This window comes from Vidua macroura, chromosome 5 (assembly GCF_024509145.1).
Source record: "Vidua macroura isolate BioBank_ID:100142 chromosome 5, ASM2450914v1, whole genome shotgun sequence".
Classification (NCBI taxonomy): Eukaryota; Metazoa; Chordata; class Aves; order Passeriformes; family Viduidae; genus Vidua; species Vidua macroura.
This window is the reverse complement of record NC_071575.1, coordinates 61,564,099-62,717,531: the sequence shown is the minus strand read 5'-3', so window position 1 is coordinate 62,717,531 and position 1,153,433 is coordinate 61,564,099. Positions and strand designations below refer to the sequence as shown.

The 1,153,433-nt window shown below is 37.7% G+C and overlaps 5 protein-coding genes across 6 annotated transcripts; 2 read left to right on the top strand and 3 right to left on the bottom strand.

Moving 5' to 3' along the window:
* The first annotated feature begins 221,230 nt into the window (after positions 1-221,230).
* MAGI2 (membrane associated guanylate kinase, WW and PDZ domain containing 2) lies at positions 221,231-923,040 on the top strand. Its single transcript, XM_053977427.1, has 23 exons — positions 221,231-221,541; positions 429,699-429,815; positions 632,878-632,997; positions 681,210-681,425; positions 688,370-688,583; positions 700,136-700,215; positions 764,515-764,572; positions 771,500-771,621; positions 773,051-773,233; positions 801,417-802,052; positions 830,930-830,961; positions 835,230-835,419; positions 846,519-846,560; positions 851,859-851,950; positions 857,859-858,051; positions 859,014-859,100; positions 861,074-861,322; positions 873,585-873,770; positions 877,504-877,678; positions 880,308-880,548; positions 881,772-881,915; positions 899,272-899,410; positions 919,874-923,040. Exons 1-23 carry the CDS (start codon positions 221,241-221,243, stop codon positions 920,665-920,667), a joined length of 4,611 nt encoding a protein of 1,536 aa, XP_053833402.1. The 5' UTR covers positions 221,231-221,240; the 3' UTR covers positions 920,668-923,040.
* A 23,409-nt stretch (positions 923,041-946,449) lies between these two features.
* Positions 946,450-1,009,607, bottom strand: PHTF2 (putative homeodomain transcription factor 2). Its single transcript, XM_053978384.1, has 18 exons — positions 1,009,553-1,009,607; positions 994,776-994,852; positions 983,114-983,170; positions 979,626-979,695; positions 977,019-977,177; positions 972,488-972,653; positions 971,645-971,809; positions 966,521-966,722; positions 965,295-965,453; positions 962,305-962,523; positions 960,254-960,382; positions 958,789-959,061; positions 957,484-957,615; positions 956,444-956,530; positions 955,240-955,395; positions 951,932-952,027; positions 949,575-949,700; positions 946,450-948,836 (listed from the first exon to the last, which is right to left on the bottom strand). The coding sequence occupies exons 2-18, from the start codon at positions 994,818-994,820 to the stop codon at positions 948,816-948,818; spliced, it is 2,262 nt and encodes a 753-aa protein (XP_053834359.1). The 5' UTR covers positions 994,821-994,852; positions 1,009,553-1,009,607; the 3' UTR covers positions 946,450-948,815.
* Positions 1,009,608-1,010,103: 496 nt separating this feature from the next.
* Positions 1,010,104-1,021,157, top strand: TMEM60 (transmembrane protein 60). 2 transcript variants are annotated; one of them, XM_053977819.1, is made up of 3 exons: positions 1,010,117-1,010,204; positions 1,010,575-1,010,624; positions 1,013,405-1,021,157. In XM_053977819.1, exon 3 carries the CDS (start codon positions 1,013,447-1,013,449, stop codon positions 1,013,849-1,013,851), a length of 405 nt encoding a protein of 134 aa, XP_053833794.1. In that variant the 5' UTR covers positions 1,010,117-1,010,204; positions 1,010,575-1,010,624; positions 1,013,405-1,013,446; the 3' UTR covers positions 1,013,852-1,021,157. The 2 variants fall into 2 exon arrangements, with proteins under 2 accessions (XP_053833795.1, XP_053833794.1); XM_053977820.1 differs by lacking the exon at positions 1,010,575-1,010,624 and having other exon boundaries at positions 1,010,104-1,010,204.
* Positions 1,021,158-1,027,003: 5,846 nt separating this feature from the next.
* RSBN1L (round spermatid basic protein 1 like) lies at positions 1,027,004-1,072,294 on the bottom strand. Its single transcript, XM_053977384.1, has 8 exons — positions 1,071,700-1,072,294; positions 1,060,570-1,060,683; positions 1,050,991-1,051,634; positions 1,038,233-1,038,370; positions 1,037,899-1,038,041; positions 1,037,342-1,037,509; positions 1,032,543-1,032,651; positions 1,027,004-1,032,461 (listed from the first exon to the last, which is right to left on the bottom strand). The coding sequence occupies exons 1-8, from the start codon at positions 1,072,292-1,072,294 to the stop codon at positions 1,031,808-1,031,810; spliced, it is 2,565 nt and encodes an 854-aa protein (XP_053833359.1). The 3' UTR covers positions 1,027,004-1,031,807.
* Positions 1,072,295-1,084,010: 11,716 nt separating this feature from the next.
* On the bottom strand, positions 1,084,011-1,153,162 carry PTPN12 (protein tyrosine phosphatase non-receptor type 12). The gene is made up of 18 exons (XM_053978238.1): positions 1,152,964-1,153,162; positions 1,121,629-1,121,737; positions 1,118,454-1,118,530; positions 1,117,332-1,117,427; positions 1,116,255-1,116,293; positions 1,115,465-1,115,536; positions 1,113,968-1,114,027; positions 1,111,347-1,111,489; positions 1,109,859-1,109,925; positions 1,109,198-1,109,275; positions 1,109,009-1,109,107; positions 1,099,722-1,099,807; positions 1,091,338-1,092,302; positions 1,088,328-1,088,405; positions 1,087,485-1,087,573; positions 1,086,526-1,086,556; positions 1,085,908-1,086,024; positions 1,084,011-1,085,314 (listed from the first exon to the last, which is right to left on the bottom strand). Exons 1-18 carry the CDS (start codon positions 1,153,060-1,153,062, stop codon positions 1,085,253-1,085,255), a joined length of 2,367 nt encoding a protein of 788 aa, XP_053834213.1. The 5' UTR covers positions 1,153,063-1,153,162; the 3' UTR covers positions 1,084,011-1,085,252.
* Positions 1,153,163-1,153,433: the final 271 nt, after the last annotated feature.

Below are 1,153,433 nucleotides of genomic sequence, written 5' to 3'. Positions count from 1 at the left end.
GAAGTGTCTTTTATAATTTGGTTTAGCTAGTTTCAGTTTTAATTGGTGAAGTTCACAGATGTGATTTTTCCAAGACTACTACTCTCCTCTGAGTTCAGTGGCCATACTTGCTTGTCTATTTATTTCACCCTCATTCCTTTATTGCTTCCCCCAAAAATATTGGTAGTCAATTCCAGACTGACCATCATCTCCTTCACTCCAATACCTCTCTTCCCCTCTTCTGTGGAGTTGGAGATGCTAGTGCTGATGAGAAATTGTAATTGGAGAGTGCAGGAAAAAGACTCTGATTTTAGTAGTTTGGGATAAAGAGAAGGAAACTAGTATCAATTGAAGATTATAGCTTGTCAGATAAACTCCAGTGATCAAAAAATAAATGCTTATTTTAATAACTAGTTTTCAATAGCAATGACTTCCACCCAACCCCAAATTTTCATATCATATGTTTCAATGATGTTGTTTAACACAGCCTTTGTAGACTCTCAGTGTCACTCTGATTTTTCACCAGTGTTTATATAAGCACAAGGCATTAGTTTGAAGTCCACAAAATAGCTCTTCTCTCTTGCAGGTGATTTTTATGGATTCTTCATGCAAAGCTGACAGCCATCATTACTTTTTGTCTGCATCAGTCCCTTCTGAAACACATAACTGCCTATGGTAAACTGTAGTCCATTAATTCCATTCACTTAAGGCTGGGAACATTGAAAAGAAAAAGTTGGCTTAAAATCTTTTATTACTCAAACTAATTTCTTGCATACATGACAATTCCAACAAGTTAATTTTTTGTTTATTTTAATTGGAGTTTTAAGTTATATAGGCACCTGTGATTAATCTGTCACCCTGGACAATTAAATTATACAAACCTAAAATTTAGAGCACTCACTTTAAATATAATTTCATCAAACTTCTTTAAAATTGTCCCCAGCAAAAAAGCACAGCATATATTTCATAGCTATTTCTAATGTGCACTCTCATTAATAGGGAGCAATACAAAAATAAATTGAGGGCATGCTGAACTATAAGACAACATTTAGATGACAGAGAATTGATTTTCTATAAAGCTGAAGGATTTTATAAAAAAGTAAACAAAATATTCAGGGAACACTTTGCAAATGAAATATGTGAAATTGGATGTCTCTAAGTCACACATCAGTTTGATCTTTATAAACACATTTGCTTGTTGATATTGTAAGTGATCATTGCTCAGTCTTCTTGCAAACATCAAATAGGGCATGATAATTATAGCAACAACATCATAAGGGCTGGACCTCCTGGAAAGCTGGAGCTGAAAAAGTCTGTATTTTCTGTTGGAGTTCACCTTACACATCCATAAAATTGGTTGCAAACTATTCTCTCCAATGGACACAGATAGAGGGCTGATCTGGGACCTTGTGCTGCTGAACTGTGGAGGATGGAAGTGGGACAACCACCTACTGTCACTTCATCACACTCTCCTGGCAGGAGAGCAAGACCCAGGTTAAGGCATAAGCTGTACAAGGGGTACCCCAAGAGGACTTCTGGGTGGGAATAATTCCTTCCCTGCTCCCTCTTTCTCCATAATTAGGAGTAAACTGTAGGAAGAAGAAGAAAATATTTTGACATGGCCATTATAACTAATATGGAAATGTAATAGGATAGAATAAATTTTTTCAAAGTTCAGTGTGAGCTAAAGGCAAACTATGAATTTTGTTGTAATGGGTTGTTGAGATGCAGAAAGAGCTCTCAACCCAGTTTCTTGAAACAGATCCATTAAACAATTAAAATTAGTTTCAACCTTATTTTGCAATCAATCTGTATGTATTATTTTAAGCAGTATCCCTGCCTTGAAGAATATGAAGCAGGAGATAGATTCATATGGACAGACATGGATATTTATTTCTTTAGTAACAAAGTAATTTGCAGCACTCTAGTTGCTGCTAGCAGAGAATATGTAAGTCATAAAGTGCAGTTAGGTGATAAATTTATTTATAAAGTACCTTAGCCACTTCCTTCTTCTCTGCTCACTAATCATTCTCCCCCAGGAGTCAGTCTAATTTTAATCCACCAAGCAGATAGGTAAGTGGTATGCAAGGCAGATAAGAATAAATCCTTGTCTCCTGCAAACATAAGATCTTCTGCCCAAATTTATTTGAAACTAAAGCACCTCATGAATGTGGACCATCCTAATCTGACATTTGAGATAGCCATGGAGATTTTGTTTTGTTGCCCTGAAAGCCTGCAAGTAGGACCTATATCTATTCAGAACATGTTTTTTCAGTTTCTCACTTTGAGTCCCAGAAAGCCTTGATAAAACATCTATTAAAGCTCTGATACCTTAAAGCTTCTTTGGGTTCTTGTTAGCTGGCTTTGACTTTTTTATGCTGTTGAGTTCCTGGTGAAGGAGGCATATAGCTTTGTAAGAGAAGAGTTAGAAATTACCTGTTTCAAACAGCTCTTTCAGAATCCCCAAAACATTACTAGAGTATTTGTTCTAAATTTCTGGTGCACCTCATGATAAACAACACCTACTACCATAATACCTTCCCCTAGATGAGTGTATTGTATGAAAACTAACAGGGCATGATACAATTGCTTTTGTTCTGTAAACAGGAAGCCAAAAAAAAAACCAAACCAAAACAAAACAAAACAAAACAAAAAAAAAGCAAAACAAAAAAAAAACCAAACCAAACCAAACCAAACAAAAAAATAGGCAAGTTCTAGACAGAAATCATTCTGTCTTACAATGTTCAAAAAAGTGCCATTACATCCATTCAGAGAGCTTAACCTTCATACCTTTCCCTTTCAACTGCTGAACTGAACTGTTGTATCTCAAGGGACATTCTTGTTTATAGGATTTGTAATATGTTAGAGTTTATGTTTAAAATAAAAGCAAATGTTTAAAATGAAAAAATTAGAAAATAACTCTAAGAACACTAGGCTATTGTTTCTCAAATTGGTTCAGAACATTGTCAGAAGATGGTATTCTCCCTGTACATCCTGTTCTCTATAGAAAGAAGTTACTCATTGCTTCTTCCATCTGCAAACAAATCCAAGAGCTGAGCAGAGCAGAGGGCTCACCTTGTAGTCAATCTCAATTTTGCATCAGTCATCCATAAATGTTGTTAATTGCTACTTAGCTGCTTGATCCAGATTGTCAGGATCTTGGAGTGAAAAATTGAACAATTAATCAATTTGTGATAGTTATTGGACAGCAGCTCTACACTGGCTTCTGGGAAAAAAAGCAACTCCAAAACCCTGCAAAGGGAGCCCTTTCATAAATATCTCCAAAACACAGGAGCAATTCTCTTTTCCTGAAAACACTTTTTCCCTACTTCTTTTTTTCTCACTGAAACCTGTGTCTCTAATATATAGTTAATAAAAGAAGTAGACATAGCTTAGGCTGTATGTAAGGCAAAGTTTTACAGAAGTCAGGCTGAGGGACTTTCATTTCCATAGCTCTAGCACTTAATCACTACCCACCCCTGATCATTTTATGGCATACATTCATGCTGTTTAGTTAAGGGTAATGCCAAGCAGGTGAAAATCTTCAAAAAAAAAAAATAGAATTAACTCCAACTTGTGCCTTACTGATGAGGGAAGTAAGGACAGAGTGCTGCTTTTTAATGTGGTAGCTTTGGTCATCACATGATAACAGCCATTCTCCAATGAAAATAAAGAGAGGGCCTTAGTCGCTGCTTGAGCAGCTTCACAGCTGTCTGCAGCACCATGAGAAGCATGGCCATGAGATTTGTTTCCTTACACATGTGTAATGTGTGTTGCCATGATGCCTCCTGACATCAGAGAACAGAGAACAGCTGGGTGTTGCAAATCAGTTTCTCACAGGAGGAGGAATCCATTGTAGGACAGCTTTCACTGTAAATAGTTTATTGCTATTATATACTCCACCTGAACAAAAATAGCCATTAAAGACACCTAAGCAGTCTTTTATTCCAGGAATCCTGAAATTAACCTGGCTATCCAATGCCAAGGAATGGTTTCCTGCATCAAGAACTGGCTGAAGATCATGAAGATATAGAATTTTCCTGTGTCCAGGTTTCCCCAGGAAGAGGGCTAGGATTGTCTGGTTTTTCTTACATATGATACCCCTGTGCCAAAAAACCTCTTCCTCAGGTGTTGTTGGCACCAGCTGTGCTAGCAGCTGAATAGGGTCAGGGACCAGGCTCTGGAAATGCCCTTGGGACCAGAGGGTGGCCTTGCTGTTCTAGTAATTTATTGACACAAAGATAGAGTATCTGGCCAGTGCTTTCAAATTGCTGTCACTGTACTCCTGGGACAGCACAGGTACAACAAGGTGGATCCTCAGTAACTCATCTGGCCAGACAGAGAAGAGACTTAGAGGTGACAAGAGGAAGGGGTATCTAAGGTCAGATGGAAAAAAGATGCAGGAAGGGAGAATTTGGAGGTTAATAAGAAGGAGAGAGAAGATGAGAAAACAGGATCAGTATCAGTAATAGTCCTTCTCCTCTTTCCATCCTCTTCTGTTCCCTAAAGACAATCCTATAGCCACCCATCTTCCTCCACCTTCCCACCTTGTACCAAAGGAAGATCGATCAATTTGTCTTGTGATTGCAATCAAAATGTATTTTGCACTGCTATCTGTGCACTGTTTCTTTACTGGCACGGAGATTTCTTTACTGAGAGCCCAGAGCAGAGCCCTCAGCACTCTTCTGGCAGGGCACAGGCTGGTGGTCCCCACCTTGGGGGTACAGGGGGGGCCATTCTGCTGCAAGAGGATGCACTGCAGCTGAATTTCAACAGACAGCTGAATGGTTTTGTTGCTTTTTTTTCCTCAACTTCTTCATCTTTATTCATGTGGAAATTTATTATTTTTGTGAATACAGAAGAAAAAAGCTCATTTGAAAGCTTTTGATTTTTCACTGCAGAGAAGTACAACACAGCGGAGAAAGAGATGAATTTCCATGGCTGAGCATAATGTGTATGTTTGCTGTAGAGCAGCCTCAACCAGCACAGGAACAATGTTTGCTCTTCAGGCAAATAGTATTTAGGTATGAAAAATAAAGATGTCACATCCATACTGCTACTGCATATCGCTTTTCTGATTATACTGTCATCTGGAGGAAAAAATATAACTTTGTATCATTAATCAGCTCATAAGTTAAAAATTGTAAACTAAATATTCATTAAACTTTGTTCTCATTCTGCAGCTGGATAGCCTTTGTGTTTCTGTAGCCCAGTCTTTCTTGTAGTTTCTAATAATTCCTTCAGAGATAAATTTCTTAATGAGACATATGCTGAGATGTAAATCTACAGCTTTGCTTTGATCAGAAGTTTCAACTGTGGATGGTCAGAAACTTCTTGAAAAAAATGATCCATCTTTATATTCCATACTAGGTGCACAGTAGTGGAAAATCAAATCACTAACAACGGTTTTATTAATTTTAATGTGATAAAGTCAAATTTATTACTCTAATTTGAAATCATTACAGCGATTGCCTTTGAATTCCCTCTGAATCGTCTTCTTTATAAGACTTACTAGCAAACGTGCCAAGGCCTTTCATTAGCACAAATTAGAGCAAATGCAAGGATTTGTACTTCAATAAATTTTCACGGATGCATGAAATTGCATGGCCAATAATTGTAGCCAGCTCAGTTATTTCAGTGATTATACTGTGTGCAGAGGAAATTAAACCAAGCCAGTGCAAACTCCAATCTGGACAGTTATCCACCTACAAAGAAAAATTCTGCTTTACCCAAATAAGGGCCCTCAAGAGAAAAACCTCATTAATTTTATTTTTGTTATCTGTGACTTTGCACCTCATACACCATGCTGTGACACAAGCTCAGTTCTGGCACAGGTTTCCAAGAGGCACTACCACTCTGTAAAATCATGACTCATTGAAGGACCTTTAGAGTTTCTATAACAGTTTTCAGAAAGCTGAGATTTCTATAGCCTCAAGTAGCAGTTTTCATTCTGTTCTCCAGGATTTTTAGCAGAGCGCTGTTCTTTGCCCTGCATTGTTGCAGTTTGCATACTGCTGATACCAACTGTTAAACAGCTGCTGTGTTCCACTAGAGAGCTTCTCTTCTACTGCAATTATGTGACTGATACACAAATCCTCACCACTAACAAACAAATCTGAATAACAAGGAACCAACAGATGAAAACACACAAATTAGCCAGACAAACAAGTCCAAGCAGGGACCGCAAATCTGATGTGCAAGAGCAACTGAACCTGCTGGCTCAGCACACGCCAGACTCAGGTCCAGAGCAGGGAAGTTTCTATGTGGAAAATGGGAAAGAGTTCAAGGCTAGATTGGATGGGCCTTTGACCAAGCAGATCTAGTGGGAGGTGGTGTTACAACCCTCCCCTAAAGGCAAGGGTAACACCATTTCTTGGTAATAGATCCCTTGGGGTGGGGGGGGATTAGAGTGAAACAACACTGAACAATCAGTGCTTATAAATATAGATATGTAGGGTTTACTTCAGAGCAATTTGGTTGCAATGGAAAGCAGGCATGTAGTCATTTTGGTTATTATCTACTGTAATATAGCAATATGAAAGCATGAAAATATCAGTTAAGCAATTCTAGAAGGGAAAAGAAAGAAAGAAGGAATAAATAAAGGGTAAAAGTAAAAACATATCACCACCCATAGATCTCACAATGAGACTTGATTGTTGCAATTTAGGTGTCCATTTGTCAAAGTGTTGGTTGTTGAAGTGATGGTCACCATCTTGATGCATCAGATTGAGGAAAAAGCCTGCAAAGCACAAGGTCAGATGAAACCTCAGTAACTGAGGTTCAGGTGGGAACACCCAGGTACTTCCCCTGAGCAGGGAGAGCTTTCAGTCCTCTGGTGGAAGGTCTCAGAAATGAGTCTGGGGGTACTTTGGGGGTCTGTGATGCTTTATGACACCTTCTAAAAAAGGACAGCTGGCTCTCACATCAGTGCAGTTGAGCCAGTTATGCCCCATCAGAAGGGATGAACATCCTCAGGACCTTCACAGGGAGAGAGGGAGTTCTACAACTGGGGGAGGGCCATTGGCATGATAAAAACACCATCCCACCTTGCAGGATCTGCCTTTTATTACCCTTAAAGACCTTGTAACCTCTGGTGGTAATTGTTCACCTCCTCTGTCTTATGCAGACCAGAGCCTTGCCATTACACCAAAACCTCACCTCCTCCCCCTTGGGAGTTGAAAACCTGGCTCAGCATAGCACCCTGCCCCTTCACAAATGGGCAATTGTTTTCAGTCATTGACCATTAACATTTCAGTCTTTTACAGGTGTCCCTGCCCATGGCAGGAGGTTTGGAAATAGATGATATTTAAGTTCCCTTCCAACCCAAACCATTCTATGATTCTATGAATATACTGGTTCACTGGCAGAGCCCAACTTTACCAGACATATTTCTGCAGCAGCCACCACTCTGCCTGGTGCCACAAACCAACCAGGTCCCTCACCATTAGCCTGCATGCCAACCTCTCAGCCAGGCAGAGCGGTTTGGGTGGGCTGTGAGTGATACTCACATTCATCCTGGTGTCTCTGGGCTGCTATAAGTGTTCCCCATAGCTATACACACAGATCTAAATGCACTCCAGAGCAGTCTCAAGTACTCTTTAATTCCTCTTGCCTGCAGCTCATGCCAGGGACATGGTGTGTAGGCACATGAATCAATATCCAAATCTCTGGTGCAAACCAGCTCTGACAGTTAGAGGGAAAAGCAGTACCGGAGAGAAGAATAAAGCAACCCAAAATTAAAAAAAAGATACTAACAAATATAGGGTGCAAAGTATCAGGGAAGAATCTCTTCAGCCCAAAATACTTGCTGAAAGGAAGGAACTTGGAGTGACTTTGCCATGGGCTTCAGTCCAGCTAATTACCTTACCCTTAATTGCCTGCTAGGATGGCAAACTTCAGAGGATGCATGTCCTCAGTGACCTCAGTCATCTTCAGATGTCCAGAGAGAAAGAATAAAATCAGAGGCCATGGAGCCAAGGAGCATCTGTAGCTGACTCTGGCATGGGGACAGAGTCTGAAGGAAGGATTGCTATGGACATGCCTGGTGAGGCCAGCAATAAGGAGCAGGCACCTGGAGGGGTGAAAAAGCCAAAAATGGTGGTAGGTGATTTAAGAAGAGTAGAAGCATGCTGGTCCACAGTGTATACCAAGTGGGCTTGACAACTCCATTTGCCAAATATCCAGCCTTTCCTTTTCTGGGACTGTAACTGGACACACCATTAGGGATAGGGAAAATGTAGTTATTTGCTGTCAGTGCTGTTTACTTAGAGATCCATTAATTTAAAATTTTCTTGAGCATGGGGCAAGCACCACTCCCTGCTTATTCTAACTCTATTCTGTCTAGGCTATCATGCTTGCATTGTTGTAGGTTGCCTTCTGTATCTGGTATTGTGTTCCTGGAGGAAATGACTTTTTTTTTAAGAAGAATGATATTTTTTTCAAAAATCATGAGCAGGTGTAAATGAAAATATTTAAAACATAGTATCTTGAAAAAGAAACATTTTTGCAAATGTACTTTCACAAGTGTCCAGAAATCCACTTTTCATTGCAATAACTCAGATGTGGCTTCTTTTCAGCATCTCTACAAAGATAAATGAACCTTTCTACTGTCTGTAAGTGATTTATTGTCTCCACACTAATGCTATATTTTATTATGGATGAAATTAGGATTTAAAGAAGGTTATGTATAATTGCCAGCAGTGCTTGGCATAAGTACCAGTTTGTCCCACCTCTGTACATCAATCCCAGTACTTTAATATGCAATTAATACCTGTCCCATTATTAACTGCTAATACTAATATCAAAGGAAACAAATGCAGAGTTAAGATGAAAATATATTCTGCAATGGTTCATTAACATTTGTTTTTCTTGTCTACTGACTAAAACATAAAGGATTTTCTCAAAGATGACTTTACCAAAATGGAGAAAAAACATCTCAGTATTTGACTTTATGACTTTGACCTTCATAATTACAGGTAATTAGGGATGTAATTGAGATTTATCTTTCAGAAAGGAACACTAATACTTGCTGGGAGTTCTGTTCTCTAGCAACCTGTTCTCCAAATTTATTGTGAGATTGAAATTCACATTGAGTGCTGATATCTACTGGTTTAAACATATTATGATAGAAATCAAGTAGCATAATCAAGTCTTGTCCAAAATGCTGAAACCTGCAGAGGTCGTTCCATTGACTTCCTTGTAGTTTTTCTCTGCTTTGGGTTTCTTCATCTCCTTCATCTTCTTCATTTCCTCAAATGTTTCCTGCTGCATCTCAGTGTTGGAAACTTGAGTGGAAGAAGGAGACACACTATGGTTGATAGTAGACTCCTGCTCTTCAGACTATTTCTGTAATGATAAATATATTCAGGGTCTGGCCCTGAATGAATCTGGGAACTATCAAACAAATATGCTTTCAAAAAACTCCAGTAAAAAGTGCTCTGTCACCTTCTCTTCTTCTGATAGTGAATTTTCTTTCATGTTGATTAAGGATCCTGTTGTTTTAACTTCTTAAAATTACATATTTGAGCTTATCTTCTTTTACATACTGCATATTTTTTCCCACATGTTTTCAGGAGATTGGTACATAGAATGAATGATAAATGCAAAAAAAAAAAAAAAAAGGAGGCACACAACATGGATTAGGGAAGATAATTTTCATTTTGGATGATTTCTAACAGAGCGTGTGGTAATTGTAAGCCTTTTAGATAAGTTTATAAAAGTTTGAATTTCTGAGTGGTACATATCAATCTGTTGGTGATAAATGACAAAGAATGCAGCAACCCTGGCCTCTGACATGACAAAATTCAATTTGGGCCCTTTTGGTGGCAGCTGAAAGTCTTCAACAATCTTAAGAATAGAAAAGATACATAAATAAGGGCTAACACCACCAAAAAACCCTTTTTTTTTTCAATATATAAAGCCTGTAGATCTCATAGACAGAAGATAATATAACAGGTGGGATTGATTTGTCCTAACACAAGCAGTTAGGGATTGGATTCAGTTTATGTTCATATGAAATGGTCTACATAAAAGAGTACCATTCAGTTGTTTAAACTTTGGATCTTCTGCTGTTTGAGGTGCCTGAGGTTATTCCACATCATTTCTTACTGCCCCTCCTGAAGCACATATGTTTCCCATAAATCCCATGTCTTCCTGTAGAACATCTCAGAAAACATCATGTTCCCATTTTAGGTGTCTTATCAAGACATGTCTCTGTTGGGGTGAACTGAACCAAACTGACCTGCCTTGTTGCTCCACTGGGTGCACTCAACTCACTTCTGAGGAGTAGCAGTGGACCTGAAACAGCTTGTTCACATGTGAACGCCTGTGTTACAGAAACCTTAATTTAGAAGTCTTGTCCGGACTCAAGTCTGACCTATATTCAGTGTTGAGCACAAAAGGGTCCATTCAGTTACACTTGTCAGGTGAATTGCCCTCTACAAGGTCATGTCCTGGAACCCATGGAGACATCTTCAGACTGAGTTTTTGACATCTAAGGTAAGGTCGAGTCAATCTGTTTGCCTTTATGATTTGGAAAGTTAAGGTGCTACAAGAAGATAACACAGAACAAAATTTGGAAAAATGCCCTAGGAGAACCAAACTGTTTTTCTTTCTGTTGTAGAGTTGTTGGGGATGGCAACGTGGATGGAGATTATCTCTGAGGGAGAAATCCACAGCTGTAGTGGCTCTATCTCTGGTAAGCACTAAAGGCCTTGTTAACTGAGGGCAAAATCAGATTTATGGTCTATTTACATCTGTAGAACCACGTTCATTTATGGTCCAGCAATAAACATATTGTATTCATCTCCCAAGATTTACCACCATCTGCTGGCTGTTTGCAGTCAGTTTTTCCAGGTTTATTCTTACTGATTTTAAACCATTTCTGCTTGTGAGCATGTGCCATACAAAGTGATTTACAGCAGCCTTTACCCAGATAATAGTACATTGCCATAGATCTTTTGCCAAGGCTTCTTGACCTTTTTTATTTACAGTGTCCAGGGTTGAAGGATTACTTACATGTACATTTTGGTTATTGCAGATAAGGACCCTGACAATTTTGTTCACACAGTGCTAACTTTATTGAGTTGTTCTCTGTGTCATGGAGTACAGCTTATGCTATTAGAAGGACATGCATTTTTGATGGAGGAGAGTAGTTATTCTGTTTTCTCTGACTAAAACTTGCATGCTTCCAGATTTCTACAGAAAACTCACAAAAAAATTTGCTATTCTATTCTAGCCTTTGAGCGTGTTCCCAGCTAAAAGGGACAGAACTTCACTGGGCTTAAGTCTGCATGCTTCTACTGCAGAAACCTCAGGTGTAAGTGTTCATGTTCAGAGATGATCTGATTTAGGCTTTGTAATCTTTGGCACCATAATTCTGCCCTTCTCTCAGCCCTACCACCATATGGAACTCCTGAAGAATAAAACAGGGGTTTTGCTTCCCTAAAACCCAATAAGAATAAATCTGGAGCAAGGTAGATGAAATACCTCCATAAGAACCTTTATGAGCAATACATTCAGACTTCATTAAAAAGCATCTGTCATTGCCCCTGGCTCTGAGACACAGCCTGGGTTCACCTTTAAGAAGCATCCATGCTTTCATTTCCTCTTCTCACTTTGACTGAGTATGTACTTTTCACATCTCTATTGCTTTTAATTCAGCGACAAAGCTGGGGGATGAGGTTTATGTCTTGCTGCATAGTGCAGGCACAAAAGCATACAAAGCAATGTGCAATGAAGCACAGTCTCAATCAAAGCCAGCACAAAACTGCCCAGGCCAGAAACAAATGGGGTTAGAGCTCCTTTCCTTTGAAGCAAAGGAAAAGGATTTATGTCAGGACTTGAAATGGTGCAACTTATTTCTCCCATTCTTCCCTGAAATTAGCCCTGCGCATTGCAGGGGCTGGTGCTAAGCTGTGTAAAGACCCATTTCATTGCCTGCCATCCATCACACACTGCCTGCCCCTAAATGATTCCCAAAGGGAGGCACAGCCAGATAATAGGTACTCAAAATCTTGCCTATATTGATTTGGTGAAAAGGTATTAGATGTCAGTATTAGATATCACTTTTTATAGACACCAAAATCAACAAATTCCAACTGAAGTTTTATTCATGGTAATACCTAACATTTTTTATTTTTGAGCTACTTAAGCATTTATTTATTGAACTAAATATATACCCTTTTACCTATAACCAATCCCTGTTACTTCCCATTTAAAACTATAAGTAAATGCAAAAAGAAAATAATACTCATCTGTAAAAGTGTATAGACTTGTATCATATTTTGGACAGGAGCCAAAACATAGCCTAGCAGAATAATAACCTACCACAGTAATGTTGGCTGGAAGTGAGAGAAGACTGCACAAGGATGCTGAGCTGTACTAATAAGACTTCAGCTGTTCACCTGTGAGCACAGAAGCACATGTAAGTATATAGTATAATCATCTTAACTGTATCTGTCATGCTATGCTTTGGAAGGGCAGGGTATAAAGAATGTGTTCAGCTGGTTTGGAAAAAAAAACATAAAAGTCAATTCTTTATAGTCAGCAAAATTCTTTACAAAACTTCCCAAGGAGAAAGCAGATGCTGAGTAGCACAAAATTAATCTTGAAACATACTAGCTATAAAGTACAGTAACACAAATCAATACTGCAGCCCTAAACTATCAGCTGCTGAGCATAGGAATAGTCAGCTGAATTGTGTAGGACATACGCTCAGCTGTGTGGTTTTTCACAATGGGTTTCTTTTTTAGGTCCTGAGTTAGAGCCCATTGGAAACAGAGACAGAAATATGGCTTTGGATCAAGCCCTGAGCTATAGATTTGTACTGACCGGTACCCAAGGAATACTGCAGCTGAGTCAGTGCTGCAGTGAATTGCTGCTGGTTATGTTATCCCACACCAGAACCAAATTGCTCTGTGTTAGAAGAAAGCCAATTGATTTTGAACTGTATGATTTTAACACAGCAAAATCTGACCTTCTAAGTGTAAAATTGCATATAGCAATTATTTGCTTCTGCAGGAAACAAACTCACTGTGTATTTAACGCTTCTGTCAAACAGCAATTAGGTTACTTTTATAGCTGAGTGTGTAGCTCCTAATGCAGCAAGCCCCACTGCCTGTGGCAGCCATAACTTACCAGCTCAGCTGCAGAAACACAGGCTCTTTCTGGAGACACAGGAATTAGCCCTTTTTCAGTGGGCTGCAAAGGAAGACATGTTCTGTGGCAGGTCAGCTCACCAAAGCTCAGGGAACAGGAATTCGCTATGTGAATTTTCCTACCCTGAACCCTGCTCCTCATTTTGGGTCACAGTCCCCATATTTGGCAGGTGAAGGCATGAAACGGGCATTCAGCACTGCAAATGAAGCAGTTTCATGACTGGGAATCCAACATCTCCTCCTTGAACTGTTCATCTTTGAAGGCTGATATTTGCCATTGGAAAACATGGTGGATAAATGCAACTGAAAAATCTACCTATGGGCTAACAGCATTCATTCAACAAACTCTCTTTGGCCCTGCCCAAAAAGCCTCCTACCTTCCAAAGCTTCTCCCATTCTACCTTCTGAATTTATCCATCATTCTCTGCATTCTCTGATGGTGTGAGGGTCTGCTGCATCCTTCAGCTCCTAACATGCTGTGGGATGACCAAGCAAAGACTTGTATAAAGTTGAAGCAGCTAAATGAAGTTTAGTTTCTCGGCTGATGAAACCTTGGAACAGGTTGCCTAGAGGAGTTGTGGTTACCCCTGGAAGTGTTCAAGTCCAGCTGGATAGGGCTTTGAGAAAACTGCAGGGGGGTTGCAACAAGATGATCTTTAAGGTCCTTTCCAATCCAAGCTGTTCTATTATGCCATGAAAAAATTGCTTCCAGTGAGCCTGGTGACTGATTTTGGCTATAGTAAAAGTGTTATTCATAACAGAGTAGGTCAAATTAAATAACTTTTTAAAATACTCCTCTTTTATTATTTTCTAGGAAACAATGATAGGATGTAAAGGTTTTTCAAAGTATATGTTTCCACTGGTGTCCACAGTTCCTTCTGCCACCATTTCCCTTGTCATACCTTTCTCATATGAACCCTTTTCTAATAAACCAGCAAAGCTAAACCTTCAATGAAAAAATATATATAGCTTATATAACAATTCTCCTTAATCAGCATCTGTTGATGAGTTTTATACTTTATGACACTTTCCCAGTTTATATTTACTTACCATATCTATAAAAATAGTAATAAATCTCATAAATGTTGAGCACAGAGAAGGGAGTTGCTGTGAATTCCAAGATGCAGCTCCTGATTATACAGCATACAGAATGAAGAAGAATGCATAAGGAACTCACTTCAAAATGAGAGCCATACTTGAACACATATTTTTTGTTCTTTGTATCAGTGCTATGCAAAGGCAATTAACTTTATTGGTGCTTTATCAAGCACTCTGGCAGGAAGATGCACAGGCTTTGGAGAAGACATACTTCATTTGTCTGCTAGTACCTGACTTTCAAGATGCTTCAGACACAGAGAGAACTTAAAAATTATTCTCTTTATTTTTCCCTGCACCCTGTTATGGTACTAATTCTCTGAAAGAAAAACAGATTTGGTAGTATAGTTACTCATTTTGAGGAGAAAGTTTAGCTTGATATCATTTTTTTACACAACTTCATAGAATTCTGAGGTCATAAAAGTCTAAATCTAAATCTGGTATCCTAAAAAAGATCACATCTATTTTCAAAAGAAAACAAAGTTTTCAGAGTAAAAAAAAAAAAAAAGAAGAAGAAGAAAATAAGAAGAAAATATTCAAACTCTGAACTTCAGTATTTACTCAACTTGGGTTTAAATCAGCCTTGGACTTCCTTGGACTTCTTGAGTCCCTGCCAATTCAGCCAAGTGTACCTGTGCATGACAATGTTTTAGTGTGTAGGACATCAGCATTGCAGACAGAGGATGCCAGGATATGCTCTTTTTTTTTGTTTGTTTGGTTTTTTTTTTTTGGGTTTTTTTTTTTGGGTTTTTTTTTTTTTTTTTTTTTTTTTTTGGTGGTCTTTCTGATGGCTACTGTCCCTTCCATCTGTCCCTCACTGCGACGACTTCACTCTGCTTCCAGAGGAGCTTTAGCAGCAGTGACCAACATCATAAGCAGGGCTCAGATGCTCTTGTCTCTTCTGTGTTTCTGCCTACAGCCCTGAGCTTCAATGGAAGCTGGGAAGATAACCCAGAATTATAGTCATGTTCTAACGTATAATTCTTACTGTGTTTTGCAATAGCAGTTCCTTGTAGACACACTGTTAGAGGCATACAGGTGCATAACTGTAGTTTTGTTTAGCTTTCAGAATGTATTATTTGATTAACTTTTTATTGGTTTTTCTTAATTTATTCCACACAATTCTTTATGACTTGCATGGATTTAATGTAAATGTAACGTGCCTGAAGACCACTAAGGAACAAAATTGTGAGAAAAGAGCTACTACTGCTTGATTGGTATCTGTCAGATTCATTTGGTTACTGACTTTTTAATTGGAATGAAGTTTTTGCTATTATCCATGACCATTCATGCAGAATTTCATCTCTACATCCCTTATTTAACTGAATAGAGAAAGTAAGAAGATTTGCATTTTAAAAGTTTAAATGATGAGCTGTTAATTGACATACCACAGCTAGGCTCACATAATTAATTTATGTATCAATCAGCCACCTAGTCATTGTTACTCAAATTACCATTGGGAGTTTTGCCTTTATTCTGAGTTGCTTAAATATGTAAGTGCAAACATATTTCTAATTTTTTGTCACTGACAGAGACAAGCATCACACCATGGGGAACACTGCTCTTATTATTTTAGGAATTGACATAGCCTGTGCAAATACAGGAAAAATGTCTAACTGGCAAATTCAAATAGTCTCATATAAAAGAAATATATAGGCCAATTATGGATAGTAGCCAAGGATTTTAAAATATATAAGGTCTATTACCAAAAGATATCAGTTAATTGCTATGTAGAAATTCAGTGAATGTATCATATTGTCCTGAGCTCAGTTTTTATTAATATAACCATTCTCAATTTGCATTGGATGCTGGAAATGGCAGGTCAATAAAGACAAAACCTGTTGGATGCTTTTGCAAATATTACAGAAACAAATATGCTGATTAACATTCCATCACAGAAGCCTGTCATCAAACCTGCTTGTAAGCATAAGCTGAGTGTGCTGCCACCATCCAAAACACTTCTGCTTACCCAGCCTTGTCTGCACTTCATCATTTCTACATTAGCACTGAACTGCTGCAGCCACTGAGCAGGACCCTGAGGTAGCAGATGCAGCAAATGCAGATAACAGGAGCTGGTTTTGAGAGTTTGTGATTGACTCCTCCATCTTCTGCCAATGAATGCCCTGCTTTGGCAATGCAAGAGGTGCAGCCCCCCTCCTTCCCAGATCTCTTTGGACAGATCTCAAGGACTTGACTTTTCCCATTTGTCACGTCTGGTTTTCCAATACTCACAGCAGTGTACCCTTGATGACACACAGGCCTTGAGAAAGCAGACCTGTGAGAGCCCCCTTGCCCCTGGAACTTTCTGTGAGTGTGAAATGGGGAGGATGGAGAGCTGGAGGCCAAGAAGGGCTCCAGGACCCTTCTAAGGGTGTTCAATATCTCAGTGTCTGGGATAATGCTTATCTCCAAGGCAGGGTTGTGTGGTTCACAGCTCTGCATCTCTAGCCCCAGTCCAAGCCAGCTTCCTTTCAATAGCTGGCTTCATCAGTCTTAGGGTTTTTTAGTGTGGGTTTTCCATTTTTGTTTTCTGGTTTGTTTATTTTAACTGTGGTCTCCGAACCCAGGATATCTATGAATGATTACTGGGGGGTTTACAAAGAGTAGTTATGAAAACCAGAGCTACCGTCCATATTCATTGTTCTGGGTCCTCAGCTCAGCTGGAAAAGTGGCAAGGTCCTGCTGGCCAGAGGAGCTCCTGTCTTAAGGGCTGATAGTGCCCCTGTCTCCAATGCTGCTCCCACTCTTCTCTCATGGCTCTCCCTGCGCACAAAGACTGATAAAACACCTTGAACCTGCCCTGTGCCTTATCCAGATGTGCCTTTAGCAATCATGGCTGTACTTCTTAGATGACATATAATTAATAAACCAGACCACTAGCTTTTTGTTAATTGCCTTGCAGAACAGATTTAGATCCCAGTGAGTGAAAATGGCCTGTACATTACAGCCTATCTAGAGATGCAGAAGGTTATGGGGTATCCAAGATCAATACCAGTTCACAGAGGATGCTACCCAGGACCTGATGTTAGAAGTTTCATTTCTGGCTTTAATGAAAACTGCATTCTACATTTGGTCAACAAGATTTCTTGCAGCAATAAACTGCACTTTTTACACCATGTCCCTGCTGTGGGAGTAATAATGTACAAAGCTCCATACCTTGCTCCTTCCCAGGTTATTAAAAGAACTCTACCTACTAGCTGTACAAATATCTTTTCAAAGGTTATTTAATAACTGTTAAATATAATTAATGTAAATATTGATATAAATATTCAATAAACTAAATGCTAATCTTATTAAATATTAAGCAATTTCAAGAGTGTCCTGGGAGCTTAATTAGTCTCCATAAAAAATTGATTCTTTTCCTCTGTAACACAGGGCATGAACAAATGCTCAGCTGTTTTGTATTAGAGAACTCAGCTGGTTTCAATGAACTTTAACAGTCCAGACTGCTGTCTCACACTTTACACTCACATCTTATTGCTGATGCTGAGTAAAATTGCTGATTAAAAGTGTAAAATTTATTATGGATTTTGTGTTATTAGGAAAGTCTGAGTCCTGCAGCAGGTTGGCAGAGAACTTGATGTATTATGTTGAATGTCTTCATTACTTTGTCCTTTCTGTTGGTGTTTAGTAGTGCAAATTCTCATGCAGTGACTTGACACACAGTAACAGAAATGCTTTCAGATGCATACAGAGACAAAAAGTTAAAAAGAAGTGTTGGCAGTAATGTGTAATATTAATTGCCTTATTAAATCACAGAGATGTTGAGTATTTGATGCACAAAACAGTAATTAGGAGTAATGGGATATAAAGAGGAAAGATGATGTGTTGGACAGTTATCAGAATGTGTGTCAAAGCCTAATTCATTAGGCTGTGAGCAGCAGTAATGCTGAATATGATGGAACATTAGCATTTTTCAAATTAAAGATATACTAGGCAAAGCACAAAAAAGTAGTCTCAGGAAAAATCAGGCTGGAAAATCAGTCTGTTCTGACCATATTTTTGGTTGTTTTTTTTTAACTGAAGCTTATAAACTATCATTCAGGAGAGCAATAAAGTTACACAGGAAATAATGGGTTTGATACCACCAGCTGGTTCAACAGCAAGAAAAAGTTATGACTGGTGACAGATCTTCTATCTTACAGTTAGATTTAAGTAAAAGTGCTTATAGAGTTGGGCTTAAAACATTGGTTCTCTGACAGGTTATCAGCCACTCTGCTGCTCCCATGTGAATTGTCTATGCTGGACTCAGCTACAGCCCAGTCAATGGCACCTAAGGATGGTGCTCCCCAGAAATGTCTGGAAGCAGGATACAGTCACAGCTCTGAGAGGCAGGACAAGCTCAGGCGCCTGCTCTCTGCCACCCAGCCATAACCCAGGTGAACTTGGCCACCTCAAGCAACCTCAGATCCATGAAAGCTAAGTAGAAGAACAACCCCACTGTGATCTCCTTCTCTCCTCTGCCTGTGTAAGCTTTTTGCCAGCAATGAATCAGAGTAGATTACAATATATTTTCTCCACCAAATAATGCATTCAGCTGAAATACTATTTTGAATACTTCATAGATAGGGTCTGTTTAAATAACAGAAAATTAAAAATGTTAAAATGAATTTTCATGTAAGAAACATTTTTTTGCGTTTATGAAATGATTGACATTTTTAAACTTAATTTTTCAAATTTAAATTAGCATCAATTAGAAAAAAAAAAGTTCTATATTAAAGGCTTTACAGCCCATGAAGCATTGCCTCCTTTATTCTGAGGTCAAGCAACACATTCTGGTTTATCCCACAATGAATCCTCTATTATTTATGCAGGTTTAATTCTGAATCATTGCCTCCAGCTAGGATGTGCAGAGTTTTGCTAACAGAACTTCTCCTGGCACACAGACAAGAGCTGATTTTCTGTCTAGTAGATCAATCCCTTAAGTAGCTTTACCCTTTATCACCTTGGAAAGGGATCAGTGCCAAGCATAGGCCAAGCATTTATTTTCCATAAGTAATAAGCTCATGATTATGGTGGTTGTACAAAATAGGCTTTGTCTTTTTAGAGTTATCAAGGGAAAGGCAGCACTGATTTATATTTTGTTAAACAATGCTGCTGACTTTTTTCTAAACAGAGAAGTTCAGATGATCTGAGCACGCCTGGGAACACATTCATCACTGGACTTGTAGTATTTTACATTTTCCAGATCTATTTTAAGTTATGAGCATATGCAGAATCTGGAAGATGGTTTCAGTGGGAAAGTAAGCACAGTAGATTAATGAGAGGCTTGCAATTTTCTAGTCACTTCTTTAGCATTCAGTTGAGTCTAAATTGGCCTCCTCAGGCTCCTGACTGAAAATGTTATACAGAAATGAGTTGCAGAGAACATTTACAACAAATTTGTGGTACTTGACATTTTGTCTCAAACAATTCTTTTTGCTCAAATTGAGTATTGTTTGCTTTAAGAAGCCTAACATAGAAAGCCAGGTACTATCTTACAGGCATTCAGAATTAGAATATCTAAGGGTTTCCCAAAATACTCTAACTGATCTGTAAGGGATTGTATACTTATATACTAAAATAACTGAATAATATAAGCCGAGTATAACATTAGAGAAGTTTTCTTGATGAAATTGCACTTTGATTGAATTTCCATGCTGAATTGTTTCAGTATTCGTGTAAAGCACAAAACAAGCCAGCCAAACTGGCATCTGATAATAAAGATCTATGACTTAGAGTAAATAATAAAAGGCAATCTGCCTTCTCACTGCAAATTAAACACAGAGCAGAAACCTTAGGATGAGGTATATAGGAATAAAATTCATCAGCGAGCAATCCACATCTAACATCTTGAATTAAATCAGTATTTTAAATGGACAAAATGATACACAGTGGCCAGTTCAACACTATTGCAGGAATTTCCTTTTGTTTCTGCAATGAAGCATTAAAAAAACATTCTAAATCAGAGCAGCCATAAGCCTGAATAACCTGTGGATTTGACCTCCTCTGTTCTCAGTCCTTGATGATAATGCAGGGAGTTAAAACAACAATGGAGTTAGAATGCCTCAGCCTGCACACACTGTCTCTCTGTCAACATCACAGAGAAATGCCAGCATGTCCTTACTCTATCAGAGAGCGTGCAGGCATGTATGTGTGTTAGCAAATAATCTAGTAACAACAGATGTACTGTAATTATGACTGAGCTGATTAAAGTTCCAGGAAGAAATGACTACTTTTTCTGTGATGGCTATTTCCATCACAATTCAAAACTCAGTACTGGATTCAGCATGAATCCTGGAAATGAATAGCAGCAGGATTGTATCCTTAAGCAAACATCCACTGCAGTGTATAGGGTGCCTGAGCTGCTGTGGTGTGAAGGCAGCCCGTGCTCCTGGCACCAGAGGGTCAGGCTCTCCCTCTGCTCTTCAGAAGAGGCCGCGTGCTTTCATGGCTGATAGCAGTCCTACACATGCCAGAGTATTCCTGCTGCAGAACTCAAAGGTGTGGTTTGACACCTCCAAATAGAGATCTCTTGTCTCTCTTTGCTTCTGTGAAACTGCCCTATGAAAGTGAAATTTTCTCAGCATCAGTTCCCACCCATGCACATTCACAAAGAGGAGGGAGCAGGCTGTGCCCTTCTCAGGCCATGCCACAACATGTTGCATTTCAAAGGACAAAGCAGAATAGCATAAAATCATAACATGGAAGTCAAGCAAGGACTGGCCTCTTCCTGAACCTCTTTAGAACATTCTCCTGTGGTACAGCAAATGAGGCAGAAATCATCCTCAGGATTTTATTTAAAAATGAGCACAGTAGAGGAGGCTTTGTATTTATAGAGGGTCTTTCTCTACTGTGGATCTCAAAGCACAGGAGAAGCCTCACTGCCCAGCAAAGGAATATTTCTACAGAATAAACTCACAATGAAGTGTTCTCAATTTGCCAGCCTTTTCCCATGATATAACCAGTAGACAAAATTTACAGTCTTCTTTATAGCCCATGCATTTTTAAAACATAACCATGGCATGTATCCACAGAGTTGTTACTGTATTCTACTATGAATTTTCTCCAAAACCAGAAGAAAAACTTCCTTTGCTGGTCATCTTGAAATAGGTTACATAAATTGGATCGCTGAGCTGCAGGAATAAAAGGAAAAGGAATTGCAATACTTTTATTCTGCTAAATTAATGGCAGAGATCAATCCTAGGCTGATGTTTGTGCAGATTTTTAGATTCTTCCTTTGGATTTTGTTTTGAGTGCTAGAGGGAGTTAGGAGCGACGTGCAGAACGATCTTGTGCTTACAAATATTGCTTTTCAAAAAAACAGAGCATATGAACAGTATTTCTGAAATATATTACATACTTTGAAGGTTTATGGTTCCCCAATGTGCTTTATTTTAAGATTAGTAGGATTCTTTCAGGCAGGAACAATAAGAATTGTGAAGCAAGTGCACTTTCTTTTGAGAGAATAGAACTCCTTTTTTTTCTATTGCCTATAGTGACTAACTAGCAGGAGAAAAAATTGAGAAGCCTAGACGTTATTTTAATCAGGATTTATAAAATTACTTTTATTTCAGAAGGCTTACATTAGGTAGAAAAAGAAAGATGGGAGACATAATCATAATTTTCCACTTAAATATCCACTTTTTCCTCTGAAGGAATTCTACAGCACTTTACAAGCCATCAGGCTTGGGACCACCTGGAATGCTGCCTCCTCTGAGGTAGAGCCAAGCAGACATTTTCCTACACTTAGTAGCAACATATAAAAATTTATCACAAGAACTGAGTGTAAGGACTTAAAAAATGCAGCTTTCTCAAAGCAGTGTCAAGGCCACAAAGGTAACATGCCAACTTAGGTAGAAATAACTTAAGCCACCACAAACCACAACTCAGTTGCTTGAGATAAGCATGGAAGGGAGGAATTTGCAACAGGAAAGTGCGAATTTCAGCCCTGTTGGTAAGATCTGGTTAGCACATCCTGGCTAATCAAAGAATCACAGAATATTCTGAGTTGGAAGGGAACCAAAATTATCATCAAGTCTAGCTCTTAAATGAACGGTCCATATGGGGATCAAATCACAGCCTCGGCATTGTTAGCACCATGCTCTGACCAACTGAGCTAAGGCATCCAGGCAAAAATTCCTGTGTGACAAACTGTGGGAAAGGAAGCAGCTGCTCACACACATATCACCCCAAGTTATGGGAATGACATCTGTGCCCTGTGGATACCTGGAACCTGGACTGTATAAAGGTTGTACCTGCAGAAGAACGACTCCAGCCCCCTCCCTGCACAGAGAAGCCCAGGATGAAGAAAGACCAACAGAACACTGCTGGATTCTCAAGGGGTCACTATATTCTGTCTGATCTCTCTCTCTCTCTCTCTCTCTCTCCCTCTCTTTCTTCCACCCTCCCTGTCCTTCTTTTCTATTTCCATCTAGCTCTGTACCTCTCACTTACTGTTAAATAAAATCTGTGTTACTGACTTTGGCATGTGGTCTTGTTTGCACCTTAATTCAGGCAGCAGTATCTTTCAATAATGGGATAATAACACTGAGAAATATCTTCTCTGCCTAAAACTGGTCAAGAGAAGCTGTAGTGCAGCATTCCTGATGGCTCATCCGTCTCTACACACAGAGAATGACTTGCAGTTACAGTGTCTTTGAGCCCAAGGACAGCACTCTTGCCCAGTGTGCACCTACCTTCTGCACTGAGGGTTGTTCCTGTGCCACAGTGCTTGGGGACACAGGGCTGTCTGTTCCCTTCAGCTTCTTCTGAGGTGAGTCATGACAGCTCTTATTACTGAAAGAAACCTCAGATATAACCTCTATCTCCCTGTGTTTCAAACTCCCATCCCAGAAGTTCTTCCTCCTGGCTACCTTTTTTCTGTTCTATGTGGCTTACAAAACATAAGGGACAATTTTAAGCCTAATGTGGTACCTCAGCACAGCGCTGAATGTCCTTCAAAAACTCACTATCATTTAACAGTTTTGATTATGCTTCTAAAATGCTTCCCATGCCGATGGCTACAGGGATAATTTCTCACTTGTAGTTTATATATGAACCTCACCTCCCTTCAGCCTTCTCAGTCCGGACAGTTGCCAAAGAAGGTGCTGTACCCTTTTGTTACTCTGTATTAAACCTTCTGGTTGCAGATCCATGGTGAGTGATAAGAACATGCACTGGGACACTGGTATATTGCACAACCCTGACCTCAGCAAGGCAACTCAATTCTCTTCCCCCTCTAGCTGGGAAGCTGTGCCCTCTGCGAGGGAATGGACTCCCACCAGTGGGTGGACAGACAGCAAACTGCTTTCTCTGCCTGGTAAGATCATTGTTAACAAGTTTTCTTCCAGTGAAAGAGTCTGACATTTTCATACTTCTCCTAAAACTCACTAGACTACATCAATTTCTAAATTTTTGAGGAAGAACTTGAAAACTTAATTTTAGAGAATTCTACAATTCATCAGAATGTTTTATTTTGTTGGTGTCAAGATGGTTCATGTTGTTACTGTAAATTTAGCATGCAGTGATACAGTTAAATATCAATCTTTAAAAAATTTAAATAAAACAATTTCAATTTAAATAATTGAAATTTCAGTGAAATTAAAATATAATGATTAAAAGACAACTAAAAATAGGTACTAGCATCAAACTTGTAGGATTGGGATGGTGTGAGATTTCTCTTCTCTGGAAGCTTTATTTTAAAGCCAACTGCACTTAAAAAAATGTTTTTACTTAGAGGGTGATGAAACACCTGAACAGTTTTTCTAGAGAATTGGTGGATGGCCCACCTCTGGAAGTGTTTAAGGCCAGGTTGGATGGGGCTTTGAGCAACGTGGTCCAGGTGGGACATGTCCCTGCCCATGGGAGGAGCATTAGAGGGAGAGGAGCTTTAAGGTCCCTTCCAACCCAAACCATTCTATGGTTCTATTGAAACACAAATAAAAAAAAATGTAATACTATTTAAAATTCTGTTAGAAATGTCATTGAAATTAAATGCTTTATCTAAAGCATCCCAATGTTTCTGAAACAGAATTTTTCAGTGAAAAAAACCTTTTTAATCAGGTTTTTATCACCATAGCTCCTCTTAGTTAAAACTCCATATAGTAGGTATTTTCTGCGACATCCCAGTATGAGTGAGAGACTTTGAATATCTTCCAAAAAGGTCTTGTTTTGAGCAATTTTCTTCGTGATCACATCCAAGACACCTTGGGAATTATCATAAATAGGGTGAAATTCATAACTGATCACAAGTGAAATAAGAGAAAAAGAGAATTATTTTTGCTTTTGAGAAGCAGAACATTCTTATTGCCTCTACCTCAAAGTCCTGTATGCTGTTGATGCACATCTGTGAGGATTTTGATTGCCAAAATGACCATTTTATGGAGAATGAGCACCATTGCTTGTTAAATTTCTCAGCTTTTTTATGTAGCCAAACAGTAAAAATAACACCATTGAGCAGCACAGTGTAAAGAATTGAGGACAGATCTGTGTGTCTGCACCTCAGGACACTGGAAATGCACTACCAACACATTGCATGCAGGGTTTAATATCCTTAGGTGGCACCCCTACTGCTAAATGTATCCCACCCTAGGAGTTAACCATAGCTCTAAGCTAACTGGTAAGGAGTGGAAAACACTTTTGCTGATCACTTTCAGGACTAAGGCTAGTCCCTCACAAATTGGCATAGGGGTATTGTTGTCTAGGGAGTAACCATATTGCCTTGAGACACAGTGATTTAATTTTTTAATTTTTATTTTCTGAGAGTTGTTGTGGCGGTTTTTTTGATGAAATTCAGTTTGAACATAGATTGAGTTGTGTTGCAGGGCACTTAACTGAATTTTTATTGCATTGGAACATTTTGCAAGTCCTGGAGTCTGTAGGACTTTCTATCTCTAAAGACCACTGGGGGTAAAGGTGCAGCCCTGTAGGTGTCCCTGACATAGACTGTGTGTAAGATTTGAATCATGTGCTCTGATTGGTTACTGCCAAAGAAATCCCAAATGTAAACTAACATCTGCACAATGCAGACAGAAAGGATCCAGTGCCCACCATGAACTCAGGAACTAAATTAACTGGTAATGTAGGTAGACCCTAAAAAAGAAATAAATCACAGTTAAGGGTGCTTTCCTGTTACATGATCACCAGAAGCAAAAGGCATTGTGATTATGAGCTGCTAACAAAGCTGCCACAGAGTACACTTAGTTATCATTCATGTGGTTTTTCTAATTTCCATAATGAAGTTCTTGTTCTTTCACATATAGACTCAGTGCCTATAAGTAGGGAAATGATGCTCATTGAGGGTTCCTCAGAGACATAATTTCTGATTTCAAAAACTCAGGTGGCTGTGCTTCTTAGGTTCATGGAAAATGTTTGCTATTTGACAGCAGCCCTGTGGCTGCTGTCATCTTATAGCAGGAGGCTTCCTGCTCTTAAACCAGACACAGGTTTTTCCATCACACTAGTAACAGAGATGATGCTCATTTATATTTACATATGTGAGATTTAAGTGCAAGTTCCCATAAAAGTTCTGCACACCTTGCTGGAGTCAGCCTCTGTCTGTTGGCTGTGGAGGAAGACTGGAGCACTCATTTAGGCTTCATGCCTAAAGTTTATAAAGTGAAATGAGTCATGATTTGATAGGATAGCTCATGCTCCTGGGAAGTGTAACATAAACTTCTGGAAGTGTTTCTTTAAGTAAAACATTTATATGTCAATGTATAGCCATGGGCACTCAAAGAGAAAATGTAACTGACTATGAAAAGCATGGCATTTTCCAGTGTATAAACTAGTTTGACACAGTAGATTAACTAAGTTCCTCTTATAAATGTAATAAAGAAGCTTCAAAGTGTCATTTTAATAATGATTTTCCCTAATGTATTTAGGATATTTTGGGAATGGAGATATGGCAAAATCATATATTTCCCCATGGTGTCACCAAGGACATATCTACACAGCAAACAGCAAAACAGCTGGAATGATAAAGGAGAGTATCTGTGGGAGTTTAGATATCTTCTTGCATGTTTCCAAAGAATGATTAAAAAAAAAAAATCTATTCTATTCCCTACTTTACTGCTTATCTTAAACTTGGGAATGTATTTTGCTGCCTTTGTACATAACTTTATATTGTGGAACCCAAGCATTGCAAGCAGTAAATAAGAACAATATATTTCCATGTACAATGATAATTTAAAGACATTAGTCCTTCTTTTCTAAAGTGATTGGAGAGGTTCCAGCTGGATTTTTTGATGGAGTGAGAAAATACCAAGGACAACAGAAACATCACCATTGCTTTCAATAGGGGCAGATGATATTTTTGTATTTGCGTGTTTAAATGAAATTCATTAAGAAATAATAAAAACTGCCTTAGCACATTTTTAGTTTAGCTAAGAGAGATGATTTTTCTGCTAGCATGCTTGTAGCTAGTTTTATAACCCATGAGAATTTGACTCCCAATCAAATGCAGTATTACCACTGCATTTATTTTTTTACTGTATTATGTTCTACAGATAATGGGGTACACTTCAATCCCAGCTTGAGACCCCTCTGTGTTGCCGATGGTGTTATATATGTAATAATGTGAAGATTGGTTCCACTGAGCTATTTCTAGCCTTCACAGTATTACCTTGGACTGGTATTGGCCCCAAACTAGACAAAGGCCATGACCAAATTCAAGTACCTTGATTTATTTACATGGGAGGCAAGGAATGTGACTTTCCAATTAAAGCTATTCCCTACAGAGCTGCAGGATCTCATTTACTTGGAATGCAAAGCCTTTTTCTTGTGAGCTAAACTCCTCCAGATTTAGGGAATGCATTTAGCAGCCTGTAATGCTGTAGCTCTGGTTTTATCACATATCTATGCTTCCTCCTGAAGAGTTAGATAACATATGTGGATTTTTATTAAGGTATAAGTCTATATGGTCTGATCCAAAACTGCTCAGTAAAATGCTTCGAAGCTAAAGGGACTGATTCTAATCTCACTTAAACTTTTGGCATCATGAAGATAGTCTTAACATGTACTCATATCTGTGATTACTCCCTCTCAGTTATCTGCTCCCAAGACTGCAGACTCATGCAAAAGTCTTCAATGCATCTTTGCAAGAACCTTCACTCACTCACTCACTCACTCACTCACTCATTAAATTTCCTCAAGGTGAAGTTTTGCATAAAAGAGACTTTTTTCCCTCACATATTTTCTAATTCACTATAATCACACCCATGACAGTCTGGAGTAACTAAAAGCTATTTTTCCTTTCTGGAGATAATTTTTTGTGATGGCATTAAAAAGAGACTCAAGTCTCTTTGACTTGCTTTTATGTTTTCAACTAAGCCAGTGTCATGGTTGTAAGATTAAAATTTGGCTTATAACCTCCATATTTCAATTAGTTCTTTTTCCCTCCTCACTCGACCATTCACCTCCTTCTGACCCTTTTTAAAGCATGTTAGAATATATGTGGGAGACAAAACCAAAGCATTTTTGTTATGTTTGGGGTTTTTTGTTTGTTTTGTTTTGTTTTGTTTTTTTTTTTCTTTTGGCAGCTGAAATGAAAACCATCAGTTGGCAAGGATATTGCCTCTAAGTGAGAGGAGGGGCTGGAGATAAGTCACTGTCTGTGGGTTCAGAAAACATGCCAGGTGTATATCTTAAAATATCAGAGAGAAGTACAGAATACTGTAAAAGCACTTAGGATCAGCTGTATAAAGATCATTTAAGCACGTCACAATTATTGAAGTATTAGCAAATGCTTACAGAGTGCTGGTTTGAAATGTTTCTGCAATAAATGGGGGTGACACTGCTTTGCTAGGTTGTAAGACTGTGTTTGTATTACAAATTTACTGATGCTCAGAGATTGTTCAGACACTTTGGTACAGAGCTGGGGGTCCAAAGGCTTGGATAAGGTCTGTTTTAAAAAACAGAAGTAATATTTTTAAAGCGTTGGTTGTCTCTGTGCTGGAGGTTAAGCAGTCTCAGCACACAGTCAGCCCTGAAGTTCCAGTTTATTTTTTGCACTGGGTTTGGACAATCCTCTCACAGAGTCAGCCAGTGTCTCAGGGAGGAAAGTCCACAGAAGGGGGTCAGCAGTGACAGAGACAGCAGAGCACATCTCACACCAGAGAGAAGGGGGCGGGGTGCCACTGCCTCGACTCTGCCTTCAAATAAATTCAGCCCTCAATCTAATCACATGCCTGGTCCTATTCAGAATGGAACATCAAAAAAAAAAATGGAACAGAATGGAACATTAAAAGCAGAAACCAGAGCAAGACTTTTTTCTCTCCATGCCCCTTTCCCAAGAAATAAACACTGGGTGGAAGTGGGTTTTTTTGGCAATATTGAAGAATCAGAGGGTTTAAGGTCCTAGAAAAGGAAAAGAAGGAATAGCTACCATCCCAGATATTTCTCCCAGCAGTCAGAGAAGGCTTTATGATTTCAGGCAGTTATAATCTTCACCTGACAGGGAAAGAGGTTCAAAGAGCAACTACTGTTTGTTTTTGTTTGTTTGTTTTTCCTAGGTATTTTGTTATGGGTTTTTTTATTGTTGGTTTTTTTTTTTTTCTTTTTTTTTTTTCTGGTGCTTAATACAGAAGGAGTGTTCTCCTGTGTAGCTCTGAGTAGTCTTACAATCAGGTTAGGAAAGCACTTTTAGCAGACTAGAGCACAGCTGTAACCTCCTCCAGTATTAACTGGACGACAACAGATGGAGCAGATGGAATAGTGTCAGAGGCTGCAGGAGCAATCAGCATGTTGAAGTTGAAGAGTCCCTGAGGCAAGAAAATTCTGCCTAAGTATACTTTACGTCTTGGGATTTCATTCAAGCTTAGTTGAACTTTTAAGACATGTGGTCCATTCTGAACTCTTATAAAAAAATATCAATAGTTTGCAACAGCTACTGTGCTGCTTCAGTGTGCTGCCAAATCATTCCTACACCTCTGGTGACAGACAATCCAGGCAGATGATTTATTTGCTTATTGCGATTTTTCATTGCAGATTTTAGCAACTCATTAAAAAAAAAAAAAAAAAAAAAAAAAAAGCACATTCCTCATAATGTGGAATGTATTGAAATTTGCCATCTGCTCCACTTGAAGCATCTAGAGGGTTTGGTTGACAATTGCAGCCCATCACTTCTGGCACTGGCTAACCCACAGCCCAGTGCTTTTTACTCCCCTTTTTCTGAATTTGGCATTCTTCTCTACAGGTTTGAAACTCCTTACAATTGCTTTTAACCTGTAGGGCATCACTTGTGAGAAAAATTTGCTTCTGGAGTGTGAAATTAGAATATTAACAAAAATGTGTATCTTTTCTTCACACCACACAAAAGAGCAGGAATGCTGGCAGATGAATTGTGTACTCCAAAAATGCTGGCAATTGAGGCAAAATATCATGAAGTGGGTAAAAAAAAAAAAAAAAAATATATATATATATATATGCTGGCATGTAAGCGTCTGTTGCACCCAGCCCAACTGGCACACAGTGCACTCTGTGCACCAGCTGGCAGGAGATCAGCATCCATCATAGAAACATTTAAGATGCCTATTAAACTTTTGGCATAGGCCATGGGGACTGTTATCACCTCTCTCCTGATCTATGGGATCTCTTTGCAGTTTCATCTCAGTTCCTTGGAGAAAAATGTCCACGTGACAAAACTGTGGGTGCAGTAGGATCCTGAGGAAGTATCTGGATAGACTCCAAGAACTAAATGGCATCTCTAACTGCTGCCACCACTTTCACTCCATTTTGGTAAGCATTCTGCTGGCTTCCAGACCTCCAGCAGCCTGCCTGCCATGCTGCCTTCCAGAGATCCCAGCCTTAGGACCCAGTCCATGGCTCTGAATCGCACTCTAGGGCCAGTTTCTGTCACTGCCCAGGGGCTGGGGAGCTGATTTGTGCTTGCTCAGTGAGTTCCTCAGAGCATCAGGTTCCTTCTCTGGTCCAGTGCTGGAAGACAGAAAATAGCGACAGAAACCAAGCACTTTTTGATTTTTAATGTTGCCTTCCTTGCTCATTTGACATACAATGGGACTGCAATGCAGGAAGGAATATACTCTGTGAATTATTGTTGTCAATCAAAGGCAAACCACGCAGTAAATTCAACAGTGACAAAAATTACAAATAATTTTATAGGAAAAGAGAACTAGGACTTTGCTGCCTACTCAGTACTTTTCCAGGAGACAGACAAAGGACTTCATATTCTTGTGCTGTCAGTCTTGCACATTTTATAAGCAGCGACTTTGCTAAATTTTAAAACACCAGAGAATGCTGATAAATATAGTAGCTATTTTATCTCCATTGGATTGCATATTCCCTGTAGCCTGTGTAATGATATTTTATCTATATTAATAGTTTCTTCCAGGCAGCAACATATATTTTTTTGTCTCTCTAGCTTTCTTTTCCTTTCTCTTACTCTGAAGGCCTAAAATGTTTATTGAGGGAGAATGTGGTACAAAGAGAACTACTTGATTGTCACATGATATCACCTTATTTTAAGCAACTCTTGATCCTATGACTCATTAAAATTTCCTGAAACTCTAACATTTCTGAAAGAAAAACAATATCAGAGACCTTTGCAGCTGGATATTAAAAGTTGTGTTGCACAAACATTTTTTTTTGCTAAAAATTTCCCCTATAGATCTTTTAAAAAATAATTTAAAATACTTTACATCTAAACAATAGAAACATATTTTTCATGGTCTCAATGGAATGTCATAATCAGTTTAATCAGAAACAATAGGTGAATAATGTATAAATTTTCATCATTTCAAGTTTATTTTATTGATACAATGATATAACCTTTCAAGTTGCTCACATTTGCCGATCACATTGTATCACTCAGTTGATCCAATTACGTTTCAAGTATCAGCTATTCCAAAACTAATTTACTATCTCTGTCCTAGTCTCCTACTCTCTGATCAGTAATTAACATCTTCCACATAAAATAGGTAAGTTTCCTATTCTAACAAAACCAGGTCTTTCAGCTGTTCAGTTTTAAGATACCAACAATTGCATTTCACAGAACAGTGCAGAACTCCCTTTTAAAATTTCTTCTATGGTCCCAATCAATGTGAACAAACCTTTAAATCAGACCTAATGCATTTTATGCAACTATGAAAACCCTTTTGTGTAGAAATAGCTTATAAAAATAGAGGTCTTTATTCTGGATGTTTTCCAAATAATTATTGTTTTAAAGTGATTATTACTAAACCCAGGATGGTCCTTACCTAATAACCTTCATCTGTTTTCCTTGTGAAAACCACTAGCCACTCATAATGGACACAAACACACCAGTGTGGGGATCTACCCATGGCAAGCTCTGAAGGAAGGCCAGGGAGTCAAGGGCTAGAGAGAGTGTGTGTTTCATGCAGGCATCTTCCTGCTGGGTTTGAGGTGCCCCACAATCATTAGTGTGGGTAATTACATTGCTTCAGGCCATTCCATGAGTTCCAGAACTTTTTTTCAAGGGAATGAATTTTAATTAAATTAATTACAGCAAGAGGAAATGGAAATTCATCTACAATTCTGTGACAATGCACATGGCTATGCAGAGAAATCTATGAGGGCTTCATTGCCATGGAACACATTCCATGTACAGAAAAGATCACATTGATATAAAATTGTTTGCAATAGGAAATTGTGTTAAAAGTTATTATTTGTGTAAGGAGAAATCCTGTTACACCAGAATTCAAGGGTTTATGCAGGCATGTGTCTTCCAGTCTGTGATGTGAAATAAGGTAAACCAGTGTAAGACCCAAGACATTTCCTACCAGGCCTGTGGCAGTAAAAATAACATGACTAATCCATCATACATGAACTCACATATTTTAAGAGCTTTCACCCTTAATACCAGGCTTGAAATGCTGCTTGTTTCTGACAGTCTTTGTATCAGCAATCAAGAGGAGGTCTTCATTAATTTTCAAAAGATGCTGCTGAGGACTCTATGTTAAACATATGCATGCATTGAAGAAAAATAATGGTAGGAATTTTATTGCAGAGTGTTTTGGCATAACTTTTTAGAATGTCATGTTGCAGTCACTGCTTTCCACTATGTCACACCTGCTTACACCATTTATGACATGTTACACTCCACAGCTGTAATGCAAAGTGACTTATCTGGTGTAACACAAAGTGAGGCATTAGCAAATGTATAAATAGTTTTGGGAGGGAACCAGATTTAGCAAGGAAAGTTTGATTGCATCAGACAGTGCAGATTTTGATAGACTTTTAGTCAGTTTGCAACAGAAGTCTATATGTTTGCATTATTCAGTGCAATTTAATATGAATTACAAGATGAAGAATGTAAAGAGACATCCTGGTAAAACTGTGCCATAGTATGTTAAAGAATCATGAGAGCTATATTTATGGACATTACATATGAAATTTAAGGAAAAACAAACCCCAAGTATTTAAGGACTCATGTCATTTACCAGAACCATGACCCAGTCCTGAAAATACTTAAGCCTATGAATAATTTAACATATGAGGAGTTAAGCTAATATACATCAGTTATTCTGTTTGTACTGAAGAGACTAAGCAGGCATGTGCCTTCAAGCATGTGTGGACAGTGCACATTTTGTCCCCCAGGCCTTTTATTGTCAACCATTTTTCCCCTTTACTTTAAGGAAAAGTACTTCTAGTAATAGGAAAATAAAATTTTAATATATGGAAATATATGAAAATATGTTATATTATGCAACAAAAATTTTACAGGAATATACTTTGGCTCAACCAAAGGAGTACTTATTTTGGTTACTTATATGGTTACTTTATTTCAATTTTTTTATTTGTAACAAGTAATAATCAGAAAATTAAAGAAAATTACTCCAACAAATAATTGGGAAAAAAAAAATCACTGAAAGCTTTGCTTAATATGCTTTCTTCAATAAGTCAACTTTATTGACAAAAAGAGTAAAACTTTCCATGAAAAAATATTTTAGAAAAATAGCTAAATTTAATAATCACAAAGCCTTGATGAAGAATTTCCATTACCATAACATAAATATAGAAATTATATGTTTTATTACTTCCATGACATAATTGGAAACTATTTGGAAAACATGTATATAAGGATACAATTTTAATTTATGCAACCTTTACACTGGTGCCCTATGATTTAAGACTTTTTTTGTTGTGCTTTTCTATGAAGAGTATTTCCTCTTCATAGTTTTGGATGGAGAATACCTAATATTTTAGAGCTCTTCCTTGATTACTCCAATATGCTTTACAGGAAAACCTTAATTCTATCAGTAAATGTATAGGAAGCCAGCATGTTCTACTCAGATCTGAATTCTGAAATATTTTTAATTTATGTAACATGGCAGTGTTATTTCCATCTACTGAAAATTACACATATATTTCTGCAGTGAACCACTCAAAAGTGACTCACAACAGTTAAGAAGTGGTAGAACATGTGCACTTAGCACGATTCTGCCATTGTAATTTTTAAAACACATTATATTTTGAATGGGGAACATTTCTGCACTCATTAGCAGAGCTTGTTTTTTGCATCAGGGTTGCAGACATGGAAATTCCAACATATTCTGGAACACAGATTAAGTCTGGAGCACCGATTTGCAGTCATTGGATAAGAAAAGACAATAGGTTTAAATATTATTTGTACCTAGAAATGTTTCAGGTTTTGCAATATGATTGTGGTTTGGAAAATAGAACTTCCCAACTTAAAAACTTAAACTCCAACAACCCTCTTGGAAACAGGAGCTTAACTTTGCCAAATCTTAGCATTTTATCAGCAGTTCATACACAAGTGATACAATAGAGAATGAGCCTGCATAAAAGTAAGGCACAGCATTTTTTAATAAAAATATAATGATAAATTAATTTTAATATCCTCTAATGCTTTTCTTGGGTTTTTAGGTTCACAGGATTAGCTGACTCTTTCTGGCATAGATAATGTAGTTGAGATCTATGAGACAATCACTCATTTCCAAAGAGTAAGGATAACTGAGTTAATTAGCAGACATGAGTGTGAAATAGCTTTCCCATTAAAGAAAAAAATCAAGATATTAGAAAATAATTACTGCATAAAGGTATGAAAATTAAAAATTGCATACAAAGGTATTAGCCAAACCCTCAAGGGCAATTGGCTACAGAAGAGTTAAAACACTAGTTTGTTTTCTAGATATTTATATTTTGATAATTTAGAATTTTTTACACAAAATAGAAAATAAATCTATTTTTCAAATCTTAAAATGTGAATTTTTGTCATTTTTGAAGTACTGCTGAAATAATTAATTCTGTAGAATTTTGAGAGTGAAATGCACTATCACATAAACTTGCCATAAATTAAATATGTAAAGGTTTCAGTTTTGACAAATAAACACCACCAAAACCACTCCCCCTCAAAAAAAAAAAAAAATCACTTAACGAACCCTCATAAAACTTCTGATAAATTCTGTTAATCCCTTCCTTTCTGGTGGAGAATTCTTTTTCATACTCAGCTTCCTCCCACGTTCCTCTGCACTGCAGACTCTTTCTAAGCAAAGCCATTCTTTGATGCAATGGGGAAAACAAGTTTTCTAAGGAAGCTCCTTAAAAGTGTTTTTCCAGTTGTCCAGGCTGCTGAATCATTCTCATAGGAAAAAATTTGTTGTACTTTCAGGTTTTTGAGGGCAGAACTAAAGAGTTTCTGCTTGCTACAGTGCAAATGTAAGCAGTAGAAAACTCATCCTGTAGCAGTTAGATCCCATTTTATGTATAGGATATGAGATACCTTCTACAGTTATTTCATACTGTAAATTTTTAAAGACAGATCCCATGCACTTCAAACAAGGACTTTTAATTCTCAGTAAATGGCTCCAGGTGATCCTGTTTCAGCAAGATAAACACTGATGATTAACCTGAAACTCCATTATTTCCCAAATCCATACCCTGCAGAGCTGTATCAGAAATTAAATTTAAATGCATAACTCAGTTTTGCTTAGAAAGAACAATTTCTATTTATTTTCTTGAAATTTGAAATTACATAGGGGGAAAAAAAGAGTGATGGACCTCCAGAATCCCTGAAATAAGTAAGCAACATAAGATTCCTAATTGCAGGCTGTGTCTTGGATTCAGCTGATACCAACCTGGAGTCATTCTTCTTTATTTCAAGTAATGACCTACACTAGGAAAGAAATTGTCCAATTCTCTGTTTCTTGTGAGAGTAAAAGACATTTCTTGAGGCTGTTCAGATTTCAAGTGTACTTTGAAGGGCACAGATGTCAACGTGACCAGTATGTTCCCAGTTTGTCAGGAAGAACAAAACTTGCTTCCTATGATAAGGTGTTGAGGTCCTCTTTCAGGATGGTGACAACTGCAAACAATTTTAACTTGGAAGATGGGGCTGCTAGGAAGAGCAAAATGTTAGGGGATGATTCACTGAAAATCACCAGAACTGTGAACAAAATGAAAGGGCACAATTTACACAGGAATGTAAAATTATTGTTCTGCTGAAACAGAAGCAGATTTAGACAGACATCAGATTTAGTTAAATCTGATTGAGGGGGGTAATTAAGTGTCCACATGGTTAGTAGAGAGAAGGAACTGGTTAGATCATGGCTGTGTGTTTCTGCTAGAGACAGAGGCCAAAAGCCAGTGGAAAAACTATAAAACCAAAACAAAACAAATCTGAAAAGCTATGGCACTGCTGTATAGGCACTTTTGGCATAAACAGAGTGAAACACCACATGGAAGGGAGAAGCTTCTTGATTTTGTTCCTGCAGAGTTTTGTCTGGAATTTCTGTAAATTGACAGGGCTCCATTCAAAAGCAGCTACTTTTGATCAGAATTATTTCATCCTCATGGAAATATTCCCTGAGCCCCTGAATTCTGTTAGAATTATAGGATCAAAGCAGGTAAAGTATCTTCCTAGTCATGTGTGTATAATTACACAGACTTTCACATACTTTATATTTATTGAAATGGCTACATTTTAACTGTAATGTATTTTATTCTATCACTTAAGAAATACAACAAATAATGGGATTACTGAATCATTTCCTCTGTAAAAATTACTGTTACTTTTTAAAGCACAGTGAGGTCCAGGGCACTGTAGTGTAACCTTTAGATTTCTTTAACACATTCAGATGGGAATTGGAAATGCTTTAATAGCTATGCATCCTATTAAACACTGACCTAATATTACAGCTGAGTATACAAGTAGCAAGAGTAGAGAGAATAAATTTTCATGTGCTTTTTTCACAAGCACATGAGAGTAAGAAATAATTTGTTGTTTAGGCACAGGCTTCATATTTTCAAAGTAGATTTGCTCAGATATTTATTTAAATCTCTTAAGAATAAAATGCAATGATGGATTATTCCCAGTTTACTATTTCTACAATTACACTATTTTACTTAGTCTTTTTTTAAAGTACTCTAAAGTAAGCAGATTCACAAACAGACACATATGCAGCAACATCTGGTTAGTTATTGCCCTTTTTTAATCTGGTACTGGTTAAAGGGTAAGATGAATGTTTTTTAAGCAGTCTAGTACAATTACACAGGCAAAAGCATAAAATTCTATATTAAGAGCATGTCTCAGGAAAGTTTCTGCTAAATTCAACCAAGGTAGTTTAGCCATCATACAAATTTGATGTAAAACTCTATATTTAAAGCTAAAAGCACATTAGTTTCTAGTTTTGAGAGCTATTGGAATAGTAGGACTTTTTATTTTTTTCTTTCTACATACTCCTTTGAAATTATAAAATCACTGGTGTCCAAACCACTGGACACCCATACCTTTGTTTGCTCAGAGGCTGAAAAAGTAGTGCAGGTCACAAAATAACTTCTTCATTTTCTATTCCATTAAATCTTGACCATTTGAAGAAAACACAACCTCATCCTTCCCCAAATCTGCCAAAAGAGCACTTCAGATTTAAAATACTTCAAGATGCTGGATAGTAGGCACAGATAAAGCTTGGTTTGACTATCGCCATCCTGCTTTTCCACCTTCTGGAAATTTCCAAGCCAATACCTGCTGTTTGATGCCACCTGAAGCTGCCAAGTGAGAAGCCTGCCATGGGCAACTGCCACGTGCCACAGCAGACAAATGCTACTCATCTGTGGCTTGGCTCCACACTGGTGGTGATATACATAAAGCATGATTAATATTACTTACTGCAAATCCAGGGATTTAGTCCAGATAAGGCTGGATGGAAAGTACAAATCTCTGTATCACTTCACTGGTATGGTTAACCAAAAGCAATCCCTGGCAGAATGTACCCTCCCCTCATGCTGGAAGCATTGTGGTGGTGCTGTTGCACTTTGCTGGAAAAGCTCTTGTTTCTACCTAAATTAGAATGCCTTACAAGGCATTTGTCATTCATGGTAACAGTAGGAGAGAAATCAATAGTACATTCACAGCTGATCCCCAGCAGCTCTTGTTCTTCCTATTCTTTAAAAAAAAGCGCTGAGTTCCTCAGTCTGGATAACTTCATTATCTAATGCAAGCCCCAATTAGAGAAGATTTAAAAGGTAAACAAAGCCCAGTCTCCCAAGGCACAGAAATTCTGTAACCCAGTTTATGTCAGGGATGGTGAGTACCTCACATCATTGCATTTTTAAGCTACATCTACCTTGAGGAAGTTGAATTCTCTTATCTTAGTACCTGTTAGTTATGCAGCTGGTCAAGGGATGTGAGGGTGTGGGAAACCTGCCCCAGTGTTCAGCTGGTGGGTGGCTGTGTGAAGGGACACCACAAATTGTGTCTATACTAGAATGTGAACTAGCTAATATGTTGTCTTGGTAAGGGCAGGACTTACTGCCCATCCTATTTCACAATTTTTCTTGTTTTGCCACTATGGCAATTCTCTCTTGCAGCCCATCTTCATCTTTGGGTATTCTGAAGCACATTAACACACACCTCACCAACACTTCTGGGCATCAAGGCAAGAAAAATGTTACCACCTTCCCATTTTCTAAAGAAATTGAGTTCTGCTAACTAATTACCAGTGTGTCCTCATCAGTGTGGGGTTTATTTTTCTTTTTGAACAAAGGAAATCCAGATGACTTTGCTCACCTTAGACAATGATTCTTAGTTTTCTGTGCTTTCAGAGCATAGATAGATGTGAACTGTTACAGCACAGAGATTAGGCTATAATTGTTCTTTTATACAATTGGATCCCAAAGTACTGTGTACTGCTATTCTTTATTGCAGCACCTAGAAATCCCAATTGATTATGAACTTTTTTCCTAGAGGATGTTTTATTCCTTGTCTTCTGAAGCTGATAATCTTCATGTTCAATGGAAAGCTTTGTCCTCAATTTATAAAGTAAAGATTAAGATATAAAGCACCTAAATGACTTCTTACTATCACCCTCAAGGACTGTGACAGCAGAAGCACTAAGCTTGGTTTCTTAACTGAGAAACATCTTTGACTTTTTAAGAAAATTCATTTAAAGACATATTGGTTTAATCATGTATTTATTCACATTTGTCTGTATAAACATATGTAAAAAGTGTACAAATATGCATTATTATTTATCCAAAGATACACCTTATAGATATATACACTTGTATATGTGTATCCTAGCATACATGTATGAGGAAAGTCCATTAGCAGGACTCTGCTGTGCTGCTGGGGATGCCTCAGGACTGCCCTTCACGGGCAACACAGACCCACCAAACTGAAAGCCCAGGACAATGCCAACAGCAGAGGAATCTGTGGGATGTCAATAAGGAAATAAACTTCACATTATTCCTGTCATATTGATGCCTCAGGCAGCGTTTTCCTTTATCTGTGTACCTGATTCATAAAATTATACTGAGGTGCCACAGTCCTGTAAAGTAGAATTCTCTTATTGATCTGGAAGATATTGTTGGTCTCAATTTTTTTTTTCCAGCCTGCCAGGGTGCAAGAGATGTAATAGGGACACACATCCTAACATGAATCACATTTTAAGTATTTATTTATTTTATCTTTGTGCCAGCTTTAGTACCTGGAGCTGGATGCCACACCAGGGCTGTTATGGGGAACATCAACCCTAACCAAAACAAAGGCCTACATAGGTCACCCTGTAGTGAGTGAAACTGTGTTTGAACACACTTTTATTAGCAGATTTTTATGATCATTCTAGTGACTCTGGAGCAGCTTTCCAAATTATTTAATGAGTCTGATGATAATATATTGGAATAATTTCTTTCTTCATATTGTGAAATATAATTCTTCCAGGTCTCACTAACAGAATGTGACACTGAAGGTACAAACCTCGTGTAGTTGTCTAAAGTTGAATTTCAATGTTTAGCATTGTATGAGACCGGCTCTGTCATGGAATCATGGAGAAAATAAGTTTCCTCTTACTAATATAAAGTCTTAAAAAATGCCTGTCCTATTCTTGCTCACCTCAGTTTTCCTTGGCTTTCCTAAAAATAGATTTCTGAAACTGAATTCCATATTGCCTATCTGGCATTGAATGCTCCACTGCTAATGTCAGGAGAGAGTCAATCACTGCTCCATTATAAAGGTGGCATTTGAACCTGGATCAAAATCCATATCTGATATCAAATTACATCTCTATTATTGCCAATAAATTTCTGATTGGCCAGAGGTGTAGCCCTTCATAATACATAACAGAGGAGTTGGTAAAAATGTATTATAACTCAGTGTTTCTTCCTCTTCTTTTCAAACATTCTTCCTCAGTTTTTCTTGGATAAGAAGGGATAGTGTAAGGTTAGTAATGTACAATGAGAAGGCACAGCACAGAATAAAGCTCATGAGAATCCAATAAAACAGATATTTATGAAGACAGGATAGGATAGAATTTATAAACAAAATGATTGCACAGAACGAAATTAATTTCAATATGAATTTGCAATTCTCCAGGAGAAAAACTGAAAGCTTTTCATAGTACACCACTGTATTTTGAGGGGCAACATCACAGGCCTGTTGATTTAAGAAAACTTATAAACCACTAGAAGTAGCTGTCATTTTTTTGTCAGCAGATAGTAAGTATTAGGAAATAGAAGCCTGGGACTCTTCTAGGGCTGTGGAAAGCAGTTGGAAACATTTTCATATTGATATAAGTGGAGAGAGAATGTGAACACACAGATGCAAAATACCAGCAGAAGAAGGACTGTAAAAATTACATGTGTTGGTGAGGCCTCCAGTAGCAGGTCATCAACATCCCAGCACACACTGTGACATTTCTGAACAAACAAGTATGAAGCAGAGACTGACTAAATGCTAATGAATCACAGCAGTGGGACACAGTAGAAAGATTAATCACTGCCATCTTCCAAGGGGTACAATGAGCCACATCCAAAACCAGCATTCTCCTAAGAACCCAGTGGTTGCTAGGAAGGTTCAAAAATGGATGCCTGTGGTCCTCCCCAGCACAGAAGGGGGTGTCAGCAGAAGCAGGACATGCTGTGGGGCAGAAAAGGATGGGCTGGGGAGAATCTCTGACCTCTGATGACACATTTTTCATCATGTTTGTGACCATCACTACCCCATCTGGCATTTCTCCCACTCCAGAGGTGTGAGGGCTTCTCCAGCAGCCTTTGAAGCTGAGGGGCCTACAGTAGCCTTTTGATTTTGTCTAATTACTTTCTATTCACATTAAAATTTAACCATTCACTTGCTCTTATTAAAGCTGTTTTTTTTACTCACCTACACGTTTAAGGATATGTATTTAGTTTAAATATGTTCAAATATAGGTGTTATACATAAATATGTAAACATGTTTTATATGCAGCTGTGTACATGCAAATAAAATATTTATTTACATATATTGGTACAATTTTGCATATAACTTTATATGTAATGCATTATACAAATAAAAATATCTGCTTATCTATGGTAGATAAGCATCTATCTATGGTAGAGTGGTAGATACATATTGTATATTTTTACATAGGATCATTTCCTGGACAAAAGGAAACAAGGAGCCAATCAATTGGTTTAAAAAAATGGCAACTGGACAGTCACATTAATGAGGAAATACGTTGGGTGTGAGGCAGCTGTGCACAGCAGCCACAGCGAGTGCTGGGGACGGGGCTCCCACAGTGCCACACGTACCTGGCACCACCGGTGGCACCCTGGGCTGTGCCCCTGCGGCTCCATCCCAAGCTGCACCGTGTCCAGCTCTGCCTCTTGGCTCTTCCCAGTCTGTGCTCCAGTAGCAGCCCTTGGCAGCTTTGCAGTGCCAAATAAACACTCCCGTTATTCAGTCATCTCAAGAAATTTTCCTAAAGCTTTAACTTGCTCATTTTTACTTTGCAGATCTTGCCCCTACCTGTCTCTATTAATTGTTCCAGCAACAGACTAATTGCTGAAATTACTGCTGTCAACTGCATTGCTTTATTCTTCAGCCACAGTGTCTTGTGGGCTAAACCAGGATGCCCCACCTCAGTTAATGGAAGCCTTTATTAGTGCTCTGAGGTTGCTCTATGTCATTTGCTTTCGAACTCTTGCCCAGGACAGGAATATTAAGAAACATGTCCTAGTCCCCAGCTTGCATCCTTCATTGGACATACCTGAACTGCAGAGCCTGCTTTAGCTGAATATTGTTGTGTTTTGTACAGACTACAACTCTGCCAAGAAGAAATATTATTTTTGTAGTCCAATGGTAATGAAACTTTCCAGTTACATGAAACAAGTGTGTTCAGATCAAACAGAAGATTATATAAAATTATATGGTTGATGCATCTGTCCAGAGCAGGCATGCAGCATTTTTCTTTTTTTTTGTAGTAGAGAAAGAATTCACATTGGATTTGCTGCTTAAGACCTATAAAGTAGGCACAGCTGAAAATCCCCAAAAGGGGTAGATACTCATTTTCACCCAGTCCAGCTTTAGCAGCCAGTGTTATTCCTAAGTGCAGTAATCCTATTGCTGCTGCATTACACTGCTCCCTTTTTCTTCATGCAATGGATATGTATTTTTTTTTCAACTAGGATGTTGTTGGCTACTAAATATTTTCACATGCTCAGAAAACCATTAGAAAAAAGTAAAGAAATCCACTGAGAACTATGAAATGCAAAGGCACATGGAGATCCCTGAGGTACAAATTACTAGTGGCTGGGGGTTATTTGCCCTGTTCTTATGCACTTTAGGACTGCTGCTGTCCAGAGTCAGAGAAAAGGCTAGGCAATAAGGTAATGCAGTATTTATCATATCTCCATGACATTTATTTGCTTTGCAGTGCTGCATTCAGACACAACAATGCTGTTTCACTGCAACACTTTATTTTTCATTGCCATTGCAATCCGGTGAAGATGAGCTATAACTCTTGATTTGCTGTGATTTATTGTCTTGAGCCATACTTTGTTTCTACAAGATCATGATGAAAAACTTGCTGAAGTGCAGAGGGCACAAAGGATGTGCCAGGTACCAGGTAACCATGGGGTCTCACTGACTACTTGGAATGTAGAACAATACTAACAGTCCCTGCAACAAATACAAGAGAGAGGTATGCTGACATATAACTCATGTGAAACTAATCAAATTCCAGTGAATTCCAGGTATTGAGAAGAAGGGATTGTTGGAGCTTGAAATTCAAAGCAGAATTTGACAGGATGAACATATAAGCAGAAAATGAGATGAATAATTACATGAACTATTCTGTGCCTGAGCATAAGATTCTTCAATTTAGGGGTTTGTGTCCACGCTTAACTAAAGATGTGCATTTGCCTCATGTTTTACAGGTAAGAATCTCAAGCACATTCTCCTCTGTTTGACTGCACAGCCATCATTTCTTTTAGCGTGCAGGAAATTTTGAGTAGGTTTGCTCTGCTATATTGATTTGGGCTTGACTTACCCACGCAATATACTTCAGACTCAGTGTATGGCTTATGTTCTTTAATAAAAACAAATCTTTCATATATGACCAAAACCCTAGCATTATGGCCTCACTAGAAGTTTCATTTTTCTTAAATAATTTGTATTGCTTCATCTATCTACCATATCTATGATCCTAGTTCATTCTCAAGCTTCCCTAGCAGCAATCCTTAACCATGACACTCTCGTGTTGTGGCACCACCATGTGTGTATGTGTGTTGAACATCTCCATTTATAAGGGTGAAATGAGATTCAAATAAATGCAAGTTTCAGTAACGCTAAAGAAAAGGGGAAGCATGTTGTGATTACAGAGCTTTAAGCTCTCAGTGTATTCAGATATTTTATTCTTTTAAATCTTTTTATTGCTTCTTTGCTGCCTAGGTTGCAAGTGAAGGCTCTTTATGATTCTGAAATGGAAAATCCTGAAAGCTTTCCAAACCAAAACTTTTTTTACGAGTTCATGCTCACAGAAAGTCTGTATGCAAGGGTTGTAATATGAATGGGCATTTTCAATGCTGTTCCAATTTGCAAGGATACAGGGAAGTCTCTAAGGCATGAACGGAAAGAGTAGAATCTTCAGAAAAATAGACTCTGTTTTCCATATTTATTAAGTAATATAAATACTCGCTGTAAAAGTATAAAATATTAAAGAAATGGAATATTTCCAACAACACAGGGAGAGGCCATTAAAGAAAATATCAAGGCAAATTGCTTCTGTGATAGCTCTATCAGGAGAATCAGTATCATACATGTGCTGTCTCCTGCTGGGAAGATTAATAAAAAAGTGATTTTAAAATGATTTTATTTCTTTTTTGGTCTCCATACCTTAAAGTTGCAGAACAGTTTGCATTTTTCAGCGTCTCCAAACAATTACACTGACCATGTGTATTCCCAAGTATCTCAGAGTCTTTGAAATCCTAGTTTATTTCCATGGGAGCTATTTACACTCATATTATTCTAGTTCCTCCTTAAGAGAGATGTTTTCTGTTGTATTCATTTAAAACCTACCAAACTGTCCTTTTCTTTCTCTGCAAGCTGGTTCTTTCTGGATGACAACAATTAATTGCAGCTCTGAATTTGTCAGCTTGTAGGACTTTATGGGTAAGTATGATATTCATTTTTATCTCTTCTAGTACATTGCAGGCAATCAGTCTTAAGGAGCGCAGCTATAGTGTGAACATAGGGCAAGTGTAAATCCCCAGTGAACAGTAGAGGATTTAAAATATGGGTCTGCCATTTTACATAAAATTAATATCCATTTATAGATATTTTCTAGCAGTGATATTTTCTCTAAATGTATAAGTAAAAAAGAAAGATTTCAAGTATCATTCTGATTTATCATATTCTGAAAACACTAACCAACCTATAGAGAAGCAAATACCCACATTACCTGCTATTCTTTCCCACATCAATATTTATCTATCCAGAACAGGGACATAATACAGCCTGAATCATCTGGGAATTCAGGTCATAGGATCAACACAGCATAGCACATATGCACTTCTGGTTTGGTAAAATTAATAAAACTCTGTGTGTATGAGTTAAAAAAAATCAAATCTGTTGCTTGAAAACCTGTAAGAAAATGGACTTGCTGAGCAGCTGTACACAAATCATTCCTCTGCAGGCAATACACAAAATTACTTTCAAAAATCATCTGACATTTCATTTACAATTTATTTAAGCTAGCTCTGATTAATGATATTTCAGAAATATGTCTTCCTTTAGCAGGCAGTGGAGGCTGGTGCTCCTCTCTTCAGGAATTCTACTAGTTTGGTTCCTATATTTCATTTGTATTTATGTTTTGCCATTTGTAAGTTTACAAAAGTTAATAGCCCCCAAGTGGATCTGCTGGCTGGCATTTAGAAAGTTCATCAGAAGCACTTAACTTTTGTATCTCACATGGGATGGTGCAACATTCCCACGGATTTACAAGAGTCATTTATCAAAGATGACACCGGCTGCAACACAAATATCAGCCAAGGTCAGTTTTTGGTCTAATACACTGCCATGTCCATTGATTTTTTAATTCCTACTACCTTTCCAGAGAATCCTATAAAAACAGATTTTTTCAATTTCCTTTTTAATGTTCATAACCACACCTAATGCACATTTCAAGAAGCATAACAGAGAAGAGGAACATTCACTTTCCACCTGCTTTACAAATGAGCAGGAAAGTATCTCATCAATGCCTGGAGAAGAAATACTTAATAAATTCCATTAGTATTAATAGAAGTTGCCAGCATGAATCCCTGTGCATTTTATTTAAAGCAGACTTCAAACTGGACTCTAAATGTTTTCATTTATTTTTAATTGTGTATGTAAACCAATCTAAAAATCCAGTGGAGGATTTGCTTCCTTTCTAAACTGTTTCTGGATGAAATGTTAGCACTTTTATAAGGGAATAAATATTGAGTCGATATTGTTGTTGAGAAGCCAGGTACTTTCCAGTAATAAGAACTATGAAAGCACACTTCAATTAAAAATAAAAGAAAAAAGAAAAAAGAAAAAAGAAAAAAGAAAAAAAGAAAAAAGAAAAAAGAAAAAAAGAAAAAAGAAAAAAGAAAAAAAGAAAAAAGAAAAAAGAAAAAAGAAAAAAGAAAAAAGAAAAAAGAAAAAAGAAAAAATAAAGGGAAAATGCTGTTATGAGTATATATATTTTAAACTAGGAGATTAATTATTAAGGATGAGTGGTCCATCCTTAATTTGCACCATTTCACACTTCAAGTACAATGTGACCTACAGTAAAGGATATGTTTTTCTAGCAAATACAAAAGATTCTTGTCAAAAAACATATTGCTACCCTGATGACTAAAGTGTATCACCTCAGTTAGGCCATCCAAACTATATCTCCCTAATGTCACTGTCACACTCCCCAGTTGCTTTGATTCATTCAGTGTCCCATGTTGTACATCAGAAAAGGGCTGCCAATACTGTGAAATGGCTGGGGGGATACTGACAGCTTGTCAGGGATTGTCATTCTGCAGACACAAGAATCAAGGAGATTCATTGAATGGTGTTGTCATGGGTAGTGGAAAAAAAACTGATTAGGGGAGGGGCTTTACATACCCATTTACGCAAGGACTTCTGGAAATACCAAGTTAATTGGCAGAATAGGAAACTACCTGAATAATTTGGGACCTGCCTCTGAATGTCCACAGTATTTTCTGCATTTGAAAAATTATTAGGAGAAGCAGCAACATATATGATGCCGTAGATGCATATCAGCAAATTGCGTGCCATTAGCATCCAAGATTTAGACATTGACATGATATAAAAAACAATTTAAATCATTTACTCTCCCTTTTGGTTAGTAACATCAGCCCTCCCCACTGATTAGAGAGAAGTGTGGCTGTTTTCTGCTGTGCTTTTTAAGAGGCAACCAGGTGTGATGTTTGTGCTGGCAGATTGGTTGTTAAAGTCTTTGCAAGGGGCTCAGAATGAAAAAGCAAGCTAAAAATTTAATTCAAATAAGAACAAGAATCCCCATTATGGTCAACCCAAAAATGCATGAAATTAAGATGGGTTTGGCACAATGCTTTATAATTAAAGAGCTGTGGGCTTTCAATCAGAAAAAAAACGTCATCTCACTCCCTTGTTAGGTGCCAGAGTAACTTAGCTTCATTTCATGGTTCTTGCACATAAATTGCCCTTAGATTGATCAGTGTGGAGCAGTTCCCCGGTGTTGTACATAGCAATTTATGTCATGGCAATTCCTTTGGGTTCTAAGGAGAAATAGAGCCATCCTAGCAGAAATGTAATCATTAGATTTACCATGGCTATGCTGTACTAGTCACCTTCATTTTCAGGTCCTGTATAGTCAAGAAGGGCCAGGGAACAGAGGCAGGGGAATTGTTCACAAAGTTTCTTCCCTTCTCATGGTTCAGTGGGAAGCTCTGTCCTACATTCACTGTCCCTATTGAGCTCTGGGAGGAGACACAAAATGCTACTTAGTGTTGTTGTGGGAAGAGGGAGACAAACAGATGAGTTTTGCTGGTTTGATGTGAAGCTCATTAGATCTGGTAGAATTTTTCAAACTGAAGGAAGGCATCTCTGCAGCCAAAGATAGTGGGCCAAAAACAGCTTTCATCAGGGTTGTCAGAGATACACACACCTAGATAAAAATTGGGATCTCACACAAAAAAATCTCTTAAAGGAGATTCCAGGGTTGTTGTATCCATTCCGTTGAAAGCAAAGTCATTTATTCTGCAGTTCCTATATAAGCATTGAAGAACTTAAATTGAACAATCAAGACAAAGAATTATGTACAAAATCTCCAGTTTTCTCAAATCCTTTTGACCTTTCTTGAACATCTCCAGTGCCTCATTCTGCAGTCACTGGTTATTACAAGGTAGGATGCCAACAAAGGTCTTTCTGTAACCACATGCTATAACCTAGAAAATAAACCTAAAGTATAATGAAAAGCTGTCATTCTAAAAGCATGCAGAATAGCTAGGAGAAAATATGACTTAGTCATGGCTACAGGTAACTTCTTGTGTAGATTGATGCTACTTAGGGAGGGAAGTTGTTGCCAGTTCAGACCCCTACTTCAGGTGAAATCAAGAGCAGATAAAGTTGGAATACAAACTTTCTGTAGAGTCAATATTAAAAAAAATTATCTACCAAAAGACAACTGAGTCTACCCAAATCTGATTCTTAAAGCTAAGCTGTGTCAACAGCTGTGTATGATCTTTCAGCTATGAACAGGTTTCATGAGAGGTCTCAGTCCAAGACATAGATGGCATTTTAGCTTTAACCCTCCCAAAATATCCCAAATCAAGAAGAATAAGAGTATCCCAAATCAACACTGACTCCTATGTAAGACTTCCCTAATAATTCTGAAGACATGCTTGTGACATCTAACAAATCAGTGGCATATTCTTTGTTAAAGTAGGTTCTGGAATAATACCCAATTTAAACCTGTATTCCTTTAGTTAATATTCCAATCAGAGATTTTTTGGTTCATTATAAATCATTAATTTTATCCATATAGATTTTTAATGGCCAATATATTCCCCTAGTTGCTTAAACTCTAATTTTTTTCTTTCATGTGTTGATCTTGGGATTGAGCTACTTCTTCAAAGAGCCAAAGTACTGATTAAACAATGATTTATAATAAGATTATCATTTATTGATCCACATTGTCCAAAAATTACACAAATTGAGTTCAAAGCCTGACACATTTTTTACAGTGAGATCTCTAAACTTACTTCCATGTCTTTTGAAGTAGTTACTTACCAGATTAAGTATCACTATTACAGCAAAGGTATCGCAATACAACTAATCATTTCCTGATTGCTTTTTGTAGAATGAATACTTGATGTTATCTTTTGTGAACAATGCAATTCTATCCCATAGTTTCCACTTAGATTTTTAAAAAACTCTCTTCAAATTATTTTGTGGAATTCTCTGCTTTGACAAAGTCCGTTAAAGGATTTCAAATTATTTAGCCACTGAAAAAAAAAAAAAAAAAAAATTAAAAAAAAGGTGTATTCCCTTCAGAAAGTAAAATGGGAGAAACAAGAGCATTCCAGTATTAAAATAAAGTCTAATCACAGGAGTTCACATTAATCATTTTTGCAGAGGAATCCGAACATGTAAACTGCTGAATTGTGGGCAGGTATTCCTGCCTCTCTCATGTAGGGATAATCCTCCAACACCTGCCACATTGCCAGCATGCCTAAAAAAAAAAAGCTTGGGAAATCTTTACTCCATGCTCAGCTTGATCCCAGTTAGAGATCCAGCTGCCAGTCTGGCTCAGAACAGCAGCAGAACAATTATCTTGCCAGAGAAGATCTAGAGTGAAGTGATGGTTGGGTGAAGTCCTGATTCCTGGGTGGGACTAAGAACGCACGACAGCCCCTTTCCCCTGGGCTGGTTCTTTAAAGAAGAGAACAAGATTTGGGCTATTTGTACAGAATTTATTGATCTGCTTTTGCACTGTGAATTCGACATATCCAGAGCACATCTGGCTCACTCTCACACAGAAGGCAGCTGTGCAACATGTGTGTGTGTGTGTGTGTATTTCAGTCCAGGAAATCCCAAGCAGAAACATGACAAACAGTTCCTGGCTTCTTTCATCAATTTACAAACATTATGGAGAAATTCACAGACTAACACGTTTCCAAATCAGTGGTTTAAGAAGATGTCTTCCAGCTCTATATGCTATTTCAAAATGTGAAGTGGGGTGATTTCTGTCTAGTTTTGAAACACCTTGGTGTCACACATTGTGATGGACCATGGATCTGTATCCATATCTCCTCTTCAGAATTTTCTTGAAGTATCTGGAGGATGAGCCACTGAACTCAGTAGTTACAAATTAGTGTGCTATGATTCGGAGCAGATGTGTCAGTGCAGAACTCCTATCCCAATATTCCCACATCTTTTCAAAACTTGCACTTGTAGTTTTCCTAGAGCTGCACATGCTGTTTTTTATTTGCCCTTTATCCTAACTAGGGCCCTCTGGAGAAAATGTGAGAGACGTGTACGGCAGATCATTTTCATAAACAAGTTGTTCAATTTTGTCAATTACATTGGTTTCCAGAGCCTTCAGAAACAGAATTTCAACATAGCCACCCCTCACTCCAAGTTTCCCTTGCATTTTTTTCCCTGCAAAACTTCTCATAAAAAGTCTCTTCAAGAAGAGCTAAAAGAAATTACATTCCCAAGATGTATCAGATTATACTTAAAATAAGGAAATAAATATGAATCTGGTGCAGCATTTAAGTTTTTAAAACAAAAACTACTAAAATCATATATCTGCTACAAGAAATAGCACAAATACTTGTGGATACCTCCAGTGATAGTGGAGAAGGAATCAAGTGTGAACTGCAAAGCTATGCATATGGATAACTTCAACACAATTTTTAGATGGGTATTTGAGTTGCAAAGAACAGTGTTTAATGGCAGATGGTAGCTGTGACAATATATTCAAAGGATGATACATGTTACAGGTTGGTAGATAACTGATCTGTTTGTTCTCTACCCAGTTCCAGAGAATGCAGACTTGGGCATACAAATAAAGACATGTGAATGTTTACCAACTGCCTTGAGACTTCACCAGAAAAAATATGACCTTATCTTGTGTTATAGATTATAACTATCAGTGATTACATCTTCAGTTTGCATTCAGTAAATTTATGGTGATCTGAGGTAATACTTCATGCCTAAAGGGAAGCATGGTCCAAAGTAGCAAACACCAGTTTAGGATCCAGGCTCTGTGATTTGGAAATGGTGTTTGAACAATCAGATGTTATTTAAGCCAGTTTCCAACAGATTCAAACAATATAATTGCACAGCCACTGCAAACATGTTCCAGAGTTTTAAAAACAAATCACAAGAGAGAAGATGAAGCGATTTCATTAGGTTCAAGGTAACACTGAAAAATGCATGTACATAGAGTCATAGAGACAACAAATATTGGTAGAGGTAGTTATGAAATACTTGGAGATACAGAACTCACTGAAAAATTATTTTTTCTCCTTTGTCTTCTGTGTGCTTGCTTCCTTCCCAGCAAACAAATATTTTAATAATGGTGATCTGTTTGAAGTGTCATTTGTTATGACTTGCAAGAGTCTTCCAAAAGTCTCCAGGCAGGACAGCAATAAAACTTACATATCATTAAAATGGGAAGAAGTATCTGGAAAGAGTAGAAGATATAAAAATATTTTACAGGTATCTGAATTTGCAATCAGTTCTGTCTTGTTTCTTTTCAGAAAATTGTAAAGAGAAAACAGTTTCCACAATAGCAACCTTTAAAACAATGTTCCTGTTTAAATGAAATTAAATTTAAAATAGCCTTTTAGTGACTTCCACAGTAAACTGGTAAAGAACAACAGTATTGTTCAGGCCATACATGCTCTGGGCAAATACATCTACAACAGTATTTCACCTATTAAATTTGAGCAATTCAATCAGCCTGCTCAATTGGATTGATGGCAACATCTGGTCTGCTTAAGACTGAGTAGTTTTGCTCTCAGTTCTACATGCATCTGCCTTTTGTCTGTGTGGTGGGATGCATTTTTCTGTTTTAATTAGACAGCTCTGGTAAGTTCTCAATTCCCTGATTAATATATTAATCACCTTGGCACAACTAAGTCCCTTTTTAAAACAGTGTCAGGTAGGGAATGTTAAGCTTGTATCAAACTGTATCATGTAATTACACATTTCAGTTTCAGCCTTCATGAAGCCAGAAGCTGTACAATGGCCTCAGTACAATTTGTCTAGCCTGAGAAAGGATGTGCGACCCAGACTACACCAGGCAGCGTATAGCCAGCATCTGAGAATTAAACTGAGTGCTTGAAGAATTTCTCCTATGCTCTCTCCAGATCTCAGGGGAGCAAGTGGTTCAAAGATGAGATTTCTAAGATTTCCAAGGGAAAATGAAATTCAATTGTAAAGAGATTTTCTTCTGTCTTCATTTTTTCCTCTCTCTTGTGATATAAATACCTGAATTTTGCCAAGGGGTTGCCTTACATCAACAAATGACAAGGAGTAGAGTCAGCTGCTGCCCATAGTGAAATCTCATATAGTGGAGAAAATTCCTGTGATTTGGCTATTCAAATGTGAGATATACAATAGATTTCCAGCCCAACAGACATCTAGGGCAAGTCTGTTGTTTGGAAAGAGTGGCTTGAGATTAGAAGTGGAAAGGTACGTGTAACCCTATAAATTAAGTCAGAATTAGGACATTTCCAACTAGAATCAAAGTTCATCCAAAAATCACACCCTTTACATTGCTACACTATTTAACTGCTTTCTGCAGCAACTTAGATGAATTAGTCATGATGATGTAGAGTTCAACTATCTGTAAAACCAGCACTTGCTCTTTTTGCTTTGTAGGGTACAACCTGTCCAGTGGTAATATAATGAGATCCAAGCTGTATATTGAAGTCTTACATATCTTCAATGGACCACAGTGTGCTAATCATTAATTATAAGCAAAGGGACAAGTAAAGCCAAACTGGATGAAGAGTCCCACCAGATTGCAGGCAAAAGATATCACTGATACCTTTTTCATGGCAGGATTACTGATGATTACTGAGTATCACAGATGGAAATCAAATCTTCTGGTTGTTATTGAAGTGTATCATAAACCAGAAGCTGGATTCTATGAATAGAAAACAATCAATGAGAGGAGACCTACTTCTCATTTCATATTGTATATTTTATGTTTCATATTTCCCATTTCATATTTCTTTTCTCTTTCTCAATCTCATGTACAGAGATGACCTTGAGAATCCCTAGAGTAACTCCACTGGCTTTGTGAAGATGCACAAAGCATAAAATGGCTCAGAACTCTGAGATGACAGAACTGAAAATGCACTACTGCAAAAGGGAGAGTTCTATTTCCCAATCAATTGGGTTGAAGATGGGTGGGGTGTAAGTTCTACCTGTCATTCATTCATGGCCTGGTGTGAGTAAACCCTGTGAGGACAGATATATGCTTCCACCTCAGCTTCTGCCTACCAGTAAAGTTCTGACATCACCTTTCCATTGAATCTCTGTCATAAAGCAACTCAATTTGTTACATGATGAGATTAAAACCAGAGCTGGACTAGATGAAGTTCAGCAGCTGAACGTCATTTAGCTCCTGGAAATGACTGTCATAAGCACATCCAACACCATCCGGTAAGAACAAGTTATTCAGTTATTCCAGTAATTTCCCCAAGAATTAGTGCTAGGTCCGATCTCTCGGAAGCAGCAGGCGTCCGAAGACAGGGCATGGCCTGACATTACAATGACAGCAGATTTTGGGTGTCCTGGGATGTACCAGTCTGCTCAGACAGCCAATGTGTCAGTGCCTGCATGGTGCAGACTGGCAGTGATTTCTGTTGGTGGCACACATGGAGCTACAGCTCTAAGCCAGGCAGCAAATATCTTGAATTCTACTACTTTTTGTCTTATGTTATGCCTATGCTTCATTGTCTAGCACAGGCAATATATTTTGGTTTGCAATTAATTCATATTTTGCTTTAATATCTAGCTTCACACAGCAAAAAAAAATTGGCATTGATTAATTTATTTACAAGGCAAAAGAATTGTCAATAACCATTAAGCAAAAATCTTATTCCACAAAAAGTCTAGTAGATTGAGCTTTACTTTCATGGTTAGATAATGTATTTATTCAGTGTCGTTGGAGCACATGGTCAAGGCTAACAATATTTTTACTAACATCTTATATACAGAGAAGTTTTAGAACATTTAGTTTATTCTTTTTGGATTTTTATGCATCTGTGCATTCCAAATTCATTTCATTTCCCATAAAATTTTAATGACTTTTCAGTCTCTCTAGGTAGATTGTTAAATGTATTAAATTATAAGAAACATTTGGATTTTTAATTTATTTATGGTTACTAAGCACTACAAAGACAAGGTAGAACTAAAACCAAATATTTAGGCATAGGTTGAAAAAAACAGTCACCTTGGAAAAAGAAAAATTTTATATGTAAAAGTTCTTTCCATTCTGTGATGACTGAATTTGATTTTTCACTCTTTCTGAATATTCTGTAACACATTTTAAGAAATATTTATCCCTTTTTTGTAAAAAAATATGTAAAGTAAAATTTTAAGGATACCGTTGTTAGTTTTATTTAGAAAGGAGCTGAGAAAAAAATTGACTCAGAATTCTTATTAAGTTGGCTGCTTTTCCATTAACTATTAATTTTTAAAAAAGCATATGATTTCTCTTCAATTTTCATTTATCTGTCAGAAATATTTAGCATAAGTAGCAGAAGGCAAACCATCCAATTGCTGTTAATTCATTTTAGAGCTAAGCAAATATTTGGGTTTTCTATCTGAACAATCACACAGAATATTTTCATTCCAAGTACTTTCCCACTTTTACCACCTTCATAAATTCAAATAGTTAGATTTTATAAAACAGAATAATTCCATTTCATGAAATATAGTCAGTAAGTTAACTAAAAGTAGGAGAAAGGGATGTTTTAATTGTTTGACAACGGAAGATCGCGTAGATCGCTTGATGGGGCAGATGGTGGGCACGGTACTTTCCAAGGCTGAGTGGTGGATGAAGTTACAGAAGAGTTCCAAAGCCAGGGACTCCTGAGGATTGAGACAGCTCCAGGGAATGCTGAGCACAATGTGGAAAAGACCAAGATTCTCTACACTTTCTCACCTCTGAGTTTCCAGCACTGTTGGGCCCCAGGTTCTGGGAACAAAAATCCAGGCTGATGTGAACATAGTCAGTGAAGGAAGGATTGGTCTGAACTATTACAGAAGCCTGACCCCTACAAATCAAGGGGCCCTGGCAATATCTGCTGAGAGTGTTAAAAGAGCTGACACCATGGCAAGGCCACTTTCCATAATCTCTGAGAAGTCATGGAGACTGGGTGATGTCCCAGAAGTCTGGGAGAAAGCTGGTGTTGAATCCACCTACAAGACGGGCTTAAAAGAGGATCCAGGAAATTATAGGCACATCAGTCTTGTTCAGTCACTGGGATAGTTATGGAATAAAGCCTTCTGAGAGATATCAGAAGTCAAATGAAGCATGGGATTGGGAAAATCCAGTACGGATTCGCCAAGGACAAGTCGTGCTTAAAAAACCTGATAACCTTCTATGACGAAGTAGAAGTTTGCTCAGTTGATGGGGGACCAGCAGAGGCATTGTCCACATAGATTTCTCCAAGGCTTTTGATGGTTTCCCAAGGTCTCCTCCTATGTTATGGTCTAGACAAGTGGTCTGTGCAGTAGATGGGGAATTGGCTGATGAGCTGCACCCAGAGCCTTGTGGTAAATAGCTTCCTTCAAGTTTGTCACATATGAGTCCCCAGGGATCAATATTGAGTCCCCTTCTAATACTGAGGCCCCTTCTAATCTGATAGTCTATGATTCTACGACAGTGACATGGGTAAGTAGTGGAGCTCAAGGACAGCACATTAATATTAACTCGACAGTGCAGCAGAGGATAAGTTAATTAAAGAATAAAGAAGCAAGATTCAATCTTCCCAACTCAGAGCTGCTGTCAGCCTTTGTAAGCTGAGCAGAGGCACGCCTGTAAGGATGTCAGATCTCCAATGAAAAACCCTCTGCTTCTGGAAGTGATGTTAGCATTTTAGTCCTTAATGTCACTATATGGGGACCTGGCAGATAAGGTCAGTTCTGTAGAGCAATATAAGCATAAGACACATTCACCTGAAAATTCACATTACATTTACACCTACAGGAAGAAGAATTTCATTTTAAAAGACAGTGAATCAGAAAAACATTTTGATCATCAAAATGACATAAGTTCTCAGTGTGATGTGGTAGCTAATATAGTCTTTGGATGCATGGACATGTAGGGCTGTCTACCCATTAAGGCATGCTCGAGTTATCATTCAGAGCTGGAAGCACCAAGTCCGTCTCAGGGCAGTGCTACACGCAAGGCTAATCAGTCCTGCTGAGAGGTGACACAGCCCTGAACTGTGCCAGGAAAAACCCACAGGAAAACAAGTCTTGGGAAAAAACAAAACAAAAAAACAATTCACTGCTCTTGTACACAACACTAGAGAAATCTGATGAAATATCATACATGTTCTGTGACTTCTTCTCAACTTAGTGAAGATTAAGATGAATGATTCAGTCATGGTACACCAGCACAAACTCCCAGCCAGCATCACTCACTACTGCTGGGCAGCTGTCAGACCCAATAAGATTGCTGTGCTGTTTTGACTGTAGCTGACACACTCATGGGAAGCAAATATAAACCAACGGTGATAACTGACTCCATGTAATTTTTTAAGTGTCTACAGTGCAGGTGTTTACAGACCAGTCAGATTTTTTGACCCTCAGCACAGCTCATGAACATGAGGTCAGTGAAGTCAATGAGTAAGAACTCAGTGCCTGAATAGACGCAGTGGATGCCATTTGAGATGCCCTGGAGGATGTCATACATCTGTATAGGGTTGGGCTATATGACCCCATTCCAGAGGAAAACCAGTGTTCTGCTGCAGCAGGAGGATGCACAGGTTAGCCCACAGCATCTAACTGGCATGAGGCAATGATGAATATTATATAGCAATGAATATTGCTACGAATTTTTCTTTTCTGAGAAGAGGCATCTATATTGGGAGTCCAAAAATCTCTCTGAATTCACTGTTTATTAAATTTCTATTGTCTATAATTGCCTAAACCAATCACACATAGGTGTTATACAACTCTGTAACACCTAAATTTGGTGTCTGAATCAGGAGGCTCATTTACGTCAATCAAGACACAGAATTATGTACTGGATGTTCCAGCCTATGCATAGCTGAAGCACAGTGCTACTACTGTTTTCCAAAGAGCTACCTCACTTCCAGAAATTAATTTTTGGAACACGAACATCGATTTTCTCAGACTTTCCCAAATACTGATTTTCAAGGGATGATCCCAGGGATGAAAAATTTGTAAAATAAAGAATTTCCAGGTGTGTGAATGCAGGGTACAAAAATGGCAAGCTTTGCTGCAGTCTCCCTTTGAAACTCCGGTTTTGTGGACATTTGCACTTTGACTCACACCTGCAAAATTAATCTGTCTAATCCCAGTTCCAGAGGCAAATGACCTGAGACATGTCAAATGAAATTTATCAACCACAATCACTACGGCCAAATTTCATGCAAAGGAGCAGTGTGCAGAGATTTAAGGTAACATAGGCCCAAGTAGTAACCAGAGTAGTGTGTAAAGCCAGCATGAATCTGGAATTAATTGTTTATTTATGTGTAGCCACTGGCAGAGTTTATCTAAGGCAAAGCCAAGGAGTTCTGAGCAAGGTTTGCTGCACAGATTAAAGCCTTCTCTGCACTATTCAACACCTCTGAATCCAGAGCTCATGTCCCTGTCCCTGTCCCTCTTTGGATTGAGCCAGAAACAGAACTGAAGAAGCCCAAGCTGAAACCTCCTCATCCCTTTTCCATGGAGAGCTGCAACCTCCCATTACAATATGAGACAGATAACAGGAAAATCTGATCACCTGTATACAGAAAGATGAAAATGTCGCTGTCATAAAATAGCCACTGTAACAGGAAATGGATTATCAGGTATTTTGAGTTCCCTCTGGCAATGTGCTGATAAAAAAAAGGCAAAGAAATCCAATTTGGCTCAAATAACTAGACTCTTCCCCCTATGTATTTAAGTTTATTTCATCAGATAAGCAAGAAAAATATAATTTTAAATTTATAAAATGCTGAGCTCATGATTAAAAGGAATAAGTATAAGATCTTTTCAGGGGTTCTTTTTTTCAATTCAGTTTAATGGTGTTTTTGCATCTGTTGGAAGTTAGGAAAAGGAAATACACTTATTTTATTCAATAAGAACTGTAAAATAAAGTGCAAATAAACCCTTTTTATTAACAGATACTTCAAACAGGCAAACTTGAAAAAAAAATAGTAGAAACATTTAGAGGAATCCAAATGACACCTTCTAACAAAAATGGAGATTTGGTGTCAAGTGAAAAGACACAGTAACCAATCCAAGTTATCAAATATTAATACAGTCAATGTAGAACACACTTATATTCATAGTTCTCTTAGACTAATGACAGGTAATTTTGCATATTTCCTCTATTTAATTCCCTTTTACTCTTGCTCTTGTCACCTGGAACATCACTGACAACCTACACCATTTGGTTAAAATATTGTCCTTTCATTTTTTACAGGAAAAAAACCCTCTGCAGCAGATGCCTCAAGCAAGTCTTGATAGGTTACAAGGCTGCACCAGACATTATATGGGTACCTAGTGAGCTTAGAGAAATCTGCCATGCACTGGGTCCGTTTTAGGCTAATAGCCAGGAGGTGTCTTGGCTCAGGCACCAGGCAGAGATAACACGGAAGCTTCACACAGCAAGCCCTCAGAAATGGCACACAGGGGCTTACATGCCTTGGCAGGCTTTGCAGTGGAATGTGAAGGGAGGAGATAACTTTTATATTTGGATACTCTGAGACATAGTGATAAAAAATTATAATCAGATCATTATCACATTGCCAGAATATCCAATTCAATTATAAATCTTGGATGTATAATAAATACATCTGTGTAGCCTTGGGCCCATATTCTTTTCCCTGCACTAAAATTTCTTTTGGCTACAGTACAAGTTTCAGTCAAGCAGTAAATTTCAGGGCCAGAAGAACATCATGGCTACAAGATGAAACTGTGCCTGAGTGAATTTTGGCTTAACAGAGCAGAGGAGGAGGAGGAGCATTGGGGCACTAGGCAAGTCTCCAACATAGGCTCCAGCCTCACACAGCAAAAGGTACCTGCTTGCTTCTGCCTCATGACTGTCCCTGGTACTAAGTGGCAACAGGGTGCTGGTGAACATGGTGAGGAGCTCGTCCTTCTTGGCCTCAGGCAAGTCTCACACAAGCTCTTGCCTCTGAACCTCCCCCTCTGCAACTACATTTAGCTTCACTGACACAGTTTGTGATAACTCTGGCCTCAAGCTTCACATAACTCTTTACACCCTGCTGATCCAACAACCTGTTCTGAAACCCATGATTAGACTCTGAAAGCAGTAAAGTTGTACTCCAGATAAGGAAATTTGTGGTTTGTCTACTGCTAAAGGCATTTTCACCTAAAAGTTTCCTTGGTCAATTATCACACTTCAGCTGTCACACTGCTTGGCCAAGTCTCCAGTGCGCAGCAGTTACAGACACAGAATCCTTAACTACTTTTGGGTTCATTTCAAAGGTCTCAGCACTGTGTTGGTGCTGCCAAAGTTGCCATACAGTTTTGTAGTATAAACTAAGGTTACATGTTGGGCACTAGAGAGACTGGCATGATATGAGTAATGGTTTCAGTGAGCAAGTCCTGTTGGAGTGGATACCTTTGTAGGGCAGGAATCAACCATCACTGGCATCAATGTCTGAAAAGAACAACAGGAGGTGCAATGAAAACCCTATTAATTGATTCATTTTAACAAGCTTGCTAAGGTGTGTGTGCACAACTTGTACCAGTGAGAACAGAACCCTCATATGCAAACACAGGCACATATACAAACCAAAGATCTGTTATTACTGCTGAAACAGAGCTTGCTTTGAAACCTCTTGCTTTCAGTCATTGCAAGTACATTTATTAACTCCATAGGGATTGTGAGTGTCCTTTCCTCCAGCAGAGAGGCTGCTGAAAAAGCCTGTATTTCTGTAATGGAATGGACTTTTTTGACCAGTGTGATTAGCAAGACAGAGCAATTTATTTGCAAGCAGAGAATCCATGATAATGCCATTTTTCATAGCATCCACAGAGATCAACTATATTTCCTCCAGAGTCCTCAGCATGTTAACACTGAAATACATCACAGGATCAAATTCTTAGTTTATCTACCACTGCTTTCCAAGCTGAGCATTTTGTTTTGAAAGAAGCTGCTCTGATCCATGATTTTGGACATTTTCCCCTCTTTGTTGTCATTTGGGCCTTGTGCTAACTCCCACATGGATCTAATCCAAGCAGCTCTGCCACCATAATTGTGGAGATATGGAAAAAAATTTTACTTTTTCCTTATATCTCACTAACAGAAATATTTATCATTCCAAGGACTGTTTTCATGAGAGGAAATCTTCTTCAGCAGTGCATGAATTCCCTAAGGATTATTAGCTATATCACAGCAATGTTCTAATTTATAGATGCAAATTTTAAGGTGACTTATAAAGAGAAAAAGAACAAGTAGACTCTTCTTTGCACTTATGTGAGGAATAAAGAAAGTCAAGAAAGTTTCTGCTAAGAATTATTTCCTTTATTGTGACTATTAAGTGTACTTTGATGTTTTGTGTGAATCTTCCAGGATCAATCAAAGTATAGATATATGAGAAAACTCTAATTCAAATATCACTGTCTAAGGTGGGAAAGGTGTTTAGTCAGACTTTTGTTTCATTAAAAATTACATAAATCAAAGTTTAGCAGCAATATTGATAGAATTTGTCAAATAGAATTAAATTCTCATGCTTCTTCCATGAGATAACATGAAATAAAGTAAGGGTCTATGTTCCTGAAAGCATCTCTCTTTCTGTGTCTTGACAATGTATCAGTCAGTTCCTGAGAATTTTTGAACCAGTTGACCAATTTTGAACAAATGCAACTTTGGTGCCTGTGGCCCAAGAGTACTACATTCATGTAAACGTCATGGGAAATTCTGGTTCTACAGTGGAGAAAAATCCAAATCAGCAACCTTCTGGTGGAAAATCTGGATTATTTGGTAGCATTGTAGACCTCTATGGCAGCCCTTTCATCAAGACACCTGTAGGTTCAAGTGTGAACTGGCAAACAGAGATCTGAGGGTGGTTTATGGGACACGTTGGAAAACAGGGGTGTTATAAGGGTTATAGGGAACATAGAGCCCACCAAAAGCTGCAGAAGGGATCTTTTTTTCCTTGGCAAATTATCCTCAAAAGAAAAGGATTTGGGGCAGTTACTTCTGGGTATAAACTACCACAAACTTAATTATAGTTGTTGATTATCTGGCCACACCTGCAGTGCTTATGAAAAGGAAGAGTTAGGTCATGAAGGAGATTCTAGCCACAGAGAATGGCTTATCTTATTTGCCCCTTCCACTTCTGTCAGAAGGTCAAAGAAAAGTTGAATGTTAAGGCCACACTGGATATTGTCAGAGTTGTGGTCCAATATTAATTAATGACTTGTCACAGTACCCCTGTGAATGTTGCATATGTTCCAATAAAGCATGATAATGATATGGTGTGGCTGAAACACTGAGACTGCTTTTCTTGCTCCAGAACATGCAGTGAATCAGGAGGACAGGAATTCAGAGTAGCTGTGCAGTGTCCCTAGGAGAGAACTTCAGCACTGCTGGAGACACAAACACTGAGAGTCCCCCAACCCTTTTCCCAAGGTGAAGAAATGAGGCAGAGAACAATGTCAGTCGCCAGTTACACTGGCAGAGGTCTTGGTTATTATTGTCCATTTACTCTGAAATTCCCTTTCTGCAGGAGGAGGGGCTGTTCAAGTCACACTCACACTAAACGCACTAGGTTGCTGAGTATGTGATTTGCTGGAGATTGTTCAGCAATCTTTAATGAGAGCATCTCTAACAGCTTTTACTTCATCAATCAAAACAGCAGCATCTGCAATCTTTCTTCCCTATCAATTTTGCCATATTTTTGTTTCTTCATTCTGGGCTCTTCATCAGCTGCATCTCCTGCCAGCCTCCCCCTCATCACCCATCAGTTGCCACTGCAGAAAAAGATGCTGATTTCCATACTCTGACAGCATCTCAAGAAACAAAACACAAATGGTTAACTCTAAATTATTTGGACAACAGCCATGACCTCCCTAGCAGCTACCTGCTGTTCTGCTCTTAATTTTTCTTTGTGCGACAGAATTGCCAATGCAAGCCACAAACTGCAGGGACCACAGCAGCTTACAGAGCTGGCAACTGGCCAGCATGTGCCATGCTGGGGGAGGGTTGGGGGGAAAGATCCTGTACAGGTGGGATAGATGCATACATACGGAACCCCTAAACCAGACAGGTGTAGAAATAGATCAAAAGCATCAAACCTTCAAGATAAGAAAGTCTATCTCAAAGATGTTGCAGGAAACAGAAGGCTGGAGATATTTTTGGTTTTGGCTTTGATTTTTTTTTTTTTTTTTTTTTTTTTTTTTTTTTTTTTTTTTTTTTTTTTTTTTTTTTTTTTTTCTTGTTCTCTTGTGTGCTTAGCTCAGGCCAAGGGAAAAAAGATGAATTCTATGATCTGGCAGTAAAATTGCATAGCAATACTTTGCTTCTCAGTAATAACTTTCAGGGAGTTTCTCATTAAAACTGCAGTACTGCATTGCACACATGCACAGAGCTCAGCTTAACTGCATAGCCAACAACAGAACATTTCACTGCAACTCCCTTATACCCAGCTTCAATGTGAGGTGTAAATCATGCTTTATTTTTATTAACACCCTGATTCCAGAAGACAAAAGTTATGTGTTTAAACCCATCCCTGTGAGCACTGCTGATATGAACAATGACTTTCCAATATCAGGCAACTACAACTCACTATAGGAACTGTCTGGATGGAATTTAAATGGCAAGAACAGGTTCCAAAGGGCTGGACACATACACTAGCAAAGGCAGGCCTGGCATTTCTTGGGAGATAGCTCTGGGAAATGTGTCTTCTGGTAGAGAAAGCTGAAAGGATTTACTGATGCTCTCAGACACAGTCCCAGACCATTTTCAATATTTGTCCTGGCAAACAGGAGAAGAAGAAGGATGAATAGTGGCAACAGGGAAATGGGATGCAGAAGGAAACAGAAAGTAGAGCAAGAAGTAGAATAAGTGTAACACTAATTAAAAATAAGGAGGAAAATATAAATCTTGGCTATTGGGATCAGTAGCAGCCTTGTGAAGAAAGGTAGGTTAATGTGTGACTTACTCATCTGCCCCTTGGCTCAAACTACAGTTATATACTCTATAAAAGCTACTTTACTGAAATTATCCCTTTCAGGCAGAGATAAATAAGGCACTTTCTATGCAAGCTGCAGATAAAGGAGGATACTGAGACATCATCTTTCATATTGTCCTGAGCAATCTATTATCAGTATCGAATGATACGGAGAGATTGGAAAAATACAGTCTTAGGTAAATTTTTTCAGGTTTTTTAGCCTGGTTTTAAGGCATTGGGTGAATGTAGCCATGTCATTTAGTTGCAGAAGCTTCTTCAGCAACAAAAGTAGTATTTAATTACAAATTCTGAACTCAAATAGCCCTTAGTTACATAGGCTTCAGTCTGGACTACTCCAAGGTCACTCAGACAGCTAGCACAGAGATTGAAAGGGTCTGATCAGACTTTTCTCAGTATTTCACTATGTCTGAAATGAAATCACAAATCAAGTCACATATAAAATTTCTTTCTACTCCCTGAATGTGTCTCTCATGTTGTGAGACATCACAGAAAATGATGACCAAGAAAATGAGTTTCTACTTTAAATGATGCCCACCCACTTAAATCAGCATGATGCCATTAGAACATCACATTACAGACTCACATTGAGTTAACCTTTTACTATTGCATATTCACTGCTTAATCAGATGAATAAAAGCCTTGCTAGCTCTTGAAAATGTTTTACCATGAACATTGGCTAATTATCATATATTTACATATATTCAGGAATCTTCTGGCATACTGCATATCTGTTAGTATGGTAACTGTCTTTTTCTTTCATAATTAAAAAGTCTTACAATTTCTCAGTTTACCAAAAATCTTCTAGCTGGTACACTCTAAAATATCCTCTGCTCTCTATAATAAGCCACAGGTTTCAAATGTTAACAAAGGAAACTCGATGAAATAGGTGATATATCCTGGCTGATATCTGTGTGACAGATATTCTGGATGCGAGCAGTCTATATTTACAATTCATTCAGGGACAATACAATCAAGTTTTACTACCTCTTTTGCCTTCTTTGAGGCTTGAACTAGAACTAGTACAAGGCAGTTACTGAGTGATGCAAGTTGTTTGTCCCTTGAAAGCAGACTGCTGGCATTATGGACCATGAAAGCAAGCTCCTAAGATGTGGGGCACTCATTCCTTTTCTGAAAGGTTCTCTTCTTTTTATGGCATGACATTCATAAATTGTCTCACTCAGAAGAGACATCTTAATCTCATAGAGTAAAAGTATCTCTTAGCCATATCAGCAATAATTAGCAGCACAAGCTAGGAACTAATCTACCTTACGAGAAAACTTTCTGAGAGAACAGAGATGATTTTTTTAAAGTTGCCAAAAATGTGCTTATGAATGGATGCTGCTGCTGACAGTGCAATTCCTCTAATTTGATTATCCCCAAATTCACTACTGCCTCAGATGAAACACAGCTCTAATATCACTCACTATAGATTACTACCCTAGATAACTACCTAGATGTCAACAGGTTTGTATTCTGAATAGACACACTAGTTTAATACATCACTGATATTATTAACAAGAAAGATCCCAGATGTACACAAAGGAAAACAAAACCCCTGTATTTTTCACCAGGTGCTCTTTTTTATGTAAAAAAACTTAAAAATCTCTGCTCTTGTTCACAGCCCTGACTACATCAATGTACATGTTTCCAAAGGCTCATTAGGATATATTTTGGGTTATACTTGTACATTTATGTGTAAATTTAATAGGCACATTAGGAATGTTTTGTGTCACACCAGTACATTTATGTGTAAATTGAGGAGCAAAGGTCATAATTGAACTCTCTAGTATTTCAATAGGAAGCTATATTTTCCCATTAAGAATATAGATACTTTAGTCAAATCATGTTTGCATTGCATCAACAGAACATCAAAAATAATTGCCTTTTTGTACAGCAGAGCACAGAGGTCTCGAGGTCTGGTATTATAATGAAATTTTAGAGCAAAATGACAGTTACAAAGTTCTGTTATAGACTTGCATATGGCAAAGACAGAGAAGATTGCTATTATCTGTAGGCCCCCATAAAACAAAAAACTTAATTTTCCTGATTAACTTCTGCTTACAGCAGAAACCAGGAGTAGCCAGCGATTTTTAAATTCCTCCAGTGATGGAAAAGTTATCTACTATCTACTCTTGTTAAACTGTACTAATGATTAATGGCCTTTGCTGTTAATAGTATGTGCTCTACTTATTGACTAGCCTTCTCTAGGTTTAATTTCAAGCATTTGTAGCTTCTTGCACATGTCTCTGTGGAACTGAGGTGCATCTGGCTTTATCAGATTTTTGTTCCACATGTAGGTATTTAAAAGGGCAATTGGATCACTGCTTGTAACTTCCTTTTTGATAAATTCCTATTCACACAACCAAGATTTTATTAGTCCCTTGGTCAAATAATTATATTGGAGCCAAGGTTCAGCTGATTATCACAATTGTCTCAGTATGCCTATTTTAAAGCCATTTCTGATGTGGATAGATCTCTCCATGCTGTAATCAGGTTCTGTATTCTTCCTTCCTAAAGGTGTAATTTTACAGTCAATTTTATTGAAGGTCAAATTAATTGCTTGCAGCCTGATTTGTCAAGTAATTATTGTGATTGGTTTCTTTCTGTAACATATCCTCACCATTACTTATCATTCTCATTACTTGTGTTTTCCGTGAACTTTGTCAGCAGCAATTTTCGATTTTCTTCCAGATCAGCAGTACAGTGTAGAATACATGAAGTCAAGGACCAACCTCTAAAAAGCCCTGATAAAAATCCAACTTACAGTGGCATGTTGAGACATAGCAGTTGCCTTGCTCTTAGAGTAGTCTAGGTAGATTGCAGATTCTTTGTGAAAATTGTTATAAATCCTGATGTAAATGCATTACAGAATTCTAAGTTTGCAAATTTGTGTTAGCTCTAACTTAAAAAGAAGCAGCAAATTAAATTTTAAAATAAATTGTACATCATCCACTTTTAAGTAGTTTATTAATTTTTTTAACAGTTATGACATTATTTGTTTAAAAATTATAGTTGATGTCATGCCTCTAACCCCCGTTTACATTGCTGCAGCATTTGCCTCCTTACAGTGCTCCAGACCCTTCGTGCTCCAAGACTTGAGACTCAGGATGGAGGAGCCGGAGAGTCCTTAACTATCTCTCTTAAAGTTACTGGATGCAAATCTTCTAAAGCCAGTAAATGGATAATAAATTTCTGCAGGTAATTCTTAGCATCATTCTGACTGTCTGTCAAACAGAGAGGTTGTCAAGTACTCTGAATGTCTCCTGGTGTCTCAGATCTGAACTATTTATGGCACATGCTTTGTATTACAAATCACAATCACTGTCCCTGGGTCATTACAGTAATCAGTGCAAAATTATACTCAGGAGAAAACCCCCTGCTAATCCCTGCTTTGTTAATCTAGTCACATTTTCTCTGTTTTTCCAATCCTGTGTACCTGTTGAAGAACAGTGGCTGTAATGTACTGAACCTGTGTCTGTTTCCATTCTCAACTCAGCTGGAAGGAGTTGAAAAAAATGGTTCTTTCAGTCTTTAAGGGTAAGCCTACTTATTTTTTGTCTCTTTGTTTACACCAAGGGGATTGTGTTCACTGTTGGGCAATGACATTTCTAAAGCCCTATTAAAAAACCTGAAGTATCCACTACTACTGTCTTTCAGCTTTATAATCAGAAGTATGCCTGTCTGTCTAGTGGTATTTTTACTGCAGGAAAGGTCCACATCATTGTTTTGACATCCCTCAGCAGCTGTCACTTACACTTTTATTTGTGTCATTTATGCTTTTATTTGGGTGGTCATACATGTGCTCTGCATGATGGGTGACCTGAATTTCTTTTGTTCGTTTTGTAACCTGGAACCCTTAACAAAAGTAACTTGTAAAATTGTCCATCTGATCTAAATATGGCACAAACAGCATGACAAAAGGAAGGCTTTCATTAGGGTTTGTCTACACAGAATTGCAACAAGCTCTTAAAGTGTCCATTAATTCATTTTTTCTTTTATTTTAAATTTATTTTTGAAAACTTAATTATCTTTTAAAAAATATTTGGCATTGAAGAAGAAAAAATTGTTACCATTACCTCATTATTGTAAACATATAAGTACAAAAATTAAATTTCAAGAAAACAATATCTTTTACAGAAATGCTATTTGAATTGATCTTCATGTGAATACAGAGGCTTTTTTCCCCCTTGAACTTACTTGCTTATCCATGTTGTACTGAGTTTTTCTTGTTTTACTAAAAATAATAGAAAAATTCCTGATGAGATGAATAACCCATCTTAGGTCTTAACTAAGTCATTGAAAGACATCTGCCTGATCTCATGGCAGTAACCATTTTTAGGTTTCTGTGTAGGGGAACAAATTCTTCCAGTTTGCAATGTGTTCAAGAAATCCAAGCTGCTTATGGCTGATGAACACTTCTGAGGGCACAAGACTTGTGGTATGCTTGACAACTCCTATTTTATGAGTCAGATGACTTTGTTAAAGTGATTTTGAAACCCTGGGTGACAAGCCTCTCATTTCCTTAACCCTTCACTATCAGTGACGCATTTTCTGTGTCACAGCCCAAGATACACAGAAGCCTTGTGGTTAATATTCTATATCAAGCCAGAGCTCATGAGGCTTCTGTATCTTCCTCAGTACAGCAGGAAAACACCTGCTTGAAGAACACTGTCTGTTACAGTCATAAATTTTTCATTCTGCTTGAAGCAGAGGCAGAGGATGTCAGAGATCTTGTCACATCTTGTCACTTAAAGCATGTTAGGGTGGTGTTGACAAGAGGTAGCTAACACAGGGTCAGTCAGATGGGTCAGATGGCAGTATTGTATGAATAATAATCAGCATGCTGGCAAAATGGAAAACATATCAAATTACATTCCTCATGGTTCTGGTTTGGGTAGAATACTATTCCATATTTTCATTAATTGCTTGGATGATGGAACGAAGTGAGTCTATTAGATTTTTAAACATTATCCAGTTTAGAGGGACTGAAAGTATGTTTTGAGACAGTCCAAATGACTTTGAAAAATAGAAGAAATATTTTGGAAAACAAGGATGCAATTTAATAACCAAGTTTTGTACTTTGAGAAGAATAACAACAAGCAGGAACACAGGATGTGAAATTATTAATCAAGTACTGCAGTCTCAGGTTGAGATATAGTAGTGACTCTCAAACTGGAGAGAAATTTAACAGCTTTGAGGCTACAAAAGAAGTCCAACATTGTACTTGAGTCCAAAAGAGCACTGTCACATGAAGTGATTTTCTTACTTTGCTTATCTGGAGCCCTGAATTTCATTTTTGGCATACAGTTCAAGCATAGCCTGCTTGGATAAAGGCTGGAGGAGAACAAGGTGAATATTTATAGCTCTCAGATATATAACTCACTGACAAGCAACAGAATCACAGAAACATTTGGGTTGGAAAACACCTCTAAGATTATGGAATACAATGCAGCACTGCCAAGCCCATCACTAAGCCGTGTCCCTAAGTGCCACATCTACACATCTTTTAAATTCCTTCAGGGACAGTGACTCCACTGCTTCTCCAGACAGTTTGTTCCAATGCTTAACAATACTTTTGGTGAAAACATTTTCCTAATATCCAATCAAAACCTCCCCTGGTGCATCTTGAGGCCATTTGCTCTTGTCCCATTACTTTTTACTTGTGAGAGAAGACCAACCCCTACCTATTTATACCCTCTTTTCAGGTAGTTGTAGACAGCAATAAAGTGTCCCCTGAGCTGCCTTTACTGCAGGCTGAACATCCCCACTTCCCTTAGCTGTTCCCCATAAGACTCCTCATAAACAGTGGCTGAACCAGCCACACTTGATTTTTTTCTCAAGTTCCTGCTGAGAAACACAATTCAGTTTTATAGGGGAGGCCATGAACATACCATCCAAATAAAAGGATGTTGTAGGTGCTGGAACTACCCTGAATATTCATGCACACAGACTGTGCACACCTGCAGCATGTGTTAATCCTGACTGGGGCACAGTACAGTTACTTTGATTAGCAGATTTCCTTTCTATGCTGCAGGTCCTGGTTCAAAACTCGGAACCTTGTAGGTGGAAAAGTCATTTGGATTAGCTGTATCTTTGAATCATATAATGGTTTGTGTTGGAAGGAACTTTATAGTTTACCTAATTCCAATGACCTGCCATAGACAGGGACACCTTCCACTATCCCAGGCTGTTCCAAGCCTCATCCAACCTGGCCTTGAACACTTCCAAGGAATGGGCCATTCATAGCCTTTATGGGCAACCTGGTCCAGTGTCTCACCACCCTCTCAGTAAGCAATTTCATCCTGATATCTAATCTAAACCTACTTTCTGTCAGTTTAAAGCCATTGCTCCTTGTCCTATCACTACAAGCCTGCATACAGACATATATCAAGAGGCACTGTCTCTATTAGGGAGAATGCTCAACACAAGCAGTACATGTTTTATGTTTTCAAAGCTCTCTATAGCAGTGCAGTGTCTTTGTTCTCAGTATAAGAGGCCTCAAAGGATATGGTTTGCTTTGGTGGTTTACGAGTTTAAATACACTATGATTCTCTTTAAGGATCTACCTGGTTTTCTCTAGAAAAGTTTACAAAAAATATTTAAAAATACATAGCCCATGAATATTCTATTTTTTCATGGATTCAGCACTTTGGATTTGTTTTATTTTTCCTTTTATAATAAAAACTATCTTCATTTTTTTTAATGCACTTTGAAACCAGCATTGCTCTGACTTTTTGACTCAAATAACATCATCTTACTATTATTTGAATTCTTGGCATTTTTTTCTTAATGATAAGGATGTTCCTTTTCAAATCAACACATTTCTGACCAGATTAGAACAAAGGAAGTGCTGGCTCCAATGACACTTTAATGTATCATAGAATAAGTATAATGCTTGAAAAAAGAATTTTTTCCTTGTATAGTAATTAGTCTTGTGATTGAAGCAAGATTATTTTATTTTTATGCTTCATTACAAGATAATTTAAAATGTTACATTTATTTAATGAGTAAAGCAATAAAGTATTTTGGCAGGACAATATTTTTACTGTACCAAAATCTATTTTTTTTATTTCAAGCAGTAAGTCCCAGCATCAGAAATATTTTGTTGTTGCTCACAATATAGTAAATATTTAATCTTTCATTGTCACTGCTATGCACAACTTTTCCTTTAGCTCCTTCTTTACAGTGTGACATGACTAACTACTCTTGCCATTATGTTCTCATTTACTAATGTCATCGTGAAGCAGTAGCTTGTTGTCTTCATAATGAGATCAGTGCCTGGAAAAAACAAAGCAGAGTAATCATGCATCATATTTACTATAACTGACATGTTATATAAGGGGAGACCTTGTTGCAGCCTTCCAGTACTTTAAGGAGCCTATAAGAAAGATGAGGACAGAATTTTTAGCAGGGTCTATTGCTATAGGATGAGGGATAATGGCTCTAAACATTAAGAGGGTTGAGTCAGACTAGATATAAGGAAGATTTTTTTTTTTTTTTTTATGAGTGTGATGATGCATTGGAACAGGTTTCCCACAGGGGTGATTAATGCCCCATCCCTGGAAATATGTACAGTCAGTATTCTGAGCAACCTGATCTAGTGGAAGCTGTCCCTGCTCATTGTAGGTGTGTAGGACTGGATGACCTTTAAAGATCATTTCCAAACAAACACTTCTATGATTCTATGCCATGCTTAGTAAAGGATAAAATATAATGGCTCAGGAGTATTCAATAATGAACAAGAGAACTGCAGAAGCAAAGAAAAACAAGGTAACAATCTCATAACATGAGACAGAGGTTTTGCACCAGGTCGGTAAGTGCTGGCCTGGTACACCTCTGCAGAGGATGTAAATTAGAGTAGCTGGCCTGAGATGAATAGAGTTTATCTAGATGTACAATTTAGCTCATAAAACAGAAAATGAGCAATGAGGAGAAGGAAATGTGAAACAGAGCAAAAGGTTGACAGAACCATTGGGAAGTGTTTTCTTATGATGCCCTCTCAATACGACGGCACAGACGTAGGGCCACTCGCTGCTCTCTTCCATGGAACCTCAACAATGTGGTGAATGGGGCTGTTTAAAGAAAAGTAGCAAGCAAAACAAAGGTTAATTACCAACACTATATGACCTGTAAACTAAAAAAAAAAAAGGAACTAGGACTATTATCAATCCTTGATTGAAATTCATCAGAAATTCCTACCCCTCTGTACCTGGCAGCATTGTGTAGAATGTGAAGCTGGCATGTTATATACACTATCTGCCATTTTCTGCTTCCTCATAGGACATGCCATTTGCTCAGTGCATGGCTGCTAGTATTTACACTGCTTTCAAAAGTTACTTAAACAGTTATCTTGTTCTTTGAGAATTTTAATAATGTCAGGAATTTTAGAGGGGGGTAATGCTGTTTTTAAATTTTATACTGTCCAATCTAGCATGTGAGGGGCAAAAAAATTATCTTAAATGTTAATTCCAAAAATTCTGTATCCAAATAGCTGCTAGGGTTTCTTCATGCTGGTCACATGGTGTTTTCTCTGCTTGAATCTTCTCCAAAAATGCTGTAAAACATTTTTTTCTGAATATGCCAGTGTCATTTGTATTAATTCATAAAATATGCTTGATCACTTGACTCAAAAAAGAACTTTCTATTCCCTTTTACCTTAACATTTTCTCAATCTAAAGAAAAGGAGATCAGCAATGCAAATGTCTACATCTGTTTTAGCTTGGGTAATAGAGTGCCTTGTAAAGAAGGAAAGAGAATTCATGATTTTGTTTGTGACATAACAATGAAACCACATGGGAGGACGTTGCTGAAACTTCCATGCAATGCATCAGCTGCCCTGCATGTTTTTCGTGAAAAAGAACTGAAAATGGAGAACTTGTCCTTCACACTTAGCAGGAAATAGTCAAAATATCCAGTTTTTCTATAAAGATATCACGATGCTGTTGTGGAGTTAAATATTACAAAAACAAGCTCAAAGATGAAGGCTCAAAGTGAATTCTTGAGTTCACTCTCTGTGAGTTGTTTTTTTTATGAGCAGGAATGTACTCAAAAGAAAAGTTTCACCAATCTAGTTTTTTTTCATTTCCTCAGTGTCCCTATTCAAACTCTGTTCTGTTCTCCACATGACACTAAGTACATGAGGAAAAAAATCTACACAGCAGCTGCATTAGCAGTGCAGGTGCATAAACTTTATTCTCTATTTCCTTCAAGTAATACCTTCTCCTAGTCCTGATATCAGTTCAGGTTTATTGTGAGCTGAAGAAATCTCTTCCTGGCTGAAATCTGTATGTTGAGAATACAACAGTACCAACACTTTATATATACCCAGCTGCCCAGTGGGATCTCTGAGATGAAACAGAAGAGCAGACCTCACCCCCAGGTCTGACAGTACAGGGAAAATAAGTTCTTCTCTTTTCTAGTAGGTAATGGCAATTTTCATCATAACAGTGACATGGGAGAGGGATGGGGCTTACAATCCCACTGTAAAATTATATATAGCTTATTAAAAGGATCAAATAACCTCCACATGCACTGTATGAGGAAACAATGAGCTTTTGCCTCACCCTTCTATATGGTGCAAGCAGCCAGGTAATCATTCTTTGCAGGTATAGAAGTAGGGAAAAAATATTGTTATAGCAACAGTTTGGATTTTTTTTCTCGTCTGAAGAATGCCTCCAAATCTCTGATGTTCCAGGCAGCTGGGAATTTTACAAGCTCTTCTGACATATAAATTGTTATTATGCACAAATATTTGCACAGCGTTGTGCATACCTTGATGATGCATGAATTAATTACTGGTATCATTAAATAAAAATTACAGTATTGTTAATAACAGCAGCAGTAACAATACTTAAAAGTAAGAATCTTGGTTTCCTGTCCAGGAAAGAAACAGCATCAGGAGGATATCTGTTTGCACAAAATGTAGTGATAGAAATGAACGTGAAATCAAAGCTCAGCAGAGAAATAAACCATAAGGGCAGACTGGGTGAGATGCCTGGCCAGCTGGACAACATTTACATTCCAAGCAGCATTCCCATGATTTACTCTGAACACATGGTGAGGTCATGACTAGCAAATAACTCCAGAGCAGATTCACATCTTTATGCCTGAAAAGAAGACTGAAGGACAAAAGGACTAAAAACTGATCATTTAAATACATGTTTTAATATTTCACAGACGTACATAACTACTTCCATCCACAAGGATTTTCAAAATCTTTCTATAGAGAAATCATTTTCTCCTTCATTGACTTCACAAAGATATTTGATATGGTGGGATGAAACTGAAGATGAATTTCCCATAACATCTAGATTAATTTTCATGTAAGCTTTATTGCAATAAAAATATTTGTCAAAGCTCAAGGCAGAATACTGGAGTGCTTTGTCATAATAAAAGACATAAAACAAGGACATATATTATGGTGCTTGATTTTTATCTATTTTTTATTCCTTTTCTCACATTTTTTAACAGATAGGAAAGAAACTACAGCAAGTTAAATAAGGAATGTTAGCAAATTCCAACATTTATAAACTCATATTTATCAATTAATATGCAGATTGTACACTCTTGACTGAATAGTGGATTCATCTCCACAGCTGCTTGTTATCAACTTAATCCTAAATCTCAAATTCCATTCAGTCTTCTGTGCTTTTTCCATGTTCTATTAAGTGTCCCCATTTTTTCCCTCAAATATGCTTAAATTAATGACTCGTTCAGTGTCCTTCATATCTGACTACATATACAAGATATGTTGTCTGCCTTCTTTTAATTGATTCAGTACTTGCACTCACAGCAAAATAAAGTTGGTGCCTATATTATTTCCCCCAGAATTCTGATTATTCCCCTCAGAATTCTGATTATGAGCTGACTTTTCTACTTTTCCAGATCCATTTGGTATATTTCTTTTGTCTGATGTCCTTCAAACAATCTGCGAATATGAAATAATATAAATCATTATTTCTCATCTTACACGCAAGATATTATTTTTGTCTCATATTCAGACTCCTCCTATTACTCCAGAATCATCAGGGGTTTTTGCAATTTCTTTTGGTTGCTGTTCTTATCTGAGGTATACTAACATGAGATCTTCCTTTGATGTATCTTATTTTTTTTGTTTATATATAGCCTTTCAACATATTCCTCAGGTGATAAAACAGACAAAATCATATATTCGGTAAACCTCAGACTTCTGAACTTGCTTCCTACCTTAAGGCACTGCTTAAGTCTCCCAGGATTTTTTGCTTATTAATTTTGTTAAAATAAAAAAATGTGATCATTGTCCATATAGAAAAACAAGTTAGATTCAGACAGTAGCTAGGAAAATAACTCAGGGGAAGACAGCTGAAAATTTATTGAGAAAGAAGAAAAGATTCAAAGAGCAATAAAACACCCCCTATTACTTGTTGAAATGAACAGAGACAGAAAGAGCAAAGTCTAGCAGGTGGATATAAGCTGAAATACAAATCCAGTGGCTGAGCTTTAACAGTTTTACAACCCACAAAGTAGCTTTGCCTCTTTCGTAATCATAAAGCCAACGTCTACAGTTTGTGACAAATCTAAAAGGTGACAACTACCATGATACACCATATAAGAGTTTATTATCAGTGCCAAGAAAAAGGCAAAAATGCTGTTCTCACAATCACTAAAATGGTACCCTGCAGTGTCATGTCCTGTCTGTGGACACCACAAACACACAATACATAGGAAGTGCTGAAAGAGTAGAGCTAAATAAATTGTGCTGCAGTTTTAAAAAGTAACAAATAAAGCTATATTTTATATAGATATATGAAGTGTTAGAACTTAAATGTTGAAGCAAGCTAGATGCTTGCTTCATAGTAAAAAAATCATAGTAATACCTTTATGATTTCCATAGTTCCATTTTTTATCCCTAGTATCTGGAGACTTGCTGCCTAAGAGGCAATGCTATTAAAGTGGACAATTAAGTCTCATTCAATTGCTGTAGTCATTAAAGATTTGGAGTACCACTCCACCTATTAAGATTCCAGTTTCATTAATCCAAATTTTTGTAATGGATGAAGTGAGGTGTTATTATGATTATTGCAAATTACCTTATGTTTATTATTATTTATTATTATTATGGCAAATGACCATTCCTTATGTTTTCCAAATGCATATAAAATATTATAGACAGATGGAAAGTTTTTACTTTGTGCACACTGGCAAAGACAGACATCAACACTGAAGTTCAACTATCTTCAGGCTGTTCTACTTATAACCACCCACACTACTCCTAATCTCATACTTAACCTGGAGGTCCAATCTCTAGTCCAGCCCAGGGGTTGATGAGAATCACCACATATAACATTCAGATAATATAAATTTGCATTGCTTCAGTCTTGGATTCCTGGGGGCAAAAGGCAGGGGAATCTGCTCCAGTGGGGTCAGAGTCCCCTGATGACTTTCCTAGGAGGTGGCTGAGCAGCCCCTGCCCCAGAGGTGCTGTTGAAAGCCTGGCCCTCACCTGTGCAAGATCTCAGTGACCTACTGTCACCTCCTGCCATCCCCAGTCACGTGACAAAGTCCTTAAGGCTCATTTTTTAGGGCAAAGGCAGAAAAAACTTCCAGCCACCATCAGCCTGACCTGGTCAGAATTTCTTCCTGTCTCTGTGGCTGTTGATGAGCACATTCTGGGCTCATGCAGTCAATTGTTTGTGGTGGAATAAGTCAAAGGAGAGCGCATCAGCTGTCCTGGCTGCTTGCCAAGGATAACAAGCCAAGGATAGCTCCCAGGATAACAGAAACTAAATTTAGACCCTTCCTAGTATCTGCAACACAGTAGCTGCAATGCAAAAACCTACCCCAAAGGTGTGGAGTGTCCTGATGGGGATAACTGGGAAATATTTTTATTCTCATTCCTAGGCTGAGTCTAACCAAACTTCCAGTTATAAACCCAGTGTAGCATTCAACAAACACCTTTTTTTTTTTTTTATAATGACATTCAACAAACACCTTTTTTTTACACTCTTCTGATTTAAGTAGTCTTCCATTTGCTAATTATAATTAATGAGGTGCTTCTGAAACAACTGTGATGGAACATGAACACATTAGGATTAGTTTGCTACTGCAATTGCAGCATCTTTAATTTTTCTATTTTATCGTCTTTACCTTTCACACATAATGAAATACCAAAAGTCCTTCCTCAAGTAAACACCAGAATATTAAGTTTCTCTAATATTCTGCAATACACAAGTGTGCTGCATTGAAAAATAGCTGCATTAATTCTAAATGTTTATATTGTATTTTCTATATTGAATTATTAAAATGACACATTAATTATTTATGTGCAGCATTGATGTACTTCCTAGTAAGACAATGTATGAAATAGAGCTGTCAAATATAAAAGAACGGAAAAATGTTCATATTTGCAACAGAGGACTCCCTCCTCATTCCAGACTGAAAATTTTTTTGTTACATTGCCAAAAATTGTTTGCCACTGAGATATGTAGTTATAGGGACATCCAGATGATTACTGCTTTTTCACATTCACAGTATTAGGGATCAAAGAAATGCATCCACTCTAGATTCAAAAGAACTAATTGATAATTTTGGTTCTGATGGGCAAGTGGCAGAATATTTTAAGGTTTATGGATTAATTTAGATGTAAAAGGTCCTGAAGAAAAGGAGGGGAGGAAAGCAGAACCACCATTCCTTGTAAAAAGGTTCATTTGACTGGGTTTTATACTGGCTTCCTACAGAACAGAGCTATAATGTTCTGAACATGAGGTTGTTGTCTGATCTCTGGACCATGTCAAATATTTCAATATTTTAGGGGCTTTTTTTTGTTAAATTAGAGCAAGTTAAATTATAAGAAGAATGATGTGTCTGAAATATTTTGTCTAAAACATCAGTAAAAAATTCTATCTCCTTTGAACCATAGCATGTCCTAATGTGTAAGATTGAAGGACATAATGATTTCTTTATACAACCAAAGAGAAAGAAACTTATTTATGAAATTTATATTTTGCTTTTCTGCATCATGTGACATAAGAGTGATTTAAAAATAACTAAAAGCACATTCTAAGCTCCACTAATGGAATATATTTGCTGTTTGTCTATAAGTTTTAGACATAACAGTTCTACCTTTCCTATAACCACTTAAGGCAAAAAACTATCCACAACAGACCACATTGTTAAATTAATCTCCACAGCTATAGAAGGCAATGGAATAATGGATTCCACTTTATATTGACTATTGGTAACACTGGGTTTTATCAACAATAAGAATTATATATCCAAATAGTGCAAATTGAGTAAAGTTACAGGAAAAAATAAAGTGCTCATTATGCCTATAAAGTGTTTAAAAACTGATCAACTCCCCTGAAGTCTCCAAAACTGCAATTATTTCCAGAAATTGGAGATATTAAGACCAGTCAATACATCCAAGCTGAGACCAACTAAGAGCAGCAACTCTTTTAGCTCAGAGGTCAGCCCTAAAGAGAATTCTATATTTATTAGAAAGTGATGTGCAATATATGTATATGAATAAGAACTATTTGTTGTTCCCTGAATATTATTAAGACATCAATTATTTAAAACATGTTAATTTTTCTCTTTCATCTGGATGAAGATCTGTGCTCTGCTTCATGAATATTTTTAATAAAAGATTGCAGCATTTTTCCAGTTTAATTTCTAATTTAAACAGTTTTCCCATGCACTGTGTGTCTGATTAGGTGCTCCATCTACTATTTGAGGTTGCTATAGCTTTAATATGATTCTTAGGTAGGTCCTTCACCTACCTAATCTACTGTGAAGTAATCTATTATTATGAAAATTCATTAGAATTGGACTACATTGCGCTCTTATTCATGAGCAAAGTGTGGTAAAATAGAAAAAAAATGCATTCTTTGAATTTGATACAACTTATAACAGAATCACCAGTCCATGAACATCAATTGTAGAGCATGAAGCATCTTCTAAGACATTGGTTTCATCCAGATAGGGCAGAGGAAATTAAAGGAATGTTATTAGCAACCCATTCCCTTACCCTCTATTCTACTAAATCCTAAACATTTTGGAGGGAAGAATTAGAGCTTGAATATTTCATAAGTAGCACAGGGTAATATATTTTAAGAAGAAATTTAACCTGTGAATATAACTCTCAAAATGTCTTGTGCTGTTACAGCTGAAGAATGCTATAACACAACTGATTAGATGGAAGTTTCACTGAAGATTAATATTCCTTTGGGCTACTCGAACACATTCAAAGGTGCATTCTCTATCAAAACAAAACTGTTCTGTTTTATGCACATAAAATGATAGGAACAAAATATCCTTGCAAGTCAAATTCATAAAACATTTCTGCAGTCTCAGATTTATGCAGTAATGAACAGGAGATTTCTGAGCCTAGAAAGAAATGTTTAAATTTGGTACATCATTACCGAACATTTTAGCAAGGCAACTAGACTCCTTTTTTAGAATGGGAAAAGTCAGCTCCCTGTGGAATTGTCCATTTTGTCATTTCAGTTACAATAACTTTGCTTTCAAATTGAGCAATATTCTCTAAATCTTCAGGCCATAAATGCATCTCGGACTGTTAGAAAGTGCAGACAAAGCAGATAATATTGGGAATCTGCTGAGGCACAGTGGCTTCTGGATTCTTTGGATTTTTTTCTACAGTACTAGTTCTTATATTCCTACAGACTTACCATTTCATCCTGCCTCATCTTTTCTAATTTTCCTATTAGCAGTTGTTAAATGGATATTAATTGTAAGCACATATAAATCACTTAAAATTCCAAGGTATCCATAAACATTTTTGGGACTAAGTCTCTGCAAACAGGGTCTTAGGAACAAGAGAGAGCTGCTAGAACAAGCCAGCAGTCTGCATGGTCTGTGAAAGGAGTTGGAGGTCACGAGGACAGAAATCTGAAATATGCAATACAAGATTTGCTTATTATTCCTGAAGAGCAAACTGAGAATGGAAAATTTCCTTCTTGTTTCTGTGCTACTCTAGTCAATTTGTTAGTTATGGAAACAACAATAGTAATGTAGCTGAGCAAACCAGGCAAGTTTATAGATTTCCATTTTTTTAAAGACAAACTTTTATTAAAAAGAATTATAATAGGAAAGAATATAGAGGAGAATTTCTAAAAATCTGCATTTCATTTAAGGGTTGAAATCCCATTAAAAGGAAAATCCAGTAAGTCAATCTGATTCTGATTCTGATTCTGATTCTTTCCCCACTCCCCATCAACAAAACATAATTGATCATCTATTTATTCCTGAGAATTTTCATATTTTGTTCTGTGGCTCTGTGACATGTTCAGTAAATGAATGCTTGAAATTATCGCCTTGGAGTTTTCCCTATGGTGAAATAGGCCATTAAGTTTCAAATCAATGTGGGTGATTGCAATGTGAAACTAACAATTTTCTTGAAATTAATACTGGAAGTGAAAAGCTATGGCAAAGAAGTAAAATAAAAATTCATTTTTAGACACACTCCCACTATTTCCACAGAACTTAGATAATTTACCTATATAAGCATCTAACCACATTTTTGATTTTTCACTCAATGCCCATTTTCTAAAACCCACTAAACTCAATGAAAAGATTTTTGGAACTCTCATCCTAATTCAAGTATTTTTCCATAGGATTACTTCACTCAGATTTATAATAGCCAAAAGTCCTAAGAAATCACTTGGAAAGAGGATGGTTTTTGATGAAGAATCCGTGTTATATAAGCTCTGACCAAGACTACCTGTGAGAATCCCCCAGCAGCATAAGCAATTCCCACAGAAACTGCTGAAATCTCATTTTAATTTCTATAGCTAGAGCCTATTTCAGTCTAGGACAAGAAGAAATAGGGGTTCAGTCATGTCAGAGGGCATATGGCTTCTCCAAATGGAACACATGCAGGTTCTGTAAGACAACTCATTAAAACAGACAGTTAGAAACTGTGTTTGTCATGAAGAGTCTGCAATCTAAGCAGCAAATACTGTAAATGGGTAGATAAATACAGGTACAGAGCAGTCAAATGGCTTTATCAAGGTTAGTGACAGAGCTGAAATTAGAAATCAAAGTACCTTTAATTCCAACCAAAGGACTTCAGATGTACTAAAGGATGTGCATGGCATGTGACTTTAATGAAGTTTTAAAATGTATCACAAAGGAGATACTTGTTCATTAAAAATATTTCAAGTTGTAGCCAGGCTGCAAACAAATGCAGCTTTTTCATGGAAAGACTACTATTTTTCCTGCCTCTTGAAAAAGAAATGAAGAGGCAGAAATCAAATTGAATTTTGACGAACAACTGGAATATCTTGTCTGCTGTTCCAGCATATTTTGCTGGTGTAGAACAAAGAAAAATAATAATAAAAAGAAATGCAGCAAATTAAATATATATAGATTAACTAATTTGGATTTATTGAACCTTACTCCTTTATTGAAACATAAAAAGACTGGTTTAATAGAGGGGAATGTGAGGGACAGAAATTCACAGAGACTAATAGAATACTTTGATACAACTTTTCTTCAGTGATGTGTCTGGACACATACTTACTTTCTCTGACACAGCTCTCCTCATTTGTTCTTAACCTTTACTGTCCCAAAGACCAGATTAGATCAGAATATACCACATATCTGCAACACATAAAACAAACTATTGAATTTTCAGAATTACACTTTCCAAACCTTATTATTTCTTATTAATTTCTTTAAAAATTACTTTCTGGGGGAGGGGGGAAGGTTTGTGTCAATTATTTTTGCAGATGCAACACAGAGCTCAGGAAACGAAGCAATAACACATTATAAGCACCCTGATCATGAAGAAATCACAGCTTCCTGCAGCAGGAGGCTATGAGACAAAAAGATCTGAGCTGTTTCAAACTGCTGTTATTGAGAACAGCAATAAGGCAGAGGGAGCCACGTCCCTGAGGTGCTGCCTCAGCAATTGCAGCACAAGGGGCAGCTGATGCTGGTGCCAGCAGTTCCTCACACACATGCTATGAATGGGAGCAGCAGTATGTGCACATGTATGAGAAAAGATCAGAAAGACTGAAAAAATCCAGTGTAGGAAGACATATTTGAATGACACAAAATGTCTTTTTCTACTATTAACAGTACAACACACAAAGAAGCGCAAATTATTCCTCTGAACCTGTCGTATAGTGTGATACAGTTCTAACAACACATGGTAACACTTGAACACCTTTCAAGTCCTTTGGTTTTTGTTCTTGTTTTTTTTTTTAACTCATATCATGAGGTTTCTTATATTCTTTGGACAATAAGAAAAAATTTACTAACAAAATTCACTCACTGAATTTCACAACAATAGGAAAGAAGAAAACTGCTGTATTTCTGATGTTAGCAGCTACACTATTCTATGAGGATCCGAAAGTTTTCACCTTTTGAGAACACACAGGAAAGGTGCACAGTGAGCGCTCTGCAGTCCTAAGTAAGCCAAGATGAACTATTTGATGTTATGTGCAAAGCACAAGCAAAACTCTTGAGGCATAAACAATTAGTTGTGAGGGCAATTTTTTTGTTTTGCAGTTTACACAGTGACAGTGAAGTTCCATTTGCTTGAACAATTACCTTTTAATATTATACATCCAACAAGGATATCTTGAAAAGATATAGGAGCAGAAAGGTGTTCATGGTAACTTGGGATCTCTGCAATATTTAAATCTGAACTAGTCAGCCCCATCTCTCTAGTCAATGGAGAGAAATAGGCACTTTGAATGTTTATTTTGGACAACTATCTTAGGAAGGCATGAATCATGCCTTAGAAACATTCATTTTTCCTTGAGCCTTCTTAAACTGTAAATCTCTTGAGATAAGGATCTTTTATATGAGTTTGTGACTCCAAATGACATAAGACATTGACATATAATGCCTGGTTTCAGTCCCAAGAAAGAACAGCCTATGAACAAGTTTAAAGAAGAGGTAAAGGACAATCATTTAGAGTAATTCCGAGCACCATCAGAAGACTCAAAATGGGTGATCGATGCAAATGGCATAAAGATAGGATGAGAGCTTTGTGGATCATTGACTTTTGTGACCTTGGTCCAGAAACCTATGTACTAAGAACTGATAGAATAAATCAGCGTGGCTAAGTACAGTGTCTTTGTCACTGGATGAAATATTCCCTCACAAATCTTCATAGCCTTCTGCAAACTTTAAAGTTTATATCTCTGAGGTAAATTATTAGCTCCACTGTCAGTGTTTCCCAGCTAATGCAATGGAAATGAGGAACAGCTTTACCAACATTGAATAACAACCCTACATTAGAAATAAGAAATAGCATGGGAGTCTTCTTAGCAGGTTTGATTCCAGTTCCATTATGATTACAACAGTAATTTTCCAGTTAATTAATCTAATACACTGCAATCCTGAAATTCAAATTGCTCATGCTTTCACAAAACACTTTCCTTTGATGCATTGACCCACTGCATTAAAGTAATAAGCAAACTGTTTAAGAACATCAAGTGAAAATAATTTGAAACATTTTCTTTCTTATTCTTTCAAAAGGATCATATACACCATGTAATAGCCTGCTCCAACCTCCCATGAATTTCATAGAAAGACAAATTCATTTGAATGAGGGCTGACATAGTCCTGTAATTCTACTAATTTAAACCAACTATAAATGAGTCCCCTGGTTTTTAAAATACATGGCACAATATTGCCAGGAATAAGCATGTGTTCCACAGTATTTTATTTTTCTTTTATTACTGACTTGGCATCTTTTCTTATCCCCACCAAATAGCTGGAGGAGGTGAAGAATAAAAAGTATTACCAAAGAAAATATAAAATCCTATATTCAGTCTTGACCATGTTCCCAAACCTAGGAGGTGGTTGTTTGCCAAACTAAACTCTCCTCCAGAGTTACAGTGTTCTGCAGAGGGTGATGGTTACTGCTCCCAGCTGAGGCAGTAGGAGCAGCACCAAAGGAGCCACCAGTTCTGTCACAGGTCAGCCTTTCCTGGAGGTGAGAGCAAACTGATGATGCTGCTGCTGTGTGTGTGCAGTGGGAGAGGTAAGAGCAGGAGCATGGCTGATATCACTTGCTGAAAGGGAGAGTGATGCAGAAAACCACTTTTTAGCTATACCCTCAGCTGATATAAACCAGCCTAGCTCCACTGAAGTCAGCTGATGTCCCACCAGTGGATATGAGCTGCAGATCTGGCCCACTGTCCCTGCACATGGGATGGCCTCACCTTCAGACCATGCCTGCTGCTAGAGTCACACAACCACAAGTGGCTTCAAGGCTCCACTTTGCCCTTGGGCCGCAGCTGACATCACTGCAAGAATGCAACATAATGCTTGTTTGTTCACAGCCTCACTGCTGCTACCCTGTACTTATTCACCTGGAAACTGAAAGATATTCTGGCTTATATACATCCATTCAGATGTAAACTTACATGGACATTCTTCTGGGAAGCAACAATCCATATTTATCAGCAGTGAAGGAATGAAAAGAGATAAATTGTGCAGCATTTGAACACTTCAGCTGCTCTTAGTCCTTCAATAGTTTATTTGACAAAGAACTGTCAAGAAAGTACTCCAGAGCTGGTGAAGGGCACAATTGCTACCTTGCCTTGTGTGCACTGCAGACATTGTGCAGCATTTTGTAGGGCTTTGCTCTCTCTCATCCCCAGGAAAGATAGACACAGTGGAGGTCCTGCCAGCAATGGGTTGTCTCAGGCTCACATTTATTTAATAGAGTGGAAAATCTGCAGAATTTGGAAGAGTTAGATCAATATTTAGGGCAATTTTTTATTTCACCTCTTCATTTTCTTTCTTGATGTCTATCTTGGATCAGCTGCTGAGCTCTATTTGCTTCTGAGAATTCTCACCTTCTTCCTCAGTTTCTGGATTTCAAAAAATGATGTAATGCACAATATTGAAAACAAGCAACAGAGAGACACAGAAACCATTGCTAGTAGCTCCTTTTCAGATTTTTTTTAAAAAGCAGTTTATATTCCAAGACAGGATTTCAGGGTTGATTAACTGCCTTTGCTGTTGTTGCAACCATTATTTTGGTAGGCAGCTCTCCAACATCAGTGTGTCTATTTTGAAGCTGAGTCAAATGATACAGAAGCATTTATTTGGGTCCATCTCTTCTGTATCTAGTAAAGTTAAGGGAAAGCCTTAGAGTACTGTCAAAGGCCTTGGGTGTGGGCTTATTGAGCCAGTCAGAGAGCCATTAGGCATGTCTTACCTGACAGGTCACCCTGCAACCTTTTCAGGGAGAATATTTTGAGTGTTTATAAATAAATTCTGTTGTTTGAGATACAAATACAATGGCAAATATGACAACTGCTGAAAAACATCACATCTTATGGCTAAAGCAATTTAATTGCCAGATTTTTTGGTCAATGCTCAGTAAATGTATTGCAAATAGTTAGTACTTCTTGCTATTAACTTCCCCATGTTTTCTTAATAACATTGTTTTATTTTAACAGACAGTTCCCATAAGGCTGCTCATGTGACTGTGATTCATTATAGACATAAAAGCATTTGTTTTTATCTGAAGAGCGCAGAAATCAAAACACTGCATGCAAATACCAGATAAAAGTGGAGAAGCACAGGAGAAATAAAAGAGTTACTGATCTTGTGTTAGGAAGAACCGAGGACCATGGGGGGGGAGGTCACACATCACTCAGTGCCTCATCATCACACTGAGGTCTGAAGCACAAGCCAACAGAGTTAAAAACTTCTTTGGTCATCACTGCCCAGTCCTGTTCCTCCAGGTGAGCTGCACAGCAAGCAGAGGGCACAGACTCCCTGTGGCAGAGAGCTGTATGAGCATTTATCATCACCTGTGCAATCTGCCCCAGTCTGCCTCTGCAGAAAAACCTTGTGGCTTTTTTCTATTCTATGCAAAGCCTTTCAGAATCAAGGTCATGGCCCTTACATGTATTTACACATATCCTAGAGGCAAGCTAGAATGAGAACATTGCAGCACAGACCCTTGGGCACTCTGACTTGCCTCTACATGCAGTTCTCACTTCTACTTATGCCTGCACGTTTGTATTTTGGACTTTCATTCTTTAGACCTCAAAGTAGCTGTGTAAAACACAAAATCACGTGTGCAAGTATAAATTACATTTACATGTAATGACAACATTTAATGCTAAAACAAGTTAAACATTCTGATTGAGGAGCTTGTGGAAACTCCATTGCTGATTATTTCTGAGGGCAGAGAAGGTTAATGTGACACAGATGATCCTGATGAGTCCAAACATCCAACAGACAAGCTGCCTGTTTCTCCCTACCATTTGTAAGGAAATCTAGGTGAGCAGTGTCTACAAACATTGATGTTGCAGGTGCACACAGGAAAGATGTATCTCTTTGAGGGTGACCAATAATTTACTTAGCTTTTGTCTAAGTAGAAATACATTTGCTTGTATCTTTTGTATAATTAGAATAAGGATTTCTGAGACAATGGAGGCATTTACTCAACTGCCCATTCAAACAAAGGGCAAGCTTGGAATTAAATGCTGACTGAAGTTTAAAATATATATCTGCATGAAGTTTACATAGCAGTTTCCATAACTGCTGCAGCAAAGCAATTCAACAGCTCCTTTTTCAACAAATTCTTTGCATCACTGTGAAATATTATACCGTGTGACTAACTTTTTTTGGAATGGCAACTTCACAAATCTCAATCCTGGACTGCCTAAATGTTTGTTGCAGCAACAATAGAGTCAGGTCACACCTGAAAAGTTTGCAACAGTCTTCCTGGCAGTATCCTGGGATGCTACAGACCTCTGCATGTTAAAAAGCAAAATATAAGGACTCTAAAGAGTATCCTAGCTTTTCAGGACTTTAAAAGCCATGTATTCTGAATTTTAATCTGGAAAATAGGCTGGAAATCATATTTTTCCTGGTGATTTGGTTGTTCTAATTTAAAATCTTGTCATAACATCAGCTGCAGCCTCTGGCTACTTTATTCATTGGAAGAATGGTGCTTGATAAAACAACAAAATTTTAGCTGAAATGTGACTTCAGATCCATGACTTAGGAAAACATCTTCATCACTGCTTGCTGCTTCTGACAAAGCTACACTGGAAATTCATATCAACTAACATGATAATGAGCCTGCTGTTACAAAAATAATCCTCTTGGTTATTAATAATTAATAAAGTTGGGCACAGATTAATTCATACCATAATATTAAAAGCATTTTATGAATTAGAGTCAGAAAAATGGGATTGTTTATGAATAATGAGTTCTTTTGAACCATTTCCAAAATCAATAGACAAAGCTTTAAACTTCCTTTGTCTAATGCAGAGCACAATGCTCTGGCCAACAGCATCTACTGCTGTTTTAACTGGGGAGCTCTGCCCAGGGTCCCAGGTTGGTCTGGCTGGAAAGTTCATGTCCTGCAGACAAATGTGCTCTGAACTCTGCCCTTCCCTATTGCTCAAGGAAGCTGAGGCAGTGCCACAAAAGGAACAGCAGAACATGTTGCAGGACCAGAAAGAAAAAGATCAAGGGGAATTAATTTGATTTTAACCTGTCCACTTGACCTTCACATTCATTCCAGTTTTCTTTTAAATATTGTTCATTGCTCATTATAGTTGTAAGTTCAAAACTTGCTATCTCAGCTTCTGGTTCAACTTCCTCCAAAGAAACAAAAATCTCATTAACTTCTATAGGAAAAGGATCATGACCCAAGTGATCACTTAGCCGTGTTTTCTGTTTCTATTTCCTTTGTGGATAGCCACAAGGCCTAAAAAAAAAAAAAAATTCTCTAAACAAAGAGTAAAAGAATTCATAGAACTCCCCTTGAGGCTTAATGAAGGAAGGCTCTTGGGAAGCTTTAATGAATTTTTGCCTACAGAATCCCAAACAAATCCTCAGAAGTGGACCTGTGCCCCCTCCAGCAGCAGTGAGTCCAGCCAGCTCCCAAAGCCACATCTCCAGTGGTAGAAAAGTCAAGCAATGTATTGCAATTTTTACCATATTACCATGAAAAACCTTGCCCTAACACCCAACATAGATGTTATTCTTATTCATCTGGGACATGGAGGACAGCTTCTCTCTTTGTAGCAGCTTTTCATCTATTTAAAGATTGTTACCAGAATCTCAATTTTTTTTACTACATTTCCAATGTATCTCCATAATGCTAAACAGTTCTACTTAATTCAGCACCTTTTTGCAGGCTCTGTGTCTTGGATCTATGATTTCTTACATTTTTACCTATTTCTCTCACACTTTTACTACACTCTGTAGCAGAGGTGAAGAGCTAAGTACATTCAGTATGTCCTAGACCATCATGAGTTCATATTATACTTTAAAGAAGCTGATAAAATATATGGAGCCCACAAAAAGCTTTTTTTTTTTTTTGTGAGAAACAAATTAATAACAAGTAATGAAATGCTGAGAAAAACAGATTCAATATTATTTAATATAATGAGAAAAAATAGATTAAAAGGCAAAGAACTTTTCATGGATAAAGATCTGGATGGGAAGCAAAACAAAAAAAAAATCTTAGCAAAGTTCATCATGACTGTGCATTGAGCCCACTATTTTACTCACCAGTGAACTAGAAGGACACAAAAAGTATTTGAAAAATACTGTGTTAACAAGGGTTATCTGAAATAACTGCATGTCTTATCAGGCATTTCTTACACAACAAGAAAAATAGCAGCATGCACAACAGTAATTTCTTCAAGTTTTCTTAGGTCAGCTTTTTATGATCCCTGGTTATGTTTGTTTTTACAGCTTCCCTAACTATTCATTATTTTTCATAGTCACTGATAGGCAAACCCTCCACGAATTAACTGGTCCCATTTGATCTCCACAGTGTATTATGTCAATATGTTCCACAGTTCAGTGATGTACTCCCTGAAAAAGGCTTTCCTTTTATTGTTTTAAGCCTATTAAACATTATTTTCTTGGCTGCCCTGCTGTTGTTGAATTGTGAAATACAGTGAATAATCAATGCCTATTCACTTTCTTCAGGAATTTATAGGCTTTTTGCAAACTGCCTAAATCATCTATTTTCCAATCTATTTGTTCTGCTCTGTTAATCGCCTTATTTTATAGAAGCTGTTCAAACTTTTGATCAGCTTTGTTCTATTAAATCCCCTCTGAGATGAAGTGACCAGGAGTCCACAAAGCATTCATGACTGGACATGATGGATTGAGTGCTACTTGCCTTGCTATTTTTACAGAAAATACATAGATTTTTATGTGATTCTGTATTTTTCCAGATGCTGAAGTAAAAGTTATTGTTAGACAATACTTTGGTTTTCCTTTCCTTCTGTTTGAAACACAAAAACAAAGAACTGGTGTGAAACTTTATGGAGTGCTATGCTTCCCATTTCAATTGCATGAACTCTCACATTGCATTCAATTGCATCTAACTCTCACAGTTCAAACAATTTCAAATGTCTACTAAATATAAGTATTCTTTACTTATTTATATATTTTGTGATACATCTTGGCTTACATTTTTACTGCCCTAATTGCCTTAGCTGTCTGACCACAGCTGACTGTATTTTCTGAAGACTATTGTTAAAAACTTGTCTACTCTGTAGCTGACCAGCTCTTCCCTGGCTTTTTCCTTTCCTTCTGAAAGCACTTACAGAATGTTTTCTTGTTCATCTTAATGACCCTTGCAAGCTGTACCTCATTTTATACTTATTTTGTGCTTTCTGCTATTGTCCATGAATACTTATCTCTACTTATCTGTCCCTGGCTTCATTTGCCCATCTCCAGACTTCCTTCCTGTATTCCCACCTGTGATCCAGCCAAAAATCTCTTCCTGCATTTCATCCTCAGCATCTGCAGAGTTTGTAGTTGTGCCATTACTGTACCTTTCTTAAGAGCGCTCCCTATTAGCTCATTTTCTTCTTTATACAGATTTGATTTGAATAGCATTGCTCTGAATTTGATGATGCCTTGACAGCAAGGGGACGGAACAGTCTCAGTCTCAAGGATTTCCTTCCTTAACAGACCTTGAATTTTTTCAACCCTAACTCCATTATAAGTTCTATTGTGACTGATTTTGCTGCCTACTCACAGGAAACTGCATCTACCTCATTTTCACAGAAAATTTGTCTGTAGAGGATTCCTGCTATGGCAATTGCCTTTGTTACTGTTTAAAGAATTCCTATAAGTGCATCTATGTGTTCAGCACTTAAATAGAAATATTTCAGATATACAGAAATGTTTTTTTACTTCTGCAAATGGTGCATATTTTTATGCTAATATTCTGACCATGTAAATAACCTGTTGTAAGACATTAGAAAGGAAATAATGTGATCAATGGAAAGATTTTGTTTAAAAAAGCGAGTATGGACATATATATGGAATATTTGTAACACAGTACAACATAAAAGTAAGCATTCAACATAAAAAAAAAAAGGACAATTAAACTTTGCAGCTCATACACAGGGATTCCAACTCCCAGACTTTGACAACAAAAACATCAATTTTGTGTGTGTAGAAGGTACCATAGAAGAGTTTCTCATTGGTTTCACTAAGATGCTAAGATGTGATGTGGTTTCACATAGGGCTACCAAAAGGCTGCTCACAGATGTTACAGAATATAAAATTCATTGGCCACTTCTAAGCCAGCACCTTGGAAAAAACTTCTGCAACTCAGTGTTTAGTAAGGTGAAGTTCCATGGTCTTTACATTTCTACATGGACCATTTTCTTGAGCCCTACAGCAGAACTCAGCTCTTCAAGTCAAACACCTCATTAATTTTATTTTACATTATAAATATTACTTTTCCTATATCTGCCAATCAAATCTGGGATAATCCTGCAAGAAGCTGAATTCAACTAATATCAGCAAAACCATATAGTCAACTTTAGGCCATCTTGCCACAATTCATATTACATTTAAGAGTCACTGCTCTATTCAATAATTGTCTTGGCTTGGTTGGAAATGTGTCATCATTGCCATTATTCAAGTTCATTCCCTATTCTCTGTGAAATTTCTATAGCCTTTTTTGAAAATCCCCTCATTTTTACAAGTATGGTTCGACTGTTCTGCTTCATTGTCTATACTATGTCACAGGTAACAATGTTTGGACTTTTTTTTTTGATGAACTGTCTGTTAAAGTCAGAGGTTTCCTTCCAATTTTTTATGTACAGAAACTCCTTGATTATTCAAAATAGACCTGGAAAAGAAACCCCAAACCTCAAAAACTTCATTAAAATATAACCAAATTTAAAACATAAATAATATTAGATGAAAAGGTGATCAGCAATTAAAGGTCATGTCTTACGAAACAAAAAGTGAATGCTATTTTATTCCTTGATTAGCTAAGATGTATTTCTGGATGAAATGGTCTGTATCAGCCATTCAGAAAAATTTTATAAAAGAGTGAGCCCAAAGTATATTATAAATACTTTTATCTTCTAATGTTACGGTCTTAACAATAAACTTTCTTTTTGAAAGGAAAAGTTTGGTATCTGCTACTGTATGAGTCCAATTTCTAATAAGCCCTTCAGTATTAATGGAGAAGGGACTCATATTCCATATTAATGGATCCCAGAAGTGCTATTTCATGACAAATGTACAACTAGTTTTATCTTTTGGGCATGGTAGCTGAATTTATTTGACTTGGCATGGAAAGCACCAAGATCTGCCGGTAGCCTGAATATATTAAATATCAGTACTAAAGGCAGTAGTCTGGAAGCATCCAGAGAACAAAATCCAGAGTCACCAACAGAGGATGAAGAGGATAAGATTTTTTTATCCACACCCTATAGCTGGACATGGCTTCCTTATTATTATAAACATTTTTGATGACTTATACACCCCTACTGAAAGACAGTAAACAGTAGACTCTGAGCAATGCATGCTCCTAAGAGTGCATTTAAATAAACAAGTAAAGGTGTCTCAGCCACACACCATTGGGCAGCTCTGACCTGCACACAGAGTTTTCTTGCCATGGGATTCAGGCAAACCTTTCCATACACAAATATAATGCAGGAAAAAAACTGTGACTGGGTAAACTAATCACAAAAAAGGATCCCAAATCTCCTTTCCTCACACAAACCTGGATGCAGATTCATTGAATTTGCTAAAGATAAATTTGGTGTATTCATTGTTAGCAGGTGTTTTCATTCATTTGTTCTACAATTTTTAAGAGAGAGACGTATTTAAGGTAACATTTTATTTTATTTATCAATTTTATTTTCTACATGCTACTTTGGATCAAAGGACCAATTGTTGCATTTATTCATCTAAAAAGTGGTCTAAATTGTATTTATATTACATTGTCTGAGGTGGTTTGTGTTTTAATTTTTCTCCCCAGACTGATATGTTCTAGTTTATACAGGTAAATCTATTTTAGACAGTTTTCTCTTTCTGATCTGCTGTTTTGTCTTTAAGTGCCACTGCAAGTGCTATGGCTCCTGAGGTTTTATGCTCAGCCATATACCTGCAGTTACAGATTCTCATTTTAAGATGAAAGCATTAATACAGATTGTCAAAACTGTGTTCCGCAGTTCTTCATAGACCCATCTGTGCATTTAATGCAGATAGTCCCCCAGTTTACATCATTTAACTTTGGAAACTCCCACTTTATATTTTTAGCATGTCAGCTAATATATTTTTCTTTTTGGTAACACTTCATTTAACAAACAGAATTAATCTCTGGAACTGGTCTGTGCATTGCCCAGGAATACTGGAGCGATTAGGGGATGTCTCTTTCCTGTAGCACTGTGGTTTCAAAGGCAGCAAGTGGGATTATGGCTGAGTCCCTCTTCACCCTGGGAGGCAAGAAGGCAACCAAAAATCAGGCAAGGCTGTGAAGCACGAAAAATTCAGTTCAGATGGCAGAATGTTTTTACCCAAGGTTCAGAAGGAAGCAGCCTTTCCACATCTGCACTGATGAGAGAGAAGGAAGAGACTGAATCAGGCACTGATGGTGCCATCACAGTGTTTGTGTCCACTGTGAAGAGCAGCACAAAGCAGCTCTGCTCCAGAAGCCATCAGGACACACAGCTGGACACTTGTGGAGCCCCAGGCCAGCAGATCAGAGCAGTGCTGTGCTCAGGCTCTGAGCACAGGGAATGCCCATGGAGCACTACCCATCAGCCACGACACGCCAGGAATCTGGGACCAACCCACAACATGGGCTGTGCTTCTCTGCTGCTTTATTAGTTATAGATCCACACTGACAGCATTGCTCATGGTCACCTATAAAAGTCCCCAGCATCCTGACTATGGGGAGCACAAAAAAAGTTTCTGCTCGCTTATCTTTCTTTCAAAGCTTATCACTCACAAATCCTATTTCTAAAGTCAGGTTGCAACTGTTCAACTTAAGGACTTTCTGAAAGCAAGACTGTGCCTTTTTTCATGAGTAAGACAAGCCTACTGTGTGTTTGTCATTTCCCCAGCAAGGGTGAGTAGCTGCTTAGGCCCTGAAAACCTAATTTTCTGTCCCAATACTTTTTTTATTTTTTGTTTAATAGGGGAGGGAAGTGTAGGAAATTAGAAGGGTGGAATTGTTGGAAGCAGGAGTGTATTCAAGAACCTGAATTGCTGAGCTCACCAGCAAGCAAGCAAATTGAGATGAGATTTTGCTGTGTTTTGGTATTCATTTTATTCTGCTTCTATCAATATCTCAGGTTTGGACATATGTTTTTAAATTTTTTTTCAGCAGTGTGTTCATTAACAAACAGAAGAAAATTCAGGTTCATACTATTTTCAGTTCTTTGATTTGTGAAAGGTTAGACAGCTAATTTACAGCATGAAGTACCTGAGTAATGGATAGGAACATGGTTCTCCTCATTCATTTTATAACATACAACTTTACGTTTTTATTTCTTGAGATATATTTGGAGTCATGCTGCAAATAACACAGTCTTGGAGAGGCAAAACAGTATTCATATATATATAGTGAGCTGGCCCCATTTAAGTTAATATAAAATCACTGTTCCTTGAGATTACATAGGAAAGAAGTTTTACTGCAAATGTGGAGGCATGAAGGCCCTATTTTTGGGGCACAAAGCAGTCTAATAGTTATTTCTGGAAATCAAATAGCAATCCTAATATATAATCTCATTAAAATATCAAAGCAAATTCATTGAGGCTCCTGAGAAGCAATATCATAATGCCATCAAAATGTGAGGTCACTGAATAGCAGGACATGACTTTGCCAATGATGATTATTTCCACGCATGATAGTGGGGACCTGCCATACCAAATGGTGTTCCCTGTAGTTTCTAGCCCTTCCTGGATTTTAGCTGTACAAAAACAGGTGTCTGCTACCAGATCCTGCATCTATATGTAGAGTTAAGTTGCATCTCCCATTTTTAATTGTATGCAATACCATTTTTGACTATCTAAAAAAGGCTTTGTGCTGTGTATGCTCTTTAGTTTCACCATGCCTGAATGTTTTATTGGAACATTAACTCAGGTAACTTGAGGATTACTGGGTAGTAAATGCACTAGTTAGGGAACTTAGATGTGGGATTTTATATTATTTTTCAAATAATAGGCTAAGGTGCTATTTTTTTGTCTAATTATTCCTCTTTGTAGGCTATTAGTCATCCTTTGATACAGATTAACCTTGCAGGTTTGAAGCACTTATGAAAGTAAACCTGTGATTTCAGAAGGGAAGCGCACAACTTTTTTATGCATGTATTGCATAGGAGAAATTATTTTCATACATTCCCTGTATAGTTTTAGTTCTGATTATTGATTTGAATGGATTTTCACTTAAAGTTGACCTCTCAGTCATGAGTCATATTTGACATTTGGTCTTGAGCTATAAAGATCTTAATATTTTAGCTATACCTAGGTCATCAGCGTCTGCAACCATCCATTGGCCAGAACTTTTCTGCTTTCACAGTAGCTCTGATCATTTGAAATGTGTTTCCTTGAGGAGAATTCCAGTCTCAAAATTCCCTAGCTAAAACTCATGACTCAGTGCTTTTACAGTGTTCAGATCTTTAGGGATACTGCTGATTCAGTAGCATATGAATTCTGTAGTGTTCAAATTACTGTCTACAGATGTACAAACAAGTACTTGGTCCAAAAGATTGATTCATTGAATCTGCCTTAAATACTCAGATTCCCTGTCTATAACAGGGAGATACCTCTCAGAATTAAATTCTCAGTGTCTTTAAGATGACACCTGTCTCTCTAACCTTTATAAAGCAAATATTTCCTAACAGGGCTATTCAGATTCCCACAGCCAGTGAGGAGCTGCCCAGAACCAGTGGTATAGGGAGCTCAAGGGAATAGTCTGAACCATACCCAGACAACTGCCCTGCATGGGGCAGCCCAAAATCCAGACTTGCTATACCACACTGTTAATTTAAACTGGTTTTCTGCAGTCATGTGAGACAGAGGTAACAATGATTACCTGTAAAAGACAATCTGATTTTCAGTGCATTTTCCACTGATGAGGGCTAGGAGCAAGCAGACTGGTGTTTACAGATGTTGACAAGTTCCCCCTTATTTCCATGGAATGAATTACCTACAGACTTTCTAATCTCCCTTTACATGATGTGGAAAAAAAAAAAAAAGTCTGATTGCCAATCTCAGTTATTTAAACATTTTGGAAATCACTGCCATATGTCGACATGTATGTACAAGTCCTGATCTTGAACACATAATTTTCATTCATCCTTAATGCAGCTAAATGCTTTTGTTTTCCCAATCTCTGAGCAGACTAGGAGCTGTTTGCTACAAAATCCAATTCTTTATTGCATGAGACTGCAGCTAATTCAGAGACCATCTGTGTGTACTTACAACTTAAATCATTCCTTTCAATGTGCTTTATATTGTGCTTGTCAAAGTTCAGCTTCATCCTCACTGGTGTTGCCTGTTTACCTAATTCTGCCCTTTCCCAGTGGAGCTCATCACTTTTCTTCTGAGCTTGCACATAAATAATCTTGAGACAGCGCCATATTTTACAAGTTTCTTGTTGTGGGTTGGTTTTAGTTAGATAGTTGTTTTATTAATGTTAGTTAGGTTTGTTCCTTGTACTCCTCTATTTTTCCCCTCACAGTGGTTTGTTCCAAGTTGTTTACCCTGAGAGTTCCTGCCACTCGGATCCCCAGTTACCTGTCAATCTCCTCACCTCTCCCTGTTTTCTCCTTATTTGGTCCCATCAGTCAGGGTTTGTCACTCCCTGTTAGGTGTCAATCTTGTAACCACCCCCAGCTTCTTCATGAAAGTTCTGTATCAATCACCCCACCTTAGCCTTTCTATTTGTCCCAGGACTTTACGCCCACTTCTGTTATGTTACCATTGGTTGTTATAATTGATGTTATTTCTCTCTCAGTTGTCCCCATTGGGCAGGCCAGGTTTCCATCCCTGTCCACCCACCCCCTATTTAACCTGCTGCCATCCTTTGTTTCATCGGCATTCGTCACTGCACCCACCCCAAGAGCACCTTTGTTCCTGCCCCGCCTGGGGCAATAAAGACTCTTTAGGCTCGCAAACAATTTTCTTTCTCTTATCTTTTCATCTCCTCTCAGCGTGTGAAGCTACCAAAGCTGCATTACCCATGCCACAGCACTCAGCACTACCAGGGTGGCAGGCGCCGTTCCCCTGGGGTGCCCACACACGTGGTGGCCACTCGGCCTCACACGGGCAGTGCTCGCCGGCGCTTCTCGACTGCTTGAGGTCGTGGCAGGTAGCCGCCACAGTTTCTCTCGTTTTGGTGAGCCATGCAAAAAGGGCACTTTCTGCACAGCTAAATTGCAAAGGATTTTGTGCTAGAATTGCTGCCCATCCTCAAGTGCTTGCTCTCAGTTATACAGCACTGCCCCATGAAGCACCCAACAGCAAAGTGTAATTGTGACCCTAAATACAGGCAGGGCAGGGCAGGGCTGTCCCACCCCAGTCTCCCTGATATCCATGTGTCCTTGTTCAGATCAGTGAGGAGGAGCAGGTGTCTGGTAGAACAATGGCTGGCACCTTGAAGAGTCCACTGAAGATTCATGTGACACACAAAGCACCTCCTGATGGATGACTTCTTTCAGAGAGCATGGCAATAGCACAGAGAGAGATAATTAGCTCTAAGGTAGCTGTCTGAGGAACCATGAGCAATGATGCCTGAGGCTTCACTGCAGCTATAGAACCATTTGCCAAAGACTGTGTTGCTGTGAGTATTCTGTATATCTAAGCCAGATAGACTTAAGGAACTGCAGGCAGATCAGCTGCAATCCTTATGCACAGGCAAGTGCTCTTCAACTTGCTTTCTGTACATTTGCTGTCTTTGCAGAGATGTCAATATCTCTTTTTAGGCCCAACCACTTATAGGAGGTATAAAGGGTCTGTGTTTCTGATGAGGGATTAATCTCCCTGAACTCCAGTTCTCAAGTATATGCAGCTGGAGCTGCAGTACTGGCTGACATTTCTTTAGCACCCTGCTCTGTGTCATCAGCTCATAAGATCTTATCATGCAGCTTTTTATTCTTTGGGGATTTTTCTGAAAGTTCTAGTTATCCTTTGACTTTAAATTCTTCATAATGTGACTTTTTTTGTTGTGGAAAATGTTTAATCTACAGCCACAAGCACTGGAAAGAAAATAAAAGACTAACATCTATAATTGCTAAAGCCATATGTTTTTTAAAAGCCTCAATTAAAATTACTAAAAGCTGATCACTGCTAAATGTAGCCCCCAATCAGAACTGGAGACAACTTTGGCAAGCAGTGCATGCTGTCCTTACTGTCAGCTGCCCAACTGCAGGATTGTCCGAGTCTTCTCATCCTGAATCCTGGTCTCCTCTGAGGAAAGCAGCTGAAGGACTCACCAGCATTACAGGGATCTGCAGGTAGATAAAGGGGGAAACAAAAAGTAGTCAAAATTAGAAACAAAACCACTTCATGTCAGGTGTGTAAGGTACAAAAGAGGAGGAAAGGTAAAAATGACAAATCTACTGGTGCTCTGAGAAATGGAAGACTGTAAGCAATGAGGGAAGGGGGTTGCAAGGAGAGGAAACAGTGAGGGAGGAGCACAGAAGGGAAATGTGGGTAAGTCCCTTTTAGGCAGAGCCATCAGCATGCCAGTTCCCATTTGAGTGTCCATCCTCTCCTGTGGAGTCTTGCTGAACAGGAATCTGCCCGGTGGTGACAGAAAGCAACATACCCTTAAACAGCTGTCCAGGGACATTTTGCACTTGGAGAAAAGGGACAGTCAGGAGAAATTTTTTGGGAGAAGGATGGAAACGTTGACAATGGATTACAGGGAGTATTGCTTCTCTCATCTATTTATGCTGCTCACACATTGCAACAGAATCTGTGTCTGTATCTGCACAATGTCGAGCACATTTCAAGAGCTGCACTCAAATAAAAGGGAAATACAGTGCAAAAAGACAACCGTACTACATGATAATTTATCAACATTTAAGAGTTTCATTCCCACAATATGTTTGTGGTGTGTCTTCAGCTATCTTAAAACTTGAAAGGTGATTTTATGGAACACAGTTTCACAGTTTTTTAGTTTAGATTGCTTTAGTCTCTTTGGGATTTTTTTTTTTTTTGGTTGGTTGGTTTTCTGTGTTTTTTTCTTTTTTTTTAGACATGTATTACAGAGTTATCCAAATGTGTGATGAATGTCCCACCAGAACTCCATTCATTCAAAACTCACTGATTTTCTGTTGTGGAGATTTCCTTCACAGTTTTCTGTGAAGAACCATACAGATACAAGCTGTGAGTCAGAGGAAAGGTGCAGGAAACAAATACTCTTTAAAAGGACAGAAAAGGCAATAGAAAATTATATACAGAAAAGAGAGAAAAACTAAGTAAAATGCAAAGAAATAGAAATTAAGACCAAGACCAGAAAGAACTACCTATCTTCATAAAGTTAATTATACCTTAAGAAACTTTAAGTTTTTAAACAAATCCGACAATATCTCTGTACATAAAAATATAACCTGCTATTGCACAATTCTGCCAGATGGCTATATAAACCTTCAAATGCTCATTCTCTTCTAAAAAAATCTTCTCTTATATATTTTTTATCTTGTTTTTCCAACGAGTGCAACAAATCAGCAAATTGTGAGGTGTTTTACTTCATGCATCTTCCTTTAGTATTTGAAAACTGTATGGTACAATTTTATGTGTACTGCCAGGACCTTGATCCTGCACTTTGTCATTTAAAAAGAAACTCAGGAACATCAATAGCATTTTCTGACATGTGGTAAAATACATTTTTTGACATTAATATTGCTCCTAAGAGTCCAGAGTCAGCACATAAATGGGCTGGTTTTAGTAATTCTGATTGTCAAACATGGCCCCCTTGCCAAACAGAGTTTTTCTCTCAGCAATCACAGAAAACTACAAAACTTGCAAGGCTTCCCAGGCTTCCTAAAAAAATTTAAGCATCGTAAGATCTTCCCAAATAAGTGTATGTTTATTAAAGAAAAGGTACATAAAACCAGAGGTTATTGCAGTGTCTTGACTAGAGTTATGCAGTCCTCACTAGAGGGACTTTTCTCTTAACTCCAATTTCATGCATTTTTCAGCAATGGAGAACGATGAGGGAAGTGTATTTACTAGCTGTAAGTTGTTAAGAGGAGCTTACAATATTCAATGTAAATGTCTAACACAGATCTTATTACGAGGTAAATGCTAATAACCTAAAATGCACTCACAATGCCACTGCGCACTCTGCTTATGTGAGATAATTATAGCAAATGGGAGAGTTTTCCAGAAGAAAGAGTTGTTTGGCTCATCTCCTCTTAGTACACAGCTGTAATTTTAAACTCTATGTACCATAGATTTATTTCACTAGATAACTTAGTAATAAATAAATAAATGCATCCCTTATTTGGGTTGTAACCTTAGGAAGTCTCTCCTGCCTTTACTTTTCTTCTCTTTTTTATATGCCTTACCAATCTCATTAGATTTCCAAGTCAGGGATTGTCTCATGACATATTTTGCTCTCAGCTATGGCTCAGTAAAAAAGACTTTAATCTCATTTGGAGTCTGCTTACTACTGTAATATAAAGTAATGTTAATAAAGAGTTCAAAATAGTAATACTTCTGTTGCTGTCTTTGAAGACTATTCTGTAGACCAACAGTCAAAGGAAGTAGACTTCAATGGAAGGAAGTTTTCTTTTTTCATGTATTATCACAGTATTTTCTTTCTCTGCACAACTCTTATCTGCTCTCAGCTGTCCTGCTCAGTGCTGTCCTGAGCACTCCTTATCTACCTCAAAAGTCCACTCATCAAATATTTATAAATTAGATGAATGTTTCATCACCTCTTAAGTTAAATACACAGATTTCCCTTTCTAAACCCTTCTTCTAATCCCCCTCAGCCCCTGGATTTAATTTTGTGGTTTGCCTTTGGCCATCCAGTATTTCGTGCAAATGTACCCTTTTTCCTACAGACAGAACAAACAAAATATCACCAAGAAAATTTATGGCCCTAAAAAATTGCTTCACAAGACCTGAAATAGCAAAGAATTCTTATTAATCCTGAATGTGCCATACTACCGGAAAGTAACATGGATCCCCAGTGACAGACCATAAACCATGCTTCTACCAGTTTTAGTACCTTTCTCAGAAGAAACAGCTTCAATGTTTAAATTTTAAAATAAATTTAAAGCAAAAGGATTCCTTTTGCTCTTCAGATGCTTAGCCAGTCGTAAGGCACAACAGGAACTCCTTTGCCAGCACCGACATCCGGCTCATGTGCTGCTGGTGCCACAACTGATTACACTTTACAGAAAATGAGAACTGCAAACAGCAGGTCCAGGAAGGCTCAGCCTTCCCCCTTCCCCCACCTTTTAAAGGCTTTGATTCAAAAGGTGACTCACAGCTCCTATATGATTTTTTTCCTGTGTAGATATAAATTTGAAACAGTATGACAAGTAAAAAAATGTTTGCTTTTCTTTTGGGGGGTATGAATACAGCACATATTTTTCAAATAAAATAACTGAGAACACTATATACTAAGTGATGGACTTTTTTTTCACACAGAGCTATTTTTTCAAGGTCTAAATCTGTTCCCAGTGAAATCCAGAGGAGATTCACAACTGATTGCAGTGGCACTGGGATATCGCATTAAAGTCCAGGTTCTTTCCTCAGAATTTAGCTTTCATATATGCAACAAAGTCAGTGGTGTGTATATGACATTGTATTATGAAAACTTTCTCATGGTTCACAGTATTATTTTTGTAACTCCAAGTTAGAGATGGAAAAACAGGAGGCAAACTGTAGCAGAATCCATCTGCCTGGAATGTTTTGTGAACAATCACAACTTATCTAAAAAGCAAAATGAGAAGTAAAGCAGCTTTTTTTTTTTCTTGTAGGGTCATTTGAGTAATTTTCATTCACTTTTTTTCCATTTTGTTTTCCTTCATTCTCACATGGTGTCCTCCAGTGTCTCTCTTCCCTCCTCCCATTTCTGCCGTCTTAACCCTTACTTAAGAATATAAACACCCTTCTGCTCTTAGGGTAGATAGGCATCTTTTTTTTTTTTTTTCAGAGAACATTTCTGCTGAATAGAATGTCATGTTCTAATATAATTCGGTAGTGGCTTTTCATGGATATTATCTCAGACTTTTAGAGTCCAGCTCCAGACAGCTTCACCTGAACAATGTTGATGTTCATGTTAGCTCTAGTGATGGGGAAAGTTATAAAACTAACCCAGTGACTGTCCGAGGTGTTCAGTTGCCCAAGCATAAGCTTCTAGAGATGAGATACCCTGGGGCATCTGAGACATCCCCACAGTGGTAGCAGACACAATAGAGGGGTCCTGCAACTTCCTGCCTCTATTTGGTCAACTGAATTAAGCCACTTTTCTTTGAAGATAAACTGCTGAAGGAACTCTGTTCCCAGAATTAAGTATGTCTCTGATGGCCGTACACATTCTGTAAGGGAGCTTAGATGTCATAATGCCATATAAACACCTACATATATATGTTTAGATCATACACCTTGGTTTATAGCCAAGTTTAATTCACATTATTTCAACTGGCAGCAGGAGAATTATGATCATTGTCACACATTGCCAAAATACTTATTACTTGGTGACAATTTTGATGCCAAAGCAACATGGGCTTCTCAGAAGATGAAAAAAACCCAACCCGAAAGAACCAAATGCCAACAATCTGTTACTTAACAATCACTTCTAAAAGAAAGGGATGTCTACAGTAAGTTTCTTGAGGCACAACCAAAATCATACCAGACCAGATAAAGTATAGGAATCGCCTAATACCTTCCATCTGCCGTGCTGAAATCTATGCAAAGGATGATCCTTATTCAGAGCAGGAATAAAGTCTCTCACTTTGACACAGCATGAACTGTAATTCCAAAGACTTTTAAGTATTAGCAGATAATCTGGTGCTAAAATAAAGTAATTACTATTAATCTTCTAGTTGATGTATAGAGGCTGCAATGTGTAAGAAATTAATGCCTTTCTGAGCTTGAGGCTGTAGTGTAAATAGCTTTCTTAAAACATAAACTTCCACTATTGCAGTTTAGGAACAAGTGACTGGCTTTAGTGGACTCTAATTCAAAGATTTTGGCTCCATATACCAAGTAAAGCCTGTTTATAAACATAGTGTTTTATCAATACAAAAGTGCTAGATTAAAATCGATACTGTAACTGAAGTTATTTTTCGAGAGGCATGTATTTTATCTATTACATAATGCAGATTAACTAGCTACAGACTTTTAACAGCAATGAGACCAGAAATCCTTGACCAGCAGCAACACCAAATCATGATTCAATCTCATGCAGCTATGGCAGATTCAAATAACTGCAGATGACAGAAGGCTCTTGAGACAGTAAAACCTTCCATGGAGTTTTACATGGTGGCCGTTTCTCATTCTCCATGTCAGAGTCAGCTTTGATGATGCTTTGTCTTCTTGATCCTGCAATGTGCTGAGAAATCTGAAATAATGCCTAATCAAAGGCAGCTATAAGTGTTTACAGTTTCATCTGCTTCTGATTTACCTGCACAAAGTGTTGGGAAGAAGTGCATAATAAAAAATGCTGGCCAGGTTGATGCATGAACAATGTCTTCTTCAGTAAAGTAGAAACCCGGTAGTTATACACAGCAGACAAAGAGCCCTTCTGATGAGAAAAAAAAAAAACCTATTCTCATGTTTTACTAAAACAGCTACTATTCTTCGACCCACTAAATTCCCCAACTCTGAGATTATAAAACAGTATTCAGACTGGGGCACAGCAAGACAACTTAAATGTTTAGAATTTAGGGTTTGTAAAATAACAATGAGTTTCTACTGTCCCTTGTGTTAGTGATTTTCAGTATAATTTATAACTTTACTTACACATTTTAGCACCACATCAATAGATAAAATTGATATGCTCATTACTTGGGGCACAATCAGGGACTGCACACTTAGAAGAAAATACTTACACTGTACACTTGGAAGAAAATACTTCTGAGATTATGTGATCTTGATTGTGTTTTAAGTGTCTGAAGTGGAGCATTTCAAGGAGGTACCAAAAGGAAATGTATAATGAATGATGTCCTGAAAATTTCATGAAATTTGTTTTCTGGTGGAGAAAACCAGTTAACTTATGACTCTGTCTGGTCTGACACTACATGTCTAAAGCCATTTTAATGCAATCAGTGAAGATTTAAACTGTGGAAACTAACGCAGTCTTAAAATTGGACCCATTTTGATTAAATAATCTTTAAAATCAGCTTTAACTTACTATTATTATTGTATCTAAATATTGTATAATTTACTATATATTATTGTATATTAATACAGTACTATTACTGTATTTATCTCTATAGTGTTTTCTGAGTCTTAATTTTATCAATAAATTAATACTGATCACAAGTCTATTCTGATTAAAAATAAAAACATATTCAGATGCCAAGACAATGTGAAATGACACCAGGTACAGATGCTATTAATGGAAGCCAGTGCTGCTGAATACTCAACTAAGACAACAATTAAAGTATAATGTGTTCTTTCAGGCTTTCATGCAATGGAGGCTATTACAAGCACTCTCACTTTTATCAGATAATTTATAGGGGAAAAATTGGTTATTAGGAAACAGTTAATAATATGGAAAATGAGAAAATGAATAGAAAGCAGTAAAGTTTTTTGAAAACCAGAGTTTCTGTAAAATCTCTTGATCTCAACAGGCTTGTAAATACAGTAAGGTTTAATCATCTCACCAGAAAAGGAGTGCAGGCAGGGTAACTCAGCTGCTCCTTTACTTGTAATGGCTATGGGGGCCATGCAGCAGGCTTAGGTGCAGCGTCTGCACTCACTAAAATTTTAGTTCCATCTCATTTTATTAAAGTGGGTAAGGCCTTAGCCAATGTTTGTGCAAGAAATGGGCAAGAATTAGAGAACAGGCTGAAACTCATTTGAGTATATTGGGAGAAGCAGAGATGCAATCCTAGCCTCTGACTTAAAGCTTGTGGCTCTTAAACACAGAAGGATGAGAAGCACAGGGGTGGCCTTAGCGCATGATGGTGCTCGGTCTGGACACAGAGTCCATTTTGCTATTTTGCCACAGGTATCACTAAAGTACTCATTCTAGATGTGACTTGCCTTATCTATTTCATCCTTGACCACCTTCAAATTAGACTACCAAAACATGTGGCTACATGGTGCAGGAAAAAGCAGCACCAATGCCTCCCTTCACCTGCAAAGCCAGTGTTCTTCTACCTCATGGTCTCCAAACGGTTCCCAAGGTATGGAGCTGAGCCATGCCTTGGATAGCACAGAACCTGTCTGAAGAACGCTTTATTTGCTTTGGGTGTAGTTACAGGGGTGAAATGAGCTGAGGGACTGATTGCCTCTTGTTCTGAAGGAAAGGGCATCGCCAGAAGGCATTTCCCATGAAGCGTAGAACTGATTTCACAGAGCTTCTACAAGATCTTCTCATGCATGCAGACGTTATTGATCTGGCAGCTCTGGGGGAAATCTTACAGATTTGGTCATAAGGAGAGGCAAAGTAGAGTTTTTTCTGTTGATTTTCCTTATTGGTTGGATGTCTGAAACATTTACTTATGCCTAGGGGCTTTTTTGTTTGTTTGAGTCTGTGTAAACAATTGTAATTACAAATCTATTAAAGTCCATAGAGGTTTTGTATTGACATTTTTATTGCTGTTTAAATCAAAAAAAATGCAGGTCTGTGTCATTTTTTCAACTGCACAGATGAGTGTAAAATCCAGATATATTCCAATAATTATAATTATTTTCTGTAATGAAGAAGGATTACTGAGGTGAGACTTCAAGGAGGAACATTACAGACCACAACACTGAAGATATGTTTTTTGCTTTCAGGAAAATTAAAGTTTAATTAAAACCTTTAAAAAGGGACTTGATCAGTCTGAGATTTCAATACATGCATAATAAACAAGAACATGAAAGTCTATTTGCACAAAGTCAGAGATGGGCACAATGATGCTTTTGATGACAGAAAAGCACATCAGATTGTTTACCAAATGCAGTCTCAGCCTTCCTGTCTCCTCAGCTCTCCAGCTAATTATCACAAATTTCAGGGAAAAAAAAATGGATTTACTTGTCCTGATGTACATTCATAAAGTTATCATTAAGTCTACAATGCCTAGTAGATCTAGGATTGCAGTGCAATTTTGTAGCATCCAAAATATTTTCATGCTAAATTAACATGTGTTACATGTTAATTGCATGAGTATCTAGTCTTTCACCACAACATTGATCAGATGGTTTCTCTTGCTCAAATTTTCCTGTCTCTGTGTTTCACAATTTTTTCTGTTGTGACAGATGAGCTTTGAGTTTCAAATGGAAGGTGATAATGTGCTAGTCACATCATCCCATTTGATTAGTTATTTCATAAAACTATTTTGATGACTAATCACTTTTACCATGTCAAAATGAATCCTACTCAGTTTGAAAGGTACTGTACAGACACAGTAGTAATGGATTAAAATTACATGTGGATAATGACTTAAAAATTTTTAAAATGCAGAAACATTAGTTCTCTACACAGTTTGTAAACCACACATATGCCTATGCATAGCAATAAGGGAACAAAACTGGTTCCTGAAGTGTAGCTGTTTGATGACACATATTGTATTATTCTTTGCAGAAACCAATATGGCTCTCTGTCTTAGAGTCAATTAGGTTTTATACTCTTACACTTCTAATTGGAAGTCTGCTTCCAATTTTTGTTTCTCTCATGGTTAAAAATCTACTCATATCCAGCCTAATTGCAGTTTATATGCATTTGTTCTTGTGTCAGCACTGTCCTTTACCATAAATAGTTTTTCTCCTTCCTGATGCTTACCCATCAAGGATCTTTATAGAGCAATCATATCCTCTCTCTGAGACTTCATCTGATGGACTTAACAAGCAAAGCTTTTTTAGTAACTTTTTATGAAAAGCCTCTCCATTCTACTGATCCTCCCAGTAGCTGTTACATTTCCAATCCAGATTTTGATTTAACTTCTTAAAAAATAATATTTTAGATGAGTTTTTCTCCAGCATCTTGAACAATCCCTAATGATTATATGATCCACCTGTTACATCTCAATATTGCATTTGACTTTTTCTTTTTCATTGTTATTTATGGTGTTTCAAGCATTGATTGGTGCATGCCAGTCATTGCTGTTCCCAAGATTTTCTCTACCTACTGGTTTGTGCGTTTTCTAAAATCACAAGCACTTCTGTTGTGATTAATCACAAAAATAAATGCAGAATATCTGTTATTCTAGGGAGTATCTCTCTCTGCACTTGATTTATGGGTAATTCAGCTTTAGGTCAATCTGAATAGTGAGAATTCAGAGAAATATTATTTCATGGTTTTGTTCAAGAGATTACAGGCTTAAAGGTCCCGAACTTTTCTGAGATTACTTCAAAGTTCGTTAGTAATGTTTAACCAAGATCCAAGTTATTAAAACAAGTCTTAAAGACCTTACAGCTATCAGTACAGACTTTAAAGATATAATTACAGACCCTGTAGATGAATTCTCAGAATCTTAGATGAGTCCCATAGAGTAGGAATGCAAAGTTCAAACTGAAAAATCTAGCTGGTATTTTGGGTAGAGCAGATCAACATTGACAAATGACAGAATGAGACAACAATACCTCTGTCTTGGAGAAAGTAAATTAAAAATTTGTTGTATAAAGGAAAAACAATGCAGAAATACTCTCAGGCATCAAACTTTCATTAAACTCTATAACATGTGAATCTGGCCACTTTAGACACATGTAAAAATGCAAATCTCAAAACTTAGGCAGATGGACTGAGTATAAAGAATAAATCAGAGAGATAAAATCATTCACCCTTTTGTTTTCTTCTCCTTTTTTCCTTTTTATTTCCCCTTACATTTTATGAGAACACTGCAACTGGAAAAATAATTTTGCTAGAGAACCTTTCCGCTGAAAACCTGGGATAGATCTGACATAGCTTTACAGTCTAAAATATAATGTGTCCTTGATTTAAGAAATCTGACTCTGAACAGAACAAAATTATGAGCCGGGGAAATTCTTACAATTAAAAGTGATTGCTTTTGCAGTGAACCTCTTCACTGCAGGCAGTTACTTCAAGAGCTTTGTCAGTTTGAATGAGTTTGCCAGCAGCTGTCAAACATCTTTAGCCAGTTTTTCCTTGTCACACACTAAAGAACCAGAATGACTCTCCTTAGCTGTTATGAAAACCACTTGGATACCTTGGAATACTTTTAAGTGAAATTCCTGCGGCATTTCTTGAACTTATTCAGGATGGCAGCCTGGCTTTCTGGGACAGTTTGCTGATAGTCAGGACAAGTGCAGTGCAGATGCATTTTCCTGCAGAGTCTTGCAAAGGAGTGTAGCCGTGTTTGATCAAAGTCTGAGAACCTCTAGGAGGAAGGATGGCCTTGGAGAATTCTTATGCCCTACACTCTCTGTGTGATTATGGTCAAAGCAGTCTGTCACACCCTCCATGTGACCATGGTTAAACCAGTCACACCCTCTGTGTGACCATGGTCAAACCAGTCTGTCAAGCAGAGCTGAGGAGGTGATGATACTTCATCATTTTGTGTGGAAACACTTTAGTGAATGATGATGGGATGTTTGGATGGGGCTCATAGAGGGAAACTTCACTCATGGCTAGATGCCAATCATCATTAACCATGGTAAAAGGGGAAGGTACCTTGGGATACTGACATACTAATGTAGATCTTTGGCTTCAGGAATTAGAACTGCTCTCGCTCTTGCAATTCGGAACACGAGTAGAGAAGGTTATAACTGTCCAAGCCTATCAGACAGAAAATCAAACACCTAAGACATGCTCATAGATATTTCTGTCTTCACTTCCATTGTGAGTCTGATTAATAGTTTGTGGGGGTTTTGAACTCTTTTGATATATTTAAAATGCTAAAACTGGCTATTAGCATAGAGTTATACCAAACCAAAAGTAGAGCCTTTTCTCATTTTATGAAATGCTACTACTAAAAAACACCTCATGGTGGTGTAAGAGTATCTACACTAACTAACTAAGCATGTACATTCCTTTAATCTTCAGACAGAATCTAACACCTGTTTGCTTGTGAGACCTGTAAAAATCTCAGTCCTAATCATATCTGCTTATCCATTGCACTTTTTGGGTTATATGTCAGATACTCCACATGGCTGTACTGTGGTCAATGAGTTATGAGCTAAAAGAAGTTTGAGGTGAAGGTCATGCTAAACCCCATTTTTTTTCTGTGGCTTTCCCCAGTGAACTCCAAACATGCCAGCTTCTGCTGAGGAAAAGGGTGCTCAGTCAGATAAGTGCTGAGCTCTGTGCACAAGTTAATCATGAATCTGAGCCCATCCCAAGACCACCATGACTGTGCACTCCAAGGCTGACTGAGTCCAGTGTTCCTGAAGATGCTCTGTGGATAGATAAGCCACAGGCAGCCATATCCATGAGAAGCCACCTGAAACTGGTAATTGATAAACACAGTATAGATCTTTTTGTTCATAAGCTTCCATAACCTTCTGCTTTTGCCAGTCTCATAAGTGGAACAGGGATATATGTCACACGTATCAAAACAAGAAATTAGCAGAATAAATCCAAGGGGTTATTATTCACACATATCAAAACAAGAAATTAGCAGAATAAATAAGTCCCTCATAAAAGTATTAGGTCACAGAGTGCAATTTAAGTGGCGGTCTATCTTTTTCTGCCTAGAGGGGCAGATGGGTAATGGGATCTGAAACTGAACACTCATTTGCTCAGATCCACTCTACCTCACTCCACCTCATTGCTGACCTAATCATAAATTCATGACTGTTGTAAAAAACTCAGGCTGTGAGCTTTATTGACCCAAGCATGACATCCAGCAATTCAAGAGAGACCAATCTAAACATCTCGTTTCATTTTCTTTCATGAAGCCAAGAGCCCATATCACTTTCAAGCTCATTTCAGCTTTCTTGTGTGCTTCAGCAGAAAACAACCCCCCTATGTACACTTTTGGCCCACTAAAATTATATTAAATTTATCTGTGCTAAATTTCACAGAGTTTCTAAGGGCAACATTTTATATAGTTAGCCATACAGAGAAATGCATCATGCTGAGGAAAAAGAGCAAAATTTATATATAAAAGTGTGTAATGTCTGGGTTATTGCATACTTTAAATAGGATATTCCTTGAAAAGAGTAAAGAATTACACAGAGCTTCTCAGAGGCAAGGATTCAGCAAGTACCCTGTCTGCTTGTGGAACACCATAGGGAGTGAAGCAAATTAAAAATCTTAAGATATTCAAAATCAGGTTAACACAGAATGAATCAAAGGACAAGGCTGGGAACAGGAGTTTCTAAATACACACACACACACACACACACACACACACATATATATATATATATATATATATATATATATATATATATGTGATTTGGAATTTCCTTTCTTTTATTTGGAAAATCCCGTAGATATTCTTTCACTCCAGCTTTCAGTTAGTAAATCAATTTTACTGGAAATATATTCAGTTTCCCAAAAGAAAATAACTGTACATTTCTTCTATGACTGAAGCACCAAAAAATTGAGTAAGAAGGACTTTTCCCTCTGTATACAGTAAAATAAGCCTTTGTTTTGTTTGTTTGAGACAAGGATACTCTATAAGTTAATACAAGCTTAGGTTGAACATTTGTTAGTTAAAAAGCACTAAACCTGAGTGAGTAGTTTAATTCACTTTCAAACTGAAAATGGTGAAAGAAAATTGCAAACACTTGAATTCTGAATAAAGATGCTCAGTCATAGATTCATAGCTTTCATTTTCTTTAAAATCATGTTTTTGATTTGAAATAATGGCCCTGAGAGTCCTCACACAAAGAAATCCTGAGTCTCTTTGACTCATTCTAAATTGGGTTTTTTCCAAAGTGTGAAGCTGTGGTTAAATGGACAGACATTTTTTTAAAAGGTGCTATATAAAGCCTCCAAGGAATTTCTTATATGCATACAGATGTAGATAATAAAAAAGTAATAGTAGCTGAACACATCAGGATCTTTTTTGTGCCAAAGAATCATGAGATCAAATCAATAAATTTTAATGCATTTGTTAGGAGAATCTCTTTCAGATGTGAAGCAGGGAAAACTCAGGGAGAGCTTGATCAGGCAACAGAGGAAGGATAGATTTGAGGAGCATGGTTAATTTTCAATCAGCTATTTAGGTGAGATATCACTGTATTTATTTCCCACTTGTTTTCCTCCCACCCCAGAGATGTTTTTGTTCAGAACAAGCTTCTTATTTCAAGTCATGTAAGAACCTGAGAAACTTCCTTTGCACTGCTATGCAGACCAGGATTTCCACAGAACATGGGCAGCAGATACTGGCCCGAAATATCAGCCATGTTTTCTGTCAGTGCCAGAGTGCACACACGGGCCCTACTGCTCCTGCCCAGAGCCTAGGACCCCATTCCAGCCCTGGGACCATCAGTCCCAGCCCCAGCAAGGCCACAGGACACATCTCCAGCCCCACCAGCCTGAGTCCCACCCCCAGCCCACGTCCCATCTCCAGGGCTGGAGCTGCCCAGGAGCCCCCAGCCAGCTCTGCTCCTGCCCCTCGTCCCTGGCACAGCGGTTGCAGAGGGGATGGGAATGATCCAGGCATCCGTGAGTAAATCAGAGCTGGCAGCAGAGGAGTAGCTCACAGCCCCGCAGGAGATTCAATAACCTGTCAAGTAAAAGGGTAGCAGGGATTCTCTTGGATTGCTAACAGGACAAAGCAGTTACCAGCTCTTCTTTATTTGGAGAGCAGCAGCTGAAGCTGACTCATACAAAATGTTAAATCTTACACTGACCTGCTCTACCCTCCATTACAATTACTTGGAGACTTATGTTCTCCATACAATATGTTCAGCTCATCAAAGTGATGTATGCACACAAGCCTCCATATCCATGCTGGCTCTCAGGAATACATACAGATATATATATAGAAATGGATCCTTGAAATTATATAGATATAAATATACACATAGATAGGGAAAAAATCTCCATGGAATATCTGTATGTGAAGTCAGATTTTCTTTTAAGCACGCAGTTCAGTCTTGGTAATTGCTCACACCAATGCTGCCTGGAATCTGGTAAGAGCTTTAGCAAAGATGTAGATGTCCAGAAAATTCAGATCTATGCATGTATGTTTTATATTTGTACTATGCAGTGAATAGTATATTTGTACTATGCAGTGCATAGTACAAATGCACAAATTGTGAAGATTTAAAATAATCCATTGGAAAGGTCATAAATCAATATTTAGGCAAGGAAGCCAAAAGTGAAAAGTTATTTTTACTTAATGTCAACCTCTGTCTCTGAAAAAGAACATTTAAAATAATGTAATTAAAAATAATATCAAAATATCAGTAACATTTTTCAGATGCGGCATTTCAGATGTGTTTATTTTAGGTAAAATTCTTGATGTTTTCAGAGCCATAAACAGTCCTAGAAAAAAAAAACCACTTTGGTTATATGTACATTAATTTTCAATTAATGTATGAAATATTTCTAAGTCCCAAAAAAAACCCCATTCATAACAGGGATTTCTTTCCTAGCAGGGATTTTAATAACTGTTGCCCAACCAGACCTGCAGCAGAGCACTACCATGGTGTTTCACAGACCTCTCCATGCTCCCCAGCTGAACATTTGCAAACCTGCCCTCAGTGACCTCAGTAAGCAAGTGATTGGTATTTTTTTTCTTTCTTTGACCACCTTACACATCACGCTTTGCCAGTCAGAGCCTGAACTGAAAAGAACTCATCATCACATTGACAGATTGTCACATTTCTGACTTCATTCTGCATTAAATTCATCTGTCTCTGCAAAAGGATTGAGACTATTGTTTTATAGACAAATGTGTCCAATTGATCAATAACATACTCTCATCAGCCCATGGAGAGCATTTACTTGCTCTCAGTGAATGCCAAAATTCCCTGTCTAATTCAATATGCTAGCAAATGAGGACACATTAAATTGCTTTCCTGTATGTATATGTTTATTGACCAGAGATTTCATGCTAATCTCCTTTATACCACAGAACTATTTTAATGGTTGAATGCTTCAGCCTTTGTCTCCACTGGGTAGTAGTGGTAATCAGGCTTTCTCTTCCATCATTTCTCTTCCCTGCCTACAGATGTACACAGAACATTTTCTCCATAAGCTTAGTGGAAAAACTTTACATTTTAGAAGAAAATGCATGTACTAATAATAAGCAGAAAGCTCTGCAAAGTAGAATTCTTCATTTCATCCAGGACCATCACACAATTTCTATGATGACAGAACACAGTTTTAATACCTTGCCTGTTTGTCAGACCTAATCTAAGGTATGTTTTCTTAGTTCAAGACCTTGTTAGAGATTCCATTAGTTTTATTTACATGACACAGGTTAGAGACATTATTCTGACAATGTTATCCAGGCCATTGTCAACAGTTGTATGTATATCACATCAGGCATTGAGAACCTCCCAGGAGCCTGAAGTTAATCTTTCTGCCATGCATCAGGCCCTCACAGCAGGCAGGGTAAAGTTGAGTCATGCTATAGTTCACAACCACCTCAGCCCAAACAGAAGCAAATTATCCAAGGCTTACATGATTTCACTGGCACAGAAGTGTGTTCCAGTGTGTCCTCCAGCACACCAGTTCCAGGACAACACCTTCATTACAGATTTGGCCAACATTTCACCAGGCTGATGTGTAAGTCAAATCAGACATGATTATCTCTGAAGGACATACCTATAATATTATCAATATTATATATGGCATGGATTTTACAAACATACCATATAATTAGTTTTTTCGGATTCAAGGATGCCTAAGTTTATTAAAAGAAAAAAAAAAAAGACACAAAAAAACTGTAACACATTCACACAAATAAAATAACAACAAACAACTCATTGAAATAGTCATAGGGCAGAGCCAACCATAGGTTCATAGATATCAAAATACCACCCTGGCATCTAATTCATTATCCTGTTCTACAGAAAATAGAACAATAATTCTTTGCCACCCACACACAATATTTGCTGCAGTATCTTACCAGGGTCAGATGAAATATTTTTGGTGCTTTTGACTGTTAGCTAAAAATTTGATTTATATTTGCTTTCTCATGTAAAGAATAATAATGGAACTTTATGATCAGAAATACTAGAAATTTTATGTTAGCAGGTAGTGGATATTCTTTTAAAAGAAAAAAAAGCAATACCTTATGGCTTTTGAAAGACAGCCCTGCAACTTGTGAAGTAATGTAATTCAGGCAGTATCTCTTTGTGTTGCTATGACTCTGAACAGGTTCCTATCTGCATCATATGTGCTGATAAGATAGTCAAATACCACAGGTCTGTGATTTGTAAACATCTGAATCAAGGGCACTGCTACATTCCCTGATCATTCATGCAGTGAGGTGCAACAAAATGGAACAGAAAAGCTCTTTGGAGCTCTAACTGCAATGCCCAGAGTTCAGTAAAAGAGCTGAGTCTGGGGAAAGGTTAAAAGAAACAAGCTGGTTTGATTCAAGTTATAATTATTTTTCTTGTATCAATTTTGGCATTCTCGAAGCTTGTTTATGCCCTAGAAAGACATGTACTTCTGCCAGCTCCATGCAAATTATTACTCTATGACCTTGTCAGGCAGCCACATTGAGCATTTCATTGTCTATGGGAAAACTCTGCTTTAATTCAGCCAAATAATTATCACAAAAGTGGTGCAGTGAAAAAACAAAATCCCTGGGTCTAATGCTGCAATACTCCAATTTTTTAGTGATTTGCAAAATATACAAAATGGAAATAAGGTAGTCAAGTGAAAATAGTAGTAATTTATGTTCATGTAACTGATAAAACAAATGCTCAAGGCAACAGGGTCCATGTACATTTTTATTTCAATCATGAGACATCTCATGTCATGAGGTGTCATGAGTCAGGAGTCATGAGACATACTGCATCTCAAAAAGGACAACTGAATTGACATTAAACATGTGGCTGCAGTTCTTGCTACCACATTACGCTCACGTGGAATTTGCCACTGTCTTCCCAGTTCTGAAAATTTGTCTGAAAGATACAGATTTGTGTGTTTCAGTAAGAGCTTTCTCTTCATTTGGCAATTGTCCCTTCTATTGTGATGTGAAGCAGTACCAGAGGACCCCCAGCTTCTCTCATGTTTTTGGCATAAACATTGCAATGATGCCCTGCTTGGATTCATTACCCCCAAAGATGTAAAATCGCTTCAGATTCAGCTTCTTTTCTTGAGTTCACTTTAGAATACCAGGTCAAGTTTAATGTCAAAAGAAGGGATTTTTTCAACAAGTGGAAAAGCTCATCTCTTCATTATAAATTGAAAATTTTGAAGGAAGCATTAGTGCCTGGGGATCAATTCACTGCCTGAACATTGGTACCAGGAACTGCTTTGGCATGTGGTTTTCTAGTTATTTTTTTGTTTTTTTTTCCTTTAATAAAAGGAGCCATAAATGATACATTAATCCAAGATATATGAGATGTGGATCAAATCTGCTCTTTTTTTGTGCACATAAGCACCCTTAACTTTCAGAATCTCTGTTTTGTGCACATCCAAACTGTGTTTCATATAGTGAGATCAGGTGAGCAATGTAGCTTTGGAATAGGCTCAGGGCATGTGCCAAGTGGTGCTGCTGTGTCATTACTGACCACCTTAGCTCTCTCTGCTTTGGAGCTACACTGCCTTTAACAGCAGAGCTGACTAAAGCTAATTCCTGGAGGTCTACCTGACCTGCTGTGGCACTTTGAAGTGCAGGGTGAATGCACTGGTAGAACACAAAGCCCCCATGAGAAGAGGTTCCAGTGGGACCCAATGCATTGCACTCCTCAGCATCATAGTATCCAGTACTTTAAGGTGTACAAAAAGATCTCTGAAGTCCCTTTATCTTGGGTCTTAACCCTGAAAAAACACCACTTTCCCCTCCAGAACCATAGCTTTCATATAATTTAAAAGTAGCACAGAAGAAGCAACTTCTCCCCCTGAAATAAGAGTCCTAAGAACATTAGGTTTACCAGAATGAATTAAGTGGGGCAAAAAACCCACTGTAATCAATGTTCATTTTGGGCTCATTTAATTTTAATTTTTATTTCTGGGTTTCAAAATTGGATGAATAATCTTCTTTATGAACATTTATATTGCACTGTAAATTTGATAGTGTATATCTTTACAGAAGTGCTAAATATTACAATATTTAATTTGATTCTGCTGATTTAGGATAAAATTTATATTCATTACACACAGATTGTCTAGCTTAGTTTTTACAAGGATATATATTTTTCATCTGGCCCTAGGAAAAATAAAAAGAGTGTAATTTCAGATTTTCCTTGTATTGTTAATATAAAGATCAACATTTTCTTTGACAATAAACTTTAAAATTCCATTTCTTGCTTTCAGGTGTTAAGACCTCATAAGAAATGTAAGGATGAACTTATTATTTAAATATTCTTCATGAAAACTAATGTTTGTTTCTTTGAGATCCTGGGACATTTACTGGTTGAAAAGTCTTCCAAAGCCAGATATTTCAAGGAAGAAAACATTCAGATTATATCTTTTAAGTCTTGCAGCCATGTATCCCCAGTGTTTTCATATGCTAAAATCTGGTTTTTGTGTAAACCAACAAGGCCATCCTTTGTTTGGTTAAGTAAATATAAATAAAATTAACAATTGTATAATACCTGCCTCTACTCACATGAGAGATTTTGTGGCTTTTTAAACCATAAAATTAAGCCTCAAACAGTGTTGTTACTGGTTAGAATTTCAAGTCAGAAGTGCTTTGCATTACCACGTGCCTGATCTCTTTCTATCATGCAATAATCTCAGTTTAAATGAACCTCTTCCAAGGGCTGCATGTAGACATTGCTGGTGGCATTACACAGGAAACACCAGGAAGGGTCATTGCTCTCAGTCATGGAGAAAACAAGAAAAATATGGCCTTTAACCACCTTCCCACCCCTACAAAATAATATTAGAAAAAAAAAAAGAGACATCACAGTATCATTTTGGAGGACATGCAGCAGAGCAGTAAGACTTCTGTACCATCTCACTGCTTACTAGGCAGCACAGAAAACCTCTGATACTGAAGCTCATTCCCAGGCCCAAAAGAAACCTTACATTTATTAGTAAGGACACAGAAGCAAATAATAAGTGAAAAATAGATGCTCGAAATGCTTGTGGAGAGATCCAAGAATTATGTTTGTGAGTACGACGCATTCTTATAAACTAAGTCACAGAGTGAGAGGAAAATTGCAGTGCACATCTCAGCAGTCCTGTGCTCTTTTCTTTTTCTGACATCTCCCAGAATGCCAGATCTAAACTACTGTTTATTTGAACAGAAAAACCTCTTTCAGAAGACAGGTTTTTTCCTCTCAGGCTTTCAATGCAACTGTTCTCCAAAAAGCTCTCATCTGATTTTTGATCCAAATTACATCACATTATTCATGAAATTGTAATATAATCATTTAATCAATTCAACAGCCAGCGAAAACCAGTTAAAAAAACCCACTCTGATCAAGTTTCCGGACTTAAAGAATTGAAGAATTTGTGTTTTTCCACTTGAATTTATGCCTTTGAGAACCTGGGTTAAAACTACTAAGTCATCTCTTGTCAGTGCAGATTGCACTTCTAAAGTAAAAATAAGCTGAAAAGTGTATTTACTACAATTGTTAGACCAGGTATTGAATTTTGAAAAAAATATTCCTGCAAAGGAAAGATCTGAGTTTTTAAGCAGTAGGGAAATGCAGAAATCACAGAGAATTAGTAAAATGTCCAGAAGCATGATGACATCAGAGTAAAGAATGCAAGGGAATTGCTTCTTTCTGTAATTTGACTTCTTCAGCATGGTTTTGATGATGATCACCAGGATAATTGTGATACTGAGCTGTATGAGGTTGGATCATGCTTTCATTTCGTTGTCTATTTGCTGCTCTGCAGTGGATATTTCCTGTACTTTACTGTCTTCCTGACTTCTTGATACTGTGGAAACAACATGTGTCACAGTTTTCAGGACAAAGTCTTTGGTCATCTAAATGTGCCATGGTTTTGAGGAAATGTTGGTATGCACCAGGCTGTAGGGGTGACCCTAGGGCTGTTTCCCTGGAGGTTGCATATTCTGGGTGACCTAGCATGAGGTCCTACACCTGCGTGAAGACCTGAGGTCCACTACCGTGCATCCCACAGCCATGTGCTCCCATTCCAAGCCCTGCACACCCCAGCAAGGATCTCTGAGAGTGCAAGTGGGCTCTGTGTGTGTTTCTGCTCCAGCCTTCTCACATGACAAGATAATTGAGACCAAAGCACAGAGGAAGGGTGAAGGTATGAGTGAATCTTAACAATGTCTACAAAACCAGAGAATTCAGCTTTCTCATTCACCAGTCTGCTCACAGTGTAGCTTCACATAAAAGTGACAGGTAGGAAGAATCAATGGCTAAAGAAGGACTACAGACAGGTTCTTCCAAAGACAGAGCCCTCATCTCCATCTCAGCTCTGAAGACAGATTTAGAGAGGTGGCCTGACACATGGCAGCTCCTCTGCACTCCTTGTCTCTTTCCAGAAGCAGGAGGGCAGGGAATTCCTGCCGTTGCCACACAAGCAGAGCTGCACAAGCTGTTTGGCACTGCTGACCAGCCAACACAGCTCCAGCAGACACCTGGCCAGTGCATTTGGAAGTCCTTGATGGTGCCAATGCAAGCAGTATCAGAGGATCTCTGAGTGATAAGGGATGCACTGCTTTTGGCTTGGATATAGTTAATTTCCATCATAGTAGCCTGCATGGGGCTGTCATGAAAACAGTACAGATGACACAGTAATTTTTGCTGAGCAGAGCTTACACAGAGCCAAGGCCTTTTCAGCTGCTCAGCCCACCTCACCAGTGAGGAGGCTGGGGGTGCACAAGGAGTTGGGAGGGACAGAGCCAGGACAGCTGACCCCAGCTGACCACACCATACAAGGACAAAGCAGGGGGCATTCAAAATTACAGTGCTTGTGTTCCCAACTAACCATCAAGCAAGATGGAGCCCTGTTTTCCTGGAGATGGCTGAACACCTGCCTGTCCTTGAGACATTGTGGATTACTTTGCTTGTACAGACTGCTTTTACTTTACCTATCAGACCCACAAGTTTTCTAACTTTTGCCCTTTGATTCTCTCCCTCATCCTGTTGTGGGGGGAGTGACCAATGAGCTGCCTGTTGTCTTTAAACCACAACAAGGGATTAATCATGTAATAATCTTGTATTTAATCCCATTGCTCAGCCTGAATGTATAAAGTAATGTCACACTGAAAAGGAACACAATGGTTTTATGGATCACATCCTTTAACACTGGATTTCAGGACACATTTTCACCTCCTAGCTTACTTAGAGCTTGTGAAGGACCCAAAGTTCAGAACCATTTGAATTTCATGGTATTTGTGCAGCTGTCCAGATCAAGAGAATATCAATCAGATTTCAGTCTTTTTATTTTTTTTTTTTAATATAGATGTAAAGATGCACAGTTTTACTTAGTGGATGTTAGAATGTAACTCAGAACATTTGGTTATTCAGCTTCTGCCTGGGCGTGTTTCATCACAGCCCAACCATTTCTGAAACTCCACAGGGATCAAAGAATATAAGAGATAAAGGGCCTGTTAAAACACCACAGTCCTTATAAATTCTTGTCATGTCAATTTTTTAGTGGGAAAGGATGACAGAAGCATGAAAAAGCATCCTAACAGAGTACAGAGTCCATCAGTGCCCTTAAAAGAGACATGAGCCTAGCAGTCTTCCAGTATTGTTGTCTTTGCAGGGTGGATAAGAAAGAGCCAGAGGTTGCAATGTGCAATGAAGATTAAAAGCACTTTTCCTGTAGAGAGGAGGTCATCTGACATCTATTTAAGGATAATGATAGCAGTCTATTAAAGGCAGGTGAAACAAAGGGACAAAAGAAAATGTGTCTAAATAAAAAATAATGGTCATGTAGCTTAAAGGACTCAAAAATAAACACACATCACTCATGACATTGCAGACATAATGGGGTCACCTCTCAAGACAGTGAAGGATAAATTTGAAGATCCTTCTTAGGGTTTTTTTCAATTTATATAAATCAAAATTAATTGAAGGAAGATAGGCTGTTCAGGACTTGGTTTGTATGCTGGGGATGAATGACAGCTCCATCCAGCTGAATTGATATGTCTTAAATGGTCTATAAAAACCTATAAAACTCATCAGTGTTTCCAACCAATCTGGCCACCAAGAAGTATAAGACTCGTTTCACAAGTTTTTTAATTTTCCTCATTCAAGCTGAGCTAAGATATGAAGATACAAATACAGATTTCTGCCAGACTGCAGTTCACAGAACAGATTTGCAGCTTTTATACATGGCTGCATCTTGTTAAACTCCACAGAGACACGCAGATTCAGAGACGAGTATCTTGTCCGTCAAGCAAGTAATACTGTTGTGTGTGTGGAAAGGAACAGTTTATTTTAGGACTAGAAAAGGAAACTATTTTATGCAAGACTGCATTAGCCTTGCAGAGTCTGGTTTGCAACAAAATTTTTACAGAGAAAGTGGATTGACTTCACCTACTTGAAACTTGTAAATAAGGTATTGCTTCACAGATGTGACCAAATTTCCTCAACAACTCAGAGTAGAACTTTTCTGTCTCAAATATCTTCCAGAGCCTTTAAACCTGCTGGCATAGATGCCACTTGTATATGTTAGATAGATGCTTCATAACAGGAGAATTTCTAATGCCAACCTTTTTCTTTTTATGCCAGAGGAAAATGACTATTTACTTGATCTTTGATACAAATGGGTTTTGATGCCACCCATCCACATGTGCAAGTATGTGTGTATCCACATACACCTATACATGCCACCAATCCATTGCAGTGCTTTGGAATAACGTATTGCATATGAACTTTCTAAAATTCCACATCCTACTTTAGATGTAGCCCACTTGGAAAATTCAAATGCAAAGAAGAAAGATGAATATTTGACTTGCTGTTCTAACAGACTTGGATGACTGAAACACCCACTGCCAGTAAAACTGTTCAAGATCTCTCATGAAAAATTAATATACAATTTCAGTATATTTCAGTATATTTCACTGGTCTGGTAATGCCTCTAGAAAGCTAGTCATAATCATCATCTTAATTAAAAGATGTCCAAATTTAGAATGACAAGAACCATCAGCCTAAGTCTGTCTTCTGTCAGATTTGCTGTAATATGTTCTGAAGATATTCTATATCCCACATACTGCCTTGCTGGTGACTTTGTGGCTCTTAAGAGAAAAAAAAATTTTTTTTGTATTAGGAAGTATCAGAGAAGAATTTTCCTACATAGTAAATGCTACTTACGGATAGATATTTTTCATTCCTCAGTGTTTTAAAAAATCACAACTAATTTCTTCACAGGTAACACGTGTAAACCAGTTGATGGAACAAGTCACAGTAATGTTTGCTTTGGTGCCAATTCCATTACTTCGATCAGTGCTACTTCAAGGTGGAAAATGTCTTGGGAAGAACAGTTTAAAATGTTTTATACAGACAAACAAATACTTAGAGAATTTGTGACTTTTGCTGCACAAAAATCACAGATGTGTTTGATTGAATTTCTGAAACCAATTCAGAATTAAGAATGCATTAGAAATGGCCAATGACCACTTTTTAAAATTTTCCTTCTTTAAAAACAGAAGAAAAATCCACTGAAGCTGCAAATAACTCACTACTAAAAAAACCCCACCAATAAGATTCAGTTCAAGGTTCCCTGGGTGTTACCTCTTTGTCTGACTTCAGATTGTGATGATTTAATGTTGTTCCTATCTCCACTGAATTCACATTAAGAGGACATAGGACAAATAATTATGCTTGTATTTAGATAACTATTGCTTCTTTCTCCATGTGCCCAGGACAGCCCAGAGGAATTCTAGCCAAAGCCACTGTTATGAGCATCTCTTCTGAAAAAAAAAAAAAAAAAAAAAAAAAATTACTGACAACTTTCACATTTGTTTAGAGCACATAACAATATCTAAAACTTCATTGCACAGGTGATCCTGAGCACAAAATATCCTCTTTCCCATGTCAGTCTAGATATATATGGAATGCACATTGCTTGGTGACTCAAGGATATGGTCTCTGAGATAATGTCTTCAGTTCAGTAGTTCTTAAAAGTGCAGGGGAAAGGTTTGACTGGGAAGAAAGAAGAGGATTTGGCAGAAGGAGCATGCATTTTTTTGCATGGTCCCAGCAATCTGCTGCCATTATCTCTCCTTCTCTTCTCCTTCCCTCACAGAATGAGTGCAGACTCTGACATGGGAAAGCATAGGAAGAGAAAAGGGACCACAGGAAAAGACTTTGAAAATCAGTGTACCTTGTGTCATGCTGTTCAGGGACTAGGCCTGGCACTCTAAGCCTCCTGGACTCTAAGTCCAATGTTTTTTCCTACTTGCAGACCAATTGTGCCACAGCCACTCTTTTGTTGAGGGTTCCATGGTATTCTTTGCAAGACAAATCAATTCTGTGACTGTCTAAAATATTGTTAACAAAAGTAGGTGAATGATAGAACAAATATCAATACTCTGTAAAACATTTATTACTGTTTATTCCCAAGTTCCTAATGCACTCATCCATGCTCCATAAGGATGACTTTGCATCTTTTCAGTCAGTTCTCTTTCTGGGTATACAGGGGATTCAGGTTCCATGAAGACTGTGGTACTTTTGAAAAAGTTTCCCATTATAAGCTGAATCAGACTTTTTCCTGAACTTTATGAGGTCCTCTGAAATGGCAGAACATTGAACTGCCTTTGATATGATCATTTTCTCTCTGAGTAGTAATTATAATTAGCTCTTTTTTAATATCCTCTTTTGGCTTTAGTACAGTTAAGTCTATAAAACAGGCCTGAAACTTTCCAGGCACTGTTGAGAACTCTTTTGTATTTTAAGTCAATACCTAAATATAATAAGTTTTCTTAATGTGTATGGAAATTCTATATGAAGTCAAAGGACTTTTATGATGTTCTACAAAGATACTAGACCTCTCTTCCCTTGAAGTAACCTTGACTAGATGGCTAGAAACTCATGAGGGGTGTTCTAGAATGTGTCCTGATTGTGTTCCTTCTTCCCTCATTTCATCATTTTACCCTTCTTACTCCTTTTCTTCTACATAGAATCTTCCTTTCCAAGTGACCTGAGCCTCTTAAACATTCTTGACTCTCTAAAAACTTACCTTACTTCCTTTTCATTTCCAAGTACTTCACACACATCGTTTACAGCTATGGTGTTTCTTTCTGCAGTAAGAAATCATCTTCAAAGACACCTGTCCATGGCTTTCTAATAAACAAGCTCACGTCAAATTGTTTCATAACGGCTTTCTAAAAAGCAAGTCTTCAATCTCAGCCCCTCCTTGTTGAGGATTGTCTTACCTGTTCATATTTTTGAAGTGTTTCTTGCCATCAACTTTCAGAATGTGGCCTTGTGATGGGCATTCAGGTGGTTGCATGTGTCCCAGAGGGTTCAGTCATCATCTCGCTCTTTCCCTGCCACACTGTCACTGAGCAACAGCATTCAGAGCACCTTTATTCTGAGGATTTGCCACTCTACTTTTGTGGGCAGCTCTCACCTCTGATAGAGATTTAAACCTCCTCCTGTGTTTCTGCCATACTCTTATCAAAGGATCATATGAAATTTTGGATGGGAGGACAACAGGCATTTTCTAGTCCAATCTACTGCTCAAATCAGGGTCAGCTCTGAGGTCAGATCAGACTTCTCAGGGCTTTATGCAGCTGCTTAGTGGCTTAAAAACCTTCATGGAAAGACAATGTACAACCTCTCTGAAAGCCTCATTTTGTGCTGGGCTGTTCTTGTGGATCTCAGTCTCAACATTCTCAAGAGTGCTCTAATGGAGTGTAGCTTTTCTCTAATGCTCACCTACTACAGAAAATCCATATATGTTCATGTCATCAGATTACATCACCTGGCTTCTGGTGTTGCACAAACTCTCAGAGACAGAAGACTTTGTGCAGAAATTAATTATTTGGATTGTGGCATAGGATCAGGGCACAATTGGACTGTCTCATGGACCACCTAAGAGTCCCAGTTTCAAGGGTTCTCACAGCAGCATGTTCAGCTGGATTGAGTGAGACTCCCTGAGATGCTCTTCTGCTCATTTCATACAATCTACCTGCCTGTGGGTGTACGTGACCGCTTCAGTTCATGTGTGATAAAATGTTATTGATTGTCTCCACTAGATCCAAAACAGCTTCAAAACACCTAACCAAAGAGCTGTCCTACGTGACCATTTCCTCATCTGTAGGAATATTTTCTATTGGCTGTTTACACCTTTTGCCCACGTACAATTTGACTGATCCTGCAGCAAGAATCTCTGTGACACTCCACCCACAACATTAATCAATAGGTGTAAGCAAATAAATTGGACTTACACAGCAGGAGCAGCCCAGTGGAATCTCTAGGGCTGTCTAAAAATCCCACTTGGAGAGGTCTTGCAACAATCAATAACATATTTAATTTTCAAGGTGGCTGGTGTTTCAGACAATCACCTAGTTTTTTAATTCTCTGTTGGAAAGTGATAATGACAGCAAGCTCAACTCCTAACTTTCATGAGATGGGGGAGTAATAAAGTCCTGGGAGTCTTTTGCTGTCACTGGTATGTATCTCAGTCATTTCAAAAACCCGTGTAATCCTCTAGGCACTAAGTGGGAGTTTCCAGCTGGGATTGAAATTAGTAAATTAGTTTACCGTAGCAACAGCAAATTGACAAAAGCATAGAAATGCATTTTTGTTTGATTTTTTTTGGTTTCTAACTATGTATAAAGAAGAAGGACATTGTATTCATGCATATAGTATGGACAGGTCTGGTTTTTTCTCAACTTGTATATTTGTTATGAATGTATTTATGTTTCTTGTTCCTGATGTATTTCTTATATATTATTAAACTCCACTAAGAGCTGGTGTCTGGTATTCTTGTTGTAATTTGGAAAAAAAAAATCCACAAACAAACAAAACCATAAAAATTACAAAATCTTCGCCTTTTGTTTCTTACTTTAGATCTTACTTCATTCTTGGAATGAAGGACTGAATTAAAATATTTTGCTGTCACTTCATTAATGATAACTCAGGGCTGACACTTGCTTGTCTAAGTCCTTCAGTTACCTGTATGACACAGCAAAGCTATTCATTTGATCAAGCTCAGAATGTGCTTAAACTCCAGAATTTATGAATTTAAGATTGCGAAGAGAAGGGGGGCATATGGCCCAAATAATTCATTAGAAAGTTTTACACAAAATAAAACTTTAAATCCATTTGAACCCGGATATCTGAGATGAAATTGCAATGACTAAAAGAAATTACAATGAACATAATTTTCTTTTGTTAACTCTAATCTTTTCTGTGAAAACCGCTTAAAAGTCTTGATCCTGGTACTTCCTTGAAAGCTGCAGAGGAAGAAGTTCATAAAATTAAGTTTCCAAGTAATTAATTCATTATTTAGTCAAACTGCTCATAAAAAATCTTCATAATTCAAAAAATCATAATTTTTCTATTGTGCATGTGCATGATTTTTAATGAAGACAGCTCTTAAGCATTGGAAAACTGAAATATTCATAAATACATTTGACCTGACTGAAAGCTTTACTTTTCCTTCACTCTGAAGATCACAGTCAAATCTGAGCATGAATTACAAATGTACACAGATGTTCCAACTCATGAAATATTTGGATTAATCGTATTTTTGCAACACAAAGCAACTTCAAAAAGCCTGTTGTTACCAAACCATCTTGGTAAAAACATAATTGCAAGTGGCTATGTCCTACACAATGACATATGTGGTTTAAGATAAGAACAAAAGTTCACCCAGCCTGGCATTCTGTGACTGACAATAGCCAAAACAAATATCCCGGGCATATGGGAGAGGGATAAGCGCATCATGATTTTTCCAGAATATTTTCCCACCTTCCTGCTATTTGAAATTCGTAAGTATCCTGGAAGAAATGTGATACTTTTATATTTAAGAGAATGAAGGAGATAAATCAGTACCTGTGCCAGCCCTCCACTGCCTCCATGTCCTGCTTAAAATGAAAAAGAAAAAGAAAAAGAAAAAGAAAAAGAAAAAGAAAAAGAAAAAGAAAAAGAAAAAGAAAAAGAAAAAGAGAAAATCAACAGAAGAGCAGTATTGTAGGTGCAAAATATCCTTTTGTATTTTTTCCTCCTGGTAATTGATGTGATATTGCAAGCACAAATCTCACCTACATGGCCCTGTTGATTCTAGCAAAAGACTGGGGAAAGAACAAATTTGGAGTTCGGGGATTAAGTTCTTTGTGCTTGGCAGTACAGCATTTGGATGTGTTTCGTGCTTCTGTGTCAACATTCACACGTGTTTGGCAGGGGACATGTGAAGATGTTCAAGGCACCAAAGGTTCACAGCCTTTTCCCAGCTGAACACAGGCTGCCAGGGGCAGTGACTCTGCTTTGACAAACTTACTTGGACTAGAAGGGCCATGCATATTGCTTTCAAAATACCTTTAAATCTCCTGGAATGCAACAAATAATCATCAATCATTTCAAGATTTCCTGAGGTAGAGACAGTGCTGATAGTCCTTGGGGTCTGATCCCAACCTGCCTTGCATTCATAACAGTGCTTCTATCACCCATGAGTCTTAAGGAAATTTTCATCCTCCTTACTATTATTTTAACTATATTTTTAACCAATATAATTAAGAAAATCTGATCTGTTAAATCAGTTTAATTAAATGAGTGTGAGCTCTTTGGATTAAATGAATTTAGTTTAAATATTCTGAATCAATATATGCCAAACAAAAATAAACACATTATTGGACTGAAATAGTTGCTCACATACAATTCTCAGTGTTCTACATTTAACTCTACAGCTTAAGTTAAAATAGTGTAATTTTAGAATTTGAACTATCCAAGATGCCATTCCACAGTCCGTCAGATATTTAAGACAAGGTTTTCTGGGGTTGCATTCAGTTCCTCATGTAGTTCTCCTTAAAAAAAATAAGCACTGAGCAGAAGCATTCGCTAAAATAAAAAAGCCAGAAAACAATTTTCACGACTATCAACAGCAGATAGACACTTGGAGTGTAAAAATGTCAAGCTGTTGAAATCAGTTGGAAAATGCTTATCAACATTACAATTTTGTATCCTGTCCAGAAGCCCAAATATTTACAACTGATAGCAAATTTATGGTAGTTAATGATTTCCGACCAAAAGTTTTTCTCATATTTAAAAATAGCAAAAAAAAGCAGTTTCTTTACGCTATTTTACAAAGCTAAGCATTACAAGGGTCTGTTAGAGCCAGATTAAAGCTGCTAAAATTTAAAATTTTAGAAGCAATTTATAGGAGTTTTTGCAAGTCACTGTCTTGTAATCTGTTTAGGACAGCAAAGAAGCTTTTGTGCACTCTGACTGCAAAAGGAAACTTTTTATCCCTCACAAACATTGTGTGTTTAAGTTCAGTGAAATTCTCGTTAGATGAAATTATTGGCACAGTATTTTCTTTTTAACGCCCATGGGAATTTACTTATCTTTAATTAAGATATGTGTCAAAATATTGTCTACCCATACACTGCTTTATGAGGGACTCTTAGAAATTTTTTTGAGATACAAACACAGAGCTGGTGACTGCAGAAGATATCTGTACACAAATGCCAGGGGCATGCAAGTCCTTGGAATGTAAAAGTCATGCCTGAAGCCTTTGAGGGGAAATGAGATGTGCACTTTTGTCATTGGTTTAAAAGGAGCAGGGCTGAGTCCTGAGGAAGCAAGAGCAGGATGGCAGCAGAATGATTTTCCTAATGCACTCAGTGATGGAAACAGAGCAAAGAACTGCATGGTCCGCACCAGGAGGACCACTGGCAGGGAAACAAGGCACATTGTTGCTGCATTGCTCTCCACAGCTTCTTGAGAGGTGGAGTGGGAGGTGCTGAGCTCTTCTTCCAGGTATTCAGTGAAAGGACTTGTGGGAGTGGTTCCAGGCTGCCCCTGGAAAGGTTCAGACTGGACATTAGGAAGCATTTCTTAACAGAGAGGGTGGTCAAAAACTGGGTCAGGCTTCCCAGAGAGATGGTCAATGCCCCGAGCTTGTCAGTGTTTAAGGGGCATTTGGACAATGCCTTTAATATTATGCTTGTACTTTTGGTCATCCCCGAAGTAGCTGGGCAGTTGGATTAGATGGTCATTTTAAGTCCTTTCCATCTGAAATACTCTATTCTATTCTATTCTATTCTATTCTATTCTGTTCTATTCTATTCTATTATCACAGACTCTTCAGTTTTAAATGTCTTTTTCCTTCCTTACAATCACAGCATGCTGAATGAACCAGGAGGAGAAAGAGAGGAGATTCCTCTTTACCAAGCTGTTTGCCTCTCCCCAAAATATCAATTTTCATCTATTTTTTCAGTGTGTAATGTATTCCTGTTTACACTGTGATTCCCTAGAATTTGTGAAAGCAATTCAGTTGTTAGAAACAACGCAAATCTCCATCTATAAGATCCTGGAAAGTTGGTAGAAATAGTATCTTGGTTTCTGTCAGTAATTCAGCAAATTTACTTCTTAACATAAAATAAAAACTTAATTCTCATACTATTTTCTTTTTTTTTTTTTAGACTTATTCCTTGAGGTCTGTCAGGAATAGGGGTAACAATAGTTCAGCAGATGGAAATAAATTATTCTCTGATTCTATCATCAGTTTTTAGCCAGATAAGTCCTTTGACTTTCCTGGCAGATATGATCTGAAGCCTCTTTACAAAGCTTTTCTAGTTTTCCTCTTGTGTACATTAGAACCAGCTCCAAAGGGAACAGCAGAATAGAGAGAATATTGCATGAATTCAAATATCTCATGTTCTTGTCCCAAAAAAATTCACTCATCAGGCAAGCCCATGAGAGCTCATTAACACAAAGCCTGATTCTTGGCTTAATCCATCAGGTTGATGCCACTGAACCCATGGAGTTACTCAAGAGCAAGATTGTTTTAACAAAGTCCCCTCTCATCATCCACAACTTGACAAAAGGTACACATTTCTTCTCTCTTCCTGTAAGAAATTTGTATTTGCTGGGAGTGAGAATTGGGGTTTATAAAATGACTGCAATATTTTTCTTCCCTCTTTTTGTTTTTTCCCTAACAGAAGTGAAGCTGAAATTGAATATTGAACAATTATGTTTCAACTGCAGAAGTCACATTTTTTATCTTTTAAGCTTAGCTGGGAAGGGGTGCCAGAATCACGACTGTCTCCAAACATTAGTGGAGACAATCCAGAGCCATTTTTGCAAACTGTGGTTGTGTTATCCTTTTTTGGCCATTCAGCCCACTTTATGTCAAAACCTGTAATTGGTCTGCTCCCACTAGGCTGTGGTCAAATCATGTAAAATGAGTTTAAGCAGAATCCAGTTTTGTTCCTGGCGCAGACAAGTTCTGGAAGCAGGATGCTTTTCTTCTCAGGGGGATCTGAGAAGTCTTCCTCTCATTCCCCACTAGAGTCAGCTTGGTTGTATTTATGTAAAGATACCAAAGTAATCTCAGAAAAAAGGTAGGCTATGCCTTTTCTTAGCTATGTGGAGTATCTCCTGCAAGAAATTGTAAAACGTGAAGATCCCTTGGTTTTATTTATTGTCAATGTTTATGTTATCTCAATTGTTGTACATTTGCAACACCTGAAACCCCAACACAGAGATATTCCTGGAATAATTATCTCCTGCTTCAGTCTAATCACAACAGAGAATGTGACTGGGTCAAGGCTCTGGAGTTTTTTAAGTTGAGATGCATGTGATGATAAATAATGTATGTGTCTAATGTGTTGCAACAAAATGTAACAGAAAATTAATTCCAGAGGCAGTTTTTATTATTCTTGAGTCTGTAACCTGTCATCTTTGCTGTGAGTCAAATGCCAAATTACAGATAAAATCCTGTTCTGCAAATGAAATCCTTTAGTCATGCTAATTTTAATTTTAAATTTGATTGTTCACATTTTATAACTCTTACTATTAACCTGCAAGCCAGTTATACCTCCTAAATTCTAAGGCAGGCAAAAAGCTCTTTTCCTATTCTAGCACTGCAGATGTAGATCATGATGCCATAGTCTTACCCCAAGTGCATTTCAGGAAGGCTGTGGGTAATGAACTGAGGAGGAAACTGGGCCTACTGAGAAGGCCTGGAGGAAGCAGAAGAATTAAGGCAGGAAGGATCTAGAGAACTTTAGTGTAGATCTAAAATGTAGGCTACAAAGCCATAGAAAACTGAGTTTCATCACTTTTACTGGAACAGTTTGCTTCTACAGGAAGGTATACCCATGTAAGCAATACATTTATACAGTTCCTCAGGTTCAGCAAGCCATTAGTAGTGTCTGGTACCCCTGTAGACTCGAGCTGTGTCTCAGACCTGGGCACAGCCACTTCCTGCCACCTTTAACAATGTCTAGATCAAATGCTCCTCTTATAACTCAAGATTTGGATCTGGCCCTGACCTCCTAACGTTAAAGCTTCAAAATTACTTCAAGGTGCCATCAGCCAAAAACACTAAAATATTTACTTTCCCTTTAAAAAAATTACTCTGGAATGAAATACCACTTTTTTTTTTTTTTTTTTTTTTTTTTTTTTTCCACAGGATGAGTCAATTTTAAACATTATTTTATTACAGGAAATGAAACATACCAGGTGGAGCTGCAACATGCTTTTTAAATTGGCAAAATTAATCAAACTCCAAATTTGACAGGTCAATAGACTTAATTTAACAAGAATTCTAGAATTTCAGAAAGTGCCCACTAGTGAATACTGCTCAAGACTGCTACTTTCCAAATGGGAAAGAGAACTCAAGCCATTTAGACATCATCTCCTACATGCTGTATCCCCTTGCTCCCAAAAAGGTTACAGTAGTGCATTCCATAACAAGTGACTGGCCATGTACAAACAGCATAGGTTAATCTTTTGCTCTAAAAATTCACTAGCTCCAGGCAAACCTCTGTCTGGAGCAACTGGGAAAGTGGGTTTAGATGACCTTGATGCGCATAACATCAGGCACAGAGCTAATCATCTGAGAATATATATCTAAATCTAAACTATCACAGCTAAATGCTAGAGCTCGATGTTCAGCTGAAATTTATTGAACATATTTGCACACCAGCTTGGCTAATATCTAAATTTAACAGCAGAAGTTCTGCTAATTGGTTCACTATTCAGCAGCTCAGGCTTCGAAACATTTTTCCCATTGAATTAGCCATAAGATGCATATCTTATGAGAAACCAAGTTATCTGGAGAGGGAAAAAAAGCTGGTATCACAGCACACAGCTCAACTATTGATCTGGCAGCTGGTAGTTTTAAATCTCTAATAGGACATTTCTAATAGCCTAAATCAGCAAGAGCTGAAAATACTTCTAAGAGAAATAAAAATGGAGGAAGAGAAGACAAGGACAATATTCACTGTGCCATTCAGAACATGAAATAAATGAAAAGTTAAGAGTGAACATAAAGTTAAATGAGAGAGTTGACAGGAAGATTTGAGGTGAATGTAAGATTGGTGGTTTTTTCAGTACAGGATTTTTTGAGATAATCCTCTACTTTTTATCTGACATTAAGTTGTCCTGGGATTCAGTTTCTAAAGTGACAATAGGAGCAGAAAGTTATTTCTTTAAAAAATCACTCCCTCAGTGAGGGACACTGCTATCACAGAACCAGCAAAGATGACTGTACTATTTGCTCATGCAGGCCAGTCTTATAACATATATGCATTTTCACACTGTGTATATAAAAGATCATGTAAGATTTTAAGTTCTTCGATGAGACAAATTAATCAAAGCTGGTCAAGATGCAAATGAATAAATCAAACATTCTCATTGAAGGAAATCATTGGTACTTACCACCCATTATAGGAATGCTAAAGTCAACATGTACATGGACATCTTACTCTGAAGATTCCCAGACACCCAATTTCTGCTTTTATGCATATCCAGGGTAACATCAGTGCCAAAAGCTGTACACCAACCTTCCACACATCTGGGAGCAGGACTGGAAGCCCAAGGGCCCTGCAAACACTTTATTTCCTGAAAATTTTAACTCCAGCTGCATCCCTTCAAAATAGACCTTCAGGAGGCATTTGCCTCTAGACTGCTGTTTTCAAAGTGGGGTACCAGGGTCTTCAATTAGGGGGTGGGAATATTCCCCACTCTTTCTGACAATGCTGTTCAACAGATAATTTGGCTATAGTGAGGGAACATAACTCGGTACCACAGCAGTTGCTATGATCCCATGGGATAACAGAAATTACAAAATAGTTAGCTAGTTACTAAGCAGACTTTTCCTGGTTCCAAGTGGATTTAGAGGCTCACATTTTCAGCCACAGACCTCCCTTATTCTTGGTAAATGTTAGGACATTTCTGAATAAATATCACCAGGGACTGAGGTGCTTGGAGGTCAGATATTTCATCAAGGATGACCGTGTATCTGGAAATCCACACACATCCAGGGCTCGTGTGTAGCATTACTAACAAAAGATGATTTTTGGAAAACATCTAGCTCACTAATCCTCTGCTACAAGTCACAATGTACAAGGGACCTGACATACTGTGCAATGACTCTGCAGTCACTGCACGGTAGCCTCAAGGGCTTACTACTAAAATGTTTATTTCTCTAAATAAATAAATGTATGTATGTGTTTAGATGGGTGTCTTCTTTTCAACATAGAAGGAGTGAATACTCCTCTGTGCCTCCAACTTTACACACAGAAAAGCTTCATAAAGCTACAGCTTTTTTTGAGGTTTTGGGTAAAATAATATGGGGGATTGAGATATTAGTTGATGTAATCACAAAATAATAATAAATTATTATAGCCTAAGTATCAAAACTTACATGTGGGTGATATGCATGTATACATTTCTCTTACAGATTGGAATTACCTATATTTGTACTGCAGGAATTTCCAGAATTGAACCTAAGATCTTAAAAAACAATGTCAAAAGAAAAAAACAAACAAACAGACCCCAGAAAACCTGTGTCTTTCTGCTCTCCATATAATATAAATCCACATAAATTCTGTGAAAATAAATTGCAACAAAACCTCCTGCTATCTTCATTGCAGCTTGTATGTGCATAAACTATATACAAATAATAAAATAGTTCTTGATTCAATGGTCTAATGTTTTGGAATTTAGATGGGAACATTTTCTGTGAGTGATATTGCAGTACAATGCTGCATTAAAATATGAACCACTTTTATGAGGCAACACTACATATCATTTGGATCATACCTCTCCTGGCAAATGCTTCTTATCACATTGATTTTTGAAGAATACTTCAGATTCTCATGTTTTCATTATGGCTTATTAGCATACAGTAATACAAAAAATACATCTATTTTTGGACATTTTTTCTATCAGTATTAATTAACTCTTGACTATGATAGAATGATCGAGACTGATTACAGTTTTATTTTGCCTTTTGCTGGATATCTTGCTCACAAATTTTGGAATATATATGCATATTTTCATGAAGAGAAAAAAAATCTAATATTGAAATTCTCCTAAGTTATCAGTCTCAAAACATCAGAACAAAAATGAAAGTGTGGAACTCATATATTTGAAAGCAGAGGTGGGAGAGAAAGGATGGTAGAAAAATAATTTCTGTATGTAAATACTGTCATTCTTACATGGATCAAAAAGAGGAGTACAAATAAGCAAGGTGAAAGGAAGATTGTGAAATAGCAGATTTTACTGATGGCTTGTGAACAGCGAGCTCTGTGCCCTTAAATAGTGTTCTCCACAACACAGTGTAGTACTCACTTCTCATTAAAAATCTGCTGTCAGCAACAGCCTGAGGCTTTTGGCCTTCAAGTTGTTGAAATAGAAAGTAAAATAGAAATAATACAACCAGTTCCCTCATGTTTGACAGCTGGGAGCATACTGGGTGCATACAAATTTTAATAGCCAACACAGATAAAAGGAAATTTCTTAAACAATTCACTGTTGTACAGTGTGCTCACCAATCACAGCTGTTACACTCAAGATGAAGAAAATAATCTTCTAAGGAATAATGTTGGACTGAAGGTTTAGACCAAAAATGTAAAAGGAGCCCCTAGAGATGATTTCATCCAGTACCTTGTGGTGCTCATGAATGAGTCCTTTTTTGATATAAGATCCTATAAATAGATTTTGAGCTTTCTTCTCTTAAATAGATCTTATCTAGCTCAAAGAGATAATTTTCACAGCGATTAGAAAGTGTTTCCTAATATTCCATTTAAATTATTCAATGCCAAAAGTTAATTCACTTTCGTATTTACTTTAGCCATGTAAAAAAATAGCTTATTCTCTTCTAGTATAACCTTTGACAAGTCACAATACCATTACTATGATTTTCCCTTTGTATCTTTCTTAGACCAAACAGAACTAATTCCTTTATGAGTTTGGTTTGATAGTTTAATTACTGTTCTGGATAATAATGGCTATCCTTAGCAAATGCATTCATTAGTAATGGTGAGACTAATTTTTGTCTCACATTCCCTTTGATAATGCTTGGAAAATGAAAGTTTATATGATGTCAAAATATGGAAAGAAGTGGAGTGTTTCCAGATGGTCAGAATAAAACTGTTCAATTACAAAAAATAACATCATGTCATGTGTTTGTAAGATTTCTCTTGACATGGCCATTGCTGGCCTTATCATCTGAAAATGTTTTGGTGTACAGGTGACCTGCAAAACAGGTGACATATTAGAGTGCCATGCATAGAAAAGATTTTGTTTCTCTTCTGGCATGGAAGATAAAGGATCTGTCTATCAGTATCCTCTTCACCAATAATGCAAATTTCTCATCATTTTTGTAACTCTTTGTAGTATTGTGACATGTAATATTGTAATAATTCCAGCTTTTGTAATATTTGTTAAAGGTCCTTAAAACTGGACATATCTGACATCAAGACATTTTTTATTTTAGTGACAAGGTCAAGCCCTTCCAGAACGCACACATAGCTTGAACTACCTCATCCTTTATTAACACATGGCATCACACAGATAAAACCTGGAAAAGCCTCTTGCACACTATGTTCTACAAGATGATAAGAAAAAATAAAAAAGAAAAAGACCGAAACCAAATGAAAAGCTTTGCCTGTAACTGCTTACATTGTCTTAACAAGCATGTCAACCTACCCTCCACAGCAGGGGCCAGCCCTGACCATTTCTTACAAATATGGTACCTGCATCCTGCCAGCATGAACTTGCGTTTGTGCATGATTGTCTATTGCTCCTAATCTCATTAATGCCCTAAAAGAAATAGGAGAGATTTAAATTCAGAGTGGGTTAGAAAAGTCAGCCTGTTGGTGAGCAGTAATATTGCTCAAGTCTACTGACCTCTCAAATTAAAGACAGAGATTTGATGGAGGAAAATTCACAAAATTGCTGTGGATAATATCACTCATGAGCTGAAAGTTTTGGCAAACAGCTGATTTGTAGATCACTGCTCCTTTGGAATTTTCACTGTGAATGGAAACTTCTAAATCATTCTGAAGAGAGAAGCACTTTGAATATACAGAGTTGGATCCTAAAAATAATATGATTTATTAATAATGAAATTAAGGGGAAGAGGATGGGATTATTTGCATTATTAGACTGAATTAGTTCTGTCCAGAATAAGCTCCTGAGACTTCCTTGTGTCAAAGGAAGACTTTCCCTCACTTTCCAACAGAGAGGCCAATGGAGAGATAATGTATAAAAATTTACTGTTATTATACGTGGGATCCTCTGTTTCTTAAAAAAATATGAGAGATTCAAGTTAAGAGTAGAGCAGAAACACTGTTCTGTCACCAGTGCATTAAAATATTATAGTCAATTCAGCATTAAAGAGCTTCTGAGGTGGACATAAACTGAATGCAAAGCACTCTCAGGTCAGACATTTTCTTCCACAAAAGCAACATTTACAAGGCAGCCAGAGTTCAGGGAAGAAAAAAGATGCTGCAGCAAGTACATTAATCAGTGTTGGGGCTTGGACTTGTGCTCGAGTATGCAAGTGGAGAAACCTACCTTCCACCCAGACACAGAAAGCCAGTTCTATTGCCCAGAGAAAAGTCAGTCTATCCCGCCCATACAGGATATTATTCTATTTAATAATTTTAAGTGGATTTTTTTATAGTATTCTAAATTTAAAACAGGAGAAAAAAAGTAAATAAGATGCATTTTTAAAATTAGATTTGTGAATATCTGTTGTATTTTTGTATTTAATAGATATCATAGAAATGAAATCCATTAGATTCTAAAGAAAGACTTTTCCTTCAGGGTTTATACCACTATTTGCTGTATATGGACTGTTTTGAGCTAGCACCATCTATCACTTTAATCAGGCAATGTAATTCCCTATTTTCATTCTGCACGATGGCATTCAAAATCCCAACAAACTTTAAGGACAAAACAATATACAGCCTCCAGGGAAAACTTTGTATGCCTTTAATATATGCTTTTATATGCCAGCATCTTCACCATGACTGAGCCTGAAGAAATGCTACCTGTCATCTCATATGTTGGGAGGGTAGAAGGATGATCTTTTCAAAGGCTGAGATGTATATTGGGGTCAAATTGCCTTTAAACACTTTGTCCCCTGAAGAAAATCTATTGTACTGATCAAACCAATTGTTTGACAGATGGATGAATAGTGCCTTTCAAGCACAAGCTGCTGGGCCTCTGGTAAAAATTCCTACAAGGAATTTCATGCCTCATGTGTTATGGAAGAAACCATGCTACATGGTCACTATAATGTAATCTGTACGTACAATTTACATATCTGTGAGTGTAGCCTGGAAACATGCTAAGAGAAATTAAAATAAGCATGTGGACTAAAGAAAGGCAAAAATTCATATAGTGACTATCTTTTAGGTTTGGGTTTTTTTTTCTGGAAAACATTACTTCCTTCTTTCTCCAGAAACAATTATTTGTGTTTGGCTTAAAATAAATAACCCTCCTAACCTTCGTTGGTTAAACACCAAGATTTTCAGCATTTGCTGAAAAAAGTTAAAAAATTGAAAATATATGATGGAGGAAGAGTCAAAAGGAACCTTGGAACGAAATGGCAGTTTTTACTGACATTTCTACTGGATATTTTTACTGACAAAAATAATTATAAAAATGACAATATCATAAAAGATAAATGGGCCAAGAAGCACTGATGTTTTCACTTCAGCTTGAAAAACACCAACAAAACTATTCAAATGCTGAGAAAAATTTGAATAAAATATTCTGGAAATGTATAAATAGTAGAATTCAGTAGACAAATCTGGTAAGTTTGAAACCATGAAGTGTTTAACTGTCAGCCTGTGAATACATCTGAGTTCAAAAAGACAGAATTAATGACAGAAGAGAGAGAAATCAATAACTTTTAAGATCATAATTTTTTATGAGTGTCATAAGAGAAATGCAGAGGGATCCATTCTAAATATGCATGAAAAAATACTTCCAATTAGGTATCATGTAAAATTGTAATATAGTGTTACAGCAAGCTAATTCAGAACTGGTCATATGGCCAACCTTGAGTAACCGTGCAAATCCTGCTGTAGTGATACAAGAGAATAGTTAATTGATACTAAATTTTTACATCACCTCGATTAAGTGAAAATGTGCTGCACTGTAAAAAGAAATGGAAAAAGTGCAGGGGGAAAAAAATTGCATTTGCCTTAAGAATCAAAACAACCTTCTGTGGAGTGCAGGTGTTTACTGAAGCACAGCTATAAAGCTTATTGCATCTGGTAGAACGGCTGCAAATAGAAATTCCTTGTAATAAATGACGGGATTTGATTCAGGGAAGTGCTTTAGAAAAAGTTCTTCTTAAAAAACTGGGTGAAACCCAGATCTCAGATTCACAAAAGAAGTGCAAAAATCCAGACTTTAGTGCAATAGGACATTAGTTCAATGCCTAAACTTGGCTTGGCTTGGCTTGAGACCACCTGAGGTCTTGATAGTTCTGCTACCATGGTGTGCTTTAATGTCACACTAAATTTCCCTCTAAGAAAACTGCTACACAAATGAGCCTATAGCTGAAAGGCACTCACTCAAAATGCATCAGGCAAGGCAAAAGGAAGGAGCCTAGAAATAGTTGACCATGGTCTTCAAAAATTTGAATGGTAAAAGAAATTATATTTTCCATTCATCATGACATTTTCTAGAAATCATGTTAGATACATTAAAAATGCAAGAAATAATCACAGCAAATATTTTTTGCAAATATAGGTTTGCATACATAAGAATAATCAATTTCTATCAACAAGTGTGTAAGGCAATGAATGATATATATGCTTTGCTTCTATTGCTGTGTGCTCCTGTCTTTAAACTGACAGGTGTTCACCCTTTCTCTGGGGTTACCCAGAAGTGACTTTTCTCTCTATTAGAATTAATGGATTCTGTGATGGTGTGCAAAAGACTCTGCAGTGGAACACAGAAGCATAAGCAATTGTAGTTCCATTAAAAAAAAAAAGGGTTTAAATTTAAAAAAAAAAATACCAAACCAAACCAAAAAGTTAGAGACAAGGTGTTCTAATCATTCAGCCTGGAATGCCTGAAGTCAATCATGCAAAGATTATCTAAGTGAATTCTGCAGGAAAGAATTCCACATCTAATAGAACCTACAAAAATAGAAAAAAAATTTTATTGAAACAAATATTGACAGAGTAGTTATCAAAGGTTCATTGCAAAAATTAAAGGATTTATTGCATAAGGTTGTGAAAAAGTATGATGTGGATGGAAACTAATTGATATTTTCAAGAATGATTTGAATTATGGAATTCAGCACATTTCTCACATTCGCTAATGACATCATCCTGGATGAAACTGCAAGTATATTTACCTGGAATTCAAACAATCTTGATAATTCATGAGAGCATCTGAAGAAGCATAAGGCTGTTTGTGAAACAGGAACCAGATCAAGATACTGATTATAGGGCTGAAGAAAGCAGCTGCAGAACATAGGAAGGGGACAACAGATTAGGGAGTAGTTCTGCAGTGGTATATCCCTTAGAGAGGTTTACAAAGTGAACCTGAATCAATCAAACTTTCCTGATGCAAAAAAAAAAAAAAAAAAAAAAAAAAACCAAAAAAAAAAAAAACCACCCAGGTACCATCCAAGTCATCCATGCAGTTCATTTTCCAAAGTACTTGAATCAACATATCAACATCCTGGAAGACTCAGGTGATGGACATTCTTGGGCTCAAGTATGGTAAGAACCAGTTGGACAGAGTTTGGAGAAGAGTAATGAGACAAATCTTAGTCAGGCACACAAGTTCACCGTGAGGAAAAAAGTGGGACTGGCTGGTCAAAGGAAGAGGCAGCTGAGTGGCAGCTCCATAATTACTCAAAATTGCAGAGGTTGTGGCAGAGGGAAAGGAAACAATATGTTATTCATGTTATTGGTGAAAAAGACAAGCAGTAATCAGCTTAAATTCAAGTAAGAAACATTAAAATTAAACAGCAGGAATTGTTTTGATAGAAATGATTGTGAAATACTGAACTTTAGTAGGTAGGATAAGCTGTGTACCTGGACATGTCTAAGAGCAGGTTATGACAACCATGTTGCAGTGGTTCTGTTCAGGACAGGAAAATGAGCTACATGACCTCTCAGGTGTCTTTAAGCCTTCTGATTCTATGTTTAAGGTATTAGAAATAAAGTGATACTGCAATGAAGTGAGACTTGCCAAAGGAAATGCTGAGAGAAATCCTGGAAAGGATTCCGGGAAATAACAAATAAAAAATCCCAAATGGTTTTTATCCATATAAAGACACAGAAGAAAAGAGAAATAAGGTGCAATATAAGAAAAAGAAAGAGTTTTTAAAAATAATATTGAACTAGGACAGATGTGTCAAATAAATGCTGAAAAAGTAATTGAAAATCCAAGTAAGTAGAGGATGGTGAATTTATCATCTGAGGTAAAGCAATATTTTTATTTAGAGTTTTAGGAGGACAGGGCACTTTCTACTGCACAGTAAATAAATAAATAATAGGGCAACATCTATGATAAAGTATAAAATATTTTTGAAAAAATATAAATACTACAGAGACATCTTTTAAAGTATTGAAAATAAAAACATATAGAAAAAGAGACATCAATAACTACAAAACCACTTTTGTCAAAATTATGTAAGACTTGAGGACAAATGTTTGGAATAAAAAGCAATATTGAAGACACACAGATAAATCATAAATGGGATGATCGCCATTATCCAAACAACAGATTGTCAAAGGCTTGCCTGATTTCTCAATTAAAAACTATTTTTAGAGGAAAATTTAAATATAGTAGGTATTTTGTATCTGAGTTTCAAATATAGTGCTTTATGGAAAACAGTTGGTAAAGCCTGAGTGGGAATTAGTAAGTGAATTCTGATGGGAAAAGGAAATGACTTATGGAAAATGACACCTGGCTATGCTGGAGGGAAAAATACCAATCTGGATAGAGTTTGCCATTCTCTCCCATTGATCTTTTAAAATGTTTTTGACAGCCTAAGCACTAAGGGTAGTGTTATGCTGCTAAATAGGGCACAGTCAGCACAAAGAGGGACTGGGATAGCACCAGGAAAGAGCGAGACAGCCATGGCTTGTGCACAGTAGAAAAAGGATGAAATACAACATACAGCACAATATACATGGAGACACTCAAGAGAAATTTGCAGTGTAGAATCATAGAGAAAGGGACAAAGAGCACCAGCCTTGTGGGTGACAAAAACTGGGTCTCCCCACTCCCCTATTTCTCAGGGTAACCAGTTAGTGACAGGGAGGTGAGTAAAGCCCCCACAATCCAGGAGGAAATAGTTAATGGCATGCTATGCTAATTAGACATCCACAAGTCCATGGGCCCAGGCAAGATGCACCTGACAGTAACAAGGCAGCTGATGAAAGAGCACGTCAAGCCATTTTTAATAATTTACCAGTATTCCTGGTTAACCAAAGACAGCCCAGGTAAATGGAAATTAACAAACATAGGGTTGTTTAGAGTGGAGAAAAGGAGACTCAGAGACTCAGAGGTGACCTTATCACTCTCTACAACTTCCTGAAGGGTGGTTGTAGTCAGGTGGGGTTGGTCTCTTTCTCCAGGCAGCACTGACAGAACCAGAGGGCACAGTCTCAAGCTGTGTCAAGGGAAATACAGGTTGGATATTAGGAAAAAGTTTTTAATGGAAAGAGTGATAGAGTACTAGAATGGGAGTACTAGGTGGAGTCACCATCCCTGGATGTGTTTAAAAAAAGACCTGGATGTGGCACTTGGTGCCATGGTGTAGTTGAGGTGTTAGGGCATGGGTTGGACTTGATGATATTGAAGGTCTCTTCTTGTGATTCTGTGACTTCTGTAATGCCACCTACAAGAACAGCCAGAAGGAGGACAGAGGGAACCTGTCATACTGACCTCAGTGCCAGGGAAGGGCATGGAGCAGATCATCTTGTACACCAATTCCCACAGCAATCTCCTGGAGAAACTGGCTGATCATGGGTGGCTGTACTCTTTACTGGGTGAAAAACTGGCCAGATGGCCATGTCCAGAGGTTGGGGAATGGAGTTACATCCAGCTGGCAGCCAGTCACTAATGGGGTACTGGTTCCTGCTAAATGCAAGAGACTTGATATGGCACAGTATTACACAGCAGCAACTTGGCTACAGAGCTCTCCCATGCCCTTGCCACCAGCCAAGGTTTCTGACGTGTATCTGTTCTGATTATTACACATGTCATTTTGATAAGCTCCAGCCTAAGCATCCCAGTTTAATCTCTGGTAAGATTGCTCCTAGTTCCTCTTGGCACTTACTCCAGTATGCTAATTTTATCACTGTTAGTACAGCTTCCTTTTGTAGAACAACACAAACATCTGTGCCACCTCCCCTCTCCACCTTTAATATTAACACTTTTGTGAGTGCTGGGTTCTGTATAATTAGGCCCATTTCTGAAGTGAAGAAGGTCTGGCCAGTCCAACCAGTCCTGGGAACACCGTTTTTCAGCTACTAGAGTGGTCCCATGGGACATATATACTGTCTTGGGGAAAAGTAATAAACCCCGATGGTGTAAGGCATCAAGTGAAATTTTATATTCCTGTTGGCCCTATTCAAGAAAGACCAGGTCCAGGGTTGATTATTAAGATGATTTGTTCATACAATGCCAGTGTGCCTGCATTAGCATTTAGTTCAGGTCAGGAGTGTCCTTTTCTAACTAATCTCATCACCCTCCTTTACCACATTTAGGGCACACAAATAAGAATATTTTCAAACAAAGTGAGCAATACCCAACTGATGTGTGTTCCACTCACAGGACCAGAGCAGAGGAGCAGGCAGGTGCTCTCACAGGGGTGTCAAGCAGTGGAAATGCCCCACTCTGCTCCTGCTGTTTGGCCTCTAGAGGGTTGTGTTGGGGCTGGCACTGGTGAAAAGCCACCCTGCAGCCCAGCACACCTTGCACAGGGCAAACACTTGGAGTCAGGCCCCTGCCCCAGGGTGTGCAGCCCATGTTCGGGTTGCTATGGGAGACTTGCCTGGGCTTTGTGGCACAGAGATAAAAGGGGGGCATCTCCACTGAGAGCAGGGCAGTGATAAGGTTGCAGGTGGGTGACTGGGAGGCTGCTTAGGCCAAGATAACTGAACAGGGGGTGAGAAGTGGCTGGACGAGACACGAGAGAAATATTTGGTTTAACAAATAACAAGGTGAGAAGCTGAGAAAAGTAACAGCATCATGAGGAATAGCTAGATTTTTTTAAAGGTATGTAAGAAACAGGCAGAATTCTCAGATAATTGGTAAAAGAATAAAGGGGCCCTTTAGGAAGACCAGACTTATAAGACCACCAGTGCTTAAGAAAAATAATAATGCTTTGTAATTTTGCTGCCTTGTTACCTGAGTAAGTATCAGAAATACTAAATATGGGTACAGATACAGAAACAGTGGCAGCACTGAAGAAAAAGTAAGTAGGGGAAAGTAAAAAAGGTAATTAAATATACCAAAAATTCTGATAGAAAATAAAAATAAAATTTAATTTTTCTTCTCCTGACAAAACAGAAGATTTTTTGTCTGTTTTCTGACAGAAGAGGCAAAAATTTTGAATTCACAAAATATTGATGTTATCCTTCCACAAGCTCAGGTGAAATCTATCTGTGTAGTCCTGGTGCAATAGCCTGATATAAACATTAGAAAAGGGAAAGGCTGACCCCATGAGAATAAGTGACAGAAGGAACTGTAGAAATGAGAGTAAATAAAAGAAAATTACTTTCACTTCCCAAAGGATTCCAACAGCCCTGAAGCTATGCAAATCAGTGTCTTCCTAACCTCAAGTAATCTAAAGCAATCCTGCACCTGCCCTTGCTCAAATTGTAAAACCAATACAACTTTGCAGGGAACCACTGCATGCTATAATAAGCAAAATCATTCAACTGCAGCCCAATAACTGAAGTAATTAAAGACTTAGTTATTAAAAAAGAGCTCTGTGGCAACTTAATCAAATTTGGGATGAGAGTATGAGCCCTACCTTTATGGACAACTTCTGTCTCAGACATGGGAGCAGCTAAGGCATTTTTGCTAAACATGACAAGATCTATCACTCTCTAGTAGTGGCTAAGCAGAAAGAACAACGGTTACTGATGCATCTCCTTACTTCAAAGAACCAGATAAGGACAGAACTTGAATCAGAACTTGGATTCTCATCCACATGGATCCATTCTTCAGCAATCATTTTCACAAATCTAACAGCACAAATGGACAATAAAGTAAGATACTTATTTGCATTCTGATATCAATAACATTGATGGAATCATGTTTCAGTGTAAGAGGTCTCCAAATTATCAAAATATCAGAAATTATATTTGAATTTTATATGCTTAAATTGTGGCCACTGAACTATTCCCAGTTATTCTGGATCTATCTGTTCAATCTCTAACTGAGTTCAACAGATTAGCAGAAGAAACAATTGAGGTAGGGGAAAAATCAAGCTTTTCTTTCTTATTTCAGCATTTAAGCATTTCCAGATTAAGGAATTCATTAATTATGATGGTGAAGGTAGAATATAGGAGAAAAGGGCAGAGTAGAATAGAGCAGAAAGAACACATGCCCTTGTCAAAATATTCTGGTTGCACAAATGAAGCCAATTAGGAACTCAGCTGACAAGATCTCTTTTCCCATGCAAGGGAAATCTTTTCTAGACATATATCTTTATGTTTTCAACAGCTAAAGAAAACAAATAGACATTTCTAAAGAAAATAACAATAATAATTCTAGCTAAGCATTAAAGGTCTCTTGTTTAGTGAATCATCCATATTTTTAAGTGCTCACAATTATAAGTTGACAAATTCCATTTTCTGGAATTGTACCCCAATTTGTTCTCAAAAAGAGAAGTAGTTTTAGACCCTTAAGGGAAAATGTTTGAGCTTACTATAAACATTTTGAATATGTAGGAACAGCTTGCTGATGTAATTGACTAGAATTTTCTCCAGAGCAAGAACAAAAAAAACATAAACTTTAATTATTGGCTTCTGTAGCTTTTAGAGAGATATATATGGGGAAGGATAGCAACAGCTTCAAATGTTATGAACTTTTAAGCACATGAATGATGGACTTATTTTGCCCTTTTAAACCTAGAAGAGGATATATACACATTAGGGGGTTGCCATGGCTTGTGAAGACAACAACATTAGTAGTAACGCCCAGTTACCATATATGAAGCACACAGATTTTTTGAGCAACATATATATATGATTTATTTTAAATTAATTGTGGCATTTGAAGCAGCACAGATACAGCTGCAATGTATAAAATGAGAGACCTGAGTCAGTTCTGTTAAAAAATTCAAAAAATAATCTAGGAGTGATTTTCTGTATTTACTGAAATCAATTATAAATCTTGCATTCAATTTAGTGGCACTGACCTATGCACTTATTTTTACCTGAAGTTCTCTCCTCAGTCTGCCTCGTGTGAAGTCATGCAGGTTTGTAAGGAAATTGTGATTCACTGATATTCTGCAAAAAGGGAGAAGTGATACACCTGCTGCAGAAACATATCTTAGGGGCATTTATTTCGAAGTAGGTGAATACAAGAGGAGGAAGAATGACAGTAAATTGATTTTCCATTGCTCACCAGAAAGCTGGAAATTCTTGTGAATGTGAGAACTCCATCTGGATATTGGGAATTGCCATGCAACCAGTGTTATGCAGCAAGCAACCCAAATAATGGTGTTCCAGATACCTTCATATAAAACCCTCTGTGCTTAACCGTGATGACAAAAGATGCAGCCTCGCTGGAGGCAGCACTCTATCCTTTAGCAGAGAGGGGCTGACAGACCACCTAACCCCACACAGCCCAGGAATGAGCTGTGCAAGTGCACCAATGTATGTCTTCATCCTCTGTAGCCAGCAAATCTCTTGTGACAGCTTTTATAAGTAGATCTTTTTTCTTTCATAGTATTCAACATAGAGCAAAAAACTCTAATAGAAAAGCCATCTTAAACTAACAAGACCATAAAATTAAAGAACAAGGAGCTCTCTCTCATACAGTAGCCATGCCACAGAGGAAGGGTCCTGTTCAACTTTTAGGGAAATGGGATTGGGTAGAAGAGATAGTTAATTATAGTAAAAATTGAAAGATATGGGAGAAAGAGAACTAGGAAGTAAGCCTGCATCAAAAATCAAGAGCTGTAATTTTTAGTAGCTGCTGGACACTTTCAGTTCCTTTGAATTTAGTAGTTTGATGGCTTTACTGATAGCTAGGTCAGAGCTTTGAGTAATTTGCACCAGACTCCTGAACTAAGTATGAAGTCCCTGTCAATGACTCTGTGGCCTCTATTTCTAACATAGCATGAGAGCAGCAAGAAGTGAATATGCTTTGGTTGGCAAGGAGAACCTCGACGAGATGAGTTCAGTGGTGGATGAGCAGAGGGGGTGTCGGGAAACAGCATTCATGGACAATGCCATGGTGTTCTAACAGGACAACCACAGACTCGGGCAGGAAATAGGTTTAAACATATAGCTGACAACACAGGAATAAAATTTTCAGAAGTCCTATCCCAGCAAAGAGATAGGTCTGGCTCAGATAAGGACACCAGGGTGCAGCTGCCTTCCCAGTGGCTGTTAATGCTGCTCAGAGACTCCAGATTAATATAGTGACCTCCATCCACTCATTGGTCACCAAAGTTGTTCCATGAGTCTAAATGCCAAAACAGTCTCAACCAGAGTCCCGAAACATAGGCAGTATCAGACAAAACAGTTCCTCAGTTTATCAGACAAAACAGAACCTCACCAGTTGTGAGTTCCCTGCAGGAAACTGAAGGTCTCCAGTCTGTGCAGCATAAAGGATATGGATGACAAGTTTCTGGTTGCTGTACATTAAGAACTCCTCTCAAGATATTGTGTCTCAATATACATCCTAATTAAAATTTAAGTGGTCAAATTACAAGGTCTTTTAAACATGAGGCCCTCATTTTTCTACCACTGAAATTATTTTTTCTCATAGGTAGCTTAGTGGATTTCAGCTTTGTTTTCATTTAACAGTAGGTCTTCAATAGGTAGAAAAAATATAAAAACTCACTGCAGTACTGCTTTCCCCTGCAGAATTACAGACTCAAAGATGCATCCCTGACAGAGAAAAAAATAGTCTGCAATGAACATAGATTCACGAATGTGAAGGCAAAAGATTATTATGAACATTTATTCATTCCTGCGTAGCTCAGGTTACAGAATTTCCCACAAGTGATTCCAGTGTCAAATCCAGTAATTTACAGTTGAATTAGAGTACATACCCTGAGAATGACTGGAATTCTTCCATAACGATGATGCAGTATGCTCTATAATGTTCTACATCAGCTTCCTTACTAGAAAGGCAATGGAGAAATATAACTTCACACTTTAAAAACTTTGTTTTAAAACATTTTTCAGCATTCTTCCATATCTTATTTTTAATTAATTAGACCAAACTTGGTCATGAGCTTTGCTACATGACATATTCACTAACAATTTGTGCAAATATCAACTCTGAAAAACACAAGACCCAAAACATAATTGGCACCATGGATGCACTTCTGCACTGAAGTTTTATATTAATTAACAGTGTACATGACCAACCTCTTTTTGCATCCTGCTCTGTATTACCCTTTTATCAGATGTAGTTACTCTGAATTTGTGGTCACTGTGCATCTGGGTACAGGAATGCTGGAACATGCAAGGTGGATCTAAGGTGGTGTCCTGTGGGTGTTCAGTAAATCTGCCTTTAGCTGTGTCAACTTCGTGTGGCACCATTTGTTTGGTGTAAGGAGCCTGCAATCATTCAGCTAAAACTCATTAACAGATCTGCCCAAATGGAGATTGCAAAAGCAAGTTTCATCTTAACATTCTTTCAAGCAACAAGACTCATTTCTCAGCTGGTGCAGAAATCATTTAATTTACTGAAGTCAAGAAAACTTTAAGAAAATCAATTGCCACCAATGGCAACAATGTAATCAAAAACTCCCGAAATGGAAGAATCCAAAATATTCCAAAAATACCTGGAAAGAACTTTTAATCAGCCTCCATGACAAGACCATTTCTCATCTGAACTGCAGCAAGCTGACTCTGTACAATCAGTGCACCCATCAGGCCACTGCATGCAGTCACCCTGGAAAACATGCAGAAGAAAGGAACCAGTGAATTCCGTAGTGTCTCTTCTGCCCTAGAATAACCATGCAGCTATTAGAAATCTACTCCTAGTTCAGTGCATAATTATTGTTATATTTCTTTTGGAAATGACTGACTTTTATCAGCCTTGATTGCTCCTCCCCTGGAAAAGGTCAGTGTCTCCCCAAGGAGGTCCTGCTTGCAGCCTGAGAGAGATTGCCTGGGAGTCCTACTCTTTTGTCAGCTGACCTTTAAATACAATAATGTCAGTTTGTTAACAAGAAAGTTTCATTTGTTAAAGTCCTTAGTGTTAGTCTGACATGCCATTTAGAACATTTATCTGGTTTTTTTTCTAGCTTGTGATCCCATGATAATGTTACAGTGTTAATCTTTGAGGTCACATACTAGGCAGGTTCCCTCTCCAGCCCTTACTCGCAAGCTGAATATAAAAACTTTCCTCTGTCATTAAATTAGTTTTAAGGAAGTTCAGACATAAGTTCAAAGAAATATCATACAATTTCCAAAAGCTTTTACTCCAGAAGCTAGAAGCACTCCTGTTTCTCTATGTGATTGGAAATCTCAAGAAATTTGGGGAGAAGTTTTTGACTGATTTCATGGGTCTGCAAAAAACAAATACTGTATTCATTCTCTGTGTACTAAAGGGGCAAATACTGAGCATTTAATTAAAGACAGTGATAGTGCAAAACTGTTTTTCAGTCAAAAGTTTAACTAGAATATTTTTGGGTGAATATGAATCGTCCAACACTGCAGCATAAATCCTGAACTCCAAGGCTTCTTTTGTGCTGCCTGTATTTACAATTACAGGTATGATATTAGGCCTTTTGGTGAGCACATACATTACTAGCAAAAAGTAAAGAATTTTTCCTTTCGGGGAAATAATTTTTCTGTAATACTCTTACAGAAACAGAAGGTCGGGCTCTTAGGGATCCTCTCCTAGGAGTCACTCAAGTAGTTTACACACTATGGGCAGCAAGCTAAATGTAAATATTCCCTAGAAACTGTTGCACCACCCTTCTTCCCAGCTTGCTTTTATAGGCAATCTATCAAGATGCACAGGATGCCTTTCTGATTCCCAATGGATTTGCTTCCAGAGAAAACTGAGGAAAGTATGAGTGCTGGTAACCACCACATGGGTGGCTATGGGACATGATGTAGAGCACATCTGCCTCCCGCATGGATATATTAATAAAAAACAAAAGAAGCAATGAGGCCACCTAGGTCTGTAAGGTCTCAGTCTCTCAGTCTTGTCAGTGTGAACAAGGGGAGGAGAAAAGAGCAACGTACCATAAGTCTGAGAGCTGGTTAGAGTCAAGACACTGAGAAGGATAAATACAGCTTATCTCATATATCCCTTATCTCATACTGCAAAAGCCAAATTAAAAAAAAAAAAAATCCAAGCTACCATCCAAACTAACCTGTCCAAGCTAAGGAAAAATATTCTTTCAAAATCTGATAAACGCCTTGATCATGAATGTGTGATTGCTTTACAGTTGCAGCACATCTGAGGACATGGATTCCCTGCAAATCACTAGATCACTGACATAGTGTGCTGATGATCCGTCTCCAGCTGTGTCCCATAAGCAATGCTCCAGGCAAAGACGCACACACACAAACTTCGGATTATTTTCCTACCTCTGCTTGGTGTAACTTCCCCTTAATGTAATTCTGAAGTTCACATTATCCCTTTTAGTCACAGCACTGCAGGCATCTCATGTTAAGGTAATTATCTGTGATGACCCTGAAGTCCTTCTTGGAGTCTAATGTACCTATCATGCTCATTACCATAATATCTGAGTCTCCATAGTACCAAGGCATCTGAGTCAGTCATGTCACTGCAGAGCACAGCCTGGAGAACAGCAAAGAAGGAAAATAGATGAAGATAAAGATTCAAGAGCAAAAGTATAGGCTTTTTTAATTATTAGAAGATATTTAGGAGATCAAAAGGGTAATGTAAATTTTCTGTAATGAAATGAAGTCTGAGTGACAATGTTCCATTGGAAATAATAATGTTGAAATCATTTTGCAAAGCACAGTACAAAACTGCACTGTAGGAACTGACAGGAAATCTTTTTTTTTACTAAGAACAAATAGATTGAACAGAAGCAAATTACTATAGGAGATTAATGACACTGCCATGTACACTGACTAAACCAGGAGTAACTTCATTGCAAACCAGGCAGCTACACATGTGAAAGAGTGCTGTGAGAGTAGAATAAAGCTCAAAGTAAGGGAAATTCAGCTCTACTAGTAATGATCTGTAACAGTGGACAGTCATGTAAAAATAATGCACATTACTCAGCATGGTTTCTGTCAAATGATATATTCACTCTGCTCTTACAGCTCTGTCCTTGACACTTGTTTCTTCCTGGTTAGTCATTGAGTGACCTCCTTTAACAAATGACACATTTCACATTTATAGCTTTGCACCACTAATAGAAAGAGTAGCAATCACACATTTTCTCTGTTGAACTGTGCATCTCATGTTTGTGACTGAATTAAGGGAAGAGCCATGCTGGCACAATAGTGCCTCAGGGTGGGAATCATGTCACCTGGCTTTCCATGTCTACTTAAAGCAGTCAGACTCAACTCTTCCTTCAGCTAATTACAGGCTTTTCTGTATTAGGGCATAAATGGCATCTACTTTCAGTATAGATGAGTTATGATCTAAAAGTGCCTGTTTCTCTTTATTGACTGCAAAGGGAGCCGGGAGTGACTAGATCAAATAGAGCCTACACAGAGTCAGCTGAGTCACCCCCACAGTTTATAATTTTGATAAATCACACACATTTTAAATCAAATTTGTTCAGTGAAACATTCTTTTAGCAGAGCCTTTGGCAACTAGCATGCATTTAGAAAACAGGTCTTTCTGTGTAAACCTCCCTGCCAACACACGTGCAGGGAAGTCTGTGTCACTGTGTCAGAGAATATCTTAGACAAACACTTTGCCAGTTACCAAAGGACAGCAGACCAAAACTATATAGCTGCCTCCTGATTGCTTATTAGTCCTCTGTGGCCTGGCCTATAGTAAAGCATTTTAATGAAGAGAGGGAAAGTAAAACAGTGTTCATGAATAGTTTGAAAATCAGACACTTCTTGCTACAGATGCCAGGTTATTCCAGAAAGCCCGCAATGGATGCCTCTGTGGGATCCGTTGTCATGCATTGCCTAATTCCCATGTGTTTAAGTGATGTGCTCAGCTCACCTTTTGCTCTTCTCTTCCACTTCCCTTCCAGTGGCAATTGCCACTGCACGTACCAAACCATACATGATGAGCTAAAGGCACAGTAGTGCAGATGCCTAGAGTTTCATACCTCCTTGAGGCCTGTCTGGTACGAGGGAGTTCTGGTCTGCCGCCATGTAATCAATGTAGGACCAAAGGGTAACGACCAAGATCCCTTCTCTGTTTCATGTTCATTCCCATCATAACTGTGACACAGAATAATAAAATCATTGAGTGGTTTGGGTTTGAAGAGACCTTAAAGACCATCTAGTTCTAACCCACTTCCCTTGGGCAGGGACACCTTCCACTAGGCCAGGTTGCTCAGAGCACCATCCAATCTGGCCTTGAAGACTCCTAGGAATGGAGTATCCACATCCTCAGAGTAAAGATTTTTTTTCTAATATCTAATCTAAACCTACTGTCTTCCAGTTTGAAGTCATTCTCCCTTGTCCTATCACTACATGCTCTTGTAAAAAGTCCCTCTTTATTTTTCATGTAGGCTGCCTTTAGGCACTGGAAGGCCAAAAATAGATTGTCCTGAAGCCTTTGATTTCCAGGCTTAACAAATCAAATTTTTTTAGCCTTTTCTCATAAAGGAGGTACTCAAGATAACTTGGTGCCCTCTTCTAGACTCATTGCTGCAGGTCCATGTCCTTCCTATGCTGAGGACTCCAGAGCTGGGTGCAGTACTCCAGATGAGATCTCATAAGAGCAGGGCAGAGGCAAAGAATCACCTCTCCTGATCTGCTGCCCACACTGCTTTTTTTGCAGCCCAGGATACACGCTAACATCTCAAGGATTATATTTTTTCACAAACGAAATTTGTTTTACAAAACAAATAAAAAATTAATCTCAGATGATCAAAAAAAAAAAAAAAAAAAAAAAAAACCCTCTAGGTAGAAAACTCCAGGTAGAATCTTCAGGTAGAACAGGTGGTTGTGGAGATAAAAAATATCTGGACAAGGTCCTGGTTAGCTGGGTCTAGGCTGCCCTAGTGAGCAGGGGTTTGGACCCTTCCAACCTCAGCCAGTCTGTGACTGTGAAAACTCCCACGAAGCAGCTGCTAGGGATGTTGGTCAGGAGAAAACTGAACTGATGCATTTGTCCCTGTCCCTGTAAGACCAGTGTGTGGAACAACCTTTAAATATGCAGTGAGGAAGGATATCACTGCTGCTGCTATTTGAGATAATTGTTCAGGTATCCAGGTAAAAGCAGAGTTGTAGATTTAATCTCTGGTTTTGATATTTGGCCTTATTTCAGATTGGTTTAGACTTCAATATCAAGTTCTGTCAGATTAAAACCAAGATCTGAATGCAAGAAACAAATCTTGCTGAACAACTGTTGTTTTGAAATTTCAGTTATTTTGTAAACAGAAGCACTGAGTCTCATTTGTGATTCTCTGTCTCACATGAGATACTGAGTTTTCAGACAGAAAACAAGAGTTCTGGGGTTTAGTGCTTGCCTTAGGACAAACCTACAGTCTATAGGAGCCTCTAGTCCTAGAACCCTGCTGTAGAACTGTTTATACCACCTTACACAGATTATTTGGGTTTGTACCTTCTAGAGGCACTGCAGTTCCAGTATTAAACAACACTATCTTGTACATTTAGTAGTATTTTTTTTTTAATATCCCCATGGACTGCCTTATGAATAGCAGTCTGATGATGCAGTTTTCAGGATAGTCTGATCTTCCTTTGGTATTCTGTTAGTTGTTACAAGATGAAAGAACCACTGAAGGAATTTGTGTTAAATGTCAGTCTCAGAGAATGACAAAACAGCCTCATTCTATTTTCTGCACAGAGATTGACTAGAATTTTTTATAATCTTTCTTTTTGGGGAATACATATGGAAAGCTCTTATGTGATCCTGAATTTGCTTGGAATTTTAAGAACTTATATGAGATGAGAAGTTGCCCTTTTAATTTTTTTTCCAGAAGTTGACTTTGAGGACGTATTTAAAAATTCAGCTAAAAGCAAGATTATTTTTTTTTCCACCCCTAGAGGGGTTTATAGGATTCTGTGAATAAATATAAGTACATAAACCTAAAGAAATTATTTTCCCTCTTACTGCTTTATAAACATGTATCGACTCATATATTTACTACAGCATTTACTGTTGCAGTGTTTGTTCATGCTTTGTGGCTTTCATATTAAGGAAGTACAATGGGAGGTGACGTGAGTTAAGTCATGTGGACATACAGAACTGCTTTGGAAGTCACCTTTGCATTAGGTGGAGAAGAAATGAAGGGGAAACTCAGCCAAAAGGGAAACAGCTTCTCAGTTTACCCTCTGACATGCCAAATGCTGAGTACTTGTTCTATGGGGAAAAGTCACACAGCAATTGTATCAGCAACATGAAATCTTCAGAGAGAGAATTCAAGCCCATGAGACTTGGAAGGCTGAATAACAGGAACTGAGAGAGACAGAGAATTAATCAGCAGCACTTTCATGGACATGTTGGAGCCATCTAATCTTGAAAGGGGCATAAGTCCTACCTAATAAGATGGACCTGTTCATTAAAAAATTCAGAAATATCACAGAAGATAGAAAGGTAAAATAAATTACAAGTGACACGTTTTCCCCATTAGATAATATCAGTGTAGCATCCAGCACTAAGGATGCTCCTCTGAAATTAGGAATTCAAACTGGAAGAGGGGAGAATGTTGGTAAGGTATATATCAGACAAAAAGATAAACGTTTGCTTCTTCGAGGATGATTATATAAAGACTTTTGCTCATCACAAATGTGAAAGACATCATAAGGAATTACAACCCCAACAGACAGAGAAAAGGGGAGGAAAATGCTTGTTGAGACATTTTGTTTGCATGCCTAAAGAAGGGCAATGAAGCTGCTGAAGGGTCTGGAGCCCAGGTCTGATGAGGAGCAGCTGAGAGAGCTGGGGGAGTTCAGCCTGGAGAAAAGAAGGCTCAGGGGGGGACCTTATTGCTCTCCAATCCTACTACAGGTTGTAGCCAGGTGGAGGTTGTGCTCTTCTCTCAAGTATCAGTGGCAGGATGAGAGGAAATGGCCTCAAGTTGCACAAGGGAAGGTTTAGGTTGGATATTAGGGAAAATTTTCTTCACTGAAAGAGTGGTCTGACATTAGAATAGGCTGCCCTGGGGGGTGGTAAAATCACCATCTCTAGAAGTGTTCAAAAGGTGTGTGGATTTGCACTGAGGGACATGGTTTAGTGAAGACTTGGCAGGGCTGGGTTAATGTTCAACTCAATGGTCTTGGAGGTTTTTTCCAACTTGGACAATTTTATGATTCTGTAATGGAAAAAAAAATACTCCATGTTCATTGCGAATAAAGTTGATTTGAACAGGAGACATGAACCCTAAGGGAAAAAAAGGTTAGCTGGCATTTATAATCAAGAGGGCTGGAGGATTTTTTTAAAACAAATTGTAGAGGAGTGCCAGCATTTGCAGTGATATTTTAAAAAGGAAACCTGAAGAGCCCAAAGTGTTAAGGAGAGCTCAGGAAAGACAAGTCCACTGAAGAAGGCAGATTAATTCTTCAAAAAACACCTTAACTTCAGTAAAAAATTGGGGCATTGTTACATGAAAATCTTTTCTTGGGAGCAAGGAGAAAAGGGTCAACGGTGTCCACAGAGAATCTGTTTGAAACCAAAATAACTGTGGAAAAGACTGTGGTGTAACTACACAGAAAAGATATATTAGTGGACCTGTGGATAAATACTGTTAGATTAAAAATTCAACATTTCTTCATTAAGGGCAAGTTCTGCCTTAGAAGTGTCTTAGAGGGTCCTAAAAGAGTAAAAAATTATGAGAATAATAATTGACTGGTTTAATCTAACCTGATTTCCAATTCTTTTAAAGGAAACTGAGCAATGACTTAAGAAAGAAGGCCCTGTCATGTAAAAAAATATTTGATGAAATATAGAAAACCTAGAAAAGGAGCAAATAAAAATTCTTACATATCAAGGATGTCAGCACTTGTTTCTGTAAGGATCTGTTCTGAGACCTCTGCTGGTTAATATATTCATAAATGACCTAGAAAAGACAGTAATCGATGATAAGATTTGCTGATGGTTCCAAGTTATTAAAGATAGTAAGATGAGAGCCAACTGTGAAGTGTTGCAGAAGAACTGACAAGATTGATTGGGCAATAAAATGTCAAATGAAATTTAGTGTAGACAAATGTAAAGTGATGCCCCTGCGAGACATGCACAAAAAGAGTTGTAATCCAAATGCCTGTTTGCTTCCCGTGACTGTAAAAGAAGCCTAGATAATTATCTCAGATACAGAAAGCTGCACTCCAGTCACCTCAAATTTAAGTGAAATATCAGAGAGATCCATATGTTGAACAGGAGAACTATTTTTCTTACCCAAACATATCAATAATTTTGCAAGACTGTCCCATACTCAACTGACTCCACAGATGAAGGCCACTGCCTACTGCAGGATCACCTTTTATTCTTCTAATCCCCAAAATACATGTTCCATTGCTATCGCTTCCCATTGCTATTATCTGAATCTCTTTAGTTGTGCTTTTCCTACCTATAGTTCTATCCCCTATGACTGTCCACCCTCCCACAGAGAAGTGACTCTCTTCCCCTCCCTTCACTACAACTGATCTCCTCCCTTGCTCTCTGTGTCTAGATTAGGGGCTGCTCCTGTACTTTCATGTGCCATCATTCAACTTACATCTTCTTTAAAGCAAGATCCCACGCTTCCTTACCAGTGCTTTCTGTGAGATAAGGCAGGCTAAATGATGTAAGATGAACATCACACATTTTCTTTGATCATTGGCATTCTGGCAAAATTCCTAAACTGTTTTCAGCTGGTTGGGCAAGTCCAATGAAGTTGCTATTTAAGGAATGTAGTAGCTATTGAAGATAATAAGTTTTAAATTATACCATAGAAGCATAAATACCCAGGGTTTATTTACACACGTGTGCACAGCACGTGCCTGTTGTTTTGTACCAGATCAGTAAAGATCATGTCACTAAAGACTCACTTTAGAAGATGTCTATTTTCCAGTGTAAATTTAATATTTTTACTTTTAAAAGAAAATTCAATTTATATTCTGACTCTTTAATAGACCCTTAACATCTTATATATATATATAATTAAGGCGGAGCAGGTTTTCCATCACAGTTGAGAAACAATCAGAGCATGAAGAGCTAGGATTTATCAGTTAAAAAACTAAAACTGTGTTCTGTTGATCTAATTTTTTACTACAGTTGTGTTTCGTGCAAATGCACAACAATATGTTTCATTTCAGTTTAGCTTCACTACTTTAATTTAATGCTGAGCTGAAGCAAAGCTGTGAGAACCAGAGCATATTGAAAAAGAAGGAAAGCTCATTTTCCAGTTTCAGTTTGTAAATCAATGATGAGGTGTGAAAAGGTGAGATTTACCTTTACCCAGTTTAAAAATTTGAAGAACATGGCAAGAAAAAAAACCCCATTGACTAGTGATAAATATTTTCATTTAATACCTTAAGTTTCATTAAAGCTTATTTTGAGGAGCTTTTTAATGCATTTTTTGTAGGTTTAAGTCCCAAATTAACAATATCAAAATACTATTAATCTTTAATTGGGCATCATCTAAACTGAATTTCCATTCAAATGCAACCTCATACAAATAATAATTAAAAAGACAAATTGTCCAGTAATTAATGAATTCACCATTCATTGATTTCCAGTGTAATAAAACTGTAAGTACTAAGTAGCACAATAAAAGCATGTAGTTTTATTACAAGTCAGACAAATATGTAGCAGACATGCATTTTTCACTGAGCAAATAAGTTCATTAAATTTATCTAAATATTTCAGCTAATTAGGACATATTATTTTGCCGAATATCTTTGAGAAAAGGATAAACATTATTTAAATTAATCCTTGTTGATTTAAAAGGTGCTTAAAGTCACTATGATATAAATCACTCATCTTGGTGCATGTTCTGCATATACACTCTGGTTTTATATGCAAGCAGTGACATCTCGTTTGGAAAAGGCTGAAATCTATTCCTGTTCCATTGTTAGCTGTTGAATATTTACATTTGCAAGTCTGATATTATTCCATCGTCTGTGTTTTTCAGATGTCTATTCTAAATTAATTTAAACTGGAAGCATTTCCTGCTTAGTCTGCTGGTATAAGATTTTGTTAAGAAATCTAGTCGAAATAGAACTTTTACAGCTGTTGTAGATGTAGGTAAGGCATTTAGGTAGGAGAGACACATGGGTGTGAGAACATCTGCAATTTTGAACATTTGAAAGTGACAGTGCAAATTATTAGTGGCATTATTATTTGCAAATAATGTGAAAATAGGAGTTTCATAGTACAGCCACAGGATGTAAAATAGTGGGAAATTATGGACTACTGAACTGCACTCAGCTGGAGAAACTGAAAGCTTTACATGAGGCACAGGCGGTGCCTCCAAACTCTCCAAGATTGTCACCTAGGATAAAACAACATCAAGGATGCTGAAAGGCAAGATTAATTTCTAAAAGGCATTATGCACAGAAATGCCCTTGAAAATTCACAAAATAAAAATGGAAAGCTCATTATATAGATCCCAGGGGAAAAAATGGAGTTGGCATTGGTATAAAATAATTGTATTTAGGAAACCTCTTTTGAGCTAATTCACCTCAGCATCAGTAATCTTGTGGACCTGGCTACAACAGTGAAATTCAAATTTGTAGGCAGTTCATGCTGCATCAGAGGATGTAAGAGTGAGGGAGACTACTGAAGCACTAAAAAATGCTGCATTACCTGCCAAGCAAATACAAAGGAGATATGGCACTGACAAAGAAGCAAACACAAGTCAAATAATTTCTCCCTGACTCTTTGCAACAGATTTGCAACAGGGAAAATGCATGTTTATTAAATACTTGCTAAATTCAAATAAATGCAAATACCTGCATAATACCAGTCAGGTAACATAACTGTAGAACAAACTGCCTAATTTGAGGATATAAAAAATCATATATAGAGTTCAGTATTCAGAGGGCATTATTTGTTATAACTACTGAAACCTGAAAAGCCACAGGAGAGAATAACAGTTGCTTTTAAGGCTAGATTGTGAAGGAGATATATATAGATATAGATATAGATATAGATGATATAGATATAGATATAGATGATATATATATAGATATATAGATATATAGATATATAGATATAGATATATAGATATATAGACATATAGATATATAGATATACATACACACACACATGTAGATATGGCAAATTACATACAAAATAACACATCACATTGGAATTACACATTAAATTGGAAGAATGCAGGTGACTGAAACAGGAGTAACACTTTAATGCTTGCTCTTCTCTGGCCCTTACAAAAATTTTTTTAAAAGTAAATTTTTAATGAACATAACTACAATATTTTTTTCAAGGAAATAGACTACAAGCCAGACTAAGGAAAACAGCTTACAGAATAATTAGCTAGCATAGATGTATTCAGTTAGGCATGGCCAGATGTAATTCCTCCTTGGATGATTAAGGATATAGACAAAATAAGCTCTGATCACTATCTTTTAAAAGCTGTGAGAGACAGATAATACCTTGAGGACTGGAAAAGGACTACCAAATTCTCTATCTCCAGTTTAATGTGGAAAAAGGAGGACTCAGTGAAATACAGATCTAATTGTCCTAGTTCTAAATCTTGAAATACACTGGGAAGCATATTAAATGTTCATTTTGTGAAAGTCCAAAAGATAATTAAATGATAAAAAATAACCAACATGATTTTGACAAGAAAATGAATATAAAGCCACTCTAATGTCATTAAATAGCTTATTAGATAAGAACAAAAAAATATATATTACATAGCTTTATTTTAATAAGGCTTCTGACATTATGTAACATGACATACCTTAATGTAATTAAATAAGTACTAAGTTCAAGATGAACGAATAATCAGTTCAAAATTGGATATCAAATTGTCTTTTACCTATGGTCTACTCTTAAAATGTTATGCATAGTCCTAAACATGTCTGATCTGTTTTTCATTCTTCTCAGAAATACGAATTTAAAGAGGAGGTTGGGCACGTATTAAGTTTCCTAGCTGACCTAGAAACTTCAAACATTCTGTAGAAATCCTAACAGATGAGATGCACTATATTTCTCTTTCTAGAAAATTAGGCACATCTTAGATGAAATATGGCAAATTAGTTTGGACTGATCTGATTTCATAAACCGATATTGCATTTAATCCCATTTTCCATTTATCTCTATGTCTTAATTATTCTTCTCTTCCAAATTTGTTCAAAAGGCTTTCATTATACTTAGGTCAAACTGACATATATCTAGTTTTCAAGATTGCATTTTTTTTTTCTTCTCTCAAATATCATTAACATAATGCTGTTCTCACTGCTTTACCATTTCTAGTGTGACAGATTCAATACAATGCCTTGCTGCCAACTTTAAAACTTAATGTACTGGTTCTTTCCAGTATTATGCCATGTACATTATTCTTTCCCTTCCAACTGAGCTTAGGAACTTTCCTTCCACCTAAAATGGACAGGCACATTCATCACTCATTGTCTTAAAACTACAGGGGAGATGACAGATGCTGGTGTCAACCCTCCCTTCAAGGCCATGCTTCTCCTACCTGCCTGTTCTCTAACTCTTCCAGACATGAACTCAGTCCACACTGAGCAATAATCAGGTTTCCTTTTATTCAAGAAAAGCCACTTTGTCAAGGCCCATGTCGTTGGCTTCTTGCAGGCTGATCAACCAGTGACATGTGGCCCTCCAGAAGGTGGAGGCCTCTATCCTACATGATACTCACCTGTCAAGGATAACACGACCTGGGGGCTTTTTCACCCACTTATCCTTGTTCTTTCTTTGCTCTGCATCATCTATATACATAATTTTTAATATACATTACTGCAGTCATCTCTTTGAACACTTCCAAAATATTTTGACTTTCCTCACTTAAAATATACCTTACTGAAGATTTCCTGCCAAAACACAGTTCATGTATAATACTGGAGTATTCTCCACTCTAAAACCTCTGCTCGCACGTTGAAAGAATTTTTCTTCAATAAAAAGAATTTTGATTATGCAGTGCTTACTGTTGCTTGAGCCCTACAATCCTAGTATTAACTTCTTCTATAATTCCCAGTTTCTGGGTTAATCATGCACAATTTTTTTTCTACTAAAGCAAGTTGAAATTTTCCCAGCCACTGCTGTGCCTGATTTATGACTACTTCCCTCTCTATGCCTACATGATCATGGATTGTACTAATTCTAATACCTAATTGTAATACAGCATGTCACTAGTAATTTTTTGCATGTAATTCTACAGCACTAATAGCATATATTTTTCATTTTTGCCAGAGCTAGACCAATATTTAATCTCCTTGTATATTTTTTTAACAGGAAGTCATTTAAATTTCAAAATAATATTGATTTATCCATACAGATACAGTAATGAATTTATTGTTTGCTTTTAAAACAACAGTCACAGAAAATAATAGATCCTGGGTTTAGTGATGATATATTCTTTCAGACATTGGGACCAAAATCCTATTTGACTCATACAAAAGATCCAGTAACTTTCTGTGAGCCTTTAACAGCCAAGTTTTTGGCCCCACAAAGGATGCAGGGGCTGAAAATATACTTAGAGATGATTTAAGAGCACAGTTTCCAATTTATGATTAGAGAATTCTGCACTTAAAGGCTTAAAGGATTCCTAACTCTGCAATTGCCAAAGCTCCATAATACTTCAGGTTTTAATTTGTTAAGTTCCCAAGCACATGAAGCTGTGCCACAGCTCATTTCCAGGATGATATCTTTCTTGACTAATTTGACCTCTTTGCTGCCCAATTTATGCCAATATACCAGATGGAGCAAAAGATTGGTCACACTTACTGGTCTCTGCTTGTGACCTCCATACTAACAGGGAGAAGATGACTTTCTCTAAGAGCATACAGGCAAAAAGACCAGGTTATCACAGCACACTGCATCTCAATTAATGGGTGCAGGCTCTTGAAATATATAGCAGATGGCCATTCCTATATCAGAACTTGCAAAACTGTGTATAGAAAAATCCTATGTTGGACTTTCTTTGGGCAGAGAGGAGGAATTGAACTTCAAGTTTAAAAAACTGTTGAAATGGTGCATGGTTCTGTCATATTTTGCATAAACACTGAAATCTGATCAAGTTACCCAGGTTAATATAAGCATTAACAATTTATTCTAGTAGATGAAATAAAATTTTAACAAGTTTTAAGGCTCTATTTGCCTTACCAGGCTGCTTACACTGAGTCAGGATATACTCTGTTCTGTCAAGACCAGGCTTGTTTGGGTCCTGATTGTTGTACAATCAGGAATAAATTTAAAGTAAGCGGATTGGTGGCTGGGACTCCCGCTTGGAAAATTGAAAACACTCCTCAGGCCTTGTCTAATTCTTATTCCAATGAATGTACCATGTCAAGTATATGAACAGTTCAATGACTAGAGCCTTGATCAGGCCTGGAATAACTTGTGTTGGAAACTCAGAATGATTACACGAAATAATATGCAATAGAACATGAATAGCCAAATAAAGAAGAAAAACTGGTTTCAAAATTAAGAATTCAAGCATTCCATTGTCTCTTCAGACATATATGACTGTCACTTTTATTTCAAACCCAGGGCCAGTGGAAAGCACCAGAATGAAACAGCCCATGTCTTATCCCTGTGGCTGGAGCAGTCTATTCCCAGCAGCTGTGAAGTCACACACCACAGCATTAAAAACTGACTTGTCCCCAAAGCAGAAGGGCATACTAATCCAGTCTGCCAGCATTTCAACACAGCAGCTTTAGGTGTAGAAAATGGAAATGCTAATGGATTTCAGATAATTACAAAATATATTATTCCCAGTCTGCATTTGAGTGTTGATGTCTGTTTATTCCACATTGGACTGGAAGAGTAGAAGGGAACACAAGCACATAATATTTCTCCATGTGAGACATTTGAGAAGAGTATGAGAGGATAAGGATTTATGTTCATCTCTGGTTTTTCTAAAAGTTGAAAGAAGTGTAAAAATGAAGTCTAGAGGTAGTCATGCCCAGAATATACTAGTCAGGCTGCAGTCTGCAGTGTGTAAAGGAATAGAAGAGAAGGTACAGGGAAGTTATACACTCTCCATGTGGGTTTATGAAGTGCCTCATAAATAAGTTTTACTCAACTGCCTTGATTTATTTCTTTATTCTCTCATATATTTTTTTTCTGTTTTCTCTCCCTTTTTTCTGTTTTTCAAGAGGTCATACTTTGAAAGGAAGCTTTGGAGATAATAGGACTTTTGTAGTGCAGGGTGACTCTTCAAGAATTATCCAGTTTGGACCTGGTTCATGGATGAGATAGTGTGCTCACAGAGAAGTTAAAGAGAAAGTTGCATGGGCAGAAAATGTTGCAAATTCCTGGCCCTACAAGTAATAGCAAGTTAGATAGGAGCAATCACTGTTACCCAACTACCTGATCTTCTTCAAGGGTGCATTGAGTGAACAGATTCATATGGTTCTGTCACACATAAGAAGAAAATACCAAATTTTTGTAGAGACATTATATCAGAGGTTTAGGAGCAGTTAACCACTGACACAAGAATATTATATTGCTGCCACAGAGATTGAAGAAGAGCTAAGGAATGGAGAGGATTCAGGATGATTGACTGACTGAAAAACATTGTCTGCAACAAAATTTTCAAAGGCCTGAATCCATTATGTTTTAAAAAAAACGGTGATTTGATTATGGGCTGTTGGTTCTAATTTGGGTAACAATCTGATTGTAGATGGCTCATCAACCTCATAAATAAAGATAAAAGAAGATTCAGGGACTGCAAATTGAAGCAAGGAAAATTCAGACTGAGAAATAAAACAAGGTAAGAACTTTTAGAAGAGGTATAAGCAACCACCAAGATAACCTAACAATATTAGTGTTAGGTATATTTTTAGCTTGTTGATTTTGGGTTTTTTTTTTTCTTTTTTAAAATGAAAAAATATTTAATTCAAGCAAATTTATTCAGGAAAGCCTTATGGCATGTATTATTCAAGAGTGCAGAATAGATGATGGTGATGGTGATGATGATGATGATAATAATACAGAGCTGACATCTATTCTGCGTGGAAACCCAAGCTTATTTAATCCACAAGTGTTTTGCCACTGGCTTGATTTCATTGTTGCATTTGATTATATTAAAAACTCTTTCATCACACCAAATTTACTGATAAAATACCAGCTGAAGGTAACCAGGGGATCTGGTCAAAGACAACACTCCAGGAATAAAAAAGTTTCTTGGGTTTTTACAGCCAAGTATCCATGCACCTGTGTACAGCACACCACTGCAAATAGTTAAACTGGCACAACAGAAAACACAGCTGATTTTGTCGAGACAGCATGATAAATAGTCAAACCCGGCTTTGGCAGAGGGGAGCAGGAACTTTCAAAGCCAGCTTTGCCACCAAAGACTGTATCTCATGTGTCTCCTAAAGCAGGATACTTGACAGAACAGGACAGTGCTGGTACATTGACCCCTCATTGCCAAGGTTCTAAGACAATAGATCTTTTTAATGCAGTTGATTTGAAATACGTGTTTGTTTATGAAGAGTAAGAGCTGAAGGCCTTTTACCACAGAACAATTTTCATGTAAACCACACACCCACGTTTCATTTGCTAATAGCTCTACTTTGTATTTCCAGTCTCTAAAAGAAATCTAGACAGTCTAACGTCATTCTTCTTTTTGAAATGTAGCCTCTCCCATAGGCTGTACATTACACCCAGCAGTCATCACAGACAGAGAGCAGGAGTGGATTTTTCTTAGTGTTGAAGACTCAGTGAGCTGCTGACTCAGAATCACCTTTCTTGGAGACATGCCTTCCTCACATGTTAGTCCTTTGCTTAGACCACTAGAGCCATTTAAAGAATATTTGATTCACCACATGGCAGCATGAATTTTGAGTAATATTCCCCTAGCACTTACAGTGTGGTTCAAAATAGCATCCATAGACAGTTATATCTTAAGATGATAATTTATTTTTAGAATACAGCCCAGAGCATTTTTTAATGCCCACATTTCATATTGCATTTGTCTTTGATTTGTCCTATGGAGAATCCCTCGTAAATGAAAAGTGCATCGAACAGATATTTTTTCAGCATTTTTGAACTGACATGCTATTTTTAGAGAAGATTAGATATTCCCTCATCTAGATACTATATTTTGATCTGTTGCTCAAGCCAACTTTAATATGTCATGTCCTGAAAAAAAGCAGGAGAGAAACAGTACAAGGGAGACATAGCTGAGTATCTATAGCTACACAACACATACAGCATAAAAAGGCTCAGCTGAAAATGCCCATAAGCTTCCAGGTAGATAGTGTGGTAGCCAAAAAGCCATCCTCAGTACCTTCTTGTAAGGCTTTGGGAGGAATGCCACAGCATTTTGAGAATCTTCGAGAGCAAGCATTCCTATCATTACCCTGACCCTGGTGAATTACTCAAACTATCTCACCTGTGATCACCAAGACTTTTGTAACTGAGGCAAAAGCAAGGCCAGGGTCTAGATTCATTTAAGTCCCTCACCTTGATGGGATCAGCTGGATAAGGGCCAGGTACTGTCACAAGAGAGAGTGGCAACGTGAATCTCAGACACAGGGAGTTTTGAAAGAAGTTCTTCAGTCTGATCAGCCAATAGATTCAGTCTTTATACAAGTGTGTTAAATACTTTTCTGGTAAGAAATTAGAACATATTCAGCCTGTATGAGCTGATGCAAAATCACCAGCACATATATTATTACAGACCATCTATTAGGTTTTATAACATAGCCTTAGATTTAAAACCAAACTGTCATGGCAATCTTCTCTTGCACAGAGCTGACTTCAACAGTCCCTAACCCAGGCACTTGCCCATTCATTGTCTCCCCAGCACTGTAACCCCATAGCTCTGCAGCACCACACTGCCACTGCTAAATGAGGCCATAAGGACTGAGGCTTGCCAGGGTGCTCTGCCCCCGCTTTTGTTGACTTGCCTGCAACTCTATGGCTAATTTGTTCTACTTTTGCTTATCTTTACGTGGTACTACTGTGGTTTTATACAGATAGCTCTAACAAGCCCTCATTCTGTGGAGAATGAGACGCCTCTAACACAATGATATAAGGTAGAGAAACACAATACCAAAAAACTTTGGGAAGTGGAGAGGCAGGATGCAGCAGAGCAAAGTGCCTGTCCGGAATGTTAAGAGGTGGGCCCAGGCTGGCATTGAGGTGCACAGAGATAAAAACCACCCAGCAGTAGGCAAAGGATTGCAGACTAGGAGCTGGGTTTGATGGCAACAAAGAGAACAAAACAGCAGTATCTTCCACAAAGCGAGAGTTAGAGTAAGTGTGGATGCAACATGGATTTGTAAAATCATTAACAAAAGCAAAGGTGTATGGTAGAAAAAAGTGTATGGTAGAAAATGTATAAAAATGGGCAAAGGGGAAGAGACCAGCAAGAACAAGATTGAATCCTTCCCACTGAAGGATCAGGGACTGATGGCTTATGGTCTTACCCTTTCCAGCAGCACAAATCTGCTGACTGTTAGTTCAGAGAAGAAATAAAAGGGTAAGCATTCTTCAAGAAAAGCATAGAAAACCAAGAACGGAGTGCTAATATTTCAATTGTATCACTATTATTGAGACCTTTTCTGTAGAGGAGCACTCTAATTGCATAATTACTTACTTTTTAGGTCAGAAATACGTCCATAGTAATAATGATACTTGAATTAGGCTGCTGAGATTTCCATCACACTAACAGTAAATCACTGGATTCATGTATATGTAGTGTGCTTCCCACTTGCCCATAAACAACACTTTGAAACATCACCCTCCCCTCAGCTCCACTTGTTTAATACTTTGGGAACAGCAACTGCTGTTTGAAAAGGCCCTTCTGATGGAGTGGACCCATGGTCAAAATAACTCTGAAAGAAAATCCAGCAATCCTCCTAACAAAACCACTCTTTTTGTTACTGGTTATCAGCTCCTGATCTTGTCCACCACACGCTCCACAAAAGCTGTGCTGCCATAACAAAGGACAGTGCAGACACAGAACAAGCAGAGGTCAAAATAGCTTAAATCAACACTGTTACCAAAGGAACAACAGACAAAGGGGTTGCTCTTGCTTCAGAAAAGAGGTGACAAGATTCACAGTCTCCAAGTGCTCCAGCAAAAGGTTGAAGATTATATGTGTGAAATTTAATTTTGTTATTTGTGAAATAATATTTTTGTATCTCTTTTCTTTTTAAATGAGAGTCTAACCATAATGTAAATCAAAATATTCTATTAGATTTTGCATATGTAACACAGCAACAAGAGAAAAAGATCAAACCTGGAGCCACAAATATTGGAGACATCTAAAAACATCTTTTAAATCAGCACATATAGGTTAAGCAAATAAACAGCAAAAAATGGCTAATTTAAAATCTCTATCCAGATTTTTTCTGTATTAAAGACAGCTCTCAATTTGACTGTGTTACCTTTGAAACAAACATCAAAAAGGCTATGTATACCTGTGGTCTGTAGGAAGGAGAGATAGCTGTGCCATGAAATAATGTTGTATAGCTGATAAAAGGATATGAAGTAAAAATATACAGGTCATTAATAGTTTTACACATCTGAAAGGAGGAAGATGCTTAAATTGCTTTAATATGGAATAACCTCCCTTTATAAGAGAAGCATTTTCCACAGGAAAATATCAACAGAAAAGAATAGGCTTTTTTATGAGCTTTAAATTTACATCTTTTTGCAAAATAAAGATTAATTAAATTAAAGAATTTTTCCTTATTTTTAATTCAATCAGAATTTTTCAATTATTTAGAGAAATTTGTTTTGTATTTTTTCAATATAAAATTTTTTTTTGAAATTGTGTATTGGATATTTCTATTATTTTTCCACATTAAATATTATTGATTTTTTCAATATCTTCTCTTTAGTAAAAATGCCAGAATCAGCTTTTTCAGGAGCAAAAATCAGAGCTTTGTGAACTGCATAAGCTCACTGAACAGCTTGATTAAGTCTATTGTGCCTGAGATAAGTGAATCATTATTTTACAAATTGCTGTTTATTAGTTCTGAAATACCCATTAATTTTTCCCAATTAAAAATTAATAAATGTCTTTGTCAAGTTCATATAATTCCTTCCCAACTGTAATTTAGACCATTGTTTCTTTGGATTTCAGGACTTTACATGGGTTTCTACATCTGTTGTTCAAGATCTTCCTTGAATAGAAGAAAATACTTCTTAGTTTCTCTTAAATTCTTCAGTATGCTATTGATTGCAGCATATTCTTGACTGCAGCTCAACTAGGTAATTAAAAAGTTCTCAGGTTAGGCATGTGAAATGTTTCATTAAACAAAATTCTTCAGTGTTGATCAGTACTTAAAAGCTTGGGTGAATCTGGCCTTGGAGAATGCTTCTTCTCTCAGAGCAGATTAAACAATACTTCTGTCTTAGTAAATTATGTCCTTGTCACTGATTACTCTACTTCTGGTCCTCTTCAAAGAGAAGAGTGCTATCTTTTAATTTAGAACTAGATCTCAGTACTTGGACTACAAAACCTGCAAATTTAAAGAATTAATGTCTGTGTCAAGAGACAGGATATTTATTATCAGGTTTAAGTTGTTTCATTAGAGGTAAAGCTTGTTCCAAGGGAAAAAAAAAAATCAAATAGACACTGTAACACTGAGCACTCTAATGTCCTAATGTTTATGTTCTTTGGCTCCTTGTCCTCAAAGGAATTCAAAGTGGTGCCAACAATAAGAATTGTGCCAGCAAAGAGACACCTAAGCATAATAGGACCCACAGGAGACAAGGGTATGTCCTAAATCCCAAATGACCCCAGAGCACCCTGAAGTCCCTACTTGGACAGTTAACTCAGCTCCAACCAGAGCTACTCTCTGTGTGGTACCAACAGACATGTGTCAGCAGTCCCTTATCAACATGACTTGGTGAAATACCTGAATGAAAAACGGATGGACTTGAGTGAACATACCCTGTCCTGGCTCTGATGCACATCCAGGAAATTAAGAATTGTCCACTGCTGCAAATACTGTACTGGGCCATGTGGCACTTGGATCTGCACTTGGATACATCCAATTCTACCACCTCTCACTTCTCCTAAATCATCCAGGGTAGAAGCAACTGTCTTGCTTTCCCTTCTGAACAGGGCAGTTGCACTCTTCTCCCCCACCACACCTACATGTTCCTCCTGCAGCCTTGGCCCTGGGAAAACATTCATGTGTGCACTGAGTCCTGAAACTAGTGTGAACCAGAGAAAATAAAGATTGGCATTTGGTTATGGAGTTTTTTGACCGGAGTAGAACCACTTACAAATCCACCCACATGCTGAGAGAAGCCAAAACTACAAGCTCTGTCTCTTACGAGAAGAATAATTCAAGACTACAAATAGTCTGACGTGGGGAATAAATCCTGCTCTACCTGTTGAAATTCTAACAGATCATATTCTTTAATTGGTGAGATTTACCAACTCTAATGTGACTTTTTCAGACACAAGGAAAAGGAAGGTTTCTCCTAAGATCAAATCTATCACATCAACAAATTCTGTTCTTCATGAGCAGATTAATGAGGCTCGATGGGGACCCACAGGTCAGCCCAAGCATCACCTCTGCAGTACCCTTCTCTGCAGCTCCCACATCTCTTCAACCCCATCTTTACTATTTAGGGTAATCCTTTTTTCGTGTCAGACTAGAATAACTCTTAAATCTCTGCATATATAATCTAGCTATGCATTTGCCCTAGACATAATTTCTGTCTGTTTTCTAGAAGGAGTGGACATTAGTGGTTGGACTGAAAAGCAAATTTTTTCTCTACACATATCTATTTATCTACCTGAAACAGCAGCCTAGTGATACCTTTATTCCTTTCCTTAGCTCTTGACCCATCCTATCCTCAGATGTTGTGACACTTGGTAGCATCCTTGTCATGTAACATGGCCTGTAACCATTTCTACATTTTAAATGATCATTTTTGCACTCTTAAGTCCAGCAAACACAAAGAGAAACATGAATTTTAAAAATTCAAAATTGCTTTCTATCATATTTTTTTTTTAATTTGGGGAAATAATGTTATAATATATTTAAGGTTTCACAACCTCACAGCTGACACATGAATTAAAATGTGACAGCATAAGTATGCAGTTATTGATTTGACATCCCCGGATCACAGTAAAGCAATACAGGATCTAACCTGAGACATCATATTTAAAATCTGCATTAAGTCAGATGGCATTGAGGTCTGGAAGTAGCAGGTATTAAAATTATAAATATATGCACATGATGTGTAAGGTCTCAGTACAACACAGATAGGAATAATAATTTTCTTTTTGTGCTGAAGACTAATAAACTTAATCATTCTAAGAAAGTTCTTAAACATTTTCAATGATCACATGTGATCACTGTCTTTCAGAAAAAGGATAATCTTACTTTTAAAAGTTTTAAGACAATTCTGAGCCACAAGTAGATATCTATGAAATAACTTTGGAAGATCTACCTCTTTTAATCTGCTCAAGGTTATGAAAATATTTCTACTGAAAACAGTTTCAGCAAGTTTCAAGCCAGGCTCTGATAAAGTTCCTTTTATATCACTACTGAAATATGGATTTAATATGGTACACCTGCAGTCAAGTATTTGCATCACTCCTGTAATTGCTATAGATGGTCACTAATACTTAAGGCTCTTGCTAAACCCACTAATTTTAATGATCCAGCTTATAGGCTATAAATCAGGCTCTTCCTCAAGTGTCTAATCAAATCACGACCTAAAAGAGTAGCTGGATCTGCATTTCTTGAATTCCTTTAATATTATGATAGTAATTTGAAAGTTATAATATCAAATATTATTTTGCCATTCTGTAACTCCTTGTATATAAACCCTGAAGTGAGACAGAGGGGAAAAAAGTTAAACTTGAAAATGATCCATTATTGTCCATCATTATTCATTATTATTTTAGAAAAATATGCCATATAGGTGATAAGATCATATGTGTCTATCTAAAATCAGATACATTAAGTATTATTTTCATATATGATTTCTAGCTCCCTGTGAAGCTGAGGTTCCTGAAGAACCTTAGCTAAAATTACACTTTTTTTCAATTCCTCTGAAAAATCAAGGCGAAAAATGTAAACATTTTCACTCAAGTGACATCCCAAAGATCGCCAGGGTGTGTAATGGTGTTGATAGTACAATCCAGAAGTTCCCAATTCAGTTTTTGCCATCAGTTCTCATGAACTTTGACAGGTACTGTATTCAGTTGTTCAATGTTACTTTTTTCAGAATATATTTTAATATTTATCAAAACATTTCTGAGCTGAGTAATAAAAGTTGCTAGTTTGTATGAATTTGGTTTTGTTTCTAATTTTAAAATAGATATTCAGATCTTGAGACTACATCTTTCCCTAACAAATTGCAAACTTTAGTGTGTGAAGAAAGCCAATCTAATTACTTTGTAACTGCCCTTGCAACACAGAAAATGTTGCAATGGGTATTAACATTGAATACTCACTGTGCTGCACTAGTTTTAAAAACTCTGAGAGCCTTATTGGCAACCTCGTGTTCTATAATTAGCATCAATTACTGTTCAATTGACCACAGAAAATAAAGGTCTTGATATGCCCTCATGCAGAAGATGAATAAAAGCCTTTCTTAACATATTACTCGTAAGTGTAGTGTCTATTTCTATTAGGATTCCTGGCATGTGATGCAATCACAGGAAAAGAATGGACCATTGACTGCAAGAGCAACCTTTCCTGTATCATGATGATCTTCAGATTTGTCAGCAAGGGCAAATACTCTCAACTGAGACAGGTTCCTTTACAGCTGGAACAGGTCAACTGTGCCTTCATTTTTGAGCTGCTCATAAGCAATGGCATAAAAGTCACATTTGCTGGTTTTAAGTAGCTCCTAGTTATATGCATGAATTGTTGTTATTTTTTCACCTCATCCTTTGTACAGTGCAGAATAAAAATAAAAAGCTCTTGGGAAAATTTTTTTTCTATAATTTCCCATTATCACTAGTGAACATTAACAAATCTCTTGTCTGGGTTATTAAAAGAAAGTCGGGAGCTACATAACCATGGAAACACAACTTCCAGCCCCCTCAAGCACATGACTACTCCAAGCCATGACAGGCAAAGCCCTGGCAGCAGGAGCATATGATCCATTGGATCTGCTGACATTCTAGGCATTAAATTTTGCTTGAAGTTATGTACAGTGGAATTTTTTTATTATTAGATTTGGCTTTTTAAAGGAAAATACAAAACCATAAAATGATAAAGAGGTTTTTCCATTAACTCAAATGAGCTTTCTGTGTGTTTACCATGACCATTAATTTATGGGCTATGCTGGCACCTGAGGACCTGACCACAGATCTATTTTGTTTTGGGTATTTGAGCAAACACACAATGAGACACAGTTCTGGTCCTAAGGAACTTCTTCTGACCACATCTTTAAATACACACTATAATGTCATCATTGGAAAACCGAGTTGCTTTACTGACTCTATGCCTAAGGATCCTAAGGATGCACAGAAAGTCTGCCCTGGTTTTAAACGCTGAGTCTCTGTTTCCCATGTACCACTGTTGCCTCAGCAACAAAGCTGCACAGTTTTCCTCAACGAGAGACGCGTCTCCTGCTCTGCTGATCAGGTGCTTTTTGCAAGAACATATTTCACTACAAATTTAAAAATTGTCACTATCATACTCTTTTCACTCCTCCATAGGGAAGACTACAACCAAAGATATTCACCAAAATATCTTGGGAACAGCTGCTATCTTCCCCAGCCAGGTACTCAGAGTGGTGACAGAGAGGTGTTGAAGCACAGTGTTATTGCAACACTTCTACTGTAGTTAAACCTGCCATTTCAGCATTTTCGTTCCCAGAAAGTTCAGCTTCCACTAGGAAGTTCCTGACAGACGACCCTGTGAAAGGCTGTTTACAGAATAAGGGTATCTTCCATATCTAAAATTGGAGAGAAGATCTTGTTTGGGAATAGCTTCAAAGTTTTCTGCCCCTGTTGAAGCAATTCTTAATGTACTCAACACAGCAAAATCATCTTTGCATTCTAAGAGCTCCCTAGTCCTAGCACATCCCAGATCTTGAGAGGGACTGTATCATACTGCTGGGAACACTGGATGCCACTCCCATGCTCACTGGGAAGGCAGGACGTCCAGAGGCAGGCTCAGACCCAGCACAACCATTCATTGGCACTGCCAGGAACCCCACTCTTTTTTCCTTCTGAACACACCTTCAGCATTTTTAACAAGCACAGATTTCACAGTATGCATATTATTTATCAAATAATCTTCAAAGACATGTGAAAAGTTTCTCCTTGGGGAAAGAAAAGAACTGCTCATGATGCTGGATGATCATGTTGCTTACAGCAGTTTCACAAGGGTTTATTAGTGCAGTGGTGTGAGCATACAAAAACCAGAGCAGAATATTGACACTGTTTTAAACAGAAACATCCCAGCAGTACCCAAGGCCTCCTGCAGGCTTTAGAGGAGGAGGGGATTATGAGGATTGGAGATTTCCTGAGCTCCATCTGCTTTCTGTGCTGTGAGGAGTGAAATGCCAAGATCCAAATTGGTGACTGTAGGTTTGCTTCATCATCAGGGTCCTGTAATGGGATGTCCTCTGTGAAATTTGACTAAAGCTTTGCTTCCTGGGCTGTACATACACATAGATATATTCATACATGCTTGCTGGTCACATCCCTTCCAAGCAGAACCCCACTTGCTCACAGAAGTTCCTAACATAAGATTGTCTCACCAAAAAGGTAAATATTTGGCTCTAGGGGCAGCCCATGATGCCTAAAATATCTGCTTGAGATTTCTGTGCTCTCACAGTGCTGCTGAAAACCTGCAGAGGGGAAGTCACTTGGCCTACACTCAAGTGTCCATGCAGGGTAGAAGAAATCACTAGGAAATATCAAGGTTGTTCATTCACTTGTCATCTAAATTACTCAGCCTTCTTCTGAGGATGAGAACAAAATGGGCCAGGGCTGCTGTGCTGTGTATTTTATATTTTCATTCAGAAATTAAAGCAGAGACTCAAGAAGTGAAAATCCTGAAAACACAACACTGAATAATATTCCAGGCAGTCTCGTGCATCAGCATGCTTTGTTTTCCTCTTGTTAAAGGCAAACCACTCTAAGTTAAGAAAGCAGGATCTAAATGTCTAGAAGGAGACCAGGCAACTGGGTACCTGCTCTTCCTGTTTGAATGCATTTTCTGAAGCTAAAAAGTCTGTTTATATAACTAAATCTGGATTGAGCCCACTAAGTATGAAAGTCTTGTATCATAAATGACAAGTCTAGCAGATCTAATGCAGTGTGAGCTGCTCAGTTCCCAGGTAACTGTGATCTTCCACTGCTGCAGGCAGACCTGCTCTGCTGTCAGTGCTAGTTCCCATGTCAGCCAGCTGGAGAAACTCCTTGGACATATCACACTACCAGCTGGAGTGCAGGAACACTTTCCTCTTGTAAAGTTAGAATGTCAGACTTAAACAAACATAGTTGTAGCATTGTCAGGAATCCTGTCCAAAATGAGCAGATGTAATTACATCCACCTGCAAGAGCTCCGTGCCAGCCCAGTTCAGAGAGGCTTCTGCTCAGGACCATTACTGAGCCAGGTGAGTGTTAGGAGAGGGAGAAGAGCAGCACAGGTGTCCTTCATCAGGCACTGAAACACTGCTTCAGATGTGCAAGGGCAATTTCCCAAGTTACATGTGGTAACTATAAGTAGGTGGGATTTTTTAACCCCATCAGCTGCCTGATGCCATTTTAGTCATCACTCATTATTCTACCTCATCTTAAAATGTCTGCTGCGTCCTCGCAGACTACAGCTGTTAAACTATTTACAGGCTGATGAAGGAAATTTGCCCTCCCTATTCTCCAAAGCAGCTACCTTTCTTTTCTTTATCATGCTGCATAAGCATTTTACTTGACTATTAAAAAAAAGGCAGGTAAATACCCGTTCTTTAATTAAGTTCATCCCAGCAGTCACAGAAAGCTGTCGGAGTTATTACAAGAATACTGTCTTTTTGCACAACAGAAAAGCAAAATAAATTACCCAGTATTGTAAGTTCAAAGTTCCACGAAGCATAGTCACGAAACCCAAGTTTTTTGGACAACTCTTCATCATTAAATTGTTTAGCACAAATTGAAAAGATAACAGGAGAGCACCACTACTGCCCATTTTAATGTTGGCAGTTTCTCCAGGAATTGTGCCATACATGGGTGCCCTTATGGTAACAAAGCACCCTTAGGGAAGATGTGGGAGTTCATATCACTCCTATTATTCCATGCAACTGAACAACTATAGTTAGGCATCCAGAGAGATTTGGGCTGAACATGAAGGGCATGCTATGATTATAAGCACTTATGGGACAATACTCTTGGAGAATAGGTAGGCTAGATTGGTTTTGAGTTCTTGAGATTCTTAATCTATATTTAGGCAAGATTTGAGTGATCAAATGTCTTTAAAACTGAGGCTTAATGGAAAAAAACCACATTATAAAGACTATTTGCTTTATACTCTAAGCCTTCTTGTCTGGATGGAAATCCAAAAAAAATTAAAAAACAGAGAATTTAAAACAAAGAACTGAAGTAAAACTTGTCTCTTGGTCATGCTCCTTTATCTCCACAGATGCGTTAGGTACCTTTTCATTTGTGAAATTTAACTACCTGTGTATTTTGGCTTGATCCTTGAAATACCCTATTTTATTTTATAGACCTTACATTTACATCACATCAGCATCAACTGCATCATTAGGGCTCCAATGCTGTCAGAGCTTGACTTGGCCAGTATAGTCATAGGTTTGGCAACAACACAGTTTGAATTCAGAAATGTTATATAATCCCAAAAGTAAATTATTTAAATACATTCATGCTCATATATTTAAATAATTACTCATATGCATGATGTAGTCCATCATACTAATGAATAAAATATCAGAAGGCATCTTGGAACACTATTTGGGTTTCTATTTATAAGGACATTTATGTGCCTTAATATATATATATTAACTTTTATATATACATATACATATATTAAACAAAATCTTTGTTTTTCTTTAATCAGCCTGTTGCCACCTGTTTAACCATTTGTATCTTCATCCTGAGTACTATTTAATCATGAAGCTGATGCAAAAGCCATGCCAGGATTGATATTTATTCTACTGCGTAGGAGGCACTAGTGTATGATAATATACCAGGTATCTGACCAGCAGAAGGGAGTGATTCTAGCCCCAGAAAAGTTCTTTCCCCTTCATTATTTTCTGTCTATCATAGGACTGCACAAGAAGTTAAGAGTGTCAAGCCACAAGGCACATGTGAGTGTGCAAATGAGAACTGAAGCATTTGTTGCCATCCTTCCCTGCTTCTGTGTAAGACAAACGACGTTCTTGTTGCTGCCAAAGAGATCAGTCTGTCACTGCTGCACAGAGTGGCTCTTCAGAAGAGCCAAGGAGACCTTACTGGACTCTTGTAGGACACAGTAATGTACCCAAACCTCCAGCAATCTCACAAGGGGTATGCCTATCTTACAGCATGTTAAGAAAAAATCTAACTGAAAGACATTTCCAAGAAACAGAACTTAAAATGAAATCCTAAGGAAGAGCCACAAATTGGAAAGTAAAAAATACATGCTTTTATTCAAGAAATTAGTCATTGTGACAGACCAGAAGGATTGCTGGCTCAAAACATTTCAGGTCCATGTGTGGAGAAAGGTACATAAATAGCCTCTAAGGCCTTCTAAGGGACTTGGTGAGGCATTCTGGGGCCTTACAATCACGAAGGTATCTGTGTCACTCCCATGAAGCACCTCAGTGTCAAAGAGGAGGAACAAAATGCAATAGTGGGTTTGAGGGAGAAAATTAAACGCTGGGTATAAAGAATTATCTCTGTACCACAGCCCAGTGCCCCTCCGCTGCTGAAGGCAGCTGCGTGTGTGACTGGCAGGTGGCCCACTCCAGAGACCTCACATAAATCCAGCACAGCTGGAGAGGGCTTCATCAGCCAGGAGTTCCTGATGCTGAGAATAGTGAGAGCTGGCAGTTCAGATCGTGTTCCTTTCCCTGTGGCTGGGACCACGGCATTAAGCTACACCAGAAAGAGAAGTGGATACTGTTACTATCAGATGCTTTACTGTGTTATCTGCGGATGGGAATCAGTGCCCTTAAAGAGCTTCGTACGTGAGGACCACGCAAAGATAAAAAAACAACAAGTTTCAGAATTTGATTATGCTTAACAGATTTCCAGGCAGACTACAACATCAGACAAAGAAGGGCTTGTACTCCCTTGAAATTCGGGCTATGTGCTCATTTAATTACCATGTAATAATTTTTAATGAGAATTAGAAATTTGGTTTAGTCTTAGCCGCCGAAAAAAAATTCTGGTACTACTGACCTAAACAAAGAGAAGAAATGAAAGAACCAAACACATACTAACAACTGATGTCTGTTTTTTTGCATTTTCCATTCAAACACATCTCATGTTGCTATACGCAAAAAATTTTATGACCACAAGATAATTTTTATCACCATATCTGGTTTTTAATGTGTTAATCCTCATAGCATCTAGTAACAAATGCACAATTACCAGCCTCCAAAGGTTTTCACAGTATGTATTGCCAATAATAATTAAGTTGATAGGGCCTTCTGAATAAGTGACTATCCATATCTGTTGACCCAAGAGTTTAATATTAACTGAGGAGATTCCAACGCCAGTATTCTCCTAGAACACCAATAAATCCTAATGTTTTTCGCAATAAAAATGATGCACCTAACACCGTATATACTGAAATTTCTTGCCTGGATGCCCCAATCTCTCTACTAACCAAATAAAGGGTGTTCAAGAAAGGGGGAAATCTTTGTTATAGGTGTGAATAAAGAGCAAAAGGTGCAGTAATCCAGGCCAGGATCCATATTCTATTGTATTGTTTAAAATAAGACGTCCATTGTTCATAAATATGCCAGGAAACGTTTCCATCTGTAATCAGTCACATAGGTGGAATACATATTCATGAATTTGTTTCATGTATAGCATAAAAAATAATTGCTGCACTTATAAGAGGTCCAGTAAAAAATTTTATTATGCATTGAGTCTAACTCTTACTTAAGGTAAGAATTAAAAGGCAAAACAAAAATCTTGCTTTAAGTCAAAACAGACCTAAAGCAGCTGCTTGCTTAGTTACTGTTATGAGATCAAAGAGATCGGCCCAATTGCACTGTGAGAAGCAAAGTGATTAACATATCTTTATTTGATTGATTAAGCATGGTAAATAGATACTTCCACAGATAAACTGTGTCAGCATGTTAAGCATCAGGCTCTAAGAGAGCAGCAAAATGATCCTACTTATAATTTGTGCTTTAGGAGCAAATGACCTGTGGAAAATCCTGATTCGATTGATTTCAGTGCATAGACTGAAAGCTGTGTTTTACATATGGATGCAAGGATGGAAAATGTAAGAATGGAAGGATAAATAGTGTAAGTAAACATGTCAGCAGGATGGGAAATCCCATTCCAAGAAGAGGAAGATTACATTCAAAATGTTGTGTATACCTTAACTAGTAATTTTATGAGTGTAAATATAGGTCTAACAAGACTCACTGCAATTTTTTTTCACCCATATAAAGCTTTTCAACGCAGCGTAAGAGTCACCCTTCTACAAACAAGCTTTCTCAGGCTCTGGGAATTTTTGAGGGAGGGTATTTTGTTTTTCCATGTGTGTTCATTAGTCTGTTATTTCTCTTTACAATTTACTTGGAATGTGGGCTATCAGCTAAATTCAGATAAACTGATATTTTTACCAGAGTGGCATTTATAACCTATATGTCAAAGTGCATGATCCAATAGCAGTTTAGGGAATTTTCAAATATTTACTTGTATTGCTGTATTTTCTCCTGTGTATGTGCAATGTTAGGAACATATGCCATTATTTATTTTGCACTGCTTGACACCAAATCTGGGGGGGGAAAGAATGAGAATTTTTTCTTATTTGCTCACTCTAGCTACTGATATTTAAATGCAAATTATCTACTGTTTGCTCGATTGTTATTCTTATCTCCCTGAACCTTGTCTTTCTTGTATCTCCCATTTGTTCTGCTTTACTATCTGTGAACTGTCTTTTTTTAATTACTACAGGCAAATTCCCTCAAATCTGTTCTAAGATGTACAGTAGTAAACATTTTCTTCTGTCAACTGGTAGAGCCATTCATCTACATTTCAAGTCTCATGCTGCTGGAAACTGGAAAATAATCAGAGGACTTGTTTATATATCACTGTTGTTCTAAAGTTCAAACCATTATAATAAGAAAGTCCTATCCAGTATTCATAGAGAAAAAATATAAAACAGAAAATATGGACATATTGGGTATTCAGAAGACTGAATCTCAAACAATATTGTACCGGGGGAAGCAAACAAAAGCAATTTTGAAGTTCAATATTTCAGAAAATGTAGAGGATGAACAGCAGACAAAGGTCTCTTAGTCACGTATCTTTTTTTTTTTCTTGTGCTAAAATCCAAAATCATAAGATTGAGCAGAGAGCCAATGCCATGAAAACAGTATGGTTTTTTAGACTTAGGAATGTACTGCCATAACTGAATTTCAGTTTTCAGTGAGAAAATTTTATTGGAAACTGACATTTCTGAACACTTGCAAGATGGAAAATATACTAGCAACAGCATGCACAAGGGCATGAGCTTGATGATGGATTCTTATGAGTTTTCCCAGATTGCTTTATAAAATGTTCAGTAAAACTGTAGACAAAACTAAAGGGATGATTCTTCTTATTACAGACAACACAAATTTAGAAAATAAATACTGACCTTAACTATTTGGTACTGGTTTTATTCTTTTATCTGAATTTAGTGTTCATGGAAAATGCTAAATCAGCAAAATTTTTCTATGTTGAGAAAAATGAAAACGGATATAAAACAGCTTTCCATGCATAGCCCCATAAATGCCTTTTTACATTAACAGACCTTCCTGATTGGGTTTTTGTGTGATGTGGCTTTCCATAAGATGGTTCTCCTCGAGTGGAATTGTTTCTCCTATTGTGACCTCCAGAGGTCCCTTCAAAGTTCAGCCATTCTGGGGCTCTGTGAAAGGGGAATAAATGTGTTGGTAACTTTCTGAGATGGATACCTGTGTACTGTGGTCTCCTCAGAGCCTGTTAGGGTTTGTTCTTGCAGATCACAGAACTGCCAAGAGATTTTAACAAACTTCCCTCCCTTACGACCTGTCAAGTTCAGACCTCAGTACAGGAGAGCCATTTAAGCCCATGAGTAACTTCAATGTATAAGCAGTGCCACTAAATCAAGCCTACAAGGTTTTTACTTATTTCTTTAATGGGCTATTGATTTGCTTAAAATTATGCATTTGTGTTTTTACCCAGGCCTCAGCTTTGTCCTGTTCTTCCTTCAAGCTTAGCCTCAACACAGGCACTGGCTGTTCAGCGGGGTCAAGTACTAGGGTTGAGTGCCCCTCATTTCCTCGAATTAAATCTTTAGGTTATTTTCTTTCTCTTTATATTTGTCACTGCTTAAACTTCAGTACCTTTCTAAGCAGATATTCCTCTCAGTGTAATGCTGTTAAGTCCCCCCAGAGAGTTTCATTCTTCACTGCTATTCCTGGCTCATTGCACATAGAGCCTTGCAGCTGAGCAGAGTGCTTACCCCTGGACAGGGTTGGGTTATTTCATCAGCAGCTTGTATGGGGTTATTCTTTGTAAGGTCAATATTTTTGCCTGTGGCCAGGGCAAATCCTCAAATGTTATTTAAATTCCTTCCATTAGCTTCTTTCTCCTATAAGTTCAGGGATATACTTTTCAGTCTGGTTCTTCTAGCAAATGCATTGTTTTATTTAAATGGGAAAAAAGGGAATTTGAGAGTGTATTATCACTTCATCTTTGTGTATGGATTAATAGCTCAGTAGAAGGATTAGCTAGAGAACTAAGGACCATGCCACCTGAGACACACTGGAAGTTTCTTTGTAGTCAAAAAATGTTTCTATAAACCTGGTCCTCTGGGGCTAGGTTTTTCTCCAGCTTTTGCTGTTTTAAAACAAAATTATCTTCCATGACTCCTGTAATATTGCTATTGACTTGCAAATAAAGTAATTCATAAAAAATAGTCCTTGATTTTAGTCACATTGAGAGTGACTAAAATTATTATTAGTTATTTTCTTTTTCACAGTATAAACTTATGCTTTAGACCTTGGTTTTGCTCTCAGTTAAACACATGTGTTTTGAAAAAATAACTACTAAAAATCCCAAAATCTAATATTTTCCATTTGTTGCCCAATTGCTAATTTATTTTTATGTAATGAAGAGCTGAATAGTAGACAATTACTTCATTATGTCTCTGAAGAAAAATAGCTTATGAAGTATGCTGGAGCATTTGTTAGCTAGGGAACAAGACCTTAACAGGGCTGGGATACAATCAGAACCTGACAATCAAAAGACAATACTTCATAAATTTTCTACAATATTTTTCCCCAGAAAATTACTTTAAAAGGAAGTTCTAATCTTTCCTTTTTGAATTGCCTCAAATCCAACTTCATTAATTTTTTAATCATGTAGAATAGGGATCTCAGTCAGAATCTTAATACTTCCACTGCAGGTTTTGTGGTAGTGCCAGTCTATTTTCTCAGGAATTTGTTCAGATGTTGTAGGAACTGGCAACAGTATAAAGCATATCACTGGGCAGGTCACAGTGCTTATCAGCCATATTCAGGGTTTAGATGACCTTTTATCAGTGCAAATTATGTTGAATTTAATCTTATTAGAAATTTCAGATGCAGTGGTAATAGGTCACTGGTGAATTGTATGGACAGTTTGTGTAAGAGAGAGGTTTCCTCTCTCTTTTCATTATATCTAATACAGACAGATGGACAGTGATTGTGCCCAGATCAGATTTAAACAGAATGAGCTGAAGATGAGGCTTCAAAGTCCGGACCTGAGTTATATAGGTTTGGTTTCAGTGATCACATTCTCCAGGCTTACTTTGTAAGCTCTCTGACAATCCAGATCAGTAACATTTTACCCTTATGATGTTCTTCCCATCTCTAAAGTAGAAAGAGAAGAATCAGGGGTTTAGTTTGGACAGGTCCTAAGTGTGACTCCCTAGGACTAGATGGAAATTTTAATATATGCATTTCATATTTTGGGGAATTAAAATATCACTTTTTGTTTTTCAATCACCTTTAAATCCTAAAAACTGGCTCTCCATTTCCAGTTTCTTCTTGGGCCACCTCAATGTATTTTTGGAGCCCATTATCATTCAAGCACTTAACATTTCCTTGTTTTCTTCAGTAATCTGAAATATGGATTAGATTTCAATTAATATGTTAATATTGTGCCAGTTTCTTTGAAGAGCGACTCTAATTTTTCATCAATTTTTGTCCTTATGTGAGTTTGTAGTGAGAAAATAGATGCCTGGCTAGTCAAATGCATGTTAAAATACAATGCTAATAAAGATGGACTATTGAGCTGAAATATGCAACTTTCAGATGTCATCTTAATTTCATTTTTCTTCTCTGCAGCACCCTTTCTTGGTCCCATACCACTAATCTAACTGATAGGCTCAAGACTCTTGGGGTTCACTGATGGTGTTTTGCAAAAGAACCACTTCCAAGAACACATGTACATGAATCAGTTGGGTCTAAATGCAGTGAAGATTAGTGTCTTCCTTCTGAAAACTGGCTTAAGAACAGAATTTCATTTAGAGAGAAAAAATACAGTATTTTACTATAAAAAAAGGTTTTTATAGTATTTTAATGCATGAAAACTATAGTGGTATTAAGTCTTTTTAAATGGAAATAATGTTTTGTGAGACCTCTAAAGGGGAGGATAACTTAAGTGAATATTTTGCAACCTCTATTGTCTCTATGAATGAAAAGAAGAAGTCTAGTGGCAGCCTAAATAAATATGACTCAAGAGGTTATTGGGATCAATACAAAGTTACCAGTACTCCTATCATTATGTCAGAGGGATGCTTAATTCCTTTAGCAGAAGAGAGCACATTTTATGAACGCTGCACTTTACAGCAACACAAGTACAAGAAAGAGTCACCACATTTCTACTTCGTTATGCTTTCAACTTCAACTAGAAGGCCAGACATTTTTACTATATCTTAACTAATTTGTGTCAAGAATATTCACAAGCCAGCTATTTCAAAATGAAGGCTTCATTGCTTGAATGCCTTGCTCACTTTACTTTGGGTTAACTGCTTCACAGAATCTTGGTTACTCTTTCTTGATATTCATTAAGTGCTGCACTATAACCTTGAAATGAAATGGTCAGGGGGGAAAGGAAGGCCATAAATTTGTTATAAAACTATAATTTTTAAAGTCCAAAATAAAAGTAAAATAATTCATTGGGGCAAATCAAGGTTTACTTGCTTTTGATAATTTCCATTTTTTCTTCTGGCCCTTTTCCAAAAGGAAGTAGAACGCAGCAAGAAATAAAGAATGCTAAATGTTGAAGTAGTAATCGTATTAAGCTTTGTCAGTCAGAGCTCATTTTTTCTTAACTTTCCATAATGCCATTCATCTGAATTAATCAACTCATGGAGTGTGGTTTGTGTTTTAAAAAGAGCTTCCCTCTCTCCCCCCCGAGATTCAACTCAGAAATTGGCAATTGAAAACAGATACAGAATGCATTAGTGGGATGAAGTTGGCTGCCTCAACAAAAAAGTCAGATTGACACAACAATTAGGCAAGACTCTCAAGTAGTTCCTGTGTCAGATACAGCTTCTCAACTGGATTTGAAGAGGGGATGGCATAAAACCACACTTGCTAGAGATGAACCTGGGATCAAGGGGATCGAGCACTTCCTCAGCCATTTTGCAGATGACCCCAAGCTGGACAGGAGGGTAGGAGGGTTCTGCAGACAGATGTGAACAGCTTGGATTGGTGGGCCAAAGCCAATTGCATGAGGTTCAACAAGGCCAAGTACCAGGTCCTGCATTTGGGTCACAACAACTCCGGGCAGTGCCACAGGCTGGGGCAGAGTGGCCGCAAAGCTGCCTGGTGGAAAAAGACCTGTGGGTCTGTGCTGGTCATGAGCAGCTGAACATGAGCCAGCTGTGCCCAGGGGGGCCAAGAAGGCCAATGTCACCTGGCCTGTATGAGTAACTGGTGAGGCCACACCTTGCATCTTGAGCTCAGTTTTGGGCCCCCCACTCCAAAAAGGACATTGAGGTGCTGGAATATGGCCAGAGAATGGTAACAAAGCTGGTGAAAGCTCTGGAGCACAAGCTTGATGAGGGGCAGCTGAGGGAGCTGGGGGTGTTTGACCAGGAGAAAAGGAGGCTCAGAGAGGACCTTACACTTCCTACAATTCCCTGAAAGGAGGTTATAACCAGGTAGGGTCAGTCTCTTGTCCCAACAAGTAATAGAACAAGAACAAATGACCCCAAGTTGTGGGAAAGGAGGTTTAGATTGGATACTAGAAAAATTTCTTGCCCAAAAGGATTGTCAAGCATTGGAACAGGCTTGGAACTTGTAAATGGGAGTCACCATCCCTGAGGTATTTAAAAGTTGTGTAGAAGTGGAACTTACAGACATGATTTAAAGTCTGGACTTTATAGTGCTGGGTTAAGAGCTGGACTCAATGCTTTTAAAAGTCTTTTCCAACTTAAACTATTCTGTGATTCAGTGATATTTTCTTAGCAACAACATTGCAACATTTCATTTACATAATTAATTCAATTCCTCTTGCCACCTGCATAAAATGACAAACAACTCACAATAATTACCCTGGAGTGGTGGGTCTCCAGACTAACACAGGTGAAAATCATCTGAACTGAGGTAAAATACTGAAGGATATTACTGAAGGTAAGGAGGGTTTATATGCATTTCTTCCAGCATTTCTTGTATCATTACAGGGATCATTCGCAGTCAGTGCAAGGTTTTGTCAGTAATTTTCAATACTTTCTTTTATAACTGTAGAAAAAGATATTTTCCCTGCTACAATACACACCTCTGCTGAGGAATTTTGCTGCAGAACCTAATTGCTATATTACGTTCTCCATCACTTCTGTGATACTCCAGGGAAGAACAAATGAGAAATTTATAACTGCAAAAGGAATCTTTTCACCCCTTTGGGCAGCTAGATCTTGAAATAGTTTTAAATGGTATTTCAGGCATTATTACTTTAGCAGTCATCCTCTTTCTAACCACATCTGGTACCCACACAGCACTTGCCAGTCCATCAAAAGAGTAGCCCTTTTTCAACTTAAAACAATCTAAAATGAAATAGTTAGGAGTGTTTTCATTAGGTCTTTATTACAACTCAATTAATGATTCAAAATTATACTGAGCTAACTAGCAACATTTTAATTCTGTCAGACCCATGAGGTTTTATCTCAAAATGAAATTCATACCAGAATTCATTTGGGTGAACTCAACAAGCCCATTAAGTTTCAGTTGTTTTAGTAACTCAGGAACCTGGTGTTGTTTTTCCAAATTGAATTTCATTTTTTTCTGCACTTACACTGTGCCACAGTTCTCCCTGAACTGGCCTTATCTGGTGCAAATCCAAAAACACTCTTCTTCTCAAGCCTTATGATAGAGTATTTAGAACAAAACAAAATATATTTCTGGTTCAGCACTAGTGAGATCACCAGCATAGTGACTCAAAAAGAGGACAGGTAAATGCTAACTATTCAGGAGAGAAGAATTCATGGCTTTGTGATAGTGCAATTCTTTTGTGCTTGTTTGGTTCAAATCTTTGCTGCAGGAAAATCACCTACTCAACAGAGAATATGCATTGTGTCCTTGAATTCATCTTACTCATATGTATTGGAAACTCTCTGTGCACATCCGCCCTCCATGATGTTCTCTAGCACTCCTAACCCAACCTTTCAAAAAGCCTACAGATCATCTCAGGCTTCAGAGAGATACTGTTATGTATTTCTAGTAGTTCTGATTATTTTGCTACCTCTTCCTTCCAGATTATTTGCCTGAATTGCCAATTGGACTCTTTGGCTCAGATTCATCTCATCCATATTTAGAGATCTAATATATGTAAAATCAATGGAGAAAGACAAACAGTTCCTATAAGCCATTGGTGGCTTGGGTGGACTGAGTCCTCCCCAGGGGTGCCATTCCTTCTCCTCTGTCAGAAGAAAGATGCTACAAAGACTGTTCATGACATGGAGACTCCTGAGCAAGGCACATAAAGTTACATGCAATGCTCCACACATGAATTCTCACACCCTCACATGACTTCAGTTTCCACTGGGACAATAAAATTGGGCTTTGCTTTGAGAGAGTTTTTGTTATATTGTAACACCATTTGTACTTGATGCTTTGGGCACATCTTTCTGCATGGTATTATTCCATTACCTACAACTTGTGGATTATAAAACAAGACAACCTGATGTGTAATATTATATCATCAAAGTGGTGATGAGACCCAGGCAAACAGATGACATTCTTGATTTTCTTATCCTTCACAAGTCTTTTGCTTTAATTTTCATATCAGTATTGTCACAAAGTTTAAAGATCTATTTTCTAATGGCTTCTTAGCAGAACAAGTATTACACTCTAATTGATAGAGCTCTTTCCCGTTCAACCCAAACAATCAAAATGGCCATATTAAAATTTCTAACTTCAACTTTTCTATGGTATGAGAAATAGTTTGAAGTAAAGAAGCAAAAATCCTTCTCTCTTATCCTTTCCAGATGCACTTAAAATTATAAGAAATAACTTGCATGTTGGTGGTAACAAAACAATCTCCACATACAGAATTGTACTAGTAACTATCTGAATCTGGGAAAAAAGGATGAGAGGATAGAAGGAAATGCTCACACCACAGAGCAGTGCTGCTGCAATTTGAAGCCTGAAGGAACAGGAAAAAAATGTTCCATATACCCCAGAGCCACTCATCCATCCCTCAGCTGAGCTGGGGTGGCAAATGTAGGGTATGAATTCATACCAGAGATGGATATTATTCTAATCAAATCAAATGGAGATGAAACTGATGCCTAACTTTTGCATTCAAACCCTGAAAGTCCATCAAAAGAGTCACAGCACTGACCCCAGGTGAAATCCAATTTCTTTTTCATCACACATCTTTAATTTTATGGACAGTCCCTATTCTTGTTCCTGTACTGTCTGAGTGTACTTAGCTAAATTTATCTGCTCCTTCTTCATTATCATCAGGAAAGATTCTTTTTTATTATCTTTCACTTAACATCATTTTACCCTGATGAAAAATCCCACCTACATACATTCTGTGAAGCCTGGCAGTGCCTGTTTACATACCATGCATCTTTTCTCTCCGACTAATAAAGTGCTGTCACCAACCAGGTTTTGCATCCCATCTGGCATGAACATAATACATTAACTACTTAACCTGAGTCTACAGATAACAACTACTCTTCAGAATTATCTAAATATTATTTAATATTGTCATTTATACTAAAATTGAGTGGTAACACATTCCAGGCAATACTTGCTGGGGTAATAAATGCTTCTGGTGTTAGGACTGACGGGGACAACAAGAGGCCATAGGACTTTGCATATTCCCAGAGTCCTCATAGTGTGTTGGAAACACTGCACTTAGGATGTCATACTGTGAGCAGGAAATGAAAGGGAAATAATAAGATGAAAAGGTTGTGCATTAGAAGTTCCAAGGATATAACCTTTCTGACAACAAAGCAAAGATTCTTGCCTAATGTTATACTTCTGTAATAATTATTTTTAATATTGCCACATTAATAAACTTCCCATTGCACATAGTAGGTTTTGGTTTGAATGTGATTTAGACCCTGTAACATATGTGTGTAAGTTCCTCACAGTGGGAACTTTACCCAGTTTGGAGTCAACAACTTTTAAAGCTATAAGGTAGCTTTGCGTCCTGCTGATGTTTATCATTTCTATAGACCATTTTTGGATAGTGCCCAGTGACAGAAACTCTATTTTTACCATGAAATGCCATAAAGGAAGAGATGCACAAAAAGATGGATTTACAGAGGTAACTGAGCACCTTGAAAGTTAAGAAGCACTTACACCTTGGGACTTAGAGAAACACGTAAGGACAGCCCACTCTGGACAGTGGTCTTGGCTGGCCAAACCCAAAGTTCTGTTCTGTGTTCCCAAAATTCCCTGCCATGTGACTGAAACTACCCTGCTTGTAGTAGTGCTAATTTGCACATGCCCCTGAGCATTGCTGGAGGGTCCCTTTCCAATGAGCCTGCAGGTCTCACCCAGAGCAAGGCTGGGTTATGAGCAGATTCTGGCCTGAATTTCTTCTGTCACCTGGAGCACCTGACATCCAGGGATTATACTCTGGCCCAAACAGAGGGATTACCTGAATGAGCATCACAGGTAAATGTGAGATTACAATTCAAAAGTTTAGTACTCTGGAAGTGTGCCAGGAAGACCATTTTTCACTACACAGAGATCTAAGATAAAAGTATGTAAATCTTCTGTGGTTTGTGTTAAAAAGAATGAGGAACAATGATTTCAGAAGGAGTTCTGACAATCAGACACATATTCCATTGCCAAATTCTCTCTCATAGATACAAGCATACACATAAACATTAATCTAAGCATTTTATTCTCCAGTTCCAAATTTGTCTCACTCAATTTGGCAAATAGCACATACTCAATGTGTGCCTGTGAGGAAATAATGTTCTCCCCTGTGCCTCAGCTTCCCCTTTCTATCAGTGGAAGCTTCTAATCTAATATTTTTTAAATTTGTACGTGGAAAAATGTTTTCAGGCTTAATATATCAAGATAAATAAATTACACAGAGATGTTTGCAAAAGAACACTGCATCAGTGCTGAGACGTTCATCATAAAGAACAATTATAGCAAATACACTTCGAATATTAAGCCTGAAATGTTTATAAGTGTATAAATCTTCAGAACAAATCCTTTGAGCAAAGCTGCTGCTTTCATAAGAAAGTGCTATGCAAGAAAAAGAATGAGATTCAATTTTGTTTATGTATATAGCATATCATAATAATGTAGCTGCATTGGCTAAAAGCACTAATGACATCACATTAATTACTTTAAAGTGCTACATTGTGTCCCACTACAAGTGCTAAAGGTCTCCTAGCTGTAGCTGAGCCGAGACAATTCTCCTTTAGTATAAAATCCATTCTTTAAAGATACACTTTTTGCACTTAATATACATCACATTTATGTGCATGTTAAATGAAAACCAAGAAGAAGACACAATTACTATCTCTAAGCAGTTGAGGTGCATAAATATCAAGGAGGGAGATGTGTCACGGGATTATAACAAGATACAGACAGAATAGTTCAGGATGAATAGGAGGAAAAGTGTCTTAATAATGATAAGGTCTATTGGACCATGGAATAGTCTTTAAAGGGAAATAATAGAACACCATCTCTGGGAATAGGTATAAGCACACTGGAAAAAAATATGAAATTAAATGTTGCAAGAAACTATCCTGATGTGACTTAAAATGAATCAGTTTGTTGTAATTTTTTTTTTCCAATTTAAACTATCTGTGATTCATGGTGGACAAAGACAAACAGAAAACACGCCACACAAACACTCTAGACTTTTAGTGACAGAAGCAGTTTAACAGATTAACACTTAGAAGACACATTGGCAGACCTATCAGTTATTCCATGAAAGCACTTGTTATATGGAATATATGTTGATAATAACTGATCATTCATATTTAAGTTCTCAAGTCTCCATTCCTTCCCCTCATCACCTCTGGGCTTCATTTAAAAACAAAACAACAAGGCAATGGACTTTCTGATATTTATCTCTCTAGATCTTGTCAGAGCACAATCACTATGGAAATTGTGTTGTTAATGAACTTCAAATTTCATTTCTTTTTTATTTTTATTGCCATGGATGTTTTCTTCTTTGTGAGCACTAACATAGAGCATTGATACATGCTTTGTTATATTACAACTCAGGGAAAAAATACTGAAATTGTAGTCTTCTAATTTGAGGCCCTTGAGATGAAGGCATACAGAAGTATTTTCTAGTGGTAGAGGAGGACATTCATCTCTAGGACAATGAAAAAAGTAGGGGTTCGCCAGAATGAGGCCAGCAACCATAAATTTAATCTCCAGAAATGTTAAGGTCACAGTTGCTGGAAGGATTGTATTTTGAACAGCCTTCTCTTTTAGTTTCTTTCTCAAATCTCTATTCTAGTTATAACACTGTCTCTTCAGAGAGGAATGTTGATTCCTTCAACTTCCAAGTCTGGTTCTACTTCAGCAGACAGGGACTTAAAAGAACTAGTGACTGACCTTGAAAAACCCTTGAAAGCTGTGTTCTAGAGAGAAGATGGCAAAGCACCACAATGTATAATATACAGATATCTTCAGGATGTCATCCCTGACAGAGATCCTGTGGTACCCCGAAGCCCACAGTAATTCTTCACAATTTCCCATCAGTGCCTACAGATCCAGCATCAGAAACAGATTAAATGCTTTAGCTAAGCTGGCTACTATTCTGAATAGAAACTGCATAGACAATTGTGCATATAACTTTGTCTGATTGTTGAACAACTCTGTAAACACTTATTATCTCCAGAAACACAAAATCTGACCTGTGCCTGAAGATAGGGCACATAAGATCTCATAGCACTGAACAATGAAGTTATTTTGATACAAAAGGGATTCTCAGTCAAATATGAAGTTTAACCTGTCTTGCTACAAAATTGAAATACATGGCAAAAGCAAGCTGGTTTTATCTGCTTTCTGCAACTGAACTCTTGATTGTGCCTGTAGTGTAATGTTTTCTGCTTTTATTTACACTCTGCTCCCACAGCATTTTAATTCTACATTCTGGTTCCCTTCCAAATGTAAAGGTTAATAGAATAGAGACTTCTTAAACAAAAATCCTCGCCTTACTTCTCTACTTAATGTGAAACATTGCCTTTTAGTGTGTAACACATATTTTCACCTCTGATTCATGGTCCTCAGGTGTATGACTTTATGTGCTCACATGCACTCTCCATCACAACTTCAAGTACATAAAACCAACAGTTCTGTTATTCTGGCTGCTCTGATTCTCATCCCTCACCTTCACTAGCAAGAGAGAAACAACATGAGCAGTAGAGGGCTAGTTCTTGTCGTTAAGTACCTCACGTGCCCCTTTTCCCCTGAACAAGTGTTTTGTGTTCCAAATTTCCACACCATATCCCTATCAACTCCTCAGAGCAGCACATGCATTGTGTACTTCCGAGTTTGGAACATGCTGATTGACAGACATAAATGCTGATCAACAAACCTGGGGGTATTTTTGGCTTCCCCAAAGCAGAGGGCAGTGATTTACTCCTTGTATACTTGGCTGCAAATTTTAATGACCAGCTGGTTCATTATGGGGGTAGAGGGAGGCGGACAGATGGAGGAAGAAAGAGGCAGAAAATTCAATGTTGCTGTTGTGATCAATTGTAAGTGGAGAACATAACTTCAGTTTCTCCGTAAATTGAAAACGGCTTACAATGGCAATCCAAAGATTTCTGTAACTATAAAATGACAAATTATTTTACTTTTTACAGTCAGTTATGTTTTCTAAATATCATTGCTATAGATACCCAGGATAATGAAGAGAAAAATTTTTAATTTGCTGATACTTCCAATTAGAATGTAGGATTTGGGTTCGTTTTAACTTGTTCATACCTGGATGATAAAAGAATCTTCCAATATCTGGTGAGATCAGTTTTTCAGAGGAATTCTGGAAGGAACCTGAGAACCAGAATATCAAGCTATGTAAATCTACTGCTTTGGATAAAGTTTTAAAGACTCCAAATAATGGTATAATTTCCAGACTTTGAGCTTTATGTCAGTATGTAGCTAAAACCCTAAGACAGGGTTTAGAGAAAAGCATATTCAAAAAAAAGAGTAATCCTGAAGAAGTTTTTCTTTTTCTCTTAAGTTTGAAGGCAAGTGGCTTGAGCAATTAGAAGCACTGTGTTCAAGGGACAGAATTCCCAAATACAGGTGACATTTATGTTATGTTTATCCTTCTGAAGTTAGTCCAATCTGAGCTGGTCATCTAGATTGACTTTATAGGTGGAGAGAGGTCAGCATTCATGTCATCCTCCATTATTCACCTGAGATCAATGAACTAGCTCTTCAAGGGACCTACTGATTCCCACAGATAGTTTAGAACACTCAATTAATTTTGAAGTTTCTCAGGTTGACTAGATAACAACTAACCAGGCTGAATGGGTTGCTGTGCACAACAAAAGTTTTGCAGTCAATAGATTGAAACATGTAAAAATCACCGGGGCCCTTTTGTTACGGAGGGGTCACCATATGCTACTCAGAGGGAAGCAGAAGCAAGGTGCAGAGACAGTGAAGGGCTTGGCCACCTCAGCGTGGCAAAGGCAAAATATAACACTTGAATACAAATCAATGTAACTTTGAATCAACCGAAGAGCTGAAAGCAGCCCAGCAGACACCTGCACTTCAGGCTTGCCACATTATTCTGCCTTACATTTGTCCAGATGCTGCTTTACTTTGGGCTTGCCTCAAACTGCTGAGCACCTGAGAGCTTGCCTCAGTGTGCCACACTGTGCCACACAGATAGAAGCTTCTTCATTTACTTCCTGGGAAACTTGGACCTTGCTATCTTCTCAGAGCACTTCTATGTACAGCATTCTGTTGTCTTCTTGAAATGAAAAAGAAAAATGCAGTAGATTAGCCAGTACCTTTTTATAACCTTACTCCTCATCCCCATTCATTTATTAGTCTAGTAGACAAACCACTTTCCTATGAAAGCAGCAAATGAATGTTCATTTGCTCCTTCTAGCTGACAGAAGTTTTGAATGGCAAAACATATGTCTTGCCAGTCATCTGTGCAGATACAGATTTTTATCAGCAGGTTTTAAACCATCTATTACTATATCTATTATGTTAAAGCAGCTGTTAAACTAAATCCATCTTAATAATTTAGCTGCATCCGTACAATTCTAACAAACTGTATTTTCTCCCTGGGTGCGTAACTTGGCTGTGTAATTTGTCTTTTGGTTCTATAACTGAATTTTCACAGGTCTGATGCCCACTTGCACTTTGGTTTATCATGAAATTTTATAAAAAGTAAACAGAATACCCATGAAACATTGCTGAATCTGAACGTTAGTGTAGCACATCTGCTGTATGAGATGATACTGATGCAAACACAGGACAATGCAGAATCTTAGGTCTTCAGATATTAGTGTCCTTTTCTTAGTCTGGGCATTAATATTCCTCCATACTTTTAAAGTTTTCAGAAGCCAGTAGTATTTTAGATCTGCAGGAGGTTGTGAATAATAATGTGCATTAATAAGGTAGCAGAGGACACAAGTTGCTCCTGATTGCATATCCAAAATTGTTGTTGATGACTACAGTACTTGCTAAAAAAAGTAAACAAATTCCTACACAGAGAGATCCAAGATATGCCAGTTGCCTAGATGCTAAAGAATATTAACTTTTCAACAAAAATGCTCAACTGTGCTATCATTTTCAAGGGATATATTTCACAAGTAACATTTTTTTTTTGAAAGGTTATCAAAAACACTTGAAAGTATGATACATTTTCAAAAGCGTAAGGATTTTATTCTTTTCATTGTCCTTATTATCATGGTCTCTAGCATCAAGTCCAGCACTAAAATGTCCAAGAAATCAAGCAAACCCTCAAATATGAAATATAAATTGTTTTTATGAAACTGAATTTCACCTTTGTGTGCTATAATTAAAATAAATACCTTTGTTTAACCAGCAGCTTATTTTGATAACCTTATATGAGTGAGAATTCATCTTATATCACTAAGTCTTTCCTATTGACTTCAGCTGAGCTTTTCCCATGAGGATGGATGATAAAAGGATTAGGCTGCATTCAATTTTTATTTCATATATTTTTATTTAGGCATATGAGCCAAGGCCAGTACTAAAGGAGTTTATTTTTGGAATATGGGAAATGCAAGTAGGCAGTTGCATTAATAGATTTATGTAAAGTTCTTCAACATGCAACAATACATTTCACATCTAGCTTTTATTTAAATAAAAAGCTGTAAAATTCTGGGATCCACCTAACAGAGCCTGACTTATAATTTGGTGTCTAGGAAATGACTTATTAGTTGTTATACAATATCCAGCTTCCTGAACATCACTGAAGAGAAAGTGCAAGCTCCAACTGTTAGACACATAAATACAGCACAGTATTGTTTGGAGACTCCCACAGAAACAAAAGTAAGGATATCAAAATGAGAGTTTGGTTCCTCTTCCCAACAAAAAATAAGAAGCAAAAAGTTTTGGGCTATTCCAATAAATAATTTCCCAAAGGTCTGGCAGTGCAAGGTACCCAGCCAAGAACTATCGGGCTGCTATTACCCCCCAGGGAAGTTCAGGTGGTGGCTGCTGGTAGGGTGAGTTCTTTGACCAGGGATGTTAATGGCCATAATTATTCCCATGTAATAAACTGCTCTCTAACAACTATCCACAGTAGCTTCTCCATGCAAGCATCAATTTCCAGGCCTTATTTGTCTGGAATAGCATTCATAATGGTAAATTCATTTGTTTCAAAACAAATTAAACCATAGTTGATCTTCCAGCATAATATTACTTGTCAGTTTAATCTTTAGTGACAAGTCTGCAGAAGACAGTAGAAAAGCCCTGAAAATCTGCACCATGTCCAGGACATGGGCACAGGACCTTATTCTGAAGATCATTTTATTTCTGGCAAATATATGTTGTTCTAGGACAAGGACCTGCTTAGACACAGACACTACACCAAAAGGACACAGCTCATTCACACACAGGCACAAGGTTTGTTCTGACTTAGTGCCAGCAGAGCTGGACCAAGCACATGCTGCTGGATTATATGCAATATTTGCTCGTGCATCAAACATTAGGAATGCCCATTTTAAGCATTAGTATTTTGAAATACAGATGGCAAAGCCTAGGCTGGGTGCAAGACCCCTTCAGCAGTGGTTCAACTTCTCAGTCTGATCAGTGTTAACTGAGAAATACACAGTTTACAATTATTATTCCTTGTTACATTTTATCAAGCCTTTCTTTATCAAGTTTCAAGGTATAAGCACACATACTCATGCAATGTCTAACCAACACTATGCAGCATTTGCTTACACCACACTGTTGAATTTTACATCACACATGGATATTTTTACTTTGCACAATTGAAAACAATGAGGTACAAATTGAATAATGTGTAAAACCAGTGAGTCCAATGCAAATCAGAAAATTTTAGAAGTGTCAGTGCAGCATGCAAGCATACCAAAGGGAGTTATTCTTCAAGATGTATCTAACTGCTTTGTCAGAACAGCAGTGCCTGCAGAAAGCTATTCTTGCTCTTGATGTTGCTAACACCCCTGCCTTTATCACAACCTCACAACATTTGGCACTTTTCCTAAGTCCTCAGGAAATGTCAGTAAATGTGTGGGTTTTTTTCTATTATGTTTTAAATGGAAATTTCCTACTTCTTACAATGTTAATGTAAAGACTAGAAATATATCTGTCCAGAAAAGACAATCGGAAATCCTCAAAATTATAATTATTTTTCATACCTAGATTTTTGATGTGTATCTTTTTTTAAAATTTATGGTACTGGCTTTTCTCATAATCTGTAGCAATTGATTATTTATTTAGTTAAGTTTTCATGTTTGGCTACTTATGTTATTGCATACTTTTAATCCAGATTGACAACCTAAAAGGCCCACATTTTCAAAAAAATCGGAGTAAATCTAGATACAAATCCAGTTTCCACTTTGCAGACTTATTTTTCCACAGAAGCAATTTTGGTTTGGATCAAAATAAGCAGCAAATCTGAACAAAGTTTGCACCAAAGCAGCAGCTTCATAGACATGGCAGCTGGAAACTGATGTCCTTGTTAGCTTTTCTGGGAAGACAAAGTACAACAATTTCACTGCTGAGAAGTTGCTGGGGGCTTCATACCCACCTGGCACAAGGGCAGACTTTCCACTGGACTCCCCTAGGGACAGCCTCTATGGTCTCTTACCCTTCTCCTAGGATTTTTTTATAATTTTTCAAAGCACTCAATATCACAAAACACTCCAGTTTTGACAATAACAAAGCTCTGGGAATCTGTAAGAAAAATGCCTTTTAATTTTTTATTTGTTTAATTAATGACATTGTTGTAACTATCTTCATTGGAATCATGATAAATGTCAATGTATTTCTAGTATGGTGATAGCCTGTAACCATCAAGTGATCCTTTGGACACAGACAAAGCAAAGCGTGTTCTGACATCTGATAATATCGTAAAGTTTTGAGGACATAGTCTGTACATAAGTCTGAAAATAAAGATATTTATTTTCAATATTCTCTCACAGCACAGCAGAGCAAATAAATATTAGTGTTGGGTGAGCAGACTGAAAATCTGAGATTTTCCAAAACCAGCACTGGTTTAATCTTCAATACCACTATCAGACTCTCCACAAAGAGAAGGAACAACAACTTTAATTGGAAAGATGAGCCATGAGAGAGATCGAAGTTATTTCTCCCAGTGATCAGCTTATGTATTTCTTTCCCCATCTGACATTTCATTATGCCTTTCCTCTAAAATATTCTCCTTCTGAGGATCTCAGCAGGATTTGTTGTGGGTACAGTTTCCCAGAGCTGATTAAGTACATTGCTGGGTGTCTGTGCTGTCATACTGGGATACCTGCAGGCAGAAGGATGGAAATAGGGACAGCTCAGAGGTCTGTCTCAGCCTGGGTGAAGTGGATTTGCTTTATTGGGTGAGTAACACCTGTATGTGACTAGGAGTTTGTAGATGGCATTGGAAAGGATGTAGTTGGTATGCAGAGCGACGTAGGGCTGAAAACCTACTGTTTGGAAAGGGAAATAAAGCATGTGGATGCTGGAACACAAAAACAAAAAACTTGTCTGTGCTAAACATTGAATAGTGACATGATTAACAGAATAGTGGGTTTAGATGCTTAAAAAATGCAGTTTCTAGCAGTACAGCTTAGAGAGTGAGGAATTCCACTGTGCTCCTATTCTTGAAGTCACTGCGTCTGACAAGCAGGGTGGGAAGGATAATGGCAGAGAAAACCCTGACAATGCACAAAGAAATGCACAAAACTGAGAAGGATTTTCAATCCCTTTCATCGTTATTCATCTGTTCTGACTGTTCTCAAAGCATAGGTATGGAACAAAAAACCCTGAAATTAAGGCTAGGCTTCTGCACATGAGTAGTTTTTCCACAGTAGGCACTGGAAAGAACTGGTACATTCTCATGGAAGACACGTACATCAAAATTAATTAGTAACTGCACTTGTCTGGAGAGGGAGAAGTTGTGGTCCACTGGCCCCATAAGTATGGGGGAAGGACATCTTTAAGAAATCAGGCAAACCCTGGCACTAGGTTGGGAAATAGTAAATGTGATTTCCATTCCCATGTCTGCCTTACTCCTCCTGTCTAAACTTGTATATGTCTCTAAGTCTCTCTGTGCCTCAGTCTGTAATGGAGTAATAATATTTCCCTGCCTCACTGTGGGACACTGTCATCCTGATATTGTGTTGATGGGTACAGTTGAACAATCTGCCATATATTAAAAAGAAAACTTGTTCAGATGGATGGTACTTTATCACTGAAAAACGTCAAGTGAATGAGGCATACTTACTTTTTATAGGTTCTTTGTATATGCTTTGTTATAATAAGAAATTCATCACCACTGTGGGGACCTGAGTCATCTTTATCCTTATTCTGCTCCTTTTCCAGTGTTTTCCTTGAATGCAATACACATAAATCAGTATAAAAATGGGGTCATACCATGGCAAATCACAGGTTTTGTTTTTCTCCCTGGAAGTTGCACTAGCCCTGCAGTCCAAAACAATTACTACCCTGTAATTTATTTTCACTTTATTATGTTTCTCTGAAATACAAATTGGAGTTCGCTGGTTATGCAACAGCTCTCCATATTCATTTTCCTACACAATGAAACTTCATCTGGGAATACATACAAATAAAGGATTCAAATCTTTCTAAGAAGTTTTGCAAAACTTCCTTTAGAGCCAGCTTCTATCAAATCCCATTTGCTTTTATAAGCTGCTGAAAACTCTAATCAGAAACATCTGTGCTTATGTGCTCAAAACAGAGTATCATCTATATCTTACCTTACTTCCCTGCAAAAATCTCTGAATAACGTCAAAATGGCATGCCTTTCCTAATTCAAAGATTTGGCAAAACAGTGTTCTAATAAATGATGTAACAAGGGAGATCATAATAAGAAACAGCTGTACAGATTGCTGAAGGCAAGCTCAAAGTATGTCAGAGTCTAAGAATTTACCACAAGGAAAAATTACTGAGAAAAATATGTAAAAAATGTTTATGTTCAATGTTGCTTGAAAAGGAACATGAATAAAATATGTAACTATACCACACAAGTAGACCACAAACCTCTTCTCAAATTTAGAAAGCTATTGAAGGGCTGGCATAGGGAAGTAAGATCCCGCCCCTTTCTAGCAGAAAAAGATTATGACTTCTCCCTTTTTTGTAGGAAATCTCAAGTACAGAGAGGCCAAATCAAAATTGTTCCTCTGATCTGAGTGTAATAAAACTTGGGCAAATCAATTTCATTTACCTTTTGCTTCATCAAAAAATGCAATGTCTGAATAATTTTCAGCTAAAGAAGACAACATTTGGCCTTCTTGGACACCATGTCCAAGATTTCTGAAGTCAGAGACATCCAGAATAAATATGTGAATTGAAAGTCATCCATCCATTGCATAAGGAATTTGCCTAAGGACACTCCTACACTGGCCATCCTAATAACCTGATTCCCTGTGCTTCAAAACAATACTGGCTTTCATTTTTTACAGGACTTTCTTTCATCCATCTCTACCAGTAGGAAATGAGTAAGAGAAAACAAAGAAAAACATGCTGCTGAAACACACTGTGTTCTGAAAATCCATATCAGGCCCTTGCCAACAGGTAAGGAAGGCAGCCACTGAGATTGTAAGCAGGGATATTAAAAAAAAAAAAAGTGCTCTTTGAATGTAATGCCTTTAGATTCCAGGAGGAACAAGCAGTGAAAGACAAAAACCAAAGAGATTGGACACACTCTGCAGAATGAATAATAAAGTTGGACAAGCACACAGGACCCTGTCAACCTCTTGCTAACGAAAAGTCAGCTATTCCAGGAATCGATGCCCTATGCCTGCAGCTCAAGAAGCAGAAGTGCTAAGAGCTTCCAATGTTTTGTATTTTTTTTAAGCTTGGCCAGGTCTAGAAGGAAAATACTTGCAGTATTATGTATTATGGAGTGGGGTGTCTCTGCTGTGCCAGATACCTGATTATGAGAGCTCAAGGACTACTGACAGTGGATGCCACTGATACTCAAACTAAAATTTTGCTCCGTGCTTGCGTGCTTGGCTAGTAACTGCATTTTTTTTTTTTTTTTGGGTCATTACTAAGAGCTTTTCAAAGAGTGTTTTAAATGTGAAAAGATACTGTTTCAAGGTTTTAGTTATTGATAATTGTTTCTCCATGCATGAGGCTACACAGTTTTCAGGGGAGCTGAGGATGGCTTTTTAGTTACAAACTCCGTTACTTGGAACTATATAAAATATTTCTGTGCTCTATAAAAATAATGCTGATTCTGTTCAAATAAACTCACTGCTGAGATGCTGCAGTAAGCTTCAATATTTTTAGACCATTTGGGCCCCAGGCAATCTGAAGTAAATATATTTATTTTAGCTTATCCCTGGTGTAAACAGAGAAAACCTGAGCATCAGGGTAAAGGTCATAATCCCATGGGCAGCATCTGTTCTCTTGAATTTTGAGGAATAGTTTGGACTGTATATGCAATAAAACTCAAGAGCTCTCCTCAATCTTCTCACACCCCTCCAAGCCTCACAGCCCCAAAATGATGAAACCCTTGAATTTCACCTCATGTATCAGACAGGAGCAGGTCAGCTACAAGTACTGGAGAAGCTTCAAACTGTGACTCGGTCTCAGAGTGTCCCAGCTTCAATGAGAATATCCAACAAGCTCTTATCATCACTCTAAATCAGGAAATATGAAGCTCTATAAACTCATGAACTTCAATCTTATTTTTTTCAATCAATATTCATTCTTCTAAAAAAAAGTCATTGCTCTTCATTGAGTTAAAACATCACAGACAGAACAGATAGGATCTTTATATTACATTTTGCCACACCGATACACAGATTTAAAAGCTTACACAATTTGTCTATATTTTCCTTTAATTATGCTAGAAAGTGAAGAATGGCATTCATTAATTGTTTTACTCATGATTTCTTGCTTTGGCAGGAATCAGAATCTATTTCAAAATACTGGGTGCCTCAGTTATGCCTGATTATTATTTATGTAAAATTATTTCACATGTTCTGCACCAAGAACAAAAAAAAAAAAAAAATTGTAGAATCACAGAATATGGACCCAGCAGAATCATAAGCCCAGCTTCTGACTCTGCACAGGTCACCCCACCCATTCCATCCTGTGCCTGAGAGCACTGTCCAAACACTTCTTGAGCTCTGCTAGGCTGGTGCTGTGACCACTGCCCTGGGGAGCCTGTTCCAGTGCCCAACCACCCTGTAAGTGAAAACTTTTTCCCTATCAGGAAATTAACTTCCCCTGACTCAGCTTGATGTTGTTTCCTTGAGTCCTGTCACTGGTGACAAGAGCAGAGAGATCAGTGTCTGCCCCTCCTCTCCCCTCACAAGGAAGCTGTAACTGCAGCGAGGTCTCCCCTCAGTCTCCTCTTCTCCAGGCTGAACAGACCAAGCAATGTCAGCCACTCCTCATAAGGATTCCCCTCCAGTCCCTTCACGATCCTCATGGCCCTCCTTTGGGCACTCTCTAATAGCTGAATGTCTTTTTTATGTTGTGGTTCCCAAAACTGCCTCCAGCACAGGAGGTGAGGCTGCCCCAGCTCAGAGCAGAGTGGGACAATCCCCTCCCCTGCCCGGCTGCCAGTGCTGTGCCTGAATCTCCCAGGACAGAGTTGGCCCTCCTGGCTGCCAGGGCACTGCTGGCTCATGTTCAACTTGCCACTGACCAGGACCCCCAGGTCTCTTTCCCCAGCAATGCTTTCCAGCCTCTCATTCCCCAGTCTGTCTGTACATCCAGGGTTGCCCCATCCCAAGTGCAGAATCCAGCACTTTCCCTGGTTGAACTTCATGTGGTTGGTGATTGCCCATCCCTCTAATTTGTTGAGATCTCCCTGCAGGGCCTTTCTGCCTGGGAGGGAATTGACAGCTCATCCAAATTTAATTTTGTTGAGAAACTTCCTTAGTATTCCTTCAAGTCCTGCACCCAAGTCATTTAAGATGATGCTGAAGAGAACCAGGCTGAGGATGGAGCCCAGTGGGACCCTGGCAGTGACAGGTCCCCAGGCTGATGTCCCCCCATTCACTGTAACCTTTGTGCCTGGCCCGGGAGCCAGCTGCGCTCCCATCGTGTAACTCGGTTATCCAGCTGTGAGCTGGACATTTTATCCAGAAGGATCTTGTGAGAGAAAGTATCAAAAACTCGGCTGAAGTCCCAAAAGAGGACATCTTCTGGCTTTCCTAGATCAGCTAGGGACTTTACCTTGTCCTAGAAGAAAATCAGTTTCAACAAGAAGGACTTTCCCCTCATGAAGCCATGCTGACTGTCACCAATAACTGCATTGTTCTCCAGGTGCTTTTCACTACCAACCACAATAATTTTTTCCATTATTTTACTGGGCATTAAAGTGAGACTGATAAAAATATTTCTTATTGTAATATTTAATTATTTATCTATAGATCTAGATTATTTGAATCATATATTATATATTATTGAATTTTTTGTTATACTGTATGAAAGTATTTATTATTGAAAAGTGTATAAAAACACAAAATTAGTTATTGTTTCATATGACACACCCTTCAAGATCTGAGATCTAAAAAGTTCACAGTCACTCAGATCTCTGGGATATTCAGATGTAGCACTGCTACAAGTCCATCTCTGCTTTTCTCAGTGTTTGCACTGCTTATAGACACTGGAGTGCCTATCTGCTGTGTACCTGCAGTCCTGATTTGAAAATAACAGATCATAACAAACTGCTCCTGTGTTGTTCTGCTCACAAGAACTGAAATGCACATGAAACATGAGTTCTTCAAGGATATTATGCAGTGGGCTTGTTTCTAGTGAGGCTATTCTAAATCTAATGTAGTGAAACAGCAAGGTTAAAATGCCAGCATATTTAACTTTATTTATAGCAAAGCAGCTGTACTAGTTCAAGGCATTTTATTTTTCCAAGTAATCTTTTGCATAATGGTCTGCCTTTCTTGTTCAAATGAAGAAAAAAAGAAAAATTGGCAACATATGAAAGGAAGAAAGCAGACATAAGAAACACATTCCTGACATGGATCCACAGTGACACAATGAAGACTCGAGTCTGGGAATTCACCAAAGTCTGGACATATTTGGAAGAAAATAAGGAAGTCACTTGCAGAGATCTCTCTCAAAGATAGCTATTTTCAGATGAATTCTAGATCTCCTTGAAATGTCATTCATCAAACCAACTCCAGACTGCAGATCCATGCTCAGGTTCTTAGAGGGTGCAGCCTCCCCTGAGCTATGGTGTTTTACCATTATAACTGAGATATATCACCTTCCATTACCTAAACAAGCTGAAATCATGCCTTCACTCCTACAAACCAGTGAGGCACACTGAGCATTGTTTTATGCCAGCATGCATAAGAAATTCCATTTTGCATTAAATTAGATATTAACTGATGGTAAGCAATTATTTATACTGCTACATTGAAAAAGTCTTTAGGAAGAACACATGCAATTGTGCTTTCAAGCCTACCTCTGTCTTCTGACTGATGGTTATTTGATTTCTGAAGGTGTGTGATGCATAAATTCTAGGCAATTATTAAGTTATTTAAGATGCAGACAGATTTAGATCAACTATAGATACATCTTCTATATATTTACACACCATTTATACAGACGACAAAGGGTTGCATCCTGAGGATGTTGGCAATTTATGAGATCCCAGGATCTGTCCTAAAGAATCACATGGATTTTTTGTATTTATTAGAGGTTCCTTGTCATTTGGCCATCGACCATCTGAAGACAAGGATCACATCCACAGGCACAACTCTCTTTACCATCAAGTATTTTCTTGGCTGTGCAAGTGTAAGTGATTCCCACATCACAGCACTACACATTGCTGCATGGGAATTGCTGCAATAAATTATGTTTTAGATCCTGAAATTAAATGCCAACTAACTAACACTGGAAGAGACAACATGGGTTCCTGAGTCCACTTCTACATAATCTCAGGCAAATATATTGTTGTCATTAAGGCCAGAGGTTCAAAAGGACATTATTTCTGCAAAATAAAAACAAAATATAGGCTTTAAATAATAACAGTCAGTCTTACACATCTTAAAACCAATAAATGTTCAGTACTTGGAGAGATTTTACTGTTTTCACCACATACTAACACCTTAGTACTAAATCTGAATTACAATTAAGAGACTGAGATAAAATGGAAAAAGATAGGCTTAAGGCAGAAAGACTTTCAGACCTTAGAAATTAATTTCTAAATCTCTAAACACAATTTTTCAGAATTGCAGTGATAACTTTTTATTGGAAACTGTCTTGTGCTGCTTTTATGTTTTATCATGGTAGCACCAACACAAGTGCACTTGGGATATATTTATGGTTCTGGACTCAAGCCTGATGTGTGTGTTTGGCCCAGCCTTTGCAAGACTGCCTGGATTTCCCCACACACTCACACCAAGGAAAAGGTTTTCCACTCTCAGAATCCAAGACTGCAGTGGTACTAGAACATGAGCCCCATTATGTTAAAATAGTGGTGGGATTAATTTATGGAATAACACAATTCACAGTGGATAATTTCCATACAGTCCCTCACTGGACATTATGTATGCGTGGTGCTGGCACCATGAGCTGCCTGCCCAGGCAGCATGTGACACGGGCTGTGTGAAGGAGGCTGGAGAGCAATGGCAGGACAGTCATCCTCCCCGGGCAGCAGCTGGGACCGAGGCTCCCTGCCCCAAGCAGGGCCTGCCAAACGCCCTTTTCTACCAGGGTCCATGCCCAGCAACTCTGTCCCTCCTCCTGCAGCCTCAGAGGGGCTGTTTACATCTCGCTGCATAAACTGTGTCCCTGCTACCTGGCCCAGGGCAGGAACCTCCCACGTCAGTTTCATCAGATGGTCTGAAGGCACCTCTGCATATTTTGCCAGGCAATGGCCTGTTCAGAGAGCGCAGGAAGATGAGCTCGTTCAGACTTAACACCAGCATGAGAGTAACAGAGAGCGTAACACCAGGTACATTTATTTATTTATTTATTTAATTAATTAATTAATTAATTAATTAATGGGTTCATGCTGAGCATTACAAAGTTGCCCAGTGAAAGTGTCAGCCTTGTCAGATCTCTCCACAAATATATCCACAACGATGAAGTGAATATGGCAGTGTTCAAGGAATATTACAATATTGCAAGAAATAAATAAATAATTTAATACTTAAATAAACAAAATAACCTCCAAAGCAACAACAAAACCAATTATCCCCCACCTCCCATCTCTACTCCACCCCCTTCCCCAAGCTGTTTAAAGCACAGATTGGCACCTACTATGATTTCTTCTTCGGGTATATTACCACAGCTTCAATTCTGCCCTCTAGCAATGGATTTATCAATATCTCTGTGGTATAATTTAGCTAAAAATGTGAAAATATATATATATATATATATTTTCTATGCTTCAGTAGATGTTTAAATATGTTGATCTTATTTTTCACTTTAGTTTATTTAGCATATAAATTGTCTCTTTCTTTTTTCCAAAAAAATTGTTTAAGTTATAGGTCAAGAATAGATTTTTCCATAATACTGCTCTGGTTTTCAGCTATTGTGACTGGTAAATTAAAAACCACATTTACTGCCCTAAGATTAAAGAACCACAGAGAAGAACTGTATCGTGGGTTGATTCAGTTCAGGAAAGCAAGAATCAACAAAAAACCAGAGTGTCTACTTTACCCATCAGGGAACCATGTAAATGACTCAAAACTAGTTTGCCCCATGGTGCCAGACACGGCAAAATACAAAGCCTGCCTCATGTACACATTTTAACTCTTTTCACAGCCACAGCAAGTGGAAGAGCACTGTTCCCAAGGGGTAAATGTGTGCAGCCTTGCTGGCTGCTGTTGCCAGCTCAAAAGTGAGCAGAACTTCTCTGGACTGGGAAGAGCAGGACATTATGAGCATGAGCTGCAAGAAGCCTGGGGAGGTAATGGTCACTCCTGCTCTGGCTGTTACACAGCTGTGAGGGATACCTTCATATCCAGTTTCCAAATGACCAAATAATACACAATCTTAAGGAAGTGTTCATGCTTTTCCTAGCTTTTCACGTGGTTTCACTTCTTAGAAACATGAAAATTATTATTGCAATGTGACCAGACATCCATGTATCATTTATGATTTTTCCAGAGCCACAACCATCTGATATGAGGATCAAACCCATTTGATATCAGCCTCCTTTCAAAATGTAATTAACACTTCAACTCCCAAGAGAAACTAATGCATTTTTTTCTGAAGAAAGGCAGATAGCATTAAAGCAAAGAACAGATTCTCCCACAGTCAGGGGTGGAAGAATGATGACTCCTGCTTCCCTACCAGGCCAGTGCATAAGAGGGTGGACAATTATGAACACCTTACATTTTTGAAACACATAGCATTATGAGTGTTAACACAAATGGGAAAAAAACCCTCACCAAAGCCAAATGCAATGCTGATCATGTATTCAGAAGTTTTTGGAGGAATATCAAATCAAACTCCATATTCCTAATGAATACAAAAAGGCTGATTCTTCACAGTTGGCAGGTTGGTGTGAGCCATATAACAGAAATTTGTGGCTGTTCTTGCTCTGGAGTTAGAACTAGGGCTATTGAAATGATGGATGGTAAGGGGTATTTTACAATATCTGCTGCAAACCTGCTTACATTTTGCATGTAAGTCCCTTTCTCTGCAGTGTGCTGGGAGAGCAGCAGATCTAAATGCTCTCAGTTATAAATGTCAGTTTCAAACCACTCAGGTGGGATCGACAGCACTAAACTGGATTAAAAACAGCCCACATGAGAACAGAATCAGACCCAGCAGTTACAAAACAGCTATATTAGAAGACAGTTAGCTGTTTCCATAGAAATGGAAATATGGATTCAGTCCCTTCAGATCAGAGCTCTGAACGAAGCAGGAGTAACCAAACTGATTGTAAACGTGTCATGTCAAACAGAAATCTCTGGTATAAGTGCAGACTTGTAGTGCTTGTAAAGCTAATGTAACTAACGCTTGTAATACAAACTCAGGGAAAACACAGGCCCCAGCGTCTCCGGGCTGCCTTGCTCTTGGGAAGGAGGAGAATCGGAAGGCAACTGTACATTACTGATTACGGTGGTAGCTCCGTCCTTACCCGGGGTAGAGCAGTTTACAGCGCTCACACTTAGCGGCGCTTACCCCACCATCCATCTCCTGACGCGGGGGCGTCTTTGCTGGCGCAGCCGGGCGCGGTGCCGCCAGATGGCACTCCGGAATGCTCGGCACCGCCCCGGCCGCGCCGCTCGGCAGCACAGCTGCCTCCCCACCAGGGACACAGGGGTCAAGCGTGATAGCTGAACTGCTAGAAATACTGCCACGCAGAAATGTCTGTGGCATACGGGCAGGGACACCCCCTCGCCAGGCACGGATTGCTCCCAGGTGCGCCTGCGGGGTGGAAATGCCTCGCTCGGTGCCCGCAGCAGTCGGGTGCCAGCAGCGACATTGGTGAGCCCAGCCACGCTTCCAGAGCTGGGTTTTAAACACCGAAATAACCCTGACTGGGCGCGCAAAGCTCCAGCAAACTGCCCAAGCAGCAACTACAAGGAGCTTTGAAGAGTGAGTGAGGAGAACTAGCAGGAATTGTGAGTGCAGAAGACCCCGGGGCTGCGATCGCTGCGAGGAAGGCTGAAGCCCCTGGAGCTGGGAGGCGATAATAACGCCCCGGCAGCCAGAGCAGCGTCTGGCCTTTCAGGAGGGAGCCGCAGCTCTACCTCTGACCATTCTTATTCCACACATAACGAAAAGCAATTAGCAGACACTTTTCTTTCGAACTTAATCCCAGTCTTGGGCTTTTCATTACTTCGGGAGAGTGCTGGCAACTCCCACATCAGCAAGAATTTCCCGATTGCTTTCAGAAACGCTGCTTGCTGCATTCCTCTGAGAAATGCCTTCCCATTTGCACAGCATAAACAAGCACAGACATGGGCGAGACTTTCTGAAACCCTTTGCAGCAGCGTAAAATGGATACTCCTCCACATGCCTTTATTTCTAAGGATGAACTTTGACTTCTCTGCTTCTAGCAGTACTTTTTAAAGGTTTTTTTTTTGTTGGGGGTTTGTGATAAAATGAAAAGAGGAAAGTGGATAAAAGCAAAAAGAGCAAAATGTAAGTAAAACAAAAAACTGACATATCCCAGGGACAACTGAAAACAAATAAATAAATATTTTTTGGGAACTGTTTTGCACTAATTTATTCTTAATTTCCAGTATATCCTCCTGCCCACTTTAATTTCACTAGGCCTTTTACTTATCTTTAATCATAATGGCAGGTTTCAGACCCTTATTCCCTATTTACAGCATTTTGTCCTCCAAGTCGGCCTATGGTACTTGCAACTGCTTAGCAGATGTTTGTGTTCTTGGTAGGAAGTCATGTGCCTTTGTTCTTTATTAGGAATTGTTGATTTGGCTAGGCTGAAACTATTGATGGTAATAACAAAAATATGGGGAAAATCTTACATATCCCAAATACAAATTTCATTATTTTAATAAAAAAACCTGCTATCAAAAGTATTTATATTCCATTTAAGGTGTTCTAGGTTTGTGTTCTGATCCTTCAAAAATTGTCCTGTATTTTCTTTTCAGTTCAGTTGGTCACTATACCAATGCCCTAAACCATTGTTATACATGGAGACACCAGTAATTTTAAAACCTTTTATTTAAATATTTCTCTATTGAGGTAAACAGAGATACAGAGCTAAAACTCTTGAAATACTATGCAAAAGTTTTCCACCCAGAGAGCTCTTGGAAGTAACGAAACAATTGAACATTTTACACGCACATTTGCAACACTGTTTCACAGAGCAGTAACTTGGTTACTGTATCATAAATACCTTATTATCTCTACTGAGTTTGACAGTAAAAATAGCGGGAAAATCCTATTTCTGAACCATCAATGCTTAAAAAAAATTACTTGAAAAGCCCAAAGTTTTGTTGAAAGTAAATGATTTATTCTTGAAAATTTTTGTGCATTTAGATACAGACATAAAAGCTGAAAAATACAGAAATCCCTAATCTCCCTGATTATGCTTCCTTTAAGTAACTGCTCATTAAAATAATTTCATGCATGTCCTCCTATCATAAGTGAAAATTAGACTGACTGTTCAAAAAATAAATAAATAAATAAATGGGAGAACATAATTTCTCCTCCTTTCTCACATCCACCCTCTCATCCAGTTTTTGTTTAGTGAAGATTTCTCTTTTCATTCCTACACCTTTGGACTTCCCCCAGGTCTTCCTTCCAACAGTGCCCTGATCCATCCATCATGTGACATACATGACTGCCTGGAAAAGTTTTGCAGCTACTACTAAACTCAATTAGATCTCAGCTGCTACTCTGACTGTGAACAAGTTTGAGCAGGGTGTGGTCATTCCTCCCTGTGGCCCCCTTTTCAGCTCCATGCCTAGCCCCTGTTGAAATTCATGTACTAGGTTTCCAACACCTTTTCCCTACAAAAGCTCTAACAGCAAAACTTACCCCCCCTTTTTGGTCCCCAGAAATAAGAGCTGATGAAGACACCTTCCTCTTACCTAGAAGCCGGTACAGCGCTTGTGTGATGAGCAAGAAAAAAAGTCTATTTTCTGTCCTGAGCTTTCAACCTGCCATATGTTCTCCATGTTAATGCATTTAAACACAAGTTACCAGAACTTCTCAGTCCTTTAAACTGTTCCACTGTGCATGACATACAGAAATAGCCACTTGATGACACCAAAGACAGGGATTATGTGGGATATCACATGAACTTTACAAACATAAAGGTGATCAACTCCTACTCGAAAGTTGCATATATTTCAGCCCTTGCTCCAAGGACTATTTAATCAGGCAGTACAATGCTCCATGTGAGCTCCTTGGGTTCTGACCATGGGGTAAAATGTCCCCCTCCCTTGAATATATAGTTATGTACTTTTTAAAAAATAAAAAAGCTGCAATATGAGAAATGGAGAAATGCAGGTGCCATATCATCAGGCTGCCAAAAGGAGTTGATCACAAGATTTTTACTTACTGAATGGACATTAACCATTAGATGGTGGCAAAAATAGCTATAAAACATGGTTTGTGCACATAAATGTCCTCTTCTACAATTTAACATTGGACATAAGAATGTTGTAAGAATTTTTACTCTCATATTGAAAACACCAGTGGATCTCTTTCTTGGGCCCAATTTATACACCAGATGAACATTAATTATCAATGTATAATTTACACTCAGCCAGGTTTATAGTTCCAAGTTTCCCCTGACTACTCAAAATCAACTCTGCAACACCATAACTCTGCAAGACCCAAGTCCTTCTGGAGTCCTACCTCTGAAACCAGTGCAGTGTATCTTTGAAAGGTGCAGCACTGATCCAGCACTATCAGTCAATTGCTCTCTTCTGCAGGAAGTTGCAGAAATCAAGGTGACAATTTACTATCCTAACCGGGGATTTTGGAATCCACTTGTTTAATCTGCATGAAAAATGCCACCACAGCCACTATCTGCAGGTTCTGAAGTTGTTACATATTTTACAAAGTATATAGATAGAAATGGTTTTCTTCCCCCAATTAAGTTTTCCTATTCCCATGGTTTCCAAATGACACTTTAAATGAACAGTAGCTGATTTTGGTAGCTGTTTTACAGAAATACAGCATTTGGAGCCTTGCCCACACAACAGCAAAGTTTTATGGGTATTAAGAAAAGCAGAATTTATATTTCTAAAGAATTATGTTAATGCTTTCTGCAGCTACTGATGTCGATTTGTCTGAAGATAACTGTTACATAAATTAATTTTAATATTTGGAGTACCCATACAAACAAGGACACAAAATATAGCCATACTTCACCTATATATATCCATTTATGCAGGAATATAGCACAAGAATAAAGGAATAATATTCAGTAAGTTAAATTTTCAAAGCATTTTACAACTTCTAGCTAAACCCGAGTCCCGGCTCACCATTGCTTTTTCCATGATGTTTCTGGCATCTCTTGCAGTGCTGTAGCTGTTCCCTAAATGAACACCATTTTCCCACCACAGGAGTCCACCCTGCTCTTGCTGACCTGAGTTTGTGCCTCCCTGCAGGAGTTCCTGAGACACCCTTGGCTCAACCATGCAATTGTGGGTGCTGGTAGGGCCCTCCTGTGTGAGATCTACTGAGCAGGGAAAGATCTCCCTTTTCTGACATAACCCAAAAGTTCAGAAGGCTCTTGGAACTCCACAGCCAAGTGATTCCACCCACTTCTTGTCTGTTGGCAGCTCAATTATTTCTCTGAGCCTTGTCAAAGATGCCTCAGACGAGTCTGGATCGGGTGGATTTCATCGAGTAGACTCAGCTTTTTAGCTCACTTTCAAAGAAAGCTCCAGACACCAAAATTAATTTTAGCACTTATTCATTCAAGAAGGAGAAATGAACACCACCACCACCTTACAGAAAAGGTTCTAAACCTTGTATCCAACACTTCAGAGAAGACAGTAGACACATAGTAAGGAAATCAAGTCCACTCTCCCATAATATTATCAAGTATCAATCTGCATCTCTTTTATTCATTGGATTATCATGTTCCATTATAAACATCATACCATATGTCAAAGTACAGTTTGATCACGTTTGCATGAACATATTTGTTAACAGACTCTGGAAATAATTATAAATTATTGAAATATTATAATGACTTGTATTTGGACACAATAGTAAAAGTTTATTCTAAATAATAATTATGTTTTCTCACTTGTGTGTATATAACTAATTCAATTGTCATCCTTGAGAAACAGGATAATTTCTAATTCACTATCAAAAGCTATTTACGATGACAGATATATTAATATTTCTAAGTTAAAAAAAATAAAATATGACTGTCATTCCAAATCAGTTTTAAGATAATTCCCTCTCAAATCAGGGCTTGGCTAGATTTACATTAGTTTTTTTCCAAAAAGGATCTCTAAAGATGCAGGAATCTTCAAGCAGTTGCTTGAATCTGATTAAATATGCCATGTACAGAGAAGGAATAGCAAAGATTAAGGCAAGGAAAAAATAGAGAAGATTACATTTTCCATGACTTTCCTCTTAGCTTTCTAACTAAATCCTGTCTAATGTAGACAGCAGTGTGTTTTAACTTCCATTTACTACTCTGCAAATTATTTTTATGTCCTGTTACATAAGTACATCTTGAGTGCAATAATGCTTTAGAGGGATAATAAATAAACAGCAACATAATAAAGAATGTTATGCTGCAAAGAGCAGTACACAGGGACAGCATTCTGTCCAGCTGATTCTTTCCCAAGTGTGTAGCCCACAAATTCAAAAATACATAATTTAATTTTAAGCACTTGAGCATCACATTTTCGTTAGTGTTCTAATAAAATAGAATAATAGATTGATAGTTCACTGTACTAGTTGCAAATTAATCTGCACTTGTAAATTTTGCCAGGTAAGGTGACCCTAAAGCTAGGAAACATAAGCAGAGAATTATTTTGGAACTCACCTGAAGAAAATATGGGAAAGCCTGAGAAAAAAATTGTGAACCCTGAAGATACAGTAACTTTTAAATAATTTTGAATACCTTCTTCCCTTTGGCTTCTTCAAGGCCATAACAGCATCATTTTCTGAGTCAACATAACTATGCAGGGCACTGATCCTAGAATCACCTGCAGGAATTTTGTACTTCTTTAATGAGCTATGTCTGTAAAGAAACTGCTTATTTGTTTAAAGTTCAAAGCATATTTAAAAATGTTTGCATTCAGAGTCTAAAGCCATTTGAATTATAGAATAGAATCACATAATTAATTTAGTTTGGAAAAGACCTCTAGGATCATTGAACCCAACTGTTAACACAGCACTGTCAACTCCACCATTAAACCATATCTCTAAGTGCAACATTTACACATCTTTTAAATAACCCCTCCAGGGATGGTGACTCCACCACTCCACTGAGCAGCCTGTTCAAGTGCTTGACAACTGTTTCAGAGAAGAAATTTCTTCTAAATCTAAACCTTCTCTAGCACAACTTGAAGCCATTTCCTCTTGTCCTGTCATTTGTTACCTCAGAGAAGAGTCTGACCTCCAGCTTGCTACAACCTCCTTCCAGGTAGTTGTATAGTGATAAGGGTCCCCTCTGAACTTCCTTTTCTCCAGGTTAAACAACCCTGACTCCCTCAGATGTTCCAGAGGCTTCATCAGCTCTGTTGCCATTCTCTGGACTCACTCCAGAAGTGTCCTTAGAGATCTAGTTTTGGAAAAAATTAATGTAAATCTTGCCAAGCCCTGACTTGAGAGGGAATAACCTTAACATTGTCCTCCTCAATGTCCTCCCTTTAGTGAGGGGCCCAAAACTGAAAACAGGATTTGAGATGTGGCCTCACCAGTGTTGAGTACAGGAAGACAATCAGTGCCCTGCTCCTGTTGGCCACAGTGTTGCTGATACAAGTCCAGATGCCACTGGCCTTCTTGGCCCCCTGGGCACAGCTGGCTCATGTTCAGCTGCTGTTGACCAGCACCTGCAGGTCCTTTTCCACCAAGCAGCTTTGCAGACACTCTGCCCCAGCCTGTGGCACTGCCTGGGGTTGTTGTGGCCAAAGTGCAGCACTCAGCCTTGTCACACAGTTGACCTCAGCCCATCAATCCTGTCCAGATTCCTCTGCAGAGGCTTTCTGCCCTCCAGCAGATCATCACTGGCACTCAACTTTGTGTCATCTCCAAACTTACGGAGGGAGCACTTGATCCCCTTGTCCAGATAATTTGTAATAATATTAAATAGGACTGGGCCCAATACTGAGTTCTAGGGAACCCCACTGGGGTTATCTAGGATCATCAAGTCCAACTTAAGTGGATTACTTATATGAGGATTGAACCCACAACATTAGTGTTATTAGCACAATACCCTAACCAACTTTTGGGAAAAAGAAATTCCCAACCCAAATGTAAAATAAAACGAAAGTATGAATATACTTTGATTTTACCCAAGTAATAGCTCATTGATTAATTTAGAAGTTCAAGATAACAAGGAATTGTTGCAGTACACTTTATTCTAACTAACAATGGTCAATTAAATTCAATTTACCATTAACAAGATACTATTATATAAATGGCTAAATTTATTCACTAATTTAGTCTGTTGTAGTAGATACACCAATTATTTTTATTTGTTAGCCCAAATGCTACTTAGCCCAAATACTTAAGAATGCTTATTCCTGTTACAAGAAAAGTGAGCTGCATGATGAGGGACAGAGCCACAATGCAGTCCTACAGTTTGTTAAGTTCTGATGGTCAGGAGGCAAGACTGTAGAGTACAGTATTTGTCAGGCAGTCTTAGAAGAAAGGATAATTATTGTGTTTTCTGTGTTAAGTCATCTAGAAGCATGGAATATAAAAAAAAAAAAATCCAAGTCCCCAAAAGAGTTTACAAATCTGGATTCCAGCCAGCCACAACAGTGAGTGAAGCAAGCAGATGGGAAAATAAGGGCTAGGATAAGGAGCAAGTTTCTCCTGCTAAGTAGTAGTCACAGCATAACACCTGCCTACTGCCATCCTCTTATCACTGCAGAAAGCCAAGTGTTAGTAGTAACAAACACTGTCAAGTGCCATGCTTTTGCAAAAGGAGTGAGCTCCCAAAGTGTAAGCACTCAAAACAGTCAAAATCACTTCTAGAATCACAATTTCTAGATTCATAAAAAGTGCCTGTGATTGAGAATAAAAAATACGAGCAGCTACATTCTTTGTAAAAAATTTTTGTTTCCTTCTACATCTCCAGAAATTATCCTAGAAAAGAATCCACTTTTCAAATGACAAACTAGTCCTTTAACTACTCAGTGATAACATATAAATGTCAAACTAAAGGTAAACTGTGGAATATATGTACATATAGTAGAATGTTCAAAATAAATCATTAAGAACAGAAATTCAAGTTTATTTTAACTCTTTTTCACACCTGGATTAAAGTGAGTCTCTTAATATTCACACAGACTTTGTTTTGATAATTAATTATAACATAAATTTATGCAAATCAATTCAATGGAGTTTAATGCCATCATATTTACACCTAGAAGAAGTGTAAATTACTTTACTTGTTCTTTTTGGCTGGAATAGACTTGCTATTTCTAAGTCACAAAATCAATTTATTTCCCTTAAAAGTATAGAAAGCAAACAAACCTTGAAAAGGTTCAATTTTGACCTATTTTTTATCTGTCTGGTTATTGCTCTCTAGGAAACAAGGTGACTTCTTGCTCCCTTGCAATGACTGAAAACATGTTCTTTAGGGAGACTTCTGTAAAAGGTGCTGAAAAATCTAGCCTAATTCTTTATTTTCTGTTGATCTTTTTCTCTAAAAATAAATTGGCTAGCTTGAGAAGACAGTTTCAAAATTAATGTTTGCAATGGTACAATTCAAAAGCAACAACTTTTAATATTTTTTTTATGTACAGAAATAAATTATAAAAATTATACATTTGTTTCTTTTGAAGAAATAAGATGATGGACTTCAGTAGAAGACAAAGTACAACAGTGTGCAGATCTGCTTTAGGAAGATCATTGCATAGACAAAATCTGCAGGTGGAAACTTGTGTACTTTCTGAGAGAAGGGCAACCTGAGGTTACTGAATACCAAAACTGAAGGAACAATATCAGGAAAACAATTAAGTAGTTCAGAAAATAATATTGTTAATTGAGTAGGTCAGATGTTTTCTTCATGGAGACAGCTGCCAGTGCAGCACTCATTTTTTAAGTGCAAGCAGCAAGGATAAAAGATTTGTTCCAGTGACACTTAAAAATGCACACCCAAAAATTAAATCACACAATAAATGCAGCACTATGTGGGTCCCACTGAAAATTTGGTTTCACTTGAAGAGAAGTAAAAAAATAATTAATTTTTAGCTTATATCTATAGGATAATGCAATAGTTTCTTCTGTTTCCAGTGCTCCTTTCTAAAGTGTACCCCACAAAAGATAAACTCCTGTCAAATGAGTAATTTGTCATTTCCTCCCATCACTGGGAGAAATCAGTTTCAATCTGAGACCAGCTGAACTAATAGCAATTGCACCTATTTAGTATTGTTGGAATGCCAATATATAAACCCAGTAAATACATTCTTAATTCATTCGGGGATCATAGGTTCGTAAATCAAGAGGGTTATTAATTTGGGTTTGGAAGAAGTGTATTAATAGTGTCAATTAATTTTTAAATTGAATTGCATACTAAGAGCTTAACCTTCAGGTCAAGAGATGCTCAGAAGCCAATTTAGTATAAAAGTCAATGGGACAATTGCTACGAAGGAGTGCTGCTCAATCTAATAATTGCAGAACTGGTCTCCATCCACAACAATATTGCTTTCATACAACTTTATGGCAAAGATGATGTGGCTCAATGAACAGCTGTGTCAGAAGAGTCCAGCAACGTGGGTCTGGATGGCACACAACCACACAGAATTACTGAATTATTGAGATTAGGCATGACCTCTGGAGGTCACCAAGTCCAACCCAATGCCCAGAGCAGGGTCAAGTAGAGCAAGTTGCTCAGGATTGAGTCCTGTTGGATCTTTAGAAGCCTACAGTGAGTCAATCTATCAGAAAATCTATCAGTAAATGTTCAGTCACCCACAATATATATTTTATATTCAGAAAGTGATCTTAGAACTATGTGATCTTGCCTGCTTTTACCCCCATTACCCATGATATCTGTATTAAAAACTGTTCAGGACATAAATCCTAACTTATGATGTAAATACATGGGACAAAGCTCATAGTGATGGTAGGAGTCCTATGAGAATTGCAAGTAATTGTATCTGACAAGAAGTTCATTGAATTTAAATTCTAAAGTGAAAACAATACACATCCCAAACCAATATACATCACAAAGTCTTCAGGAAGTAATTTAATTCTTTTAAAAGTTCTTTCTAATTAGAATAATTCTTTCTTTCTTCCTCTCTACTTTTTAAAAATCTCTATTTAAATAAATCTCAACACTGGTGTTAGCCTCCTTATTTACCTATGGTATGGTCATTATTCCACTACTTCATTATTAACCTTGGGGTGAAAAAGAATGGAGTGAAGGACTGCAGCAGCAGAACTGTAGATTAGAGTCACCAGTGCCCACATCATTAACTTACAGGGACAAAAGAGCAAGTGTTACTGGCTTCAGAGCTTCCGACATAACAACCCAGGCACTGGCTGTGAAAGAAAAGAACAAGACTTACAAATAAAGAATCCTTATGAAAAAAAACCATCATGCTGATATGGAGGTTGTGAGAGCTCTAATGTTATTTAGATAGAAAAAAAACCTAACAAACCTGTCCTTGAATAAAGTCTCTCAGACTAATTAAATAATCTGTAGGAAATTGCAAAAATAATCTAATTGTCCATGCAGTGTTTATTCTTCATGTGTTTCTAACTACACAATGACTGAGAACATTTTTTCCTTTGATTAGTGATAAAAAAAATCAATACCTACCAAACACAGTATTTCTTTCATTTCCAGCTATCATATAACAAGGCAATGATAAAGTATGGTATCTTTTCCTCTCAGCTCAAGAAAACACATTTCCAAGGTCAAAAGAAGAATAATTTGACTTCTGAAACTTTTAAAATCCATTTTTATATGCTATGCGTTTAACACAAATCTCTCAACCGAATACAAGTATGGACTGACTTGCACCTGTCTTGCTTCATGAGGGTGAGCATGCTTCCTTCTTCAAATTCAGTGGAGGTGTCTATCTGGGAATTTTCCCCAGGAAAAGCTGGATTTCTGGTCAAGTGTCAAATACTTCTGGAGACTGTGGCATTGACCTACAATTTACAGGAACAAAAACCTTGAATTGAAGTCTTGATTGAGGGTTCTGTCTTCAAATCATTAGATTTAGGTCATTACATCAGTAGAAGTTTTTTTTTTTTTTCCCTGAAAATGTCATTCAAGAACAGCATCAGTGACCTGACAGTACAGTGCAGTCCCATCAGTGAGCTGCTATTGATGGACGCACCTGTGCAGAAATGTTCTTATTGAAATTAATGCACAGCGACCAGTGTTACAGATCATGGAGCCATGTTCTGAGAATAACACCAAAACTGCACAGTAATGTAATTCAGCTTCCTTGAAAGCACTTTTGTTTATCATCCTGAAAACACAGCAAAGCCCATCTTATGCTTTTAAGCATGTGTGGACCAATTCCAGAACTACATAAACAAAATTGAATAAAACCTCAGGGTGTGCAAATGCCCTTATGCCACATTTGGAGCACACACACTTTAGTTGAGGGGCAGAGACAAGGGCTCCAGATTTACCCTTTTAATCAATTTTTTTAGTATTTTTTTTATTACTCTGAAATTAAGCCCTGATAATTCAAAACCATTTTTATCACTAACCTTAGTGTGATGATACATTTACTTAAAGATGTCTGGATCACCAGATAATCTTGCAATACAACCACTTAGTGAAAGTAATCCAAATGTTTCTGCAGTTGTGAAAAACATCAACAGCAGGCAGTGAAGACTAGCTGGATCCTAATCCCCAGACAAGGGATACCCTGTCCTTCAGGTGTCATGAGGCGGCATGAATCAGGAACTCTGTTGAATTTAAAAGTGTGGTAGCGCAATGGAAATCAGACATCATCCCCACCAACTGAATTAATTAAAGCTTCAGGCTTACTAAGGGGAAAACGTTGAGAATTTGGCCAGTTGGGTGCTTCAGCACCACTTGCACTGGAGCGCTAAATTGGCTGAGGTTTCTTCCCTACTCAGTTTGGCTCATGCATGGCCTCTGAGCAGTGACAAGCATTGGGTGAGTTTCTGCAGGTATTATTTTAGAGTCATTTTCTCCAAACTCCTCATTGCACCATGCTTTAATATTTATGGAAATGTATCTACAAAACATGCAACCTCTTATAAATTTCCATGGTGATGTCTGTGTGAATACTTCTAACTTCAGAAGTATCTGTTAATTTTCATGACAAAAAGGCTTTGCAATCACATTAAGTGCTAGAATTTTGACATGGAAAAGTTATTCCTCTCAAAGAGATGAGAGAGATGTGCAAATAAGGTTCTGAATGGACATGCTGTCACAATTTTACATGGAACATCAACAATACATCCCTAGAATAATATGCTTTCATTTTATCTTTTATAAGTTCATAAAATATTCATCTCCTTTCCCAGCCACGCTGTGAGATCAATCTCAGCAGCACTGTTAGTTCATATGAAATGTAAAATGAAACCGATTATAAACATGAAAGAGGAAAGTCTCATTTTGTCTAATCCAAGGGAAATGAAAATAAGGCAAAGAAAAAAGCACTCAGAGAATAGGTCCACTGTAGTTTGCTAATCTAAGATATCATCACATTTCAGAAACAACCAAATGTTTATGGATATTTTAATGGTGAGGTAGATCACTGAATACTAAATATTAAAATGGGAAAATGAAGAGACTAGATACAGGATAACTTTGACTAGCAAGTGCACAAACTGGTGCCATGGTGGTCGAGAAGTTATCAATTCAAACCCAGGCTCTTACCGAGCCACTTTATCTGCTGTTTTTCAGAATACCAGCCACCACTCAGCAGCAGTAATTCACAATGAGCCTCACACTTCTCTTTCATTTCACTATAACAGATACTTGTAGGTTTGCTATCTTTCTACTGTCAGGACAAATTTAAAGGATTATTTTCTGGTAGGGTGTTGTGTGCAGCTTTGTTTCTGTCTTATTCTGTCTTCTGCTGTGGATATTTACTGGGATGCAATTTAAACTTGCATTGCTGTAGGAAGAGGCTATCATTTGTTTATTTCAATGGCTCTTTTCAAATTTATTTTGACAGACTGTCTCCAGAACTTTGTCCCTGGGGAAGTTTTTGACCTCCAACAAATTTTCTATGTCTCACCTTAATCAACTCATGAGCAGCTAGCAAGAGCAGCATGGGAAGTATACAATACCAAAATTTGATAGCAAAGAAAAGTAACTGAGAAAGATCACATTTAAAACAAAAGCCAATACAGAGATGAGCAGGAGAGAACAAAATGTTTCCTGCAATCTCATAAACCTCTTGTAAACAATACTATTTAGATGAACTTCACTCTTTGATTTTTCTCTGCTCCCAAAAGTTGCCTTTATCTTTCAGTACAGCCATAGAGACTACTTTCTTCCCATGCAGAAGTGATCACATTTGCCCACTGCAAGAGCTATTACCAAAACAATAATCCTCCAATGGGTTGAGACAGCTGAGTATTACCCATTACTTTCCATTTCTGCCAGATGTATGATTTACAAAATGTTGAAGTTTAAAATTAAATAACAAATTATTTTGAAGAATTGATGGCCAAGACTATGGAACATTTTGGTCTAAGACAAATAAAAACCCAACTAAACACACACAATAATTCTTTTTTTGCTCTGTAGTACAATAAAACATGTATTTTTTATCAAACTTGAAAATTCAAAGGACTTGGGAAAAGAATTTTTAGATAAACAGCCTGAGGTTTTAGCCTTTCTAAAGCAAGTGTTCTCAAAAGCTGAAGCCAGGAAATGGGAAAAGATTCTACTAGAAATAACTCTAGGCTCATACTAATAAAACTAAGCTCATAGAAGACATGTGTGACTGTAGTAAATGTGGTAACAAATTTCTAGTGTTTTTTTGGTGAAATTTGCAGCTGAGAAGGTTAGGAATTTTTTACTTTTATCCAAAGAAATAAAGGACTTGGCATTTTTGCAGAATCCCAAGAACGTTTAGAACTCCAAGCAGAAGAAATCAACTAAGACACTCTGGAGCTCCACTGATGGGAAGCTTATCTATTACAAACTTTTCAGGTAACTAAAGGTATATTTGTGACTTTGGATTTAATCATCTGAATTCCTGGTCCTAAATGAATACATGTCCTATGATGAATCTATATTGTAGTATTGAGAAGCTTATTTAAGAATGTTGGGTGGCTGACATGCTAAACTGTAGAGAAAAGAGGAATTATGCCCATACTAAAATGGAAAAAATGAGAGAGCAATATCATGCAGTTATCATCCAGTCACATAGGAAGCATGTGCTGAAGAAGGAAATTTAATGTCTTCTGAGTTCAAGTCCACATTACAAACACAATTACAAGGCAGAGAACTCCATTCCTGCATAAATAATAGAAGGTAATTGATGTATTTTCTTTTTATCCCCTTTGGCATGTGCAATACATCATTTTCTGTTTGAGGAATTCACTTATCTAGAAACATGGCATACTGAAAATAAAACCAGAATTCAGTTACTTTTTTACTGAATCTGTAATGTTACAGTAGGAAGGATTCCTTTCCAGCTACCAAATATAATTATTTATGAAGTCTCACGCTTCAGCTTACTCATGTGCTCAACTTTACTCCCAAATGTACAGTGACTTACTGGTTCCTGTGTTTATAGGCTCAGATTTAAAGGAATAATAAAGGCATTTGTGTTGTTTGGTGAATGTGTTTAATTATGTGCTGTTGTTAATTTTGCTCACAGGAAATCCCTTGTCTTAGATACCCTTTCATTCACACTCAGGACCAGCTCACAGGCCCTTCTGGGATGAACCAATGGAAGGGACTAAGAGAAAGATCTTGGCAAATCACAAAGTCCTTTTCAAGCTCTTCAGGGGTCAGACCGTAAATCTGCTCACTCACTCCTTCAGCCACATACTGGGATACTTGCTCTGTCAGAGACAAGAATAATCTGGTTGCACAGAAACCTCTCTACCCCTGTAAAAATTAAAAATTAGTTGAAATGGTGCAAAGCAAACATATTTGGTATTTTTTCTGGTATTACTGCCCTAGGCCCAAGCACATAAGCCAGTTATGATATGACAGCAAAATTTTACCCATACATAATCAACTCAAAACTCTAAAATCTTACGCCTCCTGTAAGAAAATGCTGCAGAGAAACACCATGTTCTTCAGCCATCCTTCACTCTCTCCTGATCTTAACAGGTATTAGAACCTGCCATTCTATTCACCAAGTTTTCTTGGTCTCTGAACCTGAAAACTGCCATCCTTTCCTGACATGAGGATCAACTCACACACAGATCTGCTTTGGGAAAACCGTTAAGGCTCCTTCCATCTAATCTCCCACTTCTCTGCCAACCTGCAGATGCCTGTGCTAGAATCTGTCTGGCTCACATTGCTGCCCACCTCCAGAAGGCAAAGTTAATGCCCCTGGAACACCAATTCTACCACTTCTACATGGTATTATTTTAGATTAATACAACTGCAGTTAGACATGAAGGGTTTATTCAGCTGGATTTGTCCATAGCACATGTGAAATCAGAAGTGCTCTACCCATTACCTACTGTTAATGTCATCTGTCTTAAAATGGTAATTGATTAGACTTTAAAAAGTCTGATCAATATGTTACTAGAGACTCCTAAGAAATAGAAAAATAACATCCACAGCATGCCCTTCCCCCATCTAGGGATATTTCCAATATTTCTTGACATATTTATTAAAAGCTGCATTTTTGGCAGATGTCCTAGTGTTGTACATATATTGTGGTAAACATGGAGTTACTTAAAAATTTATTTTCATTATAAGACAAATCAACAACAGCAATACTATTCTAGCAGAATGACTACAAACTCCAAATCAAGAAATGGTGACCGCTTTAACAGAGTGGACTTTAGTAGAGGAGATGACTCAGCAAAGAAGTAATTTTGGTAAAATATGTGAAACTGAAGGATAATGGGATGTTATGTCTTGTATTCTTCTTTTCTGCCATTTGCTTCCTACCCCATTTCTGAACTAAAAGCCAAGACAAATTGAAAAGGCAGGGCTACAGAGAGACAAACCTACTGACTCTCTTCCTCTGTTTCCAAATGTCTCTTTTTGTCCAGACCAGAGCCCCTGCTCCCTAGTGACAACAGGACATTCATGATGGTCTTTGGAAAAGGAGTCCATTACATACCCTTGTCCCACCAGTGAAAACATCTTTGTACCTTCCAGTCAAGGTACCTTTCCAGCTCCCCTCCCATCTTCATCTGTCTGTACTAATGCATCTCATGTTTCCAAATATCTGGGGTCTTGGTTTTGTTTATCCTTGGTTTTGTTTATTCACAAAAGAGCCCACTTTTGTGAAGCCACTCACACACAGAGTTTTGCACTTCTGACCAGGCCCCCACAGCAAAACAGGTGAAATGACTTGCAAATACAGATGTCAGTAATTTCTCAATGTTTTTTTTCCCCTCTGCATATGTCTGTTTCACCTCTGGAACCCAAGTAATTCCTAGGGAAAATGAACTGAAGAACCCTGGTTTCCCACAGACTTATAGTGATAATGAGCTGTAATTGAAACTTTTCTCATTACGAAGACATTTATATGGTCTCTCAACCATGTGAATCACCGTTTAATAAGAGGCAAGTTCATGTTACAGCCTTTGGGAAATTTACAGGATCTCTCAGCCCTACCCAGATGCCTGTTTTCATGAAATAGCTTAATTATATTTGAGATAGATTTGGGTGAAACTGCCCAACAGCTTCAAAAGTTATTGGAGGAGTAAAGGAGACACAGCCAAGCATGATTGCATAAAGGCCTGTTTCCATAGAAACCAAGAGGAAAAACAGCAGTACAATTTGAAAAAATTTATTGCAGTCACTTTAATTGAAATTTTAAAAATATCTGACCATCTTTAAATCACATGCCATAACACAAAGTACATTTCTCCTGCCTTATCCCATTCAATACCCTGTCTGTAGACCTCTGCCTTCATGTATCCTGCTCTCCTATACCCCACAGGCACAAAAACTACACTTCTTAAAGTCAGGATGTTGTTCTGAGTGTATTTTGTCAACCTGCACTTCGGATGGAAACTATTTTTTTTTAGTCAAGGCAAGTTTCCTAGAAAGACGTGCCAATTGCTACACTCCATTGCTCTCACGCATGTGAGGCATATGACAGAACTAAGTAAAGGGAGAGCTCTTAGGAAGAGTGAGCTACAGTATCACCTGCTGAACAGCGTATCCCACTGCTGGGGCTCTAGGGAAGGTCTGCAGGTTGGAGTGTGGGATTTTGGCCACTAAGGACAAGCAGCAGAAGGTAACTTGTGCGAGGGTGGTGAACACTTGCTGGGGGGCAGTCAGTAAATTTCATGGGAAGAACTGCCACCCACCCCTCTCTTTGTCATACACTCTTCAGGTGTAGCACCCACCTGAGCCATCAGCTCTGGCGACAGCATCCAGAGTAAACAATAATGCCCATGTGCAGCTCAATAAAATGAGGTCTGCACGTGGAGTGAAACCACTCTGCAAACGGCCGTGACACGGAGATGCTCGAAGCAAAGAGGTGTCACTTGTTTTTGCAGCCACAGCCCGAAGCCCAGCTGCCTTTCGTCCTTCCCGGCCGCAAGCAGAGCTCCTGGACCGCAGGACCCTTCTCCACTCCGGCTCGGACAGCTTCCGCAGCGACGCGATGCCCCCGGTACGGCTCGAAGCGCTGCCGGTCCCCTCGCGGCTGCAGCGCGGGGCAGTGCTGGGCAGCGTCCGGCCGGGGCAGTGCTGGGCAGTGTCCGGCCGGGGCGGCGGGGGCGGTGCTGGGCAGTGTCCAGCCGGGGCATTGCTGGGCAGTGTCCGGCCGGGGCAGTGCTGGGCAGTGTCCGGCCGGGGCGGCGGGGGCATTGCTGGGCAGTGTCCGGCCGGGGCAGTGCTGGGCAGTGTCCGGCCGGGGCGGTGCTGAGCAGTGTCCGGCCGGGGCGGCGGGGGCATTGCTGGGCAGTGTCCGGCCGGGGCAGTGCTGGGCAGTGTCCGGCCGGGGCAGTGCTGAGCAGTGTCCGGCGGGGGCGGTGCCGGGCAGTGTCCGGCCGGCCGGGGAAGGCGCTGGACAGTGTCCGGCCGGCCGGGGCGGTGCCGGCAGTGTCCGGCCGGGGCGGGGCAGGCGGCGGGGCCAGCGCCATCGCTTTCCCGAGCGCCCCCTCCCGGCTGGGGCCGCGCTGGGGGCCGGGCGGGGGTCGCCGCTCTCCCTCCCGCCCGCCGAGCGCCCTCGCCCCCCCGCTCGGGCCGTTCTCCGCCTTCTGCCGGCCGTGCCAGGCAGCCTCTCTCTCGGCCTTCACTACCGGGTCAGGCGAGGCGGGAGCGGCGAAACAGCGCCCGCCTCGCTCCGGCACCGACACCGACACCCCTCCTCCTCCTCCCCGCGCCGCGGCCGTCCCCTCCCTCCCGCTGCCTCCCTCCCTCCTCCCTCCTCCCTCCTGCCAGTTTCTCTACAACTAGTGCATCCACGCGCAGGCAGGGTCCGGCCGCCGCAGCTGCCATGGATATCAGCTAAAGCCGGGAGGAGCGGGCACAGAGGCGCTCCCCGACCCAGCTCGCAGCCCGAGGGGCCGCCGGCCGGCACAGCCGCGGCCGCTCCCGCCCGCCCGGAGCCTGCCCGGAGGAGCGCGGCTGCCCCGGGGAGTGGGGGCAGAGAGGGAGGGGGGGAAGAAGCACAGACTGCAGGGAGGGAGTCGGGCAGAGCATCCCCACGGCAATGTCCAAGGGCTTGAAGAAAAAAAGCCACTGGACGAGCAGAGTCCACGAGATCGTGATCGTAAGGAACCCGGAGGGACAGCTGGGCTTCGAGCTGAAGGGGGGCGCCGAGAATGGGCAGTTCCCCTACCTGGGGGAAGTGAAGCCCGGCAAGGTGGCCTATGAGGGCGGCAGCAAGTTGGTGCCGGAGGAGCTGCTGCTGGAGGTAAATGAGACCCCCGTGGCCGGGCTCACCATCAGGGATGTGCTGGCCGTGATCAAGCACTGCAAGGACCCCATCCGCCTCAAGTGCGTCAAGCAAGGTAAGGCAGGCACGGGCCCCCCTCTCTACCCACCCCCTGGGGGCCGGGGCAGGTCTGGGGGAACGGAGGGGGAGCAACTTTGTTGCTGCAGTTTGACTTTCCCCCTCCCCGCCGGAGCCGCCCCCTCCCCGGCGGCGGGGGGAGGATGCGAGCGGCGCTGCGCGGTACCCGCAGCCGGGCGAATTAAATGTGCGTCAGTGACAGCGCTTCGCCATGCCGGGGGGGGCCGGGCGGGGGGCGCCGGCAGCACCCCCTGCAGCCCCGGTCTCACGAGGAAGGGTCCCCTCCCGACCCGACCCACCGGCCCCGGTCCCCGCCGCCCCTCCGGTTGTTGCTGCCGCTGGCGCTGCCGGGGGGCCGGAGCACCGGCCGGGGCCGGCTGCGGAGCGGGGCTTGCCCTTGGCTTCGCCTCTCTCCGGGCGCCTTGGCGTGGGGACTGGGGCTGCCGCCGCTCGCCGAGTCCCCGGTGGCGCCCAGGGTGGCGTTAGCATCTCTTAAGTGTCATTAGCGGAAAAGTCATTCATTTGATCTCTGGTGAAAACGATCGCTAATCCCAGGGAACGCGGAGCTCAGAGCAAGTGAGAGGACAGGCAGAAAGAAACTTTTGGGAGAGAACGGTATACTCTTGCCTCGCCTCTGTTTCGCTTATTTATTTTGAAGTACTGTAATAGGTTAATGCGTTTCCAGGAAAGTCAATAGAGAAGGGACGCCACAGATGCTGTTTACATGTTTGTTTCTGTCCTCTTTAAACTATGCTGAGTTGAGTTCTCTGCAGCTGAGCGCTCGCGAGGATGTTTCTGCTACCCCAGCAGCATTTCTGGAGCATAGGAGCTGCTCTGGGAACCGAGTCTGTAGGTGCTCCTTGGCTATGGGTGGTGCAGCGGCTGTAGGCGTATCTCTAAAGTACGCATTCCAGCCGGGCAGTGAGCCCAGCCATTGAAAACTTGGGAATTTCTGCGGTGGGAAGTTTTTAGATACCATGCATCAGAGGCGCTTGTGCTCTGCAACTCTAGCCGTAAGCCTGTGCTCAGAGGACACAGAGGAGAATCTCTCTGACGCTGGGTATAATTTGGCAATTCTACTTCCTCTTTGTAATTGGCGGTTTATTGTTTAAAGTATAATTTGCGATACTTCTGAATGCTTGAAGAATATGCTAATTATTAGTTTATCCAGGCATGACAGAAACAGTACAAAAATCTGATTTCCACTCAGGCCTTCAGAAAGTACTTTATAGTATATTCAGTCATCTCCATGAGGTCAAGCCTCTATATACAGATATGATCTGGGACTTTTTTATTTGTCCTTATAGGTAAGTTGTGCAATATGCTGTAGATCATATCTTGACAGCTGGGCTATGCAGGGAGACACAATAGTTCATGTGATAAGTGAAGATTAAAAATTAGTATAATGGATTCTGTCTTGCCAGTATAGTGTCATCTTCAGGCACCTGAACTCCAGGAAAGCTGCTCTGTACTGTCCTTGTTTTATTAATAATTTTAGTGTGAGTGGTCTTACTGTGATGGGATTCAAAAAGAAGCATAATATGAAGTGTCAAGAAGATAAGGGTAGATTGTCTATAATACAATTTTTTTTTTTCAGAAATCCTATAGATTCTTCACAGTAAGGCAAATATAAGGTTACTTTGAGTTGCTATGTGAAACATATGTCCTATCTCTTCACTGTTTTTACAACAGTTCTCTTCAAGTCAAAGCAACCACTGGTGATTCATTAATATGTGCACCCTTAGTAAATTACCTGTCATACATGAATTAGGGACACTAGTCACACTAGTCAGGCTCTTAGTCTGGGAATTACTGCAATCTTCTGCATGAGACATAAGGGATAAATTCTGAATTCTACCTAATTCTATGTACCTGTATCTCTACATATCTGAGGAGTTTCAGTTCAGTGTGTTAACTCACTACAGTTTTAATGCAAATTCTCAAAGCACTGGCCACATGTCTGTGTGTTTGGAAATGACAGTTCAGCATAGATTCTTGGACTGAGAAAGACTTCCTGGCTGGAATGATCTTTCATGCGCTCCAGCATCCTTTACGCCAAAGAACGAGGCCTTCTGGATCCAACTTCCTATTTGAAAAAAAAAAAAAAAGGTCAATGGTTTGTGCACTTTACTACCTGACTCCTCCTTCAAGTGTAAGCCAGTGCAGTGTATCCCTGTGCCCCTTGGTGACAAAGCACAGGCAGCCACATTACAGCAATATTACTATTCCCTGACAGTGCTTTGCAGCAGTGTGTAGGAGAGAAAAGGCTGAGCAATAAAATCTTTATATGTTTTTGTAACTTTTTTACTCCTTTTAATTATGAAGCACCTTTAGTGTGCTGGAACAAGGTTAATGACTCCATTATCATTGTTTCCGCATAATTTATCAATGCTATCTCTGTCAATTAGAATAGCATGACCTTGAATGCACCATGTGACTATAGCTGCTTCTTCAGTGCTGCCTAGGAATGAAGTCAGAGAGAGAAATGTGGAGGTAGGACATGACTATTTATAATGTGATCTTTAACAGTCTGTGAGTATTTCTCTTGTTTGAAAGTTTTGACAATTCAGCAGTGAAAATTTACTTGTAGATGAAATCAGGGGATGCTAATTCAAGACTTAGCTGTTTTGAAGCATAGAAAAGGTGCTTTCATAATTTTTCCTTATGTTTGATTAAACACCCCCCTCTCTTTAATTAAATACATCATCATTTTTTACATTACTAGATGAAATACTACTTTTGAAAAGTTGGATGGAATACTGCTATTTTGTGTTAGCTAAACATCTTGAGTTATAAAAACCCTAAACATATAATGTAGGAGTTGCTGCATATTATGAGAAGGAGTAAACTTCATGAGAAACTGATTTGCAGTTCCATTATATAATTCAACATGAATTCTTCTAGGTATGACACCTGATAAATAAATAAGATCAATAAATAAATAATGCAGGACATTGTGCATGGGTTTGCATGAGGAGAAAAGACTGTAAGAATCATTATTATTATTATTCTTTAGTCTAAACTGTAAGAGTTCACAGAAATATTCCTTGGAGACTATTTCCTGTTTGGGTTTTTTTGTTAGCCACTTGTTGTGCTACTTTGGCAGAATCACAGAGAATCTCTGGAAACACATGGGATGAAGGATGAAATCTTGGCCCAGATGAAGTCAAAGGCAAAGCTGTTCTTGACATCAGATAAAGAAGGCCAGGTTTCCTCTGCAAAACCTCATGCTTTTTTGAATATATATTCTTCCAATGAGAGAATTGTATACAGCAGTTACATTAGTTGGGCGTATTGCAAACGTACATTTTGACCTTCTGCTCCTTTGGGTGAGGATAAGAGCCTTTTACTGTTTCTTAAAGAAATACTTCTGAATTTCAGATGTGTTTGTTTTCACATGCAGAACAGTTTGGATTAAGTGCTGTCTTCTTCCTACACATGTACAGATGCGTAGTTGTAAAAGTAGCAGTGTGTTAAGGAAAGGCATCTTAATTTGGATAAGCAGTCACATGGAGAAGAGTCATACGGGGAGCAATGTTGCCTCCAGTTCCATTCTCTGTTCACCACTGCTGTCTCAGATCCACAGTAATTCCCAGCAGTGGCTGACACAGGTCTGTGCTGTGCACACTCACTCCTTGAAGGGTTGCATGGACAGCCCACTTGGTTGTACTGCATAAACCAGGATCTTTATTCTTTATATAGAGTTATAAACTTCCACAGATGCCCTCAGCAGAATCCCAGTGAACTGTCTGAAAACATGGATTTCAGAACTCAGGAGCATTGCAACAGATTTTGCCCTGGAGATCCTGCCTGATGCATCTCTTTCTCAAGGAAAGTGGTTTGGATGTATTAAGTAACCAGGTGATCTGACCAACTGAGCAATTTAATTTATTTTTAGAAGTATTTACTAGTATGACTATTTGAAACATGAATAAAACATACACTTTCTATGGACACTTTCTAATGGCTCTTATCTGACTCTAAATAGTCAGACTTTAAGTGTCAACCCCTAATTCTTTAGCTCCTTATGCAAAAAAGACATTTAGTACACATAATGTAAGGAGGAACTAAAAAACAGTTTAATTTTCTTAGTACAATAATTTTCTTAATAGTAAGCATATGCTAGAATATTTTGCTGACTATAGATGTACTTGGACATGTTTTCAAGTGCTTTCCCAGTCAGGAAAAGGTTTGGACCCTCATTAGGATGGACATAGGAGCAGCCAAGTTTGGGCAGACTGCATCTTTCACATCCTATTCCTGGTGGCTGTGACTGTGGTTGCTGGGCGAAGTCTAAAAGGACAGAGGATGGTACTGTCCCAGCTCCCATGATTTGTGGCTAAGGGGTTTCTTGTAGTGTTTTTTCTTAAAGGGCTCATCCATAAGCTTTGCAATTAAAACCTGGCTTAACTTTTAAATTTTCTTTAAAAGTCTGTAACAGGCTTTTTGACAGAGAAATGCAAGAATTTTGTGATTTTCCAAAGTTTTGGCTACACGTGTAAATAAACATGTTAGCTAGTTAAAATGTTAGTATTTTACTACAGACTTTTTCATACACATATTCCTATGTATAGTTATGTTTTTAGAATTTTTTTTTGTTATTTAAGGTCATAAATAATTATCTTCTACATTCATTAAAACACTCTGTGCATATAGATAGTCTTTTGGCGATCTTTTATTCCTGAATGTCACTATATACTGTATTCCAAGATGGGAACATTGGTTATAGTTATCTTCACAAGAAGAACAGTATTTTGCAACAGAAAGTTGCATGATTTTCCAGAATAATAAAAAAACAATCACAACGGTCTTTCAAAAACCAGACCTAAAGAACCCTGAAAACCTGTGTGGTTTACTTTTCTCTATGACTTTTGCATAGATAGTATTTGAAAATAAACTTACTCCTTTTTCCTAATTTGTGCTCTTTAGGATTTTATTAACTCCTGAAATTAAATTCAGAGTTCTTTTTTTACCATTACTTTATGTTATTCTTATGCTTGTCCATCTTAATTTAAAGACCATTGAAACTGACTTCTGACTCATGTAGCTTGTGATTTATTCTTCAGCTCCTCCAGACAGCTTGTGATGTTTCATGTCAGGGACTCTGTTCACTGGCAGTAGAATTATATTCATCAGTCTTTTTCCTTCCCTGAGAATTACAAATGTGCCATTAAAGGATGGGGCCATGACTTTGTTAGTGCATCATTTCCTTGAAGAAATTAAATAATTTAGAGTGCTCTGCTTACTTCTGTTTAGTCACATAAGGTAAAGTTAATTTTACAGTAAGACTTGTACATCTGTTGATACTGTTGACATCAAAGGAAAATACTGGTGTGAGGGGGTAGAATTGTGTCTGACTTCCTTTATGCATCCTATAACCTTACCTGCATTAATTCAGCATTTCATGAAAGATATGGATTCTGAGCTTTTACTTCCAGTGTTCTTGATCTTCTTGCTCTTTATAGATGAGGAGGTCTTTTCATGACATGAAAGATTCTATAAATTATTCATCTCCATATTTTGTATACAAGAAGTGGTGTATACATGGAAAAAGTACTCCTTCAAAAGGGACTTATGGGAGGAGGTGGTCACAACTGTGATTTAGAAAGGGTGATGGAAAGTGCTCCAGTTGTAGAAACAGATGTTTCTTGTTCTTCTCTTCCTCATAGTGCTACAAACAAATAAACAAATTAAGGATTTTTTTTTTTTTAAACTGGGGAGCATCAAGGCAAAGTTCAAAGAACATAGTGATATTTTTTTGAATGTCTTAACATTCTTGAACTATTTTGCTTATGTACCTAGGTGTTTATAAGTATAAAATATATATAAAAATTTGTACAATCTTTGGTTTTTTTGAGACTGGTAGGAATTTTCATCTGTAGTAGTATTGCTACAGTACTACTGTAGAATATTTTTCATTCAAGTTTTGGTGCAAAACACACACACATATATATCTACATATATATATGTATATATATATACACATATATATATATATATATGATACTTACAATAAACCCATACACTCTGGTGGCCAGGAAATGTACAGAATGGCACAGGATTCTGCAATAGGAATATAATCATAGACTTTAGAATGAGATTGACTAGATGCCTATCCAAGTAGGTGCAGTCTAGAGCACAGAGTTGGATGATATTGATTTCAGTGGCAAAGTTCCTGTCATTGCGTTTTGTTGCTGAATGCCATTGTAATGCATGCCTTAACTGAATTTTCTGAAACCACAGGGGCTGTGATCCCAACAGTATCTCTTCAGCACACCTAATTTGTTACAAATCAGCTTTTCTTCAACCTCATAGAAATCCATCCAGTGAGAAGGTGTCATAGTTTTCTAGCCATTTGTGTAGCTTTCTAACTATAGGCCGAAATGAAAAGCGGAATGGTGGGCAGAAGTGAGAGAAAAGAAAGATATTTAAGGGCTTTAACAAAAATTATTTAGCATTCCTAAACTGGACAAAAATCCACACTGGTAAATGATAATCGCAAAAACAGTACTCATGGTTTGAATGTTCTTTTAATGTTAACCTATTATCTCTCATTTATTCAAACCTGCTATCTGCAATTTGGTGACTTCACTAGAAGCTGAGCTGAAAGAAAGCTGTAGTTTGTGTGTATCTGCCATGTATTTATACTTCTTTTTACATTATTCTTGAACTCCTAGTCAGTACCTTCAGATTGCTAGAATCCAGAAAGCTTAATCAAAATGTAGCTTGCTGTCAACACAGCACTACCAGGTGTCTTCTCATTCATACATACATTATGATTAGTAATATATGAATAATGCTGTTTCGCTCTGCTTATCAGCTTCAGACGTTTCTCCTGGGTGTCTTTGATTATTTCCACAGTGCATGAATTTGAGATGAAGGAAAGTAAGACAAGGAACAAAATGGAGAAAGTAAAATCGTGTGAAAGTTCCAGGAAAAAAAATTTAGTGATTATTAAAGTACATTACTGATTTTAGAATTTACGTGTTCTGTCATATTCAAGAGAGTGTATGGCCCTGTGCCTCCAGTACAGGAAAAATCAGCACAGGGAACATGTGTTTCTTACGTCTGTCTTAGTTTCTCAAAACATGTTGAAACCATAGAATCATTTAGTTTTGAAAAGACCTTTAAAATTATTGACTCTAACCATTAACCCAGCACTGCCAAGTCCACCATCAAACTATAACTCCAAGTGCCACATCTCCAGGGTTGGGTGGCTCAACCGCTTCCCTGGGCAGCTTTTTCCAATGTTTGACAATGCTTTCAGTATAGAAATTTTTCCTAATATCCAGTCTAAACCTCCCTTGTGCAACTTGAAGCCATTTCTTCTTGTCCTATTATTTGTTACCTGGGAGAAGAGGCTGACCCCCACCCAGCCACACCTCCTTTCAGGTAGCTGAAGAGAGTTATAAGGTCTCCCCTAAGCCTCTTCTTCTCCAGGCAAAACACCCCTGCTCACTCAGCCACTCCTCATCAGACTTGTGCTCCAGACCCTTCCCTCTGTTGCCCTTCTCTGGACATGCTCCAGCACCTCAATGTCTGTCTTGTAATGAGTGGCCCAGAACTGAGAACACAAGATGATTAATAAAGATATTAAGCAGGCCTGCCCCAAATACTGAGCCCTGAGGAGCCCCACTGGTGACTGCCCACCAGCAGGATGTACCTTCATTCCCCCCACTCTCTAGGCCTACCATCTAGTCAGTTTTATATGCAGCAAATGGTGAACAAGTCCAAGCTATGACCAACTGGTTTCTCTAGAAGAATGCTGGTGTACAGCTGTCCCTCTAAAATATGCACAATTAACTCATTCCAAAGGAAAAAATAGTATTCCTGCTTCTTCAGAAGAAAGCATGAGTAATCGTTAACACGTCTGTATTTCTGTCCCAAGTTCTCATGAAAGTAGGATGAAATAATGGTGCCACCTGAGAAGCAGGGGAGAAACACATATTTGTATAGGATGACTTTCCTGTGTGAGTGATGTTCCTACAAAAAAGAGATTTACCAGGTAGTGTTTCATTATGGACAGAACTGCTTGCTGGGTTCCTTGCTGCTGAGGCAGCACATCGGCCTTCCTGGTTCTATTTCTGCATCCTTTTTCTCTGGTACCAACACAGTTGTGGTGTCATGACCATAAACACTACTTTGTGGTAGTGCAGGACCATAAACACTAAGTCATTATTGCACCTTTCTTTTCAGGCCTCTGACCTTGGGAAGCAAGGGCAACAGTCCATGTATTCAATTTCCACGTGAAAATTGAATTAAAATACCAAATGTGCATGTGTTTTATGGTTTTCAGACAAGACAAATTGGCCACCTGCTTCCACATCCATAGATGAAATAATGCCTTTCTATATACCTTTCTATGTAATATTTTTGTTACTTTCTTGACCCATCCTTGGTTCAGATCAGTATAATTCATGGAGGCTCCCCATACATCTGCAAACCATGGAGCCCTATCTGCCATCAATATTCTTCTTTCTTGCCCACTCCAAGCCTTTTGTGCTAGTGAAGCACCTTCCTGTGTTGCTGGAATTCATCTTGAACCTTTCAGTTGGTGCATCGTTCATGTGTGGCATTAGCACCAACTAGTTTATTCTGCCACAAAGATATTTCTACCCTCTGTGCTTGAGTTCACTTCAGAAAGCATGCAGAAACTTGTTCTGAGACAGAATTCTGGCACTCCAAATCATGCCTGTTCTAATGGGAGAAAGCCTGGTGTTACAATTTCCCATTGTGCCTGGTCTGGAAGATACGTGACACAGTCTTGAGAACATATGGCAGTCTCTATAGCCAGTGATGGCAGTCATTTCATTGACTTATCCAGAATTATTAAATTGTTCACAGAGTTCCCAGATTACTACACTGGGGGCCAGGGTTTTTCTTTGACAGTCTGTTAGGTCAGACAGAATTGAGGTCACTCACTCTCTGCAGAGTCATAGTGTGTTTGTTTATAAAAACGCTGAAGAAATATTATGCAGAAGAAAAGGGAAAAAAAAACCCTAGAAATAGACTTCTACACATCGTTACGAGTAGTGCTTACAGATTCACAATACATAGCAGAACAATGGAAAACAGTGGTAGAGTATAATGAGCAAAATTTTCTACGCTATTCTAGCAGGTACATTGTGTAGCTGTGTTAATGTAACATTAGTATTCCAGAGTGGAAATCCTTCCTGCAAACAGGTAGAATAAATTGTCTTTTATTACTTATCTATTTATTGATATCTTTGTATCTCACGTTGTACTTGCATTTCTCAAAATGAAATGTGCAAAATAATTTTTTAAATTGCACATATTAAAGTTCCTTTTGTAATTAAAAAAAAAAAAAAATCTTCCAGCTTTGTCTCCATCATGCCAACCAGGAATTAATCTGCATATTTCTGATAAAATATTGCCATTTCATAAAACAACACCTAACCGGTCCTACAGAAGCTGAAAGGAAAAAAAACAATTGGGGCATCAGTCTCATTCCAGGACACCCATTTCACATGTAAGTTCTTATAACACACACCATTTTTTTCTACTTAAACTTAGACTGAAAAGGAATGAACAGTCCTATTTGTATCCTATATGAGTTCTACTGAATAGTTTCTATCATGTTACATTCTCACAGCTGATTCTTTAACTAGTATGAAATAGAATGGCTGTGTTCATTTCTGTTATTCCCTTACTAAGTCCTTCTTTGTGCTAAATCTGCATTAATAAATGCCACATAAGCCTCTCACATGCTTCCAAAATGGTATGTTAGAATAAACAAGTATTAATCCCATTATATTTTAATTCTCTGGCCATGTTTTTTTTTTTTTATAGGAACAGCAGTTTATATTTCAAAGTGTTGCAGGATCCTGTTGCTAGCATAAAAAGCTAAAAGATCATGCAGATGCTCCTATCATGGAATTGAAATCCTTGTCAAGTGGGAAAGGGAGTAGCTGCTGAACTCTTGTATCAGACTGATGGAGGAGCTGAACACTTCTTCAGATTAAACTATTGAGTGCTTTGCTTAGGTGAAGTGTAATTACCCCCCAGATTCCATGTTCAGCTACTGCACTACTCATTTGGAAAACTCTCCTTGAAGCTCAGACCCACTGGGATGCCTATTCTGCACTTAATGATATTAGGTGGTTTACTCTGACTTAATTTTCTATATATACAGATACATGTATATATATAGTAATCATACAGTCATTGTTTTTACTGGTATTTCTGATTTTCCTTTCCATGTGGGTTTGTTATATCTGCCTATTGTCTCACGCATGAAATCTGAGCTCGTGGTGAGAGAAACTGCCTTTTTGTTGTAGCAACTAGCATAGCAATTTCAAGTTGAGAGTCTCTCGTTTCTATGGCAATATAAGGAAGTATTCACATTAAATTCAGAGTCTAACATAATGAATTTCTTGGAATTAGTTGATGGAAATTCTCTGTATCATTTTAACATAGGATCTGTAACTCTAATTGATCATAATTCAGTCTTGGTGATAGAAGCTTTAAAGTGGATAAAAGCTGAGCAATATTTTTGGATTTAAGAGAATATAGTAGTTATTACTAATGTGGAGCTTCTATTATCAGTAGTGCTGGTCTGTTGTCTCATGGTTTTTCTATTACAGCTACTGCTAGTGAAGCCTATTAAAAAAAATCTTTGTTTTGCTGTGTACAGAGAATATGTTTCCTGAAGAGTTTGGTTTTTCATTTTATCTACTTGATTACAGATGTGGAAGAACATTTCTGCCTTGTAAACTTCTAGAAGAATTACTGGAATTTCAGACAAGCCAGTAAAAAGAGCTTTTTCAACACTCACTCTATTTGGTCATTTTCCACTAAAAATAGCATAAAAGATTTCAGGAAAAGAATCCATTACAGTACTGGAGGTTTTGTTAAGAAAATAAAGTAAAATCAAGATGTTTGGTTTGCTTAATTAAAATTGAAACTTCATAATTGAAATATCAATTAAAAGGTCTTCTGGATTCATATTTATATTGAGTTTTTATGTTAAGCCTGTGATACTTATGTACTGAAATAATCTTCAGAACAGATGAACCCACAAAACTTATATATGCCACTTTTAAATATGTGTGAAATATTGTATGGGTTTGTGTACAGTTTGTCTGACTTGCAGAAGTGTAACAGCTGCTTTGCCTTGATAGGGATTCATGTCTGTGCCTGTGCTTTAAGGGTAGTGAAATTACTGTTTCTGAGTGTAAAACTCAAAAAGCTGAAGGTTTGGTTTTGGCTTTTTTTTGCCTATGTGAGAAAGAACCTCCTGCATGTGACTAGAGCAGTACCAGTTCTAGAAACGTAGTAAATCCAGTTAGTATTATTTTGGGTCAATATTAAGAAGATTTCTGGTAAGTAGTAAGCAACTTTCTCACCAATTGCTGTAGGAACAGGTTGCATGAGCTACAGAATTCCTCCCTCTGTACCTGTGCACTGCTGGGCAGCTAGTGAGAATGCTGCTGCTGGGAAAGACGTTTGCAGCTGGGACATTAAACCAGAAGTCTTCACTTGTATCCCTTTAGACGCCAATATTGGCCTTGTTATTAGACTATCTGAGCAGCTTCCAGATTCTAAAAGTCATTTACAAAAAAACTCATTCAGAGTTACCAGACAGGGAGTTATTCTTGGTGTCCTCAGCTATCCTCAGCTAAATTGCCTCAGTGAATTTCAGTGTGAGGAGGGAAACTGGGGAAAGTTTTTGTATAAAACTTCTTCCCTCTTTGGTCTCCTGACCTAGGCTATGAGATAGAGCTCTTAGAGACCACTGGGAAATTACTGAGTTTCACAATCATAATGATTTTTGTCCTCTTGCTGTCTTTTTATGGTTTTTGTTTGTTTTTCATTTTTTAAAATAAAATTTATTTCATTATTAAAGCCTGCCAAGCTTTTTAGGAAGAAAGAATCTTTCTAAATATGTATGATTTGCCCATAGAATTGGTACTGTATTTCTCCAATATAATTGCTTATTTTTTCCTTTTATTCTTTAAAATTTTAATCTTTTACAACATAAATGTTGTTATTAGCCTATCAAGCCAACTGAAATAAGATCCCATGGTGACAGGTATTACAAGCTGGCAGGGAAAAACACTTGCTGCCCCGAAGGGTTTATAAAGGCAAATTAGACACAGAGGATAGGTAGGAATAGAAAGAACTGCACAGTGGTGAAATGACTTGCCAAAAATCTCAGCTCAATCAATAACAGAGTGGAGAACACTGCAATGTAATTTAGAAGTCTATGCAAGCAGTACTGCATCCAAGAAAAGGCACACAGACCACACAAAACCCCCTCTCCTGTTCAATGAGGGTTTCTATTGATGGCTCGAGTAAAACATTTTTATAGGTATTTATTTTATATTTTACATGACAAATCCCACATAAAGTAGAAGCTTTTTTAATAACAAAGCACAAGCATGCAGAGGTACCTGCAGATGAGAGTGTGATGGAGTGTTTTCTCCTAAAATTACATGCATTTCAGAAATATATTGGAAGTGGTAAAGTGTAGGAAACCAAAGTTATATGCATTATACATTTTAATGAGATATTTATATTTGTTTGCACTGTTAATTGGACAACTAGGTACATCAGTCACACTGTATGAGACATTTATTAGAATTCTTTTGGCCTGTTAAAGCCACTGTTTGACAAGTAACAGATTATAAGTAATTTGTGTGGGGTTACTTTTGGGGTGTTTATTCCTTCACACACCCCTTCTGTCTTTTTGTTTTAAAACCTTTTGGAAACAGGAGAAGTCCTAAAATGTTACCAAAGGCAGAGTTTAGTTTGCTGAGTGAAGTGTACAAAATACTAATTAAGAACCCAGTGGGAGCCTCTAACTTTTCAGAAGGTGGGGGACTTCAGATTGGCTTCCTTGGGTGGTGTCTCCTTTCAGAGCCCTGGTGTTGCCACCACCTTTTGATCCAAACTGGGTGGGGTTATTGGCAGAATCTTTGATTTAGCCCAACCTGACATCCCACCAAATTAATGAGGAATTGTGGAGAAGTGAGCCTATCCTGATGTTACAAGGACACCTGGCAATCCCAGGCAGGGCTCTGCTGTTGCTGTGTCAGTTGTGTTTACACCATAGGTTTCCTTTGTGCCTCTGTGCTTCTGTCCCTCTGTGAAGAGCTGTTGGTGCCTCTTTGTGCTTTCACCTCCTCTTTGGCATCGGTTTCTCATTTCTCACTGGAAACTCTGTGCTCCCACTCCCCTTGGAGAGGCTGCTACAAAGGAATGCTCTGCTGGAGTGGAGTGAGTTTCACTGTCTGGAAGGTCTCTCTGTTCTCTTTCCGTGCCTGGGGCCGGTGTGGAGTTAAAGCAGTGATCAGTGAGAGGTCAGGGTAGGATTTAGCTTTCCACAAACAAGGCTGGTTAGGTCTTGCTGAATCCACCCTTTGTTTTCAGGAAAAAGGAGTTGTATAACATTAAGATGACATCTAGCTGAGGTTCTGCAATCCTTCTTTTAATCCCCTTCTATGTACCACAGTACTTCTAGATCCTTTAAATAGACCTGGCACAAGCCAATGCAGCACAATCCTGTGTTTTTATTCTGTTGAAGTACTCATATGTCCTTTTGATAGCTGTGGAGTCCTGTTTGATCTGCAGCACCCATTATTATATAGTTAGTGTGATAGAACTTTGGTCCTGAAGTTGATCATGAGCACACTGTTGCCTTGTTTGTGTTATTAATTCATCAGGCTTTTTACAGGTCTGAGAACAGAGGAAACCCTGAAAAGCTGATGTCTCCAGCTAGTGAGCGAGGGCAGCTGGCTCACAGTGCACGGTGAAACTGCTCAACAACTTGCTGCAGAAAATGTGTAAAGTTCTGTGTGGCCAGTATCACCAGGGAATAGGTGAGATGAGACTTTGGCTCAGGCACCAGACTTACCAGTCCGTAGTCCTGTAAAGCAAAGGTCCAAGCATTACTGGATGGAATAGCACTGGCATCATTACCCTCCCTGGACCAGGTGTCCTGAATTCAGCCTGGGATCAGACTGTTCTGGCATGCCAGGTGTCCTCATAGCAGAAGGTAAAAACACCTGTGTTTAAAGGGTGCTGGAGTATTTTGCACTGATGAATACTCATTTTCTATTCTCATGCCTCTGTATGTGTTTCCCACTGTCCTCAGAAGGATGGGATAGCTGAAGCTGCACAGAGTGCTGGGCCCAACCACGTTCCAAAATAGATGATGGAGTAGCGCATTGCTATCTGGGTGAGAGGGAACCTGAGCTTGCCCTCTGGGGATGTTGTGTGGGGCACCCTAAAGCCCTTGCTGAAGAAACACTTGCAAGCAGGTGACCTGGATGGGTTGCAGTTTGACCTGTGGAGCAGGTCTGTACAATAATGTCCTTGGTGTGGGACTACACTTGGGTATAAATTCCTCAACTAATGTTTGTAAGATTGCCTTCTTTCTCATCCCTTTTATGACTAAATGTCAATGCTTCTGTTTTTTTTTTTGTTTTTTTTTTTTTTTTTTTTTTTTTTTTTTTTTTTTTAGAGCAGAATCCTTGTTTACTGACCAGTCTTTCTCAGCATAGTTTTATCTATTTAACTCAAGTGCAAGTGCTTCCTGCTGCTTTGCCTGGTCACATGTTAGGCACACTGAGGAGTGTCCTATCCACTCAATCACCATCTAGTTGCAGCTTTCCAGTTGCTCTTTGGAAGCCTTTCTAACAAGAGACGACCCCATCACATCATGCTTATCTTCTGAGATCTGATGGATCACAGAACTAGTGTGGCATTGCTCTGAATCAAAAGTTTATGCACATGTTTATTCATGTTTTGCCTGGAAACAGTATTATGTGTCACTGCTGAGAAGTGATTTATGATCAAATCCAGGAGTAGCCAGGCCTCTGTGAGTCTATAGCCTTTTCAATTTTTTTCCCCCTCTGGCTGGTAGATAACTGCTGTCTCTTGAAAAGATCCTGTAATTAAGGTGGGTGAACCTGCAGAGTATGATTTACACAGGAGTTTTGAGAAGGGCAGCAGAATAGAGAGGGGAAAAAGCCTCTAGCAAGATGTTTCACCCAGATTGGCAAGTCAAGGATCCCTCTTTATATTTTAGATTTTTTTTTACATATATTTTTCTGTTACAAAGAGTATATCTGTTCAATTTGCAGTAATTATTTTGTAAATAAAATATTTTTTATTATAGTGTAGAAATTACTTTACAAAGATCAGATTTTTTTTTTCTGACCCCTTTTTTCCCTTTATTACCCTAACCAGCACACTGCAAAGGCTATGTGTTCAACCATTGAATTGTATGTAAAATATCTCTTCAATAGTAAATGGAACCTGTACCAGAGAGGTTCCATTTTTACCACCTAGAGGTATCTTACACATATGGGGTTTTGTATAAAATACAAAGAAGTCCCTGGAGAGGAATTTTTTACAAGAGCGTATAGTGATAGGACAAGGAGTAAAAATTTCAAACTGAGAGAAGGTAGGTTTGATTAGAAATTAGGAAGAAATTACGTACTGTGAGGGTGGTGAGGAGCTAGAACAGGCTGCCCAGAGAAGCTGTGGGTGCTCCATCCCTAGAAGTGTTCCAGGCCAGGTTGGGTCGGGCTCAGAGGAACCTGGTCTAGTGAAAGGTGTCCCTGCCCATGGTGGGGGATTGGAACAAGATGATCTTTGTTATGATTAACAGTATTATAAGTCATATAATTTTAAAATTTGGCTTTGAGGGGCTAGAAACTGCAGTTTTCTCAGAGAACATAAATTGCAGGTGTTCTGTAGCTTTTGGTGTGAGGTACACATTTCTTTCTATCTCTGAGCCAAATGGGACTGCCCATGCTGAGCAGCCCAGCATCTAGCCCAGCTGGAAGTGGCTATCATCCCCCAAAATGCTTCTCAAGCCTGCTGGAGTCAGCTCCTGATTCCCCTAGGAGCAGCCTGTTTCCAGTGCCATCCTAGCACAAATAGCTTCTGACTGCCCCAGGCCAGGAGTGGGCATAACTATTTCCACCTGGGTTTTTTTCATTTGTCAGCTTTGAGACCTTCCTTTGGCTCATTTTCCTCTGAAAAAAAGTTCTTCTGTTAACAATCAGCTAGGTGTCATGTTTGCCTGCAAAACACCTGCAACAGCACATAATTTCTGCTTTGCTTATGTCAAACGAGATCCAAGAATTACACGCCCATGCTGATTTATGCTATACTGTTTGGAATTACATTGGAAATGCATTAATTTCACGTGTCCTGCTGAGCTTTGCTTTATTTTCACGTGCCAGTATCAACTACTCAGTGAAATTTCATATCAGTTTTATGAAGTTCACAGTACAGCATGGAATATTTCGTATTTCTCTTTTAGGAGAATTCCCAATCAACTGTTTTCAGATAGTGCATTTCTGTATGTTGGAGCTGTGTTTTAAAGGTTTATACTTGAGTTTTACTCTCTGTAAGCAATGCCTGTAATTTGTTTCTGTCTTACAACTGTTTATGAAAGCAGGAAATTTCTGATTGTTTTTCATAGATAATCGCAAAGTATTTCTATAATTGTTTACTATACATACAAAGAATAATCTGGTCAGCAAAGAAAAGTGAGGGAAGGGGGGAAAAAGGTAGGAGTGGAAGGCACTGCTAAGGTAATTCCATCCCATCCAGTTGCCTAAGAGGCTACAAAGATTTGTTAGTCTGTAACGCTGATGCTACTGCCTGGGCATTTCCATCTTTTCAGAGCACATATTCTTGCACTGGGCTCTTCAATTGTTTTTTTAAGGATGACAGCATCTAATTAAGAACTGGGAAGTTTCACTGGGAACTGGAGATGTCCTGCCTTTGGAGCCCTGGCTGTGATGTGCAGGAAAGACTGTTCTACAGCTCGGCCGGGGAAGTGGAAAAGGCCTGGAGCTGGTGCCCTGACTCTGACTACAAGAGTGGAGAAGGGGGAGAGATTGCTTGTTGGAAATGAAGGGAGACCAAGAAAATTCCATGCCCTTGTGCTTGTTGGAAACGATGGGAGACCAAGGGAGTTGTGCTTTTAGCTGGGTTTTGTGCATGGGGCAGAACCCAGTGCCCTTGGCAGGCTTCTGCATGGCACCTTGTGAGCCAGAATCCCCATGCAGACATTAAGTGGAAGAGTCTCAATGTAACAGATTGTTAGAGCTGTTTGTTGTCCTTCATTGTGCAAGTCAGTTTAAGAGAGAAAATGAATGTACTTGGTGTAAAAAAATTCTGTGTTCCTCCCAATTTTTATGAATGTGTATAGCAAGAACCTTTGGAAAAGCTGCATGTTAATGCATAAGTTGTTAAGTTACAGTAGCATTAAAGATTTGATTTAAACCAACAGATTCAATAAAACTGAAAATCTGTCTTTTCATCCAAATTTGGTTAAGCACGTTGTGTATGTAAAATATCCTCTTTTTTGACTGTTTTCGTGGACATGCTTTTTTTCATTTTATCAGTGAAAGAGGTTCAGTTTTTCTGTACCACATTAAAGCAGATCCAGAGCAACTAACTGATCCCGTCTGTTTGAATCCTTACTGGTGTGTTGGAGCACATTCAGCGTCAGTCAGATAAACACTCTATCACAGTCTTTGACCCTGTGATTTGATAGGAGTTATGTGCATAATCTTACTGTGTTCCAAACATCTTGGCTCTCTTGGCTCTTTTCACACTTCTACCCTGTGTTTTAAATATGTTTTATTACATAAAACATATATATGTGTGTATATATATATAGCTCTTACACTAGAACACTCAATACATAGAACCACAGAAATAGTTTGGAAAATGCTGCTGAGATTGAGTCCAGCCTTTAACCAATCACCACCTTGTCAAGCAGACCTCAGTGCTAAGTGCCACATCCAGTAGTTTCTTGAATACCTCTGAGGATGATGACTATGAAGTATATTGTTGCTATCATAGAATCACAGAATAGTCTGGGTTGGAACACCCTAAAAAATATCATCTTGTTCCAAGCCCTCTGCTGTGGTCAGGGACAACTTTCATCAGACCAGGTTGCTGAAATCCCCATTCAGCCTGGCCTTGAACATTAGTGATGGGGCACCCACAACTGTTCTGAGCAACCTGTTCCAGTGTCTCCAGTCTCCCTTTACCCTCACTGTAAATAATTTCTTCTTAATATCTAATATAAACCTACTGTCTTTTCTTTTGAAACCATTGCCCCTTGTCCTGTCACTGCATGTAGTCCTTTTCCTGTTCTCTTGTAGCCCTTTAGGTACTGAAGGATGCTTCAGGGTCTCTGGAGCCTTCTCATCTCCAGTTTGAACAATCCCAACTCTCTCAGCTTGTCTTCATACAGAGAGGTGCTCCAGACCTCTGATCACCATCGTGGCCCTTCTCTAGACTCACTCCAGCAGGTCCATGTCCTTCTCTTACTGGGGGCCCCAGAGCTGGACACAGTACTGCAGGTGGGGTCTCAGGAGAGTGGAGTAAAAGGCAGAATTACCTCCCTTGACCTGCTGGTTGTGCACCTTTTGATGCCACTCAGGATATGGCTGGCATCTTTAATGGCCTTGAGCGTGCTCCTGAAGTACTGATAAAGAGGCTACCTCAAGGTGTAAACCAAAACTAAGAAATAGACCAAATGAACAAATAGATAACCCCCAAAACAACAAACCAAAAACCTCCAAACCCTAAGAAAAATAAAGAGCAAACAGAAGGGAAATTAAAGTAAAAAAAAAAAAATAGAGCATTCAGAAGATGCTTTGTAGACTCCATAATTTAAAGCCAGTGTTAATCCATTTGAAGTGATGTGATACCTCAAAAAAAAAAAAAAAAAAAAAAAAAAGCATGCAGCTTGCAGCTGTTCTGGACTGGGGATATCTCTGCTTCAGTTCATCAGTCCCATGGCCAGGGGAAGGAAACCAGGGTGCCACTGCTGGGGGTGTCACAGCAAGCTTGGCAGGGCCAGCAACTGCTGGGAGGGGGACAGTAGTGCTGGGCCTTTGGTGGTGATGTCTGGGTGGATGGAGAAGAAATTGGAGGTAGCTACAACCTCTTTTTGCCATCCATGCCAGACCAGCGCATCTCTTTTTGAGGGTTGTTGTAGCTTGATAGAGACTTGATATAGTGCTGAGATACAATAATGTCATTATTTTAAAGATCTACCGGTGGTTTCAGTATTGTGAAGTGTTTAAAATGTGCAGTGGTGTAGATTTCAAGATGCTTAAGTAGATTAGGCAACGGGCAGGCACTCAGAGATCTGGGCTCTGATTCTCTAGAAACCTTAAATAAATTTCCCAATCTCTCTACCTTTGTTCCCCAATGATAACAAAATCACATAGATTATTAAACTAATAATAGGTCTGTTCCTCAGAAAGAGTTCTGAGGAACTCAATTAATGATTGTGATGCATTTATCTGCAATAGCAGTCAGGGTAGCATACTAATATGACTTACAAATGTGTAATTGCTAATTATTCAATATTGACCTGATCCTTGAAAAGTAAACTCTGAAAGCTGAATCAGATATTTTGTAAATATGATATAAATTATGATGATTTTTTTTTAAAATTCAGGGATGTGTTCTTCTTTGTTCATTTTCTCTGTATATCTCAGTTTTCAGACAATTCTCTGATCAAGTCAGTGATCTTTTTATTATGTCTTCCTACTTTTACTAGATTTTTCTCCTGAGTGTTTGTGAACATTTTGGAAGATATCTGGCCAAGCATATCTCTGTGTTAGTTTGTTATTCTTCTTCTGCATTGTTATAATTCTGTGATTTGTCTATTTTATTTCTTCATATAAGGAATCTACATTCTGCATTATATTTCTTTTCTAATGTTTTGCACTTCATTTTCATCCAAAATCATACTTGTGATCATTCTCATGTTGGTTGTGGAAGCACCATTGAAAGTGAAGAGGGTTACAAAAACCTCAGTCTCAGAATCTCAGAACCCTTTATCTGTATTTGCTGGATTCTAATTGCCCAAATCCTACAGGCTGGTTGCAATATTTCAGTAAACTTTGGGAGCACTAGGTCCCGAATAAGGAAAAAATAAGGCTGCATTGACAACCAAGCATTAAACTTGATTCCAAATGAAGGTGGTTTGGAAAAAAGTATGTTATTCCTTTGATTTCTGATATTAAAGAAATTGAAATTCAGCTTTTTTTTTTTCTGAACATACTGATTCTTTTATGCACTTCTGAACTCTTTGGGATTTTTTAGGTAGCTTGTCAGGTATCCTACATGCCAGGCCTGAGGCTGTTTATTGTTCTCAGATGTCAAGTAAGAGAGGGTATCATCTTCTTTTCTTTTGCCTCAAAATGATCTTAAAAATCTATGGTTAGTTTATTTGGATAGTTTTGAAAGGGCAATTCTTTTAAAAGAAAATAATTCATCTGCATAAACAAATATAAGATGTAAACAGACTGAATTAGTTTATTTCTATTTGAGATTTCTTGCAAAATCTGGGGACAAAATCTGCTGTTAAGACATTGTACACCCTGATTATATCTGCTGTGCAATTGCCCTGTGTTCATGGAAAAAATGAAAACACAATATGCTTCACTTTGTTCCTTGTGTTTTAAGGTACTGGAGGCTGTCATTACTCCACTTACAGGGTCAGTATCTGATGTCAATGAAGACAGATATTTTCTAAACTTATTGTTTTGATTACTATTTATCTGCCATTGGTTAGTTTATATTCACTATATTGAGTAAAAAGGACCAAAATGTCTGGCTTTGATGCACAGCAAACTAATATCCACCAGAACATAAAATTTAAGGCATTCCATATCTCTGCTTTATAGTTCAGGTTTACTGTTTATCATAATGTCCAGTGTGAAAAGTTGTAGGGGAAGGATTTGTTGTTCATTTTTATGGAGCTTGAAAAACTGAACTGTGGCTTGAAGTGATGTTTGATTCCATGCAACTTCTATGCAACTACAAATATCTTAACATATCAAATATTCATACCATTCGCATGTAAAGCGAGAACCAATATTTTAAGTTTTCATCATCTTTAGTTTTGTATAATCTGCTGCCCACAAGGCAGTTGAGATGGATGGGATGAAGTCCAATTGTTCTTCCTCATCTGAAGCTCTTAGCCATTACATAAGTTATAGATTTTTTTTTTTTACTCTATGGTAAATTACTGTGGCAAACCTGTATTCTGAAAGGGATCTGCACTGGTCCCTAGCTGACTAAAGAACAAAAACTGCAATTTAGGTGCTGCATCACAGTAGCTGAAAAAGCAGCTCATTGTAGGTGAAACATTTGCTTAAGGCTGATATCATGATCTAGGAATAAAGCAGTAATGTGTAAATTTTTTTTTTTTTTAATATTCTGAGCAAAACTCAAACTCAAACTTTGAGTTTTAAAAATCCTTCATCAGCTGTGATGTAGATAAATAGGCCAATTTTTCAAATAGCTATATAAGCCTTGAGAGCAGTTTTGTATTTTAATTATAAGTTTCTCATCTGAGAGATTTCTTACATCTTCTAATATAAACCCTTGCGTTTAGCAGTAATAAGAAGCTACTACAAGTTAATTCATAGGGTAGTTAAAATTAGTATCAGGTTTACTTTTTGTGAAAGAGAAGAAATGTTATTAATAAATGAAAGAATAAAGTATGTGATAATTAACATTTTTACCTAATCAAATTTATCAAAGGCCACTGGAAACTTAATTTTTCTTTTTACAATCCTACCTGAGATTCACCTGGGAAGATTTTGGAAATTTTTACAAATTGTTTTGCTAATTTGTGTTTGAGCAGTTCTGGCTTTTATTGATTCTGGATTTGTGGATTCTTGACTTTCTGGATAGTAAGTTTTGGTATCAAGAATCTAAATGAATTTGATCTGAAGCTGAGCTGGAAAGACTTTTCATAGCCTTTCTGAATCATCATTAATCTCACTAAAAAATATGGACATGTAATGATTTTTGGAAAATCATATTACAATTTTGGGCAGCACAGACCATAGAAAATTGAAAAAAAAAAAAAGGGTTTTGAGGTAGAATGTTCACTGTTGGGAAGGGAGAATTTGTGTTGGTTTGACTTTTTTTTTTCTACTGGTATTTTGTACATTCCCAATAAATTATTGAATTACCATGGTGGAGTCAAGTGGTTTTGATCTTGATAAAAAATACTGATTCTCGATCTTCCAGTTGCCATAAGAGTTCAAAAACTTTGTGGATGACTTGTAAAAGAGCAGATTACTGGTGTATATATGATAGATTTGGGAGGTATCAGTGACAGTTGTCATGTAAATTTACTGCAATTTCCAATAACTTGCATTCCTCAGCACTGTAGGGTGCATTTCACCACCTGATACAGAAAGATATATTTGGGTTTTTAAAGAAATCTGTATTATATTTCTGGAATTACTAGGAATAGTCTGTGAAAGTGAAATATGTAAAAGTTGTCATCACAACCCAAAGAGTAGTTTTGTGTTTCAATGTCTGCATACTTTTCTAGGAGTGGGAAAAAAAAAAGAAAAAAAAAGAGTTTAAATTAGTTAAATCTGTTTTTATTATGTATTAGTGGGGGGAAGAGCAAAATTTTGTTCTTCAGTTATATAGTAAGATGCCTCAATACATTGTTGTCTCCATGTAGTTTAACACTCGTTTATTATATTGGTCTGATCCAGGCTGTAAGATTCTCTCTTTTGTTTGGCCATAGCTGATTATAGGTCATAAGCATTAGTATTCACTAAAATATTGTAAAACTAGTAGAGGAGAAAAGTAAAATCACCCTCTTAACTACAATAAATAAGTGGCTAGGTTTTAATACATAAGGATAAATCAGGGAAGTAATGTCAAAGGTTTTTCAGAATTCAAATTATTATCTATGTTTATAACTCCATGGTGAAATTTTGCAGGAAATTCACTTTATTTGTAGAATTGTTGCCCAGAATTCTCTAACTTTGACAATCTTAAAATTTTTTGAGTTTTAAAAATACAAATGAATTCAAAAGGACACTTTATAAAAAGTATATTTCAAGTAATTTTCAATAAAGAGAACACAGAAGCAGAGATTTTATTTATGTCTCACTGAATTTATTAATTTTTTTACTGGATGGCAAAAATTCCTTTCTCTGAATTCCTGTCTGACCACCGAGGATAAAATTTACCTCATTGTGTATTGTGTATTAATTATTGTAATTTACCTCTTTGATTCACATGTTGGAAAAATCTTTTGTACAAAAGAAAAGCAGATTTGGTCTCTTATTTGTGATGTGTTCACAATCATGTGACTTAATCACTTTGGGTAGTAACTGGAACAGATAATCCCCTTCGATCTTAAGGAAGTGTTCCAAAATCAGGGTATGATCTTGCAATTCTCAATTATTTGATTACTTGACCAAAGACCATCAGCCCTGTTTTTAAAAATGGGTGTTAAAAGATATAAAAGCAGTTAGTGGGGTTTTCAGGCAGTTGAGGAACTTAGGAAAACTTTGCTTACCAGCTGGATCTTTATACACTCACAAGCCTTTATGCTTTAATATGCTCTTGATTAAATGTCAGAATGTAGATCAACCAGTTTTAACTCCTAAATGGATTAAAGAAAAATGGAGTGGACCTCCTCTTTAAAAAGCAGAGGGGATTTCTTCAGTGGTTTGACTGGGTGTCTTCTCCTCTCTTTGGCTTGTTCACTGAGGCTTTATGGATGCAAGAGAGAGGAAAAAGCTGTTACTCAGCCAACTTCCAACTTTTTGGTTTGTTAGTTGGAGCACCCCTACCCCCTTAAAGATGACTGATAAAGGGGTGGGTTTTTTTGTGGTTTTGCTTCCCTACCTGGGTACCTGTTGCTAAAGAGAGAATGACAATTTTCTGTTTTGAAGAATTGTTGTAGTAGTTTGTAGTGGCTGTGATGTTCAGGAGTTCACCAGCCCCAGACAATGTCGTGGCCCTCTGAACAACAGGCCAGGGCACAGGGAGTGGGTTTGGGCTTCATGGTTTCTCTGTGTCTGCTCACATTGGTCAGGCCATGAGTCCACCTCAGTTCTTTAGCTCACTACACATTGCTCTGTCCTGTCCTTCCAGGTGCTGTGTCCCACCGTGTTAGGAAAGGCCATCTCTTTAGTGCTGTACAGAAGGCCTTGGTTTACATTGTAAAACTTCTGTTGCATTTGCACAAATGGGGAAATTTGTGGAAGTACATTCTTAAACCAGAGAACAGGCTGTGGAAAATAGTTCTATTGAGATCAAAGCACACAGGCTATTGTGTGAAGAGAGGGCTGCTTCATGGATGTTGAGTCCCTGTGAGGAAGAAAGTTTGGTGGCGACAGTTGAGGGTTTTTTCTAGGAACTGCAGGTAAGCTGAATTTTAATTTTCTTATCATTTGTGGTTGAAGTATTTGAAACTATTTGAAAATAACTCCTAATCTAATTATTGCAGAATCTGAATACCTGAACATAAATTAAAAAAAAAAAAAATCTTTACAAGATTTTTCTTTGCTTAGGCTGCTTAACAGCTTATGTTTGAAGAATGATTTAAGCACCTCAGTCCTAGAACAGAATACCAATAACCAGTTCAGACTGAAGAATGGTGCTTTCGCTATCTTTTAGTGAACAGCAGCAGCCTGAAAAATCAAATCATCTGTGCCATCTTCCCCATAGGAGCATGTGCAACCACTGTGCAGTAGTTTGCATGCTAAAATACATATTGCCCAAACTGGGTGAACAGTTTTGTAGGTTGACTCCATACATATTTATATGAATGAATGAATAATTAGAGTGTCTTGCTTTTCCTTGCACTTCATAGTTGAAATTTATTCCTATATGATCAGGTATCCATTACACTATGACATTTCACTGCCAAGTCACTTCCCCAGAGGATAATTTATTTATTCTTTTTATCTGCTTGTTTATTAAACTGATATAGAAAGGAGTTTTACATAAGGGAAAATGAAGATTTGGCTGTAGGGAGGAAATAAGGAGCCTAAGAGAATAGCTAGAAACCCTGCAGGCAAAGAGGATGGTCTGTTTCATGGTGCTGTTCCATCCTTCAGGGGTACATCAATACAGTATTATGTCGGAAGCAACCCCTGCAGTTTCCCAGCCAGAGTGTCTTGTGAAGTCTCTGAGTCAGCAGATAAAGGAGACAAATTTGGGATTTGAGAGCGTCCTTAAAAGAGACTTTCTTCTTTTCTTTAAATTGACATAAAAAACAAACAAAGCTTCCTAAAACCACTTTCTTGGTCTTTCTATATTTAATTTCTTTTGTTCTTATTCAAGACTTATTTTTGTAACACTTCTTTTCAGTCTGGTCTGTTTAGGTTTTTATACCATTCTCACCACTATTGTTTCTGAGTGGATTTGAATACTATATAAAATGACATGACAAACATCTGTCACATGTTGCTCTTTTATCCTCTCCCCAGGGAAGAACCATGCCTGCCGTGCTGTATTTTTGTAAGACCTTTGTTGTTGCTTGGGTTTGGATTTTTTTTTAGCTGTATACATGCTGCTGTAAGTTTATGTTAGAGCACAATGGCTCAGAAGAGAATCCTTTGTACTTGGAGGAAAAGAAGAGGAAGATTTTGAGTTGCCATCTGAATGTCTCCCCCATAAACATGGGAAAGGGTGGCAATACTCAGGCACTTGTCTCTACTTTCAAAACCTGCTGATATTTTTGTGGTGCTTTTTGAGCCATACTATATGATTATGGAGGGAAAGTTAAAACAGAGAATTTAGGCATGCCTTTAGTTCAGCATGTTTATTGTCCTGGGTCTACTGGTCCTTGAGACTGCAGCTGTCCTGGTTTGTGTTTGTGATCCCCTTCGAGCTCCTGTGAGGTTTTGTCTCTTGGACAAGCCCTCTCCCCAGACAAGTGACAAGCAGATACAGTCTGCAGGTACATTCAGGTGTCCTGAGTGCTGTGTTACAGCACAAACCCTCACTGTGGTGGTGGTGGTGGTACTTTTGGCAGGATTGTCTAGTCGAGGAAAGGGAGATAATCGTGACCTCCTGCTTACTGGAGTATGGCATTGTGTCAGCAGCAGATTGAGACAAATTCTCTTGCAGTCAGAGTTGCTGGATGGCCCTGCTACAATGACTGCTTTGGTAGGAGCCTCAGTCTGCAAAGTCACATTATTGGGCAGAGAGAGATCACTGCAAGCAAGTTCCTACACTCTCAAGGCACCTGGCTGCCACCCCAGCTTGTTCAGTTTTAGCCAATAACTCTTGGTTGCCAAGGGAGACATGAAAATTGTTGCTTGAGTCTGGGATGAAGAAGCTACTGGAGTGGGCAATTCTTCCATACCCCTTTAAAAAATCTATGGAAAATATATGGTCCACCTTTAACAGAAACAGCTTTAATTTTTCTGACCAATTACATGAATTTAGAGCTACATTTAAATTACTTTCTTGTTTCCTTCACTTTATTTCAGGACTGTATAGGATGTATGGTAACAATACTAATTTGTGGATGAAGGTTACTTTTACTCAGTAACATGATGGGTGACTGTGCAACATCATGCCTGGAGTAACAGAGGCACCTATTCTGGACATGTGGATTTATCAGGGAAGGTTCAGATGAGCCTGGCTTTACTTGCCTTGCACCTTCTACTGTGTTTCATTTCAGTTTTTCAGTCTAGCGAGACCATTACCATCACAACAACTAACTCCACTTCATACTCAGCATGCAATTTCTAATAGATGGGTTTTTAATTAAGGCCATAAGTTTTAGAGGTTTTGTATGTTGTTTTGTAGTTCAAGCATATCTCTTAGACATAAGAACCCTCTTGATTTAATGACCTTAAGGGATGAGAAATTCGTGATAGGTGAAGTGTTCCATAGCTCATTATTCAAACTCTTGAAAAATCTTAATTATTTCTAGTATATATTTCTAGCTTCAAATTCCAGTTGTTGAACTTTGTTAGGCATTTGAATGAAAATTAACTCAAAAATACCCCTGTACTTAAATCTGGAGAGGAAAAGTAAATTGCTTCCTAACCTTCTATGTGTAAACTACACACCTGAAGTTTATTGTGTAACATCTATTTTCCAGCTCTCCAGTTGTTTCTATAGCTCCTTTTGAATTCTTTCTAATTTATCAACAGCTGCTTACAATACAGACACCAAAGCTGAGCCTAGTATTCCACTAATGATTTTATGAAGCCAGAATAGTACTTCAAATTCTGAGCACTGTTTGAATCCTCACCTCGTTATCCATGCAGTGATCTTTTTCACATTAGATCACCTTTTTAAATCCACCACTTAGTATAACTATAACGTTTCTTATTCTGAAACACAGAGAGTGATAGGATTTATGCTCTATTAGGCAATAAATCTGTGTGAACAGAGCAATGAATTGTGAAACTAGACTGTCTCCTTACTTGCATGCTTGAGAATGTGCATGTGTGTTTATCTTGTAATTACTTTCAATGTCATAAGTGTGACATGTGAAAGTAACCATTCTGAAAATTGCAATGGGAAAAAAGGCATAGGTCAAATATCTAACATTTTCTTGCAGTGAAAAAAAATAATTCCATATTAAGAGGCATCTATCAGAAAACAGAATTATGTCATTGCTAAGTGATGCCCTTTATTAGTAACCCAGCCATTAGTGGGGACTTAAGCTACTCTTAGGCATAGGCAATTCTATGAGGTATGATAGGAAAGGAATAAAAAATATTAGAAGATTAAATAATTAATGAGTCAACAAGATTAGGTAGGGCTCTTAATCACAGTTCCCCAGTTACAATTTTGAGAGGGTAGTGAAGCACTCAGTTTGCTGTGTTACATTCAAATGCCATTGCTGGTAAAGGGAAAAAAGGAAAAGACAAAGTCCATGTTCTTCCCAAAAGGACAGAATGCATCTGGTGACAACCACTCACACAAGTGAAGACCACTTGGAAAACCCATGCTGTAATTCTTGGGTTAGTGATGATGATGTCTTGGACTTCAGCCTCACAGGTCGAGCTTGGTCTTAGCTGGATAAAGTAGGATGCTTTGGGCTGCCCTTTTCCCTCCTTAGATGTGTCTGATCATTTTAGGCAGCTTTTTGCAACATAAAAACGTATGGCAGGTTTTAGCTATCCCAGGAGATAATGTGAGATCTGATCTGATCTCATAGCTCACACAGATGCACCTCCTGGCTGGCCAGCTCTGGGGGCAGCTGTGGAGAGAGCAGGTCTCGATTACCTTCCCATGTCTGAACTCATCAAGATCAAATAATACAGGAGGGGACACAAGGGAGGATAGTAGTTAAGGGAACAAGTAGATAGGTCTGCCACTCTTGAGGAGTATGAATGGATAAGACTGAAGGGATGAAGAAGAGGAAATATGGCCAAAGGAGTACTTGAAAAAATACAGGGGGTAACAGGGAGAGATTTGAAGAATAGTGAGGATTTGCAGAGGGCAAAAAGGATATGTGGACAGATGTCTGGGGAGGAGGTTGGTGAGACACAGGGTGTAGTGGCAGAAGATGGGAGTGTGAACTTCAGTGTTGCTAAACTGCAATCAATCATTAAATACCAGCTCCATCTGATCAGCACCCTTCCTGCCTTGGGCATCATTTGCATGGCTTATGTACCAATAGCATGTGATTTTTTGGGAAAAGTGATTTAATCTATAAAAAGCAAGTTAAGAAGCAGGCAATTCAGAAGGTGCTTAGGGCATGAAGGATGATATGGCAGATAGGAGTACAGTAACTTAGAAACATAAATAAGAGCAACTTAGCAACATTATTTGCATTTCTAAAGGTTTTACTAGAGCATGTGTCAGTACAACAAGTAATGTTTTTATGTCTTATCACAGTAATACTCAGCACATTTATTCTACTGAGCAAAGAGTAAGCATAAACTATAAATAACTAGGGCTTCAGTTAGTGTGGGGTTTTTTCCTCTGACTTTGCAGATAAGATACAAAATTGGCTCAGCAAGGCCCTGCTGGAACATGTCTGACTGTTCCTATTTCCCTGCTTTCTCCTTCAGTTTGGGAGTAGTCTGTTTTGTTGTCCTGGGTCTACTGGTCCTTGAGACTGAAGTTTACTACCCTGAAGTAACCATCTGCATTGTGAAGGGGGACTTAGGAACCCCAGTCTTTTCAAAAGATACCTAAAAATGTGGCATTTACATATATGTGTGTGTGTTTGTATGTATACACATTAGCCTGTATAATTTATATGTAATAGCCTAATGACTAGATCCTTTGCCAGGAAGTGGGAGGCTGAAGATGCAAATTCTTTTGTCCCTGAAGAGATTTAAAATGTAATTTGCTATCTTCTAAGTAGATATCTTCACCCCAGATGCCAGGCATACTTACATGGTATAAGAACCACTCTACACAGTCCTTTTAAAATGATACAACTGTGAAGAACTGAATTCAGGCTGGTCTGATTCCTCATTGTGTAATTTTCTTTAATTTTGCCCTTACATAGTGAAGTCATTGAGTTTCCTACAGTTGTTCATCACATACAATGGGGGCGTCATCCCATTTGAGATGTTCGGATTCTAAATCATTTATTCAGGCAGTTAAATAATTTGTTTGGTGTATGAACTTATCAAAAGCCTAAACTTAAATGTTTAACACCATCCAACCCTTTGTTCAATATGTAAATCAACAAGAGTGTTTTACTAAATTGAGCCTGGTAGGTGGTTACTCTTCTGCTATTTGGCAACAGGTCAAAATTTGCTGAATGTAATTTGTAATGGACAGAAATAGTACAATATCTGTGAGGAAACCTAAACTGTGGTTCTTGCTTCTTATTTTATTATAATTTTTAGCATATCACTAAAGAAGTATCAGAAGTATATGTTTAAGATTAAACCTTTTTGGGTGTTAGCAAGGATTGCAAAATTTAATTCTGATTAGTGAATCAGAATTTTTGCCTTACACAATTGGAGTGAAATAATTCAGTAATCCTTTTTCCTCTGAGATATGTCAGAATTACAGTCAGCTCCATTCCTCTTGTTCTGTGACTTCCGTGTGAACTGAGGTCACAGTCATTCACCATGGTGGGCTCCTCTCTAACTGTAAGGTCATATGAAGAGTTACACAGAACCTTGGCAATTTGTGGCCAAATGTATTGGGGATCTTTCACATCCCTCTGGTCTTGGACAGTCCTTGCTGAATGAAGTGGTGATAAATCATCATGTGCTCCATTTGATGTGGTCTGGCAGGAATGCTGGGGAACTGGCCAGAGTGGTGAATTAGCCTTGATCTATGGCTGATATCTCCTGATTCAGCCTGGGGACAGCACATGACTCCTATTAGCATTCCATACCTGGATTAAGATTTACAGTAAGCTCACTGATCAGGCTGTAGGTTTGCTATACTTGGTGGTTTATGTAAACAGATCTCTAGAGTGGCACAAAAAACACTGTCCATGGAGGGACAACTAATGTAGAGCTGCTTGGCGAACTTTTGGGGGTGGGGAAATCACTGCCATATTTCACCACTCTTTGCATAGTTTACCAGGCATGCCATGTTTATGTAACTAATAAGGTGATAGCAAGTAATTTAGTTTTTACTCCAAAGTTATGATTACTGTTTAAGCACCAAATTATTCCCAAGTAGTATTACGTGAGGGGCCACATGTTTCGTGGAGTCAGTGGTGGGAGACAGGGATGACACACACCCCAATGTCCACATGACAATCAAGATAGTTTATTGTTCAATCCCCTCTTTATAAAAGGGGTTTGATAAACCCTGTCTGGGTAGCTCATTGGTCTGATCTTTGACACCACCCTGCTCCTGCACAAGTGAGAGGTCTGCAGCTTAGGATGGAACGTAATTGGTTGAGGTTCCTGTCTGTCAACCCAGGGTCTGGTTTATGGAGCTGGCTAGGTTTCTTGTTTATAGCCAAATTTATTGCCCAGTACAAGCCAGCTTGTACTGTGACATACTGGGACAAAGTAGCACAAAGAATTATATATATTATATATTATATATTATATATAATATATATAATATTATAATATATTATAATATATTGTATATCATATATTATATATTATATATTATATATTATATATTATATATTATATATTATTATATACTGGGCAGTTCTGAATTTTCTTCATTTTTGGCAAATGTGAATTCTCTTGTAACTCTGCTGTGTACTGCTAAGTACTCAGGATTATATTAGGTCAGATTTTGGAATGTAGTGTCTTTCACTGTGGGAAATAAGCAGCATAGAAGGAACTTAAAATTTCATGAAAATTGAGCCTTACTGGACAAAGCTATGTTTTCTACTGCTGCTGCAAACTGAAAGACAACACAGGAAAGGTTGTCTGGATGTTGAGACTTAGGTTCAGTTTCATGCCCACATCTTTTTTACAGGTAGAATACCTTATCAAAAAATTAATAGCTTGAATGCCATGCTGACTGAGTTCACACCATGGACAATAACCTCCTTAACACGGAGGCTTTTTCTTCACATAGCAGCGATCATTATGGGCCTTGATCTCAGGGCTGTTTTGTGCAGAGTTCTGTACAGTCCATAATGATACACCTGAATAGCTGTGCCACTTAGTGAAACGCCTTTCTATGACACCATAAAATATCTTTTGCTGGAAGTCTTCTATGTATAGAACTGTGAAGTGTTTAAAAATAAGCTCAGAAACTGCCTTATGTGGGTGTGGAGTGTCCCCATTTATTTTCTTTACAGTTAGAATGCACCTGATTGTTAGACCTGGTCAATTTAGGCATCTTTTCCTCTGACTAGTTTTTTGGGTTTTTTCATAACACACATTCATTTTGGTAACTTACTGTAACTGTTTAATTACATTTTTGCAATTCAGTAATTGATTCTTGACTATATACCAGAAATTACATAGATTATAAGAGAGGTAGGATGCTAAAAGGGATGGCTAATTATCTATGCTATTTCAAAAATGCAGTATTCTAAATGGCTACGTTATTAGCAGCACATCAAAGCATTCTTCTAGAAAGAAAAAATAAATCTGCTCATGAAGGCTGTCTGCAGCCAAAAATGCCTATCAGCTTTAGACTTGATAAGTCAATGAATTACCTAATATATATACAGCTAATCTGAACACCCAGCATTTTATGAAATGCATTTGTGAGAGTTAAAGGTACATAAAAATATTTGAGAACTGATCTTTAATTAGAAGTTTTTATATCCAAAGTTTTATTCTTGAGACTGCATTTCTGTGAAAGTTAGCTTATTTGGTTGGTTTTTAACATATGGCAATTTCTTAATATATAACTTACATTTTACTGTAATATATATAAAAAATAAAAATAAGGGTTGCATAGTTTCTTTTGAATCTGTGGATGTTGGTTTAGATGTGAAAATAATGAGGCAGATGAAATTAATTTATTTCTACTTAGGCACCCTCTGTTGTTTCTATTCAGCCAGTAAGCCTTACAATGTGCAATCCATGTTTAAGCAACTACAGATGCATAGTTCAGCCCTGTATGGAGTAAGAAGTTGTGGTAATGTTCTGCTTTGCAGCAGATATCTCATCTCTGATACTCTAGCACATGGTGTCTAGTTTTGTGCATCACATGGGAAATTTGATAGAGGTAAAAACTTGTTGTCCAGTGTCTTATCTGTAGGGATCTTTCTTGCTCCCATCAAATTAAGAGGGGTCCCTCACTTACTTCAGACAGAGTGTGTCTAGCTGTTTGTAGCCAAAAAAAAGAAGCAAAAATATGTTTGTCTTTTCAGTTTCTTCTTCATCCTGTGAAATGAGAACCTCATGCTCACTGAAAGGAAAACAAGCCGGTGTGCAAAGAAAAATGGCCATCTCTTCCTAAGATTCACATGCCAGAGAATCCTGAGAGTTCTCAGTTTCTCAGAGCTGTATAAGGCTTGGCAGCTTTTAGTCTCATACAGTGGAACTTATTGCAACAAGAAGTCAACCAAAGAGGCAGCATGTTTGCACTTCAAGAGATCTTATAATCTGTAAAATATGAAGAAAATATTTAGCAATTCAAGGGAATGAAAGAGCTGGAAATGAGTTGCTGTGTAAGCTGACCATGAGGATAGTCTCTGGAGAGAATTCCCACTGCTCTCTCTGCACCTGCATTGCAGTAGTACCTATATATACAGTTTTTAATTGCTTCCCTCTAAAAATCCCCTTTGGTTACTCCTGGAAGCAAGATTCCAGGTGGTACAGGCAATTGATATAATTTGGTATAAGAGATGTTTTACTATTAGGTAAATATAAATAGTGGAAAAAATATAACAAAAGGAGTGATACAAATAATCAACCAAAACCAATTTTCCAAAAACCACACTAATTTAGCATGGCATGTGACCAGTCAAATCTAGACAAGAAAGAGTACAGCTGTATAAAACAGAAGTGTCCCTGTGATCAGAGATGAGCAATGCATATCGGGTGTGCTACTGATTTTGAGAACAATCGTTCTATTTTGGGATTGTTGTGGCCAATTGTGGCACAATATCTCGTAGGGAGGGCTATTACAGAACTACCCATTATTTCAGCTATACTTAAAATTCTACTAGCATTTGCGTGATAAATGTATTTCTAAAGGCTACAGCGAGGCGGTAAATGTTCATTCGGCAACAATGACAGCTGCGATTAGCCATTTTAAAAATATAGAAATAGAAGCATAAGTTAACAAAAACAAACTCAGATTTTGGCATTTGTTTACAGGAATTCGGAAGGTGGACAAGCACTGCAGGGATGGGACATGTCACTGGTGTGAGATTGTACAGAACATAGAGAAACAGCTCTGTCTACCCTGTTTTGTGAGAAAGCTACTATGTGGTCTTTAAGACCCCAAACTTTTGATTATTCAATTTCTCTGAGCCATTAGAAGTCCCAGATGAAATGCCATGAGTAATAATTGTGGGCCAAGTTGAGGTTTGAATGACTAAAAGTGTCAGGAAGAGCCTGATTTCTGTGAGGCTGAAAGACAAATGCCATAACTTTTCCCCCTGTGTCTTTACACTCTCTTGTTGATTTTTTCAAGACTGCTTGGCACAGATGACCCAGTATCAACTGGTCTCAGAGGACATTTGTGTCTGTTCTTCCCATGGGAAGAGTGCAGTTGGCACCACAACTTTGCCAAAGCCTCACTTGTGTAATGAACTCATTACCTGGGAATTTTCCAGCAAATGTGTTACCAGTGCTATATCAGGGCAGAAAAACTGGAGGAGGTTACATGGTTAGTACAGCTGCCCTTGCTTATGGCTGATACCTGCTTCTACATATAAAAGGTTTCATGCAACTTTCTGGTTTTGCCATCCAGTTCATGTTCTTAGGTCAGCCTGTCTGTGGGATGGAGAAGGACAATTCTCATCTCTCTGGAGAGAACAGAGTAGGTTCAAGTTTCACCTTTGGTGGAAATTTCCATGTAGATTCAGGCTTCACCTTTGTTAGGCCTGCAGTGTGATAGTCAAGATTGTGCCACCAGTATGAGAGACCTGCCCCTTTCCAGAAACATTGTGCTTTCTTTCTTGGCATGGTCCTCATAATGCAACAGGCACCACTTATGCCCAAAACACTGTAGTCTGGAGTCCTTGCATTGGGACAGCCAGTCCTCCCCTTCCTCCTTTTGCCAGCTCCAGCTCACAGACATGACTCAACTGTTTATCTTCAGGCCATCACCACCTGATAGTCTCCTGAGATCCCTCTGCCTGGACTGTACACATTTGCCAGCAGACGAGGAGGGCTTGTTCTAGGCACCCAGCGCAGATGATGCAGGAGAAAGTTCTTCCTCACTCCTGCTGGACAACAGGCATGATTAGGGCATTGGTGGGTCTGGGTTTTGGTCTCATGTCTGGGAGAGGGAGGATAGGTTGAGGTACCTTTAGGTAATTTCAAAGGGGGCAGCTCTGGGGCTATAGTCACATGAAGGAGAGGACAAGCAGGCCTCTGAGAAATGAGCCTTTCGCGTGAACTGGGCTTAGCACTTACAAGTTTTTTTGTTCAGGGGAAGAGCAGGTTGTCCAAACTGCCCAGAAAGAAATGTACCTGCCCAACTACTGCCTGTGCAAGTCTGACCCACCTCTGGCCAGGATGGTTAGCTGGGAGTGACAGCCTTGTCCCTTGCTTTCTTCACAGAGTCATCAGGCAGAGTGTCTCGGTGTGATGGGTTTTCCTGTGCCCCACTACCTCTCCAGCAGAAGTCCAGGCTGCAGAGGGCACACCAACCATGTGACATCCCAGACCTTCTGGCTCCAGTAGACCTGTATGATGCCACCAGGCCATAAGAAAGCTTACCAAGAGTATAGATGAGCAAGAACAGCTGCAGCAGGATCGTGTAGGGTGGAGGTCTGGTGCAGCTGTGAGCCCATATGGTGGAAGAACTCAGTGGGGCATGAGGAGTTCCTGGCACTTCTCACATCAGATATGAGAGTTTGACTACCAATTTCCTGGAAAATTCCATAATCACCTGTCAAGTGGAGACACCCAGGCATCCTACTCCACTTCCAAGCAGAGAAAGTGTTTACCATGACTGGTCTGCTGGTTCACTTTTGAGCCCCTGCATTCTCAAGTCTAGGAATTCCACTCACATAGCTGGGTCGATGGGTGATGCAGCTTTGGAGAGCACACCTGCAAACTCATCAATGCCAGCAGTGTAATGCCCATAGCCTTTGATGGGACTTATGCTCACAGTATTCTTTTTTTTTTAGAATGTTGTTGTTGTTGACTTTGACTTTGGCATTTGGAGATACCCTGTCACAGGCTAGTAACTCTCATTAAAATTGGATAAATTTATCTAATGAGGAAGTGGACAGACTGGGCCATAATAATAGGGCAGAAAATACTAGAAATCTTCATATTTTTAGTACATTTCAACAGACATATGCTGTTACTGTAGATAGTTTTTTATCAGGTTGCCTTAAGATCACAGAATATTTCAGTTCTATTTTTCTCATATTTTTTCAGTCATCTCATTCAGAGGGATAAAGCCCTAAGAGTGCTCCTTGGTGCATGTAATTTTTCTGAACTTCAGGTCTCACTCACTGAGGATGACCAGTTTCTCGGTCTTGTGTGGCAAGACTGTGGCTGATCTCATCTGGTCCTAGTAAACAAGGGTAGCCTGTATGAAAATATGTATGGGACAGTTCAACTGCTGGCTCTAGTGTGCTGGCTGCAACAAGAACAGCTGCCTCATTTTGAAATGTCTTCTCTATTTGCTTACTGGTGTCCCATTGTGGTAGGTAATCCACAGAGTTAAATGTTAGTTGGCTTTCAGGTCTGTTCCTTGCCAGTGGCTCTTCTATATAAGGTTAATACAGTTGCCTTGCACTTGTCAAACCGGAAAACAAATGTGTTAACAATTAAAGCTTATTTTGCAGTGTACAGTATGTGACTGCATACTGTACACTCAGTTCTCTGTACTCAGTGTCCTTTGGGAAGATTCTGAGCTTTATGACTGCCTCAGCCTCCTGAGAAGTTGAATTGCCACTTGTCCCAGGCTCGGGGGGCAGTTTTGGGATGAACTCTTAGTTTCTTACAGAGGGAAATGGGGATTTTGGCATGGTCTGAGGGGACCTGACCCTGCAGCAAAACTGCTGTACTGAGGAAAGAATGAATATTGGCAAATGCATGACTAGTATTTTCTGGGCAAACCTGTGGACTTGGTAGGCACCCAAGACATTTGCTGCCCTTCCTTATGTTGACTGCTGAGTAACCCTGTGTTTTCCCACATCCCTTGTGATGGATCAATTCCCTAAATTGTGCCTACAGAACTCAAACAAGAATTTTCCCATTACAAATTTTCACATTAGAAATGTGTTTTGGGTGAGTTCAGAGAAGTTTGTCTAACTCTTAACAAAGCTTCTGTCCATTTTCATGGCAGAGGAAGAAGGATCTGTTGTGTCCAAGCCTTCTCTAGTCAGTGATAGTCTGTGTCTGTTGTTTCAGAAAGAAAAATGTGAAGGAAAAAAAAAAAAACAACAGACAGGGGAAGAATTTTTACAATATCAGAATAGGAATTTGAAAAGATTGGAAAAACAGGGGAGCCTGAAGTTGCAAAATCAAGCTGATGCAACATTGCTGGCATAGGGGATACTGGCAGTGCACAGGAGCCTTTGCATATCACCCTTGCTTGCAGGTGCTGTGTTACTATGGCTGTGTTCAGGGCTATTGCTGAGCAAGGGCTGCAGTGTCTCATCCTCAGACAGCCCCAGCAGGATTTTTAAGGGATCCCCATTGTCTTTGCACATATTTGCATCAGTACTATCTCACTGGCAATGCCACACAGCCAAAGCTAGTGACTGTTTGAAACTCCTGGGCACTGTGGTCATTGGAAGGGATCAAACATGCTGCTTATGGCACTAGAGAATGGATGAATAGCTTTGCCAGTGTGAGTTTCTGTTCTTTGGCAGGAGCAGGATAGCAGCATGTCCCAAGAAGTACATGCTGGAGCTCTGATTTTGTGTGAGGGGTACCTGGTTTTACCTGTGGACATTGTATATCACCATGGAGATTCTGAAGCCTGAGCATGTGGTGGGTTTATATTCCTCGACATCATACTGATCATGTATTTCTTCCTGTAGTGTTGAAGGGGACAATATATCACATTTGAACCCTACATCTCTTGGCTTTGCACATCTTCAGTGGAGAATTACAATCAGTACAGCTATGTCCTTGCCAGCCTGACAGATCTGCTGACAGTGTAAGAGTTCAGAAGCCCTTAAAAAAACCCCAGTGCCTGCTACTGTGGCGCTGATGATTGCATTTTTCCATTTGCCTGGCCCTCCATGGAGCCTTTAGCTCCCTCCTGCTTTTACTGAACCTTGCAAGTGTTCACCTGTCATAGCAGGGTTGTGCAGCAAGATCAGTGCAAAGGCAGAGGCCACGGACAAACTGAGCCCTTCTGGGTGGATAATTGATTACCTGTGAAACAGGCAGAAGCTAAGAGGGCTGGGAGGAGCATGCTGGAGTATCTGGAGATTTGGAAAGTTTCTCCTCTTTGATGGAGTACTGAGGCACCAAACGCAAGGTCAGTAATTTGGCAGGCAGTGGTAACTCACAGCTCTCCCCTGAGGTCTTCAGGAGGTTGCACCTACCAGTGTAGTGCAGGTCCAGGCAGTTCACTCCTGGTGCTTTATTGGAGTCTTCACTATTTCAGGTCTAGTAAGGGTGGTAGAGAATTAGGTAGGTAGTAGGTTTTGTTACCTTTTCTGTGTCTTAAGGCAAAGTTAGAGTTTACAGTCACAAGGCTTTAGGTTTTGAGAATAAGAGGTGCACAGGGCCTGAAGGAAGCCTAAGAGCTTCATCTGTGATGGAGGGAGGTGTCAGCTTAATGTTCTCAAGGTGTTCAATTAGACCCAGTTCTTCCAGTTTCTGGTTGAATGGCTTAAATATTACTTTATGTTAAATATTTAATACTTGCTTATAAGTTAAAGATGGGTAATGGCCAAGTCTTTTCTTCCTTTGAAAGAACATGGCTCTCTCTTTGCAACAGGACTGAAGATTTTTTTTTTTTTTTGTGGCATAGCAGGTGACATTAGAGCAACCTAACAAATTAGACACCTATGGGGATGTCAGCAGTTATTGCAGAGTACATATTAGTGCAGAGACTTGTAGATGCTCTTTTGGTTTCCCTGTGGTAAGGTGCCTGTGAGATGTTGGGAAGCCGTGCAGTCAAATTGGATTTCCATGGCTTGTTCATATGGATTTATTACATATTTGTAGCAAGTGGGTAGTAGGACATCTGTACTTGACAAAGGGAGTTTGAGGACAGACTGTTAATAGCTGTTGAGTGTTTATATAGAGTCTTCCTTATGAAAGTGTTCTTAAGTGTAAGAGTGTCCAAGTACTTGGGATTTATCAATTATTATTAACATGTACTTACAGAAAACATTGGTAGTGGGGCAACTCTAACGTCTTTTCATGTGGCTATAGTATGAGATCAATAGATTTTTTTAGATGAAAAGGGAAAAAAATCTGGCCAATTTGAACAAGATAATTACCATGAGAGCAGAATAAAAAATCTTGGGTCTAAATACAAGGATAGCAATATTTTATAGTGCTAATGACTGCTCTTTATGGCTAATTTTTTAAATCAAAATCTAGACTCGGTCCTGGACACTGGTACATGCAAAACAAAAACTAACTTTTAGATTAAAATTCCTGCAATCCCATTATGCTAAGTAATACAGTAGTGTGGATTTACTATATTTCTCATGTAAGTGCCCTTTCAAAAGTACCTAAATAAAGTTCAGATAATTTCCTACAATAGTTCAGATAATTTTCTGGGTAAATGTTCTGTGTCTGGAAATTTCCATACAAGGTAGTTTAGCTGCAACCATGTGGAATTAGGTAGCAAGAAGTTCATATGTGTAGTTTGTAGAAGTTTGTGAACTATAATACCATCGTAATCAGAATCTATAAATAAGAACTCTTCAAAGTGAGAAATTTTTCCCTTCTTTAAGATGCCCCAACTAAACCCACCCGAGGCAGCCTCACGGCACAGCATGAAATGGGATCTGCCTCAGGTATTGAGTTACGTTTGCTTTTAAAACCCATCCATAAAGAGCATTCTAGAAGATCGTTTGTGCTAAAAAGGAAAAGCTGTCCAAAGTTAAGGCTCTGTGGGAGATCTTTCCTAGGGCGCACTCAGACACAAAACTTCCATCTCACTGCTCAGTGACCCATATGCTATCAGGTGCTGAGTGCCTTCAGGGTCCTTTGCTGTCAGTAGGAAAAAACCTACACACCTCAAGATCAGGCCCTTGGCCCTCAGTCTTTGCACACTCATGCTGGCACTGTGTGCAATGGGATGGATGTTTAATGCTGGCACCAAAGACTGACACTGCAGCTGTGCTGAAAATACTTGTGATAGAAGCTGAAGGAGCATTTACTTTGCTTACAGGGTAAGAAGAAATTTAAAGCTTATCTGGTATTTCTTTTCAGATTTCATGCTAATATTTATGGTTTTCTGCTTCTTTCTGTGCTTAAGTTTTCTACCTTGCAGCTGAGTTACTAGTTACAGCTAGTTATCTCTTGGAGAATGGAGACACCTCTCTCCATCTCTTCTTCTCTCAGAAAGATTTCACAGCCTCCAGTAAGCCCAGTGCTGTGACCCCCAGGTTCCCTTCAGTGCCCAGAGCCCACAGGTCTCACGCTGGCTGCCCCAACCATCAGGCTCTGCTGGGCTCTCCCTCCATGGGCACAGCCTCCACAGCTTGCCCAGGATACCAGTGCCCAAAAACAGGGCTAGAGGTGTTGTCACTGTATGTAGTCAATGTTCTCTGCACTGATGTGCTGGAGATTTCTCTGCTAATGCATTTTCTTCTTCTGGATGATCAGTAAGTGTGGCAATTCCTATTATTATTTCAGTTACTTTAAACAAATCCTAAGAAACAACTGAGGCTTTTCACGAGGGAGAGTGTACTGAAAAAGATAAATGGCATAGTTCTTTTCCCCTTTGGTATTTTCTTTGCTGAGTATGCCTGTGCATTTACGTAATCATAGAGCCAGCACTACATGTATTTTTGTTAAATTTTGAGTTGCTCTTTTTTTTAACCCCATCACAAATTGTGTTACTGGAAACAAGATGTACATCTGGTCTGTAACTAGCATGATTGTAGTTTTATTGGCTAAGTGTGGACCTCTATATGAAATATCTTCATGTGTCTTGAACTCAAACAAGAATGTTACTTGCATTGATGCATGCATTTAATGGTCTTTCAGAATTAAATGGAAAAGACAGGCTTTCAGGAAGCCTTAATGCCTTTCCATATGGAGGCAGTGCCTTGCTGTGCACATGGTCTTTCATTTCTCTTCAGTTCTGAAATTTCTTACCTCATGGTCTATGTTCCTTTATTATTATTTTTTTTTAATAAAGAAGTGAAATTTAGCTTTATGAAACTTGATGTATTTATAATCCTGGAACTTCTCTTGTTTAGTGTGAGAAGTTGCCAATATAATTATTCAATAACAGGACAACAGCTTACAACATGAAATTGGAAAGATTTGTTGTAAGCCTGTTTCTGTCCATAGAATAATAATATAGAATTATAGATTTGTATAGTATAAGAAATACAGAACATAAAACAAAATAATATTATCAGAACTACTTTTTTTTGTGTGCTGGGTGTGATAGCTTTTCTGGTCTTGAAATTAAATTAGAGTGAATAAACTTAAATTGAGTTTTCTGAACTGTATGGTTAAATTGAAAAACTCATCTCAGGTTTACTGAATGTTAATTTGACTGAGGTTACCTTTTGTTTCTGTCAGGGAATTTGATTTCTCCAACCTTAAAGAGCTGTCTGGTATTCAGATGTTAAGACCGAAAGTAAAATCCAGTGCACTAAAATCCTTGGAGGCTGAAAACCCACCAACCCAGACAGCAATCCAGCAAATTTACTTTCCAGGACTGCATAACCTAGTAAACATCTTTTCAACGTCTTTTCCTTACCTGAAAGCTTCCAGGACTCCTGTTATGAGGAGATAAGTACTTACCTCCTGCCTAGACTGTATTTGCAATTGGATTTAAGGAGGGAATAATTTATGCCTCAGCTGGGTCCCTCGAGAAGCCCCAGAAAGTCCAGAATTTAAATTACTGTTTCAGGTTGAATTCCTGTCCACCTTTCCATGCTCTCTAAACAGTACCCACAGTGCTCAGCTCCTGTGAAGTGTAAGGGTGAGGACTATATGAAGGCTGATGCCATGATAAATTAGCATTTCTTTTAGTACATCCCTAAAAATAGCTCTTGATGGAATGATGTTAGCCATGAAGGGAATCCCCCACTCTCCAGGCTGCTGTTCAGGGAGGAGCTTTCACCAGATGTGAAATGAGGACAGAAAGTGTTGTCAGAGTCTGGATGAACATTTCAGATGTGGTTGCTGATCCTTGGGTTTTGAATTGTCCCGTTGAGAGAGGGGGCAATGTGGAACAGAGATGTTTTCGTCTTTTTCCTGTTATTCAGCAGTATCTCTTAGAACCTCTGAAAAATCTTAGTGTGAACAGCTTGTGGAATCAAATTCTGTATTCCCTGTAGCTCCCAACCAATGTACCGCACCATTTGCACAAAGGAGCGGTCATGTGATAAAGCTTCAGTAAGAGTCCTATGGCAGGCTTCTTAAACTTTTTCTTGTTGCCAGTACTGTCATTGATTAATCCCTGTGTACAAAATACCACAACCTACTCATAATTTTTCTGAATTTTGTATTTTCCTAGTATTTCATCTCCTCTCCTGTGTGTTCAATTGTTGGCCTGACTGTGATCATTGAACCAGTTCCTGAAGTGATGGAAATAGCTTACGGAATCTCTGCAATTTGAGACCAGGAGTTCTGCTTTATCTGTAGTGCCCATTTTAATCTGAGATATCCCATCTATAAATTGACAACATAAAACCTTTTAATTTGTATTTAGCATAAGCAGTGTTGTCAGATACATCCCTCCTACAAAAGACAGAGAAGAGGTTTTTTCATCAGTATACTTCAAAATGTTCTTAATAAAACTGAGTAACTTCAGCTTTAAGTCTGGTGGCACAAGTATGTAATGTTAACCAGACCAGCAGGGAACAGTACTCTTCTTGTTACTTTGGTAGAAAATTAGAAAGGTTGGATCCAACTGAGCAATATTCTCAAAGTGCTGAGTACCCTTATCTTCCAGGAACTTTAATGAAGTTGAAAGCACTGAATTAACTAGATTGACCTGGCATGAATTAATGAAGACATCCCATCAGCCATTTAGCGGAGTAAAGCTGAGCAATGTTTGAGTGGTCAGATCTCATTGTATAAGAGAGTGCTCCAATTCTCAACAGGAAAGTTATGTATCTGGGGTAGTACATGATGATTTCTTGCTTCATGGATGAGTTACCTGCAGGATGATGAAATAAGTGGTGAAAAAGGCTTTAATTCACCTTGCTTTTAGAAAACTTTAGGGGTTTTTTTTGGGTTTTTTCGTGTTTTTTTTTTGATGAGCAACATGCATTATTTAGATAATTGCTACTTTAGTCCTTTTTATGGACACTAATTATGGTAGTTTGAAAAGTGCATTGGAAAGAAATATATGTCCTGTTCATCATTGTCATGTACATTTTAACATAAGAAAATGGAGAAAAATACACCATTTTAAGTCATACACCATTAGAAATTACTCTGAGAATCCTGCAGCTGCTGAAGTTCTGAGAAAATGATGATCTGTACTCACCAAGTCAATGAGAGCTGACTCATGCTTATGTAGCAAATACCTGCTGTGCTTAAAGGGTATTATCAGCCCTATAATATAAATGTGAACTGCATATGCCCACACCTTGAGTCACATCAGTAAAAATCTGCCATTGTATCTCAAATACAATTCTAGAAATGTTCTACAGGTACTTGGAAGGAAACTATGTTATAGTGGGGTTGAATCCAGGAGATGTAGGAGGAGGGCTAGGATATCTGCTGCAGTAGATCTTGGGCCAGTGTCAAACCATGACAGAACTCCATCCCAGAAGAGGTCCCAAAGCACATATGAATTTAGGAACAGGATACACATTTTTAATACAATTATACTACTGTATCTGTTTTACAGTACATATGCATCCTAATGTACAGAGAAGAGGAATAGGAAAATATTTTTTTTCTCTGGTGGAAGTCATGTTGCTTTATAATTTTGTTTCTCATTTGTGTACCTGTTTCATCACTGAAAATACGGGTTAGCATTTGGATGGCCCAAGCTTTTTGTTTAGATGTAAACACAGGCATATGCAAAAGCCTGTGCAGACTCTGTGTCAGAGTGTCTCAGATTCACACCTGCTCCCTCCATATTCCTGCAGCCCTTGTGTTGCTTGGTTTAGGCAGCAGCTCCTGAAGCATTATTTGTGTTTCTGTGTCTAGCCAGGACCTCCCTCCAGATAACCAACCTTCCAGGTGCCTGCAGAGCATGTGGCCACATGTGCTTGGAACATAAAAATTGCTAATGGTCCCAAGACATCCATGAGTTAACAGACAGGAGCTGCTCTTTCTGACTGCTTATTTGCAGCTGCATAGGCACAGCCAGGGACTTTGAGAGGAAATGCTCGGGGTTTGGATTTGTTGCCTGACTTTTCCATCAGTTCCTAAGGAGTTAGAACTGTACCTACAAAAGGTAAAGCTATTTGTCTCTTCAGAATATTTGCTGAACCACATAACAGAATAATCTCTGACATATTTCTGTTGAATCATGGTTTTTATGGGGAAAGACATTATAAATCCTTATTAAAAGAAGAATCATGTAAAAATGGAGATTACATTGGAGATAGTATGTCCCAAATTTTGCATGCTTGACAGTGATAAATTAGACCATTTAGCATATAATAAGTTCAGCAAAGCAATATTTCAAGAGAACCGCTACAACCAGTAAGTTCTATAAATTAATGAAGGCACATAGAAACTGGAGTGCAAAACTCAATAAAAAAGGAATGTATTTTTAAAGAAAAGCAAGAGTATATAGAATTATTCATAGATTTAGTCCACGTATTCTCCCATGAGTAAAGTATATATTCCTGAGTAAGCAGGAAAATTTTCAGGTTATGGTCACTTCCATAATTTGTTTGAATTTATTGATGATAAAATATGTTATGAGAAGATGCATGGCACCCGTTGATTCTACTGTTGGTAAGACTAGAAAGGAGGCTTCATGTTATGTACTGAGGAATGCCGCTTCTAATATTGAGTCTAATGCCTTTTCACACACTGGAAAAGAGAGCAGAAACTACTCTGCTCATTTGAGGCACTGTTTCCTCACATGCTTCCTGGTTTTGTTGTTAGAGAGCCTCTGGCAGAATTCATGCTAGCTGTAAAAAATTGGTGACAGGGACTTAGTTCTTTGCATCGCAAGCAGCAGAAGTTCTTGACATTTCTTGTCATCTGCACCAGACATGCCTTCACCAGGTATTAAAAATTAACCTAATCCTGCAGCTGAGTCTTCTGGGACTTTTTTTCTCTTTTGAGAGTTCTGTAGTGGCAGAGGAAAAGGAAAAAAAAAATCAGGGAAAAACAAGAATAAAAAAGCAATCAGCCTTGACTCAGAAATATGTTTCTCTTCCTCTAAGACTATTGGAAACGTCTCAGTTTGCTTTATAGAATCATAGAATTATTTAGGTTGGAAAGGACCTTTGAATCCAGCCAAAGTCCACCTCTAAAACCCTTAGTGCCACATCTACATGACTTTTAAATAATAAGATTGGAAGTAAAGTCTTTGCAATAGCAGCTCACAATTCATGCTGTTGCTCTGGATACTGTGCTTTAGCATCATCAAAGTTTACTCAGGGAACATGAAACTTCAGAATACTGTTGCACCCTCCGTATTCAGTGGGTTCTGCCTCCTTACTTTTTATATCCTTCTCCAGAAATCTTTGGAATGGCAGGGACTCTTTTCTATTGTCTGGCATGTATGATGATCATGACTCTGGCTTCTGGAGCTTTGTCTACAAGACAGCATTTTGCCACAAGCATTACACAATTGTCAGTTCACAATGTCCCTTATAATACAAGCCTGTTATTATAAGCTCGCTAGGTACAAAAATTCCAGAAATAGTTTAATGGCATTTTTTCTGACCAGGGATTCTGTCATCCACTGTCACCACAGCAGTGTCTGCAGTAGTCACAGTGTCAGTGCAGCAGCAGTGCTGAATGAAGGTACCACACAGACACAAAGATGCAATGGATCTTCCCAGTGCAGTCATCTGTCACTGATGGCTTATCTCCAAAGCAGCACATGTGGTTCCTGAACAGCATCTTATGCCAATCCCACCATCATTTGCAGAACTCAGCTGTGGTATTACTTGTCCTGCCTCAGCTCTGATTCTTTATTCATCAGCCCTTCTTCCTAGGCTCAACAGAGAGACACAGAGATAGCAGAAAATAGTAGCAAAAAAGGCAGGGTTTAGTTGCATTTTTCTTTCCTCTTGGGAAATTTGTCTGAAAGATTCAAGAGGGGACAGCAGGACCCACAGTAAGCACACGTACACAAAGTATCCTCACTATCCTTAGAAACTTCAGCTGTTGCCAGTAAACATCTACCCTGCTTGTGAGATCTGAAAACATATCACAGATGTGAGAGGTGTTAAGATAGATGAACTAAAACTCCTTACAAATTATTACATGCAAATAAAGGAAGCTGTCTCAGAACACATTCTTTCTCCCATTTTCACCTTTTTTTTTTTTTTTCTTTAAGGCATAGTACATACCCAAGGGAATAATGGGTGAAGACAGTCAGTGTGGATCAGGATAAAAAGGCCCATCGAGTTAAATTCTTCTTTGAACCCGGACCTCAGTAGAGCCTTTCTGTAAATGCTAGAAGAAACTGAAGACATAAAGAAAATAGTTAAAATAAAAAATATGGTCAAATTTCTCAAGAAAGTGAGATTAGAAGAGTTTAACAGTGAAAATTATAGCAATCAGGACAAAAACAAAGGAATTAACTTTTTCTCTTTTTTCCTACATTTACAAATCATTAAGCTCTGACAAAAGCCCTCCAGATATCAGAGCACTCTTCTTCACACATAGCCGTCAGGAATTGTTCCCTGTGTTGTACCATGGAACAGTTCAACAATAACAGCACTTGAGTTACTCTGCCAGTGCCTACAGAGCTCCTCCTGCTTTGGGATTAGGAACTGATGGTCTAGAATTGGCTTTACATCCTTCACACACCAGGTTCTGTGATGGCTTGTCTTTTTAGTTTTATTTCTTAAGGCTGAAAGGCTCTTTGGATTTTTAGCATTTTTTCTAAAATTTTCAGAATTGCTGCTAGCAATATCTAACCATGTTTCTGCCTTGAGTTTTCAGGATATGAAGTGTACATAGGCAGGTCTTAATTGTCACAAATCCTTATGGAAGTTTTCTGCTTCTATGTAAATAAGGCACCTCAATTTTATATGATTATTCTAAAAAACATTAATTTCAAGTTAAGAGCATCATTTTCATATGAGTTTTTATGTATATTTCTGTCTTCCTTTCATGGTTTAATCCCTGCCAGCATTCAAGTCCCACTCAGCTGATCACTCACTCCCTTACCAGTGGGACTGGGGAGAGTATTGGAAGGATAAAAGCTGGAAAACTCCTGGGAAATTGGGAAAGCAAAAGCTATGCAGACAAGCAAAGCAAAACAAGGAATTAGTTCACTGCTTCCCATGGGCAGGCAGGAGTTCAGCCATCTCCAGGAGAGCAGGGTCCCATCACATGTGATGGTGACTTGGGGGACAAACACCATCACTCCAAACATCCCCCCTCCTTCCTTCTTCCCCCCCCTTTATATACTGAGTATGGTATCACATGGTCTGGAATATCCCTTTGGTCACTTGAGGTCACCTGTCCTGGCTGTGTCTCTTCCCAGCCTCCTCGCCAGTGTAGCATTACAAAAAGCAGAAAAGGCCTTGGCTTTGTGTGAGCCCTGTTCAGCAATAGCAGAAACATCTCTAGATTATCAACCTGTGTTTAGCATAAATCCAAAGTACAGCCCCACACCAGACACTGTGAAAAAAATTAACTGTACCTCAGCCAAAAGCAGCACACTTCCCCACGTGTATGATTGTTTCTCTCCTATCTTAATGTTCCTACTGAATTACTGATTGTATCTTATCCACAGTTCATAAGAACAGAATGGTTCAGAAGGAGGTTTGTAAGCCAGATCTGGACTCCAATTTGTATCTTAAATATCATCATTTTTTCTCTTCTAGCTTCAGTACACTCACAGGTCCAGAGATCTTTGTCCTTCTTGCCCACCTTTATCTAAAAGTGAGGGAGGCTGGTGATCAATTGCTCTGTCCCTTGTTTGTGGCCACAGGTCAACATTTAGAAGTTGAACCGACTCAATGCATGGAGATTTTTCTTTTCTTATTATCATCTTCATTGTTCTTCTAAATACTCATTTGATAGGACAGTTCAGGTTTATCTGAATGAAGGCAGAAAACAACACAAGAATAGTCTTTAAAAGAGTGGGAGACCTCTGCCTGGTGTACCATGCAGTTTTCTCAATATTTTCGCTACTGTATCTTTAATAAAGTGGTAGTTTTAATTAAAACTTTTTTTTGAGTAGTTTAGGAATTCATAATGGCTGTCTGTCAGGTATTTTGGTGGTTGTCAGAGAAAGTAGCTGAGCAGCTTTTCAAACTCAGCATTAATATGCATTTTGTTTTCTATTGCAGTTATTTTTTCTATCTCATGTAGTTCTGTACTTTCAGAATTAGATCTCAAAGAATGCCCCCCTCCTTTAAATTTTATTAAATTAACTGGTAGACTTAAAGGTATTCAAAAAGGCTTGTTGGACAATGAACATGGTTGCTTAAGCTTCATTTCTTTAGTCAGGTGTGTGAGAGTAAAGAGTTAATTCCTGCAGTGCTCAGTAGAATCTACTCTAAATTTGGAAAACATTCAATTTTTAATGGAAATTTTGAGTAGTATGAAGTTTCTTGGTCATCCTCTTTCCTTGGACAGAAGCATATCAGGAAATGGAAGCCGTTGGAGCCAGTTTTACAACGGGTGAGGATGAACCAGTTCCACAATATCACCCCATCACTTCATGGAATTTGCTAACAGTGAAAGACTCAGGTCCATGGAATTGTGGTTCTCATGCTTTTCAGACTCGGTGGAAAGGAAAGACACCTTCCATTTACCTTTTCTCTTTTGTCAAAAGCACCAAACCAGGAAAGAACGGGAAGAAGTTATCTGATTAACACTGTCAGTATGCTGAAAGCCTGCAACCCTGTATGTTCTGCATCTCCCAAATCCAGAGACCTGCAGAGCCTCCCCAAAGGAGGTGTTGAAGGAGTCCTTCCACGTGCACGGGGACTCAAAAGCAGGAGGAAGAGCAGAAGTTTTGTCAGTACCCATTTTAGTTCAATATTGCACATAGGCATCAGCTGATGCCTAACAAATGCAAAAAAGAGTTATATTTCTATTACTGAAGTCAATTTAGCTGTCATACTGTTTTCATCTAGATAAAAGGAAGTGCTCTGAGAATGTCCATCATTATAAGAATGATTGCATTACTATAATACATTTCAGTTCAAAGCACTTCACAAAGCACAGAGCTTTACAAGCATAGATATATAAGCCTCTTTAGATAGAGAAAAAATAATGGTCATATTGAAGCACAATCAACAGAAGTGGGAAGAATACACAATTCATAGAAATTTCTTTCTTTCTTTCCAAAAAACAATATGGATAGAAGGGGTGCTTTTTGGTCTTCATGCCATTTAGTATCCTGCATTCAGTTTGCTACCATATAAATCAAAAAAACCCCCACCCAAATTCCAAAAATGCCTCTTTTGAATTTACCTTCATTAACAGCAAAATTTACCACCTCATTGACTTCTTGTTTAATTTTGTTTTAACAGTTGTTTTCTTCAGCAGTCTATAATTAACTATTCTTGGTTTCAACTTACATGAAATTCTCAGTTGCTGAACTGGTAAGGGACATCTGGTCCTGTGTACTTAAGGTATATAAAATCCATGTCATAATGACTTTTGACACTTTGATCTCTCAGACTGAAAGGCCCATGAAATGCAATTCCAATTTTGACATTTTCCTACTGTAACAGCAAAAAACCACAAGAGTGTTCTGAACTTGAATTTTCACTGTTCATAACTTGCTGGTCATGCTCAATGCACCTGACAAATGAAGTGGTAAACTCTTGCATTGATTTTTAGGGAATTGTACAGAGAAATATAAATTTTTGCTGGGAAAGACTATTTGGAACACTTGTAAATTAGAGCATCTCCTGCTGAGTATAATTGCAAACAGCCATAGGTGACATGATTATTTTTATTTTTGACGCTGACTTTACTTTTGGTTTAGCTTGACCTGGTATGGTATCTTGTCACATACATGATGTGACATATACACTTAAATTCAGTTTCATTTTGCATCTTGAAGAATTGGTAAAAGGAGCATAGCTTGCTTGTGAAAGAAATAGTTTATCATCACAAAACTTCTAATTATGCTTGCTTTCATAATTTATTTTATGAGACTCAAGAATTAAAACAATCTGCAGTGCTAGCAATTATTTTTAAAGGTTGTCTCAATAAGTGCATTATTTTCTAATCTGATAATAGATACCTTGATTTCTAGTCTAAATGACCTTCACTGCCTTGAAGGACTTTTTATTGAACACCTTATGAAATTGTTGCCATTATAAATTTTACACATCATTTAAATCTATGTGAAGAAATACAGCATCATTGGAATGTTGCAGTGGAATCTGGCCAACTAGATTTTGTCTGTCTCATCTCTCACTCTTATGTCTCAACCTTCCCAGCTTGGTGACCTCTATTCAAAGTAATGAATTTTCACACTCTTCTAGATTTAGTATTAAAGTAAGAACAAAAAAGGAAGAAATATTAATAATGATAAACCTGTGTAAATTATAAGTGTGTCTGTGTTTTGAAAAGCTAATGCATAATATTCAGCCTTGAAGGATAGAAGCTTTATGGAATATTGGATTTCAATATCTAGCACCTTGCAAGTTTCTCCTAATTACCTTTTCATAATTCATGGGAACTCCAGAAAATCTCCAGGGTTCATGAATTGCAGCTGTGAAGTGTTTGCAAAAATAATATACCATATACATGGAAAGAATTAAATGTTCAGATGGCTGAGTTACATCTTTGTAACAGGGTCTGCGTAAAGGGATGCAGAAACTGCCAGAGACCGAGGCCAGTGTCCAAAAAGAAGTCAATAAATTGTTCCCAAGAACTGCATCTTAGTAAGAATAATTCAATGGAAAATAGAACCTTCTGTTTTATGAGCACAGAGTGAAGACATTGTCCTTTTTTATTGAAACTCAAAAATCTTTAACCTAAGAGTTTACCCAATGACTGAGAGAAATTGTAAAATACTAGAGTTTACAGAAATCCAGTCCAAGACCTGTTAAGATTGACTGGATTCTGAAAGCAGAACATGGACCTCATCTTTGGTTTGATCTTCCCAAAGGGATTACCACCTTGTGTGACTCAGGAGCATCATGTATAGGTGATAAACTGACCAAGAATAATGATGTATAAAAGATGAATAATTAGCTGGGACAAAGCATCAGAAGGCATATTGCTGAGAAATTGAAATAATAAAATCCTAGTACAATTTAACTGCTTTTGTGTGATTAAAGAGCGGTGGTGAGACAGGCAAGATGCAAAAGAATGGAAATGGTAATGGGAAAAGGGAAGGGGAGGTTCTTGTAAGTAGGTTTTCTTCCAGTTGTTCCTAAGAGGCTGGATTGCTTTTGCCTCTGCAGATTGGAAAATTATTCAAGATCCAAAAATGTTTGACCACATATCATGCACTCCAGCTACTTGTGTAACATTAGGCTTCAGTTTATTTCCAAACTTATGCCACTTAAAATACAGGAGCTCTAATTCCAAGATTGCAAAAAAATTGCACCTATAACTGCAGAATTTTTTGTGGGGGTTTTAGGAAGCCTTAGACAAGAAAAATTATCTTCAAGTCCATGTTTCAATCTTCCTTCCATTTTCTGTGAAGCTGGTGTGTGGTCTCTAGATATTGTGGGAAAGGAGCACCGAACCACAGGGACAAATACCTTTTCTCTGTGCAAGGGCAATGTACCTGGAGAATCCTCGAAAGACAGATGGAAATTGTCCTTCTCCCTTCTAAGCACACTTACATCAGTTGTATAGGTTGTAAAATATACAGATCATTAATGAGCACTCTAGTAAATTTCCAGCAGCAGATTTGAACTTTTATTCAATGGTGGATAATCAGAACAGATAAACACCCCACTGCAGTGCAGGACAAAGATAGCCATCATCACCCAAAATGAGGACAAAGAGAAGAAACTTGCCTTTTTATGGGGCTGCTCAAATTAATAAGAAGCAAAAAATCTTTAAGAGAAAGTTTTCTAGATTAGGTTCAATAAATATAACCAAAAAAGCCAGTTTTCAAGTGATAAATCTCTAAACTTAGCATAAAACCACAAAAAAGGCAATTTATACTGTGGGCATCAACCATAATTTTCCTTCTTTATGTGCAAATCAGTCTAAGAAGTTTAATACATAATTCATGTGTGTGAGTAAATTTATTTATTTTCATGGCATGGATTGATATTGTCTAAATAGAAAAGGATGTGAAAGCACAGCTATTCAGTAGGATCATCAGATAGGATTCATTATCTTCAAATGTATTCTGTGTATGTTGCCGATGGATGATTTAATACAATGCAGCTCCATTGCCAGTATTCTTTATGCCACACAAGCTTTAAAATGCATTATCTGGCTAAAAGGCAGAGATGGCCTTATTTAGAGCTCTACTTATTATCTGATCTCTGAAAGTTAAGGGAGAAAAAGTCCACAGACTATAAAGTTTTTTCATGTTAAAGGGAGATATTGAAGCCCTTTATTTTAAAGCTGAGAAATCTTCCAATGGTCATAGGATGTTGAGATGATATATAAAGGGACAGCTTTGTAATTTAAATTCCTACCTACTGTTATTATTTTGCCAAGAACATTTTCAGCCTACTTTGTATAAATTCCTGTCTTCCTTAATTCACAACATACTGTGCTTCAGGAATACCAGCAAGTCAAAGATAGGTATCTAGATAAAGGCAATGTTATATATCCTGAGCAAACCCACTTTTTAAAAAAAAGCAGTCCAAAGTAACTGTTCAGTAGATGTTACAGTAACACGAAAGGATCAGAGATTCAGTCTTTATCCATTCCTAGGGCTGCAAAACCAGAAGTCATCCTCCAGGCCTTGAGAGGTCAAACCTCCCAGAACACACTGCACTCTGGTGGAGAGGGTGTGAGTGGACATTATGCATTTGATAGACAGGGCATCCTTGTTTCTCAAAGTGTTCACAGCTTCTCATCACCCAAGTGATGCACTGATAGTCTTATCTACATTGGATAGAACTCAACTGCTTCATTTGTTTCAGAAAAAAAGTAGTCTGATGGTCCAAGGGCAAGAAGCTCAGGATTCTGGGTAGGGAAAAGCAGAGTTGCAGGGTGATGTTGTTTACTGGAGCCTAGGAGAGATGCAATTTTTTGTCTTTTTAAGATTCTTGTGGGAGGGAAATAGTCAGGCCAACCACATCTTATAATACTACTTGGCATGTTTACATGAATTTTCATGCTTCCCTAAAATTGTTGTTAACTTCTCAGATTTGTTTGGTTGTCCTGTATTAAACATCTGTGTTACATACATGCTTGGCTATTTCATACATGGTAAGAATGGAGGCCTGTTCATTTAAAAGGTTCAGATTTTTGTCACGGCCTCGTAGTTTTGATGCATTTCATGCAGAATTTGGCTAGAGTGGAGTTTTTTCAGGTTTTTTATTGAAGTTGTTTGCCCACAAAACAATGTGGTATCCTGTAACAGGTCTATTTCTTGCTCAGTGCCAATTCATTGTATCCAGAAGCTGATGTCTAAGCTGCAAATACAGAAGTCAACATTATTTAAGGCTGTTTTGATCTCCATGACATTGTTGGCTGTAACTTCTTATCCCAGTAGTATTGTCATTGAGGGTACAGGAATGACCTGCTGGAGAATTTCCAAATAGGCTTCTGCTTGTGATTCATTATTCATTAAAGGAGACAATCTACACAAGGTTTTTAGGGTAGTCTAGTATGATGTGCTGCTTTCTTCTTCATCCCTTGTTCTCTTTTCTGCTGATTAGAAACAGAGTCTGAGTTTTCTGGGATAGAAGGACAGCTTGATTAAAACAAAAGGCAAGAATATGACTTTAAAAAATGAAAGGCCTTGTTTCACAAGGAGAAGTTAATGATGTGTAGAATGAGTTTAAGTGACAGAACTCAAACCAAGAGCCATATCCTCAGTGTGAAGATTCTTACTTGCTGGTACTTGTTCCATCTCAGCACAAAGGTAAAGTGGTCCTGGAATGTCTTTTCTCATTGCCCTTGGATGAAGGGCAGAGCCCTAGAGGGTGATATTTGATTCCCCAGGTGAAAAAAACCCCAGGTGACACTGAATTGACAAGAACAAAGGGCACCTCTGTTGGGCAAATCTCCTGATAAAATAACTGGATTATTTATGATGATGATGAATATTGTGAAGTGAAAAGCATGATTAGTGGAAGAAATATTAATAAACAAATTATTAAAGGAAAATGAACTAGTGAAAGATAAAATGATGAAGTGAAAGAAATGAACTTTCTACAATTACTGAAGTTATTCTGATGTCTTTGTTTAGTACTTGAATGTCCCTATAACAGCCATTTTGCAAAGAGTAAAGAAGGACATTCCTTCTCTCATACTAAGAATCTCTGAGACAAACAAATGTAATAAGTGATGTGAGTCAGCACTTCATTCACTGTCCAAAATTTAAGAATGCGAGCTACTCAGTTTATTTTTGATTAGTCACAGACCTCAATGGAGAGTAGCAAATGCATTATTTTAATCTAAATATTTAATGCTTGTGCTTTGTAAGTAGCGACTAGTGATAGTGAATGTCACATTTTGAATAATACAGATCTCATTTGCTGGAGGGTAGGGCATCTGTGACTTTTTACAAATGCTTTAATTTGTCCCACGCAAAGACTGTAGTTCAACAAATTACCTACATGTGTGCATAGCTTAATATGTGGATACCCATTGATTTTAGTTTAAAATTTTGATCTTTAAAGCCTTATTTTGTTTAATTGCATTACTGAATTAAGGCAAGAGTTGTTTAAAAAATGTCTTGATCTGAACTCTTTAGGATGCTATAACATTCAATTAAAATTTGTGCTTGAATGTACACTTCCTATAGCATCAGTAATTACCCATTAATTTGTTGTCACTTTATTTACTTACAAGTACAGGATAAAAGTCTCTGTACCAGAAGTGGAACACACTGCTTTGCAATGATTCCACTCTGTACCACCCATGGAGGCATTGGAAATGAAGTTTTGATGCATTTTCCTATGGCAGAGTTTTCCATCATCACTAGAAGACAGGGCTGTCTCATATTTAGAATGTTTAAAGAGGGAAGTACGGGCTAAAAAAGAGGAAGCAAGCATTCACAGACTGATGGGGGAGAAAAGGCAATTGTAGAAGCGGGATGTGACATGCTTTTCCTAGGTTGGTGGTTTTTTTGGGGTTTTTCTGGTTTGATTTTTTGTGGTTTTTTTTTTTTTTTTTTTTTTTTTTTTTTTTTTTTTTTTTTTTTTTGTGGGTTTGGGTTTTTTTAAGTAAAAGGTTCCCTTGACATTGTTTTATCTGTAAATGTAAATAACCTGTGCATAGGACTGAAGTAATTCTCTAGAGTCAAGTCTATAGTTAGTCAGAGCTTATTTAAGTTAGGGGAGTTGCAACAGAGCTTTGGCACATGGAATTTTAGTTAGTCAGAAATGTCTCCTCTGATGGAAAGCAAAAGAAAACCAGCTTGAAAGATACTGTACCCTTTGAGGGTCAGTATAATCCTGTCAGTATTTAAAATGGATTTCAGTATTGGTAATGTGACTGAAATTGGGTCTGCACCAGATTCCTGGTTCAGTGAACAAAACCTGAGAGTCTGTGTCACTTTGAAGATAAAATAATCTCTCTCAGGACATGCTGTCAAAAGTCTGATGAAATGAAGTGCTGCAGCTTTGACTGGTTCTTTAGTTGTGCTTTGACTTCAGAGTCCTTTGGGTTATTCTTTATTAATCTAAAGAAATCTCACCTTCTGGCTATTTCCCACTGTTTGAATTGCTAAACAAGTCTGGCTCCTTGATTTCTAATTCCAAAGGAGTCCTCTAGATCATATGAATGACCTCGGGCAATATTGCTAGTACCTGAAAACAATTCTCTGGATTTAGTTGCTAGCACTGTAGTCACTATTACACAGGCTTATTTCAGGAATTTCTTTGGATGCAGAAAAGTCACAGTAGCAGTACTTGACTTCAGAACTCCAACTGCAGTTCTGGGCTTCTTCCACAGTTCTGGACTTAATATTCCATTCTCCATGCTCTTGATCCTATACTAGCAACACACTGAAATGAATGACTGTTCCAAATCAACTATAGTCACTAGGTTTCTTTGCTGTTGAAGTATCATTGCAGATGATACTCCACCTTCCCACATGGACCCATGGACAGTTGAAAAATCCTTCTTACAGAGAACAAGGGAGCAGGCGACTTTTTTATTAGTTTCTTACTCTCTGTTTAGCACAGAGGCCTTAAGTCACTTGCTATCCCAAAATACCAAACAAATAATAGTATTGGTAATTGCTAATGATTTATGGGGTCTGGAGAATCATCATGGGATTATTAAGGGAGTTTTGAATTTACTTCTTATCACTGTGTTGACTGTAAGCTGCCACAGCCAAGTATGAAGACTTAGTCCACATCCTAATGAATATTTGGTTGGGCTTTTTCATTTACATTATTTCACTCGTTATTGAATGTTGAAGTTACTTAATGGCTTAGAAGGCAATGTATTTTGTCTAGATCTATTCATCCCAGAAGGCCGAGGTTTCGATTTCCTTCTTTTTATGCTACTCAGTACAGAGTAAAAGCACACTGAGGAAGAATTCAAGAGGTTGACAGTATATATTCCCTTGAGAGTAGTTGTTTCTCAGGTTGGAGACATTTGGCTCTAGTTCCTTCATTTTAAAGTTATTTTTTTTCCTTTAACATTTAAATTCTACTGAGTAATTGTACTCCAATAATAACTTCTCTGAAAGGAGATGTTATTTCTTCTGACTTTATTAGCAGTGATTCCTGATGTAAAACATTGTGGAGAATGAGATATTTGCAACACAATGGATTATTCATTAGCTGTTCCAGTAGATAAGTTTAGCTCAAAACCATTACAATCTACTGATTATATGTTTTGAGTAAAATGAGTTTAACATTTTTTGTAAAATCCTAGTTGATCAGAATATTTTTTATCCTTTTATAAAGAATTTCTATGGAACATATTTTTAAAGGTAATATTTACAAGATGTGGAAAGAGCCTTCCATACCCTCCATCCGTGCTCTGTAGATATGTTTCCCTAAAGCCGCTGTCCCAGCCTTGGATTCCCCAGCCCTTGACATCACTTTGATGGACTCTCAATCCACTCAGTTGTCCTTTTGATTTCTTAACACCTGCAAATTCTCACAGCTCAAGCTTTTCCTGCTTCACTCGTACCTGTTACCATGTTGTCCTGCTGGTCCTGATGTCTCAAGTCCTCCTGATGAAGCCTGTTAAGTTTAGGGCAGCCAGCATGATGGAGAGAAATGGGGCAGCATTTCAGGCCCTTAGAAATCTGGGGCAAATCACTCAAATCAAACTGCAAATGTAAATTTTAGTCGCAGGGTAGAGGCAGACCTGACCTGCACAAGTAAATCCTTAGTTATTATGGATATTTTAGGCCATGCAGACCTTGGTGTGTGAGCCATCATGGCACAGTGCTTAACCTGGGTCTGAAAGTCTGCACTGAGTCCCACAGCCCCACAGCCTTTACTGGTACCAAAGCTGACTGAAAGTTTGTGTGTACATCTTTGTGGGCAAGGTAAGTAGAATAGAGGCTGAATCCTGAGGCTGGCAAGAGATTTCTGTAAAGATAATCAGAAAATGGTGGGAAAATGCTGTCTTATGGAAATTTCTGTTTTCTGTGACAAAGAGTCAATATTTTTCACTGAAAAATCTAATGAGAATGAAATCTTGTATTCTGGGAAAAGATCTGCAGGGAAAAAAAAAAATTCTAATAAACTTTCTGAGTTTTATTCAAACATTAATTTGCTTCTCTTGCTTGTATTTCCACTCATTTCTTTATCATTTTTCCCTATGCCAACTGTGCCACTTATGACCCTTACATTCCCTTATCATATTCTTTCAGTCCGTTTGTTATCTCCTCTGGCAGCATCAGAATTATTTTATCTCATATATTTTTACATGTTATCTCGTGCCACAAAATAAACTCCCGTATTTGTGAAGGATTTACACGATCTCCTATTTTCTCAGTTGTTTCTGAGTCATCACTTTAGGCTTAGGCTCTTCAGACTTACACCTTTGGCAATAAACCATATTTTTTCCTTAATTTATTTGATTCTTATCATCCCCTGGGTAATCCTGTTCTTTGTCTTTCCTTTGCATTGTAAATTCCTTTTGTATTGGTTCTTCAAGAGTTTATAGCGCATCTGTTGCTCTGACTCTGTGCCCGGCTTTCTGTTAATGATATTGAGCTACTTTATTTAAATCTGTGGCAGTGAAGAACTGTATGACCTTCAGACATGCTTTGAAACTGGGGAGTAAACATTCTGGATGATCAAGAGTTTTCACTAGAATCATCAGAAGATTACATTTTTTGTTGTGTAAGAGAAGAATGAAATTGTGGTATTGAACCACTGGTTCATGAATCTTAAACATGAATCTTGATCCAAAAAAAGTTAATTCCACTTTAATGTCACATTTATGACCATCCCCCTGCTAAATCAAAGGCTGTTGGTATTGTTCTCAAGAGGAAATACTGCCTGGGTAGATTCATTTTTTTCTGAGTATGAAAGGCCACAAATATTTCCAGAATGCTAATGACATTTAACACTGTTTAGTTGTTGTGTTGCCTCATACTCTGTGCTGTTACTTTTTGTCTTCTTTCATTCTTCCCTTTTTCTTTCTTCAGAACATAGAAAATAAAGATAAAAAAAATTTTAAAGGTTATTTGCCTTGTCAGAGGTAAACTAGAGCCTAGATGGAAGAGAATATGAAGCCTGATGGAATAATATTCTGTAACTGAGGTGTTGGGAATAATTCTTTAAAATTGTGGCTAAAACAAACATGCAACTCCCCTCTAAATTTATTTTATAATATTGATGTTTCATGAAGCATAGAGCATGAGAAGGAAAAAGGAGAAGGAAGACATGTCTGGGGCTTGTTTCATTTGTTTGATGGAACTTTGGTACCCTGAAGGCATGGGTTTGAGAATGCACATTTCTTTTCCACTGTGGAAGATTTACTGGGAGTCTACTATATATTAAAATCACATATTTTCATTTACTAATATCAGAATTTTGTGCCTTTCTGTTGTACACTACTGATTTTTCAGAAGTTGGTAGGAAATGAAAAAAATACTTCACCAGATCTCAGAAATTATTATTATAAGTGTGAAATAAGTATTTTGGGGCAAATTATCTATTTCCAGAAGTGTGCAGACTATCCCTATATATTTTCATAAAAAAATGCCAAATTTTTTATTTGAGCTTTTGAATTTCTCTGGCTTTAATACTATTTGAGATGACAAGAATACTATGAACCTTAACCACCCCACTGTTGAGTGTTTACATGAAGCTGTGGATGTAAATGAGAGAATGGAGTCCCTGTTTGATGCGTGCAAGCTCTCTTTATGCACAGCTTAATAATCACCAGTGTAGTTCTTCAAAGGACAACAATAGGATTTGATTTTGCATTTGTACATCAGAGCTACCATTGGAAACTTATATCCAAAAGGAGATTTTTTTTTCGTTGACCTTGTTATTGTTTCTAAAATACAAAAAATGAGTAATGGTCTATAAATCTATTATTCTAGACATGCCTATCCACAAAGTCTTCTTTGAATCATTCTTCACCATTACTTGCTCTGTCTTAGTTGGTATTTCTGATTTTCAGTGCCAAAATGAATGGGGGTAATGATGTCCCTCACAAAGGCATGAGGAGTATATAAGTTTGTGCCACTCTTGAGCAGCTCTTGCAGCTCTTAATGATTCCTTTGTAAACAGTAAACAGGATTGTTCTCAGTGATCTATTTAACGATATATGATTTACTTCATCCAGATGATTTTCTTAACTATAAAAACTTCATACATTGGGGGCCATTTAGAGAGCTTGGTTAAAGTCCTGTCTTCAGCTAAGTCAGATGGAGTTCTCTAAACAGTGTAGATACCAGGATCTAATTGATTGCCTTGCAAGCCAGGTGCAAAGCTAATTTCTGCCTATACATAGAAAAGAACTGCAACAAGACTGTAGCGCCGTGACTATAACTTTGTGTTGGATAATGGAAAAGTATTGATTAATGAGAAAGTATCTGAAAAACACTTTGATGTCTCAAAGAGGTCAGAAGGGTACAGGTGAGGAAATCCTCCTCCCTTGACATGTAGTAGAGCCACACCCAGCATGAGCAAAGATTTGTATTCATTTTGGTGCATGCAGCTTTCCATGTGACAGTGCTCTTTTGACTCACAAGCAGCTGTAATGAAAATACACGGCAGTTTAATTGCTCAACACTGCAAGTGATAATCTAAATATTGAGGTCTGCTGTATGAGTTTTTAAGGCTCTCTCTGAGTGCTTTGGGTTTCAGCTGTGTGCAGTGTAGTACACTAATTCTCTCTTAAGGAAAAATAGATTATTGGACTTTGATACTTTTAAATATAGGCAGCTCTCCAATAACTGTAATTGTGATGTTTATTTATGTAATGCCACAACCTTGATTTGAGGTTTTAATCATTTTAATTGAAGGTTTTATTTCAACCTAAACTTGCAAATAAGAGTATCGTCAGAAAGTACAGTGATTTCTTTGACATCACTGCTACTACTGAGTTTGCCATTTATCATGTAGGAAAAAAACTGCTATTGATGGAGTTTTCCTTGTTTATGTTGTTTTTAAATCCAAGGAAGTTGTAGTTTGCCAGTGTAAGGTGTTCTCTGTGAGTGTGCTGAGTGGCAACGTGAGCACTTTCTGTGTCTGCAAGGGCAAACTGTCTAGTTAAGTGATGCTACATAGAGAGTGACTACAGATTCCACCAGCACTGTGTTCATTGGGTGAGAGATTGGGAGTTTATAGTGTCTTTTCACAGCCTCAGCTTAGCTTGAGTTTCTGTCGGGTTTCACATAGGCTACTTCTTCCCTGTTAGTCGTTTCAGTTGTTGTGCTATTTATGAAAATAAATCAATAGCCTGCTCTAGGAATATGGTCCTCATGTCTTTCTTATTTCAGGCTTGTGGCCTAATAGTCCTGGGTGGCCACACTGCTTTTTTGCTTCTGCACAGCACATTTTCATGGGTTTGAGTGGGCATGCACCAATCCATCTGTGACGTTCTTTTGCATACACCTGACACTCTTGGGTCAGACCTGTCTCTCCTGGGTCAGTTTATCTCACTCAGTCCTGATCCTTTGACCCTATCCTGTTGCACAGTCTAGTTGCCTGCCGACCACGTTTGGTTATTTTGTGTTCCTGCTCCAAAGACAGAGTCATTAGGAGATTTAAGAGAAAATACAAATAGATTCTTTAAATCGTAGGAAAAATAATTGACACAAGTCAGGAATTATATTTAGGCTTATAGTGAGAAGAGTTTTAAAGCTAGTGTGGCCCATTTGATCATGTTGTATAACACTCTCTGCCTCACAAACCAGTTGTATTTTTTACAACTTTCTCTCTCTTAATCCTAGTTTAAAAGTAGACTTCCAAATATTCCAAATATGATTTGACATCTCTTTTTACTGCAATGTCCAGCTAGTCTAATTCCCAGTAATAGAAACTGAAAAGAATATTTTACAAATTATTTTTTCTTTTTTAATCCTTGTACATTTCTATGTTTTCTGGAGAACTGAACAGTTTTGCCTGGACATGTTTTCAAAAAAGATGCTTGGCATTATGCACTGAGCTGAAGAAGAATCTTCAACTGTTCCATAGCCTGCTCTAGCTGTCTTTCTGCTAGGTATTGATGATAACAGGAAGACTTTTAATGTAAACAATTGAACTCAACTCTAGGGTGCTCATAATTATTTTGATTTTTCTGCCTTGTTAGCTAGGTATCTGGTAGTGTTTGAAACCCAAATTGAAGCAAGCTTGCTGTTGTTTGTTGCATCTGGTGTCCTCAGATTTGGAGGGGATTTTTTAACAGAAAACCCTACTGCATGTTACATCAACTCCCAAACCATATAAAAATTTCAGTTATGCCATATCTGACTTTTTATTTTCTTGCTTAGAAGTTTAATATTTATATTTTCCTGTCCTGTCAAAATACTGTTGTCATAAAATCTCATGATATTCTCTGTACCTGGTGACTACAGCGTATTGCAAATATATTTGCTATTTGCCTATTGCTTATTTATGAAACATATGCCCAGTGTTTGTCCAATATTCTAGAACACTTCATGGGAGGCAACATATGGCACCTGTTCTTAGTTAAGGAAAATGTTGCTGAATCAGAAACTGATTAAGGATTCCTTTGCCTCACGCCCAAAATTCCACTGCCTGGGGGAAGAAAAAAAAAATAAACTTTGACTGAAGGCACCATTCTGTTGACAAATATCTGCCTAGCTGCTATGTTGTGCTCATTCAAATCCTTTCTCAGAATTTCCCACCATGCTGCTGCACATTCATGGAGTTCAGTAGCAGCCAGCAATCTGCAATCTGCAAGCTGCTAGCTGCTTGTGAAACTAATAATAAATTTATCCTTTCACAAGTATTTGTGGTTTCCATTAATTGTTTCCTCTCATACAGTTAATATGATTGTAAAATCATTGTTTTAAGCTTTTTTCCTATCTAAGTCCATAGCACTTAGTATGCATAGGTGCATACATAATTCAAGTAAATAACTTTTAATAAATTTCCAGCTTGCTGCAAGAGGACTTAATCTATGGAGAGCTGTTGATTTCATTCACAGGAAATATTTACCTATCCATCCCCTCAGGTTATGCAGGAGATATACTTTAGATAATAGAACAGGCTCTGTGCAAATAAACTTGAGATTATTCTCTACCTTGAGATGACAAACAGATCGTTGTCTGCCTGAAGAATTCCCATGGACTTATGGAAGTGGGACTTTCCCTCTCTCTAGTTTTATTTAGGATCTTTTTCTACTTTTATGGCCTCATTATCCCTTCTGTTCCAGTCAGAAATAAAGCACTCTGACCTTTGATTTTCACTTAGCAGTAATTTGGAATTATTTTTATAAATGCGTATGATTTTTCCCAAGATTCTTCAAAAGAATGTAAACTATTCTTAATATTCAAGTTTTCACCACTAAATTGGTAGAGAAATTGAGATTTATTTCGAAAGAGGATTTTTTCCGTGCAAAAAAACTTATTTACCAGGTAATTGTGAGACTAGCATGGTGTTACACATGTGGAACATTAAGCTTAATGCAAGTTAATGTAAGTAAAGTAGTCTAAAATAATTGAAATTTGTGTTCCTTTCTCTCATCACAGTTGAGAATGTAAGCAGGGATTTTAGAGGGTCTTTTGTTGTTATTGTGCATTCTTTTTTATATTTTGAGCTATTTTTTAGCTTGCAATTTCTTTTTTATCTAAATCCTTTCCTAGCAATATTTTCCTAACCACGAGCCTAAATAATCTGCTGTCTGTCTGATCCCACAATACCCATTGACTCTATCTGAATTTTCCATATAGAAAAATTTTAAGGTATTAAATATTAAATCTACAATAATATTTTTCATTATTTGCTTGAAGTGTTGTTGAATTAGATACAATGGGCAAAGCTGAGCAGGCAGCAGAGAAAAGACTGTTTGCAAAGTCAAAGAGTATGATGTACAGAGATGAAGGACAGAGAATCTGTATTAATCAACCTGCCAGGAAGAGACCCTAAGTCTAAATGAGTAACCAATTAAAGCAGGTTGTTCTCACATAAAGACTAAATGCCATATTATAACATTGATCTATACCTTAAACAGTCATTGATTTTTAGAAGGTGTTTCATCCGTAAAAGGGTAGTAAAAGATACAGATTTTAATGAAAATTCAGTTGAAGAGGATAAATGAAGGTATAATCATAGCATTTCAGATCACTTAAGGTCTTCATTTTGGGAACAAGCACATTATATTGTCACCTGCTGTGTCCAGAGCTGGGCTGCCCAGTACATGGACTGACTGCAGAAAATCCAAGGAAGGGACACAGAAACACAGAATTTGGAGAATCTCCTATTTAAGGAGATTTTTAGGGTTCTGGGAAGAGAGAAATGCCACGTGGATCTCAGCAATGCATGAAGGGGGTGGAGAAGACAGAGCCCAGGCTCTTACCAGTGGTGCCCAGTGAAAGGAAAAGAGGCAAAGAAATTCCATTTAAGCATCAGAAAAAACACTTTTACTGTTTGAGTGGACAAAAACCAGGACAAGTTGCCCAGGGAGGTTGTGGAGTATTAATCCCTGGAGATAATGCAATGGACACAGCCCTGAGCAAACAGCTCTGGCTCTTTTCTGAGCAGGAGGCTCAATGAAATGGTCTCCAGAGATGTGTGCCAACCTCAGCCCTGCTCTGATTGTGCAATTCTGTCACACTGGGCAGTTTTCACATTGTTGGGAAAAGTTTTCTAGGAGCTCAGATTTTCTCCAGCTTCTGCAAGGCAAGATTAATTGTATAGATTTTTTTTAAGGTATAGGAGAAACACCTTTTTCATGGTCACATCCATGGATTTTTTTTGCAAAGAAAAATGTTGTTCTTCCCTAGACTAAGTGGGTCTGAAGGACCATAAAATATTTACAAAGAAAAAAATACTTTTCAGTGGGTGGAAAACACAAAGAGTTCACTTTGAAAAAAGAGAGGTATTTTTGAAAGACTGTGTAATATTGGTTCAGGGTAAACATCTGCAGAGTGATAGACTGTATTATTCTGTCTGGATGCTCAAAATTTCTACATGAAGTAATTGCTTTTTTAGTATTTATTTTGCAAATGAGTAAATTGAGAAACGGAGAATATAAAGAAACAACACAGTAACACAGTGTCATACCAAAATAGAAACCTATCTAGGAGGTGTAATTTCTAGACTCTGATTTAAGATTCCATTTCATTAATTGAAAATTACATTGTGTTATGCAGTAAGTCATGTAATAAGGAAATTCTTATGAGTATATTAAATCCATCAGAAATTAAAATTAATAACTTACTGTTTAAGTGATGCTATAGAGAATAAGTCTGTTCTTGTTCTGTCAACCGGCTGGTTTTTGAGGGACCCATAAAGGTGACATCACAGCTGGAACTCATTTTAATAAAACCCAAGATCACAAATCCCACAAGTGCTTTCAAAAAGTACCTTCTATGTCTAACAATACACATTTCTATAAACTCACAGAAATGTAGCTGGAAAAGAGGGTGAAGAAGCTGTTTGCATAAATATGAAGTTGAGTACAGCTGTTCTAAGAAAGCATGAAGCTAAAATAGCATAGGAAATGGAAGCAAGGAATTCTTTTATGTTTAAAATATAAGCGTACATAAGAAGAGATTAATGAGAATAGTTGTGAAAATGAATTCATTTAAATATGGGCTATTTCCTTTTTTGGACCTGTGAAGTTATGATTTCATGAATATTTGTCAAAGTTAATGTTGTGAAGCTGAGCTGTTACTTTTTCTTGGAAAGTAATTCTTGTTGTCTTCCTTTGTGTTACATATTCTCTTTAAGAAAATGAAGATAATACAATTATTAATATATATGCTGCTAAATCCTCATGCCTAGCTTGATTCAGCTATGGAACAAGAACATTTTGCTTCTTGTGAAAAAGTAATGAACTGTATAAATATAGGAATCAAAGTTTAAAGTTGGCTGAAAATGATGGAAGGCTCTTCTCCTTGGAAACTTAATCTTTGTTCTGTTTCTTGACATTCAGATAAGAAGAGCCATCAGGTTTTTCCAGACTTGCTCATGCAGGGTCACATCCATTATGGTACTGACGGTCTCATGGGAAGAACAATGCTTTGTCCAGTTGTGAGGTGATGCACTTGGAAATGATACAGCTGCTGCTGCAGATGCAAAAACAAACAAACAAACAAACAACCCCTTTTCTGTTCAGAGTGGCAGGGCTCAAAAACGATGTCTTCTGGGTAGACTTAGTCTAGTTACATAGGACATAGACCTCACTATGTTGAAAAATCTCAATGTGTGCGCATAGCATGGGACTTTACGTTCTTTGACAAAAAAGTCTCTAGCATTGTTTAAGTAAAAAAAAAAAAAAGTTGCCATCATCTTTAATGGCTTCTTTTTTTTTTTTTTTTTTTTTAATGCACATTGGTTGAATGTTGAAAACTTGGATAGTATTGTTTATTCCTAACTATTTTACTGAGGCAGGTAGGTTTTGCCCTATGGAGATAACTTTTGAAAGTTAAAATTAAGGCTTCTGCAGTTTCTAGTCTTATGAAGGAGAAACTCTCCTCCATGTATTGAAGTTGTCTCTTGAGTACTCAAAAATTTGCTTGCACATATATCTCTAGTGCCATGCCAGATGGCATAGTCTGTGGTATGGAATGTCTAGGAAAGAAGCATAGTAGAACATAGGATGATAGAACTCCTGCACTCTTGGGACCATAAGAAGGTTATCTAAAAACATCTCAAGATTGTTGGAAAACTTTTAGGCAGTTCAACTCTGAGCCCAGACTATATGTAGTTACCTAAATCTAGATTCTTATTCTGGATCTGAATCTCTACCTCATGCCTTCACTCACTTAGTGTAAAGGAGCTGAGTAAAAGGACACTATGCTGCCTTCCAGCCCAATTTCCTACTTGAAATGTGTTCTTATATCTATACCTATATCTATCTATATATGTATCTGTATCTATCTATATCTATATCTATATCTAATCTATATCTATATCTATATCTATATCTATATCTATATCTATATCTATATCTATATCATCTATATCTATATATCTATTTAACTGTAAATGAATAGTCACACATGGTTCATTGGTCTTGGTATACATATGAGATCTCTCATCCTTGGAATTACTCAAAAGCCATCTGGACATAGTCCTGTGAATTCTGCTGTAGTCACCCTGCTTGAGCAGAGAGGTTGGGCCAGGTGGCCTCCAAAGGTCCCTTCCAAACTCAGCCCTTCTGTGGATCTGTGTGATATCTGATTATAAGTAAATTTTGAGCTAATAGGAATATGCCAGTAGGTGGTGCTCATGAATATATAGCTTTGTTCTCACATAATTTTTTTTGGTATTGAATTCTACCAGGATTCCAGCATATTGTATATGTGGCTTTTTTAATAGCTGCATAATTAAAGTTCAGCACATACATAATTGTTTGCAAGGAAAGAGCCTAAATGATGTCAGAAGGTTGTAGATTAAACTGATCCCATAATAATTTCCTCAGCTGCCTTCATGGTAACATGAATCCTCCAAAATCAAATTATTTCTAATCTGTTTGAATTTCCCTCTACAGAATGACATTGTTCCTTGGCTCTGGAACTATCCAAAATCAAAGAATTTTGAGCATGTCAGGGAATGTTGAACATGAGCTGCTGGCCTCAGTGCTTTACCACAGATAAATTAGGATAATAACATCTTCTGTTTGCTCAGGCTGTAGGAACTGATCTGAGAACTGTATTGGACTTGACTCTGTTGAACAGATGTTGTAACAAGATGATAAAAAATCCAATTTGTTTCACAGAAAAAGGAAAAGTGTTTTATTTACATGAAGGGCATAACCACATTAAAACAGTTTGATGAACACATTATACATTTCAGAAAGTTGTTGCTGAATGGAGTGAGGACAAGGGCTTATAAAAGACACATTTACAAGCTGGTATGTCAGTGGTTGCTATAGACATAATGACCCCCTGAAAATGCTGCAGTGGGAACTCGGTGCCAAAGCCCCAGGAAACTGAATGGGTAAAACTGGAAGCTCAAAGAGGCAACCTGAAAACCTGAAGCTGAATGAGAAGCCACTAGAAAGTAACTGTTAATGTATAAGAATGGTATCTGAATTCCTACCCAATGGCAAGAGCTAATCTCTGTCCTTGGATCCTGGGAAGGGATTCAGTTTGGAGTCAAGCCACTTCCAGATTTATTTTTATGGAACAAGTGAACAGAACCTACTGCAGTCATTGTAAGGAAATAGTAGTAGCATGATAGTACCTGACTTTCATCCACTTCCCAGGAAGCAGGAGAAAGCTGCCTTCTGCAGCCTCCACTCACATGTCTTCCAGGAGAGAACTTCAACCACCCCATGGCCTGATGCAGGTGGGCACTCTGCCCAGCCCAACAAACACAGGGATGTGACTGAACTGAGGGGCAAAACAGAGCCTGACCCTGCAGCTTGATGCCCTGGCATGCACTGGTGAGCTGTGCAGACACAGGCAGGTCACATTAGTCTCCGGTGAAATTGCAGAACTTCTCCAGAGATCAGGCACCATGGATTAAAACTCTCCATTCTAGGTGATTTTCCCATGTACTTAAGTAGAGCCTGTCCCTCCATGCCTTGTCTCCCTGTGTCCCCACAATGCTTGGTTTCCTGCCCGCACAATGCCTCTGTTTCAACAGCATGAGAGTATTCTTCCACTTGGGCCAGCCTGCAGCCTGTCATTCATACATTATTGGCAATGTGACTTTGGTTCACCTCAGGCTAAGGAGCAGTTTGGTCCAAAGCCAACTTTATCCCAGGCGAGGGTTCTCTTGTGTAGATCAGGGTTTTCTCTCAGCTGGTGAAATAATTTCCATGTGTGTTTCCATGCATGTGACCCAAAATGGAGCTGGTGATTTGGGAAATTTCTCATATTGATAGAACCCCACACTGAAGAGCTTTCTTGCCTAGGTCTTACGGAGAATTGAGTGTGCCCATGCAGCTCAGGTCCCAGTGCAGTGCAGCGGGAAGAGCATCTTCCTGGCATCTTCTTGGCATGGACAGGGTGCAGCTCACCAGGAAATTGGTCAAGCTGTTTTTGGATCTGACTCAGACCTGAATAAAACACTGAAATTACTTAGTAGCTCATGTGAGTAAATTCATGTTTATAAATGACAGGAAAATGGGGGGGGGGGGGTTATAAATTTTATACATAAATGCATACACTACCCTTATTTTAGTGCAGCATAAGGCAAAAGCTGAATGTTTTATGCTAATGGATTCACATATTGTTTACATTTTATTTGTATTATTTTGTTGGTCCTTAAATACAAAAACATCATTATAAATATTTTAGATATTTTCAGCTTGTAAGTTCTTTTGCCACAGCTGGTGGTCTATTTTGCCAATTTGGATTAAAGGAACACCACCAGTTGGAAATCTAATCCATTTTACAAACAGAGTTAAAAAGAGAATAACTTACAAAACCTGCTAATAACCCCCTGCCAGTTTCCCTGTTTCTTTTTAAATTTTTTCCCCCTACTTTTCACTCCCCATTGACACTGCTGTGAAAGTCAACATTGCCACCGACTTTGGGTGCAAACTTTGAAGCTCTAGAAGTGGCTACAAGGCTCGGTGTGCTGTGGAAAGCTGCAAAGCTGCAGCTGTGTTGTGTGATGGACTGCCTGAAGGTGCTGTGGGACCACTCCCCACACATCAGCACTGCAGGGGCTGCTCTGAATAGAGATTTTGGCATTATCTTTAAGTCAGCCAGCTCAGGCTGCATGTGGCAGAGCTCAGCTTGGGGCAGGCTGGTTTGATGTGCATGTGCCCTTGGTGAGACAGTGAGCAACTGAAGGATCTGACTGCAGAGGGAACCAAACAGCTGTGCCCAAAGGACCAAAATATGCACAAAGCCATAAATTAAGGGGAGAGAAGGAACAGAAATGCTCATGAATAAATTGATAGCTTGTGTTGTGTGCTTATAAAATTGATTTTATAGCACACAGACTCTCGAGTGCATCATCTTCCATGAGGTACCTAGAAAACTTGTGAATGTGAGAGCACTGCCAGCAGATGGAAAGCTACTACGATGAGTTTACACAGAGTTCCCTGTCAGTGTGACTCATCCACCCACCTGGGCTGTGCTGCCAGTGAGGGCAGACTTCACAGGCACTTTGCTTTCTCTGTCTTGTGTGGATTCCCATTCCCATACCAGCACATGGGGTGCCTCCCCAGCAGACCTACAGGGACACTGGACCACCCTTCCCTGTTCTGCTCCCTTCTCACCTCGGTCTGTCCTGGGATGCCTGAAGTAAATGAGGCTATCAGGAATGGGAAAATATCCAGACAATTGGGTAGAATTTGGTACCTGATAAAATCATATAATTTCTTTATCAGTAGCATATTAGATTTCCCAGCAGTTACTTACCAGATTGTGCCCTCATCTGCCCCCCTCTCTTTGCACACATGTACACATAACTTCTTGGCAGCCAGACCTCCCTCCCACTTTTCCTTTTGGAGGCAGGATAGTGGCTGAACTGCCTGACACTCATTCACAACTCCCAAGATCACCAACCACTGTCACAGTGCATCAGTTCGACCATTCATCTCCTACAACATCTTGCAACAATCACTTCCAAATACTGCTCAAAAATGTTTTACTCTCCTTCAGTATGCAGGTTATACAACTACAGGCCTTGGAGGAGATTTTTTTTTTTTTTAACCTCAGGCATCATAGCATCTAACTTTGCCTGTTGACATTTTTTTTCTCTAGGCCAGAAGGATGTTTTTATTTTTCACATGCATACCTTTTCCAGCTTCATTAATATAAAGGTCTTGATAAAAATGGCTTTCATTTTTTTTCCAGACCATCTCAGCCAAGAAATTTTTTCTATGTCCTCTGACATTAATCAGTAAAACCCTGCTCCTATGATGCATAAAAAAAGCCATCTTCAGCACTAAAGTAATCTTTAATTTATGCAATGTTTTAATGATTTTCATCAGTTACTAGATACAATGATTTGATTTTCCTGTATAATAATTTCATCTTAGATATCTCACATGACAAAAAAGCATGACAGATCTGGTGTGAACACTATTTTTATTACAGGAAATTACTTTTTATTCTGATTTTTTATATTTTGATACTTGATTACCTTATGAGATAATTCAAAATAATTATACTTTATTTTCTTTTTGAAGTTTTGTTCTTTTAAATGACAAACCTGTTAATTCCCTAATGCAATTCAGAATCCAGTCTGCTATTTTAAGTAACCAGTTACTTCACAAGGAGAACAAGTGCCCAATTCCATATTCATATAGTTCCATCTGCCAACCATAATTTTATTTTTTCTCCTTTATATTCAACAGGGGAACTTCTGAAGATGAACAGGATCCAGTCTGCCTCATTTAAATACTCACTGCTCTCCTTTGTGTGAGGTTTTTCAGCACCTTGAGAGACTTATTCAGAATAAGTGCCAAGCACCTTCACAGAAATGGAGGGAAATAGTACAAATGTTAGAGAAATAGATTTGACACCCAGTCAGCCCAGCCTTTTTTTGGCAGTGTCTGGTACCATGCCAGCAGCCATGCTATGCATTTTGATAAGGATGCTTTTCAAACCATGGGGATCTCTGGGCTTATAGGGAACCACTGAGAAGGAATGAGGACAAGAGAGATAATTCTGGTCATCTAAAAATCATTGTGCAGAGCCCTGCACTTCTGAGTGAATTAAGGTTGTAGTAATTTTTCCGTGGAACTTTTGTTTTTTACATTGAGTTCCTGTTGTATAAAAACCTCACACTGGTCCAAGAAGCAATGCTTAGATCTCCCCCTTTTCAATGATGCTGGACTTCAGTGTGCTTTTTCTTAGGACTTCAGCACTCACCTCTGGGATAGCTGCCCTGCTCATGGCATGCTCAGGATTCCAGGAGGGGATACTCAGGCAATGTCTGGCAGCATAAAATGCTGTACCAATTTGCAAATACAGAAAAACTAATATCATTGAACCAACTCATACTCAGCTGATTAAATTAAGGCAGGCAAGGAATTTTCAGACTAACAGGGGAAGTACCTAATTAAATTTCCTGGAAAGCAGACAATGGACCAACATGTAGAAATTTGAGTGGGCTCTATAGGCCCACCTCTCTACTCAGATAGAAACTTCCCCTTGGTTTGCCCTTTAATAGAAACAGATTTGTGCAAATAACATTGCAAGGTTGGAGCTGGCCTTCTGAACTTGACACCAAGGAAGAGATTATCAGAAAGCTGACATAGTTTTCACCTTACCTACCTTCATTAACACATTAATTAGCCACACCCTGGCTGATGGTTGACCTTTCTGTTATTCATGGACAGGAGGCAGGTAGGAATAAGAGGAATAGAAGCAGAAGCCTTCAGAACAGATTTTTGCCTAAGTGTTTCTGAATGAGAACTAATTATGTAAATTATAATGTAAATGTAAACATGTTACATAATGTTAATGTAAACATGTAAATTATAAATTAATGTTTTGATCCTTCAACAAAATCAGTCCTTTACTTACTTATTTCTGTGACTAGTCTCAGTAAACATAGTTTCCAGAATGAGATACTAAGCAGAGAATTTGATGTACTGCCTGTCTACACGGGGATCAGCTTCAGTTGAGCCTGTAATATTAATACACACATCTACAGATCAAAAATTCCTATTACTTTTTCTTCTAGGGGGGAAAGATTTTTGCCTATATCAAAGAAAAAAAGAGTAATTATTACAACACTTAATCCTCAGTATTAATTTTGTGTGCTTTTACAAACCCAAAATTTTTTACATACTTGTTAGCATGTCCTTATAATAATTAAATGTAGATGAATTCATAATCTGACTAGGAATAATTTTATTTAAATTAGAGATTTAATTTCTTCTTAATGTTGTTTTGGAGACATATGCAATATACAAGTCTCTTGACTGCCATGGAAAAAAGAGCAAAGCCTTCTCTTCAAAGAGAGTAAAATAGAAGAGGATATTCCTTTTTTTGGCTAAGTTTTAAGATGTTTCTAGTTTGTTTGGGCTTTTGTTTCAATATTTATACTAATTTTAACTCATCAACAAAGACAACTTTTATTACCTTACCCATTCCAATTAATACTTCCCTAAACAGCAATGCTAAAACACTCTTGGCAAAATTTTACATGCATTTCATCAAATATATATTTGGGTAACTACTTCAGCATTTGATGCTATCCCAGGAGCAACAAGAACATAATTTCCCTGCACTTAGTGCCTGCAATCTCATGGAATTACAGAACAGTTGGGGTTGGAAGAAGCCTCTGGAAATCATCTTGTCCAGCCTCCTCTAAAGCAGATTCACCTAGAGCAGGTTCCACAGGATTTTGGTTTTGAGTATCTGCAGAGAATGAGACTCCACAGCTTCTCTGGGCAGCCAATTCTACTGCTCTGTCTCCCTCACAGTAAAGTTTTACCTCGTATTCAGATGGAATTTCCTGTGTTTCAGACTGTGCCCATTGACCCTTCTCCTGTCACTGGGCTGCACTGAAAAGAATCTGGCCCCATCCTCTAAACACCCACTCTTAAGATATTTGTATGCATTGACCAGATTCCCTCTCAGTTTTATCTTTTTCAGACTAAACAGGCCCAGCTCCCTAATCCTTTCCTTGTATGAGAGCTGCTCCAGTCTCCTAAACAGCTTTGTAGCCCTCCACTGGACCCTCTCTGTCTGGCAGTAGACTTAACAAAAAATAAAAATTCTTTCAATTTGCATGAAATTACATACTTTTCCAAAACATTTGGCCTCCTGGCTCAAGTTATGCATCTCTTCTCTCCCTCCACCCAAAAATACCAAAAAGGTAATTGGTTCCACATCCCCCAGCCCTAAGTTCTTCACAGAGCTGCACTGTTCACAAATTAACTTCACCAACAACAATCCCACAAAACCCACTCTGCAGCCTCTGCTGTTTCACAGACACACATGTAGCTCTTCCCCCATCTGCCCCAAGATGCTCCCTCATTACCTGGCAAGATTCAGGATTGCTTTACCTCCCCCAGCTTCAACACAGGGCCTCAGGAGAGATGGAAGGTCAGAAGGACCAGACAGTGGCCAAGATGACAAAGAAATGATCTGTTTAGCCAAACTCACTACACTACCTGTATCTTTGTGTATGAGACTGAGAGATGTGTATACTTAAGAGAGGACACCAGTATGAGCTGCTTTTTAATTATTTACCTAAGATCATAGTGCACATCCTATTGATTTCTAATTGTTTGGACTCTTCTTCACCAGATAACTCTGCAGGAGCTGTCCTGATTCCCCTCATGATTCCCTTGATGTATCAAAGCCAGGGAAATGCCTCTCTCTGTTGCAGGACAGGAAAGAGAAACCAAGAGGTCTCTGCTACTCTTCCAAGAAGTAAATTGGATTCTTATTCATATAGATTGTGTGCAGCTTGGAGGTGCTCTTGGCAGAAGAGCACTCAGAGGTGACTTTGGTGTTTGATCTGGTCTGTGGTGGGCAAGCAGTTAGAAGGTTTTGGTACTATATTCATTTGGAAGGGCTACCTTCAGCTTGGAAACAAATGTGATTATGAATCCATAATGCTCAAACCCTGCACATAACTCAGGTTCCTAAGAAAAGATTAGATAGTTGCCATGAGTTCCAGATCCTGTGCATGCGTTCAGCCTGGAAGAACTGGAAAAAAAAAGAAAAACATTTCCAATAACGAAGCATGGTGTCTTCTTACACTGTTTTGTTTTTTTTTTTTCCTGCGGCTGCTGCTACTCATTTTTGTAACAGATTTGTCAGTGTGTAAAGATATGAATGGTTAAAAAACTTTAAATCATTATTTTTGTGTTGAAGGATGGGCTAAAAAACTATGGGGAGGCAAAACTCATGTCACATTTGAGCCATTTGAGTTGAAATGTAGCCTGTGTTACATAATGCCCATCATGAAAAGCCCATGAATTCTTAACTATGTACTTTGATAGTGCCTGCCAGATTGATTTACTGTACATAGAGTCCTTCGCAGGCGTGCACCCATCTCTTCATAGCAGAGCTCTGCAGAGAATGCCAGGGGAATCTGTCTCCTGGAATGATTCTAGCTTCTAGTAATTCCATTTTTGTTGAGACCTAGTGTCAGTGGCTTGGATTTTTCTTCCTTCCCCCCCCCCGCCCTCCTTTCCCTTTTTTCATTCTTTAAAGCATTGCACTTTTAATTAGATGCAATTTTTGCTTACAGATGGGAAAGACAGTTGTGTTACACAACAGCCTTTGTGAAATCAATCTTTTTTTCATAGCATTTTTGTGTAACTTGTGCTAACAAATCTTTAGTGTTTAAGGAATGGAGAAATTTTTTCTTTATTCACTTTCCCTAAATGTTCTTACCCATCTTAGTTCAGTTGGACTAAAAGTTTTTCAGAGCAGGAACCAGTTCTTAACTTGTAAGGAAGTCTTGCACTGAAAGTCCTTGTACTTTTACTAAAGAAGTACAAGTTCTTGTAGTAAAATCTTAACTTGTACTGAAAGTCTCCTGATCTTCCTGAAGCCTAAGGACATTACTTATGAAATGACAACAACAACAAAATATCTTAATTTTATTGGTCTTCCTTCAAAACCTGTTCAGTAAAGTACCTGTTCACTCTTAAATCTGTTGTTGTGTAACATTTAATAAAGAATGAAGTGTATCCTTGGGCACATCTCATAAATGATTGCTGTCCTTGTTGAATGCATAATACTCCTTGGCTGAGAAACTTAGGGTAAGAAATACTGTTTATTATCTCACCACAATATGTCAGTCCCTGTAGAGCAGCATAAACTTCAACATCCCTAAATATCATGTGGCAAATTCTAATGTTTAAAACTTTGTTTTGCCACAGTTAAGAGATTTTAGTGTTTGTCAAGCCACAATTGCATCTCTTGCTACTGCTTTACTGCTTCTCCATATTTTGACATGCAGTGCTTTATAAGATTTTTTAAATTGTTAACAGACTTGTAAGCCACTTAAACAGATATGTAAAAATTACCAAAATATTTTGTAAGCGTGTTATTTTTATACCTTTATACCTTTATATCTTGTTTGTTAATTAATTTTCAATAGAGAGGAAAACGTATATTCAAAGGGATGCAAGTATTAACTAGTTCCAAGTCTACTTCCTTGAACCTGTCTCCTTCCTGTGCTGCCTCTGCAGGCCTTGAATCAAATCAACTTGTAAGTCCTAGTTCTGTGCCAGAACTGTCCTCTCCCAGGAACTAAATCACTCGCAGGAATTGCTGCTGTATATAACATGAAGTGGAGTACACCTCTGACATACAGAAATTGAATGTTTGATCACTGAGCATTCAGCTGGGATATTTCTATTGTGAATAGTTTATAAGCCAGAAAGTACCAATTTAAAATTTTCAAGAAAGTGCAAAACTTCCTTATGTCTCAGTGCTTATGTATGCATGTGTAATATGGCCTAGCTGTTGACTCTGATATATTGATTTAAAATGAAGTTATTCTATTCTAGAAACATATTTTTCCCTAGAGACACAAGTAAATTGGAATGATCTCATGAAATTTGTTTCATTGTGCATTTTAGGGATAGCTGTAGATGCTTGTGAATCGGGATACTTCGGTTACCTGGTCAAACTCACTATTTAAAATTTATTTTTACTTTTATATAGAACATGCTGGTAAAGGGTTGCAATTTTTAAATTAAATTTCGTATATCACACTGTAATTCATCTTACTGGTGTGTTTCAGGTTTTTTTGTATTCCCTGAGCATGCATATCATAAATTGTTGTAATTATGAAAAAGTAAATAATGGTGTTCCTTAGCAGCAATATAATTTCTTATTATTCTGTTTTAAGTTGTGCCAAATGACAAACAACACTATTGTGTAGTGCTCAGAACACTACAGCAAATAAAACTTTAAGGATAAATAAAAGGCTACTGTAGAATATGTCAAACTGAATTTGCTCCAGTCCTTTCAGAATAGCAAACTTATTCATGATCATTTAAATAAAGAACTGGAAAAGAGAAATGTAAACAATACATGAAATTTATGGCATGGAATTTATGCTATGGAAGTAATTAGGTTATTCTGCTTACAAATCAGTTCAAATAAATGCTTTAAACTGTTTTTCCCCACAACAAAAGGTTTATAAAAATCTTAAGGAAATAGACTGCATGTACACAACAGAAAATGGCTGCTAGAGACTACAATCTGTGCAGATCTTTGTACTAAAGCAATGATCTAATAACTAGGAAAGATTGAGTCTTCTGCACAAACATTGCTACATATCTAACAAATAATTCAGCTTTTTAAAAAGTCTTCTAAATACATTTTTCTCTTTCCGTACCATTAGACTGGAACACATCATTTGTTTATAAAGGACCATGTATATCTGCAGCACTAAGACTTTTATTAGTAATTAGGTCAATAAAATTCCCATTTCAAATCCCTTAATTATCTATGTAAGTGACAGATTAGCCCTCAGAAGAAACCAGATAGATTCATCAGGCCTGTAACGCACACTTAAATTGATCTAAAATTGATCAGTAGTGGACCATAATAAAGAAAGCATGCACAGATCATGTTATCAAATAAATCTCCCTTATCTTTACTCAAAATAAGCTAGATAAGATTTATACTTGCTATCTTTATAGTTAAATTGTCGTGTTTCTTGGATGGACTTGCTTTCATGTGCAGAGCTGCCCTATCCCATATAAAATGCTTCAGCTGTTCTCCATAGATCTACTTCAATAATAGAAATTATATTTAGCCCTCCGGAATAACTTTCATGCATTATCATCCAAAAAAAAAAAAAAAAAGCTTTTTTTTTTTTTTTTTTTGAGTGGGTTATTAAAAACCTTTCTTGTGTGAGTTGCTTAAAAGCTCATTTATAAGCCAGTTGGTTCTCTGATCTATCCCAGGACTTTTCTTTATAGCTAAGGAAATATTCTCTGTGTAGTGTGGCTAGCATTGTCTGCCTCACTGCTGTCATCAGTGCTCTAGGGTGTGCTGTACCCCATGTCAGTCTCTCTCATTAATATTTCTCTTGCAAAGCTGTCCTTTCAAATCAAGTGTTCTTCCACTTTTAATTCAGTCTCCACCGTTACTGAAAGCAATTACCTTGCCAGACAAGGTGAGAATAGAAAACCAGCTTTTCTTCTTCTTTAGCTGTCCACAGATTTCCCTCTGAGGTCATAAGAGTCACAGGTGTATATTGCATTTTCTACAGCAGAAATTTGGGGCTGTGTTCCCTTGTCAGCACTTTGATGAGATCAGTTGGGATAGTGCTACTGCAAGGATTGGTGTGCTGTGTCCACTGAGAGACAATTAGGTTGTTGCTGGGTACGCTTCTTCCTTTCTGAGAACACTTTGCATTGCTTGGGGTTTTTTTTCCCTGAAAGATACATGTATAATAGTGATTTTGCTCCTGAGAAATTACTATTACTTTTATGAGTCTTAATATTTGGGTATTGGCAAGGGTATATTGCCAATATTTGGCAAAGGGTTCCCACCAAACTTCCACTTTATCATCTTCAGCAATTTGTAGAGAGCATTATCTGTTGTTGGTTTTATTAGCTCTCTCTGTACTTATATTCTTATATAATATTAATTTACTTTCCATGTTGCCTTTGTGTATTTGACAGAAGATCTGCTTTTATTTGAGGGCTCTCAAGAATGTGTTCACTGAACTTCATTTATTTGATTTACCTGGGGGAAAAGATTCTAAAATGGCATTTGATTCTTCTGTGAAAACACTGTAGTCCTGCAATTTTAATTTGGATGTAAATATTTCAGAGACTGAGGTGATAAAGAGTACATAAATTTATGTGCATAGATTAGCATAATAAAATATATTATTGCCACACACTTTGTGTATGAGTTTAAGGATTTGTGGAATTTTCACTAATGTTAGTTTATTTATGTCTTTCCTTTCTACCCTCTGGATTTTTTCCCCTCCCTTTATTAATTTTTCTTTATTTTCAATTGGAAAATTAAAATATTGTATGATAGTAGGAAATTTGTCTTTCTTTTCATCCTGGCAACAGGCACTTAACACTGCAATTGGATGACATACCAGCTTTTACTTTGTGTTTTTGGCATGAGTATAATAAATCCTGATTAAAAAGCTTATCTAAATATATTAATATTTTAGGCTGACATGGAATGGAGGGAAACCTCTTCAAGATGATGAAGATAACATCCCCTGGGCTGTGAGGCTGGGTAGTTCTGCTGCAGTTAAAGTCATTGTCTGAGCAGTGCAAAGGCCAGCACTCGAGGCTTGAAGAACAAACTGGGAGCAGTCTCAGGAGTACAGACCATGGCATTAATTGTTATTATGGCGCTGTGATAAGAGATCCTATGGACCATAAAGTCCAAGTAGGTTTTATTGTCATAAATCTTCCTTTGGAAGCACAGGGTGCCCTGGTCCTCTTCTAATTCCATGTACTTACTACATATGTACCTTAAGGAATAAACATGCTTTGAAACACCACACTTGGCTGATTCATAGTGGAATAACTCAACAGCTTGGACACTGTCACAGCTGACGTACATGTGTTTGTTAAGTGGACACAATGAATTTTTGACGTGTTCACTGGCATGGTGTTTAAATGAGGTCCTAACATCTTAAAAGCATCTTCTTGAGATGATGTGTGCATGCTGCAGCAGCTTAATTCCTGCTACTCTACTTTGTTGTCATGACTGGGTAAAACGTCTGGTGATTTTTCTTATTTTAAACATGGTACAGTTTAGGAATTAGAGGGAAAGAAATACTCTTGAAATGGAACAGAGAGGGTGAAATGAAGCTTATTATGAATGAAACTTTATCAAATAAGTTACTACTCTGAAGACAGAAATGTAGACAACAATCTTCTTACAGAGAAGCCTTTCTTTGAGGGCCATGAAGAGCCGTATGAGGAGCAGCTGAGGTCACTTGGTCTGTTCAGCCTGGAGAAGACTGTGGGGAGACCTCACTGCAGTTACAACTTCCTCATGAGGGGAAGAGGAGGGACAGACACTGATCTCTGCTCTTTGGTGACAGTGTCAGGACCTGAGGGAGTGGCCTGAAGTTGTGTTGAGGGGAGGTTTAGGTTCAGTATTACAAAAAGTTTCTTCACTCAGAGGGTGGTTGGGCACTGGAACAGGCTCCACAGGGCAGTGGTCACAGCACCAGCCTGACAGAGTCCTAGAAACATTTGAACACTGCTCTTAGGCACATGTGACTCTTGGGGATGATGCTGTGCAGGGCCAGGAGTTGGACTGGATGATACTTGTGGGTTCCTTCCAACTTGTCAGAGTCTGTGATCTGAGGGAAGCTTTCTTTATGCCTTTTCAAAGTAAAATAAAGTTGTTTTGAGAAGATTGAGACTTCAGAATGTATTGAATGTATTCCTGCATCGCTGCCTGACTTAACTACACCTTGAGACTTGCTAAAGTCTGTTTTCAAGTCTCTTACCCTTGCTTGCAATATTTGCAGGAAGACTGTTGTATTCTAGTTGTCATTTCTCTCCTCTGGCAAGTCAAAACACAGTGCCAGCAATCTGCTTTGCAACCTGTCAGCTCTCCAAGGTTGTCTGCTCATGCTGATTGAACAGATTTTTTGAGCCAATGTTTTTGGGTGCTGGGTTTTGGGGTTTTTTTCTCTCTTTTTATTTTGGAGTTGTATTACCTTTCACTTCTGCCGTTGCTTTAATTTCTTGCTTTTTTAGCTACCCAATGGTAATGCACAAAACTAGAATCTGTGAGTTGGAATTTGTTATTTTGAAATTCTGGAAAGCCTGGGAGCAGACTGCAGATCTGTAGTCAGACTGCTTTTCATGGAGGATTGGCATGTGTATGTTTTTCATCTTACTAGTATCGTAGTATTCTTTTGTTAAGAGAATTTTCATGATCAAAAGTGTGATTCTTTGGGAGACTGTGGAGAAGAAAGTCTGTTTCACTAAGACAAATGCTTCCAATGCACTTGGAAAGGAGTCTTATTAAAGTTGCCTTTGGACCAAGTCCCAGACCAACATGGGGTCCCAGACAGCTGGGGCTGTCACTGAGCCTTCAAAAAGCTTAAAATGCAATTGTTATGATAGAAGTAAGCAGGAGACTATGGAAAACACATCAGTTGAAATTTATCTTTTTAGATGAGTGTGTGGATTGCTTTGTTCTTTTAAAGTTAATCTTCATAGTATTCCAGAGACCTGATGTTTAGAGTCATGTCCTTAAGACCTAAGTCAGCCATGGCACAGACCTTCTCAGGGGCTTGTGGCACATGATGCACCTGTGATATTTGTTAACTCAAAAAAAAAAAAAAAAAAAAAAAAATTAGCACCAACTAAACTCTGAATTTTGTTGGATAGGAAATATTTCCTGTTTGTGATTTTCAGCTACTGATCTGTCCAACAGTCCTTGCAGAGACTGCAAACCCAACTTTCCCATTTTTAACCAAATGTCCCATGCAGGTGGCCACAGACTCAAGCCTAAGCTTGCTGCCTTCTTGTGCCAGCAGCTCACTCTGGAAGAGCACTTGAAACTGAGGTAGTTCCTGGGCCAGACTTCTCTATGCACAAGATTTAGTCAATGCCTGTAAAAGAGGGATTTGTGTCCCTTGAAATGAGGGACTTATCACATTTGAAGTTATCTGTGGTGTAATGCTCTGAGAAGCTGTTGGATAAAACTGGGGTAACTAGCTTCGACTTAAAACAGAATGATGACTCCTGGCCTTCCTTGAAAGAAGACTGTTGAGTGTCTGGTGCAGATCTATGAATATAGAAAAGAACTCCTAAGACTTTCTGTTTAATATTAAAGGTGCACCTCCATCCACTCTCTGTTTGTAGTAACTGAAATAAATGCCTCCCTATTCAAGCGGTTTTGTCCGTCTTTCTGCCACCTTAGCCCCTGAAGATGCTAGTATAAGAAATTAAGACAAATCTGATTGCTAACCTTTTAGAAGTGCCTGATTCTCTCCCCAGTGAGTAGGTGAACTTAGGTTACCAGCTTTGATTTGGATACCTGAAGTTTAGCTTCCTAGCATTGAAAAATATTAATCTCTTCTTTTTCTGTTAAATGGAAGCCACATTGCTTAAATGTCTCAGAGTAAGTGAATGGCCCTCTCTTTTTTACTTACCAACACAATTTGTAATATTTTTACTCTTTTCGAGGTTTTGTGTAAACCTTACATAATGCTAGTTTAAGTAAAATTAGCAGCACTATTGCATTAACTTTTGCTTCTCCAGGGCACAGTTGCCCAGAATTGTCAACTGTTGTCTAATGGTACTGTTAAATACCTGACTGTGAATATACTTTAGGTCATTTTTTTTTAGGTGCATTTGTGCATTTTCTTGTTTTTTAGGACTTCCTGTTTATTATTCCGTGATCTGAATAGCTATTGTACATCTTACTCTAAGTAGTTTAATTAGAGAGTAGGGGTAAGGAGTTGGCCAAAAAGTCCCTTTCTGATGGATGATCCTGCTAAAAGTCACAAGTAGTTTTCTTAGAATGGTTTGATCAATAAAATTAACCTGAATTTAAGATCTCATTGTCTTCGTCTTCTTAAAAAGTAGTAGTGCTATTCTTGTAGGCTCGGTCAAGCATTTGATTTCTCAGGTGAAATTTTCAGTTTTGCCCAGTTGAGACTGTCACTGAAAGGTTTTGCAATTTTCAAAATTATATTATTTCTTATTTCAGATCAGGCAAAGAATTTACTCAAATGACAACTGAGGGAAATCTAGCCTACAATAAAAAGCCTGTCTGTTAAGGGAAGAAATGTGGCTTTGTAGACAGATGGAGGTTAAGGTTATCTAACAGCACAGATCTGTAAGTAGAGGTAACAAGTGACATCCCTGAGGTGTTGGTACTGGCCCTGGTACTGTTTAATATTTCTGCTGGTGCTCACAGTCGTGAAAGCCAACTGTGTCCTGGGCTGTGTCACAAATAGTGTGGCCAGAAGGTTGATGTGGGTAATTCTCCTCTTCTACTTCACTCTTGTGAAACCCCACCTGGAGTTCTGTGTCCATTTCTGGGGTTACAGACATAAGAAGGATGTGAACCTGTTGGAGTGAGTTCAGAAGAGTCTGTGAAGATGATCAAAGGGCTGGAACTGCTCTCCTGTGAAGACAGACTGAGAGAATTGGGGGTTGTTTAGCCTGGAGGAGAGAAGGCTCCAGAGACCTTGTGACAGCCATACAGTTTCTAAAGCAGACCTACAAGAGAGATGGAGAGGAAGATTTGCAAGGGCGTGTAGCCATAGGACATGGGGGCTTTGAACTGAAAGAAAATAGATTTAGATTAAATGTGAAAAAAAGTCGTTACTGTGAGGGTGGTAAGGTGCTGGAACAGAGAAGCTATGGATGCCCCTGGAAGTGTTCAAGAACACAGTTGATGCAGCCTGGTGTAGTGGAAGAGATCCTCTCCCATGGCAGAGGGATTGGAACTAGATCATCTCTGAGGTCACGTCCAACCCAACCCATTCTATGATTCTACTATATGACAAAACAGTTAATGTCAGAAAATATACTTCCTCATCACAGTAAGCTTGTATCTCTTGACCAAAGAAAAATGTGCCAAGAATTTCCTTTAAATGAAATTAACTAGCTGTGCTAGCTGGCAGAATGCTACTTTATCTTAGTTTTTCTAGACAGATATCAGAACTTTATCAAATAAAGCCTAATTTCTCATAAATTCTGGTCATAAACATATATAAACATTTCTTGCAGAGTTATTTTGTGGGAGTTAGATGAGTAGGGGAGTTAATATTTATTGGTACAATGTACTAGGAATGCAGCCAGATATCCTCTGATGCAGGCTGTGCTCAGTAGCAGTGAATATAAGATTAGCAGCGCATGGAGTGAAAGACTGGCAAAGACTCTAATTCATAAACAGAAAAGTTGGATTTGTGCATTAAAGTTGTTATTGTGCAACACTGTACAAAAGGCAGCACTAGAGAGACCATTTACCTTGACTTTCCCCCTACTTAACTAATTGCTCCCTCCTAGCTGCTGCTGTTATGGTTATAAACATCAGCATAGATGCCTCCAGGTTTCACTATAATTGATCATAACAAATCTTTTGCTGCCAAAGCTCAACTGAACCTTTTCAGTTCAGCTTACTAACAGTTATTCTCACTGGTCTCTCCCCTAAGATTGACATATCTTTAAGTTAATGTTAGTCTGAAGAGGCCTGAGCTTGTCCAGATTATTTACATAAATCTTGCATGTCTTTTTTTTTTTTTTTCCAGAGGCATTTTAAGATCTATTCTTTTACCTGGGTAGTAGTAGAGATCAGATAAATGTATTCCATAAGCTTGAAATACCATTTTTTTTTTTTTAGGGAAAAAAGAAATTTCAACCTAGAGGGGCCTTTGGAATTTATGCTTTTAACAGGAAAAAAAAAAATCAGCCAAATGGCCTGTGTGAGCTTGCCTAGAGGCTATAGGAATTGCATGTATGGGAAATGGAATGCTTTGGATTTTGGCTATTCCTCCTACAGGAAGAAACATCTTCAGTGAGGGGTAAGGCAAAGGAAGGATGCCTGTTGCTTGCTAAATTATAGTCTTGCTTTACATCTGTGCAAACAGTTTTCTCACTAAAAATATCTTGAAAGAAATAGAAAAGGATAAATTATTGGGATTATCTAATTAGAAAACAAACCCAACACGATAATTAATCTTTACACAGTAAAACCAATTTTTTACACAGTGTGTCTGCAATGCTGATCAAATGGCAACTCCTTCCGTTGGTGTGGTTGGGCTTGTTTTTTTGGTGCTATACAGCACCGTTTATTCTGGAGAGAAGGTCTTCCTATAAGATGTTCTTCATTGTAGGCATTTTTTTGTTAATGGGGCCACTGAGCAGCTACGACATTTTCATTTCTACATCAACACATCTTGATGCTTTAAAAGATTCCACTCCTCTTCTAAGAGTCTGTTTCCTCTTGAAATGATGACCTACAGTAGGATTCATTAAAAAGTAGCAATAGGTTTCACAACAAGGACAACCTGGAGAAATATTAGCATGGCAGTTAGTCTGTGGGGTTATCCAGCCAAGGAGGGCCCACAGTCTTTGTGTTTTGCCCAAAGGAGAGCTCAGAGGACTTGTAGAAAATCCATTTGTGCTCTCACTGTAGGACTTGTTTAAAATACTTGTACTGTCTTGCCCGTCTTATCAAATATCTATGACTTCTTTAATTTTTCATTTCTTCTCCTTTAGTTTTTATTAGGTACTGTATATAACCTGACGGTAATATGCATCAACAGGTGAAAAAGAAGATAAAATCCCAGGCCTTTCTTAAAGTCAGCTACGTCATTTGCATGGTATCAGATGGTGTGGTGGATCTGGTGAAGTGTCTGTTTGGAATTAAAATATATTTTAATTTTGCTTCTTCAAGGATAAAAAAAAAATCAAAGTATTTTTCAGTTCCTCTAATAGAAAATCTTCAAATTTATGGCTGAGGATTGCAAAGGTTTTTTATTCTGTGTAGTTGGGGCTGATTTTGTATTAGTGCTTGAAACTCTTAGATTGTCAGTTTTCTGTTTGGATGGAACTGCCAGGCTTTCAGTGAATATCTGGCAATATTAGGGTTTTTTATTTTTGCTGACATTAGATGTCTAGGTACAGTTTCTTTTTAAGCATCTAAGTTTTTCTTTGTGTAGTAGAGGGATTTAAAGTTTATAGCCTGGATATGCTTTTTTACTACGCCTGTAAAAATCCACCCACATTTGGCAAAGTTATGAACATTTGAAAAATTGCATTTCACACATTCTTGGTCAAGTTTATTAGATTTTTTTTTAGCAGTTGCATTTCCAAAAGATTACATATGTATTGGATGTTTGCCTCCCTTAAGATGGGACTTTCCTTGAAATTGCTGCTCTGAGTTGAACAGGTCAAACCAGTACAACCAGAGGAACTGAGACTGAGGAATTTGCCTGTCGTGTTTTCTAGTGAGCATCCTGTTATGATCAGTTAGCACAGCAATATGAATTAAACATTGAGGATTAAGCTTCAGATGGGATAGGAACTAGATGGATGGGTGTGATTATTAGTTAAGTGGTAAATAAAATGTTGTGTTTGCATGGCTAAACAGGAGTGGAGACAGGACTAAGATAAGATGAGGATCATAGAAAGGAGCTCTGGCTGACCAAGGTTCAGGGGGTGAACTGGTGGTTGGATTGCTGGACTGCATGAAGAGACTATGCTGCAGTTGGAGATAAACCTGAGAGGGGAGAGAGGCTGGGTGGGATGGCCTTGATATTGTAAAGGAGAGAGACGGTCTGGATGTGCTGGATAAAATCTCCTGTGTGACTTCAGTCTGAGTTCTGCCAGGAGATAAAGTACTTCAGGTGTGCAAGATGTGTGCATGAGAGCAAAGCATGTGACATCAATGATTGGTGCAACAAAAACGTTCTATTACAAACTTAATGAATTAAAATGTATTCAAATTCTAATAGAGATGAATCCAGTGTCCCCCAACAATACTTGCATGTGTTAAAACAGAGCTTCTCAATCATTCAGTTAATGTTATCTGGCCCTCATAGCCGAGATTTTTGTGGTCTGCCCCTCATAGCCAAGATTTTTGTGATCACTCTCTCCCCTATGTTTTTGGCTAGACCATCTTTCCTTTTGTTTTGCATTGTGAAAAATCCTTATGTTGATTGACAAAGATCCTGGAATTGTTTTTCTATAACTTTCTATAACTTTTCTATAAATACATTTACTACCTGCAAGCAGAGAAAATGCAGCAGGTTGTCCTTGGTGTCAGTAGAGAAGCTTTATGCAGCAAAATTCATGAGTTCCCAAGATTTAAAAAATAATTTGTTTATCTATTGATTTAGTTCTCTTAGGAGGTCATGTATTCTGTCTACTGTAAGTGGAGACTACATGTCTGCCTTTGTTCTTCTGCCTGAAGTCCAGGGTATGGTAACCTTCAGTATCTTCAGTTTAATTTGGAACACTGCTGTACTTGCTTAGTGTTTTCTTGACCTGTTGATATCCTCTATAAGACAAGAGTGACTTTCACATAAATTTAGCTTTCATTTTGTAGTCATCCAGCAAGAACAAATTCTCATCTATTTTATTTTATTTTATTTTTTGCTCTCTGTAAGTGTAGAGGTTTTATAGGCATTTTATTTCTTCCTGTTTTTCAAATAACCTTTGCATAAAAGAAAAAAAAAAACAAAAAACTGTCTGGCAGAAGTGAAAATCAGATGGTGTGTCAGCAGAACCTGAAACCTCCTGAAATAAATTCTTTGCCCTGACCCACTGAGCTGAAGCTGATGGATACAGCTCAGCATAATTGTTTTAGGCAAAAACATGGGGAAGCAAAGTGAGCATTAAATAAATATCTCCTTTGTGACTCACTATGTAGCTTGAGGAAGAAAACCACTTCATGACTTTGTGAAGTACACTTTTTCCTCTGTGGATCAGCATCATTGTATTTTTGGCCCATGTGCAGTTGAGGAGGTCCCCAGTCAGAGGAAGCTTCTCTAAAGACAGGAGTTCTATGCACCTATATCTACACCTTGCCTAGAAGTTCATGGTCTGAAACAAAAATGTCTGTCTTTTTGACTTAATATCTTCCTTCTGAATGTCAGTTGAATGTTACAATTCTGGAAGGTAGAAAGCCAAAGTATAGCAAAGCCTGATTTCTGTATTAGGTGATGACTTTTTGAGTATGACAGAATTAAAAAAAAAAAAATAGAATGACACTGCAGCACTTTACCAAAAATCTTGATATTGAATTATGGGGTACCCCCTTTTCTAATATAATTCAATTGTTTACTTTGAAGAAATGGGAAAGAAAGAGCCATACACTGCTCAATTTATTAGCTATTTTGATTTACTTTATCCTGGCCAAAACAAGAAAATCAACTAAAGATTCCAAACCATACAGCTTTCTATAGTTGCTTACTTTTTCCTGATTATAATGTTTTCTTTATGCTTTGGAAGAAAAAATGGTTTATAACCATGCAGTGAAATTCTTTTGAGATGTATATAATGTAAAATCAGTTAATGCCCAACAGAAAGGAGACCCAGGGTAGAATTACTAGGCTTCTCCCAGGGCACATGATGAAAGTTTGACCTCATGTTTAAAAAGAGTAATTTAGACCTAACTCAAATTGCTTTGAATTGAGTGGAAAGTCGCTGTACTTTTAATGGAAAAAGAGTTGGGGCCTTTATTAGTAACTTTAATATAGTACTGTCTCAAGAGGTTGCATTCTACTGCATTTTATGTTTGAATATGACTGCCTTGCTGCAAATGAGATGGTTATTGCGATTTCAGCAGCAGCAGACAATTTCTTGAACAGATTACCATTACAAGTAATGGCACAGAGGGAGGAAAGTTTATTGCCTGCTTGATTTTTTTTTGTGGATGAAACACTAGAAACACAAAGGCTTAAAGAGGAGTTGCATTCCTTAGTTTTAGTGCACACTGCTGTGTTGCAGAAAAAGGGGAGATAAGGGAAAATACATGTGCATATGGAAAATAGGTCATGAAATAGCTGACTCACAGACAGTTGGAGCTGAGGTGCTACAAAAGGTCCCAAGAAAACAGTTACAAATCTTTGACCAAGCATTGTCTGGAGGCAGTGGAGCAAAACTTCTTCCATTCTAGTAAGAGAAATGTGGACCTGTCTCCTTGCTTTACTTGTGAATGAAGCATCTAAATGCTACGAGCAGCGCTGCTCCATGGGAGGAGCTCCAAAGCTGGAGATGAGGCAGTGGTGCCTATGTTGGGCTGTGGCAGAGCTATTTTATGCTGGTGGCCCCATCTAAGCTCTGGGCAGGACATCCAATGGGTCAGCAAATATGTTGCCTACAAACTTTTCCAAGGGTTTGCTTCTTATTTTGCCCCTTCATCCATCCTGGGAAAGAAAGACGACCTTGGTAGACTCTGCCCAGATTTCCTCCTTCCATGCTGGATAAAATGGGAATAGTTCCCAACTCCAGATGTGTATTTCACATTTGACAGTATATCTGCATGTAGGCTCTAGCTCTCACCTGAATGTCTTCTATCTTTTAAATTTAGAGCTAGCTTGTTGGGAAGCAAATTAAATGTATCTGGATGATTCTGTACTGCCAGTTTCTAAGTAATGCCTTTCTGAAGCTTACTTCGGTTTTGGCTCCTGGATGTTTGGTATATTTCTGAATTACTTATATTTTCCTTTAAATGCATCATTTTTCATTTCTGTAAATCAGTGAACACAGTAAAAAGTTAGGTAAATCATACCCAGATGGTTTTCTAACAATTTCATTGTCATACACATAGAAATGAAAGTATAGCATTGATTAGAAAATCAGAAAAGATTTCATTTTTAACCAAAGAAATTCAACTTAAAATTTACTTTTTATGTGACTTCCCTTATATTTTATAATATAAAAGCAAAGCATTGTGAAGTGCTAAAATAATAAAAAACAATTTTGCATTTCTTTCTTCATTTCAATGCTGATGTGAGGAAGCCCTGAAATGAGATAGGAGAACACAAGTTCCTTAAACTTGTCTAAGTGTCATCTTCTAAACATTTAGGAAAACAAGTAATTTCACAAAAATATTAGTTTTAAATATTGTCACATAAATGTATTGGGAACATATGTTAATATCACTGAGTATATTGAATTTTCTTCAAAGAAGTTGACTGACCTTCCTTTATGCAAAACAAATTTCTGAAAGCAGGATAGTCTCTAAGTAAGGTGATGGAAGTGGGCTGTGTTATAGTGCTAACAGCTCTCCTTTTATAATCTTTTGGAAAGGTTTTTTATTGTGACCACACCCAATTCTATTTCTATTCTTATGTCTTTATCAAGGCCTTAGGCTATTTGATCAACTCAGTCCAGATCTCAGTTGATGCCACATAAGGATCTTGTTTGACAAAGGACTTGGATGTTGGGCATGGAAGGATAAGAGATGCAGATTGCAAAATTGCTGGGTGAGCATCAGTCCAAAGCAGTGGAGGATCTGCCAGTGCATTGGTCACAGGAGGAGCAGCTGCTGCTTTTTAGTGTTGAGCATTTACTGCTGCATCCATTGGCTGGGTGAAAGAGAGCATTGTTTGGCCCTGGCACCAAATGTTTTGTGTCCCTAATTTTCAGCAGTTTGCATGGGCTTAAATACTTACAGATATATATTTACTAATTAGCTGTGTGTATGTTCTTTGACTCCAAGTTTTACTTCAGAGATATGCAATTCCTGATTTCATTTACTCATTCTAACAATGTGCATTAGCTAAACGGCCCTTCATGCTTATGCAGAGCACGAGTTTCTTTCCAGAACAGTGCCAATGAACCTCCTTATCATCAGCTATTCTAGTGCTTCATTTCCAATCAGTTTATTATTTCAAGCCAAAATGTCCATTACTCTAGCTTACAGATAATCACAAACCAGAGTCTAGACTGAATTTCTGCCTTTGTTTCCCTTGCAAGGGTTTGTATCTGTGATTTTTAGAATGGAGAACTAATGTTCAGATGCAGAGACTTTTCTGCAGTATATCGTATAAAAGGGGCTAAAATAGTTTAGCATTGATGTTTCCATTAAGTAAAAAACATGAAAACTCTCTGAAGCAACATTAAATTAGTACAATTATATATCACTCTAATCTCAGGAAAGAGTATTATTATTAGTTGTATTTCTACTAACCACAGTGGGCATGAAGTAATAAAAAAAAATTAGAAAATATAGAGGAAAATAAAACGCAGAGACATGCATATGCCCATTTTTGTTCTTCCTGAAATGAGCAAGTGGTGGGGGAGTCAGTAAGAGCAGAAGGCTTGTAAGAAAAAGACTTAGGGCTAAAAAAGCCCTGGGTAAAAATCCTTCAAATATCTGAAGACCTGTTTTCTTTGCCTTGGTGGTGTAGAAAGAACTCTATTTTTTGGGGGTGGGGAGTGAGGTCAGGGGTGTGAGTAAGGTTTGGTTTTTTTTGTTTTTTTTTTTTTTTTTTCTTTTTAATATAGCAATTGAATCAATATTCATTCTAATAACCCTGACACTTTCTGTGATAAAACAAGGCCACAGGAATCTAGGGGGAGATCATCAGCCTTTTCTTTCATCATGTTATTAGCTGCTGCTGTCCAGGTTGGCACTTTTTTTGGTTATGTGTTCCAAATATTTGCAATTATTTATTTGGCCACATGGCAAGACTGCATGGATTTTTAACACCTTGGTCAGTCACCTTTAATGCCCCTCCTTTGATTTTCTTTTCTAACACTATTTTGGTTTTTGCCCAATGGTTGCTAATTCTTTTCAATTAAAAATAACCCTTTTCCAGAGCTGAAATATTTAACTTGTTACTCTGTTCTATGTAGAATTAAATTTTTTTCACTCTTTTTCATATGTTTTTGATTTGGGACTAGATTTCAAGGCTACATATGACAGGTTTTTATTTGTTTCCTATTGTTTCATTTATAGTACCGTGAATTCAGAAAATAGGTGTAAACAGAATAAATTATTCAGCATGTTTAAAGTTGAGAATAGTTACATAGTAAAGGTGTACATCTCTTGTGAGATGGTATCCAAAATCTTGTGTGAACTGAGAAATTAGAATTTGTACTTGGAAAGAAATAGTAATTTAAATAATTTTATACTTACCAAAATTATATTTAAATACTTCTATACTTACCAATTTGCTCAAAAATAATTGTTATTGTTTTACAGTTCATTCTAAATTTGGATTTTTGTTTTCATTTATTAAACAAAAATTAAAACATTATATAAGTGAAAAATGTAAGTTGTTGAACAAGCACTCTCTAGTGAAGATTAAAATTCTGGTATATGCTGCAGAACCTAATACAGCTTGTGGCTGTAAAGGTGTCTGTATCAAATTTTGTAGACATTCCTGTAAACCCTTCTCATTTTACATTGGTACAGAAGTGTGGATTTTTTCCAATTTCATCACCCTTTTGCTTTTAGGTTCATATATAGGAGAGTGATCAATAGTATTTTCATAAATCCTATTGAGCCTGAGAATGCACACCCTTCAGTCTTTGCAGAATTAGGTCCAATAATAATAAAGAGAGAGTTCACAAATTTCCATTTTTTAGTTCATACTACCCAAAGTCATTCATTCAGGTGCTGATAGTGGGCAGAAGTAAACACTGATTAGGCTAGTAGGAAACTGCAGAGGAAAATCTGAAGGATTTGGATGTATCTATGTAACAATAATTGTATCTTCTGCTTATCTTTCAATCAAGAGAAGAATTGTGACTTTTACTTAGTGATGTGCTCAAACATCTTGTGGAATGTTTTCTTTTCTTCTCTTATCTTTTTTCTTGAAACAATGCATTGGAGAGTTTTATGATTCTGTGATTCAATATTTATGGTTTCATTTCGACCCTTCTCAGGATTCAAAATGCACACAGATTTATGCTATGTACTACTGAGGAAATGCTTCCTTGCATTCCCTTTCAGAGATATTGAATTGAGGAAAGGGTCTTGGTTTGATGCATAGGTTAATCACTTGACTCTTTCTTCATAATTTTAAACTGTGAGTCACATAGGCATTTTTCCATCATTGGGCCAGATGGAGTAACTTTTTCACTTCGCAGAACCCAATTTGACTTCAGCCTATCTTTCTCTTATTTATTTTAATGCGTTCCATTTCATGTCTCCAAATGTTTTCATTTTTACCCAGCTCTATGGGTCAGTTCCAAAATTCACATGCCATAACCATTCCTCTCCCCACCTCTACCAGAATGAGCAATCATATTTTATTCCTTTTTCTCCCAAGTGAGCTACTTTTGCCAGACTTGTGTTTGTTTTGTTTGCCTGCCAAACTCCACCAAATGTCTTGTTTTAAAGACGATAGGCCTGCCTCCACATGGATTCATATTGTTCTGCAGATTTTTTGAGGGTTTATTTTGGTGAGAGTTTTTTACTTATCTTTTGTTTTTGGGCCTTTATTTAATTTCTACTTGAAGTTTTTTTAGTCTGTAAGACATTGCAGCTAAAATGATCTTCAGCTGAGGAGTGAATTTTGTTCTGTTCTTCCAGAATAATACACGTTAAAATATACTTTAAAGCAGTCTGGAATTCAGAGACCTGCATGGCAGGATATTTCACTCATTTATGAAAGAGCTATCACCTGTCCAGGAATATGTGTTTTAAACACAGTATTTACAGCTAGTACACTTTAACAGCTCTTCACTTTGTTTACATGACCTGTTCAGGGCAAAACTTATGTTCACTCATATTCTTCTACAATCAGTGTATTCCTGAAAACTGCCATGAAAGTTTGATTTCAGTAGTTCACTACTGACATTTTTATGAAACTCCTCTGGGATGTGAATTTTTATTTCACTGCTGTGGGTAATGCCTATGTAAATCTGTCTGGGAAAATAAATCAAATTACATGCAAGGCTTAAATTATTATTTTATATTTTCCCCTAAACTATTTATCAATTCTATTCCACTCCAGAAAATTATAATGATGTGGCTGTCCTGGCTGTCATCTGATTATTACAATGGGAATGGGATATTTTCCACACAGTTGAGAGCTCAGCCAAAAGAAATAGCTATGTTTGAAATATTTTTGGTTTGCTTTTTTAAGTTTTTATTTTTAATGTGGATTAAAACCCTTAAGTTCCATTGTGCTGTAACATAAGTGCCTGTATAGGAGAAATAGATTGATGTGTCATATTCCCAGGGTGGCCATACAAGTCCATGGGGATCAATATGTTATAAGTTTTGGGTGGTGGGGAAGGTTGTGTGGCCCCTCTTCTAAGATGCTGCTGTCACTTGCAGTGTTTCAGGTAATGGCTCTGACTGGGCTCTGAAGAATAATAGGGAATCCTAAGAGTGTGTGCTGATGTCAGTAGTGGCTTTCCTCATTAAAACTCTTACTCTATGCCTGGAGAGGTGAGCCAGATAGGTGAGAATGAATTCAGTGCAGGGAATGTGTGATAATCTGTGTCCTCTTCCTCTGGCAGAGGTGTCTGTGAAGGACTGAGAGAGGTGTCTTGACCAGTGCTGAGCCCAATTCATATCTAAGAGAGTATATTTTTCCATAATTAAGGCATTACAATTTCTCTTACTACTCCCTATCATCATAGATTTTTCCTGCTTCCTTGATGGTAAATGCAAGGAGAAAACCACTGCTGTTAATCCCGGACAATAAACACATAGAGGCAAGCAGAAAAATGAGTATCCACCAGTTTTCCTATTCCTGTCCTGTGAAATCTTATGTCACAAACTAGTTATCAAAAAAGGCAAGGGAGGGAGAAAACGAGACATATAAAACAATTTCCTTATCCAGTTTTGCAGCCTCATAAGAGTGAAATGAAAAGAGGGATTTGGCATTTGTGAATTGCCCATGGATTCAGCACTTTCAGGCTGCCTGTATTTTGGAGGAATTTATCCTGATTGAGTCTGCTATCATTCGAGAAAAATAATTTAGAAGAGAAAAACTTTGGGATCAAAAGATCCCAAAGTGAAACTAACTGGTACTTCTGTCTGTCTTGTGTGCAGTCATTTACAGCCATGACATCAGAGACCATATCACTGTGGTATTATTTTACTCTCACTCCAGAAAATGTATAAAACATCTGTAAGACAGTAGGTAGTGGAACATCTGACCCACTCTTCTTGAGAGATTAATGTTAATGTGTTAATTTAATGTTATCTATATTAGAAATGGCTATTTAGCATATGTTAAGTGCATAGAATCATTCAGGTTGGAATTCCAAGATCATTAGGATAATTGAGCCTCAACTGTAGATTTGAAGTTGTTGATTTGAAGTTTACATAGTCTGCTTCAAGGAATGGATGAAGAGCTCCCTGTGCTTCCCTGGGCTATGTGGTTGGTTGGTTGCATTTTCCCACTTGTTTTTTGGGTTTTTTTCTTATAAAAGAAGCAAAACATAATGAGGCAAAAGGGATGTACCACAAACATAAATCTTGAAAGGGTCAGTGAGATTTTTTACTTTCTTCTCAGCAAATCTGAGGTAGCTAGAATTAGAAAATTCTGGCTAAATATTTGAATTTTTTATTCAAAAATTTGGATAAGACTTCCTGATAGACCTTTTTTGGCTCTTTTTTTTCATAAAGTCGTAGAATATGCTGAGTTGGAAGGGACCCTTCATGATCATTGAGTCCAGCTCCTGGGCCTGCACAGGTCACCCCAAGAATCACACCATGTCTAAGAGCATTGTCCAAATGCTTTTTGTACTCTGACAAGTTTGGTGCTGTGACCACTTCCCTGAAGAGTTTGGGTGTTTCGTTTCTTTGTTTTAAAAAAGTATGTATTAATTAATCATTGCCTCTGAGATGTCCTTTCCAGAGAGTTAAATTTTGGATTATGAGAGTCAGTTTTGTTTATCTCTAGGTAGCAGTGTGTAGAGCATGATTTGTAGAAATTTTACTCTGGTGATTATTCCTTGAACATTTGCACCGTAGAAAAAGGCAAAAAGCTACAAACCTCCAGCATTTCTGACACAAGAATTTTGTAGTCCAGCATTTTAAAGCCATTTAAAGACTGCAATAGAGAGAACAGTGATGCAGCTTGTTGCCACTAGTAGATCATTAAAGTTGAAGAGAGGAAAGTACAAGAGAGAAAACAAAGGAATGCAAGAGAGAAATGGGATCCTACCTCTGCATACTATAACTGGACTAGGAGACACTGTAAGATCAGTGAGGAGATGACAAGTCACGAAGTTTGAAGAGACAAAATATGTCTTTACTGCTATTTTCTTCATGATGCAGATAATGGGAGACTCAGAGGTATTTTACCATCCTCTGTTACCAGAGTGGATTAAAATAGAAGTGCATCAAATAGATTGATCCTTCAGGGCTTTTCAGGGCTTTGTGTGTGCTGATTTCCTGTGGCAATGTTTGTCTGCTTCCAGGGAGTTGTTTGTAGAGACTTTAAACCAGGTGTAACATTAGACCAAGAGATCAAATAGCATCTTTCCCTTCCTAAGGTGAACTGGAATGTGATGAAACTGTGGCTTTGAAACACTCTTATAATAGCAAATTATGATAAATTTGTTTAAAGACAACCTTTGAACAGGACTAGGATTTCAGTGAACTACTGCAGAAACAGAAATAACTCATCTGCAATTTCATTTGGCTGCGTGATGCACAATGGGGAAGTTACAAATGGTGTTATTTACCACAAGGCTATTTTTAAGTGCATGTTCTGAGCCTGCAATGCAAAATTTATAGCCGGGTAGTACTACTCAGTGACTGAAGCTTGCACGCACCCTATAGGAGGCCATAAAATACTGTGGATTTTTAATCTAGAAGAAAAAATTATTTTAAAAATAAGGAATGGAAAAGTGTGCCTCACATGCCCTCTCTTGCTATTTTTACTCTTACTAAGATGGACTTTGCCAGCATGAAAATATTAAGACTTGTCCTCAGAAAAACTTTTGAGCCAACCAGCAAATAAATCATTACTTGAGGAGAATATATTTGTATGTGTGTGTGTGCTGTGTGTTTTTCAGGAAAAGAACAACATGCTTGCACACAAAGATGTGACACAATATTCCTTCAGACAGCTTTCAGGACACAGAAAGAACAAACAGAAGTCACAGAATTACACGTTTGAGGCAGACTTTTGTAGCCATGCACAGCATGGGATCTGCATGCCAGCTCTCCCATCCTGACAGCAGAGGCTGCTGCAGAACCTGGGCTGTGGCCCTCAGGACACATTGTCCTGTCTGAGCAGGGCCTTTTGCAGGGCGTGTGATGTCATAAAGATAAAGCTTTATTTTTTTACACACATGTGCACATATATGCTGCATGGATTCAATTCTACTGTATTTAGTTTAAAGATGTTTCATTTGTCAAAAGAAACTCAGGGAACAGTAAGATGTTAAATGCACAGCAGAAGTGAAGAGATAAAAAAAACCCAAATCCAACTATATGGTAATTAATACTTTCTGGGATGGTCGAAGGTAATGGATTTGATTTTAAGCTCTCTAATTCTCAAAAGTGCAGCTTTTTTTTGTATAATATCTGTCTGCCCTCTACCTTTTTCTGAAAGGAAAAGCAAATCCTTAATATCTTTTTTTCTTTTTTCTTTTTTTTTTTTTTTTTTTTACTTTCTTGCTGACTAATAAATACAACATGGTAGAGGACATTGGAATCACTGAAACTTCTATCAATTGGTGGTGGCTTTAAGCTGACTATCCCAATAACAACGTGAAAATGTCAGACTTGTAGGAACTTGCTATTTCAGTGCATCCTTATCTGTAAAGGCTGGATTTATTACTAGGCCTATTTCTGTACCTTCTATAACTGGGTTGGAATAGTTGTCACTGAAGCTTTAATAGACTCGCACATCAGACAAGCAGAAAGAAGAGGAGAGTGGCAAAAGCTTTTTAATACTTCATCAAAATTTTATGTCTTTGCTTTTAATAAAATCTAGTTAGGGAAATATATTTATGGGACTTCTAGTATATTTATGAATTCTGAAATGTAAGGAGAAAAGTCCCCCACACTTGCATAGCTCTAAACCAAAACATTGCTCTTCAGACACTTTTTTCATTCTTCTGTTTTGGGTAACATCTTACTGAGTGAATAACAAACTGTGCTAACTCCCACAGTCTGTCACTCTGTACCGCAGCCTCTTCTGTGCCATGCTGGATCGAGCCTGTACCTTTGGCTTTTCCAAACTGCACTCTGCACTTTTGAGTGGAGTTGTTGATCCTTGTCTGGCAGTTGCTTTGGCTTTGTGGGGCAGCTCTCCCCGATCGGCGCTGTCAGAACACGTTGGGGCGCGCGCATCTCAATACCCACGGCGCTGTTTTGTCAGCTCTGTCTGGGTTGTTCTGCTTTGCTCTCATCTCATCCTCCCTTTTGGCTGCCAGGAGCACAGGAGGACAATGTGTTGACAGAGGTCTCCATCTGACATTTCCAGGTGTCCTGTCGGGCAAAGAGATCCACTCTTCCCTCTGCTTCCTGCATCTGCCTCTTGCTGCCTGCCAGCACGGGCCCCAGTCTGGTGGAGGGGTGCTCAGCTGCTCCCCTGAAACACACATACAAGGTGTTGTGGGTGCATGTGAAGCAGTGAATCTCTCTGATGTTCTTGTTTCACTCCTGAATTCTCAGGGACATGAACATTGTGCAGGCTCACTCCTCATCTCTGATTAACCATCTCTGATTAACTGAACGCTGCAGTGATGCTGCTGAGCTCTTCTCTTCCCAAGAGTTAAGGTCTACCAATATATAACCCTGAGTGGTCTTGAAGAACTCAGCATGTAAATGTAGAATAAATAATAAATAATAAATATTATTTCTTTTATAAACACTTCTTAATGGAAAATTTGGAATTGCTCTCTTCTGGATGAGGGATTGCTTGCAACATCTAACAAGAAATCATGAAGAATGAGGCATTTCTGCCATGATGTTATTTATGATTAAACAATCATGACATTAACCAATATTTTGTATTTTGGTTACCGAAAAAAGCAAAAATAAGAAAGTTATAGCTTGTTTTTTTCCCTACTTTTTGCTTACATTTTTTAAAGTTAGTGGAGTAGTTCATTATTTGACTGCCCAGGATTTCATAAATGATTTTCATTCAAAATATTCACTTTCTTTTAAATTTTGGTTGTGACTATTAAATGCTTGCTCATAATAAGTTTCAAAAGGCCTAAATTGTTTTCTAGAAATAAAATCTGCACATGAACTTTGTACTTAAATGAAGGTGTCAGTCTGAGAGTTTTACCAGACTGCAATATTGATCTTGCCCTTTCTCAAGTAAGTTGTGTTGGGAAGGGTTAATTATAAAATAAGGCAGGCTGGAGGAGCAAATTCAGCATTCCAGTATGTGTCCTGGTTTTTAGGGATGGGTTTTTGATTTTAATTTTTTTTATTATTTTTTAAGTGCTTCATAATGAAATATTCATGCTTCATTTTATTTGACTTGTAATTTGGTCACATGCTTCTGGAAGAGAAGATTGCCAGGCATGACTGAGCTGTTGGATCCTCCTCAGTGTTGGTCCATTTCTGTTTTACAGATTTAATTGATTCCAGATTCCCTCTGTACACTGAATACAAATGTATTGTTTGCTTAAAATCCTGGAATGCAAATCAGACATAGGTCTCACTGACTCAATGGGATATCATTCCCAAGAGTTGTAGGACTGAACTAGCTGAACCTGTTGTGCTTCAGGGAAGCAAAAGCAGTATTAATGTCTGTCATGTCAGAATTACATAGAAAAATATTATCAGTCTCTCAGTTAAGCAGCAGCTCTTCAAGTTTTCACTCCAGTTTTACTTCTTTTGCAGTTACACAAAAACCCCCATGGTTTGAGTAAAGCTCTGTGAAGAATGAGATTGAGTGAGCTCTTTTAGGTTTTTCTCCATGTTTCCCAAATCCTTCACATGGACATTTTCCTTTAGCAGTTAGTTTAGGTTTGCCTCACCCCAAGGAAGCCAGGCTGGAGCCAGGGAGGTGTATCAGGCAAGCCAGGCAGTTTGTCTGGCTCGTGGGAAGGCACAGCAGCAGTGCCCTGAGTGCTGCTCCGAGCTGTCCTGGCACGGACGGCAGCGAGCTCAGAACCTGTCACACTGTGGGAGCTGCTGCTGGCCGAGCTGGCAGGCACAGGTCAATCACAATGTGTAACACTCCAGAATTCAAAGTCACAACTGAAGTACCTCATCTTGATCTGGAGATTAAATAGTATTTACATGGAAGCAGAAAGATCATATCCTGGCTCATTCCTTTCTACAAGTCTGCAGAAACAAAATAACAAAAGGCACTTGAATGCAGTGGGAATGAGAACAATCAAATTAACATCTTTGCTGATGCCAAACACAGTTACAGATTCTCACAAATTCCCCCCCAATTTGGCAAAAATATGACAATAACTTAGAGTAAAAATCAGGGTTGCATTAAATATACTCTGATATGAAAATCACTAAAGCCTCATTAAAATTCTTATGTAAAACTTCTAAAGTGTTCATAACTACTGTTTTAAATAAGAGCACAAGCTTGTCATTTAGATCATCGCTGAAAGGAATTTCCTTAAATATAGTACACAAGGGCCTGAAATGGATTCTTCAGTCAGAGTAGCTCTGATAAGGTATGTAGGCACAGAGTTGGTGGTAATTGGGAGTGGGGCTGCAGTCCAGCCTCATCCCCAGTGGGCACAGCTGTGAGAAGCAGATGAGCAGCACTGACAGCAATGAGCCATGGAGTGCCCAGGTGCACTGACCAACCTCCAAAGGGAACAGAGGGCACACGGGTGTAAAGCATGAACATGAGGGGTATAAAAGGGTGGGCTAAAGAACACGAAGGGCAGATGCTTGCAGCCTTCTGAAGTGATATGATGTTACTCTGTATGGGTTGATAATTAAAGCCTTCTGAAATTGTACGGTGATAATCTGTGTATTGTGGCTGTCTAAACTGTGACACATACTGCAACAAAGGTGCACTCTTAAGTTTTGGGTAAAGGTGTTGTAACAAGTAAAATAATTTGAAGCCCTAAATTTTGGTGCTGTAGTAGCTGATAGGATGCACAATGATCTTTTTATTTCTATGTACTCTAAGATCTAGCAATTTCCCTGAAGAATTAATTCAGTTTCAGGACTAACACTGCAGTTACTATGTGTTACAAAAGGCTGAGAAGAGCTGCTGCTGCCTGTTACCCTCGGTTTCAGAGGGTTGCTGTAGATTATTTGTGTGAAGCAGAAAGTTTCAGCCTGATTGTATTAATTCAATTGCAGCTGAGACTAGGGAAGAGTTAGCTGGGACCAGATAGTCACAGTAAAACCTTTGATGGAAGAGCCAAGTCCTGGGGAAGGATGCTTAGAAGGTGTCATGTCTTGGAGAGGAGGAAGCTGGAAGCAAAAGTGCTTCTCCAGTTGTAGGGTAACTTGCTGCTACAGAGTTTCCACGCCAAAGTCAGTTTTTCAGAACAGTGCACTTCACAGACTTACTGCAGTGTGTCATACTGAACAGAAACAACCATGTCTCCTGAGGTACAAGGGAAATTAAAGGATTAACTCGTGATGGGACTTCTTCCCCTCTCTAATTAAATAAATGACTTTTATTCTGGAATGGAATTCTGACTGCATCTCAGCAATTCTGGTGATTGACCTATCTACACCTGGTTCGGACAATTGAATTCAAGCATATTTCTGTGAAATTAGATTTTAAGAAGTTTCCACATTCCTCTGAAATTTGGCTCAGCTGTGGCTTGCTCTTCCTTTTTGGAAGTGGGAAAAAGGCATAAAGATTTGAATGTTATCAGGAATGTATGGTTTGGGAAATAAAGGGTGTAATCTTTGCTCTAAAAAAAAAAAAAAAACCCAACTACTTGAAATCACTGAAATGAGAGGAGGAAAAGAAAAGGAATGTTGGGAAGAGTCCAAATCCACAAACCCCACAGACTTGTCCACCTCAGCAAATGCCTTTTGTTTTTGATGATGTTCTAAATTATATATTGGGGTAGACATAGCAGATTTTCCACATAAATGCAGATGATGGCTGCATGATAAAAAGTAAATGTGTAAGTAGTGATGCTGTTGAGGGGTGATAAAGGTCTAATACTAGGTAACCAAAGAGAAATATTTTGAATGTGTAGATAATTGATGGCACGATTCTCTCACACATATTTTATAGAGGCTGTGATCTACCAGGACTGGTGTGTGTGCATAACTTACACAAACACAAGTGGTGTTTACCCAACAGGATTTTTCACATGCTTGAGCTTACTGAGAGGCTGTAATGTTAAAAGGAGGTGCTCTATTTTTCACTTACGTGGGTGATGAGGTGAACAGCCCCAAGCAGAAACCAGCTGTGTGTGTACCCCCTATAATTCAGTGTAAGGACAAGTCTCAGATACAAGTCACAGCCTCAACCATGCAGTTGTACGAGTGCATGTACACATGTACATGTTGTTTGGCAAAGAAATAGGAAAACACATTCTCTATTTTGACAGATATTAGATCATTCATGCTATAAAGTTCTGGTCTGTTAGATAAAATTATCTGTGAAATGGGATCTCCTTCACTAGCTTTTAGCCATTAAGGAAAACTGATACACTAACATCAAAGATCAAATCAATCCCATTTTATTTACAATATACTTAATTTTGGCTTGTAGCTATATTCTGCAAATAGTATTTATGATTAAAATGTTAACTGATAAAAGTTATTGTAGAAAAATTGATTGTAAGAGTGTATTGGGGGTTTGAGGTTTTTTATTTCAAAATAAAAAAGGGGTAGAAAAACAAAATTTGGTGTCTTTCAATTTCTTCAGTGAGACTATACAAGATGTTTCTGCTAAAATAATTTGGAAATGAGTAACAGAGTTACTTTATCATTTTGGTAATTACTAAAAATATAGAAATTGTACCTCTTAGAATTAAAATACTTAGAATTAAAATAAGGAGAGGGTTGTGGTAATGGAAATTCCATAGTGTTTGTAGCCAGGCAGTCCATTCTGGTGCCTCTCATACCAGAAGTGTTTTTTTTTCCATCTCTCGTACCTCAATATGCCTTACTGCTGTTCTGTAAACGAGAAGAGATTCTTTTATTTGTAGCAGCAATTTCCATATATTTATTTAAAGAATTATTTTTATCCTTCCAAATCTTCTATAAGTTAAACATGATTCATTCTTCACTTAACATTTATCCTAGGATTATATAAAAATCTAGAATCTGTAGTGTAGGGGATATAGCTGCACTTATTGTGAGACTGATTTGGACTACTTTAATTACAGCTCTTAATTATACCTGCTTATTCCAGCAGATAGCTGTAATGCCACCAAAGACTGTCATGCCAGAATGCAAAGAACAGAAACTGTGTAGACTATCAAGAGCTTTTTACCTTTTGGTTTGTGGTTGTGATTGTAGAATTTTGGTAATGTGGTATTTCTGTACTACTCTTGATATTGTATTGGTGTTACAAATTTTTTGTTTAATATTGAAACAAAGCAGATGCTATAAATACAAAATTATATTAATTGTATCAATTGTATTAATTTGGGCAATTTTATTATAGAAGCAATGAGATATGGGATTTTCTTGTTTAAATGTAAAACTATAATGAATGTGTTAGTAGGTTGAAGTAGGTTCAATTAAAATATTGCAGCAAATATTAAGATTAATTTGTAATGAATTGCAAGCACTAGGCAGACTTTTCTAGCTCTTACTGGTCTTGATTTCATTTCTTTTAGTAGTGCTGCAATTCCAAAAGCTGGAAAAAAAATTTTTTCCCTTTTTTAAAATGCAGAGGAAGTTGCAGCTTGAAGTTAGATGTTCTGAACTATTTTGAATGCCTCAAATTTGCATTTGTGTTTGGCTGCTTGATTGGTTTTGTTTTCTTTTTGATTTCATCTGGCAATAAAAAGAGAATGATCCTAAAAAAATATGTATATTATTGCAATGAGAGATTACAAATAGAGTATAAGATGGAAGCAGAAAATCTCCAAGAATGCTGTTTTGCAGAGTATCCCGGGAAGGGTTTTAACAATAAAGACTTAAGCAGCTTGAAAATTAATTCATATGAAGAAACCAACCAAACCAAAAGAGTGACAAAAAGACCCCTCAAGCTTGTTCCGAATGGGAAATGTGTGTGCAAACACTTTTTTTATTTTTCTGCCAAATACAGGACTAGGGATAGCCATGATTGGAACAAAGGAGAGGGCAGAGGGATGAAGGGTGTCCTGAAGGATGTGCTGAGCAGGACCTCCAGCCTGAGTGCACCACATTGCTGCCAAAACCAGCCACCCCTCCTGCCCAGACATCACTGCAAGACCAGCTGGGTGTAGGCTATGCATTAATACCTCTGATCCTTTGTTAGATTCTCTCCAAATCACTCAATGTTTAAAGTAGTATTTTTCTAGATATGAGGTGGATTTCTGTTAATTTAGTTCTAAGAGCAGTACAGCCACAAGCAACTTCCTCATGTTCTCCTGACTTTGAGGTCAACCTGTTGGAGTGGGCTGATATGAAATTCAGAGTTACGCATCACTAAGGGCCAATATCTTATTACCCACCATCTCTGTGCTCTTATTCTTAATGTTTGAAAAGAAAACTTTTTTTCCCCTTCTTCTTTATTTCCCCTAAAGGCATAGGCCAATAGCAAACAGAAAACATCTACTTTAACTTCGGGCCTATGCAAGCTTTTGAAAACCTCATGAGTTTCACAGCTGTGGTATTCAGCTGCCTTTTATCTAATTCACTGTCATTTTGTGGTATCTCAGTGACCACGACTGTTTGCAAACATATTTTTCTCTTTTCTGTGGGGGTGGCAGATTCTTCACATGAAGACCTGGATGCAAGTCATTCTCACACCAACAGGAACTTGGGGGTTGTTAGCTTAGGGTGGGAGTGGGGCTGAACATCAGCTTCGTACAGATATCGGATCTGGTGGATCATAGAGAAAGGAAGCCCATTGATCTGAACGCTGTTAAGTGCCTGCTTGGATGTGTTCTTGAGATGCAGGAAGCCTATTGATCTCTGAACTCAATAGGTCAGCAATCCATTATTGTAAGTCAGAGGGACAGCAGTCCTTTTAGATTTGTGATGCTTTCACCCAGTGCACTGGAATGTTTTTTCACAGAAATTTTAAATGATGATTCCAAAGAATCATCTCTTTTCACTCTTTCCTATTTGTGGCCGTTGTTCCTTACTATTTATGTTGGCAGATACATATATAGAGAAAGATATAGATATATAATGTCTATAGATGATATAGATATGAACGTATGTAGTAACCCAAATTACAATTTCATCTCTGATGGAGTGCAGGTTGTTGCAAAAATTAATCAAAAATTTTCTAAACTAATAATTTATTTTGAAAAATATTAAAGTAAAGGTGGAATTTATCTGACCAAATGTATTCAGCTAAAATAGATCATTAAAGTACTTTCATATTCTTACAGAGTGTGAAAGGAACTTGTGAGCTAAATACATGTATCATCAATAGAGATTTTTAGGATTGGTTTGCTTTGGGGTGTTTGGGAGGGAATAGAATGTTCTCTAGATCTTGCTTTATTTGATTTCTTGTGTAGAAGTGTGTGGCTTTATTTTTATATGTATGTATTTTAATTTGTAAATATATTTATATATATATACAATTCTGATACAACTGTGTTTGTATAGTTAAACTTAGACCTGAATAGCACAAATAAGTATGAGCCTGTAGAAAAATACAAGGGTAAAAGAACATGTTGACCCATACACCAGCTGAGCTGCTGCCCAGTTTCGGCATTTTAAATGTATAAGCTAAATAAATCAGCTAACGTGATTGTGAAACATTTAAATTGAGTTATATGGAAAAAATAATTTCTTCCTTGAAAACAAGAACATTGCTAGCAGAAAATCAAGTTGTCATTATTAAATTAATGCAATTTTAGTGAATTAATTAAAGTAGAAAATTACTGTTTTGGCATTTTATCAAGCTATAGTTTTAGGTGCTATTATCCTAAACATGTGAATAACAAGCAGATACTTAAATGAAGCACATGCCAATAAATTAAGAGACTTTCACAAGTAGAATATTTTATGGTGACTAATTAAAAAAAAACCCATATAAGACAGTTAGGAAAATATAACCATGGAAGTTAAACCAACAAAACCCCTTGGTGTTTAATGAATATAGAATTTACTGGTGCCATCTACTGTTGGCAAAATAGAGATGACATAAAGATGTTTAAGGAGTAGTGAAAATGAGCATAAGGAAAGAGAGGTCAAATAATTCCACTCCTTAATATAAAACTGAAGGAAAACATGATAGAAAGGTCAGATTAGTTTTTCATGTTTCTTAGTTTATACCAAGGGAAAAAAAATAGAAATAAGAGATATACTTGAAAATGTATTTGAAAATGTCAGACTATTTTAATCCCTCAAACTCTGTGATTGTTCACTGAGGAGAGACAGAACGGGATATGTGCAATTCAACTATTTTGGGATTGGAGTTTGTCTTGATAGTTTTATCCTGTTTTGCTTTAGCTTTTAAATCTAGTGGGGTCAGTTATTCAGCTTGTACAAACAGGTGTTTAATTAATGTTAGTGTTGAGATGCCATGTTAAAATGAGACTGTAAGGAATGCTCTTCCCCCCTTCCCCCCACCCCCGTTTTCAGGAACAAATTTCCTTCTTTGGCTTCTAAGGAAGTAGATAAATGTTGGAGCAGTTTGAAAAGTTTCAGCAAAAATAGCACAGAGATCAGAAGGATAACTGCAAAAGAAATAATTCAAGTTTTTCGTAATTAAAACAACAGTAAAGGGCAAGTCTCTTAACATAAGAAAACACGTTAGGAATTTAAGAAATTCAACTGCTTGTGCTTTCCAAGTGTGCTTGAAGTAGTGACAGAGGCAAGCACAAGATGTCTGCTTGTGTTCAGAAAACTTTGAGGGCTCTCCTGATGAAGATTTAATGTCTCTCATTATGGGCTGGGTTGGGTGGTTTTTTTTCTCTCTTAAAACTAAACCCTGTTTTCATTGAAATCAATATCAAAGGTCTTGATTACTTTAGCCAAGGTAGAGTTTCACCCAGAAGTGACCCTGAAATAGAAAACTTGTCCATCTCCTGGACAGAACCATGCTCTGGATTGTGAGCTGTTGTTCCCTTCCAGTGTACCTTTGGAACATGTGCGATTACTCTTAATGTGACTAAGGTTTCATTTAAAGTTCAAGGTCAAGTAGGTGACCACTGTCAGTAGCCAGATTGAAATATTAATTTAGAAGTCAAATATTTTTCCTTCATGTTGCTAGGAGTTTGCCTGTAAAACTCAACAGGACTTTAAACACCACTGATGAAACAGAAATACCACACAAACTCACAGGTAATTAATTGGATCTGTTTTAGGAAAACCTTAAAGACTTCATTTTTTTTTTTTAGGTAGAAAAAAAAAAAAACCCAACCAAAATGTAAACTTGTGTTCTCATAGTTCATATGTGACTTATATTCAGGACAGCTCCCCAGCAAAGCAGAATCCCGAGTGTGAGCTGTTGCTCAAGCTCCTTTGGAGATTGTGGGTGAGAATGAAGCAGCTCTGGTTGCTTATCTGGGAAGCTGTGTCAGGAGCTAAGAACCCCTGGGTGTTTCCTGTGCACTGGCCCCTGTGCCTGAGGGAGGATTTGAAATGCTCCAAACTGACTCAAGGCACATGCAGTGAACATGGCTAGAAGCGGTACGGATGAGCTGTGGGTACCAGTGTCCTTCACTGCCTATAGAAAGTGAATGATAAAAACTTCCCACAAAAAGGGATTCAACACCAGTGTTTCAGACTCCAGAGCTGTGCAGTACCTTCTCAGGGTGAGGAGGATCATTCTCCTGGCTCTCCAGCTGTCTGCTGAAGATGGCTGTGGTGCAGCCTAGGGAATGAGGTCAGGACAGATGGCTTATGCAATTCATGTTATGCAGCCATTTGGTTACCAACACGGCCACTTCCCTGGACAGGGAGTAAAGCCCCTGCAGTGCCACTGGCCAAGTCTTGCTGGTCGTGTGTTGTCTCATTGGCCAGTGTCAAGGTGTTGGTTGGTGACGCAGCAAGCTGTGCTTGCCTGCCAGAAGGAGCCTGGGTATGTGCAGGTGTTGGTACACTTGCAATTATGACTTCCCAGTCACCTCACTCTTAATGTACACAGTGCTGAGTTGATCCTCTCCCGTCTGAAATGCCAGAGGGGTTTGCCCACTTCCTTATGGTGCCACCAGATGCATCACTGGAAGAAAGGATGGAGGGGATTTAGGCAGAAGGGTTCCTGCCCATAGGGAGAGAAGGAAATAGGAGGCTTGAGAACACTTACAGACAAGGAAGTCCAAAATCTTTATACACAGAAAACAGTGAGATTCGTGGTTCCTGTGATTCACCATGAATGGTTTTTGCAACTTTGCTTCATTTCATGCAGAAACAAACTTCATACATGGAGTGAATCAAACTGGAAGGTAGGAAGAGAAGGTAATGCCTTCTGTTTGAAAAAGTTCAGTGCTGCTGTGAAGGACTGGATTACAGCAATGACACTGAAAGCCTATATTGTTTTAATAAATTTGTTGAAATGTGAATTTTCACAGAAAATAGAAGTTGGGATTGCAGTTACAGGCATGCTGAGCATTCAGAATTGACAGAGAAGTTGAATGCTTTGCATATGTAAAGCCCAAGTAATATGAAGAGTTCTAGAAAATAAAAGCTTGTATTCCTTGCTAACTGGGCACCAAATCACTAAATATGTGCTAGTTTTTTTTTTTTTTTTGTCTTGAAGTTCTTAATTCTCTTCCTGAAAGGAGTCTGATGAAAGTGTACTAATACTTCTGATGTTTGAGATTGTATCAAGGAATACTAGAAAAAATCCACTAGTAAATTAATTGCTTCTGTTTGCAGTGAATGTTTGAATGGGGCATGGTAAACTAAAGCATATGATCACACAGTGAACACTGAGAAGAAAGCCAGATTTTAAGTATCTGTTCATTTAATGAACTTTGCCATCCATCTTTTACATTAAAATGGGCAAAAGTCTTGCAGGACAGTTTGGATAAGGTCATGCAAAAAAAGCATTAAATCATATTGCAGACACATGGAAGGCTATCCCTTAAGTATGGCTTTTTGTAAGTTTTTTAAAAGTTGTTTAAGATATAGCTGAATTTGCTGTATTTTTAAAATATATCCTGACCTTTTGCTTTTACAGCCCCTACCCATTTTGTTTGTATATGTTCAATGCTGCAGCTCCTTTGCAAACACTATTCTCTGTTAAACTGCAGATTCCAGAGTGAATCAATACATATCAATGTATATGGACTGAAATTGCATCTTAAAATGACTCAAGGCAAACCTAGGGAAAAAAATATTAAAATCTTACAGTAAATAGTTTTCCTTGCCCAGATAATTGATGATCAGATATATTTTAAATCTGTGCCAGAAGTACAAATCACCACGTAGCTGTCTATCTAATGTGAAATTGTTCAGCCCATCCAAGGTCTCCACTACTTAAAATATTGAGTATTAAATATATTTTCACCTGTGTATAAAATCTGAATAACAGCATTGTACCTTCTTGCTGCTTTTCAAGGTTTTTCCACAGCTTGATTAATTCCCATCTAGGACTTTGGTAATACAGATAAAATAACTAGATTCATCTTTTTCCTGTGCATGCTTTAGTTTTAGTATATGTTGAAACAAAAGCTTTCCTGTGTTGCATGTGTATAGTTTTTGTTTGAATCTTGCTAGCATTAGCTATTGTTCAATTTTTGTTAGTGTTAGATTAATGCTGCAGCGCTGCTGTAAAGCTGTGGTGGTGCAAAGGCACAGCACTGATCTGTGTGTATGTGTAGGGACTGACTTCCTCTTTGGTTGCTTTTTTGGTGTGTATGTGTTTATTTGTATTTTTGGGGGGTTTTATTTGATTAGGATTTTTCTTTCTATTCTGGGGTGCGTTTTGTTTTATTTTGGTTTTCTGTGTTAATGCTTTAGGATTAGTCAGTCTGTTGTCTGCTGCAGAAGTACTTGTTTGTCCTTGGGGAGATGAGAGGTATTTTCAGAAGCACAGACTCTGAATAAGTGATTTGTACCAGTATCTTCCCTTTGAAGTAGATGGCTCCCAGCCTTCATTGAAGTGAAAAGTGCTTTCTACTATATGACTCAATAATTTGATAGCATCTCTAAACCTGGATGGGTCAGGGGGAGAAGTCTGTGTGAAGGTTAAAACCTGGCATTAATCCAGGTTAAAGTCTTCAACATATTAAATGCCCTTAAATGAGCAGGGGGACTGTGCAGGTGCACTGCTTTGTCCCTAGGCAAAGTTCAGGTTTACCCTTTCTTAAAAAACATTTTGAATTGTTTAGTGGTTTAGTATTTAATCGCTCCTTGCTGGTAATGAAAAGTCTCAGATGTAATATATTACCAGACTTTCCTTTTGAGATGTTTCCATACAAACTTTATAATGATGTGTGAGCCATAAGGGTAGAATTGGAAACTTAAGTCATTTTTACCCTAATTATGTCAAAGGTACTTTGCCAACAGGCACTAACCAAGTATGGGTTTGCATCAGTTTGGGAATCTAAATTATAGCTTTGGTGTATTAGAACACTGGTAGAAATCATTCTAGATCTGGCTCATCTAAATATCAATAAATTTTTATCTCTTTTCTTCCTGTCCAGAGAAGGTTCCTTAGCTGTTCTGGTGACTGCATCTGACAACACATTTAAGTAGCAATAATTTTTCTCAAGTGTGAGAAACTCTGGAAGCTGTCAATTTTAAATTATTATAGTAGATATGCATATTTAAAACTCTGGAATTGAGATAGCAGCAGCCAAAGTCAGTGCATGTGTTTGTTTTAATGTAGCTTTCTCAAATGATTTCTATTCTGGTCTAACTTGAGTGAAATAATTTTAAATCAAAATATCTAGATTTCATTTTATTGTATTCAATATGGTTTTTAAGGCTTTGCATTTGAGTTTCAGATCCCATCAGAAGATAATACTTCTGGCTTCTGGTTCAGGGAGTCTTTTGTTGCAGAATGCTTCCTTGCTTTTCGTTAAGCAATTTTTCTTTCTCAATCAATAGAAATTTGTTCTGGTGGGGTTGGGGAGGAAAAGATCAATTTAAGCTTTACAATATGTTATTGTTGTTTTTAGTTCAAAGCAGTGATTTTAGACAATGTGGTACCCAGACCCCTGGTGAACAAGCTGTCCTTGCAGTGACCACTTTCTGGTGACTTGGCTGTCAGTGTATTTTATTTTCCTACAGCAAGGTGACACGGCCATGAGGAGATTTGTCAGATTTGGCAATATTTAGCATCACTGGAGGCTTAACAGAGAGCTCAAGGTCGAACTGTTTCCTTGCACAATTTCTTTTTTCCTCTTCTAGGGATGTGATCCTTGCAGAAAGGGGTTGATACTTTCCTGGAGTTAAATGGGGAAGGATAAAATTTTGCACTTTTCTAGAACAATTAGAGGCCTTTAGTCTCTGGAAATCCCATTCTGCAGCTTTCATGAACACTGATTTTTCACTGGAAAAAAAAATTGGGGAAGAGAAAGAGAAAAAGCAGAGAAGGCTGCAGGGCACTTGATTTATGAGAACTTAAGCTAAAATCTCAAACATATGCAAAGAGAAAATGTGCTTAGTGGACTTGGTATTTTTTAAGTGTTTGTTTTCCTCAGAAGACCAGCCTGCCACTGGGTTGTTTCAGCAGTGTCCAGTCAGCAGAGTCCCAGCCATGAAACAGCAGTGACCTTGCCAGTGCAGAGATATTTCTTTAGCAGTGTTTAAGCACTGTTCAGATATTTCCCTCTCTGTGATCGTGCTCAGGTTAGTGATTTTATATTACTCTTTCTTTTAAGAGCTCAATGTTGCTTTTTTAAATGGGAAAATGTAAATTAAGAAAGTAGATTGAAGAGATATATTTTGGACTCCTCAATTCAAAAATATTACTTTAAATGCAAAGACTGAAATTAAGCATGTTAATATTTTCTTCAAGTCAAGGTTTCCTCACTCTTCACTGCCAGAATAATAACAGAGCTGTTCCCACCATGGCTGTCTGCATGGTGTGTAAAGGAAGCAGGTGATATTGCAAGTAATTATGTTGGTCTGGAAAATTATTTATTCAGCTGTAATTAGAAAAGCTTTAGGATAAAGAACTGAGTAAGACCTATTATTCTGTGATAATAACTACCCTTCTAAAAAACATCTATTTCTGGAGTCATCTTGGTTAAGAGTCTTGGCAGTTTCTGCCTTGCTCATGAATTCTTATGAGTGGTCTGTTTATTACATAGAAGGTTAATTTTTAAAATATTGATGAAAAATTATCAGCCACTGATTTTGTTTTTGTTTTTTTTTTTTTTTCCAAAGTAGAATACTGTAATAAAACAGTAAAATACAGGCAACATGGTGGTTGCTTATTGGTAAGATGACTAAAGGAAAGGTCAAATAATCAATTAGAGCATCTTATGGCATATTGTTCTTAAATTTAGCTGTTGGTTTGGAGCATTCTCACTTATTGGCAAACAGAAGCATTTGGAAGCAGATCAGGACACTGCCCCCCTGCTCTTTTTGACTGTTAGGAAGCTGTTTGTTTCCAATTCTTTTTTCCAAAGAGAAGAGAAATCAGATGGGCTCAGTTTTATACGTGAACTGGTAGTTCTGGGCTCCCACATTCAAACATGATGTTCTTCAGGTGTGGATTACTACACATGCTCAAAATTTACTGCCAGGGTTTCCTGGGGCCAGTGGTCAGGGAGCTGTGGGTGGGGAAAAGGATCAGACCTAGAGAGAGGAGCAGCAATCAGACCCAGCCAAAAGTGGATGGGCAAGGCTGTGGGGACAGAAGTGTCTGGCTTGGTGGGGTGGGATTTACAAGCTGACATCTGAAATCCTGTCACTGGTATGCCAGTGAAAATGTAGCATAATGGGCAGTATTAACTCTGGCAAACTCAGAGCCATTAGCTGATGTGGCGCACCACAAAAGCTTAAGATGAGTTTTAGGAACTGAGGCCAACTCCATACAACACCTGTTATGGAAATTAGTGATGGTAAATGTGCCCACTGGCTCACAAATATGCAGTCTTGCAACTGTTTTCTCATAAGCACTTCAGGGATGTCACGGAGAAGGGTAGGCTTTGGGGGACACCTGGATGAGAGATACATGGCTGTATCCCTTCAGTAGCTCTGGCAGTGACTGTGCTGAATGTGGACTGGAGGTTTCCTTTTTGCTGCTCAAGGAACAAAGCTCACAGTTGGGTTCCAGCTGTGCTGAGTTGGAGAGAAGAGGCTTATGTGCTCTTGCTCTCTCAGAAGAGCTGAGTGCTAAGTCTATTCACTTCAATTTGTATTGAAAGTTGAAGAATGTGTTACAGTGCCTTTTCAGGTTTGAATGTTTGTTTCAGAAGATTTTTTGCAAGATTTTGATAATCTCTGCTGGCTCCTTAAACTGTGTATTTGTCTAAATAGCATCATTTTAGTCTCTATACATCATTGATTTCTAAATATAGAAACACTTGACTAAAACAACAGAGGGAGAAAAAACTCTTATTTAGTCATTTAGAATTTGTACCTTCCTATCTTGAGCTCCACAGTTTCTTCTAAACCCTAAGATATAGAATTACTGTAAGTGTTCTGAATTGTCTTGCTGAGCTCTGTGATTCATGTCTGAGTCTCAGAGAGCTTGCTTTAGAAAAACCTGCCTGGGGTTAGTCTCTTCCTTAATATTGCTGTGCTTGAGTAAACTTGTGTCTTGTCCAGCAGTTCTTGCACAGAAGAGGCCATCAGACACAGTCTGTATTTCTTCCTGTGCAAGAGGAAAACAAACCAACAGTGTCTGTAAGTTGACTGGACTACAAGGCAGAAGAATTTGATCTGAAATGAAAATCTGTGCTCTGAAGAGCAGTGGCATCCCAGTGTGTTTGATCAAATCTGCTTTATTTCTCTCAAGTTGTCTAACAAAGAAAACAGTCCATAAGTTACATTATTGCACAAAATGTAAAGTAAGAGTAGTGAAAATAAATTTAATAGATTAAGAAAAATTGTCGTCTAATAGTTCTAATATAACCTTGACAGTTGCTTTAAAAATATTCAAAACTCACTTTTCTAGTTCTAAGTGTATTACAAATGTACTTTGTCATTAGTTGAGTTGCAAAGAGAATCACATTGTTATACTGTTATTGAAGTCCTTCTCATCACTGGACAGATCATCTTCATGCTGTGTTTTCCAAACTATTCTAAATATATTGCAACGTCTCTTTGTTTATTCCTTTATCTCATCTTAGCCCACTGGAATTTGTGGCCCCAAGCTGTGTAATGGTAAAGTTTGGCTATTGATTTATTGCTCAATGCCTCCTTGCTGGCATGCTGAACTCATGGGCATGATTCCCTTTTGAATCCCACTGGGAACAGAGTTCAAGAACTGCATTGTTTGCCTAAAATATCCTAATCACAGAGTGGTCATCGATCACAGGTTTGGCTGTGTGCAGTCCCTCCCACTGGTAACTCTGACAGGGTCTGTCCTGCTGGCTGTGAATACATTCTTTCTTGCGCTTTTTCACAGATCTTTCAGTTAATTTCCCTATCCTCAAAGGAAACCATATCAGTTTATAAAGACCCAAGATCCTTTCCAACCCAGACAATTGTAGGATTCTTTGAAGTTAGGTGAGGGCAAGGGGGGAAAGTCATATTCACCTGCTTGCTCTGCTCAGTTTGCTTTTTGTTCAAGGACATTTTGCCTCTGCAGAATCCCTCAGGGCGGGGATATTTTGTATCACTCAGATCATGATCTGCTTTATTGCTTTGAACAGATGCATGCAAAAGCTGTGGGAGTTCTGGGCAGTATGTTTTCCAGAGGAGTGTATCATTTGATACAAGGCAAATGATTGACAGTCTTTGGTTCTGGTGTTAGGATGAGCATTTAACCAGAATAGCAGTGGATGGATCTTAGTTTGTGCACTTAACTCTCTTCTGGTTTTTCATCACTGTGGTTTGTCAACCCCATTGTTGCAACACATGGCAGTCCTTGAGAAAGAGAGAAGCTTGGGAAAGGTAATTTGTTATTCTAACTTAATTTTTATGAGTTGGTAGATAAAATTGCATCACTCTTCTTAGCTAGTTTTGTTTTGGCTCTGGAAATGTCATATGTACAAGATGTCTTAAAAATTAGCATATCAATATAATAGTGACAGGTAGTAGTATGGTGTTCCTGTCTTTCACCTCACAGAAGCAGGGACCAAAATGACAAAGCATTTATGGTGCTCCAAAAAACCTCATATGTGTTCTGTGCATTGGCTCCACATATTGGCTGGTAGGAGACTTAGGTTTTGGGTTGGGTTTTTTTCAAGTTACTTTTCTTTGTGCTTATTTGCTAAGAGCGCTCTCATCACAGGAAGTAGTGCATATTAATTTATAAGGGTTAAACTCCTGTAGGTCAGGAGTTCCCTCAGCTACAACTTGTATTGAAATACAGTATGCTAAGCAAGTACACTTCTTTCACATCATTGTTTCTATATCCAGTTTTGGTGCCTGTTGGAGGCAGGATCTCAGGTGATGTGGATCTTTATAAGAATGTCTATACTGAGCCAGAGCCCCTTTTATCTTATGTTCTTGTGATATTCAGGATGGAGGTATATGACAGGCAAAATCTCAACTCTGAATATGTTAACAAAGTTTTCTATAAAATCATCACATGATGAAGCAGATATTCTGTCCTATGATATTTGAATCCATTAAAGATGAATAGTACAGCTTTTGTCAAACATTAGAGGGTGTTCAAGTAATATAAAAGCAGGGGACCTTTTGGCCTCAGTCATTGGAGAGGTAATTACTGTAATTGTACTACACTATTTCTTTTCATCACAGCTTGATGCATATACTGTATATTTTACTTAATATTTGTATAAAACCTGTAATCTTAAATAACACATGCTGTTCTTTGGTGCATGAAGGTCTACAGTCTGTTTAAAAGGAAAAATTTGATGTACTTCGTGGTTGGAGAGACGCAGTGTGAGCAGTGACAGCAGCCAGAAAGATGGATCAGAGCTACCAAACATTACCATTAGGGAAGTGTTGATGAAAGCTCTCTGTCTTTGTAAAAACCAGATGGGTCAGCTTCAAAAGTTCTATCACTTTGGCTAACAATTAAGATTAGTCATCCAAGTCTAGCTCTTCCTTTTCCCTGAGTCTTTCTGCCTGGATGCTGACAGCACTGTTTTCAAATGGAGGAGAGAGAGCCAGGAGGAAAAGCAGATACCTACTTCAGTAGCTTTTCATAGCATACAGAGTAGCTTTGAGCCAGAAGAGAAAGGACATGAATTGGTAGCTGTTGGCCCAAGTGTGAAAGCTTCAGGTGTGGAAGGTTCCCTGCTTCCTTTCCCTTAAGAGATTCGCTCTGCCAGTAGGCAGTGAGGAGCCACTGCCCACTGACAGAGCCACTGTGTCCTGACTGCTGTCCTGGAAGTCATTCATCAGGCTGAAGAACTCAACTTCCTGTACTCAAGCTTGAGCATGCAGTTATGGTGCTTAGTGCTGCCTTCCTTTTCCATGCCAGCCTTCTCAGGAGATCAGTCCTGGTATCTTACTCCTTCAGGGACAAAGCTGATCAGAGGGTTTGGGTCTTGATTTTATAATATTTCCTGACCTTCAAGTGCATCAAGGGTTATTTGAAGAAAAATTAATTCCTAGAAATGTCTGCATTCAGTTTTGTTCACCTTTCCACAGGAGAATCACAAGAACAGATTTCCCAAAGAATATAAAGAGGTGGTCTAAAAGCTAATCTGTTGGCACCATTTTTTCTTACATTTTGCAATCCAGTAGGGAGGGCTAATCTCTGGCCTTCAGTTCCCCTTCTGCCCTCTGAATGAATGCTGGAGAAGAAAGAATAAGGCACAGATCTAAGCTGATTTGCCAAGAGATTTTAGGATTTTTTGGTTGTTTTTTTCCCCTTCTACAGGGAAAAAAGCCACCTATCTGAACTGGGAGATTAAGTGGAAACATTGGTGTATAAGTAATGGAATTTCAAGGAATGTGAATGTATACTTAAAAGGACTGTGAGTGTAGCTGCCCCAGAAAAGAGATAGCCACTCCTGTGTTTAATGCTGCTTGGGAAACTGGAACATAAGGAAGAAGACTTTCTTCCACTTGTAGAAATCCAAACCAGTATCTGGGCGTCTTCACAAAGTACAGGTGCCACTGTGAGTTTCTGTGCCCTTGTGTCTGCAGTTGCAGATTACAATGTTTTATTCCTGCTTCAGATGACAGTGTTTTATTCCTGCTTCTTCCTGTGACTAAAGGGAAAAAGCCTAATGCAGAGAAAGAAGTGCCCTCTTGCTAACAACACATTTATTAGTCTACTGTCCTGCCTGCTTCAACCCCCAGAGACAAAATCTTCCCTATATTTTTTGAGGCTATGGAATTTATCATTCCTAGTAATGGTCTGATTTACATGACTGTCTGAAGAGGGTTTGTCCCTTGTTTTTAACTTGAAGATTTTGTCCTTTCTCTTGTTAACCCTTTCCAGACTGCAAATCAAACATGTAGCTTCAGCTTCCATGTCTGTATGTTAAAAAAAGCTTCAAAACCAAATTTTTGTTACTTAATAACAAGGCAGATAAAAGGCTGAAAGATCATGTAACACCATGCCCTTGCTTTCACCATTGATCTAACAGTGGTTCTCAGGGTATGATTTCTGTTATTTTTAAATTTAAAAAAAGACAAACCAGTTTAATAGGAGTGAGACATAACTGTGTCAGCATGTTTCACACCATCCTCTGCATCTCCTCTTCCAGAGGTTTATCTATGAAACTGACACATGGGCACTGAAATTAGATGCCTTGGAAAATCCCAGCTCTCAGTGCCAGAGCAGAAAATTGTGCTCAAAGCTTGAGACTAACCAGAATCCATCACAGTTTTTTGTGGTCTTTTTCATTTCTTTTTTTCTTTTCTGTCAGAATCCACAGAAAGGACTAAGTGTTGAGTGGTAAGTCTGAGGCAGTCCCCAAAGCAAAACAAAAGGGAGTATCACTTTGCCAGTGGTTTCTGGAAAAACTCCAGACCTTAGGACAAGCTGTATGGCTCCTAAGCCACCCTTCCTGGACTCGGTCCTTGCAATTAGCAAGGAATTTTCAGTCTAGGGAATGACAGCCAGATATAGCTTCAGACAAAAGGAGAGAAATGGGCATTTTCCAGAGGAGGAAACTAGTGGAGCTGTACAAGAATCTTGCTCCAAAGAGTAGAAACCGTGAAACATGGCTGTTGGATCCTAATCATATAAGATCTTTGAGCATCTTTGGATAAAGCCATGAGAAGCAACTTATAGATTCCCTCTATAAATACCTCCAAAGCAGGTGCTGTTGTTAGATCCCCATTCACTGTCCACATTTCCTGCAGTACACAGGTGATTTTATTAATTTAGGGCATTAGCCTTTCTTTGCCAAATATAAATATGTTTCATTTTATCTTAGAAATATTTTTAAATAACTAAAAGTCTCCTGGGTTACAGAAATATTAAAATCAGTGTTTAGAAAAATAGAAAATGGAAATGCATTCTGCTGATCATTCCCTCCAGAGACAGCAAAAAACCTATATGCTCTTTTATGCAGCATCATGATTTGTGATTAAACCCAGACCTGGTGTAGTAAGTGCTATACTAGGAAGCCTGGATGGAATATGTAGCTTCATTTAGTAGAAACTGATTTTGGAAGGATGTTAGCTGATCCTGAAAAGATAGTCATTAAAGATATATCTGTGTGAGAGAAAAAAAAACCCTATAGCTGCTAGGGAAATAATCTGGGAACCATGATTTCATTTGCAAGTGTGCTTCAGTGACTTGGTGTTCATGTTAATCCTCTCAATAATTTCTCCATACTGCATCATATCACCCTACTGGCAGAAGTCAAGATCCTAAATTTCATTAATTTATGAGGGATTCACCTGTTTAGCTGGTGAATGATCCTTAACCATGTGCTATCAGGAATAGTAAAGTGAAATAGTTGGGGAACTGGCTAGCTAATGGAGAAGGTGTAATATCCCCTGAATCTCAAAGGACCATTGTCATCTCTCATGAATAACTGCTTTGTTCCTGCTAGGACAGCCAGTGTGTGTGTCAGACTTTGTGTGAAGAAATTGGAAGATATATAATAGTGCCTTGCAGCTGAAAAAAATCAGCATCTTTTGTGGACTAGGTAGCAGTACCAAGGAGAAAAGGCCCCAAGGTTTACAGGGTCAATAGTGTGGAGAAAAACCTGTCCCTAGAATATCCTTGTTCATTGTATATATATATTTTTCCTTTTTCTTTTTTTTTAAACTTTATACCAGTTATGAAGCACCTTGTAGTCTCTTCAAGCATCAGAACTTGTCTGAGCAGGTGATAAATGATGTCTCGCAGATTGAAAAGGTTGCTGCTATATATTTCACAGAGCTCTTCAGAGCCAGATAAAATATGTGAAGGAAGCAACAGAAGCAATATTCAAGCCTTTTTACCAAGAAGGCTTGGCAATGCTGATTAGCATAAGAGGAGGATTTTAAACATAGTACTTTACTCATTAGGATGTTTCAAGTTATCAAATTCAACTCTCAGGTCATAGCAACTCAAATAGATACCTGCATGAAAGGATGGTAATTTTCCTGAACTTCATGGCAAAGCTAGAAAACCTGGCTAATTCTTCTGTTGAAGTCAAAGCATGACTGTGAATTTGTCTCTAGTATCTTAGTGCTTGCGTGTTTTGGTTCTATTACTGCCTTTGGTGCATTTTTCTTACATTCATAAAGTGATCATTTTAAGTAGGTCTGTGTTTAGCCTATAAGGGAAGAGAATCTGCCTGAAAGGTTAATACATCCCAATGGAAACCATTCTGGCAGTGTTAGCTATGGGGATATACAGATGAAGCACTCTTTGGTCCTAAACTAAAGCATTGATTATTCTGGTAATTTGTTGAGTTGGAAACCTTCTTGGATGAGACCCATAATGATACTTGTACTTTGGAAAAGTGTTCCTAAGAGCCATAACCAAAATTTTCCTCAGTAAATGTGATAAATATTTATTTTCTCTTTCAAGCATAAACATTAAGAACATTAGTACTGTTACTTTTACAAGGAAGGTGAGGAAATTGTATGTCCTCTAATGAGATCTGCTTGTTAAAATGTTATGGTGTACTGAAAACATTAATGTGGGCTTTTGCAAAGTAATTTATAATGGTCACTTGGTGGCAGATTTGAGCAGGTGTCTTTTTCAGTGGTCAGAATTAAATAAAAACATGTAATTTTTAATTCTGAGCTGTCCATATTTAAAGAGTAATTACATTTTGTACACTGGAGTTGATAATGTAGCAAAAATCCTCTTTTGATAATTCTCATAGAATCATTATAATAAAGAACAGGCAAATTTCCCTCTTTCTGCCTCTGCTTTTTCCTTTCCTTTTCCTTCTCTGATACAGCAAGATGTATATGCTTGGTCATCACAGAATATTTTCCAGGTTTAGAAATGTAATTTTCTATCAGAAGTTTTCATTATATTGAATTGGAGACCTGGCATGCCTGTGATCTGTGATGAAACACTAAGGAAAAACACCAGGTAGGCATAACTCCTCTGTAATTGAGGAAAGCAGAGTGAAATAATGGTTATAGAAGTTGTACCAGCAGATTAATTTCCAGGGGTTCTGATTATTGCCAGAAGAATGTGACAGTTATTGTTATAATGGAAAGCTGCCATCCATTTTAATGGATCTGCACACATTGTTAAAGACCATAGGAAGAAAAGCAAGTAGTTTGCAGTTGGGGTAGGGTAGATGTTTTAAAAGTCTGTTATTTTGTGAAGCTTTGACTGCTGACAAAGATTTCCAAGCAGAAGGAATGTGGTACTGTGGATTTGCCAACACTATTTGCACAAGAAAAAATGTTGTTTCCTCGGAGAAAAAATCCTTCAGCGGTTTTCTGACAATTTGGCCCTTTTTTGGTGCTAAAATGTTAATGAGCATTAGTGGCTTATTTCCATTCATCTCCCCTGGGGAAATGAGACTTTTGCAGTCTAGGATCTCTGAATGCAGCTAGTGGGATGCAGGTGAAAGTTTCAAAATCAACTGTCCAATTTAAGCCAAGTTTGACAGAAAAAATGAAATTCCACTGATTATGGTACTGAAGGCTTTGGAAAAGTTAGTTCAGTTTGAGCACAGGAATATTAGACACTGGTGAATTCACATGGGAAAGAGCTGGTGGAAAGGGCCCAAGCAGGATTGGAGCATTTACCAATATGTTTCTTATTCTGTTTCTTGTAAATAGCAGGTTGTCAAAAGATTAGAACAACCTCATCAGCATCTGTTTTTTTCCTGTGTCTTATCTAGTTCTAGGAAGATTCACACTGGCACAGGGAGCCAGTAATATGCTGCCTGCTAAATGCTGCATGCAGCATCATGTTCTGCTTGGTTTCTTTCAGGACATAACTTTGTTTCTAACATTGCTTCTGATGTTTGTAAATATCACTTCTATTGTTTGTAGACTTTTTGAGGGAAAAAATAGAGGCTCATTTTTCAAAATGCTTATTTGACTTAAGGCTCATGTGATAAATTCAAGCCAAGAAATACCTTTTACCTTTATATTGTCCCCAAAAGTTTTTAAAAAGATGTGTCCTTTTTAAAGTATTTTGGGAGTCTTGTTCTAGCCTAAGAGTAGGTTGATTCCACAGTATGCATTGCCTCATCTTCTATGCCTCTCAGTTTCTGCAGCAGGGAGGAGAGGCAGATTTCAGGAAAATCCCACCTAAGGAACACTCGAGGATTTCACAGCTTTGATGCAATTGATGAGTTCTGTCCTTTAAGTTGACCTTCATCAGAAGAAAGATGCTCTCTTTACCAGTATTTGTCTCAATTCAAATGCCTTTTATAGAGGTTTACAAATGTATGAAGCTATTTCTTTTTCTTCTTCCAACTGCTTCCATATTCACATCTGTACCTCCCTTAATTGCATTGGATGCAGAAATCTCTCTTAATAGAATGAGCACCACATTTTTCAGTGTCACTGCAGTCCCATCCATCAAGGCATTTATCCATCATCTAATTGTATTAACCTTGAGTGATTTCACTAGGTCAGCAGAACACAGAAAGAAAAAGGCTTTACCAGTTCTGTCTCTATACTTTAAATGTAGAAACTGATTGCATGTATAGGCAAATAAGCACAGAGCTTATCATATAGGAAATCAGACATTAGAATGTTACCCCATTACAGCGGGCAACAAAAAAAACCTTCTGGATCTCCTTTTGATCTCTTCCTAGAACATACTTTCAGAAGCCATCTCAGTACTTGTTCTAATCATACTGAAGATACTAATCAAGGAAACTTATATATTTCCTTGGTAAAATCCAAGGCTAGTTAAGTCCTTGTAGAAAACAGCAGAGTCCCCACTATCTTCTCTTTCACTATGAGCTCCAGCATCACTTAAGAAATTTAGAAGAAAAGGTCATGAAAGTTTCTGGACATAAGATGATTCAGTGACATTTCCTTGCATAAAAGTCATAAATGTGTTATTTGGGCACAGACTTGGAGGAAAAAAAAAAGTTTAGTAAGAATTTTTTTGGGGGGCAGGGACTGGTACTTTATTTTTTATGGTTCCAGAAATATGTTGCTTTATGATATAGGCCATCTCAGTTTGCTTTTGATACAAAATAATCATTGAAAAGAATTCTATTCCTTTGTGAAAACTTGTCCTAGATTTTGCTGAGCACTTTGTATTTTTTTGAAGAGTCTGTTTTAAAAAACCCAGACAAATCATTAGCAGGACTTACAGAGCTTTAGAATCTCTGTTTAAAGACTTTAGTTCTTAATTTGACCCAGCTTTGATGTAATTATGTCTGGAAAGATGTTACATACTAAGTCCCTAGCTTCATTGAATATGAGCAACAGTTTCCACTGTTCCAATTACAGCAAACAGGTCTAATTTAGTGGCAGTTTGCAAATCCATCAAGAGTGGTGCAAGATATGGTTATCCCACAATACTGTAGCATACAGAAGGAAGCAAATGAAAAATTCCCTTCACATGCACATAGGTCACTGCTCAGGACCATTTAATCCTGAGGTTATAGCAGGAAAATGTTTTGCTGTCTGCTATGCTATAATTTCTGCTGCTTGTTAAATATAATGGACAAGAGTAATGCTAGAAATTCAGGTCTGTTGTAAGTGCTTTTAAGTAATCTGTAACAGTAATTGTCTGTGTTTATTCTAGACATCATAAATGCTTATCATAAGGCATTTTGCAATGTAACTCTCTGTATCTTCTACCTTTGCTGGAGAAGGTGAGCTTTACACAAAATGTCTTTCATTTATTTGCAGCTAGTGTTAAGAAAGTAGAAACTGGTATTTGCCTTTTGAATAGAGGCATTGAAATGAATAAATAATTGAATTAAAAATGGAGAATTATCTAGGCATAAAATTTGTTTAGAAATTTGTCTTCACAGTGCCACTGTGTATGTATTCCTTTTCTGCATGATAGCTGATTAATCTGTTTCGACAGCAACTTAATTTTACTAGCTAAGATATAGGGCTGAGCATCTATTAGCAAGTATTTCTTGTGAGGTATTTGCCTGGGGCTAGTTTCTTATTTAAATGAAGAACTTTCTAAAGCACATCAGCTAAGTAAATGTACCTGGGTGTGTTTGAAATATTATGCATGTCTCTGTTACTAATCAGAGAACAGCATAAACATGAGACTGAAAATCATTGTCTGAAAACCAGCTTTAAGATGGGGGTCTTCTCTTCTTTTGAAAAGAAACTAATTAATATTTGCTTCTTCCTCCTTTTACTTTTATTCTCTTATTAGCATATGAATAATTATCTTTATTATCATTCTTCTAGGATGCTCTTATTTTAGCTATCCCCATATGCATTAAAATTTTTTACTATTTCTAATGTACTATGATTTTAAAAGTGGCAATGTTTGTGCTATTCTGGCTGATCAGAGATGGACTGTTGAGGAATCCTAGCATTTGAAAGAAGCAGCAACCAGCAGCCTCTCCTGTCCACATCTTTATCCTGAGCAGGGAAATTAAGTGTAAAGGCTGAAGTAGTGCTCAAGGGTGCAAGTGTAACAGGAGTGAATGGTGCAGCACCCAAGGGACAGCACAGTGTCACACTCACTGCACCCACAACACCCAAGGGACAGCACGATGTCACACTCACTGCACCCACAGCAGCCAAAGGACAGCACAGTGTAACACTCATTGCACCCACAGCTGCCTCTTGGTGCTTCTCTCAGGTGCAATCTGTGCAGGAACAACTATGGCTGCTTAAATAAGAAGAGTTGCTCCATGTGCCAGGGAGAGATTAAATTATTTTGTATACAGGTGATGTTCTAGTCTGCTGCTGTTGAAGGTGTTTTTAATATTTTTTTGGTGCTCAAATGAAGCCAGAAATGTGTTGATCCCATTCTGGGGAAAAAACACCCACAAGCAAACCAGTCAACCAAACACACAAAAAACCAAAACCAGAACAAAAAAAAAAATAAAGGGACATTGTTTTTTGCTTATCTACTGTATTAAATTCTCAGATAGGTGTGATGACTGTGAGACAAGAAAAGATCTGGTGGGTCAAGGAATAATATTGAACATCTGAGGAGGGAGAAAAAAGTGTGATGCCTCTGAATGCCCTTTTTATGAAGGATTAGTGACCAAAATATTTAGAGAAAGAAACAGCTCTTTGATGAGTTGTATTTGGGACTAGATAAAAATAAAAAATGTCCTCAGTGGAAAGATGCAATGGGTGAGGGGAAATATCTTCTGATCATAACTTACTTGTTAGAAGTAAAAAGATAATTTCTTAAAATAAATCCTTGGAAGCTGACTTCTAATCCTATTTTTGACCTTTCTTTTTTATCTTTATTTTGTAGCAGATAAGAGTTAAAGAGACATCTTATTTCCTACTGAAATATTTTATTTCCTTTCAATTTGCTTTTGTCTTAAAATGACTATTCTTCACCCTGAACTTGTGGCATTTAAATAAAATGGAACAAAATGTGTACATTATATGAACAGAAGCCACAAGAAAGGACAGCCATAAGTAGAAGCACATTTGTGTAAAATTGTTTGAGTTGTGATGTTCTCTTGCACTACATAACCAAATGCAAATATTTAATTGAACAAAAAATGCCAAAGGGAGCCACAGAGTGGAGAATGACTGGAAGAAAAGAAAGGGCACATGAGGCCCTTCAACTAAAAAAAATTAACAAGGTGGATTCTGGCAGGGCAAATGATGCAAAAATACAGAATGGAGCAAAATGTGCAGGAGAGGACAAGAAAAGTGAAAGTAATAGAGATTAAAGGGAACAAAAGAAAAAGTGGAATAAAAGAACAACATAAAGATGAAGAAAAAACATTATAAGATTTGAAATAAGATGAAATTGAGTTTTAAGTGGCTAAATGGGTAATTAAAGCAATCTCCAGAGTTGGAGTAAACTGCTGTCTTTAGGAGTTGATTCTTTATAAACTTTCAATGTTGCATGTAAATTTTCTCAAATGCCATGTTAATCTGGTGGCACCAATATTATTTCACGTTGTAAAAATTGCTAATTTCAGGGAACACTTACAACAAAAGTAATTTACTGGACAACCCCTGCAATTTTGAGTTTTAATAAATAAAAGCTACAAGCAATTAATGGAACTGCTCTGTTAAGTACTTGCTAGTAAAAATCCCTCTTAAAATACTCTTTCTAGGATTATGCCCCTGTAGTTTTTTAAATATCCCAGAAGTGGTAGAGTTCCCACAACTCCCCTGAAGTAATTATTTCACAGTTTAAGAAATCTGTGAAGATAAACTTCTGAGCTCAGCTTTGGTCTTTGTCTTTAACTCAGTTAATTGCACAGAAACAACTGTGAGAAACAACTCATTCAGTATTAGCTTTTGTCCCTTGGAAAACTGTTTCCAAGTCCCTTCTTAAGCTGTTGTTTAGCTGAATTGCAGATGTATTTGAAACTACTTTCTTAGCTCTTCATTCATTTCACAAGTCATCTTATGGCTCTCCTGTGGTTCTTTTCTGGACTCTGTGCAGTTTCTCCTTCCTTCTCCTTCACTCTGCAAAACTGAGTCTAGATTTTATATGGGTGCCATGGGGTGTTACAATTACTGTTGTATATTTACCTGCATTGCCTCTAACGTTTAATGTGAAGGAGAGAACTAACAAGTAATCAAAATTTTATCAGATCTGGGTTGTTATTTTTTTTATAAGCGGGGTTTGTTAGTGATGTGTTGGATAGTTTTCTCCTTTTTTTTTCCTCTATCTCTGGCACAATGGAAGCATTTCCCCCACCTCCACCCTGAATAAAACACAAAGTGTTTTATGACAACACTGCTGAAATTGAAGACACAGCCACCAGATTTGTTCCTGTAGGTCTCCAGTGCTTGCAGCCAGGGAAAAGTTGGAGGGATCTCACAGCATGCCCTGTGCTGCTCCAGTGCTTCCTCCAGCATGGATGTAAGCAAAGGTTGCAACCTGCCAATGGATTCTTTAAGCATCCACATGTGGAATATGCTTGGAAGCGGTGTCAGCAAGCCCCAAGGCTGGATGTGCCCCAGGCCTGGCAGACTGTGGAGGGAGAGGGGATGTGTGTGTCCCAGGGATGCCCCAGGGATGTGGCAGCTCCTCACACCCCTGCTTCCAGGCTGGAGCATATGGTCTGGAGGGCCTAAGGAGGCAGGAATGAGGCAGAAGGCAAGTTTGATCTGTCAATCAAGAGCTTGACTTGAGTAAATGAGTATTTTAACTTTTGGCTTTTATAGACTGCAACTGATACAGTTAAAGGTCTGAGATCTCCTCCATGCCCTGAGCAGGATGTAGTTTGCTATGCTGAACTGTTACCATTTAATTACAGGCATGTTCAGCTTGTGGGTAATAAGCATGTGTAAGATGCTGCTTTCATGGAAAAGTATTTGGCAGGTAGTTGAAGATACCACAAATAAATAAATAAGGATTGTTGCATGTCAAACCTCATTTATGGACAGTCCAATAAGACAATGGTGCAGTAGTAGTAAGCCTGAGTTACTGCAAGCCTACAATTAATTTGCTCACCAGGGTTTTTGAATTTTGTTGAGTCCTGATCTGGATAGAGCATGGTTTTGCATGAGGATTTTGGATTTGGTTTGTCTCCATGTCTCCAGTATTCCAGTTGCAGAAACACTTGTTCTTTCAGTGCAAGTTCTGCTCCAATCTTGCTGTGTTCTGAACAAAGACTCAATTACCACATCCAGTCAACAAGGACCACAAGTAGGTAATTTTTACCCAAGTAACCTGATTTTGGTTGTACGTAACCCAGACCTGAGATCTGTCCACACCCTCAGCAATGCCTGCCACAGGTGTTTAAGAAGGCCTTTAAGACAGGATCATCTGGTTTTGAGACTTCTCTAGAGTACTTTGATGGTTTCCAACACAGCATAATCACTGATTTCATAAAGTTTAGGAGAGGCTTGCTATTCAATAGCTGTCAATGGATTTTTCTTCCATAAAGCTGTCCAGCCATTTTGTGAACTGAGGTAAACATTGTAAATCCTTTGGAAAGTAATATAACATCTTTTATAGTGAAATATATAGAGAAATGTCTTTTGTTCTAACCTGCTATATGATGCCATTTTTTGATGCCCCCTAATCCTTGTTTAAGAAGGCAGTGAACAAATATTACCTATTCATTCATCATTCTAGATTTCTTAGATTTCTTTCCTGTCCCACTCCAATTTTATCTTTTCCATGTTCAAAACTCCCATTGCATGCAGTCTAAGTCCTCTGCTGCAGTATTTCCTATTTTGCTTTATTTCAGTTTGGGTTGCTGTGCATTCATTCCATCAGTACTTCATAACAGTCGATATGCTCAATGTGTTTCTTTCTCTGAAACCCTAAACTTGAGATCTCATTCCATTTTGATGATAACTATTTCAGACCCAACCACAGCATACAGTTTCTTTTCTTACATATATCATTTTGTTTTAATTTATATTTCATTTTTTCTTTCTTTTCACTCAGTGCCTTGGTGCTCTTCTGCAGTATATCAAGTTGGCCTTTGTCTTTACTCCATGGAATAGTTTATATTGTCCCTCACATTTGCTGTTCATTCCCTCATCCAGCCAGAACTTGCCCTTTTCCTAATTTTTTTTCCCATTTCTTTTTTTGCTGATCTGATTTTAAACATTCAAGAGAAAATAAAATTGAAATCTCACTCAGTCTTGAAGAGGTTTCCTAAAGCTTCATGCAAATTTGACTCAAGCCTGTGGGTAAACCTTAACAGCTCTAAAATAGCACCTTTACCTTCTCCTATCACTGACAGGCTATTCCACCTTCCCAACTAAGATAAACTCTCTGCCTAAAGGAAGCACAGCAAAGACAAGAGCAGATACTGCATTTAGTAGAAGAGGCATACTGTATTTAGTAGAAGAGGCATTCACATCAGAAAGCACAGAAGAGGCAGATGCCACAAACTTACAGGCAGAGGTAGAGGACTGGGGAAACAGCAGCCAGGATAACAGCAGGGCAGTCTGATGTGGTTTTTCCTCCAGCTTTTGCTGAGCCAACAGTGATCTCAGTTTTTACAATGTGTCTTTGCAAGGTTTTGAGGAGCTCAGAGGCTGCAGATGCCCTGGCTTTTTGCTAGACTGTGGTGGTGGTAGTCATACTTCAAGGAATAGCAAGGGTTTCTCACAAGTTACTTCATATGAACTGCTAGTTTATAGACCAGTGTTTGTAAATTCATTACCCAGTCCTTGATTCTTTTAGAGGAAATTAAGAGTGTGGAAAACAGTTTCAGTTTGACCATTTGAAACTGCTTGAAAGTATGCTTAATGCAGCCACTTAACATTTTATATCATGATGTTTGCTTTATCTTTCTTCCCCACTTCCAGTCTCTAGGTGAAGCTCATTAAGCACACCTGTGGCTGTACAGCTACAAAATATTTTGTCATTCATTTAAGATGCATCCCTCTGGTATTTAAATAGTGCTCATGCCCTACAGGGTTTTCTTTCTCTATTAACTCTAAAATAGCCACAAATGTGCTTTTTAAAGAAAGCATATTCTGTTTCCAGCTTGCTCACCAAATGGACATTGTGTACTGTGAGGAATGAGAGCAATCCAACTCACAGTTGGATAGAGTTTCCTATGCCTGTTTCCCATTCACAAAGAACAACTGATTATTTCTTGTCCAGAAATTATTTGTGTAATTTACTTTCCTAAAGGTCCAGCAGAAATGCTATTTCTACTGAAGTTAAAATAACCATTTAAAGCAATGCTTGGCTTAGCAGTGAATTTACTGATTAAGCATTTGATTGTTCACTTTCAGGGTCAGTTCAAGAAACACCATAGAAACATCATCAAATGATGGAGGGGACCATAAAAATTATCCAGTACCAAGCCCCCTTCGAGGGGGAGTTCAAGTTCCTTTTGCTTCCCAAAATAACCATTAATATGCAATTTGCTTTAATTACTGTTATTAATTATGTAGCCTGTGCTTATCTGTACAGTTTTGAATAACTTAGGCTGTATTTGGCTAAATAAAAACTGTTATTTCTAAGTAGGTAAAGACCCCTACTCCTTTATCCCAAAGGAAGCCAAACACTGTGTGAACTTGGAATATGCACAGTGTAGTGGTTTGACTTAGCTGACAATTTAAAAAGAATCTGTCATCAAGTACAGCAGCTGTCCTTAGACTATAATTGAAAGTATTGCTATCATGGGAAAACAATGTAGAACAATTTACTTTTCCATTCAAGGTCTATTCTTTGTGGGTTAGTTTCTTGCTTTCTTTGTTTTGGTTTTTGTTTGTTTGTTTGTTTGTTTTCCCTATGATGCCCAAAGCAATTCAATCTGAAAGAGATTGCTTAGTAAATTTAAGTAAAAGAAAATTACCAGGCTTTAATTTTGGTGGATGCATGCCATACTTATTTGTCACAAATCAGGTCACGATCTTCAGTTGCTCAAACTATTCTGATAGTCTTTCTCTGTCCTATTCAGGAGGTTTGGTTTAAAATTGTTGCTTTCTTCTATTAGAATCTGGACAATCTGAATTCCCCAAATGCTGGCAGTGGCTTTTTTACTGTTACCAATAATCCTAGAAATATGAAAAATCAGAATATTATGATAAGATTGATTACACAAGTTAATAATCTATAAAAACCTACACCAAAGCTTGTAAAATAAAACCTGTTAATTAATCCTATGCGCCTGAACAGATGAAGGAGAATTTGAGCTTCTTAACCAGGGCAGTAGTTTACCATCAACAGTGGGCTATTTAAGAACATTTGCTTGATGTTATTCTACATTTTCCAGTATTATTCATTCTTCAAAATTATTTGTTGTACTCATCTTGGCTTTAAAATTAGTAAATTTGACTGTACTAAATATAGCTTCAGTTTTTAAGGATCAAAATCCTGCCCTGTTTGGACCTGTCTTCTAAAACCAGAAGAGAACAAATACCCAGTTTTCCTAACAAAGCCTCTTAACTTGTGTCTGGCAGGACTGCTGGCAGCAGCCCAAGGTATTCCTAGAACATGCTGTTAAGGCTTTGCACCAGGTGACAGGCAGAAAAGGTACCAAAGCCTACAGGTAGCATTTAGCTCCCAGCAGGCAATTCCCAGCTGTGCTGCTTTGTGTGTCAACCATAAAATGTGTGTTGTCTTTCTGAAGCCTGACTAAGCAGCTTTGGATATTACAAAGGCTCTGCTGCATGTTTTAATTTACATAGATTAGTCTTTCTCCCTTTTTATTACATTGACTAATCAGGAGAATATCGTAGCTCAGACATGTTTATAACCTTGTGTGGCTGTGTTTTGGCTACATAGATAAAATATCCTCTCATTTGCATGATTATTGCATGAAAGCAGTACTCTTAGAAGGCCCAAACACTAATTTAATACTCCTTCCCTGTCTCTCTTTTTACTTCCAGAACCCAATTGTCCAAATCCTTACCTTCATCCACTTTGCTTTGGTGAAACCTTTTCATGGCACAGGCTGAACTACTTGGCTCAATTGTCAGGCTTAAAACGAGTGGGAATATTGGATGTGGATTTGTCAGGGATGGGGTTTGCTGTGGCTGGAAGTTTCGCTGCTCAGCAATTGCCCTTCCCCAGGTTGTGCTGGGCAAACAGGACAATCCCCGGTGTGAGGTAGGAGGTGAAGCCATGGTGGAAACAGAGAAAGGGAAATATGGAGCAGTAGTTTACTGTAGAGAAAGTCTTGGGAAAACTGAAGAAAGTCTTTTGGGTGTTTGAAGGTCCCACCTTTGAGTGGCTTTTGTGGCTGGCTGCAGCTGCTTCACAGGCCAGGGGCTGGCAGGCAGGAGGAAGCATCTCAACACTGAACTGCTGCTCCATTACCAGAGCATTAACTGGTCTAAGTAGAAAAAGAAACAATTGGTTTCACATAAAATTCAGTAAAATAATAGTTCCATGTCTTTTTATTTTGGGAAACAAAATTGTGTCGTAGTGTTACCGAATCTCCAGAAATACAGCTATAGTAGTTGACTCACTGAACTTTATGAATGTGGGACAAATTCAAAAAGAAACATCTGGCCTTTCAGTTTTCTAACAGATGGATAAGAGAATGACACAAATTCAGGCTTGAGCACTCCTTCCAAGTTTTCTTTGAGATCTGTATTAGCAGATTTAAGCTTTGGTATTTCATATCAAGTGTTCAAACCTCTGTAATGAAAACAGAAGACATTGGCTTAGATTCTGATAATAAGGAGTGAAGTATAGAAATAATAAATCAGTCAAAAGAAAAACAAATTTAAGGATGTCATATCTAAACCAATCTGTCATCTTAGTTTTGTAAGATTTTCATAAAGCATATTGGATAAACTTTCAGCAGTGACTACTAACACAGTTCTGATAGATGAGAATGTCATTTGAAAATGTTGGATTTTTTTAATCTTGTTTGGAAAATGGGAATTTTTATTGTGGAAATAGAAATAATGTGAGAGTTTAACCCTAACTCAAGAAATAATTATGGTAAAATACCTGAAAATGCCATGGAAAACCATTGGAAATATGATGACTTTTAAAATTAAATCATTCCCAAATCTTTGGGAATAGATACGGGAATTTTTCAAAACGGGTTAAATTTAAACTACTTTAACCTAAAAGTCGCATAACTTATTTAATTTCAAACTTTCTTTTTTCTTATTTCACCATAAAATGTAAGGCACTCTTCTTCCCAATGAGTGATCTAGTTGCTGGAACTGGGAAGAGCAGCAGTGGCTCCCTTTAAGTGTTTTGGGGACACATTTGTCACAGCCTCAGCTTATCATATCTAACCCCATTACAAACCAGCATTGGCTGCTTGCTCCCAGCGCTGTTGTAAACAATTCATTTGGTTTTCTTATACAGTCATCTAAACATTGTTCCTAGAAGAGAAAACAGAGTAAACTGTCTTCACAGATGGATGACTCTGCACTCTGGTTTATTCTATCAATTCCGCAAAAACAGCTGTTTGACTTAAACCAGGGACCGTGAACTACAGGCCAAGTGGCCATCAGAGAGCAAGGGAGAATGGCTGATGACTTCAGAGACAGGTAGATTTGTCCTTATGTTGTCACAATAAAAACAGGATGAGGTGTTTCTGTGCACTCACATGGGCTTTGACATTTCCTTCATAGCACAATCAGTCTGTGTGTTACCAGTTCCAGTGCTGACACATTCCTGCTTTCCAGCTTAAAGCATAGGATGACGGAGCCCTCATTTGTTCCAAATCTACTGGTATTTGAAATAACTACAGAGCACAGTAGAAGGGTTAACTGCAGATCTGTACCATCACTTGTTGTTTTCCTCTGCTTTTCTTTCTCTCTTGTTTTTTAATATGGAGAGCAAAATTTTACCAGCCTAACATCTTTTCCCTTGTATACCTATTACCTTTCGCAGTGGGATCTCAATTCTAAGCTGAGCATGTGCGCTGCACAGTACAAATGCTTCCAGACATGTCCTGGATGACTGGAGAAGTGTATCACTGTACCATGCAAGAACACCTCTTAATAGCACTTTTAATAATGGTTTCCTGATAGCTATGAAGATTCATTCTTTACCCTTAGCTTCACCTACTTTCAGAGCTGTTTTGCTAGAGCTTGTGTGTTAAAGTGTCTGATACTATTATTAATACTTATTTAATACTTATGAGAAGCCAAATGTATAATTTTATATTCATAGCTTTTAACAAATTTCTGATCTATTTTCTGATCTTACTTACACTGTCTAGTATTGTACAAATCATCTGAGCTTGTCTGGAAAGTGAATTTTGTGTTACTGCTTGTTCAGAATAGTAAGTTCTAATTTTTTTTTTGTATGCATCCAAGTGTAGTTTCTTGTTACTACAGTTTTAGAGAGAAAAATGAGAGAGCAGGGGTAATGACTTGTGTCTGGATTTTCTATGCTTCTTGTTTTTTAATTTCCTTAGGGCATGGTGCATTGTGGAGAACACTGTAATACTTGGGACATGGTAGCTTTTTTTTTTTTTTTTTTTTTTTTTTTTTTTTTGTTGGTTCATTATATTTAAATTATAGAAACAAAGACAGCTTCTCAAGAGTCAGGAACTGTTAGTCCAGGCAGGGCAGTCAGTGCTACATTGAAATTCAGTCCCATGTTACTATGATGGCAATAATTTAAAAGTGAATTTATTGAAGCTTATTTATGTGACTGTGTTTCTGGTAATAATTGAGTTTGATGAACACGTGAACAATTTTGCCATTGACCAATCTGTGTCATCATGAAGTTGAATATTTACCAAGTAAGCATACCTAGGCTTGGAAGCATTTTCCACATTCAAAGTCTTGCAGACGATTACATTTTAAATTACATGAATATGTTGCAGGATCAAGCTCTCAGTTTTCTGTTTTACTTATTATTATAAACTGTATTCTAAGTAAATCAGAAAATTTAAGGCAACACCTCTTAGGGTTGTCTTAAGCTACTTATATTTAAAATCAGGTGATTTGCATAAAGCTGGCTTGTGTCCTTTTTATTGAGCAAAAAATAATGTTTATATTCCTAGAAAACTTAGATAGGACTGGGAGATACTTCACAGTAGTTAAATAATGAGTGGCTTTTCACAAATTCCTGGTTTTAAGGTGAACTAATTTGAAATTTTGTTGTACGTGACCCCTTTAAGCACCAGTGCTCCTCTTAGCACATGCAGCATCATACATTCTGTGTGATAATTTTTGTTTCATTAATACTGAAAATTGATTTACCTTTCTCAAAATAAATGATACAGTCCTGCAAATAAATAACACAACTAATATTGACAATATTCCTTAGTCAGTGACTCAAAAAAGTAATTTCCTTATGATTCATTAATATACTTCTTTGATGGCCTGTCAGATCACCTGACTCTAAAAATGACTCATTAAAATATAGAGTTGTGTCAAATGAATCTCAGTGAACTGCATTCCTAAATGTTTTCATTTTGGTCTCTCAGTTTCTGCAATGTGTAAGAGAGATGTTTGCTACCTTCCTTGTGGCAGGAAGCCAATCTGATGTCTTGTTTCTTCAGTGTTGCCTTGAATACTGTCAGATCTAACTTTTAGTTCCTTCCTGCTTTTGGCTGACTTTACACAGAGGATGCTATGACTTAAGTGTTGTTGTTGATCTCTGGGTTTAATACCTTTGAGTGGAATTTTGCAAATCTGTGTTGTGCAATTATTCTTTTTGCTATCACCAACTTTAATCATGACTGTGAGTAATTAGGGTCAGGATGTCAGACTAGATTTCCACTTAAAAGGTGTGCCTAGTAATCATGCTGATCTCAGATGATAAAAAGGATTAATTACTGTACTCATCCTGGCTGGAGATTTTGCTAGAAGGAACAGTGAGAAAGAGTGTAAAGCTCTTAATTAATTGTGCTGTATGCATTCCACTGCTTGTTCTTACTCCTTTTAATCCTTTGGAGTGCCATTGTCTTTTCTGAAGCTTTTATGAACTCTTGTGCATATTTAAGGACTTTTGAAAAATTACCCAACAAAAGTAATCTGTGGCACTCAAATCTGTTAGAGTCTTCTCTCCCTCTGGATTGTGTGAGATTAGTAAAACACATTGTAAAGAAAATAAAATGGCTACTTGCCTTTTCCCTACACATCAGATGTGGTATCTTATAAGTGGCCGCAGTTGAGTGCAATTTCAGCTGGAAATGTAAAAGCTAACATTATTATAGAAAGGATTTACAGTGGTTTATCTACTTTTTTATGAAGAGTAAAACAGGTGCAAAACCTGCCTGGGATTTTGTACATGACTAATTTTATTTGTCTAGCATTTCTCACTTTACATTAAACCCACAACCAACCGCACCTTGCACTGATTTTACACAGTGCTGCAGACTGCACGTATGCGAGAGCAGTGCACTTCCTACTCTTTAAGTTCACCTCTGAGGAATGAAGGTATCAATTTTGGCCAAAACTGCTCAGAGACGGTGCAGGAAGTGGAGGAAACAAGAAGCAGCTTAAGCCTATGCAGAAGAAGCCCAGCTAAATTGCTGCTGCTGCCCCAGGGATGTTGGTGGGGTTTGGGGTTTGATGGAGTCAGGGTGAGGGGTAACTGAGAGTGTGCACAAGTTCCTGGTTGGGGCAGTTCCTTCCTTGGGTATCAAAATCCTCCCTCCCAGCCAGCAGCAGCAGTGGGAAGGAATACAGATGTTTTAGTGACCTGACTGAAATTCTCAGCCATGGTGGTTGGTGGTTCTCTGCACTGCCTCCCCTCATTCTTGGGCTGCTACTCCTGCTACTCGCATTTCTTGGTATTGGCATTGCACTCTTTTAACTCAATTTCTTAAATAATGTGCAGTGGAACTGTTTGATCTTTGTGGAGATATTTCTGTTCATGAGGATATAGATTGATATCATTTATTAATTGTTACAGTATGGCAGATAAGCCCTAACCAATTATGGCCCCACTATACAAGCCAGTGATTCAGCACAAAACCAAAATGTTGCTCTGTCCAATAGTTTTACAGTTCTCACTTTTCTGTTTTATAGAAGGGAACAAAAGGCAGGGCATGAAGATATATATTTTTTAATGTCACATAGCAAGACACTGACAGAAGCTGGAATTTAAGACCTTATTAATCTTAGTCCACTGCTGTAACCAGAACAGCAATTTCTTGCCTTGCAGTAGCTGATATTATTTACTTAGTGTAGCTAAGCTTTCTCGCTTGGTTGGTAAGAAACACTATTAAACTGTGGTATAAGAATACCATAAATCTAAAACAATTAACATTATATTCACTTGGACAAAGACTTTTGTGGTTTAAATATTTAGAGGTTGTATTTATTTTTTCTTTGAAGCAAAAATGTGTGTTCGTGTTGTGTGCAAAAAAAAATGTATTTGCTTGTGTTTTGCTTTTTCTCCTCAAGGAAAGAGCCAATTACTTCTCTCAAACAGAGCATGACATACTGGAGTAAATGTTAAGGAAAAAAAATTAGTCAAAGTTAAAATAAATAGTTATGGCAAAAGCAAAACAAAAGCCCTCTTTGAATTCAAGAAATTTGAAGTGAGACTGTAATATGTCAGGAAGAAAATTGCAATAGGAATGTTCTGTATTATAAATGATGCTTCTCTGCAAGCAAGGATTATGTAGATCTTTCTACTTCATTAGGATGCATTCACCTGTGAGATTAAGGGATTCCCTGCAATCCAAACGAGGATATACCCTCCTTTAGGTGTCTGAAAAGCAGCTCAGTGGCAGTGTAGGGGGAGAGGAAGAAATTTCAGCAAAATAATATTGATTTTTATTACTTACAATTTATTTGTAGAGGAGGAGGAAGAGGAAATGAATGCTGTTTCTCAGACCTGGTATTTACTATGCTCCTTAAATATTTTGCTAAAATTCTCCTGCCTTGTATATCCATATTGGTTTTCCTACTTGTTTATTCTGGTCCCTGTGCAGAGCAGCAGGAAGGGCTGTGTAGGTACTGAGGATCCCCCATAAGAGCACCCTTCTCAGAAAATCAGTACATGGAGGAACTATCTCAAAGGCTTACTGCTGTTGGAAAAAAAAAAAAAAAAGAGTTTGAGGACAAGTGGTGTCAGGGTAGAAGAGCTGGAGGTGTGAGCAGCCTTGGCTGTGGTGTGACAAGGGAATGCAAGCCTCTGCTACAAAGTCTCTGTGGCTCTGAACATGCAGGAGGGACTTCCCAATTCAGGGGGTTTGTGCTCATCTGGGAGCATATTGTGAATCAAGGGCAACCTACACAGTTAGGGGTAATATATGTGCTTCTGAGCAACTGTATCTCATAAAAGGGATTACTTCTCCCTGAAGACTTGGCTCTGATAGTTGAGGTGGTCTCAAGATACTACATTTAATGCAACAACACTTCACTGTATCTGCATGTTTGTGTGCAAAGACCTGGCTGTTTGGTCCTCTATAAACTTCCCTTAAAAAAAAGCTAATTTCATCTTTGAGTTTTAGACATCACTTTATATCACAAATAAGAAGTTAATACCTCAATAATGTTTTCATAATTAATGAAATATTTAGCTAAACTAAATATATGCTGTGATAAAACTAGAATTTTAAATGTCATTTCTCTGATGAAAGACTGACAAAATTTTTGACCACACAGTGAAAGATTTTCTGGAAAAAAATCAAAGCAAACCAATGAAGAACAACATCTGCAAAACTTTATTCTGCTGACTACCAGGGAAAGTTATAAGCTTTTAATTTTTTTTTTAATTTTCCTCCCCAGTCACTCTCCAAATTCAAAAGAAATGAAGGGTAACATACTTGAAACTCTAGAGAATAGCTGTCTAGTTCAAATTTGATGTTATAACTCAATGTAATTATTCTAAGGACTTATTTGAATTAATATAGCCATGATTAAATGGCTGTGGTATTTACACTGTAAGCACAGAGAACCAGGAGTCCTGATAATAAGCAAGGATGTTTATTTATGAAAATTCTGTTGCCTATATTCAATGTAAAAATAAAAAGTTTTGTACTATACTAACCAAACTTGGAATTTTTGTTAAAACTACTAGTGAAACCAATCACTGAAGTTAGTGTAAGTTTTCATCTGGATAAAGCCTGCTGGTTTCAGTTCATAATTACAAATGTATTCTAAATGACTGTCATTACAGCTCCATTATGGAAAGATCAGACACTGTGGCTTTAATTCTGATCTTAAGGTAGGGTAAATGAGGCATGAGGTCAAGTGAAGTTACAGGTACCTAAAATACAGGAGTAAAGCCTGTTCTGGTATCTCTGAGCTGGGGACAATCAGCCTAGAAATGACCCATCTCACAACTCAGTTGTGACTGTGTGTTTTATGCAAAATGGTAGGAAAACATTAATGGTCAAGGCCTAAAGTCACTTAGATCTTGATTCATTCATTGCCCCCTGCCTGCTCTGCAGTTTACCTGAGACCACAGACTGCAGAGCTGTTTTGCTAGTGAACTACATTCCTTGGAGATGAGAGCAATGCACACGCAGCATCAAGATAATCTTTTCAACTGTCTTTGCACTCTGAAGGTTAAAGAGAGAAATCGTTGAATTTCAAAGTCCTGCAGAGCATGTGGACCAAAGATTAATGGAAGTTTTTCTGTGAATTCCCTGGGACACTGTGGCATCATCAGCCATTGTTTCTGTGGAAGATGATGTTCATTTGAGACCAGTGGCTGTAATGCATGTCATGATATCTGCTGAAACCTGTAGGATTTCATTATTCTAATAAGTTACATGTAAGCTGATATACAGACCAAAGGTTAAGAAAATTAATTGTTTTAAAGGAAGAAAACTTTAAGATTTAAAATTTGTAAAAAATGCAAAATTCTTACAGTGCCTCTTCGATCCTGCTTATTAAATAAATATCCCCTGCTTTATTTCTGAAACATTAACAGGCAATGTGTGTGTAGCAAATTCGGAGGCAGGAAGTTTTCATTCTGCAGTTGCTTCGCTTTGCTTTTATCCCTCATCAAGTTAAAATATGTGCTAACTTGTACAGTCACATATCGAACTACCTCCTTATTAAGAAGAACAAGACTTGTTCTATGACAGCAGGTTGCAAATTAAATTTTAACAATCTTGCCCACCAAAAAAGTAATTTCTATGCCCTATTTAAAAATTTTGTTTTTTATGCTGCCTTGGTTATTTTCCAAGCTTAATTTTTTTTTTTAAATGTCTAGAATTTCTTCATAGTCAGAGTTCAGGTGCATATCCAAAAACCTTATCTGCAAGAAGCAGACACGCACAGTGAAAATCAAGATGAAGAATAAAGACTATTTTAATTATTTTAATTTTAAATAATCTAATGTATTACATGATTAGAAAGATAGATAAAAAATGTGAAATTTACCAAAGAAGGAAAAGCCAAATTTCTCTGGTTGAAAAACATTTTCTAAAGAAAAGGAAATTAAGTCTGAGCTGCCTGAGTTAGTAACTGTTTTTGTAAGACTAAGCTGTCTTGCAATGAAATTCTCAGATATGTAACTAAAAATTTAACTTGTGTATGGCCAACATCCAAGGAATGACACAGCATAAGAGCTTACAAAAGGAGCATAAGTCAAACTGTGAAGCTCTGTGATGGGCGTTGTGAGTGAGGAAATACTGACGGTTTCCAAAATAAGAAAATGCTTTTTGTTATGAAAAAAAGCTCAATATTTTTTAGAAAAAATTCCACCACATATCAATTAAGAATTTTTTATGACTGTGGATAAGTCTAGTTGATGATCTGCTCCTAAAAAGTTATTTCTGTTATGTACTGCTGACCTCTATTGGCTTATTCCCACTATATGCTGATGTTGTGGCACTGCTGTTTTCCTCCCCTGGGAAATAGGAGCTTATGTTTGACTTAATTTAGGAAGTTTTGTGGCAGAATGACAAAAAAATTGAGCATACATATATGTGTATGTATTTCTTGGCATGCACAAGTACATCCATTAAGTAACTTCTCAGTCTCGGGTAAGTCAATGGAAAAGCCATTATCTTGGAATAGTGATTTGGTAGGGGCTTCTTGTGTCCATGAATTTACAAATATGCTTAAATGGTTTTATTGAGGCACAGCCCTAGATATAATACACTATAAAAATGAAAATAAATGCCATAATTGCAGTTTTCCTTTGCCTCTGTTAATCAAAAACTACTTTTGTTTTAGAAAGGATAATTTGGCAAATCATCCATCTGTGGCATAGTCTAATTGGTTTTGAAGTCACAACATAAAATTTAAATTGGGGAAGATATTTAACAGTGTCAAATATTCTGTTTGTTCCCTCATTGAAGTCAATGCCATAATGTAATTTTCTTTGCATTTGCTCTTATCACTTTTTGAGTCTATTTCTGCTTGATGAGAAGCTCAGTATGACCTGGCAGGGTGCACTGGCAGCCCAGAAAACCAAAGAGATCCTGGACTGCATCAAGCATGGCCAATATGTAAAGGTTTAGATTAGATATCAGAGAGAAATTATTTCCTGTGATGGTAGCAAGACACTGGCACAGGTTGTCCAGAGAAACTGTGGATGCCCCATCCCTGGAAATGTCCAAGACAAGGCTGGATGGGGCTTGAAGAAACCTGGAACACCATGGAAGGTGTCCCTGCCCATGGCAGGAGGGTGGAACAACATGATCTTTGAGATCCCTTCCAACCCAAACCATTCTACAATTCTAGGGTTCACATACTTTACATCATCTTTCTCATCTTTATACACAGAGCCGTAATTTTATTTGCTCTTGTATTAACAGTACTGTCTTGAATCAATTTATAGACTAAAGCCACCTGTACTGACAAATGCAAGTATTAAGACATTCTAGCTCATACTGAGCCTCCCTACCCCAGCCTCATCCCCAAGATAAGACTTTTATTGGGCCATTCTTTTGATCTTTGAGGAATGCAGACAGTAATGGAGGTTTAATTTCCAAGTTTGCTTTTATCAGAGAGAGGGCCTGTGGTTAGCTCTGTGACAGTGTACATAGCCCTGTGGAGTGCATGCAGTAGGTAAAGTGATGCTCAGTGTGTGCTTTTAGAAGAAACCTTGGTTTGGAATTATTTTTTAAAGGAATGTTTGCTTTAAAAATTAATTTTTAAGCATCTCTAGGATTTTGCTTCTTAGAGTACTGTACTGGAATTTCAGATCTTAATGACTTCCCTCTGTGGAGAGGACAATTCAAGGAAATATCTAAGAAATAGGTTTTCACATCATGGCAGGGTGTGCATCAGTCTCCATGTAAATGTTCTGTGATCACTCAAACCAGTGGGAGCAGATGTAAGAAACAGGCTTAAATTGCTACATTAGGCTCAAAATTTCAGAGAATCGGGCCCAAAATAATTTGGAATTTTATTATTTAATTCTCTCCAGGGAAACATAGGAAACAGCACTGAGGATGAATAATAAGGCTTAGGAAATGCCATGTCCCTTTGGGTAAATTATACAACACAAGCCAAATAGGAGATTTTTTTTCCTTATTCTGTCTTAGAGCTGCCAGAGAAAGACTGAGAAATTTCTAAACCCTTGGGATTCCTTCAGATCTAAAACTATCCCATTGTCATGGAGTCCTAAAACATGCAGAACATTCTATTTGGAAAGGAAACTGCTGTTCTGGCTGTTCCCTACTGAAATTTCTATTTGGAAGAAGTATTTCAAAGGTCAGTTGCGCTTCCAGACAAATGTTTCATATTTCTTGGCTTTCCTAGCAATCAAACCTTGGCCAGTGAAAGTCAAAAATATTCCATTTGTAGCAAGCTGGATTTAACTGTATCAAAATTCTTTATAGACCATGATTATTAGTGTTGCTATATCCTGAAGATTTTTCCAGCCAAGTAATCTAAGCTAGTGAAACTCTAATGATGAGCTACTCAGAGTGAAACCTTAGGTTTAGGCTTTGGGCATGTAGCCAGGATAATGAATAGCAGAGATCAGAAAGATTTGCTGTGGATGAGGCAAGGCACAAGGTCTGGCACATGAAACATGCATGCAGCAAGTGGAGCCAGATAGGGAGAGCAGGGACAGGTGTGAACGAGGCAGAGAACAATGATGAAAGAGACCCAGGACCTAGATCAGACTGAGGTGAGGATCAGAAGCAAATGTTGAGCAGCACTGACTCCATGCTGGGCTGGCTGCCTCTGCTCTGGAAAACCTAATCTCCCAAAGAAGGGTGGTACCTACTTACCCATCTCCAGCAATCACTGCAGGCACTTTGTAATGTCTGCCTTTCTGGAGTTTTCTGGAAAGAGGTTTGGGATAAGAATGACCCAGAGCAGGGGAGTTTGTAGTGTAAGAGCCTCAGCAAGCACAGCCCAGTGTGGCTACATCTCAGTGAGTAGAGAAGTAGGAAACCTGCCACCAAAGCAGGAAATCTGGCATTCTTTTTTCATGGGCTACATCCTTGACTAACTGGTATCTGATGACTGAAGTATCCAGGTATTCCAAGAGTTCTTTTAAATTTTGCATTAATAGCTAATTATCTTTCTTCACCAGATCACTATGGGTGCAGCTAACCATATTTTATCATCATGATAATGACTTTCAAAATGTCCTGTTTAATCTTGCCTCATGAGGTGTTCCATGACTGCTAGGCATATGCTAATAACCTAAATACTGTATTTTCTGATTTTGTTTCTTTTGTCTTTTTTTCTTTCTCATAAGAAGCTTTATTTTAATATTATTTTCTGGAAAAGAAAAAATGTATTAAATAATTTCAGGACAAATTTGCTATTTACCCCTGAAAAACAAAAAAAAAAGAAAGAAAGAAAAGTCACTCTCTCATTTCCTTTTCTTATTTGAGTAACCAGCCTTGAAAAGCTTCATATTAATAAATATGAAAAGCTGAAAGACTGCATTTTTAACTCAGACTGGTTTACATGATTTTCACAAGAATTTTACAAACTAGATTTCTCAGTGTCTTGGTGACTATACAGTTTCATAATGAAAAGTACCCCTGAGTTGGTTTCAGAATAAGATGAAACCCAGTACTGAAAAACATCTGATAGGCTGGTACAGCTCAGCTTGCAGGTGGTACCATTTTTTAGTGTTTTCTTGTGGAAAGGCAATGAGGCATCATGCAGCAGTATGGTGCTGTTAAGATTCAGGTTTAGAAAGCTCTAACTGTAGTTGCCCTTCAAGCTTACATTCTTGTTTAGTCATATTCCAGAAGTCTAGAAAAACTGCTGTGCACTGAGTCTTTGTTAAGCCTTTGTCAGGAGTGTTTGATATTTTAATCTTGCAGAGAGCAGTGAGTGAATTGTGTTAATTAGCATGACGTTCCCCTGTCTCAGTGGTAGCAAGAATGTTTCTTAAGAAAAATATCTTTTATTGCGTATCTTTTATACATCTAATATGTAAATTTATCCTCTTAAAATATTTATAATAGAGGTATTTTGTCCCTACTCTGAGGTACGTTTGTAAGGAGGACAGAGCTGTGTGGTATGTGCAGTGGGTAATTGGCCACTGGTGAGAGGGGCAGAAAGCTCTTTGTGTTTCCCTGTAAAACTGCCAGAGCAATGTAGCAGTCTGAGGAAAAGTCTTCTGCATTTTGTAGGATTCAGTTTTGTGTACAGAATTAAGCTTTAAGAGTATGTATTATAGCAATAGATTTGCATGAAGCTTAGAATTTAGAAATTCTGTTCCTCAGACACCAAAGAAAAATCCAAGTGCTACATAATAAAAGTCATCGGCCTTAAAAAAGGCCAATAAAAAGCCAGCATCGCCTCTCACACCAAGGGCACACGAACCCTGTCAAAAGTCCCAGGGCTCCATGTTTGCTGCACTTGGTGGCTATAGGGGCTGTGTTCCTCATGCTGTGCAGAAGGCTACAAGAGTCTGATGTTTTCTCGAAAAAGCCCTGTTGTTCCAGAAATCGATTTAATGGCTGTTTGTTTTCATGCCTTCACAGTGCACATACCCTACACTCAGAGTTTCTTCTTTCTACTTCATCTGGTCATGGGTCATTAAGTGTTGACTGGGCAACAGTGGGTGACACATCCAGAAAGCAATTAATTAGCATTAAAAGTGCTGTTGTCAGAAGTATATCCATCTGACTGGGTAAGAACATGTCCATATTCAGTTTGTTTTATTTTTCAGCGCCATCAGTCTGATGGTTGTTTGCATCCAGTTTGAGTTCTCGGAAAGTGGCTATTTCCTTGGCAGTTTTCACAAAGACAAGAACAGATGCAATGAAAAGCTGGCTATAAAATACTTATTCCTACAGGATTTCAGACTTTTGTCTTAAGTTTTAGGAAAAGAGAAGCTTTGCATATTTGTTTTAACAGGCCTTTCATCTGTAATAATAATAATAGCACTTAGCATGTTTCAGCTTCAAAATGCCTTACAAATGATAATTTCACAACACCTCAATGAGACAGTATTTCATTTGTCCAAGGCAATGAAGGGAGTCGCCACTAGCACTAGGATTAAAGTAAAAAGAAGGATATATATGGAGAGAAATATTTTTAGGAAAACTCTACAACAATTATTTGTTTCCTGTGGGTTCCTCTTTTTTCTTCTCCTTTTCCATAGTACGTCTTTTAATGCTGAAACAATGAAAGCAGTAGAACAAAATGAAGGGAGAAGATTTCAGGTTGGGATTTGTTCATGGACTTCTCATCTTCCACAGCTCATTGTACACAGAGATTTGACACGTTTCTGTATGATTTCATATCAGTCTTAAACGACCAGACCAAGGTAAATGTGTCTTTTGGGGAGATGAGAGGGAAATCCAGTGCTTGAGATTATTTAATGTACTGAAAACAATGTAATACTGCATGTCCTTTAGTGAATAACCCAGGGTGTATAAAAGTTAGAAAGGAGTTGCAATTGCATTTTCATTGTCCCAAATTTCCAGTTTTTGCTTGTATCTAGAGAGGGCAGCAAAGAGCTGCAGTTTGAAATTTCTGCAGCAGGTAACCTGCTCTGTCTGCTTTTTTCTTTGATTACAGCCTTAAAATAACTCATCATAAAGATATTTTTAAAGTGTTTCTTGGCTTTCTGACTCCAAGTTCTTTGGGGGTAGCTCTGTGTTATAAGACAGAATTGTCAGAATTAACAACTTGACCACAGGCAAAGGATGTTGGCAAATCAACAGGACAGTGTATTGTAATCACAACCTAAGCTCAGTTTATCAGTGCCTCCAGGTAATTTAGGATATTAGAAACAGAATTTTTATTAAACCTCTGGAAGCCTATTCAATCTCAAATGCATTGCCCTGAAAGAGCAGGCTGGATGTGTATCTCAGGCAGACTTAGCAGACATTAAAGTGAAATTGACTGGTTTCACTGCTTTTCAAAAGGAAATCCTGCTCCCTCATGCACAAACACTGCAGGAGCAGATGAACTGCTGGCAGAGGGGACAAGTCTTTAAAAGTGAAGGAAGGGAGGTGATCTATGGGATATTTGGAGGGCAAATCCATGAACATCACATCATTAAAGAAAAAGGAGTGGATTTCAGTGGGTTCAACAGAGATGACTCTTTTGGAGCAGAGATGTAAGGACAGACATTACTCTGAAGTCTAGACACTTAACACATCTGAACTTTCCATCCACTGTTCATTATTCCCAGCTGCCTGGCTTAGGTACAAATTTTTGTCCTAAAGGAGTTATTAGGAATTTTGCCACTATTTTCAGGAAGATTGGTATCTGAGGTTAGCAGAAGTAGCCTCACTGAATGGCCTGTGTTCCCCTGTGCTCATCTACAACATGGTTGGAATATACCATGTTCACCGCCAGCCCTGATTACCAGCTTGTACATTCTGTACTGTGCAACTATGCCTATCAGCCTGAACAAACTATGGTTTTATACCAGTTGTATTTTTCTTGTTTTCTGGGACCTAAAAGGGCTCTATCTGTACTCGAGTATGCCACTCATGTACTTTGATTCTTTAGACAGGCAAAGTGCTGGCCCTGACCTCAGGCACTGATTAGAATTGATTTCCATAACATCCCTCTTGAAAGAAGGGATTTGTATCATCTCTAAGTGAGAATTACCTGAGGAAGGGGGTTCAGTGGGATGTTATTTATGTGTACAAATATCAGATGGGTTGTATAGAATGCAAAGTCAGACTACTCAGTGGCAGAGCAAAAGGCAACAGACACAAAAAAAGATAGGAAAATCAATTCATGCAAAAAATTATAACTCTTTTTGTTGTTTAAACTGTTGGGTTGGATGGAAACTTGGCATGGATAGCTCAGAGATCTTGTGGAATCACCTATCATGGAGATATCCAAGAGCTGTTCACAGCCCAGAGCAAATGCTTGTAGGTTACCTTGCTTTGAGCAGAGGGGTTGGGCGGGAGGATATCTGGAGTTCCCTGCCCACCTCAACCATCCTTTGATTCCCCAGATAGATCTTCTTAACCCAATGGAAAACAGTTGACAATTGTTCAAATACAGTTAAAGCTGCATGAATTGTTTATTTAAATATAAAAATTATCATTCATTGTAAATTAGTTGGATTCTTTTCCCTAATAATCTCAATAAATTAATGCATTCTTTTAAAAATGTGTAGTACAGTATCTGTTTGAAAGATGATCTTATCCTGCTGTCTGATTTCTAGAAAATATTTTTTCCTAATGTCTGCAATGCTATATAAATTCCCTTTAAATATTCAGTTTGATAATCTTCCTTCCATTATAAAATTTTTGAACTTTAAATGTCATTTGAAAGTCCTGAGCAGAAATAAAATATAAATTCTGACGGAATTATGATGGAAAGATGTCAAAGATATAAAGAAAATGGACATGTTTTTTCTCATTCTGTTTGTTTTATAAATGTTGTGACATTTTGACTAGGAAATAAAATACAGCTTTTACAGAACTATAGGAAAATGACTGAATTTTTGGTTGTCGTAACTGGACGTTCCTGAAAGTCAATGCATTAATTTCTTCCTTCACTCTTACAGCCTCAGTGCTGTAGAGTGAGAACTTTCCTAGTCATGGAGCAATACTAAAAATAATCATTATTTTTTTAAAAAACACCCTAACAACTCCCCCTGAAGCTGTGTGGAGCATTCGGAGAGTATCTGGCAGAGAGAAACAAAACCAATTCAGAAACAGCTACAGATGCTGCTTGGCATCAGAGGAACTTTTCAAGTGAGCTCTTTAATAATCTCATCTCATATTAATCAGTCATAGATATTGGGTCTATCATTTGCTAATAATCTCTACCAAACATTACTTTCTTACTCTTGGCAGCAGCTTTTTGAGTAATTGAAGACTGTTTTCATGCTCTGTCTCTTCATTGGTTGTGTTATTTTTAGACTAAACTGTCATGATTGTTTGTTGGTTTGGGGTTCCCCCATCCGTCTGTTTATTCTTATTGCTGCCATGTGGACTCTGTCCAGTGGTTAATGTCTCTTGTGATATGTGGACATGCACCAATCATCCTGTCTGCTAGCCAGCAGAGACTGCTACAACAACTTACAGTTGCAGGTTTTGGTTTTTTTTGGTTTGTTTTTTTTTTTTTTTTTTTTTTTTTTTTTTTTTTTTTTTTGTTTTTTTTGTTTTTTTTGTTTTTTTTTTTCTTCCAAAAAAGGGCATTTCAAAGAGCTGTTCCCTATCTGACCCTTCTTAACTTGGATGCTTTTCAAGCCTTAAAGCTGGAAAGGAGATCCTGGCCCTTGTGGTGCACATGTTTATTTGTAGAGAGGAAAAGCTGCTCCTTCATGTTCCTAAGGAGTTAATGTACTGTTTTAGACTGATTAATGCTGATTACAGCTGTTCAGTTGTGACAATTAACCTGGGCTGAATGGATTGAAAGGCGATATGGCTGATTATGTCCTCCTGGTAAGATGTTTGCCCTCCCTCCAATAGCCTGAGACAGTTGATATATTTGACAAGTAGATGATGGAACCATGGAAAATACCTGTGCCCTTTTCTACTATCAATTCAATTATTCATTTTCCTTAAGAAAATGTATAAGGAACTCTATTCTTCATTACAAATCATTTTCCTCCTTCAAATTCCCTTCTATGATCAACTTTAGTAAAAGCTTTTTTTTTTTAAAGTGTACTTCCAGTTTGTTAAGATTTAATGATGTTCTTCAGGGTACTGGCAGTTCCTCCCAACTTTGCTGAAAATTTACTTTCTGGTCTATTACCAAGGTCCTTGCTGCTTCAGGTGATTGTTATTTTTAGGAAAGAGAAAGGAGTAATGTTGACTGGAGAATATACACTCATCCATAAATTTCTGTGTATGGAGAGAATGTACAGCTCATCTGCCATCTGTCCTTTCTTCATCATCTATATTTCTATCCCAAACACCCAAACAGTATGACTGAGAGCATCTTATTTACATTGAAATCTATTACTGGATGTGGAAATTTCTACTTTGAAAGGTAGTGGGTAGATCGACCATTATATGCTGTGGAAGTTTTTCCATGTGTCTGCTTGATCAGTAGAGCCACAAAAGTGCCTGTACTGCTGTAGCTTGCTTGGAGAAGATGAATTGGGAGAGAGTTGCAGGTCACTGACCCTGTGAGGTGCCTGAAATGGTGTAACATGTTTCTGCAGGGTAAGGGTGTAAGAAAAGGGACAAATGTGCTGCCTCCCTGGGCAGCCAGGTCAGCCTGATCTCATTAGCTCCATTCCTGAGATAGAAGAGCAAAGAAATTGTGTAGTAGTGAGAGAGAAGTAGATGAACCTTAAACGTAAACTGTTTTTAAAGACCAGCCCTGGGAGCAAAATTCAAGCTATATATTATGTTCTTAACTGGGGAACAGAAGACAAGACAAGAAATGAGTGGGTTAGGTTTGCTAATATCAGTGGGCTTGTTTGCGTTGAAACTGATTTTTAAATTTTAGCTATTCATAGTTTTCTGTTTGTTTAATTTGTTTGAAAATAGCTCAGTTTTTATGAATTAGAACACCTTTGCCTAAAGGAAATCATAACAGAGTGAAACACTATTAAGAAAACCAACTCAAATCTTCCTGAGTACTTATTCTTGCCATGCAGAATAAAAATTGAAGATTGGAGATAAAGGATCCCAGAAGAAACTCAGAGACCTTAGAGAAAGATAACTTTTTTTGTTTTAATGATTGCTATTTTTCATGTGATGTCTAAACTCTCTCAAAAAATTGTTTTGACCCTTGTTCTGACAAAGGATCAGCTATGGAACCAGAGGGGAACAGACATGAAATAAAGATTGCTTCAGTCTCAGATATTTTTTTTTTTTAACTTCCTTGTTTAATGCTGCATAAAGTACCAATAAATCTCCCTCTAGGCATTATGAGTCCTGCTTTGTAGGTGACAGATCTCAGACATTGATAGGTAGTCAAGGGTTGGGGAAAATGAATGTCAGAAAAGTTTGGAGGAGAGAATATGCCCTGATGACACAACAACAACAACAATAAAGCATTCATCACTGTCCAAGTTTAATACTAGCTGTGATTTCCTGGCTTTCAAATACATCTCTAGTACCACTGAGTTGCCAGCAATGTATTCTGGATGGTTCTGCAAGTAAGAGTTTCCTGCAATGTCTTAATTTTACCTTTTTTTTTTTTTTTTCTTCTTGATGGGATTCCACAAAGCCACAAGCATGCATTTTAAGATTAACTATTTAAAAGGAAAGAAAACAGTCACCAAAGCTTCCCCAGTGACTAATGTTGTGTAAATACTGCCATGGTACAGTTGGATTTATTTTTAATTATTAGGCCAGCCTGGGGAAGTGCTGTCAGAGAGCAGTGATAGCCTGTCCATTGCTCGTTTGAGCAGAACAAAGGGCTTGACTTGGAGCAAGTTGCAATGCAGATAGTGTTGTCTGAGTTTATTCTGCCTTTCTTGTTCTCAAGCAGCAGAAATGTAATCTAGAGCTGCAATGGAATTTAATGCTACGGTAGATCCCTGTGGAGTTGTAACTCAGCTATATATTTCTTAAAATAACCATAGTTGTCCATTTTATTTTTCTAATACAATTTTGACCATAGTTAGGAAATCATAATTCTGGTCTATCAGAGGTGTTAGTCTCATTGATCTCTTTGCTCCTTTACTTTTTTTTTTTAACTTTTTAACTTTCTGAGAAGTGTCTCATTTTATTCAAATTAGCATTAGACTCAATAGAATTTTGGGACCTTTTCCTGTACAGATTTGTTCACGTTTTGTTGCTTAGGTTTTTAGGGGGCCTATGGAAATACTGTTAAAACAGAAGTGGAACGAGCTGATTAGGAATAAATAACTTACACAATGCTTAACATCCGGTCTTGCATACATTGTGTTGTCTTCTCTTGCCCTTTACTGCAAATGCTCTGTTTTATAAACCCACTGTTCAGTCGAACTCAGTACTGCTGCTTTACAGAAGTGAGATACCTGCAATTTTAGGAGTTTATTCTATTTGTTTGAAGGAAAAAATGACACACAGGAGTAACTTATGTTGAGACTGATTGATATTTGGGTGGAGTACTGGAAACAACCTGAATAATCCCACTAACTCAGAAACCAGTAAATAACCAGGATGTTACATCTGGAGTAGGACTCCATTGTTTGCCTATGGGCACCTAATGCAATTTTAGATGTCCTGCAATATCTGAGGTATTTGCAGAGCATAAATTAACATGGCACAGGAGCTAATGAGGACCTGGATGCTCTGGATGTATAGCTTGGGTAGCCAAGTGTTCAAGAACCACGTAAAGTAGCCCCAGAAGTCTTCTTTATTTTGGTAGGCAATAAAAAACTGGCCCTGCATTCTAAGACAGAAAAATAGTCTTGCAGTAAGAGGTGTATCCCAGATGTTTTGCTGTCTTTATTTCATCTTTTCCCCTACATACTGCTCCTTTATGGGTGGGTTTTGTTTGGTTGGGTTTTTTTATCCTCACACAGAAGTATTGACAGTCTGGAAGCCATTTGTAAGGGAATACTTTCAGACCATGTAGAACTTAAGCTAGTTTTATGTATGCATTTATATATATAGATTATATTAGGTTTTAGGAGCCTAGATATGGACTCCTTAGTCTACATGTTGGATCTCATGCCAACACCCTTCCTGCAGAGGTGTTCTGTGGCTTTATGCAGGGAAGTTCAGCACACTGAATGTAGCAGTGCACCTGTAGCTGCTGTGGGTGCTGAGATATTGGGACAGCCAAACTCATCTCGAGCTCATTGAATTCAGAGGATTAACAGTGTCATAAGCTGTATTTAGTGTCTAAAGGAGCTGTGCTGTATTGAAATCTGTCAGATGAAATCTTCTCCTCCAGCAGGCTTAAGTACATGCATTTGAAATGTTTAGGATCAAGAGCAAACAAAAAAATTGTTCAGAACTTAATTCTTAGTGTCTTGATGAGTAATGAAGGTCATGAAACCACACTGCATGATGTCAATTTTTGGCCTTTTGTACTCGAAAGGAGCCATGGAAATCCTTGTTACCAGTGTGGTGCACACAAATAGTGCCTAAAATCTGGATAACAGAGCAGTTTGGAATGGATGGGGAAAGACTGTAAACCCAGCAGAGACAGATAAGCAGAATTATTTTAACTGTACCTTTTGAACCAATTTGGAAGATCCTGGGGGTTCAGGATGGGAGCATAGCAAATATTGGCACTCCTTGCAGAGCATCAGGGTATTCTCACAGTATAAAGAAGATATCTAAGCAGCTGTAAAAATATTAGAACTTAAAATTTTAATGTATTTAATTGCAGGAAGTTCAAGGAAGGTTGAAAATGTCATGTACAACTTACATTTAATTCTTCCTAGGCAGAATTATCCAACTCATCACTGCAGAATTTTAGTGAGTGTCAGCTCTAATCCCTTTGAGAGAAGTCAGTTCTCATTTTATAAAGGAACAGAATGGCAGAAAGGCTAAAATATTATTGTTCAGGTGAACAAGTGAGAAGAATCTTTTTTCTGAGGCTCTGTATACATATAATAAAGGTATATTTATAAAAGGACAAATGATCAAGGTAGCTTCTCCCTCATCTGAGAGCCCTTTATCTGAGAAATGGTTACTGCATATGCTCTCCTTGTCACTTGGGAAAAAAAACACACAAGCTGATCTGCTGTCATGGATAGAAGAAGACAGAGGGTGTTGGCTTAAACTTCAGTGAAATTTCCTGTTCATGTTTGGCTATAAACACACACGTGTGGTGACTTGAGCTGACACACAGTATCTTGGTTAATCTCAGTAACTAGATGGTGGGCTTTCAGCCCAGAGAGATAAATAGAGCTACCATCCCCTCATCTGTCTGGGGAGCTGAGGAAGCCTGTGAGAGCCTGAAGTGCAACCCCTGATTCCCAGCCAAAATCTCTATCCACCAAAGACCTTTCATATCCTTCACAATCTGAAAAAAAATTCTCAAAAGCTTTAATAAAGATTTCAGTTTTCAGCATTTGAGATGGAAAATGTCAGGGTGTGTTGTTGATGAAGTCTTGAACTCAAAAGTCTTGCAGTTATCTCAGAAAAATGTAATGGAAATCAAAATACAGTCTCTAAAAAAACTGATAATGCTGTCCTAGAATCTGGTTTTATTATCCCTTAAATTTCCTCCACTTTTAGTTGTACATATAAGATGAACAAATCTATTTGCCTTAACTACTTGATGCTCCCAAGTAGTGAGAACTGGAAATTATATGAGGAAATATTTTCTTATCTGCAAGTTAGATTAAATTAAGCCAAATTAGGCCATATGTTCTGGTGTTTGTTCCTGTGATGTAATTGTATTTTCTGTGAAGACATTGTCATAATCTTTCTTCCCAGAAGGCATAACTATTGTAAAACCTTTTTTATGAGACTTTTTTTGCATAACAGGTTAGAAATATAAAGGCAATGTCATGTGAAAAGCATGTGTGCATTAATACTGACAGCTTTATACTTTCTATTCCCATTTAGACTTCATTCACTGCTTTAGTCAAGCACCTTCTTAAGAGTCTACTGTTTCATGATTTCTATTTGGATGAGAAAGTAGTACTAAGCAGATAGGGTGGTTTTTTTTTTTTTTTCCTTACTGACATTGTAATGATAGAAAATTGTCAACCATCCACAGGTTTTTATCTACAGCCATCTATAAGATTCCTTCTATTCAGAAAAGTTCTGAGAAAAATGTAAAGCATATACTCATAGAAATTTGTTCAAATAAAAGTAAAACATATAATTTGAGCTCAGTCTTTCCTCTATTGTGATAATATTATATAAGTGTTCTAGTGCAAAAGTTAAACATAGAGTTCTACTCTTAAAAATTACTAATTCTCATTGAAAATTGCCTAGCCTGGCAATTACCCCATTATTTATCCCATTACTTAACCTAAAGCAGAAGATAGGGACCTCCCTGGTTAACCTGTGCTGAATTACATGTCAATAATTCCATGCAGCCCATGATTGCATGATTGATCAAAATAGAATTATGTTCCCAACATGTGTCTTAAACAGGGCCCTTTACACTTACTCCTGTTTGCATTTAAATTTCAAGGAAAATGGAGATCATAGACAGAATCTGTATTTGGCATAGTTTGTATAGATGCAACTAGATGAGTAATAGGAATATGAACAGGAATATCCTCTCTGGCTCCTATTGAAAAAATTTTGTTTATTCTTTAGGAGATTGGAAACATGTTAAGTGTGGCTGATTTGTTGTTGACATGGTCACTCTGGTATGTCTTTAAATACCAAATAATTCAGCTGATATATTTTGTAAATTTAAAACAAATATTTGCTATTTTATAAAATATTTTTAAAAAGTGGTAAAAATTAAATGCATGTAAATATAATAAAGATAGTCATTATCACACAACAAAAAACCCTCACACAACTATACATAAGATATTCACATATCAGTGCTCCTGGCTGTGGACAAGGACTGCAGAAAACAGCAAAATTCTTGCTTGCTTACCCTGAAATTCCATTTTTATTTCATGCAGAAATTAAGTGCCCAAAGTCTTGGTTTCTCACTTCCTTTCTCTTTCCCAGTCATCATTTTTATCCTTACATTGCACCTCCCTTGGCTATGTAATCCCCTGAAACATTTCACAGTCCTGATTTTCCCATTCCAGCTCTCCATTTTTTCCTGTGCTCAGTTAACTTTGTGTCCTTCATAATCTCTCCTGCTTTCATGCACATGTGTTTATCTGTCTGCATCCCCTTATCTATTTGCTCTCAAATCTCCTTATCCTAGATTCCTAACCTTGCTCATGCTGCAATCTCCCCCTTGCTTTGATGATGCACAAGGCTTTCAGCTGCCCAGCCCTACTACATGTCAGATTGCTTTTCCTCTGCTGCAACTCTTTCTGCCCCACTTGGGTATAGTGTGAGCAGGGAAGCTCGAATGACTTGTGAGTATCAATGTAAAAATCCCTTTTTTGTCACTTCCTACTTGGTGACAAAACTAATATGCTGTGAATCATTGCAGGAAGCCAAAGAAAGGTAATTTTTGCTGCAAGAAATGCATATCACCCCTCTTTCAAACCCTGGTCCCTAAACCTTTGAAAAAAATCCCATTATTTTTATAGTAGGGGGTATTGTTAATTCACTAACTAGCTGTAGATTGTGGAAGTTCATAAGGACACTAAAAGAGCATAGATCTTTTGGGTTCAATCAATTAAGTAGCCTGAAAAATCTCTCTGTCAGTACTTAGGAATAACACTCTTTGTCATGTACACCAGCTTTAGTTACAGGTTTACGTGGAATGGCCACAGCAAGAGCTCCAACCAAGGATCTCCTTGCAGTCTTCCACCACTTGGAAATGTGTCTTTACCAGATACTTACCTTGCCTCTTACACTCCCATTAGTTAATAGATATATGTCGCTCTTGAGGCAGGACGGGAATGAATATGACTTCAAGTCAGAAGGCAAGAACGAACTCTTTATTCAAGTACATTGCTCTTTTTATAGAGAACATTTAGACCAACTTCATTGGTCCTAGAGTAAAAACATTTCACTCCATTTCACACTTTGAGTAGCACACAGTGGTAGAACACATCTATAAACTATATGAACATAGAGAGAGATAATAATTGTTTACATTCCTCTCGGATGTTTTCCCAGGCTTAGCCTGGTAGAATCTCTCTCCTTTTCTCTCTGACTGAACTGAGAATATCCATAGATATAAGTGACTTTTAAACACAATTATGTGTCCTAGGCTTCTTGCTGATTTTTTGATTTATTTTATTAAGTACATTGAGTCTATTCTTCTCCAGTTTTGAAGTCGAGTGATTTGGGGGAGAACGTGCTAAAACTGTGTAAGTTATGTAAAAGAAAGCTGGTGTTGAACTGAGATGATCAGTTTGTAGAGAGCATCTGCTATTGGTCAGGAAGAGTATGATGCAATATCAAATTTCAATTTATTCTGTAATTAACATAGGAAAGACACTGAGCTTTCAGGTATTTCAGGTATTCTGTCCTATGTTCTAGCAGTCCGGAGCAGATAAAAAGAGAGCTGAAATGTGCCTTTTTTTCCTGCCTTCTTCCTCCCCTCTTAGTCTCCTCCACAGAGAAGTGACACTGACTGGGTGATACAGCAACAAGGAAGGGGAATTTGATTTCTTCTGATGCTTGCAAAAATACTGCTGCTTCTTTCTTAATAGCAATCTCTGTTCTCTTGGAGATGAACAATTTAATGCACATGGGCACACTTAGCACTGATGGTTTATATAATGTATTTTAGATGCTGGGTATAATTTCTATTGAATTCAGAGTCTCTGTTGATGTAGATGTACAAATATCCTGTGTCCTGAGATGTCTTTGTAAATGAATTTTTCTTTTTTTTCTTTTTTTTTTTTTTTTTTTTTTGTCCTGTCTTCAGTGGCTGATTTGTGCTATTCAACATCTGTTGCCTTTTATCACAGTGAATTTCAGCAATAGGCAGAGTGATTCCTGTCAGTTTATATATCATTTTTAGTGCAGTTATGGAAGGAGCAGGAATGAAACACTATACAAATATTGTTAAGACAAAAAAAACCTCACACCTCAACCAACCAAGCAAACCACACTACTGCTGTGTGAAAAAAAAAAATGAAATATGTTAAGTTTCTGTTTCTTCTTTTGATAGTTTTAATCTGATGAGTGGTTATTCAGATTTATTGAAATCCACATGATAAAAATAAGTGATCTGATTTATAAGACTATTCACCATTTTTCAAAAATGGTCAAGACTGCATTGCATTTAATCAGCTTTTGAAAGAAAGTGAAAATTTTTTAGAGAAAAGACCAAATATGACATGAAGGCGCCATGTGTCAAGTGGATGGTTTAGACCTCCTTCACTCTTGTCAAAAGCTGAACAGTTGCTTTGAATTTTTTTGATCACCAAGATTCAGTAGGTGATTAGTGAAAACAACTTGTGAAACATTAGCAACCGGAATAAGATCAGAGTTGGGTAAGCAAAAATTGAGTTACTGTACTAAAGGACTTTCTTCAGATTTCTTTAGAGAGAAAACTTCCTTTTTTAACATTCAAGAAAACTGAAATTTTTCATTAAGAGTTGGAGGTCCCAGAAGGATCAAGTAGTTAATTATTTAGTAGGAGTCAGGTTATTTCATTAGCGTCTAAAGGCTTAAGAAACACAGTACACATGTGGAAGCTAAGTAAGCAGGAAAGAGAAGCAAAGGCTCTGCTTGTGTTGTGCAGAGGTGTACAGTGTTTGGAATATGCTGTAAGACTGAACTTGCAAGGTACTCAGAGAAGATGCCAATGGGGAAGGGGTACAGGATACAGCTTTTGTGTTCTAGAGCCTTGTTTTGTAGGAGTTAAAGCAGTATGCAGGGTTGATAAAACTAATGAGGTAATTAAGTGATTTTTTTTTTTTTTTGATGGCCTCCTTCACAGAGACAGGGGATCTGTTTCATGTTGAGGTGACAGTAGGCAATGTTACAGAAAAATAAGAATAAAATACAAGAGGACATTCTTGCACTGGCTGAAAACATTCAGGAAATAGGACAGGAATATGATTTTCATATTAGAGGGTCTTCAGTGGTAGACTTTTTTTTAAAAATGTGGGTTCTTACCTGGTCATGAATCATCTGGAAAATTACAGTGAAACTTGCTGATGATAGTAAATTATTCTGCATAGCAAAGACAAATGCCAACATGAAAAGCTGCACTGAATAATTGAGAAATGCTATGGCAGAGGACAGGATGTTTAGTATTGAAAAAAAATGCAAATATGAGAGAAGCACTTCCTACTTTTGGCTCAGCAGTGAGCACTGGGATGGCACCATTCTGGTTTCTGTGCCTATAAAACATCCGGGTTGCTTTCCTTTTTTTTTTTTTTTAATTTTTTAATTTTTTTTTTTATAATTTGATAGCTGAAGTTACCAGCTGGTGGTTTTCCCTAAAAATAGTTTTAGTGTGAGCACAGTATGTGCATTTTCTTTCACTGATTTTGTAAAGGTACATTACTAGTGGTACAAAACAGCCGTAATTTGCTTTTGGATACTAGAACTACACAAAAAGATGAATGGGGCATATATCTACTGTATAGACAGCTTTCCTTTTGTTGCTTTGGGCAATCATATAGTTAAGTGATAATGTTCCTGGAGATTGAGTCCATGAAGCAATAAATGGCTTTTATAGTTTATTAAATGCTGAAGTGCAGCTGGAGCTACAAAAGCCATCTCAAGCAGTGAGTATGTTATTACCATTATGGAAAGATGAAATGAGAATTTCTAAAATTTTGAGGCAGGGATAGGAACAGAAAGGATAATATTTCCATTAAAACTATTCATACTTATAATATCCCACCTTAAAAAACATATTTGTAAAATGCCACCTTATTGTGGGGTAGATATGAACCAGTGCTGTCTCTAACCTTTGCAATTTCAAACAAATCCAGATCCCTAATATGTAACTGAACACTAATAACATTATGTGTAAAATTTTGCAGCAATAGAGAGAAAAAAAGTTACATTTGAGCTGGTTTGGATTTGAATTGAGCACCTCTTTTTTTTCCAAAAAAAAACTCTGAGAAGGAAGACCAGTGAGTTTTGCAGCAAGAGTGGTTTTGCACAATTTTCCTAAATCAATATGAGTACCAAATTATTGGAAGCTACCCTGTTAATTTTTCTTTATAATCTCTGGCCTGCTAAGGCATGTCCCAGCCCCTGGCAAATGCCTGTTATTATTACAGAAGGTTTGAAAAGGAAGCAACTGTGGAAAGGACAAGACTAAGTTCTTTCTGACTCTGTCTCTAGTTAAGCAGAGAAAAGTCCTGCGGCAGCTGAACACATCTTGGCCAAACTTATCAGGCCAGGACTGGAGTGAACAGAGGCTCCTTCTATGGGTGCTGTAACGAGGACAATGGTGACCAAGTGGTCATTCAGGAAAAAATCTTGATGGATTAGGCCAAAAATTTAATATCCCTAAGAAGTTGTACTTTAACCTAAGTATCTGAACTGATAAATTTTCTCACCTTCTCTGACCCAGTGAAAGATATAAGAATAGCTGTATGATATAAATAAGTGGATAATTGTGTCAAAAATTATCAAAAATATGACATAAATCTTCTGCAGTATTTACCCAAAAATCATATTTCCACTTTTGAACCAGCTCTTCAGGATTGGGGAAGCAAATACTTCAGCACCTAAGTGTATGAACTGAGTGATGGCACATTCTCTGTCCCAGTCCATTTCAGTCATTGTCATTATTTTATCCAGAAAAGCAACTGAGTTTACACTGCATTACTAGGAGCTCAAAACTGTAACCATTGGCACCTGAAGGAGTGATTTTATGCCACATTTAACCAACTACATTGTGAGCTCAGATCTTGTAACCAGGGTCAAACCTCCAGCAACTATGGCCCAGTATATGTGTCCCTGAATTTAAGACCAAAATATCAGTCAACGAACAACTAGTGGACTGAGCAGAACTGCTTCTTCATGGATGGCATCTTCATTGCCTGAGATGCTTGATGATCTCCAGGACAACAGCTCCGGAGTTTTCCATTTTAGATTAACAGATGTGTCTCCTTTCCACATATTTTAATATTCATGAAAAATTATTCAGGAATGAGGGCCCAATCTGTTCCCATAAAGTCACTGAAACTTTTGTCAGTGATTTACATGGAAGCAGACCTGAGCTCAATATAAAAGCATCCTGTCATTAGAAGAGCAAATTGAAAGAACTCAACCAGGGATACTTTCGGTATTTTATGGTTTAGATCAAGTTGTCTACAAAGACGTGTCTCTACCATAGTTTTAGCTTTAACTCTCTATTGAGCTTGAAATATATTTATTATAAATAATATTAGGAAGCAGTGATTTTCACTAGATCTTGTATGTAGATCTCAAATGCATTATGTGACTATTCCTGGCAGCTGTCTTTCTATAATGTTATCCTGATGAACAAAATCTCCCAGGGACTGAATGCCAACCTTTATCCTGAATTACAGTTGTTGGATGTCTCTTTTTTTCAGATTTATTGAAATCTTTGCCTTGTTTCTTTAAGAAATTTTTAAAGCCTTGAGAAGAAAGCAGGCTTTATATCACATTACTCCTTTTATATAGAAACTAATATACATGTTATTTTCTTCTGCCTTTGCTAAAGGCAAAGAAAAACCATACCTGCACCATGAGAGAAAAACCATACCTGCACTTTTCTCTTGTAAGTGTATTCTTCTGGCCAGGCCTTGAAGAGATTGCAGTTCTTAGCTGAATACTGTAACTTCAGGTAATTATAGCAGCATATATTCACCTAGGTGGGAAAGGTCTCAAGAGTCCATATGCTCAAAGCAGAAGCAGCACTGAATTCAGAGCAGGTTGCTCAAGGCTTTGTCCAAATGGGTCTTGGGAAATCCAAGAATGGGAACCTGCAGCCTCTGGGAATCTTTATCCAATGCTTAATTCTCCTCACAGTGATTTAGTGATTTTATTTTTTTCTTATACCCAGTAGGATCCCTCTGTTTCAAGTCATGCCCATCACCTCTCTTCTGCACTTCAGTAGAGAGCTCTCTTCTTGATCACTCTTTTGATATTTATTGCCAGGATGAGGTAGCTGTCCCTGAAGCCTTCTCTACTCTGGACTTAAAAAAAACCCCAATCCCTTAGACCATACTTGTGGAATTATATATGTTCTGTTATACCTACAGTGTCTTTAGCTGCAAAGCACATAATTAATTGCATATTCTGTTGTGTTTTTCCTGAGGTCAGATCATTTTTAGCATTATTCATTACAAATATGAATGTCTTTTCAACTAACCCTAACCCTAACCCTAAGCTATTAAAGATTAGTCATAGACAATGTCTATCTGAAATTGCATAATTGCATTTTCAGTCAATAGAGTTCATTATGATTGTGTGTTTCTTTCAAAAAATTGAGATGCATAACTTTATACTTCATGTGTTTTAATCCCTAAAACATCAACTGTATAAGGAAGTGTCAGGTTCCTTCAGCCTGCTTTCAAATAGACATTTTAATGTAAAATGCATGCAAACACATCCTTTTTGGAGCAGGACAAGAACTGAACATCTACCTGCTGACACACACACCAGGGATCTTTTTTTGTGCCAGTCCTACGGTCATCTTCAGAGGCAGCATCTACTGATCACAGGCCAAGGTAGCCCAGGCAAGCCTTTTCTTCATGCTTTCATTACTTCATAATTACCAGCTCTACCCAAATGAGGCACAAAAGTTCTCTCATTACTAAATTACTAACAGAAATCTCAAGTGAAAGCCATGAAAATTTTAGTGTTCAAATTAACTGAGTGTGCATCACATCAGTGCTTCAACATGACAGCTCAGAGATTTCTCAGCAGGCCTTGTTCCTGTCGCATCTCTGTGAGCTGTCGGGAGCTGTTCAAACAGTCAAGTTCTTGCTGTGGGACCCATGTTTGAGACTAAATTATGTCCCTTTTTTCTCAGTTGCAAATATGTGGATGGACACTCATAGCTGGTTTATGACTTTGGTAGCTCTCCACAAGATTTTCACGTTCAGTTAAAGGGAGTGTAAACACAGCTGTTTACTTGGTTCCTGCCCTTGTGACTGTAATTGAAGCAATGTAATGTTTTCACTTTTCAGCAAGTGACATGGGCATCTATTGCTGACATTTCAGCAGCTAATGACATGAAATGCTCCTACTCTAACCCATGTTCCACTAGAATTGTTATGGTTTGCAGAATTTCAAACCCACAAAATCACAGTTTGTACTTACTTTATTTTTTTTTCCCCAATAGCTCAGCTTAAAATAAAAATGGACCAAAAAGCCTCCCCAAACAAATTTAATGATCATGCTTATTTTTCACAAAGACATCTGACTCCTAGCAAAATAGGACTTGATATTTTGTTTTGTGTTTTGCCCATGGAAGCAACTGTTTGGTAAGTGAGGCTGCTGTTGATGAAAGTGAAGGTGTGCAGGGTAAATGGGATTTTATAAGACACTGCATTTGAGGGTATAGGACCATTTGGGTTCCTGATTCATGGCAACTATAGGGAATCAACAGGCATATGAACAAGATTTTCCTGGTTGCATGAAATATTTATAGACAGTCTACTATATCTCAAATATTTAAATGATTTAAGTGATACAGACCCTGTACAGTTCTAACATGAAGGTTATATGTTTCTGGTAAAATATATAATTTACTTTTCTTTAAGGAATTATGAAGTGTAGATTTATAGCACTTGATGACCTTTGGCAATGCAGTATATAAACAACAAGTAATTATCTGACTTGGGGCATGCATGAATCTTTTTACTCCATTTTTCAATCCAATGGTTACACAGTAGGTCATTCTGTCATTAGATGGTGTATTTCTGTCTGGTAAACAGAGATTTGTTTACTAGGGACGTTACTGACTGTGAGAAATGAAAAGTATTTCACCTGCTCTTGGCATTATTATTAATTATTTTTATTGCCCACAAAAGTATGCTAAGCACTTGAAAGAACCATTTAAGCACTTTAATGTATTTTGTAGTGGTTCAAGAACCAGGGATTTTTTACACATATATTTCTTTTTATGTAGATAATTTTACAAGATGTGCTGCAAGCAATCACCTACCAGCTCCTTGTGTCGCCATCACGTGTGATGTGATGTGATGTGATGTGATTTTTCCTGCTGTCTTATTCTTTCCATTTCACAAGGGATGCTGGCATTCTGGCTTATATTGTCACAGTGCTTTATATCTTAGTGTGATCATTGATTTGCATTTATTACAATATAAATTTTTATCCTGCCCATCCTTAGTCATGCCTGTATGTGTTAAACCTGTGGATGTAGCCAGAGAGAGAAGCTGAGGCCAACAGGTGCTCTTATAAGCCCACACTTGCTTGAGTTGTATCCCGAGGGAGAGTTTGTTTCAAAGGAGAATGAAAGAGCCTGGCTCTTTTTGTTCAAAGGTATCTCTGCTTTTCTTACAGGTGGTGAGGGTATGTGAGAGAAACAGCCCTGCAGACACCCAGGTCAGTGCAGAAGGAGGGGCAGGAGGTGCTCCAGGTGCTGGAGCAGATTCCCCTGCAGCCCCTGGGTGATTCCCTGGTGAGGCAGCTGTGGCCCTGCAGCCCAGGGAGGTCCATGGTTGAGCAGAGATCCACCTGCAACCCTTGGGGGACTCCAGCCTGGAGCTGGGATGTCCAAGGGAGGCTGTGACCCCGTGGAAGCCTTTGCTGGAGTCCTGGCAGGACCTGTGGTGCCATGGAGAGAAGGGCCCATGCTGAAGCAGCTTTTCTGGCAGGATTTATGACCCCTGCATCCCATGAAAGGGGACCCACACTGAAATAGTTCATGACTGACCGGCTGTGGGAAGAACTGGCCCTGGAGAAGTTCATGGAGACTTACCTCCTGTGGGAGGGACCCTGCACTGGAGCAGGGGAAGAAAGAGAGGAGTCTTCCCCCTGGGAAGGAAACTGTGGCAGAGACAGTGTGGGATGAACTGACCACACTCCCATTACCCTCCCCCTGTGCTGCTGAGGAGAGGAGGCAGAGAATTCAGAGTGAGCCCAGGAAGAATGGAAGGGTGGAGGGAAGGCGTTTTTAAGATTGGGTTTTATTCGTCATTACCTTATTCAGATTTGATTGGTAATGAATTCAACTCATTTCCGTGAGTCAGATTTGTTTTGCTGAGGATGGTAATGTGTGACTGGTCTCCCTCTGACCATATCTCAGCTCATGAGCCTCTGATTATATTTTCTTTTTGTCCAGCTGAGGAGAAGAGGGATAGAACAGCTTTAGTGGGCACTTGTTATCCAGGCAGGGTTAAACCACCACATCTTCGTATAATTTTATGTTTGGACTAATCTCATTAACATTTTTTCTACATAATTTGTGACAAGGGTTCATCGTTATGTTGTTAAACCAAATGAGGATACTTTTACATGTGATATCAAATCTTGCATGTTTAAGCAGCCATCCAGAATGTAAAAACCAGATGGACTGTCACCATCTCTTGTCATTCCTAAGCAAACCTAAATCACATCTTAATTAAAATGTAACTTTTTCTTTCATCTGTGTGGACTTGGAATGAACTGTAATAAAGAGCAAATGCTGCTAGGTTTAATAAGAATGAAACTTATATTGGGCATCCAAGTGGAGTGTTGGAAGCAGACCTTGTTAATCAGATTGGGAGCATTATATATGACATTGTAAAGGGGTGCAGTAGCAAAAGACCATTAAGTGCCATTTGGAATAGAAATGTGCCATTTCTATTTGTGTATGAGGTTTGGAATTGCATATATACTAGGTCCAAACAAATTTAAACTGCAACGAATATGCTTCTGCATTTAAAAGGCAGTCAAAGTTTATAAGATATAGAAACTAACCTATTAATTTGAGACAGTTCCACTAAGTAAATAAAAAAAAGAAGAGGGAGAGAAAAGGAGCTCAGTGAAGCGTAACTGATTCCATTTATGTGCTGAAATAAAATCATGGTGATAAAGATTTGTTCAAACAGCAGCTCAGGGCAGATTGGAAGTTGTTTTAGAAACTAGTGTATGTTTTTAGTGCAGGTTTTTAATGGTAGAGCTGCTATATTAATATTTTTCTTTTCAGTTAGAGAAAGACAGTGTGTGTTTATGAGTCCATGCATCCTTTTGGCATTTAACATCATTTCCCTGGAGGGGGGAATGCAGCAGTTTGTTTAAAAGATCTGGAATAAAGAGAAAATATTTTGTGGATATCCAGAGAGTAGAGTTTCAGTGTATTTTTGTAATAATATAAATATTTTATGGCATTCTTTTTCATAACACATCAAAGAGAGCTCTGCAAGGTGGTGAAACACAAATCTACCTACCTGGAGGTATTTATTGCATCCCCATGCAACCTGCAGGTGAAATTAGTGCTTTGCAGCAGCACATGCCTGCATCGGAGAGGCACGGGGCAATTTCTTTTAAGATTAGCTGCCTAAGATATTCTTTATTATTATTTTAATACCAAGGTTGTCCTCGAGTCTATCCAACTTGTGTAAAAATATTAGGGGGTTGTTTTGATACCTAAATGTTCCACATGGTGTCCCTTGTTCTTCCATCCTCCTGCTTATGGGTGGTTCTGTTTGGGCCACGTGCACACACATGCAAGTGCTTCCAGAGCCCTCACCATGCAGGCTCCTTCTTTCAAGCTTGGTTCAAAAGTGTTTGGAATTGGGAAATGAATCAGACACGACTGAATTATTGTAGTTAATTCAAAAACCTCTTCTGACAACAGTAAATTAATTGATTTGTCCATAAAAAAAACCTTGCTGTGGAAATGGGGAGAGCTTTGACCTCAGTGTAAGGGGGCTGTGTAAAAGCGGCAAACGCCCATGGGCTGTTGGCTCTGGTGCTGTGGTGATCCAGCTCAGTGCTGAGCCCCAGCCCCATGCCAGTAGCACAAGCATCACCATTGCCTTCACAGCTGGGCAGGCTAGCATTTCCTAGAATTAATAATGGCTGCAGGAATCTTCTTCTGCCTTTGGAGGGCAAAGATCTTTCCATAATAAAGCATTATTAGCTGTCAAATGCCTTTTTTTTTTTTCTATTTTACTTCTGTCAGAAATAGAAAAAAAAAAAAACCCTTTTGAAATCCATTAAATTAAAGCCTTGTATTTAAAAGGTCTTGAGATTAATTTCATTAGTGAAGCTTACAGAATATCATTATTCAGCATTTTTTTACATCCTATTCAAATTGCTGGGGCTTAGGAATTGTTTGCACTTTCAAGTGTAAAGATTGCTCAGAGGGATTTGGTGCTTCAGAAATAAATTGCTCCATATTTATTGCTATAATCTTCCAAACATGAACTGATGGTGCTCTGACTTCCTGGGAGCTTAGCACTTCCACTGTAGAAAACCTTCCCAATTAACAAAAGAGGGAAGCTGCTGATTACTTTGATAAGCTTTGCTACCTGAAAGCCTGAAGGACAGAGATGGTGTGATGTGACCATAAGTACTTAAATATTCACAGAGAGTTAAAAAATGACATGGATACTTGGTGGCTAGGAAATGCTTCTGAGCGTTTAAAAAAATAGGTTTTTTAATTGTAAAACTATGCCAGACATCTTTTTCACTAAACCAGTTTCTGCATGCCTTTAGTAGGTCTAATCGTTTTGATTCCTCAACTGAGATGTAAGCTGCACTCTTATATTTGGTCAAGTTGGCTTCATTAAATTAAAAAAAAAATGCTTAATGGAGAAAGAATTTTTTTCTAGGAATCTACCACCCCGGTTTCTTACAATTTTCTTTGCCCCTCTTGTTTTGGAGATTCTTTGCGCATAGGGATTACACAAATGGTGGAAAATAAAATAATCTCGTAAAAATAGTTCCTGCCTTCCTGTTGTTCCAGTCTCCAGGAGAACAGATTGGTTTGGGCACCTGTTATATGTAATACATATTTTATATTTTTCTTTAAGCAAATATGGTGATAAAGACTTAAGAAATTATAAATTTTAGACACTGTAGGTGCCGAACAAACAAATTCAGAGATTGAATTACAAGTCAAAAATGTCTGCAGGCTGTAGCATGGGGCTTGTTAAGGCAGAGGTAGATAAAAAGGGTATAGTTGGAAGAAAATTTGTGGAAATTTGTGGAAAAAACATTAAGTAGCAAACTTAAAAAAAAAAACAGCTAACCAAAACCCAAACAGATTTATTTTACAAACTTATTGTCAGTCTCAGTGGAAAAATGTAGCAGCCTTAGACTAGAAAAAAAACCCTTAATGTTTTTAATTGGATGAATACATTATCTTTGAATGAGAAAATCGATGCATTGTTGATGTGCTTGGCAGAGATTTCTGCTCCTCAAGATTGCTCCTGATGGATTAATTTTCAGGACTGAGGTGCCATTTTTTGGAGTAGCATGTGACATATTTTTGTAGTGCTTTCAAATTACTGAAATCACTGCCTTAGGAAACAAGAAAACCCAATATATTTCTTTTGAATACAAATGTACAACATGTTCCTTTGCCTTTTAGGAGCTAACTTTTGCCTTCCATTGCAGGTCTTTTCCATGGGCATGATGAACTGAGTCACATGTGACATGGCAGTCACATTTCTTACATGTGTGACAAAACCAAAGCTATATTAGAAATTGAATTATTTTGGTTTTTTTTTTAAGACATGATCTAAGTATTTTGAAGTACAACATACACATTTTTCAGACCTGTAATTACATTACGGTCTAGTCAGTGTCTGTTAAACCTGAAAATATCTATTTCCATTCTTTTAAGGATATTATCCACTGCTACTGAAGTGAAAAGTGAGAATTCATTAGATTTCATTGGTGTTGGGGTGTTATTGGCAGTGAGAAAGGATATTCTAGGATTGATAGCCTTCTTTCTTCTTGGTCATTTCAATTTAAACTTCAGAATGAGAAAAGATGAACCACATAAAACCCATTCATAATCAGAGAGTGTATTTCACTGCAGTTATTCAGCACAACAGAAGCACGCATCACAATTTCATCTCTCTTGTTAAGACTTAGAAGCTGTTCCAGTGCTGAATAACTTCTAGAGGTGAATAAGCCACCAGCTTCTTTTCTGTTGTGAGTTTTGTAATCCAACTCTAACCCATTTTAAATGTGGAAGTGATACTGGTGAAGTGTAGGCTCCACAGCGACCTTGGGATCAGTTGTCTTTCATGTTGCTAGAAAGTACCTCATTACCTAATAAAATCAGAAATTTTATATTAACTGTTCATATCTTTTGTTAGATCAGATAGCATCATTGGGTCTAAATGACTTGTTATAATGTTCCTTTACCATGTCTTTTTATGTATTGTGCATATATTTTGTTCTACACAAAGTCTTGATGAAAAAGCAACTCAGCTTACTGCCAACTTGAGACTGCAATAAAAGAATTAGAAACATCAGATGATTTGGTTGCCCTGAGATAACATCCTTTAAGTATTTGTACAGCCTTATAAAAATAATGACCTGTTGTTGTCAAGCTGAGAAGATCAAAGAAGGAAAATGCAAGTATTAAATGTAATACGTGTGACATTTACATACTCCCTAAGTCAATAATAAATTATTTGTGAGGCATATTTGGATGATGTCATAAAATATATGGCTAAATCTGTAGAAACCTTCTCTACTATTGATCAAGTTCTTGGGTAAAGCCACTTTCCAAATAGCCTTGAACCATGTTCTTCTCAGTAGAATAGAAATAATTCCAATTGATTAATTGATTACAAATTGAAGAAATGCTACATGATATTCAGAGTAAAGTTCAAAGACTTCTAGAGCATAGCATGAGTTCAGTCTGTTCTCTGGCCCCTGGAGCAGCTGGCAGAGTCCGGCTCACATCCCTACTGCTATTCTCTTTTCCAGTCAGAGACAATGGCAGGAGCACTGCAGGAAAATTCATTATCTTATCCCTTACACTTTTTCCAGTGGAAAATTTCTTCAGTTCATATATTTTTTTCACAAATTTAATCCTTATTTTGGGGCTTGAGAAGATTTTCAAGTCAGTAATCTACACCTTCTTACACATGTTTGCAGGCAGCTTTAAGAGCGGCTTATACAATTCCCTGTGAGAATTTTCAGTTAAATTTTCATTCTGATTTACTTTGTAATTCACTTTGTTCCCAAGATGCTAGGTTTGCTATTTAAATATAAGAGCCATGCATGTTTTTCTAAATGTCAACAGGAGCTGCATCTAATATTTTTTATAAATATCCTGGTCATCTGTGAGGGCTCTCTACTACACGAAGGTCCCCAATAGTTAAACCAAATGAGCTTGGTACACGAACACAGTGTTCTTGGGCATGCTCTGCTTTTCTGCTTAGAAATCAGTGGCATAAAAGGCAACACAGGGAACAAATACATAAGGAGCTGTAGTGCTCAGTGAGGACTTCAAGTTGAGAACAACAACCTGGAATTTCATACTGTGCTAAAGAAGGTGATGGGATTTATGATCTTGGCTCCATTCCAGCAGTGTAGCTAAAGCTAAAGCATAATCCCATTAGATAAATCTATTTATGGAGGTAGATATATTCCCTCTTTACTAAATGCAAACATTAATAAAATTTGTGAGTAAAGTAAGAAGAAAATGTAACAATTACTTTGGACAACAATTCTTTTGGGTTGGGTTTTTTTGGTTGGTTGGTTTTGTTTGTCTTTTGTTTTGTTTTTTTTTTTGGTAAAAGCATCTAAATTTTGTTCACAAAAAAATATCTACACATTACATTCATTCACATCATATCTCTTAGAATCTCTATGTTCTTTTGGCACACAGAGAGCATACTGTTGGTCACATTCATTATTTCAGCTGCAGCTTTTGATATACGGCTTTTATTAAAAAAACCCAAACAAGCAGAATTGTAAATTAAATTACTGAATTCATAATAAAATTTAAGGCAGTATCCACAAGTATGCTTATTTTGTAAGAATGGAAACCCATTGATAGTCCCCCTTCCACAGTGTCTTTTAAGAAACTGTTCTCATGGATTGTAAGTCATTGATGCATCATTTATTACAGGATCTTGCAATTATTGACAAAAGTTCAGAAGATTAATGTCTAGAGGTTGAAATAAGCATGAAAAATTCTTATTCAACAGGCTCTGGAAAGAACAAAAGAATTATATGATATAAAGGTAGAAGAGACTACAGGCAACTAAAGTTTTGACAATATATATTGTTGTGTTACCTCAGAAAATAAGTAAGAAGCAGCGGAGTATTATCTGTGCTTTGGATTCGAGTTCAGCCAAATACTGCCTATTACTGAACTGGTTTTAGGTTGAACCATAATAATAGTTTCAAACATGACCCACTTGGGAGTTCAGAGTCTGTGGGGAAAAAGCGCTTGGGGATTGGCAGAGAGCAGTGAAGGCAGGAGGAGATGCCTCAGAAAACCCAATGGAAAATGAAAGAATTTCTTCAAGATAAGATGAAAGGAAAGGTTTAGCAGAGGTATAGAAGAAAAGCAGGAGCCAAAACAAAGTGAGAAGGGAATTTGGAGCAAGACTGGAAGATTCACAAACCTGGGGTAAGGGATGCAGAGGGCAAGGAAAAGCCAGGGGTGATACAGCAGAGTTGTGTGTTGTGGATAGGCCAGGCTTACTGCAGTCCCTAGGCTGGGATCTCTTACTTCTCAGCACTACTGGTAATGAAAACTTTTCATCATCAGAACCAGATCAATGCTGCTTGTTAATTCTGACAAAACTGAGTATTTTTGGTTCTAAGTACAAGAGAAAAATCTCTCTCTGGCTGCTGCACTATGGGGCAAAAGTGAACACCTCCCTCTGTTTCCACCACCCTGTCCCAGGCACACAGACTTTTGCTGGTGGCAGTAATAACAGCAAGGTCATCACCTCAGGACAGTGCCATTGAGGAGAGATGACAGCCAGGACATCTTTTACTAGGACAGTCTGCCAGTGTGGACATCTACTTATTTTGCCTCTGCCTGAAGCTGTCCTTATGCTCCTCTCTGGGTGGTAAGTCCACATAGAAAGAGTGTCCTCTTACTGCCAGCCCCTACTCTTTCTTCTTAGCCTGGGCCATGCCCCTATATAACACCATAACATTTTTTATATATATATATTTTTTTTTTTTTACATTAAATTACTTACAGTTTCCTACCTCCTTCTCTTTTTCCTCAGTGCCCCTGAACCCTTGTTTTCTCCACAAAATTATTGTCTCAGTCAGAGCAAGGGATAAGTGGTGATCACTGAACAAGTAACTCCTCAATATTTCTTTTTAACATCAGCCATATGGTAAGTCTGTGATCATTGCTGAACTCAGTCAGGGGCTTAGAGACTCAAAGCTTCTTATGCCTTTGTTAGGCCAGCTGTTTCAATTGGGATGCTGAATATCAAACATCCATGGTGCTGAATTTAGCTAAAAAAATCTTTCTATCTAGGGAAGGATTTAAAAAAAAGCCTGACTCTAATATGTGCTGAGGATTCTTACCTAAGAATTCTTACCAACTATTAAAGGCTAGCCAGAACATAACATCCGTTCTTTCTTATCCTTGTTGCTGGTTTTCTCCTGTTGTTAATCATAATATCAACCATCCATGTTTTTTATTTTAATTGCTTTTAGCAGTTAACATCAGAAGGGGAAACAAGAATATTTTATTTCTCATTTTATTTTAAGCAGAGGTCAAAAGTTTCCATAACAGCTGGTGGTAATGCAAAAAACATTTTCTTTCATACTTGTTTAAAATAAACTTTCCAGCAATATCACAAAAGCAGTAGCATTTTAATAAAATTAATTAATGACAGTGCAATTACATGACAGATGTTTAGTAACTTCTCACTTTGCTGCAGATTATAATCAGATGTGTTTTAAATGCACCTTATCAAATAACACTGTCCTTAAAGATCTTCAGAACATTAATAAACTTCCTGGTGATGTCATTGCTGGGAGTGGGGAGGAAAAGGGTTATTACCTATAAAAGATTAATTAAAAAATCTTGTATTTTTTCAATATACATAATGGTTTTACACTGAGAATGGAGCTGGGTGCTGAACTGTCTGCGGGTGTGTGCTGTGGTCCCAGCCAGAGCTCGCTCAGCTCTTGCTTTTGGCTCACCCCAAAGTTGTCCTCTCAGCTGACTCCCACAGGTGTCTCTCCTGCCTCTGTAAATTGAAGAAATTGGATAGACAGAAATAATGCTCACCTTGTGCTTGAAAGAGGAAGAGAAATTGGTTGAAAATAACTTATTATCAGCATCTCCCCCTCAGCTTAGGAATTGTGTTAGAGCTGGAAGGGTTTCTGGATATGTTAACCACAAAAAAAATAGTCAACCTTCACCCTGACCCCCCAGTAAACAGTGCTGGTCAACTGGTAATGGATGAGGAGGAGGGTGAGGTGTTCAACAACTTCTGTGCCTCAGTCTTCAGTGGCAATGGGGATGTTGCTTGATGAGAGCCTGGACATGACCCGGCAATGTGCAAAGCCAATCGTGTCCCAGTCTGCATCCAAAGGGGCGTGGGCAGTGGGGCAGGAAGGGAATTCTGCCCCTCTGCTCTGCTTTGACCCCACCTGAGTTGCATCCAGCTCTGGGATCCCCAGCAGAGGAAGGACAAGACCTGTCAGAGCAAGTCCAGAGGAAAGGCACTAAGATGATTAAAGGGATGGAGCCTCTCCTATAAGGAAAGGCTTAGAGAATTGGGATTGTTCAGCCTGGAGAAGAGAAGGCTCCAGAAATTTCGGCCTGTCAGTACCTGAAGGGAGCCGACAAGAAAAATGGAAACATTTTACATGGGCCTATAGTAACAGGACAAGGAGGAATGGCTTCAAACTGAAAGAGTGTAGGTTTAGATTAGTTACTAGGAAGAATTTTTTTGCTGTGAAGGTGGTGAGGCACTGGAACAGGTTGCCCAGAAAAGTTGTGGATGGTCCATCCCTGGAAGTTGGCCAGGTTGGATGAAACACTGGTCTCATGGAAGGTGTCCCTGCCCATGGCAGAGGGGGTTGGAATGAGGTAATCTTTAGGTGATATCTTCCAACCCAAACCATTCTATGATTCTTCCCTGAATTTGTCAATCAAAAAGTCCTGTTCTTGAGTCCAAATCCCCGATTAGAATTAATCAAACGGATCATTCAAGATCAAAATTACAGAGCCATTCCTGTTGCAGTCTGCACAGAGGACTTTTTGCCCCCTGGAACAGGATAAAGAGAAGTTGCAATCCAGTAGCAGCATCAGCTACTCCTTATTGTAACTTTCCACAGTATCTCACAACACATGCTTCAATAACTGCTGGCAAGTATTGACTTTGGGAACACTAATCTCCCTGCCAGCTTGTTCATGGTACCAGAGTAACAGTGTGTCAGCAGTTGTAGTTACTGCCTCCAGGTTAAGAGGCATTTTCCCATGCTCTGTAATTACTAGCCAAACACCAAAGAATTAGCTGTGTCCATCTGACAGATTCGGTGATACTGTGTGATTGCTCCCGCTGAAGCAATAACCATTCACTGACCGACTGGTTCCTGCAGGAGACTTGTTTTATGGCTCCATTCAAACACATTTAAGAAAGCAGGAATCTGAGGAGAGACTCTATGGCCTTATAAAAGTAAAGCTAAGATGTTGTAGCTTACACACTGACATTTTCAGAGCTTTGATTTCAGACACCAAATTGCACAGTCATCGAAGCAATCAATTTAGAAATGACAGAAAACATCCAGATAAACACAAAATCATATGTTGCATAAATAAAGGTACAGAGAGAAAAAAAAAAAAAGAAGACATGAGTTTCATAATGGAAGAAAACAAATAAAAAGCCTGTCTGTAGAAGAAAGCTCAAATAAAAATGGAGTGATGGAGAGGTTCTCTCCAAATATCTGTTTATAATGTGCAGTCATTTCAGTTTAGCACCATGAAGAATGAAAAGTATAAGCCAGAATCCAGGGCTTCAGGCCAAGCCTAGTGTTCTGGTTGTCAGCAAATGGTGAAAATGCTGTCAATTAGCAGAAATCGTTCTCTGTCCTCTCACATCAAAGCAGTGATAATATGCCCTTTGATCGTCTGGCAGCACTGGGATGAGAGAAGGCAGCCTGCTGATGGGAAAGGGCCCACACAAAGATGAACACCCTGTGGAAGGGTGGAGAGGCTCCTGCATGGAGCCACAGTTGTCGTGTGGCCGGGTACCTACTGAGATGGCTGGGATGGCTGATGGGCTCAGCGGGGAACAGCACGAGCCAGGGGTCTGGAAAATGAGAAAAGTCAGTTTTCTGCTTAATTACGTCACTGGGTGATGCAGCTAAGACCTCCTCTCTGCTGAAGGAGTGAGGAAAAAGGAGACTAGCAGATCCCAGGTAGACATGAATGACTTTTCATTAGGTGTTTAACATTTCAGGTGTGCAATCTGTCTTGGTTCTGAGATGCAAAGGATAGTGGGACATTAAGAAAATCAGATCCAGTGCCAAAATATCACCAAGAATTATTTAGGAATCATAGATACAGTGGTACAATTTGTATTTTGTTTAGGAAAATGGCTTCACGGGCACTGAAATGAAATCTGATCTTGATTATATCGCTATAAACTGGTAGTAAACATAGCTGAGAGCAGAAATAGATCAATAAAAGTCAGTCATAAAACTGAAAATAGAGAGAGGTATTAGGAGTTTGTTAAAGTGGAAAAGAATATGAACGTGGCATGTGAGAACCAAACCCTTTAGCTGGAGATTCAAATTTGCTTCTATTAATCACAAAGTGATCCTGCAGAGTTTCATACTGCACAAGGGCAAAGAAACTGAAGACTTGAAACTGGTCACCTTTTGCTTCAAACTGTGGTAAATGGGAAGCAATTTTTCATTATCTTGTTCTTTGAAATTCTCAGATCATTGAGTTCAACAATAAAATGACATCAGCAGCATAAAGCTTAAAGTAGCAAATTGATTTTTAAGCTCAGACAGCCAAAGGCAAAAGTTTTTAGTAACAAAAAAATGCTAAGCCATGGGGTTCTGTATCTAAACATTGCTGTAGATAATTTCCACTTGTAATGCAATGTGTATAGGACAAATCTATGTCTTGGTAAATGCCTTGCTTTGAATTTCTCCACCACAAGTACATTAAAATCATTCATAGGTACTTAGAGCATCAGCATCTGAGTAAAAGGTCTGAATAGGAAAAAATTTTAAGAATCCTGTACATCACTGTAAGTGAAAATTCTGTATTACTAAAAGGAAAAGAGTTGCTAATAGATATTCAATAGTGAAATATGCTATTTAAAAGACCTTGCTGATTAGGAAGTGCATGGCTTGTCCATGTCAGAAGTACTGTGCTGTTGTCACATCCTTGGCTGAATGCTTCTTTTAATCCCAAATTTCTGTGTTGTTAATTCCACCTTTCTGTTGTTCTTCTTGCAGTTTTTGTGAAGGTTTTCAGCCTTTCAGAGCTGAGCCCTTTTCTGCTACAGGCAGCCAACATGCATAGCACAGTGCTGTGCTCTGCTCACTTGCCACAGTTGCTGGTACTGCAGTAGTAAAGAATTGTGATGCAGGTTGCATCTGCCTGTTCAGTACACTTGGAACTTAATAGAAAAATCAAAATATTTTGTTATTAGGAAATTGAAAAGACAATACTCAACTAAATTGGAGTTAACAGCAAAGCCTGAAATCACTGCTGATACTAGGAACTGTGTGGTTTAAGTTTGCTTGCATTTTGCCTCTGCAATTTCACTGATAATTTCAGGCTGCTGAGCAATGTTTAATTTGTTCTTAATATTTGTGGTTGCAAGCTTGTGTCTGTATGTTTTGAAAAGCAATACTTTTGCACATTTGGGAACATTTATGTAATAGAAAAATATCAATAGAAAAAAAATGTGTCTCTTTAACCTCAGGACATGTTCTTCCTGCTGTTGCCAATGAACTTGGGGAAAGCTGGGGTTTTCCTGAGAGTGTTGACAATATTATTGCATGTTTGTACTGCATGAGGATGTTTCAGACTTTCCCATTTCAAAATCCTGTAATTGCTAACCCTTTCTGCCATCAACTATTACTTTAAATAAATGTATAGGGCTTCTGATTGTGGGGTTTAACAGTTTAGAAGATTATGGTTAGTTTGTATTTAATGTTTCTTTGATATTGGAGAGTAAAGCAGAAAAGGACACGGTCTCACCTCTGCTGATACTTTGGTGGCAAAACTGATAAAATTATATCCTTTTTACATCTGATACTTAGTGAAATTTCAGTGGGAAGTTTGGTCAGTGTTTCTTTCAGCAATCATCAGTCTTGTAGTTATTTTGATAAAACTACCTGAGGAAGGGATGGCAGCAGTGAACATGTGGTTATTAACTTTGATAAAACTGCCTGGGCTAGGGATGAACAGGAATGTGCACCTCACTTGTGTCCATCCCAGGCTTGATTTTAACCTTGCAGATCCTTTCACTGTGTGGAGAAGCCTGCAAGGCCCCTCTGGAGATAATAAGGTTTGAGAGGTTGCATCTAAAAATATGATAATTAACAAGTTAAAGTAATGTTGAGCAACTGGAGAAAAAACAGCATCAAAATTAAAACTAGTTCCAGCAGAGGATCAAAGAAATGAAGGACTTTTAAATTTTTTATTTTCCCCATTGAGCATGTCTAAAGTGTAGGTAAATTTTTACAAAGCAAAATGCCATATGAACCTTTTCTCCTTATTTTTAATTCACACAATTTAAACACAGCCCCTACACAGGAGCACAGACAGTTCCAAAAGACAGTAATTCAGCTGGAAGAAGCATTAATCTTTAAATATACGGTGGTTCACTTTATATTCTGTTACGGATTATTTAGTGCTTTTCATGTACTATAGCTCAAAGCATTTTACTAAGAAATGAACTATGGAAGAGATGTGTCCTGAATGCAGAGCTCCCCAGAACTGCAGATACAAATGCATTAGAGTTATTTTTTGTGTCTGAATGCTGTCACTTGGATCTATACAAATGATGCATTGGGATGAGTCCTCTGCAAAATAGATGTCTGCTTTTATGGACTAACCAGAAAATGTGAATCCAGGAGTAATATTTGCAAAGAGGAGAGGTGTCTTTGAGATAAAGATTTTTGCCACCCCATGAAAACACAATTGAGTATGTGTGAAAAATGCAGGCAGAAAAATATTAGTAAATATGAAGCATGAATCCACTTTTTGTTTTTCATTGGTATTTTTTTTGTTTGTTTGTTTGGTTTTTTTCATTTCACTAAAGCTAGAATTCCACAAAATAAGCAGACACCAAATTTTGCCATGCTTTGCAGAAGTGTGTGAGAGGAGACAGTTCTTCCCTGAAGACTCTTCACTCTGGATAGACAGGACAGGAAAAGGGTGGTGGCAACTAAAAGATGAGAGTTGATGCTCGAAAGCAGATGACTTACAATTTTATAATAAATTAATGCTGAGCAGCTGCTGAACAATGAACATATTTTTAACCTCTTCAGTCGTGAGGTCATAGTAATATGCTTCATCATCCTTCACTGGAAAGGCAGGCCAGTCCTGGCAACTGGTGATACTTCCTTGGCTGCTCTGAAGTGACTTTGTTCACTACTGTGACTTGATGTTTTTTGGTCATTTGCCCACATCCTCAGTCATGCAGAGATTGGGGTGGTTTGCACCTTCTTTGATATTTGAATCTTACTATTTCTATTCCTCTTTCCAGTATCTTGAACCATCCTATCTGTCATGGAAATCCCTTGTTTCTTGCTGTTTTTATTGAAGCTTATGAGAATATAAAGAGTCAGGATATAATCTAGAAAGTAAAGAGAATTATATTAATTATATTATATTATATTATATTATATTATATTATATTATATTATTATATATATTAATTTCTACTGTGCTTGCTTTAAGTCTCATCCTTCTGTAGCACAACAGTTAAAGGCAGCACTCTTAAGACTCTGGGAATAAGAAAGAAGAAGGGTATCTTGAAAATTAGGTATTACAATAAACGTATCTCCAGTCACGTGGTATGTTACAGCATCTCTTAATGGATACCTTGGGCAAAGTGAATATTTCAGTGCTTACTGCTCTTACTGGTTGTCACAGAAAGGAAGCAATCTGAAGGTTGTTTGAAAAAAAAAGAAAGGACATTACATTGAAGTAACTACAGATTCTTTTTTCTCGCTCTCCCCATTCTTCTTGTTGCCTATATTCAGAGGAGTTTGGAGGATCACTGAAATCAAGTTATAATAATTTCCAGAACTAAAGTTTTTTCTTATTCTAGAAGAACAGAATACCCATTTTTTGTGTACCTCATGCTGATGTAAATGTTATTGTACAAAAAGCACAATTCAATTAATATAATAATTGGCCTGAATAACATCAGCGGCAGAAGACCACAAGAACATTGCCTTTTGGAAGAAATGAATTATGGTCTGAGTAGCCCACTTTTATCAGTTCTTCATGTCCTGCTGCAGGTAACAGTCCAGTTATCCTTTGGAATGGAATGCTCATATTTGGATTTTGAGTGGGGTTTTATTTTGTTTTGTTGTATTTTTGCATCTGTGCAGAAAGGTTATATCTCCTTCAGGCCTTGGGCAAAGTTAACTTTTTTTTTTTTTTATGATTATTAGACTGTGTCTAGATATTCAGTGCCTCTACTTATGACTCTGGAGTTACCTGATTTAAAAAGGCATTAAACTCATTATATCAATTAATCTTTTTATTCTAAGGAGGGGATAATCTATTTAGGTGAGCTATGAAACTTTGGCATAAATGATCCAAGCAGATTGAAGAGACCAGATCCATTTCCTTCAAAATGTTCCTCTTTTATTCTATGCCACCAAGGGAGGTCAGCTCTAATGCCCTACAAGATCTTGAGGGCAGGTCATTACAACAAACATTAGAATAATACAGTTTTCTCTGTGGTTATGTTCTTTTGCTGTGGAGATTTAATAGTCTCTCTGTTCTTTGCTATGAATTGGTTGGTTCTTGCTACAAGCATGCCAATCCATTATTATATTAAAAATAAATAAATAAATAAAATCATTGTCCTGTTAACATGGGGTCTTGGTTCAATGTGAAACAATATTTTTTATGTAAGAAGACTGGCTATGGCTTAAGATACCAAGATCTGTGTTCTGACCCTCATTCTCTAACAGCTTCTTCACAGCCCCAGGCAAGTCACTTTTACTTTATTCTCTGAGAACTGTGGATGATAATGAATACTTCAATATCTCACAGGGCGCCGGAACACAAAAATTCTGCTGGCTGATCTGCAGGGAGAAGGTAGCATGGCAAAGAAAAGACACATTATTAGCCATAAATTAAAACCAAATGTGATTAAAATATCAATAAAATCATATGTGTTTCAGGGAAATGTACCCTCTGAGTAGCTAACAGAAAACGGCAGCTATTATATGCTGTCAGGAGTGGAGAATTAAAATGTCAAATGTGCTGTGCTTTGCCACAGTTCTTGACGCACTTGTTGTGTGCTCCAGCCCTCAGATTGCTTTTGTGTCCCTCCCTGGATTGGGAGTGTCTGGCTCGTGCTGGGGAGCCCAACCAGAACATACTCCAGGGCTCCAGCTGTGCCTTCACCTGTGCCAGAGTGAGGTGGGAATCACTCATGAGAAAGTCACATGTAGTGCAGGAACAGCAACTACCTCCCCAGTTTAAGCTCTTCCAGAGCTTTAGCATGATTTCTCTCTTTAAAACCACTGAAGAGGTCTCAAACACTTTAGGATTGGCGCTATATTAATTCAGTATTCTTTTGCCCTAAGGAGCCTGGAGGGTGGAGGATTCTGTAGTATCTTATGTGTAGAAAGCCCAGGGTAGGTTTCTTTGCTGTTAACTGCCAAGGATCAGTCTCTCTGTGGAACAATTTCATTCATGTTCTTGCAGTGCATCTGATGTATTAGTTGCCAGAGAAATAAAATCATCTGACTCTTCTCATGCATAACTTTTTATTGTTGTTAATATTGAAAGTTTTCTAGCAGAGACAAAGCTGCTGTCAGGAGTGGCATGCTGAGAGGAATGGTGCTTCCCAGCTATGCCTGGAAGTTGTATAGGAAAACAGCTGTGGGAGAAGTCACCTATAAAACAGATGAAATAGCTTGGCATTGATAAATACCATGGCAGTTATGTAGAACTTAGGAGTGGTAGTAAATGGGAAAATATGAAAGCTCATTTACTGTTACACATCAGTTTGTGACACAAAACATCAGGGCAATATTCCAGTACTTGGTGTGTTGATTACAGCACAGGGAAATAAAGTCTATTGCTTTGCAACTTCTCAAACAGCTCTGTAAAATGTGGAACTAATCTAATAGGTTATTTTTCTAACTGATGATATGGCACAATTGATGTAAAAATATGTACATTTATATAAATAAGTCTTCAGTCACCTTAGAAGAATATCTATACAGGTGAAATCCTTATTTCTCTGGTTATGCTCTGGTTTGGTGAAAAAATGTTTTTGAGTAAGGGGCAGCAATCAGATCTTAAATTACATAAGCAATCTCATGTACCTGACTAACATTTGAAGCTGTCTTATGGAATCTGTTTCTTGCTTTGCTCTTAGCCATTTGAACTTTCCTGTTGTCAGGAAAATCTATAAAAAATGACAAGGGGATTCTGGTTTATACACAAGTGAACTTTGAGCTCTTCTGAGACAGTGGTCACAAGCAAAACCTAAATATTTCAGAATTGTTGTTATTATTATTGTTGTTATTATTATTAATTCAGAAAGATCCAGTGTCTGATGGTTTAGTGCACTTGATGTTCAACTCATCCAGCTAGATTCTAAAAAGAAATACCTCTTCCTGCAGAACTGCAAACATTATCCTCAAGTAACTGGTTTCTGGAGTGGGAGATATGATGTTTCTTAAGATTCATTCTTATTTACGCAGCAGTATGTTTTAGACAGCAAATTGAGTAGATCAGTTTTAGCTGTTATTTGGTAGTGGTCTATATGCAAACGTGTCCAAGTTTCTGTGGTCTTCAGCTATTACGACTGTCAAAGTACTTTTGCAGGAAATAAACCTTGTAAGAAAGTCATGGCTTCACCTTTGAACCTCAGCAAGATGTTTTTCCTTAGTCAATGCAATACTGTTGTCTGAGTAAAGTGTTTCTTGTTTTGTGTTTATCTACATCTACATCTATTTCTAATGCATTAGCTGTATTTATGCACTTTTGGAGAGGACTTAGAATGGCTTTTTTTAGTATTTTCATGGCATTTATTTCCTGGGGTAAGTATCAGCCAAGGTATGGTCTGGAAAACATGTATTCTGTTAAAGCCTAAATGATTATTGCATTGAGGTTTTAGGTAAAATTGTAGCCTTTATTATATATTTCTTAGAAATTACTTTCAAATTGCATTTGACATATCCTTCAATTCTCCGTAGTTTAGGAGGTGACATGTATGAAATATATTCAGAGATCTCAGGTACTAGCCTTACAATAAAATTGCTTTCCTGATTCCATGGTGTGCTTAGTAGAAGCTTTATGAAAACGGTTTTATTTTTCTTTCAGGACTCTCTTTTGGTATTTGGAACTTCTTTTATCTAAATATTCATCTGTTATAGTATTAGTGAGTGACTTCCTATTTAGAAACTATACACAAGATTCACAAAAGTGCAAATAATTTATATTAAAAAGGCTGTACCTTTCACTGTAGGTGTCTGAAGGTGCTGTTAAAATGGCTAAAAATAAAAGCAATTTCTTAGGTATATTATGTTTTATTTAATATTTTTCAACATCTCTAAGGTAGCGCTGCTATGTTTAAACCAAAATTTAAGACTAAAATCTCATATTCACATATAATAATTGTACAGTGCAGAGTAAATCATATGTGGTGTATGTGAAAGGGTTGGGTCTGAACAGTAAAGGCAACAATTTTGCTGTTTGATTCCTGACATGTTTAAATATGAAAATAAATGTATAATACTGCTTGGAAAAAAAAGCAGCAGGGGCTGGTTGACTGCTGCACACCTGTCAAGCTTTCAGCTGGAAGAGTTGGCAGGTTTCACCAAAGGTCAGAGAGGATATCTAGGGGATTATGGATCCCCTTTGTTGGCAGATGTCACCTGATAACCCTTGTTACCAGCACCAGCTCAAGAGTCTGTGTAGGTTTTTACCAGCCAATTTGCCAAAGCACAAAGAAAGGGCAAAATTTACCTGCAATTATACTGACAAAGCAGGTCCAGTCCAGAGAACCTCAGGCTAAAGCCAGTTATTCTCATGGACAAAAATTTAATCATGTGATATCCAGGGAGTTTGTCGTATAGTTACTATTTTTAGATTTTGCAATATTCTTTAATATCAGGTATGACAGCTTTGCTTTTTCTCTTCTGTGTTTCTGAGTGCATATAAAACCCCCAGTATAAATATATGTGGAAATAAAAATGTCAAAATAATGGAGCTGAACAGGGCTACAGGGATAGCCAAGGTCTCCTCTCTTAAAAAGATATATTTTGAATTGTCTTTATTTCTGTGTCACAAAGGTTCACATCCTCTAAAGCGTATTATTAAAAGTTTTTATGACCATGCTCAGACAATTTATGAAACAAAATTATTGAGCAAGACCAAACACTATGTAACTATGATAAGCAATACTTCATGTCCTTCCTAATTAAGAAATGGAGCAAGAAAATATTTCACTCATTTTTCTATAGTAATGAGTTTCTAATTTTTATTGAAAAAAATAATTAACTAAATTACAGAAGAGCAGTCCACTTTCTTTATCCCTCTGAAATATTTTATTAAAACACTCTCATTTCTTTAGAAGTAAAAGAAATTGTAAAACAAATTGATAGTTACATTGTCACAATCACATTATCAGAAATATATTTAGAATGGGTAATTTGATAATAAAAAAGTTATTGTGCCTCTTCACAAAGGCAAGAAGAGTTGGTAATACTAAGAATATAAAAAAGGTATGCTTGGAAAAATAAAAAATAAAAAATAATATTTTTAAGCAAAGAATGAGCTACAGTACCTTTTACTAGGTCCACTTTTGAAATACTACATATTTAATGCACTTTACATAGTTTTAAGTTAGCTGCCCCAATATCCACCCCAAAATGAAATTGTTCATCAGCAAATGAAGACTTTTGCATCACCTGCAACTGGTAGCGCTAAAGAAAATTACATTAAATAAGGAAAAGAATGATTAGCAGTCTGAAGAAAATTGACTCAGTGCTGATGATCTCCTGCTAAGAAAAAGTAGCTAAACAAGAAGGTTTCACAGAAAAGCAAAGTAATTGATCATGGAAAAAAAAAAATGTTAATAAAATTGAGATTGCTTTTCTTTTTTTTTAAAAAAAGGACAAATAATAGTAAATGTATATTGGAGTTGACTGAATAATGTGAACAATAGCATATTGATCTTCAGAATTTTTGATCATAATTAATTTCAAAGACTGTGAAGATGTCCACATCAAGGCTTGTCCTAATATCTACTGTAAGATATTGATCAAGTCTTACTGCATATATGTATGATACAGACTTCTTGCACCTGTTTCTGAAACATCTGTTACTGTAAGGAACAAGATACAGAGACAACTAACAATTTATGTAGTAGCAGATTTGAATTTTGTTCTGATTAAGATAAACTCAAATCAGTCAGTGGCTCACTGCTGTCTCCAAACCAAGACTATCAATCTGTGAGCACTTTCAGTAGCTATAGTTTTGCATGCCCCATTCATGAAAATAAATCTGTTCAGTTGGATAATCTTAGTTTCAGTCTTTCTGATTCTTCAAGGAATTAATCTTGCTGTCCAAAGGACCCCTTTAGAAATGAGCTGAATTTTTTGTTGTTTAGTAGCTCAGTACAATGCACTTGAAATGCAGCAGTGGCCATGAGTATTTTGAAGACTTCATTACTCTTCATGCCAAGTTCCTCAGCAATAGGATCAGTGGATATTCTGGTTGTAACTTGCATTGTAAAATGCCTTATGTGCTTTCTATTATAGTAGGAAATAATATTAGTGTATTGTGCTTCCCTATGAAAGAAAAAAAAGGAAAAAAAAATATTAACTTTTTTAATTTTTGAAGTTACAATTTCCCCTTTGCTCATGCTGGGGTCTACCCTGGCAAAGGAGGTAAACACTGAAGGTCCATCTCTTGCCTACTTAACAGGCCTGCACAGAAAACTGACTTCTGAGGTTCCTGCCCCTGGAGACTCGTAGCTTGTTTGATCACAGCTACACACAGTTGTTTCTGATGTGCATCAGCTCCCCACTATGCCAGTGGAAACACAGGAGGGCAATTCCACATGGAAATTGATCTTACTGATTTCCCTGAGGAAGTTCCCATTTCTTTTGTTGTGTGTAGAGGCAGTTTATGGTAATTATAGTGTAATTATGTTCACCTAATTTTAGATCTCTGCAGGCATTTGTAGAGTCTGGTTGGTGTGGCATATACTAAAGCAGCTGCTTTAGGGTGAAATGAATCATGTCTAAAAATGCTCATTCCTGCCCATTTACTGTAAGGGAAGTCTGTGTAACTACCTCTTAAGTAAATGTCTCCATTTTCTGTGTAGGAAAATAAATAGGCCATCAGCATTTTCTGTGATGAAGGATGTAGTCTAAATTCTTCTCATAAGGGCTGTTCCACTTGGCCTAAACAATTAAGATTCATCAACTAAAAAAAAGAAAAAAGAATGTTAAGGAACATTAACATAAAAAAAAAAAAAAAAAAAAAAAAAAAAAAAAACAGAAGGAAAATTTGATTGTCACAGTTAATTAGCCATACCACCAAGGAACACTAGTTCTGGTTTCAGGAAGTGCTGAGCAAAAAGGTACAGCAAGAACTGGAGGTCAGAACTAACATCACAGATAAATGCCCTAAAACTAAGCCTTGCACTGAATCTGTCTCTTTCCCAGCAAATATTTATGCAAAGTGGAAATTAGGAGCAATTTAAAGTTGCCTGTAGGGCCCCTGGAATACCTTAGACTTGTGCTTGGCAAACTGTGCTTCTTGGGCTGAGCCTTGATGGGTTTGAATCACTTTCTGCAGAAGAAGGATTTGAGTGCAGGTGTCCTCACGCATTTCTGAGCATATTCCTTAAAAGCTGAAAGGCAGAGAAGAGTCACTGGGGAAACAATCACCATTCATTCCCTTGTTTTGAAGGACGGTACTCATTTCCCTCTGACTTCTGAAGGATCTGGCTCATGCTCCTACCTGCTAACGTTGCACCAGGTGCCACCGTGCCTGGGTGAGGTTCCTGCATGTTGTAGAATACAGGCTGGTTTTGAGGCAGGAGTTTCCTGTTCCTTATTTTGTGGAATTTCACATGCAGCAGATCTATTGTAAACACCTTTTACTTTGTGCAGTCCAGCTCTTCTCAGCATTGTCATCAGCCTGTCTCAGTACTGTGGATTCTGTCTGGGGAATGGGAAAAAATCTCTGTGTTGCTTAGTTCCTTTAGTGCTGAACCTTTCCAGCCCTCTTCCTACGTGACCAGACCTCTTGAACCATAAAGGACATGCCTTCTGTCAGCTCACAGAAGCATTTCAATCTCAGCTGAAAGTCTGAAGGTTATTAAAATAAATAGAAATAGAGTATGCATATGTGCAAATTACTTTTTCACAGAGCAAAAGACAGCTCCAAATGTGTTTCTTCCTTACATTCTCTTCATTACTTAGTGTGCTCCCTGTGTGAGATCTGTTTCATCTTTCAGGCATATAGTCTATCCTCAAAGTAAATGATAGAGGACACTATATTCTATGAAATAGTGCTCATGCTCTAGCTAAAAAAACATTAAAAAATAAATAAATAAACCGGACACTTCCAATGCACCAATGCACTTGACAGAAAAGTAGCATAATTTTAGTCTGTTCAATCTAGACTATGCTTGATAGTAAGATCTTATAATTATATTGAACTTTTCATTTTCAACAATCTATATGTGGTCTGTAGAGACAATGAGTTGCTGTGCCACCTTCAAACAAGCAATGAGACATAGAACAGTGAGAGAGTAGGAATCACCTGACCAAAACCAAACTTTCCTACACACTGGAATTAATTCCTTATTACTTCTTGATAATTTTTGCCCTTTGTTTAATCTGAATGAATGGACTAATAAAGTAGCACATCAGTTGTAAATGCTGCCACTGTGCTTTTTTGATTGCCAGTTTGCCATGTGAATGAGTGTATTTTCATAAGCAGACATTACCATTAAATTTTTTAATGCTAAAGTATATCAAAATAAAAATATGCATGCATATTTTTGTCACACAGGTGTTAAATTAGATACTTTCATTTATTGGTGGACTGAACCAAACAGTAAGGAAACCCAGAAAGAATCAAGGATAACACTAAAGGTGAAGCTAAAAATTTCAGATGCTTTAGTAATTGAATAGTGTAAATTTTAAGTTATATTTTTAAAAATTGCAAGTTTCTTTTTTTTAGGAATTCTCCTACTGAATTTTTTTGCATTTCCAAAAGGAATTGCAGTCTTTCATACTTCATGTGTGAAGTATGCTATTATGAATTAATATGCAGCTATGAAATTTAGGTGCACACAAAACCAGGTCATATCTAATATCTGTGCTGTCTTTATTTCACTTTCCTTTGAAACATCTAGATTAGCTACAGCCACTTGGACTAAATGAACTTGAACTCCAAAAGCAACCCCATTTTTTGATGTCTGGAAAAAAATTATTTTAATTTCTTAATTACTATTTTTCCCATTAATAAGCTTTGATAATGCATGCATCATAAGAAAAAAAAGTTGTTCTTTAGAGTGCTTGTTGAAGCTTCTATATATTTTCTATATAACCTGATTATAAAAAAAGGGAAAACAAATGTATTCTGTCAAGAAGCATTTGTTGTTTGTGATCATTTACTGGTTTTCTCAGAAATCACTGTAATTATGGTGTAATTTGTAACAGAAGACAGAAAAATATCTCTTCATTAGCTGGCACTTATTTAAGGCTGCACAGACCCTTGTAAATGTAGTTTACAATGAACCACCCATGAAGCCTCATATTTTGCTAGCGAGTGTTATGAGGCTGTACAGAAAAAAACCCCAACAATCTTTCTCAGGTGTTTTGGGACCTGTCAGAGTAAACATTTTGGTATTTGTAACACAGACCATGTAACTTCCTGAGCCACACTGAAAGACGTGATTGGCCATTTAGTGGGTTAAAATTATATTAATTTTTATTACCTTCTGAAAAACTGCTTTGTAAAGATTTATTCTTCTGTACTGAACAAAAGTGACTGTTTTTTACACTAAACATACTTTATTCAAATGGAAATTTAGAACATAAAACGTTGATAAAACTTAACTCTAAATAATGTGTTATAGTTAAGACCTGAATATTTGCTGTGTGCAAATTTTTTTTCTCTCTAAAGAACAATGTTAAAATGTTGGCCTGTGACTTGGGTTAGAGGACACATGAATCACCACCGTGCCATGAGAATATCCAGTTGTCAAATCAAATTTATCATTTGTGTTAGCAGACTTGTTTAAGTAGAAATAATTATTTCACATTGGACTTTAGACAATTAGGTCAAAATGTCATTTAAAAATGGAGAGAAAATAAGCTGCCATTATACACCCACTACTCCGGGTCTTAGCTCAAACTTCTGTCTTGGTAAGAGAAATCACTGTTTTCTAAAAGAATTTATAAGTAAAGAAGAAATTACCAGATTCTTAGGCAAACAAGTAGATTATGTATAATGTGCAAAATACAAATATTCTTATAATGAATCAACAGAGTTTATTCACTTACATAAATGCACAGACATCTCAGTTTGGGTGAGCCCCTTTTTCAGCCCAAAATTATAACTCTACTGGTGTTTGAACATTTCTAAGTGAGTATATTATTTTTTCCAGGGAAAATATGCCTTTCCAAACTGTTTCTTGCAATTTCTAAGTAGCTTAGATAAAATAGCTTCTAGATTTTGCTGTTCTTATGATTCCTGAAACCAGGGCTGTAAGCAAAAACTAAAAAAAAAAAACCAAACCACAAAGACAACACCCCAGAAAAACAAAGAAATAAAGCCAAAACCCAACAGCAAACAGAAAAACTGTAAAATAGACTAAACACACCATTTGCAATGGAGCAACTAAAACTGGTATGTGGAATAACTGTTTCTTCACAGTTTAAATGTGGTTGTTCCCAGTGTAGATCCCAGTAGAGTTTCTTGGAGGACAGCAAAGGCCTTTTCCTCTGGGTCAGACCTTTTCTTGCCCAAATTTTCCTTTTCTCATTGACTTTGTGCCCACATATGGCACCCGGGGCAGCCAATGCCCTGCAGCAATACCTGTGGATGTGGCAGTGGCTGGAAGAAGGGCAGCAATGAGTTTGTCTTTGCAGCACCCAAACTGATACCCGTTTATCAGCCCTAATAAAGAGTCTTTAGCATCCATCCTTATAGCCCCCTTGGAAGCCTTTTGACTCAGATGGAGATAAAACTGAAACCATCTCCTTAGGAGAGCTAAAGGCCTGCCATGCATAACCATGAATGAACTGCTTAGCCAACACCAGCTTTTAGCTTCTCTGAGCAACTGTTGAGATCTTCAGTAATTACACAGCACTACAAAAGACTGCAGTTTCAATGTGTTGTGCGGGGGAGTCTGTATTCAGTTCATTTACCCTGAACAGCTATTCCACAGCTAAGAAGCTATCCCTTGTCTTTTTGTCTCTGTTTTACATATAATTATGGTTTCTTAATTGCATTTTAATACCATCTGATTTTTAATTCTACATGCGCCCTCTAGGTATACTTTAATTCATGCACAAGATTAATGTATTTTTTTTATTTTAACATTTTTGCAAGTAGGTTATTTTGTTTGCTTTTTAGTTACAAAATGTATTTTAAATTATTTAAAAATGCCTAGATCATTTTTTCATATATGTTTCAGCATTGTAATTAAAACTCTAATTCAGAAGAAAAAATTACAAAGTCTTATGACTACATGGCAGGTCACTAAGTGGTAAAAATCACAATTAAAAAACTCATCTTGAAAGTTATCTGCTTCTGCACAATGTACTGCTACCAAAACAATTTGCAGAAAGTTTCTTAAAGTTAAAAAAAAAAAAAAAAAATTAGAGCCAATCCTCACTTGATTTCTTCTGAAAATGTCCAGGAAAAGCCTCTTCTTGCAGGCTTCATGCTGTACTGCCCTGTACTGCCCAGTTATGTTACCAGTTTGAGAATAGCCTCTGGTACCTGTACTGAGTTTTTCTTTTTGAAATGTGCATTACCCATATTTTCCAATTCCTATTACCTACTTATGCAGCATCTGTGCAGTTTGGTTGACTTTAGTGGAATTATTTTTGATAAAGGGTGGATTATCCTGGGTGCAAACTGTGTGAGCTCATGGCTCTTTGTGCTAGAATTCAAATGACACTTTTCCAGCTCTGCACAAACCTTAGAAAATATAATATTTTCAGCAAAATATCTTCTGTGAGGAGTGAGGAATCCTATTAAGAGGACCCTCCTTCCAGGAAAAGACCACTAGTAGAAATCTGGGCAAGCAGAAAGCTTGCTGCTGCTTCTTAATGACAGGATCATGGTGAGGAATGTCCGCTGCTTTGTATTGGGAGGCAATTAATTGTGTAAATGCAGCCCTGTAATAAAATTAGCCTGTTGGTAATGTGTTGGGGACAAAGCAAGAAAGGAAAGTCACTCATAAACAGGTGATTAAAGTCAAAGGTCTTACAGATGCCACGTAAGAAGTTACTGAAAAATATCAGTAGGTCTGTCTTCCTTTTGCAAGACCAAGCTTCATTAGATTTCTTTATTTTCCCATTCATTAAAGGCTTTGAGTAGTTGCAGGTTGAGAACAGTAATGTTCACATTTTAGGCCCCTGATCCCAAGAGAGTTATGAAACCAAATTGTGTAAGAAGGATGTGTGAGAAGGAAGAGCAACTTCAAGTGGTCATAATTTTAATATCTAAAAGGTGAAAGATGAAGGTGTGGATTAAGCACACCTGAGCAAGGGATTTTTATTCTTCTCTAATTTATAGATTTAGATGTAGTTTGGTCAGAATCTTGGGGTCCTCTGCTCAGCCATAGCCATGCTTGTCATTAAACAAACATATATGCCTGAGGAATTTTTGAACCCTGAAGCCAGGAAGTTCATTTGGAGTCTTTTTTGGACCTAAAGTACAACAGACTGAAGTATGCTACATCTTTTTCTTGCCTTGGGCTCAAAGCACATCAGATGCAGTTACTAAGGGAACAAGGACATGTCCGTGGTTTAACGTAGTCCTTTGTAGTGTGAGGTGGTGGTGTGTTCTCCTGGTAGCACCAGCTAGAAAAAGGGACACCAGGAGAAGGGTCAAGTGGTGTTAGCATCAATCAGTCAGAAGTGGAATTGGTATGCTCCAGCTCCATTCACAGGACTCTCTGTTTTATGCATTAATGCATAGTCTCACATACTCAGTCTGACTTGGAAATTCTTTGCAAGTAGTCACTCATTTTTTTGACAGTTTAAGGAAGTTACCAGTGTTTTGTGCTTGTGCTTAAAAATTAAGATTTTTTTTTTATAAGGCATTCAGTTGAAAATGCTTCCTGTGTTAAGTACTTGCTGAAAGAAAGGATTAGAATGTAGTTAAGAATTGGGCAGGTCATACTGTGCACCCATAAAATATAAAGGATATAAATAAAAATGCTAATATAAAGGATATAGCTATTGTGGGCGTTTGACTGTTCGGAAAGTAGAAAGTAACAAATTAGGCAAGGATTTTAGTAAATCTTCAACAGATTTTCTGTGTGCTGCTATGTACAGTAATCTGAATGAGTCTTCCCAATGCAGCAGACCACGAACTGAAGTTGTTCCTTTTAACTTAAACTGGGTCATCTAACTCACCATACTCCTGCCAGGAGCACACTGCAATAGTCATAGAACCGTAGAATAGTTTGGGTTGGCAGGGAAATTAAAGATCATTTCATTCCAATCCCCCTGCCGTGGGTAGGGACACTTTTCACTAGACCAGTTTGTTCAAAGCCCCATCCAGCCTGGCCTTGACCACTCCCTGGGGATGGTCAACAACTTTTCTGGGCAGCCTGTTCCCAGTGCCTCACCACTCTCACAGGAAAGAATTTCTGCCTTATCTCTAATCTCTATCCACACTCTTTCCTGAGCCTTCTCTCCTCCAGGCTGAACAGCCCAACTCTCTGAGCCTGTTTTCAAAGCAGAGGTGCTCCAGCCCTTGGATCATCCTCATGACCCTCCACTGGGCTCATTCCAGCAGCTCCGTGTCCTCCATATGCTGGAGGCCCCTGAGCCACATGCAGCTCTGAAAATAGTTTTGCAATAAAGGAACTATGTTTGAGTCATACATGGGTCACTACAGAAACATTTTTAGAAAATGTTACCAGCTAATGGTAGCTAGCAGTGCAGAACACCTTGATTTGAAAGTAATTCTTTCTGCTAGAAACTTCTGTAGAAAAAAATCTGGTTTAAGATTTGAAGAGGTTAGAAGTTAAGGAACTGGAGAGATGACTTACTAGAACTCATACATATTTTATTTCTTTTAATACCTCACTTTTCACCCCACCAAAACAGCTTCTAATGGATTCTCAAGTCTCTAGAGACGATTTTTAACATTATTTTTTGATAGAATAAAGTGCATCCATACGTCTGCTTTATTGAATGTTCCTAGTGCTCTCTGGAAAATAGCACTTCTATTGACAGCAATACTTTTTTGCCTTATGGTTTTTGTTTTTTGTTTTTTTTTTCAGTTAAACTTTTTGGAAGACAGTCCATACAGATATAGCCTTAAATTCTGATTCTGGTTGCACTGCTATACAATGTACAAATTGGACATTTCAATAAATGCCTGAAAAGAATGAATTAAATGATCCTAGTTTCTATGTCTCTTAATCAATGTTGTATCTTTAGTCAGATATGGAATCAAAGTGATATTCTTAGTACAATACAAGAAAACTTCATAAGCTTATTCACTTCCCATATGGTATTGTAAAACGAGGTTTAGAACGAATCTTGATGGATACTTTAGCAAATTTTAGTTGATAGTTTGGCTAGGAAGTTAACTGTCCCAGCATGAAGTCTAATTAAGAATTATGCCAAAATGTGGAGGGTGGAGGGAAATGCATGGGAAGGAGTGACAAGGCTGTAGGTGGAAAGTTTGCAAGTGGACTGCAGGCAGTCTTATGAGACACTGTGTTCTAAATGCTAGTGTCATGTTTTCCTGCATCAGACTAGGAAAATTTTTTTTCCCTCTTTCTCTTTTATGATTCTACTTCTCTTTTACCCTCTCTAAAGTCATGTCTACAATGTTAGAAACTGTATTAACTGCCATGGGAGACCAAATGACTAGTTCAGACTGGATATCTGATTCTTAGACAGCTGAAGATGAATCATATTTGTTCAATGGTATTATTTAATTTATCCCTGGTAAGTGAGAATGGAAAATGAGTGGAGCTGTGAGAGTCATGAATCTTTCAGCTTCAGTGGTTTGGGTGCTTTCATCTTTAATTTTCATGTTCCAGTATCTGTAGCATTAATTCCTTGACAATTCAAAACAGCATCAGGGAGGCCTTTAAGAAATTAAAATCTGAAAGCAAATGAAAGCAAGCCGTGTATGGTGGTGAAAATGGATGAGGAGTAAGGCCCTGTAAGACCTGACCTCTGTAAGAATTGTGAATAGCCCAGCTGGTGCCCCAGTGTACCTGAGGGCAGCCAGGCATGGCCAGTTCTCTCCCTCTGTGGCCTGTTTGGAGTTTGCAAGTTCAGATCAGACACAGTTATTTTCTTTTGTAAGAAAAAAAAATTGCCTTCAGTTTTGCAACCAACCTAAAGGGATTTTGAAGGGAGTCTGAAATTTATACCCTTGCAGATACTAGGCATGTAGAGTTCTCCTTCATAGTATTAATAGAGAAGTAAAAGACGAGAAGTATAGGAAGTGAGGACAAAAACAAATGGCTAACAAGTTAAATAAAAAGAAATTGATTTAGCAGCATTCCTTACCTCTGTCACTGTAACTCCCTTGTTTTATAAGTACAGCATTTTTATTCAGGGTTATGCAGTGTAAGAGCTACAATGCTGCCTTATGTTGGGAGAAAAGAGTACAGGGAGAAGCAAATCAATTGATGAGAATAAGTGCTAAGAGCATAATACCTCTGCTTTCATGCAGTTGAATCTACGAGTTTGTTAAGCAATTTTTTCCTTGAAAACCAAGGACCATATTTCTGTGATTATATTATTTCTGTAAAAATCCTATTGAAGAAATCCTAAGCATTTTGCAAGAGTCATCAACACATTTTTAAAAGTCCTTCTCTAACAGTGGAGCAATTTGATTTTTGTTAAAGTGTAGCATGCTGTGGCTAAAACCTACTGATGTGAAAACACCACTGAGGTATTTGTCTGCAAAGACGTTTATGTGCAAATTGCAAGTGGTGAAGCACAGCAACAGATTAGCTGTGAAATTTGATCTTACTCATTTTCTGTAGGTATGTAGAATTAGAATTTCCAAACATTTAGCAGTTGCCTGATCCAGAATGCAACTTCATAAATATGCTGGTTTAACAAATGGATTTCAAATGCTGGTTTCAAAGGCACAGGCTGCTGAATGATCTTCTAAGACAGCACCTCAGCAGGAATTTATTATCCAGCCTGGGAGATGTGTCCTTCAACTGATTCCAGTCTATGAACAGGAGGACAGCATTATTCTGATTGACCTTTGGCACATAAAATCGAAGTAGGTTTTTTGACCACTTAATAAACAAAGGAAAGAAAACAAGGCTTTATTTTAAATGTGTATATTCTTTACCAGATACTTCAGCTTTCTAAAAACATCTAACATTTTTAAGGCATCCTAAATATAGAATAAAGGGGCTATTTATAGATTGGGCTTTTAATAGATTTTTATCACCTGTTAGATATTCGTTCTTCAAGGAAAAAGTCAGTCATATTACTGTGAGGTAAGAGAAGTTCCACCACTTCTCAGGTCCTCTCTTCCACCTGTAATGCACTTGACAGCAGTTGATCCGGTGTCTGTAATTAATCTGTTCCAGAAAGCCCTGGTTAAACAATTGTTTTCAAAATCTAATGCCAGCTGCAGCACCACAATAGGTGAAATCCTACTTTTCAGAAGTCTGAGTATCATTTCACTGATACTCTGTATCTTTTAATATCATGTAAAGGAATGTTTTATTCCAAGAAAAGCATCTTCCAAAATAACTTTTGAAGGAATATATGACCTTGGAATAAATTGGCAATTGTTACCAAATAAAAACACTCTTTATACACAAATGTAAATTTCTTTTAAAATAAAGCTTGTAACATTTTTAATTAGTTAAAGCAAGGAAGCCATATTTACTCTTTCCTTCTTGAGACTTTTAAATGCAACAGCTGGAAATGAACTTTGGTTCTTCCTCTCTTAGGCATGCCAGCACTGGAAACAAATAAGCAAAAATACCGTGTTGAGAAACAGGCTCAAAAAGTCCTAAAACATCTGTCTCTCTTATAAGCCTTTTCTAAGGGAATGACAGTTCATATTTCTTGGAGAAAGGACCTGTCAAAATGCTTGTTTTTAAAATTTAGGCAATTATTTTCAGCTAAGAGTATTCTGCGTTGTATCTAATTCGGGATGTAAATATTAATATACCAGTTGCAAGGGATTGAACATGTTTATGGAGGTTGGAGCAGAATTTGATTCATTTTTGCTCATTGATTCATTGATTTCATTGATTCATTTCAGTTTCATTTTGCACTGAAACTTCAGGAGCATGGAGGAAGGCATCTTGAGGCCTTGAGTGATGAAAAATTTTAACCACAGTGCTTACAAGCAAGACAAGCTTACACAGCTATACAAAAAAGGCTAGAGTATCATGAATTTTACATGTCCTGTTTTGCCATAGGAATCAGCTCAGAGAAGTGGCATTTTAGTTGGGCAGGTCAGCAGGCTTTCAGATGCAGGAAGACATTGGCTCACCTGTTTATCCTAGAAGAGCTTGGTTGTGAAAAAGGTCTTAGTTACACTGAAAAAGGTCTTAGTTACAGAAAGATGTGAGTGATGTACTATACCGATCATTATAGAAATGTGGCATAGCTTAGGTCATGATCTAGGAAAAGCAGAGAAAGGTTTTTGTTACAGTAAACTGGGAGAATTTGAGAGAAAACTAAGAATTATCATGTTGGATAAACAATTATCTGCTCTGTGGACACTGACTGCTATATCTTCCATTTTTGAGGAACTTATATCTACAGGAAAATAAATGTGAAAATGAAATAATACTTCATTTGAAAAAATCATGTTAAGTAGAAGGACTAATATAATCCTGTCCAGCAAAATGGTGTCCTGTCTTCTGTGGTGCACCAAAAGGAGTTTGGAAATTTCAACATATATCCTGTGTTCATCAGAATAATTTTCTCATTATTTTGTCCTGCCCATCAGCAATACATATTTTCCTCTGTCAGTGCAGCCGCTATTTAGCCACCAGCAGAGTGCTTTGGGGAGAGGGAGGGGCAAGAAACCTAGCTGCAATAACATTTGCCTTAGCTAAAGGACTGGTGTAAAGAACATCCCTTGAGTGCAAGAGGAATGTTAATGTCAGAAAATTAAGCCTTCAGAAGCAGTGAAATGCCAGTTAATATGGCATTATTAACTTTTGAATAGTGTAAGCTGTCCCTTGTGCACAGGTATCTCCTGGTATTCCTTAATGGTACAATTGCTTACAGTTTATCACTCAATATTGTATAATGTCACATATTTTTCATCTGTGGCATCAGACCTGTCTCTGTTATTAAACGTGGGCAATAACAGAAGAATTGTTAATAATAAAAAGGAGATAATTTTCTGTTGGCCTTCCCATATGTGTACAACTGAAAGTGAGACTTTAAATATTTTTATTCTCATTTAAAATTTGTTCAAATATCTACTAAAAAAAATAACAAACAATTTAGGGATAGGGAATCTCAGTGATCAGCACATCTAAAAATATTTTTTTCTCATCAAATTGCAGCTTCTTATTTTCCTAAATTTCAAAGATTTAAGAAAACATTTTTTCAGTAACAATAAATGTGAAGGACTAGAAACAGAAGTTAGAGACAGTCAAATGAAAATTAAGGCCTACATTTTTAAGAATAAGGCAAATGAAATCACCACAGAAAGAGGGAAGGGTCTCCAGCTTTTCTCATCTTCATGCCTGTAGATGTTTCTGGAAACAGCTGTAGCAACATTAATTAATAGGCTTAGTGCAAATGTCACTGTACTGGTTGAAGTAGCATATCCTGCAACATGTGGGAGGTCAGACTAAAGGATCTAAAGGGTTTTTTCTGACCTTGAACATCAACCATTAGTATCTGGAATCTTAAAATATAATTGCATACCTTTGCTCATGTTTGGGGTGATTTTTGATCTTTCCAAATCAGCAGCCACCAAATGACAGATATGACTTCTGTCTGTATTATGCTTTTAAATTCTCCACATTTTTGATGCAAAAATTCAGAAAATGTAATTTGCCTTAAAACAAAAAAGAAGTAATCTTAAGTCTGTCTCATGCTCACTTCCAAGTTTAGAGACATAAATATTGCTCAGTGACATTTTTCTAACCCAATCATTCTTTCAGTAGCCTTTGGCAGCCTGGCTAGTTTGAATCTGAAACTCTGAATAAATTATTTCTAAAATCCAGCATCTTTCAGTAACATTTTTTTTTCTTGTTTGTGGTCTAGTAGTTGGCTGCTATCCCAAAATGCATCTTTTTTCCCTTTGGGATGTTCTATTTTTGGCACAGATTAATACAGGCATTAATATTAATAATAATGATGATGATGATGATGAAAGCAGTGATAGTATAGAGTACTGAAAGTAGTAATAGTAATGAGTATCTTTTTGGGTGCTTGTTAGGGCAACAGCTTACCATTATGCTTGCAGAACAGAAGCAAAAACAAGACACATAGCAAAAGTTAGTATAGCATGAAAAGAAAGAATTTCTAGTATGAGAAACATATTTGCAGTGAGAAATTAACTTTATACATGAGTTTTTCCTTCAGATAAGTATCACAAAATGCAGGCTGGATTCATTTTTGGTGAAGATAAACCAGAAAGTAGCCATCACTGAGAGGCCCACCATGAGTCCATGGGCTTAGACTAGTTGATACTTTTCAGGAGATGCTATAGTGCTGGCAGCATCCTCAGAAGTTAGCTTTCCTCTTGGTTTTCCTTGATGTAAAGCATTCCTTTGACGTTGAAATAGCTCCAACCAAGAAAAGTTGGTATTTTCCAACACTGACTATTCCCTTTCTGAATAAGGGCATCTGCCAGCTCTTCTTTGACAACTGGTGAATTAGTACATCTTTTATATGTTCCTTGAGAATAAAACCCAGATCCCCTTTCCATGGTGTCTTTGGTCTATTGCGGATTAAAAGATGCCTCCAGACTGCAGTACAGGACAGACTGCTCTACTCAATTTTCTTTGAAATGTCTCTCCTCCATTTGTTTAATTAAAGCTCCAAAAATCAGATGCCTTTGTGGAATACCTCTGAATTCACCTCAGGAATAAGATCATAGCTTCAACTGAAGTCAGTCTCTAAACAGCCAGCCATGGATGCTCTGCTCCAAGCTTCGACCAACATCACACATTCATAACTTTTTGAATTGTTTTGGTTTCTTTCTTTTTGCTGGCATGAACAGGATTTTCACTTCCCTCACTGTCTCTGTTAAAACAAGAGAGTTCCCCTGCTCTAGATGTTCTTCCTCAGGAGTTCACTATTTTGATGTAGAAACTAGTTCTGAATCTGAGTTAAACTGACATTCTGACACCATTGCAACTTCTTATTTGTGCAAAAGAAATCTGATTAGCAGGGGGTCTAAACTATTTTTTGTTTATAATGTTCTTTGACTGCAAGCAAAAATATTTCTTCCCCTCACTATTATAGAGTCTGAAGGTCCTTAGGGTGGTTGGCTTGTGCTGTACTGATACAGACACATACAGATATTTCCTTCCTTATGAGGCATTTCTTTAGATCTGACATCTATTGCAAAAAAAAAAGAGGTATAAAGATACAGATGTGTTAGGTTCATGCAGATTTATACAGACCCAATACTTGCTTGTTTGGGGCATCAAGAGCTTTGGTCCTGTGGGATTCGCTTCCTCTGAGGACTCAGTGTGGCTGGCAGGGCCAGTAGGACCTGTTCTCTATTGAATACTGATCCCCAAGCTGCATTATTTTTTCAGTTAATCTGTACAGCTTCTGGGAACTTCACATTGAGCAAGTCCAATGCAATCTTTAAGTTCTTCTGTCATGTAAACTACCTTACAGTTTTGGGGCATCACATGGCAGCTCAAGGAGCCTTCAGAAGCAACTTCAACATTCAAATTGAACCCTTAGCATGTTTTAGTCTGAAGGGACATCTGAAACAAAAAACCTTCTTCCTAATGTGCAGCAGATTATATGGTTTATTTATTGCATGAAATATACATTTTAAAGGCATTGTTTCATCCTGCGCCATCAGCCTTTGCCTGATTTCCTAAAGCAAGAGACACTTGCAGAGTCCCTAAATGTAACCATCTGGTTTTTTCTGCTCTGACACCTTATACCCCAAAATCTGAATGCAGACCTACTCTGGCATTAGCATTATTTGAGCTTGTTAGTATAGGATGAGTAAGCAATGTGACTTGCACACTAGCATTGTTCTGCATATGAGGCCCAAGTTCACTAATATTTGTCCAAGAGGCCTCACAGTATTGTTTCAAAATGGGTAAAGGTAAAATTCTTGAAGCCAAATACTGAAATAATTCTGTTTCCTTTCAGTCTTCAAGTGTGCAGAAGAGAATACATGACATGAACAAAAAATTTCTTTTCTATAGCTGCACAAGCGTCCAAGAATTCAGTCTTTTATTGTTTTAATTTCCTGTTTTATTGCAGTCTTAAAGAAACAGAAAATTTTTACTAGCTTCTGATTTAAAACCAAAGATCTCTCCATTATATCAGCATGCTAGTTTAATACTGTCAAGCATGTTAAAAATAGAAAAAGGTAAATTGACTTCTGCCATTTCTTATATGGTTAAAATTTACTTACAGTATATTGGGCCTGTAGCATTAAATGAAGGAAATGGCATTGGGAAAGTACAGATCTAATATTTTATGGGGTATGCATCAGAATCTCAACAGAGACTGGTGAAATTATAGGCACATCCTGCTTGATAATGTTCGTGTTTGAGGCTCTTTTAATGGCTTTGTACCATATGAGGACTGATATTGACCTTAACATGCACAGATAAAACGGGAAATGTGTAACTATTAATCCACACCTCAGTGGCTTGCCAAATTCTTTATTGTCCCATGATTTTAGCCCTCTAGTGTTCTCTTTTAATTAAGTAACGACTGTGAAAATGTAATAAATTCTGTGCAAAACAACTAAGCATACTCCTGAACTACAGACTATATTGATTTCAGTCCAGTAGATCATAGCCATGGGGACAATGTGCCTGAAGGGTAACAAAGTGAACCTACAGCTCTGTCATTTCATTTTTGTCCCCTGATGTGACACCTTTCCGCTTCTGGGGATGCAGAGCGAGCAATTTTAGTCCAGCTGTAATTGTGTGTTTTGTTCTGTGGCTCAGCAAACTGGGGTATTAGAGAAATGCAGCAGCAGTCTCTTCCCCAGAGGTTGAGGGCATCGTGTCTCTGCAGGCAGAGTGCATGATCTTGCTGGAGTACCCACCATCTGCCTGCCTACAGCTCCTGGGAACAGGGACATTTTATTTCTCTGTTGAAACATATTATGTAAGCACACATATTTTTCACAATCTAATTTTGCACAATACACAGTGTCTCTTTTGGTCATTTGCATTTTCTAGCAGTGCTAATTAAATCAGCATGAGGGGACTCAGCTAACCAACTGAGACCATCCCAGAACATAACAGCCTCTTCATGTACTGAGCAGCTGGTTCAGTGCTCCAAGACCAAGTGCTGTCTTTCATGCTAAAGTACCATTCTACACAAAAGGTACCTTTGATGGCATAAAGGCATTGCTCTATTGGCTACACATACAGCAATTTTGAAGTGTTTATTGAGTAGCATTAAAAAGACTTCATTTTTTTTTGTTTTAGAAAATCAGTCCCATTTTTGTAGGTTTTTGACAGCAGGCTAATTTGAAGCTACATTGTGTTTGCATGCTGGGGATCTATTATTTTTGTCTGACCCAGAGACATGGGCCCATGCAGTCTGGCTGTGCCTAGAAGTGAGGAACGGTGTTGCATTGCTTAGAAAGCTCTGTCAGCAGTAAGTACATGGAAATCGTTTGCTTTGTCATCTACAAATCTCTGTGTTGTATTTTGTGGTTATTTATTTGCTTTCATTTCATCCTGCCAGCTAATCTCCGAGACAAGTAGGAAGATTTTCCTTTCCATATGTGTAAAAAAGAGTGACTGTAGGAATTGTATCCTCAGTGGGAGTGATTCAGAGGCAGAATTAGAGAGTGTCTGCCCTGCCACATTGCACAGCCAGAACACCCAGACTCTGATGGTTCTTTTTTTGCCTTGACAAAATGTTTGTCAGAGACAGACCACCAAACATAATGACCCAGACTGTGATCCAGAGCAATAATTATCTGATGGGAAATGTTCTGGTACCTGGAGCTGAGCACTTTTATGACAAATATTGTTATATTTAGCACCTAAGTAGGGTGTTAATTCCCTCTCAGAATGGTCTTCTTGTAAATCTCTAAACATTACATCTACTGCTAGTCTAGTTATATCTTGTTTGTTTTGGTTTTAAGCCTAATAATGACCTGTTCCACTAATAGAGCAGAATTTGTTCCAAGTGACATCAAGCACTCTGCTGTCTTCACTCCCTTCTGTCTTGCCTGAAATGCAGGTTTCTTAGTGTGCAGGGCATATCACCACTTCAGTGTTATCCGACAAGGGCTAACCAGTGTATCCACTGCTCCAGTGGCCTCTCAACACACCCAGGCACTCACCTGCTCTTGGCCTGGGGACAGATGTGCCACTTGCTCTTGCAATTTCCAGCATGATTTGTTTCGTTTTGTGTGCTAAGAAATTTTCTGACTGTCCTGGTTAACTTGTGTGATAACTGCAAGGTGGTGTCACTGTGGGCTGCAAGCTGAGAGGAGCATCCCACACAAGTGAGATACAGAGAGCTGTGACACGTAACTGATGCTCAGTATTGTGTTGTTTGTAAAACTGGAGGATACCTTCTCAGCCTCAGGCTTATTTGCAGCTTAATTTCCCATTGCTGAAAAACAGCTGCAAAACATTTCCCCTATTAATTTTTCTCAGCGTTTTACTCTTGTTTTGACTTGATATGAAAGCCATAGGAATGAAACTTGATTCTGGAAAACAGCATTTTCAGGGAAGGAAACACATTTGATAACATATATGCAATTCAGTCTCAGAGATTATCAATAATTTTGTGAACTCTGAAAAGTTCAGATTATCTATTGCAAAACTGAGTTTGCAATTGACAAGTTTCTTGAGTACAAAGTCTGCAAAATGCTGTTGTGATATTTATGACTATTAGAAAGCAAGAAAGTAATGTATTATAGTAGTGACTTTTCATGGTACATTATGAATTCAGACTGAGATGCTACAAAGACTTTAAAAAACTGGGCTGCCATGATTCAGATACCAACCTGAATCATATTTTTAAACTATTATTAGAACTCATACAATGGTAACCTCTGTGAGCTTACTTCCCTCATAAATTGTGTATTACTGGGATTCTTTCACCTAGATTAATTTTTCTTTTTACAAAGTGTCAGCAATTCACAGCCTATTAATATGGCAATATTATTTCCAGAAGTAAGGAAAATAAGTCTCTATCTCAAGCAATTAAAATTGTGCAGCTATGATTTAAGTAAAATACCTTTCAAATAATTCAAGTCTGGTAAAATTATGCCCCTATTCCAATTCAGTCTTTCATATTTTATTTAAATACATGTCAGACCTCAAAGTTCCATCACAGTTGTCTTCCACAGAGATAAAATGAAAAGGGTATTAGAGAAAAAGAATATTTGTTTCACTAGTAAATGAACAGTTGTACTGATATATTAATAGAAAAAGAGTATTAAGCAGAACAGTAACTTTTCCATTAAAAGTGAGGATCAATTTCTGTCTCCTTTAGTGAGGAGCTGCCTTTATCCATTGCAAAGCAAGGACAGGAGAATGTTTGTCCACTGGAAAAGAAATTTGAACATATAAGTTCTGCTTTTGCTTGAATAACAAACCTTGTTACAGAACCTTCATGAAGACTGACAGTCTATGCATGTAGCTCCCAGCACAGGGTTTTAGGGGCAGGTGGCCCAGAACGGAGCTCAGGGGGAACTGCAGAGGCTCTGGATGTGGACAGCAGAGGTGGCTTTTGCTACAAGTGAGATGTATGTGGAATTCCTGAGGAATACTGTCTGAGCAGGCCCTTCTTGCAGGTGTTCTGGGCATCCACCAGCTGACCCCAAGAGTGTTTACAATGTTTTGGTGCTGGGTGAGTCACCCCTGAAGCACAGAGAATTACACTGATGGAGTGAGGCACAATTTGTATCCAGGCAGAGCAAACGAGGCCCCCATTATCACCATTACTGTGTATTACAGATTAATGCTGCATTTTTTAGAGAACTCAATTTGTCTCTTTTTTTTCCTAATGAACATGTCAGTAAGCAGCACATGGGTGTTTATTTTTAGTTCCAAGTATACACATAAAAAATATTTTGCTACAGTTTGATTAAAAATAAAATTCTTACATCTTTATGACATTTTTTTCCCTCATTAATTAAATCTGGCTGTTGGACATTTCTGACTAATATAGATCTTCCCAGAACACAAAGCATCTTCCTGGAAATATATCCAACTCAAATAACAATATAAATGTTTTTCTGAAGCTAAAAGCAGCCTTACTAGTCTGTTCAAACCTTTTTAGTATGATATAGTCAATCTCTGGTTAAACCTGTTCTGTGAGTTTTCATCTTTATGTGCCATCAGTTTCCAAAGAGGTTTTGTCTTTAGAAAAATACCAATAAGATGTATTATTTCCCTTTTCCAACTGACTTCTCTGAAGTCAGTTTCTAGAACTTTGCGAGCTGTATCTGAGAGCTCGGTTACATAACAAACATTGGTGTTAGCAAATTTCATACTCTGTTGTGACACCCTTTGACCAAATAGAAGGAGATTTCCCAGAGTGGGAGAATCTAAATGCCAGGTAGTGTTTGGCTGCTAGTAAAGACTTCTGTAAATATGTACAAATTTCAAGAGAAAATATTGCTGGCTTCTATATGACTGCACAGGATGAGTGTGGGTTTTGACAGTCTCATTTTGTAAGTATAATATCTTTCAATTTTATGTTTGTCAAAAACATCTGTAAAGATAATTATTTGCCTTGTAGCAAGTCTAGTAGGAACAACATGAGTCTTTTAAATATCTCAGTAGCAGTCATTAAAGTTTGTGTGTCAGTTAAAAATCAAATCATTCATAAACTGGAGGCATCTACAAACAGCTGGTTCATAATTAGCTTTAGAGAATTTGAAAAAGTGGAGTAAAAGGCAGTTCATTTCCAAACAGGTTTTGTAGACAATAGCAGCATTATTTGAACATCACTTTATTTATGCACCTATTAAATGGAACAGCTAATAAAAGATGAGTATTCTGAAAGCAAAGTGCCCCAAACTGTCCTCTCTGTTGCAGGAATGACAGCTGGACTTTTTCACCAGCCAGTTAAATCATGGCATTTCCCAGCAGCTTCAATTTAAAACTGTGCTCAGCAGTAAATTAACTGAAGAAAACAAAACAAAGTACATCTAAAGAGCAAAGGTACAAAATTATTTTACTGGGTAAATGTCCATTTTTTGAGGTTGACTTGGGGTGACTTTGAGATTAGAAAGTCCATGTTGCATGCTGATAGCAGCCTTTGGAAGGTGCTGCAGTGGAAAACTCAATGGAAAACTCTCCCTGTAGCATGAGGAGTGGAGCTCTATATTGTAATAAGAGCTGAAGCTCAGCAATCTGAGGTAAAATACAAAATGCAGATGTGTTTGGCTCAGTTGATTCTCCTCCTGACACAACCTCTCTATATCTTTACAAACCACATTTTTGCTTCCAGCACAGTGCACACTTGTGTCTTCACATTTCAAACAGAGGCTTGAGGCTAGCCACAAAAACTAAGAAAATAAATCCAGGGAATGATATGCTTTTACAGTGTTCCTAGAATCAGTCTTCCCTTGTGGTGCTGCTCTCATTTGTGGCTGCTCCAGGGTATCCTGTTTATCTGGTCCTCAGACTACCCTAGAAGGTACAACAAAGGCAGGTGTAACACAGTGCTGAATTAAACCCAGGGTGTCCTTAGGCAGTGAGGACTCCTCTGTTCCCAGAAACAAAATGGAAACTTTCTCCCCTGTGAAGTTCAAAGAGTGTGCAAACTTCAGCCAGTCTCTTGGTCTGAGGAGAGCAGGTGGAATATATCATCTGTAGAGATTAGGGAATTACATATTTTTATGGAGACATACATCCAAATATGAATTCTCATAATGGAGAAAATCAGTCATTGGCTAGAATTTATTGCAGATTTTTTAATATAGTCTGGATGTAGTGTCATCCCCATGCAGTTTAACCTGTAAGTCCTACAGTCCTGTATTTTAAAATTTTGAATTTAAAATGCTAGGAGGAAGAAATCAAAAGATAAAGCTAAGGATGCAAGGCTAAGTGTTATAAATATGATACATGTGTATGTAAAAGATCCCTAAGCAAAAAGCTTAGTAATAAAATCCATACCCAAAGAGAAAGACTACAAAATAGCAAGCTGTGAAAGAGAAGGCCATTTCCCATCAATAAATTAGATCTTTAAATGTTTTTCATTGTATATAGCACATAGAAGAATACCAAGATCTAGTTTTATCCAAAGCCTTGAAATTTGTTTAGAGCTCCATTAAAGGATCATGGAATACAATTTATTACAGTAGCCTCAAATATGAAAGAAATTATTTTTTTCCTTGAGTATTTTCTTGCATAATTCCCTCTTGGTTCTCCATCACACACATTCCACAGAGCTCATAACGCACCCCAAAGGTTTGAGGTTTTGCAGATAATTCAGATGGCAGATTTGGCTGAAGGTAGTGGTGAAAGGCAGGCAGAAGTGCAAAGATGATGCACAGTTTAATCTAGGGATAGAAAGGCTTTAAAATAAAATGTGTGATCTTCAGCTGATGGCTGGCAGTGAAATCAATGCTTCTTATAATTTACTAAAGTGTTTTTTTACTATTATGGTGTTTACATGTTTTGCATGGAGACTTGAAGGATCATCCCTTGTTGAGTACTCCCATTATACCGTGACTGGGGAAATGCCAACACTCATCTTTATGCTACTCTGAGCACTATATAGGTTTGTTGAGAATGATTTCCCTCAAATAATAGTCTTAACTACAGGCTGTATTTTAATAATGAATCCTTATAAAATCCAACCAAATATTTTCACATTATTTGGAATTTTCATATTCTCTCTTAAAAGTAATTTTTCTGGTTAACTGTTGCCAGTTAAAGAAACTATTAAAGTAAATCATCTTATACTGACTCATATGTTTTAAATGCCTGAGATCTTTATTAATCAAGCACTAAAATAAGACATATTTCAGTTTCTTAAAAAGTACCATTTTTACTACAAACAAAATTAATTCATATGAGTAGTGGTAATCATATTTTTTTTCTTTAATGAAGGCTTTCTAAAGGTTATTTTTTTTAAGTTTATTACAATAAAATATCACTGAACTTGTGGGAGGGGAAAAAGGAATTGTGGTGCTCTTCTTCTGAGAGGATCATCTGGGGAAAAACTGGGGGATACAGCAGGAAATTTTGGTTTATGCTTAAAATCTTTCAGGATGTAAGATAGAGGGAGTGTTTAGGAGCTGTGGCTGACATGAACTTTCTCACAGCTGTATGGTGCCCATCCCTCACTGCTGCTCATTTTTTGCATCAGCCTGGAGGTGTGTGGGTCTGAGAAAAAAACAGGAAGAGGGGAATTATAGGTCACCTCACAATAGGTTGTATATAACAGAATGAAAAAAATTATAGAGATGTTTAAAGATAAGTGGTCATTGTGTCACTAAAATGATTGAAATTACTAAAATGGGTTCTCTAGGGTAATTTCAGATATTCTGGATTCTTACCAGACCATTTGAAAAGACATTCAGAAATGAGCACTTAGACCATGCACACAGCTTTTTACCTGTGATGACTATGATTTTCTTGATATATCTCAGAGAGAGTCACAAAAAAAATATTGTTCCACTTACCTTCCTGGGTAAAAGAATAATAATAATAAATCAGATAATAATCTGATATAGCTGATAATAAAAATAATAAATCAGATATTCCTGATATAGCTGATTTAAAGAACTTAGGTCATCATTTATGCTACTTATAGAAAGGTCAATTAGATTATCTGTGAACAATGAAAGATAAATTAATCTAGCAGGCGCCAAATTGCACGTATTCTACTGCAGAGGTGCAGAAGAAACTTGTACTGTTGTCAGATGGCCATGGACCCACCCAATGGTATGGATATGAAGCTGCAGGTACCACCTGAATAAATAATTTGGATGAGACTCTCCAGTAGAGTACTCCTGCTGAAGCTGGTCAGAGTCAGGTCATTCAATGCATTTGATTTTGCCAAATATATGGCTTATGTTTACAGTCAGACGTAGAGGCTTGTTAAAAAAAAAAAGGGAGAGCCAATCTGATTAAAATAGGGCAGTAGAAGAGAGGGAGTAGTTTATACTGAAAGTTTATGAGCTTGTCTGGTTTCACAGAGTAGCTATACTAAGATATTTCCTTTAGTTTCTTCAGATGCAGAGCATGTGCAGATGCAAATATAGATCTAAAAGTCTTGCTTACATTAGATATTTCTAACCAGGAGTATTTATAAATGCCAGGGAAACTGAAATCTTTTAAGTTTTAATCCCAGCAAATAAAATATCTAAGGCAAATTATTCTCAGATGAGATGCAATTGATTTTCTGTTAAAAAAAATCCTGATAATTTACCACACCACATTTTGGGAAGTCAATTCAATGAAAGATTATGATACAAAATAAGCAAATACAAATGGGTGAATACTCAGGAGTGTGTGTTGAAAATTTGCACCGATAAAAATGTGTTAAGGGTAAAACAAATTATTTAGAGCTACCATTGCAGGAACAAGAGGGATGTTCATGTTTACATGTTCTTCATGGAAAGTATAATGCAAGTGTAGACTCCAGCTGGAGCATCAGTGAGTTAGCACATAGGAAGTTGCAAAAAAACTGTTGCAATTTTTAGAATTAGAGAAAATTATGAACCTTTGTCCCTGCCATTTTCTTGGAAATAGCAATTATCTTCAGATTTGAATTTTCTAATGAGCTAGAAACTATTCAGTACCCTTTTTTCTGTGTGTTTTTTACTGTACTTCTTTTCTGATTGGACTTTTCTACTAGATTTTTTAAAGACAAGCAGACATGAGATAAATGCATTAGAATACTGTAAAAAGTTATTCTTTGCTCATTAGATTCATAAGTATAACATGCAAACAGAGCAGGTTTTAGTTCAGCCAAGTGTGTCTTATTTTATAATGTCTGGAATCAACTTCAGTCATGGTTATGAGTTTGCCATCATGATTGGTAGCTGTACCTAAACCACACATACATTATGCAAGAGATCATTACTGGAAGTATTTAACTCACAAACTATGTTTCTCAGCTAGCAAAGCAAGGGGGTTCATTGGAGTGAAATGAAACTGAAACAGAGCAGAGGCCTCAAGCCAGCAAAAAGAAAATAAAGCATAAAAGCACTGCCTGGCTGCAAGCCAGTGAATGCTCCATCATGCAGTTGTCAGCCTCCTCCTGTGGCAGTGGCCAAAGAACCCTTTATATTATGGTCTCTGGGTTGGGCTCCTAAAGCTTGAGCTGTGTAATACCTCTGACACACACCAGTGCTTCCTGCTGCTGTCACATGCAGTGAGCAGGATGTGGCCTGGGGAGCTCCTTCCCTCTGAGCCCCAGCTTGAGAGTCCCGGGCAGCGCGGGGGATCCATGGAATGGCGCGATGGGCACCGGTGGTCCCTGAGCACTGTCCCCAGCTCCTCCACTGTGGGCAGCCAGGGAATAAGAGAAAAGAAGGGGCTTAGGTTCGTGTCAGGAATTTTTCAACATCTCTGTAACTTTCAACATTTTGCAAAAAGAGAAAATAAATGGAAGTTGAATTCTACAGAAACAAAATCACTTGTGTACCGGGGCTGGATAGAACCATTAAATAGTAGTTACTGACTGTAAAAATGCTTTTCCCCTGTTTCTTTCTCTATGAACTTACTGTCAATGTCACTGTTCTTCTTTCCCTCCAAAGTAAACCAAATTATAACATTTTCTGTGTCTTATTTTCAGCCTTTTGGAGGACATAGTCCTATTATTATTACACATATAATAATAATAATAATAATAATTGCTTTATATAGTCTGTAACACAAACTGTAATTCACTGCTGCTGAATCAAGGCTGGTTTATATATTTGCAATTCACTATAATTTCCTTGCAAAAGGTCTTATGGACCCATTACTGCACATGCAAGATGTTGTTCTGATTGTGCTTCAAAAGGATCAGGCTGCTCCAAAGCTCAGGAACTTCAAATACCACAAAAGCATTTCTGGAGTCAATATGCTTTAAAAAAAGCATCAGGTAAAACTACAGAAAAGCAGAAGAATGACAATTGAAAGGATGAACTAAAAATATACTGCATCTGTTTTTCTGGGCTCTAGAACTATTTTTTTTTAATTTCCAGGAAGAAAAATTCATTGTTATACCAGATTAAAAAAAAAAAAAAAAAAGGTAGCTTATGCCCAAAGTATTGAAAAATATGAATTATGAATTAGTTCAGACAACAAAATTGCTTTTGAAGAAGAAAATTTGTAATTGTACATTCTAGTTAATTGTAGTTAATCTGACTGCTCTTTAAAATCAACAAAACTCTACACTATATACTCAGATATTAAGAAAAAATTATATTGTTTCCATTGTGCTTGGAAGTTTTATTTCCTCTGTACCATGATTTTATTTCTGTTTATTTCTTAGAAACTTACTTTTCAATTGCATGTAACTAATGCAAGGCTGTAGGCATCTCTTCCTGTAAACACACATTTTTGTATCTAGTTTGGAATATGCAATTTGCCAAAAGTATCAGGTGACCCTTTTTATGAAGTGCTTAGGAGGTTTTAGTGCATTCATTACACATGTTGAACTAAATGAACTAAATGGCTGTGCTTGAAACAAGAGGCTGTAAATAAAAAATGTACTTTGAGGGTCAGAAATCTGTGTAGGTTCCTAAACTTACTAAGTTATAAGTTGAATGATTCAGGTTTGTGTCAGTGGGCAGGCTACAGCTGTTGTTCTCGAGCTGGCATTTTCTCAGGCTGCCAAAAAGCATTTGCATCACTGGGCATGTTCTGTATATTAGAGTGAGAAGAGCAGGAGCTGAAGGACCTTTACTCTGCAGCCGATCACGAAGGAAAGCAGACTCAGAGAGTTTCTCTACAGCCTCCTTGGAAATCTCACAAGAAATTAGAAGTAAGGATGGTCTTATCTGCAAAATCTTTTCTATTGCAAGAAACAGGGTTAGTGGTACAAAGTAGTAGATTAATTAGAGCTTGGGGATTCTGGAGGAACAGAGATCCATATGGAAGTTCTCAGCCTCAGGGAACCAGGCATACAGGTATTTTGTGTCTTATGAGCTGGGGTGCTTTTTCCCTCCTTCTTTTGATTATGAAAGTTTGCTGGCCTTTTTGCCTTTAGCTAAAGAAGAGGGAAATTATTTATAAGCTTTTTATAAACCTGGAACAAAAGGTGTTGAAGTTACTGACAAAGAGCAGCAGTAATAACATTATGGACTTATAGTAGGCAGATAAATAGGAATTTCTGTAAGAATAAATATATTTTAATTTATAATAGTTTGTGCTCTGCAGTGACTTTCAAATAATTTGGTAGGGATGTTATGTGTTCCTATTTACAGGAAAATCTTTATATAGTCTAAGTCAATAAGACTTTTGGCAGAGGGTTCAATAGCAAATGACATTTGAAAAAATGTTTTAATGTTGCATGTGTGAAGCAACAAGTTAGGGATCTATCTACTTGCAATTTTTCATGTTGGGAATATGTGTCAGAACTCAATGTAGTAATGATTTTCTATATTTTTCCTATGTCAGAATTTCAAAGAGAGAAGAAATTGAGTTATTTATAGACTTCTCCATAATTATAAATGTGATCCTTATTCAAGGTTAAAAGAAATGGGGAGGAACTATATTGGGAAATGCTTATTAATCATGTTGGATTAGATTTATAGATATGACTTTCATAGTGGAAGATGATACACCAGTCACTAGTTTAAATTGTTTTGTCCTAAAGTTATAGTAAAAATACAGGGTTTTTAACTCAGGTTTTTTTCCTATTTGTACTGCTTTGCTGAGATGTTGTAATGACATTTTTGGTGGTAGAAATAAAATATGAACCCTTGTTTTTGGTAGTGTCTCTTTCAATTGTGAGTTATATCAGAAAGGAATAAAAAAAAAACATATAACATTTATATGATTGCTAAGTACAGCCACATTTTATTCTGGTTAGACATGGACTAAAAACATTGAACATTGCAGAGAGAATTTGAACCAGGATTTTTAGTTTAATAAGAAATGGAAAATTGGTACAAGGTCATGGGAAATATAATACCTAATATATTATTTAGATACATATGTATGTAGTTTTATGATAAAAATATGTTCAAGTTTTGTGCAGAAAGAAAATTGGCAGCTCTGTTTATAATCATATATGTATTTTCTGAATGTACAGATTTAGCCAGTCATTTATATTTTCTGAATGTACAGATTTAGCCAGTCATTTGTCATTAACTGTTTTTAACCTTTACAATTATCAGTAGTAAAAGATACTGTACCAACCACATGCTTTAACCAGAAAGCTCTGTGTGCTTTTGTCCTCCATCATGACAGAAACATAAAGGAAAATGAACCACAAAGACTTCACAACTGATTCATTGCTTCCATCAAAACAATATAATTTTAAATTGTACTTTCATTTGTCTTTTCCATGACAGGAGGCATCGTTGATAAGGACCTTCGTCACTACCTCAATCTACGGTTCCAGAAAGGTTCGGTGGACCATGAGCTCCAGCAGATCATAAGAGACAATCTCTACCTCCGCACAGTGCCATGTAAGTAGGGGGGAGATGGACAAACCTGGCTCTTTAGTGGCAATAGATTATCTGAGTGAGTGCTGCTGAGGCCCTTTGCAATGCCTGCAGAGGTGGTCTGTGGATAAAACAACCTTCCTGTAATTAGATTTGTGGCTTGGTTCCAGTCTTCTACATTACTGCTCAGAAATTCAGCTGTGCAATGCAGATGTTTTCATGGTGTTTTCAAAGCTGTAATTTCAGAAAGTTTGTCTCTAGAATAGTAATAATCTTCTGTAGTTTCAGAAAGCACAAATTTAAAGAGAAAAAAAAAAAAAACAGTTTTCTGGGCTGGTTCAATGGATGTCCAACAGAGAGAGTTTGATCTGCCTCATGTTTCACATATCCATTATGTAATAATGCCATTGGATTTAGAAAGCAATAGGGCAACAGAAGAAATGTATTAACTAGATTTTGTTTGAATGCAACAGGCATGGCACTGAAAGTTTGTACTGTCTTGCATATGTGTTTGTTGCCACATAAGTCAATATTCAAACTATTCTGAAACCTCTAAAGTAGTTTTTGTGGTATTGACCACATTCAGCACTTCGACAATAGACACGAAATTAAGCAGAGTCACGCAAGCCATGTCCGACTGTCAGGGCCATGCCTTTCAGAGCAGAGCTACTTGGCTGACAGACAATATATCATTTAAAATGGACTGAAGTTCCATTATTGTTCCCTCAGAAAATAATGGCTTACCAGACATAAAATGGGTCTTCTGGTTTTGGCAAAAAAGGAGTGCACTTTTGAACTTACAGGCTTGACACTGGAATGATAAGCAGAGGAAGGTATACTAAGTGGCTGTGCTATTTATATGGTAATGAATGGATACTCTGAAAGCTGAGTTGTTGTGAATGCTGCTGTATGTTTTTTCTTTCATAATATTAAAGAATGGAGCATTGAAAAGATCCTCCTAAAAAAATAAATATAAATTCCTAATTTCTAATGTTCTGTTTGCAACTGATCAGAAAGGAAGGTGGAGAAAAACATTTAAAAATTATTTCCTATATGCAGAAATATCACAGCTGAAGTGGAAATGCATGTACAGAAAAAGTTTTGACTAAATCCCACTTCCAAGGATGTCTGAGAGCATCATTAGCCTAAGCATATTCTTATTATAACCCCAGTCCATGCTTATGAGTGCCACATGTCCAGGTTAAAGAAGAAGGAAAACACAATATTGCAACTGCTGCACACAAGTGTATGACAGACACTATCTGTCAGCAATATGGGCACAATGAGTATTTTTTGAGGTTGTTTTATTTTCACTCAAGGCAATAATAAAGTGGTGTCAAATAAAATACAGTACCCACAGAAGCAAATTTGTCATTCAAAATGTAACACTACAACCACAGCAACTACAGTTTAGAATCTATAAACAATACAACTATTTCTTTCTGCTGTGACTTCTCCAACTTCTGTGTCACTTTAGGTTGTTAAATTCTTAGGTCACTATTGTATTATAAAATGAGTGTTTTTGACTAAGTAAAAACTATGTTTTGAAATATATTGTAAGGTTGCAGATGGCAGGTGCTGATTTGCGAGGTAAGTTGGCAAATACTCTTGGAGAGTGGAGGACTCCTTTCAGTAGTAGTGGTAGAAAAAAAAAAAAAAGCCTCTATAGTGCCTAATTGGTATATTTTCTTCAAAGTGTTCTTGAAAATTCTGTGAAAGTAATCAATTTAAAAAGTGAGTATTAAAAAAAAAAGCCAATTATCAAATGCAGGATGATATCTGGTTAGCTAAAGGATTTTTCATAATCAGTCAAATAAAAAAGACATCATCACACAGTTTGCAAGCCAAATTTCCTCTAAATCATAATTGTGGTGAAAATCTTTTTTAATGCAAATTTACTCTGTCCCCAGCATTCATGCCTAGGAGGGAAAATGTTCTCAACTGTTTTCTTATTTTCATATAACTTAACTAATTTTTGAAACACAAACTTACCTTTAAAGGGCGTTGGTATTCAAAATCTTCTGCTCTGGGCAGTATTTCATTTTTAAGTTGTGTACATAGTCTAAGAGTACAGCTTGGTTGTCCTACCACTGTTTTTAATATACAGTGGTAATGTTTAACTGACTGTACCACTGCCCTCAAGTTCACTTATGAGTGCACCTAACCACGAACTTATTACAAATCTTGCGACAGATACCAACACAGCAAAAGCAGCACTCATTTTTGTCAAATTCTTGTGCAGAAAAATTGAGAGGGAAACCCAGATGCAGGCAGCATGGACTTAATTTCCAATGGCAAGGTTGTAACACAAAGAAGGCAGAAAAAATTGAAAAATAGGTGGCAACATTTTCCTTTTAAAAATACATCTACAATCTTGGCTCTGTTACAGAGGCATAATTTCCAGTAAAACCATTATGTTTATAGATACCTTGACCTTGTGTTTTTCTGTCCTTTGCTTTCTGTTCACTCTGGCAGCACCACAATGAGTGGGTGTGACCATGTGGTCTCAGCCCTCTAGGTTAGACTAAGTCATCTTTCACTTCCATTGAATGAGTATTGTCCTATGAAACCAGGAAGCAGAGAATTAATCCATACCTCTTTTAAATCAAGATAAGCCAACTCAAGTTAGACAAATGAACCAGTATTTACTAAAAACTAGATAAGGTTGGGCCTTGGACTCAACCCTTGCAGTGTTTAAAGCCAGGCTGGAAAAGGCCTTAAACAACCAGCTCTAGTGGGAGGAGTCCTAGCCCATGGTAGAGAGTGATGGGATTAGATGGTCTTTAAGGACCCTTCCAATCCTTAACATTCTATGACTCCAGATAAGACTTTGAATTGTCTATTATATAAGTGCACATCCCTGTGTACACCAGAGAATAGATGGGCCAGAATCACATGACATGAGGATAATGGGTTAATTCTGCCCTCAGAAATGTAGCCCCTGGGAATGGGATGAATTGGTTGGGTTTGTGATCCTTATGTTTCTCTATTTTTGTTAATGCAGTGCCTCTTTCTACTAAATTAGAAATGACCATATAACCCTGAGAGTCAAATGCTGCCTTCCATAAGTGTCGCAGGTCTCAGTGCATATGAAATTATTTTCCCTGCACTGCCAACAGGAATGATATGGATATGTCCCAGGGTGGGATGTACAATTGTATTTGCAGCAATCAAGATGCAGCTGTTACCAAGGCAGTTCTGGGGAAAGAAAAGTTCCTAATTTTCTAGGTTCAGAAGACCTAGCTGAAGTTTGTGTCATGCATTTTCCCTTTTTCCTGGTGTGTAGAATTTTAGCACTTTTCATATCCTAAACTTACTCCTGAAGATATTTAGAAGCACTTCTGTGGTTGTCCTGCAATACAGAAAAGTAGGCATGGTTAAATGTGGTAGCTGTCAGCACTGTCTGACACTATCCATCCAAATCTAGGGATCTGGAGGACAGCCACAAAACACATGTAGGGCTCTGAATACTATAGGGAGACAACACCTTAACCATGCTGCATCTTGTGCTTGGTAATGCTTTCAGCAAACTGCAGTTGCCATGTGGGCAAGCAGCTTTCCAGTCTTCACTAATGTGGGAAGAGGTAGCTCTAGCTCTGTGTCATCTCAGGAATAAAGCTTTGAGGAGAGTAAATCACAGGAAAGGAGTTTCGGGTGGGACACTCATGGTCAGACCTGTCTCCTTTGCTATGTCCTTTCCAACAATTGCAAATTCAATTTCTTTAAGAGCTGGCAAAATGGTAGCTGTGGTTGAAAATAGATTCTGTGTATGCTCCCTTTCCAGACAGGGAATGTGAAATGATAGTGGAAAACATTGTGATTTAACAGCAATGTAAAAAGTCAAGGACAAGCTGATTCATAAAAGTAAAAAGTCATCCATTAATTGAAAGAGAAGCTCATTGATATCCTCTGGGATATAAGTTCAGATTGGCAGTAGCTTGAATGAGTTGGTCTATCCTGCTGCACCACAGGAGGATGCAGCCCAGGAATGCTTTCTTCACAGTGAAAATGGGGGGGAAATAGTTTTAAAAGCACTATGGGGATGAGGAAGCTCCTTTCCTAGTCTTTCAGTTTAGGAAAAAAAAGAATGATGTAAGAATAGAGAGGACTGGGTATGAGGATCAGCCTTACAGCCCTGGATATTGCAGTGTTACCATTAGCTCAGAAATTGGAGGAAGGATGTTTTATTTAAGATATTTATCAGCAGCATAGGAAAAAAATTATATTTGTAACTGAGCCCTATGTTGTACGTGAGTGACCAGGGCAAGAAATGGAGTCATTATGAGCAGCAGTTTCCCACATGCCAAATTGTGATAACAAATTTTCCTTTTTCTCAGCTTGCCTGTTGATGCCATGGGTGCTCTGTGTTAGGTGAATATAATTAACACTGCACTGCAAATATGATGCCTATGAACACTTAATAAGTCACTTCCACTGTGACTTATTTTTTTCCATCTTCTATGAATATTTAGATTTAGGTCATTTTGAGTCAACATAAATAAAAGCCTCATTTTCAAATATAGTTTTGTTCTACTGTATTTTAGTATAGTCTGGTCTATATATAAATTTAACCTATTTACTGCAATGTTGTCTGTGTACTGTTGAAATATTGTATCTTACAGGATGCTTATGTTTGTTGTCTAGTCCTCTTCACAGAAGAAAAAGTACATGCAGTGATACATTTTTTTTTCTGGGTGTTGGTTTAATTTATCATATATAGTAAAAGTAGAGCCATTAGCTTATATTTCAGTGATACTAACGTCAATAAAATATGTTTAGACTTGAAGCTGCAGGGTAATTCACACTTTCAGACCTGAAGAAATTTCCATCTGCAAAACAGTGCAAAACAAATAAGGTCATTCCCTCTGTCAGAGAAATGTAATATATTGGCAAACCTTAGTCATTCATAATCTACTTCATGGGTAGCAATCAGAAATAAAGAACTTCTGGGAGTGTGTAAGACTTTCCTCTCCCAATGAAAGGTGTTATCAAAGTTTGTATTTCTTCTAATACCTTTTATTTTGGTCACAATAATTGGTAAATACTGAATTAAATCCATGTTACATACTTAGCTTTCATATGAGGCTTCTAATTTCCAAGGTGAGGAAAGAGTTGCAGAATTCAAATGGGCAATAACTCTGTATTGGCTGAGGGTAGCCCAAACTCAGAAGTCCTCTGTGCATAGTTCTGCTGCTCTGGATAAGGTTGTGAGCTATACCTGACTAATCCATATTTGGACAAATATGAAGCCTTTCAAAATTTTTTTTGAAAAATACTTATTTTCTTCTAAAAAGTATGTAGCCAAGAAAATTGAAAGGGAAATCTGTGAAACAGACTTGCCAATGGTATAATATATTTTTCTTACAAGTTTGTTCATGTCAAAAGTATCTTTCAGGAGGTATTGTCAGTGAAAGAGCTGTCAGATTGATGTCATATGGAGCTATTGCTAGGATAAAATAACCTGTGCTTAGCATACCATACTGCCAAGAAATGTCTACATCACTGGAAATAACAGTACCTAGCTTTAATGACTACATTATTCTTCCAGTGTAAGCTATTGCTTAGACTTTGATGGTTCAGAATAGAGCAATGCAGAGCTCTTAAAAAAGGTTCTTCTTGTGTATCTCATGGAGCACATCTCCACAGTGTACTTTAAGTGAAGTCATTGGCATCTCAAGCAAACTCAGGTAATTATGTGAGATGACAGGCCCCCATTTGCTGCTACAGCACAACCACATGTACCAGAAGATGAGAGAATTGTCACTGCTTCCAACAACAGACAGCCTAAATAGAAGAGGAAAAGAACAGCTGACAAAAAAAAAAAAAAAAAACACAGAGCACCAACAATGCCTAAATTGTCCTGCATGAGGTGGAGTGGTGGTTAAACTGTTGCCTGTGTGCCTGTGGAGTTTGCTTTCTTTTTCACCGCTGCATTCACTATTCCTAATTACCCACTGAAAATGCACATGGGGCAATGACCTGTTTTTCTGAGTGCACTGGGAATGCCTGGTCATCAAAAGAGTTTGGCTTATACATCTTAGTATTGACTTTTCATGTTATTTTATGAGACCTTTTGTCTGTTTCAGAGCAGGGTAGTAAAGGTGGGAGTCAGCTTCTTCTCCATCAGTTTGTACAGGGCATTGCCTGTGCTCAGAGCTGCAGCTTTGGGCTGCAAGCACTGCATTGCCTTCAGCAGGAAGTAGATAAAAATAAAACCAGGGAAAAAACAAATTTTTAAATATATTTATCAAGGTGAACTCCAATTTTAATTAAGTTCTAGGGTAAACAGATGTCCAAACTATATCTGCAAATAACACTGATGGAAAATACCATACTGTCTGTTAGTCATGAGAGAGAAAATGTACATAATGTCTGTCTTTTTTCCTCAGAAATTTCTCATTTCTACGTATGGGGGACATCAGCTTTCAGGTATTCAGTGACTAAGTTCTCATCTTAAAATAACATGTATGCAAAGAAAATAAATACAGTTCAAGAGGAAGGGGGGAAGGAACGTGTCTGATGTGGTATAACTGTAGTAGGAAGTGAGCACAGTTGTAACAAAATGAAGAGCAGTAGTTGTGTACCACTTCTGATATTGTACCTTAAATGTTCCATATAGCTGTATGAAGACATTAGGGTGATTTCATCGACATTACAGTTACAACAGTTCTGTTTCTCAGAGATTTTTGCACCCAAATCACATCTGCAAGAGTCTGAGGCTGATAATTCTGTCCCCTACTCCCATTCTGCCCACTCCTTTATTCCCTCCCTTCTGCTATATTAAATACCATGCTTTTCTTCCATTTTGAAAACCACGTCATCTGAAATCTATAATTTTTATTTTGTAAAACAATGCCAATATAAATTATTTTTCTAACAGGTAATCTGATGTCCTGCCAACTGGGAAGTTGATACAATATCACTAAAGTCACTAAAAGCTGTAACAGTGAAAAAAAGGATGAGAAAATACTCTGAAATTGCAAACCCAATCTTTCTAAAATCATTTTCCTACAAAAGTGTATCACATATCTTCCTTAACTGATGTTACCTGGCATGTGATTTAAAGACTGATGTCAAACATCTCAGGTTTCTCATCACATCTGTCTGGAATTATTTATATGTGATATAGTACATACATAACTCCAGATGAGAGTTTAGTTACAACAGTTTTGCTGATTGCCCCCAGGAATCAATAAGTGCTTGTTTAAACTCTGGGGAGGCTCTCTAGTGTTGCAAAATGGGTTCTCTAATTCATGTGGTACCAAAAGGATAAAGGATAGTGGCATTATTAAGTGAGTTTTCATGATAGCCCTAATTTTATTGATTACTAGCAGCACACTAGAAGGGCAGTAACATGAATCTGGTGTAGTGCCTTCCCTCAGCAGAAGAATAACAAACAATAGAAGAGGCCACAAATAACTTATTTCACAAGTACAAGTCATAGTTCTTGAGTAGCCTAAAGCAGCTTGAAGTTTGTGTAGAGGTTGTATCTCCCTATGACAGTGGGCTTTTCAAGCCTGAAGGTCTTAGATATACTACTGACCTTTCTCCTTGAAAAAAACCAAAGTATCTTAAAAATTTAAGAATTACAAATATGATGAACAAAACTTGCAGCATTGTTGAATGTAAGCATTTCTATGATTTCTAAAGCATTTTAATTAGCTACATGATCTTTCCAAATTGCCTTTTGATGTTAAAAGACTTTAAAATATATCCTCTAGATAAATTTAGCCTCCATCTGCAGTCAAAAAGGTCAAAAAAAAAGATTTTTTTTTTCTTAAGGTAAGCTGAGATACTCTAAATATCTGTGTTTTCTCTCAGTCTGGAGAAGATAAACTGTCAGAGACAGTGGATAATCTTCATTTGGTGATTTTTAACTGAACAACAACTGAACAGTGAATGTAGAACAGAAACAGCTGTCCTTAGAAATTCAGAACAATATCAACAAAAAAAAAAAAAAAAAGAGTTGTGTAAAAAAATCAATATTCTAAATTGAATGACCAGTTAAACTACTAAATCTGTATTGACATAATTGAACAAAAAGGTCCAATATCAATTTTGGGAGGATGTGCTTCTTTTGGTTTCTGTTCTGGGGCTTTCCTCTTCAACCATAACATAAGCAAATCAGTGATAGTGATGATGGATCATGAATAGGTCATCTGGTGCCCATTGAGAAATTTATGTGAATTGGTAAGCACTTAGCCAAGTTCACCAAATAACCAACTTTCATATTTATGTCTCTAAAGTACACCTGAAGTTCAGTAGTCTCCTCACACCAGCTGGAGCCCAGGTCCTTCTTGGTTAGTTTGGACATTGTGCTCTGTGCCACCACTCCCTTCGGTTAAAAAGGTCACTAACTACATTCATGAGACTATACAACTTTAGATGTTTTCTCAAGATTTAAGGTTTTCCCACCTGTAGAGAAGAAGGCACACCTTTTTACATATTTTCTGTGTCTTACAAAAAAGAAAGAATTTCAACCTTCTGTGCATGATAAGCCCAAGTCAATGGATAAGTGTCTCTAGTGGCACCATGTTTTAGATCCAAAGGTACCCTGGCTAGAATAAATCCCATTGAGAAGAAAAAACATTAGAGAATGAAGATTACAGAGGTGCTGTAACACCTGAAGAGGTGCTTAAGACCTGAAGAATGAATAAAACTTTGGTTTCATCAATAGGGATGAGAATAATTTGCGATTTACTGGCTGAAAAACTGTTATGAGGAAACTCCTTTTCTGCAAGTCCTTTTCTTTTTATTTTCCTGTATCCTGAGGAAACTACTGTCCTGGTTTTGACCCATGACAATTTGTCAAAGCTTTATATTTCTCCTTTATCTCCAGGTCTTGATTCTACCCAATGCATTTTGCTTTTTCTAATGTATTACTGTTATTAACACATCAACCTCTTGACTAGCTATCAATCTATTATGGATTATTCAAATAATTCTGTCAAATTTATTTCATTGAGTCTGAATAGAGAAACTTTCTTACTGTAGAAATGGCAGAAATCTATTTTGGTTGGAAAAAAAAAAATAGAATAATGCAGAGGTTCCAGACCTCTGTATTTCAAATGAAAGCAGGGATCTGGATTTAAATGCAGAACAGTGTTGTAATTTTAGCTTTTGAATTCTTGTCTTTGAATTTTAAAAGCTTGCATGGACATACATTACAGGGTCTAGAAAACACTATGCTTTTCAGTTAAGATACCAGGTTTTTTAGTACTAAATTTCACAATAAATTACATTTGCTATTATTTTATCAATGTGTCTTTGTTGAAACTGATCACTAATACCTGTTATATATTGCTAAGATATTTTCACATTGCTCACAAAAATAGTGGATCGTGTTATATGTAGGAAAGCACAAAGTTCTCTCTAGGCTGCTGAAGGTGCAGTTTCTACATGTGTTGTAGTGGCCTTTGGCTAGTGACAAAATGCACACCAGCACTCAGTTTAATTTCTGATTCCTGTTTTTGATTTTGACTGGTTATTGATCTTTCTTTTTCAACTTGGTACTGCTATGATTTCTTCAACTCATATTATACTGACTTGAGTAGATGCTTGACAGTTATTTCATTTGGCATTTGTTAATACAGAGAAACCCAGAAATGTCTTTTTTTCTTAAAACTTTAAATCAAAACAATTATATTCATTCTTGCAAAAATTGATTTTTTTTTCTGCAGAAGAATCTGTAGAGTCCTTCCTGATCACAGGTGTGTCAGAAGTCTTGCAGTAAAGTTCTGCCCTGTTATGATTCATTCATTTCACCAAACACTTCATTTAATTGGGAAATGCACATTGCACTGTACTCCTTCTTGGAGAGCTCTTAGAACCCAGAGAACAGGCTGTCATTAATTACCTTTAATTCATTGGGAACTGTATGCTATGGGGGCACTCAAAATGGTGATTTGGCAAGATTTCCTTTCTTATGTAAAAGTAGAAGTCACTTTTATGTAGAATATCCTCGTAGTAGCAGCATCTATAAAAAAATTCTCTTGTTCCCTTAGAGATGTCCTGCTTTGACTCTCACTAAGATGCTGAGTGGTTCTGAGCCTCTGCACGTGGTTGGTTCCATATTTCTAAATCCTGGCTGACTGCCTGCTCAGAAAGCTCAGGGTTTGGTGTCTGACTCTGAGCCTGCCATAACTGATCAGGGAAAGGGAGCTTATGACTTCAGGCTGTAGGTCTTACACAGGTTCCAGAAGGTGGCTTTAACCAAAGCTGATGCTTAGGGCATGGACCTTTGTATGTTTAGTTCATACAATAAGCAAGGCATATTCCCAAATAAACTTCAAAGTTTATGTCCTCTAGATAAGCCAGTGCAGCTACTTTCTCAAGAACAGGATAAAAATCAGGCTGCTTTCAAATTTCTCTCTTTCTCTCTTCTGAGTCATGTGAGGACATCGTGAAAGGTGCAGCTGAGTAGTGAGTCATTCTACTGTCCAGGGTTTCATTCAAGGAATATGTGAAATGTGAAGTTCCCCATCAATTACCAAAGATTATTCCCCCTTGTGCATCACGTAATGAGGCTAGCTGTAATATTTATTATCTAATCTTTAGTTCATCTTTGTGTACTTCAAAAGAAATAATTATTTCCTATAAAGCTTCAAAACTTGCCATGAGATCATTAGTCACTTTTATCTACACTGCAAATGCATCTCTACTTGTATTAAGAGTTGGGCACCAACAAACTATTATTTAAATAAACAGTTAAAATTGCACTGACTCAGAAACATGGCACATGGAGCCAGAAACAATTTAGTAATCTGGACTGTAAACTGTCAGAGAATAGTTGTTGTTCTGTTTTTATACTTTATAATGTAATGTCCTGGAAGAAAGTGATGAATTTTGGAGAAAACCCTTTCTTTCATCATCTTCACAAAAAGAGAGCATCTAATTACTCCTTTCCTGTTGTTGTCCTTGATTTGCTTTGCCCAGCTCTGGCATGTCTGGTAGGTTTTTGCAGGGAGCTTTAATTTTCAGAATCTTCAGGGTAAGATACAGGGTTATTTCTGTCCTGGACCAGAACTGCTCAGTCTGAACTGGAGAAATCAAGTGGAAAAAACCCAGGATATTTAAGGGATTCAGTCGTGACCTTGCTTCCACTAGCTTTCACGTTAAAAAAAATTCTAGAAGTCCACATGGTACTGTGTTTCTAAGAGCATTTTTCCCTACACAGTTGAGGAAGGTAACCAATCTCTAAGTTTTGAAAAATTTGTTTCTGTTAAGTAATTCCTACTCTATTTAAATTCTTTTAAAATTCTGAAAAAGCAGCAAAGTCTAAAAGAAAAGATAAGGCTTCTGCAAGATGCAATTATATTGTCTCTCTTTGTCCCTCTTTCTTAAATGTGGGAGATTTGAGCAACAATAACAAACATGAGAAAATGCTAGTTCTTGTATAATCCTCCATTAGCATAATAAAAGAGAATTCTGAATAAAGATTAAAGGTTTATTTTTTAAAAAGAAAGAGGCTCTGATTTAAGTTCTCTCCTACAAAACAAGGAAGCTGGAAAGATGAACATAAAGGAAAATGGGAAAGCAAAGCAGAAGGGTTTGTTCAACAAGGGAAGGTGACAGAATCTGCATGAGGGATGGGGCAGCCTTGGATGTACAGACAGACTGGGGAATGAGATGATGGAAAGCAGTGCCACAGAAAGGGACCTAGGGTCCTGGTTGATGCAAAGTTAAACATGAGTCAGCTCATTGGTCACTGCACTCTTCTAATGGTAATTTTTACTGAGTTTGGAAACATGGAGGGTTGCTGAGGACGTGTGTTTAACTGCATTATGGCCAGAGGACAGATCATGCTCTCACAGGAGCTTTCCTGGCTCAAGCAAGAGCTTCCTGAGGATCACAGCATTGTTGCCATTGTTTCTATTGTGAAGGACACATTATGTCATAAACTGCAATGTAAAGTGCAATAACTGGGAGTTTTTTCATTGCTTTGGAAATGTCTGTGCTCATAAACTGTTACCAAAGACTAACCATAAGTTTTAAGAATTTTAAAAGGATAGTGATGGATTTGGAGGGACAGCAAGCTCTGACCAAAAAATGCACCTCCTATCCTCCCATGGAGTGACACCTCACAGGTCTCAGGTACATGCCACAGTATCAGACAATAAGGCAGTCATCTGTGAAGCCATTTGTGTGGTGGATGGAATCCCAAAAATAATTGTAGAAGGTATATTTATAAATGTTTGTGTTAAGAACTGAAAACTTTCTACAGTCTCCTGACCTTTGTTAATACTCAATCTGAAACCAGATAATTGTTTTAGACTGAAGAACACCTTAAATCCAGTTAAAAATATACGTGCAGTTCAAAAGAAAGAATTTTGCATTTCATTTCTTGAAGCCTTTTCTGGTGTGATTACTATTTATTTACCCATTTCTGCTCTGACCAATCTTAAGGGAAGGAAGAAAACTACCCTTATCTTGACTTAAGCAGTGAGAATAAACTGTAAGTTACTTGAGGAATGACTTTAACCCACTGGTTAAGAACATAAGAAAAATTACATAGGAAGTGTACAGAGAAACAGTCATAACTTGGAGCACAATTTTTACTGTTCAAGTGAAATATCATCATGAACTTTCATTGAGTTGAAGTGAGAATTAATTTAATTCTCTCTGTCTCTTGTAGAATTTTGTGAAATTATTACAGGCCTTAGCTTTCTACAGGTTAGAAAATAATGCACCTCTTCCCCAGATAATACAGTGAGGTTTATAACAGCTTAATTTTCTTTCACTATATCATTCCATGTAGGACCTATAAAGATGTGATCTGCACAACACTTAACATCTTTCAAAGCTAAAGCTTGAACAAATCAATGTCTTCAGGTCCATTAAACTCAAGCACAAAGCACATCACGTTCCTGGACAGGATTAATAAGGGTGTAAGAGTACACAGAAATAAGAAAACAGTGAATAATTACAGAAACTAGTCTCAACCTGATTATTCCAGAAGTCATTCACAGGTGGCTCTGTAGTGCTCTGGCTCTGTGTTCTTCCACTCCACTTATATTCTGGTGTATATCATGGCACAAGATAGAAAATATCTTCCTGTTATGTGGTCCAGCAGAGGTGTTTTAAATGGGTTCACTGAAACTGCTTCTAATGTAGTCAGTGCAGAAAGAGATGAGAAGGCGAATTTTAGTGAGAGAATGGAACATTTAAAATATGTAGGTCTGTTTTTTTGGTTGAAACGATGTATGTACCTCACTGTGCAGAGCTGCTCTGTTCCCCATGGTTGTGTACTGTCCCTGTTCAGGCAGTACTGAGCACTACTGCAGCATGTGACAGGGAAATCTGTCTCCATGCAATATTCCATGTGGTGCTGTAGTCTCCCTTCATATCCCAGTTCTCCTTTCATACCCCAAAAGACACCAGAGAAAATGTGGGAGCACAATTTCCCTGGTCAGTATGGATTGTCCTCATTAACAATGCACAGTCCTAAGCATTTCAAGGTGATGGCTGTGTCTGTGCCAGAAAAAACAGACGGAGAGGAATGGAAAATAGTGACCCTCTGGGCTGGTGGGAAGGGATTTCTTTCCCTTCACCTCCACTTATAAAATCCTATTATGTTAAATGTTCTATTTGTTTATCTCCGCTACTCCATCCATCTCCTACAGAAGTGTACTTCCAAGCTTATTTACCAATGACATGTGCTTCCAGGTTTAAGATAGGAAAACTGATTCTGAATGATATAGCCCAGTTTGCTCTTCTGCAAGTTGAAGAATACCACAGCAACTTGGCAAATATTATTCTGCAGTATTATATCAGAGCAATATTTAATACATGTCTCTTAGCACACATAGATTTTTGAAGGTGTGGATGGGGTTTTTTATTTGTTTATTTGTTTGGTTTTTTTGTTTAGTTGTTTGGGTTTTGTTGTTGTGGTTGTCTGTTTTGGTATAGTTTGGGGTTTTTGTTTGGGTTTTTTATTTTTGCTTTTGTTCTTGGGTTGTTTTTTTTTTTTTTTTTCATGTTCTATGTAGCATTACTTAAAATATTAGGAGTCAGAGTTTTGGTTTTCTTCTCACTGTCCTTGTTAGATTTGGAATTCTGGCCCACTGCTTTGTTAAATCTGGGCCATATACTACTCCTCCTTCTGTGTCACTAAAAAGCTTGATCAGAAGAAAACAGTCACAGCTCTAAAGTGTGGAAGAGAGTAGCAGTAAGAGTTCACCCTCACCTTTCCCTCACCCTCCAGCTCCTCAATAAGTTCTGCAGTAGCACAGGGGAGAGATGAGTATTGATAATCAGTCTGCTCTCACTTCATGGCCAGAAGTACATGAACATGACTTGCCTGTTCATTCTCTGCAGGTACCAATGCCACTCTGCTAAGAATCTCAGCTTGTTTGCTGTGCACAGAGGCAAGGATTTGGTTGTCTAAATGTCACTGTATCCAGTAATGCTGCAATAATACTGTTGATTGGGTAGATTCCTGATATTGTGTATTGTGCATGGCTAACACTTGAATGATGTTTCAGGATCTGTAAGATATTTCAGATAAGTAATGCTAGGAAAGCATAAATAATTGTTATTAGAGCAGTTTGGTGATTTGAGGAAGCAACCTATTTTACATGAATGCAAAGAAAAGGGGTTGGCAATCAGATAAAGCCCTTCTTAAATTCTTAATATTCTTTTCTGTTTCATCTGTTTAATTTTTTTCTCGTTAATTGTATTATTCAAATGAAAATTTAGTGCATGACAACTAAAGTGTGCCTAACAATTCTATTTCTTTTTAAAAACGCTGAATTTTCTATTCATCCCCTGGTGGTTCAATCTATGAAAATGTTATATTAATTATGATATTTGCTGTTCCCTGTTGATACTGCCTGGAGTTATGCAGTTGTTGAATTCATGCATGCTGGGAAAATGCACTGCCTGCAGGGATTGCAGATGTGAAGGGATCCATGTGTTCTTGGGGGCCACACACAGCACCTTGGAAGATCAAGGTCTGAAGTGTAATGCCCACAAAGACTTGGTGGAACAGGGGACTTGGGAGTGTCAGAAGCTGTGCCTTACTGGTGTAACAGCTGAATTAGATCTGCAGGTGGAACTCTTCTCATCCTCTTCTGCAACTTATTCTGTACAGTGAATTTTAAGTTATTACTCTTAAGAGTTTCCAGTAGTCTGAATACACAACAACAGCAACAGCACAGCAACAGCAACCAGCAGCAATTTCTCTGTTGATATCAATCAGTATAACTTCATTACTGTTGAAGATTTTTAGAAATTAGCACAGTTTCAGGTTTTAACCATGTTATGATAGCCAGGAAACATCAAGTTCCTTTTCCAAATGATTACTGAATGCTAACAGCTCTCTGGATGTTACTGAATGTAGATTGGCACAACCAGTTTTGTTCAATGTTGAGCTAAATATGTTAAAGTTTTGTAGCATTTTTCTGTAGAGACTAGTAAGTTGCTTTGTTCTCCTGAATTACAAAAGAAATTAGCTACAAGTTTAATCATAGAAATGTAAAAGGTTGCAAATCTGAAAAGCAGGAGCAACTTTATTGTTTAACCTAAATAATGTATTGTTATTTCCATTTGCACAGTTTTAAAACAAACAAACAAACAAAAAAAGCCGAAAGCCCAGTGCTCACCCTAAGGTTTAAATTAAGAGAACTGTTTTCATTCATTTTTATGTTTTTGAAATAATTCACTTTGCAGGCTAATTTTGCAGCATGGTGAAGAGTGTCATAATTGCTGCCTAGGAGGGGACACCTTTGCCAGGGTCGTTTCTGTCACTTCTTATTTATTTCTTTGACCTTTACCTCTGAGAATAAATGTCATGTTATGGCTTAAGCACTATTACAAGCAATAGCATGCCTGAGCACAGCTGGAATTGAGGACCTACCTATTTTTCCCTTTGCAAAATTGGTGCAGGCTTCACAGCTAAACCCAGGTGCTCTGATCACAATCAGGGGCAATTTGGAAAACTGAAATTCTGTGTGGTCTCATTTTCATAAACATTATTTTGATGGGGCCATTTTAGCCCACCTGTGCTTCTGCAAACAGAAGCAGAGCAGTAAGACCCTGGGCCAGCACTGTTCACATAGGCAAGAGATATCTATTTCCTTGAAAGAAAAGACAATAGATACTGGAAATAGATGGTGTTTTTTTATGCTGGGCTTTGCACTTTTGGTTTGTTTTTTGGGTTTTTTTTTAGTGCTCATTCATGCTGGTTTTCTACATAAGGACTAAGAACTAGAAGGTGTGAGATGAGGCTGCACAGTGATCATGGGTTCAGAGAGAGCAGCAGGGAAGGTGGACAAGGGGAGCACAGGGTTCTCTGCAGTAAATGAAAGTAAGAGGTTATATTTTTCACAAGACTGATTGAAGTGGCAAAGCTGTGAAGAGAGTAATGTGTGACAGGATTATTAAAGATTTCATTATAATAGAAGTAAGAAAGAACATGAATTAAAACTGCTAAACTGACATTTTCTAATTTTTAGTGCTATTGTTTATAAGTGTAGCAATTTTCTTCTGTCATAAGTTACAGTGTAGAGGTAATCATAAAGCATTTTTAATTCTTTTTTCCTTGCAGAAAATAATAACATTTCAAGGGGGGGGGGCTTAAAAAAAAAGAGACTTTTATCTTACTTTTCTTTTTATCTTACCATTTCTGCTAAACAGTACTCTGCAAAAAAAAAGAAGTTTTCATGTAAAAGAAGCTTTAATGTAAAATAACTACAGCTCTCAGTAAATGTGAAGACTGAAACAACCCAACAAAGTTTAATGGAATACTCAGTATTGCTTTAAATATTAAAAGAAAAAATTTAGCTGGTATTCACAGAGAGACTTTCTTCCCATAAATTTGCAGTTTTTCAAATCGTTAATTAGTTTTATGCAATCATTCTGATGTTGATGGAGGAAAGAAAAATAATAAAATATGTGTTGGCAGCTGCAGCTAGAAACCTTGAGTGATACAGAAAACAAAGATAAATAAAGATTCTGAAAAAGTGAAAGCTTGCTAAGAGCATATCTAGCCTGGTGTTTATAAGATTGAGATTATGTTGTTTATTTAAAGCAGTTATGTAAAGCTAATGTGAGTCATGAAATAATTAATAACATATGAGAGAACTAGTTCCTGATTTTTGTGCCAAGCAGACATTTAGGTATCAGCTGGAAAAGTCAGTAGCATTCTTTCAAAAAATACAGTGGAGCTATGTCAAAGGAGAAGGAAAAAAAAAAAAAAAATTCTGCTCTCAATTGATGTGGATTATGCTCTTTTAATCCCAAACATTTCTCTGGTGTTTCTCCTAAACTCAAAAGCATTTCAGATGCATTGTGAGTGCTGGGGTACCTCAGAAATACATTGCAGTGATATCCTTTTAAAAATGGGAGACATTTTTTGTCTCTCAGTGTGAACTGAGCTTTCAAGGAGTTTTCTCTAAGCAGCAGTACTACCCAGTGTTCCTTAACAAGAAATGTCCATGAACTTACGGTCAGAGGTGCTCGGACATGTCCTGGTTCTGTATGGCTCATGTGAGGAACCAGGAATGACTCCAAACTCTGCAGGGGGGAAAGAAGTGGGATAAAGGAGTCATTCCTTATGAGAAATGAGATGGTTTTGACAAATTGCTGCAGTAAAGAAGACTGCTAAAAAAAAAAAAAAAAAAAAAAAAGTTCTATATTTCATTTATTGTCTCTTTAGAGGCTTAAAGCTTTCTAGACTAGCTAAATATCTACAACAAATTCAGTCTTGAATCTTATTCACTGGTTCACATTTACCTTTGGTTCTAATATAAGTGTCTCTATTTTTCTTGACTCAATATATTCGCATTTGAGCAAAATAAGAACGTAATGTGAATAATTTCTTGGGTTTAGTTTTGTTTTTGTTAGTTTGCTTTTTTCAATAAGTGTTTTCAGTCTCACCTTCACAAGTTCTAGCCAGGAGCTGGAACAGCTTCCTGTTAATGACATGTCAGATGACCCAATAGAAGAATGCTCCTGAAAAGGTATTTTGTGTTCATTTTAGTCACAGAATGACTGATGTACAACGGGTGGGCAAATTAATGAATAGTGAAATGATTTAAATGTGTTTAATTTGAACACAAATAAGTGATCATGAAAGTGATGGTTTCTGCTATTGGCAAAATGCAAGCATCAGTTTAGTGCAAGGAAGATAGGTGAAGTAGGAGCAGATTGAAATATGCTGATTTCAAATGCCTAATTTGACCAAAAATTTTATGCTGAATCAAGAGATATGTGCTGTAGGAAATTAAGGTCATCCTGTAGTTAGAAGGGAAAGTTATTTAAGGTTCAAAAGTATTTGCTTTCATTTTAATATGCCTCTTTCTTCTGGTGCAAACCTAATAAATTCACTAAATTATTCCTGAAAAATCATTTTCTTCATATACACACCAAGAGAAACAGTAGCCTTTGTAAGTTTCTTGTGAAGGCAGATGAATGAAGAATCATTAAATGATTTCATATCACAAGTGTAATGTGAAATGGAACATACCATCAAGTAAAATATATTTGGTTAGTATTGTCAAAATCAAAGTCTAAAAAGTTACTCAGATATGAAAAAAAAAAAAAACAAAAACAAAAAACAAAAAAAAAACCAAAAAAAACCCCCAAAAAACCAAAACCCTCTCCAGATATATTTTAGATAATGGTACATTACAACACCCAGTTCTTTTAGGCTTTGTTTCCATCCTCTTTCTGTAATAACTTCTTCCTATGTAATTTAATATAAGTCACAATACATAGGCACTATAATCCTTGAGCAGGGTGTTTTTGTTAAACCCTAAATTAGTAAGACTTCACAATATTGTGGGAGGACTGGGATTATTTTATTATTTTTGAATTAAAAACATGATTTTTACTTTAATGGTTATGGCTAATAAACATAGTATTTCATATCTTTCAAGTGGGAGAATATTTATTGAGAAAAATGCTAAAACAGTCTTTATTTGAGTAATCTCCTCAGCTTCATGGTACTGTAATGCCATGAAGAGAGCCATGAAGAAGGAGGTATTTCAGGCTTATATCAGGTGGTTGATTTTGATTATTTTTCATAGAAGGATGCTAAAATAAAAAAGATAAAAAGAAAAATATATAAAAAATTTCAGACTTACTATCAATATAGATCTAGGTCTCTGAAAAATCCATAGCTCATTTGGCTTATAGAAGTTCACTTAAATGGAAGTTCTGCAGTATATTTGACCAAGGTCTAGTTCTTATCTCTTACTGAATTCTGAGTTAAAAATTTGAAATTAAATTTGGTGATTGTAAGTGTAGTACAGGCCTTAGTGGATTTCTACTTCAGCTGAGAGTATCTTTGATTATTTTTAATTTAATTTCTGTTTCATAATTTTAAATATGTGAACACGGGTTGACAGAACTGTAAGTGTTATGGATTCATTGTGTGTTCATTGCCCTGAGAAATGCTGCATGAAGTATCCAGTTATTGTCACTTGCACATGCAAGCACAATTTATATGAACAAAAAGCATTCCTGTTTCATTTTGGTAATTTGTGTGGAAAAATAATGCTTAATCAGTAGATAAAAACATCTTCAATAGGACTATGGCACAAAAAGAATTACAGCTAACTCTATGACTTAGATGTCAAGGCCCTCAATTACACTTTTATACTCTAGAAGAAAGTAACAACTGAGGAAAACATGAAGTATCATTTCAATGGTGTACCACATATATGTGAATTAAGCTCAAAACATCCATTTTCAGATAATGTCACATAGCTTTCCATTTAGCAAGCACTGAGATAATAGTGTTTTGATCAAAGGGGAAAGAAAAATGCCAGTCAATTCCACAAAGAAAGTTTGCCATTCATATTTTTCTTGTTTTATTTTTTCCTTTGATAAGAGAAGGTAAGAGTGCATGACTAACTGAACACAAATAAAGGGAAAATAGGTTGATGCAAACAAGAAACAAGAAAGCAAAACCAGGCTGAAGGATGTTTTACAAATAAGCACAGAAACAAGTCATGTATGTTCACATATTGAAGTATACTTTTATTATTTAGAGGTTTTATTGAAAGATGTTCTTTCTGGAATAAGTGAGGAGCTGTACTGAGTCAGTTAACTTGGGAAATTTCATAGTCAGGGGTAGAGCTTCTGTAAGATGAATATGTAAATCCATCCAGAATTTTCTTCCAGGCAAAGGGAAAATAATCAGAAAGAGATTCAATGTTTAGCTATCAAATAAAAAAATTAATAGTAAGTGAAGAATCTACAAGGAACAACAAAGATATTTATCAGACAAAAAAGCTCTGCTCTAGTGGTTGAAAAGTAAGACTGAGAAAAATAAAGATGAATTAGATGTCCAGAGAACAAAACAAAAAAATTAATTATTTGACCACCTAAATAGAAATTGAATAAGGAAGATAAGAGGCGATTCCATAGAAGAAGGTGATTAGGATTTGCTATACTTCAGACAAAAAAAAATCAGTAGGGATCATTTAGAACTTAGACATAGAGGAAAAATGGCTAATGAGGAAGTGCGTAAATTTGGGGAGTTTTGTTTTTGGGGGTTTTTGTTTGGTTAGCTGGGATTTATGAGTGCTTTTGGTTTTGTTTTTTAATAAAAAAAACCTTATTTCATCTGAGATATGGGCAAAACCAAGAACTTGACTTAGGACATAGGGGAGCAGATTACCTCCATAACAGAATATCTGTAGAATATAAATACTAAATTGCAAGTTTGACATCCAGAATGTTTAGTTCATTTATAACATCACAAGAAACACTAATAATAGCAAATATAGCCCATTTTAGGAGAAAAACACCTTTCAGAAAACTATTTATTCATTTGCTCACCTTTTTAGAAAGCAAAACGTAAAATAATTTTGAAGTGTTGACAAAGGAAAGTCAGAGACATAAATAGAAAATGAGACATAAATCCAAAAGGATTTAAAAGGTCAAGATAATCTGATAGTTCTTCAATGGAATTATTGATTTTATCGGCTCAGGAAGTGTACCACAGAATTAGTCAGTCTGTAATTCATTGTGATGTTTAGTATGGAGAGATGAGAAAGAGTAAATCTGCTATATAGTAGATTGGAAGACCTTATCTGAAATTTTCTGTATTATTTTGCATGTCCAAGAATGTAAAATTTGAAGAAGCACTTAGAAAACATACAAAGTTGCTCAGCAGAGTAAAGTTCTTGTCTTACTGGAATAGCTTTACCTAATTACTTCAGCAAAGTAAAGATCAATATATAGGAGGAGTTTTATTCACCCTCTATAGAAAGTCTCAGAAATTTACACCAGAGTGATAAAAAGAAATTTTAAGATAAAAGAAATTAAGAAAGGGAAAAAAACTGATTAATCTATGAAGACTGGAAATTAATGACACTTTTGAACATCTAATGGGTTTTGGTTTTGAGGCAGCAAATTGAAATTTTAAATATGTGAATGAAGCTAGCTTGTATTTTCCCTGGGACTGTAAACTGAACATGATGATGAAAGTAATATCTTTTTAGCTAATCATTCCTATCCTGTATGTGATGCAGCCATTCACCTTCAGTGATGTGTTTTGTGCTACAGCCCCATTGACAAAACTGGGATTCTTCTGGATATGAGTTTATGTTTTAGTTCAGATTAGCAAAGCATGTCAGTATATGCTTCAGTGCCGCCAGTGAAGCCATGAGTTATTAAATTTAATTAATAAAACATACATCTCTGTATAAAAAATACTCAGAGAAAAAACTGCTCTTTTTTTTTGTTTAAGCCTGGATATAGATAATTCCATTGATATTTTAACATTATAAAAATAGAATTTTAACGTGTAAACTCTGAGAAGCGGTGAAAAATTTCTCAGCTCTTCTTTAAAAAAACCTTTCTCTCAGACCTAATTCACAGTTTTGTGATTGTCATCAGTTCATGCCAGCCAACAAAACAGTGGTGATGTTAGTCCATGATATAAAGCCATCACTAGAGTATCAAAAGTGTAAGTGTCTCTATGAGCTGAGTGTTTATATGCTGATATGATATGTATAGAGAATTATTGTCAATTATTCTCAGTGTAGTCACTACTGTAATTCTGTGTGTGTCTAATGTAAGTAAGAAATAGAAAAAGCAATACACAGATGTATATACTTTTTTGTTTTAGCAGTTCCTATTAAAAACAGGGACCTCTTCATATTAGGGTAATCAATGGGGTATTCAGTGGGAAATAAAAGGATAAATGTGCCTTTTCTCTGAAGCTTTTGTTTCAGAACATGGTGACTTTTTTATTTTGCTATCTATTAGATTTTTGGTAGTTTTTTGCTTCATAAAGGATCTTCATGTACAAAGTGTCATGCAAGCTGTTATTTAATGGCTGTTGTTGATTTAAAAGCATTATGAATAAAAATATAACAAATTTAGTGAATGGAGTGAAGAGCATGTTTCAGAATGAGGGAGTATTCATGAACACAAACACTTTCTTTCCCATATCAGCTGTTGCTAGTGAAGAAGGGTCTTTGCCAAAGAAGACAAAAATTTTCCAATCCAAAACTGAGGGGCAGTTTGTATAGCAGAGTTTGATACAAAAACAAACAAACAAACAAAACTGGTATGTTAACCTTCCCTGACACCAGAGGAGAAATTATGTTTATCCTATTCCACTCCCAATTCTTCGTACGTGTGTGTGTGTGTGTCTAAGTTAATTCAGAACATAACTGTACAAGTTAATTGTTAATACCTTTTTTTTATTTATAAGAAATGAGCTCTACAAAGCAGACCAAACACAACACTTCTGCTGTTTAATTCATCAGTACAGAAGTGCAGAAGGTCACCCACCCAATGCACTGAGTATCCTTGAGGAAAGAGACATTTTGCAAAACAGAAGTAGCTTCAGACACATATTTTGTGTAAAACAAATCATGTACAGTAAAAGGAATGTGACTGCTCAAATACATTACATAAATATTCTCACATCTCCAAAAGGTTGTTTGCACAAAGAGTGTCATTGCCAAAAACGAAAACAAGAATTTATCAAAATGTAATGATACAAGAGATATGTACCTTCATACTTTAATCACCTGAATCTTTTTTTTTTTTTTTAATAGAAGCCTTTTTACCCAGAACTCAAGAGAAATTAGGAATTTGACAATATTGAATTAGGTGTTTACTGCTAGAGTTTCAGATGCCAAAGTCTCAGGAGAGAATTTAAAGTAGTGCTTCTCTTTAGGAGTACCTGATGGATGGTGTGATACAGTATTTTAAGTCTGCTTAGGTCATCAACAGGGTGAACATCACCCAATATAATTAATTTCCTTATCTGTATGGAATGGTCAGTAGTAAAACTTTTTCATTTCAAACTCTGTAACTCTCTTTATGATTATTGAAAATTAACAGTCTTCGGTTTTTATATTTATTTTCAAAAATAATTTCTGTGTCAGCTACATTGTTACCTGCTATCAAAAATGTTAATTTCTGGGAAGACTTTACATTGGCACAAAGTGGATGCTAACCCCTTCTTTTAAGTGCAAAAGAACCCTAGTTACATCAAGAAATGGATTTGAGTGCAGAATCTATTCACAGGAAATTTTACATTGTGTCTTATGAGAAAGTGGCAGCATTGCTTCTGAATTACAACTGTGCACATTAAAGTATTCTGTTAAATTTCTGTATCTTTGAATAGTAAGTTTTGGATGTATTGTGGCATCATAGGGTTTTACTAAGAAAACCAATCTAGAAAATCAGCAATGTCACACCTATTTAATCTCATTGTAACTTTTATATTGACAATGCTTTAGGTGTTTTTCTGATTTGAGATTTTACAGCTTCTCAATTATTACCAAAAATTCTCAAAAATACTGCCTCCATTTATGAAAGTCTTTCAAAGGAAAGCATTTAAAAATTATTTAAAAGCTATCCAGAGAGCCTTCTAATGGTTTTCAAACCATGAGTGTCTTTTATGTAGCTTCAGAAAGATGCTCAAAGACTTAGGCAGGAATTTCCAGACTATCTGTCTCTGTTATCACCCACCAATGGCAGTGACACCAATGGCAGTGACAGCTGCTATCATTGCAGCTCTACATTTATACACAGAAAGAGAATCTTTTATACACAGAAAGAGTAATCTCCCTTCTCACTTTCCAAACTGAAACCTACATATTATTGTCTTCTCATTTACCTTATGCTCTTCTCACTCTCCCTCAGATTTTTCCTCATTCCTGAAGGAGACCCAGATCATTTCTTCATTGCTTTAAGGGGCATCCAGTCTAAGTCACAGTGTAATCACCTTGATACAAGCAGGGCTAAAAACTGTTGTATTTTTCACTGGTTATAAGCATGTCACATTGACCTGTTTCTACACCTCACCTGAGGAACTAGTCTTTTTAGGTAATAAAAATTTAGTTCCAAGTCACACAACTAAGATGATGCAAACATCTAACGAGCAGTTTTCCTCACAAAACTTCTCATCTATGTAAATGTTAATATATGTGAAATTTATTTATTACCGATTTGAACTTGTCATGAATACCATGTTCACAGCCTGCCTTCTTAGTGTCATTAGCTTCACATGTCAGACACTACTAGGACTTTTCTTTCTTTATATTTTGCTTACCACTACCATAATAAACCTTTCCCTCAAAGCATCATTTTGGGATTCCAGATCTCAGTGAGCACTGCTTCCAACAGTACCAAAATATTTCTTTGGTCACATCCCATTAAATAGTGATGGGAACCCTAATGTTGCTTTGGTCTCACTTGTGGCCAACGAGGCTGCACCACTGTAGAGCTGTGGTTTTGCTTTGATCTATTTCTGAGTGTATTCCAAGCCATGCATTTGATCTATCTGATCTATTCTGACCCATCTACCCTGGGAAAAAATGTTCTTTTCAACATTTATACACACAGGCCAAATAAACATTTTAAACACAGATGTCTAGGTACACAAAGTCGGAGTTCCCTTCCAGAGTCACTATTCTATTTATTCACCTCTTGCATTCATGATGCTAATTTCACTTTTCCTTTGTAAATTTTCATCTTTTTCTGCAGCTGGTATTTTAAAATCTTTGACAAAGGTAGTTCTTTCAAAAGTTAAAATCTTTTATACAACAAATTATCAAGGTAACTTAATTCACTTTGAAGTATATATGAAGGAAACTGCATTACAATTGATTCTTCTTTAGGACATTTTTCTCTACGGTGAGGCTGGACACACAAAATAAACCCTGCTGCAAAGGGGTCCCAGCAGTGCTTTACTTGCAGTGATTTTTGCATACAACATTTTATATGGAACCTTTTGTATATATTATGTGAGTGATCTTCAACTGTTTCTAAGTTAATTCTAAAGGGGGCTGAAGGAAACTTACGGAAAAGGAACAGAGCTGATGTTAAAAAGCAGGCAAGGACTGAACTGCATGCAGCACTACCAAATGCAGATGAGAGCAGGCAGAGCTATTTTGTGACTAATTCCTCAGATGAACAATTTGCCACCACTTCCCTGCCCCCAAGGAGATGTAAAAAATGGAAAAAACATTGCTAGTGCTGTTTTCCGTTGACTCTTGTTCAATGGAAAGTGAAACTGCCTGCAGTAGAAATTAATGGAGTTTGTCTGCTCTCACACAAGCCCACTCAAATTCCATGGCTCATACTTAACCCTTAACTTATTTCACATTTCTTCATAGCTCCCCAAATGTGATAAAGTTACAAAGCTATAAAACCCAAGGTAAACTCTCCCTTTAAGTATGGCTTTTCTGAGATATGTTCTTTGCAGAGACATCCATTTTGAATGTCAGAAAACACCCTATAGCTAAAGAGACATTGACAAAATCTATTTGTCATATTCAAGTAAAAAGAAATTGTCATCCTTTTGCTGTGAGGTAGAAATGAACAGGGGAAAAAACTGAGTTAAGTATCTTACTGTATGCTAATGAAAGCCTGAGATTGCAAATATTTCAGTTTTGACTCTGAGACATTTTTTCTTTCCTAGTGAAGATGTGAAGAATATCTCAAGCTGCTTCAAGAAGAATATATCAAGCTGCTTCTGTCCAACCAAATCCCTTTTTTGTTCATACAGAACTCATAACAAGACATTGACATTTATTACATCTTCTGAAGTCCACTGTATACAGCTAATCATAAAGATTACACTGCCAAAATTATAATTAATATAATCCTGACTCCTTCTGTGCATACCCTGATTTACTGCTGCCATTTTCTTTGAGTCAAATGAAAAGAGAATACTTGAAATAATTTAAATAATCTAAACTTATGTACAGCTGGTTTTTATTAAGTGTTTGCCAGGCCTGAATAATGACATGCTTTCTTTGGCATGTCATAATAAGGCTGTGGTAAAATATATACATTATGATTACATGAGTTAGTAACCAAGGAAACTAAATTGGTATTGTACCAGTGTCCTCCAGAACATATATAATTAAGAGCCTGTCAGGTTTTCTAAGATCTCCACTGTCTCAGAATGTTAGACATTGTTAAGACAACAGCCTTGTGAAATTCTGATATACAGACTGAAATTTATGAGGTGAGAGGGCAGGTACTGCATCAACTGTAACACACTAACACACTTGTCTTTGTCTGTAAAGGTGTTCATCAGCAAACTATTTACACAGTTTTTATATTTTTCAGTGGCATTTTTGATGTCTTCTCAGTTGCTCACTGAAAGCAAATGCCTCAAAAATAAAGCCTTCCATTAAAATTGAAGCCAAAAATTTCACTGAAATCACAAGCTGTTGAAAACACTGGGTGACTTCCTGCTGGATAAGATTGTAGGATTAGAATTATTTTATACATTCTCTACATTAAGACCTTCATTCATTTCACCTAACCTTAGGTGAAAAGTCAGTCAAGTTTTTACATGTTACCCTACTTGAATCTCAGTCCTATGGGCACCTTTTGTCCAGACAGAAAGCAAAAGTATCTTGGGTAAGATTAAACAAAGACCCTCAGAGAAAAATCATATCCACTTTGAATACCTGAACCTAAATTAGACAGGGAGTGCCTTTTTCCACTTTTGTTTTGAACTTCTTTAAAGCTGATGCCTTTTTTGTTTTGAAAGTTCCTTTAACTCCCCATTTCAATTTAATCCAACTACTGGTCTTCCCCTTTAAGATAATTTTGAAAAAACACCTGCTTAGATATTCCTAACAGCCTTTGTTATCCAGCCAATTTTGCCAAGGGCTGTCCTTGAAAGTCTCCCACAGATACCCCCTTGTTAAGGTCCTATATTAATTGGGGACAGCTGTGTAACAGTGAATGCTTCTATTTCTACCCATCGAGTTCTCAAATTTTATGTCTTAGTTTTATGAACTCTTGCAATCTGTTTGGGGTTTTTTTGGTTTGTTTTTTTTTTTTGGTTTTTTGGTTTTTTTGTTGGGGTTTTTTTTTTTGTTTTTTTTTTTTTGGTGGGTTTTTTTTTTTTTTTGTTTTTTTGTTTTTTTTTGTTTTTTGTTTTTTTTTGTTTTTTTGTAATGCACTAGGGCTGTATCCTGACAGTACAGTTAAAACAGTGACTTAACACTTCCCTCAAAGCAAGCAGTTGAAGCTTGACAGCTTCATAGTATTTCTTATAATTTTAAAAGAGGACATACTACAACTCAGAAATAGTTTGTTGTGAGCCACAAATAAAATATGCTCATAATAAGAAATCTGAGAACATCACTTTTCTCTGACTGGAAAGCATGGTTATTTGCCACTAATCTATGTCACTCAGTAAGTTTGGGTAGTATGCAAAACTCCTCTTGCACTGAGGAAAAAGTTATCTGACATTGCATCTATTTATCAAACATATGGGTACAGAAGAAGACTTCAGAGCACAGAAAAAGAAAACATAGCTTTGTCTCAAGGTGCCCATGTGTTTAAACAACAGCAAATTCTGCTTTATTTTCCTAATATTTTCAATGATCAAAAATTGTATCCTGGTATGAAATGGATCATGCAATTACTGAACACACAAAATGCCCAAAGTCATTGGGTCATAGCGCCTAAACTGATGTGTGTAGAGTAACTCCTTCTCTTGCATGAGTGTAAGGCAGGATGCCCAGGGTTTGCTGCCAGTAAGTTTAAGTGATTTCTCCAATAAGTTCCTAAAGAGGTAGAGGCATAGCATAAATATATGTAAGGTTTGTAATTTGAAATATCAAAAATAAATACAATGATCCAATAGCTTCTGTGTTGTCATATATGGAAATCATTCATATTTTTCACAGGTAAGAAATTCCACAGTTTTCAGACTTTTTGTCTACTTGCATTTAAATACAGCTGCTTTTTTTTTTTTTTTTTTTTTTTTTTTTTTCCTGTAGAGAACTCATTTGGTTTGGAGGTATTTAGACAATTGGGTCTGTTATGAACTTTCTACTCTTTAAATGGCCATAATGAGTGTTGCACACCTGAAATCAAACACTACAGAGCAGAATCAAAGTCACTTCTGGCATGCAGCAGAGACCAACACAAAAAAGAAAGGTGATTTTTATTTCCACACATTGTATTATAAAGATCCAGGCACTTTAATATTTTTTCTGTCTGCATGCTCCACAGTTGCATGAAAATAATATGACACAGCACAAAAATTGTATCATAAAATCGTTCTGAAACCTCCTCCAAGCTGTTGTCATGGCAAAGGAATTTAATGAGAATGCTTTTATTTCAATGATGTTTCAGTGGCCTTAAAAAATGTGAGTTAGAGCCAAATAGAAAGTGTTTGCGAGTGAATTACAACCTGACATTGTCTCTGTGCATTTTAGATACTGTTTTTCATCATAACCCCAGTACTAGGAATATTGGAGGGTGAGATCCTTCTGCTTTATACATTGTCAAGCTAATTGCTGGACAACTCACACTGTAATAACGGTGAGGAAGGAATAACTCCACTGATACCCCCCAGTCCTTATATAGTGTGTGGAAAATGCCACCACACTGGGAGGTTTATTCTTTACATCTCTGAACCTGAAAGATGTAAAATTATCCTTGTTTGGACTCTTTTACAGCACAACTGGAGAAATTTCAAATTACTTCTGCTTATGATTTCAATTTAGGAATAATTTCAAAATAATCTCCTTGGAAAAAAAGTTAAGAGCATTCATTTTCTCTGTAATTTTCGCTCTTTCTAAGGAAGAAAATAAAGAGATGATTGGTCATTCATCTGTTCAGTGTGGCGGCTGGCATATCTGTGCCAACATACACAATTATGAAACAGATTTATTATATGAGCATTTCAGAATCAGTAATAACACTAATTAGTTTTCTCTTTTCCTGGAGAGAAACCCAAGTAACTCATCTTTGTGTCTGTGCAAAAAAATTATTTTAAGATCCAGCTGCTGGAAATAGAAATCTGAAATATTCAGATTGGAAATAAAATGCTGCTTCCTAACAATGAAGGCGATATGCCACTGTAAATTTCTTAGAATAACTGATCAGAGGAAATTAGAAATTCATCTTTAGTAGCAGAATCACAGAATGGCTGAGGTTGGAAGTGACTTCATGGAGGCATCTCCTCCAAACCCCCTGCTCTGGCAAGGCTGTCTGGATCCAGGTGCCCAGGACTCTGTCCAGACTCCACCACCTGGAGTCCTTCAGGTCCTCTCCTGCCCAGCTTATTTCTGGATGGGTGTGCCCCAGCATTGGTGAGTGGGGTTGTTCTTCTGCACTTCTTGTTGAATTAGCAACAGAAACTGGAGAGTTTTTTAAATTTCTTTAAGTACAAGATGGTATTTAATTTCATAATTTGAAAGAATAATTTTTCTTTCTGCAAGTTTAATTAAATTTTTTCCATCAGATGGAAATTAAAGATATGCTACTTTTTCTTTTTTCCTTCCAGAAGACTGGAAGGGTTGAAGGCAATACATAAAAGCTCTCATTTTAAAAGGAGAAATTTATGTTTTACAGCTAGTTCAGAAGTAGTGTGAGTCTTAGTCTCCTGATTTTAAGTGTGTAAGAACATGTAATCCACCCTGAAACAGAAGGATGTCAGGTTTAGCTATTTTAATTAAACCAGAAATTATGAGAAGCATTCTAGATTTTAATTACTGATGCCCCTATTACTGACCTGGACAATAATTGCAAGAACAATAGTATTCTGATTTCTAATCTGAACCCTATTTGAAATGCAACAGAGTGCCTGGCAGAAGGAACTGGCAATTTTCTGGGTGAGGAACAGCTATGGTTCTTCCAGGTCAGCAAAAGATGTCTAAAGATAATCCTGTCACCCGGAAAGAGAAAATTAAAGATGAACTGACTAGGCAGCAGGACAGTTTGAAATTTAATGCATGTAAGAGCAATGAAAACAGTGAGAGGATAGGTAAGTGATGAAGAAAAAAAAATTACTGTAAAGTTCAGTCATTCCACTTGAGAGAGAAAGCAACTTAGAAGTGTGGTAAGGGCATTATCTTAGATAACTGCATGTCAAAAGCTTCTCCCAGTCATTGTGGTACAAGTGTGCATCTTTTCTTGACTTTCCATGGGCTTGTAGCCTGGCCTTGGACCAAAGAAGGTGAGTTAAATGGATGCCCTGGGAGATCATGATGAAATAAGCAATCCTGCAAAAGATTTAATGATCAACCTGTGTGTGTGATGCAACCTTTGGTTATGAAGTGAGCTGCAGGAACACAATAAATTGTAAACCAGCAGTACTAAGAGTCTCTTTGTTGTAAAGAAATGAAATTTCTTGGTGTGGTGAATCTGTGCTTATGTGTGTAAAACTCCCAAACCAAATATGTGTACCAAGCACCCTAGTTGCACACTAATAGGAACAAGGACAGAGTGGTGCAGGATAGCAAGGAGATTATTGAGTTTGTAAAAAAGCAGTTCTATCATGCCCTAAGTGACTCAGAACACCTGATTTCTACAATACATTAGAAGAAAAATTAGTATTGAATTAATCCTAATAAAAATGCTGGCCTTGAAAAATAATTGAGTGTGAGGAATAGTATCCATAAAATAATTAACTTCTCTTTCTGATGAATCACAAGTTAAAACTTCCTATCTGTCCTTTCACCTCATTTTTAAAAATAGGGATGTCAAGGAAATGGGGGAAGAGTATAAAATTATAGTAGAAATGAGAACTCAGTGTTTAGTTAATCATAATCATAGAAATGTCACAAGTAAGCAAACTTTTAAATGGTCACAAAAGAACAGGAACATACCCATGTGGAAAAGACATTGTTTTGAGTGGGGACATTTTTTGCTTTCTCCTAAGTTAAGCAAATTTAATAAGCTCTAAACAAACTCATCTACACTGAGTCATTTATCATTTTAAGTTGCTTCTTTAGGAAAATGAACAAAATATTTGACAGTTTTGAGATGTCAAAATGCCTTGTTGTCTGACATGTCTGACATAATTTTTTGTTCTCGCATTTCTGCAAAGTTATAGCTACTTGGACAAAAATGTGTGATGAAGTCTTTTATTTATAATTTGACATATTTCCAGTAGTGGGACATGACATTTAATAATATTTTTAAGACTTCCTGGTCCTCTTTGTCCTTCTTAACTCACGAGTATTACCAAGATGTATGCTAATTAGTAAAATGACCCTTCCCCTTCATCAAAAGTAGCATGAAACTTCATTTAAGGGACATGGAGTCACAGAAGCAGTGGTATTATCAGGCAAGATGATAATCAGGAGCAGTGGATATGGGCATTCCATGGTCTTCTGGGTAAGGATCCCTTCCACAATTACCCAGACCCATTCTTTGGTCTGCTGACAGCAGTAGCTTGAATGGAGGCTGCAGTATCTCTGTCCTCTCCAGATGTACTCATGCAATTTTAGATGTTTTTTTTCCTCACAGGAACACATGGTTCACCTCAGAGAGCAGAGTGCTCAGAGAGCACTTTGCCTTTTTTCTTTTCTTGTGTGCCTATGACATTTCTAGGGAGCTTTTAGCAGCTTGAATTCTGACTTCAGCTATCTTTGAGAAAGCCCCATTCAAAGGAGTAATTACATGTGTGGCAACAGTCTTCTCCCCAGTAATTCCTAAATAGCCCACCAACAAAAACTAAAAGCCATGCATGGGAACAGCATTTACCCCAGTATTGTTTGTGTGAAAATTGTGTTAAAAGCTACTGTTTTCTAGAAATGTCTGGAATTATATAGAGAGTGTAACTCTTTTTATAGTTTCCCATTTAAAATGTCTCTTAAGGTAAAGTGTTCAATTGTGAAAGTGCTCTGTTGATTACCCTGGTCAGACTTTGCTAGAGAAATGTGAGACAAAGGGTAGCTCCAGAGTTAAAGGGAATAGCAGTTCCTACTAGATGAAGTATCACAGAATACTGTTATGTCACCAGACAGCTTGGAGGTCTCTTGTTATTTGTACCCAAATAGTTAAATAAGTTATGCAGGCTGGTGCCTACTATCCTCATGATAAGACCCAGTGCTACCATAATCCCTGTGCATAAAGTAGTCCAGAAAAAAACAAGCAGTAAAGAGAACTATAAAGCTTACAAGCAATAGGAAAAAAAACCCAGGTTTGTACCAAAAATAATTTAATTGAAGCCAGTGGAATAACTACAGATTTTTTTTAAAGAAAAATTAATGAGAAATCTTAATTCCCAAGATAAAGCCATCAATAATGCCACTTTTATTTGGTTTTAAACTGAACATGTTTTTAATAGGCTCCACTAGAAGATTAAATGAAATATTCCATGAAAAATGTTCTTTTAATAAATGTTTATTTTGGGGTTAGATTGCAATCTGTTAAAAAGAGCAACTCTTCCAAAACTGTCAGAGTAGATCATGCAGGAATGTGAAAGATGCAGAATATTTACTTAAGAGGAAATGGCCTAAGGAATTATTGCTAATTTTAATTAAGTTTTTTGCATACCCAATTGGTCTGCTATATCTGGACGTCCTTAGAACTACTTGTTTCCTGCAGAACACATTGCTTCATGGCTGCAGCAGTACCTTCTGGTAATTCATTCACAAAGATTTCTTGTCATTTGATCTTTATTCATGGAAGAGTGGAAGGAACAATTTATTTATAGTATGGTTAAGAAAAAGTATTTGGTGAAAAACTAATTATGTGTGATACTGTGTCTTCACTGAACTTATTACATTCATAATTTTTTTGCTCTTTGCTGCTTGTGTATCAAATGAAATACCCTGACAATTTCTCAGTAATATCTACATGTTTTTCTTTTCCTGTAGAAAGTAGTTGGTCATTTGAGAGGCCAGCTGAGAATATTGAACCCCAGAAATTTTTTCTTCAAAGTGACCTGTGTAGCCCAAGCTGCATTCAAAGACAGTTTGCTAACTGACCCGTGAAGTTTATGAAGGACATGAACTTGCTTAACATGCCCTGTAATAACCACTAATGGTCTGTTCAGGGTAGCGAAGTAGTTCTCCTCTTGTCCATCTCTTCTCTTGCATCATTGACCCTTTTTAGAAAATTACTAAGACCTAAAGAACAGTTTAGTATTCCTGTAAAAAAAAAAAAAAATGAAAAAAGGCTCAATTTTTACAAAAAAACCCACAAACCAAGCCAAAAAACCCCAACAACCTCCGTCCCCAACAAGCCCTCACCAAAACAACCCAAAACTTCTCTTCCCCTTTGCTAAAGCTATATTTCAGTCAGTGTAATGATACAAAAGAACAACAGTCCAAGCTGGGCTGTTCTGTTGTGGTTTTTTTCTGTACATGTGCATAGTCTGTGCAGTAAAAATCCATAATCCAAAGAGCAACAAAACCGCAGGTGCAGGGAGATTATGAGAAGTCTCTGGGTAATTACCTAAAGCTGTGGGGTTTGGGTTTTCCTGTTGTCTTCATTTAATGGCTATAATTAGACCGTGTATTTTACACAAAGCTTTTTAATGAGCTTCCCATTCCAGTTTACCTGGCAGGTACCCAGTTTATCCCAATAGATTTCTAATTACCTCCAGTGAGTTGAAGGGGAGTGACTTGCCGAAACTACCCCCGTTCTTCGACCAGGGAACCATTGTAACTCAGTGAAGTTATTTAGAGATCAAATTTCTTAAAAGAGCTTAAAATTCAGCAGCTACAGATGATTCCTCTTGCTGGTGAGGAGCCCTTCCTGGAAGCCAAGAAATTGCTAGACATCTTATAGTTCCTCACAGGTTGATTGTAAGGGGGTTATTGTCATGGCAATCATTTTTTTTTTTTTTTTCCCAAGTGAGATGCTGTTTTGTTATAGTCTGGTACCAGCCAGTGAAGGTCACTTCAGAGAACCAAGTGGGGAGTAAAGTGCATGCACAGTTCTTTGGATATTATGCCTTTGATATAATGTCTTTATTCATTATATCCCTCGTCTTTTCCCTCTTTCTCCAAGCTTAGATGGGAGAATCTCACTTCTTTCAAGGAAATTATTTTAACTTAGTGTTCAGAACTTGAACTGGATTATTTTTATTTGTAAAGAATTTCTGATTGATAAGAGATAGCAGTGCACAGTGGGAGGCCTTTAGATCAGAAGAAGGCCAATCAACACAAGATTTTTTGGGGTCGAAAGTGTTGATTCCATGGATATATTTGTTATGCAGTAAGTTCACTGTGTCGATGACAATGCAGCTTTTTGGTTTTCAGTGTTTATAGTGATCTGCCTGAAAGATTTTGAAAAAATCTGCATCCACTTGACTGGATAACTGGACCTGCAAATTCCAGTCTTCCACAGGAGGTTTTACTTTGGGTAAAACAGCTGCAGATTTTGGCAAACTCAGACATGAATCTACTCTAAATGAATCAACATAACCAGAGACGTCAGCTTCATTGAAGCTGATACATCAGCATTCCACCTCAGAAAAATTAAAATCCTGTAATTACAACAAGTCATTAAAAATGCTCTTCCATGGAAGGATTTTGGTCACAGCTCTCCTGAACCCTGCAGCACAGTTGTCGTGGGCACTTATTTGTGATCAAACAACTCAGCTCCATGAGCAAGAGTTTGGCCTTTGTGGATAGAGCAGCATTTTCATCAGCCTCTGTGCTCTCAGGAAAACTAGACACAGAAGGATAGCTCTACCGGGGAGGGGATTTTCATTTGAAGAAACAGCAGTTTCTGTAATGAACATTTTTTATCTTGATGCAAAGATAAGTGACATTGATAGTGACCTGACAATATTGAAATATAACTTGCTTTTTAAATCACAAGTAAATTTATAACCAATACAAAGAGAAGGTGGGTCTATTGTTATGATTTTTTTTCCTATCTGTCCCATTGGTAGCATATTTCTTAAAAAATGCTAATGTATATAGTGCTTGCACAATGCAGTGAAGGGTGTGTGTATTTAATGACTCCTTAACTTTAGATATACTTTACAGTTTCAAAGAGTTGAAGTGTCTGGAAGCAAGTAGTTTAAAGAAACAACTCTTTCCCCACTTCCTCTGATCCAGCTCTTTGCCCACTGCTATCGTATCTAACACATGCTGTGCATCCTAGAATAATTTCAGTTGGCATGATATGCAAAACTCATTAAAAATGAATAGGGCAGTGTCCACATATCTTCTTTTTACTTAAAGTACTTGTTAGATATTTTCCCTAAGGATGACCTGATCCATCTTAAGGCAAAGTGTTTCAATTTTGAGAGTGCTCCCTTGGTAATAAGGAATAGTAATAAGAAATCATTAAACCAGTTAGGACATTAATACAAACAATGCGTATTAAAGCTGGGGACTAACTCCTCATACCACCAAAGTGAATGTCTGTGAAAAGAGCACTTTGGATAGTTCCTTTTGTCTGCTCTTCCTGGCTGCACACAAACACAGAGACACCCTCTCACACTCCTTCCAGCATCCTGGCCAGCACTGCTAGGAAGGTAAAGAATATTCCCTTTAGAAGATAAAAATAGGATTATTGGTAGCACTCAGATTTTGTCTGGACCAGTGAACCAGTGTCCATTTTGACATTCCTAAATCTAGTTGAGAATTTAATCTTGTCAGAATACCACACTAGGGCAAGGCCTGGGCAGGCAGACATTCCTCCCTTAACTTATTTTTGGTGTGAAGGATGCCCAGAAGCATAACCTAGAAGGGAATTGTTGATCTCTGGTTGGGATGGGCAAGACACCAGGGCTGACCATGGTGTGCATCTGTATTTTAGCCTGTGTACAGGCAATCTTTGCTAGCCAGGGTGCCCTTTCCTCCCTGGATGGCAAGCCTGCCTCCAGTGTACCCTTGCTTCTGCCAGGGCTTCTTTCATCTTTTCGTTCTAAGTAATGAGAGATTAAAAGTCTTTGAGACAAAAATAAGGTCAGCTGAAAGAGCCTTTTTATGACTGTACTTCTCAGTTGTATAAAACCTTAAATAAAGCATCTGACTTGGCATAAAAGCTCAGTGCCACGAAAGTTAATATCTGAGAAATGTATTCATGTTTCCTGAGAAGTTAAGGGTGCAGTTGTAATTTCTTTCCTTTCAGATCTAGGTCAAAAATGTCAGTACCTACCAAAGAGGTGAAGCCTGTGAAATAAATAGAAAAAAAAAAAAAAAGAAAAAAGAAAAAAACCATCACTACAGAGTTTGTGAATACTTTCAGGGACACCATCACTGCTAGTCTCACACAGGAGAGAGCATCTGTCATACACCAAAAAGAGCATGAGCGTATGTCATGGAAAAGTGGGGTTTTTAAATTAAAACCAGTAGAGAGAAAATGCAGAGGTAAATTTCACTATCCAACCAGAGTTTTCGCATAATTTAATATTTCATTCTTTTTTATTTCCTGAGAGGAAACAGTTCAAGTTCTTCATTCCAGACAATGGAATAAAAACAGCTTTTAGCCTAAGGTAATAACTCATTATCATAATCTTCACAAGAACTTCCTCAGACGGACATGAGTGTACCTGGGGATCTTTAATCAAATTGAATGGATATTTTCCTTTTGCTAATTAAAGCTCGGAAGTTTGGTGTGAAATAAATTAGCAAAATCTGGTTGTTCTATGAAATGTTAATACAGTACTAGCACATCTTGGTCTAATTGAAACCCAGTATGTCATACATCATAATGATTCTCTAGAAATGCACATGGAAAAATAATAGCATTTTGAGGACTATAAAGTATTATATTTCATTTAGGAGGTAGAAATGCATGCTGATACGGCAGAAGGCTATATATCACCACCTATTTTGAATAAATGTCAAAAATATTCATGTTTCACAAAACACTACCAAAAAAAATCCATGAAATTATATTTACTCTTTGTGGTTATTTACAACATAGATTTCCCAGGAGCAAGAGAGATTTCAGTGCACTTGTAGTTCCTTCTCCCACAGCCACTGGCCTCAAAGACAATGTGTGTACTGGATGCCAAATGTTTTAGGACTGTCTCTACTACAGGTCAGCAGCAAATTCAATCAAGGTGGGTGTTTGGTTCAGCTGTTCAATTTCATATTTTTTTAAATTTTATATTATTTAAATGTTTAGACTAACATATTTGAATCCATGCATATGGAAACTCATGTTAGATGTGCTGCTGCTTTTTCTGTGGTGCTTTTTTTTTGCCATTTAACACACACAGTATACTTAGCTTTAGACAATAATTTCATTTCAGAAACTTAAGCATCAAGATTAATTAGGCATAAGGCATTTTTTGGTTTAATGTTAAAATGATTGCCTCCACAGAAGACTGTGTGAATTTTAGTCCATCTGAAAGGATAGGCATATCTAAGTAAAATCAATTCAGCAGATAAGATTAACATTGGGTTGTTTAATTCACGCTATACTAATGTTAAGGTGAACCAAACCCTTACAAAATACATCAATCCTTAAAAAAAAACTAATTAAGGTTTTAATGTAGCAGAAGCAGTTCAGTGGAGATTGAGTTTAAATCTGTGAGCTGTCCTATTAATATTAGTGAAATCATATACAAGTACCTGGAGAATATTCTTAAATAGTTTTCATGGATAAAATCTGTAAAACAATATATGGTCATATGTAAGATAAACAACCACCATGCTATCAAGAAGGACTGCATTTAAGATCTTAAAAATGCAAAATCCTACAAAATATCTTCATTAATTATTCTTAAGATATGAGCTCTCACATGTGGCATAGCTAGTCAGGAGAGATTGACACAGTTGCAGGTTTGAGCATAATGTGTTACTTTGGCAGTATTTGAACATGCAGCTCTAATGGATTTGGAAATCTGCTGCAGCATGTTTGTTTTAAAAGCACACCCAGTCTGAGGAGAAATCTTTATTTTTCAGCTCCAGCAATCTATCCTTTCTTCATTAAGGCCACAGGAATGACACAGCCTCATTGATGCTCTGCAACTTTTCCTTTGCTGGACTGTGATTCCTGTGCAGTTCCTTCTCACCTCTGCTTCTCCACATAAATACTTGACATTCAAACTGTGTGAATGTCTTCCTATGGAGGATTTGGGCATGGAAATACATAAAGCTCTAAAATTAGGCTATGATGTTCAAACTCCCAAAGATAAGGTACTAGATTTCAACTAGTATATGAAATAGGAATTGAGTCTAGTTTCAATTTTGTTTTCTAATTTCAGTGCTGAATGAAAAAATAGTGGCAGAATGAGATTAGAAAGGTCCTTATGACTGCCTGGTATTTTACAGTAGTTAATATTCAAAGCAGGATATTTCCTTTGTCACTGTTTAATATGTGGATTTTTTCCTGCTAATGTGGCTGTGGTTCTCATACACCTTTGAAAATTATAAGCATGCTCATGACAGCATAGAAATATATACTGCCAACATTCAGGTACCAGAAGAAGTTCCAACAAGTCTAGTAAATCATCCACCATCATAAGGCACAATGAACTGTGATTGAGGAAGTGATGAATACAGCAAAGCTTGTGAGTGTCATCTGGCTCACTCTTTATTTTGAGTTCCAGTTAAACAATTGTCAAAATATGTTCTGAAAATGGTGAATTGCTGCTAAAGATCAAAGAGATGAGGAATAGCAGAGGATCTGAAACCTTAAACTGTAAAAGCAAAATGCCATGGCTAAGAAATTACTCTTCATTTTATAAGGTATCTAGACTAGGCCTAATTAAACATGCAGATTTCTTCAAGGAAATCAGATTTTAAATTTTCCTTTACCTCAATGAATTCTTGTGCGATGACTAAAATCAACATAACTTTCTACATTTTTGACTAAGCAATTATCTGTGCATACACAACCTATGTATCATTGGCATTAAAGACACTGCTTCCATTGCAAATCCCGACACTTTCCTGAGGCTTTCAGATTATAGAATTTCCTTAAGATCCTATTGTGAAGTACATTCCCTGGACAATACTTTTTGTACTGAACTGTGAACACTTACTGAATTTAACAATACATTCCTTCTCAGATCAGGGAAATCTATCATTGTTTATATGTGGTTTGGTGCTCTAGTTCAATATGTCACCAAGAGAAGACTTCAGTTTTTCAGCATAAGAACTTCAGGTTGGTAAACAGAGTAAAAAGTAAATTGAAAGTTTACTTTGCAAATTCTTAAGGAACAGGTTCAGTCACACATCCAGTAGAGGGAACTCTAATACAGTATATGGCAGGTGACCTGGGCTGCAGAAGAGTAGGATCACAAATATCACAAATAGTAGGATCAAGGCAAGTGTAAAATGTATTTGTGCTACATATCATGTGTAAAGGAAAGTACCTACCTCATAAGTGCCATTAATTTTTTACTGAGCTTATTCCAGTTTGTTTATTTCCTTTCCTTCTTTTCCTTGTATTCTTTGGTTACATTTCATATATGTCTGCCAGATCTAAGGGACGAATTGCCAATGACAGTGTCACATTCTAATAGTTCATAAATGTTACAGATCATGTACCATTGACCATTTAGTTGAAATTTGGCCAGAAGAAAAAAAGAATTTCTTTTTTTTTTAGTTTTTTAAGATGCCACAATTATGTGTCAAAGTCGCAGATAGTAGTCTCTCTTGGAATGACTGGCACACATCCTTTGGAGGAGAGGCGAACAGTTTACAACACTAAGACACAGTAGTCACCAAAAAAACCCAATGTTTTATTAAGCTGCCTTTCTATAGAAAGTACTAAAAGGGAATTCACTCACTTTCTTTTTTCTCCTTTTTTTTTTCTCCATGATTTCATCTGGTGTATCACTGTTTCATTATTTTTAAGGCTTGGTGTCTTCACTCAGTCATCATTCTGTCATTTACTGCTTTCTTGTTGTAGTTGTTGTTGCTGGTGTCCTTAGAGACAAAATGTCACCACCTTGGTTGATCACTAAATAGGTTTCTTAGGGAAAATTGTTTCTTGTTTCTTCCAAACTGCTAGAAGTCAGAAATAGATGTAACATTTCTCTGTTGCAATTTGAACTTAAGATCCTTCCCAGATCTGTGCTCTTCGAAGAGCCTTAGCTCTTCTCCTATACTACATTGAGACATTTTGTTATTTCTACACATTGAGATGTTCTGTGGTCTTCTATAAAAGATAAAGTTTAAAAAATGCAAAAGCTGCTGACATCACTGAACATTTTCAAAGCTTTCTCAAAATACGTTCACCTAGGGTAGGGTATTCAATATTAAGCTCTCACATGGAAAGGGATTGAATCATATGGTTTTAACAAGTATTTGTTCTTACAGAAAGGAAAAATATCCCAGCACATATGATGTGTTGGCATTTCCAGTGGCAGCATTTCAGATCCTGTGCACAGCTGTGAAACAGAGCAAAAGTCTAACCCAGCATCTGCTGTGGACTTGACAAGTGCCTCGGCTGTGGCCTCTGCTCTGCTTGCATGCATTTCCAGAATTAAAGTTGCAGAAGGACAGGCTTTATTAGCTAACTAATCTGCCTTTTCCATGAAGTGCCCTGACTATTGTCATTTTCAGATAAAACTCAACTTAACTTTCCACTATATTTAAGTAGTAGCTTTTTTGAAAGGGAATCATCATGGGTCACCCTGAAATGATTGTTAATAAAGTAAGTTTCAGGAAACTGAATTTCTTCTGGTTACATACCTACAAAAAGAGATTAGCTCAGTTGGTTAGAGCATTATGTTGATAATGTCAAGTTTGTGGGTTCTATCTCTCTTTGGGAGACTCACTTAAAAGTTGGACCCAACTACCTTTGTAGGTCTCTTCCAACTCAGAATATTCTGTGATTTTGTGAAAAGCTTGATCTTTAACACTGTTAAAGTCAATACAAAGCTGGTTTTAAGTTCTGCAGAACCAAAAGGGGAAAAAAATGCAGGAATGCTTACAATTTTGACCAGTAATATTTTTTTATTTGCAGGGGAGTATAAATTTTCAAGAAAAGTGGAACCACATGAAATATAGATATGATATCTAGTATTTCTCATTGCTCAAATATTTTGCTGCACCCCTAGGAATAAGTCTAAAAGGCTAATTCTAAGCTGTAGCACAAAACCTAGGAGAAAATGAAGCCATGCATTCCAGAGATCAATTCAGAATGTCCCAAGGATGCCAAAAATAAGGAGGAATTAACTTCATGTTTACCTTTTAATTCATGGTCACTCTTGATTATATATTGATATCAAGATACAGAAAAAGATGTCTCTGAAGCTCCAGGCTGTGTACCTGCGTAAATTCCCTGTTTAGTGTTTTGTATTAGCTTCCTGTAGAGTATCCTCCTATGCAATGTATCTTACATTAAATATGCTAAATGCATCAAATCTTCCTTGAAATGTGTCTAAACACAAGGGAGAGAAATAGGTTCTTCAATCCATCAGAATTCTGCAGTGGTGTCAGACTTGAGAACATCACTTGGGCTCCCTGAATGATTACACTAATGCCAGATATTTCATTATATAAATTATGTGTCTAAATGAGGCATAAAGTAGCAGTCAGAATATGCCCCTTATTCAGGATATTTGTGCCATATGTTACTCTCAGGTTGGGTTTTCTATTCTCTGGTCATTCAGGATGGCAGAGCAGGATAGCTTACTTTGTTTAGGAAAAGAGTTTCAAAAATAGAAAAATGTAAATGCATATTTATCCACCTAAACAATCTGAAAGCATGAGTCTTGACAGATAGCTCTTGCTGCTGAAGTACAAATGGTAGATGATAATACTTGTAGAGCCTTGACACACCATGTCTTGTGTGTGTTTATTTTTGGTTTGGTTCAGAACGGTTTTTACTGATTTTTTTGCCCTCTGTTTTCTGATCTATATCTAGAGGCAATTACCAAGTGCCAAACATCTCCACAGGATTATTTTGATCAAATAAGCAGGTTTGTTCTGGAGGAAAAGGACTGCCTTGAATTCAGTCCTTTCTCCAACATGCTATGCACTGTAAATGCTGAGTGGTATTGACAAAGGTAAATGGTATGAAGACTTATTTTCATTAATTGTTAAAAAATGGATTATTCTTTGCAAGGGTATTGCTATAATGATTCAAGATTGTTTGTATGGCTCTTGCATTTTCAGAACATTTCCCTTTTCTTGGCATTTACACCAATTGTATAGAATGTTTTTTTGTTTATTTGTTTTGTTGGGGTATTTTTGTCATTGTTTTTGAGGTTGTTTTTTTTTTTTTTTTTGGTTTGGTTTGGTTTGGTTTGATTTTTCTTTTTGTTCTGAGATAAATACTTCTCTGTATATACAGTGCAAAGCAGGTCTGTGCAAATAGATCGCCCATTCATGTTCTAGTTTTCCTGATACTGCTGGCATCTAAGATATTTCTCTTTTAGCATGTTTGAAATTGATCTGAATTGTTAATACATTACTCTATGTGATGGAATGGATAATATTTTCCTAAAGTAAATGCAGGACATATCATACAATATTAAATAAAATGTGTAGAGGGACGGACACATGTACAAGACAGGAAGGTAATTTGATCTCTGTTAAATTATTTAGAACACATTTCCATTTAAGTAAGGAGCTAATGATAAGTAACCAGGTGAAGATTTGCACATTGACTTATGGATCTGTATTAAAGATTTCACATGGCTGATTACATTTCAGCAAGTTTTCAGGGTTTCTCTTGTAAACAGACCATTTTATATTCTGTATATTGAAATGAGAGTTGGTGTTTAGGTTTCCAGTGCGAACGTGTAACAGGAGATATGTAAAAGGGCAAAAGGACAGTCACTAAAATACTGGATTTCTTTTTTTTTATTGGTAGTACTTCTGTCATATACACAGTGCTAGCAGAACCTCAGGAAAGATAGATTTTTTTAATGAATTTTTTCAGGACATCAATATGCTATATTTGAAGAAAACATTGAGATGTTTTAATTTTTTTTACAATCTTGAGTTGTTTAGAATGTTGTTAATTAGTAGATTGCACTATACCTAATATGCAATGGTTGTCAATAACACAGACAGCAGGATGGCTGGACCTGATTTATTGGAAAATATTCAATAAGCTTTTTTAAAGCTGATACTCTTAGCAGATTCAGTTTGTCACTGAAGTCAAAACTAAATCCAATGTATTAATTCATGTTATTATCTTTTATTAAATGTATCATGACTAGCTTGAAGGGGTTTATTTTCTACGTTATATTTGTAACATAATATTCACTGAATGTTCTTGATTTAAAAGATAACTGATGCTGACCAAAGAACAGGTCAACAATTCTCTTCTTTTTGAAATGCAAGATGAGAGAGTAACCAAGTGCTTGTCTGATCTCACACCTTGGTGGCTGCAGTACCTAAACCTGACTGAGTGAATTTCCTGAATAACTAACATTTTTGCCTGTGGCTTGGCTGACATCACTTGGAGAGTGTAGATGAGGTGTTCCAAGCAGGAAAAAAGCAACTCTTGATGTTTGGTATCCATTTGCAGCCATTCTTAATCTTCACTTTGAATGCTCCCCTACACAACGTGAGCCAGAAAGATGCACTAAAACTGCAAGGTAAATTTGTAGAGCTTGTGATGCCTTGAGCAACACACCTACTCAAATAGAAAATCCAGAGGACATATCTGCTCCCTTCAACCCTTAAAGGAAGACACCATAGCCCCAGGATCAGTGGGCCTAGACCTCTGCAATTACAACTGGTGGGGAATGCATTAGCATGATGTTCCAGAATCTCTAGCTGATTTCAAATCTATGTCTTTAATCATTAGTGTAAAATTATTTTCTTCCATGTGCAATGGGATTACTCTTTTGAATAACAGATGAGAGAGAATTCAGTAACCTTTAATCTCTGCCAGCTGGTTCAACCAAGCAGCATAAAGAGGTGTGCAAATTTCCTATATATAAAATAGGAAGAAAAAAACAGCATTAGATCAATGAATTCTGAACGTCAAAAGGGCATTTGTAAAAATAACTGATTACGTTCACTTTATCTGCTTGCCAGTCTGCTTGTTCTCAAATGTTTGCTTTGTGGAAGATGATAAATATGAATTTTCTAGACATGTATGTGCAGACTTGTGCCTTAGCAGAAGACAAAAATATGTATATAAAAGATTAAAATTTTTCATTTTTCCGTTTCTGACCTTAAATGTTTACTACGTTCAGCCTCAGCGTGATGATATAGTAGAGGGGATTTATTTAATTTCATTTTGCACCTTTAGAAGATCATATACAGGTAGTGCTGTATACATCTCTCCCAGGTACTTGTATGGTTCCATTATTGTGTTATGCGGGTATTTCACAATTTTTATTCTGTAAATTTATGGCACCTTTGCAAGCAAGAAAATATAACTGGACCCATTATTCAATTGGGAACTTAGGCACACCATTAGGGAATGGAAAACAAAATAATATTTAGTCACTCTAGCATGCTTCAAAGTGCTTTCTTCCCTTTCCTGGCATTTTTTGAAGTGACTTTTAAATTCAGATAAAATGGAAACCCTTTTATATCTAGTCTGTCTAGTCTAGCCAGATCTCTAATGCAGAACAAGATTACTCTCACCTACGTTTGTACTTTTTTAATTCAAATTTTGCACTTGAACTAGTTGCTAAACTCCTGTTGTTTAGGCCCTCAGAGGAAGCTGGATGATGAGAGCATGAGTCGTCTTCTTAACCACACAGGGAGTCTGGATAACTAGCTGAGATATCTACAGAGAAGATGACTAATTAAGCTAAATCTAACTTAAAGCAACTAGATGACTTGGTCAAGACCACATAAGAGCAGAACATGACGCTGAAGTAGTATTCCACCATTCCTAGGTCTGTGTCCTAACCTCTGACACAATCTGTCTTTCCATTACCTCGATTACATTCCTATCTCCTGGTCTTAGTACTTGTTGCTCTACAGCCATATATTATACAGTGAAATTCATCCCACTGAACTTCCAACGCCTATGATGTGGCCACCAATACAAGTGCTACGCACTTTAGGCTCTGCCTATTAAAAATGTGTTGTTGAGGTACTTATTCCATTAATTATCAGTGGAGATTAGAGGACTATCTCAAAAGTGAACGTTGACACAGTCTCATTGTCAAAGAGTGTAGGCTTTTGTAGCTATAAAGTATTCATTTCAGGCAGAACAGTTGAAAGCAACTGAGAAACCAGACATATGGGGGGACAAAAAAAAAAAAAATAAACAACAAAAAAAAAAAACCAAAAAAACCACTAATTAATTTCCAGTATTCAGAAAAATGGAGCAGTAGACTCATGGCATGATTTTTTAAGCTTGCTATTGATGCCAGTGTTTGGGATTTGATCCCATTCTTTCTGCCTGAGAACAGTAGTTGCTGTGCAAAAGCATTTGTGTGTGAATTTTATACATATATACTTTCAGACTGCATTCTTGCTATTATCAGTCTCTTAGATGTCACAAGTTCTGTTCTTTGTGAAGCCCTGGGATGAAGTAATCGACAACAGGACCGATATTCCTGATGTAACTTGAAATAAGTAGAACTTCATGTATTCTTGACAAGATTAACCTAATTTATCCAATAAGATTGGGGTCCATAGCATACAGAATGTTTTCTACTTCCTGGACCAGAATTTTTTGCTTCATGCTGTGTTCTTTGAAAGTAAATTCTATGTAAACCTGATAGGCAGGTAGGTTTTATAGTTTTTGTGTTCCTGTCTAATTAGAGAATCTGCTCAAGGTGATGCCAACTATTTTTTTTTCTTTATTTGTAGTTCTTTAAATGATATATGAAGTCTTGAGACAAGAGATTTTTGTTGTATTTCACGAAGGACCTTAGGTCTACCAAGGTGATGAATTGTGTGATTGGAAATATCTCTGGGAAGCCTCTGGTTTGCTGAGATTTACAACTTAGTGAAGGCTAGGCTTGTACAGTGACTCAAAGAACATATAAATCAACTAAGAGATTTTGGGATGAGTATCCTTTTCATTCATTCAAGCCCTAGAAAGAGAAGAATTCTTTCTCTCCATCACATTTCTATCTCTGAGTCTCACTGCAAATTTTGAGGCTTAGAAATATTAAGATATGAGCTGCTTTTTTTATTTCAGAATGGTTTTTGTTTTTCCCTTCTGTAAAGAGCATAATAAAGACAGCTCATAAGGGTTCTGGAAAATTTTTAAAGTTTGAAAGGGGACAAGGCAGAAAACGTTGATAAGTGGAGTGATTTTCTGCACCTGGGTTTCTGTTGAGTACTTATTTATCATCCCTTCTCTCTTTGGTCTCTGAAGTCAGTGAAACCATTCAGCTGAGTAATAGTGTAAACTTTCAGAAAAACAGATGTCAACAGGACAGACATTACAATGAACACAGATAAGTTATAAAACCAGTGAGTAGAAATGAAAGACTATTAATTACAAGGAAAACCAAAAAAAATAAAGAGAGAATGATATTAAAATAACAGAAGAGTTAACAAGGAAAGAAATGGGATTGGGAATGATGATGCTTTTGCTCGTTTTGAGAATAAGCCGAATGCTCATTATCAAAATATCTATTTTATAAAGAAAATCAAAGAAAAATATGGAATTTGCAAGGTGTACTGTAATATTTATATTCAAAACCTTAAGGATTTCCCTTTTCTTTGTACTTTTTCTTGTCACTTGCTGATGAAGACACAAAATATCTGTGTTTCTAATGAATACAACTGTCAGAATAATATGGCTGTACAAGAAATTAGGTCTGTGTTACGAAACAAGGTGCACACATGTTGAGTGTATATGGGAAAGGACAGGAAAGAATTCAGAACTCTGATCATTGGTAGAAGCCCCATAATAAGGAGTTGATAGTGCAAATATATGGTCATTAAAAAAAAAGAAAAAGCTTTACTAGCCACTAAATATGAACCTATCAGTAGCTTGAATTAAAAACTTGAGTCTTGTAGTGCTTAGAAAATCCCAATGTGAAACAAGTGATGGCTGTTGAGGACTCAAAGGAGTTAAAGTGTTCAGTATTTGCTGTACTGCAATAGTACTGAAGCTGCTGCAAACAGAAATTGATATTTCATATGTGTAGTTTGGGGAGCAAAAAGCAAAAGAAAATGAAAATAGTTGTATAAAAATTACTGTTCCTTCTGTTTAGGTCATCTTCTATATTACAAAGAAACCTCATGGTTTTGGCATTGTTTTGTGCCAAATTTTGGTATGATTGAATAATTTTATTATTTGGCTAAGGAAATAATATAAAAAGGTCCAGTTCTGAATAGCATGCAATGATATTAAAATGTTAGCTGGAACAAAAACTTATTATGGTGATGGGGTAATAACAGTGGAGTTAGGAAATATCATCTTTGTGGCTTACATCTCAATAAACAGAAGAATAGCAAGGTCAGTTTATGATTCAGAGTTGAGAGAATTGGACTTTATCTGGGCAAGTGCTGATCTTGTATACCCTTCACAGAGGGCATCATGCAGGATCCTTATGCTTTTCTTAAGGAATAAAACCAGGGCCTCACACTTATGGAAACAGAAACAGTTCCAGGCTTTTTGTTGTTTCTATGGAAACAAACTCCCACTTTGTTTACAAGGCAGAGGAAATGCTTTTTAATGCATGAATTAAGGGCATGAAGCACTGTGCAAAACAGGTGAGCCTCCAGGAATCCTAGGAGTCAAGACCAGCAAAGCCAGCTGGGTCAAAAGCAGGGTTTAACAAGAGCTCATGTGAGCACTTTACTAGTTAAACAGAGGAGAAAACTAAAGCATTAGCTGCTGCTTTAGGGAGGATGGATCACTGCTATTACACCAACGAGTGTTTCAGAGGTTCCTAAATTGTCTTCTGTCTCACACTCAAAACTGCCACATTTGAACACTGAAAAATATTGTTTCACTTCCAGCTAAATGCACTTTAATGGCTTCTAGACAGCCATAAAGCTGAGCAGCAGGCATAATTCTTCCAACAGGATATAACATCCAGTGTGTTTCTTGATTATGCAGCTCAGTCTGATGCTCTACAAATTTCCAGTGCTTCACACTTTTGTATAAGATGTATTTCTAATAGAATGGATTCATTTACGGGTTTGGATATTTTTCTTTATGTTATACTGTGAGGATTTATCAGTCCCCATGAATCTGTATTTTATCAACCTATCCTCTAAATTTCCATAACAAGAAATGATTTTATTTCATGATCTCCATTAGCTTGAAGGTCATATTTGGCTTTCTGCAACTTTTTTTTCAACCCAGCAACTTCAGAAAGTTTGGCTGCAGGTCAGTAATTTGGTTTTAGTTAGGCCCAAGTAAAAGGGAACATGAGGAAAATAATGGGGTGTATAAATGCTTTGTAGAAAGTATTTTCTTTGTTGGAGTCATTAGGAATAAAACTCAGTATTCAAACCTGTGCATCCACCAGTCACAAAATCTTTACTGCTATCCTGTGAATACCTACTTTCACCTCCAATGGTCTGCAAAAAATCTGTACTAACAGAGTAGAATATTGTAGAATATGTCAAGCTGGGAGGAACCCACAAGGAACATTATTGTCTTAGGTACTGGGTATTTTATTTTACTCGTTACATCTCTGTAGTAAATTAATATCTTAGAGTAATAGTGAGCTCTTGAACAGTACCTTCCACAAACTCACTGCACAAAATCATTTGTGTGGATGTGCATTTACTCACTAGTATTAGAGTTAGCCATTCTGAGACTGCTGTGCTGTCTGCTGCCTTGTCTGCAAGGTTCAGTCATTGAGATTGGTTGTTTGGCTTTCATTCATATTGTTTATTCCTGTATCTTAAGTGAATTGATTATCATCTTCAGTGATTTTAGAGGCTTTCCTGAATGAGGTGGGATGGGTCCTTTTTCTGCAATAACTCAGAAGAATGCATGATTGTAATGTCTGGTGAACGTCAAGTATGTGACAACAGATTTAAAAGGCAGGAGATGGATAAGTATCCAAAAGAATGAGGTTAGGATTAACACTGTGGCTTTTTGTTTGATTCTTTCAATCAATGACATTTATAAGAATCTCTCATGACAGTTGTTTTTCAAAGCTACTCAGTAATCCCAAAGGCAGTGGCATTTTTGTAAGGTTCAAATACAGTCACATTGTTCTCCATTCTATCTCTCTGATATTTTGATAGTCAAATAAAAACCCTATAATCTTAGTTATCATCCTAGGGTCATGCAATTTTTAGAAAATAAGATTGAATGAAACATTAGGTATTCCCTTCTACACATTTTAGTTTCTCTCAGCCTTCCAGTTCAACTGGTGGGTCTTCCTGATGCACGGCGAATACCCATTCAAAAACAAAATGAGGATTCATTTATTGTGGTGACAAAGAAATGCATTAATACTGACTGTGATACAATAAAAGATGAAAAAGGGCAAAAAAGACCTGGACAATGTGCACTATTGTCTGATTGCTCTGAAATTTCATCATGTTATTTGGTCCTGCATGCTATTCAGTGGCAATTGAACCTTATTAGTTTGCTTTTCTCATTTTTTTAAACCACATTTAATGCCAGGAAAGCTGTTGAACATTGCATGTTAGAAAAACTATTGGCTACATTTTTGCTTTACATATAGCTAGAGGTCTACTAGTTTGATGGGGATCTTAGGCGTCAAAGTAAAAAGTTTATACACCGAGTTACTTTGTTAAATTACATGCACAAGTACCCCTGGAGTTTCCTTCCTGATGATGCTGTTTTCATTTTGAACTGCTGTTTTGACATTTGTAGAGTCTTAGCAAATGCTTCAGGAAAAGGTCAGTTTATAGCGACATTTTCCCTTTACAAAAACCTGTGGAGAGGACACTGAATACAGGTTTACTTGATAAGCCATTACAGATTTAAAAACAACTCTTTTTTTACTGTGTTTTTGAACACTCATTTTTCACAATCTTTTTTTGTTTTTGAACTATGCTTCAACCTTCTGCTAGAAAGTTCCTTTCATAGAACTCCATTATGAATGTTTTCCTTGCACACTGTTAACTTTTAAAATATTTCACAGCTTTGGGGTTTTTGATACAAGAATGAAGTGTTTAGAAAACATAAGGCTAGGGTATTAATGTTACTGGCTAAGTCCAAATACACTGAAAGAGCTCCTGCAAAAACCTCCCTGCATGTCTGTGTGGTTGAGCAGTGTTTGCTCCTGGTCATCTGTGCTTCAGCTATATGTGCAAACTTTTTTTCCCCATTCAGCTGGGTCATTTCCATCTGTCAGTCACTTCTGTAATGGTTTGAAATCCACCAAATTAATTAGATACTGTCTAGTAACATCAATACTTTCCAACATAGCCAGAGTTTCTGTCAATGATGTCATTGAGTAATTTACTGTTTAGGGAATAAAGGCCCATTTATTAATGAGAATGTCGTCAACCTTTTTTTTTTTTTTCCATATTTTCAAAATCAGGATATTCCAGTAATTTCTCTCTGACATATTTTAAAACAAAAAATATGGTTCTTCAAAAAAGTTATCTAAATATTAAAGAAGAAATAGTGCACTTTTTCAAAAATACAGAGTTACAGCATGAGAAAATATATTGAGAAATGTATTTCTGTCTGTCTATAAGTATGCTCCCTGCCCCTGAGAATTCTGTGCTTTTAGCTATCCAGGAATTATATTGGTGTCTTAGTGAACACAAAATTTGTTTGTATCAAAGCAAGGCCTCTTAACTTCAAATAAACACGTAAAGAAGACTTTTAAGAAGCTGTTCAATGTTTCTATTGATGAGGTGGTTGTTAGGAAATAAATATGAAAAATGTCCATAAATATATTTTTTAACTATGGTATTAATACCATGAATGCTGTATTTTTAATGATTGAGGGAACTGGCCTTTAGTCATTATGTACTATACACTTTTTATACAGCAATGAGACAGAATATGCAAACTGACCTTTTCCTTGAATGAATTAGAATAGAAATGCTACTGAGTTCTCAGGACTGTGTGTATGGAACTCATTAGAGTTGTCAAATTACCTGTGCTCACTGAGCTGGTAGGACAGTATGGTAGCAATATTTTATGTGGCCAGATGATAGAAGTCCTACGAGCAAAATTGCTCAGTTCAACTTGGATGAAAACACTAGTCAGGAATGTCAATAACATATATTTAGTCAAACATTCTATAGCCACTCTAACCCCAGAAAGCAGAGAGATCTGATTAGAAACACTTGGTTAATTTGATGGATGAGGAGGATGAAAATACCCACAACAATATTATCCCCCTTTTGAGAGCCAGTAGACATTCATGTGAATTTTCAGTCTTTTTGTTTTCTACTTTTCAACTTCTATTGTTTTATAGGGGATTATTTTTCAGCATGTATGTAGCATGTCCTTACTGATACACTCAAAGATAATATTTTTGATTCCATCAAGTCAGAGCAAATTTCTTCCTAAATTGTTTACTTCTCTTTTGGCTGACCTAAATTGTATAACAAGAGCATTTTCAAATAAGATCTATGTTGATGTGTAAATGAGAAGCATGTGGTTATTCAACAGTTATAACAGCGTTATAACTAGGCCAATGAGAATATTCATAGCATGTACTCCTGTGAACTGCTGCTACACTATTCTTTTTGATAGATTCACTTACAAAATGATATTATTCATGGCAGAACACATCACCATATGTCAAGTAGCATAGGTGTTTCACTAATTGATTCTTTACTTTAAAGGCAATACATGTATTTACAAGATATTAATAGCTTTTACCCTTTAGTTTTCAGTTGCATGGTCTTGGACAGAAATTTGCAGGGAAATGAAAGTGCAAGTGATATGCAATGCAATATTCAAGCATTAATGTTATGTGTAATATTGAATTTTTCATACTTTTCTCTAAAAAAAAAGTCATCTACTGATCCATAAGAACTTTAAAAGAGCTTTCCTTGCAGTATTAGCCATACTTTTTTCAAAGCATTTTTTATAAGATTTGTTCAATTTTCACCCAACTTGGCTCAACATTGTTTCATGGGTTTCTGTTGGTAACCCCTTCAACTATAATAATTTATTACCTGTCATTTTTTGTGTTCAAGCCAAATGAACAGATTGCATGAATTATTTCTTTTCTATACTAACTAATTGATTTCATCAGACGTTTTCTTAAGAGACCTTTTTATTTTTCATTCTTCAGCTCAAAGTAGTGAAACTTTCAAAAAATTTCAGTTTAAGCTCTGTCAACGAGAATCTCCTTCCTCTTTCCCTTTCCTGTTTTGTTTCTCCATTAAAATTCAGTAGTGGAGAGAAACCTGCCAGCAGAGCAATTGCCCATCTGACCATGTTCACTCAATCTGAGTCATAGTCCATCCCGTTCATAATTGACTAGTGATTATTTGGGGAATTTAAATCTTCTGTCTATTGTGAAAGGGTCTAACTGAATTTTTTAGCCTAAATATCCAGTGTTAGAAGATTTCAGGTTAGACTCAATGCTCCTAAACATATATGTATGAATTAAAGGCTGAATCCTGAGAATACAATTTAGTTTTGTTTTTATTTTGATGTGGTGATTCAAAACTATATCCTTACCATAGGTCTGTGTACCTGCTGGGGTTAGGGCATGATTAGCCCTGCTGAAATTGTTGAAATTAACTATGCATAGAACTAAATATATGACTTTTTGTTTTCCCAGTCCATGCCTTTAATGTAAAAGTAAAAAACAGTTTCATGAGGCTTGTAAGCTACCTGCAACAAAACAGAAGATTTAACCATGCTTCTTTATGCCACTACATTCTCCAAAGCCTGTAATAGTTGTCAGCCAGAGTTACTTGGAAAACATAATTCTGAGTTTTCAGTAATGTAAGAGAATAGAATTTTCACAACAGAATTAAGAGATATATCCCATTCAGTAAAATCTGCATATTTGGAAAGTGTTCAGTAAAAAAAAAGATAAATGAAATCTGACTTGATCATGCAAGAAAGTACTTAAGAGGTAGTTATGGAAAAAGTAACTTCTGAGAGCAGAAGCATTTTACTTTAAAAGACAAAGACTAATAAAAGCTACAGCTGGGGACTGGATGAGATCTGAAAAGAAATGAAGGAGAGCAGGTGGCGCTGCAGCTCACCCTGGAGATCAGTGGGTTGTTCACTTGATTGTTCAGACTTCTACAGTCTTTTACAGTGTTGAATTGATTTCTCTTGAACATAATGGTAGTTAAAGCACCGGGTTTAAGTGGAGACACCTGTGCTTGGGTTTCTTAAAAGCAAGTAATTTCCTTCATGCTTTTCTCAGGAGGAGTCTCTAGGTCAATGAGACGCGATTGATACAGGATTCACCGTATGAAATCCTATGTGGGCCATGCCTTTGAAAAGGTCAGATTAATCTATCACATCACCCTGTGAAAGGCATTTTCTTACAGCCTGGAGCTTTCCTTAATTGCTTGCTGTGCCTACATGAGTAGTAGAAATCATAAAGAATTTTCTAGATGCTTTGTCCAATATGTCAGTCAAGCTTTCAGGTTATTCTGTGTATTTCTGGATGGTTTTGATAATGATCATGTATTTCTGCACTTATGTTGAAGAAAGGAAATTCATGGTTTATCCTGTAGCTAAATTGACCTTGCACTTGATTCAGACGTCTCCTGTTGGGCCTGGAGGGAGGTGCACCTGTGTGTATCCCACAGGGATTGCACACGCAGGAGAATGCACAGGGCAGCTCTAAGGACCTACTGAGCTGCTGAGTGCTGATGCATCAAGTGGGATTGTGTAAAATCCATATGCTGCTCTGATGTTCCACCTGCATTCCTGGATGATGTCAAACACAATGACAAGAGTTTGTAAGCCAATCAGAAGTAGTAAAGGTTGCTTCTGCATTAGAGGTTAGGATCTAAAACACAGCTGAATAAAGACAAGTGAAGAGTTTGGAAGAGATTTCGGCATAAAATATATATCCCATAACCCACTTCTGTGCTTTTAACTTAAAAAAAAAATCCTTCTTTTAAAAGGTTAAAAAAGTAAGAAAAAATAGTATAGAAGCTATTACATTTATATATTTTGCACTATGCAAATGCTGATTTCAATATGCCAAGTAATCAGAGAATTAAATATTTCTAATTACTTTAAAAGTAATGCTGCATATTCTTTCATGTTAGTGCAGTGCTATGCCATTTTCAGTATCTGTGAACATTATTTTCTTCTAGCTGATCTGCAGTAAACTTCAAAATTTGTTGCTCTAATTTGGTCATGCCAGAATGCACTTATATTCGTCATGGTATCAAAAAATTTAATTTTTTTTTCTATTCAGTCACTTAAGACATACAGTGTTCTATAAAAAATATTAAGTATTATAAAAAATCAATTTAGGGTCAAATGTATATTGAATGTGTTTTCTGCAAGGCTATAAAATATTTCAGAGTGTAAACGAGTGCTAAACTTTACATTTAGTTAAGAAGTTCATTACCTTTTAACATTTTGTATCATCTCTCTCTGAGATATGTAATCACTTCCACTGAAGCACTTAATGTTTGTAGTCCACTGGAGCACTGGTGGCTATTTTCTGGAAACTGCTTGGTCAGTTTTATTTTATGACTGTGTATACCATAAGTACTTAAGTACTTAAGTATTAAAGAAATACCTTAAGTATTAAATACCTTAAAATATACCTTAAGTATTAAAGAAAAGTTTTTAAAAAGTTATATTCTGTTATGTGTAATGTTATGTGCAAAGATTGTCGAGGAGGTCAGACTGGCTAATCACAATGGTTCCCTTGGGCCATAAAAAAAAAAACTCTAAGACTAAAATAACTACTAGCAGTTTTGTGTGAATAAGTGAAAAGATAAACACTAGTTTAGTACTTGAAAAGTATTGCATGGGGTTTTTTTATTTCTAATAAAATTAAAGAGGAAATTGCAGTTCTCTTTTCACTTATGACCTCTCATATGTATTAATCTCTTTGAATTTTATTTATTCTCTTTTAGGAGGGTAAGTGAGTAATTTCATTAATTTTGTGTTACTTCAATATGTTTCTCCTCATTTTAAAGAAAACCATTGTAGTGCTCTCTAATCATTTATATAATATGTTTTTTCAACAGGAAGAAAAACATCCTCAAGCTATAACCTCTGTTGTCTACTGTGAAATTACTAGTATTTATTCAGAGTCTGAAGTCTGAAAAATATAGTCAAAAATTTTATCACAAGATATTATTGGATGATCAAAATTTACTTGGATTAAAAATTTAGAAGTGGCTACCCTATTATTTAGCTGAAAAAGTGTTGAACCCTTCTCTCAGCTGAGATGTGAATGCTCCAAAACCTAGGCTACAAGCTTAACTTTACAAGGAAGATGGGCATATATATTTTAAATGTTACTTTACAGTGTAGGGTTTTTTCATTCATTTTTTTTATCAGGAAGCTTCTAGGTTTGTTGGTTTAAAATAGATACCCTGATTAAAGAATCCATTATTTTCCTCCATTACAGCAATATTAGCTCTAGCTACATTTTAAAAAGGTTAAGGTACACAAACTTTTTCAGCCATTTAAAATACAAGGTGAACCTGCTGTTTCCTTCACATTCATTGTGTTTTATACAAAAGGCAACATGTGAAGCTGAACTGAAATCTAAGAGCTTATTGTGATATTGGCAGTACTACTATTGCCCTTCTGAGAAAAGGTAAAAGATATCAAGGACCTGGAAATCATTTTAGTGAATGAAAGAAGAGTAGTGTATAGGGTATTCTCATTTGTTCTCTTTATGTTTTTTCTTTCCCATCAGTCCTCCAATAAAGGTTCTTGCAAGCTTGGGACAGATGCATCTTAGTTTTCAGAGATCTCTCAATCTAACCTGACTCTCAGAATGAGCTTCTCATGGTGAAAGAAACTTCAGCGGAGCTGGAAGACCACAGCAACAAGCTATCATCTTTGATGCTCACAACAGCTCCTTCCAGTTCAGTTTTTTGCACAGCAATGAAGTCAGGGAACTTTCCCCCCAACTTGGACAGAAGGACTGTGCCAGGAAGATTAACTAAACAGATTAGCTGCAGTAACTTTTATGGCTTGTCTAACAGAACCATGCAGTGACATTCACAATGCAATATGACTACAGTGTTGTCTTGGAACCCACAGCCAGGGATCTTCATGCACTCTCTCTACATGGCATAAGGCAGTTTAATAGGGCATAGCAATACTATAAAGCGATTTGGAGGAGGAATAAAGACTACCCTAATTACATGAAATTCTAACTAGTATTTTGCTGTAGAGTCAGAACTTAGGCAGAAAGACCACCACTACATGATAGACAGAAAAAAAAAAAAAAAAAAAGAAAAAATAGGAGTCAAAAATCCAGATCATTGCAATAAGTATTTAAGAATATTAATAATCAGCCAAAGTCATGTTTATCAGGCTTAAGAGTCTGTGTTTCGTGCCTGAGACAGTCTTTCTCATAACATGATGGGAACTAAGGGAAAAAGATAACAGAAACATTGTCAGTTTTGCTTACAGTTAATAAATCTTTTACTGACAGAATTTTGTCTCACAAAAGTGAGATCTGTCCCTTTAATGCTAAGAATACATTAATTAAAGAATCCTCCTTTTGAGTTTTTGTGTATATGAAAAACCACAGTGCCAACAAAAGTGTCCATTGTGCATGTAGCTGCTCAATTAATAAAAAATAGGTTTGTGACCTTTGACTCCTAAAGTGCAGATGTATGCAGAGAGGATCAGACCTCAGCATAATATTTGAAAATAATTTTAACTAATTATAAATGACCATATGCCAGATTTCATCAGTATAATGGATTAGTTAGAAGACACATTCATGTCTACTGCATCTTTGAAAAGTCTTGTGCCAAATATAACCACTTAGATAGCAACAGGACCCAGCAAAAATGATAAAATCCCATGTACAATGTGTGGTTTTCCTTGTAGTCCTGGTTCTTCCTCAGGGTGGCTTTGAAGACTCATAAACCCATCCTCCCTTAGCCAAACATAAGGTAGCTTGATTTGAAAACAACTATCTTTCATGCTATTTACCTTTCTTATGCTGCACCCAGCATACCTTGCAGGCTGGTTTTTACACTAATAAAACCCAGTGGAAGGCATGATTGGGGACCATTAACCTTTAGAACACAAAAAGCTTAAGCTCAGGGAATATTTCTGAGCTGCCTCATAGGGCTTTGAAGCTACTGCTTCCATCCTTCATCTAAATTGCCTGAATTCATTTTCAGGGCTGATAAACTGTCAAGTGAATTATGAGACATGGGCCTTGAGTTAATTTATAGAAATGCTCTTGCACCAATGCTGAGCAAATCCACCTTGCTTTGTTGACTATACCTGCTTCAGCTTTCAGAACTTATTTTGGCCCTTTACAACCTCTGCATTTCAAATGCTCCTTTCTTCATTTTTAAAAAAAAACTAATTTACTAAACAGATTATTAGGGAGGGGCATTTTTCTATCTCATCTTTCGCACTCTTTCAGATACAGTAGTAGCAATACAATATGTAAACAGATGGTCAAGTTGACTTATTAATTATTTTTTTTAATAAGATGAGAAAGTCTGTCTCACTATTCTGCCATCACTTCACCTGTCAAAAATGAGTTCAAAGGAATAATTCACCTTTTATCTTCCTATATTCAATGGCTAGACAGACTGCAATTTATGCATATCTTGCTAGATGAGTTCAGAGGGAAATACAAGGAAATCCTGTACTTGCCAGTTACCTTTCAGAGTTGAGCTTTGGCTCTTTATTTCCTTATGTGTTCAATATAGGTAATATGGAACTGGAATAGCTTGGCTGTCCCTTTTTAATTAACTATTTTACATATTTTATAGATGCGGGAGACAAGTACCTCAAGCTGAGATATTTAGAGTGTATTCCCATGAAAATTGCTAACAAAAAACAATTAATCACTGCTATGTTTTGCTTACCTTTGGGTAGCTCTCAGATTAACATTAATGTTCATATTTAAATATTTGTATGATTGGACATTCAAATATATCATAATAACTAGAGTATAAATTGTCTTACTGAGTGAAAAGTTGTGAACATATTTCTTTGGAAAAAGAGATGAAAGTAAACTGTTCACACTACTTTGGGGGTTCTTTGCATACATCATTGTCGTCTCTTGGCACTTCAACTTGGATAAAATCTATTTACACTTCAATCTTTATAGTATATGCATGATTAGTTCCCAAATCCTGCATCAACAAGGTCCTTTCCATGGTAATGGTTGTAAAGACCTTGCATGTATAGCAATTATATATAATATGCCCCTAGAGAATGCTTAGATTTCTTAGCACTATGTAAGCATATTGTCATGATTTAACCCCAGCTGGCAACTGAGCTGCATACAGCTACTCACTCACTGCCCCTGGAGGGGATAGGGAGAGCATCAGAAGAGCAAGAGTGAGAAAGCTCATGGGCTGGGATAGAGACAGTTTGGTAGGTAAGGCAAAATCACCGTGCAGCAAAGCAAAACAAGGAATCCATTCACCATTTCCCACGGGAAGGCACATGTTCAGCAACCTCCTTGAAAGCAGGGCTCCATCATGCACAGTGGTGACTTGGGGAGAGAAATGCCACCACACTGAAAACCTCCTGCTTTTTCCTTCTTCCCCCTGCTTTGTGCTGAGCATGAGGCCATGGTGTCTGATGGGGTCAGCTGTGTCCCCTCCCAACTCCTTAGGCACCCCTTGCCCAATTGCTGGTGGGCTGGGGTGAGGAACAGAGAAGACCTTGACTGTGGGTGAGCTCTGCTTACCAATAACTAAAATACCCCTGAATTATCAACACTCTTTCCAGCACAAATCCAAAATCCAAATAGCCCATAACAGCTGCTGTGAAGAACATTGTATCCCAAGCAAAAGCAGCACACATCTGGAAACCTAAAAGTCCTGTGAATGAACAGAGTTTACCAGGCAGTCATGAACTGTAAATGGCACTGATAGAAAGTATTTCTTGTCCAGAGAAGAGGTGCTATACCTATCACCACATATCTAATAGTTACCAGCTCCATTTTGGTCACTTCTCTACCAAGAAATCTCCATCATGTCTGCACCCATTACAATAGTTTTCAGTAACGAAATCAGGGTCAGTAAATATGCATTCTCTTTCCTGCAGAATCTCTTACTAAAAAAAGCACCAGATTGCTATGACATACTCCAAGCATTTAATGTTTGAAAGCAAAATGCATAGAATGGTAACATAAACCCAACAGAGTTTTTAGCTTCAGAGGTCTTTAAACTTTGTTATATATTTGGCACAAAGAACTGAGAAGATCTGCAAGGAGAATGATTTGATTTTTTTTTTTCAATTAGAATACTTTGAAGCAAGTTACTTTTTTTACTGTGAGTTTTTCCTGACCTGAATAATTGGAATGGTAATGTGTTCATAGATCAGAAGTGTATTCTGAAACTTAATTCCCTCGGCACCATAGACAATGAGTATTGAAACAGTAAGCATTATTTTCTGAGGTCCTGATCTTACAACGAGCACCATGTAAAAACTTGGAGAGCAAAGTCACTGTGTGTGGGAAAGGGGTATGAAAGGAGATGAAGGTAAAAGAGGTTGTGGTTGATTGGCACCACTTTCATCCCTACTATGGAAATGGCTGTACTGGTAGGCATTTCCCACTCCTTGCCTTCTATACATACACAGGGGTTGTCAGCTGTCCTGAATTTCTTCACTTTTCTTCCTGTACATCATCAGAAAGACATTCTGTCCAAACACGGAAGCCTTCAGACTTTATTGTAGGGCCTGAATAGCCCCATGTAGAGATATTCTCCCCAGTCATAACACAAAGTTCTTTACCCACAGAATTATCCAGGTAAGACACAAAGCTGCACATCCATGCAGCATTTCCATCCAGTGCAAACCACTGTGGCTTTACAGAGGTCACAGCCTCAGAAGAAGGATTGTTCTCTAGATTTTATGTTGCTCTCACTGTAATGTCCAAGCTTAATAAACAGAATGTAATAAAAAAATAACAAATATATGAGAATTAGGATGATCAGACATGCTTATTGTAGTAATGCATTTTTTTCTATTTACCTTTGGAAGGTATATTTGGGTTATAAAGACTAAATTGATTGTGTTTTCTAATTAAGAAGAAAATGAGGAAAAGGGCTGAATATTTATTTCAGAATTGCTGTCTACAGTATTTAAAATGCATGACGAGCTACAGTCTTGCTTCCTAATTACTTAGTCCCTGTCACTTCTCATTAACATGTAAATCATGTTATAAACATAGTAAAGGTGGAGTAAAATATGTCCTGAGGGGAGGGGGCATACTGGAAAATTGCTTTGGGCAGTGTGGTGATGAGAGTGTTTCATTAGCAGCTCATCTGTATTCCACTTCTATGGGAAGATGCATATATGAGATTTAAGCAATCATATTTTCTTTGTCCTAGGCTGGTGTGTTTGTTGCACTTAAACAAATCGATCTCAAGGTTTTAAATTATCTACAAGGAAATTAGCATACTAAATCTATGACTATCAGAAATATTGATAATACATTTAAGGAGTAATTGTATTCTTCTTTAAAATGAAATAAAATTTATTTATGATTTTAGGTGATAGTCCTGAAAATAAGAGCATTGCTAATAAGATGTTTTGATTCATAGCAATCCATCAGCAAAAGCCTCTTGGGTCCTTGCTATATAAAAATGGATTATACATAAATAAGACAACATTCAAAATATTCAGAATTACTCACTTGTCTTTTAGTATCTCATATTTAATATTTGTAAGAATATTTGTATCAAAACAAATTCATGCAATATCATTAACACTTTTTACTTACTCAGAGGAGTCTGCTTCTGAAAAGACATCAAGGCCTAAAATTTTAATGAGAAAATCAGTTTATACGGATGATTTTGCTCTTAATTTACTTACCTGTCACTGACTGAATGATGACTAAGGTAGAATAGAAGTTCTCCTTCTCAAACACTACACTCCAATATAAGGGGAAAAATACATACTTCTAAAAAAATACAATATTGGTGCTTTTTTCTTTGTGGATAACTACTTTGGAGTATTTTATCTGAATGAGAAAACTGAATTTGAAAATTTCACCTTCTCCATGTAGTCAAATCTTACAATGGCTCATGAAGAAAAATATTTGGATTAAATATTATAAAGGAGTGAGTGGCTTATATGTATTTAGCATAGTTAGTAATCTGATTTAGCTCAAATTTCAGTGAGATGGTGAAACAGAAATAAAGGTTCTGGAAAGACAAAAATGAGAAATGAGCATGTTATTGTTTCATTAAAATTAGTCTACAGCACATAATTATATATATTATGTGTATATCATGTTATACTGTACTTTTTAGCATTTTCCATATGAATATGGCCTCACATTTAAAAAAGAGATATTGGCAAGTGATTAGTGGACAGCTGGGGCTTTTGGCATGAGGGATGTGTATTTCACACATCTAGAGCTTACTGAAACACTTAATATTGAGGAAAAGATGAATTTTCTGTCCCATCTTGAGAAAGGGGAAACAATTTTCTTTATTCTGGAAAGAAGGATTATCTCATTCCCCAGCTTCTGCAGATTTTCATGACAGCTGGTTTCCCTGGACCGTGCCCTGTTATCTGCCATTACATCCACTTACAAAGCATCAGTTCAATCATTCCACTAAAATGATGTGTTATGGTTAGCAATAGTGTAAGTGAAAGTAGCAGCTTTGATTAGAGCAATTTGCTTGCCTCTCAGTCTTCCTATTTCAGGAAGCCAGTACTCTCAGGAAGACATTGTACTCAGGTTTAGTGTTTTCTTCACAGACAAAAGAGCTGGAGATATGTATTTTAGTGAATTAATTGAAATTTTAGACACTTCTTTGCAGTGTATCTTTTTTAATTAGATGGCAATGACAGTACAAGAGCTACTCCCTCATCTTGCCTTGTGGTTTACTGGACATACCAGGTTCTCAAGCAAAAAGGAGATAATGGTTTCAGTGAACAGTAAGTGAACTTTAAACTTCCTGAGTTAAGAAAATTGAAGAGATTTGAGAGATGAAAATGAGATAGGAGTTTTGATGAGGGGAGAAAGAAAAGGGATGTTTCTGAGGATGGCTGTGTGCAAGGATATGGGCTGAAATAAAGCTGTCATCACATTTTTTGGTAGAAGCCAGTGTTTAAAAAAAATCTGTTGATTATTACAAGAAGTTAAAAGTAAGAAAGGTAATATATCTTCAGCTAAAAGAACCTGCACACAGACTTGCCTCAGCATACCAGGAGGCAAATTAAAGTGGGATTAATCCTTGCATTGTGATATTTTTCCCTAAAGAGATGAAATTTAGTTCATACCTGAAACAGGATTCTAGCTAAAGGGTCAGAGTCTGTAATTTCACAACAAACTGATAATAAAATGGATTTACAGACCCTGGTACACTTGTGTGCTTGAGTCACACAGGAGAAAATGTCTTTGCTCAGAGTGGTAGGAAGAGGGAGGAGATGGGAAGTGACAAATTTGGGTCTCTCAGAGGTTACATAAGGCAGTACCAAGGCAGGAGGAGCTGAGGCTGCCGGGGGTCAGTGGCTTGGCTGCCGGGCAGCTCAGCAGCACTCAGCCCCCACAGGTCAGCAAAGCCTCCGTGGGGCTGACAGGGAAGGTAGCCCTTGCTCTTCCCATCTGCAAGGGCAGAAGGGTCACAAATGCTGAAGAAGCTGCAAGTCAGCCCTTTCTGAGCCTCCTGGGGGCTCTGGGTCATGAGGGACAGTACCTTATATAAAAAAAGATGCTCTTTAGCAAGGGTGGAAAAAGAAATTCCCAAAAGCCCATGGTTTGTCCTTTGGCACTGCTATCCTTTAGTTACTCGATGGCACTCCAGCCCAAAGACAGTTCCCAGATGGGTCAAGCTGAGTACCCTGTTGATCACCCATTTCCTTAAGCCAATAACTGATTACCTGCCATCACAGCAGCATCTCACCCTGCCCGCTTCATTGGCTTGGAAAAGAGCCTGACTCTAGGAACAGGCGCTTAACCTTCCCTTTGACCCATCCCAAATCAACTTTCCTGAGAGCACTTTTGCTCCCAGAGTATTATTCCCCAGCCACCAGCTTTGCAGAAGTTTGCAAACTCACTCAAAGATTTTGCAAAGATTTTGCATAGTGTCATACATAGGCCAGCAGGAATCTGTGACCTGCTGAAAAATAACAGGAAAGCACTGGAAAGGTGACCGTGACCGTTTTCTCCAAAGTAGAAAGGAGGATTTGGTGAGTTAGCACAGAAGTACAAGATCCTAAAATGCCTCACTTACTGAGGGCAAAATTGTAGAGGGAGAAAAAGATTAGTGCCAAAAGCAACCTTTGGAGGACTGCAATAAAGAAAGTATGGGGAAAGGAATGGTCAGAGGGTGTGGGTAGGCATTACAGTAAATAGGGTCTAAGTGATGCCCTACAGAAAATATTTTTTTTTCTGTACTTGTCTTTTGCTGTCTCTGTGATTTCTTAATGGTTATTTTAAAAAATAATCAAAAGACAAAGTTGTGTAAGAGATATCAACAAAAACTGTTAGTTTCACTTAACAATAACTGGAGAAGAAGAGTTAAGTAAACCAGAAAATGGACAATTAAGAACAGTCTCCTGGTAACCAAAAAATTATGTGAAGCACAAAGCAGAAAATGAAAATTGAAATAGAAGTTGGGGAGAAGCTATGCACTTTGGTTAAATTTTTCTATTTGAATTCTGACCTGTTACTAAAATTTTCTGAGCCAGACAAAAAATTGGAGGCAGCCTGGGAACAGTGTTCAATGACAGTGACATTTCCTGACAGAGCAATTCTTTGCATATCACTTGTACTAATTGTATTCAATCTGACAGCAACAGTTTAACCCATTCACCAGGGGAATTGTCTTGCTGCTAGACCGGTGATCTATGTTTTCATTTAGATGTCAATCTAGCCTTGTGCTGTATATTTCAAAGGTAGAATTAGCCTTAAATGATTGTACTAATATGATAAACACCATCTCCCCTAGAACTGTTGCACAACAGAATCTTAAAAAAGCAACTTGTTTTCTCCTGCAGAAAAACTTAGAAATCTAAGGAATTTTGCCTTTTTCAAAGCCAGGCTGAATGAAATCACTTATTTCCTAAGGCAGTTCTCTTTATTTGACCATAAAGGAAAATAATTTTGGGCATCAGAAAGTGTTTTGCCTCCAAAGATATCCAGAGTGCTTCATACAGTTGCAACAACTACAATCTAAGTGCCTGCGCCATTTTCTTCCAGTGTGAGTGGGTTTTTATTTTTCACATGAGAGGCAGGAGACCCTATCAGGCTGGAAGACAGAAACATCAGATGAAAATCAGTTAAATTCATTGTAGAAATTATGCTGCCCATAGAAAACTTAATGGTGGGTGGAAATGGAGAGAGATGAAAATCCTGTGTGACTGGCCAAGCTCAGAGGGTTGGAAGCTGCTTTAGATGCACATTTGGTTGTCCTTTGAAAACTGTCAAGCCTTATAAATGCTTCCCAGGCCTGTTTCTCTGCTTCTACAATACTGCTAGCTGCTGCAGAAAATATCACCAGAATAAATCTTCAGAAATTACACCCTGCCACTGGATTGTACTGAAGATGATGGGTGCCTGAATAGACTTTTGAAATACAACTAAAGTAGTCACTAAATACAGTTATGGTGTGAGAAACTCACCTATACAGGATAGGCTATTAATAGAAGGTGTGAGCTTATTTGCAAAAGGGAAGAAAAGAGGAGAGGTAGGGGAGCATTGTAGGTAACCTTCAGGACCTGAAGTCCTGTAGCTTTTAATATATGGCTGTTTTCTGCATGGTGCTATTGGCTTGAGTGGTGAATTTTTTATATACCATGTTAAGAATTATGGGAGTGGCCCACTCTTCTGAAAGACTGGGCAAAGAGAAGAAGCAGAAAGTTTGAAGACAGCTACAGAAAAAAAAAATCAAAACCAAAAAAAATTAAATGCAAGAGAAAGGAATAAAGTTTTTTAGAGAGATTACAGAAAGAAGGATAAAAGAGATGGGGAAAAATAATGAAGATAGTTTGTGTTTTGCAGAAAATCAATATGTGTTAAATTAAAAAAAAAATCTAATGAATTGTTTGACATAACACCGAAAGCTACAGTACATTTATTAATGGACAACTTTTGCAGAGCCATGCTGTGAAGACAACATTTACCTATTAGCCCAGGCTCAATTGGTGTGGTGAAATTTTTTCTTTAGTTTAAGTCTGATCTCTCTTCCTGTGGACCCTTGAGAAATAAAGGCTGTAGAGCACTCCTTGAGCTTTTCGTGGAGATACTTCAAAATTTTCCTTGCAGAGAGATGAGGAAAAACTTGAACAAAGTAAATAACCAACATGATCGTGAATGAATCTTTACCTGAAAGTAATGGACATTGATCCAATGCAAAGTTCTTTTAATAGACCTCCTTTGCAGGCTCAACATTTACTTGATCAATGGATTTACACTCAGGAAAGGGATCTGTGTGTTACTGCATGGAACACAACGAGACATTGTGGTAATGTTTAAATACTGTCTAAAAATCCTTGCAGATATAAAAATAAATACAGTATTAAATGCCAATCCTTATATGAAAGACAGATGATTTAAACAGGTTTAATTTTATATAACTTCAGTCCTGTTAGAGTTGTCTAATTTCATGCTAGTCACAAAGGCTTCCTTTCCAGTAAATGGAATAAATAGGCGTAGCTGAAAGATAAATAATCTGGCCTACTTTAGAGGCTATTTTAGGATGAAACATATTATCTTTTGGAGGTGCTTGTTTCTCTTTGACAGGAATGAAGAGAACTGACTGTGACTGACCTAGAGTAATAAGTTTAACTTTTAGACCCCTCAAACATGGCAAATCCACTGCATTCTTTGTCATATGAAGGAGGGTCAAAGTAAAACACTGGTCTGCCAATAAGAAGAGTTTAATTTTTTTTTCACAAACCATGAGTTGTTGTGTGTTAGTAATTCAGATATGGAGTAATTCAAGAATCTGCTTTGTTCTGCCTTGCTTTCTCACTGTTACCCACAGCTCTTGCTGGTCTATGCTTCAAAAGCTATGTCATAGAAGTTTATGAGGAGTCTGAATATGATGTATTTTTAAAAAAAAAAACAAGAATACTTTGTGGAGGATTTATATTTCCATATTTTCTATGTTCCGCTGAATAGCATAGTAAAGTTAAAAATATCTTCCAGTATGAATTTTTTAACAAACAAAATGTCTTTAGATTTTTCTGAAAATTATATAAAAATAGAAACAAAAAAAAACCTCTAATGTAGAACAGCACACAGAAATGCAGCTTGTTTTGATAGATGACTACAGATTGCTTATTGTTTGCTTTCACCTGGTGTCTAGTTTTGAACAGGTTGGCAGTAGTTTTCCAGAAGCTGTCCTGAACATTTGTACCTATATTTGAGTTGTGTGCTTCTCACAGTACACTAAAGATGATACTGTGCTCATCTCTGGACATTTTCCCAGTGTTATGTGGAAGCATTCTTGTACATGGATCAAAATATGGTATTTCCATATATATGCAGTCATCTATTTGCCTTTAAATTTGGAGCTTGCTGTTGTGAAACACTGATTGTAATGAGACCTGTTGTTTTAAGTAAATATTTGAGGTTCCATCTGAGCAGATCTCTTATTACGTGGCAAATGGCCTTGTTACAAACTGGCAACAAGATGCAGTGCAGAGCATGCACAGTTGTGGTCCAAATACATACAGCTGCCTGTAATTCACTGCAGAAACTGAAAACCTGATAATGTCATTTGCATGACATCATTTTTCTCATTATATTGGTCTCTTTTTTACCATTGTGAAGTTACAGATTTCTGCTAAGTAAACTATGGCTGTTTTATTCTTTTTTTAAGGATTTTATTTTACTGTGTATTGAAAGGGCTTTAAAACAGGAGCCACTCTTAGCAGAGCTACTGTAGTGTACCATGGTGATGTTAAAACTGTCAAGGACACGAAATAGCATCATAACATTTTGACTGAGTACAAGTGACTGTGCTGTAGTTTTGAGATTGTGGTTTGCAAGTCAAGTGTCAGTAGAGGTAATTCATTAGCTACAAGGCTTTCAGTAAAAGACCATGTAGTGGATTGGCAGTCACATAATGTTCAACTGGGTCTTCACAAGTGGAGTGTTTTTTTTTTTTTTTTGCAGAACACAGCTTCTCAAAAGGTTTGCTTCTAGGTAAGCAAACGTATTTTGGGTCCCTAGACTTCAATCTCTTCCTTATTAAAATTATTCAGATATGGATAGAAGATGAGGAAGGGCTATTTTTCTGGCCTGACATTTAAAAAAATTAAAAAAGAAAAAGGACAGGCAACAAAAATGAATGCACAAACATCACCCCCAGCCTCACCCCAAGAATACTTCACAGTTACCGATCAGAGAACAGTACAACCATATACTGGCTGCTTTGCTCTGGGCAGTCATCATTTGTACAAAACACCTGATGTTACCACTGTTTTGAACTGCTATTTTTCACTTTTTTGTTTTAAACATGGTTTCAGATTATATTTTCTTCTGATGTTGAACCCAGAAGAGGAAACAGAGCATCTCACATAAGAGATGTCTTAATAAAGAACACATGAGCAAGTTCAGTTTTCTGCAGTCATTAATGGTGCTAATTAAGACTGCATTTTCTTACCGTCTCTTTCGACTCATGAGTCAATCATCTGGAGAAAAGTCAATGGTGTCAGCAAGGTGACAGAAAGTTTCTTGAGAAGTTTTGATATCTAAAAAGCAGATCTTTTCCTGTAAACTGCCATCAATTATATGTAACATTTTCTAGGTACTATATTCAACAGTCAAAATAACTGCAATTTCTCTCTTTCTAAGCAGTAAGTCTATATCAGGTTTTTCAAAGGTATTTTAGTGAAGAGAAGTGAAAAGGGGATATGTTTTTCATGAAGTGAAAGAATTTTGTTTGAATCACCACAAGCTTCCTCTAGACTTGATGGGAGTTTGAATCATCTTAGAGACAGTTTTAAGTGAGAGTGAAAAGGACTGTCAATAAAAAAACCTCCAACTAAGGGTAAAGTATTTTATGTATATGGTATGATATAAATGTCTAAACAGTCTGAGAGGTGTTGGAAGATGTAGAAGCTACAACAATCTTATCTCAGTCATATAGGAAGAGGGCCAAGGATTCTTTTTCAGAAATACATTGGTCTGTTTGAGAGGAAGATTCCAAGAAGATCATAAAAAATTTTCCATTTAGATCAGTTCAACAAATAAAAAATTGAGACAGGATATTAACTTTTTGGGGGTTTAAAACATGCCCATGCTTTTTAAGCAAATCAAATCTGGCTCATGCACTCAGAGATTACAATAAGAAAACTATGACTCTTGGAACACCAACAGCTACACCACAGGAGTCTTACTAAACCTGACATGGGTATCATATGTCTAAAATCTTAAAATAAATGATGAAATAAGTGAGCAGTGGAACACACCAAACATGAAAAAATGTGTTTCTGTGAGCCACTCATTATATTGGTCCACTAAGGGCATGAGACTATGGAAGGCAGAGCTCTATGTAACATTTCTTTTTTTTAATCTGTCACCTGGAACAATAGTTTTGAACATGGATGTTAAAGAAATACTGCTTACTTGTGTGAGAAAATTTGTCACTCATAGTCAGGAAGAATCTAGTAATCTTTTTGTGAGTGCACCCTCAGCAGTTTTGCCAACGATACCAAGCTGTGCCATGTTGTCAACATGTTGGAGGGAAGGGATGTCATCCAGCAGGACCTGGACAGGCTTGAGAGGTGGGTCTGTGTGAACCTCATGAGGTTCAGCGAGGTCAGTTGTAAGGTCCTGCATGTGAGTTGAAGCAATCACAAGCACAAATATAAGCTGGGTGGAGAATAGATTGAAAGCACCTGCAACTGAAACCCTGGAGGTCTGCATCTAGTTCTGGGGTCATCAACATAAGAAGGGCATGAACCTCTTGGAGTGAGTCCAGAGGAGAAATCAAAGATTATCAGAGGTCTGGAGTACCTCTCCTATGAAGAGGCTGAGAATGATGGATCGATCTAATCTGGGAAAGAGAAAGTTCTGGGGTGACCTTAGAGCACTTACCAGTACTTAAAGGGGGTTTTAAGAAAGGTGGAGAGGAACATTTTACAAGGGCATGTAGTGATAAGACAAGGAGCAATGGCTTAAAACTGAAAGAGGGCAGGTTTAGATTAAATATTAGAAAGAAATTCTTCACTGTGAGGGTAAAAAAAAGACTGGAGATACTGGAACAGGTTACCCAGAGAAGTTGCAGTTGCCCCATCCCTGGAAGTGTTCAAGGGCAGGTTGGATGGAGCTGTGAGCAATCTGGTCTAGTGGGAGGTGTTCCTGCCTGTGGCAGGGGGTTTAGAATGAGGTGATAATTAAGGTCCCTTCAAATCCAATCTGTTCTATGATTCTATGATCTTTAAAGCACTGATTGTTCGGTTTATTTGGTGTGGAATTTGTGATTGACTGTAGTAAAGACATGGTTATTCATTTAAGGTTATGAAATGTCTTTGCAGTGGTTTTCATTCTTAGTATTGCACTTATAAAAAAATTCATTATATTTCTCTTATCTGACTACACTGAGAAATTATTTTTTGAGAATTTGACTAATTTATAGGACTTGGTATCAAAGTAGGAAACCACTGCCAAAAGTGCCAAAGGCTAGAGAGGTAAAGATGATGGCAATATACTCTGTTAATTCAGTATCTCTGAATATTAATTAAAATATAATGCAAAATACAATGTAGAAAGACCAAAGGGCCCAATATAAGTTTTGGGTAACGTTTCTTATAGATGGAACATCAATGACTATATATTGTCAAAGTATTACAGTACTTTTTAAAAGGAAGTAGCAATAATATGTGAACAAAAATAGTCATATAATTAATGATAACATTAATAGTATGTGTATCAAAAATAATCATAACTCCAGCAAACTCTTTTTGGACAAATTAGGCAGGTTTATTTTGTTTTGTTTTATCTTGTCTTGAATAGAAGCACTAGAAACATCTACTGCAAATTATTAAGTCTACTGGAAAAAGAGGAAAAAATATTTCCAAGATGCTTTAAAATATGGTATATCCAATTCAAATGAAATATTACTGGTCTAGATATCTACTGGTACACCGCAGTCACACAAACAGACATCAAAGGATTTCCTAGGTTATAAAAGAGCTATCCTTGTGATTGTGGAAACATCTGGAGATTACATCTGGAAGAAAGGCATTCTGAACAGATTAAAGAAAAAGATTAAATTCTCTGAGAATGCACTAATAGGAGAACTCTACACAAGTAACTGTGAAATCAACAAGGATGTGAAATAGATTCTATATTTAAAATAATTCACAAAATTACTGTGTGAGCTAATTAAAGAAGACTAGAGGGAGTTTTATTGCTTGGAGTGTTAAAAATTAGAGTGGATGAGACACTAGGGGGCCTGTTCAAAAACCTTTGAAACCTTTTGAAGTCATCATAAGCTTGTTCCTTGAATTTCAGCAGTTTTTGAGTCAACCACACACAGCTATGCTAAAAGAATTGCTCTCCATTGTTAAGCTAGGAAATAGATCACTGCAAAGTGTTTTCATTTTTTAACTTAGACATATGTGGGAGAATATAAACACTTGTATTTTTATCTCTCTGAATGAAATTAGTTGCAAAATGAACAGAAAAGAAGATAGATTTCACGTTTATATGACATAAAGTTATATATTTCCATATTTCTTAGCATTGGTAAGGGATACAAACTCTGTTCTTTGCTAAAACTCAAGATCTTTTGCTAACCAAGATACAAAGATAGGAGTAAAATTTCCAAGCAGAAAATTACTGCTGAAGAAAATTTAGTAACTGAATTGGGAGTCAATAAAAAAAGTAATTTTTTGTTATCATAACTAATTAATTGGGTTGCAAAAAAGTGGACTATAATATGGAACCTAAGAGGAAGGAGACATCTATTTCCCATAAGTTTTTCATTAGGTATTCCAACATTCTAGAATAAAATTTTTAAAATACTTTAAAATGGATGAGTACATTCCATTAGACTTGCATATTCATAACGCAGTTGTTTTTTTCTTAATAAAGACTAGGAAAGCCCATGTGAAGTTTCATTTCTCCTCCTGTAAGTCTTTCAAAACTCTATTATAGGTAAGAATAAGTGTATTCAAAATTCTCAGTTTGTGCAGATATTTACATATATTTATACTTGCATGTGCAAGTGTGTTCATGTGCTCCCTGAAAAGCCAGGTGGGTGGAAATTACTTTTCCAATCATTAATGTAACATCAGAACTGGATGAAAGTTTTAACCATGTGTTTTTGGAAATGTCTCTGTGATCAGTGTAAATGCTGACCCTTAGCTGTGACAGATTGAGAACAAACTGGAGGAGGGCAAAACCACTGGCCAAACACCAGCTCCTGTTCCTGTGCCAGTGTCCAAGGGGATCTGCCTGTAGGAGTTCACTCTCTGGAGCCAAGCCCATGTGAAATAACAGCAAAACAAAAGTGGCTGATATCTGTTCACTCAAAATCCATTCTGCACTAGAGCTGCTACAGAATTCCTAACTGTTCCACTTCTGTCTAAAGTGTCATTGATTTATGTTTCTGAATAACAAAATTCCATACCTTCTAGCAATCAAAGAAGTGAAACTAGCACTTTTAAGGTCATTAAAAGATGGCAATTTGGGATGCCTTTATATGACTTAGAGATCAGAGCTAAATTTGTAGATTTTTTTTTCTGGTCATAGTTTTCTACTCTGTGGAGTTAGAGCCTCATTCAACTAGTTAGCTTTGAATTCCATTCATTGAGCACCATTCATCTGTATCTTCTTTACCAAAGTTAAAAGGAAAAAGATTTTTATTTACCAAAGCTTGAGTACCCATTTAAAACACCTAAAAAGTTGCAGTTTAAAATAATTCCAGGTTGATCCATTGAAATTTACAATTTCTATTGATCCGTGTATGATGAATTTGTGTTTCTAGGTCTTGAATAATCCACTCAGTAGTTTCCACTCAAGCAAAACCAGATAAACAAAGAAGTGGAGCTGAAATCCAAGATAATGATGTTTTAAAAATATCTATACACAACATTTAATTGTACAAGAGAGTTTTTACTCATTACATTTTTTTTATATCTGTATTTCTCAGAGAGGAATAAGTGATAGCTTTTTTTTTCCCCAAAGATTAATGACATTCTGCACAGCAGTTTGATTGGTTTAATCAGTGGGTTCCATGGACAAGGTATGCAAACAGAAAATACCCCATCCCCAAAAGCTTCTTTTATATTTTTCTCTAACGTCTTACTTGGCATAAGAGGCTGTTAAAAAATTAACAAAAAATATGTAATTGATGCAACTTCAGTACTATACACTTGAAATTAGTCAGAAAAAAACCTCTTAATTTTCTGTCTTTTTATTGTAACTAAATACAGAATTAAAAATATTTGCAAGAATCATTTGAAATCAACGAAATATGGAACAACATATATTCAGGTTTAGTGATCCCATATTAAAGTATCTGTTTATGTTTGTTTTACAAAGAATAAAATTAAAATTCCAGTGCTGTTCATATTTTTTGGAAAGAACTCTTTTAGAATTCCAACATGAAAAAGTGATATGAACATAGGATAACTCTGTAAGGGAGGCCAGACACTGAGTCCTGACAAAATGGGTTGAAAGTCATTCTGATCTTTTGGCTATAAACAATCCCCAGTGAATAGGATTTGACATCAAATTTTGTCAGTGACTTGGTTTATATAACAAAACCATTAAAGACTAGACAGAATTGGCATGCTCCACTCAGGGAAAGCTTAGGGGAAGAAAAGAACTATAGGCATTACATAATTTCTCTTCAGATAAGTTACATGAAGGATGGGCTCCATACAGTCTTGCAAAAAACCCAGGACTGACAATCCTGGCAGCACCCAGGCAGAGCTTGGACAAGGTATAATTGAGCATTGACATCAAAGACAGCATGGGAAATATCCCCCTTTCTTTGACAATCATAGGAAAGACTCTATGATGAACAAGCCAGGTTTGATAAAACATTCATATGCCAAAACAAACCAGTACCAACAAATTTTGCTAATGTTCAGAGCATCTCTGCAGTGTTTCCAAAGGTGCATCATAGAATACTGTTCCATGTTGTCCCTGAATACTGTTAATTATTTTTTCTTTTACTATCTATCCATAAGTAGGGTAGAATGAATCTTCATTTAATATTCAGTATATATTGATGTATATTTCTGAGGCCCTATTTCCTTCCAGTATGTTTCGCTTACCTAAAACTGAAACTATACTGTTCTACTGAAAAAAATACCCCAGAAAACAAACAAACAAACAAAAAGAAGCAAATAAATATCCCCCCAAAACTTCTATGAGAATAAAAATATTAAAAAATGGTAATCATTCATAGTATTGGAACGTTTTTACTTTTACCCGAAGTTTTTCATCTCCAAAGATCAGGTTTAATAATATTTTTCAAGTATTTATAGAATATTTTCTTCTTAAGCAATCAAAATACGGTGAAAAGATTTAAATCAGGATTTCATTGGGAAGATGTGAACCTGAAAATGTAATAAGTCACATAAATTTCCTGAGGTCACATAAAAAGCTAGTCGAAGACTTAGGAATAGACCAGGCATTGTGTTCATAAATTAAGACCCCTTGGCGACGAGAAATTGGTTTTAAATTCATTAGATATAGGATTTTCTCCAGTTTTTGTGAAAGAAAATATTTTCTGTGTCGATGGGAAAATAATTTCAGTACAATTTATGACTTTCCAGAAGTTTATTCTTTCTTTTTTCTGAGATATGAAGATTTTTGCAGCATCATAGAAATTATTGCATGCTATAAGGTTAAAGTAGTTTGCATGTCACTAACAGCAATTTAAAGGAATCTAAATATTACAAAAGGCTTTCTTTGGTTCATGGGCTGGCAGATTTAAGGTTTTATTTTTGTTAGTGCAGTTAGTGACAGTAGAGATATTAATAACCAGATATTTGAAAAGTAATAGTTATTTCAAAGTTCCAATAAGATTTAAAAATCTATTTTGCTGTTTGCTATCAAAGCATAGAAAACTTTTGACCAAAAAAATAATATCTAGTAAGGCATGTAATAAAATTAAAGTAGTGTCTTAGAATATGACATCCAAACAAATAAACACAGAAATGAATTGTGTATCAAATTTCCTCCAGGGCTCAAATCTATGAGCATGGCAACTTGCTAATGCAACCTGAATGATTAGGTTCTGTAACTCCCTAAGTTATTTCAAAATTTATTTTCTGTGAGGATATGCTATTTGTAAATGAAATGAGTTGGATGAAAAAATCCCTATGAAGAAGGGTGGAAGCTTATTGACAAAATGAAACTTATATTTAATTATGTTATTCTTCATCCATTCTAAAATCTAAAAAACTGCAAACATAAACATTTATTTATTGCATCAAAAGTTTTAAATCAATTTTCTCAAGGAAGGTAAATTTAAATTCCAATTTAACTCTGCAGGAAGGTCTGTGTTATTTAGTAAAGAAAGGAAGTGGAAAATAGTGGAAAACTCATTATGTCTCAGAGATCTAACATTGCTTAATGATACTACTAGTAGTTTTATAAATTCTCTTCATATTAGATTTATGGATTGGTTGCTAATAATTTCAGATTATATTAGGCATTTATTTCTGCAGTCCTCATTTACAGTGGTCTGCTGCCGTTCACACTTCAATATATAATTGCCTCAAAGAAGAAATTTCTGTATTACTGAGAAGTAACTGAATATTTTGTGAGATTGCAAAAATCATTGTTAGTTTCTGTTTATGGCAATAATAAAAAGTCTTGATAAATATAGTGAGGGAAATTTAGAAAATTACCTCCATCAAATAAGACTGTCTTTATGCACATGTAATTGGTCAGAGATGTCTAACATTCTTCCTCAGCAATGTAATGTTATTTTCACAAAGATATTTTTCTAGTCTTAGACATTATCTCTCTGAAAATTAGTAGCTGATAAATTAGGTGCTGATGGGGAGCCAACAGAGTGCAGTCAACTGTGAGTGTGAAGATAGCACTATTTGCATTCCTTATTATTCATAAAGAATTACAGGACACCCACACATCTGACATGATTAGAACACATGAACAGTAGATTAAAATCATTCTGTATTAAACATAGAAAATGAAGTTGAAATGAAAACACATTTTGGCCATTATAAGAAAGTGATGTTTGTTCAGTATCTCCTAGCTGATCTCTGTGTTTCTGTGTCTTTTCAAGCAATAGAAATCTTTACCTTTTGTTGGAAATTCTATGCTTTAGATTTCAGTACAACTTACTGCCTAGGATTTACTGTATTGTAAACCCTAAGTCGCACTGGAAGTGAAAACTCAGAGGTGATATTTCTCCCTGACTTGCTTCTTGGTTTTTTTGTTTGTTTGTTTTTTTTTGTTTTTTTTTTTTTAATTGTGGTATAAATTACTTTAACATGAATTTCTAATTGGAAAGGTTATTATTGAAGTTCATGCATCAGTCTTAAAAGGTGAATCCTTATATTCTGCTAAGCAAATATAAACATAACTGTCCTTAAATAACTACACATAGCAATGTTCAATGTTGCAAAAAATAGGACAAGAGAAACTTAATATGCCTGGAAAGATACTTGTCTTGAGGTTGGTGTGAAAACTCACAGGAGTCAAAGAATTTATTTTGGATCAGCCCTGTGCTCCTATAATCACAATATATACCCAGACGTGTGTTACTGCTTTTGTTTAGCTTGCAATTTTCACAGTCTTGAGTTCCTGTGAGAGCTTGCAAATCAGAAGTTCATTGGCCTTTTGTGACAGAAGTCTGATTGACACAAATACATATACTATCTTTGTAATCAAAACATCCAATCTCTACAATCAGATGCTTAAGTTCCGCTAGATACTTACTCTGATACTCACATTGGTATGCTGTAAATCAGTAATAATTACACTAAAATTCCACTGATTTGGGTATCTTTTCATGAGTAGACACAATCAATCATCTGTTCACTCTACCTGCAATCCTGGTCACTGGTCAGCTGTGGTCCAGGTGCCAAGGAGCTGTATTAGAGTGCTGAGCCTGAGGTTATATACCTATTTCAAAATCACACAGTTTCTGGATCAGAAAGCTATAGAAACAGTGATTTTGTTTGATTTGACAATGTCTGTCATACTGCTTGAGCAAAATTTTTCAAACACTCTCCAGGAAAGATAAGAGCAGCAGAGGGGATTGCAAATTAAATCACAATAGTTAAGGGTTAGACATACTTAGCTTCTGAGAGACTTAACAAACCTTTATTACATAGTTGCTATGATAGCAGAAGAAATTTGGAGATGGCAGATGCAAAGTAAAGAATACTAAAATATATATGTGAATTATCTATATACTTCACTGGGCCTAAAGATATGGAAATTGCTCCTGCTGAGGAACAAGGTACCATTCCATGGAGTTTTTGCTACTAATTCTGTTTAGAGCACAGGAACTTCCAAATAGACAATCACGTTAAGGAGATCAAAGACTAACTAGAAAATAAAATGCAGAGTATTCAGTATCATCTTATCAGTTTAAATTCCCCACACTAAATTTTAATAACCTCATTTAAGAAAAACTGAAAGAATTTTGAAGATCAAAATAAATAGGAGCAGAAGACTTTGAAAGTAATGAAGAGATCTTGGGAAGTCTGACGCTACCTTGTGTACACAAATGAGATGTAATAGTAAAAGGTAATAAATTGGAAGTACTACCAGTGTAACCATAGCTCCTATTGTATCTTTTACCTTTATACCAAACAGAAGGAGTACTCATTAAAACTGATGATAGTCACTAATATTGAATGATAAAATGATTCATTATTTTCTATTTTTTTTCCCTTTGTTTGACATTGAATTTGTCTTTGAATAAATTGAGTTTCAGAGTTGAAAGTATTAAAAAGCACAAGAAGATATACATGTGGCTGAAGAATATCAGTCACTATGACCATAGTCATATCAGATAAAGCATGTCCTTTTGAGAAGGGGTGCAGACTCATAAATTTCTGAGTATAGGACAAAACATTAACTAATGGCACTTTTTTGCCTATGGGCTGATTGTTTCATAATTGTCAACTGCAGAGTTCCCTTCACCTTCATTTGAAGCATGAGGTGATGGCCTCTGTCAAAGATGGGATAGTGGATTAGATGGATAATTGGTCTGATTCCTCATGACAGCTCAATTTTTTCTATGTAAAGTCAAAGTAAGCAAGAAAATCAAGCTCGTACTTTGGTCTGACGACGAAAACAACCATCTAGTGGTGGGGTTTTGTGGGGATACTTGCAAGCATTTCTGCTACACCTAGATAACACTGCAGTGAGAATTTCTGGAGATTGCAATTCCTTGTAGAAGTAGGTTGTGCTAATTTAAGTTCTGGAAAAGGTTTAAAACTGTATGAGCAAGGCCTTCTGCCTGCAGTAATATACTTTGCTGTGCTGCAAGCCTCATCACCCAGGCAAAATGCACCAGTAGGTGTGGTAATATTCCTTCTGGCATCTGAGCTAGCTTGCCTTTGACCACTGAAATATGTGTGTGGGATCCCATATTCTGCTGTATGAACTTATCCTTGTGGAACAAACATCACAAGCCACTTAGACTGGTTGTAAACATTTTAAGCCTTTTGGGTCCAATAGAATGACAAGATAAAAATAGATGTAGCTACCTTTCAACATCTACATGATTACCAGATCTGTATAATGAAGTCATCTCTTCATTAGAGAAATAGCAGGAGCAGTTCTTTTTATGCTGAAGGGTGCTTGAAAAAAAGAAGAGTCCTTTCCTTCCTTCTTGGCTTGCTTTTGGTTTTCAAGGAGAGTATGCACAAACAACCCTGAGTTATTTAATGAATGCAACAAACTTTTCCCCCATGCAATCTCTATTGTACATCAGGACATAGAGAACATTTTGTTTATCTTCCATGTTCTATTGCTTTTTTCTGTGTCTGTTTTTGCACTGTTTAGAGTAGCTGTGGTCACTGGAAGGACGAAATGCTGATCGTAAGATGAAGGGAAACTTAGAAACAGAAAAGGAGACTGTTTCTGCGAGGAAACAGAATGTATAAATAAAAAAAGAAAATTATAAGACTCATTATTCTCAAAACAATGTATCTCATATTTTCAATAATGACTAATATTGTGAGTTCTGCCCTCCTCTAATGTTACCTTTTGATAGAAGTTGATTACCTATTTTACACCTCTTCTAAAAATTCCAGTATGATTTGGTTAGTAAAAGACTGCTGTGGAAAAATAACAAAAAAATAATGTTTCCTGAGACTGCTTGTCAAGCAGCAGAAGAAGAGGAGTGCGACTGTAGAAATATGAGGTCAAATGGTCTTGACCACAATGAATTTACAGCAGTAGCTTTTAAAGCAGCACTTAGCTCCTAATCACTAATTTCAGACACTTCATCGTAGATCAAGAGATCGTGAGCAAGTCATGAATTTCTTGTGTCCATTTCTATAGATAACTGTGTGATGGCCCTTTCAACCCTGTGCTTCTTGGGTCCGTGGGGCACCTAGGGCATCTTTAAACCACATCTAAGTTATACAAGTTTTCCAGGCTGTCAAACAGGGTCCACTGAATCAGCTCTTTGGTCAGCTGACCAGCAACAGTCCTGCTGGGGGACCAGTGAAATCAGAAACACATTAGATGGATTTTCTTGTACTCAATGAAGTCTGAGAATAATGCATGGCTTGCAAGAATGATGGAGTAAATTTTATGCATTGGGTTTCCCATCTTCTTTACATAAAGTCTGCTGGCTTTTGTTTTTCTAGTGGTTTGGTTAGTTGTCTGTTATGTCATGTCTTAAGCTAGACAGTGTACCTACAAAGGTTAAAATGGTAGAGTCCTCTAAGCAAGAAGGTGGTAGTGCTTTGCTTTGCCTTGCTCAAGATGTAGCTTCTCTGGAATTTTTTTCCAATACCCAAAATACAGGCAATTCCAAGGAGAAATGTAAGTACAAAATATGCCAATAGCGCCCTACACAAAGGTGTCTTGGATTCATTTAATGCACTCATTTATCAGTGCCTTTATTTTTAGAATTTTCAGACTTTATAGTGCTAGTGATTGAAACAAATCCTCCTGTTGATTTGCTGTATTCTTCCATGTAGTGTGTGGGTTTTTCTGGGAAACTTTGACCAGGAATTGCAGTGATATGGAAGGCTGCTCAGATCATGCAGTTGAAAGTGGCAATTCAAATGTCAAGCACTGAGTGAAAAACTGATTTCCACAGTTTCATAATTAAGCCCTTTCTTATGCAGCCTTGCTCATTTTGTGGTCCCAGGTGTGAGAAGCAGCTGGTTGGCTGAGCTTGCGTTGAGTGGCCAGCTGTGCCTGGCACATATTCACACAAGAGGAAATTGCAATGAAAAGGTGCATTACCTAAGAGAACATACTGTGTCCACAGGTTAGTATCACACCCTGCCCCACAGAGCAACCAGATGAGCCTCTGCTTTTCAGACAAATAAATGTATCAAATGTAGCAGTTCCACAGACTCCTCTACATGTCCTAGTGCAAGGATGGTGCAAACAGCAGATAAGACCAACCCAAAATGGCTTTTCATGCATAGACTGAATTATATAGGTGTATACATACATGAATACATGTATGTTGTGTCTGAGTGACACAACTTGGCATCTATAGGTAAATGTTAAAAATCTGTTTGCAACTAGAAGTTTTTCAACATGTACCATGATAGTGCCCCAGGATTCACAGTGATAATAAAGTCTTCATGTGACAGGATTTACTTTTATCCTAAATGAATGAAATGTGTTTAATCTTGCAAATGTTAATATGATTAGAAAAAAAAAAAGTGTTTATGTCAATGTAACTAAATGCCCATTTTTCAAATGATGATTTTCTTGCATTTTTAGGAAAAGATACAATTATGATAAATGACAGATTCTGTATTTTTCATTATCCTTGGTTGCAAATGCTGGTATTAAGGTTGACTGATGCACATTGCACAAATATGATGCTTTAAACTCTGGACCAAAACACGAAGTAAACAGTTTCGTGTGGCACATAGTAATGAGTAATCCTGGACAAGCACAGGCTTACCAGTAATACAACCTTTAGGCTATACAGTTTTGTGCTCTTGCTTTGTTAGACATTCTCGAAAAGAAAAAAAGTCCTTCTTATTTATTAAATGTCCCAGTCAGAAAACAAGTTCATAGACTGGATAAGCAGGCTGGAGAATATATTTCTTTCCAACATACTTCCCCATAATCTGAGTTTTGAGACTTACCTACAGTCTCTAGGTAAAATAACGGGGTTTTTTTTCTGTGATCTTGTTTCACAAGTATACAATATTTTCAGCAATATTCTAATTTTAGAAAGGTAAGATACATAATTTGAATGTTGAAGAAGAGTCATAATAGAGAATAATGGAGTAAAGGTTATTTTGTGATAGGTAGACAAATAAACCTGAGCTGCTAAAGCAGAAGATGGGCAAAAATGAGTCTGGAAGTAGTAAATAAGTACTGGACATTGATGGATCATGGGTTTACAGAGAAAGATGAAGGAGATGAGATGATTCTGAAGGAGGTCAAATGCATCCATTGAGACATGGAGAAAGAAACAAAGCAAAAGGATGACAAGGTTGAGCAAGTGGTAAATGGATGAGTTGATCCATGACCAAAAATCAGTCTGGGAGGTAGTGCTAAGGAGTTGAAGGGGATGTCATTGCAGCTATACCAAATACCCAGTATGAAAAAAAGAGGCTTTAGTAGAGGAAGAGTCCAGTCAGCATTATTTTTCTTTATTTTCCTCAGTCTATGTAAGCTTTGAAATATTACATATATCCTATCTATAGGCTGTGAATTTTGGCCATGTCAATAGTGCAATAGGCACAGTTTGATTCCTAACTCTTTTTCTTTGTTTGAGTACTCACTCAAATGGATATAGATTTATATGTCCAGATATATATTTAAGGATATTGAAGCCAGTAAGATCATTTGGTAAACTGCAGTTTTTTCTTCTTATATTAAACAGGAAAGCACTGAATGCTAAAGCTGTCACCATCACACAGTCACTGCTGAGGCATTATTATGGAGCTGTAGGCTCAGGAGCTAATTTTTTGAGAGCTTAAAGAAATTATATGAATAAATCTGATCATGGAAGAAAGTTTTTATGTGGATGGATGAGATTTATTCATTAAAGGCAGCCTCATTTGGCTTCTGATTTTAAAGACAATGTCCTTGTCTGAAACATGAAGAAAATCATGTTAATAAGGTTTGTCCACAAATGTCATTTAGCTGTAGGAAAAGATAAACTGAGTCAAAAGGCTCTCTTCTCTTGGAATTCTACTTCAGGGACTCCTCAGAATCTTTGGAGACATGTGCAACGGTGAGCTGGCATTTTTTCAGAGTATGCATTGTCACTACTACTCTCTTTAGAATTGTTTCATCTTTTTTCTATATTCCTATATTATAGAGGGCAGATATAATTTGGTTTTCAGTGTGTAATTAGCATACCATTAAAAGTGGCCCAATGCTTTTGTCTCAGACAGAGACAGAAAGGAGTACTTAATGGTTCTTTGCAGGTTCAAGAGTTAATATCCTAAATATGGGCCTGGGAAATGTTTTCCTAAAACACACTACTCTGAGACTGCTTATGTTGCATGAGCTCTTGTGCCACTGCTGTGACTGACCTCCACAAAGTCTCATCATACATTTTCATGAGCTCTAACTACCCTTAATTTTGTTAAAAAGAAAGAGATGCAGTGGGGTAAGTTACAAAAGCCAAAATTTAAAAATATACAGCAGTTTATCCTGCAATGAAAGCCAGTGCCTGACAAATAAAATTACAGCAGCTATAAAAGTGTCCCAGTCTACACAGTTAATGATATCTTTGGTAATTAAGTTACAAAACTAATGTAAACACTGCAACACCTTAGTTATAGCAGAGCTTGTAAAGTGCTTTTGTCTGTTCTATTTTCTTTCTGAGTGAACATATAATAGGTTTATTGTTTAAATTGAGAACAAACTGAATTACAGCATTAAGCCCTTAATTATTTGACCATTTGGAGTACAATTAAACATCTCTAAAAATTGTTTGGTACTTTAGTTAGCACTCCCAAATTTTAAAGGAAAAACTGAATGATATTTTAAATCTAATTTACTTAAACAGCCAAATCAAATCTTGCTGTGAGCACTTATCAAAGTTAATCTCCACTTGTGCTTTTTATAAATTGGGAAAACCAGCTGTATTCAACCTGTTCTTTAAACCTGGCTTTCTTTCAGTGGTAGTGAACAATCATCTGGTTGAATAGGTATTATCTTGAAATAGAGTAATTTTTACTTAAAGGCATGCTTGCTGTCATGTGATTTTTAAAAAATGCAAAAAAACCTACTAAAATTTTGAAAGAACAGAGGATATGGTAGTAATCTTGTGTTTAGACTCTCTTTCCTGCAAGTAGCTATGTTCTGAAATATGTCCATGGGCGGGTTTTTGTGACTTGGTATATTTTTGGCATAATAGCCCATTGTGATGTTACCTGATTGCAGGAGAGATATACATAGCATCTAGCTGTAATTTGATTTTATCCTCTCTCCATTTCCTACATGGTTCTATTTCAAACTGTGTTTCAAATAAACTGTGTATGCAGCAAAGTTGTCTGGCAAAAAAAATCTATGGAGCCAAGTAGGTATTTACTACCACATAATTTGATCCTTTACCTTTTAAATCATTTTGAACTCTTCTTATCTTAGCTTGCTATCATTTACACTCCACAAGCCAAGGTGAAAGTCACCCATATTTCCATGAACATAAATAGAAAACCAGAACTTGTCTGATGATTGAGGGAGTTATATAAATACTTACTGCATTTTATTTTTAAAGATCATTGCATTGAATAACTTCTGAAAGATGAGGAGTTGTATTTTTTATCCATATAATGCTGATCAGTTTCTTAGCTGATAGTTGAATTTATTTCAATTTGTTTGAATACAGAAAAAAAAAAGCCTAAATGACAATAATATTTATTTAGACTTCATTGACCATTTGGCGTTGACCATATCTGTAATGTAACTCTACCCAGGATAATAGAAATATTTCAATATTTTTAATATTTTTACAATATGCTAAAAGTTTGATCCTACTCCATGTCAATTTCAACATTTCAATAGTTTCTGTGTTTAAGTACAGAAGACTTAGACAATTTAGTCCCATGCCAAAACTATGTAGGATGACAGGGAAAAAAAGTGATAATTAAAATCAAATTGCAAAAGCAAAATAAATTAATGCAAAAAATTCTATAAATCTCTTTTTCTGACTGAAAATATTGGTTAGAGTTGCTATTTTAGACATGCACATATAGAAGTCTAAAGAGAATAATCCTGTCTCTGAATTTTTTGTTGGCAAGTGTGAGTAATGGCTATTTTTCCAATTTTGTCAGAGCAACCCACAGTAGTAAGAGCAGAATATCTTTTCAGTGCAAATGGCTATGACAGCCACAAACAGGCATCCTAATGTGGTACCCACAGTTGTAGTCAACAGCTACTGCAATCTGTCCTCTACAACACCTCCTTTTATTTTCGATTATTTCACAGCTTAAGGCTCCACCAGGCAAGTTGTTTCCTTCTCAGCAGGAGCTGCTGCAGCCTGTTGTGCCAGTGCTGTGAGGTGTAGTGAGGCTCAGGGTCACTGTGAAATTGAGAGATGGGCAGAGAGGAAAAAAAAAGTAGGTAGTCAGGAGGACAGAAGGGAAAATGGAGCAAAATCTCATTTGTGTTGGATAGGATTGTGTTGGTGCCCTGGTGCAAATCAAAAATCCCTGGATGCGCTCGGCTAGATTTTCAAGTGATCAGGGCTCACCTGAAAAAGGGGTAGAGTTTCTAGACCACAACAGAGGCTACTGACCTTTACTCCAGGAATTCTTACATCTTTCTTTTTCAATTAAAGTGGGGGCGGGGGGGGAGGTAAAAAAAGGAGAGAGAGACTAGAATTTATTTTATGTAGCCTCATTTCTGAGATCCTTTTTTCAGTTCACAGTTTTCTTACATTCTTTATTCTGATTTGTTGGTGAATTTCCTAACAGACCTTGGATTTAATTGTCTGTTCTTTGCCTGTGTTTAGGTGGAGGTTTGTTGCCTTCTTGTGCCCTTGCTATCAGAATTCCATCTTACCCATTAACGTATCACTTTATCAACTCACTGCAGCTGAGATGGTAATTGAGATAGATCTGCAGGACTCAGTAACAATGATAAGACACAGACACAGTGGGTACTGAGAAGCATTCTCATACAGCTTGGCTACTGTCCATCACTTTCACATCAGTTTCTCTCTCACAATTCTACTTAGGGGATTTTTTGTGGCCCGATATTACCTGCTATGCCTAGTTGAAAAGGGCACAGAATGATGCCCCATGGATCACCAGTGATTGGTTTTAGTGCTTGACCTGAAAAGCACTGAGAAAGGAATTGTTTTTCTAAGCCCTGCTGATGGAAGATTTGCTGTTATTTTAACTGAACAGAGGAATAGGCTGCATGGTTACCATGTTGTGTACCTCAGAGACAGCTTTAGTACCTGGAAATGTTCAGGGAAGCTGAGTGAGGAGATTTCTGATGTTCTCAGTACCCATACACTGCTGTGAAGACTCTATAGAGATACTCCCAGAGTACTTCTGACAGAGGATTTAGACATCCTTTTATCAACCATTTCTAAATTAATTTAAACTTGACATTACCTTTCTTCAATTTATATGGCCAAACACAGTAATTCTTCAGTTGTAAGAGGTCACATCAGAAATTTGTCGCTTAAACAGTTTTTTATTGTTGGAACAGTCTTTTTTTTTTTTTAACTTCGTATGTGAAAAAACGTAGAAAATATTTTCCCCAATGGGATAAATATATATATATTTTTGAGCCATGTGCTTACATTTCTTTACCTCCTTGTGACTTTCTTCTTTTGTTATTGGTTAAAATGACATAACTGCTACAGACAGAGTAAATAATGCCATTGTCTGTAGAAGTCTCACAGAAGGCCACTTCTACAGCTGTGGTCTTATTTTTGCTTTTTCCATTTCCATTAGTATCCCCTCACACCTGGCCAAAGCTCTTCACTTTTCTATTGTAACTTTTGCCTGGAGAGTACCTAAAGAAAGGTAAAAAGTCCTGGCTTAGATATATTTATTGCATGTTCACTGTTTTGTGATCATGGAATCACCTCTGGAGATCATCCAGTCCAATCCCTTGTCAAGGCAGGGTCACCCAGAGCAGGTGACACAGGAACTCATCCAAGTGGGTTTGGAAAGTCTCCAAAGAGGGACACTCTACAAACACCATGGGCAGCCTTTTCCAGTGCTCTGCCACCCTCAGTGTAAAGAGGTCCTTCCTCATGTTGAGGTGGTCTTTCTGGTGTTTAAGATTACAGCCATTGTTCCTTGCTGTGTTGCTGGGCACCACCGAAGAGTCTGACACAAACCCCTTGTCACTTTGAGATACTGATATACAAGAATGTCTTCTCCAGACAAAACAGGGCCAGCTCCCACAGTATCTCCTCATGAGAGAGATTTTCCAGGTTCCTAACTGACTTTGTGGCCCTCCACCAGACCCACTCCAGTAGCTCCTTGTCTTTCTTGAACTGTGGAGACCAGAATTGAACACAATACTTCATATGTGGCCTCACTAAAGCAGAGTAGATCACCACCCTCTACTTGCTGGCCACGGTTTTCCCTGGTACTTGGGGTTATTCCTCTTCAGGTGCCAGACCCTTCACTTGCCCTTGTTGAACCTCATTATTCTCTCCACCCAACTCTCTACCCTGTCCAGGTCTGGCGAAATGGCAGTGCAGCCTTCAGGTGTGTCAGTGACTTGCCCCAGTTTCATATCACCTTCAAACTTCCTCAGAGTGCATTCTATCCTTTCATCCAGGTCATTGGTATTGAACAAGTTGAATAAGACCAGAAACAAGCTGAATATGACTGAAACAAATTGAATGAGACTGGATAGTGATCAATTAGAGCTTTAGGTTGAATGGCTAAAGGTTTTGCCAGCACAGAAGAGATTTTTCTTTGTAGCATTATTTGTACAGAAGGCAACGATCACATATCCCCCCTGCCTGCATGTGTCTGTGTCTTTGGCTTCCCTTCAAAAACTTTTGAACTTGGTGTATTTTAACTGAATGTGACAGGAGTAGAGGAGTCTAATTAATTAAATAATTAGATTTCCACAGATTTATAAATGTTTCAGTTAGGCATCAAGGTCAATCAGTCACAAGGCACTTCTATAATGAATTATGTTTTATTAGTTCCAGTGACGTCAGACCTTACTGTTGTCTTTCATTAATCATTGAACTGCTTTGATGCTAAAGGATGTGTAAGCACACGTGATAGATGTAGATGGCTGTGCAATCCATGACTTTTGAACAGTCCAGATTTTCAAACATATTTAAAAGCAATTGTGGTGGTATTTGAGCATCCAATAAAATGTCAAACACCTAACAGAGTTTCATTTGTGGAAAACTTGAGCATTAAGTAACTAAGCATTTTTATAACTCTCTGTGTATCTTTTCAAGTGTATGAGAGAACATGTGTTGCACTTTTGTAAGTATGAGCAACAAAGGTTCCTTTTCAGTCCACTGATGTGCTCATTTTTAGGAAACACTGATGCTCTGAATTCCAAATTCCTCTCTTGTACCCTAAATTATGCATATGGACAAGGAAATAAAAAAAAAATAAATAAATAAAAAAAAAAAGGACAAAGAATTTAAAAAAAAAGCTTCAGATTTTTCAATCAGTTATCTGCAGACATCTTTCTTTCCTGAGGTGCATTAAAAATGTTCACAAGTAAGGTACAGTAATCTGCTAAGCATATAAATCTGAGATAGTTGCCTAGGATTCCCTAACAGAAAAAGATGATGCTGGAGGCTAATTTTCCCTAAGTACAAAAGCTAAGTGGAAAACATTGCCCTGTGGACATTCCTGTCTCTTTTTGTAAGGCAGACTAGATGATTACGTTATATTTGACATCTATCATTTCTGTTTCTAAAATTAACCAAAATTATAGCCCCATCTAGTCTGCAAATTGACATACCAATTTCTGTGAAGTGTTTCTCAATGTGAAACAGGTAAGATCTACCCTTTAATATTCCTTTAAATCATCTGTTCTATTTCACAAGGTTCATCAATATAGTTTTGTCATCATATTTAAAACTGTAAAAATGAGCGCCAGTATTCAAAGATGGTTATAAGATCTGAATTCATGCTTTTACAGAGACTAAAGCAACTTCAAAATTGCCTTAATCTGATTCAGAGCCCAGAGATTGGTCATGATCATCCAAGTATTTTTCCTACTGATTCCCATTGTTTGCAGTTAGTCTTGCTAATTGAGAACTATTTGCCTTGACCAGTCTAAAATCATATTCATGCCATCACAGAGTCTCTGAAATATTTACCTTTATCATCAATAGATAAACTATGGATAATCAGCTCAACATTGTGGGTGAAAGTTGAGCTGAAAGAGTTTTGCAAGTTATCAAGAAACACTAAAGATGGCAATTTATCTATATTCTCTGTAAATATACTCTGAAATTCCGCTAGGAATAATTCAGTCCTAGAATAACTTAGATTGTTTGTGAGAAGTTTGTGTCGATCTTCTAATCCACAACAAAACAACATGCCCTCTGCTGGGAAGTGTGCAATTCATTGTCTCCATTCATAAAGCAATCTCAGGCTTGAGAATGTGGACAATTGTTGGTTTTTTTTTTTTTTTTTTGTTTTTTTTTTTTTTTTTTTTTTTTTTTTGTTTGTTTTTTTTTTTTTTTTTTTTTTTTAATGTATTAAATTTCCTTTTAAAATCTCTCGGTACAAAAGATCCAAGTAGCAATGAGCCTGCAAGCAGCTTACATGCTGCTTCTAAATAAAGCTTTTATTCCAGGCTCCCTTTTTTCTCACCTTACACACACAGGCACACAAGGGACTCACTCTTGGCAGTTTCTGCCACTTTGTCTCCTAAAAACAGACAATAGACTGTCATCCTAATTGTAAGCTCTTGATGTCCTATTACACCAGTGACAATTCAAGAAAAGAGAGCTTCCAAGCTTGGCAAAGGGTAAAGTCTCCTCTCCTGCTTCCTATTCATTCACTAGAAGTATGTTGGAAGCATGAGAAAAGAAGGATGCAGCTCACACTGAAACACGAATATCATTCATAGCCACCTCCATGCCGTGTAGCTGCAGGTCTGGCAATGCCACACTGGCCACACTTTGAGGGACAGAGCTATAAACCTGTCAGATGTTCCTTTTTCTCCCATGTACCATTAATCTTATGCTTATTATCAAGGCATTTTCAAGGACTAACACAACCAGTTTCCTTCCACAACTGATATTTCTGGGTGACAGGACTGGAAGGGCCATCTTCCTGTGAGTTTGCCTTGGTCTTAGAGGTCATTGCAGCATCTTGCAAAGCAGCAAAATTAGAAATGGGTCCCATATGTCACTGGAAACCTACTTTTCTGAAAAAAAAAAAAAAAAAAAAAAAAATGTTATTTACCCAATATTTTATTTCTTTTTTACTATAATGTGTAAGAAGAGAAATAAACACCTTCTGCCCATGAAGTGTAAATCTATTGTGAAAGTATTTTTATACTGCTAATTCATATTGGCCTAATTTAGTAAAGAAAACAGTATTCGTTTTGGAGGATTGTTTTGGCTTTTATAAAAAACTATTCCAAAACCTACAGAGATGTTGCAGGCATGAGAAAGGATCCTATTCCCTTTCTGTGCTACAATTAGACCATAAGCCAGTATCCCTTGGTCAGTCCAGCAGAAGATTGCACAAACATGGGGGGAAAAGTGTGGATGCAGACACGTTATACTGGAGTCAGTGGAAATCCTGAACACATTTGCTGAGGAAACCATGGAGAATCACTGTAGAAGTTGGTAGCCAAAGCAATGCACCAGTCAGGGCAGAGGTGCACTGCTCCCTGCAGAGTTACATCTCTCCTGCTGACATATGCTGTTACTGCTTATCAGTCCCAGCAATTTAATTTCTCCTAATAGTGTACATCACATTTTAAAAGGTGCTTAAAGAGGAGTATCAATGGTATCTAGAAATATAGCAAGCAAGTGGTTTAAGACAGTTAAGTTGCAAACACCAGTGTATACTCAGTCTACCAAATATGCTTTCAGAAAAGTCTTTTTTTTCCTTTATATGATGTAGTATTGTTGGGAAATCAGATGCAAATAGACATCTTTGGAAAAGATGGAGAAGGAGGACATTATCACATTCATTTAAATAAAACGAAGTAAGCACAACTGACATTTTTTTCCTTCACTTCTCGATGTGGTATAATAAATCATCCTTGATGTTTCCCCATTTTATTATCATTATCTGTGAACAAGCTAGAAGTAAGTAGATTCTTTATCAGCTATGACATTCATCTGAAAAACAAGACTAAAAATTCAGTCTCCAGAGGAAAAAATTAAAACCATTAGGGAAATATGGAACAGAATGCCTAATCAAATGATTATATTGGATGAAGGAAAACCATGATTTGGCAATGAGGCATTTTGCTTTGTAGTCAGAATTAACTTGGTAATTATAATGAGTTATAAATTTTGCAATTATTATTTTTTAGAAATGAATAACTGTCAAATAGAGTGGATTTAAAAACAACAGTGTTTTCAACATCAGGGAAAAAATGTACCAAAGTACTAAATAGAATTCAAGTTTATATACACACAAAACATAATTGTAACTCTGCAAGTAACCTTAGTTTGCACCAAAACCAATATTTATTGGACATGTGATCTGGGAGGAATATAGAAACACTGTAAAAACATGCAGGAACAGGGTTAGAAATGTCAAAGCCCTTGTGGATTTGAATCCAGTGGGGGACATGATGGCCAATTAGAAGGCTTCTGCAGGTACATCTGTAGAAAAAACAAAAATAGGGCAAACGTGTCCCTGCCGCTGAACTGTGCAGAGTACCTGGTGACGAAGGATGTGGAAAAGGATGAGGTGTCCAGTGTCTTCTTTGCTTTGATTTTTCCTGGTAAAACTGGCTTTCAGCAATTCCAGGTCCCTGAAGCCAGTAAGAAAAGTCTCGAGAAAGGAAGAATTACCCTTTGGGAAGAAAGTTAGATAGGGGAACAGTCAAACAGGTAGGGCAGGATAGGACATACAGAAGTATGAGTGCATCCCGGAAGGTTTTTACCTGAGGGATTTGGCCAGTCACCACAAGGCCACTGCTTGAAAGGTCACAGCTGTCTAGAAAGGTTCCTGAGGACTGGAAGAAAGCAAATATTACTCCTATATCTAAGAAGAGAAAGGAGGAGGATCCAGGGAACTGCAGGCTTGCCTGCCTCACTTTAGTCATTGAGAAAGAGTTGGAGTGAAAAATCTTGGCAGCGACTACTAAATGCACTAAGGACAAGAAGGTGATTGGAAATAATCAACGTGAATTTATGAAGCAGAAATCAGGCCTGATCATGCCTTTGTGCAGTAAAATAACTAGCATGGTGAATGAGAGAAGAACAGGGGATGATGTACATCTTGATTTTAGCAAGGCTTTTAGCACTCTGTCCCATATTATCCTCATGGACTAACTGATAAAGTATGGGTTAGAGAAATGGACTGCAAGGTGGATTGAAGACTTCTTGAACTGCTGGTGCAAAGAGTTTTAATAAACCCCCCAAAGCCGAGCCTTTCAGGTAAATCTGTAATGTGCAGGGTAATAATGAAGCAACAAAAGCATCCTGCTTAGCAGGTGTCTGTGAAACTCAAAGCACATTTTGTGGACAGGCTGCTGCAATACAGAATAGACTTTTTTGGGAGTAGATGAACCACCTATGCTTAAGTTCAGAGTAGTCAGATCTTAAAGAGAACCTTTGTGCTGGCATGGGGGATCATGTGGTTTGTAAGCAAGCTTGGGAACTGGTTGTAGGACAGGATTTTTCCTGTAAAAGCACCTTGGTGAGCTTTGGGACAGATCTTGATCTGAACTAGATTTTGAACTAGCACAATGAATGGAGGAAGAGAGAGAGGATGAAGCCATGGCAAATTTACTCTGCACTGACATAAACTCTGTCCCTTTCTCAATGTGAAACAATAAGAATAAATCAAAGAGCAAGATTTCAGGAACTAGACCAGTATGTAGTCACAGTTGCAAAGAAGATTTTTTTTTGTACTGCAAATACATCCTAAGTTATCTTTCATATTTTTATAGAGTAATTATCTTTCACTGTAAGAATCACTTGACACTATACAATAATGTAGAAAGGAAGAGCAGTTTAGGCAAAGTTACACTTCTCACATGGAAACAGGACTGCTTTGAAATGTTCCCATTAGCTTGACTTTTTGCATATCTGTTTTAAATTTTAGTAAGCAGAGAAATATTCCCTTTGAAGTAGTGTATCTAGATCTATATTTTGTTACAAACAAGGTTGGAAACATTTTGTTATTGATTGTGTGATTAATTAGAATGGTAACAAGAAGTAAATTGATATTAATATTCTAGTGAATTTGGTATGTTTTTCTTTTGTTAGATAAAGTACTAACTGTATCAAGGGAAATTGCTTTGGAATGGATCAGCCGACTTAAAAGGGTTAACTGCATTTCTGGAAGGGCAAACCTATTTATTTCCTTATCTGTCTTGTTCCAGAGAAAACCAACTGGCATGGAAAGTATTTTCTAACTCTGGCTAAGCTGTTAATTAGAATACTTCTCAGAAACAATGGATTTTGTGAACAAAATGAAACAAATCTGTGATTGAAGAGAGCAATTCAGAGTAATTAGGTATAAGTTTTGCTTACAGTTTCCTGCATACTATAATTTAAGAGTTTCTGGTTTTTAAAATACGTATTTTTTAAATTTGTAGATGTGTATTTAAATATATATTTTTAAAATGTGTGTCTTAGTTGGAAAAATACACAAATCTCCATGTATAGGCATAAAACAATAATAGCACAAAATCTTTTTGTTTTCTTCTTTTTCACTTAAATGTGCACATCCATAGCACAAGTCAATGTTAAGGCAGTGATAGTAATAGGCTTAGCTATTGGTGACTTTTTTCTGAATAATAGTATGTTTCCTGAAAAATGCAGTTCAGGGATTAAATTCCATGTGATGTTTGCTTTAAGCTCTTAGATGAACTACAGAGAGGGAAGGGAAATATCTCCTTTCAACTTTTTTGAAACTAAATATTACAGCTTTTTTATTCCAAAGTATAACATTGAGATACCTATAAATACACTGGAGAGAAAATACTTTGTTTTTTAGGTGACCTCAGACATGGTGGTGATGTTACTTGAATAAAAAGGAACAGAAAACTCAATTAATTATCACAAAAAGTAAGAATTATCCATGCTAGGAGAGAAAGAGATGTCCAGAATTCACTTAACTTTGCCACTGCCATGTAGTGCATTCCTTATGAAAGCTGGGATTGGAATGCTGTTGTTTCTACCTGAAATATTTCTCAGAATTTTTAGTGGGATACTGGGTTTAGGCATTCCTTTGCATTCTGGAAATTGGTGTTTGTTGAAGCTAGGTAAATGAAAATAATTGAATAAAGTGCAGGTCCCCTAAAAAATTTGAAGAGTAATGTGGATAGAGTCATTATATTATAATGTACTGTTATTACTGTATGCTTTTTCTTTAAAGAATATCAGTGTCTGTAAACCTTATCCATTTATTTTTCTAGTAAAATTTTCTTAAAGGGGAGACTTCTACATTTGTTAACAAAGATATCAGAGCAAAAATTAAATCTCAATTCTTTATTCTTAGTTATTGCTCTTAAATTAAAATCATGCAAGATAATCAGTCATTGTCACTCATGTGGATTAGCAATATGAAGAGATCATGAACTTTATAGACTTGGTGTGGAAGCTGAGGTGCACTTCCACTTTATGTCCAGTAGCTCTTCTCCAACCAGACAGAGCCAGTCTGGGGGGACATTGTGAGGAGCCGTGCAGCTCTTTTGGGTTTTAATCATTATGTGATGGTATGAATTGCAAGGCACATTTGCAAAAAGAAACAAAACAAAAAACCCAAAGCAAACAAAGAAACAAAAAGGCAGTGAATACTTAATTTTGCTTCTGTAAAACAAAACTGAGCAGCCAAAGTATATGCTAAGGTTAATGGAAAGCATTATTGCTCAACCCTTCAGAAAACAGCTGAAGAGACCTTGGGACAGTGGGTGAGAGAGCCTCACTCTTAGACCCTTTGGGTTTTAAAAAAACAACCAAATGTAAGGCAAAAACACCTGCTTCCTTCCTCCAATGAACCACAAATCCAAGGTGACCTATGAAGACTGGCAATTTAATATAAGCAAGTAAGTTTTAAAGCGCTTTATTAAAAAAAAAATTTGAAATTTTATGCAAATTCCTAAAAATAATTAATGCAACCCCCTCCTGCCCCAAAACTACAAAAAGGACAAATAATTTTGTGGTGTGAAATACCACAAAAAAGGAGAACTTTCAAAATCAGTCCTTTAGTTATCTCAAAAATACTTACATTTTTGCATTTGAATATACAATCATTTAAAACATTTTGCATTTACTAGAATCAAAAGGTTTGGTTTTTTTTTTCATATCACAAAATGGGGACTTATTGCAAATATAAACACAAATAAAACACATGCTCCTGATGAGTTTAACCAGTAAAACCCACTGTTCTTACTGGCTGGCTACTTGCCGTGAAAACTATAGACTGACAAAAGAAATAAAAAAAGTTTCTTTAGTGAACAAGAAAGGTTTTACATCTACTGAGATTAAATTCATGCTGTATTGTCTGTGTACCACATGTATGCATCTAAGAATTCTCATTTCTCTTTTGATGCAGACACTGTAAATAACAACCTCTCATATACAGGGTGAGAAAAAAAGCAAATACTGAATACTATTCAGACTGAATAAAATAGCTGAAAGAAAATGATGCAGAAAGATAATCATGGGGCATGACTTTTAATTTTATTATATATATGACTTTATTCGAGTTCAGCTAGAGAAATAAGCTTCTTCTTGAGGTGCTTGGAGAGTTAGAAAATCAAGCATTATTCCTTATTCAGAAACAACACTATATTATATGTTACACTAGTTTTGAAGCACAAAACCACTCAGTGTATTTATTCTATTAAAGTGCATGTCCCCAATATATACATCTGTTTTTACAACACTCTTGATGGCAGTATCATTAAAGTAGATGCTGAGATTTTCTTTCATCAAAGAAAAACCAATCAAATTATGACTATAGGCTGTGGCAATCTGAAAGGAATTTGCTTTAAACAGAATTATCTCAAAATCTGCAAACTACCTTATATGTGGGAACTGCCTCTGGAGCCAGCATTATGCTGCATCTCAACTGGTGGATTTTTGCTGTCAAATGAGAATCAGGCTTTTTCCCCTTGTGCTCCTACTGTCCTGCCAGCACAGTGACAGAAGGTGAAGAACATCTCAAGATGTACCAGACCAGTAAAAGTGTGATTTTGGTACTCACAGTTGGTGACTGAAATGCAATGTTGGTTTGGGTTTTTTTTGTTGTTTTTATATTTTTTTAATTTTCCTTAACTTCATCATTGTCTCAGACATAAGCTGCTACATTCAATTTTACTTCATCTGTTCCTACTGGTCTTAATGGATCTAGAAGGTGCCTGATTTTAAATGGTATCTCAAGTACTTAAATAGGTAATTTTTCACTTTTTGTTGCAGTGAGTAGGTAACTTCAAAGGTTGGCTTCCTGTGGCATTTTCCTTCCTAGTTATGGAAGGAATTAGAAAATCCTCTCCCCAAGTCATCTACTGCAAGACCTCTAGTGATAAATTTGGAAATGTGACACATTATATCATTTGACAATCTTCCTTTCTACCAGATGAACTATTAAATGAATAAATTTGCTTTATAATATTTTTAGCAACTTATTCAATCACTGAATCAATCACTCATCAATCAGTAGTATACTGATATCATAGCTGAACTGCTGGTTCACCTAACCCCCCAAGCTACAATCAGTTGGTCATTCTAACAATACTTGTATTTGTTAACTTACTCTGCATCACCTATCCACCTCTGTCTTTACAGAAGGAAACACAGAGATTTCTCTTTGTCCTTTAGTCTCTTGCCCTAGAATGAAAATTAAATGCACTCCTTTCCTTTCTTACATTTTCTCAGGTTTGGCATGTTCACTTTTGCTGAATGAGCAAACTTTTTTCCATATAGCCAGTTTCTTCCTTCAAATCTAAAAGTTTTGTTTTGCTCTTCAGAAAACTGATGTGTTTGCATGAAATTTTACACAGTAGTTTGTCAGCACTTGAAATAAGAAATACTATACAACAAATTGTCCATACTGAAGTAATGCAGTTACAGTATAATTAATGCAGCTTTCAGGGCTCTCCTGCCTTCATTAGTGTGTAAGAATATTTTCCATTCATAATTCTCTCCATGACAACTCATAAAATGAACAGTTTGTGCTCATTTTGTGCTAGTACTCGTTTTGTTTCTCAGTCATCCAAGACCATCTGCACACTCCTTTTACTCTAAAGATTTATATTTCCATTTCAAATCAACTCGCAGTTTGCTGAATATAGCAACCCAAATACTATGATTGAAGATCTCTTCAGATAAACTCAAATACTTTAATTTCTTCTTCTAAAATTCCTGTGGACTAGGTACTTCTTCCAATAGTATGCTCTTTCTTGAGTGTGTATAGACATCTAATTTTGTCTTTAATTCAGAAGGCCAATAATGATTTGATGTTTTCCGTCTTAAGATGAATGGATTTTAAAGCATAGATCCCATGTTTCCATTTATGCAATGTTATTTATTCTAAAAAAATCTTATCCCCAAATCCAGCAAAAGTTGAGAGTGAACTCAGAGCTGACTTTCTAAAAGACAAACCCTTAACTGGTTGTTATTATGGTAAACAAAGTTTTCTTAGAAAAACTGCCTCCTTCTGGGGCTGCCCCATTTCTTTTCATGACTGCTGAAACTAACAGTAGTGAGAGCACATTTGCCCTCACAATACATTTTTCTGTCATTTTTATCTCTTCTTTCAAGAATTTGTACTTCTCCACTATGTGTCTTTAGGTAAACAACTAATAGGATGAAGCATTTTGAGATAGCTCTCAAAAAATATAGGAAATTTTTGCTATGTAAATGCTATACATTTTGCCCATTTATTTAAAATTTTGTCCAGGACCTTCTTTTCCAACTTCTGTCTATATTATGTCTGATGACTTTTTTTTTATTGGTTGCGTTTTTTTTTTTTTTAGCTGCAATTTAAAAATAAGTTCAATGATTTAGGGATGGCCAAGGGCAGGCATATAAAATCATGTAAACAGAAACTAAGCATTTCAGTCATGAACACAAGCGAGAGGAAATCAAGTAACATTTATATATTTCACTGCTCCATAACATCCAGCTCAGGTTATTACTTAAATAATAAGCAGGTCATTTTTCCATGTTCAGGAACATTCTTTCACAAAGAACCAGCAACGGAGCACACTCCTTCACCATCCAGGCTTCACGCTGATCATTAAGAACCCTCTGCAAGGAGCCTGAGGTCAGGAAATTTTGGCCCTGTATATATATTCTTTCAAAACTAGAGATTTGTAAAACATCTGCCTTCTTCTTTGTACTTAGAAGCACTGTAACACACAGAGACTGATGCTATTTAGGTTTGAGAAAAACTAACAATCCATCTCTCTTAGTATCTTAGTAACTCCAGCATCCAGCAATGGGAATTATAGGAATAATGGGAACGATGATTACTCTTCTGCTGTAGTAATGTAGTCAGGAGTGGAAAAAAAACCAACTTCCTTCTGCCTAATTGCAACAGTTACTCAGCTTTCAACTTCTGCAACATCTATATCCACCTAAATCAGCTTCAAATCGTGTATAAAAATGGATTTGCTTTTATATTTTAGCATTCACAGATCTTCACAGAAACAAAATTAATGTTTATGGAAAGCAGACCAATGGATTAATTGAAATATATGAGTTACCTACACATATATAAATTTCTTCTGTAGCCTTATTCACAAGCTAACCGCTACTGCTTGGAACTGTCAAATTTAAACTGTGGGAAATGAGGAAATATAAAATTAACCTTAGCTCTGCCCTTGCTAATCCATGGCCTGCCACATATAATTTGCATTCTGATTTTGCAGATAATATAGAAGAATCATGGAAAAAGCACTTTGCTTACTTCATAGAAACACTTTTTCTTCCCTTTAACTCACTCTATATTTTACCACTCTGCCCTGTCATGCACTCTTTTTGGAGATGGGCTGTCACAGATATTCCCAGTGGCTTTTGCAGAGGTAAAATTGGAGTGAGTTAGACTGAGCTGTCATGTACTGTAATTCTTTATTTTATGCTTTTCAGAAGGTTTAATTTTTCTAAGGTGATGCTCTGTAAGAGATACTAAGGAGAGTCTTAAATGTGTGTTAACATTTTTTTTTTTATCTGAGAATGTAATTTCTTAATGTGGGAGGATATAGATTTATATCTGATTTCTGCCATACAGGAATATTGTCTTAAGATTGAAAGCCTAACTAAAACATAAAATCCTCCTACAGCACCAGCAACAAAACAAAGAAAAACCCAACCAAATAATCCCCACAAAACAAACCCCACAAATTAACCCAAACTAAAAGGAAAAAAAATTAAAAGGAAGATAATAGAACTGAATTGGGGCTGTTTGGTAAGTCAAAGGCACCACACATACAAATTTCTCACTATCTGAAGAGGCAAGGACATTTAGAAAGGTGCTGAGAATGCTGAGATAAGGATATATCTCTAACAATGTTTTGAAGTTTTTGTAGTAAATACTGAAATAGTTTGCTGAACTGTTTTGTCCTGATGGTAATGTGAATGTCATAATTAAAGCTGTCATTTGGCATAGGAACATGGATCTAGTCATGGTTTGTGTCTCTGGCACGATAATGAACTATGGACTTTTAGATTTTGATGCATAACCTTGACTATCTTCCAGACAAATATCATAAAAATGTCCTAAAATGTTATAGATTTTTACAAATGGGATGATGAGTGTTGGATTCTCAGCACAATTATAAAGTTGTCCTATTTTATCTTAGTTTTCCTTTTTCTAATGATGTGTAATTTACTATACAGTGATGGGAAAAAAGCACCATCTTTACACCTCCAATCCTGCAGATTACATGTCTTTTATTATTGAAAGAACTGTTGATACAGATGTTGTACTCGTAGAAATTCATATGCATATGTCTCCTACAATTATCCCCTGTACCTTATGAGCATAATTAAGCCCCACAGCACAGTTAAATGCCATTCTGGTTTCATAAAAAGGTAAACTGAGGCATTGCAGTCATGACTTGCTTGAAATTACACCATTTTAATGATAACATTATTGGTGCAAGCCAGGAACTCTGACTAGCAATTGTTTGATCCAAATTGTAAAAACATACAGCATCCATTAACCCAGACCAACTTCAACTACAGCCACACTTCTTTATAACTTTGTACTACAAATGTTTCATTTGCATTAGACTATAATGGTTGTTGACATCTATACTTCATCAGCTACCTCAGTTCCAAGTACCTCTTTCAGAAAGTTCAGCTTTCTAAAGCCACATCATACATCCCTTTTTATACACATATTTTTCCCTTATTTCTTTCCATTTCTCTAGTTTCTTTCCATTTCTTTCCACCCTGCTCTGCAAAACCTTGCCACTCGGACCTTGTCACTGCAGAGTGCTAAGCACACTTTAAAATTCTCTTTCCTTTCCTGATGATTTGTTTCATTAGTGACATTCTTCAAATCAAATGTACCTAATCCATGGTTCAGTCTACTAACAGGAAATCGGTTCAGTGAACAGGGTTTTATATAACAAAAGAAGTGCTCACTTAGAGAGTACTTTTAATACTTTGTTCATTGAAAAAAATGCTGACCTTCGGATTTTTCTGGCTTTAATGCTCTGGTGTTTCAGTTTGGATTTAACTGTAAATGAAAGTCTCAAAAGCCATATAATCCATCGATCTCATACTTGCTGAAGCATAAGTTCCATGGTACATGAGTTTTTTTATTTCTTTAATTTTTTTGCTGCTGTAATTATGTCAGCTATGTTATTTCCAGGCATGCCTAATATTGGTGTCTGTTCTGCTGTACATTTCCTAACCAAGGCCCAAATATCTACTTTATTTCATATTTTTTAATTTTGGAATTAGTAATTGCAATCCCAGCATCTGAATTCATTTGATGGGAGGAGGGGGTGTTTTTTTTATGCTATCAGTACTTCAGTTTTTTAACTGTTGGGGCTTAGGTGTTCTGCTTTGAGATTTGGGTATCTAAAGATATTGTCATCTTACTTGATAGATTGTTGTTGTTGTTTACACAGACTTTTAACTATTTCCTGAGACATTTCCTGAGACTATTTCATGAATACTGACAGGAATATGTTTTTATTTCTCTTGCTTTTAAAGAGGGTATAGATATCAGAAACTACAATATACTACAGGCAATTAGATTATTTTATCATCTCTCTCATCAGTTTAACTAGCCTCACAATTCAGTGTTCTAGAAAATACCAAAATCTACTGTCATCACCACCACCACCGTTAGCTTGGCAGGCTTTCAAAATTATTAATCTATTGGTAATTCTCCATAAAGGGAGAAAGATGGACATTAAGGTCAGAGAATGAAAACAAGAAAGACCAATTATGCCAAAGAAACTCTGTCTTGAAATTGGAACAATGTAAGGAATTATTATGCCAATTAAATACATTTATTTATTAATTTGTTTCTGTCCTCAGGGAACAACGATTCCACAGTGTTATTGATTAGTATATTTAGGTCCTAAAGTAAAAAAGCCTTTTAACTGAGTCATGTCATGCTTCTTTTATTCCTTCATTTTTAAATCTAGTAAAATAACCTCTACCTCACAGAACACAAATGACCTTGTGTGGCTCAGCTGTCATTAAATTATTAATATAAGTACATTTTATAGTAGAAACATGCATGGTGATCAGATTTCAAGGAAAGTAGGTTTCCAAAGAAAGGAAGTGAAAAGAACCCATCCAGAATGTAAGCAAGAATTATATAACGTGATTTTTTACTCTTAATATACACTTGAAGAGCTTCTTTCTTATGATTTATCTCATGGATTTTCCATTGCTCTTCAATGGGATATAGGTATTCTTTGAAAATCCTAGCCACAGAATCATGAGATGTGCATATTTTCTATGTACAGATCCCTAGTTTTCAAAAAGGACTTTCAGAAAGGACATAGTTTTCAAAAAGGATATTTTCTGTCACTACTCCTAGAAGTGATGGTCTGGCTCCTCACTCATCTCTGACAAATCTCTTCCTTCCCTCTGGAATATATATCTCATGAAAGGAGATGCATAGATGGCAGTTTTAACCATGCCCTAAATAGGAAGGAATTTCCTCTTGATACATCCTGCTCTATCTTCTAAAAGAGAGGACAGAAGCAATCCAGCCATTCATTATCTAGTTTTCAATTCAGAATGCACTTTTTCTGACTGGAACCTGGTTTAAAAGAAATGAGTTCTCCCCATTTCAGTCATCTGTTTTTGCTGTTGTGATGAAATGCCAATAACACTCAGTAGCCTGTGCTACTGGCAAGAAGATCATTTTATTAATTAAGGAACTCTTCCTTATCTAGCACTACCTGTGAAATAGAATATTTGTTATGATGTGAAAAAGTTAAATAGCAGAAAAAAGAATTCCAAAGCTCAATGTAGCATCTGCTGTACATCCCAATACTGATTAATTCTTCTTTATTCACAGTTAAAAATACCCTTAATACTCTACATGTGAAAATTGTTGCCTTGGCCATCACTGGAATAAAATGCAAGACAAAAAATCCACAAGTTGTCTTATGACTCCTCTAGGGAACATGAGGCCAGCAGTAAGGATCTATAATCTAGTCAAAGTTTCAGGTCTCATTTTGGAGTATATAAGTTGCTGCTGCTCTACTCTTTCAATGAAATGAAAAATCCTTCTGTATCATATTTTAATGGAGTGGCAAGACAGAGGTATTTGCAATACAGTATTCTGTTTGTATTTTTTCTTGCTAGGCTACAAGATTTTGACAAAACTCAAAAGTTTATTCTTATTTTATCAAATTCCATATAGGAAACTTGAAGGGTTGAATGAATATGCACTGAATTTTGGTATCTGTGATCTTTTTTCACAAGAATTTTTTTGTCAGTGGAGAACAGTGAGGTAAACTGTGATATCAGAAATCTTGACATATATGTCAAAAATGGGTTTCTCTTCATGTGTGAAGTTGTTCCATAGAATACAGAAAAATACAGTAGAAGAAAAAGTAAGATTAGGCTCTTGGTGTTGATTCTGACAACTAGATACAGTGTTGCCTGACACTCTGGATAGTAAGTAGTTGCAGCTACCTACCTTCTAAGGAGACTGTAAACTGTGTGCTTGGGATGCCAACTCATAGCTGTAAATTTCCGCCTAAAGTATCATTAAAGACTGGGTGTTTAGTATTTATTTTTGACTTTCACATATAGCAACTGCATTTGTTCTTCTGTATTTTATCTGTTTTCAATGTTCCCACTGCATAGGATACAAGACTTAGGAAATCTTAATTTTCTGTAGTTGTACATTAGGAATTCCTATTGATAACAGCCACTACCTATTGCCAGTTCTAACTTTCAGCTCACCTTTGAATTCACACATTTCCTATAAAATCTTTTCTTGTCAACTTTCTTTTGCCAAATGTAGGGCTTCTTCATTCCAGAATCCTTATAGAAAAAAAACACTTCTTTAGGAGGTTAAAAGAGTTGTGATTTCCATCAGAGTCAAGTTATCACAGATTCTCCTAGAGAAAAGATTTTTATTTGTGCTAGGAAAAAAAAAAAAGATGTATAGAAGTAAAATATTATTTATTAGGAGCATGCTGTACTAGTTTTTGTTTCCATTAGACATTCAGTCAGTGCCTACAGAGTGAATGGCATTATTTGCTCTGCTTTTGAATTTGAAGGCATGGGGTCTCAGTAATAACAATAGATCCTGCTTTGCAATGAGGATGGTTTGCCTTCCCCTTTTACTACATGTGAAAGTACCTGTGATTTTGTGCTGAAGAAATAGCTTCTTCAGCCCAATGAGCTTTGTAGAGTCTAAAATTCACCCCAGACCTATGAAGTTCATCTGCCAAACATGCTGGTTTTTATCCTTAGTTGCCAGTTTATGTAATGACCTATATGTTAGCCAAATTGAGTTCTGAGTGATCCAGAGTAGGGCTTTGATTCATTGATGGTGTTTGAATATGACTGCATTTGTAGGCACCTTCGACTTACTCTTGTCTAAAGTATACATGTCCTTATTCTTGCAAATATGTGGGATTTACCCTTTAGACCTCCTACTTTATATCACTTGATTTTCCTACTGTGTATTGATAAGTGCTTTGACTGAAAGTGGATCTTTGGCAAAAGGTGCCTTGGAGCCACTATAAACAGTCCATCTCAGCATGTCAATGGTTCATCTGTTTTGTTCTGAGGATTTCTTCTTTTCGTGTCTGAATCTTCCAAATCACATTGCATGAGTGTTTTAGTTTATTGTGAAGAAAGAAATGATATTTCTTATTCTGATGGAGGGGCCAGTGCTTAGGATGCACTCTGAATTCCATATATCAGAGTAAACCTACAAAGTCACATATTGAAAGAGAGATATGAAATATATTTTATGAGCTCTCATGGCTTTTAGAAAGAAAGAATGCTTGCATGATGCCAAATCCACAAAAAGGCTCTCTTATGAATCTTGTGGTTGATCTCCATAAAGTGCTCATTATTCAGGCCTTCCTAATTCCCCCTACCCCTTTTTATCTTCACAAAAATTCTAAAAGTTTGATAGGTTGAAGATGACTATTGCATTATAAAAATAATTTGAAATTGTCCATTGTGCTCCAGCACAGTTGGGGAGACTGAAGGACACACAGAAAAATTCATGTTTCTGTATATGCCACACCCACATCCTCCTTTCCTTCCTTCTTGCCTCCCTCACATAATGCTATTACAGAAACTTGGTTCTCCTTAAGAAACCAAAATGTAAAAAATTTGCTGAGTTACACCAGTGAGTCTGTACTGACTTTTGGGAATCACTCTTGATTTATATCTCTCTGAGAGTTAATTAAACTCTGAGGCTTAATGAGATCATTTAGGAGCAGGTCTGCAAGGATATATCATGTGGCTTTGTGCAGGTGAATAGGTGCAGTGAATGGACTGGGCCTATTAACCCCTATAAGTTTTTACAGAATCAGTTTTTTAGCTATAATTTCGAATTTTAGCTTTTCTTTCAAGATTTGAAGATAATCTGAAATATTAAATTGTGTGTAATACATGCAAGAAGATTAGTACCTGTAACTGCATTGTTATGGCTGTACTGAACTACTTTTTATGACTACAAACACAGTAATTTCTGATTCAGGATTTCTGTAAAGTAAGTTTTCTAACAATAAACAGTGTAAAAGAATGCAGTGTATCCAGCCAGGTACATACAAACACAACAAAACTATAATGCTTGATACAATAATTATATAGAATGTCCCATGATGATATATCTACATTAAAGGTAAGGCAGCCTTACAAAAAACAAAAACAAAACAAACAAAACCAACACTCTTTGAAGAATGAAAGGGAGAAAGAGAAAAAGTTGCTGCAACAGTAAATGTCACTATAAGAGAAAAAGAAAATTTGAGGAAGAGGAAGGGAAATATGGAGCACTCATAGGAGACACACAATAAGAAAAGAGGATAATAATGATTGGAACATGAGAGGGCAGGGCTGAGCCTGTTTCTGTGTCTGCCTGCGGGGCTCGGGGCGCTGCTGCTCTCCAGGGTCCTGAAAGCCGAGAGCCGCCAGGTTGGTCAGGAGGAGCAGGGAGAGTCGTTTTAATAGGAAATTTGAAGTGAATGAGGCCAAAATTAATGAAGAAATTTAAATGTTGGATTAAATTGTTTGTTTAAATAAGAACATTCATCAATTTTATTTATTAATTAATTTCTTTATCGACTTATTTATTTATTTATTTATTTATTTATTGCAGTAGGGACTGTTTTGTACATCCTGTGCATTTCGCTATGGTTCTTATGGGGAATGTGCATGTTTTTGCATACTCATGCACAATATTTAGAAAAGAGTTTGATGTGTTCTGCTGACACAAGCTTCCCATTGTTGCATTCCTTGTGCATTAGATCTAATCAGAGATATGCTTCCATTCTGCTTTTCATACTGAGTTAATTCCCTCTTCCAGTGGGCAAGCACACCACAGAGTGTTTCATTTACTTGTCATGGTGAGATCAGGAAATCTATTGTTAATTATTATGGTTTCAATTCCCAGCTCAGCTGCCTATGTCAGATGTGCCACTGTGTGAGTCTTTGACTATTAATGACTAGATGGAATATTACTATGTACACTATGAATATGAGGCTTTCTTTCTTTATTTAGGCAAAATCTTCTAGAAAGAAAAGCAGCCAAAATGGTACCAGAAAAGTCTCTTACAGACTTGTCCAATATGTGTGCATATAGGAATCAAGTGATACAATTCTTTGGACTTTTAAAATGCACATAACATACAAACATAAAACACTGCATGAATACAGAGGTGAATACTATTAATAACAATAATAGCAGATTCATATTAATGAGAAAATATTATGGCACCTAGCTAAAATACTGAAAGTACAAGAAAGATTAAATAAAATAATTAAATTTGTTATCTATCATACCTCATACCTACATATAGATACTTTTTTTTTATATTTATTCTGAATAATTTAATTATTGTCTTTTGCTAATAGGAAACAAAAAATCCAGAATTTCAGTTGAAACTCCTAGCCTACAAAAGCCCCAATGAGTTGCCCACATTTGAAGTTTCAGAGTGGAAGAGCAATTATATGAAAAATGCTTACCTCCTCTTCCCATACAACACAGCAGGAGGGGGGAGAAAGGAAAAATGTGTCATAATTTCCAAATGTTGAGTTTCCCCAGAACAATCATATATGAGATTTGAAATCAGCCACTTCCCAGTAAAATATTGTTGGCTTCAGAGGGGTATTGGAATCTTTGGTTAGTAACCATTAGGAGTTTCAATAGTGAATGTGTTCCCTTTCTGTAAATATCAAGCTGTGGATTTGGACTATTTGTGCAAAAAGTATAGACCTTCCATTTTCTTTTTCAAGGGTATTATAGCAACCACATAAAAATGTGACTTATTTTAAGCAAGGTATCTTAATATAGCATATACAAGCAGTATACAAAAATGTATTTTGCTTTCTTTTTTGACTTCCTTTATTTTAATATGACATTAAATAAATACATTTTTATAGTAACAATTAATAGGAATATAATAAATTAGTAGAATTAATGCTTTAAAATTTTGTTTTTTTAATTTGTTATTAGCATTATCTTAATCCAAAATTTGCCATAGAAATTTTGAGAACTGTTTTAGAAGAGGGTTGTATCATATGCAGGGACTGAGGAGGATTGAGCAAATAATCTCTAGCAGGTAATAACTTGGAAGCACAGTGCAATAATACTAGTTTGAGAAGGCTGAGTCAAGAGTCTTGGTATTTTCTAATATTACATCCATTCCTCCTGCAAATTTAAATTTTCTTATTATTTCTGCTTCATTCCTACTAGTAATACTACACAGGATTAAAGACTGTTTGCTAAAATGTAATTTAGATCTTCTTAAATCATGGAATAACATTTGAGTAAAAACATAGTCATGTCATATTAATTGTGATACAACCACAGCCATTTTTCAAATTTACACCTTAATTGACATTTACAGATCAGGAAATTATTTCTCTCTGTGAAGAAGTTTTGCAAAACTTATTAGGCTTAGCTATTTAACAGAGGAAAAAATCAAACTTGCAAAAATATTATTTTTGTTTAAAACTGTATTTAATCAAGATATCACTTACATAAAGGGAGAATTGGCAAAATATTTCACCACTTTTCATGGATTTAGGTAATTGTCTTTGCAACATACTAAGTGCTTTTAGCAAAAACATTTGGCATCTTTACGGTTTCAGGTCTTGAATTGGATGACAGAGCACTAGGAAGCAGTTAGAAATATAGGTTAAGGATTTATTTTTATTTAATTTTTTTACGTAACTAAAACACTTGAAATCTAGAAAGATTCTTTCTAAACTATTCTATTTTCTCAAAAGAACAAACAAAATTATTTTTTTTTCTATTCAACAAAAGATTGTTTTGCATGATTCAAAAATTGGTATCTTCCGAGTTCCAGAGAGGGAAACTATCAACACATGGGCAAAGCCATAGGAGCAGGAAGACATTCCAACTCTTGCTTCAAAAAAATAGGTCACATGCTATATAAACTCAGACCAGGTAGAGATCAAATTTTTGCAGTCAGTGCCACCAGAGTTGTGTGAATTATGCTGCTGTTTAATAAGAATGTGACATCTTATTCTCTGGGAAAAGGGGAAGAGGCCCTCTAATAAGAGAAGTGTGCAGAGTGAGTCAATCAAATGCCATTGGAAGAAGAACACTGAATAAACCAGTAATTGACATCTTGTGGTTACCCCTATTGTAATTCAATTAAACTGTATTGAGTTCCAACAGGGGAAAGCAGTAGGGGCACAGATCCTCACTGCCATGCTACCACAGACCATCCTACTGGCAGGCACTGGAAGTCAATTAAAAAACTTACTTATCCAAAATAACACACTTAATGAACACACTGTCTGAAGAGGACTGTAATTATCTTCTCCTTCTCATCATGAGCCTGAATAGGCAATAATACAAGCTCAAGGAGAAACAGTTGAACTATCCCAAGAAAGTTAAATTAATATCCTCAAAAATATAACCAGGCATTTTTATGGGACTTTTTTTCCCATTGCTACCCACTGGTTTCTGCCAAAGTTATTAAGGCTACTGTGTTTAGCAGTAGATGAAGACACTCAGTCTTCTCTGAAATACAAGACTCAGGACTGCTTGGCAAAGTAATCTTGTTAAACTTTTACTGGAAGCTGTACATTCCATTCCCCAAATCATCCACGAGTTAAATTTTATGGAATTTATCTGAACCCTGTGCAAAGTTTGTACAAGGGAATAAGTTTCCTCTCTACTAAGCCCTAATGAGGCTGCATCTGGTGTGCTGTGTCTGGGCTCCTCAGTATAAGAGAGACCTGGTGCTCCTGGAGAGCGTCCAGTGCAGTTCTGTGAACACGACTGGGGGACTGGAGCATCTCTCTTATAAGGAAAGCAAAAGCTCAGGGAGCTGGGCCTGTTCAGTCTTGAGAAGAGATGACTGAGAAGGGACTTCAAGAAGTCTGTAAGTATCTGAAGGGAGGGTGTCCACAGGATGGGTCAGGCTCCTTTTGCTGGTGCTGAGCAACTGGAAAAGACCAATGGGCAGAAAATGATTCACAGGAAGTTCCACCTGAAAACAAGGAAAAGCTTCTTCACTGTGTAGGTGACCAAACACTGGAACAGATTGAGAGGTTGTGGAGTTTCCCTCACTGGAAATAATTTAAAAAATCTAGATGCAATTCTATGCAATGTGCAACATACACACAAGGAAAAAAAGCATGGACATGCCAGCAGACTTGATGGTGAATTTCCTCCTCACTGTCAAAGGAATTTTGTTACTTCTATTTTTATCATTCACCTGTTTTTTAAAGAAGGGAAAGTTTCCATAATTTCTTCTTGTAGCTTCCCATAATTTGACAAGGAAAGGTCATGGATTCCAAAGGATATTTGTGTTAACGTAGCTAATCATCTCTCAGTTCTTTCTGTCTGTTTCAAAGTCAAAGATAACAACTAATTCATTCCATGGAAAGGCCGTCTAGAGAGGCTTTCTCTAGCACAAGTTGCAGACCACAAGTCAAAAGGCTTATTTATAATGTAACTGGATTCAGACCACATCTCTATCTCACCCTTCTTTCACTTTCTTCTTTGTAATCTTTAACCTGTGATGATAAAGGACTGTAGGTAAAGCCAAAACCCAAACCAAACCTACCGTAAAATTGTTAAATTTCTCGATTATAATTTACAGTATTTTTAAGGGTGGAAAATACTTAAAATACTGTAAATGTCATTTTTGTTGTGGTTTGCCCCATTGTATAAATCATGTGTGTAACTTGTATGTACTTGGATATTTTCACTCATCAATAACTTTGATGTAAGTCAATAGCTGAAGTCAATAGCTGTTTTCTTCCTTTAGCACTAATTTTCAAACATAGACTTGCAAATTCTGCATCTGAAGAGTAATGGAAAAAGAAGCCATTTGTGCCTGTTTGCTGCACAAATTCAAAAAGACTTCATAAATACATGACATACCCGTTTTCTTACTGATTGAATATAGTTTCATTTTTAAGAATATACCTTTTTGACTTGCATATAAATGAACTGTAAAAAAGATGCAACCTATTTCTATGGCTTCTTTTAGGAATAAATCCAGCCTTAAGGCTGATATTATTGTAACTAAAATAGGGATTTTTTTATTGTTATTTTATGTAGATATATGCATTATTTTACTGTTTTGAAATTAACATTGCAAATATTGAGACTATTTCTCTCACAAAGTAGACCATTAATTTATTTTTGTCATGCCTCAATAATTTGATTATGTCTGTGTTGTTGTTTGAATTAAAGCTCTAATTTTTTTAAAAGTACGTTTTAAAATTAGTGATTCTTCTGGGAAACTCTCAAATTCCTCTCTAAAGATTACAGGAGATAAATTTAATGATTTAAAAAACCTGTATTTATTTCCTGAGTAAAGTATCAGTTTGTACTGATTTTTATTTCGATAAATACTACTGCACACAATTTCCAAAACAAAATTGTTATCTGCATGGTTGAGACAGGTTTTCATCCATATTTATTACATTGTTTTATTAATTAAGTATACATGTCTATACATATTATTTACATACCTACTTGCATGTATACATACAGCCTTTAGATGGAAGATTAGCTTCCATTTCTTCCAGTGGATTAGACCTGTACTTATGGCATCAACATGTAAAGTCTGTATGTCTTGTTCCTGTCAATTTGTATGGCAGCCCAGACATTATAAAAGGCTTTTTTCTGGAAGCCTAATATCATTGCACTATTTCTTAGAAACGAAATTACTTTCTTTTGAGAGCTGTAAACCATACTTTGCAATAGATGGGTGACCACAGCATTTCATTGTTGAAATGCTCTACTGTAGTCAGCTTTGCTAAAGTGAACATTTTGATGACTGTAATAAGTGTGCATAAGATGTGATCCTCTTGCTTATCAAGAAACTCATCACATTCTGTGGGAGTCCTGTGCAGAATGACACAACTGCATTCTAGTTATTGACTACATTGGAAATTTTGTTGAGCAGTCCCATGATTACACACTACTGTAACTACTCTTAAGTACCAGGTAGGGTAATTTGTGTCTATTTGCCTTTTCACCAATGATAATTTAGGCCTAGTTTTTTACTAAAAACAAGTTTTATGTTGACTTTATAATAATAATAAAAAAGTTGACAGTATCCAAGGTAGAAAACAGAAATACATGTGCAATTCTGAGTTCTGAAGACATGTAGATTGCCTGGCCCCGTTAGCCTCTCCAGGTGGCTTATTCAGCTGGCTCTCTCATATTTGACCCATTGCAGCCAGGTGAACATCACTACTCTGCTTGCAATATTGTGGCTTCAGGAGGGTGAAAAAAAAAACTATTAATAGAGTAACCACCTGTGGCTACACAGAGTGCCCAGAAGAACTGCAGAATTCCACCTGTAACCAAGAACTTAGACAACTGAGATGTTGTTTTGTTCCTGTCTTGTGTTGGTTCCTATGGCCTTCATTGTTGGGATAATCTTAAACATGTTCCAGTGTTAAGTGTGCAATAGTTGTTAGATATCTTTCTACAAGGATGTGCTTACCTAGGCATGATGAGTGTCCCACTTCTGACATTTTCTTTTCAACATATAATTAAATGAAATGTAGAAAAGCTAAAGTCCAGTGATTTTTTTCCTCATGAAGACTGGTTTGAAATAATACCTCATATATATATATATATATATATATATATATATATATATATATATATATATATATATATAATAGTTATGGGAATTTTAGCAGCCCCTTGGAGTCAGTCTTGGCTTCTGCCAAAAGCTCGTGGACTGTCACAAAAATTTTTGCTATGATAAGAATAATGTGAAGTACTCCAACTAGAGCATTACTGAAAAGGATGTGTCAGGGTTGAAAACCTTAAGTCTCTGAAAGATAGAGTTGTTATTATCAATCCAGTAGATATAGTAATAGCCTAATCATATGGTGAAGTTAATCCATGATCTCTCATATAACTCTTTTCCCTCAGTATCCTAAAAGAAATCCATGTTGCTCCTTTGTGTACTTATGAAAAGAATTACCTTACATCATAAGAGTGATAGTGCAGAAAGTAAAGGTGGAAATCTGAGTTTGGTGTGTAGTGCCAGAGGAACTGAGGTGTCTGTGGACAGATCAGCAGTTAATACAAGATGAGTAAATGGTTATTTGTTATATTGTTGGAAACATTGGGAACTATTAGAAGTGCCTGGGTTGGATGATGGATGGATGAGTAGGCTTTCTGGCTTTAACCTGAGTCTTAAAGAACATGGACATAGGAAAATGGATTTAGATTTCTTTTGGAATAGATGACACACTACATCTACACATTTAATTTCTCAGAAAGACTGATTAAATGTGGATGCCTACTTTACCCTTTGTGCCTAGTTTTGCAGGTGTTTCTTGTTTGTTACTATTTTATAATGAATGCATAAGGAATATTTTGAGTGAAACTGTGGTCTCATTAAACATGATAGAATTTTTTTAATGGAAACTGGGGTTCTAAATGCAGTATTTTATCAAGACTCACCGTGTATTTCCTACAAGATTTTCATCTAAAATATTGTTTGCAAGTAATTCTGACTGTTGCAACAATATTTGGGTATTTCTTATTACTTAGCAGTAACTAGGATTCTCACAGAATCTGAATTCTTTCAGTCTTTTAGAGGCTAAATTCCAAAGCCCTGCACCGTATGGTAGCTTTAATCAGGGTAATCCCAGGGAGCAGGGCCATTGGATAGCCAACAATTCAGAGTCAGTTTTAAATGTTATGGCCCTTACATCAGAGATACTTTGAATTACAATATAATAATATGAATAAAAAACTAATAATTGTTTTTAGTTGAGTACGGTCCATTTGCTGATGAGAAATTGAATATGGCTTCAGCATAAATATTTAAATATTGTATTGTAAAAAATGTACAATTGGGAAGAATCTGTAAAATCAGATATAGAACCAGCATAGCATCTAAAAAATACTATGTTTATTTAGGAATAAGCCCCTAATTTTAAATTTTTAGAAGTGTCATGGAATCCAAACTATGTATGATTATTGCCACTGAAAAGTTTAATTGCATATCCTTGCGCTGTGCCTTCTTGTGTGAATTGCCAGCGCAGAGCTGGAAAACAGAAGGATGCCTGATGATTCTCCGAGCCCTATTTCCCTCCCTGCTTTGTAATGTAAATGGCTAGTTTGAATCCCACCACGGATCCGTGCGCTCAATCCCCGAGCATCCTCTCCGTTTTTAACCGGAAGATCACCTGACCGCCCCCCGAAGCTGCCCCTTGACGGAGGAATCTCGGCGGCGGCTCGGGCTGGGGTAGGTGGTGGCTGCGGGGGCCGGCGGCGGAGCCGAGCGCTCCGGCGCTGCCGGGGGCGGGGGGAGCGGGAGCGGGAGCGCCGGGAGCGCCGCTGCCTTAGCCCTGGAGAGAGGGAAAACAAAAGAGCTCAGCTGCAGTTTTGTGTTGCTGTGTCTGGCTTAAGCAGAAGATTCTAGACATTCGTGCCGAAAAATCAAAGCACAGCTGAGACTTCATCTACCGGGAAGATAATTTCCGTCCCCAGAATGGGCTGGATCCAGTACAGGTGGTTTGCAGATCATGCGAAGACAGACGGGCTGAGAGCCATGGAAAGGTGGGATAAGGCGCTGCCTTTTCTTTCTTTCCTTTTTTTTTCCTTCTCTCTCTCTGGATTTGTAAAGCAGTATAGCTGGAACCTGAGTCAGGGTCACTTAAAGAGATTAGATGGGATTTAATCCCACAAAACAGAACCAAAATGGGAGGCACTACTGTGTTCAGACAGATGTTGAACCCAAACTTGGGCTGAGTTGGACTTGCTGTGAGCGATCCTTGTGTAGCTTTTGATGTTGTCTTTGTTTAGAATAGTTCCTTCATGAAATACGAGGCTTTAGGACGAGGCTTTAGGACGAGCTGCATGCCTGTGTAACAAATTGACTGTTCCAATGCTAGTAGATTTTTGCCAGAGAAGCTGCAAATGAAGGCTTAGGAGGTGAGTTTATGGAAATAGGAAGAGCTGTTGACTTTTAATTCCTTGTGATGTGGGCATGGTTAGAAGTTGAGCTGTGCTTGTTGTACATTGTCTGAATTGTAACAATGGGCAGTTCAAGTAGAGCAAGTTTGAATGGTTTTTCTTCAGCAATACAAATGCATTTCACTGGTATGATGTTTGGTTTTTCACAGAAGGCAAAGAATTTCTTCTTTTTTTGAGGAAAAAGCCATTAGATTTTTTTTTTTAATATCGAAGAACAAGAGCAAATCAGCATTTGAATGGTTGTTGTTAACACCAGCGTGCCTAAACATCTAAAACATATCCCAGCAATTTCTCATTTCTTTTGCTGGGCAGATGCATTTCTTTTGTTCCTGATTTTTTTTCCCTGCATCTTTAGAACAAAAGGCATTTCCTTTTATTAATTTTTTTTGATGGCAGCAAGAGAGTTACATACAAATTAGCAATTTTATACAGGTTAATGCTCTGCTTCATTCTGAAGTAAACTGCCTTAAGGTATTAGGAGGAGAGGGGGTGGGCAAACCGGGGGAGGCTTGACCAATGCCCAAAAAATACTGAATTCAGATGGATTTAGATCATACAGAGAAGCAGACATTTATCTGTAACTGGATTTCAGCTCCATGTCATGCAAAATCTGCAGACTATAGCAGGAAGACTCTTAGCAACCAATAAATCAGATTTGTAATGGGCCTTTAAAAATGTCTGTGAGGGGTGACTGCTTGGGTCCCCTTTGGCCAAATTAAGATGCAATCTGACAGTACAGTAGCATCTGTGTGCTGACATTTTCTCGTGAACCTAGTGAAAAATGGCTCCAGATTTCTTCTTCAGTCCCCAAAAGACAGTTTCTGAATAGCCATGCATTTTCCCCTTGTATTGTTGTTTGTTATAATCACCATTCTCTCTGGTAATGTCTGACTGGCTTCTTTTGCTTTGCTTTCTTTGACTGTTTGACTGGCTGAGGGGCTTTAGTGGGCAGTGGTTGTTTTACCTGAAGTCAGAACCTCATGCCAATACTACTGCTTACAGAAAAGAAATAATTTTACAAAGTGCGTATTGCAAATGTGTTGCAAAAATACTGCTAATAGAGCAGCTTCTGCCAGTTCTGCTGGAATTAGGTAAGTGGGTTGAAAAGCATGTGTCTTAAATAATGTGCCGCCCATGATACAGGTGAAAAAGAAATGCCAGCCGGTGGTGAGTGCAAATGACACGGAAAACTGAAAATCCTAACAAAAGGCACTAGAATAAAGTCCTTAAAGGCCAGAAGTATATGTATTGGTACAAGCATTTCTTTATCCAAGGGAGTTCACGTTCAGATACTACAAGAGTGAGAGGAAAGGAGGAGCAGGGGAGGCACTCCTTTAATTGTACTACAAGTGTGCTGGGTGGAAAGAGCCCCGCATGGAATGGCCATTCAGTCTGATTCTGCAGCTCTGCTCCATCCTTCCTGAGCAGCAGCTGCAGCCCAGAGGTGGGAGCAGCCTCTGTCTGTCCATGTGTGGGGTGATTGCAGGGGAGTGAGGAAGGGGACCATGTTTCTCCAGAGGGATCTGTGCCAGGGGATTCATGGGGCTCCAGTGAAAACTGCTTCTTTAAATGTTCCCTCAGATAAGGTGGCTCCATAGCACAAAAGTAGGGCAAGTAGGAGGCAGAAGGGCAGCTGTGAGAAGTTGTCAGTAGTATGGATCCTCTCCAGAAAATGTGGCCAGTGTTTTTTGTGACTGCTTAATAGTGCCTACTATTTTTGTTGGTGCTTAGAAAGCATGTTGTGTGCAGTACTTATAAAACCCCCAAATGTTACCTGCCAGACTTATTACAGTTTTTTGAGATTAATTTTCATAGACATAAATGCTTCCACTACCGCCGGAAAGGAGCAAAAAAGGAACTTTAACACTGCCTGCAGATCCCATTGCTCCTTCTGTACAGGTAGATAATTTGACAGTAGTAAACACTTGCTTCATGGAAAGTGACACAATTGCACAGTGGGACTGTGAAAAAGAAAACAAACATCTTGCAAACCATCAGACAAGCAGAAATGTCAATGGGAGTTGTTCAAATAAATAGAGTTAAAAAGCTTTGAGTGACAGAAAGATTCCAGATGCCTTATTCACACTGACCATAGTTACAAAGCACAAGAATGCAGCTGCAGTTTTGGAACGTAAATCAAAACAGGTAGATTTTCAGATATGTATATACATAATCAGAATAAAATGGGAGTCCAATACTGAACTGGAACAAATTAGATTTCAGAACTTTACACATTAAGAAATACTGGATTGAAGATCACTATAGGCAGAAGAGTTTCCAGAAGGAATTAAATGAGTAAATTTAACCCTAAAGAAACACACTTATCCAACTAGGAGCATTGTCTATTGATTATGTGATTATTAACTACAACATTATTTAAAGTGGGATTTTACAGTGAAAATCTGATTTAAGAAATTTAGCATGACTTTTGGCTTTTATTGTCATTACAAAATAAAAGCTGTCCAGGGACTTTGCTTGGAAATACACATTTTCTCGTGGTACAACACTGACACACTAGACCTCTGTAAAGGGAGGGGGGAAACACAAATAAAATGGTGGTACCAGGAAAATGTCTCACCATCACTTTCTGAAAGCTGTGTAAATACATCCTGAATCCTGAATTGATAAACATAAAAGTCAGGATTATCTTCTGGTCATGAAGAAAATAAATAATAACAAGAATTAGATAGATTAGTATATACTAACAAAAAAAAAAAAAAATACTCAGACCCAGAGTATTGAAATCTGAGAAAATTCTATTTACATTGAAGCAGTCCAAGTAGCAATTGCCAGTGTTCCAGCTGACAGACTCATCAAACAGCCCACCTATTTCCCATTTCAGTAGCAAATGCCTATACAGAAACCATCATGCTCTCGCTGCAAAATAAGCTTAAGAGCATTAAAGACCATATAGTATTCCCAGCTGCCCTAATACTACCAGTTTAAATCAAGTTTGTTGTAAATGATGTCACTATAACAGAGCTGACTGTAGCCCACAGGGCCAAGAAAAGAGTATGGTCAGCATAATTTACTTTTCTTTTTTTCCCTGTAAGAACATCCCAGCTATTCCTATTCCCATTCCTCTATCATTGCTTCCTCATGTACATAGCATACCTCAGACCCACATGTCTGATAAAAGCACCAGACAGACGTTTCAGAGAGAACTCTCTGATCACTGTAGCAACTGTTTTCTGACTACATTATACTGTGGCATAAAGAAGAGGATGGTTCTTTCTGTGACCTTTGGTGTCTGTGTACCTATGTCTGAGCATACCTATGTTTAGACAGTCCATTATTTTGTAGAAAATATCAACAGTAGAGTTAGCTGAAAACTGTAAACTGAAAGTTGGATCTGTTCTTCCTCTAACCATTGAAGGTTAGGTTGACTTTTCAACTAAATAAAGAAAACTCACCTGGAAACACACAAGATGCTTCAAACCTGACATTACATTTCCTGTCACCCTTCTAAATTTTTTGTATTTCTCCTCTCATACGTTTTTTCTGACACTCCACAAACTTCTTTATTTATGTAAGCCTTCTTTGATTTAACCTTACCAACCATCTATGACTTTTCTGCCCCAGAACTCCATGTCCTGGGACAGTGAGAAGCAATTTTTGCCACCAGGTCTTCCTTTAGTCCAGGTGAAATCAGTATCTGGTGCTGGGGAACTGGGTTATGGAGAGGTGCATATCCAGATGCCTACAGAACACAATATTCTCAATCTCATCAGTCTTCCTACGACAAAAAAGAAATTATTTTTCATCCCAACATCAGCCACGTATACCATAAAGAATTTAGCCAATATTCCCATGGTTCAACCTGCTGAAGGAAACAATGACAGCTGGTGGCTTTCTTGGGACAATTTTATAATCTGAATCTGTATCCTGAATACCTGTATGATCATAGGAATGGTACTAAAGGAGAGTGGAGTTTACGGTTCAGTTCTGCCTCTGTTGAAATTGGTGCCAAGTTTCACTCTAGAGATGAGACAAGAGAACATTTAGTAGGGAAAATCTGATCTTGCAGAGGGGCTCAGGTTAAATACATTTTATCACCTTCCTGGCAAAGAAAACAAGCAAATAGGATTGCAGTGAGTGATCACTGAACCTCTAAACCCCCTAACTGTTTCCCTTATGAAAATATGAACAACAAAAAAAAAAGTGCCTGGAAAAATTCTTTAATCTGAAGGTATTAGGAGTTAAGTCTTTACAGCCATGACAATCCCCATTGACAGAATTGCTCATAACCCAGAGGTGATGGAATACAAATGGGCATGGATGTGGGAAGCATTGCAATAGAGAGCACATCACAATAAAAGCTCTCTTTCTCAGTTATCCTTTCCAGTCAAATAAATAAATTGCAGTGAAGTACAGTGGGAAGAATTATTGCCACTAGAGTGCTTTTCTGATGACAGAGATGATGTAAGCTATAAAAGTCTGTCCTAGATAACAGAAATTAAAGATTTCTGGAAGTTTGCAAAGATTTAGGAACTCTTAGAGTCAAGCTTGATTCAAGCAGACTAAATGGATATGGATAGTGTAACTTCAGACTTGGTCATCTGCTGAGAAACCTGCTCTGATGGGAGCACAAAGCCTTGGCACTCCTGTGCTGCTCCTGCTCTCCATCTGTCTCCTCTCCCAAGGTCCTGGCTTAAATCTGCAGGATTGTTCATGACATTGTCCAAAGTTATTGGAGTGACTGTACTCATCTCTGTGATGGTAGAAGCCATGATGGGTCCAGGAGGTGATAATATTTGTAATGAAACATTGGTGAGCAGAGCCTCTGCAGGGACAGGACCTTCAGGACAGAGCTCCCTTACTTTAGAGGATTTTTCACCTTCAGAATTAGCTTCTTGGAAGAAATTCTGAAAGGTAACTTGGTATCATCCTGTAATGCTATGCAGTCAGATACAATCCAGCATTTTGTACTTTAACAGTGCACAACCCAAAGAGGAGTGAGGAACAGTGCCTTTGTCACTAATTGGGGTTCTCTATCAATGGTTGGCATCAAGAATACCTAAATACAGCTCCTGGCTGACAGAAGGAGACTGCAGTTTTGTGTTTCTTGTTCATATGATGTAATAGAAAGAGGTTCTGGAAAACACAAGTGAACAGTTTGTGGAAATGTGAGTATCATTGCACCCCAGAAATCCTTATGGGATGAGTGGTAGCTATCTCTCAGACAGCACTAGGAGGAATTTGCTGCACAAAAGGAAAGGGTAACTCCAAACTTTCCTCACTTTTGCATGGCTGGATTTTACAACCTGGAATAACTGAGGGGATAGTCTGCTCCCATTCTGTCATTGCAGCCGTCAAATGCTGCTGTCGAACCAACTGCAGCAACATAACCATCAAAAAACACCTGCCTGTGCCCATTGGAAAGTCCTTCTGAAAAAGGAGGAGTGTGCCGGTAGGGAGCTCTTTATTGCGTTAGGTTTTTTTTTTTCCTTCTGCAGATTCAGCAGGTGCTATATATTATCCTTTACAACCTTCAGCCATTTGGAGCTAGGACACTGTAATTATGTTCCCTGTCCATGGAAGTTACTGACTATTACTGTGTGAAATACGAGCTCTGCTCAGAATTCAAAACTAAACTGAGGAAGCATATTTGCTGCTGTTTTCATACCAAAAGAATAATGGCAGTGTTCATTTACAGAACTGTTCCTTTACACTAGTAAATGCTCTCTGCCCCTTAAATAGTGGAACCTGTATAAAAATACCTTGTTGCTAATATGTAAAGGAGTCAAATTCCCAGTGTTTACAATTCTCTCCTACAAGTAGTTTACATTTCTGTAGTTAATTTTATTTTAAAAAATTCTAAGGGGTTCACTCCTTTGTAAGTGTGAAAATAAATTGAGAGGCCAACAGAGAAAGTACACAATCATTTTTAAACAGAAGTAACTTCTAGTTATCTTTGTAGAGGTTCTCAGGGCTCTTCCCAAGTCTTAATTATGCATTGCTCTTGGATTTGTATGTGGGTCAGTGTGTAAGTACCTGCATCTGGCTCCCCCAATGACACATTAGCACAGGAGAAAACAAAGTTGGGTTTTCTATCTCCTGCTGCTCCTACTTTTGCAATCTCATCCACATGAGGATTGCCTTCTGTGAGGTTTCATCACTTTCTGACTAAAAAAATGCAGCCTGTTTTTATCTTGTTCTGTTCTCTCCTGAAGTTATTCAGAGGAAGTGAGATATGGGGGGTGCCCTGCGCACTATTCCATTGGGATAAATAATGTATGCTGTCTATTGTGTTTCGAATAAAGCTTCAAAGAAAACTCTCCATGGCATAGTTATGATAACAAGCAGGAAAGAAATAAAAGGAGAGAGAGCACAAGAAAATGTAGGTGCTTTGGTATTATCTGCTAGTTCAGCATTATAATGCTTGATACTAGTGTGCTTCTTTTGCCACAGCTCTTGCCAATAGCCACATCAGTCCATGGAAAAACATGTGTAGCCTACAGCTGCCCTAGGAGAAACAAGAAGAAAGTTTTTTGTTGCTCTGTACCTCTGGGAGATAAGGTGCAGTCTGTCCTTGGCAGAGGCACACTGCACTGTGACCAGCTCTTGAATATTTTCTTCACGAGCTTTTTTCTTCTTCCCACTTTCATTTTAATAGGAAAGCCCCCCATGCCCCCACAGTCTCTCAAGGGAATGACCATGGCTTTTAAGAAGCACTGATCTTCTCAGTTTGAGGGTCTTGGCCCACATCAGGTGTGGTAACTCTTCAAGGTAGAGGACACACTCTTACCTCCTACCAAGCATTATTTTTTGGATTGTATTCTGTGTTTTTCAATCACTTTTGTGTATAAAGCTTAATGTATGCGAATTATCCACTGTAATAAGAATATGTGATAGACAGTCCAGATTCCAACTCAACAGCAAATACAAAAACTACTGGCATAATGTCTTAAATGTTTGATATGGAATTTGTTTCCCCAGCTGGAGTAACAGCAGGGTATTTGGCCCAGCAGCCTGCTTTTCACACTGGAAAAGAGTTCCAGCACCAGGCCATGTGGGGTAATACTTTTCTTTTATGTCTCCCAGTTTCCAGTATAACTCACCAGGTTACTAGGATTTTTTCCAAATGATATGACATTCTTGTTTTAAAGCACAAATTGATATTTATGTGGCCACACAATGCAGAAGAAATGTCATTTCCAGTATTGGTCCCATGGATACATGCTCAGTGGTGTGTATGTAACTAGACCTTTACACCTCAGTACAGGGTGACCCAGTCATGGAGGAAAATTGGTTTGTTATGCCTTCACTGAGCTTACTGCTGCCTTGGTGATGAGCCTTATATCTTCAAGGACATCAGACCTTCCTGCCATCATTAGAAATACTTGAAAACTTTAAAAGTCAAAAGCCTTGAGTTTTGGCTAAGTCAGCATGTAAATCTGAAAATGTGTTTCATTTATTCATTTATGATAAAGGCATTTCTGTGCATATGAGTCATGCCTGGCAAAGGCAAAGTACAGTAATCCAAAAAAAAAAAAAAAAAAAAGGATCCAGAATAAACTCTTTTTTTAGGAAATTACTATCAAAAAATCTAGGAAGGTGTTTGACATAGAATGTGCCTCCTCTTCTGGGATCATACAATTCTCCATCAAATCACCTCTTCTCTGGGTAGGAATATTTTCCCCCTTTATTTTTTTGCAGGCATGTCTTTGAAATGCCTGTTCATCTTGTCACTTTGCATATTAATTTGGTTTGACTGTTTGTTCATCCTATTTAGGGCTCTTCCACCTTTCCCCAAAGGTGTGAGGGGAGATTGGATTGAAATAGATAGATGTTGATGAACAAATCATTTCTGTCTTTGAGTGCAGTACAGTTGTCTGTGAGAGACAATCTCTCTTTGCCCTTAAAATTACTGACCCTTTCTCTGAAAGTGGCTATCTTTGAATCTTGGCGTGAGTGTCTTACACTGACAGAGAGAACTGGCCATTGTCAAAGGTTTTGGCCGCTGTTACAAAGGTTTGTAACCAACTATCTCTGCACCAAGTCAGTGGGAGGGAGAGTGTTTAACCAGCTGAGTGAGTGGCACAGAGGAATACAGGGCATGGAGAGGAGCTGCGAGCAGAGGACTTGGAATAAAGCTCCAAAAAGGAAAGAAATCAAACAATTAATAGAGAATTCGAGAAAGCAACGAAAAACAAAATTAAAAGAAATGAGAAAGAAAAAATAAAATGAATGATGGCAGAAATGGAATCAGTATGCACATCCTCAAGCTGTCATGGTAAAGAATATAAACCTAACAACTTTCCCTTCACTTCTCCATGGAAATGAAACAATTATCAGAAAACTACTTTATTTTATTCTTCAAAGAAGTTATTTAAAAGCAGTTTCCCATTCTGGAAAGACTTGACATCAAGAACAGATATTGTCTCTCATAAGTGTTCTTTATGGGTGCTGTTTAACTTAAATGCCAGAAAACTGACACACCATGCTACTTAACAGAAATGGATGGTTTTGCCTTTTAGAACCTGAGGAGTAAGGAGAAAAATGTCTTTGAAAAGAAAAAGAATTGTGAGCTGGATTGTGTCCAAGGAGAGTTAAACCAGTGATAAAGTTTCCTTCCACAGGTAGTAAGGTTTTCAGGGCAGTGGGGACCTTCACTTCCACCCCAGGCTCTTCTCCTTGCACCTGGTGCTCATGCCATTCTCCTCTTGCTCTAAAACATCCATATCCCACCATCACAATTTCCTCCCTCCAGAAGGACCCAGTGTCTGGTGTGTTGTACCGGGCTCCTCTCCATCACTGAAGTTTGGGGAGGGGTTGATGTCAGGGCTTTTGCCGGGGCAAAAAGTCTTATGCAGCCTGAAACCATAGGCTGTTGAAGGAGAAGAGGATGGAAGGGTAGAGATGGAGAACCCACAGCATCCCTACTCATGAGAAAAGGCAGAGAGGAAGCAGTGTGAGAGAAACAGTCCAAAATCCTGGGTGCTTTGTGATGTAATATTATGTGAGAGCAAGAGAAAACTGTGGTTTCTGACAGAAAGTCACCTTCTAGCACTTTCACGCTCAGGTTCCTTGAAGTTCAGCCTGAATAAAACCTGGTTAAATAAAAGTCTAAAACCTGTGCTTTATCTTAAAGTCTTTGAAGAAGTGTCATCACTCCTGAAACATATTGAAACTTTATTACAAGCCATACTCTGATCTGAGGCACTGTGATGTAAATCTGCAATTACTTGCTCAAAATCAGTGGTATTTTCCTAGCAGTGAAAGAGAGGAAGTTCACCCCTTCCTCCAAGCAGGGGGATGAATTCCTTCTAAATTGTTGGCACAGTAAATTTCTCCTGATATCATGCTGGCACTTACTTTCATCTGGAAGATTAGAATTAAGTATCACCTTCATTTTACAATTACACTAAATTAAGTTAAATCATTATGTTTTAAACCTTCTGTTACACTGTAGAAAACTTCAGCTAAAACTCATTATTTTACTTTAAATTCTATGCTCAGGAGTGTTTTCCAAATCATAGGAATGCATAATAAAAACATGGAGAGCTAGTTGTCTCTGAAATGTTGCTACCAGTATTTCTGTTTTCACTGTTAGAGATGCATTAACTTTCAGGGTGGTCCAGGGTTTGTCAGTTTGTAATAATGACAGAAGTGCTGGGTTTATCAGAGAAGAGGTGTAGATGGTGGTTAATTGGATGGATGGAGGAGTCAATGTTGCAATTTATATTAAAGTGGCAAGAGGCAAAAGACTGAATATGCACAAGAGAGGTGAATAATTTCATTTGCTTAGACACTGTATTCTGAATTCCAGGTGGTAGTGTCAAACTGAGAGGATATTCCAGGAAATAATCAAAAGAGTTCTTTTCTAGGACCATTAGTCCTAATCTTCTCATCATATTTTTTAATTTTTTTACACTAATATCATGCTCTGTTTTAGTCCTCTTTACTAGTCCTTCACAAATAATTCCTTTTTCTCCTCATTAAGATGACTATTAACTTCTATATGCTTCTGATGCAATAGGTACTACAGATCTTGATCAGTATCATTTGTAGACATTTGTAAACAGAAATTCAATGTCCACCTTAAATGGGTTGTGAACATGCACTTCTACATTTGACATGTTCTGTAGCTGTACTACTGTTCAAGGATTTCACAATCCTTAACATAAAAGCATATTTTACAAAGGTTATTTTAGCATTATTAAAGCATTTCAAAGAACTTATTCATTCATCCATCCATAATAGAGAGACACTAAGAGGTTCATATACAAGATTATATTTTTCCACTGATTTTTTGCATAGGAAGGACCAAACCTGAAGCCTTTCTGCATACAAATTAAATTATTTTACAATTTCCTGGTAATGAGAAGCAAAATAGTGACCACCTATTGAAATTAGTAGAGCTATAACACTGTATCAGAGATTGGATATTTTCTTTTTAATTAAAATACCTGTACCATTTTTCAGAAGTGTAGAACTGGAAGAGACCTCTGAGCCATTGAATTTAGTCTCCCTACGGGCAACTGTATCATAAAATCTCCTGGATAAGCAAATCAGTTTTTCTGTACTCAATGTGTGGAGCACCAACTACGTTCTCATCAGTTATCAATGTTTTTCATTGATTTCAGTCCTGTGCTCTATTCACCAATTAACTATGCATATCACCTTCACTGACCCAAATACAGACATTTTGCAGAATAATCTCTCATCTGACAGCCAGATTTGCTGCTTTATACCCTTCCACCTGTCCAGCTGCATTGTGATCATAGTTTTTTCTACTGAATTCTTCTCCTTTTTATTTGTTATTTGAAAGTCATAATATTAAGTAATGGGTGATTTTTAGATATGTCAGTCAATAACAGGGAGAATAATTTCTAATTTATGCTTTAAAAATACATTTATTTTAAAATTCTGTTCGCAATACAGATTGGTTTAACTTTTGTTGCCACAGTGCACATCCAGATTGTGTCAAAGAAATCTAATAACACAAATCCAGTAACACAAATAAGCATTGTCCTTGGTGCTTGAATCAAGGCGTGTACTACACAAAAGAGGAGATCATTAAGCTGTTAAAAATGCGTGCTGGTGAGACTTCCATTATGACAAATCTCCCGAACTCCTGGTTCAATCTGTGGTAATGATGGATCAGTGAAACAACCTTCATGTATAAACATGATTGCAGTATTTGTTGCACTCCCGGTTCTGGATGTCTGATATTTCACCGGGTGTAGCCCTTTCAACTGTGCTTTTTGCTGTGTTCTTATTAAGCCTTACATGATTTTAAGTTTAAAGCAGAAATGTCACACCCCTTTAATTACATCACATTTATTTATTTTCTTTTTTGTTCTTCAACATTGCAACATTATCTTAAATCATTCTTCCTGTGACCTTGCTTCGTAGAGACTTTCAGTAAAGGACTTTGTTAAAAAATTAATACAGGCCATTTCTTCTACACTGTTGTGTTGTAGGGATCTCAAATAAAAATCTGTAGTTGACAATTAAAATCAATATTCCAAAAAACTACTAGAATAAAATTTTGAGTATTGGGAAACAGCAATGAAGAAACAGTTTTTGTCTATAGAGCACCCATTATATTAATGGGTATATTAATAGTATATTAATAGTCTTCCTTTGATCTCCTCCTGGAGCTGACAAGATAGGAAGCAAATTGGTAATTTTCGGGGTTTATTTCTTCTAATAAAAAAAAAAAAAAGAGAGAGATAATTACAAAAGCATGTTTTACATCAATATGGGACTTGCCTAGCTAAAGATCCAGACAGGCAGAAAACAAAATCTGGGTTTCTAAACAGCAGTTAAGGTACTGTGCTAACAAAATCCTGTGGTAAAAGAATAGTATTTCCTGCTCTTAAAATAGCAGTTTGTGACATAAATCCTATTACCTAAACAAGCTATACTGTGTAGGTGAGGTAGATTTTGTTTCTTGAATATTTTATCTCTTTAGTATTACTTTGGCCGTGATGAGGTGCTATGACTCTGGGCTAGTACATTTCTAGACCCTTCTGTTAAGGAGGATTCAAACCACTTGTCGGTTTGCAGACAGCATCTCCGGCAGAGAAATTAAAGACTGAACTCAGTAGTGAAGTGGCAACTTTTAGCTGTTCTCACAAGTGTCTCTCAACCCTGAGATGTCACTTGAGAAAAAGCCGCATTCCAGAATGCTTTGAGATCTTGCTTTTGAAGTGACAGGAGGAGACTGACAGATGGGAGAGCAGACTAAAAGTCAGGTATAACAGAAGTAAGAAGGGGCCACATATGGATGACTGGGTGCTCTAGCCTTTCATGACAGAGGTGATTGACTTAGAATTTATACAAAAAAGCAGATAAAAGACAAAGTTTTATTGGCCACAGCAATAAGACAAGCAATAAGACAATCAAAGTGAAAATTCAAGATACTTAGCTTTTTTTAAGTTGTATGACCTGTAAAGAGATGACTGACAAATAGAAGTACCACCATGACCAGTGAATTCTTCATGAGAAATACATTTCCATATAAGAATTTCAGAACAAAACATAGCTTGATAAGCCCTGGAAAGCTGCTATTATGGTAAACACACACAAAACATTACTGAGAGATTTCTGTAGCTGAGATTAGAAATGAAAATTATAAAGAAGTTTAAAAAACTCCTCACACATGACACATGAAGTAGGAGGAGTGTGTGTCATGCTTTTTGTTCCGTGTAGCTTACTGACCAATGCTGATGTCCCTGCAGTGAATTTCTTGTTGGTTCTGGCAGGCCATGCAAAACCAATACACCAGGAAAGAAATGTGATGAAAGGACAAGAAACCAAAACATAACAACCCAAGGATTGTATACGCATATTTATGAGTGCAGATTAAAAACTAACAGAAATCAAAGAGGTATAAAGTCACTCCAAGAGAAGTGTTAGGATTTGTGAAACAGCTTGTTGTAAATGGAGAAATAATAAAGAAATGTGCATTTGTTTAGAAAATAACAAAGGGATTGACATAGTAGGAAGCTGTGTAGTTGTTAAAAGAAGGATATTATTATTTTTTCACATTAACCTGATGATGGGTTAGTACAAAAACCAAATCTGAAAAGGAAATATTGTGAGAACATCTGTAAAGGTTGTTAAGCAACTGGAGGAATGAGTAGAAGTTGCTCCTCCTCTTGACAAGGATTTCTAAACAGGCTGAAATCAGGGAAAAAAAAAACCTAAATATTAACTTAGTAATTTAGAAATTACAGGGAAAGGATTCAATGGCCAGCACTTTGCACTGTGCTGTCTTTATGTGATTGCCCAGCCCTTATTAGGGCAGTATATTTTGGTATATGACTGTGTCAACTGAAACAGAGCTCAGTCCAAAATGAGAGTGGGAAGAAACAGGCAGCACTGGGATGGCTCAGCTTGTTGGTATTGCTGTTTTACACAGGGATTCTGATCTCATTAAGATTCATATAGTTAATGAATAAAAAAAGGCATACTTGGGAGTTTGAGAAAGACACTATTACTTTAAACATAATCTACATTATATAAAGCTTCCTGTGTTTACACTGTGGAAGTGCTGACACAAGCTGAGAGTCACTCATAAAGCAAGTTTATTTTTCAAATACATTGAGTACAGAATGCACAAAAAAGCTTACAAAAGATGGAAGCATATCTCAGAAAGACAGAAGATTCAAAATACATTTTATTAGCCTAGAAAAAAAAATGCTGGTTTTCATATAAACCTTTTCTTTGTTTTCCTTAAAGACTTAACCATAATCTGTGACAGAAATGTTATAACTCTAGAGAGACATTGTTTTCAGATTAATTGTGAAATATCCAATATTCCTTCTTGGACCTTTCATATAACCTTAGCTAGAGGTTTTACTTAAGGCTAAAGCCTCTCATGAAGAATTAAGGCTGTCCCAGCTTTTCCCATTTCATTTCTTCAACCATGCAGTTGAAGAAATGAAAGTACTAATCCTTCTCAGCATGGCTTTTAGTTCCAGGCAGAACAGGAGTTCACAGAGCAGTTGGACTCTGATTGCATCATCCTGGAAGCCACATCCACATTGCTGTGGCAATGACATGCAACAGTTTCTCTGAGCTGAACCTCCTCCACTGAATAGCAGCTCCCAATAGGTGACAAACATGGGTTGAGCACTGCATCCGATTTTGGAGTTTTTATAAACCACTTTTGGTAGAGATGGGTTGTGGAATCTGTGTGTGTGTGTGTTCCGTGTAGTTATATCAGTAGAAATCTGACTTAGCATGTGTTCACATAGGCTCTGTACATCAATAAAACTCACCAGCTTTCCATATAGATAGGTTATGCTCTGCTAAGTCTATTCTCCTGAATCTGGGAAGTATTATTATTCCTGATCTCAAATACGCCAATACAAACACAGACATTAATGCTTGTGTTAAAGTTGGGTATTTGAGATAAGTCCTTTCATTGTGTCCTTGACAGATATGACTTGGTTGAGCTCTGTTGGGCAGAACAAGCTGTGACTTGGCTTCCTCGAAGCAAAGACAACACTGGAGGTTGGACTGGGATTCCAATGAGTTCTGTATTTCTTTTTAATAGTAGTCTAGTCCATATTCATACCTAAGTCCCTAATGCTTGTGATCTCTTGACAATGAAATACAGAGCTTGATAACCATGCCATCCTTCCATGCAACATGCTTAAAATTAGAGATGGGATTATGCATTATTCATTTTTCCAAAGTGACTTTGTTTTCATTATCAATAATAATAATACAGATTCTTATAAGTAATATTTGATGTCTACCTTACATAAATACTGATAAACTCATTTTTGAGAACTTGCTGCTCTTTTGACATCTTATTTTTGTTTATATCTTCCCTGAGAATGTTGGTACTTCTGTCAGGTGCATAACAAGTTCCATGTATATCCACTACTGGGAGTGCAAGGGTAGAGAGAAGACAGGTTACTTATAACAAAATTGCTCTCAGATTTCACATGTTTGCTTCTTCTGCGTTGGAAGGTATTGGAAAATGTGTAAGATGGAAGAAAAGAATTACACTTCTCAAATACACTCATCATATGAGACTTGCTTTCCATTGATTTTTCCTCAGGATCTCTTTGACTCATGCTAACTTGATGACAGAAATCCTTGCTCTACAGGGAAGAAAACACTTCAGCTGTGTAGCTTTAAAACTGATGAAAGGTTTGTTTAAACACTGGGGGAATAATCAAGTCACCTTAAAATCATCTCTGTACTTGAGATGAGCATAGTGTCGTCTCAGTTTGGGAAAATGAATGGTGCTGATGTGTCTAGTACTTTTTTATACCTGCAGATACTGCGTATTTAAAAAGCAACACATCAAAGTGATTTAATGCATTAATTGGATAAAAGGAAAAACAAGTAAGTCTCTAAATGAAGGAAACTTAATAAAGCTGGCAGATCTTTTGCAAATAGAGAAGTATTTTCTTTGTATAATGGAGAATTCTTCTGAAAGCAATTTTTTTTCTTTGATTTAGCCTCGATTAAGTGTTTCAGGGGTAAAAAATCCAATTATGCCTAAACTCAATGTGTTGAAAATACTCAGAAGAGAACTTAAAGCTAATTGATGTATCTGAATTCATATTCAAAGTGAGGAATTACCTAACATATGTCTGCAAAGCATTGTACCAAGGTGTTCATTTCCTTGCAGCGCCTTTCTTCTTTCAAGATAGTGTCCTCAAAAATTTAAATCAAAACAAGCAAATCCAGTATCACAAATGCACTGATTGCTTTTCAAACTGTCTGAAGAGTTCAAACCACATGCTGAATTAGTAGATCAAAATTCTCTAGAACACTTTCCTTGACTCCAATTAACTTGTTTTCTGACCTTGGGGAAAGTCACTGGACATTGTTTTTGTCTGTATATCAGTAATATAAGGATAATGATGTTTATGAAGTGATGTTTACAGGGTATTTTTAAAAATCAACTTATACTGAAAGACAGAAATGTGAAGTCCTACTGTTAATAAGTTTCAAATCTCTTTAAACCCCAAAATCTCCAATTTGATGCTACTTATTTATGTTTCTTACTTTATGCTCTATTACTCTGTGATTATTGGGGTGTTGGTACTGTAGCTACACCTTATCAAGGGCAAAGGTATAATGATATATTTCAGTGGCCTAAGAGTATAGACACCAACAAAAAAAAACCAGTGAGATAGTAGTAAGTTTCCAATTTCTCAATCTAAGGAAAGAGTGGACTTTGGGCCTCTTATATGAGAAAAGTGTTATTTTTCCTTATGAACTGAAAGATGAACTTTTCTCAAAACTGAAAAAGATTTAGAACTGCACCAGATAAGCTGGCATATTTTATTCACAGCACTCATTTGCTTTCTTCATGCTGTGCAAGCTGACATGAATAGGTTGTAAAAAGAGGTGATAATACAATGAGAGATAGTTACAAAGAAAATTGGGGGAAATGTAACCAGTTCATTTTCCTCTAAAATGTAATTTAGTTTTTCCAAAGAGCAATAAAACATAGGTATTTAGGACAGTAAGTGGAGGTATGTATATGTCCCAAATGGACTTTTAACTGAAGTAACATCATAATGATACTGGTATCTGCTAAAAAAAAATCAGCAAAGATCATTTATATGTCACATTAAAGTAGTTGGAAAATTATATTTCCTGCCAGTTCTTAAAGTTGTACATATGGTCAAATTTCAACAGCAAAGGAGACACTGAGGTACTTCTTTGTAGAGCCAAATTTTGCGTAGCAAGATTTGCCATAGCTGCAGTGTGGGATGAGTCCAGAAAAGCTTTTTCAGGGCCGATTCAGAGGTGGACTTGTGGAACAGCAACTGGCTGATACCTGTGCTGATAGCTGGGTACATCTGCACCACCATGGCACAGCCTGCAGGGACCCCTTGGCACTGGGATTGGCGTAGCTTTGGAGCAGGACCCAGAGCAGGGTCCCATGGGGCTTGTTACGGCAGCACATGGGAAGGGACCATTGGTGGTGTCCATTCCCAGCCAGGTCAGGCTCAGTGCTGCACTGGGGGATGGCTGGTGTGCTCGTGTGCCTGAGCTGGGAAAGGAAAGCTGCTGTGAAAGCCACTGTGGATCGCTTTGCATCTCCCTCCCAGCCTCAGGGACAACATATATCCAGCAGACACAAATGGCATGTCACTCCTCAGCCCTGGCTGATGCCACCAGTGCACTGTATATTTACAGTGGTCATGTAAACATAGGTACTTCAAAGGCATTGTATGAAAGATATAGCAAAGGCTCTGGGCATCTTTCCTTTGATGTTTTGAGTTGTGGATGAAGCCTGCTATGCTAAAAGAATTTTTCTGTGTAAAGAAAAAAGAAGTCTGTTTAGCTCTCAGTTTGGCCCCAAAAACCTGAAAGTGTGCTATATTTGACTTGGTGTTGTTGTGTTGGTAATTACTGTTGGTAATCAGTTTTTACACAAAGCCATAAAGTGGATACATTTAAGAATATTTTGAACCATTATTTCTAGTGTGTTTAATTAGAACTGAGTTAAGCTAGGACAAACCTGGACTTGGGAGTGACTGTTCCACTTAACCACAGATCACTGGCCCATGAATCTTTTTTCTATTAAAATGATTGCTTCTCTCCATTTTCAGGTCATATTGCATGGATGTCTGATATGAAAGATGTTCACTAATGCTTTCTCTGCTTATCTTGGGGCATATCAATGCATTTAAAAGTGCCTAGGAGGACACATGTATAGGCAATACACAACAACTGCCTATTTAACTCATCGCTTTTCATTCTCATGAATATACAACCTCAATGTCTCAGATAAGGGTCAAATAAACAAATAAAAATAAAATATATTTTGTTGAATTAGCTTTATTTTCACTGTTATTAACTTCAGCCATTCAGCTTTTGCTCTTGGACGATGTGAGTGAACTTTTCAGCTGTTAGAGGCTGAAAGCTTTTATCAGCTTTGCCAGTGACATGCATATGCTTCTCAAAGGAAATGCACTTTTGTCCATGGCTTGCTTCAGAGAATAAAGGGGAAGTATAGAAACTTTGAAATGTATTATACAGAATGACTGTTAATTCCCTATCTGATATAGCTGGACTTAGTCAACAGAAAATGCTGTGTGTCTGACAGGAGTTTTTGAACTATGGAGACTATGATTAAAAGTAATTAAATACTGAAATATTTAAAAGATATCCATGAACCCTGACTCAATAGCAGTATATTTAAATATTGTTCTTAGACGAGGTATATTATATATATATTTATTTTTTTTTACTTATTGCCTGATTTTACTGATTTCAAGTCCTGTGCCAGTATTAAAATTACATCAGACACTTCAGTTATAGAGCAGGTTATGTCATCGTTATGTGTAGCAATCTGTCTGTGTAAACTGTATGAAAATGTGTTTCAGGGGCATTAAAGGAACAGCACTTCATGAGATAGAGCATCCCTCCTGGAAGGTCTTTGCCAATGCGTTGTACAATGGTGAACTGGCAAACTGTTGATGTAATTTCACTTCCCCTGTAATCTCTGATAGTCATTGCTTCATCTCAGCAGGCAAATGAGTTCATTGTGTACTTTGGAAAACAGTTCACAACTCAGAAAATGTAATTCTGTCCCCCAGAAATCAGTAGTAAAACTTCAGATGATTTCTACAGAGCTGGGACTGACATGCTCCTACACATATGAAACAGGACCAGCAGAAGCTGCAACATCAGTTACTTTTAGGAATATCCAGAAGTTTTACTTTGCCTACATTTACTTTACCTAACATTTGTTGTCCAGCAGGAATTACACTGGCTTTTCCCATTAGAAAACAGGCATGTTTTAGCCTTTGTGTTATCTACATGTTTGTGTTCACCTTTGTGTGTGGGGATAAACTGATCCATGCAAGTATTCAGACATGCCAAGCAGGCAGGTCAGGGGCACTGCTCACTGCTGCACTGCGGTCACAGGCTTCTCTTCTCACTAGTAAACATGCACTCCTTTTTTTTTTTTTTAGTTTCTCTACAGGTCAAGAATGCAATAGAAACCAGAAGGAATACTGGCTGCTCCCACTGATTTTCAGTCTGCTGTTAATTGAGACATAGCACTAACTCTGTGACACTGCTGTATGTGACAACTCACACCCATTTACTGTCTATTAGTGTTATTCTGGCTTTAGAAACTAAATCTGGTATCACATTTTACAGCTTGGGAAAAGATCCTGTGAGGAACAAAGCACTACGATGCAATCAGAAGTGTCTAGTCACTAATACCAGTCACCACCTCAGCTCACAAAAGTGCCTTGATTAGTGTTTGACAGAAGCCTATTTGTTAAAAGAAGGAAAAGGTTTGTTTTAAAAGAGAATGTCTTGGTAGGATGCTTATTAAAATAACAATTGCAGCCTATAGAAAATGCAGTTTTGGAGGAACCCTGTAAATGTTCTGCTTGTCTCCTACCCATTCAGTGCAAAAAACTTGTGTAGATATGATGTCCTGAGTTCATTAAAGGGATTTTTGCCAGGCTGACAGACCAGGAATCTGAACTTCTAAAAACACACAAGCCAACCCTACAATTTTTCCCCATATAAAAATATCTCAGTCATAGCAAACATTTCAAAGACTAGGCATTTTAAAATTGCAGCAAGCAGGGGATCACTTGAAGCATTGTTCATGAACCAGTGTCCCTTCTTTTCTAGGGATGCTGCTTCAAATTAGGTAGTAATTTAGAAAATATCTGTAACGCAGAGATAAATCATTGTATTCCTTCAGTTTTGCAACAAACAAAACATGCACAAAAATGCCTTCTTTAAGTATGCTGGCATGTGAAACCTGCCCTTGCTGTCTTCTTACTGCCCTGACATGAACTCCTGCTGCACTACACAGGGTTGCAGTGGTGATAAGCAGGTGCTCAGCCTTCCCTTTCTTGATGTTTCTCAAACCTTCCAGGCTCACTTTTGAGTCTCTAGTTGTTTATTCCTATGTTCTGGTATGGAAATTTCCTTCAACTTAATAAATTGTAAATAATTTTTGGTGCAACTCTGTCCTTGCAGCATTTATATATAATTTCTATAAAAAAATTCTATCCTTCAGCCAGCTGTCTGCAAGGCAGCTGTGATGCACTGTGCTGGTCTGGTCTCAGTGATTAGGGAACTTCTTCCCTCTCTGTATAGTCTGCCAAGTCAGATAGTCCCACGCTCAGGGATCCACATGAGGCCCTGCCACAGTTTACTGCTATCTGAAATTAATATTTAAGCCTGACAACATATTCAAGGACCTGTGGTGTAGGATTAGGAAGATTCAGGCTTCAGAGCCAAACCCAAAACATCCCCAGCATTTTCTCTCCAAAGTTAGCTGGGAAAAAAACCCACAAAATTTCTGTATTAACCATCAACTTTGGAGAAGAGAAAATCCACAATTTCTAATGCAGCACTTATCTTAGAATATACTTGCTTTATTAGGAGGGTGAACCTTTGCCTGAAGCTCCTCTGCCTGGCTCAGAGAAGGTGCATCTGGAGCAGACAGTAGCACTCACTATCTCAGTGTACCTGTAAAAAGCTGCTTAGGGAGAAAGAAACCATAAAGATTAGGAGAAAAAAAAAGAGTAGAGAAAGGGGAAGAGTCATATTTCTTAAAGGCAGGACAGTATGAGAGCATTGAAAGGTCAGCACTGTCTGTTTAGGGCCAGGCTCTTAATTTAGTGCACTGAGGGATGCTTCATGCTAGAGGGGAGGCTTTTCAAGCAGTGTCAGTTTACATTTGGCCAGAGGAAGAAGGATTATCATCTCCTTTCCAGCAATGTGCAAAGGAAGCCACCATCCCACTCATCTTCAGGCATGTGGAAACAGTGCGGGAAATTAAACTCACTACAGCTCACACTGTTTCCTGTGAGTTTCCTGATGGTGATATCCAAAGCAAACACTGCTTCCCATCCATTGGCTGCAGGGATCTGACAGACTGCAGTGAGACTCAAATCACTGCTAACTGACAGCATTTTTACAGGCATTCAAACACTAAAGAGGGACAAATGGCTGAGGAAATGTGTCTGTAGCCCTTGCAAAATCTTCCAACAATATTTTTTAGTATCTTTGGGAGTTCAGTTTCTGCGGGCTGGCCAGATACAGCTGCAAAAGCACACAGGGCCATCAGCACACTTTCTTTGGATGCCTCAAATCTAGCCTACCTGTCTAGATACTCCAAACTAATTTATGAACACAGCAGGCTTTACACAGCCCATCCGTGCTGCTTCCTGGTACTGTGTCCACAGGACTGTACAATGGGCCTCACTTCACTTTCAGCCCATGACCCCCAGTCTTCACACTCTGCTTCATGGCTTCACACAGAGCACTCCCACAGCTGATAGAGATATCTTGTGGCTGCGTAAAGGACTTCACTCTCAAGATTGTCTATTGATCATCATATGTGAGCCTTGCAATTCCCACTATTGCTCTCCTGTGAATCATTCCAAGCTACTCTGAGAAATTTGCTGCCCTTTCTGCTCTCCCGATAAGTCACCACCTCCTTCTCACGAGTTGGCAGCTGATTGAAACGGATATGAGATTTTCAAAGCATTGAAATAATATTTAGCATTCTAATTATATTTTTGTAGGTGCTAGTAATAATAATGTAGTATTCATTCATCAGATCTCAGGCTGAAAACTCAGCAATTCAGTAAGATTGGAAAATGCAAAATGATTTTTAAAGGCACTTTGTAGTGAAATACTGACTTTAAAATTGTAATTATAAAAAAAATAGTGAATATTTCTGCACACTCTTCCCTTAGTGAAAACTTTAAGTTGCAAGATCCAGATTTTTAGATGACAGAATTATACTAGAGCAAGGGAAAAACAATGAGTTAAAACAATTAGGCTAATTAGGTATCTTAGGTTAGGATAAAAGGAGAGCTGAAAGAAATCCCACTGAATCATAGAATAAGCTGAATTGGAAAGGACTCACCAAAATCATTGAGTCCAGCTCCTGGCTCTGCACAGTACCATCCCCAAGAGTCACCCCAGGTGCCTGAGAGCATTGTGCAAACACTTCCTGAGCTCTGTCAGGCTGGTGCTGTGACCACTGCCCTGTGGAGCCTGTTCCAGTGCCCAACCACCCTCTGGGTGAAGAACCTTTTCCTGATACCCAACCTAAACCTTCCCCAGCACAACTTCAGGCCACTCCCTCAGGTCCTGTCACTGGTCACCACAGAGAGGAGATCAGTGCCTGCCCCTCCTCTTCCCCTCATGAGGAAGTTGTAACTGCAGTGAGGTCTCCCCTGAGTCTCTCCAGGCTGAACAGACCAAGTGACCTCAGCTGCTCATACGGCTTCCTCTCAAGGCCCTACACCATCTTTCTTGCCCTCCTTTGCACACTCTCTAACAGCTTAGTATCTTTTTTATTTTGTGGCACCCAAAACTGGCCCCAGGACTTGAGGTGAGGCTGCCCCAGTGCAGAGCAGAGCGGGACAATCCCCTCCCTTGCCCAGCTGGCCATGCTGTGCCTGATGTCACCAGGACAAGGGTGGTCTCCTGGCTGCCGGGGCACTGCCAGCAGGATGGTGGGATAAACTCCAGGGTGAGCATGCAGTGCTGCAAAACAGAAGATCAAGGTGTGGATTTCTGCCTTGTTGACTGTATTTCTTTCTTTGGAATCCTTGCTAGTGTTAAAATTAATTTATCTTTCTGTGGCTGCTTCTGTGAAATACATTAGCTATTCATAGGCATGGAGATCTATCGGGCAGGAAGGGCACTGCGTGAGGGGAAATTTGCATTATCCAGTGTGGTTGGCAGATCATGTAAACTCTGCGACTGAGAATGTGACTCTTATTTAAGTAAGCAAAACATTCCTGAGGCTGCAAAACCTCAGAAATTGGTTGGCATTCCATCCATTGTGCACACATCTTCTCCTCTCGGCTGGAGGTACTGAGGCAGCTCTTCCACCGAACAGCAGCTGTCAGCATAAGAGATGCTTTGGAGATCCCAAGGACAGCTTAGCTTTAGGTTTAAGACATAATCAAGAGGAAGAGGACCCGTGGAACAAGAATTCCAAAAGGTCACAGACAGAAAGGCCATTTCATCTGTTTTAACAGCTGCCACCTGCATGGGCATGATGAAGAGGTGCTCAGTGTCTGGAGATCCGTGTGAAGCTGCACTCAGGGCACAGAGAGCTCAGGTAAATGAGTACTCCTCACCTGAGGCAGCTCTGTAATTGCCACTGCCAGTCTGTGGTGGAACAGGTCTGGCTGCCTGAGGACTTAATATTCCCCAGGCCTCCACAGATCTCTTCCTTAATGTTCTCTAATGGAGAAATGCCAGCACACTGCAGTAGATAAATATATGTTCCCAGTACTATTGACACTGCAAATCAGGCATTCGTACTCAAGGCTTATTTTCCTCATTTGTTACTTACTTAAATAGAGAAAGAAAAGGGAAAAGGTGCAAGAGGTAAAGGGCTTTTCTTTGAAGGAATAGCAGCAGTAATAACAAATCAGTCTAGTTATTGAACTGCTCAGAGCTGTCAGAATGTAAGAACTTCCTGTTCATTTTTGATGGCAAATGGGGAAGGCAATCTATTCCCCCTTCTAGCCTCTTGTTCTTGAGAGAGCTAGTCCTTTCAGCAGAGAATTTGAGTGATAGAATTGATATAGACTTCGAAAAGATCAGATGCAGATGCCAATGGCATCATAGAGATAACATCCTCAAGCTGGGGTGGTAATTGTGTCTATTTAATGGAAAATCATGCAGCCATCAGACAAGCTCTAAGCAGTTGCCCCAGTTGCCTTTTCCCAAAAGAGGGGCCACAGTATATTACATCCAAAAGCTGCTCAGTTGGTTCGTCAGAGATCTAACAAGCAGTTTGCAGAAATAGCATGAGCTCGATTTTAGATAGATTTATGTTTTATTTGTTTTTTTAAAGTTGTAGTTACTGCAGAAAACTGCTTGACTACTTTAATGACTGTAAGTGCATACACATAAGCAGTTTTGCTCCCTCATTGCCCTATACTTTTGTTACCGCAGGCAGACAGATAAGTGGGATATGCAAAAATCCTACAGTCATGTTCTGTGAAGTTCTCACAAAGACAGAATGTTTAAACGTTTCACCTCATCACCATAATTAGAAAACAGAGCAGACAAATATGGCTGGGAAGAGCATGATGTGTACATAAATCCCAGTCTAAAACTTAACTGCTTGGTCAGACCTTCTGAGAGCAATGACTTCAGCTCAGTATCTCTGGTAACAGCATTCATCTCTGCACACAGTTCCTAGCCTGTAGATGAGAATGGGTTTGGATGAATAGATGTTTCTTGCTTTTATACCAGATACATCAAAACAAGTTTGAACTGAATAATTACAGAGCAAACTCTGTGGGCCTATAGAATGACATGAAAAAACATCACTTCAGAAACCCTACATACTCTGAGTAAAAATTTCAGGATTTGTCTTCTCTCATTAGACAAGATGTCAAAAAAAGTTTGGAGGCCTTTAACTTTGGAGTTTTATTATGGTTCATACTGAACTAAGAAACTTGCTGAAGTTGTGATCTGAGTTTAAAGGGGGGAAGGGACACAGATGGCTCCTACAAACTTGTTTTTTTTCCAGAAGTTTTGTTTCTACACTAACTTTACAAATGTAGCTAGGATTTTATAAATAGGTATCTGAAATGCAACATGGCCTGTGAAATTGAAGCAGCTCTTGGCCTAACCTCCAAAAGACTGATTTGGTTTAGCTAAACTCTTCCAAGTCAGGAGTGGATTTGAAGGCAATTACCAAGCCATATGTTGTCCTTATCTTAACATGAACAAACACTTTTATTATAGCTCAGCTCCTGCACTGTCACATGTTCCTTCACAGGACACAGCCCAGTCTCACACCAGTGGTTGTTTCCCTTTTGACTGTGCCCACCTGTGTCTGCAGATCCCAGTGTGCTGGCTGGCTCCACTGCCCTCCTCTCAAACATGTTTTGGGGCTTGGCAGGCACAGCAGCCTCCACACTCATCCAGCTCCCTGGGCAAGATGCCACGTGAGCCACTGCTGGTAGCACAGGAAAAGGGAAGCAGGAAGGTGTGATCATGAAAACAGCAACCACTGTGTGTGCCCAAGCATGATGAGGCCCCAGGGTGCTCTTCACATGTGAACTATTAAAAAATTGCCATGATGGCTAAGGAGGGATGCAAACTGACCTATAGCCTGGAATAACCCAAGAGGTGAGTGTGGTTTTGATTCTGCTGTGTGCTGAGCTTTAGGGACCATATACTGTTAACTTTGGCTAATAAGAGATGTCACGAAAGTTTTATTAACATTTTATGTGCAGGGAGTTCAGTAAACTCTTGGGAAACAGGCAGGGAGTGTGTGTTTTGTGGGTAGGGAGGGAGGGAAGGGAAGGAAGGAAAGGAAGGGAAGGAAGGGAGGGAAGGGAAGGAGGGAGGGAACGGCCTTTTCCCTACGGAATAAATGCAATATTGTTCTCCTCCACAACTCTGTAAAGCTTTTATTGTTCATTCTTTTGCAAAGAGACACCTGTACTTCCCCATGGGACCAGAAAGAATCCATACAGTCCCTCATTAAGTGCACCTTGGAAAAAAACCCATACTACCATGATACTGCAAGACCTCAGCAGAAACACTGTGATTTCTGAAGTCTCATGCAAATTTCAGAATTTTCTTTAGCACAGGAGATTATTCCACTACACTGCATTTCTAGAAATCAACTTGTTGAGAATAGGGACACAGGTGTAGAACTTGGAGGACTAGGCTCAGCCTTCAGCATTGCCCAAATTTTCTATCTGACCAGGAATAAATTCCAATCTTAAGGTTTTACATTTTTAAATTTGGATTATGATAGTGCTCAAAGTCCTGCACGTGGACAGCATCAAGTGACAGAAATGGGCGCAAATTGGTAGCATCTCTTGTCAGTTCTATGTCTATCCTAACTTATCCATCTGATCCAGCTCTAACCCACCCTATTTGCAAGACCATTCTTCCTTTTCAGATGACTGCATAGATCAATGCACAGTTCAATACCAGTAAACATTACATTTAGTACTGCAGAACATGCAATTCCTTTAAAGTTATGGTAGAAGTCCCTTGGAAAGCCTATGCCATGACTGCCAAAATGAGATGTTAACATGAAAATAACTTATAATGCCAGATACATAATTCATACCAAATATTATGTTATATTCTTTGGGGTTTTGTTTAAATATCTTTTCTGCTTTGAGAACTTCAAGCAACAATCTTCAATATACATTGTCCTACTGATTTTAAAATGGGATGCTTTCTAATATCTGTATTCTTTTTCAAGGACTATAACTATCTTCTGTTTTAAAAGTTTTGTCAATTAATCTTAATTAGTAAAATGCATTATTTGGTCTTTATGCTCTAAATGGATCATGAAAGATAGTTGCATAGATATTTATGGCTAGGAATGACCATTCTGGTGTAGTCCAACTTTATGCATTCCTTTAAACACAGACTTTCGCCTGATAATCCCTAAAGCAGAAGGAATTATTTTTCCTTGCTATATTAGCAAACCTTATTAGCCCTAAGACCCTCTGGTAGAATTTGAGCATATCTTAATTAAAGGATTTGTATCTTGATTTAAAGATGATTTAAAAGATGAGGATGCATTCCTGGTGCCAGCCCATCCCAATGCTGCAGGCAGCAGAACAGTGCCCACGTACAATAATTAGCAAAAAATACAAAGGTCCTTTCTCTTCTGTGCCACATCTTTAAATGGAGGAACCTCTTCCGGAAGCTCAAAACCAGACAGAAATACACCTTTTTCTTTGTCTGTCTTGCTTGTCTCCTTTTCTTAAAATGTCATTAATATGAATATGCAATTTTTCCTTGTTCACTGCACTTGAAATGCCAGTTGTGTCATTGCCCTCTTGCCACTCCATGCTCTTCACTAAAATCCCCCCTTGTTCCATCTGCTCACAGTCCCTGTAAGCCCAGCACAGCAGAGGAATACATCCAGGTGTATGAACACCGAGGACATTACAGGGTCCTCTGCCACTCCCTGACCTTGCTGCTGTGCAGGGGACTGGACACAGAAATGTTTTTGTGCACTGCTGATGCTGTGTTAGGCCACACCTGGAGTGCCAATGGGAGCATGTTGCCCCCGGGGCCAGGCTGGGGGCACCTCGCAGGCAGTGTTTTGCTCAGTGGCAAATGATGAGCTAATGAAGCTTCAGTGATGCTAAATCAGACTTCGGGGCATTTAAAGCCAGGAGGTAAGGTGTCACACAGTCACACTTGGGGGAGGGGAGAAAAAAAAATCTTTAAATGATCCCAGATTAGCAAAGGAATTGCTGAATTAAAATGTGGCTATAAAATGCCGCTTTGTGTGTTGCAGGCAGGAAGCTGTGTCCTGCTCTCCCATCCATTTTATAGAACAATAATCCCATTGACTTTGCTATAGTTTTTCCTGATTTACACTCATCTGAGATAAACACAAAGCCCAATGTCTTTCCAAGCCATCCATCTTTGTTTGTGGAGAAGTAGTAGTGAGAGAAACAGCTCAGCCATGCGTAAGGGGAAGTCATAATCTGACTGTACGATCCGCAGTAGCACATTGTATTACTAGCTCCTGAGTACTGTTTTATGGCACCAATGGACTGAAACATGCCTTTTTTTTTCCCCAGCTTCAGAGAAACTATTTTTTAATGCAGATCCAACCACGTCAATAACCTAGCATACTAGTTTCTCTATTTTGTTCCTATTTTCACTGTATGAAAATTTGTGCTGCCCTGGTATATTTTCTGCAGTGAATTTGAGCTTGTTAAAATTGGAAAATACATTCTAAAGCTGTGAAGCTCTCTTTCTAGAGACCTTGATTTTTATTCCTTTCCCAAGATTCTGAAGTAGATTATAGCCTTCACTGCCTACAAGAGCTACTGTGTAAATTGGGAGCTCTGTAAGACCAGCATCTGGTTTTAGTGAATCACATTTTCTTCTTTAGTGTGTTTCTTTTGCTTCCATTTGCAAACACAGGAGGAATGTAAATTATACATCCTATGGATGTACAGTTCTAAATTGATGCTGGTTTAGGACACATTCAAAAATAATGTTTTTTCTGCTGCACACAGTGAGTGTGCAGAGCTGCACACACAAAAAATGAGATTAAAATCATGTAGATTTCTTCTTTATTATTCTAGTGTACTTTAGGTGGTGGCTGCATAATGAGATGAAAAAGATATTACATATAATTTTATTTTAATTCAAATTATTTTTGTACATTTGCCATCAGAAAAAGTAGGAAAATAGGAATAATCCAGTGTTCTTTGAAAAGCTTTAGATTATCTTTTTCTTTACATGGACATTTTTTTTAAAGGGGATGATCTGCACTGTAATTACACAACCTCTCCTAATTCCCGAAATCAGTATTTTTTCTGGTTGCTCAACACTTACTGCAGAGAGCAAACTGGGAACATTGTTGACCATGTATTTTCTCATGGAACTGATCTGTGTGGTGTATCCTCCCACTGAGTTCCTATTGTCCTTTTCTTGACTCTGTAGTCATGCTGGATTCATAACTGAGCATACTCCACGGCAGTGACTTCTTCTCTTGTCTTATCCGTGCTTTGGTACAGTTCTTCTATGTTATCATCATCATATCCTTAGTGAAATATATGTAGCTATAGAGAGACTAGATATGAGAGACTAGCTTTACTTTAGACAAGTTAATTTATCCTTATACACTCACTTTGCATTTCCCTCTCTGAAGGAAATTTCATGCCACTGCTTGTAGGAGTTTTGTTGGAAAGCTGTACTAATAGCAGTGGTATCCACCTTCTGACTAACTGATCTCTGTTATGGATTTAAAGGATACAACACTCCAATGTCAGCTCAATTTTCATAAAGTTTATTCTTTCATCAAGAACCTTTGCCAATATCTATAATTTTGAGGATTTGCTTTGTAATTATTTTCGGTTACAAATAAAAGTCAAGCTATATACACCTGAGAAACTGAGCAAAATAATGCCTCAAAGTAGGTAACACTGCAGTGAAATACAGGGCATAGCTCACCTTCCTTGGTATTACTGGAGATGTTAATTTATACCATACACATTTTTATTTTCAGAAATTTCCTTTCTTTAAAAAAAAAAATCTGAAGTAAAAGATACCAAAACATTCTGACCATTCAGTAATAGATATTTTGAATTAAATATCAGTAGTCCTTCCTGAATGAACCCCTGATTTTTACATATACCAAATTTCTTTAAATTCAGTATTTGGAAAATGCTCAGAGTTACAGCAAAATGTGAATACAGACTAAGATGCCTTCCTTTAGGACCTTACTTTTGAAAAATATGACCATCATGTGTAAATACTGGTCATCAATATGGTACAGAGGCCATATCAGCATTGTTGTATTTCCTTTACTGGCTTTAGATCACGCTCTATATTTCTCTTTAAGTGCCACTGCTGGTGTGTTGTAATGGTAAGGCTAATTATAATAATAGATGCAGTAGTGACTTTTCAGCACTGGATGGATTTTTCAGTAACTTATTGAGGTCACTAATTCCTTTCATGCAGGCTATGAATAGAAGTGATTTTCCAGCACTCCCCTAGAAGAAAAATACTCTGTGATCTGTTATCAATTCATAAATCTATGTCTCCTAGTTCTCACAAAGTGACAGATAGTCTATTAAAAAAAATAATGTAAAAAGTGATGTACTGCATACAGTATCAAAGGTGTAGGTTATATTTATACTTCATAATAGAACATTCTGTACACTAAAAGTAGTGCTAATGATTCCCCTGTTATAATTTCCAGCTGCAGAAACTGCAAAGATATGTGTTTTATTTAAAACATATTATGCACAGAAGAAGACTCTAATCAGAGTGCATTCGCTTTTGAAAAACCAAAATTAGTGGTAGTACAGACTTCTGAAAGCTTCTCTGATGGTTCAATGCCAGCCTGTAGCTCATTTTGGTGCAGCTGGAGCTGTCTGTGTCTATTTGAGTAGGTGCTGCTGTGGGTGTGCTAGAGGACAGGAGTACATGTGCATGTCTGGTGTGTGCATGACAGTCAGTATTTGGTATCCTAAAGGGACCAGAAGCTGTATGACATGAGAATTTCACAAAAAAAAAAAAAAAACAAAAAAAAAAAACCAAATACCTATCTGTTACAGCCAGTTGGACTATAACTGGAAGCACAACCTCAAGATTTAGATGTAACTGGCAGGGTGCCAGTTTCACACATACACTTTGTCTACCTTTTCTGCTCTCTTCCCTTTTCAATGAGAAATCTTAAGACACCTGAGAGGAGATGTATTTCATGTGTTATAGTTGTGGTGACTGACTAGGCAGAGCATTCCAAACCAAAGGACATTATGGCTAAAAAAAGGTCTTTCTTGTAAATCTAGCAAGTGTGACCATACCTATTTGATTTCAGAGATTTCACTGGAAACTACCTTAGACAGAAGAGAAAAAAGTGAGGGAAATTAAAAAAAAAATTATTAGGAAGCATATCTGTAATGTTTCTTCACAGGAATCTCTAGAGTTTGTTAAAGGTAAGATTTTATCTATGGGAAAGGACATTCTCCCTCCTCCCTGTGCTGTCTTGTGACCATTGTTCTTCAGTCACCACTGTCTGTGATTAAATGGAATAATAAAGAGCATTTTGTTAATAGTAATACTTTTAATATCAGTAAGGACTCTATAAACAGGGAATACGGGCATTTAACATGTGCCTGAACTGCCTTTTGGAGGGTGTATTAAAACTGTGGTTAAAACTGGTTTTTCTGTCCATCTATATCACCAGTTAGATCCTTGATGCAGTTACAGATTATTCTCAGAAGAAAATGTGCTTGGTCATTGCCAGCAGGAAAATGTGGCAGCAGGACACTATTTAGGCGGCTTAGTGTGTATCTGCAGGTGGAGCAGTAAATGACACTGCAGTCCTCTTGTCTTTCTCTTCATCCAAGTTGTTGAAAGTTCAAGTAATAAAGGTGCAATATATTCAATGGGTGACACTTTAAATGCTAGTTTTAAAAGGTAACTTGTGGGGTTTTTTAATATAAAGAAATCAAGGGCAATTAATTTTCAATAAAAAATAAATCTAAAATACAAGTTCAACATTTGCAGTGCACATATTATTGTACTGCTTGTCTTCTGAACAAAGTCGTAATTCCTTTTTTACTGAGACACTAAAAATAGCTGTGGCTGTAATATATGTCATGAGTCATAAATCAATAAGAATGTTCTGCAAGACAGTCTATTGATTTAGTGCAATTAAAGTAAAGCCTATTTTGGACTTCTTGGGTGCGTGAAAAGGGGAGTGCTTTTGTCAATGGATTGTCTCTTGGATAAAAGGTTTGCTCAGTTCTAGGCTGGTATTATTAAAGAAGGATATTTTTTATTTTGCATGTTTGCATATGTTAGGAAATAGGGAGATTTGGTTAAGAGGAAGGCACTAAAGAGAAATGTTTTAGTCACTAAAGGGAAGTGTTTAGTGAAACATATAACAACAAATTCTTCATTTAAAGTGCAAACATGACCATTTTTAAGGTGTATGGCATCAGTGATGAAAGTATTACCTGAACAATATTTGCACAATCAATATACAATTGAAAATGTGACACCATAGATGAGTTTGGAAATATGTCACTTTAAATTCTTCTTTTCAAAAAAGTGAGAGGAGCCACTGACACCATGTGGAAAACTTGGAAAGTGCCTGTGACAAAATGATCTCCAACTTGGTAGCCTGTTCTATCTTTCTTTCTGACTGTTAATAAGATCATGAAGAAGGAATGGTTTTCCATCAGTCTGCAGTCTTTTAAAGGTGAAAATGCTGTTCCTTGTGCTTAAGGCCACGTCCATCACAAAAACCCGTGGAGTAGGGATGAGCTGGATAAAAAGAATTCATGTCAACAAAATTGTACTGTGTGGTTCACAAACCTGAGAGTCAGGGGAGGCTGTGAACAGCAGAGTACACAGTGCTTTGGGGATAAAGGTGAGCAGAGTGTCTGCATGAATTCTGTGTCTGATCATAAGAGTTAATGTGTCTTTGTGGCCAGGGCCTCCACTGTAGTGCCAAAACCCTGCAAATAGAGTAGAAAATGTTCCTTATCTTTTGGGGAGTCAAGGAAAAAACCCAGTAGTATAATCTTCTTTTTCAATATATATTTTTCTGTCTAATGATAATGTTTCTGAGAATAAATCTTCCTCCTCACCAAATTTCACAGCAGTATTCAGATCATCACATTATGTAAATCATAATTTAGTACTGCCTTCAGAAAGACAATATTATCAGGTGGGAAATGAACTACAGGCAGGCTACAGGAGAGAAAAACACTCTTTCAGAATTAAACCTTTTTATTCAATATTCCTAGAGATAAAAATGTCCCAAATAATGTACTAGGAGAGGCAAGAAACATAAATACACACAATGAAAATGATTCAGACATTGTTTTGTCTAAATAGAATGGTTTGAAACCACAGAAACACTAACAGCTTTCTAATGGTACAGGTTCTCAAGAAAGCTATTCACCATAGCCATCAAGAATGAAACTTTTGTTCCTTCTCTTTCTGAAGGATATGTATAACAGAATTATGATGTACCATTCCTATTTGTGACAAAAACATTTGAATGGATATTTGAAATATTTGTTAAGACATTCAGTTCAGCTGCAAAAGGAAAAGCTGTACTAAAAAATATTTTACTTCATTCAACTTTTTCTTCAGTGAAGTGCTTCTGGTTTTCTCCAGTGTGGATGCTGTGTGCTTTAAAATTAGGATTTCATTCATTTTCTATGTAATTATTTAAATTGTCTGCTTTCACTTTTTAACTCATTCATTTTTAAGTGAGATCCATTAGGGTCTTCTACAGGGCTGTTGTTAGCAAATCTGGATTGTTTGATCCCATTTCTGCAATTAATTGCTTATTATATTTTTTTAGTGTCCTATGTTTTATTTGGAATTATTATTATTATTATCATTATTTTTCTTGAAAAAGTGTTTTATTAATAAAATATATTATGAATTACCAAATATTCTTTCAGATATATTGACCCATTCTCATAATTTCCAGTTTCTTTTTCAATAAATTTTTGTTCTTATAGGAAATCTATTTATTATCTCGCACATTATTTAAATAAAAATGCTAATTGATGAGGGAACCTGATAACTTTTAGGAAGAAACACTGAGAAATAAATTTGGCATTTAGGTCAGCATCACACAAGTAGATAGCAGAAATTAATAATGATAGTTGCTTATACACTTAAAATATGCAATCACACGTTGAATAATGGCACACAGACTTTCAGTATCTTATGTGAGATGATTCAATGTCTCTATGTAGACTTAATATCTAATCAGTCTCAATGTTTTTGGTGTTATAGCTATAAAGTGTATCTACTGCTTATTTAAAATATGTTCTATCAGTCTGTTTGTGCTCAGGTGCATGTAGCATAAAATCATAGTAGTCTCAATAAGCCTGTGATTGAAGGAGCTGTGTAATAAAATAGTATCTTGGTTTTAGAGTGTATTTTTGTGTAGCAGCAGTAAAAGTACTGATGGAGTATTCTTAGAGCATTTTGACATTCACACTATTTTCAGTGGTCGTGGTTTTGTTATTTGGGCTTCAGTCTTCTAAGTGATGGTTATTTGGAAGAGCACCTACACCTAATCAGATCCCTTTTTTAAAGATTTTAAGGAGTCCACACAGGACCAGAAGCCTCTCCAGTTGTGGGCAAATGAAGAACCAGGACCTTGTTGAACAGACCCAGGACTTAAATGAACACCAATCATTGTTATTGTATTTACTTTAACAATTTGAAGATTTTCTGCATCTATTTGTGGCATTTGGAGTTGAGAAACTAAGGAGGAGATTGTCTTCATTTTGCTGCACACAATTGTTATTTATAATTATTTTGGTATATTATCTACTTTACATTCCCTGTCTTTAGTAAGTTGTTTTTTCAAGAATATTACCTATTGCTGACCTGATTTTCAAAACATCACCTACTTTTTGTTTTTCCTGTAGGTTTTAACTTACATGTTGTGTTTATAGCGCTGTTAAAACACAACTTCATAGTATATTGGAAAATGATACTGCAGTCGTTATTGAGTCCTTGTGGCATTAGAAACATTTCCTCTGTAACCTGTAAGTTATGAAAATTGTAACGACCTGAATAAGCACTTCAGTAATACACCATTAAAGGACTCTGAAGATCTGAAGGTCTACTCGGAGACCTACCATTTCTTTCTCTTTATTACTGCTACATAAGAAGTTATTCCTTGCTCTTCATTAGTTACTTAGGGAACTTGGGCTTTTATTCTAGAAACAACTCAAATGTGAGCAGGCAACCAAATGCTATGACTACACAGAGAATTCCATGTGTTGGTATGAAAAAATTTATGCTGAATTACTCAGGATCATAACTCCTATACCATGGCATAATATTTAAGATATTACTTGTATATGAAAATGTAATATAGTCTCAACTATTTTAAAAAACAAAAAAAAAAAAAAAACAGAGCTTTTTCCTCTTCCTACATTGAAGCAGCATGTTTAGACATATGAAGTGACTTTAAAAAAAAACACAGGGAAAGGGTATGAAAGAGGTTCCACATGATATTATTTCCAGTGAAATATACCTGATTAAATGGTAGGCACATAGTGTTTGGAACAATCTGACAATTTTTGTGTCAGTTGCATGAGTTAGAGTTAGAAGATTTATGTAACTTTGTGCAGGAGACAGAGATCTACAAAACAAACAGTGATGTAAAGTTTATCTGTGCTCTTTGACCAGTTACCTTTCAGCTTCCCAGCATAAACCATTTCCTACATGCCCATTGCAAGCTCCAGACTTCACTGTCCTGTTCTTCAGATGCCTATAAAGCAAACCTTTGGTATTTTCTTCCTTGTGTTAGCTGCCTATGTTAGACAGAAGAGAAACTGCTTTTTTTTTTTTCCTTTTTAGTTCCACAGGTCCTTTTCTTCAGCAGCTGTGCTGGGTTGACCTTGCCTGGATGCCAAAGTTTGATACTTGGAGTGGCTGTGGCTGCTGTGTCTTGGTGGCTGCAGGGCTTGAGTTACACAGATCTCAAACATTCTTCCAAAGCTTTCTGCATCTGTGTTGATGTGCACAGAATTACATCCTTATCCAGGCTTTAGGCACACCCTGGCTTTAGGTGGGTCTGGGTTTTAATGCACTGTTCTGTACGTCAGCCCTGATAAACCAATTCCAAAGAAGAACAGATAGCTTCTGCAGCCCAAATAAGTTCTTGGAAGATGGCTAAGGAATGTGAAAAGCATCTGAGGAAGGAAATAACTTCTTGGCATGCTATTATTTGACCTGGACGTTGGTATCAAGTTACTATTCTTCATACTGAATCTAAAAAAGACATTTACAAATAAACCCAAGAAAATTGCATTAAAAAAATATGCTGAAAAGGTTTCTGCACATCTGCTTTCACTAGTGACTGATTTCAATAATTAGCAGCTAACATGCAGATCCATATTTGTGCCTTCCGATATCCATGTTTAACCAAGTATAAATTAATTAAAAGTGAACATAATTTATCGTGTTGATTTTCAGCAATATTCTCCTTATTGCATTGGTATGAAATGGGTAAAATCTGAAATGAGAATGGAAACTCCAAGACCTTTTATGCTAATGAACTTCATTTTATTGTTTTAAAATTGCTAATACCAAAATCTTGAGACACTGGGAAAACTGAGTCTGAGTTATTATAAGCACACTGAAATCAAGGCTCAGTTTAGTATTCCTGCAGGAATACCTGAAGGTTCAGGTGTCTGAAAACCTATGTTTGTATTTAAATATGGCCAAATCTGTTATAATCTGAAAAAGTTTCCAAATCCCATGTTTTGCCAAACATGCAGAAATGGCAATATTTTTTGAAAATGATGGCTTAAACTAATTATTGAAAACTACTTTTTCTTTGTGGAATCCTTTTAAAGCTGGCCATTGTTTATACAGTGAGACCTCAGCCTACTGCTACTTGGTGTCAGTAACTCAGCAGAGATGATTGGGATGGCTCAAATCTACAGTTTAGGCTGGTTCAGCAGGGCTTTCAAGGAAGAGTCACTTGCTTCCTGCTGTCAGATTTGTGCTTTCTCAGGTCATTTGATAACTCATATTTGATCCAGAGGAGGTACACAACTGCATTTATCCTGATATAGCAAGAGCAATAACTGTTGAGTTTATGCTGCTTTTAAAACAGGTTGGACTTGCAAAAAACCACCTGGACAGCCAATGTCTAACCTGGGAGGGGAAGCACTTCCCATTATAATTAAGCTATCAAAAATATTTTGACATGTTTGAAATGAAAATGTGTATTAGAGCAGGATCAGTACTATGTGTCATATGGTAATGGCATCTTTGATCTGGTACTAGGAACCCTAAAGCTGGATTTGCTTTATCACTGAACCTCATCTGGGCATCAGCAGAATCACTCACATGGGAGTTTTCTGTTTGAAAACCCAGACAAAGACACTGACATCTGTTTTTTTTTCCTACTTGTTATGCCACCAACCTTTATTTTCTTATAGCTGATTTTAACACATTTATGCAGTAAGCAAAGACATTTATAGAACCTATATTTATCATATATTAAACTGAAGTGAACTGAGATCCAGCAGACTAGAATTGCTGCAAGTCATTCCAGTACATTGGATAAGTACATAGTTACTTACATTATTTAAGAGACAGAGATAAACATATACTAGAAGTATCAGTGAGGAAGGTCTTTAGCTGCTGTAAATTGTTACAAATTTCTATGGAGAACATTTATAGTCGCTTAAGTTTTAATCAATATCATGCATGTATTTATGGTCTAGGCTGTTGTACTACTTATGTTAAATGAATAATAATGCCATAAAGACAAATTCTAAAGAGGAAATTAATTTTATTGTGTGAAGAGCAGATCTTTACCTGTATTTAATACTATTGATTTTAGTCAGAATATATATTCATTCAGTTATTCTTTTCCTTAAATGTTTGTCAGAACTGCTTTTATTAGATGCAACCTAAAGGAGAGATTGTGTAGGCTGTATGAAAGGCTTTTTTTTTTTTTTTTTTTTTTTTTGGTCAACTTTTGTTGTAATTCTGACAGTTTTGAGTTTCTACACTTAGAAATCAGCATTCTTTCCTCTTGGTGCATATTTATTATGCAAAAATAATGAGATTCAGATAGTCCTGTTCATTCTTTATAGAGTTAAGAGGACTTAGTGAGTCAAGTAATTAATTCTTTAATATGATGCTCATTAAACATGAATCCAACAAAGTTGAAATAGACATCGCTGACCATGGGTGAGATATACCCGTGAGCCATAGTCTTGCAAATTCTTTTTGTCCTTCTGGATTCTTTTTCTGAGATCTTGAGGCAGTTTGTGTTACCTACCATGACATGCAGTTGTTAGAATCACAAATGAGTTAATGGCATTGCATTATCTCCTGATGACAAATCCATTAGAATATGTCACTGCTCTCACTTAAAATTCTAGTCTCTGCTTGTTTGGTGCTCATTGCAAAAGAAAATATGCAAGGTTTTATACTTCTATTTCTTTACAAATGTTTTGCATAGTTTTATAAGGCTGAGCAATACAATCAGATGAAGGGCTAATTTGTATGTTGTAATGGCTATACATAGATTTGTTGTCTTAAATTATTTAAAATCCTCTTTGTCAACCAGAATGACCTACAGTATATAATTCATAATTGTATTAATTATGAATTGCATGGGTTATTTTACTAAAATGAAATATTTAGATGACTATTCTGTACTCTTTTTGAATAATCTGCTTTGCAGCAACTGTATGCAGCATACAGAAGAAAGTTTTTATTGTGTTTTACTCTTGTGTTAAAAGATTTGGGGTGTCATAAAGAAACCATCTTGGTCCCCATCTTTATCTACCCTCCTGGGACAGGGGTCAAGGCAGGGCAGCACTGCAGAGCCTGGGAACAGCAGTGCATTCCTGCATTCCCTCGCATGTGATGAGTTGGATTAAACTGGCCCTTTGGGGTGGTGACACTTATGGAAAGCACTGTTCAAACACAGGGCAGCCCTGAGCTGGGAACAGCACAGTGGTTGGCAGACACCATAACCTGTCTAGCTGTTGGGGTTTAATGCTGTTCTTTTCCTCCTGAATTCAGTGCAATAGGCATGAACTATTTGTACTGAGAATTAGGAAAGAGATTTGTCTGACTTTGGTGAGACATGGGCCAGCAGTGAGGGAGGGCAGGAAATGTGTTCAATGCATAATAGTTGGAAAAAAGCAAAGGGAAGATAAAGTGGGAGATATGAAGTCAGAAATGGATAGATAATTGTCCTGGGTGGAGGCAATAAAGAAACATTGATCTTTTGAAGTGAAGATCAGGAATCTGTAAGAAGCCATAGGTGGGGAAGAAGTTATTATGGTCAGAGAGTCAGTTAAAGTAGGGGACATAACTGCATCAGCTCAAGAGCAGGGTATAATTGCCTTGTCAGAATTCCAGTCAGTGAAAATAACTATATAATATTGCATTAAATTTATAAAATAAATTGGTTGAATAGCAGACTTAAATAATATCTTTAAACCAACTACATCAGTGGACAAGGGAAGAGCTGTCTATTCTATGTGGACTTTGACACAGCCCTCCACATCCTTCTCTCTAAATTGCTAAGTTCAGTGGAAATGGTTGGATGGTTGTATCCAGAGGGTAGTGGTCGATGGCTTCATGTCCCAATGGGCATCGGTGACAAGTGGTGTCCCTCAGGAGTCCATACTGGGACCGGTACATTTAGTATCTTCATCAATGAAATAGACATTTGCAAATGACACCAAAATGAGAGGTACAGTAGACAAGCCTGAAGGAAGGGATGACACTCAGAGGCACCTGGAAAAGCTTGAGGAATGGCTCATGGGAACTTTGTGGTGTTGAACAAGGCTGAGTGCTGGTGCTGCACCTGAGTCAGGGCCACTCCTAGTACCAGTACAGGGTGGGGATGGTGGGGATGAAGGAATTGAGAGCAGCCCTATAGGGAAGGACTTGGGAGTGCTGGTGGATAGGCCACAAAAGGGATCAGGAGTCTGGAGCAGCTCTGCTATGAGGACAGACTGACACTGTTGTGGCTGATTCCCCTGGAGAAAAGAAGGCTCCAAGGAGACCTTATTGTGCCATTTCAATACTGAAGTCTTCATTTTGGGTGGAATAGTTAATTTTCTGCCTAGTAGCTGTCACAGTGCTGTGTTTTACATTTAGTATGAGAATAATTTTAATAACACAGTGATGTGTTATTAACTAAGTTGTTGCTTAGTACTGTTTGTTCTAAGTCAAGGACTTTTCAATTTCTCAGGCTGTGCTGGTATGCAGATGCACAAGAAGCCCAGAAGGAGCATGGCCAGGACAGCTGACCCCAACTGGCTAAAGGGATGTTCTATACCACAGAACTACACCATACCATACCATGCCCAGTATAAAAACTGTGTGGAATTGGCTGGAAGGGGATGATCACCTCTGTGTGTCACTTGTTTTTCTCAGGTTTTGTTCTTCTCTCTGTTTTTGTTATCTCCCTTTTCATTACTATTACTATTGACACTTTTATTATTATATTTTAATTTATTTCAGTTATTAAGCTATTCTTGTCTCAACCCATGGGTTTTACCTTTTTCTGATTCTCATCCCCATCCCGTGGTGGGGGCTGGGGGGGAGTGAATGAATAGTTATGTGGTATTTAGTTGACATCTGGGGTGAAACCACGACATGGAAGCCTACTAGAAGGATGGGGATAGACATTTTAGCAAAGCCTGTTGTGATAGGACAAGGGTTAATGATTCTAAACTGAAATAAGGTAGATTCAGATTTGAGAAAAGGAAGAACTGTTTTACAATGAGGATGGTGAAACGCTGGCTCAGTTTGCCCTTAGAGATGGTAAATGTCCCACTGCTGGAAACATTCCAGGCCAAGTTGGACAGGGCTCTGAGCAACCTGATCTAGTTGAAGATGTCCCTGGTTATTGTGCAGAGGACTAGATAACCTTTAACCATTCCTTCTGACCCAAACTATTGTGTGAGTCTATGAAGATCAGTGGTCTTTTTATAACAAGATATTTATTATTTATTTTTAACTTAACATGTTTTGAAATGTGAAGTAACATGACCCATATTCACTCTATCTAGCTTTAAGCATTTAACTGATGCATTAAGTTAGGTCAAATACCAAAGTTAAATAATGAATTGGTATTTAGTAAAGTAATTATATTCCAGGAAGTGCCTAAACTTCTTAAAAGTAATCAAGAAATTAATGTCTTCATTGGAAGAATTTTCCCTCCTAGCATATGTACTTCATTTTTATTGTCTTCCTAGGTATCCATATTCTATAAATTTGTCTTTTCATTATATGAATTCTTACTGAGTATTTCCTGTTTTAGAAGATTCATTGCTAAAGTTATGGCCCCATATATGTTAAATACCTATCAGCACAGAAGTTCAGCTCATTTAGCCAGCTTTAGCTGTCAAATTCTAATTTACACAGCTTCAAAATTTAGCACATGCGTTTCAAGTTCTTTCCTTCCCCAGTAAAGGCCTTCGGGCAGAGAGAATACAGCAGTGGGGACATTTTATTCACCCATTATGCACCCATTGTTCCTTGCATTATTCCTTTATGCTTTTCTTTTTCCACTCTAGTTCTCTTTCTCTTATTTTACAATGGGAACTGATGAGGATTCTCCATTTTAGGGAATCACAGCATGTTTTTTCAAGGCTGACCATGCAGTGCTTAAATTAATTGGCAATGGTTTATGATCTACCTTTTTTCAGTTGGGTTAAAGCAATCAGAACTGCTCAGTGTTATTATATAGGGCAAACCCAGCACCAAAAAAAAAGTCAAAAAAATGTAAAATGGCTTTAGACTGCAGACATAAAGAAGGGCAAGTTTCTATGAGTCTACCTCAATACCTTCAAACATTTAAATCTCTCATGGTTTTATTTTGACCTTTGGGCCATAGGTTGGCTATTTTTAATTTGTTCTGTTAAGTTTGCATTAAATTTATTATTACCGTTTTCTTATTATGCATTCAAGATGTTAGCTGCTTAAGAAATAAATTGTTATTAAAAATTCTACAGATATAGAATGAGTAATTAGGCTTTCCTGGAAGTACTTAACAAAGGAAGAATGCCCTCACTGCCACCATTTTACGTAGAGACTGACCAAGGCAGAAAGTTGAGTAAGTTACCTGCTACCTCCATTTTTCCAGGCCAGGGCCTTTTACATAGAACCAAAGTAACATTTTACTGCCTCAAATTTTGAAAATTTTCTGAAGAAATCTGGGAATCTTCTAATTCCATATAAAACAAGTTTATGTACCCTTGGTCTTGCACGGTGGTGAACAAACTCTTCATTCACTGACTTTGGTAGCTGAGAGCACTCAACGTTTATTAAATGAAATCCTTTCTAATTATAAATGGGGAATGAGTCAGGCTGTTCCAGTCATGATAAATGAACCTGATTAAACATTTTGTGTCAAATATAGCACAGTGGAAAGGAAAGTTGGGAGTGAGTGGATTGAAGGGCTGCATAATTACCAGGAAGAGAGCTCATTCATTTCAGGGAGGCAGCGCAGTGCAGCAGCGTCAGCGCTGCAAGGTTTGGGGAAGAATTACAGGAAATACAGGTTTTCCACTAGAAATCAGGCTGGAAGATGTGTATTTAGTTTTCTGACCTCCAGACACCCTCTGAGCTTTGTGTGGGTTTGCTTTACGTGCCTCAAACTTTAAAGGTGAACTGAATGACTGCCAGTGACCAGCTCAAACCTTGACTGGAGGGTTCATGAAACTTCTGCTGGAAATGGCAATGAGGTGCTTGTGCAGGCTGCTGAGCAAAAGCCAGCTGAAACAGATAAATAAGAAAAGGAAATTATTAATAATCAAAAATAATTAAATCTGCTCTATATTATGCCATATTTATACTGTATTTTAATTGATTATGAATCTTAAATGTCTGATCTTATAATTGCTGATAGTTATTAAGGCAATTTTAAAAATCTAAATAATCTCTACTTGTATTTCTGCCTGTGAAGGGCTGTTTTATAGTATTTTTCTTGATTAAGAAAATGAAATTGTTTGCTTTTAAGTTTTGTAGGGAGTTGTGATATATACTGTCAAATGAGTAGAAAAGTAAAATAAAGAACAGATAAGTAATGGTTTAGTGTTTTGTTGAGATTTAATAAGTAGAGGAATTTTTGTTACCTAGACTAAGATTTATAGAGCTGCTGGGCAATGTTTGCTGCACAGAACTGGAATTTTAATTCCTTGCTGGGATTGTTTGCTGTAAGGTTTTTTGCCATAGCTACATTACAAGTTCAAATATGCAAACTAATATTAGTATGGCCACCCTGGGAGCACTGCAAAGCTAGCAGTTTGTATTTCCCATGTTTCAGATGAAATATCAATAGCACAAAAATATGCAATCCCACAAGGATCCTTCCATGAGCTTGACTCTATATACACCATAAAAGTATTGGGGCTATTCCAGGGCTGCAGAATTAAGCATTTGCGTCAGGATTGAATATGGGAGAAGGCGCGAAAGCCTCTGACATTTTGCCAGTCATGGGCACTGCAGGAATCAGTGGCAGACTTCTGTTTCAAAGCACAGCTGCATTTCTCAGAACAAATGCAAACTTCTCATCAAATTTGTATGATGAAAATGAGGATATGGCAAATCTCACCCTGGTTTTCTTTTTCATTTTCAAAATGTCTTGTTTTGTAGTTATTTTGTTTTGTGTGTGGAGTTCTTGGGGCATACAGTAAAAATGTCTCTCTTGTGGTTTATTAAAATCTCACAAATTCAGTAAGCTGAGAACAAATAGGACTGGAAACATCAGGCATACTTTCTACTGCAGAAATAATTCAGTCTTAATTTTTATGAGAAGAAATGCCACACAAAGATATAGAATCTTTCATTAGTTTTTAAAATTGTCCATTTCTACCTTCTGATCACATTTCAGGGACACATTTTTTAGTGACACCCCTTCCACTAAATTTCAAAGACTTCATGTACTCTTCCATAACATAGAAGAATATACTCCATGTACTTTCGAAAGGATACTATAGGTACAAAATAAATTAAAGAGAGATCAGTTTACTATAGAATAAAAAGCAAACACAAAACAACAACTTGTTTTTTATCTTGGAGAATAAATTCAAGGATGATATTTTTGGAAAAATGAAATAATCCAATTCCATATCTCTCTGGACATGCATGAACATTTTTACTTCAGAAATACAAGCAATAATGAAAAAAAAATGAATGACATATTCTGCCTTCTTCAGAGCTCTATGATTTAGTAATGATCTTTTTTAAGCTCTATTCATAAAACATCTTGTATGAGCAGAATCTGTGTGCCGATACAGACTTTTGCACGAGGTGTTGTCATTACATCCTATTTAACTACTGAATGTGTTATTAAAAACTAATTATTTTTTCTTCATCATTAGTGATTTTTTTGTTTGATTTACTGTGGTTAAAGTCACCCAGAGCTTGAAAATTTAAAGATTACATTACTTTGTAGTATTAACTCAATTAAGATCTTTCAGTTCCTGTTGCCATCTAATCATTTTCTAAAACAATGAGAATTATCTTCTATGTCTTGCAGTTCCCCTTAACTCAAGACTCTGATCACGTTTGCCATATGTCACCCAACCTTCTTGGGCTTTGTCTCTTAATGTCTTCCTGGATTTAGTTCCTAAATCCTCAAAAAATGAGACCTCATTAATAAAAGGTGTGCAAAGCATAATCCTTAGAATATTCTGGACCACGATGGTAAACTATGGTGCTATCTGAAAAAAATAAAAAAAGAGTACATATTGTCATTAATATCAAGTAATCATTGTTCAAAGACAAGTCAACCTTCCAGTTTATTGACAGGAGCACATTAATAAAATTGTGCTTATAAAATTAACAGGCTGTAAAGGAGAAGACTGAGTGAATTAGGGAAGACAGGTCTTATCTTATAAGTAGCAGAAAATGAACCAGGGTAGTTCATAGTATAAAATAGTATTTTAGTGTAGTATAGTATAGTATAGAATTGTATTTGGTGAACATCTATGGCATAGATTATCCTCCACTAACTAGTATGTCCTTAAAGCAGAGGAAATACTCCAGCTGTGCTCTCATCAAGACTTTTTTCCCAGGTAATTGTGTTGGAAGCATCATGCTCCTTGAATTCTTGGCTCATCTAAGCACTGATGAGGAGTTGCTGCAGACACTTTTGAAGAATGAAATTGAATCGGAGAAATTTAGAAATTTAATCAGAAATTTAATCTGATTAGAAGGTGCGTTTAATTATTCAAAGAATGATGATCCAAAATGAGCTTTCAATAAAAGGGTCAAGAAATTGCTAGTTTTCATCTGAAGGCTTGATCACTTGAAGTTCAGGGTTATTTGGGTGAACTCCAGCAGGAGGTAACTGGATTTGAGGACATAAGGAATTTCTCTTTTGGCAGGAATTGGTCTGACTGAAGGCTCTCTTCTTTTGAAGAAATTCTGGAGTCCTTGCATTAGGAAAGATATAGTAGAAGAATTCTGTTGTGATCCTTTCCCTGTGGCTACCTGAGAGAACCTCCCTAGACATAGTCACGCTGACAACAATAAAGCCTCAGGCTATAGGCACATTTTGGTATAAAACTCCTGCCTTAGGAGGAGCACTCTAACTCCTGAGTTAGAGTTCTGTCACCAAATCAAGAAAAGGTGCCATTAATTACTGAAGTTTGTCTCTCTTTCTCAAACATGTACCATGACTGGTTTTGGACACCTCCAAATCTTTCCTGGTTCTTTGTAAAGATGTAGCGAGATTTTCAGTCCTTTATAGTGGAGGAAATCAGGCGAAGAGATTTTTATGTAGGATTTAATGCTCTGCCTTTTGTCCTGGTAAGAAAGGATTTTTGCACTGATAAATAAACCCTGTCTCCAGGAACAGCCAGAGTGGCAGAACTCTGCTCTGTGGTAGCTATTATCTGTGGTAGCTACACCACAGTATCTCGTGTCAGAGGTAGTTTTGCAGAGCAGTGCATTTTTTCAATGGACATACCCAACTTTCTTGCCCAATTGTCATTAGCTTTTTTGAGTCCCCAGGACACTGCCTCATTTCAGATTTGCACCTATGCTCTGACTATACTGAGACATTTTGCAAACATATGCCCTGAAAGCAGTGGAGAAACTGCCAGTGATTACATGGCTTCCTAAGTTAATGAAAAAATGGTGAAAAGTAACTGAGACTCCAATCAGCTGTGATTGTCAACACCTCCTTCAATGCTGGCAACCTACTGGCAATGCTAAAACAGTCTGTAATCTGGCCATGACTCAAGAAAATATCACTCTAAACTAGTAGTCTTGCCAACTGTTATCCTAGTTCTAATATTTTCTACTTCAGTAAGGTAACTGCCTCACTTTTACCTCAAAAGCTCAAGAACCTTTTGAATATATTTCAATTAGACCAATGCATATTCTTTTAGCAATTAAGGACAAATATACATACTTTTAGGTCTATAGCAGATTTCACTGTGGTTCATCAAGAGATGTTAATATACTTAGAGGAGCTAAACAAAGCTAAATTGAGCTGATTCTGTTATCTCTTCTTATTGAGATGAGTGGTTGTTTCCTCTTGCCAGGCATTCTCGTGTCAGTGTCCCTTTACCAGGTCCTATTTTTCTGTAGTTTTCATCTCTTGTAACAGAATCCTACCCTGAAATAGAAACCCAGGCAGCTTTACTAGAAAAAAAGTTCATTCTTCTTAAGCAATATTCACCTGTGACTTTGGAACCATGGTTTACCATTTTTTGTATAAATATCTGCATGAATGTATGTGTGTGTCTAAATAATGTCTGTCTCTGTTTCTCTGTATCAGATGTGGGAATATAACTTCTGATTGTTTTCCTATTTTCTCCTCAGTTGTTTTCCCTCTCCACCCTTGTATTTCAGTACCTAAATAATTGCAACTTCCTCATAAAATCTAGTTCTGTCATCATAATTAAAATATCTCATCACTAAATGTTATGGTTTTGTCTTCACTGATTGAAATATGATTATTTCTGCCAGGTGCATTCAAAATCTCCAACTTTCCTTCCCTCCTGGAATCCCTCAGTGGGAAAGCATAGGGAAGGATCTCTTCATTGTCTCTTTTTTATCTACGCTGCACAGTCCTGCTGTTCTAATGTAAGTGTGAAGGCACCATGAAGAATCTCTACACATTTTTGTCCAAAGAAAATTCAGGAACAATTTGATTTATGCACATCCAAATGTCGTGGAATTTTATGGAAAATGTCAGCAAAGTCAGGAAACTTGCTATCCGCTGAAAAATTCTATGTGAGGAAACTGAGCTCTGAGAGATGAGGGGGTTTAAATTTAGGAGACATAAAATAAGATGTTTCTATCTTTAATTTCTGCCCACAGCTTTGTTAAAGGTTATAGTTCCAGCAGCAATTGAAGCAAGAGCAGTATTCTTGTGCTGATTCCTCAGTTGCTGCTATTCACAGTCCTATACTTTGTCTTAGAGCACCTTAAGCTGAAATTTATGTTAATACCACCCTGTGAATGGCAGTGAGCACCTTAAGATGAAATTTATGTTAATACCACCCTGTGAATGGCAGTGCCTGGGAAACTGGTATGTGTTTCTTCTGACATGACAATTTTGAGACTGGTAATTGCTTTCAGAGCACAAAGTGGACTCAAAGTACTGGTATCACCTTCCCCAGTCTCAGCTCTATCCAAGACAGACTGTCAGTATCCAGCTGCAGTCTTTAAAAGTCAGAAACAGAATTAATGGGAAATTAGGAAGTCTTCTGTTTGGCTTGAATATTTTTAAACTAGTTTTATTAGTCCCATCAGTGACTAATGTGTTGTTCTCCATAAATTAGTTTTCAATGTATGTGACCATGCTGCTTCTATATCATCAGAAGGATGGTATAACATCTCCACATTACCCAGTACAAATGTCACCCAGATTGTTTTCTGATGTTTCTGATGCTTTCTGTATAGTGATGACCACTGAGAATTCTCAAACACAGAAAAAGTAGTTTAAATGATGGGATTTGTGCTTTGTTCCTATTCAAGATGCACCAATTTGTTTTACCAGCCAGGGGTGTCACTGTGGTGTTCCCCTTAATTACCTTTCCTGGAGAAGTTGAATCACGTGCTAAAGGTCTGGCTCCTTATTGTTACATATGTGTGAACAGCTTGAAATGAATACAAATACTAAAGGATTTCACATAGCTCCTGTTTCCAAAGAAACCAGTTTCCTGTTGTCTGGGCATGTTCAAAGAGGGTAGGTCAACTGTAAGACCAGCATAAACCTTGCTGTGGTTTCATGCTGAGAAAACAAGCAAGTAAAAAAAACAAATTATTATAGAAAAGCTGATTGTAATTAGCAAAGCATTAAAGAAAATTCTTTCAACACTTGGATAGATGAATGGCTGAGAATGTGTCTCCAGGGATAAAAGCAGAAGCTTATGGGAATGTCCTCACTTTTCTGAGTTTCCTTGATTAATTCTCTCCCTTAGTTTTTTCCTTTTTCTTTCATCTACACAGCAATTTGAATTAGACCAAGGGAAGGGGAGCTGGGGCAGGGTGAGATATGTCTTGGGAACTGTAATGTTTATATGTAGCTCCTTTTTCCATACTTTCATTATGGGAGACAGCATTTTAAAAACCTTTTCCGGCATGTGTCTTTTTCTCTGAGATTTAGATTTACATTTATCAGCATTATCTTGCTTTACCCACATACCAAAAGACCTTAACCACCTAAAATCCTGGGTTTCAGATCCCTCCATTCTGCCCCCAGATCAGCCAGACATTGCATCCACATTCTAACAAGGACAGCAGTGACCAAGGCCACGTTTGAGATGCACATTAGAAGAGGAGGACTGCTAAATGGCAGAACCTAAGCAAAGGCAAGCAAGTGTTAAAGAAATGACTGATCTCTAAAGCTTTTCCTTTACTTCAGTGGGTTCAATACAACAGTCTATACTGCAGTATTGGCTAACAGGTACTGCCATTAAGAGCTATTCTTCATTTCAAGGCACAGCTATCAGGAAATGTTAGCTCTTATGGGGAATTAATATGGATCAGTACATATCTCTGCTGCCTAGGAGAAAAGAAATAAACAAGCTTTTCAACTGGGATACAGAGTAAAAAAAACTTATTTGATCTGGATGTTTATCCTGGATTCCCACTAACCCAGATATAAACACACCACATTCACTCTTTCAATGCCATTAGTTCTTCTTGCCCTCTGGATTGGGTATCACACCCCAGTGTGATTTCCAGTGCACTCTTTCCTTTCCTGGTGATGAGAAACCAATGTGAGCCTTTCCCTTTGAAGCATTTCCATTTGGGCTGAGTAGTGAAATCACTTTAAATCTGTCTGTAATGACAGGATAGCACTGACAGAGCAGAAAATCCATGAGGAGACTTCACAGAATCAGAATTTGGAAGAAACCTCTAGAGTTCATGTGATCCAATCCCTCTGCTCAAGCTGGACCAGCTAAGTTGTCCAGGACCATGGCCAGATGCCTTTGACTTTCTCCAAGGATGGAGACTCCACAGCCTCCTTGGGCCACCTGTGCTAGTGCTCAAACATTGTCTGCAGGGAGAACTGCAGCAGCTGGTCATTCCAGTCCAAACCCAAATTTTTAAGGTATTATTCTGATCACAGTTAACTGCAAATCTGCTGAAGTCAAGAAAGTGACACTTCATTTATACTGGTATTAGTAAGATCAAAATCTGCCCTGAGGCTCTTATTCCTATATAGATGTCTTGCAGGCAATTATTTGTTCTTTTAACAAAATAGCCAAATTCTTTAGCCAAAATACTAATTTTTTGTTGTTGTTGTTGTTGTGCTTTGGTGGGGGAATAGGGGGTAGACAAATGTATAAGAGGTTATTTAGAATGAAAAAACAGCAGTAATGTACCTGAAGCACATTTCTGAGGCATCTTTATAACAGATATTTCCTTTCCTGATATAAAAAAATAATCTTAGCAACAGGCTCCCAACCTATTTTTCTTCTATTGAGAAACATGAGTCACTAATGGAAAGACTTAAATTAATATATCTAAATAAGGGTTCAAAAGTTGTTTTCAAGTCACCATTTATTATTCTTTGTTTTGCAGGGGGGAAAAAAAAAGCAAACATCAAACCAACAAAAAACAGAATATCCAAAGTTGCTGTAATAACTGAGTGGAATTTTTTTTATTGAAAAATAAAATAACTATTTATTGAGGCATATTGTTTGCTGATCTGTTTTGGTTGGCCAGATAAATGGCCTAGCAAATATGAAATTGTTGTATTGCTGATCAATTCCTTATCAGTACACACTTTCCTCTTGAGAATAATGTCATGACCTTGGTGACATTTGCAAAATACTTAGGAGTGCACTGAAGATGAGTAACATTCAATACTAGTATGAAAGTTACAATATACCAAGTAATGCAAATTGTATATTTTACTTGGTGTAAGTGGTATCTCAGACCTTGATGCTTCAGGCTTTCAGTAAATTCTAAATGTTTTTTGTGAGATATTTGTTTTGTATCTAGATAATTTAACACTGATTTTCACTTTCAAGAATCTGATTATTGTAAATAAAATACAGTATTATGGTAGATGAATGAAAATTTATGTCATGCCATCGTTCATACTGTGTAATTCTTCAATCCTCTACTCTGTTACTTCTGTTGCTATTTTTCATATAGTTTTCCCCCTGTTTTATCATTCAGCTCTTTACCATGATTTGCTTTTATCAATATTCCAAACAATTTGTCCAAGACAAAGATGTATTCAGAAGAGAGCATCTTCTGAAATAAACATATGGGCATTTCCATGTGCCAATAGGTCTAACTGGAATGATATTATTCCTTCTTTTTAATGTATATTGCATTTGTTATTCTATGTTTTTGTTTTTAACAATAGCAAGATACTTTCCAAAGATATTTTAATAGATCAGGCTAAGTATTTCCTATCAACTTAGTAACATAATTAAATCAGTGATCCTAATGCAATACATTTCAGCTGGTTTTGAATTTATCTTTTGAAAGTTATCCACTAAGAATTTCTAAAATCTGTTTAATGTAGATTTTATACCTATCTTAGAAACCTGGATCCTTGCCAAGGTCACACAGTTAATTTGTCCTGTGCCTAGTAACAAATAATGTACTGTTTGCAATTCACATTGCAAGACTGAATGGTGTGAGCTCACAGACTCATTTTTATACCCCTGCATTTGTGCTGTCTGAAATAATAGAAGACATTCTGAATATATTTGCTGTATGACAATTCCCTAAAATAAACCTCAGCTACTTCAAGAAATGTTCCTGAAAACCTGCCATTGCTCACATTTCCTTATCATCCTTAAAATCTAGATTCTGTACTTAGCTTATTTCAATTTAATATTTAAATCACTGCATGGTGGACTGGGAAACCCAAATGTCTCTGTAAAAGCTAGCTAAAGTACTAAATACAGAAAGGTACCAGTGAAGCTTTGCAAGGTATTTTCTTTTCTCTTTTCTTTTCTTTTCTTTTCTTTTCTTTTCTTTTCTTTTCTTTTCTTTTCTTTTCTTTTCTTTTCTTTTCAATGGGAATAGGAAGTTCTCTCTCTGAAGATCTTTGTAAGAGGTTGAGGACTGGAGTGAAAGGCATGTATGGAAGTGTCATTTCTTTTTAGAAAATTTATAAGTGATAGCATATACATCATCAGGCACATTACTTTCCGGGACCCTTCTTTTTCTTCCTCCCTTCCATTTGTCTTTATTGTAGATCAATGAGGTCATGGGATTTCCAAGTAGAATTTTCTCCTAGAAATAGAGCATTCTCCTAGGTTCTAGAGTGGTGGGCAGGAGGACACATCCTTGGGGGTCTCAGCATGGAGGGCACTACACCTCCATCAGTTTCCCCCAAGAGAAAGCCTGAATCTTCTTCCTGAGTGGACCTCAGAGAAGACCAGGTGGAGGGACAAGGTGCACATTTCTTTCTTCCATAAACTCATTTTTCAGCTGATTTACCTGACAAAGATTCCATAAAATTTTAACATTCTGTTTAATTGCAAGGTTTAGCAGCACAATCTTATGTTATTTTTCACTACACTCCATAATAAGCCCTATCCAATTCAGGAAAGTCTTTCTTAAGAAACAGCTTCTAAAGAGTCCTTGAAGAACAATTGCAGAGAGTCAGGATAGCTTTTTGTTGAAAACAAAGACATCTTGGAGTTATTTTGGCTAGATGGTTCTCTTTCAGGCTGATGTACTGTAGGATGCAGTGTGGCAGATGACAATTTAGGACACAGGCTTTCTGAGCAGAAGAAAAGTAGCTTATTTTCAGTTACTATCTATTTTTTTTCAGAAATATGCTCATTGAAAACAAAATTATTTGAGACTATAGTTCAAAACAGTAATTTAGTATGTCCAGTTGTAACAGTCCACATTTTAATGCATTCTGTATTAGAAGAATCTAGTGAAATGACACTACAGTATCAGTAAAAACAGGATCTAAGTCCAAGTGTCACAAGCTTATTTGTTCAGCTGAAATGATGTTATCAGCAAGGATAAATTAGCCTATCAAACAGCAACCTTCCTTCACTGACTTCAATGACAGTTTAATAAGAAATCTTTTTTTTTTTTTTTTTCAGAAAAGAGAGAAAAATTCAAGTTTCCTCTGAGGCTCATGATACTTTGTAGTCACTCTGTACTGTTTATTTTATATTGATTTCTTTATAACATTCTTTGAAAAGATGACTATTTCCTATACCAGTATTGTTTAGGGATACCCACACACATCAGAATATTATAATACAGTAGTTGCTCTGAAAAGTACATATATTTGCTGAGAAAATTCCTACTCTTTTTTAGGAAAAAAAAAAATAGGCACAGTCCGATAGGGACCGGGACACAGAGCAGAAGTTCTGCCAGCAATATGGAAGTGAAAACTGAAACAATTTTGGTTACAATGAAATATGGTTAATGTCCAGCTATAGCATGTCCCTAGTAACAGCAATTAACTCCAGTTATACCCCTTTTGTCACCAAATAGTCCACAACCCATTAAGAAGTTATTGTCTTTGAACTTACTTTAAGCAAAATATTACTAAAGTTCTTCTAGAAAACAGACTGAATCTTCATGGCTTTATTCAGTTTAACTTGAATGGAAGAATAAACAAAGGTCTGCAGTTAAACACTCTAATTTTGACTAGGGAAGACTGAGAGATTAATAAAACTAATTAGTGGAGTCAACTGGAATGAAGAGCTAGGAATTTTAATATAGACAAGACCTAGAATGTAGAGGAAGCTGACCTAGAGTGCATGCAAAAACTATGAACAAATTTTGAAAATAGAGAATAATTAGGGATATAGTGGTTAAATGAGAAATGCATCCTGGGTTTACTCAGGCTGATCATGCTAAGGTTGTCTTTTTCTAAGATAACTGATATTTCTGAAAAACAAAAGCAATATAACTTACTACAAACAAAGTTAACTTTAATCTGTCAGGATCTCAAAAAAACATTTAATATGGTGTCACATAGGTAATTATTAGGTAAATTATAAAATGTGAATTAATAAAAGAATTATGTGTAGTGGACCATATAGGAATCTAGCTAACAGCAGCAGGCTTTGCTTAAAAGCCACTATTGGTCTGAAAGGGATTATATAAATAGAACTAACAAGGATCATTATTAGAACAAATTGCATGTAATGATTCCTTCAGTGGTGTTAGTGTAAAATACAGAATATAGATGAATTTTCAGTACAAAGGATGAATGGAATATCATAGAAGAGTACAAGTAAAATGAAGCCTAACAATATTTTATTAAAAAACCGCATAGCTTTGCACTAAATATTTCTGCTATAATTTGGAGACTCATCAACATGAAATGTTGATTGAGATAAAACAGCTTGAATTAAACAGCATAGACTATTTAAACTGATGTGACCATGTCTAGAATTTTATGCATAGTTGTGGCTATGAATATCTGAGAAAACAAATTGGAATTGTGTTACGAACAGAAAAGGATAGTTCTACCAGTTGTAATGAGAGACTGTTTCATGACAGGAAAGAGAAAGAGCTTGAAACAAAGAAAAAAATGTGTGTTGATAAATGATCACTTTGTTCCAAGGTGCAAACACAAAAGTGGTAAAAGGTACTTTACTGAAAGTGCAATTTTGGCACAAGGATAAATGGGAATAAATTGGCCATGAACAGATGTGGGCTGAAAATTGGAAGATGTGCCTTATTACTCAAAGGTGCCAGACCAGTTTTTCTAAGGTAAGTGTAAGGGTAAAATCTTAGTTTGAAATGAAGCTGGTAGAATTATGAAAGTAAAAATAGGACCTGTCTTCCAGGAAGAGTGGTGTGGATTTGGTAGCTCTTTCAGATATTTATCTTGTTTACATATGCAACCATAAATGCATATAGATATTGTCTGTCTTGATTGTATGTTTTGCCAGTGTTTTTATTCCAATTTGCCTTGAACTTGGCAAAGTAGAAGCATTAAATTATTCCTTTAAATTATTTATGCATAGTAACTATATGATGATTAGGTTTTCAAAGTATTCTCTTGACATGTCTGACATTGTGACAGTTACCCAAACACACTGGCTTGTTCAAGGTTATACTACAAGCCAGGGGCAAAGATCACATTGGAGGTCCATTAGACAGAAATGGTAATTTTTGGTTCTAAACCCTGAAGTACAGTGTCATTACTTTTCCAGCACAGGGTATGAAGGGTTAAGAAAGGGGTTGGCATGAACTCTTTTTTCCTAATTAGAGGTTCTTTAAAAACAGATTATTTCACTTGTAGTCCTTTTGTTCATTCTGTATCAGTATTACCCAAGCATTGCTCATTGTTATGCTTAGAAGGTAACACTAAAGAGTCTATGGATAGGTAAGCAGGCAACACTAATTCCAAATAGTAATAAAATTATAGGTATGTAAACCCAAGATGATCTCATTAAAGTAATAAACTCAGAAGGATACTGAAGACCAGATGGAACTCCAAATAGGAAAATCTATAATGGGACATAAGGATGCAAATTACCCAGAGCAGAGTTTTTCCACATTTGAATGTAGTTCCTTATGTCATAAAAAGATATATACATAAAATACAATCTGTTAAAGTATTTGTATTGAAATCACAATTTCTAAATAGATATACTTCAAAGGCTTCTGAATTAATGAATATGTATGGAAATGTTTTCTTTCATGCAAAGATTCAGTGGAAAATGTCAAACTTTGTATGATGTGTGGAATCAAAATTTCACATTTAACATGTCTGCAGCTTCTCAAAGGCTCTATACCTATTTACATATATGCACTTGAAAATATTTTACTGAACAGTTCATCTAGAATATTAAAGAACTTATGGATAACTACGGATCAGTTGGAGATTTCTTGTTTAGCCAGTGACCATTAGTCTCCCTTTATCTGTCTCTATCGAGCTTTGGTAGTAGGAACTGTGCCAAAAGGATATGATCTGGCCAGAATCTGGGCAGTGAAGTGCAGAAAGAGCCATCATACTGGTTTTAGAAATCCATCTGTTCTTCTTATGCAAATAATATTGCAGTACTGGAAAAACTGGCTACTTTGAACATCCCTTTATGACTATCATAGATCTTTCTTAATTAGTATTTTAGGATGACTATCAGAATATTTCAGTGTTGGAAAATGTCCTGTATATCTCTCCCCAAAGGCTGGTAGTGTCTTTGTGTCAAATTTGAGACTGGTGTCCTACAGCCATATTGCCAGTCCCTCTCCAGCAGTCCATTCTGGCTTGGTGGGGTTTTATTTGTCTTTTCTGTAGAAAACACAATTGGCATGGAAACTTATAAAGCATAGTGGAGAATGGAATAAGTGAATTAGAATGTCTGTGTAGGAACAATTATTGTCTCTAAGTTTCTATCATACACAGACAATATGTAAGAATAAGGCACATGCAGATGTTTGCTGGGCTTTAACCCTTTGTACCCATGAAAGGGTATGTGCAGCTCCACTCAAGTGCAGTGAACCAAAGGAAATAAGCACTATGAAGTGTTTTTCAATCAGTGGATACTGTGTGTGGTATCATTCTGTGGAGGGCTCCAGGGGTAAGCAGGCCTTGTTTATACTGTGTGTTTTTTCAATAAAATATTGAAACTTCTAACAGTGACTACTGTTGAAACTTCTAACAGTCAAAATATTGATTTCTAACAGTGCAGAGACACTGTTTAGCACTTGTTTCAGTTATTAGTATGACTGAAAAATGGAGCATTTAACAATGCTCAAGTTCTTGCAGTACAGTAACACTTGCTGTGACTTTGTTTCCAGACATGCTAGCTAGTCCTGGCCTGGAGATCACCCTCAACAGCACGTTTGCAGCAAAAAGGGAATAAATGATGTAGCATAGAAATGTCTGGTGCAATTTTTTTTATGCTTCCTTCACTTCTGCTACTTCTTTCCCTTAGTTTCTGGTTTTAAAGAAGACTCCTTTGGGGGTCTGGCGCAAGTCAAAATAGAGCAGCTGGTAAACCCTAAACAGAACAATGCTTGTAGTCCTTTTGCATTAATTGATCTTAAGTCATTCTTTAAACTACATTGCTTTACACTTAGGTCAGTTTGGGTTTCAGTCAGTTTGTAAATCATGGTAGCAGCTAGATGTTTTGCAATCAGCTTGATCTGTTGCTGTAACCTGATCTTGTTTTAGTGATAGGCAGGTGGAGGTGGGGAGCTGCTTCGCAGTAAAAAAATAATGAGACCACATGAAAAGGCTTGGCAACATATTTCTTAATTGTTTGGGGACTGAAGAGCATAATGGCAATTGAAATGAATATTTGGGATTATTATTCTGGGTGGCAAATATTCAAAAACACCTTTAAGCCTCACTTCAAATCTTAAGTCTGAAGTTGCAAACCAGCTCCATCTCAAAGCTTACAGTAGACAGTGTGTATTTTGTACTAGACACTGCTGACCATATTACAGTAGGGTTACTTTTGGAAAGCAGTCAGCATGTGATGTGGACTGCATTCAATTATGAACTGCCAGATTCTGACCTCACCCTGGTTTCACTCCAGCAGGAAGCTCCAGTGGAGTTAGAATAAGTCAATGGGCCTATTTGAAATTTACACCAGAGGATATTAATTTGGAGTCTTGCCCATGCCTATGTAGCATCTTCTGAAGCAATGTTCTATTCTAGCAGCTCTCTGAAGATGGTATTCTTCTGGTTATGGGAGTTAGAAGATTATCCTAACTTTATTTGGACAAAAAGTGGTTTTCCAGTAGAAATGGAACATTGAGTAGTAATAACGTTTTACCCATTTTCAAATTTCACATACTGGACTCTTCTCTTAAGCCACCAGTGATTTGGAATACTGTTTCAGGTTCTGAACATAGAAAAGACTAATGTCAGAATAGGGAATGATATATAATCAGCAGCAAAACAATTAAAAGCAATATAGAGTCTAGTTTTTGTGAAAGTATGGACTAGACAAAAACACTAATAGATAAAAGTTGTTAATTCTAAAAATGCTGTGGCATTAATTTCATTAACTGCATTGAATAAGGAATTTTAGTCTGTTATTTCACCTGACTTTTTCCAGACTAAACATATGGTCAAATACATTTTAAATTCAAAGAATATGATAAATAACACTTCTTTTTCCCAGGTCCTGTGGTTTAGGCAAATGTGACTTTATCCTATTTTTCATCACTATTCATAAATTTAGATTATGAGGAAAGATTGATAATCCTCCTTATGTAACAAAAATGAAGATTTTTAAATTTCAAAGTCTAAAAGGCAAGCAAAAATATTGTGCATTTATTTTTTAAATGTCATTTTTTAAAAATACTTTTCAGAGTTTGTGAACTCAAATTATTTTGTTAGTTGGAACTGGTGAAGCCTGAGAAGAGGCAGGGTAGTGTCTGATGGTGTGAGGTCCCCAGTAACCAAAACTCTTCTCTGTACAAACACCTTATGTTACAGATTCATCAGGGTATTGATTCTTCTGGGAGAGAGAACCATGCCTGAGAGTAAATTGTGAGAATTAGTCACTTTTCAGAACTCAAAAAGCATGTTATACACTTAAAGAGTAGAAAGTTTTTCTTTATACCTTTGTGAGTCTTTCAGTGCAGAATCATAGGAGTGTGAATTCATATTTGCCATCAAGGATATAAGTGGATATTTTAGACTATATGTCATTTATTTGCAGAGTTAAACTTCCCTAAGAGTCACTGGTGAGCACTTCAGAACAGATTAGCCTTACAATGAGGTTTTAAAATCTGCTTTAAACCAGTTTCTTTAATCTCTATTTCTTTCTCCATTTACCTTCAGAACCCATTTACAGCACATGTAGACAAAACTATTATTTTCTGCCTTTGAAAAATAAATAGAGCTGGGATAATTTAAGTAATTGGTTGGGTTGTTTGTAATAGCTCTTTATAGAGAGAAAGCATTCATCTGAATATTGTGCTAGGATTTCATACTTCCTTGCTGAGCCACACAGTCCACTGGATACATGGAAAGAAACTTCTAAACAAAGTCAAGATATGGAAATATATATCTAATTGCACCCTTTGTATTCAGTCTCTCATTTTTTTGTGGCTGTTCTGACATGCAAAATGACCAACTCAATTAAAGTGTGTAGAATATATGTCTCCTTAGTTTTTACACATCCCAGTGTGATTCCCCTGACTGAATAGTAACAAAATGCTCAGGGTTTTCTCTGACACCTCCCAGATGTGATATCAAACTTAGTGTGTGACTGGATGCAGCAGAGGTGTAAGGTCCTAGTTTCCCAAAGTTTAAGTTGAATATTTTTTTTCAGAAAATATAGGATTTGTTGGGGGAGGACAGGCTTTCCTGAAGTAGTTCAGAAAACCTGTATCTTCCTTTAATATATGATGATATTTCTTCCCTGTGTAAGATCTATTATTAATGTCTAAGGTCAGACAGAAGGTGGGAATGGGAATGAGAATGAGGGTTCTTTGAATACATTGATTCAATTTTACTTTTTCAAATGATGCCACATCAGGATCAGTAATTTTGTCCCTTTCTCCCTTCTCCAAACCATGGTAAAGTCTAATAATTGCACAGATTTTAGACTGCTTAGAATGGTTGACCTTTAAACAAAAAATTATTTTCAGTCCTAGTTAGAGAGTAGACTTTACTTTGCTGTAATAATTAAGGGAACCAGGATATTAAAGTAAGTTTAAAGTGTATTCATGGCAATTAAATGTATTATTATTAGAATTTAATCACGATGCTAGAGTGTGATTGAGAAATTTCATATGTGGGAGGAAATAAATGTCACTCATCAGTACTGAGCACACCGATGGCTTAAGTTAACCCCTCTTCTCTGCACTGCAACAAGCTGGGAACCCCTGGATGTTCAGCTATTGCATGTCATCCAAGCACTGTCAGTTTTCAGCTAAAAGCTGTTAATTTCTTAAGATGAGCTAACTCCTCTCCTTGAAACCATGAAAGCAGAACCTGTTGGATAAATTGCACACAATTGCATGTTTTACCCTTGTTACTCAAGGAGAAGCAATGGCATTTTGGAAATAAGAAATAGAAGTGAGCACATAACATCAGCTCAAAGTTAAAATTGAGTAACTCAGTTAGTTCCTGGAACTTTGAAATTATCTGTCTCCTGTAGTTCACTGGCAGCAATAACTTAAGTGCTTAACAATGCTATTGAATATGAAAAAGATACTTTGAAATTATAGAATGGTGAGGGTGGGTTTGGTTTGGTTTGGTTTGGTTTGGTTTGAAGAGTCTGAAATATTTGACATATCTGATACTTAAGAAATTTCAGACAGGCAGTGGCAGTCCTTGTCGTTCGTGCTTGTTGGATACTCTGTTGGATCTTTGTCTATGTTTAAGTCCATTTGCTACAAATTTTCATAGACCCAATCTTCATTGATCAGCAAACTAGAAGTGGTCATTTTAATCATCTGTCATGTCTGACTATATGACAAAAAACCCACACTTCTACAAATGTTTCTTGCCTGAACCTCTCATCTTCTCGTATGTATTACACCCTAATTTCATTTTAAAGGCTTCATATCAAAGAAAGCCTCCAACATGAAACTTGGCCTCTCTGCCCTGGATTTTTGATTTTTCACCCTTGAAGTACATTTAAACTAATGCTGCACATTTACTGACTTTTGCCCATTTCAGTTATAACAAATATACTAAGCTAATTTGTCACAAAAAAAAAATGCCATTAGTGGACGAATATTGAAGTGAGCTGTTTCTTGAAGGAAAATGTCTGTTAGAGCCTATTGAAGGCAGAAATTAGTTATGTGATGCCATCTGACTCTTTTCCTGTAATACCAGGCTATTTAAATTTTCATTCAAGTCTACTGAAATTTATGTGAAGGTGATAAATCATCGAATGAAGCTCTCAGTTATTAATTGAAGCCCTAAAGCAAGACCTCAGAAGTCTGGAGATTGTGAGGTCCATATACCCTGGTTCTATGCAGGCTAAACTGGTCCTGCCTATGCAGTTATATTTTATTAGCACCTGGCTTAGCTTTCAAGCTTTGCTTTTGAGATTTTTTTTCTCCAGAATAACTGTAACCTCAGCCAGTTGACTGTCCCCAAAGTTGCTCAATGACCACAGAAGAGATTGCTGGAGTGACACTGTTTCAGATGACAGTAGCACCCAACCACATATGTGCTCAGATCTGCATGTTGAGCCAAAGATTTCCCTCCAGATTTGGCTACTTCACTCCTTCCGTCCTTCTCTCCTCCAATCTCACCCAGAGCAAACTAATGAAAAAAACAATGACCCACAAAATAAAAACCTGAGACTGTAAGAAGGGAGCAGGACCAGCAAAGGTTTTCCAAGAATTCTATAATTTTCCTTTTGCAAATAGTTTTGCTGTTTTCAGTTTATGATTCTTGTGGTTTGAAGATTTTGATCAATAATCCTTGTGGTTTTCAGCCTGGCTGAGTCAGACTAAGACCATGCTACAACTACAATAAACATCTCAGCTAACCCAATTAGTCTCACTAATACTAGATGATTTATGTATTGCTTTGTTGATTCTGAAATTATTCATCCTTGCAGTGCACATAGGAGGTGATCAACTTGTATTCAAAACTTCTTTCACATGGGACTTTATAAACCATAAAATTTCTTTTCACTTTACTGCTTAGAAAAAATATTGCAAAACAAGAAAAAAAAATTTAAATGTGCTAAGAAAATTATGAAATTATGTAACTTTTAAAAAAACAGAATGCTGTCCTTGGAAATGCTGTTAACACATTCAGAGAAATTTAGAAAGCCACACAATAATTATATTTAAAATCTCTAGCTCTTCATCAAATTTGCTCAGACAATTCTCCATAGAAAGGAAATCAAAACACATTGTTTAGTAGTGCTTCTGAAGCTGCCCTGTTTATTGCAGATCTTGCTTTGGCAGTTCTCACACATGCTAGACAGCACAGAGAAAAATGGTACAGTAAACTCTGAAAAAGAGGTTGGAATGGATTTTTCTTTTTCTCCTTGTCTTTTTCCTTCCTGACTTTCTTTGCTCCCCTTTCCCCTTTTTCTTCTTTTTCTTTTGTCCCTTCTTTTTCTTTCCATCTCTCTTACTTTCATTATCTCTTTTGCTTTCTCTTTCTCTATGTTGGTTGGTGGGTTGGTTTTACCTGTCCTATGTTCTACATAGAAAGCTTCCTCTTACTTTGAAACTGGCTGTTGATAAAATGACACTGAAAATTTTAGCCTAAAAGGAAAAAAAATCAGCAATTTTAACTCAAATATTTGAAGGATTCTATTCCAAAGTTATGCTTATACTGAAAGGAAAACAAAAGTTAATCACAGTGATATTTTTTTAAACTATTATAAGCTTAGAAGGCAAAATTATGTATTTAATTTTGAGTAACAATAAGTACTTGATCCACACAATTTTAAAATGGATTGTTTTACATTTATTTTTCAAATTCACCCATGAAAAGTCAATTTATTTTCATAGCTCTAATCAGAATTCTAACTATCTGTGCTTCCTTTCTCAACTTCCCATCCTTCCTTTTCCTTCCTCCCAGAGAACTGAGCTACAATTTTGTTATACATCAATTGATCTTTAAACATTTTTTGTTGCTGGCTCTGTGTGCTCTGTTATGTTTCCAATTATTGAAAAAAAATATCACTTTTAATCCAAATTCTGAAGGTCACTAATTAGCTCATTTCTGTTCCATAACAAGAGAAACAATGTTAACTTCCGTAGCATCTAAGCTGAATATAAATGCCTCATTTATCTTAGACACATGAAGGCAAGTATCTGAGGACAGATGTCAGTGTAGAAAAATAGCCCTGGAGAGGAAGACAGAAAGATCAGACAGTATTTATTACCATAAAGACATTCTTATGTGCTCCATAGACTCAGTGATATCAGGGCACAATGCAAGGTTCTGAAGAAGTAAAGACGTTCTAATGAGAAAAACATTGTTTGCAAATGGTGAAGTTGATTTCATGTTCAAGAATTCCTGCCTAAGCCATGCCAGAAGCTCTCCCAGAGCAATACTCAGCACCTTATTAGTTTTTAAAGAAAGTGGTGGTAGTTAATATCCTCAGTCAACAGAAAGCTTCCTTCAGGGACAGGGCACTTCCACTTTGTTGCCATATATTTTATGGCTCTCTTCTCACAGCCTTTTTGGGAAAGCATTGGGAAGCCTGCTCAAAGTTCTACTGGACTCAAAGCAGGGCCCTGAATCAGAATTTGTGCAAACACCAAACCACCTCCCATCTGATGGGAGCAATCTGCAGGTGGTACAGTGTTCATTTAAATGAATTAAAATAATCAGTGGATCATTTGGACTTTACATAATCACGTATAAGTTGGAGATGAAAACATATTCATTAAAATTGAGAGCTAATTATTTCTTAGTGGTAGTGCACAGCAAGTCACAGGAGTTTTCATATGTAAAACTAAAGATACTGATATTTTCATTCATTCCAGTTAGACTTAATAGACAAAATTGATGGGTATGTGGGTTGTATTTGGGAATATTTCAATAGCAAATATACAATATTAAGTACATAAAATAATATTATAATGCATAAGCCAAAATGAGTAAGGATGAAATAGTAAAATCCTAATGCCTCATTTCCACACATTTGTTACAATTTCTTAAAATGACATGTTCTGACAATGCACTTTGATTATAATGAAGCTGTCTTTCCAGTTGAAGAATCTTCCACTGTCGTAATTAAGATTCTCTTAGTTTTCCAGTTAAAGTACTCTAGAGAACTGTTTATTCTTTCAAAGTGTTTATTTTCAAAGAAAAGCAAAAGAAACCCCCACAAACTAACAAAAAATCAAAAAATCAACAAAAATCCTGCTAACAGTTCATTTAAAAAGAGGTTTGCCTCTGTTGAATCTAACTTGGGGTAAGTCATTCTTTGATTAAATCAGGATGACTTCCTAATGGCTCTTAGTAAAAGAAAAAACAAAGCAAACAAAACCTCACACAAAACCAAAACATAGCAAACTATTCTTACCTTATCAATATCCTTCCAGAAATATTATGGGAGCATGTGGGAAACTTGAGACTGGAGAGATCTGTGGTTGAGATTTTTAAGGAAAATTATAAACATAATCTTAAGACCTTTATATACTTTATTCAGTCATCTGGCTATGAAACTATTTGCCATTCACACACTAGTGGCTGTAGCTGTGAAAAATTGCAAACTATGATGTCCTGACTTAGACTTATCGATGCTTCTTTTCTAATAAGATTATTTTCATAACAGAGAACTAGAAATACTGAATATAGATGAAACTGAGTATCACTACTTAAACTGAAGGAGCTAAATCTTATTTCTTCACTGGTTTTAACTAATTTTTCACTCTGGAGATGGAATTATTCCCTGAATGGAACTTCAAGAGACAATGCTAACATTTTCTTTTCCCTTATTAGTGTTCCTGGGAAAATCTCACAAAGGAGATTAAAATATGATTTCTGCAAAATTAAAAGGCAGTGCTGTGTTTCAGTGCTCCAGTTTTTTGTTTATGGGAAAGTTTTATTTGATCATTGAAAGTTTAATTTGAAGCACCATCATTTGGATTTAAGAAAACTAACCTGTTTATAGGAGATTATACTAGAAAGATGCATGAGATAGCTTACAAATTATAAGATTCTTTTATTCCAGTTATATTTTTGCTTCCACAAAAAGAAATATAGTGTGTGAGAATAGACAGCATTCTCAGATTTTGTTTTATTAACAAAGCTGTAAGATGACGGTTGCCTAAATGAAATTGAGGAAATCTAAAAAACAACAACAACAACAAAAAGATGAAAAAATAAAGAAAAAGGAAAGAGCCTCCTATATAAACAATAGCCTTTGTTACATCATCATATTGTAATTAGATTTATTATGGCTGTATGCTCATAGTTTGAATAAGTGGAAAATGTGATGTGAGTTTAATTGGCTTATTTGTTGTGCAGAGTTCACTAGTGCATTAGATCCTGCCTTGTCCTACTGCTAATAGAAACATCTCTTTTAAAAAATCAGCCATTCCACCACAATCTTCCAGAAATATTCCACTGCAACCAATGTGAACATTTTTTAAATTAGACTTAACCCATCAACAAAGTAGCTGTTACCTCCTGTTCTTCCCCTCCTTCTCATCATATTTGAGAAACCTCTGTCCTTCCAGCTCCGGTGCAAAACCCACTCATCAAAAGCACAAATTCTCTTTTTATTTCTGCCACAGGCTTCAGACTATTTCTAGCTGCTCAGAGAATGAATAACACTGAGCAGCTCATTTCATCTGTCTGTGTCTTGATACAGCAGTTCTGTGAATAGAAGGAATAGACCTTAACCCACCTCAGAGACTGCTGAATGAGAGATAGAGTAAGAGCATAGTTTGTAATGAATGTTATGGATACTCAGAAATAATCATATGGAGTATTGGAATAACATAATTGCCTGTATTTTAGGTCTTCTGTCCTGTACATTATTCCAACCATATCTAGGTGAACTATGTCATGGGAATTAGAATCTATAATTGAATGGACTGAATTTGTTTATCTTTTCCATTTACTTACAAAAAGCAATTATGAGGTCTATTTTAATGTTACTAACAGTATGGATCAAACCTAAATGAAATTTAAATGAAAACAGGTAAAAATAAGGAGAAATTAATTTAAACTCAGTTCAAAGAAAATGTTCACATCCAGTTCAAGATCTTATGGAGACTGAAACCCTCTGATAAATTGTATGATATTCTTTGAGGAAGCTGTTACTATTAATACCAGGTATTCACTGCATTTCTGTGCAGACTTTTTACAAACTTCTCCTATTTATATTACATCATCTGTGCAATTTTTTTCCCACAAATAGGGCAGAGTACATCATAAATGTAAAAGTGTGCATTCATATATTTAGTCTCTAAATTATTAGTGAAAAACAAGTTTTTTGTAAACACAGCTTTGTTTTTTAGAGAGACAATTGATGGCAATTTTCTAATTGCAACCTCAGTTGGTATTGTATATGGATTGTATTGTCTTGTTATCTTAGAATGGAGGGTGACCCTGCATTTCAATCATCCAACAATAATTAGAAAATAAATAAATGACATTTGAATATTTGTCAGAATCTGTGAGTAATCTAGACTGAGCCACGGTCTGACATCCTGTCTAGTCAGATGAGATCATTTGAGTTATCTTTGTGCATCCTGAGTTCAAATTTCCCTTTTGTTTAGAATCAGTAGGCTTGCATGGCTAGTAAAGTCCTGTCTGCTCCCTTAGGACATCCATTATATTGAGGACTTTAAAAACAAACAGAAGTTAAATCTTTACTTTTGCCAGGTTACTTTATGATTGTGCAACAGTTCTCTTTGTTTCTTCTTTTTAGTAGGGAGATAATTCAGTTGTGGTGTCAATGACCTCCAGACATAGTTTTAGCTGGGCTTTTTGTTGCAGGATTTATAAAAAGAGATATGTGTGTGTGAATCAGATATGTTTTAAAATGCCATCCTAATCAATTATTTAATTAAGCCCACAAAATAGCATGCAGAGGACTTTATTTTACAAACTCTATAAAATGTATATAAATCAAGACCTGAAATAAAATGCAGTAATGAGTATAACCTGTTTAAAATACTATCCTTTGCATATAACTCTTTTTATTTCTATTTTGACTAAGAGTATTTGTTGGATTTTTTTCAAAAATATACTTAAAATATTTTTTAATGTATTTTAAATATACTTCAAAAATATAGCTCAAATCAAAGCCTTTGGTCTGTCTATGATGGTTTGTAGCTTTCCCTTGTCTTCTTTGTGGGTGGTATGGTATAACATTGTTTACTTCCGAAAATATAAAATTTAGTAACAGAAATATTATACTCTTTGCTTTAGAAGGAGAGTCAATTATGTATGAAACATGCATTTCTGTTACATGGTTTTGGGCAAAAGGTGAATTATGCTTTTTAAAGTAAAGAGGAATGTATGCAAAAACTGCATATTTGTTTTGCTGAGCTCTGTGATTTTAAGGATATGTTAGAAATTGGGTATTAAACCCAAGTTATCTATGGTGCAATCAGCAATTGCAAATTTTGTTTGAAATTACTCTGCTAAGTGTTGCAAATCATGTCTTGATCCTGAACTGCTGTAATCATGGAAACTTTATCATTGTGTTCAGTCCAAAAGAAGAGGGTGCAGGAGTATAAATTAGAGAAGCATTGCCTAAAAGAATGGATTTGAAAAGAAGAACTACCAAGAATGTTTATAGATCTGGCCATGTTCACTGGAAGAAAATGCAGAGGAGAAGCATAAAAAGTATCCACCAATATATAAAAATACCATAAAGAGAAATTAATTACTTTTCTTAATTAACAAACATCTAACTAGGAGTAACAGGCTTAGACTTTTAAGCTTAAATGGTAGAAATAAATTTTATAGAACACGATTACACAATGAAATATTCTGCCAATGGAAATTGTGTAATTATTGCTACAGGAGGTATTTAGAGCTGAGCCTTGTAATACATGTGCAGAAGAAGCTTCATCATGACAAGACATATCCAGCTTTGAAAATTCCAAGTATAGCAACACAAATCTAGCCAGAGGTAACAGCTGTAAAAGAGTCCTGTAAACTCTAGCAGTGGCTCAGCCAACAGACCCAGGGGCCGGAGTCCTCATTCACCATGCACTCTCAATGAGCTGCTGGGTGATCTCCTTTTGCACAGGAGGGATGATGATATTTTCTTCCAGCCTTCATTCCAGCTGTTATACCTAGACATTATAAGGTGTATTAAGTGTGCAGGATAAAGAAAAAAAATAATATAGAAGGACAGAGAAGAAAGGTGTGTCTATATACAGGGTGCATTCATTTCCTGAATTGCTCTAGTCTTAACTTTTTCATGGAAGCAAATGTAAGCAAGTCACAGCATTTAGGGCATAACAACATGTGCTGAGGTCCAAGAGGGGAATCTGTTCAGTTCTGAAAGTGAGTCATCCTTCCTGCTTTCTCTTTCTGATCTGCACTGCAGGGATCTGACCCACAGTGACCAATATCAACATAGATCTCTCATTCAGAGAAGGTGAAAGTATCCAGTTAAGAAATTCACAGTGCTGCTAATCTTGGCTGTCACCCCACAGCTCAAACAGAAGTGCTCACTCCTTCAGAAACCTTTTCTGAGATACTTTTCCAAACCTACACAACCACAAGTTGCACAGACAAGTGCTAGTGGACACAAGTGCTCTAAAGCTTCTCAGACCATACAATCACAGAGCCCAGACTGGGTCACCACAGTGTCTGGGATGGGACTCTGTTTGGGGGATGGAGGAGAAGTCAGGCCTGCCCCAAAGGATCTGTGATACTGGGATCTTCTCTTCTGCAGTGGTTTATACACAATTTTTTCTGCTTTTCTGAGCAGAATAGCCCTGGGCTTGCTTGAGAATAAAACCTAAAGATGTACATGCACCTGTTTGGGAAAAAGTGGTTTTGAAAGGCTTTGTTGTCATGTCTCCTGGTGAGGTCTGCAGATGCAGTCTGTAATTAATGTAACAATATTGTCAGGTGTTTGCAACTATACGTTTCCATCTGTGCAAATCTGGCCTGCCCTGAATCCCAGTGAAAGGTAAATGTTTTTGAAAGCACTGAGCTGAACCCACAGGAGGACTTGCTGCAGTTGCTTGAAATGTGAAATGTAATTTATATTTTAGGAAAGCAGGATTCATGAACTAAAAAGTTTTTGTTGTTTTGAACCTAGTGGATTTACATTAGGAGTGGATTTGGCCTTTATACATTATCATTTGGAAGCTGTCACAGCTCTCAGATTCCTCTTACAGAGCAATAGGTTCCCACAAACCATGTAATCTCTGCCATACCAGACTGTGAGTTTGATTCCCTGCCTCTCCAGGAAATAAAAAACCGATGTCTGCTGTATAGGATAAGGCAAATATATGAAGGCATGAATCAGCACTTCAGTGCATCTAGGAAAATGTCTTTGGTTCTGCAGGGGGAATGCCATTATTGTTACTTCCTTCTTTTTAGCAAGCAGATTAAATAGATTTGTAAATTCCTCAGTCAGTAGTAAATAAATGGAAATAGCATCACAAGATAGGAAACCAGCAAAAGAGCTGAGCTTCTGCAAGTCTTTAAAATGGTTCTGAAGCTGCCAATGTAAAGGATGCTTACCAAGAAATCTGAGGCACTGTGAGTGATATTTGTATCTCAGAGACTCTATTAAGGGATAAGAGACAGCAATAGAAAGGATGCAGCTGAATATGTGCCTGCTCAGTTAATTTTGATGTAAATGTTCTAGGTACTGCTCTTAGCAGTATCATATTAGCCTTTACTGAGTTGTAATTCTACAGTAATCCATCAATGTTTTGCAATTATTCATCCCCTGAAGACTGTTTATGAAATGTTTGTGTGCTTTTAGAGTTACAGAATGAGTGTTTCAAAATTTGTGCAAATTTTGTAAGGATTCATGTAAGTGTAAAACAAAACAAAGTCATTGATGGTTTTTATTGCACACTATTTACCCAGATACTTTACAAATTAAAATAATAAGGCCATAAGAATTAAGTGAGAAGGAAAAGGGAGGAGGGGGGATTGTGAAGATATGGGATAATTAGTGGCAACGGCTGTTTTCAGTTGGGATTGTGGTAAGTGAAAGAGAATTGCTGAAACAGAGACTTAACAGGAGTCTAACCCAGACAACATGATCTGTAGGGACTTAATTGTCCATCACTATTTAGAGAGGAATTTTGTGTATTGCCATTTCTTTAGTGCTGTTTGCCCAAGTATATTAGAACAGGTAGCACAAAATTTAGGACCGAGGCAGTTGTAATAGTCTCTGGATACCTGGAGACATCTCAAACACTAAAATGCTACTTTATGCAAATAAGCAGGATGAAAGTAGTCAGGGTTCTGCCAAAGCTACACCTTTCCAGCCATTTCCTAGCTAGTCTGTCAATGATCTGAGTGATGATAAGAGGATAAGGACCCTGTAAATGCACAGTCTGTCTTGTTATTGTTATTTTTACTGTCCCATGCTTGTTTGCTATCTCTAGCTTGAAATGTTTCTGAGTCTGGCCTCAGTACATTTTCTGGAGAACAAGATAACATCAGTGTTTTAAATTTGTCATTTCTATGAGCTGGAGAATGTGCAAGCACGTAGATATTTAATTCCTTCAGAAGAAAGAGGTCATAGACAGGAGGTGAAGCAGCACTACCTTAAAAATTACAGCAATGACAGTAAATGTCTGCAGAACTACACTACAGGAGAGACAACTCTTTCTTCCTTACAGCATGATCAAGACCCCCATCCTCAGGAGTTTGAGCTATTTGTGCCTATAAATTGGTGTATTTATTGCTGTTCTAACTGGCCACAGACATGGAATCTGAAATTAATCCTCTTTCTATTCCTCAGTAGGTGGAATTTTTTTCAAAGCAATCAAAGTCTTTTAAAGTCTCGGGAGAAATATTTTTACATGGCCGATGCAGAGTCCCTAAATGGAATTGCCTTCAGGGCGATTCATGTATGTTTCAATTGATTAAACACTTAAAATCCAACCTGATGAAAGCAGACAATCATGTACACAGTGGAAAAAGCTCATGAAAAATCAGCAGAATTTATGTTTTAAATCAAATCAAGAATAAGGAAAGATTGTTATATGTTACTGGCATCTTTTTATAACACACATATTTAGTATATATTCATATATGTGTGCACATATGCATATATATATTGCAGAAAAATCTGTCATGTAAAATCAGCAATAATATGCAAAATGCAAACACAGCTATTTCACCAGACCCTGTAATGTTCAGCTTGATGATAAAGAATGAAAAAAATCTGTATACATCTTTGCAAAGGGTGATAGAAGTAGCAATGTTCTTCCAAACTGTCTCTTTAAATTATCCTTAATGAATTAATGTGCTACTGTGAGCAGACAATGCTGAGGTGTCTTGGGGATGAGATGTATACTCCAACTGTTGAGCTTTACAAAATTACTTGAGCCTTTCTTCTGGTTGTTCTGAAAAAGTGCCCAAAAATAATAATTGCACCGTTTCCACCTCTTGGTACTTTATTTAGAACATTGTTAGCCTGTCTTGTGGACATTGCATTTGTCCTCAATGTACATTTTTTACTCTGCTGTCAGACCTCATGGTTATTCTGAGCTCATTTTTTTCTCCCATAATCTTGGGGAAAGTAATCTGAACAAAAGTTAGCCAGCCTCAAATTATTTGTTAGACATCAGGTGGTACTTGAGCTGTCACATTAATATGAGCAGAGTCATTACAGACAATTAAAAAGATGCATTTCTTAAATGTTGGGCACAGACTGGACACCACAATGCATATAATCATATGAGAATGCTTCTGGAACTGAAAGAGTGATTTTTGTGATCTTACTCATGATGAAACTCCACCACCTGTATTTGCTACCTCTCACCCATTATTTCTTTAACACTGCATGATAGCATGAAGATATCAAGAAAACATTACTGTTAATTTTTAGCTTGAATAATTTTTCCATCTATCCTAGCACTTTCACGCTGTGGGAATAGGTACTGAGTTATTAATTTTGCTGCTGTTACTGACACAGTATAATGATGAACAAAACTAGAGTAGAATACAATAGAACAGAACAGAGTTTCAAAAGATTTTTCAGATGTGAGGGTTCTAAATCCTAAAGATTACCTGAAATGGTAACTTTGTGCATTCAAAGTGTGGAGCAATATACCAGTAGAGTTTGAAGTTTTGCTGTATTTGTGCTGTATTTACATATTAGTAATGTAAGTCCCTGATTAGTAATTATAAGTCCCTGAATCAGTGACTGTTATGGACTGCATTTTCAAAAGAGAACTTTAAAATCCAAACAAAAAAAAAAACAAAAAAAAAAAAAAAAAAAAAAAAACAAAAAAAAAAAAAAGAAGAAGAAGAAGAAAGGATTTTTGAGTACTTTGTTTCAGACTTTATCCTGTTTCTCAGACTCAGCTGAAATCTGCAGTGGTGGCTCTAGGTGGCACATTCTAACTGTTTCACTAATCCAAAATGAGGATGTCACCTCTGGGGCAGCACTTCACTAATGAGGGGGAGACACGGTGAATGTACATTGGATAAATATGGGTGAGCTCATTCCAGTACCTGTTGGATGGACACAGAGCATCATATTTGGAGCAACAAATCCATATACTAATTGAGAGAGGACACTGAATTCTCTTTCTGTGTGAAGAGTTGGTTCTTTCAAGGACATCTGAGCAGAAAGCCACAAGACATTTCTTCTTCTGCAGCTTTAGTTTTCTTGCTTTCTTCTGTGTAGAAGAGCATTGCATTTCTAGTTTTCAGAACAGGTATTAAATAAGGAGAGATTTTTATAAGAAAACAGAGTGAAAATAGGCAGTCATTTCATAACAGGTGCAGTATGTCCATCATTTTCTACCTTGCATTTATTGCAGGTCAAGGTTTGTATGTCGAACTGCACTGTAGGATGACCTTTTAAGAACACTTTTGAACACTTAATTAAAGGTATTTGTACCCAGTATTTTTATAATATAGCACAGTACTGTAAAAAAAAAAATTAAAAATTGAATTATCAGAAGTGAAATTTTCATTTTATCATAAATTATTTTAAAATAAACTAGATTAAAAGCTGGATTTAATTTTACCTCTTTTTGTATATTGCTAAGATATCTGAAGTCTGGAATATTCTTGATACCATGGCATAAATTGGTGTAATAGTACATTTTATTGCATGAAAGTACAATGATTTCCCTTCATGCTGTGAACCAAATACAGGAAATCATATTGCAACTGGCCTAGGAATTTTATACAATTAATAGTCATTATGTTTCTGAAGGAATGAATATTAAGGGAAAAAATACTCACGATGAAAAAGCCCAGTATATCAAGGAAGGACACTGTGTACCTCTAAACCCAGGAGAGGAAAAGTTTTTAGTTCAGGCATAATGTGGTATTTTATTCTTCACCTTTCAAAGCTAAAAAAACTTCTGCAACTTTAACTACACTCCTCTGGACTCTGGAGTTTAAATGATTTAGGTGTTACATTTAAAATAACTTACTTCTTACCTTTAGTTAGAACTAGTTGCACTGTCCATATTTTATATGAACAATCACCTCCACTGGAACTTCTGTTTTCAATTTCATGCCATTTTCTGCTTTCTGATTTTGCTGGTAGTTTTATGCTCTGTACTTTGCATGGTTTCTATTCTCTCCTTATTGCTTATATTTAACTTTACAAGTTACAAACAGGGCCTATATAAAATAGTTAAGAATCTTAATCTCAGGTGTGGTGAAACATCAACTAATGATTATTAATTACATTTTTGCCTGCTGTTCATGTGATGAAACAATGTGAATTAAAACCATTCTATAGGACTTTGTGTTATGCAGCTAAAAACTCTGGAATGTAAAATGTAAAGATGAAATTAAAAATATCTCCTTTTTCCTAAGTAGAATGTAATTCCCAATCACAAAAGAAATAGTATGCTTACTAGTAGCCAATCTATAAAAATCATTCAATAAATAAATATGACGTTAAGTTTTATAGGATTAGACACACTATATTTATTTTACTTTGGTACAAAACGTCAGCAAAAATATTATCACTTCTAAAGATAAAATAGCCATGTATTAGAATTAAAAAAAAAAAAAAAGTTGTGCACTTGAAAAGTACCTCTTCATGTATGGGTTATGTTTTTATGCAAAAGCAGCTCTTTAGAAGTTTGTTATAAGTAGCATAATAATGGTATCTCATTCAAACAATTAACAGAATTGTAGCTTTCTCAATAATGAACCTTTAGAAACCTTCTTAAGTTCATCATCAAAATATCTTGTTAAATAAGCTGCAGAATCAAAAAGTCCATGGAGAATGAAAAGTTAATTTCAAATCTGTTAATTAAAGCAAAGTAAAAAAGTGTGTTGCCAATGGGAAAATCTGTCTCCTTCACATCTGTACCATCATGCACGTTAAGGAAAGTAGAGGAATTACAATTTCCCTCTAAGGTCTTTTCATGCCACTGTGCTGTAGTGCCATATGAGGTAAACATAAATCCAGCCATTAGTTTTCTTTGACAGCATAAAATAATTTTACTAAAAAATCAAAAAAAATAAAATCATAGTATTCCAATAAAACTGCTTGTGTTGTTTCTGTAGTCCCTGGTCAACAAAACTGAATCATTATGACACAGCACAAGGGAGATGGCTTTACAGGGTAAGATTTCAGGTTCACCTGTGTCCTGTTCCTTGTTATGAGTATCATGTAACATCACTATTCCTCGGAAAACACATAGCTAAACAATTGTGTACAGCCTGTTGTGTTGGTAACATCCCTCCTGTTAGTTCCAATTAACAAGGATGAGTTCTTTCAGAGCTCCTGTGAGGCTTTAGAAAATGGACTGCTGAATATCTTATGCTTCTTTGTTCAATAAACATTACGATCATTACTTTTATGTAACATTTCGCTTTTTATTATGGCACTACATCTGTTAGCAGAAGGCAAATGGACATTGTTTTTCATAAAGAATCAGATCATTCTTTAAAATATAAAAATTGAATTTCCCATTTTAATTCCAAGTGACTGGCTTACTGTAACTAAAATAAAATCTATTCCTTGGCTCCATTTTTACATCTGGTAATACTTTCTTAAGTACTCCTGTTTGCAGGCCAGCTGAGGACAAGAAAGCGGAAGTGGAATTGAACATTCAGGATGGACTTTAGGGCACATGGCATAGTTAGTAGTGACAACTGCTATGTGTTTGAGAGTTGTGTTAGACACTCTTAAGTTTTGAACTGAAGGGCATAGGAGTTTCCCTCCTAAATGCAGGCTTTATTCTAGATTCAAAAGCACAAAACAAATCTCAAGCAAAGCCCGGTGCTGCTGGTGCATTTGAACTTCACTTTCAGAAACGCAGCCCTCTCCTGGGGATTTCTAGTTGAGTAGTAGTGGCCACTTCTTTTACTGGTAAACTTCATTATCACAGGATCATCTCATAATTAACCTGGAAATCTCTCTGGAGATCATTTGGTCCAACATTCCACCCACAGCTGAAACAACTGCAAAGTTATAACAATCTTGGATAGTAGATCATGTTGCTCAAGACTTTGTTAAGCTAACTTTGAGAATCTACAGTGATATGCAGTCTTTCTGGGATACCTCTTCCAGTGCTTGATTACTTCTGGTGTAATTTTTTTTCCCCATCTTAATATTTTAATTGATAGTGTTTGCTACTTTTTCTTTCTGTGTATTTGGAATAATTAGGGGAGAATTTAGGCTGAGAAAATTAACTCCCTGCTCATTCTTGGATGTCTCTTAATAAAACGACTGTATTAGTTGATCCGGTTTCAGTTGGAAGCAGTGGATATTTTTTTAAGTGAAGGAAGAGTGACTGGAGAGTCACAGTTAGAAGTCTGCTTGTGTAAAATATTTGAGATTGGTCACCAGTTTTTGATCAGTGCTGAGAAGGTTTTAAACTCTGGGACTGGAAATCCCTGAGATCTAAGTAAGCAAGATAAGTGTTATATCTCTTCCAGAGACTATCATTTATCCCTGGCTGGATGGAGGTATGCTGTCCATATTATTGGAAGCTGGTGCTTCTGTGTCTGTCTCATCCAGTTACCTGCCTTTGATGAGAGGCAGCTTGAGGAAGAGCAGCAGTACATTACCCAAAAATGAATGTGCTAATACTTCTGTAGCTAAAATCATCACTAACTTCATGCTGAATTCATAGAGTCGTAAGTTCTACAGCCAGAGGGAATCATTATGTTCACCTTGTCTGACCTATGTTATATAAAGGGTAGAGTTCTTCAACCATTTTTAACAATTAAGACAATTCCTATGAAAATAACCTTAAAGATACACAGAATTTACTACATGATAATATTTCAAATTGTTAATTAACCTCAATATTAAAAACATGCACCTTTTTCTAATCTCTGTGCATGAACTCTCACCTTCTAGCTACTAGATAGATCATGGTACTAAACATTTTATGAAGCACATTCATTAAACCAAATTCCTGCTTTAAATATATTGTATAATTGGAGACATCAATCGCTCTTCCATAATGTAAAATTTGAAATATTAATTAAATCTTTCCATTGTGAGTTCCTAGAACATACATGCTTTGGACCTGCATCTGCTTTCACTCATCTTCCTGTTATCTCTTTATACCCTAGTTGCTGTAGCAGAGTTAACATATAATGAGTTCATTTGATTTATGTGTGTTTAAATGTGTTGCTACAATAGCACAAAATCTTCAGGGACTCTGGGATCATTTGGATACAGAATGTGTATGTAATTCATGCATTTTTCTTTCTGTTCTCTAATGGCTAGTACATTTATTTCTTGTATATAATTATTAATTGTGTTTTCCTGTACCTGTGTTGTTATTACCAAAATGCAGTTAGCAAATTTTAAGTATGACTGGCATACATTTCAGCTTTTGCAACATTGTGACTTTCAGCTCTTTCAAGGAAAAAAAAAAAAAAGAAAAAAAAAAAAAAGAAAAAGAAGGAACATTTATGTCACTCAGTTTTATTTTCTTAGGAGGACAGTCATAATTACTATCAAAATGTCCAATAGTATAAACTCAAGACTGTAATCAAAAACAGCAACACATGTACATAGCAACATCCAAGGTTAGAAAACCAAAGAATGAAGATATATCCACATTGCTATAAAACAAGATTTTCTGGGATATTGAAGCACGGGGTGACAGCAGAGAACTTGATGCTGTACATTTGTTCTCCATTCTTGTGTCTTCCTGTAAGGGTACTTTTGAAATACCTTAGGATCCATTACATTTCACCTTAGGAGATTTTCTTTCAGCTTTTTCTTCATTGGGAGAAATGAGTTTGCTGTCAGTAAAACATATTTTCTATTGAGATGGCCAATTTCTTCTGCAGTACTAATTGCTTTATCTTCCTACCATTTTCCCTGTGAAGCCTCCTGCTTCTTCCAAACTTTGCAATATGTCCAGACTCTGTCTTGTCTACATTTTAGAGAGCACATTTATGGATCTCATATATTTTACCTATTCTTTTTTAAATAACAACAGCCCAAAAAAAACTGCACGCAAGAATCCATGACGGTTTAACAGGTGATACAGTGGTGCTCTGTGATATTAGAGAACTAATTCACCTACAGTGAATTCCTCGACTTTATTGGATTCTAAGATAGAAAAAGCAGCAGTAAGAGAGAGATTGTTATTTATTGCAAAATTTTAGATTTAAATTCATAGTAAAGTATGAGGAAATTGTAATGTGTGATTTATAAGCTTGATTTCAATTACATGAAATTTTTTAAAGCCACAAAACGACATCTTGGCTGGTATAAATCAATGAAATTGCTGTTATTTATGCTAGTTGCAGGTATGATTATATATTGTTAGTTTCTTCATAACTCTGTTCTTTCCTTCAGGTATTTCAAAAGAAAAGCTCCACAATCATACTTCAGAATGTCAGGAACTGTAGAATTGATTCTCATGGGAGATTTGCATCAGCTGAGCCCACTTAACTTGATCATTCTTTATTTGTAGCTGATCAAAAATTCAACAGTCTGCATTGTGCCTTTACCTTCTTATCTAGTGGCAGTTTGGGACTGCTCAGAAAAGAGATAGGTGTGTATTTATTTAAAACTTGGTTTACATTACAGGAAAAAGAAATGTGAAAGACATACAGACTTAAAGCAGCTGAAAGATTATTTCAGATAGAAATATAGCATACTCCCTCTAGTGATTAATAGATCATTTCCAAAATCTTCATAAGTTTATATGACTTATTCAAAATGTTGTTGACTACTAAAATTTGTAAGCAATCTTTTATATTCTGGTGGTACATGGCATGAATATGCTTTACTGCATACATATTTTGAATAATATCTCAACAAGTTGAAATGTTTCATTAGATGTATTTGAATGCAAGATTTCTGGACATATATCATCATCATTAGTTCCATTTTTTTTTTTAAAGCCCTGGTGAATCACAGAACCTGTCAGTGGTGAATTAATTTTCTCTATGCAGATAAAAATAAAGAACAACTGTGAGTTAAATAATAAATAGGCCAATTTGCACTCATAATTCTTACATCTTAAATCTTCATAAAGTGTCATTAAAATTCAATGTTCCTTATACAGATTGATGTGCAAGCAATACATATTGAAAAAAAATATATTCAGTGAATATGCAAGGGGGTGGGTTTATGCAGTAATTATAGCATTACTGAATCTATAATTATTATCTTTATTAGATGTAATTTAGCCAACCAATATAATTTAGATACACAAATTCATCTACTACTTTAATAAAATATGCTTGCTGCCCTTGACAGCTTCATGCCTTCAGCAAACACATTGTACTGAAAACTCTCTTTTTCTTTTATGTTTTCTTCCTGTGGAGTTCAGCAAACAGTAAACTCTGTTATTGCCATTGTTTTATTCTACTTTCAGAAGCTGTTTACTCTAGCTAAAATAAAAAAGGCCTTGGTTCTCATAATTTTTCTTCCTCAAGGTCAACTGATGTAGCCACTAGTTCTTGACTAGGTTTTCAATACCTAAAAAGAGTGTTGTTATATTTATTATTTTTTAATTCAGAGAGCTTTTTATACTGCAATTCAAATTAAATTTTTTGAAACACAATCTTTTAAAACAAAAATAGAATCAAGCAAACATTTTAAAAACAAGCAAAATAGTTAATAAATCAATGAACTTAGTGTTAAACTGTGGGAATTAAGCATTAAAGTCACGGCTTTATGTGAGCTGTATTTACTTGGTCACTGAAGACACTACACTATTTTTGTCAAGTGGTTGACAAAGATGCTCCATCAGTGGTACATCTGTGTTTCCTCTGGGCTAATAGTTTTGTCTGCATCATTCAATAGTTTTCTGCATCATCAAACAGTTCCATGCCTGTTGGTGGTAAACTAGTCCTGCAAAGTGGGAGTTAAAGTTGAAGTTCAATCTGGTAAACCATCAGAGAAAGTTCTTGACTTGAATGTTACTCCCTGTGAGCTGTTTCAATAGCATTCCTACTGACTGGCAAACCTGAGGCTTCTTGGTAAATGAGGAGAAAAGTCACTTCCCATGGTGTAAATGACTCCTTCCTTCTGCTGAGCATGGTGGCACAAGAGTTTATGTTGGTAGTGTTGATGTGTTTATGTGTTGCTGTTCCCATAAAAACTGCAGCAATGGCTTGTCCTTCCAGAGCTCACTGTTGTTCTCCCCTGGAGAAATAATTGTAGAAGCAGAATTAGCTGAGGTTTGGCAAGTCTGAATGCAGCAGTATATCCTGACTAGTACCCAGTGAGCACAGCAGTACTCATGTTTGAACAGCTTAGTGACAAATGCCATGTGCTGCAAAAACATAAGGAAGGAGCCTGAGCCAAAATAAGCCAAAATAAGCTCCATGTCCCAATGTCTTGGTGTTCTCCACCACAATACCCATGGTAGGAGGGCATCCCTGCAGTGTAAGTGTGGGGACACCACCTTTTCCTAGAAAGGGTCACAATGCTGAAAGGTGTCCCAAAGGAGAAAACTCTCCCCTAGACATTATTTGAGATAAAAACCTGTTCATCTAGAGAGATTGACCACTGCTCAAATAAGGAGAAGCTTGGCTGGTGTGACGATTCCTAGAACTGAAGTGTCTGAACTTGAGCCATACTTCATGACAAGCACATATTTGTGGATTTGACAAGCACAGAACAAGCTGAGGAACCAGCAATGTATGTATGCCAGGTACACTACTTGAAGTAAATTGACAAGTTATAAATTAAACTCAGATTTTACAGCTATTGAATGCAGGGGCATTTTTACATGAAGGGATCACTGTATGAATGGCATGTGGTGCCAGGAAATAAAACCCATCCAAATAAACAAAACTCAACCCACAACAGATCAGGATTTGGATCAGAGAGATGTTTAATGTGAAAAAGCAATAGTGATAGTCTACATAGGTACACAGACCTCTTGAACTTTGAAGAAGCTGAAATCCTAAGATACTTAAAAGGAAAGAAAGAGTATCACTAAAAATACAGAATATTCATGTTCTCTCATAGCTGAGGAGCTAGAATAATTGACCCACACTTTTCAGGAAATTTGGTTTCCTAATACTAATTATTAGAACACAAATTCCTAAATAATAATTAATTGTATATATAAAAATAAGAAGATAATTAGATCTAGCTTAGTTTGAGGCAGGTACTTTTAATTTGCTCACTTATCATCAGTAGGAACAGATGCTAGTTTTTGCTAACCGTTTGGAGCTAACATAACTGCTCTCTAGTGACTACTGAATTGAATGTTGCAAGGTTGATTACTAGAACTCATCATCTCAGAGAAGGAAGCCTCACTGTATATGAAAAGCATCAATTTTTGTTATCCAACCAGAGCAACACTTGCTACTCACCAGCAACTTTTCTTTAAGCTTTGTCAAATACAAGAAAAATATCAAGGTCACACCTGGGACTAAAACCCTTCAGATTGTTCCAAGCCCTTCTTCACTCAGACATAACATTTATGTTTTTCTGGAATAAGGATTTTATCCGTTAGTTGGATCACATAGTCCTCATGAAATAACTTTTACCATTGCTATAGTTACACCTCAGAAATAATTCCTGTTGGAGATAAGAATAGCAATGGGCTTCCCGCATTCAGAATTATGTGGAATTTATTTCCTCAATTTCACTGTATTTGACTCCTTTGAAGTTAAATCTAAGCTCTTTTTTTTTGTCTACCTTCAAAAGAAAAATGATCAAGGTTTTAAATTTATTTTAAAAAATTGAAGGCAGTAGTAATATTTAAGTTTACATCACGCATTTTTGAGTTGGTGAATATGCTATAAAATAATGACTTCTGTATAAATAATTTATTCAACTTGTTATCGAGGAATGTTTTATTTAATTTTTTTTTTATTAATGTGAGTTAAACTGAAAATAGTTTTTTTTCCTAAAAACAGATGGGAAGAAATATGTTTCAGACTCATTTGCTGAGGCCAGGCTTGCACTCCTGAGGGGGAAGCTCAAACCCTGCATTTCTGCATGGTTCTCTTTCTCATGGCCATTGTCCTCTGCTCAGGGGTAAAACTGCCCCCTCTCCCCCATGGAAGGTCTGATGGGGCATTACAGGCTCCACTGCACTGAAAGGCAGCTGTTGTGTCTTAGGAAGAGCCACAAATCATCAAAAACCATGAAGTGCCCCCAGACCCATTCCTGAGGCCTTCCACCAGATGACTGAACATGATCTAAAAGTGCTGCAACAGACCCAGGGTGTGTTGCAAGAGACAGTGTAAAAGGTGCCAGGGTGTCCCCACCCATCCTGAGCCTATTTTAACCCATGGGACTTTGTGTTTCAGGGTTGTCTCCCCCCACCCCCTATGAATCAAGACCATCACTTTGACCAATGGTAAACTACATTGCAACAAAAAAAAGTCTCATTGTGAGCTCTGTGGGTCGTTATCTTTCTCTTTCTTTCTTTTCCCTTATATATTTTCATAGGGATTTCATGATATTTTTATGCTTTCATATTGCTTTATTACTATAGACAATAATAGTCAAAGTTCCCATCAGGTGGCTTAACTTACAGCCCATTTCCAGTCAGGAGATGAGTTCTGGGAGGCTTCAGTGGTCACAGATGAGCAGTTTGCTATTGTGGACAGAGGTCCATCCTTTGGTGATTTTAACAATGTTTAAGTTGTTAATCCTAACATTTCAGTCTCACAGGGGTTAACACCATTATTGTGTATATCCTACTTTTGCTCTTTGTACTGAGAAAGCAAGAGGAGGAAACAGGGGACAAGATTTTTTGTCTTACTCTAGAAGCAGACAAGAAAATATGTGTTTGTTCTGCCAGTGTGCCTGAGAGGTGCAGCCTCCAACAGTCTGTAACCTTCAGATGAGAAATGTGCTTCCACAGGGACAGAGCAGTGCTGCCATGGGAAGCGGTCCCACGGTGTGACTTCTCCTTCTGCTCAAAGTCCTCCACGGCATGTGGTGGCATCCCACAGTAAGAAATCCTGTCTAGCACTGATGGGATCCCTACTGAGGGACTAGCATTCCCTGTGTCTCAGCAGAGCATTTGCTCAGCTGTCTGGATAGCAGTTGGCCACCAGAGATTTCAGCTGGGAATCTACTGGAAGTGTCGCACACAGTGCTGCACAGCCACTCCTTCTCTTCTTTGAACTTGTTAAGTAAAAAAGACTGCAACAATATCTGCTGTTACATCTGAGTATCTTTCAGTCACCAAACCAAGATCTAGTCTTGTGTCTGGTGAATGGTACAGAGTTTTGGCTGTGTATATCAACTTTAGGGCTGAAAGCCAAGGAATACAACCATTGGAACCAGCTACAAACAGGAAGATATGAAGCCCAAGTAACATGTAACTCTCTTCTACCATTCAGACATCACCCATTGTAGTTTTTGAAAGTATTTTTTGATTCAGAAGAAGTGCTCTGGATTGGGTCTTGCTGGCATACCTTGTGGACAGATACTGTTCAGAGGTGCATCAGAACATATATCTGAAGACTATGGAGAGAGAATAGACATATCTGAAGGCTGCCACATTTTAAATACAGATTTTTTTTTTTTATTCACACATACTAATTAGGTGCCTATTTTAAGCATAAAAACTCCCCTCATTTTTCTGTTAGTCATCTGCCCTGATACTCTTAAAATACTTTCATTGCTTCATATTATTTATTCATTATTAATTGTTCAGTATTATTGACACAAATTTAAACAGCTGAAGTGAGTTTGGTTAAGAATACATGTGTGAATGGTTTCTATGGTAGCCTATTTCACAGTCCTTCTTTTATGCCTCTCAAAGTAAGACTGTAGATTTAGAAAATCCATTTTTAAATATTTCCTAAGATTTAGTAGCAACAGCTAACAACTTCACAAATCCTTTTAAAATGTTCAATTAAATAGACATTATACAGAGTAGCTGGCTTCCTATTTTTGAATAAAATATAAAAAGCAAATAAGAATATTAGTGGTTTTTGAGTTGAAAAGTTATTATTGCAGGCATTGCAGAACCTTTCAAGGTACGCTATGGTGTGGTTACAATTTAAGACAGTTCTTCAGCTCTGTGTAGCAATACATATAAGCTGCATAACAGAAGTCATCCATAACAGTTTATTTATAATGTTAATAAAATCAAGTGGTAAGAAAGTAAGTTCTTTTGTTGATAGCAGAAATAATGTCCTTTACACTAGAAGTGGTGTGCTTCCAGGATTTCCAAATATACCAGGAGGTATATTTGAATTATACACAGTACAAATAGATGTTTTGGCATCACAGTTAAACAAATCATCCCAAATCTCAATAATATTTCCAGTGATGATCCAATCCATTGAACCATCAGCAGGAATAACAAATTTGCTAATACTGGACAAAAATTCATCTGTAATGTCTCACTGTTTAGCAGAGATACCTATGCCAACTGACTACTATGCAAATAGTTCTCTAACTATATTGTCTATCTTCTTGAAGAGCTGCAAAAATCAGACATTTCCCAGAAAAGACTGTTCATCTAAAGACCATAAGAAATTATTTTCTAATTAAGCTTTTCTAGTAGTAGAAAGCATTTTGCATGTAATTAGGTGAACTTTTTATTTTATTAGTGATATCAAAAGTTTCTGTCTGGATCTTATTAGCTGGTGATTTTTATAAATCTGTGTGGAAACATAAATGTTCATGTACACATGAGTCTCTCAACATGATGCCCTTATGTATGTCTTCATTATTCAGAATCGGTCTCTTGTGCACATATATTCATTTTCATGTAAAACCTATTCTTTATAGATGTAATAAAGATTTATGGGGGCATAAACAACTATGTGCCATAGTTGGACCCTTTTAATTATTTATTAGGTCAGCCCGTTCCTAGTTAACCAAAATAAAACCCCAGACTTTGTACACCACAATCTGCCACTCATTAATCATCAGATTTTCAAAGTTTTGTTCTCAAATGTTTCTTTATGGCAGTTTGATGCTGTTTTTCATATCTGAATATGGAATTTTCATTTTCTAATAAGTATGAAAGATATTGGGATATATTGCTGGGGTATTTGCTAAGACATTAACATGTTTTATTAATAAAATCCTAGTGTCTTCTGGAGCTTCCTGGCTGGTACTAATTTTTGCCTTAAAACAAATGCAACCTACCAACCAGTTAAACAAAACACAAAAACCTCTTAAGGCAATAATGTGGAATCCAAAATTATTCATACCTGATTTTCCTTCTTTTCATCTTTTCCTCTTTTTGAGTATTGAAAATCAGATCCCTGTAGGGACTTGGCTAACCCCTGTAAGGTCTATACTTCCAAATGCCAGAACAGTCAATTTCACAATTTGGCATTTTCCAGGAATTATGAAGAATATAATTTAAGTGTTTAAGATACCTGCATTAGCAACAGCTTTTTTGATTTTTTTACAAGTATTTCCTGCAGTCATCCATGCCTAACTTTACACAAAGCATTCACACTTCTCTGTTATTAGATATTATCTTTGTAGTTCATTGTTAACATTTTGAAAACTACTATTGGCAAAGAAAATGAAAAGTTACTTTATTTGCTCAAATGCTGTATTGGCAATGAAACTTGGATATCTGGCTTAATACCGGGTCAGAGTTCTTCTCAAAAGAAAGTAGCCTGCAGACTTAATGAGAATTCGCCAAGTGCAGGAAAGTGACTCAGCTGATGCCACAATAACCAGCAATGTCACATACCCTGGAAGAGGGAACACACAGTGTAGCAGTGCCTAGCACAGGACAAGAGCTCAAAGTGTAATATTCAAATCCTTGCACTGTGTAAGGGTAAATCTGGATATGCCACAGTTTAAAGAAAAGTCTCCAAGTATCTGTTTCAGTGCACAGCTGTTGTGCTGCATTTATTTCTTCTCTGGGCTCTTCTTGCTGGTTCCAGTGGTCCTCCCAGAAGTAACCAAATAAATAACCAAATATATAATGTTCCTACCCACAGTCTTTAGCTAGAACTACTGTCATTTGCATCTCTCAGTTTTACTTTTCTGTTCAGCTCCAATATGACTTTATTTTACAGTGCATAAATTATCTTAGGGCTGTTCACTGTCTGTCACATTGCACAAAACCTAGAGAACAAATAGAAAACCCTGGCTCTGTTTAATCAGAGGCTCTTGACTGCATATTGAATCTAAAAATAAGTTTTAAAAAGGTATTTGAAAGGATGCATGAATCTGGAATCTAATAATCCTGCTAACCTCCAGGCAGGATCTTATCTAGCTTACCTAAAGCATATGTCTCAAGTTTGGAAATAATGATGATCTAAAGAATCATTCAAAGAATGCATATTCCATAAAAGACACGCTTATCAGCTCCTATGTCCATTATAAATCTCAAATTCAGGAATTTCTTGTTTCTGTTCTACACCATAAAATATAACATAATTGTCCTAAGTATTATGTGGTGGTGTAGAACGTGTGCACTACAACCCAGTGCACAGTCCCTTAAGACTGCTTTTAAGTCTTATGTTTTGCTTCTTCAGCAAAAATCAAAACATATCCAACAATGTCATGAATCCCAAATTGTAATACAAACTGTGAAAACCATGGATGAGGTTTTTATTTTCTTTTTAAAGGTTTCTTTTGATATGAATCAAATTCTCCACCTAATTTCAGTGGACAGTAGATTGAGCCATGTAGTTCATCTGTTATTTCTGCTACTCTCAGTGAATGCTAATTATGTACAGGGATTGCAAAACTTCCTTTTTAGTTCACATGAATTAGCACCTAGACATGAAGCTTTTAGTTCTGTGATGAAGTATGGCTAAGTGGTTTTCACTTTCTACTAGAGCTTGATCAAAAAATCCAGGCAATAGTAAAAACACACTGCTTCTTCAAAATAGCATCTGACTTCTCACTCTGTGTACAGGTAACTTTGCAAATAATGCTGCAGTCTCAGAGCTCAGCAGCTGCTAAATGCCTGCTTTCACAGAATGATTGAGGTTGGGAGGGACCTCTGGAGATCATCTTGTCCAACCTCTACTAAAGCAGATTCACCTACACCAGGCTGCGCATCCTTGTGTCCAGGCAGGTTTTGAATATCTTTAGAGGAGACTCCACAACTTCTCTGCACAGCCTGTTCCACTGCTCTGTCTCTCTCACTGTAAAAAAGTTTTTCTTCATATTCAGATGGAACTTCGAGAGTTTCAGTCTGTGCCCATTGACTCTTGTTCTGTCGCTGAACAGCACTAAGAATCTGACCTCACCCTCTTAAAGGCCTGCCCTTAAGATATTTTTATGCATTGATGAGATCCTCTCTCAGCTGTGTTCTTGCCTCACTGTAAAGCATTCAGTGTCTTTGCTAAATTTGAATTTATTAACATCCAGGTCTTCTTCAGGAACACATTTGCCAACTGTTAATGCAGTTTGAAACTATTACCCCTGAAAAAAACATTTTCAGGTATCTGGAATTCATTCCTTTGCTTCTGCAGCCTTTTTTCTAAAAAGGAATACATCAGAGAAATTCCTGGTATTGCACACTTGGAAAGGGGAAACACTTTTATTCTTTATGACCATTGGCAAGAAGGGACTTATGCCATTGTGGTTTATGTTATTGTCATAAACACTTGAAGCTTCTGGCTTTGTAATTGCCTAAAATCACTTTACTTGAAAATTATGTTTATTATTCTCTTCAGCTGGAAATTCAGTAGATCAAGACAAATGTGGTGCTTCTCTGCTTAATACATTTAGTAATTTGACAAGATAGGTATAATTTCCCATACATTCCAATTCCTCACAGTAATAGTGTTCCAGAGTAATTTGGCAAACAAACAAAAGACCTAATTAAGTATTGTTGAATTTTTCTAAGGCAAAGTGTATACAAGGTCATACCAAGGGCTCAGCTGAAGTTTATTAAAGATTAGCAGTCTGTTTCTGCAGGAGGGATCCCTCCAGCTACTGTAATGTATGACAGCCTGGCAGACCATGTTCCACAACAAGCTGTTGAACAGAGCCGAGTTACAGAACAAATTCTCTGTAGAATGTTTAATAAAAGGGCTTCATATATATTAAAGACATTTTTCTCTTTGCATTTTGTTACATTTGGAACAGATAAGCAAAACAAGACATTATTTGCTTCCATATATTTGGAAAATTACTCTAGAAGTAGGTCTTTGTGCAAAAAAGACGAGGCTATTCCACTGCTCTTAATTTACACTGTAAATCCTTGTGGCAAAAACACACCTTTGCATTTGAAATTACCTCATGCAGTAGGAACCAATCTGTGAATCCAAATATAAATCAACTAAATATGTGTGAAGATGTTTGGATAGTGGTGTGCCAGGTTTGCCTTTAATTTACCAAAAAAAAGTAATGATTTAAATATTTATAACATGCCTGTAAGCTTGGAGTATTGAAACCTGTGAGCCCTGAGGTCTGTGAGTTGGTATAGGACCATGCAGGGAAGTAAGGCCTTTACTTCTACTTTCCTGACCATCATATAGACTCTACAAGGACACAACTAGTACAATGTAACCTTGAGATGCTGCTAAAGAGACTCTAAAATACAGATTATTTACTGCAAAGATAAAGTATTCTTTAAAATATGTCTAAAGTACTGAGTGAGTCTTTCCTGTCATAGTTCTGGGAGTTTTAACTAATATTCATATTCCTATGCTGACAAATAAATAAAATTGCCTCTTTTTCTTTTCCATAACTACGTGGAGTGAGCAAAAAAAAAAAAAAAAAAAAAAAAAACCTTGAGGGAGCACCTTTCCACCTTTCCTGCTTTTGAAAGTAGCAAAGCTAGACAAAGACTCTGAAGACTCAGTGCATCTAAGTAGTAGAAATATGTTCAAAGTCAGGCAGTGTACTGTGCTCCCAAATAAGCACTAAAATGTTATAATTATTAATTGAATACTGAGATTAAAAATAGACATAAATTCCTACTTGTTCTCCTGCCTCTACAAACTGGTGCACAGCTTTCCAACCCTGGAACTCTTCTAGAATCAGTAATATTTTTTTACTAATAAAGGCAATCTGGACTAAACACTACATTAACTGACCATTTTTCCAGTCTGCACTAGAAGTCAACATAAAAGTTCCATTTATTTATTGTTCCCCAAGCTCATAAAAGCAGTATTTCAAAAATAGTTTATTGCTATTAAATTAACACACTTTTTTTTTTTTAATAGAAGTAAAGATTTCTTACGTGTCTAAGCACCTGCCCTCAGGTGCCTTAAACTCATGTAAAAGAAAAATACTCTTTCAGATGCTATTTATGTAAACAGCACTTAATACCTCTTCTGGAATATAGCACCATCCTACAACACACCTGAGCATGGACAGCCTGCACTCAGATATGGCAAATCACCATAATTCCGCTGTAGAAGAGAAGAAACCAGCTGCAAAGGCAAAGGGTCTTTTTAAAACATAATAATAATAACAAAAAGATGTAGCCCATACCTTAAATATCTCTAAACTGTACCAACTATCCATCTTGAAGCTATAAATCCAAACAAAATAGTTGCTCACTGAATGACCTTTATATTGGTTTTGAGAGCAGATTGTTTGATAAATGATGCAAGAAGTGGTAATGAAATCAAGGAAGGTTAATACCAGTCAAGATTTTGTAAACCAAAGTCCTGCAATGTCTAAGGTACCTACAGGTTTTGTGACAGCACTTGCATGACTGGACTGGTCATGTTTACTTGAGAGCTTCTCATTTTGTGTCTTCAACTGCATCAATAAATTGCTTTTGTCAGAAATATGTATAGTGCAAGTACCCCTTGTTGGTTTTGGTCCTGAAATATCTAAAAGTATAATATTATTTCATTAGGGAATTCAGAGATAATTTTTTCATAGGTTACCTTGGTAACAAAATTGTAACTGAGTTCTTTTTTCCATTTTGCATTAATAAAGGGCTAAATATTATAAGTAATTATAAGTAGTAGCAACTGTGTCCTATTAAGCCTTGATGCTGCATAACAAAAGATGTGTTTCTGTAGAAATCTGAGGCTTGGAATTAGTCCTTTGTTTTAAGTCTTGAATCACCATAAGTTTTAGGCCTGCTTATCTGTCTATATAACGGCAGTTAAAGACAAAATCTAATAAGTGTAGCTCTAGGTTAAAGTCAAGGAAAGAATTTGCTTGTGGTCTGTAAGATTCCTATATATAGACCTCATGTTCAGATCTTGATGGGTGTTTAAGATGCACCAGCAACTGTGTCCAACTCTGTACATATGCACATTACAAAGTCCATGATGCTTACAGAAAACTATAAAGGATGGCAGAAGTATTATTAGCAACAATTCAGTTCCTCCTGGGTGAAAGAGTAAAAGAGGCAATAACCATTGATTATTTCATTAGCCAGGGAGTTGCTTTAACCATTTCCAAGACCTCAGGTCCTCCAGCCTGAGGGAATGAGAACAGATGCAGGAGGGAAATGGGACTCAGCAAGATTTTATCAAGAGCAATAAAGTTCTGCTGGGGATGGAAACTGCTCTATCTGGGGTAGAATCACCCTGAATTCAATAGCTATTGATGATGGTTTGCTCCTTTCTCCATTTTTTTTTTTTTTGTGGGAAGTGACTACTTGGTCTTTTCTAGGTCTGCAGTCCTCAGCACACAGTGCAGTGCAGGGCTCTTGGAGCTGGCTAGATGAGTAGTATAAGAGGGTGGAACCATCCAAGTGACAGTGTGCCCTGGGGTGACTTTATGATGCTTGTATCCCCATTTGTCTGTTCTGTTTATGCTAGATGTTAGGTTCTGCAACTTTAAGAGTAGTTCCGAGAGCAAAGGGGGAGAGAAGTGCAGAGTTTGTTATCAGAAAACCCTAAACCAAGACACAGTGTTATCTCCTGCTGTTGTCTAAGTGGATTAGACAGAATATTTAATTAATAGTTAATTAATGCAAGATATGCAAAAAGGTATTATCATATCTGTATTATATCTGAAAAAAACATGACTAAATAATATAAGGGCAGAAAGATTAGGTCTTTAGCTTCCAACTTAAAAAGGGGATTCAGAATATGAAATTTAGTCCATTACAGTTTTCTACATGAGTTGAACAAAGACTGTAACCAAAGTACAGAAACACAGGAATAACCAAGTCTGTTGGACCTCCTGTGAGACTTTGCCATCATCTGTCATGAATGACTGCTGAATATCCAGGTGTTTAAAACAAACCAGGGTGTATTAACACTAAATAACATAGAACCATTAAAAATTTCAATTGTGAGGGAGCTCTTTATATCATATGGTCCAAATTTTCACTCAAAGCAGGGCTAATATTAAATGTAACTTGCATTTTTGCTTGATTCATAAACTAGTAATTCAAGCTTGTCTACATAAAAAAAAAATTGAAGAAACAGTAAACTAGAGATACTCATCTAGTATGTGAGCTTCCTCCCTGTGCTGTGTCTGGAATAGCCTTGATTTGCCAGAGTGTTTTGTGAGGAAGATACAGTTTCTGTCAATATTCTTTGATAGTGAAAAGTTTCTCAGGAGAGAGCATGCAGAACAAACATCTGATGTCTGTGCTGTTAGCAGAGCTCCCTGGAGCTCAGGGGCACACCAGAATCCCTATGCTCCAGCATAGTTCTCACAAAGGGCTGGAGATCTTTGGGGGTACTGCTGCATCCCCAGACATCAGATAATCCATGGGAAATAAATTCAGCATACTTATGGACAATCCAAATGTCTGAGAGCTTTAACAATACCATCTCCAAAACACAAGAGTAACCACAAAATCAAAGAGTGGTTTGGGTTGGAGGGAACCACAGTGGGGCATCTGTTCCAACCTCCCTGCTCTAGCAGGGTCATCCCAGAGCACATGGCCCCGGATTGCATCCAAATGGTTCTGGAGTATCTCCCAGGAGGGAGACTCCCCACCCTCTCTGGGCAGCCCCCTTGCAATGCTCGGTCACTGCACAGTGAAGTTCTTCCAAATATTCAGATGGAACTTCCTGTGCATCAGACACTGCCTCATGTCCTAGGGCTTGGCACCACTGAGCAGAGCCTGGCTTTGTCCTCTTGGCAGCCCCTCTTTAGATAATTATACACATTAATGAGGGCCCCTCTCAGCCTATTCTTCGCTCAAGGCTGAACAGGCCCAACTCCCTCAGCCTTTACTCATCACAGAGATTCTCAAGTCCCCCAACCATCCTTGCCACCCTCCATTGTATCCACTCCAAGAGCTCCACATCCCCCTTGTACTGAGGAGCCCAGAATTGCACACAGTACTCCAGATGGACAGAGTACTCTAGATAATAGCATGAGAATTCCCAGAAATTTACAGCCAGTTTTAGTTGTAAATGTTGAGATGAGAAGGGAATTGGAATCAGAGAAAATTAAGGAAGGGTCTTATAGATTTATCAAAATATATTCCCCATGTTAAGTACTGAAATATTGTCTCGACAGTCTCATTCAGTCTTTGCCATGGACTTCAGGCTGTGTCTGAGGAGAAAAAGGTCTCTATGACAGGCAATCGAGCTAACCTAACATTTTTACGTCTCTGTGTCTTCAAGTAACAGAAAGGAGGTTGGACGGGTTTCTAGCCATTTCCCAGTGTCAACAGTCTTTAAATGTGATGTAATCAGTACAGTATTGATAAAGAATTGATTAAGATGTTTCAAACACTCTGAGACTGAGGAGAACCAAAGATACATCCATTTCCAAATGGAATTTTGAGACTTAATTAGTGGTTTCAAATCAGGGATAGCCTGACCACAGTAAATTGGACCATTAGGAAATCAGGTCAGTTTCAGACTCTTCCCTGCTAACATCCTAACTTCTGCTAGCTAAGCCAAGTCACTTGTCAGGCTGTGTGTAATATTATCTGTCAGCTTTTACAGAGTTCTGTCATCCAGAGATGACAATACAGGCAGTAACTAAATATAAACACCTGTGCAGTTTGACAGCATGGTTAGCAGGTGATTTTAATCCCACAGGCCCTAAAGCCTAACCATTTGTCAAGTCCACTTATGGAACAAGCAATGTGAATATAACCCTTACAGATGTACTTACAGAACTATTATTTTGTGTTCTAAATACATGTTTAAAATATCATGAAGCAGATTAATTGTAAAAAAGGCTTTGTTTTGTGTTACCTCTGAATTCCTGATGTCACTAAGGGTCTTTCTAGTAACATAAAAAGAAGAACAGTATTATAGTTTTTCATTATTGAGAATAAATATGGATCCAAATAATATCTGGTATGATTTAAGCATACATCTCATATACTTCTGTCAGCTTCAGCAAGATTGCTAGATTGCTTTGAAAGGCATCCTCACAAGGAAGATGTGCTGTGTAAGATGTTGTGTAAGTGGTTTACTTTGTGACTTTTCCAAAGCTTTCAAAAAAGATCATTCTGCATTTAGGCCATATGCTTGACAGTGTGTCTTTCATCTTATTAATAGGCACCACAAGGCCACATAAGGAGGGGGAAGTCCCTGGTGTGGACTATATTTTCATCACTGTTGAAGATTTTATGGAATTGGAGAAAAGTGGCGCTCTCCTAGAAAGCGGAACATATGAAGGTAAGCACACTTTTACTGCTAAATTTGTATTATGTTTCCATTGTACTATTTTCTCATTTGATGGAATTGCTCTGATATATCCTGTTACAAATATGCCATTGCTACTGTTATCAGAAATTTCTGAAGAGCCATATGGCCATTATGAAAATATTTTCATATGTAAAAGCTAAATGCAGATGACTTCATTGTAATTTTAGTATATTATAGTGGTTAAGAGAAACATGGTACTACATTACATTTACAGGACAGAAAGACTAGTCCTTTACACCAAATATTCAAGGACATTTCCACAGAATTTCAGCAAACAGCTGCTTTTCTAACATATTCTACAAACAGAATTCTACAAACACATTCTACAACAGAACTCAAGCGTAAGGCTGACACTTTTGCTTTGCATGTGTGATCCTGCAATTATCCATCTATATCAGAAGTTGAAACCTCACTACTTAAGTGACAGAAGAAGAATTTGCTATATCATGTCTTATGGGCTTTGTAAAGTTATTGAAAAGAACTCATTAATTTTGTAATATGGCAGAGGAATAGGGGCTGTCCTAATGGCTGTATTAGAAATGCCTGTCTATGGGGCGGAGAGCCAGCAGCTTACTGCATGACTCTGCTTCCCAGGAGAACCAATGATTCATCTGATTTTAAACCTTTTCCAAAACACAGATGTTCTGAAAGTGAAACTGTTGTAAAGAGGTGGACAGTTACGTAGCAGGGTATTTTAATAAAACCAGAATAATGATACACTATTTTAAACCAGATGTTTCTTGCAAATATACTAGTATTTAAAGTAACTGGGTAATGGATAGTGCTTTTTTTATTGCAATATTCAGAGGGAACACCGTTTATAGGAAAAATATGATCCATATATATGGGAATACCTAGGTGAAGAGAGCACAGGTATTTAATGGAAATCAGCCCCATATTTTCACCTTGTAGCAAAAAAAGCAATAAAGACCTTTTTGTCCTTACTTTGTCCCTGCCAAGAAAAGCACCTGAAGATAAATAAGAAGCTATTCACCCCAAAAAAATCATTAGCTGTGTTATAAATAACAGCAAAGAAGGTAATTTTTCCACCTAATCAGCACAAATATCCCATTGTACAGTAAATAAATTTTCATTAAGAGTTATATCAATGCAGAACTTGTAACAAAGATTTCCATTAAAGAAGGTCAAATAAAGGAAAGTATGTCATCTTTCAGGTTTCTACTTTTTTCACCACTGTCTGACATGTAATGGTACAAGTTACCTAAACATTAATAAAACACCACAATTTTACTTTTATCTCAGGTTTATTTAATAGCAAGCCTTTCTTGAAGTGTCATTTTGTTACCTTAGGTGTTTGAAAGTAACATTAGAAGAGCTTAAATGGAGCACAAGTCTGTCATTGCTTGACCATGTAATTTCATTAGTTTGCTGCAAGTTTGTAGAGATTGAACTGCTATGTTAAATTAATTCACAGTGCTCTTCTGTCCCTCAAGGGATACTGAGATGTGTCTTTTAATACAAGCTACCAGAGCTGAGTGGACAGCAAGGTGAAATATTGGTTGAGGAAGTCTGCATAACTCCTCAAACCAGATGAGGACCCAGCTGAAGAGAGGTCCAAAGTCGTGACTGTAAAACACCTGTCATGTCATTTGCTTATCACAAGTGACAAGTTCACTGAAGCCAAGAAATCAGAAACTAAACACACAGCCACCTAAACTCAACCGACCAATTCTTCCTAAATCCTGTCTTTGATTCCTAGGTTTTCTGATCACCAGATGTGCATTCTGACAAAAAACAGATAATATATTATCTGCCTATGCCTTATAGCAAAAAATAGGTAACACATGAGAAAATACAGCTGTTTTACAGATCCTGTTTCTCCTGTTCCCATGCAAAGTCTTTTGCATATGACCATACAAATTTACACCTCCAGTTTCCTGGTTAATTTTCCATTGTAACGCCTTCTCTGGGGAAGAATTTTACTAATCATCTGGTCACAAGATTTCCTGAGCACATTAGGACTTCAGTGATTAAGTTTACTGGTAAAAATTATACCAACCAGAGTAAAGTAATATTTGATTTCCCTCATGACATCATTTTTGAATTCTTGGATAGATCAAGCAACTTATTTGAGCATACTTACTCTGGGAGATGAATTTTTCTCTCCTTATCAACACTGGTTATTAGATTTATGAAACAAATCAGCCTTCTTTTTAATTGTTCTCAGTATCAATAGATTGGTTTGAATATTTTTTAAGAAAATCATTCTATATTTAGCTAAGTTTCTATGTAGAGTAGCTGAGTCAGTCTATGCTGATTATCTCACCACAACCACTATGAACCAGTTCATCTCTACCAGAAAAATGTTTTAAAGAAGGGATTTTTCATTCAGTTGAGATAAAAATTCAGACTGTATACCTGTGTTGTTTTTCATCACTTTTTGACTAGAAGGTTTGTTTCAGTCAATTTACATTCTACTGTGTGAATTCCAAAGAGAATCAGGAACATCCAGGTAAGCCAGAGGAGAAGGAGGTCAAGTGCAGACTTACCTGACACTGAGTGAGGGGGATATTTTCTTACAGTAATGACAATACCAGTAAAACAATCAGAAATGTTTTGTTCTATTGCAGTAAATAAGAGTTGTGATTCCAACTTGGACAGGATACAGTCTAAAAGTGAAAGCAAAATATATTTTTAGAAAAGTAGAGTTGTATAGTTATTTTTATCTTTTTCTTTGAAGCACACTTTTTTTTTTTTTTTTTTTTTAGTTTTAAAATAGATTCTTAAGTTATAAATTCTTTAGAATTAAAAATAGGATACTCGGTGACCTCCTTACTGCTTTGGATACACCTTTCTTTGTCTACCACTTTTGTGACTGCTGTGAATGACTGTAGTATTCCAATGTGTTGTAGAAAAGCAATAGTATGTTCAGGATAAAAACTCTACAAATCTCTTTCTTTAGCAGTTTTGCAAATATGAAAGTATTTCATTTCAGTAGACTAAATGTGTTATTATTTTGACCTTTTCTATTTATGTCTTTTTGAGCAACTGCTGATAAGAAAGCTATCTTTATAGATATTAATTATTTTAAGCATACATAATGTTACATAAACAGTCGCTGTGTTTTGCAGCTTACCTGTGGCTTAGTTCCCTGTCAGTCTAGGTAATATTACTCAATGCAGAACAACAGAAAGAATACAAGAGACAGTTCCATTCTCACTCAGGTTAACAGTCGAAGTCACGTTAGCTTCAGTGACATTGTTATCGAGTTTTGAATTTGTAATTAAATTATGCACATTTATCTAAAATTAAAAATTTATTATACACTAGCACCTTGCTATATATCAGGCAGGGGCTGTTTGCCTGAAGCACATCAAGCATTTATTTCAAGGTCTTTGTATAATAACACAACCAAAACCTAAAGGTTTCACTTTGTTTGCTTTTCAATTTATTGTACTGATTAAAGAACTTCTGAATTAGCTCAAAATGATAACTTCATTATCCAACACACTTATTTAGATAACATAACTGTGGTTCTATAACCAGAGGAGGAGATTATTTCTGATCTTATTTCTGTCATGAAGATCAAAGATGGTCCTTGAATTGACCAATGTGTCAATCTATAATATGCAGAATAGAAAAATCTGTGATGAGCAGACAAATTGTGTCTGTGTGTGTGTACAGGCTTTTACAACTTCTCTGGTAGGAGGTTTGGCCCAGGACGCTGTCATCTCTCCAATATGTCAAAACTTACATGGAGACTTCATGACTCACTGATATCAAATGTTGCTCCTATCTCCTTATTAGATCAGCAAAATTCTTAGCCAGTGCAGCATAGCAGTAGAATTAAAATGTATTTGGACTGTATTTTGCTTAAGAATGTAAACACTCATTAACAGGGCTGTAACAGCTTCAATATTTCCAAAACCAAATATGTTAAGGCACATGATTGAAAGTTATAGTAAGACATCATTATGAAGTTTAAAAAATGTAAGAGTTTAAGTGCAATGTATGCTATGGGTAGAATTGCCTCTTAAAAGTGACATATGTAGTGGCAGTGCCAGAAATAAGAAGAGATGTTCAGTGTATAAATACTGTAAGAAAAAGAAACATGGTTGTTGGCAATCCATAAGGAGAGAAATGTATTTCAAACACATTAAAGCAAGAGGTATTTTAGCAATGTGGGGCTCTATAACAAATGAAAACATGAAAAAGCCTGTTCATAACCATTAGATGTGGCAAAAATATAAACATAAACTAATTTGGCCAGTACACTTAGCAATAATGCACTAAGTAGAACTCTTTTTTTCTATCAAATTTTTGTTTTCCTCAGAAAATCTCCATAATAGTTGTTTTCCAAAAGGCATCTTAATTGCTTTTAATATAATAATCCTTAATTTATTCTGTGAAAAGCAATTATTTTAGTTATTGTGCCATTAATTTTGTCAAAAATCCACTTTTTATTATTTGTTTGATTGTTTGGAATTGTCTCAAATTCATTTACTGTTGAAAATTCCAAGACCACTGAAGCTGTTTAACCACGATCATGGACTTTCTTTGGCCCCACTGAATTCCATGGTAAATTTCCAGCTGGCTTAAATGAAAACAGAATTTCACCTCTGTTTTTTTCACTAATGGAGTATTATTTGGCAGAAGGGTCAGAGTTAGCTGGGATTTCCCTAATAATCCAGAAATCTGTAATTATTAAATCTTTAAAAAACAGGTTGAATACATCCCACAGGTGAAACCTTAGTGTTTTGCATCACTTGATTATTCAAGGAGAAAACTTCCAGTTGTTGTAGGCACCGTTTTAAGGGGTCGGCGTTAGAATGAGCTCCACTGGGGAAGAGAATGTGGGTCACAGCCAATGTCTTGCCTGTGACTCTTCCAACAGCTGGCACATAGCAACACTGGGAGGTGCTCTGATTGCATTCACCTGGAGACAGTCCCCATACTGTCTCCTTAAGAAGACATTAAGTTTTACATAGGCTTTCATTTCTTCTCTCAAGTCAAATTTAGCCTAAATGATCAAAACCCTTCTGTTTGGCTAATGCATTTTCAATTAACATTTCATTTTAATATCTGTAAATTTAAAAAATGTGTTAAGGACTGTTCCATGTAGGCAATGGAGATTTTAATTACTGTATTGTGGTGATAATGGTTTTATAAAGTGCTGGTGTTTGATTCCAGTAGTTTTGATTCCATTCTTCCTTGTAAAAATTGTAAGGTATTCAAAATTCCACCCACTTTGTGCAGTGCTCCCTTGTGTGCAGGACATCCTGAGCACTCCACAGCAGATGGATACAAAAGAAAATTAATCAACATAAAGATAATAAAATGCTACCCTCCTAAGACCTAAGCACAGTAGTTAATGAAATATTCTGATTTAAAATGGAAAACAAAACATTCATGACGATAGATGCATACAGATAAAAATAGTAGTCCTTCAAAAGCCATGCCTTTTAACAGCAGAAAGTGTTTTCAAGGGTATAGAAGAATGGGAAGAGATACTTGATAGTAAGAATCATATTCCTGTTGAAAGTGCCTCTTGAAGAGGTAGATGTCATTAATATGATGTCAACATTTCACCCCCATATTCAGAGAACATGTAACTATGGATATTTCAACTTTTAGGTCAGCAAATAGGAGAAGAAATCTTAGATACAGTCAGTGACTTCTTGATCTGATTGGGTTCTTGCACCTGTTTTTTATTAGTAAAATTTTATGGGCTTAATGTGTTATCCTCGCTTACTCATACGCCAGAGGCAGGAGTTAGATTTCATCAATAAATATGAAATGCAAAGAATGTAAATGATCAGAAGCTCCAAAATGTAATGGCAGTGAATATATCAACATGTATGATATTTTTTTAATTCCTTTTATGTCATAAAACATCACATTTACTTCTTTTTTTTTAATTTTATTTAAGTATTTTGTCATTTTCTCAGGATGGTGATAAGGAGGGAATCAAAATTGAATATATATTATTTCCTTTTTGTATGAAAAAACAGCTGCTTTTAAAAGTTATACTTTTACATTGTAAAGGGTGACTTTCAAAATTTCTACAGTTCCTTTTTAAACTCTGAAATGTGGGAGTAGTGTTGTAGAATGTATACTTTGTGCCTGTTCTGAGGCTGCATAAATGCTCATTATTTTGATAATTGATATTCCTGTTGTGTGGTTAGCAACAAGGTTTATGGTTAGAAGGTCCTGCCCTGTGTGGGGCCAAGGCAGGTCATCATCCTACACAGCACTGGTGCCACTGCTGGGAAGCATACAGATCCCTGAGCCTGCAGATCATGTCAATAGATAAATACTATTATTTCATAAAATTTAAGATCTGTTCAGTTTTGATGTACTGCAAGAATGTAACCAATAAGAAAAGATAACATCCATCATAATGTAGCATTAAAAAATGTCACCTGGGGACTACATGTGTCAGTATAGAAGCCCATTCCCACAGGCATCCAGGAAATAGAAGCTTAAGAACTGTAGATTTATGCATGAAATTCAGAGAGTGGGGCCATTCAGCCTTTAAACAGACAGCATCCTCATCCAAAGATTTGACAGCTCCTTCCTCTTGTGTACTTCCAGAGGAATCCAAGAAATCACTGGCTTCCCCACAGCTTCTAAAAGGGTTCAACTGAAAGAAAACCAACAGTCCTTGGAATTATCTCTGTCTCCAGAAACATCTGTCAGCTTCTTCCCCTGCCCAACAGATAGCCATGGACACACTTGATCTGTGTGTGAGTCCAGAAGGCTGAGTGAGATGTACTTGTCTGAGCTGGGGTGCAGTCAGCATCTCAGCTGAGCTCCCTGCCTGGCCTGTCAGACAGCTGGGCTGCCAAGGCAGAGGGTTCTAGGAGGCCAGAGTACTTTCTGGCTATAGTAGGGTGCTGGCAGATGCTCCTCCTGAGTCAGTGTCCAGCGCTCCTTTCAATCACATGTGTCAGGCACCAGGTCCCAGACTAAGCCACTGTCACCTGTGGCTTGGTAGAGCCCATAATTCTGCTGGCTGGGGCTCTGCAATTGAACAGAGGCTGCACAGACATTCACTTCATCTGATTTGGGATTTGTTCAGATTCTGTGACTGCTACAAGCAGAAACTTAGCTCAGAGTTGTTTCAAATGTTATTGGCTGGTAATTTTCCCAAGAAAATCAGAAGGATATATGTTCACCAAGCAAACAACAGTCTTCTTTGCTCATGTGTGTTCCTAGGAGATAGAGCACAACCAGGTACAACAGAGCACAAATTATAGGGGTCTGAGTGCTCCAGAAACCTGGTCTGCTCAAACAGGCTCACTGAAACAATTGTCAACATACTTTATTTTGTATCATACCTAGATCAGCACCAAGAGGATCTCAGTTGCAGGGAAATCAAGAAAGAAATTCTGCCTTCACGCCTATTCCCAAGCTGGGTTGACCATGTATCAGCTCAGCCCAAGACCTCAGCCCTGATCTTTAGAATTCTGTACAGTTACTACCAGAAAAGTATTAACAAACTGAAGTGTCCAGGCAAAAGTAATGCAAATTACCAGGAGAGCTGTAGGGAATAAATTTAGAGAACTCATCAGATAGGACTTTGTTGAGTAATGATTGAGAAGCTCAGAGAATTTAAAATGTGTGAACCCAGTGAATAAATAAAGAAAATTCAAAGTTGGGCAAATAAGTTACCAGGGCTAATGTGATGAAGCTGGAAAAGATTAACATTTCAATTTAATAGTGGGGAAAAAGATACTCATACTGATGTGATTTAAAAGCTAAAATAACCTCCAGAGGTGTAGATACCAGTTTCATCTCTTAGAAATTTTAAAAGTAATTATTAGTAGAAATATTCCTGTACTAGTAGAAAGATTAATTAAAGGCTGTAGTATAGTATTGTATGCTTCAGCATAGTATATATTAATGCTGTCTGTGTGACATATTATTGTTTGATTATGGGTTTTTTAATAAAATGGGTCACAACCAGTTCATGTTTGCATTTGAGTTACATTTCTAAGTGAATTTTGCCTGCAGTACATATTGTGTAGCTTTAGTTTAAACGCAGAGTTAGAAAAAAACATCAAACTGTACAGCCTGACTTAGATAAGCCACATATACATGTAGGTATTACAAAAGATGTAAAAAAATTTAAGATTCAAATTGCAAATCATTGTGATGTGCTCTGTGGAAATGTTTATCTACATTGCTCAGAGATCTCCATTTTTCAGTACATTACTAGAAAGACACAATATTTGTTATATCCAGTTTACATGTATTTCTCATGCTGTTATGTTTTTGTGAAGCTGCTCTAGATTTTATATCCTCTTGGATACTCCATATGCATATTTATGATATTCCTTAATATTAAGCATCAGATCACCTTCCTATATCAAATAGTTTTCTGCTAAATACCGTAAACTGCAGCCCAAAAGGTGCTTGGGAGGTTCTTCTGAAAACAAAATCCCCTTTCTGTTTCTCCCACACTCAGAATTTTCAAAAAATATTGAAGCCATTATATTTTCTAAACTCAAGCCGTATACTGAAGCTTCCACAATACATTTCTATTAACAACTTTCCATGATGCAAAAGATTATGGTTTTTCTGAGTACATTCCCTAAATCCTTCTTGCCTTTTTGAAGACTAAAAAGTGTATTCTCTAGTCTTTACTCTCTTGATCACAATTTTTCAAACATGATAGAGAATGGTCCCAAAACAACCACAAGCCAGTTTCCTGGCATTTTCAGGTGCATCCTATCCAGGCCTATGGACTCACACATGTTTTGCACATTTACTGACCTAACTAGTACCTAATTTGGTCCATTTGTACCATGCTAGTGTCTGTTTCTGCCATCCTTTGGTCCTAAGCAAAGACCTGAATGGCCTGGGAGTGAGCAGCAGACTTTGCCAGTAAAGGCTGAGGAAATGAAGGTATTGAGTTTTTCACACTTCCCTTCCATAGGTTATCCTTTCTTACACTCTCCATCTCTTGGTTGCCTATCACACTGTCCCATGTTCTCCCCAGTCTTCCTTTAGTTGCTGCTGTGTCTGTAGAAACCTCTCCTGTTGCTCTTGATGTGCTTCAGCAATCTCAAATCCACCTTTTCTTTGGCCTTCCTGATTCTGCCCTGTGTATCCAGGAAACATTTCTCTATTTCTCCTTGTTTGCCTGTTCATGCTTCTACCTTCCTGACACACCTGCAGTGAGGAGTTTCCTGGGAGCAAAACTTACCCTTATCATCTTCCCTTGTTTGCACAATGTTCTATAAAATCTGTATAAGGCCTCGCTATAATAGCAAGGATTGCAGTTTATGAATTTCTATTCTTTCAGCAGAAATTGCTTTGCAGCAAGACACAAAAAATTCCGTTTTATGGCCTTGGAAGGAATTGTGGGGTTTTTTTTAAATCTCACTTTGATTACTCTGTTTCAATAGCAAGGTATTGTAAGACTTTGCAGTCCTGCATGCAGCCCTGGCCATGGTTGCTATGGTGGACTCCAGACAGGTGAAAAAAAGTGTGCATCTTTCTGCCTGCTGGAACAAAATAAAACAGGAAGCATTCTGGCAGGATGACCTTAAAATAATGAAGGACTTTGAGAGAAGTAGGTTGTGCCAAGTGCAAAATAATGCAGTATGAGTGTGGGAAGAAGGCCTGGATTTGTATGGTTAATTGAAAAGAAGGATTCAGCTACTGATACAGCTTTTTGTGCAATAGTGTTACATTACTTCCCAAGTGAGCTAATTAAAGCAAGATAAAAGACCAAAAAAACCACAAGCACTAAGAAAGTGTTTGTGTTTCAAAGCCAGGAGTTTCTGATTAAAAACAAAACAAAACAAAACAAAACAAAACAAAAAAAAAAAAAAAAAAAAAAAAAAAAAAAAAAAAAAAAAAACCCTGAAGATATTAAAAACAAATGAGCAAAACCTTTCAAGTGTAAGGAAATCTGTATATTTGGTTTACACTGTTTTTAAAAATAATGGCTCTATGTTTTACCTTGTGTAAATGAAAGCATAAATAGAACTACAATGGAAGGTTCTCCTTGTATTTCCAAAAAAAAATCATGGAGAAGCAATCAGAAATCAAGGTCAAATATGCTTCTAGAGAATTAAATATAAAGCACAGGTGATGACCTACATTTACAGTTATTTTATTTTGTGCATAGAGGAAAAAATAGCCAAGAATATAGAATAAGTTTTAAAAGATACTACTGATATCGCAGAAAACTATGCCTGCATAAGTTCACCAGCACTAAAAGTGATGCAGGAGAGGTGCCACAGTCTGCAAAAGGAGTGGCTCTTCAGATATTTGTGTTTCCAGACTCAGTTAAGGGTAAGTCTAATCTGCTTCAGTCATCACTAGGAAGAGATAGGATGCAAGGTAGCCATGACCATGGCAGGTTGATATCTGACGTAGTTTAGAGCATCCTCAAGGCTGCTGAAGATCAGAGGTATGCAAAGACAAAAATCTTGCTTTGATCTAAGTTCATCACCAAATTATGTTACATACTCTTATCAGTGAATTCAGGACTATGGGAGAAAAAATCTACAATTAAAAAAAAAAATCCTGAAGGCCTTCTGAATTGCATAACAATGTGCCTGATAAGAATACTAAACTTCCAAATTGGTGATTGGGAATCAAATACTTTTACTGTCCATGGGCAGACACATTTGTGGGGTCTTCCACTGACATTGAGGTTGATTGTAGGGAAATAATATTGTTCTTCCTTCATGTCTTGTGCCTATGAATGCTTTTCCCTAATAAAGTTTTAGGATCTTTAGATGAAAGAATTGCTGCTATTTGTATTTATGTGGTGTTACACAACCCCAGGCATAGACTGGGAACCATTGCCTAGGTACTGCAGAGGCAGAGAAAAAAATAGAGAAAGCACTTTCTTTTGTGAATTTATGAGTATATTGTAACATGAAGGACAATAGAGTAAAGCAGTCAGTAGGGAAAGCAGCTGAATGCCAAGCAGTGGATGTCCATGGACTAGTGCTTTGACTGTTTTCACAGCTGTACATTGGAACATTAGAGATGAAAGAAGTGAGAAAGAGTTAAATAGAGGTAGTGAAGAGGCAATGGGCACAAACACGTTCCATCTGAATATCATAAAATGCTTTTTACTGTGAAAGTGTCCAAGTGCTGGCACAGGTTGCCCAAGGAGGTTGTGGAGTCTCCATCTTTGGAGACATTCAAAAGCCATCTGGCCATGGGCACCCTGCTCTGAGTGACCCTCCTTAAGCAGTGGGGTTGGACAAAATGATCTCTGCAAGTCCCTTCCAACTTCATCTGCCTGAAGTTTGTGACATCAGAATGTGGCTATAAATAATTCTTCCTGAGGGCACGTCAGGAGCAGCAGGAGATACAAAGAGATTTTGTAAGAACGGGTGCTAACAAGAACAGAAAAGGTAAAGCAAATGCTGAGTTGAGTAAGGAGTTATGCAAGTGGGAAAGTAATGTTGGTATGGAAAATAAGTGAGGAAGGAAAAGCGATTGGGTGCTGTGATGAATAAAAGGCTGCTGGTAAATTAGTCAAAAGTGGCAAAGTGTTTAAAAGGTAGGTAAATACAATGAGGATTGAACGGCTCTTGCAGCCTCCTCTCACTCTGAGGAGCTGGAAGATCCCACCACTGGGAAGATCTGGAACTGGCATAGCTCACAGCTGCTTTCTTGCTCTATTTAATAAGAAATAGGTTATATTGGTTTAATAACTACATGTTAAAATGAGAGCAGCTGAATGATTTCATCACTTAAAGCTTCACTAGGAAAGTAAATTCACAACTAAAAAACCTTAAAGCATAGATGAATGAAAGCATGAACAATATTTTCAACATTTTTAATACATTCTGTTAAAGAGAATTATATTCAGTGTGGTTCATAATAACTCCAAAGGATTTATCCAAAGCAAGTTGGTTTCCCATTTTCTACTACAGTAGGCAGGATAGGCTGTGTGCTATCACAAGATATCCCATTAACAGTCTTTTATGATAAGGCTTTGTAAGGCACAGAGACAAAGGAGAATGTGCAGGTCTTTCCTCCTGCCTTGTCCAGTATGTGCCAGGCCAGGGACTCCACAGCAGAGGGTACAGGCTCTGGAGCAGATCCTGCACTATCACTGTTTTGAGGAGCACTTCATTTGCTATGGATAGACTGAGTGTGACAAGGGAAAGAGCATCCTCCTCACCAAGCTGGCACTCGGGATATGTCCGACATGATTTTTTTCTTTATGAGCTGGGCTTAACCGAAAGCCGTTGGCTGTTGTAACTTCATAATTGAGAGTCCTTTGAGAAAAATTCTGTCTCATCTCCCTGTAGAGATTTTGGTTGCAGGTACTTGTGTTGGTAATCCCTAGCACATGTTTTGTTGTTGTATTGTTCCCAGCTCTATTTGGATACGAGTCTGCTGAGCATAAAAACTCCACAGCTAAAAGAAATAGAAATAAAATCTTCTGCAGGCTACTGAAACTGTTATTATCTTTGGAAAACCACTACCTCTCTGTCTGAGACAGAATAAAAATCTCTTGATCAATGAAAATTTAAACTAAAACTCTGATTGACTCAGCTGTAAAAAATATGAAAGAGGACAGTTGGTATGAAGACATGCAGGATTGTATGCTCAGTGGCAAAATTTTGCTGGATAGAGAAAGGAAGGAAATCAAAAGAAATGCAGGAGCTGCCCCTATGGCACTATTTAACAATTTCCCTTCATAATCTCACCTGACAGTGCCTTTACAGTATCAGCTCCCAGCCTTTGGTGCCTCAGTGCAACCCCCACATTAAGGGGTTACCATCAATGCTAGAGTGGATTTTTCTACCTAAAGGAACAATCCTGACACAAAGGCAAGTATGCTTGCAAAATCACAAGTTTAGTTTGGCACCCATAGGAGGGGTGGTGCTTTTGTCTTTTCCTTACTGGGATTGTACTGGACGGGGAGGTAAGAAACCACTAACAGGAACACAGTCAACAGGAGGTGCTTTGTGAGGAGGCTGAGCTGACCATGGCACAACAACCCTCTTGCCTCACCTTTAATATAAACTCAGAGAAAAATATTCTTAGGGACTGTGAAGTGAAAATTTGGTATTATCTTCTATGTTGAGGCTTAGGTTGAATCAACTGAAGTAGAGCCTGCATTTGTGACCTTCTGGGCTTCAAGCAGTCTTTACCTAAATTCTGTATGCTTTTTAAGTTTTATCAGTTATGAGTAATTTCCTGCATCCCAAACTATTTTTTGACCTTTGGTACTACCTACTGCTTTTGTCAATGAAAGTCACATGGGGGGGAAAAAAGAAAATCTTTCCAAGCTAAGGATTAAAAGATCATGTCTTCTCGTAAGGAAAATCATTCTGGTTTTTGAAAGTTTCATCATTTCTCCTCATTGTACATATATAGTGTGTTTGGCGCATTTATCTTAATGGTATATGGCTTGTTCAGAGCCTAATTTTTACATGTGTCTGCAAGTGGTGAAACAGCTAATATGAACTCAAGAGACTCTTTTTTGGAGTGTGGCAATCCGACTAGATAATCAAGCTTTGGGAAGAAACATGCATCACATAGACAGTAAATATTCTGAGAGAGGTTTTTTCCCCATAGAAATGCATTGTCCTGTCAAAATGCTCTTAATGTATAGAAAAAGTAGGGCAGGAAGGGAATTGTTTTATTGCCTGAATGACAGGTTGCAGTTTCCACTGTTTTCAGCACTGTCATAACTTTTCAACTTATAAATATAATTTTTATTTGTAAAAAAAAGGGTTGGGCAAAGTGTAATTAAATATTTTATAATAGTCTTCATGCAGCTGACCTGCAATCTACAAAATAATTACTTTACTGTGATGCTTAATCTCATTATTTCCATTCCTCATTCCAAAGATCCTCAGAAATACATTGGTTTGTGAGACAGCATTTACTTTCAGAAGTGGCATTCCAAATAAATCATCAAGGCAGAAGAAGGTAAAACAAACCAGCTACTTCAGATGTCGTCTCTGTATTTTTTAATTAGGTATTGAAAAAGTTCTTCACAGAACCTCGACTTTACCAACTGCAAAAGTTTGCATGGTACATGTTATGAAGACACACAGCATGCAGATAAAATAAATATTGAATATCCTTCTTTCATTTCATTCTGTACATTTTCATTATATGAATGAGTCAGGAATTCACAGGAAAAATTTCATGTGACTAGAGGTAATTGAGGGGTTATTTACATATTTATGTAACTTTAGTGTTCCTAATCATCCCCTAGAGCAATTAAATTATCTTCATTCTCTGTATTGAGAATTTCAGTGCTTAACTTTGGGGGCACTAAATTACAGGGCAATTGCTGAAGGAGTTAAGTAGATGAGGTGAACACTCTTACACTGCTGAAGACCTGTTTAAGATCCCAGAAGAGACCCTTAGCAGAACAGGGACTGTATTCCAGGGCTGGTGATCAAACAGAAGACAGGAAAACACATCAGTGTTTCAATGTTGGGTACAGATGCAGAGATGAGCTACCATTTCTATCAATAGCCCTGATGAGCATAAATTCAGAGGAAGTCAGTTCTAACATTCCCTAGGATTGCAAAAGAATCCTGACAGGTGGGGGTCAGGTTCCACATTTACTCATATCAGTAAACCTGATATTACTCGGTGCCAACCAGTTTGGCACTACAGTGGCTATCTGAGATCTGACACACAGACTGTCACAGTCTGTCTGCTCTTCTTGTCTGGCACACACAAATGATCACCCTCAAGATCACAGGCTCACAGAATTGCTTAGGCTGGAAGGTGCCTCTTCAGGTCATCTAGTCACTATCTTTGTGAATGAAGAGGGGGCATCAGATATTTCCTACCTGGGCTTTAACAAAACTTTTGACACTGTTTCCAACAACACTCTCATGGACAAGCTGGCAAAATACGGATGAGAGCAGTATGATGGACTGAAAACTGGCTGAACAGCTGGGTCCAGAGGGTTGAGATCAGTGGTATGAAGTCAGGTTGGATGTGAGACACTGGTGGTATTATGCCAGGGATTGATCCTGGGGCCAATACTCTTCCTCAAATATCTTCATTAATGATCCAGAAAATGGGACAGTGTACCCTCTGCAAGTCTGTAGATGGTACAAAACTGGGAGTGACTGATATAGACATGGTGGTGCTACCATTCCAATGGACCTGAACAGGTTGGAGAATTAGGCTGAGAGTAAATGAAGTTCAGCAAAACTGGGGAAGAATAACGAATGCACCGGTACATCATCCCCAGGCAGAGTTCCAGGCATTCCAGCTGCAGTCTCACAAAAAGTCACGTCACCTTCCCAGCCCATCTTTCCAAAACAGTCTGTACCCAACCATTTCAGAAATGTAGTTGCAATGACATTACCTGTCCATTAGCTCAATGACTATTTGCATGTGGATTTCTGACTCCTCCTGTTGGTTTGCTCATGCCATATCCATTTCTGTCAAGCATTTCACAGTGGCACCCAGACCTGTTCATTCACCAGAATAGACTCAAGATGATTTTACAGCACCTTTTTCCTTATGGACCTAGACTTAAAGTGATTCCATTTCATCATTGTTTTTTTTTTTTATTTCTCTGTCACTTCTCTTCCCATCTCCCCTGGCTCTTACCTTGCCTATTCCATCCTCAACTTTCTCACTTGCTTTCTGAGGAATCTCCACCTCTCCTGTAATTACCAGTTTAAAGCTCTCAGTTTGGCCATCCTTGACACACACTGTGTGCTTATGGTCACATGCTTTGGACACAAGAACCTCCCCCCTCATTCTGCTTCATTCTTTTCTTTCTAAGAAAGGGATTCTGGACTTTTGCTGTTGTAAACTTATCAAGCTCTATCTCACAATCATAAAATATCTTGTTCTTATTTCATATTAAAATATTGCTCTAGAACATCACTCCTCATCGATATAGAAAATTAGCTCTAATTTCTGGATTTTGTGTCTTTTAAGCCAAAATCATTCACTTTTATGTCAGTACTGGATTTCCCTTACATGACTCTTTGCTTTGGTAGCTAATCAATGGTCTAAACATAATTTCCCTTTTAATTTTTGATATATCCTTGGATGTGACTGTTATCCAACATAGTTCCTATGTGGAACTGGAAGATATTATGACCTGTAAGCATTGTGCTTTTCTGCAATAGTTTCTAGAGGTTAAACAGGACAGACTACAATGTGTGAAATGGCATTAAAAATTATGTTTAAGTACCAGTTACTTTTTAATTTTACTCTTGCATCACCCCTTGCAAATGTAGAATCTTTGTGCTCCATCTCATTCTCGTTTTGCTAAACTGAATAAACCTATGTTGATTTAGTCACTTCCTATGCAGGGGTTCACATAAACTCAAACTGAAGAGAGATCAGGTTCCTCTTTTTTTTACTTCAAAGTGTGTTTTAAAGCCCTGTATACTTTTGAAGTCAGAATAATAGACCACTGTGTACTTGGAAATTTTTGCCTCTTTCCTTGATATTGATATTTTATTTGCTTTTCTTCAAACATAGAATTATATATATATATATATATATATATATATATATATATATATATATATATTTAATATCCTCACTGCCAGTCCAAGAGGTCGGGTACTGGGATTCTGCAGTGGAATTCTGTTATCCTGATTTTGAGAACACTGAACTTTTCTTTACCATTCTGCTTTCTCCCCCACATTCTGCAGTGTATAATTACAGATATATTAATTCCTTTTCAATCATGGAAAATAACTGTAAATAATATTTAAGAGGAAAGTGAAGTGAACTTCAGTATCAGAAGTGGACTAAGAATCAATATTTTTTTTTCTGAAGCTGAAGGCTAAATCTTCTCATTTCTCTATTAAACCATGGTGGCTGGAATTGGCAAAAAAAAAAAAAAAGCAAAATGAGGTATTCAGTCCTCTGAAATACATGCTGAAAAACTCAGAGTAGCAAATTTGGAATGTCTTGCTGCTCAGACATGAATGTTTTCTTATCAGCACTGTCTTCTGCTGCTACCATTTTTGCTTTGGCATTCTTAAGAAGTGTCTGAAAAGGTAGATATTTCAAGCAGTAGGAGTCCAAAAATAAATGCTCTAACCATAATCATCCCAGGTATAACTAAATCTTGTTTATGTATTTGATTACCCCTGGCTGGCTCACCTTCTGGCGAGGAAAATTTGTCATTTCGGTAGGGGAGAGAGGGGGAATGTTTTAAAATAACTTCCTAAATAATAACACAAACCAGAGCTAGTCATTAGATTTACCTATCAGATGTCTGAATATTTATGACAGTTTATGTATTTTTCATTTGTAATCAGTCACTTAAGGAAACAAATACATGAGTGCTCCAGAGAATGCTATTTTTTCTCATTTTTCTTAATATGAATAGACTAAAATTAAATGAAATGACAGAAAGGAGAGCTGGTTAAGTCTTGTCAGGTCATTGAGGTTGTCTGCCTGCCAACAAAGCTATGTTGCCTGAGGTATTTGCAGGTGCTTTGTTTCAGCCTAATTTTGAATGACTCATATGGTGAAGCTCCTTGCACCACCTCCCTTGGGAGAGAGCTCTGTGATCTGACATCCTAACAGGGAAAAAATGCCTCCTGATCCTTGGCTGGAGGTTTTATTGTGCACAGGTTTAATCCACTGTTCCTATTTGTATTCATCGAGGACATTCAAAATCATTTTTCTTTTACTCTGGGTTTGACCCTCCTAAGAGAGTAATGATCGAATTTCCCCCTCATTTTTCCCCACGCTGTATTCTGTCTTGTAATTAGTTCAGCCTGACTAAACTATTCCTAAATACTGTCTAAGTATTCTTAGAACCATTGCATATACTCTGATGTAATTTTTTTTCCCCACTTGTTTTTTGGCACTAAAATGCTTCAAATTCTGGATCCAAGGTATAAGTTATCAACATATCACTTCACTGCAACTCCTTCAGTCAGGGCTCACTGTTGTTTCTCCACCAGCTTCACTGCTTTAACACTCTCCTGAATAGCACTTGGATGGATTTGGTATGTGTAACCTGGGACCTCATCACAGAGCATCTCAGGAAGGGAGAAGACGAATCAAGCTGAAAGTGGAAAGTCTGAAAGAAATGAGTATTTACAGATTAAATTAGAGGGAGTGAGGTGGTATTAAAATTAAATACCCTTTAGCAGCGATGGGAAATTGCAGGGTGTTAGCCTGAAGGAAACTAAAATTTGAGGTACCACAAATTTATGCAGAATGACTGGAAGCCAAGTATATAATATAAAGCGTAAAAAAGTAAAATCTGGAGAATTCTTATTACAGCAAAAATTAATTTTTGTTTAAAGAAAAATGCACAGAAAGCATCTGTGCTTTAGTTCACTAGAATTGGTTTAGAAAAGCTTCATTCTTTTCTAAATGCTTTTCTAAATCAAGATAATGGTGCTCTGGTCCCTGTGGCCTCTTCACCCAGACCTGCTGCTCAGAAGAATGGGGTCTTGCAGCAAGACTTCCAGTCCTTCCTTTCAAAAAGGCTGGGGGAAGAACTCCCTGCCCTTAGAGACAGCCTGGAAGCTTCATGCTCTCCACTAGGACCTCCTTGTTCCTCTGGTGGGGCTTCTGTACCAGCTATCATTACTTATTAATAATTTTGCTTTATGCCAGAAATTTTCCCCTGATACATTGTATTTGCAAGTCAGATCAAGCACAGCATATGTCCTTTCTCTCTTAGCTAGAATTAGTTCATTTTGTCCTTCACTGATGAACTCTTTTTCCTGAACGCCTTCACTGACTTGTGGCTCTTTCCTAGACACACTATTGTTCCTCTTTTCATGGCAGCAAATATAAGTTGTTCCTGAAGGAGCTTTCTTGCCTTTTTGTTAGTCCCTCTGGGATAATGCTTGCTGGTGCCCAGTGCCTATTTGCAACTTTTAATCTTCCTCAGCATTATTTGGGATACAGGGTTTCAGAGGTGCCTTGTGGAGAACCATAAGGAACTTCAATCACCAAAGAATTTATTTCTCAACAGTTAATGTTTTTGCTTTCATGGAAACTCTTTCTTAATAAATGCAGTCAAATGCTTGTCGTCATCTTCACCAAATATTCCAGTGTTCATCAGGTCATTGATTATTTCATAGTTTATAATAAGACATGTATTTATTTCTTGCATTCATTATTTTTTGTAATTTCTAGACTCTGCATTTTCTATCTGTTCTGGTCCTTTTGTAGTATATTGGGTAATGATAACTTTTGCTCTAGAAAACTTACAAGTGTTTTTGAAGATCTATGTTTAAGGTGTATTTTTACACAGCAGATAGATTCCTGAATGGTCCCACATGACCGCTGAGTAAATAACTGAAACTGAGTATCTTTCACCTATAATTGGAAAGCAAGGGTGGCAATTGCATTGAACTTTGATAGCAATAAGTTTAGAAAAATAGACATTCATGAGGCTGAGATAATGTTGCTTCTGAAGCACAGCAGTAAAATTAGATTTCAAACATATGTGTGAAAAGGGAACTATATCTGATCACTTTGTCTCCTGATATCCAAGGGTATCCATTTAGGTAAATCAAAATTACCTTAGTAGGAAAACATACTTCTGTTTTCCCCTCAAGTAATATAATTTTTTTTAAGCCAAAATGACATTAATAGGATGAAAGACAAATAAGGCAGTAACAAAAGAGAGAAAGGAAGATGTATAGAAATGACCTAGAAGGTTTCTAAAAGGTCTAGGGAGGAAATTCAATATTAGAGAAATCATCTCCTAAAAACAACAAGAAAAAAAATACTGGATCTCAGAATTCTGAGATACATAAAATACCTTTGGAAATGTAAGGAATGTGATGAAAACTCTTTCTGAATATGAGCTAAAATTTTCCTATCAATAATCATAATTATTATATAAGTTAATAATAATTTATCCAGTAAAAACATTAAGGCTTGAGTAGTATTAATTTGTAATTGAATTTAAGACTTCTTACACTAAGACATATTTATTGATATATTCACATCAGTAAAATATTCTTGAGAAAATGTGCCTTATGTTAGCAAGAGAGGTTTTGTAAGGACAGAACTCCCACTGGTTCCATGAATAAGATAAAGTATCCCAACAAGAGGCGTTCTTTGCTAGTATAAATATGTCCACTCTGAGGCTTTTGCCAAGGCAGTCCTGTTAGTTGAGGAGGCTGTGAGGGATATTTTTTCACACTTCAATGAAATTACTGTGACAAAAATCCTGATTAGTCCTCAGTCATTCCAGAATTAAGGAAAAAATTTGGAACTCCAGATGATATTCCCATGTCTGCTCTAAGGAGAGCATAGAGGCATCTCTGATGTTTTGGATCATTTGGAAAAATAGAGTACAACATCTAAAGCTAGAAAAATTGTGTATTGCCTTTCATAATTTCATTGTCACCAGTTTCAATAAAGTGGCTAAAATCCTGGCTAATTAAAAGGCCTTTTTATTAAAAAAACATATTTTATAAATCAGCAAAAAAAATAATTTGTGATAGTAAAGACAACTGGATCACTGAGTGGTCAAGTGGGATTTGGTCCTCAGGAGACTCACAGCCTCACTCAGGTGATTCATGTTCAAAATTTCATGTTTGACTGTAAGATGTAGTTGCATTACCTGTTTAATAACATTTCCCAGTTGTGTCTCTTACTGTTTTATTAATGGGGCAAAGTTGTCACACAATATTTAGCCAATACATTCTCTGAAAAAAGAAATTGAAAATCAACCTGAACTAATTTACATTTTCTTGTTATATATGTTTAAAATATTAATTCCAAACCCAATAATTATTGGTTTTTATGTTGCCCTATGCTTAATATGCACATTCCAACAAGGAATTGATTGAGTGTTTAGGAATCAGATCACAGGATATATATTTGGTGAACATACCATGGCACTATAAAAGTAAATTTTGTAACCATGAGATAGCTTACCATTTTGAGAAGTATACCTGAATGCAGTCTACATTAAATAATGTGAAAAATATAGGACTAGAAGCATCTTATTGCCAGTAGGCAATCATAGGGCTAAGAAGCTAGTTAAACATGAAAATTACTTACGAGATAGGTTTAGAAGTTTGGGGGTTGAGTATTATAAGCCTTCATTTTCTCATATTAAAGTCTTATAAATTACCAACTTATCCAAACGTAACGTTAGGATGTACTCCTCCAGGTCAGTTGATGAAGCTGGAAAAGCCAAAATCCGAAGATCCTGATTTGTGTTCCATTATCAGTTAAAATTATGTTTTCACTGCTAGTTCTCAAAAAATATCTTAATGCATATTATTTAGTCTGTGGGTTTGAGATGAGTGGTGTTAAGAAATGAAAATGCAGTGAATAGGATGACATCTCCTTCAGTGTTTATTACCTTGGTAATTGAAATACCCCTTCACTCTAGTACACTACTTGTTTCTACTCTCATTTTACTGATTCTATTATAGCTTATTTGAATCTAAGCAGATACATCAATAATCACTGTGGATATTTGTTGCAATGTTCCCATAAACATGCTGTTTCATGACTGTTCTCCATTTAGGATTTTTATATTATTATTCCTGTGAAAACCAAAAACATGTGACTTCTCTGTTCCAATCAAATGACTAACAAAAGCTCAGAATTTTAATAATCCTTGAAATGAACTATCCACAAACTAGTTACCTATAGACAGAACTAAAGCAATAAGAATTAATAAAATTGAGAAACTGTAAAATGAAAAGGACACCTCTTTATAGTCACATTTCTATTTTTTTTTTTTACTTCACATGCATATGGACTATTAGTATAGTGAGTAAAAAAAACCTTTCCACAAATTCTTAGGAGAAAGTCTTTATTGTCTACGGAAAATAATTAATGGGGCTCATAAATTTTCTCGTTTAATTTCATATCTTCAGAGTTTTTCATTATTACAGGAACCTGTAAAAACAGGCTCCTGTATTGGGAGTCATGTCTCCAGTATTAAGCAGTTTTGTCATCAATTATCTCAGCATTAGCTAAAATAATTATATAATTTCTGAAGATTTATCTAACTTTTGAATCCAGTTAATTTAGGTTGAAAATTATGTAAGATGATTGAAAATACTTGTGGCAAAAAATCCTAGAAGTGCCAAGGTGAGTTAGGTGTTTATGGTGTGTTGAATGCCATTTAAAGCTTGCACTCCAGATAAGGTTATAGTACTATTTGGGAAACAAAACTAGACAAAGGAGTAAGCTGTAAATAATAGTGTGGATAAAGTAGATTTAGAATTTTTTACCTGATTACTCAGAGTATTTATGTATTTATTCAATTTAGTTTTTTTATCAAACACAGACCAGAATAATGAAAAGGTTAAATGATTTATATAACTACAGTGAAAAAGTGATTGCAAAACATGGTTTCAAACATTTGAAATGTGTAAATGTCACCAAGGAGGAGAGATTATTTAGGATATGTGAGCAGTATTAGTAAAATAGCCAGATTAAATTTAAAAAGAAAGGATTTCATCTAGCTCTCAGGGTTAATTTCTGACAGCAAATTTTTTTTTGTTATAAAATGTTTTTGAAAAGAAGGAGCAGCAAAGTTTTCTTTTAGGAAATCAACAGTAAACTAAAGCACAGACTGACAAAATTATTTGGGGGAATTATTATCCTAAATGTCCCTGGAATCCAGCTTTAAGAACAAAATAAATCTTTCCCATCTGTACTTTTGACCAAAAATGCTAATTTTTATGTGTTTATTTTCCAAGACTCATCTTAGTATTCACATGGTAAATAAGTGTTGTTTGTTTACATTTTTTAAAAGATTGGAGCAGCTTTTGATTAGCACTATGAATTAAAATTCCTATTTAAAGCTGAAAGGAAAATTCACAGCAGAAACTAACATCTGTCTACAGATAACAGAAATTTGGTTTTCACAGGCAGTAGCCTGCCCCCATGCCTCTTGCTTAATATATTAATTGTAATTTGTTTTCTATTAACTGAAGATTTTAGTAGTGCTTGACTTTTAGGTTTTCTTTTGATGTTTAGTGTAGAGGTTTTGAAGGATATTGGATGGGGACAAGAGCATCAAAGGGCTCTGCTTGCCTACCAGATATCCAAGATCACCCACACCCTTCCAACCATTGCCAGCAGAGGATGGGTCTGTAGAAAGGCTGAATTTCCTAGGTAACAAAACTATAGTCCCTAAAAGATTTTGTGGTGCTGACACAAATGGTGGGAGTCAGTTCCATGCTAAGACATTTGTGTCTAGGATTCTGATGTTCTACTGTTTTCTGTTAATGAGATCCAGTTAATTAGCCAAGGGAAGTCTGGGGAGGGACTCAGCAATCAGCTGTATGTCAGCTTCAGGCTGGACTGAACCATTCTCTCCAATGCCAGGTCAGGAGATTTCAGCTGCTTAAAACAGTCCTTTAGTATCATTTGGGAAAATGTAGCCTGCCTTCACACTGGAAGGTAGTATGGGAATACGGGAGCAGTTCTGCAAGGAGAACCATTCACATGCTCTGGTCCCAGCTGTCACTGCAAATAGGGTAGAATCTAACCCACTGTGGGTTAGGTTCTACCCTACTCTTGCAGGTTGAACACACTTCAGGGGCAAAGGACATCTTCTGTGTTAGTTGCATCAGAAAATAGTTCGGCTTGTGGGCTCTGAGATGGCTCCACATGCACAGCAATGCATGGGAAATAGGAACAATGGGGGGTTGCATCACATGTGCACTTCTGATCCACACTTAAATGCCCAAATGTAAGTACAGATGTGGTATATTTCACTGGACCTTCAGCTGCTGTTCCAGAACAGCACAAGTCTCCCCAGTAGACTGTTTCAAGTCTACCAGTCATGTATGAATGCCCCAGGTACCTTACTGGCTCCAGAGCTGCAGAGGGCACTTGTACTTAGTCTGCTGGCCTGGAATACTGATCTCCATATCATGGAAAATTATGCACTAAAGATGGACATGTGGGTTCAGGATTTGTTATCAATTGTCCAGTTCCATACAGTGAAATAGACTAAAGTTACAAAATTCAGTCTCTGCTAATGCTAACAATAAACTTTCAATTGCAGCAGCTGAATCTTTTTTCCTCCATGTTTCTGGCATTGCCAATTGTTTCTAGGTTCACTTCATGCTCTACTTTCACATACTTCATTTTTCATTTATATTCATGTTTCAGTAATGTAATATTTATACATTTGGTCTTGGCATCCAGTGATACAAACAACAGTTAGACATTCCCTCAGTCCCAGAAGAACCAGCAAAGAATTTTGTAAATTACACATCGCTTATCACATAAAATCTCCGACAAGTATTTGGCTGTGTGTCAAAAGCCTCTAGATCACAACTGTAGAATTAAACTATGGAAATTCTGGACTTGCTCTGTTTTCTGGTATATTGTAGACAAATATTTCCAGGTTTTTTTAGCTGGCAAACTTGTGCTCTTTGTTTTATTCAGCATTTAGTAGCCACAGTCTGGAGTGAACTTTGTTAGTTAGTCATGGCTGGAGTATGGGAGAGTTTCCTTTACACAAACTATAGTATTCTTTTCCTCTTTAGTTGGATGTTCTCAAAAAGAATGATGAAAAACAGATTGCTGTAAAAGTAGCTGTGCAGACAAGACCACATCCACTGTTAGCACCCCCAGTCTGGTGCATATCCCCACAGGAATATGGGGAAGAAAAGGTCCTCACCTATACTTACATCAAAGATATAAATAGAGACACTGTTCTGTAAATGCTGAATAGATGGCGTGAACGCTACCTGACAAAAGCAGACTGATAATGACTCCTTCCAAACAATTACAGTTTGGTTTTCTCATTTTATTTCCCTTTTATTTTCCACAACTTTCACAGGATGGTAAAAATCCACATGCTGATGATTGACTATTGTAGGGTGAGCTGAAGTGGCAAGAGAAACTCAAAATGGTTGAAACTGCCATGTTCTAGTTGATATGGTGGTGTTCAGCCATAGGTTGGACTCAATTGTGTCAGAAGTCTTTTCCATCCTAACTGATTGTGTAATTCTGGGATGGGTAACAGATCTGGGGAGAATTTACCTGAGGGTTAAGCAATCACAAACTGATTTAAACCTTCTGCAGAGCATTGGGTCCAAATGATCACTCCATTCTATGGTCTGTTAAATTAACTGCTGTTTTTTCCCCATGTCTTGATCTTATTGAAGGTATAACCCATGCTTCTCTTAATTTCCGATATATTACAGCCGTCAGATCAAACTGTTGGTAAAAATGAAGTGTAAGGATATTTTGCACGTAAAAATGATGTATAAGGATATTTTGCACATAGCCTGACACACTAAAGTATCTCATTAAATGACTCACTGAATATAAAATGAATTATTCCAAATGCCAGTGAAGCTGAGTCAGCTGATCCAGTAGTTTATAAATAGCACAAATACCTTTGCCTGCTTTCATGCTGTCTCTAGCTATTACAATTCATTAAGATCAGATGCATGTTACTTTTCTCTGCTATTCAGATTATTCAATTCTTTAAGACGCGGGAGTGAAAGAGAAAATCATGAGAACTTTTGTGTCGATATTGTTGCCAGGGAACCACTTTTTATTTCAGTGCATGGGACACTGGTGTCACTTTGAGTATGAGCTGCAGAAAGACAGTTTCAGAGGAAAAGATTTGGGATGTAAAACAGAATTAAGAAAATCCTAAACTTTCATTTTAAAGAGAAAAGGAATTATTCCAATTCTTTCAGAACAATCCTGAATGGCCTGAAAGTTTGGGGTTTTTCTTATAAATCTGACTGGAGTTTTGAAGGGAATGTTAATGGCAGATAGGAGAGACTTCTTGGTCTTTCTAGGCATGTCTTAGATAATATTCCATACCTTTTTCTGTCCGTGCACCATTGTGGTGCATCACCATTTAAGCAGAATGGTGAATATCTGTCTGGAATGGCAAGGAATATTTCAGTCTTTCCAGAGCTGTTTTCTGCTCACAGGTATCTGTACAAACTCATTTGGACCCCCATATGCCTGGAAGGGTTTTCTGATTTAATCTAAACAGACTTTAACCACTCTATCATTTAAACAGCTTTATAGGCCACATTTCTTTTAAGAAAATCTGTATATGTAGTTTCTGAAGCACAATAATTATGAATTTTAAAATAAAAACTAGAACCAACGCAAATACAGTCTGTAGCTATGAAGTCTATATAACATGAGAAATTTCATCACTGAATTGCCTTATGTCATTTAAAACCCATTTGACACTTTTGTTTTGATTGGATCTTCCTGAGAAGTAAACTATACATAAAAGGAAATTGAAGAAGCACTAGTAAAATTATTCTGAAACTAATTTTTTCTTCATTCTTTAAGGGAAGGAAGTATTGACAACAAAGAACCATTGCAACAATAAAGTTGCAACATCCCCCCACCTCCTATGAGGAATAGGAGTATTCAGCTGGTGGCTGGATTAATAATGTGCAAACTGCTCTTTTCAAATTGCAATATTTGTAAGACTCTGATTTCTTTTTTCTCAGCAGAATTTATCTTAACTCTATGTGTTTCTTATTTGGAAGGCATTGGGTTAAAAAAGGGAATTCATTAAGATTGATTTTATACCTTAATTATATTTAAAATAGACACAGAAAAACAATATAACTGCAGGGCAAGGGAAAGATCTATGCTGGTAGATGCTGAAATAGATAAGACTAGGTGTTTTTTCTGCCACTCATTTGAGATGTTCTAGTCAGTAAAGCACCTGGGAGATGAATGGTATTAAATAAATTATAAGTTTTGAGTGATCTTATGGAACACTAAAAATCACAAAACTTTTTAGAGAGAGTGAGATTTGCAATGAATCCTAAATAAAACTAAATAGGTTCCTAACATCAAAGCTTGCTGTCTTCACATTTGTTTTATCTCCTTCTTAAATTTCTTCTTTCTGTTTCCCACTCATGAGAAGTGGAAGCCAGTTTTTCATGGATGAGTATCAGAATCAGGTTACAGTCTGAGAAGATTTTATATGTTGTTTTTTTCAGTCATTTTGAGAAAACTGCCATTTTTCAGTTATATTTATTGATGTGTGATTGACACAGAGTGTTTTAAGCATAATTAGGAGGGTGTCTTCTGTAACCAGTCATATTAAAGAGATAAAAATTGTACGTCAGTGTAGCTTGCAGCAGGTCAAGAGGATTAAAATTCCACTTCCAATCTTTCTTCCACCACAGCACATACTGTAGCTGTAACCAAATGTCTAAGTATATTATGACCTGGATGAGTGTGCAACTAGAGGAGTGGAAACTAGATATAATTTATTATATAACTTATGGATATATACATATTTTTTATTAAAGAGTTTATTTTAAAAAAGCACGTAAATAAATCAGCTAATTGTTTTGGTAGCCTAACTAGGGGTCAAAATATCTAGGGAGCTTCTGTAATGTGAAATATTATTTGAAGTCTTAATAAGAATATGCCTCTTGCTTGAATACTTGAAAAAAGTTTGTTAAAGCAAGTGTGAAGAATATTATTTACATTAGTTAAAATTCAGATAAGTTGAAATTCAACTTTGCACTTGCTTGGTCAAGGTTACAGTGTTTCAGTGAGTGGTCTGTGATGCATTCACTGTATAGTATACCATTTATTCTCCTGTTCCAAAGCTGTAGAGGTAACTAGCATAATCTCATCCATCATTTTTGCTCCAGCAGTTTGTCATGCAGTTTCTGTCAATAACAGGATGGAATCCATACCTTTATACATATACATATTTCTTTGCTTCCTAAGGTTTTGATACAGGTCGTCCTGTTATGTAAACTGGTGTATATCTACCTCTCTTGATGGCTTCTCAGTCATAACAACTTATTAGTAAGCAAAATATTTCAAGAAAGTATTTGTCTGTCTGTGTTAGCTTGTCACTTTAAAGCTTAATTCATTTTGTTCTCACAGCTTCTTCTGTGCAACAGCCCCAGAGACATCTTTCTTATGCTTCAGTAGGTATAAAATTGTATATAAAAATTGTTTTTCTGATAGGTAGACACCATAACTTTCAGAGTGGTTGTATACTACACTGCCTTACAAACCAAAACTCAAATGTGAGAAGAGATGTTTTAGTGAGTGGGGAGCTGGTTGCTAAAAGGCAGGTGACCAGTTCTGCATTAGAAGAGCTCAGTAAATTATGGTCGGTTGTAAACATGAAGTTTTTTTTATGAAGGGATGATTAGTCTGGGACACATTTATACAGGTCATGATATTTTTTCTCATCATTGGTGGTGGTTAAAGAGCATAGGAAATCACATTAAATGGGTGTGAGCTCCTGCTATGGTGTTAGGGCAGAGATAAGGTGTCTGTAGGCTTGTAGAACCTGAGAGGTTACATCATCTTTGTGTATGAAGCTGCTTGAAGCTCTCCTGGCTGTCTCTGTCCAGTTGTGGTACATGCAGTGCAACCAGGAAGCTGGAGAGGAATTCTTAAGAAATATTGAAGTCAGACTTGAATCTGTTTGGTTTAGCACCATAAAAGCAAAGAGGTGACTTTGTCACATTTTTCAAGTATTTCTGCAGTGTTTGTAGAAACAGATACCAGGTAATTGTTCTTCAGTCTTGCAGCCAAAGTATAATACAATCCCCTGTCTGTAACTTGAACCTGTTCAGATTAGACATGAAGCACATGTTTTTAACAATGGAGGCAAATGAGACACCCAGGGTTACCATGTATTAAATTTTTTAAATGAAAGTTATTTTTTCCAGTCAACAATTCAAATACCAATTAATTCAGGGATGGATGTGTTCCCAAGGGTACCATGATATGTTACAGTCTGAGAACCTGTCTTGCCAATTAATAGGGTTCCTGTAGGGAAGAAGAGAGGTGGCTTGGTTTAGATCACACTAGCTCGTGCAGAATGCTGCTACAAGAGTCTGTTGCTACATTTCCAACAGAGACAAAAGCCAACACACTGGAGAGGTCAGAGCTGGAGACACCCTGAGGCAGGAATCTTTTTCCTGCCTGTGCTCAGGCCACAGGTTGAGCCTTTCCTGGTGCAGCACTGTTTCATAGCATCACAGGTGAATCTATTTGTGGCATCCTCTGCATTCACAGCAGATGGGACCATCCAATAGTTTTGGCATTCCCAGAGCTCCACTGCTGCCAGTGGGACACTATGGGGGAGGCAGATCTGCGCACAGAGATGCCCTGGCTGTGCATAGGGGATTGTGTGGCTAGTGGCATTGCCAAAAGGCACTTTGTGAGGTGCAGGCGTGGCCCCTGCAGCCCAGCCAGCTTTTGGGAGCACTGCTGCGTGCCAGGAGCTGTGCAGGTGCCTTTACAGCCAGGTCTGATGCAGCTGCTCTGCTTGGGCATCGCACTGCACATGGGCCTTGTGCACGTGAGGCTCTGGCTGCTTAGCAACTGCATCATAGGGCTGTCCCAGAACACACCGTCTGTTTAGTCGATATATGTAAAATATCCATTTTAAATCTGCACAGTACATCCTAAAGAACACTGGAGCACTCTCTGTTTTTATAATGCCAGGGGTATTTGGCATTGTCACAGCAGCACCTCCCCAACACTGTAGGGATGCCAGAGCTGTCTGTCAGACTGTGACTGCTCAATGCATTGACTCCTTCGTGCAAGAAAGCTCCCTCTGATTTTCTTCCTGTCCTTCCTGTCCTGTTTTGCTCTGTAGAGAGCATCATCAGCCAGGAAATTGTTTCATTTTCAGTCAGTTTAATTAAATCTCAGTGGTTTGGAAACTAAAAATTTACGGTGTGTATAAGAAACAAGTTTAAGTTTCAAAGCATGCACAGGCAACACAGTTCTTAAAAATATGTTTCTTAATCTCAGATGTCTTCTTTTATAACACATTTACTAAGAAGATGTAATCCAAATTAGACTGACAAAATACCAGAATGCAAGTATATGAAATCATAGGGATAGCTTTTCTAAACAATTCACATTTCTGTTTTTCTATTCCTTCAAAAAAAATATTTTTAGTTCAACACTTTTTACTTGACCTAAAATGTAATCAGCTGAATGACAAACACCTTCTAGATTTTCTCAGAGTAAATACTTCGGCATGTTAGCTTTTCAGTTTGATCTAATGAAATGGTATGTCAGGAGTAGTAAGAGAAGGGAAATTAACGTGCGGCTATGTCTGCTTCTCAGTCAGTGACTGATATCTACATTGGTAGTAGATAGGTTAAATTTAGCTCAAAAACTTCCATGAAGAGCATTCTTATACAAGGAAAAAAATCAAACAATGACAAAAAATAAATGCAAGGAAAAATAATTTTAAAGTAATTAATAATCTTCATTTTTCCTGAAAAAGAGAGTCAAGTGATTAATCAGCATGATAATTTAAAAAGCATGTCACTTAGGTAAAAAAAGCATCCATATTCATGGCCATCCATACATTGCTTTTTTCAAATAAAGTCTGTGAATGGATTTCGTCTAAGGGTTTCTAACAACCAGGTAATTATGTTTTAAAACTGTCTCCCATAAACAGTCCTGCTGTTTTGTGAGCAGACAGACTGACCTATGAGCAGTCAAGCCCAAAACCACTTTCCAAGTTGCAGAGATAATGGCAGACTGAAGCAGTTCTGATCATTTTGCTTTCACAGGTACCCAATACAACTTTACATATACTACCATTCAAGTTTCTTGATTTCCAGTTAGTCATTTCTCCACTGCGCTCAGTATAGAACAGTCTTTGTTTTACATGCATCTGAAGGACACTGAGTTCTGCATCTGGAAATCTTTTTTGATTACTAACCTGAAATATCCGTATTTAGTCCAGGCTTGCATAAACTAAAGGAGATTTAGAGATAGAACACGAGAGAGTTGGATATTAAGTAAATGCTAGGGCCAAAAAAAAGGTTTTTTAATGGACTAAAAGATCCTTATATCCTTTACTCTCCAGTGTTTGAGTTGGATTCATTATGTCAGTATGACAGCTGGATTTCACTCCTTTACTGGGCCATTGACAGACATCCCACCCAGCACCAGCTGGTGGAGAACTGGCCAATGTGGCTATTCGCTGTTGCTTTCTCCCATCCCTCTCTTTCCTGTAGTTCCCATTTATCTGCCAGAAGAGCAGGTTGTACTCAACAGCCCTCTGGTTTGCTTCAGACAAAATCAGCTAGGAGCACTAGAGTGAACTATCAGTAAGGATGATGGTCCATAACAGAGCAATGATGAGGGGGATCAGGTACAACTGTCACAAGTCCTGGATTTATTCCAGCTTCCAACACTGCTGCAGTATAAAAGCTATTTTGAGAACTTCACACAAAAATAGGTCTTTCTCAGCAAGGTTGGTGAATATAATGACAATGACATCATTAGTTCTTCTGGACAGAAAATGTGCACAGAAATTCACCATTTCCAAATGTTATTTGTTCCAATTTTGTTACTTTGTACTAGAGAGGCACTGTTATGTTAACGCAGCATTTGAACTAATGGCACACAGCAGCAAGTTTTAAGATCATTCTAAATTGCATTTTTAATGTGGAACATCCAGCTTAAAAATCAGAACTGACAGTAGCTCTGTAAGTTTTTCCTTGCAGCCTGCTCAGTGATCATCTAATCTTGCCTTCTGTCTGAGAATCTAATTCTTGTGCATTCTCCATGCCTGGGTCACCTTTGATCTTCTGACACTGTGAACCATTAATAGCAAGGCTTACACTGTTGACCTCCTTTCTAGTGGTGACTACATATTCCTTTGATTTAATATAAATTTTGGTTATAATATATGTATTGCCCTAACAGGGAAAATGTCTGCATCACCTTGTCATTGCAGTGATGTAGCTTCAACCTGGCAAATTTGCAGTTCTTTAAACTTTGCTCTTTAGATGTACTGAGTCAAGTTCAGCAGTATCAGCTGGCCACAATACCATGAAAACTCTTTAGAACTGAGGAGATTTTGATAAAATTTTTAATTTTGCAATTTTAGCCTGCTATAATGGTGTTTAGTATGAACAAGTTGGACCAAGTGTTAACTATGTACAAGGAGTATACTGCTTTTAGACATATGGAAGAATTATTATTATTAATCTTTAATCTGCTTGGCTTTCATTTATAGGATTAAAGACACAGATTTTGGCAATGCTGTTCTGGGTCTACATCAGAGTAAGACAGTTCTTTGCTGTGTTTAATCTTAGGAAGGGATTGCTGGTATAGCCCAAATAAATTGTTCTTTGAGGGCATCTGCATATTCCCACTGGTAACTCCTAGTGATCTAGTTAGGGTCAAGCTAAGATATGACTCTCATATCAGTGTATGAGAAACCTTGCCTGAGCATGATGTTACTACTGTGTGCATGTAAATGTATATTCTTGTGCACATCTCTGGCTGCACAAACTGCCATCTTTACAGATACTAAGAAGCAATACAGGTTGCTCCATAGAGTGTCATTATCTATCTGCCAGTTATTACTTTCTGTAGAGGAATGTACCTCATGATTCTGCACACATAATTTGCCCACAAGCTTGTAGACTGGCACTAGAGTCCAGAAGGAACTTGTACCCAGCAAAACTGGCTGAAGACTGATGCCCATGTCTACTCCCAGTTACGTTTGTTCCTTTTTATTCTTTGTATTTTGGGGACAGGAATGTGAAATGTGGATCTCAGAACCTGCAGAAACATAGTACTTCAGAGGCTCTGAGAACATGAAGTTCAGCCTTTACACTCTGCTGCTTTGGCATGTGAAGTAACCATGTGACTGCAGCCCCTTCTTGACTCAAGACCATCCTTGGCCACTAACTGCTGTAAGAGCATATGCCCAGTGCATGCAAATGCCTGGCCAGATTTAAGAAATATTGCCAGGAACTCCTAAGAATCCAACCTATTCTGCAGTAATGTATCCCAACGTTTAAGGAAGGAAAGGTGGCAGCAGCCTTGTGAAAGTCCATAAGGCTTTGCCAGTCAGGCTAGAGTGATGAGGAGAAAAGTTTCCTGCCCTGCGAGTGCAGTCATGTGTTCCTTGCTCTGTGTTCTCAGCCTACACTTTTTTGCTGGTTGTCTGTCCCTGCTGTGATGTGTGCAGGTTGGGATCAGAAGCCTTTGCTGTGGGGCTCAGGTCAGCACCAGGTAGAGCACTGGGCAGTACCCTTGCTAAGAGCAGCCTGTTCTCTGAGTGTGCCTCTACAGGGTCAGAGTGTGATTGAAGAGTGAGAGATGCACAAAAACAAAGAAGGCTTGAAATTAAATAGTCTTTGAAGTTTTTCTTAACTAGTCTCACTCTGGCACAGACCCCTGCCTTAGGGAGGTGATCCAGTGGAATAGCAATGACCTAAAGCTACTGATCTACCTACTGAAACATGCAATTTATCTCAAAAATTATGATATGAGAATATATGGACTGCAAATAAATGTTTGTAAAATATCTACATTAACATTATAAGAATGAGGACTTTAAATTTTTTTCTGACTAAAACTGGAGCTTTTTTCTGAAGTACTGAATGCTACACAGAAACAAAAAAGTGGAAAAATCCTGGTGGGTGAGACCTTCATCTCTCCCCTCATTTATTACTAGTACCAATGGAGTAGCTGTCCTAATTAAAAAGAACTCGCCCTTCCAAACAGAGGGGCTGAATTCTGATCCAAATGGCCTTGTAGAAAAGAAATTGGTGAATGAAGTCATTACTCTAATTAACATTTATGCTCCTGATGTTAACAATGTATTGTAAAAGGAACCAGTAGCATAGATATTACTCTTTAAACCATCTAATGGTCTGGCATGGGTACTGATTTTAATTGCTCTTTGGTTATCAGTTTAGACAGATCTACCAGGGGTAATTGCATTGTAAATAAGATATCTCAAGAAATTCACTAATGAGCTAATGAACGATAGTTATTCGTGAGATGAAGCTGATAATGCTTATTTAGACAAATGGTGTACTTATGTGTTCTGTGTTCCACACGTGACCATTGAACAGTAACTAGGTTACGATGTCTTAGCTGTTACTCAATCTACTCCAGAGTTTTATCTTCCATTTTGCAGGAAGTCCCTGGAAGGCTCTTTCTGTGTTTTGTAACTCACAGAACTGTAGTTTGGAGCCCTGCATTTCTATTTGACTTTGTTTATATATTTCTTGTCTCCCTTAGCATAAATCATAATGACAGCCTAATTGGTTTACATTTCTGAAGCAGTTTGAAATGTGAAGTGTTTCATAAGTGTTCAAGGTTGTTATTGCTTTGTGACTCTTCCCAACCATTTTCTGTCCAGAATGAAAATTAGAGAGAAATTATTTGCCATTTACAAGAAATATTGTCATAAGTAATCATTCAAAGACCACCAAAAAAAACCCCTTTGTTTCACAGAATTGCACTTTTTAAATGCTTGAACTTTGCATTTCCTTCATAATACAGTAAGTCCATTAGCTTCAGTGGAAATATTTGATTTACAGTCACACAAAAGGAGAATCACCTCCTTGATATCTTTGAGAGGGTAGCTTCATGGTGGAATGAAGGTTGTGGAAAACACAGGTCGTCTCTGAATATTTAGCTATAATTAAAATACTGGGACATTTGATAAACTTAGAATTTCAGATCATGATGTGTTTATTTCACAGGAGGGATTTGCATAGGTGTACCAGAATTTTACAGATTGGAAGATTCCTATAATTCACAGATGCATAGTTTACCTAAATAATTTACATATACCAAACTGTTTTTTCTTTTTCCATAGAGCACTAACCCTTTAGCTTTTTCATAGGACCAGACCAGTGCTTAGTATTACCAGAGAATTTTTATTAGGTGCAGTTTTCAAAAAATAAAGTCAAAACAAGACAGATGCATTTCATTTTCTTTGTTGCTTCCGCTGGCTCACAGGGCAGAGTCGAGGTATCCATGACAAAGTAGAGAAGTCTTTTACCCCAGAACGGGATTTTAGGATCAGAAATGAAGCAGGCAGGCAAAACAAGGACAGCCAACAAAAGGTAGCCTGGGGCAACACAGTGTGTCAATGAGAAAGAGAGAGATAAGAAACACTTGGACAGTTGTTCATGTTGGCTTCAATCTGTAATGACTGTGCAGACCACACATCAAAAACATTTGGCTGTCCTTGACAAAAAAATGAAAAGAGCACAGATTTTTCAGCTACCTCTTTTTTTTTTTTCCCCACAGTCAACCTGGTGAATAGCAACTCATTTACTTTACTTCTGTTTTTAATTATTTGTCTAATGGCCTTCAGGCAGTTATTAGATATCATCTTTCAGAGACAAAATGAAAACTCTTCATCTTTTTACAACTGCTCTTTTTGCTGTTGTTCAGATGGATCTACAAACCTCACTGTTTTAAACAACATTTCTATTGTATCTTTCTAGTGTAAATTAAGGACAACATTTCCACCATCAACTCCAGTAACATTTAATTCAGTCAGCACTGGCAGCTGCTGCATTTCTGCAGTATTGAGCATGCAGAGACCTCCAATGACCTTGGCACCAAAGTGCCAATTGGTACCTAAATTCTATCAGAGTCAACAAATGAGTGGAAAGCACCTATTTTAACCCACTTCCCCAGCAGTCCTATCCACACTCAGAGATTGAGTAGTACGAGTTGGCCAAATGGCAAAATGTCCAGGCTCTGATGGTGGCTATGACACTTTCTTGGCAACCTCTGGTCACTTTCTTGTTTGCCTCATGTTCAAAGAAAAGAATCAGTGGAAGGTCAGAGTTTATTTAATGTCCCACCTTGCCCTCCCAGTGAGTGGCTTAGCTCCTGAATGAAGGTGACTCTCCATTCCTTCTTTTGGGAGAATGATGCTGTGAAGTTTGTAATTTGTGGGGCCTGAAGAAGAGCATGCCAGAATGTCTCATTATACAGCTTAGGAGCAAGAACTAGGAGAAAAGGCTCATCAAACATGATCAAGCTTTTTTTATTACAAACTTCAGACCTCTTTCTTTCCCTGTTTTTTTTTTTTTTTCCTACTAATATGTGATAAACTCACCCCAGGCAATATCAATTACTTCATTCTTCAATATCTCTTAGTTTGTTTCTAATCATAAATTTTCTGAATTATTCAAAAAATAATTAGTATTTAAACCTTCTTTTTTCTTCCTGGCTTAAAGTTGTGTTTTAACATTGGTAGTTTGTGTGGTTTTAGGACAGGTTCTTGGGGCTGTGGATTGCCTCATCATAGGTCCTTATGTAGTAACTGAGCTCTGGAGGAGCCAAAATGTCTTTTTGTAGCACAAGACCTCATTGGCAGTAACATTATGGATTAAAACTCACTTGAGAAAGGTAAAGCTCTATATCTCAGTCATCACAGGAGTAACGTGGTAGACAGAATAGTGAGGTAAAAAAATAACACTTTAGAAAGAGTTATCCCACTGGCTTTAAGGAACACAGAGCCTCCATTAAGTGTTAGTCATGACTTTGTATTTTGGCTTTATAATTCCAAATTACATTAAAAAACACCTGATGATGCACACTAATATGGCAAAATAACAATCTGTTGATAAAAACTGAATTTACGTTGTTTTTTTCTCTGGGTTCTTTTTTTTTTTTTTTTTTTTTGGAAGTTTTTTGGCTTATTTTTTGTACCTGGAATCTCTGTAAGTCTCTGAAAAGTATTTTTATTTATTCTGACAACTCCTTAAGGAAAGACCAATAGGGAACATCTGATTTATTCATGTTGTGCAAGATGACTATCCAGGACAATCTGCAGATGCCTTTTTAGGCACAAAAGGAAAGGATTCCCTACATACCTTCCAATTGGCAAGATAACTTTCTCTGGTAGCAGCTTGAATAAATGAATACAAAAACTGATTGACTACAGGGAACTCTTTTCTTCCTTAGGTTTGAAGAAACTGTCAGATGAAATTAACAGTCTAGAGTATCTTCACAAAGTTGTCAAGGCAGTTGGAGACAGATTTCCAACTATAACACAGAGAAAATGCCACTCTGAAAATGTATAAGGTGTCTATAAACACAGCTTTTAAAATAAGCTTAAAGTCCTATGAAAAAAAAAGAAAAAGGAGACACAGCTCAAACCAGGGGTGGGGACATTTATCCAGCTTCCTATGTCAGGCAAAAGACAGATCAAACAATTCTCATGACTGTAAGACCCCTTCAGTATCATTTTTGAATAAACTTCACCTGGCCCTACACATGGCATTTTCAGATAGATCTGTAGCAACTATGGATTGATTTAACATATGGGTAATCTCTCAGAAACTTCTGGTATAGTAACTCTATGTTCTTGAAATTCATCCCCATTTTTTAACCAAAATTGCATCTGAAAAACTTGGCATATCCTTTCCTTCATTCCACCTTCTACAGAAATATAGCCAATTTGTACAACTGAAATACATTTTATTTTTATTAAAGGATGCTTATAACTTGACTTGCTTTTGTTAGAACACCTTTTATTTCTGTAACTTTTTTTCCCTTAAAAAAGTCTGAGCCAATGCTGCATGCAATGAAGTTCCTAACCACATGATGAGCACTGCATGACCTTTGATTCCTTCAGTTCAATTAATGATTCTGGCTTTGCTTACTATTTAGCGGAAGGACAGAAGGAAGGAAGGAAGCAGAAGGAAGCTGCTACTATACAGTGAGATGTCTGCAATAATGCCAGTATCACTCTAGAAAGAATAGTAATTTGCAACAAAATGGCTCTCTGATTTGCATTAATCAGTAATAAATTTCATCTAACATTATAACTTCCCCTAGACTTAGATTTTTACTCTTTTTTAGGCCTTCTGAACCTTCAGAAACATTCATTTCTGTGGCCCAGTCTGAACTAGATAAAATTTTGTCTAGAAATGTTCTTAGACTTTTCTCATCTTTCCAGATAATTTGTGAAGGTGTAAAACCATGTAGGCACTACTGTCAAAAGGGAGGGACTCTGCTGCAAGCTGTTCTCTAATATAGCAAAGGATTTTTACTTCTACAAGAATCTTAGCCATAATATATAAAATATACAAAAGGAAGAAGAAAATCTTATCATTTGCTTAGCCTAAATCTTTAAATTAAGGAAGAAAGTAATAGCATGATTTAGTGTGTTGGGACCTTGATCATAAAGGGTCTGAATCATGTCCTCTAATATTAGTAAGCTTAAAGGTGTCTGGACCTTCTTGTAAAGTAACAACCGAAACCCAAGTACACTTCCAGAGGTCAATTAATCTCATCTAAGATCACTACCAGGGCAGATGAGGGGAGAGAGTTCATTATTTTAGATACTAAATTTCTAAGCAGGAAAAGTGAAATTAGCTAAAAATCCATTCTCTATATCACTTAGGGATCATACACATTTAGAGACAGGTGATGACTCAAGGGTCCCATCCAGACAACAACAGCCAGCTCACAATAAAAAAGATAAGTGTCGTGGGAATAAATATCTTGATATCTTGTGCTTAGCTGCAGCAAAGAATACACTGTTTAGGAATTGAACTATGTTTCTTTTCCGGAAAAGCAGAGGTTTCAGATTATACTACTGCTTTTTAGAAGGTGAGGTCAGACCACAGAATTGCTTTAAACTGTGCAGAACACTATAAAGCAATTACTAATGTATTTATCAAGCTGTATTTTTGTGTAGTCTTGTTCCAATAGCCTGCATTCACACCTTTGCAATTCCTACTTTTGAAGTCCAAATTCCATTTTGTATTAATTATTCAATCCTTTCCCTTTGTCCATGATTTTCTTTAAGTATGTAAGAGTAGCGTTTTCAAGAGGTCTGTCTAGATTTTTTGCTTCTGGTACACTCTGCTCAGCAGATCAAATTATGAAAGTTAAAGGTCATTTCATATTTACTGGTGGTCGGGAGATGTGTGATGATGTGCAGTGTTTGGAGCACTCTGCTGCATCTGATAAGCAGATCTCTCTCTTCTAGGCCATTATCTAAAACTGATGTGTTCTGCTTCTCAGAAAGAAATACAAACTTGAAGAATATTTGGGAGAAATAAGGTCAGGACCTTAATCTCAGAGGAATCTTAAAGCAAGACAGTTCCCTCTGTGTAGCCACCTCCACCTGGACTTAACACAGGATGGTTTATAGTTACTTTATCTGAAAGGTATTTACACCTTCAACCCATGAGATTCCCACATCTGACAGGAGAACTGTTATTTCCCAACTGTGAGAGATTTATTGCTCAAGAGGATTGTATCTGTTCACATGGTTTGGTCTTGGTAGAAATTAAAGGGATGATGAAAACAGTTTGGGCTGTACCTGATTTTGTAAAGGTGAAATTGTTGTCTACTTTCTTCTTGTACTCTTACACAGAGCTTTAGGGATTAGTCTTGCATATGAGCCAAAATTTGTAGATGGGCAATCAGCTAAAAGATTAATTAGCAAAATCTAAGGAATGCAGAGTATTTATAGGATAAAGCCACCCTAGTACTTAAAAAGGTGGGAGAAAAAAAAGAATAATTAAAAGGAAAAGCAACTATGTAAAATGAAACTATGGAAACAGTGATGAAGAAAACTTAGAAATACACTAAAGTGTGAAGTGATATCTCTGAGGAAAACATATTTTTAAAAATGAGAACTAGCTCATATATGCCTTAATTTGGAGGTCTTCAAAATTTTCAAAATCAGACCATGCCCTATGCATATCTGGTGTACTCTATCACCACCTTATTGTTACAAAAATTCCATTTGCTACTGATATTTATCTTGAAAAATACCAATTAAGAAATAAAAAACAAACTTGTATATCCTTACTTATAAAGTCTGTCCCAGTCTGTATGGATGGAAAAGAGATGCTCTTATTGGGAGCAGTTGGTGTCCAACAGTAAGAGAACAGCAGTTCTGTCATGTTGGAAGGTTTGACAGCCCATGTTGTCTCCATCGCTGTATTTGTGAATTTAGAAACTTCCTCTACTATTCCATTCATTGGGGTCCAGAACACTCTTGGGCAAAAATCCACAGCTATAATTAGTGACTTAATTTTAATGTAAATGAATAGACAATCCTGAAGCCAGTTATTAAAATGTCATTATTTGACACAGAAGTTAACATATTTGCCTAATGTCTGTCACCAGAAGCTGCAGAGACCAACCCAAGTGAGAATTCAGCAGCACAAGGCATCAAATGTCCCCCTGGCCCTGGGAAACAGCTGGATAGCCCCTGCCAGAAAATGCTGAAGTGTTTCTTGGGAATGCACAGGCAATAACTCTGACCCGTCTGTTCTAGCAGAATTCTGGGATGTCCAGAAAGTATTTATTTCAAGTAAATTGATTTATAGCTGAATCCCAATGCAGTTAGGAAATAGAAAGGGGAGAAAAAACAGACTTTGTAACAAGTAGCCCTGGGGATGTCAATACCCAGCAAGTATGGAATTAATTCTGTGTTTCGTGTAACTCATTCAGATGGCACTCCCAAAGTAAATAAATTTTAATATTTATTTTTAATTCAGACTTTAATTTAACATCAAGGCTCAGAGAACTAAGAAATCTGGATTCAAAGGCTTAGTAAAAGAAGAGCAAAGACATTTCTGGGACCTTCAGTCTTCTGACTAAAAGAAACTAAAAGTAGCCACAAAGATCATAGTAAAAGTATAACTTTTCTTGTGAATATTTCAGAGAACACAATAGAAGTTAAAAGCTGCTGTTTAAAAACATAATTGTGAATCTATATTTAGTAACTTTTTTTTTCTCTAAATTCTGGAAGATCTGAACTACAACCCTTCCCATTTCTTTGCCATTTTAATGACACAAGTCCATGAGTAAAAATAAAACCAATGTAATTCTAAAATCTAAACACTTCAGAAGGCTTCATTTTTTAATCCCACTTTCTTTGGAGTCACAGTAAGAGTTCTGCAACTTCAATCTATCAAGCAGCTTTGCAAAACCGTCATGAAAATGTATGAACCCAAGAACAAAATCTACTCACCCAACCTTACAGCAATGATTAAAAAAAAAAAGCCCTAATTATAGTATAGTCACCCGTCAAAATAAATTACTCAGGGTGAGTGGGTGAACAGAAGTTTGCTAGACTTCCTTAAGGAGGAGGTAATTGTCTTTAATTTTGTTAAAATACATCACTAATTATATTTTAACAAAGTCTACATCTCTTTTCCTCTTTAAGAATTTTATAAGATGGTTGTATGAATGCAGAGAAGTGGAATTTTCAGTTTTAGAATATTCTATACTTGTGTGTTTTTACTGCAAAGCAAAACAGGCATACAAGAAATTATCTAAATTACATATACAGATGATCAGAAATGTTAGAATAGATTTCACAAGAAGATGGCAATTGATTGGACACACTTCTATGGCAAAGTGAAGTGTGTGCACAGTGAAGTGTAAGCACAATGATACCACATCCTTGGTTCATGGAAGACCACAGAACATACACTTAAGAAATCCTTCCTGTCTCTGACATCCATTGCACACAAATGGTGCTCAGGAAAATGTTTGAATCACATCTCTGAAGATGTTCAATAAACTTGTAGTTGTGGCACTTAGGGACATGGTTAGAGGAGAACATGGCAGTGCTGTGTTAACAATTATATTGATGATCTTAGAGGTCTTTTCCAGTCTTAACAATTCCATGGTTTTAATACTAAATCCTTCAAAGAAGATGTCTGCAACGCATATTCCTGGGATATGTTGTCCAGTAAAACTTCACACAATATTTGAAAGACTACCAACCTCACATGGTCTTACCCTGCTGGTTATACTGCTGGTGTGTTGGGCCTGCCCTAAATGATACCAAAATCATGAGCTTGTTTTCTTGCTGTCTTCTGGAGGTTAACAGAAAGGTACACTTAAATTTACATGCCAAGAATGCACAGAGTGTGGACAGCAGCAGACATCAGCTTGATGTCCCATGGTTTGCAGGCTGGGGGTCATTATAGAAGGAGGGTTTTTTTTAGGCACTTCCTGGAAGATGATTGCTTTACTTAATTCCAATTAAACACTCCCATCAATTAAACACTTAGAGCCAGGTAGAGTGAATATAGACCATAATAGTTCATTTGCAGACTCCAAAGCAGGTTAAGTTAAAAAATAAATATCTTGTTATAAAAAGATAATTGATTTTCATGGAATCATGGAATAGTTTGAGTTGGAAAGGATGGTCCAACTCCCTTAGTCCAACCTCCTTCAATGGGCAGGGACATCTTCAGCTAGATCAGGTTCCTCACAGCCTTGTCCAAGTTGACCTTACATGTTTCCAGGTGTGGGACATCTATTACCTCTCTGGAAAACTTCCAGTGTTTCTACATCCTTAGAATAAGAAAATTTCTTCCTTATTATCAAGTCTGAATCTACCCTCTTTTACTTTAAAACCATTATCCCTTGTCCCTTTGCAACAGGTTTTTCTGAAAAGTCATCCTTTTAAGCCTCCTTTAGGTACTGACTGGCCACAATAAGGTCTCCCTGGAGTCCTTTCTTTTCCAGGCTGAATAAACCCAACTCTCAGCCTGTCCTCACAGGAATGGTGCATCATTTTGGTGCCTCTTCTCTGGACTTGCTCCAACAGGTCCATGTCTTTTTTGTGCCAAGAATCCCAGAGGTGGAAGCAGCTCTGCAGGTCTCGTCTCAGGAGAGCAGAGCAGAGGGGCAGAATCCGCTCCCTTGCCCTGCTGCCATGCAGCTTTGGATGCAGCCCAGGATACAGTTGGTTTTCTGGGCTGTGAGTGCTCATTGCCAGGTCCTGTCCAGATTTTCTCCCACCAGCACCTCCAAGTCCTTCTTGGCAGGGCTGCTCTTGATCTGCTCATCCCCCACCTGTGCTGACACTGGAGTTGTCCCACCCCAGGTGCAGCACCTTGCAGTTGGTCTTGTTAAACCTCATGAGATTCCCATGGCCCCAGTTCTGGAGCTTGTCCAGGTCCCTTTGGATGCCATCCTGTTCTTCAGGTGTACCAACCAAACCACTCAGCTTAGAACCACTCAATCTGCAAACATGCTGAGAGTATACACAGACCTACTGTTCTTCACTGATAAAAATATTAAATACTGTTTTTCCCAATATGGACCCCTGAGGGACACCAGTTGTCACCAGTCTTCATCTGGATACTGATTATAAACAGACATAAATCATGAACAGATGCTTCTTGTTGTATGCAGTTGGCTTCTAGTAAAAAATAAATTTAGCCATCTTCTTTTAATCAAATTATTAAATATTCATATTTGTTCACATTATTATTTTATAGAAAATTAAGCTAATTTCTGCCTACCTAAACTCTATACCATTGTAATCTATTACGTTTCCATGTGTATTTGTTTGTGAACTGTTAAAATATCAAATGTAACTCAAATCTAGGCGACAATTAGACTTCACAGTACTTCCCCTTAGTTTATTATCAGTAGTCAGTGATCACAAAAGCAAATATGTAGATGTTTAACATTCGTCATAACATTTGCAGTTGTTCTCATAACTGAAAAATAAGGTTTGTCTTTCATTTCCTAGAGTTGTGGCTGACTCACACAATTTTGACTGATACTTCAGCAATTCAAAGTTGTATAAACAAGAAAGACAGATCAATCTAAATGAGGGTGCTGAATAAGCAAAGGCAGGTGTGTATTTCTAGCTGGGTATTGTTTCATCTCGCTCTAAAAATAAGTGTGAAAAGGAATGTATCTCTGCTCTGGGCTCAGAATGTGAGTCACACATTCTGGAAGTATTCATCCTAAAAGCTTCTGGCTCTGGCACACCTCTTGTTTTCTGTCTGGTTGTTCATTTTTATTATAATTTTCTAATTCCTCATCACTATTTTAACTTTTCATAACACATTTTTAAACTAGAGTTTTTAATTTCTCATGTGAGATCAGTGGAGCTTCAGGAGGAAAGGGTGCTCTCAGCAGTGGTCCCCTTTCTCCACAACCTGATGGCTCAGGCTGGCCTGGCCCAGGAGCTAAAGGAGCACATCATCCTCCACAGCCTGGAGTGCAGACCTGGCACAAAGCCCTTCCTGTCCAGAAGGATGGCAAAAGAAGATGTCCACTCTATGCTGCATTTTGGATCTTTCCTCATAGAAAGGGAGAGGGGCTGGGAAGCCAGGCAGAGGAAAATGCATGAAGGTCAGTCCCTGCAATGGAGCACAAAGTAGAGCATGACATGGAGACACATTTATGACTGTGCCCAGTTACTGGGATCACTGGGTGTTGAGCACACCAGTATAGGCACTGTCAGTATATCTGAATCTTGTTATCATTTCAACATGAGGATTTTTCTGCTTCTTTACTACCAAACAAGTGCTCTGTCTTTTTTTCTTCCTCAAAGGCTTACCTTTTCTCAGGAAGCAAGTTAGGATATTGCTTCATCATTGAACACCTTATCAATAAAATAAAAGTCTTACTACATCCTGACATAGGTGAACTAAAGTTAAGAAAAAAATAAGCTGTTTCCTCCTGCTTTTTCCTCATTTTTCTTGTGACTTTCTGACTTCCTGATCTGGTTTCTGTCATCAGAGCAAGCCTACCCATTAATTTGTCTGACTCTACCTTGTAGAATCAGGGTGCTGATCAGGGTTCATGCAGCTCAGGGGTGGCAAGGGACACTTGGTAATTGTCACTGTGCCATGGCTTCCAAGCCACTTTGGCAGCCAAGTCAAATAGGTTAGGCCAGACCATCTTCAGTGTTCAGCTGCACTCAGAACCAGCTGGAAGCACTGAAGCACTGAGGAGCAGCAGCCAGATGGATTCAGCAGAGGTGCTTTTTCTGCACTGCCTGTCTGCCCAGAGGCTTTGATTCAGGCCCAGCACGAAGAACTTCACTTAGACTTAAACTGACCTCTTGACTGTGCAGGGGTGGCAGGTAAGTATACAGACATTTTTTTTTAGTACAGCAAGGAGGAACTTGAGTAATAGAGCAGCTGAACTTAGTCAAATGGAGGGAAAATGTCTCTCCTACTGCCCCTTGGTAGATCACAGAATCACCAAGATTGGAGGAGATCTGTAAGATGTTAAGGCATAAAACACAAGAGCAGGGAAGGCATGCAGAGTTACATTCTGCACTCTACCAATCTGATTGTATGGAACTCTTGATTCAGAATTTGTACCTTTACATTTCATAGGCTTTCATGGTCTTTTTTTCTTCTATGATTTTGTATAATTGCTTTTTGACTGCATTTATGATACTGGCAGCATCTGACAGTGAATGCCACTATTCTCTTGCTATGTAAAAAAAAAAACCCACTTCTTTTGCATGTTTTAAACCTGCTAATTTCATTGGGCATCCTCTTGTTCTCAAGTAGTGGGAAGCTAAGCATCCATTCATCGATTTTCTAGGCACTTTCCCAGGGTTGTCCTGTTTTTATACATATCTGCCATATCCCCCTTCAGTTGTCCCATTTCCAAGCTGAAAACTCAAAATCAATTTAAGCAGTTCCAAGCTTTAATTGCCCTTCTTTAGTTCCCCCATATAATTTTTAAGAGGCAAGTACCAGAACAGCAGGCAGTATACAAAAGAGAGGGTACTATGTGGTTTTGTATAGTGCTATAAAGGTGTTGTCTGTTTTGTGCTGCATTAATTTAAAAAAAAATCTCCTAACTGCTGGTTTTCTGACTGCCAATGAGCATGGGATTTATGTTTTCTACTAATATGCTTTTTTCTTTTTATTTTTTCTAATTTTTTCCTCTTTCATAATTCCTTTTTAAAAATTAACTACAGTTGAAATTGTTTATTTGATGTTCCTTTTTTTACCTACAGGAAAATGAATTTCAATACCTTATGATTAGTGTTTCAACAATAACCTATTGAACCCTTCCTCTTGCTTGGGAAAGATGAAAAAAAGATCAGAGATTTTCAAAATTTAATGGCAACAAAAATTATGGTTTTTAAACATTTAGTCTCTACATTATGCCTAGATTTGACAAGAGTCTCCCATCATCTCTAATCTCCCAAGTCTTAAGTAAGAATTTCAAGACACTGAGAATCTCTTCTTGATAAAAGATACAGTTTACATTGATTCTAATTTTTCTGTAATGGAACATTGCTCCTTCATTGAAATGGCTGGATCTCTCACTCTGTATATTTTTTCCATTGGAGTTTAACTAATTTTTTAATGACATGCTGAATGTATCAGTATATGTATAGTTTCTTATTTTTATTTGCATTGTTTATGCATATTTTTGAATTAAAGGTACAGAAAAGTACCTAGCAATAATAATTTAAAACTCACTCGTAAATCAATGATTACTGGATCATAAAGCATATAAAGTTTTATGTTGTAGGACAGAAGTGGAAATGATACATTATTTTCAGTTTGAAATTTAATAAGTTAAATCCTCTTTGTCCCCTGGTCTTATATGTGCATCTTCTTCTTATATTTTTATATATATGATATTCATAGATTTTTGTGTGTGTGTGAATTTTATCTCTGTCTCACACTAATGCATGCAGTCAAAGCGAAAAAGTGTCTAATATTTTAAAATAACATGAGAGTGTCCTTCAGTTAAAACACCTCATCTACTATTCAGGATATTAGCATTACTGCTAATTATTACTGCACTCAATTTTGTATGACAATGACAAAACTAAGAACAAAGGAAAAAAAGCCAAGGTGCTGCACTTTAGTTTCACAGTTTGTGTCACACTAGTACAATATCCCTGGGATATATCTTCTGATATTTATGGAATCAGTGAAAATCAGTGCATATTTGACAAGTTTTGTCAAGCTTTTAAGGCCTCTGAGGCGCTGATTGAAACTGGTAAAATGGCTTAGGCCAGGGAGCTTTTTTAATTAAGGAATCCTTTTTACAAATTATGTGATATTAAAGACATACAATCTCACCAATAAAGGTAACATGATCTTAGAGCAATACAAAAGTAGACTTCCAACTGTGCAGTCTTGGTTTTCAGATACTCTCAAAACAGCCTGTACTGTCAGAGCATAGAAATTTTGACTGCAAACAGATCTGGTCTTGACATTTTTTGGAGGCACAGCTCTGTGAGTGAATCAATGTAGATTTCCTTTTCCCCCCTTAGACCCTAAATCCTTCTCCCCAACTTTAACTCCGGCTGTCAGAGATCTCCCAGAATCACCCTTACAGAGCCACATCTCATTGCCCTGCTAGGGCTCTTGGTAAAACCTGCTGCCATCTCACAAAATCCTAAAATAATCTGCAGTGGGTCGAAGTTTCGTTCCGTCATCCCTAAGTTCAGAGTGACCGTGAGTGTCATTTAACGCAGTACATTTTTACTGAGTATTACAATTATAGAAATATATGTTATTAATAATTTGCTAAACTGCTGTGAAAAATTCATTGAGTATTCAGTAGTTGCAAGGCTGTCCAGTTACTTACCTCTGTTGAAGTGGTCATGTGGCTGAACATTGTAAGTCCTTAGAAACACACAGAAATACAAGTGCCAGTAATAATTTTTACTCTGCCTGCAAAATGTATTTCATGATGGTTTACTGTGCATGTATAACATATGTATTTATTTTTGTCATGTCTATGTGTGTGATTACAATAATATTGTCATATTGTCATAATATTGTCATACTATTTATGTTTCTTTCTAGAAAGTATGTGCTTTTAAAAATATTATTAATTATGTTACTGATCTCTTTTAACCACATTTTTTATGAAAATATTGTCGTATCAGCAAGACACTAATTTTTGAGATCAGATGTGCTAGAAATGCAAACATACAGATATTGATAGATAAGAATGGGACTGTGGTCCATCTAATGTAATAATCCTCTGACAGAAAGTAGATGACTCAGAGGAAGTCGCCAGAAATTTCAGAAGACACAAATACAGGGTAATCTGTCAGCCACCTTAAGTCTTCTCAGAATTCCTTAGTACTTTGAGATAATGCTAAACCCTAAAGCATAAGGTTTCAACCTTATTTTCAAAGGTTTTTTTGAAAATATATTAGCATTAAGTATGACAAATTTTGAAATCATGAATAGCAAAAATTTGACAAATATGGAAAAATAAGATAGTGAAAGTGTTACTGAAAACTGCAAATCTCTGAATCATTGGATGAATACTTGCTTTCTAAGCAGGTGAGATAATTTGAGGGAGTGAAAATTACATAACATAATAAATAATCAATATTATCATCATAATTTTGATCCTTAAGAAACTCTTGTTTTGTGGGATAGATGTTGCAAAACTAATTTGTCCTAAGTAATGATTTGAAATAAGAGAACAGCTCCGGTATGCTACTAGTTGGTCAGGCATTTGGATGAGAAAAATGTAAACTTAACCTGTTACAATTTCAGAAATTGTAATAACATACATGTTTGTGAGCATGACTGGATCACTTGTGCTACCACAAAGAAAATTAATTACCATTTTAGGAAAGGTAAACATTCAGTTTTGCAGAAAACATTTTGAACGATTCTTTACTTTAGCTGATGAGCCAGATCCTACCTCACACATCCATTAATCTAAGACAAAGGAAGCAGCAGCAACCTGTGTATTTCTGCAATCTTAGGTGTTATCCCTTTTCTTTCCAGACAACTATTACGGCACTCCAAAGCCTCCAGCAGAACCGGCTCCGTTGCTGTTAAATGTGACAGACCAGATCCTCCCAGGTGCCACTCCCGGGGCTGAAGGCAAACGTAAAAGGAATAAGTCTGTGAGCAATATGGAGAAGACAGGCATTGAACCACCAGAGGAAGAAGAGGAAGAAAGACCTGTGGTCAACGGAAATGACGTGACAGTAACACCAGGTCTGTTCTTCCTTCTTACTTTCCAGTGAGTTTCTGTTATTCAGAGTCCTCAGTTACCTCCTTCTGCAGGGAGAATATGCATGTTCAGGTAAGGATGTTCTTGCAAGAGGGAAAGGCAGGAATCCTGAATATTAGGATTTCTCTGAAGCCTAAAATAATTTCTTAATCTCTGTTTTGGGGAGTCATCTCACTTGCCTCAGCTACTGCAAAGATTTCTGTCTCTGAACTAGTCTCTTTGAACCCTCTTCATAGACCAAAGAGAAAAAAACCTTCTTTCTGAGCATGGATTGTGACCTGGTTAGATTTCTGTGTTAAGAAATCATTCACAAGTGCCTGTTCCTCTCCGTTGACTATAGAGTCAGTCTAGAGAACTGTAATTTGTTCAGATAAATAGTCTCTGTGTTTTGGGTCTTCTTGTTCTCAAATGGTGACACTCACAAGATTGTTCAACATTTTATGAAATAAAATTTTGTAAATTGTCAAGAAGACTTAGCAATATAATGGAAGACTAAAGTCACCATATTAAGAAAGGTGTGGCAGTGCCATTAAAACTTACCTGGCAATACTATCTGGAGGACACTTTTCAGGAATGTTTCAGAGTCTGCATAAAGCTGATAAGGGTTTCAGATGTCAAGTCTTAAAAGACAATTGTTGTTTTACTTCTTGGATCACAGTGCTTCAGAAAAAAAAAAGGGGTTCTGGGTACTGACTGGTATCTTGAGTGAAAGCACTCCAGCCTATTCTGAAGCAGGTAATCAATTTCCCCCTCCACCTCTCAGTAAGACAGTATTTTACAGAACCTAATAATTCTTATCCTGAAATAGAATTTAATAAATTATTTTATTGTTATTCATGTAGAAAATTAAAGAATTTCTCTGAGAAATATTGCTGTGAGTCCTTTTTGGTAAACTTAGAGACTCAGATTGTTGAAGTAGAAGTCTAGTGACACATATGAGAAGATAAAATGAAATTTTGCAAGTTCTCTAAATGCATAGGTTACTGTTAAACAAAAAAATCTATTACCTAATCTTCTGTGCTCTGTAGAAGGGTTTTCATATTGCAAAGTCTATATATACCCTTTTAATTTCTGCTTCATTACAAAGTATACTGAATTTGATATCTTCCCATCAAGGATGATTTTGCCACATGCTTTTCTTTAGCTGTTGCCTAACATTACATATAAGGGAAAATTCCTGTGCAGAATCCATCCCCATACCAGGGGTGTCCAGGAGCAGTGGGGTGAGAGTGGGTCTGGTTCTTTGCCTTGGCTCTCCAAAGGGCTGCAGAATTGCTCCCTTGCCACTGCCACCACATGCTGCACAAGCCTTGCTCATCCCTTTCACATAAGATTGCATCTGTTGGCATTGCTCTGGCGCTTAGTGCCCTTCCTGCACAGCTAAGCAGGAAAGGATGGAGCCTAGAGATACTAACATCAGCACTGCCACTGTTGCCAGGATACTTCCACAGTGAAAGAGGCAGAGGCAGGATTTGGTCTCAGATGTGTATTGTAGAAATCATTAGGAAGATCATTCTTTATAGTTATTTGAAATGTGCCACACAAGAGACCATTGCGGAGGAGCAATTTCCAGGACAATATGTTTCAGCTCCAAGTGGATCAAGAGGCAATATTTACCTGCATTTTTCCTTGAATTCTATGCCTATAATATGATTCTCCCAGGCAAATTCTGTGTTAACAATGACTAGGCAGTGCACAAGAAGCAGGCGCTGGCATGTGCCGTGTAACAAAATGAAATACAGGAGCATGGGCGTAAGACAGCCCATCCCCTCTTCCCCCTCCTCTCCCCGCCAAAGTAAATCCTATTGGTGTGGCCAGCAGAACAAGCAGTGCCTGTGTTGGCTCTCATGGTTTTATAAGCAGTGTTTTGTTGTTCAGTTACACTGATTGAGGACTTTGGGGATTGTAGCAAAGCAGCTCTGTACATACATGCTGTGTTGCCTTTGTTGGGCAGTGTGGCTCCCACAGACCCTGTTACCGCAGTCATTTTCTCTGTGAGCTGACAGAGGCTTAGTCACCTCTAAAATGTCAGTGTATTCGCAGTTTGTGTCTTTAAACAATCAGGAAAACCAGAATATTTTAATTAATTTATTTATTTTTAAACTCCTAGTGGAGAGAGCATTTTAGTTTTTATAAAGAATCAGCAAAGGTAGGACATTTGTTATTGCCAATTCTTTTAGAAAGTGTGTTCTGTTTTAAATACTTCACTTCCAGGAGGAGGCTTTTATTAATTATAAGGCTCCTGGGACATCTGAAACATTGATTCAATTTTTATAGATGCACAGCAATTTAATGGCTTATTAACTGCATATCTGAGCCTGTCAACTCAAGTACCTCTCTAACACATAGGACCACGAGGTTGAAATAGTAACAGATCTAAGATTATTCTGAAGAAAAGAAACCCATCCTCATCAGACCCATTAAACGATATCTGTGGTTACAGAGATCTTTGTGCTTTTGGTCTGAATTTTCAGGCAACTTCTCAGTGTCTGTTGGCACAATTTGTGCAAGTGTTGAACTTTAGGAATTTTTCATTAATACCTTCCATATGCCTTGCTTCATGTCCATCAGATTTCCCTGAGACAGGGATAGAGAGTTGTATATGGACAAAGTGACCATAATTGTTTGCCCAATATATTTATTCTTTCTTATTTGTGTCACCTGTCCTCAGATCAGAAGCCACCAGGAATCCTTCTCAGTGCTTCTGTATGGGGCTTTTGGCCCTTTTAGGATGGAGCACTCTCAACCCTTCATCCTGGATCAAGTTATCTCAGGAGAAAATAGTATGATTTGGGAGATAAGATTTATCTCATCCAGCTTTAGTAAATTATATGCCTAAATGTCTTTTTTGTTTGAGCTATTTGTCTCTGCTCTGTTGATATACAATAAGAAGAAAAAAGAAATTTCAAAGTGTAAGAGAGCATAGCTGTTTTAGATACACATTTTAGGGGATCACCTCCACAATTTAGAATGATTAATTCAGCCTACAGATACAGAAGAGCCTAAATGGCTAAATTTAAATTAAGAATCTTGCTATTTGCCAAGAAATATATGAGACAAATAATGTATAGATTAACTGTTAAGATGGGCTAGTCTAGACTTAGTATTGGGTTTCTTACACTTAGTGCAATTGTCCACATTACTGGGTGAGATATATTGCAGCTGAGAAGACTGAAAAATCATTAATCAAAATTAATGATTTTTGCAAAACTAATGCTTTGACCAAAGAGGTAAAAAGAGTCTTGATCAAATAGAAAGCAGAAACTTGTCAGACATTCAGCAGTTTTTACTGGTGTCGCTGTTAATGTCTGCAGTGGATTGAGTCAGTCTCCTTTACAACCAGCATCAGTATTTGACACTGTTGGTCATGTCACATTTGCTTTCCACTGCTGACTGATGAAGTTTATCATCCAAACTCCAGAAGAATCACTTTAACATTGAAAGCATGCTTATGTATGTGCATTATTCTGACAGTACTTGAGCAATGATAAGTTGCGCCCAGAGAATGAAGTTCTGTCAGGCTCAAATTAATTGAGGCATAAGATATGACATAAAGTTTCAAAATTATCATTCCAGGCCTCAGGAATGAACAAAAGACCAGAGTCCCAGTGCCATCAATCACCATGCAAGTTGCACTAGACACAGGCAACATGTTGAGTTTATTGTTTTATTATTACACAGCAAAGACAGCCAGAGGCATGGAAACAACATACAAAGCTTCCAAAATCACACACATTTAAAATACACACAAAATTTAAAACCACACAAAAGTTGGTATCCGTTGATTTTTCTAGGTTCTTTAAACTCAATCACAACTAAATCACATCCTATGACCCACAGAATACCCTGTGCTCTCCATGACTCCTGCTTTCACTGCCCAGGTCAGCTCCTGGCTCTCACTGTGTCAGGAGTCACCAGGAGTGGTGCCTCCATACAAAAGCACTGAGACCTGAAATGGCTCCAGCTCTGTGGGAAAGGGAGAAACTCCAAGGCTGCAAAGTTATATCCTTACAAGAAAATACATACACATGTATTGGCAAACATGAGTTAAACTACTCTTGTATCCAACAGTTCTTTTAAAAGGATGGACTCTTTCCTGTACAGAATTGAAGAAATTAGCCGTTTGATACAATAAGGGTATAAAGATATGAAATATTTTTATTCAGAACTGCTAAAACCACCCTATAAATAACTATTTAATATTTTTTTTGCCAATATTACTTGAGTCATATTAGTTGGTTCTTTTGGATGAAGACATTAAGTTTTTTAAATTCTCTTCATGAATAATCTGCAGCATTAAAATAAAGAAATAAAGTGACAAGGTCCTCTTACAAGTTTAGGTGGCAAGTTTCAAGAATTAGACTGTAAATAGTAGAAACAATTTTCACTTTTTTTTTCTGTCATCACTGTGGCTGGGATTTGTTAATATAGTTATTGAAAATCATTAATCTGACCCATTCAGACTTGTTGAAAATAAGATCTTGAGGAAGAACACATATTAGAGATATGGTAAAATCCCAGGACACAGCAGTGTCACCACATCTGTGCTTTATCAGACGCATTAGCTGATCAATAGTCATTGTGTGTAATGCATCTCTGGCCCAAATGAATTTGTTCTACTCTGCTCATATCTGTCATGTGACCTTTGTCTTATATTCAGTTTAATCTGCATGTCTTCCTTCCTGTGGTAGAGATATGGTCAAGGCTGCAGCCAGCCTCAGGAATACAATTTCCAGATCTGTTAATAATGCCTGAAGTAGATGAGGACTTTTGCTTTGCAGAGACAAGAACAAAACACCCCAAAAATTATTCAGCAATTATTACATTGTCCTATTCTCAGGGGAAGTGGGGACCACACACCATCTCTGCTTTGCAGGAAGCTTTTACATATCTGAAAATGCTAAAGACAGATTCATGTTTCTACAAGCATAAAATGATTGTAGAGCATAGATTTACAAGCATAAAATGATTGTAATTCCACATAATTCAAGTATGAGTTAAGATTTAGCAACATGATCTGCTTGTGGATGTAGAGGTGTAGATGATTACCCTTTCCAAGGTTGAATCTGGTTTTCTTTTTCATGCTATTCTGAAGGGTTGATATGTCAGCGTCAAAAGTATTTTTTAAGATCATGAAAGCTGTATATACCATTTATCCTGAAGAAGCAGCATCTTTTACTATGTCATATAAAGAAAAAAATTTCTTCGTGAAAAGTCTTGACAAACATTTATGACCTCTGAAGAGTTAACATGAAGGTGGTTGGATTCTTACTTCCAATCCTAGGAATTAAAAAGAGAAAGATGTGCAGTTACAGATTCATGGGTCTTCCTCCTCCTTTTTTTTACAAAAAGACAAAACGGCCTAATTGAGCAAATCATTTCAGATGAAACTTAAGTACGCAGAAATTAAGAATATAAAACTATCTAAAACCTAAATCATATATACTTTGCTGAAACCAGGGTTGTGTTTGTCCTTTCCAAGTTTCTTTTCCCCATGAAGTCTGGAAGGTGTTGCCATTACTGGCCGTGAGTCTTGTTATGTGGTTCTCTGGGTACCTTAGGTTCCATTTCATCCAGCTCTGCCAGCTGAGAGCAGCTGGGTCATCTAAGTTTCACCTGACTTGTTCTCTGCCCACTCCACCTTCTTTAGCCCTATTGCTGATATTAATTATGTTAGTCATTTAATCACAGGTGATTTTTTGTTAGTAGTATTGGCTGAGGCAAAAAGAGCACTAATTGCCTTGGGGTTTTTATGCGTCATAAACTATTAGCTTTCCTTCTTTCCCACGTAGTAGAAAGAATCTGCTTTTGATAGTATTATTATTATATTGCACCTACAGAAAGTTTTCTTCTTAGCCCTAATGTCCTGACCCTATCCCACTTTCTTGACTGACTGTTTTACAGTTAGATGCCCATGTTATTTTTCAGTGTTCATCCTTAACAATTTAATCTAGTTTTCACCTTTTGTACAATTCTGTCTCAAGTAGCAGCTCATTGCAAATTCACTACTTAATTAAATTTATCTTTGATTATACTTACTATTTTTCTTTTTCATTAGAAATTTGTACTTGCATTCTGAGCATTGCTTATTCAACCTTTACTAGTTCTCCTAAACTTTTTATCTCTTACCATTGCTTGCCATAATAGCACACTTATTGATTCCGTGGGCTAATTAAAATCTAGGGGCCGTTATAAACAGCTTTTTGTTAATTTTTTGTTGCTCTTCTTTCTTGCTGTTGTAAGCATCACTAATTAGAACATTTCACCCAAGCTGTCTTTCACCTTCCTGCATGTTTCACATGGGTATCTGCCTAGTTCCTTGCTCTGGGTGCACTGTTAGATCATTGAATAAATTGTCATCTTCTTGAACTTTCCTGTAGACTACAGTGTTGACATGTTGAAGCATTTGATATTGGCTGTGGGAAACACAACCACTTTCTATATGGTTAATATATTGCTGTGAGTTGATGGATGTCATTGGTTTATTTGATATATGGATACACATAAAGCAACTAGTGCACATACATTTTTACATGAAAACGATCTGTAGTCTGTAGTCAAACAGTGGGGCAGTTGTTTTATGTGTATATCTATGTGTTTATGAGTATAGTTTGAAAAGTTAAGACATGAGACAGTAGAGCTGCTGGATATGAAGCTGCCTTCTGCTCAGAGCTTACTGCTAGTCTGGAAGGACTCCTGGGACAGAATGAGCCAGAACTCTTTATTAGTCTCTTGTTTCAGTTTGGTTTTATTCCTTTATTTTCTTTTATTGTGTTCCAAAGAAAATGCATCATCAGAGGAACCTTTGTGTAAACCAAACAGAATTTTTCTCTTTATTTCAAGACTTGCAGTTCACAGAGACTTGCACCCGGTAAATTCTTCGCCATTAACTTGGATATCCAAAACTGTAATTTTTCTTCTCTTGTAGAATCAAGTGAACATGAAGACAAGAGTACAGCTGCCTCGGGTGAGGCATCTACCACCCAGCCTTGTCCTGCACCAGGATATGGTCAGCCTGAAGAAGCAAAGGAGGATATGGATGTAACAAAACAGACTAAACCTGAAGAGAATGATGACTTGGGCCCATTGCCTGATAACTGGGAAATGGCTTATACAGAAAAGGGGGAAGTCTACTTTATTGAGTAAGTCTTATTTCTTCTATTTTTAATAGCTGTATTGTATTTAACTGGGTGGGAAAAGGGTTTGTATGGTGAAGTGGAGCATTGTACTCCTCCTCATTAAAACAGCAGGAATGTTCTGCCTGTCAGGGCTCCTGAGGGCTGGTGGCAATGCCTGCATTAGTGATTTAGATGGAAGCCTGCTGGGTTTTAAGATAGGTAACTGGTCTGCTTCCTTTGATGGTAGGAATTAAAGCTTTTGTTTCTTCTGTTAAAAGCAAGGCCTTTCTGCTCTTCTGGTGCTTTCTGCTGGGAAAGTAACACAATCATTGGTTTAGTCCTTCCTTATGTGGACAGAGGTGGAGAGCGTGAAGCTTTTTCCCAGTTAAAGGAAAAGAAAATGAATGGACTAAAAACTAGCTAATGAACAGTAGAGGGAGACCATGCTGTATATAGAAATAGTAAAATAAATAAGCGGACTATAAGGAGAATTAGTTATGTGTAGAAACTTTTCCCTATAGATACCTGTTATTAATTAGTAAACTCATTGAAGTAATGGATATGAAAGTTCTTTATGCTTTATGTGCTCTCATTAAGCTGTTAGACAGCTTTCATAGGAGGGCCACAAGAATGGTGAAGGGTCTGGAGGGGAAGCCTTATGAAGTGCAGCTGAGGCCACTTATTTTGTTCAGCCTGGGGAAGAACACAGTGAGTCTGCAGCTTCCTCACAAGGGGAAGAGGAGGGGTAGACACTGATTTCATTCTTGTCACCAGGGACAGGATTCAAGGAAATGGCCTGAGTCAGGGACGATCAAACTGGATATCAGGAAAAGGTTTTTCACCACAGAGGGTGTTTGGGCACTGGAACAGGCTCCCCAGGAAAGTGCTCACATCACCTGGCCCGACAGAATTAAAAGGATTTGGACAATACTCTTGAGCACATGGTGTGATTGGAGTGTCCTGCACAGGGCCAGGAGTGGGACTTGATGATCATGATGGATCCCTTCCGACTCAGTACATTCTATGATTCTATGGTTATTGTACATTACCAAGGTAAAAACACAGCAAGTTTCTGAGTTGGTATAACATTGTGTTCCTGAAAAGAAAAAAAGAAAATTGAAAAACCAACATTTTCATTAATAGAACTGTACTACAGAGGTAGAAGGAGCCTTTGTGTTTGCTTTAAGGAACTGTTCCAGTTTGGAGCATTATCTGTTATTCTGGTTATTAGTAGGTAAAAATAACATTTGGTGGTGTCAATTATGCTTTAAATCCTGTATTTAATTTAAAATGTTGTGACTATCACATGAAGTGTAAACAAATGTTAAGAATAAAGTTTGTGCATGTGACTTTTTAATGAATACTGGCATGACCAACTATAGCTTCTGGCATGTACAAGGCTGAAAATAGCAGTAACTATTAAAACATAAGTGTGTTTGCTGAAAAGGGCAAAAATATGCTTATTCCAGAAAAAGAATAATTATAATAACTTTGTCCAAGCAAGCAGAGAAGAGCTGGGATGACCTCAGGGCTAGTGGAAACCCTTGTTTCCTTCTTACTTTACTCCCAAATTTAATTTTTCCACACATATTGAATGATCTGAGAGAAAGCATATGAATTATATGGCACTTTTATTTTACTTGTAACAAAAACCTGTGGTACATTTGGGGGACAGGGGAAGGGATGATGGGTAGATCACTAACACAACAAACTGTGAGAGTAATAAATACTGGAGGAGGTAATTTAATAGAAAATAAATATATATTTTGTAACAAATACAGTGAATGCAAATAGCCCTGATGCTCTACAGAGCAGCCATTGCGCTCCTCAAATTCCTTTAATGTTACAGCTTGCTTCCTTTCCTTGAAATGCTCTGGTTTACACTGCAGTTCTGACAATGCTCATCATTCACTTCCACTAAATGAATGTTATGTAAAGGAAAGAAATTAATCAGAGGTGCAGACTGGATAGAAGGGCTGTTGTAAGGGCTTCTTGCTTTTGGGATTATATTCTTGAACAATGTATTTGCAAAAAAGTGCAATTACACGTCTGTAAAAATACTAGATTATTTACTAGAATCCTAGCAAAAGGAACAACTCTCTGATCATTTGAGTTTTCACATTGCACAGTCTTTGCAGGGTTAAGTAGGAATGTAATGCTGTGGGGATGCTGTTAAATTGCCTCTTTGTTTACAAGTCACTTTGGTTAATGGCATGAAGAGACTCCATTTGCTTTCACAAAAAAACGGAAAGATAAAAAGACAACAAAAACCTATTTGTCTAACAACATCTCCCTGAACAGTAGTAAAGATTGTACTAGATTATTAAATAATAGATGAAAAACAAACATTTTTAAAGTGTACATCACAATGAGTGGGGGAAAAAAAGCCACACTAGGCAGCATCTTTTATTGCTTTATTTGAGGCTCATGTGAATTGTGCCTTTAAACGCTAAAGCCTTCCAGCAGCAAACTATCTCAAGTTCCAGGTTGTCACAGGTATACCCAAAGGTCTTAGATTTCATGACAGCATTTTCTTTCATTCATTCACCTCAAACTAACCTCTAAAACTCAGATGTGATCTCACTTATCAAAACTGCTATCAGAATAATGTGGCAGATTTACAGTGAGAGAGGAAGTGACTTCATAAGGGAAAGATAATTGTCTATAGACAGGATTATTTATTTGTTAATCATTAATGGTTCAGTTAACTTTTTGTAAAGCTGGTGGAAGGAACTTCCTCTGCCTCAAGGACTACAAAGACAAAAAAAAATATCATTTACCAGATTCACTGAATGATTCAGAGGATGGTTGTATTTTAGAGCATGACTTGGTCTGTTTCTTTCTTTCGTTCCCTTTTTGACACAGGTGCATGACCTTATGTTTACCTATTTTAGCATTCACAGACAGAACATGAGCATCTCTTCTTGCAACATAATACTTACCAGTGTTTTTCAGGAAGAGCTACTTAAGTACATTTCTTGGTCTGTTTCCAGCCTCCCTTACATATGAATCTGAATTTTCAAATACAGGCACACACTACACAAATAGGACTCCATCTCTTACATTTGGTTTCACTCAGAACGTATGCTAATGAGAACATGCAATAATTAACAGACTGTATATAAATTGTAATGCCATCAAAAATGCTCCAGTTTTGCTCCTTCTTTCATGCTTTAAATATGGCTGATAAGTGTGGCATATTTTGGCATACTTAAAGAAATCATAGTCGTCACTGATTTTTAGCTTTTCCCTCTTCCAGGGCTAAGGAAAGGCTGTGATTCCCCATAGCCTCCAGACCTTACCCTGCCAACAACTCTCAAACCACATACTAGGGACCCAAATTTGTGTTGTCCCCACAAAGTCAGCAGATCTGGTTGTTCCAAGCAATCAGTGTTTGCTGTGTTGGTCCAGTGCAATGCCGAAGCAAATAAGAAAGGACCAGGATTCGAGGTGCATGTGCTATCATGTGCAGTCAGCCTGAAATGTGGCCCTCATCCAGCTATCCAGCTTCAACCATTATTACATCATAGACTGTCTTGTACAGTTGGCTACACAATTTAGCACTCTTTTATAAAAGGCAGAATTGGTTTTCTCTCTCTCCAGCCTTCTCTCCACACATGGGCAGCAGAACTCTGAAAGGGCTGCAGGGACAGTAGGAGATGAAACCTAAAGCTATTTGACTCTATACTGTTCTAAAGCATTTATGGTTTCCTTAGCTTATGCTACATTAATTGTTTTCTTAGTGTAGAAAAGTCTAGAATAAATGCAAACCACAATAGAACATCTTTAAAGGATTTTTTTTTTTTACTTGTGTTGATGAATTTTAGGAGAATGTGGCCACACAAGGTTTAACAAACCACTTTCCAGTACATCTTGCAGACATTTGGTCTCTTACTACTCAACACCTGCTTCTTAAAACAGCATAGTCAGAATTTCTTTTTGGACCTGTTGCAATATCTTTTCTAGTTGCTATTTTTTTTTTTTCTTTATGAAAGTATAATAAAAGACTGAAAAACAGCTACAAAATAGTCCTTTGCCAAGGACTCTCCTTTTCACTGTAAAAAACCAGCCATTAAGTTTTTTAATACAGCTGGTGCAATTTCAGGTGATATCTGAAGAGTACAGCTACCAGAATATTGCTGGACTTCACTGGGATCTGTTTTTCTTCATAGTAGTTTTTAAGGCAGGAAAGTTTTTTGACTGCGGGAATAACATTTATCACAACATCTTGTTTACCTGAAGAACCATGATACATTTAGTTGTTCCTGATTGATCCATCAGTTCACCTTCACAAAGCAGAATATTTTAGTTAAGCCTGGATACATCATTATTTTATTTTATACTAGAAGATAATAAAAGTACTGGGTAGAAGTATACCCTTCTACCTGCTCAAGATTACTTTTATAACCTGTAGTAACTACGGGAACTTTCATAAATTAGTTCAGCACTTCTGTGAGTATGTTGCATCATCAGAGTATCAGTCTATAGTACTCAAATGTTTTGGTTGTCTGGATATTTCTGCTAGTTGAATTAAATAGCAATTAGGATGAAGGATTTTTTTTTTCCATATACTGTTATAAAATTCACTTCTGATGGGATTTTTCTTTGGGAAACAAGCCATCTTGTATCAGTATGATACATTGTATAGACAATTCTGATCCATCAGGGGTCTTGTGAATATCATTATAATTGTATGTACTTGGTTATCTTTGTTTATATGTTGGATTGGATCTGTCAGTTTTGGTCAGCATAACAAATCAGATTTCGAATGCACTTTGGACTTCAACATGACATGCAGCAGGACAGGCAGCTGAAAGAAACCAAGAGGGATCTTTTCTCCTGAGACCACTTCCCTGCCTCATGACAAGTTAATTAGGAACATGAAGAAGGTAGAACTGGAAAGGATTTGTGGAATGCTGAGTTCTTTTTTTTTTCCTCCTCTTGTCTATTGATGTTATAAAGACATTATCAGCCTGTACTAGTGGTGTGCTGTCCCTTGCTCTCACTTGCTGTTTTTATCTGTGCTGACATCCAGGTCAAACTGCCAGCTTAACTCCTCTTGTGATTTCCTTACTTTCTTATTTCTAGTCTTTCCCCCAAAGGTCTCTACTGCTGTGCTCTGCAGAATTAATCTTCCAGCACATTTCCTCTGATATTTGTAGTGTTGTTATAACTTTTCTCCTTTGTATTTATTGAACTAGAAGAATCTGCTCACCTGGCTTGCCATATAGCATTAGATATCTAACATAAACCAGTTGCCAAGACTCCTTCTGTGGTCAATGGAGAGAGATAATTACCTCCAGAGGCTGATTCATCCTGTCCATATATAAGGGCAGAATTAATTTGCCAAAATACAGCTGCTTCTACTAGTAAATATGTCTCCAGATATCCAAAACTATGTCTGCAGTAGTATGTAATTTGTGTCAGGAGTACGCTTTTGAAGGAAATCTTCTGGTTGTTTTCACACACTATGATTTGGCTCACATTTCAGTGTACCCACACTGCATTCCTTTCAGATTAAATGGAAAAGAAAGTTGATCTCTGGGAGTTCATTTTGTTTTCTACAGCCTCTGGACCCTGAACTCCATCCATGAGACCAGATTTGAGTTAAAACCAGTCTGAGTTCCTTCTGATCTAAACCATTTCTGTATCTAAATTAGCAATATCAGAAGACTGCAGAGTGAAACTCTTGGTGCTGATGACCACAGCTTCTAGATCTTTTCAGGTGCCACAGGCTGCATGCCCGTGAATGTAGCACAGTAGGTGAGCTCCTGCTGTGCATCTTTTGGTTTAAATTCAAGTGAAAAGCTTACAAGAGTGGAGAACACTTAGTGTGAAAAAGAAGATAACTGACAGAGAGATTCATTGGAAAAGTGACCTCTTGATCCAAGGCAAAGCACCATTGTAGAGGCACAGTAACAGCCCAAGATATCTCCATTATCATGACAGATATGTCACAGAACTTGTCAAAACCAGGACCCTTCTGGAGTGACAGCCAGAGGCCATTGGAGAGATGATATGACCAGCATTATGTCACTTAAGAGCATATGGTTGGTGGTTCTTCTGGATGATAGGTAAGATAAATTATTGTGTATAGGTGTCTCTCCCTTGAAGAGAGATGAATCCTACACAATTAGCTATATAATTTTTGTAGTCACATGTGATGAAGCCCATTCTTTGTCAGAAATTAAACTGCTTCAGTCAAAGATAATTACTTCAACAGCAGAAATTACTGTAGAAGACTTTAGGCATTTAAATGTTCCCCAAAAAGTCATGCATAAGCATCTTCTTCTCCTGTGAATGCCTAGAGGCAGCGCCACTGTCTCTAGGCTGAGCGCGTAAGTGCTTATCTACTGCCCAAGGCCATCTAAGATTCACAGGATAGGAACTCCCAAACCTGGGTCTCTTAAGGACCATGAACTCTGAGCACATCGTGAAATGCAAGGCAAGCTGGCAGTCACAGCTGCTGCCATGCAAACCACTGCCAGAGGACAACTTCCTTTTGTTTCTGTTCCTACGTATGTGCAAGGAGTTTAGGCAGCATCCCACAATGCATGGGTTGCAGAATTGCTGGTTTCCTATCCGTGTCCCTCCACACAAAAATTACTTGAAAATCATTATTGTGCCTCTTGAAAATCTCTGCTGATAAGCAATGCTACAGCATAAAGAAAAGGAGGGAGGAGTTAGGAGGAGTTAACATTGCTGAAATTAGGACATTACAGAGCATTGTGGTATTCTTCTTGTATGCTCCCCTTTGCTCAAGTTGTTAGATCAAGGACGAGTTTAAATGTAATGTGCTCACAATAAAAACCCAAACAAACCCATATGTGCTGCCCCCAAACACACTGAAACAATGCCCATTTTGAAATGCTTTCCACAATAACATGCAAGTTACCTACCTTGTAAGATGCACAATTTAGACTAGGTTTGCAGTGCTTTTAAAAGACATTAAGGCTATTCCTGTCAGTAAGTAGTTTCTGTATTTCCTTCAAAAATGTTTCAAGAGATTGCCCGCAGGCTTTGTTAGTACAAGAAGCTTTTTCTGTCCAAGTGCTTTAAACTGACAGTTTGTTAACACAAATCCATTATATTCAAATCTTAAGTAAAATCATATACTGTCTAACAAATTATACTAAAAAGATAACACTTTGTTAGATAAGAAAAGCCACACTCCTAGTGGTTTTTAGTTCCTAAAGATATTGAGTAGTATCCAGGGAGATTCCCAGAAAGCCTCTGGTCCTGGTACCCAGCTCCAGAGCTATTAACAAGGAACAGAGGCATTTAAACAGTCTCTGTGAAGTCTTAAAAGCAGACCTACAAAGAAAATCTAGAGAAGAACATGAGTCAAGGCTTCGGGGAAGTATTCTGTGCTTTCTTTCACTCTTTGTTTCGCTCTTCACCCAGTCAAAGAACATTTTTTCCACATATATTTAAAATTGTGTGCAACTAATACCAGATGACTCTGATTATAATAAACTGCTAGGTGCAAATACTTGGCAAAAAGAGAGGATTTAAGTTAGTTTAGCAATAATTACTTTATTGACTTTTGGCTAAAATATCAAGCTCCACTGCTTTACTGAATGACCTTAAAAAAAAAAAACAAAACAACTGCAATACACTTCCGGCCTATATGTAGTTTCTCTTTTGTACATAGAGAACAAATTTGGATGAATTTCAAAAAGTTATGATCTTTCCATACTTTACTTGCTTGAAGCAAGACCAAAGGGATCTGTTTGTAAAGGAAACTTTGCTTTCAAATTTCAAAAATTAGGATTTTACTGTTGATTTTTAGAGAGATTCTAAGACATGCATTGTTGATTTGCCAGCACTTATCTCAATAGTCCTAACTAGTAATCAAAATCATTGAAATTATGGGCTTTCTAGATATGTTTTTAATGATAAGGTATAGTTATTGCCAAGTAATGAAGCATTGGTCAGTGTAAGATGTTGCTAGCTGTATTTCTGGATGCTTTTGTTGCATCACTTCATTCTTGTTCCATCACTGACAACTACAAATGCCTGTTTGAGACAACTGCTGCTGCAATTCATCTGTTGTTCATTCATAACTAATCTTTAAATCCCCAGCCCCTTTTTCTTCTGGTCTGTCTATAAGACTTCCCAAGTGGACACACATGATTATACCTAGTCATAAGGTAGGCATGTTATGCCCCCTACAAGGTTTTTTTAGTGCTTAAGCATTCAGTGTGCATAGCCTATGCAGCAGATATGTGTTAATGTTACTTTTGCCGTTAATGTTAATTTGATGAATTTATTGTTCCTTTTGTCTCTTCTCCCATAGTTGAAGCTTTCCTGTTAAAGCTTCCTTTAAATTTTATTAAAAACAGTTTAGAAGATAAAGGTTGTCTCCCTTTAGTTTTTACACATTCTAGTCCTTTGCAGAGCTGACGAGGGAATAGCTGACACATGGAAGACTGGAAGAATACCCTACCAAGTAAACTTCCTATGCAGGACAGAAGTAGAGATGCATAAAAACCACAATGCTGTACTCCAGGACTACTTATTTCCCTCTTAACTGAGACCAATGTGTCATGTCTGTCCTCCTTGAAGGAGTGTTTGTGTGCTGTGGACCTGGTTGCTAAGATGATCCAAGCAAGCCACACTAGGAAGAGCATAGGAGGACATTGGTGGTACTGTGGAGGTGTTAGAAGTCAGGTGGGGTTGATTATGCCTTCTTTCAAGTCCTGCTTTCAGAGCAGGAAAGGATTTTTTACCCACTAGAGTACTTGTCTAGAAGCCTTTGAAGTCCCATTGCTAGAGTTGTTTAGTCCCACTGCATTGTATGTTTAGTACATATTATAAAGTGGAGAGGCAGGGCAAGAGAAAAGGCACAGCAAGGAAAAGAGGGATGAATTTCAAAAGGTTCTTTGCTCCTGCAATTATTTGTTATAGACAAAAGTTCTTGTGGATGAGTTTTGCTTTTTCTAAGTAGCTGAACAGGTTTGACATATATCACCTAGAAGAGGATATTGAGTGCTCTAAGAGCTGATCTAAATGAAATATCATCTCCATTCTATGAAATTTCACTTCAGACTGAAGGATCACCCTTCTGTTGGAAGAGCTGTTGATTTTTTAGTTTTTTTATGGTTTTATTTAAAGTGACCATCTTGCACAAGACTGGGACATCAGTCCTGCTGGGTTTGTGGAAGCCTTATTTATGCGAAAGGGAAGAGTAACTGCTTTCTGTTCTCAGTTTCAACTAAAGCCTTGAAGGTTGTAATTCAACTAATTCACATTTTTAAATATCGGTATTGAATTGGGCTTGTTTCCAGCTTGGCACCTGTCTTTGCAGATACTTGAAAACTCTTTCTAAAAATATTATAGGGATGTTTTCAGGGCTGGTGAGCCTGCCTAGTCTGATGGGTGGACATTGGCCAGTTGACTTGCAACAGAGCTGGCTTTTAGTGTTGCTGCTGTCACTGGCTTGTTTGGTGGCTCTGGACAGTAATTTCATGACTCTGTGACTCCATTTTCTTGCCTCTAAACCAGAAATATTATTATAACCAGGTTATTGTTATTTCCTTTGTAAAATGCTTTGCCATTTGCTCTATACCACAGCAAACGTTGGTAGTAGTAATCATGTACATTGCTCTTTTAAAGTCTTAGGAAACTATCTGTGATCCTAATTTAGTCCCTGCAGTCAGTGGGGGTCCCTAAAATAATTCAGAATTAAGATCTGGGAGAGAGTGCTGTTATCCAGACATGCCCACACTCCAGAGATGCCACTGTAGCTCCCACAAAAATGTCCAAACTTGCTCTGAGCTCTGGCACTGCTAGCAGGGTATCCTTGGTGGTGTGGAGCTCAGCATGTGCTGCTGGATGCACCCAAGGAGCTCAGTGGATGGATGCTGGGGTGATGAACCCACGCTGAGCTCCATCCTGCAGCGCTGACACTGCTGGAGCATCTCCCCCAGTTAACTTAAAGCTAGCTCAAGTATGTCTGCACAAGCTGTGGTTGGGCTGTGACTGCAGCATAAAAATGCACCCTACAGGAGACCACAGGCAGCCAGAGCTTCCGAGAAAGTGTCTTAGTTACAGTTGCAATCAAGCACAGGCTGCTGGCATAATTTCAAATTCATCTTACCTTTGGCTCATCATTCTTCATACTCTGCAAATATAGCTCAGCTTTCAAAGGGAAGGGTTTGTTTATCATCTTCACCTGTCATGAATGGTGTTCTAGACTAGATAATGCTTTTAAGAAAAAATAATTTAAATGCCTCAATTTTCTTTTTAGTTGCCATTTTATCCATACATAACTCTGCTGTACCTTCTTTCCCATTCAAAATGTGGAGGAAGCTTTAACACGGTGACAGTTATGCTGAGAAGTAGGCACTGTCGCTCTTTTGAGAGAGAGAGAGAAATTGAGGCAGAGAAAAATTTATCTGCCATGGAAGACAAGGTGGGAGAAGGAATTGGTTCTATTTATTTATTTTTTCCCTAGGGGAACCAGTGGTGTTGGGATCACATGGACTGTATCAGGAACTAACAAACTCACAAACAATTACATCCTAATCCATTTTTTTGCCAGGTCCCCTGTTTTTGTACACCTTATACCAATGTTTATAAGAGAAGTCGTAAGCACACTTTAAAATGACACAGCAAATAATAAACAAAATAATTCAGTATTCTATGGAATGAGCTTCCTCCTAGGATGTCTCAGATAAATAAAACACGGCTTAGAAGTGTCTCTGAATGATGGTATTGTAGGAAAGGCATCTCAAAAATCAAGGGGTAATGATCACATAATTTTCTGGTTTATAGTCTTCTTTAATATATTTACAATATTTGGCTCCAAATTTAATTGCTTATGGGTAAGGTATACATTGAAAGGATCTGGCTTTAAGTCTCATTAGCTGTGCTAAGTATCAATTCATTTGGCAAAATAATCTCCCAGAAAACAGTTTTTGCCAGTTCAGTACTCTTTGATGGCTGATTTCTCAAAGATCTATTCTGAGTATAGAAAGGAGCCACATGATTCATTCAGCTTGTGCATATCTATTTTATCTCTACAGAAGGATTATATATGGAGAGATAAAGGTTTGTTAAACAAAGTATCATTAATCACCCTGTCCGGAAATGTAGACTTTGCAGGAGCAGGCTGTAATTTGCATCACTTTTGCTATGCCTTGTCACTGCTGCTGGAGAGAAATAACAAACCTGTACTTATGAAAAGGACAGGTTTAAGATGAAAATAATTCTATCCAAAGACTGTGAGAATGGTACAAAATCCTGTCGCCTGCACTCGATCAACGGGAGAACACTGTATTTGTAATAAATTCCTTTTGCTCTGGATGAGTTCTGCATTTTCAATGAGGTTAACTTGGCAACATTCTAGTTGATTTTAATAAAAATAGCTGCTTTGAGGACAGGGAGCTGAGGTTGCCAAATTTACAACTGCCTTGCACAATTACTCTTACACCTCCTTCAGGGCTACTTAGAACCAGTAAGCAAATTAAGTGTATCGATTGCAATTTTGTTGGACTAACCCTTTTTTCTTAAGGAATAAACTTGATTCCTTTCAGTATGTGTCTGCTCAGAGTGATCTCTTTTCTTTTCAGCCATAACACAAAGACAACATCATGGCTGGATCCACGACTTGCGAAAAAGGCTAAACCTCCAGAAGAGTGCAAAGAAAATGGTAGGTGATTAAGTTTTCCTTGCTGCTCAGAGGGGATTTTCCTTTGTGTGTGTGTGTGTCTCTTTCAGTTCTTACAAAAATCAGGCATTTGGGGGAATGATGAAAGGTGTTTAATTGCTGCTTTGGTTAGAAGCCATAAGTGATACCAGTTCTCAGTGTACCATGTGTTTCTGCTTTTTATTCCCCTTTCTGATGCTATCCAAAGCTGAGGATCACAAGTGTGTTTTCTGCCTGTTGTGTGTGTGACTCCGGGACTGACCCTCTCCCTCATCTCCTACAGAGAACTTTGGTCTGCAGAACAGAATCCTTTTCAGATTCTGAGCTTTTAATCTACAGGCGATTCAATGCATAAGGGAAAGTAGCAGCACCGTGGGAATATGAATATTGTTTGATTTGTATTTAAAGGTACAGTGCTATGCTATTTAATAGCCGATTTAAACAAAATAGTGTCTGATAAAACAGGGTGTGGGAGGGAGAAAAGAGATCAGTGTCTGTCAGAGTTCAAGGCTGGATTTGGGGGGTACTACATTGCTAATGCTTTAAAATTTAAAAGCATACATACTGCTGAGGATGCTTAAAGGAGCTGTAGCTGCTTTGCAGGAGAGATTATTATATTGACAGATTCAGAGATTTGAAATAGTACAAATCATATCAGTATAATTTCTAATTTTTCTCTGGTAAAGTTTATCAGTATTTAAAAGCATTTAATAAAGTCAAGGCAAGAATGTGTTGTAATCGATCTGTTTCTGGTAAAGGATTTTTTTTCATTGTTTTATATTTCCATGTCAGTTCGATTAGTCAGTTAAGATGTTATGATCTCTAAAGACTGCTACTTATTTTATTGTTGTGAGATACAGAGCATTAAATGCATGCATGCTACATGCATTAATTCAAAGCATTTTTAAGTATTTTAAATGTATTCATAAGTTTCCATGTACCACATCTGATTTATTTTAAATTTTCCAAAATACATTCATTTGGTTAATGTAAATGCTATTAACAGAAAGGAAATTCAAGGCTGATTAGGAGATCACTGAGGAGTCACTGGCTGTATGAATTGCAGGGTCAGTGTTTTGGTAAAAAATGTTCCTGGGTTGGATTTTTTTGGTAATGGCTTTCTTTTGAAAGATTGCTATACTCCAAAAATAGCTTCCTTATTTCAGTAGCAATTCTGACGTTCTCTTCTGACATCAGAAATTACATGTCTGAATGATTTTGTGATGCTTATTCTAGCACGGACAACACAAGCTCCCAGACTAAATTCTACAGTGATTACAATAGAGGTCTGATACTGAAACAAAACAAGTGCACAGGAGCTTTGCTTTCTAAATCTCTCACATTACTTATATGAACCTATATCTTAGCCTGCTCCTTAGATAATACTAATGGAAAAAGCAGGGAAAAAAATTACCAATATCTGTGGAGTAACATTGCACAGAGTTACTTGGAGTAAATATGTGTTGGGTTTTTTTTTTCCTTTTTCCGTTAAATGTTGTATACTGAGATCAGAACAGCACCGAGAGATTTAAAAATACCTAAGTGTCTGAAACAATTTAAAATTAAGATCAGTGCATTAAAGAAAAAGCATTATTTTATAGTTATTGACTACTGGATTACTGAATCACTATAGTATGCTGGGTCATGTTGTTCTTTTAAGGTTGTTCAGCTCATTAATGCAAAGTACTTGGAGTGATGCATAAAAGACTTTAGGGAGAGATTTTCTATTCTTACAATGATTGTTCTTCCAATATTCTATCTTTTCTAAGGTTCTTCTGTTTTTCAAAAGTGTCATTCTTTTTTTTTTTTAAATCTAATACCTGCAGAGGAAAAAGTTCTTCACAATCACTTATATGCTTTAAAATGACTGTACCTTGCCATAGGGGTCCAACACAAGGGACTTTGTTATAGCACACAGGGATTTGTAATTTTTGTTTAAATTTAATCTAACTTCAAGAATTAATTTCATCTATGGCTTCGTAGATTTTTTTATGCCAAACATCTTTTCTGTTACACTTTGTGATTTATTCTGGCATATCTTACTCAGAGAAACAAAATTTAAGAAAGACATCAGTGTTTAGATAGGAAATTATACCTACCTTGATGCTTTATCACTACATGTATGACTCTTGCTTTTCATTGACATTCATTTTGCCACATATGAAACTTGTATTGATTCTCTGAGATACATTAGGATGTCTTAATCATCGACCAGATTCTGCTATCAGGTTTTGATTGTGAAGAACCCAACTTTTGTGTTCTCCTTTCAGTGCAAATCCTGACAAATCCTCCTTCTTCATTCTGCCACCAGCATACAGTTTCCACACCAGACAATGTCCAAGCAGAGCACGATATCAGAGTCCTGATGTTCTGGGCTGGTGATATTGAGGGCCCCCTCTGCTCCAGGCATTTCTTCTCTTCCACTTTCTGCTCTTCAATGCTCCTTTGAAAAATATGATTTCTTCATTATCTCTGGCTTCTGTAGCTGCAAATCCCAGAGCTTGCTCATTTCCTTTCACAAAATCTGAATCAATCTTCCAGCACATCCCTCCTCTTAAAAAAATTTCACATGTTTTTGCCAAGAGATTGACAAGCTCTACCAAGTCAAGCTTTCTTCACCTAAATGCTGTGGACTCCTTCTGTTTTTCTTTAATGATACCTACTGCTCTAAATCACTTTGTAGGTCAGGTGATTTCAAGTGATGATCTTTATTTTTGTATCTGTTGTGGAATTTCTGTGTGAGTTTCAGCAAATTACATTGACTTTTGCTCTATAAGACCTACTTAGATGGCAGGACTTTGAAGCGAGAACTGCCTCTTATGCTCTGTTTTTATGGTGCCAGTCTGAGTTTCATAATAGCAATAAGCAGAAATAGCTTTACAATAACAGCTACAATTTTGTAGACATTTCTGATTTCCTCCAGAAAATCTTGACCTTAATAGAAATAATTGTTTCTTCCCTGCTGAAAATATAAGTTAAATATTTTTTGTTTTCTGAATTTAAATACTACTTTTAATTTTTTTTTCACATCAAAATTGGTTAAACAATTATGATGTGTAGAGTACTAGAGAAGTTGTAGTTCTGCCCCCTTTGCATCTGTGAGCTAGATTCCCTCATTGCTAAATTTCTGTAAAGTCGTATAACATAGCAGATTCACAGGCTTTGCATGATTACAGGTATGTTATGTGAGTGGTCTTCTAACTGAGTCTGTTCTTCAGGAGAGATTATGGAAAAGAATGACGAGTCCCATAAGGCAGTAAGAAACATAGTTTAATATTGAAAGGCAGCTCAGCTGTAATGACATGAAATATCACAGGTTTTAGAAAGTTCATTTTTAATTAAGAAATGTAGCAATTAATTTTTTCAAATTCTTTAATTCATTTTAGGGAACTTTTATTCTGGAGAAAAATCAACAATTTCTTCTGTATACAATTTGGGGATTAAACAGCTCTTGAAATTTCTGGGGATCAAATATGTAAAGTTTCACTTATTTCCTCTAAAAAGTTCACTCATTTCATTAATAATCCATCCCAAGCCATAGTTTCTATCACTCTTAACACTCTCTTTCTTTTTATGTCAACCTCCTTTCTCCTATCCCCTAGTTTTCAAATATGAGTAGGCCTACAACTATAAATAAAACTTTGATTTCACCTAGCATTCATCCATCATCTGTCTTTCCATCTCCTCTACACCCACCAACTTGACTGCAAAATATAGATATTTATGTAGGGTGAGCCGAGTTGCCTTTGTACTTCATTGACTGTGAATGTCAGCTCTGCTTTGGCACTTAGAGGACACAGACACGTGATTCACCTGTGAAAACACCTGTATGCAGACAGGCTGCTGCCTTTCAGTGTCTTCATGTTGAACTGAACCCCACCCCATCCCATTTTGTTGGGTTGTGTATTCACCAGTCCTGCAGTCACAGGCGGTACCTTTGATGCTCTCACTGCCCCACACAGCTCTTCTTCAGAATTCCTCATTGGTTACCTGATTCCTTACTATGCTGCAGTAAGATGTACCAACCTTTCATATTGTTGTTTTATAGATGCATTTGGGCATAGGCATGCTGCTTTTATGGGTAAAGCTTTACTTCTTGATTCCCTTGCACACATTTCGTGTAGAGAACTTTTATCTTACATGGATACTGTTTGTGTTTTCTGATACTTGCAACTTGTAGAAGGTAAATACTTTCCTACAAATAGTTTTTTATTTAATTGTTTTTACTTAGAACTCCCTTTTGCAGATTATTAACCCCATTTTAAGTATTATTTAATCAGTTTTGTAATGGAGCTGGCATTACTTGTAATAATACTGATCACAATGAAATTTTTTTCTGTCATTTTTTGACATATTGAACATGATTTTCTCTGCTTGCATTTTCAATTTGCATTAATTAAATCATAACAAAATATCTTGAACTGTTATGACCTTTGGAAGGGCATTTCATGCTGGCAACACCATCTGGGCATTCATTGACCACAACACTCTTCCATGCCAAGCTCATAATAATGCTAATAAAAATAAGAAAAGGGTCACCTCATTCCTGGGAGTTCAGAAGACACTTCTCTGGACAGTCTAATTCAGTGACACAGCTTATAAGAGTAATTCTTCATCCTTGGATAAGTTTTAAGACAAAATAACTGTCCACATGTGCATACCTTGGCTGGCTGTGCCCCGGGCAGCATTCTGGTATCTCCTTGGGGAAGGTCTTGCATACAGTGAAGCTTCCTTGGAGGACACTTACCAGTGTAAGAGATAAGTCCTTTGAGCTGTAATGGACTACTAAGTATTACTTTGCCTTCAGAACCATTACAGTTTCTCACAGTCTCAGCCATACAAATCCCTGTAGTGTGCTAACAGTAATCTTAAATAGAATTGGTAATTGCAATGACAAGAAGGAGTAAAAGTAGAGAAAAAAATTTCTATTTTCCTTGATTAATTAGTGAGTATTTGGCTCTCTTGTACTCACTGCTCACCCAGATAGTGCATTTGAATGGGGAGATGCCAGGGACCCAGAGGCATCCCACAGCTGCACAGCACACAGCCTGCATGGATTTCTGTCTTTGGAGGTAGTGGCAACCCATAGTAACTCTTTCAGCAATCTAAGGATTTTACAGGTTGCTAAATGCAAGTCGAGGAAGCTACTATCTTGTCCCATGGTCTTCCATGAGGAAAACCACAGGCTTTCATTCTAATCACTTCTAAGTCCTGAGTTTTGTGAACGAGGGTTATATAAACACACCTTTCATGTGCCTTTGAAGATTATTGGCCTGTAAAGTGGACTGAGATTCACAGTTGAAAAGGTTCATAGAGATATGAAATATTATTTTTGCTAATGGCCCTTTATGTGTAAAGTATTATAACATGTATAACAAATGCCGCCTGTAAGGAACACAACATATTCATCAGTGGTGTAAGATACAGTGATTACTGCATTTTCCAACAGCAATAAAGGTTTACTATTATTTTTTAAGACCTTTTTAAATATAAATAAACACATCCACCAGTGACATACCCCAAAACAGAGCCAGCACACTGGAGGTAAAATGATAGTACAGTTTAAACTGCACTGCTACTGAAATGTGGTGCAAGGCTACATGGCCACTACAGAATGGCTATAGTAGCTTGAGTTCCTGCTGGAGCTGCTGAAGTTACTCACACCCAGTTTCTGAGAGCATCTCTGTTTCATTTTGTTGCCAAGTTAAATGGCTAAGCTTAAGTAGTTTTCAACTAGAATGTGTAATGAAATTTAGAAAGGTAGGGAGAGAGATTTTGTAAACTCATCAGGAGAAACAGCACCCAAGTTTTAACAATTCACATATTTAATGAGCTATAAATTGGATTCCACTCACCACTGAAGCAAGTAGCAAAATTCTCATTGGCAGCACAAGGTTGGTTTTTGCCACTAAAATGCAAACAACATGTGGTATGAGAATAGAGGTGTCCTGAAATATTCCTACAAGGACAGTTGAAAGGAATGGTCCTGTCTTTTCACACAGAAAAGAATTCACACCACCACATTATGCAAAGATCAAGGCCTTGATGCCAGTAAAGAACAAAAGGTTGAAATTCCTTCTGAAATATGCACCTTGTTTAATCATAACTAGAAATCAACTTACATGATTTTTAATCCTATTCTCTCTATAGCCTTAATCCTTCAGTCTCTGACTTCTAAATGGCAATGAAGCATGATAGATTTAAGAAGGAGGGGTTTGTGAGATTAGAGTCATTACAATATGGCCAGCTACCTTTGGCTTTATTATTTCTCCTCCCTCTGATTTTCTATGAAAGCTCTCATTTTTAACAGAGATCATTAATGAAAAAGGAATGTCAATCTTCTCCTTTTTAAAAATTATTCTTCATAATCATCTCATTTTGAATTTCATCTAGAAAGTCAGCAATTTTATCAAATTTAGAAGCCAAAATTTGGTGTTCTTTGATGGAAATTTTAACTTGTTGCAAAAAGTGGTTGGCTATTTCCTGGCAATCATTTTGAAGTCCATTGCTGCCAAATAAGAAATACAGTGACTTGCTAAAATCCCTAGTAACATTTCTTATTTTGCAGATAGCTTTAAAGGTACAGTATCTGTCATTAATTCCAAACATTCCTTGACTGCTCTTTGCTTACACAATCAAGGAGATGTATTCAAACCTTTTCTGTTCCGTTAGCAGTTGATCTTCACAATTACAGTTATCTCAGGGTTTTTTCTTAATATTAAGTGAATTCCTTGTATTTATGATGTCCATTACTTCTTCCTTTTTTTTTTTTTTCAGTATACTTTAAAAAAGGTCTCAGTTATTTGGCTTTTGTGACACCTGCTCTTTGATTCCAGCCTAAAATCCTCAAAGTGAGTGCTGGAGTCCCTGTTAAATAGAACTGGGAAATCCTGTCTGAGCACAGATATCCTGTATTTAAGATTTGACAGATAATGCAGCACTTTAAAAAGCCTCTGTCTTTCATGACTAATACCCTCAAAGACCCAGTGGCAGATAATCACTGTGGGACAGGGGAAAAAAAACGTGGTATCATTTCAAGTTTTTAGAGAAGTGTATCTGCCTGAGTGGGAGGAAGGCACAGTCACTTAGTGTGTGGATGGTGGATATTGCAGTGTTGTCATGAAGGGAGGAACTGCCTTTGCAGAATTCATAGTAGAAAGCTTTGGAATAGAATAAGTGGTTATAAAAGGTAGAAAGTATAAAAAGCAAAGATGTGGAGAATGTGTTGCTAGCTATATAAAAAGATATTTGGATTTGTGATGTCTTTAAGCATTAGAATTATTTCAGTATAGAAACGTGAAGAGAGAAACATATCTCTGGATATGAGGAAATCCTGACACCTGGTAAAAGGACTGATAAGGCAAACAGGCAGGATTTTGGAATCCTGACAAGAAATGTTAGAATTTGTTTCCCTTAAACATCAAACCTTTATATGTAATTACATTCTACAGAATACAGTTTAATGTTTCATCAAAATAATAATTTCTGATTACACATTCTGGTGAAGCATTGAATCTTTTTGTCTATGCAACTGTAAAAATTAAAAGGCCATAGAAATGCAGAATGATTCCAGATGAATGTAGTCACTTGCTATAAACACAAATGAGCCTTACTTCCATATCAATAGGTGCATATTTCTGTAGACTTGCAGGCCAGATTCTGGTGACTCCTGAGACTGGGAAGTTGCCCAGGGATCTTCCCGCACAAAGGTGAAGCACCCAACTCTTCTGTTGGATCCTCTTCCTTTTGGTGCATGAAGGAGAGAAAAAAGATTCATGTGAGGGGAACAAAGTAGTATCTTCCTATCAAAACAATTAATAGCTCAAACTAGCAATTTTGTCTGAGAAATTATCTAGTCTGGATAACCTACATCTTTCCTATCACACTGCAGTATGATAACATTGCTCTGCTTCACTCTGGAGGTATCAGAAACTACAACTTCTTTTGCCTGCATACTTAAATGTACTGGACATTGGACTTTGTTTCAGTGTACTTTTGCTTAAATAGACTGAAAAATTTGAGACAGGTTTTAATTATAGAAATTTTTATTTAATCTTTCACCTCTGACACCACCATGAAAGACATTAATTGCTCTGTTTAAAAGTTTTGTTGCTTTGGAAGGAGCGAGCAACAGTTAAAGGAGAGTTGGATTTATATTTTTTAAATACTTTTCCCTCTTTCAATCCCAGCTGAATTTCTCTTATCTATTTTCTTTTAAGTATTCTGTGAGTTTTTCCTTTTTACAAGAAAAATCTTTGTCTAGAGAATTTAAAGTTATAGTTAACCTTCTCTATAACAGAATATTTACTGGAGGGAGCAAGGTTTTTCCTTACAGAGGAATACAATTCTCACAATTTTCATTCCTTTAACAAAACTTCGGTCATTCCATTTTTCCAGTGACAGAAACAGAAACATTTGAACCACATCTGAAATTCCTGTTCCTTCTGAAATTCCTGTTCCTTCTGTTCAAAAAAAGTGCCTGGAATAAGTGTATATCACTTTCACAATTAAATAATTAAATACTTCAGCATTCAAAAAGTCAGCTTTAGCTATTTTGGGACTGTTATATTTTGTATATTCAGACATTCATATTTTAAGGGTTTCTGTCTTCAATTGATCCTCTCCTTTCCTCCACTGGACTAGAGGAATCATTGAATTTCTTTCAGCTGTGGAAGTGGGAAAGGACTGCCCTCATTGGTGGTTTGGGGGACAGATGTTTTTGTAGACTTTTCAGTCTCATCCTTGTTTATTCAGTGAGTTTAGTGGGGACCATTAGTTTGTTGGCAGTTGTAGCTCCATTAATATTCATTAAACTGGCCATTTTTTTCTGGTGGTCCACTTTGTTCAAAGATACAGATATTTTCATATTTTCTACCCTTCGATTCTCTATGGTCACTTTCTGTACCATGACATTTCTGCTTATGCCTTGTGTCCTCACCACAATTTGACTTGCTTGGTCTCTTCATAACTGAAGAATATGCCTGTATTTGCAAGTTCCACATTAATATACAAGATCATAAAATGTTGCTCTGATGAGTAGTGAAAAATGGTATTGGAAAGCCTTAGAGTGTGTGTCTTCCAAACTATTAAACATATGACATATAATGCCTGTTCACAACATAGGTGACTCAAAATTCTTTGAACTTTCTGAGGTTAGTCCCCTTCCTGTCTTTTTTTCAAATCTTGGAGGATTTTATCACCTTCAGTTTTGCCTCACCATCCTTTTGTTCTCACACTTCCCTACACTGTCTGGTCTCATACTGTCATATTTAACATCTCCTGAGTAGATTAGATTATTCATTAAACGTGGGTGTTAATTTTTGAAAAGTTAAATTGTAGTTTTGGCTGTTTGTTGGTCTAGTGAAAAGATCATGGCAAGTATAACAGTATTGCTTGCTGTACTGATTGCTGGAATTTGCACAACAGTTTTTGTTTATAAAATTCCTGATTGCAACTAAAAGATATTTATTAACATGTAAATTTCTATAAATAAATTGAACAGGTAATGCTGGATATAAAAATATTGTCTTAGATCTATCTCAGTAAATGGTATTTCATTAAAATTTCATTATGTCCAGCTTAAATCTATATTTTTCAATAACTGAATATAAAACATGGTATAAAAAGTAGAATTTTGTCTAGCAAGGAGTAAAAGCAGATGTCCACCCTAATATTAATCCTGCAAGAAATACAGTTCTGAGGCTAAGGAACGTTGCCTTAGTAAAGAACTGAAGATTTTTTTTCTACCTGCACTTTCACTAGGTAGGCAAAAACAGAATTAGAATAAACTGTTATGGATATAGAACATTAATAAACAAACTTTAATATCTTACTTAAGAACAAGATTATAAGTGACACTACTAGAAGAGAAGAAGGCAGGAAATCCTGTCATTGCTTATTTTTTTTAGATTAATTTTGAAAGAGCCCTACTGATTTATTTTATTGTTAGAGAAGCCCAAACAAACTCTCAGTTAGTGAAAGGTGATAGGGGACTTCTTCAAAATCCACTGAACGGCTTCTGTTTAAGAGCCTTGGATTAGGTGGAAAGATAATACATCTGTAAGAAGGGGGATTTTCCTTTTTCTCAGTGTAAGCTTCCTTCATTGATCGACTTGAAGGGTTCCCAATTCAGATGAGGAGTGTGCTTTTTGAGATTTTGTTTATGCAACACCAAATATTGCAATTATGTCCTCATGAATATTCTTTCCAGAGAGAACAATGTGCATCCTTGTGGCGATGAAATCCCCATTTAAAGTGTGTGTGCCAGCCGTGGTTATTCTGGATTGTTTATGCCTTTGTGATACACTTTCATTCTCTCACTTCTAATTGTTTTTGAATGACTGTGGCAGCGGTCACTGACAATTAATGACTGGTGGGCAAATTGCAGGAGTCCTGGCTTTATTCCCATGATTACTGGGACACTCGCAAAACTAAAATTAACACCGCCCTCACCCCCCACGCTTCTCTGCCAGCCATCATCTCTGAGTTACTGATCTGCTCATGTTTCCTTCACTTGTTCTCGAGATTCAAAAAGATGTAATAAATTTTCTCTCCTTGGAATAATTTTTAGTAATGACCAGACTGATAGTGAGCCCAGCTAGAATATTTAGTGTGTCAGGGTATTTTTTGTTGCATAGTTCTTAATCTAAGAAAGATACATAATGGCAGATTCTTATTCCTTTTTTGGGATAGTAAATGTGCCCCATTATTGCCACAGTAACTAAGCTAGGCATTGTTGTTACAATAGAGAAGGCTTTGAAAAATCAATAAGAAAACCTTTTAAATGTTTGTCTGGTAGAAAGGTGGAGCTGATATTTATATAATGTCCTTCTTTGCAAAATAAAACCTGTGTTCCCAGGAAGGTTAATTGTGCTTTATGTTCCTGTTGCATGTACAGTGTTACACAGAGGTAGTGAATTTGCACAAACTTCAGAGTGCATTCACTGTTGTTGGTGTGGTTCATTTAATACTTATGGTTTAAGCAATAGGGAGGGCATACTCATCTCATCCTCTTGACCTAATCTAGCTGTCTCTACTATTCTAATCACCATAACTTCTGAGCTGCAGGTTCTGTGTTTTGCTACCTTGCTCTCCCACTGATGTTGCTGTAGGGAGCTATATAAGATAAGAGGAATATTGATATTCATTAGTATCATGTGCAACTGAAAGGAAATTTTGAACTGGGAATATTGCCCTTCAGCTTTTGCTGTTGTACATTGCCTTTTACATGACTGAGTGCCCATCAGATGAGATGTCATAGAGACTTGAATTTGAGGTTGAAATAATGACACTGTGGATTTGATCCTTTTGAGAACTGAGCCGCAGATTTTATTTTTCAAACATTATGTGTAGCCAAATTCTATTTCAGCTTTGCATATATTCATACACACAGATTTTGCAACACCAAGCAAAGCAAGATAAGCTTTAAACTGGTTGAAAGAATTTTAGATTTCTGCTTGGAATTTCTCCTTCTGTGTGATGAATTTCCAACACTGTAAGTCTTTGAGTTTAATGCCAGAGATATTTTCTCCAGTAATATATTTTCTCCAGTAACTTTAAACATTGCCTTTGGGAATTGCTCATCAAAGGAGTTAAACTAAAAGAATAACTGTGCTCAGGTGTTCCTAGGCAGCTTAGTTCCTACAATGGGGATTTTTGTCATGTTCTGATGAGAGTCCCTGATGAAAGATGAGAAATATCTTGCTACCATTAAAATTAAAATCATGTATGCTACCATTAAAATTAAAATCACCTCAGCTTGAATTTTACAGAATGTTGTTTACGTATTGGGCTTTAACATCATTTTAAGTTGTATTTTTTCTGGTGAAGTGTTTCAATATAATTTTTTTTTGAAGATACAGGAAATCAACTCCCTCAAACCTTCAGCACCAGAATAGTACACTAGGGCTGTCTAAAAACTCTATACATTGCAGTTCTTTCAAGCATATTAATTGTTGGTATTTTTCATAAACTGTGGTCAGAACTGGGAAAGTATAGTACTACAAAAGGTTTTGCTAAATATCTGGATTATGAGCTGTAGAAATCATTTTTGGTCTAAAATTATGCGTGATATTTGACCAGAAAAACTAGACATACCCATTGTTCGAAAGCAATTTTTTATTCCTGGGTAAGTTAGTGTTCTTTCTATTTTAGCACTTGTTTAAGTTGTTTTAAAAAATAACACATTATTAAGTGAATTAGGACTATTTGTTTATATTAGCATGTTAGATTTAGAAACAGCATTCTGGAGTCCTTTATTGTGATTCTGTAGCTGAAGTTGAATCTTATGTAGAATAAACTCCTACTTTACACGTAGTGAGGACAACATAGTAAGAGCACAAAATCTGTTTTACTGGTTCAGAATAGCTCTCTGTTTAACATGTATCCTGTCTCTTAAGTACTGCTTGGATCAAATGGTTGAGAAAAGGCTACAAGAAACAAAGCAGGCATAATCCCCCTCTTGTATCTTCCTACTTTTTATCTCTCACTATATTACAGAATCTCTGAGCTGGTCATGGTCTCAGGATCACTGGGCTCTAACTGTCCTTTATAAATGTGTCTAATTCCTTTTTAGAGCCATTTAAACTTTTTCACCCTCTGGGAAAGGTTTCATGTACCATTATTATATTCCTTTATGTGATATTTCTCCAACAGGAGAATCCTAGCCCACAAAATCTCACATTGGCAAATGAGGTCTTCCAAATCTCTGACAGCATTAACTATCTCCTCCTGCACCTCTGCAGGTTCTGCTACCTGTTTTTTGGTTGAATGACCACAACTACACACAGTACTCAGGGTGTAATTGCACTGTTGATGGCATAATGCTGTTTCCTGTTTTAGCTTCAGTTACTTCTTGACATTGCTGACATTGTGTTTGCTTTTTGACTCCCCATGGGCTTAAGCTGGTGTCTTGAACATCTTTTCTCTGAGTGTTAATATTCACTTTAGAGCCCATCATTATGTATGTGTGTATGCATAGTTAGCATTCTTTTTTCCCTTTCTGCATTTCTTTGCATTTATGGAGATAAAATTAATCATCCATTTTAACACTCAGTGTTATGAGATTATTCTTCAGGTTCTCACAAGCAGTTTTAATTTGATTATCTGGAATAAGCTTTCTGAGTCTTTCATCATCAGAATCAGGGAAGTGACTTCAGAATCAAAAGATCCTGAGAAAGAACTTATGGCAATTTTTATTTACCTTCTTTATACTTGATCCCTTAAGATGATTATTTGCATAATTTTATTCACCAGTAAAAAGGACTAAATCTGTGCTAAAAGAGCCAGAAAGAGAGTTAATATAATCATCTTGTTTCTGAAATGAAGGCTTTAGGAATGCATGGTAACAGCAGCACCATTTAATTAGCTGAATTTAATTACTCCACAGAAATGAAACCAGCTGGCCCAACTTAGCCATGGAAGAGTGGGGTATTGAAATCCAGAGCTGGACAGCAGGGACTCTTTGTATCTGTAGACACCCCCAAAGAGTGTTTCACCCCACCCTCAGCTTTTATGCTAAATGAGATGGATTTTCCTTCTGACACCTCAGTCTAGCGAGGTGGATCTGAAAGGAACCAGCAGGGATCAACTGATCAGTGGGTGAGAATAACATGGAGGTTTTTGAAGTACATGAGATGCTTTTCACTTCAGTCTTGGCACACTCCAGGAACAGCCTTCCCCTTTATAGATCCTCAGGCAACAACAACTGGGGGATTGACAGAGAAATTTATTTAGTGTGGGATCTCCAGCAAAACTGGTCTGACAAAGCAGCAACAGCAGGCATTACCTTCCTTTTTTCTGTAAGACACATCAGGCTTTTTACACTTGTCCTTTATTCCTGTGCGACTCCTGTTGATGCTGTGCTACTGAAGAGCTGTGTAAGAGGTGAATAGCAGCCAGATTTGCTAGGGAATAGGCTCCTGGCTTCACTTTGTTGCTTTGGAAATGTTTTATAGAATGAACTAGGTGTTTTGTTCTCAAAGAAAATACAGGTATGCTCAGATAGAGCCTTAGAGTCATGACAGTGTTTGATTAAAAACTGCAGTTAAAGGGGAAATTTTGTAATATATATATACACACACAATTTTTAGTTTTAAAAATTATTTCCCCTGGTATTATCCATCTAAAGGCTTGGAAAAACTTGAAAGGATAAAAATTTGGGGCTGAGTTTATATTCTCTTCATCCAAATTTGAAATGTGACACATCAATACTGTAGTATCATTAAAAATGTTACACAGTTTTTCAAGAGTAATCATTTTAAGAATTTCAGGAAATAAAACTTGTGGCTTTAGAAAATTTTGCTACTGTGTTATATCTACTAAGTAACCTTAAATAGCACAGAGAATAGGAAAAAGAGAAGAGAACTTTGCATTAAGGCAACCTTTTGAGAGATAATGCTAATGTTTAATTGCAACTTGGTGACCCAGTACCCGGGTTATTTTGACTTATTAAGAGTATATAATTACTCAGAAATTCATATTCATTTGTGATATACCAGCCTCACAGTTTAGTGAAACTCTCCTATAGCTTGGTAAACTGCAGGACACTGCATCTGGGAGTTTCTGAATAATTTATCTGAAGTAACGAGTATCATCATGTGATGCTGTATCAAAGCAACTGCTCAAGTGAAAGCCAGCTGGGTACAGCCGTTGTATATCAAATAGCTGCTTGAGTTGTCTCTCTGGAAAAATTAGAGAACATAATGAGCAAAATTAGAAAACCTGGGGAGCAGCCTCCATGGATACCTATTAGCAAGAAGTAATTTAATTAGTGTGAAATCTGTGAAAGTTTGTTATTTATAAAGCTTTGTAGTGTTCTAAGAGAAATACATGTCTACATACACACATCTATTTATACAGCATGGACATAAATATATATAAGTATGAGATGAGTACTTATTTTTCTCTGTCAGCTTTATGAAACACTAATAGAATATTGGCTCAAAATCTAAGGACTCATTTTGTGCCCAACAGAAACTTTTGGGTTGTTTCCCAAAAGGCTTTATGCAGTCTCACTAAAAGTAAATGCTTCAAACACCAGATCCAGGAGAGATTGACAAAAGATATTTGGTAAGGAAAGATGCACAGCTCTGTTAAGTATTAGATTGATGCTTTTATGAGGCAGGTCTATTGAGTGCCATTTGTGCCTACTCTTCTTGATGCTGACAAGGAACACAGAAACGTGAAGTGCAGAACTGAGAGAAGGACAGACCTGCTGAATTTTCAGCAGAGTCAATGGATGATGCAGCTGGTCTGCATCTCTCAGGATCAAGCCCTGCTCTAAACATTATAACTGCTTTTACTAACTTGTCTCCTGGTCTTCTAGTTAATCTAAGGTCAAAGTGGTTTAACAGTGAAGTCATTTATGACACCTTTTGGATCCGCAGTTTTAAATCACAAAACCAATTTGAGGCTCTATTTGTGTCAATGGCTTTTGTAGCTATGGCTAATTGTTTTTATCTGAGAGACATGGGAGAAATACTGCTTCATAAGGTTGTCATTAGCCTGAGAAAAAAGAGGCCATTGATTAGAGGCATGAATAGAATGGCTTGTAAGCCAAATTAACAGTTGGGGATTCCCAAATGGCCAAGGGCAGAGCCTGTCTGATCTTAGCAAAACTCTGCATTGCAGTGGGGAACTCTCTAAGGGATCTCGTGATGTTGACCTTAAATCAAGTCTTTTTTGGAGGAAATAAACCAAAAGGCTTTTATTTTCAATAACAGATTTGTAATATACTAATTCAAATATGATCCAACACCAGAAAAATTCTATAGCAATTCACAGTGACAGGTATATTTTTTAACAGATATTTAGGTACATGTCTGCAGTATATGAAAGCAAGAAAAGGATCCTTCTATTGTACATGAAATGTGAATATTGCATCATTATTACACAGGAATTTGAAAGGGGGGGAATGCACAACAATTCTCTTACATATACTAACATAATGTAATGACACTCTTAAATTATAAAAATAACCAAAAAAATGTACATTTAGATAGTGCTTTTGTTTCTTTTCAATGAAAGATATTTTATAAAAATATTCTTTTCAGATGATAGTGCCGTTTGAAAGACATTAATATGACACAGTGGAATCCTTAGGTATCCAAAGACCTACTGATAGTCTGTTAAAATTCAGTTTGCTAAAAACATCATACAAACATTAAATGTGTATTGGAACATTCTCATGATTTATTGAATTTTGCTAGATAAAGTCTTTCTAAAGGAATAATACTAGTAAATTCCCTAACCTTAATGTGAAGTGGTCCACTCCACATATATGTATAGAAGTGTGCATCGTCAGTACATCAGCTTGTTTACAATTTAATGATGAAAGGTAAAATTAAAAGAAAATCAATTCATAAAAGCAATTTACAATATGTACAGGCTGAATGAAGCATTTTACTTTTTTCCATTGTTTTTGTTGTTTTTCTTCTTTTTTTTTTTTTGTCATAAAGGGTAACTGAGTCAAAATGGAAAGGACAAAACTAGTCTCTTTTACAAAATCTAATTTGACCTACATGTTTTGGACCATTACAGGAACATATACTTGTAGATACTTGTAGTGAAGTCCACACTATTGTGATTTCTAGAATGTCATCTTTTTAATGATTCTAGTTAAATTGCTAAATCTGTGATGAGAAAACAGAACTTTCATTTAGCCTTGTGAATCTCATCCATTAGCTTTTTAAGAGAGCTAACATCAGCTAGCCATCAGTAGCACATTGTGACACCCAAATCTTAAAATTAATTTGTCAAATTACAGTTAGCATAGATGGACAAAGCTCAATAACATATTTTGAAGAAATATTTTTTATTGGAGCTTTAAGCACACTGTCCCAAGAACCACAAAGTATCCTGCCAACTTCCCTTTTGTGGAAGATGTGGTTGGTAAGTGGTTCTGCAACACCTCTGTTAGAGCTCACTGTCTATTCTGCAGAGAACTGCTGTAGTGATTGCTGTTTGAGGAGCTTTTACCTGTTTTGTTTTCCTCTTGGATCCCACCATTGGCGCTGTTCTCTTTTGCCAGTAATTGGATTCTGAGTATTCTCTGATTTCCACTCCCTCCCCTGGGAAGGCAAGGCAAAACAAAGATACAACATAGTCTACTGCCTACTGGAATTATTAGTGTTTAAATGCTCTATCACCACTGGGCTGAAAATTGAGTTGTTTATTATCAATTTGAATGCCATTCTGGAGCTCCACTACAGTTAGCACTGCACTACTTTCATTATAAAATCAATTTCCTGGAGATGCCTATCTCCATTGGTTTAATATATACCACATTGAAAACTGGCATAGAGAAGCTGGTGCTCTTCCAAGGTAGAAGTATTGACTGCTGAACAGGAGATGTAGTTAGAATAGGAAAAAGCAATAGATTTCCCATGTTTCAGACCAGCTGATGCTCTCTAAGCCTAAAGGACACATCTTAGTGATTTTTTTACTTAGAAGTCCCCATTTCCACTTCAGCCGTTTGGGGAACAGCTCCCATTCTATCCTGTGTTTCAAGAAGTACCTCCTGATTAATCCCTTTTCCTCTCACCTCTCAGCTGTCCTTCAGTGAGTATTTTCCCAGGGAGGTACTCTAGACTCCAGCTTCAGTAACCTCCAGTCCTCCCCCACCGAGACCAGGGAGGACCAGAGCTCCTTCTGGGATCACAGATGGGGGCTGCCTGCCTCTGAGGGACCCATGTGTTCCTGGAGGGCCCTGTCATTGTAGGCACTCCCTGCCCTGCAGAAGGGAGCTGCTGTGCCCAGCTCTGAGGAGCCAGGTTTGTGTGCTGCCCGCTGAGCACAGCAGGCTCAGCCACCCTGTGCTCAAAACCAGGTCACCTGATCCTGCAGATTTCAGACTGGGAAATCCCCACGGCAACAGAGAATGTAAAATTTATTCAACATGGAGAAGTTTATAGCTGCCTTTGCTTATGCTCTGCCAATGTCACTGAAATCACAAGGTTACAGGAACAACAAGGACACTACATCATGCTATTAATACGTCTGGTTTGGGGCTTTTTTAAGAGGATTTTGCAGCTTTAACAGTTTTATGTGCCTACAGATACTCTTAGTCATGGATTTATTAGGATATTTTTTCTCTTTAAGTATTATTAGATATATCTTCAGAAACAGGGTTTAAACCTGTCTCTTTTGAGGTAATTTAATGTGTAGAAAAAGTCCAACTTTTCTTCCTTTAGACTAGAGGGCTACTTCAACTCTTAAACTGTTTATCATCCTCATAACCTTTCTTTACCTCATTTCTATTCATCCTATTTACTTTTCCATCTCTCTTCCCCTCCTCACCCTTTAAGTGAACTTAGCAGATGCTAAAGATGTCAGGCTGATAGCTCTGCAGATACAGACTCTTTCTCAGACTTTAAAGATGTTGTTAATTCAGGAGTAAGCAATGTCAGTCCTGTATCACAGACTATCTGTCATGGACTTAACCCAGGCCCCTATTTAGAGAAGGAAAATCTATACACCATGGTCTTTATCTTCCTCAGTGGTGACTGCTGAAATATTTGCAGATTGACCACTGATGATGAATTAGTATGTAACAGGTGTATGCTACTCTGCATTGTGGCATTGTGTCAGAAGCTCCATGTTTGATGGCATTTGGGCTATTAACCAATTATAATGATGGTTATTTAGTATTTGCACCACATAATGCCCCAGATAACCCATTATAAATGAATCACTAAAAGCACAAAACTGAAAGCCACAAGTGCTGAGCTAATTAGAAAAATACTAGACAGAAGGAAAAAGGAAGGAAACAGTGATTTTTTTAATATAATTTATTAAATTCTCCTCTAATCCTCTCTTTTGATAGCAGTTTAACATTTACATATTTTCCTTTTGCTGTGTATCATAAACCAGGCCTATTTTCTTTTTAATAACATCTGCCTATGTGTTTCCTTAATTTTTTTTATTTGTTAAATTCTCCTTTTCTGCTTGTATGTCTTTTAATTAGGCATTTGCCCATCATCCCTCTTTCTGTGGAGTTTATCCAAACTCTAAGGCCCTATTTCTGTAGCCTGCCCTTGGATTTCTGCCTCTGCCCAGACACAGACTAATGAGGTACAAGGGATTGCAGATGTCATTATTCTGCAAATATTTTGTGTGTATGTAAATTGTTTTGTTCTCTCTGTAATTATTTTTTCCCTTAGATCCTGGTTGGGTTTTTTTTTCCTTATCATGTTCCTCAGAAAGAGGATGTCTCCACTAGACAGGCAGCCATAAAATCCTTCTGTAGGGAAGGAGGCTGCATGTTTACAGTGATGGGTAGGCAGAGTAGATTTCCACTCAGTGGACCAAATTAAAACCTAAAGGATGATTTTAGCTCTGCTAGCTTCCCATTACATCATCTCAAGGAAATGTTTTGAATTTAGGGTGTATAAAGCTAACAAAGACTTTACCATTGTTTGTCAAGCTACATGCTCTAGTTTCAGGATTATCACCTTCCAAGAAAAGAAAACCTATAGTCTTGTTTTAAAAAAAGGTAGATGAATGCATACTGCGTGAAGATAATCCTTACCAGTACCTTTTCTTTGTTTAAAATACCTGTTGAAAATCATGACTATGAAAAAGGCACATATTAGCCTAGAAGTTTGAAATATCAGTTCAGAAATCCACCATTTTATTAAAATCAACTTTTCAGGCACTTAAGGTATTACTGTATAAAATTAACAATATAAATTTAAATTTAGAGCTTGGCAGTTGGCAAAAGAGAGTCACCTGCTTGGCTGTTATGTAATGACATGTCCAAAGTTATTGAGCTGTTAAATTAAACCTTTCCTGTTATAGTGCTGATAATCAATACACTAATATTTGTGTAAATTTGCTGTGCAATTTGCAGCTAATCGGAGCGCGGAGTGGGGGAAGTGATGTCTGTATTATATTTTTTGCTTTTAAATTTGTTTTTTGCATCACTTTAATTCTGCAAGAACTCTCATCTTATACTGGAAAGATTTACTTTACTGTCTGTCCTAAACTCTAGCTAGCCCTAACCATCTAGTCCTTCCTTAAACTCATGTGTCAGTTCAGTTCTTACATGAACTTCCTCACACCCAAGGAGCAGTCTGAACCCACACATGCTTTTTGTCTTTGCTATTCCAAAGTACATCTTGTGGCTATTGTCAGATTTCAGGGGGATTTAGCAGTAGAAAGCTGCTCCAAAATCTTTCTGGTACTACAAAAGATGGTGAGAGTTAACTTGTTAGACTTTGCACCTGTATGAGGGAAACTGTTACCTGGCAGAATCGTGTCTGAAGCTGGTGCACAAGCAAAGATTTGACTGTACCTTGAGTTTCTTCTTAGCTCTCCAGGAGTGCCCAGTGCTTTATTTTCTACAGAGTATCTAAAAATACAGTTAGGCAGGGTGTCACCTTCCTGAGAGAAAGGACTTCATCAGATGATTGATAAAGGCATCCTGGCATAAGGAAACAGCTTTATTAAGTGCACAGACAGGACATGCTTTGTTGGCTCTCACCTAAACCTGCAGCACAGACCTGTCCTTCAAACTTCTGACAGGGAAGTACAGAGACTTTTGAAAACCAGGCCTTTTGTACCAGGCTCTTTATCACATGGAACTCTAATTCAGTAACTTAGTGTTCATCTGAATGCATACTACAATGAATAGTCAATCATATTTCATTTAATAATGTAACATGTCGTTTTTCCCATTTGCCACTTGCAGCTGGCATTTTTGCAATGCATTTTATTTTTCAGACATCTTCTAGTGAATCACCAGATAGAGCAGCTGTGACAGCTATCCATTAATTATATCTCTGTATTAAAGTCTAATGAAAATATGACTTTCAAGGGAAAGTCTCCAGTAGTGTCCAAGTAGCAGCAGTTAAACCAGCACTATCTGGTAGTTGAATTGGTGGTTGATTAAATATTTGTATAGAGATTCACATAGCTGTATTAACCTCAAATATTATTTATGAACAATTTGCCTTTGGGATTAGAATGAAGAAAAGCCAAAGACTTTTAATGTCTCAGTAGTGATTAGGATTGCCTTGATGCACATTTGCACTATGCCAATCACAGGCAATGCAAAGTCACCCACATGTGTGTCATGGCCTTTCCCTTGATTTAGGCCAAGCAGAGCTTCTGTATTTCAGATACAGGAAAGTAGATAAGCTACCTTATTCTATCTACTTCAATTTATAAAAACTGAAAAGAAAATAGTCAGCAAGGATTTAGAGGTCTTTTAAGATATTAAAAAGTGAGTGATGTGCAAGATGAAAGCAGCTATGTGGCTTCACTGGAAGCAGAAACTGAAATCAGAAGTCAATACATAAATGCGTTCCTAATATTGTATCACAGCTCTCCCTGGTCTTGTGACTCTCCAGTCAGTACCTGAATTGTGTGAAATGAGACAGGATCAGCCTGGGGACACATTGTTAACCCAAAGGGCAGACTCTCCCTGTGGGCTGGGGCTGGAGAGACCCCACAAGCTGCAGCCATTCGAGGGGGGCAGAAATTAGGGGAATTTAATTATGCAGACATCTACATAAGGAATGTTCGGGTCCTGGAGGGGTTCCCAGGAAGATACAGAAAAGCCCATTCAGTAGGTTTCTATTACAATCCCATTCAAGAGTCAATAGACTGAAGCTTATGCTGGGGAGGAAGACCTGTTTCATTGATTACTAGAACTTTCTCATCATTTATTTTGTATGATTCTGACCTTTCCCTAAATGAAATGAAAAGTTTTCAATTTTCTCATTGAAAATAGATGCAAGTGCTGTCAGCAGGAACCACAGACATACCATTTCTGCCAACTTTGTGATTTTCCTGTCAGTTTTTTCTTCTTATTACTGGTATGCCATAATGCTGACAGCTTTTATTCTTTGAACAAAGCCTAGCAAGGAAGTTTCTGTTGGAATGTGATTATTCCTTTCACTGACATAGATGGGGACTGTTCCCACTTCTGATTCTGTAACCGTGCTCCTGAAACTGTCACCCTTCACCTTGTTGGGTTTTTTCAGATGCCAAATATTTTCTAGGGTCTGGCAGAATTCCAGAGAAAGTGGTGCTGTTCCTGCTGAAATCATCATCAGATGTGATGATGAATGCAGCCCTGTGTATTTCAGTTGCAATGCATTCAGGCAAAGATTTTTACTTACCACAAATACAGAGTATTGCTTCACTTTGTAGTAATTTTTTCTTCATAAGCCACAAAAATGAGCTTCACTGTGGCTACATTTAGAACCCATTTCTCTTTAAATGCTAGCCTTTTTCTCTTTCTCCGAGTGGGAAATGGTGGAATTACGTAGCATAGATTTATTGCCACCAAATTTAACACTCCACAAAAAATAATATGTATATTAGTTCTTCTCTTGGAAGGTTTCAGTATGCCCCCAAGTCTAAACCACTTAACATTCATCTCATCTGTTATATGGTACCCACTGTATCTCTGATACAGCAGAATTAAGCCTTCAACAGAGAGAGGAGGTATGAACCTCAGTTTTCACCTTGGCCTGACTGCATGTGCATGAGCTTATCTCTCTGCTCTCTGTGAACTTGAATTTGTCATTGGCTGTCTGGCTGCATTTACATGGCGGGGAAAAGCATCCGTAGAGTTTCTAGCAATCTAAATGGATCCTGCCTGCTTTCTATATGTGGACTACAAGGAGAATCCCAAGATCAGTCATATGGTGCATTTCTCTCCCTGTCACTTACCTCAATAAAGATCAAGGAATCCTGATGGAAATACATCTGAAACAATTATTAATAAATACAAACTAAGATATATTTCCTCATACACCTGATAAATAATTTCATTCTTCTTTTAAGGAAAATGGGGTGGAAGAAAGCAAGATGGAGGAAAATGGGATGGAGAGATGGCTAAACAAACTTGGAGGGACCTGTGCAAAGGAAGGAAGGGAATGCAGATAAGCAGAGGATAATAGTGGGATTTAAGACCTTGTTTTGGGAAATAGACACATCTGTAAGACAGGAGGCATGAAACTTTCCCTTAAAGAGGAGGTGACAAGGAAAGTTTTGTTGCTGTTCTTGTTATGATGACTTGTAAAATGCTAGCTGTTTAGTGCCAGATGAATGCTAAGAAATTTAATGACAAAAAATAATCTTATAATTCAGCTGAAGTACTTCTCACCCCAAATCTCCAAACAACTGGAAAAGGAACATGCATTTTAACTCCCTCATCCTTGATCAATCCCCAATAAACCCAAATGCTTACTTTGTGTATGGAACATATGAGGCTGTCTGATATGTTAATGCAGTCTACTCTACAAAAAAATATAAATCACTTCTGTTAAATTTACTGCACCTGTTTGCTCCTAACCCTGCTGCTAGCACCCCACAGAGCATTAGCCTCCACCTTCTGCTACTGAAACTCAGTTTTTCAATGGAGATGTGTACCTTTCCCTCTAATCCTTGAGAATAATCAGACACTTCATCCAGCAAGATCATGTCAATATATGCCATGTTCTAAATGACCTCTGGACCAGCTGATACTTTATACTACCTGGTCACCCAATATTTGGAATGGCTCTAAATTTTTTCCACTAGGTTTTAACACTGTAGGAAACACAACTTCATTGAAGCAATCTATTTCACACATGAACATGGGCATTAGAAGGATATGATTTGTATCTCATTTGCCCCTAATATACAGCCACTAATTTATGCCAAGATTGTAATTAATAATGATCAGACAATCATCATAGTGATTACATGTGGCAAATACTGTTTCTTGCTACTAGATTTCAGAAAAAAAAAATACATAGTGTATTCATACTCTTTCCAGTTGACTTCACTGGGTTTATAAATAATCCCTAGGCTTCTTTGAATATTTTTAGTATTTAGAATCTTAACTTCTTACACTCCTTTAGATTTCATCTTCATCAAGAAGCATTTATAAGGTACCCTTTCACAATTCCCTTCGCGTTCTTTAGCTTAGGTGAGACAAAATGAATTCTGTAATAAAAGACAATAGAGAAAAATTACAAAGTGTTTCTAAATCCTAGCACTGTCAATGGTTTTAAAATAAGGAAAGTAGCATTATTCTTAAAATTAGTTTTTTCTTGTTCACCACTCTTTGTGCTTCCTCTGTCTAAAGAATTAATCCATTCCTCTGCATAGCTGCTGTGAACTGTAGATAGCATTCTGCAGTCAGCTTTGTTAACATTAAAATACATGTTACATAGGCTGTCCAGAGGTGATAGATGTCCTTTCCCTCTGCAGTCTCAGAACCCCAAATCTAATCAAGTCGTGGAAGTCCTGGGGAAAAGGCCAGGATCCAGTAGTGCTAGGGAAGATGATGGACAGCACCTGTGTAAAGGACAGTTTATTAGTTAAAAAGACCTCCTGTCTTCTTTTTTAATAGTTTCAAGAAGAAAATGTAGAGCAAAAACATTGAAGGACTTACTCCAGTTCAGCAAAATTAAAGCAGACTTTCCAATGTGATTGTTCTAGTGCTTATTTTAGATTTTGAAATTTGAAATCTGCAGAGTCTGCAAGGTAGGAAAAAAGGCTTTATAACCTTTCTGTAGATCAGTTCAGAATGTAGTGATTCAGACTATTGAAGGAAAAAAATATACTTACAAAATAATACATAAATAGATACCGAATATTTATGTTTATGTATACCAAACGAAATATCAAGCTATTTGTTCAATTATGAAGGAAAAGTTTTCTTTTGAAAAAAAAAAAAAAAAGCAGAAAAAATATTTTCTTCTTTTTTTTTTCTTTTTAAAGTTAAAAAATAGTTATTTTTAGTTTATAAAACCAAGGCAATACTTTTAATGGCTTATTTTTTGTTCCTGATCTTATTGTTGAAAATGCTGGTTTTATAGAAAATTTATTATAATTCACCTTTTGCTGTAGGTTTCAAAATTAGTGGGTTTAAAGTTTTATGTTTAATTGGAAATGTGATAATATTTGTTATGATCTAGTTTAATTCTATATGCACATTCAGTTTTTCAGACACTATTATAGTTCTACTGTCCTGAGCAGTACAGAAAAGGCAGACAGCTGGTAGTTCCTGCTGTTTGGATTTTCTCTCTGGGGCAGAGCACCTTGAAATGCCCAGTGAACATTGAGTACAGAGATATTGACAATGCCAGGCATTTAAACCACATTGTGAATTCTGCTCTAAGCACTGTATGCACAATATCAGATTCTGTAGCCCTGAACAACATGTTTTCTTAAATCTTGCTTTATGGACCTAGCTCTCCATGCCTGGGCATATGGTATATTTCATAACCAATGTTTCTAGGTTAGTTACACATCACAACAAAACAGAATTCTTCTGGCATTATAAACAGCTCTGGTTTAAGCAGATATCAAATCCAGAAAGTTTTCTATCTGAAAAGCACACACAGTGGACTTCTCAGTGAAGAATTCAGTGTGTTTAAAAAGACTGCATTTGTTAAAAACACTGGGGGTAGAGTCTTCCTTAAGAAATAAATAACTGGAAATAACTGGAAATGGAAAACAAATCCTGTCTAGTTCCTCACTGTGATTTTTAGCACTTGGTGGTATGCCATATTGTCAATAATAGAGAAAAAACCCGTTTAAGTAAACGCATTATGAGCATTACTGTTGTGCTTTGGTAGACTTGCTGTATCAAGTTTTGCAATCTTTGTTAATACACTTCACAGAGGATAATGGTAATATGTTGTCTGAAATTGTCACTTAGGAGACTAAAACTAGTTAATAGAACAAATAAGGATTACAATTTTCCCTGAGTGATACAATGTTTCTGCATTATTAGCTTGTCCACTGAGCAATAGAAGCCAACTTTCCTCACAAAAAATCTTGTCTTTGAGGAAATATTACTGATTTACTGTTCCAAATAGTAAAAACTAAATCAAGAAAAATGCTCTATGGAATTTTTGGCTAAATTTGAGTTAAGAGGGGGGTGAACAAAAATAAGAACATTATGAAGTACATGCACCTTGATTAGAGTTGATGTAGAGCTGTTTGGCTTTGCAGCCTTATAGATGTGTAAGTCTAGGGTCCCCACTTTTGCCATATAAAATAGGTCAGTGAGGGACTTTTAATCTCAGTGTGAAAGGTGACCCTGATGATTTGTTGGAGGACACATGATTTTTTCAGGCATTCCTGACACACTGATAATTTCTGCTGAGATTATGAAAGACACATGAGACTCACCTTGAATCCAATAACATTTATAACATAGGTGAAGGCATACCACTGTAGTCAAAGCCTACCTGTCTAGTACACAGGCTGAAGTGGTAAGTATTGAAAGAGCTCTCCACCCATTACAACATCTTCAGTACCCCAGTTCCTCCCTAAAAATTGAGATTTATTCAGAAGTGGCTGCAAAGAGAGTAGAATGACTGATGGACATCACTAACTCCTTGTCTGTGTTGGGCCCTCATTCCTCCAGACTCCAAGGAGTGAATCTTAGAGAGTTAAGGAAAGCAGTGCTTTGCTCTAAGGATCCACATTTGCCTTTCTGGACTTCTTCTCATCATGTCCTCTACGTCTGCCTCACCCCAGACTGAAATATTGATGGCTCAACTGTATGGCAATGAAAAAGCAACTTGTGTGTCAGGGGACAACCAAATTCACTCAGCAAACTAGATAAGGTTTATGGTAATGTTGTTCAGTGTTTTAACAATCTCTGCAACTTAGCCACAGCAGGAGACTCTGTCACTGTACAGTAAACAAGAGCTGATTGATTTTGTAATCTCAAGGGGGACACCTGCCTTCCCATTTGACTAAAGCTCTCATTTCTTTTGCTCTAGTAAATCCTACAAGCTAGAGAACAAACAGCACTCTAGTACTTCATACATTTAAAAAAAGAAAATCCATTTCCATCTTCCAGGAGACAGAATTGTATGTGCAGAAGGTCAGCAGTGGAAGTTCTCAGGCACTCTGTAGCAACATGCTTTTGAAAAAGAGCTTTTTCTTTTTGATACAGCTGAGACAATTTTAGCATCTGTGTGGTATGAACTGTGTCTTCCTTACTGCATGCATGTTCCTTTTGTGTAAATTCTATTTATACAAACAATAAGAAATAATTTTTGTAAAGCCAAATAAAAAAGGAGAAAACCAATCTATAGGTGTTAGAGAGTAGTGTAAAATTTATGCATTTAAAAGAAAGCCAAGTTTTCCATAAATTATTCTTCATGTATTTAGAGCCTTCTCATATTGCTTTCTTCTCTGATTTTTTGTAATTTTTTTTTGACATACTAATTTTGAGACATATCCCTGAAGTTATTTAAAAGACATGTAGATGTGCCACTTAGAGACACACTCTAGTGGTGGACCGGGCAGTGCAGAGGTAATGCTTGGACTTGATGGCTTTAAAGGTCTTTTCCAACTTATTGGAAAGTTAGAAATTGTATGATTCTATGATTCTATATGCCTCTTGAGGCCAGTAAAACTGTCTCTTATGGCATGTGCCCAGATTTTAGAAAGGCCACTCCTGTTTTCATCATGCCTTTTTAATGCTTTGTAATTGTCAGATGTTTGGGATCTCTTTGCAGTGCTATGTTATCTTATAACCTAGAATTGTATTTTTCCATTATTTACTGAGACTTTAAAGAAAATTAGAAGTCTTTAGAAAGACTACAAAGAATAACTTTACAGTAATTCTAATTCTAGGGGCAAAGTATCTGTTTCATTTTCACATTGAGGGAGCACCTTTTTTTATTTCTAAGGAGCTGAGAGCTGTCCCAGGAGTCGTGGTGTTGGATGGGAACTCCCAGCACATTCCTGAGCCCAAAGGCACCAAGGCAGCTGGATGCCTGCTGAAACCCCACCCACTCCTTGGGAAATGGTGCTATGGGGGAGAAGCCAATCTGCACAAGCCAGTTTTCTATAAATTCAATGGACTCTACCCTTTCACAAAATTCAAAGCTACTCCTAAGCCAGGTTCAGTTCTCCAGGCTGCACCCTGGGCCCTTTGCTGTCTATTTGGAGTAAAAATCCCAGTGCATGATCTGCACACCATGTATCCCAACATTCATTTCAGTTCCTTGTAGAATTCAGGTGGAAGATGTGTCTCTGAAAGCCCTTAGTAAACTTATACAGCTCTTAAATTCACAATTGTGCCCAAGATAAATTCATTCAAATAGTAAAGAGATTTTTTTCAACATTAAGGATCCAGGGATGAGGAAACACCAAAATTGAGGCAGCATTACCCACTCTAATCCAATCTTTTTTGTGTGAATCAATGTATGTGTTAACTGATTGAGTTAATTAAGAAGAATTCCTGGTCTCATTTAGTATGGCAGACACCCAGCACATAAGTTTTATGTTAAATGGTTAAAGATTTAAAAATCCTTAAGCAATTACAGTTTATTTTAAAATGGGATGCCTTAAGCTCAGTAACTGTGCTTTCTACTATCACTTGCTCAGCCCACTTCTTTATCCATAGTCTTCCTTCAAATTTAAGTTTTACTAGCTTCAAGTGACCACTGAAATTGGGATTTAACATGTTAAACAATGCTATTAACAAATACATATCTGTGTATGTTAATATGTCCAAGTTATTTGAAAGAAAATTAATTTTCTAACAGCATTTCCTCTAAGATGGGAACAAGTTTTGCTCATTTTAAAGACAAGGAAAAATTCTCATTGTGAAGAGAAATGACTAAATATTCCAAGGTAATTTGAAAGGAAGATCATAGACTTTGAGTTAATTTACAGCTGAGTTATGGTCAAAGGAAAGTAGTTTTTCTTCAGCATCTAACAAAACTTCCACAGCAGCAATTGTGTTGAAAGATAATATTAAATTCTTTAAACTTCTAGTCAGCCTATCAGAGATTCAAAGCACTACTAAAATGGAGTTCTAGCAATTGAGGAGCACCTTCTCAGGTACTGTGTTCCCCATCTTTCTGGTGCCACTGGGAGGCATGATATTTTTCAAAACACTTAATTGCAGTTTGCCATAGAACTGAGCTGCCTTCACTAGTATTTTGTCTTCATATCCCAATTACTTGCATTTTCAGTATTGCATAGAAAAAGAAAGTGGTGATATAAGGAAGAAAATGAAATATCCTAAGTGAGAATGTATTTTTCAACTGTGTAAAACAAAAACTTAATATGTAAGTATGTAAATGCAAAATAAAACCAGTCCTGGTTGGGTTTATTTTTTTTTTTTTGGGGGGGGGGGGGTGTGCCTTTTGAAGTCAATGTCAGTTTCAAAACTGTAAGAGAAGAAATGAAAAATCATCAAGCAGTGCTATGTCCTTAATCTTCAGGTTTTACTCCTCCAGGCTGTCATTACTCATCGATAGTCTGACTGATGTGAGCTGGACAACTTTCGTGTTATTCTGAAGTACCCATTTTGACAAGGCAAAATTAGTAACGTTTGCAGAGTTCTTAGCAAATATCAGTTATATTAGCAGGCAGCATTTATTTCTTCGGCCTGGAAGTCCTAGAATTGAGGGTGCAGGATCCCAAGGGACAATAATTCCCTTTAGAGAGGAGTTCACATCAGCTTTCCCTTCAGAGCGGTGGGTGAATTTTAATTGGATGCATCTGGGATTTCTCCCATTTCCCAAGCCTCCCCAGTGCCTTCCAGCTCTAGCAGGGTCGTGTCTTCCCAGCTCCTGAGTTGCATTGTATCCTTTGAGAAAGTCTCAGTTGAGATTTAATAAATATAGCTCTAGAAAGTGTGCCTCCATCTCCATATTTACAGCTTTTACAAAGCCACATCAGAAGCACCAATATAAAACACACCAGCTATGAAATGGAGAAAGGGAGCAAGTTATGCAACCCTTTATCTATTGAGGTTAGATAGACAAAAATAAAATCACATTATGAAACTTGTAAAATTACAGAGAAACTTATTTGATCCACTTTTTTTGTGCTATACATACCCAGAGAGGGTTGCAAAAAGATTCATGAGAATCAGATCCCTTGGGCATCTCTACCCCACACTATCCCTCTATTCCAATCCCTGGTAAGCTCTATCCCATGTTCTCCAAACCCATCAATTAGATACTTCCTGCTTAAAGATATTTACACCTGTCAGTGAATCCAACTTCACTGGAAGCTGTTTCTCTATCACATATTTTGTATTCCAGAGTAGCTATGGTCCATAGTCCTTTCCATGGACCTGTTAGTTTTTAGGGAAGGTTACATTAATTCTTTAGAAACTGTAGAATTGCTTTTTTTTATAACAAAAGCAAGGGACTGGTTTTCTTGGAAAATAAAGTAAGGCTAGTAATGCTAGTTAATGTATGGTTCTGGTTACCCCTGAAAAGGAAAAATTCTTCCAAAGCCTGTAATCCTTTATAGCAGTAAAATTTGATCTCATCTCTTTGCCCTTCAGACAGGCTCACATCACTCCTCTAATACATTAGTAACCTTCCCCACCCAGATCTCAGTGAAATGTCAATAATTATCTGCCGTCTAGAAACCCAGTAACCTGCAGAAGGCTCATGTCACCTCTGAGAGTGTGTCTGAGTGAGGAAGGAAAGCAGAATCATGTCTGACTGTTTGCCAAGAATGCAGAGGAAAGTGATACCACCTACAAGAGCTCAGTTTAGTGAGGCTGGAGGGCATGAAATGACTGGACAGTTTAGGTACTTTGCACTGAAGACAAAGTCAAGCTGAAGGCAAAATCAGAATTAGTTCTTTTGCCTCGATGGGGTTTTGCTATTCTTTCAGTTCATATTTTTTAAGAGAAATATATCAGCAGATGGAAATGCTGAGCCATAGATCAAAGTCAGCTGCTACCTTAAAATATGTACCTTGGAATATATATTCAACATGCTCTGTCTCTTATCTGATATCTTCCTTTCTGACTAGCTGGAAAGACATTCAGGAAAAATCACCATGCCTAAAAGTTAAGGATATTATCAAGAGTGCAAGTGAAAAAGATGATGTGAAAAATGCAAATTGGTATGTACAGTATAGAACTTCAACCTGTATAAGACTGCAAAATGCTGAAGTTTCATAATGGACATCTAATTAATATTTGTTGTTCTTGATGTTCGAAAGGTCTGTCTTGGCACTGGATGCTCATATTTCCCTGTCTAGCTTCATCAGATCTCTGTCTCTGATCAGATCTCTAGTGAGACAGACTTTGATAGAAACCCACTAAGTTATTCCACCACATGAAAGTCTGTGTCTTGGCAATATACATTTTTAATTGGTCAGAGCTGTTGTTTATGCTGTACCAGATGGTTCCTTTACAGTCATGTTTATCATTTAATAGACTATCAGGAAGCAATTATCAGGTTTGTTTCACTTTGTCAGACTGGCTGCAGTATACTTCTATTAAGGATTCAAATAAGTGTTGAATTGTGTTTACTGCCTAGTTTTCAACTGGTGAAAGTACACACTAGTAGAATATCCAGAAGAGAAGTATCTGTTTGCTCAGGGTATTGAGTCGCTTAATTCTTAGATGATTCCGTATTTCTTTTCATTTTATACATTAACATAAAATAACTCATTTACTTAAGCACTGTGGTGTGTCATTAATTCTATGTAGAGTCTGTAACTACTGTGCTGTTCTCATCTATAATTTAAATGAGGCTTTGCACTCAATCTAACTGAACAGAGGAGACAGGTACCATAATAGCTTGCAATTATTGACCTGGCAGAGCCATTTTGGAATCATTTGAGAGTAATATGCTTGACCCTGCAACCTTTCCTCCCACAGACTGTCTACTTTCAATCTTACAGTTCCAACAGAGGCTATTAGCATGGCATCATCTCTGATTCATGGGGATGTGAAGAATGAATGCATTATAAATGGAAAAAAAAAAAAAAAAAAACATTTTGGTCTCTCAGCCATAGTAGGATGTTGGAATTGAGAGGGATCAAAACACATCTTTTGAATCTTGTAGCTGAGATGATGGTGGTGATCAACACAGGCACATTGATAGGATGGATGCCAACAGGTTTCCCTGCTACAAGCTGGAAAATTTAAATGTCTTGCCATTGAGTTGTTCTGTCTGAACATGAACCTTTTCTGTGAGGGGGAAATTCTGCTCTGACTGAGGAGTATTGTCCTTTACTCTCCTTTATTCACTTGGGAGGTGCAGTTTCAGGTAAGACCACTGTTCTCAGAGGAAGCCAAGATTGTGAGTTGTTGTATTCTCTGTCCTCTTCAGCAGGAATTTTAGGAGCAGCAAAAGAAGCAGAACTGGAGTCAGAGATGTGAACAACCATGGGATGGTTTTGGTGGGGTACATAAAGGATGGAGTATATTTGGTAACAGAATAAATGGCAGGAAAAAAGGAAGTAATGATTTGTAACAGTCAGAGCTGGGCTCTCCTGACTCCCCTTGCTATTCTCAGCTGTGGTGAAGGGATGCAGGGTGTTCCTGCTTGTATGTGCACACGCATTTGCTGAGGTTAAATATGGGAAGCAAGACATGGACTTCCATATGAAATTGTATAATATGGACAAAAGGAGCAGAGCTTATGAATGAAAGGTTGAGATTTACCTCGCTGCAACTGAAATGTCACAGAGTAAAATCACACTGGCCAGCCCTTCCCCACAGGCACACCCCACACCTGGCCTTGCTGTGTCCACTGTGTGCATTGCATGTGGCTGGGTATGTTTGTGAATTGAAGAGCTCCCAAGAGAGAAATCACTTAGGGTAGACCACTCTCTGGCCTTGAGATTCCTCATACTGAGGGCTAAAGGAGTTGAAAAGGCAGCATCCCTCTTAAAAATCGTGTTGGCCTCCTGTGACCAGGGCCAACAGTTCCCAGGAAGGGCAGCAAACATGTGCAGCAGCTGGAAGCTGTATGGGACTAAAAATATATAGACTGAGGATTGCTGAGGCAGTCTGTGAGTTAGGCAGGGAAAATGAGCTGGGCATGAGAAACAGCATTGCCATGGAAGCTCCAGACACTCCAGGTGGTCAAAAGGGGTGTCAGGCCAGCCCTGCAGATCCCACACCTGGGCTGGTGGTACTTTTTGGAGGTTTGGTAGGGAAAATAAGACTCATTCCCAGTGGATGCCAGGGTGCCAAAGGCTTTCTTGACTGAATTTAGTGACATCATGGTTCTGCTCTTTTGAGGGGAGTAGGCAGAGAGGCTTTGGACCTCAGCCTCTGATTAAGTGATGCTTCCTTGACAAAATTTAAGTAGGAGGAATTAGCCCCCACAGATAATATCTGAGGCTTCAAACTCATTTCTCTTGTCAGAGTAAAAAAAAAAAAATAATCCCTGATCCTGCAGGAAAGGTACTAGTGTTTCAGGCCTATGGGGCACAACAGGGCAGGTACTTCTCGGAGGATTCTTGTGCTTTTAAGTGGCTCCAATTATTTTTGAACAACTAAGTAGAGTGCTCATTATGCACTTCCTTAAATGAAAATAATGACCTACAAGGTCATGTTAATTAAGAAGCACAGTAAGTCAGTGAGAAGAGGTTCAGTTAGTACAAACAGTGGGCCCAATGCTGCATAACACCATGCTCACAATCAGTCTGGGTTTGTGTCCATCTTTGCAATATTAAGAATTTGTAGGACAGGATCATTGCACAAATAAGAATTGCTGCAGATCAGTTCAATCTGACAGCAGCCACTGGCTCATTATGTGGCCATGAGCAGTATCTGCTTTTAGATCACACTGACCAGAGCGCTCTGGCTTACTATGACCAGGAGCAGTGCCAATTTACCCTATTGAGAAGAAAACTTGACATATTCCAAGACTTTTAGTCGCTTTTTAGAGTTTGTCATTTGGACTGGTATGGTGCAGGATCATACTCAGGGATGATATTTCACAGTTGAATCATCATATTTCAGCTACAAGTCCCATTAGCTGCAGGAAGCTCAGGCTGTCAGACACCCTGTGACTCCAATTAGAACAGCAGAGCCCAGGCTGGGCATGGATTTCTCCTCTGTGAACAGCTTTAGATGTGCTGAGCCTCACATGTTCTTGCCACACATTTACTAACTCTCAGCTCTTCTCTCTGACTGTCTCAGCTCAGCCCCACCGTGGGAAACCCACCTGACTGCTGGATCTGGGATACACAAGACCCCAGCACAGGGGAAGGCTGTAGAGATGCTCTGCAGCCAGGGGTTGAGAGTCACATGCAGCCTGTGCTGCCATGAGTCCTCCTGGGCAATATTTTGGTGACCAGCTACCATCCCTTTCCCTTTACACACATACCCCTCACAGGACCAGTATTCTGTGTCCATGTACCCCCTTATCTAACATCAGGAGCCCGGGAAATTCACAGGATATGGCACTTAGCATCTCAAACATCTGTACTTTGGGAAGATGAAGAATGCATGCTGCTACCAGGAGGACAAAAACTTAGAATCCAGAGCCCTCTCAGAGGGTATATAGGATCGTTATAGCTGACAGACCCCTATGAATATCGAGGAAAATATGTATTTGGCCCTAAAACTGCAGAAAATTAGATTTTATATTTACGTCTCACTTTGGAAAGGAATGAAAAGGCTCATTTTGTAAATGCCTGCCCACACCCGTACATTCCACTAAAAAGGTATCAAAGCTTGGTGGAATATCCTTGCACATCCGTGTGTAGTAAACACTGGTTTTCTTCAGATTATTAATAACACTTTGTAACAGCAGAGGAGTGATGCTGGGTTTAATGCGTTTATATCCTAAAGTCTTTGCTTTTTCCAGCCAAACGATGAGTTATTAATTAAAATCAACAAGTTAAAAAGAATTAAAAAGCAGAAATTAAAAGTCTGGCATTTGACTGAGCAAATTGGGTTACCTCATGAAATATTAAGATGTTGTGGTGGAATTTTGTCCCTCATATTACAGTATTGTGCCTCTTACCATTGCTTCTAAGTCACAAACATGGATGGGTATCTGCTTTTTTGTGTGCAGTAGTCAGGGGCATATCTCTTCTCATGTGAACTGTGACAGCTCTGTTGAAGCCAGCAGAGCTCAGGCAATGCACACCAGATCTGCCCCTTACTATTCACCCCCCTCTGCTGTGTGACTCAGTCATACCAGAACTGCCGAGCACCTGCCTGCCTGATGTTTTTTTAATGAGTTGAACTCTTCATGTTGGGTTTGTGTCTCTGCCAGGTTCCAGTTTAATCACATATAATTTTTAGTGTGAAGTTGCACCTTGGGCTTTGAACTTGTAGGCACAGAACAAAAAGTCCTGTTTCTAGTGGAACTTGCATAAGTAGTAATAATAATAAAAGCTAGGATACAAGGCAAGTATTTTAATTCATAGGTTATGACATTCAGCTTTTATGAACAGGAAGAGGAATTATCCTCAGTAGACAGGAAATAATGAGGTTGACCCATATTCCGTAATAGTGTATGAAAATTAACTAAAGACTTGTGTAGCTAAGATAATGAGCACCTATGTTTAAAGTTATAGCCTGGCCTAATTGCATAAAAGTTTGTGGGAGAAGATGTGTGTGTACACTAATAGATTAGTGGCTGTCTCTGGAGTTTCTACTCAGCTCCTCTAAAGCAGTTCAGCATGTAATAAGTCAAACTCAAATGGCTTGCTTGTAAAATGTTTGGCTAAAGGTATCTTAAGATGCATGAACCCTGCTTTCCCAAGAATGAGATGTTCTTTTTTAACTTTCAGATTAGATTCAATACAAGATGTGTGTTGTGCAGTTAGTTAAGTAAAAAAATTTTCTTATTTATCAGGAAGTAAAACTGTCACTAAGGAAAAAAAACCCAAAACCTAGTTCTGACATCCTGCAAACATGAACATCAGCTTCTAGTGAGCTGTTTCAAAAATATAAATAATAATATATATTGGGATTTGCAAATTTCTTGATTTGTCCTTATAGAAGAAATTATTTTAATCTTTAACATCCTGGTTTTGGAAAAACACTGTAAAGGAGAAAATAAACAGGCACACACAAACTTCTTAGTGCAAGTGGTTTGTGTATTTGTTAGTTGTCATAACTACAGAATTTGATTGGTACTAATAATATTTTTGTTGTTTTGTTACACCATTTATCTGGGAATCTGAGTGGTTTATGTATTTTACCAGTGATTAATAAAACATAAAAGATTTTCAGTCTGGTTGAATATTGAAAGCTAAAGTACATTAGAATATCTTAGTGAGATGAAATGTTAATAAAGAAACATTTTATAATAGGAAGTGAGAAGAATAATGCTAATCTACGGAAATGGTAGGAGGAATTTGGGGTAACAGTGAGTTTTCCCTTTGCCAAAGTAGGAATTCCACTGAATAATATGCATTCATGTTGTCATAAGAATACAAGTAGCTAATCTCCAGTGACTGAAATATTATATATAAATTTTATTTGAAGAACACAATTCTGGAATGTAGTTTCTGTCACTTACAAAGGACAGCCGTCAGGAAGCAACTTCAATGTGATTATTGAAAAATCGCATACACAACAAATACTCGGCTATAGAACCCTTTAAATTCCATGTCCTGGTTTGTCTAATTTATTCTGAAAATTAAAGGATGATTTCCAGTGCGCTGTTGCTGTTAAAGACAATCATTTGGGACAATCTGAGGAAAACATGTCAAAGAAACTCAGGCCCACAATTCTGTCTTTCACTTTATTTGCAGGGATGCATCCTGTCTCCCTGTCTGCTGCCTGTCTGTTTTTCCCACTTGCTGTGACTGGCAGGGTGATACTGGTAAATATTCTTTTTGCAGCCTAGAAGGGAGAGTCCATCAGCAAAAGACTGATACAGACAATCCACGACATGCTGCCAAATCACAGCGTTAACAAAAACACACACACAATTTTCTTAGTGGCTATTTCTTGCAGTAGAAATCACAGCACTTGTACAGAAATCTGTGGAGGGTTTAGGTTAGTAATCTTGCTTTGCAGAATGTTATGAGCATAGCTACTCCTGTTGCTGATCAATACTAACAATGTCGGGTGCTTCAGAGAGAAGCACAGGAAGCCCAGGAGTGGCAATTAAAGTTTAATTTTAATTAGAGGAAGGTTCCTCTTAACCTTCATGAGCTTGTGATAGGACCTCAATCTGAAGGATATTTTTCCTTCAGTTATTATCCCAAATATTCATAATATTTAAAAATTACTAAACCTGTTTTAAATCCTGTTAAGTTTTGGTGCTGAGGTCTTATAGAAAAAAATTATTTCCATTACTTAAATTCACTGGTTTTAGATTTTCTATTTAAATGTGTAGAAGATAACCACGTTCAATTTATTTTCTGTATATCCATCTATTAAAAAAACACATTTAAAACCTGCCTTCACGTAGAATTAATTTGCTTCTGCATTTTTATTTCATAATAACTAAATTTCCTAGCATGATAATCAATGGCCTTGTCTACATCTGGCCTGCATTACTGCCCTGGACTGTAGGCAGACTTTCAAGTTATTTCTACATTGCATTGTGTAGGAAGAAATGCTTGCCCATTTAACCTCCTTCAGCACACAGAAGTTGGAAGAAGCAACTGTGAAAGCTTTTTCTCTCCTCTACCTGCCACCTGGGTTTGCAGTGGTTCATTGATGGGCTTGGGTGTTCCAGGGGCAGGAGACCAAGACTGGCTCCCAGTCCAGCTTCTCAGGATATTTCCAGAAGTATTTCCAAGGCTTATAGGAGGCACTGGTGCTGCTGGGAGAAAGGCTGGGAAGTGGGCACCTGCAGCAGTGTTGTTTCCTCGGGATAAGTGCCCTTCCAGAGCTGGTGAGCTGCACAGCAGCTGAGGGGCAGTCAGTGCTTCCCAGGAGAGCTTTCTCCCAGATGGAATGGACTAGTGGATGCCGTGGTGCTGGGCTCCCAGTTTCACGTGTACACAGAAGAGAGGCAGCAGTAATGGAATAGAAAGAGGGAGGTTTTACTGTGTCTGATCTTCCCAGGACAGACAGTAGGCAGTGCAGCCTGCCCAGACTGGCATGGACTGCAGGGGAATGGCTGGAGGCTCCTGAGCAGCTGGAGACCTCCTGAACCTGTTCTTAAGTCTTGTTCCTAAGGGTTACAACATCAGTTCAAAAGCACAAGCTGTATCTAAAGCTCCCACTTAGAGCAGTAACACCTGAGCTGCCTCAGAGCAGTCATTTAGACCATTTCTGAAGGCAAGAAAATGGCTGGCTGGTGGATTCAGTCTCAGACCTTGCCTGGAGCATGCTCTTACACTACATTGTAAGTACAACTAGTGTGGGTTTGAGAATATTACATTTTGCCTAAGCCAGATTTCCTAGTAACTTTTGTTACAGAAAAGTTCTATGAAGCTTTCATTGAAATTCTGATCAACTTCCAAAACCAAGTAAATGTGCCAATGACCACAAGTTCTCCTGCATTTTGGGTAGCTCTTTTCCATGTGCCTAGATAAGACAGCAAGAAAAAAACTTTTGTTGTCCAAAGCATTTGGTATTTTGATTTTCTTCATAGTGATTTTCCTAACCTCTGCAAAAATATAAACTAAAACTCCTTCTATAAGTTTCTAAAACCAAATTAACCACAAATATTGCTGCCACAGGTCAAGGGAAACTGTCTCATTAATGCTGTGGAAACTGTTATAACTGTATACTTTTACACCTTTCCAGCTGAGAAGTAAATACAATATCAAGAAGACAATTTTATTAGCTAACTGTACTGTGAAATCACTATTTCAGCCTGCTACATAATAGCAGAAAAGCACTTGGAATAGTATGAAGAATTAAAATAATTGATGTCTGGAGCTACTTATGCACTAAAGTTGCTAACTATACTAATATTGCTGAATGCTAGCTGCTATGTAACTGCTAAGCATATTGCTGAATGAGATTAATTAACAGTATTCCACCTCACAGGTCAGATCACCTTTTGTGGATATCAGGCAATAGAATCAGTAAAACCTTGTAATTTAGCTGTTTGGCTTACTATCTGATGGAATCTCTAGAGTTATAATCCATAATCTGCGTTTTGATTTTATTTACCTGTTTCAACTACTCTGTAGTAGTGTGGTAGTTAAAATTGGTTTAAATCAGTTTAAAACTCAGTTGCCAGTTTTAATATACATATACAAGGGACTAGGTTGTCCAGTTTCCTTTTCTGTCACTGTGCATAGGAATATACAGCTGTTTTGGTATTGTGACTCCATATTCTAGTCCCTTCAGAGACCCTTCAGGTCTCCTAGGTACCTTGAAAACTTGTGTCCTTGCTCAGACTAATGTTATTTGCATCTTGTTGTATATATATTAATTAATTTACAGCATTATCCTTATGCCACAAAGTAATCAAAACCAGAAACTAAAATGTTAATCTCACTCTGCATTCCATTTGAGCTTTGAGGAAAACTTGGATTTTTATAAGTAGGTTGGTTTTTCTGTGATCATACCAGTGTGAAATGTATATTGAAATAAACGTCAGGTATGAAAAAATTGCCATGTGGTAATCATCTTCCTGAATCTTATTATACATGTGGAGACGGAACAAAACTTTGGCCTAGATAATATATTTCAATACATGAACACACACAAAGAAAAAGAGACAGTTAAATAATGCTGCTAAGATGATAGAAACATAGTCCTGAAAATCCAAACACATTAAAATTCAGGTTTCTTGTGTGATTTCAGTTTGGGTTTTTTGTTCATATCGACTGTGGTATTGTCTTTTTTCTTATGTGAGTAGGAGTATCTTTCACTTAGGCTCTTTCTTCCTTGAGTACAAAGGACAGAACTTTGTGTACTCTGGCATGGGTCAGAGTAGAAGAGACTTGTGGCTGTGGGATGTTTTTGCTTCTTTTGCAAGCTTTTGCAAGCTTGATGCAAGGAATTGCGGAAAGAAATGGCCAAGTGGGGCAGTTTGAACCTTGATTTAACTTGCTCCTGCTGAAGACCTGTATTCTTACACTGCACTTTGGTGGTGTTCATTATTTGGGTGGTGGGTTTAAGACTCTGGAACTCATCTTAAATTTTCAGTTTTAATTATAAAAGTTTAGAATTAATTTCCATATATTTTATTGATTTTTTTTTTTTAAAGCAGGGGGGAATGACACTGAAATATTTCTGTTCTTGTGGTTTATCTGCAACTTTGCAAACAGCAGCTTCAATAACAGACCTTTCTTCATGTGAAAAAAACAGCAGAGTGGTTGGGTTGTGGCTGTGGACTGCTCTGTAAGGTCTATAGGGCCTTCTGCTAGCAGGGGGCTGGATAGTCTACAGCACAGCAGAGCTCCCAGCAGACAAGGAATGGTGAAATTCAAGTATCTTGAATTACATGATCTTGGAATGAACAAGTACTTACAAAGTCTGATATTGTCACTTGTCCCTCTGTTATCTCATGCAGATATGTTTGTAGTACAGTTGTGATAAGAAGGTGCACATTTCTATCTCATCAGCTGACACATTTATGCATGCTCAGAAAGGACAGGATCTGCAGAAATTTTACCTGACCAGGTTTTGAAACATTTAGTGATTTTTTTTAGTCTAAAAAGGGCCCTGCTTGATGTAAAAGCATTCTCTTTAAGTTCTGTTCCCAAGCAGAAACTTTCTTATAGCATTTCAAAATCAAGATCTACTGATTTTTTTTTATCATTGTCCCAAATATATTTTTATGAGCCTTTTCTAGGAAATAGCTGGACAACTTTCATTTCCATCTTCTATCAGAAGTTCAAAGCAAGTAGAAGGAAGGTTATAAGGGGAGTTTTCCAGCAGCTTGGTGACAGTCATTGTGGCTAGCACTGCCCACAACACAAGGGTCCTTCTCTGAAGCCACTAGGAAGCAGCTCCATGGACAGCTTCTCTTCCAGGCTGATGTCCTACCCAGGAGTGTTCTCCTGTTTGCCTGCACCACAGCCAGGAGAACCACCTGGGCTCTGGGCACACATTTTAATAATCACAATTGCTACAGGATCACAGACTAGTTGCTTTAAAACCAGTTGCCACCTGTAAGTGTGAGCATGGCCTTGGTAAAATGGGCATATTTGTTTGTTTGACAAGTTTTCTGGACAGTTTCTCTTTTACTTTGCTTGATCAGAGAGTGATGCTACAGTACTTGGTTAAATCTGAGACTTCCCAGACCTCCCCAGACCAGGAGGTACCATCCCTGCTTTCATTCATGTGATCATTCGTACTTATCTGACCTCCACTCCAGAATATCATGGGCTGGAACTCGCATTTTATAACTGTGATTTTCTGCATTGCAGTTTCTCTTTTTTTTTTTTTTTTTCTCCAAGACCAATTATTTCTCCTTGCACTCTAGATCCTAAATTGAAGTGAGTCACACTAAAGGCTTTAAATGTACTTGAGGAAATCCAGCTGAATTTAGTTTAAAGAGACAAATCAGGTAGATTTCTGTCTTCTGAGAAACTGAATTATAGAGATGTTAGCATCAGATACCCTGGCAGGATTTTATTTCTTTTGTTGGCTTTTTCTATTTTCTTTTATCAAAGAAGTTTAAAACTATTGAGTTCAAACTCTTTAAATCAGATTGTTTTCTAGCAAGGTTTCTCATAAAAAAAAAAAAAGACTGCAAAAAGTGAAATGCTGTTTCTGGCTGAGGTTATTTAAGGTTTTAAAGATGGTAATGCAATGTTGTATCTTTAACTTTAATATATTCTTCAGTAAGAGAGTACAGACTCAGTCACTTCCTTGTGAAGATTTTTTTTTTCCTTTTGGTTTGGATTTCCATTTTTTTTTTAGAGCCATTCTCTGCTAGCTTGTTATTTCCACAGGAGGAAAAAGCTATGTCAGTGTTAAAAAGATAATACTGGGAAACATCTACTGAATTATGAAATCATGCTTCATATGTCTAAATGTTCCAGAGTGAGCCCTCCAAATCAGTGTGTGCCTGTAGATGTACAAAACTGGATGTGTGTATATTTGGGTGCCTGCTCTGTTCAGACCCCAGTCTGGCAGTTCTTCAGTCTGCTCCTGGAGCTGTGTAACAGCATTAGTGGGGCAGTGAGCCCAGCTTAATACACTATCATTTGGGTCTGAAAATGTTGGGGTTTTCTTCCATATTTAACATGCTACACTAACAATCCAAGTGCCTGTACAGTTTCCAAAGCCCTTTGAAAGACAAATTTATTATAATACTGTTGTCATAGTTTCCTTGGTCACCTGCCATTCTCCAGAATCTCTGCTGTTTGTTGACTGGTGGTTTATTACATCATTATGGTACTGAAAAGAAGTGAAATACCATATTTGTACTATGATTTCAAAGCATCCACCACGACTGCTGGTTTGAAACATTCTATGAGGCTGCATACTTATGATGCCTGTGAGCCAGGAATAGAACATTTCAACAGTTAAGAGTTACAGGTGAGCTAAAAAAAATTTGTCACAAAGGCATTGCTGTCTGTTGCATCATTCTGTGTTTTCAGATGTTGATGTGCAAGAGGTTTTTAAACATGCTGGTCAGCCTTGCTCAAATTTAAAATTTTTATATCCAGCATACATGCAATGTTTTTTACTTCCACAAAGCACTCTAGTATAGCATCAGTACATCTGAAATAGCATCAGTAAAAGATTTATGCTAGTCAGTATAAAAAGTGAATCACATTATATTTTACAGGGATTTTAGAAAGTAACATAATGGTCATAATAATCTGGGGAAAGGGTGACGAAGGAAATTTGAACAGGTATAAATCTTGGTTGAAATATTTCCACAGTAATGATTTTGCCTACCATTTTCTTCAAAATAGGATAATGAACTTACAGATCAGAATTTGTCTTTTCAAAGTGTCAGTTCTAAATATTGAAAGCTTTCAGCTATTTTAGCATCAGAATCAACACAATATATCAGTTACTCTTTGAAAGGTCTGTTATTAAGAATATAATTGTGGTCCCTTCATCGCTTGCTTCCAGTGTTCATTTGGACAAACAGATTCTAGTGTAATAAATTCAAACAATATACAGTAACTAGGGTTGAGAAATTATTACCATGTAGTCACAAAATATCTAATGATATTAGAGAAAATAATTGAACACCTAACTTAGAAGTTACATTTTGCTGCTTGCATAATGGCTATAAGCAGTTTATAATTTTTCATTTAACTAGTTATACAAAACAATACTTTTTAAAATATTGTGATGCAGCACTTAGAAACTCACATTTTCTATGAGAACATTTATTTCAGAGGTCAATTTTAAAGTTTTGATATAGCACAAAAATTTGCCCAATTTTCAAATTTTTACTGATATAATTTCTACTCTGTGATCAGAAAGAACAGTTTTCAGGAGCAGTGCAGTGAATCATTAAATTTTCATAATTACCTTTCTTCATATATTCTAACTCATCCTTATCATTCATAAAGGTGTTCATGACTGCTAGTTCCTACAGTGAGAAAAGTAACAAAAAAGATGATGAGAGCATAGAAATGACACACATTTATGTCTGCCTGTTCCAGTACATCCTCAATACTGTAGTGTAAGACACTAAACATAAAATGGATGTTTTGTTAATCATGTCCATTATAACCACTAAAGTCTTGGTGTGGGCAGAGGTTTGCCAGTTACAGGTTTATGCACCAGACCTTCAGAGTCATTGCTTTCTTAATCCATCCTGTGATTAATGCCTTCCATTTTGTGCACAGCCAACCAGTAAAAAATACAGAGTATGGGTAATTTTTTAGCCTAGTGAGAAGGATGCTCCTTTACAGGAAAATATGTGAACTCCAGGTTCTAGTCTGTTAAACAAATAATCACAAGAATCAGAAAAGCAAAAGCAAATGAAAACAGTTGCTTTTAGACTGAGAACACCGGTAAGGCTGTACTTCTGGGAAATGGTGAATTTCCTTCAAATCTTCTCTGAACATGAAGGCCATATCTTGATGGGAAGTAATTGCACATTGCTTTTAAATTAAACAAGTATTAGTCTTATGAATCTCATTCAAAAAATATCAGCAGCCATATCTATCCCAAATCTTATTCCCAGTTTCTGAATAGTTATGGTTCTGTAGGCAAATTTACTTATCATCCAACTCCATTTAGAATAAATATTTTTAAGATTAATCTTTATCATATTTTGGTCTCTAGTTATGGATTTTGTATTCTTGTAGCATCACTCCAACTTTCAGTGACAAAATTAATTCCATATTAATTTCTCAATTTACAAGACTATTGCCCACATTATTAATTGTAATTAGCATTATCTGATCCATAATCCATGTTTGGCTGAAATTCAAGGCTCTCAGAAGCTAATCCCAAAACATATTGTGAAGTCAAAAACCTGGGAAATAGGATGAATGGAAAAAAATTGACTTGGAAGTACTGCATGTGAAATCCAGCTAAGGATCTTTTGCAAATTATATTTTACAAAGCTGTCTTCTGAGACTGAAGGTGGCTCTTTAAATCATGCTGAGTATTGTAGTCTAGTGGTTCACAGAGAATCAGCAGACCTGGACTCTGTCCTGTGCACTGCCAGGGATTTAATGTGTGACTATGAGAAATTGCATCCTTTTCTTTATGTTTCAGCATCCCCATCTGCAAAAAATGAGCATAATATTATTTGCTTCATTTATTTTAAAACATTTGTATGTTCTGAAGAAAAGACATTATAAAGCTAATGGTTTTCCTGTGGGGGAAAAAAAAAAATTCCATCTTTTCCTTTGAGTATTTCTGCCTCCCTGCATGAGCAAAACATGTTATTAAAGGGAGTTATTAAAGACAATTTCTTTAGGAGTAAAGGACTTGACATTGTGCCTTTGAAAGTTTCCCATTTCTGCATTACAGAAGTTCTTATGACAATTGTTGCTTCCGTAGGTAAAACAACCATGCATCTAGGAATCTAAGTAGACAATACATACAATTTTGCTAGCTCTGAATGTCATGAGTTCATTTCTGATTGATTTCCGTGCAAGCAAATCTTTCTATTGACTTTAATGTGCACTGGCCCAGGTCCAAGGGATTCAGTACAAGCTGTAGCTACCAATCTCAAAGCAACTTTAACTATGCCACCAGTAATAACAGCTCCATATTCAGAAGCAGGTGCCATTATTTTGTCAGATTTAATCAGCTAATCTCTTGGTTTAAATATCATGAATCAAAAGCACCATTAAAATTCTCATATCTAAATGCTTCTTAACATAATGTTATTGCACTTTGTGGATATTTTGGAGTAGTGTGTAAGCACATATCAGTAGTCTTGTGAAAAAAGAAAGCTGAGCACAGAAACAATATTTGGCATTTCATATGGTAAAGATTCGCTAAGCTGTTGGAGAATTAGTTATTCAACTACATATTGGGAAAGCAAGTATTGCTTTGAGCAAGTAATTTAAAGAACAAACACAGAATACCTCAGTAGTGAGGATGATGCTGCTGAAAATCATGATTTACCTGAAGTCAGCACATAAACTCTTGAATATAAGGATCCTTACAATTCAATAAATGCTGAGTTGTAACTGGAGGCAAATTCAGGCTTAATTTAATAGAAACATATCTGCATATCCTAGAAATCTCAGAAAAGCAAAAATGCTCAACAGTATGGCTCAGAAGCTGAAATGCCATCTATCCCATTTTATCAATTTCTCCATCTGCTTCCATCTCAGCCTGCTAAGAATACAGAGTTCTTTTGTAATTTTCTGTTTATCATAGATAAAAACTTTTCATTATATATTACAGATACAAACTTTTTCAGCAGTCCTGTGTGTCTTTATTGTGTGTGCTTATAAGTTTTATAGTACAAGTAATTTTGTTACTCTGAAAACTGTTTTGCCACTGCTTGACCCGTTGCTACTATAACTTTATGATTATTAATATGCACTGTCACACAATATAAAAGAGAGCCTTTTTTTGAAGTTACCAAACAAATGGGTATTAGCTGATGTCAGCCCAGAATAACTTATAATCTAAGAAAACTCTTGACAGCTCTAGTGCAGCAAACAAATTAAGGATCAGCTTTCCAATCACATTGAGGGGATGCCTGACTAGCTCTTATAGGTCTTATTCTGCATGAGATGTAGAATTTATTCTGCAAGATAAATTTAGTTTTCTTGCAGCTCTGTGCTGCTAAGTCTATTGCTAGACTGATTCTGAGACCTAAGTTGTGTAAATGTGGCTGCAGTGAAGGCTTGCACACCACAAACTGGGGACAACATTTAGTCCCTTTTGTTTGATGGAAACCTGCAAGTACACCTCAGTTCACAGTGAGGAAGAAACTGAAGGCTTGGCTGGACCTGAGAAGAGAATTCAGATGAGAGAATTTAAATCAGCCATTTTGCTTTTCTGAATTTTTCACCTTTTCACTTAACTGGGGAGGAGTGGGGGGTTGTTTGTTCACATTCTTCTCTTTTCTTAAGCATCAGAACAGCTGTGTTTAATGAGCTGAACTGAAATAGGTCAATAAAATGTTGCCTGTGTGATTATAGAGAACTTACTGGAAATGTAAATATGATTAGAAGTCCTACAGCTTAGATTGGAATGTGATAGCATGTACTATTAAAGATTAAGAGAATACTTTTGTGAAGCAGAAAAGCAAATTTCTTTAATATTCAATTAACTTCAATGAAAAGGATTTAGATTTAAAAGATCTAGCCAGTAAAAGCAAACATTCAACAACAGCTAAGCATTTCCAGAAGGTGTGTGCCTCTTGAGTAGACTCTGTATTGAAACACATCTTGGAACCAGAATCAAAGGCTGAAGCTGAAATGGACAAAAGGTTAAATTGATTTCACCCATTATATACTATTGTACATTTTACTTTTTTTGTACACTTGCATTGTCTTTCTTGTGCCTGTTTCTATGCAGTTATTTAAGCTTTTTTTAGATACTTTTGGCAAATAATTATGCAGTTATCTAGGCTGCCTCAGATCTTGTAGATGCTGTCAGTGTCTTTTGCCCTAAGAGAATCACAGAATGCTTGATGTTGGGAGGGACCCCTGAGCTCCACTAACTCATGGTCGCTGCAGCCAAGGCTGCCTGTGACCTTCCCATCCCCAACCAGTGAGTATGACATCCAGCAGATCACTTCTCCTCTTTGTCTTCAATTAGATGAGAAAGATCCTGCTGCACTCCAGGAACTTCTGCTGTGTTGTCCCTTCAGCAGATTGAAATACCTTCAATTTGTACCTGTCCCTTCAGGCTGGTTGAAGTACCCCATGATGACCCGGACCTCCAAATGTGGAGAGTTTCTCTCTTTCTGTGGAGAGTTTAATCTGGTTCTTTTGCTGAGGATCTAATACACTTGTGCTTCCTGGCCAGGCAGCCTATGGAAAACACAGACCAACCCTTACCTCTCTTTGATGTTCATCCACAAGCTGTGAGTTGGCTCCTCATCCATCCCCAGGCAGAGCTCCATGGATTCCAGCTATCACATAAAGGACAACTTTCCCTTCTTGTCTTCCCAGCCTGTGCTTCCTAAGGGGTCTGTAAGAAGTCCTCCTTCCCCACCTAGAATACTGGGTTTTGTCAGGCCAGTCAGGTTTTGCACACTGTACTGGATCAGTTCACAGACTTTCACATGCTCTAAGATCATTATAATGGGGGAAGAATGCCATATAAATGACTAATGTATTGTTAGACTTGTGTCTGCTTCAAAAAAAGTAGTGGCAATGACATCTTACTGGGTTGAGAAACCCACCTACACCATCATCAAGAGCCAGTTGTCCTGAGAAAAGCCACTTTTTGACAAATTTTGTATAAGTCACAGCACTTCTTAAGAGTTCTGATTCATTTTGAAGGCTAATTCAGGGTGAATCAACACAAATTATTAGCAGCAATTTGCAGAAAAAATTACTAAGAGAAGAGGGAACATATTTGTGAGAAGATATATGAAAGTGGAACTGAGGATCTGGAAGAAGTATCTCTGAACAGTGACTGGTTGGAAGCTGTAGAGAGAAAAGAGGGGGTGGAAGAAGCAACAAAAGTAGCTTGTCTGTAGAGAAATTGTCATTCCTGGAGACAAGTTGTCCACATTGCATGTCACCAATTATCCTTTATATCACAGAATGGTTTGTGTTGGAAGGGACCTTCAAGGATCATCTGGTCCAACCCTCCTTCCACGCACGGGGACATCTTTCACCAGACCAGGTTGCTCAAGGTCCTCCTCATTTCTCCTGAAAATTGCAATTCCATTGGAGTTTTTAATGTGGTTATTAGCCCATAGGTAATTATTATTTCTTCTGAAGAAAAAAGGGAAACTGAAGAATCTAGTAATCTATATACTTGGAAAGAAGAGCCTTGAATACAGGGATTTTCCATCCTTTTCATATTCCCAGCTCTATTCCTGTGTGAACATGAAGTGTTCAGAACTCAGCTGAAGATGAACCTAGTAAAAGATATCCTCAATCCAGGACAATACCAACACATAGCAATAACTATAGACAAGCAAAGCACAGCCTACCTTAACCCTAAACTTCTTCCAAGGGGAAATAAATTTTGATGGGAAAAAGAGGGTTGAAATGAGAAAATCTAGGCTTGTATTAAAATACAAAACTAGACAAGTCACACATTTCAAGTTTAAAAAAAAAAATTGACAGAGCAGCATATATAACACTATGATTTGATGCTATGAGGACTACTAATGTGTGGGCCGAGATTTTTTGATATAACACATATAAGAAGCTTACATATTCTTAAGCTATTCAAGCTATAGTTCCTGGAAGATTTAATTGTAAGAAAAAAAAATGTGAAGCTACTGGTCGAAGATTACATTAAGATCCCTAATGATAGTGAGATGAAGTACTGAAAGAATCTGTAACAATATTAATAATGGGAAGAAAAGAGAAAAAAAAAAAAAAGAATAGGAATGTTGAAGGAAAAAAAGGGGGTTAAATTGGTTTATTTAATTTAAAATTTTTATCTTACCCATCTTTTAATTCTTTTGTAGATTTTTAGGGTGCATTTATCTTTGCTGCCTTTTTATATGACAGTGATGGGGTGTTAGTGTACTATAATTTGCTTCTATACTGGAACATATGGTAACACTGTCTGGTTTTGTTATCTTCATCTTTTTCGTCTTACATCAACTGAATACAAATGGAGTTACAAGGTATTTTCTTTGGAAAATGTGAAAAATAATCTGTGGATGTTGTCAGTGTACTACATGATTTGGAATAGACATCAGAAAAGAGGCTATCCTTACTGAAAGTTGCACTTTGATGTTTTCAAAATCTGCTTATGCACATTTGTTTTATTTCTGTTCATTTAATTAGATTATATCCCTTCAAAAAGGAATGTGAAATGCTAGAAGTAGAAGCATTAGCAGAAATTCCTATTTTCTGGCCTCTAGGTAACACAAAGGTTATCAAAAATAGCCATGAAGATGGAAGAAAAAAGAATAGGCAAAAACTGGTCTTGGGAAAACATTAAGGGCCTTTGTGTGCTATCCTGAAGAGATCAAGATATTTTTCTGGGAGAGAAGAGGAAAAGTTATGCAATTGGTTCTGCTCTCCTTTCTTTCAAACATTTTCATCTATTTAATAAGATTCACATTAGACAAGAGTTTAAATCAAAGACTGCAGACATACACTTTTAGATGGATTAAAAATTGAATTTTGTATTCATATTTGGCATCTCAAGACCATTCATATTGCAGTAACTGAATGAATTTTCCCTTTCTTTAATCCAATATTTTGTTCTCACGGATTGAGTGCTAACGTCCTTGGTTTTGGTTTTTATTATATTTTTTTCATTTGACTGTCACAGTCTTTAATTGTCCTTAATATCAGAAATGTGTAGCAATTTATCAAAATTAAAACATAAGTGGCCTATGTATGAGGCAATAACAGTAGTTTCCCTTGAGGAGTGATCTCCCTCTGACCGTTAGATTAGCTAATACAACAGAAAAAAAACCCTCCACAAATAGTTTCTGGTTTTTAAGATAAGACAGTGGGTAATGGACAATTACCAGGGGTTAAACTCTGCTGCTCCCATCAAGTGGTGAACTGGTGCAGGTGTTTTGGGAGAGGAGCCTGCTGTGCTGCAGGGGACAGTCTGGTTCCCACCAGGGCTGGGCAGCAGGTGAGTGCACGACACCCAGGGCTGGGAAGCTACTGCCAGTGGGAGATGTAAATTCATGTGTCCGTGCACAGAAATGTTCCTATTGCAGTTACCCCTACCTATTGCAGAAATGTTCCTACTTCCACATTATGTGTCTATTTCCTCAGTCCTTTTGCCCTGCTAAATATCCCTTCCTTTTCACTGCTATAAAATTACCCCGATTATCTCAGGTTTGCACAGTGTCATGAAAGAAAGGTTCTGGCTTATTTGTGTATCCTTGAATTGTAGCAGGCTTTAAAAGTATCTGTATCACAGTTGTGTGCTCTGCATCACAATTTGAGTCCTTTATTGAGAGCTCCTCCTCATGAGAGACAAGTGTGATTACACAAAATAACAGAGTCATCAATAGACCCACAGAAAATTTCCAGTCCTTTAAAGGTTTTTTAATGTTTATTCTTGTAATAAAAAGAAATAAACCTATTGCTATTAGCAGTTAAGAGAAAGATCCCAAAAGGCTATGGGAAAACTTTCATAAGAAAGAGAACAATGTAGAATCATGAGCAGGGCTGAATATAATCTCCCATCAGTCAAGGATAATTGGATCTGTGAAATGGTTTAATTGTTGTCTGGTTGCAGTGAATTATTTTTGCTACAGCAAAGGTGCTGTTGCCTGCCATTTTTAGGGCAAAACAGCCTCCAGACTTCCAATTTTGCTGTGTGAACACACTGAATTGAGAGCTGATTATTTCTGGAACCTTGATACTAATACAGTATTTTTCATTACTTTCATTGGCTATTTCAGTATGTTGCAACCAAGTGTAGAGGAGTGCCTGTGATTGATTGCTATGAATTGCTGGTGTCTCAGTTCACTTTATTAAATTATTTCAGAACCTTGGTAATGTCCAGACAGCAAAAGCCTGACCTACAAATCAAAGAGTGGGCAGAGTTTAGCTCAGAGACAGTGACAGCAGTTGCTTTTAACTGCCCTGTTGTGAAGGGACATGAGAATGACCTTCATGTTTGTGGTATTGCAGTTGCTCAGGAGACCCCCAATTTTTCAGTAATCAGATATAACACCTAACACAAGAGTGCAGGATACTGGAAATCTGAGACAGCAGTGTGTATTGGGCTTTCATGGCAAGGTTTTGGTGGCAGATGGCTTCCCCCAAGTCCAATGGAGCCAATGCCAGATGGCTACAAAATGGACCCACTGCTGTCCAAGGCCAAGACAATCAGTGACAGTGGCATCACCTCTGCGATAGCATAGCTAAGAAGCAGGGTGGGAAAGGAAAAAAGTAACAGCTACATTGTCCAGAGAGAGAAATGAAACAGCCCTGTCGGAGAAACAGCCCTGCAGACACCCAGGTCAGTGCAGAAGGAGGGGCAGGAGGTGCTCCAGGTGCTGGAGCAGATTCCCCTGCAGCCCCTGGGGCAGCCCCTGGTGAGGCAGCTGTGGCCCTGCAAGCCAGGGAGGTCGATGGGGAGAAGGGAATCCACCTGGAAGCCCTGGAGGACTCCATGCTGGAACAGGGGAAGACTTTTATTATATTTTCTCTGCCCTGTCCAGCTGAGAAGGAGACTGAGAGGGTGGCTTTTGTGGGCACCTGCCATCCAGTCAGGGTCATCCCACCACATAACAATTAAGTGTTGTGAACATGAGGCTCTTTGGGACAATGGAAATCTAACAGGCCTGATACAGCCCATATTTATACTGTTTGCAGTTGTAGTCATAAAAAAACTGAGTGGCATTAATTACCTTTATTAATTACCTTTATTATAGGAAGGCAAGGAAATGCAAATATTCTCAGGAGGACCTTAGACTGACATCTAAATGAGTTTTAATTTTATAAAATCCTTGGGATATTAAGCACTCACTGGTGAATTATATATTCATATCACTGGGGGCTTTGTGTTTAAAGGAACAATCAGCACATGATTTTAAAATCATATTCTGCAGCCCCCCTTTTCTTTTACACTTTGTACAGATATGCAGACTCAGCTTCTGCAAACTCAGAAGTTGTAAACATAAACATTCTCTCTTCTTTAGGCTATGTGGTAAAAACCGTACAAACAGTTGTTCTTATTTCAACTTGCAGGAGACACCATTGTCTTCTGTCACTTTTAGGTGACCAAAGGGTATCCTGCTTATTACTGACTCAAGCAATTTCAAAAAATAAAAGGGGAAAAGAAGAGGTTAAAAAAAAAAAAAATAGAGGAAATGGTACTGACAAATGAAAAGAGATTGACAATTCAAGGAGAGACATAATATATGAAGGGAAATGAGCAATTCAGGGCCAGTCCAAGCAAGACTTTCCCAGCTATCATGCCAAGTCTTCCTCCTCCCACAGGCATACCATTGCTTTCTCTCAATATTTCCACCAGTCTTCCTGTCCCTTAGTCCTTTCTCATCATCTAGTCATTTTAAAACGCTGGAAGGAAAAAAGAGATTAAAGACAAAAATGAGACAGTTGTGAAGCAACACCATGTTCCCTCCTTCCACTTAAACTCCTTTACTGTAAAACAGTACAGATTTTCCTGCAGCACCAGCTGCCTTCTGTAATTAGCACTGCAACTGAAAAGTGGAAACCTAATACATTTTTATCATTTCACTGTGTACTAAAAGGCTGGCAGAGCCTGCCATTGCCACAGGTGTTAGAAGTGTTCCAACCCAACCAGTTTACAAACATGGCACTTGCACAACTATTTTTGTCAGTGGAGCAGAGAAAAATATGCACCTAAAATGCATGTAGCATTCAGTTCCCTGCATTTTTAAGGCTTCTGGTAAAAGATTGGATGCTAATTTTTTTTCCCATGGTACAGAAATCATCTTTTTCTGTGAGCACAGAGCAGTGAAGCAGATGTTAACCAAGCCTGTGAAATGCAAGCACCTAAATACAGTTTGAGGGAAAAAGTAGACACTAGTTTAAATCCACAATTCCTCACTGTAGCTCAGCCCAAACTTAGGAACTGAGCACACATATTCAGCAGGTATATAACATTTTGTTCAAAATAGCTAAAGTTTGCCAAGGAAAAACATAACTAGCTTTTGGTAGGTGCACACGGTGGATATATCATAAATTACAAAGAAACTTAATTTTTTCCCATTCTCCTACATCTGAAAGCTACGGCTGATAATTTCACCATTACTTTATGTCTCAGGAGAGTGCCTATCAAGAGAGATGTAAAATCAAGTCTCTTTCAGCTCTTCTTGCCTTTAAAACAGTAGTCTCTACACCTGTCCAGTATAGAAGTCTCCATGAATTTTCACCCTCTGAGTTCTGTCTGCAGATGGTCAGTACAGTTTATTAAGTTTCATGAAGACTGCAAATGACTGAAAAGAAACATAATCAGCTACAAAAAGAGGATCTGTTCTGTACTTATTTACTCTTCCCTGGTTATAATACAGCTATGCATGGTTACACACAATGACAACAAAATCAATCTTATAATTTCTTCTGCTTGCAATTTCTGCAGTTTATTTGTCTGATGTACTCAGACTCTTTTCTAGTGATTTAGCCTTGTTTGAACAGCAGTTTTTATATCATCTTTTGGGCCCTCAAACATGTATTTTTCTAAATAATTGAGGCTGTAGTCATGCTGCTGCCTTTCTTACTGGGCTTTCTGAATGTGTTGACATTGAGGGGACCCAGCCTAATCACTCTGAATTTTTTTTCCTGGGCCATAGGGAGAAATCCTCTAAAAAATTTCAATCAATAGGTCAGTCTGTAAAAGATATGTCTTTGTATGCCTTTATCTGATTACTTCTAAGCTGGTTTACAGAAGAATTAGAAAGGCATAAAATAGTTAGGCAAAACTAGGCTGAAGTGAAATACTGCAGTGAGAGATCTGATCTGTTTAATTTTTGTGTTTTGTGTTCCTATATTCTGTAATAATTTTATGATAGACCATACATCTTTTGGGATAGTTGTAGCAGAAGCAGTCTGCTTATTTAAATACTTGTAGTGACCTTGATATTTAAGAAGCTGAAGGGACTGGAATACAGAAAAGAGCAGAAATTAAAAGACTGGCAGAAAAAGAGAAAATCACATTGAAATTTGTTTATTCTGCCACTGAGTTGGTACAGCTTCAATTTGGAAACTTTACTTCAACCATTAAGCACAAATGCAATTAAAATAAATTAATTTAATTTAAATAACCAATTTATATAATACCCGTGCCAGGGCATACACTGGGGAAAAGGTTACTTTCTGTTGGAATTAAGTAGATCAGTTACTGATTCCAAAATTGCATGTATCAGTATTGTGAAAGTCAGCTGCCTCATCTCTCTGGGCTGATGTTTATGATAAAGGCAGCCGTGACTGAGTAACCTGAAATTCCCCTGACATGCAAATAGTCTAGTGCTGAAATGCATGAAAAAAGTGAGCAGACACTCTCTTCTTCCAAAAACTGTTTTTTCCATCTCTCTGTCCCATTTCCATCTCCATCCCCCAACACAGTATCCTCTCAGTCCCCTCTCTAGTGTCTAGGTTGCTACTCTATTCACTCTTAGGGAGGTTTTACACCGAGAAGGAAGAGAGAAAAATAAAAGACAAAGTAGTTCTTTCATCTTCTTTCATAGTAATGATTTTTTATTTTTAAGTGGTGAAATGTCATAAAAAGTGATGATGCACATATTTTGCATCACCTTTGCCTTCCTTTTATTTTTCTTTCTTCCTATAACTTTTCTTCCATGTTACGATATGCCAACATTAATGTACATTGAAAGATGAAGAAAACATGGGTAGATTTTTATTGTATTATTATCTCACATAGTTAAAACTGTTTAAGGAAAAGCAACTTAGAAACCTGATTAGTTTGTCATTGACACAAATAGATGTATTAATTCAACACTGAAATTGCAAAGTGTCCTTATGAATGCAAGTGCATTGTGTCTGGTGCATTAACAAAGGACTACACAATTGTTTCTCATGCAAAGTTCCTTTCTGACGCTGTCACAGAACCATACTGAGAGTGAGTTTTGGCAGATGACATTACAATTCAAATAAAGAAAAATAAGCCTGTGAGTTCATATATATTTCCTTGTCACTCAAATGCCAAGGGATTTTTTTAACATAATGTTTAAATATGGAGTGAGTGTCCCCATAAATATCACTAATGCATAATGATGAATAAGTTATAACAAGAAGTTTCAGAAAGCAGTTCCATGCAACCAAAGCAGATTTTTATTGATTGTACAGCAAAGCAAAAAGAAATAAAAAATAGGCCTTTAAAGTTTTCACCCTCAACAAGGCAGTGAAGCCACCAAGAAAAAAAAAAAATCCTCTAATCTTATTTCACTAGTATAAATGAAGGATTGCTGCTTCAGCAGGTGCAGTGTTAACATGAATTTTCCCCAGTGCAATGTAATCTCTCTCATCAATTGTATTGATTTATCTATTTCATCAAATACTATTTAAACCACTACTGTATCTGCATTATGTATATGCAGCCAAGTTCAGAACTGTAAAAACATGTTATTAAAAAGCATGGTAGTCATGGAAACAGATCATATAGAAAGTACCTTGAGGAGGATTCTGCTATCTGATTGTATAGAATTTCACTGGCCACTTTATAAAACACAGAAATGTAAGATGCCTTGTACTTGATTACAGCACTAGTTTATTTAACCTGCTCTCAGATTTCAATCCAAGGTCATCTGGTGATTCTGAGGCAGTTGCAGCCCATCAAAAATAAAAAATGTACCTTTGAAATTTTACAGTCTGGGCAGGATAGTTTTATGTTTGTAGACCACCCACAGATACTCAGTTCATTGTAAGCATTCAAAGTAGTACTTGGCTATTTTTTTTTTTTACATTATCACTACAGATGCTACATTTTTCTGTCTCTTTTTATAATAGATCTATCCATTTCCATCACTGGCTTGTCAGATAAAATCAAGTAATTGCCATTTGTTGTAATAGCAAGGCAGAAAAAAGCCACCAGAAAACCAGACAGCATTATTCTATGTGATTTATTTTGAAACATTGACTTGAGACTCCCAAGACCCAGTGAGAAAAAGGCAGTCATGAAACAAATATTTTCTAATGTTGATTGAAATTTTAATTAAAGCTCAGTGTTGTTATTTTAAAAATTCTTCATAAACAAGACAAAATAACATTTGACTGGGAAAGATGGTTAGAGAAAATGAGGAAAAAGTGGCTTCCTCCATGCACAGGAGCAGCACGGCTGTATGGAGCTCTCCTGAGCATCTGGCTGATGAAGAGTCTAGGTACAGTCTGAAGGAGGCAACAAAGCCAGCTTTGCAGGTGACCCCATGGGGACCCATCAACATGGTCAAAGGCGTGGCTGCATTGGGACCCAGCCAGGCTGCTGGACTGGCCCAGCAGAAACCCTGTGAATTTCAACAAGGACAAATGCAGAGTTCTACACTTGGGCAGAAACAAAATATTGCAACAATACAGGATAGGAACTGACCTGTTCAAATAGAATTTGATGATACAGATTGCATCTGTAATACTGAATCCAATTTTTGGGCCCCATGATACACAGGAGTTCAGCAGAGGGCAACCAAGACAGGCAAGGTCAGGGGCACTTACCCTCTGAGCAAAGGCTGAGGGTATTCCTGTTTCCCCTTAATAAAGGCACCGAAAATAGCGCTGAAATGTGTCATTTGGGTTTGTTACAGAATATAAGCTTTTTCATTTGTAGTACTAGAGGTTAAGAGGTGAACAGATAACTAAAGTTGTTGAATTTGAGTGACAAAATACCTGGCAGTCTCCCATAAAATTTGGCCTGCACTGTTAGTAGCTACATACTTTTATATGGATCTTTTTAGGTCAGTAGCCAAATTTGAGGGTTTAAATTTTATAATAACAGTAAATTCAGTAACTCCACAAATTCACAGGGTATGCGGTTAAGCATTTAACAACCAAGCAAAGAATATAAATAAAGTAAGACACTGGAAAGCAAATAGAAGAAAAGTCTAACTCCATTACATCATGCATTTGTTAGATAGAAAACATTGGCTTGTAACAAGGCTGAATTGATACAGTCAGTAATGAGATACAAGCACTGAAAGATTTGAACATCCAAAAGATCAAACAGAATGTTTCTTTTCAGTCTGTTTTTTTTTCCAGAGTCTAAAGAATATAGCATAAAACAGCTGTGTTAATAAAATCAGTTTCAAAGGCAGAATCTTCCATGTTGCAGCTCTACGTGCCATGAAGCAAATCTGCTGAACTTCAGGAATACAAATTGATAATGCAGCGTGCAGTTGAGGTACTCAGGGCTCCTGTTCTGCAGGCAAAATGAGTGGGCCACTGCCAGATCATCTCATGGCAACCCCCCTGCCACAGGGGTGCCTTTCTCTAGACCAGCTTGCTCCAAGCCCCATTCAGCCTGGCCTTTAACACGGCCTGGCTGAACCTTGAACCAGTCGGTGGGGCCACCTGGGCTCGTGGGCGTGGAGCCCACCAGGGCACGGGTCAGGCTCCTCCAGCGAGTTGGCATCTGCAGAAAAGTCCCTTATCCGGAAGGGACTTCATTCCTAGCAGTGCCCATGTCAGCTAGTTTAAAGCTCTGAGCTGTGAGGGTGTTGCAGTGACTCTGTTTATGTGTACCCTTTGTTATATTAAAAATGAGATGGCACGTAATTCGACACAGAATTCAGGAATTTTACCATGCTCTTCTTGGAAGTTAAGGCACACTGCTGTTTTATTATTCCAAGGAAGCCTGGATGCATTCCTATCCAGGCTTCTGAGCACTTGTAGCTAAACTGTGAGATATCTCTGTTTCCCCAGCAACATGCTGGTCACTTTAGTGAGAACTTTGAGATCAACAAGGAGCTGGTTTAAGCTTCTCTCCCCACAGAAGTTCTGTAATATGAACCAGGCTCCTGGCACAACTAATACAGGAATAAGGACAGAGAACAAGATAAAAGGATAAGAAAATTTGATGAAAAAAATTGCAGTGTTTTAATAATATTTTTTTCAATATTTCTGCTTTCCTTAAATCTATTCTTTATAAATATATGGAAAACAGGATTTTGCAATTTGTTTGAAATCTTTTAACAGAAACTCTTGACTTTCTCTTGAAAAGGCCCATGGAAAGTACTTCTGACCAGCTTATTGCCCACTTACCTAATGAGCACTGACTTCCTTATTAAACCTTTATTAAGGAAACCACCTCAGGCACTGCCTACAGTAATCTAGCTAAGTTCACAACACATAAGTTATTTCCCCCTTATTTATTTCTACGTGATTGGGGGTTTTAATTTTTATTTGACTGAAAAGGTAACAAGCCTTTTATAGTTTTTTTTTAATTAAAAAAAAAAATAACACAAAAAATTAAAAAAAAAAAAAACAGTAATTCAGTTAATACTTCCTCACTGTATTAATGCAAATCTTAATTAGCATTGCACAGTTCTACATGTCAGAGGAATCAAGTATGCCTAATGTTAAAAAATATACCAACTGCTGCCAGTATTTCACTTGTTAACAATGCTGGGAAAAATATTATTGAATTTATAATAATATTAAGTAATCTATGTTCTACATAATTAAGGATGTAGCATGTCACAATAAGCTGCACAGAAGGAAGAGGATGCATTTATCAGATGTATTACTTACACATTTATTTCCATTGTGCAAGGAGAAATTTTGCATAATGACATTTTATTTGTGAGAATAAATTGCACATGAATGCTTTTTGATTGCAGACAGAACATAAACAGTCATGATTCTGTGAAATTTGCTGATATGAGAATGGTGGTTGGAGAACATGTGTTTCATTGAAATTGAACTTACATGGCTTGACTTGGAGGTGGTACATTCACTAGGTTTTCCAGATCTTCTATTAAAGGAATAGTCAATTTGGGTTTCTTTTGTAGAGGTGGAATTGTCAGTTCTACCTTTGTTGTTATTTTCACTGAGAGAGTGAACAATTCCACTTCCATTTTTACCTAATTTTTTTCTCTCCCCACCCACTCAGTGTTACCATAGCATGTACCTGTTGACTTGGTTCAGTTTTTGAGCTCCAGATGGAATGCAGATAGGTGACCTAGAAAAATTCACATAGGTATGGGGGTAATAGGTTAAGTCCTGATTTTCACTGGGTAGTGTTATCCTCTCTTTCCTCATGGCAACCCGTATCAGAGGTTTCAGGAGCAGCAGCCCAACCACAATGTGTTTCTTGTATCATCTGGACAACATGGATTTGCACAAATAAAAGCATCCAAACCAAATATCTCCAACCTTGAGCTCCTGAGGGAGCAGCACAACATGCCTGGAGCAGCACCCACCCCCTGGGAATCTGTGTGCTGTGCCTTAGGGTATTACAAACAATGGGTTTTGGTTTGGTTTTTTTTGTTGTTTTTTGTTGGGTTTTTTTTGTGTGTTTGGTTGGTTGGTTGGTTTTGTTGGTTTTTTGTTGTGGTTTTTTTTTTGTTTTTTTGGGTTTTTTTGTAAGCTATGCAGTGAGGAATACTGGTTTAGACTTAGAAATAAATATTTGCAAAGACTGTATCTCTTAGAGAAACTGAAAGACTGTGACACTGCATTGGATTGTGGGGCTGCACTGTTTTTAACTTTTAATCCAACTATTTTGATACTCTCTGTAGTAGGTAACTGACTTGAAAAGGCAGAACTGAATTTGAAACAGGAAGAAAGAAAAGATAAGATAGAAAGCAAGAGATGAAAAAATCACAGGCTTTTGAGTGGGAAGATACAGTATTTTCTTCTGAAAAATCTCCTATATAGGTTAGAAGACAATTCCTGTCCTCCTGGGTGTTAACAAGGCAGGTGAACCAAACTTGTGTTGACCTCCACAGCTTCCACATGCTCATTCAATAACAGCAGGCATTATATTATTTTTTTATCTCTCATGCTATATTCCTTTGAACTAAACAAATATTTTGATTTGCAGCTGAATCAGGAAATATGCTCTCATCTTTCTTTCCAGCATGTCAGTGGGGTAGTGACACAATGCTGTCTGTTGTTCTGAAGCCTTGAAAAGTTTTTATGACTCTCTTTAACTCAATGAATGATAAACTTCAGAAAAATTAATCTCTGGGCTTGGTAGTATGCTTTTTCATCCTGGCACATTGAGATACAAAATCTACTCTTTCCTCCATCCCTAGAGAATGTTAAGTGGCACCATTAAAAATCATTCTGAAATGCAACAGCTTTCAGAAGGCAGAATAAGAGCATCGGCACCATTAGCATAAGCAGTCCGTGAAGAGAAGGCACTACAATTGATTATTAAAGCAACCTGCTCAAACTCATATTAGTCTTTCTTTTTTTCTTCCTTCTTTCTCTTTTTATCTTTCTTTTTTTTTTCTATCCTTTTTTTCTTGCTTTCTTGCTTTCTTTTCTTCTGACTTTCATTGCCATTGGGCATTTAACTTTTAGATACATTGGGCATTTCAATGCCATTGGGCATTTAACTTTTAGAAAGGCAATTCTGAATTAAAAACTCACCCAGATGGTTACTGAGCAAAGGTGGTTTTGGATGACTAGTGTTGGCTAGATGCTGCTTGTCTTGTAAGGAATAAAGCATGCACTGCAAAAACTGGAGGATATAAACATACCATACAGACTGTCCAGCACCCTTACATCCACTCATGGTGTCAGCATTGCCAACTACTGCACAAAATATTACTGATTTTTAAAAGGTGATTTTGTAAATATTCCTGAACAGGCCCTGCACTGGATGATAGGAGGATGTTAGATATTTCAGATTTAAAAATAAAAGGTAGATTTTAATTTTTTTTTCCTTCTATAGAGAGAAAGCCTTCAGCAGTCTGCAGACTTGGAGGACAAGGGTGGTAGAAGTGTTGAGTTCCTAAAAATGAAGATGTCTGTCATAGCACAGTATGCATGAACCAATGCTTGCAAAAATTGCACACAAATGAGCATGCTGATGCTACCAAATGAGTATCAGCTGTAAGATATAGCTGCTTTCCCTATTCGCATCCATTAGCAATCTCCTTCACTAGTTGTACAACAATTCTCTTTTACAAATATTTAATGTTCACTTTCATCCCTAATGATCATCCCTGGGTACAGTGAAATCAAAAGGAGAAACTGTAATGCCCTCACCCCGAATCTGGCAAATGCTAAGCTTCCTGTTTTATGAAGCAGTAAAGTATTTCTGTCCTTTAATCTTTCATTTCAAGAGTGAAAAATGGAATAGATGCCACAATTTAATGTAATGAAAAATAATCACAGTGCTCCTGAAAGCTAATGTAGCAGAAGATTCTTCTTAGAGAACCTCTGTAGTAAACTACACTCCACTAATCTTATCTGCCATTCTCAACAGGCAGGGGCCTAGGGTTTGTGCTCTAGCAATTCTGTTTTACTGGTCAACACAGAATTTTAATTAAACATAGCTTATAGGCCGAATCTTAAATTGAATAATAAAATCAGAGCATAACCTTACATGGAGTGTATTATGGTACACAAAAGTATTCTTGTTTTTCTTTCTTCTGAACCCATGGCTAACTTATGATTTTAAATAATCATTCAACCCATGCATTTAAAAGTGAGTTCTCCTTAGTATGTCAAATATATTAATTTTTTACAGATTTTTACATTAGTAAATGTAATTTTGCTTTTCCCTTCTCGGTAGTTGTGCCAGTTTATAAGTACAATTAAGTATTACTTTAGGAAAAAATAGGCCAATAGGTTAATAATGAATCCTCAATTATTTCAAACTGTTGTGAATATGTAAAATTAAGTATGTTATCTGCATCTATATACTTGTACTGTATATACTTACATAAAATACCCACTTTCAAAATTGGACAAAATATCTGCTTATTTATTTATTTCATACTTTGAAAAAACACATCTACTACTGGACTTTGGGAGGGGAACCTGTGCACACCTGTGTGTGTATGTATATAGGGATGTGTGTGTTTGTGCGTACTTTTATGTACAGGTCTTACAGGTACCTGTCTGAGTTTTCTTTAAAGAAACATAACTTTAGATGGACAGATATGAAAGCAACATGAAGTTAATTAGCAGAAGAAAATTGTGCAAGGTTACATGAAAATAAAATGTACTAATAGTACTTAAGCTAATATTTTATATTCATCCTGTATCATAGTGTTTGGTAAGAGCATAATTTTTCATAGCAGATTTCTGCCTTGCTTATCATGCATGAGTTGATAATGAAACTTTCTGTAGGGGCAGTACAGGATTTGTGCATGAGCTGATTTCTTTTTGAATGTTTAGGGATTACATTATACAGTCTTGTCCCAAGATACACAGGATTTTGTGAGAATTGTTGTAGGTTGATTCACTTCATTTTACTCAAGTTCTGAGAAGGCCTGGGAAGAGCATCAACAGGGCTTTCTAATGCTTAGAGCCTCGACATGCCAGTGATGTGCCCCTGCAACTATGTAGGTCAGCAGCCTCCTGGGCTGCACTTGGCAGAGCGTCACCAGCAGATCAAGGAAATGATCCTGCCCCTCTGCTCAGCACAGGTGAGACACAGCTGGAGTGCTGGATCCAGGGCTCCCAGTACAGCAGAGACATGGACATAAAGAAGAGAGTCCAGTGAATGGCCACTAAGACGATTAAGGGGTGGAGCGTCCCTCCTAGGAGAAAAGGATGAGAGACCTGGGACAGTTTAGCCTGAAGAAGTGAAGGTTCAAGGAACATTTTTGTCAATCTAAATAAATACATGAAGGGAGGTGCAAGGACAGAACCAGGCTCTTTGTAGTGGTGTCTGGACAGGAGGCAAAAAGGCACAGGCTGAGTTACCAGAAAGATTGTGGAGTCTCCATCTTTGGATATATTCAAGCACTGACTGAAGATGGTCCTGAACAATCTGATCTGGTTGACCCTGCCTTGAGCAGAGGGGTTTGGCTAGACAACCTTCAAAGTTCCCTTCCAACATCAACCATTCTTTAATTCTGAGACCAGCTTGAATACCTTATGCTGCCTTTATTCCTATGAAAAGACAATAACAAAATAGCCCTGACAAAAGTAGTTCGGAATGTGGACTTAGGAAGATTTCAAAGCTAACAATATTCTAAGAATAATAGGAAAAATTGAGAATCAATATTAAGCCTTCTGTTAAAAAAAAAAAAAAAATTGTAATGTGGCATTTCCTCATCTGCCTGTCTCTGGCAAAGGGTTGTATCCTTCACTGCAGCATTGGAATAGGCTGAGCAGGAACATCCCCTGGGGGCAATGTGACATGAAGATCACAGAGTCTAAACAGGTTCACTCAAGAAAGGATCAGCCACTACAGATGGATTTAAAGGAGAAGTAATAAGCAGAGATTAACGTGGCCTTTTAACCCTTTAGCCTCCATTTTGTCACTCAGGCTTCACTTTCCTATTTGCTCCTTTGAGCAAGTCAATAATTGTCTATTCATATTGTCAGTGGAAAAAAAAAAAGCTCAAGTCCTCCAGGAGTACTTCTTTATGACTAGTGTAATGACTGTTCAATATGATCTACATCGGTTCTGTTCTGTCTAGTTCAGTACTCATTGTCTCCAAAAAGTTACTTTAAAGTAGTGCAACGGAGTTAAAAAAAAAAAAAAAAAAAATCTGAGATAAGGAATTCCAGAGTCAAATTTCCTTTTAGAATCTCAGTACCACTCTCCATACATTGTGTCATAGTCTTTAACTGCACAGAAATCAATACCTGTGCATAATGGGAATGTCCATCCCTTTGTGAGTCTCCTCCATCCACGTCACCACTTGGTACTGAGGTTTTTACTCTGTCCATGTCAACTGAAATACTTGTTGCCTCTGTCTAGTGCCTTTTAAACATAAAATGAAATTCTGTTGGCAGTGTAATATTTTTTTAAGCATTCACTGATAGTGATAATAAAATAAGTATCGATATACATGAATATATATGTGGCAGTTTGGTTATAAATGAATGCAGATTGATTTCCAAGACTGTTGAATTAATATTTAAAACAGTTTCATTTTTAAGACCAGAATGTTTTAGGGATCTCTGTTTCTGAAAAATGTAGTTAGCTTTACGTCCAGAGGATGCTACAATATCTTATTTTGGTTTGTACTTTCATGTACTGTTCTGTGCTCCTGTGTTCCTGATATATAACTTACCTTTGGAACAGGGTGCCTTTGGAGATTGTGGAATTGTCATCCCAGTAAGAAGAATAATGCAAACATTTCAGTATACTAACTGTACTTATATGGCAGGAGACAAACTCTTTTCACTCCTTCTAGACCAACTTTTCCAGTATTCCTAAGAAAAAGAAAGCTCAAAAAGCAAATTCATTCTTTGTGTGTTTTCTTCATGAAAATAGAATGCCCTCACTTCCTCTGCCAGTGATGTCACACAAGATGTGCTACAGTTGTTGGCTGGTACAACTGTTGGCACAATAAAGAAGTTCAACCAAAATGTGTTGCTCTAGAAACTAAGAGCTGGTTTTACATGCAAATTTCCAAGTTACTACTCCTTGTGGCTGCCATGGGGCGTGTTCAAGATTTGGCATTTGCTTTAGTCACTGTATCTAATTTCACTATTATTTCCCTCAACACCCAGCAAAGATCCACAATTTTGTTATTAGAAATCTTTGCATTCTATACTGCATTTACTGAGAGGGATTAACTCTTTGTTTTTCAGAGCTTCCATATGGCTGGGAGAAAATTGATGATCCCATTTATGGCACTTATTATGTTGAGTAAGTTCCCAAGTTCAATATTAAGTTGCTATTAATATGTCATGACCTTATACTGGTATCCTCTGCAATGCTCAGCCTGGCAAGGAATGGGGACAATTACTTGGCATGTTAAACTAAGGGTATACCAGGAATTCTCAGTCATCAAGGCAGTTAATGTATACAGATATATTCAGTATCCCAAATCAGTGACTCAGGCATTCAGTCACTCTTTTTATCCAGGGTCTGTTTTTATGGTACCATTCTAGCTGACACTTGTACAAAGAACATATCCATTAAAGAGATGTTGCATTTTCTGTCTAAGCTTTGGATATCCAGCAAGGTATAAATCTTGTTAATCAATTAATAGAGCAAAGCATAATCATTTCAGCTCAGTTAAAATCCATTTCTGGGTAATCCTCACTTGCTGCAAATCAGGTGTTTATACGGGTTGTACCAGAAGTCAAGATTTTTATACACTGCATATAAAATTTTATGCTTTATTTTGTATTTAAAAGTGCAGCTGAAAACAATATAAATTCTATTTTCATAGCACAATCCTTGCTTTCATTTTCTTCAGATTCTGTCTTAGTTATGAAACAAGAAAAAAGCTTATTCCTCTGTGCAAAGGCCAAAAAAATGCTTTTGTTTGAAGTAATGGTAGACCTGGCCAGTTTGTACATAAAACAAGTAAATCTGAGAGATTATTTCCTCTGCTTTTTAACTTAACAGAGCAAATGAGACATGAAAAATGAATCTAGATTCAGATTGTGATACCTGTTTGGGAGGGGTCAGTTCTCACTTTGCTCTTTACAGACAGTATGCAAGAGAGGAGACTGGAAACCACTCCTGTCACTGTGCAGATAGCACTTGAAAGGCTGAGAAACAACTATCCATTAGTGTCTTTTATTAAACAAGAGAAATCTTTAGAGAATATTGTCCCTGACCTAAAATCTCAATTTCAAATCTTGATACTCAAGCAATATATTTATCTAGTTGTTTCACAGAAAATAGAAAATTTCCTTTGTGTCTCACATTTTTCCCTTGGTCTCTTGAATCCGTACCAACACACTGACTGCAGGATTGCCCTGGACAAGTATTGGAGATGCAGCTTTTCCAGACCTCAGGATATGCTGCTGTTATGCAAGGGTTCAGGTGTGCAGGGAGATCAAAAAATCATCTGATTGCTGGAAGTCTAGGAGAATCAAGATGCCCCTTTTTTACCTACTATCACAGCAGCAGCTTGTGAATGCCAATGCATGTTCCCCAGCCTTCTACAAAGCAAATACTCAACAGAAAATGGTGTTTGTTCCCTGCTCTGCTGACTCCTTCTGTCCCATTCTCCAAATGCAGAGCACCTGCTCTCCTTCTTTGTCCCCAGCTTGCTTCCTGCCCTCAGGTGAAAGAGGCAGCAACTCCATTTACTTTGCTGCTCAGCTCAAGTCACCTCAGTCAGCCAGATTCAAGCAAAAGGATAAGTTTTGAAGTCCCTATGTAATACCATTAAATTACTCCCCCTTATGATGCCTGAGTTCTTTTATGATGTCCCCAGGTAGGCAGGGGCTGCGGTTCTCATATCATTTTGTACATAACCCCTGCCAAAGATTTCTGCACGTGCAATTATGCAGCTGCTGGGTGTAAGTAAAGCTTCTGCCCCAGTGGTTTTCAGTGTATTTTGGGCTGTAACAGGTGGTGTGCAATTTCTGTGCAGTAATCTCTTACTGAGACTCCCTCAGTTGTTGGTGCAGCCTGAGGCATTCTGGCACCAGCAAGGCTCACACTCCACTGCAGAGTCAGAAAAGGAGCAAGTATTTATCTGCATTTCATGTCCAACCACAGGTAAACAGATGCAAGGCATCAGGCCCAGATGTTATCATGCAATTACATATTTTAAGGATGTTAGTGCCAAATTTATTAATACTAGCACAGATAAGATTTGTGGACAAATACATCAAACCTACTGCAGTCTCTGAGATTTTTAGAAGAGGAATGGATGCTCATGGAGTGGCATTAGAACTACAGCCCTGCTAAATTCTCACGGAGTTTTATAGTCAGTAAAATGTAGCTGTAGTTTAATTTGCTGTCTGAGCTCAATAAGTTTGAAACAAAGATTGCTTTCCATTTTTCCTGCTACAATATATAAAAGCCACAGCTTTTTTATTACCAGTGCTCAACAGATGAGTTCATTTTTCACTAGATAAAATCAGATTACAATAAACTCTCTTAATTTTTTCATAAAAGTAAGTAAATAATGAAAAGCAAGATTACAAACTTCCACATATTTAGGTCCAGTCCAAGTTTACATGCAGGCCTACAAAATCCTCATAAAAGCAGGGTCTGCTCACTTAGGTGCTTGTATCCCATAGGAAGTTTGTACAGTTGAGCAATGAGGCAGACAGACTCCATTTCACCTTACAAGGAGCAGCCATGTTCAGCTCAAATATTCTGAGACCAGAGAAAAAGGTAAAAAAGAAAACAAACCAAAAGAAAGAAACTTAAACCTCTTGCTAGTCGAGTTCCTAAAGCGAATCACAAAGTATTTGCAAATTCTGCTAAAAAAAAAAGTCTCCAGTATAACTACATCTCTTAATCCAGTATTAATGTAGGTGTGAGATAATATTATAATTTTCATTTGCTTTGTTATGCAGGTCCAGGCTTCATTTGTAATGTGTAGACATTTGACATAAATGAGAAGTGTTTGCTATATGTTTGTTAACTTTCATGCAATTTGGGAATTTTAATCTCTAAACTAAGAACTAACAGCACTGAGCTATGCAGGGCTATGGAGACAAAGTAGTCATTAGAGTGCTCTGGGTCTTTCAATTCTAATTGCCAAAACATTGTTTTCCTCTTTAAGGATGACTAACTACAACATGGAGCTCAATTTTCAGACATGGGCTCTTTAATAGAACAGCTAAATTAGCTGTACAGTTACTTATCCTGGAGAAACATACCTCCTTGACTTACAACTTCTGACAATGCTCTATTACTACTCAAATAGAAAAAGTTATCTCAGGTCTTTTTGTCTTTATAAAGTGTTATCAACTGAAAAATGTGAATATAAAGAGTAGATAGGCTATACAAGATAGGCCATACAATGCATACAATTTATACATTAGAATACCCATTTTATAGGCATCCTGATCCCCAGAATTACTTTTTTGGGTAATAGGCAACAATTTCAAAAGTTATAGGCAAAAACTGCAAAAGAACCCCCCATCTCATATATTAAAGTAGATAAGAAAAGGAGATGGGTTAAAATCCTTCTACTGGTGTCCATGCTCTGACCTGCTATCATTTTGTGAGCTCAGTGCCTTGACCATCAACTAAAGTCTGCAAATTAGTCACTACAGCCTGCAAACCTCCTAAGGATGTGTTTCAGTTGTCTTAAGTGCATCTAACTTTAAATTCATCACAAAAACAACTTAGCCTGGCCCCACTGACTGCTGAGAGGGCAGAACTGTGTCTGTGTCTCATAGGCTGGCTGGTGGTGATGGTACCTCCCCATCACACAGAGACAGTATTTTGACCTGACAAGTAAATGCAGCTCAAAAGAAAATCCTGCCTCTGAGGGTGTGTCCCCATTTGAGATACAGTGAGCTAACAGGGGCCAGCAGCACCAGCCACTCCTTCTCCTCCGCACAGCCGCAGTGGCACTGGAACAAATTAGTTGGATTAGGTTTTGGATTACAATTTTTGATTTAATATATATTGTATAAAATAAAGGAAGAAAACTTAAGTTAGAATTGTTCACTGAATTAGATCCTATTAGAATGAGCAATACATTTTGGCTACCATCCAAAATCTGTTTTAACCACAAAAGCACTTACTTGTAACCATCTCTAAAACTCACATTTGGCTTGTCTTATGAAGGCCTAAGCTAGTAATAAATCTTGTGCATGCTGTTGAAGTAGCTAGAGGAAAAGCTAGAATGTCCTTTCAAGAGAATTACTTAACTTAATAACTTCTTTCTCAAGTAAACTCATCAGGAACACTTTTTCTGATTTAGCCAAGAAGCTATATAGCACTTAAAATTGCATAAAAGAGATGTGTTTCATGTTACATCAATAGAGGAACATAATGCAATATTACTGACTGCTAAAAATGACTGATTATAAATATAATTTTCTTTTCTTTGAGTCCTCTTGGACGCAACATTTAATGCAGTTTTTTTTAATTAGTTGGAAATTTCACATTGTGCTTTTGCGATTGCACACTACCAAAAAACAGTCATAATATGGGAATAAATTGGAGCTTAGAATTATTAAAGTTGCACCAACAACATGAGGTGCTTCAAGAACCTGTGTTAGTCTTCCTATCTGATCTGATAGGACAAAATGTCATTTTCAAACTGTTATAAAAGATATTTCTGTTTAAATGGACCAAACCACAACTTAAATTATACCTAGAAACTGTAGGTAGGCAGTAGAAAATGAATTCTAGCACAGCAGTTAATCACAGCAATTAATCTCTCTTGAGCCATGAACAGAGATTAGCTAAAATCCCCACTTCTCTTATATCACAGAGCCACATATAAGTTGAAGCTTAGGTCTGCAGGGGCCCTCCTGCAGCTCTAAGATGTGCCCTGCAACTGCAACACGGCACTAAGCATAATGCAAAGTCCTGAATGAAGATCTGAAGTGTAATCTTGGATATCCATTATATCTGCATGATATGGCACAAAAGCCACAGGAAACCTCTGCTCTTGTGGAGGGCAGCTGGAGAACAGGGCAGGATCCTTTAGAGCCCCTCAAGTAAGAGATGATCTCTATGTTGAAGCAACTAACCCACATGTGTAGCAACCCTGGTTTAAAACTTATCAAATGCTAAGATAAAACAAGCTAGATATTGTACTCCATACCTCCTACTGGAAGCTGTTTTCTAACTTCACACTTCTCTTGTGAGAAGCCTACAGACTTCAAGTCTGAAATCCTGGCATCTTTAATACATTCTAGTATTTACTTCCAAATGTATTCATAGAATGCAATTATATAGCAGAATTAATTCTGCTTGAATAAAAAGCTAAAACTCCTTTGATCTTCTATAATAGAATACTCTATTTCACTGGTCTTCTTGTAAAACCTTTCATAGAGATTCATTTCATTTGATCATGGGTGCTCAGAACTTAATGTAGTATTTGAGTTTTGTCACTATTGTGTAAAGGCAAAAGCAGTATTTCCTTTACAACATGGAAATACATCAAATGGTAAACACATCACATAATTATTTTTTCATGCTTATGTTAGTAGTTCATGATTACCTTTTCTTAATGCACATAAGTCTTGCTTTCTCCTTTTTTAACTAGTGAAGTTTTTCTCCCTTTCATCATAAGTTCCTAGGTTGCAATAGACTAAGGTACTGAAGACCCTGACAATTACGAGAAATAACAGAAAGCAAAAGTCTAGGAAAGGAGCACCTACAATCTCAAACAGCCTGTCTAAAGAAGGAAAGAAATGAGAGGGATTTAGCTGTCTGCAGCATAGAGCAAAATTTACTGAAAGCTATTAATGAAAATTTTAGGGTATGATAGTTAAGCTAGCAGCCACTTGAATGAGTTATAGCCATGTGAACAAAGTAGCAACTTAAGGATTTATCACATTTACTTCATCTCATTAAATCAAATATTCTTTTGCATGACTGAAAGTCTTTTCATTTCATTAGCACTGGCCACTAAATCCTATTTTGCAAGTTTATTGCACTCCCATGGGACTTTGCTGCCTTTCCTCTACCTCACTTCCTAATGGCAATTCCACTTATCTTCTTTGAAGCTGTGGTAGGATCAAAATCTCAAAGGACCTGGAAAGTGCTTGATGTGGCACAAAAGGTCATTGCGATGTAATAAAAGACCCTTTTAGGATCCTAGAGTTGTGAAAGTTACGAAGGAACCTGTCCAAGTGCTTAAACCCCTGGTTGGGATTGGATTTTCAGAAGACCTCAGTAGATAGTAACCCAGTGAGAACAAATAAGGAGTGGCATAGGCTTGCCCTTCTATACATATGTATCGGTTTCCCCAGAGCAGTGTTGGAAGCACAAGCCCCTTCTCTTTGTTATGATTCTATTGTGATCCTATCTTGCAGCTATATTCCATGTAGCCTAGTACATTGCTTTGCCTCCATCAGAAAACATGCAAAACATATCCCAGGACAGGATTGAAGGATAGCTCAGTGATTGATAAAATGTGTGCTTTAAAGAATTAAAATCAAGGATATGGTGACATTAGTGGTAAAGTTCATAGTCCTAAATACAATGTAGAAAAATTAGTGGTGTAATGCCAGAGATAGCCTTAATGACTTGTAGTTGGAAATGTAAAACATAAAGAAAAAATGTGTGTACTAACTTTTCTTATATTTCATATATGATCTATGTAGTTCTAATCTGCCATCTAATTTAGTTTCTGCATCTGATTTTTCTGTACAGCTGAGCAGATACACATTAAAAAGGAATAATCTTCAATTTATTACCCATTAGATTTATTTGTAAATTACCATCATAAAAGCACTCTGTTGTCTAGGCTTTTATTTTTCTGTTACTGAGTAAATTCACCTACAACTAATTGATAATAATGCACAAAACTGGTTGAGTTCCTTTGAATCATACACAGAACAGTGGTCATGCTGAGGACATGAAAAACTGTTGCTGTAGCATGTTTCAGCAGTGCTGCTGTTTAATATGTAGTCCCATAGATCAAAACCATTTGTATGTAGCAGATTTAGCATATTGAAGTGATAGGATGCTGCTCAGTACTGTTCATTATAGAGGGCACTGGTTGTATATCCTCATCCCCAACAAAATTGTGTGGAATGTAAGGGACATGCTCAGGCCCATTGGGGGTTCCTCACAGTTCTACTCTCTAATCACACACACCTTAGCCACATACTTAGCACCCTACTGTGAAAATTACCAGTTTACCCAACTAAACCTAGTTTCTAATCAAAACTAATTTTTTTCCAGCCACATAAATAGAAGAACTCAATTTGAAAACCCTGTCCTAGAAGCAAAAAGGAAGCTACAGCAGCATAACATGCCCAACGCAGAACTTGGAACAAAGCCTATGCAGGCCCAAGGTTTCCGAGGTACAGTACCATGTCAGCTGTCTTGGTTAAGATGAAAGATCCTGCTTTCCTGTTTATGTGACAATGATTTTGTCATAGTCTGGTTAAAAGAATAGTGTTGCCAATGCTTAAAAGGCTATCACCTATATCTTAGCATTTTTCTCCCTTAAATGTCCAGGTCCCAAGAGCTGCAGGACTCACCAGCCAACTAAAACTTTCAGAGACACAGGAAAAACAGAACAGTTGAATCTAGTGTTTTGTAAAGGCTGAGAAACTGAAAGCACAATAAGACTCCCAAAGTTATTTTCTAAATAAAATCATAAATTCTGTTCCTGGGAATGTACAACTCTCTCTTGAGCACCCGAGGTTGGCAACACTGAAATACTTAATTGTACTTTCTCTAAATTACTCTTAATTGATGTTTGGTATGTTTCTAAGCTAGCTCATCTAGCAAGCATCAATTAAGTTAAAAGCCTCAAGCACAGTGTTATAGAAGTTTACAGGAATGCAGCCACTTGGTAACATAAAAATTAATGCGCTCAAAGAGAGCTGTATAAGCAGCAAACAGTACTGGTATCGACAAATGAACATTAACGTAAGGTTATAGTCAGAGAATGAGGCTTGTTCTCCTTTGTAACAGTAGAAAGCTCCTCATCAACCTTACCTAGACCCAAATTTGCCCGCCTGCGCCCCGCTCCCAGGAGGTCCCGCAGCGTGAATGACCTGTCGCAGTGCCGGCGTGACCCCACCGGGGCCAGCGGGCTCTATGGTACGTCCCCGCTGCTCGCCGGCCCTTGGGCCAGCCGGGGTCACAAACTCTGCACTTTCCCCAACCCTCCCTCACTGAGTGCAGCATGGGAGAGGAGCACGGGGACCCCCGGCACCCACACCGCACCCCAAGGCACGTGGAGAGCGGACACAACGTTTGCACAGCAGTCACGTGTGTCACTTGTTGAATGCCTAAACTCCGTGTGTTTGGAGAGAAAAGCTCATCTAGTGTTTACCTCCTCTTGGTAACAAATGGAATGAGACATTCACAGGGGATATTTTCCTCACTGTGGTTGGGAGGGAAATTATGAGGAATTTTTTTTTTTTTGTAGACAAAGCTGAATTTATAGGTTAGGAAAGAGGTTTTTAAATTACCTCACAGATCACTTTTATTGATGTAATTATTTTAGTTACACAATATCCACTTCTAAATGGATTTCTAATATCAAAGGATATTTTTATCTTTTCATTTATGGCTGATCTGCCGTAGATAAGAAATATGTTTTAAGCTTTGTGTTAGTACAAGAACCCACAAATATTTTTCCTGGAATGCCTGCACTCTTTATTTTCTTGCCTTTGATACACTGCCACTTGGCGTCAGCCAATATTGTTATGTGCTGTCCCTGCTGTGTTGTGACTAGATCAGAACTTCTGTCTTTCTTGTTTGTGTTGACTGATGTAGAAAAACCACTCTTCACCCGTGATGCATCACAGCTGAAGGGGACTTTCCTCAGCACAACTCTTAAGAAAAGCAACATGGGTTTTGGATTTACCATCATTGGTGGGGATGAGCCAGATGAGTTTCTCCAGGTGAAGAGTGTAATTCCTGATGGGCCTGCAGCACAAGATGGGAAAATGGAAACAGGTAATTATGAAAGTTCCTCTGTTCTTTTATATGAGAAGTAGAATGAGAAATAGATTTCTCAGTCTCACTCTCTCCATGAATGCATACATTTTCCATATGACTTTCTGTGTTAATATGTAGAAAAGATAAGTTTCTTGATAAAAATTTCTTGCTAATAAGTGCCAGGTAGCTTATTTTTCCTACTTCAAAATATTTTAAGGGAGAAAAGATGTCTGCATTTCCCTACATAAAAATGGGTTCTGGTTTATAGACTGTTTACTTAAGGGAAGTCTACATGGAAAGAAAAGAGATAGAGAATACAGACTACTAAGTGCAAATTTATTTCTTTAGAAAGGATGATTTTGCAAAATAATCAGTTGAGTCTTATCCAATACTGTTCTCATTAGAACCATCATAACAAGAGTTTTCAGTGTGGCATATGGACGCACAGGCATTTGTGTCCTATTAAAAAAAGAATCTGTGAAAACTCATGAAATAAAAGAAACTGCTTCTGAAGAGATTGAAAGCTGCTCTGAAGATCTGGACCACCACTGCAAACATTTTCATATTCACAGATTGATAAAGATTGTAAACCACTGTCTGAAAGGTCACATCAGGTCTATGTATGGACGAAACTCTTGGAGGGAGATGAATTCTGTTTCCAAGCAGTTATCATCTTCATTAGGAAAATACAGAGAATAATAGAATAATTTCAGTTGGCAGGGATCTTCAGTCACTAGCCCCGTACTCAAAATAAGGCTAACTTTGTCCTGGATCAGGTTTCTCAGGGTCTTGAGAAAATTTTGTTGACACAGATTCCACAGCCTCTGTGGACTCCTGTCCCAGTGTTCGTCCACTCTCATGGTGAAGACTTTGGCCCAGAATTTGTGGATGCCTCATCCCTGAAAGTGTTGAAGGCCAGGTTGGACAGGGCCCTGAGCAACCTGGTCTAGTGGGTGGCAAGGGAAGTAGATGATCTTAAAACTCCCTTTCAGCACAAACCATTCTCTTGTTCTAGGATTTTTGCTCTTTAGGTCCATTGGGCTTTCCACAGCTACAGCTGGTTACTAGGGACTGAAGTCTCCTGTGTGCTCCTGTGTTTGTGCAGCCCTGTCACTCTGTACCATCTCTCCCCAGCATAATTTATCCATTTTCATAATCTATCCTTCCATTTCTCACCAAGACATTGAAATAATGAAATGCTAGTTTGGGATTGTTGTTGCCTCTGTAGAAAACCCATTTCATTGTGGCCAGAGTCACTATGAAGATAATTTTCTAAATTTTGCTAACAGATCATTGTGGATGGGTCACAGCAGCAGAGAAAGATCATTTTAGTGTGTTATAGTGCAGGGAGCAGACACAGAAATAAATGCAGGCACAAATGATGTGAGTGGAATAGTCTAAAGTGATTTTTCTGGAAATTTCATTTCATCTTTCTTTTATTATAGTTGTTTTGGTTTTTTTTTGTTTTTTTGTTTTTTTTTTTATCAGAGTAATATTCGTATGTCAGAATACATCACCCTGGATTCTAGTTTATTTTGTTGAACTCTCTAGGACTTGCCAAGTAGGAAGTGTAAAGGTTATGAAAAGTATTATTTAAAGAAAACCCAAACAGGATTTGCTTCAAAGCTAATATTATAGCCATCATGATGTTTCTAATGCCAAAGAGATAAACAGAAAATTTATATGAAGAAACAAAATGTAAAAAAGAAGTAGAATATAGATTTTTGGCACTGATTTTACAAAAAACATGATTCTAATGGCTTTTTAATTCTCAGTACTTGATGGCATTTTAACTTAATGCAATATAGTTCCCAAACGCAAAATTTATTAAGTTAACTGATTAGGGGAATAAAGGATACAATAGACTTCCTGAAGTTCAGAGGATTTCAGTGACATAAACTTCATTTTACCTTAATATTTTCATACTATCTAATACATGGCATGAAAGTTTTTCCTTGTTTGTCATGGTTTAGCATTCTCAGATGCAGAACTCAAATATAGTTACTTGCTAATCCCTCTGAAGTGTGGGTTGGTTATTAGTGAAATTGATCATATGGAGTTATTTTCTCTGGAAAACAGGGCATCCTCACAATTTACGTGAATTTTTATGCTGAAACTGAATATGGGTTTCATAATACTGTTGATGGTCATTATTGTAGTCATGGATTGTGCTGAGAACATGTAAGAAAAATGTTTGTTAAAATGCATAGAAATAGCAATGTTTTTTTTCCTCAGGTAATTAATTCAACTACATTAGGAATGCAAAACAGAAATGTACATTCAAATATGTAATCACTCTACAATTATGTGACCCCAAAACATATAAAATTTGGTCTCAGAACAAATTTTGGCCTCAAATGCCTTTGTTTTTAAGAAGAGTGACAGATTGTGATTGGAGAATCTCAGACTAATGACTGTGCCATCTAACACTGGTTCCATGAATAAAGTAATTTTTAAATATGTTAATGGAAAACTGAAAAAATATATTTAAGGTCAGAATGTTTAAAAAAGCATTGTTCAACAAAGTGCTTGCTTTTCCTGATATCAAATACTTTTCACATTTCCTGAATTAGAGTTTCTCTTCCTATTGTACAATATAATCAACTGGAGATGTGAAAGCCTCCCAGGTTCCATCAATAGCTTTTTGTTCATAAAGCTGTTAAAATCTTACCTTGGAAAACTACATCTGTTTCTTTTTGTTTGTTAGTTAGGCATCATTGGATAAGGAATAGAACTTTTAAAATATTTTATTTATTCTTTTGAAACTGTGTGCCATTGTTCAATTTATGTGCATTCCATATATGATCAGAGTCATGGCAAGCTTTAGTTATAGATCAAAACATCACATTATGGCAGTGGGGCATCATAGTAGAAAGTCTGAGGGCAGTGACAATGATCTGTGAAGCAACCTCTGTGTAAGGTATAACCACAGCACTGGTGCCCCCAGCTCTAATATGATTCTGGACCCTGTCCCTTGCAAAGCTGATACTATTTTTGGGCCAAGTGGTTATCAAAATCTTCATACTTCAGACCTGCTTCAAGATAATTGTTAAAGAAACAAGCTCATAGAAAACTGCTTTGGTTTATTTCTCCATCCAAAGTCTAATATATGAGTCAGAGGCAAATGCTATTCAAAGAGTGAATCTATGTAAGTCATTGTCACCCTTAAATGTGATCATAACAATGCAGTTTTACCTGAAGGTTTCAAAATGGAGCAATTTGGGATTTCATCCTTTGGAACACAGAGCCATAGAATGGTTTGGATTGGAAAGGGATTTCAAGATCACTCAGTCCCACCTCCCATACCAGAAACAGGTGAACCTTCCACTAAACCAGGTGGAACTCCAGCGTGTGACCGCACAGCTTGATGTCATCAGCAAGTTTGTTGAGGGTACACTCAATCCCTGTGTCCAAATCACCAGCAAAGAGGTTAAATGGTGCCTATCCCAGTACTGACCCCTGAGGAACACCGCTGAAAGCCTGGAAGCCACTGGGAACACAGAAGCAGCTGCCTGACAGTGACTTGGCATCACTGTGAAACAAAGCATTGAAGCAAACTGAGTGCACTGAGATGCAACAAGAGATATCTGAGGTCCTGACAAGCTATCAGAACCCCTTGGTGCCCAGTGCTGGACACTAAGAGGTATTTATATTTGTCCTAGACCCACAATAAGCCTCACAAGCAGACTCAGAGGAACCACATCTCAGTGGATGAGTCAAAAGCAACCAAAATTGCATTCCATTTGCCAGATGTTTCAGAATTCATAGGGGCTATTATGCCCTCATGTAAATCTAGCATCTGTGTGCTAATGGTTGTTAATAATCCTGAAAATTCCTTTCTAGGACATGTTTTAGCATTTGGAACTCAATCAAGCTGCTGGATATGGACATTACATTCCACAGCATCTCTGTCTATATCAGGACAGCCTAGGAGCTGATACCACATTCTTTTCTGGGATGTTACATTGCTTTGTCTTGTCTGAAGCCTCATGCAGCCAACAGAAAACTGTTTTTAAGATGCCCCTGCATTCGATTAAAATGCTGGTAAAAGACTGCATCTACATGAAAAGATTTTTATAGTGAGTGATTTTGACTGACTGCTGTTCTAAGGCAAACAAAGATTTAGGCCTGCGGCTTAGTCAGATAAAAGCTCAAGCTGCAAAGGCAAAAACTCTCCTACAATACTCAAGGTTATTCAATGAGCTGGATAAACTGAAACACTCCCACCTAGTCAAGCTCAGGGAAAGATTCTCACTCTCCGCATTTCAGCAAGCTCCATTTCCTTTGGTGAAGGTTTCCAGGAAACAGCTCAAAGACATGGTGCAAAAGTGGTTCTTGAAGTCTGGTGATGACCGTTCTGACTTATGAATATCTTTGGTCAATGCAGGTTGAACTTTCCAGAAACATAAATCTGTGGGGAAATGTCATAGCTCAACAGTGTGAATCAAGAAAGGGAAAATATGTTCTTTCATTTCATTTGCCAAGAATGCACTTGGCCAGCTTTAAGATGCTAAATCATCTGTAAACAATGCAAACTTCAGCTTTTTAAGATGTTGTTCTCTCAGGAATGGTAGTTTTTCTACATTAGTTGATCTATTCTAGAGATAGAAATTCATAAATTAAAGATAAGTTTCAGCTAACAGATATACTTGTCCACAATTCAGATGTCTACACCTACCATGTAAGTAGACATCTATTACTTTTGTATGACTGTAATAGGATGAAAGCTAGAGATTGGTCCCACATCTACCATTCAGAATTTCTACTGCACCTTAGAGATCTCCAAAGGGAAAGAGTTGTTAGAAATGCTGGAAGGAGTGGCCCATTCCCTTGCTTCTGTCCATGGACATATGTCAAGACCCTTATGCATAACAATATATCAGGTGGTTGAGCCTACAATGTCACTAGGCTTAGGAAATAATTATCTAGTTTCGTTAATGCATATTTTTTCACTGTAAGGCTACTATCCTACAACCTTTATAAAAAGTGCAGTACTCAAGACAGAAGGAATTGGGGATATCTACGAAAGGATGCATTTTTACAAGTTAAAACAGATGCTTAATTCTGTTCCCTGTTTATCCATTGTCAGACCATGTGAACAAAACATCATCTCACCAATGCAAGTTCAGCTGAGATGCAAGCTCTCTAGTTTGAGCAACAGAAAAAAATCAACTATGTATGCACAAAGAAGCAAATATGTTAAAATTAAAATCTATGTTTTGGCGGTCATCTGGAAATGTTAATACTTTCAGAACATCACTCAGTATATCATGACCACATGCTTCAGTACCTATAGTCATTTTCAAAGAGGTCATGTCTTCCTGAAATGCTCTCAGTCAAAACCTAACCAATAATCTTCTCTTTTACAACATTCCCTTCCCTTGGTAGCCAACTGTTTACCACAGTTGCCATCTCAAGAGGTGCACTGACCAGAAGCTTGATTTCCACAGTACCTGAAGCTGGCTGAAATTTTGTTATCTCATCTGCCTGACACCTCATCCAGTGGCTCCAGGAAAACTGGCTCCCAAAGTTAAGGCAAGGTGTTAAGAAAATGAGAAGCTTCGCTATTAGTGGGACCACTGAGGAAGGACTATCTTTTCATTGGTCTTATGCATCTCCAGGCTAAAAAACTCTTTTAATATGCACCAAGGCCTCATGAAGTGTCAGTCTTGCAGCTGCAAGCTGATGCCAGGTGAGGCAGAACTGTGAGAGTGTAGCAGCACATATAAAACCAGCTTTTATTATCTGCTTCCCTTACAACCCCTGCTTTATTTGCAAACTAGGATGTTTCATGTGATGTTTTAGTCTAGCTGAGACTGCACATCTCTGTCTCCATATATTGCTAATCATCCCATGGAGTTCAGAGAAAGAAAATTACCTGTTTGGAAAGTAACTTACAGCAACAATGGAAATTACTTCAGGCATTGTGGAGAATGATTTCTCCCACCCACGTTAGGCCGGTCAGTGTGAAGTTGTGTTATATTTACTGCTTGTACTCCAGCATCCTCCAGGCTGATGATGAAATGGTGCAAGGCACAGCAGAAACACTATATTTGCATCAGGTACAACCAAAACCGATAATTCCTTCCACTAGCAGCGCTGGTTACATTTTCTTGTTTGTGAGACATATGAAGAGTAACTATTTGTTAAAACCTCAGCCTGGTTTTGCAGTACCAGTCTTCCTTCATTTCACAAGTTAATTTGGCTTTTTAGATCAAGGCTTTTGTGAGGGTCTGGAGAGTGGAACCACAACATGAGTGCTGTGATCTTTGCAGCAGACATGAGGAGTTAACAGATGCCCTACTAGTTCAAAGCTGAGACAAACTGATATAACTTTTTTTTTTCTTTTTGCATTACACACCATCCCATTTAATTTAATCCACTTTATATTTCTCACCATAAAAACTTGCACATCATATAACTAGTGCCAAAACTATGCAAGAAGTGTAGAGTTAAAATTAACTCTGTTTTAACAATCTACCAATTTGCTAGTCCTCACAATTTTATCCCGAGTCTCTAAGTAACCAGAATTCTTTAAAGCAAAACTCTTAATTATTTTTTGTTCTTTAAAGGGGACTAAATCTGATTCTTATCTTAAATTTTACAGGACAAATTTTCTGTTCCCCTGTCACAGAGGAAAGTGTTGAAATATTACAACATTATATTTAAGGAGTTTAAACACAAAGCAAAGGAAAAAATGCCAGTTTAACTATTTATTTGATATCATATATTATGACTCAATTTAGCTAGGGAATGGGATATGACAGGTGGTTCTAAATGTGTCATGGTGACAGTAAAACTAATACTTGCATCTTAGGAATATTAATAGCAATTAAGAGAATCTTTTTCAGTCCCCTGTTCTTTCAAATTTTAAGGTAGGCAATTCACTGAGCACTGTAAGTAAATATAAAGACAAGAAGGTAGTACTTAGGTTGCTAGAAATTTTTCATACTTGTGCTACTTTCTTCTAAGATTAATTTTTCATTATATTTTTTATGTTTCTATGGCTTTCAGATAACTTGGTAGTCATATTAATATATGTAAATTTTTCCTTATGTTGGCTAAAGGACTAGGAAAGGTGTTTACTTTTGTCTCAAAGCTACTGAATTTCAGTCTCTATGAGGTTCTTATTTTAGTGTTTTCTTCAAAATTTCCTTCTTTTGATATTCACTATATTGTGAGATACTCACTGAGTGATAACCAGGACAGAGACGAGACTAGACAAAAAAAGTATCCATATTTTGTATACCACACACTATTGCTGTCTACATCTGAGGTCTTTGTGTGCACCTTGTCAGATTTTTCAGTTGGCTGGTATGATATTCAATATCTTTGTGTTCTCTCTGCGTTGCAAAAAATCCATGTGTCACTATCTGTTCTGCCTGATAGGGATTTAGAGCTTGAGTCTGTGCTGCCCCTCCGAGCTACTGAGCATTCGTTAAGTAGTGCCTACAAATAGACATTCCTCAAGCTATGAAGAGAGCTTTTGATGCTTTTTAGCCCTGTCATTTGTCTATTCCCTTGAAGTCTTCAATTAAAAGTACTGATGCAAAGTGAAAGAGTAATTGTAGCATCTAAGTTGAATTTCAAAATGCTTCTGAAAATGAGCAGTGTGTTGTTTAAGTCACAGGAACAATTAAAAAAAATCGTAGGAACTCCTTGTCTCCACATCACATGCTGTCTCACTTCATGAGATGACTCTGGGCTCACATTGTTGGTACAAATGGAACTCAGTGGTCTCTGACTCCGTATCTTGGGGGTTAGCCCAAATCTGCCATAACACAGAAATTTTGGGAATCTCCTATCTCACATTTTATCCTTAGTATCTTAACTCGAGATGGTTCAAAGCAGGACACTAAAGAAGATAGATTCCCAAGTGTGGCAATAGGGAGGAAAAGGGAGATCACTTGGACTACCAATATGTGGGTGCAATGCAGTTGCATAAACATAGGTGTCCAGTGCCATTAAGTGTTCCAGGGATCCCACCTAGCCTCCTCCTGCCTTTCAGGCAGCACTCTCTTGTAAGCCCTGTGTGGTACCTGCAAGTCACATACAAATATCTCAATTGCCAAATGCTGTTGCAAATGACATTAGACACCTGCTAAAACAACCTCATTCCTCCTTCGACAGGGAGTGTGTTAATAGACTCCTTCGGTTTCCCTTATCACCTATTAGAACAAGCAGTGATTGATTGATTAATTACTTTAATAATAATCCTTTGCTGACAATTTTACGGATGTTTGTTTCCCCTAGTCTAATTCAAAACTCACATTTGTGGTTTTATGAATACTTTAAAAAAGCAACAAAAGCCCTTCTTAAATTAATAGGCTTAATTCTCTCTAATTTAACTGTTCAAACAACAACATTATAAGAAGTTTGATGATTGAGTTGAATCATACACTGAGGGTTATAAATTCATTTTCACCTCCAGCACTTACAATATTTTGCTTCATATATTATTGGTACCCATAAAGAATATGACAATATTGGGATTGAATATTGTATATGTAACTTGTTTTCTTTCCTATGGTGACTTTTCTTCAAAATTCATTTAGAAATTAGTCACTTATTTTTTTCAAGTCCACATATTACACAGAAATTAAGGAGGAATCTGAAAAGAGAACCAATCTTTCCTTTTGCTTTGATAAAATCCATATTTATACACAGGAAACAACTCACAATACTCATGGTTTGTGGCACTTACTTCATTTTGAAAGAAATTCACATTTGCTGACACTATAGTTTGATCTGTGATTCTCAGTCCCAAGAATGATAATGTGTGCTTGTTACTTGAAACAGTAAAATACTGAACATGTAAATAAGTGAAATTCTAGGTTACATAAGTGTGCCACATGATCTTCTGCAGGAGAGAGTATATGAGCATGTCTGATTATATGTGGTAAGTGTTTTCTAATACTTAAGCCATTAGAGCAACTCTTCCAGCACCAACTATAGAAAGAGAAGCCAATGATGAAGTAATTTGATGGGAAGAGAAGGTATAATGGAAATATGATCTATGATAATCTAAAGATCCTGTCTCTTATGACAAATGCAACACAAACCATAAACTCAAGGCATACACACCCTGTCTAACCTAAGACACTGGCCTCTTGTCTCTTCTAGGAAGAGTAAATGGAGACATTCTGGTGCTCAAAGGTGCTATATCTTTAGCAGAAAATGAGATCATACAGAAATCATGAAATATGGTAAAGTAAAATGTGAAAGAGTAAAGGTGAAAAAGCAAAGAGACTATTTGTACGCAAATTATTCAAGTTTGTGCAGTCTCATATTCCTATTAATTCACTGTCTGACTCCATGGAAAAATGGCCACAAAGGCCAAAAACATAGACAAGGATACTAAAACTATAGTTATACTTATTTCAGTCTGCAAAATACAAAGGCAGAAAAAAAGTTAAATTATTTATTCTGTCCACTATCACATCTTAATACACCTTTATTCAATTTGAGTGTTCATATTGAAAGAAACACTTGTTTTGTGTATGAAAGTTCTAGGAAGCCCATAAATTCATTCTTCAATCTGAACTTCACCATGTGAAATCTGTAGATTCTGCCACTAGGACATTTAACATAGACCAGGAGATGATAAATATATTGTCATAATCCTCACATTTATTTGGACAGTTTTTGTCCGTTTTGCATGCTGCCACTTGAGTAAGCAGCATGCACTGAACTCAGTAGCTGCCAAAAATGCTGCAGTTGCAGAAATTACTTTTCTTCTGTCAAATGCAATTAACACCTATCTCACATGATTTGGCTATTTGTATGAACAGACAAAAATATACATTGAAAATAATAGTCATCATCTTCTCATGTACTATTTTATTCCATTTATAATGATGTTTTGTTTCTTTACAAGAGTGATCTATGAGGTCAGAAAGAGATTCTCGCTATATAAAAAGACGACAGGGAAAGTAAGAATTTCATATTGCATGATGAAAATAACCTAGAATTGTACTTTTCAATGTGTCAGACATGCCACATTTGATTTTCTTGGTTTTTTGGCATATAGGGCTTTATTTTACCACAGAATTATCAAAATAAAAAGTAATTATTTAGCTGAGTTTCAGATTTTTATTTTAATTTTGTATTTAAAAATTAATAGATTGGTGTATATTCACCTCTGCCTCCACACTTGTGCAACCAAATACAATCTGTACTTATATTAAATTCTGAGAGTTCAAAAATTCCACTAATTTTTTGCCTTTAACCACTTTTGAGAACAAGTTTTAAATTCTTCGAGAATTTAAGAATAAATTAATTAATTTTAAGATACAATTTCTGCTGTACACTTAGATTTCCAAATGTCTATCTTGACAGTTGACAATATTTTGCTTGAACATATTAATTTACATCAGTGTACCTGAATTTCTCCATCCAAAAGGAGAAATAGTCATTTTAGGACTTTAGTAAAGTCCAATAATTATTGAAGTTAGCAACTCCCATCATAACTGCTAAAAACATAAGTGAAGAGAAGCCTAACAGAGTTCAGCTTAAGATATTAATGCCAAATATTGTCAAACTCCAATTGTGCAACATATATTAAAAGATAAATCTGTGTTCAATCACACATGTATCAGTATTTTTGTCAATGCTCTGAATTGTATCATTTGATGCATGGCATGAGGTAAAGCTATCCAGAGTTACATCAGAGATAACAAAACATTTCCAGGCATATAAATCATATTTGAGGAGCTTTGTGAACCTTGGGAGTTACAGAGACATTTGAGGCCATTTTATTAGAAGTTCACTTCTAAAAGCATCTTTCACTGTCTGTTGCCAGAATCAGGATATTAGCACAGATGCACCTCTCACCTGACCCTGTTTAGCTGCTCACATGGCCTTTATAAGAAAAGCAAAGTTTATTCCAGCACTTACGTGACTGCCTCTTTGTAATTGATGACTCTGACATTTAAAAAATGGCTTGTTTTTTAAAGACCTGTAATGAAAATTTCTCAATGACATAAGGAGCAGTTTTCCAACCAGGAGGCAGGCATGAAGTGAATTCTGATGGAAAGCGAGAAGCCCCTGGAAAAATTCTTCCAGCCTTTTCTCTCTCTCTCCCACAAAAGTCTTCTCACCTCCAGCAATCACATAAGTGTGATGCTGTCTCTGAGTCAATGGATGGAGGTGGAACTCGAGGTGCCCTGCTGCTCCCAAAGGTTCTGTGTGTGCACCAGTGGGAGCTGCCTGGGCACCACTGGCTCCTCTCAGCTCCTCCTTCAGCAGGTACCAGAGGGAAGCCGTGCCACGGCGGCAGAGCCAGGGTCCCTAAACACTGCTCTGCTGCCATGCCCAGATAAGTGAGGGCTGTGTGCAGGAGTTTAGACAAGTTCTTGGTGTCTGGAGCTTTAGTGTTTTGCCAGGTCTTGGCTACCAACCTCAGGGGGTGACTGGCTGGTAGAAAGGGGAGAAGAGGGTCCAATCTCCAGAGACTGGGTGCAGAATAGGGAGAAAACTGACTGGAATAGGATATGCTGGAGCTGAAGATGACATCATTTGTTTTTGTTCTGCAGGGAGGCAGGGAGAAAAGGCAGTAATTTCATGCTAGAAATGGCTGGAGAGTGGGTGTTTCTCTGCATGTGTGAGTGTGTAGGAGGCAGGAGGGGGAGGGCAAGGTTCTAAGGAAAAGAAGAAAGGAGCTCTGCAAGAAAGGTCTGAGAGCACTGATGTGAGTACAGATCTTTTAAACACTGGCAGTTTCACTCTTTTTGATGTATTGCTTTCTTCTTTAGCTCCAAATGGAAGTACATTAAAATTCTTTGTATTAAACTAATCTCTTCTGCATTAAAATCAGCATCATTATATGCAGTATGTCTGAGACTTTTTCTGCCATACTGAGCATCACCTGTAGTACTGCTGGGGAAAAGTCAGATAATATTGGACACCCTGTCTTGATAGCTGTTCCTTGAGAATTTGTTCATAGGCTAAAAGTCAGTCATGAAGCATGTTGAACTATGCTGCTGCTCTGTTATTTGTGATCTCTTCTAGTCCACCTTTACATAAGCAAAATAGCAAGTCTCAATAAGCAAAGGCTATCTGCAGTTCATTATTGGCCTGAAATCTGCCTTTGAGTCCTGCAAACCTGTCAGTTCTGAAGAAGCTGTCAGAACTAAGCCTGTAACACAGTAAAGGGCTGAAAGAGCACTGAAAAAAATTTGGTTGTTTTGCACTGGGGTATGGAAAAAAAGCATCAGAAAGAGGTGGGAAACTGGAAAATGCAGAAATTGAGGTAATGATGGGAACCTGACAGTGCTTTCTTGTAAGAGGAAAGTGGAGAAACATAATTGTATGGGACAGAAAGACACACTAGATGTGTGGGGCAGCATTAATCATACCCCCCTCACTAGCATGTTACCAGGATTATTCTCCTGATGTTGGGCAGAGCCTCAGCCAATGCTCTTGGTACTTGTTTGTTGGAGTCTGGTTGACTTTCTTGCACTGAAACTGCCACAAAAGTTCACGTGCCACACAGCAGCCTGGTGTGTTCAGCAGGTTTTCCTCAGGCAGCTTAGGAGAAACACATCCATCCAGAGCAAGGACACTGCCTCCTGTCAGACCTGGTCACTGGCCCTGGAAACCACACGTGTATCTAACCTGGATTATTTGACAAGTGGGATTGAGGGTAGCTTCCTCTGTCAAATTCCACAGGAAAGTCAAGCAACACGGCAGTGCTACACATGGCATGAAAATATTGATCACATTTATGTGTTTATACTTTTAATATCACTTTAGATGGTTGTTTGATTTCAATGAGAGGGAGTTATTCTAACACAGATGGGGGAAGTTGAAAACACTCATATCATCTCTGGTCATTTTCTACACACGTCACAATGGCAGCATGCTTACTCAGAGTTAAAAAAAACTTCCTTTTTTGGCAGATTTTTTTTTAATCTCTGTAGTCTGCCTCGTTCCAATTATTTTCTGCATATCAGACATGAATATATTTTTTTAGGCCAAACTTGATTGCATCAAAAGAAAATGCTGTTGACTATTACATAAGAGATTCACCTGTTTCTAGCACAGTTAAAGAAGTAATTCTGAATTGTTTGGGGAAATAGGGATAATAAGAAGACTTATATTTGAGCAATTGTTTATGCCAAAAATTTCACTCCAGCCAAGATGCTGACAGGATGGATTCTTATTTTAAACTGTGCAGTGTTGTAAATACTATCTTTCAATAGTCCATTCAGTTCTGAAAGCAGGATTGTGATACTTTAATTCTTTTTTTTTTTTTTTTTTTTTTTTTTTTGCTACAAGGATAATGAATTCATCTTTGCTAGAGCATAATACTTGTAATCTCAAGTCACCTGGAAGTAATATTTTTTAAAAAAATGTTGGGGGATAGTAAAAAAAAACAAAATTGAAAATATAATGAGCTTAAGAACATTCAGTGAAAAACAAATTCATAATATTTTTAAATTTTAGAGGGATTTTAAATTTACCTATTCCAGAAAAATTGCTACAGCTGAGAAAATCTTCTACCTAACCCCAAGCTAGGTGTGATCAGCCTGGTCCCAGCTGTATAGGATTTCATTTTTTCCACATAAAAATAAAACCACACTTAGATGCTAGTCTCATTTTGCATGTGTGTGTCAGAATCAGGTGCTAATTTCTCCTCCAGTATGAATTCTGTGTTAAGCATGCTTTACCACAGGCTGGCAGAAAAAGCCAGGCTTTCTGAGTCTCCAGTTAAGTTGTGCAGTAATGGCAGTGGCCATAGCAAGCTCATTAGGCTGGCTCTCTCTCTCCAACATAACTGGAAAACAGCTGTGGGAAACACCCAGGCCAAGGATGGGAAATAGGAGGGGCTAGAACAAAGACCCTATAGCAAAGAATAAAATACAAAGCGTGATCTCAGGAAAGACTCTATCAAAATCTGTTTGCACAATCAAACACAATCAAGACAATGTAGACAACCTTTAATCTATCTTTTTCCAAAAGATCACCCCAAATTTGGAGTAAATAATGAAATCAGAAAAGACACTTGAAGCAACCTCTCTCAGAGTCAAGACTGGAGGGAGAAAGTCAGTGTGGTTAGTCAGTTTCTGACAACCATCCCATGGCAATGCAAGCAGCCCTGTCCAGTTTACAAGCAGAGTGATGCATGATACCTGTACAGTATAATTGCATCCACTTCAACAGACTGCAGCAAGATTTTTACTCTTTCTTGCAGTGACAGCAATTTCTTCTCCCAAATATTAGAAATTACATGATATGACTTTTTTTGTGACCTCTGTTTGCATCCAGCAATTAGCAGGGTTTAGGGACAGGCTAAATATCAAACCTACTCCTTCAGAATAATTTAAATTTTTCATGTACCATAGCCTTACTATTTTATTGCTATTAGTGATGGAGTTAGATATTCTTTTATATCCCATTTTATCTGTAAAATAGAAAAATCACATTAAGCTCATATAATTGTTATTCCTTTTTCTTTCATTTCTTTGCATTCCAGTCAATTGAATGCAACGGTATTATCCTTCCATTAGATAAAGGCACAGCTCATATTTTTGTGTCTGAATTAGGCAGTGCATCTGTCTTTTAATTTGGGAGAGCGAGAAGTTTGAGGAAATTGCAGAATGCTCATGTAACTAATTTCTTTTTTAATGGCAACAATTTTTAATCTCTTTCACTTGCCATGTTGGTATCTAAGCACATCTGGATCTTACTTAGGTATTCAAAGTCCTTGTTAAGCCCCAAGAGCATCCTTCCCAAAAGGATTCTATTTGTGCAAGTGAAAAAGAGGAATATATTATCGTTCATCTTAAACAGTCTTGCTTTTGCAGATTCCCTTTCGCTACACAAAAATAATCATACAGATAAGTACTCATTATACTTTTCATGGCTGGTGGGGGGGGGGTGGGGGGCAAGCAAGAATCCTTCAATAGAAAAAATGTAGAGAGTGGGTGAGAGCTGAGAAGATATTTAGTTCTGATCCAAAGTAGAACCTCCATAGACTCCAGTGGAACAGAAGCACATCTGTTATGTGCAAACAGTTCTTCCTTGTGTATGCAGAAGGCTTGCCATTGGACGTGAACCTCATGTGTGCTATTACTCATTTTAATGATGATATTTTTTTGAATGACAGGACAAAGCCATCAATAGGCTTGGGGAGTGTGCTCTTTGTAAGATTATCTATGGACTGGCAAGGACTGTGCAAATACAGAAATGCCTTCCAGCTGCCTTGGCCAGCATGGGGGACAGTAGGCACTGTCAGAGGGATTTGTCTCACAATTTCTTCACATCATTATATTCCTCCTTCCATTGCTGCAAGTATTTGTTTTTTCTCTATTTCCATCACTTAATTGACACCATCAGTTGCACTACTCCCTTGTGCTAGGCTGGCTTCGAGGGATCTCTGGGGCTATGGGGCTCTTTCTGAAAGCAGCAGCCTGGAACTGGACATGTGGGCAGGTGCTCTCTGTTCTCTCAGGGTGAAGGTTGTCCTGTGCCTTCTAGCCCAAGTGAACACAGCTGGAAGAAAATGTGCCACCTCTGCTTATCAGAAACTGCACCAGAGAAACAGCTATGCTTGCTGTTCTATAAATTCCAGATTACCTCAGAATACAAAACATGCTCTCCAGTTTTTAGAGTAGATGGACCACTTATTCTCCTTCTAAATCAGTACTGTTTTTGAAGCTAGCTGAAGATATATGAATAAGTGTGAAAACACGCATACTTCTGTTTTCAAAAAGTACCTTTTAGATGAGTTCTACTAGATGGATCTGTGGTATTCAGCATTTAGTTTGTAGCTCATTACAATAAATCTGGGAGGACAGTGAAGTCAGAGAATGAAAATGTGGTCACTGCTAATATCAGAGTTACTGTCCTCTATTTTTATGGTGTCTGTCACACAACAAATAAGCACGCTGAGAAGCATTCACACCAGTTATCCCAAGCATATTGAATAATTCATAGAAGTACTGTTAGGAATTGTGCTATAGGGACATTGCCAGCATGGTATCAATTTTTTTTCTTCGTAATCCTCTTCCATAGTCGCAGTTAATCAGAATACTCCTTGCCATGGGAATGCTGTTACAATAGTTTTGCCATAACAGATACAAATATATGTACTTTTGGAGGGATAGTGAAAAGACTGGATAGTTTCAATCTCAATAAAAATAAAATTATGGAACTCTTCAGAATTTGTTTCTTCACAGTGTTTAATTGAAATTTTACTTACTCATTAATGCTGAAAGCCTTGAAAATGTTTCAAAAGCAGTTGACAGTATTACAGGCTCACTAGATATTTAATACATTGATTGATTGGTTCATCTTTATGTATGTAAAATTTCTCAAGGCTAAACAATTTGGAGATTCCTTGCTGAGAACAGCTAAAGGACTGTCAGTTTCAAAATTATGTGAAAACATAATGTATCAACTATTAATGGAATAAAATTAGGGACAAATTATATTTTGTAATTATAACAGTACATGTTTATCAATTATTATAAAAGCTTGATATTTTTTGTGAATTGGTTTACTGTTCTTTATTTTTTATTGTATTGGACTGGTATAAAGTCTCTTTGGTATATCATCATAAAATCCATTAAATCAAAATGCACTAGGTCAAACAAACACTGAATTCATTCACCCAGCAATGCTTAACGTTGGTGTTAGGACAGTATTATTTATGGTGATGTCTCTCTTGTTAGTGTCAGCAGCCCCATCTTTGGTTAAGTGATTCACAAAGACAGTCTTGAGGTTTTTTTTCTGAACTTATAGTTTGTAGTAAAATCTACAAAGCTAAAATAGACAAGCCATACTTTCATTTTTATACCCAAGGTTGTTTGCATTTTTTTTAGTTTGATCATAGGTACCTGAGTTTCTCTGATTATAATCCCCATTGGAAATGATGACTGTACAATTTCACTGTATTTCTAAGAAATGTGGTTGACATATAAGCAGTTGACACCTGACTATGTTTTCTGTCTGGAAACCATTCTCAGGTTGTGACTGTATGTGACCCTTGCTTGCATTAAAGTCTGAAAAATTAATAATTTTATACTTAAAATATCAAAGCAGAAAGAACAAAAGAAGTTTTAATGTTAATTGCCCTCCATTTTAAAAACATCAACTTTTGGAGCAGGATTCTCTAGTATACTCCAGTCTGTGCCTTCCTGAAGCAGGACAAGGCTCGAAGACAGGCAGGCAGTTAGAGGTTTTTTAAAGACAGGCAACAATAAAGCATTCAGCACACAGCAGTTTCTGCTTTCTCTCTCACTCTGCTGCTGGCATTCATGTCCCACATTCCTCCTGCTCCTTCCATTCCTGTACCCCACAGCACACACACTCATCCATTGCTCACCCTTACTTATCCCCTGTCTCCAATGTGCTGCATCCATTAACACATGGTGCTCTTTGTGCACTTCTCATGCAACGTTTCTTAGAAGGAAGTTTATGTCTGTCCCACTTCACACCATTTTTACAGGCTTTCCAAAGAGGAGGAAGTTGTGCATATAATATGCTTGAGAGAACTTTTCCAAGAATCACCTTCAAAGACTATGGGCTACCATCTCCAATGGGATGGGAGACTGCAACTTGATCTCAGTTTCTGATGGACACAGAAGCAATACACTCTCAGGACTGATGGTGCCACCTACTTTGTCAGGAGCAGGATAGAAATATTGTCTGGAAGCAAATGACATGAAGTGGTAGCCTTCTGAGGAATAATCAGATGCAAGGATAATTTTGGGAAAGGCTTTTTAATTACCATAGGATGATTCATAAGGAGCACTTGGAGATGGCAGACATAGTGTGAGACTGCTTTTTCATGGTCTGAACCAATAGTCTGATGTGGCATCACAGTCATTCAAAGTAACACATTTTAATTTACTTTTATTCATTAGCTAATTAAAAAAATTTATAAATATAGGCATCCAGAAAATTAATTCTTTGCTAAAGAGGAAGACATGGTTGTTCTCATATACAACAGTGTTAATGCCCCTTTATATATAAAATCTGAGATTTGACTACTGAATAGCAATTGATGTATCCATATTGAAGCAGTCTGTGGCAAGTTTTGGGATCCAAACATTCAGCTAAACCCCTAAATTGCAATGTAAAATGATGGAGTATTTGCCTTGCAATGATGTTGTTATTGGTTATGTATTTACTACAGTGGAAATTAAGTTCCAACAATATTGTGACTTCTCAGTGCAGTAAACCATACTAGAGTACCAAAAATTCTCTTCTCTCTTAGAAACCAAAACAGAAAATAGAGAAGGTGGATGAGACATAAAAGGAGGAAGAATAGCTAGTGGGAGATTGGATAATCCTCATAAAAGGGGAATGTGACTCTTAGCCATAAAGCTATAAGGCTAGAAAGTGACCTTCTCCTATTATAAGGCTGGAGTTTTCTTTGTGTTATAAAGCAGTTTTAAAGAAGGAGCTTGATGGGACTTGTGTTAATGATTTTGCTTCCTTACAAAACAATGTTATGCAAGCTGAATTTTGTAGCTTATACTCAGTGTAGTATTCAGAAATGAGCTGAAAGTGAAAGTATAATTATTCCATGGTGAAGACGTTAAATTGTTTTGCAAAGAGTAAAAATATATTGTCCTTGAAAATGAGTGCTTGGCAGTGCAAGAGGCTCTAGAGATATTAAGGCAACCAACATTTGCTTGGAATGAAGGTCAGTTTGATAATACATTACCCTCTATTAACCTGGAAAAATACTGTGAAACCTTAGAGAACCTAAAGGAATTTAGGTTCTATTTATCTTTACCATGCATTCTTAAAGCAGGTAATATATTCATACATGCCTGAAAAACCTATTGAGTAGATCTTTTTTTACAGAAATTGTGAGAAGCTCTCTGAAGTTAAGGTAATTATTTTGTAGATAATATAGATAATGTAGATAATTTTACTATCAAAAAGAGAAAGAAAATATAGCGGTAATACATAAGATAATCACATAAAAACTAAAATTTGAATGGCCTTTATAAAACTTATGAGTAGAAAATTACTTATATATTAGCTATACATTTGTACAAGCATTTTTTAATGAATCGGTAATTAAATATAGCTCCATTTCAAATTGCACTGAGGTATTTATATGCAGTAGACTATTAGTAAAAATCCCTTTATTTAGCTGGAAATTATTTCACTGTTTTGATACATTTAATTTCTGTTTGATAAAATGCTTTCTGTCTTTAATTTTGATTAAAAACATTAATCTGTAGTGATCCAGACCTCTTTTGAAATATCTGCCTCTGAAAGGTGCTGACCTTGTAAACGCAGTTGACTACTTTAAAGATAGAGCAAGATTTGAGGATTTATCTACAGCAAGGAGTGCATATATATATTCTGAATTTCTGGTTTGGTATGACAGGAGAAGCTCCAGTAACTAGGGTGAAGCAGTGAACAAGCACACATTTCATTACAACTAATGGCATGATTAAGATGTTAATCAGTCAGATTCTTCAGCATAAAGTTTGGTAGTGAATTTTTAACATAAGAAGTAGCATCTGGGACAACAGCAAGCATTTCTTTTGGGAAGAATGTGGATGCATATTATTATTATTATTATTGTAGATTAAAGTTGCTAATCAATACATCAGAGCAACACCTTCAGATTTGGTGCCTGGCATTTGGCTCCACATCCATGGTTTGGATCTGAAATAAGCACACTGACTGCTGGCAGCTCACATTGATCTCAGTCAGCAGAATGTGGACTTGAGCAATGAATACACAAAACATCCACAAATTAAGGCTGGGAGTCTTAGCTTTAAATTAAATTAATAACCTGACTGATAGTCAAATCAGATTTGCACTTGTCTCAGAAAGTCAGCTGGGCAATTAGGCACCAATGGATGGGCACTGTGCGAGTGTAGCAGGAAATACAAAGTATTGATCAAACAATGATGAAAATTGTAGTTTTACCAAATAGATAACAGTTATAAAACTGACCCACTTCTGGCAGTAATGCCCACTGCAGTTACAAGGAATCTCCTTGGAAACCATAAGATCTCTAAAATAGAAATGAATTTTCAAGTTGTACCTCTATGATTTTAAATAGAGATGAATCCTACTCATCTATCTTTGCACATATTTTTTAAGTGTCCAACAAAGTGTTGTTGCTTTCACAAATTACTAATTTAGTATGTGGCTAGTTATTCTTGTCCTCATGGTGCTAGCATTACTCAAAGAAATAAAATAGCTCTATTAACAATTTCAGTTCACATGACTGCCTATTACCAAAAATTCACAGTAACATTTATATTTATATTTCAACATATGAAGGCATTTGTCACTGTGCTGCAGCATCTTTATAAATATTCCATCTAATTCCTCACCTCATCCATCTCTCTTTTTCCTTCCTGGCAGTTTATGTCAGGAATCAGCAGTGGCAATGGTGTGCAGTTGACAATGCTGCTGAAAATGTCTTCCACTAGAGACAGGTGGCACATGGCCAGGATTCCCTCTGGGGCACAGGGGCTGCTTGATATTTACATCATGCTTTTCCATATCCCTCTGCTTTTAGGCTGCTGGGAGGCTGGCTGGGCTACGTTCCTCCTCCTGGGAGCCATTACCTAGATAAATGTGATGCACTGCCTACAGAAATAAAATGTGCGTACAAAAGCAAATGTGTTGTAAATTTTGACCTCCTTTTTCTAAAGAAAAAGAAGGGTTTCATTTCTTCATGAGCCTCTGCACACAGTGACACCTTCCAAAGTGATCCCAAATAGCTATGCAAACGTGGCATACATTTTTTATCTCGCTCTTCAGATCCACTGACGCTCTGTCACACAGTTCATTCACACCAGGCATTTCAGGATGCACAAGCAGTTCCTGCAAGCAAAGCTTAGACAGAACAAGCTTACATAATTTGTAAATAAAAAGCTACTTTGAAAATTGGACCTTTTTCTCTTTATGTGGTCTTGCCTCCAATATACTTACCATTTTTTAAGTAATTGCTTTTTTTGTAAAGTAGCAGTTTTAACATCCTTGCTATGCTTTCAGAGGCTTGATGAAGTGAAAACTGTTTCTAGGAAGAAAATTTGCCTACTCTTTACTGCTTTATGACCAGCATTCATTTAAGTGTGCTTTTGCTATTGCATTACTTACATTTTTTAATCTACAATGTTTCATGTTCACTAGATCAGCAAATAATCAAGGTCTTTAGATTTTTCTGGAATGTACTTTATTTCTCTCCCAAATAAATGCCTCTATTTAAATAGCTTTTACCACTATATGCAAAATACGAATAAAATGGAAATAGTTTCTTCTACTAATCCACATCTGCCTGAGTGTAATTACATGATACATGCTGGTTAAGCACAAAAATTTTGAATAGACAGCTTTTTAATTAGACATATGCATTGGGTCACAGTAGCATTAAAATGGGTTCTAAAATATTGATTGCATAAAAATGGCACCTGCTTACTCAACAGATCTGAGTCTTGGGTAAAGTTTTATGTGTCAAATATGTGTCACATATTTGTGTTGGCCCCTGAAGCAAAGTTCAGAGCCATTGCTCAGTCCTTCATGATGGGAATTATGAATTCCAATGATGGGAACAGATTTTAGCCCAAGTTATCACCCCTACAATGCTCTTTTGTACAAGTACTGGCTCAAATCTGACAAACAGATGATTTATATCTGTTGTTCAGGTTTCAGAAAGAGGAAAATCTAAGCCTATTTTATGCCAGTTTGACTGCCTGACTGCCTAGGAATACATGTTGGCTTGACTTTTTGTCCGATTTAAAGAAATAATAAATTATAATAATCATCATTAATGACTGATTAAATAAATAATAATATTTATTATTATCATTTTCCCCCTGAACCTCAGTTCCCAGAGTTCAGTGAGTGAAAGAAGGAGCTGTGGATAGTGGTTACCTGTCAGCTTTGCTGAGTTTGTTACACACGAGTGAAACTTTCTGAGTGTGATGAAGACTGGGAAATGGGCCTTCCATGCAAGTATAAGCAGTAATATTTAAATGGACTATTTAGTGTTCTCGCATACCAGCAAGTGGTCCTGAAACTATTTCTGAATGCAGAGGCAGCTGCCCATTATATCTCCCAGCAGCTCTTTTCATTTCACTGTGGCTGCTGCAGTACTGTCTATCAGAGAAATTTGTCATAAAGCTGATAATAATGTGGTCAGTTTTAAATTTAGCTCTTTTGATCAGTAACTGTAGTTACTGAGTTATTGAATGCAGGTACTTCCCCCCAGGTTGCCTTTTGGATATGTTTTAGCAGTTAATCTAATGTTCCTCTTTAGAAGAACTAAGTATTTTCTTGGCAGGTGTTTTAAGTATTTCAGTACTAATATGCAATAGTCATCTTACACTGCAATCTCCTTTAAGAAGTTGTTGTAATTCCAAAATTTTTATTTAAAAATAAGGGTAATTTTATACTGAGTATTAACAAAATTAAGGCCTTTTTCTTTTTTTTTTTTTTTTTTTTATTTTAAGACTAATCGGGCTACCATGAACTACAGGACCCTAGGCTTTATCTTTTGCCTGTAAAGTCAAGCCATCAGATCTCGGCAGCTAAATAGGTTTTACAGGGTTCTGTGGCAAGTCAGAGTACAAGAAATCAGAGAGTTTATGTTTATGCAGAACTTTCTGAAATCTTTTATAGCTAAAAAAATGCTTCTAGCCATTTGTAATGGAAATTATTTATTCACACACTGGATCAACATCTATGGCAAGTGGAGGGAAGTTGAGTTTCAATGTTTGAGAATGTAGTTTGTCTGCTACTGTTGAAACTAAAGTATCCCTCACACACTGGTTCTCTGTACTGCTGCTTGTAAGTGTATGTGTGAATGTAAAAATGGCTAATTTCTTACAAATCTTTGCTTCTTTCATGACCATCAATCACATGCTGTTGTTATTAAAATTACCCCCATGTTTCATATTTTGATACTGGAAACGTGCTCTGAATTTATAATTAGCAGGCTCCAGTGCCAGCAATCCTGCAGCACTCTGCAGAAAGAGAAGACAAGGTCACTGCTGAGAAGTGACAGAAATATCTGGTAATGACAGTAGAGAGTGTGGGTGGGCAGGTGAAGGGAAAGCTTCAACGATGAAGTAATCATGTATTGCTAGTTCTGAAACTGATGCAAAGTATGCATATGCAGAATTTAGATTATATGGGTGAGAAATGCAAGTGGGAATAAGTAATGCTGGAGAAGTTAGCAGAGTTTATGTGGGCTATAAATGCAGCAAAAAATTATGCAGCCCAAGTCCTGCAGAGCTGGTGTGTCCTGTGCTGACTTGCCAAACCATGAGCTGGTTTTAGCACTGTTGCTATTGGCTTGTGCTGGCTGCAGTGGGGTAGCAGAGCCGTCTCCACCCCAAATCACAGCATTCTGTCATGTTTTAAGCACATAAACCTAGCACTAAGAGCATGATCAAAAACCTGTCAGAAAGAATGGAGACATTTCTACTAAATTTCAATTGAAGATCTAATCTGCACTTTTTTCTCTGCATTCATACTTCAAAATTTAGTGAATTCTAATTAATAATAAGAATGGCAGTCTAGTAGGCAATTCAATTCACTGAAGTACAGCCAGAAACCTAAGTGCACAAGAAACATAACCAGAAGAAATAGGCAAAATGTTTGTATACAAATAGTGGGAACATAGGTAAGAAAATGGAAAAGCTTTGCCTACAAGTGCAAAATGTTTACACAGAGAATCTAGGGGTAACAAAAACCTATCAGAAACAATAACTGGAGTCAACTGAATATTACAGGTTCTTCAGAAAGGAGGTGGAGCTGGTAACATTGCCTGAAACTATAAGATAATTTGTGATGAAACTAGTTATGTCAATAAAACAAATTCTGTTTGGATCAAGCACTTCAAGCATGATTTTTTTTCAGAATTAATGCTTGTGGAAAATCCCCAAGGTGTCAGATTTAATTCTGCAACAGTATTGTAGAGAGAAATGTAAAACAGAATCTGTCATTAAAAGATGTTGAAGCTCAGAAATTTCTTCACCAGTTACTAATCCAACTAAAGATAATGACAGTATAGATCTGGTTTTTGCTTTGAAATATGTAGATAACAAAATGTAACCTCTAATCAAACATTCAGGCACTGAGTCAATTAACATTACATGACAATAAGTAATGATCAGCAGACTTTAATAAGCAAAACAAGCTAGTTAAATATGTGAAATATTATGGGAGTTTGTGGGTTTTTTTCTGTGAAGAAGACATCAAATTTTATCAAGTGTAACATGCTGTGTTGTATCTGACAACAGATGACTAGGTTCAGACAGCCAGGAAGTCCCCTCCAGACCCATTTTCCTAAATTTTTCAGTTAAATGCAAGAGCCTTAACTAAATCAGAGGTAACTTTAGGACAGTTTGACAAATTTGCTTGCTGTCAGTATTCTTTACAATTCTTCAACTCAGTGCTGAATTTAGACATTGAAGAATCTGTTTTTGTGGCAGTATAGATTTTTGAGATGTAGGCCACGGTATCTGTTGTCTGCTGGGTGTCTATCAAACCTGCCAGTTCATCTAGAGAGTCTGATTCAGATGCCTTCTCCATAGATCAGATCAGCCCTTCTGGGCTGCCTCATCCCTGAACAGTCTCAAGTAAGAAGAGGTTGGTGTGGCCCTTGTACAGTTTCTACAGGCTGGGGAGGAAGATGAAATTGGAGAGCACCTGACAGAGAGGACATTCACCCTGGAGAAGAGAAGGCTCAGGGGGATTTTATCAATCTACATAAATACATGTACAAAAAAATGGAGCCAAGTTCTTTCCAGTGGCAAGAAAAGATGTAATGGGCAAACACTCAAACACAGAAGTTCCCTTTGAACATCAGAAAATGATCAAAGTTCCCACACATGTTCCCTTTGATTAGAAAACCCTTTCCTGCTGGGAGGGTGACTGAGCACTGACACAGGTCACCCAGAGAAGATGTGAAATCTACCCCCTTGGAAGTTTTCAAAAGCCATCTGGACATGGTCCTGGGCAACTGGTTCTAAGGGATTCTGATTGAGCAGGGTTTGGACAGTATGACTGCTAGAGATCCCTGCCTAGCTCAACCATTCTGTAAGCAAACTCCAGTCATTTTAGCAAATTTAATTCTAAAAGTCAGGCAAAGTTTGATGCTTAATATAAATGTTCTGCATAACTTCAAAGATACCCACTCACTGTGAAACTGTGATTTCTGGAGGCAGACTATGGCTTGCTCAGAAAATCAGACAGGAGTTATAAAGTGGATCACTATTATGCTTGTCCATATGCACCCATTATTATTAGAAGCAGCAGAAGAGAACAGGCAGAAAAGATGCTACAGGAACCTTTAAGGAAGGTTTCCTAAAGAAGAGGGGTCTTGAACTTTGCATTAGCATGGCACTGGCTCTGTAATGCTCTTAACTTATCTCTCTCTCTTCCTACCAAATGCTGAGTACTTCTCTCTGTGTCAGCAATGAGGAACTCTCAGCCTGGAAAAAGGAGTTAGGTTTGGAGAAAGTACAGCTGAGAGATTAATTTGAAGGATTTCTGAAATTAACCCCTTTTCTCCTCCTTCCTGTTTCATGATCTGAAACTGTTTCTCCCCACTGCATCCCCACTCTAACTCTTTACTTGGAGCTGAATTTAGTAACTCATGCCCTTGTGTTTATCACACTTAACCTGTGGCTGTACGTTCTCCATGTGACAGCAGGTGGGTCCCAAACAGTCCCACTGTGACTAACTTATAGCTTCAGTGTCTGCCCAGGCGTGCTATTCATGTTATACCTCAGAAACAACAAAGACCTTTAAAGATATTGATTCAGGAAATTATGAAGGATTTTCTGCTGGCCTGTGAGGGATAATGGAAGGTTGTTATTTGAAGAAGTTCTTACCCAAGATTTTCTAGTGCTCAGTTTTGTCTGTTTAGTGACTGGGGAAAGGGACTACTTGGCGTGTGTTTCCTGACTGCATTCCTTTTGCAAAACCTCATTTCTTTTCACTACAGCTCTATATAATGTCAACTAGTTTATGTAATTTTCTGATATATCGAAACCATATTGATTTAAGTTTTATATCATAGCTAATCCTGTCCAAATAGTTAAAGTGAGGGGCTGAAAACAAGCAGTGATTTACTCACCCAACACAAAAATTGCATTTTTCATTTTGCACTCTGCTAATGTATTGTAAGAGAGGATGAACAAACAGATTGGTCTCCTCCCACCACATAGCTGCATTGCCAGCACTCAGGGAAATAAAGACTGCATGGATTAAAAAGTCGCAAGGTTACTATTAAGGCATAGCTACTGAAACAGGAGCATGCACTGAAGAGCTCTCAGTTCAACAGAAGCAGTCCTGTTGTGAGCAATGTCAGCCTCACTGCTAACGGGGGAGCCAGGGATGGGAATGCAGGTAAGATCTTTCTATACCAGGGCATGAGCAAATCATGATGAATTGCAGCCATTGCCATAGTAATTTGTACGGTGCATATTTTCTTTTAAATTCTGACTTTTGGAAACTGCTTTATTTTCAGCTGCTTGAGACAAAAGCATTGGAGTTTTTTCAGCACTGCCTATGAAGTGACATTACTGTTTGTGCTTGTTTTGGAATCTATTTATGGTGCACATTTAAGAAAGCATTTGCAGCTCCTAAGGTTTATGTGTGTGATACTCGCAATCATTTAAACATACTTCCTTAGCATTTTTTCCCTAGGCAGCCTCTGAAGAAATCTTCCTCTGAATCACAGTTTGTGCATATGCAATTAATTACTGTCAGGCCGTTACACAGACTGATCATGTGGGAATTGACCATTTCGTTTTCACATAGAAACAGCCTCTGCCTTTTGCTCTTACTTAGAAACAGCCCTTGCATTGGCATCTTGATGATGCCCTTATCCTCAGTTTCTGGATTAGATATTTTGATTGAAGTACTTGAAAGACATAATTTCATAAATACACTTGAAGCAATTCCACCCAAACCACCTCATTCTCCCTAAGTCATTCTCATTTTCTTGCTGAGTTTTCAAATACCTTTAAAAAGCTTTGTGTTGTGATGTGTAAATTTTTGAATTGTGTACCTTGTAGACATCTCAAAGTATCCTGGTGATTAATAATAGGATAATAAGACAGTCTTCACTTAGAAAAATACTTGAACTTCTAGAGTTCTCTAACCAAATATCCTTTTCTTTTTCTATAAAGATGTCAACTTTTTTATGAAAGTGAAAACTGACTTTGGGTCATCAAACTATTTTGAATGTTGTTTGCACTGATAACTCATTTTTATTTTAATATGCACCTTACCAGTACGCTAAAAAATTATTTATGGCTATAAATATATAGATCTATTCTAACACCAAGAAGAATCTTGAACTTATTTCTGAGCATTTCAGTAATAGTAGATGGTTGGTGCATGGGTAATATGGAGACCCATAAATAGCCTGTTGACTTAAAGAATTCTGCTTCTATGTGCTCAGACTGGTAGGTCTGCTATACATGAGACAAGATTTGAAGGTAAATGTAGTATCTTTGGGTTTATTTGACCATCTGCTTAGGTGAAAATATTAAACTGATTTTCATATATTTGCCTAATTTTTTCTAATGTAAAGCTATTGAATCTACCAAAAAATTTGTTGTGTCATTGTCCTTGAGCCTTTTGGCTGCAACAAAATGCCATGAAACATCTCTATATTATGTAAGATAGATAGTTCATGCCTTGAATAGGAAATGACAATAGCAGTTCTGAATGGCTGATGGCAAGTAATCACATTTAACAGAAAAGTGTCAATATCATGATCAATGCAAAAACTGTTTCCTTATGCACATGCATACACAGTCTTGAATTGCTATTCATTGATTCTTAAGTCTAGGAATACTTCGTTTTTTTATTTCACCAAACGTTGGTATTTCTTGACAACACAGTCTCCAAATAATCATTCATTTTACTTTATTAAAAAAGGAATCTATAGAGACTGCACTGAAAGGAGTTGGAAAAATAGGGAGGAAATGTCAAGAAAAAGTGAATGCCTGGATCCATCTAAATTTTCCATCTGTGAGCTTGCACAGAAAATAACTGGTATTGTCATTGTGTCTTTGTATTACATTTGCTGCCAGACAAACTTTACTTTTTTGTCTCTCCTATATGAGTCAGTATGTTGATTGAATTTATCATTTTTTTTAGTAGACTTCTATCTCATTTTAAAAAATGCACTGCATATACAGCAATTGAAGTTGTCTCATGTTGTCACTGTTTGTTCTTCTCGTTCTAGGTGATGTGATTGTCTATATTAATGAAGTTTGTGTCCTTGGACATACTCACGCAGATGTAGTCAAACTCTTCCAGTCTGTTCCTATTGGTCAGAGTGTCAACTTGGTGCTATGTCGTGGATACCCTTTGCCCTTTGATCCTGAAGATCCTGCCAACAGCATGGTGCCACCCCTTGCAGTAATGGAGAGGCCTCCGGTAGTGGTAAATGGAAGACATAACTATGAAACTTATTTGGAATACATTTCTAGGACTTCTCAGTCTGTTCCAGACGTAACAGATCGACCACCACACTCCTTGCACTCCATTCCAGCAGATAGTCAGCTTGATAGCACATTCCCACCACCTGCCCATGATGATAATGTATCAATGGCTTCTTCTGGGGCCACCCAAGCTGAACTCATGACCTTAACCATTGTGAAAGGGGCCCAGGGCTTTGGCTTCACTATAGCAGACAGTCCTACAGGACAGAGGGTGAAGCAAATTCTAGACATTCAGGGATGTCCTGGTTTGTGTGAAGGTGACCTCATTGTTGAGATCAACCAGCAGAATGTACAGAACCTGAGCCATGCAGAAGTAGTGGATATACTTAAAGAATGTCCTGTTGGAAGTGAAACTTCTTTGATTATCCATAGAGGAGGTAAGTTTGGAAAGTCTGTACAATTACAAAAATGTGTGTAAAAGGTTCTAAACCATAAGACATACATATACTCACTACATCCTTGTTTGCTAGACTGGAAATGAATTTCCATGTTGTGGGAAGTAGCACCATTGTTTCTAGAAAAGTTTGTCTGTAATTAAGTATCTTAGGCAAAATCTTACAATTTGTTGTATATTCTTTTATGTGTTTTGAATGTCAATGGTCCCATCTCTGTATAAGGGTGAAGCTAGGCCAGTTCCAGACCTTTCACCCCATAATAGTTTGTGTGGTGTCTGCAGCAAACTCACGTAGTCCCAAAGCAGTGCTGCAAGCTTTAGATATAGTTGTATGTATTGACTCATTATTGCAGATCAAAATCAGAGCAACTTATTTGCCCTTTACAAGGTTACTGGTTTTCCTAAGCCATTTTGCCTCCTTTTCATTCATTGTAAAAATTGTGTACAACAGTTGTTTGGGTTATTTTCTTTCCTGATAACAGAGATCCATGGTATATATTTATCTCATTTTAAAAAAATAGCTTCTAGCAACTTGTTTTTTCTCACCAGCCTGACACAGTAAGTTTGAATGTTCACCATTGGAAGGGGAGAGTCAAGGTATCTATAAAGAAGCAATAAGAACAGAAAAAGTGTTAAAAATCTGACAGGGATTTCATAGCTTTTATTATTTTAGCCAAACAAAATTTCTTTGGTGGTTTGAGGTGAGCATCCATCCTAACTTATTATTACCTGAAGTAAATAATGATTGGATTTTTTAAATTAAAAATCTTTTTTTCTCTAAAGGCATTCATATGTCGCTTAATGTACATTACTCTGTGCTTCAAAAGAAAAAGAAAAGGATACTATGCACAAAGATGCAAAAATACTAACTACTTTCCTTCTGAAGAATAGAAATTGAGAAGTGAAGCTTTAGTGTTTGCATATGCCAAATGTTTATCATTACAACACCTAAAAATCCCTAGAAATAAGGACTATAGTAACATAATATCAAATTGCACAAGTAATAAAGGTGATTATAGGAGTCACATAAAGTATTTTCCATGTATATATACAAAAGAATGATTTACAAGAGACAGAATCTGACAGCATTTTTTGGAATTAAACAAAATTAGGATGATAATTAAACTGGTCTCACTATAGTATGTGAACTTGAAGAAAGTTGATTGTTGTATTCATTGGTATTATATCTGGTTCTCCTTAATGGCCATTAAGAATCTTGAACAATGGAGTAAGAACCATTTTTTTTATTAAGTTGACAAATTAGGGAGAATTTCATAGCCAAAAAAGAGCATCAAGAGGATTAGAAGGGTTAGTGTAACCCCAAAAAGGTGGCATTTTATTTTGAAAAAGGCAGGATAATCACCCTCTAGAGGAAAACAATTTAGAACACCAGTCTTCAGAGAGAAGTGGAGTGTGAAATCCAGCATGCTGAACAAGTCTGAGTAATATTAGGCAACAAAATAGATATTTCAGCAATCAGTACAGGACAATAGCAAAAAAAACCTGAAGCAGCAACATACTCAAGCCCCTTGAGGATAATTGCTCTCTCTGAGAAGAATTTCTTCTTAGATCACTGATTCATGATCAAAACATGATAGTTAACACTGATGAACATGATAGTTTAACAAGTTCTGGTACATTAACTGAGCTGTGGTTATTTTCTACACATGGCTGTGGCAGGTTGGAGATACTACACTGAGCTCAAGGCTCGATAAAAGCACTGTGAGTTTCCCCCATCTGCTCTGCCTCAGGCCAAACTCTGAGGTACAGAGTTTGTACCTCAAACTGAGGTGTCCCTGCCTCAGTGACAGACACAACATACTAGGTCCAAATGCAGTTACATTTAACCCTCTGCTGCTGGGGCAGGAAGTGGTTGGTTGCTTTAGAAAAAGCAAAGAAGAGAAAGAGAGTGTGTTTTGTTCATGGTAGAACAATGACCAAGACCAAAGCAAATGTTTGGAAATACTACAGTGTCATTAAACTTAATGGGATGGTACAGAACAAGTACAAATTTACTATCATAATTTTTTGTACATCAGAAATAATGACTATAACTCAAGACTGTGAGACTACGAAATTAAAAATTTTAAAAGTTCATTTTTTGAGTGATTCAAAAGAACTGAAAAAAATAGTGTATTAATCAAACCTACTCTACCTGTGAGATGGCTAAATCATATCTTAACACAAATATGAGAACTGTTTTAAGACGAAAACCATTCTTTTTTTTTTCATTATTCATAGGAAAAGGGAATTTATGTGACTAACTACACACCTAGAATGCAGATTAATATGTCTGTGTTAGTCATCATGTCTCCCTGGGCCGAAATGGACTTTTCTATGACATAATTCCACTGAAGATGTTTCAAATAAGTCACGTATATCTAAGTATACCTTAAAACTACATTTGCTGCTTGACTGATTACAAAGGGAGTAGACAATGACAGATCCAGGTGTATGCGTCTATCGGACAAGTTTTGAATAATGAACAGGTGATAAGATTTGGTCATGTGAGATAATCTAAACACAAAACCAAGTATTTTCTTTGACTCTAAAACATTTAGTCAGTGACATCAATAAAGCAAGACATACTTTCTCATTACTCATGGATCCAAGTTTTAGTTTATTATCTTTGATGTGTAATGACACTTGAATTATGCCATCCTTTTCCATCATTACCTTGTGCATCCTGTCTTTAATGTCTCATTTTTAAGATTAGGACCAGAGGGCTGTTCCTGCCTGTGGAGGAAGGCTGTGTTTTGCATAGGGTTGTGTGTTGCCTTGTAATGTTTCTTTCTCTGGTATGAATATGGCCTGACTGCACACCTAACTGTGGCAAATCCATTTCTGTAAGTGACTTAATTTCTCTCTCATCCAGCATCTTATCTACATTGCAGACAGGAAACAGATTGACATTGACTGATATTTATTCTCACTATAGGAAGTAGTATCTCATACTGGAAAAAATACTTCCTTGGATGCACACAGAATGCATGCTACAGCATTTTAAAAACCATTGTCCCACAAGCTTAAAAGGTCAACAGTCAGAGTATGCAGGAGAAGAAAAGGTCTGCATGTTTCAAAACAGTACTCAGATTTGAAGAGGCCACTAAAATCTCTCTCACCATCACCAAACAGAGACTTGTCATTGGCTACAATCCAGCTGGGGCAAGTACTACAGCTCAGTCAACTCATTTTAAGATTTCTAAAGCAGAAGTAGCAATGTATCTGCTTGTTAAAAAGCGAAATGGTCGTGGAAATAATATAATTGTCTATCAAAGGAAAAAATCTCTCAAGCACTGGCTAGACCTCTTACTGTCTTTTTCTTGTTTATTGGACAAGTTCTTTGCTAAGTAGATGCACCATAATAGTTCTGTATCTTTACATTTGTTTTTGCTGATCAGCCATATTGTTTCCATTGATTACTATGAGCTGACGGATGTGTTTGTACTGAAAAACAAAAAACTAAAATTAATGGAAAAGTTATTGGAAAAGTGTTACCGAAAAAAAAAAAAAAAAGGGGGGGGAAAAATTAATATAAAAGAAAGAAAATAACACCCAAAGAGATTTACTCCTTTCCAGCTTTGCTTCAGGCTTTACACTTATCTTCAGCTTCTGCAGTAGATTTGAGTATAGGCTGCTGAAATAGTGTGGAAGAGCTCTCAAAAATCTGTCTTTCTGAATGTAGATAGAGCATAAATTCTGAATTAGTCCAGTACTGCTGAAAAACAGTATGTGGTTAAAGTGGTATGTAGCAAATTTATGTAGAGCAAAATATTCAGTAATGAGAACTTCAAAAACTAAGTGTGGCATGTTCTACTAATTGAACTATCCAAGTATTTGACATATGCCATCTCTTTTGGAAAGTACCTTTGAAATATATGGACCTATAGACAGCAGCCCAGCTCCAGAAGTGTTCCTGTCTAAAAAAGAACTGATAGATTCAAATCTAAATCCATCAAGACTATGTCTGAAATACTGTTGTTAAGGAAACCTGCAGACAAGCCAGGACTGATTCATGAAGTTATGGCAACTCATAACAGGTGTTGAGAGTGAAACATTAAATGCAAAAGGTGGGAGGCTGACAAAATTCCTGCATCAGATGGCTATTTTATAATCATGGAATCAGAAAATGGTAGAATGCAAACTGGCTCTGAGAAAGTGAGAATGTTGGTATGAAATTGAGCCAGGGAACTGACGCACTGTTGACACTGTTTAATTGTTAGCCCAGTCCTGGTGTGGGACCGGACTGTCAGCAGCCAGTGTCACTGTGGCGTGGCGTGGGAAACAGTGAGGGCCACATGCAATGCACGGTCAAGGTGAGCAGGGAGAATTTAACTACATACTTGTAAATTGTGTGAGTAAAAGGAAGGCAAATTATCTTTCTCAGATTCTGTATAAGTCTTAGTAGAAGTGTGTAACTCCTTAAAACCACTAACAGATACCAGTACATCACACGCAGAACCAGCAATTTCAAAAACAGGCAGAAATTTCACAAAAAAATCTCTGAATATTCTAATGAAAAACACTAACCCCTCAAAATAAGCAGACTTCAGTGGAAGGAACCCTCCATCCTCAGTACCCTTTCCATGGACTTATTTGAAATTTTGCCAGTTTTGCCTCTCTCCCATAGAGGTCAGATTTTTTTTTTTTTTTTTTTTTTTCCCGGGATTGCTATGTGTTTCAATTCCTCTGATCGGGAAAGCTCATGCTTCTTTATTTCCAGGTTGTTGCCTTTTGGAAAAGCTGCAAAAGATAAAGCTGAGGCAGCACTAGTCTGGCCCAGGAAATTCTGATCTCTTTGTTCCATGACCTCAGCCCACTGCTGAGGTCTCTGTGGCTTTTGTTCTCATTCTGCAGTTCTTCATACAAAATATTAACAGAGTGCCTGTGGCAAACTGGAGACCCTGCATCTCATGGCTTGCTCATCCCCAGTTCAGGACTTTCTAGTCAACAGTCCTGAGGATTTAAAGAAATTAAATTTAAATAAGTATGATGTAGGCTTTTGATTTGGGACGTACAGAGGTTTTCCATCATCCTACTGTCTCTACTGTTTTACATTCCTGAGTCATTGGCAAATTTTCCCTTTCCAGTCACTTCCCAAAGGAACCCAATCTTGGTTTATTTGCATCCTGTGGGTACTCTAAATTAACAGTAGTCTGTTCATAATTGTCTTGCTCACGAAGTTCTGCTTCTTTCATTGTTTCTGAGAGGAGATTTTGGGACAGACAAGGTCTCACATCTCTTCCTGTTTCCTGATATACTTTCTCCTCTCCAGACGCTTACTTCAACTGTATATTTGCTTCTGATCCATTTCCTCCTATTTCCTGAAATCAGTCTAATGTTGAGAGGAATATTTGGCAATATCTGCATTTTTTGCCCTCCTGTATTCTTAAATGTCACATATATTTCTTGTTTGTGAGCTTAAGGGACATTTGATCATACAAAGGGAATGTGCACATGAACCTAACAGTGAACCACTGACACATTTGAAGTGAACGATCTGATCCATTGATACCTAGAAATTGAAGACAGGAATGCCTTCTGTTGAACATGCTGCTGACAGCATCCTCTTACAATTTTCTCTTTCCAATTTGCCACACCATTTTGCCTTGCCATCCCTCTAAGTGCTTTGTTGTTCCTGGATCCATATGCTTTAAAAATGATGGAAAACAAAGGTTCATAGCTGACCTTCTTCCTTTCCATCTCAAAATTATGAGTTTTTTTATGATATCATGAATTCAACTCAGTGTAATTTCTCTGTAAACATATTCTTCTCATGCTGGCTTTTAAGTTGTTAAGTTGTTTCCCTTTTTTGTGCTCATTTTTGTTGCTATTTTTAACTAGTGAAGCCAAAAACATTTAATGATCAAAAATATTGTGAGTCATGCTATATTGTCCAATTCACTGACTTTTCTGTTAGATGTCATGTTGCCCTTTTCCCAGCCATAGACACTTGTCCCTTCCTACCTTCTCTACATAGAAATCAGTATTTTCTGCAAAATATTTTCCTAACAGCCTTGTGAGAAGGACAGTTTTCTTTCCTTTGCTAATTTCAAAAATAAAATTTCTGAAAGATTTTTAGAAAATACCGTTAACATGCAAAAAAAAAAAAAAAAAAGTTGCTATTAAATTAACAAAATTCCTGAAGCACTGCTTTCCTGACAATTATTTACATTCTTTTTGCCCTACACATTGAGACTGTTTTATACTTTGGATTCACTTGAAATACTTTTTAAGCACGTTGTTGCAATTATCTGGTATAAAATCTATTTCAATAACTATTACACATTATAGCAGGTAAACAAAAAATAAGTTACATACAGAGCCTTGTTTATGAAGGGATTCAATCTAAATCTTTTTACTGAGAGAATTTGTAACCTTTCAGTAATGCAGGGAATGACAAATTTGAACAGGAGGAGTTAGGGCAGGAGACCAGTTACCCTAAAATTTGCACTAATGAAACTTTCATAACTTTTCTTGTATAGCTCTGATTAGCTGTGAAACAGTGTGCAATGCTTCCATATTTCTGAATAAAAGATAAAGAAACCATAGAAAACCTTAATGAATATGGATTCCTGAAAAAATAGACATTAATAATAGTTAGTAGCTGTTGCACTGTATTACTGGAAGTAGTATTAATTGCATTGCATTTCAAAGTGGTAATGCTATAGTTTTGTTGCTTCTTTCTTATTAATGTTTGTTCACTGTGTGGTACATTTGTGGATAATTTTGCAAAGCTTTAGGTAAACCCTTTTTCCATATATTACACAGAAGGTTTTTAATAACTATTAGAAAGCATTTTGTTTCAAAAGTGCTTTTATCACTGGTGAAACTGTTTTCTAATGTAGGCTTATACGATCTGTGTGAAATTTGAACAGTGCTTCTATTAAAACCTGGGGACACTTCTCCTAGGGATGCGTGTGCCTAACTCTTGCTGAAATTGGGAGGAATTAGTTTGCACACTGGAGAAATAAGTCCCTGTAGAAAACCTTTTAGCAAAAAGAAACACAAGCATATGGGCTAATATTGTCATCATTGCATGCCATAAAGAGGCAACTACCTTTGCTCCAGTGGCTATTCTGCCATGACATTCTTATACCCAAGAGGCTACAAACCTCTTGAAGTGAGCAGTCTGACATTAGAGTTATTAGGACTACAAAGAGACTTACTGTGCACACAGGATTTGTGCAGAGCTGCAGGAACTCTACCTTCAGGACAGGCAACTGCTTGTCTCTTTTGAGGAGTACAGGGCATGTTATTGTTTAATAGCTACAGCCCACGTCACTCTAAAACCCAAGAGCTCCACTGGCAGTACTGCAGACTGGTTTCAATCTTACTGGTATTAGTTAATGATTTCACACAAATTGAAGAACAGTTTCTTTGAGAAAATAGACTTTTTGGCTTGTCTACCTTGGAATCTAGCCAGGCCAGAGAAGTTTCTCCTCTGCACTTGCAAACAGTATTACAAGAAATCTTAATGGTGTTATCTTGGACTGTGCATCTCAGTGAAAGATGACATCTTTTGAAGCCAAATACCTCCCAAGCATGGTACATGGGAGAGCCTACTGCAATACTGAGGGATGAAGAAACATGGGTTTTTTTCCCAGTCACCCATAGTCTAGTTTCTAAATGAATCTCACCTTCTTCAGAGGAGATTTGGGAAATCTCAGCCTAAGGATGGAGAACTACAGAGCTGGACTCTAAAAAAGTACCATACAACCTGTGCTTGTGTACTGAGGCATGTCTGAAGTTTAGTCTAAATGTGTTGAACAATGTTTTTGTTGGTTCAGTATAATGTAATGTCCTATTAAACAGCATTTGTTGAGCTTCCAAATCTGTTGTCAAAGTACATTGTGTAGACGTTGTGATGTGGTGATTTGTAAAATAGTGCAATATTTTATAGTAATAAAGTAAGCTAATACACTATGAAACAAGTGACTACATTATCTATTGTGCTACAGACTTGAGACACAGCACTGGGGAGATGGGAAGGTGTGCTTTTCAGGCACTTCCTAAGCTACAAAACTCTCTTGGCCCCTATGGTTTGCATATCCAGTAAAAATGCAGAAACTAAATTAGTCTGCTAAATGAGATATTAATACTTGTACAATTATTGGAGCCTTTTTCATTTACATTCTTAAAAAGGGAAGGAAGACTTTAACAATGGCTATGCTTGCCCTTTATGATTCATGCTCAACAATTTTTTTATTTTTTATAAACCAAGATGATAATATTTATTAAATACCCTATTGACTTCTCAAGAAGCCTTTGGCTGACTCATAATTCAAAGACAATCAAAACCAGCACCAGGATATATACCCCTTTGTTGTGTCACCTTCAGTTTACAGTCAAAAAAAGGGACGTGGAAGCCAAAGCTGCCAGGCACAAATTCTCAAAGTTGACTTCCATGTCCAAACAGATTTCTAAAGGAAATAAATTGCTTTCCAAAGCCAAATGTTTCATAAGTTGGAACAATATTTCAGCACAGAAGAAACATACTGTGCAGTGTTCCTGTTTGGTAAATGAGAGAAATATTGACTTTTATTTCTTTGGTACCTTTTAATACTATAAGCTAAAAGAAGGCAAGATTTCTTTACACACATTCCCAGATGTGTAAAGAACACACCTGGTTCCCACACCTTATTTTTAGTGTGTATTTCAGATTGGTGCAAATTATACTCAATGGACTTTTTCGAATATTTTTTCTATAATTTAAGCATTTTTAATTGTATCTCATGTGTTCCAGATCGAGCACATCTAAAAATTCTCGGATAATTAGAAAAATACTCTTTATGCATGAATACAAGCACAGATGCAAAATCTTTGAATGAGAAAATATTTTAATGACCTTTATATCTATTCTATCAATTAATTTCCATTTCTATAATTAGGGTTTTTTCATAGCAGAAAATTTGATAATATTTTAATGTAATAAATGATGATGATAGCAATAGTAGTAGTAATAATATGAATAATAATGCCATTTTTCTTAAAGAATTTGTTTAAATTATTAAGTAATACTTCAGGGATTATTTGACATCATAGAAAAGGTTTGCTGATTATGGGAATATCGCAGTATTACCTATATTTTAATAGTTTCACTAAATTCACTCATCAATATAAAGCAAATATCTTTTTCTTACAACCCCTGCATAACTTCTGTATTTTAACTTGTTCTCAATAAATATGATTATTTTAGGCATCTCGGGCCAAGCAGTGCCTCTCTAATGCAATATAAACATTATCATATCTGTGAACTACAGCAAAAGACACCTTAACCTGTTCCTTAAGGGGAAAAAAAGAATGACCAGTTGAGGAACTGTAAATATGATCCTAGTGGGGTAGTGTACCAGAAGACCCAGATTCTCTTTTGCATCACTCTTAATCCTCATACAATTTAACATCTTGTGTTCTCTGGAATAAATATGAGGAAGTACTAAGTGAAAATGGAAAGATTCTGGCAGATGATTCAGTTGTTTAGCCAAAATGTAGGATGATTACATTGATGGAAGGCCCTAGAGCAGCCCAGAGAGAACTCTGGGAAAAGTCCACAGGGCTCTGATCTGTGGCCAGTGAGAGCCAACAAATGTGGCAGAGTCAAAGATAGTCATCTCCATCCAGTTTCTATCATTCTTCACTAGTTTTTTCCAGGTTTTACCCAGTCCTTCCTCAGTCTGTGTGTTTATTGCTTGTCATTCTGGCTCCATTTTCCTTCGTTTGGCAATTCAGAGAAGCTGCCATTCTTGAATGTCAGCCCAGCCTTTGAACTTAGCATTGCTTTGAGCAAGAGATTGGCCTAGCTGAACTCCAACTGTCCCTTCCAATATAAACACTTAGAATATTCCATGGTTCTCCATACTTCTCACATTTAGGGCAAGGGTGCTAAAAGAGATGGTCTCTGAACAAATCATCATCTGGATAATTTTAAACTTCTTCCACAGTAATTCTCAGGGAGAAAGAGAAGCTTTTTAATCTTGTCTCCTTATTACACCATACTGAATATATATTTCTTTATATATGAGAGTTATTTAAAAGTCAATGCAAGCAGGAAGAATGGTGGTATGCTTTTTGATTTCAGCTTGCCAGATGTGTTCCTTGAGATTAAATAAACAACAAATTATTCTCACACTGTAATTGAAAAATAATGCAGTGTTTAATTAAAATTTTGGTAGCATCTCTGAGAGCTCTCAGTGGCTTGTGGGGATGGCTCTAAAATGCAAATATTTGGAGAGTCTGATGTAGCTAATATTCACTGCATGACCACCAGCTGGAATGATTATTTCTACTAAAGTTAATGTTGAATAAGCAAGAGGTTTCTCTTGTAATTTGTTCATTGCATATCAGACTTTTAACTTTATCAAGTTCTTTATCCCAATAGCATCACATGAGGATATGTTGTATTAAAAAAAAAGAACCATCTATATACCGCTTCAGTCATAATGGTCTTTTTTAAGCATTCATCTCATAGTGATTAATTGATTCTATGTTTTTTTTCACATGTCCCTAAAGGCAGATAAGCTGAAAATCTTTTACATGCAACATTCTTCAACCTGTCTTCCCAGTCTTGCCTTGCAACACATATTGCCACGTTCTCCTCAGCACTTGTTATCAGGGATCCTGTGTAGGCAGCTACAGTGAATCCTTCCTCATCTGCTCTGGGAAGCAAGCAGGGATTCTTTGTGGTGAGGGAAACAGGCATCTCTGTGGTGCCATTCAGCTTCTGTAAACATCTAAAGTAGCTGAAATCAATAATATTCTAAAAGAACCTATTCTTCCCTGTTGATTATTAAAGTTTTTGAAACTCACCCACCAACATTGCAAATTTAAATTTCTACTCACTTTTGGTCAGATGAATCCCAACTTAACTGTAAAACAGTTTGATTTCTAGTCTACAGGAGTCAAAATATTTACCCCTACAGCCAGTGGTGGAAAATAGCCAGTGCTGGAAGATGACTTAAATAATTTTATTCAGTCACTGTCTAGGCAGTTTGTTCTCTGGGTTTGCCCATTATGTTCCATAGATTGGAGAGAAGTCTGAATGAGAACCTTAGGTTAACTGACAAGTTATCTGACAAGCCAGATGAACGAGGGTGCCCTGTTCATCTGAGTCCTGCCCACACACCAGAGGCAAGCATAGATAATAATCAAAGTTATTAAAACCCCCTGCACTACTGCAAAAGCTGAAAGCTATTTCATGCAGTAAGGCTAAATCTGGAATCCCATTCATTCTACTGTAGAAAACAGTCTGGATTTCTTTATAAAAGTGAAGTTAGAAATGTAGAGTACATAAAATATTTTGTATTAAATATATATTAATATCTTTATTAATACTTCAAGTTTTGTTATGAAATTTAATTGGTTTTATATAATGGACTTTTGTAAGTCTTTACATGCAACAATTCCACTCCTTACCTAAAAATGGAAACAAGTAAAATTAGTATGGCTTACATTAGATTGAAAGATTGCTTCACTTATCAATCTTTTAACATAATTATAAGTAGGAAATCAGTGAGGGAATTTATTTTAATGAACTATCTCTAGGAAAAGTTCTGGGATTCTGACTAAATGCACTTTCTTTGAAAGTCCTGTAGAAAACATAAAATCAATACTGGTAAACTTTGCAGTTGGTGGGGGGTTTGGTCCATGTCATTGAATAGATATTACCGATAAAGAGTAATGTGGAATGCTTAATAAACTACACACCAGCAAACAGGAAGTGTTTTTATCCAGTCATTGCAAATTAATTCCTGGAAGAAAGTAAAGAATGCAACCCAAACTTGTAAAAGTGCTTTTTAAACATTATTTTTGAGCACAACATCACAATTAAAAAAGACAGATTCAGCAAAACTTCTTAAACTAAAGGTTTTGTTTATATTTTCTTAGTTAGATGCCATTGGTAAACCATTTTATTGCACTTATTGTTAATGTTAAAAAAATTAGTGAGGTTCTGTTCCAGATTGTCTTTCCCTGTTTCTTCATACCTGTTCTTCCATCTTATTTTTCCATTTTTTTCCTATTTACTTCCAAGCTACTATGTGACACTTCCATATTCTACGCAAAGCATCTTGTAGATGTCTTATCTTTTACTAAAGTTTCTTTTTTTTTGGTTACACCTGAAATATGGGATTTCTATAGGATTTTCCTTGCAGTTCTTCATTAGCAAAAGTAATGGCTGATTCAGTTGTCCACGTGCAAGGTAGATGGAAAGATGTTTCCTTACTGCCTAACTCCTGTAATAGATCTCATTTCCTTTGCAAACAACTAGGCATGTAATTTCAGGATTTATTTCCTGTGAGGAATCTTGCAAGGAGTTGTTCATTAAAAGCTTGTAAAAATTAAAGAAAAGGACTTTGCTTGGGAAAAGTAGTCTAAAACAGAGCTGAAAGGATAGAAACCAACTAGTGAAGAATTAAGCATTCAGAAAAGATGTTTTGGGTCACATAAAGAGTACTGGTAGGAGCAGTGTTGTCAGGTGATCCTTTTTTCAGCAGATAGGAGGCACAGTCCCTGACCTACAGCTCTCTGGGTATCAGACTTTATTAGCTATAAAAAGGCTGCAGAGACATTTGTGGTTACCATGAGTAAATATTTACCTGAAACAGCTGCAGCCATCTTCTGTGGCACATAGATAGCAGCAGTCAGATGGAGATATCTCTGGTTTCTTCCAAGTGTGTAGGCTTCATTCCTCTGAGAAGTGCCTGAGTTAGGCAGGTCCTTCTGCAGTGAGGACAGGCCTCTCCTTTCTGAGGTCCTGATGGAGAGACATTTCCAGTGGCTGTGGGTTCTGAGCAAGTGGAAGAAGGGTCAGGGCAAAAAGCTGGAGATCTACAGCCCAATCCAGCAACCTGCTGAGAGGAGCAAAGCGCAGACACGTGAGCTGCCAATGGAATGGGATGAAAATCTGGGGACTAACAGGGACTATCCCGAGCTTTCTAAAGCTCAGGAAGTCTGATTTCACTGGAAACAAGGACCTCTCATGTAGGGACATAGTGAGCAGGGCAAGCTGTTCAGAAGTTTCTTTGATTTCTATGCTCTCCAGTCAATTATTTTACATCTTCCCCATTTGAAAACATATGTATTTTAGTTCTACTATGATAAAGCTCAGTGGTTTGGGTTTTTGTTTGGTTATATGTATAATCAAGCCGTTGGAGCTGTTGTAAGAAGGAATCTAGGCCAGGTAGTCTAGGTCTAGATAAAATCTTTGGCCAGCCTGGGATCAAGTTTATGTGGGAAGAAAACACCAAATTAAAACCTGCTATATTGCCACAAAATATAAAGTAATTTCTTCATCAGTTTGGTGTAACCTTTACCTTGCAGATTAAAGGCTTGATTTCTGGAACTAAGAACTGAAGTTGCTTTTTCTTCTGAACTGATAGTAATTTCTGTGGCTATTTAATTGTGAGTTAGTAATGAAGAAACAAAAATCACACAGAAATTCTAGGGTTTTCAGAGATTTTTACAGAAAATGAAAGTTCTACTGCACCAGTTCTACAATTTGGTGAGACAAAGACAAAAAAAATATTCATTATTATATTTACAAAGTCAGAATAAAAGAGAATCAAACTGAAATATACTTCTATCACTTTCTCTTTTGCAACTTGAAGCTATTAAATGTATATTTTTTTAAAAAACACAGACATCAAAGAAATAAAAAATAATAGTTGTTTAGAATTCAATAAAATAAATAAGAAAATAATCATTTTAAGTATTGAAAATAATGTAGCAAATACAAAAAAAAAAACTAATTTAGGAAAGAAAAATTAATGCCTCTGAAATTTTGCAGGTGGGGGATCAGGCCTAGTCTCTAGAGAGTGAGTGTTAATTCTGAAGTATTCAAAAGCTTTTTCGTTTTTGCTCCTCTCTGTTGTCTGAAAGATAAAGAATTGTAGTGTAACAACATATACACTTTTGTCACTAAATTTAAATGCATCTATTGCAGATTGCTGGTGTAGAATTGCAATTCAGTTACATTTCTAACTTCTTCCTAGGAGGAAAGGGATGAATAAAAATTCATGATTTGTGTTTCTACAGAGCTGCCCACTTTTTATTCAGTAATATGTGATAGATACTTGCACACTGGTTTGGTTTTTTTCTATTTGCATCAACAATAAATAAACTTTACCAGATTAAGGAGATTTATGGGTATTTGCCATGTCTCCCATTTGAGGTCTCTTTGTATGGCAGAACACACAACTTTCAGAACATTCTTCAGAGAAAAAATTGTTCTGTGGAGAGTCTGAAAACAACTTTTTTTTTGCTTTCTCTTGCATAATGATTTTATTTTCAAATTGCAGCAATTATTTCTGAGTTACTAAGTTCCAAGTAGATGGCAATATATTTTTTTTATTAGAATGGATTTGTAATTTGTTTCTTCTATCCTATGAGTCCTAAAGCTTTTTTAAAAATTCACCAAAGAGAACATCTACTGAGAAGTAGAGAAACTTAATCTAGAACTGTCGGTTGCCTGATAGATCAAAAGCTTTTTGATGGTATGAAAAGCAAAGGCCTGCTTATAACAGAGTGAATTACTTCAGGCTCCATGTTATGAGAGACATCTAATATTTAATGCTTGCTAAATATCAAATGATCCTGCTAAATGTTAGATGGTCAGTAGGTATTTTGTCTAGAACCTGAACAGAAATTTCATCTGAGATCTGATTCATTCTGTTATTCTGCACATTAAATGTTCAATGCATTCTGGAAATGCAACTGCTTTTCACAGAAATGGTGTTAGAGAATTACCATTAACCAATGAAAACTCCCTTTGACAAAATGCTCTAATTTGATTTTAAAGTCTCCTTCCCTTTCCTCTGAAGTAGACCCTATGACATAAATTATACTCTTTAAGTTAGCTTGTTAGAGTTTAAAATATATATTTAAAAAAAAAAAAAAAAGAACACCAATGGAAATTTCCTCTACAAACTATTTCCTATTTTATCAGATTGGGATTATACACAATTGGGATTATATATTATACTTATTTATCAGATTGGGTTTACACCAGTAAACCTGTAGGGTGGCTGGGCAAAGAGCATGCACATCTACCCTTAGTGTCATTTGTTTTATCTGTTCTTTGGGGAAACCCAAGGAGAAAGTATCATGACCATCACAGATTAACTGTGCTGTTCATCCAGATTCCTTCAGCCAGCTATGTTCTTCAGGCATAAATTCAGTTTTTGTCTTGTGATCAAATGGGGATACTGAGGTGTGAGGGTAGACTGAGGAAGAGGATGGTTTATACATCCAAAGACTACATGCAAGTTTGTTTTATTACGCAGTAAGTTCTGATTTTAAATAAGGAAGGACATACATGCAATTTACCCCAGCATGTCTTTCTAAAAATGGTAATTTTTAAGGTCCACAAAGTGCTTCACGGTTGTCAGCACCATAATCTCCTCTGTTTAACTTGTCATGTTTACATACTGTTCCAATTTTCTCAGTATTGAGGGGTTTATTTTCCATTATGTTGGACATGTCATCTAACTCAAGTCTGAAACCAATTTGTGTTCCTCTGAGAGACACAGCAATGTCACAGGGAAAAAAAGAATCCACCTATTCACAGTTTTTCTTCCTTTTCCTTGTAATACATTCATTTAATACTTATCAGTTCCCAACTATCTTGTCAGGATCCTTTTTCAGCATCATTTTTTAGTGTTCTGTTCATTAACTTTTTAAAGTCCTGTGCAGGACTACATGTGACCAGCATATAATCTAAACATCATAAAATTCACATCAATACTGTTCCTCTCTCATTAGACTTCAGGACACAGTCGTTCTTTATGTTAATTGCTCAACTCCAAACTTTCAGGAATTCATAAAAAATTGACATTCTTTAACAGGTTTTTTTGCAAGCCAGGTCATCTTGATCAATTTATCATGCTTTATACTCTTCAGTGTTCTATACTGCAATAATATCATGTCCATCGATCATTACTCTCTTTTTTTTTTCTTTCAGGCTCCTGTGGTCTTATGCTAAACCATCTGAACTTCATGTCATTTTAATCAGTATAATTTAAATCACTGAAATTATCAGCAAAGTTTTTACTAATTCAGTTTTGTTCTTCTTGATAAGTTGTGTACTAAGAATTACCTCCTGAGTGGGAATGTGAAAGCAAAGACATTTATCTCTACTAGGTACATCAGAGTGGACAATATCAAATCTTCATTAGCTCAAAGCAAAGCAGCTTACCTGGAGGTTCAACCAGGGAACTGCAAATTTAGAAGTTCACTGTTCTTTTCACAGTTTTGTTACCCTTTGTACATGGGCCTTCCACTAACATCCCTTGCCAAATATTCTGCTTTTCAACACTAAATGTTGTATTTTCACATCTAACACTTAACCATGTAAACCTTGGTTTTGAAATAAGTTTTTCTTCTCCAGTTGGTCTTCTCCTTCATAGTCTCCAACCATTTGTCAATCTTTCTGTTCTACTTGAATTCCTATAGCCAAGAATAAGCTCATCTGTCAAGCTAGTGTGAAGGAGCAGGAAATTGGAAATTAATTATTCCTTTGAATAACATCTGGATCCAAAGCATCAAATAATCATGCTATTGCTTATCTCCAGCTTTCACCACTGTGGCCAAGTGGCATGATTACCTTTTTATTATGTTGCCATTAGGTGTTTGTCATTCCATCATGTGCTATGAAAATGAGTCGATTATGGTTAACACACCTGAGCTCCTGACACTACCCATTTCCACAGAACAGATTTCAAAAGCAAATTAATAAAGTTTAGAAACATGCAGACAGCTTGATGCCTATTAAACATTAAATACTGAAGTTGCTGCTATGTAATTTAATAATGACAAGCAATCAGAGGAAACTAGGAGGTTCTCTAAGTCTCATAATTACACTTATTTGTTGCTTTATGCTGAACTTCTGTCCAGTGCTTCCAAATCTCAGAGAAATCAGGAGGAGGGAGACTCTGAGCTCATTAGCAGCATCCAGGGCCATCTGAAATGCACTGGCATACCAAGAAATCTTCACTGGAATGGCAGAGTAAGGATGACAACTGAAGCTCTGAAGTCTTCCATAGATTCTGTGTCATACCTGCCAATCTAGGATTTCTGAATAACATTAGGTATGGCACCCTGGATACAAGATCTGTGTTTCTGCATCTGTGTTAAGTTCCTAATTCACAGACTATGACATGAAAATTTACTTGTCTGAATATCAATATCTAAATCTGGCATAAGTGTTTGTGTGTCTATTATAACTGATGGCATGTAGGCATCCTATTCTATTGAGATGCCAGTGGATATTCCAGCTCACTTCCCACTAAAGGTCCTTTTGTCACAGTTGACAACACTAGGAAGATACACATGCAAGCAAAAGAATGGAATTTTTTTTGAATGTTTTTTCCCCACACTTGCTGAAGTCATTTTGTAAATGTATTTTCATGAAGAGGACTTTAGGACACTGTATTAAAACAACTTATGCACCATCTACATTTTAAGGGAAAATATTTGGAACATGCCTTGATATTCATCAATGTTAATATATAATATATAATATATAATATATAATATATAATATATAATGCACTGTGACATTTCTTTATTTGGCTTAGAAAGTGTTAAAGCTTAAATGGGAGCAGAATCTAAACACATGAAAAAGCAGAGAGAGTGATATAGTTAGGCAGAGTTTCTGACTGTCAGAGAGCTCCAAAAATATGATGCAGTATTCCTGAAAAGTTTTTGAGGCTTAAATTAGTTTTCACTAAAGCCAGGCTGAGTTGTCAGACGTGTTCTTAGCAAGCAAAGTCTTTATGGGTATGGCAGCACTTGCAGACCCTTCTAGAATCAACAACCACAAGCTGTCAGGGTTCTGAAGTCTCAATTTATATTCCAAATGATGTTGCTGGTTCTGTGTGTATGACACATACCAGGCTTTTCACCTTGCTGCGTTTGCTCTGATCGGGGGAGTTGCATTCAATAATATATTTTTGCCTGAGACAAGGCGCTGCTTTAATTACCAATTCTCACAGCATTAGAGCAGTACAGTCAAGAGTGTAATTGCTACTCTGGAAAGGGAACCAGTGACACTGTTTTTAGCAGCAGTCATTGGACAACAGACACGAGCAAACCTGGAGATTCTTCAGGGAAAATTTCCCTTCAGGCGAACAAAAGGTTCTTTTTCATGTCTGTAAAGAAAAATACACCCTTGACCTTTTCAAAATGTAGATAGGATCAACAACCTGTGAGCAAACATCTGAGATGTCTTGTACATCATGTATAAGTACCTATACATGCAGACTTTTCCTAATTGAGTTAGTATTTAAATAAAAATACATATTCTTAGACTTCAGAGAGGAAAATAACAGTTCACCCCATACTGCCTGCATCTCCAAAACCAAAACTAGGATATGAACCTAAGGATTTGAACTTTTAGTAGAAATTTCTGTCATAAAAAGATACAAGGCTCTTCCTCAATTCCATAAAATAACTTTTTCTACTCCAGGTCAGGTTGTCCCAGTAAAATCTGTTCTGCAGAAGCATTTTCTCTATTCCAAGGCATGACTGTCCTTCAGACAATGTAGTTTGCTATCAGCAAGGAAATTGGTCTGTAGAAGAATTACACTATTCTGGTAATCGGTGTCTGAAAAGAGAAGACAGTTTGTGTAAAAATAAGACATTCTATAGGTGTTTAGTATCTAACTTTGTCCTTGGAAAATAATTCATTCTTGTTGACCACATAAAAAGCTTGTTCAAAAAATGTATTTTTCATTTCCACAAATTGAGATTTTTATTATTTTTTCAACCTCTAATATATTTTCGCATCAGAAACTGTCACTAACTGTTGCATTTGCCTCTGCATTATTTTAGATATGATGCAAAAATTCTCTGCCTCACATCCAGATTAATTAGAAGGACATGGTACTTGCTGGGTTTTTTCCCTCGTTTCATAAATTATTTTAAATCTCTGAGTGATAAGCAATTCACAGAGCTGTAGCAGCTAAGGAAAATAAATACCTGTATGTCCATTAGAATGTAAATTAACTCATTACTATGCCTGCTCCTGACCTTTTCTGATGGCTGTATTCTTGCTAACAAAGACTCTTTGCTATTCATGAAAGTGAAATGTAATGGTAGCTTGAGACTCTCTGGTGTATTTTAGATTACATTCTGATAGACTCAGGTGACCAGTGAGGGTTCCAGCTTGAACAGCAAATACTTCCAGCATTCATGACTTTGAATAGCTATTCTTTTTCTAATTATTTGTGAAGATTTGAATATTGTTGAAAATTTGTTTCTTAAGCAGGCAAGGTCAGTGAAACTTCATGAATTACACAAGAAGGGCTTCTATGTTTAAAAAGTTGAATATTGATAGTACCTGATCTCACAGTCATTTAAGATTTTGTATCAGCTCTATAAACATAGAAACTTAGAATTATAGATTCATAAAAAGGTTTAGATTGAAAATACCTTAAGATCATCAAGGTCAACCATTAACCCAGCACTGCAAAGTCCATCACTAAACCATGTCCTGAAGTACCACATTTACACATCTTCTAAATGCCTCCAGGGATAGTGACTCAACAACTCCCTGGGCAGCATGTTCCTCTGCTTGGCAATTCTTTAGGTGGAGAAATTCCAAATATATAATCCATATCTATGTAACTTTAGGCCATTTTCTCTTGTCATAACTCCTGTTACTTGGGAAAAGAGATCAGTCACCACCTCTCCACAACCTCCTACCTGAAATGTGTAGAGCAAAAAGGTCCCCCCTGAGCCTCCCTGTCTCCAGGTTCAACACCCCCAGCTCCCTCAGCTGCTCCTTTTCAGACTTGTGCTTCAGATCCTTCACTGGCCCTATGCAAGCCCTTCTCTGGACCCATTCCAGTACCTCAATGTCTTTCTTGTCCTGAGAGGCCCAAAATTGATTCAAGGTGTGGCCTCACCCTTGCTGAGTACAGGGGAGTGATCACTGCCCTGGGTCTGCTGGCCACACTATTGCTGATACAAGTCAGGATGCTAGTGATTGTAAGACTTCTCCCAGCTGCTTATAGAATATTTCATGAGCTTCTTCATCCCGGTTGGGTGGTCTACAAAAAGTCTTCCACCATGTTATCTGTCTAGTTGGCCTTTCCCCTGATTCTTAAACATTCAACTGTATCATCACATCACTCCAGACAGTCAAGACAGCCCCAAACATACAGAGCTGCCCCTTCCTTGCCTGTCTCTTCTGGAGTTTGCAATCCATTGCAGCAGTCCAGTCATGTGAGTCATCCCACCACGTTTCTGTGGTGGCAACTATATCACAGCTTTCCTGCAGTACCAAGAACTGTGCTTCCAGCTCTTCCTCTTTGTTGCCTGTGCTGTGTGCAGTGGTGTAGACATTCTCCAGCTGGGCTATTGATCCTGCCATTTTTGGGGAGAGAAGCTATAATTCATGTGTGACCACTGTGAGCTGCTTCCATGGTTTCTAGCACATTAATTACCCTCATGTCTCCGCTGCTGCATGGATCCATCCCCTATCTCCACTGAGACAGCAGACCAGAGGACATTGCTGGCACACTGTCCCTCAGTGACATACAGCCCCCAGGGTTATGCCTAGCAAGCCTGGTTTTATCCCTTACCCCTTTCAAATCCAGTTTAAATCTCTTTCAATGAGTCCTGCTAACTCCTGTGCATAGATTCCCCACTATGAGACAACTGTACCCTATCTGTTCTCTGAAGTCCTGGTGTTCTCTAAACTAACCCATGATCAAAAAAACAAAACCCACACTTGTGTTGATGACACCAGGCTCAGAGCCGAGGATTGATCTGCTGGTTCTTCCTATTTCTTCTGTAATAGAATAACTGTACAAATAGAGCAGAACGCTACCTGTGCTTCTGATCCCTTAACCACTCATCCCAAAGCCCCGAAGTCTTGATTTCCCTCTAACCTCTTGTTGCAACTTCATCTCTGCCTACCTGAGAAATGAATATTAGGGCTGTGTCAGGGTAGGAAGTTTTCTCTTCATATCTTTAACTAAGGCTGCAGGTAGGCAACAGGCTTCCATGAGAAGTGGGTCTATGTGGATATGACAGTCTGGTCAGAGAGAGAGAAAGCCAGATAAGCTTTCCCATGAATTGGTCTGGGAACTTTTAGGGAGCTGGAGAGAAAGAATGGTGTTTTTAGCATGATTGTTTTCCTCATAAGTTGTTTACCCCAAGGGGTGTCTTCTTAATTAGCCAATCATGTGAAATGTGTTGATTAAATGACCAATCAGGTCCGCCTGTAGCAGACCAGGGTATAAAAGAAGAGGTCTGACTAAACTGGCTGCTTTTTAGCCTCTTAGTCTCCTGGTCTGAGTCTGTGTCATTTCTGACTCAACAGTGACAGGTCTGGGCTGCATATTGGGCCTTCTGTTCCCTTCAGAAGGGAGTTTCCTATGATGCTCACCCACCTTTGTTTTGGAAGGCAGCTTGGGCACAGGGAGCAGGCCAACTTGACAACAGCATCATGCCCATGCTGGATGAAGCACCAGCCTTGTTATGTTTGGTTCCACTTGCAGAGCCTCATACCTGCTATGCCTGGACACTTGGAGAGATGAGGCAGTCCCAGAGGAGATGTGTGCACTGGGCAGGCACTTGTCACTACTGCCACCAATCCCTTAAGTCACTGTGTTCAACCAGGGGGAGAGGATAACAAATTCTCTCTGTCGTGTGTCTTGTCTATCTGGGGAGCCTGTCCCTGGGAATACAGGGAGTGAAGGTAAGAGCACAGTGCTAATAACACCAAGGTCATGAGCTCAATCCCTGGATGGGCCATTCACTTAGAGTTGGACTTGATGATCCCTGTGTCTGTTCCAACTCAGAATATTCTGAGATTCCAGTAGTCTGATACTCTTACACTCCCCCTGATTCCTCAGCATATTCACTTCCTCCCAGAGGTGTCACTGAGCACAGGAGCTCCTGGCACTGTGTTGTCAGTATGTTCCCACTGGAGTTCCACCTGAGCAGCTGTGTTCCTCATGCTGGGTGCGGAGTTGGAGAGGCCATCTCTTTCTTCCTGTAGCTGGCAGGGTTTCAGCACCATCCCTGTGTGCCATTCTGTGCCAGCTGCCACCGGACTGTCACATCATGCCCTGTGTGACCATCCTGCTGGCCCCCAGAGATCCCTATGGGTTTCTTTTATCCTTTGGAGGAAGGTTTGGACTGGTGCTGCTGGTCCTGTCAGCCATGGCATGAGTTTCAGGCTGCTGTTGGCCCTCCTCTGAGCTTCCCAAGCTTAGACAACTGTGCACCTCACTGGAGCACTCCACAGCCGATCTTGTCAGCACCAGAGCCACTTACCTCAGCAACTTCCGTAGGATGAGGTCAGGTACATTTTCCTGAAGTACTCCTCTACCTCTACATCATTTCTGAGAAACTTCTGTCTCACACTTGATGCTACGTGTCAAGAAGTCTGATACTCTGAAGAGCTGAAATAAAGACTTGGACTCATGATGCCCAAAGTCATCTGGAGTAGAGATAAGCCAGACAGGGTGGTACACCAATGGGATAAAGATCTAGATGACCTTCCTTTGAACAGTCCCTGCTTTTTGCCTGTACCTTCATAGATTGTCTGTAGGCAGGGATGCATTCATTCTTTGGGATCACTTTTCATAGGTGTAGTAGGCCAAAGAGTGAAAAACAGTGATGATTTAAACTGGAGCACTACTTCTGCTACAGTTTCACTTGGGTTGAGAACAGGAGCAATCCAGTAGTGGAGCATAAAGCAAAATGCCAGCACAAGCAAGTACTGAGAATCAGTTTGTACCGTTATGAGTATTTTTTCAGGGAAAACTGGGTTAATACATCTGAGCATATGTATACAGCCATAAAGAAGACAGAGGTATTTCTCAGTTTATTAATGTGAACCTGCACTTGATACAACCAATGACTGTAACCTGCCTTTGTGCTACTGCAACACAGTGCTCTGTCAGTTACTTGCCATGCTGCTGGTATGTAGCCTGCTGCAAGGGAAAAGGCATTGGCTCTAAACATATGGAATGTTGTGGCCTGGTCAAAGGTAGTGGGTCTTTCATCTCACTCTGATGTGGGATGTGTTGATTTTTGACCCGTTGCATCAGGTGCCATCCCAGCTAAAGACCAAATGGATCCTCCACAGCATGGCACCATCTCTCTGAACGACAGCTGACAGCAGGAGTAGCTAACTATGCTTGAAGAGCTAGAGCTTGCAGTCTTCTTACACCTACTCTTTATTTCAAGGTAAATCAACTTTTTGTTGTTGCTAGAGTAAGAGCTCAATATTTAGAATCATTTGAAAAAGATGGACCTTTGAAAAATTATTTTGTAATAATGATTGATTTTATTAGAAATGGAACTACTTATTTCCATTCCCTATAATCATCTGATACTTTAAATATTACACAATCAACTGAAACTTTTTATCACATGTTTGTTTTCATAAGTATTATTTCCATTTATTTTCATTCATTGTCTCCTTTTATATTTTGTTTACTACAGTATATAAATTAATTGAATGTACTACGTCTCATTAATCATATTCTTTTCCTTAAAAGGGGAATATATTTGAAGAGTACTTGAATTAATGGTATATATTTGTTCTATATATGCACAAAAAAATTACCTCTCCCACAAGTATTCTCAGAATTTTAGCTGTATGATATTTTAGATCTTAATGAATCAACTCAATGGTAGCATTATTTCTGTCCACCCAATCTGACCACACCTAATATAGCTCAACAAAAGGCAAACATATAGAGGGAGAAACCAGGTATAATGTGAATGGTAAGAAACAGTTCCTTTAACCCTGCTAAAGGTGAACATCTGAGTCTGAACTCTGTGTTCTCACCTGTCACATCCATTTGAAGCTAATGAGTATTTGATATCTTTGGAAATCAGGCCCATGCTGATAGACATCTCAGGGATTCCAGTAAGAGAAGGAAAAAAGCACAGAAAATAAATCTAGTGTTACAGTAAATTTATCCAGTAACTTTTCTAGAAAGAAAACTTTAGCTTGAAGTGTTGTCACATGGATGTTGATAAGATGCCCATGGACTCAGTTAATGCTCTGGGAGTGCTCATCAGCCATCTGTTCAGTGACTTCCAAGCATCTTGGAAGGAGAAAGGTCTGTTCAGTGCTTAAGACAGCTTTGCTCAGAAAGCCATATGCAACAAGGGTATTAAAGCACAAAAAATCTCCCAAGAAGCCCAGTGAAAGCTAGTGGGCTTTCACCCATTAAAAGTGAAAGTGTGACAAGTGATGTGGAGGGATGTTGACTCACCCTGAACGTTGCTTTAGATTAAAAGGCTTTGTGTTGAATGCTGTTGAGTTCCTCCCTGCAGCACACGCCGTCACTGCAGAAATCAAACTGTTCCCAGGCTTCAGTTTAATTATCCATACACATCTGCCGCAGAGGTGAACATCGTTAAAAGTCCTGTGAATTAGCAATAGCTATGTTAGTTACTTATAATTCTACGAGGTGTGAAGAACTTCTCCAGGAAACAATTCAAAATAGTGAGAATAATGAAGATGGAAATGAAGCAAAAATCATCCCCATGGGAGCAGACTAATAACTCAGGGCTGGTTTTGTACTACTGACTTTACAGAATTTGCCAAAAACCCGAAAAGGAAACTAATCAGAACTCTGTCTTGCAAATGCTCTAAGTCCTGCCTGATAAGCTGCTTTTAGAAAACTAAACTTTTCAACAGTAAATCCTTGCTGAAGTGTAAGGCACATGATATCTGTAAGAATATTTTACAACAAAAGCATACTTAAACTTGTCTATAAGAGGAAGTAGATACAATGAGTGTGATGTGATTTGTCTTTTGTTACAGGATATCTTCATCAAAAAGGAGAAGTACAGTAAACTGAAGCTGGAATTTACCTTGATATGAAAAAAAAAAAAAAAAAAAAGAAAAAAAATTTTTCTTCCTGCTACATTTGAATTCAAAATCTGTTTTCAGTTCACAGTGTTTTTTTAGTTAAGTTACAACATAGAAACCATCACAGCTCTGATTTCCAGGGAAGCTCATTTTGAAAGGTGGTAAATACAACTTAAAAAGCAATCTCAATAATATTTTTTGTAACACTGCTTTATGTGAAAATGTAAATCTGGTTTTTAGAAGACATGTGGTTGTTACTGTACCTCAGCTTAGTTTTTTGAAATTAAACAATTAAAATGTTCCTATGTGTTGGCCACCAGCTGCTGTACCTTATTACAGTTTAAATAGCCAACCTGGAATGAGAAATCATTCTCAAAACTAATTTTGCAGAAGCATATGAGGTTATGTATTTTTATTGTTGCACATTTCTGTGTTACCACAGTATTTTCCTGCTAGCACCTGGCTGAATGGTGGTGGTTGCTCTTTAAAAAAGCCAGTAACCCCACTCTCCTTCCCAAAACTGATGCAGACCTGTACTGGCTGTCTTTACAAGGAGTGTTAATAAGAAAGATAAAGGAATCTTCAAGAAATGGGCTGCAGCTTGTGTGGTGAGGTTACCATGAGGAGGAGTGGCTGTAAGGCACATGGGTGAGCCAAAAGCCACTCATGGTAAGAACAAGCTGCATTAAGTATTTTTAGGTGGAATCTAAGTGGACTGTTGTTATTTCAAATTTTAAACACGTATGTGGATATGGAGGTGAGGGGTGTTCATATGTAAATGAACAGCTGCTTTCAGCTACTTAAGTTTTTATGAAGATATCGGAAGCTGGACAGCAAGGGGCTGGGTTGTAGGGAGGGAGAAGCAGAAACCTGGAAGTGGAATGAGATTGTAAGAGCTTATCCAGTATATGTTTCTAGTTTCATGTGAGTTATCAGAAGATTGGGCTGTATTAGTACTCAAAAGAAGTTGAAAGCTGCATTTTTTGGAGAACAAATTTCAGCTCTGTTGATAAATCAGTATCTGCATATGAACTGATGCCAGTCTGGTGGGATCCCGCTCTCCCTGATGGGGAGTGCTCACATGGCATGCAAGGAGCACCAGAAAATCAAGGCAAAATATGGTGTGAAGTGAGGTCAAACTAAATGAAAGTCCACTTCTCATTGCCCGCCGTAGATGTGGCTGCACACAGCCAACACTGCTGAGTGGACACTGAATATACATTATTAAGGTATATTCTTCTGGTGAGATTTTAAATCACAATTTTCTACATGTAGAGGATTTGCTCCTGTACTCATGCAGAGTACTATTTAAAAGTGAAAATTAGAAGGAGGGGTGCAGCATGCCCAAGAATGTGCATTTGGCTTTTATGTCTCTTCATCTGAAGTTTCTTTTTCTCTTGCAGTGTGCTACATATGCAATACTCTTGAATTCTTGAATTTGCAGCATTTGTTGCATGTGTTTAAATACTGATGATAACTCTGGATGTTTGGTACACAATTATCCATGATCAGTCTCATACTGAATAACTGATAATGCCATATGTTCTATAAAAGTTTTGTTTAGGTTGGGAAAAGGATGTTTAGTTCAGTTGTGAGTTTAGATCTTATGTGAGACAATATTAAAATTGCCAAGAAATATGTAAAAGAGGTAATGTAAAGTTCCTTTATGGAACTAGGCCATCACCCCTTTAGCCTAGCACCTAATCTTTGACAGAGGTGAGAGATGATCTCATTTTACATGAGATCAAGGTGTAACAGATGAAATTAAATCAGAAGAATGGATTTAACTATTAGTCCCAAGGTTTGTTACCTTTAGAGATGGTTGCTTCTATAGCATCCTTTTGTACACATATGGATCTCAAATTTTTTTCTTTTATTTTTTTTTTCCTTTGGATCTTTTACTTCTCTGGCATCCTATATCTGTTAGTTTTCTTAACATAATTTCATGCTGTGTGAATAAATATTGCCTTTTTTTTTTGAGTGTAGATGTTGTCATTTGTATGTTGCAGTCTGTGCCCATAACCTCCAAGCTAAATATAAGTTTTTATTATCTTTGTTTAAATTAATAATTGATTTTTTTTAATTGAGGAACTTTTTAAAAAAATCTTGACTTGATGCATGGCATTGTTCATTTTATTTTTAAACAGTTATTATATTTTTAATTGATAGTAAAATTTTTATGATATCTCCAGCATAACTTATTTTTAGGTGGAGATAGTAAATAAATAGGGAGAAAAGACCTTTCAGTTTAATCAGGAGTCATTTTTCATGATAGTAAATTATGAGAGGTGCACCAGAATCAACGGGTAAGGAGTGTTACCTCTACCAATATTTTCTGAACAACAAATCAGGGTAGTATGTTGATTTGAGCAAGTTTCTAGTCTTATCTTTAGCTCAGAGAGGAAAAGTACTTTTTAGTTTTCACTCTTATTAACAGTACAGAAACATAGTGGGTAATAAAAAGGTAGCCATCTGCCATCCAATAAGTTATTAAATAAGTTTCTGCTACAGAATCCTTAATACTGAAAGTGATTAAAGAAAGTGATGTACAAGTCAGATCTATCAAGGTTGGCTGTTATCTCAGCTTGAGTTTGCAGATGGAAAGAAATCTGTCCACTTGTTAATAAAGCAGTTTTTGTCCAGGCACTGTAGAGTCAGTAAACATAAACCTTTCCAGGATTATTTTTTTCAGTAGACCTTTTTTTTTAAATAAAGCACATCAGCATTACTAAATAGGCAGTGTTTCAGTACAAATGGCTCAAGTGCTTTTACACTGCAAGATATTTCAGTCAAAATTAATTAAGTATCAGGGCAGAAAATATTATCTCATTATCACAGAATTCTACAAATCTTAAATATATGTGCAAATATAATTCCTGTTGTGATTTTTCTGTAGAAAGATACTATGCTAATGCTCTCATAATTTTAATTTTCTTTTTAGACTCACTTTAGAAAAAGAAATAATGAAGTCAGTACTACTCTTTCAGCTGAATTCATTTTTTGAATGAAAGAGCAAACCTCCTATTAGTATCTCACTTTAAGCGTCATTTCTGTTTCTGACAAAACAAATGTACTCTTTGTTATTAGCTTTTAATCTTACCTAGGAAGGTCCACAGACTTTTTTTTTACCTGCTATTAAAATGAGAATGAGTTTTTTAATGAAAACTATGTTGAAAGCTGGTATTTTAAAAACCATGGGCTAATACCCTTTGTAAGGCTTCTTTTTATTTAATACTTTGTAAAGATTTTTACCATTGTACTGCATAAGATAGGAACAGTGTTTTCAATGAGTGTTTCAAACTATTTCCTTTTATGAAAAAGACCTATCTGGAGTTTTAAACATTTGCAAGCTACAAGAGTTGAAATTTAGGAATGTCAATGAAGCAAGTTATCAATCAGTTAATAACTAAGGAAAGGGAGATAACTACTTGTGTAAAAGACATAGTCATGCATGACTTCTTGCTAAGACCAAAACCAGGACAGTATCAAAATAAACAATCCACTCGAGACTTGGCCACCTTATCTAGACTAATGAAACAGTTATTTTTCTTCAGGCTTTTCTTCTAAAAAAATCTCTTGTATTATTAGGTTTTGTTGATGGGATGTTCTGAATGCTTCTTCCTAAAGGTGCGACTGCATTTGACACATCAATACCAGGTCATTTGGTGTCTTATCCAATGTCCACCAAGACATTTGGAAATTCTTTTGATTAGTTCTTTTAATTTCAACTTAATCCCATGCTGTTTGTAAAGTATGGCAATGATCTCAATAGCTCCACTTGCATATATATATATGCATATATATATATGTATATATATGTATATGTATATATATTTCTATCTATTTTTTCTTAGAAATTATCCCTCGTGTTTTGTGTTTTCACCCCTTGTGTGTAGACAATTTTCATATCTATCAATATTATCTGCAGATCTGAATGAGAATGGGAGCGTAGACACCACTTAGTCTCCATTCTTTATGCATCAGAAAAAGCTGCTAACATTATTTTTTGTTTATTTCAGGTTTCTTTTCTCCATGGAAAACTCCAAAGCCTGTAAGTTCCCTTTCAAAATTGTACACATTGAATTCATAAGATGGCTATCATGCAAAGCAAATTTCTGTAGACTTTCATCTACCCATCCTGTTCCCAGCTCGTGGGACGTCTCTCAGCAGTGCCCCAGCTCCAAGTGACACAGCACCAGGGGTGGCCTCCCTGATAAGCTCTGAAGGTCTGTTGACTCGAAGTCTGCCAGAAGTGGTTTGGAAAAAGGAAAACCTTCATGTTAAGATAGGTGGCAAGAACCAGAAATGTAGTGGCTTAAAAATAAGAGGTCTGGAGGAGAAGACAGCAGAAATTAGTCTAGTCTAGTCTTCTAGTTGGCAAATCCTTTGAAATTAACAACATGCACTTTTTCTGGTTTACAAGTGGCTTGAGTTCAACATCCTCAAAGAGATTGTTATTCTTTCTTACATTAGGAGATCTAAGCTGCAATAGTCACACTTCAAATAAGAACTTGGGCAAGATAACTGAGGTGCCTTTTAATCTACTTTCCTGTGTTTCTATGATTTTGACAGTAAAACCCAAGGTGTAATGACTTCCCACTGTAAGAGTGTAAGCAATGACTGTGTTTATTCTGCTGACACCACATTATATAATTTTTTGAATTTATGACAGTATTCACAGTATAAAAAGAACTCGTAGGCTACTATTTTTGGGTGTCTGGTTTGTTTTATGGTTAGATGAGGTTGTTTGGTTTTTAGTGGGGTTTTTTTTTGTTTTGTTTTAATTTGGCTTTTTAATTGAGATTTTACAGACCTTAGAGCATCTTAATTCTCCACAAGGGTGTGTAGAGGAAATAGATCCTGAAGACTCCTAAGAGCAATGGGAATAATAATAGCAATACCTTTTAAAGGACTTAGAGCCTTCTTACTGGGGAGCAGGCAGAGGAAGTATATTAAATCCGAACAACTTTACATATTCTCATATTGGAACATGGCATGCTTAAATTTTGCCAAAATAATTTTTCTACTCTGTCAAATACAAATGGCAATTAATCAGCTGATGCAACTTTGTCAGACTGCTTCAGCTTATGGTGGTTTTGCTGTTAAAGGATAGAGTCTGTATACAATATATTGGAATAAGTATTGCATAAGTTGCTTTGTTTATCTATGAAGCAGGATATTTGTGAGAATAAATCAGATTATTAAAGGCTGGCTTGCTCTCATGAGTTTAAGAATCCTGAATGGCTGGGATGTTCAACTTTTAATCTCAGATAAAAAGTGAGGAAACAGATAGCTTGGTGCTCACTTTTTGAAGACCTCCTCCTGTCCATACTTAGCCTTTTTATGTACACATCAAATATATAAATATCAGTGTATTTATTGTTGATGATTTTTTGCAACATTTCGTTATATGAGCAGTATGGTAGTTCATGCTCAATTAGCACTTGCCAATAATCAGGATCTAGAAAAACAACCTGAGTTGATGCAGTTTTTCATGCAATGGTGTGAGAAAAACCAGGGCTCACAGAATAATATAGTATCATCGTGTGCTGTTCCTGCAGGCAGACTGACTGCTCACAGATACTCTGTTTTGGAGTAATCTCAGCAAGAGATTTCACTAATGATTAACCAAGTTAAGGTAGTGTGAATTCCTCTGTCTGTCACCACTTTTAACTAGAGAAATAGTCAGACATAAATTTCTCATGTCCAAGGCCTGAAGATAAGATTGAAAGCAAGAGCCTGCAGCACTGTCTGCAGACAGTCTGAAGCAGTAAGGCCAGCACAGGAGGTTTAAAAAGCCTCCCCAACACCTCAGCACAGCCTGTATCTGTGTGACAGCAAAGGAAAACAAAGTAATCTGGGGTAACTGATATTTCCAGTGTATATCTTATATATGTATATCATGTATAATATTAGTGCAAAATGACCATGAGCAATGTCACCAAATCATTGCCCCAATTTGGATTTGATGCCCTGTACTCACTACTGTCCTTACTCACTTTCAAGAGTGCCTTCTTTTCTGAACTTTTCTGATAACTTCCATTACTGAATGCTAGGTGACTGTTTAATTAGTTGATATGGGTTTGGGAGATATAATTCCCCTACTGTTTATCTGCTTATTTAGCTGGTTGAACTTCACACTTGAAGATCTAGAGCTAACCAGCAAACAAGAGTTAGACATATGGGACCCAGTAGGGTTTTGCCAATTGATTTCCAGTTTCCTGTCCTTTTTCCAGGGTAAAATTTGCTCATCAAAGATAATTATATTTTCCTTTCTTTTTTTAAATCTTTCTTTAAGTATTTTAATTTTGTCCGGTTTCGCATTTTGAAAGAGGTAAGTGATATATTTCCCCAGCACTTTCCAAGAAATTAGGAATATTTCACTTCTAGACAGACATGGCCCTGCATGTCTTTCATCTTCATAATGATAAGATAGTTTGGTTTCACTGGCCTGTGTTCTTCTTTTAGATTCCTAAGGGAAGGTAAGGCCGATAGGTATTTTTCTGGTAATTTCCTTCATCATAAGGAGCTTGAATTGAGCTTAGTTCTTCTTTCCTATTTAGATATAGGGGTCATAATCAGGCATGTTTCTAGAGACCTTTGAATTTACAATTCCATAATGCAATTATATACTGTATGTGTGTTTATAGCTACTGGAGGTAATTTCCTTAGGGCTGTCAGAAGTAGTACTGTGCTATTCATGTGACTTACCACACAGGCTAATTTACCCAAAGGACAATTATTTGCAGAAGATAAATTTATCTTGGTGCAAGAAGTGCCTGAAGGTACCCAAGGTAAATTCCTAAGCTATTTCAATGGCAACTCAAGTATTTCCATATGCTACTGTATTGCACAGAATGTACATACTTACAGTTTTGAATGAACCAGCCCTACTTACTGCTGAAATTCTGACAGACACACATCTTGAGTTATAATAATACTTTGTAAAATAATTAGGTCCTCAACAACTAAAAATGGCCAATATCTATAATCAATTTTTCTTAAGAGCCTAAGATCAGATCACCTGGGATATGCAACAGGATAGTTATTCAGCATATTCACCAGGAGGACACTAAAATATCTATAGTCCACACATACTTGGTGAGAAAAAAGCCTGATGCAATTAATCATCAGAACAGAGAGTAAAGCCTACCTGCTGACCGAAACACCTTCTGAAACCAAGGAACTAAAGACAAACGATAGTCACAGAATTTGTAGAGCAAGCTCGCTGTAAACCTGCAATCATCTTTGAGAATTTAATTACAGATCAGTTTGTTTCCAAGAGGCAATTTTTTTGTGTAATTACCATTGTTGGGTTGTGTGTGAGAACGCACTGTTCCGGAGGCTTTACCATCCTTGTCCTCAGGAGGGGTTATAGGAATAGCCAAGTACTCATTTCCTGGGATAAACATTTGTGTTTTGTTTAATTTAGCCTCTTCAAAGAAATTTGCTAATGCAATTTGATTAGCAGCCAACTTCAGAAAATAAGAAAGCAGATCCTCAAGCCTTCTTTTGCACATCCTATCATATCTTCAAGCTTGATGTACATGTAAGACTGCTAAAGACAGTCTTGAAGAAAGCGTGAACTGAGGTGTCTTTCATGCATAGACAATTGGCTGTTGTAGGCTTTCCTGTAAATGGAAATGGCCTGGAAGAGTTGAAAGCCTTATCCTGTGCTTGGTTGTGTAATGTCACTTTAGTGGGTTTTTTGGAACAGTAGATGCTTGAATACATGCTGTAATAATTTTCTCTTCGGTTTTGATTTGTTTTGATTTTCTTTTGGTTTTGATTTTGTTTTTTTAAATCTTCAGTTGGAGCTGTAAATTTTGCTCCAAATTACAGTTATCTCTTTCTCCCTGGCCAGCTAGTTATTTTCATGTATTCTCAGAAGATACAGCGTTAAGGTCATTCACTTGCTACACAGTCTGTCCCTTCTTTGTTAAGCACTACCTTTATGTGTGTTATGTATTTGATGAATCTGATAATTGTGTCTTTACAAACTTGCAGATACCTGTAGCAAATAATTTCCAGTAGCTCAGTACATTCTGTAAGAGGCACTCCACATGCTTCAGAGGTAATGCTGGGATTAATCTTACCTGAGAAAGGTCACATCTTGCCATGAGCAACAAACTAAGAAGTAAATTTAACCAAGTCATTTTATAAACAGCACAACACACACCTTTCATTTCAAAAGGCAGCAAATAGATTTAATAATTTTACAAAACACATCCTCAACAAAAATCACTGTCTTTGGTCTCATTGTGGAAGCCACAGTTTTTGCAAAACGTCATTTTTATTCTCTCTATATTTTTATTCCAGATGATGGAACGATGGGAGAATCAAGGCAGCCCTCAAACAAGCGTGTCTGCTCCAGCTATGCCACAGAATATTCCCTATCCACCCACTCTTCACAGGAGTTCATTTCCTGATTCAACAGAGGCCTTTGATCCACGAAAACCTGACCCATATGAGCTGTATGAGAAATCAAGAGCTATTTATGAAAGTAGGCGTAAGTGAAAGCTCTCTTAACCCTGCTGGCCATTTAGTATTTAAAATTTTCCCTTTGAATTTGTCACTGTTGACATGATTTTCTGTAATTATCTTTTATAGTTTAAAGAAACTACATTTCTTTCCAGTAAATAGAGGCCATTGTAAACATTTCAAAAATTGTACACTTGCATATTTTCTTAGATCTCACCTAGATTCTCATATTTGACTTTCATAGGTGTTTTTTCCTTATATTTTTAATCTTCCCATTTTGACTGTTACGCCCTTGGTGAAGCACAGTATATGTCCCACCACATTCTACTGCGGTTTTCTTTTCCTTCATAGTCAACCAAAAGGAAAATGTGAATTTATCAATGAAAAAAAGAATTTCACCTACTTTCACTTCAAAGTGATATTTTTTTTAAGAAATTTCAAATGTATTTGTTTTTATAAAAATGTCTTTAACAAGTTTTCACATTGCCCTTGGTAGTGAGAAAGTAACCCATAGCATAAAGTACTATTTGAAGACCTATACAAAACAGTACTGACCCATTGAGATGCTCATCTTGATTTAATTTCTCATGTTTTTAGAAATATAACCCATATTTTTGACAGCAAGAATAAAAGGGCTTAGACTTATTTGCTCTTTTTGTAAAGAACATTTTAGCTAAAAATATTGTTTTAAATTGTCTGCAGCTTTTGCACTTAAGATAAATTCTTAAAATTATTTTTTATGATACTTTTTTACTGAAAGCTTCCTTACCACTGCCATTACTTGTATATGCCACTTTTCAATTCATTTTATGAAATGCTTGAGCCTATCAACCAAAATATGCTATAAATTACACATAAAATATTGGAGATAATTCAGACCAGTCCATTAATATCATTAGGTCCAGAGACCTGGAATGTTCACATTTCTTCAGCATGCAAAGGGATAGTCTGAAGGAAATACTTTATTGTCCCCAACACTGGGTTAATGCCATTCTTACTTGCCTTGGCCTATGCATTAGTTACAGCATCAGCATCTCCTCTTTGGCTTTGGTATTCCCAGTCCCCGCAAGAATGGATATTCTGGAGGAACACAGAGTTCATTTCACATCAACTCCAACTAAAACCTGATCTAGTCTCAAGGCTGCATGTCATATTCCTCCGTTCTTTGCCACTGTGGCCAGTGCCACCATCTTCTGCCATGCTTATCCTATTAGTTGAACACTTTTCAATATAGATTGTCACCCTAAAACTCACTTTCCATAATACAGGGGTTTTTTTGAGGGAGACAGTTGTTGATGTTTTATTTAACTCTATGTACTTAAATAAATTGCTGACTTTTTTGAGGAATATCAGGTATCTTACCCTAAATATGGATTTGAGATCTTACTTAGACCCCTGTAAAAAAAGTATTTAATCTTCAATTATAAACTGTTAGGCATAAAAACTAAACTTTCCAGCATATTTACAAACACCATGTAGTCCATGTTAGCTGGTATTCCCAAGAAAATGTACAAAAAAGAGACTATAATTTTTGAAATGTTAAAACTCATTGAAGTATGGATCAGGATATTGTGTGGAGTAGGTCAAATAGGTTTGAAAGAAGTAGAACTAGTTTTGAGCAAAGATTAGAGATAGTTTTCAGACATCTCCCCTCTTTCACTTGTGCATTAAAGGCTAGACTAGTATATAAATAAAAACATTTGCTTGAACTGCAGTGTTTTTCCCCAAAGTCATAGAATTGGTTATATGATAAATTAAAAGGAAAAGAATCCATTCCATAGTTAGAAATTATTTTATGTAGTTCAGCACCTCTACTGAAAAAACTCTTGGCTTTGTATAGAGTTCTAACAAACAGAAAACCCTTTGCAAATAATCATTTCCCATAGCAATTACTTTTAGAAGTGATGTAGTTTAACAAAAATCTTTCCATTCAACAGTCAGAACCATCTTCTGTAGTTAAAGTCATCAGGCCAAGAGTGCAGATTTCCTACATTGAAACAAATATCTTTGAGACAATTAAGAAAATATTATAAATGCCATATGGATATATGACATATGTATTTATATGGCATTTTCTTTCATCCTGATCCCCAATCTACACTTGATCCATGTGTGCCCTTCATAAAACTGTGGGAATATAGATCTGATGTCAACCTCAAAGATTCACTTACCCCCAGAGGTTTATATACTACATTACAGGATATATTACACCATTCAGTATTCATGGGTGCTTTCTTCAGGTTTTCTGAGTACTTCTTTGACCAACATGAACTCTTGTCTTTTACTTATATGATCTACTGTGTTGTATATACTTTACAATAGGAAGAGCATCTAACATGTGGGTTGGAGTTATGCTAAAGCCTGTGTTTTAATGGTATAATTGCATTTGAATTCTGTCCAAAAGGCAGCTGGAAACTGTATGTGAGATGTTTTCAGCCAGCTGCCTAGAAAAACAAATAATTAAAAATAGTGAAGCTGCTAGGCCCAAAACAAGAAAGTGAGAGATGAACAGCAAGACTGCAGTAACCTTATCCTAGATTTCAATCAGTATCCCATCTTCCAGCTAATCCTGGAAATGTAAATTTATCTTTTTTTCTCCACTATCCCCTCAACATTTTCTCTAAGATTTGATTCCAGTTTCCAACCAGATCTTGTCTGCATTCATTCATATCCCTTATTTATAAATAGCTGCCTCTGAAGATCTCTATTCTCCCTGACATTTTTGTTTCATGAATGCCATAAGCACACATTTTAGCAAATTTAATTTGTCAAGCCTTAGCACCATGTAGTTGTCCTGTTTCCTGAAGATGGAAACAACAGGAAGGAAATCCATTCCCGAGTCAACTAATTGTCATCTAATTTGAGTATATAGGAGGAAGAGTTTCAAGACAACACTGTTTCCTACCATATGGCAGTGTCAGGTTGGTTATCTTTGGGAAGAACATGCCCTAAAAGTGCACAGGAAAAGTTCAGCTACTTGGGTTTTTTTTAAGTACTTCTTATCTCAAACCAAGTTTGTCTTATCTCTTGGCAAGACCTACTTTTAGTCTTCATCTTCTAAAAATAGGGCAGAGAAGCAAGCAATCATGACCTGGAAAATTCAAAAAGAAAGAGATAGTGCAAAATTTTTGTTTCTCTCACTGTGAGACTCTGTTACTAAACAGTTCATTTTTGTACTTCTATAGCTCTGAATTTCTACAGAGCCTTTATCATAGGGTTTCCCCACAGTCAATAGTCACCAAGGCCTCATAAAAGCCTCCTGCTTCCCAATCAGAGAGGGAGTGAAACATGTTATGAAAAACAGGGTAGTTCTGTAAGGAGCACAAGAAACATGACTCAAAGCAGAGGAAGAGCTAGACCAATGTGTTGCCTCTAGCTCATCCCTACCTAATGATAGCAAGAACAGGGTTGCAAGCAGGAAGTCTCAATGAAAAAATATGATTTTCATTCTACAGAAATGTTTTTCCACCTAAGGAACATGAAGAACCTGCAAGACCCAGTGTGATGGGAAGATTTCAGTTTGTAATGGTTACATATGAATTACAAAGTACTACCACTTCTGTATGGGAAATAGTTTCATAGATGCAATCAAATGATGCATTAGTACAAAAACAGAGTGCAACTCTATTTTGGAAGTCATAGTACCTTTGAAAATTGTTTGTCATGAGTCAGCAGTTACCTGTCAGCTCTTCCCTCTTAGCTGTCACCCACCTCTGCTGTCACCTATCTCTTATGCTCAAAGCTCCAAGTAGATGAAAAAGGAGCATGAGAGGTTTCCACTGAGGAGGACTATCACATCATCTAAAACAACTGCTTAATAGCAAAAGATGGGAAATGGGTTTATGCTTGCTTTCTTTACTTTATCTCTCTGGTTTTTGGTTTGTTTCTTATTTCTTTTATTCTTTTGGGTTTTTTTTTTTTTTTTTTTACTCTCTTCCCCCATCTCTTCTTATTTCTTCTGTGTGGTGAAGAAAGATACCTAACTTTCTGCTGTGACATAATTTTCTCAGCTGGATACTTTTTCATTTTTTCTGTTCTACTATTAATTCAAAGCAAAACTTTTATCTCCTTTCTCCTTACAAAAACTGTTAGATTGTAAGTGACAGTGTTACTCTCCTGATAACCAGTTTAGGTACAGAAGGTAGAAATTGGAACATCAGATCAGGAATTTCCTTTTAATTAAAAAATTATGACTTCATATACACCAAATTATTACAGCTGTAACTGGAGCCCTTGCGTTATCATTAGGAGACCTCATTCACCTGAATTTTAAATTTTTGATTTTATAAATTCTCCTTATCATGTCTTATATTTTATATTGAACTCTGTTTATTGTAGATTCACAGTTTATAAAAACTTTGTTCAGACACCCCCATAGGCAGACATTAGTCAACCAGGAGTCACAAAGCTGTTGGGAATCATAATGCCATAATATTTCTCTAGTTATAATGGAAATTTGAGGTTATGTTCCTCTAAGGAAAGGCAAAATAAAACATTTTTTACATTGATTGGGTTACATTTGTCCTTCAGTTAGTGTGGTAGCCAAGGCTGATGATATGACACAGAAATGCTAGTAGAAAGAATGAGATAAGCCAGTGATAAGCTCTCATTAAAAGTGAAATCTGAACAATTACAGTTCCACCTTTAGCTGGAAGGACAAAGGTTACTTTCTTCAAAATCTCCCATGTTATCTTCTCCTCTGACCACAGTATGTTGAATTTCTCAATTCCCTTTCAAATCTATCAGCTGTTTTATGCAATGCATTATTTTTACTAACAGATTTTAAAAATTGGAAAATAACCAAAAAGCAAAGTTCACCAACACCTGTGAAATATGTAAATAGCAAATATATTTGCATAATTAGCCTCTACATAATAAGATAGATTCTTTGGCAGACTTATAGATACTTTTCTGTAAGGGTCACAGACAAACACTTCATATTCATGGACTACATTTCCTCTGGAGCATCACTCCAGGTTTTCAGCACAGATATGCATTAAAGTAGGAAAGATTTGTCAGCATTATACTGATCCATAATGTGTAACCACAAAAATACCAGTCTTGCAGAAAAATACTAAGGCAATCAGAGTTTCCTAAATTTGATACTCATGGAATATAAAAAAAAATATTATGTCTAGCACTGAATGCATGACCACCTGAGGGGTTTTATGGCATAGTCTACAGCTAAGCAGAATTTTCCTGCCAGTGCTTGTTGGCTGAAGAGCTACAGTTAAAAATTAAAGAATGAAAATATTAAAAATTGAAGGAAATTTTTCACATAATTGGTACTACCACTTTTTTCAGATAGTGTTTTCCTGACCAAGAAAAATTGCCTCTAACATTTTTTCCCATTTTTGCTCATTTTTAGTCTAAAAAGAAATCACATTTTGGTTATGGTGCTTTAACATATCTGCATACACATCTGTGCACAGGCGCATATATATGCAGAACTATGATAGCACTAAATACATAGTATTCTGAAGTATTGCATAGAGGGGGTTTTGTATTGGTGAAGGGTTCGGCTCTGTAAACTAGAAAATCAGGTTCTAGTTTCAAATCTTCCATGCACTCAGTTTACCATATCCTTCAACATTTCTATTCACCAGTTAGTGCCCTTTATATCACTAAGTCATGCCTGCCTTCACTTAGTAAATAAAAGTATTGGGAAATTTCTAAGTAAGGTCTATTATCATCAAACTACTTCTTGAACTAGAGTATGAACCACTGAGGTATAGGAAGGGAATTTCTCAAAGCAATTTCCAAACAGTCCATGTTGGTGTTCTCCTTGCATCAATTGCTACCCTAAGCAACAGTATGGAGTTGGTCTAAAAACTTATATTATTAAATGAATATAACCCTTTTTAATTAAGAGATGATATACAATAAAAGGAGAGGAAATTTAACAGACTAATGTCAAATGGTTTTTTTATTGTTCATCACTGCAGCAAGAATTACTCACCATGACAAAATGGATTTGTTGCTTATATGAACTGACAGTGAAACCAAAAGCACTTTCAAATGGAATTATGAGTGTATAATCATCATAGTACCATGGATGTAAAATTATTTTGATTGCTGGATTGCAAAGCAGGTCCCTAATGACCTCTGCTAATATGAAGTGTCAGTTTTACAGCTGATGGCGGTGTTAAAGATGCAGTATTTCTTTCTCTTTAACAATTTACACTTTACTAAAAGGTATACAAATAGATTTTGATCTGCAAAGTACTTAAGAGTCAAAGTAAAAATTTAAGAGAACTGACTTGTTCTCCATAGGGGAGTTGGCCACAGGTGCATAACACAAGTGGGTGCTGCATTGCCTATGAGCTATGGCAAATTGCTGCTTGCAGAGCTTTGGAAAGGACATTGCAGCACAATCACACTCATTCTTCTCACTTGTGAAACTCCTATTTACCTGAAGCATGGCTACTGAGATGTACTGAGATGCTGAAATACAGCATTCCCTTGTGCTAGTTTTGTTCCATGTATTTAGCATTCAACAAAGACTGATCCAGAAAACAGCAGAATATGGAAAAAAAACTATTATCAAATATCAGCACAATTCTTCCTCCAGAGAATACCAGTGGCTCTACTGGTGTAAATAAAAATACCCTTGTGTCACCCTTGTGTGGGTGAATTGTACTCCTGTGGCTGTATCTTGGCAGCAAAGAATCCTGCTATTTTCACCATTGATTTCATATAAATCCGGATTATGTCCCAGGTCTTGTTTATTGCTTGCCTGTTTTTACAAATATTTTACAATTTTCAGTTTAAAATGAGTGAATGAAAAAAAAATCTATTAGAGTAATTTATTTCAGACTAAACAAGAAGGTATGCAAGATTTTTGCAGTTCTATCTTCTAACAGCAAAATTAATCTTGACTTTGCATTCATCTGATATGCAAAGAATCATAGAATGATTGCCATAGAATGGTTTGGGTTGGAAGGGATCTACTTTCAACCCCCAAATCTTGATGTATGGCAAGACTTCTCAAAATGCACAGCTGCATCCCCCGTTCTCCAGAGCACAGGGAGTCATCACCATGGTAGTGATTTATTTTAATATAGTTATATACAAACAACAGTTCAGAAGATTTCTTAGATTTACTTTCCCGATTCGTGTTTCTAGGACAGGTTAGCTGAACTAAAGAAATTAAGTCAGTGAATTTAACAAGTATTTTGTTATACTTTCAAGCTCTACTTTGTAAGCACTTCATTCCTATTTCACATGAAAGAGTACAACTACTCATGGCAATGCAGCTGCAGATGTTCAACCAAAAAAGCATCATAGGGAGAATACAGAAATCTTATCATTTTAAAACTTTCAGCACTTTGAATGGCTCTTCATGGTGGTAGTGTTGGGTAGACTTGTCTCTTTGTCCTGACCTCTCCAAAATTTCATTCTTCTACCTCATTACCTATGAGGTGTGATGCCGCACATTGGGCGCCAAACTGCCGCAGTGTCTTCCCCTTCCGATTGCTTGGCGTTTGCCCGGCTTGACCTGACATGGCAAGCAGCGAGGGCCCCCTTCCAGTTCCCCGGGGGGTTAGGAGGGCGGCTTTGGGTCTGGCCCGGAGCCATAGGAGTGACTTGAGCGGCGGTAACAGAAGAAGGAGTCAACTTCTGTAGGTGTTCTCAATCCAGGTTTATTAGGGGACTCCAGGGAGCCTCCTGACCCAGGGACAAACAGCCTGCAGAAACCCTGAACAGCACTGTGCAACAGTATTTGACAGGGGGCGTAAACAAGGGGATGGCCTTTCCACGGACCAGTGGGGTAATAGTTGGGAGTGGAACTCAGGGAAATGGGCATGAATGGGCACCAACAGGGAAATTGGAAAGAGGGGACCCCCAGTATCTGACCTATCACTCGACACCCCTGATGGAACTTTCTGGACGGAAGGGAAGGGCTGTTGAGTGACAGACAGAACCCAGGGTGGGGTTAAGGAAATGACTCAGCAGGTTCTAGGGACAAGGGGTGGAGGAAGGAAAGGATTGGCATTAGGATGGAAGGAGGCAAAGGAGGGCAGGACCGCTTTCATGGGGTTACAGGATTAAACCACTTAATATAGCTGAACAACTTAGGACAGCTACTGAGATGTACTGAGATGCTGAAATACAGCATTCCCTTGTGCTAGTTTTGTTCCATGTATTTAGCATTCAACAAAGACTGATCCAGAAAACACAGAATATGGAAAAAAAACTATTATCAAATATCAGCACAATTCTTCCTCCAGAGAATACCAGTGGCTCTACTGGTGTAAATAAAAATACCCTTGTGTCACCCTTGTGTGGGTGAATTGTGCTCCTGTGGCTGTATCTTGGCAAGATTAGGTAACACAACCAACCCAAGCTTAGGTAACACAACGCAACAGAGGTGGAGGCAGGATATCTAACATATTAGAAAGAATCTATTAAAAGTTTAGAAAAATGTCAGAATTAATTTAATAATAAATACATGGAAAGCTTCAAGTTGCCTTGTGTAAAGTTAGTTTCCTATAAACCTAATTGATATAAACCAGATTTCTATAAAACAAAGCTCACTAGAGTCTCACAGTATTCTGGTGAAATTACCAGCTCAATTTATCCTTAGCAGATAGAAGGCACCAAGATGTGCACAAATGACATGTATTCTGCTCAGCTGAGGACCAGGCCCAGCAGTCCTTCCTCCTCTGTTGGAAGTTGCTTTTCTGTAGGGTCTCTGAGAACAGAATTAGGTGAGTTTTGAAAAAAAACTACTTATCTCTGCATTTGACAGATGGAAACAGTGCTAATTGAGTCCCTTCCTCTCTGTTAAAGGTTCTTTGAAGTTTTCTACTATTTGCTAACAGTTTGCTTGTCACATGAGCACAGCTATTTAGAGGATATATTTTGTTTTCCAAAGTGTCAGTGACATTATCACAATTATGTGTACTGCACAGAGATCCATACTACTGACAGCAGATTCTTCCTAATATGAACATTGCTTTGCTATGGTTACCAAAACCACAAATCTGCACCTAGGTTTATCTTTCTGGTGATCAGACATTTAAAAACTTTAGGGCTTGTCTCAGCATCTTCAGCATAGCACAGTTCCAATTTTCAAGTGTGTGAATTCCTAAGCTACAGTGGAAACACATGCTAGGTGCTGAATGGTTGATTGCAAGGTGATAATTAGCACTGTGAGAATCTACATGAAGTTCTGCAAGGCAAAGGAACAAAAGCTATATCAGACTTCATGAGATTAGCTTTGAAGGAACCACCTCATTGACAGGCACTTTTGCTTGACCACAAATAGCAGTTCCCAAAAAAGGACACTGCTCACTTACTTAAAATATGTAGCTGTCTGTCTCAACACAGCAAGTTGTTCTCTAATTGGTCACAGTTTGAGAATGGTGGTGATTCTTTCACTTTGCTGCCTGAGGCCAGTTCTGAGTGATATTAGAGTGCCTGCAAGCAGAAACGGAAACAGAATGAACCAATCTTACAGCAGCTCCAAAGAACAATTCTAGATGAGTGACCAAGAGAAAAAGCTTGTGTATCTTCAAACCTAAAAGTTTATCGAGACTATGAAGATGAAATTGCTTTCTCTACATTAAAATAATTTTGGCTCTTTTAAGAGTTCCATTAAAATCTTGAAAGGCTGTGAGTAAAAAAAAATAATTTCTCCAAGTTTGCAGTGGATCAGCATCAGTTCCAAAGGTTTTGGTTTTCAGGAGATGTGCTGGTGCAGTATTTTACATTTAGATAGCACGTCTCCCAAATTACTGAACAAAATCTGAAGTGCATGAAGGAATTGTCTCCTTTTACCATCAAAGTAAAGACGTGCAGCCACCTATAAAGTAAAACAGCATAGCCCACGTGACACAACTCAACATAGACAGTAAACACAAATGCAACAGGAACACCAAATCCAAATTAATGTCCCCATTCAGTTGACCTAGATTTGGACAGGTCAAGGCTGTTATCTAAACATCCTTACCAAAAATCTTTAAGACATCTCCATTCTTGGGAGCCATCTTTTGGAAAATATCTTTGCCTTGCAACAACCAGTTCAGTATTATCTCAAGAGATCTCTGAATCATTCAGCTGCTGCCATTGCAGCCCATGCTGCCTTTAGGAGGCAGTCCACCAGAAGGCAGGTGGCTTTAATCTAAACTTTTTCAAAGTGGTACACAGCTTCCCACAGAAGAAACACTGTATTATGTCTCTTACCATACCCTTCTGTCTTAGGAAGATGGTGTATACTCATAGGTTGCATCACTGTCCTACAAATGCTGTTGTGAAAGACCTTACCTCCTTTAGAGCATGAAACATGCATGGTATGATATTCTGGCTTAGAGTCACATAAATGGGATACCTGATTCGCCCTTTTGTTGTGTGTAGGCCAATACACACAACAAAATGTTTTGGAATGTTTTGCAATTCACTCTGGGTGCTGTCAAAATAATAAAACAGAAATTCAGAACATTTCAAAATTAGCAAAGAAAGCATGACTGAATTCAGCTATGGACTCATCCAGATTCCTGTAATGCAAGCAAAGTAGTTCAATATGAGAACAAGACAGTTAATTGCTGCACTTCATATAGTGAAATACAAATACTTTGAAACTACCTGCATATAAAGTATCTTAAAGAGATTTATGTGCATTTCCCTTCATCTACAATCCGTTGTTCTTATTGGCAACATACGTCCCTCTGGAAAAATCTTCCTCATCTTGATGATAAAAGACACTTTGTAATGGAGTTGTATAGAAGCAGGGGTCAAGCCATCTGAGGTCAAGTCATCCAAACACACCATTAAACTTCCCCTTTTATTGCTATACTTGAATAAGCACAAATATTGTCACTATTTTTCACAGTATTAAACAACTAAAAATTTTATCTTCATCAGAACATACATTGTGTTAAAGAAACATTACCACCTCACCATCTTTTTCACTTTGCACAGAAATGGCCAGGGAGGTCTCAATCTAGCAGGAATATCCACATGTACCACATGGAAAGTAAAGAAGGAGGGGAGGAGAAAACAAAATTTCAAGAAAAAATAGAAAATGCATTTTAGTAATTCAAAACATAGCAGAGAAATTGATGCTGCATCTTTAAATAACTTGAGAAATGTATTTCACCTTTAATTCCCCATTTTCCTATTCAGAACAAGTGCTGCCCAGGACTGGTTTTCGAGCGGATTCCTCTGGCAAGTATTCTTCAGCCTTTGTTTTCTGTAAACTAGTTGTCCTTCATTTTATGTTTTAGCTATTCTTCTTTTTTTAATCATTTCTCAAAATGATGGACAGTCATGACTGCCCAGTCACCATTTTATTGTGTATGATCTTTGTGGGGTTGTAGAATGCTTATGCCAAATCTTCTTATAATAGATTTGCATTTTGAGCAAGGAAAGGCATTTCTTTTTCCTCAGCCAGTTTTTGTTTATGTTTTACTGTGTTTTATGTGTACTTTCATATTAGTGTTCACTCTTTAGCATAAAAGTATATCTCTATAGCTCATGCCCAAATCTAAGCCAAATATTTTTTTTATATCTGAATTTAATTCTGTCTTAATTCTATCACCAATTCCTTGCTCTCGTACTTATATCTTGTGCTGTAAAAATGTAAAAGAAAAAGCTTTCAAAGTCAAGATATTTTTGGCGTGTTTGAGTCAACACTGATCTTGTAAAATGGCAATGGACTTTTTTAAAAAACAGCAATATTTGATTTCCCAGTGTTATCATGCTAAGTTAAAACAGGCATCCCATAAAAAAAAAAAAAAAAAAGGAAAAAAAAAAAAAGGGCTGTTTTGACAAGCCTATCAAAGTTTTTCTAGTCCTACACAAGCTGGACAGAGATCCTAAATTAAATATAACATTAGACTGGTTTTGCATAACACAGTAGGGTTTATACATTGAATTACTCTGTTAGCACACCAGTTCTTTTTTCTTTTCTTTGATGATTTTCATACTGAATTTTTTTATTTGCCAGCTTTCCTCTCTATAAATATCAAGAGGGAATATGTATGCTTTTTTAAAAAGCTACTTACATTGCAGAGCAGCAGATCCATGACTGTTTTCAAGCTTTTCATGTTTTTCAAGAGCATCTGAAACTCAGATGAAGTTATTGTAGTTTTGTGTCGATCCCAATTCACAATTTATAATTATTTGTATGAAACAAAAATCTTCACCATCTTCAGCAAAGGAGTCCAAATAAGTTTTTATTTTCAGTAGGTAGCTGAATACACCCAGAAAGACTGTAAAATTATTACGGGAAATCACTTTGTCTTTCCTTTAATTGCAATATAGAAGAGATTTAATAAAAATTTTATATCAACATTTACAGGATCATCCCAAATACCAGGTTTATCACTGTAAAATGACATAGCATTTGTTCAACTTGTCTCACACAGCAAATTAATTAAGCATTTTCAGATGTATATTTTCTCAACATTTAAGAAACAACTGCGTGCTTGCATCTCAGTGTGTCGTCCACCCAGAGATTCAGATGAGTACAATGCAGAAAGGTAGCTGGGAGTTGATAATCACATCTTCACCCATGAAATCTCACTATTGTTCAGTAACAATCTATTCTGGTACCATTGCATTTAAAGCAAATCTCCCATCATTCAGGAACCAGAAAGAATTTCCCAACGCTCTTTACCATCCTCACTGTGCAGCAATGATCAGATCACAGCTTGTCCAATACCATTCTCAAATTCATGGGGGAGCCAGCTGGTTTTATAGCCCAGCAAAGTGAATTGGTGTGACTTTTTTTTCTTCCAGGCCAAATGAACTGTTAAAAAAAGTTTTCCTTCATACAAAAAGAAGAAAAAAAGTGGTATAAGCATTTTAAAAAAAGATAATTAAGTTACTATCAGGCAAAGTTAAAGTTCTTTTTCTAATATAAATGTGTAGAGACAAGGAAGGACAGGGAGCGTTGTCACTCTGGCAGAGGGTACCCATATTACATGAGCAAAAATATTGACTTTAAGGTGAAACTCTCAGTAAAACTGGAAGGAGACAGGTCATTAAGGTACATTAAGCTGACTGGAAGGATAAGCAAACTGGAAAAGACAGTGTTAATTCAGTATTGGCTTGTCTGCAAGCCTATTCATTACTTCTTACTTGGCATGAACCACAAGGTGCTAATCTAGGTTAGCAAGAGAAAACAAAAAGACACATTTTTTCATAATGAAGTTATATTAACCAACAGTTTGTAGTATATTGCAAGGCACAGGAGTGTCATTTTCTGTAAGTAGAGGTAATTTTCTCTGTATGATCAACTGAAAATCTGCTCCAGTAAGAAAACACAAAATTTAGTCTATCTAAAAATCCTTTGTGAGGAACAAAAAAGTACCAGAATCTTGGAGAAGCAAGCACTAAAGGAATATCAGATGAAATGTAATCATTTAAATGGGTAAGAATACTTCATCAATGTATATTCAGGAATATTGAAACTGCTGCCACATAATCATAGGGGATTTTAGTAAATCTATCAAACATGTGCACCTATGAAAAAGCACAAAGTAGTGAACAACTTACTTGTCATTCAAAAATAAGACAAAAAGGATTTCAGCAGCAGCAAGGCTTTAGAACATGTTTTTGATCAAAGACTAACTGCCAATATGAAGATAAACTGAGAACTATGCAAAGGGAGCTTAGCAAAAGTTGGTTGGACAGACTAACTGGTAACTGATTCTTTTATACTGAACAAGTGGTATGTGCTTAATTAATCTATACTTTCCATTTTCCAAAATGCCAGTTATAATTGTAATACTTCCATATTAGCCTGGAAAAGTGCTTAGCATGAAATGTAAAGACAAATGGCTAGAAAGCAGCTAAGCAAATCTACTAGAAGAATCTGGACTGAAAGATGAATATTATTGGAGAGCCTTGCAATAAATCTTCTGTCTTATTTCATGCATCACTTAAGCACATAAACCAAGGGTAGAAGTCAGGTCCACTTTCAGAGATGTAAGTTCAGGAACCTATTGTGTAGCTATCTCCAGAGCAGTGGAAAGATGATCAGTGCAGTCATATCATACCCATGAAAGCTGAAACAGCACACAGGTTTGTGTACCAGTCAGTCACTGGAGATACTTTGATATTATACTTTGATACTTTGATATTAATGCAAAGTGTGTGACCTAGTGACAAAGGCCACAAACAAGCTCAGTTGCCAGTGTCGTCTTTGCCTATGTCTTTACTGGTAAGGTTTGTGTGCTGTTTGCTTGCAGAGGTTTGCAATAACAGAAAGCTAGACTTGATGGCCCAGGGATCCTTTCCAGTGGTTTTTTTTTTTTTTTTTTCCTTAGCGGGACAGAAAATAACATTATTTTTTAAAAGCAGTTTTCAGTGGCCTGTTGGCAGACAATGGGCTCCACAGAATTCCAGGTCTTTGGGAAGGAGCATTGTAGCCCACTCAAATAATCCAAAGGCTTCCAAACTGTTAGAGCTCATAGAAAAGTATGCCCCTATACAGCATTTTTTAGCCTAAACTTTTTCATGGTCAAGCTGGTTTATCTATTCCACTCTAAATGGGGTAGAAAAACAGCATCTTTTAAAAAATAAATAATGCCCCTTGTTTTAGAGTCTGTTGCCAACACTGGTTTGGCTCAGCTTTGTCAATGTATCTGAGGGACATTTTCATCTCGGTTTGCCAGAGCAAGCATTCTTCACAGCCTGACATTCTTTCATTTTCTTATTGTATTCCCAAATGTGCATATTCATTCACTTGTACACAATAAAGGCAGTGCTCGGGTTGTGACAGACTGCTGGAAACAGTGCCTTTGAGTGTTAAACCTGGGTTACAAATAGTGATCATGCTGTGTCTATCTACAAAACCATCTCCCTAGTGCTGAGCTCCATCCTTGTAGGCACAGAAAACCAGGTAAAGTACTGCTTTCATCTGAAATTCCTTTGCCTCTCACAACTTTTAAATTATTTGCATTAAGCTAATGTACTGTACACACCCAGAATTCATTTGCTCCTTAGTGTTGAGACACATCAAATAAATGGAAAAAGTCGGTATAATAAGCTGTTTGGTTCTGTTTGGGTTTGTCTTCTCAATATATGAGAAGAAAGTTGGTAGGGAAAGGTAATATTTTTATTTTACCAATTGAAATATTTGTGATTCAGTCTCACTTTCACCAAAACTGACTGTTGAAATAATGCACTGTTTACAGCATTAATGTGCTGCTGTTTACAGAGGATTTTTTATTGCACAGTCATAGTATAGAGCCAGTACCTGTCGTTCTGTACATGTCTTTGCAATAGTACCTGACTGAAACAAATCAGGCTTTAATCCCAGACTACACGTGGCACTTGCCAAATTCCACAGTTTATGAGGTGCACACTGGTGGCTCTGAGGGGAGATCTACAAGTGAGAGCTGTTGTAGTACCATATTTCAGCCATCTGTAATCCCTCCCATCCTGAGGGAACAAGGCACAACTGGAGACAGTTTGCTGAAATAAACTTGGTCATCCCTTTTTTCTATTGGGGTCAGCAACAAGCTGGCACTGTCCAAAAATGTATAGACCAGAGTGCAATCCATAAGAAAGACCATTCCTGTCAATCACTGCTTTAGGTGATGAGCTTAAAGCATCTCTGAGCATGCAGACAGGGATAGTCACAACAGACAACTTCTTAGTTCTCTAAATGCTTACACTTCCCCTTTATAATATTTTAAATTATTTTTATTAATACTATTATTGTCTCAGAATACTGTGTTCTTTCAAGTGAAGCTAAAGACACTTTAATAAGAAACTGACTTTTAAAAGATTCTATATTCCTCAACTGATCTATTACGGGACATAATATATGTCTAAAGACAGGTTAGGCAGGCATATGGAAATGCAACCTTATTGATTCACAAAGCTGTTGAGACTTTAATTGAGTAGCACTAAGGAGTTCAAGTTAATGATGTTAGCTTTCAATTTAAACTCTGAGACTGAGAGGTTTATAATGATAATTTTCATCAAAACTCCTTATTGAGGGTATTACCTGGAAGTGGAATACTTAAAAGCTACATTATATAAAAAGATATATATATATCTGTATTTGGAACTTAAATGACGTGTAATAATTTTCATATTTTGTGAGTTGGATTTGTGTATCTCTGTCTCCCATTTCAGTTTATTCTTTGTAGGATTTAATGAACTGCAAGAAAAAGACAAATTAAAGACCAGAGGTGGATGAACATTAATCCATACAGTCAGTTTTAAGAAGAAGACACATTTTTAATTTCTATTTTGGACAGACTTTTCCATATTGTTCTTCTGTGAATGTGTTCTAGTTTGGTTTAGTGTATTCTACTGAACATAAGCACCCTCTAAGAGACATTCTACATTTTCAATTCTCCTCCTTGTTTGTGGCCCATTTTTTTCCACCAGCTCCAACCAGGATGCCGTTAGTCACGTGCAATAAACACAAGGTGGGAGGGGTTGGTGCAAATTCTCAAGATAATACCAAAATGCTTTGCTCAATGGGATTTCTCCTTAAACCAGGTCCCGATTATAAGGAGCTGGATGTTCACCTTCGGAGAATGGAGTCTGGGTTTGGCTTCAGGATCCTGGGAGGAGATGAGCCTGGGCAGCCTGTGAGTTATTTCTTCCTGATTTTCCTTTTCCTTCCACATTCTATAATCTGTGTAAAGGTCAGAAAAATATTACTACACAAATGAACCCAAATGAACGCCATGTTAAGGCTACAAGTAAAATTACTTTTATTCATCCACAAAAAAAAACCAGAACTCTCAGGTTTTTCATATCCGAAAATTAAGTTAGAATAAGAAGGCATTAAGGTGGAAACAGCATCACTCATCCCATTACTGCAGAGTGTGTCCCGGCATCTCTTAATCTGGACTTTTCAAAATCAAGTTTAAGCAGAAGATTCCAAAAATCCAATTATGTAAGATTATCCATAACCATGTTCAGAGTAGACAACTTGTATGCAAAATGTATGCGTGTGGTTAAAAGACACAGTCAACAATGCAGTTTATTTCCCGAAACAGAAGATCTTACCAGGGAGTGATAGTCAATGTTCCATGTTAAATGACAACATCATGTGAGGCAACAGGCATAAAAATGATAGCTTTATACCATTAGGAGGGAGGCACCCCTGTAACCAAATAACAGGTAACAAAATGAACATAGATGGTTTGCTAATAAAATATAATATAAAATATATCTTATGCATAATATTTAAAAGAAACAGTATAGAAGCCTGAAAATAAGGGTCGAATGTACACAAATGTGTAAGTATTTTTATAAATTACTGATCTATCTAAATACTATAATTTTGAGAGCAGGCAGAATTAGTACTCTTTCAGAAAAACCTCAATGCTGTAACTATAGTCTGACAGCTAGGACTAATCTCAAGTCAATAATGATAGTGCTTTACTATCACAATTTTAAGCATTCTGAGTCTTGTGTTACCACATTTCTGAGATAATGTATAATTAATTATTCAATTTTTATATTCCCTAGTCAATAATTTATATATTCCATATTCAAATTAATACAGAATAGTGTCTTTTTCATTCAAGCCCTAAGGTTAACTAGCATAATGCTTTGAGAAACAAAGAAGCTCTTATATTTTAAAATTGCCAATATCTGTCAAAGTACTGATAAATCTTAACAGTTTACTGATATCTCACATAAAAAGAAAAGAATGCAGTGTATTCTAAAAAAGATGCTTCAAGTGCTATTTGAAATTCAGTCTAGTTTAGAATAAGTGATTTCAATGGTTTTTCAAGTATAAAGTATAGCTGCTCAGAACTCCAAGACAACACTGCTTCATCCTCTACACTTGCAGTGTGCCTGTAGACCCTCTGATATGTAACTTCCTTCTGTGGAGCATGTCCCAGTGCACATAAAATGAGTCCACTGAGCCATCATCTGCACATTTTCCAACTGAGCATTTTTCCTGTCCCTTCTGGATGGGCCAGACAGTTTAAGTTCTCAAAGCACACATACTGGGTGAAGCCAAAAAGGAAATCTGTGAGGTGTTAGTGGAAATGTTCCAATTTATCTTTTTAGACTGTTTGGAAATAGCACTAGAAAGGCACTACCTTTAAGACCAGGTTGGGTGGAGCTTTGAGCAACATGGTGTAGTGGAATGTGTCCCTGCCCATGGCATGGCAAGGAGATTGGAGTTAGAGGATTTTTGATGTCCTTTCCAACCCAAACCATTCTATCTGGAAATCTCCTTCTACCTGTTCTGGACAGTAATGTCTAATGGCATTTCCTACCTCCCAGGAAAGTGGCTAAAGGGCTGCTAAATATTTTGTGAGTGGCTCTCTTGTGTCTCCTTTAGTGTTTTTTCATTACAAATGGATAATTAAGCAGTCACAGACTAGGCATCTGACTGGCTCTGCTTGTTGGAGGTTTATGACAATCTCATGAGGAAAAGTGCAGCTCAAATGCCTTATCTAAAAGATGATTATTTATATAAAACTGAATGATTTCAACCCATAGGACTAAGAGAAAACTCATGGAGAATATCTCATATTCTGGTAGTTCCTATCCATAATACATGCTGGAGTTGTGAGAGACTTGAGTCTCTCAGTCTGCTCAGCAGTCCAGTAGAAAAGAAATTTTGAAGCAAGCCTTTTGCCCTGCAGCTACATGCATTATGCACTGAAGTATTACAGAGGATCAGCTCTTTCTAGTGTCTCTTCAGCAAAGGACTGACTTGACTTTACTGTCTGAAGTCAAAGAGCAATAGCTGGATATCAAGGGCAGAGATAAGCACCTTGCTATTTTTGGAGAGCAGGACCAAAAACACTGCCCTCTGTGAACCACCCTCTAACACATCTCATTCTCCTATTGAACAATTGCTCTCAGCCTGCCCTTAGCCTCTAGGTTGCTATCTCTATTCCATTTGCACATACAAAAGCACTTTTCCCCAAGACTTTTCAATCCAATGGGCTTTATGTGTCTTTGCAAACATTTCTCAAAATCCCCAGGAGTTAAGAAGAGCCTAACTCGAAGCTGAGGATTGTACAAGGCAAAAAGACACCTTCTTAGAATTAAGTGTTGCAGTGCTGGGATTTTCAATTCTCACTCCCTTGTGGTTGCCCATCTTGTTTTCACTGTTCAAATTTAACACCAGTAAACACAACAGATGTACTCTTTTGGGTGTCCTTCTATTTCATATTCAAAGTACAAGACTTCTTAACTCTATTCTCTCTCCTCCACTGCTTCCCTGCCCCCCCATGGACAGCCCACCTGCAGCCCATTCCTTTCACCTCCAGAAAAGCAGAAGCAGTTTTTGCCTGTTCTCCAAACCCCTGCTTTTCCTATGAAACAAGAACTGAGATGCTTTGAAATTTTTATTTCAGTTCTCCTGCTGTGCAGTCAGGTAGCACAGAACAAAAGGAAGCTTTTGTCTTTGTGGTTTGATTTCTAAAAAGGAATATGGATTCTTCACCATAAGGCAATAACTTTTTCAAAGAAGTAGAATCCAAATAAAGTTATTTTAGAAGGATAATACTGACACTATAGAGGGACTGTAGCTTAGTTTCCTTCTAGTTATATCAGGTACCTGGCACCTTAGAAGAAGAAAATACTGCTGTACTACTCCACTTTTCATATTTGTATGCATAAAAATGCTTTTAAAGGAAATACTTAAATTTATTGAGAAATTTCAAATATCAAGACTGTGAGTTGTGCCAGTTCAAATCACCTCTCAAATCTTAAAATATTGCACTACAACAGCTATTTATCACATCTCCCAGTTACTTGAGGATTTAGGGATAATCTGACTCTGTTATGGTGAATTATAATATTACTGAAAGGTTGCAAAAACATATAAATTGGAACTTTAGTGAAGTTTCAAATTGCTGTCCCAAAGGGGAGATGTATTTTGCATACATTTGTGCGGCTCAAACTTAGTATCACAGGAACATATACATAGTTTCTCTTAAGAGTTTTACCTTTTCAACACGGACAGACTGGAATTTTTCTCAAAAATATCTTTAAGATATATGTTTGTATTCTTTTTATTATCAGTGCCAAGATATATTCTGAGTATCTTTCTACATTTCTAAGACATAGATGTCCATAGGGTAAAATGTTAGGATAAGGCCATGCCTTGGGAAGTCCTATTTTAACAGTATTAGACAGAGATCAGGTAATTAGCTTGGATTTAGACATCACTGACACTTAAAATTAGGTGAATCACCCTTTATGTGCATATACTAAATTTTGCTGTGTGCCTATGAAGCTACTGTGTTATATTCAGAGAAACTAAAATACAAATTCAGATAATTACCAAGAATCACAAAGAAAGTCAGTATCAAAGCAGATTAACCTGTATAAATTAATAGATATAGGCTTTAATTTCAGATTAGGCTCAGCCACAATTATGCTAATCCCAGAATTTGTCCTGTTTAATCTCAAACAATAGGTGAAACTTTTCTTTTTTCTCTACAACACACTCTTTAATGCCATCATCCTTCTTCTCATGCAATCAAAGCAATCTCATGCCACTATGAAACTGCATTTCAGAGGTAATATTGTCCTGACATATATTTTTTCAATTTGTGCTCTACGTGTAGAATTGATAACTATTAGGGCAACTTCTTAGCCATGAAACAAGAGCAGATACTGCATAAGAAACAAATTCTTAGACACAGAAAATGAAAAAGTAGGAAAATTAAGTTATTCTTGCTATTAAATATACCAAATAATAGATATGGAAGCCACATCTTGACAAACACACCTAGTTGAAGTGTTTAAAGTATGAAGTATCTGCTGCTTATGTTAGGAATCCGACACTGAGATGAGTAACACAATCACATTACATGGTGAACATGTGAAATGTCAGCAATAATTACTTAGAACTAGAAAGATTTTTTCTAGTTTGCTGTGTATACTGATGACCTACTATGCTATTACCTGCATTTTGTTTATACAAAGGTTAAAGGTGTTCAAATTGTTTAATATTTTGTCAGAAAATTATTAAAAAACTGCAAATGTTCAACAAAACCAAAGGAGGAAGCCAATCCCTACAATCTCCCAAGCTGCAGAGGGTTATTACCCATCTCTTCTCAAAATAACTAGGAAGAAATTCTTACTCATGTGAGATGCCTGATTCTCAAATGTTTTGAGAATACTTTGTGGATATCTAGCTAAATGTAACCTCGGAGAGTTTTTCTTCTTTCCAGTAAAGGAGCATAAATTCATATTTCATGGTTAAATTTTGCACAAAGTATTTTCCAAAGCTTTTTTAATATTTTTTCACCATTTGAAGAACAGAATGGAGAACCTGAAACAGCCTGTCTAGCCACTCAGCCTGGCACTGCTTAACTGGAGACCAGGAACACCTGAAAGCAGAAAAAAGCCACATCATGTTCTCTCTTTGCTAAGTTTTGAAAGCAAAAGTAAGCCAAAGGGAGGTGAAAAACTGGGGAAAATTATCCAGGCTCCATAGGGGATTTCATTTAAACACTATGCTGAGATACTTGCAACTCTACAGCTAAGACCACAAAAAAACCACAGGCCCACCTGTGTGACTACCACATCTAGCCTTTGCAACTCATCATGAAAAGCAATGCTTAATAGCTTTTATCTTTTATTATTTAAAGCAGATTGTCACATGGCATGTCATATCCATCATTTTGTGCTCACTCTCAGACTGAAAAAGAGAACAGAAAATTCGAAACACACTCTGTGAATGCTTTAATATTCTTTCAAAGAAAGCAGGTTTTGTTTGAATCAATCTCAACTGTTCTACCAGTTATTCCATGGGGAAAAATATATACATCTTCTTCTAAGAAATTATGTGAAATTATCTGCATAGAAGGTGGAGAAAGTCATTACAAGGTTTTGGACAGATGTTTTACTAGTTTATATGTCCCATACAAACTACATTTAAATGTTGATTTGGGAAAACAACATCTGCCCAGAACAAGCTGACTTTTTTTCCTCTTTTTTCCATTTTAACCAAGCACTGCCTGAGCAATCATTCATTAGGAGTAAGAACACTTAATATAGTACTTCTTTTCCCCTAAAGAGTCCCAAACTGAACTCCGTGCAGTGGGGTCACTTCCACTGCTGACCGCAGGTATATGATTCCAGGTGCTTAAATCACACAGCAGTGAAGAACCTTCAACAAGAAATACACAGACTTGATAATTTTTAATTAAAAAGATCCTTACATGGAATTATTTTTTTAAGTCTTTGTTATAATGTAGTCTGTAGAAACTCAACCTTCCTTAGAGACAGATTATCTTGATTTGAACATATCGAGCAGAACTCAGATTAGGAATCTCTGGTGTATCTCTCCTATGCAGGTAGAAAACACCTTACCTTCTTACCAAAGGTGAGGAAGTATCCTCAGTCATACACACAAGAGGACAAGCACACCTTTCAGACACCTCTTCACCTGTGCTAAATCACTAGCTTAATTTCAGAAGAAAGAGAAAATCACTGCAATATTCATGTCACTAAATTGGAGGCTCAGTGTAATATATGACAGGATTTTGTTTCTTTGCTGCCTAGATTCTCATCGGAGCAGTAATTGCCATGGGCTCAGCAGACCGAGATGGTCGTCTCCATCCTGGTGATGAGCTGGTGTATGTAGATGGGATTCCAGTGGCCGGCAAAACCCACCGATATGTGATTGATCTTATGCATAACGCTGCCCGAAACGGGCAGGTGAATCTTACTGTGAGGAGAAAGGTGCTACCCACGGGTGAGTGAAGGCTGGGAAAGGTGAAAGGAAAAACAGATCCCAATACTGGCAGCACAAACCAGTGCTGTTTTAAAAAAAATAGAGGAAATCAAAGTGAATGTTTGTGTCATTCTGAGAAAAAAATTATTGTAAATATGTGTCCCTTGATCCTCTGACAAAAATACTACAACTGAGTGTTGTTTCCTTCAGAAGTGGAAACATACTGGCAACCCCTGGTGTGATCATCATAAGTGCTCTGGTTTGTTCCATGCTGTCTCGGTCTGTGCTGTCTCCTTTTGTCCACTTCTGGGATTAAAAATTCACCTAAGTTAAAGCCATTTAAGCTGACTATGTCAATAAGAGAAGGGCTCAAAGACTGTTAACTGTTCTAGGGCAGGAGCTCATTTCACTCTTATATGTGTTTAAAGCCCATTTCTGGTCTCACTGATGTCATCTGGAATTTCCCACTGAACTGCAATGCAAGCTGGCGGAAAATCTTCTGTAGAGCACAAGGGCCGAATTCTTCTGTCAAGCAGACATATCCAGAAAATGAACCTAAGCCACTATGAAGTATTTGTAGTAAATTAGATGTTTAGACTAGCTCAGTCTCATATGCTGGAAAACATTGGAACCTTAAAAAATGCATGTGGCAGCATCTATTAAAGCTTTAATGGGAGAATTTGATGACCTTCCATTAGAACCATTGCTTACTTGAGGAAAGAAGTTTATTTAAGAACTTTTTGGTGAGTACACTTGTCTGAGGTACCAGAAATGAGCAAAACCACATTCCCAGCCTGTCCTGTCTTCTGCCTGCCCGTGCCCTAGATCCACTGTCACTGCCTGCGCCGTTCCCCTTCGCTCCTGTGCCAAAAAGCCGCCCTCCCACTCACCCTCGTCTTCGCAGTCCCCCTCCCACTGCGGCACCGCAGCTCCCTGCCAGCCGTGCTCCTGCAGGACTGACTTTCTTCTGTTACTGACTCCAGAGTCCTCCAGCCAGAAAGGTGCCCCTGCGCCTGGTGCGACGCCCCCTCGCAGCTCCCCCAGCGCGAGGAAAATGGCCAATAACCAAGGTAATAATGGCAAGCCCTCGCCGTCAGCACCGCTCCCGCGTCAGCCGCCGCACGCACTGCAGGCAGAGCTGGCACACAGCGGGTACCGGCCTTCGCTGCTGCTCATGAAATATTAAAGGCTCTACTAGCCACTCTGGGCTCCTGGTGCAGACAGTAAGCAAGCTGGTAAAACACCTGAAGTTATTCTTGGGCCTTGAGAGTGCCACACCAGGGAATGTGGCATGTAGCTCATTAATGTTTAAGCATTTCAGGAGCTGAACAGGATTTTAATGTGGTGTGATACAGCATAAGCTTTGTGGAAAAATTTAAAACAATTGATGTTGGGTGTGACTGAAAAATGATATGCTAATACATCAGGCCAATTGATTTCATGGGAATTTCTCACTAGCATGAATGTATACAAGAGAGGGATCTGGGCTTTTCCTTACCTGTCTGTAGCTGATAAACGTATCTTAGCTCTCACCTGGAATTACCATTTTTTACATATACTTACCCAGATCTGGAACAGAAAACCACAATTCATAAGATCTGGAAAACAATTTGATTAGGAAAATGTGATTTTTGGATTGAAGTGCCATTTTTTCACAGGCAGGAGCAAAATGTATTTTTTCTGATGAGTATCTATTGTACAGTTGACAGTCAAATAGCCATTTAAGCTTTTCTTCCTTTATCATTCTTTTTCTATATTTAATGGCATTCAATTGCATTTTTTCATGGCCAAATCAGCTCTTGGTCATTCTACAGGGTAAGAGAATTTCCTTTCTGTTGCAGCCATACTGACATAAACAATATTCAGCTTTCTGAAACATGACAGCCAGAAAATGAGAACTCTCTTGTCACTGACGATGGCATTTAGTTGCAGATTTGGTTCAATAACTCTTAGAGATTTTCAGGGGTATAATAATTGTTTGTTTTCCTTCCTCTTTATACTCTGTAATTACTTTATTTCATAGTTGCAGAAGGACTGCTAAAGAACACACCTGACTGAGAAAACAACAGCTTGTCCTTGGATGCTGTTTATTTTATTAATATATACACACACTGGAGATCTAATTTGCAAACTCTCTACCTAGGATGTATGTGTATATGTGGGAGCTCCTCATGTGTTCAGTAAAATTACTCTGCCACTTTTGTTGTTCCAAACAGAAAACATAATACTTACATTTATCTGAAATTTCTGTATTAAAACTGTCAATAAATGCTGATTTGTGTAAAAAACTTAGATCTGCAAAGAATATAAATCTTTTTTTCCCCATCTGGAAGTGTAAATTTACTGTTTTCAATTGCCAAAATGCTCACACTAAAAATGTGTAATCCCACAAGTTTTAACTTGTTTCCTGTTCTTGTTACTGTAAAGCAATACTAAAGTGTACATGGACTCCATTTTCACTTCTGCCCTTTTGAACTTGCTAAACAAGAGCATCTCCAAACCTTTAAATGACCACTGCTTCTGCTATGATACCCACAGAAAAACTACTTGTGATGATTTTTCATTGTATAACAGCTCTGCTTTTTGAACATTTTTTGAACAAGCTAATCAACTTGTAAGAAGAACATTATGCAGCTAATCCTAATTACTCTGTTAGCTCCCTGCTTAAATTCTTGTAATCCAAACACAAATAATTTTTTATTGGATTAGACAGTCACATTTTCCTCTTGATGACAGATCTACCAGCAGACAAGGGAATAGCGCTTGGTAATGTTTTTGCAATCCAGATAGACACTGTTTCTTACTTTCCTTTCTTGCAGCTAACGTAGCAGTCAGTGTTCATGCTTGCTTTATCTGATTGCCCTTGAATGTTCTGCATAGCTGTGTAGATTCCTGTCTCTCTGCATCTATTACAGCTCCTAGTTTAATACTTGGGGTAGTCTGGTGTGTAGACAGTCAGCTGTATTCACGTTGCATTAGCAAATGTAAGTCACAGAGCCACTGAGCAAGTCAGACTGTGACACTGGTGTGATTTATGTTGTAGGAGAACCCTGCCCAGAGAATGGCAGAAGCCCAGGCTCAGTGTCTACGCACCACAGCTCTCCAAGAAGTGACTACACGACTTATGCCAACAGTAATCACGCTGCCTCCGGCAGCACTGCTACTCCCCCCGAGGGCTTCGCGTCCCACAGCCTGCAAACCAGCGACGTGGTCATCCATCGCAAGGAGAACGAAGGCTTTGGCTTCGTTATCATCAGCTCCCTCAACAGGCCCGAGTCTGGGTCCACAATAAGTAAGTAAATCACATTTTTCAGTTCATCTTTCTCTGAGTTTGCCCCAAATTAAAAAAAAAAAAAAAAAAAAAAAAAAATTAAAACACCAATAGTTAATTTAAACCTATCTGCTAATAATATATCACTGCAGAGATTTTAACTGAAGATACTCTCAATGTTTATTCAGAGGCACTGCTTGTTTTGTCTTCAACAAAACTAAAGGTTATTCTGGCCTCTTGAGCCCTGTGTTTCCCACCCTTCTTTGACTATCAGAGTAATAGAGGATTGACTCACAAAGTAGACTTTCTGTTATTTTGTCTCAAAGAGATACTGTAAGTAACAAGTAGGGTTATGTGAATAAATTATTCTCCTACATGCAAGTGAATTAGACTTTTTTTAATAATCAAGATGAAGTTCAGCAAGTTGAAAAAAAGCTTAGATCACAGCAAACCCTATGACAACAGCTATCCAATTACAGGACTGCAGAAGCAACTAGAAGTTGGGAGAACTTGTTAGATGAAGCTGCAGAGAGACTGACTTAATTGGGTGGAGTATAGACAGCATAAAAATTACAGCTGAGTATGGGGGATAGGTACCTTCTCTGTACTCAGTAGTACTCAGGTGGCAAGATCTGCCCTTAATAATTATAGCTCATTTTCTGTTCAGAAAACTAGTTTTCTCTGTGAGTCAATTTTATTGCTTTAATATAGACATCTGGTGCCACTTGAGCTGTCCTGGGTACATCTAGGGAGAGGTCAGACAGGTGTGACACAGGACCTACAGAAGACTCAAACCCAGGTAGTGGCAGCTGGAGCCACAGGGACACCTTTGGGTATTTCCAATGACATTTAACCCAATTGAGGCCTCTGGAAGAAGAAAGCATTATATTGAGCAACAGCCTCACACCCCACCAAATAATGCTAACCACAACAGAAAAACCAAGAGAAGTAAGATGATTTATCATTTTGTAAGTTGAAGCATAATACAATGCTTTCCCTACACTAAAATATGTTTTGAAAGAACTCTTCTTTTGCCTGAAACTGGTTCCTGACAAAATAAAATCACAATTTCAACTTCAAGGTCAAATATCACACTTCTAAATTCATACCTGAAAAGCAGCTAAGAGAGTACTGGGAAAACCTTATCTCAACTTATCGCAAGTTACCTCAGAAAACTTTTTTGCAGTATATCATGGTCATGCAATTATTAAAAGAGTTGCTCTTCATGCTACCTCAGCTGAATTTTAAAACTCCATGATTTCTGGAATTAATATTGTAACAAAATCATAGCTAATTAGCCTCTTAGGAATCTGAGTTTTCACATTACTGAATATAATAGCCAAAGAACTGGAAGTTCTTTGCAGAAGATCAGAAAAGAAAAAAATAATCAATTGTAGTACATACATGTTAATCAGTTAAGTCAGTCATTATTTTTTTCAAGAAAATTATTTCATAGAGAGAATTTGTGGTTGGGGCAGATGGAGAGGGAAAGGGGAGAGGAAGAGAAAGAGAAGATTCTCAAGCAACCAAAAATTCTGTGACTAGAATAGTCTCTTGAAGACTACAGACCCAGGTTCAAGATCCTGTTTTGCCTCCTACCCTCCAACATGTTCTTTCAGTACTTTTCTTTCTCCACAAGCAACTGTGTAAGTAGACATTTTTGACGCTCAGTTGAACATCTCCAATAGTAAAGGGAAATGACAGCCTTCTGTGGAAGTGACAAGAGAATTTAATCAAATAATGGCTGCATTGAATTTCAGTGATCCCCAAAAATACCAAATCCTAAGTTTACAAGAACAGTGAACAAAAAATTACATTTTCTGTAGACAGTGACAGAAAAGACAAGAAAATACCCTTCCTATATAAATTCTGTTACAAAACTGTAGTAGAAAAAATATCCTGAAAATTACATCATCTGTCATCAGTAATGAAAGCAATCTAAAAATTATTGATTCTTTCTAGAGGTTATTTTCTTTACTTAATATTTATTTGGCTGAAGTAATTTGAGCTTTATTAACAGGAGCATAGCCAGTAGATTGAGGGAAATTATTATCCCCTTTTACTCAGCACTCACTGGCATCCATTCAGAATATAACATCTAAGTTTTGGGCCCTTTGGCAGAACAGGGAAACTCTCCTGAGGTACCTTCTATCTTGAAATAACACAAAATCCTTTTATTGAAATGCACAATCAGGGGTAGAAAGCATAGCAACGGTAGGAAAATATCAAATGGCTATAGGAAGTACAATGTCCAAAATATATGATACATCACTATCAAAATGTGAACCTGCATGGCACCACGCTAACACCTTGGTAGGTACTCCTTCTCATAGCAGCAATATGTTAATTGGGTGAAATATTGTGCTCTGGTTCCAGTGTCCCTTGTTTCAGAGGCAGTGCACTTGTTGTCAGCTCCAGTATCCCCATGTGGAATGATCTTTTGCAGACATGCATGCACAGAGTAATGTTAATGCTGTAATTGCAAAGCAATTCTGAAAAATTCAAAAAGGGCAAGATAGGTCAAAAAAGGGAACATCATGTAGTGCCAGACACTTTTAGGAGGAGCAGCACCCAGGAAGTTGTCTCACTGGGAGCATCCTCAGGGCAAAGTGAAGAAGCATTCCTTTGATTTAAGAATGTTTATTTCAATAACTCTATTCCCTCCTCTACTTTCTTGCAAAAGCAAGACTTGAGGTCTTGGAAGAATAAGTATCATCACCACTTTTACTCAGAAAGGCAATTAATTATGCACTGAAAGTATTTTCCTTTTGTTGAAATCACACTTAAACTGTATTTTACAGTCCAACAGATTACAACAGCTTTTGTGGAGTTCAGGAGCAAGCACTTTGTGTCACTAGGTGCATGTGCTTCAAGTATTGCTAAAACTGAAGCAGTCATTCCAGCAAGGTTGCTCCTGGCTACAGAGCTGCAGGTTCATTAGTTTGCTGCTTTGCAGTTGGCCTGAAGCTGAAGGAGTTGCACAAAAGCTGACCTTCTGTTTGCCAGGAGAGTTTGCTCTGTCTGTGCAGCTGTAGGACCATCCCATGAAGTCACAGTAGCAGTACTCCAGCTGAGTCTCAAATCCCTTTTCCACCCTCTGGTGGGGTGTGGGCTGCACTGCTCCCACGCAGCCTCTTAGAAGTGCTTCATGCTCCTTCTGACCTGAGAATGAGCCATGAAAGGCTCAGGAGCTCCCAGAATTGGAGATGAAACTCTTTTTCCAAGAGGTTTAGGGTCCTGGTCAGCTGGTTTGTTGTTACAGTTGGTTTATGGGCCAGCCTTTGCCGTGCAGAAATTTTCAAAATATTAAAAGCTGTTTTTTTACTATTGATAGACACAGAGTGAGGGCAGACTACAGCCATAATTAGGAAACTATTTTTTTGCATTTTGTGATGGGCAGCACTGTCATAGCTGTCAGTTTGATAAATTAACATTAAGTACTTTGGAGCCAGCCTTTAGATATGAATGTCATTTTTCCTTACTGGTACTTGCTTAAACATCCAATTCTTGTGGCACACTTATTTTCCTGTGTCTATAATGGTAGAAATTTTGTTTCCCCTTTGTCAAAGCATTGCTTGGGATGTTCTCTAATCCAGCACAGGGGATTATCTTGAACTGAACTACAGTTCTGATATGGGGAGATCAGGAGTGGAAAACGAATGACAAGGATTGAATGAAGAGATTTTACAGGGCAAAGCAGGGGCATAGAAAAGGTCAGCCATGCTTCAAAACTGTATCAGTAAAAGGAGATAAAGAGGATAAATAAAGAGCTGTGCTTGAGTGGTATATCCAGGAGCAAGTCATTTTGCCTAGTGCAGCACGCAGAGGAACTTGGAGTGCTAAGAGATGAAGACAAGAAAATACACCTGTCCAGGCTCCTGACCTATTTTTAATGAAAGGATTAACTTCCACTGCCTCTAAAATATACTATTGTGCTTTCCCCCAGATCCTGTTCCAACATTAAAGGGGAATATGGCTCTCATCCCTTCTCCACACATGAGAAATTAGAGCTAAAATACTTAAATTTAAGAAATTAATCTACACTTAGCATTACATTTAGGGAAGTATTTTTAGGGTATCAAGATAATTTCAGTATCTGTGCCCTATGGAAAAGCATTTACAGACTTCTGGAGATGACCAGAATGAGATTTCTGTCCCAGACTTTTATGGAGTAAACTTGTCTCTGCCTACTTCATATCTTCCTGATATTTTTAATTTTTGTGTTTGGTATGCAGCTTCATCTAAAATAAGTACTAAAATAAGTGATTCCCTGTAAATCACTTTACATTGTAATTTTTTTAGAGAGAAAGCATGTGTTGTAAACAGACCTACTTAACTCACAACTTCCAATGAATTGGAAAATTGGCAAGATTTCCAGGAATTTTACTGTAGCAGGTACTGTCAATTAGCACAGTTATTAAGTGTAAACAAACTGAAAATGCAGGCCTAATCAATAAAAAATTTTCAAAAAATTAGTCTGTACACACTTGTTATGATCTTCCTCCTGCTTCACAAAAGAGGAGTTGTAGATTTAATTTGCCCCTACACTGCATGTGCCAGTGCCTGCTGGATTTTGAAAACATGATAAAACAGAGTCTAATGAAAGAAGTTTCTTTCATTTGTCAAAACATGCAGTTTTAACTAAAAAACATAAATCTAAGATAAACCTCTGCTGACTGCAGAAAACAGTGTTCTGAATAAGTCCCATTCAGCCCAGAGTTTCTTAAAACTCCTTACAGTTTAGAGATAAAAACCAGTTTATCGATCAGTGATAACTGTGTGATCTGAGTTGTTTGTGCAGCAGTTTCACCTATGATTTTCCTGGGTAAGATGGTGGTTAGGGACATAATTTTATGCGACCAATCTTCAAATTCTAAAGGATACAGAGCTTTGGAAATTAGGATGTCTGTCTACCCAACCTAGGACATTTTTGGAGCATAGCAGTGAAAACCCACCCACAGTGTGCATCCCCCATGGAAGATACTTGCAATCTGTGGGCAAGGAATCTGGATTCTCATTTCTATGCAGCTGTGATACTCAGGTTTAAGCTGTTCTGCCTCTTCAGCTACAAAATCACACCTTCTAAGTATGTTTAAGAGATAGTAAAACTTGCAGCTGAAAGAAATTTCTATGTGATTTAGTTTCTCAAATCAACATAAGCAATTTTCATAGTGAAATAACCTTAAGAGGTCAAAGAGGTTTTTAACATCATTAAAATACATTGCTGGAGTTTGCAGGCATGAAATATTCAATTGTCTATTTGATATTTTTTGGAGATAAATAATGGAGGATCTTAACTGCATTACTCCCCTCTCTAGATGATTTCTGCCCTCCAGAGTATTTCTGAATACATTATTTGGACCTACAGGTGTTGCTCGTGTTTTCAAAGAGCAAATACTGTGAATTTTATTAGCACAAACCCATCAAGTGAACCAAGGTTTTTCTAATAATTCCACAGGGCCCACTTTGCTTTCATTAGAAGCATGAATTAAAATCTATAAGTTCCATTATTTTTTCTTAGATCTTCAGCTTTCTAAGGTATGTGCACTCCTTCCCACTTAGCTTCTTATGCCTGTGCTATGCAAGCAAATTGCTCCATGTCAGCACAAAATGGGATGTTCCCATTTATAGATTCATTAATCTTATAAAGAAAAGGGATTATTTTCACATGCAAGTATGCAGCATGTCACAGATGTCTATTTTCCAAATAAGTGTCACATAAAATATCATATCAATATCAGGAAATTTTTTTTTATCCCTGATGGAAAGTCCACCATATTCAAGTTTTCCAAAATTTAGATTTTTCCATAGCCATGAAATTACAGGTGTTTATATTTAATATATTCTTCCAATTAAAATCTGATATGCTGGAGCCTGTTGGTTGAATGAGAACTCATTCATGTTTAGAGAATTGAGAATATAAGAAATATTCATTTGATCAATGTGTAACATTGAAAAGGACAGCTGGCTCAGGAAGGCTCATTTGCTTGGCTTACTGTCTATATCTGTTAACATTAGAAAACATTGCAAGAATTTATCTGCCAGAGGGTTTTAATAGATAAAGCAGAGGTCAGATTTTTTTTCCCTTAACTGATACTTTTTGACATTTAGCTACTATATAGAGGGGAAATCTGGAAAGTTGCTGTCTAAAAAACATAGTCTCAACATTTGTATCTAGAAATACTGAATAGATGTAAAAAAAATTCTGGTGTAAATCAGAAAAGCCTTATATATGGTAATGTTTTCTTAGAATTCACTCTTTTTGACTTGTGGGTCTTTCAAATGAGGAGAAATTATTTTCATATTAAAAAAGCAAGAGGCTGAGAGATATATCCGTCTTGTTGAACTTATTCATCAATGGTCTGTGTGAATGGACAGAGAGTACCTCCAGCAAGTTAGCTGATGTTACAAAACTGAAAGCTCTGCTGGCCAGACCTGGGCAGTCTGGAGAGTTGTGGGGACGGGAACTTAATGAAGTTCAAACAGGCAAATGCAAGATTCTGCATTAAGGGAGAAATAAACCCAGGCACCAGCACAGGCTGGAGTTGACTTGTGGAAAGCAGCTCTGTGGAGATGGACCTGGGGGTCCTGCTGGACAACAAGCTGCCCATGAGCTGGCACTGTGTCCCCGTGGCCAAGAAACATAGTGGTGTCTTGGGGGGCATTAGGAAGAGCATTGCCAGCAGGTCAAGGGAGGTGATCCTGTCCCTCTACTCAACCCTAAAAAGGCCACATCTGGGGTGCTGTGTCCAGTTCTGGGTTCCTCAGTCATAAAAGACATGAAACGACTGGGGAGGCCCCAGTGAAGCACTAAGAGGGTGATTAGGGAACAGGAACGTCTCTCTTAGAGGAAAGGCTGAGAGAGCTGGGCCTGTTCTGCCTTGAGAAGAGGTGGCTGACAGGGGCTCTTACCATTGCATACAAATATCTCAAGGGTGAGTGTCAAGAGAGTAGAACCAAACAATGGGCATTTGGAACAAACTGAAACACAGAAAGTTCATTCTGAAAATCTTCTTTCCTCTGAAAGTGACTGTGCACTGGACCAGGCCCCCAAAAGGTGGTGAAGTCTCCTTCTCCGGAGATATTCGAAACCCATATGACTCAATCCTGTGCAATTTGCTCTGAGTGAACCTGCTCTAGCAGGAGGTTGAGCTATGTGATCTCCAGAGGTCCCTTCAAGCACCCTCCTGTGTTTCTGTGGTGATATATGGTGTTAGAAGCAGTATCTGTATTCAGCAACTGCTCTGGGTTTGCGTACGGCTGACCCAAGCATATGGACACTCAGGTATAATGACACAAAATTTGTTCTCTGTTCTGGTGGTAACGGCATGCAGATGTGGTAAACATATTCATTTGAATAATGGAGAGCAAAAGTGGGTGGTTTTTATCAAATAAAAATATTAATATAGAGAAAATGTAAGTTTCTGAAAGGAGACCTTATCCACTTCCTAAATGCAAAGATTTATTTTGAATAATTTTGTCTTTTATTTTTTAAATTTAATTTATCTCTAATGAGCTATGAGCTGATCATTGCACGATTAAATACAAACTGGGAAAGCCTCAGCTGCTACATGCCAGCTCTGGGTCAGTTTGTGTTGTAATGCTGTAAATACCTGAGCAAGATTTAGGAGGACAGATTAATGACTTCAAATATCATAGAAGCTTTGGTGCTCTCAGGATTCAAATCTTCCCCAAGTCACAAAATTTTGAAAAATACACTGCAGAAAAGTTACGTTCCATTGTAAGATCTTTTGTTAGATAAGGTTTCTGCAGCAAGGGTACTCTCTGCTGGATTATTTTGGGTCTAGGATTATGCTCACTCCTGAGTATCACATTTTGCATGACTTGATAGTACTGGAGAAAAAGACCCTCTATGTCTATTTTGAAGTCCTGTGTGGTTTGTATACATATAAATTCATTCTTACTAATTTCCCATATTTTCAACAATTAAAAATATGTATTAATATATAACCTAACCCTAATCCTTGTTTACAGTCATTTTTCCCTTGTAGTCTCATTCATTGTATAGTCTGAGAAAAGCAAGAAATTAATTGTTCTGCAAAAAGGCAGCTTGTTTTCTACATTCACTTTTAGCAAAATCAATGGGTTTCTTGAAAAAAAAAAAGTCACAAATCCAAGTCTTGCAGTATAACCTGCAGCTAATATTAAATGCTGCTCAGGTAACTCACTTATTTCAGTGTTTTGAAATAAGTGGATGAGATTGTCTGCGAAGTCTCATCCAGGCACATGTTGCCACTCTTCAATATATACATATGTTTGGAGAACAGCTTGTGGTGAATTGTTAAAAGAGGCATGAATAGCTTAGTAAAAATTTTTAAGGATAATAGGAAACATTTATCACTAGTCAGGCAATTTGGGACTTCTTTTAAAAGTTACATCATTAAATGCTCTGCTCAGATAAAAATAAGACACCGAAGATGCAATTTAAGAAAAAAAAAAAAAGTATTGTAAGTTAACAAAACCCTAATTAAATGCCAGACATGGGAGATTTCTTTCCAAGAAGAGAGCTGCCTTGGTCTCTCCTGCTGAGAGAGACCAATTAGCCACAGAGCTCCTTGCTGTCCCTTTGCTGTGACCAGCAGAAGAGAGGACAGCACCTACAGCAGACAAGACCTTTCCCAGGCATTGTGTCAACTTTCCCAGCCAAGGTTTTCTGATTTAATCAGCAATATGTACACCCCCATTAACTGATCAAATCCCTATTTGAATCCTTTTATTCTTCTGCCCCTCCAGAAGGTTGCCCCAAATTCTCTTTTGCAAGGTGTAGACAATGAGTTCATGGACAACTCCTTTGAGCAGAGGCTGTTTTCTGCTTCTGACTTCCATGCTTCCCTTCTCCAAATCTTTGCGAATTCATTGCTATGATTTTTGAGATGAGGATACTGAAACAATGAGCAATACTCAGACTTTAGGTGCATAGCAGTAACAAGCAATAGTTTGTTTCACTTGTTGCTCTTTTACAACTCTTAATGTCATATTGACTGTTTTAATGAGTTTATGTTTTAGAGAAGTAAGCACACATTTCAAGGTCTCTTGAGTGATAATAATTAATTTAGGACTCATCTCTGCTTAATCTTAGGTAGGGTTATTTTTTCCTTACTTGCATCATCTTGCATTTCTTTTCATGAGATCCTGTCTGCCACTTCAGTCAACCCACTCCCTACTGACAGTTTACAGATCTTCCACACTTGTTTTAGATGTGACTATTCTGAACAATAAAAATTATCCATTATGGAAATTCACAGTTCATTTCTACCTTTGCTCCTTAGCTTTTACCTAATTAATCTCCTGTGAGAGTAGCTCCTTCTTATCCCTTCAAAGTATTTCACCACCAAAGGCTCTCTCTAAAAATGGAAAGTTTTCTAACATATTTTAACATGGTTGTTTTTGTGAACAACCTACACATCAGATAATCTGCGTCCCTTAGAAGAATTTATGCTTGTAAAAAAAAGCCCTAAATAAATCCTCCCTTCTCAAGGAAGCATTTGGGACCATGGCAGCCAGGATATTGTGGCTTAGGAGGGCTCTCAGGCAGAGTTCCTCTAGGAAGAGAAGCAAAGAACAGAAACTCCTCAGGATAATATTACTGGGAGGGAAGGAGCCAGGAGATAAACATCTCCTCGTATTATCTAGAAATGTGCATAAACCAGTTTCTGCTGCTGTGGCCATGAACTCCTCTACTAAGTCCCTAGATTTGCCCGTAAAACCCTATAGAGCATAACAGTGTAACCTTGAATCAGATTCCTTCTGCAAAATTTTCCTGCACCCTACTTTGCAGCAAGATCAAATGGCAACATATGGCACCAATACAACCTGAGAAGAGGAACATTAAATCCTCAAATAGCAAAGTGGAGTAGAACACGTACCTTGACAGACACAAGTTTTTTTCTGTAAGTCACCTACTGTTGATCTTTTCATGACATGACAGAATGAAGGGAGTTCAGGGATACCAAAATATTTAGAGTAGATACCTTTATCAGGAAGCTGAGGACCATTAGGCTTAAAGGGAAGAAGAAAAGAACACCAAGTTCCTCCTCTTTCTCCCTCCCTTCCCTTGTTTCAGGATTTGGATCTGAACTAGACTCTCGTGGCTCTCCCACCTCCAGCTTCAATTTCAGCAGACATCTCAAACATGCAGACATCTGCTCTATTCACTTGTCAGGTACAAGAAGTCCAACAAAAATTTTTCTGCCTAATTAATAGGACTTCCCACCCCCTACCCTCCCACACCCCTTACTACTGAAATGATGTCTCTACTTAAATATTTAGGCTAGCAAAAACATCTTTAGGTTTAGAAATGGCAAGCGTGGAAATTTTAGTAGTGGTGTCTCTACCATATTTCCCCTTCTTTCTTACTACCAAAAATCTTACTTTTTTACATAAGACAGTCTCATTTTCAGATCTCCACTAATATATAGTAAAGACATGACAATTTCGGACCGATCTTTTATTACATATGCCAGAAACAGGCACATTTGAGTATTAGTTTAAGTGATTCTTGGTGATGCTTGAAGAACAGATTTGATGAAAGAAGCTCTTTGTAAACATAAACTGTTTAAGAGTCAAGTTACTTTTTTATTTGTTTGCTCACTGAAATGAGTGCATGGCAGTTATATGTCTGCATTAAGGTCAAAATAAACCTATTTTTTTTGTAGAAAGTGTGGCTATACATGTTTAGTATATTTTAAAAGATAGAAATGATTGACATTGTGACATAAATTAGGTGCTTATTTCCTAAGCAAAAATGCCTTTCTGAAGTGCATTAGTTGTGTCTGTAAAGCTGTGTTTTAATTTATATTTGTGCTTAAACCATAGTGGTAAAGAAGCATGCAGTTTGATTATGGCTTGCACTTCAGAGTACTCACTTATATTTTCAGTGTTCCAAAAATTAAGTTTTAATGCTGTAAACACCACTTACACCCATACTAGAAACAAAAGTCACTTTGAGATATGTCTATTGTGACTTTATATCAGACATGCAGTCTGTGTTAGTCACCAAAACCTTCAGTAAATGTTACCAGGATGCTGAGAAATTTCTTCTGCAGCAATGTATTCTGAAGACATCTCTGTTAGAGCTTTGGTTTATATGAGCATTGATAGCTTAGATATTTCCCAAAAAGTTTTTGAACCATCTTTTCTTTCATTTTTCCAAGTTCTCTGCAGATAATTAAATTTTAATGTTATATTATTTTTGAAAAAAGAAACACACTGGTTTTAAACACCGATTTAAAGGTGGATATTGAGGCTGAGCTGCTTTGTGCTGTTTTCCAAGACTGAAGTGTGGGACTGCAGAGGAATACTCAAACCATTAGGATATTAATAGACTATATAGTCATTTAATTGTGATAAGCATATTTATGAGTAGTTGAGAGAAAGAAAAATAGCGTGCTCTTTGGGGAGCCTAGAGAAAATACTCAGCTATAGCATGTGCATTTAGTTAAAAACCAGAAGATAATAGAGTAGAAACACTGGTCAAAAAATCAAAAACAATATTTATAAAATTCAATGGAAAATGAAGGAAGAGATAGAACAAGAGCGTGGATGGAGTAAACAGAAAGGTGAAGAACCACAGAGAAGAGCAAAAGGAGAAGCTTTATTCTGCAATGTTTTGAGAAGAGGGCTGAGATGTTTTGATGTAGTACATAGTACATGTCTATGTACTCACAGCAAACTGTCAATTAAATTCTATTTATTTATTCTTAATACCTAATTAGAGAGCTGCACATCTCAATAAATCTTCGGTATTATTTCTACTTATCAAAAACATATTTGAATGGAGGAGAAAAATTTCATGTACCCTGGGCATTTTCAGTAACAATTTTTTGTATATAAAATAAATAATATTTTTGGTGCCTCTATTGCAAAATACAAACAAAGAAATTCTGTAAACTAGGAGGTGGGAGATAATTTATGACTGCTACATATTGTATAAATTTATCCCCTTTCCCTGTTTTCATGCCTTATTGTTTTCCTGATCTGATTATTAGGTTTGAAAAATAGCTGAATTATAAACTTATTTTGGACTTCATATGTATAGGCCATGTGTATATATGCATCTGGATTCTGAATTTTTAGTGAAAAAACACAGCACTGTGTTACTGCAAATGACATTGCATGAGAATTTATATTCTTATATGCTTTTACACAAGCTGTTTTTTAATTCATATAGGACTTCCTTCTAAAATGAACTCATTTTCTTTCATTTGTGAACATCACCACTTGTTTCAGCACAAGTTAACTGTGTCTATTGTCTCTTGTCTAGCTGTACCCCATAAAATAGGGCGGATAATTGATGGAAGCCCTGCGGATCGCTGTGCAAAACTTAAAGTTGGAGACCGGATCTTAGCTGTGAATGGCCAGTCTATTATTAACATGCCTCATGCAGATATTGTGAAGCTAATTAAAGATGCAGGTCTCAGTGTAACTCTTCGCATCATTCCTCAGGAGGGTAAGTCAATGGCCCTTAAAGACAGGAAGAAAATTTTAAGTAGCCTCTAATTAGCTTAAATTATGTCACCACTTGAAAGAGCATCTTTTGTTCTCCTTCCTCCGCTGTAATGTGCAGCACACCAGAATTATGAGCTTAGAACTAGCTCAGATAGGATCTGAATTCTTGAAAAGGTTTCAAGTTATGAAAGGGGTATTGAAAGCAAACCTGGAGAAACCAGCGAGAGAGAGAAAGAGGATGTTACAGTCTTTTGCAAGAATTGTCTTCTACATGGAAAAGCACTCTACAAGAGAGCCAAGTTTTGAGTTCGTTCCCTTATACCTTGCTATAAGCCAAGCCAAAGTTTGACAACGTGATTCACAAGAGACTGCAATGGCTGTCACCAGGCATGTTCAGCTACCAGCTACGTGTGACAAAAAGTGATGTGAAGGAAGAGTTCAGATTTGGCAGTTTCCTCCATCACTATCACATAGTGATACATCACTGTAAATGCACAAGGCAGGAAATAACTGAACCCTGAATTATCTCATTTCTAGGGTGAGAATAAGGGGATAGACTCATTATTCTGGTCATTGCTCCACATCTAATCAGTGAAGATCTTTTGATGTTGGTTCCTTGAGGTTTGGCGTTGATTTCAGGGCTTTTTTTAGTTTAACAATGTGCTGTACTGCTGCATGAATTGTACCACATTAATGAGACCATGTCTTTATATCTCAGCAACAAATACCAGTAGAGCTGGGAATGACACACAGAAAGTAATGGAATTACTTAATGATCCATGGCCCAGTTAGATGACCTTCACCTTATGCTGCTGCATCCAGCAAGAGGACAGGGAAATAGCCTGACACTGATCACAGACTGCAACTGAAGGAACTCATCTACTTTGTTAAATGAATTCAGTTAAAGGGAAAAACACAAACGTACACAAATTTAGAATTCACATCAATTAGCACTCGTGTAATTACTGGAGGTCAGCTGTGCAGGCATCTAAAACAAGTGTGATACTTCATACAGTCTGTTAAGTTTGTTTAAGCTTCTCTGGTATCCAGGTTAAATGACATCATTAATAGTTTAATGTTAGAGATGGATACATTAAATTATAGAAAAAGAAGAGATGCAGCTGAGTCGCAGTACTACAAGATGTTTTCAGGTGCTAGTGGTGAGAAATTATCTGTGCCAAGGCACAGCTTCCCTGTGTGACTGTGTGACATTGGACACCTCATTTGCCTTCTGATATTAGCTTCTCAGCTTAGAAAAATTGGTAAAAAATCTAATACCTCTGTAATATACTTTCAGGTAAAAAATACCATATAAATGCAAAGCAGTTTTAGAAGCAGCTCATGATTTGACCAGTTCATCCATAGTTATGAGAGTAATGTAGAAATGAGGGACAACATTTCCAATCTTCCTCTCTAAAACTTGCAATACAAAAGAGACTCACAGATGCGAAATGGGCAATTGCAGCCTTAAGCATAGTAATTACACAGGCAAGTATTGCTTATGCCTGTATGAGGAGTGTTTTAAGTGCAAATATACAAGCTTTTTTTTTTTTTGACAATTAATCCTAAATTGAAAATATTTTCAATAAAGTAGACAAAATTTTATAATAATTGTGAGCATAAATTAGATAAGTGGAGAATATGCACCCATAGGGGAAAACCCACACATTAAAAGTTTAAAAATAAACCACATAAAAATTAAAACTAGATTTAAATGTAAAAATAGGTAAGATCTGTATCATGTGTTGCTATTGCTGTTAGGGATGCTCAGCCATATGTGTGTCCATTTTGTTTGTTTTGCACCATGCCACACTGGTCTCACTCCTTCTGTTGCAAGCAGGAATCGAAAAAACATGTTTGCCTTTGCTGTTGATAATGCAGGAACTTCTGCAGTGCTCTGTCCTCCTGTAGACAGTCTTTCTCATTTTCTCATTTCTCACACTGGTCTCACTCCTGTTGCAAGCAGGAATCGAAAAAACATGTTTGCCTTTGCTGTTGATAATGCAGGAACTTCTGCAGTGCTCTGTCCTCCTGTAGACAGTCTTTCTCATTTATGACTCCTAATAGGTAAATGGTGAACAGGACTGTGCTAGTGTGTTGGAAGAAATACATTTGATATGAGCTGAGTACCAAATGTGTCTCCCCCCAAGTCCAGCAGGAAGCCTGAATGAAGATTGGCATCTTTTATTTATAGCAAAGCAACAAAACCATATTTCCTATGCCAATCTCTCTGTCTTTTTGAATTTTGTGTTGTTTGGAAAGAATGATTCTGTTTTTCTGCACTGTTCCTATGTGGAACCTTAGTTATTTGACATAATACAGTGAAATAAAGTATCATTTTAAATGGTTGGTCAGAATTTATTGAGATTGGGTTTACTGTTCACAGTTCCCAAAAATTTAAAGACAGGAAACTCTTGATGAGTTCAAAGACAGCAGGAACTAATGTAAGGACACCAGTGTTTTAGCTTTTGTGACAGGTCCATCATCCCAAACAATGGAGAAAGCAGTAAAATGTCCATTCTCTCAAAATGATTTTTTTTTCTAAATGGAAAACATTTCAAATATCTTGTAGTTGTGCTAAGGCATGTGAAGGTCATGGAGGTGATTCAGGACAGCCAGCACAGCTTTACCAAGAATAAGTCCTGCCTGACTAACCTAGTGGCCTTCTACAATAGAGTAACTACATCAGTGGGCAACAATGGACAAGGGAGGAGCTGTACATCTCACCTATCTGGACCTCTGTAAGGCCTTTGACATGGTACCCCACAGCATCCTTCTCTCTAAAGTGGAGAGAGATGAATTTGATGAGGGGACTGTTCAATGGATGAGCAGGTTGAGGGAGGTGATTCTGCCCCTCTACTGTGCTCTCATGAGACCCAGCCTGGAGTTCTGAATCCAGCTGTGGGGTCCTCTGGACGTGTTGGAAGCAGTCCAAAGGAAGGTCATGAAGATGATCAGAGGGCTGGAACGTCTCTTCTATGAGGAGAGGCTGAGTGAATTGGTGTTGTTCAGTCTGGAGAAGACAAGGCTCCAAGGAGACCTTATTCTCACCTTCCAGTACTTAAAGGGGGCTTATAAGAAATATGGCCATAGACTTTTTAGCAGGGCCTGTTGTGATAGGACAAGTGATCTTACAGCTTTGAACGAAAAAAGGGTAGATTCAGACAGATATAAAAAAGAGATTTTTCTTTTTTTATGATGAGGGTAATGAAACACTAGAACAAGTTGCCCAGAGAGGTGGTAGATGCCCCATCCTGGCATTCCTGTCAAAATTCAAGCCCAGGTTGGACAGGCCTCTGAGCAACTTGGTCTTGTTGATGATATCCCTGTTCATTGCAGGGGCGTTGGACTAAACAGTCTTTAAGTGTCATTCCAACCCAGGCTGTTCTGTGACTCCATGATTCTATCATTCTGTCATTCTGTGATCAGTAATTCTGTGCTTTAAAAGAATATGTGAAACATGGAAGCAATTTCCCTTGTTCAATTGTGTTTTAAATAATGACAGTGTCAACCAGAATTATAGAAGTCACCAAGATTTTGGATCCCACAAACTATCAAAAGGAAACCATTAGGTTCAAATGTCTTAAAATCTAATTACAACCTGAGAGAGTAAAAGCGACAAAGAATAAATTTGCAGACGTAACGTGTGACCAAAAATTATTATTGTGTACCTTTGCCCTTTATTAAATGCTGTACTGTAACAGGTCTTTAATCTCTATCTCCCCATTATGCAGAGCTGAACAGCCCAGCCTCGGCCCCCAGCTCGGAGAAGCAGAGCCCCATGGCCCAGCAGCACAGCCCCATGGCCCAGCAGAGTCCCCTGGCGCAGCAGAGCCCCGTGGCCCAGCACAGCCCCGTGACCCAGCCTCCACCTCCACAGCCCCTCCAGCCACAGGGCCACGAGAACAGGTTTTGCATTTTCTCAATGGTCTTTTTTTTTTTTTTTTTCCTTGTATGTTAGTCTGGAGTGTAGGAAGATATTTTTACGGTGGGTTTAATCTCTGGTGTATCATTTACCAGCCAATTTCTCATATGTAATTTATGCATATACATTAGCAGATTTATCTGTAATGGAAATGGAATGGTAGGGGGACAAAAATTTTCTGGCCAGCTGTATTAAATGCTGTTTATATAAAAAGCACACACAGGCTGTGGTATGACACAAGTTTCTGTGACCTCCAATCAACACTGTTTAGTCTTTGTATTATTTTTTAGCCTGTTAAACGAGGCTGATTGCACTGACTGTCTTTATGCTAATTTCAGTAAACAACACATATCATCAAGATCCTCTTCCCCAAATGATGCTAGCAACAGGATTGTAACTTTTCTCTTCTGGAAAGACTTGAGTTGACTTATGATTCAGACACTACATCCTCTAATTCTCCTTGCTTAACAGATGTAGTACTTTCATTTGCCCAGAATTATTTTCTTTCAGTTAGTCATACTGTGAAAATTACTTTGCCTTATATTTCATTGGGTACTTTCTCCAAAAGCGATCCCCTCCTAGAAGACATATGTTTCTGACAAAATTCAATACAAAGTTTTCACAAAAGTCATTTCATACTATTGAAAGTCAGTATTAAATATCTGTTAAATTGGGAATTTTCAGATGGGAGCAGAAAACTGTATTAATTAAAGTTCCAGAAAGAAATTTTGTAATAACTTTACTGAAAGGTGTAAGCTCTAATTGCTCATGTCACCATTTACATATTCAGAAAAAATTACAGTACCTCCATCTGTGAATAAAAACATCATCTTCTGAAATGCAGCTGTGGCCATATATTGGGAACCTGACTAAAGGTGATTCTTATTTCAGAAAAAGGTCAACTCTTGCTCAGTATTATTTTCCACTAGATTTCATAAGCTAGATTACAGCTTGTTTGTACAGCCTCATACATTGTTTCTTTACCAAAATAAGATTTTAAAACTCTTAGGAATATTAACTAGTTTTTTTTTTTACTTCCAATATTAAGGCTCAGTATCACAGTAAGTTTGTCCTCCATCTTCTTTTTACAGGATCATAATACTGAGTAAAGAAAGAAAGAGACTTGAATGTATGCATGCAGGTCTTACTAATCGTGGCATCAGTCTATTTTAATCTTGTCAGAAACATCAAAGGAAAATAGTTCTATTTTTTTTTTGTGTCTGGTTAGACATTCAGATCATTAAAACTATTGTGTAGGAAGGTTAGCCATAATTTCACAGCAACTACATTAATAAATTAATGAAATTTTGAAACATATCAGACAATTTGAAACATTTAGATTCAGATTACCTTTTTATATATAAATCAACATAACTAAAAACACTGCTGTCATTTTTCCAGAGTGTAATTTTTGTAATCAATAAGTGCATTTCAAAATCACTTTCAAAGGCTATATGCTTATCTGGATCTGTATGTGTCCATGAACAGACATGGTCCCTTGGTTGACTGAAAACAGCCAGTCCATTATTAAAGCAGAATTTGAAATGTCTATTTCCTGTACAGGAAAGAAATATTTCCTTTGGCACCTAGGGAAGAGTGTAAGAATATCCACTCTGTGAACATTTTTGTTAAAATATAACCTAAACCACTATTACAGAATTACCTTGCTAAAAGTGTTCAGGACTTTCTTTGTGCCTCTTTAGCACACCACATGGCTGAGGTAGGGAATTTTGCCATAAGGAATGTTCTTTACTTCACCCTGAAGTGCCATTATGTGCTGATTTCCATGTGCTAAGGGAAATTCCACTCTGAATAAAGTAAATAACTAGGCACTGTATCTTAGAAAGTCACATTTTCTTTCAAATTTTAGGACCCATCTCCCTGTAACCATTTACCAGCTAAAGCAATATTTTACTTGTTATTAATTCATTATAACCAAATTTACTTTCTTTTCACCTTGTGATATTTCTGTGCATAACTACTGACATGAATTTACTGACATAGCTTTTGTCCAGATAGCATCATAGGGAGTGTACAATAAAAATAATGCACACTATATTAACAGATGTTATATCAAAGAATGCCTTTCATTAAAAAGGTAACAGTTAAGACAAAGAATTTATCCTTTTTTAACCTTAAGAAGCTCACAATAATATTTTATGTCGGTGAAAGGGGATATACACTGGACTGATATTCCACTTATTCAATAGAAATATTAATTTTGGAAAAAAACACTTTATAAACTCAGTGAATTATTTTGTAGTGAGTATAATGGGTGTTTTCACATGTAGTTTCATCTTCATTATAGGCAAAGTGGGAATCAAGATGCTTTTTCTGTTCCTGTCCCTTTGAGTCTACTCCTGATGTCACGGATACAAGCTGGAAAATTGCATAGTATGACCTGAGGGAAAATTGCTTATGCCCATGTTTCAAAAGCGCTCACTGTTTTCGGATGCCTCGACTGTTTACCCTTGAGAGTTTTGCTTCTCTGTGAACATTTGTTCCATGCAATTTTGCAGCCAAGCATCTGGCTTTCACTCCTCAGTATTGCATGCAGTGCATATTCCTAATGGTCTGCTACTGTCTGAAACTGAGCCATTGTGCCTTCCTCAGTTACAGGTCAGAAGTAAAAGCCAGGCAGGATGTGAAACCTGACATCCGGCAACCCCCGTTTACAGACTACAGGCAATCCTCCACGGACTACCGGCAGCCCCCGCTGGACTACCGGCACCCCCCGGTGATGGATTACCAGCAGCCACCGCCGCTCGACTACAGGCAGCCCCCGCTGATGGACTACAGGCAGCACTCCCCCGACACCAGGCAGTTCCCCCTGTCCGAGTACAGGCAGCCCCAGGTACAGGCAGCCACGCTCAGAGCACTCCTTCCTACACAGAAGGCAGCAGGATCAGTAGGGACAGGTCATGGGTGTTGGTAAGGAAGATGCCACTGTGGAAGGAAAAGGCACATTAAAGGGTTTTACTCTGAGTTACTACTTCTCTGTAGAGGAAATTACTTCCAAGCCATTAATATTAATGTATAACTGTGTGATCTGTAAATTAACATTGCATTTATAATTGTGTGGCTGTAATATTAAATGAATGCCATTTTTAAGGTACTGGAGAGTTGAAACAAAAATTCTAACATAAAAAGCGTTGTCATCAGCTGAGGAGTTTTTTTCATTCTTGGGACATATTGATCAAACAGTGGGTGTTCTTAGGTCAGACTGCATTTCTACATTATTGAAAATTAAGATTTTATCTAATTGGAATAAATAAATAAAGGAATGAAAATCCTGAGTTATAAAATTAAATTTCTGTTGGTAAGAGTTTGGATGAGTAGAAACTAGCCCATGCAACTAGTTTCTTTGACATCAAGCATGATCTGACAAATTCAAAGAGATGATGAGTTAGATGAAGAGTTATGGTACCTTGGACAAGATTCCTCTGATGACAGATATTTACTGACAGGTTTGAAGTTTGAGGATTTAGCTGAAAGTTCAGACTTTGAAAAAGACCTTCCTTTCTCCTTACATAAAGGCAGGAAAAACAGAGGTCAAAAAGTATTAGATAGGAGACTGTAAACTTCTGGACACTATATGCTAGAACCATGTATAGGTGGTTTTTATGTCCATATTTTCAAAACCAGACCCGTAAACCATATCAAGAAAAATAGTGAAATTCCTAAATGGGATCCAGAGAACCTTATGAAAATACTGTGCATTTCAGTATCTAAATAGCAAATCTCTATCCCCATGTGCATACCTTATAAGATGCTTCTTAGCATCTAGAGCAATGCTTGGGTTGGCTGTTTCCTAGCACCTCCAGTTTAATTCTCTAATCAGTAGACTGCACAACCCAAGCTTTCTCTTTCTTTTCTCCTGCTCCCATGGATCTTGCACTCTTGGCTGACAATGGATCAGAAGCTACATCAAAATTTCCCTCCCAGACCTCTCTATGGACCTTTGCTTATATCAAAGTGGATCAATACGTATTTGAAGAGATCAATTTTAAAGTTTTCTTGAATGTATACCACAATGCCCATATAGTTAATTCTTTCATTTTGTATTTGTTTGTACAGGACTTTGATTATTTCACTGTTGATTTGGAGAAAGGAGCCAAAGGATTTGGGTTTAGTATCCGAGGAGGAAGGGAGTACAAAATGGATTTGTATGTGTTGAGGCTAGCAGAAGATGGACCAGCAGTAAGAAATGGAAGGATGAGGGTAAGTAAAATACATTGTGACATTTTTTTTCGACATTTGGTGTTGGGGTGATGGGGTCAGAGAGAAAGCGCTTTTTTCACCTCTGATCAGATTTTTTAAAATAATGCCAAATACCTCTTATAAAATAAGCTCATTCTGTAAGCATTCAAGAAATTAATTGATACATATAGTAGACCCCTGTAGTTTCTTCACAAATAAATTATTACTTCTGGCTGATAATACCTTTACCATGTTATAAATTTTCGTCATTATTATTTTCACTCTTATCTAAGCAACTTAAAAATCTCAGACAAAGTTTGGTGTTTCTTAGATAATAATTACAGAATTAACTTTTAGGTCTCTAATCTCAAAAGCAAAGTGATCACTATAGGACATGTATTAGATAATTATGAAACCAAAGCCCTTATCTGTGTTTTACTAATTTAAGCAAGTCACCTTTGTATTGTTTGCTAAATTTGTTTATTGATCTTAATCTTGTTTGTAGGGATCATGGTTTAAAAAAAGCACAAACACACAGTCTATACAGGAAAAATAACCTAATCAAAAATAGAGACTTCAATCTGTCCAGTTGTGATAAAGACAAGGTATAAATTCATCCAGGCCTGCTGATACTTTGCAGAATTGTGAGTACAGAAAAAGGAGAAGGAAAAAATATAGGCAAGACTACCAAGAGTCAGTATAAAAAGTTGTTTATGTATCTAATTAGTGCAGTCATGATCAACTAATATTTAATTTCAAAGATGGAAAATGAAAATTGTGTTCTGTACAGTGGTAAGAACAGATTTTACAAATGTCATGGTTGTTGCACTTATTCTGTTTCACAGCCTAAACAATCTGATCAAATTTGATGTCTTACTGGAAGAGCACTGTCTTTCTGTGTATAGCTCAGGAGTTTTGCTGTGTTTCAAATGACTCTTAACTTGGCCACTTGGTAGAATTGCAAAATTCAGTTAGTCCTCAGTTGTATCATGGAGTGCAAGCCCCTGGCACTGGCAGCATCAACAAAAGCAGTTCCTGTGTCAGGAAGGCCAGTGGGGCAGTCAGGGAGGCAACTGATAATGGAGATATACTCCCACTGCATTTTTTGTGTGAAATACAGGTGATTTTGTGCTGCAGCTGGAACTTTAGCTTTAGAATATCTTCTCTGGTCTTCATTCTTTCCTTTATTTTAGTATTATCATTGTCTGCTGCTCTTAATGAGAAGCCATATGCAAGATGTACATTAGTAGCTATAATGTGATTAAAGACAGAGAAAAAGCTGTGCTTTTTATAAGCTCTGGAACCACATATTTGGAAACATATGGCTAAGAATACAGAAAAAATAAAAGAACACCTTTGAAGAGGGTTCATTTCAAATAATAGCCTGTATTAGGTAGAAAATGAACATTCAAATCTGTGCACCATTTAAACAAACTAGTACTAAGGAATGAAGTTAGATTATTCACTCTGTGAATAGCCAAAATATAGAAAATATTTAACATGAATATGGATTGTGTTTTTTTCAATTGCATTAGGAAAAGTTCTGTATGCTTTAATGAATAATGCTAAAATAGTTCCTAAAATATCTTGGTTTAAAGCTTTTTCATTGTAGTGGCCACAACATAGAGCCTAACATAATAAGTGTTATTCTGACCAGATAGCTGTAATTGGGGATTTTTCTCCCTTTTAAAAGCATCATTCTTTAGAACCAGTTCTACCATGCATCCTTGTCACTGAGTGTTCTCTTTTATTCTCCTGCCTCACAGACATTTTAACCTGACAAATGGGTTTGGAACATGAAAGATTTTTATATTCAGTGACCTGTGACTGATGGACAGCAGAAGCTCAAGAAACAGCTTCAAAACAAAAATAGAAAAAAATAGAAGCAAAAGAAAAAGAAATATTGTTGAAAGAAATATATTACATAGGAAGGTGGGCAAAGGAAGCAGAGTTCTGTACCCACATTTCCTTGCCTTCGTTTACATCAGCTGTTAATAATGCAGGTTCATTCACCCTTCTTGGCTGGTTGTTGCATCTCTGTATCTCTCTGTTTCACAGAGAGTGCATCTCTGCAGCAAAACATGCAAAAATCAGGGCAATGCTTCTTGCTTTAGATGCCATTGTTCTTAAAAACATGATTCTCTGAGCCTAGGCTTTCAGCACTGAGGATAGCAAACCGTGCTTTTGTGGTAGGATCTTACCAGAATACTTTCCAGCTAAGAGTCATTCTGATGACTTACTTGTCTCCATTATTGTTTTGCTTGCTGTTTCTTCCTCCTTGAACAACCTTCTTTAATTTAACTGAAACTTTACAGAGAAACATTGAAGCAGATAGCACAAGGTGGAGGTCATGCTTATGAAAGGAAACAATACACATAACTCCAGCCCTATTCCCAGTCACAAAACCAAGAAGAGAAAAATAAAACCAGATAAGTTGTTGTAAAAAATAGATCATATAATGAAACATGTTACCTCTAGGGCACTTAGATGTAATAAGCAAACATATTCCACAAATAACTTTTTGTATTCAATCTACATATAGCCAGCAAAAGTCCCGATAGAGATTCAGTCATATTGATACAAAGCTCCCTATTTTACAGAAATAAATAAAATAATTACCTTAAAGTAATAGAGCTGAAGCTATACTAGTGGTTTTATAAAATTGTATAATTGAAGAAATGAAAACTCAAACTGAAAACAGCTCTGGGTGAGGAAGTCAAAGTCTGTGTGTTTACTCTATTAGTGGGCACTGCAAAACCACAGTGTTAGAATGAGTCCCAATAGCTATATTCCACTTGGACATGTGTTAAAAAAATCTGAGGGTCCATCACCATACATTCAAAAGGTTCTTAGGTCTAAATACATGTAAAAGTGTTAGGCATTACAGAGGCAGAGGATATTAGAGTAAAACTTATGATTATAGGAAAAGAGATGTAAAGAATTGGAATGGAGCTATCTCTTGTAAAAGAAAAAAAGTAGATCCATTATTGAGGAAGGTAAGTATGGAAGGAGTACAATATGCCAATAATAGCAAAAAGAAATTAAACAAGAAAGCAATGATAAAACAAGATTAAGAAAGTGACATCAAAATCAGTACATCCTTATGAAAATTTCAGTTTGATCTTCAGGCTTTTATGAACTTTGGTGGGACTTGTGAGCAGACAGAGAACAGACTCATAGAACAAGCCCAAGAAGCGATGATCTTCCACTGGCCCTGCCAAAACTCTCTGGATTTGTAAATATTGATGTAAGAAAGAAGAAGATTTTATGAAGTTCATTATCACCATTTCCAATCATAATTGGATTATTATTCTGTTCTCCCTTCCTACTGGGGATGGCATGCTAGGCACATTGTGTTTTTATTGTGAACAAATTCACCAAGGAACACCCTGTTTTAGGAGTACAAGATCTAAAATAGTCTTTGATTGCACTTCATGACAGATGAAGTTTTCTATTTTGAATTTCTGCAGAATTGTTCTGGGAACTGGAAAGGTGTAAGAGCACTGAGTTGATGTCATACAAAGTTCATCAGTTTTCTACTCAGGGATCCCTTTCTACCAGCCTAGATAGACACAGCATTAAATCATGAGGTTCAACAAATTATTCCCTTAAAAGCAGGTTTAAACTTTCATGGTCTTGTCATGGCACCTTCACATGCACTGAGACTTTTATCTGAGCCCATAGACTCTGCAGAAAGCCCAAGCATATATCTTAGTTTAACTTGGATTCATTTATCACTGGACATGGGAAGGAAATGCCCATCAAAGGACCCAGAGGCCTACAGGAAATATTATTTGCATGCATCCTCTGCCCACGTGGTTGTTAAACTATTCTCAACCAGTGTTGGAGACCCACAGCCATAAGGGCAGCTTCATATAAAATCATATGTCAGGCCAAACACCACAATTAACTGTGGCAAGACTTTACTGCAATTTATGGATAAAAATATGTGGCAGCTCCTCACAGGAGACTGCTGTAAGGGAGAACCTCATCACTACACTGGAATTAAATACTGACAATGTGTTTTATATAGATATATAGAATGTATCTAATATATTTAAATACTGACTTAATTCTGACAGCTGAGCAGAGAGCAAGCTACAGTGGCAAATTCTGAAAAACCTATATATGTCTGTGCTCCATAAGACAAGGACGCATTAAAATAACCATGAAAAAAGTTTGGAGAACTATTAGTGCCTTTGTTATCTTTTTCCAGACTGTCAGACGTCTCAGCACATCAGGATTCCATTTCTCAAGCAATCCTAAACATCAGGGAAAAACACTGAAACTAGTTGGTGATGGCAATATTAAGAATAAAGCTGCAAGGCCCATTCTCAGAGTAGGGAAGAACATGGCACATACACTGTCACTGACAGTCATATTGAGTTGAATCTGTCACCAGAGACAAGGGACATAACACAGACAATGTGAAGCACCGTCCCCACAGCCTTTGAAGATTCAGACACTACTGGAAACAATTTTACAGGTCTATTTAGATAAGGCTCATGCTAACTTATGTTTTATTCTTGCCTCATGCTGAGGACAATGATTGGCAGAGCTCTGCTTGCAGATCTCTATCCCTTCCTGTCTTAGAAGGAAGGGATAAGTTCCTTACTGCTCTCAGGGGGATTGTTAAACATGGACGTAGTGTTTGCTAGACATGAGATATGATCAACACATCTCTTATTGCTTTGAATGATATCTCCAGAAGCCAGCATGTTCATTGAAACCAGTGTCAAACAAAGAGCCTGTAGCTGAGGGCTGCAAAGGTACAGAATAACATTAAATTCTTGAAGAATGAGGGTGAAATGTGCTTTTTTGTAGACGGTGTACATCTGTGTCATTTTGTCACTTTGTGAGCTACATCCTTTTTTCACATCTTCCACAAAAGCCATACATCTCATCTCTGACATCTCTAGTTTCATTGTCTTGTCAACTCATTTTTCTCAGTCCTCATGCACCATTTAGCCCTATCTCCAGCTTCCTCATGTCTCCTTATGCTACATTATTTTTCTCATTTTATTGCATATTTTTCTTATATTTTGGCAGGACAGACATCTGAAATCCAGGCACAGCAGAATTCTGTATCTTTCATGCTCTGCAGTTCTGCTTTGACTCTTCAGTCCTTTTTCCTGTTTGTTGCATTTCTGTGGTTTGCATCCCTCTTTTGTTTCAGTTGTACACAGCTGGAGGTAAAACCAGGCACAATGGACAGGAGGCTCCTATAGTGTCAATTATGAGCTTCTGTGTTGTTGCATAAGAGTCTGTGTGGCCTTGCTTGGTTGCTCCATCTTGTCAAGTGAGCAGCACAGTGATGCTCACAGCAGTTAATGTACTTAATAATTCCCCATAATAATAAAGTTCACACCAACCTTATTTGTGATTATTCAGAAAGCTTCACCCATTCACACTAAGAATTATTCCTAGCGTAAGGGGAGACTTGGGTATCCAAGAGCCAGGGATCAAAAAAGGCAGGCAGAAAGAGGGAGTTTGTCTCTTATTTGAAAGGAAACAGAACTAAAGTTTCAAATCATGGAGGACATAAATACTAGATTTAAAACTGCTGTCAAAACCCATGTATGAGCATTCAGCAACATTCGAAACTGACATTTTCCTCTTTGTTTGCCAAAGAGTTACAGAGCTCCTATCAAACTCATAATCTGATATTAAAACCCTCTCTTGAGCCATAAGAGAAATAATTTAAAGCCCCCTTTGAAAAGTCTGGAGTCCAGGCTTCTGAACAGTAGGGTGGCATGTAATAGTTGGCTATAGGTAACTATGTCTCACAGAATAAATTTGTTACCATTAAGACTCTTCAAGCTTCTAAAAGGACTAGGTGGTATATAAACATTTGGGCTCTCTAAATGCTGTACAACCATGGAGTTTAATAAGGTGACATAAACCTGTCTTCTTGCAATATGACATTTCCAAACATCTCAAGTCAGGGCGCCCTGAAATCACCTAAATTGTTCAGGGTTCAGTGAATAGGTAGTCAGACATGAGTTAATTAGGATTCTACAGTGCTTGGAAAGTCTTTTATACCATGCAAAACAGAAGTCTTTCTATTGTTTCATCATGGTGTTTTTTCCATTTCACATTTCTTTATTGCTAGATATTGCACACATTTAGCTTGGTGTTCATCTAGTCAATCACTGTATCCCTTTTTTTCAGCCCTTGATTTTTAGGTTCTTAGTAGAGCAGACATCTGTTTCCACCAGATAAGAAATCATTCCCTTTCTGAGGCTCAGATGTAATAGAGCTTCCATAGATACTTTTTATAAGTCCATATTAACATGTGCAAAATATCCTCATTCTTTTTTAAAATTATTTTTCAGTTGCTGTTGTCTTGCATCTCAGAGGTGACAAAATCCAACAGAAATGCCTGGACTACCACATACCATTTTGTTAGATTCCTACTGCACAACCAAATTTTCTACCAGAAACGACATGCAGATCCTGTAGTTTCATACATAGGAACCTTCTAGCATTTGTGATTCTGGTCTCTATACATTAGTGTTGTATTTCTTCAGTCCATCCAGAACCAAGTCTTTGCAGGGTTATCTCAGCTGTTTGTAATCCTGTTGCTAAAGGAATATGGAAAATGGGAAAATATGAAAAAAGCACTGATCATCAACAGGACTGATTGTTTTCTGTCAGTGACCATCAAATCAAATCAGAGCTTAAAAGAATGAACAATTTGTTACTCTACAGTAAATGGAAATCCTTGACATCACTTTGCCATGCAGCCACCATGATCTCCACTGACTCCTTACTTAAGTAGAGCCCCTCTGAGATTTCTTGTTAATGAAGAACAGAGAATCTATTTGGGATGCTCCACCAGTGATTGGTCCCATATTAAAGGATGATTTCCTACAGTCTGTAGTGGAAAATACCTAAGATTGCAATCAGTAAGTACAGTTAGCAAGTAGCTCAGCTCAGCTTGAGAGTGATTAGAGCAAAAAGCATTGAAAATAGAGAGAAACAGTTTTCACGCAGTAAAGAGAGTAGGTGACAGATACAGACATTTCTTTATCCAATCAAGAAAACTGCAGCAAGAAAACAGGAAGAATGAAGGAATAGCTTGCTCAGTCATGAGTTTTTATAAACATTTAAGGCAATTCCAGCATCCAAAAATGAATGAAGGATTTACCAGTTTAATCTTTAATTTCTGATAGAGCATACTTCAGAATCCTATTTTAGATTGAAAAGAAGGAACAAGACTGACATACTGCTGAGTGACTCATGAAAATCCTCAGGTTCTCCAGGTCCTAAAAAGCAGTGAAATCTTATGTTCAGAATATTGGAGGAAAGTGGATATTGCTGCTGGGAAGCCTCTTTGCAAGTCTACTCTAATCACAGCAAACACAAAGGTAGGGGAAGCAGTGATAGGTCCTAAGAGACAGAAAGGTCTTCTCCATGTGGTGTGCTGGCACAACAGGGACTCAGCTGCTGAACCCTTGACATGAGTGAGGGCTTGAGAAGGCTCTGAAAATTTGGAATTTATATAATACTAATATTTGGAATAATCCCACACATCAGGGACAGAAGTACACTCCAGGAAAATACAGTACTCCACCAGCAGCAGCTTGACTAAGGTTTTGTGCATACATCTGGAAGACAAATGCCCACAGAGTGATTCATGCTAGTTAGGCAGCCCATCTTTTCTACATAAGTAGCACTTACTCTTAAAAACTGCAGCATACCTGGCTTACTTTCTGCAGTGATATAAATCTTACCTTCATAATAAGCATTCAGTAAATGTCAACACTGTCATTTCAATGGAACAAAAAGATAAAGACATTCTTAGTCCCATCCATTTATTCTGTGATTTGTGATCCATCTAAACAGTACAGGAAGATGTTAGCTATGCTTTCCCACTGAACTGGATGTCCCTTTGGGGTAATCTAACTCACACTCCAATTCCCTACTACATACATCTCTGCCCAACCTCACTTGTGGAGAGACTAGGTGTGATTGATCTAAGCTCAGAGAATTCAACTGGGATACTCAAGCATATGAGCTGGATGCCAGCCTGTGGCAAGAGGAGCTCAGTTCTGGGTTAGTGTAATTGGCAGAACTCAAGGAAGAATATATTGACATGCAGACATAAAGCTGATCAACATTCTACTGTCTGCACAACAAAGAAATGCAAACCGAGGCCCTTGGGGATCCTGAATATATTTTGACAGAATAAAAGCTTAATAAATCAAGAGCAAATTAACTGTAGGTGAACTATTATTCAGCATTTCTCCAAAAATCTGTGTGTGTTTTTAAGAATTTGTTTGCAGAAAGATAAGGATAAAGAGTATTCCTCTCACACACTTAATTAAAATCCTTCTTACAAAAATGTATCCAGTTTGGCACATTCAAAGCATCCTTCTAACTCTATGCCTAGTAGCAAAATCTTTCAAGCCAGCTGTGAAAAAAAAACAAGTTAATAATCATGATAAAAATAGTTAAGTATTAAATTTTAAGACTAAAATACTTAGTTGGCAGGCAGGCATCTTATTTAAATCTGAGTTTATGGAATATTTATGAAGGTTTTCAGGTCTAAAAAATTAATTAACCCTAACTTAAAAATTAAGAATCAAGTGTTAGAAAACAAATGAGCACACCACATGATGCTGCTCTGTTAATTAAAACAATTTGTCCAGCAACAAGAGTGACATAGGCATTGACTTCTCTTCTGTGTTTTCCCGAATCATGACAAGTGGAAACTGGGAGAGGTCATCTCTAAGGGTAAAAGGATAGATATGAGGCCCATTGCTATGGCCCACCAGCCTAGTATCCTCATTCCTACAAGGACAAGTAAAGGATGCTTAGAAAAGAAATGTAGGACAAGTATGAAATGATTCTTCACTGCATATAACATCCAAGACACTGTCAGTCAGGAGTTTATATATTTTTCTATGCTAGAACTCAGCGTTAGGCCTATTTTTAACCACTTATTTGAATGTACTCATGCTTTTGACATTCCAGATATAATATGTCAATGGATTCCAAGTTAAAGTGCCTGCACTGTTTGGAAAAAATCTCCTTTTTTTTGTTTGTAGTTACAATATAATAGCCTTACTTCATCATTGTGCATATCATTCTTTATTCTATTGATCTATATCATGTACTGAACCTGATCAGTCTATTTCACCTTGCATCAAAAGGGAACTGTTCTTTACCCCTGACCAGCCTCACTGGCCTCCTCCAAACCATTTCTGAATGTATCACATTCATCTGGAGGCGGAAGCACCAGAACAATTTGCAGTTTTCAGGATATTGGTGCTCCTAAATGACACAGCAATGGCTTCTCCTTTATTCTCCTCTTTCCCCCTAACAGCTGGTATTCTGTTTGGGTTTTTGGCTGTGCTGACATTTTCAGCATACTGAGCTAAGCACAAGGACAGCGGGATCTGTGTTTTCAGCAGTGATGGTTGTTTTAGAGTGATGGAGTACATCATTTTCCACATGTACTATACTTGGTGCTTAGCACTCAGCACCACTGGACTTCATGTGCTTTAGGACACAGGACTGTGCCATCTTTTTTTAGAGATTTTAAGTCTAGATATTAGAATACTGCATGGTAATGTGCTGTCTGCAAATCCTATCACCTCTTCCCCACACCATTTGCAAGTGTGCTGAACAGAATAATCACTGTGGTAAAGTCTTTTGATTGTGAAAATTGACCACTTATTTAAAGCATTTTTCCCCTAGAATTTAATCTCCTGCTTAGAAGACCCAATTCTTTTCCATCCCACAGCAGAGCCTCTATTGAAGACTTTACTATTAAAAGCTTTCTGAAAATGTCAGTATACTAACCAGATCACATTAATCTATATAGTCATTGAGAGCTCCAGTGACCTGCAATAGATCTGTGAGGAATGGCTTCCCTCTACAATAGCCACACTGACCCTTTCCCACTATATCATCATTATCCATGTGCCAGCTAAGCCTCACCATCCTTATTGCTTCCTTACATCTGCTCAATTGAACATGAGACTCACTTGGTTACTTTCCATGACCATTCTTAAAGACTGGTGTCACACTTGCCACTTCCCATTCCTTTGAAATTCAGCAATTTACTGACTTAAGCAGTATCCTATAGCTACCAGTTGAACAGCTTCATATCCAAATTCCTTTAGAACTGAGGATAAAAGTCATCTGCTTCTGGTGGTGTCTCACTATCCGTTTCATCGGTCTGTTATAAAATCTTTGCCACAGACCCTGCTGTTGGAGTCAGTTCCTCACTCAACCCTGCAGTGAGCAGACCCTCTGCAGGAGTTTTGCTGCCCTCCTCTTCAGTGAAAATTGAAGAAAAGAATTAATCTGTTTTCTTCAGTCTTTTCTACCTTGTGCCCAAACTATCTTTTGAGATCTGACAGACTCCATGCCTATGGTATGCTTGAAAATGTCTTCTTAGAGCTTAATTTCAGCATTTTTCCTCCTCAAAATGTTTTTGTAATTTCATCTTTATCTTGTTGGAGTTTATGCTCTTTTCTCTTTTGCTGTGTAGATGCAACTTTGGATGAAGGAATCTCCATTCTCAGGTTTCTCTGTAGGATCTATAAAATCAGCTTGTCAGACCTTGAATTTGCTTTGCTTTTGCCTGATAAGAACTGCCTGAGACCACCAAGAAGATACCAGAAACCTTTCTTCTTTCTTTTCATAGTCTCTATTGGTTCCCATCCCTGACTGTAATGGTGAAGTAGATGTTATTAATATTACATTATGCTACAATGAGTTATCCTACCTCTGTTTTGAAAAAGTAATAGTGTATCAAATACAGTAAGGCAATGCATTTTCTTTTTCTCTTTGAGGCTTTATTTCACATATACATGGATTATTTTGCAGCAATGTTGTGAAAGGCATCAAGTGTGCTGTAGTACCAGAAATCCACTTTGCTGTCTTTTCATGACTGAAAACTCCACTTTTCCCTCTTGCACTCCCCACTCTTTGCAGACAATCAGGCATGCACATTTTTCTGCTTTCCGAGCTCTCTTTCTCAAATAGCACTACCATTTCTTTCTCTCTCAGGTAAAGGTGAAAAAGTAAAAAGAAAAAAGCTAGAGCTCCTGCTGAGGAGTGTGAAGGCCTTTTCTTGCTCTGCACCATGTCCTATGTCCCTTCTTTCCCCGTTCTTTTGGGCAGGAGTCAAGACCACCTCTCTGTGGGAACAAAGGGCCTGGCATTTCCAGGGGTAAGAAGCCCCAGCTGCTTAAATAGCTGGTTGGGCACAGAAAAAAAGACTTTTTCATTCCAAATTTTATGTGGTTGGTTCAAAAGTAGCATGGGACATGTTATTGTAATTCCCCCAAAGAGAAATACCATGTCTCCTGCTGAGACATCCAAGCTCACATACCTAAAATGCACTGGAGGGAGTCCAAGATTGCCAAAGCCCCACAGCTTTGCTCAGGCTGCGTATTACACCTGGGATTTCCAGGCAGCACACATTCTCTGCTGGGAGTTGATTTGCACAGCACATATCCAGCCTGTGCATAACTCCAGGCAATGATACTAGAGCTTGACAGTACTTGGAAATTCACCAAAATAGATACTCTGGAATTGCCTTTTGGTCTCCAAGTACAGATAATTTTTCAGCCTTTTGGACCAACTGACAATAACAACCACAACAAATAACATGTAAAAGTATTTCAGTTATAAAAATAGAATGCCCATATAAAAATAATTAAATGTGATTTTTCTCTTTCCTGAGGTTTAATTATAAAATGCATTAATAAAATGACAGATAGCAATGCCCTCCACACAAATCACTTGAGGCTGCTTTTATCATTAGATTTAACATAGAGTGAAAATATGCATACACAATTAATTTAATTTCATGCAACTGGGAACCATACACCTGCTTAGAGACTGTTCCTTACACTCCAACAGAGGCAAACGTACACAAGGCTCTCATCTGTAGTTTAAAAGCACACTCAAGCAAGGAAAAACCTCTTTATTACATTAAAGCTATATATGTTTCCCTTCTGGTTCACCCTGTTTCTGAAACTCTGTTTGTGTGTATGGTTGGCTTTTTTTTAACAAGACCAGTAATAATTGCTTTAAAATATGGCCAGAACAAAGGCTCTGCAGATAAATCCACATATATTTGAGGCACTTTATTCTAATGACTCGGAGAAGCTTTACAATTTTCTTTCCAATTAACCTATCAATAGTGATGTTACTTAAACATTCCTTAGGAATATTATCTTCTCATTATTGCCAGAAACATGTTGCCCAATTTTATAGCTCAGTTGTTCTTACACATGGATGGCGCATCTGAATTAACTTGAACTGAAACAGATTTTGTAAAGAAACACTTTCCATACACAAAAATTACCTTCATAATTGCATTGAAACAAATTTCAAAACATTAAGGGGGTGAAGCATTCAGGGTTTACTTTGTGCTTGCACATGTAAGAATATAATAGAGGAGCGTTCTGCTTACCAAGTGGCATTGGGTTAGGAGGAGAACCGGTGCGTTTGGGTAGGCATTTTTCCCAAACAGCACGGAAACTCAGCGGTGGCCATATTCTTCAGGAAGAAAGAAACACAATGCAAAATCAATGTATATAAAATTTCCAGATTCATTGCTGCAAAGATTAGGTTTCTTCAGAATAAATACAGCTTGGGCTGTATTAAGCTTAAGCTGCTGAGAACACCTGGAGGACATAGAGGTCGATTACTCCTGCTTTGTAGTCTTTGCTGAAGACCACCAGGAAGGTTAAAAACCAGAGCTGATGCCAGCCTGGGGAGTGTCCCACATGCAGGGCTTGCCTGTTGGGATGGGAAAGGGTACATCTGTCTGTTTCACATGCTTAAAGGAACAGGAAGAACTGGGAAAAAAGAGATTCTACTGCCTGATGAGAATGTGGAGATGGCTGAAATATTCAGTGTTTTCTCTGTATCAGTCTCCATTGAGATGTTCACAAAAACATAAACAAAGAAATTAGTATAAATCAGAATAAGGAGAAAACTGCTTAAAGCATAGTTAGATTCAAGTTTGCAGAACTTATTGATGTTCATGTATGCTCAATGACTAAAGTAAGTAAATTTATAGATTGTTAGCAATTATGTCTAAGAATTCATGGAGCACAAGAAAGTTAGACTGGAGAAACTAAAACATATACCCTATTTTTAAAGTCAAATAAAAAAAAATTCCTTTAATTTTTATGCTCAGAAATAATCTGTGACAAGTTACCAAAAAGTCAAGTTCACTGGCATGTGACTTGTGGAAAGTAAATCTTGTCACACCAGACTAATTTTTCTTTCTTATGTCTGATTTTCATTCTTATTTCTATGTGGAAAAAGAAGGAGGGGAATGTACAATCTTCCTTTAACCTTTCAACACTACCTTCTATGAAATTCACATTAAAAGGTTGAGGCCCTAGGTGGAATCTCTTTTAACATGGTTACTGACAATAATTCCTCTGAAAGGCTGCTCTGAATGATTTGCTCCTTAATAGTAATTACAAATGTAGTTCTGAGGTGTCTGGAATGAAACCAGCTCAGTTCAATATTCCATTAATAATTGGAGACCTACTGATAATTAATAAAATAAATTTGCTGATGCCACTATGTCACTATTCATAGGGAGTTTAAAAAGACTTTAAGAAACAGACTGTTTCAAAATAAAAATTTCATAGTAAAGCAGTCAATCTGATAAAAGTCACAGAGGTGCAAGTGCTCAGTTTAGGGCAGAGAAATCAGATGCACAATGGTAAATGTGAGGTAACTGCTCAGAATCCCAACTGACCACGGGTTGCAAATCTGATGTATTACAAAAAGGCAAGGAATTTGTTCTGTGAACATTATTATTAGTAAATGTGGAAAGAATGATATCATTTTTATCTGTTCTACCTTCATAATATCTTCAGTTTAGACACTGTGAACAGACATGGAAGGATCCAGAAGTGTAGAGAAATGCTGTGTGGTATAAACTGCAGGAATCATCTTTTGATCCTAAAAAGAGAAATCAGGATCTCATGTAACAGACACTGATTTTATGCTTGCAATTACCTCTGGCCTCACCTTGGTGTATCTTCAATATGCGGGTATATCTAAGATTCTCTTTAAAAATCACTGGATTTAGAAAAGATAGAAATAGCTCCACAAATCTAAAAATTGATTCCATAATAGAAAAGTTGAGGGAGAAAGCATATTTGAATGCCTGGACAAAGAGAAAGCAGGGTTTTGTCCCATATCAACCATAAGAAAATCTACATCATGGAGGGAAAGGAAAGTTATCAAGGTTTTACTGCAGGAAAAGAACAAGAATTCTACCTTACTTACACATGGGGAGCCACTCCTCAGCCAAGGTTTTCTCTTTTGTGTGAATTTCCAGATATGAGTGCAAAGTCTAATTGAAGCTTTTCTCGAGGTAGGAGTATTGACAACTTTTCTTTGTTGTTTTCTCATCTAATCAGAGCTGGGCTTGTGCTGCAAAGGCAGTATAATTCAGCTGTACATCAGTCAGCCACAAAACAAAAAAGCAAGGAACACAATTCACCCATTGCTCCTGCAACTATTCATTATACCTCTGGTCTCACCCTTTCTGATGTAGATTTCAGAGCAACTAATTTTTGCAAACGTGTTTCTCTCCCCTCCTTCAGTCACATAACCAAGATGCTAGCCTTTTTTTTAAGCTTTCTCAAGTTATTTGCACATAATATTTTATAAGAAAAGGAAATATCAAATCAACTATAATATTTTATAATGAAAGAAAATACCAAATGAGCTACGTGCTGCCTACAGAGAAAAAAGTTGTGAATCCACAGAAAGACAGAAAAGGTTTCATTAGTACAAGATAGTTCCTGCATAGTGACCAGTGAAAACAGAAGGAAGGAAAACAGCAAGGGAAAAATGTGACATTAACTTAACCTTTTTACATATTAAACTGTATTAAAATCTTTCTGTCTGTCTGTTCTGGAGTGCAGAGGATTTTATTTGAAGGACTGTACATTCTCTATGCAGCTTTCAGTACTAATTTTAAAAGCTATTCATCAAGGAGTGTTAAAAACACCTCTTTCATTTGATCTAATCTGGCACTTCTCTCTAGACATGCTAACAAGAACATTTTAAATACCTTCTGCAAAATATGGTCTACCCAGGCAATGTACCACAAAAAGAAAGAACTGTCCTCAAGCATTCTGAAAATCTGACTTTACTTTTACAGGATTTCTATGGGGTTTAATTGTTTCATGACATTTAGAAACAGGTTTTCCCAAAATCATTGAATTTTGTCTGTATTTGGCCTGACTAATATCCTTGTGGGGATACTACAAATGCATCTTCTGTCTGTGTTACAGGAGTGGTAACACAGACTTTCTCTTTTTGCTCCAAGTGTGTGAACCAACTACATTCTCCAAAAGTCTAGGGGATGCAGAGAGCCCTGTGTGGCCAGACCTGGGGGAGATCTCATCATGATCCAGAGAGCACCTGTGTTGTGTGTCAGTGTGGCCTGAAGGCTGTCAGAAATATTTTAAATTTTGCACTGCGTGGTACAACCAAATGCATTCTTTATAAGTGAGAAAATCAGCTGAGGAAGAAATTTGCACTGCAAAAATTATCCTGCATAAAATAATTCTGATTTTTTTTTTCCCCACTGTTAATACTGCAGCAATTACACAGTGTAATAGCAAAGCTAATAGGTTTTATTTGGATCAATGGCTTTTTAGTTACACAAAGTATCAGCATAAATTGCATACAGGATCCTGGGACAATGCAGCTCCTCTTGACAAATATGAATTCTATGAATTCCTATTGAGACACTGCCATAGTACTTCTACTAGCATTCTTTCTGTCTCTGAGCAAAAGTAAGGACTAGATAACTTCTTGACATCCTTTCCAGTTTTCTTTGATGCTAGGAGATGTGTTGACATTTCATATTGTACACATTTATTTGGTAAATACTATATTTCAAACTCAGGCAAGAAGGAAAACCTCTGAAGGATTACACTTTGAGCTGACAGAAGTACAATTGTAGCAAAGAAAACATACAAAATAGAAGATATTTCAGTGTCCAAGGCCAGCTAAGAGCTGGTTTTGTTGAGACAGTCTTGTAAGAGGGAAAGAAAGACCTTGAAGTCTGTATGATTTCCTCTCTAGGATGTGTAGGCGTTGTTGTTTTAGTGTGGTGCAAACACACTGTGATGAAGCTGTAGGTGAAGAGTGAGGCAGGTAAGATCCTGCTGAACAAATGTGTTCCTCTGGCACTGACAAATGATTGTGCTGACCCACTCACATGAGACCCTCATGCCCTACTCTTGTCTGCCCATCACTCGGACCTGCACCTCTACCAGCACCAGATCATCCCTCCTTCTGGGTTTCACTAAGGTTGCCCTTCCAAGGGGGATAGGAGGCTTCTGCAAGACACAAATTCCAAAGGCTGTGGTGCTGCTAACACAAGGCTCACGTGTCACCTCACTGTGTTGCTTGTTCAAGGCTCTCACAAAGGGGTAGCGCAGCAGGCTGTGCAGTGCTGCTCCCTATGTTGCTCTCAGCTGTGCTGACCAGGCACAGCAGAAAGCAACTGCTCCCCTACTGAAGGAGAAGGTTTCCAGCATGGAAAGCCAGCCAAAACCAAAACGTGCAGGCTGGAGGCAAAGCCAAGGAAGTTAGGGTGGATGGGATGTGGAGACATCAGTGCCATATTTAACTGCTGTAGAAATAGAGCAGAAAAATAATAATTAAGCCAGCTCTAACTAGAAATCTGGCCAGGACATGAGTGGCAGAAATCCATAATCAGAACCCTGGAGTTCAGCTGCTCTAACTAGACAGCTCAGCCATCGGCTGTGCATACTCCCAGCAGAAAGCTCCTGTGGTAAATAGTTCAAAGTATGCTCTTTGAACTCCAGCAGACCTGCTTGTCCTGTGTCATAGCACTAACCTTTCTTTGTTTAATAGGTGCTTCATCATGACTCTTAATTTGGTGTGAAACTTTACTACCGAGGTTTGGAAAGTCAAATGATGGAAGTTTCTATTTGTGCTTTGAACCTCTCTTTTCTCTATGAAAACAGCGAGCATAACAAAGTTCTTCTCAGGCTCACACAACACTGCATGTAACAGAGTAGCACAGATAATGTTCCCGTGATTCCACCATGTCAAGCAATTCAACAAAGCCTCTTATATGCAGAAGATGTGAGCAAGTTACAAAGGCATCACACCGATTTCAGCAGAAGACAAGCAGCACTTGATATACCATATTCAGAATCCACTTTGGAGGTTATTTGATCTGCCAGTAATATTCCTCAGATAGACAGGAACAAATTTACCTTGATGTGTCTGTCTGTCATTCAAGTAACCTGTGATCCATTGAATATGTCTCTTCCTGAAACATTCATTTTACTGCAATTCTGTCTGACTCAATATTCTTCTTACCTGACAGGTAGGAGATCAAATAATTGAAATCAATGGAGAAAGCACAAGGGACATGACACATGCCAGAGCAATAGAGCTAATCAAGTCTGGTGGCAGGAGAGTGCGACTGTTGTTGAAACGTGGAACCGGCCAGGTCCCAGAATATGGTGGGTTTTCATCTTTACATTTTTAAATGTGCATGACTCTATGTAAATTAACTCTATTGCTTTTGAATTAAGTAGCAGTTGCAGATATTTATATATTGTAATTTCCTGAAGCACATTAAGTATTGGCTTAAGTGCTTACCTGTATAGGGTGGACTTACATTGAGTACATCGCTGTCATCTGCTGCCCTCCCAACACAGGCAGTGGCTTCCAAGATGTGCATTGGAGGAAGCACTACAAACCTCCTAGGGGACATCTCTGAGCGTGCTGGGAGTTGCTGATTTGCCCATAAACTCTCCTTTTCTTCCTTTATTGGAATTTCTTCCTTATTGGTACTTCTCTGCACATTTTGAGTCACAGCAGATGATCTTGTTGTCATGCAATTGAGTGGCTCAGGTGGGAACTCTAAGCATTGTCCAGAATGTACTTCTTTCTTTGACAACTTCACCCATTGTATTCTCCCTGACAAAATACATGGATGATCAATTAGAAGCCAGTTCTGAATTTAAAACATGAGATTTTCCTTGTTGTGGTGAGAAAACAGGATCCAGTCTTCTTATATTTTGTTTCAGAGGGATTTCTGTGACTTTTTAAATATTTCAAAAAGTATGAGTCATTTAGACAATATAGAAACCTTATTTCATAACTGAAATGACAAAAATTTAAAAGAAATTATCCAAAGGTAATTTCAAAGATGAAGAGTTTTTTTAAAAAACTGAAATCAGAGCTTACTGTATAGTATGGTATAACAATTTCATATATTTACATAAGTTCTATGATGTGGACCTCTGGGCCTTAAATCTCTCAGGAAAAGGGCTACTTCTTAATGAAAAGTCATTAACTTCTTTATGCTATGAGGTCCAAAACTCTATTAAACTTTTTTACTTTTACTTTTGAAGTTCCAGAATGTCTTCCCATTAGAATCAGAAATTACAGTCACATAAAAATTCAAATACTTAGGCTTAACTATAGGTTCAGGTGAGCCTTTGTTGCCAACATAAATTCAATACCTCTGTTAAAGTCAGCAGCACTGAATGTCAATTCTTTCCCAGCTGTCAATACACATGGTAATTGCACTATTTTTTTCTCTAAACAAGAGCTAATTCTATGGCTAAACCAATACTCAGGACAGTGTATGCTGCATTGTTTACAACTTTCAAGAGCTCCTGAATAAAGGCAGAAAAGATGGGCCATAGCCCACTCGTCTCATAGTAGTTAGTGATGTATACTTTTGGTGAGTAGAAACAAAGCCAAACTGGCTTTCAGGGGCTCTGATAAAATCATACTAAGACATTTAATATCAATTTTAACTAGTGTGCAATCCATTCAGAGAGACCTCAAACAGAAATTCAGGTCATCTCCAAAACTGTTTTATGGGGAGAGGTGCATCATTTTCAATGAAAGAACAAACAAACAGCCAGGACTGATGCAGTGGTAGTAATCCTTCTCAAACAGCAGAACTATATACCAGCAGTTCTCAGGTTCCTCAGAAAACAATTTAATCTAAGGTAGGTAGGTCAAAGATGATGCAGAGAAAATACATATAAACCACTAGAAATCCAGACACAGCGTTTAGAGCTAAGCAAAAGCAACAAGGTGACTTCAGAGTGTTGTTTAAAGCCAAGCTTGCCATTTGGGAAGGCATTTGTAATAATGTAATATTACAATTAATACAATAATCAGTTTTTTAAAAATGCAGATTACTGAGAAATAAAAGTTGCTACAACGAAGTGCTTTTTAATCAGACCATTTTCCAAACGGCATCTCCAGTTTACAGCTCCACACAGGAGGAGAGCTAAGTAGCTGTGCTTGAATGCCCCTTTTTCCTACTGCACTGAAAAAGGAGTAAAAGTGTTCAGGAGTTACTTCATAGTGTACACACAACCTGAAGAAAGCATCACAACAAAGGATAACATCTGCACATCTGCAGTTCTTAATCTGTGCTTTATGCAGGCAGAGAAGTGTTAGAATTGTATCCAGTCTGGAGGGGGAATGGAAGCAAAACGAGATGCCTGTTGAAATTAACTGAGATAATTAAAGTCCTCCCTAGGTCATTTCCCAACGGTGTAAGAAGTAGTTCAAGAATAAACAGAAGGCGCACCTAAATTCCAACAGCAGCCTGCCTAGGAAGTTAGAAACAGAAATTAACAAACAGAACCAATTCAAATGGGAGGCCACATCTCAAGCAGGCCAGATCTCAAGGTTAAGTCATCATGATGTGAAGAACATCTGTCAGAGATCCCCAGAAACATCTTTTCCAAATGTAAAACTGAATGCAGAGAAGATTGTGGCAGTAGGCTTGAGGACAAAATGGTCCTGAGGACAGCAGATAATCAATATTTAGTGACTCCCTCTTCCTTCAACCAGAATTTCACAGCTGAGATGTAACAAGACTAATTGGAGCTCTTTTTACTGAAATAATCATGGGGTTTTTTTAAGCAAGTACATGTCAGAACTATTTCTTATGCTCATCAGGGTCCAGCTGTGGAGAGCATCAGTGGGAAATAAGACTTAACTGAGTATAAAAATGCAAGGCTGGAGGACAGAGCTGGTATTGGGACTACAATGGTGGTGTGCAGCAGAAGCGTAGGGATAAATATAACAATAGCACAAGTGTACCAGGGTCCTCTCCTGGATATTCTCTCTCAGTCCCTGACAGGCAAAATGGTCAGGGACTTCCCAAGTCAGCTTTAGTAATGCTGTGGTAAAGACCTTTCCAACAGCAGCAACGCTCTGATTCACAGCACTACAAAGGAGAAAACTTATCTAGAGCTACCTAAACCAGCCAGCCAAGACTGTCACATTATTGTCTTCAGCCTTCAATTTCTTGATTTTCCTTGTGTTTTAAACTCCAGTGCAATGTTTCTGTTAGTACAAAATATGGTGGTATGTACTTAAGTGCAAGAAATGTCAGTGTTTGAATGATTATGTGATTGACATCTGTAAAAGCAGTGTTAAGGAAAATTCATCAATAATAAGAAAGTGATTTGTGAAAGAAAAGAACGTGTACTGAAAAGAAGAAAGCATTTAGTGAAGAAACAAAGAATGAGCTGCTGAGAGGGTGCTAAATCTCCTGAATGAGTTATGTCAGTTTATACTGCCTGGAAATCTGTCCATTTCCATTCTTGGAAAATTCTGGCTGAGCTGAAGCACTCTTCAAACCTAGGGTAAGAAATAAAGTGTGCTGCAAATGCATGATTTACCTCCATTCAGCTGCTGATTTTGCTTGAAAACAAATGCCAAAGATCCCAGCCCATTTGAGAGGCAGAAATCCCCTTGTAGCAGGCACGCTACCATCAGAATGTAAGCGAAGGAGCTCAGACATGAGTAATGCTCCAAAACTGAAGCTGATTTCACAGCAGGGTGAAATCTTTCAACAAAAGACGTGTTGAAAACAGGTGTTTTATCACCCAGCATCTCAGAACATGTTTGCTGAGGATAAGGATAGCCAGAGAAACCGTGCTTCCATGGGAGGTGAATTATCACAGCTCATCCAAACCCGAAGAACATCAGCATCATGTTTCTTAGGAAATAGTCTGCCAGCTGAGTGCTCCAGACAACCAAGTCATAGTAAGAAATCATATTAATGTGCAAGAAAGACTAAAAGTACTGCTGGGAATCCTGATCCCAAAAAGCACTTAATGCCTGGGAAGTCTGGCTGCAGAAAGTGTGAGGTTTCATTCATGTCACAGGACACAAAACCCAGAGTCATCACTGCAGAACTGAGCACTTCTCCAACCAGCATTAAAAACAATGTGAATAAAGTGACAGATCAAGACATTTCTTGTACTGGCTGCTTAATTTCCCATATGTGCACCTACCTAAGGGGTTACTGACTTCAGCAGGAGCTACTGGGTGTGCAGCAGCTCTAAAAATCTGCCGGTTCACACCGTGGGAGCCTCATTACAGATGCTAATGTATTTCAGGCCTTAGCCATAGCTATAGAAACACCATGAGAAGGACATGTACTTTGCATAGCCAAACACTGGGATGAAGTATCATCCTCAAAGGCAAAATGCAGGAAAGCTGTTCACAAAATCCCAAAATGGTAACATTCAAGAGGAAGTAAAGCTGACAAATCAATCCCTCTATCCAGCTGTGAGTTCTGCAAAAAGCAGGTTACATCTAATGACTGATCAGCCCCAGAAAACTACAGTTCTTTGTGGGAACACCTAGTCCCTCCTCTAGATGTGTTTGGAGGAAATTTCCTAGGAAAGCCTGTGGTGTTTCACTCTCAGTCCCAGCAGTCCTGGCAGCTTGTTTTTTCTGGCTAACTGCTCCTGGCCTTTCCTGACTGGAGATTTTATTACTCACAGTACATTAAAATATATAAGTTCCTAGAAGTTTCTGAAAGCAATGAGTCTTATAATCAAATGACTGCCAACAGGGTGTAAAGGCAGAGAAGGCTGAGGCAGGTTAGCACCTCTAGGTGGATTCCATCCCTCCAGCAAGGCATCCCTGCCCCAGTTGTTTTCTGTCTGGTAAGGAACCTGTAAGGAACATCACAACTAAAAATAAATAAACTAATTTGTTTCCGTTCCCACTTCTAGGACTACAAAATCATCTGTCAGGTTTGATATAAGGTTTCTATTAAGTTTCACTTTGTTTTAAGTTGCTTAAGAGCTCCTGCAGGAAGTTATAAATTTTAGAGACTCCAGCCCATTTACACTGAGATTTTGGAAAACTTTTCCATTGCCTTATCTTGGACATCTGGATCTGGCCCTGAGCATTCTAGGTCACACTATGATGTGACACTAACAGATACACAGAGCTGTGGGAACTGGAATCACTGAGGTTTGGAGAACAAGGAATCTGCATTGTGTGGTGATGGTTGGTGCTTTATGGATCTACACAATGATGGTCCCTTTCCGTCTCTTCCCCTGCTATGTTTGGCTTTATTAGAAGACATGTCCTGGGGGTGCATTGTGTATTTTTGGAATCTCTGTTTCTTCATACAGTGCCAAATTGTGTACACAGCTCACCCCATGAGTTCATTACACACAGGTGGTTTTACAGAAGTAGAGTTTAGATTCAGTTTGAACTGTTTAAGGGAGGAAGATTAAAGTGTCAGTATATGCAAATTGCTGGTTGAGACAAAACCAACAGGTTATTTAGCAATAAGTCATTTCTGAAGAAACATCTCTTGCTTCAAAACCACCCCAGCAAAAAAACCAAAAAATGTCAGAGTTGATACCAATACAAGGATTTTTCTTACAAGTAAATTGGCACAGTTCTTAAATGCATTAAACCCTTTGCTTTTGATTTGTTATGACTCCTTCAGGAAGCACCTCAAGATGTACTCCATATCCATAGACCAGGTGAATCTATGTCCTGAATATATATGTACAGTAGTTTCAATAATCCACTAATATTTAGACTTACAGCATGCCTATTTGTCTTAGCTTTACAGAAATTCTTCTTTCCTGTTACAAATAAGCTTTTCTCTCAGTTGTTCTAAACTTACTAAGAATTCTCTGCTCTAACAATAGTAAAAATGTCTGTATGTCACTGGTTCTGTTAATTCTAATGATTGGTCCTAGGCTGTTCCTCCCCTTCCTTTAGGAATGGTACCTTCCAGTCTCTCCATGTGCATGAAAAGTGACAAGCATGGGTCCCCATATTTCTACTTATTGGGCCACCCTAAAGACACGGTTTGTAAACTCTGCATGTATATTATCTTTCTAATACATTTTGTTTCTCACAACTGTTTAGAGAGTATTTTCCAACTTCTTCTTACATGCTAGCTCACTTAATAGTTTCTACAGTATTCAACTTTTCTTTCATAACTGATTATCTAAGATATCACAGCAGCTATGCGTTCTACAAATGTATTTTAATATCCTAAATAATAATGGGTTTTGCATGTTATACTGCTGCTAGTGCATAGGTCTGCTATATTTCCACTTTTTCTCTTTACAAAAATTTATCTTCTGAATATGACTTTTCAAGTAGAAAATCTTGAACTTCTGGGTTTAAGCCATATTTTTCCTCATTTTTATGGCACTTGGCTTGGAAAAATATTAACAATATGAAGGTGGAAGTCAGGTACTGATCTCAAACAATATTTATATGCAGCCTCTTAAAGAAATAACAAATGTAAAATTGGACACATTTTGAAGTGTGCTGTAAGGCAATAGTCATTTATTAAGCCCTGTGGTTATGCTGAATTTACACAAAACTCTTTGCTCTTGATTTCCAGCAATTTTCTTCAGAGAATCAAATCCAACTGCACAGATTGTTCAGATACATCTAATTTGTAATACAGAGTCAGGGCCCAGATATGATACCTGGAAAGCAAAGGAAAAGAAAAACTTGTTTTTTTCTATTTTCCTATTGATTGCCGTCATCACAGAAAACACAGCAGTGTCCAGATGCATTCAGCTCTGTCTGCTGCTGACTTTGCACAATGCACTACATTTGCTACAATTATAAGGACAGTCTCACACACTGAAGTAGACAGATTGGAAATAGAAAGGGAGCAATATCCAGAGATGTTCTTACAGCCTTTGAACTTCAAGCAGCTCCTCCAGTATGATGCTCACAGAATTTCTGCCCCCAGCAACCAGGCATTAAACTGGGCTTAAGTTATCAGTCTTGTGCATGCAGATCCAGGTAATCTAACCAATATGTTTCCAGTTAGAGTTTATTTCCAGTCTGTGTCAATAAATAAGATTTTTTTTGAACACAGATACATCCTTATGCTTTGCTGCTGCAGAGCTGGGCACATCTAGAGGCTATTTGGAAATGTTCCCATGTATTTCAAGTGTGTATGTCACCATCACCATCAGAGACCTCCTAGCTGCAAAGTTCCTGCATCATATAGAAATGTTAATTCCATCATTTCTTGTATTCTCACCTTACCTCTGTTTAGTTCTTCACTGAACGTAGCTCAGAGAGGTTAGATAGAGGATAGAGGTTAGAGGTTAGATACAAGTCCCAGTGTTCAGCTCAATGAACTGCAGTTCCAACACAAATTGTACATATTTATACCCTCAGCTTTCTGGGCATCATCTTTATTTTTCCTCCTAGAGAAAAACATAACAGGAAATAAATCTTTTTTCCTGAAATAAGTAGAAATGCAAATGCTCTATAAATATAGCTAAAGTTAGTTTTGCAGTCACCCAGCTGTGAATGATTCTCATTTATTTGGCAGGAAGTGTTGCAACAGAATTTTTTTCTCAGTATAATGTATCCAGAAAATCAAAAGAACTTCAGTTCTGGTCAACACCAAAACTGAAATACTTGCTTGATAAAAAAGCAGTCATGTCAAATGAAAATATGTTTGTAATGACACCATTTCAGGTATTTTTAATGAAAGAGTTTGGAGGGGAAGAATTTTCCTAAAGAGCCCATTTTGATGGGGCTTATCCAAAACAAAAATGTGGCTGTGCTCCCATTCATTAGAGTACTAAGCAAGGAGTAAAATTTCCTGAAGCAGAACAGATAAATTGACCATTCTAGTAAGCCTTAGGAGAGGCCCTACCATAACATGATAGAGCAGTCTGTTATAAGACCCCATCTGACCCAAAGGAATTGTTCCCTTTTGTATAAATAATCACTTCTGGAAGAGGATCATCAGGCTTACTTGAACTTAGACATACCACAGGAGAGATGCAGTTGGTTTGAAAGGTACCTCCAGATCAAGTGATACATGCCTGTGCTTCTTTGCACCACAGGTTTGGTAGCCCTTACTAGTGACCACTGCATTTACATTTGCAAAAAATAGATTAAAAATTGGGAGCTTATACTGTGAGGTGATTCTTTGGATACAGTTGTATCCTTCAGAAGATGCCAGTTTGCAGTCTGCTACAAACTGATTTTTCTAGTTTCATTAGAATGCCTGAAGCTTTTACATTTGTCTAATAAATGGCTAAAGCACCTTGGCCTATGCTTTGAAGCCAGATACTCCTATCTGTTCAGAGTACTGATCAGATAATCCAGTTCATCTCATTTTTAATGCTCATTTTATAAATCTCCAGAGCTGAGATTGGGTGTTATTTGAAACTTGAACTACCCCATATATCATTTATCTGATGTGAGTGCAAAAATCAATAGTCATTTTGGAAAAGTGCCCTTTCTGCCTGTGACCACCTTGGTGGAACTGCAAACATTCATTCATATTCCTGCTGCATTTCCAATACCACCATCTTATTTCTAGCAATACCAACTTAATTTCAGGAACCTGTGGTGTGTAAAAAGGAAAAAAAATACTGACTAAATGAACCAATATACTGGTTAATAAAATTGGTCTAAAACCATCAGGCAATTTGAATATGGGCTCCCAAATGTTCTAGAATGTTTTATTGCTATGGGTAAAAACTATTCAAGGGCAAAAATTAATATTAAAACCTGCTTTACAAACATGTTTTTAGTATTTAATAAATATGTAGTAGCTGGCAGAAAAATAGAACATCCTTCTATTAAATAACAGTGGATGTGTATGTGTAAGTGAGTGAATACAGTTATTTCTGTTTTATAGCAAATTCCTGTTTCAAAAGATATGCAGACCTTTATCCCTTGATATAGAAATAGAAAACACAGTCTTGAAAGAAAGAAGGACACATGAGATGACACTTTCCATTTTCTGGCAATGACTTTGAGCTTCCAGGAAGGCAATACCTCACTTTTTAAATGCAAAAATACTGAGTCCTAAACGTTGCTTTGGCAATTACACTCCCAGTGGATTCAGGCCAGTCTAGCTGAATAGTCTAACCCAGGCTTCCCCCAACTGTATAACAGGGATAGTAATATTTACTTGCCTATCTCATGGGAGTGTTATGGGGATTAATTATTTAATGCTTGAGAAGCACTTTAAAGATTAAAATTCCTAGTTGACTACTCAGTATTATTACTAAAGCAGAACCTTGCTAATCCACACCAAAATTGGCAGTGTCCCCCCCATATCTGAGCAAAGATTTATTAATAAGGTTGTTGAGCAAGTTCTCTTATAATTAAAGCTTCATTGTTCTAATATAATATTCTGGAGTAGATTTACTAATATGGTATAAAGTATAGATAACTACAACTAAACTACAGTGAATAAAACAGATGAACAAATATTATCCCAGGTTTGGTTCACATAAACTGGCAAGCAGACTTCCCAAAGAAGGGCAAAGTCCCACCCACAAATCTTTTTCTAACACTTATTTTCATGACTCCTTATTTTTCCATCCAGCTGACAATACTGGAAGTACCCATAATACAGGACCTGAGAGAACACAGCCATACCCCTGTCTCCACAGCATCAGTTTTTCCTTTCCTCATGTAATCCAGATAAGTAGGTAAAATAGGAAGTCAGTAACACTTACTGTGTCTCTGCAGTTTGCCATAGGACTAAGTCCAGTCTTCTGCTGTTGCAGCACAATATCCCAGAAAATCCCTCTCCTGCTGCTCATCTCACATCTCTCATTTGCCACAGGCCACTAATTAATAACAAGACTGCACCACTGCAGCTTGTTCTTACTCAGAGTTATCTTCCCCACGTATCTGTGATGGTATCCTTGCCACAGGGAGCTATGGACCAAAGGGAACATTGTGAAGCCACACAGGAATCTTCCTGTATCCTGTATCCTGTGTCAAAGAACCTTGCCAGTGGCCTGGTGATGTTCAAGACTAAATTAAGCTAATGAGGCTTCTAATGATCTCTCCTCATTGGCATCAGAAATATGATGACTCTAAATGCTCACACAGAGAGTGACACAAAAAAAATGTTATTCCAGTCATTAGGGAGGCAAAGACAAGCTCTGTCCATAGAGGGACTTGCACGTGCTGCCTCTGTCCTCACTCCACCATCCCATGCTGCAACTCCTGGCTGATGCTTTGTAGCCTGACCACAGGGAAAGGTTAGCAGAGGTCATGGCTTCTGTCAGATTTCTTAGAGCTACTTATTCCAGCTTGGGAAAAACAAACACAGAAAATTAAATGTGGGTGGTTTTTTTTTTTTTCCTTTTTACTTTGACAATATGAAGTAACTGTGACTCTCCAACCACTGCTTAACAAACGTGACTATAGTGAGTGTTGAATTTTGTTGAGCAAGAGCAGCACAGATATGCAACCCAGAATTTTGAACATCTGGATTTTCTAACAACATGTAGTTTGTGTTTGCTTATTAGGAGCTGAATATTACAGTGTAAAATTCATTTATTTGTGCACTTCCATCTCATCAGAGTTTTCAGATAAATTTGTCTCAGCATTCCAAAGATATCAGATACTACAACAGCCCTGACAGCAGGTGTGGTCCCACAGTCAGCTCTGCACCCTCATTGCCTAAAAACCCCCAGTCTGAAAAGAGTTTGCTGAAGAAACACTAAACTTCTTCTGCAGCCTCTACCCTAAGCAGAGCAGGACTACTTATTCGTGACTGAGTTCAAACCCCGTGTTTTGGTTAAAATCCTGCTCTCACTCGTAGTGTGAGAACCTCAGTGCCTACCAGAAACAACTTTCTAGGAGCATTTAATACACAGTCAAAATGCTCCTCACTTATTAAGTAAATTTTATTTATTATCTACATGCTTTTAATAATAACAGCTATTTGTTGACCTGACTGAATGTGATGCCTACTGTTAACACCCATTTTAGCTGTGATAATTTATAATTTTAATATTTAACTTTAATTAAGTGTGTAATATCCAACTCTTAAATTATTCAGTCTCTGCAGAATGTTTTTCATTAATACCACACATTTTATTAACATATTTATGAGCACCTTTTATGACTTAATATGGCTTAATTCTATTAATAAAAACTAATTTGAAAGTCATTCTCTTTTTTAATTATACAGTAACTTCCAATGTAGTTTCTCTAGCTCCAACATAGCTGTGGGAGAGAACTGCTGAGGTTTCTCCAGTTCTACTCTGCTGCCTGATCATACAGGAAAAAATAAAACCTTCTTTATTGACAAGTTGAGTATTGCCTGAGTAGCTCTGATCTGGTAAATATGTGAGATGCTCAGCACTTCAAAAAGGACACCAAACCACCTGGAGGACCTATTGAATAATAATGTGTGGTTAGAGAAGCATCACTCAAGACTGGTACTTAAGCTGTCCACACACTTTATATTGACATCAGAGAGGAGCTTCCTGTGGAGGGTAAAAGCCCCATGCAGGCTGCTACTCTTCACTTTGGCTCTTTCAGTATTAGTAATCCTGCAACATTTATGCAGATGGATTAAGCTGATTCAAGGAAAAATCTAATTTACCAAGTGTTACAACCTGTCCCTGGAGGCGAGGGTAAATGCAGTTCTTGTTAATAGACCCCTTAGGGGGGCATTAGAGTGAAGGAACACTGAATGATCAATGTATATATATATGTATAAGGTTTAGTTTAGAACAATTTGGTTGAAATGGAAAACAAATATGTAACCATTTTGGTTATTATTACCTATAGTAATATAACAATATAAGAGCATAACTATATCACTTAAGAAAATATATAAGGGGAGGGAAGGGAAGGGAAGGGAAGGGAAGGGAAGGGAAGGGAAGGGAAGGGAAGGGAAGGGAAGGGAAGGGAAGGGAAGGGAAGGGAAGGGAAGGGAAGGGAAGGGAAGGGAAGGGAAGGGAAGGGAAGGGAAGGGAAGGGAAGGGAAGGGAAGGGAAGGGAAGGGAAGGGAAGGGAAGGGAAGGGAAGGGAAGGGAAGGGAAGGGAAGGGAAGGGAAGGGAAGGGAAGGGAAGGGAAGGGAAGGGAAGGGAAGGAACCGTGACAGCCACCTCTCATATCATTGTAGCTGAGCCAGTTATACCCCATCAGAAGGGATGAATAATGTGAATGTCCTGATACCTTCCCCAGAGGGGTTTTACAGCTGAGCCAGTTGTATAAAGGAGGACATTGGCATGATAAAAGTATTATCCCACCTCACAGGATCTGCTTCTTATCAGCCTCTTCTCCTATCTGGCCCAAAATCCATCTTGTCCCTAAACAAAAGTTTGTGCACACCTGCTTTGCTCCTGGGCTGTGACCTTGCACACCCTCAGCAAAGCACCTGCTGCTTTTGGAAATGGACAATTGTTTGAGTCATTAACCGTTAACATTCCAGTCTCTCACACCACATTCACTCTGATTAGTGATCATGATGATTTAAATATTTAATTGACAGGACTGTTTATTAGAATCTTATCTATAGAATAAACTAAAATGGGTCTTGGAGTGAGAGGTAAACTGTGTACCCATAATCATCTGGCCTTAAGATTTACAGCCAGAAGACTATTACAGTAAATTAGTAAACTGATTTACCACATTAATTTACCTGTTTCTGAAATACAACCTGCTTGTAGGTGTGGCTCCTTATTTTTTCCCCTCTCCCATCCTGTGCTTTGGATAGCTTTTTCCTGCATAGAAAAATGATCCTTTTTTATTCTTGCTATTGTAAGGACAGTGTCAAAGTCTCAACCCTGTTTTAAGGTGTGAGTGATGTTGGAGAGAGCCAAATTGTTGTAGATGTCGGTGAACCCAATGGGAAGAATGATGATATCTAACTCCATTTCAGAAGGCTGAATGATTGCTTTATTATAATTATGTTATAATACATTAATATGCTATATAAAAGAGGATACTAAATACTACATGCTACTTTCTCTAACTATCATTTCTAACTAACTCACAACTTGTGACCCTGTTCTCCAGAGCCCAGACACAGGTGGATCCAACTGGCTGTCAGGCCCAAACAATCCACCATGATCCAACCAAGCACTCACTCTAAGTAAACAATTTTCCAAACACATTCCACAAGAGAAAATCAAAGAGCAGAAATAGAAATTGTTTTCTCTTTCATTTCTCTCTGTGCACCTCAATAAAAAATCCTGAGAGAGAGAGAAATGTGCTTACCACACCAAATGATGCAGAGCTTAGGCATTATTACAAAATCACAATGAATTATTTATGGATGTGATTTATATTTAAGGGGTGAACAATGGCAGAGTAACCAGGAAAGGGATAAAGCAGCACTCCAAGATATCCAAGACAATCCAGGCCACCTGCTCTCCATGGCAGAAAGTCTGTGTGTTTCTAAATTCATTAGTTATCTCCTGTGTCAGCCTGAAAGGTCTCAGGTTACTTACTTGCAGTGGACTGTGTTTTCTTAAAAGGACCTGATGTGGGGTGATGAGTGCAGATCTTTGTGTTCATCCACTCAGCTTTGATCCACAGCCCCAAAAGGTTTCCCATAAGGAACTCCCCAACTTTGATTGTGTACATGTTCAACAGAAGAGCAGACATCTATTTCCAGAGGTCTTTTGAGACACCTCTCTCTTTGACTCTGTGAGGAAATTAAATTATTATCTCAAGTGGTAAGGACAGTAACATGCTGGTGAAACAGTGTCATAATTACAGAACTAACTCAGGGAAAGGGATTTACTGATAATGCCCTGGGTATAATAATGTAGGATCAAAACCAGTGCAGAATAATAGGAACCCTCCAAGTCAGATGAGTTACTTCCCATGTTTCTTTGTTAACCATATTTAAAGACTACATTACATAAAAAATTGAAAAGTGCTTTTATACATAGTGCTTGCTGCAGATTAAAGCACACACAAATCAATGTGTGTGGCTTTCTTGTTTCAAGAAAACATGCAGCATTTTTCTAAAGAATTTTTAAACTTTTTTCCCTTGCAATATATGGTTTTCCTCTCTTTTACCGAAGTTTAAATTTTTCCTTTCTCTCTGTTCCCTTAGCTCCACTACCAAGTAAGCTGAGCTCCAACACCAACACCTGAGGTTCTGTAGATTTGGTCTTCCAGCATTACTAGCAATCTGCTCGTTCTGAATTGTTGCAATAATTCTAAAATTAGATCTCCGAACATGAAAGCACTTCTCTAAAAAATCCCTAAGCAGAGTACAGAAAAGGTGATGAAAGTGAATTTTACCTGAGATGAGATCATTCAGTCTCATTAAATGGCCCTTGCAAGAACTTTATGAACACTGTGTCTGCTGCAAAAAATATTTAGGGCATCTTCCATTTAATATCTAGGTAAAGTATACAATGGAAGATGGATATACTGAACCCAAAGGAACTAAATATTTTCTCATCAGTAATGACCAGGAACATGAAAAGAAGTAGGGTATCTGAGTATCAATGGCACTAGGAACTGAGCCAAGCAGGATGTAGAGCTGTGCTTCCCAGCATTGGAATAGGTCAGTGGCTGAATTTTCTGGATATAAAATTAAACATTTCAAGTTTACAGAGGAGATTGAAGTGTTCATCACTTACACTACACTTACATTCATATCTCCTCAGTTCTTGTGACCATCTGCAGAAGCCATGCCACCAATAGCTCCATGTAACAGGAATAGTGGCCACCTTTTCCAGTGACATTAAACCAGTGACAAAACCAAAAATACACAATGATTTTGGAGACAGAAAAACTAGGTCTGACATTGTTTCATACCACAAATATCAGTCTTTCTTAATGAATCATTCTGCTCTTTTGAAAATGCCAAGCACAAAATATAGAAGTAAAAGATGTCAGGATTCAGATGCATGTTTGTTTTCCTGTACTCTTTTGTGACTTGTAAAATAACTCTCATTATCCTGAGCAAGCATCCTCAAACTTTGGAAAAACAAATGTGTGAAGCCAAAAGAACTAATTACTAAAAAGTAGAAAGATTCCATTCTCGAGCAAAGCAACATTTAAAGTTATATTTTTAAGGTACTCTAAACATTCAGAATCAGTATGACATTGTTGAGTACAAACAGGCAAATGGGTATAACAAATATGACTACATTAAGATAGCAAATTAGATTAGGTTTTCATTATATCAAAAACAAGACTTCAAAATACTAAGCTGATCACTTAACTGCATGTGTGAGAAAGGAGAAGTTGTTCATATACTAAAATAACTGAGTATAACCTGGGTTTATTTTTATAAATGTATATGGCATGTATCTAATTCCTATACATAGAATTAATATTTTGCACCCATAGCACACTGCCATCATACCTTTGTAAAGCATAAGAGCAGTACTAATGATGGAAAGGCTATCCCACCTGGATGTGCCCACAGTGACTGAGCAAAGGAAGTACCATATCCCAGCAGAGGGCACCTAAACCCATTGGTGTTTGCTTCCAGGACTACTGGTGTTCAGGGAACTGAATGTGGATAATTTCAGTGCAAGGGGAGACAAGCCAAGTGTAATTTTAAGCCAAGAAAAATGCAATTTGTGAGAAAACATTTGCATAGCATATTGAATAATAAACAGGAATTACAATTATAGCTAGAAGTAGAGGCAAGCCGTAAGGTGGGAGCAGAGCCCATTGCCACTCACTTTCTGAGAGAGGCTGGGAGAAAGGGTGGCATATTGTCTCACATTTCCATAAGGCTCATAGCTGAACAGAAAGTACCAAGAGCTTTTCTAACCATGAAATCTTCAGAGAATCATTTATTTCAGGAGACAAAGGGTGCTGTGTGTTTGGGTTGTGGAAGTGTCAGGATAAAAGATTAAAGATTCTTTATATATTCTGAAATATCCTTCCTTAGAGAGTGTTAAAGAAAAGCTTCGGGAGACCAATGCAATCAGGAACATCAAAGACATGTCAACTATAATGAGAAAGACCCAAATGCACTCCTGGTGCAGCACTGCCAATATTAGTGGATACTCACCAGGGGACAATTTGTCCCATTTTTGTTATTAGCAGCATCTGTAAGACCTGCTTGCCACCTCCTGGCAATACATAATTGCAGATAAAAAAAATTGGGGGAAAAAATAAAGCACCATATTTTTTATTCAATCAAACCCTTTTTGATTCCCTAGGAAAATAATTCTGGGAAGATATGAGAACAGCTGCTTAGCATTTCAGAAAATACTTCATTCAGGCTAATGAAACTGTTCAAAGCTTTAATATATTGTACATTATTCATATAATTTGAAAATTAAAAAGGCTTTGAGATTTTATTGTACTTAAGTAATAAAATGTGATGTAATTTCTACTCTTACTACTAAATATTCAATAAAATAATATTATTACTTTATAGATAATTATATCTGATGAAAAACAACACATCCTTGATGAATTACTAAACAATTATCTAAAATATTTTGATGCTAGGGGAGAACCTAGCCACAAATCAGAGGTCCATGGGCAGAGCTCTCCTCTCTATTAGGACTAAAGCCAGGGTTCTTTTTCTCATGACTCAGCCATCAGCAAGCACTGCATCCAGGTAGAACAGTTAAGACAGGAGCAAATAGACTCATGAGAGTAGTACCCTCATTTCCACTCCACTGAACGTGTGAGAGCTGACAGAGCAAAACAAACAATTCATGTATCTGGCAGCTCTACCTCAAATAAAAAAACCTTTAGACAGAAAACTTCTGCTCCTGATGTTCTCCCTGTGTCACTCTTCCTCCAAATTGGTTGTGTTCATCTCCCACTTGTCCTCCCACACACTCAAGATCTTGTGTCTGTGGTGGCTCTTACTCAGTTAGCAATTTACTCCTTTGCCTGGGAGTTATGCGAAGCCAGTCGTAGGTGAGTCATTCTTACACATCCCATGGAGAAGTGCCACCAACTTGTGTTACAGTAGCTTGTAGAAACTAAAAGCCACCCAGTAAACACCTACTAAATTACACCAAAGGAAATGCCATCACACTGACAGATTATAGTGCTGCTCCCAGCTCATTTGTCTTGTCTAAATTAGTAGGTCAAGGGAGATTTTCTCCCTTCAAAGAAAGAAGGCGGGCATCTATTAGCCTTCAGTGAGAGGTATACTTTTGAAAACCAATTTCTCTCACAGTAAGGATGTTATCAATGGTGATAAAGTCAGAAACAAGTTCAAAACTATGTTGCCCCTAAATCTCTCCAGCAGTTGCAACTGAATGCAATATTCTACTCATCTGCTTGCAAGCTGTTTGGGCATTAGTAGTTCATGCTCTGCTAAACAAATACTTTTTTCAGTTCCTCACAGAGGTGAAGGAAGAAAAAAGTAAAATCAGTGCTCTGTCTCTGGTTTAGTATGTTTACAAAATGCTTTGAGATACACTGGAAAAACAGACAGTAAAAGTAGGTTATGTTCCCAACTAATTCAAAGGTTTTATAAAAACGCCTTAGACCAACAGAATAAAAAATATTCAGAAATATTAATAACTATCTCAAAAATGTAGCTAGCAACTGAGTATAATCATGAAAATAAATTACTCATTTAACAGCTCTGCAGGATAAAATTTTACATTTTTCTCCTATTTATATTTGTTATGGAGAAGCAATCATGTTAGTGCTGGTTGGACAAGTCCAAATGAACCCTTATGGCTTGAACACAGCTCTTTAAAAGGGTTTTTTTCTGAGCAACAAATTACTTGCATTCCTGCACTTTACTCTAGTAACTTTTCCATAATGTTCAAACATTAGGGGGAAGTTGGCTATAATGCCCTCACATGAGTATTCTCCTCACTTGCGAGTGACATATTGCAGCAATGGTTTGTTGACATTAACATCTACCAAGGCTGACTTTCTATATAATAGCATTTCATTTGAAAGACAAGCAGGTTAGGTTGGCTTTGGCTGTCTCAGACTGATGGTACTTAAACCTTAAAGAAAGTAATTTTCTTCTTAATTGCAAGTGCTATATTGCCAAAGAATAAAAATGATTGTTTTATTCCATGGCAACATTGTTCCATAACCACTGGAAATACAACCCATATATAGGTGCCTTCCCAGCAAGTATTTTAAACGTAGTGCAGCCAGTGACCCACCTGGGATTGTGCCACAGCCAAACCTAAAAATCTATATAATAAACCTAATAAGCTGTGGCTACAAGTTTTCTTACTTAGTCAGCCAAGTTGTCTTTTACTTAGGGTTTTCTGGGAGAGAACTAAAATCCAGTAATGCATATAATATGGCATGTGTCAGTTTATAGACACCTATACTTATATATCAGTATGTGTAAGAGATATGCTGATTCACTTTTGTTGCAGTACATTCTAACCCACTATGATTTCTCACTACAACATTTGGTTGTTTTTTCATCCCCTTTAAAAAAGAAAGTAGAAGAAATTCTGTAATCTCCAGGCAATAAAGCACTAGGCCACTAACCTCCCGGTCTCTTCTCCAGAGCATCCTACAAATAACTGGTACCATATCATCCTTTGTGCCTCAGAGGAGCCACAGGATGTGTTTGCCACCTTGATTTTGAATAATGCCCCTGCGGTTTGTCCTCCTGGAGGAGAAGCAGATGATTTGAGCATAGTGGTACCTCTTCCACAGAGGCAGTCTTGTTACCTGAGAGCGTCTTGCTGCTCCGGGCTATTTGGTGGTTTTATTGGTGTGCAGCAGTTCTCAAAGGAACCGGTTATTCCTGCGATCAGAACCTCTCAGAGGCTAACATGAGATTGGATAATGGCCCATTGCTCTTCACTGACACTGAAAAACTGTGAAAAACAACATCTCATAGACAACTAGGAAAGAAGATTGTAGTTCAGGCAAATGCATTGGTCCAACCCTTGGCACCACCTCTACCCTGTGTATAAGTGACAATGCCATGGAAATTATAAACTTAATTTTCCAAAGCTCAGGGTGACTTCTTCAGAGTTTGCTCAGGTACCTTGCTGGTGCACAAAGGCAGGCAGCTTTGTGCTGAGTCCCAAGATAATTTTAGTGATTTGGACTCTGTGCATGGTCCCTAGCTCAAGTATTAAACAAAATTACATCCCCTGGATTTCAGATTGAAGAGCCAGGGTGGAACCTCTGCTTCCCCCATCAGGCACAGGCTGTGGTCCTGTACCAGGCTGGTGGTGCAGAAGAACAGAAGTAAAGAACAAGCCCATCAAAGTCAATGCTTTTTGTGGGCAAACTCCTAGGAGCTGATCACTCTACATGCACGAGTCTTCCTCTTATTTTTTCTTGCTTGAATGCCAAGCTGGGAGCAGATGGTACATTAGTCACCCTTAACTGGAGGGTAAGAAAGTGTGATTTCTTTTTTTTTCTAAATTCAGTTGAGACCCTCATCCCATTTAGATTCCCAGCTCAATGTTTATTTGTCTTACACAGAACTTGTACTTTCTACCCCTCTCAAATGCTAATCCTCTCCACACATATGCTCATTATGCAAAAGCATATGACAAACACCATCTGGGAAAATAAATAGCTCCTCAGCTAACTGTGCTGCTCCCTCCCTTTACGTCACCCACCTCACTATTGTCTCTCCTATTTTTATCTGCAAGACAGCAATCACTCAATCCAGCTATTAACTTAAAAGTGCTGTTTTAGTCAAGCAAACTGCAGATCCCAGGCTGGGCAGTAGAATCTATTCCATTTTTCGAGACGATGTGCATCTCCATGATAATTTAAAAGCAGCCATTGCACTGAGAAAAATGCATGTTACTTTTTTAAAGGGCAGTTGATATCAATGACAGATACTAGTCCTGACCTTAAGAAGTCCACGCTTGTTTTTTAGCTAGAAGGTTACATTTTCTCCCCCATAAAATATGCAGCTCTTGCCACAAGTTCTACCTTGTTTCCATGGATTCCTGAGACAGTCCTCCATCTCTGACAGATTATTCCTCATACCGTTCAAAGCCTAACTAAAATGGTGTTAAATAGGGAATGACATTAGCCAAGTTCAGTGATTTCTCTAACCTCTAAGTAGACGGGTAAGAATAGGAGCCATGCTGTCATTAATCATGGTTGATTTGTTTTCTGCCAGAAAGTTAATCAAAAGAAATGAGGATGTATACGCAAGAGAAAGGCATCCCAGAGTATTCTAGTTTGGATTAGGACAATCATTGTGATTCAGCAAAGGAGACATTTATTTAGCTAAATTAAACAGGATCTGCATAAACCAACCATATTGTCTTGAGGCTAAGTAACCAAGAGAAATTTAAAATGTTCAACCAGGAGACTCAGCAGCTGATACTGTGATATAAAGGCAGAGCTGTATAAGTACCCTGTAAGAATTGTGGGGCCATAAACACCACAATACTATATCTGTTTAGAAAAAATATCAGACAGAATTCAATGATGACCTTATCTAAGCTACAAATTCTTGTCAATTATTATACGCTTGTAGGGACATGTTTAATAGATGGCATAAAGTCTTTCTCATTTGTCCTCAGAGACAGCACTGATATTACCCAGCTAAGAAATCCATTATGCAGCTACAAAAGAGGCTTTTTGATTTCATGAGCACGTGCCTTTATTATTTTAAGAATAATTTAACATAGGCAGAGGAAAATGGAATCTGTATGAAAAAAAGACTTGGGGTTCCAGCATTTGCAGTTCTTGTGTGTCCTGTACCTTTTTTTTTTATTTTTTTCTTTTTTTTTTTTTTTTTTTTTTTTTTTATTTTTTTTGTGGAGAGATTATTTTCGGTTTTCTCCCTATTGGTTCCACAATTGAGGGAGTTTCACCTCACCTGAAGCAGAGGGGTTTAAGGCTGGTACATGGTTTAGGTATCAGTGTTGCTCAGAATACATGTGCCTATGCAATACACCCTGTGCTGCTGGATACGCGCTTAACTCTCTTCTCTTTGTTGTTAAAACAGACGAACCAAACTCCTGGAGTGCTCCCTCTGCCACCTCCCCAGGTCTGCCGGAAGTAGCTCTTTCCCTCGATGACATAATCTCACCATTATCTTCATCACACATAGCCCCACCCTCTGACCCTTCTCACCAGATAAGCCCAGAGCCAACATGGGATATCAAGAGGGAACACGATGTAAGGAAACCAAAGGAGCTTTCGGTGAACGGTCACAAAAAGAAAAGGTTAGGAGAACAAAGAGAAAGGTCAGCAAGTCCTAAAAAGGTAGACAGGTCAAAGCACGAAGAGGCTTCTTGGAAAGGATATTCAGGAGGCAAAAATAAGACCACTGATGGTGGCAGGCCCACCTCAGAAAGCAAAGCGGTGGGACACAGCGTTATGATCGAGGCTGGCACAAGAGAGCACGTGTGTGCTGGAACCAGTGATGAACAGTTTGGGAGGCTGAGGAAGCCAGAAAGCAAGAGAGGAGGATCTCTTAGCAAAAAAGATCACAGATCCACAAACACCAGTGAGAAGTCAGCTGCAGCACCTGACCATGTCAAGACCGATACAGGAGCTACCAAGACTTACAGTAGCAACCGCTGCAGCTCGCCTGGAAGTGATATGGACCACAGCCAGAGGGACCCTGATGGGAAACCCAGTGAGTTCCCCAGGAAGGGACATCTCCACTCCATTAGCACTCGCAGCACCAACACCACAGTTCGAAAGGCAACGGTCTCTCCAGGGCCGTGGAAAATCCCTGGCTCAGATAAGCTACCAAACGTCCTGAAGTCTGGTACTTCTGCCATGAGCAGATAAGCAAGGGACTGTTGCCCTCTAACTGTCTCAAACTGACGCAGAACATTCTTCTTAGTTTTTGTCTCACATTGGTTTGTTTTAATTTATTTTAACTATCACACATATACACAAAGCATTGAGGAATGAAAACATTAGTGTGTAATTCCATGACAATGTGCACAGTATCTAATAAGTTCAAAAGCATATAGTCAACACAGAGATTTAAAATCGACCCTAAAGTCCCAGTTCCATTTTAGGGACTTTGGCAGCTATGGAAGAAACCAAAACAATATGAAGGACAGTACATCAGAGAAGGATAGTGCAGTGTAGCTTTAGCATTTTTTTCCCACTGCATGAAGGACTTGGATTTCATTCAAACTTTATATCAAGAAACTGGAACAAGTTAGAGCAATCACAAACTGGAACATCGCCTTAAATAAAACTGCACGGAGCAAGCTGAAACCGAGAGAGGATCTTTTCATGGAGCTAAAATGTTGTAAATAAATTGTTCTCGACATATCTAGACAGGGGTTAAAGGGTTTCTTTAAAGCATCGTTCAGAACTGTACACCCATGACACGTCTCCACTGTCAATGCTTTGGGATAGTCCACGTGGTACCCTGTAGAATAGTTCACTGGGTGCTACGGGAGGAATGGGGAATCCAGTGGATTAGTTTCTGTGATACCATTTCTACTGCCATTTTTGTGAACAAACCATGTTTCTGTACATTGGAAAGGAGTTAAGGTGGGGTTGTATTTGCAAATTATTCTCAAAAGTGATTTATTACAGGTTCCCCAAGTCCTGCGAGGTAGCACACAAACCAATTGGTCAGGCTCAAACCCCAGGCATCTGCAAGGCCCTTGCAATGAAAGGAAGAGTGCTACAGAGAAAAAGCTGCAGTTTCCTTAAGGAAAGGCCTTTCCTTCCTGCAGAAGATGATAGCATCACTTATCAACAGTGCTATGTTTCATACCCATCTGCATTTACTTAGGACACTCTCACCTCTCATCCCCTCAGTTTGGCAGAGCAGGTGCCTTTCAGGCACACGTCAACAATAATTAGACTGGTTTCTGAAATACAGTTGTCAGTGTCCTCATTCAGTAAATTCAGTATTTTTCCATTTTTAAAATGGTTTCCATTTTACCATTTTTTCCCTATCTCAATTTTTTTTCTACTTTTTGTTTTTGTCTTTCTTGCTTGTCTGTTTTGAATTTTAAGCCTTAAGTGCCAGGTAAACATTCCAGTCTGCCTTCACAGGAAATAACTCCGAGTTCAGTCAATCAGTCATTATCTTGTTTCAAACAGATGTGTGTGTGTCTGTGTAAGTGTGCGTATGCTTATTTGTCTGTCAAAATTAAAACAAAATCCTGGGCAATAATACATTGGTAATTAAAAAAAAAAAAATCGTAAAGCTAAGTACTGTCAAAAATTCATATTTAAAAATTATTGTTCACTAGCAATCTTAGTTCCTCACACGCTCTGCTGAAAAACTAGATTGAGATTGGCTTCGTTCCAAGAAATTAGCACATTACTGTATGTCTCAAACATTGCACTGGACTGCGAAATTTATAGACATGTTTCTTCCTGTCCAATTATTTGAAAAGCCTCAAGTCAAGGATTTTGCAGCTTTCAAACATTTTTTTTTTTAAGAAAAATCCATTTATAATTTCTAAAAAAGCACAAATCCATGTAGCTGTTTATAAAACTCTTATTTAATGGGAAAAAAAAATCTTTATCCCCTGAACTAGAATCCAGTATAATTTGCCATTAATTTATTGAATCTGATTTTGGACAATGCTTCTGTAGTGTAGATGCACGTCCCGGTATCTTATTTTTATGTATAAAGAAAGCAAACAATGAAATCTGAAAAACAGTTGAGATTATGCTTGCATAAACTCTAATTTGCACAGTTCACAGCTACTCCTTGTGCAGTAATTGCTTTATGCGGCTGTAATCGATAACCTGTGAAGACAGCACATCATCTAAACCCCATTCCAAATAATATTTCTGTGTAGTGTTAGCTGTGAATTTACCTTGTACAGCTCTATCTCTATAAATATAATTCCATGTATTAATAGTCACAGAAAGGCTGTAAGTGAGCAACTATTTTTATGAAACGCACCACTATGGATAAATTAACTTTTACAGAAATCTTGTTTACTGTATGATATTCTAAACCACTGTCAAATAAAATATATATCCAAAAATGTTTCATTTTTTCAATTGTATATAGTTTTTGTTAATTTTGAGTAACATTCTTCAGTGTTACCCTGATAAACAATCGTTTTCTTGCATATGAGTAGAGTTAATTAGCTACTGCCTTATAAAAAAGTGAATGGACCATTTTAATTTCTCACCCCAATTTATGAATAAACATGTAAGTGACCAAACAAATTTTATAATGGCAAGTCAAGGCTTATGAGGCAACACAGACACAGAAAAATCGCTTCCTTGATGGAGAAGCCTAAACCCTTATTCTGCTTCCCAGGAGACACAAGACCAGGGCAGCCAAACTCCCAGCAGTGAGAGACAACTTCTGAGAGTACAACACATATACAGAATTAACCTGAGCACAAACCATATTTACCTCAGAAATCAGACAGTTCTAACTAGCCCTAGAAAGGTTTTGTTGACAAGCTGTGTGAAGGGGGCACAATTACATTTTCAATTTATTTTACAGAAAAAAATGTCTCAAAAAACACCATAATGCTGTAAAAATATTGGTAACCAGCCAGCCTCTTTTGGGACCAAATCCACTCCTCATTAAATGCTCCTTACCTCCAGTTAGGCAAAATAAATCATCAGTTTATAGACTCTAGACACTCTAAGATGTCTACCTGGAAAACAAGCAATATTTGTCACACAATATGACATTTTTTAAAACAAGTTTTTCCTGTTTCCTTAAAGTATAATTTTCTTCAAAAAATAATGTTTTTTCTTCATACAGCCTAAGTCAACTTCTGCAGAACCTTGTTTTTTCAGATTAATGTTCCCCATTAAAAATTTCAACCATCTGAACTAATAACATAATTTTGCATTACAATAAACACATAGAAAATATGAAGCATATTTAATACTCAAAATTATTTGCTACTGTTTAAATAGCTACTATTTTCATGGCTGGAAATCTGGGTGTGTGCCTGGTTCAGACCCAGAGGTAGTGTGCTGAAGCCATATGACATCATCCAGTCTAACTTTTTCTGTTAATAACATGTCCTTTGTCTTTTAAACATAATAGTCCAGCATTTGCATTGCTCTGCTGTTATCATGACACCTTTTAATATCTCTTTTTTATACCTATGCAACAAGACAAGGAAATAGATGTCTTCTTTGATGCAGATTATCTGCTCCAAACTGCAGTGCAACACTGTAAGTAAGCCTGCCAGCCTGTGATCACCAATGCACATTTGGGCAGGAGTTTTGACAAAAAACAACCACAGACAGATGTCAGTGCAGCCCTTTTCTTAACCAGTGGCAAATGTGGGCTCTGCAGCTAGCTCCTTCTCCAAGTACTTCACTGCTTTAAGCCATTCACACAAATTGCAGAGCCTGGAAGAGCAGACCTTCAAACAAATTTAATAAAAAAGCCAGGAAATTTAATAGCTCCCACAAGATCTCGCCAAAGATGTCATCTTTTCTTCCAGAAAGCTGCTGGACAGAGAGCACTCTGTTCAGTTACAATAGAGCATAGGTTGCACTTGTTTCACTCCACTGTGCTCCCCTAAACAGGAGGGGCATTTTTAGCCCATATATGCACTTATTCCATGGCCTCAGTGATTGACTGCCAACAATTTAGCCCCAGTGTGGATAGCTGCCTGCTAGGAGTTGATGCAGAAGTTCAAACATGGACCCATTTCTTCCCTGATACTTTTCATCTGAACGTGCAGCCAGCCACATTGCCAAAACCTTCTCATTCCCATCAAAGATGAGATTCCATCTGATTTGTGCCATCTCTGCTGAACAGAAACATCTCATGCTTAGCCCTCTCTACATCCCATGTGCTCTCATCACCACCAGATTTATTCTGAATCTCTTCCTCCTCAGCTCAGGTTCTTAATCCTACCTCTGAGATAAGTGCTGCTGCCATTCAGTAAATCAAATCTTCCATTCTCCATTTTCTCCTTCTGTCCCTCAGAACTTGCCTTCCTTTTGTTCCCTTGTTCTTTTCTCTCTCTGTCACTGTCTGGCATCTCTCAACCTCCACCTGATGTGTATCAGCAGCTCAACATGGGATTCCTCTTCTAAGAAATGTCATGACCAGTTACACACCAAGTCATTAACCCACTCCTGGGTGTCATACAAATGTAAACACATACCCAACACCTTGCACTGAAGCCCGAATCACCTCCCTTTTCCTCCAGATACCACCAGTGGTTAGACATACTAAGACATACTAAGTCTACATGCAGCCAGTAACTACTTTTGCAAGTACAAACAATGTTTTATCTTCTTTGCTGAATGTCTGTACTGATAATGATTCAAGCATTCAGGCCAGGGTTTGTGGATGCAACATACCATGATCTCTACTGGAAGTCTCCAAATTCACTTTACAAAGTCAAGGACAGGCAAAGCTGCAGGCACATTTCTGTCTTAGCCTCTATGCTCTTTCTGTACATCACTACTGCCACAGAAACCTGGGGCCAGACTGCAGAGGCAAAAGTGGAAGAGCACACCTCAGCAAATGAGGATGTCACCCTCCAGGTTTCTCCTTGCTTGGAAGGAAGCGTTGCTGTGAAGTGGAAAAGTTTCTTGGTACACTGCCATGGAGCTCAAAGCTAGAGAAGGCTTTGGACTTGCCCAGAGATCTCCAATCCCATTAGGGACTGATTTCACATAAGTCTCCAAAAGAGCCCTCTCCCTCTTCTGTCCCCTAGAAGCTAGGATATTTTCTCTATTTGCTGCTAAAAAGGCTACACAAGCATGGCAGGCTGCCTACTCTCCTGACTACTAAGGGCTGGGAGAGAATTGCCACGGCTGTGTCCCGCAGGATTCCCACCCTCCACAGCTAACAGACTCCAGGACCCCCAAGGCTCTTTCACCATGTGTCAGTGGCAGGGCCCAGAGAAGTGGACATTCAGAACCAAACACTTTTACCTTCACAGCTGTCATCCAAACAGTCAGTGGCTTTAAATAGCCATCACTCCCAAAGGGAAAGCCTGTGCATATCTGGACAGAAACAGCTGTGTTTGGGCCAGGATTCACACGTCACCAGTGCCCCAAGCCCCTCACAGGTCCCCTATTCAGCACCCAGAACTGTCCTCTCCCTTGGAGAGGGACACCCAGAACAGCCCCTGCCCACCACCCAAATAAGTACCTGTAGGCTCTGCACCCACGACCCTCCTGGAGCCAAGACACACATGCTCAGTCCAGCCTTGAACATTCTGGAATATTTTTCTCAATATTTCTAACAGCAATGATGTGATCACACATTTATCTCCATAGCTGACACCTCAGCTTAGAGCAATCTGTTTTAAAATGTCTTGTCAAGACACAGTAACATATCTCTGTTACTGCATTATCTCTGAATTATAGCCAATCTAAAAATTATGTTGTGCCCTTCCTGTCTTTAGTGCCTCTATGGCAATAAGTCACTCTGCCAGTTCAATTAATCGATAAGGAGAGTTTTGCTTACAAGGTAGAAATATATATCCTTTAAACAGCTGGGAGAACACCAGTGTACAAAGACCCAGCCTCCTCCCACACAGGGGCCTGGAACACCATCTTCCATTCCCATTCAGGAACTGCCCAAATACCCATGTTTGAGTTGGATGGCTGCTGCCCTCAGGAAAAAACCAAAACACATAGGAATGCAGACTAATCCAGAAAGCTATTGTTCATCCACAGATAACTCCTGTAAGTGTAAAGACATTTAAACTGAAAAAAAAAAAAAAATAAGCAAGAAATGGTGCACGGGAGAAAGAGGAGTGATGAGCTTTTCTGTGATGCGGAGACCTGCTGACCTGCTTTAATTTCAACTTCTTCAAGCTTAAAGACTAAAAAATATGAACTATCAAACATGACAAATGCTGCAACAAACCTCTGCAAGTCTTGGGGACAGCAAGAAAGACTATGTAGTGATTATGCTTCTGAAGAGAATGAATTTATTTAAGTCAAATGCTTGGGTTAGTGCTTGGGAGAGGAGAGCAAATCTTGCTCAGAGGCTGCAGCCATACTGAGCAGCCTCAGCAGTGGGCTGGCACTGCCATGGTGGGCCAGCACCAACACCACTGTGACACAGGAAGTTGGAGAATTCAGTCCTTGGGATACTGTCCTTTATCTCTGCACCCCAGGAGTGCTGCATAGCACCAAGGGACCTGTTGTCCACACAAAGATGTTGCAGATGTGGAAGCAGTGGAAGGAGCAACTAAAATATGAAAGCCAAACCCAGACCTGTGATGAGAGCCCCAGAGCAGCTGAAAGCAGGAGGAAAGGTTCTGAGGAACCACAAATCCACAGCTACAGCAGGAGTGAGACCAGAGCACTGGCATCATTTTATCCTTACTCTCCCAGTAAACTGGGGACATTGCTGTCACTGAAACCACCTGAATATTTACAATTCTTTACTAACACTCTAAAAGAAATGCAGATTTTCTTCCTGGAGTGCCCTTTGTTCAAAAGTAGTGAACAACAACAGGGACCCCAACCTAAACTCTCCTGCCATCACTAAGCAGCAGGGTTGCATGGCTCTGAAGTTTCTATCCATGCATATATATGGAATTAAAGAATTTGGTGTTAGTACTTTCCCAAGAGGATTAAAAACTATGCCAAGAGATTTAGCTGAAGTACTTAAATAATTGCAGTCCATAAACCAGAAAATTGTTCACCCTGTCTCTAAACCAGCAAGTACAAAAAGCTGGACTTAAGTACCTATTTAATTCAGGAAGAAAAATCAGACCTTTCCCAGCATAATCCAGTCACCATGTGTGAAACACCTATTCTAATTAGCACTTCATTCACTCCAGAAATTTTTTAAAAATAAGCCCAGCAGGCAACACGGAACATGCAATCTGTTAGTACAGAATAATTCAGAGTACTTCTCAAACCTTGAACATCACAAACAATACTAATTGATTACTTTTTTATATTGCTCCAGGAAAGATGAATGCCAGCATGTGCCTCCTCCTGAATGACTCCTGTCTCAAATATCCCTGGTACTGCCCAGCTTTTCCAGTTGGTTTCTGATAGAAATCCACCCGTGTCACCATGCCATGGCCAGCTGCAGGAGGTCACAAAGCCTTTTGGAAGCACCTTCCCATCTGACTTGCACAGCAGCAGCAGAGCATCCCCCTGCACCCAGGAGCATAGAGAACCACCCTGTGCGACATCCAGCTGAGAAGGGGTCACAGCTCTGGCTGTGGAGCTGCACAAACTTGGCATGTGGCACTAAGTCCTGCGTTGTGGCACCTCCCAACAACTAGCACCCAGCACCCTAAGCCTACAAATGAGCCTCATGTCAAGGGCAAAAGCTCTTTCCCTAACAACCACAGTTTGTTCTGAGGGTCTGTTTTGTGGTGTACAAGCCCCTTAACCTGGCTGTTTATTCCTTTACCTTACTAATTTATAGTGAGGCACTCTCCCTGAAAAAGGGCAGCTCCAGCAATGTTTCTGCCCTGACTTTGTATCTCAACACAAGATAAGCTTCACATCTGACAAAACTGAAAGATCACAGCCCCAGGCTCTGGTCATGAAGCAGCTCTGGAGGATCACCAACGTCATTCCCTGTGGGAACACACCTCAAGCAGCCTCTGACCAATTCCCTGCTCTTATCTCTCATCCTGCCTTCTTTATACTGAGCATTTTTCACACTGGCATACAAATGGCAAGTGCAGCCCAAATTGATCTACTCCAGACCTTCAGTCTCCTGAGGTTAACAATTAGGTCTCTACCTCATAGTTTTATAGGTCCATTATGTTCTTTGATTAGCAGCTCTGTCCCAGACTCAATAACTTTGGGATAAATTCAGAATGTTTGATAGCTAGTGTTTTTAAAACTGATTGTTACAGTATTTTGCAAATTACATAGAAGTTACTCATATTTCAGTCCCACTTATAAGCCCCAGCATCCTTGGTCTTCATTAGCTGCAGTGAGCACCCCAGCAATGGGAGTGGACATGACAAGGTCACTGGAGGTGATGCCACCAGTGCTCTCCACTTTTTGTCAGACCTTCCCCCTCAGGTATCCTGCTCTGATGTGCAGGGCCTGGCAATTCCCATTGCTTATGCAGCTGATGAAGTCCAAATGGAATAAATGATGGACCAACACAATTACAAATTCCCCCTAATTTCCCCATTCATTTCTGGCATTTCCCTCATAGCAGGACACAATAATCAATGTGTACAGGAGCTCTGCCACCATGAGCCTAAGGCTGGCCTGGAGCAAACTACCTTGCAGAATCAGATGCTGATTTTCCCCATCCAGGTCTGGATTGCCTCCTGATGACCCAGCCAACACAGAAAAGTGATTGGAGACCACTGGTCCAGGACTGGCAATGTAAACATTGCAGGCTCAGGTGGAACAAATGGACCACATGAGTCAAAGCAGGGTAGTATGAGCTGTCACTGTACAATAGCAACAATTACTCTCACATCAAGATGCCAAGCACAGGAAATCTCAGCCAGCATAGCCTGAGGGACAGTAAGGAACTATTACATGTTTCTTTATAAAAGACCATATTGAAGTCATAGATTAAAAAGCAAAAAGGCAGTTGTAGCATAGTGAAATACAAAGTATGAATTGACCCATTCATTTAATAACACCTCTTACTCCCTTTTCTTGCTTTTGTATGTCAAAAAGCTGTCCACAGCCAGCTTTTATTGGATACAGGAGTGGTGGGAGCTGCCCTGGGGGAAAGGGGGATAAAGTCAGCCCAAGTGGGATGCTGCTGCCTTTGCTCAGTACCCTGGAACACAGTGCATGCCTGCACAGGCATGTGTCCAGAGCAGAGAGAATTGGGCAGCTCTGCCACTGGGCTGACCCTTCTTCACAGCCCCACTGCTGGGAGAGGACAGCTCAGATCTGTGATCTTTGTGCCACTCCAGCCCACAGCAGGTTTGCTGCCCACAGCACCGTGCCCCCTGGCATGCAGGGTATGCCAGCCACGCAGGCATGGCCCTGCTAAAGCTCTTCTGCTCTGTATACAGAGTTATTTATAGGCAAGAGAAAATAGACTCTGCAACCCAGTGCTGATCTTCTGAACTTTAGCAAAAAGCATTAGGAAAAAATGCAAGCAGCGTATTTTTCACTAAAGTCTTTCAGTAGAAAGGTCATTCACCAGCATAATAAAAGCCAAAATACTTGAAAAGAAAACAATTTTATCCTCTAAATCATAAATAATATACATCATTGCAGAATTCTTATTATTGGCTAATATTGCATCATTTAAAAAATATTTTAAATTACCATGTATGTGACCTTAGGGAACTACTGGATATTTTATGGTGCCTAATGGAATCAGAGCATGAAAACATGGAACAAAATGGACACAGGAAAAACTACTAAGTCATAAGAACTCAAATCACAGCAACACAGTTACACAGACTGACCTACAGCTTAAGTAATGCAATCAATACAACCCATAAAAAGTAAAGAAAACTAGAACTACATAAACTTATAAAAGTAGGATAAGAATATCAATTAATTAAAAAAACAGTCAGATTTGAGTCTTTGGCAGAGAGAAAATAACCTTCCCAGGCTGGTATCCACAAGACGTCTGGTGAGCTTAATAGCAACCAGTCATCTTCTCAAGAATAAACCTTCTCTGTGAGTTGACTATGCAATGTCTTTTAAATTAGTTTTCCCCTTTGAAACAAACTTTTTAGGGTTTTCCTATTACTTCTAGCATGACAAATGTGGACTGTGTTGTTGTCAAAAACTCAAAGGACATGTAGCCTTAATCAATACTAGGAATTGGTAGTCAGTATTGTACAGCAAGGAGGTCTGTAAGCACAGACATCTCAAATGATGTGTTAAGGAACAGGATGACACACACAAAGGTGACAAACACAAAGCACAAATCACCAATCAGTGTTCCCAAGAGCTGCGAAGAACCTGTTTTAAGGCACAGCTTTAAAAACATAATGTGAATATCCTGCATAGGGTGACAGTGCAAAAAAGGCAGCAAAGGGGTACAAAAGGCAGTTGTGGACCCTTCAAGACCAGGACCAAGGGACAAAGAGAGAAAATAATTCCTCCAGCACCATCTTCCTTGCTGCTCTTAACATGAGCAGCATTGCTGTGCACCTGCAGCAGTTCCTCCATCACCTCTGGCAGAGAAAGAGCTCTGCCCTTGTGTTTGCCATTGTCACATTCTGCCACTGCAGCTCAAGCAGCCACTTCTAGGACGTTACCTTTTACCATGTCACTGGGTAGAGAAAATCAGGATTTTAGGAGCAATGTGTGTGTGTCTGTGTGCAAACATGGTCTCTGCTCCAGCTTTCCTCCTCCACAGCTTCATGCTGCTGCAGTGCTCTGAGGCACAACTGGTCCGTATGGATTAAAGGCAAGTCAGCAGTCCCTGTAAACATTTATATAATATAGAGCAAATGAGACAGAGAATATCTAGTAGCCCAATGGTTAGAAAGATGAATTTTAGTATCCCAAATTCAGTTCCTGTTCCAGAGACTAATGAGATACAAATACAGAGCGGGATTAATCTCATGCAAGTTTAGATATCTACATTACCGTTCCTCATTGCAAGTTTTTTGCGCAGGACACCAATGGGAACTTTTAGAAAACTATTTGTCTGACACCTTTAGGAATGAATTATTTATTCTGCAGAAACATCTAAAAATTTCCACTGACTGGAAAAGTGTGCAGGGTCACTAGATCCAAGTCATGTCCAATGTCTCCATTTCTGAAGTCAGGATAGTTAAATCCCTCCTAAAATATTCCCAGATGCCTTTAATTTGAGACGTGTCCAGATCAGTCTGCATGAGGGAGTTAAGCAGATAAATGCTGAGGGTTCAGCCAGAGTTATTTGTTATATTATCTGTGTGCATCATCTCCACTCAGTCAACCACAGCTGGCAGAGGCTCAGCCCCCCAGGCAGTCAGGAGGAAGCTGAGCTGCAGCTCTGCCACTGTGGGACAACCTAGAGAATTGCCACCAGCACTAACAAGGAAGGTGACCAAGCCCTTCTGAGAATTGGAGCCTTCCTACCCAAGGAGTCCTGCTGAGACTAAAACTCCCAGTGCCTGTTACTGTCCTGCCTGCACTGCTTACACAGCCACTGCCTGCTGCGGCCCCAGAACCCACGTGCCGTGCTCAGAAAGTAACAAAAAAGTGAGTAACTGTGGGTCTCACAGGTTTATAAGAACAAATTTTTCACAGTGCATCTAACTAGCAGGTAATTTCTAGTGTGTTTGCAAAGGTGCCATGTTTGTAACTTACAGTCTCTCTTTCCAAAGTTCACATTTGCAAGGCAGATCCTGTGTCCTGTTCTGAAGAGCTGATACTGCTTTTCACTGTGATGTGCATTCAGTGCCTGCAGAGCACAGCTCAGGGTTTGGTGTAGAGCTGTTAGAGAGAGATGTGTGTATCTAACAGATCATGCACACTGTTTCCCTCAACACAGCTCCCTTCTTTCAGGTGCTTCTGCCTGGAACCTGTCAGTGCATCTGTCCCTGACCCACAGCCCACCATACCAACTCCAGTTCCTCACACTTGTTTACCTTTCCTTCTTGCAGACCTCCCAGATTATTTTAATTTTGGGTCTGGTGGGGTTTTTTTTCCCATAAATTGTACCTATGTGTTTGGTTTTTTTGTTTTTTTGGTTTTTTTTCTCTTTTAAAAGAATTCCAGGTATTTTCAAAATCTAAGCCTGGGTCTCTCCAAAATGGGACCAGGTTCTCACAGAATATGGAAGAAAACAATACCTGGGTACTAACTTCTTCCTTTGGGGGCACAGAAGCAGAATTATTTTCTACTTCTTTGTACATGTGACAGGACTGGTGAAGAAAAGAAAATAAAATGGAACTTCCCCGCCTAAAGAGGGCTCAGCAAATAGGAGCTACACATGCATGGACAGACACACAGGTTCACAAAACCTCATCCCAACAGTGGCACAAGCAACCCCTGTTCAGATTTTCACCAATAAAGCCTGTGTAGGTACATTTAGGCCTGACCTTTTCTTGTACTGGGATCATTTTGGCTTTCTATCATGATACCTGCATTTTGTGTTGTTTTTCTTATGGTAGTCATGACCTTGTAGTTATGTGTTTCAAATGATTATTCTGCTCTGAAGGAAATAAAAGGTGACTCATATGAAAACAATGAAGTGAGTGTGTTTAGTGAGCACTGTCTGTACCATGCCTGAATCCCAAAATACTTTTTAACTTCCTTGGCTTTCTGAAAAATGGTTCAGGGCTGGTATAGAAGCCCGGATAAGGGGATAATGTGTATGCCTCAAATACCAATAGTTGTGGAGCCAAGTAAGGATTATTGGTAATAACATGCTGTGGAAAAGAACAAGATGTGTCTGGAGAACATACTGAGGTAGGGCAGTGCTTTTCTGTGACAAACATCCTTTTTCTGGCTGCTGGAGATAAGCACAATGCAGTTCAGTACAAGCATGAAATGAAGCTGAGAAGTGGGCATGGAACATAGGGGGGGATCAAGACCACCTGTTAAGCCACTCATATCCAGAAAGGTCTGAAAGAATGGACTCTGCCTGATCACTAATTTACATGGAAAGAGAGGAAATGGTCTTCAGGGCAGAGAAAATTATCTACAAAAAGGTACCTCCACCAAGCCTGGGCATCCTTCCTTTTATTCTTTCTTTTTCTTCCTCTCTCATTCACCTCTTTCTTTCTCTCTTCATTTTCATCTTACCTCTTTATCCAAAACCCATTGTCATGTGCTTATATAGTAGGTCAGGGACTAACATACCAATTTCCATGCCAAGTGTGTAATTTACTAATAAAACTTCATGTTTTTGTGGACCCTCTGAGTTTTGTGATTCCTTTCAACCATGAGCATTTACAAATCTTGAGGGCTCCCTCTGCCTTAAGGGTGGGACAACACAGCTGTTTAACCAAGTGATTAGAACTGTTATCCCCCTGAACCACACAGTGACACTGGTAGAAGAGTAGGATATTATGGTCATGATATGCACAGCTGAACTATGTTTGTCTATTCCACACTTAGCCCACCCAGGATTTTTCATGTCATAAGAATAAGGAGACTACAAAGCAATGACTGTGGTTACAATCTACTTGCACCATTTCCAGCTCACACTGACACTCCCTTGCTACTAAAAAGGTACAATGAAAGTTGGGGGACTGGTGGCATTTTTTTTATTTCTTACCTAGGTGGTACATTAATCAGTTGTGTCTGTAGCATAGGGATTTTGAGAATGGGAATTCAAAAGCACTTTTTTTTCCTCTAATCCCTTTTAATGACTACATTAAAAGGGATAGCATTTTTGTTTCCTTGTAGTATTTCCTCCAAGGAAGCAAAAAACCTTTGAATTAAACTAATGTTAGTTGTCTATTACTGGATAGCACAAAGAGAGACTGAAATTAAGTACTAACAATGTTCTAAAACTAGCATGACCTTAAATTACAGCAGGTTAATAAATCACTTCAAATGTAAATCTCTCTCTGCTCTCACCTTGAGATCTGAATACCTTTAATCAAGTTGCATAATATAAATTTTGATGATCAAAGCCTGCAACTGCTGGTAGAGTGAGACTACAAGTTGGAGATACAGCTGGGACTTAGTTTGTGCTGTTCAACAAAAAATGCTTTGGAAATTCAGTCTCTCAGGAACCTGTAAGACATAACAAAGTGTTGCAAAAGGTTTCAATATTTAACAAAAGCCATTGTAAATCTTTTGAAGCCCAGAATGGGAATTCAGGGGGATCAAGGAGATAGGAAGGGATCAAAGAGTCTTTGGGGCAAGTCACAAGACTGGTGTTCATGAGCACAACTGTGGGATGAGTTGTGGTAGCCTGTGTCCCAGCAGGGCTCTCCAGTAATATCCTTCCCCTGGGACAAGAACAGCTGACACCACCAGAGCTTGGGGACCTGCACCTCGCAGCACAGGCACATGGGATGCAGAGTCAAGCCAAGACTCACAAACCTGAGAGAGCCAAGGATAAATGTAGGGGTTCTGTCCTGCTAAAGAACTGGAGGGCAGCTGCAGCACCAGCATCTTAATACTGCCCTCCTGCAGCAGCTTTTTGTGGGAGTTGAGGCAAAGGTCCAGTGTCACTTGTTCTGTGGTCTTCTTTAACATCAACACAAAAAAGACCTGCCTGCATCTAAATTTTTTTTTAATTACCTACATACCAAAATTCTGCAAGTATGAGCAGGCAGTGTTCATGAGCCTTCAGTGTGAAAATCTGGGAGGAGGAAGACAAAAGGACAAATGGAAGACAGAAGAAAACTCAGAGTGGCATTAACCTCCTTGGCATGCTTCCCTCTCTACGCTGTACCAGGCTGCTAAATTTAAAGTGTTCGTGATTTTCTGAGAATGTTCCTGTTCAAGCATTTGCTCTCTATGATTTTCCTGCTGGGGTGCAGGGCAGCATAAGGCTGTCATGGTTTTCTTCCTGTTTATCAATATTACTGCTCACAGTCACGAAAACAGTCTCATCTTAGAGACATAATTTATGGGGGTGTCTGTCCCTCCACACTTAGGAAGCTTCTAAAAGGGGGAAAAGAGAATAATTACAAGAGAATAATTACAAGAATAATAAGTTTTATAAAACTCTTAATCATATAAATCAGACCAAACTCCCTGTGAAATCAAAATGAAAGCTTGGCTCCACTGGAATAAAACATAAACCTCTTATTTCAAGGTGGACAGGATTTCACATAAACCTAGAAGAGAAATGAGCTGTAATGCCTGGTTTATTTCAGTGCAAGGGAAACATCCCCAGCAGAGTACCAGGCTACTTGAGCTCTTCAAGCCTTTTACAAGGAACATAAAAGCCAGAGATCTGGTGCCAAATCCCCTGGTTGGCTCTCTTCAAAATGAGGAGCAATTCTAACATATCATGAAGGATTTCAGCACGTGCTCAAAAGCAAATACCTAGATTTGCTTCATCCAAAGCGAAACAGTGCCTGCAGGTGTGCAGAGTGCTGCAGTGCCCTTCTGCCCCTATGTCCTCTGCAAAGCTGAGCTGGCCTGGAAACATGGACAGCCACAGTCCCAGGGCACTCCACCTCAGCTTAGGAGCATGATTCACAGCAGCCACCTCTGATTATGTAACAGCTGCTAGCTGGATCATCTACAGTCCAAATCACCCCTTCACAGAGAAGCAAAGCCAGGCTCACCAAGCTGCCCTTCCCTGCTGATTTGTGCCCCAGAAAAGGCAACATTAAAGACATTTTGGCCATGTTTGTTTTGTTTTGTTTTGTTTTTTTTAATCCAGCATTTTCTGTTTGACATGTAAACCAAAGCATATTACATGCATGTCTATGTATGTAGTCCACCTATTTCAGCCCACTTCCTACAGAAGTCTGTACTAATAGATTGTATCCACCACACATCCTCAGGTTCCTTCTGTTTCTCAGCAGAGGACCTGGGAAGGCAGCTCAAAGGGAAAGGCTGCTGCTCTTTAAACACTACATCCCTCCTTCATGAAATGCTCGTCTCAGGAGGAGGCAGAGCCCAGCTTGCAGCAGAAGAGTAATTGCCTTCTGGAAGTGAGCTGCAGCACTCAGAGCATCTGTGCCTTCCAAATGCAGCTTTCAGTCCCCATCTGCAGGCAGGATGGAGCAGGGCAGCTCAGCACCCCAGCTAGGCTGGGGGGGCATTAGGCTGAGCTGGGCCCAGGGCTGGGGGACTCTGAGTTGAGCTGGGTAAAGCATGGCACTGCGGGGGAGGATGAAGAACAGCCATTCTGTCCAAATCACAGCAGGGATCTGCAGATAAAATTGTGTCTACCCTTCTTCACTTAATCACCAGCCAGAGGTTTAAGGGTGTGGTCTGCACAAGTGGTTGTAAAGGGGCAGCTGTTGTGCAGTTCTGCCAGGGTCAGGCTGGGGGTAGGTACAGGTGTGCAATATGCACACACACCTACTTTGATGGGATGACAGAAAGGTGGGAACAGGCAGACATACCTATGTGTGCAGCTGGGGCAGAGCAGGTACATGCCTAGCAGTGCCTCATGCTTTGAGGAAGCACCAGGGATGCAGAGAAGAGCAGCACAAACCCTGCAGAAACAAAACCCTGGTGTGCATCCAGTGCTCAGGCCGGTGCCTTGCTCTAGTGACCCAAAGAAGCCCAAACCACAGCAGCTTCCCAAGCTAGCATTTCATGACAGTAGAAAGAAGACAACTACCCTCTCAGACAGCAACACAGAGATCAATTACATGAGCAAAACCAAACGATTCCCAGATTTCCCGCTTGAGGAAATGGCTACACACAGGACAAATTTGGGGAGAGGGGTGTGTGCAGCGGAACTGTGAGCTCCACAGCACCTGCATGGTGGCTCACTGCTTCTTCAAACACCAAAACCCACCAAACTTCTGCTTATATCAAAGATTTTTTTCTGCTTGATAACTTGATGCCCAAACCCTAAGGCAGTAAAATCCTAAAGGCAAATTTTCCTTTGTCCTCACATGGGAAAGCGAAGATTAAGAGCAACATGTCGAGCTTCAGCCCAAGGCAAAAGAAAATAACTTAATCAATACTTTCAGGTGAGATACTCTTCCCTTTAGCTGAGGAGGCAGGAGGAAGGTTTTGATTAAAGTCCACCTTCCAGCCCTTTCCCATTTTAGGAGGTTTCACCATTATCTAAGTACTCTCCTTCACGTGCTCACGAACAGGTTGCTAATACAGGCAATGTATTTTGACTTTTGTCAAAAGTGATTTAAAATCCCATCAACATCAGAAAACTGTAAAGGGTAATAGTAACCCCTGAGTCCAGCAAGTCAAGAACTGCACTTCCAGTAGTTTCTAATGAAAATTACTCTGTAGTAAGTTTGTCTTCATTTTCTGTTGTGACACAGTCCTCTAATTAATACATTTTTACAACCAAAATAATGAGATTTCTATATTATATCTGTCTAATAATGTATCTTCCAAGAAAAATTAAATTAATCATTATTTTAAAACACTGGCTTTATGGGTTTTTTCTTTCATTTACGAGATCTGAACAGATAAATCAAAAAACCCACCAGTTTCCATCACCCTCCCAGAATGGGATTAATTTACCATAAAGAAAATGGATGGGAGCATCAGAAGTGCTCACTCCAAATATGTTCACAGTGACTAATACCATGAATATGAAAAACTATCTTAACTGTTATCTATGTTGCAGATAGATCTTGGCAGAAAGGAAGACAGAGGAAATGAATGTAATCACTGCAAAATATGTAAAAATGACAGAGAGAGGAAAGTCTAGACAATGTGAAATGATTGCCACACTCTCCAGTTTGGAATGCAAAGCCTGTCTTCTGATTGTTCTGAGGTTTAAACTGCCGAACAAACACTGCTCTTCAAACCCATATGGGCAAGCAATTTGCCATATGTTTTAGAACATGGCACAAGTACCCAGAGATGCACCACTGCTAATGCTGCAAATAGAAAAAAGCGAGAAATGCCATCCCTGTCTCTCTGATACATTAACAAGGGAGCAGAGTGATCCAGGCTTGTTTTCAAAAAAAAAAATACCAGCCCTCTACATGGTAACTTTTCCTTCTCCATGCTCATACCCATGTGAGCTTGCCCTGGCTCCCAGAGCTCTGGCACCAAAGAATTGGTCTGGGGCTCTGGGTTGATGGCAAATTGTCAGCAGTGTGTCCAGGCAGCTGAAAGGGCCGATGTATCCTGGGGTGCAATCACAGTATTACTGGCCAGTTGAGGGAGGTGATTGTCCTGCTCCACATTGCCCTGGTGTGCACTCTCTCCTTCCTCAGTGTAAGGAGGATATAGAGCTACTAGAGAGCATCCAGAGGAAAGTGGCTAAGATGGTGAAATCTCTCAAGGACAAAATTCACAAGGAGTGGCTGAAGTCACTTGGCTTGTTCAGTTTAGGGAAGGGAAGGCTGATGGGTGATATCATGGCAGCCTAAAACTTCTTCAGGGGTGGAGAAAAGAGGTGCTGATCTCTTTTCTCTGGTACCCAGTGACAGGACAATGGAACAAAGCTGCATCAGGGGAAGTTTAGATTAGACATTAGAAAAAGGTTTTTCACAGAGAGTTTGGTCATCACTGAACAGGCTCCTGGAGCAAGCAGTGATGGCACCAACCTCATAGGAGTTCAAAGAGCATCTGAATGATGCTCTTAGTCATATGGTTCAGTTTTAAGTTGTCCTGAAAGATGCAGGGAATTGTACTTGATGATCCTTATGGGGTCCCTTCCAACTTGAAATGTTCTAAGATTCCAAACCATTCAGGTCCAGCAGTGTACTGTAGCTACCTAAATCTTGTATGGAGAAAAGATCCAGGGACAACTATCTCCATGTCTTCCCACCCCCTCTGAAGCACAGGAAGAAATCCTGGGCACCAGGACTCAAAGGAAACCACACGTGCTCCATTCAGCTTGACACCTTCCCTGTCCTATCCCTCGGCCTCCCTACACCATGAAGAGGTTACATGGGCAAAACTGTGCTTTTGTGAAACCTTACTCCCAATTTCTATCATTATTTTAAACATCAACATTCCATGCACTCAGCCTAACAAGGCAATAGCACTAACAAGGCAATGCCATCTATCTGTAGGGAAAATATGTTCTCCTCAAGACCCCAGCTGGTGATTCTTGGTCTTCTCCTAAGTCTTTCTTCTACCCCCATATACACACTGCTCTCCTTCTCCATGTCTCAGTGACCCATTTGCCTGCTCCTCCCAACCACATCACATATGAACAGAAGAACACTCCATCATAAAACCAACATCTCCTGCAAATATTAAAAGAAACTGTCAGCTAATGATGGCTCATTCAGAGGAGAGTGTGCAAAATTTCCAAATATATTGAAAAATCTCTTGTTATAGAATGGAGCATCTGAACAGCCTGTACAACCTCATATACTTACCAGAGTTACATGTTGCTGGTACATCATTCACCTGAACAGTTGTCAAATGTCAGGGCAGGCTGTGGACACTTGTACAGAGGATATCTCTGGTCTTTTGAGTCTGATTATATTGATGCTGGTCATAACTATTTACAGATCATAGTTTTAGGACACCAACAGTGTTTGCTTGTAGTCAGTCAGTAACTTGCTCCTGCTTAAGTCTGACACCTTAAGCCAAAAAGGTAGGACTTCAACTTACCTTCAAACAAAAATTTGCAACCTGATTTCAATACTACTATTTCTTCCCTCTGCCATATCAATTAAAAACCAGATAATTCTGCTGCTGGTATTAAATAAAGTGCATTGGTAAACACAGAAATAATAAAAATAGGAATGGTCTGAAAAGAATAATAAGAAGAAATGGTATTCATGGCTGATAATTCTGTGGCTGCCCCAGTCAGAGGAACATGCTGTCAGGGCTGATTGTCACAACTCTAACACAAAGGCTCTGGAAATGTTTTATTAAATACTAACTGCATTTAAGAAGGAGCATTGCAGGGAATTAACAGTCCTGCTGCCTTTCTTGCTGGGCTTTGTCTTTTGGTTTTGTGTTCTGATATGATAAAAGCCTTTGCATTTTTAGAATGCAAGGAAATCTGTGGCTGAAATGGACAATTTGTACCCATTGCCCCTTGTGAAGAGAGGGCCTCCATTCTTTTTGTACCTGTCTCTTAAGCACTGTAATACTGTGATGAGGCACTCCTGAGCCTTCTCTGCTCCAGAGAGGAGACCTAACTGCTTTAGTCTTTCCTCACAGGGCAAGTGTAGCTGGTGGCTTGATCCTCTCCAGCCTGCCTGCATCTCCATCTAAGATGTTCTTCAGTGTTTGATACCACAACCACTACTCAAGCCACCTAATATACATTATTTTCTTGTACTGCAGTTACAACTATAAGTTTTATAGAACTGGGCTGGTATCTTGATGAGTTGAAGTCACACTGCTGTTAGAAGGAGCTGATTCAAACGCTGAGATCTGGAGAAAAGAGAATTGGTGTTCTCAGTATATTTCCCACCTGTGAGCTCCAGGTATAACACTGATAATATCTGTATTATCAATAGTAACTTCAACAAAGCACCAACCTAATCTTCGGTGAGACTCGCACTTATCTTCATGGGTGGGTTTAAATGTTATTTTTAAACATTAATAAATCTATTTTACCTTTTATTTCAAGTGGCCCAGTTGAGAGAATTAGAAAGAAACAAAATATAAAAGTAGTGGCAAAAGCTGCTCCACTAGTCCCAGCAGTGCATTTCTTGGCTGTGCATTATTAAGCCAACACAAAGAACATTTCCAGGAACACCATTATGCTGCTGCATAGAGAAAAATGCTTCTGATTAGCATGTACTCGATATGCTTGGAAAATTAGTTCTCCTTCAGAGAATTCCAGCAACAAGTGAAACATCTGTTGTTTCCTCCAAGTTATAACAATTATTTTACAATTACTCTTTTGCATACTTTGAATTTCTAATTTTTTATTTTTATCTAGAAAGCCAGGATTTGTGGTGCAATTGGAATTCACAATGTGCACATGTGTGTGGAAAAGAAGAATAGGAAATAATGGCAGTCCCTAACTGCAGCATTATGTCACCCCCAAGGCTAAAATTGTTGGCCATCTACATTATTTGCATTCACTGTATTAATTTCCCTCTATACACAATGGGAATTAATCCCATTTCAATAAATTCAATGGCTCCTATTTATTCCAAGGTTGATGGCAGTGATCCCTATTGTTTGTAGACACACAATATGCTTTCTGCAGCCAAAAATCCAGCTTCCACCCCCTTCCCGCAGCACATTGCTTGTGCAGCTGTGGCAGTACCAGCGCTGGGGGTATAAACAACACTGAAATAAATGGCGGTAAAAGAAAACCCTAAGTGGGTTGGAGTAGCAGCAGCATGGCAGCAGAAATGTGCAGAGGCACTTAGGAGAGGCTGGAATTGTTTCAGCCAGTTTCACAAGTGGTGAAAACTGGTCAGAGCACGCCCAAAAAAGAGCTGTGAAGAGTCAGGCCCCTGGACAGCACAGAAGTCAAAAGACTGGTAATATTCACATCTATAACACTAGAGATAGCCTCGCCTCATTATATTCAGTTTATCTGCTCTCAAGAGCTCTTGCTTCAAAAGGTGATGCACAAAGGAGAGGTGAGAAATGCAGGTTAAATACGGTACTTTGCTCTTCCTGCTGTGTTTGCCTGCACAATGACAGCACAAGTGCCGGGGGCAATGGCCTGTTTCCAGCATCAGCCTCCGAGGGTCATTGTAAGTTATTTCTGTCATCCACATAGGATGGATGAATAAATAACTCACCAGATACACTTAGAAACAGTCTAACTTTACAAAAGACTGGAACCAGACCATCTTGCTGAAGGACAGGGGTAAAATAACAGTGGTTCCCCCTCTGCAAGCCGGAGACTTTTTTTGCTATTTTTATCTGCCCTGCAAACACTTTCAGGCCAGCCAGCAAAGGCCTTTGCGAAGTATCTTTGACTCCAAATCTGGAGTCAAATCTGCAAATCTACAGCCTGAAGATAACAGAGGAGACATACGGCAAAGCCTTGTCTCTGTCAGCCCTACTCCCTTTGAGCAGAGAGTACCCTTGATTGCAGGGGCTGGGAGGACGCACATCACAGGGAGATCTCTGATCTGCACAGAGATCTTGGCCAAGCAGGGTGGACTCTCTGCTTCTAGATGGGTTTTACACCTCAGTGGCATCACACCTTTACATCTGGCAGCAGTGTTGCCATAAGGGATTTCCAATGTAACAGGCAAAGAACGAAAGCATAACCCCGGCAACTCCGCCAAAACAGGAACAGCGTTTCCCCATGTGTGAGCTCAAGGTCAGAGCCCATCTTACCCATCCTTCAAGTTACTCATTTTAGCAATAAAGACACAGATCTCTCCAGGTACACCCATGTGTTACCCTGGTACAGGCTGTGCCTGTTTTGAGTGCTCCTGCTGTTCCTGCAGTGCTGCTTGCAGCTGCCATTCCGCAGCACAGGAGAGATCCAAGTGCTGGGACAAGACTATGGAATACATGTTTGGAAATTTTTTCTGTGAAAAAACGAATACCATTAAAAAGAAAAGAAAACAAATGTCTTCCTTTCCAATGGCAGTCAAACTAATTACGCAGCTGCAAACACTGTTAAAGTTTCACTGCAGAACAAAAGAGTGAAGTTGGATTATCTGCCCTAATTTAAGTGGCCTGAAGTTTTGTGTCCGATTCTAACACTTTTCCTTTTACACTCAAGAGAGAAATATCCCAGAGGATCACTAAAATGAGGGTCAAAGATCATCTGAATGAATTCCCCTCTAAAGGTAAATGTGACTTTTTAATGATTGCCAAGGAAGCCCTGGGTCCATTTGGTATCTAAAATTTAGACATCTCAGGACAAAGAACCTTACAGAAAGTAGAAAACCACAACCCTGAGTACAGTAAGCAGAGCTTGCAGAGCTGTTGGAGAGTGACTTTTCATCAAGATCAAACCTTTATCTCTAGGCTGGTTGTCTTTAACCCCAATCAGCACTATTGTAGATATGGTTTAATGAAATAATGGAGTACTCCAAATAACTATTTCACCAAAACTCACTGGTTTAGTGACAACTTCCACTTAGGTTCCATTTGTTTAACTGCAATTTTCAATTAGTCAAGTAATTCACTTCCCATTTATTTACATGCATGAGACAGAGCAAAAGCAAAAGATTTAATTTGATTCATAGTCACAAACCCAGAGACTCAGGCTTGGATTGTGACATGGGCAGAAGGCAGCCAGCTAATTCCTGACAAATTTCATTATCAATAAAGCCATGCTCAAGAAGCAGGAGATGTTTATGTGGGCTAGAAGTGAAAAGTTGGTGGGTGTTTAGGAATGCAAGTGTGCCTAAACATAAAGTATTGTATCATTCTTAAACAAAAGACTGAAGCAAATTAAATTTGTCAGCTATGGCGTATTTTTTGGAACTTGTCCCTAAAGTGCATGTACTTTCCTTTCCTTGAAACGTTTAATCAAACATAGGGAAAAAAAAAAAAAAAGAAATAAAATGGACAATTCCTTCTGCAGCATGACCTTATTTCCTACTCTGGATTGTGAACTTATACGAGCTTGTATTGGAAAAAATGAATCTGACCAGCCATCAATGCTGTTTATTTTATCAGAGGTGCTTCTATCCATACTGAATGTTGTAGCTTCATCTCTGAAGAGCCAGAAAGGAAATCTCTCTTGATTTCTCTCTCCAGAGAATTCCGTTACTGACAGCAGGAGACATAGCATTGCTTACAGCCCAAAGAATTGACTTCTTATCACAAAACCAAATCTGCAGCAACTTCAGATTTCTGAAAGTTTGTTTAAGGATGGCAAAGTGTCCACTCAAGTGTAAAATGATTAAAGAGTGAGAAGAAATAGGGAAGAAATAGGTAAAACCACAAACTTAAAAAAAATATTTTATCTTATTTAATAACACTTCTGGAAAGTTATTTGAAACATATTGAGGTACATACTGACCCTCCAGCGCTTAATCTAAACTAACTAATCTGAAGTAATGCACTACAGAAATTTTACACTTGCATAATGCAGATGTTCTGTAAGGACCTACATGCACCAAAGGTACCTGGGGGAAGCTCTCAAAAGGCAGCCTGACAGACAATCCAGATGGCATCAACCAGACGGGTTTCTTTCCCCTTTCCTGTTTATTCCTATAGCCACACTTCAAACTTTCCCTGATGAAAGTTTAATTTAGAAGCTCAATTTAACCTGAGCTTCTACATTAACATCCAATTAAAATCCAAGGTCATGCATACCTGCTTACAGTTAAAACTCCAGCATGTCTTTGGCATGACAGCACTAAAACAAAATCTGCTGAGACTTCTTTGCCAGCAAGCCCAACCTCCCTTGAATGTGATGTAACACCAGCTGAAGTGCTGCCCAGCTGCCCAAGGGTCCCTGCTGCTGGGGCAGTAGCCGTGTGCTCCAACACCAGCCCCAAGCAGAGCCCACTGCAAGGCACTGCTCCTGGGCTGGAGAAGCAGATCCAACTCCTGGTACAGCAGGCTGGCAAATTCTCCTTCACATGAACCTCCCCTGTACCAAACACCTCACACTGAGCAATACAGCATCCTCAAGAATATTGTAGCTGCCCATGCATATTAAACTGCACGGGGTGTAGCATTTGAGCATCAAAATGACCAAAGAGGACAGACACCTGGTGGCAGCAGCTGATCAGCTTTGAGACCCAGGACTTGGGGATTCTCTACATTTAGAACCAATCTCTCCACATGCTTTAGCCTCCCCAGGATGATTCGGACAAGCTGCAGTGATCTACAGCCACAGGTTGACAAAGCCTTCAGCCCGCAATATGACCATCCACAGCAAGACCAAGTACCAAGGGACAAGACTTACAGCTGCAGCCTCCTCTGATTTCTGTTATTGTCCCTAAACTGTCCATTACAAGTTCTGTCCCATCCCAGTCCTAATTGAGGGGAGTAGCAACACACTATGGGGAAGAGCTTGGTATCCCTTTCCAGAAAGGCTTCACATGAAGGCCCTTTTCAAGGCTGCTTGTGTGTCTAGAGAATGTACATGACATGGCAGACTGCAGCAGTGACTGCTTGAGACAGTAAGGAGGAAATGTTATCTCCACCAAGCCCCAGGCAATACTGGGCTCAGGGTTTATATTTCATAATGCAGATATCCAACTTCGACAGTAGAACTGTCACCAGAAGTGGGTCATCAGTTCTAGGTATCAGAGGTACCACACTCCCTTTCTTTCCTGAGTTATCCCTCTCACAAACTGTCCACAGCAGCCTTGGACATCTCCCCCTTCCCGAGACAGCTACTTGGTTGCTGCCACCAGTGGGGTCTATTTGCTCAGTCAGAAAGGCGACAGGCAAAGGAGCAGACAAAAAGAGCAGAGATGACAGGTATTACCAAAACACCTCTATCAGCCCAGTCAGGAACACTGGCAATGCAGGTATCTCTTAGTGTTTTGTGGTCAGACACTCCCCAAGGCCCAGCAGAAATTGCCATCACCTTCTGTCTGAACACTCCCCATACAGGGACTTCAAAGGACATTTGCAGGCTCTGTCCATCACCAATGACAAGATGATGGTTATTTTCAGGAAAAGGAAGTGTCAGCAAAGCAGGATCCTAACAACCCAGCTAAGAGTCACTACTTTTTTTAAGACTGACAAGGTACAAAGGCAGTATTCATGAGGAAAGCCACAGTAAAGTGGTGAACTGTGTGAAGACTGTTGTGGGGGTTTTTTAACAAAACAAACAACATGGGCACCTTCTCAAGATGAGTTCCTCTGCTGTCTTGCAAGAATTACATTGGAAAAGATGACTGTTTTTCCCATTGGAAAATATGACTTTGTCAGCTGCTATTTATTACTAAAAGATTTCCTTCCCCAGCTCCTGAACCAATAGAGATATATTTTGTACAGTCATGCAATAAAAACCTGATTGCTTTATGGACTGAGAACAAACAATCAGGCGTTCCTCCTACCAAGTCTTCTCTTACGAATGAAATAAGCTTGTAATCCAGAGAAGTTTTTGGAAGCTACTGAATTTGGTAGCTACCCAAAGGGTTTTAAATGTCCCATTCCTAGAAGAAACATGGAAAATTAATCAAATCATTAAAGCATCTTTCTGCATTTCACCTGTACTTTAACTTGACTGGTTCTACACGACATTCTATATCATTTGCATTCTGTGCAGCTTTCTTTCCCAAATGTGCTTTAATTTAAATAGAATATATGGATTTAAATCAAAACAGGCAGACACAGAAATATGCTGGATGTTACTAAAAGACATAGCTCACTGCATTTTTTTTACCATCAGCCATAGAAAGCTTTATTCCAAGCCTGATCACACTTTCAGTTACAAAACACGTGGCAAAAAATAACAGTTAACACGCAAGATCTGCCATATTTCTACTTGCCTCTATTCTTATACTGGACTTTCCACATTGAGGGATGGAGAATAAACCTTTCTAATTCTTAACATAATGAATATACCTAAGGGTAGCAAATAAAGGTTTTTATTATTTTTAATTTCATTTCACAAATGTTTTATTTTCCCCAAGCCGCCATTTGTTAGTGCAACAAACCACACAGTGCTAGTTGCTGAGGTATACATGGTTAAAAACTGATTTCACCTTCAACCCAAATTGCTGTGTTTTCTCTCACCCTTTTTTTTTTTTTAAAGTAATGAAAGCCATATAGTCGCTATTTCACATTTCTAAAAATAATTCCACTCTAGACTAAAGAATGGTTTTCTTCTTGGTGTTAATTATGACAGGCTGTAAAAAGCAACAGCCTTATCTTTTATCGCCCATAGAACTCCTGCTGATCTTTTTTTTTTTTTTTAAGGTATTTTGTGCAAAATTAGGTTCTGTGTAGGTCTGTACCATAATTTGGAAAAAACTGTGTATAAAATGTACTTAATTTTTAAAAACAATCCCAACATCAAACAACAGAGAAAGGAGAAACAGATCAGAGGCAGCTGAAGTTTTCACATGAGAAACTAAATATAGTATGTTCTTAAAGCTCCAGTAATACATTCTTCCAAAAACCAGAATGCACTTTGGTCATTATTAAACATTAGTACAGAGGCAAATAAAATACAAAATGCTTGTTTGCGTTGCTTTATATATAAAAATATTTTTATACCACATAAGTTTAAGACTCAATACTTCCAATCTTGCAAGATTCTGGAGATTAGCAAACATAGGGCAATATCCAGACTCTTCTCAACAATTACTTGTCATTTTTCAGTATGAAGCCAGTATTTTAGAAACATAAAATACAAGAATACTTGTATTCTTGGTGGTATGAATCCTCCCAAAATAATTTTCAGAAGGAAAGTTTGTTACCAGTTATTCAATTTCACAGGGATGGACATATTATTTTTGTCACACTGAAGAACCACGAGTCAATATGACTGGTCCTTGTGGGAGGCAGAGGGAGAGGTGTTAGAAACCCCAGCAGAAAGCACATAGGAATGACACCTGCTGGGGAGGAATGGGAGTTATTTCAAGACACAAACCTGCCAAATACCAGGCTTTGCAGCTCTACTGCTCACCAGAGCAACTTGTTCTTTGTGTTTAATTGTTCTTAAACTTCAATGTGGTATGAATGGCATATACTATAGTGTACAAGAGGAGAGCATCTATCTATCTTTTGCTCAGTCAGTCAGTCAAAGCATTCCTTTCACCAGTAAATAATTTGCTTGTTTAAATATTCATCTTCAACATATAATACATACTGCTCCATAGTTCACCATAATATATCCCAATTAATATACATTTATATGTATAAAGTTTCTCATTAAAAGTAACAATAAAAAGTGCACATGCACAGTCAGAGCTGCACAGAACAGCCCAGTATTTCAAATAAATACAATATTTAATTTTTATCAAAATATCATACAGCATGGTAACCATTTACAATTATTGCTCTAATAAGTGTGTTATCAAAGAACACTTGTTGACTTCTTATATAATACCTTTTTAATATCCCAGGATATTTAAACTGCAGCCTATATGAGTTTAGATCCTGGAATTACTCAAAATATTAGAAATTCCCACTTGTTTCTAATAGTAATATAAAACATTTTTGCTACCTGTCATACCGTACTGTCAGTACTTTATTTTTTGAGTATGTCTCACTTTTCTATTGCAACCAAGCACCTATTGACATTGTCCTCATAAATGACTGGTGCAAATGAAATAGTCTAAGCAATTTTACCACACTATCAAAAATCAAATTACTTCCATATAGTGTTACTGGTAACTAAAAATGTTCGGCGTTGGCTTAGCTTTAACAACAGATAGAGCAATTTAGTGTGATCGTATTTCAGGATTTCAAACTCTCAGACACAGTTTTTGACCCTTCCTAAATCTGACCCTTTCCAGAACAAAGCAAGTAATTTGAAAATAAAACATAAATGTCAACTAAAACAAACATAAACCAGTGAGAAGATGAAATAAATATAAAGATTGCACAAGACAGATGTAAACACTTCCGTTTTCCAAATTACTTCCTTGAAGAGGTTGTAGCTTCTGAAATACAGATTCAGTGGCTGCTGTGAGGCAGTTTTGTCCATCAATGACCTTTTCTGTAACACTGTGTTATTTCATCTTCTTTCTATACTGTCAAGATTTGATCTTCCAGAGCTGGAAAAATTAGAGCAGTACATCAACTTATTTCTCAAATTATTTCTCTTTACCAGAACTGCAATACCACCACGTTTTTTCTTACTGCATTTGCTACATATTCTAATGACACACAAAATACATTTTACATGCATTTATTTCTAACAAGAAAAAGCAGATATAAGCAAACTCAATGGCCAATAAAGGGCTTTGTAACAACTACAAGCTTGTGTCTCATAACCTGAATCTTGAAACAGTTTCCAGAGTTTGCAGTTCAGGGTGGGCCTGAGAGAAGGATCTAAGGGGACAGTCCTACAGCAATGACAAACCAACACTGTAGGACTGTATTGTCACAGCAATACCTTTCCTACTGCAATACTTCTCTGCAGTGCAAGACAAGGATAGATCTGTCTGCCTCCCTTACAGAGCTACAGACTCAACAGTGAGGAATTAAAGAGAGAAATCAAATTTGAGATATGAAGTTAAGGAAGGTCTTGTATTTATGTGTACAAATGTCTCCATATTTATATCTAAGAATTCTTGTAATTAAGTGTCCTAAATGAAATTACAAAGCCACAAAATGAGAAAAAAAGGGCTGCTCCAACAAATACACCATTATTCTTCTGATATAGATTTAATTTAATAATTTAGTAACAGTTTTCAAACAATAAATCTTCTAGCTAGCCTGGTTAAGAATTAACTATGCTTCAAAATGTGTTCCATCTATGATGAAAAAAAGAATGCTTCTCAAGTATTTACCTTTAGATTAAATCCAAGCAAGTCACTGATGACACCAGAAACAGCTGACAGGATGACAACTTGGGTGATGTTATAAAGCAATGGATTCATTGTAAGCCCATATAACCTAAAGGGACTGTCCAGTTCCTAATAAGGCAAAACAACAGCATCATTAAAAACCAAAAATGACACAAAGGGGGTTTTCTTCACATATGTATTAAGCAATATTAAATACTTTAGGAAGTCTTCAAGTCCCAGTGGAGCAAAACATTCTCCTATTATTCTGCATATCAAACACAATGTGCAGGAAAATTTCCATCACAGTAACTGACTGTTTACTGCTGTTGTCTAAGTAACTCTTCAAAAAATTGGAGGTTACCCATGTTCAGTACCTAACAATCTGCTCGTGAAGCCAAGAAAATAAAGAGCTAGGTGCCATCATCTCCAAATTCCGTATAATTTTTCAGAAATAAGCTTCAGTGTTAAAAGAACTGACAGGCAGCAGAACCACAAAAAATAAGAAAAGAAAGATTTTTCATGACAGAAGACTACCTCACAACTATGAAAATTAACAAAAATATCTTTCCTATTGCAATTTCCTTCCTTTTCCATTAATTTTGAAACTAACAACTGATCAATATAGCCAGAAAAGGATGATAAAGGAAAAAAATCCTAATAATCATTAGACTGCCAATACTTTACTTTTTTTTAATTGAAAGGAACAAAACATTAGCCCAAATTAATCTATAATAAAACTTGAACAAAGAATCTATTTCACTGATTTTCAATTATTGGTGTGTGAATATAGTCATCCAAACTTTTCTGGCCTAGAAATATGTCAAATAAAGTAAAGAAAAAAAATAGTTTTAAAATATTATAGTCTACCAACTATCACTGCTTTGGTCATTTACATTTTCCAGCTTTAAATTCATCTTCATCCCTCTCCTGCATTTGCATCCTGGGCCTTGAAAAAGGCCTTATAAATCCTTTCTTAAAAATGAAGAATTTCAAAGGTATTATTCTTTTTTCAAAAAGGTGAAATAAGAATGAACAACCTTTTCATTTAGATGTAATGTTGTATAAAACTCTGCTGCAAATACAAAAGATACAAAAGACATGATTTTGAGAAGGACAGCAGAGAAATTCTGGAAGAAAAAAGGTTTTAGATTCTGGATTCATCTTACCAATTCTGTGAGTAAGAAAACAGTAATATTCAACAGAATCTAGTCTTTATAAAAGTTTAAAGACCAAAACCACCCAAAATCAAATTTAAAAAACCCTAAGCCCATTTAGCTACTGGACATAAATTATGTAATTGCACTAATCACTAACTACCAAGAATTTATTTAAAGCTCATAGTAGGTGGCTTGGAAATCTCACTTTTTGGTATCTTCTCACAATAACTAAATGATGGCCTGGGTCTGGGATTTGTGTCACAAAAGTTAAGTTCCCCACTGGAAAAGGCTGTGAACTTTGGTAAGAGGAAAATATGGAAGCTTTTTTTGAAACACCAAGAAGAGCATGAAAAAAATGAAAGCAATTTAGTCCAAGACGGGATCAGCATCCAACCTACCCACATTCTCACAGCACACAAACACTTCAGCTCATGATGAGCTCATGAGAGCACTGATGCACTGAGAAGACTTCCTTTCCTTTGCTCCACAACCAAGTCCTGAAAGCCTTGCAGTCCCTTACTCTTACACCAGGAGACAGTCACTGATTTAGTCAGGCTCTCCTTATTGCTGCAGCACAGCTCTCAAGCAGGTGCTTTGTCAGCGCTGAGTCCTTGCTGACTCCATCAGTTCCCTCAGGGAAAGTGCTGTATATCTTTTTAGAGGAGGGGACCAACACACACCTTGCTCGAGGTGTGCTGGTGGGAGGAATTACTCATCTAACTAGAAGAAATACTCTGATCTCAGCTACTGACTGGCTAAATTAAGCAGTTTTAACTGCATTTTATGGGCTGCTCCCTGGCACATGGGAAGCAACAAGCTGAGGGACCCAAATTCAACGCAAATGTGTGGTTGAGTGAGGCCACAAAGTCTTAAATCACCACTGTATTGACACTCAAAACAGACAAAATTTCATCATTTATTTCCCAAGCATTCATCATCCTGACCACCCTGAAGTACATTCTCTCACACTGCTAATATAGAGCAGAAGAGTAAAACGTCCTGGATGTAATAATAATTTACAATCCACAATGATAGCAACATAACAGACTGCAGTGCATGAACAAGCAGCATCCCTGTGAAGAGGTATGGGGCAAATTTAAACCAGAGTACACCCTACTGCCTGCAGAAGTCACACAAGTGACTCTTTAACCAATCTATTCTACTCCTTTTTTCATAATATGAGAATTCCATTTTAATTCTTACCTTCAATAACTTAGTAGCAAGTTTTAAAACATTGTTCACTAGTGTCAGTTCCTCCTTCTTATTAGGCTTTTTCTCCATTTTCAAGTACAAGTTTATCTGATTTAAAACAAAAACACAAGTATCACCACCTACTCAGAATTTAAAGGAATTATTTTTAAACTGTAATATATTTCAAAATTGTGATTCCTCAGCAGCATATGACAAAACTGCAATGAATTTCTGCAAGCAAGCAAACTTTTTGTTTCCTTTTTAATATTCAAGAACAAGTACTGGCTCAGCACCACAGGAAAATACAATGCTAATTTATGATATAACAAATTACATTCAACATTATTATTACACCAAAGTTTAGCCTGATCTATAAATTAGGCACAAAAAACCAACATAGGTAGGGTTTACATAATTTCTTTTCCTCATTCAAGGGTTGCCTGAGGTTTGACAATTCATCCCCCAAGGTTCTTATACTAGTGTGCAGACCTTACAAGACTTAACACCCTCAAAAGTTATTGAACAGGATGAAATGCAAAACCATAACTCTGCTAAAGTGTAATTTCTTTTAAAAGATTCTAGTGTGATTTAGTTCTTCATGAGCACCTTGAGAGCAGAAAAATCAATCTTTCCAGTGCCTTGGCATATTTGAAAAATTATTAAACTCTTCATTGCTGTAGGAGAACAGTATATTGAGCGTTTCAATACTTCTGTGATGTAGATGTTTTTAGGTCATTATTTCTGAGAAAGTTAAGAGTTCAAACTGGCTCTTTTTTGGCCTTTTAGCAATTTTGAAACATCAGCTTTCATTCTCAAACAACCTATCTTTGATATCCCAGACCAAACAAAGGCTAGGGTTTTTTTTCTTTTCTATTGCATAATGAAAGCAAATCAAAGCAAAAAATATCTTGAAAAGCCACTAACTTTTTATTTTAGGGTGACAACCTTCAAAATAAAAAGTGAACACTTTAGCAATGTGCTGAAGTAATCCTTCAGATGACACTTACCTGACTATAGAAAGGAAGTGATGCTCTATGATGCTATGATATATTTCACCACCGCGTTGTATGGTGGTTATTGAAATAAGGGCCACAGACAACTAAAACAAGTAATTGATTATCAGATCTCCCTAAAAACACCACTCTAAGTTTCTTACACAGGTTACAAACCAAAATCTATGCCTAATATATTCCAAGGCATATTAAGCTCCTGAACTATTATTATTGCATTGTACATTAAAATTATGCTTTCAAAGCCAAAGAGATTCCAATCTTTCAAGATAAAACTATTGATTTCAACAATGCAAGACTTATAAGTAGGACTAAACAAAAATAAGGGCTCTAATTAGCAACTCTGAAAACCATAGGAAGATTCAAAGATGTCTTTTAAGAGCTATTATGATTTCCTTAATTTCAGTAACAAACTTGGCATCAGGAGGAGTGTGTCTGCACAGCCATCTACCACACCTATTTTGAGATTCAAAACTGGCACTATGACAACTATGGTCAGACCATACATTCTGTTTTGCTCATGGATTTACAAGACCAATAAAAAACACTTTCAGAAGGACCTGAAAAATTACAACCAAACAGCATAAAATCAAAAAAATCCCTTTTAGTTTCCCATCATGACTCCTAATTATGAAATTCATAGGTAGAATATAAAGCACAAAGAAGTGCCTGGAACTTTCCTGGTAGAAGCAGAATTTTCAATTTCATCTTATCTGTGGAGCATTTAAATTGCATCTGAGAGTGGAGACTGATTTATCTTTTTTTGTTATTGTTGTTGTACTTTCCTGTTTGTTTACAGCTTTGTTCTTTTCTCAGAAAGCCTAATAAATGTAGTGTGCCATTGTCCAGGACACTGGATCAGATGTGCTTTTTTAGATAGAATGTCAGTCAATATTCAAAGGGCTTGACCTTCCTTGAAAAGCCAAAATGTTAGACTTCCATGAGTCTGCCTCAAGAACACTAATTATGCTGTAGTACCCAGCTCAAGCAAATGAAACCAATCTAAAGTGAGTCCTACCCAGGGTGAACTGCATCCTTTTAGTTTTCTGAGAAACAATTGTGAATTCTATTTTGGTTTTCATTTCATAAAGCTTTCAGGCATTTTTGAGGAAAAAAACTTGTAACAGGATAAGCTGCATACAATACAAAGATAAGTGTCTGATGACATAATACTTCTTTAAGTTCTGAGGACATACAGAAAGTGTTTCTTTCAATGGCCATGCTAGATTAAAATGTTCAAACATTGACTCCCAGGAAGAGCATAGTACAGAAACCTATGAAAGCAAAATAAAGGCTTGACAATCTCTCTCCCCTCGCTCTTTGCATTTTTTTCCAATCTTTATCCCAAACAATTCCCTCTATTTTCATTCCAGAAAGAGCAGACAAACTTCACTGGGGCATTCAGCTCTGAGGATCAACAGAACAATGGAAAACTCTCCAGGCTCAAGAACTCAGTTTTCAGACTGGTGCAAAATATCTCAGTCAGGACAAGGCAGAGGGGCAGTCAGGCTTCTGAGTGTCCAACCTTATCTTTAGTAAAGGCAGAATGAGCCATTCTCACATCCACGCATCCTGACTTTGGGACACAGTGTGGAAGATTTTATTCTCCTACTTTAACACATTTTCTGTAGGAAACCTGTGAAAGTTTCTGAAACTGCCTCTTTACCTTGCCCTGAAAGGGTTGTTTTGTACCAATGTGAAACTTCAGAAGAAAGATTTCTTTCTAACCTAACACTAACTAAACATGCTTAGCTTGGAAAACTATCAGCAGTGCCAGGCAGAGCAGAGAGAGAAGTTTGAAGTACAAACACCAACCAGAACATTCCTGAGAAGAAACACACACTGACCCAAAGACAAGCTTGAAAAATGACAAGCTTGAAAAAGAGATTTCCAAGGAGTCTAGAAGAAGCTATATGTAATCCCTGCAACCTAGCAGTCCTAAGCTATTGGACTGGAAACAGCAACTCACTTCATTGAGGGTTAAGTTTGTTTTCAGATCTTTTACTCACCCATCCAACACTGAGATTCCAAGGGTTTTTTTCATATTTAAAAACTGTTTTTTATGTTTGTGTTCTGTTAGATGTTAAGTTATATCAAAGGAGATGGTACCTCTAAGCTCACTCATTTGAACAGAAGTTGGGATAAAGTCAAACATTTATCTCAGAAATTGAACTTTGGGTTGCAAAGTTGGTTCACTTCCCCATAATTAACTCCCTAATCCAAACTATTTTAATAAATCTACAAGGCTTGAGACCTACCAGATGAACGAGTTGTTTAGATACAAAAATATAGGTCTATACAAATTCTCACCTGCTCAGTAAGTAATATTGAGGTATTGCTGTACTTTTTACTTGTTTCAGATCCAAGAGTAACAAATCTTAAGAGAAAAACAGTTAGAGAAATGCACCAAATTACAAGTTCCCAGTTGTAGTGACAATCACGGAAAATCTCATGCATGTGAAGTAGCTGAAAAAAAAAAAGAGAAAATAAATCAAAATTTAATTTGAAATAATTACATTACGATACAAGAAAATAGTTACATATATCCACAAATTCAAGAAACATATCCCAGTAATAAATATATGGAAGGTTTTTAGGCCTATAAAATTTAACTCATAATTTTAAACCAACACTGTATCAGAGATATGAGATCTGAGAAAAGATAAATAAAAAAATACACTCTAAGAATTTTTAACCCCTGTTCAGACTTGCAAAGTCACTACATGGGATAAAAAAAAAAATACACCCTCACAGGTACTAGGTTTTATGTAAATTACATCCTTAATAAAATACTTATAGCTAGCTAGCAGGCAAACGCAATAGAGGTAAATAGAAATTGTAAAGAAAACACAACCAGAAGGCATTCAGAAAATCCTCTATATTTTGAAACAGAAGTTCAAAGACAAATCTTAAGCAACAGAAATCTTCTTTAAACATAGATTTGCTTACTAAAAGATTTTCCACTAGAGGGCAGGCAAATATAGCCAACAAGCCTGTTTTTCACAAAAGCATCAACCAAGGTCAGTATCAACTGTCTTTGCAGAAGTGTATTTTGATGCAAAATGAAGGAAAAAAAAACCCACAATGAAAAATGAAGGAGGACACAGATTTAAAATATGACAGTGATATCACAGAATATCCTGAGCTAGCAGGGATACACAAGGATCATTAATCGAGCCAACTCTTCCTGGTCCTGCACAGGACACCCCCAAGAATCACGGTGTTCCAGGTGCAAAATCCACCACTTGCCCTCATTAGACTCCAGACCATTGATGATTGCCTAGCCCTCTAATTTTTTGCAACAGAATTCTCTTTTGCTATTACAGAAAAATATTCTAAAATAGATGAAATGACAATACAAAATGGAACTCAATTCCAAAAAGCTCTAACAGCTATTACTGGTTGTTCACTGGGATCTTTTAACTTACTAGACATCACCATGCAAAAGGCACTCAAAACAGTTTTCAAAACTATTTAAGTCACGGCTGTTTCTCTACAAGTAAAGTTTCCTCACCTGTGCACAACAGATAAACACAACTGAGATAGTCAGTAGGAAGGCAGATGAAACTATCACATCCACTGAGCGCTGAGGACCTCGACGCTGAAAATAGAAGATATGCACATGTGAGTGAAACCCCATCCAATCAGCACTGGTATTCAGCACAAATAGTTAGAATCACACTGCTCTTCACTGGTTATTTCTCAGTTGAGTCAGTTCCCTACACACCTGCCTCTGACCACTTTTTCGTTAGCCACATTATTATACAAACGTTCTTGGTGACACAGGAAAAGGTGGAATATACAAGTGTGGTTCCAAGGAAAGAAGGGAAGACATTCCACCAAGGTGCTACCATATGCAGAAATTTAGAACACCCCAACTACATTCTATTATCAAAGTGATGTTATCTACCTTTCATCCCACCAGCATCACACTAAATTTTGTTTGCTTGTAGTTCCTGCTTTCCACCCTCTTCAGCCTCCACACCATCATTCCTTTATGTTTTCACTAATCTTTTTCTGCTTATAAAAACTAGTGATAGGAGATGTCAGGGATCAGAATGTCTTACAGTTAATACTTGGGCATAATTTCTAGCTTCACCTGGCATCCATACACTCACAGCACAAACACACAAGAACTGTCTTGCTTTATTAATTCCTTGTGTTAATGACACCAACTGATGAGACTCTTAAAATAAGAAGTGTCAGTATTAGACTACATGTGGTCACTTTTTACCCAACATACTCACGCAACTTTTCAGCTGGCGCTACTAAGTCAAGACTCCAACTCTGAACACAATCAGGCTTTAAAACAAGGTGAAAACCACACATTAACTTTCTCAAAATCTGTCTGCCTGAAGGCACTGCTGGCCCAGAGTCACAAAAATGAAGCATATATGGGACATATGCACCAATAGTAAGTCTACAGAAGGAAATAGTCTACAACACCAAACTTCCATCAGCAGGATAGGAGATATTTTATATTAGAACATAAATAAGATGTTTAAAATTTATTGTGTTAAAATCTTATTAAAGCAAAAATATACATTATTTTACCTTTAGATAGGACCTGAGAGAAAGCCACATTTTTATATTCTGCACTTTCTTCAAGCGAAAGTGAGGTACCTCTGATTTTCTTGCCCTTCTGGCAGATGTTAGATGACCAAAAAGTTTAGCAAAAAGCAGCCTCTGCAGAGAAGAAACAAAATTACCTTAGTTGTTAAATGATTTGCAGAGGTAGTAAAAACATAAGAGAAAAGGCTTCACTAAATATAAACGTAAAGTACAACATAAAGTACAACATACCAGTGTAAATTAAAATATGCTAATATAAACCAGAAGTGCAACATATTATTAAAGAGAAGAAATACATGAAAACATTTTAAAAGTCTCCACATTCTATTGATTAACAAAATTTAGCTACACTTTGAGTTCCTTTTTTCAAATTTTAGACAACGTATCTGCTCTATTATTAAAATCTGGGACAAAATAAACCAAACCTGCCAATCATTTGCATTAGAGAGCACTTATACCACAGAAGTTCCTTTCAACAGAAATCATTATTAGAAGCAGGTTAATTCTATTCTACTGTATTACATCACATATTTTGACAATAATTTGAGAACAGAAAGTATAAAATTGTTTCTTTTGCAGACCAGTAAGTATTTATATGCTGCAGCTAGTAAGGTTGCTCTCTGAAGTTTCAATTACAATAACAAGCAATGGAATAGTACTTCAGAGAGCAGCTCTCACCATCTCCAGCTACAGAACTGATTTAACAACAAAGTACACATGGCCTTGGCCATGGATGGACAGAACCACTGTGAATGTCCCATCCCTGGAAGTGTCCAAGACAAGGTTGGCTTGGGCTCTGAGCAACCTAGTCTGATGGAAGGTGTCCCTGCCCATGGCAGAGGGGTTGGAACTGGATGATCTTTAAGGTCCCTTCCAACCCAAACCATTCTATGATTCTATTAATCAAACTGAAGGTTTTGATTGAAACACACTGGAACACACTGGAAATTTATAGTGCTTTTTTCCTGAAACTACTTCTCCTTGTGGAAATCTGAAACTGGGACATGACCAAGCATTGGGTTAATGCACTGAGCCAGTTTTCCCCCAGAAATGCTCTCCAAGAAAATAAAAACACCACCAAAAAAAAACCCCTTTTAGCTTCAGAGACTTCAGTCCACTGGAACTGAGTCATCTCCTGAACTGCAAGCCCACTGAAGTGCTTGTCATCACTGATCTATGACTCATACCATGCTGAAGAAAACAAGTTTAAAATAGCCACAAAGTCAAAAATGCAAACATTAAACCTTGGTTTGCTTTAGATGAAGTCTCTTGGTTTGCTGTTCATACCTGTTTATATGTTCTCTCTGCTACACAGAGCAGAAAAAAGAAAATCCACACTAGAGACACCCGGACCACAAAACTTATAATAACCATTGAGAGAACCAGAACATCTCCATCAGATCCAAATGCAGTCATGCAAAGCTCAGTGGCAGAATGCGCAGCTAGTTGTTCTAAATCTTTAGCTTGGAAAAGTCGAAAGGCAAAGGGCATTAAACCCAAGATTAAAGATATGACATTTCCAAAAATCTGATAGCCAATTCCTGGTATATAGCTGTTCACCTAAAAGCAAAAGAAAACAAGGTATGTATTTAATTTTGGAATGATTTTGTCATTAATTCAATAAACAAAATATTAATGTTTTTATTTTATCACAAAGAACACTTTTTATCTGGTAAACTGTATGAAAACTTCAACCAATCATCATCCCATTTTATTATTTAAAAACCAGGAAGTCCTCAAAGAGCCCTTAATGCACAGGAACCACATAATTTAAAAATCCATGAATAAAACATTGCAATTAAACTCCAGTGCATATTCCTGCATTAAAAATACACTGAATGCTGAATTAGCCAAGTGGGCCAATTAGACTGGGCTTCAATCCTGTATGTTGCCCCTGTATGGTTTGGGCTGTATCCTTTTTTAGTGGAATCAAAGTGTTTACAGTGCAGACAGGACTGGAGGTCTGTTGTGCTGGCTATGGCTTGCTGAGTTTCTTTCTGCTGTGTCTTGCATCCAAACCTGTAAAGTCTCTGAGTCAGGCAGAGATCAGAACTAGGTTTGTGCATAAGCTGCTTTTTAACAAGTGGGAGAGAGAGAGTATCAACTTGTCAGAACTAGTGAGAGTTTTCTTTGGCTATGCTTGGATTTTATGAGCAACTGTACAAAATACCCATGTTGTATATTCTGAAAAAGATCACATCAATTAAATGCATTTCCAACTGTTTCCTGAAGAGGAGTACTAGGAAAAAGAAGGGAGGACTAGTAAGAACATCCCACTCACCCTTTGAGAGGTTGGCTTCCTAAAGAGAAAAGCTTTCTTTTCCAGTCCTAACTTTAGCATCCAGATCAGATCTGTACATTCCTAACCCAATATATTACTTGTTCATTGAAATCAAGGAGATAAACTTGATTATTCACAACATGTATCAATAACACTGAGGTTGGCTATGTGAGCAAGCACCTAACAAAGCAAACACCTTTTATTGTCCTAACACTGAAGATCTCCTAGGCTCTTTAATCTAGCAGTAACAATTAAATCAGAGTGATGTAAGCCATAGAATAATAATGTGAATAACAGATACTTAAACAATAACACAAACAATAAAACAAACAAATTAAAAAACCCACAAGCAACCAACCAACCACCAAAAAAAACCAACCAAACAACAACAACAAAAAAACCCATAGACCAAGCTTGGTAGTGCTTACACTTCTAAATACAATATTTGCATAAATTAAAACAAATACTCACTCTGTTCATTATCATACCACTGATTTCAAGCACAGACATATCTGCTTTCTTGCAGTCATTACCCTCCCATACAATTGCACTAATTTTTTCTAGTCCTGGATTCAAACTGTGGATCCAAGGCAAATGACTCTGAGAAAGACAAACAATATCTTCCTTCAGAAATAAGAATGTATTTTCATGTCAATATGCTTTTGTCGCCAATATACTAACAAACCCCCTCCCAACCCCCCCCAAAAAGCAACAAAAAAACCACACAGAAAACCAAAAACCCAAACAAACCAAAAAAAAAACCCTACCTAAAAACACTTTAGAGTGACACAAATATTCCTATACAGCATTTACTTCTAAAATACATTAACCTCATTCCTCAAAATCCTCCCCTTCTTTTCAAAGAAACGGCTGTGAACAAAAATCTCCCCTTCTCTACACTCCATTTTCTAATAGGGATGAGCTAATGGGATTAAGGATTTATTGGCTTCTTTTTCACTCAAACATATCAAAGAAGAGAGAAATGTAAAAACAAAGTTCTACTTACAAGTAATTTTTAATTCTGACACATTTAATGAAGTTATTTTATTTATTTACCCCTAACATTCTGAAAAGCACTCTTCTCAGGTTAAGCCTAAGGGAAACAGTTTTTTTTTAATTTGCTCTTAATGACTTCAAAATCCTTTTTATGCATAAAGAGCCCCCCTGTGCACACTGTATCTGGCCAGACTCAGAGAGCAGTAGGTGTCTAATCAATACAGGCAGCTCCTAGAGCCAAGCAATCCCAGGTTAATCTTCTGAATGCACTTAGGGCTCAGGGACCTTTCTTTCAAACCACAGAGCCAAGTGAGAACTAAGGGATATAGAAAATGTTGAGATTACAAGTACTGCTGTGGCCATTTCTTGATTTTCCTCAGCCCTATCTCCCTCTTCTCCCATTCAGGAGATTAAAATTTCTTTCAGCTTTAGCCACCTGGCACTATGTGCATCACACTGCTGGAAGTGCTGGTGCTGGCAGGGGCAAGGGCATGCTATTATTTCTAGGTATTAATTATCTTTGATTGCAAGGAAAGGTTTCTTTTCATTTTATTGCTTGCTTTGTAAGTATTGATCTGAAATATTTGTAATCTGCTGAGTACTCAGTTATCTCCCTTATTTCCACTGGGTGAAGAAGAAATTATTTATAATATTAAAATAATGCAAATATTTATTGCAGGTTTTTCTTAACCACAGTTTTCCAAGCTCTCCCTCTAGAGGGAGCATCAACACCAGGAGCTGAAACTCAAAAATTTACAATCTGCAATCAAATAGAAGAATTCTCAACTGGTCAAATCAATATAAATCCTTTAGTGAATATATATACTGTAATTCAACTCACTACTCCAAGGTTTAGTGTTTTATGGAATGTAAGCAGGAAGAACTAAAAATAAAAACACTGCATGAAATAATCCAAATTGCTGTTATTAACTTTAGGTAACAAAAAATATAATCAAATAGAATTTAGACCTACATAATACACCCATAATGATATATATATACACATATATATACAGCATATGTTATCCTTCTGTTTGCTTTTCTTATATATACATTTCCAAATAAGTAAACAGAAAGGTGTCTGATAAGTGCTTATAAAAAGCACTTCCACTAGAGAAAAACAAAAGGGGGGGTAAAACCCACCAAAACCAAAACAACATAAAATTAAACAAAACAGACAAGCACACACAAAAAAATGAAAAAAAACAAAACAGAAAAATAAACAACCAAACAGAATCACCTATCACAGAGGAGACTTAAATCAATCAGTACTAAATTAGTATTAAGATTCAAACACTCAAATATTCTATAGGCTGTTTTGATATATTGTCATACCATCTTCTTTTGAAAAGTTAATGACTGAGTAGCAGAAATCAAGTTTCACTTGTTTTAATTCTATCAAATTACTTTGGCTTTGTTACTTCCATCTAATATAGGTCTTTCTCCCAGGTTTTCTGTGGCGTATGATAGATAGGTAACACTGATCTTGTGTGTAGTGTAAAAAAACAGAATTGGTGGATACCAACCTGATGAAATGGGTCATCTCTGAATTCTTTCTTCACACACGGGTTCACTTGAGGGCTTTCCACGTCTGTCTCGCTGGTACAGGACGAGTGGCACTCAGCACAGTGTAAGAGGTCCTCCCACAGCACATCTTCAGTTTCTGACTCTGGCCTCGCACTCTCTGAGTCTTGTCTGGAGCTTGAGCACCGGGAACTGCAGCTGGTACCTGATTTAGGTGTATCCTGAAAGCCAAACATCCACTGGAATTAATGCTGCTGTTTTAGTCTACATCATTTCCTGTCAGAGATGTTATAATGTTCAGATTAGTGCATCTGTGTTTATCTGGATTTTTAGGTTCTAATCCATTATCCTTGTCATCAGAAAGGTTTGTATGTTTATTGCAGGTGTGTCTAAGAGGTTGCACATTTCAAGATACTGTACCAAAAAGCAACAGTCCATGGCCCCTGCTTTTTATGGAGGGGGTCACGTAAGGAAGAATCTAATCATACTCATTATTAAAAGGAAATAACTACTTCAGTCTTTTAGAGCTCATTAGTTTAGAATTTAACAGCAATTATCAAGCCACAGACTCCAGCTGTATTTCCAACTTCTGAGGAACTGACCCCCAAAGTCCCCTAAAGTCACATCGTTACTACTAACATACCTTCTCAAAGACAGAGTGAGCTTTTTTGAAGACAGTAATGCATCAAGTATAGAGGGGGAAAAAAAGCAAGGGTACACATAGCTAATGCCAGGTTTATGTGTAATCTGCACAGTTAGACATAATAATTTAATTATTTTAAACAAACTGCACTTGACAAACAAGTATGCCTTTGTAAACTCAAGTTTTACCAAGCTCTTAGATAAAGAAAGAAAAATCCTAAATTTGGGACATTCAGATCTCCCAAGGCATAGATATGAAACAACCTATGTTGTCTTCAGAACAACAATGTAGAGTCTAAACTATTTTATACAATAAACAGAATCCATTTCCAGCAAGACAGGGGTGTAGTATTAAAAGCAGTATCAGTCTACTAACTGCCATCCTCTGGCAATTTCCATTCCCTCTTAATACCAAGTTTATTTCTACTAATTTCTCTTGAGAACACACAATATTTTACACTGAAAAAAAAATTAAGCACTGTTTCAGAAGACATACTAACTTAGTCCACAGTCCTTTACTACCTGAAGAAATGTTCTTCATTCTTTCTGAAAGCCATGTTTAATGTATGTTACACAAACCATTTTGTAAAGAAATGTTTAGAAAAAATTTGGTCTGAACTCTTTCTGCACCTCTTATAAAGAGAGGGATAACATGAATGCAGAAAGAGTCTGAAGTATTTTTTTAAAAGAAAAAAAGAAGATATTTATAGAAGGCAGTCACTACTGGGTACCACTGAAGCTCAAAGTTAATAAAGTAAGAACATGAAAAACAGTTCAAACAACAATTAAGTAGACACGTAAACTTGAAAAAAAAATGCAGGACAGAATTTGAGAGTATATCCACTGACTTCACTATTTTTTTAAATACAAAGAAAGCTTTCACTGATTTGAAAACTATTGTTTCCATTTCTTTGTAATGGTGTGGGGGAGGCGAGTTGAGAGTAAGAAAGAAAAGCTTCCTCTTTCATTGCATCAGTCAGATCAGTAAACGGGGAATAAGTGTAAAACAGTACTGCCACAGCTAAACATGGATTGCATTTTGTCTCTAGTTTCTGAAGGTATCTACAAAGCCTTCCCTAGCTTTGAAGCACTCTACACTAGAGAAAAATATATCTAAGCTGAAAAACAAAAGAAATCAACTGTAATGGTGTCTTTCTGCTTCCTCCTGTGAAGCACTACAGCTGCACAAGAACACAGTGAAAGGAAATCTTCTGTAACATGAAACAAATAGTGCTATTATCATAAACCACACATGCAAAAGGCACTAAATGCTGAGATCAGTTAGCATTCTGGATCTTTCTAGCCAAAGTCCATGAGAAATGAGTGAAAGAATAGCTAATTTAATAATATTTTTTATGCAAAGCATCAGCCTCAAGGCTTTGCAGTTGTGATCAGAGCAAGCAGTACTGAACCCATCCAATACACTTTTCCTGTATCAGGTAGAGAGTTTACTTATGCAACTCTGCCTATCAAGCCCATCTGTCAGTGGACTTTTGTCAGTGCTGATTTTACTCTTTGCCTTCTTTGTTCAGCCTTAGAGAAAAAACAGCAATACAGCCTTTAAAAAGTGTTACAGATCTGTGAAGATCCATATCATTAGCAAAACAGTATAATTTTTAAAAATAATGAATAAATAAACAAAACCACAATAAGATATCCCATTCTCTTTCAATGTCTGAATTAAGAATTCTGCTCACATAGAATCTGTGAAATCCCCTATTATAAGCTGTTAATATCATCAAGTCTCTTAAAATTTTGGTATTTTTTATAAATTGACAATTTTGTTAAAATTTCACTACAAGATTTAACATTATTGTTTCAATGAACACGAGGAAATGAAAACTCAGAGTCAATCAGACTTTTCCACAAGAAAGCGAGTGAATCTAAAATACGAAATAGAGAGAAACAGGAGCAGTACCATTCTGAAAATCTGCATATTCCCAATTACTATTGTTTCTTTAACAAAACAAATTTCCAGAGGAGATAACTGGTGTCAAGGGACAGCAACAGGGTTACCATAACCCGATGCAAAATCTACCAAACATATTTTAGTCTCCTTACGACAATAGGAAAATAGGATGAAGCTCAAAAAAACTAGATTACAACCTTCTAATTTCAAAACACTGTCATTAAACAAAAGCAAAGAAAAAAAATTCTGTTCCTCACTGGGATGACTTCCAATTTACAGACTCCTGAAAACCAATATAGAAGAAAAAAAAAACATTTGTGGAAATGTCATAGTTTAACTCCAGCCAGCAACCAGGTACATGTAAGCTGCTTGCTCAATATACCTTACTCAATAAGAAGTCAAGTTGTTTTAAGAATTTAAAGGCAATAGAAATGAACATACCTCCAGAGGGTAGTGTTTCTTGTAATGGTGAGATTTCCTGTTTCGAAGTGTACAGTCGCTAGAAGTGCGTTCTACATTGCGGCGTAAAGAATAGCCAGTTTCAGGCCCTTCCTCACTAGAAACTTCATCTGATAAATTTGTCACAGTCCTGTGAGTATCCTAGTGCAAGAAAAACAGTATTAGTAAGACACAGACCAGTTACTCTCAACTAGTGAAATCAAATTTCTTTCTACAGCTTTGGTATCTATGTTCAGTTAAACCAGATATTAATGCATTTTCAAGACTCAAAATTGGCAGAACAGGAATTATGGAATAGAAATTGTAACATCAAAAATATTTTTTCAAAGGAAGGCCTAGTTCACATCAGCCTCAAGAAAGATTATAATGCTCTTATTTTAAATGTGATTTTTCATAAACTGAACATGCCAAGATAGGCTTAGAAAAAATGTATCCACATCTGAAAAGAGAACAAACCTAAATAAAAAGTCCAAACAAACCAACCAAAAGTAACACTGAATTATCAATTATATTCAGTACAAAGTTAACAGTTACGACCTCTTACAAGGATGAGGCGCTTAGAGGATATATGTTGAATACTGAGGTCACTAATGTGTGTTACTTTGAGTACAGGATATCCAGGAGATATTAAGACACGGACAAATTAAAAGTTCTGCTTTCTTCCATGATCACTTCCTGTGATTCTGTAATGATTCTATTATTCCATCTCATTCTTATTCTTTACTATAGAGAGTCCTGCCTTTTTCACTTGGAGGGAAATCCTGCGCTTTCATCATCTTTCACATAGATCAATTAAAAAAAAAAAAAAGGAAAAGGAAGACAATTCATAGGCAAAGAAATGCTCAGAATGACCTTAAAATTACAAATTGCCAGTAATCCAAAATCTTTTCCATTTTGTCACAGAGATAGACCATAGATGCCCAGACTCTCAGAGAAGGAACATAACGTTTACCTGGTCAGGAAATACCCACAGATAAAGGACAGCACGCAAACTTGTGCATTAAAATAAAGAATACCAAAAAATGTTTAAACACCACTAAGGTTTCTCCTACAAGAAAAAGGAAAGGCCAGGAATATGATAAGTAAGACAACTCACTGTAATTTTTGGCTCCAGGACCCTAAGCCTAATTTCATTTTTAAAATATTTTTAAGGATAAAGTAGATAAAAATGCATCAAAGGCATCATAAAAAGCAACAAACACACTTACTTTGTGGTGACTGTGGTTGCTCAAGGCATCTCTCACTGTGGAAGGGCTCCACCCTGTCTCTTCTGGCCTAATCACTTCACACCGACGTTCATGGCCCTGCACACATTCTTCACTGCCTTTACCTGGCTTTTTCCCATCAAGGGACACGTAGCCATTATCAGTTTCAGTGGATTTATCTATTGAGGTTTTTGCTTTCTTAGATCTATATTCAAAACAAATACATGTATTAAATTAATTATTTCCCAGTCTAAATCCAGCTTATTCCTATCAACCAATGTTTTAGCATTACTAAGATGTCCACAAATCAACAATATTAACATTTGAATTTGATGCCATATTTCTAACTATTTAATGTTCTAAATAATACCCATTATCCTCTCCTAAATTTTTTATAAAATAAACTATCAGTGCGTGAAAGAAATGTATATCGCTAGCTACCGAAAGAAAAGGAAATCTTTTTTAAAAATAAAACTTAATAGCAGCTTTGGTAATAGAAGAACTACAAGCCTCAAAAGTGAAAGAAAAATCCTCTATTCAATCTTAACAAATAAAAGAGGTATGCTAGAAGTTGCTTTAATAATTATTAATTCAAAGCAAGCATGCAATTTCCTGAAGCTTCAAACAAGCATGCTGTTTAGTACTCTGTACTCTAATATTTATTTGGTGTTGTTTTGAATATACTCTGCTTACTGACAACCCTACTAAACAGGAGGGGATCTACTCTTTTCTGCATTATCCAGCAACACCCCAGGCAACATTTTTTGATATCTCTTACAAACATACCAATTAAGCACGTTTTTTCAAGGACAAAACCTCAAGGATTTTAAAGGACAGATCTCTCACTCAGTAGTCTCCCATAACATCCTCTAGAATCAAGGCCCTTTCCTAGACAATAAATGTGCCAGCAAGACTACCTCATGCAAGAAGAAGGCTCTCTCAGAGCAAACATTTGGGTGATTATACGCCCAAACTAGAAAGTGCAGTGGATGAAGGAATGAAGAGGAACTTGCTACCTTAATGGCAGGGACTTTTAGTCTTCTCTTAAGCTTCTCTATTGTCAAAGTAAATTAAATTTTGGTTTTTAGGTTCTCAGAATGCTTGGTGGAAAAAGGGGGGAGAGAAAACAAGAGGAAAGTGTTATAAGTAATGCTTCTGAAATTTTTTATTTTTATTTCAAATAGAGCACTGGGCATAGGTCAGGGAACTATCAAGAACCTGTTCAATTGATCCAGTGCTCCTGTGAGGGAATATGCACTGCCTTTCTCTTTAAGGACTGAGGCATTCTGTGTGGGCTTGGATTACACAGCAGAAGATTAAATTCCTCTTTAATATGTACATCAAACAAATTGGGAGAATTTGGAGAGTTGCCTCACATTCCTTCCTAGATAAGGTATCCCACACCTAAAGGGGAGTCCTGAAAGCAAAAAATGGCTAAGGACAGCTGGATAAAATAGAAAAAAAATTCAAAAAGGACCAATTCAGCTCACAAAATAATGGCATGCAGAAAAAAATGGAATAAAGGGATGCAAAATGATCAAGAGAAGAGACAATGTTACTGAGGCATTTAATTCTCCTTTCCCATCTTTAACTTAATTTTGTCATCCTAACTAGGAAAAAGGTTAACATTGATATTTCTTTTAAAGCAAAGGGACTGCCTTTCAGTGGCAACTCATTGCAAAATAATAAGTAAGGTCAGTTGTGAATACTGAGGAAGTAGCACTAAAATTAAATTTTCTGCAATAAGGAGGAATCCAAATAAGCTAATCTGTAATTCAAGAAATATTCCTTCAGCACTTCTTAAAAATTTATTTCAAACAGTGCAGAAGTAAATGCAGTTCTCATTACACACACACACATCCAGTCAGAAACACTTCCTCCACAAGCTACTAAACTGTATGAGCAGATTAATGAGACAGCTCTTCCAAATTTGATTTAAGACGTTTTTATACATTTTATACAAAACTTTAAAGCTAGAAGAAGGAGCCTCAAACAGTTGAATAGCAACAGATAAGAGAAAGAAGGAACACATCCACATATGCACAAATTTTTCGGATAGGATTTCACTACTCAAGCAATGTTTGAGTGCTAAAATCGCAAGACCAAAGCCACTGGTCTGGTATCAACTAAGGCTCATTCTAAATATCAGGGAGCTTGACTGAAGTCGTTATTTGCTTCTAACAGAGAAACCAAAGTTATTTTTTTTCATAAGACTCCCTAAATTTAAGTGTAAGCCTCAAGCCAGAAAAGCATACATTTGGGCTTAAAGTTAGGCTTTTGTGCATGAAAGAAAAACAAAACAAAAAACTCCACAGTAAAAAACACAAATAATATATCCCTTGCTGACAAAAATGTATGGTTTTCTAGAATTACTATATATACATACATTCTTAATCAACTTTTACAATTTTAGGCTATAACTAAAAGTATTTAGAGTAAAACAAAGAACACCAGGAATAAATACAATGTCTTAAAGGCTTGAATATATGCAAAAACTAAATCAAGAATGACTTTGAGTCTTATTCATGCATAATCCAGAGAAAATACTAAGGAAAAGTTAAATAAAGTTTCTGGAAGAGTGTGGATTTGTACTCTCAAGTATTCTTTCAACATATTTTCATTAGGGTTGATCAGAAAAACTCTCCTCTCTGTTTCCACTGCAAAACTTTTAGAGATTACAAGATTTTAGAGGTTACAAGATTTCCTCTGGAGTAAGGACACATGCAGAGCAAATTCCCAAACCAGTACTGCACTCTGAACAAATCACCTGCTTGGATACTGCCCTCTTTTCAAATAAAACTTATCAATAGTATTTTCTAAATTGCCCCTGTGCTGGATTAAAGTTTAGAATTATAATTTTTAAGTCAAACTGAGTTCTGCCAATGGAAAGGATATTTATTGAATACACTGTTCCAGTTTACCAATGATCTGAGCACAGGCAAATGGTGTAGGTACACAGGGTCCTGCCCTGACACAGAGAATGTGACTTCTGAGGTTAATTCAAAATAATGTATTTACAACCTATACTTAAAATTCTAGAAAACAGTATGTCGAAGATTTGTGTAAGTGAAAAACTGCTGAAAATAAATACCAACCAGACATTGTATATAAGACATTCTAATGTGCTTATCTAAAGAGCTTCCAAGAATGTCTTAAGAGACAGGACAAGTGTAGCTGTGAGGCTTCCTTGCACTGAGCTTTCATATGATTTTCTTCAAGTAATATCACCAAGTAGTCAATGTACTCCACACTGTGCTCTTGCTTCCTCATTCCCAGCCCCACTCCCATTGTGCTGACAAAACTGTTTGTATTGCCATGAAAAAAATTACATGAAGAAACTGAACTGCATGTTCCCCTGGGAAAAAAAAAAAAAAAGGTGTTTTTCATCTGAACAAGTTTGTATGGCTCTAGACATAAAAACAACTGTGCCTCTGCAACTGAAGGGGTAACAAAGGACTAAGGCCTGTTTACAGCCCTCTCAGTCACTCCTGTTCTTTTTCCTTTGAAGATACTGTATATACTAAGTAGTCATCATGGAGGCTTAACGTCTATATATATACGCACACTGCCTCTCATTAAATGGTTTAAACAAGTCTTTAGGATAAGTTCCACATAGCCTTTCTCAACCAAAAATACTCTGAGCCCAACAGCAGGAAAGGCAAGAAAAAAAAATATCTTCCAACACTCTTCTTACTGCAGAACAGTATCTTCAATGAAAGGAAAACAAAACATTAAACAGTTTACAAGATTACACTTGAAACGTACCAGAGAATAATGCTCACAGACCCAAAGAACAGCCCTGGTGCCTATCACTATGACCCACAGTTTATCAGACAGAGCTTAACCCATACAGGAGAAAGTCAAATGAACTCTCCTCTTACAACACTTACAAACACTTACATTTTCAAAACTTGTCCAAGGTTTTAAGTAGATATTCCCAGACGGTAACGTAAGTTTTACCAGTGGTTAAGAGCACGGATCACAGGTATGACAGACATGTTAGTGTTGCTGTATTTACAATGCAGCATGCACAACAAAACATCAATGTAATAATTTGCATTATCCCTTTTCTCAGTTTAATACTATTTACTGGGTATATTTTCGCTTATTAATAAATGTTGATACATAGCACTCAAAATGCTGCATGCATAGCATGTCTTGCACATAGAGCTATAGAATGGGTTTTCGAAAAACTTTTTTTAATAGCCCAATCAGTGCTTATTTGAATCCTGAAGAAAAAGTGTGTCATTTGATGACAATGACAGAGTCAAATAAGCATTCTCTTGGAGTAACAAGGAGGTAATATAATAAAGTAAAATTAAACAGTTGAACTTTTTTTATTTGATTAAAACTGAGAAACTAAGTGGGTTTTTTTTCCTAATAGCCTACACAGTGTAGTAAAATAAAAAAATATAATTTAACTAAAAGTTAATTCTGTACTCTGCTCTCATGAGATCCCACTTGGAGCATCGTGCTAAGCTCTGGGGCCCCCAGCATGAGAAGGACATTGCACTGTGGGAACAAGTCCAAAGGAGAGACAAGATGATCAGAGGGCTGGAGCACCTCTCCTGTGAAGACAGCTGAGAGAACTGGGGCTGTTCAGAAGAGACTCCAAGGAGACCTTTGAGCACCTTCCAGAGCTGGAGAGGGACTTTTTACAAGAGCATGTAGTGACAGGACAAGGGGCAATGGTTTCAAATGGAAAAAAGGTAGGTTAAGTTTCCAGTACTAGAAAGAAATTACTAAGTGAAGGGGTGGTGAGAGTAGAACAGGTTGCCCAGAGAAGCTGTGGCTGCCCCATCCCTGGAGAGTTCAAGGCCACACTGGATGGGGCTCTGCGCAACCTGGTCTAGTGGAAGTTGCCCCTGCCTGTGCCAAGGGGGGATAACTAGATGATCTTTAAGGTCCTTTCCAACACAAATTATTCAATATTTTTTCAAAATTATTGCATCAGCATTTGCAAAAGTCAAGAAACAACACATTAGTCCATTTTCAAATACTCAGATGAGTTTGCTATTAATAGTAAAAACTAGATTAACAGAAGTTTAATCATTACATCAATATTTACTTAATTAGAAAAGGGATAGTGCATCTCTAACACATACGTAGCCTTGAATAAATACAAACCCTGATAAAAAGAAAGCAGCATGCCAGATATCTCTGAAGACAGCGCCAATACTGCAAGAGGTGCTTGTACCGTAGCTCTGCACTGTTCCCTCCTGTGTGTTATCTGTGGTACTAGAGCCATCTCCTTCCCTATGTACTTCCAAATGTGCTGCTTTCCTTAATTTCCTTTGTCAGAAGAGATTAAAATGGGAAGGTAGTTTTGTAAGTGCAATCTGCTAGTTCTATAATGTGTTCAGCAGTTTAAGCATGCAAAAACAAGCAAGATTTCAAAGTATTTTGCTAAAGCTTTGTCTTATCAATTTTATAAACTCCATTTAATAAAAAAACCCTGATACATTCATTATTATATACTTAAACACAAAACACATTTCATTTCATCATCAGAAGCTTAAACCTACAAAAGTCACTGCTGCAGTATTTCCCATTGTAATGGCACAATTCACTGTAGCAAATCAGTCAGTGGAGTGCTTGGAAGACTTAAATTCTACATTTCCAAGACCATCTCTTTTCACATATACTTCCCACTGATTATTAGCCAGATTTATGAAACCACATTTGAAGTAATATAAACACTGTCACTCCACCACTATTCAGATAACTGTTTTGAGACAAAATGTAAGATTTAATGCATTAAAATTCAAATAAAACTATGCCTAAATTGGTCAATGCATAAAAGTTAGAGCACCAATTAAGCACCATTTTGAAGTTCCAAATAAAAACAGAGCACCAATTTCTCATCTCTAGCAACGCACAGACTTTAAACCCCTGCATTCTTTTTTCATGCACATTCTCTACAGTAGTTTAACAATCCTAAATTATAAAGTACTTTAACACAGACTATACCTTCTTCTTTTACCCCCTGTGCTGGGAGGTGGCTTAGGAGTTCTTGTTGAAACAATCTGACAGTGCACAGTCCCAAGCAGCAACATGAGCCATATTGGCCCAATGACTTCAGTCAGAGGTATATTATGTGGGCTCTGGGCTGTATAGAATAGCACTACAGCAGCAACTGGAAAAGAAGGGAAATGAAGTTGATGTTTAATGTCTGAAATGGCCAACTCATATGGCTTTTGTCAAAAACAAACCAGTCAGATGCAGACCTTTACCTGCATTTTAAGCCAGCTCATGTAATTCCGAGAGAACGAAATTATTATTTTGCTGAAAAACAGCAGCAATTAGGGTCTAAACAGTTGACTACTGTCTTAGTACCCATCTTTTCTTTCATACTTGTGATATTATATGCATTGCTCAAAAAAAGGTGGCTGAATGAAATAAGGGGGGGAAAACATTTGGAAAGCTGTATCTGTCATGAAACCACTTCAACTATGGTGAAACATCAGTAGGAGACAAAACCAAAAAGTAAATATCATCCTTAAAGTAGCCCAAATAATTTTAATTCTGTATCATGTGTTATGACAAAGCACAATCCACTGAGCTTGGTGAGACTTGAGACTAGAAACTCCTTACAAAGCAGAATGCATTTTAAACTCCATGCCCCAGCCAAGGGACAAAATTGCCCATATGGAAGGGCTGCCATGCATAAGTACAACCCTATAAACGCTCTATATATACTTGTCTGCATATTTTTTAGCAGTGAGGAAAGATCAAAAGACAAACCATGTAAACTTTGGGGTAATCCAGCTGAAGTGACCAGGGCTCCAACTAGCATTTGTGGTTGGAAAAAGGACCAGCTTCCAATTCCATGGCTAACTGTTAGTTTTGTAACCCTATAACCACTTTTCATATACAGCCAACAACCAGGCTGCTGCACCCAGAGTCCAAACACTCAGAAATATCTTTACAGGCTTCAGGTTAAACTGAACACATCCACCAGGCATGAAGCAAGGGGAAAAGGCAACCCCTCTCCTCTCTGCTTACTCTATGTCCTTGTTGCTCTGGCTTGAAGAGCTGTGATGTATAACTCAGCTGAGAGAAGCTACCAAGAAAAATAAAAAAAAACCCCAAACAAAAACCCCCCAAAACAAAAATACCCAGAGAAACTCCAAGAAACAATTCAAAAACAGAACTGGGAAATAATTCTCTGTGCCTAACATCTGCACATCCCACGAAACTTGATTTTTTTTTGTGTACTACTGAGAAGTGAAAGTCTCATAATTTAGACCTATTTCTAGCACAAAAAATACAAGTTCAACAGCTGTTACCAGTTCTCTACTGAAATTGACTGAAAAAAATGCAGCCACATACAAAGCTATGTGCCACATTCAAACATCTAAAATAAATCCCATGAAGCAACACCTAACAGAGCAGAGTCCTGGATGTGATGAGGTTTGATGTGTTTCTCATTAACTAATCTTTAGCAAGGTAACCAGTATTAGAAACATGATGAACATACAAAACAATGGAATTATTTTTGATTGTGGAAAAAGTATTTCTAATTTCTCCTCTTTTTCCTAAATTAAAGCACAAAAGTTTTGCATGTGAGTATTCTTTATTACTGTAAGTGAACTACATTTTTGCAGTATAAGGTTCTCAAAGACCACATGCATCAATGAGAAATCCAGCTTATTAAAAATCAATATAATAGGTACAGACAGCAAAAGATAATGTTATCTCTTTCTAAATGAGCTATGTTACTGATACATACAATTAGCTTAATGAGGTATAAAATGTAAAGAAGGAGCTGATTTTGGCTCCTTTCATACATTTTGGACAAACACATACCTCCATGTGAAATGTTTTGTAGGAGTAGGCGTACACTAAATAATTTAAAAATTCTCTACTGCTGCTAAAAACACATTAAGTAAAGCAGAGCTGTCTAGAAGAAATCATCTTCCAGAAGACAAAAATCTGCAGATTGCACATTCCTACCACAACAGATTTAGAAAAATATTATCAATCTGGTAATAGGGAGGGAAATCCAAGAATTTATTTCTGCACGGCGTGACAATACCTTCTAGTTCAGATTATCCAAGAATTGCTCCCACCAACAGCTAGGCAGAATTGGTCGGAACAGGATTTCTTACAGCAATTTTAATTATTTCTTTATGTATTTACAGTATTTCTACCTCCGTTTTTCTAAAACACAGTGACTTATTTTCTAAAACTGACACAAATGAAATAATATCACATTGAACAAAAAGCTGCCTCAAAGAAAGCAACCTTGCATTTCAAAGGCCAACAACCATTTCTTTTTAAAGCATTTAAAGTTTGGAAATATTTTTAATACCAAATTTAAAAATGCATATATATATATATATATATATATATATTTATATATCTCACCACCACAACAAAAAAACATTACATCACTATTAAAGTTTCTTGCTTTATAATTAAGAAATGCACAATAAATAAGTTTGCACTTCATTTTCCCCTTAGAATATAAAAATGTTTTAAATTAAAAATTAGGTATTACTATATACTAGATAGATAAGGAAGCAGAAGAAAAGGGTTTTACTTCTATCTTAAGTCACTGGCCTGTTCTGTGACCTTGAGTATAAAACACTTCTCTGTAGTTCTCTAATCTTATCACACATTGTGCTAATCACTTTACACTAAAGGAAACCAATGCAAATAAAACCTGGAGTTTAAATCTACAGCCAAGGAAAAGTTTTTTTCTGTAGATTTACGTAAATGCTAGCAAGTACCCTTGTAAAGTGAATAAATTTTAAAGCAGTAATTCCGAGCAATGCAATTCATAAATCTATAAAAAACACTTCAGGTAAATTATTTAGTTATGAACACATATAAATGAAATCTAGTCAGACCACTTTACAACAATGTCAGTGAGAATCTATCATGATGACAGAATATCCAAACTACAGTATCCAGATTCAGGGCAGGAATATGGCCACTGGAATTGGAGGTGCTTTGTTTTTAAGCTTCCATCATGGATTTTCCACACTTTGGTGCTGCCTTACCAATCCTGTACAAAACTGAGTAAAATAAAAGCAAAACTCCTACAGAAGTGCTTGGGGGGGGTTGTTTTGAATAGTTCTCAATAAGTAAATATGTCCATTTAACTTCACTTACACGTTTTAAGTCTTTTAATTTCTTTCAAAAACTATAAAAAAATCTGCAGCTAATTCTGCACAGTTTTAATATCAAGTATTTCAAATAGTTGGATTATAGTGCAATATGGAATACTATTCATTATTTCCTGCTATTTCTTAACTCACAACCACAGAAATACTTTGTCACATTACAGACCACGTGGATTAGGGAAATGATGCATTCCATCCACAGCTTAGTAAACCAGAGACCCTAAGAAATCTGAGAGGAAAAAGGCTAGTTATAAGAAAGCTCTGTAATTAATATCCTAAAAACTTGCTTGCACTCAAAATCTGCATTGTCTCACTATTTTTCTACTTGTAGGGTCTTACAAACGTGCCACAAATTAAGTGTGAGTATATGTTTAAAAAAAAAAATTTACAAATAGGAACATAAAATTACTGCAATGGTGTTTCTCAGAATAAGACACCCATGAACATGGTAACAAACCAACTACAACTTACGTATTTTACTACCTATATTACTATAAACAAGATTAAAATTATTAACGCGATGGAACCTCTTACCATAGCACAGACAAATTAGGAATCTATCTCAGAAATGGGGGTAAGAAAAACTTTAGATAGAAGGCCACATGAGTATTTGTCAGTACTGCAGGTCTTGGGACACTGGCATGGTGAGATTTCATACCTGCTAATAACATCACCACACAAGAGGTACTGCCTTTTTTTTAAACTCCTATATTGTTCTAATTAAAACTTCCAAATGATACAATGATTCACGGCTGAGACGACAGATGGTGAATTTGAAAAAGTAATATTGCATGTTAATTGGATTTCAGTGGAAAATTCATTAGTCATTTAGCTTCTCAGGGTACTTATATTGCTCCCAACTTTCATTAACCTTCTGTTCCATATCTATTGTACAAACTTCTGAAACACTTATTCTTTTGGTGACTTTCATACTGATAGATACTGACTCACTCCATTACATTCTTCCCTTTCTAATTTTCCTCACAAATAATTAAGAGACTCGAAGTCAGATTGCTAGAACTCAATACCGAGTATCTCAAAAGCTGTGAACTGACTTCTGTTTGTTAACAGTTGTCCTGAAGTGAATTAGATAGTCCTGAAAACCTGAATTGTATTCAGATGTGACAAACTAATGTGTGCCAAATGCTGAAGAAAACCTGTGAGGAGAGCGTTACATTTTTCATTATGCATCCTTTATATTAGTAAAAGAAATGTTAAACAAAAGATGCTTGGGACTGTGTTATTCCAATATTTTCTGAAAATACTGGAATAGACCTTAACAACATGAAGTGAACCAAGCAGCACACTGCAGCTTCCATATGGTTAAAACAAGGCGCTCAGTTGAAGCTGGTGCTGTAATCCAACTCTACCTTGGAGAAGGTAAAGAACAAGCAGCCAGAAAAAAATGACCCTTGATGTCACTTGGAGCCACCACCTGTAGAAGAACGGAAAGAAAACAACTCTCACGATTCCCTTGCGGGTCAAAGATGTCCAAGGACTTTCAGGTTTTGCTTTAGCAAAAGCAGATCCTTTAAAAAAAGAAAAAAAAATTAATTTATTTCATCATTATGACTAATAGAAATCTCAGTTGTTCAATAGCAGAGTAGTTAAGACAGTGAAATGGTGGAAGTGCAAGATTTATTCAAATAATTGTATTTAATAAGTACTCCTTTAAATAACTATCTCCTCAATCCAAATATGGCATAAATTGTTGATGCCCTCTTGACTGCCACTATCAGGAACTTCTACAAATACCTGTATTTCAGAATGTTTGAATAACAAAACATTGCCATGTCAAATTTATTCTAAAATGCATTATTAAAAATTGTTCTGTTTCATACAGGTATCAGAAACTTTATACGAAGCAGTAAGTCTCATGAAAACTCTACATGCCTGCGCAGGCACAGCAGAGTCCTTTCCCAACACAGAAAAGGGATCTAAAATACCAACATCTGTAAATTGCACCAGCCATGTCATTGAGGAAAACTAAATGAGGTTGGGAAGCACTGAAGTGAATCTGTCCAGCTGAGGATGAACCCCAGGAGCAGGGAAGCCACCCAAAGAACAATTTATCTTTGCGTCTCCTTATATACCATTTTTTATCTCTCTCGTTCAAATGTCCTTTCTCTCCCATATCTCTGCATGTATTTTTCTTCCCAGCCAGAAAACTATGTAAAATTTACTTAATGGGGATGCGACTTAAATTATGCGAAGTTATTGACTGAAAGGGTAACTACTGCATGCTGCTACATCATCCCCATCTCATTTACAAGCAGCACTGGCAATAGTGAGCTCTGAGCTGAAAAGTAAAACACTACCAGCTCTGAAACTACTTTAATGCCAACTTAGACATCCATGCACAATAAATAAGGCTATTTAAAGGCTATTCATGTACATCACTGCACTGAAAAGGTCTAACATTGTTTCTTAGTTTCTTGTAAGTTCAAATGTTATTTGATTTTGTTTCTTTCTCTCACATTCCCATTTTTAAAAAAAATAAACCGTTAGGCGATGTGAGAACAGCGATCTGCACAACCACAGAGCAGATCAAAGAGAAAATGGGAGGAAGGAGGCCAAATAATACTTTGCAGGGTGTCCTTCCAGGGTTCTCCTCACAGACCCATCACTGGAACCATCAGCTCAGCTCAGGCCCATCTCCATGAGGCCAGAGCAGGAGAGAGGCAGAAAAGCAGGTGGAATCCAAACCATGGAATGTACACCATGACCGGGGCCCACCCAGGGCTGTGCCAGAAGAGCCACGGACCCCACAGGCCAGGTGTGAACCCCCCCATGCACTGCTGAGAGCAGCTCTCCAAGTCACCTTCCAGAGGAAAAGGGACAGCGCCTGAGGGGTGGGACTCACTGCGGGATGCAGGGAGAAGGAGCTCAGATAGCACAGCACTTACAGGGCATTTCGGGAAGAATCCAGGGGCCAGAGAAAGAAAGGGTTTGGGCAATTTAGGGGGGAACAAATGCTGTCAAATTGAAGGGTAAGGGGATAAAAAGGACTGGTCACACAAACAGCTGCTGCCCAGAGCGCTGTTTGTCTGGCCATGCCACAGGGCTGCTCAGCACAGCCTGGACTCACTTCTCCCTAAACTCCCTGGACTCTCCTGGGCCAGGGGCCGTCTGCTCTGTGTCCAGGGACACAGACACGGGGCTGAGTGCCAGCACAGGCTGTCAGTGCCTCAGCTGGGGGGAACTGTGTGGCCGTGGTGCGGGCAGCCCCAGCGAGTGTGGCGCAGCCAGCAAGCCCTGGCAAGGCAGAGCTCCCATCAAGGAGGCCCCCGGGACAAAGGGGGCTCTGGAGACCCCCGGGACAAAGGGGGCTCTGGAGGCCCCCGGGACAAAGGGGGCTCTGGAGGCCAGGGCTGGGTGTGGGGGTGCCCGACGTGCACTACCTGGTTCCCCGCAATGGATGCAGGAGATTGTGCTCGCTGCTGGGCTCATGGATAGAAACACTAAATAATGTTTTCCCTAGCCTTCACGAGGCATAAGGGAAATTTCATACAGATAAGAATAAATTAAGACTAAATAAAGACTTTTCTGAAAGTCTCATATCATCTGACCTTCTGTTGCCATTTTGTTATTTAAAACAGGCAAGAAACAATCAAGGCCTATACATTTTTACCCTCCAGAAACTTCAACATAACATTCCCTCCAGACATCAGAAGACTTAAAAGAAGTCTAAATGCATGGCAGTAGGAGACTTTTAAACAAGACAATGCACAAGTTTTTCTTTTTTTCAAAATCCAAATCTATACAAGAAAATTTAAATTCTTAACCTTTCAATTTAATCTTAATATCGTTATTTAAAAATATTTTCTATTCATCTTTAGGGAAGAGTTATGTAGGGTTGGCTGTGGTTTGTTTCATTTGGGGTTATTTTAAACCTACTAATCCACTTTTATTGTAAGACAGAGGATGGCAGTTATTTTAATATTGAGAAATTCAGCTTTTTCTAGCTCAGAACCTACCTCTTACAAGATCAACATCTATGAGGTCTGGTTTCACATGTCCTGTTTTCTTTGGTTTGTTTCTCAAACCCTACAATAGATAAATGCTATCAAAATACTTTCATGCAGATGACAGACATTACAAAAGTCAAAAATATCTATGTGGTCAGTAATTGTATTTAACCTATACTGCTACTGAAAATTCAGGCAAACATGTCAAATTCATAGATTTAAAGTACTATAAATTAAGCATTCCAAATAACAATGCACAATGGATGCCTTTTACACACTTTACAATCCATATAAAACCCAACCAATTACTGACCCACCAGGCTATTTTTCAAACAGGCACTGAGCACTCATGGCTTTGCATTATGCAGACAATGTATGCACACACTTGCAAGAATTAGTAAAACATGTCTATTAGCTTTTCAGAATTTTTGCAACAAATTACATTCTTGAATCTCTTTCCTCCTTAGATGTCTAACTCAACTTCACAAAACACTTACACTGCAACTCCTTAATTCCAAACCCAGATAGCAAATCACATTGCAATGCAGGAGCCACTGATCAGCAAGGTCTTAGAAATCCAAATTCTAGGAAAGTATTGAATTTTTCCTCAGTACTGAATATAGATTAGCCAATTAAAAGGAAGGGGAAAATCCCACACAATAGGAATGCTGCAGGAAAAAAAGCAAGCTTATGTTTTCTTTTAGAAGCAGCATCTTCCATCACAGAAGAACCAAACTCGCTGACAAAGCTTTCAAGTTTGTTTTTAATACTAAAATGTGATGCTGTACTCTCAAGTCTCAGAGACAGCTGTGAGTTTATTCTGTTCCCCTTAGCTTAGATGCTTGGTCATAATAGACAGTAAAGAAATCACAGCATACAATTCATACACAATATTCTTAAATATTTAGAATACAGTGAAATTATGAAAGTCATTTAACTGTTCTCATTCAAAAAGCATTTAAATTGGTGAACTGAACATTTCTCCCATTGCCATGGCACATCCATGTGTATAAACACTACTAAAAAGTAAACATTAAGTATAAATGAAAGCATATAAATGAAATTATTGTCAATGAGAGACAGATCAGTGAAATCTGGTAGTGCTAATCTTTGTAAGAATATCAAGCAAAATGTTCAGTTGAATGCAGCTCAAAATATTTCTCACATCTAAATTCAACTGGATTTCTGTTCCATGCAGAAATAAAGATAAGATAAAAAAATCAAACTGAAACAAGCTAGATATGTAGTTATTACCTAATGTGTCTATTAGAAAAATGAGTTTACTTGAAACAAAAAAACATTAATACACAATTGAAACATGAATAGGACAAAAAGTTCTCTGAGGATGTCTCTCTCTGGATGAGCGACAACCAGCTGTATTTTAAATGCACGCACTACAAAGACCTTATAATGCAAGATTTTTAGAGAACTGCAGTCCTAAAACTGCAGTAATTTTATGTGGAATGAGAAAAGCAGCCCATAATTAGAATTGGAAATTACCCTAGTCCTAGAATCAGCTACAGATTCTTGTGAATCTTGCATAAGTGAGCCACTCCATTTCATAAAGAAAACTGAAGCTTAAAAAGAAAATGCTGAATGATACAGTAATTTTCAAATGTATTAGTGCTTATGGACCACAAGATCTCTCTTGAAAGTCTAAATAAAGATGTGCCTCTTGGAAGAAATAATCTCCTAGAAACACATGTTCAATCTTACGAAGAATTTACCACTGTGGCTCAAATTATGTTTCATGTTAAAGAAAGAACTGTGAAAAAACTAAGTCAAGGGTACAAGTTGATGTGACCTTCGGAGGAAAAGAAATGGTGACTCATTCTTTAAAAATTTAATTGGTCAAACAGTACTTTCAGCGTCCATGGACTTCACTGAGTTGGCTCTTGAACTGCTTGCCACACACAGTAGAAGCGTTCCACTTATTCAGATGCAATTTCTACACTTAATGCATCACAAATCTCTAACATTCGTGGAAAACAGCAGTTTCAGACTAGAGTTATTTTTTTAAAAATTTTCAGTGTTTTATAATGCTCAGACCCATCCAGTGAGTTCATATAATTTCTATTCAGCACCAAACACTTTTCAGGTAAGCATTAGCAAAAGAAGGTTTAAATAAGAATACTTTAAAATAATTGTTATCACTGTAAAACACTTTTACACAAATTTTAAAATTAATCTTAATAGATCCTATTACAGTTATAACTAAATTATAAATTCGTAGTAAGAGAAACATATTTTCTACTAAAATATATTAATTTTTCAGATATTTAATGAAGTTAGTTTATAAATCATTACATAATTGTTTCTAAATTTATAATGTCAATGCACTGTAGCAGCTTTGAGATTAAAGCACTAATGTGCAATACCTGAACTTAGTCACGTGCCTTGGTGTTATCCAAATTGCACTTTATTCAGTCAAACCAAACTCAGACACCAGCTGTAATTTGTTAGCTATTGGACTCCTGAGCCAAACAAGATGCTGTTAGCAGTCAGCACAGGGCAGTATTTGCAGTAACTATCTGAATAACATGCTATTACACAGCAGTTAATTAATGAACTCCTCTCATAGCTGTGACAGGGTTTCATGGCCTTGGGAAGGACCCTACAGGCAAGCCCAGGCTCAGCTGTGCTGCTGAAATACCATGGGGTCCAACTTAATGTACAAAATTTCTGTTCAAAAACTATGTAGCTCAGGTCAATAACAGCTCCCACAGAAGGCAAGCAAGCCCCCACATACAGTTTTGTTCAAGTACTGAGGAGTGAAAAAACCCATCCCTGAGAAAACTGAAGCAATGTACACTTTACTGATGTCAAATAATAGCAACACCTTGAAACTCATGCAGAAATAGCACAATACCTCCATGCAGCGTTGGAGGGAAAAAAAAAGGTTAATTGCAAGAAAATGTTAACTAAATTAACATCATGGGTATTTCATATACAACCCATAGAACTAGTACCTATAGGATTGATTCCTTTATCTCCAAAGCAATTTAGCAATGTGGCAGACACTGATGGTACTGTTAGTTAAACCAAAATGCACAGAACACTGTTAAACTGCTTGTTCAGAGAAACAAAGCCTGAGGTACTTACCAGTCTAATAAACTGTACAAAACAATGACAGCATCATAAAGGAGGGAAAGTAAACTGCAGGTATAAGGTAACTAACTGAAAGCAAAGAGAGCTCAGATAACTGACATTAGAATTCATCACAAAGAAAAGTGAAAGATAGAGGTATTAACACAAGTAAGCCCTGTCTTATGATAAGTGAAAAGAAAAAAAAGTACTGAGATACACAAAGATGCATCACACTAAATGGTGCAGAGTTATTAATTATGTAAAATAAATAGAGCATAGTATGCTGGTTACATTTGGTTACACTCCAGAAGTCTAGTTTTACTTTACCAATATTAAATACCACCACATACAATGTAGATTACTTCAGCATACACAACCATCAAAAAAAAAATTAAATGTTGCATTATTACCTTTATTTCTCTTTGCTCTACTGATTTTTCCCATATTTGTTGATCATATGCTCCAATCTAAAAAGAAAAAAAAAATCTACCTGAGGATTTAAAAGATATTGATCAAATCAACCTTCAACAAGAGAAGCATGAAGCCAGCAAGTTATTTCCTTGGGAGTTTACAAAGAAATTTTTATCTTGGCTGGACAGGATCAAGCTAATCTGTAATTGAACTGTGACAGAGGGGAGAGCTGAGCCTCACACAGCCCCAGCCTCATCCCAGGACTTGTTCAAGCCAGAGCACTGGGAAGACCACGCTCCCTCCCACAACAGGTCAGGATTGCACCCTCTGTATGACAGAGAGCAGAACTATGGCAGCTACACTGATATGGTCTTTCAGATAACTTCAAAAGAAATATACACATCTAGTTGAACCCCATACCCTAAGTTTATTTTTTTTTAAACCATCTCTAATTCCTATTCCACTCCACCCACTTTTAAAGCCAGATGGTTCTAGCTTTATCTCTTAACAGTGCACAGCAACCAGATAAATGGTCAGACTGGTAATCAAGCAGCTTATAGCCCAGGGGGAGCCCAAAGAATATCAAGAAACAGCACTTTTCCCCATTGACTGTCAGACATGTACAGGAAGGGCAACCTGAAACTTCAGTATTTAAGATGGTGACAAGAACAAGTCAATATACAAGACAACATATCCAAGTCTTGTAAGAAGTTATCAGAGATCATCCTATTGCTTTGAACTCTACACAAACAGTATTTCTAGGTAATAATCAGTAATAATCTCTTTCACTATGGCAATTTTAAAGCCTTGCCATCCGAGCTCTTCTACCTAGACACCTAAATCTTGTGTGTCTGGGGACTGATTCAGATCACAAACTCTGAGCAGTTAAGTATAAGATCACTTTTAGGTCAAAAGAGAGAGACAGATGCAGTTCCTGAGACTCAAAGATCCTTTTCCAGCCTGCAGAGGTGACAAGCAGCTCAGTCAGACACCTGACAGAGAGGAGAGAGGAGCAACTCCCATCATCTCTGCAAACCTGCATAAATTCAATCTTACTGCAAGTGTCACTCCTCCTTCCAGTTCACAACTACAGCAGACATAAGAGACCCAAGCACAAGTGCACACACCTTGTACCAGAAAACATTGTTCTCATTTTTCTTTTAGTATTTCAGCCTTCAGCATTTATTTAGATGTTATAAAAGAAAGAAAAAGAAAAAGCCATTCTTAATTAAAAAGATCCTTTTTAATTAAAAAGGATCATTTAACCAAGGATCCAACATAAATGCAAAAAAATACTCAGGGAAACCAACACACAAAAACACCTACATAAACAAAGAAACCTAAAGGCATCTTCTGTGTCTCTAAACCTGAGCAATTAGTGGAAAAAAAAAACATTAAAAAACATCTAATTTAGAGTAGTAAATTCCAAAGCAAATCTAAGATTGAAAGTGAGAACAGCAAACTGAATTACTCTTTCCCAAATTGAAATAATATTTCCCATTCATAAGAGCTAAACAATTTCTATAGTTTGCTACTTTAAAACTTTGCAAAAGAAGCAATCTACTGGCTTTTTGATAATAATAAATACTTTACACCTCACATTTGGAAAAAAAAAAAAAGAAACTGTGGAAAATAACAAGGGAATTAGGCAGAGTAATGGTCAGAATTAAGCACTTACTACAATTAAAGCAATTAAACCAAAGGAAGTTTAACAGCTAACCCCACCTGGATAACAGCCAGCAAATAAAAAGTCAATATATTGAATAACCACTTCACCCAGGCATTTCTAGCTAATTGTTCTAACTTTTCCTCTAAATTCATTTCAAATGAAATTTCAGGCCTTTTTGGTTTTCATTAAATTTGCTGAGAAGAGCCCCAAGTGAAATTTTTGTTCTGTATAACATTGTGTCGTGTCCTCCCCTCCCCACTTCCAAAAAAAATTCTTTCTACAAGGACAGAAGGGGGAATGCAAGTTTGTGTCCCTCTCTGTTATTCAACAAGCAAACATGGAAGGAAGCCTTTGTGCCAATAAAGCTGCAAAGCAAACTCCATTCATAATTCCATTCATAGCTGAAACTAGTATAGAGTTGAAAGTCATTAAAAGAGTGCTATTCTTTTAGACAAAAAACAGACCATTTGTTAAAGGAATTCCAGGAAACAGAAGATATCTGAAACAAGGAAGTCAACTGATTTAAAATCTTAATTATATTTTCCTACAAATATTTCTTTTCCCTCTTTAGGCAGCAGCTTCCATCTCCACAAAAAGACAAGAAGCAGGGATTTTGCTATTCACATTTCCCTTTTAACACTGCTCTATAAAGCAGTTCTTCCATCAGGAGGTAAAATAAGAGAGCCAGAACTATTTTAAAGGACAGAGTTGTTTACAACTGTTTTACTGGCAAAGTGGATCTGTCCAACTACCTCTGATCAACTTTAGTTATTGACATCTGAGCACAGGACTATTCAGCAAGGCATGCTGGTACAAACTGAAAGGAGTGGAAGAGAGAATTACAGACAGCAAGTACCATTACAGTCTCTCACATAGTTTTTGTTAGGGGTTTCTTTTTTAATCTACTTCTTATCACCTCTTTTTGCCTTAACAAAGTTTAAGTAGGTGTGTGTGCTACTCAGCACATCAAATTCCAACCTGATACTCAACCTCCCTTCTCACCATCTGCATAAGCATCCCTCTACACTTCGCTTCCAAATGTATCAGATGAAAATACATGAAAACAAAGGCAACATTATAAAGTAGAATACTGGATACTGGCACACTTAATTTTCCACAATAAACAAAAAATAGGAAGAACTAGTGTTACTTAAACAAGGCAAGTAAAAAACACAGGCATTTTTTTTTCCTCTTCTTTATGTCAGGAAAGCAGATTTAGACTTTGTGAAATGTATCTTGCAGAATTCATTGAAAGGTATGCTTTCATTTAAAACAAGCTAAATTATAACATATAATGATTGCCAGAGATGCTAGACACGTGTATGAATTAAAATCAACATAATTTGTGAATGAATCGAAGAAGGTAAGTTAATACTAGCAAACCTTCCTAGTTTTAAATTATTGAGTGTACCAGCAAATTCCAGCTTCAAAGAGTTTGGATTTACAAGTATTTGCATTTGAATTCTGTTTTATGTTAAATCTAATGTAAATCTAAAACAAATATAGGCTCTTGGCTGTTCATGTATTTCCTTACAACTGTAAATACCTGCAGGACATGGAAAAGAAGCCTAAGACCTAGTCTAGCACCAAAAAAAATTAAGCTCTAAAGGCAAGTAAAAGGAAGGAATAACCTTCCAGAGATTAGATCAGGTTGGAACCTGAATAATTTAAATATACACAAAACCTGATCAAAGCAAGGTCTCCCTCAATATGCAGCTGTCCCAGGGCTCCTCCCAGGCCAGGCATTCAGGCTCCCTGGGCTGGGGGTTGGAGCTATTCTGCCAACAGGAATGCCCTGACCAACTCCAGTACCCATTTACTACCCACCCACTGTGCCTGGAGTCCTATCCCTCACAGCTGAAAATTCTGCACCATCCTTGGGAGAAAATTTAAAGTACAAAACACAGGAGTCAAAAAAAGGTCCCATTTTTAAGTACACAACTGCAAGTAATGCTTCTAAAATCTCTTCAAGACTTAGCACAAGACTCTTTGTGTAACAGCTCGTCACTGATACTTTCAATCCATCAGTCTACCCTACAACTGGCAATAAACTTCTCTTAAAGCAAACTATAAAACACAATACCCCAATTTCAAATTGATTTCACACAGAAATTTATTCTAATTTAATTTATTAAATACCTAATCCAAACTCGTATTCTATAGCATTTTTTTTATTTGTTATGACTTGGCACAAAATAAATTAACAAAAAGTTAGATAACAAGCCTATTGTCTCATTTTGAAATGTAACTTTCATCACCAAGCATCAACACAACCTTGTTATAAGAAACTTGTTAGTAACATGTTACAGATACTAAAAATTGTGGTATAACCTACCTGTAGCTGAAGTAGATAAAGCAGTAGATGTCATTTTATACACAGTTTAAATCATGCCTCCCAGGTCTCCTCAATGCCAAGATTTTATCCAGTCTATCCAACTCAGCTACCTCTAAAATTCTGAAGATCCTACACCTCAATAAATACCAAGTAAAGAGGATAAAAGGGATTCTATTCATTTATGCATTTGCAGAATCAGCAACCATTCTTCAAGCAACTATAAAAATTTTCAGAATATAAAGAATTAAATGCAACTGAAAACTGCAGCCACTCTTTCACAACAGAGAAGCAGGTGTTTAACATCCTAAATTAACAGGTATAATAAACTTTCAAATAGGTTTTCTTGAAAAAAAATTCTCACAAGTAATCATTTGAAAAAAAAAAATCTAACTTGTATGTGACTTGGTATGGGAAATTACAATTACATATTTGGCAAACTCAATAGAGCTAGCTCTTTACTGAAAGATTAAATAAATTTGAGTTCCTTTTTAAGTGTGGACTCATAACATTTTCTATTATGAGAACATTTTCACGTTTAAGAGATATGTGCATCTCTTGCAATTATCTAAAATAGCTGCACTTATCCTTTCCCAGTCAAATACGTCAGGAAGAATTTGATCAAATTTCTTCCTACATGTGAAATTTGGCACCTGTACAGTTTGGATGTATAAGAGCAATAGCAATTAGCTTAAGTAAATAGTTAAGCTATTGAAAACACAGCAATATTTAGTTCAAAGCACAGTGGAAAAGGCTTTAGCATTGCTCAATGTTTCTTCCCAGTGCCTTTCTCATAACAAGCCACGTGTGCATCAAGATTGAATTTGAGCTTTGTGAATGACACTGATATTCACTTTAAGCTAATGTAGTGATGCTATCAACCTGTAGCACAATACTCGCAAGGGCCTTCTGATTCTAATGGAATTGATCAATATTTCAAGAGGCATTTATAATTTATGACCATGCAGACTAGCAAAGATTATAATCCTAAGAATACATAGTATTTCCTCTTGGATCTTAAAACTTTAATGTTTATCAATAATGAAACTCGTGTGCTAAACTTTGCTCTTTAAAACCTCTAAACACTTTTACAAGCCACATCACAACAGTATTACAAATCCAAAACATTTAAGATCTGGAATTCGGTAAATAAATAACAAAGTTGCTTTCTTGGATTGTCTGACACCTTATTAAAATATTTAGTGCTAAAATATTAGCTAATATGCTTTATTAACTTCTACAGCCCAACATAATTAAAATAACGGTATGATTTCCTGTATCAATTTAAGTATTAAAATATCCATGTATAAGTAATTTCTATATGGGCAATATTATTAATTTTTACAATGTGTCTCATCTTCTCAAAACTTAGAACAGAATTATTACAAGTTATTTTAAACTCCAGTTTATTTCTTACATGAACTGATCCCTGTTGCAGAAAAGGCAATGCTCTAGTAGCTCAGCAGTATCATTATCTGTTGGAGTAGATTCCTAGTCCTGGGATGGGTTTTTTTCTGGATATTTTTCATTTTCAAGAGTGGTAGTTTTTTTTCAATTTTGTTTATGGTGGATATGTGGACTGGACAAGCTAAACTAAGACAAACTTAGCTGAAAAACCATAGATAGACATCACTATAGGACAGTTGTACACTGTTAACAGCAAAGAGTTTAGTAACTTTTAGTCAAATGGAGGAGGACAGTGAAGGGATTAAGGTTATGTATCCTAAGGTAAAGAGCTTTGAATTTATAACTGCTGAAATGTTACTTCTGATTTTAAGATATCCCAATACCTCTCTCTTCTTCCCGTTTGGTGCCAGAGGGAGAGCTGAAACCAGCTATTTAGAGTAAAATTAAGCAAGCAGTTCAAAACTTTAGTTTTTAACTTTAAGAGTTATTTATTATTAACTATTTGAATTGCCAACTAATGACCCACTTAAATTCTGCCAATAACTGCAACAGCACTGTATTTACAGCCATTTCACTGAACAATAATTTTACTAAGGCTTACTTTAGAGATTCCATCCCTTTCAGAGTCCAATAATAGCTAATTAAACATTTATCAACTACATACTCATGTTTTTTCCTGAATTATTCTTTACAGATTAATTCTTCTTAAGATCTGCCAGCCATACTTATTTATTGTCCTGAGTAATAGTTTACAAATTTTAAGATATCTACGAAAACCACAAAACATCTCTTTTCATCACACAATTAAACATAAAAACTATATACAGAAGAACAGCTAGAAACCAGGTTTGCAGGTTAAACTAAATGAGAGTACAGGAATAACCAAAGCTAGACACAGCACCCTAGGTGCTGTGTGAGGTGAGCTGGTCAAGAGCAATCCCTTTCCTGGGTCCATGGCTACACTACTGCTAAGAACACCCAGCTACTCTCCAAGCATTAAGGATTTAACTCTGAAACATTTTATTTTTTTTTAATGATACTGTAGTTGCACAAAACAAAACAGCCTCAAGATGTAACTGGGAAAAGAAAACCACTCTGACAGGCTCATTATTCAGTATAATTCCCTGAAGACCTCTGAAAATCCAGCAACTTCACTGGTGTTGCAACTAGGATTTTAGAGTAGCATTGCCCTGATGTCCCTGATCATTTCCATTTCCCATAGCACGCTTTCCTTGCTGCCCCTTGTCTGGGTGGCTAAAATATCAATTGGATCACGCAGGAAGAGAGAAGAAAATGTTAGGCTATAATTTCACAAGGTCTAATTAAACAATTTAAAAATCAGAAAACCCTTCTCAAGACAGAGGGATTTCATCTCATCGTTCCCCTGCCATTAGATAGGTTCATCTCCTTGTAGACTCACAGTCTTAGTTTTAGCTGGATGAGTTTCCTGACCAAATTCACTAAATAAATGTATGAAAGTCTGTGGGAAGGCAATGGGAAGGCATGGGAGCCTACAGGCAGGCAAAATGCAAGCCGGCTTCGTTCTGCAGCAGCCCCTGCTGGAGTTATCTCTTGCACCAGATTCAGAAACCAGAGTTTTGCCTCACCAAACAAGGCACAGAAGGTAAATCCCCACTAGGTCAGGTGACTACTTGAGTACCAAACGTGGAAGGAAACTCTATCTGTACATACATTTTCTTCCTCCATGCTCTGACAAATGCCAGCTCCAACACTTGTCAAGTTTCAGCACTTGAAGTCAGATGTTTCTAAATCAATGCAGTTTTGGCATCCAAAGTTTTAGGTAAAATAGCCATACAGCCTGTCCATTTGGCAAAACCTGTCTCTGGTGCCAAGGTGAATAATGCATCATGTGCATTCAGTGCCAAAAAGGAAATCGGGTGGTTTTAAGGTAGGATATAATTATCATTTAACTCCTCCTTTATTGACTTAATACAGGGACCAGGTTAGGAAAGCTAAAGCACTGATAGAGTTAAACATGGGCAGGGACCTCAAGGGCAACACAAACAAGCTTCTACAGGTTTGTTGATGACAGAAAGAATGCAAGGAAAAATGTGGGCCCTCTGTGGAAAGAAACAGGAGAGCTGGTTACCAGGGACATGGAGAAGTTTGAGTACTCAGATGTTTTTGCCTTGGCCTTCACTAGCAAATGCTCCAAGTTGCAGCCTGCTCTAGTGGAAGATGTTGGGGTTGGAAAATGATGAATTTTCAGGTCCCTTCCAACCCAACCCATTCTATGAATCTAAACAGGCAAGTATAATCTTGGACTGATGAGCTGTAAAGCACTGAATATTAAGATCTTAAAGCAATGCCATTAGAACTCTAATTTTGCCCTTTAAAGCCATGAGAGAGAAAACATCTCATTTGTTTTATTGTGCCCTTTAACAGCTGTACCCAAGGGACACCCAAAGCAGCAGAAAGCTGCACTGGCAGAGTTAAATGATATGCAATCAGGTGCAGGACTCAGCCTTAATTCACTAAGTTTCATTCTGCCTTCCCCTACAACCATCCCCAAGACAAGAAACAACATAATTGTACAAATTTGTTGGTAATATTGCAGGAGAAGGAGTTTCCCATTTTAGCAGCAAGGCTTCTGTAAGGATTGAAAATCAGAAAGTCGTTAAGGTAAATTTACATATCTTCTCCAAACTGGAAACCAGACAAAAAATTCCCTCTATTATTATCTGTAAAGCTTGAAAGTATTTTAAGAAATTAATGCAAGAAGTTACAAGAAGCAGTATTTTAAATTATTAATAACTTTATTATTTTTAACATCAGTTGCTGTTACTCAGGCAATACTTCAAGTACATATATAGTATCAGTATCATACAAAAGTTATGCCACCAAACACTGAAATTGTTTTCAATAAATGTGGGGTGTCAGATTTTTTTTCACAGGAAACACTGTGATGGCTTTCTCCACAAAATAATCAATTACCAAGCTGAAGCAATTTCAGTATTGTGGCACATACACATAATCCTAAGGATATTAACCAAGTGGTGCATCTATGTGAGAAGGAGCTCGGTAGCTGTCTGGAACCCTTCCAGAGAGCCATGCAGACACTCCTGCCACTCCCTTTTATTGCAAGAAGCAGGGCAGCTCCAAAGGCTGAAAACAAGCAAGACAAACCCTTTGTCACACATATCTCAGCACTGTACTCCCCAGTGCATCATGAAACACAGCAGAGGTTTCCTTTATTTTAATTTCTACAGAGTCAACCTGTATCTAGCAGATTTCATGCCTTGAAAAAGTATTTGTACTGTCTGGGAAATGCAAACAATCACTGGAAGCACTTAAACTCTGTCGTTGCAACCTTGTATCTCAAATAACAAGCTGCTGTAATACCACTCTGAAATCTTACAATCCAACTTAAAATAATTCAGAATTGATTACCGTATTTTTGTGAGACAGTAATCAGGAGCTCCAGTGCACTAAAAGCAGAGTAAATCTATTGTCAAAACAGAAAAACATGTTTACATAATAGAAGGTCTGACCTTTTAAACAATTAAGAGTATTACTAAATCATCCTGGTGTAAGGAGCTCAATTTCAGACAATAGTATGAGTCATGAGTAAATTTGCTGTTTGCAAAACTTGCCTTAAGTAGGGTTGGAAGAGCTCAATTGCTTAACTCCTTCCATTGAAGAGATATAAAAATGTCTCCTGAGAAACCAACAGACCTTTGAAACTCAGTAGAGAGACAAATATATACATTTAAAAATACATTAAACCTGAAAACTAAGAAAGACAAGGAGTAAGTTATCTGCTCATTATTTCTTACACAGCCCCAACCTATTCAAATGCTTCTTAGTCATGTATAACTAGAAAAAGCAGAAGTTAACTTTCTTTTTCAAGGCATTCATACACCGATTTATTAATCTGAAAACACCTCCTCAAAACAACAGCTTATTTTTCTCATTTCATCATAGAGGTAAGTAATATCAATTGGATCAATACTGACTGCAACCCTGGTTCTCTCTTGCTCCAGAAACAAACTTCTACTGCCAGTATATGCTACATTTTGATCCCTCCCCACTTTCAATCCCAGTTACAGGTGTGATGAGTCAGTAAATCTAAACAGTGAGATAACTCTGACAACTACAATAAAAGCTGAAATTGAAATGTGAAACTGGAAGCAAACAACAGGTTTTAAAGTTCAGTATCTTGACATCATAAGCAAGGACCAAAAAAAAAAAAGTCTGGTATCAACTAAACACTAGCACAACTCTTCCTGTTCCCCAGATTGAAATCTTTGGTTTAAACAACAAATCCATGGGTAAAAAATACTGTGCCACATAACAGATTTAAACAAATAAATAAATAAGCAAAATTAAGGGCAGAGTTAGTGAAAGAGTCGAAATACTCACAGGAACAGATCACACACACCACACTATAGAGATAGAAAACTCTTCAGGGTTACCAGCCAGATCCAGGAGAGCCCTGAATTTGTGGTACTTAAGAAATTACAGTCTAATTCACATGAACACCTGCAACTTTTCTGCAATGTAGCCATTTGTCTCAAAACATTACACTTCCTCATACTAAAGCAACATAACTTGTTCATTTGGCAGATCCCAGTCCACATGGATTGCAATTAAATTTTGTTCACATCAGGAAGAAGACCAACATCTGATTATACATGATCTTATCAGTCCTGAAGACAGCTCAGTCCTTCTAGAAGTAACAAAAGCCACCTCACCACAACTCCTTGCCATAAAGGCACTGTACAATTCCTGGCCAAGCAGATCTCTGTAAAAGCCTGCAGAGATTCACCACAGAAATGCTGGTTTTACTATGAATGAAGAAAATAGAAATGTGTGTGAAATCATTGGAAAAAAAAACGACAGAACAAGGGTTAAAAGAATGACCTGTACTGATAACAAGTAATCCTGTTAGAAGCAATGTCCTGGGAAAAGCAGAATTGAGGAATGGCTGGTTTATATCAAGACCAGAAGGGCTGCCCTCTGTAAAATCACACCACAGTGACTCATCCTGCCTTCCTAACACCAGGAGGATGGAAAGTTGGAGCTTATCAAATGTGCCATTCCTCTTACTGTATGACCAACAGGAAACAGACATGTATTTGAAAAAAAAAAAAAAAAAAAAAAAAAAAAACAACCAGACAACAAACATGAACTTCACTTAAGATTTACAGAGACTGAGAGACTGCAGGCTCTTTCTTGCATCAAAGGACCATCTAGGTGTAAAGCTGAGTAGCATGAAAGATCTGTCCAAAGGATAGTGCATCATCACCAACAAAAACAGCCTCAGACATGATGAGGCTCTGACACCCAGCATCTCTTGCACGGCACAAAGGGATCCTGGCCAGACCAAATACAAACACAGCTTGGTGTTTGGATATCAGTATTCTGATATCACTACACAGTGAGTGAATTAAGTGTATGAGAGAATGAGTGGAAGCAGGTAAAATCAACATCACTTTCCCCTTCCATGAGATCCTGCACTGAATTTCATTACATTAGATCTTTTACAAGTAATCTTCAAATCAGAGTAAATGGTAAAAAACCAAGTAAGAAATTCATCATTAAACTGTGAATTATTTTCAGGTTTTTAACACATTATTGAATGATTGGTATAAATTAAGTCAGCAAATTAATTTTTCTGCTCTTTCAACTGTACATTTAATTCACTGTTGTAAAGACCTCAACAAAGCAGACCAGTATTATCTCTAGAAAGTAATTGTTGCTTTGCTAGAAGCTAACCAGAATTTCTGTTTTGAAAACCACTGCCATTATTTGCTTAAGGACAAGATGTACCCTCTCCAAAAGACAGCTACAGACCCAAGGAAAACACTAATTCACAGAAACTTATTAAACCACAGAGAGCCAAGACTCTCTCTTTTGGGTATGTATTACACAGGTTTTTCGTTATTGACAGAAAATTTTTTTCAATTCTTACTTTCTACTTAAATACAAGGATTCTTTTCTGTGCTATAGAAACAACATTCTCCTGTACATTAACACTCTACTGAGAATGCAAAATTTGTTTTTTTGCAGAGCACAGGTAACCAAGGGAGTAACCAAGGAGTTTTCATGATAGACCAAAAGCTATTTCATGTCACTAAATACAGTCACTAAATATTTATTTACCTATGGAAGAAAAGTTTCAAGCTACTCACTCTCATACAATGCTAACAAGTAACGCATAAGTATTTTATACTTGTTATATTAACACATAAACATAACAGGCCACCATAAAAACAAATAGAAATCTTACCTTTTTCTGGTACCAAACTATAGCATCAGTTACTTTGGACGCCATTTATTCCACTGAATTCACAGAGTCATTTTAGGCTGTTAACAGAAAGAGACAGAACTTTACTTCCACTTCCCTATGAAGGCCAAACAGGGAATGCAGAAACACTCCCATTACCTGCAAATCTCTGAACAGCTGTATTTACTTTAACATTGCCTCATCTGTATTTTACTAAGAGTTTGGGCTTTCTCCTCTAGGCAAACAAAAAACTACAAATCTGCTGCTACAGGACATCAAAAGCCCCAGTTTTGTCCTTCCTTCCCAGTAAAACACACAGGCTGCACAGGGATGATCTGTCATTGTCCTACAGGAACCTCACGAGTGTTTTATTACATGCAGTCTTTTTTTTTTCCTGATAAATTAAGCAACCTATAGTTATCAGCCCAACACAGTACTCTGAAGTCCACCAATAATTATGTTATAAAATGCAAGAAAAATTCATACAGCCTATTAGATATACTTGGAGAAGACAACAATATCAGTGCTAGAACTTCACTCATCATAACTAGCACCCTCATGAAAACAGTAGACCAAAACTAAGTCAAAAGGAGAAAACCAAGAAAGAATGGTATGGTTCTTTTAATGGTAACAAATAGTAATAGCATTAGTTAAACTTTGATGCCACTGTCATCAGCAATCAGCATGGAAAAAAGACCAAAGCCCAAACTTTCAGTTTAAAGATACAAATATTTTACATAAGCTAATTTTCACAGTCTTCCTTCTTGTAATCAGTCAGCCAGAGTTCATAAAGAAAGGGAAAAAAGGAAAAAAAAAAAAAAAAAAGCCTTCAGGTATATCTGTGTCTCTCTTGTACTAGTGTACCAGGAAGCCCAGAACTGGACCCAGCAACCCAACCCAGGCGTGGCCTCACTGATGGCAAGGACATGGTTAAAGATGTCATAAGGATGGCAATGACTTAGTCCCCAAACACCAAACTATACATCAAGCATTCTCCGAGATCCATCTTGAGTAAAAATATTACTATAAGTTGTCAGTATCAACAATAATAGTACACCTTATATTTCTTCATTAAAAGGAAGAAAGAATTATTAACCTGTAGGGAGTTTTTATAGTAAAAGATTATTTGGGATCTACACCTTGATTTAAAGACATTTGTTTACAGCTTTTACACAGGTAAGAAAGGCAAAGAAAAATGCAACATTCAACAAATGGGATGGAAACCAAAACTGTACAATAGATTAAAATTAGTGTCTTTATGAAAGACCTAAGCATTGGAGTAACTCATGACACTTTATTGTACATTATTCATCACCAAAAAATTCAGGGTTTGGGTTGTTTTTTCTTTAAAGCAGGTATTAACCACATGAAGTGCATCAACGGAAAGTGCCACATTCTGCACCCAGGACAACCCTGGTTGTATGTAAAGACTAGGGAACAAGAGGCTGGAGAGAAGCTGGAAAACCTGGGGTCCTGGTTCATGGAAAGCTGAACACGAGCCAGCAGTGCCCTGGCAGCCAGGAGGGCCAACACTGTCCTGGTGATATCAGGCACAGCATCACCAGCCGGGCAAGGGAGGGGATTGTCTTGCTCTGCTCTGCACTGGGGCAGCCTCACCTCGAGTGCTGGGGGCAGTTTTGGGAACCACAACACAAAAAGGCATTAAGCTATAGGAAAGCATCCAGTGGAGGGCCACATAAATGGGGTTGCCCTGTGCAAGGCCAGGGAGATGGACTTGATCCTTATGGCTCCCTTCCAACTCAGTATGATTCTATTTATTTAAAAAATGACCCTCCAAAAGACTCAGTTCTGCACTGACATTTGTTTGTTCATTCTCCTCTGTCTTGTTCGTGGACATACTCCTATTTTATACAATGCATTACTTAAAAGATATAAATAATACTGCCTTAGCTTGGACATGCACCATATACACTGTAGTACAAACCTTCAACAAATAGATTGATATTATATCAGTGCCTGAGGATTTCTAAGAGACATCATGCCAAACATGTTCATGTTTCCCAAAGAAACCTATTTTTAAGATTTCTAACAGTGCAACTCCTATGTCTTCTATATGACTTCAGATAAAACTACAACTCAAGAGAAAAATGTCTCAGAGAGCTTAGACAGTCATTGAAAATTCCAGAAATATCAGAACAGTGACAATTGGTGCTACTGAGCAAGCAAACACCTCAATTTTTCCTCTGTTGAAAACATCACATAAGTCACAAGTCAGTTAAAGCTGGCAGCCATGACTCCGTCAACATCTGTGATTGCTTCTGATCACAGTCTGTTTTTCTAAGAGCAACTATCAATTATTAAGAATCCATTAGCACAATAAATATAAAAATACTATTACATAAAGGAAGGAGTCTAAGAGAGACTGCTATAACCTGACACATCATATAGACTGGTCACCTTTCTTTCTCACCCATACAAAGCTTACAACAGGACTTGCTTTCTTACTGGAAAACTTCTTCAATTAAACTTGACTTTAAAAATCCTTTGCTCCATTGGACTCAAAAGTGACATAAAACCCTTCCCCACAGACACACGGCCTTCACACACACCATCAACATCACAGTCACAGTGACAGCAGTTCACTGCTGCAGAGGTGCCAGTGCAGGAAGGGGACACACAGATATTGATCACACTTGGGGTGCAGTGCAGGAAGGGGACACACAGATACTGATCACATTTACACCCTCACCTTCCCTGCCTTCATGACCTCATCTTGGAGGACCTTTAACTCCTTCTCATTTCTCTTAAATAACACCCCTCTCAAATACAATACACCCTGCTTCCTACCAGCCTAATCACAGGATGAGAAAAAGGTTGGAACAACTCATTATCAGCAGTAAAGAACCCTGAACCTGGACAGAAACCTTTCCCTCAACAGCTATATTAACTTGATATCTTTCTCCAAGGTCAATTATTTTTCAGGAAACCAAACATTAACTCATGAATTCAAGACTTCGAACTGTGTTGAATATGGCTAAAAATGGATCAGCCATTTTAAAGGCAGTAACCTTTGTCTGCAGTAGCTTTTCAATTCACTCAAAAATCCTTTGCTTCAAGAAATAATTACCTCACAAAACTATAAACCAAATATAAAGAAGTAGCTTTATTAGATTTCTATCAACAAACCTGTTATTTAGATTATCCATGGTTTTCATATTTTTAAGAAACTCTCTGCATTAAATCCTCCATAGAATCTATTTTGGTGGCATTTAAAGCTTATTTGCATAGATATTTGCATAAACAAATGCAAAGATTATGCTTACAAAAGTAAATATGACAAAATCATGGGATGGATGTCTCAAAACAGAGTTTGGTGTACTAAGTAAAAATACCTCTACTAGGAAATATCACATGTTTTCTTCAGGAGCTACACAACCATTTCTGAGACAGCACAATAATGATAGGTGAAAAGGTTTATTTAATTATTTCTGTGCAGTGTTTCTGCTTGCAGTAGCGGGGATTTGTCTGTGGTTTGGTTTTTAGTTTGTCTTTAAGTTTTGGGGGGCTTAATGAGGTGAGATGAGACATTATGAGTTTAACAGACTCAGCCTGAAGCTAGTTTATCTGGGTGAGGGATGGATGGAAACAACTCAAGGCACTTCAGCTGCAGCCCTGGCTCTGACTATCTGAACACCTTAAACTAGAGACTGAGTATTTTAGCAATTTCAGAACTCTGCACATTCATTACAACTTACCCTGTCATTCATGATGTTTCCAACTAGCACTGATCCTGAGGTCAGACTGTAAAAGCCTGGCTCTAAAGCACGCCAGTATCAACTGGGTAAAAGTGAACATGTGAAAACAGCTGATAGACAAACACAAGCAGACAGAGCAGTGCCTGGTTCTCCCCTCAGCCTCTCTGGACCCAGCCTTCTGTTCCATGTTCTCTGTCAAATACCTGCATCTAGGATAGGGACCAGCTTTAGCACTCAGTTGTACAACACCCTGTGCAAAGTAACTACAGCAAGATTAAGTTAATCTTAACTAGCTGAAGACTTCAGAGCAACACAAAAAATACTCCCAGCTTCAGAGATTAGACAGAGCATCCAAATATAAAAGCTTGATCACAACCTCTCTGTAACAGTCAACAGAGCTTTTGTTACATTTCCATCAAACTCACAGTTAACGCTATGAATAACTAGCAGTATCTTCTAATCAAGAATTCATTACTTTCTTCAAGGTTAATAGAGAGGACTACCTGGTTTTGGTGGTCCCTATTTAAAGGTGGGGTATCTTAGCTATTTCCCTGTTCAGGGCATAATCGTATTACACAATATACCTTGCAATCAAAGTAGCAGTTTTTCAAAAGCCACAGAAATTTATATTTAGATGTCTTTAGGTAGCTAAGAGGTCATGCAAGCCCCACAGTACTGCAGTGCTTATTGAGTAACATAGGAAATACACAAATTCAAAGTATATTTAGAAATTTTACTCATATCCACAGGGCTTTGGTGACCCTAGTCAGACATAAATGTATATATTTCTAAATGACAGTCTAAAGCAATCTGAACTGACAGATGTTAAGAATAAAATTGTGCTCTTCCATAGTGACAAAGGGAAAAAAAATAGGTTTTTTTTTTAAGAATATACAAGTCTAAGCAGTGTCAACTAGCAAAAGGACATAATTAAAAATACAACACAAACAAGGACACATAGGCAAATGGTTGGTGTCCTTGTCTGTAAACATTGTGAATCATTAAGTATTTCAAGGAACCTGTTCTCTTTATAGCAATCCCAACCTGAATGGTCAGGATACCATCCAGCTTTTGAGTCAAGACCTGAGTGTCCTTCTCAACGCATTATGATCATAGACTGATGATGCAATGAAGTTGCATGTTCACTATACATCATCAGAATTAAAATTGCAAAACCTAGGTTGCTTTTGTATCAAAAGTTTTTTAAAAAGTCAACAATTTTTAGTACCTTCAGGAAACTAAAGGCAGTTTTAAAAAGGTTATCATGTAAAGCCATGAGAATTCTACAACCTGGTTTCAACTGCTTTCCAAGATAGAACTGTTTTACCATTATGTTAGATCCTCCATATTGCAGTTTCACAATCACAGGTGTCTTTTCACTAAGATTCCCTGACATGTAGAGTAAGAAAAGACAATGAATCAGAACAGTAAAGACTATGGCCTAAACTACTAACTTTATTGCAACATTTGTATCATACAAACTCTCTGAAAGCATTAAACTTGTTCATGCACAGCTAGAAAACAACTTTAAAGTGAAGGAAAAAAAACTTCACTTTCTAAGTTCAACATCAAAATACAAGTTAACATTATCATCAAATTGCTGACATTATTTGATACTTTTAAGTTTAAATGAGCCCAATAAACAGCTTAGTCACATTAGGCACCCACTGTTGACTGAAAAGCTGCTTCTGCCATGACATAAGAAACCAAGGGAGGCATCCCTGTAATGCAGATACAGCACTAAACTCACCAGGAGTCATCCTTCCTCCACTTAAACCCAGGGGAGTGCTGCCACTACCACAAAGAACAGGATGAAAGCCTTAAAGCAATTGTTATGTGTAATAGGCATAATTCGCGCCTATGAAATGATATATGGATAAGAGTTTTTATATGATTAAATATAGACACAAAGCAAGCGAGCCAGAGCAAGGGGGGGATGTCTCATGTATGTCGAAACCATTGTAGACAAGGCTTCATTTACAAGTTAATACAAGTGGCTCGCTCGGAAATGGGCCGTTTCTTGAGATAATCGAGGAACTCACAAGCGATGATCGTCCCGGTAACTACCCGAGATTGGAATCGCTGGAATCTCCGGGGGATGCATCTCAATGTCGGGTTCCCCAAACTCCATCATCGATGTACATCGCTTCCCGGACCTCGGATTGTTCAACCCGGCGCAGAGAAAAGAGACTTTATATATGTGGGACTTTGAATGGAAAGAAAAGGCTGATCGTCGAAATCCCGGCCTCAAGCAAAATAAATTGTATAAAAACTGCTCGCGCAGGACGGGTGGTGTGAAGCATAGGAGAGAACCTCTGTCAGAGTGGCTGAACCTGTGTCTCACCCAGCGCCGATCCCGGGCTCGGCACTGTCCTTTTCTTGGTGGCTGGTTCAGATAGAATTTGATCTTTATTATAAAAATTATTTTTTCCTTTTTTAATTCGGCTGGGCCAATTTTTACCTGTAACACAATGCTCCAAAAGAACCATTATTTTTCATGTGTATTACATATAAACCATTAAATCTACATCTCCTTTTTGAAAGGGAACATCAAATACTAAGCAATGCACTCACTGTTCTTTTTAAGTACTTTATCTATGCATCACTGTTCTCAAAATAGCATTTCAGAATTGCAAATTGTATACAAGCAAATGAGAAACTTGTCACTCCCAGGTTCATACCTTTCAGTGGAGGTTTTATCATGTTCCTTCCAGCTACCCTTAAGAAAATCTGCAGCAGTCAAAACCAAAGGAAAAAAGTCAAGTGAAATTAAGAAAACCCCAGACACTGCTAACTTAAGGACGATATCCAGCAACCAGCATGAAACATACTCTTCCTGCCACGCCTGCTGAGCCCCCCCAGGTTGTCTTGCAACCCAAGGTCATAACAGTTTGTAAATAAAAAGGAATTAACATATTTGCTTTCTCCAAGGAAGACCAAAACTCTGCTAAACCTGGATACCAGCATTCCTAGGATGCTGCTCATGAGAGTTAATTTTCAAGCTCTGCTCTTCACTCCATCTCAAAAAAACCCCAAAACCCCACAAAAAAACTGAAACCCCAAATTGCAATCACCCCCAAGCAACCAATTAAAAAAAATTAACATGCCTAGATGTAGGGGAGGTTTTTGTTTGTTTGAGAGGGCCTCCTTCATCAGGCCAACAGCAGCAACAATAAGACATGAATCAGACCCTATGCTGGCTGCTGTGTATCATACCCTGTTCTTGAACAGAGATGTACCAAACATGTCTTATATGATGACAGACACAAACATCTGGCAGCATGTCCATGCCTGCCTGTGCCTCCAGTAAGATGTCAGATGATGAAAAGCTGACACCTTCTCAGGCCTCAGTATTCTGCCCACAAACCACTGCATCTGATCCTATTTCTGCTGCTGCATATTTCCTTATAAGCTCATGCCCTTTATCACTCACCAGCCAAGCAGGAAGATATTGCAGACACAGCACAGAGCACATAGTGAGAACTAGCTTTCAAAATCTGATTGGAAGCAGACTCAACCTAGCCATCCTCACTTCCACAGCAAACCCACCAATATCTGAAGCAAAGAAGTGCCACACAAAATAACTGTCACCCAAGGAATACTTGTTTTGTCAGTGAATTACACAACTATCCAAAATAGCAACACAATGTTGACTATCAGGATTTCTGAGATTTATTTCAGGTTCTGGTAAAAGAACATTGCGTGCAGTTGTTGCAACTGCTGCAGACATTTCTGGAATCTCTGCCTTAAGATCTGTGCAACTTTCGTAAATTTGTAACATAACTGGTTCATGGCTCCATTTGAAATAACTTGACAAAATCTCATAGATACTTTACCCACAAAAATAGGGGGGAAGGACTCTGAACTGAGAAGTCCAAGATTCTACACCTCCCATAATTTGCTTTTGAGCCTGCTGCAGTATTTATCAATTAGCAAAAAGCTTCCAATATTTAAACATATCCTGCTGTTCAATAAAGTAGAAAACTCCAAGCCCTTAAAGGGAACTATACTCAAGTGAATTTTGCTTCTGATCTACTATAAGAGGTGTCAGTTTCAAAACTCTCACCAAATACAGTAATTGCTGTAACTACACTGGATATAAAAGCAATTTCTGAAAATACTGTATCTTTTAAAAAAAGCTAAATAAAAACCAGCACATGGTCGATCTCAAGTTCTTCCTATTCCTGTTTTTTGTACTGAATACTACACACACACACATTCATATCCCATTAAACATTTGCAACCTTATACTGAGAAATCCCTGAAACATTGCATGTATACATCTGTTCTTACAACTGTAACAACTTTATTAAGGAACAGAATGTCTATAAACACCAAGTTTTATATATATATATATATAGCTGCCTTAACAAATACTTGAAAAAAAAAACTCCAAAAAAACAAATATAGTCACCACCTCGAAATAAAATGCCATGCTGCTTTCTTCTTTCCTGAGATTCTTAAGGCAATAATAAATCTTGCTCACTGGAAATACTGACTTGTGTTTAGGAAGACATGTTTATCTGTCACCAGGCACTGCACAGCAGAGTTGTGGCTTCTTGATGACTACAGTCAGGAAGCTGAAAACCACTCCTAGATCACCAAGTTTGCATCACGTTCTATAAATAGTTATCCAGCAAGTTTTAAAGCAGCTGAGGCATGAAGTGGCTGAGCTGTTGGAAAAAGCTGCTCTCTCTTGTAACAGCCACTGTTCTGTAGGAACAGAGTTGAAAATGCTGAGCATGAATTTTTAAATTCTTAAAAAAAAAAAAAAGTCTCTGGAGTGATCCAAGCAAGGAATTGCAGAGTAACAAGCCTTACATGTGTATCTGGCAAGGTCCTCAAAACAATCATTAAAAATGGAACACCATTATACCCGAAAGACTATCTGATAGGGTCTAATCAGCAGTTTCTACACAGTAAGATCATGTCTCGCTCTATCAGTATTTCTGGACATGTCAAACTAACTGATAGACAAGAGCAAGTGAAAGAACATATGTGGACTTTCAAAGAACCTTTGGAAAGATGTCAAAGACTTCCAAATAGTCTGTTATCTATGAAAAGCAAACATTGCCAGATTAAAACCAGCCAAAACACTGAACAAAATCTGGAATCAACATTCTTCACTGCAATCAGCTAACTGGATAATGAAGATTAACAACAGCATCCAGTCTGCATAGAGCAGGCTATTGATCACCTGATACCGATGCCCAGAAGCTCCTCGGATCACAGACCACTGGCCTGCAGCTTCTCCATTCAGTGCCAGTCCAAGGCAAAATGCACACAAATCCTCATTCTCCTTCATGCAGAACCATCCTCATCCTGAAACCAAACAGACTAAATTTTCCTAGTCTGGTCTCTCCATGCTCCACTAGCTTTCACATACCTTAGCACACAGTAGTGACAGAGGCAGACATTCAGGGCCTCATGCAGCATACATGTTCTTGGTGACTACCTTGTTAAAGGATGAGAGCATCCAGAAATGGCAAATTCCAGGTAAGTATTCCAAACATCAGACTTTTACTAGAGAGCAACACAGACACCATTGCTCATCAGGCCCTGACAGGTAAGGGTAGAGATACCCCACACTCCTGCTGGCTCCCAGAGCCCTCTAAAGATTTCAAGCAGACACAATCTCTTCCTAAAGACACATCCACACAACCGATGGCAAAGGTCAGGATGGCCCTGTAGTGCTCCACAAGGGTTTTAACCACTCTAAACCAGTACCACCACAGGACTCTGTCCTTAGTCACCAGCTTCCAGCCCTGGAGCCCATCACAGGAGACAGCTCCCAGGCTCTGTCTGCCCCTGCTGAGCCCACGAGCAGCTCTCACGCGATTCACCTCCGCAGAGCTTCTGACCATGCATGCAAATGGCACAAATGGTGAGCACAAATGACACCGAGGCAGCTCTGACCACAACCAGCTTGAGCACTCTGGATCTCTCCCCATAAGCCTTCTCAAGCACCATTAACACAGTAATCTTGACTAATTAGGGCTATTTCCCCTCTCCTTCTCCTATTTGGACCAGTAGACTAGAATTTTTATGAAGTACTGCCTAAATTAAGTTCTGAAATAGAGTGAACTGAACCCTGTCCTATTATTCCAAATTTTAAGCTTCTGTAAAAAGGCCCAGCAGTGCTCACTATATTTATCTTTTATACTGCAAAGAAGAAAAGAAAATCTGAAGCAGTAACATTTCTAGATGGCAATCTTAAACTAACAAAGCTTAAGAATATGCATAAACTTTAACAATGAAAAGGCAAAATAAACGTAATTCAGTAGCAACCGTGTCAATGTTATCTGTAAGGGAAGGTAGGGGGAGAGAACTATAAACACCAATCAAGGCCTTAAGAAATGATATCTAAAATCCAGAAAGGAACTTTAGCAGCTCAGGGACCTCTGCCATCCAATATAATACAGTTAGAAGAGCAGGGAGACCTGAATAAAAGGAGGACAACAAGGAAAACACTGCAGTACATCTCTGTTCATCAGCTGTGCAATCTGATTTGAAATACACCTACTTTATTGAGAGAGAATATTAAAATACAGGGGGAGGGGTTCTGAGAATTACCAATAACTTGAAAGACTCTGCTATTGAAACAGGAAACTATAGACAGAAAAATAAGACATTATAATAAATTAAATGAGACTTCAAGAGAAAAACAGAAAGTAAAGTCAAAACAACAGCTTCCCAGTAATACAGGCAACTTCATTTATTAACTAAGCTGAGAGGACAGCAAAGCCAAATTTTTAACAGAGAAATATTATATCATAACACATAAGTAGACTGTTAAACTCACTGTCACAGGAAGTCACTGAAGCCAAGATTTAACTCTCATTCGAAAAGAAAGCAGCTATTTAAACACACAATAACAATAATAATAAGGGGAAAAAATAAACACACAGCTGAGGGAATCTCAAGCTTCATAACCCAGGATGCAAGAAAGCATCCAAAGAGATCACTGGGCTGTGTTTGGCCATCCAAACACCCCCCTGAACCCGGGCACACAACGGCCAGAAGCCAACACACCAAGGAGAGCATGAGCCACACACAGAACAAACTGTCCCTTGGACACATCAACACGAAGAGTGGTTAGCTGCCAAGCCAGCATCTGCCAACCACCTAAACCCCAAAAGCATCTGGCGCTGGCCAACTTCCAAAATGCAAGGCTTGCATGATTTCACGTTTGATGTGATATTGCTTTAATTTCTTCTCCCACTCTGCAGTTGTATTTTATTTTTTAAGAACAGAACCACAAATTATTTGCAAATAGGAGTCCAATGCTTGGACTTATTCCAGAAAGTCATCTAAGCTCTTTGGAGAACATCTACCAAGACCACCTCAAATGAGCAAAGAATTAAATACTGAATATTACATGAATTCCCAGCAGAAACAAATTTGGAAAAATTCTCATTCATATGCATAAATTAAAAAAATAAGAGAATAGTTCTAGGAACTTCCTGATATCTTCCCCTTTAACTAAAAAAAAACCAAACAAAAAAAACCCAGCACAAACACAAGCTGTATTTCTAAATTTCCTGACAACACCATGGCTATCTCTCTATATGTGTACATGTTTGCTCTAACTTTGAAGCTGCTCTGGACCAGACCGATGACCTCCAATGACCCTTCGCTAAATTATTCTATGATTACAAGTAGAGCATACCCCAACAATACACAGCAATACATTATCACTCTAATCAGTATTAACTCTTTTTTCCCCTATGGCAATTTATTAAGCTCTTTGGGTCCTCCTTAAAAATTCAAATATAATTTCTTCAAAGAGTTAAGTATTTCCTCCCCTGCACCCATCAAAAAGGACCTTTATAAATAACAGCACAGTAAACTCAAGGGAGAAAACATGACATTAAAAGCTTTCAAAGTCTGTTACTTTTCACACCACCACTTATCTTTGAGTAAGTGGTGGTCAGTTGTCCTCAAACAGGAAGATGCAGCTGTACCTCTGACAGGTACCCCACGAGTTTTGTTTTGTTTCCTTCATAAAACTAAAAAACATTAGAGAAAAAAAACAGGCCTACCTTGCTCTGTGGGCAGAAGCAATTAAGTTTGCCTGCTTTTACCATCATCCCCACCCATAATATTTTTTCCTGCCCCCCCACCCATCGTAACAACCATCCCAAGTGCTTGGCTGGGCCAGTCAAAGTAGGCTAGTGCTGATGGCTCAGAGTTTAGCACATAGACTGCCCTGCAGTTGCTCACGTCTTGGAGAAGGGAGGGACTCAATTATAACTGCCTTTTTGGGGTAGGAATATTAATTTGGGACACTACCTATCAAAAGTTTTATAAAAAATTGTCACAGTGTAGGTAGTTAATGTCTTTCAGTTGCGTTAACTTCGGTTTCATCATCTGAGTAAGAATGACTCAAATGGGAGAAGACAGACAAAGAAAGCAATTGTACAAGCTTTGTGCCCTTAATAAGTCTTGCTAAAAATCCACATAAACTGTTTGATGATGAATCCATAAACAAAACTGCTTATGAGAAAAAGAACTTCCTCACAGACAAAGGAAAACCCAGACCCCAGTCTTTGACTGGTATCATTCTCACTCACGGGGTCCTGAGAAAAGACAAAAAATTTCTTCAACAGTATTTCTACTAGAAATAAGATAGATGGAAAAAGCCAAGGAAGACACTATATGTAACTTTGGAGAATTAGGAAAGCAGTAAAGTCCACTGCTTTCCAGTGACCCCTGCCAGCTGTGACAGGAACAGCACTGTTCAACAGCACTCCACCCCTCACTTCCTGGTCAAGTGCCTCAAACGAGGTTGACTGGAATACTTTAACACAAACACCTGTGTCCCCCCTCTAAAACACACCAATACTGTTTCCTATTTCAAAACCGACAGGACTTTGATTTCTCCCAGAATTCACACCAATGCCCGGCAGCTATGGATACAGCTGGGATCGACTTTTTGAGACAAGCTAACTCTGCTTTGGGAGAAATCCAGTACTACCAGAATACTTGAAATTCTCCATGGAGTTCCCAACAATTACTGACAACTTATTTGTATGTGACATTCCGCACAGCACAAGGGGAAAAAATTATAGTGCAAACATTGAATTAAACCAACTAGGTTTCCCAATTATTTTTCTGGTGACTCAGGCTCATGTTTTATCCTTTGTAATATTTATATCCAGAATAAAAACATACACTGGCAGTAAAACATAGCAACAGAACGTTTAACTGCACAAACATTCCACTTCAAACGTGGATTGGGATCTTAAATACACAAGTTCTGAGCACTGCTCTCAACCTTCACCTTCAGAAATGAAAGTTGCTTGCAAATACTGTACAATGGAGTCCATCAAGGTGATGTGCATACACACATTTATAAACACCTTACTGGAACAGAAATAAGACTTCTGAGATAAGGATTATCCTTTCCAGGGAGTAACAAGCAAAGAGGCAAACCAAAGAAGATCACCAATACTTCAGAGCTACAAAAATAGCCAAATGTATACAGCTATTTATAACCCAGAGATTTTTGCACAAAACACTTTTAGCCTCTTAACCTCAGGGAAACAAAGTCTGATGCCAAGCACTAACGTATGTAACAGAAATACATCCTTCTGCTGCTTACCGACCACTCCAAGTGCAGCTGAAGATGCACTTCTCCCTGGTAAAACAGATACCACCATCTGTTTAACATCATCAACAGGAAGATATAAGCAGACAAATTACTGATGACACACCGTCCCTAGTCTCATTCCTATTAGAGAACTCGTGTCTCCAAACTGTAAGACGAGCTGTATTTTCTGTAGGAACATTTCATCACAAAGAATTTCAGTACATTAATTAAAGTACTTTCAACAAGTCAGGTTTTCCAATTAATTACTTTTTCCAGTTAATTATATGACAGATGGGTAAGACACTGGCAAACTTGGAACAAAATGCAAGACTCGGCAGCATTACTTTTCAAGTGACCAGTAACACGTAAAAGCAGTAAAAGGCAAAATACCAGGCACAGAGCTTAACACTATGGACTCAAAGTTTCACTGAATCTGATACAGCTGAGAAACACGCACTCAGAGGCTAGGGTATGAGAAACAGAAGTAAAAGTAACAAACACCTGCACACTTCTAGTACCGTGGGATAAATTTTCCTCAGTTCCTTTTTTTCTCACAGAAACGACAGCAAATGAAACACCAAGAAAATTAATGTGACAGCATAAATTTTGAGTGATGAGAAGTTCCCTAACATTTTGATTCCCAAACAAAAAACCAAGGATAAGCTGGAGTCAGGTTGCCACTGTTTAGGGTGGAAAAGGGGGGGAAAAAAAGGGTAAAGAAAACATAAACGCATGTAAAACACGAGAGAATAAACGAGACGAGGTCAGAGACGAACATGAAGATGCTGAAATTCAGGACCTCTAAAGGGAAGCAGAAACGACGTTCTATCACCTGACAGAGGCACTGAGGCAGCTCACGGTACGTTCAAGCAGCTCAGCGGGGAGAAGGTGCCTCACAGCAGAGCCGGAGCGGGCAGGCAGAGCCCCAAGCACGGCAAGGGCCCCGGACCGTACCTGCACCTCTGCCGCCCGCACCGACGCCGGAGAACACGGCAGCCCCGACACCGACGGCTCCGGGACGGCGCGGCCGCTGCCCAGCCAGACCCGATGCGGGTCCGCGGCGTTGCGGGCAGGGGCCGCTCCGAGCCGCGCTCAGACCCCCGCCCCAGCGGCGCCGGCACAGCGCCGGCTCCCGCCGGAGGGAACCGCGGCGCCGCGGAGGCCGCGGGCAGACCGCCCTTGCCCCGGCCGGGACTCCCCCGGGGGAGGTGGGGGACGGCAGCCGCCCCGCTCCCGCCGACCGGCCAGGGGAGCCGCGGCAGCCCCGCCGGTGATGCGCGCCCCGCGCCACAGCCGCGCTGTCCGCTAGCACCGAGAGAGCACCGCCGCCTCGCCCCAGCCGGCCCCCCGCGCCCCGGTCGGCCCCTTCCCCAGCCGCGCGGGGAACGCGACGCCCCGGTTCTCCCCCCGCTGCTACCCCGGCGGGGCGGGGACGCCCCCGGGTGCCGGAGCTCCCCCCGCCTCCATCTCACCGTTCGCCGGTGCCGCGGGGCAGCGCGCGCCGCACGCAACGGCGGCGGGAGCGCGAGGCGGCGGCGGGAAGGCGCGCGCGAGGCAACAGCTGGCGGGGGAAGCGGGAAGGGGGGAGCGGCGCGCGCGTCCAGGCGGCAGCGGCGGCAGCAACAGCGCGCCACCCGCGCGCGCCGCCGGGCTAGGGGCGGGGCCAGCGCGGGCCGGCAGCCAGCGCCAGCGCCTCCGCCTCCGGGGGCGGGGCCGAGGCGTGACTGGCGGCGGCGCGGCCCAACGAGAGCGCGAGGGAGGCGGGGCTGCGCTTGACGGACAGGCGGCGGGGGTGGTGGCGGGGCCACTGTGACAGACAGCCCCTCGCACCAATTGGCGGAGGGGGCGGGGCTCCAGGCCGACCCGCCGCCGGCCGGGATGAGCGGCCCGAGCTCGAGGGGCGTCACCAACGGCTGGGCTAGGAAGGCGGGATTAACTTGAGCGACGTTGCCGTGGCCCAATGACAATGGAGGGCGGCAGGACGCGTGGCCCCGCTGGCCAATAGCAGGCGCGGGACGGGTGAGGGAGGCGGGCGGTTCCCTGAGGCGGAGCGGGAGGGGAGGGTCCCGCGCCCCCTCAGCTGAGCGCGGGCCCCGCGGGCCGGGGGATGCGCCGGGATCTCCGGTAGGTGACGGGCAACGAGGGACCTCCGGCACGGCCGGGGAAGCGGGGCCTGGCGGGACAAGGCCGTGAGGCCGAGGGAGGGGCCGAGTTTGTGAATACAAAGCTGTGTTTAAATGGGGTTTTAAACGGGGCCTACCGCAGTATTTCTTTCGAAGTGTTAAATTACGATTCCATACGATCGAAATAAGCTCTAAACCGATATTTAATCGAACTGGTGTTCTGTTTAATGTGATTTCACCATAATACGAATTTCAGGACTTTTTTAGGCGATGCTCAAGGTTTAAATCTAAATGTATAGGTTCATGTTATTACTACTGAGTTGAGTGTCATGCGTAAGTTGCCCTCCTCTTTATTTTTTTCTCCTAAACAGGACAGAATTAACTATCATAATATCCTCGTTATGCAGATCATCCCACCAAGGTCAGTGATGCTCCTTGGATAGTTTCTCCTCACTGAAAATTTTCACTCTCTAATTATGTATGTCCTTTAATAGGAGTCAAGAGCTTTTTTATTTTCACACTGACATTCCACCAGTGTTCTCACTGAAGACCCAGTTCAGACCTGTAGCACAGCTGCATCCTTCTCCCAGTGTCACCCCTCTTTCTGGGATAGCTGGGCTCTAGCAAAGAATCTGCCAATCATCTTTCTTTCATCATGAGATAATCAAATGTTCCATGTAATCAAACCCTTTGTTGTTATGTCAGCTCTATATCCAGCTCTCAGCCTTCAAAATCTGGTAGCTTTCTTTACTTGGATTCTAAGATCTCAAAAGTACACTTGGATTTTCTTGAGTTTTCATCTCGAAATGCCTCTAAAACTGGAGCCTTGCAGCCCTGCCCAGTCTGGCAGTAGCTTCTATTAGGTCAGAGAAAGGCAGTGTAACTTTTTCCCATGCTGAATTTTCTGCCTGTTTTTTCCAGTTGTTGCATAGTGGTTCTCAGCAAACTGAAAGTATTTTCAGGTGAACAACCTTCAAATTGAGTAGCCCCATGTAATACATCTTCAGTAGCTTTGTGTTTCCTCTGGAGACAGGTGATAGCACCTTCTTTGAGTATCTGATAACCTGATACTTCTAAGAGTGTTGAGTTTCTTTTCTCCTTTCAGACACAAGTTTCCAGTCTGTTTCTGGTTGGTTTCTGCTTTCTCCAGTTTGCTAATATGAGTCTTCTTCTTGTAGTGTTTGCAGCATTGATTTCCAGAACTGTTTTTGAAAAACATTCTCATGAGAAGAATGTTGAAACTTTATTTTAGATCATGACTCCTCACTTTAGCCACAGATTTGCACTTGAGAATATTGGAAGTGTTTTCAAAATACTGTAAATGCTTTAGGCCAGACATAGTAACTGTTCTGTAATCACCTGCCAGCTGTTTTAGGTTTGTTTCTGTAATAAGAGCAAAACAATACTATCTAAACCTCCTCCATTTTTTTTTTGTCCCCTTAGCTCTTGAGTGCTGCTTCTGAGCTTCCCCAACAAAGAGAAGGGTAGGGGGTCCTGGTTCCACCCTGTCAGGAACCGGCTTTAACCAGACTTTTGGTGATCTGAGCAGAAGTGAGACTCTGAAAAGCAAAACTACAAAATCCTACTTTAATTTTTTTTTTTCTCCTAGTTCAGCTCAAGGAACTGGCCTGCTTTGGACACAAGTGTCAGCCCCAAAACAAAGAGGGGATGCACTGACTACAACTCCAATTTAGAGTATTTTAGGGAAAACTGGATCTTCTTACAAGAAATCTTACTGCTATCCACTAAATCAAACTTCAAACCCAGATTGAACAAAATAGTAGATCTGTTTGTTGAACTGTGTATCAGAAGATACAGATTTAAACTGTAGGATGATTTTAATGATGTACAAAATTGTTATCCCCTCACTGTAAGGTAGTAGATCATCTCATAACCAGTCGAGACAGCAACTTTAATTTCCCTCCTTCTAGCAGCAAATCATATCTGAGCACAGAATTTGCCCAACTTCTTAATCTGGCAAAAAACTATCCCAGTTAAAAAAAAAATAAGGGTGGCAGTAGATTTCTGATTGTTGGGTGAGTTCAGCAGCCATAATCAGGCAATGCTGTGTGCCTTGGTAATAACACACAGGAAGCAGCAGCAGCTTCTGGGCACAGGCACTGGGGGCACAGAGGGGAAGCAGCTCTTGTCCTTCCCTCAGCATCTGGTGCTGAGGATTCAATGCTTCAGAGCACAACATCACACTTTCAGTAATTCAAATATTTTTGTAGTCTGGAAAAAATCAAAGGTCATTTTCTTACTTCAGGTGAAAGATTATTTGTGTTCTAAAGGGAATTAGTAAAAAATTTTAACTCAAATTTTTTAAATAATTAAAATACCTACTTCAGCACCATTTCACAGGTAAAAAATTTTCATTTTTGTAGCATGAAATCATCTAGAGGAAGATCACAGTCCTTCAAAGTTCTGTTTTTTACACTTGTAGTGAAAGGCTTTTGGCAGATGCAGTGGTAAAAACTATCCAGTTAGGATTTTAAAAACTTCACTTTCATGACTGTAGTGGCAGATGCATTTGTCTTGTTTTTCTTTCATCATGGCTACAGAGAAATTTAAATATCCTACCCAGCCAATAAACCTGTCAGCCAGTGTCTGAAATACTTGAGACACCTGCCAAAAAGCAAACGTTATCTGTAGCTTTTAGTAATTTCAAGGTTGCTGGCTGACAGAAAGCTGGGCAGTGCTCACTGGCTCAGTTTGAGCCCAGATCACTTCAGCTGCAGCTCTGCAAACTGCAGGATCCCTCCGAGGGTTTTTGTGGTCCTTTGTGCTGGTTCACATTTTACTGTGGTTATTTTGTTACAGAGAGAGCACTGTTATGTTTTGTTTTCAAGTGTTAGCTGTGAGTGCCTCATTTGCTGATGGAAAATGGATCTAAATACATTCTTAGCATTCAAAAATCCCTAAATGAGTCTGACAGCTTGTTTAGGATTAAAGTACAGTTTGTTTCACAAATTTAGAATAAGGCAGTTACACAGCTGACTTAAGGCACTCCAAGGGAATGGTGGACTGTAACAAACACTGTTCAGCTGAGCATGGTAATTATGAAAGTGCTAGCAAGCAGTATGTGGGTGAGTTTAGGAGTGGGAAAGCAAAAACAAGGAATTGGTCTCCTTTATGGAATATACCTAATGGTGGTGTAGTGCCATCTTTTGATGCCTTCCCTCCCCCTTTTTGTTTTGTTAGGTTGCTGCTAACAGCGAAGGCCTTCCTCTCAAAGCTGTTTAAATGAGAATGTCCCTGGCGCAAAGAGTGCTGCTGACATGGCTTTTTACCTTACTCTTCCTCATCATGCTGGTGCTGAAGTTGGATGAGAAAGCACCGTGGAACTGGTTCCTCATTTTTATTCCAGTGTGGATATTTGACACAATTCTTCTAGTTATGTTAATTGTAAAAATGGCTGGACGCTGCAAGTCTGGCTTTGACCCTCGCAATGGCTCCCAGAACATGAAGAAGAAAGTGTGGTACCTCATTGCAATGCTGCTGAAATTGGCCTTCTGCCTTGCCCTGTGTGCGAAGCTGCAGCGTTTTACCACCATGAAACTGGCCTATGTGTTCATCCCGCTCTGGGCCTTGCTGATCGGGGGCATGGTTGAACTTGGATATAATATCTTCTATGTACGAAGAGACTAGGCTATGCCAGGTGGTTTCCAGTGCCAACATTGGCACCAAATTACTAGATTATTATCACTTTGCCACAAATTTGATCTTCAAACTAGAAAGCCAAATGAGTCAAGCTGGAGACTTAAGCGAAAGCAGACTGAAGACTGAAAGTAGACATTACTGCCATGCCCACTCTGAAGCTCCCTGGCTTCGCCTGCCCGGCAGAGGCACAGTCAGCTGTGGGGGACACTCCCCTCTGTCTCGAGGAGAGTCGGGGAGTGGCTAAGACAGAGCACTTCGCTGTCTGCCTTGTATGGAGGAGAGGCGACGTCCGAGGAGGCAATAAAGGAGCCAACTCAAGGCTGGGGAATCAGTCTCAGGTTTAATCCGAGCTCCGAGGAGCTCCGAATGCCATTGTATCCGACAGCCAAAAGAGCCCCCGAGCCTTTCACAACATCTTAAGTACCGGGGCGGTGACAAGGGGGAAGGGACGCCCATTCACCAATGGGGGCATTTGGGGGAGTGGAAGGCAAAAGGACAGACAGACACACAAACCAATGGGGGAAGTTCAAGGGAAGGACCCCTGGCCCTCGTCCACTCACTCAACGCCCAAGGTGGAAGATTCTGGGAGAGTGGGATGGGGAGCCGAGTGATGGACAGGGTACCAGGGAGGGGACAGGGGAGTGACTGAGCATTTTCAGGGAGATTGGCATTGAGGGAAAGGCAGGAAAGCTCGGGGTGGTACCACTGGCAGAAAATGGGGGGTGAAGGGGCAAACAATTACAGAACTGTTACAGAAATATAAAACCACAATACAACAACTCCTCCTTTTAATTTTAAAAAGAAAGGAGGGAAAACTTAACAAACAAAACTAAAAGTTCAGTTTTTAAAATTGACCCGACCCAGCCCGAGAGTTCCCATTTTTCAAAGAGTCCAGTCAGCCAGTCTGAATCTGCAGTCTCTTTCTTAATGTCATTGACCAGCTACTGCAGCTGGTCTATTCTTTTATGGGTGTCCTCAGCCTTTGATGTTCTACTTGGGGCTGAGGAACGATCCATACGGCACTGAGATGGAATGCACTGAGCGGGAGCAGCAGCTGCAGGATGGGGTTCAACTTGATGTTCGTGCTGGCTGGGTCCAGGTTAACGAAATCTGAAAAGAATCTTCTGAACAAAAACATTAGGATAGAGGGAGGAGTTAGGGATTTAAAGGCTGCAGCTTCTCTTCCTCCTCCAGCAAGCGATGGCTACCTGTGCCGTGGTCTTGGACTTGGATACTTTGGGAACGTAAGGTTTCACCCACTTGGAGGGGACCCACTTCAAAACTGAGGGGGTGCACACACAGGCGTTTCCCCTCCCCCGGGTTATCATTTCGTAGGGTCCCTCCCTCTCCCATGTTTCTGGGTTTTTTACCATGACTGGTGGACAAGCCTTTAGGTTGGTCTGACTACTTTCCAGAAAATGCCTGGTAACAGGTGGATTCAAGTTCTTGTATGTGCAGTTTAAGAAATTGATGGTAAACAGAGCTTTGGGCAACCGTACTTGAAGGGATTCCACCTTTATCACCTGTTGCTGAAGAACTCTTTTTAGGCTCTGGTGCGTTCTCTCCACCATGGCTTGGCCTGTTGGGAAATAGGGGATGCCAGTTTTGTGCTCTATTCCCCATTGTTGCAGGAAGTTGCGGAACTCCTTGGACTTGTACGCTGGGCTGTTGTCTGTTTTGATGACTTTGGGGATGCCCAGCATGGAGAAGGCCTGCACCAAGTGTAATTTGGTGTCAGAAGCCTTTTCCCCTGTGTGGGCTGAAGCATAGACTGCACTAGAGAAAGTATCTACTGAGACATGGACATATTTGAATCTGCCAAATGACTGGATGTATGTCACATCCATTTGCCACACCTCACAGCTTTTCAAACCCCTAGGGTTTGTTCCTGAGCTCAGGGAAGGGAGAGAATTTTGTTGGCAGCTGGGACATGTGGCCACAATGGCCCTGGCCTGTTCTCAAGTGATGTGAAACTGATGAACTAGGCCAGGTGCATTTTGGTGAAAAAGCTGGTGGCTGATTTTGGCCTGACTGAACACATCTGGAAGAGGGGCCATATGTACAGGTGCTGCGAGGGCATCAGCTCTTCGATTGCCCTCGGCGATGAACCCTGGCAGGTCAGTGTGTGACCTGACATGCATCACATAAAACGGTTGCTCTCGGTGGGAGACCAATTTTACCAATTTCGAGAGCAACTCCTACAATACAATGTTGGAGACTTCCTGCAAGACTGCATTCTCTGCTCTGGACACTACACCTGCTACATAGGCCGAATCTGTGACCAAATTAAATGGTTCAGAGAACCTCTCAAAAGCTCTGACTACAGCGGCCAACTCAGCTACTTGAGGTGTTCCTTCCACCTCGGCAACATCTGCCTCTCACTGCTGAGTCTGAGGATCTTTCCAGGTCATAACTGACTTGTGAGATGCTCCTGACTCATCTGTAAACACTGTCAGTGCCTTTAGAGGTATTTTTCTCTGAATAGGTTTTAGTGACAATGTAAGTTGGACATCCAAATTGAAAATTTTGTGGGCCGGTTGATGAATTGAAATTTGACCGGTGTAATTGTCCAGTGCAAATTGCAGTGCTTCATTTTCCTGAAGCAGATGTTCCAACATTGCTTTGGATAGATGGCCCGATTCTAATTTTAACGGAATGTGGATGCAGTCAAAGTCACACCCTGCCAATTCCCTGATCCAGACCCTTGCTTTCCAGATCAGTTCTGCCACCAGCTCTTGTGGCCATGTCATCCTCTTGAACCTGTTGTGACTGAGGAAGACCCACTCTATGATTAAGAGTGGGTCCCTCCAGTCCCGGTCCTTCTTCCCTACTTGGGTGACCTCCCATTGGAAGATCACCCCGTGGAGGTGTGGTAGCTTACCAAGAATGATGAATTTGAAGGGCAGGCCCGGTTGGTAACAGTGGGCCTGCCTGGCAGACATCATGTCCTGTACTTTCTCCAGTGCGGCCCTCGCTTCCTGGGTAAGGATCCTAAGAGAACTAGGCTCCTCTCCCCGTTTCAATAAATTGAAAAGGGAGGCTAGGTCTTTGGTGGAAATACCTAGCCAAGGCCTCACCCAGTTCAAAGAGCCACACAGTTGCTGGACATCAGCCAAAGTCTTGATGTTATTCTTGATGACCAATTTTTGTGGAGCAATGGTCCACTTTCCAATCTCCAGGCCCAGGTACTTCCAAGGTGGCATCCTCGGAACCTTGTCTTCACGGAGCTCGACCCCTGCAACAACCAAAGAATTGTCAGGTTAAGCGCGTGGGTAAGTATGTCTTCATTTGGGGCACACACTAGGATGTCGTCCATATAATGGAGGATGATGGCATCCTTCACGGCTGCACGGACTGGGGACAGCAAGGAAGAGACGTACCACTGGCAAACATATGGGCTGTTTTTCATTCCTTGTGGAAGTACTTTCCATTGGTATCTCTTCCTTGGGGCTTCTCAGTTAATGGTGGGAACCGAGAAGGCGAAGTGTGGGGCATCATCAGGGTGAAGGGGAAGAAGCAGTTCTTAATGTCAATCACAACCAGATTCCAGTTTTGGGGGAGCATCGTCGGGGATGGCAACCCTGGCTGGAGAGAGCCCATGTCTTCTATTACATTGTTGATTTGACGGAGGTCGTGGAGGAGCCGCCATTTGTCTTTGCCTGTTTTTTTTAATTACAAAGACAGGGGAATTCCAGGGAGATGTGGTTTCCTGGATATTCCCATTTTTTAGCTGCTCGTCTACAAGCTCCTCAAGCGCCTTTAATTTTTGTTTATTGAGCGGCCACTGCTCTACCCAGACTGGTGAATCTGTTTTCCAATTGAGTTTCTGGGTAGCGTGCTTTTCGGTGACCAGTGCCCGAAAAACCTGGGGGTCTCTGGGATGTCAATTCTGACCCCTCACTGGGCCATCAGGTCTCTACCCCACAAGGGTTCTGTAAAGTCTAAAACAAATGGGCATACAGAGGCCAACCGCCCATTCGGCCCCTCCATTTGGACAACAATCTTTGACTGTTTCACTAATTGAATGCCCCCAACACCTTGTACGTGTCCAGCCATGTCCTGCAACTCCCAATGTGACGGCCATTCCTGGGAGGGAATGATTGTCACATCTGCCCCCGTGTCTAGGAGTCCAACTAAGGTTTTGTACTCTCCCCCCTGCTGTAACCTGCATGAGATCTTTGGTTTTTCGGCCCCCAGTACCTGAGTCCTGGCAATGGTATGATATGTGTTTTTCCTCTGTTTCTGGTTCCACGAAGGCTCAGGCACTGGGATGGCCTGGGCGATGACTTGGCCTTTGGGTAGGTACACTGGTGGGTAGTACAATGCAGCCAAAGGACGAGTTTCCCTGGGTCTGATGACACGAGACCCAGGAGGATGTGAATATCTAGAGGTGTGTATTTGGTGTCCCCAAGGATGACATACTTACTACAGTTGTCTCCCCAAGTACCAGGTTCCTTGGGGTTCACAGACACAAAATGCCATTTAGTATTATGAAGATAGAGGGGCTCTGTCAGAGCCAACCTGAAAGGCACATTATGAGAATTAGTGGTTAAAACAGGTTTTGGTTGGTATGGGTGAGTCAAGTCCGGTGAAGAAGCAATGTTAATGTTTGGGTCCCCCCCCCCCCTCAAGATGTTTTTGGCCCCACCTCATTTCTATCATCGCACAGGGAGGGACTACACTTAGTTTCTAGTTTTTTGATGGTCCTCCTTTGGAGGCAACCTTTTGTTTTTGTTGGGCCTTCTGGAAGTTAAGAAACTGTTGCCTCAATGGGCAGTTGGGGATCCAATGCCCTGGATCCTTGCAAAGATGACACCGCGGGAATGCTGGGGGAGGTCTCTTAAATGTCCATGGAGTGCACAGCGGCTGGCTGCTGAATGGTCAGGGACATTGACGGCCGCCACCCTCGTCAGTTCCCTCTGTTTGTGATATTGATCAGCGGATGTGATTGTGACCTTCCTCGAGCACACTTCTAGCATGGACTGCAGGGTCGGCGGTGGGTCGAGGGGCAGGCTCAGGATTGCAGCTTTACACATTTCGTTGCATTTTGCCGAGCGATCTCCGTAAGGATTCCCTGCCGCACTCCCGGGTCCTGTACTTGAAGGTCCACCACCCTGCGAAGTCACTCAATGAACTTAAGGAAAGACTCAGAGGGAAACTGAGTTATAGACAGGTGATTATCAGTGGGGACATCCAGGCACATCCTGAAAAACGCCTTTTCTGCCGCCTTCACACTCTCCCGGAGAGCCTCTTTAGGTATTTTTGCGGCCTGTTTTTCCCCCTCCGCCCATTCCCCCTCCCCGCAAAGGTGATCAGTGGACAACAACAACTCGTTATCATCTACCACTATGTTAGGGTCAGCCCATAGTGCTGGTAAAGCAGACCGTGCTTCTTTTCTCCATGCTGCCTCCCATATTAAAAACTCTGTTGAGGATAGCAAGCACAAGAAAAGTGCACGGAGATCAGCAGGAGTTAAGACATTTCCCAAAAGAGTGGCCTTCAACAGTCCCTTGAAATATTCGCTGTCCCTACAAAAACTTTCTTGAGCTTTGTAGAGCTCTTTGTTGGTCTAGTAGTCAAGTGGAGACCATTGGGGCCAGGGTGCCCCCCACCTCTGCCTAGGGATATAGGTGACCGGAGCAGCGATGAGAGCAGGGATAGAATCAGGGTTCTGGTTCCCAGGGCCCCCTTCCGCCCTGGAAGCCCGAGCATGGGAACCAGAGGAGGGGTCATGGGAACTGTGGGAAAAAGAGATTACATCAGAGGGGTGTGGCTAGGACACAGGAAGGAGAGACATGACTGACACATCCCGGAGTGGGCAGAACTGGGAGGATGTGGTTTGGGGGGAGATGGGAGGAGCTGGAAGGGAAGGTGGGCCGCCAGAAAGAGGGGAGGAGTCAGGAGATAGGAAGGGGTTGATTGATGAGCGGAAAGGTTTTAAGGGAGGAGCGAGAAAAGGATCATGGGAAGAAGAAGGGCACGTGGCAGGAACTGCTATGTGGTGTCCACCATCTTGCACTTCAGGGGAGATTTCTTGAGGGAAGGTAGGGTCTGGGATACTAAAACAAACAGTGGACTTTTGGGACGGGGCTGTACAACGCAGAGAAGTAGGGGGACAGGAAAGATCCCGAGCAGTCTGGCCAGGACTGCTCGGGCGGGGGTCTCGGGGATTCTGTGGGGAACCAGAGAGACAAAGGCAGCCCTGCAGCTCTTGCCGGGATGTTCCCTTTGGAATTCCCGGTTTGGGGCAGACGGGGGAGGGAAGAGGGTTAGGACGGGGAGAACTGGGGTTGAGTTTGCTCCTGTGTGGCTGTTCCTGCATTTTAGAAAAGGCTCTTAAAGTATTTTTAATTTTCATGGCTAGGAAAGCAAATCTAAAATGGAAGGAATCCCCTAAGTGCAACAACTCATTATCTACTAGATCCCAAAACTCCAAATTATGAATTTGGTTGGCCAAAACATTAGAAAAATGTAGGAACAACCACTGAACAAACTCTTTAACTTCTCTTTTATGAAACGGAATCCCATTCCTAAATAGGACACCCACAATTTGGTAATGGACTCCCTTCTGCAAGATAGAAAGCTGAGCACCCATCGTGGCTGATGTTAAATCTGTCTCTTAAAACCACACTACTCAGGGAAAAAGCAAAAGGAAACTCCTGCTGCTGGCCACCTGCTGAAAGGTGCTGTGCAGCAAAGTAACAGCTACTGTAGTAGCGAAATCCTCCAGAGAAGGAAAAAAGTTGACTTTCTTCCCAGAAACACACAGGGAAAGAAAGTACCGAAGAAAATCAGGCGAAGAAAACTCCCCACCCCACCGGGAGGGAGAACAAAGGAGGGAGAGAAGATACTCACCACTCCGACACTGGCTGCAGGATAAGAAAAGTCCTGAGTAGTGCTCTCATTGTGGAACTGACCACGTGGTGCCCTGGTGGCTACCAGTTCCTTCCCTAGGAGCGTTACCCACCAAAAAGGGGTCTGCTACTCCTGGGGTAGCTTGCCGGCCGTGAGACGGAGTCCAAACACCACTGCAGAATAAATCCAGCAGGACGTCCTGCCGTCTCCTCCATGGGGTCTGGTGATGTCCTCAGCCCCCACGTTGGGCGCCAAGCTGCTGCCGTGCCCACTCTGAAGCCCCCTGGCTTTGCCTGCCCAGCAGAGGCACAGTCAGCTGTGGGGGACACTCCCCTCTGTCTCGAGGAGAGTCGGGGAGTGGCTAAGACAGAGCACTTCGCTGTCTGCCTTGTATGGAGGAGAGGCGACGTCCGAGGAGGCAATAAAGGAGCCAACTCAAGGCTGGGGAATCAGTCTCAGGTTTAATCCGAGCTCCGAGGAGCTCCGAATGCCATTGTATCCGACAGCCAAAAGAGCCCCCGAGCCTTTCACAACATCTTAAGTACCGGGGCGGTGACAAGGGGGAAGGGACGCCCATTCACCAATGGGGGCATTTGGGGGAGTGGAAGGCAGAAGGACAGACAGACACACAAACCAATGGGGGAAGTTCAAGGGAAGGACCCCTGGCCCTCGTCCACTCACTCAACGCCCAAGGTGGAAGATTCTGGGAGAGTGGGATGGGGAGCCGAGTGATGGACAAGGTACCAGGAAGGGGACAGGGGAGTGACTGAGCATTTTCAGGGAGATTGGCATTGAGGGAAAGGCAGGAAAGCTCGGGGTGGTACCATTGGCAGAAAATGGGGGGTGAAGGGGCAAACAATTACAGAACTGTTACAGAAATATAAAAACACGATACAACAAGACGTTTCATTTTTTTATTTTAAAACTCACATATACTCTTGTAAATAAAAGTATTTGTTCAACATAAGCTGTTCTAATATGATTACTGTTATTTGTTAAATGGAATAAGACACGGGTTCTTCACGTGCAGGTAGAAGACCTTGTCAAAGAAACCACAAATGTTCTACACAGAGTATTCAGCACATTGAGTAATCCTGGAAAAGAGGACTAACATTTTCTGCTACTTATGCTGTAAATCAACAAATAACCAGTTAACAGTAATTTCCATAAGGAGCTAAATTTGCTTTAAAAATCAGTTACAATTGACAGCAGCCAAATAAGAGCAAGAAGAGGAATAAAGTAATACACCTTACTTTTTTTGGACAGTGAGATTCCTTTACCACTGTAAAAATAAGCAGTTTTCTGAGCTGCTGAAACAGCCCATAACCAATATGTTAGCCTTAGGGAATACAGTTGGTAGCTGAGCTGTGCCAGCAGTCCTGAGATCCAGAGAAAAGGGAGACAATGGTGATTCTTTTCCAAGTGAGAAATCACCAGTGTTGCAAGAGACTGAGAATACAGGGTGAGTTCAGTACTGTTATGAACAAAAATAAAAAACCTTTGGGGAATGTAGTTAACAATGGTTAAATGTTGTTAATAGAAGTAACAAATTGTGATTAGTAATATTAAAACCCAGTACTCTTGTTCATGTATAAAGGGGGAGTGGAACCGGGGAGGAGATGGGGTGCCAGTCTTTGTGGAGGGGGAGAGAAACTTTCAGAAGTATTACATCATAGAACACAACCACAACTTAAATCAAGATTGGAAGAGAGACCAACCAATGGGAGATGAGAATTCCAAAATGATTGGCCAAGACTGCACCAACTTATAAGGGAATCAGCAACAGAGAAATAGACCTGTCACAGCACCGATCCTGAGCGCCCCAATCAGGAGACAAGAGAGAGACTTTAAAAGGCCTTAGGTGTCTTAACTCCCGCGTCTTTCCTCGGAGCCGGTTTCCCTGGAAACACCCCTAGGTTACAATTACTAAGTTGTTGAAACAGTCTCCGGACTAGCCGGAGGCTTTTGCTTCCAGTTGTTCCTTTTGTAATAAACAGGCTTACTCTTGTTTTAATCAACTGCCTCCTTTTTGTTACTTTAAAGTTTCTTTCTAAGCCTGTTCACAAGTACTGCAGTTGTACCTGCCCAAAGTGGTACTTGAACAAGACAGTTTTTAATACCCGAGGATATTAAATTTTTTGGGGTGAAGCCTTGGCTCCATGGAGCACTGGCAAACTCAAATGTGAGGAAATGACCTTTTTTAGATAACAAGTGAATAGGACTTCGGGGAAGAACTGGAACTACAAGTGTATTTTGTGGACTGAAGTGCTCTTTCAGGACATACAGTAACACCAAATTCAAATGTAGCAGTTATCTGGGACATTATACTGAATGCATACTGAAAGTACTGATCCATTTACACTTCCTAGAGACAAAAGAATGTTAAGTGAATGACAAACAGTCTAGGGTAACAGGACATACCTAGACAAGTGTCTCACTAATAAAATTTTAAGTATGTACATTCAACTGTACCTGTCTGTGGGAAAAAAGTCTTCCTGAAGTGTTTGGATTTACTCTTGCTGTTTCATCACACGGACGTGGGTAAAAATACAGAGGAACTATATTGTGGGAGACTGCTGAAAGAGCTTTAGCTAAGAAAACAACATGTTCCATTCTAAGGCAATGAATCACAATTCAGAATATCAGGTAACAAATGATTTATAAAATGAATTTAAGTCATATTTATTTCAGAGTGGTTGACTGTCCTACCTTGCTAAAGGATAAACCAGGAAAAGACAGAGATGAATTCTAAATCATTATTGTTGTTAAAAAAAAAGTAAAATATTTATAAATCCTTTAGTTTTATTATAACTCATTGACTTTTACTAAGCAAACCTATGTACCCAGCCCCAGGATATGCACATCAGGTCATGGGGGTGCCTAGCAGGAACAGTTGTTTGTAGGAGGTGTATCTATGTATTGTGTACTACTGAAAAATATTTAATGGAAGGACCTTGCTCTATGTTTGAGACTTTTGCCCATTCATGTGAGGTTCCTGTGGAGAGCTGACTTCCTTCAGTCTTGAATGATTTTTCCAGTAAAATTGGCACTTGTGATTAGGATGAGCTGTGGGAAGGGGTACATTAATCTCAGAACACGCTCTTAGACCTGCTGGCTACAGGAGCTGCAAGAGTGAGCACACACAGGTGCCACAGGTACCCATGTGTGGGGTGGAGAGAACAGGGTACCTGTGTTGGGGTGGAGAGAACAGGGGACTGTGTGTGGGGTGGAGAAAACAGGGTACCCATGTGTGGGGTGGAGAGAACAGCGTACCTGTGTGTGGGGTGGAGAGAACAGGGGACTGTGTGTGGGGTGGAGAAAACAGGGTACTACTATGTGTGGGGTGGAGAAAACAGGCTTCATCTGCACATCCCACTTGGTTCTGTTCTGCAAATGGGAACCTGGGCCATGGAGCCCCTGCCTGGAATGGAATGCCACTCCATGGCAGGCAATCTAGACCTTGTGCATTTGTTATGGCTACTTTCAAAATTTATGAAGAGTATCTAAAGCCCTATCCTCCAATTCAGGTAAACTTTGATGACACACTTAACAAGCAGTGATACAAATGTGTAACAAGCATTCAAGCACCTCAGACAAGATGATTTCATCTCCACACACACACACACACACACTTACCTGTGGCAGGTATGGGACCAAGCATAAAATAACACCCATAGTCCTTTCCCATGTGATGATTCTGGAAGAATAAAATTCCAAACCCCCTTGTTCAGAGGATGCCAGAACAGCCCCATGATGCTCAGGAGAGCAGAGCAGCTTTTCTCAGCCGAGCTGACGATGGTAATTGATTGTTATGACATAAAACAAAAGATGGAAGAATAAGAACTGGCTTCATTGAACTTGGTATATTATTAGCAATATAGGCCGTGAATGGTGACTCTGCCCTCTTAATAAACCCCTTCTCTTCCACAGATGTAACAATTATCTGAAAGTTTGGCATCTCTAATTAACTAGAATCACACACAGTCCTTACAAATCTCCTTTTAATTGTTGCCTCTAATTCAATAGTAAAAGATAGCAATTTCAGTTTTGGTTGTGTGTTTGGCTTTCTTTTTTTTTTTTTTTTAAAAAAAAAAAGGTTTACAAACTTTGAAATAAATTATTCGGAAAGCTGAAGCAGATGCTTCTTGCTGGTGTCATACCAAGTTCCAATTTCCTTGTCCTTACAGGGAAACTTGGACAAAAGCATATCCCTTTTGAGAATTTTGTATCATATTTAACTGACCTGAACAGTGCTGAGATCTTTGTGCACACATCTCTGCCTTATCAAACTTCACTCAGAAGGATCTGTGATACAAAGTACACTGTAGCCCACTGTGACCTAATTAATTCCTGTTGCAGGAATTAATTACATCTGTTCATAATTCCGCTGTTCTCAATGGTGCTGATCACAGCTTGGAAGTGGAACCAATGCTCCTCACACATTTTCCTAAATTTACCAACTGATAAAACAAGTGAAAAGCGAATTTGCTGAAGGTGGCAGGGAAAAGGAGAGCTCCATGCTGAGATGGCTCACACTGATTTGTGATAAAAAAGGCACAAGGATGTTGTCTCAGCTCCCTGCAGCAGCTGATGGGGGGCAAAGGAGAGAACCTGGACTTCGGCAGCTTTGTTTTAAACTGCAATTCAAAAGCTTGTTGAACCAAATGGAAGTATTTCTCTGTACTGATGATATATATTGGACATGGAGAGATACATTCCACATAATTTCTCTCTTTCCATCTTTTATACAAGTTTGAACACTTCAGCATGCACTGCAGGCAAGTATCTGCTTTTGTCTGATTACAGAAAATCATTAACACACATGTGAAAGGTCATGAAACTGAAATTTTCAATTGCCAATTCATACTGATTTTCTTGATTTGTCACCATTTTAGAACAGTATCCAGTTTTGTGTTCTTTTTATACTTGAAAAATGCAGTTATGTGACCATGTGCATCCCCACCTATAACAAAGTTTAACCTGAATGCTCTGAGAACATGTGCAGACACACACAAAATGCACTGCCAGGCACAGAGGGCAATATCAAAGTCTGGACTAACACAGGACAGGTGTACACAACCATGTGAGAGATATATTATCAGTATTATTTTCTGACACATCTGCATCATAGTACAGAAGCAAAATGTTTGCCTAACCTCATGAAAATATTCATATTTCCACACTGTAAAATGTTGGGTGACACAAAGTGGAATTGAAGGTGAAAATTATGAGAGTCCCAGAAACTCGGAATTTTAACATCAGGTGTTCCCTATTTTAACATCCATATGATTTTGGGAAAAAATAACATGGCTTTTCAGTAATAAAGCTCCTGGATAATTGCATCCTCAGAAATAAGTTGTTTGAATTTACTAGCATGGAAAACATAGTGCTATCATGTAACACATTATACTTTTTAATTAGGATTGCAGTAAAAAGAACTATGCTGAGTTGTGAAAAGAACATTTGCACCTTTTCACTGTAACTTTACTGGTTTTTAAGGTTTTGATGGAATTCATCTCCCATATGAGCCTTGTAGACCTGAATGGGCCTGGGTATCAACTTGCTGCCGAAAAGCATCAGGCTTTGAGAACTAAGACAACTTAAGGAATCTCTGCAGTTGGACCACTAGGGTACTGTTCCATATAAAGTCTGCATTTTCTCCTCGGACTTGTACTGAAGTGGGATAAAGAATAGGAAAACCTGCAACTCAATGACACCATTCCTTCTGATCTGCCTTTCCTAACAAAACCAACATCCCAAGCAGACAAATATAAGACAAGTCTCCCTACAGTGCAGAACAACAGCCTAAGAGCAAGAAACAGGAAAGCAATGAGAATGTGAGCTTAGTTCATCTGCCTTAATTTTTATCTCAGTGTTCCTTCTGAAGTTCATGAAAAAAATCACCTCTTAAAGATGTTTTTTAATCTAAAAATTCCATTTCTGTGATTAACTAAAACTCTCAGTTGCTTGAGTTCACATTGGCAAGTACCTGAGTGTTACTCTTGCATGCTAAGAGCAAAGATTTAGCAGCCTTGTTACATAGTCTCCCACACACAGGTCTAATTTTCAAAATTTTCATCTCCAGACACCAGAAACAGCTTTCTCTTCTAACTGCCCCACTTTGTCTCAACACAACCAGATGAAAAAGCTCCCATAAAAAGCGCAGTCCTTAGAACACAGGCCTGAGCTGCACCCGACATGGCACCATCATTCCAGTGGATGGCAAATTAAATGATAAAACATAGTATCAAAATAGCTATTGAAAAATCAAACTTGATAAAAATAGAAGTTTAAACTGCTGTTTTAATCAATGTTTGTATCAGGTAACTGTACACCAAATATTAAAGGACTATTTAGGACTAACGGCCTCATCAGTAGGCTCATCTATCAGCATGACCAGAACAAGAGAAGATCAATGTTTAGCTGGCACTCAAGTACAGCACGGCTTCAAAGCAGAGATCATATCAGCATCAAAGCACAGAGAAAAACAGTGGTTAGAATATAATACACTAAATTTCTAACGTTAGTATCCCTGATGATTCTAACAGAAACAGTAACCTAAATATTGTGAAGTCAATCACTGATTCTGAACAGAACACAAAATAACTTGCATTTTTAAGAAAAATGAAATGAGTGACTGATGAGAATCAGTTCCCAAAATATTCCCACATATGCTGCAAATTCAGTGGGATCTGCACAAAATACCAATAACTTCTATACAATTTTAAAGTGCATTTCATCTGTTTAAGAAAGTAATAAAATATCAGCTGAACACAGTGACTCATAATCAAATCAAACATTCTTGACAGTCATTCACAGCAAAGCACAAAGCAGTGAAAACTTGTCCTTTCCATTTCCAACTTGGATACATCCTGGTAAGGTACAGGCACTGCACTGCCTAAACACAAGGCTCTCTACATACCTGACCACTACAAGAAAATAAATAAAATGACACTTGAGAAGCTTCAGGAGTTCTTTGATCTCTTGATCAGAATCAGTACAGCTTTCAGCCTAGCAGGGTCACGTGGCAGTGTACTATCTCACAACAGTTCATTCTGCCAATGAACAAGGAAAAATCATGGATTTATTTTGGTCAATTCAGCATCTTATTCACATGCAGACATTAAAAAAACAGTCATTTTGATAAATGAATACCAGTCTTGTATTTCTTGGAAGACTTACTCAATTTTCCAAATCTGTAATGTTCGGATCGTCTTCACAGCATTCTACTATTTCAGATTTCCATTTCCTACATCTTTTGCAATTCCAACTTATTTACTGTGCACATGTATATCCACTTAAAAATCAACTTTATTTATCACCAAGGAATTCTTTCACAGATGAAGAATTAAATCATCACCCTCTAAAATAATACTTTATTTCTAATACTAGATAGAGTTAATATTTCAGTTAAAGTAGTATTGAAATATTCACTATAGTAACAAGGAAGGGAAAATCTGCATGCCAGCAGTACCTGTAACGAAAATGTTCTTTCAGAGTCAATTTTCAGGCATTTGGAGGTCTGGGGGTGACACAACACTGAGTAACACTTGTATGTAACACATGAAGTCAGTTGCTAGTGAAATGCAAAAGATCCAGTAACATTAAAAAAAAAAAATAGCTACCCCCTTGAAAGCTTTTTTTAGCAACTATAACAATGCAATTCTTTGCTAGCCAAAAATATGTACCAGGATCTAAGAAAACATCTAATTTTCTGCACATTATGTTATTAACTGGAACACCACGGCACGTGCAGGGAGATAGGAACAGCACCAATGGCGTCGGGCAGCTCTCCCCAGTCTGCACAAGAACAAGGGCCAAGAGAGACAACTAAAACACTGGAGATTTTAGCCAAAATAACAAAGATTTAAATATCACCAAAATCCAGAGAAGGGGGAAAAGCAATAAGCAAGGATTAATTTCAGTACAGCAGAACACATGAAAGATTTATTGCTGAAGCAAAAGTCTGAAAATGAAGTTGTATGCAGCAGGAATAAAGGCTATAGCATAGGACTGAAGCAAGGCCTTTGTCAGATTAATGACCAGTTTGGGAGGTGAAATTCTCAGAAAAAGTACTCCCCTCTCAAAGGACAACCTCATTAAAATGAACATACCATAGGGAGAGGACACTTCTTTTAAATCTTTTCTTTAAAAAGCAAGGAAAAAGTAAACAGTAACGCAGCCAGTCAGCCCAGACTGCAGACATCCGTAAATGCAAAGGGAGGTCTGGTAGCCATTGAAAATCCCAATATGGTTCAAATTCTGTCTGCAAGGAATTCTGCCTAAAGTGAGAACCTAGTCTGTCTCTAAAAACCAAAAGAATACATAAAAACTGCAAAAAAAAGCTGCCACTTTAAAAAATCTCTTAAAATTCTGAAAGTGGTAAGGAACAAATGGGTTGAATATGTGGGCACTTCAGAAGCAAAATCTCAGGACTAAGATACCTGAGCAAAAGTTCAAGACCACATCAGCCAAGAGCACTGAGCAGGTCTCCAAAAGGAAACAAAGTTCTACTCATAAGTGTAAAGTTGTATTTGCTCATCATTTTCAAAGATTTATTATTTCTGCCTGGACAGGGCCTATGCTGCAGAAAGTTGGCAGCTGTCCTGGGGGATGTATGTCCACACCTCACTAAAATCTGACAGGTTACCAAAAATTACTTGAACCTGAACAAATGGTCGGCATATGCACGACCAGCACACTGGTAAGATTGTTATTCTGAGTCAACTAAATAGTTTTGGGAGTTTGTTTTATGTGGTTTTTGTTTTAAAAAGCAGTATCTGGCAAAGCTGGTCTGGCTAAAGCTGGAGCACTCATCTATCCCACCTGCAGAGCTGCGTGCTTGGTGCAAGCTACAACCTGCAGCTCTGCTCTGTTGCTGTTCTACCATTGGCAGCACAGAGAACAGGAATGGCCAAGTAACTGTATATGGATGTTCATAAAGCCAGAGATTACAGGTGGAAGCATTATTTCCAGAAAATCCAGAAAACAATAAAGGGAGCTGAGACCACATCCCTGCTATAAGGAAGGCTCAAATTCTTACATGAACAAATTAATTTTTTCAGATCAGAATCTGCTAGAGCAATATCTTACCACATCACACATGAATAATTTGCTCACAGCAAAGGGGAAAGAAAGATCCCTGAGGCTGGAAAACTGGTAGTAATCTCTTAGCCAGCATTAAAAAAAACAGTAGTAAGACTTAAGGACATATTGGCCACATCCAAGAGACTCACATTTCTATTGCTTCTCTAATACATATTTATGGCTATGTAGGAGCAATGTTTAGCAATTCAAATATTGATTTAATTAATAATTTGACAGACCTATTTTGGATTAAACCAATCAGGGCACTTATCTAATAAATATCTGATTTTAGTACCACCTGTGAGTATGCAGTAAAATTCTAAATTTTAACAACCTATAAGGAAAAAAGCATTTACAACAGAAGGACCTCAGGTAGTTGAACTGGACATCGCCTGAAAATCACATTTTTCTATTGCTACAAATGAAGCTGAAGTGACCACTAATTGCATCAAAGTTTATAAACTGGGTACTTAAGGATGTACAACTTTCAAAAATGTAATACAGAAAACTCCTAACAAAAATCAGAGATACAGAGGGCTTTGGAAATAATAGGCCTTGGATCTGAAGTTTTACATATTTAGCTGAAGGACAGTCTGTAGGGCAGTTCACTGCTGTGTGCAGCTATCCAAGAGAGACGTATCATTCAGCTGTGTTTGAACTACACAGGAGTACAATACACAGAGAATAAATAGGCTAAACAGCAGAGTCACCAGATCAGATGCTGGCTAGCCTTGAAACTCTCTTCCCTCAGAACACAACCTAAAAGAATCCAAGTGTTCCACAGATGGGGAAAGAGAAGAGTTAACTTGGGCACTGCTATTATTTTGTCAATGAAACACCTCTTGCTTCCAAACTGTGACTCATGAAGAATCTTCCCACTACACATACTGGCAACATAGCCTCTCTATTGCCTGGCACTATCAGCACAGGGAGCAATTCAAATCCAGGTATGTCTGTGAATTAGAGACCACTGCCAAAGTTGAGGACTTTTTAGCTTGGTAAGTAACAACTTGAATATTCTTTTAATTGCAGTCAGACAACAGATTTGAGGGAGTGGTTGCTTTTTTGGCTTGTTTTGTGGGTTTGTTGGTTTTTTGGTTGAGTTTTTTTTTTTTTAATGTGAAGTGGAACTCTCTGAACTGTGCCCTGAGCTGGGCCAAGAGGCAAAGCCCAGCAGAGAGTTTGCTCCCTTGCACCTGATTGTCAGGAGAGATGCAAGCAGGTACTGGTAGCGCTCCTGGAGCCCACTGCGCATCCAACAGGTCTCCAAACAGACAGTTTGTCTCCCTGTTCCACATGAGTATCTGACAGCAGGAGTTTGGGGAGTGCCTGGAACAAGCACCCGTAAGGAATCGTGTGAAGGGAGGACTGATTCTGCCTTCTGACTAATCTGCATTTACAAAGATGCCTCAGCTCCACCTCAGTTTGCTACAGCTCCTGACCCTCAAGGTGGAAGGGCATCCTACGCATTAGTGGCAGGTAGAAACATAACCACTAAGAGAGGCAGCTGAACTGAATTATTTTTTGCAGACCCAAAAATAAAACCAATCTGTTATTATGAACCTTTATTAAGCGGCTCACATTTCAGTATAAATCACACTAAAAAGATTCTTAAAAAAGATATTTACACTACAGTGCTGACACATTTAAAATGAAAAAATTGGTATAAATAAGCTCTATGGAAAAGCCTGGAATTGTCAAAAAGAATTCTGGCTCATCTTACAAAAAATATATATGTTAAATGTCAGCTCTACTCTAAAACCTACAACTCAAAATTATTTAAAGACTTCTTTATGTTAAACCTGCAGTGTTTACAGTGCATCTGGCCCTAAGTGCTTTGATACTTCACAGTTATGGACAGGCACTGAGGAATGTTACAAAGCTACATAACTATTTTCTGTAACAGATGCGAAGACAAGTCACAAACTTGCCTCACAATTTATGATCTTTACATTATTACATCATTAACTTTAAAAAGGAATTTAAAACCATATATACAAATTTAGCACAAAAAATCATCCTCTCTTTGTCCATGCAATTTTGGATATGATGAGCTAGGTTGTCTTGTATCATCTGGACGTACGTGACCTCCAGAGCACAACTTGCCTTGTAAGTCCTTGTTGCCGGTTTCAAATTTAGAATCCATTTCCAACTTTAGTGATGTCAACTCAGCGTGACCCAGCCTAGCCTGAACATTCTGTCCCCCGACGTCATTAGGTGTCACTGTCTTTTCCGCAACATCAACATTCATGGGTTCTTCTTTTACTCTGAGAGATGCAAGAGGTTCATGTTTTATCGGCAAAAATTCCTGCTGCAGGTACTTGGTCTGCAAAGCATCTGGAAATTTGGTGTCTTCGGAGGTATCTTTGCTCACAGTACAAAGTCTGTCAGTCTGAAGTCCAACAACCGAAGACTTGGGGTCTGCAGAGGTCCCTGCTTCAACAGTATTTGTGTTTTGAGAGAGTTCTTCCTCTGAATGATAGAGCTTGAGCCGGATGTGCCAAGCCAAGCTACACACAGCTGAAACTGTTTTGAACTGGTGCACAACATTCCTTGGGATGAAATAAATGTCATTATCGAATAACTGGATTCTGGCATATCGAATGCCTTCCCTTCGCAGCTGATTAAGTTTTGCATCATCAACCCACTGGACACACTGTAGGGAAAAGGTGGGGAAAGGTGAAAACTCTGACTTAGTACTCAGAGGACACTGACCATCAGTTCTTAGTGTGCTTACCTGTGAGAGTGGAGGTTCATGCAAATCTAGCTGCATTCGCTGAACTACCTCCAAGAAGTCCTCAGCATGAAAACAAATTACATCTTTGGTTATACGAGGCTGCTCAGACCTACAGAAGAGTAAGAAGTGCACAGTCAGAGGATGAAACTACCATGCTGCAGAAAAATAACAAAAAGTCTGCAAGCAAGGATATAGCAAATTTTTTAACTTAAAAATCACAACAACTCTACCATAACCAACAATAAGAAAATAAATTGATCAGAACAGTTAACTCTAAAACACAACCTCATTAAACTGGTTAAACAAATTAACTACAATTTCTTTATAAGTGGAAGTAAAGGAAGCAATAAAAGGCCAACAAAACACACTATTTTTCATTTCTATTTTTAACTGGTCTCTTGGCTGCCTAGATGCTGTAGCTGTCTCAGATACACTTGGCTTACTCTGTCAGCACTCCAACACTGTGCACCCATCAGGTAACCTGAGCACGTAGCAGTCTGACTGGGAGCACTATGGCAATCACTGCTCAGCACCTCAGCCTCAAACTCCTTGCTCAGAGTTAGGAGTAAAAGCTGAACCTACATTAAGCTGCCACAATGCCAGTAATCAGCCAATACTGGCATCCTTCACAGAACATCCCTTTAAAAATACATCCCTATTTATGCTCACTAGAGAGAGCTACACAGGAACAAAGTCTGAATTCGGCTTTGTCTCCATATTCAAATTGTTAGGAGAAACATCTCTCCAAAGCATCTCTCCCAAAGAAATGCATACCATTAATACAGGTCCTCTGGAGATATAATCTAGAATCAGTTCACAAAAGGCAAAATCATCTACAATCCTTATAACTTCCTGATCTAAAGGCCAAACTCTGTTCCTCACTGAAAACATGTAAAAAAAAAGCTCCACAAACTTGCTTTTGAGGGATGTTTGCATTTTAGAAGGATTTTAAAAATTTAAATATGATTATACAAAGATTTCATTTATAAAGGATAAAGCTCATCTTGGAGTAGTTTTGCAAGGACAGTTTCTCAGCCAGAAAGAATCAGGTTAGAGATTTCTGTCCTTCCCCCTCTGGAGTCCCCTGGCTGACAGGAATGCAGCACCTCTGCCTGCAGTGGGCACAGGCTGCGCGTCCAGGCGCTGCCCACGGGGACCAGGCAGTGGAACCAGGGACCAGAATCTCCTGCTGCCCTCCTGCCTGTCCCACCTGCAGGGCCAGGCTGGTGCCTGCCACCCCTCCAGTACACCCCTCACCCCACTTCCACCCCTCCAAAACAGCGTACAAGTAGATGTAGAGGGCCTGGGGAGCAGCTGATGCAGCAGAGCTGAAACATTTCAGAATCTAACAGATGTTCAAGAGCCCTTTTTTAAAAGCAAGATGAGCACCTATTTTTATATAAAGATATATATGTCCTGTTATTACTGTTCTAGGAAGCAGGCAATGATGCACAAGCCTGTTCATTCAGGCTTTTTATACATAGGAGACATGTTTATTTTATTTAGGTCATGGCCTCAATAAAGCAAAAAATAACCCGTCTGAGGCTATTTTCAGGAAAAAAAAAACCCCAGATCAACTACTGAAAGTATGCTAGGGAGAATTTGAAGACCACATATTTTACTTATTAAAGGTTAAAATGTGTCTCTGTATTTTGATCTATATACTCCCGAGTTAAACACTGAAAGCAAAAAGCTTCAGAAACACTTCTAACCAGTGGTGTTAAAAACATTAACTACATTAATTTACCTTTCATAATGCAGGTATTTATTTTTAAAATATGAATTTGCCTTTGGAGTCCCCAGTATTTGTAAATGAAGTTAAAACTTAAAATCAATTGAAAGACTATTTTGCACACTTAGGGAACTTCCGTCCAAATCAATATGTTCTCCCAGCAGTGTCTATTCTGGTTTATGCATTGTCATTCCTAGTCTCAGTCCCTATATATCTGTCCAAGAGGATGATGGATCACCAGCTCTGTGCTGCAATTCTGTCACAGAACACAACATTCCTTTTGCAAACAACTGAAAAAAAATACCATCAGATAATTTTAAATTCTTCATTTGCAGATTTTATCTTCCACACAACTCTGAGATAATATTTTGCAAAACCTTTAGTTTAGGTATCAGATATCTACCCCCAAGCAAAACTATAGCACACAAGTTCAGTTAATGTCCAAAAAGACATTAAATGAAAACAAAACATAAGATAACTTCAGTAAAACCCTTTTAAGCCTCTACTAGAGAATTGCTAGAACTGGCTTTGGTAGTATTTTTTCCCCTTAACCTCATTCTTCAAAAGGATTTGATTCCTTTTGCTGTGACTTTTCAAAACAGATTCAAAACTAGAGGTTTCACCATTAATATTTCTGGCCTAATGCTTAAAGACTGGCAATATATAAAATTCCTATGATTATAAAGAGAAACACAATTTCGGTCTCTAGAACACAAACTTGAACGTTGCTTGCTGAAGCACAGGTTTCATTTTGCCAACAACCATGCTACAAAGTGCCTTTTGCTGTCCCTGTAAAAACCCACCCAAATTTCCCACATAAAAATCTTATAAATTTCCATAATTTAAAATTTCACTGGCACTTCATAAGCTCTAAAGCTTACTTGGTATCACCTATGAAAATGGCATTAAGTAATCAGCATGATCACACCTGCATTTATCAGATTTTAGTTCAATCCTTAAAATGTTTGCTAGCAATCGTCAGAGTTCTTCTGTAAATTGTAAATACTCAAAGCAATGAAAAGAAGATCATAGTACAGTAATTTTATAAAATACCTCCAATCATGATCCTGTCACACTTAGGAAAGGACAAATATTTTTTTTTTCTTCAAAATACCATGTTTAGTTTCCATGGCTGTCCTCTAGCACCACAACCTGCTTTTTGCTTTTCAACAGTTCTATTCCTCTGTTCTGAAAGACAACATTTATCCCACCTAGCATTTACATTCATTCCTATCAACTAGGAAATAAATCCTACTTTATTTAAATCTACAGCAACTTATAAAGCTTTTTTTTTTGCACACTCAATCCATTTTTACGGATTTAGTTCAGGCAGCCCAGGAATTGTTTTATTTTCCCCTCACAGAAAGCATTTTTACATACATTATCTCATCACTAGAACATGTGTATTTTTAGTGCCATAGTGCCTTAATCACCCCAGAATGTCTCCAGCTTTTCAGATTTGTTCAACTACTCAAACAGATCAAAAAAAGAAACAAAACTGAGGAAAAATAAAAACTAAATTTTTTGAAACTTTCATTCATGTTGTTTCCTTTAAAATAAATCCACCCACAGATTGCAAATTACAGCAAAACTAATACCTGAAATAATTTTAATGTGCTATATTAATCCATGATGCTTCATTATCATAAGCCCCATTAGTTCTCGTCATGTAAATACAAGTGGCTTTTCAAAATTACACAAAAGTGGAAAGGGAAAGCAGGAATTATAATTTAGGCCAAATCAAGCCTGAAATACCTCACTTTTACTGTGTTGCCTGTGTTGTATATTTTATTCCTCTCTATGTATCAGTTACAATTTTTTTATTCTGAATTAAGAGATACATTCAGTCTTTACACTGAAATGAAATGCTGATACTTCTTTTTTATTCCCCAAACTGAAGGACTTTCAAGTATGCTATAAAGCTACAGGATAAGAATGGGAAGTTCCCAGACACTTAAACTACTATCAATTCAACTTCTTGATCTTCACAAACATCCCAGTTTGGGGAGTGGGGTTTTGTTTGGTTTCTTTACCTCCTTTGCAAGTCCGTCTCTCAAATGTGCAAAGTGTAATTTAAAATACTCAGATCTACACAGTTATCTCAGCTCTTGCCCTGCCACCGCTCAATATTAATTCACCACAGCACAGTCAGAGCAAGCAGGAAGTTGAAGGCTCCCACTGTCATCAACCTAAAGAGGAAGCAAACTGAAAACCTCAGAGCCCAAGAGACAAACACATCTGAACAATCCAGTTCTTCCCAAATGACAATTATTCTACTTTCTATGTCAATGAACTCATACACTGTAACACAAATTCACATCATTTTATCCAAAGGGAATTCACTCTTCTAATTTCTAGACAGACAAAGAGAAGAGGTATTTATAGTGTTTACATATGCAAAGGTAACCTCCAAAACTAAGGTCATTCTTCACAGTCTAAAGATGTTGAAAAATGCCTCTTCGATCTGGACCAGGAAGCCCACATGGTTATGGGCTTTTTATTTAGTTAACACGTAAACAAGCTTCAAATGAGGCACATTTCATTTCCTGAATCTCACACAGGAATTCTAAAGACAGACATCAAAAATATCACCCAACTTCCAACAGGATTCTTCCTAGCTGAGCTTCCATAAATAAATCAAGGTTATTATAACAGCCATGACTTGGGAAGCAGAAGCATAAGAATTCTGCTCATCTCCAGACACCACAAAGAACTGCCAGAAGGTCTCTCCATGTGTACCTCTGCCACAGTAACAGTTTAGTCTCTATGCACCACTTGAAGCAAAATGAAGTGTGAGGTGTTTTTACATCTAACATGACCTCAGTAACAGCAACTCGATTATAGCAATTGAACTGTCACTGCAAGGTACCTTTCTGGTTTCAACCACACAGCAAAGCCACGTGCAATCTAAACAGGGCAGACAAACATCTAATGCTCAGCCAGCATCTACGAAGTCTTCATTGAATCTTTAATCCTAGATTAACCTATTCTGCACTCCCTTCCAATTATAAATGGCAATTCAGGCAAACGTTTTTCAGACACCTAGGTTAAGCCAATCAACACCTACCACTCCCCACAGTGCACAGCCTTCAACACTCCCACAGCAGCTGTGGTCTGTCGTTCAAAACCTTGTCCTATGTGATCTGCATGGGCTCGGGTCCGGTCTTCAAATAGCATTTCACGGGGTTCACTGGTTCGAGGTAGGTACTGCAAGTTTTTTATTTCATTGGTAGTTCTGCATAAGAAAAAGTAACAGTGATATAGAAATTTCTCTGAATTACCTAATTTCCATCATAACCAATAGTACTGCTCATCTACACAAAAGAAAACCCTCTTTTTTCCCCTCTATTTTAAATGGATTTTCTTGTAATTCAGTTTGTGTCCATTTTCTCTGTTCATGTCACCAGGCACTATTGAAATAAGTCCTTTTTACAACTTTCTGTGAAGTGCTTAAACACATTGATATGATCCCTCCGAGCATTCTTTTCTCAAGAGTAAATCCCAGTTCTCCCAGCAATTTATATTAAGATATAATATCAAACAGTAAAAGGTTTGGGATAAAATGAATTTGTAAAGAAAAAAACTACTAACCAGACATTTACCAAGTAAAATAATTAAACTTACCTCTTCCTTTTGAAAGGTGACTTTGGCATATCAGCCACAGGGATCATCTGTTCTCCTGGACGTACCCACATAATGGGACCATCATCACTGTCTTTACGACTCTCTAATTTTAAACTAGAAAGTGTTCCCCATGGCAGTGTACACTAATGGGAAATACAAGCCACAGTTTTCAAGTGAGTTACTTTAAAAAACCTGTTAAAAGCAGCCTTTATCTCTCATTTATTAGAACACTCAATTATCTAAACAAGTATCACATACTCTCAACTTTATTATTATAACAGCACTACAGAGCATGTTGTCCCCCTTCTCCCAGCCCATTCCCTTCTGTTCTTACTTTTAAGAAGGGTGATTCTTCCAACATATCAAGGAATTCAGGGAAGTAATCCCCCACTTCCTCATCAACTGCTCCAACCAGGCTGATCTGTCTCATTGGGCCAGCTCTATACGTACCATGAGAGTATGTTCTTTTTACCTACAAGTAGAATATGACAACAGAAGTTATACCGAGTCCTCTACTGTGCAAAATCTATATTCAATGAGCACCTGTAATGTCTATGCTTATGCTTTCTGAGATAAAAAGACTTTTTTTAGTCCTTCAGTCTTCAGTGTATTTAAGATTATTATGAAGTCAATTACTACAAACTCAAAGACAGAAGATCTTATTAAACATCCACAACAATTTGTATTTTATTTTAATACCTGAAGATAAACTGGAGTAACTATTTATTGCCTTTGAAGAAGATAACATTCCAAACCAGTAACTCTAAAAAGATATCAACGCATGTTACGCTCAGTAACTAGTCCGTAAGGATTCTTACCTGGATTACTCAAGTCTAGCTGAATTTCTACCTTTTTTCTTGCAACAGGCAGAACTCTTGAGTTACAAGTAATTTGACTCTAAACATTTCCTCTGCTACTCATCCTCTCCAGTACCGCCTCTTTGCAAGCACATTAACTGGAGCAAATTACAACAATGAACACAAGGCTCAAAGAGTTGGTACAGAAAGCAAGACAATAATCATCACTCCTTCATTTTTGCTGTGCTGTGCTAGCACATCTTGTGCTCCCTTCAAACTTTAACAGCTGTAACATTTACCTCTCATGAGAAATCTTCTACTGTGAAATTTTAACAGAAACACATTGTTTTAAGTTTTTTTCAACAATCTGATCTGTTGTGTTAGATCACCAAAATACTCAGGCATGAGATTGATGAGGATCATGTCCACTTTAAGCTTCTGATTTCCTGTTTAACAGGCTAAAAGACACTGGCATTATGAGATTAAATACAAAGAGATCAGAACAGAGGAAAGAGCAGATGGATTACTGCATACACCAAGTAAGGCTCCTGTATGGCACCTCTAGACATTCTGCATCCAAAGCAAGAAAAGTAAAAAAAGTGCAAGGAAAACAGTTAATGAAATACTGCTTAGTTATGGTCCTCACCAAACAGACCATCAACATTCCTAGCAGTTATGACAGCACAGAAGAGAGTTAACAGCAGTTCCTGAAAATAAAACATGGAACAAAACTGTGCCCTTCTGAGAAACTCAACTAATGTAACCAGATCTTTCCAGAAATGCAGAACCAAACACTGTTCTGATCATCCCAGTCATCTCTCATTCCTCCCAGCAAACAGATTTATGGCTAAAAGCAGGATTTTACAAAATGTCTTAGCTAATGCTACAGCAAGCCATCACAGACACATTGAAAAGAACAGTCCAGTTATATTCCCCCAGTCCTCAAATCCTTAGTCATACATTCCTGCAGGGCTTTTTTTTTTTTTCCAGAGGCAGCTGGTGATTTTGTGATAAAATATCATAAAACATTCATTTCTGCTGAATTTGCATCAGCTCAGTCCTCAGCTACACCTGCACTGGCACAAAGCATCAGGATCTTGTACAACTACAGTAATGAGCAAGGAAGAACCCTAAAACCACTTTCTGAAGCCACAGACACCCACAAATCTGTGACACTTTATTAAAAAGCCTAATATGCAAAAGGATGGTTCTTCAACTGACATAAGTAGCTTCATATTCTACCTCTCCAGTCCAAGATATTGGGATGCCATTTCCATCTACATCCCTGATTAAGGAGAACCATTTTTCTGCCTTTTTCCATGCTTCTTTATGCTACCTACTACCACTCTCCCAAGTAACAAGTCATAAGAGAAAATAGCCTGAAGTTGTGTCAAGGGAGGTTTAGATTAGATATTAAAAACATTTCTTCACCAAAAAAGTTCTCAAGCACTGGAATAAGCTCCCCAAGGAAATGTTTAGTCACCATCCCTGGAGGCATTTGAAAGATGCATAGATGTGGAATTTAAGGACATGGTTTAGTGACGGATTTGGCAAGATTGGCTTAACAGTTGGACTCTTAAAAAGGTCTTAAAGGTCTTTTTCAGCCTAAATCATTTTATGATTCATATAGAAGATGATAAACTGGTTGTGAAACTACTCCAAGTGAAAACTCTAAAAAGTCTCCTAAAAATACTAAGTTAAAGCTTGGAAAAGCTGTGAAGCTTCCAGCTGGATCAACCCACCCATTTGGCTTATATACCACTAGGTGTTGGCAATGAAACCTAAAGTCAGCAAAGTATTTAGCTGCAGCATAATGCTTACATTAAGAAGGATCAATTAAGAAATTTTTCATTTGTTCCCAAAAAAAAGAACATGTCACTGAAAGTTAAAACTGAAAAAAGAACACAATTTTTTCAGGCATTGTTTGTCCAACCCCTTTCACCCCCAGCTCTCCTGATCAACCACCCTCCCCTTGATCACAAGGCAGTACAATTGCTTCTCAAGATCCAGCTTAGGTGAAGAAATACCAACATGAATGCTTAAATAATGTCAAAGCTACAAACGATGAGTGGTTTATTCTGGCACCATATTCAGAATCACATAATTGCAAATACAGAATGAAATGTTTGAGTGATTATGAATTCTGTAGTGGCTTAACCCCAGGCAGCAGATACTGATCTTATACCCCCTGCTCACTCACCTCCCACAGTTGTGAGACACAGGAGAAAACAGGAACAGCAAGGAAATGTATGGGTCCAGATAAACACAGTTTATTCAGCAAAGACAAAACTGAAGAAGAAAAACCACCAAGTAGTGATTTCCACCACTCACCAGCTCCCACAAGCAGACTAATGCCCAGACTGTTGTCCAGCAGTGCCCAGCAATAGGCACCCTACAGCCAGCCCATCAGTTCCCTCAGGTTATTTTGCTGAGCCTGATGTTTTACAGCACAGAATATCCTCACAGTCAATTGGGACCAGCTGTCCCAGCCATGTCCCCTCCCAGCTTCTTGCCCACCCCAGCCTACTCACCAGGAGGGTCCTGGAAGCCTTGTCACTCTACCAGTGATGCTCAGCAATAGCCAAAACACCAGTGTGTTACGAACAGTTTTAGTCACAAACCCAAAGCACTGTCCACAAAGAAAATAAACCCATCCGGACCCAGTATAAGCAGAAATAAATCCATGTTGGTGATCAAAGGGGAAGATTTGCTCTCTCTTTTCCCTTCTTTCCCGATAGCATTAGGTCCTCTGAAGATGGAGAGGGAGCAAGCCTAGCGAACTGATCTGAATTTAGTGCAGGAATTACCTAAAAATTTCTCTATTTTAGAAAATAATAAAAAACAAAAATTAAATAAAGACATAGGCCATAAATATTAATGCCTGGCCAGAAAGAACAAGAGAGAGTTTGAAAGATGAAGCAGCTGTGAGCAAGTGAAAAACTCCTGTCTCATCTCTTCCATGAACTGGGTTGTAGCATCCTAAACTCTAGTCTTAGAGAAGAGGTTAATGCTTGAACTACATTACCTTAGATTAGGCTAAAGACTTAGACAAGCATGTATAAAAAGGTGAGGTCATTCTTAGTGAGGAGCTAATTTTCACTCACTCCCAATTTAGACTGCTACTAAGTAAAAGTGTGAAAACACCAAATCCTCCCACTGACGTTTAACCGATGACAAACAAAATTAACCCTAATAAAGACAAGAACCAAATAAATACAGCCTGTGGCATATTACATAACAGCAACATTTTCCCTTCCTTTCACTGTCAGTATCCATTGTCTGGTTTGTTCACAGGGAGAGAAATAGATTGCTCTACGTATTTCTAAACTCACAAAAATAATATTGATGTACTAAAACCAGTACTTATTAAGATCTATATTAAATTATGAACTGACTGCTAATACAGTACTACATATATGAAGTAATTTATATATATATATATATACACACACACCATATATAGATATATATACATATTCTATAAAAATGTTCCCAGATGCAATTTCACAGCTTACAGTGTGACTAGGTTTTTAGAATTTTACAGACTTGTTCAAAAGTGGAACAATTAAATCTGTAATAAAAGGAGAAATCAAGGACATGATGCTCTTCTAGTATGTGGTCAGGAATGAACACACATAAATCACCAAGTACATGCAGTGTAATACCATGGACAGGTAAAAGTGATAGAAATAAAGTAATAAATATGACATCCTAACTTCTTTTTTCTCGTGCAGCTTACATTTGAAGTATGCCCCCCAAAAACACACAAAAGGAGACTGTGTTCTCTTGCATCACAGTAATGGAAAATTGTGACAGTAAAACCACCACTGAATCCACAAATAGTAAAACTTGAGAATTATCTGCTTCTTTGACTCGCACGGCCTCAACTGATTTTTTAATGCAATAGCAAACGTTTTGACAGAAATGTCTTGGTATCTGACAGGAATCTGAAGACTAAATGCAAAAATACATACATATATATACACATAAATACCAAAAATATATTTGAGCATTATCATCCTACAAGTGGAAACATTTTAGACACCACATGATTTTGTATTAGAATAAGTCACAAAGTGGAGGGAACAATCCAGAGAAACCATGCATTTCAAGAGAGGAAATGTAAACTGGGGAACGTAACAACTGAATTCCTATTTTTAATATAGTAGGGTGTATGTTGTTGTGGGGTTTAAGTGGAGGAGGTTTTTTTTTCTTACTTGAAACCTTATCATTTTCCTGCTAGAATTTTAAGGTTTACATTTATTTCAATGTTTCACCTTTAAAACCAAGAAATTCTGAAAAAAAAGTCCTCAGAAAAAAAATAACCAACAACAAACAAAATTATCCACCAACCAAACTCAATTTCAAGAACCCACGCAGTCCCACCAAAGACCAACAAAAAAACCCAAAAACTTTATACCACCTAAGAATATGCAAGGACATTGAGGGTTTTGCTACACAACTGCACAAGCAATGCACTTACACACTAGTATCTCTTAGAAAACATCTAATTTCAGAGTCAGTGTTAATCTCAAACACTGCAGCCATGAAGAGGCCATTACCATTCCTGCTAACTTGGCACATTTCAATAAAGTGCCCAAGCAGCTTTCTGTTCCTTGCCAACTTCATTCAAATCCGTAAATGCTTCCTTATACTTCCAGTTTCAAATGGGAGCCAACACTAAACAAATATTCATCAAAATTGCTCTGATTTTACAAATACTCCTTAGTTTGTTTGGCTGCTTTTTACTATTAAACCACATGTACTTCATATTCCTTCCTCTACCTTTTTTCCCTTTTTTAGGTCAGGGCTTTGGTATCAGAATTGGGATGTCTTAACAGTTCTGGCATTACTCAATTGTGATTAAAAACTTAATTTCAACAAACAGTTTTTCCCACTTGGAAGTTTCTGGAAATGCAATCTCAAGACTTTTACTGTATTATTAGTTTCACCAGCATCTTCTTACCACTGTAGTTAATTTATCACCTGACATGTTGCATCTTGCATATGAAATCCTCAAATAATAACATGGGTAAGTTTTTAAAAGCAAAATCACTTTGTTTTATTCTGAATTCCAGCAAACTCAGAATAATTCACAAAAACTGAAGCAGGTGACAAAAACTTTTTAAAAATAAAAAATTAAGGATAGAATCAATTGGATACCTTCATAGAAAATGATGTGGCAAAAGCAACATCGCTACTATTGCTCTTGTAGCTCAGGCACATCCATGACAGGGTCAGTCTCAGGTCTGTCCAAACTGCCAGTACAAACCTCCGGGGTTCTACTTAGGTTTGGGTTTTGTCAATACAACATGTGTGACTAAAAAGAGTAACACAAGAACGTCATCTAATATTTATTGGATGCAACTATCTGGAAGAAATCTAGAAAGGTTTTCTAAGTGGAAAACAAATGAGCACATGTTGCAGATTTCCAGTGTCATTCTCTGTGAACTCGTTCTTTTTTCTATGGTATTCAATAAATGAAAACTTCCTGTGCTTCAAGATAATATGTTGACATCATCAATCAAAAAGTCTCTTACATACAGTCCTACAGATCAGGTTTTTTTAAAAAATCAATTTTATTTTTTTAGATAAGGAATATTTTAAAAGATTTTTTAAGAAGAATTTTTAAAGAATCAATCTTCTTTAGGTTTAAAAAACAGGAGAGAATGGGGCAATACATTTTTTTAAAAAGAGACAAAATTTAATTTTTCATCATCCAGAAGGAAAAAAAAAAAAGATTAGGCTTTATTTTGGAGGACTTGTAATAGCAAGAAGTTGCCAAAAAAATCTTATACCTTTTTAATAAGTAGCCAAACATCTGGTCAGCTTAAAAGCAAGAAGCAAATTCTATTGAAAACAGAGTTCTACTGAAAACTACTGAAACACAGCTGAAAAGACATAGCTCCAATATAAAAGAATTATTTCTAGAACACAGGAAAGTAACACAATATATCAAAATAGGTACTGCACAAATCTTTAATGATAAGGAAATGAAGCACTAACCAATAATTTGAGATTTTCTTTTAAAAATATTTTCAGCAATTCCCCTCAAACACTAAAGGAACTAATGACTTCAAGCAGGATTTCATAAATTAGAAAAGAACTAAACAGCAAAAACCTCTCTGCAAAACAAATGTTAAAAAGCTAAACAAGGAGAACAGCAAGGAGAAGATAATATCAAAAGAGGAGAAAAGAGAAGGGGAATGACAAGCTCTGTGTGCAGAACCTGAAAAGGTGAGGACAACCTCTCACACAAAGTCACACCACAAACATGAACTATCATTACTCTCAGAGGTCTTCCTCTAAAATACTTATTCATTAATATTTGACTACTTAGTGTCCATCACAGCTAACATGGCAACATGAATTTATTCCAAACTGGAAGCCAAATCAACAAAAATTGTTTCTCTGAAGATGCAATTGCCATAACAACAATTGTGTTGTTATGAAATGGGGCTGATTGTGTAGACCCATAGTCATCCTTGAGCTACCTCTGACACATTTAAACAATGTAATTTGCCAACTCAGTAATAAAACCAATCCTCAAGAGTAGTTAAGTAATTCTTCTGGATTAATGGACCAAACTGAACTCACCAGTTCAAGAAGCACCACATCTTGGCACCAGAACACACAACTGGGAGGAAAGAAGGAATGAGGACATTTTCTTTCAGCAGAAAATCTTCTTTAGATTGGCTCTGGCAATTTGTCTAATTGCACACTGTACAGTTAGAGTGACCTTTCCTAAAGTGAACAGGCTGAATGATGTGCATCCTCTCATACCTACAGCACAAAGGCAGTAAGGTAAAACAAGACCAAGCTTTAATAAATCAATGAGAACTCCAAGCTGTGTGGTGCAGTTGACACAAGGGAAGGAAGGGATGCCATCCAGAGGCTGGAAAGATGGGCCTTGTGAACCTCATGGAGTTCAACAAGGCCAAGCGCCAGGCCCTGCATGTAGGTTGGGACAATCCCAAGCACAAATACAGCATGGAAAATCAACTCAGAGCAGCCCTGGGCTGAAAGACTGGGAGGCGCTGCTGGATGAGAGGCTGAACATGACCCAGCAATGTGCACTTGCAGCCCAGAAAGCCAAACATATCCTGGGCTGCCACCCCAGCAGTGTGGGCAGGAGGGCAAGGGAGGGCATTCTGCCCCTCTGCTCTGCTGAGACCCCACCTGCAGTGCTGCAGCCAGCTCTGGGTTTCCAGCACAGGAAGAGCATCAACCTGTTGGAGCAAGTCCAGAGGAAGGCCATGGAGATGATGAGAGGGCTGAACACCTCTCCTATGAAGACAGGCTCTTCACAGACAGGTTGGAATTGTTCAGCATGGGGAAGAGGCTCCAGGGAGACCTTAGAGAAAACTTCAAGTACCTAAAGGAGACTACAAGAGAACTGGAGAGGGACAGTGTACAAGGGCATGTAGTGACAGAATAAGGTGGAATGGCTTCAAATTGGAAGAGGGCAAGTTTAGCTATTACAAAGAATTTCTTTGCTGTGAGGGTGGTGAGGCACTGGAACAGGTTGCCCAGCAAAGCTATGGATGGCCCATGCCTGGAAGCGTTCAAGGCCAGGCTGGATGGAGCGCTGAGCAACCTCGTCTAGTGGAAGGTGTCGGGTGTCTGCTCATGGCAGGTGGCTGGAACTAGCCACCAAAACAAACCACCCCATGATTCTAACTCAAAACCACAAAACATGTTCTTCAAATCTGGAAGACAGTAACACACCATCTTAAAGAAGCAGGCGTCAACAGAAGGCAGAGGAACTAGAGACTATTTAGCCTAATTCCAATTTACAGAAAAAAACCACTTAGCTGGATACAACTATCAACTACCTAGAAAATAAGACAGTAAGAACTAATAAACACGGTCATGTAAAAAAAATTGAAAACAATCAAGTCAAACTAACCTTTATTGCCATGACTGGATAGGCTTGTTCAGAGGACCAGTAGACAGCTTAACATTTGACATTTCCACTATATTCTAAAAACTGCTCCAGAAACATGGTCTAATAAGAGCAAACTGTGGGTAGTTTAGTCTGTGCTCACATAACTATTTAATTTTGGGGCAGGCAGCACGGATTCTTCCTTTGAAGACAGTATATCCTCATAAAACCTGCAGGTATCACAACACTGCAAGTCCATTACAGGAAAGGATCAAAATTAACAAAGCTTGAAACTGGAGAGGGGGTCTGAATGCAAAGGATATAATTCAGTTTAAACAAAAGCAAGAACTACACTCACATATATATTTAATGAACTGCGTGAACCTGAAAAGGAGAGCAACTGAATTAAGAGGAGCTGCTGCTACAGCAGATCACAGACAGCTCTGAAAAAGGAAGAAATAGATATAAGAGCAATAATTTGCAAGACACTTGCAGCAATCTTCTCATGGTCTTTGACATCAATACACCAGGCAGACACTGCTGATTTTCAGTACTGTATACTAAGAAAAAAATATGGATCATTGAATTGAACATAAGGGGAGAATACTAAGACTAATAAGGGTATAACATGCAATCACATACTGAAATAAATCACTTGATCTAGGGAGATGGGAAAAAAAGAAGCTATTAAGCAATCTTCAAATATAGAGAAAGCTGAATGAAAAGGATGAATTGTTTGCCTTTTCCACTAAAGATGAGAATAAATGGATAAGAAGTCAAACATGGAAAAAAATCATTTTACCAAGTATTTCTTTGGAAAGAATGGAATCACTTTGAGATCTCCTGCAAAAACAACAGACAAAAGGACTCGTCAAATACAGCTTTAAAACAGTCCATATTGTTTGGCAGCAGAGGAATTGTTTGGTACTGTGCAGCATTTTACTTCACCTGTACTAAGAAGTTGCCACTGATGCAAGACAGTAAAATCAGTGCACTAAGCACTGTTAAACATCAACTGTGAGCTTTGGTGTTTCAGCACAGCAATAAAAACTTACACTTGCCCAGCATGAGGAAAAAATTTAAAGTTCAAAATATTAACATTTGTCTCAGCAGCACTAAATAGCTTAAGTGATGTAAGCTCCAAGTAGGTGGCAAAAGCTGATTATTTACGTTCTTTAAAATCCTCGTAAGAACCTGACGAGATCCACGGCTATCGGGTAACTGATGCAGCTTTTGCCATCTACACAAACACAGAGCCCAGGAAAGATGGAGCTACAAGACAGTTTTTCACCACCTGAAGGACTGACTTACTGGCTACAAGGATATCCACACTAATTTCATTTTGCCCAGTTACAGAAACTGCCTGACTAAGCCTTTCAGTCAGTTCAGAAACAGCTGTTACACTAATGCAAAAAAAATTTAAGGAGTACTCAGGCACAGGCTCAAGCTGGATAATGAAAAACTCCCCAGTTCCTCTCCTGCAAAATTTAAAATCTAATTCTCATTAGGAAAGAACCAGTTCCAAATTCCTCTCCTGCATCTGCTGTAAATATTCTCACAAATCTGTGTCCCTTATAATCTTCTAACAAGTAAAATTACATGACTCCTATCTGACACAGGTTTATTGGGAAGCAAGCTGAAAGAAGTTAGTTTTCAACTCTACAATTGTGAAAACTAAGTCAATTACTTGACAGATGCAGACCTTCCAGATAAACTTAGGAGAACCCCAATTTGACCTCAGCAACAGAATTTACTGTGCAATCTGACTCTTGTCACAGAACTTGATGACTTAGAAATATGCATTATTTAAAACCAAAAAATCCCAAACACACAAAACAGGAGGTGGAAGATTGAGTCTTCCAATCTTCCAAAGAAAGGATCAACTTGAAAACCAAAAATTGATAAAACACTCATAACACTTTCCACGTCAGGCTTAGCTTAACCTTCATTCTCCTTTTTATAATACTTTTTTTGATATTTTTAAATACTTACATTTGACAGATTGATCACATGTGCTACATGAGCTCTGAGAAACCACCAAAGAACCTCTTATACCAAAGTGAGCTTCATTTCAGTGTTTTAGTTAAAATTAGCAAAGGAATACCCAAGTTTCTTAAAGTTGATGAAGTTCAAGATACATACTCAAAGCAGACTTGATAAAATCAACTTCCTACTTAGACCTCAGAAAACAAATCCTTCCTCAATTGAGGCTATACAACAACTGCTAGACATTGCTCAGGCTGCCCAGGACAAGGAACACCACAGCACAAAGCTGGGGAAATGCAGGAACAGAAAACCAAATACATTTAAAGTTTCATCAAATGTACTGTGACAAGATATTAGAATCCCTTTAAAAGATGCACAAAGAACTTAGTGAGACAGGATAATGTTCTCAATCTGCACAAAATGTAGCATGTCAAAAAGGAGAATACAAAGCTAACAAAACATTTTAACCGTAGCAGACCACATGGAAAAAAACCCCAAAATAAACAGCCAAAGTAAAACAGAAATAAGAAAATCATAAAGAAAATTAGAATCAATAACTATGCATCCAAGATACTGACTTAAATATTCCAGGAAATAAGAATACTGCACAGAAGACAATTAAAGTCTGATGTTTGCCTGTACATGTTATTTATACACCCTATAACCCTTAGTTAGCAAAAATACAAGGAGCCAAGCATTTTCTGTCAAGCAACCAAACAGAGAAGTGATAAAATGCCATGAAAACTAAGGAAAAAAATGACGGGACACAAAAGAAAAGAAGATACCAGAACTAAAGCTCCAGCCAAGTAAAATATAGCTTAGACCACAGAGCTGACCAGCTGAATGCTGTAATAATATAGTTCAGCTTCTTTCACCTACCATAGCCTCTTTCTGTTCCTCCTTCACTTACACAAAAATGGGGAATTATGATTTTAACCCCAACGAACACAGGACTAGTTTAACTACCAATGCTGATGTTACCATTGTAATAACAATTTAATCTATCCTTCTAGTAAAATAATTCTATTGTATTCACAACAATAAAATTTGGGCCTTTTTAAACTGTTTCTTTAGGGCAGGTACTAGCACACAGCTATGCCTGTGTTAATGCTACCCAGGACAACCAGCTGGATTTACAGAACATAGTTACAAGGACAGATCCATCTTTTCTTATCTAAAATGGCCAAAGAGCAGCTCTGGAGAGCTGCCCATCATATGCTCTGTGATTTTTATTATTAGTGATTCAGTTTACATGCTCAAGAAAAACAGTGACTGTAGTACACAGAATATTCATATTCCATGACAGTAGAATTTTCTCAGCCAGCACGTCAAATGTTCTCTTGCAGCAACATTTTCGTTCTGCATATCCTTGTGGATAACACACACCTGAAATTTGTCAATACATGCAAGCGTTCTATGCAAATGTGTATGCAGCCAAAGGGGAAAAAAATACATGTTTTTCATGAAAAAACACTTGAACTCTCTTATCATCTCAAAAGTGAAGATTAAATAGTTTAAAGCTGATTCATACAACATCCAAGTTCACAAATATGGGAGTTAAAAGGGTAATTGTGAGATAAAGTTGATATAAATAACAGGATTGAGTTTCTGCACAAATTGTTTTATACTCACTGAAGGGGCTTTTTGCAATAACCTCATCATCAAGGTGAAAATCGGACAGATTTCTTTCCTGAAAACCAGTGCTATAAATAATTTTTGTGCAACAGAAATGTATTTTCTACAGCAAGTTAATAAACAGCAAAGGTGATGTTTAATCAGCAGCTGTTGTTAAGAGAGTATACAGCCATTTCTTGCTAAAAAAAATTAAAATAAAATATTCAAAGGCTGCCAGTCATTCTACCATTTAACTTAAGAGCTTTCCAGAGAATCCAGCCAAGTGAGGAGAAATGCAAAGGGCTAAGAACCAAATCCATAGCCACATTAACCCCCAAGCTCTTCTCTGAGGATGGATTTAGAAAACCCAAACTACAAATGCAGCCAATATAACTGTGCCCTATGCAGGTTTTTATGTATAACATTGTATTAAAGCATTTCAATTTTATGACAAAGTTCATACACATAAACTACTCTTCAGACACCCAGAAAGCCACACCTAACCCATTTTAATCCTCCAAAACTCATGGTTAATCTTCAGCTACAGAAACAATTCCAAAGAAACCTACACACACAAGCATGCGAACACTCGCCCTCCCACCAAAAATCCAATTTGATGCCTCAGTTAATAATTTTGTCTCTTTTCATCTTCAATAACATAGAACTGACTTATTTTAAAAATCCCTTGTTTCTAGTCTTCTGTGTCATCCACATAGCAGAGCTAATAGCAACTACTCAAAAAAAAAACCCCATTCACAGTTGCTTGAAACCATTATATGACTTTAGAAAGTAAAATGCATAACCTCTTACCTGAGCATGAAAATTTGACATAGTCGTTGTCTCTATATCTTTCTTTCCCAAAATCTCCATTTTCACTGGTGAATTGGGAAAATTAAACGAAAAGTAGTCTAAAAAGTCAGGTAAGTAAGTAGCTGCCCCATGAACAATACCCATTACATAGTAAGCTGCACAGTTTTCATTTTCACTAAAAACCAGACCCACAAACTCTTCTGCAAATCTCTCCATCTCCACAGGAGACAAGTGGGAGAGTTCATTACTGTAGGCATGGATAACTGATGCACCTCCGTTAGGCTGGTGCTCCATATGAATCAGCTGTTTGAACTCCAATGTGTCCAACCTTTTGAGTTTATTTTGAACCCGTGGCTCCTTTAACGAGACAAATGGAAACTCACTGTTCTCTGGTATCTTGGACTCACAGTCCTTCTTGGGATCCATATTTTTCCCATTGAAATCCTTAAGATGATCATCTATGATGCCTTTGGCTTCCTGATCCTCAATATCAGAAACCAATCCTGAGCAGATGGTCTGAATGGATTTGCTGTACATTTTTGGACGCTTCCTCTTCTCATTCTCTTTATGTTTCTTTTTCTTTTTCTTCTTAACTTTTTTAATCTGTAGCTCTTCTGCATTGGTTTTTGGTTTCTCCTTCCCACCTGTTGAGAGTTTAAAAAAAAGTTCTCTTAAGGAAGTTTTTACACAAAATATATATTTATATTTATATATATATATATATTTAAAGATTGGGATTCAAAGTCACCAAAACCCTGGTGACTTTGGCATGGCACCAGGGCATGGCACCATGCACACAAAGACCAGAGACCAAAAGAAGGGTCACAATGTGTATGTTACCAAAAGTGAGGAGGGTAACAGACACCTGCCATGGTCACATTGCAACTGATAAATAAGCTGAGACAACAAGGGAAAGACATCACAACAACCCAAGTTTCCCAAGGCTGCTTTCATGATGAGTCACAGTCCATCATTCCCTTTAGCTGGTCATTAGCAGTTACTGTCCCATGAAGTCCAGAGACATCACAGGACAGCTGTCCAACACTGCCAAACAAGGGGCTTACAAACCATCCATGGATATGAACCTGCAGAAGCAAGCTGCCCATGAGATGCCACTGCCAGAACTGACCTTGTCTGATGGGCTTCTTCACATGGTCACTCTTTTAAAACTAGATAAACTTTGTTGAAGAACATGTGGGAACATCTAAAAACTGATCCCATACATATTATAACATAAATAAAATTAAAATAAAAGCAACATTAAAGAAAACACTGACAAAAAAAAAAAACTAGCTTCACGTTCACATAATATACAAGCTGAAGTGAAAAGCTGTCTTAAATGTCCAAAATATGTCCTAAAGGCAGAAATTACTCATTTGGGGATAGCATATTCAAGTGATTCCCAAGGTAAATGAAATGTTCTCACTTGTTTTAAACAAGTGAGGGTTTTTTTTTTTTTTACAAGTAATAGAAGTGGTAGCCAAAAAACTTCTAGCACTACACTGCCCTAAGATCAAGCAGTCAAAATGATTTAGCACATAGTAAAATGAAGTTAGTGGGTATGTTTCAGCACAGAATTATATTCACACCAGCGATTCAAGACCAGCATGTTAAATACAGACGCTTGAGGTCTAAAAATCATGTATTTCATTGCAAGACTAAGTAATATGAAATCTGAAAGAGTTAAGTTAGCCAGTCTCTACTACAATGTTGTAGTAGGCTATTTTCAGCTTGCTATCCTGCACGCAAGTAACTTAACAAGAGTCCTTTAAGAAAAAGTAAAATGAGACCACAACTGTTGGTGCATGGAATCACAAATTCTTGCTGATGATTAAGAGGTTGGACATGGAAGATGCAGATACTGGAAAGGAGAACAAGCAGTTGAGACACTCAGGTCTGAGTCTCCTGAGGTTTGTGACAGCAGCTAAATACTTCTGGGATTTCTGAACTGGAGGCAGATTTCATTATCTCCCTGGATTCTATTTTCTCACAGAGAAGAGAATGAGAAGTGCCCTGAGGTCACCTCATTTCTTATTTAGCCCAAACAAGGAAATGGATTCTAGGATTTCTTAACATAATCCACACAGTTAATAACTACAAAGACTCCCTTCACTCAGAATCAGTTTTAACACTGTGCAGTCTCTGAACACAATTGCACTTTTAGCTAACTAAGTTCAACTGCCAAAAGGCAGAGTATCTTCACGGAAGTCTGTCCTTTCTTATGCTAAATTTAATGTAAATCCAGCATCAAACCTCAGCAACAGGACTGCTTCAGCTGGTAGATTCAATATTCACTACTTCTTTGTTAATATCTTCTTTCTGTCACCAGAGTCTTTAAGTCTAGTGGGCATGAAAAGACCAGGAAGAGTAGCAACAGCTCTGAACTGCTGAACTTGCAACTATACTGCTACTTGCAACTGAAAGAGAGAAAAATGGTGAGTGTCTATCCTTGGGAGACAAAACATCAATCCTGACTTCAAGGTCTGAACTACTGATGCCACTGAAGGAGAAAAAAGCCTTAAAACACAGAAATCAGAAGATAAAAAGGATTCCAAATGGGCTTTTTCCAAAACATTACTAGAATTAAAGACTTTGAAAAAAAACTGCATACCAACAAAAGTAAAACTCAGATCTCTAAAACCACTTCAAGCAGGAATTAGCCAACACAACTTCAAAAACTGCTTAGTTGTTTTGAGCCTTTTTAAAATTCACACGAGCTTTTGCTATTGCATACACAAGTTCTGTCAAAAACTCAATTTCCCCACAAGGAGCCAATGACATACATACAGAAAATTATTTCTATAGATACTTCATACACCCCACATTGCAAAGAAAAAAATGTTTTAAAATCAAATTGTACATTGGAAGACTGAAAAAATGCAACACTTAATTATTCAGCCTTCAAATAGATATGACACAGCTGAGCAATGTATGAGCTCATTGCCAGATGATCCAACCCCCCACTCTCCTCTGTCACTGCTCCTGGCACACAATCCTGCACCACTGCTGCTACTGACTGAGGCTCATCAACTGCACAGTAACTTAATGGCTCAGCAGAAAACTATTCACTCTGCTGCTACATGAGTGAACTGGTTCACAGCTGTCAGACAGGAACTAAAGCATACTAAAGCCACTGAGAGCAGGACACAAGGGGTACCAGCACCCACCCCTCCTTTGGGCAGCAAACCACCTGCTCTGCTCAGATACCCTGTCCCCCACACCTTCTCCATCCACCCCAGCATTGAACAAAGCTGAATTTTTACAGGTTAAAAAAGTCCCACCACCTCACCCAACAGTACATTTATGAGACAGGATCAATTTCTTAGGAAACCTTAACAGAAATCTTTCTAACCTGAACACTTGAACTTTTAAATTTAACAAAGAAGTTATAAAACTTACCTTTTAGAGGTAACATTTTAGTTCATTTATCTGTAATACAGATCACACTACAATTTCCTCCATGTATCCTCTTATAATGAGTGTGGGTGGTGCTTGGTCTCCACCCTGCTTTGACACCTGCACATGCCCAATTTTAGAATACTTATGTTTAACTATTTTAGTGTACAGACAGTTCTCTTGAGGAATACAAACATGAAATGAAAAACTGATTTCTAGAAGTAAATAGTATTTCTCAGTAAAGCTTGAATAGAATGTGACAGAGAGAAAAAAGCACATTTCTAGCCTTAGGCTTCTGCTCTGATGAATTTCAGAGATCCACTCTGAAGTAGATGTTTAAAGCTGCTCAGAAGCTGCAAATACTTGAGAGCAAAAAGAATTAGCTTGCTGAAATCCTGGAATTGCTATCAACAATGCCCAATAAATACTTTCTTCTTTTTCTTCTGCATAAGCCATAGAGAGGAGAAGAAACACTGCAATGAGTGACACTCATTCAGTCACTCCTCTGCTGCATATCTCAAAGTACTTTAAAGTAAAATGAGCTGCTTCTTCCAAAACCAGTAACACTGCTTTGATACGTCACTAATGGACAACAAAAAAAGAAGAGCAGCTTTCTGTATCTCTCTAGGCCAGTAATCAAGTTGCTCCAGAGCAGACATACAGATTTGGTGAAAACATAAATAAGCAATTCAAAAGTTTAAATACAGATCCCAACACAAGTGTGAGATGTCTAAACTACTTTGTTTTAAGTCAGATTTGGGAACAGTAGTGCAGTACTTGATACATCTCTTACTGGATGAGGTTCACCTCTTACTGCTGGATTCACCTCTTACTGCTGAGGCACACACTGGCAACCCAAAACTTTCAAGACAGGTGTTTCAGAGAGTCTTCACCCACATACACAGTACAGGTGCGTACATACATACATATACATATGACTCTTGGAATCATATTTCACACATTTTGAAGTGCCTGACATGGCATATTTGTCTCTATGCGTCCTGAAATCCATTTAGACACAACAGGCACTGAACATATAAACAAAAAGCTTTTTCCACCACATGGTTCGGAAACACTAGACAGAAGTTAACAATTTTCAGTCATATTGAAAACATTTTATTTGATGTGACTCACTGCCCTAGGACCCCAAGAATGAGAAATAACAGAGAGAGGGGGTAGATAAAAACACTCTCACCATCCACATTCACAGGAATTTTCCCCTCTGACCTGTTGTTAAAAAGTAGACTGAGCTTACACTTTACTGGACTATAAAAAACACGAAGAACAGCTTCTGCTCTTATTTGGCTTAGCAGTAGGCTAAGCGCAAGGATAGAGCTACAAAATTTGCACCGTATCAATAACGAAACCAGAAGAATGGAAGTTCTGTTCATTCTGTTCGTGCATGCACATATTCAGCAGTATCAGAACTAATGCTAAATAACATTTAGCCATCTTCTAGGTACCAAGCCTTAAGAACCATAAATAGAAAAATAATTCTCACATGTACACATCTATAGGACTGGTAGATATTTCAAGGTAACTCAGCACACCTTATTTTTTGTGGTGCCATAATATACCTGTCACTGTTAGTGACATGGGACTTACTACTAAGGACTGATACACAAAACTGTTTAAATTTTATGCAAATAAGCCAATGCTCTGTTATTACATGATGACACATACTTGTAATTAAAACTGATGCTAGACAGCCTAATATCTGGTTAACTACAGACACCTTCCAAATATAAGTTTTTGCAAGAAGTCAGACATTACCTGAAATTTATTTTATGTTGTGTTTTATCCATTTGTTGTGCTTGATCATTTGATCTGAAATTTTAAATAAGCAGAGGCCATGAAGTTGAATACTTTATTGAGTTGTTTCAACCAGAGCAATTATTTCTCAACTTCGAGGTCACAACCAGAATTATTAGAGGGGGACTTAAGACATTTCAAAACAAAACCCAAAAATTAGTAACAGTAAACTCTTTGTTTCCCACAGTTTTCTAGCTGGCAGCTAGTAACAGGAAGGCACAAACATTTTTAACAGCAGTCAGTAATGAAAATCAGTTTTCACTTTCTTACTTTAGGAGAGCCTAGCCACCAAAATTTAACATTTTAATTTTGATGTACCAGAAGTCTTTGCTTCAAACTCCAGATCCCCAGCTCCAGCAGAAAGCTTTCCAGCACAGCTCTCCCTCCAGTTGCCACTTGCTCCATCTCATTTAACATCTGTGTTTTACCTCTACTCATATATTTTATTGGTAAAGTTGATAACTTGGTACATAAGGACTGTGAAGCAAACTCAGTATCAGACAAATCAGTGTGGTGGACGATGTGCCCTGCACTCTTATCTCAGTCTTACTCATTCCCTCAACTAAAGTGCATTGCATACAAATACTTGAACATTTTCCCTAATGAGACACAAAGACTCATGTCTCATGTTCAATATACTGATTTTATAATTAGTCATATAAAAAAAAATCTATAAAAATTTAAAAGGTTCATAAAAATGTACAATTAAGCATCATTTCTTCCAGAAGAGTAATTTTGAAAAATCTTTAGAAAGCAATTGGTATTTACATATGTTCATGCCAGCAAATAAAATATTCATTTTCAGTTCTTTCCTGGATTTTGGCATTCAATAAACCAAGTATGTGCAGAAACACATACTAAGAATTTCTCCTACTGCCACTTTAGCAGTTGCTGTGCTCAGATTTAAATAATCAGAAAAACAAGACTGACTTTTTTTTTTTAATGAAAAACTGAAATGGGACTGTTTACAAATAAGCCTATTAATCATCCTCCTTTTTACAGGAACTCCAGTAACTTTGTCAGATCACATTGGTGCAAATATTTCACATAAAATTCCTAGACAGTAACTATTTACAATGCAGATTTTTCTTAAAAGTAAATTAAAATCACTTAAGAGTTTCTGAATTTTTATTAACAATATTCATGTGCCAAGCAGTTTTTGTCTGAAAACTGAGCTCTTCCTTCCACACAGTAGAGAGACATAGAGGCAATTCTACAGCCTTATCTACAAAGAATACATCTTTTAAGTGCAAAAGGATGGCAAAACAACTTTTCAATTCTAGGTTTATAAAAAAAGCCATCAGGCTCTCTGAAAGAGCCTCATTTCCTTTAGCAGCCTCAAGCACAGTAGAGAAACCCTTTTTAAGAATTGCCCTTCTCCAACACAGGCAAGTTTTATCACTGCTTTCAAGAGAACACCAACCCTAGTTTAGGCAGATGAACAGCTCACAACCCAGAGCCTCCAAGTATAAATAAACTCTTCCACATTCAGCTTAAGAGCACCAAAATTAGGCTTATGCACCAGCTCTCCCTCAAAAGGCATCAGTCCCTCAGTACTGACCTCTTCTGTAACTCGTCACCTCTGACCTTGGACAGCCAGTTCAGCTGTCTGAAGTCACGTAGGCTGCTACCTCCACCCCCTCAACCAAAGTCAGCCACAAACAGATGGTCATAGCAATATTTTACAAGAAGATATAGATCTAATACCTAGAAGAAGGAAATAAGCTATCTTTAGGCACTGTACTCTTGGTCTCTAAATTCACACACACTAAAAATACAAAAAACAACCACAAAAGCAAAAGCCTGAAGAAATGGAAAGCCGACTCATTGCAAAACTTTGTTCTAAAGCCCACACAGTAAATCCTGAGCTCAAAACAATAGGGCTTGAAATTTGTTACACAGGAAGAAGACACTCTTAGATAAAGAGTTAGTAATTGAAAAGGTCAGAGACACTGACCACTGATATATACAAGAAGCTGCATCATAAAGCACTTCTGCCTCTGCTCTCTCATCTCTTGCCCAGGATGTAAAGTTAGATCAGCAGGACAGCTCAGGAAATGTTATACAAACCTCACAGCACATACAAGCACATCCAGTCAGATTTTGGAGGCCCACAGAAGACACCAAGCTGCCGTTCTGAACAGGATACAAATCCTGTGGAGATAATCTGTCTGCTCTAAATAACTGTCTGCTCTCCTGACTCACTCCCTTCTTTCCCTGAAATAGGAGTCAATTTTGCAGGATACTGGCAAACCAAACACAGCCTCTACAAAACACTTAACAGCCGACACCTTAAAGAAAACTTAAAATATACTTGAGTGATAAAAAGTCAAATAAAATAGAGGCAAAGCATCTAATGCACTTGTAGCACTGTTTGCTGTGAAAATAAACTATCCCGCTTCTCAAAAGAGGTGTTCTAACAGTCCCTGGGCATATGCACTTGAACATTAACCTGAAAATAAAGCACAATTTTAGGTCAACAGCCTCATTAGGTATCATCCATTAGATCAGTGTAACACAACTTGCTGTCTTTGAAGATGGCACCTCATCTGCTGAATGGCAACAGAAACAGGACCCAGTGCAATAAATGGCTGCTACTGAAAGCCTAAAGAACCCACTATTATGGCAGCTAAGTGTTGCCCAGTATATCAACCACTGACTTCCTTCCATGCTCAGCAAAGACACCTGCTCTTTTCACAGGAAGTCACCAGCTTACACAATCCTCAAGTTCAAAGCAGTACTCTGAGATCTGATCAACAAAGGTTTTAAGCTGTCATTGTTGTTAATACAGTTACTTGTGTGTACAGTATAATACGTGATGTAGTAATTACAGGGTTCTGTGCCTCTGACCTCTTATGAGCATTCTGAAGTTCAAGATTTGATTTGAGAGTTTCACTTTCTGGTTTGCAAATTAAATCCTACAGTATAGGAGGTAACACAAAAACATATCAGGAATTTGTTCCTAACTTCAAAAGCAGAATCTGAAAATAACATTAAAAAAGCATTTGGTCTACTCAAATAAGCAACACCCTCACAAAAAATCTGATGCAGCATGACCTAAGTGAAGAGTAAGGTGGTTCAAGTACTGGCGTAACTGCTGTGCTCAAAGGGTTGTGAGCAGCAGCACGGATTCCAGCTGGAAACAGGCACTGCTGGAGTAATCCAGACCTTAATATTTTGCATCAATGCCTCTCCATTGATGGCATCATGGGACAGAGCACACCCTCAGATAGCTGCAGCTGATCCAAAATTGGAAGGAGGAGTTGATGCACCACAGAGTTGCACTGTCAGCGAGAGGGGCCTCAAGAGGTTGTAGAAATTTAGAAACTTGGGGGATTCATGAAGGGGGTGGGTAAAACCCTGCACCTGGAAGAAATAAACCCGTGAAGGTTAATGACCTTCTTCTTCATTCCCTTTCATCAGGTTTTTCTGGTAAGACCCTCCTTGAGCCTCCTCTCTTCCAGGCCTATCAGTCCCAGCAGTCTCTGCTTTTCTTCATAGACCATACAACAGACACATAGCTTGTGCTGGAATGGACCTTTCAAGACCATCTCGTCTAACTCGCTGCAATTAGCAGGAACATCTTCACAATTAGATCTGGTTGCTCAGAGCCCAGTTCTTGACCTGACCTTGAACACTGCCAGGGATGGAATATTCATCACCTCTCTGGGCAACCTGTTCCAGTCTCTTATCATCATTATAAAAAAAAATTCTGTATATAGAATCTGAATGTAGTGTCCAGTGAGACTGTTACCTCCAGCCCTGGAGATAAAGAGTCTGATAATCCTGGACAATCTGCTCTAGTTGATCATGCTTGGAGCAGTTGGACTAGATCCCTTCCAACCTCAACTACTGTACAATTCTAAGATTCAATAGATGTGCAAGCCACATGAGAATGTAACCTTAACTATGTTTCATTACAGAAAACTAAGTTGAAGAAATTAGCCAAAATTAAGACTGCATGTTGCATACAATTGCCTAGTATCTGACAAAGCTCCTTAATTACTCAGTCTTGTACAATTAATGTTAGACAAAACTGTAACATGCATTCATCTTTCCTCTCCACAAGACATAAAATGATAACCTACATCTTGTCAGCAGTCATTCAAGAATTACTAATATTGTTCCTTGAAGTACTGGTCATTCCTATTACTACTATTGTATATACAACACTGTGATGATAGTTTTATCTTTAATTTCCTAGCACAGTTGACAAAAAAATTAACATCTCTATCAGGTTTTAATTTGCAACTTTTGTACCAGTAATTACCATGGCATAACTTAAATGAAAAACATAGTATTAAAACACAGCATCCAATCACAAATACTTCTAGCACTAGAATGAAAAATCACTATATAGTTTGAACCTACCTTTCTGCAGTAATTTGATCTCTCCATTTTCTTTCTTGATTTCATTCATTAGTTTGTGCTTCTTCTTTTCTTTTTGCTTCTTCTCCCTTTCTTTAACTTTGTCTTTGATTTGACCTGAAATGCAAATATTTCACTATTAAGAAAGAACAGAAAAGTAATTGTAACATACATGTTTCCTATTACTCTTATGCAAGCTCTATTAAGAGGATAAAGAGGAGGAGTTACAAGGAAATCCCAGTACTTACAATATGAAAAGCTAATATTTATCTGTTGCATAATCCAACATAAGCTTCTTTAACTCAGAAAAGTTTTGTTTGTTATGTTGTGGCTGTATGCAACAACCCAGCAAGTTAACTGTATAGTAATTTTTGCTTACTCCTGTACCTTCTGCTCTTATTTTGCATCTGCAGCCAGCTCATTTGTTGAAACTGGAATACTATCTATACACACTCTGAACTTAAAGGCTTTTGCAAACTATCTTTTGCAAAGATAGTTTAATCTGTCAAATGAAAAATCCTTTATATTACATTCATAGGCTAATGCATCAATAGCAATAGATATAATTAATAAAAACATAAGACATGCTGTATTCACACAGCAGATTTAATTCACTGGTGCTTCCCCTGCTTACCTACAATCAGCAACAGCTTACCTGAGCAGTCTCATTTTTCATTTACTTTCTTGTCAAATCACTCCAGTTTTTAAATCCCTGACATAGAAAAGCAGAGCCTCTAGGCACGCTTTCTGCATGTAAAATACTAGACCTAGAGGAATTCATAGTTTCAAGCAGTCATCTTTGCAAGCCAAGTTGAGATTCACTTAAGAGGCCAAGCATTAAAGAAGTCAGATTTTACTAGGCTTATATGCAGTGTAACCAACACTTCACACCTTATTTCCTGGCCTGAAGCCAGTACCTGCTCAAAGAGTTCGCTGGGCTTTTTAACCTCCACAGGGAAAGAGGAAATCTGATTTCAAGCTTCTACATAATGTTATGCTTCAGTAATACAGCTGAGAGACAGCCTTGATGTTTTATTCATGGTAGTTGCATTATAAACCCCAAGTGGAAGCAAAGAAATCCAATTACTCTTCCTTAAGCATTCACATAAAATAGAAGTAGCGAGTATGTTCACTACTAACAAATGAGAAATATTTCAGAACCAAACCAAAGAAAGCCCTCAATTCTAGAAGGCAATGTAGAGTGACCCCTAACCAAACTACTCAGTAAGCATGTTGATAAAGGTGCAAAGAGCTGACAGTAATCCACATAAATGAATGCTCTGTGATTCCACAGCATTCATATCTTTCCTCTGAGGAATATTCTAATGAGGATACAGAACTTAAACCCTTGCAATTCTTAGGGTGAAGCAAAGAATGTCTTTTAGGGAGAGTCATAAGAAAATAAGTCAAATAAAAACCAAAATAGATGGCAACTGAGACATGTCTCTTGCCTCTCCACAGATCATAAGCAGCAGGGAGAGAACAGAAACTATACTGGCACAAATATAATAAGGTAGCTGCACTTACAGGATGTCTTAGTTCTAAGTTACTGAAACAGCCATGTCCAAGAACAGCCTCCTCCTAACACCTCTGTGGGAAGGGATGGATGACAAAGCAGATTTATGTGTATAGCAGACCACGGAAACCAAACAAGCTTTCCTAAGCAACATAAACCTTTCTAGGAATAGGTTAAACAGACATAAATCTTCCTCTCCAACCTGTTTCTCCCCAAAAAGGAATCCCTAATTTATAAATCTCCTGCAACTTGAGTATGAAGTTGGGTAAATTGTGCAAGAGGAGTTAATGTAACACTCTGAAAGCAGACACTCAGCCAGTAGGCAGTAACACCAGGCTTGATTTATAACCTTGGCTGAATGATCAACTCAGCCAGAACTACAATTATCATGGGAAGACCTAGATTTTATCCCAACATTTTTGTATGGTTAAGAGGCACACTTGACTTCTGCTATCACTTACAAATCAAAGCAAGATTAAAGAGCATATGCAGATGTTGAGTCTTGCTGAAAGAGGACAAAAGACTGCAAGAATCTTTTACTGCCAGCTCATGAAAATGAGGCCAATGAATCTTCCAGTTTTGTCAGAAGCAACACATAAAGACAGAGAACCTTTTAAAGAGGCTCTAGTTTATTTTCACATCTAGAAAGCAATTAGAGTCAATGGTGAAACCTTCCCAACAAAAGAAACAATGAATGTGTTCTGTAACATCCCCCAGCAACAGCCACAAGTAAATCGTACCATAAGCGATTGCAAATACAATGCAGCTGAGGGAAGTTTGGAGTAAACTTTCCCTTCTAGAAATCACAGCATTTTAACAAAACCAGTGTAGAGACTGATGCAAGTAAAAAACAGTTGAGAAACCCAATTTGAATGTACAGACTTTCTGATTTCCTCCCTCAAAGCTCACAGAATAGCTTAACAAAGGCCAGTAGTTCACTTTAAAAAAAAAAGCATAAATAAATACTGAAATTAAAAAAAAAAATCTTTGCACATTAAAAAAAAAAAAAAAAAAAAAAAACACTGTGTCAAAATGAGAGTTATTCCATGGATTAACACTTGAACTTAATTCTCAGTTGAAATGTCTTAAGTTTATGAGTATTACTAAGTATTTTCTAGTCTGGCTTGCAGAACTCAAACACAACTCTCAAACAAAGTTCTGCATATTATTCTCCTCAGGGACATCCAGAAACATGAACATTCTTAATAAAATGCCTGCTTTAAAATTAATACCCCCAACATTAAGCCATTTACAACCTACATATCACAGAATAAACAAGCAGTGAGTGATACTGGCAAGGAAAAACAAGAAAATCTTGTTCTGTTGAAGTTACGAAAACCTGGAATGCTCTTGTACAGTTTTTTTGAAGTTGGCCAGTAGAAGCTACTACTGGTCTCCATTTCATTTGTAGGGAACCAAGATCACAAGGTAGTAAAAGGTAGAAAGATGTTTATGATAACCTTTCCATGTCCACAGAATATTATGCAGTTAGCTTCCACCAAGACTACTCCTAACAAGTAAAAAAGAAAAATAAAAAAAGCTTTTTGAGCTGCTGAGGATGAAATAAGCCTCTACAAAAATAGCATAGCCCCAGCACAGAGCCTTCCTAGGCCTCTACATACCTCCAAAGAGACTAAAAGTCAACTGTTTGAAATAATTTGTGTCCCAGGGCAAAAAAGAAAGAAATCTATCTTTTCATTACATTTGTCCCACCTATCAAAACACATGCTTTTACTTTGTATGATTTTGACAAAGAAATACAGTGCTAAGGAAATAACTGGTCATAGACTAAACAGAGGTTGCAAATACTCCCTACCCAGGTTAAAAAAAAATATAAATCCAAGTACAGTAGGAATCTGCTATGGAAGTTCACTAAGAGCTAGGTTCAGTCCTTAGTTTTCAAGCTCTACTGACTGAGGGCCAAAAAAAAGCCTCTATTACTATAAAGTTATTTCTTACTCTTGTAGCAAGTTGATCCAGGCTGGTCATTAGGTGCCCACCAAAGTCACTTCAGGACTCCCCTTCTCAGTTGGACAGGGGAGAGAAAATACAACAAAAGGCTCATGGGTTGAGGTAAGAACAAAGAGATCATATGTAGCATCAGTTACTGTCATGGGCAAAACTGACTCAACTTGGGGAAAAAAATAATTTATTACCAAACAAAAGTAGACTAGGGTAATGAGAAATAAAACCTAAATGTTAAAAACATTTCCTCCTGTCCCTCTCTTCTTCCCAGGCTTAACTTCACTCCCAATTTTCTCTACTTCCTTCCCCTGAGTGACACAGGGGGATGGGGACTGTTGCAGTTCATCATATGTCACTTCAGTCACTCCTCTGGCTTCAAGAGGGTGGGGACTCCTCTCACTCTTCCCCTGCTCCAGAGTGAGGTCCCTCCCACAGGAGACAGTACTCCACAAATTTCTCCAAAGTGAGTCCTGCCAATGGGCTGCAGCTCTTCACAAATTGCTGCAGTGTGGGTCCTTTTCCATGTGGTGCAGTCCCTCAGGCACAGCCTGCTCCAGCATGGTGCCCCATGGGGTCACAGGTCCTGCCAGCAAACCAGCTCCAGCATGGGCTCCTCTTTCCACAGGGCTACAGGTCCTGCCAGGAGCCTGCTCCAGCAAAGGCTTCCATGGGGTCACAGCCTCCCTTGGACATCCCAGCTTCAGGCTGGAGTCCCCCAAGGGTTGCAGGTGGATCTCTGCTCAACTATGGACCTCCCTGGGCTGCAGGGCCACAGCTGCCTCACCAGGGAATCACCCAGGGGCTGCAGGGGAATCTGCTCCAGCACCTGGAGCACCTCCTGCCCCTCCTTCTGCACTGACCTGGGTGTCTGCAGGGCTGTTTCTCTCAGATATTCTCACTCCTCTCTCCAGCTGCAATTTGTCCTGTGCAGTAACTTTTCCCCGCCTTTTAAAATATATAATCCCAGAGATGCTACCACCATCACTGGCAGTTTCTCACAGAAGCCACCCCTGTATCTCCCCTGCTACCAAAACCTTGCCATGCAAACCCAATCCAACTCTACTAAATAAACCAGTGTATACTTTTTAAAATATAGAGCTTTGTAGGAATAAGGATCCCTGTCTAGAAAAAATACAACACCCAAAGAATTAAGAGATTTCTACAGGTCTCGTTCAAATTCACAGTAAGGAGTGTCACCATAAAGTCTATATTCTTTGCTTTGCATGTCACAGAAACAGTACACCCACACGCGAAAGAAATGCTGCAACAGCAGTACATTAAAATAAAAGAAGTGCTACATATAGACAGGAAGACTTTTATTATGGTGTGTGCCATCTTGCCTTTCTAAAGGGCATCTGAAAAATATTTTCACTTTACAACAATTCTACACAATGAACTGAACTAATTAAGAATTATATGCATACTTCCTCCTCAAATTCCAAAACTACCTTTTATGGATGTTAGGTTAAGTACATAAATAAAAGAAATGGATACACACTGTATTTATACATTAAATAGCAATTTACAACTAAAGGGTACAGTATAAGTCCTTCATTTCCCAACTCAGGAAATACCTTCTCATAATGTCTGACATGATTTCCTAAGCAGTAAATACAGGAACACACCATCCTGATTTCAGCAATCTAATCAGATCTTTGCCTCTACTGCAAGCTTTCTACAGACAAAAAGGTAAACCTAGAGCATAGAGAGTGAGTAGTAAGTGGGAAGTGCTCTTTAGTGGCTGGACTATGTGCAATGTGGTGGCTGTCACTTGGGAAATTTGCACCTTGAAGCCCATGCAGGAGCTCAAACAAGCAAGTCCATTTCAGCACTAAAAGAGGAGAGCTGTACAGCCCTGTCAGATGCCAAAAGCTGCAGCTGCTCTGCATCATTTTCCAGATGGTAACTCACATTAGTAGTCAGTCATAGATTATGTTCAAAGTATTCTGCCTCTCGCTCCTCTGTTTGATTTAAGGGCTGTCACTGCACATGAGGCAAAATATTTACAGACTACTGCTAAGGGACACCATCAATATGGATAACACCACTAGCAGTGTAACTGAAAGGAAGGGAGAATAAGGAGGGGCAAACAAGAACATCAGTTACCATCCCTTCCATCAGCACTCTCCTCACTTTGAACAAACACCCATAAAAATAAAACCTCAAGAAGCCATGTTTAACTGGTTATGCAGGTACATGAAGTACATTTAACATCACCATGTTAACAGCTTTGACATCTGCACTTATTAAATACTACAATGTACACTGTAGAGCAGGTTTCCCAACTTAATGAACACGGAAAAACCCATACAGTATGTTCAAGATAAAAAAAAATCATCAAAAAAAGGACAGATTTCACATCCCAGCAACCAGGAATAAATGGCTGACACCCCTTTCAGTAATTTAAGTTTAAAATCCAAGATATGACTAAAGAAATCCCCTTATCAGGCAAGAACATTTCCTCAAGCTCTTCAATTAATGAAAAGGAGGACAGATCTCTTTCAGAATTAAAACATTTCCAAAAAACTTAAACATGATCTTTACAATTCCCAGTTCCTCTAAGCTTCGCACTTCTACGGAGACCTTCTACATGCAGAACTGAATGAGTCAAGTTTAAGCTCAAACACTGGGGAGTTGAAATCAGTAACAGAATGTGAAAGCTGCAAACAAGGCCTCTTCAAGAGGTTTCAGATCAAATGCTTCAGCCTCCTGATCTTGTGTCAACTACGAAAAATTATTTCTTATTCTAAAATCAGAGTAAGTTTCTGCTGCGTAAATTACACACAGAGCTGGATTCTGGGGTACAGGAAGGGCATGGCTCTCCAGCTTAGATTTTGCTCTGCCTAGCAAGCTTCAAGTTATCAAAAAGGGGCCAGGGTCCCTCAAGAAAAAGATGTACTGCTCCAAATTTATCCCAACATTGCATACTTACATTAATGCCACTACCAGCTCTGAAAACTGAACTGCATGTAAATCTCAAACAGCAACAGAAATCTGAGAAGTCCCTCTTCCTCCTGAATACCATATTTAAAGCCCTAAACACTTTCTAGACATTGTTGCTTACAGTAGGGTATCTAAATGGAAATATATTGAAGAACTCAGATGAGAGTCATCAAGAGGCCTCATAAGCAGGAAAATGACTGCCATATTTAAAACATTCAACAGAGAGGAGAGGGAAGTGAGTCAAGCCACATAGTATAAGGAAAAAGGAAAAAAAGGGAAGTAGTTGTTAACAGAAGGAGGAAATCTTTAGCAGAAGAAAAAAATAAAAGACAACCTTACAAGCAAGATGCACAGCTCCAGATGTAAAGAAGGGAAAAAGAAGATTCAAAACTTTCTTCAACCTACTTTGGTAACAGAGACTATGAAATGAGCATACCACTGGATGCAGACTAAAATTATTAAGACTGAAAAGTGTAACTTCTTGAAAGCTAAAATCCCAGAAGGGTCACACAATACAAGGTAACAGTTACCAGAAGAATCATTGCTAAATGCTCATCTTATCTATCCTTCAAAGAGAGCAGGAGAAAGAAGGGGGGTGGGAAGGGGGGAGCAAAGGAGGGAGAGTTAAAAATTAGACTAATATTAAAAACAAGAGCTACAGTGCCATATTCAGCTTTCCTGCTCATACGGGGAATCCCCATCTGCAAGTCAAAAGATTTCAATCTCATTTTGCAATTGCCCGCACACTGAGGCAATCTTACAAATGGATCATTGAAGGAAAAAAAAAAAGGAGAGAAAGAGAAATTGTACACAGAAACAGCAAGTAAAGCAGAAAATATGGATCATGCAAACTGCATTATCCCTTACATAGGGACCAAAACCAAAGATTTGGACAGGCGTTGTCTAATGAAGAGGGGAGTGGCTGAGCTTTGCACTGTTATGAAAACAATGTCAACTATGAACTGCTAGAGCAGACTATCAGTTAAATGACTAACTGAATCAGCAGAGTCATAGCATGAACAGCAATCACTTCTGTCAGACTGACACTGTGTTATAAAAACAAAAACATTGCACAACTTTAGTTCCACTATCAGAATACACGTGACAAGTGAAATTTAAGCTTATTTTAAACAGCCTAAACCTCGTTATCTGCAGAATAAATCATGCATCCGGCAAAAGGCTCTTTCAGGTTCTCTGCATGGTAGATCATCTCTGAAGGGGTCACTGAACTCTATTCATTTAATGGAATCACAAGCTGTAAGGCCTGCTTATGACTCTGCAACTTAAAAGCTCTTTGCAATTAATTAAAAGACCAAATAAGTCTTTAAACAAAAACTTGAAGAAAATATAAAAATTTTTTAAAAGCTTTAAACATATCATCCATTCTTGGCTACTACCAAGTTTAACATCTTCCTATCACTTAGGAAATTAGGGCGCCTCAGAACTAGGCTCCCTTACCTCGTAATCACTACTGCAAGTGAAAGACACAGATCAGCTCCTATCATCAGCTTTTCTGAATGCAAGGTGAAAAACCTCACAATTTCCTCCTCAGTGTCAACACCCCTATCATCATTACCATAATTAAACTAAAATTTGGAAAAAGCATTTGCTACTACTCTCAAGGCCAGATCTCACATTCATTTACCCCACTGCACACCCTGATTCCCTGTATTATTTTGTCTATACCACAGTCCTAACAATCTCATGAGGCAGATTTTGCCATTCTTCTCCTGATTCATCTAGCTTTGCTTCTCAGTTTCTCTAGTACTGAAATCTGTGGAGGCCCTCAGTCTCTCTCACAAAGGTAAAGCTTTTTCTCATCACACCCTAAGAGCTCTGTGCAGCAGAGCACACAGCTCACTGATCAAAAACACAACTCTTCGTATCTAGGTACTAGAATGACATGTACCCACCTGCAGTGCATCTCCATTTTGGCTGCAAACAGGAGGATGGACTTTTTCCATTTTCAGAGCCTCAAAACGACCACAGAACTCTCACCCATTCCACCTGCTTATCTTTTAGTATTCCTGCCTCTATACCTCTAGCCTCCCCACTGGCACAACTTTCCTTCTGGCAGGTGCAACACTGGCACGAGTATCAATTCTGAATGCTAGGAGAGAAAATCAATCAATACCATCAATTCCACATGGCTGATCCTTCTCCACTGCACCAAAAGCAGAAAGGTTGTCTAACTGCAGACTCCAGGAACAAGAGACTGCACCTGCCTGCATGAAGCTGATTTTTAGAATGCACTGATGACAGCTTCTACAAACTCAGCTCATTACACCTGAAGGAGAATATTTTATTCCTACTTCCCTGCCCCTCATATATCCTATATGTGCAAGCCTTTCAGTTTTTCATAATTACTCCAAATCATCTAAATTTACCCATGCTGTTCAATTCCATCCTGTAGGCTGCCTAAAATTTTCACTCTCCTTCTATCCTACCTTCCTGGCCTTTTCTACAGCACCTAAGTATAATCTTTCACACCGAAACAAGACCAGAATCACTTCCATACTGCTTTTGCCTGCTATTTTCCTTTCCTCTCAGCATTTCAAATTCATTCCACATTCACTTATTATATGCTGCAGCCACAGTCCCTCTGGTATCTTTTTCCAGTCTGTAGCTTCAGCACTCCCAATGCACAAGTCCTGACTATTCCACCCACCCACCCAAATGTCATTCTTAGCTTTCCTCTGTACTTAGGATTCTATGTGCCTGCCCCCCAGCCATTCTTTTCTCCCTGCATCATAACTGCAGTTTTCCCTTTCCTCTCTGCAAAGTAAATTATTCACAGGATTAACAGCACAAACCTGTTCTTTAATCTACAGTCAAATACTGAATCACTTTTGAAAGGCTGGCAGCTCTCAGCAGAAGACTCTGTGCATCCTTCACTGTCTCACAGCCTTCTCTGCAAAAATATAGTTTAATTAAAATAAAGTTCTTCTTTTATATAGGAAATTATGCCACAAAATTTTAGGTTTAGAAACTACTCCTCTAAAAAGAAATCTATAGACTCAGATGCCAAACAGGTATCGCTTGCCTTTGAAAATTTATTTGTTGCATGTAGGTAAATTTTCAAGGAACAAATGTAAGGTAAAACAGTCCGTTTTGAGCACTCAGCAACTAAAAAAAAAAAATTGTGCCTGTGAGTACATAAGCTCTGAGAAAAGTATCTTTTCCAGATACAGGGTGCAGAATCTCCTCTTTAAAGACAAATCACATAAATTATTCAGTTAACACTATCAGTGTCAATTTCTTTAACCAATGTGAAAGAATATTTCTTCTTGTTATTATAATATGGTTCCAAGATTTACTAACATGACTCTTTTTAACACTGGTAGGACCCTACAGCAATCAGAGCAAATATGGTTATTAATTACAAAGCTCTGCAAGAAGGATATTGGGTGAGTTTCTTAGCAGCTATCCTTGAAGACAAAATGACTTCACCAACATCAAACGGGTATTGAGCATCGTTTCTAAAGGCTTTTTCCCAGTCACCTTTTGGACAGGAACAAAGAGGGAAAAAAGCCCTAAAACAGAACACTTGAAAGCACTGAAATTACATACTTAAAACCCACTTGTACACCACCAATCAAGATCCAAGTAAATAATAAAAAAAACCCTCAATGGTCAGTGAATCATAGACCACGATACTTATAGAAATTAGTGGAAAATGAACTAAGGCAGCCCAGAAAACCTAATCAGCAGATAAAAAGGCATATTGATATTTCTCCACAAGCTTGGCTGATCCTCTTAATTACAGGTAGAGGCCACAATCAAAGTAACCTAAATTATTTACACAACAGCTTTAATTTATTTTTCCTTTAAAATAAAGGAAACTTGACTAAACTAGGTAATGGAATGTACATTTCAAATTCCTCATATTTCAATGTAAATATAAAAGCATCAACATCTGGTTTAAGGTCACTGGAGACTGCAAAAGGACACACTAGAAATAAAAGCATGTATTCTTGTACTGTCATCATGTATTAATGTATTGTCTTTTAGTTCTCAATATTTACTGTAGATCACAGCAGGAATCCAAGCAAGACTCTTGCCTGACATCTTGTCCTACCTCGTATGGCCATTTTTGTCCAGCACCACTAATGAACTAACCCAGCACTCCTCCCCTTATCCTGAGGACCTCGAGCATTCCTTGGGAGATGTGATCTTCAAAAAATAAAGAAAGCCTGGAGCAGCAGCTACATGAGATATCTAAAGCCAAAGTATCTAAATTTTAACTGCATTTTAACTAGTATCCAATGACTTAATCTGTAAAAATTAATAGCCTAAGAAATTAGATGATTTAGGATTAAATTTTTAAATTACGGCGATATTTTGCAACACGTTCTTCGTTTTTCCCCAATTAAATTTTGTTCGCACATTTCTAATAAATTACTCGGCATCCTCATTTCCCTAATAGGTAAGAAAACCTAAGGCCTCTGGCAGCTTCTGGCTGACGCCATCGCTAATTCCACACCCCCTTTTTTGACAGGATTGACGGCGGACGGAACCGCCGCTGCCTTCCCCACGAACCTACACAACGCCAGCGATGTGTGACCGGGTCCAGCGCTGCCCGCAGCTCCCGGCCGGGTCGCAGCCACCTCCCGCTGCCGCCGGGCAGCTCCAGCGAGGCCCCCTGCGCTCGCTGCCCCTTCCAGCCCTCCCTTCGCGGCCCCCGCTGCCGGCGCTGCCCCGCCGCTCACCTTTCGGGAACAGCAGCTTCACCTCCCCGTTCTCCTCCCGGCTCAGGGCCCCGCCGCCATCTCCCGCCGCCGCCACAACGGGCAGCGCCCCGTGCTTCCTCCTCTCCTTGTCCCGCTTTTCCTTGGGTCTCTTGGGCTTGGCGCTGCCGCCGCTGCCGCCGCCTCCCGCCTCGGCCGCCAGCGCCAGGCGGTGCCGGTGGTGGCGGTGCTGGTGCTGCGGGTGGGACGAGGAGGGGGAGGCGGACGGCGGCAGCAGCACCGCGGGCGGCAGCAGCTTCCGGGACAGCGGGGAAGGGAAAGCAAAGCCCCCCGCGCCCGCCGAGGGGCCCGAGGGCAGCGTGGCGAAGCCCCATGGCCCGGGGCCGCTGTAGCTGGGCACGACCGCGGGCAGCGGCTGCTTGGCGCTCCCGCCACCGCCGCCCCCTTCACCGTTGACGCGCTTAGCGCCCTTCAGGCTCCGCTCTTCGGCTCCCTTCACCTTCTTGGCGGCCGGCTGGGATCCGCGGGAACCTTTCGCGTCCGGGGCCGTCCTGGCGCCGAGCAGCTCCTGCTCAGGGGGCGCCGCGCCACGACCGGGACTGGGCGGCTCCGCCATCTTGGGCTCCGGCGTCTATTTACTCTCGGCTCGCCCCAACCGATCGCGCCGGGGGCGGGGCAGTGTCACGGCCTCGCCCAATGGGCCGGGGTGGTGCCGGACAGACAGCGAGACCGGCCAATCGCAGGGCGGGGATTGGGGGCGGGCTCTCAGGGGATTGGGGGCGGTGGCTCGGCTGAGTGCGCAGGGCGCGCGGGGGCGGGGGCGCTGTCGGGGCGGGCGCGGGAGCGGGGTCGGCGTGAGGGGAGCGCGGCGGGGACGGGCAGGGGAGCGGCGGCGCCCTTGAGAAAGGCGTTTGTTTGGGAATAAGGAAGGTTTGGACCCCGGATCATCTCGGGAGTTTTGTTAACGCCTCAGGTTTTGGGCTTCTCCGCTCCGTTCTGGGGGCGGCTGAGGGGATCCTCGCGGTCCCGCAGCCCCGCGGGCTGTTCCTGGGCAGGGCGTTTGTTTGGGAAATAAGGAAGGTCTGGACTAGCGCCGTTCCCGGTGGATGTACCCCGGGAGGCCATGAACCTTTCCCTCGGGATGTTCCGGGGCCGGGGGGTTGTTCATTCAGCGCTATCCGAACTCGAGTTCTCCACGCTTTCCCACATCTTTGGAGGGACTCACATGAAGTTTGGAAGCTCCGGAGGGCCTGATGGGAGGAAAGCAGAGCTGCCGAGGCCAGCGGCTGTGCGAGGTGCCGGTGCCAGCCCGCCGGGACAGTCGGGTGTCTGTCACCAGGGGATCATTGACCGCCGCGCCTCAGGGAACGGATTTGAGCTCAGTGTCCCAAATAGGAGCCCCCCACTCGTGCCGTTGGCCACTAAAGCTGCCATAGCCGCGGTTCAGGAGCAGACTGAAATTCCCCTAGGTTCTAGTGCCGGCAGGAAGCGTCGAGGAAGTGCCTAGAAGTTTCTTTGGACTGTTCGCATTGCCGTGCTCCTGCTCTGGTCAGTCACACCTCGGGTCTCCTGGTTGCCGCGGGGACCACAGAGTCGCTGCCCCATTAAACCGAACCTGGCAGATGGCAGCCACATGAAATTGCTCTGAGAAGTTCTGTACACAATGTATCAGCAGGCAAACAATGTTTTAAGTTTAGATTTTTTTGCTTCCACAAAGCATTTTCATTTGAGCTGCCACCGATGAGCCTCAGAGTAAGCTACTAGCACTCGGGCTATCTCCTTCTTTGTTTCTTTTGAAATTGTAAACCAGGTTGAATGCAGTTCAGTGTTCATCTCAGCAGAAAAGAATAGATTTCCTGTATCCAGACAACTCTGTCTTTTCCTCAGATGTTTCAAGTTCCACTACTGTAAGAGTGTATTTCTGGGCCTGATGGGGGAAATGGCATGTGTGCCAAAGGAATAGTCAACTCACATCCAATCCCAGACTGAAATCAAGGTACAAATCTCCCCATACATAAGCTGGTACATGGGCTGGTAAACTAGAGTGGGCCTATAAGTATGAAGGTCATCTTCAACTCCCCTCAGAAATGTTTTATTTGTATCAGTGGGTGAGAAAAACCTGTGCCTTTTAATGGACATCTCTTTTCCAGGTTAAGGAAAGGTGACCCATCCACCTTAGTCCAAATCAGTGGTTTTGTCTCAATTGATGTTAGACGTGCCACAATATGCACACAAGGCCATTAGTATCCCTATATACCAGTCCCTAATGGAAACTGGATTGTGGTGAGTCTAGAGTGAAAATTTGAGGCAGCTCATGACACTGTCTCAACTTTACAGGCTTTACAGCCAAGTTAATCTTATTTCTATGCCAGTGTTGATCCCAAGTCAACAGTATATTAAGGTCACTCAAACTTCAGATAAGTCACAATTATATTTTCACCTCTTGCTTTTAGGGGCTTTGAGTAACAGAAGAGCAGTATTTCTTTGTTCTTTAAATAGAGTAAATCCTAGGGCTTGGTTTTGGTTCAAGGAGCTTGACCACAACCTCTGTGAAGGAGTACATCACTTTTCTCCATGCAGCAGAATTAGCAAGACTTATTAGGCTAACGAGGCTGGATAGCTGTATAAATAGCTGAATATCTTAATATGTACACTTACATCAATGTTAATTATTAAGACAGTTCATATTTCTGATCTTTGTATTGGACATGCTTGGATATCTTAAAAATGCATTGAATAATGCAACCCAGCAATATGAAAATAGATACAAAGATAAAACTGGTGAAAGAACTCATAGCCCAACACTTTATTTAGAACTGACAAATGAACACATAAATGTGCAGCAAACTTTTAACAGCTGACAATATGCTACTAAACTCAGGTCAAGCTGAAGTTGTTGCCTCTGCTTTCTGAAATAGCATATTGAGCTTGTAAGCATAAGCCAAGTTTTTATTAGTGAATTCTTTATAAAATTCAGCTGGAGCAAGATGACAGAGTACCTATTACATGTAATTGTTGCTTGTTGGAAAGCAGTGTGACTAATGTTTGGAGGTTTGCTGCTGCTATCTCATACCCGTTTGTCAGCAGAGGAAATTGCAGGGTGCGTGAAAATTCAGAAGCCGGCTGTGTTTCAGCTCCCGCAGTCGTGCTGCTGTATGGGCATTAGAGGGAGGGGTGTTGTCCCTGTCACTTGTTTTGTCACCGATCACACAGATACATTAAAGTGTTCCACCATACCTGTGGTGAGCACACATTCCAAAGCATTAAAATGAAATTTCAGGCTGTCTTCCTTACTACCTGTTTTTACTTTAATTAAACCTCTGGCTGCTGGTGCACATATCCCAGGCAGATGCTCCTGAATGAGACAGACAAGATGAGAAACACCAAAACTGCTTCAGAATAAAGAGTGTCCTTAACAAAAAGGGGTTAAATACAAGCAGTATAGCTTGTGTAAAATACAGAATCAGAAATTTGTTCTGATCTTAACTGAAAAGAGAGAAATATATATGAAATTATACAATCTCGAGAAAGACTGTTAAAACACTGCCCCAAACCAAAATACTACACAGAAATACAGTAGTGTTTCATGTCATAAGTCCAGTCCCCTACAGAGAGAGAGCAGTGTGAACTGGGAGTCTTTGTGGGGATCAGTCCTTGAGGTGTTGGCAGCACCCCACACACAGAGACCAGAGAGCTCATCTCTTTCAGCAGAAGCCTTTAAACTGACTATGGAAATTATATCAATGTTCTTTTGTCTATAGTTTTATATGCACTTAGGGAAATCCCTGAAGACTTTCTAGACCGTGGAGACCGAAATGAGGCAAAACCATAACAGTAAAAATGTCAGACACAAAGCAGTCCAGTATCCAACATGCATTAAAAATAAGCTTCCCATGTTATTAGCCTGCTTATTGCAAGTGTGTTGCCATTTTAATTAGGATAATTATGAAATGCTGATATAAATGATTATTAATCAAAGTATTTATTTAAACAAATTAGTGTATATGTTCACCTAAACTTAGAATAATTTCAGGCATCTTCTATAAAATAAAAAGCTGAATGTAAATGTTGTACACAGGTTGAGTTATAGTGTTTTGGCTTTATACTCTTCACTGCCTACCAAAATGATGCTTTGTAGCTGTACTCAGGTCTCCAAAGAGAAAAACAGCTTTCAGAAATGTTATTTAATCTTTTTATAATTCCAACACTTTGCTCTCCATGTGCTTACTTCCTTGGTTTGGCATCTGCTCAGTTCTTAAGTCAAGCATGGAAATAATTGTGCCAAGTGTAAATTGAAAACATTTGATAACACTTAGATGTCTTTATGCTGGTTTTTTCTGCAAAATTAGCTAAATGTAATTTTTAATGTTATTCATTTTTTCTTCAAACTCATTGAAAGTTAGTTAATTCATCTTTGGAAATGGAGGTGAAAACTAGCCTTATGTGCACAGAACTGTATTAACAAAGGTGATCTCATGTAAAAGTGTGATTTATTTTAGAAGAGCTTCATTTTCCATGGTCAGGGTTTTCAGAACAACCAGTGACATCCAAATACTTCTGCAATTACCACCCAAACAATTGAACTAAATGAGACACTGGGGACTAACTTGGCTCATAACTGGGAGCTGCTGACAGCATGACAAGCCTTGCTGCAGGGGGATAAAAACTGCCCCCTCCTGCCCTCGTCCTTCACAAGGGACAGTGTCCCCACAGCTGAGCAATGGGAATGTGCAGCCCAGCATCTTTGATCAAACCAGTGACCAAGGCAACAGTTATCCCAAAAAGCCTTTTTTTCCCCTCAGAAGCAGCAAATGTCTCTGCTGACTGCTCAGGGCTGGTGGGTTAGACATTTGGCAGTGTGGCAGAGCAGACAACTGGGGACACTCATGGTTTTTATTACACTGTTCATCTGCCAACATTTTACAGAATCCATAAAAACCACAAAAAGGAGTTTACACTTAAGGGAGGACCTACAGTACTTGTTTCTTGTTTAAATTTTTTTCAAACAGCTACAGACTACTGCTGTATCAGCTCTTTAGTCTTTAGAACTGGTTTTCTCACTTGTGTTTAACATGTGAAACACCCTAACTCCAATATTTCTTTTTTGAAGTGTAGTGTAGTAACAATCACAACAATGGAGCAAACTGGAAGGTCTTGATATGCACAATTTTAAATGATATCTGCTTGCAGTTGAAAAGGTTATATGCTTAGCTCTTGTCTTCATAGCTTCTTGACTATTTGAAAGATCTTTAGAATTTTTCAATACAAAAGATACATTATGACTAAAATCAGTATGAAAGCAAGAGGATGCAAGCCAAGCAAAACTGCATTTCCTTACATATGGAGGAGATGTTAACCTCCATTATTATTCCTTAACAAGCAGTTCTGTGAGGTATGCATACCTCTTATTGTGGCCAAAGAGTTCAAGTCAATGAACTGAAATCCATATAGATTTCCTAATGTCTTTTTTTTTTCCTATCGCTAAAGGCTTATGGAATGATAAACAGATCAAAGAATGGTCATGGAATGGCTGGGTTGGAAAGGACCTTAAAGATTATCTCATTCCAACCCCTCTGCCATGGGCAGGGACACTTCTCACTAGACCAAGTTGATCAGAGTCCCATCCAACCTGGCCTTGATTTGGAGTACATTTAGTTCTAGGACATTCTGGTCTTGTGTCTTAGGTACAGACACTTATTTGCAAAGTAGCAGTTTATATTTGTAAGTGTATATATAAAAAGCAAACAGCTAGTTATATGTAGCAGCTAATCTTTCACTGCTCACCTCAGCTTCTTGCTCATATAAACAACATCTTAATGGAAAAATCCACAATAAAGAGCCTTCTGTCTATTCACAAATTTCACTCCACAGTGGAGGCAGCAGCTCTTCAGATCAGTGGCCACAGTGATTCTGGGAAACCGTTTAAGACACACTGTTGAAAGTAAAAATGCATTTGCCATAATCTCCTCAGATTTTCTCTGATGTACCAATGTAACTGGAAGATAACTGCACCTGAAATTTCTAGACCATGGCATTAGGAAAGCATCTCACAGTATAAAGTCACCCAAAAATGTTTAAATATATGTACTGGATGGCAATTAGGGGCTTTGGGATTCACTCAGGATAGACAGAATAACTTCAATGTAAATCTAACACATCATTATCAACCTCAGATCACAGTCTTGAAATGGGAGATGAGCAGGCTCCTCCCAGCCTGTTCATGTGAAATCACAATTGTGCCTTGTTACTTGTACAGTCTTGCCCTGGCTTAGAGGCAGGAATGCTGAGCCTATGTGATGAATAGTCCCACTTCCAGCAAGTGTGCAGAACAGATTTGTCATCTGACCACAGACTCTGGCCCAGAGGCTGCTCCAAGTGAGCTCCCTCATGCTGGTTCCTTCTGATGCTCAGAGTTAATGGGAAGAGAGAGGAAGAAGCAGATGGAAAAAGTCTTCACGCATCCTTAATCACTGAAAGAAGAGACACTGAAAGGTGCTTTCTTATCTACAAAACATCATTAAGATAAAAATTCTAATAAAAACTCCAACCAGCCTTCTGAGTTGTGTAACTGAAGTGTGCAGCAAATTTACAAGCAGTGATGTACACCAGTGCCCTTTCTGGACCTTACTGTTACACATACTTTGGTCTTTAGCAAAGTGAGGATGTGTCTCCTGGTTTAAAATATAAACTAGATAGGCGTGTGATGTGGTCTGTAAGAGCACCTATCCATTTTTTGAGTTATGGGGAGTCCCTAGAGCACATCACATGTTCCAGAAGGGGTGAGGAGAGGAGCCCTGAATGGCTGAAACAAAAAGCATTTGGTGTAGTGACGAAGGCTGCTCCCTCCCAAAACACCTCCCTGCAATCTGGGCACTGCAGACAGGCCCAAGAACAGAGCTGCATCTCTTGGAGCCAGACCCCTCCTCCAGACAGGGTTGAGCTCAGTCTTGTGGACTATCATGGAGATCTCTAAGAGAGTCCTTTTGGCTCATGTAGCCATTCCAACTTAGCACCCAGAGGAGGCTGGCAGGTGCCTGAGGTCCAAAGGAGGCCTGATGTATTTTATTTAACTGTAAGACTAGACACCCCCTTTCCTATGAATCAGGGAGTCTGAGACCATGCTCCCTGTTGAGGAATAGCTGCCCAAATGAGGGTTCCCTTCTTCTAAATTAAAAATGTGAAAGGTAGTGGCAGAGAAATAAATTCAGGACAACTTTGACCACCACCCAGTATCCAAACTGTGAAGAACTAATTTATCTGTAGAAGTATTTTGTAGGGTCTGAAAATTTACTTCCAAAAAGGGTAGGTTTAAGGGGGAAAAATACACTTGAGTGTTCTTTCCAACATCAACAAACTCGTATGAATTTGCTGTCTGATGACACAGAAGGGGAAAGAGCTGCTCAGCAATGCTTTTCAGAGCTGTTAGGTGTCTCACTAGTCCTAATGTATAATAAAAGTTAATTTACGTTATAAAAAGAATTACTTGCATTGTTTCCTTCTTACCAGTGATTTACATGTCAACAGGCAGACAAAGATGTATTCATTGCATGCAATGGTATCACAGAGTGCCCTTGTTCAGGTATCACTTTGAGGTCTCAAAATCCCTGACAAGAGGTTGCTTTCTGAATTAAACATTCTTCACATCTCCACCTCTCCCACCCACTCCAGGATGTTTCAAGGGTCAGTTTATCCTTATTAGGTTATTATCCTTCTTTTTCTCCCACATTGGAGAAATCTTTGTCTGGGCCTGATCAGGCAAAACACAAGAGGATTTGAGTAGATTTGAGTAGAACGCAATTGCAGATTTGAGTAGAAACTCAAACACAACAATTCATTTAAAGAAGCGTCTTCCTCGTGCTGCATTCCTGTTACCCAGCCACACCTCTCTGCCCTTCTGAGGAGCTTACAAAACCAGGAACCTGCTTAACAAGTTCACATCAGCCTTTTATTGCCCACAAGCAAAGACAGTTTCCCCCTTGTACTTACTATAATTCAGCTCTTCCCACCTCCTCTCCTCTGGCATTATGTGCTCCTTGTTCTTCCCAACCCTGCACTTTTTACTACACACCAAGCAGAGACCATTCTTTGGATCACTTTATCCAGGCACCTTGCTTTACTTCTGAAGTGCTCACACATTACTCCCCACGAATCTCATGACCTGAGTTATGAGTAATTTTTTAATTAACTTTTGTAAAATCCAGAGTTTAAGTGTTTTTTCAGAAAAGCCTGATGGTACAGGCCTTTCACATATGACAAGGTAACTCTAGATTCCCTCCTGGAGTTCACAGGGATGGCTATTTTAGCTTGTGATTGTCTCTAATGAAACAGATCAGAAGCTACATTACTGTTTTTTTAACAAAACTGCCAGCCTTCCACTGGTGGGTTCAGTTGTGTCCAGATACCATAGTAACATGTGGAATTAGAATGTACCAGGCCCAACCTTCCTTCACTTATAGCAAAATAGTGTTCAGTGCAGGCAAGACTGAAACACTGAGATGAGAAGTGCACTGGGCAGGGCTGATAAAATGTGTAATTGACATTACAAAGTTAAATATCCACCATAAAGCATATGCATTTTGAAGATGCAGCAAATAAAAGAACACCTACAGCAAATGGACACCAGAACTGGCATGTTTCCTCACAAGGTTTGTGTCTTCTTCCTGCCTGCTTCTCCAGTCTCATTTGAACAATGAATATACCATTTAACGTGAAAACGGCAAGAAAGCAAATAAAAATTTGAACAAATGTAGCAAAAGACTTGAAAACACTCTGATTTATGAACCTGATGGGGTTTTGTGGTCCATTTAACATTAGGACAGAGATGTAGCAGGTGGAATATATGCTGGGATGGAACCACACACCAGGTGTCTTCTGGTGAAGAGTGGAGTTGAGAAAGCAGAAAAGCTCAGCAGTCTTTGATACTCCATGTTTGAAAAATGGGATCATCTTTGATCCAAGTCTGGCTCTTCCTCTGACTTGACAGTCAAGCTCTCTGCGAGATTGTGGCACTACCTACCCAAAAGATCAATTTTTTTACCTGCCTGTGATCTTTTATATTAAGGACTGTAACTCTGTGGATCAAAGTAGGAATTACAGATGTGAAAGACAACTTCCACCTCACTAGCTGAAATCTGTGGAGCCCAGTCACAGCGCCTGAGGCAGAGCTACCCCTATCCTTAGGAGTGCCCCAGAACTGCAAACACAAACACAAAACACCCATGGATGAATACCTGCATTGAGCTCATCACGGCTGTTTACATGCAGAGGGTATGTAACTTTGCAGGATTTAAGCCAAAATGCAAAGCTGATTTCTTACCTTGGCTTCACCACAGTGCCTGCTTCATGCAGACAAAATACAATTTCAGAAGCAACAATCAAGTTTTTAAAGAAATCAACTGTTACAGCAACTACAACTGAATAGATCAAACCAGCAAACAACGTTTTACTCACTCACTGCTTTAAGGCTGCATATTCTAAGCTTTTGCCATGTGGTCTTAGAAGTGATGAAGCAAAGCATTTGGTACAAATCTTGAGGATGCGATGGCGTTGCAGGCAAGAAAACAGTTATTTTCCTGTTCTGTTTGACCCGACACTTGACAAACCTGTGTTTTGATTAAGTACACGCATGGAAATGGTTAGGAAAAGTCCCATCAGAGACCCTGGCTATTACTGGATGTTACTAAGCCTGTTACTAACCACTTCACAGCCTTGCTGTTTTAAAGGCTTTAGATACTCCGAGGGCTCCAGAGCAGTCAGTGTATTGTACTGGCTGGCTCCAGCTATGCTCAGTCCTAGGTTCATGTGTTCCATGCATTTAGCCTTGCTCTTCAGCCTACACAGGATAACCTCCTTTAGACGCTATTTCAGCTTCTCAAGAGCTGAAGAGCATTTTGAGATTGTGAGAAAGGCCCTTCTTTGGCAATGGGCTGTAGGAATTGTGACTTGTTTGTTTATACTGCAGGGATGTTACTCTTCCCTCAAGCCTTGTGAAAATTCTCAAGGCCTTAGTTGTGTGCAATTGTTTCTGGTTGTTCAGTTCCACTGTGTGAAGTCCTTAACTCCTTTTTCTTCCTCAAAATCCCCTCTTGAAGGTGATATTCATTGCTAGTCTTTCTCCAGTCCCACCCTGTCTTGCTGGGTTCCTTCTCTCTGGTGTTAGGGTTATGCTGCAGGCAAGAGATTTGTATTTTGGTGCTTCCCAACAGTCTGACCTGCAGCTAAAAGCAACTGCTCCAGCAGCACAGGGTTATCACACTGCCCAGTCACTGCATCACACTTGATCTCACTCATTCTTTTAGAGATTCATCTCCAAAGAAACCCAATCCAAGATTCCAATACACAAAAACCCAGAGGTAATTCTTCGAGATTTTAATTGTTCTGCCCGGTTCCCAAGTTAGAAACTTCTTTAAGGAAAATTACATGTAAACACAGCAGGTTTTCCTAGCAGATAAGAAATAAAAATGCTGGTGTAATGCTCTAGTTACTACCAAAAGAGAATGTTACCTGTCGAATCAATGCACAACCTTAAATATGCTGAGTAATAGAGATAAACAGATATTAGCAGAAGTCAGCTTTCTTCTAAGCCTTGAGAATTCACATTTCTAAACCATAGAGAATTAATTCTTTTGATGTGATAATTCAGTGCATGGTTTGATAATTCAGTGCATGGTATTCTAAATACCTTTAGAAAAAATTAATAAATGGTATATCAGAAAAATACTGAAGGACAAAAAAGTCAATGCAATTGTTATTAATAAAAATAGCTGAGTTGAGTAGCATTACTGCTTCTTTGCTACAGTGTTCAAGTCCATGCCTGAAAAGCTGTACTTCAGAGATGAAAGCTGAAGACTGCTTTCAGAAAAAGTAATGTGTAAGACTGGAACTAAACAGGATTGATTTCAATATATGTACAAAATGGCTTCAGTGATAATTTGCAAGGCAATGAAATGCTCTAAACCCTTTTAGATTCCATTTCAAATAAACCACAAGGGAAGATCTAGTGTTTTTTTTGATGAAGCTGTTAAGACGATAATTCAAAGTTACGATGTGAAACTCTTTAGCGTAAAGCATCCAGAGCTGCAGCTATCTCTGCACCACCCCCAACAGCGGATACACAAAGTAATGACATTGGGCAGGTTTCACCTTGCTCCTAAAACTGCCAGCTTATCTGAAATACAATAGGTGAAAATATAAAACCCAAAGCAGGGAACAGCAAGTTGTGAATCAGGTCTTTCAAAAGAAACAGAAATCCATACTGGACAATTGCAGTTTTTTATCACTAAAGCAAAGAAAAGCTGCAACCTTTCTTTTTTTCCCCTGACAAACTCAGCCTGGGATATGATCCAAATCTGTACAAAACAAAGTGGTGGGCGAAAAGATTAACCTCTATGTACTTTAATTAACACAACTAGATGACCTGTATATAGTGCACAGATTTGGGTCAGCCTTTGCTATTAAGTGAAATTCATCTGTGAAAACCAGAAAAATCTATTACCTGCACAGATTTGTGTTTTATTGGTGGACAAATATGGAAGGGATCCTTGAAAAGTACATGCAAAACATATTTGGAAGTTTTCTTATTTAACTTTTTTTTCCCCCAAATGTTCCAGTGATTTGGACTGCCCAGGAGTGCTGACAGCCCATCTTGCCTGACAAATCCACAGGAGCTCTGTAAGAGTGAAAGTCTGAGCTAATCATCTGCAACACGAGGGAAGGAAGACAAAGTTCAGGCCAGCCTTATTCTGCCAACTGCAGAACATTCCAGCTGTCTGAACTGTTTACAAGTCAGGAATATAGTGGATATGGGTTATCCCAGATGGCATATATCATTGAATTATTTATTTTTAAATGAATAACTGCAAAACTACATTCATGGGAAATATTTATAGTGCACACAGTTCTTTGAAAAAGCTCCCCAGCTTGGCAGTCTGTCACATGTACCAAGCACATGGTGATTAAATCCAGAGTCAGAGACAGTAATTGCCAGTTATGTACCTTCAGGAGGTTACGACACAGCTGCTATCGGGGCATTAGCTCTCTTTTACCAGAGACACTAAAGATACAAGTAGCAGATCAGACAATGTTTCCAGCTAAAGTTCAGATTAATATAGTTTCACTACCTAAAATGAACATTTTATTCTGAACATTCTTCTTTGTTTCTCTGGCATTCTTGCTAGCCAGAACTTTTAAAGTAGTTACTAAAAATAAGGTTCTGAGTGTCAGTGTTCTGTTCAAGTATGAGATCTGTAAGCTTAGCCAGACTGCCGTCCTTCACTCTGTTACACTTGGCTTTTGGACACAATTTTCTTTCCTAAGAGTAAAAACACCCAGAGTGAGATTTTTACTTTCTTTAATTTAAAGATTGTATTACAGAAAAGTTTAAGTAAGGAATCCTTATAAGGATTAACTCTTGACATAATATATTGCCAAGATACAGTGTAGCTGCAAGGGCTCCAGGTGAACCTTCATATAAGTTGCTTTCTTACATACACAGTCGCTGAACAACATAAATTGTATTCCCCATCTGTAAGAGAAGACAGTGGTATTGAACAGTCCTTTTACCAGTGTGTTCTGGTTTTCCCAAATTAGAAACACGCTGTATTAAAACAGTAAAATCCTACTATACAGAAAGGTGATAGAGATGAACTTTCTAAAGATTGCAACTGATGAAACATTAAAATGAAAACTAAGGAGTGTCAATTATGTAAAATGGTTTCTCTTTTACTGGCAGGTCAAATATACTAAGAAACATACAAATATTTTTGATAATCTAATTCCAGATGAACTCAAAACACTGAAGAAACATACACAGGCTAAGAGAATTCAATACTGTTCCAAGGCACTTACTGAATCTCCATGACCAGATGAAAACCAGAACAAATCAGGTCTGACAATTAAACAGTATATAATATAAAAATAACCTTTTGCTTACAATTTACAAAATGCATTACAATCTTTATCTCTGCTAACCTGCAATTCTGGCTGTGTGTGTCCAGCAATTTTTGTAAAAAACCCCAGAAACTATTTTCTAAAACTTCAGGGCAAATAACTTACAAATAAGGTACACAAAAATTTAGATCATGCAGAGATTTCTTACATCTTCTGTTAATATTTTATGATTGCAACTTTATCAAATTATATACTTACTTGCCCTGTACATATACAAAATAATGCATACATGGTAATCAAATGTTAGCAAAAAGTAGTCCATAAACACAATCTGTCAAAAGTATTACTATATTAACATATGTCTACAAGCAGCGTGTAACAGGGTTAAAAGACATTAAGGCAATAATACTTGAAGTTACAAAATAAATCATATGTAATACTTTCTCCTAAGTGTAGTAAGGCAGGTAGATGGCCCCAGCAAAATGTTGTAATACTGGAATCCACTGTTGTGAACCATGTGTCAGGTTTTGCATGGGATGTACTGCAAGAATGTACCATTGATAGTTAGATCTACACTGCTCTGTGTTAGTCGCCCCCCAGGAAAGTGGAACACTATTTCTCTAGTTCTCAGTGGCACTTGAGTTTTCCAGTATAATTTATTGATAGTATGTCCATTGGTTCTTGGATCATGTCCATTCTGAGGGTGGCTCTCTTGGTCCCCTGGGCTTTGCACAGCGGTTACCAAAACCTAAGGAAAGAAATGTATTTAATATTTCTGTCTGTTGGGACAACACAGGCTCACAAAGGCTGGCAGCAATCAGAAGATCACCAAGACATGGCTTCAGCTCTTACAGAATAAATTTACTCTCAGGGCTAGAAAAACACTTTGATATACATGGAATTCTGAAGGCACTCTAGCTGTAGGAAATACAAATATGAAAAATTTGTATATCATTATAGATCAGTATTAAACATCACTGGAAAGTACTTTTCATTAAACACAGTATTACAGCCTTTGTTATCTTTTTTTTTCCCCTCCTTCTCTGCATACCTAGGCTGTTATCAGGTATTATTTCTGGAAGTTTTCAAAAATTTACAAAACCTTACAAAAATAATAACCTATTTGACAAATTCTATATTTTATACACTCCAGGTTTTTTTTCAAAGTGAAAAATTATTTCATCATTTATTCTGGGGAAAACAGTACTGAAGGAGAATAGGCAGGTTCTGCATCTAAGTAAGTTGTAGGGTGGCAATCGTAGCAGCTATCCAAACCAGTACTGATAGCGAATCCCCTGTTTAAGTCATCTAGTGATTATATTTTGAAAGAATTGTAATTACCAATATCTGTTACTTCTGCAGGAAATTCTGAAATTTGACCTCTTGTGTCAGTGGAACCAGAGAAAGAAATCTGAGGTAAAATGTCAGTTGGTGTTTTGTTGCTTCGTTCAGGACGATCTAGAAAAGACACAGACCCCTCACTGTAACATTCACTTAGTCACCACTGTGGTAATTCCACTTGTCATTACAGTCCAGAAAACTGGCAGCAAATATTATTTACAAGAACAAAGATTTGAAAGCAAATTTCTCGTTTCCTAAAAGTGAAACTTGAAAATTGTTTATGAAGTAAGTGTTCAGTGATAGCAACATATTCCTGCTTTCCATATCTGGATTATTCTTTTTTCTTAGTTTGTATGGATAACTGAAATCCTACATGGCATCTATTTATAGCAAAAGCTCACAGTGCCATTTGATACATCAACATAAAGATTTCAGTTCATGTTCTTTCTAAACTAAAGGTGCTTAGACATCATAGGTAACAATATATTTAGTATAATAGAAGTATATTAAACAATCTACTTAGATATCTTCAGAGCAAACACCAAGTTCAGGCAAATTTTTGTTCAGTAGGCAAAATGTATTTTGAACAAAAAAATTAGAAAAGCTTCCACCACTTACCAGGTAGTATAGGTGAAGTCGGTTTCAAACCCTGTTAATGAGAGATATAAAAAATAATTACACAAACCACTTCCAGAAAACAAAAAGAAAGTCAGAAATCACGAAAACTACATAACATTCATGGAAATACTTATTTGGCTCTACATTTTTGACTTGACTCAACACTGACAAAAATGCTACAGTAGTTAGTATGAGAATTTACTATTAGAACCTTAGCATTTAATAAAAATTTGAAAACATGACACTGCAAGTTGTTTGCAAATTTAGTTAGGTTAGTTCTCACACTACATTTACAGTCCCTGAAAATTCATATCTATCTTTTTTGTCATATTTTTAAATGAGATATTGGGGGCACATGAAAAAAAGAGAAATGTAAAAAGGACTTATATGCTTTTGAGGTTTTGCCAGCTGTTCATGCAGGATAACTGTGAGCTGGATGAGTAAAAAGTGAAATCTGATGGGCAAAAATGGTTTATTTAAAATAAATACGGACATAAGGGAAAACCATTTTCAGGCAGCGAAACAAGTTGCCCATAAGCGTCCATCCCTGGAGGTTTTCAAGACCCAGCTGGAAAAAGCTCTGGTTAGCCTGGGCTGAGGCCCTGCAGAAGTTTAGATGAGAGACTGCTGTTCTCTTCGAGTTTGAATTGGCCAAAGATCTATTAAGGGCAGACAGCAAGCTCTCTAAAAGCAGCATATTTACACTCTTAAAGCCATAGTTTAAAATATATTTAGGAGTATTCCTTTTAAAAATATTGCTGACCTTAGAAAAACAGATAATTTTCTTGGAAAGAAAACATGCTCTTCACATCAATTCAGCAGCTCAGGCAGAGGAAAACCTGGCCAGTTGTAGATGACCAACAGCTGCAACTTCTCACCAGTATGTATTTTACTTTTTGTTGTAGCTCCCAACCAAACCAGAAATGACTGATGAGTACAGACTTGTCTGCTGCACTTACTGGGGAGGCTGTTTGCTCAGGCAGGTGCTGATCACGCAGCACGTTCCACTCCGACTGTGCAATCACAACTGGCTTCGGCAAGGGTGTGCCTAGGAAGAATTAAATCAGCTCAACATACTTCAGATCTCCTCATGATGAGGCATTAGTACACAGCATTAGAAATGTGCTCTAAACCTTTTTTTTTTTTTTTTTTTTTTTTTTAAGATTAAATGCTTGTAAAAACATGAAAATCTCTTTACATGAAAAGTGCTCCAGAAAAGGCAAAATGCCACAATATAACTCAAAGCATAAGAGTACAGTGTTTGCATTGTGGATGTTCATTTTGTTCCTTTCTCGTGCAATTACTCCTTTGACACAATCAAAGAGTGAGCTACATTAAACTTGGCTAACTGGGCTTGTTCACTACATGAGTGAAGTGTCATCATCTTTCCTTTGCCCAAGAAAGGGAGATCAGATAAACACTGTTCATGTGCATACCCACTCCCCGCCTGGGAGCAGTAGGAAACTAAAATAGCTGGGAAATTCCCTAACCCTACTGCATTTCCCCACTGTATCATCTCTTTTCCATACCCTTCAGACTGAAAATCAGCTCTACTAATATTGAAGCCCCCAATTAGTTAAATATCATATAACACCATATATAGTCAGAAAATTAAAAATAATTTCTCTGTATTCAAGGGTGTGCAAAAGTTAAATCCCAAAATAAGCTACTGCACATGCTATATTTCATTCCATTTTACTAATTGTTCCAACAGATTAACCAAAAATCAGGGGTACTCAAATACAATATTGACATGCTCTTCACATTTTATCTCCAATTATCACCAAAGATCAAAAACTCACTCTGTTCACTTGCTAATACAAATGATTCTGGTGTTCTTTCTGGGAGTGGGGGAGAGGAATCTTCATTAGCATCAGCATCTAAATCAAATATGACATTTAGATAAGTTAAAAACCAGATTTTTCTCCTAGACTTCTAGAAGTTGATCTTTTCATATATGTGATAATCCTAAACTTGGTATAGTATCTAAAGCAAAAGAAAAATTTGTTTCAAGTATTATAAAACATTTTGGTTTACCACACTAACACTGTGGAGCAACTTCATCTAACAACATTAACTTCATGTTAAGGGCATAGGAACAGTTTGTGTGTTATGCAAGCAAGAAATCTGAAACATTTTCAGTCTAAATAATTTGGAGGAAAAAAACCCTCAGTAACTGAAATGAATACTTTTTGTTCATTCTTTCAGGTCTCAGTTTTGCTTACCAAGTCTGTGTTGAGGCCCACTGGCTCCCACACCACTGCTATGGTTAAACAGCCTAGTGCAAGGTTTACTAGGCCAAAGGGTAAAGAGGAGCCAGAGGAGATGGCTACTTTTGGTGCCAGTACCACATCCTGTCCCCAGTCTGTTCCCTCTCAACTCCCAGGAGTGTACTAACACAAGCTATTCTGGCAGCAAAAGCCCCTCTCTGACCTGCTAAGAAATTTGGAGTAGTAATTAAAGGTTTAAAACAATTTAAAGTAGCTGCTGCCATAAGAAATCTCATCTGACAACTGTACTCTGCACAGGATTCAAAAATACAAAGACACATTTCAACTAACAAAGCCATGAAGCTTTGGAGCTGCCAGCATCCCCAGCTGCTGCAGGGACAGAATCCCATCAAATGCTACAAGCCATGTCTTCCAAGTGACTTCTGAGACCTGCACCATCAAGGTTACATACAGCACAAGAAAACCTTCATTAACAGAAAGGGCCTCTATAAAACCATCAAATAAAGTCACCATGGATATGCATTAACTGAAAGTGAGTTTTTAGGGGTTTTTTCGGTGTTGTTTCTGTTTTATTGTTGTCTTTGTTTTTTCCTTTTACCTCAGGGTACAGCTACTTTTCACTTCATTTGAATGAAAAAGAGGATTTAACTGTGTGGTAAGATCATGCACACCAGCAGTTATGGTTAGGCAATTAGGGTGCTGCTAAGTTCACAGACAAGTTTCACTGGTGATTGCAGCCACATTCCCAGATTCAGACAGAAGAGTCCTGAGCCAGTATGAAAACGAGAAAGCCACTGTAAACAGGGTTTAGGATCACTGGTGCAAAGCGATCTAACCCTATATTCTTGAGTCCCAGAGGGATTACAAGACCTGTAACCAGAATATAAAATGGGAAGTGTTCGCTATCAAACAAACGGGGAAGAGATACACCCTTATTAACAAGAGATAAATTATTAAAAAATTAATGTTAGACTTTTAATCAATTTCTGTGAGACCATCAACATACCAGCAGCACAAGGGCTGTGCTGTTATTTCAAGATGTTTCTGATACGCAGTTACATAAAACAAATTCTAGAGTGATATTTCTCCAATTCTTTCTCATATTTATAACGTATCACTTATTTTATTTGCATGTTCCTATAGCATCTACATAATGAGATGCACAGAGAGGTGATAATTTCTAAACAGCGACAAACAATGATTGCTCTGGGAAAGAAGAAAAAGTTCTGGCTAAAAGGAAAAATACAATAGTCTGCAAATTTATAAAACAAATTCAAGGAGAACTGCTTGCAAAGTTGAAATAACTATGACAAAGGGACGTTGTCAGCTTTGCAGAGCATCTTTTAAGTCACAGTGTTCAAAATATACAGGCATGTGCAAGTATTGTCCTGTGTTTACACAACCTAAACCAAAATCTATAGATCTATAGATACAGTTCACAAATATCTATAGATCTATATCAAGATATACAGAAACAGATTGTTTTAAGGCTGCAAAACATTCATATCTCTGGATATATGACTTCTGGTGAACATTCAGTTCACAAAGCCAGTATTTTCAATTCAGCTGGTTCTGCATCTTGCATCACACACTGAGCCCCATTTCACTTCAGAAAGTTATGAAGTCTGCACAGACTCCTGAGGTGAGGCCATCACTGTAAGCATCTCCAAGCACAGGAGTCTGAGCTGGATCCAGAAGTTCATGTTCTTCCTTCAGCTCCACAGCCTTACTTCTTGTTTTGTTGGGCTTTGCACAAGCAGTTGCCAAGCCTAATCAGTTCTTCCTAGCTATATCCTCCATTTGCTCTAAGTGTGCCAGCCTGACTGAAATCTGTACCTGCATGTTTTGGGACCCTTTTGCCTTCAATTCTACCTTGCAAACTTTCACCAAAAAGAAAAACTCTCAAAAAAAGTAGTAAAAGACAAAAAGCCACTAAATAATTTTCAAATTGCTAATAAAGCATAACTTGGATTTTTAGATGAACAGCTGTATTAGCTTGTCACCCCCAGCAATGTACAGAAAAAGAGGAAAGCACAGCTAAATATTCACAACACTATTAATATGCAGGATCCAAATAATGAGCAACTTTCAAAGACCAAGGCAGTGAATGAGGTTACATCTACATTTTTAGGAACAGCACATCAACCAATAAGCATGAAATTGTTATGTATTTGCACAAGCCAGTTGAAAATGCTTTGACTAGTCAACCCCCAATTATTAAAGACACTTCCATGAAACTGGGCATAGAGAAAAAATATGCACCATATAATAACACAGAAACCTACAATTACATACAAACCTACAGCAAGACATTATAAATAAAGCATTAAACAAATGCTCACAATAAAGCTCACAGTACAGCTTTTGAAGCAGCTAATCATGGTCTGTAGTACTTTATACCAAAAATAGCTCAAATGCAAACTGAAAGCTGTCAGGAAAAAGCTGTGCCCTCTCTGAAGCTGCCATACTGCACTGATTAAATTTACATTTAGAAAATTGCATTGCAAAGAAACTTCTGTTTTCCAGCTCTACAGATGCAGCTAGATAAAGAGCAGCACTTCTGAACCTCAGTGAAACCTACCTTTGCCATCTTCAGAACATGTTACAGCTGTTAAGTCTTGCCTAGCAATAGACATTGGCAATACTTTTCTGGCAGAAATGTTTTCAGTATTTGTGGCAGCAGAGACTGTGGCACTTGCGGTTGACACATTGGACGCGCTTCTGCTCATGGCTCTGTCAAAGTCCACCTCATCCGTGTCAGAATCATCTGCATGGAGAGGATTAGTAAAACAGAGGGGTGCTCGAACAGAAAGAGGAGTATGATCAACAGTATCACTGGAAGGATGTTCAGCTGGGGTGTTTGATGCTAGAGAGAGAGTTTTAACACCGTGACACAAGGTGTCTGAAGACAATTCTTCAGACACGGATGTACGCAGTGCATTTTCAGGCCCTTGTAGTGACCACGTGGCGTGTCCCTTTTCTGTCAGAGGCAGACGATCTGGTCTGGGTGGGGTATCAGACACCTGCTGACTCTGCAGACTTTCTGGTGAAGGTATTAAGGCTGTGTTAGACTGTGGCACGCTGTATTCCATACACGAGTTTTGAGAAGCGTCTACAAATGAATCCCCTGAAATCTGTTCCTGTGGCTTAAAGCTCTTCTCAGTTACACAGGATGACACAGGCTTAATTTTAATTGCATGTCCTCTGTTCAACAGGGAGTTCCCATCAAAGCTTCGTGGTCCCTCCTGAAGAGGTACCTTCTTGATCTCAAAACTTAAGTTGCGCTCCAGCCTCTTCTCTGTGTGTTCACTGGGTTCGTTCTTCCCTGAATGTTCTGTGGACTTATTATAATTCTCATTGAGGTCTGTTGAATGCTCTGATGAAACCATGTGCAAAACTGGCTTTGGATGGTATCTGTCATTGTCCTGCCACACTGTAGTGACTGTTGGATAAGCTGATGGGGGAGATGGTGTTAGGATTGGTGGTACTGGCTGAGGCTCTGGAGGCTGCAAGATTTCTTCTTTAGCATCTCCTTCTACAAGGCAACTGCAAAACAACCAAGACACAATTGTCTAAATTTTCTGGATTTTGACAAGATTTTAGCTATCTATCCATCCCCCACTGTGGTAGTTAATGCTGTAATACCAATAGCAGACACCACACAGAACTTCCATTGCACACAGAAAACAGTTATAGAACATGACTAGTGAGGTAGGCAAGAATTGAGTCAACACACTCAAAATGTCTTTCAGAATATCACAAAGACATTCATTCAAGCCACAACTAATCCTCACTAATAGTTCAAAGATTGCTCACATCCTTTCCCAGAAGCATTTTGCAAAGACATTGCAAGACAGGCCCTCTTGTGGCAGCATTTTACTACTTTTTTCCTTAAGTGGCTCTGAGAAACTTGACATATGGAATTCAAATTTCAATAATGCCAAGAAAAATTTCTTTTTTTAAAAAAAAATCCTTACAGCCCACTTAACACTGAATATCTTCCTTCAATTTTATTTTTCTGTACATGTTCAAAGAGATTTTATTTTTATGTTTGTGTATTTGATAGTCTGTACTTAGTTGCAAACCAAATTTAGCCAACATGAGGTACATACAACATAAAAAAATATTTCCAGTAGCATTTATGATCCAAACTACAGTGCATATTAGCAAGGCCACAGCACTTATAACTGCAGTTCATCTCAAGCTACTTAAAAAGAGAAATTCTTCAAGTATATGGTCAGATTAGATGCAAAGTTGTTGACTACAAACATTTAGCATAACTGATGAAGGCATTTTTAGAATTTCCATTCCTTTAAACATCCAGGACGACCTGGACAAGCTCAAGAGGCGGGCCCAAGAGAACATCATCAGGTTCAAAGCAGCCATGTGCAAAGCTGCTGCACCTGGGCTGGGGCAACGTCCACACAGATGAGTACTGCAGAGAAGGACTTGGGGGGGCTGGTGGAGAAGAGGCTGGACATGACCCAGCAGTGTGCAGAAACCACCCCACAGTCCAAAAACCAACCATGTCCTGGGCTGCATCCAAAGCAGCGTGGCCAGCACATGGAAGGAGGGAATTCTACTCTGCCCCTATACTCTGCTCTCATGAGACCCTCCAGCATAAGGAGGACAAGATTGCACAAGAACTCTGTCTACAAGAGAAAGGACAAGCTCTCATTATTTATCTGCAGGCCACATAATGATAAAAATCAAAGTACTACTTTGGCTCCCCTACTTCCAAACCATGCCTAAGGAGGACTCAGCAAGTGCAAATTCTTGAGACTATTATGACATATAGGAGAAAAACCCAAAACAAAAAAAGCCCAAAGACTCTTTCATAACTGAGTCTTGTAGAGAACTAAAAGCATACCTGACTTGGGACAGGCTACAGCACATGTTTCATCCTTGTGACTTTATTAGCACCAAGCTATAGTAGAATGGGTTGCAGAACTAAAATCTTTATACAAGAGATTCCATACTAAAGAGAACCATTTGAATTCTCAGTTTGTGAAAATCCTAACCCCCTGAAGTACTGCAAGCTTCCCAGCTTCCAAATTATCTTCTACAAGTTCCTGTGTCTTTGTATCTGGAAAACCCCAGGTCCCCTTGCAGTTCCAGGTAATCTCTTCGATTCTCTGCCTGATTCCTGTCACAGAGTTGGGCCTCAAATGCCTTCTCTTCCTCTCCTCCCTGCACTTGTATATTGCTGTTTTTCTTTACATTACGACAGGAGAAATACAAAGCATATCAAAGCAATTTAACAGAAGTAATTTGGGAGCTCTTGCCTCTAGCTGTTGTTGGAAAATGAATAAGTTTGAGAATAAGTTGTTTGCCCGAATTAGTAAAGATAAGACAGGAAACGGGGGGATATCAGTCTTGCTCCAATTTAATACACACTAAGGACAAGAGAATTCCCTCCTCTTGGATTTGTCTCCTCTGTTCCAAATGGGGAGGGCAACATGGGGAGGGAGACAGTGAGACACTTGCAGAAATATTTACATGCCCCCTTTTACCAGCAGTGGTGCTCATTAGTAATCTCCACTAAATCCTCCTACCGAAAATCATGGTTTTCCCTTATTGACCTGATTTTCTTGACCCAGAGTTATTTGCAATCAGCAACACTAATTCCTTATCTGCTACAGACCTAACATTACGCATTAAAATTAGCTAAAGGAGCAAATTAGCATTAAACTAGATATAACAAGGATATAGGTCCACAATACCAGTCAAAATTCATTAAGTTCTTCACCAATTACTGGTCAATAAACTCACTCTATCCTTTTATCCACTGGTAAACAGAGCCTCACGTGTATTCAAACAGTTCTCTTAGATGTATCCATAGAACTGATGATAAAGGAAATGCTGCACGAATCAGCAGCCCAAAAGTTGATTAAACAACTTCCTCCTACACATCTCAACAGAACTACTACAGTGTTTCCCATTACATTTGAAGCTAAATGTCACTTTTTGATTCTTAAATGAGAGCTTACAGTGAAGAAATTATAAATTATTTGCCAAAATCGTTCTTTGCCTTATTAATATTGAAGAATATCTGTCCTCAGCAATTGAGATGTCCAAATAGCACTCTAATGTATTTTTCCCTCTTTAAATTTGGAAATAAATCCCAATAGGTAACATTTATTCCATTTTACTGACATTTTTAATATTACTATTTCACATGTTCTGCATTGTAAATAATGTTTCTGTTTGTTTTCACACAGCAGAAATATTAGCATATGAACATATTCAGAAGATCTCTGTTTGACAGTAGTTTTTTCTAAAAGTCTTGTGAATCTTGGGCATTTTGGGCTGCTTCATAATGCTCTCTGGGCATGTCCTTCAACAGCTGTGCTCCACAGACATTTCTGCCCCCAGAGGCAGAAAATTATCTGAAAATGAGCTACTAATATTGTTGAAAACAACAGGAGACGGTAAGACCAGATTGATTTAAAACACCAGGAAACTTGCCGAAAGCTCATGAAAGAGGATATTGAACAGAAAAGAGTCAGTGTAACAAAGAAAGCCAGGCCACTCAAGTAAGATAAATAAGCTTCCCTGTATTATACCTTTAAATAAACACATAGGGTTGCAAAATCAACCTGTGTTGATTATCATTGTGTGATAAAAAAACAGAAAGCTTTGTCATGACTCAGCCTTCAAGTGCCTCTCCAGATACAACTGCTCCTGATTACCATGGAATGCCACTACCTTGGCACTTCCTCACTTACAGCTGGATATGGAATTTCCCTGCGTGATCAGGGCAGCTTTTTCATACACTCTTATTGCCACACAGCCTGAGCAGCTGATGCAGTGCCCTAGTGCCAGTGGCTTCTAAGGTGTCAGGTAAACCATGAATTAGGCAATAACACTTTTTAAAAATAATTTGTCATAGTAACAATTACACACAATTTGTCAAAAGTATTCTAACTGGTAAAAAAAAAGCCTTCCCACAGCTTTCAACCAAAAATACATACATGAAAAAAGCCATTTATTGCTTTCTCTGCAATACATAATACATTTTTAGAATGTTTTAGAATTGAAGCCATTCTACTCCCAATGGAAAAGAGGTACATTAATAAAACTGCGCACAATGGGTTCAGATTTAAATGAGACTTGGCCAGTGTTCAAAAGAAAAAAAGCCTTAAGTAATCCATGGTTATTCTATGCAGCATACTGTAGGGTGTTTCAAATAAAAGAGATGATGCCAAGGTCATGGAATGCAGCTGATATGAACAACCAAAAATAGATACCAAGCTCTACATCCTCCCACATTATTAAAATAGAAAAATTAAACTCAACATAAGCAGGCTGAAGCTAGACAACCACATTATTCTACTTTAGCATTAAATCACTGCTATCCACATGAAAGAAAAGCAGCAGTCCAGTGAGTGAAGCTGTTGCAAAAGTACTACAAATAATTTATATAAAAGTACAATGAATTAATAAAAATAACCAGCTGGTGAATTTCCCTCTTCAAATTTACTTACCACAGCTTTTTGGTTTTTTAATTGTGGCATACAAGTTAGAGACAGTTAGCTAAGAAGGAAAACCCATCAATGAGTTTTATCTTAGCTTTGCAGGAGATAGAGATGGTTTGCAGGGCTTGAAATTAAACAGAATAACACATAACCCTGGAAATGTATTCCTGGAAGTCGTAATAGAATCAGATGAGAATTTAAAATGCTACAGTATTTCACCTTTTCACCTTCAGACAGCAGCACATAGCTCTTCATTACACTGCATACAAAAAAGCTGTTAAATCATCTTTGCTTTTTATGAGTTTATGTCTAAGTTTATGCTTTGATTTCAAACTGATTTGAACTTGAAAATAAAGAACTTTTTGTAACCAAGCCTGACTAAAATAAACCCCCTCTTTTGCCAAATATTTTAGAATCAACTACAAAGCACACAGATATTTCACAGACTAATACTTAAAGGTATTAAGGTGCTCCCTCTGAATTCTGGCATATCAGTCACCTAAAATCAAGTACAGTCCTAAACTGTAAACTTAAAACTTAAGGTTTTTGCAGTCTCATATGTAACAAAGTTAAACCTTACTTATGCCCTCTTCCTACCTTAACCTGAAAATAACTCAAACATATCTAACGAAGACTTTCCATCCCCTCAAGTCCGCTAAAGAAAGGTGACTTCCATAAGAAGTGATCATCAACTGCCAAGCCAAGCAATTTCTAGGATAAGGTGCTGGTGTATGCACTAATGAGTTGTTCTTGTTTTACCTCTGTAATAATCAAGGAGTAATATTAGAATATATTTTACGCTGACATCAAGTGGAGAGAGACATTAAGCTAAATTACTACACTCACATATTGTACAGCAAGTTTAATTACATTGAAGCATGACAAGGTGATAAAAGATTGGAAAGCAATACAATTCCAAAATCTCTGCAAAACAAGTAGTGCTAGATGCTTCATGGCAACCTAAGTAAATAAAATACCAATTTAATACCAATATAATAAAAAATATCCTAAAGATACTTATAACTTCCAAGAAAACATAAAAATAGCCTACAAAGGACCAGTCCTTCCCCAATACCTGCCCAGGCCAAAGCAATTACTAAAAGGATTAGTTATACCTCTCTGAGTAAGCTTCCTGCCTTGCATGGTAAAAGTCTTTAGTGACATCTCACCCTTAGCACAGACAAGAGCTACATGATATTTGCTGCATTTTCAGAAGAAGAGATCCTAAAGTCTAAAGAAGATACTGAGATATTTTCACTAGAATATTACAAACAGAACAAGGGAGAGTGAGAAAGCCACCTTCATGGAAAAATTGTGCCATGCCCTGAGTGGTTAGGCAGTGGAAAGGGCTGCAGAGAAGATGCCACCATCTCATACAATAGACTTGGGGCTCTCAGAAAACAACTAACAGGTATCACAGACTTTACTGTCTAAGCAAGCATGGTTTAGTTCAGTAACAATATGGAAAACAACATCCTGAGGCCAAGGAAAAAAAAATCCTAATTTTTTTCCTGCTCACTCAGGATCATCTCAGGCAAGTTCACCTGAAACCAAGCTCACCCAAAGTACTCTGTACTGTCAGTCCCTAAGCCCCTTTTAGCTTTAGAAAACAAAGCAAATGCTAAACCTTCATTTAAAAACACACAGCTATATTTACTAAATATACATTATATGTATATTAAATATTATACATATATATATTTACTAAATAAACATTATAAAGCCATATACAACAAATTATAAAGAATGTAAAAGCTTTATTTCTTTTCAAAAATAGTAGCTTTAGCAACTTGCTTGTAACTTGTTCAGAGACAGTGTATTTAAAACTCAAGTACACATTTGGCTGGCAACCTAAAAACATTTCCTTGTGCATATGGGGATTAAATTAAAATGTTTCACTGATTCTGCTCTCCCATCCTCCCCAGGAAAAGGATGTTAATCTATGCCAAAACATCCACAATACACAAAACCTGGTTCTATATCCTGACTAAATCAGGCTGTAGATTTGTAAAATTACCCCCACATCAAGAAAAAACCATGCTCATTAGTGGGTATTTTGAGCAGATGTGACTAATAGCAAATAAAGTCTTTCCTCAGAAGCTTCTTCCAGGAGGAGTTTAATTAATTGTTTTTCAAAAATAATCTCCATTTTAGAAAGACAACAGCTTTGCTAAAAGCTTCCATTTATTCACCTCTAAGAAACCAATCTGCCTGCCACTGCTGGCAGATGGAAAGTATGATTTTATGGAAACAGGCCCAAAAAAACCCCAGGCTTTAAGGAGAGATTAAAAGATTTTAACTTAATGCAGCAAGTAAAGAACAATGCAGTGCAGATAAGACAGATGTGTGCTTAAACATGAATTACATGAATTATACATATGTTAATATTACATGAATATATAAAAATTATAAAAACTAAGGTACACTTAAGATTATTTCAAGGAACACTAATAAGGAAATAATGTATTGGACATATTTCTAAGCTCAGTGATGAAGTTTCAAGAGCTTGGAACTCATCATGAACACAGGTTAACTGACTCTTCTGTCATCATCTTAATCTACATAATTGAATACAATCACATTACCATCAATCCAAATTAGTAAAAAATATATTGCCTACATAGCACCAACCATGTAATTTGTTTGTAGAAAACCCCAACCTGCTTCCATCTCTCTATTTTAAAGGAATTATACTTTACTTCTGCCTAAATATTATCCAAGAATATCAACAGGCTTGGTGGTTTCTTATGTCATTTGACAACTGCAGAAAACCCAAGTGCTCAACTTATGTCTGTTTAACTACAGGCATTGTAACACAGACAAGATCACCTGCCAAAGGCCACTATAAGCTCTCTACAAACCAGCTGGGGGACTTGGACACCTAATTCAGGAGAGTTGCTTCTTTAGCTGTCTTAACACTTGGGTTGGGTACCCATTTTAGGCTGATGAATCTGTTGGTTCAGATTTACTTTTGGCTTCTGTAAAGCTAGGCAGAGATAGAGGAGATTTTCCTCTGTTGAATGAAAGGAGAGATCAATTCTTCTCAATAATAACAGCATTTGGTTGCCATACTCTAGTCAAAAGCAGTACTTGTCTGAGATTTTTCTAGAACAAATGGGTATGTTTCATTATGGCTATGTATCCAAAAAGGAGGGTTCAGTCATTATTTGAGGCTATTTGAGGTTTGTTTTGCTACTATCACCTAGCAGAATTAAAACACAAGTAGATCTAACATATCTGACTAGTAAACGTGTCTACTCACAGATAATCGTTGCAAGCTTGGTGTATTTATACACAGACTTCACAAAGATATTGTAGCTTATATTTAGAGTCAATTATAAGACTTCTATTTATGTATCCCTCTATATATGTATACTTCTATTTATAAATACAACATATTAATCTTAAGTTTTTATGGTATCAGTAGCTTTATTCTACTTTTTATTCATCTTTCAGCCTAAAATAGTATAGGATCAAAGTTAACTACCTGCGGGTCCGTGGAGGCTTTGGTGGAGGAGAATCCTGTTTCTCAGCATCTGAAGAACTGACAGCATTTTCTGTATTATTTTCATCCTGATTAAAAGAAAAAAGGGTATTTTTACTCATGGCTGTAAAGCTGATACATACAATATTTGAACTGTGAGGTCCAAAGATCTGTAATGACACTTGGCAGTAATATATAACAATATGACCTATTTTTGGCTGTCATATAGAGATCACTCTGAAAACTCTCTTCTAAATGTACAAAGTTATTTTTCACCTTGTGTATCCAACTTCAAATTTTTCTGACTGAAGATTTTGGTCTGCTTGCCATTGAACAATTCACTAGAGAAATACTCAAAAGCTGATCTTGCTTTAGCATGGAGCAAGCTCTCATATACTCTCCCAATTATTCACTTAGAATAATTAAATGAATAATTGGATAATAAAGCATTTATTTTCCAGTCAAATTATTTTTACTTGTACAATCACTCCAATGAAAATAAGAATAATCTACACAGTGTTGTAAGAAAATGAGAAAGATCTTACCCACTTGTCTCCTAACGCATTGATCTGAAACATTTTCAAATAATCTCCCATTTGTGTACAAGAAAGTTTAATTTATTCAAAGCATGAAGATTTTGATTTCCCTTTAGGACCATAAATATAAAAGATATTTTATACATGCATGTGTTTATAAATCCATACACACATGTAAAATACTGTTGTGTGTTAACCCTGGCAGGCAGCAAAGCCCCACAGAGCCACTCTCATTTCTCCACTCCACCCCTGGAGGGAAAACAGGAACAGCAGGAAAATTTGTGGGTCAAGACATAATTGTTTAGCAGGCAAAGGAGAAGTGGGAGAAGATAAAAAGAAACCAAACAAGTAATGCAAAAGCAATCACTCATAACCTTCCACAGGTGGGCCTTTGCCAGTTCCTGACTGTGCAAACATTGTTCAGCAACAGCTGCAGCATTAGCTACAAACAACCATCAGCACTGTTTTCACCACAGATCTAAAACAGAGCACCCCAAGAGTGGCTATAACACTATTTAACTACAACCCTGCCCCTAAGCAAAAATAAGGAAAAAACCATATATGATTAAAAATCAAAACAGAACATGCAACAGTCTAAAGCTGACATACCATTTCCAAACACGTGCCACAGCCGAAGACCCAACAAAATCAAGGAGCACCTTAGTGTTGTGTTAACTTTAATGCTGATTTTACCTAAAGGCTTTTCTTGCAGGAGTTCTCTTTTGAAAAGCAAATTTTAAAAAGAACAAGTATCCCAAATCGGTGTAATACATTTCAAAGCACAATACCATGTTCAGGCAATAGGGTCTGCTATCTGCCAGCCTACCTCCTGAGACTGGTGATAGGGTCTGATCTCCTTCAGTCTTACAGAACAAAAGGGAATTCCCTGTTAAATTTCTGCTTCAGATGGTATAGCTGCATTTTAATTCAGTGAGCAGTTTTTGCTTTGGAAGATAAACTACAAGTTGCCTCAACAGTTAACTAACTTCACTAAAATGTAGATTAACTAGTTATATGTTTTTAATTTCCATTACTTGTCTTAAAAGTTACCATACTGCTGTTGGCTACTGTGAAGAGTCTATTATCAAATTCTATTCCTCAGTGCACTAAGTAGAGCTTCACCTGTGAAGAAAAAAATTAACTATTTTGATGTTTCTTACTGTTTTTCCCTAGCTGCCCCCATTAACTTGCTGTCAAATATAATATTGCACTCCAGCAGAAATACCCTATTGTTCCTTAATGAATGGATGGTGCTAGCCCTTTCAGGGAAACTGCACAGGGAGTTCATTGTCCTGGTGACCACTAGCTGTAACTATCAGGGTTTTTTTAGAATAAGATTCAATTAGCAGATAAAAGCCACTCACATTAAATGAACACCACTGAAACTCCCACTGCAGTCAATCAAGATTGTTTGGTTTCACAGAATCATAGAACAGGTTCTGTAGGAAGGGACTGTCAAAGGCCATTTAATTCACACCTTCCTGCAATGTGCAGGGGCATCTATAAAAAGATCAAGTTACTCAGAGCCCTGTCCAAGCTGGCCTTGGCTGTTGTCAGGAATGCCAGGATGGGGCATCTACAGCATCCCTGGGCAACATGTTCCAGTGTTTCATCACTCTCATCATAAAACGTTTCTTCTTTCCATCTAGTCTGAATGTGCCGTCAGAATTTAAAACCATTACGCTTTGTCCTACTGCAAGAGGCCCTGCTAAAAGATCTGTCCCCATCTTTCTTATGAGCCCCCTAGAAGTACTGCAAGGCCACAGTAAGGTCTCCCTGGAGCCTTCTTTTCTCCAGGCTGAACAACCACAAGTCTCTCAATCTGTCTTCTAAGGAGGCCTGTTCATCCCCTCTGTTCGTCTTCACGTCCCTCCTCTGGACTCACTCCAACAGTGAGTCCTTGGAGTCCTGCTGGAAGGACCAACAGGTCCTTCCTGTGCTGGGGACCCCAATGCTGGAGGCAGTACCCAAGGTGGGGTCTCACAGGCATGGAGCAGAGGGACAGATGCACCTCCCTTCACCTGCTGCCCATGCTGCTTTGGATGCAACTAACGACTGGGGAAAAATATGAATATGCATTGGTTTGGGGTTTTTTTTAATTAGTATGTCTACAGTGGTTTGCATCCAGATTTGGGGTCCCCAGCACTGGAAACATTACCATAGGGCATGAACATCCAACTCCTCTACCAGCTTCCCTCAAAAATGTAAAAAAGCAATTTCCTACTTTTTGACATCAAGTAATGAGTGACCATACAGATAATTTTGCCTTTAACAAATATGGACATTAATTTTATTGCCTCATTCAGGCAGAGGACCATGCTGAAGCTTGGTGCCAAAGATGCTGAGGCTCCCAGTATTCAACAATAAACTCTGTTTCCTGTTCAATGGTTGTGTCATGTTCCTCCCCACTTCCCCCAGTTGTGCAATGCAAACTCTGAATCTCTCCCTTATGTATTTGTTACTATGGATAGCACTAAATGCATTGGTATTGTACTAAAAAGACTCCCCTTACTCATAAGTACTAACAACCAAAGCTAGAAATGAATGCAAGCTAAATAACTGCATCCTGAGAACAGAGTGGGCTGCTGGCCTTGCTTCAGCAGTGCAGCCCATCCCAGTTTCACAAGGCAGAAAGATACTAGAAAGAGAGAGACTCCACAAGAGTTCCTCCCCATCACCACCAACCTCTCCATCACACAACAGATCAGAAAAGTCTCCCAGTTCAGCTCCACTAGCACAGAAGTTTTCAGGAACACATTTCTTACTTATGCACTCAATTTTCTGAAGGGTATTGGCAAGGGAAAGGGTGTGCCTATTGGCTCTAGCCTAACTCATCCAGAAAACAAACCAGCAGCTGCATCCCTGTCCTTCTATGTTTGTAAAGCGAAGTGTTTGTGAACAGAATGTTTCCTGAGATATGCTTTTCTCACAGGCAGAATAAAAAGCTTATTAAAGAAGCTAACATATGTCAAAGTTTTTTAAAACTCCACGTATACAGTAAGAAGCTGTTTCTAGTTGAGATAGGCAGAAGTAGCTGAAAGGGTACTGCCATTTTTGTTACTGGTAACAAAACCTATGTATAATCCTTACAAAAATGTATATAAACTCAAATGTCCAAGGCACATACACAACCAGAGTTTACAAAAATAATTCCTTGAAAAAAAAAATTTAACCCCCAAACAAACAAAACCCAACAGGCAAACCTGCACACACAAAATGGTACTTTTAAATTTAATACCAGAAAAGCCAGTGGTTACCCCAATTTTGTACACAGGGAAGGCTTCAGGCAGAGAGGTGTTCAAAAGTTTCACTTGTGCATATGGTTAAACTCCAGATCCAGTCAGTGTTTTTAGTTACATTGAAGGAGGAGCAAGAATGATTACAGGAATTACTGTCACCAAAAAAAAGAGGTATTTTGCTACTTTCCTTAATTAGTTCAATGGATTGATGTTTCTGCAAAGGCTTTGTTTACTTTTAGAAAAGTCATTCCCTCTCACTTGTTCTCAGTTCTGTGTTACAAGAAATAGGGAATAAGCAGTATTTTGAGTATTTATCACCCTTGAGTGACACCAACTCAGATTTCCCTGTCATATATATCAACCTAAGCAAATAGGCAAACATGCAGAAAAGCTAGCACAGAGTGGAAATGAGGAAACTCAGCTCTGAAAGTGAATATAGGGTATCTCACTGGGATGACTGCATCTGTTGAGAAGAGCAGATGGTGGTATTAAGAAAAAGCCTTCCACAGCCTTCCTAAGCACAGCTTATCGACATCAGTCAACACTCTCCTGCTTCTCTAGACAGATGTTGCATTCTCGGGCAGAGCACAATTATTAAAAGTATCAGCTTAGACAAACCAGGACAACATACATAGCACACGGGGGTTATCATACAGAATAATGTTTTTAAAATGGATTAACAAATGTGCAATTCACTAAGTGTTCAGTATAGCACCCTGCTTTCTCACAGAAGACAACTATCCTACTGTCTCACTGCACTCTCTTCTCACTGCAATGTGGGTAAAGAAAAGAACAGGGCCTTTCCCCAACCTGTGTGTCTATATGCATTAAATGCTCAACAGTTCAAGAGTTCCCTTGGAGCTGTTCCCCTGAGGGAGCAGCTACTGAGATCAAGTGAAACTGCTCATAGTTAGGAATTTCTAGGTATTCTGTTAAATTGCAGATATATAGACGAGTGCATACCTACCTTTGAAAGACTACATTAACAAATGACAAGACCATAAACTCAAATACTTTGTGCAGACTGCCCCATGTCTACTAAAATGCAGAGTAACTTGTGTTCCTGTAGTAATGCAGAGAAACAAGGAATTCTCACGGCAGATGCAGTGTCTGAATCCAGCTTGCTAAGGTAACCCAAACTGAGCTATCACCTCCCAAGGGGAGTCTTTCCCCCACCTGCTTCCACCACTGGCTCAATCACCAAACAGTGCGGCCACTAACTTCAAGCAAATAGAGGATGATAGTATTTGAGATTTCACATACACTGCCTACAATTCAAAACCTTTTTCCCAGGAATTGCAATGTATTATTTTCTTTTTGAACTCACTGTGGAAATATTTAATGTCATTCAGAAGCTTTCTGTACTGGTAAAATATTGGCAAATTTACTGCAAAGACTCCTCCAGAAGTAATCTCATGTTTTCCCTTAAAAGGAATTGAGGCATTCCTTTTGCCCTTTTCATAAAGCAGCATGGGAATCACTGAGCATCAGTAGATAAAAAGAGAAATACTTCAGATTGAAGTGATACACTCAAGTGACTCAGATTAAATAAAACATTCCAACAGAGGCAACAAGATCAATGTCTCTGAAGAAATACAAGATTTTTTAGAAGGCTGCAATGACAAAAAATATCCTTCCAAGCTGCCAAACAGCAAAGAGAATATGAACAGCACAGTCTTTTCACTTACAGTTTCTAAACCATTAATGCTTCAAATAAAATTTTTCTTATAGCTGCTGATTCCTCTATGACTTCTACAACTGCAGTCAACCACAGCAACAGAACTCTGTCGCTTTTACAGCACGAAATGCAAGAGACACTGAGAATACCAGCACTGCCAGATTTTGGAGAAAGTGTATTAACACAAGATTCTACTCATGGATAAGGGCAACGCAAGGACTTCTAATACTGTTACATGCTTGGTACTGTCAAGAGAAAAAATTCAACCAGAAACATTTCTGAATTGAGAGTGAGCTTGGTTGTTTGTCTTTTAACCAATTTTCTTTTTCTGACTTCCAAACAGAACATCCAACTTGATGAAATTCCATATGATTCAGACTTTCCAAGACAGCTACAGTTCAGCTCATGAAGAACCTTCTCAAATAACTCATATTTTACTGATACAAATCTGACTGATACCTTATCCGATGACCAATACTAATGATCTCACATATATGTCAAAGCTTCCAAACACAACACCGAGTGTAATATTTTCACAGCAGTACTAACAAAGCCAATGATGGTGAGAAGCTCAATTATTAACTTGAAATACATGACAATATGATCAAGAATTTCAGTGGGAAGGGTTTCAGTCCAAGACTCTGTTCCAATTTAATTGTTTGGTAACTTGAAAGTACTACTAAGTGGGGGAAGAGAATAGTTCTGATTATCAAATTTAGCATCTCAATTCTTTTCTTATCACAAAAAAAATGACTCCTGAGCAGCAATTCTTCACCCTGAAATTTGGCTGCTGTGGGATACTGTTGAAAGTACTGATATCTGAGCAGAGCTTTCCTTATTTAATTTCATTTAAATACTTAGTGTTATGTTAAACATCTGTAGTGCTACACATTCACAATAAGTATAACTACATGGTAAGACTATATATTTCCTACATTAAAACACATCATGTATTTTCTACATGGTTTTGGATCTATCAAATTCTAATGGAAATTCTAACCCCATCCTAAGTCTCTTTTTAAACACCGCATGCCTTGCTGCTGACTTTTTACAGTATTGTTTCCAGCAGGGCAAAGCTGGCAAGTTCCCAGGAACGCACGTTTGGGATTGTGTCTGAGCTACTTCCCCATGAATGCTGCCCCTCACTGCCAATCAGATTAACCTTTTACTGGGATGTTACTGGCAAGCCCTGTTTACAGAGCCTCTGGAACTCAACCCATTTCAAACACTGCTTGAAATGAGAACAGCAAGGGGAAAACAAAACCATGAAACCAACCCTACGGAGTACTCCAGCTCTTCACAGTATAATAAAAATAGAATAAATGACACATTTCCTCTTCAGCCCAGTAACATCTCCTATTTAACTAATAGTATTATATCCAAAGCAGGCATATGAATTTTATTTGCAATTTTTTCCACTGGACATAATTAAAACCATTCATATATTGAAGATTTCATAGTTGCTGTAGTATCTGCAGGCAGAGTAACATACATGAAGAAGCCTTAGAATACTACATAGTATTTAATAAAGTTACTTGAAAACTTCCTGCCTCAGAATTAGTTTTTTTAACCAGGATACATCCCAGAATGCTTGGGGTTTTTTTAAAGAAAGCAAACTAGAAAATTTCTGGGGGAAATCAGATATTATATACAACAGGTGCTATATACCACTCCTGGAGATAAAAAAGGAGCTTTGTCAGAATATCAAAGTGATGACTCAAGTGAGCTTCAAAGTTTTGAGAATCGGGTTAAAACTACAAGAAAATATTTAACTGGATATGTGACGTTTTCCTTATAAATTCTGAAGAGAAGCTAAGCCTATACCAGTTAATTCATTGAAAGCAAATTTTCTAACAAATGAACAGTAGCAAATTTAAGTACCGAACTTTTAGTTTAGTCTTTAGTTTACCTATGAGACTTTCTTCCCCTCAAACTTTCTGCAGAATTATTCAAGTAACAGTAGGAAGAAACATCATTTCTTAACATAAAAAAGACTATGCCTAGTCAGACAAAGATTTACTTTGCCCCTCTTCCAAAAGGGAACTTCCAGGGAAGAATAAGATCAGAGCAGGCATACAGGGATCCTTCTCTACAACATTTTCCAACAGACTGCAACTCTAGAATTTCATAGGTCAGAGGTTAGAAACTCATGGAAGAAGATTCCAAGATGGTGAGATATTCACCCCAAAGTTACAGGCTTTCAGCTGCAAGGAGTTCTGCAGTTCCATGTTGCTTTTCTTATACAAGTGTCACTTTTTTATTAAGACTCTCAGGTCTCACTGGTATCCCTTAGAAAAAGTTGAGTAATCAGCCTTCTGTTGTTATTCAGCCTCTGTTGTATCTAACCTCAGCCTTTTTTCTCCACCTCAGTCTGACTGTTCTTTAGATTGAGCCTTCCAACACCTTTGATCCTTGTCCAGTTGTTTAATGTTCAAATTCTGTAATATGTTTTTGAGATAAGCAGACTTGACATGCAGTCAGTAGTCAAACTGCAAGGTACCCACACAAGGACATTACATTCTCACTCTTACCAGTTTCCAAGTAACTGCTAAAATTTAATTTCCTTTACAACTTGTTGATCATAAACTGAGATCATATCCACGTAAAACTCAAAACTCACACTCCATCACTTTCCAGAGCTAAGATTTATCTCTCTCTCACCCCCATATACATTACCTATCCATTTGCTATTTGGTCTTGTTTTATTAGTCAGCAAATCTCTCAAGCTGTGCTAAAGCTAGCACTTGCCTTTGTTACAGAGTACCACCATATATTGTGCCACAGTTTTACTCATCTTCTGGAATAGTAAGTCATTTAGTATATATAGTATTAGGAATAAGTAAATAAGAGATATTTCTGATTCTGTGTAAGAGCTCAGACACAGGTCAGATTTAAGTCAAATAACCAGAAGATACAGTAGACTGATCTACCTATTATTTTATGATCAAAACTCAAAGTACTTAGAAATCACTTCTGTACAAAGCTAATCAATCTGCATATTCCAAACCCTGCCATGCTCATTTCTCAGGAAAAAAAAATTGCACATCAGCTTAATCAAACTTGTAACAAACAAAATCAGCCAGCCCTATCCATACTGCATTTAGTTACCAGGCTTCTTGCCATGACTGAAGACCTCATAAGTACTGCATGAACAGATATAAATTCTTAGGAGTTAGCAGAAGGGTGGATGCATTTAATCCAAGAATTGAAAACATTCTAGACTTCCTAGAAAGCACAGTAGAAGACAGCTAAATCTCTAAAATAAATGGGATGCTTATTAATAAAAGTACATTTAAAATTGCTTCCATATATTTCAAAGAGTCCTGGAGATACCACTCATACTCCCTCTAGAGAGCTATGGAATCTACACCAATTAGGGACAGAAAATCACTGAATAAACAAAACGCAGTCCAGGGACAAAGGGTGGTACAGAGTTCTGGATTGTGGGAGAGAAAGAATATATTAATCCAAAACGCTATTTTTCACACAGTGCCCAGCAACAGCCAAGAAAACATATCTAAACATAAAGAGAATAAACCTATAGGGGACATGAAATTTAAAGGGGAAGGATAGAAAGACAGAAAAATCCTCAAATACTGTGAATACCAACAAAGAATATTTTTTCCACTTCCTTCTCCTTTGTTAAAAGGCTAGAGCATAAAGCTCCCTGACAAAAGAATTTTAAACTTATATTTCTCTCCCCTAATCTATTTCAATGCAAGCAGTACTTTAAAAAACATGGGAACTTAATAAGATCACACCATTGAACACTCTAAAAACAACTTCACAGGAGAATTTTCATCAGAAGCTACAGCTACATATGGGAAAGACACCTACCACTCCATCTGCAATCTTCCAGTCTGCACAACTTTCATACTTTTGCAGTTGCTTTTCAAACAGTTGTGCTATGGCTCGATGGACAAGTTCATACTGCTCCTATAATAAGGTACCAGATAAAAATTAATGCACAAGATATTTTTAAAGAATAGTGATATATTATCATATTCATTATAAAACAAACGATACCTTCGTTTGCACTGCAGAATGCCTCTGTGTCCTCATTTCTTGTATTAAATTAAATACATTGAATTCTTCAGGTATTTTCTGAAATACAGAAGCAAGTTAATTACAATGGCATTACTATCAAAACAACAATAAAGAAGCTGTTAAACATTAAAAAAGTGTAACTTCTATAGATAAAGCTAATCTGTTCTCTCCACACTGCAACTATTTAATTTTTCTTTCAAAGCAACTCCAAACTTACATTTGATTTAGACCAGATGAGAGCATTTCAAGCATTTTGAAATTAAATATCCAATGTCATTAATATGATACTGCAATGTTAACAATGCTTCATAATCTAAAAATCCCAGAATGAAGTTATCCCTTTATATTTGAGCTGCACAATAACTCAGAGAGACTGAGAAAGTTGAATTCAAAAATCAATTTATATTGAAATCTATTTTTTAAAAATTAGAATTTTATAGTGACCTTTTTAGATAAAAACTTGCTGTCAAAGGAAAGTAAGTTCATACTAAAGCACGAGTGCAATGAAACAAAACATCCAACCTGTCAAGGGAGTTCCAGAATGTCTTAAACATTTCACTATTTTATAACACTTGGAAGCTCAATCAATCACTGTTATGAAATTACAGAATATCATAAAACTTCTCTTAGGATTCCTTACCCCAGCTTTAAGCAAATTCCATGTATAATCTATGGCACAGATGGCTCCTGTTCTTCCACACCCTGCACTATGGACACAAACAGATAGGTGTTAGATATTATCTAAATTTGATAAAAAAGCACTATAAGCCTTATATTCCAAAAGTCCACATTAAAAAAAAAAATTCCAAGTCCCTCAACTATCATTTAAATTGCACTCAGGCTGACACTACAGTGTCTTAAAAATAAAATTAGCAGTGCAAAATGCAGCATTAAATCCTTTAATACAAGTTTTCACAGCCATTTGGAACTGCAGTCATGAAAGATGATTCAGCACTGACAATTTTACTGCCTCTTGCTTTTGTCACACTATTCCCAGCTACTACTGCTTCATCAGGTGTGGTCTTCTCCAAGTTTAATGATAAATGATGTAAAATGGCAGAACAGGATACATTTTAAAGATGTGCCACATTTTTTCTGATTTAGTACCACATCTCTATTTTCTGCTTTTTAGCTAAAAATATAAATCTGAAAGTTTAAGAATGACAGCAAACTATCTTATTTATTTTTCATAATTGTATAAATTCCTCTGTTTTACACATAAAACACAGAGTTATAACCATGCATATTTATTACATTATAATTACACTATTGTAAAGAATCAACATTCAGAATTAATTATAATGACATTCAAAAAGAACAGGACAAAGTGAGTAGATTTCAGTGCTAAGTCAGTTTATGTTTTTAGACCTCACTTAAGAGTGACAACTCTAAAAAATAATGTAGCCCTTGAAAATAATAACTAAGCTCTAAAGACTTAATAACACCCATGAATTTAACATGTCCCAGCTTAGAAATCTGAATTCAATTTTTCCTGACATAACACAAACTTTTGTTGCTTTAAAAAGCATTAAAAACAATAGGCAAGATTTCCAGATAAATTGTCAGAAAGTGTCAATGAAGCAGAATATTTTCGTAGCAGTTCAGTCTCAACAGTTCTGGTAGCCAAATTTCAGGTCAAGGATGAAACTGTTGTTTAGAAGTAAAGACTTCCCAACTGGAAACTACAACCTGCTCATTAAAGATCTTTTTTGTCATATTATAACACAGACAGAGCTCTTAGTGATGCACGTGCTATGTAGTCTCTTCTATTGAGACGGGAGCCTTTACTCCCAAGCTGATCTGCAGTGATCTTCAAAGTCTGTTTTACTTCACAAAGATGTAAAGACACACATCTTAAGAACCTGAAAACAGGTCCCCTTTCAAAGGTTCATTCTTTTCTGATTGATATTCTGTCTTAAACTGAAGTAAAAGCAAAATTTCCCTGTGGCATCAGTTTTAAGAAAATGAAGCCTGTATGATTTTGAATTAAATTTTGTCATGAGAATTTTTCAACTAAAATAAGTAACTCAATTTGGACTCAAAACCAAAACTACTGCGTCCCATAACAAAAGTCTAGACTCCAAAAAATAAAAATGTTTAAAAATGAAAAGATAAATATATTTGATACCTGCAGTGTATGCAAATAGGAACATCTTCATGTTCCTGGTATTCTCTCATCAAGCTGATCATGTCCAGAATAGAATCAAAAGACGAAGGGACATCGTGGTCAGGCCAGTTAACATAATGAAATTGATAGACACTACGAGTCTCCTAAGGGAGAGCAGGGAGAAAGCTGTTCATAACACATATTTGAATTCATACCAAAGAAGTAGTTCTATGAACCCTTGCTTTGACAAGCAAAGTCATTTACTGGATTAAAAAACCCTACAGTTTATACCACTTGAAAAAATAGAAGAGGAATTCTGAAATCATATTTGAAGTACTGCTAATGCACAGGAAGATGCCCCTCTCTATTATATGGGTGAAGGACCAACAATGCTGCACCATATGAAAAGGTTCTATGTCCTTACAGCTATACTTGGAAATGGAGGAAGAATCTTTAATGTGGTCTTTCTTTTTCTATTTCTACTTCAGTAACTTACATTGAGGTAAAAAAATGGGGGCAAAGGTGTTGTTTTGTCACATTACAAAATAAAGTGTGTGCACATGTGCACAGGCTCACAGAGGGAAATTAAGAAAACAATAGAAATAATCGAGATCATATCTAAATATGGATCACACTTGCAACAATAATAGGTACACTTTTATTCCAGTGGCAGGAGCTACAATAGTATTAAAGACAAGGAAAGAAGCAGGCTTTAGAACAGCTTACATACTGAGCTATCTGAATGCCTGAAAATCCTCCCTTTCATCATTATCCAAACCATCTGCAGCTACCAGCAGAAGCAATAGCTAGTTCTACTGCACCTTTCCATACTGGTGTCACACCTCTGTGTTCCAGTATACCCCTCAAAGTAATGTACTGGAGAGCCCAAAGCTTTTGATCCACATTACAGTCTACAGGGTTCAAGACCTACACTACCTTCTGTTTCATTATGTGAGAAGCAACATAGCAGGCCTCTTTGAGCATGGAAATTTATCTATTTTTGATGCTTGACTTTTCCCAGCTCTATGGAAACACCATAGCTGGTTAAAACAAGAGAAAACACAGCCTAAGAAAGCATAAATTTAAAAATCTAGATGATTAAGTAAAACCAAGGTAATGAATAAAAAGGAAGAGCTACAGCTATCTATTAAGCTCCACCAAAAAAATTCACTTAATTACTTTTAAAAAGACTATTGATTTTTCTCATAAGCAGAATGGTCGGGGGAAAAAAAGGATTTGTTTTTTATATGAAAATCAAAAATTCAAAAGAACCTTTATAGTCCTTTTTCTCTGCTGCCACTTATACACTAAACAACCAAAGTGCTTTCTTGAAAATAATCAAGTTTCAGTTGAACTGGTTTTCCTTCTAGAAACTAAAATAACTTTGTAGATTTATGGAAAATTTAAATCCTTTTGCATAGCTTCTTTTTGTATGATAATCCACTGCAAATGCTACAGAAGTGACAAAACATAATTATTCTGGAAAACCTGAAAGCAAACTTAAAAGGGTATTACTTTATACCACAAATACACTTTTCCTCCCCAGTGCAAGGCTATGCTTAGAATTCTTCAAAGAAAGATGAAAAGTCTGTAGTTAATTTTACAGGAATCCTCAAGCAAATCTGCTACATAAATCTGAAGAAAACACACTTTATCAGATGCACATATCAAATATCAACTCGTCTTGTTAACTCTTTCAGTTAAATTGCTCCTCACAGGAACAAACTTGTTTCCTGATCAAAAGCTCAGCACAAACTGTAGCCTTTTGTTGCTGCTCAGTTTTTAAGCAGTACACAGGCTTCTGACTGGGACAGAACTCCCCAAAGTCAATAGCCAAACATCATTTACATGTATAGTATAGGCAAGCAAAATCTAGATCAGTACAGTCTCTGGTGTAACTAGATCATACAATATTCAGGTATTAAAAGGAAGGCAGGTTCTGCTTTGGGGTTTTTGGTATCCAGTTCTGTTTTGAAGTGCACCATTTCAAACAATGTCGCAAACCCCGATTACTGAACAGAATTTTTGTTATCTAAACTGTCTCACAGCCCAGTCAGTTATAAGCACTAACACAAACAAACTGATTAAGTTCATGCATTCCTAGCAAACAATGCAGACAAAAATTATTCCCCAAAATCACTCCCCTCATGATTAAGTAGTTTTCGTAACTGCTGCGGTATCCATTACTGAAATGGAACAAAGCTTTGATAAAGAAAACATAACCACAAATGAGACTAACCTGTAATAAATAATTTATTCATGCTGTTTGACAATTAAAATGACAGGTATTCTGTAAAATAGACTATCATCCTTTGTGTTTTTACAGGAGGGCTCTACAGTTTTTATTTACTGGTAGCTGCTTTCCAGTCAAATGAAGTCTGACATTTGACATCTGACATTTCAGTTTAAGTTTTTAAGAAAAGCTTAAGCCATTTGGGTAAACAAAAACATAGATAAAGGGCAAGAGTTTCACTATCCCTCCTTTATATACTAAGATTTTAACATCACTTCCAAACTTATCATTTACATCCATAATCAGCACCTAAAAAAGTGAAGATATTTTCATGAGTTTCTGACATTGTATCATTTTGGAGTCTTTTGACAACCATTGAAGGTGAGACCAGAAGTGACTGTGTACTTACATTTTGAAATTCCAGTAATAATGTTCTAATGAAATAATCTGTTCTTTCTTGCTCAGCTTCCTAAACATGAGAAAACAATAATGCATAGGAAAAAAAATTTAAAAATCAATATGCAACATACAGGACATAACTAAAACCTCAAACTTTTAACCCAGGTATCTTTTTTAATTTATTGGTTTTGTATTTATGATTTCCTCAAGAGAGGGGCAATCAAAACACTGATTAACACACCAGCAAGTTAGCTGCTGCACAGGATGTGCAAAACAGGCTACTTTTACTTAAAAGTGTGAATTTTGAAATTGTCTGTTCCAAAGTCATCAATAAACCATATAAGAATATTTTTAAGTACCTCTTTTGCTTTATTTCTCCCTCCATACTTTTAAATTACAGATTGTCTTTCACAGTCATCTCTCTATAATACTTTTGCTGTATAAACTTCAGCCTCTTACCACTCTATGCTGCAATGTCTCCTTTGATTTTTTCCTTTTCCATTGTTTTCAATTAAGAGTGCATCTAAAAGGATCACTAATTATCTTGGTTGTGGCCAAAAAAACCTAGCTTCTAGCTCACAGAATTTTCAAATTTTCCTTTGGAATATCAGGGAAAGTTTATACTGCAGAAATCAAACAATATTGTTGTAATTTAAATATCAGTAACATCAGAATTTGAAGATGCTTTTAAAAACTTGGCATTACAGCTGCCCACAGAGAATTTAGGAGACTGAATATATGCTTTAATGTGTTTCTATCTCCTCCTAGGAATTTACCATTTCCCATCAACTATTGCAACACTGCAGGTTTTAAATGCAGCCCACATACACCAGAGTACCCAGAGGTAATGGATTCTCAGCTGTAGCTAAGTTAATTACAACAAAGACACAAACCCCTTTCACCAGTATCACAAGGAACAGGGTAAAAAGCAGCCAAATTTGAATCAACTTACCCTAGGAAGAGGTTACTCAGAATCTTTATAGACTAAAATTTGCATGTATTTTCCTGACAAGATGAATCGAGGTGTACTTCATTCTTGTTAGACTATTTAAAGTAGTATTAATAGCTGAATAAACAGGCATGTACACTTTCTGAACACCTTAAAACATGTCATGCTAATTAACTTAATAAAAATAACTTAATAAAAATAACTGTTCCAGTGTTACTTTCAGTTCACTCAGAACTCACAAGTCATAAGAGACAAAACAACTGCACAAGATTTTGATTTTTTGAGTATGGTACAGACATTCAAGCAGCATATAAAGCTCAAGAAATAACACATAAAAAGATACAAGAGCAAGGGACACAGGTTCCCTTCTTTAAAAAAGTAAAACAATCATGGAAGATTTTAAAAAACACACAGCTTAGATGTGCACATTTCTTTGAGAGTCCTTGTGTAAAATTTAGTGCCGAACAACTAAAAAGCCCACTACAGACAGTTAATTGAACATTTAGGTTAGAAACCCACTAAATACTTGAAAACTAATTTATAGAGCTTTATACTTACACAAGAAACACGAAATGGCCCAAAAGTTACAGCTGGTTCTCTATACAGAGGCCAGTAACGCTCACACTTTTTCTGTTAAAGTAAAGAATCCTAATTAATTCATGCATGGTACTGAAAGATGATTAACAGAAGCAAAGCAGACAAAATCACAACCCTGAATGCCTTATTCTGGACTTTTTTTAAGATAGTAAAATAACTTTTATTTTGGATAACAAGAGAAAAACAAAACCAAGACCTCAACCAACATAAATACAGATAAAAGATACTTTGCAAATTAGGATGTAAACTTCATGTCTGCCTGTACCATATGCATAAGCATCATGCAGAGGGGAGCAATGAAAGCTTAGTTTTTGTGAAAGTTGGGAATTCACAATTCTGGATTTCCTTTTAAGGTCATAAGAATAAAGAAGAGAGATTAAAAAAAAAATGTTTTTGCAGCTGTATCAATTGACAGGAAATTCTGAAGGACTCAGGATTTTCATAGTTGGCCTACATCCCACAAAGAGCAAGACACTTTTTCCACTGTGACATGGCCAGAAACAAACTCTTGGTACAGTTCTGTACACAAACACATATTCCACTGAGATGACACCTAAATAACATGTAACCCTATAAACAGGGCAAAGAAATGCAATCTCATTAACTATTTCCTAGGTACAGAAATGTAAGGATAAGCATTCTCACTTCATCTGGCATATTATTATCACAGCTATGCATTTGGCACATGAAGTTTCACAGCTATTGCCCCATATGGGCAAAGCTCATTTATTTTTGTATTTAGGACACATACCCTTCCCATTTCAAATTCTCGACAGGCCATTACAATTATCTGAAAAAAAAAAAAAAAAAGATGCTCCAAGTTAGATGACTTTGGATTATGTAATTTAAACCTACACTTCACCCCCTGCTTCTGTCAGGCAGATGATACACTTCTGATACACTTGAAGTGGTTACTATGGAAAAGACTAATTATTAATATTTTCTTTCCTGCATACACACGCTCTTCTAATTCCTAAACAATAACCAAGTTTCATCTACATCACTAACACAACACTTCAAGGCTACTTAATTGAAATTTAATGTAAATCTGTACAAATACCTTATTTATTCAGTCTAAAGCCTAAACTTATAAAAATATAGAGCCATTTGCCAACCGGAAGAAACATAGCTATATTTGCTTAAAGTGACATAGAATGCATAAAATAGGAACAATCCCCCCCCCCCAAAAAAAAAACCATCAATCAAATTTCTTAGGTGAATCTATATCAGAAAGCATGAATAAAATAATAAGAATAAAAATTCACCAACAGATAAGCTATTTGTTGCAGTAAGTAACCATGCCTAAAGTGTCAAACAACTTCCTCCCCACACGCCAAAATTTCAGAAATAAATTGTCATACCACCTATCCAATTTCCACAAGTATTTACAAGTTAATTCCTGACAAAAGCTGTTTAAACACATGTAGAATATATAAAACAATAACAAACCAAAAATTAGCATAAAAAGAAAGGTAAGTGGTTTGGTTTTTTGGGTTTTTTTTTGGTTTCACAAGCTGGTTCTGTATTTGATTTTGTCAGTTTACATTAAGTCAGAATTGGAAGGTCTCCTACCTTACAGAAAAACAAGCAAGAACCTACTCATAAATATGAAGGACTTATCGTTCATTGAACAAAATTATTGCTTTAAATTTACATTATTAAACTGAATAAATTATATTAATGCCATTTAACTACAAAGGCAACATTTGGGAAGCAAATAGTCTAAATCACTATCAATATTTTGATAATAATAGCCAGCTCAAGCAAAAAATACACAATCACAATGCCATGAAATAAGGTAACACTGAATTTTTCTATAGCTACTTACAGCAACGTTGTATTCCCATATCATTCTCCAGAAGTCTATGACTGTATTGGCTAAGGGTCCCTGGGTAGCAACATATGCTTTTGGCCCATGTACTCCCTGGGATTGCAAAAAGGAACCATTAATATTTATAAAGAACATTTATCTGCACTGAATTAAAAAAGTTTTGGATTACAATGGTGTAAAATTAGAATATCCTTTAGATATATATATATATATATATATATATAACAGGAAGGGTGAATATGAAACATGACTCCTAATTACATTAGTGGGAATTTAGCTAGTAATCTCAAGGGAGCCCAAGATCACAACAGCTACAGCACTGCCAGAGACTGTCACAGGAAATAAGTATGTTTAAATTCTGAAGATTCCCTTTAAGTCTGCATTTTCTTTGTTACTCAGACATTTAGTGATGAAAAATTTAAAATCTTTCTGTAAAAGAGCATCTTCTTGAAGAAATTTATAATACATTTCAAAAATATAAAATTTTAGAATTTGTTTTATATTAATTTTCAGTACATAAATGTTCAGATTTTCATGCTAAACATTCATGCTGGAAGATTTACTGCAGGAAGATTTAGATTTTACCTGTTTCTGAAAAATAAATACTGTGTAGAAGCAGCATCAGAATAAAGCTACCAAGACAGCTCAAGATATTAATACTTTGAAACAAAACTGTTACAGGCTCTTAGTCAAATTCTGGCTTCTCTTTAAGAATGTTAGATTAATTCCATTGCCATTGTTAGATTAAGAATGTTAGAATATTAATTCCATTGCCACACTTCTTCCATAACATACACAATTTGTCAAACACCTCATTTATGGTCCCTAAAAATGTCACCTGTAAAAACAACTGCATCTGAATTTTCCTATGGTATAAATATCCAATGCACTTGCCTGCCACTTTAAGTATTTTACATTATGTTTCCACTTAGGAGTAAAATCAAGGCTTTAAGCATTGTGTCTTAAATGGCATCATGTTTGCAAATTAATTCAAGTCATAATAAAAGACTCTCTTCCCTTACAGCTTTAAATCTTATGTTAGACTATAATATTAAAACTGCACTGACAAGAAAAAAAAAACCTTAAAAAGAATAGAGCTGTTAAACTAGTAGCACATACCTTAATAAAGTTTGCATTGATATAGTCTGAATCTTGTGGGGGAGTTTTTAAAGTCAGTTTAACTCTGCTGTGATCAACTAAAAAAAAAACAGACCAAAATATTTTTTGAACAAGGATTACAACACATGGAAATCAATACAGAACAGTAAAGATAATACATACAGTACATTAAAGAACATTTCCCACAGGTAAGTCACACAAGCAAGTCAATCCACTTGATTTATGGGTAAACCAACTCAGGTAGTGAGTGGCAAGAAGAGTAGCTCCTACTGCTATGTGCTTTTGATGCCCATGTTCACAGGGTATCACCTCCTGGAATTCCTAGAGCAATTCATTTTAAAGAGGCAAAATACAATTAATCAGAAGCCATCGAAACTGCAGTTACACAACACTAACACAGATCATGGTGGTCAGAATTAAGACACGCTTAGGGAAAGCAGAAAGCACAAAACACCAGCACACAGTTAAAGCAGCTGGCAGCTCTCAGTCTCTGCCAAGGAGGGCTCCATCAGGTATCACAACAGGAAACAGGCACCAGGGTTTACTGGTCAGGCACAGACTGACCCCTGTCCCCCAGATACTGGGCTGGAGCACTTCTGAACTAGAACGTAGCAGATTCCTCCATTTAGGGGGTTTTGGACATGTCAAGTTTCTGCCTCAAACATTACTGACTGTCTCAGAGAAAGCTTCTGATAAAACCAGCAGATCTTTGGAGACCAAAATCGTCAGCAATATAAAAATAGCCTTATTATTTGTTGACAGAATAAGCTAAACATTTTGTTATTCTTTTTGGCCTAAAAAAATTTGCATATTTAATATAACAACTTGATTGGTACTAAAATGGTGTAGGTGGTTGGCAGGTTTGCCAGTCCGTCCAGCTCTTGTTGATAACATTTATTAGCTATCATATAAAAATTGTTCAGACTATCTCTACACTAGAGGTTCTTTTAATTGAAAATCCACATCAAAAAGGGAATTATCTTTAAACAGGGCAACAGAAGTATCTGTAGAAACAGCAGCTGCTCAAGCAATTAGTTACTTTCTGCTCCCAGGGCCAATTCCTCAACCACAGAACAGCTGCTAAACCTTTGATTAGACCTAAATTCAAGAAAAAGACAAAGAACAAATATATTTCAAAAGAGAAAATATGGTTAGTTGGGTTTTTTGTTTTGTCAAAACATCACTGATAATAAAACAAGGAACCATGCCTAGAAGAAGTAAATGCTAAGAATTATTTCTATACCGAAAGCTCTCCCAAAATTTTTGCAACATGGTGACATTTTTCTGCTAGAGTCCTCATAACATGCAAAAAAATTTGTGTTACCATGTAATGCTTCTTAAAAAAGCACAAGTGTGAATTAGGAGACTTTTAGATCACAAATCTAAAGACAACATGCTCATATAAAGGCCGAGAAAAACCTTTAAAACACACTGCACTGTTACATACTGATACACAGACTGTAAAAGCAAGAACATTCTCTAAGCATGAAATGGTGTCATGGACTTTGTACTAAAAACTGCTTTTAAGTTGTAGAACAGACTGATTAAAGTAGCAGGCTAATGAGGGATCCTATCTTCTCAGCATAGTAGATCCAAAATTCTAGAGCAGTTTCCAAATGTCAACATTGCCATCCTGTCTCTGTCTGCCACAGCTCATCTGTTACAGAATTTAAGGTCTGGAATAGAATTGCCCCCAAAAAATCCACTGCAGTTCTCAGCTTCTGAAGATTAAGTGCCTGGATATTGTTATACAACTTAAAGGCTCTGTTCACAATAACTAATTGGTTCTTCAGGTGACCGGTGACTACCATGTTGCATTTAACTACCATTTGGGATGGCTTAGTAAACTGTAATGGGAACATGCATCTTTTAATCTGAAGCCAGTGTTGAGCTAGTGCTGAGGTACTGATCTCTCTAGTAGCAGTAACAATTTCTGATAAATACAGCACTAATCTCTGATTAAGTTACAAATGTACATTATTTCCTGGATTTACAAGAGATAGACATGGATACTTTGCCTTTCTCCTGCTTCTCATTTCAAGCTGATCTCCCATTACTTCATTGCTGGAGACTTTGGATGCTTGAGACAGTCACTTAAACTGAAAATACATCTTCAATTTTCCTCAGTGTCATCTTTGAAGTTCACTCATTTCCCCATTGTGAGCTTTATTCTCTTCCAGATCCCAGTGGCTCAGGTTTTATTTCCACAGATGACAGATGTGCTCATCTACTGCTGTAGCTGCAGCCAGGCACTGCTGCAGTGCCACTGTCTCACCAGTTCAGCCTGGCTGCTACCAAGATTTCACTATATTGTTCACAATCTACCAAAATGCCAGAACACTCTTAAGATGGCAATAACAACTTCCTCTCTCTCTTTCACTCTACCTACTAAACATTTCCTCCCAACTAATAAGCAGAGTAAAATGTACTTATTGCTGACCTTCTGGGACAAGAGAAGAAGAAAAGTGGCATTTGTCAGAAGACTACCCTTTAATCTCACTGTCAGCTGTTCAGCTCCAGAAGCACAGTGAGAGCTTCTGAAATACATGGCCTCAGGAGCTATATTAAGTGAGCATGTAACAGACAGTCTTGTAAATTCAGATCACTGATCTGTAATATCCACATGTTGGTGGGTTTAAAATCTAAATTGTGATCTGACTCTTGCTTTCTGCGTCCACACATTAAAAAAATTTTCATTTGGACTCTAGCAAAATAGAAACCAAAGCTAATCCAGCACTGAAAGTTTTTCAACACCATTTACAGGATACAAATAGGTTAAAAATATCTATTTTACATCAAAACAGGCTCCTTAAGCCTCCTTAGAATTTCACCTAGAGTATATGCTGACATTTGTTTGTTTTCTGCCATGAATAACACGCTCCTGAGGATACATTTAAGCATCTAGTAAAGTTCTCAGCTACTCTGAGCTAAAATGAAAGTGTTAGCTTGACACAGCTTCAGAACCAGAACATCTTTATCTTCAGATGATACCTCTTCTGATAAATATAAGAATATTGTCACTTTGCCTTCCAAATAAAAAATAAAAATAAAAACATCTTTCAGCAAATTATCTCTAATTTTGCCTTTCAGTAATAACTAAAAAGTAAAATTCAAAATACATGGAGAATAACAAGTCCTTTCCTTTGTCTTCTATCAACATGTAAATCCGACTTACATGGCAATATATCCTTGTATCTATTCTTTTTAACATTTTCTTCTTTTTCTCCAGTGGCTGTTGGGTAGATCTTCTCTGTTCTGTATTTTGTTGATAATCTTCTTAACCTCTGGAATAAAAGATTTACGTTACATTTCCAAGCCTCAAGATAAACATCACAAGGGATTAGTTTCATTGACGCAGATGATCACTTGGGAAAAAAATCTCTTCTGTCCTTTTATGATATTCACTATAAAGAAGTTTAAACACCTAGTTACCCAGTACTTTTAGCACATCAACAGGTTATACCCAAGTTGATGCCTGCTTTATGCATCATGAGACATGGAATCCTGGAAAAGCCAGTACAGCACCAGCATGAACTACGGCCGTATTTTCCTTGGACAATACATTGCCAACATGCAGCTTTTACTCTGAAGCCAGTGTTGAGCTAGTGCTGAGGTATAACTGCATTAAGAATATCTGTTGAGTAACAGCTGCATTAAGAATACCTGTGAGAAATAGAAACATCTCAGGGTACCTGGAAGAAGAGCACAGCATGGGCTGGCTCAGGAACAGCTGGTACTTGGCTCTGAGGCACAAAGCTTCCAGCACTGACAACTGAACAGAAACCAAAATCGTACATTTAACTGGTGCCAACTCCTAACACCCAACTCCTGTTGAGTTTCAAGCTCAAAGAAAGAAGGTCCCTGTCTCTCAGGCACAAGCTATTCACAATTAAGATGAGTGACAGGAGGTCTGTTGTATTCACAACAGTACATCATTTTTTCCCCCTCCATCTATTCCAAATCCTGGAAATGTGAGAGAGTCAAAATCTCAAATAATAAAAACCAGACCCTGCCTTCCAGTAACCTAGGAAATAAAAAGAACAATACAGGTCTCATCATTCCAAACAAGTTAAGCCTTTGCAACCTTAAAACTGAGGAGTAAAAGTTCTCATTAAAAAAAAAATACAAGAGGAGCCAGCAGGGCTTGTTATTTTAAACTGTGTAGACATCCAGATTTAAAAAGAACACCAAAGAACTAAGAAATTTCACTCTGGTGTTTGCAAACCCAGCAATTCTGTTGACACTGACATGGTGGTGCTGCATAAGACTATCAAGAGGAAGACTGAAAGTAGCTCTAAACAAGTTTAGCATCTCCAGTGGAGGGGTGTTCTACCTCCAGGTAGAAGGACATTCTTCATGTTTCCCTTGCTCTATATTCAATTCATCATTGTACAACTGAAGACTCAAAACATTCATGATTTGTGTTATTTTGGGGAAGGGGGACATCTGAGAGGTTTTCTGCCAGTTAAAAATGTAAATCTTGTTTGTCACTGAAAATGCAACAACATACAGGCAGAAAGGTATCATAACAAAGATGATTTGTCTGGAAAGCCAGTTTTAGTAGCTTTAGAAGAATTCAAGAAGAAAACACTTGGGACACTCACCTCACACTTGAGTTAAAAAAACATTTTGGCAACTCAAGCCCTCCAATAATTCCTCTTAATTTATTATGCAATTGAGGTGACTATGCATCTTAGGTCCAAAATTGTCCTAGCCCCACCCCCAGTGGAGCTAGGACAATTTTAAGAATAAAATCACATAAATTTAGCATCTCTCTTACATAGAAAAAACATTTTCATGAAATTTATATGGATATAGCCAAAAAAAATCAAATTACCAATGCAAATGTGGATAAAATATTTAAGTGAATAATATTAATATTATTGTGAATGTTTCTGATATTTAAGTGAATAATGCATCTCTAATAAACCAGAAAAGTGACATTTGCAGAGCAAAAACAAATGGCAAAGTAAAAAAAGGCAAATCAAGAACCACCAGTTTTCAATTTTTTTCTCTTCTGCAAGGACTTTATCACAGATTCAATCACTGAACACTAAAAAGAGCAGCAGAACTAGCTTGCAACTATTTTATTTCCTTAAAATGAATTTTCTTGAGAAATCTGCAATATTAATCAATGAAGAAAAACAATAAATATCTGGAGGTGTGGTAGTGTCTGACCACACAGTGATCAAGCTGCTAAATATTTAACCTGAAAGCACTGGGAGAATGAGGTACAGGAAGATTCAATTCTTAAAAAGACACAAACAGTTTCTGAAGCCCTCACGGTAGACTACGCTCATCTTTGCAAAACTAAAATTCACAGCATAACCTGAACACACAGCAGGCAGAGAAACCTGGTTTGTCACACAGCACACACAAAGAATACCACTGCACATAGGAGACTGTCCTACATAATATCAACCTTTCCTAAGTCAAGAAATATCACTTGTGCTAAGACTGAACACACCCAGGAGTCTAGAAAAAGCCAAATGAATGCACATAATTTGGCTAACTCAGCTATGAACTGCAAGGCTGAGAAATACTTTGAAACGGGCTGTAAACCTCCAATTAAGAGGGGAAAAAAAAGCAAAGACCAACAATGATACTTTCCAAGCACAGTCATTAATATGATTTTGTGTATTGTTCCAACATGGTTGTGAGTCTTAAAGGGTTTTCCCCTCCATCTTACTGATTATTATAGGGCAAATGTCATGATTCTAATTAAAAGAAATTTAGAAAAAACTACTTCTACAAACCATGACTAGAAGCAGAAGTTATTTTACATGAGAAAGAACACACTCAAGGAAGTCAGGTTAGGTATCAAAAAGTAGGAAGATGATCCTTTTTGCGTAAGCCCATTTTAAAAGCACGCACTTCCACCAACACAATTTGGACGATTGTAAGCCAAAAAGGCTCCAGTGACTAGTACCAACTTTCATTTTCTAGAAAACAATGCTATGAGACTCCAGTATAGCCTTCTTCCCTACATGATTCAATCTCCCCTGCTCTGCAGTCGGCTAAACAGACCAGAAAGTAGGATTAGCTTAGCTCAGCTCCAAGGCAAAGTCTGAAAATGAAATATAGGTTGATTTTAGCACACATCTGTTCCCAAAATAATTCAGGATCCATGCTTTTAATGCATGTTTGCCAGCTGCTCTGTGACATGGCTAATAGAAGATACCTAAGCACAGTCATGAGAGCAATCAAAACGAGTAAGAATTCTTTACGATTTACAATAGTATCTGCTAAGAGAATATCTATTTCATGCTTTGGAAGAGGAAGAATTGACTAAAGAGTAAGGAAAGAATTTTTAAAACTGAGCTTTGAACAGAGTACCACAGGAATGGAAAAGTGCCAGACTCAGCAGAGGATTCTGCCCAACACTCAATAGAAAATTCCTGCAGAAGGCTACTGCAGTGTGTGCTGACAGCCTGCTGTGGGATGCAAAGGATCCAAGGCTTCCTAGGTTACAGCCCAGAGTGACCAGGAGGAGGAGAATGTACTCCATAGCAGAACGGGGGTAATGACAGGGCAGAAGAGAAAAGAATTCTGTTCAGACAGAACACTAAACTGACAAGACAGGCAGCAAAATCTGTCTCAGCCTGGTTTCAAGCTAATTCTTAATAAACAACTGTGTAGGGTACAAGGCAGCACTCATTTGGGTTAAGTCAGTCAACTGCCAGAATGCTTCCCTGAAGATACTTGGGCACCAACAGCAGGGACATGGCAGGTCCAGCCTGGTGCCTCTGCAGATAACACTGGGCACTTCCACGGCACTCGCCTGCTCAGTGGGACTGCTATCCTGGTACCACAGAAACCTTCACTGCTATGTTCTTTTAAAAACAAAGAAAATGGTCAAAGAGTAAGCATGATGAGCCATAAATATACACTTAAAGAACTACATTCACAAGGCCTTTAGTTCCAGTCATTAGAAAAGCTCAATTTTAATTCTGCTTATTCATTGTGTGACAGAAGTGGTTTGTGGGGTGGTGACAAACACCACATGTGACAGTGGGGAGATGAGTCTTTGAAACAATTTAAGTTTCAGAAATATACTTCCAACTTCCATAGTGGTTTTACAATCTGTACTACAAATCTACTTCGGAGTTTTTACAAAAAGACAAATCAGCTTTTCAAGCCCAACTTGTAGAATCCTACCACATTAAGAAGAACTTTGTCCAATCAGTTCAGGAAATACAGATATTTGACTTTCACTGTCAGTTTATTTATTTATCTAACACTTTACAAAGCCTTTAAAGACACAATGCCTAATATCATAGAAGTGCTATTTGTGGATTAAAGAAAGTATTTATATAGGCTACTGAAATTTAAAGAACTCACTTCAAAAACATAAACTTTATTTAAGATACAAAAGTTCCTTTGGCTTCTTTTCAAGGAGAACAAGACAAATATTTCACCAGAGTTTCTGTTATCTCAAGTTTTCAAACTGCCCCTCCTAACCCTTGTCTTAGATGTCTCCTAGGCATTTCTAATTGTCAAAACAGGAGATAACACAACTGAGATGTTCTCTTGACTCCCCTTTCTGACCATTCCTAAGGAGCAGGACATACCAGAGTGCCAGATGCCAGCTGCTACAGTATTCCATGACACCCACTTGCCATGTGACAACAGGCCATAGAACCAGGCTCAGGAAGCTCTACACAACCAGCTCTGGCAATGGTCTCCTGACATGATGCCAATCACACAGGAACATATTTTGTTCTGCAAAATTTGCCAAAGTGCATTAAGAAATACTCAAAGAAACAAGCAATTAAAGAAAAGTTTCCATAGAAGTTACCTTAAAAATCAGAGCACAAAAGAAGATGCTAGGACACACTTTAAAAATGTTGTATTAATGCACTCATTTAATACAATAAGACAGCTATTTCTATCATAAGGTGGGCATTGCATTTTTCTTACTAACAGGAAAGGAAGAAAAAACCAAGAATTATGTGCAACTCTGGTCTCATTCAAATAATTTAGATAAAGCTTACCAGGGCAGAATACATTCCCTAGTACTTACACAGTGAGAAAAATGTATGGAGCAATGTGAATTAAATTACCACAAAAATTTCAAAATTACTACCTTCTGGTTATCTATAGTCAACTAACCAGGTTTCTGGTTCTGTACCTATGAACAAAGAAATGCCAGAGATGCCTTTGGCAACAGAGAGTTCAATGCAGACTTTGGTATCAGTGCTGAAATGGGGCTCTGACTTCCTAAAACTGCTTTGGTTCCAGAAGTATTTCAACTTCAAGGCCTTGTAAATCCAACTGGAGTTTTCCTAAACCACCTTCTCATCAGTGAGGTTTCTGGAAAACACCAAGACTAGCTGATGTTAGTAAACTCAGGTGGAGAATGGACTATTCAGGAGTGCAGCTCCAGGTTGCAACAGCAAGGAATAAATGAACACAGTGAACACCACTTTGTCTTAGGAGTATTTGTAAAATAGCATACACTTGGGACCCATGTCAATACTTCCCCCTTGATTCCTGTCAGCTTTCAAACAGCAATTGTTTGCAAGAATTCCAAGCCCTCATGAAGGAGGGAAAAAGCCTTTATAAACACTAGTCAAACACAAACGGTGAAAGGAGAACGACTCGGTTTTGTAAAACTTCACTGTATCTTGACATTCACAGATGGCTTTGGCTGCAAAAAAAACCACACTAGCAGTCTGCACTGGACCTATCTCTCTGAAACAAAGCCCCAAAAAGAGATTGCAGGCTCAACTGATAGAAGGAGGAGTTGTCATTGCCTTGGCATTCTCTTCTGGCAGCACCTACTGACCCAGGAGCTCTAGGTGCTCCAAAGGAATCTCTGCTGAAGTGATTAATAGACAAGCCTGGTAACTACACTCCCTTGGGAACTCTGTCTTCAGCATTTCATAGCAGGACTATGATGAGTCCAACAAACCCCACTGCATTCCAGGAAGCTTGTGGGAATCACATAGAAGAAAAATCCCTCCAAAATTACCCAGACAACTGAAAATAGCATTATTTCAGTATTAGATTGTATGGTGTCTTCTGTACCAGAGTTGGACTTCAATGAATCCTTGTGGGTCCCTTCCAACTCAGGATATTTTATGATTTTACATCATCTTAACTCTCTGATATTTTTTTTCAGGAAATAGGTGAATTCATGTTACTGTACTAATTGGAGATTTCTATCCCATAAAGAAGTATCAGCCAATGAAGACAGTGCTGGTAGATCCTCATGTAGAGAAGGCAAAATGATAATACTGCAAGCAGCCTGTTAAGGCATACATCCTTCTTTCGCTGGTATCACATTAAAACCAGAATCAGATAAAAAACTCAAACCAACAGAATTACTTTCCAGAATTCGGTACTGTCTGAGTAAGACCAACATTTCCAATCTTTCCAAATCTATATTTTCCCCCCAAAAAAGGTTAGAATCGGACACATCTCCCACACTACTAATAACTAAAGACTTTAAAGCTTTACACAGACACTTTCAAAATGTGGGCTGATTGCTTCAAGTCTCCTTTCTTTTCCCTCATTTCTAAAACTATTTTTATACTATTTGCATGTTAATCGTAGTCTAAACTAGCAGTACTATCAGTTACAGTTATTTCACGTTCAGCATTATAGTTAAGCCAGGCTGGATAAGACTAAGTAGATCTGTGGTTTGGCAAGGAAATAATCGAGCAAAACAGAACATTAAATTACTAAAGCATAATCTGGTTTTAGCTAGTAGGTTGCTAATGTATGTTCTGAGATATCTTAGAAAGTCTGCAGCAAACTCATTAAGAATTGGAATTATAACTTCCCATCTCTGAACCATACTGTTTCCTCAGCACACTCACGTTATTGCAGTGATTACTGTGAACACATTACAAGAAGAGAAAACATGCTGGACAATGAAACAGTAACAGTTCTTTATGGATGATGAGTGAAGAGCATGAAAATTTCTATTAGTATGAAAGCACACAATTAGAGGGTTGATTGCTTTGGACTCAAATCTAGGAAGCACCTTGATGCAAAACCAGAAAAGACTGACATTAGCACACACTACAACAAGCAGGCTTCTTAAGTGTTAGAGCAATTCCAGAACAATTGTTGATAATTCAAAACAGAAATAAGCCTCAATTTTTTTTGCAACAAGATGACTTTTTGTCTTCACAATATAAACCCCAACAGTGTATGGAAGCAAAGCAGTCGAGAAACAAAGAAATAAAACTCATAAACCAGGGAACCCCCTTGTTTAAAATAATGGTTTCAAGTTACCAGATTATTTTCCTCTTATTCCTTCAGTATTAGTATTCAGGCTTTATGCATGCTGACAGCACAGGTATATTAAAAGCATCACACTTAATCTTAATTTAAAACAAAACATGGTTATAGGTCTAGGTAAACTTCAAGAGCCACTCTGAGTTATCCAGGAGAGGTCACCACACTACAAGTCCACTCCACCTTGAAAGTCCATCCCCAGACTCTGCCTCTGAAGTTAATCAAATGTTGGCATCCTGAATGTGACACTACATTGTGAGTGCAACATTTGAGTGAAAACTTCTACAGACCACGCCCTTCACCCAAAATAGAGATGAAGTAGATACTTGTCCTTCTCCCTGTTACACACACCAGATTTACTTCAAAACCCAACAGCTCTGATGTAACAGGAACAGATACCAAAGTAACAATGTCCCCAGGACCAACCCTTGGAGACCTAGAACAAAGTATCTAAAGGCGAGTTGAGACTTTTCCCACAAAGAAACGCAGCATAGGCAAGAGGTTTTATTCCAGGTCAATCAGGCAGCTAAACGGAACACAAGCCATATTTTTTTCATGTCCACAGGAGGGACTGGGCCAACCAACATAGCATCCTGAAACACTCAAAAGCACCCTGTGACAAGCATTCACAAGAAAACTTGCACAGCAAATACACGTGAGATACAATTCATATCAACAAACAGCATGAGGATCTAAATAAGTACTAGCCTCTATCTTTGAAGAATATTGAGGTTTTTTAACCATATCAATTCTCCCTGAAATATTTCATCATCTATCACCACTTATTACTCCCCACAGTCTTTACCATTCCCTTGCCTGCGACTTCATAGTATGTGGCATGAAGCATTAAGATCCATGGAGAATGTATCTTGCTTTTGTTTCTGCTCAGCACCAAAGAAAAAGGGGGGAACCAACCCAAATTCTCCTCCCTCTTCCTTCACGAGATGCAAAACCCTTCCTCTTTTCCCACGCCTTGGAACACATTTCCTTGAGGTCAGTGTTTGTTTTCCAAGCAATTCATACAAGGTGAAAAAAAAAAAATAAATAAAAGCACCATGACTGAAACAGGAAACACTGAGCTTTCACTCCAACAGAAGTAAACTAGAATTTCCTACCTGCTAGTCCCCCACTACCAAGGCTGCCATAAATAAATGCACAGGAGAACAGTCTTAGAGCCCTATAGAAACCTTATTTAAGCCTTTTAATAAATCTGCACACACTCGCACTCCTTCAAAAAAGGTCTGCCATAGCAGTTATATCCTGCCTTCCCAAAAGGCTTTTAACAGCCATGTCTTGCAAATTTATCTGAAACACAGATCCTGCCCTGTAAGACTTTCACTGAGAATGATTTTAAGCTGAAAAGTTGGAGCCTAACAACTGCTGTGGGTAAAAAGCAGTACTGTTTGTGCAGTCAAGAAACACTGTAACTGCAATCTAGTTTTGAGTCCAAATTAACTTATTGAAACATCTCTAGAGCTCAGAGGTACTGTTCCTTTCAGGGACATCCCTTGGCATACAGTTGAATTTCTATTCAATGACATGCGTTTAATGTTTTATATACAATTCCAATAAAAAATATGCCAATTTTGTCTTTTACCAGAAGTGTTTACTATTTTTTTGAAGCAAGCATGAACCTTTTATAGAAACACAGTATCTTTTAGAGACTTTCAGCAGTTAGAACCCCCAATATTCAGCAGGTAAAACTCGGATACCAATAATATAGTTATGCCAGTTCATGATTGGCAAATAAAACCCCCACTATGTAATAAATAAAAAGAAAACTTTTGACAAACACTGAATCAGTACTTCCATGAAGCAACTCATACACAGGGAATATATAAGGGATTGTAAAAAAAAGATAAGACATCAAATAGAAAATACATTTCTATTATCTGGAGAAAACATGCTTACAACTATTTTCACCCTCTCTTTGAGGCTGTGTTTAGAAGCCAAGGAATGTGCTAGTCATAAAGAGGCCATTTATGATAGCATTCAATAGCATTTTAAGAGCTAGAAAGAAGTAGCCTCATTAAAGTCATGAACTTGTACTAAGATTTCAACTGTAATAACCCTAGCTAATAACCAGCACAATATTTATGGAGAGACAAAGGAATTTTGTTTTGTAATCATTTATATTTGCAGTATCTGCCAATTTTTGCCTATAACAAATTTGTCCCCAACACTTCAGAAGCACACACCTTCCAAGCATAATTCTGGTTTCAAAAAGAGACAGGACAGGGAATCCAATGGCCAACAAAATTCTCATAATTCTGGCAGAAAGAACTATAAAGCAACTATTGAAATTATACCAAAGAAATAATAGCTAGTACAAAACCAATAAATTCAGACAACCAGTTATTTCCATGCATGACTTTAGATTATTTCTCTCCATTAAAGTTCTTGCTTTAAAGGCTGAACATTCAAGTAGAACTGCTAAATATTCAAATGCTTGAACAATATGAACTTTGCCATTTAATTTGTTTCTGCTGAATTCAAGGAAAGGTCCTTAAATCTTCATTTATGCTATATTGTATGCAATTGTCTCCTACAAAAGGAACACAGGCATCTGCACAGTGTTACCATTAAGAGTATATATTATAGTATTAATATAGTGGTACAACTCAAGGAGAATTTCTAACTTGCCTTTTATTTTGTTCAATAAGTACTTCAGGAAAAGGAAAAGGCTATGCTTCTCCAACATAACCATTTACTGTTTGACATACCATTAACATTTTGAGTTCCATGGTAACCTTAACCCAGGTATTCTCAAGCCATGCCAATCCAAAATTGTCTACAAAGGAAACAGTTGTCTCTTTGGCAGGCCTTTATCTTGACAAGATACAAAGACAAGAATACTACAGTGAAGTTACCAGAAAGCAAATGGAAGTACTCTTTCAATCAAAATATTTGAAGTTTAATCTTTTTAAAATCACGAACATTTTTGAGGAAACTTTTAATTCTGAAGACTCACAAAAGCTTGTGCCTAAAGGATCAAGCAAAAGATGTTCATTGTACATCCTCTTAAAACCAGTGTTAAAAACTTATACCACTAAACTCCTCATACTTCTACAATAAAGCCTTTATACATATTTTATTCTGTACATCAAAACCACCGTTCAAATTTTAAATTATTTTCCAAATAGCTGTAAGATGCCTTTTTTACATTTATAATGCAATTATTTCTGTAATTTTAACATTTTGAAGAGCAAAGAAAAAATTACCTCATATGAAGTATATGCTCAATCACTTAAAAGTTTTTAAGTACTCCACAACTTAAATTTGCTACACAGCTAACGTGTAAAATACAGTCCTTCCTGCCAAATTTCAACAAAGAGAAAGTATCCCAAGTCAACTGGTAGAATGAATCTGGTTTAGACAAGGGCCTTGTCAATCAAGCTGCTGATAAATTGAAAATAAACCTCAGCTGCCATTGCTTTAAAAAGATTAATATTTACAATTCAGAATGTACAAGTCAATCGTTTGTTTGGTAAACAATAGCAGGGGGTTTTTATCTGATACACAAACAACTTTATTCAACACCTCCAGGTTCTGGATGACAGATTTACTTCCAGGTATTTCAGAAACACACAGGAACACCTTCAGATCCCACCTCAAGATCTTTATCTATAATTCTCATCTATGTGGAATATGTAACTCCACTTCCTTTCTTGGAAAAGGAAACTGTTCCAATCTGAGCTTCAAATAAGTATTTGATATGGTGCCAATTCAAAAGAAGAGTATGTGAATTTCTACAGGAATTCAGTCGAGACTAGTCTCTTTAGTTTGTTTTCACAAGGAAAAAAATTTTTAAAACAATCATCTGACAAAAGGGATTTCACAAGCAGTTTCTCAAAAAAACTTCCCAGACCAAGCAGAAGTTTTCCTTCATGACCTCTCCAGCAAAGCAGTGCACACTAACAAACATTTTATGACAAACCAGAAGACAGTAAGAGATGAAGATGGGAATATAACATTAATCAAGTGAACCAACTTTCAGGGTAAAAGAAAAAATAACAAACCCCAAAAATGCCAAATAAAATTGTAGGCTAGAAGTTATAATGAAGGAAACACAAATGCATATCATCAATAACTAAGTGGGAACTCAAGAGTTATAGAAGTAACCAAGGAAAAAAGGCACAGTATAGTTACTGATAACCTGTATTCAGTAGTTAGTCCAGCATCCTGGAAAACTACAGATGAGACAATATAAATTCTCAACAGACAACAGGACATAGAAAAAATAGTTTTTCTTCTTAATTAACATAACAGGTTAGCTAAAGCTGTGATTTTTCTGTTTTGATGGATTATGTTTTTAATTTTCTTTGTGGTCTGAAATTAGTAAAAATAATTCACCCTGAAATCTATGAAATTTTCCTCTTAGGATAGAAGCATTCCTATTCTACTATTGCTTGCATTGTCTAAATGCACACAAAAAGTGTTAATAGCTTTTACATTTGTTTCCTGGTACCTCATATAAAATATGAATTCTTCTTTATGGCAATTGTTTTGGTTGTAATAGTCTGGAATTTGTAGATCCTTTCAAAGTAACCAAAGAATGCTAGCAAATATTAGCATCTTTCAGGGGAAAAAAAAAATCTATGTTTACTCTGGATAAGGAAGCAATATTTTTCTTTTAAAAACACTCCCTGAACATTTAAGTCTAACACCCTCATCCTAAGCAATATCAGTCTGTACTTTCTATGACCCTTGTACCATTAAAGGGGCCTGAAAGACTTTTCTGTGATTTCAAGTCCTAATTTAAGTTCCTTGAAATTGTCTCATTCTAACCACAATTACAAAGTTACCAGATGGTCAACAAATCCAAACCCAGTACATTATTGTTTAATGAGTACTAGTACAGAATAGTTTAAACACTTGAGAGATCAAACAATAATGTGCAGCAATACTTAAGCATGACATCTCCCACTGTCAAGCTTTAAGCAGTGTTTATTTTCTCTGATAAAGAAATGTGGATTTTATTACTTCAGAAACAAAATGTCTATTTTTGTCTTTAAAGAAATACTAACATTTTGATGAATATTTTCAGAAAGTTTGATTTCTAAGCACTGTTCTCTGCTTAGGAACATTCCTGGAAAATCTGTGGTTTTGTTAAATCTTCTGCTACTTGGTTCCCAGTTAAACTAAATGTCCAGGACAAACTGCAAGGCAGCTATTAAGCAATTATTAGGCTTCAAGTTTCATAGAAAGAACAGGCACAGAACTGGAGGCAACTCAGAGGCCCTGTCTGTGTTGGAGGTGAGAAGCTGGAACACCTGCTGAGAGTTGTGGCTGTTCAGCCTGGAGAAGAGAAGGCTGCAAGGAGACCTTAGAGCAGCCAACACCAGAGATGGAGAGGGACTTGGACATGTAGCCACAGGACATGGACAATGGCTTCAAACTGAAAGAGGGCAGGTTTAGCTAAGATATTAGGAAGAAATGCTTTACTATGAGGGTGGTGAGACACTGGAACAGGTTGCCCATAACAGCTGTGGGTGCCCCATCCTTGGAAGTGTTCAGGGCCAGGCTGGGTAGGGTTTTGTGCAAGATGTCCCTGCCCATGGCAGGGCCATTGGAATTAGATTATCTTTAAGGTCCTATCCAATCCAAACCACTCAATGATTTTATGATCTACCTCTTGCTGTGCTCCACAGGTAACTTATGCTCTTCACAGGCTGGGAGGACAACTGCCAATGCCCTAACTTGAATCATTTTATTACAAACAACCGAGGCTCATATGCTGGTGATTTGAAGGAGCAAAAAAAACCCAAAACCCAACAACAAAACAGAAGTTCTTTGACTGCACAGACGTCCCTCCTTAAGCTCCAGAAATTACATAAAAATTGACTGGGCTTTTCCTTTTTAAACTTTTTTCTAACAACCCCAAGGATCTAAATGAAAGAAAAATTTGGTAAAAGTTTAGAAGAAAGGCAGCCACTAAATAGTAGTTCTCCTGCCCTGTGTCAGTGGAACCCATCCACTAGATGTCAGTGTCCTCTTGGGCAGAGGAAAACCTTGGATCCCAATGGAAATAGGGCAGCTGGCAGTCCTTGGTTATCAGGCCAACTGTACAGGAGGAAATTCTTATAAAGCATCCCTGGGCCACAACAGAAGCAGCCAGTAACAGCAGCATTTGTGGGTAAGAGACACAGAACGAATATAGCCCTAGACACAAAGCTCAGCCAATAGAGTTGAGAACCTCATGACTAAGAACTCTTTTGTGAAACATTACTGATATTTTTCAAGATGCTGAACATGGGTGTTAAAAAACCTGAAAGATAAAGTTATTTCTGTTTCCTACTTCTTGAAATACCCCAAAACACCAACCAACGTTTTTGGAACAAAAAAACCCAAACCACAAGAATGGGTTCTACCACTACTAAAATATAAGTCAGGCTTAAAGAGGCTTAGACTTGGAAGCAATAATGTAAATTATTACAGCACAGTGTGAAATCCTCTGTGATAGGCATGAAACACCACACCCTAAATAAAGGGCAGAGCCAAAGTCAAAGTTCAGGCACATTAGGTGACTGCTGTCAGAAGAAATGGGTAAAACTTTCTATTCACCTGCACTACATCTAGCTATTAAGGCAAATTAAATTTTGAATATAATATTTCTGTTGGAAGAGACCTAAAATTATCATCTTGTCCAGCTGCCTGACCTCTTCTAGGGTGTCTAAATTTAAGTCTAAAAGGAGAATACTGATATAAAAGGAATCTTAAACTTGACTGCAGGACCATATTTGTAAACTAATGACTCCTCTACAAATTATGTTGGGCTGATAGGCATGGGTCTGCCAGAGGGGAAGTAGCATCACACATTACAAAAGACAAACAAGGAAGGTGAGAAAAAGCAAGCCAAGTTTTTATGTTATATTTTAATGCACCCGGGATTGTAAGAAACCTATACAATCTAGGAAATTACCACTGTAGTGGTAGCACAAACAAGTAACCTCTTGGTTCCTGTGGAGGAGACTGGGAAGGCTATGAAGTTGAAAAAAAAAAGAAATTAAGTATTTCAGAGGGTTATAAAGTACAGACCTTTCTTTTTGAAGATATTGGATCAGTTTGCCAGACAATCTTTCAATCCCCCAGCAAGAAAAACACCTTGAAGCCAATTTGAACAAGCACAGGACCTGGCTAAAGACACATCCTGAAGAACCACTTATAGTTACTGCACGCTTACATCTGTTATGCTTGCCAGACAGGAAAAGGCTAAAAAAAAAATTCACCACAACTTTTTCTCTTAGAAATAGGCACTAAGGGAAAAAAAATGGGGGAAGTTGAATGAAAGGAAATTATACAGAACTAAAAAAGTGAAACACTTGCAAGCAGTCCAGGGCCTGTTGAAACATGCCAGGTATCAGTACCTACCACTGTCCTGACCAGGGATGGGCTCTGGTGTCCTGTGCTCATCAACCTGCTGCTACTATGGACACAGTCTGAGCTTTTACTCAGAATCTGCTATTAAGAAAGACTGGGAGGATGGCTCCATTTCATTCCTAACATTCTACAGTCACAATATTAGACTAGGTGCGTATTTGATTTGACACATTGCATCATTTTAATACTCTGAAGAACCTGAAAAGTATCTCATGATCCTAAAATTTATCTCATCTGCCTCCCCCATTACTAATATACCTATTGCACTGCACTACACCAGACTGCATTGCACTGCCTGGAAAGGATTAAAAAAAACCATCTCATTCATGTTATTATTTTTTCCCAGCTACCACAACTGCAGTTATGATCACTTGAACTGGTCAGTTTTTTATCACCAAGTTATTTTTAAAGGACTGTCATCTACTTAGATCCCATTTGCCCACGCAAGTCTAAGTCTACTGCCTTTTGCTCTTATGCTGCAAATCCAAAGAAACCTCAAGAAAATTGCCCTCAATACAGAAATAACTCCAGCTTTTATTTCCCATGTGCATATATGCCCTACAATAACACTGTGCTTGCTAGTCCATCTCTTTCCAAGATAATTGTTTTGATAATCTTAATGAACAAGTAGTACTTGAGAACAGCAGAAAAGGCAACCAGGGGAACGTCCTGGCCAAATTCCAACTCTTCAGCAGTTCCTGTAAGCCTTATTTAGATCACATCTTCATCCACCTTGCTAACACTATTGGTTGGTCACGCACAGTGATCTACAAATTCATCTACTCATCTTCTTTCCTAATTATGAATATACCTCTTGTGCCATGTGTAGCAGATTCTAATTTCAACAGCACAGAAAAAAAAAAAAAAACCCACACACCTCACACCTCCCCCCAAAAAACTAAAAATGTTTATAACATTTTGAGATCCTTTCCAGGCAGCATAAGACAACCACATTCATATTAACCCATTGTACCAAACACACCTACCATTAATATTCAATTAATTTACTGTGTTCAAGTAACAAGCCCATCACTTCAGCACACAACTAGCCTTTACAAAGCAATATTTCCTTCATGGTTTATTGATTCTGATTTCATTATTATTAATTATGTACCTAAATGTTTAGATACCACCAGACCCTGTAAATTACAAATGCTAAAGGGTTAGTGAGATTGAATGGAAACCACAGGTTTCTTATTTTAAGAAATCCTCAAAAAACGGAAAAAGCAGCTAAAGTAGATTCTAGGCTTTTCTACCTTGTAGAAAATGGCAAGTTACCACCTTGGATACAATTCTAAGGTATACTTCAGATTTTAAAGAAGTTTCCCTCTAGCTAAAACCACAAATGCATAAACCACTATTTATCTGCTTCCTTCCATCGTATATTGCAGAAGCTAACAAATGGAATACAGGAAAGACAGGTTTTGATGATCTACATGATTATAAGATAAGGATAGAGTGGTTTCTTTCTTTTTAACTTTGGGATTCTTTAAGTTTGGTATGAGCCATGCTTCATTAATGCAAGTCTGTTCAGCTTCTGGTACCATGAACACGGGGACAGGGTTTCATTCCCACCCTACAGACAAGGGTCAGCTGGTTTGTTTTTCCTGTACCAGAGGCAATAGTTAACATCAATGACAACAGCTAATTATACATTGAGATTTTCTCTGTTGCATCAAGTTTTAACAATATTTCACCTCTAAGCTTTTTACTCCAATTCTGTTGCTTTAATCTTATTTCCTAAGCCACCAATCTCCTTTACTGTCATTCCTTCCTCATCTCAGAGCAAATGCTGTCTGTACAGGAACTTGCTAGGGACACTGGCTGCAGCCCACACTTGCCCATCTAGGAAGAGGAAAGCTGCTCTTTTCCTGGCTTATATCTACATTAAATAAAAAATTCTGACCTGTGGTCAAATTCACATTCTAATTCTGGAAAGCCAGAACCTATTCCAGCAAAGGCACAGAATTAACAATGTGACTTGCTGAGACACTGTCAGTGGATGCTCTGGAAGAGCAGCAGCCTCTGGATTGGCATCAAAAAGCCCCACTGCCTGCAGAGACCAAAGTCAGGCCTTGTTTGAATGTAAAATGCTGGTGACAGCTCCTGGCACATGCAGAACTTCTTCCACATTTTTACTGTCTCTTTCAACTCAGTACATTGCTCAATATCCATTACTCATGGAGAGAGCAGCAGGCTGCCAACCTGCACACAAATAAGCCATGAACACCTTTCCTGCTTTAGGTCACTAAAATGCAATGTAATCTCCACAAACTCCTCATTTTGAACAGCTTCCTCCTAACCTTTACTCTTCTCTGCTGCCTTCTCCACCAAAATGTTGTTTTACCTCCCTCAAGAAACATACATGTTACAGCATTTTACTACTGAACTTACATTTCCATTCTTTATAAGCATAATTAGGTGTCATTTCTCCAATCTCCAAATTTGTGAAACTGCTAGTCACAGCTCTTCAGAATGACAAAATAAGTAGATAAAATACAGGAAATTAAGAAAGTTGCATTACCAGAATTATTTCCTCTGATCTCTCAAAGCCACTCTCAGAAAAAGTTAAATAATGAAGAATGGAACTTAAAATTTCACAAAGATAGCATATACTAAACCAAAGTGGGATATACTTAAAAAAAAAAAAGTCAACTGGGAAAAATGACGCTACATAGCACTAAACAGCTTAAAGGAAACAAGTAGCATTGCTGCTTACAGCCATGAAAACTATGTGACTTGCTTGTCAGTGTAGAAACAGATGTGCCTTTAGTTGGAAAAAACCTAAACTTGTGAATTCCTGCAGATGTTGAGGACTGCCTATAGCAGTCAGAAAATAGGCTATAGATATTGCATGAAATTTGGACTGGGGAGAAACAAGGACCCTTCCCAAATATCAGAACTCCTTACAATTACTACTAGGAGAATTATTTAAGCACAGTTAAACAGGACTCAAAGTTTCCCAATCTTATTTTCCCTTAATGGAAGTGGCAGCATTCCAAACCAAATCCATACCTTTAAAAGACCTCAATTAATTTTCAACATGTCAGTTAAATTCAATCTTAACTTCTGTATCTGCTGCTGCAGTTTGACAATAAAGAACAATAGCATTTTTCTAAAGCAATGCCCTCTTTAATCCTTCCATTCCCAGTTTCTAGCATTGTGCATCAGTATTCCACTGGGCAACCAGAACAGCTATTAATGCTAATAAACCCAGACAGGAATACACGTTTGTTCTAAAGAGACAGTAACTGCATGACAAGTAATAGGATGAGACACACAGGATTGCTAAGTCCTGGCTTTAAAATGCAAAATACGGAAACACATACTCTACAGCCAAAGCAAATTAATTCACAGGAGCAGTGAAGTATCACAATGTCTTATCAGGATGCCAGTGCTTCTTATAGATGCATTATGGTGAATAGCACAGGATGTGAGCATGCTGAAGTACACCACTTAGTAGAAGATTGCATCCCAGCCCCAGTGCAAGCCTCACTGCTATTCCCTCTGAATACTGACTGCATTCCTTGTAGCTGTCAGGACTCAAAATTTATTTCTGAATACTCAAATTAGGCTTTGGTCTCCATGAATCTCTGAAATAACCAAGCTTAGACAACAGCTCAACACTACAGTGGCTCTTTTGAGGAAAGTGAACCATAAGCAATATTACCTGGTCCAATACAAACTCTGAAATATTATTCCTGGTGAAATGAACAAACCACAACAGGAAAATTCATAAGGGACACTGCATGAAGATTCTTACAAAGACCATTTAAACCAGCCAGGTTAAATCTCACTGTCCACAGTCATTAAAAAAACAGTGACTATCAGAGCCAGGTAACATTTATAAATGTAACTTTCTCTTTAAGACGATAACAAGGTCAATAAAATGTGTGGCTAAACTACTCTGCTCTGAATTTAAAACCAAGACCCAAATAGACCAGTCAGTTCTACTTTCACCATTGAATTAAGAAAAAAGACAAAAACCCAACACAAACTTTCTTATAATCCAACAACTAATCATGCAATACTCACAAGCTTAAAAGGGTACCAAACTATACTATGGATAATCATTTACCTTCAGTTCATCAAATCCATAACAACCTGTATGTAGCTAAAGCTTGTTCTGAAGAGCTTCTAGTCTAGAAGTGAGGCAAAGTTGAAGAAGTGTATGAAACTTATTGAGATGCTTTTTCTACTCATAATGCAATAGCTTCTGTCATCCAAAACCAGTAAAAACCAAAGGTTTCAAAAAAATAAGGAAATCATTTTAGCAACCCAGGGATAAGGTAGCACAAACAGAAATGAAAAAAAATTTAGTAAAATGCAATCACAACATAAAGAGAGGAACAGAATTAAAACATTCAAGACAGATCAGAGTTGATATGGCTCAAAAATGCATGTTGCAATTTGCATAAGATCTGACAGAAGTACTGTGCCCAGTGGATAACTACACACTTCTTAGGATGATTCAACAACTAGCTGACATAAATACAGAATTCCTGAAGGACATCTTGTTTATATAATGTCCAGAAGCTAGATCCAATAAGCTAAAGACAAGTCAAAGACAAGAGTATGAATACAAGAGGAAGCTCACATGAGCAAGCATTTCTGTCTTGTCTTCCATAAAAATCCTTCCCCCATGGCCTTTGAGACAACCTCCAGAAGCAAGTCGGATAACTTCAGTTATGCAAGATGTGTTGTGAATTTTAAGGGTTTTTCAAGCCTAGCTGGTAAATTAAAAGATTTTATGTATTTAACTTTTCACACAATATGACAATCATATACCCACTAACCTACCAACCACAGGAAGGAGAGAGGGTTGGGCTCTCCATCCTAACAGATCTGCAAGCTCAGGCATATGAAGTTGGTAAGCTGCTGTGGTGGGTTGACCCTGGCTGGTGCCAGGTGCCCACCAAAGCCACTCTACCCCTCTCCTCTGCAACTGGACAGGGGACAGAAAAATATAATGAAAAGCTCATGAGTTAAGGACAGAGAGATCACTCACTGACAGCCAACACAGGCAAAACAGATTCAACTTGGGGATATTAACTGAATTTATTACCAACAAATAATGAAAAGTAAAACAAATATTAAAAACAAGCAAAACAAACCAAAACACCCTTCCTCCAACCCTCCCTCCTTCCCAGGCTCTATGCCCTCCTCCCAAGCAGAGCAAGGAGATGGGGAATGGGTGTGACAGTCAGTTCATTACATGTTTTTCTTCTGCCATTGCTCAGGGAGACAAGTCCTTCTCCTGCTCCAGCATGGGATCCTTCCCACAGGAGACAGTTCTCCAGAAACTTCTCCAGCGTGACCCTCTCAGCTGTCACCAATAAACACTAGATTCCAGTACCACACTAAAAAGAACCTGTTAGCAGGGGAAGGAGGGGAAAAAAACCCAAGATAATAAGTAAATATTGTCTGCTTTGTTATCATTTATCTTATTCAGGTGTTGCATGCAAACTATTTCACCTACACCATCAGTATACAATATGGGAAACTCCTTACTTCAGCATCAAGTTCTGGGGGTATTAAAGTGGTAAGTAATACAACAGCCCAATAAAAAATAAACCACATGGCACTCAAAGAATAGAAGAAACTCATTTTTGCATTTATTTACAGAAGCCAATTCCAGTGCCTCCCTGACATGCCCTACAAAATCCTCTACCTAGCAAAAAATCACGGTCATTTTTAGTTTGAAATATACTGTCTCTAGAAATAAGTTCTTTACCTATTTATATCCCTTCACTGAATTCCCTTGTTACTTCGTTGCTACTTTTCTCACTTCTAAACATATCCTGACCTCATATACACTTAATACATCTGAAAGTTACCGTTCTCCATAAGCACTAAAGACATCATCATCGAGATTTTTATATCCACGTACTTGCATTGGATGATCATATCGTCTTACTGTACCAGAGAGAGAATATTTTTTCTATGAATACAGGAAGGGAAGCCCATTATGTATGCTGTAAGGCTGGAGAAACAGGATGCTGGCTTCATTTTCACAGGATCACAAATTTAAACAGGGCTAATGCTTTCTAAATTGCCATGCCAGAAAGACATGTTGCTATAGCTTTGCACCAAAAGTACTACAGTGTTTGATCATGTATAAGGTACCAAATGCAAGCTCACGTCCAGGCTATTCCACACTGGAATTAGTTATGGAGTTAGCTAGCATTTTAGAAAGAAATATTATTTCCCTTTAGGAAATCACACTGATTTATGGCAACAGCTTGCTGACTTTGGGATACACACATTTTTTTTTAGTGTTATTGGTCTTTCATTTTAAATAATTTCTCAACAGGCTAAAGATTTCTGTAATTTGTAAAAAAGACAGCTAGGCTTCTCTGCCAGTTTCACCTGCTCTTTTCAGAACAACAAAAATAGGAAGTTGACATCTCAGACAACTTGCAAGCTGCATTTTCACCACAAAAGGGAAAAGAAATGAAAGCTCACATTTCATCATCTTGGTCAAAATATTAAGAAAATAGATGGTACCAGTTGAAGAAGCAACTGTAGCAGTGTTACTACAGGATACCAGGGCAATTTCCATAGCAGTTCTGTAGAACAGCCTCTGGAAAAGTTCTTCTGTTTATAAGGAAAATACAAAAGGTTTAGGTTTATAGGACTTAACCTGCAGCTTAATAACAACTTAGTTCAGAGTACTCAGTTTGAAAAGCAGACTGATGTCCAAAGCTTTAGCTTTAAGTGCCAGAGTAGCACTTAATGCAATTCTGTAGCAAAGAGCTATTAAAGGAAACAACATGTATTTCTCCCTTCTGGGCCTACTCTTCATGAAGTAGAAATAACAGAAAAATAAAACATCCATAAAACACCATATTTCTTTACTGAAGTAAATTCCAGTGTGTGCCTATAGTACTTTTCAAGTCCTTTCTACCTGCCTAAAACCAGTCATTTTTCTCCATTAACATTTACATACAGTTCCCTATATGTCCATTAACATCATAGTTCTGTTTACGAAACCTCAAAGAAAATGAGTTAAAATTGACTATACAGTCTAATATGGTCATAATAAAAATCCACACAGTTTTATGTAATCACCTCAACTACTAAACTTGAAATCTTAGAAGTAACTATTGAATACTTAGAGCTATCTGGGGACATTCACAGTATCTAAGAGATTATTTCCTTCCTTTAGCAGTTTGTGCAATAGGGGTGCTGCCCTATAGACAATTTATAATTAATTCAACTCTGCAGGAATTCTCAGTTTCTTGAAGCAATTCAACTAACCTACATATGCCCTTCCCTCCAGAACAGTGTTTCATTTTCCAGCTTTATTTTGAGCTAAATGTTTCCCCTGAGTATTCCTACTGGACAACTGTATTCATTTCAATTAGCAATTACCTATTGGCTAAAATAATCAGAATATACATGAGGGAGTAAGTAATAACAAAAGCATTCCAGTTGTAATCCTGCTTCCCATGCATGAAGGTAAAGATTCAAGTAGAAAAATATAGAAGAATTAAAATTTATTTTTACATGTGTAAAAATAGTTTTAAAAGAGCTGTGCACTGCAAATATGCAGGACATGATACATGTACCACTGAGACATCTCCATGATTAATTTTACTCACTCACAGAGCAGCCAATCATCAGCTTCCAACCCAGCCTACCCACAGTCTAAGAGCAGTGCACTATTCCTATCACTTGTTTTTCTATCTGTTCTGCTTTTTATATTAATTGATCTCTCAGTTTTGTGCAGTGAAACAACTAGACAACTAATCCAACAAGAACATTTGTCTAAGTAGGAAGCTATACCCAAATACCACACATGCTACCCAGACACTTGAGGAAAAAAAGACACTGTTCCATCACAGGGTTGTGCATTACAGAGTCAAACATAATCAAATAAGAAGTGAAACATTTAGGACAGAGTAGAACACTATTCAGGCTTCTCAAGAGCAGTGCAGTTCCCACAGCAATCAGTCATTTAAACAGGATGCATAATCTACACTGACAAGTCCTCTGAACACTTGGACAGGAAACCCATGAAACATCCTTTCAGTTTGGAACCAAGTTGTTCAAAGATAGCTGTGTCTTCCAAGAACTACCAGGAGAATAAAAATAATGCCATACTTTCATAATGGAAGACAAAATGTATTTAAAAATGTAATCAACAGTGGAAAAACTATGCGAAAATTCTGGAACCTGAGACTCTCAATTATGACAAATAGCTGGAAATCATGCCAGTAAGTCCAGGAAAAATGTGCATGAACCAGAACCTAGAACTAGTCTAGCTCAGCACAAGAAATTAATTTCTCATCCACAATATTGACCCTAAAGCAAATAAGAAAGATAGCAAGGATGGCAATAACAGCAGAGGTGCTGACTGACCAACCTCCATAAAAGCAGGAACATAAGACATCACTCATGACCACATTCCTTTCAAGCCTCTCTTTGGTTGTATGAGCTGCCCAGAGGAACAAGTCTTGCCAGCTGCACAGCTGAAAGATGGTCATTTACCTCTCCAGACCCCTAAAAACCCCTTTCTGCCACAGATCCACATAGAAGCTGTTCTTCTAGTGATCACAAAGAGTAGAAAACATCTGTGTGTGTTTTAGAAGAAAAACAAAAAGCAGATGTCATCCACACATGCAGCAAGAATGACAAGACAGCAGGACAAATGCAGCAAGATGTAAAATTGTTTAAGAGGACACCGCTGTACTCTGACCTTAGAAAAACAAACCCAGCTACACCTTATGAGACTACATAAAAAGGAAGTTAATGTAAAAAAGTTTGCTTTAAAATGACAAGTTCAGTGTCATAACTAAATTAAAGAGATTAAAGTAGCACATACATTATTTAAAGCAATATGGTTTTAACTAAGCTAACTTTCCCTTAGAGGCTGATGCTTTCCAACCCATAACTTTAGACACCAAAAATCATAGCAAAGATCAGGCAATTAAAACTAATAAATTTCAGTAATGTTTAGGAATCAAGGCCTGCTCTCCAACATGTAAAACATGAAGCATATAGCCCTTCTGCCAAAAAGGAAGGAACACAAGTTATATGGATACCCTTAACAACTGTGTTAAGATTTCTCCAAATCACAGCAAATTAAAAATAGCACAATCCAACCAATCCATACAGCACTTAAAACTTCCAGTCTACTCATGTAGTTGCCCTTGGCCCATTCCTAACACTGGGCAATTCAATTCTTCCTGCAGAACTAAGGGAGCTCAGAAGTAAAATTAATATAGAAAACTAACTGTCAGAAGCATTATGGTAGGATTTCCTTCAAAATTATTGATGCTTCCTTACAGAAATCTGAATGAATGAAACATATTTCTTTATTTGCTTTGTTCCTAATGACATGTGTAGCCCATGAGGCAACATCATTCATAGCTTCAGTCATCTTGCAGTAGCCAGATACATTCCCCCATTGAAGTAACTGCCTTGCTGCTTTTTAGAGCTGATAATTTAATTCTTCTAGGTTTTACTTTCACAAGACATTTCCATTAGGACAATACTGCCTTGAAGTTGTCCCATAAATTAACACCAATAAAATTGCCTTTTAAAGAAATTAAAAGTATTGGCTTGTAGGAGGACAGATAGGAGCAAAAATTAGGTCAACTAAACTAGGTCATCCATTTATACCTCTATTTATCTGGTACCTTTTGGGAAACATTTTTCTCTACTTGATCTTTTTAGCTGTGTAAGAATTTTTTTTCATTCTAAAGCTGATGACAAAACAGTAGCTAGAATAAGGCCCTCAGGGACACAAGCACTAACCTTCCTATGCAAACTTCAGTGACTGAAGCATCCTGACACCAGTATTTAGAGATTTTAAAACAAGTTTCCAACCCAGAATGACAGTCCTAAAGTCTGCCAGTCCTGACTGTGCTCTTCTGCTCTTACAACACTTTCCTTACCTCGCTGCACTCTCAGCAGCTTCCCTAGTAAAGCTCCTGGCTTCACACTCATATTGTCTCATCAATATTGGGTCTGAACACAATCTGGTTTCTTGAAGATGCAGAGGGACCCCAGACACAGCTCCAACAATACAACTGCTCTCTGTAGTCCAGGTTCCAGATCCAGAACACCACAGCTATACTAGAGTGCTCCCCTTTCATAAATACATTCTGATTGCTCAAATTTGAACAAATAATTCACGACTTAAGTTTATATTAGCAAGTTTTTTTGTCAGATGAAGCAGGAAAACAAAGAGCTTATTTTCTCTGCAACATTCATGTGCTAGTTAAAAGAAATAGAAATGCAGGTCCATCCTTCATTTAGGGCAAACACAGCTGAGTTATCCAAGCCTGTGCTGGGATAACCATAGCAATTGTGGAATACAACAGGCTGAGGAAAACACCAGGATGCAAACATTGCACTTCCTAGTGGCACAAAGAGCTCCTGCTCTACCTAATTCACTTGTGCTTTACTCAGTTCCTTATCTGACCTTTAACATTGATGCCTCTCCCTAACTGAAGGCTGTTATATAACACCAAGAAAAAAAATCATCATCTACCATCTGATTTCAGTTCTAGAAATGCATACCCAAGGTACTCCAACAGTCTCATGTTTTCCCAACACTAAGAAATGCATTACTATTTTCCAAAATTTTTTTTCCATATTTTACTATGCCAAAAAGTCCTTTGTACTAAGCATACTATAGTCAAACTGTAACAGTACACAATGGAAAATCCACAAATCTTAATAGTAACAGTGAAGAAGACAGAACATAATTTCTGTTTATTATAAACCAACGGCTTTAAGAGATTAATATAGAAGCCTCAGACTTTTGCTGCACTCATGATAACAAATGTATACACATTAGATAATCTGAATATCTGCTTACCCTTCCCCTGCTCACAGAGCTGATAACTTATATTTAGCTATAACAGCATCAAGGAAAAAGAACCTGAACCTACTTCAATTTTAAAGTAAATTACATGCAATCCAAACCAAGAAATTCATCCTATAGACCAGTGATACATATGCAGAGTACTACACAGACTTACAATCATGCTTATTACAAACACATAAGCATGTACATGGAGCTACAGAACTTTAGATTAGGGTCTAAGGTTGATGAATTATGGTTACATGAGACATATCCATATATAGGTATCTACTGATATGTATCTATCTATATACATATATAACTAAATACAGCAAAAGATGCAGTAGAATTGAGGTAAGAATAAAAACAAAGTATGTATAACATGCTATTTAAATTATTTGGAGTGCATGTAGTATGCCATGAGGTGCAAGGTCAACATTACCATTTGCTCCTCCTGAACAATTCTTTAATATTCTGCAAAATCCATACACAACCCTTTATTCCATGAGAACAGTAGACTTATACACTGCTGTCTTTCAAAAATGAGCAAACAGAACTTATTACCACACAAGCTATTTGACACAACCCAGAGCATTGCCTAACTGACTTGGTTTAGTTTCATGTGCTGAAAGAACAGCAATTTTAGGCAGAGTTTGCAAGTTCTTATACCCCAGGGTCACTACAGCAGCTTTGTGGCTGTATTCAACCACCTCTATGAAAATTCAGAATGGCATCTTTGAAGCAACAGAAACAGCACTCATTTCCTCAGAAGGGGACAAAGAAGTGGAATATTTAAACTGAATGATTGTTCATGCAAAACTGTATTTTCATATAACACTGAATGAACAGTATTTCACAAAATTTCAGAAGCCTCTAAAGTTTGGGCTTACTGAAGTGACTATTCAGTCACATTGCTCCAACCAGATTTGGTCCATGTAAAAGAAGCTTTATGAATGGCCTCGATGACTACAACCACACACAATGAAGTCATGTGCTGGGTGTGCCCCCACAGACAAATTAACAGCATCTAGCTACAATATAGTAAATGGAAACAAAACTTTAAAAATACATTTACAAGCAAATTTAAGCATAATATGAAAGGTGACTACTAACAGATCCATTATTTAACCCTGAAATGATAAAAATGCACAAGGCATATCTAAAGTGACAGTTGCCTATGACCTATTAACTCATTGCTAGGAGCAGAGCTCCTTATGACTGATCAGCTGCACAACACACCTATGGGTCATTTTCTCCAAGGCAATTACTCCTTCTGTCACACTCTAGGGAAAATAAGTGCTCCAAATAGTTTTTTCAAAAGACCCAGTTTACAAGAATTCCATGTAAACCTCTGCTTACACCAATTAAATCTGGGATTTGAAGTTTCAAGAAACAGTTTACCATCTAGTTGATTCTACCAAAGCATTTTTCCCAGTTTAACCTTTACAGATACAAATATCTCTTGAAAAAGACAGCATGCATTTTATAACACATATGACAAAGCATTACTGTTTCTAACAATATATTACAAGCCCCAAACTCATTAAATAGATACTAGAAAACATCACTTCCAAAAATGTCTATACCGTGGGATCTTAAAAAAAAAAAAAGCAGAGATAGTGAAAAAAAAATAAATGCTTTATAAGTCTCTATTATATGCCTGCCTTAAAAATTTGAAAGATATCTTCACAGATACTCAAGAGGTGCACTAATAGTATTTGAATCAGAAAGGCTTCTGCAAATGCACACTAATACACAAACAAGCTTTAAGAGGGGCATTTCTGAATTGCTACAGTTGAATAGGTATTTCTGGTATCCCTAATGCTGCTTCAGAACCAGAACAAAATCTATGTCATGACTGGCATCAGTATGTGGACTTTCACTATGCATCATAGTAGTTTTAATCAATGATTTAGTATAGTGTAGACTGTTCATTCATTTTAAGCAGCCTTTAGGTACTTTAGAAATTGTGCCTTTTCCTAAGAAAAATGACCAAAAAACAAAGACAAAAGCCTCAAAAAATTCACAAAGCAATTTTTATAACATCTGGCGTAGCACTTCCTATGACCAGCTACATTTTATCCTTACAAGTCAAGCACATTCCATCTCCCATTTTTTAAAAAGCATTTTCACAAAACAATCAGTTAGAAGTGCTTAAATATAAAAAAGTCAACACCAAAACCAACTAGATATAAAAAGCATAGAAACTAGTTTTTTACCTGTTTCAAACCATTCAAATTCTCTTTCATACTTCAGAAAACAGCAACTTGAGAACTTTACTGTTTCCTAACCTAAAAGTTTCATCTTAGATTGAACAGAACACAGACACACAATATTCAGTTGAGTTAGTTACCTGTGCCCTCTTGAATGAAAGTACACAAATCTTTGACTAGGTGTAATGAAGTTGTCAAAAAAAGTTGTTATTATTATTTAGACTGATGATCTAAGACTAGACCATTTTGACACCACTACCTCCAAACAGCAGCTGAGGGTCCCCTACACAGTATTTATCACAAAAAAAAAACCATTCTCAGCCATACATGGTATTCCATGACAACAGATTAGCCAGATACATAACTCAAAAGATGAAGCAAGACTGTCATATACCACAAAACAATTGAAACATCTGATTTTTGAAGGTAAAGGTTCACACTATTCATATTTCAGTTCTCCTATAACAACGGCAATTACATCAAACAAGAGAAATGAGTGTCAGAATGCTTTTCTCATTATTATAACATAAGAAAATAAAAACGTGTTAATTGTGGGTAAAATAAAATTTAAAAAGAAATCAGCAAATAATATTTATCAAGGTCTTTCTAAATTCTAGAATAGCTGTTTTCTGTTCTTCCATATGGAATTTTGACTTCCAACCCTTGCTTCATGTAATGCACATGTTCATTACAAAAAAATTAGGACCTAGGCCATGCTGGTTGTATTCATACAGCATGAAACACCGAGAGGAAACAATCTATACTTATTTCCTTCTACCCGAATAGCAATGTCAGCAAAAACACAGGAAAAAAATATACTCCTGGATGTACTGCAACCATGGTAGCAAAGTCCTCACCTATATTATTTTAGGAAAAAGCCTACTTGCCCCATATCCACATATACATGATTACTGGCAAGGCTTACAGACATGTCTGTCCTGTTTTCAAACTATCCACTTCATTTAATCCTAACTGTGCACACCCAGAGTACTGAAGTGATCTACTACCAAGTCCTGCTTACTTCCTAGTGCAAATTAATTAAATGCATTTGATTTCCAGTAACAAATGTGCTACTGGTGCCCAGATCATAGAGTTTATCTTGCTCCCAGGGGGAGGTGGGGAGGCACTGGTAGAGTGGGTAATAATCAACTTTCCACCTTCCAAGCGGAAGTTGTTTCCAGGTATGTCAATGGCATTATTAAATTGCAGTCTTAGTAATCTACACTCTGGACTTTCAATAGCAATCAGCCAGGCTTATCAGCCTACCTGTGCACACCTCTAGCTTCTCTACCCTCTCCTCCAGCACTCCTTGGCACCCAGCACTTTAGTTCATTCACTCAGGCCTATATACAACTCTCTAAGCCTATTACTCAACACATTCAAAGGCAATAAAGACCTAAAGAATTGTTTTCATTTGCATTCACCCACTATTCCATTCATATTTTAGATTCCATTTTGACTTGGAAATGAAGAGATGAGTAACAGCAATTCCTATTCCACAAACTTGCCACTATTTAACAGCCACAGAACATTCTACACTTAAATGAGATAACACAACTTCCTCCCTTCTCACCCCTCAAAAAATACCTACTCATTCTTTAACTGAACAGAATACTGAAACTTGTATCCCCTTTACCTCTCTTTCCTTCTTCCTTTTCAATCATTTCAAAGAGGACATAAGCATGGCTCTATTAAGACAGCCAAATACACCCCAAAACACAGACCCTAAAAAATCCCAAAATACTCCAATACATTCATAGTGGAAAAAAAACCTTTAAAATCTGCAGTTATGACTATTGTCATCACACTCATCTATGTCTGCTTTATTACATAAAGGTGAATATTAGAACTGACAATTTCCTAATTTCCTGGTTTTCCTTTAATTTCCGATTCAAAAATCAAACACGAAAGTTTGAAATACAAAGTGTTAAAGGACAAAAGAAATTTTCAACACAATTCTCCCCAAAATATTTAACACTCTTTCAGGTAATACATCTTTCTCCTGAAATGTCTTGCCCATTAGTTTCTATAATCCTATTTTCCCATTTTTACCCATATTCTCTTTTCTTGCAGCTACAGGAAAGCAATGGGAAAACTCATTGTCTATACTGTTGAAAGCTACAAAAACAACATGCTGTCAAATAGAGAAATTGAACCAAAAGCTATTTTTCCATACAGAAGTGCCACTGCTTCAAAGAAAGGATGATAAAAATATCTATTATATATCATTTGACTACAACAAAGCTAAAACATCAGGATAATTATCAGATATGAAATGGTAGAGGCGGATTAGGAGATTTAGAACAAAGTACTTAACATAAAGGTTATTAAAAATGTCCCTCATTTTGCAGCAGTCTAGGCCAGCCTTTCTGTAAAGTATATATAATTTACATGAACAAGACAGGCTCATCAGTCCAAGGCAAGATGTCAATTTGTGTTAAATAGCAATTATATTACTAAAACTATGACTTAATGAAAAGCTTCTGTCAAATTCTGTAACCTTTAAGCTCTCACATGAAGATTTAAAAGGGTCCTATCGCTCCAATGCCGTTCTTCATTTCACACTTTTCTCTCTTCCTTTCCCACACGCTCAGATGTTTCAGCAGCATACTTTTAGCATTTGCAAAATCCTGCCCAAAGAGCGTGGCCGATTTCCCACGGGCTCCCTCCCCACCCTGGATGAACTCGTTACTTCCCAAAGTCCACTTCCTCTTCCAGCCCTGGACCTGCCAGCGCTCCCAACGCCCCTCCGCCTTGCGCAACATCCGCGGCCTCCTCCCCACATTTCGGACAATCTCCGATGCGACACTTACGTTGAGATTTTTTTTTTGTTTGTTCCCAGACCACTAGCACAGACTGACAGCTTAAAGGGCTAACGATGTGCTTTTAATCCCAAAGAGCCACGCATCACAAAACGAGCTACAAAGACAGATAGGGAGGGCACTAACCCGCTCTCCTTCAGCTCTTCTGTGGGTCAAACTGCATTTTGATATTAAGCATTTAAATGATATTGAAAAGTGCCAGCAACATCTGCCCAATCAAAATTATTGTTCACAGCTCCGACGACCAATTCAAAAGATAAAACTCCCGAGATATTGTAACAGCCCGATTAAATAGCTAAAATAAACCAGGAAAAGCACTAATTCTCCAACAGAATTTTTCCCCGAGCGCACACGTTAACCAAAGGCTGGCGAACTGATCTGGAAGGAAGAAAGGACGAGGGATACAGGCAGGGCTGCGATGGGGGATGGGAGACGTTAGCGAAGGGAAGATGAATATTCCTCCAAGGACTATCAATACGTTTAACACATCTCCTCGGAAAGAAGAGAAATCTCAAGCAGGCAGCTACAGGGGCAGATAAAAGGGGAAGGAGGGAAGGAGTGTCCGATTATCCCCAGCTGACATCATAGACGGCAACCCTGCAGAAAAGGGGCTGCCAGGGCGAGGAAGCGCTCGCAGCCCCCCTGCCTCGCCTCTGTCCCCTTTATGCGCTCAGGGAAGCAGCGCGGCGGGTGGACGAGGAGCCTCCCGGTTAATTTTGCAAGAGCCGATGACCACCGCCTCCCCAGGAGCGGGGAAGGGCCGGGGCCGCGGTGACAAACCTCCCGGGGCTGGAGGGCAGGAAGGAGGCTGAATCCAGGCGGACACGCTCCCTCCCCCCGCCGAGCTGCGAAGCGGTGGTGGGCACAGGGAGCCGGCCGAGCCCCGGGGCACACAATAGCAGGTCACCCCCAGGGATGCGACACCCGCCCGCCCCGACACCCCCGCGCTGGCGGGGGGATGGGGAAGGGGCTGCGGGTCACCCCCCCGCCCCGGGGGCGGCAGGAGCCCCGCCCGCGCCGCCGCCCCTCACCATGAAGTCGCTGGCGAAGTTGTCCTCTCCATTGTGGTCCGTGTCCTTCATGGCCTGGACGCGCTTAATGAATTTCCTCAGGATCTCCTCCTGGCTCATCCTGCCCCGCCGGCCGCCCTGCGGAGCGGGAGCCCCGGCCGCCCGCCCGCTCTCCGCCCGGAGCCCCCTCCGCCGCACGACCGGCTGCCTTCCTTCCCCTCCCTGCCTCGCCTCTCCCCCGCCCGGGCCTGCCCGCGGCCTGCTGGCCCCGCTCTGGCTCCGCTCCCGCCCCGCTCACGGCCGCCCGGCCGCCCGCTCCATCCTCTCCTCCCTCCGCCCGACCCTCCCCGGAGCAGCCGACACGGACACGACACGGCCCCGCCCCCTCCCGCCCCGCGCACGCGCGGCGCCCGCCCGGCCCCGCCCTTTCCCCTGTGCCCCGCCCCGACCCGACAGCGCTCCGCGCCCATTGGCTCTCCCGACCGCCGCCT

Coding starts and splice junctions, on each gene's coding strand:
- MAGI2 (XM_053977427.1), top strand. CDS start 221,241: ATGTCCAAGGGCTTGAAGAAAAAAAGCCACTGGACGAGCAGAGTCCAC. Junction 681,426..688,369: donor TGACGTGACAGTAACACCAG/GTCTGTTCTTCC, acceptor CTTCTCTTGTAG/AATCAAGTGAACATGAAGAC. Junction 861,323..873,584: donor CGAGTCTGGGTCCACAATAA/GTAAGTAAATCA, acceptor TCTCTTGTCTAG/CTGTACCCCATAAAATAGGG.
- RSBN1L (XM_053977384.1), bottom strand. CDS start 1,072,294: ATGGCGGAGCCGCCCAGTCCCGGTCGTGGCGCGGCGCCCCCTGAGCAG. Junction 1,051,635..1,060,569: donor GATCAAATTACTGCAGAAAG/GTAGGTTCAAAC, acceptor AACTCTCAACAG/GTGGGAAGGAGAAACCAAAA. Junction 1,038,042..1,038,232: donor AAGAATCACCCTTCTTAAAA/GTAAGAACAGAA, acceptor ATTTCCCATTAG/TGTACACTGCCATGGGGAAC.
- PHTF2 (XM_053978384.1), bottom strand. CDS start 994,820: ATGGCGTCCAAAGTAACTGATGCTATAGTTTGGTACCAGAAAAAG. Junction 962,524..965,294: donor AGAAACACTACCCTCTGGAG/GTATGTTCATTT, acceptor TTTGGCTTTCAG/GATACACCTAAATCAGGTAC. Junction 959,062..960,253: donor GTGGTATGATAATGAACAGA/GTGAGTATTTGT, acceptor TTTTGCTTTTAG/GTGAACAGCTATATACCAGG.
- PTPN12 (XM_053978238.1), bottom strand. CDS start 1,153,062: ATGAGCCAGGAGGAGATCCTGAGGAAATTCATTAAGCGCGTCCAGGCC. Junction 1,116,294..1,117,331: donor TATGGGAATACAACGTTGCT/GTAAGTAGCTAT, acceptor TTTTTTTTTCAG/ATAATTGTAATGGCCTGTCG. Junction 1,087,574..1,088,327: donor TGTATTAGCAAGTGAACAGA/GTGAGTTTTTGA, acceptor AATTCTTCCTAG/GCACACCCTTGCCGAAGCCA.
- TMEM60 (XM_053977820.1), top strand. CDS start 1,013,447: ATGAGAATGTCCCTGGCGCAAAGAGTGCTGCTGACATGGCTTTTTACC.